The following is a 1,153,433-nucleotide window of genomic DNA, read 5'->3' as shown; positions in this document are numbered from 1 at the left end:
TATTATGTAGATTTGGGAATCATCTGCATAGAGGTGGTAAAGCCATGAAGACATGGGAGTGAATGAGTTCTCCAAGAGAGTGAGTGTAGATGGAGAGTGGAAGGGGACCCAGAACTGAACCTTGAGGGACACCCACAGTTAGAGGGAGGGAGGCAGTGGAGGAGCTCGTGAATGAGACTGAGAATGAACGGCCAGAGAAATAGGAAGACAATTATGTGAGGACAGTTTCAGTGAAGCCGTGGTAGTGTTGGAAGTGCAGGTGGAGGTGGTGGATTTTGAGAGAAGACAGGAAATCTCCTCTTGGGATACTTCTGGAAAAGATTGAAGAATTGAAGAAAGGGCAGAAGGGAAGAACTGAAGAGGAACAGGGGAGATTTTTCATGTCTCTCCAACTATTTGTCTACATAGGGACCAGAATGTTATCATATATGGATGCATAGATGGAAGCATAACTATTAATTTGTTGCAGTCATAAAGAGCTTGTAGTAATATTATGACTTCATTCTGTTGAAATATGAGTGATCACTGGGGCTATGTCACTTTTTTTGAGTATGTCCAGTACTAGGTTTTGAATAAAAGGGACTGAATTCAAAATGTCTGTATTGGAATTTGTATCCCCAATTACATCTATACCAGTAACTAATGAAGGACAGTATCTTCTTCCAGGATTGGAATAAAACTGCAACCTGGAAAATAAAAACATAGTTAACAATCAGTTAACTTCACAGTTTATGTCCAGTGTCAAAAAGAAACAGAATTGACCAAACTATGTAGTTAATAAAGTTTCTGAAACCTAACAAGAAATGTGGAGAGGGAACATACTTCCTCCACGAAAATTAGTATAAGCCCATAGACCCCAGGATGAAGGTCTTAAAGAAAAGCCTTGGGGAAATTCAGTATTTTTATGGAAGTTGGAAAATGAACCTACCACAGTACATATTTGGATCCATGGAAATTCTTCTCAAGAATAACAGAGGTGAAAATGTCATGAATTTGAAGATTTTATCTAAGCACTTGGTGGGCCACAAATACTTATTTGACTGATCTTTAAGGTTGTATTATGGTATGGCATATTGTGCATACAATTTGCTGTGTGATCATCTGAAGGAACTTGGGAAAGAGATTAAAGGGTCCATGTTTAAGGTTTGGAAAATGGCAAAGAAAACTCCCCAGGTTCTGGAACAAGTGTTTATATCTGTGTTAAGCACATTGGAGCTTCAGTGTCTTTTATGCTGATACCCGCTATTTGTTACTGAATTCGTCTCAGTAGACCAGAAACACGTAGGCCTTAGGTTTACTATCAACACGATCAGGTCTGAGCTCCCCAAAGTCACCCCTCCGCCTCTCCCCTCCCCCCCAACAACCCCCTCTCCTACTTTCCCATCCTTCCCTGCAGTATCCTCAGAGGAGATCTCCTCCCTCCTCGCAAGTGCCACCCCCTCCACCTGCGCCTCGGACCCCATTCCCTCTCACCTTCTTAAAACCATCGCCCCTGCCCTCCTCCCTTCCTTAACTTCTATTTTTAACCACTCAATCTCCAAGGGCTCCTTCCCCTCTGCCTTCAAACATGCCCACGTCTCCCCCATCCTAAAAAAACCCGCTCTTGACCCCACTTCCCCCTCCAGTTATCGTCCTATCTCCCTACTACCCTTCCTTTCCAAAATCTTAGAACGAGTCGTCTACAATCGATGCCTAGAATTCCTTAACTCCCATTCTCTCCTAGACCCCCTCCAATCTGGCTTCCGTCCCCTCCACTCTACCGAGACTGCTCTCTCTAAGGTCACCCATGACCTCCTTCTTGCCAAATCCAATGGCTCCTACTCCATTCTGATCCTCCTTGACCTCTCTGCTGCCTTTGACACTGTCGACCATCCCCTCCTCCTCCATACCTTATCTCACCTTGGCTTCACGGACTCTGTCCTCTCCTGGTTCTCCTCTTACCTCTCTGGCCGATCATTCTCGGTCTCCTACGCCGGAGCCTCCTCCCCCTCCCATCCTTTAACTGTTGGAGTTCCTCAAGGGTCAGTTCTTGGCCCTCTTCTGTTCTCCATTTACACTCACTCCCTCGGTGAACTCATCCGCTCTCACGGCTTTGACTACCATCTCTACGCAGATGACACGCAGATCTACATCTCCGCCCCTGTCCTCTCCCCCTCCCTTCAGGCTCGCATCTCCTCCTGCCTCCGGGACGTCTCCACCTGGATGTCGGCCCGCCACCTAAAACTCAACGTGAGCAAGACTGAGCTCCTCATCTTCCCTCCCAAGCCCGGTCCGCTCCCAGACTTCTCCATCACCGTGGATGGCACGACCATCCTTCCCGTCCCGCAGGCCCGCAATCTCGGTGTCATCCTTGACTCGTCCCTCTCGTTCACCCCACACATCCTATCCGTTACCAAGACCTGCCGGTTTCACCTCTACAATATCGCCAAGATCCGCCCTTTCCTCTCCACCCAAACGGCTACCTTACTATTACGGGCTCTCATTATATCCCGGCTAGACTACTGTGTCAGCCTTCTCTCTGACCTCCCTTCCTCCTCTCTCGCCCCGCTCCGGTCTATTCTTCACTCCGCTGCCCGGCTCATCTTCCTGCAGAAACGATCTGGGCATGTCACTCCCCTTCTTAAACAACTCCAGTGGTTGCCTATCGACCTCCGCTCCAAACAAAAACTCCTCACTCTAGGCTTCAAGGCTCTCCATCACCTTGCCCCTTCCTACCTCTCCTCCCTTCTCTCTTTCTACCGCCCACCCCGCACGCTCCGCTCCTCCGCCGCCCACCTCCTCGCCGTCCCTCGGTCTCGCCTATCCCGCCGTCGACCCCTGGGTCACGTCCTCCCGCGGTCCTGGAACGCCCTCCCTCCTCACCTCCGCCAAACTGATTCTCTTTCCCTCTTCAAAACCTTACTTAAAAATCACCTCCTCCAAGAGGCCTTCCCAGACTGAGCTCCTCTTCCCCCTCTACTCCCTCTGCCATCCCCCCTTTACCTCTCCGCAGCTAAAGCCTCATTTTCCCCTTTTCCCTCTGCTCCTCCACCTCTCCCTTCCCATCCCCACAGCACTGTACTCGTCCGCTCAACTGTATATATTTTCGTTACCCTATTTATTTTGTTAATGAATTGTACATCGCCTCGATTCTATTTAGTTGCCATTGTTTTTACGAGATGTTCTTCCCCTTGACGCTGTTTAGTGCCATTGTTCTTGTCTGTCGGTCTCCCCCGATTAGACTGTAAGCCCGTCAAACGGCAGGGACTGTCTCTATCTGTTGCCGACCTGTTCATCCCAAGCGCTTAGTACAGTGCTCTGCACATAGTAAGCGCTCAATAAATACTATTGAATGAATGAATGAATATTTGCTTTTTCAGAACTGACCCAATCTAGGAATGGAAGAAGATGCAAGGAGGAAGAAATTTGGTTAATTGGGCCCAGACTTTGGTTTTAGAAAGGATTCAAAAAAGATATCTACAATACCCAAACTGACATCCAACTCAGTTCTAATTCATCCTAATTCTACCCAGCTCTAGGCTGAAGAAATAAATTCCTTTGGCTTGTTTCCCATCACAAAGTAGCAGTTGTACTCTTTTTACTAGTATGTCACAAGAAATCAAGCTAACCTGAATGTTGCCTGACCAATCAGGTTGTCTGGGGGACAGAATTGAGGACTAAATCACGAAACCAGGAGTTTGTTAAGATGTTAAGGGCTACCGTGATGAAGTGTTAATGTGTTTTTCAGCAACACACTATTTTAACGAATTAATCCATCAATACAGGGTATCCATGTATACTGTCTCCTGTGTGACTTTGGGCAAGTCACTTCAGAAGCAACGTGGCTCAGTGGAAAGACCACGGGCTTGGGAGTCTGAGGTCATGGGTTCGAATCCCGGATCTGCCACTTGTCAGCTGTGTGACTGTGGGCAAGTCACTTCACTTCTCTGTGCCTCAGTTACCTCATCTGTCAAATGGGGATTAAGACTGAGCCTCACATGGGACAACTTAAACTTCTCTGTGCCTCAGTTCCCTCATCTGTAAAATGGGGATTAAGACTGTGAGCCCCATGTGGGACAACCTGATTCCCCTATGTCTACCCCAGCGCTTAGAACAGTGCTCGGCACAAAGTAAGCGCTTAACAAATGCCAACATTATTATTATTATTACAACCTGATTACCCGGTATCTACCCCAGTGCTTAGAACAGTGCTCTGCACGTAGTAAGCACTTAACAAATACCAACATTATTATTATTACTTCTCTGGGCCTCACTTACCTGATGTGTGAAACGGGGATTAAGAATGTGAACCCCATTTGGGACAGGGACATTGTCCAACCTAATTAACTTGTATCTACCCCAGTGCTTCAAATAGGGCTTGGCACATAGTAAGTTCTTAACAAGTACCATAATTATTATTATTTTTACTCTGTATTAAATACTTGGAAATTGTCCCAAGATGAATCAGGGTGCCCATCATCTCATGGTCAAATGCTTCCTTGTGACTGCCCGAGCCAGAAAAGCGGAACTCGGAAGCACGGGTGGAACACCTCCCCGGCAACCGAAACCGCTAGATGTCAATCCAGACTGGAAATACAGAAGGTGTCCCTCTCCCCCATGCCAATCAAATGAAGTATAGAGGGGGGATGGAGGAGATTGGACATGCGGAGGTCAGAAACTGGAACGGCCCGGGAGCACAGGTAATATATAACTGTGGCCTCTGACCTTCTGGGTAGTGGATGGAGACTTGCAGTAGCTGGCTGAGTGTCACCTCTGCCTAGAGGGTAGGATGCCCACTCTGCCTGCACCAAGTGAGGAGCCACGGGATGGGTGAGTGTACCGCTGAACACTCGTGGGGCTGGAAGCTAGGGCGCTTCATCACATGCATGTAACGCATGAATATATTCCACCCAAGTGAGAAGCATTCGTGGGTGGGAGCTAGTTGCTTCACCACGTGTGAGTAACGGATAAGTGAATCCCTCCTGAGTGGGAAGCGTTCGTGGGTGGGAGCTAGGTGTCTTACCACGTGCGAGTAATGCATAAGTACATTCCTCCCGATAGAGAAGCTCCGATGTAACTATAATCATATTCCCCCCAAAAGGAAAGTTCGATCTGCTGCGTCCAAAATAATTACATCCTTCCCTAAAGGGAAGTTCAATTCGCTGCGGGGAGTCAATCTGGTATAAACTCAGCCCTTGACCCTGGTCTCTCTCTCCCACTGTGCCAATCCTCGAACCCATCCCCGGGCGACGGATGATGAGAAGAGTATGATACAAAAGAGTTGGGAGACACGACTCCTGTCCTCAAGGAGCTTACAGTCCAGCGTGTCTTTCTGTGCCGTCCTCTCTGAAGAATGGGTTTCAAGGAAATACTCAATGAAGAAAATACTTGATAAAGGATCCTTAACACTGTGGTGTCAGGCACTGAGTAGCCCAGTGTATTTTAATTCGAGTAGGTCTTTGTAGGAGGGGAATGTATTCGGTATTTTCCCCAGGACTTCATATAGTGCGTTGTGCTTAGGACTTCGATAAACAACAATGCTACTGTTAACACCACCACTGCTATGACTGTTGCTCACAACATCATAGAACTGGAGCCTTATATTCCATTATGGTCAGCGAGGGATTTTCTCTAAGGCTAAAACAGGATTTTCTATTAGGTCACCCAGATGAGGCCAAGACAAAACCTTTTAAGGACGGCAAACTTCGTGCCCACCCACCCCAGCTTGTTTACTCAGAGAGATGTAGACTACAGCTCTTTGTTGTCTTCATGAGTACAGGGATTGAGAATCCTCTACTCTTTCAATGTAACCCCCAAATGCCTGCCTGGTACACAGCAGATGCCCAGATCACAGTAGTCTCTTTGTACAGTGCTATGAAATAGTAGGCAATATTCTGGCATAATACTGAAGATGACGGCAATTTTCAAGTGCTTATTCTGTGTTAAATCCTGGGGTAGATACAGGGTAATCAGATCGGACACAGTCCTTGTCCCACATGGGCTTTTAGTCTAGAAGCGAGGGGAAATGGGTAATTAATTCACATTTTATGAGAAAACTGTGGCACAGAGGAATTAAGTGACTTACCCAAAGTCACAGCAAGGAAGTGGTGGACCCAGGATTAGATCCTAAAGTCCATTGACTCCCAGTCCTGGGCTCTTTCCACTAGGCTGTGCTTCCTCTCCTTTAGTAAAATAATGTTGGTATTTGTTAGGCACTTACTATGTGCAGAGCACTGTTCTAAGCGCTGGGGTAGATACAGGGGAATCAGGTTGTCCCACGTGGGGCTCACAGTTTTAATGCCCATTTTACAGATGAGGTAACTGAGATACAGAGAAGTGAAGTGACTTGCCCACAGTCACACAGCTGACAAGTGGCAGAGCAGGGATTTGAACCCATGACCTCTGACTCCCAAACCTGTGCTCTTTCCACTGAGCCACACTGCTTCTGTAACACTACAGTGATTTGCAAACAGGAAGCACTTAGTTCAACTCTCCAACTCAGTAGACAACCAGCACATTGCTTTGCACATAGTAAAATAGATTTATTTATATATATGTATGTGAATATATGTAAAAATATATATACATATATATATATATATATTTATGTCTGTGTGTGTGTGTATACACATATATGGCATTTGTTAAGCACTTACATGTGTCAGACACTGTTCTAAGTACTGGGGTAGATTCATGCATTCATTCATTCATTCATTCATTCAGTAGTATTTATTGAGTGCTTACTATGTGCAGAGCACTGTACTAAGCAATTGGAATGTACAAATCTGCAACAGATAGAGACAGTCCCTGCCCAATGACGGGCTTAAAGTCTAACGGGGGGAGACAGACAGACAAAACAATAGCAATAAATAGAATCAAGGGGATGTACATATATACACGAGTGGATGAGCACAGTGCTGAGGGGAGGGGAAGGGAGAGGAGGAGGAGCAGAGGGAAGTGGGGGAAAAGCGGGCCTAGCTATGGGGAGGTGAAGAGGGGGTAGAGAGGCAGCAGAGGGAGCAGAGGGAGCAGAGGGAAAAGGGGAAGCTCAGTCTGGGAAGGCCTCTTGGAGGAGGTGAGCTCTCAGTAGGGCTTTGAAGGAGGTGGGCGGCAGAGGAGTGGAGCGTGCGGGGTGGGCAGTAGAAAGAGAGAAGGGAGGAGAGGTAGGAAGTGGCAAGGTGATGGAGAGCCTTGTAGCCTAGAGTGAGAAGCTTTTGTTTCGTGCAGAGGTGGATAGACAACCACTGGAAGTTTTTAAGAAGGGGAGTGACAGGCCCAGAGTGTTTCTGCAGGAAGATGAGCCGGGCAGCGGAATGAAGAATAGACCGGAGAGGGGAGAGATGGGAGGAAGGGAGATCACAGAGAAGGTCGACATAATAATCCAGCCGGGATATTGTGAGAGCCCATACCAGTAAGATAGCCATTTGGGTGGAGAGGAAAGGGCGGATCTTAGTGATATTATAAAGGTGAGACTGGCAGGTCTTGGTGACGGATTGGATGTGTGGGGTGAACGAGAGAGCCGAGTCAAAGATGACACCTAGGTTGCGGGCCTGAGCGACGGGAAGGATGGTCGTACCATCCAAGGTGATAGGGAAGTCAGGGAGAGGACAGGGCTTGGGAGGGAAGATGAGGAGCTCAGTCTTGGACATGTTGAGTTTTAGGTGGCGGGCAGACATCCAGGTGGAGACGTCCCAGAGGCAGGAGGAGATACGAGCCTGAAGGGAGGGGGAGAGGACAGGGGCAGAATGTAGATCTGTGTGTCATCTGCATAGAGATGATAGTTGTAGCCGTGAGAGCGGATGCGTTCACCGAGGGAGTGAGTGTAGATGGAGAACAGAAGAGGGCCAAGAACTGACCCTTGAGGAACTCCAACAGTTAGAGGATGGGAGGGGGAGGAGGAGCCTGCGAAGAAGACCGAGAATGACCGGCCAGAGAGATAAGAGGAGAACCGGGAGAGGACAGAGTCCGTGAAGCCAAGGTGAGATAAGGTGCGGAGGAGAAGGGGATGGTCGACAGTCTCAAAGGCAGCTGATACAAGCTAATCAGTTTGGACACAGTCCATGTCCCACATGGGACTCAGGGTCTTAATCTCCATTTTACAGATGAGGTAACTGAGGCACAGAGGCAAGTGGTAAGTCACTTAACCCAAAGTCACGCAGCAGACACGTAGTGGAGCTGAAATTAGAACCCAGGTCCTTCTGACTCCCAGGCCCGTGTTCTATCCACCAGGCAACACTGCTTCTCTATTATTACATTAATGTCTGTCTCCTTATGTAATTGTAAACTCCTTATGGACAAGGACCATGTCTACCAACTGCGTTATACTGTACTCTCCTGAGCACTTGATACAGTCCTCGACACACAGTAAGCTCTCAGTAAGTACCACTGATTGACTGCACACACCTAGAAAGGCATCCTGGATGTGCACACTGCTTCGCTGAGATCAAAGAGGACATAATCCAATAAACTCAGTGTTCAAATGAATGATAACTACCATCAAGACAGAAATCACAAACGGCAATCTTGCTTTGGCCTTTCCTGTCCTTTCCCTACTCAGTACAGGCTTAGAGCTCCCTCTCCTGTATTTAGGATAACATGCCGACACTTTCTTTCCATCGGTGAAATGCTGTCTCAAACTGTGAGGTAAATCAATGGATTGCTTGGAAGATAGAACGGCATGACATCCAGCAGTTAGGAGAAGGCTTGTGCTCCCGGAGCTGAGGTCTCAGAAGGAACCTCAGAAGGAGCCAAGGAGCCAAGGTCTCAGAAGGAGCCAAGAGATGGATTAGTAATAGCCAAGAGCAAAGAAGCACACCATCTTTATAGGCTCATAGTGTGGAAGCAGGTGTTAGTTGTTTAGTGGTTTATCCACCCTGACTCACGAACACGGATAGGGTCTCACTGACAATGGTACCACTGATAACTAAGTTTGGCTAGATACACTTGAGCTAGGGATTGGCATCGGCAGTTCACAAATGTCTTTTGCTTTTCTACTTTACCAAGTGTCTAGTACGGCCGAGTTTTGCATTCAGGAGACAATAAATGATAGTAATGTATTACTATTTACTACTATTATTAATGGTAGTAATGCACAAAGAAGCAGCGTGGCTTAGTGGAAAGAGCACGGGCTTGGGAGTCATAGGTTGTGGGGTCTAATCTTGGCTCTGCCACGTACTAGCTGTGTGACTTTGGGCAAGTCACTTCACTTCTCTGTGCCTCAGTCACTTCATCTGTAAAATGGGGATTGGGAGCCCCATGTGGGACAACCTGATTACATTGCATCTACCCCAGCACTTAGAACGGTGCTTGGCACATAGTTAGTGCTTAACAAATACCATCATTATTAGTAATAATAGTACTGATGGGAAGTAGTAGAGTAGTAGAATAATAGTAGCAGTCATAGTAGAGTAATAGCAGATTAGTCATAGAATAGGAGTAGTAGAGTAATAATAATAATCATCATGGTATTTGTTAAGCACACACTATGTGCCAGGCAGCGTACTAAGCACTGGCGTGAACGCAAGCAAACTGTATTAGTAATACAATGGATTAGTAATAGTCATTAGTAATGGGATACAGTTCTTGTCCCACATGGGGCTCATAGTCTCAATCCCCATTTTACAGATGAGGTTACTGAGGCACAGAGCAGTTAAGTGACTTGCCCAAAGCCACCCAGCAGACAGGTGGTGACTCTGGGCTAGGAACCCATGACCTTCCGACTCCCAGGGCCATACTCTATCCGCTACACGGTGCTGCTTCTCTAATAGCAGGTTCTTAGCAGGCTGCTTCTCTAATGCTTCAGGGGAAGCAGCGTTGCTCAGTGGAAAGATCACGGGCTTCGGAGTCAGGTCATGGGTTCTAATCCCGGCTCTGCCACTTGTTAGCTGTGTGACTTTGGGCAAGCCACTTAACTTCTCTGTGCCTCACTTCCCTCATCTGTAAAATGGGGATTAAAACTGTGAGCCCCACGTGGGAAAACCTGATCACCTTGTATCCCCCTCAGCACTTAGAACAGTGCTTGGCACATAGTAAGCGCTTAACAAATGCCATTATTATTATTATTATTACAGCAGTAGTAGTAGTTCATTCATTCATTCAATCATATTTACTGAGCACTTACTGTGTGCGGAACACTGTACTAAGCACATGGAAAGTACAATTCAGCAACAGATAGAGACAATCCCTGCCCAACGAGGTGCTCACAGTCTAGAAGGGGGAGACAGACATTAGCAGTCTAGAAGTAGTAATAGAAGCAGTTGTAGGATGGTAATAGTGGCAGGAGCATTATTTAATGCCATGCACTATACTAGCCCTTTGACAAGTACAGGAAAGCCAAGCGTCACTTTTTCTACCAACAAGGGCCCGGTACTACTCCTTTCATTAGCCTGAAAAGACATTCACTCTGATCTATATCAGATGGCAATGAATATCAGCTGTGTGGACAGGTTCAGTTTTGGGAAATGTGACACAAGCTCCCTGAAGGCAGAAATCATGCAGACCAAGCTTACTGCTTTGTACCTCTCAAGAGCTTAGCTTAGCGCTCTGCACAAAAACTCAATATATACCACTGATTGATTGATCATGTGCATTTCAATTCTTGGTCACAGTGAAATTTCTTCTAGCCAAGGACCAATTTTTGTCAGGTCTGTGTTACATTCAAACATCCTTAGAGAGGTGGTGGACTCAGCCTGGGTTTTTTTTTTTTTAATTAACAAAGGAGAGGTATGTGATTATTGAGGGCAAAATACCAATAACTGCTGCTTTATATTCTGTATCCACAGACCTCAGAAGTCACTTAGAGGAGTTTGGACAGTAATTAGGAGAAACAGCAGGCGAGATGTATAATTCAATGAAAACAGTGAGTCTGTGTTCCTGGTTAATAATCCCGGCCTTCTTTATGAAAAAAAATCTAAGAGTGATGTAATGTTTTGCTAAAGGAAGAGGCTCTTACAGCCTCATGTTTATTGGAGACAGAAAGTAAATGTAGAGGTATAACCTTCTAATTACTCCAGCAATGAAATTTTATAGCATCTGCAGGAAGGTAAGTTTCCCCTGAATGGCTTCTCTGGCACCTTGGGTCTGCTTGGTCAGGGATAGAGTCTCCATGGGTTGAACAGCTACATAATGTCATGGCCCAGGGAAGGATTTGACTCTGACTTACGCCTCCAGACAAATATGTGACTCTTTCAAGGTGAAGAAAAACACGGAGAGGGAGAATAAACCTTTCAGAGCATCATCTTTTATATACCTAAATAATTCCAGAACTATCTCTCGCTTTAGACTGTAAGCTCACTGTAGGCAGGGAATTTGTCTGTTATACTGTACTCTCCCCCGTGCTTAGTACAGTGTTCTGCACACAGTAAGTGCTCAATAAATACCATTGATTGATTGACTGAGATCGTACGAACAAGCTGAGCCCCTAACCTTATCAAAGAGCCTGATCATGTCTCATCTCTTCTCATACTTCACAGTGCCACTGTCAAAGCCTTGCTGATAGGCCTGCCATGGGAATTTCTGTATTCGTGTCCACTAATCACTAGACTCCTGATCACTGGACATTGAGTACTAGACAGAGAGAAAAACAGAACTCAAATAGGATAATAATAATAATAATGTTGGTATTTGTTAAGCGCTTACTATGTGCAGAGCACTGTTCTAAGCGCTGGGGTAGATACAGGGTAATCGGGTTGTACCACGTGAGGCTCACAGTTAATCCCCATTTTACAGATGAGGTAACTGAGGCACAGAGAAGTGAAGTGACTTGCCCACAGTCACACAACTGACAAGTGGCAGAGCCGGGAGTCAAACCCATGACCTCTGACTCCGAAGCCCAGGCTCTTTCCACTGAGCCACGCTGCGTCCTCTAGGATGCTTTAAGGGGTTCTCTAAGGCTAGGGCAAATTAGGCAATATTCTTCCCGTATGTCTTTGCCAAAGCCCAACCCACCCCTCTTTCAAAGGCCGCCTTAAAAAGCATCTCCCCCAGGAAGCCTTTCTTGATTAATTCCCCACCTTTTCAGTCAGGCCATCTACTTAGCCATATCAGCACTCTTCTTAGTGTTATGAACTCTTTGGGACTCCTTTCTCATGCTCTTTTGACAATCAAATATTTACTAATTTAAAAGTCTGCTTGGCTATCCTGTGAGACCATTCTGTTGCCTCTCCTCCATGTATCTAGCACACTGCTACACCTTTATGCTCAATCTGTACTACTGAAGATGATGTTCAATGCTGGATCAGTTTTTTCTACCCAGTATCTCCGGGCAGATGACCGAGTTCTTCCTGAATGGATGCTCTCCAGGAAGCTTGGGTGGGGGAAGGGAGAATAGTAATAATAATAATCATGGTATTTGTTAAGCTCTTACTATATGCCAGGCACTGTACTAAGCACTGGGGTGGATACAAGCAAATCAGATTGGGCACAGTCCCTGTCCCACCTTGGGCTCACAGTCTCAATTCCCATTTTACAGATGAGGGAACTGAGGCCTGGAGAAGTGAAGAAGTGACTTGCCCAAGGTCACAAAGCAAGTACTCCTGGGCCCAGGCTCTATCCACTACACAATGCTGCTTCTCTAACGTGGTGTCTGAATGCATGCTTCTAACACCTGCCTCTTTTTTATCTTTTTCCCCTTCACTCCCTAACCTTTACTTAGCCTCACTCAAGGCACTCTATAACAACCTCCAATGTCCATGGAACTCTTGGCACCGAACAAGTTGCGACCGAAGACATGCACTTTTTATTTAGAGTATTTGTTAGGCACTTACTATGTGCCAGGGACTGTATTAAGCACCGGGGTAGATACAAGATAATCAAGTTGGACACAGATCCTGTCCCACATGGGGCTCACCATCTTTAATTCCCATTTTACAGACGAGTGGTGGAGCCAGGATTAGAACGCAGGTCCTTCTGTCTCCCAGGCCCATGCTCTCTCCACTAGGCCATGCTGCTTTTGGCCTGGGTTTGCAATAGGGTGAGTCCCTATTGCGAGTGAAAGTCCCAGTTTCTCCTATCAGGGAGCCCACGCTCAGCCAGCTGTCCTTCCTGCCCACTAAAATAGGCAAACCTACCCAAGTCCAATACAACATTTTACAGACAAGTGGTGGAGCCAGGATTAGAACCCAGGTCCTTCTGACTCCCAGGCCCATGCTCTCTCCACTAGGCCATGATGCTTTTGGTCTGGGTTTGCAACAGGCTGAGTCCATAATGAGAGTGAAAATCCCAATTTCTCCCATCAGGGAGCCTATGCTCAGCCAGCTGTCCTTCCTGTCCACTAAAATAGGCAAAGCTACCCAAGTTCAATACAACAGAGTTGGTAGATGACTTCACCAGTAGAACACCATTTTAAGCCTGAAAACATAGACCCTTTTATGCCAGAGAAGATTGATCTCAATCACCCAGGGGGAGGGATCTCTTAATCTCGGTTCCCCTTCCCACAAGCCACAGGCTGTTTCACTAGCGTGGCTCAGTGGAAAGAGCACGGGCTTTGGAGTCAGAGGTCATGGGGTTCGAATTCCGCCTCGGCCACTTGTCAGCTGTGTGACTTTGGGCAAGTCACTTCTCTTCTCGGTGCCTCAGTTACCTCGTCTGTAAAATGGGGATTAAGACTGTGAGCCCCACGTGGGACAAACTGATTCCCCTGTGTCTACCCCAGCGCTTAGAACAGTGCTTGGCACATAGTAAGCGCTTAACAAATACCAGCATTATTATTATTATTATTATTTTACCTTGAAAAAGGCTTTCCACGCATTCATTATATTTGGTATGGAAGAACTGCAATCTGCAGCCCTATAGCAATAGTCAGCACTATTCTCTTCTGGGATTAAAAATTCGACCTCCTCTTGTAGATCTCCAAATATGCCCACTTCATTGGCAGCAAAGAGAGGCACCTATATAGATGTCACAGACCCTGGAGACTACAATGGCTGAAAAAAATCTTTTCTGTGTGAAAGAAACCAGAAAGCGGCTTAGTCCCAGGGTGAAGCTTACCTACTGAAGTTGATCCTGGTCTATTAATAATAACAACAATAATAATAATAATTGTGATGTTTGTTAAGCACTTACTATGTGCCACGTAGTATGTATTAAGCTCTAGGTTAGATGCAAGATAATCAGGCTAACGGCCTATGTAAGAGAGTGAATAGGTATTGAATTCCCAGTTTGCAGAGGAGGGGACTGAGGCCCAGAGAAGGTAAATGACTTGCACAGGGTCATATAGCACACTGTAGACAGTAAGTTCATCTCTAGGCTGTAAGCTTGTTGTGTGCAGGGATCATGACTGCAAATTCTGTTGTATTGTGCTCTCCCAAGCGCTTAGTACAGTGCTCTGCACATAGTAAGTGCTCAAAAAATTCCATTGATTGATATAGCAGACAAGCTGGGGCATCAGCATTAGAATCCAGAATGTCTCCCAGCCCTGTGCTCTTTCCACTAGGCTCTGTGCTTCATGGCTATCAATTCTTTCCAAGTGCTTAGTACACTGCTCTGCACATAGTAAGCACTCAATAAATACCATTGAATGAATTCACAAAATATGACCACCTCCTACCCCAGTTGCCCACCCATCTAAGAAGGTCTATTCTCTACCCTATTTTCCATGTTTTCACTACATAGTACAGGATCCAAATTCTTATTAAAAGGATGATAAATTAGATCTGCTGATTTCTTCCTATATCCTAGGCTGGTGCTCTCTCTCTCATAGGCCGATCTCCAGACCCAAATGTATCCCTAAGTTACTTCCATGGCCCAAGGGATACCCCAAATTAAAGAGGAATAGCGATTGAAGTTATGCATGTAGATGGGAAAGAGAGAGGTGTTTCTTGGCACATTCTAATGGGAGAATTTATGTCTGCCCAATCAATAGTATTTATTGAATACCGTGTACAGAACACTGTACTAATCACTTGGGAGAATACAACACAGAATAGTTGGTAGCTCCCCCCTTCCCAGACTGAGCTCCCCCCTTTTTTCCCTCTGCTCCCTCTACCCGCCCCCTTCACCTCTCCGCAGCTAAACCCTCGTCTCCCCCCTTTCCCTCTCCTCCTCCCCCTCTCCCATCCCACCCCCTCAGCATTGTACTCGTCCATTCAACTGTATATATCTTCATCACCCTATTTATTTTGTTTAATGAGATGTACATCACCCTGATTCTATTTGCCATTGTTTTTATGAGACGTTCTTCCCCTTGACTCTATTTATTGCCATTGTTCTTGTCTGCCTGTCTCCCCCGATTAGACTGTAAGCCCGTCAAAGGGCAGGGACTGTCTCTATCTGTCGCCGATTTGTACATTCCAAGTGCTTAGTAGTGCTCTGCACATAGTAAGCGCTCAATAAATACTATTGAATGAATGAATGTTCCCTGTCCACAACAAGAATGAGAAACAGGAAATATGTCTGTTTATTGTTATATTGTACTCTTTCAAGTGCTTAGTACAGTCTTCTGCACATAGTAAGAGCTCAGTAATTGTTTGAATGAATGAATGTAACAGTGTAGTTTAATGGAAAGAGCAGAGGTCTGGGAGTCAGAAGGTCATGGGTTCTAATCCTGGTTCTGCCACTTGTCTGTGTGACCTTGGGCAAGTCACTTCACTTCTCTGGGCCTCAGTTACCTCATCTGTAAAGTATAGTAGGTGAAAAAAAAAACCATACTACATATCTCATTGATAACATTTAAAACATCAGGCACAATCTCCCCAAAAATCTCCCCTCATCTCTCCATTCCCACCCTTCTCCTATCCTCTCTTCAACTCTCCCATCCTTCCTGGCAGTATCTCGAGCGGAGATGTCCTACCTTCTGTTAACATCTACCCTCTTTCCCTACCTTCTGAACCCATCATTCACACCCTATTAAAACATGGGCCCTTCCCTTCCTCCCTCCCTGACTACCATGTTCAACCACTCACTTTCCAATGGCTCCTTCCCCACTATTTTCAAACATGCCCATGTATTTCCTATCCTAAAATAAAAATCCCCCTTAACCCCATTGCTCCTTTCAGTTATCATCCCATCTCCCTCCTACCTTTCCTTTCCATATTCCTCGAGGGAGTTGTTCATACACACTCTCTTTCCTCTAATTCTCTCAGTGAGCCTCTCCAGGCTGGCATCCACCATTCTCTCTCTGTTGGAAATGCCCTCTCAAAAGTCACCAATGAACTTCTTCCCTAATCCAATTCCATCCTTTTCATCCTCATCCTCTCAGCTACCTTCAACACTGTTAAGGTTACCCTGTTAAGTACTTAGTACAGTGCTCTGCACACAGTGAGCCCTCAATAAATACGATTGAATGAATGAATTGAAACACTATTTAACCCTGGCTTCACTGAAATTGTCCTCTCCCGGTCCCCTCCTATCTCTGGCCTCTCCTTCTTAGTCTCTTCTCTGGCTCCTTCACCTCCTACCCCCTAACTATGGGAGTCCCTCAAGGTTCTGTTCTGGATCCCCACCCCACTCCCTTGGAGAACTCATTCACTCCCATGGTTTCAACTACCATTTCTACAAGGATGATTCCTAAATTTACCTCTCCTGCCCTGACCTCTCTCTTCCTCTGTATTCTCATATTTTCTCCTACATTCAAGACATCTCTATTTAGATATCCGGCTAACATCTCAAACTTAATGTGTCCAAAACAGAACTCCTCATCTTTCTTCTCAAATTCTTCCTCTACAAGACTTTTCCATTATCACCATCCTCCCTGCCTCACAAGCCCATAACCTTGGCATTGTCATCAATTCATCTCTCTCATTCAACTCGCCTATTCAGTCTGTCAGCAAATTCTGTTGGTTCTTCCTTCACAACATCTCTAGAATTCACCCCTTCCTCTTCACCTTTACAACTATCATGATGATTGAAACACTTATCATATCCCACCTTGACTACTATATCTGCCTTCTTTACTGACCTTCCTACCTCCTATCTCTACCCCTCCAATTCATATTTCATTCTGTTGCCCAGATTACTTTCTTTAAAAGCCATTCAGTTCACATCTCCCCACTCCTCAAAAATCCCATAGTTGCCCATCCATCTCCACATCAATCAGACACTCAGAGAACCATACTAAGTGCTTGAGAGCTTACACCATGAGGTTACAATTTAGAGGGGAGAATCTGGGGAAGAGACAGCCTGGATGGAAGAAGAGCGGGGGAATCCCCCTCTAGACTAAGTCTGCACATAGTAATATTGGTATTTGTTAAGCGCTTTCTATGTGCAGAGCACTGTTCTAAGTGCTGGGGGAGATACAGGGGAATCAGTTTGTCCCACATAAGGCTCACAATCTTAATCCCCATTTTTACAGATGAGGTAACTGAGGCACAGATAAGTTAAGTGACTTGCCCACAGTCACCCAGCTGACAAGTGGCAGAGCCAGAATTCGAACCCATGACATGTGACTCCCAAGCCCGGGCTCTTTCAACTGAGCTATGCTGCTTCTCTAAACACTCAAAGTGTGCAGGTTGGGTTGTAGTAGGAGATCAGTGAGGTTAAGTAGGAGGGAGAGGTGAAATATTCTTCTATGTGGTGAAGCAGGGTCTTGTATACTCCCATCTATCCATATAGTTCCAGACATCGATGATAGGTTTATTGTTCCACTCCTGGAAGTCTACTAGGTACTCCATGGCCTGGACCCAATACGGAGGGTGCCTGGTCCCAATCATAAACGGCATGGACGGGGACATGAAGAGCAGAAAGAGAAAGCAACTGGCTGAGAATGAACTTCACTGTGGTCCAGAGTTCTTTCTTGGCCAGCAACTTATAATAATAATAATAATAATAAAAACAATGGTACTTGTTAAGCAAATACTATGTGCCAAGCACTGTTCTAACCCCCCTCCTGGAAATGAAAGAGAAAGCCACTAGTGAAGGCAAATGCAGATACAGGGACAGCCTTTTGCAAAGTTGTGGAAAGTTACTTAGAACACTGTTCTGCACACAGTAAATGCTCAATAAATACGATTGAATGAATGAATTCAATTGGAAAATGATTAATAAATACGATTGAATGAATGAAATCAATCGTATTGATTGAGCTCTTACTGTGTGCAAAGCACTTCATTAAGCAATTCGGTGAGTACACTATAACAACAAACTGACATATTCCTGCCCATAACTAGTTCACAGTCTAGAGGGAGGAATATCTTTCAAAATTTAGTATTGCAGGCAGACTCACTTCTAAGAAATAGCCTGCTGAGATGGCAAATGGAAGATGAAGCTGTCTTGATTTTACTGTTTTTGACTTTGTGAATCAGACCCCCCTCTCCAGGAATGGAAGAGGACAGATGAGATCACAGTAAGTAGGCCTTCAGTAAAGGTGACTGATTGATTGACTGGGGGAAGAAATTGTCTCCCCCAATTATACTGTAAGCCTGTCCGTGGGCAGGGACTGTCTCTATATGTTGCCAAATTGTACATTCCAAGCACTTAGTACTGTGCTCTGCACATAGTAAGCTCTCAATAAATACTATTGAATGAATGAAAATAGCTGATCAATCAATATTTTTTTGAGTACTTACTGTGTGCAGAATGCTGTACTAAGCCCTTGAGAAAATACAATAGAGTTGTAGACACGATTCTTTCCCTCAGGGAACTTACAGTCCAGAGGAAGAGACAGACATTAAAATTAATTACATAAAGGAGAAATAGCAGAGTGTAAAATAAATGCTGTTTGGCTGAGAATGGGGTGACTATCAAGTACTAACATATTCCCAGAATTTGTTTATAGAAAGCAGTAGTTTCTAGAAGACATTCAGGGCATATGACCTAGACTTGCTAACCATTAAATTTTACCTAGCTGAAGAAATAGGTTCTTCTGATTCCTATTACTTGGAATGTAATGTAATATATACACATATACTACGTATATTCCAACACTGTTTCCACAACACTACTGATGTGTCCTAAAACATAGTAAGTGACCATATTTGGTGCATATAATAAGTGCTTAACAAAAACCATCAACATCATGATGTTCTATAGTGGGAATGGGCAACTTTTTCCCAGTCTACCTGATTGATTCTGGATCATAAAAAGCTTGTTACAACACAATGATTTCCTTCTGTTGACTGTGAAGCAGGTAGTGAAAGAGGGTAAATCTTCTTTATAGGGCTATGTTAGGAATGAAGGAGACTGAATGGGAGAGATCTGCATCATAATCTATAGTCTCGGTAATGTGCAGACCAGTGAACGATACTATCTTCTCTCAAGATTGGAATAATAGTGTAACTTGGAAAATAGAAACACAAGGTATTATCCCCACTATGTTCAATGTCTGAAGGGAACAGAATTTATCAAACTCATTTGATATCTCACCTAACAAACGTCAAGGGGAAACAATTCAAATGTGAAAATTAGCAGAAGCCCATCAACCTAGGAATAAATAATCAGAAGAATAGAAAAGCAAACAGGATTGATTTTCTTATTCCTATCACTTAGTATAGTGCTTTGTACCCAGTAAGGGCTTACTTCCCCAATTTAACAAAGATGGGAAATCCGAACCACCCAACTATTTATCTGACTCTGTAGAATTTGTCCTCCAAGATAGCTGAGGTGTAAATGGAAAAGGTCGTGAGACACTTTGTGGGTCAGGTATCCTTTATTATCCTGTCTACAAGGCTGTGTTATATTGTGATATACTGTAAAAATATCTCTCTACCTATCATTCCATAGGCCTTTGATAAAAGATGAAAGAGTCCAAATCCTAGATTCAGAAAGTGGTATGACAAAGAAACTTCTAAAGCTGTGGGAGCAGTTTGAGGCATCTTTGTTTTCTGTAGGGCAGCTAGTGGACATCTCAATTTGACACCTGCTATTTGTTACTGAATACATGTTTATTGGGTCAGAATCATATGGGTCTTTGATTTGCTTTTTTATTTGTTTTGTGGCTCAGATCCATTCCAGGAATGGAAGAAGATATAAGAGCGAACAAACAAATTTGATAAAGTATGCCCAGACTTCGGTTTTAGAAAGGATTTGAGAAGGTATCCACCATATCCAAACTAGGTCCTTATCCACTAACCCAGCTCCAGGCTGAAATACATTCATTCCTTTAATTTATTTCATTATTACCCAATAGCCAATCTAATCCTTTTCCATGGTATGTGACAAGCTCTGAAACTAATTTGAATCCCGCTTCACCAATCAGGATATCAGGGGGATACATTTAGGGACTTAGTGGTGAATTTATTACAAGGCCAGGAGTTACACTAAAATCTTAGAGAATTCCATGATGAGGCAGTAGTGCATTTTTCAGACAAAACACTATTGTGATAAAAGTAAATGCATCTTTCTAAGCTGAAAGTGTGAAACCAAGATATTTTTTACCTGCTATCTTCACTTCACCTCTATAAGTCTCTTCTTGAGTCTCTCATTCAGGTCTCTGTGCCTCAGTTACCTCATCTGTAAAATGGGGATTAACTGTGAGCCTCACGTGGGACAACCTGATGACCCTGTATCTACCCCAGCACTTAGAACTAGTGCTCTGCACATAGTAAGCGCTTAACAAATACCAACTTTTTTATTATTTTCTTCCCATCCATTCTCCAAAGTCACCAACAATCTTCTCGTATCCAAATCCAAACAGCTCTACTCTGTTCTAAACCTCTGTGACCTTTCAGTTATCCTCAATACTATTCATCTCTTCCACTTCCCTCTCAGGGTCGTAACTGGAGAGTTTCCAGTACTCTACCAGTTTCGACTACGGGAGGGAGAGTCAAGCAGAGGCCTACCTATTCCTATCTTGGGCAGTGACTAGTGAGTGGAAGGCAATCTGTTATGTAAGAACTCACCTGTACTGGGCAGCAGCGGCATGGGAGAGAGTTGAGGGCGGAGACTCAAGTTTACTGTGCAGAGGGAGGCAGTGGTAAACCGCTTCCATATTTTTACCAGAAAACTCTATGGATCCCCTACCAGAACGATCGCAGATGGAGATGGGGTGTTCTGGGAGAGTAGTGTCCACGGCGTCTCTATGGGTCAGAGATGACTCGACGGCATAAGACAAGACTTATCAGCAATGCTGAGCAATCCCTCTTCTGTCTAGCAGTAGGTTAACAAAAGCTTCAATCACTCAGAGACAGTACTAACACTGGTTCTGTCCATTAATCCATTCAGTCATATTTATTAAGCTCTTACCATCTGCAGAGCACTATACTAAGCGCTTGGGAGAGTACGACGCAAAAATAAACAGGAACACTCCCTGACCACAATGTGTTTACAGATTAGGGGAGACAGACATTAATAGAAATAAATAAATTACACCAACCAGTGCTGTCAACCCAGTAAAACCACTCTCTTCCCTTGGAAATGATATCCAACCTTCATTTAATTGACACAATTCTCTACTGGTTCTCCTCCTCGCTCCTCTGGCTTCTTCTCCATCTTTCCTGTTGATATCTCTTCTGGTTCTCCCTGCCAAATGATGGATGTATCTCAAATTTTTTTTCCATTTTTTTCCCTAGTCTTTTCACTCACTAGGGGAAACCATCGACTCACATGGCTTTTGATACCTACTCAGCAAAATCTGGGTCTTAATCATGACTCTGCCACTTGCCTGCTATATGATCTTGTGCTGTACTAAGTGCTTGGGATGTACAATTCGGTGACTCAGTTTCTTCATCTGTAAAATGAGTACATAATCCCCATTTTACAAATGAAAAAAAACAGCAATTGACTAGAAGTAAGTGATTAAATACCCATCCTCCCTCCCCCTTAGACTGTGAGTCCCACATGGGGTCATGTCCCATATGGCTGTCCAATATCCAGTCTGGAGTTTAGTATAGTTCTTGGCACAGTAAGAACTTAACAAATACTACAATTATTATTATTATCATTACTATTATTATTATTATTATATGATGAGGATAGGGAATGAGTCTATTGTGTTGTACTCTCCCAAGTGCTTAGTACAATGATGAGCACACAGTAAGCACTCAGTTAATCTGATTTGAGTGGTAATAATAATGTTGGTATTTGTTAAGCGCTTACTATGTGCAGAGCAATGTTCTAAGCGCTGGAGTAGATACAAGGTAATCAGGTTGTCCCACGTGAGGCTCACAGTTAATCCCCATTTTGCAGATGAGGTAACTGAGGCACAGAGAAGTTAAGTGACTTGCCCACAGTCACACAGCTGACAAGTGACAGAACTGGGAGTCGAACTCATGACCTCTGACTCCGAAGCACATACAATCTTGTCTTATGCTGTCCAGTTGTTTCCAACCCATAGTGACACCATAGACACATCTTTCAGTTTTAGGATGTTGAAATGCTTTCCAACATATTACCACAGGTGGGCCCAGTGTCCCTGGCTTGGAATCTAGATCACTGGTCTGGATAGATAATATGGGATTAAATGACCAAAGAGGGGGTGCAATTATAGGCTTCCTCTGGAGTTTCACGGAATCGCCTTGGGGAAGCAGAGGACAAGGGGTTCAGAGTCAGGTTTGCGGGTGGGGTGGGGGAGCCTTCAGCAAGGACAGAGACAGTCAACAAGCATGGGAGGATTTGCTGTTCTCTTTAGGAAACTGGATAGGGTCACTGGAACTAGTCATAGCAGGAATCCCAGAGCTCAATCCTGTGGGTGCATCCCTGCTGAGGAGGAAGAATAAATTCTATTATTCTGGGCGGAAAATCAAGGTTGCAGATTCTCCAGGTCCTTGATCTCTTACCTCTTCCTTCTATTGTTTGCCACTTTGCAAGACACTTAGCTTCTCTTTACCTCAGTTACCTCATCTATAAAATGGGGATTAAGACGGTGAGTCCCACATGGGACAACCTGATTACCTTGTATCTACTCCAGCACTTAGAACAATACTTGGCACATAATAAGCACTTTACAAACATCATCTTTATTATTATTATTACAGTACAATAGAAAAGGTAGACATAATCTCTGCCCAGAAGGAATTTACAGTCTACAGGCTCCCAGTCTAAGAATACCGACTGTTTCTTCTGTCAACACCAAGCATTTCTGGGATGGCGAGGTGGGAAGGGAGAGGGGGAGGGTATTGATCCAAGCCAGAGTTTTGGGGAGCAGATCCCAGCAGCAGTAGCAGGCCTGGGGTCAGGCTGCCAATTAGTCAATCAATTGTATTTATTGGGCACTTACTGTGTGTACTGTACTAAGCACTTGGGAGGGTACAATATAACAGAGTTGGTACCAACTGTGAGTCCTATGCGGTACAGGGACTGTGTCCAACTCACTTTGCTTGTCTCCACCCCAACGCTCAGTACAGTGCCTAGGACACAGTAAGTACTTAACAAATACTATTACCATTATAATTATTATTAACAATGCTCTCTGCCCACCACAAGATTATAGACTAAAGGGGAAGACAGACATTAATATAAATATATGAATTATGGATATGCAGTTAAGTTAACGATATGCAACTCTCTTTTCCTCGATAGAGAAACAGATTCAAAAGACGGGAAAGGAGGGGAAGACCTGGTGGGAATTTTCAGTGTTTTGTGAAGAGATGGGAGAGACTGTAAGCACTTACTATGTGTCAAATACTGATCTAACCACTCGGGTAGAAACAAGCTAATCAGGTTGACACAGACCCTGTCCCACTTGGTGCTCACAGTCCTAATCTCCCATTTTAGAGATGAGGTAACTGAGGCATAGAGAAGTTAAGTGACTTGCCCAAAGTCACATGGCAGAGGCAGGATTAGAACCCAGGTCATTCATTCATTCAATCATATTTATTGAGCACCTACTGTGTACAGAGCACTGTACTAAGCACTTGGGAAAATACAATACCACGAGGCAAGGGGGGCTTTCCAGACTAAGCCCCCCTTTTCTTCTGCTCCTCCTCCCCATCGCCCTGACTCTCTCGCTCTGCTCTACCCCACTCTCCGCCCCAAAGCACTTGTGTATATATGTACATATTTATTATTCTATTTATTTTATTAATGATGTGTGTAGATGTATAATTCTACTTATATTGATGCTGTTGATGCCTGTTTACTTGTTTTGTTGTCTGTCTTCCCCTTTAAGACTGTGAGCTCGTCACTGGGCAGGGATTGTCTCTATCTGTTGCCGAATTATACATTCCAAGCACTTAGTACAGTGCTCTGAACACAGTAAGCGCTCAATAAATACAATTGAATGAAGAATGAATGAATACCAGCCATAGTGGCGATGGCAGGGGCAGTGGCTGCTGTTGCTGAAGGAGGCATCACCACTGGCACTGCCAACACCACTACAATTGTGGGACCCTACCTGACATGTCCTTACCTCAAATGGGACTCTCAGAAGGCCTTAGGCCTTTGGGGATGCAGAGCCGAACTCCCTAAATCAAGGTGGCCCGGCCTAAATCGGAATTTCACTGTACTCACGGTCAAGAGAAGAATAATAGGTTACTAGAGGGAAATTCAGAATACAGATGGAAGGTTTGAGGATGTTAGATTGGCCCTAACCATGAGAATGGGTGTTTTAGAATGTGGTAATGTGAGAATGTGGTAACCAGCACATCCTGGGCTGGATGGACCATGGGGTGGGGAACAGCTCTACCAACTCTATTACACTGTACTCTTTCAAGCACTTAGTATAGTGCTCTGCACACAGACTCTAAACTCATTGTGGGCAGGGAATGTGTCTGTTATATCGTTTCATTGTACTCTCCCAAGCGTTTAGTATATGGCTCTGCACACGGTAAGTGCTCAATAAATACGACTGACTGACTGACTGACAGTAAGCGCTCAGTATATTCCACTGATGGACCTAATGATTGTGATGACCTGGAGGGCAACTCTCAGGGTCTTAATGTTGGTTTAACCAGTGAAACTGCACTTCACACAGGCCTTTGAGGAAGTCTGGAGTGCTGATGGATCTCTGAACCAGAGCTCTCTGCTCCTCAAACAGGCCCTCCATTTTCCCCTAAAATGGGATCCTGTGTTCTCCTCAAATCCATCTTTCTTTGCCTGCTCTACCCAGGCCTCACCACTTCCGGCCTTGATCCAGCAACTCTCTTGTCCACAATAGAGAAATAGATTCTCAGTGGAAAGAGCACGGGCTTTGGAGTCAGAGGTCATGGGTTCGAATCCTGGATCAGCCACTTGTCAGCTGTGTGACTTTGAGCGAGTCACTTAACTTCTCGGTGCCTCAGTTACCTCATCTGTAAAATGGGGATTAAGACTGTGAGCCCCACGTGGGACAACCGGATTCCCCTGTGTCTACCCCAGCGCTTAGAACAGTGCTCGGCACACAGTAAGCGCTTAACAAATACCAACATTATTAGATTCAAAAGATGGGAAAGGAGGGGAAGACCTGATGGGAATTTTCAATGTTTTGTGAAGAGAGGAGAGAGACTGTAAGCTCGCTGCAGTCAGGGAACGTGTCTACCAACTCTGTAATATTGTACTCTCCCAAGCACACAGAAAGCACTCAACAAATACCACTTATCGATTGACTGAGGCCCAGTAACACGAAGGTACAGAAATTGGAAAGAGCACAGGCTTGGGAGTCAGGAGACCTGGGTTCTTATCCCTGCTCTATTCCTTGTTTGCTGCATGACCATAGACAAGTCACTTAAGTTCCCTGTGCTTCAATTTCTTCATCTGTAAAATAGGTTTGAAATACTTCTTCTCCCTCCCACTTTATGTGTCTCATGTCAGGTTCTGAACTGATTGTATTTTATCTACCCCAGAGCTTAGGAAATAGTGTTTGGCACGTAGTAAGTGATGAACAAGTACCATTATTATTATTGTTATTATTATTTTTAATTAGGCAAGGGGGGAGCAGAGATATAGGGTAAGAATTGTGGCCGTGAAAAAAATCTCTCTGAGACAAGGCAACATTTTGCAGACATAACTGTAATGCACCCTGGTACCTGGGTTTGATATTCTGGGGTTTTCTGCACAGGCAAGCAATGTCCCATAGCACGCTGGAAATTTCCATCCACCTAGTTCCATGTGTCACATCTATGTCTCCCTCCCTAATTTATTCTCCAATCTCTGCTCTGCTCTGAGGCCTTCTTTTTTCTATGCCCCCTCTTGCAGAGATGGGAGAGGGGCTGGGAATTCAATCTTGGAAAAGCACCTGGTTCCTGGGACTGGGGAAAGAGCCAGCTGAGGGTGAGAAGAATTTCAGCATTAGCATTTCAAGAGTCACATAACCCAGGGATACAGCAAGGCTGCTATTGATAGGATATCAGCTCCGGTGACAAAATTGGGTTCCAGTAATTAGGCAATATCTTTCTCGCCTTTTTCCTCTTCTGCCCTGAGAATTTCTTTTCAAGCATAGGAACGGAAAAAGGTACACATACCTCCCACAGCCAGGAAAATTTCTCCCATACACAGCTTTTCTTTTGCAAAGGTGTAGATTCAATGGCTGGGGAGCCTTGCTGCCTTCATTACTTGCAACGGTCAGTTTCACAGTGGGTAATGCCCTCCCTACTTTCATGGGGACACAGCACACCATCCTTCTGGGATAGAGGTTAAATAACACAGGGCCCAAGGCCCAGGTGCTCTATATAACTGCGGTTAGAAGGGAACGAGACAGATGGGAAAGGCACATAAACCTAAGATAGTGAGCCACAAGGTCAAATGCCAAGCAGGGTTATCTCCGAAGATAAGATTAACAGTCAGGGCCCATTCTGACAACTCAGACCCTAGCTTCTGAAATGCTGATGGAAGCAGATGTGTAACCAATTAGGAAGAATAAGCTACTTGTAGATGACTCAGTGGTTGCTAACTAAAAAGTTTAGAGATAAGTGAAATTCCTCAAGGAAGAATATGTAAGAGGCCCATGGTGGGGAATGATAAATCAAAAGCACCAGCCTACCCTTGGCATGATGTGATCTGAACAAATCTTACAATCCCAGAGAGGTGCACTGTGGACACCTACTTGTTTTGGACAAACCAATGGGCCCCAATCCTTCCCTGCAAACTCCTTTCTTCCCGACAACCTCGAAGAATACTTTGGTTTATAGGTCTGCAGTTAACACTTGCACTCTTATCTCTGCAGAGACTGCAAGCAGTTTTAGATTCCCCAACCTCCAAAAATCAGTTTTCAGGAGTGGATCTAAGTCCTGGGATGAGAATTGAAGAGAAACAGACCAGGCAGCCTTCTTGTGGCTGTCCACGGCCTGAGCTCTGGGAAATCCGAGCATACTAAGCATATTAAGGGGAAGATCAAAGAAGGAGCTTGGCCTAGTGGAATGAGCACAAGCCTAGGTATCAGGGGACTTGGGTTCTAATCCTGACTCAGCCACTTGTTTGCTGTGTGACCTCAGGCAAATCATTTCACTTCTCTGGACCTCAGTTACTTCATCTGTGAAATGGGGATTAAAACATTCAGGCCTATATAAGACAGGGACTTTGTACATCCTGATTATCTTGTATCTACCCAATGCTTAGAATGGTGCCTGGTACAAAGTAAGCACTTAAGAAATACTATGAAAAAAACTGGGGTAATTTCTCTAGACTCCATGTCCTAGGGGGCCTTGCCTTTCTGGTACATGGGATTCCACGAAGCTCCTTACTCACGGGGCAGTGAGGGTGCGGTGCGAATGGTCACATGACTAAGTAACTAGCACCCCAGCTCACAGGTCCCCCTCTTCCCACCTAATAATAATAATGATAATAGTAATATTTGCTAAGTGCTAGCTATGTGCCAAGCACTGCACTAAGTCCTGGGGTGGGCAAAAGATAATCAGATCAGAAACAGTCCCTGTTCTATATGGGACTCACAGTCTATGTAAGAGGGAGAACAGGTATTCATTCATTCTTTCAATCAATCATGTTTATTGAGCACTTACTGTGTGCAGAGCACCGTTCTAAGCTTTTGGGAAAGTTCAATATAACAATAAACAGACATATTCACAGCTCACAATGAGCTTACAGTGTCCTGATTGGGGGGAAGGTCTGCAGCTGGCCCAACCAGCGGGAGGGGCTGCCCTCACCAGGAGCCTCATTGATTCATTCATTGATTCATTCATTGTATGTACTTACTGAGCACTTACTGAGTGCAGAGCACTGTACTAAGCTCTTGGGAGAGTACAATACTACAATAAACAGTATTCATTCATTCATTCAATAGTATTTATTGAGCGCTTACTATGTGCAGAGCACTGTACTAAGCGCTTGGGATGAACAAGTTGGCAACAGATAGAGACAGTCCCTGCCGTTTGACGGGCTTACGGTCTAATCGGGGGAGACGGACAGACGAGAACAATGGCACTAAACAGCGTCAAGGGGAAGAACATCTCATAAAAACAATGGCAACTAAATAGAATCGAGGCGATGTACAATTCATTAACAAAATAAATAGGGTAACGAAAATATATACAGTTGAGCGGACGAGTACAGCGCTGTGGGGATGAGAAGGGAGAGGTGGAGGAGCAGAGGGAAAAGGGGAAAATGAGGCTTTAGCTGCGGAGAGGTGAAGGGGGGATGGCAGAGGGAGTAGAGGGGGAAGAGGAGCTCAGTCTGGGAACGCCTCTTGGAGGAGGTGATTTTTAAGTAAGGTTTTGAAGAGGGAAAGAGAATCAGTTTGGCGGAGGTGAGGAGGGAGGGCGTTCCAGGACCGCGGGAGGACGTGACCCGGGGGTCGACGGCGGGATAGGCGAGACCGAGGGACGGCGAGGAGGTGGGCAGCAGAGGAGCGGAGCGTGCGGGGTGGGCGGTAGAAAGAGAGAAGGGAGGAGAGGTAGGAAGGGGCAAGGTGATGGAGAGCCTTGAAGCCTAGAGTGAGGAGTTTTTGTTTGGAGCGGAGGTCGATAGGCAACCACTGGAGTTGTTTAAGAAGGGGAGTGACATGCCCAGATCGTTTCTGCAGGAAGATGAGCTGGGCAGCGGAGTGAAGAATAGACCGGAGCGGGGCGAGAGTGGAGGAAGGGAGGTCAGAGAGAAGGCTGACACAGTAGTCTAGCCGGGATATAACGAGAGCCCGTAATAGTAAGGTAGCCGTTTGGGTGGAGAGGAAAGGGCGGATCTTGGCGATATTGTAGAGGTGAAACCGGCAGGTCTTGGTAATGGATAGGATGTGTGGGGTGAACGAGAGGGACGAGTCAAGGATGACACCGAGATTGCGGGCCTGCGGGACGGGAAGGATGGTCGTGCCATCCACGGTGATGGAGAAGTCTGGGAGCGGACCGGGCTTGGGAGGAGTATATTCTCTGCCCTCCTAAGAGCTTACAGTCTAAAGGAGGGGAAGCTTACAGTCTAGAGTCTAGAGTGGGGGATATTTCTGTCTCCCTCTCATCTAGGCTGTAAGCTCATTTTGGGCAGGGAATGTATCTCTTTATTGTTATATTGTTCTCTCCTAAGCGCTTAGTACAGTGCTGAGCACACAGTAAGTGTTCAATAAATATGATCGAATGAATGAATGAATGAACTTCATAAGCCACAGACCCTCACCATTGCCGTAACTGCCACTACCCAGCCCATGCAATCAGTCAATCATATTTATTAAGTGTTTACTGTGTGCAGAGCACTCTGCCAAGTGTACTCGAAAAGAGAATGGAACTAAAAGGCAGTGAGGATTCGAACCCAAGGTGGTGACGCAAGTAAGGAAAGTAACACTCAGAGACAGTGTTGGATAGATCAGAAAAGGGAGGAAGGTGACGGAGTGCCCGTTCACCTCCGGAGAGGTACGAGTGACACAACGGCCCTCCTCTCCTGTTTGGCTGTGCCTTTATTGGCCCTCCTCTCCTGTTTGGCTGTGCCTTTATTTGCAACGTATAAGAGAAGTAGCCAATCACAAAAATACTCGTATAAGAGAAGTAGCCAATCACAAAAATACTCGGACAAGTGTGTTTTCTTCAATGACAAAAGAGACTCTTCAAGCAGGCCTTATCTGTTTTGGGTAAGAAGCAATCTCCTGTCCAAGCAGGCCTTATCTGTTTTGGGAAAGAAGCAATCTCCTGTCCCCGGGGAATTTGGAATTTGCAGATGTGATATACATCCCACCTGAAATGGGGGACTTCCTGAGACAAAAACAGAGTCATTTAGATCAAGAGCTGCTATGCTCAGAATGCTGTTTTTAACACCAAGTGCTTGGGAGACTACACTATAACGGACATATTCCCTGCCCACAGCGAGCTTACAGCCTAGAGTGTATAGCCTAGCCTCCCAGCCCCCACTGACTCCACAAACCTTAAGCCCCCAGTGCCTAATTGATCCATGGCTCACACCTCCTCAGGCGGGGGTGGAAATGGGGAGGGTTGGTGGGAGTTCGGAGATGCCTGCACATGGAGGGGGTGGGAGGGTTGGGAGGGGGTCGGCGAGAAAGGGTCAGGATAAAGTTACTGGAAGTCCAACTCTGTCTCTTCCTCCACCCCGCCCCATCTCCCTTGAGATACAGTTATCGAACCTCATCATAAACAACTGAGAAGACCCAGGCCGATACACTCATGTGGCTTGTAATAGGATCATCTCGGAAGAAGCAGCCAAAAAGCCGGATCACTCTCTATAAAGACAATCGTCCTCCATGGAACTGCTGAATGCTCCGATTCTTTAGTGAGAGAGCCATAGGGCTGAAAGTGTTGGGACAGGTCATTTCCTCGCCTCTTCCCCCAGGAAAGTGGATATCGGAAACCACCTCCATTACACATTCTAAATTTGTTTTCAGGATGTGTGTGTATGTGTTTGTGTATGCTTGTGTGTATGTGTGTCCCACAGTACTTATGCCCATATCTGTAATTTATTTATTTAGATTAATGCCTGTCTCCCCCTCTAGACTGTAAACTCATTGTGAGCAGGGAAATTGTCTACCAATTTTGTTATATTGTACTCTCCCAAGCACTTAGTACAGTGCTCTGAAAACAGTAAAAGTAAAGTAAATTAATAAATGCAAAGCATTAATTTACTAATTGATTGTCTGTGGGAGAAGGTCTAAATGAATGCCTGCATGAATGTTTGTGTGTCTGTGTGTGTATATATTTGGTGTGTGAGTGTTAATCTGTCTCTTCTGTTGCGTAAATGTATGTGTCTTTCATCCCTGGCTCTTTCTCTTTTTGTTGTCTGACTGTCTCTCATTTTGAATCGTAAAACTAAAGGTATCTTCTCCCACTTGGTGCTGGGAAAGGGCATGCATTTCCCCAGGACGGATCACGTCTGTACAAGACAGCTGATTTATTTTTCTTGCTACTGGCATCTTGTGGCCACAAGACGCAACTTCTTGAAAGGATGATTCAGAAAAAACAGGCTTCCTTTTAGAAGGCAAAGGCGTGAAAGGCAGACCAGAAATTGTACCTCCAGGCTGCAGTGCGTGAAAAGTTGGGGGTGGGATTCCTGTACCTCTAAGCACTAAAGAGTTAAAGTTGTCCAGCAACGGAGGACTCCTTGCCCATCTTTTATTGCCTGCTCAAATGGGTGATCATCCTGAGACTTTCTTCCTTGGGCCCAACCAAAATCTCTATTTCAAATTAAACTAATTTCCTCTTGTTTTGTTTTCTGTACTCAATGGACACAAGTCAGCATCCTCTACTGAGAGACTTTTCATTGATTTGGAAGACAGTTATTGACACCCGTTGGCTTTCTCTTCACTAGGCAAAATGACCCCAACCTGTCATCATCATTATCGTCGTTGTCATCATCATCATCAGCACCACAAGTATTTATTAAGCCACTTCTGTCCTAAATAAGGAGCTGGGCTCCAAACCCGGCTCCTCCACAAGTTTGCTGTGACTTTTTTGTGGGCAGATATTTGTCTGCTGTTGTTATATTGTAGTCTTGTAAGTGCTTAGTACAGTGCTTCTCACTCACTATGTTCCATCAGTGCGAGTGAATGAATGCTGTGTGACCTTGGGCAAGTCACTTAACTTCTCTGGGCCTCAGTTACCTCATTGGTAAAATGGGGATTAACAGTGTTAACCTGGTGTGGGACAGGGACTGGATCCAATCTGATTTGCTTGCACCTAACATCACGATTACATTTGCACCTGGGACATGTACAGAGAAGTTCAGGCCGAGGAATAACTTATCGACCTTAGAAAATGACATTTCACTTTCCTCCAGAGAAAAGTCTGCCCTCCAAAGGCACCTTAACCAGTGTTAGTAAGGTGCCTTGATTGGTATATAGGCCTCACATAAATGAAGACATCCTAAATTGTTTTCTTGTTGTTTGAGGGTATTTATTAACCACTTACTGTGTGCCAACAGAGCCCTGTGAACCCTGCACATTTTCTTTCTTTGCCTGCCTTTCAATGAATTACCAAAAGAGTCAACAAACCAAGATAACAATTATCTAGAAAGCATTTCTTTGAAAGTGGACACAGAATCCTCACCTCTCCAGGCAGATGGCCCTTAGTTTCAAACTGCCTCAGCCATCTCAGAATACCCGAAGTTGTAATGGCAGGGGATGAGGCTTCCAGAGTGTAGTGGTCTATGCTATCAGGGGTGGTGGGTCTGGGTACGGGAAGGGTCCTTTGGACCCCCTCAAGCTCCTAATGTCCAGGGGGCTCTGAGTCACATGGCTATTGGCCGCTGTCCCTACAGGGAATAGGACTTCCAGCATGTAGTGCTCCACAAAGCTAGGAGTGGCTGGATTGGGTATACATTACTATGTGCCATTTCACCCTCACTGACTATTAGGTATTATGTCCCTCAAATCTCCAAATTCTCCAAGTCCTCTAGGGGAGAAATGACTTGCTAGAGAGTTTTTTTCCATGAGAAAGTAGATAAGGAATGATTTGTTTGCTTAAGAATCCTCATTTTGCAACAGATGTTTCTTTTCTGAGAAGAAAGCACCTGGAGATATTGAAATCTCAGATGACCTGAGGTCAAGGACCCCATGCCACAGAGAGTTAATTCCTGAATTTTTAAATGAGTTCTAGCTCCCGTGTCCCACCTGATGGGATTACCCGATTGGCCAGTGACAATCCCTTTCTCCTCCATTTCCAAATAAATGCATCATGTGGATTACTAAGCCTCCGATACGAGGCACCATGCTTCCACCGTATGTCCTGATCTTTGTGTGCGCTGGATTCCTTCCAGCTTCCATGGCAGAAAGCTCTGCTCAGTATCCCCCATTGTGGGACGTCACCCCCGGTCGGTTCCAGGACTACCCTTTTGAGGCAAACAGATTCATCATCAATCCCTGGAACTATTTGGAGAGAATGGGAATGTACAAGATCTTGCTAAGCCAGTCTGCTAAGTACTTCTCTGATCTGGGTCCAAATAATGAGGAAAACCTGCTCTGGGGGCTGCCTCTCCAACACGGCTGGCAGTTTCATACAGGTAGGAGTAATGATAATAATTATAAAAATAATGATGAATATAATATTTTTTAATCGCTCACTATGTATCAAATACTGTTTTAAGTGCTGGGGTAGATGCAAGCTAATCAGACTGGACAAAGTCCCTGTCCCACGTGGGTCCTACAATCTTAATCCCCATTTTACAGATCAGGGAACTGAGGCACAGGGAAATGACGTGTCTTGCCCATAGTCACACAGCTGACAAGTGAAAGATCCGGGACTAGAACCCAGGTCCTTCTGATTCCCAGATCCGTTCTCTATTCATGTTGGACCACAGGGAAGCTGCTTTGCCTATCTCAGTCATTCTATTAACTCTATCTTTCCGGCTCCCTGTCTTCTCCTCCCTCCTTACTCTCCACCTCAATTGCATTGACCCACCAGAAAAGAGAAAAGTCCCCCCTTCTAGACTACAAGCTTGTTGTGGGCAGGGATCATGTCCGCTAACTCTGTTGTATTGTACTCATCCAAGCGTTTACTACAGTGCTCTGGGAGTCAGGTCATGGGTTTTAATCCCAGTTTCACCTCTTGTCTGCTGTGTGACCTTAGACAAGTCACTTCACTTCTCTGGGCCTCAGTTTCCTCATATGTAAAATGGGGAATAAGACTGTGAGCCCCATGTGAGGTAGGGACTGTGTCCAATCCAATTATCCTGTATCTAGCCCAGTGCTTAGAACAGTGCCTGGCAAGTGCTTAACAAATACCATAATTATTATTATTATTATTACAGTTCTCTGCACACAGTAATTGCTCAGAAAATATAACTGATCGATTGCTTGAGCAACAGTGCCACAGTTGCATTTACCTGGTTTCTGAAGAAAAAGATGTTTTCCAGTCCATGCACTTTATCTAACTCAAGATGGTCTGCCTCTGCTCTTATTTACTAGAAGCTGTTTATCTGTCTGTTGGCATTCTTTCTATCTGCCCAGGTTTGTCTTTCTAGCAAAGACTAACCTAGTTAGCTAAGGATGGGCTATTTTTCCAAGGCCGGGTTCTCCATGGAAGGCCTGCTGATCAGAGAAGCAACGTTGCTCAGTGGAAAGAGCACAGGCTTGGGAGTCAGAGGTCCCGACTCAGAGGGTCAGAGTCAGAGGATTAGCTACAAATCATGGGTTCGAATCCCGACTCTGCCACTTGTCAGCTGTGTGACTCTAGGCAAGTCACTTCACTTCTCTGTGCCTCAGTTCCCTCATCTGTAAAATGGGGATGAAGACTGTGAGCTCCACATGAGACATCCTGATAACCCTGTATCTATCCCAGGGCTTAGAACAGTGGTCTGCACGCAGTAAGTGCTTAACAAATACCAACATTATCATTATTATTATTAATGAAGGATATGCTATATCTGTCTCAGTATGACCTCTCTGTCTAAGGGCCTGATGAAGGCTCCATTGGGTCTGTGGCAGTGGGGGATGTCGGAAATGGAGGGTTCATGGACGCCCTTAGCTCCAATCACATCTTCCTTTTCCAGTACTTCCAGAGATGTGTTTACCCCAAGCAGAGATTGTGGCATATGTAGAGGTACGGGGAGGAAAAAGAGGAAGATGAGGAGAGGAAGAAGGAGGATGGGAAGAGATAGGGAAAGGAGCAGTAACAGGAGAAGGAGTTGGTGTCCTAAAGGGGGTATTGGCTCCTTTTGTTCATTGTCACTACAACCCTGCCCCTGGCAGTTTATATTTTTTAAGGTTCTTGTTCAGCGCTCACTTTGTGCCTAGCTCTGTACTAAGCATTGGTGTTGATACAAGATAATCAGGTTGCACAGAGTCCCTGTCCCATATGGGGCTCACAGTCTATGTAGGAGGAAGTAGGGTAAACTTCTCACTCGAATCTCACTGTCGTCTATCTCGCTGCTGACCCTCGCCCACATCCTGGCTCTGGCCTGGAACCCCTTCCCTACTCAAATCCAACAGACAATTACTCTTCCTCCTTTCAAAACCTTACTGAAGACACATCTCCAAGAGGCCTTCCTTGACTAAGCCCTCCTTTGCTCTTCTCTCACTCCCGTCTGCTTCACCCTGACTTGATCCCTTTATTCATCCACCCTCTCAGTTCCACAGCATTTATATACATATCTGTAATCGTGGCTCGGTGGAAAGAGCCCGGGCTTGGGAGTCAGAGGTCATGGGTTAGAATCCCGGCTCTGCCACTTGTCAGCTGTGTGACTGTGGGCAAGTCACTTCTCTGTGCCTCAGTTACCTCATCGGTAAAATGGGGATTAAGCCCAGGAGCCTCACGTGGGACAACCTGATTAACCTGTATCTACCCCAGTGCTTAGAACAGTGCTCTGCACATAGTAAGCGCTTAACAAATACCAACATTATCATTATTATTATTAATAATCTATTTATTTATATTAATATCTGTCTCCCACTCTAGACTGTAAACTCAATGTGGGCAGGCAATGTTCTAAGTGCTGGAGTAGATACAAGTTAATCAGTTTGGACACAGTTCCTGTCCCACATGATACTCACAGTCTTAATCCCCATTTTACAGATGAGGTAACTGAGGCACAGAGAAGTGAAGTGACTGGCCCAAGTCACATGGCAGACAAGTGACAGAGCCGGGATTAGAAGCCGGGTCCTTCTGATTCCCAGCTCCACGTTCTATCCACTAGACTGTAAGCCCGTCAAAGGGCAGGGACTGTCTCTATCTGTTGCCGACTTGTTCATTCCAAGCGCTTAGTACAGTGCTCTGCACATAGTAAGCGCTCAATAAATACTATTGAATACACTGTACTGCTTGTGCAACCTGCTGGGGAGGGGAGAATCCCATTTACTAGGCTCGATGCTGCTTTAGGCTGCGTCCACACAAGCGAGACTTATTCTCTGTGTCTGTTCAATTCCAGGGAGATTGGCTGACCCGACCAACGTCACTACCTGTGGCTATGAAGCTGGAGATCCCCTCTGCATATCCGAGGAAAGCTGGTGGGCTTGTAAGTACACTCTCACATGGAAAATCCAAATCCAACAAGTTAAGAGGATTTGTCCTCACTGGATTAAGGTGATCAGGTATCCTGGCTGAGGGGAACCGTCCCAAATCGTCGGGGTCTGCCCCACCTAATAGTAATAATAATAATTGTGGTATTTGTTAAGTCCTCTCAGGGTCACACCTGGAGAATTTCCAGTACTCTACCAGTCTGGGCTATAGGAGGGACAGTCAAGCAGAGGCCTATCCATTCCATTCCTAGGTTGGGCAGTGGCTAGCGAGTGAAAGACAATCTGCTACAAATCAAAACTCACCCATGCTGGGCAGCAGCGTCATGGGAGAGAGTTGAGGGCGGAGCCTCAAGTTTACTGTGCGGAAAGAGGCAATGGTAAACCGCTTCTGAATTTTTACCAAGAAAACTCTATGGATCCACTATCAGAAAGATTGCAGATAGAGATGGGGTTTTCTGGGGGAGATATGTTCATGGAGTCATTATAGGTCAGGGACTACTGGAAAGCATACGGCATTTGTTAAGCACTTACTGAGTGCCAATCTCTGTATTAAGCACTGGGTGAATACAAGTAAATAGGGTTGGACACAGTCCCTCTCCCACGAGGGGCTCACAGTCACAATCCCCATTTTACATATGAGGCAACTGAGGCACAGAGAAGTAAAGTGAAGTCTCATAACAGACAAGTGGTGGAGTCAGGATTAGCACCCATGACCTTCTGCCTCCAAGGCCTTTGCTCTATCCACTACGCCATGCTGCATCTCACTTCTCACCCCCCACTCCAGGTTATTCAGGGTCTGTTGCTATCTTTATTTCCTTTCTTTTTCCCCTCCTCCAATAATCGTTGGCCCCTACTGACCTCAGGTTTTGGGTAACCTTCCTGTAGAGTGCTCATGGGAAACACTGGACCAAGTCAAGACATTTTAACTCAGTTAACTCAGAGAAGCAGTGTGGCTCAGTGGATAAAGCATGGGCCTGGGAGCCAAAGGACCTGGGTTCTAATCCTTGCTCTACCACTTGTCTGCTGTGTGACCTTGGGCAAATCACTTAACTTCTCTGTGCCTCAGTGTCCTCCATGGCAAAATGGGGATTCAATACCTGTTCTCCCTCCTACTTAGGCTGTAAGCCCCATGTGGGACAGAGATTGTATCCAGCTTGATTAACCTGTATCTACCCCAGGGCTTAGAATAATGCTTGGCATAGTAAGCACTTAAATACCATAAAATAAAATAAAGAAGTTACTGCCTTAGCTCTCTGGTCCTTTCCTCAGCCCCCTGTTACATTGTGCAACTGCGGCTTTGCTCTGTCCAGGATAATAAAACCTCAGGCCTTACCTCCTCTGTCATTTAACTTTTTTCTCCATCTTCTATGAGCCTTCGTTGCCTGGGCTTTGGTGCTCCGGAGTAGATTCGAATGACTGAAGTCAGGAGCCAACAATTCTGGAAGACTTCCTGGGGGAAGTGGATCTTCAGCAAGAGTTCTGAAGAAGGGGAGAGAAGAAGGGGGAAGAAGGGCGAGGAGAATCAATTAGTCAGAGGTGGGAGCAGAGTCAGTGTGCACACAGGGGACAACAAGAAGCTTCACTTGGCTGGAGAGCAGGGCTCAGTGTGGGGACAGTGAGAAATGAGAATATATAGAAAAGTGGGTGAGGGAACAGAGCAGTAATGGAAGACCTGAATGTCCATTATTTAGGTTTCATCTGCTGAGCCGTCTCCCTGGCTCAGTGGAAAGAGCTCGGACTTGGGAGTCAGAGGTCATGGGTATGAATCTCGGCTCTGCCACTTGTCAGCTGTGTGACCGTGGGCAAATCACTTAACTTCTCTGTGCCTCAGTTGCATCCTTTTCCCTCCACCGATCTTATACTGCTGACTCCACCTCTGCTTCCCATCTTCTAACTATGGGAGTTCCTCAAGGCTTAGCTCTAACCTTCTTTCTGTTCTCCATTTACACCCACTCCTTCGGAGAGCTCAAGCACTCCCATGGCTTCAACTACCATCACTCTGCAGAGGGCTCCCAAATCTATCTCTTCAGCTTCCCTCTCCTTGTCTGTAGTCTTGCATTTCCATTTACCTTCAGGACATCGCTCGTCGGTTGACCCACTGACGACTCAAACTCAACAGCTCTAAAATGGAACTCTTCATCTTCTCTACCAAACCCTCTCCTCCCTTTGACTTTCCCATCACTACTGACAACACCACCATCCTCCCTTTCCCTCAAGCCCACAACCTTGGCACTATCCTCGACATTTCTTTCCTTCAACTAACATATGCTTTCAGCCACCAAATTCTGTCAGTTCTATCTTCACAATATTTCCAGAATCTGCCCCTTCATCTCCATCCAAACTGCTACCATATCAGTCAAATCACTTGTCATAACCCAAATCAGTTACTTGTATTAGTCTCCTTTCTGACCTTCCTGCCTCCAGCCTCTCATCTCTTCTGTCCATACTTCATTTTGCTGTCTGGATCACTTTTTCTAAAACATTGTTCAGTTCACAACTCCATATTCACCAGAAATCTGCAGTGGCTGCTCATTCATCTTGCATTAAACAGAAACTCCTCACCACCAGCTTTAAATCACAGAATCAACTCTCTTCCACCTAACTATCCTTACTTCTCTACCACTAAAACCCAGCCCCACACTTTGCTCCCCCAGTATCAACCTACACATTATTCCACCATCTCATCTTTATCTCCATTGTCCATTTGCTCTGTTTCCTTCCTGTCTGGAACTGTTTCCCCATTCATATCCAACAGACTGCCTTTCTATACATCTTCAAAGCCCTATTAAAATCACATCTCCTCCAGGAAGCCTTCCCTAACTAATTTTTCATCTCCCCATTCCCTCTCCCTTCTGCATTTCCTATGTACTTAGGTCCATACCGCCTAAGATCTAAGTGCTCACCCCACCCCTAATACCAACTCTATTGAGAAGCAGCATGGCCTAGTGGCAAGAGCACGGGCTTGGGAGTCAGAGGTCCTGGGTTCTAATCCCACCTCCACCTCTTGTCTGCTGTGACCTTGGGCAAGTCACTTGACTTCTCTGTGCCTCAGTTGCCTCATCTGTAAAATGGGGATTGGGACTGTGAGCCCCACGTGGGACAACCTGATTACCTTGTATTTACCCCACTGCTTAGAACAGTGCTTGGCACACAGTAAGCGCTTAACAAACGCCATCATTATTATTACTGTTGTTATATTCTCTAAAATGCTTAGTTCAGTGCTTTACCCAGTGCTCAATAAATACCACTGATTTTTGATTGGTGAGTGGGAGTTGGGAAGCCCACAGGGTTCTGAGAATGTGTTTGTCTATTTGGGGGTCGGGGAGAAGCTGAAGGCAGGAACAGTGGCAAAGAGGTTTGGCAGCATTTCAGGCACAGAATGACCACACCAGGGCTACGGTTGGGATACGGAAACAGAGAGAAAGGATTAAAGAGTAATTTCAACAGAGGAGCCGATAGGACTTTGGGACTAATAGAAAAGGACAAGGAGAGAAGATGAAGATCACTTTATTAAAGTAGGTGACCCAGGAGTCAGGGCATTTTCAAAAAATAAGAAACAATAAAAGATCATTCTCACATCCACTACTGTGAGCAGACATTCATCCTGTGGATTATCCTCACTCTGAGCTTTTCATCCTTCTTCTTGCTCACCTGTTTTTGGTCAGTTTCATATCTGCTTAGCACAGAAAACATGGTGGAATTCAAATACATCTATTTTGCTTTCTGTGCATGAAGACTGGAATCTTTGTTTGACAGAAAGGCTTAAACTCAGCTAAAATGAGGTTTGGGATTTAATGCATTTCAATTTTCCACACTTTTCCTGGCCTCTAGTACTATATATAATTAGGATTATGATTGATAATCCAATTTTGGTTGTTTTAACTTTTTAGTCAAAGTTAGCCAAAGCCCATTCCGACGTGGACCACTTTAAGTAGGGCATGATGTATTTTCTTAGTGTTTTCCCTGTTCCTTGTACCGTTTGTAGTGACCATCAAGCATATTTTCTGTCACCCTGATCTAATTTCTACAGGCATGAATTATCATCTTTGTACTCTTCCTGTCCTTGCTGCCGTGGATGCTGGAATAATGGGAGTTTCATCAGATCAAGTGCAACTTCTGCCACCACAGAATGACCAGGAGAATTTCTGTTATAATGTGACTGACTGTGAGTCAGCCTTCCCAGAAGTTATGGGTAAATGGAAAGCGTTTTATGAGGTAATTCACCAAAGTGGCCATTTTGTTTTTCATTGGCTGGTATGGGCGGACGTAAGTAAGAATCAGAAGCCTATGCAGGATGAGGTGGGAACTCAGCTGTCTGGAAAGTGGTTCTGCGGGGGCTGAAACCTGGCAGAAAATGGGGGAGATTTAGGGCTGAGCTGGATTGATTGGTTGATTAATTGACCCTCTAGACTGTAAGCCCCATGTGGGCAGGAAAGTCTACCACCTCTGTTCTATTATACTCTCCTAAGCGCTTAGTATAACGCTCTGCACACAGTAAGCACTCAATGAATAAGTCGATTGATTGACAGAAGAGGCTGACTGGAGGTTGACCCACAATACATGGAAGTCTTGAATTGGGAGGACATAGTCTTGGGGAGCTGTAAGGTAATCACTCTATTTCATTCTCATCTCTCTGACCGTCGACCCTTTGTTCACCCCCTGTGCCCTTCACAACTGGCAGACCACCATTCTCCCTATCTTCAAGCAGAGAAGCAGCATGGCCTAGTGGAGTGTTCAAGGACCTGGGAGTCAAAGGACCTTGGTTCTAATCCCAGCTCTGCTACTTGTTCGCTGTGTAACCTTGAGCAAATCATTTAACTTCCCTGTGCCTCAGTTCCCTCACTGGCAAAATGGAGATTCGATATTGAGTCTCCTTTCTACTTAGACTGTAAGTATGGGACCTGAATACCTTGTATACATCGCTGTGCTTAGTACAGTACTTGGCACATAGTAAGCACTTAATGAATACCACAATTATTATTCAAACCACTTCTAAAATCACATTTCCTACAGGAAATGATTAATCCACTATCACCCCAGCCTATTCCTCCAATACCTACACTCCAGCCGTTCTGAAAACATATAAGCACTTGCTTACTCATCCACTCATCCTCCTAGCACTCATGTAGATATCTATCTGTTATTTATTTTGATGTCCATCTCTCCCTTTTGTCTGTAAGCTCCTACTCTTTGTTTTGTGCTCTTTCAAGTGTTCACTCTTCATGTAGTAAACACTAAATAAATACTCTCGATTGATTGATGTTAACTCTATTGTACACTCCTAAGCACTTAGCACTTTGCCTAGAGTAAGCACTCAAAAGATATTATTGATTAGACTGATTAGATTCTGAGGTGTCTGCTCAATGCCACATGGGCCTCTTTCAGAAATAACTATAAAACAAGTCTCACTGTTGTGGGACTTGACAAGGGCTGGGTCATTTCTAGGAAAAATCATTGCACCATAATTATTTTCCACACACTGTTGAATTGGCCAAGTTTGAACAGGCAGATGTAAATTGTGAGATGATATTGTACAGCGGAAACATCTTTGGGTATACAGAAAAAATCCCCCAGGATTCTTCTATGAAACTGGGTCTGATGTGTTTGCAGTATAGAATTTGTAGAATTGGAATTTTCATGTCAGAGTTTGCCCAAGGAAAGGGGGTGATAAGACCACCAGTCCCTGCCCTTGTTTTCTCAGAGGAAAAAGAAAATTTCCATTCTTTACTTTGATTCGCATTAGATTTCCTGACAACTCAGCAGTAAAGAAGACCAAAAGGCATTAGCCTGATTTTCTGACTCAGGAGTCCCTAACTTAAATTTAAATTGAGTTGCCTCTCCCCCACCCCGATCCAGCTTCTTCTGTAACTCAGGAAGACACCTATGTCTAACAGAAGCTTCATCTCCAAGAACTGTCCTCTAGAGAATCAGAATCAACATTTACAGTGCTCATTTGTTTCATTTGCTCCTGTAAAAGCTTTTATTAAAAAGGAAATCTCAGTGTTAAGACACCAATATGTCTGGATTCTGAGCTTCCCTATCTTGAATTTCACACTATATATGCCTGCTCAAACTTGAATATGGGAGACAACCCATGGAGAGCAGCATAATTAAAGATGGCAACCCAGAAAAATTTGACAGTACCCCCTGGAAGAACCATGTGAAGATACAGTTCTATTATCCATTTTTAAGAACCATAATTCTACAAAAGGTAAATTCAACCCTCTGGTAAAAGAAACTACAGTCTCTTCTCCTATAATGCAGGAATAACGTTATAGAAAATTTGCACTACAGAACTCGTTCGTTAATCAATGACACACATACATCCTGTTCCTTATTGCCTTGCTTCTACCTGTGCTGACTAGTGGGTGGTTTTCTATTATTCAGATGTGCACCATGGAAAGAATATCTCTTAATTCTTCAACAGTGTGCTTTCCAAATTGCAAAATAAAACCATGTGCTTTAAAAAAAAAACAGATTGTACCTGGGTTTATTTATAAACAATACAAAATATTCACTGTTTAAAAACTCTCATTACTATTAGTAGTAGGAGGAGGAGGGATACAGTATTTGTTAAGTCCTTACTGTGCACCAGGGATTGTACTAAGTGCTGAGGTAGGTACAAGTTAATCAGGTTAGATTTAGTCCCAAAGTCTAGCAGGAGGCAGAGAAGGTAATGAATCTCAATTTTACAGACATGGAAATAGGGCACAGAGAAGTTAAGTGACTTGCCCAAGGTCACACTGCAGGCAAGTAGCAGAACCAGGATTAGAACCCTGGTATTCTGACTCCCAGGTCCATGCTCTTTCCACTAGGCCACACTGATTTCCTGGTACATTTATGACTAAACACAATTGTCTCCACCTCTATTTCTTCAGCAGTGCATATGGCAAAATCTGACCTAAAACTGGGTTCATCTTTAGGGTTGCCTTTACACATTAAATGGCTAAAAACACTGTTTTCTTGCTTTTTCAGTATGTGGTATCATCTGAGTCTTCTGAGCCGCCTGCAGAAAGGATGGATAACTTGTTAAAACTCATGTGGGACGTTCATGTGGAAACCCTTGAAGCTGGCGGACCGAGATGTGCTGCCAAGTAAGATGGATTGAAATCCAATTCCCTAAGCCCCCTAGTTGTTAATCTACACAAGAACAGCGTTTGGATCTTTGCATCTTCTCTTCTCCCAGAGAGATGCCCACCAGTGATTCACGTTTTTTATGGATAAGAAATGGTTTTGGTTTGCAATGGCGATAGTGGTAGCATTGTGAAATTATAGGTGAAAAATAGCACCAAGAGGCCCAAGGGCTGAAAACACGACAACCCAACAAGGGTCAGCCTTTTTGTGTACACAAAATGGCTGGGTTTGTAGGTCCTGCTTTGGCCTCTCGATACATTGAGCAGCTCCACATATGGTGGGAAAAAATCTATGACCCACCTTCTCACTCGTTCATTTTCTTGCTCTTGGAGACTTCTAGGTGTAATTAAGGCTATGAATAGGTCTTATGCCATTACTGAATCAGACAAATTGTCCATATTCAGTCCAGTAATCTCTCACATGGCAACAGCACACATTCATTCAATAGTATTTATTGAGCGCTTACTATGTGCAGAGCACTGTACTAAGCACTTGGAATGTACAAATCGGCAACAGATAGAGACAGACCCTGCCCAATGATGGGCTTACAGTCTACTATTTGGATGAATTTGTATAATATTCACCCCACCTTCAGCCCCAAAGCACTTATGTACCTACTTATAAGTTATATGTTATACATTTTTAAATTTATATTAATGTCTGTCTCCCCTCTAGACTATAAGCTAGCTGTGGGCAAGGAACATCCCTACCAACTCTGCTGTACTGTACTCTCCCAAGCACTTTAGTGCAGTGCTCTGCACACAGTAAGAGCTGAAGAAATGCCGTTGATGACGATGATGATGATGATAACCAAGAACTTAGAGCAGGGTTTGACACACAGCAAGTGCTTAAAAAATACAATAACAACAATAATAATGATAACTGAGTGATAGCTGCTCTATTGAACATCCATCCTCTAGTTTGGGTTGAATTATTTCTCCTTCTGCATTCCTGATGCTCTTTCTAGTAGAAGCAGCATGGCATAGTGGTTAGAATATGGGCCCGAGAATCAGAAGGTCATAGGTTCTAATCCTGGCTCTACCACTTGTCTGCTGTGTGACCTCGGGCAAGTCATTTCACTACTCTGGGCCTCAGTTACCTCATCTGTAAAATGGGGATTGAGACTGTCAGCCCCAAGTGGGACAGGGAGTGTGTCCAACCCGACTTACTTACATCCACCCCAGCACTTAGTACAGTGCCTGGTGCAAAGTAAATGATTAGCAAATTTCACAATCATTATTATTATTAATCCATTAAGTACCATTTGTTCATTAATTTATCCAAATACCTCTTCTTATTTTGGGATCTTTCTATGGGATAGCAGAATGCAAAGAAAGTGGACAAAGATCTTGAGTGATTGACTCTTTCAGAGAATACATACTTCATCAACAATGCGGTATCTATCTTGTTGGCAACCCTACTAGAGACCAAACATCTTGAAGATGGTCATTTTTCAAAGCTACTCCAAGTAATAGATTCTTTAGTGGAGATCCACCTCATATATTCTGAATGGCCCAGTCTGTTCAGTAATTAGTTGCTAAATATTGGCCACCTGTGAATTCATCTGCAGCAAATGATAGAAATGGACCCACTGAAACATTCGAACGATGGTATTTATTGAGATTAGTTAATTAGTTGCTAAATCTTAATTCATCTGCAGTGAATTATAGAAATGGACCCATTGAAACATTCGAATAATGGTATTTACTGAGAGCTTACTGTGTGCAAAGTACTGTACTAAGTCCTTGGGAAAGTACAATAAAAGAGAATTGGTAGATGCGATCCCTGACTACAAGGTGTTTACAGTCTACGGGTGGTGACAGATATTACAAATAGATCAGGAATAGGGGAAATAGCAGACTATAAGGATATGTAATGAATGCTGGGAGCTGGGTTATCGAAAGGCTGAAAGGATACTCGGTCAAGTCAGTTGACTCAGAAGGGAGGGCAGATAGGGGAAATACGCTTAGTCTGGGGAGGCTTCTTGAAGGTGATGTAATTTTAGGAGAGTTATGATGGGCCAATTATAATACACTGCATTCTCCACAGAAAGTGTATTCATTCATTCAATCATATTTATTGAGCAATTACTGTGTGCAGAGTACTGTACTAAGCACTTGGAGAGTACAATTCGATTTACAATGTATAAACAAGAGGTTTTATTTCAGGCTACTAGACCCAACTCTGCCCCCTGTAAGCTTAAATCTCCAGAAAGAGAATTACGTGAGGGAAAAGGAAGAAAATGTGCCACCAACCAGATGCACAATGGGAGGGTACGCAATATTTAGGGTGATGGTCAATAGCCTCCTTGGCCCTAGAAGCTTCTGTCACTGTGGATGCTGAATCTCCACTCCCCTCTGATCATACTTCAATGCTGCTGAATGAAGGATGTTTCCAAGAAGTGGAAAGGGCAGCATCTGGAGAGTGAGGGAAGAGCAGGGGGAAGATGCCGTAGTCCTCATTGTCACACATCCCTGGGGCCCATGGAAAAGTTGTGATAGGCAGCTGGGAAAGCAGTGTGGCTCAAGGGAAAGCACAGACCTGGAAGACAGAGGAAGTGGGTTCTAATCCCAGCTCTGCCACTCGTCTGCTGTATGGTCTTGGGCAACTTACATAACTTCTCTGTGCCTCAGTTACCTCATCTATAAAATGGGGATTAAGACTGAGGCCCATTTGGGACATTGACTATGTCTAACCTGATTAGCTTTTATCTACCCCAGGGCTTCATACAGTGCATGGCACATAGTAAGCACTTAACAAATACTATAAAAAAAGAAAAAAAAATCTTGAATCCATCCTTTGTCTGCCATGTGACCTTGGGCAAGGCACTTAACTTGTCTGTGCCTCAGTTTCCTCATTCATAAAATGGCAGTTAAATCCTACTCCCTCTACTTAGACTAATGAATCCTATGTGGGACAGGGACTGTGTCCCACATAAATATCTTGTGTCTACCTCAGTGCATAGAACAATGCTTGGCACATGGTAAGCGCTTAACAAATAGCATAATTATCATTAAGTTCTATGAGCCTGGCTTTCAGTCTTGCATCTGAGAAAATTCTATCCCGAAGGAAAGGAAGGTTTGGCCAATCAAGAAACTCCTGTTCAGCTTGGTTCATTCATTCAATCTTATTTATTCAGTGCTTACTGTGTGCAGAACACTATTCTAAGTGCTTGGGAGAGTACGATATAATAATGAAAAGACACATTCCCTGACCACAACAAGCTTGCTGTCTAGACACAAGCTTGGTGTTTTTTTTCCCAGTTCAGGGATGGTGTCTCGGTTTGTGCATCACTACACGATAGAAACGATGCATGACAAGCTTAGTCAATGAGCCAATTTGGTTCTTGCTTTGGGCCTTGCCTTAATCAGAACCTGTGGTACCTAACCAACCAAATGCTTAACAACCACAATCACCTTCCAAGCCGAACGTTGAATTCTAACAGACAAAGCCCATTTGGGAAAAGCGGGGTAAATCTGACTTGTGGATACAGTGGGGAGAGGGAATGGCCATTAGCCACTTGGGGCCAGACCTTTGGACATATGGAAGTTGCTTGATGAAGTTTGTCCTGTGAAATAGTGTTTTGGAGCCATCTTATAAATTTATTGTGGGCAGGGAACTTGTCTGCCAACTCTGTAGTACTGTACTCTCCCAAGTGCTTAGGACAGTAATTTATTTATTTGTGTTTACATTGCCTGGCACATAGTAAGCACTTAAAAAACCCATTATTGTTATTATTTGTAATTTACTCATTTATTTATATCAATGTCTGCCTCCCCTTCTAGACTGTAAGCTCACTGCGGACAGGGAGTACGTCTCTTTATTGGTATAATGTACTCTCCCAAGCTCTTCGTACAGTGCTTTGCACACAGTAAGTGCTCAATAAATATGACTGAATTAATTAAGGAATTAATGAATATAGTGCTCCGCAAATAGTAAGCACTCAGTACATACCATTGATGATGATGATTATCTCGCTCTGATCACTAAGGCCCGTGTGCTTGTTTGTATTTTAGATTGCCATATTATGACCCACCCGAAGGTGATTTTGGGAACAGCTGGGTCACTGCAGTGGACTTTATCTCCTTCCTTCGCTTCCCCACCACACAAGGGCAAACAGCCACATTCCAGAGCAGCCTCCCCCAACGGTTGCTCATTTCGGGAGATTCCGCCCCCTTCATACCTGATTTCACCCCCATGCAGAATCAAGTCTTGTTTATGCTAAACTCTCTTCACCAAATGAATACGGCCTCAGGTAAGAGCCCCAGAAATACTGGGCCTTCTATACAAAGTCCGGAACGATTCCAGAATACCTGCCCCGGTTTCTGTTTTTCAGTTGTCTTCATTTTGAGAAGTTTCAGGCAGTCTCATTTTTAAAACGTTGTGGTTTTCCCTAAGGTTAGAATTACGATTGGTCTTGTGCTCTGGATGGTTTTTTTTTTTTTATTGCTAACGAAACTGTTTGGGTTGAGCACTTTTGGGGATGTGTTTCTGCAACAGTAAGGTAAAAAAGATTAGGAAAAACTAGCCTCTAGTACCCTCTAGTGGGCTCCTGGTGACCGAAGTCTTCTAGCCAGACGAACTTCAATTCACAATTTGAGTCAAGATGCCAAATTCCTTGGCAGAGAGATTATTTTAAACAGAAGGAGATTCAGCAAACGCAGCGTAAAACATACTACAATTATTTTATAGCTCGTTTTGGATTAGAAGGAAAACATGCTTGGGTAAGTCGGTTTCCTTAAAAAGCAAGATTTTGAGGTACTTTGGTTAGATGACATTTTTGCCTGCTGAACTTCATGGGAAAGTAAAAGGAAATTTTCACTGCTTGAAATTTGACTTAAAAACCTGATGTCTCAATCATCAGAGGGAAGCACCTTGGCCAAGTGGAACGAACACAGGCCTGGGAGTCAGAGGACCTGGGTTCTAATCCTAGCTCAGCCCCTTGTCAGCTGGGTGACCTTGGGCAAGTCACTTAATTTCTCTGGGCCTCACTTTACTCATCTGTAAATTGGAAATGAAGTTCTACTCCCTCCTACTTAGCTGTGAAGGCCCATGTGGGACAGGGACTGTGTCCAACTGGATGATCTACTGTCTACCCCAGCACTTAGTACAGTGAATGGTACATAGTAAATGCTAAACAAGTACTATTATTAAGGAGACGACATTGCTTAATATGTTTTTAATATCCTATTAAAATGTCCCAATGCTCCAAGGTTTGGATTTTGAATATGACAGTAATAAAGAATAGAACCTTTAATTTCTAAGTGTAAATGAAGTTTCCTCTGATATAGTGTCTGTCTTTTGCTGATAATATTTTGGAGATTTACTTAGATGTGTTACCTCAAGAAGAAGCAGTGTCGCTTAGAGGATGAAGCATGGGCCTGGGAGGCAGAAGGACCTGGGTTCTAATTCCAGCTCCACCACTTGTCTGCTGTGTGACCTTGGGCAAATCACTTCACTTCTCTGTGCCTCAGATTCTGCATCTGTAAAATGGGATTAAGACTGTGAAGCCCATAAGGGATATGGACTGTGTCCAACCTGATTCACTTGTATCTACTCCAGAGCTAAGTACCCTGCCTGGCACATAGTAAGTGCTTAACAAATACCATTTAAAAAAAAAAAGGAAAGATATCTGTGGAGGAGTAATAATCCTGCTCTACTCGAGGGGGGTTTGTTTCAGGCCCACAGTCCTACCCACACCACCTCTTCCTTGCTGGGCTTTTTTTTCTTTCATTCAATCACATTTATTGAGCGCTTACTCAAGTATCGGGAAGCAGCATGGCATAGTGGATAGAGCATGGGCCTGGGAGCCAGAAGATCTGGTTTCTAATCCCAACTCCGCTACTTGTCTGCTATGTGGCCTTGGGCAAGTCACTTCACTTCTCTGTCTCAGTTACCTCATCTGTAAAATGGGGATTAACTGCAAGCTCTATGTGGGATAGGGCCTGTGTACAACTCGATTTGCTTGTATCCACTCCAGAGCTTAGTACAGTGCCTGACACATAGTAAACCCTTATCAAATACCATAATTATTATTAATTATCATTATGGTGTACAAAATACTGTACTAAGCACTTAGCTCTGTATTAAGCATTGAGCTTGGAAATGTGCTCCTGAAACTGGCCTGTCTAGCCTCACTGTGAGGGAAGAAAGCTGTGGTGGAAGTGAGGAGTAGGGAAAATATCACACTCTGTCCATCCCCTGAACATATTTGGGTCAGTTTAGGCATGGGACTGATAGCATACCTGACCACAAAAACTCTGCTCTTATCTCCTCAGGCTCAAACCCTGCTAATATTAGTTTGGTCTTTAACAGTAGTTTGGCCTTGTGAAAGTTGGAGGCAAGGTCATAGATATCTACCAGGCTGGGCTTTTCTGGTGAAGGATGGAGAGCTTGGAAGACTTCATGCTGCCTGATGTCTGTCTCCCCACAGGGTGGGTAGAAGAGATGAAATGAGAAGCCTCTTTTTTTTTCTTTTTATTTAAAGACACCTCTTCAGGAAATAGGACACGGGTTCTAAACCCTGCTCTGCCACTTTCTTGTGCCAAGAATTTGTTCTAAATGCTGGGTATTCATTCATTCATTCAATAGCATTTATTGAGCACTTACTATGTGCAGAGCACTCTACTAAGGGCTTGGAATGTACAATTCGGCAACAGATAGAGACAATCCCTGCCCAGTGGGTAGATACAAGTTAATCATGTTGGACACAGTCTGTTCCACATGAAGCTCGCAGTTGCTTGCTATGTGATCTTGGGCAAGGCACTTCTTTTCTCTGTGCCTCAGTTTCCTAATCTACAAAATGGGATTCAATTCCTGTTCGGTGAGTCCCATGGAGGACAGAGACTGTGTCCAATCTGCTTTGTACAGTGTTTGGCAGACAGTAAGCCCTTAACAGATCAATCGAACAGGTGTATTTCTTGAGTGCTCACTGTGTTCTGAGTACAATAGAACAGCAATATAACAGAGTTGGTAGATATATTCCCTGCCCCCAATGAGCTTACAGTCTAGAGGGGAAGATTTTCAGTCTGACACTCACACCCATGGATTCAATTTCACCATTAGCAGGGAAACAGTGTGACTTAGTGAATAGAGCATAGGCCTGGGAGTCAGAGGGACCTGAGTTTTAATCCCAGCTCTGTCACTTCTCTACTGTGTGACCTTGGGCAAGTCACTTCACTTCTTTGTGCCTCAGTTGCCTTATCTGTAAAACGGGGATGAAAACTGTGAGCCCACTGTGGGACATGGGCTGTGTCCAACCTAGTTACCTTGTATTTACCCCAGTGCTTAGTACTGTGCCTGGCACATAGTAAGCACTTAATAAATATCACAATTATTATTACCTTTGTCTTCAAAATAAAAGACAACTTTATTATGTGTCAAAGAGCAGTGGGCTAAGCGATCAAACATAGTTTCTGTTTTATGCAGGCTTACATCTAAAGTTAGGAAGAACAGATGTCTTATTCCTATTTTACATATGTGAAAAATGAGGCATGGAGAAGTTAGGTGACTTTTCCAAGGTTACACAACTGGCTAGTAGCATTGCTGGGATTAGAACCTATCTCAGTTCCCCAACGGTTTGGTGGATTTTGCTCTACGAAATGCAAATTGGGTGAATTTCTTCAAGATAATCCTATAAAGCAACACTGTATAAAGCCCCCTGGCCAGCTCTCTGCAGAGTTTCATTCAGTGAGTCCTATTTATTGAGCACTTACTGTGTGCCGAACACTGTTATATAGTCACCAGACCATCCAAGCAGGGGACTCCAAGGAAGAGGGAGGGGGTACTTTCCTTGAAGCTTAGGAGGAAGGAGCCCAGGTTGATCACAGGTGACTGTGGTTTTCTCCACTGTCCGCCTCATTTTCCTCTGGAATAGCGTCTGCAGCAAGGGGAGCAGGAAAATGCATTTTCCTCCACTGTTCCAGCTCATTTTCCCAGGCTGATCTACAGGAAGGGGAGAGAGCTGTCACTGATGTTGCCCCACTGCCACAACCATGCTTGGGACTGTGGGCAGGGAGGGAGCCAGGCTAGGCTTTTCTGGTGAAGGATGGAGAGCTTGGAAGACTTCATGCTGCCCGATGTCTGTCTCCCCACAGGGTGGGTAGACGAGATGAAATGAGAAGCCTCTTTTTTTTTCTTTTTATTTAAAAATCTGACAAAAAATAAATATCCCTACAGCCAGAAGCTGTCTGAGGCAGGAGCTAACTGACCCAGACCAGGATGCAAGGAGGCCAGTGCTGGCCCAGTGGGGTCACACGAGGATTGCATCCTATGACTGGGGAGATGGAGGAGACTGACACCAAATTGAACCGTAGTTCAAACCCATTTGCCTCAGAATCGGTAGAATCTGATTGCCTCCCAGACTTCACATGCCAATCAAACGCCTCTTCTGCGAATTGCACTCGCACTCCCTTCGCACACTCCCCAGGTCTTCTATTTGCCAATAATAATAATGATGATGATGGCATTTAAGTGCTCACAATGTACCAAGCACTGTTCTAAGTGCTGGGATAGATAAAAGGTTATCAGGTTGTCCCACGTGGGGCTCACAGACTTGATCCCCATTTTATAGATGAGGCAACTGAGGCACAGAGAAGTTCAGTGACTTCCTCAAAGTCACACAGCTGACAAGTGGCAGAGTCGGGATTAGAATCCACAACCTCTGACTCCCAAGCCTGGGCTCTTTCCACTAAGCCAAACTGCTTCTCTCCCATGCTTTTTCCAGTAGGACATGCTGCACCCAAAAACTGTCTTCTTATGAGAACAGACTTTAATGTGAATTCAAACCTTTTTTAGTTTAAAGCAGAAGTCTAGCTCTCGGATTTAAGTAAAAACATTGCAATATGGTCGTTGTTGTTTTTCTCTCTATCCCAGGAGATAAGTTGTTGAAGCTTTGGAGACTAGCAATGAAATTCAAAGCAATGCGAGAAATGGCACTGAAACTGCTCAATCTGATTATTTCAAGTCAAGATTTACCTTCTGAGCAAGTAGATGTCCTCTTCAACACATTGAACAGATATTTATCTGCAAATAAGATCAGCTGATTTAAATAGTCCTAATGGTTGGATTCCTGTTGTGAATTTTGTTTTGCCTCTGTGCTTTTTTACCCAATTTCGTGTGCCTTTTTTAAGGGAATTAATGTTCCTAAAACTAATTTTCCCAATTAGTAATACTTATTTTCTCATTTCCCACTAATTAAAAAATGTCTAGCTAAAATACAAATGAGACTACAGTTCATTTCTCTACAGATTGCTCTGTAATTAATGAAAATCTGAAATAAAGGGGATTCAGAACTGACTTGTAGGTTTGCAGTTAGAATCCTTATTCCTGGGATCTGAAGGGGATTTGGCACTGGACAGATATTGGAAGGTCAATCATCAATCCTTTTCTTTTCTTTTTTCAGTCAAGCAATAGCATTAGATTTGTATGAGGCTTAGATTGATGTTGCCAAGTAAAAACCCACTGCCTTGGAATGTCACTCTCTTAGGCTTTTCAAAAGTCAATATGCTCTGAGTTGGGATTTTGCATATATTGGCAAATATCTATATATTTGCCAATGTATATATATAGTCTTATACTCTTAAGTTGTCTCTGACCCATAGCTTCACCATGGACACATCTCTCCCATGTAACTCCCTCCTCCACCTGCAGTCCTTCTGGTAATGTATCCACAGAGTTTTGGGTGTAAAAATGAGGAAGTGGTTTACCACTGCTTCCTTTCATGCAATAAACTTTAGTCTCCACACTTGACTCTCTCCTATGCCCCTGCTGCCCAGCACAGGTGAGTTTTGACTTGTAGTAGATTGCTTCCACTCGCTAGCCACTGGCCAAACTAGGAATGGAATGGGTAGGCCTCTGCTTGACTCTCCCTCCGATAGCCGAGACTGGTAGAGAACTGGAAACTCTCCAGGTGAGATCCTGAGTGGGGAAATATATATATATATATATATATTTTATATTATTATATTTATATTATATACATATAAAAAAACACTGTATTCAGGTGATGTTAAATCTCTCTGTAACTGATATTTTAAATTAGCTAAGTAGTGAACAGGCAGGGCACTGACCACTAACATGAGGAGGATGATACTCATCATTCTTGGCTCATTCTAAGGTAATACTGATGGCATGAAGCAGCATGGCCTATTGGATAGAGCATGGGCTTGGGAATCAGAAAGTATTGGGTTCTAATCCTGGCTCTGCCACTTATCTGCTTTGTGACCTTGGCAAGTCACTTTACTTCTCTGTGCCTCAGTTATCTCATCTGTAAAATGGGGACTAAGACAGTGAGCTCCATGTGAGACAGGGACTGTGTCCAACCTAATGATCTCATATCTACCCCAGTTCTTAGTTCAGTGCCTGGAACATAGTAAGTGCTTAATAAATATCATTTAAAAAAAAAACGAATGAAGTCTATCCCAGTGCTTAGTTTAGTGCCTGGAACATAGTAAGTGCTTAATAAATATCATTTTTAAAAAAATAATGAATGAAGCCCAACATCTCACCTTTGGGTGTTGGCCCAAGAAGTATCAACAGAGCACTCTAGCAGAGCAGGACCAGGCTCAGAGAACATGGACGACCTCTAGACTGTAAGCTTATTATGGGCAGGGAATGTGTCTGCTAATTCTCTTATATTGTACTCTCCCAAGTGCTTAGTACACTGCTCTGCACATAGTAAATGCTCAATAAATTCCATTGATTGATTGATGACCCCATGTTCATGAAAGTGGTGTCAGTGGCAAGACTGTATTTGCCAAAAAAAACACTCACCAAGATATTTACTTTGATCTCATCTATTCTTCTACATTATCTGTGATAGGGCCAGGTTTCATGGCCTTAATGAATCGATAGATGGTTATTATTACTATCACATTTACTAAGCACTGTGTCAAACACTATTCTAAGCACTGGGATAGATACAAGTTAATCAGGTTGGACACTGTCTCTGTCCCACATGGGGTTCACTGTTTAAGTAGGAGGGAGAACAGGGATTGAATCCCCATTTTATAGATGAGGAAACTGAAGCATAGAGAAGTTAAGTGACTTGCCCAAGGTCACAAGGAAATCAACTGGCAGATCTGGGATTAGAGCCATGCTGCTCTCTACACCTTTCTTTTGGTCCAAAGCTTAAAATCGTTTGGTTGTCAAACTCCATCTGCCAATCTGACAAAGTTCATGCTGGCCATCTTGATTCAGCTGGTTACTTCTTTGTCCAACTGTATAACTTTCATTGGAGAATGGTTGGGGAGGAAATACAATTCATAGTAGCTCTGCAATGCTGATGAAAACATTTGTGGGTGGAGTTTACATAGTGGTAGTAAGAGTAGTAATCATATTTATTATGTTCTTTCTGTGTGCAGAGCACTATGATAAGCACTGGGAAAAAATACAGAAGTGGGAATTAAACACACATCCTGGCCCTCAAAAGGCTCACAACCTGAGAATATGAGCAGGCAGAAGGGACTGGCAACAGACACAAAGGAGTGATGAAACAAAGCACCAAATCAACACTAAGAAGCAGCATGGCCTAATGAAAAGGACACAGGCCTGGGAATCAGAAGACAATAGTTCTAATCCCAGCTCTACCTTATTCTACTATGTGACCCTGGGCAAATCATTTAACTTCTCTGTGCCTCAGTTCCTTCATCTTCAAAATAGGAATTGAATTCATTCATTCAATAGTATTTATTGAGCGCTTACTATGTGCAGAGCACTGTACTAAGCGCTTGGGATGAACAAGTCGGCAACAGATAGAGACAGTCCCTGCCGTTTGACGGGCTTACAGTCTAATCGGGGGAGACGGACAGACGAGAACAATGGCACTAAACAGCGTCGAGGGGAAGAACATCTCGTAAAAACAATGGCAACTAAATAGAATCAAGGCGATGTACAATTCATTAACAAAATAAATAGGGTAACGAAAATATATACAGTTGAGCGGACGAGTACGGTGCTGTGGGGATGGGAAGGGAGAGGTGGAGGAGCGGAGGGAAAAGGGGAAAATGAGGCTTTAGCTGCGGAGAGGTAAAGGGGGGATGGCAGAGGGAGTAGAGGGGGAAGAGGAGCTCAGTCTGGGAAGGCCTCTTGGAGGAGGTGATTTTTAAGTAAGGTTTTGAAGAGGGAAAGAGAATCAGTTTGGCGGAGGTGAGGAGGGAGGGCGTTCCAGGACCTCCCTCCTGGAACTGAATTGAATTCAATTCCTGAATGCCTGCTCTCCCTCATATTTACACTGTGAACCCCATGTGGGACCTGATTAAAGTGCTCAACACAGAGTAAGTTCTTAAAAAATACCACAATTATTACTCATATTGTTAACATTCAATTCAAGGGCAAATTCACAAGATAAAATTGCTCTCTCCCCCTTCAGAGCCTTATTGAAGGCATACCTCTTCCCAGAGCCCTTCCCTGACTAAGCCCTCCTTTCCTCTTCTTCCTCTCCCTCCCAAGTAACTGCTAAACCTAGACTTGCCCCTCTAGGCTATGCTGACACCATATTTTCATTCATCAATCATAATGCACAGACAATTCCCCAACCTCTGCCCCCTTTCCCCTCCTCCCAAGAAATAGATGCAACAGAAGCACTTAATATAGTGCCTGGCACATAGTAAATGCAAAGATACCACCATCGTCACCATCGTCATAGGTCAGCAATCAATCAATCAGTGGTATTTATTGAACATTTACTGTGTGCAGAGCACTGTACTATTTACTTGGGAGATAAATAGACAATAAAGTCGGAGGACACGTTCTCTGCCCACAATGAGTTTATAGTTTAGAGGGTGAAAAAGACATTAATATATTTAAAAAAATGGATATGGCATGTGGATGAGGTTGAGGTGAATTCCAAACGCCCAAAAGGCAAAGTGATCCCTTAATAGAATAAGAATCAAAAGAAGAAAACCCCTTTCCTAATAATAATAATGGTATTTGTTAAGTGCTTACTATGTACCAGGCACAGTCCCTGTCCCATGTGGGGCTCATTGTCTCAATCCCTATTTTACAGATGAGGTAACTGAGGCACAGAGAAGTGAAGTGGTTTGCCCGAGGTCACACAGCAAACAAGTGGCAGAGCAGGGATTAGAACCCTTGACCTTGACTCCAAGGCCCATACCCTATCCACTATTCCCTGCTGGTTTTCTTTCTTTCCACTTCTGAAATCCAAAAGGGTCACTCAGTTTCATACAAATATCTATGCCCTCTGCAGAGAAGAAGTATGTATAGGCTGGTGAAAACAAATTAACAAACAAATGTCATGATGGTTGGCAGATGAAAGCTGTTCTGACCTTTAATGTCCCTGGACAAAGATTTCAATTATTCAGTGTCATTTTATGCTTAAAATTTTATAATGCTCTCGTTATCCAACAATTTTCAAAGGAAATAAGGTAATGAGCTCTAAGAAAATATAGGAGTTTCTACCTTAATTACCCGGTTCGTAGATCAGAGTAATTATATTTCCACAGATTCCATGTTAATCAAAGAAAGTAATTACCACAGCTGCCAGCTGTTAAAATATTTCTCTAATTAGTTTTAGGAAACTTGGAAAATAAGATTTTGACCTTTTCTTTGTTTTGCGGAGTTTAAGTCCCTCAGTTACTTGTGAGGAAACAGGCTGGGAGGAGTGAAGTCAGTAGTGATTATTCTAGGGAAATCAATCTGCGAAGGTAAATGGATTTGGGATTTCAAAAATGTTATTGTATGCATGCACGTTTGTGTCTATTTAAAGGTTTCCGTGGAAATAACATTAACAGAATCTTGCACTGAAGTGAAAGCTCTAAATTTAGCATTTGGTTAAAGAGTTTTGATTTCTTCTATTGAAGCCTAAGTGAATGGGAATTTTTGTGAAGTTAAACTAGTAACTCCACATAATTGCCTAATTCACACCTCTCTCTTTTTCCCAGTGTGGTCAGGCCTCAGATGTACAGTTCAGAGTGGTGAATTTGAGCTGAGGATGCCTAATTGATGATGATGATGGTATTTGATAAGCACTTACTATGTGCAAGGCACTGTTCTGAGCACTGGGGGGATACAAGGTGATCAGGTTGTCCCACGTGGGGCTCACAGTCTCAATCTCTATTTTACAGATGACGGAAGTGAGGCACAGAGAAGTTAAGTGACTTGCCCAAAGTCACACAGCTGACAAGCGACAGAGCAGGGATTAGAACCCATGACCTCTGACTGCCAAGCCTGGGCTCTTTCCATGGAGCCACGCTGCTTCCCCAGTTGCCACAGGGATCTTTGCCGGACCATTTAGGGTTTTGTCAGCTAATTATAATCATTGTGGTAATAATAATGTTGGTAATTTGTTAAGGACTTACTTACTATGTGCAGAGCACTGTTCTAAGCGCTGGGGGAGATACAGGGAAATCAGGTTGTCCCACATGAGGCTCACAGTTAATCCCCATTTTACAGATGAGGTAACTGAGGCCCAGAGAAGTTAAGTGACTTGCCCACAGTCACACAGCTGACAGGTGGCGGAGCCAGGATTTGAACCCATGACCTCTGACTCCCAAGCCCGGGCTCTTTCTACTATGTACTTGCTATAAGTCTTTCGCTGAGCACTATACTAAGCACTGGGCTCTCTACAAGATAATCAGGTCAGACATGATCCATGACCTTCAGGAGGCCCTCTAAGTGGAAGAAACAACAATATTTAATTGCCATTTTACAGATCAGCCAACTGAGGCCCAGAGAAGTTAATGATTTGCCATTAAGTCATGCAGCAGACAAGTGACAGAAGTAGAATTAGAACCCAGGTCTGACTTGCAGGCCAGTTCTCTTTCCACCATACTGTTTCTCACACTTAACAGACCAGATCGTGTCAGCATGGGCCAAGACCCATAAAAAAAGTTCACAGTCAGCTCACCTCATTACCTGCTGTGCCTTTCTCCTCAGTCAGCAGAACCTGACATCTTCATTCATCAGGAAAGGCTTGAATAATGCTTGGTGATGCAAGCAGAAAGGGTTGAGGTGGGACTGTTTGCTTGGATATAACTTGCTGCAATTCTTCCCCTCTCCCTTCTTCCATCTGTGGATTGCTGGGGCTTTTGGGGCTATCCTGAAGCTATCCAGTGGTGCAATAGATTGAGTGGATAGGATCCGGAGGTGGAAAAAAGCAGCTGATACCCGTCAATCTGGTGGATCTGATAACGGAAGGCTTTTAGTTTATCAATCAGTAATATTTATTGAGCACTTACCATGATCTAGAGCACTGTACTAAGCAATGGTAGATATGATCCCTGCCCTGAAAGAACTTACAGTCTAGTGGCTTGGGCTAGCAACCGGGGTAAGTGGTAATAGAAATTAAGACCATTGTTTGTTACTTGCTCCCTTTATTCATCCCCTGTTCCAGCCCCAGAGAAATTATTTGCCTATCTGTAATTTATTTATATTAGTGTATGTCTCCCCCTCTAGACTGGTAAGCTCTCTGTGGGCAAGGAATGTGTCTGTTTATTATTATAGTGTACTCTTCCAAGTGCTTAATACAGTGCTCTGCACACAGCAAGTACTTGGTAAATACAACTGATTGACTGATTTGGCTTCTCCAAGGAAGAATTGGTATCCAAACAGATATTTCTATCCCCAAATCATATTCTCAAAACACCCTAGCCACAAGTACCCAATTTCCCAACTATTTCCAACTGACCAACCTGCAGCTGGGTACTGGCCTTCTCATTCATTCAATAGTATTTGAGCACTTACTTTCTGCAGAGCACTGTACTAAACACTTGGAATGTACAACTCGGCAACAGATAGAGACAATCCCTGCCCATTGACAGGCTTACAGTCTAATCTGGGGAGACAGACAAAAGCATTAGCAATAAATATTCATTCAATAGTATTTATTGAGCGCTTACTATGTGCAGAGCACTGTACTAAGCGCTTGGGATTAACAAGTCGGCAACAGATAGAGACGGTCCCTGCCGTTTGACGGGCTTACAGTCTAATCGGGGGAGACGGACAGACGAGAACAATGGCAATAAATAGAGTTGAGGGGAAGAACATCTCGTAAAAACAATGGCAACTAAATAGAATCAAGGCGATGTACAATTCATTAACAAAATAAATAGGGTAATGGAAATATATACAGTTGAGCGGACGAGTACAGTGCTGTGGGGATGGGAAGGGAGAGGGGGAGGAGCAGAGGGAAAAGGGGAAAAAGAGGGTTTAGCTGCGGAGAGGTAAAGGGGGAATGGCAGAGGGAGTAGAGGGAGAAGGGGAGCTCAGTCTGGGAAGGCCTCTTGGAGGAGGTGAGTTTTAAGTAGGGTTTTGAAGAGGGGAAGAGAATCAGTTTGGCGGAGGTGAGGAGGGAGGGCGTTCTGGGACCGCGGGAGGACGTGGCCCGGGGGTCGACGGCAGGGTAGGCGAGACCGAGGGACGGCGAGGAGGTGGGCGGCAGAGGAGCAGAGCGTGCGGGGTGGGCAGTAGAAAGAGAGAAGGGAGGAGAGGTAGGAAGGGGCAAGGTGACGGAGAGCCTCGAAGCCTAGAGTGAGGAGTTTTTGTTTGGAGCGGAGGTCGATAGGCAAGCACTGGAGTTGTTTAAGAAGGGGAGTGACATGCCCAGATCATTTCTGCAGGAAGATGAGCCGGGCGGCGGAGTGAAGAATAGACTGGAGCGGGGCGAGAGAGGAGGAAGGGAGGTCAGAGAGAAGGCTGACACAGTAGTCTAGCCGGGATATAACGAGAGCCTGTAGCAGTAAGGTAGCCGTTTGGGTGGAGAGGAAAGGGCGGATCTTGGCGATATTGTAGAGATGAATCAAGGGGATGTACATCTCATTAACGAAATAACTTGGCTAAGATATTATTATCTGTTCCTTACAAACCTTCCCACTTTGGATCACATTTGTCCCCCATTCTCACATTTCCTTGGCACCTCCCAGTAACCCTCAGGATGACAGCCTTGACCTTGGCCTCCTAGGCTCTCTGTTAGAGGGTTTTACTCCCATCAGCCAGACAAACCTTACAACCTTCTCCCATCCCCCCTTCCTCCCCAACCATAATCCTTCCTCTCTTACCTCAGAATCTTTGTCTGTTTTCCACTTCCCTCCTTTAAAGTAGAGCAAATATTTCTCCTCTTCCATGAAGTCATCCTCAACTGAGTAGAATCTTACCTCCCTTCACAGGAGCAATTATTCTCCCCCCAATCCATTCAGCCTCCATCATAAATGGGGCATTTCAAAGGTCTTACATCCTGGATGGTGTGGAGATGTCTTCATGCTGAAATCTTTACCTAGCTACTCTGGATATTATATTATTAATAATAATAATTGTGGTATTTGTCAAGTGTTTATTATGTGCTATACACTGTACTAAGCACTGGGGTGGATAGAAACGAATCAGGTTGGACACAGTCGCTGTCGCACTTGGGACTCATACTCTTAATCCCCATTTCACAGATGAGGCGCAGAGAAGTGAAGTGACTTGCTCAAGAACACACAGCAGACAAGTGGTGGATTCAGAATTAGAAGCCAGGTCCTTTTGACTCCCAGGTCTTTGCTCTATCCATTAGGCCATGCTGCTTCTGCTTATACTCTGGATATCATAGTCAGAGACGGATTCTGAAAATGGTAAGGCAGCAGTGGCTTCTGTTACAGTTGAGGTCTCAGAGATATTCTGCTGTGTGGCCAAAGATTGAATCCATTCATCTACCTGATGTTTGGATGAAGTGGGAAAAATATCATTTATTTGTTTATCAATCAATCATATTTATTGAGCACTACTGTGTACAGAGCACTGTACTAAGTGTTTGGGAAAGTACAACAGAGTTGGTAGACACTTTCCCTGCCCACACTGAGCTCACAGTGAATACAGTAGGGGAACACAGACATATGGCTACGCAGATAAATAAAGGAAGTATCAGGGTGACACACGAGGATGTGGGAAAAGAGGCAGTGAGGGCTTAGTTAGGGAAGACCTCTTGGAGGAGATGTGACTTCAAAAAGGCTTTGAAGGTGGGGAGACAGTTCATGTAGAAAATTGAAATGCATGAGAAAATCTGTTGCATTGTACTCCTCCAAGCTCTTAGTACAGTGTTCTGCTAAGAGTAAATGCTCAGTAAATGTCATTGATTGATTGATTGACAGGAGAGGGGAAGGGAGGATGATGATGGGAAGGAAAAGGGCAAGGGAAAGGAGAGAAGTAGCAACAGCAAGCTCACCCTGGGACCTCTGCTAGGCAGGACAGGGCAGGTCAGGGTAATCGGGAGCTGATTCCCCCAGAGGCCATTAATCTGGGGGCCCAGAGAAGCCACACAGTCCAATCTTAGGCCGTTCCGATGAGGAAATCCCTACCCTATCCACAATGGGAAGGTTTCCAGGGAAACTGACCTCTGAGGAGGCTCCTTTCCCTCTGCTGTTATTCAGCAGCTCTGATCCCTGTCTCCCAACATTCTCCTTCCCCTCTGCATCCAAAATGCTGCTTTCCCGGTAGGGAAGGAGGTTGGCAGAGGGAGGCATTATAATCTCGGGACTGATCCTCGGGACTGATTCTGCAGAAACCCTCTGCTGGCATCAGCAACAGCAGGAGATAGGGGTGGGGAAGTTTCCTAAGGCCGGTGCTCCTTGGAAAGCAGGGGAACTCTCCCTCTTCAGGCTCCCTGTGGGCAGGCATCCAGGCTACCAACTCCATTATATTCAACTTTTCCGAGCAGGGCTGAGGCAGGGGTGCAATTTGCTAAGAGGTGTTTAGATTGCTAATGTGTCTGCTACCCAAGCTTAGGAGAAGGGGATGCACTAGAACCCAACACGGCACCAGTCTGGTGCCTGTCCCCTCCACACATCCCTTCTTGTCCCCCACACACAGCAGCTTGGCTTAGTGGTTAGAGCAAAGGCCTGGAAGTCAGAAGGAACTCGGTTCTAATCCTGACTCTGCCACATGTCCGCCTTGTGTCTTGGGAAAGGCACGTAACTTCTCTGATCCTCAGTCACCTCGTCTGTAAAATGGGGATTTAGACTTTGAGCCTCATGTGGGACAGGGACTGCGCCCAACCTGATTAACTCAAATCCATCCCAGGGCTTAGAACAGTCCCTGGCACATAGTAAATGCTTAACAAATACCATTAAAAAAAAGGAAAGGAAGAGAAGAAGAGAGAGCGAAAGAGGGAGAAGTGAGAACTGAATAATAATAATGTTGGTATTTGTTAAGCGCTTACTATGTGCAGAGCACTGTTCTAAGCGCTGGGGTGGATTTGAGTTAATCAGGTTGTCCCACGTGAGGCTCACAGTCTTCATCCCCATTTTGCAGACGAGGTAACTGAGGCACAGAGAAGTTAAGTGACTTGCCCACAGTCACACAGTTGACAAGTGGCAGAGGGGGGATTCGAACCCATGACCTCTGACTCCCAAGCCCGTGCTCTTTCCACTGAGCCACTCTGCTTCCCTACTGAACTTACTTTTAGTTGGTTTCTTCTTTTTCCTCTGCCACTACTACTGTTTTCCTCAGCTGCTCCTAGAGCTGGAGTGCTGGAGACCCATGGTGAGTGTTCAGCGCCTGGTTCAGGGCCTGCTCTTGGCCACTGCGGTGGGGTGGGGTGAGCAGTCTCCTCCCCCGCCCAGCTCAGCTGACCGGCCTCAGGGCTGCTGTCACTGGCTGCAGGAAGGTGGGAAGCGTGTGTGGGGAATGGTTGGGCAAAGAACATCTTGAGCTCACCCTGCCAACTGGTGAGACAGAGAGCCATAGTCTTTGTCCCCTCTTTGCCCCCTTAACAGCACCTGGGGATGGATGAGGTGGTCGGGCAGCCACGCTGGGTCCTGCCCAGTTTCCTGTGAGGCTTTGGGCTGTGGAGGCATAATCAATCATCCTCATGGCACCGTGCCCATGAGCGGGCACCCATGCCCTAGAGTCACACTTCATTCCAAGAGTCACACTTGGCCCACAAGCCACAAGTTCCTGATCCCTGACCAAAGGGAACAATTCATGGACTTTCGTTCATTCATTCATTCATTCAATAGCGATTACTGTGCACTTACTGTGTTCAAAACACTGTACTATTAATACTATCATATTTGTTAAGCACTTACTATGTGCCAGGCACTGTACTAAGTCCCTGTCCCACGTGGGGCTCACAGTCTCAATCTCCATTTCACAGATAAGGTAACTGAGGCATAGAGAAGCAAAGTGACTTGCCTAAAGGTCACACAGCAGACAAGTGGCGGAGCTTTTGGGAGAGTACAGTATGAGAAGCAGCGTGGCTCAGTGGCAAGAGTCTGGGCTTTGGAGTCAGAGGTCATGGGTTCGAATCCTGGCTCGGCCACTTGTCAGCTGTGTGACTGTGGGCAAGTCACTTCACTTCTCTGTGCCTCAGTTCCCTCATCTGTAAAATGGGGATTAAGACTGCGAGCCCCACGTGGGACAACCTGATTCCCCTGTGTCTACCCCAGCGCTTAGAACAGTGCTCAGCACATAGTAAGCGCTTAACAAATACCAACATTATTATTATTATTATTATTATTATTATTATTATTATTATATAACAATAAACAGACACTTTTCCTGCCCACAAGGGACTTAAGGTTTAGAGGGGGAGACAGGCATTAATATAAATGAATTACAGATATGTAATTTACAAATATGTCATTTCCACAAGGCTCTTCAAAGCCAACATTGCAGGTTAGGCACCCCTTAAAAATAGACTGGATATTTAAATTGGAGGTGTCGGGAAGAAGGTGGGGGAGGGAAGAGAGGATGGTTGAGGCCCAGACTGTGGGTTTACTTTGCTTGCCTCTTCCATTAGAAAGTACGTTGTTGGGAGGCAGAGACTGTGTCATCCATTTGTAGTGTACTTTCAAGCACTCAGCATAATAATGTTAATAATGTTGGTATTTGTTAAGCGCTTACTATGTGCCGAGCACTGTTGTAAGCGCTGGGGTAGACATAGGGGAATCAGGTTGTCCCACGTGGGGCTCACAGTCTTAATCCCCATTTTACAGATGAGGGAACTGAGGCACAGAGAAGTTAAGTGACTTGCCCACAGTCACACAGCCGACAAGTGGCAGAGCTGGGATTCGAACTCATGAGCCCTGACTCCAAAGCCCATGCTTTTTCCACTGAGCCACGCGCATAGTGCTCGGCAGCCAGTAGGTGCTCAAAAAATATTATTGATTGACATGGATGACAACATTTTTTTCCCCTCTTCAGAACCAAATTCAAAAGCAACCTTTAGTGAGCAGATTCCTGCAGTCCTGCTGTCACTCCTTCAGGCTGCTCCTTTCTAGGGAGGGACAGGACACCCAGGACGGCCTGTGGGTGGAGATGGGTAGGATCTCCAAATACAAGGAATAGAGAGAGACAACTCTCCCACCTACCTGGATGGCAGTAACATTATGACAATACACATTTTTCTTGCCTCCTACTTTGTATTTTCCCAGTCTTCCCACGCTCCTTCTAGGTTCATTCATTCATTCAATAGTATTTATTGAGCACTTACTTTGTGCAGAGCACTGTACTAAAAGCTTGGAATGTACAATTCGGCAACAGATAGAGACAATTCCTGCCCAATGATGGGCTTACAGTTTAATAGGGGGAGACAGACGGACAAAAACAAGACAACATAATCACGATAATCACTATAATCACTATGTTTACTCCCTGCAGGCCAAGTGAAGAATAAGATTCTTCCTATCATTTCTCTCGTGTTCTGAAAATGGGACTCACTCCTCAGTGTCATCATTATTGCAATCTAGAAGCTCAAATATTTCCAACCAAACATCTTTTGAAAGGGTTGACTTCATAAAAAACAGGATTTTCTGTTGACCCTTGGTAGATGGTAGCACACACAGCTCTGAGAAGCAGCATGATGTAGTGAATAGAGCATGGGCCTGGGAGTCAGAAGGTCATAGGTTCTAATCCTGGATCCACCACTTGTCTGCTGTGTGACTTTTGGAAAATCACTTAACTTCTCTGGGCCTCAGTTACCTAATCTATAAAAAATGGGGATTAAGAGTGTGAGCCCAGTCTGAGGCAGGAACTGTGTCCAACTTGATTAATTTATATCTACCCCAGCATTTAGAGCAGTGCTTGGCACAGAATAAGCACTTAACAAGTATCATTATTATTATTATTATGATCACATCTACACATACACATTCTATGTATATCCTATTTGGTCTTTGTTCTCGAAGAAGCCAGCAGTGTTGGCAAATTTCACCCATGCGTGCATGTGTGACTAAAAGAGCCAATTCAGGACACTGCCAAACAATGCACACAGCTTCTACACAGTATATTCCTCACTGGACATATCCAAACCAACTCCTAGAAAATACACTGCTATATCTCCACTTTTCCAAATCCATTTCCATTAATATAGAGCAAGATATTCAAAGGTTTTACCTTCACATAAGAACCACCTGTTTAAAAAACCAAAAACAAAAATCAGGGGGGAAAAAACTTGTTTTTAATTTGTAGATCTAAAGTAACCCGTGAATGAGAAATAATCACTGAAACCTTTCAAATGTTAATATTCTCAGTATTGGGAAGTACTTCACCCATGGAAATTAGCTGCATGCAATCAGTTTTGGATAATGGGAGAGGGGGAAAATATCTAATCAATTCTATCATTCCAAGGGCACATTATTTGATCAAGGATGTGAGAAACCTAAAAACATTTCTGTTACTGTTTCTTCCCCTTAATCTTCCAACTGGAAACAGGAATTTTGCATGATCTCATCTGAGATTAGAGGTATTCAACCACAGGGCCTTGGGCTTCCTCAGAAAGGCATCAAAGCAAAAAATTAAAATAACACTTGGGCGGACCTAAAAGAGAATAAATAAGGTATCAAATGCATTAAGTAGCTGCGATAACATTAGCTCAGATGAGAACAGCTTCTCCAGAGTGTTGTAGATAAGAATTTGAAACGCAAAGTAGGCAGCACATTGTATTTGCCCCTAAAGACCTTTTGGTATTTTAAGATTCTTCCTGGGAGAAAGACATTTCTTATCTCCTCCTAACACAAAGGCTGAATATGAGGAAAATGTGTTGCCCGCTGGTCAGTCAAATGGAAATTGCTGTCTCTGATAGAGCTCAGTGGAAGGATGAGTCTATTAACAGTAAATACGATAAACCTTTCGGCTAACAGGCATTTGCAGAGGATTGTGCCCTCAGTAACAAACAAATAAAATTTTATTGTTATTTGATTAAAGATTCCATGTGGACAGGGTGGCAGGCAGATGGGCCCTGGGCATACACCTTCATTTTTTTTAAATAATGTGTGCTTTGTAAGAAGCAGCGTGGCTCACTGGAAAGAGCATGGGCTTTGGAGTCAGAGATCATGGGTTCGAATCCTGGCTCGGCCACTTGTCAGCTGTGTGACTTTGGGCAAGTCACTTAACTTCTCTGTGCCTCAGTTACCTCATCTGTAAAATGGGGATTAAGACTGTGAGCCCCACGTGGGACAACCTGATTCCCTTGTGTCTACCCCAGCGCTTAGAACAGTGCTCTGCACATAGTAAGCGCTTAACAAATACCAACATTATTATTATTATTATCTGAATATCCCATCAGTGCCTAAGTACTCCCTCAAAAATTAGTGAAATATGCTGAAGATTAATGATAGGAAGATTTGCTATGAAGAACCTGGAAAAAGTCATGAATTGTGCTGATGTAACTATTGCCACAAAAATACAAAATGTCAACTCTAAGGTATTTCCCGTGACAATGTATGGAACCCGAAAACTGGACAGTGAAAAAACAGGATAGAAAGAACATTGATTCTTTCGAAATGTGGTGTTGGAGAAGGCTTTTGCGAATACCATGGACAGCCCAAAAGACAAACAAATGGATTTTAGATCAAATTAAACCAAAGTGGTCAACGAAAGGCCAAATGACTCGACTTAGATTAGTATATTTTGGACACATAATCAGGAGGACTAATTCTCTGGAGAAGACACTAATGCTAGGAAAAGTCCAGGGAAAACATGAAAGAGGCAGATCAACAGCTAGATGGATAGAGACCATAACAATGACAATGGAAGAACCATTAGAAAGGTTGTGGATTATGGCAGAGAACAGTATATCCATGGAATTGCTATGAATCAGGAATGACTCAATGGCAATTAATAATAATAATAATAACTGAGGGGAAAAGGTGGCCATTCACTTTGATGTGACTCTGGCTAAATACAGTGGCACACCCGGATAATAGAGTTCAGACACTGAGTTATTCCCTCAGTCTCCCTTTAAATCCTCTCCTGGGAGGAATTGGGTCTGTAAAAAAAAGTCTCTGAGACAGTGGGTCTCTGGGACCCCCAAAAAAGGTCTCTGAGACAATGGTTGGAGATCATGGTGGGAACTGCTATCTGTAATTTATTTATTTCTATTATTGTCTGTCTCACCCTCTAGACTGTAAGCTCACAGGGAGCATTTCAAAGCATTTCAACCAACTCTGTTATATTGTACTCTCCTAAGTGTTTAGCCCAGTGCTCTGCACACACTAAGTACTCAATAAATACAATTGATTGATTGATTGATTAACTGCAGCTGTGTAGACCAGGTATTAGCAGACAATGAACCTAAAGACATGCATTTCCCCCAAAGATCCCAACTGTAGAATGCTTATTCCATTTTCCATTCCTTATTCTGTTTAGAGAAGCAGCATGGTGTAGTGGATAGAACACGGGCCTGGGAATCAGAAAGTCATGGGTTCTAATCCCACCTCTGCCACTTGTCTGCTGTGTGACCTCAGGCAAGTTACTTTACTTCTCTGTGCCTCAGTTACCTCATTTGTAAAATGGGGATTGAGATTGTGAACCCCACTTGGGACTGGAACTGTATCCAACCCGATTTGCTTGTATCCACCTCAGCGCTTAGTACAGTGCCTCACACATAATTAAGTGCTTAATAAATACCATTATCATTACTATTTTAGGAGAAGTGAAATCCCCCCCCCAAAAAAAAATCTTCTTCATTGCAGGGAGAGATCAAAAGCTAATTTACAGTAATTCTGGGTGGCTGCCTCAGCACAGGGCAAGGACCGAAGTCGGGACTGCATCTGTGCAGGCCTAGAATGGGTTTCCTGGACCTGGCCCTGACCAGGTTGGGTGACCCCTGACCCTTGATTGCAGTTTGTCCTTTCCACACCTCTTAAACTCACCTTCTCACCTTCTCAACTCCCCCATCTTCAACCCCTCCCTCACACTGTTACCCCTGCCTAAGACATTCCCCAACCTTTCGAATACGCCAGACCAAGGCTCTCCCAACTTCTGAGCCCTTCTGAAATCTCACCTCCTCCAGGAAGAGTTCCCAAATTAATTTGTAGCACTGCAGGCTGTGTAAACCCCAAAACCCCTCTTTCCTTCACTATACCTCCTCCCTCTCTCCTCTCCTCTCCTCAACCCCTTTGCCACTTACTTCTCCAGAACCCTCCATTATCAGGATCATTATCAATAATACTATAATAATACTATAAAAATTTAAATAGTATTATTAACCATCTAGTGTGTGCCAAGAACTCTACTTAGCACATGAGAGAACACAACAGAAGTAAAAAACCCTGTGCTGGCTCCTTAGAAGAAAAAAGCCCATTATATAGATTTGGGAAACCAGCCCGGAGTGTTCAAGCACATACTCATAAAACGTTCTTTCATGCAAAAATCTCAGATTTTATCACCATAAAGGAGTGAATGAATGCAACTTCATCCGGTTCTAAACTTCCTCCATAATGAAATCCAGGCTGGGGGAATAAAGAGTCCCATGAAAAGAAAATTGAAACTGTCACGTGTAATTCTTCCTCTCTTTGCTTGCTCTCTCACTTCATCCACAGCATCATCTTCATAATGGGCTCAAGGAATGTGTCTTTCTATTTCCATCACAGAGTTCGTACTTGCTGAAAGTACCAATTGGACTGTCCTCATGTAATAAAACGAAGATGCTTGTCATTATGTACTTCTTACAAGGTGCTTTAAAGAGGGATCTCACACATGAGTTCTAGTTTCGGTTCCACTACTTACCTGTTGTTGACTTGGGAAAGAGACAACTGTCCTGTGCTTTAGTATTCTCATCTGTAAAATGGTAAAAATGATACCTCCTTCCTTAGACTGTGAGCTCAGTTTAGAAAAAAAAAAATGAGCATTACTGGGACATGAAGGTTAGAAGAAGGGAGAGTCTTTTGGAGAAATGGTTATATTTGGGAAAAAGCATTTGTGGGAAGAGTCATCAATAGATTAGAGACCTCTCTACACACTATTTGACAAGGTATCCTTCTCCTAGGTCTGCCCCATTGGGAAATGGCTGAGGCCACTATGCTTGATCAGAATGTCTTGTCAAGGAGCCCAGATTTTGAATGAATCCTTTTACCATAATAACAAAGAAAATAACTAAGCAAGCTCTCTGATATTACCCACTTCAAGCAATTATCCACTTTATTGTTTTTTGTGCTAGACAGCGATTATAAAACTGGAGTGATTATAGAAATTGAACTGTTTCGCAAAGAATACAATTTAAAATTACACATTATTCAGAGGATTTCCACTGAGTTTTCTCTTGACTTTGTAGATTTCAGGTTGTTCTAAGGAGGAATCAGGAAATAGTAGAAAACAATTACCTTAAAAACTCACACACTTCTGAATCTAGTTTAGCAAAGATTCCAGGAAGGAGATATATATGCAATTTTAATAAATAGGGCCCTACATCACAATAAAGCTTAACAATAAGGATTCATAGCCTATGAAGAGCACATACAAGTTTGGTTCCAAACAAGCATCTCTACTAAGGTCTTGTTCATGTCCTTTTCTCTGCTAAGAAGGTCATTCAAGATTCTTCTGGAGAGTTTTATTGTTGTGAGTTTTTGGTTGTGAGCTGTAGATGATTTTGAAAAGGCAAAAGGAAGGTTTGTTTCCAACCTAGTATTTCAGTTCTTCAATTGTAGTCATTCTCAGAAATTTTTATCTCCCAGGGTCCCTGGAAATGAACAAATGAAAGAAGTGTGTCTCATAGACAGGTAGAGTGCAAATATAGTTAAGAAAAAAAAGGATATTTGTTGATTTTTTAAGGTACTTGTTACTTAAAGTATGCCAAGCACTGTACTAGGCATTGGGGTAGATTGAAAATAATCAGTTAGGACCCAGTCTCTGTCCCACGTGGGGCTCACAGTCTAAGAAAAGAGGAGAACAGACAATGAATCTCCTATTTACAAATAAGGAAACAGACACTGAGAAGTTAATAATAATAATAATGATAACGATAATGTTGGTATTTGTTAAGTGCTTACGATGTGCCAAGCACTGTTCTAAGCACTGGGGGAGATAAGAGGTCATCAGGTTGTCTAAATCTCCATTTTACAGATGAGGTAACTGAGGCCCAGAGGAACTAAGTGACATGCCCAAAATCACACAGCTGACAAGGGGTGGAGCCGGGATTAGAACGCATGACCTCTGACTCCCAAGCCCATGCTCTTTCCACTAAGCCATGCTGCTTCTCTTAGTGACTAAGTTAAGTGACTTGACCAAGGTCATATATTAAATAAGTGATGGAGCCAGGATTAGGACCCAGGTTCTCTGACTCCCAGGGCTGTGCTTTTTCCACTAGGCCACACTGTGAATGGCTGCTCAAGTGTATTAGTGAAGAGGAACTAGAGGGATGTAAAAAAAATCATCCTTGAGATATGCCTGGGAACTGGTCCAGCTTGTTCAGGATGGAACAGGGTTGAGTCTTCAGAGTGCATGTGCGGGGCAGGGAACATTGGACTGACAATGGAGAGTCAGTTGGACTCTCCCAAATTCTCAGTACAGTGCTCTGCACACAATAAGTGCTCAATGAATACCATTGATTGATTGATTGATTGTTGGGAGAGGGACTGGGATTGGAGGAAGTAATGTTCAGTAATATTGCTGCCTTGTAAATTGCAACCAAGTAGGTCCAGATCAGTAATTTTCTCTGAAGATACATCCAGTTTTTGAAGGCCTACTGGAAAATATCAAATGCTAAATGAAAAAGCATTTGGGTGAAAGGACAATATCACCGATTGTGAGATGTGCCCCTGTATCGCACATCCATCACTGCATTATTTTGGACCTCAGTTAGACAAATCATGAGTGATGGTTTGATTTGGTGCAGTGCTAAGAGACTACCAGCATTACTTAATGATGGCTCCCATTCTTCTGGCATGGATCTCTGTGTTCCATGTGTGGAATTCCCTTTGAATTTGGGGGATTTGGGCTTGAAGAATTTGGCTCTTAATTAACTACAAATAATTCTCAACTATCTCTTTGTTTTACCTGGGAGAAGAGGTAGTGACAAAAAAAGAAAAGCAATTTTGCTTGTGGGCAAATGTCCCTAGAGCAACATAGTTTTCCATCTTTATGGTGAAATGAAGTAGGGAATGGGGAATGGGGCACTGGGGGAGGTAGTTCCTGCTTGGTTAAGTCCTATTTTCAGGAGATGGAAGCTCACTTTAAAGTAAGAAATCATTTAAAAAACTGAAGAACCCTCTCAGATGGCTAAATTCAGCCTTCTTTCCTCCACATAAATAAATCATGGAATTCTGTCCGTACCAAATACAAATTGGACAGTTCTCCTTCGGAGAATTTGACTTGTTGAAAAATGGACGAGCACCTTAGTGTCAGTTTGAAGAGTTCGATTGATTTAACCCAAATCCCTGAAGTTTTGATGCGTTTCTGGTCATCTTTCTCTTAAGGGGTCCATTACAGCTCTCAGCTGGTGGTGTTTTATTGTTTATGTCAGAATCATTTCTTAAAAAATGATTTTGCTTCTCCTGCATTGGCAGACTAAGCCTTATGAATTACTTTATCTGGTAGTGAAAGAATGCATTTTCATCTTGGAGAAGGGTAAACACAGAAATCGAGAGAGATGGCAAGCTTTGCACAGAATTCTGGGAAAAAATGGGGAAACACAAGTTTCAGGGTTGTGTCCTGGGGAAAAGGACACATAAAATCAATATCCCATTGGCTCACTGCTCCCTTCCCTGTGGTGACGGAGCCTCTCCCAGACAGTAGGAGCTACACGTGCAGACTGCTGTCTAGCTTATTCATTCAATCCTATTTATTGAGCCCTTACTGTGTCCAGAGCACTGTACTACCTACTCTCTGGGCATCAAGATTGGTTGATCTGGGTCCTGTCCTCCTGGAATCTGGGTCATTATATCCCAGTAATAATAATAACTATAATAATAACAACAACAATAATTCTAACAATATTTGTTAAGCTCTTACCACTGCCAAGCACTGTACTAAAAACCGGGGTCATTATATGATAATCAGTCCTGAGGGTCTAATTTCCTCTCTATACCCTTTGGACTATGAAAGCTAGAGAAATCATGACCCAAAGTTCTATTTCTGTTGCGGGGGGAAGAGAGGGCAAGGAGTGGCTAAAAGAGTCCATTTCATGACCCCTGAGATCTACATCAGTCTAACCCATATCCAATATAGTTTCAAACAGAAACTCCTTACCGTCCACCTTAAAGCACTCAATTACCTTTCCCCGTCCTAGCTCACCTCACTATTCTCCTACTACAAGCCAGCCCGCACATTTTGCTCCTCTAATGGTAACCTTCTCACTGTGCCTCTATCTCATCTATCTTGCTGCTGAGCTCTCGCACACATCTTGCCTCTGGCCTGGAATGTCCTCTCTCCTAATATCCGTAAGAATTCTCTCCTGGACCCCCTCCAATCTGGCTTCCGTCCCCTCCACTCTACTAAGACTGCTCTCTCAAAAGTCACCCATGACCTCCTTCTTGCCAAATCCAATGGCTCCTACTCTATCCTAATCCTCCTTGACCTCTCAGCTGCCTTTGACATTGTAGATCATCCCCTTCTCCTCCACACCTTATCTCACCTTGGCTTCACGGACTCCGTCCTCTCCTGGTTTTCCTCTTATCTCTGGCCGTTCATTCTCGGTCTCCTTCGTGGGCTCCTCCTCCCCCTCCCATCCTCTAACTGTAGGAGTTTCTCAAGGGTCAGTTCTTGGCCTATTCTGTTCTCCATCTACACTCACTCCCTCGGCGAACTCATTCGCTCCCACGGCTTCAACTATCATCTCTATGCAGATGACACACAAATCTACATCTCCGCCCCTGTCCTCTCCCCCTCCCTTCAGGCTCGTATCTCCTCCTGCCTCCACGTCGTCTCTACCTGGATGTCTGCCCGCCACCTAAAACTCAACATGTCCAAAACTGAGCTCCTTATCATCCCTCCCAAGCCCTGTCCTTTTCCTAACTTCCCTATCACTGTGGATGATACAACCATCCTTCCCGTCTCTCAAGCCCAAAACCTAGGTGTCATCCTTGACTCAGCTCTCTCATTCACCCCACACAGCCAATCCGTCACCACACCTAATGGTCTCACATTTATAATATCACCAAGATCCGCCCTTTCCTCTCCACCCAAACGGCTACCTTACTGCTACAGGCTCTCGTAATATCCCGGCTGGATTATTGTGTCAGCCTTCTCTCTGATCTCCCTACCTCCCGTCTCTCCCCGCTCCAGTCTATTCTTCATTCCGCTGCATGGCTCATCTTCCTACAGAAATGCTCTGGGCATGTCGCTCCCCTTCTTAAAAACCTCCAGTGGTTGCCTATCAACCTCCACACGGAACAAAAATTTCTCACTCTAGGCTTCAAGGCTCTCCATCACCTTGACCCCTCCTACCTCTCCTCCCTTCTCTCTTTCTACTGCCCACCCCGCATGCTCCGCTCCTCTGCCGCCCACCTCCTCACCGTCCCCCGTTCTCGCCTATCCCGCTGTCGACCCCTGGGCCATGTCCTCAGTCTGTCCTGGAATGCCCTCCCTCCTCACCTCCGCCAAACTAATTTTCTTCCCCTCTTCAAAGCCTTACTGAGAGCTCACCTCCTCCTAGAGCCCTTCCCAGACTGAGCTTCCCCTTTTCCCTCTGTTCCCTCTGCTGCCTCTCTACCCCCTACCCTTCACCTCCCCTCAGCTAAGCCCCCTTTTCCCCACCTTTCCCTCTGCTCCTCCCCCCCCCTTCCCCTCCCCTCAGCACTGTGCTCGTCTGCTCATTTGTATATATTTTTATTACCCTATTTATTTTGTTAATGAGATGTACATCCCCTTGATTCTATTTATTGCTATTGTTTTTGTCTGTCTCCCCCGATTAGACTATAAACCCATCAATGGGCAGGGACTGTCTCTAACTGTGGCCGAATTGTACATTCCAAGTGCTTAGTACAGTGCTCTGCACATAGTAAGCGCTCAATAAATACTACTGAATGAATGAATGAACGAATGAATGAATGATAAAAGAAAAGGAGGATGTTGCTATGGTTCACAGTTCAGGGATGAATTCTATTTTAGAGTGGATTATCTCATCTGTAGAATGGGGATTAAGACTGTGAGCCTCACTTGAGACATGGCCTGTTTCCAACCTGATTATCTTGTATCTGCCCCAGGGCACAGTACAGTTCCTGGCACATAGTAAGTGCTTAACAAATACCATCTAAGTGGATATTCTATTGGCTCTCAGTTTCTTTCTCAAGGAGATGCTACTCTAATAGACAGGAAAACAAGAACATTACCCCATCCATCCCTCTTCCATTCCCCTATTATAGTTTTGAGTCTCTGTGCCATTGCTTACAAGATTGTTAAGGACTACCCTCGAGGGCTGGTTCGACAACCATGCCCGTCACCCCCGCTGACTGTTCCGGACCTTTAACTCTCTCCTTAGGCCCCCTGTTCCTCCCCCTCCCCCATCTCTCACCCCCAATGATCTGGCCACCTATTTCCTCACGAAAATCAACACGATCAGGTCTGAGCTCCCCAAAGTCACCCCTCCACCTCTCCCCTCCCCCACACCACCCCCTCCCCTACTTTCCCATCCTTCCCTGCAGTATCCTCAGAGGAGATCTCCTCCCTCCTCGCAAGTGCCACCCCCTCCGCCTGCGCCTCGGACCCCATTCCCTCTCACCTTATTAAAACCATCGCCCCTGCCCTCCTCCCTTCCTTAACTTCTATTTTTAACCACTCAATCTCCAAGGGCTCCTTCCCCTCTGCCTTCAAACATGCCCACGTCTCCCCCATCCTAAAAAAACCCGCTCTTGACCCCACTTCCCCCTCCAGTTATCGCCCTATCTCCCTACTACCCTTCCTTTCCAAAATCCTAGAACGAGTCATCTACAATCGATTTTTAGAATTCCTTAACTCCCATTCTCTCCTAGACCCCCTCCAATCTGGCTTCCGTCCCCTCCACTCTACCGAGACTGCTCTCTCTAAGGTCACCCATGACCTCCTTCTTGCCAAATCCAATGGCTTCTACTCCATTCTGATCCTCCTTGACCTCTCTGCTGCCTTTGACACTGTCGACCATCCCCTCCTCCTCCATACCTTATCTCACCTTGGCTTCACGGACTCTGTCCTCTCCTGGTTCTCCTCTTACCTCTCTGGCCGGTCATTCTCGGTCTCCTTCTCTGGAGCCTCCTCCCCCTCCCATCCTTTAACTGTTGGAGTTCCTCAAGGGTCAGTTCTCGGCCCTCTTCTGTTCTCCATTTACACTCACTCCCTCGGTGAACTCATTCGCTCTCACGGCTTTGACTACCATCTCTACGCAGATGACACGCAGATCTACATCTCCGCCCCTGTCCTCTCCCCCTCCCTTCAGGCTTGCATCTCCTCCTGCCTCCGGGACGTCTCCACCTGGATGTCGGCCTGCCACCTAAAACTCAACATGAGCAAGACTGAGCTCCTCATCTTCCCTCCCAAACCCGGTCTTCTCCCAGACTTCTCTATCACCGTGGATGGCACGACCATCCTTCCCGTCTCTCGGGCCCGCAATCTCGGTGTCATCCTTGACTCGTCTCTCTCGTTCACCCCACACATCCTAACCGTTACCAAGACCTGCTGGTTTCACCTCTACGATATCGCCAAGATCCACCCTTTCCTCTCCACCCAAACGGCTACCTTACTGTTACGGGCTCTCGTTATATCCCGGCTAGACTACTGTGTCAGCCTTCTCTCTGACCTCCCTTCCTCCTCTCTCGCCCCGCTCCAGTCTATTCTTCACTCCGCCGCCCGGCTCATCTTCCTGCAGAAACGATCTGGGCATGTCACTCCCCTTCTTAAACAACTCCAGTGGTTGCCTATCGACCTCCGCTCCAAACAAAAACTCCTCACTCTAGGCTTCGAGGCTCTCCATCACCTTGCCCCTTCCTACCTCTCCTCCCTTCTCTCTTTCTACCGCCCACCCCGCACGCTCCGCTCCTCTGCCGCCCACCTCCTCGCCGTCCCTCGGTCTCGCCTATCCCGCCGTCGACCCCTGGGTCGCGTCCTCCCACGGTCCCGGAACGCCCTCCCTCCTCACCTCCACCAAACTGATTCTCTTTCCCTCTTCAAAACCCTACTTAAAACTCACCTCCTCCAAGAGGCATTCCCAGACTGAGCTCCTCTTCTCCCTCTACTCCCTCTGCCATCCCCCCTTTACCTCTCCGCAGCTAAACCCTCTTTTTCCCCTTTTCCCTCTGCTCCTCCCCCTCTCCCTTCCCATCCCCACAGCACTGTACTCGTCCGCTCAACTGTATATATTTCCGTTACCCTATTTATTTTGTTAATGAATTGTACATCACCTCGATTCTATTTAGTTGCCATTGTTTTTACGAGATGTTCTTCCCCTTGACTCTATTTATTGCCATTGTTCTTGTCTGTCCGTCTCCCCCGATTAGACTGTAAGCCCGTCAAAGGGCAGGGACTGTCTCTATCTGTTGCCGACTTGTTAATCCCAAGCGCTTAGTACAGTGCTCTGCACATAGTAAGCGCTCAATAAATACTATTGAATGAATGAATGAATAGGTCTTTAATTGCCCAGAAGTTCAGGAAATTTGCATAATAATAAAATAAAAAAGATATGAGAAACCCTAATCATGTCACCAAAAATTTCAGTCACTGAAAATAATCTGTATTTAAAAGCAGTTTCCTCTGCATGTAGCCTCATGTAATATACTTACCTCCTTCTTCAAGAGGGGGTTTTATTTGGATACGTGCTTTCCAGGAACTTCTTTCTCCTAATGTCAAGCAGATTTTCATTGATGTGTTTAACGTCAGATGCGTCCTCTGGTTGCTCTCCCATGTTATCTTTTACCAGTGGGTTTTTTGATGCTAAACAAGTGAATGCAACACAGAGATGAGAAAATGAAAGAATCACTGCAGGCATTTACTCACCTTCTCCCTTGCAGGGGGCTATGCATTTAAAACCTCATATCTACTGAAATATTCTCTCTCGGTGATGCTTATTTCATTCTCACGGTTCCAAATGGGCTGGACACAGTAGGGATGACAAATGAAATTTGGAGTGACTAGTCTGGAACTCAGGCTAATATTTTCAGACTGAGGATATGTCAGACAAACTGCATCTTTATCCCTGTAAGGTAAAGGTTAGTTGGTATGGTTCATTCATTCATTCATTCAATAGTATTTATTGAGCGCTTACTATGTGCAGAGCACTGTACTATGTGCTTGGAATGAACAAGTCGGCAACAGATAGAGACAGTCCCTGCTGTTTGACGGGCTTACAGTCTAATCGGGGGAGACGTTTGACGGGCTTACAGTCTAATCGGAGGAGACAGACAGACAAGAACAATGGCAATAAATACAGTCAAGAGGAAGAACATCTCGTAAAAACAATGGCAACTAAATAGAATCAAGGCGATGTACATTTCATTAACAAAATAAATAGGGTAATAAATATATACAGTTGAGCAGACGAGTACAGTGCTGAGGGGATGGGAAGGGAGAGGAGGAGGAGCAGAGGGAAATGGGGGGAAAAGAGGGTTAAGCTGCGGAGAGGTGAAGGGGGAGTGGTAGAGGGAGTAGAGGGAGAAGAGGAGCTCAGTCTGGGAAGGCCTCTTGGAGGAGGTGAGTTTTAAGTAAGGTTTTGAAGAGGGGAAGAGAATCAGTTTGGTTTGTGCGACCAGGATTGTTAATCACATTTCTGAGGAATTTCTACAGCAAATTCCTTGTTTCATCCCTGGGTGTGTCCTATAAAGCTGGGACTGGGAGATGGAAAGACCAGGAAGATGAAGGGAGTAACCAAGGAAGGTTTTGGAGGAATGTGGTTTTATGAAGCTGAGAGGGGAAAGAGGTTTCACCCCTGGGCATTCTCCAGGAAGGGTGGAAGTGGGTGGGTGGGTGAGCTCAGAGAAGGGTTGCAGGGGATAGGATGAGCTCTGGCAAGAGAGACCAAAGTCCCTTATGAAGTGAGATGGGCAACCAAGGGTTCAAGCTGGCAGGTGCTACTGAGAGACCATGTCTCCTGTGAGTGGTGGAAGAGAGAAAAAAAAAAGTTCTGAATTAGCTTTAATAGAAGGAATATTCATTCAATAGTATTTCATTCAATCGTATTTATTGAGCATTTACTATGTGCAGAGCACTGTACTAAGTGCTTGGAATGTCCCTACAGACCTCCCAAAAGATCAGATCTGGAGTATGAGAGTGTGAAACCTGGACCCCTTCATTACTGGTCTAATGAAAATAGATGAAATGAATTTCATCTTCTTATGTAAACCCCTTCCAGACTCATAACAGGTATTGAGTGCGGGGATTGTGTCTACCAACTCTACTGCACTGTACTCTGCCAACTGTTTAGTGCAGTGCTCTGCCCGGGTATTAATATTATTATTATTGTTATTATTATTGTGCTGTCAAGTTATTTCTGATTCATAGCAACTCTATGGATATACTTTCTCCAGAATGTCCTGTCCTCTGCCATAATCCACAACCTTTCTAATGGTTCTTCTTTTATCGTTGTTATAGTCTCTATCCTTCTAGCTGCCAGTCTGCCTCTTCCACGTTTTCCCTGGACTTTTCCTAGCATTAGTGTCTTCTCCAGAGAACTAGTCCTCCTGATTATGTGTCCAAAATATGCTAATCTAAGTCGAGTCATTTGGCCTTCCAAAGCCCACTTTGTTTTAATTTGCTCCAAAATCCATTTTTGGGGGGTGCCAGTCCATGGTATTCGCAAAAGCCTCTCCAACACCACATTTCAAAGAATCAATGCTCTTTCTGTCCTGTTTTTTCACTGTTCTGCTTTTGGATCCATATACTGTCACTGGAAACACCATAGAGTTGACAATTTGTATTTTGTGGCAATAGTTATATCAGCACAATTCATGACTTTTTCCAGGCTCTTTTTAGCAAGTCTTCCTAACATCAATGTTCTGTGCATTTTTTGGCTACTTGGTAAGCATTCTATAAATTCCACTGATTGATTGATTGGGATAGATATGGGATTATCAGGTCAGACATTGGGCCTGTTCCATATGAGACTCACAGTTTCAGGAGGTATTTAATCTCCATTTTACAGATGAGGAAACTGAGGCACTGAGAAGTTAAGTGACTTGGCTAAGGTCACACAGCAGGCAAGTGTCAGATTTGGGATTAGAACACATATTCCCCTAAATCTCTGGCCTGGGCTCCTTCTACTTACTATGCGATGTAGTACTCATGGGAGAGTAAATGAGAATACAAAAGAAGCTACAACAATAAGGAATTTTAAGTATAGGCTTAAAGGTGCTACAGAATGGGATGGAGGCTAGAGAAGCAGTGTGGCCTAGTGGAAATAGCAAGGTCCTGGGAGTCAGAGGACCCAAACTCTAATCCTGTCTCTGCCCCTCCCTGCTGTGTGACCTTGGGCAAGTAATTTCACTTCCTTGTGCCTCAGTTACCCCATCTGTAAAATGGGGATTTTAGACTGTGAACCACATATGGATCATGGACTGTGTCTATCCTGGTTATCCTGTATCTATCCTAGTGCTTAGTACAGTGTCTGGCACATTCCATAACAAATACTATTAAAAAAGAAAGATATGACCAAGGATGCTGCTCTTCTAATGGGCCCATGATTTCAGGGGCAGGTATGGATTGTAAACTCCTTGAAGGCAGAAACTTTGTCTTTTACTTTTTTGTAACCTCCCAGGTGTCCAGGTCAGAGTTCTGCAAGAATAGCCACCAATGAATGCTGCTGCTGCTGATTTATAGCTGAACCTTTCAAAATAAACCCGCAAGATGTCATTTGGTACTTCATTCAGGTCAGTTTGATATTCAGGTACTTTTAAAGGAAAGTGCACCATTGAGCACTTACAATAAATTCACTCTCCTTTGTCTATCTAGTCTTATATTATAAGCAATACAGGGTAAAATCACTCAAAGCTACCAAATATTTGGTTTCTTTTAAGGGCAAAGAAATCTAAGATTGCTGCAGTGGCTTCTTATGAGTCAGGTTATTTTAAGAAAGAACCTTTAAATGTATTTCTTGCGGAGTGAAGTTATGATTAAATTATTGTATGATCATATTTTCAATCTGGGTTGTTCAGCTCTATAATGCAAAGCAGTGCATTTGGTTCCTGGATATGAGAATGCGATGGTTGTTTTAAAATAAATATGGTTCCCAGCTCATTCCACTTATCCCCCGTGGCCAACACCATTTATTCCTGTTTACAGCCTCTCAGCATATTTTCTCAGGAGCCCCAAGTAGCTTCTCAAGGTCTTTTCTCTTTAACTCCTTCATTACTAGCATGATAAATACTGCATTTCTCTAAATGACTCTCCTCCATTTAAGGAGCTGGAATCACTCCCCCGACTGAGATTTTACTCCTTAATCGAGCATAGCATTTCTCAGGCGTGCCTTCTTTCCGTTCCACATGATTTGCCTTTTGTCTTTAAGTCTCTCTAGTCTCACATCTTTAATGTGATATAATGAAATGGACCATGTCGCTTTCTGGGGAAAATATACATAAGTTCAATTGTGGGGGGGGAAATACCATTGGTCTTGTTCATTTACAGAAGTTAAATTAAACTTCTTTCAAGTTTCTTGACAGAAAGAATTAATGCCACTTTGAAATTCTGAAGAATGGTTTGAATAAATGTATTACTTCTAATAAGTGATTACTTAGAAAAATTAAAATCTCTCAGCCCTGACAGGAAGGAAAATTTTCAAAATTCAATCTCATGAAAGGCCGTACGAGAGACGGAAGGTTCTGGTGGCAGGGAGACAAGATGGCTACAATATGGTTTTAGTCTACCAGTCAACCAATCAATCAATCAGTGTTATTTATTCAGCACTTGAAAGCACTGAACTAAGAAAAAAACGACTTAGGATAGTGCAAAAGAACAGAGTAGGTCAACACCTTCCCTGCCCATGAGGAGTTTACAGTCTAGAGGGGGAGACAAGAATTAAAATAAATTGTGGATTTTTACATAAGTTCTATGAGGCAGAGAGTAAAGTGCTTAAAGAAGAGAAGCAGGATGGCTCAGTGGAAAGAGCCCAGGCTTGGGAGCCAGAGGTCATGGGTTCGAATTCTGGCTCTGCCACCTGTCAGCTGTGTGACTGTGGGCAAGTCACTTAACTTCTCTGTGCCTCAGTTCCCTCATCTGTAAAATGGGGATGAAGACTGTGAGCCTCATGTGGGATAACCTGATTACCCTGTATCTCCCCCAGCGCTTAGAACAGTGCTCTGCACGTAGTAAGCGCTTAACAAATACCAACATTATTATTAAAGGACACACACCTTTGCATTGGCAATGCAAAGAGGAGAGCTATTAGGTGAAATGAGGGCCTTTCTGGAAGGCCTCTTGGAGGAAATGTGATTTTAATACGGCTTTGGAGGTGGAGAGAGTGGTGGTCTGATGTATTTGAAGGGGGAGGGAGTTCCAGACCAAGGGGAAGACATGGCCATGTGGTTGTGATGGGGTAGATAAGATCAACATACAGTGAGCAGGCTGCTGTTAGAAGAGCGAAGTGTGCATATGGGCAGAATTGTAGTAGGAAATCTGTGCAGTAAGGTAGGAGGAGGATGAGTTGATTGAATGTTTCAAAGCCAGAGAAAAGGAGTTTCTGCTTGATGCAGAAATGGATGGGCAATCACTGGAGGCTCTTGAGGAGTGGGGAGATGTGGACTGAATGTTTTTTAGAAAAATGATCAGGGCAGTAGACTGAAGAAAGCCCTGGGACGGGGAGAGACAGGTGGCAAGGAGGTAAGTGAGGAGACTGATGCAATAGTTAAGGTGGGAAACGACTAGTGCTTGGATCAGTGTAGTAGAAGTTTGGAGAGAGAGGTAAAGGTGGATTTTAGAGATGCTGTGAATGTAGAACTGATAGGAGTTGGTTACAGACAATGTGTGATGAATGAGAGAGATGAGTCAAGGATAATGCAGAGATTATGACCTTGTGAGACAGGGAGGATAGTGGTATTGTCTACAGTGATGGGTAAGACTGGGGGAGGACAAGGTTTGAGTGGAAAGGTTCAGAGTCCATTTACATTTTTGCTGATGGTCATAGTGGTAGTCTCAGACCGGAGATAATTCTATTGGAAGGAACAAACACTGGACAGGCTGTCCAGATAGAGACTGGCAAGCCAGGCCAGGCTGTTGTCCTCTTGGCATTTTGTTCCATGTGATCCCAGTTCCTACATTCTATGACCTTTCTGCCTTCAGAGAGCAGGATTCAGGTACATTTGCAAAATTACCAGCCCTTTCCACATCTCCTTATCACCCTTCCAGAGGCTTCTTTTTCCCCAAAGCAGCCAGCATTAAACCAACCCTCCACCCAAAGTCACTGAGCTGATTTGAGATTCCCACTGAACTTCCAAATGTGATTTCTCCATCAGTTGCAGGACAAGAGGCAAAGTGGTACTATTTAGGACTTTTCTCCTTCAGAATAGAACATTTCTTCGGTAATCCTGCTTCTTTGCAATCACTTAATCAATGTTATTTATTGCAAACTTACTGTGTGTGAGCACTATAATTGTCTGCTATGTGATCTTGGGCAAATAACTCCACTTCTTTGGGCCTCAGTTTAATGTTAATGTTAATGTTGGTATTTATTAAGTGCTTACTATGTGCAGAGCACTGTTCTAAGTGCTGGAGTAAATACAGGGTCATCAAGTTGTCATACGTGAGGCTCACAGTCTTCATCCCCATTTTACAGATGAGGGAACTGAGACACAGAGACGTTAAGTGACTTGCCCAAGGTCACAGAGCTGCCAAGTGACAGAGCAGGGATTCGAACCCATGACCTCTGACTCCCAAGCCCATGCTTTTTCCACTGAGCCACGCTGGAAAACGGGCATTGAAACTATGAGCCCCAAGTGGGACAGGGACGTTGTTCAACCCATTTGCTTTTATCCTCCACCCCAGCACTTACAATAGTACCTGGCACATAGCAAAAACTTAACAGATACCACAGTTATTATTATTATTATTAGGACAGAGCAAAGTACAACAGAATTAGAAGTTTCCTTCCCTGCCCACAAGGAGCTTGCAGTCTAGGTGGGGGAACAAACCATTAAAATAAATTGTGGCTATGAATATAAGTACTATGGGGCTGAGGGTGGTCTGAATGAAGAGCACAGATGCAAGTGCAAGAGTGATGCAGAAAGGTGAGGGAATAGGGGAAATGAGGGCTTAATTGGATAAGGCTTCTAGGAGATACTATTTTAATAAGGTTTTGAAGGTGGGGAGAGTAGAGGTCTGTCATAAAAGAAGGAAGAGGGAATTCCAGACCAGAGAAGCAGTATGTCCTAGTGGATAGAACATGGGCCTGGGAGCCCGAAGGACCTGGGTTCTAATTCCGGCTTTGCCACTTGTCTGCTGTGTGACCTTGGGCAAGTCACTTCACTTCTCTATGTCGCAGTTACCTCACCTGTAAAATGGGGATTAAGACTGTGAGCCCCATGTGGTACAGGGAGTGTGTCCAACCTGATTACTTTGAATCTTCCCCACTGCTTAGAATAGTGCCTGGCAGGTAATAAGTGCTTAACAAATACCATTAATAATAACAGAAGAAAGGAACTGGCAAGGGATGGACAATGAGATAGATAAGATTGAGGGACAGGAGAGAGCCTAGAGATGAAATGGGTATCTGGGTTTCTATCAGCCCAGAGCTAACCTAATTCTTTTTGAGGATGGGGACTGCTTTAACATTGATAATTAACATTCCACTGACATTACCTCCCAACAGTGAAAGCTGACAAGAAAGATATCTCTCGAACTGTGCAAGCACTGCAGGAAATAAATTAACCCCTAGGGGAAAAGGAAGGGGGAAAACTGTCAAGACTCACAAATCTGGCTAATAGGAAATGATGCCTCAAGAATTTTTCACAAAGGGAGAGGGTGATGATTTCTCATTTCCAACATATTCATGAGCATCTAAGTCCTTTCAGGACCAATGAAAGGGCAATCAAAAACCAAAATGAAAGAAAAATGTATGCATATTAATTCAAACAGTCTATAAAGTTAAATTTGGAGGTGAGATTTTGGAATAAGCTATGAATTATGGCTTGGTTTTTGTGTATGCGTGTATGTGTGGGTATGAGATAGAGAGAGAGAAAGAGGGATGGTGCTAGATATCCTTTTTGGATGTCACAGATGAAAAAATAAGGTTATTCCAAAAAAATGAGGCCACTTTTGATGAGCTGGAATTCCTTGGTCATATCAGCATCATCATCATCAATATGTACTGAGCATTGTAATAACCTCAAGGAGTGAGCCCCTGGAAAATGAGCTGTTGAAGATGGTGATAAGAAAGGGGCAACTGTTTTGATAAGATGGGAAGAGATGGAGTTGAGGCACAGTGGAAAGGGTAGAACTTGAGAGAAGGCAGGAGATCTCTTGTGGGGAAGGATGGGAGAGTTGAAAACAGGGAAACATCAGAAGGAACTAGAGAGGAGTAGGGTGGATTTTATGGAGACCACCTAGTGGTTTCAATTTGATCAGAGAATTTTCTTCAGTTTCTCAGAAGTCTTTTCAGCCATCCTCCTTCCTTTAATCAGGACAGGAAAGCTTCCAAACAATAGGTCCACACCATGTTAAGCCTGTTTGCAGGTGAGTGAGGTGGGAGCCCAAATCTGAATCCCATGTTGAATTAGGCAAGTGTGAAAAAAGCCCCAGATGCACATTTGCAACTGAAACAAGACCCCTTAGGACTCTCACTGTACACTTGTTTATGCCCCACATTTGGGCACCTGCCTAACCACACAGTAGAGATGTGAGCTATTATCTCATAAGGTCTGCTGTGTCCTAAATAAGACATGACTGGGTTTTCATTAGCCCACATCTAGCCGGCTTTTGCTAAGTGAAGCTGAAAACCATGAGCAATAGGCAGGCCCAGTTGGGTATTTATTCTACCAGAGAAATGCATTTTTCATATTTGATGTTTTCAGAAAGTGGAACATTTGACTATTAACATATTCAAATTGGGTAGAATGTGAATTTTACTTAGACGGATTTCACTTGTGAGTTCGTGAAACAAAGAAATCATATTTCACTCATGCATTTCCCTAAAAAAGGCAGTTTTTCTACCCTTTTGCCAGACCAGGTTACATGCCCATAGAAATTTAGAGCAGAAGAGACCTCAAGAGGTCATCTGCTATAGCCCTCTACCTCCAGACAGATGAATGACTATACCACACAGAACATATGGGTGTTTGTTTTTTCTTTAAATATCTCTAGGGACAATGTCTACATGAATCTTTCTGTCTTCATTTCCAGGGCTTAATCAGGAGTTCTTCTTTTTGTTCAATTGCAGTGTCTTCCACCTTAATTCAAGACCATGAATTAAGAAGTCAGGGCAGGAAATGGGGTCTGCTATGCTAAATTCTCTCTTGCTGTAATAATTATGGTATTTGTTAAGCACTTACTATGCGCCAGGCACTGTACTAAGCACTGGGGTGGGTACAAACAAATCGGGTTGGACACAGTGCCTTGTTCCACTTGGAGCTCACAGTCTCAATCCCCATTTTAGAGAGGAGGTTACTGAGACACAGAGAAGTTAAGTGACTTGTGAGGAGCTGGGTTTAGTATCCAAGACCTTCTGACTCCCAGGCCCATGTTCTATCCACTATGCTATGTTGCTTCTCCCAAGCACTTAGATCAGTGCTATGTACACAGTAAGCAAATATCATTGATTGATTGCTAGAACATGAACAGCTGTCATTTCCACCTTCACTTAATCTCATTAAATCCTTAATTGAGTTCATTTAATCATTTTTTTGAAACATTCTTTACTTCCTTCTATCATCATTTAATTTTAAGGCATTCTTTCTGCTCAGGATTTACAGAAAGAGTTTGTGTATATATCTATTAATGATGTGCAGATATCTATGATTCCATTTACCTAATTTGATGGCACTGATGCCTGACTACTTGTTTTGTTTTGCTGTCTGTCTCCCTCTTTTAGACTTTGAGCCCATTGTTGGGCAGGGATTGTCTTTGTTGCCAAATTGTACATTCCAAGCGCTTAGTACAGTGCTCTGTATTCAATAAGCACTCAATAAATACAACTGAATGAATGAATGCAAAGAGGGGGGAGAAGGGATTAAAATGTATACGAGGAGATGCAAAGAAAACAAGACTCAGAGGGAATAGGGAAGAGGGAAAAGGGAGGTGGGGAGAAAGAGGGAGAGAAATGGAAAATGGAAGAGAGGGAGAAGTTAAGGAGAGAAACAGGAGAGGATTATGTTTATACATTAATGACACTATATTACTCTTTCTCCCTGGGTTAAAAGCCAAGAGAGTCACAGAGGGATGGATATGAAACAATAACTGAAGCACACAGATAGTGTTCAATAAATACCAATGATTGATTGATTGGTAAATCCGCATTAAGGGGAGTCAAGGATATAAGGAGTAGAAGGAAACCCAGGTGAGTCTTCTCTGCTGGGAACACGACCACTTGGGAAGGTTTTCGAACAGTAGGTGTCAATCTGATTTCAGAGATGGCTAGGTGCTCCAGACTGTAAGCTCACTGTGGGAAAGGAATGTGTCTGTTTATTATTGTACTGTGCTCTCCCAAGCACTTAGTATAGTGCTCTGCACACAGTAAGCGTTCAGTAATTATGATTGCCTGTCTGAGTGACTGTTGCAGGATGCGGGTCAGGCGCAAGATATCAGGATGCCCTGTTAGAGTGGCCCGCCTAAACTAGAGATCACTCCAGTCCCAGTCCAAGTATTGCTCTGGGGTTGGGAGAGATGGGAAGCGTCATTAGCAGCAGCAGCCAAAGCAACCTCTTTTGGAGGCATAGCAGCCTGCCCGGCTGAGGGCAGGAGCCTGGATTCATTCATTCAATCGTATTAATTGATTCCAAAGGCCATGAAGCTTGGAAGCTTGGGACAGGAGGCTCAGGAGGGGTCAGTGCTCTGTTGGAAGCCAGTGCAGATTCCTTCCCCTCCCCTCACTCCCTCAACTGCACCCCACATGAGACACAGGGCGGTTAACGCTTTTGCGTTCCTGCCCTGACTTTCCTTGGGAATCCTTGGGACTGTATCTTCTAACTCCATTTTTCCCCCCCTAGTGCTTAGTACAGAGCTCAAAAACACTAGTTGCTCAATAAATACTAATGATTGATCCATTTTAGGAGTCCCGACTTCTCCTTGTTTAGCCTCCTCTTTAAGAGAAGCAGTGTGGCTTAGTGGATAGAACTCGGGCCTGGAAGGCAGAAGGACCTAGGTTCTAATCCCAGTTATGTGGTTTGACCTTGGGGAAGTCATTTAATTTCTCTGTGCCTCAGTTACCTCATCTGTAAAATGAGGATTAAGAGTGTGAGACCCATGTGGGACAGGGACTATGCCCAACCTGATTCACTTGTACCTACCCAGCACTTAGAACAGTGCTTAGTAGATAGTAAGAGCTTAATAATAATGATTATGCAATTTGTTAAGTGCTTACTGTGTGCAAAGCACTGTTCTAAGCACTGGGGTAGATGGAAAGAGCACGGGCTTGAGAGTCAGAGGATGTGGGTTCTAAACCCGCCTCTGCCACTTGTCTGCTGTGTGACCTAGGGCAAGTCACTTACCTTGTCCGTGCCTCAGTTACTTCATCTGCAAGATGGGGATTAAAAGTATGATCCTCATGTGGGACAAACTGATTACCTTGTATCTACCTCAGTGCTTAGAAAAGTGCTTGGCACATAGCAAGTGCTTAATAGACACTACAATTATTATTATTACTACAAGACAATCATGGTGTCCCACTTGGGGCTCATATTCTTAATCCTCATTTTACAGATGAGGTAACAGGCACAGAGAAGTGAAGTGGCTTGCCCAAGGTCAGACAGCAGACAAGTGGCAAAGCTGGGATTAGAACCCATGTCCTCTGATTCCCAAGCCTGTGCTCTTTCCACTAAGCCATGCTGCTTAATAAGTACCATAATTATTATTAATTATTATCATGATTATTCATAACACTTACACAGTCTAATCCAGAGTAAAGAGCCAGGCAGTGGTGAGCAACAACCTGCTAAAATCATCTTCCAAACTCTGCAAGAGGGTGGGGGTGATTATAGACCCCATCCTGGAAGAATTCAACCAGTGAGGGGGCAGAGTAAAGGAATCTCATGGGTTGCATCTCTCAAAGCCTTCAGGAGCAATGAACCTGAGAGAAATGATGATCCCAATGTATAAATAATGATCTGGGATTCACGATGCTGCAGTAATTCCCACTGAGAAGTGCTTTCTTTTCTATTCACACTTGATTAGTGTTTGGAATTCGGAGGAGCTGCCAGTACATACGGTTTTCAAAGCCTCTGACAGAATTTAATTTTTGGCCGTCACAAAGGTTCAATGACAAGGTAATAAGAAAAGCTCCACAGGATGTTTCTACATTCATCTCAGAAGTAGGTAGTTGATGACATGAAAGAACATACTTCCTCTAGATTTGTTTTGGGGTGGGCATGCTTCAGAGTCAGCCACTCTAGCTTTGTGATTTGAATGTGCCCTTGCCAAGACAAAATGGAAGAGTTTGTGAAACCAAAATTGTGCAAAGCAGGAAAACAAATGCTTAAAGAAGGATCCATTTTCATCTCTGTTTTTCTCCCCTGTGATTCTAGCCACATAGAGCTTGAGGAGACCTATGAAGGATATTGAGCACATCCTTTGCCCTTCAGTTGGGATGTCCCCAGAACTGTGAAACCTTGAAAAGAAGACTGGGGAAAATTCTTCTGCTTCCTCAGAGGCTTTTCCTCAGATTTAATAATCCTTTCTGACCCATGCTAAGAAATGGGTGCCTGTGAAAAATTATTTTTTTCGGCCCATGTTTTCATGTATTTCTTCCAAAATATCTCCAGAAATGATTTAGAAGGTTGCTGCTTCACCAGCTGCCATTTCTTAGCATTCTACACATAGGTATTGGGCCTGAACACTATTACTAAGCTGGCTGGTCTCCCTTTTCATGTGTTATGGAAATTTTTTCAGCTGAAGTCCAATGCTTTCTCCTTTGGCCACCCCTTAATGGAAATGGAGAACCATGGAATCTATTTACTGAATACTATCTGTTAGGCAAGGAAAGAATTGATGTTAATGCTAAGGTTAATTTGGATGCTATTGATGCCTGTCTACTTGTTTTGTTTTGTTGCCTGTCTCCCCCTTCTAGACTGTGAGCCCGTTGTTGGGTAGGGATTGCCTCTATCTGTTGCAGAATTGTACTTTCCAACACTTAGTACGGTGCTCTGCACACAGGAAACACTCGATAATTGAATGATTGAATGAATAAATACAATTGAATGAATGTTAAGATTTCCCCCCTCCCATAAAGGGGCACAGGGTCTCACTCATGTTCTTGTCCCTGTATCTTTTGTGTTGCCTGTACTTAGTCTCTTGCATGCCATTGTCTGGGCACCAGGGTCCTGTGTGTTTTATCCTGTGGGGAACTTACCAGGGGACAAGAGTCTGTGGGGACTCCGGCAAAACATTCAGTGTTCTTCATATAACAAGCATTGTTTGCTACCAGCATCACTTGTGAATGGGGAATGAGAGGAGGAATCAGGATGGAGTCCTGGCTACCAATACCCGTTTATGTCCTTAGACACCATCATTGGATCATTCAGCTAATGATCCCAGTTTCTTGTTGTTTTTTTTAAATGATTTCTGTTGAGTGCTAACTATGTTCCAGGCACTCTTGTAAGCACTAGGGTAGATACAAGATCATCAGTTGGGCCCAGTCCACGTTCCACATGGGGCTCACAATCTTAATCCCCATTTACAGATGAGGTAACTGAGGTGCACAGAAGTTAATTGACTGCCCAAGGTCAAGCAGCAGACAGTTGGCAGAACTGAGATTAATGCCCAGGCCCTCTGACTCCCAAGCCTGTGCCTTATCCCGAAGGCCACACTGCTTCTATCCGAAGGATTCCTCAAGAGTTCTATTTTTAAAACCTTGAAGAGTTGCTCATTCTTTTCTGATTCAAGCAGAAATTCCTGGCCATTAGTTTGAAGTCATGCCATCAGCTCTCTACTCTACTTAGGAATTCTCCTCTTCTATTATACTACAGTTTACGTTCTTGGTTCCTCTTAAGCCAACCTATTCACTTTGCCTCATTCTCATCTCTCCCACCTTGGATCTTCTGCTCGTCTTCCCTCTGGTGTGTAATTTCCTCCCCTTTCCCAACCAACTACTGCTTTCCTTCAGACCCCTCTAGAATCACGTCTCCTCCAGGAGGCCTTCCTTCCTTCATTGATTTCTAGACTCTCCACCTTTGTGTGGCCTAGTGGAAAGACCACGACCCTGGGACACAGAGGACCTGGATTCTAATCCTATCTGTACCTCAGTTATCTCATCCGTAAAATAGGAATTTAATATCTGTTCTCCCACCTACCTCTAGACCGTAAGTTCACTGTGGGCAGGGAATGTGTCTGTTATTATATTGTACTCCCCAAGCACTCAGCACAGCACACAGTAAGTGCTCAATAAATACGACTGAATGAATGATTGAATGAACTTAGACTGTGAGCCCCAGGTGGAACCTGATTATCTTATATTTACCCCAGAGCTTAATTCAGTGCTTGGAACATAATAAGCCATTAACAAATTCCACTATTACTATTATTACTGTCTTTTCAGCACATACCTAAAAACTCAAGTACTCACAAGGAACCCCCATCATTCAAAGCAGTTCGGTACAGATCTTTATAATTTTACTTCCTTCTTTTAGTAACCTATATTGATGTCAGTCTCCCTTGCTACAGTGTAAGCTTCTTGAGGGAGAGATGAGTTTTACTAACACTATTGTAATAAGAATGTTGGTATTTGTTAAGAGCTTACTATGTACAGAGCACTGTTCTAAGCGCTGGGGGAGATACAAGGTAATCAGGTTGTCCCACGTGAGGCTCACAGTTCATCCCCATTTTACAGATGAGGGAAATGAGGCACAGAGAAGTGAAGTGACTTGCCCACAGTCACACAGCTGACAAGTACTCTCCTAAGAGCTCAGCATGGTGCTTTGCACACAGTAGACTGATTGGTTGATCGATTGAAGTAGAGGATCAAACTTTATCATTACAGCCGACTCTGCAGGCTTTGCTTGGCAGAGAGGATGAAGGAAGAACATCCCGTCCCCCTTCACTCAAGTCTATATATGGATGCCAGCAAACAGTCATGTCCCTGGGCTGGTAGAATTTAATATCTTGCTGCCGACGAACTCTTAGATGCTTTCACTTCTTACTAGAGCTGGTGTTTCCACAGGATGTTTGGATCCGTGAGGTTCACTTTGGCTGATCCTCATGTCCAGCTGAGATCACAAAAAATGTCAGCACATCAAACATGGATTAAGTCAGGTTAAACACTGTGGTATATTAATGACTGAAATCAGGGAGCTTCACTGACCTTTAGTCACACTGGTTGCTGCTAATGGAGTTGTCCCAATCCTGTTCTCCATCTCCCAATGTGCCCAATCATTTTGACAACTAACTGGTAATTTGGAAACAGCAGCAGCTTGATTTGAGTGTAGTTTCTTGGCTGGGTCTATGTGGAGGTTCTGAAATTACATAGATCGGTGTGATTGATTTCACGGGTAAATTATTAGCCCCAACCAAATACTTTCCATAGATATGACAAGAAAGAGCATTCATCATGCTGGAGGTCATTTCTCCAAATCTGAAACAAAATCCTGGGTCTGTCATAGGGAGTTACAAATCACATTTCCATCAATATGTACTTGCAATATGGGAGTGGCATGTTTGCCTCCATATAAATGCCTAGAATGAGAATTCATTCCAGGCCTAGAAGATACTGTTCCAGGGATATTTCCATATATCACCCTCTCTATAAAGCTTTCTCAGTGCATTTCAATTAAAGCACATTTTTACTCAGTCAGCTGTTTACATGGTAGAGTTAATTAATTCTAAGTCCTTCATTACACTGTCGATCACAGGCAATATTATGCTTCATGTCTCTGTTTCGCTTATATTATGCACAAGATAAATCATACTTTTAACTCAAGATGAGCTGTACATTTTCATCAGCATTATGTGAGTTGTTTAAACTATACCAGTCATTCTAAGACTATCAAGTCAGCATAATAGAAGATTGTTTTTTCAGCATTAGTGACCCTTTTAAAATCATTTCAATTTTCAGATAACAGCATTTGCTCTTATCCTTGCATACTCTCCAAAAAAGCAAGAATTCTCATGTTGCAGAAACTGAACACATTACTGTATTTCACACCAGTGACAGGGATTGGAAGCTGTCTCAGGGGTAGCATGTCCTAACAAGAACGTTCTTTACTCTTAATTGTTCATCTTCAGCTCCTTGCTTACTTAAAACTCTGTCCCACATTATATCTCTCAGATAATAGCACTTGCCGATCTTCAAAACACTCCTAAAACCCATCTTTTCCTTTCTCAACTGAAACTCACTTTTCCAGAATGTGTGACCTTTAATGCTTGCGCATCAGTAAACACTGATTTGTGAACTCCATTGGCTCTTATTTCTTTCATTTCTTCATTTTTATCATTCTTTTGCTATTGTCAACAGTAGCTGTCTTTCCTCCTCCACCTCTAGACTATTTGTGAAAAAGTTATGTCTTCCCTCTTCCACCATTAGATTCATTCATTCATTCATTTGTATTTATTGAGTGCTTACTGTGTGCAGAGCACTGTATTAAGCACTTGGAAAGTACAATTCAGCAACATAGAGACAATCCCTGCCCAACAACGGGCTCACAGTCTAGAAGATGACAAGCTCTTTCTGGTGAAGGACAGTGTCTTCTACTCCTATTGTACTCTCCCTAGCACCTAACTCTGCACACTGTAGCCGCTCAATATATACCCTTGAAAAAAATTCAGGACCTAGGGCTTGCTTCACTAAGGTCTTTGAGCTACCTCTGCTCTTTCCCTCCCCCCTTCTGCCTATACCTTTACTAAAGTGGCCTTGGAGCAGCCAAAAAATAATTAATAATAATAGTTATGGCACTTGTTAAGTGCTTATTATGTGGCAAGCACTGTCCTAAGCACTGGGGTAGATACAAGTTAATCAGGTTGGAGACAGTCCCTGTCCCATGGGAATCACACTTTTATCCCCATTATATAGATGATGTAACCAAGGCACAGAGAAGTGAAGTTACTTGCCCAAGGTCACACAGCAGACATGTGACAAAGTGGGGATTAAAACTCATGTCCTTCTGACTACCGGGCCCACACCCTATCCACTAAGCCACTCGGTTCCTCCATCTGTTTGTTTAGAGCTGCTTCAACTCACCAGTTGCTGAAGGTGGGATGTAAAGGAGATGATAGGAATATGGAATTCCTTCTCCAGGGGAGCTGTGCACCCAAAATAACTGGGAATAAAAGGGGAATTTGGAGAAATTCAAAGATGAATACTTATGTCTCCAGTCCTGACCTCTCTCCTTCCCTGCAATCTCGCATTTTCTCCTGTATTCAGGACATGTCTTCCTGATTGCCCTACTGACATCTCAAATTAAACATGTCCAAAACTGAACTCCTTATTTTCCCACTCAAACTCTGCCCTCCCCATGTCTTTCCCGCTACTGGAGACAACACTGCTATCCTTGCCAACTCGCAAGCCTGTTACCTTGGCGTTGCCCTTGACTCTCCTCTCATTCTCCCCACATAGGCAGTCTGTCATCAAATCCTGTCAGTTCTACGTTCACAACACTGCTAAAATCCTCCCTTTCCTCCCCATCCAAACTGCTACCATGTTGATCCAAGTACTGATTTTATTCTGCCTTGACTACTGCATCTCTCGTCACTGATCTCCCTGCCTCCTGTCTCTCCAGACTCCAGTTCATACTTCACTCTGAACCTCCAATGACTGCCCATGCACCTTGGCATCAAACAGAAACTCCTTAACACCGACTTTAAGTCATTCAATCATTCACCCCTTCTTACCTCACCGCTCTGATCTGCGAATGCAAGCCCCGCCCACACACTCCGCTCCTCTTGCACCAACTTATTCATTGTGCCCCGATCTCCTCTATCTAACCACCTACTCCTTTCCCACATCCTTCTCCTAGCCTGGAACTCCTTCCCCCTCCATCTATGCCAGTCCACCATTCTCTCCACCTTCAAAATATTATTAATGTCACATCTCCTCCAAGTGACCTCCTCTGATTAAGCCCACTTTTCCCCAGTTGGCTTTCCCATCTGCATCTTCTGTTCACTAGGACCTGTGACCTTTGGACATTTGATATTCATCAAATTGAGAAGCAGTATGGCTCAGTGGAAAGAGGCCAGGCTTGGGAGTCAGAGGTCATGGGTTCAAATCCCTGCTCAGTCACTTGTCAGCTGTGTGACTTTGGGCAAGTAACTTCACTTCTCTGGACCTCAGTTAACCCTTCTGGAAAATGGGCATTAAGACTGTGAGCCCCACGTGGGACAACCTGATCACCTTGTATCCTCCCCAGGGTTTAGAACAGCGTTTTGCAAATAGTGAGCGCTTAACAAATGCCATTATAATAATAATAATCCCACCCCCGATCACACAACTCTCAAGTACATATCTTTACATTATATACTGTAAATTAATTATTCTTTCATTCCTGTTACTGTTTGTCTCCACCTCTAGACTGTAAATTCATTATGGTTAGAGAACATGTCTCCTAATTCTGTTGTATTGTACTCTCCCAAGCACTTAGTACAGTGTTCTGCACAAGGTAAACACTCAATAAATACCAGTGATTGATTGGCTGATTGATGAGACCTAGGTTGGACTTCTCCAGAGAAAGTGAGTGATGTTTCAAGGCTTGAGAAGGTAAAATTCATTCACAGATGATTGATCCATGATGGACCTCCAGAGGGAAAGTTTGGGCATTAGAGGAGAATGTTCTGGGTGTTTGATGGGTTCACACCCACTTATAACACTTCTAAAAATAACAATTTACAAACCCTATGACTTAAGTACTTACTCAACTACATGTCTGTTTTTTCCTTACTTTCTGTCAACCTGTATATTATTTTGCTTCTGTCTCCCCCACTAACATGTAAGCTTCTTGAGGACAGGTAACACATCTTCTAACTTATCTGTGATCTCCCTAAGCACTTAGTTTCATAAATGCTATTAATTGATTGAAGAACAGACCATAATCCCTTCTGAGTCTCTAAATAGCTGCTGCCACAGCTATTTCCCTTTCATTTTCAGAGTTTATCTCTGTTCTTCTTCCTGCTTTCAACACTTGTAAAGATTTTGTGTCCCTTCCTCTCCCATTTAATTCTAAGATCCTTGAGGCCAGGAAATGTGGTTTTGCTACTGTTGAACCCACCTAAACCCTTAGTACTCTGCAGCATACTGGCAGGTCACTTCACTTCTCTGTGCCTCAGTTTCCTCATCTGTAAAATGAGGATTAAGACTCTGAGCCCTACTAGGGACAGGGACTGTGTCCAACCCGATTATCTTATATCTTCCCCAGTGCTTAAAACAGAGCCTGGCACACAGTAAGCACTTAACAAATACCACAATTAACACCCTTTTGCTGTTAATGTATTTATAATTGTCCTATTCCTTTATGTTGCTTTTTTGTTATTTTTGCTTTATTTTTCCCCTATGTGTCCATCACTCATGTTGTTACACCACTTATCCTTAGATTTTGAATCTTCTAGGGGCCAACAGCTATGACTAATTCTCAGGTTTATATGATTTCTCAGTGCTCAGGTCAGTGGTTTGTACAAAGTATGTGCTCAGTAAATACTATTGAATGAAAGGTGGCCCATCCTTAACCACGCCATTGGATGATCTGTAGAGCAAACATTTCACAGATCTTCCCAGCATTCTGCTGCCATAGTCAGACAGAATACCAGGCTCTCATTCATTCATTCAATTGTATTTATTGAGTGCTTACTGTGCAGAGCACTGTACTAAGCAGTTGGAAAGTACAATTCGACAACAGATAGAGACAAGCGCTACCCAAAAAAGGGCTCACAGTCTAGAAAGGGGAGACAGAAAACAAAAGAAAACAAGTAGACAGGGAACACTACCATCAAAAATAGATAAATGGAATTATAGATATAAACACATCATTAATAAAATAGAGTAATAAATATGTACATATATACACAAGTGCTGTGGGGCAGGAAAGGGGGTAGAGCAGAGGGAGGAAGTAGGGGAGATGGGGAGGGGAGGAGGAGCAGAGGAAAAGGGGGGCTCAGTCTGGGAAGGCCTCCTGGAGGAGGTGAGCTCTCAGTGGCACTTTGAAGGGGGAAAAGAGCTAGTTTGGCAGATGTGAGGAGGGAGGGCATTCCAGGCCAGAGGTAGGATGTGGGCCAGGGGTCGATGGCAGGACAGGCAAGAATGAGGCACAGTGAGGAGGTTAGGGTCAGGGGAGTGGAGTGTGCAGGCTGGGCTGTAGAAGGAGAGAAGGAAGGTGAGGTAGGAGGGGGCAAGGCGATGGAGAGCTTTGAAGCAAATAGTGAGGAGTTTTTGCTTCATATGAAGGTTGATAGGCAACCGCTGGAGATTTTTGAGGAGTGGGGTGACATGCCCAGAGCGTTTCTGTAGAAAGATAATCCGGGCACCAGAGTGAAGTATAGACTGAAGCTGGAAGAGACAGGAGGCTGGGAGATCAGAAAGGATGCTGATGCAGTAATCCACTCGGGATGTGATGAGAGGGTCTACCAACGATGTGGCAGTTTGGATGGAGAGGAAAGGGCGGATCTTGGCAATGTTGAAAGAATCATAGGACTGATCCAGTAACGACACTGTTGATGGGTGTCCTTTCCCTTGCCTTTGGCCTGGAACATCTTCCCTCCTCATATGCAACAAACAATTATTTTGCACCCCTTCAGAGCCTTCCTTATTAAGGCACATCTCCAAGAGGCCTTTCCTGACTAAGCCCTCCTTTCCTCTTCTCCCACTCCCTTTTGTGTCGCCCTAACTTGCTCCCTTTATTCATCCCCCCTCACAGCCCCATATCACTTATGTACATATCTCTAATTTATTTATTTATACTAATGTCTGTCTCCCCCTCTAAACTGTAATCTCGTTATGGGCAAGGAATATATCTGTTTATTATTGCATTGTACTTTCCCAAGTGCTTGGTACAGTGCTCTGTACATAGTAAGAGTTCAATAAATATCACTGAAATGAATGAAAAAGTTAGAGGAGAAACACAGAGGAAATAGCCCAAGGCCCCATTAATATCACTACCCATCCCCTGTGCTGAGACTGTGGGAGGGAGAGGGGAGAAAAAGAGAATCTCTTGCTATAAGTTTTCCCTTCATTTCCTGCAGTAGCCACTGGGAACAATCAGCCCTTGATTGACAAAACATTGCCTACAGATACCCAGAGAAAAGAGGGTTAGATTATTTAAGGAATTCTTTCCAGAAGATGATGCTTAAATTCATCAAGAGGGATGTTTATAGGTCACTCTCCCAAGGACAATATGCTGAATCTCAGTGGTGTTACCTGGGGAAAGTCTAAAACTAAAACATGATAAATAAATAACAGAGTCAGTGCAGTATTATTGCAAAGTTAGCATTCCAGTACTAATTGAAGTTAATTCTAAATTCTAAAAGCTTTCTCTAGGCGGCTTCCAACTATAAGTCCATCAGCATTTAGCCTCTTGACTCAGCAGGAAATTTCAATGAATTCCCAGGTCGGCACTTCCACGGGGGCCCCTCTTTTAGCTCATTCCAGAGATGGAAGGCAAGGTTTCTACTCTGTGGCAGAAGTTTTTGACTGAGAGCCAGATTTGCCTCGTGTCTGTACTCCTCTGTGGTTATAAACTAGTCACCTCTGGAAGCTGATGAGGTTTCAGGCTGCTAGGATATTCTTCAGTTACTGCTTTGCTCTTCTAAATCCCGAGGTGCCTTGATTTCAAGTGAGCATTTATGGAAAAAACGCTAACAAGATTCAATTGACTGTGTTATCATGCTGAGAAAAATAAAAACATTCGACAAGGAATCTCCACCTCCCTTGTTGTGACATCTAATCAGCCACCCCTAGCCCTCATGTGTATTATCTGTTTACTTATTCATTCATTTAGTCCTTTCGCTTACTGGCTGCTAACAGGGGATCTATGCTTTTACTGTCCTTCCTACAGACACAGTCAATCAATCTGTGTATTTTCCATTAGATTATAAACTACTCAAAGGCAAACACCGGGCCTTCTCCTTTTACTGCTCCCAAGTATTGGGGCAGCAGCATGGCTCAGTGGAAAGAGCCTGGGCTTCAGAGTCAGAGGTCATGGGTTCGACTCCCGGATCTGCCACTCGTCAGCTGTGTGACTGTGGACAAGTCACTTAACTTCTCTGTGCCTCAGTTACCTCATCTATAAAATGGGGATTAACTGTGAGCCTCACGTGGGACAACCTGATTACCCTGTATCCACCCCAGCACTTAGAACAGTGCTCTGCACATAGTAGGGCTTAACAAATACCAACGTTATCATTATTTTGTGTAGCTTTTTGCACAATGTAGAAGCTCAGAAGATAATGATGTTGGTGATTTTAGCAAGCTTTGCAAATTAGCATGGGGTAGCATTCTCCTTGAGGTAGTTCATGTCTACAGACACTATTGCGTTGTTCTCTCTCAAGCACTTAGTACAGTGCTCTGCACACCGTAAATGCTCAATTAATACCATTGATTGATTGATGTAATTGACGTGGACCACCTCCTTCTCCTGAAAATATTTAACCTTGGCTTCACCAACACAATCTTCTCCTGGGGTTATCCTCCTACGTGTCAAGTGGTACTGGACACACAGTAAGTGTTAGCAAATACCATCACCGTCATCATCGTCTCTCTGGCTGTTCCTTGTAAGTCAATATTACAGGCCCCTCCTTTCCCTCCCACCTCCTAACTGTGGGAGCGCCTTAAGGTTCAGTTCTAGGTCCACTTCAATTCAATTCTCCATCCATACCCATTCCCTTGGAGGAACCCATTTGATCCCATGGCTTCAAGCTCCATCTTTACATGGATGATTCACAAATCTACCTCTCCAGACCTGCTCTCTCTCCCTCTCTGCTGTCTCACAGTTCCTTCTGCCTTCAGGACATCTCTACTTGGATGTCTGGCTGGCAGTGAAAACTGAACATGATCAAAACAGAACTCTTCATCTATGCATCCAAACCCTGTTCTCCCCATAACTTTCCTATTGTTGTAGACAGCATCTCCATTCTCCCTGTCTCAGAAACCTGTAACCTTGGCATTATCCTCAACACATCTCTTTCATTCCAGCCACACATTTATCTCTGTCAAGAAATCCTGTCAGCTCTACCTTCACAACATCTTTAGAATTCATCCTTTCCTCCCCATCCAAACTTCTACTATTCTTAGAATAATAATAATGGTATTTGTTAAGCGCTTACTATATGCAAAGCACTGTTCTAAGTGCTGGGTGGGATACAAGGTGATCAGGTTGTCCCACGTGGGCTCACAGTCTTAATCCCCATTTTACAGATGAGGTAACTGAGGCACAGAGAAGTTAAGTGACTTGCCCAAAGTCACACAGCTGACAAGCGGCGGAGCCAGGATTAGAACCCATGACTTCTGACTCCCAAGTCCGTGCTCTTTCCACTGAGCCACGCTGCTTTTCCTAGCCAAACATTCTGTTTCCCTCCTTGACTACTGTATCAACCTTCTTGCTGACCTCCCTGTCTCCTGACTCTCCTCTCTCCAGATCATACTTCACTTTACTGCCAAGATCAATTTTCTGAAAAAAAGTTCAGTTCATATCTCCTTACTCTTCAAGAACCTCCACTGGTTGCCACATCAAACAGAAACTCCTTTCCATCAACTTTAAGACATTTGATCAGCACTCGCCCTCCTATTTATCCTCGCTGATCACTAACCTGCACATCTCTAATTTCTCTAACACCAAGATACTCTCTATATTCAATCTCACCTACCCCAACACTAACCCCTTGCCCACTTTCTCCTCTGGGCCTGGAACTCCCTCTTCCTTCATATTCCACTCATATTCATATTCCATAATCCACCACTCTACTGTAAAATCTCTCCCAAATTCACATCACATCTTCTCCAGGAGGACTTCCAAACAAAGCCCTTTATTTCTCCAATCTGTTCTCCCCTCTGTGTCGACTAGGACTTGGCTTTGCAACCCTTAAGGCCTTTGATCCTCAATAATTATGCAAATAGTCTTATAATAACAATAATAATAACAATGTTGGTATTTGTTGAGCGTTTACTATGTGCCGAGCACTGTTCTAAGCACTGGGGAAGATACAGGGTAATCAGGTTGTCCCATATGGGGTCACAGTCTTCATCCCCATTTTATAGATGAGTTAACTGAGGCACAGAGAAGTTAAGTGATTTGCCCAAGGTCTCATATTTGACAAGTGGCACAGCCGGAATTAGAACCCACAACCTCTGACTCCTAAACCTGATGTCTTTCCACTGAGCCACGCTGCTTCTATGTTTCCCCTAGCTTAATCTACTTGAATGTTTGTCTCCCCCTATAGACTGTATGCTCCTTGTGGGCAGGTACTACATCTACCACCTCTGTTGTATTGTATTTTCCCAACTGCTTAGTACGATTCTCTGGACAGAGTGAGCCCTCAATAAATGCCACTGATTGATAGAATACCAATGATTGATTGATGTAGCCAGTTTAAAAAAAATCAGCTCAGGACTGAGAGTGGACCAAAAATAAAACCTCAAGGAACTCTATCTTTTCTTCCTCCTACCTGTCAGTTACTCTGTTAAGGACTTTTGGACTTGGGAGAGGAACTAAAAGTATTTTTCCAACATGGTGGTCTAATGATAAGAGGAGACTCAAGCTGTGGAGATGTAGCTCAGGAGAGAATGTAGTCGAGTTGACAAAGCTCTGTAGGGGGAAAGATTTAAAAGGTTTTTTTTGAGACTGGGGATTCCCAGTGGCCCCATTTTTTAATGCTATTTGTTAAGCACTGACTATGTGCCAGGCATTGTTCTAAGCGCTAGGGTAGATAAAAAGTAATCAAGCTGGACACAGTCCCTGTCCCACATGTGGCTCACAGTCTTAGTGCTCATTTTACAGATGAGGTAACTGGGGCACAGAGAAGAGAAGTGACTTGCCCAAGGTTACACAGCTGACAAGTGCCAGAGCTGGGATTAGAGGGCAGGTCCACAAGAACACACTCCATTTTCAAGGAGCAGCTTCAATTTTCACCATCCCAATTTGGTACCTCCACTTCCAGAGGAACTGTGTCTTAAAAATTATCACCAGTTTCAGAGAACATATTCTTCCTTGGGCTCTAGTCTTAGGTAGACTTAAAATAATCTGCCCACATTATATTTTACTGTATATTATCCAAGTCAGAGCATAACATACAGATGTACCTAAAATGACCTTCTCGCATATGCCAAATAATAGGTAAATAATAATGATGGTATTTGTTAAGCACTTACTATGTGCAGAGCACTGTTCTAAGCGCTGGGGTAGATACAGGATAAGCAGATTTTCCCACGTGGGCCTCACATTTTTTTTTTAATACCCATTTTTGCAGATGAGGGAACTGAGGCACAGAGAAGTGAAGTGACTTGCCCAAGGTCACACAGCAGACAAGTGGCGGAGCCAAGATTAGAACCCACGACCTCTGACTCCCAAGCCCGGGCTCTTAAATGTGTCCCCAGATTCACAGGAAAAAACAAATTGTGATTTCCATGATAAGAGAGGATGAATGAAGCAACTATTAGGCTGAAGAAGAAGTCAGAGAGAGATGTGAGAGGGCTCAGAGAAGCCAATAAGACTGGACACAACCAAACAATGTCTAGCAGCAAGAGAAAGAGTCAAAGACCAGGAAAGCCATGAGATATGCAGGGGGTTAAGGAGTAGCAGAGAAAGAAAGCAGTTAACAGGTAGACAGAGAGAGGATGAAAAGTCCAGGTTTACTTGCAAAGTCATTGCCAATTTGAGTTAGTAAATATTTACGCAGTGCCAGCAAGAGAAAAGGCTAGTGTTGAAAAAAGACATCACCCCATCACAAGACCTGAGGCACGTTATTGACCAGCTGTACTAGTTCCAAAAATAAAAATACTGAATGGCCTCAACTAATGTACCACAGATCCTATGCTAAAGTATGCTAAGGGTCTCCACTGAGCCCTTCTCCCTCACAAAAGTGTATAACAGAGCAGTAAACAATTTGTCAGTAACATTCTCTTTGAGTAGCCAGCTGTCTTCCAACACAAACAAATTGACTGCAAATGGTAAAATAAATAAATCTGGAAATCATGAAGCCCTGCCTCAACAGATTGGATGGCATTCAACCCATCCGCTAAAAATCAAGACCAGGGTGTGCTGACCAAAATAAGAAACAAAACATCTAAATTCAGATCGCCTTGCTTGGGGAGTAATCCCTAGAGGAGTCAGTTTTCTTTTGTAGAGGCTGGTTTGTGTTTTGGTGGCACGGAGCTACTGCCTTGAAACTGAAACATCAGATGGAGTTTGCCTAACCATTTCACCCTTCACTGCTCAGTCCTAGGCTAATATTAGGATTTTCAGGATTCAGCAGAAGAGGTAACCCAGAGAAAGATTTCAAGATTTCTGAGGAGAAAATTCAAAATAATATCACAATAAGAATTTCTCCAAAATAGCCAGGTAAGGACTATCTACAGGTCCATTTAATTAGCATATCCTATTCTGCCATTTTCAAAAGAGGAAGTCCTTGTTTGTGGATTTGGGGGAAGAAATCACCCAAATAGCTAACCTGGAAATTTCTTCTCGATTAAGCTAGAGAAAAATAAATCCGTCAATCAATTGATGCATTTATTGAGCATTTACCTTGTGCAGAGCAGCAAACTAAGCACTTGGAAGATATGATCCCTGCTCACTAAGAGCGAACAGTCTAGAGGAGGAGCTTACACTAGAAGCAGCATGGCACAGTGGATAGAACACCGGCTGGGAGTCAGAAGGTCATAGGTTCTAATCCCAGCTCTGCCACTTGTCTGCTCTGTGACCTTGGGTAAATCACTTCACATTTCTGTGCCTCAGTTACCTCATCTGTAAAGAGAGGATTGAGCAGGTTAGCCCCACATGGGACAAGGGCCTGTGTCCAACCCAATTTGCTTGTATTCACCACAGCACTTAGCACAGTGCCAAATAGTAAGCACTTAACAAACACCACTAATATTCTTATTATTACAGCTACCAAATGATTAGCTCAGATCTGTTCCCTTCTGTTTTACTAAATAATAATAATAATGGTATGTATTAAGCACTTACCATGTGTCAGGCACTGTACTGAGCACTGGGGTGGCCACAAGCAAATCTATTTGGAGACAGTCCCTGTCCCCTGTGGGGCTCACAGTCGCAATCTCCATTTTACTGATGAGGTAACTGAGGCACAGAGGAAGTGAAAAGGCTTGTCCAAGGTCTCTCAGCAGACAAGTGGGTTTTCTGTTTCCTCCCCCAGGCACTGATCCAGGGCTGATTGCATGTCACCTGGGTCCATACTGGTGCAGGAACCTGGCCCTAGGGCATCATTAATGTGGGCCCGGTAGTTGTTCTGAGGAGGAGGTACAGACTCAGCCATGCCTTCTCATGCTCAGAAACGCAGACCAGGTGCTCAAGCATCTTGCAAACTCAATGACTGCCCAGGGCAGCTTGCATCCTGTTTGTGAAAGGCACCAGTGAATGCAGAGAAAATGTTCACATTACATCTACTCCTGCTGCTCCACTGTTGACAAACACGTCTCTTTTCCTTCCCTGTCTTGCTTGCAAATCCATGATTCCCAGTTCATTTGAGTCAGACCAGGACTTTGGGGAGCTATATTTTAACTGGGAAATCAGGGCTTGCCACTGAAGAGGTTAATTCTTTGGCCAAAGGGCAGGAAAAATGAATCGCATTTGAATTATGCAAATAGAGATTACCACGGTATAAAATACCCATAGCATTTATGGCCAGATCAGCTCTTTGTGAAATTAGTTTTGAATCGGGAAACATATGAAGTGGAATATCATTTGAAGAGGCTCCAGCATAGCTAAGCCTCCTACAGATGGTGGATGAGCTACCCAACACAGCCTAACGGGGAAGAGTCCAGATGAATTATTCTAAATCCATTTCTTAAAAATTGCTTTTGAAGGCCTCCCAACCTTCCAGACGTTTAAATCCATCTTTACCCGTGTGCAAGTGCACATTAAAAATCTTGCAACCTAATTCACAGTATCACCACATCATTATTTGAGACAGGAGCCAATACGTTTGGTGAGATAATATCATCGGGGAGATGCAAGTCGTATTGATGAGAATGTCTTTCTCCAGCTCCTTCAAGCATTTGTGGGGTGACAGAGCAAGATGAGATCAGTGTGAGTGAGTGCTAAACGGTGCAGGCTTATTTCCGAAAGTACCCAAGATGCTGATTCAAAAACAAAACGTACTAATTTTCAAATTATTTGCATATTAGTCATTTAGAGTCTGAGTAGGTAGTCAGATGGAGGGCAATTGTTTCTTTCAAATCTTTGCCTCTTCAAATTATATATTGTGCTTTCAAACTCTAAAAAAAAGTAAATCCACGAAAAGACTAACCTTGAAAATAATTAAGTGATGAATGTGTAATATAGGTAGTAGTATTGTGAAGTATATGCATATGTATGAACAGAACGAGCAAATTGTTGTGCTCCATTATGTTGCTTGCCAAGAGGCCATCAGTACTCTGAGCATAGTTAGTCTGGGGGCTTGGGTAGCCAATAAGGTGACATGATCAGGGTCACTGGAGATTAGTCAGGGAAAGCTTCTTGGCGGCAGTGGCTTTTAAGGAAGTTTTTGGAGGCACCTCCTTTTATCCTCCCCGCCTTCCCACTCTATCCCAGTTCACACATTTTTCTCCTTGCAAGTCAAACTACTCACTGTGCCTCATCCTTACATCTCTCCCTGCTTCTCACCCTCTCTTGGGCTTGGAAATCCCTCCCTCTTCACAACTAGAAGACCACTGCACTCCACATTTCAAGGCCCTTTTGAAATCACATCTTCTCTAGGAAGCGCTTCCTGATGAATCTATACTCTTACCCTATTTACCCCACTTCTGCCAATCCAAACTTCTGCGTCACCTGAGGACCTGGGTACTCTCACACCACCCCTCTACCGCCAAAGCACTTATGCACCCAGCTTTATACTCTGTTGCTTCTGTGATTTATTTTAGTGCCCATCCACTCCACTACATTAAAAACTCCTTGAGGGTAGAGATCATTTCTATTCTATTGTATTCATTAAAATGCTGACATAGTGCTCTCCACTGAGTAAGTGCTCAATAAATACTACTGATTGACTTAGTAAAGTAGTTTGATGGAGATATACCTATTCATTTTATTGCCTAATTCTATTTTTTAATCATATTTACACTCTTACTCTTTTACCTATTATATTTGTGTCAATCTATTTCTGCCTGTCGCCCCCATCGTATTATAAACACTTCAAGGGTTGGAGTAGTGCCTCTTGTTTCCTTTGTGTGCTCTCAAATGCTTAGCATAGTGCTCTGTCCACAGTAAATGCTCAATCAATGCTGTTGATGAGGAGGAAGATGATGATAAATTTAAGCATGAAAGACAATGATAAGACAATGGGAAGCAGTGTGGCTCAGTGGAAAAGAGCCTGGGCTTCAGAGTCAGAGGTGATGAGTTCGACTGCCGGCTCTGCCACTTGTCAGCTGTGTGACTGTGGGCAAGTCACTTCACTTCTCTGTACCTCAGTTGCCTCATCTGTAAAATGGGGATTAACTGTGAGCATCATGTGGGACAACATGATTACCCTGTATCTACCCCAGCGCTTAGAACAGTGTCTGCACATAGTAAGCGCTTAACAAGTACCAAATACCAACATTATTACTCCCCTTAGGTTGCTACTTATAGGCTGTTGCTTATAAGGTACTTGTAGGTTTCTTGAGGGCAGAAACCTGACCCTGGATTTCTCTTATAATTTCCCCAGGACTGAGTAGAGTACTGGTATAAGGTAAGTACTAAATAAATTATACTAGACGGATATAGCTATCAATCAGTCAATCATATTTATGAATGTTTACTGTATGCAGAGCACTGCATTAAGCACCTGGGAGAGTACAATATAACAAAGTTGGTACTCTACTGACTGAGAGATTTCAAAATACATTTTTAGTCACTTGTCCCATTGGGTTAACAGTGTGTTTCTTAGCAGGGAGAGGCTGAAGGAAACTGCTGCCTTTTTAATTAACATGCCAAGGAACAAGTTCACCAACTCTGTTGCATTGTATTTTCCCAAGTGCTTAGTACAATGCTCTGCACACAATAGTCACTTAATAAATACACTGAGGGACAACCCTCTTACAATATACTTTAGGGTTAGGAGAGAGGGATAGACTACCCTACTGCCAGCAGGACTTGTGTTTGAGGGTTTTGTTTTTTTTTTCATTACTGGTGATGGGTTGCATAGCACTATCCACACCCTCTCCCAGTCCCCAGGAAGCAAAGGACAAAAGAAAGGATTTTAATTACAAAGTCCCCTCAATAGCACAGAAGCAACCTAATATCATTAAGCTACAAGATTTTTTTATATTATTTGTTAAGCACTTATGTGTCAGGCACTGTAGTAGGCACTGTAGTAAACACTGGGATAGAGACAAGCTGAAGGGGTTGGAGACAGTCCATCTCCCTCATGAGCTCACCATCTTTATCTCCATTTTACAGATTAGGCAACTGAGGCACTGAGAAGTTGTGACTTGTTCAAGGTCATGCAACAGACAAGTAGCAGAGCAGGGATTAGAACTCAGGTCTTTCTGACTCCCAGGTCCATGCTCTATCCATTAGGCCATGTTGCTTCTCAGCTTGTCTGAGAGATTGACTGAAATTGGACAGTGCCTTTCAATTAAGTAGGTTACAAATTTCTGTTGGATGCCATGGTGAGGTGACAAGGGCTGATAATGCAATTAAGAAATATTTCATCTATGGCAAATCCTGACCTCTGGCACTTCTATTGTCCCAAAACAGCTCTTAAGTAGAGAAGTCACCAAAAGGAGCTTTTTCAGAGGAGCGGGAAAAGTTTACTATCTGACCTAGCTGCCTCGGAGATCTAGAGGTTTCTGGACCTTGAAATGAGGCTCAGAGGACCCCCAGGTCCTCTGGCGGAGGTCGGATATTCTGGGTTTGTTTTAGCCAGAGGCCCTAAGAGCCATCTTCCAGGGTGACCCAGCATCCCTATATGAGAAACCTCATTAGTGAGGAATGTTTGCAAAGAAAAAGAAAGACCTTTTCTTAGCAACCTGTTTGATTTGGACTTGCTTTTCTTGGAAGAAGGTATTAGCACCTAGTCTAGCTTCAGCTAGTGTTTGTGCATCCGGGGGCAGAGGGATTGACGAGGGAAAGGGAACTATATTGGCAGCAGATGTTGAGAGGGTCTGGATGATTATTCTTATTGAACAGTTATAGAGTGTCAACATTGTCTATCAGAGCCCAGATAGGACAGGGATTCTTGCCTAATATCATCTTGCTAGAAATTCCCACAAGATAGCATTCTTTCAATAATGTCAGATCCCAATTTGCAATTTTTCAAAGGAACAGTTGAGATGGACAGTTATTTATGAAGTGAGAGAGAGATTTAAGGGGAGGGAGGGAGAGCAGAAGAGGGAAGGAGAGAGTTCTAAAAGCATTTCAAAAAATCATTTACTGCTTAGGTTGAGTTTCTGCTCCTGTGATCTCAAAGAACTTATTAATTGTGAGTTTATTTCCACAAACCCTCTGTTATATACACTTCTTTATGCTAATTTTGGGCATTGATCCCAAAGTAAAGCTTATAAGTAGTTGTGAACAATGGGAATCCAGTTCATAGAGGATCTAGATAGGGCAATCAATCAATCAATGATATATCCTGGGTGCTTACCTTGCAAGGAGCACAGTATTCAGCACTTCTGTTTAGTATGGCCTAGTGGAAAGATCACAGAAGCCCTGGGTTATAATCCCAGCTCTGCCACTTGTTTCTTATGTGACTTTGGGCAAGTCACTTAACTTCTCTGTGCCTCAATTCCCTCGTCTGCAAAATGGAAACTGTTCGCTCTCCTATTTAGACTCTGAACTTCATATGGGACCTGGTTATTTTGTGTCTATCCCAGTGCTTAGTCAGGTGCTTGGCACTTAGTAAGTACTCCCTTCAGGCTCGTATCTCCTCCTGCCTCCAGGACGTCTCCACCTGGAGTGGAGTGCCTCCTGCCTGCCCCCTAAAACTCATCATGTCCAAAACTGAGCTCCTTATCTTCCCTCCCAAGCCCTGTCCTCTTCCTGACTTCCCTGTCACTGTGGATGGTATGATCATCCTTCCTGTCTCTCAAGCCCGCAACCTTGGGGTCATCCTTGACTCGGCTCTCTCATTCAGCCCACACATCCAATCCGTCATCAGTGCCGCCTGCCAGTCTCACCTTTACAATATCACCAAGATCCACACTTCCCTCTCCATCCAAAGGGCTATCTTACTGGTACAAGCTCTCATAATATCCCGGCTGGATTATTGTGTCAGCCTTCTCTCTGATCTCCCTACCTCCTGTCTCTCCCCGCTCCAGTCTATTCTTCATTCCGCTTCCCCGGATCATCTTCCTACAGAAAAGCTCTGGGCATGTCATTCCCCCTTAAAACCCTCCAGTGGTTGCCTATCGACCTCTGCACGAAACAAAAACTTCTCACTCTGGGCTTCAAGGCTCTCCATCACCTTGACCCCTCCTACCTCTCCTCCCTTCTCTCTTTCTACTGCCCACCCTGAACACTCTGCTCCTCTGCTGCTTACCTCCTCATCGTCCCCCATTCATGCCTATCCCGCCGTCGACCCCTGGGCCACCTCCTCCACTGTCCTGGAATGCCCTCCCTCCTCACCTCCACCAAACTAACTCTCTTCCCCTCTTCAAAGCTCTACTGAGAGTTCACCTCCTCCAAGAGGCCTTCCCAGACTGAGCTTCTCCTTTTCCCTCTGCTCCATCTCTGCCCCCTCTTCACCTCCCCTCAGCTAAGCCCTCTTTCCTCCCTTTCCCTCTGCTCCTCCCCTTCCCCTCCCCTCAGCACTGTGCTCATTTGTATATATTTTTATTACCCTATTTATTTTGTTAATGAGGTGTACATACCCTTGATTCTATTTATCGTGATTAAGTTGTCTTGTTTTTGTCTATTTCCCCTGATTAGACTGTAAGCCCGTCAAAGGGCAGGGACTGTCTCTATCTGTTGCCAAATTGTACATTCCAAGTGCTTAATACAGTGCTCTGCACATAGTAAGTGCTCAATAAATACTATTGAATGAATGAATGAATACTTAACAAATAACACGATTATTAATTATTATTATTGGGAGAGTACAATAAAACATTGTTGGAGACACGTTCTCTGTCTATAAAGAGCTTAAAATCCAGAAAACAACAGTACTAACCTTATTTATATACACTAAGTGGAAACAAAAATGTGATCAATTCCCATTTGCTCTGGTATCTGTGGCATTTATTGAGCTCCTACTATGTGAAGAGCACAGGACTAAGTGCTTGGGAAAATAGGATATAATAGAGATGGTAGACTTGATCCCTCCCCACAAGGAGCTTAGTCTCCAGGAGGAGCTTACAGCCTAATGAGGAATGTCCTAAGCATGGGGTAGATGCAATACAATTGGATGAGGCGCAGGGCCTGTGCCACGTGGGGCTCATACAATATTTAATCCCCATTTTACAGATGAGGAGACTGAGGCCCAAAGGCGTGAAGTGACTTGCCCAAGGTGATAAAGGATCCAAATAGCAGAGCTGGGATTAGAACCCAGGACTCCTGACTCCCAGACCTTTGTTACTCTAGCCCAGGCTGCTTCTCAAGGCTGTGCTTATTCTAGTTTTATTTTCTTTTCCTTTAGGTGCTCACCCCAACCTTTTCAGGTAAATAATGTTATACTGCATAACCACTTCTAGTTAAAAGGTGCCCTGTGTTTACTATAAGAGGTGGGGGGCAAATTAGCCTTTAATAAGGAAGATTTGGAGACAAAATTATTTTGAAGTAATAGTATAAGTCCACCAGATGGCAGGGTCCTCCAATGATATTGGAAAATGATCTCACACCGAGTATTAGGTGCTGAGAAAGGAAACAGATCCGTCATTGTAATGACACGACGTGATTTGCGTGTGTGAGGCCTGAGTCAGGAAGGACCACTCAGGATTTGGGACTGACTACCTTGCCTCCAACTAGTGTGGCCTTATGGCTAAAAGATGGGCCTGGAAGTTGTGGACCTGGGTTCTAATCCTGCCTTCGCTGCTTGCCTGCTGTGTGACCTTCGGCAAGTCACTCAACTTCTCTGTGCCTCTGTTCCCTCATCTGCAAAATGGGGAGTCAGCACCTGTTCTCCTTCCTGCTTAGACTATGAGCCCCATGTGGAACCCGATTATCTTGTATCTACCCCAACACTTTGTACGTGGTTTGTCACATAGCAAGTGCTTAATGGATCATTATCATCTACACAGAACAGGTAGCTTGCAAAAGACATGCTTATTTTCTCTAGGTGGAAAGATATCTAGAGTGTGAAGCCGTGTGCCCTAATGGATAGAGCAAGCACCTGGGAGTCAGAAGGACCTGGGATTTAATCCCAGCTTCACTACTTGTCTGTCGTGACCATGGGGAAATCACTTAACTACTCTGGGCCTCAGTTACTTCATCTGCAAAATGGGGATTCAGACTGTGAGCCCCACATGGAACAGGGCCTGTATCCAACCTGATAACCAGGTATCTATCCCAGCACTTAGAACAGTGCTTGGTACATAGTAAGTGCTTAACCAGTACCATTAGTATTATTATATGGAGGGTAATAGGAATTCAGGATCCAGGGATGGTAGGGTAGGGTGGGCTGGGGAGAATACCCAGGAATGGAGTGGACATTAAAGTTTGAAAATAATCTGATTTTTCTCATGGGTTTTACCTTTTTAATACAAAACAACATGAAGCTGAAGAGACAAAAGTGCTGGTTCCCACCTGTATTTGTGTATTATTTTGGTCACCACTACGTAATTATCTGTCGACAGGATTCTAAGACTTAGTTTATTATAGGCTACACTACCATACACTGCTTCCCTCCAAAACTGTCTTGTTTCCCACAGACACCTCCAACCTCTTTACCCACTCTACTTTTCCCCTCCCTCTCCACTGAATTTAACTCCCTTGCTCTCCTTCTAGCCTATAATCCTGGAATACCTCCACCAGATGCTTTCTCCATTCTTGTATTCATGCCATGGAGGGCTGCTGAGGGAAATCTAGACACAAGGCTAACCTTGTTAATCTCAAATTCATCCTAATCTGTTTAATTCTGCCCTTTCTTCCACTCAGCAACAATATATCTCCATCCCTATTTCCCACAACAGCTGTTTCAGGCTTTTATCTCCCTTCTTAAACTCCATCAACCTGGTCCCCCAACCCTCGACCCTAATGACTTTGCCACCTAGTTCATGGTAAAACTGGAAAAAAAAAGCAGAATTGTAGTCCCTAAAATCTCCCCTGAATTCCTCCAGTTCCATACTCCTTCTACCCACCTCTCCGATTCTCCGATCCTTTCCAGTAGTCCCTCAAAAGGCTATCTCTCATCTCCTTTCAAAATCTACCTCATTCACCTGCAACTCCAACCCCATCCCTTCATACCTTATCAAAACATTTGTCCTCTCCTTTCTTTCCAGGCTAACTCTTCAACCATTCCCTTTCCAATGGCTCCTTCCCTACTGCTTTCAAAACTTATCCTATATTCCCCTAACCTAAAAGCACTCACCCTCGATCCCTCTCCACCTCCAGTTCTAGCTCCATCTCCCTCTTCCATTCTTTTGCAAACTACTCATATGGGTTATTTAAACCCATTGCCTCCACTTCCTCTCCTCCAATTTTCTCTTGGATTGACTCCCTCTAATCTGGCTATGGCCCCCTCCATTTCCCCTCCATGGAAACTCCTCTCTCTTAGACAACTAATGCCTTCCTTCTTGCCAAACCCAATGGTTTCTACTCCATCCCACTCCTCCTCAACCTCTCATCTGCCTTCAATACTGTGGACCACCCTCTTCTACTTGAAACACCTAATCCTGGCTTCACTGACATTGTCCTCTCCTGGTTCGCCTATCTCTCCTGCCTAATCTTTCTCAGTGTCTTTTGCTGGCCCCTCCTCTGCCTCCTAGCCCCTTAACGTGAGTATTCCTCAAGGTTAAGTTCTGGGTCTTCTTCTATTCTACAACTACACTCACTCCCTTGGAAAATTCATTCACTTCCACAGCTTCAACTACCATCTCTATGTATCTTAAATGATCTCTAAGCTGTGAGCTCCTTATGGGAGAGACGGTGTATATCAACTCTGTTTTAATGTTATGGTATAGAATTCTGCTCACAGCATGTGCTCAATAAATACAATTGATTGATTGATGATTCCCAAATCTACCTCTCCGGTGCTGACCTTTCTCCTGTTCAGTATCACTTTTCCTCCTGCCTTCAGGACATCTCTATTTGGATGTCCCACTGACACCTCAAACTTAGCATGGCCAAAACAGAATCCATCATCTTCCTACCCAAACCCTATCCACCCTCAGACTTTCTCATCATTCTAGGCAACAGCACTATCAAACCTGTTTCATGGCCCATAACTTTTGCTTTACCCTCACCTCACCTCTCATTCAACCTGCTTATTCAATGTGTCACCAAAATCAGTCAGTTCTACCTTAACAAAATATCTAGAACCTCCCCCGCCAACCAAAGTGCTACCATACTAATTCAGGCACTTAAATCCCATCTTGACTTCTACATCAGCCCCCTTGCTGACCTCCCTTCCTTCAGACCCTCTCCTTTGCAGTACATAACTTCAATCTGTGGCCCAGATCTTTTTTCCAAAAAAAATTCCATCCATGTCTCCCCACTCATTAAAAACATCCAATAATCACGCATCCATCTTCAGATCAAACAAAACTCTTTACCATCAGATAAAGCACTCAACCAGCTCATCCCCTCCTACCTTTCCTCGCTGATCTCCTACTACAACCCAACCCATACATTTTGCTTCTCCAATGACTACTGACTCATTGTACCTCTGTCTCAAATGTCTCCTTACCAAGACCTTGCCCGTGCCCTCCCTCTGGCCTGGATGTCCCTCTCCCTTATAATATAATAGAACATCATTTTCCCCTCCTTCAAAGCCCTAAAAAACTCAAAATCACATCTGCTCCAAGAGGATTTTCCCTGGCTAAGCTTTCATTTCCTTTATCCGCCTTCCCTTCCGTGTCACTTACGCACTCCAATCTACACTCCTTAAGCACTTGAAATTCACCCACCCCCAAGCACTCACCACTTACATACATTATTTCCCAATTCCTCTATTCGTAATTTATTTTAATGTTTGGCTTCCTTTCTACACTGTAAGTTTCTTATGGGCAGGGATAGTGTCAGCCAATTCCGTTGTATTGTGGTCTCCCAAGTGCTTAGTACAATGCTCTGCACTCAATAAATGCTTGATGAATACCACTGATCAATTGACTGACTGTATATTCAGGGAATGAATCTCTCTATTAGTATAGCATATTACACCAAGTGGGCACTTAATAAGTGATAATAATAATAATAATTATGATGATGGTATTTGTTAAGCACGTACTATGTGCCAAGCACTGTTCTAAGCACTGAGAGAGATACAAGGTACTCAGGGTGTCCCACGTGGGGGTCATAGTCTTCATCCCCATTTTACAGGTGAGGTAACTAAGGCACAGAGAAGTTAAGTGACTTGCCCCAAGTCACACAGCTAAGTAGTGGAGTCAGGATTAGAACCCATGATCTCTGACTCCCAAGCCCCAGCTCTTTCCACTAAACCATGCTCCTTCTCACCATCTCTGTTTCTATTACCACCACCACTTCTAGGAGCCCATGGGCTTCCAGCCTTACCCTACTAGAGGTTGAGGCAAGTTCCTGAGAGCTGGTGCTGTTGGACTGCAGTGCCAATCTGTCACCCTAGCACCAAGAGATGCTTGAAGGAACCATGTGCTGGTTGACCTAGATGACATCCATCCTTATGGTTGAGCGTGACTCAGAATTGAGTTGAGAAAATGTTTTATTCTTTCTCTATCAGACAGCAAATCTCTTTAGCTACAAATGTCTTCAGAGAAGGGGAGGACTTATTTATTGGAGGAATCTGTGTTGGGATATAGCCTCACACCTCTCCAGTACATTTATGAGTCATCAGGGCTACAAGATACAGATCATAAACCATTCACTGCAATCTTAAAAGACAGAGAGCTTAGAATGGCATTCTCCAACAACTTATAACATCCATATTAAATCTGATGAGACATCTCTGTCCTTTTTGTGTGGCCAGAGTTTGGTTTGAGAGTATTTGCACACCCACCCTTAAACAGTGCACCTACATAAATGGGCACACAATAACATCTTGTAAGGAAATAGTTTATCGGTGCCATTTCAAAGGTCTCACCCTCAAGCACTGCAGTACCCTGGAAAATCATTTCAGAATCCACAGACATACATCAAACTTCACTGCTTGCAAACAGAAATGGTGGTTTAGGGACAAGGAGTCATCAAAAGAGAAGAGTCTACAACAGATCAGCTGTCAACACAAAGGTAAGCTTGAGGCAGCCAATAAACCACTATTTCAGTTTCTGTGATGAGGTTTCAGGCATTTTTATAAAGGTTGAAAGGTACCGGTTCATTGAAATCCAAATCTTGATTGTTGTTTCATTCACTGTTTTGTAGGAACCTGAAACTAGTTTAGACAATAGTCGATTCCCTTCACCACTGAATTCAGCTCTTTGAGAATATATGAGGCAAAAAAATCCTTAAAAAAATGCCAGCGATCATCAGTTTGTCTCCCACAACTTCAGGGACCTAAACTCACATGTCTTTTTAAGTATGGGCCCTCTCTAGGGTTGAATTATTTTACTGTCTGTCTCTACCTCTAGACTAAGTTCCTTGTGGGTAGGGAACATGTCTATCTACTCTGCTGCCTGGTACTCTTCCACAAGTGCTTAGTACAGTGCTCTGTTCACAGTAAGTGCTCAGTAAATACCACTGATTGATTCATTAACTGATTGAATTGACTTCAGCATCTGTAAGTCCATGGAATAAAACATATCTGAAATGCACATGTGACAAAACCATTAGTGGGTCAGACACACGGCTCATCTAGTCCATTATTCTCTCTCTGTCCATTGGATTCAGGATGCTTGGGGAAACCATGTGACTATTCCCCTCCTAGTTTGTGTGCTCCTTTAGGGAAGGGATCATTTCTACCAACTCTATTGTACTGTGTTTAGTACAGTGCTCATAAATCCCATTGATTGATGGATTGCTAAAGTTCATCTTCAAGGCCTGGGAGTCGGAAGATTCTTGCTCTGCCACTTGTCTTCTGGGTGACCTTGGCAAGTCACTTAACTTCTCTGTACCTCAGTTTCCTCATCTATAAAATGGGGATTAAGACTGTGAGCCCCATGTGGGACTTGAACTGCGTCCATCCTGATTATCTTGTATCTACCCCACCACTTAGAACAGTGCCTGGCACACAGTAAGCACCTAACAAATATCATTTAAAAAGCCTCAAAAACAGGCATATATTTTCCAATACCCCTTACCTTTTCTTTTAATAACTTCTCTTGGACCACCATCCATCAATCTATCTAAATCCTTTTCATCGCTCCAAACACCCTAACTTTCCCCCCCAACCCCAATCCCAAATACTTTGTTATGAATCAATCATCCATGATTATATTCAAATCCTTATTGGTTTTATTAGTCTCGAGACCATCCTGTACTCCAGGAGGAATAGGGCAGAGAAGGTGGGGGAGTGTACCCTTGGTAGTTGCTGGGATGAGAGCATATATAATAACTGTGGTATTTATTTAGTGCTCATTATATGCCAAGCACTGTACTAAGTGCTGAGACAGATAAAAGATAACCAGGTCCCACGTGGGACTCACAGTCTAAGTAGGAGGGAGAACAAGTATTGAATCTAAATTTTACAAATGAGGGAACTGAGGCACAGAGAAGTTAAGTGACTTGTCCAAGGTCACGCAGCAACCAATAGCAGAGCTGGGATTAGAACAGTGCTAAGTGCTCAGTACAGTGTTCTGCACATAGTAAGCGCTCAGTAAATACTATTGAATGAACCCAGATAGTCTGACTCCCAGGCCTGTCCTCTGTCCACTAGGCAACGCTGCTTCTCTGGGAACTGTGAGAGGCTCTCGGATCATCTGCTTGACTGGCTTTTGCCATGAAGCATCTCAGAGTATCAATTTCCTTGTCTCCCAAATAGGGATTACAACTCATGACCGATGAGCTAACAGGACAAGGTCATTTGGAGTTTTTGGTGGTTGATGAGGATGAGAAACTCTCTCTCATAGCTCTGAAACATTTCCATCAGGTGACAGCAGATCCTCGATAATAATAAACTGCCTCAGGAGAAACTGACAGAAGAGGCAGCTTCTGCAGAACAAAGTGAATAGAAACAGACTAGCCAGACTCCATACCGAACAGAAAAAGCACCACATTAAAAATAGAAGAAAAAAAAGAATACAAAGAGCTGCTCTCTATATTTTGCAAAGTGTCTTTGATTAAGCAGCCTGAAGTGTAAGAGAACAAATTATCTTAGAAATAATATACCCCAAAGGAAAAGGTCTTTGATTTTCAGAGAGGTAAATGCTAACTTCTTTTGGGGAAGTAAATCTGCTAATAAAATAATCCAGAGGGTAGATAGGCAAGGGAAAAGGCCACTAGGTGGCTGTACTCTCTGCATTAAAATACTGAATGCTGTGTTCAGGTTCTGATTTCCCATTTCAACCCCTTAATTTCAAGGGTTTATAACTCAGTGGCAAACCTCCAAATCAGGGAGAAATATCAGGATATGAAGTTTTAGCCAGGTATCATTATTTTTCCTCTTTTTTTTCTCCCACCCAAACCAACGGGAAATGAAAAGTCATTTTGACACTTGGAAACTGTAGATAGGACTAGGGCGGAGGAGGGAGTTCACAGATGTGAACAATACCTGGCATTTAAGAAAGTAGAGTCCATGCTCTTCAGAGTGACTTAAAATCAAAGGAAGGGGAGGCAGTTAGAGGGCAGATGGAGGAGGCAGGGGGGGAGGAGGAGGAGGAGGCAGTGTCAGTTACTTTCATCATTTTGACCTGAGACATTGCCTCTATTTGAAGAGCTTAGCTAGCGTGTCATCCTTCATAACTTGAATCCATTTTGTTAAATGGTTTACAAATGCCAAATTGATCGTGGGCTGTCAGGTTATTACAATGCTCCAATCATGTTTAGTGTTCTGCCTAGAGGTAAGCATTTGGGTGAAAGCAGAAGTGATTCATGAGATTTTACTTTGTAATTCTGTTAGTTGCAATTTGAAAATGAAAATTACTTTTTAATCACCAACAGTTTGGGAGGGTGCAGACAAACAACTGAAATGGAAACACAACTTTGGGCGAAAGATGACAAATGCCCTGTTTTTTAAAAATCTAGGATGTCATTATCAAACTACCTCCCCTCAATAACCAGATGAATGACTCATTCTCTCATGTCTTATGGAAAGAGAAAGCATTCATATTGCTTAGTTAGGGGCCACATGATGTAATGAACCAAGCGAGCAAGAGTCAAGATCTATTCCGCCAATCAGGAGCCATCTTTGTTCATGGAGCCAGGAACTAGAGCCCAATTAGTCGAGATACCCTCACAGATTGAGCCATCAGACACGAGAGAGAAATGCCACATTTGAGTGGAGAGTGATCTGGTTAATAATGATGGTATCTGTTAAGCGCTTACTATGTACCAAGCACTGTACTAAAGTACTGGGGTAAATACAAGCAAATCGGGTTGGACACAGTGCCTGTCCCATGTGGGGCTCACAGTTTTGATCTCCATTTTACAGATGAGGTAACTAAGGCACAGAGAAGTGAAGTGACTTGTCCGAGGTCACAGTGGCAGAGCTGGAATTAGAACCCATGACCTTCTGACTCCGAGCCCCATGCTCTATCCACTACACCATGCTGCTTCTACCTGTGCCATGCTGTTTAAAGTCTTTACCCCTGAAGAAGATTGACAAAAGACAGAGTCCTGGCTCATTGTGGTGGCACTAAAAGTAGTAATGATAATAATAACTGTGGTATTTGTTAATCACTTACTATGTGTCAAGCACTGTACTAAGTGCTGGGGTAGATACAAGATAATTGGGTTCTAATTGGTGTTTACAGTCAAAGCAGGGGAGAGCACAGGGATTGACTACCCATTTTGAAGATGAGGGAAGTGAGACTCAGAGAAGTGAAGTGACTTGCCCAAGGTCACTCAGCAGGCAAGTGGTGGAGTCAGAACTAGAACTCAGGTCCTCTAACTCCAAGTCCAGGACTCATTCCACTAGGCAAAGCTGTTTCTCCAATTTGGGAATGCGAACTCCAATTCAGATGGAGTTTGGATCCTCAACATTTGAAAAGAGGAGGCAGACAGCCCTCTATTCATTTGAGTGGGAGCAATAGTCTGGGGGAGGCTTTGTCCATGAATACAGAGACCACTGGTCCAGGCCGAAGCCTCCCCTTCCTCTCAAATGGAGGCTTCTGATCTGGTTGGAGTTTCCATTCATCTGGACAAAAGGTAGAGGCTAATCCTGAATTTTCTGGTTATGTGCTGACCATCAAGTTTCTTTGTCTTGTTGGCAGCTGAGTTCTCTGATGAGCAAACCTCAATTTCCTGACCGACCAGTAACTGACCATTAGTTGTTTCATGTTACTTTATCTAATGTCACCATTTTATTGGGAAAACTTTCTAAGAACCATTTAGGAAACTATATTATCCCACTCATATCCCACTGAGGCCTTCTTACTTCCTGTCTCTGAATGAGGCCTTTAAGGAAGGCCCAAGTTGGGAGCATTAGTGTGGCTCTTTGTTCCGGTCTTAATGAAGCTGAGCCAATCAAGTCCTACACTCATGGACAAAGAGGTTGAACCTGCTCTGCTGAGGTCTACAGGAGCAGGTTATTATTCTGTTTTCATCTCGAATAAATTGGGTTGTTCCCACAGTTAACCAATTATGGTATTTATTAAGTGCTTATTCTGGGCTTAATTTTAGTACTATGCCAAAAATCGGGTCTTATGCTGTCAAGTCATCTCTGACCCATAAGAACACCATGGACACATCTCTCCCAGAATGCCCCACCTCCATCTGCAATCGTTCAGGTAGTGTATCCACAGAATTTTCTGAGTAAGAATACGGAAATGGTTTACCATTGCCTTCTTCCGCCGCAGTAAAATTGAGTCTCGGCCTTCGACTCTCTCCCATGCCGCTTCTGCCTAGCACAGATGAGTTTAAACTTGTAGCAGATTGCCTGCCACTCGCTAGCCATTTCCCAAGCTAGGAATTGATTAGGTATGCCTCTGCTTGACTCTCCCTCCCATAGTCGAGACAGGTAGAGTACTGGAAACTCTACAGGTGCGACCCTGAGAGGGGAAAGATTGGGTAGATACAAGAAAATCCAATTAGACCCACTCACTGTCCCACACAGGGTTCCCAGTCTAAGAGAAAAAGAGAGTAGGACACCTATCCTCATTTTGCAGATGAAGAAACTGAGGCAATTTGACTTTGGTCCCACAGTAAGGACGGTTGTGCAGAGTTGGTCTTAGAATTTGGATTTTTCTGACTTCTAGTCCCATAATCTTTCTACTCAGTCATGTTGCTTCCCATAGTTTGCACTAATAAATCTAACAGTAACACAAGGCTTTGGATGATTATAGATTTACTGAAGCAAAGCAACCAGACAAAATAGTCAAACTCCAGTACTTAACTGGAGTTCACTCCAGTACTCTATATGTTAAATTAAAGAGAGAGAAAAGTCTTCAATAAACTAGATGTGAAACCTGCCTCTTAGCAGTAGCTACTGAAAAAGGGTTCAAAAGAGAATAGTAGGATTAATATTATTAAAATAAAGTGCTTTATTTTAGATTTAATTTGATTTGATTGAGTATAACATTGGTGGGGTACCATATTCCTCCATTAGATAGAGAAACTGTGCCTGGATTTCTCAAACAGGAGTAGACCTCACCTGTGAGAAGCACAGTTCTCTAGTGGGACAGCGGAGTGGGTGGAGAAATATTTTAAAATTTGGTAAAAAGTAGACATCTCAAATTAAGGAAATATATTCTACATGCCCATTACAGTGAAATATTGCTGTCACGGGGTTAAACATCCCACAACTGTTGTAGGTTGAAGATGAAGAGGATGTAATAAAATAAGCATTGTCTCCTGGATACAGAGCTGGAATGAAAGCTGATTAGAGCCCAGTTAATCATGGGAAATTACCACCAGGCTCAGTCTCCTGTTTCAACATCACCATTCATGGCATTAGTCTTCTCAGAGCATGATTAGTCCAAACGTTGGGCTGCACAGGATCTGTGACCTTTTGGCACTCAATAATCCCCCCACCCTCAACCCCCATAGCACTTATGTACATAGCTATAAATGATATAGTGCTCACCCAAGCTCTTAGTACAGTGCTCTGCACATAGTGAGAACTCAGAAAATACCACTAATGATGATGAAGATGATCTCTTTACTGAGGGGGAGTCAGAATCTGGATGTAATTGGAAGCATGGTTCATAGCATTAACCTGTCATCCTTGATTTCAGCTAATCAATGGCATTTAATAATAGTAATAATAATAATGGTATTTGTTAAGTGCTTACTATGTGACAAGCACTGTGCTAAGCACTGGGTAGATACAATGCAACCAGGTTGTCCCACATGGGGCTCACAGTCATAATCCCCATTTTACAGATGGAGTAACTAGGCACAGAGAAGTCGAGTGATTTTTTGAGGGCTTATTGTGTGCTGAGCACTGTACTAAGTGCTTGGGAAAGTACGATACAAAAGAGTTGGCAGACATGATCCCTGAACCACAAGGAGTTTACACTCTATATATTCCTCCCTGTCTTTCAAAAGTCATATCCTATCTACTCATAAATTCTGGAGTTCTTCCCACATACCACCACCCATATCTGGCCCTTCTCCATCTGAAAAGTAACCACTCCAGTAAAAACTTTGATCATAGCTAGATTAGGCTTATGAATCAGCCTCCTCACTAGTCTCCCTGCCTCCTGCCTCTCCAATCTACGTAACCTCTTCTTAAAACACTGCTCAACACACACATCTCTCTGCTCCTCAAAGTCCCTCATTGACTTCTGGCAGTAAGCGAAACCTCCTCACAGTTGGTTTCCAGGCTTTCCACCTATTCACCCTACCTTTATATATCTCTTTTCTTTAGCTGGGGAAGCAGCATGGAAAAGTAGATAGAGCTCAGTGCTGGGAGTCAGAAGGTCATGGGTTCTAATTCTGACTCTGTCACTTGTCTGCTGTGTGGCCTTGGGCAAGTCACTTTACTATGTTCCTCAGTTACCTCATCTGCAAAATGGGAATTAAAACTTTGAGCCTCATGTGGGATATGGACTCTGTCTAACCTGATTTGCTTGTATCCATCCACCCCATTGCTTAGTTCAGTGCCTGGCACATAATAAGCACTTAACAAATACCATTATTTCTATTATTATCATTATTTAGCTGCTACCCCCCAACCCACTCTTTTTATTCCCCCAAGCAAATCAACCAATGATATTTATTGAGCGATTACTGTGTGCAGAATGCTGTACTAAGCTCTTGGGAGAGTAAAATAAAAGTTGGTAGACGTTATCTCTACCCTTAAGGAGTTTACAATCCAAACTCACTGTACCTTGCTCTCAATTCTCCTGACTCTGTCCTTTCGTTCATGTCATTCTCCTGGTTGGAACCCCAACTTATTACAGATTCAACAGACCACACATCAACTTCCAAATCCCTTTTGAAAGCCCACCACCTTCAACATAGCTTCACCAATAAATGCAGAGCACAATATCCTGTTACATCAATCCGTCAGTGATCTATGGCACTTATGTATTTTTAATACCCAGGCTCGGCACTTATGTATGTACATTTATTCAAATGTACATCATTCATTTTGTTTAATCTGTTTATAAACACTTTTAAATCTGTTCCCCCCACTAAAGTATAAGCTCTTTTGTGCAGGGGATGAGCTGCTACTTTGTTAAGAATTTCCCAAGCACCACACCCATGGAGCCCTCATTAAACAAATAAATGAACAATTATGGTATCTCCTGTTGTAAATGATCGACAAGCTTTGGGTCCAGACACAATAACTTCAGGAATTAAAATCTGTACGAAAGGATTGACGATTCACTCTCTCTCCCTTGTCCTTCCCAGTTGTGTTCCCCTGAGCAGTAGTTGCAACCAACCAGTAATGGGGACAGAAGTGCAGCAGTTAGTGAAATGGCTAACTTCAATAATTTATTCACTCCTCAATTCAATTTATTGAGAGCTCACCTCCTCCAAGAGGCCTTCCCAGACTGAGCCCTCCCTTTCCCTCCTCCCCTCCTCCCCTCCCAATGCCTCTACTCCCTCCTCTGCCTTACCCCCTTCCCCTCCCCCAGCACTTGTGTATATTTGTATATATTATTTATTACTCTATTTTATTAATGATGTGTATATATCTATGATTCTAATTATCCATTTTGATGATATTGATGCCTGAATACTTGTTTTGTTTTGCTGTATGTCCCCCCCTTCTAGACTGTGAGCCCATTGTTGGGCAGAAATTGTCTCTATATGTTGCCGAATTGTACATTCCAAGCACTTAGTACAGTGTTCTGCACACAGTAAATGCTCAATAAATACAATTGAATGAATGAATGAATTCACTCCAGGCTAAGACCACATGCCTTAGTATGTATAGTGTGATTTAGAAAAGGAAAACACCTTGGTGTCTGCCTGCCACCTAAAACTCAACATGTCCAAGACTGAGCTCCTTATCTTCCCTCCCAAACCCTGTCCTCTCCCTGACTTTCCCGTCACTGTGGAAGGCACAACCTTTCTTCGCGCCTCACAAACCTGCAACCTTGGTGTAATCCTTGACTCCGTTCTCTCATTCACCCCACACATCCAATCCGTCACCAAAACCTGCCAGTCTCACCCTCACTACATCGCCAAGATCAGCCCTTTCCTCTCCATCCAAACTGCTACCTTGTTGGTACAATCTCTCATCATATCCTAACTGGATTATTGCATCAACCTCTTTTCTGATCCCCCAGCCTCCTCTCTCTTCCCGCTTCAGTCTATACTTCACTCTGCTGCCCTGATTATCTTTCTGCAGAAACGCTCTGGGCATGTCACTCCCCTCCTCAAAAATCTCCAGTGGTTGCCTATCAACCTTCGCATGAAGCAAAAACTCCTCACTCTTGGCTTCAAAGCTCTCCATCCCCTGGCCCCCTCCTACCTCACCTCCCTTCTCTCCTTCTACAGCCCACCCTGTACATTCCCACTCCTCTGCCGCCGCTAAACTCCTCACGGTTCCTCGTTCTCACCTGTCCTGCTGTAGACCCCTGGCCCACGTCCTATGTCCCTCTTCACAGCTGCCAAATTAGCTCTCTTTCCCCCTTCAAACCCTTTCTGAGAGCTCATCTCCTCCAGGAGGCCCCCCTTTTCCTCTGCTCCTCCTCTCCTCCCCATCACCCCTACTCCCTCCCTCTGCTCTAAGCCCTTCCCTACCCCACAGCACTTGTGTGTATTTGTACATATTTACTACTCTATTTTATTAATAATGTGTATATATTTATAATTCTATTTATCTATTTTGATTCTATTGATGCCTATCTAATTGTTTTGTTACTGGGAAGCAGCGTGGCTCAGTGGAAAGAGCCCGGGCTTCGGAGTCAGAGGTCATGGGTTCGAATTCCGGCTCTGCTCACTTGTCAGCTGTGTGACTGTGGGCAAGTCACTTCACCTCTCTGGGCTTCAGTTACCTCATCTGTAAAATGGGGATTAAGACTGGGAGCCCCACGTGGGACAACCTGATTACCTTGTATCTACCCCAGCGCCTAGAACAGTGCTCTGCACATAGTAAGCACTTAACAAACACCAAGATATATTTTGTTTTGTTGTCTGCCTCCCCCTTTTAGACTGTGAGCCCTTTGTTAGGTAGGGATTGTCTCTATCTGTTGCCAAATTGTACTTTCCAAGCTCTTAATACAGTGCTCTGCACACAGTAAGTGCTCAATAAATATGATTGAATGAATGAAAAGGAAGGTGGGCATGGACTGGGGAGTCGGAGGCCCTGAATTCTAATGCCAACCCTATTATGTGTCTGCTATGTGTCATGTGAAAGTCACTTAATTTCTCCGTGCCTCAGCTTCCTCATCTGCAATATGGGGATCCAATACCTGTTCTCCCTCCCATTTATACCTGTGAGCCCAGGATCTTGTTGGACTTGATTATCTTGTAGCTACACTAGGACTTAGTAAGTGTTCAGTACAGTTGTTGTTATTACTATTTTTTATAATTATCATTTTCATTATTATTATTATGAAGAAGAATTGTGTCTAAATAGAGCTACTCTCAATTTAAAAAAAAAAAATTAAAAAAAAAGGTTTGCTTGTTTGGTCATGTGTATTTATTATTTCCATAGTTTTAGAATTCTAAAAGACTCTACGGAACATCATGGGTTAACATAAAAAAGACAAAGAAAAGACTGTACCTCAATTGCGGTTATGGGCCTAACCTCAAAGTTGACCACAACTATGGTGCATAAATGCCTCACAACCAAAGAACAGAATAGTGAGTGGAATTTCCAGCATATGACTAGAGAAAGGGGACATAGAAATCACACTTCAGTCAGAAAAAAATAATTTCTCATGCAAGAATACATTTTTTGGGGAAGTGGCTAGATACCACACATCCATGCTTTCCAGAAGATTGATGCAAGCTTTCATTTTCAGTTTCCTACTGAAGGCTGTAGGAAAGTACAGTAATTATTCACTGTGGACTTCATCATATTCAAGAATGAAAGTTGTTTCCATAGGTATAGGGGATAAACCTAAAGAGTGTGACTGCTTAAAAATAACTTTAAAATGGTGCTTTGGGTAGCTTCAGCATCTTTCCTGATCCTCCCATAACCGTAGAGGAGCCTCTACAGAAAAATCATTTTACACCTGGTGGATCCCCATCTTTTCTAGCCAATGAAAATTTTTTCCTTTGATATATTCATCCATGCAGTTTGTCAAGATTCAGCTGCAATCTTAAAAAAAAAATCAGGTTTTTCCTCCGCTTTAACGATTAAATGAATCCACATGAAGGTCTAGTTTTCTAATATATTTTATGATATTTGTTAAACATTTAGTATGTGCCAATACTGTACTAGGCACTGGGGTAGATACAAGATAATCAGGTTGGACACAATCCCTCTTTCATATGGGGTTCACAGTCTAAGTGGGAGGGAGTAAGATTGTTCTGCACCCAGTAAGTACTCAGTAAATGAGATTGATTGATTAATTGATTTAATCCCCATTTTACAGATGAGAAAACTGAAGTACAAAGAAATTAAGTAACTTACCCACAGTCACACCAATATTTCTTATTCACTACATTCTTAATTTGTTACATTTTTCTTTTCATTTTTCCCACACAGCTAATGGTGTCTAGTGGAATTCAATCATTTTTTAAGCCTAATTTTATAGCGGGTGTCTAACTTCCCTGTGCCATTTACAACTTCTTGAATTCTATCTTCAACATTTACCCTGCTTTTCTATAGGAAATTTCACACTGATTTCATTAATCTAAATGCTAATCACCTTTGAAATCTACAAAACTGCCCCACTATTTTTCTTAATAATGACAAATCTTACATTTTTCTTCTTACAGTGAAATTATAGTGATGCATTACAAGAATCCATATTAGGAATAATATTTCTGATGCATGGTCTGAGTATTACTTTTGAAAAATTACATAATTCAGAGTTCAATTTTTAAATTGCGATAAACCTTTTGAGTATTATTATTTATTGGGCAACTTCTTCAGGGAAATCATTTCAGAACCAAATAGCTTTGTACTTTAGTTAAGCCTAGTGCAGTATATCTTTATCCAATGCAGATGGCCAATTGTACTAAAGCATTTCAGTCATGATAAGTTTAAGGACCTTTGTCACCATGGATGAAAGGCTCTCAGATTCATCATTACTGTAATGTTGTAGTACAACAGGCTATCTGCAATGGATATAGATATACTGCACTAGGAAATCAGGAACCAAAAAAAAAAGCAAATGCCTTTTCAACCATTATCTACATCATCGTCATCTTCTTCACTTGCTGAATTCCCTGTGTAGATGTATCAGAGACCAAATTTATAAATCTCCACGCTCAAATGTTTTTCCAGTGAATTCTTGGAAACTACTACTGAGACAGTGAGTGTACGATATCAGTGAGTGAGAAACATGAAGATTTCGCTAATATACATCTCTAGTCTAACATACACTTTGTTTCTCAAACTACGGAAGCAAGGCAGAAACCTTCCGGCATTTCAGAATAACCACATTCTTCTCCTTCTGAGCCTCTTAAATTCTGCACCAGCATAATGTAACCTTTAACTGTGTGTTTTATCAACATCCCTAAAATCAACGTAGCAGCAAAGAATCAGCCTTTACTATTTCACACTTCACAAGTCTGCATTTCACATTAGCAAATCTGGTCATGAAAATTGGGTGCTGTCATGTGCCCCCAAATGACACTAAAAACCCTACTCATTTAAGCCAAATTTCATCAGAGTGCCTACAAAATTAAGTTTCTTGGTTTTTTTCAATAAAGATGGGCCAGAACAGCTGAAAACATCTATGGTAAATCAGTAGTCTAGCAGGTATTCATTTCGTATGACTTATAGGTACTAATGGTGCATAGCCTTTCACAAATTAGAAGGAAGGCATACAAGCATTATCTCATTAAAGTGTAGATCAATGCCACAAACGCAACTGTAAAATCATAGGCAAATTGTATTTTACTCATAGGGTTATTATCAATCATTTTTAGACCTTCAGCAGCATGGGAGATGAAGCCCACGATAATGTGCTCTCTCTTGGAGTACCTTTCGTGACCATGCTCAGTTTTATTCACTCTTTCTACGTTCTCTTTGTGCCTGATGGCTACTTTGACAAGATGATGAGGACAAATAAAGATGCAGGTAAGCTCAGCACACAAAATACTTTGGAAACCAGCAATAAACTCAGAGAATGGTGATAAGCACTTCTGCTGTTTTGCTTTCCTATGGTCAGGCAATTTTCAGAGAAAGGAGGGGTCTGATATCTTATTTCTTATCATAGTCTCTAACCACCTTCTTTAATATCTTCCATTATCTACCTTCATCAGCTTATTAACTGATTATTAGCCATTCACCTGTGTGGTCTTGGTCGCATGAATTCATTCATTCATTCATTCAATAGTATTTATTGAGCGCTTATTACGTGCAGAGCACTGTACTAAGCGATTGGAATGTACAATTCGGCAACAGATAGTGACAGTCCCTGCCCACTGACAGACTTACAGTCTAATCGGGGGAGACAGACAGACAAAAACCATAGCAATAAATAGAATCAAGGGGATGTACATCTCATTAACAAAATGAAGAGGGAAATAAAAATGTATACAAATGAGCAGGAGAGCACAGTGCTGAGGGGAGGGGAAGGGAGAGGTGGAGGAGCAGCGGGAAAGGTGGGGGAAGAGGGGGCTTAGCTGAGGGGAGGTGAAAGGGGGGCAGAGAGGCAGCAGAGGGAGCAGAGGGAAAAGGGGAAGCTCAGTCTGGGAAGGCCTCTTGGAGGAGGTGAGCTCTCAGTAGGGCTTTGAAGAGGGGAAGAGAGTTAGTTTGGCGGAGGTGAGGAGGGAGGGCGTTCCAGGACAGCGGGAGGACTTGGGCCAGGGGTCAATGGTGGGATAGGCGAGAACACGGGACGGTGAGGAGGTGGGCGGCAGAGGAGCAGAGCCTACGGGGTGGGCAGTAGAAAGAGAGAAGGGAGGAGAGGTAGGAGGGGGCAAGGTGATGGAGAGCCTTGAAGCCTAGAGTGAGAAGTTTTTGTTTTGTGCAGAGGTTGATAGGCAACCACTGGAGGTTATGAATCTGAAGAATGAAGAGTAAAATACTGAGAGGTGTCACAGCCGGTTGTTTGGTGCCATGGATTCAGGAAATGAAGCAGAGCCCAGCATAATGAGGGGTTTTTTTCTTTATTGGTTTGAACTTAGGGCCAGCTTGAACCTCAAAAATACCAAACTTGATAACTCATTTTCCTGGCTGTTAGCAAAAGTGCCATTAAACCTGGCCCTATTCTACTGCTTACTGAGGAAAAGCCTCTATCTGATGACATTCAATGAGGATTCTTCTTCAAAACACTTGACCCAGGCTTTCTGCCAAAGGTGTGCTAGTAGAAATAACAAAAACACAATAATATTTATGAAGGACTCCCTTTTGCATTTGATGTCATTAACAAATGTATCCTCCCAGGACCTCCATAAATCATGTTGTGTACTGATATTAGGGACCTACTTCATGGATAAAATAACTGTGGTTGGGAAAGGTTAACCCAAGTCTACTCTCAGGGTCAGACCTGGAGAGTTTCCAGTACTCTACCAGTCTCGGCTATGGGAGGGAGAGTCAAGCAGAGGCCTGTCCATTCCATTCCTAGCTTGGGCAGGGGCTAGAGAGTGAAAGACAATCTGCTGCAAGTCAAAACTAACCTGTGCTGGGCAGCAGCAGCATGGGAGAATCAAGGGTGGAGACTCAAGTTTACTGCATGAAATGAGGCAATGGTAAACCACTTCCATATTTTTACCAAGAAAACAAACTTTATGGATACACTACCCAAATAGCTGCAGATGGAGGTGGGGCATTCTGGGACAGATGTGTCCATGGTATTGCTGTGGATTGGAGATGACTCAGCAGCATAAGACAAACACAAATCATCAGTGGAGTTTGTAGCCAAAAGGACAGGTTAGTAAAGTGCTCTGCACACAGTAAGTGTTTAATACAAACGATTGAATGAATGAATAAGAAAAAAATATGTTTGCAGGCTGAAGAGGTGTGTGAGTTCCTTTTGGCAAACTGCTTTCAGTCTTGGAGAAAAACCCCAGAAAGGCCAAGAGCTCTTCTAGGAAGACAACACACACAGGGAACGCACACAATGCCATTACTGCCAGAATTCCCACGATTCCATCTTACAGTGTCCACATGAGGGTCCTTGGAACAATATGGTATTTGCCCTCATGGACATTCATGCTCAAGATTAGGGGTGGCTCCTCAAAGTTATGGATTTTCATTTGCGATTGCAGCCAAACTTCTCTTGAACCTTCTGATATTTACAGCCTGCACAACTTCCTAAGGTAACAAATTCTCTATGTTCACCCCCTACTGTTTAAAGAAGAGTCTCTTTCAGTTTATTTAGCTGCAACTCACAGAGTCTCATTTGCTTCCCTAATGAAGAGAAACCTTTTCTTGTACTTTTTGACTAAGGTGGCAGAGTAGTGGTCCTTGCTAAAAGGGCACTGGGTTTTCTCATAAATCAACTAACTTTGGGTAGATTAGAGGGCACTTGTTCTCACATTTAAGTCAAACCCACTCTGCTCTCCATGCCCTTAACATGAAAACTAGTATTATTAACCATTCAAAGAGAACAGAGGGGCTTAGCCATTCACCTTGATATTCATTTTCCATCTTGACTGCAACTAATGATAAATTTTATCACAGTTCACCATTTGCATTATTCTCCAAAGGACACAGTGGTATCTTCATATCATTTTTATGTTGGTTTAGGGATGCCAAGATGTTGAAAAGTGAATCCCTTTAAAAAATGGAGGGCATTTTTTTGCTGATCTAGGATTCTGGTGGGTTAGGTTCTTTGGTCCTCCTATCAAGTACTAGCCAGCCAGTGTTTGCCTTTCTTAGACTTTTCCTAAAATTAAGTTAAAATTTCAAAAGTAGGTTTCTTAGTAAACTCAATAGGTTTATATTGCTACGTCTTGAGACAGTTGATAAGAGAAAAACTGAACTGAAGGAGGCATGAGATATAATGATGGGAGGAAAAAAATAGTGATTCATGATGAAATAGCAATAGGTTCAAGAAGAGTTTGGATAAATTTGGGGGCAAGCAGTCCAAATAAGTTAGTAGAGGGAAAGTTTGGGGACAGCAGGAAGGTAAATATTACATGATTCTAAGCATCCCATTGCTACTGTTGGAGATGGAATATTGACTTTAAAGAAATGACACTGCTGATGGCTATTGGCCTATGGTCAATCAATCAGTATTTACTAAACACGTACTGTATGGAGAATACTGTTAACTGTTTGGTCAAGATAAATTTCTAAACAGAATTACTTGTTCACATAGGGCAGGGAGAGCTTTGAATTCAGGAAATTATCCTCTTCCTGCTCCTGGATAGAACAGTATGAGGTACAACACGGCTGGGGAGCAGAATTCATTTATCCAGCATTCCTGATACCAATCAATTCTTCCTCTTACTCGTGATAAAGTCAGGCAGCCAACTCCAGCCAAAATAGGCAGCGTGGCTCAGTGGAAAGAGCACGGGCTTTGGAGTCAGGGCTCATGAGTTCGAATCCCAGCTCTGCCACTTGTCGGCTGTGTGACTGTGGGCAAGTCACTTAACTTCTCTGTGTCTCAGTTCCCTCATCTGTAAAATGGGGATTAAGACTGTGAGCCCCACGTGGGACAACCTGATTCCCCTGTGTTTACCCCAGCGCTTAGAACAGTGCTCGGCACATAGTAAGCGCTTAACAAATACCAACATTACTCCTTCCTCTTGCTCTAACTGGGTGTTGATCTATGTTTTTCATTCATTGGCTACTTTGGCAATGGAAACAAAATTGCTTTTGGACACAAATCTACATGGAGGAAACTTAATCCTAAATGTGTAGATCAAATAATCAGAGAATGTCCCAGGCAGCCACATGTCACCAGACCCAGACCCCAGGGGCTCTTCAAAACCCCTTTCCCTTCGCCCTCCCCTCCATCTTTTGTCCCTTAATGATCTTGCCATGTGCTTCATCATTAAAAATGAAACCACTAGGCATGACCTCCCAGTCTCTCCATCCTCCTGCCCTCTCATCAATTCTCTCATCCTTTCCATCAGTATCTCAGTGGAAATCTGCTCGCTCTTCTCAAAATATACCCCCTCCATCTGTGCCACTGACACCATCCATTTGCCCCTTATCAAAACATTTGCTTCCTTCCAAACAACCATTTTCAACTGTCCAGGTTCCAATGGTTTCTTTCCCACTGTTTTCAAACATACTCATGTATCCCCTATCCTAAAAATAGCCTTCCTTAACCCCATAGTTCCCTCAAGTTGTAGACCCATCTCCCTCCTACCATGCCTCTCCAAACTCCTTGAGAAAGTTGCCTACCCTCCTTGCCTCCATTTCCTTTCCTTGACCCCCTTCCATCTGGCTTCTGACACCTTTACTCTATGAAAATGGCTCTCTCTAAAGTCACCAATGACCTTCTTGCCAAATTCAACAGTCTCTACTCCATCTTAATCCTAATCTCCCTTAACTTCCCAGCTGCTTTCTTTGTTTCCCAGCCTCTTCTCCTGGAAACACACCTTGGCTTCACCAACACTGTCCTCTCCTAGTTCTGTTCTTAGCTCTATGGCTACTTTTTCTATCACTCAGTTGTGAAGCAGCAGGACCTAGTCAATAGAGCACGGGCCTGGCAGTCTGAAGACCTGGGTTTTAATCCCAGCTCTGCCATCTGCCTGTTCTGTGACCTTGGGCAAGTCATTTAACTTCTCTATGCCTCAGTTTCCTCATCTGCAAAATGAGGATTCAATATCTAATTAGAATGTGAGCCTCATGTGAGACCTGATTAATTGATATCTATGCCAGCATTTAGTACAGTGCATGGCATAAAGTGAGCACTTAAATACCATTATCATCATCAACATCATCATCAGCATCATTCAATCAGTGGTATTTATTAAGTACATATTGTGTACGGAGCAATGTACCAAGTATTTGGGAAAGTACAATACAATAGAGTTGGCAGATGAGATCCCTGTACAGGTAGATACAGATATTACAGATATTATTACAATGTCGGCAATTTGGAATAAAATTACAGTTAGGGGGAATACTATAGTTTAAGGATATTTAGATAAGTTCTATGGGGTTCGGGAGAGTTTCAAAGTGCTTAAGGGGTACATAGCTTAGTCTATAGCTATCTCAGAGTGGAGGCCAGATAGGGGAATGCTTCTTGGAAGAGATGTGATTTTAAGAGGATTTTGAAGATAGGGAGAGAGGTATATTGTCAGATATGAAATGAGGAGGTTCCATGCCCAAGGAAGGATGTGGTCAAGGGGGTGAAATCGAGGTACAGAGAGTAGGTTGGCAGTAGAGTGCAATTTGTGCTTAATTGGCTTACTAATTTGTCTGGGAGTACTATCCTAAGGCAAAAGTGTTGAGGAGAAGCAGCATGGCTTAGTGGATAGAGCATGGGCCTGGGAGTCAGAAGGACCTGGGTTCTAATCCTGACTCTGTCATATGTCTGAAATGTGACCTAGGGCAAGTCACTTAACTTCTCTGAGATCTGTAAAATGGGGATAAGAGTGTGAGCCCCATGTGTGATAGGGACTGTGTCCAATCTGATTAACTTGCAGCTACCCCAGTGCTTAGAACAGTGATTGGCACATAGTAAGTGCTTAAGAGTACTATAATTATTATTAACTACTATCCAATATGGCACCACTTTCCCCTGTCAGTTATTAGGCACTACCTGATGCCAGCCTGGTGCCCGCCCCCTGAACCCAGCCCCACTGGGGCAATCAGTGGCCGAAGCGTTCCCTGGTCTGGGGGTCACCTCTGTCCTGGACTGTTGTTGCCCCTTGGGGATTGATTCTTTTATCGAGAAAAAGGAAACAAACATGAGGCTTCTCTCAAGTGCTTTCCTTCTTTCCATAATCTATCTGATGCTGAGACGGACTCAGGCAGCATGAACCTTCCCCAGGAGTGAGTAGAGAGCCACTTTGGTTCATGTCATATTCCTGCTTTGATGGGAGGGAAGCAACATGACCTAGTGGACCAAGCAAGGGTCTGGGAGTCAAAAGGATATGGGTTCTAATCCTGGCCCCATTACTCATCTTTTGTGAGACCTTGGGCAAATGAGTTCCCTTCTCTGGACCTCAGTTATCTCATCTGTAAAATGGGGCTTAGTTAATCTCTGGGCCTCACTTATCTCATCTGTAAAATGGCACTTAATTAATTAATTTTGGTATTGGTTGAGCACTTACTATGTGCCAAGCATTGTACTAAGAGCTGTGAGCCTCATATGGGCCATGGATTGTGTCTAACATGATTACCTTGCATTTCCGCCAGTGCTTAGTATAGCATCTGACACATAGTAAGCATTTAACAAATACCATTAAAAAATAAAAGAGAGAAGGGGAAGGACACCCCTACACCTCTAGCCCTTGCCAAAATGCCTTCTCTATCTCCTGGTCTAGTGGCAATAATTCTAGTGATGGTATTTGCTAAGCGTGTACTTTGTGCCGAGCACTGTTCTAAGTGCCGAAACTGCATGTGTGAGCATCCCTCCTCACCCACACTGCCTGGAGGCGACAGCAATAGCAGTGTTAACTCTCCGTGATGGGCTGGGAGAGCTCCGCTCCATCACCACCCACAGTGCCACGTAACAGTCGTGGTGTGGTGGCTACAGCAGGAGCAAGGACAGCTCCTCTCAACCATCTGGGAGAGTCCCCAACTGGGGCAACGAAGATTGTTGTCCCCCCACTGTGGGGTCAGCTCCAGGGTCACCCACACTCTTTGGTTTCAGGGGAAATTGCATGTGCACCCACGATCAGACTGGGTTCTTTCTTCCCTAGCTTCACGGAAAGTCCCAGCTCCCTCTCCCGCGGCACAACCCGCTGTTTGGAAGATCAGGTGAACTAGTAATTCAAACTGTGAGAAGATCATAATTTGAGCTTCTAGACCGTAAGCTCGTTATGAACGGGGAGCCTGTCTCCTAATTCCCTTGTACTCTCCCAAGTGCTTAGTACAGTGCTCTGCACATGGTAAGCACTCGATAAGTATTATTCATTGATTGATCGATCAATCATTAGCAAGTAGAAAAGCATGTGACTGTCATATCATCTTGAAGAATTTTGACTAAATAATCTTTCTTAGAGGAAAATGAGCCAACCTGTCGTGAAACCCTTCAAGGTTCAATTTTGGTCCCCTTCTCTTCTCCATCCAGACACCCTTCCTTGGAGAACTCATTCACCCCAAGGCTTCAACTACATCTCTACTTTTATAATTTCCAAATCTACCTCTCCAGACCTTATCTCTCTCCTTCTCTGCAGGCTTGCATTTTCTCCGGTCTTAAGGACATCTCTACTTGGATGTCCCACTGACCCCTCAAATAACATACTCAAGTAATTCTGCCCACCCAAACCCTTCCCTTCACCTATTGTTCCCATCACTGTGGTCAATCAATCAATGGTATTTATTGAGTTTTTACTTTGTTTAGAGCACTGAACTAAGCATCTGGGAGAGTGCAATACAACAAAATTGGTAGCCATGTTCCCTGTCCCCAAGAAGTTTACAGTCTACAGAGGGAGACAGATATTAAAATAGATTACAGTTACATATTTAAGTACTGTGGGGCTGAGGGTGGGGTGAATACCAAGTGCTTGACAGGTACAAATCCAAGTGCATAGGTGACACAGAATGGAGGGGGCGTAGGGGAAAAAAGGGCTTAGTTGGGATAGGCCTCATGGAAAGATGAGATTTTAATAAGAATTTAAAGGTGGGGAGATGGTAGTCTCAGATATAATAATAATAATAATAGCAGTATTTGTCAAGCAATTACTATGTTCCAGGCACTGTACTAAGCACTGGGGAGGATACAAGCAAACTGGATTGGACATAGTCCCTGTCCCACTTGAGGCTCACTGTCTCAATCCCCATTTTACAGATGGGGTAACTGAGGCACAGAAGAAGTGAAGTGACTTACCCAAGATGACACAGCAGACAAGTGGCAGAGCTGGGATTAATATAAGGAGGTGGGGGGAAGGAGCTCCAGGTCAGAAGGAGGATAAAGGCAAGGTGTCGGCAGCGAGAAGGGTAAGATCAACATACAGTGAGTAGGCAGGCATTAGAGGAGCAGAGTGAGCAGGCTCGGTGTTAGTTGGAAATCAGTGAGGTAAGATAGGAGGGGACTCTGTTCCTTTCTATCCAAGCTGCTACTGATCCAAACACTTATCTTATCCCTCTTTGACTACTGCATCAAACTCCTAGCTGACCTCCCAGCTTCTTTTCTCTCCCCACTTCGGTCTATACTTCATTCTGATGCCCAGATCATTTGAAAAAACAAACAAAAAAACCCCAAAATAACAAAAGAAGAAACTTTCAGTTCACATCTTCCCACTTCTCAAAAACCTCCAATGGTTTCCCATCCACCTCCACATCAAACGTAAACGTCTTACCATTAGCTCTAAGGCACTCTACCAGCTCTTCCCCTCCTATTTAACTTTGCTAATCTCCTACCTCAACCCAGCCCACATACTTCACTCTTCTAATGCCTACCTACTCACTCTACCTTGATCTCAATGGTCTCCCCGCCAACTCCTTCCCCACATCCTTCCTCTGGCCTAGAATTCCATCCCCTTTCATATTTGACAGACCACCTCTTTCCCAACCATCACAGCCCTCCTAAAATCATATCATCAAATCATAACTAAGCCCCTATTTCCCCTACTCCCTCTCCCTTCTATATTGGCCCATGTTAGAGAAGCAGCGTGGCTCAGTGGAAAGAGCATGGGCTTTGGAGTCAGAGGTCATGGGTTCAAATCCCGGCTTGGCCATTTGTCAGCTGTGTGACTTTGGGCAAGTCACTTAACTTCTCGGTGCCTCAGTTCCCTCATCTGTAAAATGGGGATTAAGACTGTGAGCCTCACGTGGGACAACCTGATTCCCTTGTGTCTACCCCAGCGCTTAGAAAGTGCTCGGCACATAGTGAGCGCTTAACAAATACTAACATTATTATTATTACTTGGACCTGGACCCTCTAAGCACTTAATATCCACCTTTTCTCAGCCCCACAGCACTTATCCTTATACCCTACTATTTCCCCTATCTACAATTTGTTTTATAATCTGTCTTCCCAAATAGACCGCAAGGTCCTTTATGGGCAGGGATTGTAACAACCAAGTATATTACATTGTGTTCTCCCAACCACTTTGTACAGTGCTCAGCACACAATAAGCATTCAATAAATAACATTAATTGACTATTTAATGAGCGTGGTGGACTGATTGACTGAGAGCATTTGTAAATTTTTCCAAGCCCCACTCCTAATCCCTCAACTCAGGGCCTATGCAAGCCAGTGAGTAGTCCATCAGCACTCCCAAGAAAAAACTATCTTGTATTCAATCTCTTGGGACATTTAGGAAATACACACAAGATAATAATGGCTTTACTGGGGAAAAAGCCCTGTCTCCCTGACCTCAGCCTAGTTCTTTTCCATTTGTTTGGGCTTAATTGTGACCCAACATATCAGTAAATAATACTCCTTTCACCAGCTCCTAAAAAAGGCAGATTCCATAAAGGCTATTAGGAAGCATAATCTACTTTATTCTATTCGTATTCAGTCATCCTTACATTACCAAGTGCTCTTGGGAAAGTTTCGGGTCATTCACATACTTTCAAAGGTCCACATGTCCTGTTATTTATGTATTATGAAATTTGTTAAACTCTTACTCCGTTCCAAGTACTGATCTAAACAGTGGGGTAGATACAAGTTAATCGGGTTGGAAATAATCCTTGCCCCACACGAGGTTCACAGTCAAAGTAGGAGGGAGAACAGATATTGAATCCACATTCACAGCTGAGGAAACTGAGGCACAGAGAAGTTAAATGACTTGTTCAAGGCCATGTAGTAGACAAGTGGCAGAGCTGGGATTAGAAGCCAGGTCCTCTGACTCCCAGGTCCATGTTCTTTCCACTGGAACACACTTCTTCCATATTAGTTAGTGCAATATCAGAGTCAAATAATATTTGTTTTCCAGAGGGTCACCATTCAGGGCCTCATAACAAAGGGAAATGGCATGTTGGGTTTGTAAATATAGCAACCCTGGGATCATTTCTCCTTACTTGGCTTCTTCCCATTTACAAAAAGTCATTACAACTTCAAAATGTAAAGATTCTTGCAGTATCAGCGATTTAGGAGTTTTTCCTTGAGGGGAAGAGTTGGCTGACCTAAAAAGAAATCTTCTTTTCTAGGGAAAACAATAGGAGAGGAAAAGAAACCAAATCCCAAAATACTAAATCAGGCCTCTGTGTTATAAATTCATTCAGCTGTGGTCAGAAAGGGGCTGCTGAAAGATATCAAGGACATTTTCTCAAACTAGAAAGAATAAGATTTGAGCAGAGAGCCTAAAAATTTCAGCAACTGAAAACAGCTGCAAAGCATACATGGCCACCTACCGCTTGTCCCACAGATAGCCGATCTCTGTTCATCAGTCTAAGGTCAATTTTCATTACCAGCTTCTAATCCTCTGCAGAATCCGATCTTTAATCCTAATTGATTTCATCAGTCCTAACTCATCCTGTGGGCTTCCAATCTCAAGATATATTAAGAATAATGTTATTGAGGATATCTTGAATTAGTATAAAATTGTTTTTGTCTTTCCAAAGTACTTTCTCATTAGTTATCTCATGTCAACCTCCCAATATGCCCTGTGATATAGGAGAAGCATTTTCTAGCTGAGGAAACTGAGAAGCAGTGTGGCTTCGTGGATAGATTCTGAGCCTGGGAGTCAGTAGGACTTGGGTTCTAATCCAGACTCTGCCACTTGTGTTCTGGGTGACCTTGGGCAAGTCACTTTGCTTCTCTGTGCTTCAGTTACCTCATCTGTAAAATGGGGATTAAGACTGAGAGTCCCATGTAGGACAAGGACTGTGTCCAACTTGATTTTCTTGAATCACCCTCCCCAGTGTTCAGTCCAATGCCAGGCACATAGTGAGCACTTAACAAATACCACAATTATTATGATTATTATCCCGAGAGGTCATATGATCTGCTCAAGATCCCACTGTGGACTAGTGGCAGATTTGGGATTAGAACCCACAACTCCTGACTCTCAGACCTATGATTTTCTCTTTAGACTGCTCTGTCCCAAATCAGCCCAGCCTTGTTAAACTCACTGGCTATGGCATGAGCTGTGATGGTCTACTGCCCACCCTTTTCTGTTGTCAAGTCCTCCATCTCCCATGTCTGAAGCTTATTGTATACAACGATCCCTTAGGCCTGACCTGATAAACTTGGATTTTTGTTTAAATTGACTTTAAAACACAATCATTAAACTTATCTCTAGAAACATTTTTCCAGACCCAGCATCACCTAAGCATTCTCCTCCAGTGGAAGGTCTCCAGCCACTTTTTATTATTACTGGGTTAGACTCAGGCCTTGGCTTTTTATCCAATCTTTAGGAATGGCCCTTCATTGTAAAACAGAGAGATGTCCATCTTTAATCTTATGATGATAATTGACAGTTGACATTTGAGCTGCAGGAGAATCAGAGAAACCCCCTACCTAGTGAAAAGAGCCAGGCCTGGAAGTCAGTCACAAGGACTTGGGTTCTAATCCCACTCTGCCACTTCTCTGTTGTGTGACCTCAGGTAAAACACTAAACTTTGCTGTGCAAGGGGATTAATATTGTGAGTCCCATTGCCAACTAATTAGTCTAACCTAATTAGTTTTTATTTACTCCCCACACTTAGTACAGTGTTACTCATAGTAAGCACTTAACAAATACCATTTAAAAAATCCCTGAACTGAATAGGGAATTCCTACTCCTTGATTGCCACTTACTGGTCAGAGCTGACTGCCTGCCTGTTTGGAGGTTTCAGAAAAATTCTGAAATCTTTTGTTCCAAAAATAATTTTCTTATGCAATTCAGATGAAAAATGCTCTATATTAATAATTATGGTGTTGCTTAAGCACTTACTATATGGCAAGCACTAGAGTAGACAAATTTAACATATTGCATGTAGTTCCTGTCCCCACAAGGCTTACAGTCTACTGGAAAAGAACAGGTACTTAATCCCCATTTTACAGATGAGCAAACTGAGATGTGGAGAAGTTAGGTAACTTGCCCAAGGTCACACAGCTGGCAAGTGGCAGAGCTGGGATTAGAGCCCATGTTCTCTGACTCCAAGGCCTCTGCTCTTTCCACTAGACTATGTTGTCTTCTAGACTGTGAGCTCGTTGAGGGGCAGGGATTGAGAAGCAGCGTGGCTCAGTGGGAAGAGCACGGGCTTTGGAGTCAGAGGTCATGGGTTCGAAGCCCGGCTCGGCCACTTGCCAGCTGTGTGACTTTGGGCAAATCACTTCACTTCTCGGTGCCTCAATTCCCTCATCTGTAAAATGGGGATTAAGACTGTGAGCCCCACGTGGGACAACCGGATTCCCCTGTGTCTACCCCAGCGCTTAGAACAGTGCTCGGCACATAGTAAGCGCTTAACAAATACCAACATTATTATTGTCTGTTTCTGAATTGTACTTCCCAAGTGCTCAATACAGTGCTCTGCACACAGTAAGAGCTCAATAAATACAATTGAATGAATGAATGATTGTTTCTATTTAAATAATTGGGATGGCTATTTTCTTCCTGGTTCTGTCCGAGAGTGAAGATTAGTTTGTCATGTAGGACAGAGAATGGAAACTACTCCTTCCCTCATTTTCTTGCCTTAGGAAGGCGATTCCCCTCACTGTGGCCGCCAACTTAACTTTCTTGTGACTTTAGTGGAGGTTGGAACTTCTTGTTCCACCAGACACCCAACAGGAAACTGCAAGAAGAATGCCAACAAGAATGGTTGAGGGAAGCAGTATGGCCTAGTGGAAAGAGCACGGGTCAGAGGATGTGGTTTCTTATCCCAATTCCATCACTTGTCTGCTGTATGTCCTTGAAAAAGTCACTTAACTTTGTAAAATGGAATGAGCGCATGAGGGGCATGGCCTGTATACATTTTGATTATCTTGTATTCAGCTGCTGCACTTAGTACAGAGCCTAGCACATAGTGTTCAACAAATTCCATTAAAAAAAGATGCTGGGTGTCAGTAATAAAAATAGCTGCTGTCGCTGCTTCTTCCACCATGGTTGCGACGGCTCTTTTGTACACTTCCAACTTCTAGATGTGGCATTTTTGTTACCTATTTGGTCATGTCTCCTCTGCTGCTCTATACATGAAGATATCACCTTCGCCCTCTTGTCTCCCCAAACTGTCACTGTTTCTCCATGTCTGCTGCCCTGTCCCTGCCTTATCCATGTCTATCTCCTCTTAGTCTATCCAAATCTGTGACTCTTCTCCTAAGGCTGCATGTGACCCCCTTTCAAAGACTTTTAAAATCTCTTTAGGGACACAATGGGAAAGCAAATGAAGGAGTGAATATTTCCATCACATATGTGGCATCTGGAAGATTTCTCCACCAGGACCTCTAAATAGAACTGAAAGCTGTCGCCTACATTTGTAGTTGCCTAGTAACAAAGGCAAGTGCCCTTCCCCCCACTCCCAACACTCTCTCTCACACACACACACACACACACACACACATACACACACAGGGAAACATCTGACGTTCGGGTCTGTGATATTGATATGGATATGCAGGTGAGAGTCTGAGTGTGTATATACCCCTCTGTAACTGTAGCAGTGTCACGTGAGTAGGAGTGTTGTGTGTCGGTGTCTAGGTGTCAGTGGACATCTTTGTGATGGTCCTCTCCGTGACATTATTGTTTAGCTGGTTCTGGTGACTATTAAGTAGCCCACACTAATGAATCTATGCCAGCCATAAAATTCAACCCAAGATCATATGTCTATGTCTATATAGACATATATGACATATATGAAGACATATATGAGGATCATCACAGCGTAGTGGAAAGAGCATCGGCTTAGGAGTCAGAGGATCCGGGTCCTAATCCCAGAACTGTCATTTACCTGCTGTGCAACCTTGGGCAAAGCACTTAACTTCTCTGTGCCTCAAGTTTCTGAAAGGTAAAATGCAGATTCAAAAACTGTTCTTCCTCCCTCTTAGACTTTGAGTCCCATGTAGGACAGGAACTGTGTCCAGCATGATTAACTTGTATCTACCACAACTCTTTGAACAGTGCTTTATGTACAATGTGTTTAACAGGTATAGTAATAATAACGATTTTAATAATTATAATAGTAATAATAATAAAGGCATATTCAGAGATAGATGAGAACCAGCATGGTCTAGTGGATAGAACAGAGGCCTGGATTCTAATCCTGACTCGACCACTTGCCTGATGTGTGAGCTTGGACAAATCACTTAACTTCTCTGGGACTCAGTTCCTTCATTTGCAAAAAATGGAGATCAAATACCTGTTCTCCCTACTACTTCAACTGTGAACCCCATATGGGACCTGATTATCTTGCATCTACTCCAGCACTTACTACAGTGCTTGGCTCATAGTAAGTGCTTAATAAATACCACAGTTATGCAAAGACTCCCCATTTATTCAACAATGATGAATAAGACTGTGGTCTTCTTGTCTTCATTTTGTGACCAAAGGCAATGTGTGTGTGTTGCTTGCTTTGTATCTCCTCTGGTTTTATGTTCTCTTAAAATGTAGAGCTCAGAGCTGCACAAAGTAATCCACTTAGGGATGCACCTTAGTTCCCTACTAAGGCATAACCTTTGTTTTGTTTTACATTCTATCCACTTTCCGCTGAAACCCCAAAGAAGGTTTTTTGAAACGATTGGAGTATTTGCTGCCTTTTGCAGATGTGACCCTCCCAGCCGACCACAGACAGCAAAGAATTCTCCCCAGAGATCTACGTTTCTAACCAGTGGAGATGCATTTCAAACCCTCAAGTTGGTAAAGATTTCTTTGGCATCAAAAAAATGATCCAACAGTGTGTCTAATTAGCATTTGTTTAATCCTGATGTAAAAGTACCTTTGCTTATGATATTCATTTATTTAACTGAGAGGGGTGTCCATGTAACTATGTCGTATCCAGGTAGTTGCTTGATTTTTCTGGGATAGTTTCTGCTGTTGACAATGGACAAATTGCTATAGCTGGAGTAAGGCGGGAAGTACCCACTGGGAACCGTAAATAAGTTGCTTAAACACACAGCCTCAGTTTAAATAAATGAATAGAGAAGGATGATAGCCATGTTAATTAAACCGGCAAACAGCAGTAAAGTCACCCTTTCAGAAACAAACAGCCCTTAGTAAAACCCTCTTCTGGCTCATTATTTTCAGCTGGAAGGTGATGATTGGCTCAGATAATGGAATTACTTTTCCCTATTTGTTTTCAGTGGCTCGACTTCAGTTGTTGGCCCATCAGCTCGCCTAAACAGCATCCAATAGAAACAACAGTAGCAGAAGAGGGTTTACTGGATGTGAATACCCGTGAAACCTGACAAATATCCTGTAATCTGTGTCCTGAAATCTGCAAAAACAGCAATCTTGGCTTAGAATATAAATGATTATATTGTACACTAAACCCACTTCCACCTAAACGCCAATTTTTCTTCCATTTTAATTACTATTTTCCCCTTCGTTGAATCAAAGACAGGCACAGTCAAGACAAGCTGGCACCTAAGTCAAAAGAAAAGGTTGCAGAAGGCAGTGGAAACATGAGACAACAACATTGCTAAAATCCACCTTTCCTCTCCTTTCAAACTGTCACCATGCTGATCCGAGCACTTATTCTATCCCTCCTGGATGCCTGCATCTGCCTCCTTGCTGACCTCCCAGCCCCCTGTCTCTCCCCACTCCAGTCCATACTCCCCTCTGCTGCACAGAACGTTTTTCCACAGAAACATTCAGTCCAAGTCTCTGCACTCATCAAAAACCTCCAATGGCTGCCCATCCACCTCTGCATCACATAGAAACTCCTTACCATGGGCTTTCAAGCACTCAATCAGTTTACTCCATCCTACCTTATCTCACTGATCTACTACAACCCAGTCTGCACACTCCATTCCTCTATTTCCAGCTTATTCACTGTGCCCCAATCTCATCTATATCACCACTAACCCCTTTTTCACATCCTCTCCCTAGCATAAGAGTCCGGGCTTGGGAGTCAGAGTTCATGGGTTCGAATACCGGCTCTGCCACTTGTCCGCTGTGTGACTGTGGGCAAGTCACTTCACTTCTCTGGGCCTCAGTTCCCTCATCTGTAAAATGGGGATTAACTGTGAGCCTCACGTGGGACAACCTGATTACCATGTATCTACCCCAGCGCTTAGAACAGTGCTCTGCACATAGTAAGCGCTTAACAAAAACCAATATTATTATATACACCAGACCACCAGTCTCTCCACCTTCAAAGATTTATTAAGGTCACATCTCCTCCAAGAGGTCTTCCCCGATTAAACCCTCTTTTCCCCAACTCTCTCTCAATTCTGTGTTGTCTATGCACTTGGATCTGTGACCTTCGGACATTTGATATTCACCCCATTCCCAACCCCACAGTACTTCTTTAAATTATATATTATAAATTACTTATAAATTAAATTACTCAGGATGGGCAGGGAATGTTTCTGCTAAATTTGTTATACTGTAATCTCCCAAGAGCTTAGTACAGTGCTCTGCTCTGAACATAGTGAGTGCTCAATAAATACCAATAATTGATTGATCGAGGCCAGAAGCAGAAGTCATTAAAAAAAAGCCACTTCTTGTTAACCCCTTAGAGAAATAACTAGTTGGTCTTCAGGATAGACCAGGTCCCTGTGAAAGATACGGTTATAAGGGACATTTACTTTTGCCCACCTTCTTCCCCAAATTATATTTTACAGGACAGTGAATATTGCTTTATTCAATTTCACATATTAAATGATGCACAACTGATTCCACCAGTCAATCAAGGGTAGAACACTGTATGTTATCCGGAGATTTCTACAGAACAAGACACAGTCCTACCCTCAAGGGATTTACAGTCCAATACCAGACAACATGAGACATACAGACACAAACATGAATAAAGATAAATACAAAGTAAGATAGAATTAACGTAACAGCAGAATCATAAATGTTTTCTAGGCAGATGAGCACAAGGGCAGAGGCCTATTAGAATAAAAGAAGTAAGCAGCCACCATGGAAAGTGAATCTGGGAAAAGATGAATTCTTAGTTGTATTATTCAGTTTCTTAGCCTTGACTAAGGCTACTTTGTTAACCTATTAACATTTGCCTTCCCCTGGTTTCACACTTGTATAGTCTTCTAAATCACTAGCAATTTATTAGACTAATAAAAAAAAATTAAGAGTGATAGTCTTAAATACTTTATCCTAATTTTGGAAACTGCTTACTTGTCCATATCCTTGCACGGTATTCCTCCTATAACTGTAAGAGGTCAAAGTGCCTTTAACAGAGGATCTCCAAGAACTTTTTTATGGTATTTAAGCTTTTTCTGTGTGCCGGAGACTGTTTTAAGTACTGAAGGATCATCTCAAAACTTCACAGTTTCCCTGCTCTCTCTATCCTCTCTATACCCAATAACATCTTGAATCTATATATCAATCAAGCAATAGTATTTATTGAGCACCTATAGTTTGTGGTGCTTGTTAAGCACACTGTACTGTACACTGGGAGATACAAGATAATCAGGTTGGACTCAGTCCCTGTCCCAAACGGGGCTCACAGTCTAATCAACTTATTACAGTGTGCAGTGCTCTGTATTAAATGCTTGGAAAAGTACAATAGAGTTGTTAGACACAATCCCCGATCCCTGCCCTCAAGGAGTTTACAGTCTGATGGGGAAACAGACACCGAGGAATTAATAAATAGGTAGAAGAAGGAAAGCAAATGCATAGCTAAGGGAGGGCTAAAGAAATAGGGTAGGTACAAAAGCGTGAACCGTACCGTAGTGTTCTGAGGTGGGAGATGGGAAGATGTAACCGGGGAGATAGGAGAAATTAATCAGAGAAGGCTTCCTGGAGGAGATGTGGCTTCAGACAGGCTTTGAACATGGGGAGAGGTATATAAAAGTCTAACACTTTTAATTTTCCAAAGCAATTTCACATGAGATATCTCACTTTATCCTCACTTCATTCCTGTGATGGGGCAAAAAGTTTTCTTATCTCCCTTTTACAGACAAGAGAATGGAGGCACAGATAGGTTAATTGACTTGCCCAAAGTCACATGGCAGGGCAGACGTGGAGGACTAGAAGTAGAACCCAGATCTTCTGACTCCCAGACCCACGCTCTCTCACCAGAAGCTAAGACCCTGAAAACATGGCCAGAATCACCCATGGGTCCTACAATTCCCTGATCTGGAGCCCAGATCTCCACACCGGAATTTGCTGCCTCTGCCTAGGGCCTGGGGAGCCATATTTGACTCTTCTTGGGGCCAAATGTGCCTTTCAAACCAGAAAGGGGAGGGCAAGACAATTAAAACTGCCATCCAGGGCCTCAGGTTAAGGGGAAGCCTTTATTGAGCACCCAACACTGCATGGGGCTACATGACAGCTGCCACAACCTCCCTAAAAGCTGCAGTAGATGTCAGAAGGCAGTCACTGCCAGAGCTATCAGCCATAGACAACAGGGGTTGTTTGGGGCCCTCTGCCTTAGGGGGTGGGAGCAAGCCAGCCCCCAAAAGCCTCAGAACTGGTGCTGGGGAGACTCCAGGAGAACCTGGGACACAGCTAGCAGCCTTGACCCAGATCCACACCACTCAGACCACCCAAAATTTGTGGTTTGAACTAGGGGAGCATTGTGGCCTAGTAGTTAGAGCATGGGCCTGGGAATCAGGAAGACCTGGGTCCTAATCCAGGCTCTGCCACTTGTCTGCTGGGTAACCTTGGGCAAGCCACTTCACTTCACTTCTCTTATCTGTAAAATGGGGTTTAAGACTGTGAAACCCAAGTGGGACTGTGTCCAACCTGATTAGCTTGTATCTACCTCAGAGCTTAGAATAGTGCCTGGCACACAGTAAGTGCTTAACAAAACCAAAAAAATAATAATAATAGCCAAAAGTGAACAGGGGAAGCAACGTAGCTTAGTGAAAAGAGCACAGGATCGGGAGTCAGAGGTCCTGGGGTTTTAATCCCAGCTCTACCAGTTGCCTGCTCTGTGACTTTGACCCAAGTAACTTTACTTCTCTGTGCTTCAGTTTCCTCAACCACAAAATGGGGATTCAACAGGTATTCTCCCACCTTCTTGACCAAAGCCATTGGTACAGCACTCTGCACACAGTAGACTCGGAATATAATTGAATGAATGGGACAGGGACTGTATCTGGCCTGATTAACTTGTATCTACCCTAGTGCTCAACACATAGTAAGTGCTTAACAAAATGCCATAAAAAATAATTAATTCATTAATTCATTTGTATTTATTGAGCGCTTACTATGTGCAGAGCACTGTACTAAGCCCTTGGAATGCACAATTCGGCAACAGATAGAGACAATCCCCGCCCACTGATGGGCTCACAGTCTAAACGGGGGAGACAGACGGCAGAGCAAAACATAATGAAACAAAACAAGACAGCATCATCAAGATAAATATTATCAAGGAGATATACACCTCATTAAGAAAATAAATAGGGTAATAATATATACCAATGAGCACAGTGCTGAGGGGAGGGGAAGGAGGAAGAGCGGGGGCAGGGAGGGAGAAAAGGGAGGGCTCAGTCTGGGAAGGCCTCCTGGAGGAGGACTGTATCTGGCCTGATTAACTTGTATCTACCCTAGTGCTTAACACATAGTAAATGCTTAACAAAATGCCATAAAAAATAACAAATAAAAAGGTCTGGGAAATCCTAGCCCCGATCTACCTGTCCCAGAGGTGGGATGATGGTGGAGGGTGGGGGTGGGGGTTATCATAGAGGAATCCTTGACCAATCTGAGATTCCCATGGGCTCTCAGATCTTTGGATCCAGGAGGGAAGGAGAGAGGTGGAGGAATGCAGCAGAAGGAGGGCCCTTTGTCAGGAGAAAGCAGGAGCTGGCACAGAAGCAGGTCTTTAACAGCCACCAGGCAGCCCTGGAAGTGTCATTTTTTATTACCCTATTTATTTTGTCAATGAGATGTACATCACCTTGATTCTATTTATTTGCTATTGTTTTAATGAGATGTTGATCCCCTTGATTCTATTTATTGCTATTGTTTTTGTCTGTCTCCCCCGATTAGTCTGTAAGCCCGTCAAAGGGCAGGGACTGTCTCTGTTACCGATTTGTACATTCCAAGCACTTAGTACAGTGCTCTGCACATAGTAAGCGCTCAATAAATACTATTGAATGAATGAATGAAAAGTGTCCTCTCTACCCCTACACCTAAGGAACACAGTCAACACCTGTCTTTGGCCTTGGGGTGCCTAAGGAAGAGTCCTGCTCCAAACTGGGGAAAGTATGATCCACTTGGCCACAGGTACAATGTTGTAGCCCCTGAGGGGAGGGAAGGGAAGGGGAGAGAGGGAAGGGGTGGGGAGGGAGGGAGGGAAAGGAAGAGAGTGTTGGGGGGAGGGAAGGAGAGAGAGAGAGACCACTTCTGGAGGGTCGGGGGAGCAAGGGAGGGACCAGGTTGCTACTGCTGCTACTGACCATGTCTGGCTGTGTGGACTGAGGAGGGGGAATGGGAGAGGAGGGAAGAGGAAAGGAAGGAAGGGAACAATAGGGAAGATTAAAGAGACTATCCTCTATCTCTGTCAACACATTGTCCTGCCCCTCCTCTCCCTTCCCTTCCTCTTTCCTCCTCCCTTTCCCCTCCCCTCCTTTCCTCTACCCTTCCTTTCTAGCCCTCTTTCTCTTTTCCATTTCTTTCCAACACTAATAATCATAATAATGGAATGTGGTAAGTGCTTATTCTGTGCCAAGCACTGTGCCCGGTTGTAGATACTGAATAACCGGATTAGACAAAGGTTTTGTCTCAAATGAGGTTTAGGTCTGAAAGGGAGGGAGAACAGATATTTAATCCCCATTCTGAAGATGAGAAAACTAAGGCACAGAGCATTTAAGTGAAAGGTCACAAGAAACAACCTTGCATGCTGGGGGATAAGGCATTTAAAATAATTAGATTCACAATGAAGTAAGCTTTGTGCATATGTGTTTAAATTGTATGGCCAGCTCTTTATGCACCATCTGCATGAAGGTTTCTCTTTTTTTTGGTTCTTCTGCACAAAAAGGGAACTGACTTCTGCCCTAGATCAGTGGGGAATTTTGGCTATGTTAAAACAGATATCACTTTCATCGATTAGGAAGACATTATAAAAAACATGAAATACTCAAAAACGAATGTTTAAGAGAGGAAGGAAGAGGGACGAAAGTGGAGAAAGGCTGCAGAAAAAGTCACGTTTCAGCTCATGAAAAAATCATGCCTCATCACAGCTTAAGTTGAGAAATGAAAGGTAAGTGTTCCCCACTCTTACGAGGCTCTCTGCATCACAGTCAGTGATTACCTAGTGTGGTGATGTGCTTCTGCGCCCCTGACATGCTCCCTTTATTCATCCCCCCCTCTCGGTCCCACAGTACTTTTGTACATATCTGTAACTGTATTTATGTCTGTCTCCCCCTCTAGACTGTAAGCTTGTTGAGGGCAGGGAATGTGTCCTCTCCCAACTGCGTAGTACAGTGCGTTACACACAATAAGTGCTCAATAAATATGATTAACTGACTGCCTGACTGACTAGAACCAGCCGGAACCAGGTCCAGAAAAAGGAAAAAATGGTACAATGGCCATTCCAGGAGATTAAAATGATTTTCCCAAATGCTACAAGTGTGCTGCTGCTCTAGTCCCACCAACTGGGGTGGGGGAGGGGTTTGGTGCCCCCTCCTTTGTATACCCAGGAGGGGCTGCGGCACCAGGAGCCCATGCATAGCATCTGTCCTGGCTATCTCATTTGCTGATGGCTGCTTCTCTCATCTCTATTCTGATTCTCCTTAGCCCAAAACCCTGGACTCTGTATCCAGAGCTGATGTGAATAATAATAACGTTGGTATTTGTTAAGCACTTACTATATGCTGAGCACTGTTCTAAGCACTGGGGTAGATACAGGGTATTCAGGTGGTCCCACGTGAGGCTCACAGTCTTAATCCCCATTTTACAGATAAGGTCACTGTGGCAACGAGAAGTGAAGTGACTTGCCCAAAGTCACACAGCTGACAGGTGGCAGAGCGGGGATTAAAACCCATGACCCCTGACTCCTAAGCCCGTGCTCTTCCCACTGAGCCATGCTGCTTCCTGGGCATCTTCATTGAGTACCTTAACATCGTGAGTACTATCCATCTATCAAACGGAAGCCAGAGAGAAGGGCAGAGGTGACCAATGTACTAGGCCAAACCTCTTCAGAGAAAGCATGTTTGAACACCGTGACTCTTCAGACCAGCTCCACCAGTTCTCTGCCTTGCAGTGTCATTCAGATTCCAAACCAAGAAGTGAGTGCAGGAGCCCAGGAGGTAAAGGCCAGCCGTAACATCCAAGGGTCCTTTGGAGTCAAGCCGGCCCGGCTCTTCCTGGACCCCCTCCGGAGGGGTCCCTGGGGAGTGATGCCCCAGCTCCATGACTGTGAGCCCATCAAGGGACAGGGCCCCACCTGCATGTGCCTTTGTAGCGCTTAGTACAGTGTTCTGCACCCAGTAAGCACCTAAGAGGCTGCTCCTTATCACCAAGATCTGCCCTTTCCTTTCCATCCAAACTGCTACCATTCTGGTACAAGCTCTCATAATAACCTGACTGGATTATTGTGTCAGCCTCCTCTCTGATGTCCCTTCCTCCTTTCTCTCCCCACTCCAGTCTATTCATTCCGCTGCCAGGATCATCCTGCAGAAACGGTCTGGGCATGTCATGCCCCTCCTCAAAAACCTCCACTGGTTGCCTATCAACCTCCTCATGAAACAATAACTTCTCACTCTGGGCTTCAAGGATCTCCATCACCTTGCCCCCTCCTACCTCACCTCCCTTCTCTCTTTCTACTGCCCAGCCTGCACGCTCCACTCCTCTGCCCCTCACCTCCTCACGGTCCCTGGTTCGTGCCTGTCCCGCCATCGACCCCTGACCCACGTCCCACCACTGTCCTGGAATGCCCTCCCTCCTCACCTCCGCCAAACTAACTCTCTTCCCCTCTTCAAAGCCCTACTGAGAGCTCACCTCCTCCAAGAGACCTTCCCAGACTGAGCCCCCACTTTCCCTCTGCTCCTCCTCCCCTCCCCATTCTCCCCTCTCCTGCCCTCTGCTCTTCCCCCTTCACCTTCCCTCAGGACTGTGCATATTTGTATATATTATTTATTACTCTATTTATTTTGTTAATGATGTGTAAATATCTATGATTCTATTTATCTTGAAGATGTCTGCACCAGACTACTTGTTTTACTTTGTTCTGTTTTGCTTTGCTGTCTCCCCCATTTAGACTGTGAGCCCATTATTGGGCAGGGATTGTCTCTATCTGTTGCCGAATTGTACATTCCAAGCACTTAGTACAGTGCTCTGCACATGGTAAGCGCTCAATAAATACTTTTGAATGAATGAGTGAATAATGTAGCAAGTTGGAAGCAGACGAGAGCCCACACATCAGACTCTGGATAGTGACTAATCAGGACAGGAAAGCTGGGTGCCTAAGTTCCTGTCTGCACTATGTCTTTTAGCCATCAAATGCTTCTTCCTTGCCTCCAGCAGTGCCTGCTGGTACTTCCAGCAAAATACATTTTTAATTTTCATCCCTGGTGGCAGCTCTGTTATGAGAATAAGAGAATCCAAATTATTTTGAGTGCAGCGGTTTAAAGGTTGTCAAGGACATGAAATGACTCTAGACTGTAAGCTTGTTGTGGGCAGGGAATGTGTCTACCAGCTCTGTTGCATTGTAGTTTCCCAAATGTTTAGTATGGTGCTCTGCACACATAGTAAGTGCGGAACGAATACCATTAATTGAATGGTTGAAATGACACTGTAGTACGGAGAGGATGGTGATTTCTTCAGACAGGAAACTCTTGGTACCCTCTATGGAGCAGAAATCTGTTCCTTGAAAAACAATGCTTCCCTGTCCAGCAGGAGATGACAGACAAGTCTGTGATTAGAAACAATGCACCAGATTCTTTCTAAAGTTTAGTTCTAATTCTTTTGAATAAGCTAGATGGGCCACATGAGAACATCTGTGCCTGTCACTCGAAAATTACCACCCCAATCACTGTATCTGTCAAATGGCTGTTGAAGATCTGTCAGCTGCCCGAACAGCTGTACTTGCCATCTGCACAGTCAGATTTTCAAAAGGTTATCGGCGCACGGTGTCGGGAACACCTTCTGTCAGCTCGAAACCACATGTTCTTTAAAAGGAAATCACCAACAAACGAGCGCTCATTTTCTAGAGTGCGGTTTTGAATCGCATTATTTCTAAGTTGCATAAGGCTGATGTCCACACAGACCAGACTGCCCGATTTAGGTCAAGTCAAGGAAGTGGCTTTAAATTTTCAGTTGGTGCAGAATGTGCAGGCCCTGGAGAACGGAGTGAAGCATCTGTTCGAATTGGAGTTGTCTGTTCGGATTGGACAGACAATTTTAGGATTGCACATGAAATCTGACTTCTGTATGCTTCACACAGCCGACCTTCATTAAATGTCTACATAAAGAGTTCCCAGCTATAGTTCCATGGATCCAATGGGCAAGTAATTAATTGTCTTTCAGCAACACTCAACACCAATACTGTCATCTCTGACCCATAAGACAGCTTTATCCGTGAAGGGTAGATGTCATAGAAGTCACTGCTCCTTATCCAATCTCTCCTTCTGTTCCTCCTAATGACAATTCCTCTAATTAGAATGCTTCTTAAAGGAGATTATTCTTTTTAACAACCTTTCCTCATTATACTTCACAACATCACTTTAAGGCAAATTGGAAGGATTATTTTACCCTCATTTTATAGATAGGGAAACTAAGGGAAAAGATAGTAAGTGCTATGCACACATTGACCCTAGAAATCCATGCAAAGCCAGAAATTAAACAAGGATATCTCATCTTTAAGTCTACTGCTTGGCCAGCTATTAGACCTTTCCTCTTACCTTTGGTAGAACTGCCTTCCTAAAGTGAAAACTTCAGTATAGAAATGTTCTAATTGCTCACCCTTACCCAGTTTCCAGTATCTCCTTGTTCTTCATGTTCTTCCAAGGCATTTTTTAATCTGCTTCAGTGGGCAGTAGAGGAAGATTAACTATCAAGACGCCCAAAAACATCAACGTTGGGGGACTGTAAAATTTTTGCAGCTTCACTGACCTCAAAAAACTTACTTTGAAAAACTAGCTAGGAACACTCCTCATGGCCTATTCCAGAAGTCAGCAACAGTTTTTTGGTTTGTTTTTTTTCTGCAGAAAAGCCAAATGAAATGAAATCTAGGAAAGGTTATTGTGCACAGAGGCATCTGATTTATGCATCCCATGCGAATCTTGATGTCATTACTTCACTGAGCTTTTTGAAGTCATCCTTGAATTCATCTCAATCAGCATGGCAACATCATCTGCAAATTAGGAGATTTCTCTGCACCCTCTTTCTTCCTGATGGTTTGTGAAGATATTAAGCAAAACTTGTCCTGGCTTTAATAAAACCTGGGGGACCCTACTCTTTGCACTTTCCACCTCAGAAAGTAGCTTCTGACAGTTTACTGGCTTTTCCTGTTCAGGTCAGATCGATTTCTGCAGGGACCTAGGATCAGTGAATTTTGCAAGGCCCTCACATGATGCATGACATCACCAAGATGCATGGCAGATTACATCATAGGATAGTGACAGCAGACGGTGATAGAGGGAGATTGAAAAAGGAAGGGGGAGAGACACAGAGAGAGAGAGAGAGGGAGGCAGAAAGAGAGTGAGAGAGCACAATGAACTCACTTAACTTTATAAAATGAAGGCAAAATAATTCTTCCAATTTTCCTTTAAGGGATTTTGTGAAGTATAGTGAGGAAAGGTTATTAAAAACAGTAATCCAGTGGGGGGGTAGAAGTCCTGATGGAGATTCATGAAGGCACATCTCCTCAAGCCTTCCCTGACTAAGCCCTCCTTTCCTCTTCTCCCACTCCCTTCTGAGTCGCCCTGACTTTCTCCCTTTATTCATTACCCCTCCCAGCCCCCAGCACTTATGTACATATCTGTAATTTATTTATTTATATTAATGTCTGTCTCCCCCTCTAGACTGTAAGCTTGTTATGGACAACGAATGTATCTATTTATTGCTTTATTGTACTCCCCCAAGTGCTTAGTTTCAGTAGTCTGCATACTGTAAGCTCTCAATAAATACAACTGACTGGCTGACAGACTGAATACCTGATCCCCGAGGACATCGAGAATCTTCCAGCATCATATTCACCCCTACTGTTCTCCTCCATCTCCCCAGTCACATGGTTGGGCCCAATGGAAGCTGGGTCAGCTAGTAGGCTGGCCAAATGAATGGCTTCCCAGGAATCAATGAATAGGGCAGATTTTGTCCCGTTGGCTGGGATTTGAAGGAACTCAGAAGCTGAGTGACTTACTGGAAAGAGCACGGGCCTGGGAATCAGACAGCTAAGGCTCTAATCCCTGCTCTGTCAACTCTGTGAAAATGGGAAGTTACTTCACTTCTCTGGGCTTCAGGTCCCTCAACTGCAAAATGAAGATTCAGTGCCTGTTCTCCCTCCTACTTAGACCATGAGCCCCATGTGGGACCTGATTATCTTGAATCTATCCCAGTGCTTCATACAGTACTTGACACATAGTAAACGCTTAACAAATACCACAGTGATTAGTGTCATACTTCCACGGAAAGGCTTATATGACATAATACTATTCTGAAAGGCTGGTGCAACACCTATGATGGTGATAGTAGTAATAACATTTTTGAGTGCCTACTTGGTGTGGTGCGCTGTATTAGATGCTTGGCAAGCACAGAAAGACAAAGTGTCACATTCTCTGCCCACAAGGAGCTTATACTCTTAACGGAGACCAAAATGAAGGAACTAATAACTCTCTAGAGTGGTCAAAATATGTAAATAGAGCAGACATATGTATCAGAGGTTGGAAGGGTGTGAATGAGTTCATAAGGACTTGAGTCCATATATATATATATATATAAAATGGTGTTTGTTAAGCGTTACTACTTACTATGTGCCAAGCACTGTTCTAAGTGTTGGGGTAGACACAAGGTCATCAGGTGTCCCTCATGGCTCACAGTCTTAATCCCCATTTTACAGATGAGGTAACTGAGGCACAGAGATGTTAAGTGACTGGCCCAAAGTCACACAGCTGACAAGTAGCAGAGCTGGGATTAGAACCCACGACCTCTTTCTACCAAGCCACACTGTTTAGAGCACAGGCCTGGGAGTCAGAATGTCAAGGGTTACAATCCTGGCTCTGTCAGTTGTCTGTCTTGCAATCTTGGGCAAGTCACTTCACTTCTCTGGGGAAGCAGCATGGCTCAGTGGAAAGAGCCTGGGCTTCGGAGTCAGAGGTCATGAGTTCGACTCCCGGCTCTGCCACTCGTCAGCTGTGTGACTGCGGGCAAGTCACTTCACTTCTCTGGGCCTCAGTTACCTCATCTGTAAAATGGGGATTAACTGTGAGCCTCACGTGGGACGACCTGATTACCCTGTATCTCCCCCAGCGCTTAGAACAGTGCTCTGCACATAGTAAGCGCTTAACAAATACCAACATTATTATTCTCTGTGCCTCAGTTCCTCCATCTGTAAAATGGGGTTGAAGACTGTGACCCCTGTGAGGGACAGGGACTGTGTCCAACCCGATTTGCTTGTATCCACACCAGTGCTTAGTACAGTACCTGACACATAGTAAGCACTTAAACAAATGCCATAGTAATAATAATAACAAGCTTACAGTTTAGTGGGGAAGAGAGCGATTAATATAAATTAATAATTTATAATGTATAATTTAAATATATGTAAAGAATTAATTATTATTATTATTATGGTATTTGTTAAGCACTTACTATGTGCTGAGCATTGTCCTAAGCAGTGGGGTAGATTCAGGGTAATCAGAATGTCCCACGTGGGGCTCACATTTTTTAAACCCCATTTTTACAGATGACATAACTGAGGCACAGAGAAGTTAAGTGACTTGCCCAGGGTGACACAGCAACAAGTGGCAGAGCCGGGATTAGAACCCATGACCTCTGACTTCCAAGCCCGTGCTCTTTCCACTAAGCCACGTGTGGGGTTGAGGGTGGGATGAATATTAAATGCCCCAAAGTCACTGATCCAAATGCATAAATGACTCAGAAGGGAGAGAGAGCCGGGGAATAGAAGGCCTAATTGGGGAAGGTCAACAACTTTGCTTGGCACATTTCTACCAAGAAACTCGAAGTTCTATAAAAGCTCCTAAGAATACTCGGCTTCAATAGTGCTACATTGGGTCTAACTGATAGTTCATATCCAGGTATATTTGGCCACTAGTAGGGCATGCATTTGAGGTTGGTTTCAATCAATCAAGGGCATTTATTGAGTGCTTGTATGTGTAGAGCACTGTACTAAGTACTTGGAAGAGTATAATAAAATTGGTCACCTTCAAGGAGTTTACGGTCTAGTGGAGGAGCTTAAAATCTGTTTTCCAGTATCAGTGAGGGTTTGCCTTCTGCAGTTTTTCATACAGCCCCTCCTTGATCCACAAGGTTCAAAATAAAATGTCACCTGCATGTACTGTGAGAGAGATTTGACGATAAATTTGAAAGGAAACCTTGAATACTTAATTTTATGTGTTACTTTAACCTGAAAATTTTCAAAGAGTACCATTTTTACACCTATTACATACAGGGAGCTTGCTTTGGGCAATCTTACATGTGAAGTTACACCCACATATTAGCAGTTCAGATTTACAGATAGGTTTGAGCCTCTCCATATATAAATCTTGAGCCCCAAATACCCTCTCAGGGGCAAATGCTCTCTCATCCACCCCACACATCCAATCCGTCACCAACACCTGCCGGTCTCATCTTCACAATATCCCCAAGATCCGCCCTGTCCTCTCCATCCAAACTGCTACCGTGCTGGTACAAGCTCTCGTAATATCCTGACTGGACTTTTGTGTTAGCCTCTTCCCCGATCTCCCTTCCTCCTGTCTCTCCCCACTCCAGTCTATTCTTCATTCCGTTGCCCAGATCATCTTCCTACAGAAATGCTCTGGGCATGTCACTCCCTTCCTCAAAAACCTCCAGTGAGAGCAACCGCCTATCAACCTTCGCACGAAACTAAAACTCCTCACTTTTGGCTTCAAAGCTCTCCATTACCTTGCCCCCTCCTACCTCACCTCCCTTCTCTCTTTCTACTGCCCAGCCCGCACGCTCTGCTCCTCCGCCGCTCACCTCCTCAATGTCACCCGTTCACACATCCCACCGTCAACCCCTGGCCCACATCCTACCGCTGTCCTGGAATGCCCTCCCTCCTCACATCCGCCAAACTGACTCTCTTCTCCTCTTCAAAGCCCTACTGAGAGCTCACCTCCTCCAGGAGGCCTTCCCAGACTGAGCCCCCCTTTCCCTCTGCTCCTCCTCCCCTTCCCATTCCCTCCCCTCTCCTGCCCTCTGCTCTTCCCCCTTCTCCTCCCCTCAGCAAAATGCATAGTTTGTATATTTGTGTATATTATTTATTACCCTATTTTGTTAATGATGTGTATATTTCCATGATTCTATTTATCTTGATGATGTTTTGTTTCGTTTTGTTCTGTTTTGTTTTGCTGTCTGTCTCCCCCATTTAGACTGTGAACCCATTATTGGGCAGGGATTGTCTCTATCTGTTGCCGAATTGTACATTCCAAGCGCTTAGTACAGTGTTCTGCACATAGTAAGCTCTCAATAAATACTATTGAATGAAAATCCTTGGCATACAAGCTGAAGGACAAAATAGGTGCTTCTTTTTCATGTAAAATGGTATTTTCCTCAAATATTTTCTGGATGTAAATGGCTTGGGTTTTGTTTAAACACCTTGAACTTTTGATAATCACAATTTCCTGGCAAGAGCAGAACCCACAGGAGTTGGAGAAAGGCCACATCCATTTGTAACGGTATTTGAAAACGCAATCCTTCCCCATATTATCATAGCCCAGAAGACCTCTGTTCGTGGAGGTCTATTCTTGCATCAATAGTCGATCAAACAAGGCTCACAATTAGATGTCCCCTAGACCGTAGACCTCTAGAGAGAGTCTGGCTCTAGATCTAGGTCCTGAGGGCACATTTCTGCTTTCCACTTCCTTTCTTTTCTCCTAATCCCCGGTAAGAGGCAGGTCCTTTAGATACAGAGAAGCAGTCTGGCGTACTGGATAGAGCATGGCCTGGGCATCAGAAAGTCATGGGTTCTAATCCCGCTCCACCATTTGGCTCCTGTGTGACCTTGGGCAAATCACGTCACTTCTCTGTGTTTCAGTTACATCATTTGTAAAATACGGATTGAGACTGTGAGCCCCATGTGGGATAGAGATTATATTCAACCCAATTTGCTTGCATCCACCTCAGTGCTTAGTACAGTGCCTGGCATATAGTAAGTGCTTAACAAATATCACAATTACTATTATTAGAGCAACCACTCCAATCCACAGTTTCAGACTTACAGCCCTGTGTAGGGTGGATACCCATAGTCCATGTCAAAGGAGATGCTTTGAGATGTCAGACCAGAGCTTTCATCACATTCAAATCCTTCCTAAATCATAATGTTGATGATGATGATGATGGTAATTATGATATTTGTTAAGAGCTTGCTATATTCCAAGAACTATACTAAGCGCCTGAGTAGACAAGTTGCTAGCAGATTAGATGCAGTCCCTGTCTCCTATGCAGTTCACAGTTTATTTTTTTTAATTATTTTTTAAGTGCTTACAACATGCCAAGCACTGTACTAAGAACTGGGGTAGACACCAGCTAATCTGTTCCCACATGGGGCTCACAGTCTAAGTAGAAGGGTGGCTCAGTGGAAAGAGCACGGGCTTTGGAGTCAGGGCTCATGAGTTCGAATCCCAGCTCTGCCACTTGTCGGCTGTGTGACTGTGGGCAAGTCACTTAACTTCTCTGTGCCTCAGTTCCCTCATCTGTAAAATGGGGATTAAGACTGTGAGCCCCAAGTGGGACAACCTGATTCCCCTATGTCTACCCCAGCGCTTAGAACAGTTCTCGGCACATAGTAAGCGCTTAACAAATACCAACATTATTATAGAAGGGACAACAGGAACCAAATCCCCATTTTGCAGAAGAGGGAACTGAGGCATAGGGAAGTTAAGTGATTTGCCCAAGGACACAACAGGCAAGTGGCAGAGCTAGGATTAGAACCACGGTCACCTGATTCCCAGGGCCATGCTCTTTCCACTGGGACATGCAGTTTCTACCTTCTCCAACAAGATTTCACCAATTCATTTCTCAGCACCCTGAGCTACATCATCTCCTTAGCCAACTCAAGTACTTGTGAACTCATTTACACCCTTCTTTTCTCCTACCGATAAATATACACACAAACACACACACATATATATATATAGGTGAGAGAAAAGGAAGGTGTAAATATATACATATCTATCTACTCATTTTACACATTTTGACCATTCTAGAGAGTTGTTAGTACTTTGATGCACTTTGATATTGATCTCTTCTGTTAAGGGTATAAGGTCTTTGTGGGCAAGAAACGTGACACTTTGTTATTCTCTATTTTCCAAGCACCTAGTACAGCGCCCCACACTAAGTGAGCACTCAAAAATGCTACTACTATTACCACTTCCATCATAGGTGTCGTACCAGTATTTCAGCATAGCATGATGTTATAAATGCCATTTTGTGGAAATATAACAACAAAAACAGTGGTATTTGTTAAGTGCTTACTATGTACCAAGGACTGTACGAAGCACTGGGATAGATTCAAGATAACCAGGTCTCAAGCGGGGATCACAGTCTTGGTAGGAGGGAGAGCGGGTATTGGATCCCCATTTTGCAAATGAGGGAACTGAGGCACAAAGTAGTGAAGTGACTTGTACAAGGTCACACAGCAGACTAGTGGCAGAAGAATTAGAACCCAGGTCTCCGACTCGCAGGCCTGTGTCCTTTCCACTGGGCCACAGTTCTTCTCCTGAACTTATCCTCAACTTGAATGTTTCTCTGAAGGGGCCTCTCATCTCTCCACTTGCTCCCAAACTTTAACAATCCCCTTTCTAGTCCAGGAAAATGGTTGCCACTACCAATCTGTGGGATTAGGTGGCAGAAGCCATGCCACAGGGAGGCCAGGCACTGAAAATCAAAATACTGAGGATGATGGCATCCATTCCCATCCTTACTGGATGGAGCCAGTTGAAAACCAGATGACCAGGCAACTTAGTCCTGTGTGATATGAGGGACCCAGTGTTGAACTCATATCCAAGTGCACTGGTAACACAAATTTCTCCGGTTAACAATTATGGTACTTCTTAAGTGCTTACTATATGCCAGGCACTGTAATAAGCACTTAATAATAGTAGTAATAATAACAATGGTGTTGGTTAAAGGTTTACCTTGGGCCAAGCACTGTACTAACCAGTGGTATAGATACAAGATACTCAGGTTGGTCACAGTCCCAGTCCCACATGGGGCTCACAGTGTGAGTAGGAGGATGTAGCATTAGTACAGTGTGCAGTACAGTATGCAGTGCACTGTACAGTGTACAATGTGCTCTGCACAGTGTGCTCAGAGTGTTCTAAGTACTCTGTGCTCTGCATTTTACAAATGAGAGAACCGAGGCAAAGAGAAGTTAACTGAGTTGTCTAAGGTCACACAACGTGTAAGTGGTGGAGCAGGGATTTAAACCTCAGGGTCTCTGACTCTCAGGCCTATACTTTTTCCACTAGGCCACACTGCTTGGCTACTCTCTTCTTACCTCCCTCACCGCCATCTGCAATGGCTTTTTCCCCCACTGCTTTCAACCATGCTTATGTATCTCCTATTCTAAAACAAAACCCTCCCTTGACCCCATGGCTCCTTCCAGTTATTGCCCCATCTCCCTCCTACTGCTCCTCTCCAAACTCCTTAAGTGAGCTGTCTACACCTGCTGTCTCCACTTTTATTCCTCCAGTTCTCTCTTTGAACCCCTCCAATCTAGCTTCCACCCCTTTCACTCCACAGAATATGCCCTCTCAAAGGGCACCAATGATCTTCCTTTTGCCTTTACTTCATCTTCATCCTCCTCCACTTTCAGCTGCCTTTGACACTGTCGACCACCCCCCTCACCTGGAAACATTATCCAACCTTGGGTTCACTGACACTGTCCTCTCCTGGTTCACCTCCTCTCATCTGGCCACTCAGTCTCAATCTCTTTCTAATTGTGGAGTCCCTCAAGGCTCAGTTCTGAGTCCTCTTCTACTCTCACTCTACACCCATTCCCTTGGAGCACTCAGTCACTCCCGTGGCTTGAACTACCAATTCTCTGAATCTCTCTCCTTCTCTGCAGTCATGCATTTCCTCCTGCCTTTGGGACATCTCTACTTGGATGTCCCACCGACGCCTCAAACTTAACATGTCCAAAACAGAACTCCTTATCTTCCCACCCAACCCTTAACCATCCCCCCTGACTTTCCTGTCACTGTAAACAGCACCACCATCCTCCCTGTCCCGTTGTTGTTCAGGGATTATCTCTATCTGTTGCTGAACTGTACATTCCAAGCACTTAATACATTGCTCTGCACATAGTAAGCGCTCAATAAATACGATTGAATGAATGAACAAGCCTGCAATCTAGTCATTATCCTCAACTCATCTGTCATTCAACACACATATTCGGGCTGTCACTTAATCCTGTCAGTGGAACCTGCACAACATCGCTAAAATATACCCTTGCTCTCCATCCAAGCTGCCACCACATTAATCAGAGAAGCAGTGTGGCTCAGTGGAAAGAGCCCAGGCTTGGGAGTCAGAGGTCATGGGTTCAAATCCCAGCTCTGCCGCGTGTCAGCTGTGTGACTGTGGGCAAGTCACCTAACTTCCCTGTGCCTCAGTTACCTCATCTGTAAAATGGGGATTAACTGAGAGCCGTAAGTGGGACAACCTGATTACTCTGTATCTACCCCAGCGCTTAGAACAGTGCTCTGCACATAGTAAGTGCTTAACAAATGCTAACGTTATTATTAATCTAAGCACTTATCCTATCGTGCCTTGACTATTGCATCAGCCTCCTTGCTGACCTCACTGCCCTCTGTCCCTCCCCACTCCAGTACACTGCCTGGATCAGTTATCTACAAAAACGTTCAATCAATCATTCAATCAATCAATCGAATTTATTGAGGCCTTACTATGTGCATAGCACTGTAATAAGCAGTTGGGAGAGTACACTACAATAGAATTAGTAGAGCTGTTTCCTGCATATAATTTTGCCCCACACCTCAAGAGCCTTTACTAGTTGCCCATCCACTGCCACATCAAACAGAAACTCCTTACCATCAACTTTAAAGCACTCAATCACTTTGACCCCCCCCATCTTACTGCCCTGATTTTCTACCACAACTCAGCCCACACACTTCATTTCTCTGGTGCCAACCAACTCACTGTACCTTGATCTTGTCTATCTTGTCTCCGACCTCCAGCCCACGTCCTACCCCTGGCCTCAAACTCTTTTCATCTTCATATCAGACAGATGATCACTCTCCCCACCCCCAAAGCTTTATTAAAAGCACATCTCCTCCAAGAGGCCTTCCCCGATTAAGTCCTCATTTCTTCTTCTGCCACTTCCTTCTGCAACAACCTTGCCCTTAGATTTGCACCCTTTATTCACCTCTTTCTCAGCCATCCAGCAATTATGGACATATCCATAATTTATTAATTTATATTAATGCCTGTATTCCCCTTTAGACTGAATGCTTGTTCTTGGCAGGGAACATGTCTGCCAACTCAACTGCACTGTATTCTTCCAAGTGCTTAGTACAGTGTGCAGTACACTGAACAGTGTGCTCTGCACAGTGTGCTCAGGGCGCTCCTAGTATCCCATGCTCTGCACAGTAACTGCTCAGTAAGTTGTTTGATTCACTGATTTAAATGAAGCAACAGCAGTTTTACTAATAGCTGTCCCTAAAATTTTTTTTCTTATAATGTGCTAACCAGCTTCTTTTGATAAAACACACTTTGGAGGGGTGACATAATTGACCTATGGTTGGCTTACTTTTACAGTGGTAGGGAGGAGAGGGACAGGATAGGCAGGGTAGTCAATTTCACAACAAAACAGACTCCCACTAAGAAATCTGAAGACTCTAGGGGAAGCCTATTTAATTAGGCAGGATAGCTGTTTCACACAGTTCAAGGAAAGCATTCAAAGCAGGACGCTCAGGGTTCTAAGAAGGGCTGAAACTAAATTCAGCAGCTCCTCATGATTGAACTGTTCACTGTGGTCATTAGCAATACTCTCCATTTAGCTTCAATTGTAGAAACCCTCCCTTCTATGTAATTACAGCAGCAAGTCCATTTAGGGTAGGGTTACACCACCACTCCCATCCCTTTCATGTATATCACGTTGTTGCCCCATGAGACTCAGTTGGTACAGGAATAGAAACGGAAGATCTACACCGTATTATGCTTTTAGGAGATAATGCCCTGCTCAAATAGCTTTCAATCAGAATTTTCTCAAATGACCTGAACCAATCTGTAAGAAATGTGAGTATTTCCTTCCCATTTAGCTTCTGAGGTGAAGATCACAATGCCAATATTAAATGACAGTCAGATCTCCCATATCTAAAATCATAACCGTATGGATAAAGTAGCAATAGTTAGGGTAAGTAGTAGTTGCTGTAATAATCTGTTGCCGATTTGTACATTCCAAGCACTTCCTACAGTGCTCTGCAAATAGTAAGCGCTCAATAAATACTATTGAATGAATGAATGAATGAATGAATACTCTAAGTGTGGGGGAATCAGGTACAAGGTAATCAGGTTGGGCACAGTCCCTGTCCCAGCTCTAAAGTAAGCTCCTCGTGGGTAGGAATCATGCTTACCAACTCTATTATACTCTCCCAAACACTTACTTCAGTGCTTTGCATACAATAAGCACTCAGTAAATGCCACTGATTGATTGAAAAGCAACACATTTCCTTCCCTCAAGGAACTTAGTGGCTTAGTGGAAAGAGAACAGGCTTGGGAGTCAGAGGTCATGGGTTCTAATCCCGGCTCCACCACTTGTCACTATGTAACCTTGGGCAAGTCACTTAACTTCTCTGCGCCTCAGTTACCTCATCTGTAAAATGGGGATGAAGACTGTGAGCCCTATGCGGGACAACCTGATTACCTTGTATCTACCCCAGCACTTAGAACAGTGCTTGGCACATAATAATGTTGGTATTTGTTAAGCGCTTACTACGTGCCGAGCCATAAGCACTTAACAAATCCCAACATTAACTTATACTCTAATCGGGGTGGCAAACAAGAAAACATGTTCAACTAGAGTGGAGAAAATAAATGAATTGAGCAGACATATTCATGAGTGCTGAGTTGAGGGTGTATGTTAGTTCCTAAGTGCTAAAGTTGGTGAGGGGATGACATGGTTGAGAATGCTGGGAATTGAATAGGGGGCGGCTTATTGAATGAGGTGAAAATTTTAGGAAGGATCACATGTGGGGAAAGCTGTTATTGGGCTGATGTGGGAAGGGAGTGAATTCTAAACTGAGGCAGGCTGTGACCAAAGGATTGAAGGCAGGAGAATGGAGAGCAAGATACAGTATTTCCTACAATTGTTTGGCCCTCTCTCCAAGTAGTTTTTCCCCTTGTGTGGTAACAATCTGCTGGGAGACAGCAGTAGAAGACAGCAGATCAGCCTGGACATTGAACAATTAGAAATGGCGACTCTGACAGCAAAGGTTTCAAGAAAATCACAATACTCAGGAGGAGAAATGAAAGGGGTGCCAGGCAGAGTGAGCAATAAATGGAGTAGAGCAGTATGGGACAATTTTTATGTGCCCATAATGGGAAAGGGGCAATATCAATTTCACCAGCCACACATAACTTCTCACTATCATCCTCACTTCATTAATATCATCTTTGAACATGAAGAATAGCCATGATTTGTCTAGATCAGGGTGGGCAAAGCCCAGCCCACTGAGCAATTTAATCTGCCCTAGCAGTGGAATAGAGGTAGCTGTTTTCATGCCGTGACCAAGCAGGGGCAGGTGGAAATTAAAGACCATGTTTGCAGCTGTCATGGGGCCCCACAGAAGCTGCTGAAGACAGAAGCGCAGTCTCTTCCAGTTTCTAAACCTCCCACACTACTCTTCATCACCCCCTGGAAGCAGGCAATTATACCAGGGGGCAATTGGCCAGCAGGCAAATAAAATATTTGCCCACTCTTGGTCTACATGGAAGGGTAAGGAAGCCAAAGTTAATCCAGTTGGGAATTTAATGGGAGGTGGACCACTGTCTAACCTCTCAGAACAAGCAAAACTCACTAGTGTGAAGCGAACATATTAAGTTTCGTGTGAAGAACTCAGTACCCAAGCCTGGGTGAACAACTTAATCCCTTCCACAAACGCTTGTCAGTGGTACTATAGGCACAGTTCCATTCAATCATTCTGTCCACCAGGCCATGCTATCACTTGTCCATTGTCAATCCCTTGAAAAGCTACTAGGAATTTCACACCACAAAATATCCAAAGAGTCGCATTGAGGCATCTTAGCTGGAACTTTGGAACAGATGGAAAGTATCCAATCAGGAAACAACATATTGATATAGGCCTAGGGAGGAGAAATGTTGACCAGAAGTCATTGTAGAAAGTCCCCAAATTTAAAATTTTCTCTAATTTGGAAGCAGTTTGAGGAAGGCGTTTAATTAATTTATGATTAGTACATGTGAGAATATGTGTGTGTGCGCATGCAAACGCCTGCACCTATGTGACTGTCTGATATAAAAATACGTGACTCCTCTAGGCTTGGGATATATTTCCATCTACTTTATTCTTAGCATTTTCTGACTTTAAAATATTCTAATAAAAACTCCTGTTCACCAATCTAGACAGAAAGAGCATCAACTTGTCTCCCTGGAGCCATTCTCCAGAAGATTGATTACCGCTTAACAATCACTCAAGATTTAGTTTTCATAATAGGAAATAAAAGTTTTATAAGGGGCAGGCTGAGGTTTCATAGAAAAACTGCCGTCATGGTGACTTGTGCTTTTATTAACCAATATTTCCTGTGGTGGTTGAACAATGAGAAATCCACTTCTGAATTTAGAACTAGTTATAAAATGCTATAGGCACGAGAAACCTTTATCAGCATGGCTATGTCATCAATTTTAAGATTGAAGGGTTTTGTGTTTTTAACTGATTGAGGGTGTTGTTGCTCCACCCCCCAAAACATACACTTCTTGCCTTACTTTAACTGATTCTATACTTCAAGTCTTTGTTCCTTAACCCCAAATCCCTGCTCACTTTGATATATCATGGGAATGCATGGGAGTTCAGGGGATTCATTGGTCAACGGAGGAGGAAATAAACATTTTGCATAAGAAAGTTTTATTTCCAAAAGATCACTTTTGAAATTTGAGGGAGTTCTGTCAAATCTTCTTGCCAAATCCAATGGCCTCTACTCCACCCCAATACTCTTCAACCTCTAAGCTGCTCTTGACACTGGAAACATTATCCAACCCTGACTTCATTGACACTCTCCTCTCCTGGTTCTTCTCCTATCTCTCTGGCTGCTCATTCTCACTCTCTGTCACGTCTCTTCCTCTGCCTCCCACCCCCCAACTATGGGTGACCCTGAAGTTTTAGTACTGGATCCCCTTCTATTCTCCATCTATACCCACTCCCTTGGAGAACTCATTCTCTCCCATGGCTTTAACTACCACTTCTATGAAGATGATTCTCAAATTTTCATCTGCAGGCCTGATGTTTCTCCCTCTCGGCAGTCTTGCATTTCCTCCTGCCTTCAAGACATCTCTACTTGTATGTCCCATCGAGTCCTCAAATTTAACAAGTCCAAAACAAAATTCCTTATCATTCTACTTGAACCCTGTCTTCCCCCTGATTTTCCCATCACAGTAGAGTGCAGCATCATCCTTCCGATCTCACAAACTCATAACTTTGATATTATCCTTGATTCATTTCTCTCATTCAATCCAGTTATCACTAAATCTTGGTTCAACATTCGCAACATCATTAAAATCCATCCTTTCCTCTCCATCCAAACTGAATCCATGCTAATCGAAGCATTTATCCTATCCCACCTTGATTACTGTATCAGCTTCCTTGCTGACTTCTGTGTCCCTGAAACTCCCCACTCCAGTCCACACATCACTCTGCTGCTTAAATCATTTTCTATGAAAACATTCAGTCCATGGTTCTCCACTCCTCAAGAGCTTCCAGTGGCTGCCTATCCACCTTGACATCAAACAGAAATTCCTTATCATTAAATTTAAAGCACTCAACCACCTTGCTCCCTCCAACCTCACCTCACTGCTTTCCTACTGCAACCCAGCCCACACACTTCACTCCTCTAATGCCAATTTACTCACTGCATCTTGACCTCTTCTATTTCAGTGCTGACCTCTCACCCATATCCTACCTCTGGCCTGGCATGCCTTCTTTCATCCCCAACAGACAATTACTCTCCCCACCTTCAAAACCTTATAGACGGCACATCTCCTCCAAGAGGACATCCCTGATTAAGACTTCATTTCCTCTTCTCCAACTCCTTTCTGCATCATCCCGAATTACTCCCTTTATTCGCTCCTCCTTCAGCTCCACAGCATTTGTACATATCCCTTATTTATATCAATTTCAGTCTCCCCTTCTAGACTGTAAGTTCGTTGCAGACAGGGAATGTGTCAAACTACTCTGCTATACTGTACTCTCCCAAGCACTGTGTGTCCTACTCACAGTAAACACTCAATAAAAACACCGCAGATACGTGGCAGGGCTGGACTTAGAACCCAGGTCCTCTGACTTTGGTGTTCTTTCTGCCAGCCACGTTACGTCTATTGATGATGATGATAATGGTGATATGCATTGTTTGATATATGCAAGTTCACTATGGTCAGGGAATTTGTCCACCAACACTGTTAAATTATAGTCTGCCACTGATCAGTTCTGTGACTTTGGGCAAGTCACTTGACTTCTCTATGCCTCAGTTACCTCATCTGTAAAATGGGGATTAAGACTGTGAGCCCCAAGAGGGATAACCTGATTACCTTGTATCTACCCCAGCGCTTAGAACAGTGCTTGGCACATAGTAAGCGCTTAACAAATGTCATCATTATTTATTATTTCTCTCCCAATCACTTAGTACAATGCTCTGCACATAGTAAGTTCTCAAAAAATGCAATTGATTGATTGATGTCTATGCCTGTCAGCTATTTCTTTTATTCTTTTCTTATAGTGTGTGGCCTATTCAGAGTTTATATATTAAGAATTTGTAGTGCCCAGGATGCAAAAATAATGAAACAAAGCAAAAGACTTTAGGAAGTAAGAAATTATTGCCCATTAAGTCCTAAGCAGCCTGGCATAGTGGATAGAGCACAGGCCTGGAAGTCAGAAGGTCATGGGTTCTAATCCTGATCTGCCTCTCATCTTCTGTGTGGCCTTGGGCAAATCATTCCACTTTCTGTACCTCAGTTACCTCATCTCTAAAATAGGGATTAATAATAATTATGGTATTTGTTAAGTGATTACTATGTGCTAGGCACTTTACTAAGCACTGGGCACTATACTAAGTGCTGGATTAAGAATGGGAGCCCTATGCGGAACAGGGACTATGCCCAACCCCATTTGCTTGTAGCCACCCCAGCGCTTAGTACAGTGCCTGGCACATAGTAAGTGCTTAGTAAATGCCATTATTATGATGATGATGATGATTAACAATAAATTGGCAGTTATTTAAGGTTAGGGAGTGTTCCTTCACTTCTTTTGAAAATTTCCCAAGCGACCACTATAAGCTCAGTTGGTGCTGTTCAAGATAAATTACGCTTGGTGATTATTTCACATGAAAATCAAAGTGAGGAGAGTAAATGGAAATGGCTCTCTTCACCTGCAAGTCCCTATTATCAATCATATTTTTTCAATCAGTCATATCCTTTGAATGCTTACTGCGTGCAGTGCACTGTACCAAGTGGTTGGGAGAGTACACTCTGAGATGGTAGACACTTTCCCTGACCACAATTATTAGAATCACATCTCCTCCAAGAGGCCTTCCCAAAAAAGCCCTTCTTCCCCGTACTTCGTCTCCCTTCTGTGTCATCTATGTACTTCCATCTGTATCCTTTAAACACTAGATAGTTACCCTACCCTCAGCCCCACAGCAATTATTGTGATATTTGTAATTTATGTATTTATAATAATGTCTGTCTCTCCCTCGGGACTGTATGCTCCATTTGTGCAGGGAATATGTCTGTTATATCATTATATTATAGTAATAATAATTAATAATTATTATGGTATTTGTTAAGTGATTTTCCCAAGGTCACGCAGCAGACAAGTGGCAGAGCCAGGATTAAAACCTATGATCTTCTCACTCCCAGGCCCATACTCTATCTTTTAGGCCATGCTGCTTTTATCCTAAACCCTTAGTATAGTGCTCTGCACATAGCATCCACTTAATAAATATCACTGATTGATTACTTTCTAAATATATGGTCCACACAACCTCTCTTGTTTGATGCTGTCTTGGATGACATGGATCTGGGAAACCAAGATTCCAACTTAGATCCCGTTCTCGCTTTTGGACACAAGACTCTAAGCTCCATAGCTATTTTAGCAGCTTGCAACATTACGGGTCTGGTGTGAAAGACCACTAAATGAAATAGTTGCATCTGATTTTCCTCTTCATCCTGATTCTGGGGTCGGCAAGAGCTTCCCTTGGAAATCGCTTCAGTTTGGAAGAACTAAGCCCCAAGAAAAGTAAAATTTACAACAGAGACCGTTTATACAATTTCAGAATCACAACCTTGCATCTGGTCTATTTAATTATTCCTGATATCCAATACTGACATACACTCAAAATGGTAGGTTGGGAAATTAGAACTTTCCTTCAAAAAAAAAAAAAATTTAGTAACAAAGTATTTGGGAGATAGCTTCACTTCAAAGTTGGTGAACTTACTTATTCCTAACATCCTAGAGATAGGTTATCATACACATTGAGAAAAGAGTAAGTACTTTTATACGAAGGCACCCTACCTCCACAGACATAATTTTATTTTTAGCATTCCTGAGAAATTTAGTTACTATTTTCCTCATTTTGCAGACCGATGAACTGGAGCCCAACTCCAGGTCCATAGTGATATCTCACAGCTGGTTTGTGGAAGAGTCTGAATTTGAACTCTGGAAGCTTATCTCCTTAAAACTATGTCTCTAGATGCTGCTTTACTCTGTACCCTGCAGGAGAGTAACAGATGTCCTCTATTTGTTCAAAGAATCCTTCTTATTATAAAATAAGACTGCATGATACATACTAAGATTCCCTCTTCTGGACTGGAATTTAAAATTCCCAAGGCCAGAAAAATCAAAGTTGGTGAACAATGGATAATCGGTGATTCCCTTCTTATCTTGTCATGCTGTTGAGTCCATTCAGACCCATAGCGACACCATGGTCACATCTCTCCCAGTATTCCCTGCTGTCCATCTGCAATCATTCTGGTAGTGGATCCAGAGAATTTTCTTGGTAAAAGTATGGAAGTGGTTTACCACTGCTGCCTTTTGTGCAGTAAACTAGAGTCTCTGCCCTCGACTTTCTCCCATGCTACTGCTTCCCAGCATGGGTGAATTTTGACTCATAGCAGATTGCCTTCTACTCGCTATCCACTGCCCAAGCTAGGAATGGAATGGACAGGCCTCTGCTTGACTCTCTCTTCTGTAGCCGAGACTGGTAGAGTACTGGAAACTCTCCAGGTGTGACCATGAGAAGCTGTCTCTTCCTATACTCTTCTACAAATTACCCCTCTCTGGGACTAAATCAATGCCTCACCGCTCATATTCAAGACTCTCAGTGGTCATTCCTGTTCTTCCACTCTGGAGAGTGGACACTGAACACGATTTTGGAATTGTGCTCATTTTCTCAGTAGCAAGCACCCAGCCAATAAACTGAATTACAATTCTAAACATGTTTCCTTTCAGGAAACATGAAGTTTGGGGGCCTGCCATTTCATCAATTTAGTGTCCCTTTCCCCTTCAACCCATACCAATATTTTGGAAAAAAAATTAATTTCTCTCAATGGGGTTTTAAAATGGAGTCTAGAATTGAAAATCTCCAGCAAAGTGGGCCAGAAAATTGGTTTCTATTGATCAGAGTTTTCAGATGCCAAATATATGAATGGAAAACTTGTAGGATCAATCTCAAGCTTTTATAGCTAAGGTCAACTTTTGGCAAATAGTACCACAGATAATGACTCAGCCCTAAATGTTAAAAGCAGAGCTTCAGAAAATGGCTGATGTTCAAAAGTTAGTTGGGTACATTTATCCCCCAAACCAGAAAAATCAAAATTTTCTGGACTCCTACAATGCAAAATTGTAGCAACCAAATTTAGAGAATACATTCAAGAATCTTTCTATTCATGAATACCTAGTTCAACATTACATCATTGAGGATTCCATTTGCCAATCCTGCAGTTTAGCAATTTAAATATCATAATCTTAGAAAAGTTTATAAATTCTTAAACAGAATCACATAGAATAGAAAGCTGATTAGCTGTATTTATTTGAAGAGGCTCGTTCAAAAAAATGAGTAGCCCCACAAATGAGGCAGATTGTTTAAACTGATTTTCAAGTAAGATAGCAAGGTTTATTTCTCTTATTTTCCTCTTCTTCATTCCTTCTTATCCAATCTGTGCCCCTGAGCAAGATTTCTAACACCAGAAAAAGGTGTAACTGAGACCGAGGAAACTTCAGGGTCTATTACAGTCATTTATCCCCCTCTCAGGATCACACCTGGAGAGTTTCCAGTACTGTGCCAGGGTCAGCTATGGGAGGGAGAGTCACGTAGAGTCCTACCCATTCCATTCCTAGCTTGGCCTGTGGCTAGCGAGTGGAAGGCAGTTTGCTACAAGTCAAAACTTAGCCGTGCTGGGCAGCAGCGGTTTGGGTGACAGTCAAGGGCTGAGCCTCAAATTTAAGGTGTGGAAGGAGGCAGTGTGTATTTTTATCAAGAAAGCTCTATGGGTAGGCTATCAGAACAGTTGCAGATGGAGAGTAGAGCGTTTTGGGAGAGATGTGTCCATGACACTGCTATGGGCCAGAAATGACTCGACAGCATAAGACAAGACTAGAGTCATCTTTGGGTTCAGGAAAATCCATGGGGCTTTAGGCCTGGGTTATTCTTGGGCAAAGTTCCTGTGACCCTGTGGATCACTCCCTTCTCCTGAAAACCCAATATAACCTTGGATTTAATGCAGAGTTCTCACCCGATTGTTCTTATCTCTCTGACCACTCTTTCACAATCTATTTTGCTGGCTGTTTTTCTGCCTCTCACCCACTAATTGTTTCTCAGGCTGTGTTTGGGGTCCTTTTCTCTTCTCATTTTATATGCACTCCATTTGGGAAGCTCTTCTGCTCCCATGGCTCCCACCTCTTTGTGAATGACTCCCAAGTCTACCTCACTAGCCACAATCTCTCATCTTCTCTGCAATTTCTTATTTCCACTTACTTCCAGGATACCCCTTCACGTATGCTCTTTTGGCACCTCAAGCTCACTAGATCCAAGGATGATCTCCACATCTTCCTTCCACTTAACTTTCCCATCCCATCTCCTCTATCCTTGAACCCATAACCTTGGCATTAACCTTGACTTCTCTCCCTCTCTTTCAATCCCTACATTCACTACGTTCAGTCTGTTGCCAAGTCTGAAGCCAAGTTGAGAAGCAGCATGGCTTAGTGGAAAGAGGATGGGCTTGGGAGTCAGTAGTCATGGATTCTAAACTCAGGTCTACCACTTGTCAGCTGTGTGACTTTGGGCAAGTCACCTAACTTCTCTGTGCCTCAGTTACCTCATCTGTAGAATGGAGATTAAGATTGTGAGCCCCACATGGGACACCTTGTATCTACCATGAAACCTTGTAGCATGATAACCTTGTATCTACCCCATTGTTTGGCACATAGTAAGTGCTTAACAAATACCATCATCATCATCATCATCATCATCATCATCATCACCATCAAGTCCTGTTGGATTTTCCTCCACATTTCCAGGATCTGCCACTTCCTTTCCAATAAATCACCCCCACATTGATCCAGACACTTGTTACATCCCAGCTTGACTACCAACCTCCTTGATGAATCTCCACATCCCCTGTCTTTCCCCTCTTTAGCCAGTACTTCACTCAGCTTCCCAGACCATTTTTTTCAAACACTGCTCTGCACATGCCTCCTTACTTCTGAAATATTTTCAGTAGTTGCCCATTCCTCTTGACATCAAGCAGAAACCCTGAACATCAGCTTTAAATAATTCAATCAGGTCTCTCCCTCTTACCTATCCAATGCTTGGCATATAGTAAGCGCTTAACAAATACCATTATCATCATCATTCAAGTTAACCTACTCATTGTGCCCCTTTCTCATCTCTCCTGCAGCTGAGCTCCTGCTTATGTCTTTTCCCTGCCTGGAACTCCCTCTCCCTTCAAATCTGAGAGACCATAGTTCATGCCATCTAAAAAGTTCTCCTCCAGGAAAGCTGTCTAATTAATTTCTAAACTCTCTAGTTTCTAACCCCTCAAACTGCCTCTCTGATACTATAGCACTTATATATCCACAGTATTCCACACTTGTGTACATATCTTTTATGCCCTATTACTTAAGCACTAATACCCCCTAGACTGTAAACTCCCTGTGAGAAAGGAATGTATCTATCAACGTCGTTGCATTATACTCTCTCCAGTGTTAGTACAGTGCTCTGGACACAGTAAGTGCTCAAAAAACACCACTGATGATGATAATTCAGGTACATATAGTCCTTTTGTTCTTCCTCCTATCAGTAAGTTACTTTAAGTATCTATCTATCTATCCCACTAGATTGCACGTTATTTTAGGGTGGGGATCATGCCTACTAATTTTGGCATTTATAAAACATATATAAAATATATAAAAGCATAATATAGCTAAGCACTGGGAGTAGACACAGTCCCTGTCCCACAAAGTTCTCACAATCTGATCTTCATTTTATAGATTAGTAGACTGAGGCCCAGAGAGGGTAAAAGACTTGATCAAGGTCACACATAGCAGATCAGTGGCACAGCTGGGACTAGAGCCCAGATATTATCTTATGACTCCCATTCTTGTGCTCTTTCCATTAAGCCACATTATCTGCCAAGCACTAAGAATAGTGATCGATTGAAAGCGGAACCAAGCTGGGACATGGATGAGATTAAGGCCTCCCAGCCTCTTCACAGCCTCCATGTTTCAGGTGTGTGGGGGGGTAAGGAGCTGCTTAGTAGGAAGTGCTTAGTGCCAAAGAAGGAGCAGAAACCCTGATTCCAAGAACTGTGCAACGTGTCCACCAACTCTTTTATACTGTACTCTTCCAAGGCTTTAATACAGTGCTTGGCAGTAACTGCTCAATAAATAAACACCATTGATTGATTGACTATTGCCCCAGAGACTTCTGGAAATGGCAATCTAAGGGAAATAGTGCCCTAGTATTCCATTCATTCATTCATTCGATTGTATTTATTGCACTTTTACTGTGTAAGTAGCACTATACTAAATGCTTGGGAGAGTAAAACAATAAACAGACACATTCCCTGCCCATGACGAGCTTACATTGTAGACAGGGGAAGAGAGACATTAATACATATAAATGACAGATATGTACATAAGTGCTATGGGGCTGGGAGAGGGGAAGAACAAAGGGAGCAAGTCAGGGAGACGCAGAAGGTAGCGGGAGAAGAGGAAAGGGGGAGTGAGCTTAACATACGACCACTGGCAACGCTGCTACTGGGACAATCAATGGTATTCATTGAGGACCTACTGTGTGTAGAGCAATCAGTCTATCAGTGGTATTTGTTAAGTGCTTGGGAGAGCACTGTGCTAAATGCTTGGGAGAGTACAAGAGAGTTAGAAGACATGGTCCCATTCCACAATGAGCTTACAGTTCAGAGGGGGAGCTTACAGCTTATAGGACTGCACTAGTCTGTACTATGCTAGTCTCTTGGGACAGTATAGTAGAGTAAGAGGCAAAGTCTCTTTTCTGTTTTAAATTTAAATTTGAGAAAGTCTGCTGCAGCAAAACCAGACAAGAAATCAGCTTGAATAGCTAAGAGTATATACAAGCAACATGAGAATTATTCCCCAAACATGGGTTAGGGAAGTAGCTAATTTTAGAATCACAGGATGGGGCAGGTTCAGCAGAGTGTCTCACACTCTTTATTGCTAGGGAGTTCTTTCTAATATCTCATCTGAATCCTTTCTGCTGCAGTTTAAGCCTTTCCCCTTTCCTGAGCCCAGAGGAAATGAATAGGAGCTGGAAATGAATTGACTGGATCCCGTTTTATACCAGGTATAAATCCCCTCTCATTCTTCAGTTTTCCAGGCTAAAAACTGCTGCTTCCTTTAGAATATCTTCCTGATTTCTAACTCTTTAGCCTCTCCTCTTCTGTGCTGGGAGACAGGAAACCAAAAGCACGTGTTACACATTCTTTGCTACGGTAACCCAGGACACACAGGGCAGTCATTAGACAAGGCCTGAAAGGACTGTAAGCTTGTTAACGGCAGGGAATGTGCCTGTTGTACTGTAGTACAGTGCCCAGCACACAGTAAGTGCTCAATAAATATGATTGACTGATGTCACTTGCACCATTAGTCAAAGTCTGTCCCAGACTGCCTGAATCTAGAACATGTCTCTGGAGGAGATTCCACTCCTCACCTCTTGTTCTAGAGTCTTTGTATTTCTTCCAAGGTTCCGGTGTACATGAATGCAGCTTCTGAGTCATGGAGTCAATCTATCGATGGTATTTATTGAGTGCTTACTGCATCAGCATTCTTTCTCATCTCCCAATCTCCTGTCTCTCCCCACTTCACTCTATACTTCACTCTGTTTCCCGGATTGTCTTTCTACAGAAACACTCTGGGTATGTCACCCCCTCCTCAAAAATCTCGAGTGGTGGCCTATCAACCTTCATATGAAGCAAAAACTCTTCACTATTGGCTTCAAAGTTCTCCATCACCTTGCCCTCTCCTACCTCACCTCCCTTCTCTCCTTCTACAGCCCAGCCGGCACACTCCGCTCCTCTGGTGTTAACCTCCTCACTGTGTCTCGTTCTCGCTTGTCCTGCCGTTGACCCCTGACTCACGTCCTACCTCTGCCTGGAATGCCCTCTCTCCTCACATCCACCAAACTAGTTCTCTTCCCCACTTCAAAATCCTACTGAAAGCTCACCTCCTCCAGGAAGCCTTCCCAGACTGAGCCCACCTTTTCCTCTGTTCCTCCTCCCCTCCCCATCGTCCCTACTCCCTCCCTCTGCTCTACCCCTCACCCTGCCCCAAAGCACTTTTTACATATTTATTATTCTATTTATTTGATTAATGATGTGTATATATCTATAATTCTATTTATCAATTTTGATGCTATTGATGCCTGTCTACTTGTTTTGTTTTGTTATCTGTCTCCCCCCTTCTACACTGTGAGCCCATTGTTGGGTGGGGATTGTCTCTCTTTGTTGCTGAATTGTACTTTCCAAGTGCTTAGCACAGTGCTCTGCACACAGTAAGTGCTCAATAAATACGATTGATTGAATAAATGAATGAATGTGCAGAGCACTGTAGTGTACTGAACTCAGCCGCAAGATCCAGACAGAGGGAGGCTGGGTATTTAAAGTAAAAAATATTGGACACGAAGGCATCAATGCTATGGCTATACCAGGCAGGGAACAGTTCAACTGCAAACCAGAATGTGAAGTAAGAAAGTGCCTGCATGGCCACCCTATGGACAGTGGGCCCATTCACAAGATCAAAGAAGTATTTTCCTCTATAGCTCAGAGAAAAAAAGGCAGAAAGAGGAACTGTTAGACTATGAGGAGTTAGACCAAGAAGAGGCCCTGGGGTGGTGGCTGGATCTCTTGCTGTGTGCCAGAACCAGCTGCACCTGGTTTCAATGGTCTGAGGGAAGAGCCCATTCCCTAGGCCCGTGACATCATTCATTCAGTAGTATTTATTGAGTGCTTACTATGTGCAGGGCACTGTACTAAGCGCTTGGAATATTGACCTTCCACCTACCTGAGCCTAGTGGCAGCGATGATCACAGGATAAACTCACTCAGCCTACAGTTAACAAAAGCATGGCTCTCACTGACAGAACATTTGTGAGGAGGAGAAATCTGTAACTGCTCAACAAGTGTGAATAATATTGTGCATTCAAATGGTATCAGCTGAAATCTGGGAGATAGTAGAGCTCTCCCTTTAGGCCTTCTTCAGACATCAACTCTGTCAGAAGCAATGCAGTGCCAGTCGGTCAGTCAATCGCATTTATTGAGCGCTTACTATGTGCAGAGCACTGTACAGAGTGCTTGGGAGTCTACACTATAACAATATATCAAACACAATCCCTGCCCACAATGAGTTTACAATCTAGAAGGGAAAATTGGGTGGGAAACAGCCCCTGTCCCACATAGGGCTCACAGTCTTAACCCCCATTTTATAGATGAGATAACTGAGGCTTAGAGAAGTGAAGTAACTTGCCCAAGGTCACACAGCAAACAAATAGCATAGCCAGGATTAGAACCCATCTCCTTCTGACTCCCGGGCCCATGCCCTATCCACTAGGCCTTCTGGTGTGATTCCATAACACAAGCAGAGATACTTGTCTCTACCTTGTGAGGACTAACACCTCCCCAACCCACTCATGCCATCAGACCTAGTTTTTCAGTTCTTTCTCTTACTCCAGATCAACTGTGCTATTCAGACACATAATTTCTTTTCAGGACTAGCCCCTGCCCTTACTCTAGGCTCTAATTCCTCTCCTGGGTGGTCTTGTCTGACAGAAATTTGGAAAATCAGGTGGAGAACCAAACCCTTGAGTTTTCACTAGATGAACAGAATGAACAGTTTGTGAGGTGTCCAGCCCCAGTTGAATGCTCAGAAGAAGCTGAAATACCTCATCTTTCAATTCCAGTTCCATTTGGAGCTTTTAAGACCCAGAGAGGAGCTCATTCATTACAGGGCAGGAGATACATTTCTCCTAGATAGCTCTTGGAAGTCAGAGCCATAAACTTCCCTGACAATCTCGAAGCTCAGGGCTCGTCTGTGTAGTCAGCCACTTGGACAGGGCTTTGGGAGCTGCGTCTAATTTGCAGTGATTCCCTGAGACACTACTGTCAGAGAAGCAGCGTGGCTTAGTGGAAAGAGCCCAGGCTTGGGAGTCAGAGGTTATGGGCTCTAATCCCACCTCTGCCACTTGTTAGCTGTGTGACTTTTGGCAAGTCATTTAACTTGTCTGTGCCTCAGTTACCTCATCCGTAAAATGGGGATTAAGACTATGAGCCCCAAGTGGAGCAACCTGATTACCTTGCATCTCCCCCAGCGCTTAGAACAGTGTTTGGCATATAATAAGTGCTTAACAAATATTATTATTATTATTATTATGGATTCAGAGTCATTCTGGCTACCTCATCTCCTGCTCCTGACTCGGTGGAGTATGGCTGGATCCCAGAGAAGCAGTATGGCACAGTAGATAAAGCATGGGCCTGGGAGTCAGATGTCAGAAGGAGTTCTAATCCTGGCTCTGCCACTCATCTGCTATGTGACGTTGAGTAAGTCACTTCACTTTTCTGTGCCTCAGTTACCTCATCTGTAAAATGAGCATGGAGACTTTGTGAGCCTCACAGGGGATAAGGGACTGTATCCAACCCAATTTGCCTGTATCCACCCAGGCGCTTAGTACAATGCCTGGCACATAGTAAATGCTTAACACATATAATAATAGTTATTATTATTATTATTCATTACTGTGAGCCAGAAGCAGCTGCAGCTTGCTTCAGTAGGTTGAAGGGAGAGTCTGCTCCCCAGCCCCTTATTGCCATCAACCCCAAATTGGAGGAGGTATCCCAGGGAACCATTGCTGAGGGCTGAGGGAGGGGGGAAATTTACGTGATCAGATGGGTGGAGGCTTTAAGCAGAATAGGGGTGAAAGAGAAAGATGAAAAAAGATAAAGGAGAAAGGAGAAGCGAGAAAAGGGAAAAAAAGAGGGGAGGGAAAGAAAAAAAGAGATGAGAAGAATAGAGAAAAAGGGGAAAAGGAGGAAGAATATATCCCAATCTTGACAATTTCTGTCGGAAGAACATTTATTAGGCCTAACTTAAATTCTTCAGGCTTCAGCCAAAGCCCATTAATTCCCTTGTTCTGAGCTTAGAAGAGATAGAACAGTTGGTCATCCCCCTTCTCTACCATAGTAAAATAGCCTTTCAATATTTGGAAAGTCTTATAGAACTGCCCCTAAATCTTTCTTCTAACCTATCCATATGGGTCTCATTTTCCAAATCATCAACCATCTTCATGACTCTTCTCTGAACCCTCTATACATTTTCTCAGTCCCTATTAGGTTGTGGAGTTCAGAGTGATAATCGTTGTGGATAAGTATGATTAGGGTTGCACATAATCCTTCTATAAATGATATACCTCTGGTAAAATTTAATATGGCCAAAAGGAACAAGCAAAGTAATCACTGTTAAAAGAAAGTGAAAGTAAATGCCTCTAATGAGGAGTTAGAACTTCTTTAGAGGCCACAAAAGGCAGCTCTACATACTAAACACATCCCGGGATCTTAAGAATTTGACTACCTGAAATACCTTATCTGGGCTTAAAGCCATGTTGTAAATATTATTTAAGAACCTAAATCAATACCATAAATGAGTTACATATTTCTACAGTCAAAATTTCTCCATTTAGTAATTCCTAAATAGTATGCCTATTCATTTGGGACTGCTGAGAAAATCCTGGCCTTTCCAGTTGGGGTCTGGAAAATCCTGAGTGTTTCAGGGAGGTGAGGTCCAGGAATGTTCTCCCAGCATGGTTAGTTAGGGTAGTCACTGACAGTCCTCACAGACAGTCCTCACAGACATTGGATGGACAGGCACAGGTGACGCTGCATGGATTATGCTGGGCACAGAAAGTTATGGAGTGATGTCACTGGTACCATTTTGCCCAAATCCATCCCAGTCCACCTGCATCTCGGAGTATTGCTAGCAGGGTGAGAGGTGGGTACTTCCTTCCACACTTGCTTCAGAGTCTCTGTGTTTACAGGTTTGTGTTGCAGGGTTATAAGACTTAAGCATCAGTTCATTGAAAGCCTGAGGCTGCTTTCCTTCATGAACAGGCAAAACAAATTGAGCAACTCTTGATGCTATTGATGCCTTTTTACTTTTTTTGATGTCTGTTTCTCCCCTTCTAGACTGTGAGCCCATTGTTGGATAGGGATTGTCTCTGTTGTTGAACTGTACTTTCCAAGCGCTTAGTGCAGTGCTCTGCACACAGTAAGCGCTCAATAAATATGATTGAATGAATGAATAAACCCTGTGATGTTCTAAGCTGCTGCCAGAACCCTGCCTCAACAGAGCTCACCCTCTGACCTTCAGTGAGTCACAGGATCAATCAATTAATGGAATTCATTGAGCATTTACTCTGTGCAAAGCACTAAAGTAACACTTGGGAGAGTACAATACAATAGAGTTGGTCAACAAGTTCCCGTCCCACGAGAACTTACAATATAGCCACCCTTTCTGCCTTCTGCTGAACGGTTCTCTGCCCACTGGAACAAATCAACCTTCTGGACTCTGAGAACTCAAAAGAAAATAGGAAAGAAACTCATATCGAAATGAAGTTTCACCAGCATAATCTTTCCAGTGCTGATTGAGCTGCTGACTCTGTAATGATCCCAAACTGTCTGCAATTTTATTGATTTTGTTTTTGAAGGGATGAGCAAGAGATAACAACTCTAGCTAAAGATAGGCAGCTTGTAGGCAGATGCTTCCTCATTTCCAAACACGGTTTTGCCAAGCCGCTTTGTCTCTTTCAGCATATAAAACAAAATGCAGACAAGTGTTATTGCTGCCTCATATCAGCTACCCCACCAAGGGGCACGGTGGAGGGGAGGGAAGTTTTATGTGTGCTCATTTCCTGGGGTAGAGTATTAAAAGCACAGCACCTTGATGGAAATGATCAGTATTTCCTGAATAAAATTGATTTACTTTTAAGAAGCCTTATAAAAGATTCATAATTACGGCCCCCTCAAAAGGAAATGACTACCTGAACCTTGATACGGTGTCACACAAAATATTTCTAATTCAGCATAAACCTTACACAGCATCCAGGTTTGTAAGCATCCAGTTACAATAAATCAAAATATGATGTTTTTGTGGTGGTGAGGCTAAAGAGTTTTTTCTATTACCATAGATTATTATGCCTCATTTCCATTCTTTTACAAATAGCCTGGATTTTGGCTAAAAAAGAGTCATCCAAATACCATTCATTCCTTAACTAGTGCATAATCCCCATCCCTCTCAGAGAACATTGATTTCCCTAAGAGTGTGATGCATCTGAACTTGAGAAGTTTTGTAAGGCTACAGAAGTTAATGATGGTAAAAATAGTAATGGTGTTTGTTAAGTGCTTACTATGTGCCAGGCACCATACTAAGTTCTGGGGTGAATATACTGGAGAAGCAGCATGACTCAGTGGAAAGAGCATGGGCTTGGGAGTCAGGGCTCATGGGTTCTAATACCGGCTCCACCACTTGTCAACTGTGTGACCTCGGGCAAGTCACTTAACTTCTCTGAGCCTCAGTGACCTCATCTGTCAAATGGGGATGAAGACTGTGAGCCCCACCTAGGACCCTGATTACCTTGTTTCTACCCCAGGGCTTAGAACAGTGCTTGGCACATAGTAAGTGCTTAACAAATACCAACATTATTATTATTATTATTATTACAAGCAAATCAGGATTGGACACAGTCCCTATCCCATATGATACTAACAGTCTCAAATCCCACTTTACAGATGAGGTAATTGAGTCACAGAGGAAGTGAAGTGACTTGCCCAAGGTCACACAACTGTCAAATGGCAGGATTAGAACCCATCACCCTATTTATATTTATTACCCTATATATTTTGTTAGTGAGGTGTACATCCCCTTGATTCTATTTATCGTGATGATGTTGTCTTGTTTTTGTTTCGTTCTGTTTTGCTCTGCTGTCTGTCTCCCCCAATTAGACTGTGAGCCCGTCATTGGGCAGAGATGGTCTCTATCTGTTGCCGAATTGTACATTCCAAGTGCTTAGTACTGTGCTCTGCACATAGTAAGCGCTCAATAGATAGTATTGAATCACTTCTGACTCCCAGGCCAGTGCTCTATCCACTACGCCATGCTGTTTCTTATGCTAAACTGAGCATTCATGGAGCAGGCTCCAGCCTGGTTGAGCAAGTCCAAATTTCTGTAGTGTCCATAGTCACTGGAGGTTGGTGCAAGATAGGCTGAGTGAATTTAAGCAGAACAGTTCCCACAATAATAATGACAACTCTGGTATTTGATAAATGTTTACTATGGAGAAACAGCATGGCCCAGAGGAGAAGGCATGGGCTGGGTGTCAGAGGACGTGTTCTAGTCCTAACTCCACCACATGCCTGCTGGGTGACTTTGGGAAAGTCACTTACCTGCTCTTGCCTCATTTTCCTCATTTATAAAATGGGGATTCAATTCCCATCGACTCACACTGTAAACTCTATGTAAGACAGGACCCACTGCAACCAGATTATCCTATATGTAACCCCAAGGTTTGGTACAGCGCTTGGCACATAGTAAGTGATTAACAAATATCACAGTCATTATTTTTGTTAATTCCACCTCTGCTTAAAAGGAGACTGTCATTCATCCATCATAAAAACCAAGTCCTACCTTAGGAGACTTTGGTGGTCCTGTTCCACTTTGGTTTGACACAGAAGGGATGGTAAGTTTGGTCTCCGTATTTAAGGGCTTTTTGGGCGGACGAGGAGGTGGATGAAGAACTGGATTTTCATATCTCCGCACCATGTAGTACTGCTCTTCGCTGATCTCCTCCACCATAGTCCGGACCGAGGACGGCTCAGTTTCCTCAGCCGAACTACCAACCAGCTGGACCGACATACTTAAACGACCCACGGGGATTTCCCAGCACTCACTGGGCTGATCGAACTCACTCACAAGCAGATAAGAGTCTGTGATTTCCTCCTCCAGTCTCAAGCCCGGAGTTCCCGCCAACACGTCTTCTTTGACAGAGAGGTCTCTCACGGAGACCGTGACATTGAAGGGCAAGGGGAACTGAACGCATAGCTCCGAGAGGAGGTACCTCTTCTTGTCATGGATGACTTCGATAAAGCCCCCTTCCAAGTATAAGGGCAGCAGCACCATCTCGTAGGATGTTTTCAGAATCCGTTCACAGGTCAGGGCGTCGGGGGTTCTCTTGGTCCCTTTCCCCAGGACTTCGTTCCCCTTAGAGTGATGAACGAGGAACTGGTCTCCCACTGATACACACGACAGTTCTTCCTGTTGAGAATCAAAGTCTTTCGTGGCCACCACGTGAAGCTGCTCCTTGTCGCTTTTGGCGATCTCCAGGTCGTAGGCCGTTGGGAACTCCCGGGGCCGCCTCTTGAATCTTCCGTTATAGCTGGGGGGAATCAAGAAATGTCTTTTGGGGGAACTGCTTCTGATCTCAGAGGCTAGTATTCTGGTGGCTTGATACTTTTTGTGAATCACAATTTTCTTCCCTGGTTGTAAAAAGCTATTGGGTGGCTGGGTCCCTGGAGGACCTTCTATTACCTCGGCGACCATGGGGAATTCTTTACTCGTCCGTTCAAAAAGGTCTTTGGTGGATAACAGCTGGAGGAAACAAGTAGTGTCGGAATTGTCAGTTATATCCTTGACTTCAACATCCAGATCGGAGAGGATATGGACAATCTCCTTTCGGACTGAAATGGAAATAAAGAAATTGAACCTTGAGTTTAAAGCTGATCCAGCTATAAAATGTTTGTTCTAAAGCCATCTCCTTCAACAATCCCACTCGAAAATGCCACTTTTTAACAGATATAAAACAAATTTATTCAACCATGTAAATTTTCTGGATATAATAATAACAAAAACCAATTATAACAATGGCATTTTAAGTGCTTATTTACTATGTGTTGAGGGGTGGGGGGAGGCAAATACATTATAATTAGATTGGACATAATCTCTGTTCCACATGGGGATCATAGTCTAAAGAGGAGAGAGAATAGGTATATAATCTCCAATTTACAGATGAAAAAACTGAAGTACACAGAAGATAAGTGACTTGTCCAAGGTCATTCAGCAGCAAGTGGTAGAGTCAGGATTAGAACTCATGTCCTTGAATCCCAGTCCTCTGTTCTTTCTACTAGATCTTGCTGCTTCTCAGCAGAAGGTGAGCCTACAATTACAGTCTATTTAGAAACAGACTCTGGAGAAGGATACAAAAAGTGTAACACATATACTCAGTTCAGCTTCAGGCCTTACTTACACTAAACATTTTAGATAGAATGTTCTTCTGATAACAAGAATTGATCTAGATACAACCTAGTGAGGTGGTGGAAGAAAGGTGCATGAACAAAATTTGGGGGCGGTTTTAGTGATATCTGTTAAGAGCTTACTATGTGCCAAGTACTGTACTGGGAATAGGGTTAGATACAAAATAGTTATGTTGGACACAGTCCATGTCTCACTTGGAGCTCACAGTCCAAGTAATTACCTTTTACAGATAAGGTAATTGAGGCACAGAGAAGTTATGGGACTTGTGCTAGCTCATATAGCAGACAAGTGGCAGAGATGGGATTAGAACCCAGGTTCCCTGACTTGCAGGCCCATGCTCTTTCTACTAGGCCAACTTGCTTCTCAAGTACACAATACTAGACATAGTGAATACTCCAACACACGTTTTTCTTAACATGAGGTTCTGCAAGGAAGTAATCTCTGTATTATGGGAGAACTAGATGTTTTAAGACACTCCAATCCATTTCTTTCATCTTTCAAGACAGAGGAGTTTTTTAAAGGGCAGATGCTAAATCTCTCAGAGCATCTTGTCATCATTTATCTTTACATATACATAAAATCTTCTGCATGGTATTTTTACCAGTGCTCTTGCATTTTTTATGATAACTATTTTAACTCATGAAACCCATTCAAAAATGTATTCTGCATTAATGTTGTATTTGGCATCTTACAGCAGTTTGCAGTCTAAATGCATTGTACTTTTTTTTTGTCGTTGAAGCTTAGGAGACAATGGTTCACTGTTTTTAAAGAGAGCTGTCCTTTGCATTCAGAGAATGAAACTGATGGGGGGATCCTCTATGATAATGACTCAGTAGTCCCCTAAGCACCATCCTCTGACCTCCTATCTGGGAGCACTAAGCCCATCAGCAACTCCCTTACTGAGTAAGCACCACTGCAGCTCAGAATTCTCTCTGCAACCACAGAATGAGAACCCTGGCAAAAGCATGTCATAGGTGTCCTCCTAGAAACCCATCCCCGTGGTTAAAGATGGGCTATCCAATGGTTCCTTTGGCTGGATATGCATGGAGCATAGAGAATAACACCTATCTAAAGCAGATTCCTTATGGGATACTCAATCAGTGTAGTCATAAAAAAGAATAGAAGACTCTGACACCCCATGCGGGACAGGGACTGTGTCCAACTTGATTTGCTTATATCCACCCCAGTGCTTAGTGCAGTTGGTCAAGTAGTAAATGCTTAACAAATTCTACAAATATTATTATTATATGTAGATGTACGGAGAGTGGCAGTGACGGGGAGGGAAAAAGGAGAAACAGGAGACCACAAAAGGCCACTAAAGAAACATTGGATAATGATTTCAGTGGCCCAGCTGTTATTTGATGGTCAACAACAAAAATAAACAACTACATCAACTGTCATAATCAGATTTTTAACGGCTCTTTTGAACAAAGACCATGAGCAACCAATGGGGTGCAAGGATGCAGTCATCACCTGGTGAATAGCTACCACCTTGAGGTCAGCTTAACCATGACCTGCTTGCGAAAGGGATCACTGGTCACCCAGCAGCCTTCTCAATTAAACTCCCACTCTCCACTCAGAAAACAAAACCGTCATTTGGAGTTGGGAGAAAGCAAATCTGCAGCGAGAGGAAATTCTGACGGTTTTATCCCTTAAAATTATTTTTTTCTTGGTTCCTTTCAGAAGCAAAAAAGATTCACCTCCCCAGGAGAAGTTTACAGCTTCCAAAGGGGGACTTCTTTACGACCAGGTTTTATTAAACTCCATGTAATCACCTACCGTAAAAACAATGGGCCTCATTCTCCTCCTTGTGTAGGGGAAGAGAAGATTAGCAAAAATCTGGGGGTGTTTTCCTAACAGATGTGCAGAGGGAAGATAACAGTTCTCCTATTCCTCCTGTTCCCCACTGCATAGCCAGACCCTCTATGCAGGAAGTAGCTCTTTTGGAGGTAGGCCAGACATAATGGTGCTCTGCTCACTAACGGCAATATGGCAGAGCTGTAGCAATTTCTACCCACTGGGGTATCCCCTGCCATTAAAGCATAAGCTCCTTGTGGGCAGGGGACAGGTCACATCGTTATTCTGTACTTCCCAGGTGCCTAGTACAGTCAGTCAATCATCAATCAATCAGCAGTATTTATTGAGCATTTCCTGTTGGCAGAGCACTCTTCTAAGCACTTGGGAGAGTACAATACAAAAGAATGAGTATAGATGATCCCTGCCTACAAGGAGGTTACAGACTAGAGGGAGAGCCAGACATTAAAATAAATTATGGATATGTACTTAAGTGCTGTGGGGCTTGAGGAGGGGTGAATATTAAAGTGCTTAAGAGGTGCAGAGGCAACACCGAAGAGTGGGCTTACCCAGGGAAATTAGGGGTTAGACAGGGGAGGGCTCTTAGAGAATATGTGTTTTTAAAAAGGCTTGAAGATGGAGCTGGAGGTGATCTGTCGGACATGAAGAGGGAGGAAGGTCCAAGCCAGAGGGAGGACATGGGCAAGTGGTTGGCAGAGAGAAAGACAAGATCAGAGTACAGTGAGGTGGTTGACCAGAGAGGAGTGAAGTGTGTGAGTGAGGGTGTAGTAGGAGATCAGCTAAGTAAGGTAGGAGTGGAGAGGAAATTGAGCGTTCCAAAATCAATGGTAAGGAGTTTCTTTTCCACGTGGAGATGAATGGGCAGCCATTGGAGGTTTTGGAGGAGAGGGGAGATGTGGACTGACCTGCTTTTTAAAAAGTGATCGGTGAAATCGGAGTGAAGTATGGACTGGGGAAGGGAGAAACAGGAGGCAAGAAGATCAGCAAGGAGGTTGATAATAATGTTGGTATTTGTTAAGCACTTAGTATGTGCAGAGCACTGTTCTAAGCGCTGGGGTAGATACAGGGTAATCAGGTTGTCCCAAGTGAGGCTCACAGTCTTCATCCCCATTTTACAGATGAGGTGACTGAGGCACAGAGAAATTAAGTGACTTGCCCACAGTTACACAGCTGACAAGTGGCAGAGCCAGGATTCTAACCCATGACCTCTGACTCCCAAGCCCGTGCTCTTTCCACTGAGCCACGCTGCTTCTGCAGTAATCAGGGGGCTGATGCGGAAGTACAGGGCACCATACCAGGTAGGAACTCAGTAAATGCTGCTGCTACTAAAGCTGCTTCTACAGCTACTATCAAAACCACTAGGGAGGGGGTGGCCAAACCCCGTGACCCCATGGTGAGATTGAGGAAGAGGGTTGAGATAGTTCAGCAGAATCACCTCACCCCTTTGGCCCAGTTAAGTCTACTCTTTGGACTGGCATATCTGTGCCTGAAGAAGATGCATCTTACAGGGTGGGCAGAGGGAGGCTGGTTCCCTTCCAAGGCTGTAAAGGTCCAAGAGAAATTGGCTCTACAGAGTTCTGGAAATAATACTATTATGTCTACTACGGCTGTTTGCATCTGCTTTGATTTCCCAATTTCTTCTCTTACTTTGGGGTGCTCCATGGCTTACTTTATGGAAAGAGCATGGCCTGGGAGCCAGGACTCCTAGGTTCTAATACTGCTTCCATCATTTGCCTTGGGCAAGTCATTTAGTTTCTCTTTGCCTCAGTTTCCTTATCTGTAAAAATGGAAATGATACCTCTTCTCCCTTCCTTTTAGACTGTGAGTCTTGTATAGAATGGGGACTATGTCTGATCTGCTTATATTGTATCTACCCCTGAACTTAGTACAGAGCTTGGCACATAATAGGTACTTTAAAAAAATCGCAATTATAATAATTATTATTACTTACAATCAATTAAACAGTGACACTGCGTGCCTACCATGAACACCACTTGTACTAGGTGCTCTAGAGAGCACAAAAGAAACAAGACTCTTGCTCAATCCCTGTCCGTAAGAAGTTTACAATGCATTGGGGAAGATGGGTAGACAAAACATATTTATAAATATTGGGAACAGTAAGAACAAGGCTATAACATGTACAAATGCTCTAGAATGAAATGACTGCAATGCATCTGAAGAGGATCTATGGAAATAGAATATTAAGTAAAATAGCACTAAACAAAGTATATTTTCCCAGAGTATAAAATGCCAAACACTCGAATAGTTTCCCCAAAACCATAAATTGACCGATACAATAAAACCAGTGCCTAAAAATCCCAATGCATAAAGTTATGTGATATTGTAACAGTATAAGAATGAAATATTTTGAAATTGATTTTTTGGTGTATAGCTATGTAAATGTAGTATTTAATTTGCAAAATGCTATTTTCCCATCTTATTCAACAAAAATGCAAAATAGAGATCTACCATTATCTATGATAAGTAAATCTGTTATCACTTACAGTAAGCTAAATTGAATGGGCTCTACCCTATGCAAGTTAATCAACATTCTTCAAAATGGGGAAGGAGAGTGCTTAAGCCAAGTTCAGGTTTACAGTTTATCTTAAAGTGAGAGAGCACCATACACAATACCATCTCTAAAATTCAAGAGCATTTTTCCAAGTACTAAAATATGAGTGTTACTTTGGGGAGTTGCTCTAGATTAAGGCTTAAATATATTTTAAGATTTGATGTTTATGCTCACTGTTCATGCTCATTTATACTTTTGTATCTGTACCAATGCTTAAAACAGTTCTTGGCACACTGATCTTGGCAAAACCTGTTCTCCTTCCTACTTAGATTGTGAGCCCCATGTGGGACCTAATTATTTTGTATCTATCCCAGTGTTTAGTGCTGGTCTTAGCCCATAGACTGCACTTTAACAACCACAGTTATAATGATACAGAATGCTTAATGAACACCATTTTTATTATTATTACCATATCTGCTTTTCAACCTTGCATAGTCTGACCATATATCCCAGGTTGGCTGGGTCAAGACTTTATTACTATAGGCAGACCCATGCAATTTTAGAATAAATATCCAATTTCGGACCATCCTGGCCAAACTTATCACCTTACCTCATCCGGGCCCCAAAGTGCTCTTTTTCAATGTAAATTCTTGTGCTGCTAATGTCTACCTGGCCAGGCTCAGTCTACCCTCTTTCTAAGCCCCAAAGGATTCTGGGAGTTGCAGTGCTCCCCAACATACATACATATCGTTATATCTTGTATTATAAATTATATATATATATATATATATATATATATATATATGTAGCAATGTCTTTCTCCCCTTCTAGACTTTAAGCTTACTATGGGCAGGGAATGTGACTGCTAATTATATTGTACTGTACTCTCCCAGGTGTTTAGTACAATGCTCTGCACATAGTAAATGTTCAGTAAATACCCCTGATGATAATGAGGCAGCATCATGGCCTAGTGGAAAGAGTATAGGCCTGGGAGTCGAAAGACCTGGGTTCTAATCCCATCTCAGCCACTTGTCTGACCTTGTGCAAGCCACTTAACTTATCTGTACCTCAGTTCCCACATCTGCAAAATGGGGGACAATATAATAATAATGTTGGTGTTTATTAAGTGCTTACTATGTGCAGAGAACTGTTCTAAGCGCTGGGGTAGACACAGGGGAATCAGGTTGCCCCACGTGGGGCTCACAGTCTTAATCCCCATTTTACAGAGGAGGGAACTGAGGCACAGAGAAGTTGTGACTTGCCCACAGTCACACGGCTGACAAGTGGCAGAGCCAGGATTTGAACCCATGACCTCTGACTCCAAAGCCCGGGCCCTTTCCACAGAGCCACGCTGGGGATCAATACCTGTTCTCCTTCCTACTTAGATTGTGAACCCCATGCAGGACCTGATTGTCTTGTGTCTACCCCCAGTACTAATATAGTGTTTGACACATACTAAGTGCTTAACAAATACTATTATTATTGTAGTTATTGTTATTATCATTATTATTAGTTCAGCAATACCAGAATGCTCGAGGGGAGGTACCAAGGTTGGCAGACATTAAAATAAATTACAGGAAAGAAAGCCAACTAATTATAAGGCTATGTAGATAAGTGTGGTTGGAGGGGGGTGGTTAGTGAGTGTCTAAGTGCTTAGGGGTTGTGGATTCAAGGTGATGCAGGGAAATTGGGTGGGGTGGTGAAAAATTAGTCAGGGAGCTGCAATTTTAGTAGGGCTTTAAAGATGGGGAGAAGAGTGGTCTGTTGGATACAAAGCAGGAGGACGTTCTAGGCAGGAGAGTGGCCATGAAAACATACAAATCCAAAAGAAATGGGAGTGAAACATAGTGAGTAGGTATAATAATAATAATAATAATAATAATAATAATGGTATTTGTTAAATGCTTACTATGTGCCAAGCACTCTTCTAAGCGCTGGGATAGATACAAGGTCATCAGGTTGTCCCACGTGGGGCTCACAGTCTTAATCCCCATTTTATAGATGAAGTAACTGAGCCACAGAGAAGTGAATTGACTTGCCCAAAGTCACACAGCAGATAAATGGCGGAGTTGGGATTGGAACCCACGACCTCTGACTCCCAAACCTGGGCTCTTTCCACTAAGCCACGCTACTTCTCAGCTTATGGTGATGCGTGCAGGCTAAGTTGGCGTGCAGAGAAGTGAGGAAAGGAAGGGGGTAGAGAACTAAACCGATTGCCTTAAAATCAACAGTGAGGAATTTCTAATATAATTTCTAATATATTAAAACCCAATTTTTATCCAGTAATCTAAACAAATAAAAACATTTTCTAACATATCAACCGATACCATAGTAGAGCCAGCAAGTTCTGATAGGTGTCAATATAGTAACTGAATTGTCACACCAGTTACTGTAACCATGCAGTGGTGTTTATTAAGCAGTGACTGTGGGCAGAGCACTGTATTAAGCACTAGGGAGAGTACAATGCAACAGAGCCGGTAGACACATTCCCTGCCCAAAAGGAGCTTACTGTCTAAAGGATAAATGCTTGGATCAGTTTGGATGGAGAGAAAGGGATGCACACTAAAGATTTGAGGGTAGAATCGACTGATTAAATATGGACCGAATTCACCACAACCCATACTGTATTATGTAAATCTAGCAGAGCATTGAGTCACTTAATGGGCTGGTCAGCCTCAGAACCTAGTCACGCAGCACTACTTCTTGGAAAATATGACCGGTTTCAGAATGTCTGTGGTCTATAAATGACTTAAGAGCAAGTCCTTTCAAATGTGTCCTCTGTCTAAATAATAGTGATTGGGGGAGAGAGTGTAAAAGTGGAATGTTAGCGAGTGGTTGGCTTGGAAGCAGCATGGCTTAGTGGAAAGAGCATGGGCTTTGGAGCCAGGGGTAGTGGGTTTGAATCCTGCTTGGCCACTTGTCAGCTGTATGACCTTGGGCAAGTCACTTAACTTCTCTGAGCCTCAGTTCTCTCATCTGTAAAATGGGGGTTAAGACTGTGAGCCCCACGTGGGGCAACCTGATTACCTTGTATCTATCCCAGAGCTTAGACAGTGCATCATTCTCATTGTTATTATTGCACCCACACTACTTATGTACATATCTTTCTACTTGTTTACTTCCCCTACCTGTAATTTATTTAATTTATTTTAATGTCTGTCTTCCACACTCAATTAAAACATTTTTGAGGGCAAGGATCATGTTTACTCATTCTATTGTACTATCCCAAGTTTTAGTACAGAACTGTGCACACAGCAAGCGCTCCATAAATACCATATATTGATTTGTCAACATGTTCCCCAAAAGTCCAGGACAAGTGCAATGTAATTTAATTGCTTATCTTGTAACTATCTCTGCTCTGTGACCCTCACAAAATAATGAAGATTAAAACCCAACACTAGTGGAATGAGAGACTTGGTTAATAATAATAATAATAATTGTGGTAATCAATCATATTTATTAAGGGTTTATGTGTGCAGAGCACTGTACTAAGCACTTGGAAAGTACAGTTTAACAGTAAACAGACACATTCCCTGTCCACAGTGAGCTTAGAGTCTAAAGGGAAAGACAGACATTTGTTAAATGCTCACTATGTGCCAGGCACTGTACTAAGTGCTGGGGTAGGTACAAGATAATTGGGTTAATGAGACAGCTCATCTCAAAACTGAAGGTCAATAGCAAAAAAAAAAAAGAGTAGGGATTTAATGTGAGGAACTGAAAAGCCACAAATGCCTCCTGTGTACCAACAATACGGGGAGGAAATGAAATGGCCATGGCTAGAATACCCCTATCTATAAAGTTACCTCTCTAAGGAAGAGTCTGCAGGATATCTCAGCCTAGTTTGTGTATGAGCCTGTGAGCCACCAAGAAATCATTTTCAAATGATTGCAAATGAATTATAATAACAGTAGAAATCTGGTAATTTTCAGGTTCAACTCGAAAGAATCCATATTAAGTCAGAGTCAAATTAAGACCCCAAATTGGGTTTTGTTTGTTTTATTAGGTCTCAATATTCAGATTTCACATTTTTAAACTATCTCTGAGATCAAAATGATCCAGTTCCTATGAAAATTTAGGATTTATTTGCCATATTCTCCGTTCACAGAGTCCAACAAAAATAAATTATAACTTGGTTGCCACAAACTCATGAGTAAAGTATATTAAAATAAGCACAGGCAATAACAAAATATCTATAAGATGTAATTTCTCTCAGTGTTTTCTCTTGTTACTGTATTTAGTGTATTTTTCTTCCTCTGTCTATTTAATCCCACTGATTTCTATTTAATCTCCAACTTGTTCACGTGGAAGAGCACTGTCATTTGGAAAATCGACATTTTCCACTACAATAAAAGCAGTGCTTCCTCAAATTGCCTCTCTCAGGCCAACAGAATCACCATCCTCCGTTTCAACCAAATGGACAAGTGAGAAGCCAGATGGACCTCCTCAAAGTAACTGTGTAAGTTATCTATTTCAAAACTGCTCTTACTATGATTTATTTCTATTTTGTATGTCTGCCCTCCCATTCTCATTTTCTTCAAGGGTATTTGTAAAGTGCTTACTATGTGCCAGGCACTGTATTAGGTACTAGGGTACATACAAGCTACTCAGGTTGGACACAGTCCATGTCCCACATGAGGCACACAGTCTTACTACCCATTTTCCAGATGAGGTAGCTGAGGCCCAGAGAAGCGAAGTGAATTACACAAGTGGTGGAGTCGGCATTAGAATCCAGGTCCTCTGACTCCCAGGCCCATGCTCTTTCCACTGGGCCACACTGCTTTTCTATTCTCCATTAAAACACATAGTAGTAGAATAGTCCTTGGGTTCATTCATTCAATCAGTCGTATTTATTGAGTGCTTATTGTGTGCAGAGCACTGTACTAAGCTCTTGGGAGAGTATGATACAACAATAAACAGACACATTCCCCAACCACAACAAGCTTACAGTCTAGAGGGGTTCCAAAACCTTCAAACCCAACTGACTATAAGGCTGTATCCAAGAGGGTGAGTGTCACTGAGAGAGAATCTCTTGCACAGTTACACACCGTGCCCCTGAAAATACAAAAGGGAAGCTTTGGTACTGTTAGTCTCCTGTCACTGGAGAGGGAGGGCTGCTGGGACATCAGCGGATCTGAAGGAAAATCATGTCCCACCAACTACAGGAAAGGCACTTGAATTATTTTTTGAAATAGTGGTGATGAAGGCTAACTCTGATTAGATTATGAGTCCCTTGTAGAACAGGGAATCCATCTTAATCCCTCTATTTGTTAAGGGCTTACTATGTACCAGGCACTGTACTAAGCACTGGGTTAGATACAGGCTAATCAGTACACAGTCCATGTCCAACATGGGGCTCACAGTTCTAATCCTTATTTTATAGATGAGATAACTGAGGCACAGACAAGTGAAGTGACTCTGTACATATCTTTAAATTGTTGTTGTTGTTGTCTTATGCTGTCGAGTCATGACCGACCCATAGCAATGCCATGGACACATCTCTCCCAGAACCCCCCACCTCCATCTGCGATCATTCCGGTAGTGCATGCGTAGAGTTTTCTTGGTAAAAATATGGAAGTGGTTTACTATTGCCTCCTTCCGTGCAGTAAACTTGAACCTCTGCCCTCAACTCTCTCCCATGCTGCTGCTTCCCAACGCAGGGGAGTTTTGACTTGAAGCAGATTGCCTTCCACTCGCTAGCCACTGCCTAAGCTAGGAATGGAATGGACAGGCCTCTTCTTGACTCTCTCTCCCATAGTCGAGGCTGGTAGAGGACTGGAAACTCTCCAGGTGCGACCCTGAGAGGTGAATCTTTAAATTACTTATTATAAGTTATTCATTTATTCATATTAATGTCTGTCTCCCCCTCTAGACTGTAAGCTCATTGTGGGCAGGGAATGTGTCAACCATTGTTTGTTATACTCTCCAGCACTTAGTAAAGTGCTCTGCACACAGTAGCACTCAAAAAATATGATTGAATGACCTGAATGAATTCTAATTTTGTCAACTCATTCCTGAACAATGGATAGGCTTCCCCAGGACTGCTCAGTTCTATATCTACTTACATTTCATCACTGCTTGCAGCTCATAGATGGGCATGAGTTGAAGTGAACCATCAAAATCCTTGGGCAACTGATTTGCTGAGTCCCAAATACTTGAAATGTCAGTAAATTTCACAGTCCGCTTCCTGTTTTTGGGGATTTTCCATTCAGCGATCTCTTTCAGCGTATATATCTGGTCATCTTCACACTCATAGAATGCTCCCTCTTGGGAAAGAGGCAGAGTGAATGAATGATTTTGGTTATTCCTTACCACTCCACAGTTCACCATCATTTCTCCATCTAGGTCTTCAATGGAGTTAAGTACGATCTGCTCCCCACGTTTGATGGTGAGGCTCCCTGACTTTATATCTTTCTCATGGTAGAAGCGGGGATGTCCCAGACGATTTGATCCGATATAAACAGCCTTGGTGATTTCTTCCATAGTGAGATAGGGATTTCTGTCTGCCACAATCTTAAAAAGACCTAAGAATAGGATTGGTTGCATTAATGAGGAGGTAGCACAGAAAGGGATATGGAAGAATCATAAGTGGGGAAGTTAATCAATTAAAACATAAATGTTTAAGCTATAATTTCACAACCCTCTAAATTTGCAAAACTCTCTTGACAACCCACCTTTCCCTCCAGAATACATTCCCCAAGTAAATTCACTAACCCTGACAACAGCACAGCCTAACACTTTAAGTATATAGAGCCCCCACTTAGCATTAAAGCATACTTTGGTTAATGAGTGCCATTTATTTAATCATTTGTGTAAACTTGCTACTACCAGTTGTTTATAAAACATTTTAAATCTGCCTGTCTCCTCCAATAGATTGTAAGCTCCTCAAAAGCACACACGGGGTATTTTGCTTTGACTGTTATTCGCTTAGATCGAACAAAGTGCTCTAAACACACTAGACAATAAATATAGTTTGATAGATGATCAGTGTTCTCTTTACTACATTTAGAAGCATTCGAATGATTTTTTATGGTATTTGTTAGGCACTTATTATGTACCAGACACTGTGTACTAAGCGCTGGTGTAGCTATAAGGGTGGACATAGTCTATGTCTCACTTGGGGTTCACAGTCTTAATCCCCATTTTTCAGATGAGTTTAACTGAGGCACAGAAAAGTTAAGTGATTTTCCTAAGATCACACAGCAGGCAAGTGACAGAGCCTGGATTAGAACCCAGGTCCTCTGTCTCCCAGGCCCATGTTCTTTCCACTGGTCCATGCTGCTTCCCATTTGTCTCGTCTTATGCTGTGTCATCTATGACCCATAGTGACACCATGGACAGATCTCTCCCACCTCTATCTGCAATTGTTCTGGTAGCGTATCCATAGAGTTTTCTTGGTAAAAATATGAAAGTGTTTTACCATTGCCTCCTTCCATGCAGTGAACTTGAGTCTCCACCCTCGACTCTCTTCCGCGCCACTGCTGCCCAGCACAGGGGAGTTTTGACTTGTAGCAGATTGCCTTCCACTCGCTAGCCACTGGCCAAGCTGGGAATGGAATGGGTGTGATTCTGCTTGATTCTCCATCCCATAATCGAGACTGGTAGAGTACTGGAAACTCTCTAAGTGTGACCCTGAGAGGGGAGCTTCCCATTTACCTCTCTCCGATTTTATGTTTCATTGGATCTTTTTTGAAAATAATTAAAAGTGTGCTTGTGTTTCTTTCAATGTAACTATAAGAAACAGTCATTGTAATTTTTTTTTCTCTTTTTAAAGTTTACATTCTGGAAAAATCCATTAAGATAGAATTCTTCTTGCTTCGTCTGAAAGATAAGTTTTTTTTTCATCATTTGCCTACTTGTGAGAGTAGGAGAATTCACAGTTGTTCTCTTTTCTTATGCATGTCAGAATTTCCTGAATTAGATACCAACAAATAGTAACCTAGAATCACACAAGAGTTGAGTGCAAATTTGCCTTTGTTTGACTGATTGATCATGTAGGCCACGAGATGGATTAATTCAGCATTTATGCACAAGGATAGTATAGCAAACCTGAAATAATTACAGCTCTTCTGCATTACAAGGCAGAAGATGCAGCTGGGCTGTTTGAATCCTTCAGGGACTTTATTAGCTCGAGTTAATCACACCCTTTGGAGTTATCTTGTTAAAAGACCATACACCACGGAAAAAGTACTGTATATATGCATATGTGTGTTTCCCCCCAGAAGATGATGAAGTGAACAGTTTAGCATACTAAGCAGCTGAATTTAATGAGCTGTTTGATTAACTGTTCCCTCATGAATCAAAGAGCCAATCAAAATATTCCTTCTTAATAAATAGCTATCCAATTGCAATATTACCTTGGGCAGCTTCTTACTGATGCCAGTCCCAAAGTCCAAATTCACAGTAAAGTTAACTAAACACAAAATAATGTGGCATCTATTCTGATCAGCTCCAAATTGGATTTATCAATTTTTATTTATTCTGTTTGCACAAAATGTGGAATATTTTTCCCCAAGACAAATGTTTTTTAGTGCCCTTTAGAAAAGAAAATGATCAATACAGCACCTAAGCACTCCAGGAAAGGACTATGATAATAAGCCAATATGTAATTTTCATAGGGTAAATGCACAATCTGAAATAAAATAGATTTTAATTTACAGTTTTGAATATGATGTTAATAAAGAAGTATGATTTATTTTGTTAAAGGAAAATATTTTTTATAGAACCACATACATCATTAGAAAAAATGGAAAGAGAAAAAATGTCTTAATGAAGCTGTTGAAGCAATCTCTGCATATACTGCTATTCTAAGTCTCTTTTTTATTATTGTTTTAAGGGTATTTGTTAAGTGCTTACTATGTGCTAAAGAACTGTACTAAGCACTAGGATAGATAGAAGGTAATCAAGTGAGGCAAAGGCTCTGTCCCACATGGGGCTTGCAGTCTTAATTTCCCTTTTTCAGATGAGGTAATTGAGGCTCAAAGTCGAGATCACGCAGCAATCAAGTAGTGGAGAGGGAATTAGAACCCAGGACCTCTGACTCTCAGGCATATGCTGTAATCACAAGGCCACATTGCTTCTTAATTATTTCAACACTTTTGATTTACTTCAGTTTTAGACTCTACACATTTCCCCGCAAAAACATTCTCTTGTACTCCTTCTGCATTTAGAAACCTCCAGATGTTCAAAACAAGGTCATTAGGTTCTATCATGGGGAAGCTATCAGAGAGGAAACAAAGAAGCAGGAGTTCCTTAAACATAGAGTTTAAGGATTAACTAATGCTAATTAGCCCCACTATTTTCCATTTAAAATGTCTCCTTTCGATTTAAAGGTGGATTTCATTTTTAAGTTCTTTCCAAGACTCGCTCTTGGCCAGTTGGTCCTGCTCAGTATTTAGAAATAACACCTCTGTAATATCGGGTGCTGGGCAATTTCCAATTATCCACTTTCCTCACATTAACTTCTTCTTGAAACTGGGCTTTTGTATTTTTCCTGAATAATTTTCAAGACTGGACCCACATCTATTTACAATATCTTTGCACCACAGGGGCTGACAATCTTAGATAATTCATATTCATTCACTCATTCATTCAATCGTATTTATTGAGTGCTTATTGTGTGCAGAGCACTGTACTCAGTGCTTGGAAAGTACAATCCAGCAACAGATAGAGACAATCTCTACTAAAAACAGGCTCTAGTCTACAAGATGGAGACAGACAACAAAACAAAACTAATAGACAGGCATCAACTCTACAGTATCAAAAATAATAATAATGATAATGGTGGTATTTGTTAAGTGCTTACTATGCGACAGGCAATGTAATAAGTTCTGGGGTGGATACAAGCAAATCGGATTAGACACAGTCCCTGTCTCACATGGGGCTCACAGTCTTAATCCTCATTTGACAGATGAGGTAACTGAGGCACAGAGAACTAAAGTGACTTGCCCAAGGCCACACAGCAGAGAAGTGCAGAGCTTGAATTAGAACCCACGCCTTTCTGACTCCTGGGCCCGTGTTCTATCAACTAGGGTATGCTACTTCCACTCTACTAATATCTTATACTCTACTATTTCCCCAATTCATAATTTATTTTACCATCTTTCTCCTCTTATAGACTCTAAGCTCCTTGTGGGCAGGGCTCACATCTCCCAATTCTGTGGTATTGTACTCCCCCAAGAGCTTAGCACCGTGTTCTGCATACAGTAAGTGCTCAGTACATACCACTGATTGATTGATTGATCTTTGCTATAACCTTATGTCACTAATAAGCAGGTGACAAGTCCAGGAAAATCCAAATTAAGTGGATTTTTTAAAATGATCCTTTTGAGGTATCCTATAATATTCATGCTGTGTTCATTATATGGAGCCATTCGAGTTTTTTTCAACACAACAGCAACTAAATATTAAGCCACTTCAAGGTGGGTGCTACATGACACAGAGTTTTGAACACAAATTATGGAGCAAAACAAATTCCCTTTAACTTAATTTGGTAAATGGGATGTTAGCAGAGAGAGTAGTAAAAGGGAGTAGTAAACTATCTGGAATTCTAGACTGCTTGAGTTTTGATGATGACTGTGAAATAAATGTACCTAAGTAGCCACCTGCTTGTGCTTATGATTATATTAAGCCCCATATGTTTCCCTCTATGCACTTGGGATGTAAATATTGAAAAGATTATTCTGGTGTGAAGGGTGGAAACAGCAGCAATTCTTCTATAACTGACAACATATGTTATAGTGTTTCCTTATAATGGTGTGATTTGGCTGATATATTTGCTGATTTTTACTGTGTGGTGCTTGAAAAAATCTGTTTCCCGTGGCAATATAAAATAATTAAAATCAGTGTACATTTAATTCAAGTTGGAAAACCAGAACATTTTATAAAGGATGTATCAATGGCTTCCTTTGGGAGCAGAAATTTACTGTTTAAGTGGATTTTGATTTGGGAGCTGAAGAAAGACCCTTCTCTTTCAAACACTAGTTTAACAAGGTAGTTTACACCAAGTCTTAAAAATGATAATAATAGTAATGAGGAAGAGGTGGAGGAGGGTACTTATTAAGTACTTACTAGGTTCCAAACATTGTGCCAAGCAAAGGGGTAGAAATAAGATCATCATATCACACACTGTCCCTGCCCGTTAGAGGCTCATAGTCCAAGAGGGTGGGAGAAGTAATAATAATGTTGGTATTTGTTAAGCGCTTACTATGTGCTGAGCACTGTTCTAAGCGCTGGGGTAGTCACAGGGGAATCAGGTTGTCCCACGTGGGGCTCATAGTCTTCATCCCCATTTTACAGATGAGGTAACTGAGGCACAGAGAAGTTAAGTGACTTGCCCAAAGTCACACAGCTGACAAGTGGCCGAGCCGGGATTCGAACCCATGAACTCTGACTCCAAAGCTCGTGCTCTTTCCACTGAGCCACGCTGCTTCTCTATTTTACCCCCAATTTACAAATGGGAAAACTGAGAGTCAGAGAAGGCCAGTGACTTGCCCAAGGTCACACTGTAGGCAGTTGGGCAGTTAAGACTAGAATCCAGGTCTCCTGACTCTCAGACCTTTGCTCTTTCCACTAGCTGTGCAGTGTGACCTAGTTGAAAGAGCAAGGGCCTGGGAGTCAGAGGACCTGACTTCTAATACCACCTCTGCCATTTTCCTGCTGTGTGACCTTGGGCAAGTCACTTAATTTCTCTGTGCCTCAGTTTCCTTATCTGTAAAATGAGGATTAAGATTGTAGGCCTTCTGTGGAAGAGGGGTTGTGTCCAACCTGATTACCTTGTATCTATCCCAGCCTTAGTACAGTGCCTGGCATGTAGTAAGTGGCCAATAATAGTGGTAAGAAGCAGCATGGCTTAGTGAAAAGAGCATAGGCTTGGGAGTCAGAGGTTGTGGATTCTAATTCCAGCTCTGCCATCTATCAGCTGTGTGACTTGTGGCAAGTCACTTAACTTCTCTGTGCCTCAGTTACCTCATCTGTAAAATGGGGATTAAGACTGTGAGCCCCACATGGAACTACTTGATTAATTTGTATCTACCCGAGCACTGGAACACTGCTTGAAAATAGTAAGCATTCAACAAATGCATTATTATTACTGGTAATAAACACTTAGTAAATACCACAATTTTTATTATTATGATCATATTAAATCATCAACATTGGACCAATTTGATGCACTAAACCAGGAAAATCTCCACAAGCCCTACCTTTGGAGATGAGACACCTAAGGATGGAATTTCTAATAATTGACAATATCCATGGGAAGTCACTAGGAAGGTAGGAGTAAACAAGAAGCCGAGGTTGGTAGTAGGAGAACTATTCCTCCACCTCTATTCTGGGAAATTCAAGTTAGCCCCAGTTAGCACTCACCTATTTCTTAATGGAATAACCAAGTGCTGAACATCTCTCCCCTTGAGGTGCTGACATCAAGTATCATAAGTGATCTTTATTATCAAGAAGCCTTCAGTTGACTTGGGGAGCCTATGCCCTAGGTCTGAGTTATTCCTGAAAGGGAGAGGGATGGTTGAACCTAAGACAAACTGACTAGGGATTGGGTCCCTCCCCTTCCCCCCACCAGCCAGATCACCACAATTTGTGATTGGGTGAGGAAGAGATGTTTAACTTCTTTAAGGGCAGGGATTATATCTACCAACTCTGTTCTACTCTCCTCAGTGCTTAGTACAATGCCCTGCTCAAGAAAGTGCTCAAAAATGTAACTGATTGATTGCATGAATGAATCTAACTACGGTCCAGTGAAAATAACCACTTTCCTTCTCCATTTTCTAACCCCAAGATCAAGCCCATGAAGAATAGTTCCTCGTACCATTTTGCTCTTTCATCCAGTTGAGGAGAGAGGCTGAGGCCCCTAAAGTATGGGGTCTGTAAGCAGATGACCTCCTTCCTGTACCATGAGCATAAACCTGAACTGGTCTCTGGGATTCTCCAAATCTCTCCAGCTGCCTGGGATGACAAACCTGCTTGGTATTTATGTTTAACAAAACATGGACAGAAGTAAGATTTTGATGACCTCTTTTATCCATCTTTAACTTGCCCTTGCCAAACTTACCCTTCCCTCCTTTCTGCTTTCCTCCTCTTTCATCCGTGCTCACCCTCCACTCTTTACCTCCACTGCATTTTCCCCCTCCATTTATTTCATTTTCTCCTTATTTTCCTCATTTTCTCTGCTCATCTAATCAAGAATTATGAAAAGTAGGAAAAATAGCAAAAACTAGAGAAAATTCTTTATTTTTCCTTTGATTTCACTTGACCAAAAGGTCCTGAAAAACTAAGCCTGCTTCCAATGACCTAATCCATTAAGTACAAGACCTGGCACCCTGTTAGTGATCAGTGCATTCTTAACCCAATCCTCCATGTGGTATTCTTTCTGGAAGTCTACCTGGTACTTTGGGAAACTGCATTTTCTTCCCTTTTCTGATTTCCTGCGTTTTCTGTGCTGGAATCTCAACTCCTCAGAGAAAGTAATGGAAGTCTTTTGTTAACAAAGACAATGGGAAGCCAGTTTGATACCTTAGAAATCTAACCTCCTTCTAGGTATACTCAAATCTGAAAGAAAACCCATAGAACTGCTCGTATAGGAAGGTCTGAGGAAAGAGGCCCAGATCTGCTCTAGGGACGATAATCACATACAAAGAATTACATTGGAAAATGGCACAGCTGAATATTTTTCTGTCAGTAATGAAAATTGCAGAGTATCACAGTGCAAAGGATTTTAGAATAAGGCCTTACTTGCTCCAAAATCAAACCAAAAAAAAACTTCTTAAAAAGAAACAGTAAGTACAACCTATTATATGTGGAAGAGAAAGAGGTCTTTTGTGGGCAATTTTTCAATCAGCATGGGCCAATCAATTATTTATGGGAATAATCCAATTATTAAAAATTGGTATTCAGTCAAACAAGGGTGGAAATAATTGAGATCGTATGGGGATAGTTAGAAAAAACATTCTTCAGGCAGAGAAATGATTCACAAAGGAAGTAATTTTTTAAGTGTTCCGACTAAAGATTCAGGAGATTAACATAGTAACAGGTCACAGAGGCTGCAAATTTATTGAGTACCTATTTGGTTCAGGGCACTCAACGAGGCGTTTGGAAAGTACAGAATAACAATGACACGTTGCCTAGTGATGGAGACAGACATAAAAACATTTGCAACACATTTGCATTCATGTATGTATATATTAATGAGAGGTAAGACAGGGTATAAATAAGACTTCTAATCATGAGTTCTATGGAGGGTGCAAATAAATTCATAAGTACTAGAGTTGACAAGTGAAAATATGGATCAGGGTGATAGGGAATTAATTGGGGAAAGCCTGATGGGACTTTAGGTAGGATTTGGATTTAGAAAAAAGGGAATTTCAACCCCAGGGAACAGTGCGAGTAAGAGGACAGAGGTTTTAAAGTCGAGAGCTAGGTACAAGAAGAAGCTCAACGTGGAAGTAATGAAGAAGGTGAGTTTGGGAACAGCAGATGAAGAAGGCAGGTAAGTACGGTAAGGTAAGGTAAGTAAGTAAGGGCAGGGTAGGTAAGTAAGGTAAGAAGAGGGTAGCGGGCAGGACCCACTGTGCAGAACCTTGAAGCTGTTTGTGAAAATTTTTGTTTGATGTGAGGGAGGAAGAGAAGTTTAAATTCTCTGAGGACAGGGATTATATCTACCTACTCTATTGTTCTCTCTCCATTGCTTAGTACAATTCCCTGCACATAGTAAGTGCTCAAAAACATCATTCATTGATTGATTGAGTTGCTACATTACAGTGAAAGTAACTGTTTTCCTTCTCTATCTTCTCCCCAAGATCAAGCCCACGAGCCACTGGTTCCTGGTATCATTTTGCTCTACCATTCAGTTGACAAAAGTCAGCAGGGATGGCAAGACTTGCTTTGTACTAATGCTTCCCCAAATGTGGAAAGACATAAGATTATGACAGAATGGGTTAGCTGTGTTCCCTGCCCTCAAGAAGCTTATATTCTGGAAGGGGAGAAAGGCATTAATAGAAATGAAGTATGAATATGCATGTAAGTATTGTGGGACTAAAGGTAAGGTGAATATCAAGTGACTAAAGAGGCTAATATCAAGTGAATATCATTATTCAAATTATGAAGATAAACACGCTTAATGTTGCAAACACACTGGCCAAAAGAAATAGGGACTAAGAGTTAAAGGAAAGAGACTTCTAGTGAAAGGGTAGTCAGCCAGGCTGTTCAAATGACAGTTGGATTGGAAAAGAAATAATTTTTAAACTTTTAACACCTAATTCAACCCCCGTAGGTGCTCAAGGAGCACTTCTTTTTGGCTGACCAGGAAGTAAATTCCATAGTTTCTTAAATACATTGCTTAATCTAACACAGACATTGTTCAAAGTTATTCAGTAAGGAAAACTAGTCCTGAAGTACTCATTGAGTTGGTTTCATTCATTCATTCATTCATTCAAACGCATTTATTGAGCGCTTACTGTGTGCAGAGCACTGTAGGAAGTGCTTGGGAAGTACAATTCGGCAACAGAGACAATCCCTACTTAACAACGGGCTCATAGTCTAGAAGGGGGAGACAGACAACAAAACAAAACAAGTAGACCGGCATCAATAGCATCAAAATAGATAAATAGAATTAAAGATATATATGCACATCAGTAATAAAATAAATAGAATACATACAAATATACACAAGCGCTTGTTCATATAAACACATATGTTTATATACATAAATCATTTCTTTTGACTCTGCATTGTACTATACTCAAACAGGCTCATATTGCCTGACAAACGTTCCTGAATTCCCTGATAGCATTCTAATCAAAATGCAAAGTGAAAGTCCAAATTAGGGAGGAATCATTCAGTCAATCAGATTTATTGAGTGCTTAATGTGTGCAGAGCACTGTACTAATCTCTTGGAAGTGTACAATGTAACAGAGTTGGTAGACACATTCTCTGGCAGAACTAAGTGTAGCTTTAATTCTTTTTTCCAAGGCAAAAGAGATCCAATTAATTCACCAGAATCTTACAAAACTGTTAACACCAAATGAGCACTTATTCTGTGCAGAGCACTGTACTAAGTGCTTGGGAGAGTACAATAAAGTAGACATGGTCCCTGCCCTTAAGGAGTTTAGAATTTAGTGGTGAGAATTGGCTTTCTTTTATGTCATCATCGTTTTCACTTGGGTGGAGTAGTGTGGTATGGTGGAAAGAGAATAGACCTGGGAGTCAGGAAACCTGAGTTCTAAGCCCAGCTCTACCACTTGTATGGTGGTGAGCAAGTCACTTAATGTTTCTAGACCTGTTTTCTCATCTGTAAAATAGGTATAACATATTTGTTCTCTCTCCCCCTTAGACTAGAGCCCCTAGTGAGACAGGGACTAGGTCCAATCTGCATATATTGTAGTTACCCCACGGTTTAGTACAGTGCTTGGAACACTGTAAGCACTTAACAAATTCTATTATTATCATTATCATTATTATCTCACAAACTCCCCCAAATGATGGATAGGGGGCGGGTCCACGTGGAGGATAATACAACTGTAAAGTACTAGCAAACCTACCTAGCCTCCATTCAGGAGATAGAGGTAGCTCCTCTCTTTGATGGGATTTACATTTGCTAAAAGTTTGTTATATGCCATGCACTGTACAATGCAGAGAGGTAGTTAACAATATATATTCAGTACTCTTTAGTTCATATTTATTGAGCTCTTACTGTGTGCAGAGCACTATATTAAGCACTTGGAAAGTACAATTTAGCAACAAATAGAGACAATCCCTACCTTTTCCACTGTCATCGCTTTCACCCCTGCTCTTCCTAGTCTTCCCCACATGCACCTGCCAACCAGTCAGATGGCTCCAAGGCAAAAACCGAGAGGGAGACTCATGTCTTTTATTTGTACACCGATCATACCTGGAAAATTTAGAGGCAGCTCCACTTTGGGGGAATCCTGGTTGTCTTCATTATCCTCACAAATATCAGCTATAATCTTATTAATTTTGAAGCCAGTGACTTTAATCACTTCTCCCGTTGACAGACAACATTCATTTCCAAACATCTCATAAATGGAACCTAAGGAAACAAAGAAAGAGAGATGGCAATGGGAGGTGTCAACCATAAAGAATAAAAAACCAAACCTGGCTATTTACCCTGCTTGATTAGTTCCTCTCTGCTAACCCCTAAAATAAATTTAATCCAATTAGGTGAAATATTGGAGTCTCACAACCATCTCCGAGCATAACAGATGCAACCTTCCTGCTTTAAACTTGGTTTCTGAGCCCCTTTAGCTCGTAAAATCAAGGTCAAGCTGAGATCAAGTCATTTCCTGCTGGGATTTATGACACCTATTAAACCAACTAAATATGATCTGATCCCATTCCATTTCTAATTTTCAAGAAACATGGAGACTATTAAAAATGAAGAGGAAAAGGCTATTTTTCATAGTCCCAGGAAAATGTCAAAAGTTGTGAGAAGAAGGTTCAGAATCAAAACATTCAACCAATTAAATCTTCTGGAATCTCAATAGAGAAGCAGCGTGTCTCAGTGGAAAGAGCAGGGGCTAGGGAGTCAGAGGTCATGGATTCAAATCCCGGCTCCGCTGCTTGTCAGCCGTGTGACTTTGGACAAGTCACTTAACTTCTCTGTGCCTCAGTTACCTCATCTGCAAAATGGGGATTAAGACACTGTGAGCCCCATGTGGGACAACCTGATCACCTTATATCCCCCCAGCAGTTAGAACAGTGCTTTGCACATTGTAAGCACTTAACAAATGCCAACAGTATTATTATTATTAACAGCAGTTTTCTCCAACGTTCTTGGCCACAAGCACTTTCCATTTTTCAGGGGGACTTGGGAATTGTCATGTTTGTTTGTTAAAATCATAACAAAACCCTTTCATATGTAAATTGAAAAAAGCAATATGGCTTTATGAATAGAACAGGGGCCTGGGAGTCAGAAGGTCATGGGTCCTAATCCCGGCTCTGCCACTTTTCTGCTGTGTGACCTTGGGCAAATCACTTCACTTCTCTGTGCCTCAGTGACCTCATCTGTAAAATGGGGATTGAGACCATGAGCCCCATGAGTGGGACAGGGAGTATGTCCAACATGATTTGTTTATATCCAACTCAGCACTGAGAACAGTACCTGGCATATAGTAAGAGCTTAAGAAATACCATAATAATAATAATAATAGATTATTCAGAATATGCTGGGCCTCAGTCCATCACCGTACTTCTCATCTACTTCCAAGGAAAGCTCACCTCCCATGTGCATACCTGAAGGCGGGGAGACATGCATAACTCAACACTTTGTTAATCAATTTTTCCTTTAACTGCATATTAAAAACGCAGGAGGAGTGGGCGATGTTTTCTTCTCCAAACTGTCCCCCCATTCCCCAAAACTGAAAAACCAATGAAAACTGTGTGTGCTTCTTCACCATCAATACCAAGAGTTCTGGACAAGTGCCTGCTGAGTGCAGAACACTGTACTGGCCACTTGGAAGACATATACAATATGTGATCCTGCTCTTGGAGAATCTTACAGTCTAATGGAGTAAACTGATGAATAGATGCTAATGTAGACAAAGACAGATAATAATAAGCACAAGTGGATCAATCAATCCAGAACAAATCCCCTGTCAGAGGGGATGGTATGATCAGGAAAGTGGAAAGTTTATTCAGAGAATGCTTTCTGGGGTGGGGATGTTTTTGGAATTCTTTAGAAGGAGGGGAAAATGTAATTTGACAAAGGTGAACAGGTTGGTTATACCAGGTTGGGCAAAAAGCATGAGTAATAGTTTGGAGGCAACTTCTAAACAGCCCCCAAATAGCTAAGTGAAAAGCAACATGGATTAGTGGCTAGAACATGAGCCTGGGAGTCAGAAGGACCTGGGTTCCAATCCCAACTCTACCACTTGTCTGCTGTGTGATCTTGGGCAAGTGATTTAATTTCTCTGAACCTCGGTCACCTCATCTGTAAAATGGGGATTGAGACCGTGAGGCCCACGTGGGGACATAGACTGTGTCCAACCTGATTAGATTGTTTCTACCTCAGCACTTAGTACTGTGCCTGGCACACAGAAAGCACTTAACGAATAGCATTAAATAGCCAGGATAAGGAAAGTCTGCAGGAGGAAAAGAGAAGCAACATGTCTGGTTCATCTACACAATTGGAAAAGAAGGCCCTGGAGACAGAGTTGACTCTACACAATGCTCACCATCTCACCTCCAGAGCCAAGTTGTGACTTCAACGCATTTTAAATCCCACCAATTTCGCTAAACAATAACTACTGTGAATACATGGTACAAACCTTAGAAGGAAAATGAACAAACTCAAACTAAAAAGCAAGATGATAAAAAATGGAACACCATCAAATCTCTTCTCTCACGAAACCTTTCGTGCCTGCTGCATACCTTTCTTGTGTCCAGAAAGAAGACTAACCTATGCACACCCTGATTAGTCTGGAGAATATTGAGTCAAGTGAAGACAGAAGAAAATCAAGATGATGAGTGCTGGAATCAGAGCCTCTGTTCACAGTTACAGAAGTACACATTCCCACACATAAAATGGACCCCCTCTCTCTCTCTCTTTCTTTCTGTCTCTCTTCCTCCTTCCTTCCCTCTCCATAGAAACCAACATAATTTTGGCATTGCAAGGGGCCATTTCAAGGAACACTGAAAGATGTGGATAAATTCCTTATGCACATGTCAGAGGAATTCAGACATGCAGATCTGATTTAGAAAAGCTAAACAGCCAAGAGCAAATTATAAATAGGAAAATGACATTACCCTATAAAACTCACATCCCTTCCCAATCCTGAGTGGTCAAAGAGTGTTCCATGGTCCCTGGTTGGTGAGCTGTGATTGCCCAACTTCAAAAAAGGCATATTCATTCATTCATTCATTCATTCAATAGTACTTATTGAGCGCTTACTATGTGTGGAGCACTGTACTAAGCGTTTGGAATGTAACAAGTGGTCATTGATGGTCCAGTTTCTGTGAAGGCGAGAGTCACACTGCTCAGCAATGCCACTGCTAGGTCAGACTAGTAGTTCATCCAGCCCAAGACTGTGGTGGTAGCGATCTAGAGAGGTAAAATATTTGAAGGACAACGACAGACCCTTTTTATTGAATGCATGACCTCTTGCAATAGAGTAGACCTGGGAAAATGTGGTAATTCACAGTTTGGGGACCTGTGCAAAATACCATCTATCCAAGAGAAAAATTAAAAATCCTATTTTCACCCTTTGCTTTTAATCACAAAAAGTGCATTCCAGACACGTAAATCCCAAATCAATGAAACCTTTAAGGATTGCTTCTTTCCAAGGTGGAATATTTGTGTGCAGTCTGTTGCTTAACATTTCAGAGAGAGATGGAATAATGTAACCTGTTTGTAGTGATCAGACAAGGCCTCTGAAGGTTCTGATTAAAAAGCTAGGGGCCTTTGAAATCACCTTTTAGTGGATTGCTACTTTGTTAAATAAAAGCTACATTTATTTTCTTTTATAAACTCATCCTTGTTTGACAAGCCATATTAGCAGTCCCTGTGATCACACTGGAACAGACAAAACAATTGATTCAATAGATTTCCTCCCTTCCTTCTCCACCCTCCCACTTCATTCTGCAATGTTAAGTTGTAAAAACAAAAAGCTACAACTATCTTTCTGATCTTTTCCTGGGTTTTATTGTTTTCAATGATGGTGATGATTATGGGTTTTCTTTGAAATCATGGAATAGAAATTAACAATAAAGAACCCTCTCAATTATTTACACTCACAAAATATGACTACGTACAGTGCAGGTTTAATGAATGCTTACAGGTATACACAAACCCATACGTGAAGCACACACATGTGAAATAAGAACAAAGACATTTTGTTTCAACTTTATCTTGACCCAACTTTAATCATCTCAATGGTGATTTAGCGCATCTAAGATTTCTTTCTATCTGTGAACTGACTCATTTAGATGTAACATATGGACATAGTACTAATTGAAAAGCAACTTGGCCTTGTGGAAAGAGCACAGGCTTTCGAGTCCAAGGATCTGTGTTCTAATTTCCTCTGCCAATTGCTTGCTGTGTCACCTTGGGGAAGTCGCTTAACTTCCATGTGCCTCAGTTTCCTCAACTTTAAAATGGTGATTCAATGCTTGTTCCCCCTTCTATTTAGACTGGGAGCTCCATGTTGGACAGTGATTTTGTCCAACTTGATTGACCTGTATCAACTCCAGTGCTTAAAATAGTGTGTGACCATCTTAACTAAAATAAAAATAACAATAACAACCCTCATAATAAAGAAGAGGGCATACCAAGCTAGGTTCTAGCCATTGGTCCAATTGGTTCTCACAACTGAAGAAAGATACTGGAGTCTAAGAGCAGGAATAATTACTTTCCCAAACACTTAGTACAGTGCCCTGCACACAGTAAGTGCTCAATAAATATGATTGAATGAATGAATGAATGAATCATGACAGAACTTGTAGTCCTGTAAAGAGTATTTCTAAAGATTATCATGTGCCTGCTATGCAGAGCACTATACTGGACAAATGGGCAATAGAGAAGCAGCGTGGCTCAGTGGAAAGAGCACAGGCTTTGGAGTCAGAGCTCATGAGTTCGAATCCCAGCTCTGCCACTTGTCGGCTGTGTGACTGTGGGCAAGTCACTTAACTTCTCCGTGCCTCAGTTCCCTCATCTGTAAAATGGGGATTAAGACTGTGAGCCCCACGTGGGACAACCTGATTCCCCTATGTCTACCCCAGCGCTTAGAACAGTACTCGGCACATAGTAAGCGCTTAACAAATACCAACATTATTATTATTATTATTATTATTATAGAAAAGAAGGATAGGAGGTATCTTGTTGCAATTATTCTGTAACTGTTACACTGTGTTCCCAGAGGCCCACATTTATTGGTATTTTTTAAGCACTTACTGTGTGCTAAATACCGGAGCAGAAACAAGGTTATGAGATTGAACACAACCCCGTTCCCGCATGGAGTTTACAAACTATTTTATCTCCATTTCACAGATGGGGAAATTGAGGTTCAGAAGGTTACATGACTTGCACAAAGTCACCCACTAGGCCTATGGCACAACTGGGACTTCAATTCAGGTCTCAGCTCCTTGTCTGTGTCCTTTCCATTAGACCACACTTCCTTCCACACCACCAAATAAAAAAATATATCATTAGCTAACAAATCAGAAAATAACAATTGGTGACTGCAGTCCACTTAACCCTCAAGGAGGGTATCAGTGGAAAGTCAATCCTTCCCCTTAGAATAGATCCAGTTTACTTCAGACTGGAATATTCCCAATCCAGGATGGTCAAGCTAAAATTCAAACCACATTCCCAGAACAGCCTGGATAGGATTAGACCTGTAGGAATGGCATTTGGGGGTACAGAGCATCCCTTAACAGCTTTCTCAGTAAGTCACTTCAATTCCAAGACTGGGTAGGGCAGGAGGTTGGACAAAACAAAATCAAGTTTGCCCTCAAAAGTACATTGTATTCATGAGACATCCATGTGCTATTAGTTCTGTGTTTTCCCTAATGTCACTGGTAAACAGAAATGCTTAATGTTATGTTCATGCACTTGAGCTAAACACACAAAGAACTTTCATTCATGTACAGTAAATCTAAAAATTCACAGCCGGGAGCAATGTAATGGGTTTGTGTTCCTTAATAACTCTTTGTGGTCATGAGTCCAACATTAGATCAGTGTAATGTCTTACCGGAATTTGTAATACATCATTTGAAAGGATTAAACATCCAATTTTGAGCATTCTACTTAGCTTTGTCTTAAATTTCCCCAAATTAAACTGGCCCTGAGACAGATTAAAGAAGAGGTAGGAGAAGCAGAATGGCCCAATGGATAGAACATGGCCCTAGGAGTCAGAAGGACGTGGGATCTAATCCCAGATCTGCCACATGTCTGGCCTGTGACCTTGGGCAAGTTACGTAACTTCTCTTTGTGTCAGTTACCTCATCTGTAAAATGGTGATTAAGATTGTGGGACAGGGACTGTGTCCAACCTGATTAGCTTATATCTACCTCAGTCGTTTAGATCATGAGCCCGGTGTTGGGCAGGGATTGTCTCTATCTATTGCCGAATTGTACATTCCAAGTGCTTAGTACAGTGCTCTGCACATTGTAAGCATGCAATGAATGATTGAATGAATGAATGAATGGATACTTAGAACAGTGTTTGGCACAGAGTAAGTGCTTAACGAATACCATCATTACTATTATTAAGAATGGGGGGAAATGGACTGCAAAGAGTTACTATTGCATCACTGTTTCCTTCCTTCCAAAACAAATTGCTTCTTCCATGATTCAGCTTGAGGTTCTCATCCTCCTGCAACAACCTCTCCTCCAAGAGTGAGCCCGATGGGATTTCAACAATTCAGTGGACTTTGCTCTAAAAACACAACTCAGATGGTATTCTTCATTTACCATAAAACTTGGAGATTTGGGGATTACAAGTAATGCGTATATGGGATTTTGCAAAATATTTTGTCTCCATTCAGTAATAACATCATCCTGTTTCTACAAAGGGCATGAACACTAGTGACTTACTGGGTCAGATATATGACCCACCCAGTCAGGACTCTATCTTCAACAGGTGCACTAAAAAACTGGGAGAGGCCATGTAAATGGTTACGTCCTTGACATGAATCAGAATGGTCATAAATGGGGCATTTCACAGTCCCAGTTTATCCTCTGATGATTCATCCCTCTAGACCATAAGCTCATTGTGGGCAGAGAACATGTCTAACAACTCTGTTGTATTGTACTCTCCCAAAAACTTAATACAATGCTCTGGACACAGTAAATGCTCAATAAATACCATTGATTGAATGATTGACTGAATGCACTTATTTTCTACAAACAACTCTTTAATCCTCTTTACTCCTTTTACATCCCTAACTTTGGCTTCTAATAATAAGAATAATATTTATGGTATTTATTAAGTGCTTAGTCTGTGCCAAGCATTGTACTAAGGACTGGGGTATTGTCTTGTCTTACACCGTCGAGTTGTTTCTGACCCATAGCGACACCATGGACACATCTCTCCCAGAACACCCCACTCTCCATCTGCAAGCATTCTGGTAGTGTATCCATAGAGTTTTCTTGGTAAAAAATATGGAAGTGGTTTACCATTGCCTCCTTTCACTCAGTAAACTTGAGTGTCCACCCTCGACTCACTCCCATGCCATTGCTGCCCTGCATGGATGAGTTTTAACTTGTAGCAGAATGCCTTCCACTCTCTAGCCACTGCTCAAGCTAGGAATGGAATGGGTAGGCTTCTGCCTGACTCTCCCTCCGGTAACTGAGACTGGTAGAATACTGGAATCACCACACACATCCTATCCGTTACCAAGACCTGCCGGTTTCACCTCTACAATATCGCCAAGATCCGCCCTTTCCTCTCCACCCAAACGGCTACCTTACTATTACGGGCTCTCGTTATATCCCGGCTAGACTACTGTGTCAGCCTTCTCTCTGACCTCCCTTCCTCCTCTCTCGCCCCGCTCCGGTCTATTCTTCACTCCGCTGCCCGGCTCATCTTCCTGCAGAAACGATCTGGGCATGTCACTCCCCTTCTTAAACAACTCCAGTGGTTGCCTATCGACCTCCGCTCCAAACAAAAACTCCTCACTCTAGGCTTCGAGGCTCTCCATCACCTCGCCCCTTCCTACCTCTCCTCCCTTCTCTCTTTCTACCGCCCACCCCGCACGCTCCGCTCCTCTGCCGCCCACCTCCTCACCGTCCCTCGGTCTCACCTATCCCGCCGTCGACCCCTGGGTCACGTCCTCCCGCGGTCCTGGAACGCCCTCCCTCCTCACCTCCTCCAAACTGATTCTCTTTCCCTCTTCAAAACCTTACTTAAAAATCACCTCCTCCAAGAGGCGTTCCCAGACTGAGCTCCTCTTCCCCCTCTACTCCCTCTGCCATCCCCCCTTTACGTCTCCGCAGCTAAAGCCTCATTTTCCCCTTTTCCCTCTGCTCCTCCACCTCTTCCTTCCCATCCCCACAGCACTGTACTTGTCCGCTCAACTGTATATATTTTCGTTACCCTATTTATTTTGTTAATGAATTGTACATCGCCTTGATTCTATTTAGTTGCCATCGGTTTTTACAAGATGTTCTTCCCCTTGACGCTATTTAGTGCCATTGTTCTCGTCTGTCCGTCTCCCCCGATTAGACTGTAAGCCCGTCAAATGGCAGGGACTGTCTCTATCTGTTGCCAACTTGTTCATCCCAAGCGCTTAGTACAGTGTTCTGCACATAGTAAGCGCTCAATAAATACTATTGAATGAATGAATGAATGAACTGGAAACTCACCAGTTGTGATCCTGAGAGGGAAAGGATTGAGGTAGCTACAACATAATCAGGTCGGACTCAAATCATTGTTCCACCTAGTGCTCACAGTCTAAATTGGAGGGAGAACAAGTCTTAAATTCCCATTTTACAGATGAGGAAATCGAGGCACAGAGATAAGTGATTTGCTTCAGGTCACCTAGTAGTTAAGTGGCAGAGGCAGGATTAGAAAACAGGTTCTCTGAATCCCAGGACAATTCTCTTTCTGATACTTCTAATATCTCACCTGGAATTTACCTTCAATAGTGAGGGGCATAAAGGCTTCTTAATTAAATCCCATCAGATGAACAGACAAGCTATGTTCCAGCAATCAATTTAAGAGAAACATAAGAGAAGAAGCCAAGACACCTGACTCCCAGGACTTGACTCACTTAGGATTTATAAACTAGTGATGCAGAGACATTTATATAAACTTCTGCATGAGCAACCTACTCCAGAAAACTCAGCGGGATTCTGCCAGTTCCTGTTAATAACCAAGTAGGAGATTGTCAATTACTGAATTTTATGGATCAATGAGTATGTAATTTTTTTTAAAAGGATGCTGTCTAGAATGTTTCCATTTTATTCTTCCGAGAAATCAGCTTGGAAAATAAATGGAACAAAATCCAGGAATTAAAACATCATCATGGACTGTACTTTCAATGGAAGGCATTTCAAGGTCCAGCCAGGAGTAAATTTGTACTTTGGCCAAAACCAGGGTTTTAATGGGAGTTTACCAACATGTGGTTTATAGTTCCCAGATAGGAATAACAAGGTTTTAGTGATAATCCAAATTTAAATTCTGTCTCCCTTACAATTAAAGAAATAAAACTAAAACCCCATTTAATCTGGCTGTTATCACTGTGGGGTTTTTTTTTTCAACAAAAGCTTAACATTTAGATATTGATTAATTCAAATTAGTATTTATTTCATAATTATTATGTCTCACCTAAAGTGATAGGTTTTTCTTCATTTGTTATGGGTAATTCAAATTATGGTGATCTAGTAATTTTAAGTAACTATCCCGTGATATCAGCAAAGCTTTGTAATAATTGATTTTACTTTTTCAAAATTACCATGGGCTAAGATGGCTTGGGTTAATGTCCATGCCTCCTACTGGAGGTGGAACAGAAATCTAAAGAACCAAAGGAGAAGGAGGAATTTATTCAGGCTACAGTTAGTTCCTGAAAACTATATTTTCCAGAATCTTGTAGGAATAAAACCCAATCAATCAATCAATCAATCCATGACATTTATTGTGCACACACTGCATGCAGAGCACTGTATCTACCAGATGGGAGAGTGTAATACAACAGAATTTGTAGACACGTTCTCTGCCTACAAGGATCTTGCAGCATAGAGAGAGAGAGATAGACATCAGTATAAATTACAGATATGCACAAAAGCGATGTGAGACTGAGGGTGGGGATCTTAAGGGTTGCAAATTCAAGTTCAAGGACAAGGCAGAAGGGAAAAGGAGTAGAGGAAATGAAGGCTTAGTGAGAGAAGGCTTCTTGGAGGAGATATGATTTTAGTAAGGCTTTGAAGGTGAGGAGACCAGTGGTCTGTCGAATACGGAGGGTGAGGAAGTTCCAGGCCAAAGGAAGGATGTGGTCAAGGTGTCAGTAGCAAGATAGAAGATACTGAGGTACAGTGAGTAGGTTGGCCTACCAGAAAGCTAGGGAAAAAGATTTCAAATTCAGAATAATTATAATGATAATAATAATGGTACTTGTTAAATGTGCCAAGCAGTGTTCTAAACACTGGGGTAGATACAAGTCATTCGTGGGACAGTCCTTGTCCCACAAGGGGCTCACTCTCTTAATCCCCATTTTACAGATGAGGTAACCGAGGCCCAGAGAAGTTAAATGACTTGCTCAGGGTCACACAGCGGCCTCGTGGCAGACGCAGGATTAGAACTCAGGTCCTTCTGACTCCCAGGCCCATGCTCTATCCAATAAGCCAAGCTGCTTCATGAGCAGGATTTCTTGGGCTCTTTCTCTCCCCTGCCTGTAGAGCCTTTCTTGCCTGTGCCACATATTGACCTGAGTACACATGCTTGGAATTCTCTCCAAATCTAAAGGTATTTATAGAAGTCTGTGTGTGGAATGAAGCCTTAATAGCTAATGGAATGTAGGCACTTAGATCTGATTGAGCTTTGTCCCATTACCATCCCTGTGAATTAATTCTGTGTCAGAGCTCTGAGTGTTTGAGAAACACCCATAGATCCCACGAGTATCTCTCTGGTTCCTCCACCATTCCCTGCCAAGCAAACTTTCACTGAATGCTACAAGAATAGACCCTAAAGCCTTGTAATATGGCAGTTGGAACCAAGATATCGAAAGACTTAGTCTGAACAATGATTTTTCATAGAGTGTCTTTCTATGGACAACCCTGGTTACGCCTTGTTACCCTCTAGACTGTAAGCTCCTCCTGGGCAGGGATCATCTCTACCAACTCTACTGTCTTGTACTAGCTCAGATGCTTAGTTCAGAGCTCTGAACAAAAGTGCTCAATAAATTGCCATTGAGCTAAAATCTAGCAGCATGGTTTAGTGGAGAGAGCACGGGCCTGGGAGTGAGAAGATCATGGGTTCTAATCCTGGCTCCACCACGTGTCTGCTGTGTGACCTTGGGTAAGTCACTTTACTCCTCTAGGCCTCAGTTACTTCATCCGTAAAAAAAGGGGATTAAGACTGTGAAGCCCTGGTGGGACAGGGGCTATGTCCAACTCGATTTGTTTGTATCCACCCCAGTGCTTAGTAGGGTACAGTGCCTGGCACATAGTAAGCACTTAATAAATACCACAATTATTATTATTATTATTTATGCCTAATGACTTTCATGGAGGATAAGAAATGGGAGCTCCATGAAAGATCAGCTGTTTTGAGATGAAAATGCTGTCATGTGCTTCAGCCCTGGGAATACTTTTGGAAGACATTCCTGGCAGTAACCTGAAAATAAATATCAACTTTTCACCACTTACGGGAGAGTATCATCTTCACTGCCTTAATATGCTAATTAGTTATGGTACTAAGTGCTTACTATGTGATTTCTGTGTACTGGGCTAAGCTCTGGGATACCTATAAAATAATTCTATCAGATAGACTCTGTTCCCTACAGGTCTACAGTTGAGTAGGTGCACAGGAGTTTAATGTGAACAAGTAAGTACCAAGTAGAGTGTAACCAGATCAACCTGGAGAGGTTTCTATTCAAAATCACACATCAAGAGATGATTAAAGGAATCAGAAAATGTACCTCAGGGGGGTACTGTAAGTATGATGATACATTTAGTGGTCCCCATTGTTGACAACACACCTGAAGAGGAGGATCTAGAAGAGCAACTGGCTTATGAAATGAATCAATACCTGGATTCTTGTGCTGTATTAGTCAAGTGACATGAAGTATATGTAAGGGGAGAAACTTGGGAAAAGGCCAAAACTGTATGTGAATAGTATAACTACTTGTTTGATATTGTAGTACAGTTGAAGAAGGAAGGACTAGACTCTTCGCAGCTGGTGTAATGGAATTGTATTACCGCTACACTATTTACTAAGTATTAGGTATTTACAATTCCTAATGAGCCCAGAATTAAATTACTACTCTACTTGTTTTATACTCTTCCAAGCTCTTAGTGTAGTGTTCTGGACACAGGAAGTGTTCAATAAATATTACTGATAACGATGATGATGACGAATATCGTTATCGGTGATGTGGGGTGAATAATTGATATGATGATCAGCAGATTCTCAGTTGATAATAAATTAGATAGGATTGCTGACCCTTTTCAAAGGATTAAGTGTAGAGAATCAGTCCTACAGAATAGGAGGAATAGAATAGGAATAGAATAAGAGGTAAGTCAAAAGAACCTAGTGGAATATAGTGAATTTAGAGATGAAAAGGAGACCATACAACTAAACCACAGGAATGCAGTAGAAAAGTACCCAGGCCATAGTCAACCAAAATCTGAATACAAGTCATCAGTGTATGGCAATTATTAGCAAAGCCAAGGGGGTTCTTCAGTTTATCTACAGGAGAATGACCCGAAAGAGCCAGAAACTCACACTTCTACTATTTTTTATGGTATTTATTAAGCACTTACTATATGTCAGGCATTGTACTAAGCACTGGAGTAGAGACAACATTAACAGGTTGGACAGAGTTCACATCCCACATGGTGTTTAAATATTGATCTCCATTTTATAAATGAGAAAACTGGCTTGTCCAAGGTCACGCAGTAGACAAGTAGTGGAAGCAGAATTAGAATCCAGGCCATCTGGCTCTCAGATCCATGCCTTTTTCACTAGGCCATACTACAGAGGGATATTCTCTGTGTTAACCTGACACTATTAAAGTGTTCATTTCAGGTCTCCAAACTTTTAAAAGGATGTAGAATGATTGTCACTTTACTTCTCTGGGCCTCATTTACCTCATCTGTAAAATGGGGATTGAGACTGTGAGCCCCACGTGGGACAGGAACTAGGTCCAACCCGATTTGTTTGTATCCACCCCAGCTTATTACAGTGCCTGGCACATAGTAAGCACTTAACAAATGCCATTATTATTATTATATGAAAGGTTTTCATGTCTGAGATCTTGACCTTTTGTTCTCCTTAGTCACAGAGGTCTGAAATAAGGAAAGTAGCAGGAGAGATTTCAGTTAGACATAAAGAAGAACTTTTTGAATGAGAATTAACTGGAAGAGATTATCAAGGGTGGCTGGGGACTCTTCAACCTGGAAAATCTTAAGGATTTCCCAGAAAGCTTAGTTCTTCACTAGCCTGAGGGCTGGAAGTTAGATTAGATGACTATCCAAGTTTCCTCCCAGCTCTACAATTCTATCATTTCTGTCTTCACAGTTCTCTGCACACAATATGCATTCAATAAATATGATTGATTGATTCAGGCAAAACCTGCTCATAAAGCAGGTTCAATATCTAAATTATTATTTCACCTCCCCCAAATGAGAAAGGAGAAATCCATTCAAATGCTTTTTCTCATAGCAAAGGTGTATCTTCAAGCCTGGGTTGAATACCAACCTCATTCCCAGGTTGAAATTTGACTTGAAAATAGGGAAGCAGGTCTTCAAAATGTCTATTTGAGGAAAATAAATTATATTACCTTCTAGGCCTGATAAAGTAAAACTTTAAACGTCAAAACTTGCTTTAGGTCTTTGTTAGTATAAAGGAATTTTTCAAATTTAGATAAATATAGGGTGTTTATTCATTCCATTTGAGACAAGACAGTTTGGTTTTCAGTCAACCTTTTTCCCTGTCCAGTATCAACTCAGTACCACTATTTCCAGAGAGGTTTTTTTTTGTTTGTTTAAGTGTTAAGCCTCCCTGCTCTTCTATTCTTCATCTACACCCACTTCCTTGGAGAACTCATTTGCTCCCATGGCTTCAACTCCCATCTCTGTGCAGATTATTCCCAAACCTACAACTCCAGCCCTAATCTCTCTCCTTCTCTGTGGTCTCACATTTCTCCTGCTTTCAAGATATCAGTAAATGGCTGTCCTGTTGACACCTCAAACTTAACAAGTCCAAAGCAAAGTTCATCTTCCCAGCTAAACCCTGTCCTCCCCTTGCTTTTCCCATAACTGAAGACAGCACCTAAATCCCCCCTGTCTCACAAGTATGTAACCTTGGCATTATCCTCAATTCATCACTCTCATTCAACTCACATATTCAATCTGTCACTAAATTATGTTGGTTCGACTGTCACAACTTTGCTAAAATCCACCCTTTCCTCTCCATCCAAACTGCTACCATGTTAATCTAAGCAATTATTCTATCCCGCCTTGATTGCTGCATCAACCTCCTTGTTGACCTTGCCTCCTGTCTCTTCCCACTCTGGTCCAAACTTCACTCTGCTGCCCAGATCATTTTTCTTCAGAAACATTCAGGCCGTGTTTCCCCACTCCTCAAGAACCTCCAGAACTGTCCATCCACCTCTGCATCAAATGGAAATTTCTTACCCTAGCCTTTAAAGCACTCAATCACCTTGCCCCATCCTACTTTAACTACCTGAATTCCTACTACAACCCAGCCCACACACTTTGTTCCTGTAATGCCAACCTACTCACTGTACCTTGATCTCTTCTATCTCATCACTTACCTCTCGCCCACATCCTTCCTCTGGCCTCAAACACTCTCCCTCTTCACATCCAACAGATGATCACTCTCCCCTCCATCAAACCCTTCTTAAAAGCACATCTCCTCCAAGAGGGTTTCCCTGACTAAGCCCTCATTTCCTCTTCTCCCACTCCCTTCTATGTCCCTCTTGCACTTGGCTTTGCACCCTTTATTCACCCCTCCCTCAGCCCCACAGCACTTAGATATATAACCATAATTTATTTATTTATATTAATGTCAGTCTTTCCTCTAGACTGTAAGTTTGTTGTGAGCAAGGAATTTGTCTGCCAACTCTCTTGTACTCTCCCAAGTGCTTAGTACAGTACTCTGCACACAGTAAGCACTCAATAAATACCATTAATTGCTTGATTGACTCCATCCCACCTTAAGTTCCACAGCTTGGAAGCATGACCTGTGTTTTTGGGGATCTGGGTGAAGAGAAAAAAGATTCTAGAGCAAGTAGAGAGGTCAAGTTGTCCCTCTGGAAAAGCTTTCCAGGCTTGAACAGACTTAGGCAGGGTTCCATAAAATGATCCATGTGACCTCATTAGATTACTCTGTGTGAATGACATGACCCATGTGATATCACAGGCTTAGGAGAGTATGGTATCCTTAAGTGCTGTTACTGGCCAGTCTAAGCCTTTAGCAATTTTCCCTTACACACATTTTCCCTTTCTCTAGACTGTAAGTTCATTATGGGCAGGGAATGTATGTGCTAATTCTGTCTTATTGTAACTCTCCTAAATGCTTATCACATGCTCTTCACATAGTAAGCACCCAATAACTTTGATTGATTGATGCTTTTTCTCTTCTTTATAATTCATTTTGGGGGCTGGAACTAGATATGTAGAAGTAGCCCAACCACAGCTCCACATGGTAAAATATTTTTTTTTATTGTATTTGTTAAGTGCTTACTATGTGCCAGGCACTGTTCTAAGTACTGGGGTAGATACATGGGGCTACCAGCTTTAATCCCCATTTTATAGAAGAGATAACTGATTTATCTAAGTCCAAGTTAGACAATGACAGATAATTCTCTACTAAAAATAAGTAAGGCTAATGCCGCAATCAATCAGACAATCAATGGCATTTATAGAGTGCTTACTATGTGCACAGCAGTCAACTGAGTGCTTGGGAGAGTACAACACCACAGAGTTGGTAGAACGTTCCCTGCTTACAAGTTGCCTCCTGAGAGTTAGGAATTTCATGGCATTTGCTCACAAGGGAACATTCCTGTTTGGTAACAAAATCCACCATTGCAGTTTAGAGCCTGCTCATTCACTATTTTGAGAGCAGAGGACATCTTACTCATGCAGAGAAGTAGAAGAAATATTGATGATAATAACTGTGGTATTTGTTAAGCACTTAATAATAATGTTGGTATTTGTTAAGCGCTTACTATGTGCAGAGCACTGTTCTAAGCGCTGGGGTAGACACAGGGGAATCAGGTTGTCCCACATGGGGCTCACAGTCTTAATCCCCATTTTACAGATGAGGTAACTGAGGCACAGAGAAGTGAAGTGACTTGCCCAGAGTCACACAGCTGACAAGTGGCAGAGCTGGGATTCGAACTCATGACCTCTGACTCCAAAGCCCATGCTCTTTCCACTGAGCCACGCTGTTTCTCTATCTACTATCTACTATCTACTAGTATCTACTATCTACTCTATCTACTTAATCTACTACTCTATCTACTTAATGATAATGATAGTATCTATTAAGTGCTTACTATGTGCCAACACTGTTCTAAGCACTGGCTTTATTGTGTGCCAGGTACTGCACTAAGCGCTTGGATAGATATAAGCTAATTGGGTTGGGCGCAGTCCCTGTCCCACACTGGGCTCACAGTTTTCATCCCCATTTTACAGATGAGTTAACTGGGGCACAGAGAAGTTAAGTGACTTGCCCAAGGTCACACAGCAGACGAGTGGCAGAGTCAGGATTAGAACCCAGGGTCTTCTGACTCTCAGGCCCATGCTCTATCCACTAGACTCTGAGCCCATTATTTGGCAGGGATTGTCTCCATCTGCTGCCGAATTGTACATTCCAAGCACTTAGTACAGTGCTCTGCACACAGGAAACACTCAATAACTATGATTGAATGAATGCTGCTTCCCTTATAGGTTCTGAAAGAAAATTCTTAAGAGTATAGCATTTTCTTCCCAGAATTTATGGATAATAGTGCTTCTATCCATAAGAAGCGGCATTGCCTAGTGAATAGAGACAGGACCTGGGATCAGAGGGGCCTGAGTTCTAATTACAGGTCCACCACGTGTCTGCTGTGAGACCCTAGGCAAGTTACTTCACTTTTCTGGGTCTCAGTTACCTCATCTGTAAAATGGGGATTAAGATTGGGAGCTCCATGTAGGACAGGGATGGTGTCCAACCCAATTTACTTGTATCTACCCTGGTGCTCAGTACAGTGCTGGCACATAGTAAGTGCTTAACAAATACCACAATGGCATTTCCTGTGAGGAACAACATATGAGACTTGGACCTGAGATGGCAGGACCAAGAATGATAATAATAATTATGGTACTTGTTCAGTGCTTATGATGTGCCACACACTGTTCAAAGTGCTAGGATAGATGCGAGCTAATCAGGTTGGACACAGTCCCCCCACATGGGGCTCACATTCTTAATCCTCATTTTACAGATGAGGTAACTGAGGCACAGACATGAAGTTACTTGCTCAAGGTCACACAGCAGACACGTGGCAGAGTCAGAATTAGAACTCAGATCCTTCTGACTCCCAGGCCCATGTTCTACCCACTAAGCCATGCTGCTTCATCCGGTGGGAGAAATTGATTATAATGATAATAGCTTGCACGGGGCAATATGCCCTCTCTCTCTCCCCGGCAAGTCATGCTTTTCTATGACTGCAACGTATGATTGCAACTCATTTATGGCCAAAATGATCAGAGAACATGGCCCAACTTGTATCATATTACCATGACCCAGCAGGCTATTGCCTTGGTAGCCACTGCAGTCTGGGAGACCCATGTTGGTCCACTGTTTTTCAGGATTTCCGCAAGGCCAGTCATCTTGTGGAACGTCCTTGGAGGTTCTTCAGTCGGAAGCCACCCCCACTGATGACATAGCTCCAGAAGACAGACTAGGGCCCGGGTCTCTTTCTGCTACAGACTGGTCCAAAGTCAAGCCTTTAACAATAATAATGATGGTATTTGTTAAGCGCTTACTATGTGCCAAGCTGGTAAAGCCACTGGAACAGATATATGTTTTAAAATATCATATACACATAAATAGAGAGGGAGCACTGACTGGTGGAAACCAGTCTCGTTGAGCAAAGACTTCACTTAAGATCACGATACCAAAAGGAAAATTTGAAAACAAGAGACAGGCCTGGACAAACGTATTACGCAGCATAGAACTATTATCATGTGCAAGCAATATAGAATGAAGTGTCAGTCATGCAGCAGTTTTGGTAGCCACTTTCCATTTAAATTGAATATAATTTTCAGAAGCATCACCTTCTAAATCAGTCATTTTTATTGAGTGCCTGCTGAATGCAGAGACTTGTGCAGAGACACTTGCGAGAGTACAATTCAGTAGAATTTCCTGTCCACAAGGAGCTTACAGATTAGAGAAGGAGAGTTTACAGATTAGAGAAGGAGCTTTCAGGCTGTGTGTGTGTGTGTGTGTGTGTGTCTCCTTCCTTTCACCTCTCTCCCTAGCAGAAAACACAAAGTTAAGCAACCTGGGTTCTAGTCCCAGTTCTGCCACTGGACTGCTTTGTGGCCTCAGAAAATTTAATGAACCTCTCTGGACCTCTGTTTCTTCATCTGCCAAAAGGCAATAATAGTCCCTGTTTCACCCTACCTCATGAGAATGTTGTGAAATGAAATAAAATAATTAATGTGGAAGCAGTGAGGAAATACAAAAGCACTCTACAAATCCAAGGAGTTGTTATTATCATAAATGATACATTCACAAGTGCAAATATTCTCCTGAAAATTTGGGCAATTTATTCTGTTGTATTAAAATGTGCCCATTTTGGCACATCCTCAAATGAGCAGGGAGCACAATAAACATCTTGGCAGTTTATTTTGTTCTGCCACTTTTGAAATTTATATAGCTGCAATTAGTTTTATCTGAGCTTCTCTTGCTTTGTTTATTGCACACCTGCTTCTCAAAACTACGTTTCCCTAAAATAAGAAAGATTTCTGAAGCTCGCTTCTAAGGAGAAAATGTACTTCAGTGCTTCACACACCTTTATTTATAATTCTGATTTTTTTTTTAAATAAAGCCTAACATTAAAACTCCAATTACATTTCCATTTCTAAGATTAAAGTGATCAGAGCTACATTTCCAAATTTAAAACGTCTATAATTACAGAGAAAGGGTAACTTCTAACTGACCTTTATTGTGTTGCCTAATAGCACTGGGACAACAAAATTATACTGTAATCTAAGTGTCAAATGAGGATGACAAAAAGTTCAAGAAAAAAAATATGATGGTACTCAAAACAATATGAGGCATGAAAAGATGAAGACAGAAATAAAATATCTGCATGTTACAAAGTCAATAGAGTCCCTTTTATTTTTAGAACCCAGACGTAGATCATTAAAAACAGAATCACTTCAGTAGCTCCAGTGACTTACTGATACTGCATCACAAGTAAAACAAATCAATATTTGTTGATGAAGCTGTAATTGCTTTCAAGTGCAAAAGCCTGTTATGTTTTACTAAAGGGAAATCTTTACAAATAATCATTCACAGTTCTTTGTCTCAGGTGGAAATGGAATCTAAACAGAAATGTTCAGGTTTTTTAAATAAAAAAGTCCACGTTTTCCATTTTTTTTACACCTCAGCTATTTCTGCTAGTCCACAGGGTGGTTTTTCAGATCTGTGAAGTCCTATGCTTCAGAAAATCACTTCATTATAACAACAAAACCCATGTAGCTATGACAGCAACTGACTGCCTGTTTTCACTCTCCCACATATCGGTCCTTGAAAAACTACTGATTAGAGATGTTTAATGGGGCAGAAGCCCTCTCAAAGCTCTGTGCCTCCAGTTTTATTGGCATTAGTTCATCCCCTTTGCTCTTTGTTGAGTTTGCTCTCAGTCTTTCTGGGTTAGCATGCAACACCAGTCTTGTGCACTGACTAGAAATTTCTATGTAAAATCGTATTTGCAGTTTGCACTTCCAATGAATATTAAGAGCCCATGAGATCTTAATACAGAAACGGGGTTAAAGCAAAGCTACATTTTTCAGGATAAAGCTTTGACATTCTTTACTGGCGTGCCCCGATTAAATTAAGTGTGAAGAAAATTAAATTCAATTAGCCATAAAATAATTACATTGCCATTAAAACCAGCATAACTTTTGCAATATAAACTATCCTACCAGCCTTCAATCCATAAAATCCATGTTCATATAATATGTAACTCACTGAATATCAATATTTATTCAATTTGTTCTAGAGAAGTTTCAGACTTTTAAGTCTTTACTGTCATATTTTAGTGACATATTAAACAGTCACATTCTCTCTCTGAAGAATGTTCCTTGATGAATTGGCAGTGGGTTGCTAAAATAATGGGATCCCATGAGAAACTATTAAACTTCTGTAGCTTTCTCTTGCTCATTTCCTTCAGCAATTCAGGACTCTATCATCCCAACTACCACTAACATAACTGGTGGAAAGAAAAAACTGTGAAACTAAGGTTATGCCAATTTCCACAGTAATGTTCTTTATGAGGGGATTCCTCAGTAACACCACTACTACTAATGATAATAACAACAACAGTACTAGTATTTATTAAGCACTTACTATGTGCCAAGCACTGTACTAAGCACCGGGATAGATAAGAATGACCAGATCAGACACTTTCCCCATTCTACATAGGATTCATAGCCTAAGAGGGAAGAAGAAGAGGTATTTTATCTACATTTTACAGATGAGGAAACTAAGAGAGGTTAACTTGCCCAAGGTGGCAAGTGGTGGGTAAAGAGGGAGCGGGGGCGGAGAGGACTACCATGTTCTTTCCCCTTTAGGGCTCCAGTGAGTTAATAGTTTTCTATAAATGAACACAAGGGTTTAGAAACTCCCTTGAGGTTTTCAAACACCCCAGCCTTTCTGCTAAACGGTTTCCATGCACCCTGATTCCAATGCAGACGTCAGTCATGGAAATACCAGAGCAGCTGGGAAGCAGCGTGGCCTAGTGGAGAGAGCACGGGCTAAAGAGTCAGAGGACCTGGATTCTAAATCCAGCTCTGCCACTTACCTTCTGTGTGACCTTGGGCAAGTCACAACTTCTCAGTGCCTCAGTTTCTCAACTGTAAAATGGGTATTTCCCCTCCTACTTTTACTTTGAGCCCCAAGTTGTAAGGGAACTGTGTCTGACCTGGTTGATTTGTATCTATTCCAGATCTTAGAACAGTCTTTGGTATTTGTTAGGAACTTACTATGTGCCAGGTACAGTATTAAGCACGGGGTGGACACAAGCAAATTAGGTTGGACACAGTCCCTGTTCCATGTGGGGCTCACACTCTTAATCCCCATTTTCCAGATGAGACAACTGAGCTCCAGAGAAGTGAAGTGATTTGCCCAAGGTCACACAGCAGAGCAGGGATTAGAAACCAAGACCGTCTGACTCCCAAATCTGTGCTCTATCCTACTACTTCTAAGTGCTTAACAAATACCATTAAAAAAAAAAATCAAAGCAGCTCAACCATTCTGAGGTAAGCCAAAATCTGGTGAGTTTAGGCAGGTCTGGGGGAACTTAGGAAAGGAGAAGGAAAGACCAGAGGATAGAAGCCAGAAGGTTACCTTATTTAGTCCGTGACTCCCATGTGGGGCAGGGACTATGACTGAACTGTTGGGCTTAGTACAGTATTTGACATGTAATAAGTGCCTAACAAATACTATAATTATTGATGGAAGGGACAGAAGATGGAGGAGGAAGGCAAAAGGCGGAAGAAAGGTGAGAGATTCAGTGAGGAGAAAAGAGAGCAGAAAGGAAGTATTAATCACCTATGCACACACTATAATGGGAGGAGCCGCACTGCCATGCTCTCGATAAACGGAAATCTTCCTCATGGTCCAAACCTCAGAAGACCAATCCATGCGCTCAGCCCCGCTCAACAGCACTGGCAGTGGTTGTGGGGTTGCCACTAGTGAAACTGCCATCTTTTTGCAAAGTAGTCCTGGAGACTTCAGAACGGCCACATCGGGAAACACCAAGAAATAACCTTTCCAGCTGTAGTGATCTCAATGGTGGCATAGCATGGTTAGTGCCCTGACTGTTTATGAATCAATCCAGAAACAGCATGGCCTAGTAGAAAGAACACAGGTCTGGGACCTGGGTTTTAGTACTGGCTCTGGCACTTGTCTGCTGGGTAACCTTGGGCAAGTCACTTCACTTCTTTGTGCCTCAGTTACCTCATCTGTAAAATGGGGATTAAGACTGTAAGCCCCCATGTGGGACAGAGACTGTGTCCAACCTGATTACCTTGTATCTATCCCCACATTTAGAACAGTGCCTGGTACATAGTAAGCGCTTAACAAATACCATTAAAAAAAATCAATCTATTGTAGTACTGTGTACATAACACTGTACTAAGCACTTGGAAGAGTACAAGATTCAGCGTTGGTTGACACATTCTCTGCCCACAAGGAGTTTACAGTGTACAGTAATATCTACTAATTCTATCTCACTTGCCCAAGGTCTAATGATTGATTGAGTTGATAACCTTTCCTTCTTCTCTGCTTTCTGGCTACCCAACTGAAATCAGGTCCTGATGGAGACCTTTTGTTTGTCAGAGCAGAAGCCCAAAATCCTAGAGCAGGATATCTGTCACTTTAACCAAAATGCACCAGAAATCTAAGATGTATGAACTGGGAAGATGGCGCGGCGTGGGGGATGAGATACAACCACATCCTCCCCTGCTCCTCCCCCTCCCCCCAAAAAAACAAAATGTTAAAGATAAAGGAATCCTGAGCACCAGCTGAAAATAGATGTTCTCATTCTCCTGTGAGCTCCCTTCCTAGGTCCTAAGGACAGGACAGACTGAAGCTCTTTCAGAGTTAAATGTCTCCATCACTTACACTTGCTAGAGCCCTGCTTAGACTTGGTGCAAGATGACAATTACCCAGGGTTCTGAGCCTGTTTAGGCAGGTTGGCTGAGCCTGAAATAGATGAATTCCTTTGACTTTGCCCTCTTAGCTCTATCCTGTTGTGCTCTGAATCTGACAGCAGCTCCCCTTCTACAATTTGCTAACGTTGCATTTCTGAACACTTTCAGGTGGCAAGGAAGGTACCCAGTACTGGGCCCTCATTTTATGGATTCAAGTTGGATCAGAACGACACACTGAGTCCAGTGTAGATCACAGGCTTTTGCAAATCAGTTTAGAACTAAAGATTAAAAAATCAAGGCTGCAGCATAAAAAGAGCCCTATTAAGAGGCATTTTTATGATTTTAGTTTAATTTCCAACCATATAAAACCCTCCCAGTGTTAAACAGAGAGTGCTGTAATTTATTTGAATTTCTTTTCTTTTCCACTAAGGACCCAGATATTAGCTTTTGGTAATGGTCATTGAAGGAAACTCCTGCTGAGGAGCTGACTTCTTTCTCCTGGGTGATATTATCCAGACTAAATCTGGAGTTGACCTATTCCGGGACCCACCTGTGTGGTGGTAGGATTGCTAGTAAGTAGCTGAGCATGTAGTGCTCTGATACTGATGCTAAATTTGGACCAATTTTTGTATAAAAAAACCCAAAACAAAAAACAAAAAGCTCAGAGAGCTTTAAAAAGCTATCTAAGGATCACTCTCACATTCTTAGAATTAGAAGCAATTTTACTCTCCTTTCTTCTTCCTTCACTAGCAAGTGCTGCTAAGGACTAGGAAAAGATAAAGAGGCCAGAACAGGAAGCACCAAAGAAAGGGTGAAAATGAAGTCTCTGTGCTCCTTTGCACTTTTCACTGTGTCTGCTTGAGCTGGTAGGCTATGTCTGTTTCACAGCCTGTATTCCTCTTCAAGCAGAATTTTAAGCTGCCCCCAGCCATAGTTTGGGAAAAAAAAAATGTCCCAAAATATTGATGTGGTTAAAGAGAATATATTGACCAGCTGAACAGTGGGTTTCCATAGGGCCAGATTGGGGAGGACCACACTCAGCTCAGTGGTCAGGCATGGAGGTTGAAACAATGGGAGTAGGCAGAGATATCAGTCTTCCCTCTCCCACCTCCTGAAAAAGGTGGGAGAGAGTGCTTTTCAATCAATCAATCAATTGAATTTTTTGAGCGCTTACTGTGTGCAAAAAAACTGTATTTAAGTGCTTTGAGTACAATATAACAGAGTTAGTAGACAAGTTCCCGGCTCAATCAATCCATACTGCACACTGCTGCCCAGATCAGAAGATAGAGAGAAAAATATTGCATGAAGTGATTGAGATAGGGTTGGATTGACACGACTTTAGTGAAACAATCACTGCAAGCCCACAACTCCAGGGACCTCAGTTGGGCTAAGAGGCCCACATAATCTCCTATGCTTCCACCATGTTCTCTCCATGCTCCTTGGCTTTAAGCCACAGCCACTCATTGGCTTGGTGTGAGGTGAGCTGTGGCCAAGCAGAAGCAGAGGAGTTTCTGTTCTTCTACACTTCTCTCGGTCCTCAATGGTGAGACCATTTGCTTGATCTGGGAAAGTGTTAATCAATTAATCATGTTTATTGAGCATTTACTGTGTGCAGAGCACTGGACTCAGCACTTGGGAGTGTACAACATATAGAGTTGGTAGACACGTTCCCTGCTCACAATGAGCTTACAATCTAGAGGGGGAAATGGACATTAATATAAATACATTACAGATATATACATTAGTGCTACAGAGTTGAGGAAGGATTAAGAAAAGGAAGCAAATCCAAGTGTGAGGTTGATGAAGGAGTGGAAGAAGAGGAAATAAAGGCTTTGAAGGTGGGGAGAGTGATCGTCTGTCTGCCCCTCCTCCCCTCCGCATTCCCCCTACTCCTCCCTCCGCTCTTCCCCCTTCCCCTCCCCACAGTACTTGTGTATATTTATATAAATTATTTATTGCTCTATTAATGATATGTATATATCTATGATTCTATTTATCTTGATGGTATTGATGCCTGACTACTCGTTTTGTTTTGTTGTCTGTCTCCCCTGTTTAGACTGTGAGCCTGTTGCTGGGCAAGGATTGTCTGTATCTGTTGCCGAATTGTACATTCCAAGCACTTAGTACAATGCTCTGCATACAGTAAACGCTCAATAAATACGATTGAATGAATGAATGAATAAATGAAGATGGAGGGCATTCCAGGCCACCAGCAGGATGTGGGTGAGAGGTTGGTGGTGAGATAGATAAGATCGAGATACAGCAAGTAGGTGGGCATTAGAGGAGTGAAGTGTGCAGACTGGGTTGCAGTGGGAGAGTAATGAAGTAAGGAAGGAGGGGGAAAGGTGATCAAGTGCTTTAAAGCCAATGGTAAGGAGGTGGATGGGCAATGACTGGAGGTTCTCCAGGACTGGGGAAACATGTTAGCAGTAACAAGTGTTTGGTTTCAATTCAGGATTCCCCAAGGTACCAAAATGGTCCGTGTTCTTTCGAATGTATCGACCAGCTGAACCATCGTTCAGTCTATGCTTCCCCACTCCTCAAGAACCTCCAGTGGTTGCCCATCCACCTCCACATCAAACAGAAACTCCTTACCATCAAAGTTAAAGCATTCAATCACCTTACCTGCTCCTACCCTCACCTTGCTGCTCTCCCATTATAACACAGTCTGTACATTTATCTTCTCTAATGTTAACCTACTCACGGTACCTCGATCTCATCTAGCTCACTGCCAACCTCTCACCCAGTCCCACCTCTGGCCTGGAATGTCCTCCCTCTTCATATCTGACAGGCAATTACTCTCCTCACCTTCAGTGCCTTATTGAAGGCACATCTCCTCCAGGAGCCCTTCCCTGACTAAGCCCTCATTTCCTTTTTTCCCACTCCCTGCTGCATCTCCCTGATTTACTCCCTTTATCCACCCCTCCCTCATCCCCACAGCACTTATGTGCACATATGTAATTTATTTACATTAATGTCTGTCACCTGCTCTAGACTGTGAACTCAGTGAGGGCAAGGAATGTGTCTACCAAATCTGCGGTAGTGCACTGTCCCGAATGCTTAGTACAGTGCTCTGCGCATAGTACTTGCTCAGTGAATACAATTGACTGATTAAGTGGCAGCAGGGTTCCACTTTGTCATATGGGCGAGGAGCACATTCAGCTCAGTGGCCTGGCGTGGAGAAGGAGACAATGGGAGTAGGCAGAGATAGGTCAGTCTTTCTTGTGCCATCTTCTGAGCCCTGTGGCAGAGAAAGTTTTTGATTCTTATTTATTGAGTGCTCCCTGTGTGCAGAGCACTGTACTAAGTGCTTGGAGAGAGTACAATATAAGAGAGTTGATAGACACATTCCTTGTTCAATCAATTTATACTTCACTCTATTGCCCAGATCATTTTTCTGCAAAACATTCAGTCCATATCTTCCCTTTCCTCACAAACCTCCAATAGTTGCCCATTCAACCCTGCAATGAGCACGTACTACATGCAGATCTTGGGAAAGTACATTGATCTCTGTCCACAATGAGGTTACAGACTGCAAGGGGTGGGGCAGACATCAAAATAGATTAGGAATAGGAGAAATATAGAGTATATAAATACAAAGTATAAGGTCTAAGTATGGTAAGTATTAGGGTGAATATCAAAGTGATTAAGGGGTACACAGACAAGTTCATAGTCAATGCAGAGAGGAGGGTTGATGGAGAAAATGAAGGGCTTAGCATGTCCTAGTTGATAGAGCACAGATCTGGGAGTCAGAAGGACCTAAGTTCTGATCTCCACTCCACCACTTGTCACCTATGTGAACTTGAGCAAGTCACTTAACTTCTCTGTGACTCAGTTACCTCATCTGTAAAATGGGGACTAGGACTGTGAGCCCCTTGTGGGACATGGACTGTGTCCAACTTGGTTAGCTCGCATCTACTCCAGTATAGTTTCTGGTAATTATTACTATTATTATTACGGTATTTGTTAAGCACTTCCTATGTGCCAAGCACTGTTCTAAGCCTTAGGGTAGATACAGGGTAATCAGGTTGTCCCACGTGGGGCTCATGGTTTTAATCCCCATTTTACAAATGAGGTAACTGAGGAACAAAGAAGTTAAGTAGCTTGCCCAAGGTCACACAGCAGAGAAGTGGCGGAGCCTGGATTAGAACCCACATCCTCTGACTCCCAAGCCCATGCTCTTTCCACTAAGCCATGCTGCTTCTCTACATAGTACATGGTACAAGCCGTGCTGCTTCTCTACATAGTACATGGCACATAGTAAGGACTTAATAAATACCAAAATATAAATGTGATTTTAAGAGGGTTTTGAAGATGGGGAGAGTGATGGGTTGCCAGATACAAGGGAGAAGGAGTTTCAAGTCTTAGGGATAATGCAGGCAAGGGGTTGGTGGTGAGCTAGATGAGGTCGAGTTACAGAGAGCAAGTTGGTGTTAGAGGAGCAGAGGGTGTGGGTTGGGTTGTAGTAGGAGATCAGTGAGCTAAGGTAGGTGGGGGAGAGATGAGTGCCTTAAAATCTAATTCTCTTCCCCTCTTCAAATCCCTACTTAAAACTCACCTCCTCCAAGAGGCCTTCTCAGACTGAGATCCCCTTTTTCCCTCTGCTCCCTCTACCCCCCCCCTTCACCTCTCCGCAGCTAAACCCTCATCTCCCCCTTTCCCTCTCCTCCTCCCCCTCTCCCATCCCACCCCCTCAGCACCGTACTCATCCGCTCAACTGTATATATCTTAATCACCCCATTTATTTTGTTTATTTGGTTTAATGAGATGTACATCACCCTGATTCTATTTAGTTGCCATTGTTTTTATGAGGTGTTCTTCCCCTTGACTCTATTTATTGCTGTTGTTCTTGTCTGCCTGTCTCCCCCGATTAGACTGTAAGCCCGTCAAACGGCAGGGACTGTCTCTATCTGTTGCCGACTTGTTCATTCCAAGCGCTTAGTACAGTGCTCTGCACATAGTAAGCACTCAATAAATACGAATGAATGAATGAATGAATAAAATCGATGGTAAGAAATATTTGTTTAATGTAGCGGTAGATGGGCAACCATTGGAGGTTTCTGAGGAGTAGGGACATACGGACCGAAAGTCTTTTCAGAAAAATGATCCTGGCAGCAAAGTGAAGTATGGACTGGAAATAAGAGAGATATGAGACAGGGAAGTCAGCAAGAAGGCTGATGCAATAGTCAAAGCGGGAAATGATGAGTACTTGGATCAGTGCGGTAGCCGTTTGGATGGAGAGGAGAGAGCAGATTTTAGTAATATTGTGAAGGTAGAACAAACAGGATTTGGTGACAGATTGAGTGTGTGGGTTGAAGGAGAGAGATGAGTCAAAGATAATGCCAAGTTTATGGGCTCGTGATACAGGGTGATCTGGCAGGGCAACCATGGCTAGAAGGCCTGCAGCCTGGGGCAAGAGTAAAGATGGCACGGTCTTGAATGGAACAGAGTAAAAGAATCCCTTCTAGATCACCCAGTCCAATTTAAATTATTTCAAACTCTCTAAACTGTAAGTTCAGTGTGGGCAGGGACTATGTCTGCCAACTCTGTTATATTGTTCTCTCCCAAGTGCTTAGTACAGTGCTCCACACACAGCACACATTTCCTCTCCCTGCCTTCAAAGTCTAACTGAAGGCACATCTCCAAGAGGCCTTCCCTGACTCAGTCTTATTTTCCTTTTCTTCCACTCCCTTCTGTGTTGGTCTGATTTGCTCTCTATATTCATCCTCTCTCCCAGCCCCACAGCTCTTCTGTACAAATCTGTAATTTATTTATATTAATGTCTGTCTCCCATTCGAGACTGTAGGCTCGTTGTGGGCAGGAAATGTGTCTGTTATGTTGTATTGTATTCTCCCAAGCACTTAGTAGAGTGTTCTGTACACAAGTGCTCAATAAATACGATTGACAGATTAAGCACTCAATAAATATGATTGATTGAAAACAGATTCTTTTTTATTTCCAGAGCAGAGACTTCTGGCCCAGGGAGTCCCAGTGTCAGGGGAACTGGATTGCCCCTCACTGGTGTAGTCTGTGTGTCAAGGAGTAGATGGGGCCCAGCATAGCTCCAGTCCAAACTCCAAACTCCATCAATGCCAGGCAACCCAGCGACCCACCGCACCACTGTCTGCTCCTGCAGGGATCCCACATGGCTTCAGATTGGGCATTGGGCAAAGAGGCCCACATTCCTGTAGCTCCCACACTTTGGACCCATGGGATGATGGCTCCGGCCCAGCCCCAGGCCCTTTGGTGCCCCTTACCCCTCACCCATGAGCCTGGCCACTGCCACTGTGCTTTTCGATGCTGCCATCTCCCTGGCATGCCCTGAGCAAACTTAGCACTTGGTTTACTGAGAAGGCCAGGCATTAATGGTGCATTTGTCCCATTCTTAGATGAGCTACCCCTACTCATGGTACCTGGGGCGGCCTCACACCATGTGCTCTGGATCCCAGGGGCTTTAATAATGATAATAATAATAATAATGGTATCTGTTAAGCACTTACTATGTGGCAGTCACTGTACTAAGCACTGGGGTAGATTCAAGCAAATAGGGTCGGACACAGCCCTTGTCCCATATGGGGTTCCTAGGTTTAATCCCCATTTTACAGACAAGGGAATGAAGGCCACAGAATAATAATTGTGACATTTGTTAAGTGCTTATTGTGGGCCAGGCACAGTATCTACTGGGGTGGATACCAGCAAATCAGGTTGGACCCAGTCCCTGTCCCACATGGAACTCAGAGTCTCAATCCCCAGATGAGTCAGATGAGGTAACTGAGGCGCAGAGAAGTGAAGTGACTTGCCCAAGGTCACACAGCAGACACGTGGCAGAGCCGGGACTAGAACACAGGTTCTTCTGACTCCCAGGCCCATGCTCTATCCACTAGACCCCACTGTTTCTGCTACTTTACAAATGTTTTCCCCACTTCCTGACCATCCCAGAAAGGAGACTAAGCCCTATCTCCCCCATAATCCAGAATACTCATTAGAAACCTGGAAAGGATGAGTCTTTGTATCCAAGGACTGTGGCCTAAAGCTGGGAAACTCCTCAGCAACCCCACTCCCAATCCCACACCTCACCCACCATTAACTTTTTTCCCCATATTATTTTCTTAATTTTTGCATTTTCTTAATTTTTGTATTGCTTACAACTTATTCTCATTTTTCTTTGGACATGTCTTCCCCCATCTTCAATTTTGAGTCCTTTATGGGACAAAGGCTGTATCTGAACTATTTAATTGTACCTACTTAAAACAGTGCTCAGCACAGAGCAAGTCCTTAATTAATAATAATGTTGGTATTTGTTAAGCACTTACTATGTGCAGAGCACTGTTCTAAACTCTGGGGTAGATACAGGGTAATTAGGTTGTCCCACGTGAGGTTCACAGTTAATCCCCATTTTACAGATGAGGTAACTGAGGCACAGAGAAGTTAAGTGACTTGCCCACAGTTACACAACTGACAAGTGGCAGAGCTGGGAGTCGAACTCATGACCTCTGACTCCGAAGCCCAGTCTCTTTCCACTGAGCCACGCTGCTTCCCCTATAAGTAGTAGTCAATCTTTTAATCATTTGGGAGAATACAATATAACAGAGTTGGTAGACCTCTTCCCTGCCCACAGTGAATTACAGTCAGAGTGGACTAGTGTTATTCATTGAGCACCTACTTAGGGTGGTTCGCTTAATAATAATAATAATTATAATTATTATTATGATGGTATTTGTTAAATGCTATGTGCCAAGCACTGTTCTAAGCTCTGGGGTATATACAAGGTAATCAGGTTGCCCCACATGGGGCTCACAGTCTTAATCTCCGTTTTACAGAATGGGGATTTTACATTTCATGCTTTTTACACTTCCACTTACGCTTTTTACACCCCATTTTACACTTCATGCTTAGCACTTATGTACTTATGTACATAACCACAATTTATTTGTTTATGTTAATGTCTGTCTTCCCCTCTAGATTCTAAGTTCATTGCAGACAGGGAATGTGTCTGTTATTGTACTCTCCCAAGCTCTTAGTACCGTGCTCTGCTCACCATAAATGCCCAATAAGTACTACTGAATGACTGATTAACAAGGTACAAAAGAATGAAAAAAACACTTCCCTGGCCACAAGGAGTTTACACATAGCAGACAAAAATATTTAAGGAAATAGATTAAATAATTGAACATATGGTCTGGAGTCAGGGTTGGGCAAATAGGTGCAGAGGTAACTACTTATTTCTCTGTGGTTCTCACCTATGTCTAGCTGTTTCTCACCTATGGTTTACTGGAGCACTCTCCCTCCCATTGTTTTATCTTCCCACCCAAACCCTATCCTCCCCCTGACTTTTCCATCACTGAAGACAGTACCACCATCCTTCTTTTCTCACATGCCTGTAACCTTGGCATTATCCTTGACTTCTCTCTCTCATTCAACCCACATATTCAATCTATCACTAAATCCCGTTGGTTCAACCTTCACAACATCGCTAAAATCCGTCCCTTCTTCTCATCCAAATTGTTACCACATTAATCCAAACACTTATCCTATCCCACTTTGATTATTGTATCAGCCTTCTTGCTGTCCTCCCTGTCTCCTGTCTCTTCCCACTCCACTCCATACTTCACTCTGCTGCCCAGGTCATTTTTCTACAAAAATGTTCAGTCCGTGTTTCTCCACTCCTCAAGAATCTCTAGTGGTTGTCCATCCATTTCCGCAATGAAGAGAAACTCCTCACCATCAGCTTTAAAGCACTCAATCACTTTGCCTCCTCCTACCTCACCTCGCTATTCTTCTACTACAACCCAACCCACACACTTTACTCCTCTACTGCCGACCTACGCCCTGTACCTCAATTTCGTCTGTCTCACCGCCAACCTCTCTCCCATGTCCTGCCTCTGGTCTGGTACATCCTCCCTCTTCATATCTGACAGAAAATTACTCTCCCCTCCTTCAAAGCCTTAGTGAAGGCTCATCTCCCCTAAGAGGTCTTCCCTGGATAAGTCCATAATTCCTCTTTTCCAACCCCTTCTGCATCACCCTCACTTGCTCCCTTTTTTGACCACCCACACCCCCCAGACCCATAGCACTAATATATATGTGTGTATATATATGTATATATATACATATATAAGTATATTTATATGTAATAAATATTGTCATTTATTTATATCCATATCTATTTCCACCTCTGAAATGTAAACTTGTTGTAGGCAGGAAACGTGTCTGTTATACTGGTGTGTCGTATTATCCCGAGCATTTAGTACAGTGCCCTGCACACAGTGAGTGCTCAATAAAATACAGTTGATTGATTGAGCATTTCCTGTTTTCAGTACTAAGGGCTTGGGACTCTATAATGCACAGAGTTGGTAGTCAGGTTTCCTGCCCACAACAAGCTCACAGTGTAAGCGGAGGGTTTCAAGGTGGGGAGAGTGGTGGTCTGGCACATGTGGAGGGGGGAAGAGAGTTTCAGGCCAGAGAGAGGACAGTGGGAAAGGGGTCGGCTGCAAGAGAGACAAGATTGGGACACAAGGAGCAAGCTGGTACTAGAGGAGTGAGGTGTGAGGGCTGGGGTCTAGTGGGAGAACAGCGAGGTGAGGTGGAAAAGGGTGAGCTGATTAAGTTTTTTAAAGCATTAGAAGCAAAAAGTCAATCAAGAAACCTTACAATGCTCTTTCCAGAGAGAGGTCCGGCTAGGAGTTGGGTCTCAACTGACCTATCCTAGCCAAAATGCTGGTAAGGATGGGGATAGTGGCAGGATGGTCATGGGACCATGAGATGGACTAGTCAAAAGAGCTGAAAACTGGGAGTTAGGTGATCTTGGTTGTAATCCAATCTCCACCTATTCCCTGCTTTGTGACCTTGGGCAAGTCACTTAACTTCTCTGTGCCTTGGGGATTAAACAACTGTTCTCTCTCCTGCTTAAGCTCTGAGCCCCATCTTCGAAAGGGACTGTGTCTGATCTGATTGTGTTTATGCAAACAGCACAGTGCTTGGCACATAGTAAGCAAACACCACATTTATCATTATCAGTCTTTCCCAACCCACATGTGACTCCAATGACTCCAAATGAGGCTTCTGATTTCAGCATCTGTGTCAACAGCTCTGAGATAGAAGCATCCTCTGGGAGCCAAGTGGCTTCATCATATTCCTTTTATCTGAAACAATCTCAGATTGTCTCAATCAGCCTTCTTCAGAACCAGGGTGGCTAATTACCATGTTTTAGAGGGAGTGCCTGAGTGAGTTTATGTGTGAAGAAAAGCCCAATTCAGCATGATAGTTTACACCAAAGCAACTTGCAATCTAGTGCGTAAAAACTCTCCCAAGTGCGTTTTTGGGTTGTTTTTTTTTAGGGTATATGTTAGGAAGACTTGCTATGAAGAGCATGGAAAAAGTCAAGAAATGTGCTCATGTAACAATTGCCACAGAAATACAAATTGTCAGCTCTAAGGTGTTCAGTGACAATGTATGGATCTAAAAGCTGGACAGCGAGAAAACAGGATAGAAAAAAAACATCGATTCCTTTGAAATGTGGTGTTGGAGAAGGCTTTTGCGAATACCATGACTGCCCAAAAAACAGACAAATGGATTTTGGAGCAATTTAAATCAAAGTGGTCTTTGAAAGGCCAAATGACTTGACTTAGATTAGCATATTTTGGACACATATTCAGGATGGCTAATTCTCTGGAGAAGACATTAATGTTAGGAAAAGTCCAGGAAAAACATGGAAGAGTCAGACCAGGAGCTAAATGGACAGAGACCATAGCAAAGGCAACAGAAGAACCATTAGAAAGATTGTGGATTATGGCAGAGGACAGATCATTCTGGAGAAAGTATATCCATGGAGTTATCATAAATCAGAAACAACTTGATGGCACATAATAATAATAATATTAATACTAGGTGCCAAGCACCGTACTAATCACTGGGGTAGCTTCAAGCTAATCAAGTTGGACAGAGTCTAAGCCCCACATGGGGCTCACAGTCTTAATCCCCATTTTAGAGATGAGGTACTTGAGGCACAGAGAAGTTAAGTAACTTGCCCAGGGTCACAAGCGGACAAGTGGTGAAGTTGGGATTAGAATCCAGGTCCTTCTGACTCCAAGGCCTGTGCTTTATCCATTAGGCTGCTCTGCTTTTGTGTTTTCCCGCCTCTTCACTGCAGGGGCTGTTAGCGCTGACAGTCCTCTGCCCCTCCTCTGCAATTTCTCTAGAGAATTTTTCACTGAGACAAATTGACAAATGGAATATACGAATTACCAGGGCTCAAGACTAAGTCTCCCCTAGCTGTGAGATCAGAGAGCTGTAGGAGGAGAATTATATCCTGTGCTTTGTTCTGATAATAATCGCTACAGCTGATCTCCCTTTTTACTTTTCTTTTGTAATTGAGCCAGTTTAAATTCTTCACTCCTGTGTAAATTCCATTCTGTGAATCTGAACTGCATTTGGTTTTTACTGCCTTAGTATGGGAAATACTATAGCAAAAATCATTTAGAGTTGCCTTGAAATTCTAATTTGTCCTCACCCCAACCAGTGAGGTTGACAGCCCAACCAAATAAGCCTGGAAAGAAACATGTGGCATAAGGATTGCATCTGATCTAATTATCTTGCATTTATACCAATATTTAGCACAGTACTTAGTACATAGAAACAACTTAATAAATATCACAAGTCAGGTTTCTACTCAAATATACGGTAGGCTTAGTCTCCTCAGTCAGTCATTCATATTCACTGCGTACCTACCTACAGAGAAACAGCGTGGCTTAGTGAAAAAATCCCAGGCTTGGGAGTCAGAGTCTGTGTGACCTTGAGCAAGCCACTTTAATGTTGGTATTTATTAAGCACTTACTATGTGCCGAGCACTGTTCTACTTCTCTGTGCCTTAATTATCGCATCTGTAAAATGGGGCTGAAGACTGTGAGCCCCACATGGGACAGCCTGATTACCCTGTATCTACCCTAGCACTTAGAACAGTGCTTGACACATAGTAAGTTCATAACAAAGACCATCATCACCATTATTATTACTGTGTGCAGAGCACTTTATTAAGCACTTGGGAGAGTACAGCACAACAAAAAACAGACACATTCCCAACCCACAACAAACTCACAGTCTACAAAAGTCCAAGTAGCCTTCATTCTGCAGAGGAGTTTGGTTGGATTGCTCTATTCCAGCCCCTCAGACACCCCCCGACCTGCCCCAGCATCCCCTTGCTGCTCAAGTAGGTGTCGACGGTTGTGAAAAGGCTACCTACACAGCAGCAGACACAAGAAGAAGTTTCAGGAGGAGGGGTTGACCGAAACCAAGATTTAATCACGATGATGCTATTTCATACATGTTCACTATGTGGTAAACTATGTGCTGAACACTTGAGTAGATACAGGATAATCACACTGATCAGAGTTTCTGTATCCCTTGGGACTCACAGCCTCGGGGTTCTTAGAATCTGCAGTCGCCTGAAAGACTGTAATATTCTTCAAGGGCATGAAGCACATCTGCCAACTCTGTTGCATTGTACTTTCCCAAGTACAATACTCTGAAATAAATCAGTTAATGGTATTTACTGAGTAATCATTGTAATAATAATAATAATTAAAATGGTACTTCTTAAGCACATGCTATGTACCAAGCACTATTCTAAGCACTGGGGTAGAGATGAGTCAATCAGGTTGAGCACAGTCCCTTTTCCACATGGGACTCACACTCTTAATCCCCATTTTACAGATGAGGTAACTGAGGCAGAAAGAGAAGAACTTAATAATAACCAAAATATTCAGATTTGTACTCAAATATATGGTGGTCCTAGTCTCCTCAGTCAGTTATATTTATTGAATACTTACTGTGAGCAGACAACTGTATTACATGGTTGGGAGAGTATATTACTCTACCAAGTAATGGGAGTACTTATTGGCAATAACAGAGATGTAACCTCAGTGACTTTGCCCAAGCTTACACAGCAGAGATGTAGCAGAGCAGAATTAGAACCCAGGTCCTTTTGACTCCCAGGCCTGTGCTCTATCCATTAAGCCAAGCTGCTTCTGTGGTGTCCAGAATACTGGATTAAGCATCTGAAAAACTACAGTTCAACAGAGTTGATAGGCACAATCTCTCCCTTAAGGAGTTTATAGTCTGCACACAGTAAGCATTCAATAAATTCCATGGATTGGTTGATTGACAGGAAGGAAAGAAGGGATCGTCTCTACATTTTACAGGCAAGAAAAACAAGGCATGGTGTAGTGGATAGAGCACAGGCCTGCGAGTCAGAGGTCATGGGTTCTATTCCTGCCTCAGCCACTTGTCTGCTCTGTGGTCTTGGGTAAGTCACTTCACTTCTCTAGGTCTCAAATACCTCATTTGGAAAATGAGGATGAAGGCTGTGAGCCCCACTGGAGACATGGATTGTGTCCAACCTGAATGGTTTGTTTCTTTCCCAGTGCTTAGAACCGTGCCCGGCACAGAATAAGTACTTAACAAATACCATAATTACGAAGGCACAGAGAAGACCTGGGCAGAAACTGTGAGCTCGTTGTCTAGACTGTGAGCTAATTTGGGGGCGGGAATGTGTCTGTTTTTTGTGTTGTACTCTACTAATCACTTGGTACAGTCCTTTGCACATAGTGAGTGCTGAATAAATACAATTGAATTGAATTGAAGCTGTCAGGCACGCTACCCTCGAGCACATCCAAATACAGTCCCTGTCCCACGTGGAGCTCACAGTCTCAAACCCTGTTTTACAGTTGAGGTAACTGAGGCCCAGAGAAGTAAAATGACTTGCTCAAGGTCACACAGCAGACAGGTTAGGTAACCAGGATTAGAACTGGTGACATTCTGACCTCCAGCCAATGCTCTATCCACTACACCATGCAGTTCTAACTCATCTGTAAATCAGGCAGCCTGCAAAAATCCCTGTTCTACTCAGGCCTGTTATGGGATCTCAGTTGAGTTACAATCACCCATGGCCTCTGTTTCCTCATCGATGAACTGGGGCAAATAATTCCTGTCTCTCCCTACCTCTGAGGGGTGATGTGTGGATAAAATAAGGTTAAACTAAGATTAGTGAAGTACAATTTTTTTGGAAAACTATAAGCATTCGATAAATAAAGGTGTTACTGGAATTAAGAAATATACACACCCAGCTTTGGGTTAAAGAACCCTCCTTCTCAAAGGAAAACTAGTTAGTGCTACCCAACTTTAATCAGAGATGCAGTACATAAAAGGTTCTTAGCACGTATGTCCCAGATTAGTTGGAAAGAATGAAAATGTCCTCATTTTTCTCCTGGCTCCCTAATGTCCCTGCAGATCTCTCTGCTCTGTGTCCAACAACACTTTAATAACAGTCACGACTGATCTCACTTTTTACTTTTCTAACTGTGGCAGTCCCAGATTCCTCCATCCAATGTAAATTCCATTCTATAAGCCTTAATCGAATCAAGTTGTCACCGTCCTATTATGACAAACGCCAAAACAAAAATCATTTCGAGTGGGCTTAAAATTCAAATTTGCCACCAGTTCGACCAATGAGCTTGATGTCCCGTCCAAATAAGCCTTGAAAAGAAACATATCATAAATGTTTAATAAATGACAACACAAATGAGAGAGTTAAGCCCTAAAGCAGTCATTTGGGCACAGGGTGAGAATGAATTTGGGTTCAGTTGAAAATCTCATTTTTATGATTCCCCAGGCAACGAGCGGCTCAGTGTGGGCCCAGAGACCTGAGCTGGTGGTCTCCATCACTACAATTTTTGCTTTTGATAAACGTCACATGAGGAGCTAAAATTACAAACGACTCAGAGACCCCAACCTTCCCCCTTTCTGTCCCCCCAAGAGAGGCCGAGAGGTCTCTCTCTGCTTCCTCACCACCTCTGATCCTTCAGCTCCCTTCGGCCACTTTCCCCCTGTGTTGCAAGAAGAGAGCGATCCTCCTTGAATTGTTTCTGGAACTTTTGGAAGTCACATGTATCCTTCCCAATCCAGGGAGACCTTCCCACCAACTCCCCTTAGGTTTTCCCGACCTCAGCCCTGACCGTTCCTGAACACCTACGGGCCGAAGGGAGGAAAGACACAGCCTACTGGCTCACGGACCCTTCCTCGTCCGAGATAGGTGTTGCTTACCTTGGAAGTAGATCCCTGACTGGATTTGGAGAACTCTGGGGAGGGTCCTGGGATCTAGAGAGTGGAAGAATTGTTGGAGAGTGGTTGCCATGGCCCCAGGCAGTGGGAAGTGCAGTTTGGGTCCTTAAAGGCTCTTTGCAGCTCATGTGAGATGTTTCATGGCAGCCGCAACGCACCCAATTTCGCACCCAGCCCGGGATATAGCACACGGAGACGTGTCGAGCTAAAGAGGAAGGCGGGGAGGAGAATGCTTCGGCTTCTTCATTGTCCTCTCTGTGGTCTCTGTTTCCTTCTGAACCGAAGTAGCACAGGATGGGGGAGGGGTGGTTCTCACAGCAGCTGCCACGAAACAAGAAAGCTTTTCACAGTTCACGTTGCCTACCACTCAGCCAAGTGCCCGTTTGTGGGTGAGGAAGGATGTTTGTGGTCAGAAGGCAGGTGGGACATCCCCAACCGGAGAGAAGGGAGAAGGTTCCACCATACAAAATTAGCCCAGTGGTGGGAATGTTGGGTATGGCCCAAATTCAAAACTGGCAGGGAACGTGTCTACTACCGACTCTGTAATGTTGTACTCTCCCAAGTGCTTAGTACAGTGCTCTGCACTCAATAAGCGCTCCCCAAAATACACTTGATTGATTGGCTTTTGATTTTGTTATCTCAATCGCCTGTCCTTGGACAATTTAACACTGTGTCGATTTGACCTGAGGAAGGTAGTACGTGAACAACTGATCAAATGATAAGGCAAGACAAAAGCAGAAGTTGCTCCTAAAAGATGAGCGGTGGGAGCCACAGAGATCTATATTCACTGTGCTTTCCACCAGTGAAACGTCCCCTGCCAGAATCCTCCAGAACTGAATTATTTCCTCAGTGGAGGAGTTCCTCTTGGAATCTCAGGATGAGAAGAGAGCAATCTCAGAACCAGCTGATTCAGTCTTCACTGCTCACAACCTTCGGGGAACATATCAGTACAATATACATCTCTTCACCTAAACTTCCTTAACTTCAGGATGATTCTTGACTGTCAATTGCAAAAGCAGTTTTTATGGCCACCCATCAAAATTCGGCACCATTTTCTGCCTACTGATGTTTTGTGATCAGGTATTCACCTGTCCCCCACCCACTCAGTTCTTGGGAAGCAGCATGACCTAGTGGCAAGAGTATGGGCTTTGGGGTCAGAGGATGTGGGTTCTAATCCTAACTCTGCCACATGTCTGCTGTGTGACCTTGGGCATGTCACTTAACTTCTCTGTGCCTCAGTTACCTCATATGTAAAATGGGGACTAAGACTGTAGGCCCAACATGGGACAATCATTACCTTGTATCTACCCCAGTACTTAGAACACTGCTTGGCACGTAGTCAGCGCTTAACAAATACCATCATTATTATTATTATTATTGTGGACATACCCATTTGTAATTTATTTTAATGCCTGTCTCCCTTTCTAGTCTGTAAACCCCTTCTGGGTAGTGATTGTCTGTTGTATTCCCCCAAACTCTTAGTTCAGTGCTCTGCACATGAGAAGCATTCATTAAATGCCATTGACTGATGGATCAGAGCATTGGCTCAGTGGCAAGAGCCCGGGCTTGGGAGTCAGAGATCATGGATTTGAATCCCTGCTCGGCCCCTTGTCAACTGGGTGACTATATGCAAGTCACTTAACTTCCCTGTGCCTCAGTTACCTCATCTGTAAAATGGGGATTAATTGTGAGCCTCATGTGGAACAACCTGATTACCCTGTATCTACCCCAGTGCTTAGAACAGTGCTCTGCACATAGTAAGCACTTAACAAATACCAACATTATTATTATTATTATCCTTAGCCTAGGATGTACAGTGCCTGGCACATAATAAGCACTTAACAAATGCCATTATTATTAACAATTCTAAGTTCAGTAAAACTATATCATAATTCCAGTGTCTCTCAATATTTCTTTCCCACATTGCTATTTTCAATTTGATACCTTTTACTGAGCACATGCACTACGCAGTCCACTGTACTGAATGATTACTAGATGCTGAGCACTGTATTAGGAGGCAACAGTGGTGAGAGCATTATACTATGGGGCTACTGTGCAGAAACTACAATATTGGATGTTTGCTGGATGCAAACAACTATATCAGTGCTTAGAACGGTGCTTGGCACATAGTAAGCACTTAACAAATACAATCATTATTATTATTATTATTAATAATCAATCAATCAATCCCTTTTATTGAGCACTTACAGTGTGCAGATTACATGTTTATATGATTACGTCACTGTATCACATGTTTGGGAGAGTACAAAATGGGATAGGGACTATGTCTAACCTGATAAACTTGTATCTACCCCAGGGCTTAACACGGTGCTTGACACAAGTAAGCATTTAACATATATCATCAAAAAGTAGCTTACAATCAATCAGTGGTTGTTTTTGAGTGCTTATGGTAATAATAATAATAATAATTATGGTATTTATTAAGTGCTTACTATGTGCCAAGCACTGGTCTAAGCTCTGGAGTAGATACAAGGTAATCAGGTTGTCCCTCATGGGGCTCACAGTTTTAATCCCCATTTTACAGATGAGGTAACTGAGGCATAGAGAATTTAAGTGGTTTGCCCAAGGCTACATAAAAGACAAGTGGCAGAGCCAGGATTAGAACCCATCTCCTCTGACTCCCAAGCCTATGCTCGTTCCACTAAGCCCCGCTGCTTCCCAGGTTATGGAGTACAGAGCTGGTAACCATTTTCCCTGCCCTCAGTGAATTTAAAATCTAGAGGAGAAGTCAGATCTAAAAGTAAATTCCAGGTAAGGGAAGCAACTGAATAGAAAGCTACATACCTAAGTTCTGTATTGGTGAGGTGAGAATCAAAGCGCTTAAGATACATGGACTCAAGAGCATAGTTGGTAAGGTAGGGAGGGAAGTAGGGTAGGGAAGATGAGACATTAGTTGAGGAAGGCAACACAGACCAGTCATCCAAACTCCTCTTGAATCTGCAGATACTTTCCACACTACAAATTCCTGATATTACATATTTGGAGATAGTCACCTGCTGGGCTAAGAAGTATTTCCTTTCATTTATTTTCAACCCAGCCCTCTAAAGAGTGAATCAACCAATCTGTAGTAGATTTTGAGGGTTTAGAGTGTGCGGAGCACTGTGAAATAGTGGGAAAGTATAGTTCAACAGAGTTGGTAGACCTGATCCCTGCCAAAGGGAGTTTACTGTCTACAGGGGAAGGCATGTATTAAAATACATTATAGATGGCTGACCTCTAGTCCTGATGCAATGGGGTTCCGAGAACACCGTTTCTGGTATCAAGCAAAAGCTACTCACCCTTGGCTTTAGAGCACTCCATCACCTTTTGCCCTCCTTCCTCACCTCGCTTCTCTCCTTTTACAATCCAGCCTACATACTTCACTCCTCTGGTGCTAATCTGTCTCGCTGCTAACCCCTGGCCCACATCCTGCCTCTGGCCTTGAATGCCCTCCCTCCTCAAATCTGCCAGATAATTACTTTCTCCCCATTTAAAAGCCTTATTGAAGGCACATCTCCTCCAGACTAAGCCCCACAGTTCCTCATTTCCCACTCCCCTCTGTGTCACCCTGACTTGCTCCCTGTGTTCTTCCCCGCCTCCTTCCAGCCCCACAGCACTTATATATAAGTATCAGATATATATGTATATATATCTGTAATTTTATTTATTTCTGTTGATGTCCATCTCCCTGACTCTAGACTGTGAGCTCATTGTGGGCAGGGATTGTCACTCTTTATTGTTGTATTGTACTTTCCCAAGTGTGAAGTACAGTGCTCTGCATACAGTAAGCACTTAATAAATACAATTGAATGAATGAACATTTACCCTATCCAAACCTTCGGCACTCTTATACAAACCAATCACTACCCTTCTCTGTTTGTGTCTTCCTAAATTGAAGTATCCCATTGTCCTCACAGGGAGCCTCTCCATTAACCTCTGCATCATTTCAGACATGCAAACACAGCCTGTGGAGGTCAAGGACTAGACAATTTATACTCCCACAGGGGCCCTGAGGCTAATTGATTTTGTGGTGTGTTGGGGGTGGGGGGGCGGTCCCGTTGACACCATTATGTTGTGCTACTTGTGAAAACAACAAAGCCGCTACTCCAGTGTTATTCCTCTACCCTGTGGGCAAGCACTTCCTTAAACACAGACACAAAAACACACACACACATACACAACTCACACTTCCAGGTTTTGAGGTAGCATGCTAGCAGGAATAAGCTTCTGACCTAAGGGTGTGTGTGTATGTGTGCGTGTGTGTGTGCTTGAGTGCACATGTGTGTATGTGACTGGGAGCACAAAAGTATCATTTGCAAGACTGAGGTGCGCACTCATCAGGAATCTCCCCTTTTCCCAAACTGGCTCCTCTGCACCATTCTCCCAGTTTAGCAGGGTCCAATTCACTCCAAAAGCTGTGTGCTAGTGTGTGTGTGTGTGTGTGTGTTTGTGTGTACATTAGAGAGAGAGAGAGAGAGAGAGAGAGAGCATATGTGTATATCTGGTGTAAGGGTGGAGAGCAGGGAGAAAGGAGAGGAGAAACTCTGGCCTTGGAGTGCCTACTGTTAGCGGGAAAGGGACTCTGTCTGACCTAATTAATTTGTTCCTACCCTAGCACTTAGAACAGTGTATGACACATAGTAAGCGCTTAACTAATACCATTAAAAAAATAGGTCCCTTTCCCTCATGGGGCACACAGTCCAAGTAGAAGGGGGAACAGGTGTTGAAACTCCATTTTAGGGTTCAGGGAATTGAAATACAGAGAAGTGAAGTGACTTGCCCAAGGTTACACGACAAGAAATTGGCAGTGGCAGGTTTAGAACCCAGGTCCTTCTGACTCCCAGTCCCGGGCTCTCTCCACTAGGCCGCAATGCTTCTCTGGTACTAATGGCTGAGGTGATTAGCATGCTTCTTGGCCTCCATGACTGGGTTTTCTCGGGGTAGTTCTGGTAGCTCTATTCATTCATTCATTCATTCATTCATTCATTCAATTGTATTTATTGAGCGCTTATTGTGTGCAGAGCATTGAACTAAGCACTTGGAATGTACAATTCAGCAACAGTTAGAGACAATCCCTGCCCAATAATGGGCTCCCCGGCTCTGCTCCCTCACAGCCAAGGATTGTGGAATGCAGGGAAGGAGAGGAGAGCACCAGTTGTTGGGTGGTTCCGGGGGAACTTGATCATTGGCCCTCACTTCTGCTTCTCTTCTTTCAGGTCTGATGTCTCTTTCCCATTCACTCATGTATTCAATTCAGTCATATGTATTGAGCACTTATTGTGTGCATAGCACTGTACTAAGCACTTGGGAAAGTTCAATAAAACAATGGAGACAATCTCTGCCCACAACGAGCTCACAGTCTAGAAGGGGGGAGGCAGACATCAATACAAATAAACATACATCAATATAAATATATAAATTACAGAGACATTCATAAGTGCTATGGAGCAGGGAGAGTGGGAAGAGCAAAGGGAGCAAATCAGGATGACACAGAAGGGAGTGGGTGATAAGGAAAAGTGGGGCTTAGTTTGGGAAGGACTCTTGAAAGAGATCTCCAGACAGGCGAGATCTAGGCGCTTCCCCTTTCGGGCATAAATGGGTCCAGGGCCTGGGGCCCTAAGCTGCTTCTGCTCACAGGGGTGGTGGCTACTGCTCTGCTCTGCTAGATATCTGTTCTATGACCTTGGGTAAGTCACTTACCTTCCCTGAGCCTCATCTGTAAAATGGAGATTAAGAGTGTGAGCTCCATGTGGGTCAGGGACGGTGTCCAACCTGTTAAACTCATATCTACCCCAGTGCTTAGAACAGGGTTTGGCACATAGTAAGTGCTTAACAAGTACTATAATAATTATTATTATTACCTGTGGGCACTGTGGCTCCTGCACCTTGTCCACAACAACAGGCCAGAGTTGATGGGAGGGGAAGGGAGGTCCACTGAGGGGAAGGGAGTGTTGGGGAAGGGTGACCCACCTACTTATGTGTGACAGGATCTTTCCGTCATGGAAACAGTGTGGCTTTGCGAAGCAGTATGGCTTAGTGGCAAGAGTACAGGCTTGAGAGTCAGAGGACGTGGGTTCTAATGCCAGCTCCGCCACTTATCTGCTTGTGACTTTGGCAAAGCACTTAACTTCTCTGTGCCTCAGTTACCTCATGTGTAAAATGGGTATTAAGATTGTGAGAGCCCCACGTGGGACAACCTGATTACCTTGCATCTATCCCAGTGCTTAGAGTAGTGCTTGGCATATAGTAAGTGCATAACAAATAACATTATTATTATTATCTTTTGTTAGGGGAAGGGAGGGAATAGCAGGCTGCCTTGCGTGCTGTTTAAGGTGAGCACCATTAGCTCTAGGCCCAAGGCTTCAGTTCCTTGAGGATATGAGTAAATTGGATCTTGTTTATCTGGTATATTGAGTTGAAATGTGGACCACTCTCAGAAGGTAATTTAAGAGGCTGGAAAAATCCCATTGATGCTGCTTCACAGAGATTTTCCAGGTCAAACTAAAGAACAGACACATGGGAGGATTTACTGACTAGGAAAATGAAGGGGTGAATGCAATTATGAAGGAAAATAGGAAATATACATAAATGCTAAGGAGGGTGTAAATTAGCAATCATTGCCTCCGATGCATAATTGCTCCACCTCCTTGATTTTGAAGGAGGTAATAAGAGATTAAGGTGGGGAGGAGAAGAGTCAGAATGTGCCAATGCTGCAGATGCAGATTGGAGTTTTTCATTGAGATGTACAAACTCTTGGGGGTAGAAAAGGGGGAAGGAGAAGGAAGGAGAGGGAAAGGTTAATTAACTGAATGTGCTTTGTTTGCTGCTCTTGGGAGAGTGCATTAGAAGCAAAAGAGGTAGTTTCTTGTACCATTTTACCTTTATTTTCCTTTTCCCCTCTTTGATTCCTTTTTTCCCCTCATTTTCCTATGCTCCCCTTATTGCTATAATTAATTCCCCGTTTAGGATTGCAAAAATGATACCAAATGGTGTGACAATTACACGAGTGACTACAATATTTGTACTCATTCATTTTGACAGCTTCAGTTATAAATATTTTCAGGTTTGTCACCCCATTAGGGTGTAAACTCCTTGTGGGTAAAAACCTGCAACTTCCTTATTCTGTACATCCTAAGGGCCTAGTACAGTGCATCGCCATAAAAATGTTGCAACTACTGAGACTGACCGCAGCAAATGTGTGTTTTCCTTTGGCTGCTTAGTGTAGAGCTCTCCACTCAGTAGGTGCTCAGCAAATACCACGGTCCGATTGGCAAAGACCAACCTCACTGGACTGGAAAGGGAGACAGCATGATCTAATGACAATTGCTTGGGACCATAATCAGGAGACCTAGGTTGTAATCTCAGCTCTGCCACTGGCTTGTTATGTTACTTTAGGCAAGTCACAGAACATCTCTACACCTCAGTTTCCACCTCTATAAAACGGGAATGCAAATACCTGCTCCCCCATCTCTCGATTAATCAATCAAACATTGGTATTTGCCAAACAATTTCTCTGTGCCAAGCACGATAGTTGTGAGAACCAACTTGTGTGATCTGATTATCTTGTCTCTACCCCAGTTCTCAGCACGGTGTTTGGAATGGAATAAATGCTTAATAAATACCATCATGTTCGATCTCAGGGTCCCAAAAGCAATGAAGTACTACATACATCTCCTCTCAGTATTTCCCCTGGAGAGTTTCCAGTACTCTACCAGCCTCGACTATGAGAGGGAGAGTTGAGGAGAGGCATACCCATTCCACTCCTAGTTTGGGCAGTGGCTAGTGAGTGGAAGGAAATCTGCTACAAGTCAAAACCCCCTGTACTGGACAGCAGCGGCATGGGAGAGAGTCGGGGTGGAGACTCAAGTTTACTGAGCGGAAGGAGGCAATGGTAAACCATATTTTTATCAAGAAAACTCAATGGATCCACTACCAGAACTATTGCAGTTGGAGATGGGGCATTCTGGGGGAATGAGGTGTCCATGGAGTTGCTAAGGGTCAGAGATGACTCGACGGCATAAGGTAAGACTACATAAATATACCCCGCAGCCCTTCGTTTTCAAAGCTGAAGCAATGTGGCCTAGTGGATTGAGCACAGCTCTGGGAGTCAGAAGAACCTGGGTTCTAACCCTGGCTCTGCCACTTGTCTGCTGTGTGACCTTGAGCAAGTCACTTCATTTCTCTGTGTCTCAGTTACCTCATCTGTAAAATGGGGATTAAGACTTGACCCCCAAGTGGGACAGAGGCTCTGTCCAACCTGATTAGCTTGTAATAATAATAATAATAATGTTGGTGTTTAAGAGCTTACTGTGTGCAGAGCACTATTCTAAGCACTGGGGTAGATACAGGGTAATCAGGTTGTCCCACGTGAGGCTCACAGTCTTCCTCCCCATTCTACAAATGAGAAAACTGAGGCACAGAGAACTGAAGTGACTTGCCCACAGTCACACAGCTGACAAGTGGCAGAGCTAGGATTCGAACCCAAGACCTCTGATTCCCAAGCCCGGGCTCTTTCCACTGAGCCACACTGCTTCTATCTCAGAGCTTAATATAGTGCTTAGCACATAGTAAGCACTTAAATATCATTTTTAAAAAAAGGTGGCAGTCTGTCTGACAGTGATATCTTGTTCCAACATGGCTGAAAATTTCGAGGCATGATGCTACTTCTTTCCCAGTTGTCTGCATTTTGCTTACTGAAGCACACACCTATACTGAGCATGAAATAGGAGGATAATAGATATCAGCAAGGAGCTGTTATACGGAGAACTGAAAGAGTAGACAAATTCACTCATTCATTCATTCAGTCATATTTACTGAGCTCTTACTTTGTATAGAGGACTTTACTAAGAGCTTGAGAGAGTACAATGCAACAATAAACAGACACATTTCCTGCCCACAATAAGCAATAAACCTGGAGGGCAGAAAAGATAGTAATGATAATAATGATAATAATGGCATTTGTTAAGCACTTATTATGTGTCAAGCATTTTTCTGAACACCGGGGTAGATACAGACTAATCAGGTGGGACCATGTCCCACGTGGGGCTCACAGTCTTAATCCCCATTTTACAGATGAGGTAACAGAGGCACAGAGAAGTCAAGCGATTTGCCCAAGGTCACACAGCAAAGTTCCAGAGTGGGAATTAGAAGCTGGGTCTTTTTGACTCCCGAGCCCATGCACTATCCACCAGGCCAGCTGCATCTAAACAATGAGAAATAGCAGTGGAATGTGAGGAAATCATCACAGTAGGCAAACTTCCTGATCCAGTCAATCATTCAGTCAATCATATTTATTGAGCACTTACTGCATGCAGAGCACTGCACTAAGAACATGGGAGAGCACAATATAACAATAAACAGGCACATTCCCTGCCCACAACAAGACTCAGCTTGACAGACTGCAATTAGAACGGAAGTTGCTCTCCTTGAACAAAGGCTCTGTTAAAATTTGGACTCCTAGAGGGCAGATCTGGAAACAGAAATTGGCCCAATTGCCCCAGCAAAAATCCTGTTAAGCCAGAGAAGTGTCCAAAATAAGTTGTAAAGATGCCCTCAGTTTGAATGCAAAAATAAAAGCAAAAGAAGAATTGCATCTTAGGGGAACTATCCTCCTGGAAATTCCATGCAGCATGGCTCAGTGGAAAGAGCACAGGCTTGGGAGTCAGCGGTCGTGGGTTCTAATTCCGGCCTCACCACTTGTCAGCTGTGTGATTTTGGACAAGTCACTTCACTTCTCTGTGCCTCAGTTACCTCATCTGTAAAATGGGGATTAAGACTGTGAGCCCCATGTGGCACAACCTAATTACCTTGTATCGACCCCAGCACTTAGAACAGTGCTTGGCACATAGTAGTCACTTAACAAATTCATTCATTTATTCAATAGCATTTATTGAGCGCTTACTATGTGCAGAGTACTGTACTAAGCACTTGGGATGAACAAGTCGGCAACAGATAGAAACATGCCATCATTATTATTATTATTATTTTTATTATGCCCCATGAGGAATCCTGCTTTCTGAAGTTTCGCACAACCAAAAGGAGACAGAGTCAAGGGAACCAAAGAAAATCAAGTTGACTTTGCAAAGTCTCAGCTTGACATTTATCACATGCCAACCCAGAAACTGTCATCATGGGAGGAAAAGTCAGTCTTGTTCTGGAAAGATTGCTGCTTTGGCTAAACTGGTGTTAAAGATAAGGCTGGAACCACACCTGCATACCTTGTCAGACTTTAGTCATCACCCAAAGCTGAAATGTCATCTTATGAGTTTTCAAAAACCCCCTTTTGCATTATTCATAGGGGATAAAAATATAATTACTTCATTTATAAAGAATTTCAGAGATACTCAGAAATGACATCTAAATCCCCTGCATGCCCCATGTCATATATGGGTGAAGCCATGATAAAAATATGAACTTTTGCCCTTTCCCATTTGCACCGATTGAAATCTCTACTGCACTTGTGCAGCTTGTTTTTGTTTTGTGTTTTTTTTTCTGCAATTCTGCCATTTTGAGGTACCAGAATCCAAATCAAGGAAACCATTTGCAGGTGGTGACATGATGCTGTCCCCCTAAACCCACTCCTTTACCTGAAAACATCACCACAGTCCCTCTCCCAGAAGTCAACAGTCCTGTAGGTTCTCTCGTCGACACTTCACTGTCATTCAGTTCTCAAGTTCAGCAGTCTCTTTTGTTGGTCTTCGCCACCCCATCCATGCTGAGGCCTTTCTAGTCTGAACTGTACCTCTTAGTACAGTGCCTGTAACATAGGGGGCACTAACCAAATCCATTTTTAAAAGGATAAAAAAACTCACATTCCCAGAATTGACAGGTACTAAACAGCCTTCAATAGATGCCAGGGATGAGAGGTGAGAGAAATTTCATCAGTGTATATATACATCTATCATATCTGCATCACTGAGGGACTCCCAACTAGAGTAAACTTGAAAGTTAAGACTCACAAGCTGAGAGAACTTTATTTGAATCTCATATCTTGAAAGAATAACATACCGAGTTTCAAATATTTCCCCAGTGTAAATTTTTTACAGTATGTTCTTGAAAATGCAGTAAGTACTTGATTTCTAGATTGCTTCTATTGAATAAGTAATAAAAAGCCAGTACTGGCCATTTTCTAGGTATGGATAACTGGCTTTCATTTTTAGACAGGGTGAGGGGAGGAAGTCATTATTAGTACTGAAAGGGCAAAGTGAGATAGATATTAAAAAAAATGCTTTATAGTGGCATGATCCAGTCAAGCTCTTGAGACTATGCCCCATCTATTGAGCCAAGGAAATTCCTTGCTTCTCATATTTCTGAGCAAATCTGAAGAGGATATAACTGTTCTATTTACTTCAAATCTCCAAAGAGAGTCACTTCTTCCCAAATTAAAGCAGACAAATTAGGAAGGCTCTTAATTTTCGCTAAACCTGCAACTATCTTCAGCATCTCTTTAAACTCTCCCCGCCCACACATTTTGTGGAATCAAACACACCTCTTAATTTCTGATTGGTCATTGGCTGTGATCTCACCATCTGCCACTCATTTTTCTAATCTGTCACCACCCAGGCATGAGTTGGGGAGGGGGGCGTATTTGGTTTTATAATGGACAGTTCATTATATAGCTAATGCAGGTATGATACCCGTTCAATCAATCTCTCAGTCAATGGTATTTACTGAACACTCTCCCTAATGTGGGAAAGGGGTTGTGTCCAATCTGATTTGCATGTATCCACCCTAGCACTTATTACAGTGCCCGGCACATAGTAAGTACTTAACAAATGCTATCATTATTATTATATGCTCCAGGATGATATCTATCTCTCCCTGGTTCAGCCCAATACATCTCCAACAAATCCTTCCATGGGGAGCGGGGTGACAGAGTCTATCAGTCCAATGAGGAAGACATGAAGAGACCAGTTTTTTTTGTGTTTCTTCTTAATGATCTAACTCAAGAAGTTAATCAACTATATTCATTGATGCTTACTGTGTACAGAGCACTGTACTAAGCACTTGGGAGACTACGACAGATTTGGTAGACATGTTCTCTGCCCACAGAGAGTTCCAGCACTGATCTCTCTCCTCTGAAGTCTGGCATTTCCTCCCGCCTTCAGGACATCACCACTTGGATGACCCACCGACTCCTCAAATTTAACAAGTCCAAAACAGAGCTTCTCATATTTCCAGCACCATTCTTCCTGTCTCACAAGCCCACAATCTTGGTATTATCCTCAAAGTTATCTTTCTGATGCAACCCCTATATTCAGTTTGTTCCCAAATCCCATTGGTTCAACCTTCGCATCCCTAAAATCTGCCTTTTCCTTTCCATCCAAAATACTGTCACTTTAATCCAAACACTTATCCTATTCCACCTGGACTACTACATCAGCCTCCTTGCTGGTCTCTCTGCCTCCTGTCTTTTCTCACTTCAGTCCATACTTCACTCTGCTGCCAATGTCATTTTTCTACAAAACGTTTAGTCCATGTTTCCCAATAGCTCAAGAACCTCCAGTGCTTGCCCATCAACCTCTACATCAAACAGAAGCTCTTACCATCAGCTTTAAAGCACTTAATCAACTCACTCCATCTTACCTCACCTCAATGACTTCTTAAACAGAGAATCAGCATGGCTTAGTGGTAAAGAGAACAGGCTTGGGAGTCAGAGGAAATGCGTTCTAATCCTGACTCTACCACTTGTCTGCTGGGTGACCATGGGCAAGCCACTTAACTTCTCTGGGCCATATACCTCATCTGTAAAATGGTGATTAAAACTGTGAGCCCCACTTGGGGAACTTGATTTTCTTGTATCTACTCCAGCGCTTAGAACAGTCTTGGCACATAGTAAACACTTAACAAATACCATTATTATTATTATTATTTTTACAGTCCAGCCCTCACACTTTTGTCCTCTAATGCCAACATATTCACTGAGCTCCAGTCTCGTCCATCTTGCTGCTGATGCCTTTCTCATGTCTTCCCCCAACCCTGAAACTCCTCCCTCTTCACTACTTTCCCAACCTTCAAAACATTAAGGTCACATCTCCTCCAAGAGGTCTTCCCTGATTAAGCTCCCTCTTCTTCATTGTTTCTGCACATGAATCTGTGAACTTTGGCTATTATATATTCACCCAACCCTCAACCTCCCAGGACTCATGGACATATCCGTAATTTTTAAATTTATATTATTGTTTGTCTTCCCCTCTAGACTGTACATTTGTGGGCAGGGAACATGTTTTTCAACTCTGTTGCATCATACTCTCCCAAGCACTTAGTAGTGCTCACAGTAAACCCCCCAAAAATATGACTGATCGATTGACTTTACAGTCTAGATGGGGAGACTGGCATTAAAATAAATTATGGATACGTACATAAGTATTGTGGGGATATATATCACTCACTGTGAACTAATACTAGTGCTAGAACAACAAATGTTATTTGGAATACTATGACTAATAATAATAATAATAATAATAACTGTGGTATCTGTTAAGTGCTATGTACCAAGCACTGCACTAAATGCTAGGGTAGATACAAGATAATCAAGTCCCACATGGAGCTTACAGTCTAAGTAGGAGGGAGAACAGGAATTGAATTCTCATTTTGCAGATGAGGGAACTGAGACACAGAGAAGTTAAGTGGCACGCCCAAGGTCACACAGCAGTTAAGTGGTGGAGCTGGAATTAAAACCCAGGTTCCCTGACTCCCAGCCTCATGCTCTTGCCATCAGGCCACATTGCTTCTCACACTTCTTGGGATGTGGGAATGAACTTTCAGCTCCTTAAATATTAGAGGATGTCATGCAGATTAATTTACTGCTCTGGCCTGCTGAGATATTTCCCAGCTTGAAGATACCTTAGCCCAGCAAACTAGGTCTTTCCCAGCACAGATCTCTTTAGATGGTGAGAAAACATCGGGCATTTTAACAGAGCAAGAACTAGGTTAGAAACTACAAATTTACACTCACTTGGGACCTCACCAAGTCTTTCTAAAGAGCCAGGCCAGTGCCTCCAGGGAAGGCCAATTTCCAGAACTTACGCAAGTCAGGTAAATAGATGCAGAGTAAGTATTCCATATTTACCACAGAAAAATCCCAATACAGAAAAAAAAATTTCTTGGCATTTGGAACAACAGAGAGGTGCCCATTAAACATTTACTGTGGAACAACAAATTCACCAAGATATCTTCAGGTGACAAAAAAAGTTCTGTGAGATACAGTTGACATATCTTAAGTGCTCTTGTGACAGCTGGTAATACATGAAGGAACTTTCTGAATTAATGCTTTTTTTAATCAGTCTCCTCTGCGGATTTAGCCTTGGTACACTGTAATTTATTTTTAAAGAGGCAAACCTCTGTTCAAGGATGCCATAAAAAAAATAAAAAAACCCCAAACAAATACCCAGTCACTGTTAAAAGGAAAGGATCCTGAATTCATTTAAATACATTTGCGAAAGATTGATTTTCCCAGTGGAGTTTACACAGTCCCTTTCTTTAATTATTCTCGAGGTTTTGCCTATCAACTGACAATTTTCTACAGAAAGAAAGCAAAGCAGCTTGACTTCCTTGACAGCAAAGAGCTTTGATGATATCAGAATGAAAACTGGTTTGTCACTTTCCGTATCTCCTCTAATGTCTAAGTTACAAAGAGGCAGAAGTGTGTTAACCCCACCTCCCGCTCTGGTGAATATCGCTACCAAGAATATTTTCAAACAAACAGCAATGCATATTCCAAAAAGTAAGGTTTATGGGGCATTTGGGTTGATATTGTTGAGCTTGATAGCCAGTGCATTCTAGATGACCATGGTCAGTATTCGTTACATCATAATTAAAAATCTGAGGAGTACTGTTTACATTATCTGTATCTTATCAAGGCCAGGACTGCTTATATTTAGCACCACATAGGATAATCAAACATCTGCCTTTCTAAAATTCATAATATACACGTTCCACAAAGCAAAGGCAAAACTAGCAAATCCATTTTTGCTCCTTCTTGGTCAGTACCGTATAAAGTAGTCCTTCAGGTTCGAAGTTAGTACCGATGGTGAGACTTTATCACTATACAAGGGAGTGACTGCTAAAACTAATGCATGAGAGACAATCCCTCCTGTATTGAGTGTATGTCGATATTGCCACTTGTTGCCCAGTTGCATTTATTATCCTAGTGCCTTATGCTGTTTTCATTTCTCCTCCTGGTGTCACCATCTTCCTGAAGCTTCTGCTCCAAGACAGCCTCCCAATTCCGATTGCTGTATGCCAGAAGGTTCCTTCATCTGCTGTCTCCCCCAACCACTGCTATGCTACATTATTAAATTCCACACAGCCATCACATTTAACCATATTCTGTGAAAATCCAAAATATCTATGCTGCTTGGAAGTAACGAGTGAGGATTTGAGATTTGCTGCAGTACTCCTTTGGCAAAAAGAACATGAGATTTTTACCATCTAAATTGACCAAAAAAAGTCAAAATCAAAAATCAGAAAGAACTTTGGAAATTTAGGAGAATAGTCTTAATTGTGATTTCTGCTTCAGTGAATGTGAGGTTCAATCTAAAAGTGATTTCATACTGTTTCATTTCAACAACTTAAATCTGCGCTTAATTCCTCTGAAAAATCGAGGCAGCACTCAAAATGCAGTTGACATTCTTCTGGTACATGATTTAAATCTCTCCGAGTAATTTCCTGCCTTCTGTGAGACATTGCTATTAAATTGCTTCAGGGCATTCCACATATTTTGTTGATCTTAACATTTAAAGTTGCTTTCTTTTTTTTTTTTTTTTTTTTACTTTTACCATTATGCCCCCAAATTCCTCCCGCCTTCCATCTCAAAAAGCAGCAGGGAAATTTCAATAATGCGTTGTGTTCATTTACATCTCTGAAGAGAATATTTTCGCTCCAGTGGTGATGGCAAAGGCAGGAGAGGGGAACCAACAAGTAGGAATCAGAAGTTCCTGAAAATCACTCTGAAATTGTGTTGCTGACGATGAAGACTGCAAAAGAGTAGAATGGAAAGGAACTCTATTTTCTACAAACACAGCACTCATGTCTCCACTACCTAAGGAAAATGGAACGTAGAGGCAAATATTTGGGTAATCTAGAAAAAAACCCAAATTATTCTAGTATATTAGTGAGAAAGAAACTGAAGCTTGGAGGTTAGGAGCAGCATGGCCCTGGGGAAAGAGCACAGCCCTGGAAGATAGAGGACCTGGGTTCTAATTCCGGCCCCACCACTTGTCTGCTGCATGACCTTGGGCAAGAAACTTCACTTCTCTGGGCTTCAGTTCCCTCATATGTAAAATGTGTGAGCCTCAAATGGGAGAGGGACTGTGTCAAAACCAATTATCTTGAATCTACCCCAGTGCTTAGTACAGTGCCTGGCACATAGTAAGCCCTTAATGAATACCATAATTATCATTACTTTTTTTATTAATAAGAGAATACAACATTATGATAGTATAGTTCTGCTTGTGTCTTCCAATGTGTAATTCTGGAACTGCTGTGGCTCCCCACTCCAGTCCCTGCTTGGAAGATCAAAATCATTTTTGATCCCTGCTGGCACAAATCCGATGGTTCTGACGCTAGGCTTCTAAGCATCAGCAATTGTTTTCCTCTTCCATACCTAACTCCTGCTGCCTGTAAAGCCTTTCCCGCTCCTCTTCATCAAACCTTCTCTTCCTCTTAAAAATGCTCCTCTTCTATGTGACCCTCCCAGATTACCCCACCATTACATTAATTAGTTGAACTCTCTTCCAGCCTGTGTGTGTCTGTAAATCATTCTTTAGCCTTAACCTGCAAAACAGAAGGGTCTTAACCTTTTCATACTGGAATAAAGGAATAGTAGTGATTAAAGCCTATTTTTTTTCCAGTCTCCCTTATTATTCTTTTTAGAACTGAAAAAAAGGCATGACATGCCTGTTTCCATCAGTGACAGCTTCTGAAATGCTATCTTGTGAGGCTGCAAGCTTGTTTCTTTCTGAGGACCACCCCCAAGTCATCCACCAAAGACACTAAGAATGGCCACAGACTCTCTCTTTTGCCTTTGGCTACTCTCTTCATTTAAATTAATTTCAATTTCAAACACAGAAATCAAAATTCAAAATTACAATCCTGGTGTTTTCACTTCCCTGTACTTCTTTCTTTTTGAACATTCATGACTCTGAAGTGATATCACAAAGGCTTCCCAAACAGGCACTTTCCTGGGTGAAGTCAAGGGCAATTAGGGGTTTATCCTCTGGTGCTCTTCCACCAGTCAGTTCTCTGTGCAAATCCAGTAGTTACCATTCACATAATGAGAGATTGCAGCCCCCTCTCCATCTCCTTGAAGACTACCTTGAAGAATATATTTGTGTATATAAGACTTTCTTGAAGAGATTTCTGCCACCCAATTCCTTTCTGCAGGATAAGGATATTTTAGATGGCATGCAGAGTCCTTGTTCCGGGAGTTGTCCTCAGCCTATAGAGGAGCTTATATTCATTCTCTCCTGAAAAGCAGCATGGCATAGTGGATAGAGCACGGGCCTGGGAGTCAGAAGGTCATGGGTTCTAATTCCGACTCCGACACTGTCTGCTCTGTGACTTTGGGCAAGTCATTTTACTTCTCTGTGCCTCAGTTACCTCATCTATAAAATGAGGATTGAGACCCACTTGGGACAGGGATTGTGTTCAACCCAATTTGCTTGTATCCACCCCAGTGCTTAGTACAGTGCCTGGCACATAGTAAATGCTTAACAAATACCATAACTATTATTTTTATTTTATATGTGCTAGAAATGCTAATGTGTTTTCTCTGCCTCAATCTCTACCTCATTCCCCATTCCAAAGACTAGGGTTAAAGAAGAGGCACATGGAGCTGTGCCCCAATGACCACGGGCTCCTGATCATGGGCAGCAGCTCCATTTGGGAGGGACCCTCTTCTCCATTTTTGCTCGCAAGCTCTCTCAGTTCTGCTTTCTTCTACTATCCTCCTCCCACCCCAGTTTTTCTGTCTTCCTTTACCTCTTCTCCCAAAGAGCCCGATAATTGTATATGCACCAGTCTCCCACAACTTTAAAATGCCCCTGCACACCTCACTCTCTCACAGAAAGCTCCCCTTCAGTAGGGCTGAGGACTTTATCATTGGAAATAAACATTTTGAGCTAGAGAACTGAACCAACCAAGAGAGAGACTTTGTCTCCTATGGAATACATGGTTGTACCCATAAGTAGGTTCTCTTACTCACACACACAAACCCAAACATTTAGCCCCCTCTTATACATGCACACATCTACCAGGGAGGCAGGGAAGTCAAAATTCTTTGAAGATAGACAGAAAAAGAAAGGAGAAAAGAGGAGGAAAATCAATTATATACTTTTCCTTACTTCTCAGAAAGTGTCCTTTCTTCTTGACTTGTTAGAAGTGACTTTGGACCTATTTTATTCTACTGCAAACTAAACATAACATTTCTGTTCTATTGCCTGCCTGCCTGAACATGGTTCCTGGATGTAGAGAAAGTATTCTTTAAACCAGATTTGTCTGAAGGGGGAAATAATTCATCATTAGAGTTGGATTCAGCCCCAGTGTCCTTGTGTGTCTCTTCTTTTTATCTACAAGTGTAAGTCTGGAAACAGAAATATTTCAAGAAGATTCTTCTCAGATTATAACTATTCTCATTCCAGACCCATTGAGGTGAACTCTGATAGCTTTAGCTACTGCATACAACTGATATTTTGGGAACACATAGTATTACTTTAATCTCCGCTTTTAAAGCAGAAAGGCAATAGTTGGTCCAGGACAAAAAGGAATGGGAGAAAAAAGAGTTCATTGTGGGCAGGGGATGTGCCTACCAACTCTTTTGCATTGTATTCTTCCAAGCACTTTGTACAGTGGTTTGCACATAGTAAGTGCTCAATAAATACAGCTGAGTAATCAAAAGAGACAGGGAAGCTTTGGTTGTGAGGAGGACCTTGATGGAAGGGTAAGGGGGGCAGGGAGAGACTTAGTTATGTCTTGCTCCTTTGGCTCCTACAACTCTGCATACAGTAAGTGCTCAGTAAATATCACCGATTGCATTAAGATCTTTCAGATCACTTCTGCGGCTAACTCAATAACTCCCTTTTTCACCTCGCATTATCTGAACAGACCCTAGGGTTTTCACTAATCAATACTCAAAACATTTAGAATACTCAGTTTCCTCATCTATAAAAATTGTATTAAATGCCTGCTTTCTCTCCACCTTTATAAAGTGAGTCCCATGTGGGTAGGAGCCTATATCTAGACTGTAAGCTCACTGTGGGCAGGGAATATGTCTGTTTATTGTGAAATTGTATTCTCCCAAGTTCTTGGTACAGTGTTTTATACATAGTAAGTGCTCAGTAAATATGATTGATTGAATGAATGAATGAATATCTGATTAATGATGTTGGTATTTGTTAAGCGCTTACTATATGCCGAGCACTGTTCTAAGCGCTGGGATAGACACAGGGGAATCAGGTTGTCCCACGTGGGGCTCACAGTCTTAATCCCCATTTTACAGTTGAGGTAACTTAGGCACCAAGAAGTGAAGTGACTTGCCCAAAGTCACACAGCTGACAAGTGGCCGAGCCGAATTTCAAACCCATGACCTCTGACTCCAAAGCCCATGCTCTTTCCCCTGAGCCACACTGCTTCTCACACTCTTATCATGTATCTATTAATCCAGTGCTTAGTACAGAGTTTGGCATATAGTAAGTACTTAGTACATTGTTGGCATATAGTACGTGCTAAAAAATACCATAATTATCTCAGTGGAAAGAGCCTGGGCTTCGGGGTCAGAGATCATGGGTTCAACTCCCAGCTCTGCCATTTGTCAGCTGTGTGTCTGGTGGGCAAGTCACTTAACTTCTCTGTGCCTCAGTTACCTCATCTGTAAAATGGGGATTAACTGTGAGCCTCACGTGGGACAACCTGATTACCCTGTATCTACCCCAATGCTTAGAACAGTGCTCTGCACATAGTAAGTGCTTAACAAATGCCAACATTATTATTATTATTATAATTATAATTATTATTTTCTTATGAAATTAGGCGTTAAGGACAGGGAGAAGATTGACACTTCACTGTACTTTAGGACTTGTTCCAACTCTTTTAACAAAATTCTGAATGCCCCTTTCATACAGTCTGTCATGTACATAACCTCTGGTGGCCCCAGCAATCAATCAATCAATCAATCAATGGTATTTATTGAACACTTACTGAATGTAGAGTACTGTACTAAGCACTTGGGAGAGTAGACTACAACAGAATTAGCAGACATGTTCCCTGCCCACAAAGAGCTTAAAATGTAGAGGGAGAAGGGGAGAATGATTCCTTTCTCTCTTTGGTGACCAATCTGGTTCCATGGCCAGAACTGACTCCTGCAAAGTGAAACTAGAATAATTTTATTTTCACCTTTGAAAGCAGTATTTCTATTTCTATTTTCTTTGAATCCCAAAGTTGCCTCCTCTTTCTGACCTGATACTAAAAAAAAAAAAATCCCTGCCCTCTTTGAAAACCACTTGTTTTCTCTACAAATAACCAGCCGCTTCCCTGTCATTTACTTACTCCTTTGACCTTTCTCCTATAACCAAACTAAGCTTTTCTGTTTTGCTAAGTGGACAGTAACAGCATTAAAAAATTTTAGACATTCCTTTGCCAGCCCCATATTGTAACATATTATCATGGCAAGAGTAGTAAAAGCATATTTTAAGAGTTTACTGTGTGGAAAGTGCCCTAGAGAAACAGCATGGCATAGGGGATAGAGCAAGGGCCTGGGAGTCAGAAAGTCATGGGTTCTAACTGCGGCTCTGTCGCTTGTCTGATGCGTTACTTTGGGCAAGTCACTTCACTTCCCTGTTCCTCAGTTACTTCATCTGAAAAATGGGGATTAAGATTATAAAATCTATGTGGGACAGGGACTGTGTCCAATCTAATTTGCTTATATCCACCCCAGCACTTAGTACAGTGCCTGGCACACAGTAAGTGCTTAACAAATACCACAATTATTATTATTATTATTATTAAGTGCCAGGATTATGCATTATGGGTAAAAATTAAACCTGATCACTGACCCTCAAGAGGTTGTCAATCTAAGAATAAAGAGGAGAGAAGGGTCTAGCAACAGGCTAATAAAGAGAGGATGAAACAATTTTAAAAAAACTAAAACAACAAAAAAGACAGGGGCATATATAGAAAATAATTACCCCAAAGCATTAGGGTCCAGTGCTGGGAGACCAGAGTTTTGGGCTTCTTACAACCCAGAGTCCAACAGACAATGCCACAGTAACTGCCCAGCTAGAGCAGTTGCCTTGGCTTTCCTAACACGCTACATTTTGTGGCGGCCCTGTGCTACTCTTGGTGTCCTTTCCTCCACGGTGACGCAAGGCAAGATGGGAATGAAGCCTCAAGGTGTTGTTAAATACCTCACTGATTTTCTACTACAATCCAGTCCACACTCTTTGCTCCTCTAATGCCAACTTTCAAACTGTACCTCCCTTTGACCTGGAACTCCCTCCCCCTTCATATATGATGTCTTCTTTCAGGCCTGGAACTTCCTCCCTCTTCTGATCTGACAAACGATTACTCTCCCCAACTTCAAAGCTCCTCCAAGAGTTTTTCCCTGATTAAGTCTTTCATTTTGCTACTTCCATTCCCTTCAGCATCACCTATGCACTTGTATCTATACCCTTTAATAATAATAATAATAATGATTTTTAATTAACACTTACTATGTGCCAAGCACTGTTCTAAGCACTGGGGTAGATACAAGGTTAACAGGTTGTCCCACATGGGGCTCACAGTCTTAATCCCCATTTTACAGGTGAGGGAACTGAGGCACAGAGAAGTTAAGTGACTTGCCCAAAATCACACAGCTGACAAGTGGCAGAGCCAGAACTAGAACCCATTAGTACAGTGCTCAAGCGCTTAGTACAGTGCTCTGCACATAGTAAGCACTCAATAAATACTATTGAATGAATGACCTCTGACACCCGAGTTCATGCTCTTTCCACTAAGCCACTCTGTGAAACTTCTCCGTGCCTCAGTTACTTCATCTGTAAAATGGGGATTAAGACTGTGAGCCCCATGTGGGATAACCTGATAGCCTTGTATTTACCCCAGAGTTTAGAACAATACTTGGCACAGAGTAAACGCTAAACAAATACCATCATCATTATTATAATTATTGCCCAAAGTCACCCAGCTGACAATGGTGGAAGCAGGATTAGAACTCATAACCTCTGACTCCCAAGCCCACGCTCTTTCCACTAAGCTGCTTTAAGCACTTGATATTCACCACACCCTCAGATCCACAGCAGTTATGTACATATCTGTAATTTATTTATTCATTCATTCATTCAATCATATTTGTTGAGTGCTTACTGTGTGCAGAGCATTGTACTAAGCACTTGGGAGAATGCAGTACAACAATAAAATTATGAATATCTGATTTTCTGGACTGTGAACTCCCTGTGAGCAGGGGACAGGTCTACAAACTCCGTTGTACTGTACTCTTCTAAGCGCTTAATAAAGTGTTCTGCACAAGGTAGGCACTCAATAAATGTCACTAAGTGATTGAAGAGGTCCACATGGGCAACCAGAGAGGCAGCCAAGATGATGGGTTATGAAAGTAGGATGGAAGCAGAGTGGCCTAGTGGATAGAGCACAGGCCTGGAATTCAGAAGGACCTGGGTTCTATCCCAGCTCCCCGATTTGTCTGCTCTGTGTCCTTTGGCAAGTCACTTCGCTTCTCTGTTCCTCAGTTCCCTCATCTATAAAATGGGGATTAAGACTATGAGCCTCACATGAGACAGGGACAGTATCCAACCGGATTTTCTTATATCAATTCCAGTGCTTAGTAAGGTGCCTGGCACATAGTAAGCCCTTAACAAATACCACCATTATTAATATTATTATTATCATTAGAACAAATATGGAAAGTTTCTTTGCAGAAGTTTACAGACCCTCTATGGTTGCTCCAGAGGCACTGAGTTCTCCATCCATGTCCCTATAACTGGGGAACAGCTTATGAGATGAACTTGGTGATAAAAGCCAAAGAACAGGGAGGCTGGGTATTTACAAATAAAAACATCCAGTGTCATATCAGTACAAGACAGGGGACAGACCTGCTGAAAACCAGGCAATTGATCACTCTAGACGTAACTAAACTCATGAATAGTCTCAAACATGATCACGTTTCCCTTTGACTCAGGGTTCAGAATCACAGTTGATATTTAGGTCCATCGCTGTAAAAGTTTCACTTCCTCTCTAGTTCATTAGTAATATTTATTATACACTTTCCTATGGTCTAAATGCTGGGGTAGAAAAATCAATCAGTAGTATTTGTTAGAGAAATAGTGTAGCCTAGTGGAAGGAGCATAGGCCTGGAAGTCGGAGAACCTGGGTTTTAATCTCGGTCCTGCCATTGTCCTGCTCTGTGAGCTTGGACAAGTCCATCACAGTAGAGTAGAGCATCCTTGATAACTGCCTCCCTCCCTCCTGCCACTGAGGGTCCCTGTTATGGCTCAGTGGAAGGAGCCTGAGCTTGGGAGTCAGAGATCATGGGTTCAAATCCCGGCTCCACCGCTTGTCAGCTGTGTGACTTTGGCCAAGTCACTTCACTTCTCTGGACCTCAATTACCTCATCTGTAAAATAGGGATGAAGACTGTGGGCCCCACGTGGGACAACCTGATCACCTTATATCAACCCCAGCACTTAGAACAGTGCTTTGCACATAGTAAGCATTTAACAAATGCCATCATTATTATTACTATGGCATATTCCAGGCACCCTGGGTTGGGGATAAAAGTTGCTCCAACACAAATCTGCAGCATGTGACCTTCCCAAAACTGCTGGAAGAGTGGTGGCTGCAGTGACTATAGGTGAAGCCTGAACTCTGAGCCCCAAGGAACCTGAAATTCTGCTCCTCTGGCCAAAGCACCTTACTGACTTTGTGGTTTTTTGTGTCTTTGTCGATGTTGTTTTAACGTTTCATTAATCCTGTTGTATCTACCTTTTCTCCTCATATCGTCCTAGATTGTGAACCCCCTTTAATAACATGGACCATATCTAATTCCCCACCCCCCACCTGTGTATACTCTCCCCGTGCTTTGTACAATGCTCCGCACATGGTAAAAGCTTAATGAATACCATAACTACTACTATTAAAATTTTCTGTGCCTCATTTTCCTCATCTGTAAAATGAGGATCCCATACCTGTTCTCCCTCCCCAAATCTGTGAGCCTCATGTGAGACAGGCACTGTGTCTGACCTGATTGTCTTTTTTTCTTAGATCAGTGCTTGGCACACAGAAAACATTTAAATATTATTATTATTAATAGTAGTAATAGTGTTCTCGATGCAGACTCACTCTGTGCAGAGCATTACACTAAGCACTTTAGGAAGGTACAATAGAGTTAGTATACATGACTTCGGCCCTGAAGAAGCTTACAATCTAGTAGAGGACATCCATCGAAATAAATTACACATAGGAAGAAGCAATAAGGTATGAGGAGATGAATGAAGTGTAACAGGAGTTTATGTACTAAAGTGCTTAGGTGGCTCAGAAATGCTGAAATTGCAACTGGGGAGGAAATAGGGCGTGGGAATGAGAGATATCAATAGAAGACACAAAACATAGTCTCCGTCCCTCATGAAGTAATGGAAAGACAGTACTGGTCTTTTGTCAAGTCATCAGTTAATCAGTGCATTCATTAAACATTTACTGTTTGTAGAGCACTGTCATAAGGATTTAGGAGCATACAGTCCAATAGAGTTGGTGGACACAGTCTCTGCCCACGAAGAGGCTACGGTCTAGAGGAGAAGGCAGAAATTAAACTAAATTACAGAAAGGGGAAATAGCAGTGTAAGAATATGAATTTAAACGCTGTGGGGCTGAGGGTGGGGTGAATATCAAGTGCTTAAGGGCTACAGATTTGAGTACATAGGTGATGCAGGGCAGAGGGTGGGTAGGGGAAATGAGGGGTTAGTCAGGGAAGGCCCCTTGGAGGAGATGTGACTTTAGGAGGGCTTTGATGATGGGGAGTATCATATATGAAGAGGAAGTTCCAGAGGTGACAGAGGCGGGATTGACAAGATCGTGGTACAGAGATGTGATTGGCATTAGAGGATCAAAGTGTGTGGGTTAGGTTGTAGTAGGAGAGCAGTAAGGTAAGGTGGGAGGGAGGGAGTTGATCGAATGGCTTAAAGCCAGTGGTAAGGAGTTCCTTTTTCACTTGGAGGTGGATGGGCAACCACCGAAGGTTTTGGGGGAGTGAGGAGATGTGGACTGAATGTCGTTTTTTTTTAATTTCGGAAAAAGGATCCAGACATCAGAGTGAAGTGTGGACTGTAGTGGGGAGGGACCAAACAATAGGGCAGCAGACATTATCTTTGTAGCAAGGCAGATACAGGAGACAGGAGGGAGCAAGACCTTATACGCCAATAACGGACCAGAACTCTGGAAATTGCTGAGTAAATCTGTCTGCTCTGAGAAATTCACCAAGATACTTAGGCTATTCCACAAAGAGGTGGTTGATTGAGTTAGAGTTGAAAGAATCCTGTGACCTTTTCTCCATCCCTGTCAGACTGAAGCAGGACTGTGTGTTAGGCTCCATCTTGTTCAACCAGTCAGTCAAAAAATGGTATTGATTGAGTGATTATTGTGTGCAAAGCATGGTACTAAGCACTCGGGAAAGCACAATCCAATAAAGTTATAGAGGTGATCTCTGCCCACAAAGAGTTAACAGTTTACAGGGGAAGATAGACATTTCGAAAAACTACAGATAGGAGAAATAATAAAATATAACATTATTATTATTAGAGAAGTAGCATGGCTTAGTGGAAAGAGCATGGGCTTAGGAGTCAGAAGTCATGGGTTCTAATCCTGACTCCACCTCCTGATCACCCTGTAATAATAATAATAATATGTTGGTATTTGTTAAGTGCTTACTATGTGCCAAGCACTGTTCTAAGCACTGGGGTAGATACAAGGGAATCAGGTTGTCCCATGTGGGGTTCACAGTCTTCATCCCCATTTTACAGTTGAGGTAACTGAGGCACCAAGAAGTTGAGTGACTTGCCCAAAGTCACACAGCTGACAGGTGGCAGAGCCGGGATTGGAACCCATGGCCTCTGACTCCTAAGCCCAAGTTCTTTCCACTGAACCATGCTGCTTCTCTATCTACCCCAGTGCTTAGAACAGTGCTTGGCACATAGTAAGCGCTTAACAAATACCAACATTATTATTATTGTACTTGTTAAGTGCTTACTATGTACCGAGTACTGTTCTAAGCACTGGGGTAGATACAAGTTGATCAGGTTGGACACAGTCCGTATCTCACAAGGGACTCACACTCATCACCATTTTACAGGGGAGGTAACTGAGGCACAGAGAAGAGCAGGGATTTGTCCAAGGTCAGCCAGGAGACATGTGACAGAGTCAGGATTAGAACCTAGGTCCTTTTGACTCCCAGGCCAGAGCTCTATCCACTAAGCTATGCTGCTTCTTAATATGTACATAAGTGCTGTGGGGTCAGGCTACCACGCTCAAGGATTTTGCAAATTGGAATCAGACTATGTGACTGATGCACAGGGAATCTTTTCCAACTAAGCAAGGAAAGGCATCATCAAGAGACAGAAGTGTGGTAATTATTGCATGCAGATGACTGTGCTTTTGCAGCAACAATAAAAGAGGAAATACAAATAATTATGAATCGCTCATAGCTCCGAAGAAAACGGAAACCATATACCACCTTACACGCAACCAAAGGTTTTCATCAGCTACACAGAACTTAAAGCAAATAGAAAAGTTAAGTGTCTTGCCCAGAGCACCACCTCTTATCTGTTGCATGACCTGGGGCAAGTTATTTAACTTATTTATGCGTCAGTTGCCCCATCTGTAAAATGGGGGTTAAATCCTCCTCCCTCTGCCTTGGACTGTGAGCCTTGTGTGGGACAGGGATTGTGTCCAACTTGATTAACTAGCATCCACCTCCATGCTTAGTGGAGTAGCTGGCATATAATAGGCATTTAATGAGGACTATACACAACAACAACAAAAAATGAAACAAAAACAGACACCTAATTCTGTTACCTAGATAGCATACTGCCCATCGATTCATGGATAGAAAAAGAAAAACCTTAGAAAATTGAATACAAAATAATAATAATGGTGGCATTTGTTAAGTGCTTACTATGTGTCAGGAACTGTACTAAGCACTGGGGTGGATACAAGCAAATTGAGTTGGACACATTCCCTGTCCCATGTGGGCTCACAGTCTTAATCTCCATTTTACAGATGAGGTAACTGAGGCACAGAGCAGTGAAGTGCCTTGCCCGAGAACACACTGCAGTCAAGAAGCAGAGGAGGAATTAGAACCCCTACTGCCCTTCCTTTCCAAGATCCTAGAATAAGTCATCTACACTCGCTGCTTAGAATTCCTTACCTCCCATTCTCTCCTGGACCCCCTCCAATCTGGCTTCCATCCCCTCCACTCTACCGAGACTGCTGTCTCTATCTACCCCAGCACTTAGAACAGTGCTCTGCACATAGTAAGCACTTAACAAATACCAACATTATTAAGGTCACCCACGACCTCCTTCTTGCCAAATCCAATGGCTCCTACTCTATTCTAATCCTCCTTGACCTCTCAGCTGTCTTTGACACTGTAGACCATCCCCTCCTTCTCCACACCTTATCTTACCTTGGCTTCACGGACCCCGTCCTCTCCCGGTTCTCCTCTTATCTCTTTGGCTGGTCATTCTCGTTCTCCTTCGCAGGCTCCTCCTCCCCCTCCCATCCTCTAACTGTTGGAGTTCCTCAAGGGTCATTTCTTGCCCCTCTTCTGTTCTCCATCTACACTCACTCCCTCGGTGAACTCATCCGCTCTCAAGGCTTCAACTATCATCTCTATGCAGATGACACACAGATGTACATCTCTGCCCCTGTCCTCTCCTCCTCCCTCCAGGCTCGTATCTCCTCCTGCCTTCAGGACGTCTCCACCTGGATGTCCGCCCATCACCTAAAACTCAACACGTCCAAGACTGAGCTCCTCATCTTCCCTCCCAAACCCTGTCCTCTCCCTGACTTTCCCATCACTGTGGATGGCACTACCATCCTTCCCATCTCTCAGGCCCGCAACCTCGGTGTCATCTTTGACTCAGCTCTCTCATTCACCCCACACATCCAATCCGTCACCGAGACCTGCCGGTCTGACCTTTATAATATCGCCAAGATCCGCCCTTTCCTCTCCACCCAAACGGCTACCTTACTGCTACGGGCTCTCGTAGTATCCCGGCTAGACTACTGTGTCAGCCTGCTCTCTGATCTCCCTTCCTCCTCTCTCTCCCCGCTCCAGTCTATTCTTCACTCCACTGCCCGGCTCATCTTCCTGCCAAAATGCTCTGGGCATGTCATTTCCCTTCTTAAAAACCTCCAGTGGTTGCCTATCGACCTCCGCACGAAACAAAAACTTCTCACTCTAGGCTTCAAGGCTCTCCATCACCTTGCCCCTTCCTACCTCTCCTCCCTTCTCTCTTTCCACTGCCCACCCCGCACTCTCCACTCCTCTGCCACCCACCTCCTCACCACCTCCCGTTCTCGCCTATCCCGCCATCGACCCCTGGGCCACGTCCTCCCGCGGTCCTGGAGCACCCTCCCTCCTCACCTCCGCCAAACTAATTCTCTTCCCCTCTTCAAAACCCTACTTAAAGCTCACCTCCTCCAAGAGGCCTTCCCAGACTGAGCTCTTCTTTTCCCTCTGCTCCCTCTACTCCCCCCTTCACCTCTCCACAGCTAAACCCTCTTCTCCCCCCTTTCCCTCTGCTCCTCCCCCCTTCCCGTCCCATCCCCTCAGCACTGTACTCATCCGCTCAACTGTATATATCTTCATCACCCTATTTATTTTGTTAATGAGGTGCACATCACCTTGATACTATTTATTTGCTATTGCTTTATTGAGATGTTCTTCCCCTTGATTCTATTTATTGCCATCGTTCTTGTCTGTCTGTCTCCCCCGATTAGACTGTAAGCCCTTCAAAGGTCAGGGACTGTCTCTATCTGTTACCGATTTGTACATTCCAAGTGCTTAGTACAGTGCTCTGCACATAGTAAGTGCTCAATAAATACTACTGAATGAATGAATGACCTTCTGACTCCCAGGCCTGAGCTCTATTCACTACACCTTGCAGTTTGGCTTTTTTAGAGACTGAGTGTGCTGACAACAGGGCACAAGCTTCATATCAAGTTAAAGTCTACAAGTTCGTTGGGGTTTTTAACCTTCTGTGTGGCTGTAATAATGTTGGTATTTGTTAAGCACTTACTATGTGCCGAGCACTGTTCTAAGCGCTGGGGTAGACACACGGGAATCAGGTTGACCCACGTGGGTCAGTCTTAATCCCCATTTTACAGACGAGGTAACTGAGGCACCGAGAAGTCAAGTGACTTGCCCAAAGTCACACAGCTGACGAGTGGCCGAGCTGGGATTCGAACCCATGACCTCTGACTCCAAAGCCCGTGCTCTTTCCACTGAGCCACGCTGCTTCTCAAGAACTGTCTCTCCCCGTCGGGGAATCGAACCCCAGTCTCCCGCGTGACAGGCGGGGATACTCACCACTATACTAACGAGGAACACCGGGACTTATTACAGATTACGCTTCCAGCTCCTAGAGCAATTTCATCAGTGCCATCTAACTAATGTATTCAACATTAAAAGGCAGGATAAAATGACTAACAACAAGGTCCTGTGATAAAGTCAGGTCAAATGCATCAAAGTAATGCTCACAGCAACGGAGCTTTGCTGGGAAGAATATGGGAAGCAGACGGAGAGCTGCAGGATACCCAATCAACTTTTGACTGGGAAACTCAAAAGGATCACACATACTGGGCTAAGGAGGAGATAAAATTGTTGAAAAGTCAGAGAGAAACACAGTCTCAAAAAATGCTCTATAGCAGCGGACTGTTGAGAGGCTAATGTTGTAGACAAGTCTCGGGGAGGGGAAGGATTCAGGAGACTATTGGAACTGTGAAGGCCCAGATATAAACAGAGACAGGCCCAATGTGGGCTAAACCACTAGCACAGCTGAGCTCTAGCTTTATATTTAAACAATGGGGGATGGTGAAATTGATCCCCTTACAGTATTTTCAGTCTCATTCGCAAACATAGATGGGACCTCAATGTCAGTAACATCATCTTCTAAAATGGACAGCTACGGATAGTCAAGTGTTTAATGTTGCCAGAATATTGCTTCATTCAAGTTTTACTCATGGCTCATTGACATCTAGTAACAAAACACAATGGCTGCAAATCTCCCCTCTGTGAGGTAGATCCAATAATTTGAAACAAATGTTTTGCAGGAATATTTCATACAGCAGCCCTGTCTCTGAAATGAAAATGCTGATGTTCATCATATGTGTACACAAAGGTTCATTCCTTCCTAAAACATTTGTTGGCTATGAAGAATCGTTAAGAAGGAAGGTGGTCAAATATCTAAAAGAAGGTCAAAAATGTAGACTAAAACTGACTGGCCCCGATAAATGGAATTTCTTGCTCTGATCTGAAAGGATTCATCATTCTTCTTCAGGACGGGGCATAGGCTCTTGCATCTGCAGTGTCTAATACAGTCCTTGTGCTCTGTGGGAAGTCAGTATATCCCACTGATTGACTGAGTTAGGACTCTTAGAGCTGAAAGGTTCATTCAGCCTTCTGGGACCCTGCCCTCCAAGCATGGAGGTCATCTTGACTATATTCTAGACTATAAATTCTAGACTATAAGTTCGTTGTGGGCAGAGAACATGTCTACCATCCCTTCTGAAGTGTTATATTGAACTTTCCCAAGTGTTTAGGACAGTGCTCTGCACATGGAAAGAGCTAAATAAACATTATTGACTAAGCTGTCAATCAATCAACGGTATTAATTGAGCACTGCACTGACCACTTGGGAGAGTACAGTAAAAATGAAAAATAAGAATTATGGTATTTGTAAAGTTCCTATTATGTGCCAGGCACTGTACTAAGTGCTGGGATGGATATAAGCAAATCGGGTTGGACAAGGTCCCTGCCCCATGTGGGGCTCAGTCTCACTCCGCATTTTACAGATGAGGTAACTGAGGCCCAGAGAAGTGAAGTGACTTGCCCAAGGTCACAAAACAGACAGGAGGTGAAGCTGGGATTAGAACCAATGACCTTCTGACTCCCAGGCCCGTGCTCTATCCACTAGACCCGATCCCTGCCCACTGTGAGCCCCTTGTTGGGTAGGGATTGTCTCTGTTGCCAAATTGTACTTTCCAAGCACTTAATATAGTGCTCTGTACAAAGTAAGTGCTCAGTAAGTATGAGTCAAAGAATAAATAACAAGCTTATAGGCTTGAGGGTGAGATGGACATTAATAGGAATAAATAATTTATAATATATAATTTATAGTATATAATTTAAAGATCTATACTTAAGTGTGCAGATGGCTGCCTATGCTGGTTTTAAAGATCTCCAGGTTTGAAAATTCCACAGCCTCCCAAAGAAGTCTTTTCCACTGTTTTCCATCTGCCTGACAGTCAACCGCTTCCTATAACACAACTGAACTCTTCTGAGCTGAAAATAAGCCAAATTTTACTCTGTTGACTGAGCTTTCCAGGAACTCTGAGTCGAAGTTCCCTTTATACTTCAGAAGGATCCCACAGTCAGTCAGTCATATTTACTGAATGCTTACTGTGGACTGAGCACTCTACTAAGTGCTTGGGAGAGCACAATATAACATAGTGCTCGCTGCACCTGCTGTAAGCACCCACCTGCATTTCTACAATCGGAAAGGGCTTGAGCAACGACTACCTAATGATGATCACAAAACATTGTCACCAAAGCTGGCTGAAAGAAAGTTCTAGAGAGTTTTCAAATGTTTCAATTCCAGAACAATCGAGAAGCTGTGTGGCCTAGTGACATAACACGGGCCTGTGTGGCGGAGGAGCTAGGTTTTAATCCTGGCTATGCCAGTCATCTCTTGTGTGACCTTGGGCAGTTCTCTTTACTTCTCTGTGCCTCAGTTACCTCAACTTTAAAATGGGGATTAAGACTGTGAGCCACCACGTGAGTCAATGGACTTTGTCCAACCTGATTCGCTTGTATCTATCCCGGAGTTTAGTATGAAACCTGACACATAGGCAGGATGCGGAATGGATAAGAGCATGGACCTGGGAATCAGAAAGTCTTATGTTCTAATCCTAATTCTGCAACTTGTCTGCTGTGTGACCTTGGGCAAGTCACTTCACTTTTCTGGGCCTCAGTTACCTCATCTGTAAAATGGGGATTGAGACTGCCCCATGTGGGACAGGGACTGGGTCCAACCCAATTTGCTTGTATCCAGCCCAGTGGTTAGTACAGTGCCTGGCACATAGTAAGCACTTAACAAATACTATCCACCCCAGTGCTTAGTTCAGTGCCTGACACATAGTAAGTGCTTAACAAATACTTTAATTATTATAATTACATAATACAAGCTTAACAAATACCATAAAAATTACTTTTCATTCTTTGGTATTTACACTCCCTAGGTGTGACCCTTTCCTGGTATGTGGAACTTTGAATTAATCGTATCAACTTTAAGTCAGCATTTTATGATCCAGCTGGGAGTTAAAAAAGAGTTTGAGTCTTTCCTCTCGATAAGGGCAAAAATCATCTGTACTTCAATTACCACACAAGGAAAGTATAATCCTCAAAGAACAAAGCATGAAGATCATATGAATAATGCAGCAAATACATATCCTCCAAAGATAGCTACGATGAATATTTAAAACCTCTGAAACTCTTTAGAAACTTCTTGAAAACAAGCTTAAAATATAAAAGAACACCCCCCCCCCCGATCTTTTTAAGGGCTAAATATCAAGTTAATATCCATAGTATCGCTTCTTCCTTGTCAACTGAGGGTTTTTTTGGTCAGTTAGGCTCCAAGATGTGGCTTGGGAAAATCAAGGTCAACATTCTACTGTCAGCCATTTTAATGCAAGGTAACCCTACACCAGTGAATCCACGCAGACAACTTTTCACCATGAAAAGAATGCATCAGGTTTCAGACTTCACTTGTAACCCCAGTAAAACACCATGAACAACAGTACATCAGCATTCAAGTTTTGTAGAGAGATTAGGATCATTTGACTCAATACAGGCCACGTCACCAACTGTCAGTTGCAGTAGGAGTGGTTTTCTGGGACTTTCTTTTTCAGTCAGTCAGTGGTATTTATTGAGCGCTTACTGTGTGCAGAGCACCACTCTAAGTACTTAGGGGAGTATGATACAACCAGAGATGGTGGACACATTCCCTGCCCAGTCAGATCCGATACAGTCCCTGTCTGACATTGTCTAAGGGGAAGGGAGAAGAAGTATTTAATCCTCAAAAAAACAAGTGAACAAACTGAGGCACAGAGAAGTCACTTGTCTGAGGTCATTCAGCAGGCAAGTAGCAGAGCTGGGATTTGAACCCAGGCAATAATAATGATGATAAAAACACTACTAAATAATAATTGTGGTATTTATTTAGCACTTACTATGAGCCAAGCTTTGTACTGATACAGTTCTCCCAGTCTAATGGGGAGTTTCCTCATTTTACAGATGAGGAAACGGAGGCACAGAGAAATTAAAAGACTTGTCCAAGGTCACACAGCAGGCAAGTGGAGGAGCTGGTTAGAACCCAGGTCTCCGACGCCTAGACCTGTGCTCTGTTAGGCAAAGCTGCTTCTCTAAGGGTTGTTCTCAACTTCAGCAGTTTATAAATCTCTCTGCTCACCTCTTTAAATAGTCTAGTAACAAAACTCCAACTTGGATTTGCGGTCTCTTGTAGTTAGGATTTTATTTCCTGCTGTAGTTTGCAGTTTCATTATTTCTTCACCACTCCATTTTGTTTGGTTTTTATGCAGCTTTCATTTTAGAAACAATTTTTAGTCCACTGAAAATAGGCTCTGGGACAGGACTTTCAGTTTGGTTTCAAAGGGTCAACCAGGAGACCAGGACTAGTGTGTTATCTCTGAACCCTATTTCCCCAGCCAGTGTGGTGTTAAATGCCCTTAAGAGGTGAATTTCCAAGTATATAAGCACATGAAGGATAATTATATAAATGGTTTTTGTAAACTCATCTGCATTTTTTTACTTTAAGACAGAACAACAGAAAATATATTTAAATTGAAGTGTATGGAATTTAGGGTAGAAACAGGGAAGAAGTTTCTTAACAGGGAGGGTCATTAAGGCAGGAGTAGGTTGTTGGGCGAGAGAAAGGACTTCTGGTTGTTTTGAAACAGGGGTCACTATATCTTTTGTCTTGGATGATGAAGAGTTGGTCCAACCTGAAATAAGGAGATTGGACTTGATGGATATTCTAGGTCTTTCCAGGCCTATGCTTTGTGAATTTTAGAGTGAGGGAGAGAAGAATGAGTGGTTCACTGGAGTTTTTGTTAGGGTAAAGAGATGCATCAAGAAGCATGTAGTTCTAGAAATTCAAAGGGTTCATGTGGGAAATGAAAGAAAATGGTCCGTGGGATCCATGGCTGACGTTGTCTGAGTCAGCTGCGTAAGTTCATCATTCTTCTTCACCTTCTTCTGCTCCCTGGGGAAGTTGGGTTCAGGGATCTCCATCGCTAAAAACCCCTCACTGCTCTTTATACACACCCTAGGGACTGAATGAGTCCCTGAAGCAAAGTTGGTGAAAGCAGCCTGTCAGTCTGTAAGCCTGTTGTGGACAAGGAAGGTGTTTTAACTTGGTTGCACTGTATGCCCCCAGGCACTTAGTACAGTGTTCTGCATACAATAAGCAGCATGGCCTACTGGATAGACCATGGGCCTGGGGATTAGAATCATCTAATTCTAATCCCTGCTCCACCACCTGTCTGCTGTGTGACCTCGGGCAAGTCACTTAGCTTTTCTGGGCCTCCCCCTTACCTGTTCTGTAAAATGGAGATTAAGACTGTGAGCCCCAAGTAGGACATGGATTGTGCCCAACCTGATTAGCCTGTATCTACCCCAGAGCTTAGAACAATGCTTGACACATAGTAACTGCTTAACAATTACCATTATTATTATTAAATACCAGATTGGTGCTTTCAGTTCTCATGCCCAGAAGGAACAAGATGGTTAAAAAATTACCTGAAAGTTCATTCTTACCTCCTCCAGGAAGGACACCAGCTGCATCTTTCTACTCAGGGTTGTGGGAGCTGAGATTAGCTGGCGACCACCCAAGGATTAAACTGGGTTAAGTCTCTGTTAAACTGTCTTGCCGTTCATGATCAACCAGATATTGGCCCGTAGTGCAGTTGACCTCAGGGTATCATGCAATTTGGGAGGGAGGGTGGAGGACACCCAACCTTTACCCCAGGGCACTCCATTTGAATTCCAAAGCATCCTGACCCACTCCCCAGTCCATGGAAAACATGTCCCACCCTTCCAAGTTCCAGGCTGGGAGTGAATGGATAGGTCTAGTACAGTGTCATAAGCTGTGGGCTTTCTGGAAATGAACCGTCAAACCCACAGAATTCTTACTTCCCATCCCTCCATTTTCTTCTCTTACCACAAACCAATTAAATAGCATAACCACCTTGAAAGGATTTGTAGTTGCCAGAAACTGGCACTGGTGGCTGAACCACCACATGACTCAAATCATGAATCTTGGCTGGACGTACCTGCCACAGTCAATGATTTGACCTGACCAGCGTTTGATCACCGGTCCTACTTCAGAAGTGCGTTTTCTTGAATGAAAAGAGTGAATCTGCTTTCTCAGGCACCATCACAAAGACTTTTTTTATTTTATTGATTAAGGGGTATGGGTCAAGCACTGTTCTAACTGCTGGGATAGATATAAGTTAATCAGGTTGGGCACAGTCCCTGTCCCACATAGGGCTCACAGCCTAAGTAGGAGGGAGACCAGGGATTTAATTGTTACTTTACAGAAGAAGAAACTGAGGCAAAGTTAAATGACTTACCCTAGGTCACACAGCAAGTAATTTGCAGAGCAGGGATTAGAATCCAGGTCCTCTGATTCCCCGGCCATGCTGCTTCCACTCGGGCTCACTGCTTCTTTAGATTTTTGCTGTCATTCATAAAATCCATTGAGTTGAAGTCCACGTTTACTGCATCAATTTCTTTTCAATTTCTGCATTATGAAAGTTTTGGACAAAGATCTGCCACTGGTGTCATTCCCAAAGAGCATGCTCCTACTCCTCCTAACCCTGGGCCAACATTTCTCAACAGGCTTTGGTGTTTGTCACCCTCTCATCACTCATTCACTCCCACCACACAGAGGAGTTCCCCACACCTGCAGATTACCTGTTATGGCTAAGCTTTTGGTGGCCATTAGCCAAGGGTTTCAACCTCAAAGCTGGAAGGCAAAAATCTTCACAGGAAAACAAAACTGGGTTTCTGTTCCTGTTAACAAATACAGCAGATGTTCACCATTCTAATAATGAGAGATGAAAGCAGGACTTGAAAGGCTAAGGAGAAACCAGTAGATGGGAGAAGCTCAAATCTAAAGTTATAAACAGGGTCTGCCAGTAAGGAAAAGTAAATTTCATTCTGCCCTGACTCTTGTTTGTTGTCCCTGCTGTCAAAAAGCAGCACTGCCATGATGGATAATGACAAACGTCTTATGTAATTGAATTCAATGATGTTTTTTAAGTCCCCACTACATTCAGCATAGTGGGCAAGTGGGTTTGGATAGTTGCATGTTTAGGTTTCCATAATGGGTTAAAGGGGGAAAGTTGGAGAATTAAATGTTCTATACCAGACAGTAGAATTGGTGATGTAAAGCGGGCAACCACCACATTGTTTTTTTCCACTCCTGATACCATTATGGTTCAGTATCAGGACTGGTTTTGGTAGGTATCAACTCAAACTCATGAGATCGAAGCAGGATCCTTTTTTCTCCATCCTACCTGTAGAATGAAAACAGTGAAAAGAGCCCTGTTCCCCTGTTATTTGACTGTTCCTCAATTATATGGTCTTCCCCAGGCCTAAGGCAACAGAGCCCCCATACCCGGATTCCTCCCTCTTCCATAGGGTCCCCTCTGCATTTTTCCCCTAATATAATGGGAAAGACTTCCTCCCTCCTGGACACAGGAGTCCCCCAGTCAGTCAATGAATCAATCAGTGGTGCTTATTGTGCTTACCGTGAGCAGAGTAGTGCAGAGAAAGTACAAGAGAATAGGTAAATGCAATCTCCACCTCCAGTTTCACCCTTTTACCGTCTGTCCATTCTTCTTAAGATTCAATCTTTCAGTTTTGAGACCCCCTGCCATATCTTGTTCCTTTCTCCTTTCCCAGTACTTTGTCTTGAGGGGACGTTTTATGGTATTTGTTAAGCTCTTACCATGTGCCAGTCACTGTATTAAGTGCTGGGGTAGATACAAGTTAATCAGATTGGACACAGTCCATGTCCCACTGGGGCTCAAAGTCTTAATCCCCATTTCACAGATCAGTTAACGGAGGGACAGAGAGAACAGAGAGGTGAAGTGAAGTGACTTGCCCAAGGTTACACAATAGTCAAGTGGCAGAGCTGGGATTAGATCCAGGTCCTTCTGACTTCCAAGCCTGTGCTCTATCCACTGGGCCATACTGCTTCTCAGGGACTTGGAGTCTTTGTTCCAACAACACTTTTGGAGCCATTTTGTCGCTTATATTTTAACTTTTACATATAAATGAGTTGGCCCTTTGTAATGAAGGGGGAGGAATAGGTCTGATAATCACTACTAAAGGGGAAATGAAATCAAAATAATACCTCAAACAATAGTAAATAAGGGGAAATGCACGGAGTGTTTATTATAAAAAAGTTTTTAATTCACTCTTACTTTACATTAAAGTTTTATAAGCACCTTGTCATGTACTGTCAATCAAAAGTGGGAAGAGCGGAATGCTGAAGTCATCGACGCACTGCAAGAGAAGTCAAGATGTGATGCTGAACACTGACATGGAACACATGACAAAGATGACATTGAGAGAAGTCCACCAATAATCAAGTGACAATGGACCTAACTGATATCAGACCTGGATTTATTAGGAATTTATTCCAATTTCACTCTGTGGGAGTCCAAACCTTCATATGAGTGTAAACATCAAAATATACATCACTGACACATTACGATGTGCTCAAACTTTCCTTACCCCACAAGGATGACTCTGGACATCTTGTGACTGTGATCTGTGCTTTGAATAGGGATGAACATGATCTGAAATGGTGCTCAGAGACAATTTTCAACATTGTGCAAGTCATAAGCTAGGTTATTTGGAAGGGTGCTGTTTTTGAATAATCATTTGATCAACACTGAACTACTGCAGCTGTGAAAAACTATACATCTTTTTTCAGCAAAATGTTTGCATTTGGTCCCAGTTAGAAGACCTTACAGCCGAGTCATTTCCATGAATTTATTCCACAAGCAAGTTCACAACAAAATCACTATAACAATGTCTTCTGGTCTAGGCATAAAAATTGACAAAAAAATGTCTCCTGCTTACACTATAACATACCAAAAATAAACTACAAAAATCGTTTACACTTGATTTTGGCAAAAAAAAAAAGCTTTCTTCAAGAAAAATGATTGTGGGTTTTTTTTCAGCCATCAAAAAGGAATGCATGGAACCAATAAATACAATGTGCTTTTTCCATATAGACATATTTACACTTGAGTCTTTGGCTTATGTTTCGTTTCTTGTAAAAGAGCTTTATGTGATCCAGCCATCATTGCACATTAAAACAAAATAAGCCAGTGATATATATTTATATATTTATATAGATCTGCTACAGTGGAAAAATGCAGAAAGAATGGATTTTACTCTCAATTTGCACAGGCTTTTCTTTAGCGACTTGAATATCTTTTATCAAAAAAGGAGGTGGGGGGGGATGCCACGTAGGAAATACGGATTCATGCAGCAGGTGGTGGTGGAGCTAATGGGATCTGGAGAGAGACAGCTGCCTATCTACTGGACAACTACTGAAGATTCCCTAATTTGTGCCGATCCTGTAGCCTCCGGGTCTCGTGAAGTATAATTTATGTTGCACTAAGTGTTGATAACTGTATACAGGCATAGAAACAGATTGAGTCATTTTATTAAGATACACAACTTCATAAGAAAAATACTTTTGCATTTAAAATTTAAAAGTTTAACCCCCCCCTCCCTCATCCCCCACTAAAATCTCTCTTCACGGGTGCTTTCGGGAATACCAAACGCTTTTTGGACTGCTGAGCGGGCTTCAGTTTTGATGCGCTTTTGTGTATCCATTCCAACTAAGACGACTCAAGATACTCCAAAGCCACGTCGTAGCAGAAACGGTACTGCTCCTAGGGAATCGAAGGCAAAACGAAAACTAATATAAATTGGCAAGATGGAATGGCAGTATCCCCGAGACACTTGATGTCCATTCTAATGCTGGACATCTGTTCGCATGAGTTACTCTCATTAACTCACATCATTTTTAAATGATAACTAATATTATTAATAACAATAATAATAATAATTGCAATTGCATTTGTTAAGTGCTTAGGATGTGCCAGGCACTGTACAACGGCTGGGACAGATACAAGCAAATTGGGTTAGACACAGCCTCTGTCCCACATAGGACTCACAGTCTTAATCCCCATTTTACAGATGAGGTAACTGAGCCACAGAGAAGTGAAGTGACTGCGCAAGGCCTCAGAGTAGACAAATGGTGGAACTGGGATTAGAACCCACTACCTTCTGGCTCCCAGGCCTGTGCTCTATCCACTAGACCATGCTGTTTCCCCTGTCTGAGCGCTTACTCTCTGTCAAGCACTGCTCTGAGTACTGCAGTAGATACAAATTAATGAAGTCCCTGACCCACACAGAGCTCACAGTCTAAGTAGGAGAGAGAATGGCTAGCCAATCCCCATTTTGCCAGTGAAGAAACTGAGGCACCAAGAAGTGAAGTGACTTCCTTGAGGTCAAACAACAGGCAAGTGGTGGAGCCGAGATTAGAACCCAGGTCCTCTGGCTCCCAGGCCTGTGCTCTATCCACGAGGCCATGCTGCTCCTGTTAGAGAATTTCAGGCTAAGCTAGTCGAAGAGAAACATCCGGCCAGAGGGCCCCAAGCTGGGTTCACTTCTTTTCAAACTCAAAGCAGAATCAGTAGAGCAGATAGTGAAGCTGAATGCCAAGGAGTCTTCCTAGCCCAGTCATCTCCATCCCTGCAGGTTTCCTGGATCTTCTGTGAAAGGGGGGGTTGGGAGAAGGAAATCTGCCCCTCTTCCTTCTCCTCTGCCAACTACACTCTCCTCATCCTGGCCCAGGCCCCCTACTCATTCAAAGACCCATCAAACTTGGCAGCTGAAGGAGTGTAGTAGTATTATTATTACAGTGGTTTGTTCAGGAACGTTTACTGATAAAAGCACCTTTCAAACTAAATGGAGAATCCTACCGAGAGGCTATCCGCTTTAAGAAAAGACGGCGGCAGTGTGGAGAGGTCCACTGCTGTGGCTGGCAGTTTGCTGGCAGTCATTTACGGCCGATTAGCCTGATTATGATAATTAAGGCCGAGCAGAAGAACGCTGATCTCTGATGCTTTGAAATCAAGTACAGTCAGTTTTAGCAAAGGCGCTCTGAGCGTGACACGCATTTAAACAAAGCAAAGGGTCGAAGGTTCCAGGAACGCAATCTGGCAGGCCTGCGAATAACCTCAGGAAGGAATACGGTGCAAAACGTCTCCTGAGACAGACAATGGAACATGCAAGGAGGAGAAGCCAGCTGGCCCCCTCCCATAACGATGAAACCAAATCAGCCCAGCTTCTCTGACTTCAGGTAGCTGTGCATCTCTTCTCTACGTGTGATCCATGAACAGGAAGTGGTGGGGATATTTTAGAGGCTCTATTGAACGGCTCACTTTCGTTATCTGATCATCAGGATGAATGTAGGGCAAACAACAATGCTGCGTTGGTTTCTCTGGTCTGGGTTCTTGCTCACAACTCCACAGCTGCTCCTGATCAAGAGGCACATCAAGCTCATGCGTACATATACCCCGTCCTCCTCCCCCAGCAACACACACAGAGATACCACAACCACAAGTGACTTCCAGCAACTTGGCAGGTTAGAGCTAAAAATGTGACTGCAGATTTTTTTTTTTTTTTTGGTAATAAAGGTAAGGCTTAGGCCAAAGTACAGGAACTACTGTGTATATGTCTTCTGCCAGTCCATACAGTGTGCATGCACATGTGCAAGGATCTGTTTGGAGCTGTGGTGCGGTGGCAAAGAAGAGCAAGAGCGGATGTGGGTACCAGGGCTCTTGGGATGGCGGTTTGAGGCTGGTATTCATCTTGATAAGGGCTGAACTTAGTGTTATCTTGCAGGGGGCCAATGTACTTTGCTATCTGTGCATCCATCAATCAGCAGAACAATTCCACTAAGGACTCTAGGGCAAGGTGTCAGGGTTGGGGGCTTTCCACAGAGTAGCCCAGTGGAAAGAGCATGGGCCTAGGAGAGAACTTGGGTTCTAATCCCAGCACTGCCACTTACCTGCTGTGTGGCCTTAGGCAAATCACTTAACTTCTCTGTGCTTCATTTTACTCATCTTTAAATGGGGATTCAATATCTGTGACTCACTTCCGCTTAGTCTTTGAGCTCCATGTGGGACAGGGCCTGTGTCAGACATGATTATCTTGTATCTACCCAAGTGCTCAGTACAGCTCTGGCACTCAGTAATCATTTACCACATACAGTAATTGTCCTTGTTATTAAAGAGGACAGAGGGAAAGAAAAGGGAGGAATTATCAATCAATCAAGAGTGTTAATTTAGCACTTATTGTGTCCAGGGTGGTTGGGAGAGTACAGTGCAATAGAGTTGGTAGACTCGATCCCTGTCCTTCAGAAAGGCAAGCAAAATACTTGGAGGAGAGGCGAATGAGGCTGGGAAAATCACCAAAAATTGAGGCGACGTAAAACCACCAGGGCATGTGGCTCCATCTGGCTGCTTTCTCCTCTGCTTCCAGAGGCAGGTATCGGTTGGAAAGGCCCATTCCCAATCCCCCCAGCAGGATGAGAGATTGTGAAAGATGTCAGTCTAAGCCAGGGATTGGACGCCCCCACCTCGCGTTCATCATCATGATTTCCACTGTCTTATGGGAACCATTGACTGCACTGTGCTGAGAGGCAGGACTGGCCCCCTCCTCCTTGCTGAATCCATACACAATTCGACCCACCAACATCAATGCCTACTTGGATAAGGCTGCCGGAGGGAGAGAAACCAACTGGCAGGAGCACATTTTTGTGATCTTGACAAAACCATGAATAGGTCATGAACCCACAGGCATTACAGGGGAAAGCCCTCTTAGTAGGCCTCGTTTCATGTAGCCTTCATCCTGGAGTCAGTGGTAGAGCCAGAGATGGTTAATGGAAGGGGGAGGCTGGGTATTATCATCAGCTGTGGTTGGAGGCACATCTCCTCCAAAAGGCCTTCCCTGACTAAGCCTTCCTTTCCTCTTCCCCACTTCCTTCTGCATCGCCCTGATTTGCTCCGTTTATTCATTCCCCCTCCCAGCTCCACGGCTCTTATGAAAATATCTGTAATTTATTTATATTAATGCCTGTCTCCCCCTCTAGACTTTAAACTCACTGTGGACAGGGAATGTGCCTGTTTACTCTTATATTGTACACTCTCAGACATTTAGTAGAGTGCTCTGCACACAGTAATCACTCAGTAAATAGGATTGACTGGCTGATCGAGGTTAGATGGGGAGCCAATAGGTTTTCCAACGTCAGTTCCACCCTATCTCCTTAGCTCAATTTCTTCCAACAGATAAATATTCAATGAAAATGTACACTGTGACAATTACCTAGTGTCATTTCCCTACTTCTGTCTCCTAATTTATCGGGTTATTAATCATTTTAGGGTCTCAATCCACAAATCAGTGGTATTTACTGAACACTTACTTGTGCAGAGAGCACTTTACTAAGGCACCCGGAAAAGTACAGTACAAAAGAGTTGGTAGCCGGCAACAATGTGGCTTTCTAGTCAGATACACAAGCCTTGAAAGGAGCCAGAGAGATGCTGACTGGAACTGAAACCAGTTTTAAAATCACAAATGCACTTTGCTAAGGGGGACTGTGGAGGCAGAGCAAAATGCTTCGGTTTTCCTTTGAAAATATGAGATGACCGAGATCTTGATGCAACCCAGGAGGATGCTTTCCTGTGCTGTCATTTTGTACCACAACAAAGACTGCAGAGAGACAAAATTGAGGAAATAAATTGCAAAGGACTCAACTGCAGACCCTTCTCTTTCAATGAGATTCGACCTGTTATAAAGTCGTCTTGTGTCATCGACCAGACAGAATTTCTTTTTAGGGCAAAAAACAATCTGATGAAACTACACCAAGCTAGACCCTGCAGTTTTCCCATATTAAATGGAAAAAGGTCTCCTTTCCCTCCGATAGCTGGATTTGAACTCAGGTCATGAGCTTTAATGTTGAAAATGAGGATGACTGCCCCCAAATCCGTAGGTAACATATGGGAGACCATCTAATTCAGATAAGCCCCTGTCTAAACACAGGCCGACGCTATATGGAGGAGGGTGTGGCGAGGAAAGGAAGAGGTGTCCAGTCAAACCAATCAAGACCCTGACTCACTCACCGGGGCTTCTACCATGTTGGGCTTGCTGTTCCGTAAGGTCTTGACAGCGTGGAAAACATCCACTACGTTTTGTCTTTTCACCATTTCCACCACGATGCCAATGGCACAGAACATTCCACTTCTCCCGCCACCATTTCTGAAAGAGAAAAAAGAAGAGTCTCATTAAGATCACATAGGTGTGTTTTGGGGAAACCCATCCCATACAGTTTCCTGTGAGTCTGGAAAGCAAAAGAAGCCCAGAGAAGGGGCCATTGAAAACAATCTGCTTTTATCATTTTACACTGTTGCTCTTTAGTTTGCTGGCCACTGATTTGGGAAAATACTGTTTTTTCCACTGGGGCCAGTGGAGTTTCTACATACACTGCTGATGATGGCAGCACACTGTACACATAGAAAAAAAACAATCCCTGGATATGAACTTTCCTTCCTGAACCCTCTCCTTTTAAATTGGAAAAAAAAAAAAAAAAGATAGGTTCAAGAAAGTGGCCAGACTTCTAGAAGGCAATTGTAGTAGCCTCATGGATACTTAAAGGCCTTTAAAGACCAGGTAGGTGAGGAATGTGTAAAAAATTCAAGATTTGAACTAGTGACGTTTTCTATAAATACCTTTAATGACATATGAAGTCCTTGGTGTCTTTCCTGTTTTTGTTCACTTTTCCTTACATGTCTGACCCCAGTGCCCCACCTCCTCTCATTCTTAGACTGTGAATCCTATAGAGGACAGGGATTGTGTCTACACCTCATCCATGTATTTCTTTCCCAAGGCTTAGGACAGTGCTTTGCACATAGTAAGCACTCAAAAAACACTATAACAACTACTAAATCCTTAAGGTCCCACCTAAAAAGGTGCAGTGTAACTATTGGAGAATAAGAATTATTCTCCAGGATTGGTGCTGGGATGGAGTAGTCCTCCGCAAAAACTGGTCTTTATATTGTCAATTTCACACCAATATAGGAATATTTATCACTAACAATTAACAGTCACTTTTATTTATGCACATAATAATACTAACGGTATTTGTTAAGCACTTACTATGTGTCAAGCACTGTTCTAAGCAGTGGGGCAGATATAAGGTAATCAGGTTGTCCCACATGGGAATCACAGACTTAATCCCCATTTCACAGATGAGGGAACTGAGACACAGAGAAGTTAAGTGACTTGCCCAAAGTTACACAGCTGATAAGTGGCAGAGCCGGAATTAGAACCCACAATCTCTGACTCCCAAGCCTGTGCTCTTTCCACTAAGCCATGCTGCTTCACTGTCCAAGAACATGTCCAAGAACATACATTTGTCCATGGACAGTAGGGACAACTGGGACATGTTCCTTACCACCCGCCCCCACTGAAAAAAAAGTTCACAAATGCCTGTTTTGATAATAATGAGAACTCTTGGGAACACCTCTTCTGGTTTTAGAGATAGTTGCTGTATTATATAGGCTACTTTTTGACAGTATCAGGGAGGAGGATATCAGAAGAGCCAGACAGCTAGCTCTTCCAAAATGTAGGTTGTTTGGCACAAAGTGCATCAAAGCAGCTCAGTGGGCTGACCAGTCAGTCAATCTGAAAGTCAGTCGTATTTATTGAGCATTTACTGTGCGCAGAACCCTGTACTAAGCGCTAGGGAGAGTATAATAGAACAATATAACAGACCTATTCGCTGCCCGCAATGAGCTTACAGTCTAGACCAGGAGAAGCTTAACAAGGCACTGGATGTTATGGCGGATCATCCCGATACATCACACTCACAGGCAATGGATGATGGTCCGACCTTCCCCTTCTTCACACTCCTCTTGCCATTTTTCAACCTGGAGAATTAGTTTCAAGAATGACCTTTTGGAGCCGGGAATTTCTCGGTGAGATGCCCATCCCAAGTACTGAAACTGCTGCACCATCAGGTACCCTTCCTGGGGCTATGGCAGGAACAGAATTAGATTTCATTAGACAGAGAAGGTGACCATCAACACCAAGAATCAAAGATGAAATCTCTTGACATCATGGAAGTATGGCCAATGTGCCAAGTATGGGCAAATTCTATCCGTTTTATTTTTTAAAAAAGGTTATTATGATTATTATTACATTTGTTCAGCATTTACTATGTGTTCAGCACTGTTCTAAGCACTGGGAGAGATATGAGTAAAGCAGACTGGGACACAGTCCCTGTCCGACATAGGGCTCACAGCCTTCGTAGGAGGAAGAACAGGTATTATTTATGTGCTAAACATGCACATGCAGCACAGAAATGGGTTGGGAGTCAATCGTGAAAACCGAAAAAAGCCAACGTCAGGACAAAGTTGGGCACAAATTTAATAAGTGGACATCAAATGACAGGTTAAATGGATGAGCCAGTAAACAAACTCAAATTTCTCATGAACTGGGCCTATTCCCCAGCTTCCAAGTAGCTAGGGCTCTTTTTAAAATGTTATTTTCAAACATTGCCAATATAGTAAATGCAATAAAATCTCAGAACTGCTTCTGTATACCTATCAATAGATAAAAGGGTACATGTTCCACTTCCTTGGTTGGCCAGCTCTAGTTTCTCAGCAAAAACACTTCGGCACACTGTCCAACTGATATGAAGAAATAATCAGGCCTAACTCAAATATTTTACTAGTTGATGGATGGCTCTTGTTTCAGATAGTGAAGATGACTGTGTTTACTTGTTGAAAGAGCTGTACTCTAGGCAATCTCTTGGTAGTCATAATAATAAAAATAGTTGTTAACCATTACTAAGTGCCAAACAATGTGCTAAACCCTGGGATTAGTTAAAGATAATCAGATTGCAGGCAGGCTATGACTGTGTCTGTTTATTGTTATATTGTACTCCCCCACTGCTTAGTATAGTGCTCTGCACATAGTAAGTGTTCAATAAAGGCGACTGAATGAATGAACCACACTGGGGGTTTACACTTTAAGGGGGAGATATTCAATCTCTATCTTACATATGATGAAATTGAGGCATAGAACTGTTAAGTGACTTGCCTAAAGTCACCCAGCAAGGAAGCAGAGGAGGAAGGATTAGAAACCGTAATCCTTGCCTGTCTACTTGTTTTGTTTTGTTGGCTCTCTCCCCTTTCTAGACTGTGAGCCAGCAGTTGGATAGGGATTGTCTCTATCTGTTGCTGAATTGTACATTCCAAGCGCTTAGTATAGTGCTCTGCACATAGTAAGCACTCAATAAATACTATTGAATGAATGAATGAACCTGTTCTCTTTCTCCTTAGATTTTGAGCCCCATGTGGGAAAGGGATGGTACCTGACCTAATTAGCTGGTGCCTACCCCAGTGTTTGGTATTATTAAGCACTTAGCCAGTACTCCAATTATTATTATTTTCATCATTATTATCATCATCATCATCTCTATGTCTTTGAGTAAGAAATTGAAACTTAAGTTTCTTTTCTTAAACTGTTTAAGCCTGTTCTGGAAAAGAGTGAAAGGAAAGCCATCTAAAGAGGATTATATTTGTGTAGGAAAAAAATCAGCATTTCTGAATGATTTCATGGAAGTGTAATGTGGTCAAGGAAAAGAGAATGGATTTTGGAGTCAGGAGACCTAGGTTCTAGTCCCACTTCTGCCACTTTTTCTTTAATATGGTATTTTTTAAAGCACTTACTATGTGTCAAACACTATTCTAAGCACTGGGATAAGTACAAGTTAGGTACAAGTTAATGAGATTAGATGTAGTTCCTGTCCCACATGGGGCTCATAGTCTACGTAGGGGCTTAAAGTCTAAGTTGAGGGAACTGAGGTACAGAAAAGTTAAATGACTTGCCCAAGTTCACATAGCTACACAGAAAGCAATTGTCAGAGTCAGGATTAGAACCCAGTCCTCTGATGCCTAGGCCTGTGCTCTTTCCACTAGGCATGCTGCTTCTCTGTGTTAGCACAGGCAGTCATTCAACATTTCTGTGCCTCAGTTTTCTCATCTAAAAATAGAAATGATACCTGCCTATCCCTATCTCACAAGATGAAATGAGGTATATGATGAAATGATGTAAGGTTTTGTTTTTTTTTTTTAAAAAAAATGCTGTACTAATGCAAGGCGGGCTTACAGTCTAAATGGGGGAGACAGACAGCAAAGCAAAACAGAACAAGACATCATCAAGATAAATAGAATCAAGGAGATAGATGCCTCATTAATAAAATAAATAGGGTAATAAATAATATATAAAAATGAGCACAGTGCTTAGGGGAGGGGAAGGGGGAAGAGCAGAGGGTGGGGAGGAGGGGGAGCGGAGGGAAAGGGGGGCTCAGTCTGGGAAGGCTTCTTGGAGGAGGTGATCTCTCAGTAGAGTTTAGAAGAAGGGAAGAGAGTTAGTTTGGCGGAGGTGAGGAGAGATGGCATTTCAGGACAATGGGAGGACATGGGCCAGGGGTTGACGGTGGGATAGGCGTAAACGGGAGACCTTGAGGAGGTGAGTGGCAGAGGAGCAGAGTGTGAGGGGTGGGCAGTAGAAAGAGAGAAGGGAGGTGAGGTAGGAGGGAGCAAGTTGATGGAGAGCTCTGAAGCCAAGAGTGAGGAGTTTTTGTTTCATACAAAGGTTGATAGACAACCACTGGAGGTTTTTGAGGAGGGGAGTGACATGCCCAGAGCGTTTCTGTAGGAAGATGATCCGGGCAGTGGAATGGAGAATAGACTGGAGCAGGGAGAGACAGGAGGAAGGGAGATCAGAGAGGAGGCTGACACAATAATCCAGTCGGGAAATTATGAGAGCTTGTATCAGCACGATAGCAGTTTGGATGCGGATCTTGGCAGATGAGGAAACTGAGGCACAGAGAAGGTTAAGTGATTCCCTAAGATCACAGAGCAGGCAAAGGATGAAGCAGGGCATAGAAACCAGGTCCACTTATTCCTAGGCCCATGCTAATTCCACTAGGGCATGTGGCTTCTCTAATTATGGAATGGAATTCACAAGAACATCTGATGGGACCTAGTTCCTGCAATACCCTTGAATCCTAACACTAACACCTTCTGCTTTTTGAACAGAAAACTACTTAGGAGCTGAGTGTCAATCATAATCAAATGGAGAGTTGTTCCTGGCAGAGCAGACAGCAGTTTAGGAAGCAGGCCGACACCATCAAACTCAGGAGGGTTAAAGCAAATTTGAACAGGCTTTCCAGGAATAACAAGATAACACTAGACACATTTCCTTTCAGCTGTCAGTATTTCTATTTGTAAAATGCATTTGGCGTTCTTACACTAATGCACAGAATGATTATTGCTTTTGGAATTGAATATATCACATTCTGTGAAGAATTACCAGTAACTCTACAGAGCCAATGTCCTCTTAACTTAGATTCCGGAGCAGTTCCATTAGAATAATCCGACACTTACTCTTGTTAGATTGCATATCCTAAAGATTCTGTTGATGACATCACAATCCATTGCACAGGACATACATTCCACTTGAATAGGCCCATATCGTAGAGTTCCTTCTTCGGGCCAATACTGGGGACAGCCCTAAATGATGAATATCGGGAAAGAGAGAGAAGATGGGAATTTGGTACTTTAAAACTTAGGGAGCATGCAGAGAAAAGTAGAATTCCATGCCTATTTTTAGAGCTTTTTTTTTAAAAGTAGCAAATGAAAAACACACAAACATTAACCTGAGTCAAGTCGACTTCATTTAACATCACGATGGAAGTACAGCCATAATCATACACTAATCTCCAGAAATCTTTCACAGTGTTTGGCAAAGGATATTGCGTGACAATGAAAGCAGCTGGTTGTCTGTAGCTCTGCAAAGAAACAGGGTGGACAGCAACACATTAGAATGGAGAAAACATAATAACTATTATGAACAGACACAAAATACTTCAGTACAACAGAATAGCAACATATACAATTTCCACGTATGCCAGAGTACATTTTAGACCAGGTCCACTGTAGTCCATTAAAATACAGAAATGGAGAAGCAGCATGGCTCAGTGGAAAGAGCATGGGCTTTGGAGTCAGGGCTCATGAGTTCGAATCCCAGCTCCGCCACTTGTCGGCTGTGTGACTGTGGGCAAGTCACTTAACTTCTCTGAGCCTCAGTTCCCTCATCTGTAAAATGGGGATTAAGACTGTGAGCCCCAGGTGGGACAACCTGATTCCCCTATGTCTACCCCAGCGCTTAGAACAGTGCTCGGCACATAGTAAGCGCTTAACAAATACCAACATTATTATTATTATTATTACAGGCTTTTTAAAGAAACTCTCGGAGGTGCAAGACTTGAATTTTCCTCTTCTTTGGTCTGAAATGGAAAATCTGGACCAAGATTCTTAGGGGTAATGGTATCATCTATGTACTTACATATGTGACCTCTGGACTTTTGATATTCTTCCCACCTCCAACCCCACAGACCTTATGCACATATCTTTAAATTATATGTTATAAATTATTTATTCTTATTAATGTCTGTCTCCCCCCTAGACTGTAAACTTGTTATGGGCTGGGAATGTTTTGGCCAATTCTGTTGTACTATACTCTCCCAAACACTTGGTACAGTGCCCTGCACATAGTAAGCACTCAATACATGATTGATTGATTAAGAAAGAAGAAATTAAAGCCTTCTCTGTGGACTTGGATAGTTCTCTAGAACTCATTTGAAAGGTGTAAAACACTTTAATAAATAGCCACTTGTAAATGCATACAGAAAATATTGATACTGTCCTAAAATAAGTGCTTCCTTCTCCTCACACTAATGAAAGCAGTGAAGTAGCAAGGCCTAGTGAAAAGAGCATAGGCCTGGGAGTCAGAGGACCTGGTTCTAATCCCAGCTCTGCTACGTGCCTGCTATGTGTCCTTGGGCAAGTCACTCAACTTCTCTGTGACTCAGTTACCTCATCTGTAAAATGGAATTAAAGCTGTGAGCCCCACATGGGACGAGTTCTGTTCAACCTGATTATCTTGTATCTACCCTAGTGCTTCTTGCAGTGTCTGGCACATAGTAAGCACTTAACATATGCCATTGGGAGAAAAAAACTCTCAAACACAGCTAGGTGAAAGAAGTACTGACAAAACAGTTAAGAAATGAACACTGTAACAAGCTCTCGCACACTGCTGACTGCCATTTCCTTCGGTGACCTCACTGGGTACTATTTAACCAGATAGACTTATTGCAGGACCCAAAAATGAGGGGGCAGACCCAGATTCAATTACATGGAGGTTATGAGTGTGAAAGAATCAAATCTATAGCAACACTCGATCAACTCACTTTGTCTCCCATGCTATCCTCCTGTGAGGTCAAGCTGTCTCCCAATAAAACCCTGAGTAGTGAGGGAGTCATTTGAAGGGATTTAAAAACTGTCTTTGTTCATTACAAGAAGAAAAGAGCTAGTCATGCTGTCTAGAATGACCCATCAGTTGACAGAGAAACTTAACTTTTACAGCTAAAATGACAGCATTATATATTCTAGAGTCACAAATTCTTACCCGCCCTAAAAACAATTTTCATCTCTATCTAAAAATCAGCCAATTTAAAATTACTCAGAGAAGCTAGTAGAAAGAGCACGATCCTCAGTCATAAGACTTAGTTCTTTCTAATCCCAGCTCTTTCAGTTGCTTGCTGAGTGGCCTTAGGCAAGTTACTTAATTTCTCTGTGCCTCAGTTCTCTTCTTAGGCTGTAAGGTCTATGCAAGACAGGGACTGTGTACATCCTAACTACTGAGAACAGTGTTATACATATAGTAAGTGCTTAACAAATATGAGACCAAAAAAAAAAAAGACTGGGTTCTAATACTGCTTTCACCATGTACCCATATGACCTTAAGCAAGTCACTTAACTTCCCTAAGCCTTAGTTCCCTCATCTGCAAAATAGGAATGCAATACCTGTTCTCCCTCCTACTTAGACTTGTATCTACCCTAGCATTTAAAAAAGTGCTTGGCACAGAGCAACCACTTAACCAACACCCCAATTATTATTAAACAAATCCAAAGGCAGATATCTGATGCAGGGAGTAAAATATTTCACAGTCAATCCGTAAAACATTATGGCCCCTGCCCAAACAACTTCTTAGTGGGGTCACAAAAGATTCTCCAAGGTAAAGAGATCTATATCCATTAAAAATGGTCCCTTCATTCCATTCTCCTAAAACCGCATTGCCAAAGAAAATAAGCAAGTGTTCTTCCCAGAATGCCTCACTTGCAATTGCATCATGTTAATAGAGGAGATGGTTTCTTACATCCATAAGTGCAGCATTGATGTAGTTGCTGCTTTCTCCATCAATAGTAATTAAGAAGGGTAGACATCTGTCAGGAGGCAGCATATCCATGAAACGATTCTTGTCATGGTTCCTTGGAAGGCAGGCTATACTGCAGTCTTCTGCTTGGAGGCGAGGGGTGACTGAATTCAAGGTCTAAACAGAAAGGAGAAAATGTGTCAGGATGGAATGATGCTCTAGGTAATTTGGGGAAATTCCCTCATTTTCTTTTCCCCTGTGAAAAACAGAAATGTAGGGGAAATCACTCCATGGTCCAGGCTTGAGAGTGCATCTAGGTAAGATTAATGAAGTGCAAAATGTGGAGTGAGAGTTCATGGTGTCCTAGCCTCCTACTCCTTAAGGGCCCCAGGTGCAAGAAGAATGACCTAAATGGAATTAGAGCGACAGGAACTGTGCTGCGCTCACTCGAGATGCAGGATGCACCTGGTGATTTGGGGTTACTCTACCCAAAGTCAGCAGTAGCCTGTAACTACAGCTCTTAAAGAGCATCACAGAGTAGTGGAAAGAGCATCGATCTAGAAGTCAGAGGATCTGCGTTCTAATCCCAGCTCTGTCATTTGCCCACTGTGTGAACTTGGGCAGATCACTTAACTTTCCTGTGCCTTACTTTCCTCATCTGTAAGATGGGGATTGACTACCTCCTCCTTAGACTTTGAATCCCATATGAAACTGGCACTATGTCTTACACGATTATCTTGTGTCTACCTTAGTGCTTAGCACAATTCTTGGCACATGTGGGCAGGGAACATGGCTACCAACTTTGTTATATTCTATTCTCCCAAGCATTTAATACAGTGTTATGCATGCAGTGTTCAATAAATATGATTGATTGATAGTGAGCGCTTAACTAATACCACACTAATACTATTACTCATATTTTAGAGACAGCTTGTGGCCTAAGGAAATGGGAAAAGGAATCCTGGAGTCTTGATGTCAAGACACTCAAGTGTCACTGCCTTTCTGGACATAAGTTAACTTCAGTATCTTAGTTTTCCCATACATCACAGGAACTAACACCTGCCTCTCCCTCTTTCACAAAGAATATCGTGGGGTAATATAAAAAGTGTGAAAGTGCTTTGAACTCCTATGGGATAAAAGCATTACTTAAAGTCATTGCATTATCGCTACCGTGATTGCTAAAACTATCAAAGGGAGAAGTGATAGATTCAGAAAAAACAGGTGATGGATTAAGGTTATGAATCTGCTATGAAAGACCTTTCCTTATAACAATGTTTCCATCATCAAAGGCAAATGCTGTGAGTGGCCTAGAAGAAAAAAACACTGAAAACTGTAAATACCTGAAATTCATCTTTGAGGTGTGATGAGTTAGTCTGAGAGTCTATTCTAATCATATCAAAATATGTAGCTTTGAATTCGCAGACAGGAATGGCAGTTTCTCCACATAAGCAAGCTTCCAAGATAGCATCATGAATAAAGATATATTGCTCCTAGAAAAGAAAGAAAGAGAAGGACATTAAAGAATAAAAAAGATAGAAGTTTTCTTTCTTCAAGGGTAGAGAATGCATGGAGAGAGAGCATCATTGTTTTTTATAAATATCCACTTTGTTGAAAGATATTTTATAGTGTTTGAAACATTAATTTTCATTCTAATAATGAAATATTCCTTCTTTCTGCTGCCTATAGAGAGACATGACAACCATTAACAATAAACTACCATACCTCTGTCTGGACCATGTTGATACGACGAGATCGTAGCGCTTTGACACAGTTGTAAATGTCTACAACTCCTTCTCGTTCTGCCATGTCCAGCATGATGTCGATCACAATGTAACAGCCAGTTCGGCCAGCACCGGCACTAAGAGTTAAGGAAACACATTTAGAGAGTTCTCCAAAATGCATTCATCCAGGTAATCTTCCAGGTTAGATCATTTTAGTAGAATGCTAACAATCCGGAAAAACATCCATTAACACCATCTCCAATGCCACTGGACTTTGTCATTATAAAATACAAACTGTTCTTCCCTGTTGTCTGCACTATGGTGGAGGAGAATGGGGAGACCATCCCCTAAGGCATTCCTCAGATACTTACAAGACCTTGCAAGACAATCATTGGTCACGCCACTGGCGATCTTCAGGATGTTTGCCCCCAGTTGTGGGTGAATTCAGGGTGGGATTTGGCTTTCAGGGGTTCATACTATCCGGGGACAAGTTTGGGAGAAGATGGGATTGAGGTTGTTGGCGGGGTGGGGAAGAAAGTCCACAGGTTGATGGTCCCGTTGAGAAAGCACAGAGAACTGACTAGTTGTTTTAGGAAAATGGCCTTTCATTTTGATTGGTGTATGCAGAGGAAAAGGGAGACTTGTAAATAAAACGGATGAAATTGCTCTACCCTCTCTGACGTATTAGCCTCTACAAAAGCCAGTGCCTTGATCCCAGTTTTGCTCACTGCTCATGGATAATAATTGCAGATCGCTCATCCTTGAGCAAAATGTGTTACCAGATACTCCGGTACACATTATGTGGTGGCCACTCAAGGTGTGTGTGTGTGTGTGTGTGTGAGAGGGGCGGGGGAGAAACTAAAGGGAGAGGATTACCATCTTTACCAACTAAGATCATCACCCGAAAAATGTATCTCCTAAATTCCCTAAATTGGGGTTCAAAGAACCCTGACAAAAAAGGAATGCTAATCTTGGACCTGCTGGCAGAATTCCTCTATGTACGGAAAGCAGTGAATCCTGAGTAATCTAGAAACTTGCCTCACAGGACTTTATAAATGAAAATCAATACCTTACCTAAGAAATAGAAAGAGACACATGATCCAGTCACCAATAAGAGTGTGATAGCACAGGATTTAACCAAAACCTATAGATAGTTTATCCATTCTGTAGCATCTGAAACTTGGACCAACTATTCATAGTCCAGGGCCCTTCAGTCTGGGAGTTGAGAGTTCTAGAATATTGAAGAGGAGAAGAAGGAGGAGGAGGAGGAGGAGGTGGCTCCAAAGAGGTCCCAGAAATTAGGGCTACAGGTTACTAAAGTTAATGAGGGTCATTCGGAAGGTTTTTAACTGGGGACCGCTAACCTACTGCACCTTCTGGGTTCACTCACTGCATAGTTCTTCTTCCTGGCCTGTAAAATCTGCATAGAGGGTGCCCGAATTGTACATTCCAAGTGCTTAGTACAGTGCTCTGCACATCATAAGCACTCAAAATATACTATTGAATGAATGAATGCATAGAGGGTGCTACCAGCTCATCTCCTCCAAGAGCCCTTCCCAGACTGAGCTACTCTTTTTCCCTCTGCTCCCTCTCTGCTCCCCCCTCTGCCCTCTGCTCCTCCCCTTCCCCCCTGCACCTCCCCTCAGCTAAGCCCCCTTTTTCTCTGCTCCTCCCCCTCTCACTTCCCCTCCCCTCAGCACTGTGCTCATTTGTAGATATTTTTTATTACCCTATTTATTTTGTTAATGCTGTGTACATCCCCTTGATTCTATTTATTGCGATTATGTTGTTTTGTTTTTGTCCGTCTGTCTCCCCCAATTAGACTGTGAGCCTGTCATTGGGCAGGGATTGTCTCTCTTGCCGGATTGTACATTCAAGTGCTTAGTACAGTGCTCTGCACATAGTAAACGCTCAATAAATACTATTGAATGAATGAATGAATATCAATGTCTGTCTTCCCCTCTAGACTGTAAACTCATTGTGGTCAGGGAATGTGTCTGTTTATTGTTATACTGCACTTTCCCAAGTGCTTAGTACAGTGCTCTGCACGCAGGAAGCGCTCAGTAAATATGATTGACACTGGAAAGACAGAATTCAGATGGGTAGTAGCAGTGGCAGTGAGCAGTGGTTTTTTTCCCCTCTTCTTTCATTTTGGCTTGGGTGTCAGGAGGGGATGTCCCAAGTTGAAAAACGTTTGAAAATCAACCAATTCAAATCTGTAACCAGGATACCTGACATTTTTCAGAAGGAAGTGGTATATTCTGTATCTTCTAAGCAAAGTGTGGCTGCTTAACAAAATGGCTCCCAGAGACTCTTGGGAGTGTTTATTGGCTTTAACCACTGTGTGGTTAAAGTCAGTAAACAGTAAGAAAGCCATGTGATTAACATTTATATCTGGCCCTTTAATAGGCCTTTTGGAAGGATCACAGCCAAACTGGAGTGACTGTATCTCCATTCCTTGAAAAATCATCCCTACCCAGAAGGAAGAAAAGAGAAAAATCTGTGTCCTGTTATATGGTTATGTTATCTAAATGTTTCACCCTGCCCAATAAAGTTACTTTGGGCAGGGAATGTTGTCTTCCAGCACTGTTATTGTGTAATCTCTCAAGAGCTTAGTACAGTGCTCTGGATCCAGTAAACACTCAATAAGTACAATAATAATGATAATGTTGGCATTTGTTAAGTGCTTACTATGTGCCGAGCACTGTTCTAAGCGCTGGGGGAGATACAGGGTAATCAGGTTGTCCCACGTGAGGCTCACAGTTAATCCTCATTTTACAGATAAGGTAACTGTACAGAGAAGTGAAGTGACTTGCCCACAGTCACACAGCTGACAAGTGGCAGAGGCGGGATTAATTAGTACTGTCCACATTTAATCACTACCAGTTGTCATTCACATTCTTAAGCCAGTGGAAAGAGCCTGGGCTTCGGAGTCAGAGGTCATGAGTTCGACTCCCGGCTCTACCACTTGTCAGCTGTATGGCTGTGGGCAAGTCACTTAACTTCTCAGTGCCTCAGTTCCCTCATCTGTAAAATGGGGATTAACTGTGAGCCTCATGTGGGACAACCTGATTACCCTGTATCTACCCCAGCGCTTAGAACAGTGCTCTGCACATAGTAAGCGCTTAACAAATACCAACATTATTATTAAGTCAAGTCATTTATTAGGGAAATTCACTCCACAGAGCAATTCAGCTCTAGAACTTTCCCAGGCCTCAAGGTCTTGCCATGCACCCTTTCAAAGGTCTGTGATCGGAATGTAACGGGAGAGAATATCAGACTGCTTGACTTTTACCAAAATGGCTTCTTTCTTATGATGACTCCATTCTCATCTTTGTTTTTCCACTGCGCAGTCATTTGAATACTAATTAAGTTGGGTGCATAGTAAGACAACACCTTATTGGTACATTTATCATGAGCTATAAATGAAGTGTAGTGGAGAAGGACTTTGCTGACTGTGAGACAGAGCCTTAGAATGGACAGTTATTTTAGTATTTTGTTAACCACTTACTATGTGCCAAGCACTGTTTTAAGCACTGGTGGAGTTACAGAGTAATCAGGTTGTCCTACATGGGGCTCACAGTCTTAATCCCCATTTTACAGATAAGGTAACTGAGGCACAGAGAAGTTATGTAACTTGCCCAAAGTCATACAGCTCATTAGTGGTGGAGCCGGGATTAGAACCCATGACCTCTGACTCCCAAGCCCCGGCTCTTTCCACTAAGCCACTCTGCTTCTGATATCTCTTCAAAGCAAGGACTTAAAATGTGTCTTATGTCACTGACAAAGAGGTTTGGATTGTTATTTTTTTTAATGACATTTGTTAAGTGCTTACTGTGTGCCAGGTACCGTACTAAGCACTGGGGTAGATACAAGTTTGCCAGGTTGGACACAGTCCCTGTCGCACATGAGGTTCACCGTCTTAATCCCCATTTTAAAGATAAGGTAACTAAGACACGGAGCAGTGAAGTGACTTACCCAAGGTCACACGGCAGACAAGTGCCAGAGCCAGGATTAGAACCCAGGTTATGTGCAATCAGCAGAAAGCATAGCTGTTCACATTTCTCTATTTGGCATTAAATCAGCTAGATCTCAATAAGATAACCTTTAGGATCCTCCATTATTTTTTGTATACAAGTTCCCTGAAACCTGGGCCAATTACTAACCCTGGATTCATTTCAGAACGCTGGCCCTATTGTGGATTTACTGGATTTGACGAGAAATCTCCATTTCAACAAACTGCCTTTTATGACGTGGGACTTGCAAAACTCATCGGGAAACAACTCAGCCGTTGGCACTGAACGTTGGCTCCGCTCTCAGCAAAATAATGAGCCACTGGATGATCATTTTATACCCTACTGAAAAACTAAACGTCCCTTCAACACACTCTAACAACACATCTCAAATAAAATACCAGCTGTAAAAACATTCTAAGAATATGCAAAGGTTTTCACGTCCGTGAGACCAAATCTTAAAACTGCAAGAGAATCATTTCCTGGATAACCCAACCCCTTCTTCCCCTCACACACAAACACAAACACACACACACCTGCAGTGTACAACAATTGGTCCAGCACTAGGTGGGTTAGAGAGCTTCACCCGGCGGATGAATGACAGGAGCCCGGTGGCGTGATATGGCACTCCGTGATCTGGCCAGCCGGTGAAATGGAACTGTTTCACTTCACGGATTTCGTTGTAGCCTCTCTGGAAAAGACAAGGGAAAGGCTTCAAAAGGAAATCGAAACCAAGCTAACATCAATATCGTGCTGGGGAAGCTCCTGCAACGCTTTCTTTTAGCGCAGCTCAATAGTGCAACATGGGCAGTCTTATGTACAGTAAGAAAAAAAAAGATGAGTCGAAGTTGATATTTCTCACCTCCCTTTGAGACACAGGGAAAAATTAGGGGTGGAAGGGGAGAGGACAATAAGGACTCTCCCATGCATGCAGTAGAGTGCTCCAAACACAGTAAGCACCCAATAAATAGCACTGATGGAATGACTGAGTCTGTGAGAGTGCCATCATAATTCCTTTACTCTTCTCCCCACTAAATTGTAAACTTCTTGAAGGCAGGGATCGTGTCTACCAACTGTGTTGTACTCTCATGCACATAGTACAGTGCTCGGCACATAGTGCTCAAAAACCCTACCAGCTGATCAATTCACTCTTTCCCCAGTCAGTACACCTCCACCACATACCCTTCTTTTTTATGACATTATTATTACGGTATTTATTAAGCACTGACTGTGCATCAAGCAATGTTCTAAATGGTGTGGAAGATACAAGTTAACCAGGATAGACACAGTTTCTGTCCCATATGGGGCTCACAGTCTAAGTAGGAGGGAGAAGAGGAATATATTATATATTTTATAGATGAGTAAACTGTGGCGCAGAGAAGTTAAGTGACTTGCCCAAGGTCACACAGCAGGCAATTGGCAGCACCATGATTAGAACCCAGGTCTTCTGACTCCCAGGCCCATGTTCTTTCCACTAGGCCATGCTTTTCCCTCTTCTACCCTCCATTTTAGTTTTCCCTCTTCTGCAGGAAACAAAGCACAGTTGCTACCATCACTCCCCACTTCTAGCTAGCTCAGATTACTGACGTCCCTCTTATTGTTAATAGGAGATGTGCCCAGAAAGGAGGCTCAAGAAAGTTTTTTTAATTTTCTAATGGTATTTTAAGTGCTTATTACATCTCCAAGCACTGTTCTAAGTGCTGGGGTAGATACAAGATGATCAGACCAGACACAGTCCCTGATCCAAATGGGGCTCACAATCTAAAGGGAAGAAGAACAGACATTTAATCCCCATTTTGCAGAGGAAACCGAGGCTGAGAGAAGTTAAGAGATGTGCCCAAGATCACACAGCAGGCAAGTGGCAGAGCTGAGATCTCTTCTTATTCACTAAAATAGCCAGATGAGGCTGTAGCAGCAAGCTTTTTAACACAGAGCATACATCTAAGACAATACCTATTTTTAGCAATTCACGTATATCAAAAAACTTACTTTCCAAAAAAACACTAACCCCTCTCTGAACCACAAGACCTTTAAAGAGTTCTTAACATTTCTATCTCTGATTCTTCTTCCTCTTCCCTCCATCTATAAATCATTTGTATCTGCTTACGTTTCATTCCCAGATCCCCATTCCTTCTTTCTTCGGTGCCGAGAACAGAGGTCGTGGTGTGTGCGTATGTGTGTGCTGGGGCAGGGAATGGGGAGGTGGTTGGGAACTGGGGTTAGTTAAAAATCCTTTTTGAGTGTAAAAGCAACTAGTGATACTACAGGATTGGCCTCTGACATCCTCAGTAAAGACGAGGTTCTCTCTGGTGTTCAGGGCGCAGAGCAACGGTAAAATTCAAAAGGACGTGGAATGAATCTTCTGGATGTTGTGACAACCTCTTTGTGGTCCAGGTCAGAGACCACCCTAGTGTACTCTTGGACAAGGGAACGGGCGCCACTCTACATATATCCTAGCTGCCCAATCAAACAAATTCTTCAGGAAGAAGCTGGGGTTATAGGTCATGGGAGAGCAACAGGAGGGAAAAGTAAGGAAACTTTAGGGCTAAAGGGGAAAGGCTAGGATGGGTATCCTTGTAGTCAGAAAATCAGGAAAAGCAGTGCAGCTCAGTGGATAGAGCATGGGTCTCGGAGTCAGAAGGACCTGGGTTCTAATCCCGGGTCTCCAACATGACTGGTGGGTGACCTTGGGCAAATGGCTTCGCTTCTCTGGGCTTCAGTTACCTCATCTGGAAAATGGGGATTAAGACTGGAAGGCTTATGTGGGACAGGGACTGTGTCCAACCTGACTACTTTATATCTACCCAAGCACTTAGAACAGTGCTCGACACATAGTATGCCCTTGACAAATACCACAATTATCATTATCATTATTATTACTATTAGACTGGGGAAATGAATAATATAAGACTAGAAAAGAAGGGAAGAAATGGAAGGGTGAGTGAGGATTTCATCTTTTTTGGAGGCACTTCCTCAGTCTTGCGTGGACTCCATCTAGCCTGGGGTACTAGTCTTCCTGTCCTCTTCTCTTCCCTATCCCCACCCCCACCTCTGGGAAGAAGCATTTGAAGTTATAATATTAATAATGATGGCATTTGTTAAGCGCTTACTATGTGCAAAGCACTGTTCTAAGCGCTTGGGGGGATATAAGGTGATCATGTTGTCCCAAGTGGGGCTCACAGACTTAATCCCCATTTTACAGATGAGGTAACTGAGGCCCAGAAAAGTGAAGTGACTTGCCCAAAGTCACACAGCTGACAAGTGGTGGAGCCGGGATTAGAACCCATGACCTCTAACTCCCAAGCCCGGGCTCTTTCCACTGAGACACGCTAGTTCGCAAGCATGTCATGTCAGAGAGCTGGGGCATGACCCTTCTAACGTGCTCTGTACTGGTCAGACTCTTATCACACTGGACCTAGTTAATAATATGAATTATGGTGTTTGTTAAGCATTTACTATGTGCCAGGCACTGATCTATGCACTGGAATAGATATAAGATAATTGGGTTGGGCATAGTTCCTGTCCCACAAAGGACTCACAGTCTTAATCATCATTTTACAGATGAGGGAACAGAGGCACAGAGAAGTGAAGAGACCTACCCAAGGTCACACAGCAGACAAGTGGCAGATCTGGGATTAGAAGCCAGGTGCTTTTGACTCTTAGGACCAGGCTGCTTCTTACTCCACTTTAAAAGGGTATGCGGCAGAGGTGTGGACTACCTATTAAACTACATCTGATTGGATTATAGCCATCCTTGGTGAGGTTATCAAATCTTTCTTCACTCCGTTGAAGGATTTAATTTATGGCAAGGTTATAACACCTCACTAGCCTGTTGTGGGCAGGGATTGTCTCTATTTGTTGCTGAATTGTACTTCCCAAGCGCTTAGTACAGTGCCCTGCACACAGTAAGTGCTCAATAAATACGACTGAATGAATGAATTTATTAGCCATGACACAAACCACATACTTTGGTCCTTACCAACATGATCTGAAACTTCATTAGAGGCAGAGAGAACGTTTCTAAAAATCAAAATTAGTACCTGGGAGGGGTTTGGATCTGAGATCTTCCTGTTTCCAGGATTTGAAACTTTATTAAAACTTTATTAGAGACAGAGAGAATGTGTATCGTACCCCAATCAATCGATCAATCAGTGATATTTACTGAATGCTTACTATGTACTAAGTGCTGGGGAATCCCAACCATTGTCCCTGCTGTGGCTGGGGTTTGGAGCTAGTACCACGGGGTCTCAAGCAGAAGCTTTATTAAAAATCCCCTTGTTTCCAGGTAATAGATCAGAGTGGGACACAGACCCTGAGAGGGAGATGATGTTTCTGAAAAATCAAAATCAGTATTCTTCCTGGCCCCAGGTCCACGGTCCCTGCTCTTTGGAAGAGGCTTGTAGCAGTTTGTAGTTTGTAGCTATCAAACTGACTCCTCGGGGCTCAGGGCCACTGTGGAGGACACAGAGGAGATGGCGGGAAGTAGGGGAGGGGGGAGGCCTGGTGATTATTTATTCATTTATTTATTTTTACATTCGAGGGGATCTATTTTTTTTATTTAGTGCAGTAGTAACAGTAGTTCTCCGACTCCCTCCCCTCCCACAGCCCCAAGGGTGACAGTGGCAGGAGCTCTTGGCAACTGCCTGGGCGACACCCCCACACCAAAACTGTAGCGGCCCAGACTGGGGTGCCTTCTGCCACAGGGGTCCACTCACACATGCTTTGGTTTTAGAAGGACATGCTTACCAACTCTATTATATTGTAATAATAATAATGATGATAATAATGCATTTGTTAAGCACTTACTATGTGTCAAGTACTGTTCTAAGCACTGGGGTAGATACAAGCTCATAAGGTTGGACACAGTCCACGTCCCACAGTCTCAATCCCCATTTTACAGATGAGGTAACTGAGGCACAGAGGAGTGAGGTGACTTGCCCAAGGAGAGACAGCAGACAAAAGGCAGAGCCGGGAGGATAACGCAGGTCCTTCTGAGTCTCAGGCCTGTGCTCTAGCCACTAGGCTATGCTGCTTCCCTAGCACTTAGTACAGGGCTCTGCACACCATAAAGAGTCAACAAATATGATTTGAATGTTTGATAAGAAACAGCGATTACTCCCATGGTCAGTTCGGGTTCCTTCCTCCCCTGGAATGCAGAAAGGCCTACCTTCCTCTTCCCCAGCTCCTCCCACTCGTTCACCAGAGCAGGCAACCTAGTAATTCAATATGGAAGACAGATGGCTCCAAAGACATATAATATTGCTGCCTGATAAATCATCTTGAAGGATTTCACCTGAATAATGTGCCACAGTGAAAAACGTGCTGCCCTGTCATGGAACCCTTTCAAAGGATGAGAAGTTCTGAAGTTCCTGTGAGAAGCAGCATGACCTAGTGGCAGAGTCCAGGCCTGGTAGTCAGGGTGTCATAGGTTTTAATCTCAGCTCCAGTGTGACCTTGGACAATTCACATAACTTCACTGTGCCTCAGTTTTCCTCATCTGTAGAATGTGAATTAAATTCCTGTTCTCCCTCCTGCTTAGACTGTGAGCCCATATGGGAGAGGGACTGTGTCAACCCTGATTAATACAATTGAATAAATTATCTATATCTATTCCAGTGCACAGCACAGTGCTTGGCAATGATAAGAGTTTAAAAAATGCTATTAATAATGGCTAGATAGTAGAAACAGAAAATAAAATGGGAAATCAGTACTGTGAGGAAAAGTCTTATGGGAGAGAGGGCCATAATGACCATCCATCAAGGATTTTATGGGAGGGGGATGCCTGATTGTTCTCCATGTTTAAGGACAGAACACTGGGGTATGAATTTGAATTGACTGATTGATTGGTGTGTTGTTTGAAACAGGTGAAATTTGCCTGAAATTCATTGTCAGGGAGATAAAATGATGGAATAGGCTATCAACAGAGGTCCTGGTGTCTCCAGTGCAGATCAAAGAAACACCTCCTCCCCCTCCAACACCTGAATCTGTCCTGAAGGGGTTTAGTGACCCCCTTGTTATGGGGTGGGAGCTGGGGATTCGTTGCAGCTCCAAGATTTCCAAGCCTGACAGAGTAGGCCTGGTTATCAGGGTGGCAGGAACAAGAATTTTCTGATAGATATCCCTGAGGTTTGTGATTTAGCTGCTCTGAGTGGTCTCTTTTCTGGAACACCTTAAATCATTTCTTTTTTACGTCCAAGAGCATCGCCATCCATAGAGAGAAAATTGAAATCACCGTTCAGGTACAAGTGAGCATCTCTCTCCTGGTTCAGAAGCATAGTCCAGTGGTTTTGTTTTTATTCTGATCCCCTGCCCCCCTCTTCAGCATGAGCAGCAAGAAAATCCTTCTTTTCTCTTTCTGTTCTGGAGTTAATGCCAAATTACACTCCCCTTTGTCTCAAGAGACAAAGGAAGGTCTGGAAGGGGCAGTTGTACAACTGAAATAACTTTTCTAAAAGCAAATTCCTCTTCTGAGTTGAATCACAGGGAGTGAGTCTGACCTGAGGCAACAAGCTTGTGAAGGCAGGGACAGCTCCACATAGACAAAGGCAGTGTTTCTGAGCCATGTACCACCTTAGAGAAGCAGCTTGGCTCAGTGGAAAGAGCCCGGGCTTAGGAGTCAGAGGTCATGGGTTCGAATCCCGGCTCCACCACTCATCAGCTGGGTGACCGTGGGCAAGTCACTTCACTTCTCGGTGCCTCAGTTCCCTCATCTGTCAAATGGGGATGTAGACTGGGAGCCTCATGTGGGACAACCTAATTACCTTGTAACTACCCCAGCACTTAGAACAGTGCTCGGCACATAGTAAGCACTTAGCAAATACCAACATTCAAGGCTCATTCAAGGCAACCTTGTTCTCTCCCAGGGGGGCACTGGGATGGCACTCTGGTCTTACTGACAGACTATTTTTCCTGCCCTCCTCCCGCCACCCACCCCGACTCTATCCTATTAAAGCAGCATGGCTTAGTGGATAGAGCATGGACCTGGGAGTGAGAAGGACCTGGGTTCTAATCCCAGCTCAGCCACATGTCGGGCGGTGTGACCTTGGGCAAGTCACTTCACTTCTCTGTGCCTCTGTTACCTCATCTGTAAAATGGTGATAAGAGTGTGAGCCCCATGTGGGACTGGGATTGTGTCTGACCTGATTAACTTGTATCTACCCCAGAGCTTAGAGCAGTGCTTCGCACATAGCAAGTGCTTAACAAGTATTGTAACCATTATTATTTTTATCCCCTAATTCCAATGATGTCTCGGATGAGCTCGTAGTTATTCTTAGAGAACAGACAGACTGGAACTGTAGGGTGGATGGTGAGAAGCCTTGTGTCTTGCCAATCAGATGGGAGGTCAGGAAGGACCACAGTGCATTTGGCTGAGCTGTGCTATCCTCTCTTTACCCTAGGCAAAGATGCAGGGTTTCAGCAAGTTACGGGTCTTGCAAAGGGAAAGGTGTGTGCCTGGGAGTTAGGGGACCTGAGTTCTAATCCCAGATTCACCATTTGCCTGCTGGGTGTGACCTTGAACAAGTCACTTAATAATAATGATAATGTTGGTATTTGTTTAGCACTTACTATGTGCAGAGCACTGTTCTAAGCGCTGGGGGAGATACAGGGTCATCAGGTTGTCCCACATGAGGCTCACAGTTAATCCCCATTTTATAGATGAGGTAACTGAGGCACAGAGAAGTGAAGTGACTTGCCCACAGTCACACAGCTGGTCTGTGCCTCAATTCCCTCATCTATAAAATAGGGAATCAATATTTGTTCTCCCCCACCTTAGATCGGGGGATGGGGACTGTATTCATTCATTCAATCATATTTATTGAACGCTTACTGTGTGCAGAGCACTGTACTAAGCACTTGGAAAGTACAATTCGGCAACAGATAGAGACAGTCCCTACCCAGCAACAGGCTCATAGTCTAGAAAGGGGAGACAGACAACAAAATAAAACAAGTAGACAGGCATCAATACTATCAACCTATATCCAACCTGATAGCCTTGTACCTATCCCATGTGAAGAAGACTGCTTGGAACACAGTAAATGCTTAACACATACCACAGTTATTACCATTAAAGCATGGCCTCCCCTTCCTCCTGCCTCAGGGAATGATGGAGATGGAAGGAGGCCTGGACAATATAAACATCTGATAAACCACCCCCAGATAACCAAGAGGATCCCATCATATTTTTGCACGTGGAAGCCACTTAGCAGCATAGATCTGAAGCTCTGAACAGGGAATGCTTTGAAACACTTACCCTTTCCAGAGTGAAGGTCCTAACCACATATTCTGCGAGGGGCTCCATTTCGACGCAACTAACTTTGAAATCTCCATAAACCTCTGTATCATCGGGCCAGTACTTGTAACACTTGACCTAAATGCCAAATGGAAAGGCCTCGTTAGGAACAGTTCATTCATTCAATAGTATTTATTGAGCGCTTACTATGTGCAGAGCACTGTACTAAGCGCTTGGAATGAACAAGTCGGCAACAGATAGACAGTCCCTGCCGTTTGACGGGCTTACAGTCTGGAAAGCGATGAACCTGAAACACGGTGTCCTCTAAGCGAATCATGGGGGACTATTCAGCACTCTACAGCTTTCCTTGCAATCAGCCTGACAAACTTCAATCACAGGTAAACTGAAAGAATTGCTAGGAACCCCTAAGGTGGAGAGGCTCAGCTTTGCCCCAGGGAGGAAATATGTCATTATCGACACACATGTACTCCACCTGGGCTGCATAAAGCAGTCAGAAGATATGGTGCTCTGCAGGCATATCCTGCTGCTTGATCTGCTTGATCTGAGGTCAAGTAGGGTGCTTTGGGACCTGAATGCTTAACAGGAAGCTATGATTTGAAGTGCATCGACATTGTGCTCATTCCAATGACCTATTAAGCTCACTGTGGGCAGGGGACATGTTTACTAACTCTGCTAAAGGGTCCTCTCCTAGCACTTAGTACAGTATTCTACATACAGCAAGTGCTCCAGAAATGTCACTGATCAACTGACATAGTAGTTAACCACAACTATCCCTTGGAAAGCTGTTCCTCTAGGATGCATGTTGGTTGCCCCTCACGGTCTTTTTCTCTCCATTTCTTTCTACAGCGGACAATCCTGGGACCAAAGAGGAAAAAGATACTTACCCTTCCCACCTCGACTAAATTGGTAACCATCACAACACACGCAGATTGTTCCTGCCAGATCATTCTCCAGAAATCATACACTGTTTCATGGACTGGGCCTACAAAGGAAACCATTGGAGCACTGGGTTTAATAATTTTCTTTCTCCTTTATCTTGGTGCTTTGGCATAGAAAGAAAGAGCATGAGGATTGTGAAGAGTTGGATAATTATCCTTGCGCCGCTTTGTCCTCATACTTACACTGGATGCAATCAAATGTTTTATACAGACTTTTCAACAGCATGTATTACCAAACACTTTGGCTGGCCTCTCTGGCTTCAGATAATTAACTGGTTTCTCTAGGCAACTGGCTTACATCTTTACCAGTTCAGCTTGCATCTGTTACTGAAAAATGCCCATTTTTCCTTACCTCCTTTAAGGGTTCTACCCCATGTTTATGCACAGGTAATAAATGCTTTTTATTCACTAACCGCACACATTAGCAGGGGGAAGGGGAGAGACACATATGGATGTCTCTTCTTGACACATCTTCCATGACCCCCAAGGCATGGTAGGCTTGCATTTACAAATGGCAGAGGTGGAATTTTTTTATCATTTGATCTTTTTGACCTAAGCACAATTATTCATAGCATGGTGTCAGAAACTAGTCAATTTTTCCATGAATCAACTTTTTATTTCTTGTTTTGATTAGGGCACTTCTGTGGAATTAGAGAACGTTTTTCTGATCACGCACATCTGCGATGGTTGAACGTGACATGGGGTTGGGAAAAATGCTCTTGCACATGTGCATGTCAATGGACATGGCGTGAATGCAGTGCGTGTTTCCTGTAAAGCGAGGTTCATCAAAAACACAACACGGCACTATTGGACAACTGACTGGTTCAGAGAATGTGCTCTGACACAACAGCAAACCCTTAAAAGAGTCACCAGTTCATTTTCCAACAAAGGGAGGTAGCACTTTCCTGGGCAAATACGCAATGGTCAACCTGAGCCAATACTGAATGGTCAACCTAGGCTATTGAGTTCCTCGGTGGGTAGGGTTAGGAAGTTTCCCTTCCTTTTCACTGGGAGCTGTCCAGTGAGTATGCCCCATGGGAAAATTACCGGGGGACACCCATTTGCCTACAGTCTTGACATCTCCAGATGGATGATGATGACAATATCTAATGATGTGGGCCTGGACTCTCCTGGTATGTCAGTAAGACAAACTGCACTTCAAGAAGATCATCATCTCTTGTGGGAAGTCTTACTTGGGCTCCCTTCACCAGTGCTCAGTGATTTTTTAGCATTAGCTTTAGTGACTGAAGAATTTAGTCACTGCAAGTATCTTAAAGACCAAGACTACTAATGGAAACCTTTCCTCAGGAATCTTTTGCCTCAGTGAATTAATGCAAGTTTTCCTGCATGGGTAACAATAATAGTAATAAGAACAACAACAATAATAATAATATAGCTATTGTGGGATTTGTTAAGCACTTACTATATGCCAATCACTGTACTAAGCACTGGGGTAGATACAATACAAACGGGATCAGAGACAGTCCCTGCTCCTACAGGGTTCACAGACTAAAGTGAGAGGGAGAACAGTTATTTAATCCCCATTTAACAGATGAGGAAAGTCAGACACAGATACAGCTAAGTGACTTGTCCAAGATCCCAGGATCAGGCAAGTGGCAGGTGGGATTAGAACTGAGGTCTTCTGACTCCCAATCCTATGCTTTTTCCACTAAGCCACACTGCTTCTCTAGCATGCATATATGCTCCCACCAATAAAATTACTTTGGACTGGCACCTACATCTATGGCTAAAGGACAGAAATGTTTGTATAGGAGTTTTGCTATGCCAGGTGTTAGAAATATAGTAATTTTTTCTCCGCTGCAATATATAGGAATGCAACAAAATGTCCAGACTACTAGGTGAAAGATAAAATACTTACCCTGGGTTGCGATATAGTGGCTTGGTCTTTGATAGCCCTAGAATAGCGAAACCAGTGGGTTAGCATTTTGTAATGTTAAATACACGAATGAAGAGAGGGCAGGAAATCCCAGGTTAGGTTAAATTATAAATCCAAAAATGACTAGTGAACAATTGTAGTCCACATCGCAAAGCATGGACCAATTAAATCTGAAATGTAAAATTAAACCAAAAAGTAAATATGTACTTTAAAAGCATCTGACTAGACTGCATATTACATGATTAGTAATTATTTGGCAGGATCGGTGACATAAAAAGTCATTTTTTATTGAAAATATCCCTGTTTTGATAAGATATCATAAATTCAATTATGGTGGTCATGCCTTGGTGGATTGGTGTATATCCACATTTTGTATACCGGTTACTAGCCTAACCACAAATATAATGGCTCATTTTCTTAGTTCCAAACACAGTGCACTACATTACAGATAGACAAAGACATATTAGAACCACAAAACAATAATGACTGCACATTGCAATGCTAGGGATGGACAGCACAGAAGGGCAGAGAACCAAAGTCTTGTAGAACTCTACAACAGCAGACTGTGTGTTCTGTGACATCCTTGAAAGAGGCCACACTGCCCAATACACATAAACAAGAATACAGAGACTCACGTACAAGGAGGGAATAATCACTGAACAAACCAAGCTCATCCAAAACAAAAAAAATTAGGGTTGGGGATGCGTGCCATGACTTCTCTCTTGTTAGAGGTCTGATATTTTGGCTTATTGCAAGTGAAGGAAGCCCTGGCTAGCTGATCATAGATAGAGGAGATGATGGATAGATTCCACATGGAAACTAAAAACTGCATCTCAAGATCATCCTCAGCCCAGTCAAGTTTGAAACTTCATAAGAGATTGGTGGGACAAATATAGTCAGAGTTTATTAGGCAGCAGCGTAACTTGCGCATGTAAGTGAAACCCGTTTCCCCAAATTAATAGGGCCGTGACCCACCTAAGCAACACATTCTTACAACATTTGCAAAGATCTCTAGATCCAAAGAGTTGAACTGCACCAACACATCACATGGATAATGGGGATAAACTTTCTGGACATTGGGCTTTTAGAGTGGAGTTTTCTACATCTTGTCATGGCAACCACAGTGTGTCTCCAAGAACTCTGGGACACATTCACCTTTGACACCACTGCCTGTGGGCAGAAACTTTCCCAGGTTCAGGAATGAGCCCTCGGTATGCGGTGAAATAAAAATTGCGGGACCCCAAGCTGGAGAATGTCATCTTCAGAAAAGATGAATGCTCTCTGAGCATGTTTCCACCCTGTCACTCCTCCTTTAGTCTCTCCCTTTACATTTTTATGGGCTTCCGGTGAGGTGTAGAGGATGGGAGTGTGTACACCGACACACAGTCCCATGTTGGAAAGCACTCTTGAGGAATTTTCATACCCTGGATGACCACATTGCAGAGAAACCTACTCTGCAGTCGGGTGTTCCTCTATGTGACCTGACCCATTAAGGCCCCTCACAGTAGCAGTTCTAGTCAGTCAGTGCTCCTACTCGCACAATACTTCCTGTTCTCCCCATGGCTGGCATCTCTTTGCCTCTCTCCCAGCTGCTCTATTGACTCCAGACTCTCAGCTCCCAGCCTTCCTTCCTTTCCACCTCTTTCCTACTTATTCCCATTTTCCTTCCACCTCCTTTCCCTTTTTCCTTGTTCCTGCTCCTGTTTCTTTCCCCCTGGTGGGGCCCAGGCAAAGATTCATTCATTCAATCGTATTTATTGAGCACTTACTATGTGCAAAGCATTGTACTAAGCATTTAGGAGAGTACAACGTGACAGTAAACAGATACATTCCCTGGACACAAGAGATGAGCTCTATGCTGTATTAGTGAACTACTTAGAAAAAGTTAGGAGACCATCATAGCCCATTAAAAGGGTGTGCATATTTGTCCTGGTCCATGAGTACTATTTTCATAATTTACTTTTCTTCAAACTCTCTATCTGAGTTTTGTCATTTATTTGAATTATGCTTCACCTGGCTACGTCTAATGAGGTTTTGCCATGTTTTTAAATATTCCAACTATAAAAATTATTGGAGTTTCTTTTTCTAATACAATAGTCCTTCAGTAGACTACTGAAATACAGTGGAATTTTTTTAAGTGAATACATTCATCACCATCATTACCAAAAATAATTATTGCCTACTCTATGCAATGCTCTTGAACTAGATATTGCTGAAGGGCATTCAGGAGAAGTTTAAGGAAATGATAGACCTGCAGTATTTTTGCAGTCAAACTATAATAGGCTCAAGAAGCACTTCAGGTGATCCCCTTAACCTCCTCAAAAGGAGACAAAAACATTTTATATGTGGGTAAGCAGAATGAACGAAACTGCCAGAATAAATGCACCTGACTATTCAGTTTTGTCAAAAATGAACTTGGTGTTCTTTCTTCTGTTTCTTAAAAAAAAGTTCACAAACTAGTCCTGTCATCCATTCCCAGCCGAGAATCAAAACACAATATGGGAAATGCAAAATTTCAGGCCCACTGCTACATATCATACCATTCCAGTTCTCACATACAGGTTAGGAAAGGGGGAGGAAGCAAGGCTAAAAACTGAAACCACCCAGAAATAAGCTGCAGTAAATAATAAGTTGTCCGAATAAATGTTATACCTTAAAAAAAGTCGTAAAAACGTGAGGGGTCAAACAGTTTTGCACAGATAAAAAGTCACACACACAAAAAAAGAAAAAAACAGATATAAATCATATGAGGTTAGTTGGGAAAGCATGCAGAGATATCTAAGACTAAGCATTAGTAGTCATTGGAATCAGAATAGCTATATTAACTATTGATAAGAAGGTGCCGTTATTCACGTATAGTGGTACTTACATCCCTGTACAGCCAAATCTACAGCCCAAACCAAAGTCAGGTGTGAAAGAAAGCACAACAACGTCAGTGAGTACTAGGACGTAGAACAAGGAAAAGTGTACATTTGTACTTTATTTTTTTTAAATCGATCAATCAATTTATAGGCAAAACATGCAAAAAGAGTCACATACAGAAGCCGACAAAGTGGAAATAAGGAAAGTAGGCAACACACTTACATCTATATAGTTGGCGTTGATGTAATCTGAAGAAGGATCGTCCTCCACGGGCTGCAAGATGACTCTGGAGTGGTCATCTTCCGATTTAAAAACAAACAAGTTGTTAAAATTCCACATTCCTCTGAGAATGCACCATGTATGACATGATCTCCATTGGGGAGTAAATGAGGAGGAACTGAATTATTGCACTAGATTAAGAGGGGTACAGTCTAGACAGTAATACCACTGGTAAATAAGGTCATTAGTAATGCCATTCTGGGTCACATCCTTTCTCTAACAGAGGCACCATAGGATTCTAGTTGGAACGCTGTATTGCCCTATTTGATCTTCACAGATCTGGCTGGAATAGTCTGTGCTATATGTTTTGGGGGCGATTATGTTGTGCAGTTATCTGCTCAGTGTTTCTTTCATCACATACGGTATCAGGGATTTCTCTCAGTAGCTTTGCCTTTCAAATTTTCAGAAGTCACGTGACACAGCATGAATGCTCACCTAAGGGAAATACAGTCAAAAAGGTACTCTCTTATTGAATTCAAGTAATGAATCCCAGTATTCTTGATGGAACCAGATGAATAAGCTACCTAGGGATAGGTTTAATGCCTTAAAATGTGAATTCGCCTCACTTTTGTGCCTACGCTACTTATCCCAAAAGTCCTTGAATGGACCCTGCCACATCATGAGAATAAAGCCCTCCCCATCCCCTTTGCCCTCAAGGAGTCATCCCCAACAAAAAGTAAAGAGGTTCAGAATCCTGATTTCTAACCCTAATGTGCCTGATCATTAAGGCTCTAAAAACCCCAATGTGTCCGCAAATAATGGGGTTTTTCGAAGTCCAAAAGAGAATGGAGCAGTCCAAGTCACAGTTGGTCCATCATTGGGAACTGCTTCTGCCACTTACCTTGTGGCAGTAGAGAATTATCTAGTGTGGCCCTTTTGGATCTCAGGACAAGGTACTGAGACACCACTAGACAGGAAGAAATCCCTGACACTAATTAATCGCAGTGTAACCAGCTGTAAGCAGATGTCCAAAAACCTGGATTACGTACATCCCTCCTACCATGACTATTTTCACTCAACGGTTCTACAATTAACGTAATATACAAAGCTCTTTTAAATTATTAAACAGCTCCTCTTCGCTGTTTCAAAACACCTCCGTGTATTTATGTGCAAACATGAAATCAAACAGCATGCTATCTCCGGTGGGTGAAGAGTCTGAGTCAATTTAATTAATGAGGAGGATGACAATTCTGGAGACGCTGCCAATATCTAACGTGGCTCGGAATTAAATGGTTGAATTTAAAGACAGATGTGCCACCCTCTGGGGTTTTCTTAAGCAAAATACAGAGGAAATACAACCAGCAGCAGTTTAGTTCAATACAGGCAATCTACATTCATTGATAACCACATGGAAACTTACATGCTATAATATTTCCATATCGGTTCTTTGTTCTGTTTTGGTCTTTCTTAGCTACATCCCAAGATGCTGACTGCCCTTCGAAGAAGCTCTGAAAAAATAAAATTCAGAAAACATTTGGTTAAGCTACTTAAATAAGCTAATGTACAAGTCCTCAAATAACCACTTTTCTTATTGGTTTTCAAACCTATTTAAACTTGGAGATGCAGAAGGGTGGAAATGGGGAGACCTTATCTTTTAAATATTCAGAGCAACACAGTAGTAATAATAAAATAAATAACCATATTTATTTGATTTTTCCAAATTATTTGGAGCTGGTTAAAAGGGAACTTCATGTAGGTTAAAAAAAGGGTCACAGATTAAAGCAGTAGTTTGTGGACTGATTTAATTAATGGTAGAAATTTTAAAAATACACACAGCAGAAGACCTTTGTGCATGTTTTCTATTTGCAAGAGAGTTAAACTTCCCTCTGCACAGGAAACGAGGCCTTCAAAGAGCCAGCGATCTTTGAAGTGTGGCACACAGGAATATAAACAGAACGAAAAGACACAGTCCTAGTCGTATAGTCGACTCCTTAAAAGCTGTGTGGTTATCGTGGCACACGGCTTTGGGTATAAACCTGAGACAATTTATGTTTTAGAATTCACAGAGAATAGTCTCAAAAAACAAGCTGATATAAAAAATAGCTGTAAATATAATGGGGGCTTTAAAAAACATTTCAAAGCATGACGTGATAGCAGAAGGAAACATTTTCATAACTTTAATGGTTTTATGAACAATGTTTCTCTCTTCTCACCTTGATAATTCTCCCAATAATCAAGTCTATTCTGGAGACCTAAACAGCCTCTTTTTTATCACCCCCGGGGGAGTGGGGAGAGAGCTCACAGCAAAGAAGCCTTTTCAGTCTCACCAAACCAAGGCACTGATATCAATTGCTTAAATGATTTCCACTGTAAATAAAATGCTAGTGTTTGAGTTTGGACAGGAAAGGAGGATGCAGGATTGACAGCCAACAAGGTGTGGAGTAGAGAGGTTTCCCACAACCTCTTTGTTTCTGAAAGGCTCTGAAGGAGGCCTCCTCAGGGAAACACCATCACCCTCCCACGCAGATGGTTACTTGAGTGAAACAGCTCAGCTCCAAACCGGGCTGGGATGGGGGTGTTGGGGAGGGGGACAGAGGTGGGTTAGGAAAGTCAGTGGTAGAGAGGGTGGGGCCGGATTATTCCAACACTGCAGCGAGAGGAAATGGAGACTCGGGGATGGAGGCAAAAGAGAAAGAGGAGAGGATAAAAGGTGTGGAAAGGAAAGGAATGAGGCCCTACAGGTAGAGAATGTAAATTCACTCTGGACTGTAAGCTCCTTGTGGAATGGGAGCATGGTCTACCAACTCTGTTGCATTATATTCTCCCAAGCACTGAGTATAGTACTCTGTACATCGTAAGTGCTCAATAAATACCAATGATGGATTGATTGATATGGGGGAGGTCCTCTTCCCAGCCCAGACAAATGGTTATCAGATCTCGAAATCCTCACTAACCCCCAAGTTATTGGGAAATTGCAGGCCCAACCCGTGGGTGTATAATAATGTGACAAACACAAGCTTGCTTCGGAAAAATAATATTTGAGTGGTGTCTTCTTATCAACCTGCTACTTGAAGCACTCAGAGATCTTTCCTGGTTCAGAATAACGTTGATATCTTCAATCGGGCCAGCCCTTCCATATACATCAATTCATTATTATTTTATTTATCCACTCATGTTCATTATTTACATCTGTCATCTCACTTTATGGACTATCATATACTCATATGGTCTATTATACAGTCTTATGGGATGGCTGTGGAGAATGGCAGAAAACAGGCCAGCACTGAGCAATCAGAAATGGGGAGACTGTGTTGCGACAAAGGCTTGGGAAAGATGACACCAAGAGGGGACAAAAGAAAATGGTGCCAGGCACTGTGGATGACAAATGCCAACATGGACAAAGAAGCAGCGTAGTGTAGAGGACAGATCATGGGCCTGGGAGTCAGAAGGCCATGGGTTCTAATCTAAATTCCCCCACTTGTGTACTGTGTGACCTTAAATTAGTCATTTCCCTTCTCTGGGCCTCAGTTCCCTCATCTGTAAAATGGGGATTAAGACTGTGAGCGCTTTGTGGGACAGAGGCTGTGTCTAACCGATTACCTTGTATCTATTCCAGCACTTAGAACAATGCTTGGCACATAGTAAGCACCTAACAAATACCATCATTATTATTATTATTACTATTACAATGTAGAAGGGATTGTCAGTCATACACTGGTCTTATTTGCCCTCTATATCCATCCTGCCCCTTGCACACTAATAAAATCTACCATCAATAGCATTATCTTCAAATCTGAAGGGCAATTATATACACACATATCATACAGTCAATTTTCCTATAACATGATGGCTATAGACAAAACCTGGTTGGAGGAAAAGTCACTTTATAGTGTATGTGCCCTGACCACGGTGTTCACACGCATACCCTGTTTTTCTGACATTCTAACCAGACAGGCACACACTACAGGAAACAGAATCCCCAATTCCCTATCAGTATTCAATCCAGAACTCAAAGCAAAAACACACACTATAAAGGAAGTGGATGTTAAAGAATACATATGTATATTTTTCCACTTCTATCTTCTTCCTTCCCCCAAGAGACCATAAGCTTCTCAAGGCCAGCATCCTGTTTTTTTTTACTTGATTCCCCCAAGGTCTACTACAGTGCTTTGCACACACTGGGTGCTGACTCAGTCACTGCTGTTGGTGAGGCTCCGCTTATCGATGATTTTACCTCATACTCTTCTTTGAAGCCGTAGCTATCGGACGTCTTCATGAGGTTGATGTGCTGGAGCAGGTCAGCTACTCTGATGGCAGGATGCAGCTGGCCTGTCTGGTAGGGAGACTCGGCCCCCTCACAGAGGTAACGGGGAACATCCAGCAGGCGGCTAGACTCGGCCGAAGCACTGTGGTTTTCATCTGCAGTTTCAGGATTCCAGGGAAATCAACAAGATAACAGTTATCTCATTTTGACATGAAACATATAACCGCACAACCAAGCTTTCTGAGACCTAGCTTCAGAGGCTCGCTTAAAACGTGGTTACTTCACAACTCAGGAAATACAAAAAGGACTCTCGTGGAGGGTGAATAATAGACATTCAAAAAAGGCCAGACTTAAAAAACAATGATGGTCCTTTCCTCCTCCATCTCAGCTCTCTTCCCCTTGATTCAATTCTTATTCACTTAGCTCTGCCTGTTAGGGCTGGGTTGCAGGAGGGTTCTCCCTGAGCTGGGGAAGGGTGAGGGTCCTTGGCATAATCAACAACAACAATAGTAATAATAGCTGTGGCATTTAAGGGCTTACTATGTGCCAGGCACTGCACTAACTGCTGGGGTAGATACAAATCGGTTTGGACATAGTCCCTGTCCCAAGTGGGGCTCACAGTCTTATTCCCCATTTAACAGATGAGGGAACTGAGGCACAGAGAAGTGAAGCGACCTGCCCACAGCAGACAAGTGACACAGCCGGGATTAGAACCCAGGCCTTCTGATTCCCAGCCCATTGTTGGGTAGGGTATGTCTGTTGCTGAACTGTACTTTCCAAGCGCTTAGTACAGTGCTCTGCACACAGTAAGCGCTACGTAAATATGATTGAATAATAATAATAATAATAATAATGGCATTTGTAAGTGCTTACTATGTGCCAGGCACTGCACTAAGCTCTGGGTAGGATCCAAGCAAATCATGTTGGACATGAATGAATGAATGTTCTAACCACTAGGCCAAGTTGCTTCTTGCTATTTGCAGAACTCAGTTGGGTGTCAGGTGCATGATGGAGGTCACAGCCTCTGGAGAATCTGGGTCCCAGAAGGGGTAGCATGGTCTAATAGAAAAAGCCCAGGACTAGGGGCCGGAAGAACTGGGTTAGTATTGCCAACTCTGTTCCTGGCCTCCTAACCCTCTGGACATTAAACTAATTATGGGAAATATGCTAATTCTGTTGTATTGAACTCTCACAAACAGTACAGTGCTTTGCACATAGTACGTGCTCAATATATTCAGCTGATTGATTGATGTGTGACCTGGAACAAGACACGATAAACTCTCTGGGTCCCCATTTCATCATCTGTAAAATGGGGAAGATACCACCTCCCTCTTCATACCTCATAGTGATGGAGTGAGGATAAAATGAAATCGGTGAAAACAGTCAGGGGAAAATACAACTGTTTTCCAAACCCAGGTACTATTACATGACCTGAATTTCACTCTGAGGATTTTTCTCCTCCCATCTTCTTAGTGGGGATCTCAGGGGCCTTCACAAAGAGAACAAGTTGACGTAACCCCCTCTGGGTTAAGATTCCAATATGCCCAACTGCCAATCAGCTGATACTAATGTAATTCATTTATTCATTTATATTAATGCCTGTCTCCTCCTCTAGAGTGTAAGTTCACTGTGGGCAGGGACTGTGTCTCTTTATTGTTATATTGAACTCTCTCAAGTGTTTAATGCAGTGTACACAGTAAGCACTCCATAAATACAATTGAATGAATGAAAGAATAAAGCCAGGTCTCTCCTGACCCACAGGAATAAGATTCAAAAGTAGTGAAACTGGCCCCGGCATTAGTACACGCAACTCAGTACAAGAAGTCAAGAGAACTTTAGGATAACTTCAGGGTTTTCAATGTAATTACTCAAACTGGATTTTGTACAAGGAACCAAAATTTCATGACTCAGTGAAAAATATAACATTAACTTGGCCCCAATCAGAAACAAAAAAAGAGCAAATAATCTTTCACTTCAGAATGTCCTGGGCCTTAATTTGGTCTGTTGTTTAGACATGAAGTGTGAATAAAATCAAAACCCTAAAACTGATACAGGCAAACTATTCACTTCAACATAATTTGAATACTGGTAACTGGGCCTAATATCAGTCACTTTTACTTGGCCACTCAGTTCAAACATTCTCACACTCTCAGTATACAGATTTTCCATATTTCTGGCTATACACTTACCAGTAATAGGGACTTTAACCCAAGGATGCAGCAAAACATAAAAAAATGAATAGAAATATGTTATATGACTCTAAATCACGAGTTGATATACCCAGATTATTAAGTAGGCTTGAATTTTAAGCAATATTTGAACACTTAAAGTTACTCTAAATATAAAATAAAAAAAACACAAGGCAATCACAGCAGGATACTACAAATAAGGGGAACTTTCAACAGAGGATATGAATATCCAATATGATTAACCTGAATGGGTATAAAAAGTATCTATGCCTATATTTTAAAAAAATATGTACCCTTCTCACAAAAATAAGAAATGACAAGTTGACTTAAATATATACACATAGATGGTTGTCTAATGTACTTGGTTAACCCAAGGTCTTGTTCTCCCTAACTCTTTCAGTATAATTTTATGGAAGGATTAACATCTTAGAGTATCAAGAATTATAGTTCACTTAACTGAATTAGTACTTTCTGTAGATCTAAAGCCACTTGGAACAGGGCTTGGCACATAGTAAGTGCTTAACAAATACCATTATTATTATTATTATTATTTCAAATATAACTGAATAATGTTTATGCATACAGTAAAAGCCTGAGATAAAGCTAAATCTCTTCAGTAAGAATCTTCTCAATAGAGCACACTAGGGAAAGTTTTCAATATTTATATACCATTGGATGAGAGATTCCAATTTTGCTATCTTTTTATACTTTAAAAACCATTAACAGCATATCAGATTGGTCTGTTAGGCAAATAAACCCAACAACTTATATTTAATCAGGAAACAGGGTTTAAAGTCCATTAAAATAACCCCAAATTCTTAATGCCAAACTTAGAAAAAACAAACTTCTTGGCTGTGGGTTGTATATGAAAGAAAGGAAAAAAGAAGGCACACATTCAAGTTTTAAAGTTCCCATCATGAGAAACATTGCTGATAATTTCTCACCACTTAAGGGCAATAAAGTAATAATCATCTCCAGTGTCATCGACTAATACAGAGAACAGTTATGTGTGTGTTTTTATATATGGTTTTGATGAAAACAGAAACAATACACACACAGTGAGATTCAATTTTTACTTACTTTCATAACTCCTAAGGTCATTTCTTAAAATGTAAGCCCTCCTGTCCTTCAAGTTATAAATCAGTTCTTCCAGTTTTCTCAAGAAAGATGGAGTTAAAAACTCTACCCTCTTTAGATGCTGTTTTATATTCAATTTAATCATAAATAAGGACTGATGGAGTTTTGAGGGCTATAATTATTATTATTTATATTTACTGCACAGCTCTGGGATCGCAGACCACTAAATCTAGACTAGTTCAAGAGCTCTAGGAATCTCCATATCTGTCATATATTCACAACCCCGTGGTTTAGCTCCAGTTCAGCTGTAAAACTGTGAACTCCCTGTGGGCAGGGAACGTGTTTACCAACTCTGCTACTGCACTCTCCCAAAGGCTTAGTACAGTGCTCTGCACACAGTAAGCATTCAATACAATACAGTTAAGTAAAAATAAATTTTCTTCCAAACCCAGACAGTTAATCTAAGTTTAACGCTGATGATGCCGATAAACTAAGCCTAGACATGACTTGTCCTATCTGGGAAACCTTGCTCATCAAGAGAGAGCTGCTTGGGCATTCCACACAATCTGTTGATGGAGTTATAAACCATGCAGGGAGGCACAGTCCATGCGGGAAGGGGTGATGAAGGACCAGTCCTCACCTAACACGGCAGTCGGCACAAGGGGATCATTGGGCACTGCAGGGAAACAAAGTCATCAGGAGACACATCACCCTCCATGTGCACTTGATCATTGTTGTCAAAGGAAAAAAAAACAACAAAAAACTACCCACTCCAAAGAAGACAGCTTGGTGAAAGTTCCCACAATCAAGGCAAAAGGCAAATGTAAATCCTAATTGCCGGTTAGAGCAACACACATCACACAAGGAAAGGGACATCGTTTTACAGCCCATTATTCTAAAAACATGACTGGTTAATTAAAGGCCAAGGAACTGCTAATTAGCCTGAGGAGTTTTGGTTTCTTTTCTTTTTTTTTGGCTGTAAGCATCCCTCAAGTACTTTATAAATATCTATGATTTGGGATATGTCCTCTTTCTCCTGCTGAGTCTAGACTAGTCTTTTCAGCCAGGGCTCAGGAAAATAGCACTTGATTTCACCGTTTTTTCTCTGCTCATAGAACCACTTGCAATTACCATCATTGCGCCTTAACTCACACTGGGTAATGTGGCCCAGCATGGGAGCAGCTTTGGTTATGCCTCCTTTAACACCTAACTAAGCTTCTAGAGCTCAGAACACATGTTCTCAGTGGCTGTTTAATTAAATACTCATGCAAATTGTAGGGAGAACGTGCCCACGTCATGTTAGCAAAACTAATGTGCAACAATAATAGTATCTTCTTTCCCCACCACTCTTCCCTCATAATGTCGTCTGGAATTAAGGTGAAATAGTTTTTAAAAAGTCCCGATTATAATTACCGCCAAGTTCTGAAATGAATTATATAATATTTACAAGTACTAATCTGGTGTAGGCGAACATGAGTGACTATGACAGGGCTTATAAAGACACTGTAACAACTGGAAAAAAAAATCCCCAAATGAACCAGCAACCCTTCTTTCTGAAGAGATGCAAACCTATAGAAAATCTGCAAATGCTCTATGCCCAATTTCCCATCCTACATCATATTTATAAAAGCAGAGAAAAAGCATACAATTCTTCAAAAATGTCTTTCCTTTCTCACATGCAAAGATTGGAAATGTAGAAGGATATAGAAAATTGTTACAAGTAAACACTAGTTAATGACAGCTTTGAACAATGGACTGAACTCTCAATATATAAATATCTTTTTTCTTGCTCTCCTCAAGCTCTTGGTTTTCTGAGTCTTTTAGGTAGAAGGATTTCCTGAAGAACAGAAAAGTGAGACTTGTCCTCAAGAGATCTATGTCTACAACTCTGAAGGTCCTAAACCAGGTGATAGCCATTGTCTTTAGGTTCTTGGATGAGCAAAACCATTTGGGAATAGACTTATCATGACTTCACCCAATGGGACAATTTGTTCAAAATGTCAACACTCCTTTCCACGTGGTATCCCCTTCCAATCATTTGGATGTTTAACCAGCTGAATGCAAGTTGAATTATTCCCCAGGTGAATTCCCAGGAGCACCTGGCCGGTTTTGAGATCCACCCACAGTTCTGAAGGCTAAAAGCATTCCACAATTTTGTACAGGTATAACTGTTGTACTTACACCTTGGGCTGAAGTTATGCGAGTCCATGAAAGTGATGGAGAGCGGGTCTTCTGCGTGAAGAGTGCTCTGATCTGCATAACTCCGATCCATGGCATTCACCATGTGGGTCATCTCTTGCCGGGTATTCCCCATGGCATCCTTGCGTTTCTTAGCCAGCTTGCTGCCAAGTCCAAGGAGAAAAAAAAATCTCAGCCCAGAATTTGATCAATACAACAATCAATGGTATTTATTGAGTTCTTACGATGTGCAGAGCACTGTTCTAAGTGTTTGGGAGAGTATAATGCAAGATAAATTAGCAGACATGTTCCCTGCCCATAACAAGTTTGAGTCATCCCCAACAGTAGTAGCTCAGAGTGGATGGCTGAGACTTGAAAGCTCTACACACCCTGGTTGAAATGCTAATAAGTGAGATTGACTTTACATGGTTACGTTTCTCAGCTGCTCTAGAAATATTAGATTTATGATACATACATACTTCAATATTTGACACACATAACTCTCTGAACATACCATCATTTTTTTGGTCCTGCAGTTAAACTATTAATATAAACAACTCATAGAGCAGTAACTTCATTTTTTTAGAACTATAACTGACAGTCCCTCTACACCTTGGTCCATGAAACATTTCAAGTAAATCACAATTTTGATTTTACTTCTGGCTTATTCATTTTCCTGATCCACTTGAAGTGCCTTAAACACCAAAGAACACATCAAAAGAGAAAGGAATGATTTATTTTTCATTCTATATGCTTTCTCTCTCAGTTAATATGCAAAATGCCTGATAGAAAGGATACATAAGGAGGCACTTTGTCTAAAATTACTGCTCTGACACATTGTCCTTATTTCTTTTTGCCATTTGAGGCATATGAGACATAGGAAAGCAAATGGGGCTCAGGTTGATCTATTTTGGACCTCCAGTAAATCTGGAGAGTTGGGGCTAAGCAAAGAGAAAAGAAAGTGATGGTGAACTCTTTCCAAGTATGCCTCTATTTTTCTTTTGTTGGTATTTGTTAATGGCTTATTGTGTACCAGGCACTGAAATGAGCACAGGGGTAGGTACAAGCTAATCAGGTTAAACACAGTCCATGTCCCACATGGGGCACAGAGTCTTAATCCCCATTTCACAGATGAGGTCACTGAGGCCCAGAGAAGTTCAGTGCCTCTATGAGCCAAACAAGCATCTTTTGTTGCCTTCCCCTCACTCAGGAGTGACCTGGGACATGTCAGGCTTTGGGTTGGAAAGCGTTCTCATTCCCATGTTTTAGAGTGGATCCTAGGACTTGACAGTCAGTCAATCAATGATGGTCATTGAGCACTTACTGTGTGCAGAACACTGAATTAAGATCTTGGAAGTGTACAGTAGAACAGAGTAGGTAGACATATTCCCTTCCCATGCCTGTGCTTCTGAGATTTTGAGTGTCATCCACTCCTAGAGTAGACCCAACTCCACCTCAATTGTTTCAGCTGGGAAATAAGACCTACATGGCCAAATATGTCCGAGAATGGCAGAGCTGAAGTAGTAAGTGCAGAAACTCTTTATGAATGCAATGCTGGAAATGATTCATTGGATTTAGAGATCAGCGGTGCTAGGATTCTGAGCTATTTTAATACTGACATTTTTACCTTGAGTGGCGAGGACATAAAATTGCTTTTCACGTCTTTCTAAATGCTCGACATGAATCATGCCATGAAAGAGATTTATTAAAGGTGGATCAAGAATATTCAAAAATAATCCACACCAGTCACAGAAGCAATTTAAGTGACAAGATAATCAAAGAGGGTGATCGTGTCTATAGCCCAAGCAGTCGAGGGCAGTTCTGCTATCTACATTGCTGAAAGGATAATTTCCCATTGAAGTTTATGTTTTGGCTGCTAATCTTGTGAGCGTTCACTATCAATCACAACTCTGGAGGTTGTTGTCATGGGAGCCCCCTGTAGAATCTAGAATATATCTCTTTACAGATAGCTACTCGTTGTACAATAGGAAGCCAATGTCTCCTGAGTCTAGACTGCTGACTCTTCCTTAGAGCCAGGGAAACCTTGAGGGTTATCAGGCACCACCTTTAGAAAGGGTTTTTTTCCTGTGCACTTGAAAGGAAACTGAAGAATTCACTGAAGATATTTATTAACACGCTCCTCACTCTGTAGCACAGCCTGATTTAATCATCTCACCTTTGGAGGAAGACGTTATAAATATAGAGAAACATGCCTGGATATGTCTTTTTATGCCCGCTTGAGATTTCTAGGAGTGCCATACGATAATGGTAGCCTGTTCATTTGAATCCCAGGAAATGATTAAAAAAAAAAAAGCCAATACAGGAAGAAATTGTTCCTCCAGGGAGGATAATGTTTCCAATGTCTTCTTCTCTTGGCCCAAGGATCATTGTAGGTGGGCCATAATTTGAAGAGCAGAAAAGTCCTACTAAGCCCCACATATAGTGCCATGCATAAGAACAGCCTTGCAACTCCCTGCTTAAGGTAGTGAATGTGACTTTCCGGAGCATCATGGAGAGCAGGCACAATGTGTGCATAACTGACAGCCTTCCAAACTTTATACTTCCTAGGCATTTCCCTTATCACCTTTTCCTTTGCATAAGGCCCAATGTTAAAGTCAGAACAAAGACTCTGCCAGCCAGTTAGAAAGATGCTGAGAGTCTGTTAACTCCAGCTTGGAAAATAAAGAAGTCTCAAGAATGGATGAAACACATCTTAACAATTGATTTCAGTATTTACTTTCTGGACCATTTTTATTAGGTACTGCAACATGGGCAGTTTTTGATAAATGGAACCGCAGAAACATCATCTCAGAACAACTTTCCAACCATCACTTACTCATGGAAAGAAATTATTTGGGCCAGATGATTAGGCAGGAATACTGATTTCATTTGTGGCACTCCGCGAAGGGAGAGAGATCGTTAGGGGATCGTCAGGTTTGGGTTTATGGCTGCAATGCGGTTGGAAAGACAGAGATTTCTGTTTGATGATGATGTCTGATGATTTCTCTCTGATGAAGATTAGCATAAAGCAGACTGAGCTTGATCTGATTTCAGAAGCCTTTCCCAGAATGTCCAAGCCAAACTGCCTCGACAATTTTTCTCATTAAGTTCAGTGAGCAACAAATATGGATTTCGCTTAGCCATACCTACAACTCTTTGCTGTTGGTCTCCAAGAAATAATAATGAAATCGTGTGTGTGCCCAAAATGGACCAATCAATCGATCGTATTTATTGAGTGCTTACTTTGTGCAGGACACTGAACTAAGCACTTGGGAGAGCACAATACAACAGAATTAGCAGACAAATTCTCTACCCACATCCAAATGAGTTCTAGTTTCATGGATATGAATAACATTGATAATTTAGCTTCAATTAGTCAACAAGCTATAGTCTATTTAGATACATTCTTGGGCTCTTTAAACCTACAATTCATCACTTTCTGCCATCTTTACCAAGAGAATGAAACAATTTGAGGGTAGGAATATTTTATACTTCTATATGCCCCCTCAACTGCCTTATGTATATTAACTCTCTGAAAAACACTTCCACCCAAACTTCTCATTTTCCACTAGGAAAACTGTGGCCCTCAAGAGTTTATCTTTGTGGGGGAACTTCAAATCTATATATTATGATGTCTTCAACAAAGTCTGCTCTCAGATCTCATTCTTGCTTTTTGCCATTTCCTCCCTGTTTTCCAATTTGTTGCTAGCTTTGCAAAAAAAAAAAAAAAGCCTTCTGTAAATTATAATTCGATTTGTCAGGGCATTGCAGTATTTTAGATATTTCCAATGCATTAAAACTCCCACTATGCAGCCTTTGGTGGTTTCAGAATCCCATTTGCAAAGAACAAAAGAGTTTATAAATCTCAGCTCTCAATTACAGTAGGCAATTTTTTGAAGCACATCTCTATGACAAAGCTTTCAAGCTCTGTTTGATGTGTCAACAGCTCCTCAAAGTCTTAGTACTAGTTGTAGGCAAAAGTAACTTTCCGACCACTCCAATACCCTGTAATGTCAACTCCCTCTAAAGAGCACTCTCCCATTCAAAAATGGCAAAGGTTATTAGTAAGCATAAGGACACTGCCATAATCAAATAGCTATCAATTCCAGCATGTTTGATTATTTCTTTTCCTTTGAGCAAATGGCCAATACAAAGTGTGCTTTGGGACAATTTAGGGATTCATTATGCAAGTGCTTGAGGGTGATAAAAGTGTAAATGATTTTCATTATCCATCAAAGCACTCAATAGGTGAATCTAGGCAGGTAGGTGAAACAGTGGAAGCTAGAGAGGGAAAATGATCTGTCATAGCATGCCATGGTGCTATTAACTAAATTGGCTTTATCAACTGTTATTTAACAGGGAAATTACAATGCATCATCATAAACTAGGGCCTGGGTTAGTTTACCACAGCTTGCTTTAGTTTACTGAAAACTTGAATGATCATCCTATTAAACAAGAAGGACAGACCCAAGGGGCTGGCGTCATTAAAGTTGTACCTGTCAGGACCTTGTCTGGAAGGTCCTGGAGCAAGAATGTTCCACCTTTCTTTTCTTTAGGAGCTCAGCAGAGTTCAATCAGTCCATCAATGGTATTTACTGAGCACTCATTGTGTGTAGATCCCTGTACACACAGTGTACAGCATGTATACAAGTGCTTGAGAGAGATCAGCAGAGCTCAGGGCAGAACCGATCCCAGCTGTCAAGAAATTGAGCCAGTTCTGGTCTGAACAAGGCTAGAGATGGCCCCAGGTAAGTCTGAAATTTTGAACTGTCCTTGTACTTGGAGGTTGCTTGGCTTGGGCACACTCAAAGCTGGGTCAGATTTCCTGGAAACATGCTGGACACACACCAGTTTGAGGACAAGGTTTGATTTAGTTCCAATAGTATTCCATTTTGAATGAATGTGCATGTCGACAAGGAAAGGTAAATTATTTCAATAGAAACCACCTCCTTGCAAGACTGGAAGCAAAGAAAGGAAAACTACCAATTTCACAGCTCAGGACTCTTTTGAACTAGAGCATCCCTTAACTGACCAAATGGATTCTCCCGCTCCCCCTCCCCACACACAACCTAACCAGCCTGCTGAGATGCAAAGACGTCAGAGATGTGGTTTGTTTTTTCTGTTTTTGTCTCTCCTCATCTGGAAAATTCATTTTGCTACCCAAAGCTACCCTTCTTTGTTAAACACTTTGTGAGGGTGGAGTTTAGAAGAGAGAGGCATTCTTGAAATACAACAAGCTTTCCTTCTCTTCCCTCTTTGCCCTCAGCCACCAGCCCCTGGCTTAACACTTACCTTTTAAAGGGTGAGGAAATGGCAACCAGGACAGATCCCGGCACATCATCTCCGTGAGATTATCATCGGTTATGTTGGCCTCAAAGCACAGGCGGTAAACTCGTTGTGAGCAGGGACTATGTCTGTTTAGTGTTATAGTGTACTCTCCCAAGTGCTTAGTACAGAGCTGTGCATACAGTAAGTATTCAAGAAATATCACCAAAAGTACAGGCTGAAGTCAGAAGACCATAAGATGTCCCTCACTGGATATCCTTCCATATGTCCAGTAAACTGTGTATACACTCCATAAGGCACAGAGCAGGTTGGCCCAGCCAGTTCTGCTAATTCTCCCGCTTTCTTTCACCATGGTGCGATGATGGGACAGAAGCTGTAAATGTCCAGGGAGTGTTGGGTTGGGAAAGAAGCGGTGCAGGGAAGGTCAATTCATTCTTCATATTTATTGAGAGCTTACCGTGGTGCAAAGCACTGTACTAAGTGCTTAGGTCAGTGGAACAGTGAGGAAAGTTTAAAAACTCAAGAAAGTCCTGTTACAATACTGATTGCTCCAACATGGATATTTGCAGCAGCTAGAGGCATTTTTAGGTATGCTGCAATGTTGCTAGGGATCTTTCATGGAAGAGAAGATAAAGCACTTGCCCCGGTTGGTTTAACCAGCCACCTGCCCAGAAGCAGGGGTATGGACTGACTGACCTCTCTTGAAATTCCCTTGGCCTGGACATTGCTAATTTGTTTGCTCAGTTGATCTTTGACCTGACAGGTTTTATTAAAGACTAAAACTTGCAAATGAAGCAGTGTGGCCTAATGGAAAGAGCAAAAGCCTGGGAGTCAGAGGACATAGGTTTTATTTCCCACTTTGTCAACTGTTTGCTGCGTGACCTTGGACAGGTCATTTAACTTCTCTGTGCCTCAGTTTCCTCAACTGTAAAATGGGATTAAATACCTTTTCTCCCTCTTACTCCCTGTCCTCATTCATTAATTCTTTCAATTGTATTTATTTTAGCCCTTACTGTGTGCAGAACTCTGTACTAAGTGCTTAGAAAGTACAATTCATCCTCATATGAGACAGGGACTGTTTCTGACCTAATTAACTTGTACCTACCTCAGCACTTACAACACTGTTTGACCCATAGTAAGTGCTTAACAAATACTATAAGAAAAAATGGGGAGAGGCAGTAAAATATTGTGGAGTCCAGAAGAACAAGGGTGTTCAGCACATCTATATTCCAGTGGCATTCCCGGTATTAGGCAGTATCTGCTACCGATATTACCTTCCCCTGTAGCTTCTATTTAAACAAAGCAGTTTCACTATCATAAAATGTCTTTCCCCACTGCTCCCCATCTCCCACTCTCCCCACCTCCACAACTGTAACTTCTAACTGTGTTTCTCTCTCCACTCACCCACCAAACAGGGTTGGATTAATGCAGGGGCTAAAAGAATGTAAGCCCAGGGCTCCGGTTTAAAGGGATATTGCCTGACCTCCCAAATCATGCTTCCTCTGGACCATACCAACATTGCCGCTGCTTGGGGGATTATTAAAATTGATTTTTTTTTTTGAAAATGTCAGCTTCAAGACAACCTAAGCTGGTGTATCGGGTTTCAAGGGGGATGTTGCCTTTAAATTAAAGAGAATGGGGTAGCAGGAGCAGGGAGCCTGCTTGTTTCCAGCAGTTCCTTTAAAAACTCCCACCATTCTCACCAATAGCTTCCCCAGGATTAGTGATTACCCCAAGAGGTGATAATCTCTGGTGCTTCTCACCCTCAGGTATCTGGTCCCTACCTTTTAGCTCCGGGAAGAAAATTGCTGATTCCTTGGTGGGGAGCGATCATTAAGCTGGGACTCAATAGAACGGGGCAAAGTGTGTTCCACTTCCACTGGTAACATTTGCCTGCCTTGTGGGTGTTTACCCATCAGGGTGCTGCCTCCCTACAACCCTGCTGCTCTAGGGTGTAATTATTACTCTTCTCACCTTCACCATCCTGCAGTCACCTTTGCCTTTGAATTAGCAAGCCATAGAGTGAAACATAAAGAGGGCTAGAGAGGTAGGTGTATCAGGAAACACTCAGTTGCTCAGTCATGCCGGGGGTCCTCCTGACCTCGGCTCCCTCCTGCCCTTCTTTTCCTTTGCCCTCTCCCCCAAACCAAAAGCCTCCTGGACCCAAGTGCTGAGGATGCCCACAACTCTGCCATCGTTCTGTAATCACATCAAAGGGGGTCATACGACGGGTGTCCCACTAGATCAATCAGTCCAGGTCCCACATCACCCTGTCAGAAACTCCCCCCACCTCTGCTTCCAACTGGCCATATCACACTTTTCCCCCTTTCCAAAGTCCTCCTAAAATTCCACCTCCTCCAAGAAACCTACCCGATTAATTCCCAACACCTAAAGTCAAGCCACTGCACAGTCATCAAGAATGCTTACATATTTACACCCACCTTAGACCCTTTTGTGCATATAAATATAATCCATTGCACATTCAATTATTTATTCATCTATTTCATCCTGACATACTAATGTTACTACTGTGTGTCTACCCCAGCGCTTTGAACAGTGCTCTGCACATAGTAAGTGCTTAACAAATACCAAGAATATTATTATTACTACCTGGTATAATCTTATTTTTCTTCCTGCTTCCTCTATTTGTAAATAATCTGTGCCTGCCCTCCTCCCCTATTAGGTGATAAACTCCCTGACAGCAGGGACCTTGTTTGGTTTCTGGCGTATTCTTCCCAAGCACTCAGTTCAGTGCTCTGCAGAAGGTCAGTGCTCAATAAATGCTATAAATTGAATGACTGGATTGTTGACTAAGTCCTAAATCTACTTACCAAAAAAAAGAATAATAAAATCCAAAAAAAAATGTGGCTAACCATTGGCATACATTATCCCTTTCAAAAAAATTCTAGGTAAGTTCCAGATATTCATCAGACCAAACAGGTTTTCTGACTTTAGAGTCTTAGGAGAAAGATCTGGGTTTGAATCATTTTCCAAACCTGCCCGAAACTCTCTTTCCTTTTTTGAGAAGGGATACTGCATCTTTAATACATGGAAAGTAGGCCATCCCCCATTTTCTACTTACAGGTAGTAGGAGTAAGAATAGTAGGTCCTCCTGGCAAGCAGATCACAGACAGTGGGAAAAGAGAAGCAATGGTGAATGAAAGCGTGACTCCGTCACATTTGATAAAGCAGAAAAATGTGCGTTAAAAAAATAAAACTAAAAACAAACTCATGTCTCTTGAGTTAGCATTTCAACTCTCTCATGCAGTGGCTCAATTTCCTGGGCCATGCAATCAAGCATACATCCAGGCATAACAAAATGAGGGTTTGCTTTTTTTTGGTTTTGTTTTTAAGAAATCATTGTAGGAAAATAACATGCTGAATTTTTTGCCAAAAAATAAATAAATAAATAAATTCAATGGATTGTGCATTTTCAACATGCGGTTAAGCACAATATGATCCGTTACCATCCAAATGTCATGATAAATGAAACAGCTGGGCAGAGAAATTGTGCACTAAATATGCTTTTGACTTTTCAGTACAAAATCTATAGCTCTATTAAAATAGTATTCCATAAACAGGACACCTACATTTTATGACATCATTTTCACAAAGCCTTGCGGCACACGAGCGTACGCATATGTTATGTGAGCACATGTATGCGTACACACAGGCCATATTCTGTGTACACATACACATTTTTCATAGACGCATGTGAAACATTCATACATAAAGCATTTTAACATTTTTTTAAAGTTTGATCTTTGGAAATGCTAATGCATTCATGCTGGGCATTTGGAATATTCTAAACAAATGAGGAAATGGATGCGTGGAAATAGTTCAACAATGATCAAATGGAAAATGACATTGCTTTTTGAAAGATGCAATATCCCTTTTCTGAGCCTGGCAGATTTCTTTATAGAACTCCAGTGGAGTAGAATTCTCATCAATTGAATTGTCAGTGTCAACACATTCCTACAAAATAATCAGGGATATACAAAACCTCTGATATGTGACCTAGTGAAATTCCTGCTTACCCACTTGTTTCACAACAAGGGGAGAGGGCCATTTTGGATGGAATTTAGGGATCACTATCAATCCATACAATAACACATTGTTCTTGATAAATTTTCAATCAGGACATGAATCAAAAGGGATACATTAGGAATCCATTATACATGTATGCTAGACATGATTGGAAATATGTAGCATATCTCTAATCCCACTAGATTTCAGTCCAGAAAATATATTCACATTCATGTGTGCATGTATGTGTTTATGGAAGAGACATTATATCTGCCCATAGAATTATGACAAAATTACCAAAGGGGTTCAGTGAATTTAATGATGATGTTCCTTCTCTTAAAAGTTAATATATTTATCAGGAAAGACCTTAACAGAAATGCTGATTTAATTAAAAACTACCAATGTCCCCTGAGAGGGGGAGGTGAGGGGGGACAAGGGAAAAAGGAAAGACCTTGTTTATAATTGAGAGTAAAGGAATAAAACCATCTTGAAAAAATTATGCAGTGAGGAGTCATCATTAAGTAAGCTAATATGCTCACAAATTTTAAATTTGTCCAGCAAGAAGTTTGTGGGTGGTATGCATTTTTAGATGATTGACAGCAAATTAGCCCTGACATATCACTGCCTTCAGGGGTTAGAGCATTTCACGTAAGGGAAATAGATTTAGGCTGACAACATTGTTATTCCTCTGGAAAATTTAAATTTCAAGGAGTTGCAGAATCCTTTTTTTTTTAAAGTGATGTAGGCCAAAAATTAGGTGGGCTGCCATCCCAACACTCAAAACAACATAGATGTTTTCAAACCCCACTAAATATTTTAGACTTTTAACTAATATGATAAGTCTATCTCAGCTGGAAATGACTGATGATATATAATTGGAAGCCACTTCAGAATGCTCTCGTAACAGACTTGAGGTGACTGGAGTAATTTGAATGGTGAAGTAAGATAGTACTTCAACTAAGCTCACTCACAGTTGCAAGTCTGATCTAGATGAGACCGTTACCTGAAGATTGCAGTTGAAAAATCTTACTGACCTTCATTTCAAAATCTGTATCACTTGTTTCACTCTGTGAATATCTCTATTGCATATATGTAATTTTCAACCACAAAGGTAGACAACAGAGAAAAGTGAAAGCATTATTGGGGAAAGCACATATGTAGCTAACTAACACAAAACACTAGAAGCATACCTAATGTTTCTAATGCAGACGGTTCTTCTCCAAGTTATATATCTCCAGAGGGTAATTGTAAAAAGGCAATACATTAAAAAAAAATCTAATGGAACCATTGAAAACATGTAGTATGACTCTTGCACAGCTTCAATATACACTACATTCTACTTTAACATATACAACCAACATAAATTATATTCTTCAATAAGAGGTCCAGAAATTAGAAAACTCTGCTATGGGAAAACTCTTGCATAATCAAGGACATGACATGAGCAAGACAAATTTGTTTGTGCCAGGTATTCCACATGGTCAAGGTTGAAAAAATGGGATAGTGGTGGAGACATCTCATTAGTTTTCTTAGTTGTTAAGATATTACTGCCTTTAGAAAAATGCTAGTGAATTAAGAATGTTCTATAATATAAGCAGAAAAGATGTGTATTTGCAAAGGAGGACTTAATCAGCAGGACAGATCAGTCTTTGCTGAGAGGAATTTAGTTAATTTCCAAAATTTAAAGCATCTTTTATAGTTCCAGAAGATGGCGCTATTGATTGATCTCTGGCACATAGTGCCCAAACCCTTTTATTTATTTTTTTCATAAATGCATACCTATATTGAAGTTTCATTACTGCACCACCAAATCCTTTTTCAAATGTATTCCTATCTACATAGCAGAGGTTTTAAAATATAGACTAGGGTCTGGTGTGTGTGTATATAACACACATACATTCCAATCAAAAGAATTAAATCTAGTTATATTGCTCTGTTCAGACAGTAGATTTAGGACATACCATCCTTTGAATTTCAGTTACATCACTCTTAAATAGATAAACAGAACTGTTTCAGTTTGCCAAGTAAAGATATCAACAGATGCTTGTGGATCCTAAACAACATGTAGCTTCCAATGAAAGAATATCAAGAATAGAGATGTCATATAAGCACATTAAAATTTAGTTAATCCCCTTGACAACTCCCCTATCCTGAAGTGTCCTGGGAAAGAATACTTGAGGATTATGTGATATCAAAGGTCAATACACAGAGAAAAATTTGAAGTCCTTACCTCTTTTTGACAATTAATATGACAACTAGGAGGAGAAGAATGAATACCAGGATCCCAGCACTAATTCCTGCTATTTTCACAACTCGATCAGTCTGCTTGGCTGGATCTGGAATTACCTCTGGCTCTTCTGTTGCTGCTGCTAAATGAATCAAAAAAAGAAGTTACTGAAAGCATATAATTACCAACAAAAGGAAAATGTTGTGAGCAATAAATTTCTCCGAAAGATAAGTTTGTGAATTTTATTTATGTAAAACAAATGAAGAAAAAAAAAGACAGGTAAACATAACTGCACCTGGAACTCTCAACTGGGGGGTTAATCACTGGAGTGGGTTGGTTGGTTCTGGTTAATATGATTAATATGATTAACCTTGGAAATGACTGAAGGCTGAACATGTGGAACCTCCTTTTCTGGTAGCCTTTGGAAATGGAATAGGTGGGCAAACACCTGGATTAGCAAGGGGGTGTTCCTGTCTGAAGGAAGGGAAATAAACTGGGAGAATGACTTGGGTCTTGTCTAGCTCTCTGTTGTCACGTAAAGACATTCCTTTTCTAGAACGCTGACTAAAACACATCCCTTCCCCCCCACTATCACTGATGGCATTCCTCACCTCTTGTACAAAAAAAAAATCTCAACTCTTGAGCTCAAGGCTATCCTTTGGTTCCCTCTTACCTATCTGCTCTTTTCCACTCTAACTCAGTTCATAGACTCTGCTTTCCTCAAAAAATAACAACAACAAAAAATTTCCCTTGTTCTTGACTCTTCTGCTTGAGACCCATTGTAGTGAGAAGTCGCCGTATTTAATGAGCACTTAATGAGTACAAAACACTGTACTAAGTCCTAGAGAGAGAAGAACAGAGACAAGTTACCTGTTTCCCACCCACAAGGAGCTTACAGTTTAATTGTGGAGATGAATATGCAAAATAATTTACAAATGGGAGAAGGAAGAACAAGGATCAGAGGGGTCCATGAGCAAATGTGCATTGTTCCCTCCTTTCCCTGTACCTGGATTACTCTACACTTTCAGTTTCCTTGAAGTATGTACGCCTTCTGCCCCCCCCCACCCTCCTCCATATTCTCCTTGCCTTGTCATTTCCTTAGCCATTTTAGCAGTCTTCTACATTTATTATTGCATATGTATACTCTCACACTCTTTGAATTACTGTACATTTTTTTATGTCCATTTATCACCTCAGAGTATACATTCCTTGAGAGTCGGGAGTGTGTTGCATATTTTCTGTGCCTCCCACTATGCTCTGCCCACAGAAATGTAGGTTCTGAGGACTATTTCCGGTTTAACCTTTCTTCTCAGAAAACAGGCTTTAAAAATATAATTCAGAATGAAACTTTGGAATGTATAACTTGTTGCCTTCAGGTGTCTGAGGAATACATGTTAGACTGAAGTATCAAGAACCCAGAAATCCACATTTTGGTTTCTCCCCAGTGCTTAGCTGGGTACTTCTATTTTCTAATTCAAAACCAGTTTCATCCAGAAACACTTTTTTTCTAACCAAAAAGAAAACCACCAAGGGACATGAAATCTCTTCTTTAAAAATATAATCAGACACCACACCCCATGGAAGCTGGTCAGTGAGAAAGAAGTAGGATTCCATAAGTATTTTCCATGGTACTGAAATAGCCGAAAGCAATAACACCGCCAGGACTCCAGAGCCCCGTTCATAATGCACACACCTGCAAAGAGACAGCTCAGTCCTGCTCTTTCACTTTGCTCATTCCTATTCTATAAATCTTCACCTCTTTACCCACAGTGAGCATCCTGAGATTCCCCGCTGCACTCCTATTTGCCAAGAATCATGTAACTCTTTGGACAACAAGGATGTTTCAACTGGATGATGACAGTTCTCCAGAGGTAGCGTAGCAGAAACAATATACAAAACAGGCTGCTATAAAAATGTTTTAATATACCTTTAAAATTTCACAAATGATCCCCACAGTCTTTTGGTGCCATTAAACACAGTAGAAAGCAGAAATACTCTTAGACCCTCTCAAATCTGACTTTCTTTTTCAAAAGCTACAAAACCCTAATGGACTCTAAATAAACTTTCCTTCAACATACTGGAATCATTTTTGTTAGGCTTTAATCATGTTTATCAGATAGATTGCCAAGGGGCTGGAGAAGTGCTGGAGGAAGAAGAGAAACTGTAAAATGATTCCCACTCCTCCAACTCATAAATAAGTAGAGCCAGAACTACAGATTAAGTGACCTGGAGGAGTACACTTGGGCTTGAAACCTTGTTTCCAGATTTGACTATTGTATTATATCTGCTCTATAATATTTCTCTATTCAGAGGCCTCCACCAAAAAAAAAAAAATTCTTCGTGGGATCTAGAGAATCTTCAGAGTAAAAACATGCTGATTATAGGGTGGATAGGGAGAGTTAATAATAGTTGTGATATTTATTAAGTGGTTTCTGTGTGTCAAGCACATAGAAGCAGTATGGCCTAATGGAAAGATCCCAAGTCTGGGAGTCAGAGGACCTGGGTTTTAATCTAGCTTCTGCCACTTTCTTATGTGACCCTGGGTAAGGTTCTCTGTGCCTCCATTACCTCATCTGTAAAATGGAGATTAAATTCTACTCCATCTTACTTAGACTGTGAGCTTTATGTAGGGCAGGGCTGATTATCTTGTATCTACTCTCTACCCCAGTGCTTAGTATAGTGCTTGGCACACAGTAAGCAGTTAAGAAGCACCATAAAAAAGTAGTGTACTAAGCTCTAGAGCTGATACACTATAAGCAGGTTGGACATAGTATGAAGCACACCTAGAGGCTTGCATTGAACTTGCAGATCTGATCCAGAGAATGGAGTCCACTGACAGACTATAAATGATTTGGAAAGAAATATACAGATTCACATGGGTACTGTTAACATGTATATTCACATGTGTTGATCTACTGGAACATCACAGTGAGGGGAGGCTCCCAGGAAAAAGGCTTAATAAATGGCTGAATAAGACTGCATAAATGAACCAAAATAAGACTGTGTGATTGGTCAGTGGCTCTGAGGAGGCTTGACTGATGGACAGCAATCCACACTGAAATCATGCTCAAGTTCATTTTGACAATCAGTGGGCTACACGCAACAACAACTGGAGCGAATTGAATTTCAAGAGGGGTTTGGATCAATCCATGGACAAGGGGTCAATGGTGATAACTAGAGATGAAATAAAAAATGTGGGGGGGAAAGCTTTGGATGAAGTCAGAAAATTTAGGCATAGTGAGGGTCCATCCCTAATCATATATAGAGGGGAAATCAATCAATCAGTAGTATTTATTGAGCACCTAGTAAATGCAGAGCACAGTACTAAGCAAACGTCACACAGTTCTGGCAAGCATTCTATTGTGACTGTCAGTGACAAAATCCTGGGTTGGGTGAAGCACTGCCATCTCTCAAGATGGGGCTGCTTACTGAGATAAAAGCCCTGTATGGTGGTCTCCCTTCCCCGTCCTGATTTGAGGAACCTAATTTTGAATTAAAAATAATAGGGAGGTATTATTGTGCAGCACCCACTAATTCTGGGGCAGAAATGTAATATCTCCCTCAGTCAATAAGCCCGGAACCAAGGCCGAATCACTAGGGTACAGTAGGTCCTGGGTTCCAACTCCTGGACAATCCACAGGTTTAATCTTTCACTCCATTTTGTGCTGGTCAAACCAGTTTGTGAAGAAAAAAAATAAAATAAAAACTATGCCAGGTAACAACATGTCAGTATGGTAACTGCTTATAATCTTAACTTGATTGTTCATGGACTTAAATTCATTTGTTAAACCAGTTGTTGGCATATCCTCATTTCTAAAATTGGTTTAATAAAATAGCCTTACACCAGAGACATTTGGGGAGAAATTCTGTTCTAGTTGCACTTGCTTTTATTAGTGACTCTCCTGATGAAGGAAACTATGAGAAGGGAGAAAAACATTGTTTCACTATAAAAAAGCAGCACCACCAAATAACAGCCCTGAGGAGTCATTTGGTGCTGTTGTGTAAATAGATAATTATGCACTTTGTCAAATCCATATTATTAACTCAATAGCCTGCAACAGTGGACTTTCCAATGATGGTGATATTATGGGAATCTTAAAATGCATATTTTTTAACTCAATGATCCATGGAAGTCATTATCATTCATCAGGTCATGGAACTCTAAGAGTCTTGTTAGCTCGCATATCAGCAATCTGCTGATCCGTTACAGTCAGCCAGCGGTTCTTTGCCGACACTTTCTAGAGAAAAATGCTCCCTCAAACCTCAAACTCAAAAGTACCTGCCATATGCTTCTTTAAGAGGCTAGATATTCATTTAGCCTACGCCACTGGGGACATCAGGAAATTCACCTGCCAAATTCAAAGCTGGGGAAAAAGGGGTGTCTGGCAAATTAAAAAACCATCTGCCTTTTGAGATGGAACTGTTCACAGCAATACACAAAATTCACTCAAATAAATTTTGAAATTTCCCTCAGCCCAGAGTTGATACAGCAGCCTTTGTTCTGGCCCCTTCTAAAAGGGATGTAGGAGAATCTTCAGTTTCAAAGGTATCATTTTATCTCGCAGAAAATGATTATAATAGAACCTTTTATTATAAATCCCACAGGCCAGTAATAATCAGACTAATATGCTGAAGTATGCTCTGCTCTTACATGGCAACATTGTTTACTTACAGATATTTTGTTTTAAAATAATAGAATCCATATATACAACTTGATGTCCAACATACAATATTTCAAGAGCAATTAAAGTTAAAATAATAATAACAATAATATTGGTGGTATTTGTTAAGCACTTACTATGTGCAAAGCACTGTTCTAAGCGCTGAGGGATACAAGGTGATCAGGTTGTCCCACGTGGGGCTCACAGTTTTAATCCCCATTTTATAGATGAGGTCACTGAGGCACAGAGAAGTGAAGTGACTTGCCCACAGCCAGACAACTGACAAGTGGCAGAGCCAGGATTCGAACCCACGACCTTTGACTCCCAAGCCCGTGCTCTTTCCACACTGAGCCATGCTGCTTCTCAACAAATTTGGGTTGGACACAGACCCTGTCCCACATGGGGCTCTCAATCTCAATCCCTTTTTTACAAAGGAGAGAACTGAGGCCCGGAGAAGTGCAGTGACTTGCCCAAGGTCACACAGCCGACAAGTGTTGGAGCTGGAATTAGAACCCATGACCTTCTGACTCTCAGGCCTGTGCTGTATCCACTACGCCATGCTGCTTCTCTTAAAATGGCTAATGGAGCTGTCAGCAGGGAATACCCTGGCGAGGTAGTTATGAAGCATTGCTTTCTTACAAAAAAATAGTTAATATATCACTTCACTGAGAGAAATCAGCTAGTCCCCTCCCACCTAGCCCCCTTCCACTACAACCCAGTCCACACACCTCACTCCTCTAATGTGAATTGAATATACTCACTGTATCCAGATCTCGTTTATCTTGCTACCAATCCCCTTCTCTGTATCCTCCCTCCGGCCTAGAATTACCTCCCCCTTTATAATGGATAGATCACCATTCTCCCTACATTCACGTCTCTACTAAAATCACATCTCTTCCAAGAGGCCTTTCCTGACTAAGGCCTCACTTCGTGTCTGAGACTTGCTTTCTACATCCCCCAAGCACATAGGGAAAATTCCCCTTAAGCACTTTGATAGTCATACCTTCCCTAGCCCCATAACCCATGAATATCTCCATCTGTAATTGATTTTAATGTCTGTCGACCCCTCTAGACCGTAAGCTTCCTGTGGGCAACGATTGTGTCTATCCCCTTTATTGTATTGTGCTCTCCCAAGCACTTAGTATAGTATTCTGCATACAGAAAGTGCTCAGTAATATCATAGATTGACCGATTGTTGGTAAGTACTATGAATGGGCTTCACATAGGTGTAGGGTGTCCAGACACACAACACAAACACACACAAACACACCTGAGTGGTGAGTGTTCCCTGTGCTAGTCAGAATGCACTGGAGAATAATGAACTCTGTTCATTCAACACAACTCTGTTCATTCAACACTTACAACTTGAAATAACATGATTTTCTTCTATCTCCGTTTCAGATTCTGTTTTCAGATTCCTTTTCATATTGTCCATTCTCAATCCTCTGGCTTTTCTTCCCTTTTAGTTTCGGATTAATCACATTAGGCACTTAATAAATTATAATAATAATAATAAATGTGGTATTTGTTAAGCATTTTCTATGTGCCAAGCACTGCTCTAAGATAGACACAAGATAATCAAATTGGACAAAGACCCCCCTTCATCGGGCTCACAGTTTAAATTTGAGGGAGAACGGGTAGTGAATCCCCATTTTACAGATGAGGAAATTGAGGCACAGATAAGTTTAAGTGATTTGTCCAATGCCATGCAGTAGGCACCAAGGTAAGCTGGAATCAGAACTTTAGCCCTCTGACTCAATCAATTAATCAACCAGTCATATTTATTGAGTGCTTACTGTAGGCAGAGCACTGTAATGTTTGGGAGAGTGCGATTTAACAGAGTTGGTAGAAATGTTCCCTGCTCAAAATTACTTACAGTCTAGAGGGGGAGACATACATTAATATAAATATGAATATTTATCAGTATATAAATTAATATAAATGTTATAAAATAAAATATGATTTTAGTAGCTTGGACCAGCATTGTAGCAGTTTGGATGGAGAGGAATGAGTGGACTGCAGCACTTGGTCTTGGAAAAATGTAATAAGCCCAGAATGGTGACTAAATTAAAAGTAAATGACTACCTAAATGCTCAAGAGGTAATAGAGGTAGTTTGCCTGGGATGGTAGGTCATTCATCAGGGAATGCATCCTGGAGGAAGTGGCATTTAAAACATTTAGAAAGATGGACGGGACATGGTGTTGTGATACTGAGAAGTTGCTGCGTGAGGGGAGGAATGCCTAATTCCTAACAGCTATCCATCATTCAACCTGGTCTTTTACCTTTAGTCTCATTGGCTTTCCAATTATCTTCCCAACTCCTTGAATATTTCATTCACATCCTTCTGCTATTTCCTTTCCCAATTCCCCTTCCAACCTGGCTCCTGTGGTTTTTCTCTATATGAACCCCATCTTTTCCACAGAACCTTCTGGCAATGTTTAGCGGAGGTTCACGTGAAAGGCCAAATAGACTTTTCACCTGATCTGAAAGTCCCCCACTGCCCTACTACTTCATGTGGCTTGAAGACATTTGCAATCACCAGGATGTCCCCTCTGCAGCCCTGTTAGAAAAGAGATGCTAATCAATAAGCTCACTGTGGGCAGGGAATGTGTATTTATTGTTATATTGTATTCTTCTAAGCACTCAATGAATATGATTGAATGACTGAGGTTGAAGAGGTGCAGTTTCAACCTAAACAGGTGCAGATGATTTTCACTTCTTTCCAGCTGATCTCATTAGGAGGGGCATTTTAAAAACTTGTTGTTTTCTCCCTAACTTGGTTTCTCCCTACCTCCCTGCTTCCTTATCTTGTCATTCTCCCCTGGTCTTACACCTCAGGTTTTCCAGGCCCAAAAAGGCAGATCTGTTCTTTTCCTTCCCCCAGGTTGCTACATGGGGAAAAATCCCCTCCCTCACCTCAGGTCTTTATCTCACAGACCAGAGATGTTTTACTCGACTTTCAGAAGTAGAGAAAATGTAAAGTGTAGCATCCCTAGAAGCTTCCATCATCTGGTGGGGAAACAGGAAGAGGCAGATGGCTCAGTGGATAGAGCAGAGGTCTTGGAGTCAGAAGATCATGGGTTCTAATCCCGCCCGCTCTGCCACTTCTCTGCTTTGTGACCTTGGGCAAGTCACTTCACTTCTCTGGGCCTGAGTTTCCTCATCTGTAAAATGAGGATTGAGATAGGGAGTCCCATATGGGACAGGAAATGTGTCCAACCTGATTTGCTTGTACCCACCCCTCTGCTTAGCACAGTGCCAGGCACATAGTACGCGTTTAACAAATACCATAATAATTATTATTGTTATGTAATGTTGGTATTTGTTAAGCGCTTACTATGTGCCGAGCACTGTTCTAAGCGCTGGGGTAGACACAGGGGAATCAGGATGTCCCACGTGGGGCTCACAGTCTTAATCCCCATTTTACAGATGAGGTAACTGAGGCACAGAGAAGTTAAGTGACTTGCCCACAGTCACACAGCTGACAAGTGGCAGAGCTGGGATTCAAACTCATGACCTCTGACTCCAAAGCCCGTTCTCTTTCCACTGTGCCACACTGCTTCTTCTTCTTCTGCTTCTCTTGTATTTACTCCAGCTCTTAGAACAGTGCTTGCACACAGTAAAGCACACAGTTAGTACAGTGCTCTGCTTTCAGTAAGCACTCAATAAATACAATTGAATGAATAAGTACTTAAGAACCATAAAAAGTGTGTTTCACATGAGGGCTGGATATGGCAATCCAAGAACAGATTTGAGAGGGTTTCCTAAAGAATCAGAGAGCTGTGGTACATATCCCATGATGGGCAATGCTTGCTACTAATGATTGCAAATTTTTTAAGGGCAGGGACCTCATATGTTCTGCTTGCAGTTCCCCTCCAACAGACACTATTATTGGTGATGATGAATTCGTGATGATGATCATGACAACAAGGGAAAAAACAAAAAGGAGGATGATCGGGAAGAAAAGAAGGATGAGGAGAAGAGAGAGGGAGATTAATTTTAGCCTTTGGGAAAAGGTCGGAAGGTACATCCAAAGAAGTGAAGGGGAAGATCTGGCAATGCAAAATAATAATAATAATGTGGGTATTTGTTAAGCGCTTACTATGTGCCAAGCACTGTTCTAAGTACTGGGGTAGAAACAAGGTAATCAGATTGTCCCATGTAGAGCTCACAGTCTTCATCCTCATTTTAAAGATGAGTTAACTGAGGCACAGTTAAGTGATTTGCCCAAGGTCACACAGCTGACAAGTGATGGAGCCGGATTAGAACCCATGACCTCTGACTCCCAAGCACGCTGTTTCTCTCCTTCTCCATCCTTCCTCTTGGCATTATTCTCGAAATATCTCTCCCATTCAACTCATATATTCAATCTGTCACCAAATCCTGTCAGTTCAACCTTCACAACATTGCTAAAATCCACACTTTCCTCTCCAAACTGCTACCACGGTAATCCAAGCACTTATCCTGTCCAGCCTTGATTACTGCATCAGCCTCCTTGCTGACCTCCCTGCCTCTTGTCTCTCCTCTCTCTAGTCTGTATTTCACTCTGCTGTCCACATCATTTTTGTACAAAGCGAATCAGTCCATGTTTTCCCACTCCTCAAGTCCTCCACTTCTATCCCAGCTTTGCCACTTGTCAGCTGTGTGACTGTGGGCAAGTCACTTAACTTTTCTGTGCCTCAGTTACCTCATCTGTAAAATGGGGATTAAGACTGTGAGCCTCAAGTGGGACAACCTGATTACCCTGTATCTACCACAGCACTTCGAACAGTGCTCTGCACATAGTAAGTGCTTAACAAATACCAACATTATTATTATTATTATTATTCTATAACAAACAGAAACTCCTTTAAAGTGCTCAATCACCTTGCCCACTCCTACCATAACTCCCTGCTTTCCTAGTACAACCCAGCCCAGAAACTTTGCTCCTCTAACTTATTCACTGTACCTCGATCTCATCTGTCTCTCCTCCAACCTCTCACCCACATCCGGCCTATGGCCTTGAACACCCTCCCTCTTCATATCTGACAGGCAATCACTCTCCCCACCTTCAAAGAGCAAATCTTCTCCAAGAGGCTTTCCCCAACTAAGCCCTCATTTCCTTTTTTTCGCACTCTTCTCTGTGTCACTCTCGCACTTGGATTCGCATCTTTATTCACCCTTCCCTCAGTCCCAGCGCACTTACGTGCATAACCATAATGTATTTATTTATATTAATGTCTGAATCCTCTCTAGACTGTAAGGTCCTTGTGGGCTTGGAAGGTGTCTACCAATTCAGTTACTTTGTTTTCTCCAAGCTCTTAGTGGAGTGTTCTGCGCACAGTAAGCACTGAATAAATATGACTGATTAATTCTCTGGATTCCTTCACATTTCCATGAGGCTATCTTCCTCAAGGGTTTTCCATGCTCATTGAAGTAGGAAATCTCCTTCCCCTTCTACTTCTCGAAAATAAAATGATAAATAAATAAGGGACAGGGGAAAAGAAACAAGCAGGACCTCTATATGCCGCTTCCACTTTCTCATTTGGCGATTTGTCTTTCTAATGGTATGATGGACAGTTTTCAACTTTGACTGAGGCACTCCAGGCTCATCAGACTCTTAATACCGTCTATTCTTTGCCTGCTCATTTTTCCTCTTAAGACAGATATTAACCTACCCTGGGGGTTCAAAGCTACCTAAACCCCTCACTCATGCTATCATCTACATAATCCTTCAAGCACATAATATTCTGACCCATCTGAACACACTGAAATAATTCTTTATAAGAGCTCTGCAAACATCTGGACCAATCTTATCCCAGCTCATCACTGTGCATTTCAGTAACAGAGGACTATTCTCAGCTTTCAACCAATGTTCTTGCATTGTAACAGATGATGTTACCAATATAGGATTAGGTTGCCATGGCATCGACAAACCATGATCTTATGTACCTTCTTGTTTACCAGACAAATGTTCAAGAGGAAAATATGAATCTCTCCCCATTGCATTCAATTGTAGCACTGGCAATTCAGTATATATCATTTCTTCCAGGCAAGGGAAAAAAATATGGATTTCAGATTGTACTGAAAACTGGAATAATTTGATAACTAGCCTTTGACTTTCATAGAGGCATACGTATGGTAAGTCTTTATTACAGAATATTAGAAGAACGGGAAGGAAAGAGGAAGAAGTAAAAATGGAAATGTTGATGTTTTATCCTAAGGTCATAAAGGGACACCAATCGATCCTTGCTGAGTCTCATTTATGAAGGTGCATTGAATAAACTTGGGAATTGCCAGATCTCAGAGCAAATGTACTTTGATTATCCATAAGGGACAGAATGTTTAATTCTTAGCAGCTTTCCATGCAACTGTGTCTTTTACCTTTAGCCTCTTTGCCTTTCCAATTACCTCCCAACTCCTTGAATATTTCATTTCTATCCTCCTTTCTATTTCCTTTCCCAATTCCCCCCTCCAGCCTGACTCACGTGGTTTTTCTCTAAATGAGCCCCATTGCTTCCACAGACTCTGCTGGCAATATCCAGTGGAATAATTTATCCCGCTCATTTCCTGGGTTCCAAGCTCCAGACCTGTCCTTTCCATCAATTATGTTTGCTGGCCTCCTGCTTTTCTCTCCCTCATTGGTTGCCCACCTCCTTCGCACCAAAACATGAGGTACACAACTGATTTCAAATGGGGTGAGATCTCGTCCAACTTAAGCCCTAACTTGAATTTCCCAAGGTTCCTCTATAGTTTCTGAGAATATTGTGTGGTAGCCAATGTGTAAACTTAACATTAATAGATGTCTTTACATATGTCAGAACCTGCACTTTGATGAGAAACAGATTGGTCTAATAAAAAGAACAGCAACCTGGGAGTCAGAAGACCTGGGTTCTAATCCAAGTTCTGACCCTTATCTGCCAGATGTCCCTAGGCAAGTCACTTAACCTCTGGGTGCCTAAGTTCCCTCATCTGCAAAATGGGGATATTGTTCTCCTTCCTACTTAGATGGTAAGCCCCATGGGAGACCTGATTATCTACCTCAGTGCATAGTACAGAATTTGGCACGGAGTAAATGCTTAACAAATAAATATCACAATTATTATTATTGTTAAAGTGAACTAAAAGTACCAGCAAATAAAGACATGTTTTCCACCGTAAACCTAATCTTAAATATAGCTATAGCCTGGGAGTTTCTAATGCTTAAAGGAAGAGGATTCCACAGATGAGATATGTAATTACACCAAGCTTTAGCTCTTGCTGTCATGAGAAGATATTTGAGGCAATTTAAATAGTTAGCTAATTTGGATCTTCGAGGACAATTTAGAAAATAACTTAATGGGAAAGTAGAACAATGGGATGGTATATTAAGTCTTGGCAAAAAGAAAGGTACTTTAATATCTATGGAACGCTGTGCTAGAAGGCCCAGAACAATTTTAAAAATACTAATACCCATTTAGGGATTGTGGAGCTCTTATAAGAGCACAAATACTTCAGAAATAATCAACAATAGTTTCAACAATCTACCTCAAACAAAATGTGTTGAGTCACAAAGAACACAAAGCCTTGGCAGCTAAGTTACTGCCTCACCTTAGTCATTCTGTAGCGAAAAAAAAAGCTATAAAGCAATGAGAAGCAGGGTGGCCTAGTGGAAAGAGCACAGGTCTGGGAGTAAGAGGACCTGGGTTCTAAACACTGCTCCACCAACTGTCTGCTGTGTGACCTTGGGCAACTCATTTAACTTCTCTTTGCCTCGGTTTCCTTAACTGTAAAATGGGGATTAAATCCTTCTCCCTCCAATTTAGCCTGTGAGCCAGATGTGGTTCAGGAACTGTGTCCAATGTGATTATCTTTGATCTTCCCCAGCATTTAAAACAGTGCTTGACATACAATAATAATATGATGATGGCATTTGTTAAGTGGTTACTATGTGCTGAGCACTGTTCTAAGTGCTTTACAAATACCATAAAGAGCATGGGGCTGGAAGTCAGAGGACCTGGGTTCTAATGCTGGCTCTGTTACATGTCTGCTATGTCACCTTGGACAAGCCACTAAACTTCTCTGTGTTTCAGTTACCTCATCTGTAAAATGGGGATTAAAAGTGTGAGTCCCATGTGGGACATAGACTGTGTCTAAACTGATTAGCTTGTATCTGCCCCAGAGTTAGTACAGTGCCTGACACATAAGCACTTAACAAATACCATTAAAAAATTGAATAATATAGGAAGAGATACTTGTGAGTAAATAGCATCATGGAATGTTTATTCAGCATACACAAGCCCAGGACAAAGCTTCAGAGTTAAAAGGAGGTGGCAGCTTGAGATATTTTCTAGACAGAGCTTGCTTTTTTCCTGATCAATTTAGAAATCCAAACTGAAAAGCCGGTAGAGCTGTATTTCTCATGTATTTATTTTCATGTTTTTTATCATTTAAATCCACTCTCACCCTCTCTTAATCTTTGTATTCACTTCAATTTATGTCTGATTACCTCCCCTCTTAGATTAAATGCTCCTTAGGGCAGGAAAGACATTTTATGCTTCTATATGCTCCCCAAGCCCCCAGTGTTCTAATAATTATTATAATTGGGGTATTTAAGTGCTCACTATGTGCCAGGCACTGTATTAAGTGTTGGGGTGGATAATCCATCCTGTCCCACAAGGAGCTCACAGTCTTAATCGCACATAGGCTTCTGTATGTTCTACCCATAGGAGGTACAATCTATTGCTGGTGAAGATATTATCTCCTCCTTATAACCTGGAGAAATATTCACTTAGAAATTATCTCCTCCTAATAACCTTAGAAATATTCACTTAGATTCTGATTAATCTATAAAAAGCCCCATCAAAACATGCACTATTGTTCAGTTTCTGCAAAGGAAGTTACAGGACCAGGGCTCACAAGATTATGCTGATTAGGAACTGGTCTCTCAAAGGACAACCAGGAATTGTGAAATATAATTAATCAATGGTATGCACTGAGCACTTCCTGTGTGCAGAACACTATACCCAGTGCTTGAAAAAGTATAATTTAACAGAGCCCTGCCCATTCTGCCCACAATGTGCCTACAGTCTTGTGGAAGAGACAGATATGACAATAAATTACAGATATGTACACAAATGCTGTGGGGCTGACAATTAAGTGAATAGAAGACATACATCCACGTGCAAGGATAACAAAGAAAGGGAGAGGGAGTAGGGAAAATCAGAGAAAGGAACATGTCTACCAACTCTGTTTTATGGTAGTAATAATAGTAATAATAATTCTGGTAGTTGTTCAGTGCATACTGTGTGCCAGGCACTGTACTAAGCGCTGGGGTGGATATAAGCAATTCGGGTTGGACACAGTCACTGCTCATCATAGGGCTCACAGTTTTATTCCCCATTTTACAGATGAGGTAAATGAGGCACAGAGAAGTTAAGTGACTTGCCTAAGGTCACATAGCAGATAGGGATTAGAATCCATGACCTTCTGACTCCCAGACCCATGCTCTGTTCACTATTCCATGCTGCTTCCCATTGTATTTTCCCAAGTGCTTTGCACACATTTAGTACTTCATAAATACCATTGACTGACTGATAAATGAGGGCAAAAGACTGAAAGACCAAAGAAATGAAGATGCAATAAAGGTATACAAGAAACACAAAACGGGATCTTGTTACAAGTTTCCTGAATTTACTGGCATTACTAGGTCTTGTTAGGGTGAAAATTTTTAAAAATAATCAGTGCACAAATAATTATAATAATTTTTTTTTTAAGCACTGTAAAGCACTGTTCTAAGCGCTGTCGTAGAAACCAGTTATTGAGGTTGGACAGACTCCCTGCCCCACATAAAGTTCACAGTCTAAATGTTCTCTTCAGATTAGGTCTTCTAAATATTACTTATTCGAAACCAGAATTCTTTCTCAGATTCAGCAAATAAACCTATAAGATTCAGTGGCTGGATTGTTTGACTTATAAATATTATTATTTTGTCCCTGAAGCTAGAGATATGTTTCTGCTTCTTGATAAGGAGGTTGTCTACACTTGATTTTTTTGTCCCCAAATAAATTTCATTCCAGGGGAGTGATAAACAACAGTGTTACGAGATCTGAAAATTTTAAGCATGTCAATATGTAAAATACATAAATAATAGAATGTCCACATACATTTCATGGTAGGAATGTATGAGTCATTGTAGACACCCTGTCTAGCTTGTTTGAGCAATCAAGAGTTGGCAGTTTGGATTCAGAACACAATTACAAATTTACATGAAATGTTTTTCAGAATGAAGTCTGTAGCTGATTTTACTACCGCTGATGAACGATTATTCTCTAACCAACAACCTACTCTTGAGAGAAGAAATCAGTCTATGACAAAGAGACCCCAATTTGTTGAGAGGGAGGCCCAGCAAAATCCATTTCTTTCTCCCAGTGATGAAAATGATGTTCTCAATATATATCCTTTAATAAAAACCAGTATTTACAGTGTCCTTGTACGGTGTGCACTTGGGAACACAGAAGCAAAACCTTAGCCTTCAAGGCGCTTACAATCAAATCAAGAAGTCAGTGTATGTACACTGGTGAGCTAATTATTGCATGCATTCTCTTGAGATGGCTAAGATTTCTGAAAACGGTGCAAATAATACATTTTACTTGTTCCTCTCCAAAGGGGGTGAGACTTGAGCAGGAAGTTTGGATTGACATTCTTCCCCCATTGAAAGCCTGATTCGTACTTTTCCAGGATGATTAAAACCCAAATCACCAATGAGTTTGAGGAATTGATTCTCTATTATGCTCAATACCCAATGAATAGTCTCTCATATGATCAAAAGAAGAAAACCTACTGTAGTGGCATAATCAACTACAAAGATCATCATTGAAATTAATTCAGCATCTACAATGTACCCAATGCTATACTAGGTGCTTTGGGGGAGAAGGAAAAGGAGAGAGAGCAGGTGTGGAGAATGGATGGAAAATGGTCTGGGCTCACAAGGAGTTCATAATCTGAGTGGTGTCAGGAGACACAAACAGAAACAATTAAAAATGATAGATTCCATTTCAGCAATGCTCTTAGTAGAGGGTAGCCAAAGGGAAAGGAGAGAAAGATTTCAGGGGATCTATGTGGTTTGGGTATCAGACAGCTCAAGACTGTACCCTTCTTCATCAATAACCACCTGGCACAGAGATTTTAAATGGAGAAATATCCAGGTAAAGGAAAATGCTGTAGTGCCTCTTCAGTTTGACCGGTAGTTGCTGGCATATATCGATATAGCTGGGCATCATCTCCAAAAAATCCTTGACATTTTCACCTCTCACGAGCCAAATATACTACATAAAAGAGCCATTGCCTAACTTCTGCTTCCTAGCTGTGCTTCTGGAAATTGCTTCCTGAGATTATTTTAATCTTATCAGGGTCATCATGTGCTTCACTCAAAAGAAAAGCATGGGTCCTCTTCAGTTCCAAACCCCTCTTTAGAGGTAAAGTCCTTCATGGTAAATCAGATAGCAAGAGGCTGTTTTTTGGTTTTTTTAACAAAGAGGCCAGTTCTTCAGAAGGTAAATTGAGGTTGCCCTTTGTTCCAGAGCCCCTCAGTCAGAAATTCCTACTGCAATAGGCCAATTTTCAGAGTCTAAATTCTTATTCTCCATTCCTTGAACGTACAGGCACTCAACATCCTTTTTTAAGGACGTCCATAATGCTTCCATAGAGGAGAATCTTCCCAATGGAGACAACTTCCTTTCACAAGTGTAGCTAAAAGGAATGATTGGTGATGAGTCAGACTTCCCACACTGTGAATACAGGGAGATTGTTCTTCAGTTTGAGGCCTGCTGTTATTTCCCCCTTCTAGACTGTGAGCCCGTTGTTGGGTACGGACTGTCCGAGCACTTAGTACAGTGCTTTGCATACAATAAGTGCTCAATAAATGTGATTGAATGAATGAATGAATTTGTGGATCTACCTTTGTTCAAAATTAAAAACTCCATTTCTGAAAGTTGCACTTGCCAATCAGCATTTTGCAGCTCTGTTGTGTCATTTGAAGTTATGCATATCTGTGTCTATTTTACTTAATTAATAATTATATTTTCTAATTACTCGCTATGTGCCAAGTTATGGACTAAGGACTGGGGTGTGTAAATAATGCGATCAGATTAAGCAAACTCCTTTGTCCCACAATCTACAGGTATTCAATCCCCATTTTACAGATGAGAACCCAGACACAGAGAAGTTAAGTAAGGTTTCTCAGTAGGTAAGTGTCAGAGCTGGAATTAAAACCCAGGTCCTATTATCTTGGACCTGATACTCTAGGACTGTAAGCTCACTGTGAGCAGGGAATGTGTTAACCAACACTGTTATATTGTACTTTCCCAAGTGCTTAGTACAGTGCTCTGTACGCAGTAAGCACTCAATAAATATGATTGATTGATCTTTGAGGAGAGGTATTGCATCATATAGTTCCTTCATGGTTCCTTAAATTCTTACTGAGGTGCTTGATCTGATGTTGGGCTTAAAGCATGTCTTCTCATGTCCTACCTACTGCACTTCATCTTCAGGTTCACTTTACTTGGGACTTTTGGCTGGCATTGACCGTCCATGGATGAAGAGGCCTCAGAATTGTATTTCAAGCAAATGCCCCTTCGAAAAAGGAAGCCAAGCAATGAACCAAGATAGTCTTGTTGGAGGTTCTAGCTTATTATTTAATGTTGCAAGTACTAACTAGTAGGCAATGTTAGTGAAATACTTCAAGAGGAAATGTGATATAATTGACAGAATTACATCTCACAAACACAGGAGAAGGTTGGATACTGCCATTTGTGTTGGTGAGATGTAATTCTGTCAGGTTGGATACTACCATTGCTCCTCAGGACATTACCTTCAAGTCATTCTGGTGCCACACTTGTCTTGATTCCATTTTTTTTTCATTTCCATTCTCTTCAGTGCATCAGTAGAGTCAAACCTACTTCCTGGTTTTAGATTAGATTTTTCTATCTGTATTAATTCTTCAAGGCTAATGGCAATCAATTTAATAATTTACTGCTTGAGGGTAATAAAACTAACACCCTGGTAGAATTTCAAATTTACTGATCTGTAAATTGTTGCTAGAGGTGTTAGTTCAAATTTAGGGTTTCACAAGAAGGATACGAAATGCCAAGATGGCTAGGAATAATGGTTCTACTAGATTGCAAGGTCTTTGTGGGAAGGGATGTTTTAATTTCCTATGCAAGTGTCCCAAAGACCCAGTACAGTCTTCAGCAAACCATAGTACTCAAAAACTACTCTCTTTGGTCATGACAATGGACTGCTTGGAATAACAGTGAAATTGTATCCCTCAATTCTGTTACTTTGCCTAGTTACCAAAGACTAATTAAGGCTCCAAAGCAATCTAGTTCACTACTTTTGACCACCTTTTAAATTACAAAAACAGTTCATTTTTCTCCCCATTACTAATCAAATTCATCTAACACTGACTACATTTTTGAAGTTTACAATGCTGTTATATTCATTTCATCTTATGTTGCTGAAAGCAAGCCAACTCCCTTACGTTAACAACAAAATTTGTACATGCCGAATCTTGTTCTCTTTCCTTCTGTTTTCTAAGCCCTCTCCTACTCCCTTTAATCTCTTAATTTATGCAGCTAACACAGTTACAAGTGTAACAACTGGAATGAAACATTACATTGACTTTCCTTGCCATTATTTTATTTCTTATTGAAAGGTAGAGTAGATGGATAGAGATGAATGTTTAACTCAGCAGCCACTCCATGTTCTCACCCTTTTCAACTCAGGCTATTCAAAGGAGATTAGGATAAATCTTTTTTTTAGATGCTGTGAAGGGTTAAGATGGAATGGCTCACCTCACTATTTCATTGAGAAATTGTATTTCCAGGGGAGTCATTCTAGAACTTTGATTCTTTACAGCGGTCAATGTAATTTCCGGATTAAGAAAAAAGGCATTATAATGCTTTGGCTTATTAAGTAGATGAAAAAAAATAAAAATGAACCCAAAGACATGAATAGTTGGTTGATCTAATATGGAAAACAATCTCTCATTCACAAAAGACCTCATCTAAAAAGAGTGCAAACCAACTGAGGAAGAAAAAAAAATCCCCCAAACATAATTTTTATTCACTAAAAGTTCTCCAACCAGGAAGGGTTTTATATTTGAATAGGCTTTTAATTCTCTGCTAAGAACAGGGGCATGGGAAATACCCAACATCCTAGGCACAAATCTGTTGATCTATACACTCATGTAGGGCTATTACCATTGAGGTATCTTTGTGTTAAGAAGAAGCATGTTTGAGAAAACTGTAGGTTTGCAGTTGATAATCAATCTTTTCAGTGGTCAGTAGGCCTACTGCCCTGGGATAACCAACATCTTTGGAACCAATCTTGGTTACCAACAGAACAGGTCCCCAAATGGTTAGGATACTAAAGGATTGCTGAAAAGGAAGAGGAACTAGCAGTTTTCCAAAGAGATGCTGGTAGTGTTTGGAGAAGGGAAAGGGATTTGGGTGTTTGCTCATATAATAATAATAATAATAATGTTGGTATTTGTTAAGCACTTACTATGTGCAGAGAACTGTTCTAAGTGCTGGGGTAGCTACAGGGTAATCAGGTTGTCCCACGAGAGGCTCACAGTCTTAATCCCCATTTTATAGATGAGGTCACTGAGGCACAGAGAAGTTAAGTGACTTGCCCACAGTCACACAGCTGACAAGTGGCAGAGCCAGGATTCAAACCAATGACCTCTGACTCCCAAGCCCGTGCTCTTTCCACTGAGCCATGCTGCTTCTCTATCTCTCATATCTCTAAATATGTTCCAGTTGACCCTATGCCCTGAGGGATGGGTTGTAGAAAAATGCTGCTGATTGGGACGTGTGAAGATAACATTTGGAGTGTGGTGCAGATGTCACATTTATGCATTCCATCTGGGAGTGGAGTTGGTGTTTTTCATAAAGTGATTTGTGATACTAGGCTATAATTGCATGCATTAGAGAAGACTTGGTTAATGTCAGGGGTTCAGTGCATTAGAATCCAGCTGACAAATCTATCTTCACAGAGAGTTTAGGACTAGCTTGCTAAGTCCATAACTGTCTTTGTGATTCTCAGTTTTGCAGATTTCTGAGGATTTTGCTACAGCATATGGATGGCATTAGAGAGTTATGGTTTTAGACATTACTTTTTATGATGATGGGAACACATGGACAAGGAAATCTAAGCATCTGTAGGCATAAATGATGAAATGCTGGTTGCAGGCCTCAAAACAGTAAGATGAGGATGAGTGCTATTAGAACTACCTTGGGTTTTAAGATAAGGAACACAACTTTAAAGAAATGTAATTATGTAAACGTCTCCTCTGATTTTTCAGCTATACAACTGGCAATGGAAATGGGTTCTATTTGGTTCTGCAAATCTCTCTCATTCATTCAATCATATTTATTGAGCCCTTACTATTTGCAGAGCACTGTACTAAGCGCTTAGCACTGTACTCTATATAGAGAGTACATACATACATATAGCATTTAAGCACACTTACCATTTGCCAGGAACTATACTAAGCAGTGGGGAAGATACAGGCTAACCAGGTTAGATTCAGTCCCTGTCCCACATGGGGGTCACAGTCTTAATCTCAATTTTACAAATAAGGTAACTAAGGCACGGAGAAGTTGTTATTTTTCCAAGGTCACACAGCAGACAAGTGTCTTGCAGAACCATGATGGCTTTTGCAAATTTCACAGAACTAACCTTTGGCAAGATGATGATTACAAGATTTTCAATGCATGTTCAAAAACAAATGTTTGGGGAGTTATAGAATTAAGGGTTGCAACTTAAACCTATTTCTCTGATCTTTCAATAGCTTGACAGGGGTTCTGAGCCACCCTTAAATTCCACTGGTCTCATCAAGATTAAAACAGGATACCTTAGTTTAGGTAAGGCTCTTAATATCTTGCATTAAGCCAAGGAGATCAAAGCATTTTCTGAGACTGGCCCTGAGCTACAAGGCACTTGTGTCAAAGCATAAATGCACTCTGCAAATGTAAACTCTCTTCAGACAGATCCAGGGTTGCCTGCTATTTGAATTGCCACTTCTTGCCTCCTCTGCTCATCTCTCTTCTATCCACCAAAGTTTCTGCTTACTAAGTGGCAGGAGTAAAAGGTTCCCACAGATAGTGGCCTTTTAAGTATAGATTAGCATGGGAAGGATCTACTTCTGAGCAGAGACTGAAATCTTTCTCTCCAGGGCACAAAACAATATCATAAGCCCGAATACTTGCTGAAACTTAACATGGAACCTCATCCTTTTTTTACTTTGATGGTATTTGTTAAGCACTTATAATGTGCCAGGTACTGTACTAAGCACTGAGATAGGTACAGACTCAGTCCATGTCCCACATGCAGCTGAAAGTCTTAATCTCCATTTTACAGATGAGGTAACTGAGGCATAGATTAGTTGAGTGACTTGCCCAAGATCACACAGATAAGTGGTGGAGCGGGGTTAGAACCCAGGTCCTTCTGATTCCCAGGCCCGTGCCCTGTCCACTAGACCACCCTGCTCCGTCCACATAAGGAGGAAACAACAGGTCCATGTCAACCCATAGATGTCTCTTCCTTGTTTTGAGATGTTGGGAGAGCTAGTTCTCCCATTGCCTTTTCTCTCCTCTCTCTCTGTGCTGGATGGCTAAACCCCATCTCAGGGTGGCAAGAGCTTCCCCACCCTTTATGCTCTACAGGCCATTTGGGATTCTATGACCCACTAGGGGCTTGTGGTCCATGGTTAGACCCCGCTAGTCCAAAGGAGACTTCGCTGGTGATCAGGTAAAGGTAACAAAGAAAACAGAAAGGTCTGATGGCAGAATTCTGTGGAGCCCAAAGAACCAACACAGTGTGACCCATCTGAAACAAGTACATTTTTTGAAAATATTTTTTCCATTAGAAAAAATGTATTTTGGCCCAAATCTCCTGAAGGCAAACTGCTAAGTGAATACCTAACAAGGACTTGGATTGTACCACAGCAATGACATACTCTTCACATTTTTCAATATGAAGTGCTGAGCATCTGACTGACAGCCTGTCCTTCAGGAAATCCCATCACCATTTTCAACCTGCAGCTCAGCCAAAAGATATGCAATATTCTCTTGCTGAATGGTGGCAAGAAATGCTAAGAGGAAACCTTAATACTAGCTGGCTAATGAGTCAGGCAAACCTGGCATCACGTACATGTAAGAGGGTCCCATGAAACCAACTCTACCTTCAATTAGAATTATCTTGCAGACTAGACCACTGTGACTCAACATCCTCCTCTCAGAATTGCCTCTTTTAGACTACACTTGGTCTCAACAATGACTGAGTTCCTGTGAGTGTGACGCTTTTCTCCTTGTAAAATCATGGTGATTTTCAAAACCATTTGCTCTTTACCAGTAAACTGCATGCATAATGAGAGGTTTCACAGCAACGTGAGAGACATACAACTACCGAAACAGATTTCTATCAAAACATCTGGTAAACAGAAGTCAACTCAAAGTTAGCCTGTGATGTGCACAATTTTGCAACTTATCTTTGAAGACATGTTGCTGGGGTTTTTTCCAGGGCAATATAAATTATTAATGTGCACTTTTATGTTTGTTGTGACATTCATTTTGCTGTCTTTCTGAAGCACCGGGTGCTATGTGGATTTTTCAAGTATCAGCCAGTTGAGGAAGAGGGTTTCTAAGATTTCTCTTGGGACTCTATTTTAAAATATTCTTGGCAGGAGCCGCTGCCATTGATTTAGCTAATTAATCTTGTGCTACTTGTCCAGCAAACTGAGGTTTCTTCCTTTCAGATCCAGCTGCTTATCCTGACAGCATTAAAAAAAGTGAATTGGGTATTTGTTTCTCTCCTCGAGTGGAACTTCAATCCACCTCTGAGTCTCCCATCTCCATTCAGATTTTCAAATTGTTGTCAAAACCTCAACAGTTTGGAGCATTGGACTGCAAAGCTTTAATGAAAGTTTACAACAAAAATATTATAATTAATGCAATCAGGTTTTCCAAGTCCATCCTGAACACAAGAGTGGGTTATAATAAAAATAATTATGGTATTTGTTAAGCACTTACTATGTGCCAGGCACTGTACTAAGTGCTGGGGTAGTTGTACGATAATCGGGAAGGACACAGTCCCGGTCCCACATGGGGCTCACAGACTTAATCCCCACTTTACAGATGAGGAAACTGAGGCACAGAGAAGTTAAGTGACTTGCCCAAGGTCATACAGAAGACAAGTGGCAAATCTGAGAGCAGAATCCAGGTCCTCTGACTCCTTGGCCTGTGCTCTTTCTACTAGGCCTTGCTGCTTCTCAGCATCCATGTTATCTGGACTGGTGAAGTAATCTTGATAAATACATTTAAGCTCATAGAGTTAACAGTACAAGGTAGTAGTGGTCATCATAAAGTTGATGAAAATGTCCATTTCAATTAGAAAGAGATAGTGAAGAAGGGTCATTCATTTGAAGATATCTAAGAGTAGCATTAAGGATTATGATTTTGCTTTATGAAATTGTAGAAGGCACCAGGGACACAGTTGTTTGATATTTTGAAAGGACTGGACATACTAATTTGCTGGGCAATCTTACATAAAACCAAAAATAAGCAAACATACACAAAAACAACCAACAGATGAGCCTTTAGCTACATAGTTCTTCTAGGGTCAATTAATCACCATCATTCAATTTTCAGTTGAGTGTGTTCTACAAAGTTGCTTCATTCATTCATTCCACAAGCAACCAGCCAAACACTTCACTAGAACAGCTCTCTCCAAGGTCACCACTGACCTCCAATTACCAAATCCTCCAGACTCCATTACATCCTATTTGTCCTAGACCTTTCAGCAGTCATTGACATTATAAACCACCCCCTTATCACAGAAATATTCTCTAGCCTTGGTTTCACAGACATTATCCTAGTTGTCTTCCTACTCCTTTGGCCATCCTCCTGATTCTCTTTCAGGAGCTCATTCTCTACCACCCACACCCTAACTGTGAGGAGTCCCTCAAGGCTCAGTTCTGGGTCCCCTTCCACTCTCCACTTACACCCACTCCCTTGGAGATCTCATTTGCTTCAACTAGCATCTAGACATGGAAGACTCCCAAATCCCAACCTCTCTCCTCTGCAGTCTCACATTTTCTCCTGCCTTGAGTTCATCTCTACTTGGATGTCCCACTGACACCTCAGATTTAATGTTTCTGAAACAGAACTCTGCAACTTCCTACACAAACCCGCTCCTCCCTGCCACTTTCCATCACTGTTGAGAACACTGTGGAGAAGTACTGTGGCCTACTGGAAAGAGTATGAGGCTGGGAGTCCAAGGACCTGGGTTCTAACACCAGCTCCGTCACTTGCCTGCTGTGTGACCTTGGGCAAGTCATTTCACTTCTCGGTGCCTCAGTTACCTCATCTGTAAAATGGGGATTAAGACTGTGAGTCCTATGTCAGACAGGGATTGTGTCCAATCCAATTATTCATCCCTGTGCTTAATACAGAGCCTGGCACATAGTAAGCACTTAAATACCAGAAACAACAAAAAACTCCCATCTTCCCTGCCTCATAAGCTCACCACATTGTCATTATCCTTGACTCATCTTTGTCTCCTTTAACCTGCATAGTCAGTCTGTCACCAAATCCTGTCAGTTCTATCTTCACAACATCTCTAAAATCCAACCCTTCCTCTTTATCCAAACTGCTCTCACACTAGTCCAAGCCCTTATCATGTCCAATCCCAAATACCTCTTCAGCTTCCTTGCTGACTACCTTGTCTCCAGACTCTCCCCTCTCCAGTCCTCTCTGAAACAGTTTTCTAAAACAATCATTCAAAAATCTCCAGTGGCTGCTTGATTATCAGCTTCAAGGCACATATTCAGCTCTCTGAATCACTCAATCAATCATATTTAGTGAGTGCTTACTGTGTGTGCAGAGCACTGTACTATGCACTTGGGAAGTGCAATATAACAGAGTTGATAGGCAAGCGTACACTCTAACTGATCTTCATTTTACTCCCACTACAATCCAGTCCACTCACTTTGATCCTCTAAAACCAATCTACTTGCTGTGCCTCAATGTCACCTTTCTCCCCACTGACATCTTCCCCTCTCCCTCTGACTTCAAATCTAACAGATCACTACTTTTTTCAAAGCCTTACAAAAATCATATCTGTTCTAGGATGCTTTCTCTGACTAACTTCTCAGTGTGGCTCAGTGGAAAGAGCCTGGGCTTTGGAGTCAGAGGTTATGGGTTCAACTCCCGCCTCTGCCACTTGTCACCTGTGTGACAATGGGCAAGTCACTTAACTTCTCTGTGCCTCAGTTACCTCATCTGTAAAATGGGGATTAACTGTGAGCCTCACGAGGGACGACCTGATGACCCTGCATCTCCCCCAGTGCTTAGAACAGTGCTCTGCACATAGTAAGTGCTTAACTAATACCAACATTATTATTATTATCTCACCACCCTATTCTCCCGTAAGTAGGTCACCTGTGCATGTAAATCTACTCCCTAAGCATTTTGAAACTCACCCCATCTTCACCATACTTATCAACATATCATTACCTGTTACTTTTTTCACCTCTAATATCTTTTCATGTTTCTCTACCCCAGTAGATTGCAATCACCTTATGGGGTGGGGTCATGTCTATCAACTCCACTGAAATCTCCCAGGTTTCAAGCACGAGGTAAGTGCTCATTGATTCAGGTGATCAATACTGAACCATGCTAAAACCTTTAAGCAAGGAGTGATCATTTCTTTGCTAGTGAAGGAGAAATGGAACCCTCATAGTAAAGCAGGAATAATTGGCCAAATGAAAACAGAACTAGGACAAAATACAATCATAATCTTGAAGCATGGCCCAGTCTTCAAGAACAGGGAATAATCAATGCAGATTATCTAGGCTTCCAAATAACAATTATTTTTATGTTTCCCTCTAATATAGACCACAACATTCTAATTCTCCAACTTTGCCAAGTTTTACAATGACTCTCCAAAATGGGTATTTTGCCCTCAAACTGACACAATATGTTCTTAATGGTATTTCTAAAGTGCTTACTATGTGCCAAACACTGTACTAGGGTAGATAAAAGCTAATCAGGTTGGGCACAGTCCATGTCCCACATGGGGCTCACAGACTTAATCTCCATTTTACAGATGAGGTAACTGAGACACAGAGAAGTTAAGTGACTTGCCTGAGGTCACACAGCAGACATGTGGCAGTGCTGGAATTAGCACCCAGGCCCTTCTGATTCCCAGGCCCGTGCTCTATCCACTAAGTCATGCTGCTTCTTGTTTTAAAATGAATCTGAGACATACCAAACACAGAATCAGATGTTTTACTTTCTTTTACTAGGAGACTGCTTATTAAGAGAAGCAGTGTGGCTCAGTGGAAAGAGCATGGGCTTTGGAGTCAGAGGTCATGAGTTCGAATCCCAGCTCTGCCACTTGTCAGCTGTGTGACTGTGGGCAAGTCACTTAACTTCTCTGGGCCTCAGTTACCTCATATGTAAAATGGGGATTAAGACTGTGAGCCCCATGTGGGACAACCTGATTCCCCCGTGTCTCCCCCAGCGCTTAGAACAGTGCTCTGCACATAGTAAGCGCTTAACAAATACCAACATTATTATTATTATTAAATGCAACTGATTATGAACGTCTCAGTCTTTTTTAAACTCCACCAACTGTAAACACATCCCCTAACCCTTTCCCTCAATCAATGATATTTATTGAGCGCTTACTATAGTAGAAGAGATAGCATGTTCGAAGCACTTACTGTGTGCAGAGCACTTTAGTATAATCTTGTGGACAGGGAAAGTGTCTACCGACTCTCTTATATAATGTACTCTCCCAAGCACTTATTACAGTGCTTCACACACAGTAAGCACTCAAATAGGACTGATTGATTGGTTGCTTGATTACTAAGTGCTGGGAGAGAATACACAGGTGAGAATTAGACATGGTATCTGTGGCTTGGAGGGGGTCTCACATTCTAAGAGTACAAGCGAGGACAAGAGATGGGAAACAGACACATCAAAACTAATGAAACAATAAAACACAACATAGATAAATACACAAAATCAAAACAAAATCAGCAGGTTGCTGTGGCTAGAGGAGAAGAATTCGAGGCTCCTCATGGGTCAGAGCCGCAGGTACACCAGTAGCCACAGTGACCATTACAACAGCCACCAATCTGACTGGGGCTTTGTGGATTCCTTGAGCTTCGGCTGCATTTTTCTTTCCCTCTGGGGTGGTGGAAAGCAGGATGAGATGGAGTCTTCTCAATGGTGCAGAGGAGAGCTGCTGCCAGGGGAGACAGCGTGGCTTGCTGTCTGGTGAGGCCAATGCCAAGAGTCATTCCCTGGCCCAGCATGCACAGAGCATACTGTAACAGATTTTTCAGTGGCGGGAGGAAAGATGCCAGTTACCATGTGAAAAGCACTGTAGTAAAAGCTTGAAAGAGAACAACAGATTTGGTAGACATGATACCTGACCTTGAGAAGCTTACAGTACAGTTGGAGGGCTCTCTTGCCTCTTTCCTTGTATTATAATCTTTGCTTGTTCAGGTAATGGAACATGAAATGCTAATGAAGGTTCATCTGTTACTAAAGGAATTCAGAGTAACATTTATGTTAGGTGACCATTACTCCATTTTAAATGGGAAAATGTGAAAGAATCATTTGATTTCTCAGTGATGCTATCAATCAATCAGTGATATTTTTTGAGCACTTACTGTGTGTAGAGCACTGTACTAAGCATTTGGGAGAGTACAACAGAAGAGAATTTGTAGGCATGTCCCTTGATCATAAGGGTAATCAAGCAAAAGCAAAAAGCAAAAAAAACTCACTCTTGGTTTCAGGGCCCTCCATCACCTTGCCCCCTCCTACCTCACCTCCCTTCTCTCCTTCTACAGCCCAGCTCGTACACCCTGCTCCTCTGCCCCTAACCTCATTCATTCATTCAATAGTATTTATTGAGCGCTTACTATGTGCAGAGCACTGTACTAAGCGCTTGGGATGAACAAGTCGGCAACAGATAGAGACAGTCCCTGCCGTTTGACGGGCTTACAGTCTAATCGGGGGAGATGGACAGACGAGAACAATGGCAATAAATAGAGTCAAGGGGAAGAACATCTCGTAAAAACAATGGCAACTAAATAGAATCAAGGCGATGTACAATTCATTAACAAAATAAAACCTCCTCACTGTGCCCCTTTCCGCCTGTCCTGCCGTTGACCCCTGGCCCACCTCCTACCTCTGTCCTGAAATGCCCTCCCTCCTCATATCCGCCAAACTAGCACACTTCCCCCCTTTAAAGCCCTACTGAGAATTCACCTCCTCCAGGAGGCCTTCCCAGACTGAGGCCCCCTTTTCCTCTGATCCTCCTCCCCTCCCCATTGCCCCTACTCCCTCCCTCTGCTCTACCCCACTCCCTGCTCCACAGCACTTGTGTATATATGTACATATTTATTATTCTATTTATTTTATTAATGATGTGCCTATATCTACAATTCTATTTATTTATATTGATGCTATTGATGCCTATCTACTTGTTTCATCTGTCTCCCCCCTTCTAGACTGTGAGCCCGTTGTTGGGTAGGGATTGTCTCTATTTGTTGCTGAACTGTACTTTCCAAGCGCTTAGTACAGTGCTCTGCACACAGTAAGTGCTCAATAAATATGATCGAATGAATGAATGAAGGGTGATTTTAAGCACCAAAGCTTCCTAAGGCATTACAACTCTATACTGAAGTGCTCCCTTGGCTGGGTTTTTATAGTTTGTCTCCTAATACAGTGAATGTTTAAGGGAGATATATTATGGATACAGGAGAGGATCAAAGAAGGTGAACACCATGATACTTATATTACTATAATCTTTGGACACACAGCAAAAAGGTTTTACTGTTTATCGTCAAAAACCTAAACCTAAAATAAAAAACTAGATGGTCTCACTTCACTTCTCTGCAATCTTTTAACAGGATCATACTGAACAAGATTCAGAGTTGTTTACTAGCTAAATACCCAAGACGTCATCTAATATTCCTGCACTTTTTGAATATACCGCCCAAAGCATTGGTCTGAACTATTACTTCTATAGAGTGTCTAATTCATTACAGGTTTCCCAATCAAAATCTTTGTACCTACACCTTAATTGAAGAGCTAATAGGAAAAAAAAAGTAAAATCACCTTTCATAATACTTATTAGATGTCTATGTTAAGAATCTTCAAAAAGCAAACATTTTTCTCTACATACAAATTCAAAGTGTAAAATGTGTTCATAGCCCAAGAGCTACCATAGAACGTGTGCTTTTGGAAGGTAGATAGGGAAAAACCTTTCAAGAGCTTCAAAAATCAAATTTTTCCTTTCTTGCTTGATTCACTTACAAATTCAATTTGTTTGATCTCAGAACAGAAAACACTAAGTTTCAGCGACTGTACAAATACCATAATAAACCTCAACTACTCAGAATGCTTGCTGAAAGAGCCAGAGATCAGGAATTACTGTGTTTATAATCATCATATAATTTAATATAATCTGAGTTCCCTGGCAATGTTAAGTGGCTCAATTTTGCTGATGGACAGGTTTACAAAAGGGATGAGAGAGAGAGAGGCAAACCAGTGCCAAGAGTTTTGTCATTACTACAGTAGCTCGTGAGGTGGTTTCCAGCCCTTCCTCTCTAATGTTTGTGATTATATGATGAGTTGGCTGAGGGTAATTTAAATTCCATTACTCAGGTCAGACAGTCCTTCCAACATCAAAGGTACTAAGTCATTCAAAGCTGTTGGTATTTCTTCAAGGGAACCCTAAGTGAAGAGGCCAACACAATGAAAAGATCAGTAAAGTAGTCCTTATCAAATGCTCGACAAACAACCCTTTGCTTTGCTCATTAAATAAAGAGGAGACTCAGTAAAGCCAGGGATTGCAAGGTGTTATTTTCATGCTGCTCTTTTTCCTCAGCCCCAGGGATGGCACATCTATCCATTAGGGCCAAGTTTTCATTTTAGAGACAGGAAAAATGGGAGGAAGGAAAAAGGATGGGATATAAGAGTGGCGAGAATGTTTTGATGGGCCAGTAGGAGTGAACAGACCAGATGTGGTATATTTCTGGCTCTCAGGTCTTATTGAAGCAGCAGTGTGGCCTAGTGGATAGAACCCAGGCCTGGGAGTCAGAAGGATTCTAATCCCAGCTTCAACACTTGTTTGCTGTGTGTGACCTTGGGCAAATCATTTAACTTCTCTGGGACTCAGTTCCTTCATCTATAAAATGGGGATTAAAACTGTGAACCCCATGCGATTTGTTTCCACTCCGATTTGTTTGTATCCAGCCCAGCAATTAGTACAGTGCTGGCACAAACAAATGTTAAGCACATTTGTAAGTGCTTAACAAATACCACAGTCATTATTAATATTACTGAAGACTCAGGATGAACGAGGTTGAAAGTCCAGCCCAGATTACTGTAAGAGTGGAAATAACTGCTTCACCCACCACAGATAGAAACTCATGGGGGCAATAGACAATGGATTCTCCCAAGCCTACTTAAAAGATCACTCCTTTTCACACATTGGAATAATTCGTTCTCTTCTTTCACCTATATTTTTCTTAACTAGAGCAAGCTTATTGTGGGCAGGGAATGTTTCTGTTTCTTGTTGCACTGTACTCTTCCAAGTGCTTAGTACAATATTCTGCACACAGTAAGCTCTCAATAAATGTGACTGGCTGGCTGACACCTTAAATACAATGAAAGAGATTCAACTCTCTGAATTTCTTCAGATGAGAATTTACCAGCAACACAGAGCTAAAGGCTGTCACTGAGCTTTACTGATCAGTCAACTGTCCGCGCCAGTGTTTTCAACTACCCCTTCTATACAAATGACTCCCCAAACTACCTCTCTAGCCCTCATCTCTCTCAAACAGCAGCACCAGATTGAACCCCTCTAGCCAGTCAATCACATCTACTGAGCATTTACAGAGTGCAGAGCACCGTACTAAGCCCTTGGGAGAATACAACAATAAACAGACACTTTCTCTGCCTGCAATGAGCTTACAGTTGCCAGAGCTCACCCCAATCATACAAAGTAGATGTCTGAATCGTGAAGGCAAGCAGATCCTCTCAGAGACAAAGGAACAGACTGCGGTGCGGACAGTCCATCAAGCTTCAGATCAAACAATGTTCTCTGGTCTGTCACACCATCCGTCGTTCCTTCAATCTAACCATGCGATCTGGAGACTGCACAGAAGACCCTACCTAGGGCACTGCTGCATGGTGAGTTAAAATGGGGACAACTTCACATAGGGAAGGCAGAAGAAATATTTTAAAGGCAAAATGAAATACATCAACATACGATGGGACAGACAGGCAACTGGAAAACAACAGGAGCCAGGCCAGGCTTGTGCATGATCACACAATCCATCAATTAATGGTATTTACTGAACACTCACTGTGTTTGGTGCACCATACTAAGTGCTTGGCAGAGTACAATATGATAGAGTGGGTAGACACAAGGATCTTACAGACTAGAGGAGGATGATAAAAGGGGACATGATAATCAGCAAAATAATTTCATGGCTCTTTTTGAGCAGAGGCTTGTGGAAGACTGGGATTTTAAGAAGTAAAATTATGAATCTCTCCAGGGACAACAAATAAATGCAACATGATTAAAAAGATTGACATTTACGGAAGGGACAGGTGGTCCCACTTTGGGGCCTTTCAGCTACACCCTGTAATGGCGGTAAAGTTCATCATCAATGGTGTCAGAACCACAGAACAGCTCTGGAAACAGCAAGACCAAAGATGTATTTAGATATGTTCGTTACAGCATCTTTATTAAAAACAAAACAAAAAAAATACATTAAGTCATTTTCCCATATTTTTTCATTATTCCTACGTCTGTCATTTCAAATGACATTTTCATCCATCTGCATGTGCAGAGAAAAAGGCCAGCACTGAAAGATACTGCCTGATATGGCAACTGTGTATTCAAAATTTTGGAGAAAATTTATTTTCTAGAATTGAAACTTTACCTAGATACAAGAATGGAAATGGGACTGGGGGTGTGGGGAGAGAGCACCAATCCACCCCTGCATTACAAGAAACTCCTCAACATGTGGCTTTAAGGCACTCAATCAGCTCTCCCTACTCGTACCTTAACTAGATGATCTTCTATTACAATCCAGCTTTAACAATTTGCTCCTCTAATGCCAACCTTCTCAGTGTACCTCAATATCATCTGTCTCGTCGCCGATTCCTTGCTCATGTTTTCCCACTGTGGACAGGATATGTGTCTACCAACACTGTTATACTGTCCCAGTAAAGCATTCAATAAACACCATTGATTGACCACGGCCCAGAAAACTGTACCTTCTCACATTGACTCTTCCCAACTTCAAAGCCAAACTAAAATCACACCTCCACCAAGAAGGCACCCATTTCCCCTATTCGCTTTCCCTTCTAATTTTTCTGTGCTCTTGGATCTATACCCCTTAAGCACTATTCACCCTCATCTTAGCCCCACAGCACTTACATACATAAGAAATACATAAACATCATGGAACAGTGGATATAGCATGGGCCTGGGACTCAGTGGTTATGGGTTCTAATTCCTGCTCCTCCATTTGTCTGCTGTGTGACCTTGGGCAAGTCACTTCTCTTCTCTATGCCTCACTTACCTCATCCTTAAAATGGGGATTGAGACTGAGCCCCATGTGGGACAGGGACTGTGTGCAACCCGATTTGCTTGTATCCACCTCACTGTTTAGAACAGTGCCCGGCATATAGTAAGTACTTAACAAACACCATAATGATTATTATTATTACATACCCTCATACTCTCCTATTCCCCTATCAGAAACTTACTGCAATATCTATCTCCCTCTTTAGACTGTGTGCTCCTTGTAGGTAGGGAACATGCCTGGGAACTTTACTGAATTGTTCTCTCCCAAGCGCCTAATACAATGCTTGGCAGACAGTGAGCCCTCAATAAATAAACTGATTGACTGAGTGGTTCAATATCAAACACTGTCCCAAATACCACTTACACATCAGTTTTTAGACGTCTGATGGATCTTGATTTCAAGCACGTTTCAGTAGATGTCAGATTTTTAAACCCTACAAATCACTGTCAAACCAAACAACTATCAGTGAAAATGGACTGCCTTATCCATTCCATACTTATTAAGATTTCAGTTGCCTTGTCTCTCTTTCTGAATTCATGTTAAAGAACTTAGAATTTGAAGTATTACTCTTTCCTGACATCTGCTCTCCAGCTGATAAAAATCATGCCAGTAAGATCAGCTTCAGTCTGGAATACGGGCTGACATGATTTCGTGGCACTTTCAGGTGTTTTAGAAATAGGGCTTCTCAAAACAGAAAATGGCATTTCTGACCATCCAAAATGTGGCCAACTGAAATGTTAGAGTCCAACCTATGGGTCTGTAACCCAGGAAGCAGGCTGGGCTAGACAAGCAGGAGGAGTCTCAGTGATTTCAGGAAGTTGGGAAGGTGTGCGTGTGTGTGTGTGTGTGTGTGTGTGTGTGTTTACAGAAATGGTTAAGTGGTTACTATGTGTCAAACACTGTTCTAAGCAATGGGGTAGGTACAAGTTAATTAGGTCAGACACAGTCCCTGTCCTGCATGGGGCTCCCAATCTAAGTAGGAAGAAGAACAGAAAGTTCCATATGAGGAAACTAAGGCACAGAAAAGTTAAATTACTTGCCCAAGGTTCTACAGCAGGCACATGGCATAGCCAGAATTGAACTCCAGTCCTCAGATTCCCAGGCCCATGCTTCCTTCCACTAGGACACACTGCTTTCCAGGATCATTTGATATAAATCAATTAAACATGCAATTCCAGTTATTCACGATTTTCCCATCATATATGTTTTTTTTTTCTCTTAAATGCACCGCCCTTCCTCTTCCTGTACTTCCCCTGCATTTGGAGGAAGCCAGCGCAGAAAGTGTGGGAGTGACTGTGGCTACAGCCATAAAGCCATAGACGTCGCCATTGCTGGGTCGGCCCTATGTCCATCCAGACAAAGACTCTGACTCTTCAACAAGATACTCAAGCCTGTGAGCTCCTTGTGTGCAGGAAGCATGTCTACCAACTCTGGGAGGCAGCATGGCCTAGTGGATTGAGCATGGGCCTAGGAGTCAGAAGGACCCGGGTTCTAATTCCGGCTCTGCCATTTGTCCGCTGTGTGACTTTGGGTAAGTCACTTGAATTGAACTGGGCCTCAGTTACCTCATCTGTAAAATGGGGATTGAAACAGTGAACCCCAAGTGGGACAGGTACTGTGTCCAACCCAGTTTGTTTGTAAACACCCCAGGGCTCAGTACAGTGATAAATAGTAAATGCCTAACAAAGATCATAATTATTATTATTATTATTATCATTCAAACCTGGGTCTGCCATTTGTCTGCTGTGTGATCTTGGACAAGTCACTTCACTTCTCTGGGCCTCATTACCTCATCTGTACAATGGGGATTTAGAATGTGAGTCCCATTTGGGACAGGGACTGTGTCCAACCTGATTAGCTTGCATCTACCTGAGCACTTAGACCAGTGCTTGACACATAGTAAGTGCTTAAAAAATACCATATTATTATTATTCATCTCCCAATTGTTTAGTAGTGCTCTGCATACAGTAAGCACTCAATAAATAGCATGGATTAATTGACTGATGATTATATTCCTTTCAGTTTTTCCTTAGTGAAGCATGGAGAAAGTTCTCAATGGATGTTAGCAGGAAACAACCTCAGGGCATTCTTTGGAAGAATGAATTTAGGCTAATCACATTTTGTTTTAATCCTTAGGCAAATTATTCTGGAATAACATTTTGTATAACTGGTATTGTCAAAAATGATTCATACCAACATTACACATACTGTAATGGATTTTGCTCAGAGGATTTTCAAAGTTCCCTCTTCCCTGCAAATATTGATTACTCGGTTTTCTTATCAATACTAAAGAGGGTCAGGGTATTTAAAGTGAGGTCTTCCATTTTCTCCACTTAGTAAATATTCAGGCCATCATATCATTTCATATTTTCCAAGCAAACTACAAAGGCTTGAATAGGAATTGATTTTAGCAGGATGCTAAGTTCCTGCCAAAGATTTAATGGATGTGGAAACAAGGTATTTAATAATACTCCTGGGAGGCTAACTCAGTAATGTGTGAAACAGAAAATGGATCAAACACAATTTTCCTAAGAGTATTTATTATCAGGCACTGTACTAAGTGCTGGGATAGATAGAAGATAATCAGGTTAGACATAGTCCATGTCCCACATGGGGATCATAGTTTTATTCCCCATTTTACAGGTGAGGTAACTGAGGCACAGGGAAGTTAAGTGACTAGCCCAAGGTCACATAGCAGGCACATGGCAGAGGCTGGGTTATAACCCAGGTCCTCTGACATCCAGACTCATGTTTCTTTCCACTTGGTCACGCTGCTTCCAAAATGTGATCCATATAAATCCATCACATTATGATTTAATTCCAGTAATATGCTATTTCCCTTCAAATTTGATTTTTGTCCATAACTAAAACTGGGGTTTGAACTACTGCATTTTTGTAACAATGTAAATTTGGCAGCATAATTCATTATTTAAAAAAAGATTTTAAAAAATTTGGTCAAGAAAAAGAACAGGGTTTAGAAACCTTATCTCTATCTTCCACTCCCTTAAAGTTAAGGCCTGGATCCCTTTATCTTCTCAATCTACACTCATTCTCTTGAGTTGCTCATCCACTCCAAAGACTTCAACAACAACATTTTATTGACTCCCATGCTCATTCCTCTTGCCAGTTGTTTCAGATATTTAACTCCATCCTCAAACCCCCTCTTTCCCCACCTCCACCACGTTGCCCTTAATGAACTGGCCACATAACTTTATTGAGAAAATTGAAACCTTAAGGCGTGATCTCCCTAAATTCTCCCCTGCTCTCTTCAGTCTCTCCCATCTTTCCCAGATGTATCCCAAGAGCCAATGTCCTGCCTTCTCTGAAAATCCACTCCTGTCATACCTTATCAGAGCACTTGCCCCCTCCCTGACTACCATCTTCAACTGTTCACTCTCCAGTGGCTTGAGCACTTGCCTCCTCCCTGATTACCAACTTCAACGGTTCACTCTCCAGTGGTTTTTTTCTCAAGGATTTCAAACATGCCCACATCTCCCTTATCCAAAAAAACCCCCTCTCTTTATCCCACAGTTCCCTCCAATTATTGCCCCATCTACCGCCTACCATTTCTCTCCAAACTCCTTGCTTGAATGAGTTTTCTACACCCACTATTTCCAGTTCCTCTCCTCCAATTTTCTCTGTGACCCCTTCCAATCTGGCTTCCGTACCCTACACTCTACAGAAACTGTCCTCAAAAGTCATCAATGACTTCCTTCTTGACAAATCCAGCAGCCTCTACTCCATCCTAATCCTCCTTGACTTCTCAGCTATCTTCAATACTGTGGACCACCCCCTCCTCCTGGAAACATTATCTAACCTCGGCTTCACTGACACAGTCCTAACCCAGGTTCTCCTCCCATTCATTCATTCATTCATTCATTCATTCATTCATTCATTCATTCATTCGTATTTATTGAGCACTTACTGTGTGCAGATCACTGTTCTAAGCGCTTGGGAAAGTACAATACAACAATAAACGGGCACATTCTCTGCCCACAATGAGCTTACAGTCTAGAGTGGGGGACATAACAGTATAAATTAATCAATTTCATATATGTGTATAAGTGCTGTGGTGCTGGGAGGAGGGAAGAACAAAGGGAGCAAGTCAGGGTGATGCAGAAGGGAGTGTGAGAAGACGAAAAGAGGGGCCTAGTCTGGGAAGGCCTCTTGCAGGAGATGAGCATGGTCTAGTGTTATAGAGTACGGGACTGGGAGTCAGAAGGTCATGGGTTCTAATCTGACTTTACCACTTGTCTGCTATATGGCCTTGGGCAAGATACTTAACTTCCGTGTGCCTCAGTTCCCTCATCTGTAAAATGGGGATTAAGACTGTGAGCCCCATATGGGACATGGACCGTGTCCAACATAATTTAACTGTATCCACTTCAGCTCTTAGTACAGAGTCTGGCACATAGTAAATGCTTAACAAATACCATAATTATTAATAACGTTTTGAAGCAGGGAGGGTAAATGTCTGTCTGTCCTATCTCTCTGGGCATTAATTCTCAGTCTCTTTTCCCTTCTCTATCTCCCATCCCCTAATGGTATGGGGGGTCCTCAAGGTTCATTTCTGGATCCTTTTCTATTCTCCATCTACACCCACTCCGGCAGAGAACTCATTTGCTCCTTTGGCTTCAAGCTACCATCTCTATGTGGATGATTCCCAAATCTAGATCTCCAGCCCTAATCTCTGTCCTTCTCTGCAGTCAAGCATTTCCTCCTGCCTTCAAGGCAGCTCAAACTTAACAGGTCCAAAACAGAACCCCTTATCTTCCCACCCAAACATCCTCCCTGCAACTTTCCAGTCACTAAAGACAGCACCACCATTATCCCTATCTCAGAAACTCAGAAGCTTGGCATTATCCTCGACTCAACTCTCTCATTCATCAGATGTGTCACAAATCCTGTTGCTTCAACTTTCACATCACTAAATTCCACCCTTTCCTCTCCATCCAAACTGTAACCATATTAATCCAAGCACTTATCCCATCTCGTCGTGATTATTGCATCAGCCTTCTTGCTGACCTTCCTGACTCCTGTCTCTTCCCACTCCAGTCTATATGTCACTCTGCTGCCTGGATCATTTTTCTTCAAAAACATTCAGTCTATGTTTCCTCCCTACTCAAGAATCTCCAGTTGTTGCCCATCCACCTCTGCATCAAACAGAACCTCCTTACCATCGACTTTAAAGTACTCAAGCACCTTGTCCCCCTGATTTTACCTCCATGACTTCCTTTGGGCCAGCTCACACACTTCTCTCCTAATGCCAAGCTATTCACTGCACCTCAAACTCATCTATCTCACCGCCGAACTCTTGCCCACAACCTGCCTCTGGCCTGGCCTGCCTCTCTCCCTCTTCTTATCTGACAAATGATCACTCTCCTCACCTTCAAAGCCTTACTGAAGGCACATATCCTCCAGTAGCCTTCCTCAATTAGGCCTTAATTTCCTCTTCTTCCACCTCCTTCTGCATAGTCCTTGTACTTGGCTTTGCACCTTTTATTCACCCCCACCTCAATCCCACAGCACTTATGTACATCCATAGTTTATTTATATTATTGTCTGTCTCCCCTGCTAAACTGTAAGCTCACTGTGGGCAAATGTCTGCCATCTCTGGTACACTGGACCCTCCCAACTACTTAACAGTTCTCTGCACACAGTAAGTGCTTAATAAATATGATTGATTGATTGATCTTAGGGGATGACTGCCAGGATATGTCTACACATAGGTCTGACCAATACCTCAATTCAGTATGCTCAAAACTAAACTCATCTTCTACTTCAAATCCACTCTTCCACCTACCTTACCATCATGGTTCACATACTATCATCCTCTCCATTTCTGGAGCCTGCAATTTTGGTGTTATTTTTCACTCCGGCTATATTTCAACTCCCATATTCAGCCAATCCCCAAATCTTATTGGGTTTTTCCTTCAGAATAATTTCATGATTCTGACACATCCTCTTTATCCAAATGACCACCATGCTGTCCCAGGTACTTGTCTTATCCCAGTCTGACTAATGCATCAGCCTCCCAGCCAATTTCCCTGCCTCCAGTCTGCCCTTCCTTCAGCCCATAATTCCCTCTGCTTTCTATATCATGTTTATAATACATAATTCTAACAAAAGTCCACCACGCCTCAAGAACTTTAAATAGTTGCCCACTTCTCTCCACAAGCCGAACCGCCAAGTGATTGGCTTTACAGCATCAGTTAGTGGTATTTATTAAGTGCTTCCAATGTTTAGGACACTGTTCAAAGTGCTTGGGATAGTACAATACAAGATAATTAGTAGACACATCCCCTGCCCAAAATGAACTTATAGTCTAGAGGGGGAGACAAACATGAATATGAATAGATAATTTATAATAAACAATTTCCAGATATGATAAACAATTTAAAGATACAGCATTTAATCCACTCACTTCTCTGACTCCACCCCAGCTCACACCCTTATCCCTCTCAAGCTAATTTACTCACCATGCCTCATTCTCATCTCTCCCACTGTTTTCTAAGTCCCATTGCCCTGTTGGCATTGCTTTCATTCATGTTTACTCTTTGTCACTGCTTTATTCTCCTTTCTATCCATGTCCACTGCTCTTTTCTGTCTCCCCCACCCAATTTCCACTACAATTAGATGGGGCTATGGAGGGCAAGTCAAAGAATTTACATTTTAGTTTTCCTTCTGCTACTAGCTTAACTTTGAGATCCTGGCTAATCAATGACTATTTCTGTGCTTCGTTTTTCCTGCCATTCCAAAGGGGAATGGTGTCATAAAAATACAAAGAAAAGCTTTCTTTTTATTTCCCACACCCAAAGGGAGGTCGCTAAAAAACTTCAGTGTGCTCACATTTATTTTGTATTCTGACATTTGGCCAGTTACTAATGAGATTGAGCTGCTCCAGAAGACTGACACATTATCCACCACAGAGGAATCCCAGTTTAGCTCTGGGTAATCATTCTCTTGCCATCTAATAATACCTTTAATCGTGTCTCATAAAATTCAACTATCAGAATTGAAATGATGACAAGAGTTAACATTTAGTTTCCCTTTGGACCTGGTGCTTTGATCCATTAGCTATTTCTTAATTTGGATTAAATCACTTTAACAGACACTTCACCATGAATCATGAATTCTAATGATCCCAACCAGAAACTGAAGACAGTCATGAGAGTATCAATGAAGTAGCTGAGTGGAGAGATTTCATTAAATATTTCATTTTCAGCTGATAGGTAAGTCAGTTTGATATCAATAATGCATTCCTGAAAATACTTTTATCAATGAATTAAGGGTGGAATAAATTAGAAATTGACTCATTTTGGTTCAAATAAACAGTTTCCAATTAAGTAGCTTTCATTTAGTGCAAATGTAAATTTACCAGATTGGAGACACCTATACAAACACTTGCCTATCGGTGTCGGTTGAAGATACAATTCAGAAACATAAGTTCTGTTTACCCAAAGCAAAACGCTTTATGACTATAAATGGAACTATATCAGTTAACACTCTTAATCGAGTCTATGAAAATAGAGTCTTAAGTGAAAGAGCACTAAACGAAGCGTAGTTTCCTCTAGGAAATGATGTAAAGATACCAAGATCCATATAATTGACCAACACGGTCCATACAATTGACCAACACCATATAAGTATATTCAGAAAGAATGATTGACTTTGAAGAACACTATCAACTAGCTATATAAGTTCATCCCAGCAAGGAAAGATTTTTGAAGTCAGTACTTGTGTACAGTACCTGTAGAGTTCCCAGTACTCTACCAGTCTCAACCTCAGGGGGGAGAGTCAAGCAGAGGCCTGTCCATTCCATTCCTAGCTTGGCCAGTGGCTAGAGAGTAGGAGGCAATCTGCTACAAGTCAAAACTCACTTATGCTGAGCAGCAGCAGCATGGGAGAGAGTCGAGGGTGGAGACCCAGGTTTACAGCTCGGAAAGAGGCATTGGTAAACTGCTTATGCATTTTTACCAAGTAAACTATGGATACACTATCAGAACGATTGCTGATGGTGGTGGAGCGTTCTGGGAGAGATGTGTCCATGGAGTCGCCATGGGTCCAACATGACTCAACAGCATAAGACAACTACTTGTGTGTAAATGAAGTACTTAATTTTTGAAGTGTTATCTTCACATCCCATGTGAAAATGCACTTTGCACTAAAGTGTCTATCATTATCTATGCTAAGTAGATCTACTGCCCCTGATCTAGTGCCAACTTGAGTGGGCCTTAATCACTCTTATCAAGTCTTGTCTTGCCTTATGTTGAAGAGTGGTCTCCAACTCATAGCCACTCCATGGACACAATCTCTCCTAGAATGCCCCACCTCCATCTGTAATCGTTCTGGTAGTGGATCCATAGAGATTTCTTGATAAAATGAGGAAGGGGTTTAGAACTGCCTTCTACTTCACAGTCAACTTGATTTTCCACCCTGGGCTCTCTCCCATTCCACTTCTGCCCCGCACACGTGAGTTTTGACTTCCACTCTCTACCCACGGCCAAGCTAGGAATGGAATGGACAGGCCTCTGCTTGATTCTCCCTCCCTTAGCTGAGACTGGTAGAGTACTAGAAACTCTCGAGGTGTGATCCTGAGAGGGGACTATCAAGTCAAAACCCCATATTTATTCACATAATTGATCCACTTTTAAGGATGATTTTTGCAACCTCCAAACAGGGGAAGGGCAATTAAAAGGGATTCTATAAGAATTAAATCTAGCAGTAAAGGGAGCAGGAGAAAAACAGAGGAATAAAAAGGAGGAAGACAGGAAGGGAACAGGAGATAGGAAGTGGGAGCCTTTAGACTGTGTCTCTTCTGTTAGCATTTTCTCAAATGCTGCATTCAGTATGCATTCAATGAACTAACCACACCCTCTCTTCTCATTTCAAGTTCACCTGAAGAAACTCCTTCCCTCTTGAGGGCTTATGTCTGCTGAGTTGGCGCATTCTCACCCTTCTCTTCCTTCTCTGATGTGTGCTGTTATAACTGCTTACAAAATAATCTTGTATTTCCTTCCCAAAAATTGGTACCGAAAATGTAGGGGGAGGAAATTATATGATGATGGCAATTATGCAAGTACATTTGGTACTTCAAAGAAAAGGGGAAGTGAAGTACTTAAGCCAAAGTAAACTTGGCAGGATTATCTCAAAGTAAGAGAGCCTAGTGTACTTAAAACAGGCATTAAAATGGCAAAGTACTAAATAAACCGGGTAGGGCTATAAGATTATATATATAATCTTTAGCTCAAGGGGTAGCAGTATCAGTAATCTCTTTGGGAAACTTTGGGCCTCAGAAATTTAGATCACTGTAATAAGTTTGTAATCAAGCCCATTCAATTCAGAATATTTTTATTCATTCTAGTTGGAGGCCACGTTTTAGATCTGGGGGACAGCTAACATTTTCAATACAGATATGTTCATTTTGGGAACCAAATATGATAGTAGAGAAAAAGGATCATGAATAACTGCTAACAAGGCAAGCTTTAAAGTCTAAGACAGTACAAATTCAATATCACATTCTAGAGTGTAAAGTCTTTATGGGCAAGGAAAGTATCTATCAACTGTTATATTGTACTCTCCAAAGAGCTTACCACAGTGCTCTGCACATAGTAAACATTCAATAAACACCACTAATTAATTGATCAGTCACACCTGAGAAGCATGACTAACAAGGATTTCGGATTTCATAAGGATTTCAAGTTTTTGTTTCATGTGGACAGGCCCTTATCTATTCAAGTTAACAATATTAGAATGTTTTCAGATTAAAATGGAGTGAGGAACTGACTCCTAGGGTAAGAGATGGATTGCTCTGAAATGTTGGACCAAGCTAACTATCCAGCAGGATCCACCCCAGCACAGAGGAACAGAAAACAGCTCCTCTCCTTGGACCCCATTAGTAAGAAAGGATACAGCAATTTTGCTACAGAACAAGCATTCCAAACCCAGTCTCTGTCAGTGGAGGGGTGGTTTCTTTGTTTGTTTTTTCTCTCTCTTTTTTTCTTTTAATGTGTTGAGAGGGAAGGGGGACATGCTCCCTAGGTGTCCCCTGACTGACAGCCAGGATCCTCCAGAGTCTGAATGGTAAGAATTGACATTGCAGCATGGGTAAGGTGGAAAAAGAAAAGAATTGGTGTCCACTTCCTGCTGATTTCATTCACTTGGCAGACATGGATTCTAGTTTGAATTCCACTAAACTACTACATTTACTGGGTAAATCATCTTGAATAGTTCCTAGAGAATTGTGTTTCTGAAACAGCTCAATAGAAAAATTTTTGCCAAATTGGCACCTAGCCATAGACAATTTCAATTTGCAATTGGACTTCCTTTGAGCCTCAGTACAATTTGGTCTTCATTGAATTTTTGTTGTGTTTTGAGGAGGAAAGGCTATTCAGGCTATATTTCCCAATAGCCCAATTAATTATCATTGTGCATTTCCCAGACTCAGACCTATCCCAGATGGTCGAGTGCCAGCCTCTGTGGTTGCGTCCCTTGTTTTAGGAGATGGGAAGAATGATATTTCATTTTGGATCCCATTCCCCCTTCAATTATAAGCTCCTTCAGAGCATGTCTTCTGCTTTAATTATTTTACTATTATGATGTTTAAGTGCTTACTATGCGTCAAGCACTGTTTTAAGCACTGGGGTAGCTACAAATGAAGTTGGACAAAATCCCTGTCCCACATGGGGCTCACAGTATACGTGGGAAGAAGAACAGGTACTGAATCATGACTTTACAATTGAAGAAACTAGGGGACAGAGAAGTTGCGTGACTTGCTAAAGGCCCTCCAACAAGCAATTGGCAGAATTAGGAAGAGAACCCAGGTCCTCTGACTTCCAGGCCCAAGTTTAACGCTAAAGGAATTTCTTATCTACTGAGAGCGATTCTACATCTAGTGTGCACAATTCTTCTTACAAATCTCAGGGGAAATGGTCTTCGCTGGCCCTTGTGACAATCAGAAGCGAGGCAGAATGCTAAACTGAGTAGTCGGATGGAAGAAACAATGGAAGAAAAAAACACGAGCACACAGTCTCTGACATTGTTTCCCCCAAACCAATATGGTACTGCCCTAACATGCGGCCCTCTCCTTAATGATGGCCATAAATTTACATAAAGTCTTTAGTGGAGTATGGCATTTACCCTGCTGGAATCCATCAAACAAAGGGCCCTCACTACCCCCACATTCTTGGCCCAATAGAGCCACACAGGCAAGGGATTAGGACAATTACAAAAGAGAAAATCATGTACTCTGAACTCTCTAGCCTTTCGTTAGTTTGACCCTCATTTTCTCCCAGTCTCAGTGAAGGCCAAATGATGAATCATCCTTGTAGAGTTTCTCACTGTTACCCCATGTTGGCTCTTGGCAGTTGTTTTCACTGTTGCACCAAACTTGTTCAGGTAAACTCTCCCGCAGAAAGACATGACCCTCATCCACATACTCAATTTCTTAAAGGGACCCTAACCACCACAACCATATCCTGTTTATATGCCCTTGTAAGCATGACAGATGCTTTGAAACAAGCAAACTTTCTACTCGGCTGCTAATAGAGCTACACTTTCCCCAGTTCTCTGGGTCTTCACAGGCATCAGGCCTTGCAAGGGGCAAATAATAGCTATGAGCTTTTCTTCTTTGTACTAATTGCATAACAAAATTCCTCCGGCCAAGTACTGGAGAACAGAAAAGAGCTCCCTATTACGCGTTAAAGATGCTCAAGTGAGCCAGAGTGCTTTGCTGGCAGTTCAGCTGGGCCTTTCTACAAATACCCTGAAATAGAAATGCCACATTTAATTATTCCTAAAGCTATGGATAAAGCCCTTTCATTTTTAGGGAGGGTATTGGGGGTGAGGTGGGAGGGGAAAGATGGGAACCAGATAAGCAAGGGCTCTCTTACCTTTAGTAGCTATTCTCACACACTGGGTTTTAGTTTCCTGTAAAAAGGAAAGAAAATAGAGTCAGTGCATGGCCCAGTTGAACCTTTCCCACTTTTTCAAGAGCAGCAGACCGGTCAATCATGTTAGGGTCATGGGATTAGGATTCATAGAGAAGAATTATGGATTAGGGAAATGGTTTATTTTACCCATGTGCAGGATGATGAAAAGGCAGATTACTTAAAACTTGCTAATAGTCCATCCTTAAAAAATCCTGATACCATATTTTCATAAATTCAAGCCCCCTAATCCTTGTTGTACCTAGTGATGGTTTTGTTCCCTCTCCTGAAGTAACCAGCAAATGGTAGATTGAGGTTATAATAATAATAATAATAATGATGATGGCATTTACTAAGCGCTTACTATGTGCAAAGCACTATTCTAAGTGCTGGAGAGGATACAAGGTAATCAGGTTGTCCCATGTGGGGCTCACAGTCTTAATCACCATTTTACAGATGAGGTAACTGGGGCACAGATAAGTTAAGTGACTTACTCAAAGTCACATAGCTGACAAGCGTCTGGGCCGGGATTTGAACCCATGACCTCTGGCTCCGAAGCCCTTGCTCTTTCCACTGAGCCACGCTTATCTGTTCCAACACCCTGCCCCCTGACCGAGAAATAATGAAACAGTCTGGGGCAGACACATGTCTTCAGACTTATGTACATATGCACGAATTATATATTACAAATTATTTATATCAGTGTCTGCCTCCCCTTCTAGACCGTAAACTCATTGTGGGTAGGGAACCTGTCTACCAACTCTGTTGTATTGTACTTTCTCAAATGTTTAATACAGTGCTCTGCACATAGTAAGTGCTCAAAATATACCATTGATTCTGATGATGATGATTTTAAAAGAGAAAAAAACCACAACCTCCTCTGGTAGTCCACTCCAGCACTCTGTCAGTTATGTCTCTCTGAAGTTTGCTTCTGTTTGAATTTAAGACCATTTCCCTTCGATGGCTCCATAGGGGATATAATAAACAGGAAGGTTTCTCTCCCCAAAACACTTCTTCAACTTGGGGAATTCAATCGCCCGCTAATAATGGTATGGTCAAGACCACATTTTCCCACTATGTCAATAAGGCTGGTTCAGAATCCAAACCATTCCTGAATGATAGATTACATCTAACGGGTTCTCCCTTGTCTATGTGATTTGTCACTATCTTAGGAGAGAAAATTACATTTTCTGACTAAAATGTGTCTGCTCTTCAGAGAAACATGTTAGCTGCTTCACCACTAGATCATAAACTCCTTGAGGGTGGGGATCGTGTCTACCACCTCTATTATACTGTACTTGATCGCCGTTCTAATATCATCAGAGTTTTGGAAGGTCAGCTGAGTGGATGACCCTTTCTCCCTTATAAAGCTGGACTTGGCATTTGATCTTTCCCATCCTGGAACTTTGGGTGTTGTCCTGCTGATGCACTGATGGGAACATTGTCATAAGAGTTGTGGAGTGCCCCAGTTTCTTCACCACATGGGGCTGCCATTCCTCAGGGAATTGGACTGAAATGTACTAAAGCTACCCTACCAAAGAGTCAGGGCATTTTCCTTGAAAATGGGGCTGATTCACAAATGGCTGAATCTTGGGGTATATTTCTCAATAGATTTGCATGAAATTAGTGAGGTTCTATTCCAGAATCAGCCTCAATGTGATGGCTTCTACTCTTCTATCCCTTTGTCCCCTCTTTGCTCCCTACCCCAACACATTCCTAGAGGATTTCAAGGCCCCTCTACACCCCAAAATTGGTTCTCTTTTCCCCAGCTCACCAGTCACCCCACCCAATTCATTTTTTTTTTAAAGCAAGTGGTCCGGGTGACACCCGTTCAAGTTTGGACCCCAGTTAAAGGGGACAGGACAATAATAATAATAATAATAATGTTGGTATTTGTTAAGTGCTTACTATGTGCCGAGCACTGTTCTAAGCACAGGGGTAGATACAGGGTAATCAGGGTCCCACGTGAGGCTCACAATCTTAATCCCCATTTTACAAATGAGGTAACTGAGGCATCGAGAAGTCAAGTGATTTGCCCAAAGTCACACAGCTGACAGGTGGCAGAGCTAGGATTAGAACACATGACCTCTGACTCCTAAGGCCGTGCTCTTTCCGCTGAGCCACGCTGCTTCTATAGTATTTGTTAAACACTGACTAGTGTCAAGTGCTGTTCTAAGCACTAGAAGAAACAATATGATCAGCTCAGACAGAGTCCGGTTACCAGGATCCTGGCTGGGACCCTCCCAATGGCTTCCTGGTCCCATCTCCTTGTCCCACCCAACTGGGAGTCGGCTTGGTTCGACCCAACTACTTGAACCCTGCATCTGCACACACACAAACCCCCAGGGTCTGTAGTTACCCAGGCCCCTCCTTGGACTACTGAGAAGCAGCATGGCCTAGTGGAAAGCCCTCTGGCCTGGGAGCCAGAGGACCTGGGTTCTAATCCCATCTCTGCCACTGCTTGCTGTGTGATCCTGGGCAAGTCACTTAACTTCTCTGTGCCTCAGCTTGTTCAACTGTAAAATGGGGAGTCAATACCTGTTCTCCCTCCCACTTTAGATTATGAGCCCCATGTGGGACAGTGACTCTGTGTCTGACCTAACTGACTTGTACCGACTCCAGCATTTAGAACAGGATTTGACACATAGTAAGATCTTAACAACTTCCACAAAACAAACCAACAAACCACTGCAATTGTTCCTTGAACCCCAAGGTCAATGGGATCTCTGAGTAGGTCTTGCCCCAGTGACCACCCTCCATCCTTATTGGAAGCTCTCTTCTGGGCTTGTCAGCTCCTCTCACTGTTAGCTGGTTGGTTCCTACCTACTCCTCCCAGCCACATCCTTGGGATCTAGAGTCAGTCATTCCTTCATTCAATCATATTTATTGAATGCTTACTGTGTACAAAGCACTGTACTAAGCACTTGGAAAGTACAATTCAGCAACAAATAGAGGCAATCCCTGCCCACCATAGGCTTACTGTCTAGAAGGGGGAAGACAGACATCAAAACAAGTAACCAGGCATCAACAGTACTAAGGCAGAGATGCCAGAGGTCAGTGGGTTTTGGTTACTGGGGAACAAAGGGGAAAGATGTATGTGGGGCAGAGGAGAAGAAGGTAGAATCTGGTCAGAGTGGAGAAAGGGGGAGATGAGTCCTGGGCTGTTTGCAAGTAGTTGGTGAAAATCCTCCATAGGGTTTGGGGAGACAATAACAATAATAATAATAATGATAATGATGGTATTTGTTAAGTGTTTACTATGTGCCAAGCACTGTTCTGACCAATGGGGCTAACAAGTTGGACACAGTCCCTGTCTCATGTGGAGCTCACAGTCTTAGTCCCCATTTTACAGATCGGTAACTGAGACCCAGAGAAGTGAGGTGATTTGCCCAAGGTCACACAGCAGACAAGTGGCAGAGTTGAAATTAGAACCCATGACCTTCTGACTCCCAGGCCTGGGCTCTATCCACTATGCCAAGGGGGGCAGAGATGTGAGTCCTGCTGCACTAGAAATAGAGAAATGGAGTTATCAATCAATCAATCGATCGGTCAATCAATTATATTCATTGAATACTTATTCTGTGCAGAGCTTTGCATTAAGAGTTTGGGAGAGTACAATATAACAATAAACAGAAACATTCCCTACCTACAAGAAGCTTAAGGTCTTTACCTCCTCCAGGAAGCCTTCCCATACTGAGCCCTCCCTTTCCCTCTGCTCCTCCTCCCCTCCCCATTTCCCCTACTCCCTCCCTCTGCTCTACCCCCTTCCCCTCCCCACAGCACTTGTCTATATTTGTATATATTATTTATTACTCTATTTTATTAATGATGTGCATATATCTCTGATTCTATTTATCTATTTTGATGCTATTAATGCATGATTACTTGTTTTGTTTTGCTCTCTGTCCCCCCCCTTTTAGACTGTGAGCCCACTGTTAGGCAGGGATTGTCTCTATCTGTTGCCAAATTGTACATTCCAAGCACTTAGTACAGTGCTCTGCGCACAGTAAGCTATCAATAAATACGACTGAATGAATGAATAGAAAGGGAGACAGACATTAATAGAAATAAATAAATGACAGATATGAACATAAGTGCTGTAAGGCAGGGAGGAGGGACGAACAAAGGGAGTATGTCAGGCCAATGCAGAAGGGAGTGGGAGAAGAGGAAAGGAGGGCTTAATCAGGGAAGGCCTCTTGGAGAAGACGTGCCTTCAATAAGTCTTTGAAGGTGGGGGAGAGTAATTATCTGTTGGATATGAGGAGGGAGGGCATTCCAGGCCAGAGGTAGGATGTGGTCGAGAGGTCGGTGGCGTGATAGATGAGATGGAGCTCATATTTATCGAGTTTTTACTGTGTGCAGAGCACTGTACTAAGCATGTGGGAGAGTACAAAACAACACAGGTGGTAGAGCTAGAGCCAGATGCAGTGGCAGCAGCCCGAGAAGGGCCTTCTCACAGCGAGGAAGAGGGGGCTGCAGGTCCAGGTGTGTGGTCATGGAGAGAAGGCCCGAATCAGTTGAGAGCAGTGAAATGGAGCTGGGTCACACCACTCCTTTCTGCACGGGCCAATGAAGTGACAGCAGGATCCAGGCATCTGACCCCATGGAGAGTCCCAGTCAGGACCTGGGTAATATTTTCCTCCCTCTTATCACCTGACAGTGGAGATAAGACTTGATTTGAGAAGGGAGTTATGTGCAATAATGATTTTAAAAAGGAAAATTCAGAGCCATTAAGTGAAGGGAAAACTATTTGGAACAGTGGGGAGTGGGGCTAGAATAGGATGAGGAGAAGAGGGGTCTGGGAGGGAATTCATTTACCAGCAATGACTGGATATAACTTCAAATGTGGGGTTTATGGATCCTGGAATACATCCGCAGAGAGTACATGATGGCACCTCTGGGCTACATGCATTGTGGGGTGGCCAAAACCTGGGGTACACTTGTACAATCAATAAGATTGAGTATTTACTCTGTGCATAACTCTGTATTAAGCATTACACAGCACACATGAAGTTATGTGTACACTGTACACATAACTGTGGCACAGAGAAGGTAAGTGATTTGTCTAAGGTCACACAGCAAGCAGGTGGTGAAGCTGGGATGACTCAGTAGGTCAGTCAGTTAATCATATTTATCATGCACTTACTGTGTGCAGGACACTGTACTAAGCGCTTGGGAGAGTACAATATAACAATAAATAGACACATTCCCTGCCCACAGTGAGCTTGCAGAAAACTCTGACTCTCTGACTCTCAAGCCTCTCCTCTTCCCACAAGGTCTTGCTGCTTATCGCCACCAGGCCAAGAAATGTCTCACCTGAATGCAGGTATTTCATATAAAGTTCTCTTTCCACTCCACACCATACTCCTCCTAACCTATCCTCCCGCCTGCCCCTCACCCCAGTGATCCACTTCTGTGATGGGAAAGAAAAATCCTTCAAAAACAATCAGCATGTCATTTCACACACCCAGAACCCTCTGCTGTACTTAGCTTCCTGTCGGGTTTCGTTCTTCAATATTCATACCGAATGGGCGGCAGGGTTCAAAAACAACTGCGTCGGGAATGGAAAATGGGAGGAAGCAATAACTGACTGCACAGCAGTCAGGCGATCTAAAAGCAGCCTTATGTACAGACTTCATCAAATGGAACACAGGCCTAATGTTACTTTATAATCAGTGGATTTTTACTTGTTATTTCCTGTTTGCTGAAAAAACCCCTGAAAAGTTTATAACCATTTTATTAGCCTGCTGAGCTATACGCATTTTGTTTATCCTGCAGTAAATTTAATCTTTTGAAGTGTGCCAGGAGCAGGAGAAGGAGAAAGAACAATGGATGTTATTTACTGAGGATGCAGGAGCACACCGCTTAAATAATTTTACTCCAACTGCTACCGTGGGCTTTGCTAGAGTCACAAGGAGAAGCAGTTACTAGGAAACAAGCCGAGTGTGAACTGGGCCTGGCACAATGCCTCACTGTTATAGGACTGAAGTCGGCCTGGCAGTAGGGGGAAGGGGACCCCACTGCTCCTGAACGTCGCCAAGCCCCTCTGAAGGGCGAATGGGCCTTTTCTTGGTAAAATTAACAAAACCACCCTGAAGGAAGAGAAAATGAGAAAAGGATGGGGGTGGAGGGGCAGAGGAAGGGAGGGTAAAACAGTCCTTACCTTCTCCACACTGCTCATTGCCTGGAAATAGATGTTGTATCCTTTCCGGGGGGCCAGAGGGGGATTCCAAAATCCCTGATAGGTCCTGTTGTCCCCCACGGTAAACGGGGCTGGTTCGGGGAGGTTATTAGGGGGCAGTTCAGCTGCAAAATAATATGGCGATCCTCCACTCATGGCGCTCTGGTAGGTGACCGGAACTTGGTAGCACTCCATCGTGCCGGTTTCCCGCTTGGTTCGGTGTGGGTGGAGTTCTTCTACGACAATCTGATAGGCACTTTGGAGAGAGACACAGATAGAAGCAGAATGAGACAGAAAGAGAGGGGGAAGGAGAAAGGGTGGGGGAGAGACAGAAAGAGACAGAAAGAAGAGAGAGAGAGAAAATGCTTTTAGATCTTGGTGCCGACTGGATTCTCAATATGAATTGCAGACATCTTTCTCCATGCAATTCACCAATTCTAGACAAAGGAGAAAAACAGCGTGGTCTATTTCCCCTACACGGATGCTTATCATGGCATGACAAAATATCCTAACTCTTAAAAAGAAAAGTCAGCCTCAGCTCAAGCAGCTTTATCATATTCACTGATGCAGCAAGCATTCACGCAGAAGCTCCCCAAAGGTTCCTATGTGCTGTTTTCAACTTGTTTCCAAGCCCTGGCCAAATTGGAAAGGATACCATCACCAACAGCCGCCAGCCCCTACACGTCTTTGAAATGTTTTATGAACTCACTGTGGGCAGGAAATGTATTGTACTCCTAAGCAGTTAGTACAGCGCTCTGCATACAGTAAGCGCTCAGTAAGTATGGTTGAACAAAAAGTTGATGTACCCCAAACAACCATCCCGACATTCAGCACTAACATTCATTCAATCGGATTTATTGAGCGCTTACTGTGTGCAGAGCACTGTACTAATTGCTTGGAAAGTACTATATAGCAATAAAAAGAGACAATCCCTGACCACAAAGGGCAAATAGATGATGATCTTTCACCAGATATGCTAAAACCCTTGAATGTTAGCATTTTCATTTGAAGTGATAAGCATCACTAACTGAACTTCACAGCCCAACATAACAAGGACCTCCAGGGCAGCACCCGACTACCAAATTGCCATTGTCCTATCATTAGAGGCAGAAAACAGTGCCAGGCGCCTACACCCCTTGACCTTGCTGTGGCATCTATCTTGGCTCAGAGCTATGCCGAGCTAAAGCACAAGTGACATGCTGTAATACGGGCACAGATGGACAGAAATCTGTCCACTCCACCAAAATAGACTGCCTCATTTCTCTCCAGTTGTCAATGATAAAATGTTACAAATTGCAGGAACAGATGGCATTTGGCCTAGTAAAACTACAACCTAAACCTTCCTGGGTCTCGCTGAAAATGGAATAAAAATGGTGGGCTGCATCTTTTCCCTACTTAAGATACCTTTAAACAAAGCAATCAAAAATCCATTAGACTGCTAGGAAGTAATATTCTGTTACTGAAGTCTGTATTTTCTTCCCTTCCAGCTCACCAACTGCAAAACACTTGAGTGAAAAAAGGGGCTCTGGGCTCTGTAAGATATGGACTTGCCCAATTCCTAGGTATTCTGGGGAGAGCACAGGTCTGGGAGTCCGAAGGACCTGGATTTTGATCCCAGCTCTGCCATTTGTCTGCTGTGTGACCTTGCTTAAGTCACTTAACTTCCCTGGACCTTAGTTAGTTCATCTGTAAAATGGGTACTAAGACTGAGCCCCACGTGGGACATGGGCTGTGTTCAACTTAATTAAATTGTATCTACCTCAGTGCGTAGTATAATGCTTGGTATATAGTAAGTGCTTAACAAATACCATTAAAAATAAAAAGTAGTAGTGTGGCTAGTGAAAAAGTATGGGCCTGGGAGTCACAGGCCCCGCTGTGTGACCTTGGGCAAGTCACTTAACTCTGTGCCTCAGTAGCCACATCTCACAATGGTGATTCAGTACCTGTTCCCGCCTTGTAGGACCTGATTATCTTGTACCTACTCTAGTGCTTGGTGAACTGCTTGGCTTGTATTAAGGACTTAACAAATATTACAGTGATTATATTTGAAAAGTAAGAAAACAACATTTTTGGATTTTTGCCAAAAGCTAAAAGAGAGGTGTTGGACCATTGTTTTTATTTGAAAATGCATTTTCGTCTGCTTATTAAAACATCAGAAATCATGCACATAATATCTGTGAGATTACCTAGACTAGGACTGTTTAAAAAAAAAAAAAAGGGCAGACAGAAGATTGAGAAGGAATAAGGAGGAATTAGGGTTTCATTCCTGGAGCAGATGTGAGTTTCCTCATTTTGATGAGAACATGTTCTATAGATAGTTAGTTACTGGTTACCCATCTCTTCTTCTAGAACTAGGGCAGGACTAAATCAAAGCTCAGAGATCCCGCAGAAAACCAGCCCAAAAGGTAGGGTGAACTGGAATATCACACAATGCCTCTTTTTTCTCTCTCTCCTGTGCCAGCCCAACTAAGCCAAGCCTCTGAGATTCAAACTGACAATTATTCGGCTCTGTAAACCGCCCAAAAAGCAGGGAACTTGCCAATTTCATACTCTGCACACTCCTGCAAATGGAACCACCTGGAAGGGTGGCAAAGCGGGCATATGCCCAGTTACAACAAACCCACCCCATGGATTGTGTTATTTTATGTATCATTCACATTTGCATAACACACACCCAATGGACAGCCTTTGGAAATTCTAAAAATATAAAAACATAAGTACGTATCACCCTTCCCTAATGGCTGGGAACCAGCATTATTACAAGCCAGCAATTAGTAGTCAAACCATGCCCATCATCCCAGCCCGATCTTAAATAAACTTCTCTATTAATCACCTCCTACAAACAAGCACCCAGGCCTCAACGGGACCTTGTGTTCACAGGACAGCATGCAGCCAATTTGGTTTCTGTCAAACTGAAGTAGATAGCATATTGCAGGGTGGAAGGTACTCAACTAAAGACACCCTGAACCTCCTGCTCTTTCAAAGTTCAAATCAGATAGTTTATCTGAATTATTCCAGTTGATCTCGGATGAGATGGTGCCTGGGGAGATGAAAGACAGATTGCTCTTAGATACGGAAGACCCAGAATAGGGTTTCTTCGATTAAAATCAACACCTTAAGTTGCACTCTTAAAATTTGGCAGCATTCCTGGCTGCCAGCAAGAGGGAAAGTGTACAGAAGTGATTTCTGTTGAGGGGATTTGTAGAGCCGCTAAGAGGTTGAAAATTATTTCCACATATGCTATGTACGATAACACAAAATCATCAGAGCACCTTATATTTATATACAGCAGGGAACCGATTACCCAAACAAAATCGGGAGGGAGGTTAATTCATATGAACGAGAGTTGGGTAACTGAACAAGATGTATGGCTAGTTCAGTCGGATGCCTGCCTGATCCCAATTGGTTTGCCATTCATTATCCAAATACCCACATTCACATGTGGTGTTGAGAAGGCATCTGTATTGCTGTTACAAAGACCAGAATCCAGAGGAAAAGAATGAGGAAATTACACCACTTGTGAATGTGAGGAGCAGCCAACATGACCAGGTTTGGATCCACACAACACCATCTTGGGAATCATCTACCACTGATCACAGGAGAGCCATCAGCAGGTTTGCAGAAGGAATAGGTACCAGTTAATAAATTCTTTTATTTATCATATTTAGTCAGCTCTTACTGTGTACAGAGCACTGTACTAAGCACTTAGAAAGCAATAAAGCAATATACAGCCATAAAGAGAGATAATCCCTGCCCACAATGAGATCCTAGGCACCTTCCCGAGTTTGCTGGGGCTTTTAGTGCTGAGTTCCTCTGGGAATAAAGCTTATCATCACAACCATCATTTCACCATATCACCACAACCATCATTTCACCATACTTTTGCCAACTTCCCTGTGTCTCTATGGTCTCTGGGATCCCCGCTTCACATCTCCCAAGTCGGCAGGATTAATAAGTCAATCAATTGGTGGTACTTACTGAGTGCTTACTATGAGCAGAGTACTGTACTAAGCACTTGGGAGAGTACAAAAGAATTAGCAGACACTTACCCTGCCCATTATAAGTTTACAGTCTAGAGGAGGGTATGGACATTAATACAAATAATTTATAATATATAATTTAACGATATGTACCTAGGTGCCACGGGACTAGGGGTGGGCTGAATATCTAATGTCCAAAGGTCACAAATCCAAAGGATGCAAGGCAATGGCTGTGGCTGGCTTAAACCTGGTGTGGGCAGGGATTATCTCTCTCTATTGCTGAACTGTATTTTCCAGGTGCTTAGTACAGTGCTCTGCACATAGTAAGCACTCAATAAATACAATTGAATGAATGAATGAATAATCCCTCCCCAAACCCTGCCCCACTCCAAAATCCAGGGATGTCCTAGAATGATGATGATGATGGCATTTGTTAAGTGTTTACTATGTGCCAAGCACTGTTCTAAATGCTGGGGCAGATACAAGGTAATCAGATTGTCCTACATGGGGCTCACAGTCTTAATCGCCATTTTAAAGGTGAGGTAACTGAGGCCCAGAGAAGTTACGTGACTTGCCCAAGGTCACACAGCTGACAAGTGGTGGAGCCTAGAAGTGATGGTGAACTTTCAGATTTGATGGCATCTAGAGCTGGGAGAGAGGTCTAACCAACTAGAGAACACCTCCAAATTCTGAAACAGGTAAAAAAAAAATAAAAAATCTTGTCCCCTCCTTAATTAGGTGGTAATTATAATAATAATGATGGCATTTGTTAAGCACTTACTATGTGCCACTGAGCCACCCTGCTTCTCAATAATAGTAATAATAATAATAATGATGGAATTTGTAAAGTGTTTACTATGTGTCAAGCACTGTTCTAAGAGCTGGGGGAGATACAAGTAATCAGGTTGTCCCATGTGGGGCTCACAGTCTTAATTCCCATTTTACAGATGAGGTAACTGAGGTGCAGAGAAGGTAAGTGACTTGCCCAAATTTGCACAGTTGACAAGTGGCAGAGCCAGGATTAGAACCTACCAACCTCTGACTCCCAAGCCTGGGCTCTTGGTGACATTTTTTAAGTGCTTACTATGTGTCAAGCATTGTTCTAAGCGCTGGGGTGGATACAAAGGAATCAGGTTGGACACAGTCTCTGTCCCATTTGGGGCTCACTGCCTTAATCTCCATTTTACAGATGAGGTAATTGAGGCACAGAGAAATTAAGTGACTTGCCCAAGGTCACAGAGCAGACAAGTGGCAGCGTAGGATTAGAACTCAGGTCCTTCTGACTCCCAGGCCCGTGCTCTATCCACTAGATCATGCTCCTTCCCTGAAGGTCACAAAAGGATACAGTTAGCAGAATATTACTTTCAGTCAATCTTCTTTTAAAGGGATGCAAAGGGAGATTAAACTCTATTCGGACATGGTTTTCTTGTTTAACTTTCCTTTCATTCCTATGGTATCGGCCTCAGACCACTTTTGTTAATCCTTGGAAGTTTGACGGCAGTGTAGGTCAGAGAGCTGTCTATTGAGTCATGTCACATTTCAGACTAGATTTGTGACTTTTCTAGAGAAGCAGCATGGCTCAGTGGAAAGAGCCTGGGCTTCGGAATCAGAGGTCATGAGTTCGACTCCCGGCTCTGCCACTTGTCAGCTGTGTGACTGTAGGCAAGTCACTTAACTTCTCTGGGCCTCAGTTCCCTCATCTGTAAAATAGGGATTAAAAGTGTGTGAGCCCCACGTGGGACAACCTGATTACCCTGTATCTCCCCCAGCGCTTAGAACAGTGCTCGGCACCTAGTAAGCGCTTAACAAATACCAACATTATTATTACTTTTCAGATGAGTGGGATAATGATCCTTGAATCTAAGTTTTTAAATGCTAACCAAGAGATCCCTGAAAGAACTCAGGATCTAAATTCCCTTTTAAACTCATCATTGTGTACTGCCGTGACCTGGCCGTAATTCCACAAACTATTCCACTAGTAGGGACATCAGGGATACTTTCTCGTTGTCCAATTAACTCTCATTGGAACATTGGCTCGCCGGCATATTTTATTTTTATTTACTTAGTGCAGCCTAGTCTGTATTGTAGATGATGCATTTGAGGCAATGTGTATGCACCTAAAATCCCATTTCCTTTAACAAACCTTTCTAATAAATAAGTAGCAACCTAAAACAAAGAATTATAACTCTCTCAGCATTAAATAGGCAAAGCAACTGCTGCAGAAATGCATTGTTTAGAATAAAAATTTCCAGTTAGGCATCTGAAATATTAATTCAATTTCATAGTTAACAGTCTTACTCTGGCAATTTTCTGATTTCTCCCAATTTCAATATTCAGGTTTGAAATGTGGCCTATTAAAGTACAAATTCAGTGGGACAGACTTTAAATGGACCAGTCCATAATCGGGTCACCCTGTGTGTTTTTTTCATGGGAATGTAAATTAAGGCCCACAGAGTTGTCTTTGAATGGTTTCCCAGTGGATCAGGGAGACCCTGCAGTCTCTGTGATCAATATTCCAGAGCGGAAAATATTTCTCATTTCAAAAACCTAGGGCCATCAAGTTTGGCAATTCAAATGGAGATTTTTAAAAGTTAAGGGGGCAAGATCATTAGCTGAAACAAGGCACATTTCTTTCCAAAGAGATGAAGACAATTAAAAATTGCCTTGGAATGATTTTGCAGTGACGGAGTCAGGCCCTCAAGCAAATGAAATTTGGCAGGCCTGCGGAACCAGGAAGGCTCTTCCCAACCACTAAAGGATGGAGAAAGTCACTGTGCTTTGTTCTGCCTGATTTCAGCCTCAGAGTATTCACTGAGCAGAACATGTGAAGGGGACTCGCTCGCCCTTTGAGGTTAAAATAGACTACTACATCAGGCAACCTCAAGCATCTAGCTGTGTTTCCTCCCATTTAAAAGTAGATCGATTTTCTCTGCATTTTGTTATGGGCTCACGCTTCGGAGTTACAGGCAGCAGCATTTCGACTGGGTTGATTTTGGTTGTCTGCATCCAAGGGGAACGTGAAACTCATTAAGTAACCCCTGGGTTCCAATGTGACTGTGACTGAACACAGACCGCTGACTACCAACAAATTCATTTCTATTTCATTTTAGATACAGAAGCAATATGGTCTAGAGGATAAAGCATAGCCTGGGGGCCAGAAAGACCTAGGTTCTGACACTTGTCTCCTATGTGACTTTGGGTAAGTCACTTAACTTCTCTGTGCCTCAGTTACCTCATCTGCAAAATGGGGATTAAGACTGTGAGCCCTAGGTGGAACAGGGTCTGTGTATAACCCAATTTGCTTGTAACTACCCCAGTGTTTATTACAGTGCTTGGCACATAGTAAGTGCTTAAATGCCACAATTATTATTATTATCTTAAACTGAACTTTTAGTATGGATTCTCTAAAACTTATGAAGATGAAATTCACCCCAGTAGAGAAGCAGTGTGACCAAGTGGATACAGCATGAGCCTGGGAGTCATAAGGGTCTGGGTTCTAATTGTGGCTCTGTCAGTTTTCTGCTATGTAACCTTGGGCAAGTCACTTAACTTCTCTGTGCCTCAACTTGCTCAGCTGCAAAATGGGGATTAAGACTGTAAGCCCCATGTGAGACAAGGACTGTGTCCAACCCGACTTGCTTGTATCCACCCCAGCACTTAGAACAGTGCCTGACACATAATAAGTGCTAAACAAATTCCATAATTATTATTACTGAATCAATAACAAAATGATAACTGGGAAGTCCAGACTCAAAGGTTCTGCCATTTGAATGTCATGGTTCCCAGACCTCTGTTCCTAGCATGCTCTGAGTACTGTGGACCTTGTTGACTTAGGCTGTTGATTGTGTTCTAGAGCTCTCTCTCGTCTTGTCTTATTCTGTTGCCTCTGACCCACAGTGTCCTCAAACGTTATTGAAATCACATCTCCCAGAGGTCTTCCCTGGCAAAGCCCTCTTTTTTCCTGCTTCTCCCACTACCTTCTGTGTCACCCTGATTTGCTCCCTTTGTTCTTCCTCTCTCCCAGCCCCACAGCACTTATGTACATATCTGTAATTTATTTATTTATATTAACGCCTGCCTCCGTCCTCCCCCGCTTCAGACTGTAAGCTCATTGTGGGCAGGTAATGTGCCTGTTTATTGTTATATTGGACTCTCCCATGCACTTAATACAGTAGTCTGCACATAGTAAGTGCTCAATTAATATGATAGAATGAATGAATAAAAAAACTATTACTATTATCACTATTACTATCATTCAAGATTGAGCTTGCAGGACTGCCAAGTGGGCTCTTGGGCTGATATCACTTTACTGGTTTTAATGGTATTAATTATTATTTAATGGTAAGTGCTTATTATGTGCCAGACACTGTACTAAGCACTGGGGTAGATACAAGCTAATTAGATTGGACACAGTCCATGTCACACATGGGGCTCACAGACTTAATCCCCATTTTAAAGAAGAGGTAACTGAGGTCTAGAGAAGTGAAGTGATTTGCTAAGGTCTCACAGCAGACAAGTGGCAGAGAAAAGATTACAACCCAGGTCCTCCTGACTCCCAAGCCCATGCTCTATCCACGAGGCCATATTGTATCACCTGTGAAAAAGGTTCAAATCAAAGGATGAATCCTTTAAGGGAGGTACTGAAGACAAAAACAGGCCTCTAGAGTGTAAACTTGTGTGGGCAGGGATGATGTCTACTAACTCTGTTGTGCTGTACTCTCCCAAGCATTTGACTGATTGATAAAGATGCAGCTCAAGGCCCTGAATAAGACTCTGCCTGGATGGACACAAGATTAGAGCCACAGTGAAGCAGAAGAATTTTATCATTTTAATCCTGAGAGGTCAGAATCCAGCACTTATTCCAGTCCTTGAATCCTACCTCTCAGGATAATGGCTTTCAAACTCTAGACCAAGGACAACAGCAATAATGACAATAATTGATTGCCAACCAAGGGTAATGCACTGTGCTCAGTACTTGGGCAAGTACAATTTCAATCAATCAAACAATGGCATTTACTGAGTAGCATCGTAATAAGCACTGGGCGAGTGCAATACAACAGAATAGGTAGACACATTCTACCCACAGCAAGCTTACAACCTAGAGGTAGAGGCAGAATTTCTAACAAACATCAGTGGACATGCACATGAGACTGTATCACAGCGACTATGCCTTGTCCCAGTGTCCAGCAGAAGGACATGGATCATTCTGGTCTAATCGTTAGATGGCACAATGTAGGGCACCATACTTTTCACCCATAATTAGGCTCCGCAATGAAAAATTAAAATAGAAAAGTGACTTTTCAAATAAAATATTTTGTCTAGAAAGATTATTAGACTGGGAATTACGGTATACCACTGGTATTGCTCTTTCACAAAGCAAATATTTGTGCAACAGAAATTTTAATTATTTCAAAAATCAAGGGACAAAAAAGTCACCTTTGAATTAAATGGATTAAAATGCTCTTAGATCTCATTTCAACAGCAGAAATGAAGACAGCTCCCATACCAACATCCTGATGACTGAGGAAAGTAGGGAAGGAAATACAAATATTCTCTCATCCTGTTCCTCTTTCTGACCAATGATGATATCATTCAAAGGTTTTCTGTTTTTTGTTTTTTTTTTGTGTGTGAACAGAACTGATGACTTGATAGGAATCAGAATTCTGGGGCATTCATTTTAAAAAGGCATATGAAACTATTGTGAGCTAGGACGTGCATGTGACTTGGAACTAAGCTGTATTCTAATGTTTTGATTTTATTCTCCTAAGGTTCCTCTTTATCCAGTATAGCCCAGAGCATGAACACACACAAAGAAAAATCAGGGCACAGTCAACTTGACTTAAATCAAAGCCAAAGGGAAAAATGTTCTTCTCGCCATAATTTTCTTTCCAATTAAATACTGACATTTTTGGGTTCGGCTCCCTCTGTGCTTACTAAGTGGACAAAGGTTTAGTCTACTTGGCGTTCAGAAACATTTTTTTCACAGAAACTTTCTAAAGTTTCTGAAGAAGCAGTATGACCCAGTGGAAAGATCATGGGCCGAGAGACAGAGGCCTGGGTTCTAATCCTGACTCCTTCATGTGACCTGACTTCTCTGTGCCTCAGTTGCCTCATCTATAAAATTGGGTGTGAGCCCCTAGACTGAGACCTTTGCTGGGTAGGGATTGTCTCTATCTGTTGCCAAATTGTACTTTTCAAGCACTTAGTACTGTGCTCTGCACATAGTAAATGCTCAATAAATATGATTGAATGAATGAATGAAGCACTTAGTGTGCTACCTGGCACATAGTAAGCCCTACAAACACACACACACACACACAAAAGTTCCAGAAATAGACACTGCAAGAGGACACACTTTTTTATGGTATTTGTTACATGTTTATTGTGTGCCTTTGCACTGTACTCAGGTTGTGGTAGATACAAACTAAAAACATATTGAGGTTACATCTTCTCTAAGAGGTCTTGCCCATTTAAGTCCTCATTTCCCCAGCTCGCTCTCCCTTCCGTGTTGTCTCTGCACTTGGATCTGTAACCTTTGAATATTTGATATTTATTCCACTCCCAACCCCACAGCACTTTGTACATATCTGTCACTTACATATTATACTTTATAAGTATAACTCTGGACTGTTACCTCATTATAAGCAGGGAACATATCTGCTAATTCTGTTGTACTGTACTCTCCTAAGCACTTAGTACAGTGCTCTGCACATAGTAAGCTCTCAGTAATTACTATTGTTTGATTGATTCCCAAATCTATCTCTCCAGCTCTGATCTCACTCCCTGGCAGTCTCACATTTCCTCCTGTTTTCAGGACATATTTAAATTTAACATGTCCAAAAAAGACCTCCTAATCTTCCCGTCCAAACTCTGTCCTCCCACCAACTTTCCTGTCAATGTAGAAAAGACCACTATCCTCTCTATCTCACCAGTCTACAACCTTGGGATTATCTTTGACTCATCTCTCTCATTCAATGCACACAGTCAGTTAACCAAATAATGTTGGTTCTTTCTTCATAATATCTACAATATTTGCCTCTTTCTCTCCATCCAAACTGCTACCTCACTGGTCCAAGCACTTATATCCTCCCTAAACTATTTTCTCAGCCTTCTTGCTGACCTCTATGCCTTTAAGTTCTCCTCACTCCAGTCCTTACCTTCATCCTGCTGCCCAGATTTTTTTTCTAAAAAAAAAAAATGTCTACTTATCCTTATTCCTCAAAATAAGGTTTTCATGGTTTTAATGGTTGCCCTTCCATTTCAGTATTAACCAGAAGCTCCTTACCATTAACTTTAAGACACTCAATCAGCTCTCCTTTCTACTTAACCTCACTTATCTCCCACAACAACCTAGGCAATACACTTCGCTCCTACAATCGCAAACTGCTCAATGAACCTTAGTGTTGTCACTTTTCATTCATTCATTCATTCAATCTTTTTTATTGAGGGCTTGCTATGTGCAGAGCACTATACTAAGTGCTTGGAAACTACAATTCCACAACAAAGAGAGACAATCCCAGCCCACAATGGGCTCACAGTCTAAAACGGGGGAGACAGACATCAAAACAAGTAAACAGGCAACCTCTGAACCCTGGCCTAATCTTCCTTAAGCCTGGAACTTCCTCCCACTTAATATCTGACAGACCACTACTCTCTCCATCTTTAAAGCCTTGCCAAAATCAAACCTCCTCCAAGAGGACTTCCCTGACTAACCCTTTAGTTCTCCAACTATTCACCCTTCCTTCTGCATCACCTATGCACTTGAATCCATACTCCTTAAGCACTTATGATTCTCTCCTCACCCCAGCATCATATCACCCTTAAGCACTCAGCTCATCTTCAGCTCCAGAGAACTTGCGTATATAATCTTACACTCTGCCCTTTTCCCCTAAACGTAATAAATTTTAAAATCTGTCTCCCCTCACGGGACTTTAAGCTCCTTGAGGATAGCAATCGTATCGTATCTTCTAACTCTACTGCACTGAAATCTCTCTCCCATGTGCTTAGTACAATGCTCTGCATAAAGTAAACTCTCAAGAAATACCACTGATTAATTGTGAAATATCTATAAAATTGTGTCCATTTGCTACACTCTGAACATTGATTCAGATGTAAACAAATAGAAGTTACCTAGAATTCTTTAGAGAAATGGGTATGAGAATTAATTCTTAAAAGTAACATGACATTAATTTTCCTCTAATGAGGGATGGAGTCCTGAGAGGTAAAGTAGCAGAAGACATTAAAATACAGGTAAGGGACACTCCACAGTGAAGTCAAATAGATACTACTCAATTTTCAATAAGGGCCACTGCTGGGAGGAAAAGGTCAAATGGTTTGTATTCATCACAACTGCTCTCCTTCTCTTTTCTCCGAGCTTCCAATTTTCCAATCATATATATCAAATGCACTACATAATAGCTGACTTACTGCATTGGAAAGGGAGTTATCTTCCAATCCTCTAACCGACAAATGCCTTCCAACCTCTTATTCCAGAGATACAAAAGAGAGGAAGAGCAATGGAACAGTCTTGGTGAAAGAGAGAAAGGGAGGGAGGGAGAAAGAGAAGGAGAGAGAAAACCAAAAAACAAACCCAAAACTGAGCAGCCTAAGTCAAACAAAACAGGCAGGTGGATAATTCAGATTGTGAATCCCTCAAAAATCCCATTAGAATTTACTCTTATTAACCACAAGCCTACTTGTAAGCTTTGTCTAACAAAGAACAAATCTTGTGATATGAATGTCCAATGGGCATCGCTGCAGAATGAACTGTGCTATTAGCCATTAGGCCTCCTTCAATATATAGGATGGGATAAGCTCTATAACCAACTTCTTGCTTCAATTTCTCCAACTTTTTCTTACCTGATGGGTGCTCCTTTGGCCTGGGCTGGTCTCAGTAAGACAGTTATTGTGGTGGCTGTTTCATTGAGAGATGCATCAACTCCTTCATAGTCTGGTAGAGTGGGGGCTGATTGAGATTTAAAATGGGACAAAAAAGAGAGAGACTTAAATCAATTAACACAAGCATGCCAGAGTTCAGGAAGCACGGAGGCAATAAATGCTTCACTCCAAAAATAAATTAAAATCCATTCAGGACTTAATGACCCAGCAGTACATTTGGGGAAGCTGTTCAACAGCAAACACCAATCTTTAGGTAACACGATAGTGAAGGGGATGTGTTAGCTGTAAATATGGTGCTGGTTTAAAACTAAAAATTTAGGAGAAGGCAGTCTGGCAAGGGTTGGGGGAGCAGGGAAATTATTCTGCATGCAAAAGCAAGATTCAATCCCTGGCACTCGGTGGTGTGGTCTGCAGTGTCCTCAAGCAGAACTCATCACTGCAGGACCCAATATCATATATGAACAGGAGGAAAGGAGTGTTAAATTACATCCTGAGTGGACCAATGGCAGATAATTCCAGGTAGAGTTAGACTAGCCTTCCTGAATTTCCTTGCGAAATCCTCAAAACTCACTGACTCTACCATCTCTCTCATGAATTTAACTCTGGTTCCCTTATTGGTCTTAAACTGACAGGAACAATTACTCCCCTTCTAGACTGTTAGCTCATTGTGAGCAGGGAATGTGTTTGTTAAATAGCTATATTGTACTCTCCCAAGAACTTAATACAGTGCTCTGCACACAGTAAGTGCTCAGTGAATACAACTGACTGACTCTAAGACGTGCAATGTCCATCTGGAGATGATTTTCAATGGAAAGATTCAAAGGGCTCTGTGCAATAATTGAAATGGCACAGTGAAGTGGAAAAAACTCCAGGTCTAGGAGACCAAAAAAACAAAAGCAAAACCTCAAATCCAACTATGCCACTATTGTGTCCAACCCAATTTACTTGAATCCACCCAAGTGTTTAATACAGTGCCTGACAAATAGTAAGCACTTAACATGGCCTAGTGGATACAGCAAGGGCCTGGGAGTCAGAAGGTCATGGGTTGTAATCCTGGCTCTGCCACTTATCTGCTGTGTGACCTTGGCAAGTCACTTAACTTTTCCGGGCCTCAGTTCCCACATCTGTAAAATAGGGATTAAGATGGTGAGCCCTGTGTGGGACAGGGACTGTGTCCAACCCAATTATCTTGTATCTACCCCAGCACTTACAACAATGCCTGGCACATAGTAAATGCTTAACAAATACCATAATAAGAAGAATAATAACAATAACATTATTACTTGCTGGGTTGACTTTCTTCAGGTCTCTTAACATCTCTGTGGCATCATTGCCTATTTTGAAAAATGGCAGTGACAGAACCTGACCCTCTTCTTTTCACAAGGGTGCAGTGATAATCCATGAGAATAAACATGAAAGTGAAAGGATTGATGGCATTCTTGCTGTCATTATTCAATGAGTGAACTGGATCTGTTCACTAAGTCAATCTCTGACGCTCTACACAGTACAAAGTGACTGAGAACAGAGACTACGGTATCCACCATGAGGTATACTTCAAATACCTTCTCAGGGTCTGTTTGCATATTATACACAAAGCAGCACATATTGCGCTCAATCCTCCCCTTTTACATCTTTAAGGACCACAGACATGATAGGAGTCACCGTAATGGAGCTGTTATAACCTTGGTATATCATGCTCTGTGTGATTTGCCCATACTGGGGGAGAATGGGATCCATAATAATCAACAACTCTCAGAGGTATGGTGAAACTAAATTAACATTTGTAATGAACTTTGAAAACGGATCCTTTCTTGTAGTAGTAACAGCAGCAGTATTCACTGAGTATGACTGTGGGCCAATTCTCTTGGGAAGTACAAAACAAACCAGTGACACATTCCTTGCCAAATGGGGAAAAAAAAATCCTTAGCAAATGAAGGGAACCGAGGAAAACCATCCAATAACTTGCTTGGAAAATATAACACCTTACATCTGGAGAGCACTTTTATTTTTCCCTAAGTACTTTTATTTGATTCATTCTCATTTTAGCCTCATAAAATCCCTGGGGTAGGACAGAGGAGAGTGTGGAAGGGGAGCAAGGTATTATCACCATTTCACAGGTGAGGATCCTGAGACCCAGAGTGACTAAGTGACTTACCCAAGGTGACACAGTAGGTCAGTGGCAAAGTTTAGAGCTAGGACCCATTCATTCATTCAATCATACTTACTGAATGCTTACTGTGTCAAGAGCCCTGTACTAAGCCCTTGGAAAGTACAATTCAGCAACAATTCAGGAACCCAAGTCTCCTAACACTCAGCCCCATTTTCTTTCCCCTAGAATACACCGCATTCCTGCAATAGTGCTCCTTAATGCTGTTTAACAGATTGGGCAACATTTCTTCCTATTGCTCAAGGACATAAGGCATGACACTTGACCTGCCTTCTGCTCAATACCTGAGATATTGGTTGTCACGTTGATGGCTGTGGCTGGCCCAAACCCTTTGACCGTACTGGCTCTTATGAAGAACTGATAGGTAGTGCCAGAGTGCAGATGTAGAAAGACATGATGGGTACTGTTCCAGAGATTCGACACTGTCTGGGGAGGCCCAGCCACAAGCACCGCAGGATCAAAGGACCTTATACTGCTGTAACTGACCTGTCAAAAAAAAAAATCCCATTAGATGTGGGCCCAAAATTGGCTATAATTCTTCAACATCCATTCTTGGATGGGGTAGACTTCCTGGAAGCTTTAACCTAGGAAATATCACATTACTGGTATGCATTTTTCCATTTCACTTTCCCACATCCTCATTTCCTTCTCTTCTTTAGCTTTCCATTTTATGGATATGGCTAGCAACAATCTCACCTACTTCAATACTTTTCAAGGAGCATAACATATTGACAAGTTAAAAGAAATCAATGATACTTGTTGAGCACAGTATAGTGCTTACTAAGGGCTAATTCCAAAGTATTCATTTAATTACTGATAATAATGCAGAGTAACAGCACTCAATTGTTTTGCTGTCTGTCTCCCCAGTTTAGAGCCCATTATTGGGCAGGGATTGTCTCTATCTGATGCCGAATTGTACATTCCAAGCGCTTATTACAGTGCTCTGCACATAGTAAGCGCTCAATAAATACAATTGAATGAATGAAATGAACAATTTCAGAACTGCAATAGCACTGGTTACTCCCAACAATACTTCTTCTAGTAATATCCTTTTCTACTTCCCTCAACTCAAATCTCACCACTCTTCTTCACCTCTCGTTCTACCTCCATTGGCTCCTCCCCTCCCACCCCAGTACCTCATATTGGGTGATGACACCATTTGGATCTAAAGGTTCCTTCCAATTCAAGAAGATCTTGTTTTCAAACGAAGTCCCTTTAAGAGATTTTACTGGTACAGGGCCAGGCACTACAAACAAATTGACATTGCATTAGAAATATACGTGTGGGCACAGAAATTGTACTTCAAATATGTGCTGGATGTAGTTAATCTAATTTTATAAGAACAATCCTCTAAAACTAAGAAAGTCACATGCATACCAATGAATATACACTGGTCATATCAAGATTCATAGAGAGGTTCTAAAGCAAATTTGTGTGCATCCACTTTAGATTATTCCCAAATGCAATTACATTATTTTTATTCAAGAGATTATTTCATTTTGTGGATTGGAATGAAAAATGCATTCTTGTTTTTCTAGGCTTCCTGGACTTCAGTAACATCAATATTATGCTTATCTGAAGAGTAGTAATGCATTTCTCTGAACTATGTGGATATCACGATGGAACCACAAAAAACTACGTAATCAAGACTTTCGGTATAATTAATTACAATAACAAGCCATATTTAGAATGCTTGAAATCAACAATCTCTTTCTTGTAAAACTGGGCTGTATCATCACTTGCTTTCTCTTGCCTATTATGCTTCTAACATTTTTAAAGCAGAGATTATAAAATAAAATTTAACACACCAAACATCTGTATTTCAAAATCTAAAATTATTTGTCAAAAAAAGTGTTCAGAAGGCCCGGCATCTATCTTCCAAATGAAATTACTCATCCCAAATTATGAGTTAAGTGGAGAATAAACAGTCCTGGGCACATGCACGTTTTAACAGACTATTCGTGATTGCCAATAATCAGGCTGATCTGTCTCCTGCTCTTATTCCCCAACTGAACAGTACTAGTCACACTCTCAATATTAGGCAATCAGAGATAGGGTAACTGGCAAGGAGCAGAGGCTTTGGGAAGATCACAGCACCAAAGGGGAGAAATGAAAATGGTACCAGGTGGCAAATCCACCAGTTCATCATGGGCCATTCCTCATAGGCCCACAGGACTGGTCATATATTGGTCTCAATCAGTTAGACTAACATCCACTGATAAAAAAAATCTCACCATCAACTGTGTCATCTCTGAAAGCAAAAGTAATAGAGTTTTGTGTTTGTCTGCATAGATAGAGAAAGCTATACAGTGATAGTCATAGACATAACACATGTAACATAATCATCATCTATAGCATTTCTTAAGCACTTATCATGTGCAGAGCATTGGACTAAACACTTGGGAGAGTGAAAGAAAACAGAGTTGGTAGACATAGTAGACATGTTCACTGTCCACAAGGAGCTCACAGTCTAGAGAAGCAGCATGGCTCAGTGGAAAGAGCACAGGCTTGGGAGTCAGAGGTCATGGGTTCAAATCCCGGATCCACCAGTTGTCAGCTGTGTGACTGTGGGGAAGTAACTTAACTTCTCTGTGCCTCAGTTACCTCATCTGTAAAATGGGGATGAAATCTGTGAGCCTCATGTGGGACAACCTGATTACCCTGTGTCTGCCCCAGTGCTTAGAACAGTGCTCTGCACGTAGTAAGCGCTTAACAAATACCAACATTATTATTATTAATAGAGGGGGACTATATATCCTTATCAATATGTAATCCATTGGGATAGCTCCATGATGTAATAAGATTGGCAATTTCATCTCAAAGACTATTTCTGCAACATGGATCTAATAGTTATCAATTACATGCAATGACAGTTTTTCTGCATAAAATCCAGTGCATGTGTGCATGCGCATGCATACATAGTATCAAATATAAGTGTGCAAATACACAATACTTGCTTTAGACACTTTTTATACATTTAATTCAAAATTCACCTGAAAATGATAGGTGCTCATTTTGATACCTGAAGTAAAACTGATCCTAACCTCTGAAATATTTTTTAAAATGTACACTCATCCTGCAACTCTGAAATTTTTAGAAGATAAACCATATATTTGCTTGAGTGTCTTTTTTAATTAGTTTTTTTTTTTAAATCCAAGATTTCAATGAATTTCATACACGACATTTTCTGGAGATTTATTTTCAAAGGATGCTGCAATTTTGTTAAGAGCAAAATAAATTAAAAATCCCCGGATCAAAGGAAGTGCTTTGCGCCGTCGCTAACAGCATCAAGAAATAGCAAGCAACCCATCACCATGGTGAGATTTATTTTAATCTACAAGGAGACCATGAATGATGTGCTAACCTCTGGGACAGGCAACATAATTTGGTACATTAATAATAAATTCACACAAGCAAAGATTCCAGCAAGTAAATAGATGAGACAACAACACTAAACTTCATAAGTCCTGTTCATCCATCTGTCAGCCTACGGCTTAGAAGTTAACCACGGGCCCCCATTGTTGGCATTGATTCACCATATGGCTGCAGATTGAGTAGTAGATAAAGGCCAGTGGGGCCTTGTGATCCCCACAGCCTCCCTCTGTGCTATTTGTAACAATAAGCGCCCACTGATTGATTTGTTGACACTGCCATGGGCACCATGCCATTTGTCAGCTGTGTGACTGTGGGCAAGTCACTTAACTTCTCTGTGGCTCAGTTACCTCACCTGTAAAATGGGGATTAACTGTGAGCCTCACGTGGGACAACTTGATTACCTTGTATCTACCCCAGAGCTTAGAACAGTGCTCTGCACATAGTAAGCGCTTAACAAATGCCAACATTATTATTATTATTCTGCACTATAGGAAAGTGGTTCTTATTCCTCTGCCTCGAATGAAGTGAACTGACTAGTCTGACTAAGGAATAATACTTTCCCTTCACCTGATTATCTGACAGAGGAGAGCCATGGGGAAGCTGGAAATGGTGGACAAATCTTTATACTCCACATATGCTTGCTCAGGTTGCCTTTACAGGACTTCTAACCTGGAAGCAGACGGATCTGATGGGCAGCTGCAGGGTAAGAGAAGACGAATCAATTATCTTCCCATGAAGAAGACGAATAAATAATGCTGGTATTAGTTAAGTGCTTACTACGTGCAGAGCACTGTTCTAAGCGCTGGGGTAGATACAGGGTAATCAGGCTGCCCCATGTGGGGTTCACAGTTTTAATCCCCATTTTACAGATGAGGGAACTGAGGAACAGAGAAGTTAAGTGACTTGCCCACAGTCACACAGCTGACAAGTGGCAGAGCGGGGATTCAAAGCATCATGCCTCTTTGGTCTCAAGGAAAGAATACAGGCCTGGGAGTCTGGGACCCTGGGTTCTAATCCTGGTTCCATCACTTGCCTGATGTGCAAATTGATTTAGTTCTCTGTGTCTTGGTTTCCTCATCTGTAAAATGGGAATTTACCTCCTAGAATGTGAGTCCCATGTGGGACAGGGACTGTGAGCCATCTGATTATCTTGAATATTCCTCAGTGCTTAGCACATAGTGAGAGCTAAAAATTATATTTATTATTATGATTGTTATTGCTATTACTGAGGCTCACTAAATACACTCAAATGCTGTTCTTAAGAAGGTTGTTGCCAAAGTTCTCCTTATCTCTGTTAAGCCTCTTTAAAGAAAAGTGTATCCCTCTAGCAATCTTGCAGCCAAGCTAATGCTTTATGGCTTAGACAAGAGTCAGAGAGAAAGCCAGCCATAAATTGCCTGGGACTAAAATCGTCAGCTTCTCTCATAGAAGGAGGAAAACTATTCCAGTACTTGGACAAACCTGTGGCTTGGTCACTGAAATGGACACTACGATTACCCTGTGACTGCTTGGGATATTTTGCTCGTCATGGGTAAAGGAATGTGTCTGCTAATTCTGTTGCATTTTACTCTCCTAAATACTTAATATAGTGCTCTGCACATAGTAAGGGCTCAATAACTACGCTTGATTGATACTGCTGAATATCACAACATCTTTTTCTCCTTCCCACTGAGGGTAATATACAGTCCCTTGGTGGCCTGAACAAGATACCTCCTCACCTAAAGTGTCCAACATTCTATCTGGAGTATATTTTCACTCTAGGAGAATTGGAAATAAGAAAATGAGGTAGATATAAGATCATCGGGTTGGACACAGACCCCACAGAGAAGCTAAGTGAAAATTTCCTAAGGTCACAACAGCAAGCATGTGACAAAGTCAGGATTAGAACCCAGGTCCTTTGACTTCCAGGCCTGTGCTCTTTCCATTAGACAACACTGCCTCCCATTTTACTGTACATCAAAGTATATGCCCCTTATGCATTTACTGACCTAATAGAATAATGCTGTGATGAGACACAAGTGCACTAAATTAAGAATACATACTATTTTAAAAGTAAATATTGCATGCAAGTTTTCCAACTTTTACATGGCTTAAGAAAACTGAAAAACATGACTGTATTTTTGCCAATTTGACATTCAATTTTTTATTTTTATAAAAAGCCTGAAATAAGAATCCATTAAAAAACTTCATACAAAAATGTTCTACCCTTGTAGTGGAGAAAAATGTGATAAATTAAATATAAATTTTACTTTAGGGTTTTGGTGGGAAATAATTCTAGCTTAGGCTCATGATTTATGGATTTCCACAAAATTCTTTTCTGAAAATTATACTCTTTTATTATATGGCTGATGATGTATTTTTCTATGTATGTAAGATGGCAATAATTCAGTATGGCAGACTTAATCAGAACGCCAGATCCATTGATCTAAGTTTAGAATGATGGACAATGACTTAGGTTTTCTCATTTTCTTAAAACATGACCATTAAGTGTCAATTTCTATATGTAGAAATAGTAGTTCATTTTGGATCAGCTGAAAATTTGTTCTTGAATTGAAAGCTGTTTTGGAAAACTTGGTAATTTTGTTCCTCTTAGACAAAACTGTATAACAAACTACCCAATGGTGCTAGTTGCATAGTAGTTTTTATTTGTTAAAACACTGAGTCCACTGTTGTGTAATTCAAAATGTAAACCAGAATTCTTCAAAGCAAGCATCCAAAGAGCAATTATGATTAGAGTGACCACATAGGAAGAACTTGCTCTTTCAGATTTATATGATTAATTCTTAAATTTTGGCCAGTTTAAGCTATAGTACAAATTTTTAAATCATTTTGTTTTTGAGCTAAAGCAATACAGTAATTTTCTCTTGTACATGAACCCACAATCCACCAGAAAATGGAGCATACTATAAATTCCAACTAAAAGTCTAATGATATTACAAAGTTGTGTGTGTGTGTGTGTGTGTGTGTGTGTGTGTGTGTGTGAAAGAGAGAGAGAGAGAGAAATACAGATAAATCATTGGGAAAAAAATACATATTTTCAAATGGGTGGTCAATAAAAATAAATTGACAATAGGAACAGACATATTTAACTGACTAAACAGAATTATATAAAATGAAGAAAATGACCAAAAAAAGTCTCCATTCTCAATGGTATCCAAATGATTGGCTGGAATTTAGGTACAAGTAGCTGCTTGAATTGTTTCTGTTCACTAAAGTATACTGTATTAGACCTGCTCCTAAAATGCACAGAGCAGAGCACTTTCTGCTGTTCGTTTTGGGCAGGACAGCTCAGTTTCTGCTTTCTGGTTTGGAAGGATAGAGATACTAGATAGACTGCGGAGAAAATGAATATTCAGAGAGAATGTATCCCCCCACATAAAACTTTCCAAATTGCCCACAAAATTTTTGGCCTGATTAGAATAATAACTAATAATAATAATAATAGTGTTGGCATTTGTTAAGCGCTTACTATGTTCAGAGCACTGTTCTAAGCGCTGGGATAGATACAGGATAATCAGGTCATCCCGCGTGAGGCTCACAGTTAATCCCCATTTTACAAATGAGGTAACTGAGGCACAGAGAAGTTAAGTGACTTGCACACAGTCACACATCTGATAAGTAGCAGAGCCCGGGAGTTGAACCCATGACCTCTGACTCTGAAGCCTAGGCTCTTTCCACTGAGCCACATATGGTATTTGTTAAGGCCTTAACTATGTGCCAGGCACTGTATTAAGTGGATACAAGCAGATTGGGTTAGACACAATCCCTATCCCAGCTGGGGCTCACAGTCTCAATCCCCATTTTACAGATGAAGTAACTGAGGCCCAGAGAAGTGAAGTGACTGACCCAAGGCCACACAGCAGAAAAGTGGCTGAGCCAGGATGAGACTCCCAGGATGGAGCTCAATCCACTTCATCTTCTTCTTATCATTATATTAGCTTATTATTATTAGCTTATTATTGTATTTACTCTTCCAAACCTTAGCACAGTGTTCTGCACACAGTAAGCACTCAATCAATACAATTGAATGAATGAATCTTTCCATTATTTTTCCTTCCTGGAGAATTAAAAAACAGCTATTTGCTCCAAGGGGCACTGGAGGATCAATGGATTTTTCGTACTAAATCTACCTTTTGCTGACTCATATGAGAAAGCTGATGAAGGTAACTGGAAAGGATCTGAGGAGTATCTGCCCTAAACCTCTCTCTAGACTTAATTCATTTCCATTTTAAGAAAAAGGAACAGAGTTCTCCAGAGTGCACTTTCTGAGCCTAACCAGAGCTGAAGCCATCTGAGTATCATTCCAAACTTAGTCACAAAATTGTTCCAGTCTAGAAATGATAATAATACTAACAGTATTTGCTAAGGGCTTACTATGTTCCGAGCACTGGGGTAGATACAAGGTAATCAGGTTGTCCCATGTGGGGCTCAAACTCTTAATTCCCATTTTACAAATGAGGTAACTGAGGCACAGAGAAGTAAAGTGACATGCCCAAAGTCACACAGCTAAGTGGTGGAGCTGGGATTAGAACCCACGACCTCTGACTCCCAAGTCCGTGCTGTTTCCACTAAGCCAAGCTGCTTTCTCCAGATCCCAGATCTGCGTCTCTTTTTTGGTCTCTTCCTGTCTCCCACCCCTAAACTGTACACCCACACTTTTGGAAAACCAATTTGCTCCCATGGTTTCAACTACCATCTCTATGCAGCTGTTTCCCCAATCTCCATCTCCGGTCCTGATCTCTCTCATTCTCTGCAGTCCCTGCCTTCAGGACATCTCTACTTGGATATCTCACTGACATCTCAAACCTAACATATCCAAAACAGAATTATGCATTTTTCCATGCAAACCCCATCCTCCCTGTGAATTTCTCATCACTGTAGAAATCACCACCATCCTCCATCTCCAAAGCCTGTAACCTTTGTGTTATCCTCAGCTCATCTCTCACATTCAGCCCACATATTCAATCTGTCCTTAAATCCTGTCAGTCCAACCTTTACAGCATCACTAAAATCTGCCTTTTCCTCTCCATCTACTACCACATTAATTCAAGCACTTATCCTACCTGACCTTGATTATAGCGCCTTCCTACTTTAGTCCATACTTCACTCTGCTGCCTAGATCATTTTTCTACAAAAGTGTTCAATCCATGTTTTCCCACTTATCCAGAACTTCCAGTGGTTACCCATCCACCCCTGCATCAACAGAAACTCCTTACCATCGGCTTTAAAGTTCTCAATCACCTCGGCCCCTCCTACCTTACTTCCTTGATTTTTCACTAATAATTGCGGTATTTAAGTGCTTACTATGTGCCAGGCAATGCAGTCCTCTCACTTTGCTCCTCTAATGCCAACTTACTCAATCTTGCTGCTGACCTCTCACCCATGTCCTGACTTTGGCCTGGAATGCTCTCTTCATATCCGACAGATGATCACAGTCCTCACCTTCAAAGCCTCATAAAAAAGCCTCCTCCAAGAGGTCTTCCCTAATAAAGCTCTAATTTCCTCTTCTTCCACTCCCTTCTGCATTACCCTTACACTTGGATTTGTGCCTTTTATTTATCCCTCTCTTAGTCCCATAGAACCGGTGCATATATCCATAATTAATTTATTTATATTGATGGTAGTTTTCCCCTCTAGACAGTAAGCTCACTGTGAGCAGAGATCGTATCTTCCACTTCTGTTATTTTGTACTCTAAGTTCTTAGTCCCTCTCAGAGTCACACCTGGAGAGTTTCCAGTACTCTACCAGTCTTGATTACAGAAGGGAGAGTCAAGCAGAGGTCTGACCATTCCATTCCTTGCTTGGGCTTTGACTAGCCAGTGGAAGGCAATCTTCCACAAGTCAAAATTCATCTGTGCTGGTCAGAAGCAGCATGGGAGAGAGCCAACTGTGGAGACAAGTTTACTGCACGGAAGGAGGCAATGGTAAACCAATATCGCATTTTGACCAAGAAAACTCTATGGACACACTACCCGAATGATTGCAAATGGAGGTGGGGTGTCCGTGGAAAAGATGTGTCCATAGCGTCACTATGGGTCGGAGACGCCTCGACGGCATAAGACAAGTCCTTAGTACAGTGCTCTGTACTAATGTACTTATGGGGATTAAGACCGTGAGCCCCACGTGGGACATTCTGATTACCTTATATCTACTCCGGTGCTTAGAACAGTGCTTGGCACATAGTAAAATGCTTAATAAATACCATAATCATCATCATCATTACCATCACAAAGTGATGCTAAATAATTACGATTGAATGATTAACCTGTGGGAAAATAGGAACCTTCAGACATAGAAGACATCCTGGTTGTTAACAGTCACTGTGGTAAATATGGTCACCATTGCAACATTTCAAGTAAAAACGACAAATCTTACTAGGCTATGACCTCATAAAAAGAGACGATTACTAATACTAGATTTGGAACAGTTTATTGGTATTCACCCAAACTTTTTGGTTGGATGAATATCTAATCTTACATAGACTAGATATATTCTTAATACCCACATATATTTTGACTACCATAGATTTGGTTTGCAATAGTTCCGGTATTTATTAATATTTCGTGGGCACTCACCCACCCTCTGGTTAAAGAACAGATCATTTCATCTGAAGTCTCTAGTTAATGCTTTTCAATTTCATTCAAATTAAAATTCATAAAGGATGATTGCTGAATCACTCAGTAAACATATGATGCTGTCCTTTATTTCTCCTCAAATAAGGCCAATAAGGTTGCCTTCTCATTAGGGACACTTTGAGAGAAGCTCTCAGGATACTGGGTTGCTGTTCACTCTCATTAAAAAGAGAAAAATAGAAATACCTCACAAAAAAAAAATCCTCAAGATAAATATTAAGGCAATGTACCAAGTAGGGGGACTATAAATCATGAAAATGTATTTGTGTGCTTACTAAATGTGTTTGGTTACTTATTTAGAAGAAGAGAAATCCATCTGTGAGGTCTGATTGAAAAATTAAACCCAATTTTTCTATTGCCCAATAATAAAATCCTTAATCTAAGCTTTATCACAGAACCAGTTTCCTGTAATATATTTCAGAACACAGACGACACTTTAAAATACGCTTCAATTGGCATCTGGTTTAAAGATGCAGCTTCTTTCAGGAAAGACTAGATTGGTTTTAGATCTAATTTATAAGTTTTAGTTTCAAGAAAAATAGCACAATGTTCCCCTCTTTTCTTCAAAGCAAGGTGCACAGTCCTCTAGCCTGTGAGCTTGTTGTGAAAAAGGAATGTGTCTTCAAATTCTGTTATAATGTTCTCTTCCAAGCAGTTAATAGGGTACACTGCCCACAGTAAGTGCTCAGTAAATACAGCCGATTGATTGATACATACCATCTTCATCTGTTTGAATAATTGTCTCCTCGCTCTCCTTTCTTCCTTCGGGATTGGTAAGAATCATCTTGAGGCTGACGTTGGTATAAGGCGGCAGATGATTCACAACATGCTGGGGTGCTTTGGGATCCATGTCCAAACAGTCAGCCTTGCTCTCGTTGGGACGCCGGAAGTAATGGTAACAGATGGTGACGTTGAACGTGTGGCAGCGCGTGATGTTGTAGCCCAACGATTCCCAATCCACTGCAATGCGCCTCGCCTGAATCTCGGCAATCTTCAACGTTTTGGGAGTTCTCATGGGCTCTGAAAAAAACCAACAAAGATGCAGACCGTGACGTGAGCATTTCCACATAAACACATCATGGACTTATAAATGTCAAACCATGAGAAGGATCTGTCACGAGCCAACCCTTCACTGTCACTTTCCTTATTAAAATGATCCCTAGAGCCTTTTTGTTTTTATTCCTTTCTGTCTGGCCTCTTCCTTTCCGTTCCAATCAATCTCAAAGATGTATCAATAACAGAAGGGAAGGTGATAAATAAAAGTATTTGAGGACACAGGAAGAAGATTCAGAAAGAGACTACGAAGTTGCTTCCGCTGGAGCACCTGGAATTTTCCCTGCTTTTCTTCTGTTATTAAGTAAGTAAATTAGCTAATGTATCATAATGGGAAAGAGTCAACATATACTGCATTGTGATTTATCATGCCACTGTGCTACACCGTATACTAATTACACTAATTGTGGTACTAAACTATCACTTACAAAAATGATGCAGATATTAATTAACATTTATTATTTTGGTAATGATGCTGTTCATCAAAGCAAGAAGCTGGAGAAAAAGTGAGGAGGACACTTTGAGATGTTTAGGTGGACCTCTGCCTCTTAGCACTCCCCATCATGGAGGCAGGGTGTGTGTGTGTGGAAGTTAGTGGTGGATGATCATTGTTTCATCCTCGAGCCCACCTGTTCAGATAAATTTTCACTTGAGTAGAAAATACTGGCATCAATTCATCACTCTTTCCCCCAAGGCATTTATGCCTCATGCAAGGCTAACTTTATAATGGCCTAACTCAATTAAAATGATTACACAACGAAAGGCATGACCATGACGACGTTTATCAGCGGGTCCCTAGAAATAACCCAAGGGAACCAAAATGAATCTGAACATGTTAGCTTGCTCAAAAACTCCTAGTTACCCTTGAAACTTGTGGCGCTCACTCCAAGTGAGAGCTTAAATGAAGAAAAAAAAATCTGTGAAACTTTCCCTGGTCCAGGTCTAGCTTTCCCAATTTCACCTTTAAATTGTGAATCTCAGTGAGGCAAAGCTAATTAGGATATGCCCAGATGGCAAGACCACATTGGGATTGCAATTCAATGCAGTTCATATAGAGTCTTGGAGACAAGAGTGGCCATTTAATTTAAAACATCAACAAGACTTAAAAGTAAACATGCAAAAATATCTCTCAAAGATAATCTGATTGGATTTTAGCACTGCCAGTATCTACATTTTCAGCAGCCTTATGTCCAGTTCTCTTTTCCCACTGTTCTCAATAGACTGGGTAAAAAAAAAAGACAATCTCTTCTCTAAAAGTTGAGAACGCTTTGTTTGAATTCTTCCCAGCCTGGAGCAAGGAACAGTGGGAGTTCTGAGGGCTTGGGAGGTGAAGTGATAAAGTGTCAGCCAGTTTCCTGGGCAGCAGGCTTTGGCAGTGCAGTGTAAGGAACCCAGCTGTGGTCTCATGGCACTGATAGGGTTTGAGTCCTTTTACAGCTTGTCCATCAGATGAGTGTTCGCTATCACTCTAACAATGTCCCAACCAAAAAACATATTGGAAACACACAATATGGCAAAATTTAGAATATAATGGAAAATAACGGAATGTAGCCAATCAGTTTTGACCCCAGTAACAGCTGAGGAGGATAATGCAAAGCAGATTTCATACACTTGAACCTTTTAAAGCAAAATATAAAGCGGTTTGTCATTATACTTCAGACCACAGTTCCAGTCCCAGCTCCGCCACTGACTATAGTGTGACCTTGGACAAGTCTTTTATCGTCTCTAGGCCTCAGTTTCCTCATCTATACAATGGGGATGAGACATCTTCTCTTGCAACCTCTCAGATTCTCAGCCTCGAATGGGACAAAGATGCTGATTATCCATTACCTTAGCGTTTAACACCAAACAAGTGTATAATAAATGTCATATTTATTTTGGGTACATCCAGGCCCAACACAGAGCACCTGAGTTGGAAAGGAGATCAGGCAATCTTCGGGTGGAGGGGGAGTCTCCCAAACTTGCAGGGATTCAAATATCTTGACAACTGTGGATAAAGCTGTTAAAAAAACTGAATGGCTCACATCTTCATAGATTTAATTATTGATGGAGGCTTAAAATCCATGAATAAATTACCTTCCTTTAAAGAAGAAAATAGTCAGTTTGTTAAAACATGTGTTTGCATTTCACAATGTAATAATCTAACACAATGGAAGAATAAGGAATGTTTTGGGCAATTTTCTCAGGGAGGCTGTCAAATTTCGTCCTCTTCCCCCTCCCTCCCACCATCTTACATCTTCATCCTTCTCTCTGGTCATATCATCATCATTCTACTGAAATATCCAGTTAGACACTTCTCTGCATACTAATTCTGCTTTAAAAGGCAAGCTGGGCATGTAACACATTGTGAGCACTCATTCTGAATGCTTAAGCTTGGCATTTTGGAGAATCAACTAAAGCCTCTTCTATTCACTAGGGATGGACAGTACCCAGGGGATTGGGGTTCGGGACCCTGAATTAGAATTTGGATTTGATGCCTTAAAAGCCCACAATATGCCCCAACTGTGGACTACAACCCAAATACTCTAAAGGGCTTATTTTGTGTAAGACATTGCTTCGCTAATAACTTTTCAAGAATATTTTTGTTTTCCTCTGCAGCCCGTATTTTTTGGCAAACAATTGTCAGAGTATTAGTAAAGACTCTTTTATCCTTTTGTCAGATAGCAAAGGAAGAGAGATGACAGTGGGATCTAGCCTTGGCGAAGGAAAAGCCACTTTTTCTGCAAGGCTGAGATGGTAATTACAGTCTGCAGTCACTCAGGGACTGGGGTAAATACTGCCAACTGTTCCAGTGGAGCTAAAATAAATCTTGACACCACATAATTTTGGTCTTGCTTCAAAGCAATGTTCACCTAATGATTACTAGAGGCCAAAATCAAGGGAATTCTGCTTTCGTGTTACCAAGTGTCCATCTGCAAGATCTCACTTTTTCAGACATTATGTGGAGATACCATAGGTCAGCTCTCTATCCAACCCATCTATCCTTCCTTATGTACACATATGCTATTTCCTTCAAATATTGTTCATAACCCTTGTTTCTTGCATATTGTATTAGTGTAAGAGCTTTCTTGACTGGAGTTACCCATCTGGGGCTGATTTTTGGTTTGCCGCAGGGAAAGACAGTAGGAGAGCTATTCCACCTGTCTTTCCCCAGTCACAGACCCCATTCTCATTTTTAATCATTTGACCTAGAGGAATTCCTGAAAAAAGGGGTTGTACATTAAGGCTGGAGGTGCCTTTAAAATAAAGGCTGCTGCTACCAGAAGTGCCAAGATTCTATTCCCACCACCAAGGGTTTCCTTTTACCTATCTATAATTTATTGTAATTTCTGTCTCCCATGCAATTAATCAATCAGTCAATAGTATTTACTGAGCATTTACTATGTGTAGGGCCTGTACAAAGAGCTTGGGAAAGTATGATACCTCAATAGTTGGTAGAAATGAGCCCTGCCCACAAGGAGCTTACATTCTAGTCCCAAGTCAAGAGGGGGAAACAGATATAAAAACACATTATGGATAGGGGAAATGGTAGAGTAAAAAGATATGTACCTTTCCTCTAAGAGGTATATTCCCAACTAAGGCCTCACTTCCCTGTCTGAGCCCTGTTCTGCTGCGTCACCTGTGCAATTGGGTCTGTTGCTCTTCAGCACTTTGATATTCAATCCTCCTGGAGCCCCATATAGGTATATACATATATATACATACATACCTATATATATCCATCTGTACTTTATTGTAATGTCTGTCTCCCCCTCTAGACTGTAAACACCTTGTAAGCAGGGATCATGTCTACCACCTATGTTATACTGCAAAACTTGCCTGAGTGCTTTGTACAGGGCTCTACTCATAGTAAGCAATCAATAAATACCATTAACTGATTAGTTGTGTGGTCAGATTCTGTGCCTCAGCTTCTCTATTACCCTTCTTCACTAATTCATCTCTCCTATTACATGGTTGGGAATAGGTACCCACATTTATAGATGAAAACTCTTCCCTATCTTGAGTTTGCCCTGCCCCCGCCCCCCAAAACAGTTTCCAATAGAATGAGCACTGAGTTGACACAAAAACAACCGGGGGAACTGTATAAATTAATCCTTCTTAGGCCTAAGAAAGCAATTATGAGTGGCTATATCCCATTCTCTGGGTTCTTCCTGCGATGTTAACAAATCAATGTTTTGTTCAGGAAAATGACTGAGTTGACAATCAATCAATCACATTTATTGAGCACTTATTATGTGCAGAGCACTGTACTAAGCAGGCAATATTGTCAATATTGTATTGACAGGCAATGCAAACAGATCTCATTATATTGACACAGTGGAAGATTCACTCCAATTCATGTTAAACTTCAGGAAACTTTGTTACCCATAAATGATATCATCTGGTCCCACAAGAGGCCTTCCCTGACTAACCTGACATTTCCCCACCCTACTGACCTTCCCTTCTATGTCACTATTGCACTATTAAACTTCCATCTGTACCCCTTAAACAATTTGATTCTCACCCCATCCTTGGCCCCACAGCATTTATGTATGTACCTTATACACTGCCATTTCCCGTAACTCTATTTTATTTGAATGTCTGTCTCCCCAACTAGACTGTAAGTTTCCCATGAACAGGGATCAAATTGCACTCTCCCAAGCATTCAGTATGGTGTTCTGACACAGTAAGTGAACAATAAATAAGTTGATTGATAAACTGAAGTAAAAACCTGCCTTCTCTATCAAATGTGCTCTGGAAAGAAGAGAAGGAATGGCTCATTCCACAAGTCTGCTTCTATGAAGCCCAAGAAGCATCCTGGTTTCTGATTATCTTCTTCCTACCCCAGTGCTTAATACAGCACCTGGCACACAATAAGTGCCTAAAAAAACCACAATTATTGTTATTATTTTAATTAAATTCTACAAATGAGATGATGCAAGGTAAAGGGGGAGTGTTCACAGCAGTAAGGCTTTTTATCTTGTTCATCAAATATTGGTCCTTACTTCCTCATTGTCCCTCCCATTTCTCCCAATCCCTCCCCTCCAGCCCAACAACCAACAATGGCAAGGGAGAGCTGAATAAAGGCCAGTTGTAATGAGAATGAGTGTGGATGGAGAATTCTCTGGAAAAAGAAGCACCTAATGTGCACACTTTACCTCAAATCCTAACCAATATCAGAAAAAGATTGTGTGCCTGAGGCATTCCCTTGCAACAATTTATGGATCAGGAAGATTTAACCCAACTCCCTAAAATAAAATAAAAGCACAGCTCTGGTAATTCTCTGAAAGTTAATAGAGAGATAGATGGCAGGAAGATAATAACCCTCTGGCTCCCTTCCTCGCTCCCTAAATCCCCTCTGCTCCCCAATACCCTCCCCAACAAGACACCTCTCAACAGCAGGATGGCTTAATAAGTAGCTCTAGATAACAGATAAAATGAAATTCAATTTCTCTGGTACTTGTGAAGCAACACATGACAAGCCAGGTCAAAATAAGAGCCTTTTTGTAGAGATAATCTTCACTTATTCCAGGAGAATTGGGAAAACAAAGGCCTTCCCAGCTTCAGGTAGGGAGAGGGGAGAAACAAGGTCAGACCATACATTTCCCTAGAACTAGTTCTTAAATGATTAAACTTATTATCCAGCTGTCAGTCAGCAGAAAATAGATGTCCCAAAGCTTAAGACAAGAAAAAAAAAAACAGAGGGAGATATGTCAAAGATGAACGCAAAGTAAGAACACTGAAGCATGACAGGTGTTTTGTGTTTGATGTTCGCCTTTCATCAGAAATCTTAAAGACTGCAATGCACAATTTCCATTCCATTTATCCAATAAAACAGAAAGCAATTTTTTCTGACCACCTGATAAAACTGTCATTTATTTGTCAATATTAAGGGAAAAAAACAGTAAGTCAAATTTTGGAATGACAGGGAAGGCGAGAGAAAAAATAAAAAACAGAAAACAGGACCACCCCTCAGATGAATCAAAGTGCCAAACACTTAGAAAGCCCACACTCTTCTCTTGTCCAGATTTCCCCCAGATTGCAAGTTCCACCAAAATTAGGATTGAGGCCATGGGAGGCAATCTTTTGATCCTTTAATGTTACCTCTTCACTGGCCTTACCAAAGTTTCCTTTTTCGTCCTACTGGTCATAAGGAGTTAATGATAACTTCTTCAAAGAAGTTGATTAGTGTACAGCATGAAGAAACTTTCAGAGGAATTAAGAGATAACTGATAAGTTAGCTGACCCTCTGGCTGAAATCTGGAAATGTTACCATCTCACAGGGCATCAAAAATAGTCAGAAAACAAAGTTCGCAATATTCCCTGGTAGGACTGCATATTACTTCCTTAGCATTGGGATTTCCTCAGAAGAACATAAGGAACTCCTGTACAAAGGACTCTAGGACTCTGCAAAAATGCCATTCCTGGATCAAACCAGTGGCCCACCCAACCCACTATACAGTCTCTGATGGATGCCCTCTTTAACTTTCCCAAGTAACTCCTCATGGACCTACCATCCATTAATCTAATTATCCCTTCTTAAGCCTATAAAGCCCTAAACTTTTCTAACATTCCAAACACTACTAATAACCCACTGACAATTTAAGAGAATGAATTACTGAAGAACGAGAATGAGAAGTGGCACGGCCTAGTGGAAAGCACACAGGCCAAGGTATAAGAGAAACTGAGCTCATTCATTCATTCAATCATATATATTGAATGCTGACTGTGTGCAGAGCACTGCACTAAGCGCTTGGAAAGTACAATATACAATGTTCATTCATTCATGCAATAGTATTTATTGTGCACTTACTATGTGCAGAGCACTGTACTAAGTGCTTGGAATGTACAATTCGGCAACAGATAGAAACAATCTCTGCCCAACAATGGGCTCACAGTCTAAACACGGGCTCACAGTCTAATCGCCTGCCCACGACAAGCTTACAGCCTTCGACAGCCAGCTGCGTGACCTTGGACAAGTTGCTTAGCTGTGCTTCAGTTTCCTCATCTGTAAAATGGGGATTAAATACCTGTTTTCCCTCTCCCTTAGACTGGGCTGTGTCCAACCTGATTCTTGAATCTTGAATCTTGAATCTTCCCCAGCTCTTAGTAAAGTAACTGGCATAAAGTACTTACAAATGCCAGAATTTTTATTAATTTTAGTATTGTTAAATACCAGCACACAAATAGAAACCTGGCTTAATGCTTCAACATGAACAGTACTTTCTCCAAGGATAGAGAGCTAAAATTTTAGTTATTTAATTCTCAGACAGTATACTACATTATGTGTCTGAGTGTGAACCTGCATTCTCAAATCTCAGAATCTTAAGTTCTGTACTGATGTTGAACCATCTTTCCTATACCTAACAATGGTTTCATCAAAAAGGCTGTGCTTAACAATACAAAAGAATCCATGTCTAGTAGTCTACACTTGGATGAAAACAGAAAACAAAAGGCAGTTTCATAATTCACATAAAGAAAAATGTGGAGGGGAAAATAAACTACTCCCAGCTGTATGCTCTAAGCTTTTATGTCTCGTGATGGTTTCTGGTAATAGTATAAATCACATGGAAGCACATCTGAGCGGTTTGTATAAAATACTAAAAAACAAAGGGGAGAAAAACGGGCAAATCATGTGCTCAGTCAGAATTAAATTTCTGTCACTGTCAGCAATTTTCTGAATTTGTCTGAACCAAATTCTCACTGAAGATACAGCTAATTTAGGAGCTCGATTATTGTTTGGAGAGGGATGGGCATTATTTAGAACTTACTCATGTTTGTTCCTTGAGTTGGAGGGAAAATGAAATTGCTTTTAGATTTGGAACCTACGGTATGTTCGTGAGTTGTTGAAAACGAACTCATCATGTTTGTCTTGCTTCCCGTGTTCTCAGCAGACCAGCCGATGATTCCCCAAATCCTTCAATCTTAGAATCACATGAGTTGCAGGATTACTTGCCCCATCCATTCTACCCTCAATCTCACTCTGGAAGATGGGAGCTTTAAAGTTAAATATTTATTAATAATGATAATGATATTAATAATAATAACGGTAGTTGTTAAACATTTGCTATTTGCCAAGCACTTTTCTAAGTGCTCGGGTAAATACAAGGTAATCAGGTTGTTCCATGTGGGGTTCACAGTTTTAATCTCCATTTTACAGATGAGGTATCTGAGGCACAGAAAAGTTAAGTGGTTGGTCCAGAGTCACACAGTTGATAAGTGGTGGAGCTGGGATGAGAACCATGACCTCTGACTCCCAAGCCCGTGCTCTTTCCACTAAGTCACACTACTGCTCTTTAGCCTTCTATCTTCAAATGCTTAGTGATATAATCTGATTTACTATGAACCCTCTTCACCTAGAGTGAGCCACCTACTCCAATACTTGGAAGTATTGTGGTGAGCATTATTTACAGCTTTTAAGGTTACAGAAAAAATATCTTGTTAATCCAGATGCAAATGAGATGCCATCAAATACATCTTCAGCGTTGAGATCAGGTCTAATACAACCGTAGGGAGAAAGAAAATGAAAGAACGATTAATGGTAATGTACTTCAATAACTGTATTGCACACATATAAATTAATGTTCTAAAAAAAGAATGCAAAATATATTTGCATAATGCTGCTCTGAGTTTCTAGTAATGCACTAATCAGCACATAGCCAGACAAATGAAGGTTTACAACGCGTCTGAGTAGGAATATATATTTATGTTTGTGCACATGCGGACATATACTCACACGCACACACCCACCCATCCCTGCTTTCAGTTCAAAGACAATGTTATTGATGGAAAGATTTTTATCAGTGGAAGAGTAGGAATTTGGCATAAAACTACTGAAAAACTGATAATTTCTTTCCCATCAGGTTCATGTAGAGATTTCCTCTACATTGTAGTACAGAACTGCTTTAGTTTCTCTTTCATGGTACCACTATTTTGCCAAAACCTCTGCTTCAAGAGAGTTGCCCCTGCTTTTGATTTGCTGCATAACAGGCCGACCTGTGCCCTAGCTCATTGACTCAATTTTGTGTTGTGGCTTTTGAGATTTTGTTTCACTGTGCCTTCAATGCATGCCTTTTGTCCACCTTATTTCTGGTACTCCTTTTTGGCTCATTTTGAACCGTTGTTTTAGGAGGGCATGACTTCTTAGATAATGCGGTAAGAAGGATTAAAAAAAAAAACCCAAAAAAGCCATAAGAATGCTAGTCATCAGAACTTTACCAAATTGCCACATTGAAAGGAGATGTAAAGGAAATGGGCATGGCATGGCCCAATTTCAAAGAAGCCAGTTCTCTGGAGGCCACATAAGACCTGGAGCAATGGAATACTGGGTCAGATCAAACTGGCCACCTTCAAATTGTCTTTGATTGAGGCAATAGGATGTTTGTAGGAACTTAACCATAATAATATAGTACTTGTTAAGCACTTACTATGTGCCAAACACTGTTCTAAGCTCTGGGACAGATACAAGTTAATCAGTTTGGTCACAGTCCCTGCTTCACAAGGGGGTCATACTCCTAATCCCCATTTTACAGATTAGGTAACTGAGGCCCAGAGAAGTTAAGCAACTTGCCCAAGTTCACACAGCAAATATATGGCAGAGGAAGGAGTAGAACCCAGGTCCTTCTCACTCCCAGGCCCATGCTTTATCCACTAACCATGCTGCTTCTCTAATAAGTAACACTGAACATTGCCAACTTTCTCCTCTACAGCTCTACTTATCCTCTAGTAGCCCATTATGGTTATCTTGCTCAGGAAAACCAAATTATATAGTCATGAAACTAGCTCAACAAATTCTTTCCACCTAATTCTTCTTTTCTTGATGGGGAAGAAATGGAACAAATTGAAAAATCTGTCATTACTGCAACTGTTACATTGCCACAATATTGACTTTAGGGCTTAATGTACAATTCGGCAGGTAGTAAGGCTTGATACACATATGATGGACTCACATATAAATACATTCACACATTCTTAAGGGGAATGTGGGGGTTAATCTTGAAAAAAGGCATTTCTCAGCTTTTGCGTGGGAGTATTAAAAGCATAAAACATACATAAGCTTTGATCTACACACATACACATAGAGTGTACGCATACACATAAATACTCTGTCACACATTCACTAGCAATTATTTGTTCCCAAAGAAATAGTTTATTTTGGTTCCAGCAAAGGTTATAATTTGACTGCACGAACATATAGGAGGATTTTTTCCTCCCAGCCACATTGCTTATTAAGTCGGCTTACCAATTTTTTATTGACTACAAACCTTGGGGAGTCAGAAAAAAAACATGTGAATTATTACACAGATAATCAGCTATACTACCAATGTTTCAGCAGCATCCTGGGAATATTGATACACTTTAGCACATATCTTTTGATATGCAAAATGTAACTGCCTGTTTACATACCCGCTTCGGGTGTAGTTAGGGGACAAATAATAATCACAATGCTGACAATTATTCGTGCACTTCCTTTTGATGTTTTTGTATATTCTCCTGGCTTTGTGCATGACTAACAATTTGTGTATCCTTCACATGTAATCAATAGTTGTGAAGTCTTGTATTAGCTTTAGAAATTTGACATCCCCCAATAATAAATTGTATCGATTTGTACAGCTTAGCTGTAGACACCTCAGTACATTTTTCAGAGTTTAAATTAAAAGGAGATATATAGCTGACAAGCAGAGGAAATGCCAGTGTGATTATAACAGTGTGACCCCTTTAAACTCATTCCTCTAGATGAAAAAAAAGCAGAGAGGGTAGTTAAACATGAATCAGCATGTCGACAAGCATCAAGCGGGGAGAGTAAACAGTGAAAATCTGACAAAAAAGATTTTAAAACTCTAAAGGAACTGGCCAGGAATATAATTAATACAGGCACCTTGAAAGGATTAATAGCCTGAGCTCATTTGTAAATTAGGAAATTGACACAGACAGGAAGAATGAACTATTGACTCCTACCTAGAAAGACTGTTGCTATATTAAAACTGAACTGAAGATACATCACTGCTCTTAAAATAACATTTTAAATCGCTGTTGGGGTGAAAACCACCTCTTTAAACTGGTAGGATAAATAGAATTTGTAAATCTGTGGATAAATCTACATGACAAATATTCCCTCGATTAAAAAAAAGTCTCTGCTATCTTTCCATAAAGTGTTTTCAGGCCTTGGGTTTGCAAAGTGAATCACTGAGCTGTCCTAGTGGGTTAATATTGGAAAAATCTTAATGATTCCACTTATTTTTGCCCTATTCCACCCTTCTTTATATCCTTCCTATTGCTTTCTTGAGCTCTTATGGGAGAAAGACATTGACATGGAGCTATATCAACAGAGGTTCTATCTCAGAATGACCTACCTATGAAGTTAGGGCTGCATCTGGGTAAAACTTTGGCCTCTAAGTGAAAGTCATCTAGATATTAAGTACACAATGAAAGGACAATGCGGGTTTCTCAGTTAGTTCAACAGATGAAAAGAAAATCCAGCTGCAATGGCAGACATATACTTTAGTTCATTTCCTACATAAGGGAAAAGCTTTTTCATTAGTTTCCCTCCCATTAAGAGGTTAGCCACATAATCGCTGTAAATGTTCTAGACATGTACCCAGATGGTATAAGATTTATATAATAGCAAGGAACAAAACACTGGATGAGAAGCATGTACAAATACTATTTTTGCAGCTGGATGGAATCAATTTGCAATTTACACTGTAATTTGTGAGGTAAAACTACGCAACAACTGTTAGCATCAATTCCATTTATAGTTAGCAGAGGAAAAAGACTGGACTTCAGGCCGACCAAAATCTAATCTTTATGGCTAATTGACTCAACAACTGGTTATCCAGTCTTCTTCTCTTATTAGAAACAGCAGTATTCACTGTTATGCCTGTCAATTTACATTAAATTGTGCCTCCCCCATTAGATCATAAATTCCCCAAAGGAAGGGGATGTTTCATACTTCTTCTGCACGCTTCCAAGTGCCTATTAATGGATCTGCACAGAGTAGGTGCCACTCAAAGACGCTGCTGTGTTATACATTAGGGCAAAAAGCTATCTGATCAATGCAATTTGGAATTAGAGGAAGAACAAAATATTTTAAATGGAATTGTTAAATCCCCTATTCTTACAAAAAAGAAAAAGAAAAAAAAAACCTCTCCTTTTACCCCATGAGTTATCATTCCATCTTCCTCTTACCACTCCTTTCCCAACTTCTGGAGCAAACTGTCTACAACCACAGTCTCTGCTTTCTCTCCTCCAATTCTTTCCTCAACCCCCTGAAATCTAGGTTCCTCCCCACTTTACCCCATGGAAACTGTCCTTGCCCAGGTCCACAAGGACCTACTTCTTGCCAAATCCAGTAGCCTCTACTCCATCCTAATCCTCTCAGATGGTTTTGGCACTGTAGGCCACCCCCTTCTCCAGGTTTTCCTCCCATCTCTCTGACTCCTTCTCACTCTCTTTTGGTGGCTCCTCCTATGATGCCTCGCCCCTAACTGGTGGAGTCCCTCACGCTCTGTTCCAGGTCTCTTCAGTTCTTTAAAGCAATCACCTTGCCCCCTCCTACATCACCTCACTACTCTCCTACTACAACCCAGCCTGCACACTTCACTCCTCTAGTGCAAACCTTCTCTCTGTACCTTGATCTCATCTAAATTGGCACCAATGTCTTGCCCACATCCTACCTTTGCCTTGGAATGCCCTCCCTTCTCGTAAAGGCTCAATAAATATGATTGAACGAATGAATGAATGAACATCTGACACACCTGCTCTTCCCTGCTTCAAAGCTTTTTTGAAGGCACATCTCTTTCAAGAGGCCTTCCCTGACTAAGCTTTGCTTTCCTCTTCTCCCACTCCCTCCTGTGTCACTCTGACTTGCTCCCGTTATTCATACCCCATCCCAGCCCCACAGCACGTATGCACATACCTGCAATTTATTTATATTAGTGTCTATTTCCCCCTCTAGGTTGTAAACTCACTTTAAGCAGGGAATGCATCTTTTGATTGTTATATGGTACTCTCCCACGCGTTAAGTACAGTGTTCTGCACATAGTAAGCACTCAGTAAAAAGGACTGACTTACTGCCTGACTACTCTATCTACCCTGATTCCTTTGAAGAACTCATTCACTCCCATGGCTTCAACTACAATCACTCCACAGGACTTCCTTTGCAGTCTCCCATTTTCTCCTGCCTCCTGTCTACCAAATCTGTTATACTGTACTCTCCCAAGTACTTAGTACAGTGCTCTACACATAGTAAGCACCCTGTAAATATGAATGATTGACAGATGAAGAAAATAAGGCACGGAGAAGTTAAGTGAGCTGCCCTAGGGCACACAGTAAGCTAGTGGCAAAGCTGGGGCTAGAACTCAGGTTACCTGATTCCCAGCTCCATGTTCTTTCCACTAGGCCATGCTGCCTCCCTTCATCCTACCTAGAGTATATATTCTTGTTCCTCCTCCCAGTCCTATTATTTGTAAATCATTTAAATCTGTTTGGTTCCCTTGACTGTAAGCCTATATAGGGCAAGCACTATTTATTTTGCTTCTGATGTGCATTCTCAAGTCTACGGAGTCCACTATACTGTAAACTCCTTGCACACAGGGATTGTGTCTACCAACTCAATTGCAGTGTATTCTCCCCAGCGCTTACTACAATATTTGTTTATAGTAAGTGCTCAGTAAATTCCATTCATGAATTGTGATCTGGTAGTCTAGCCACCTGTACCAGAATTCATTCATTCAATCATACTTATTGAGTACTTACTGTATGCAGAGCACTATACTAAGCACTTAGATAGTACAATTCAGCAACAGAGACAATCCCTGCCACAGTAAATCACACTGATTAAATACTTAGGACCTATTCTAAGCAGCTAAGTGTGTCCAAAGTCATGAGCATTTTCAGGGGTTGGTGAAGGTGGAGCACTTATGTACATATTTTACATTTGTCTGTCTGTCTGTCCCTCTACACTGTAAGCTCAGTATGGCTTAGTGGATAGAGCATGGGCCTGGGAGTCAGAAGGTCATGGGTTCTAATCTTGGCCCTGCCACTTGTCTGCTGTGTGACCCTGAACAGTCATTTTACTTGCCTCAGTTACCTCATCTGTAAAATGGGGGATTGAGACTGTGAGTCCGACATGGGACAGGGCCTGTGTCCAACCTGATTTGCTTGTATACATCCCAGCCTTAGTTCAGTGCCTGGCACATTGTAAGCACTTAACAAATGCCACATTCATTATCATTACTATGGGCAGGGAAGTGTGTTATAACTCTGTTATATTTTATTTTCCCAAGCTCTTAGTAGATACAGTGCTGTGCATGCAGTAAATACTCAATAAATATGATAGAGTAATTGATTAGGGAGTTATGCTCTTGACAATTTGGATGCCCTTCCCATCAATCACTGCTCTCTCTGCCCATCACCTCCCATTCCCCTGATGTCCCCAATCTTACTGATCAGTTCACCTGCTCCTAGAGCTGGGCCTTCATCTGGCTATCAATGATCTGGTAACCATAAAGTCTGTGCCATGCTCAGCTTGCTGTCGACATTCATTCTTTCATTCATTCAATCGTATTTGTTGAGCACTTACTGTGTGCAAAGCACAGTACTAAGTGCTTGGGAGAGTACAATATAACAAATGGACACATTCCCTGCACACAATAAACTTACAATCTTGAGGGGAAGACAACATGTCCACCATCTCTGTTATATTGTACTCTCCCAAGCACTTAGTATGCACACAGTAAGTGCTTAATAAAGGACTGATTGATTTCTGTAGAATTGACTCTCGATCCAGTCTTTGCAGGAGCCATTACATTTGTAAGATATCCTTCCTCCCCTGTTTTAAAACAAACCAACAAATGAAGAGTCTATCCAGAGGGATTATCATGCCAGTTTCGCTTTTCACTTCTCAGGCATTCACTGAACACTGTATTTGTTCTCTAAGGCCTTCAGCAGAGAGTCTGAACAAAACAGTCTATTACAGCAACACTCTCACATCAAAGGGAAAACCACCAATTGATAATAGTGAGATAGGTGGGGTGGGGGAAGAAGCAGAAAAAAGACATAAAGTTTTTCACAAGCCACTTTAGGAGACCTCTGGCATGACCAAGTGTTAGCTATTCTTGTTTCAAAATGAGATATTCCATATAAATTGAGATTAATTCAGGAGCCATTGATCTTGTTTTAAACTGCATTATAGAACAGATGGTGTCATTAAATGCAAAAACAACAAACTTCGTTTTCATTCTCATGCAGACCTGAAGGATTAGTTCTTTAATTGCAAGAGGAGTCACTGCTGCTTACTAGGAGTTTACTTATTCTGGCCGCTACTGTTCAAGCTGTCAATCCTGATCTACAATTATCTCAGCCTGCAAGGATTTATATATGAGGTGTTTTTGTTTGAGGCAGTCGAGTCTGATAGAACAGTTCTAATGAGAAATGTTGGCAAGTAAGCCATCAAGTAGCAGAGAGGCCTGGTGGAAAGAGCACAGGCCTGAGAGTCAGAAGGACCTGGGTTTTAATCCTAGCTCCTCCAATTGTCTGTTGTGGACCTTGGGCAAGTCACTTAACTTCTCTGTGCCTCAGTCACCTAATTTATAAAATGGGGTTAAAGTTATGAGCCCCACGTGCCACATGGACTGTGTCCAAACTGATTATCGTGTCTCTACTCCGATAGTTAATACATGGCCTGGCACATAGTAAGCACTTAAATAACATTAAGGGGAAAAAAGGGTGAGGATATATTCATGTAGTAATGTTCATCAAAGTAGTTGGACAAGGAATTCTTCATGCTTTCCTATATTCTAAACTTGTCACATTGACTCAATATTCAATAACAAGCATGGCCTAGTGGATAGAGCGCGGGTCCAGGAGTCAGAAGGACCTGGGTTCTAATTCCGATTCTGCCAATTGTCTTCTGTGTGACCTCGGGCAAGTCACTTAACTTCTCGGTGCCTCAGTTACCTCTTCTTTAAAATGGGGATTAAGACTGTGAGCCCCATGTGGGAGAGGGACTGTGTCTAACCTGATTACCCGTCAAAGGGCAGGGACTGTCTCTATCTGTTACAGATTTGTACATTCCAATCGCTTAGTACAGTGCTCTGCACATAGTAAGCGCTCAATAAATACTATTGAATGAATGAATGAATGAACTTGCATCTACCCCAGCACTTAGTACAGTGCCTGGCATATAGTAAGCACTTAAATACCATTATAACCGGGGATAAAAAAACTGGTTAATCAATTTTATGTAAATTCATTAAGTAGCTTTTGGAAGCTTGGACAAGGAACAGAGAAGGAAGATAGAGAGGCTGTGAGCTTCATGTGGGACAGGGACAGAATTTGGCCTGATTAATTTGTATCTATCCTAACATATATTAGTGTTTGACACTAGTAAGTGTTTAACAAATGTCATAAAAAAGGTAATAATCTTGGCATTTGTTCAGTGCTTTCTATGCACCCTCCACTGGGAAAGTTCAAGACAATATGCATCCGATCAGTTGGTGGGGGTGAGGTGTGATCCTTTTGATCTGTTTCCCAAACTTAAAATTTACAAACTTGATTGTGTGATTCCTTTTGTTAGCATCAAGCAAAAGGTCTCGCCGTTATAACAAATCCTTTAATGCCTGACGCATGCCAACAGGCCTGAAACGTGGCTACTCACTTGCTATGCATCCATTTTGACTCCTCTGAGAAATGCCATGGTTCTAACTTGAAAACAGCCATGGAGAAAACAGCACAAGCCGAATGAATGAAAAATACATTTGTGAAACAATAGGTTTCATGGATGAAAACGAGTATTTGAATCCTAAACAAAACCCCCGAGTCAACCTTCTTATTTTCATATAAGAACATCGACTGATTTTACTTCCATCCTAGTGAAGTTTCTAAAACGTCTTAAACAAGGATCATGTTTCATTTCAGGAAAATTCTTGTTCTCCATTAAAATCCCCAGGGAAAGTTATTTGAAAGGTTGTGTTGATTTATTTTCTACATGAGCAGTTGCCTGAGAGCCCTGCTGGCCCCCAACGATCTCCATCAAACTGTGGCTGATTATGTTATTCGGTGGGAAATGTAATATGTGTAATGCTTTCCCGGGTCAGTTTAATGGGTTTTTGGTACACATACAAAGGCCTGTTAATTACAAACTACCTGAACACACATTCCCAGGAGTCAGTTTACTATGGATTTTTCAGAACTGGGTTAGAGCTAAAAAGAAAATCTGCAAACTCAATAGCTGCAGATTGATGTGAACTGGTGCCAAATTTCCAAGATCAGCAGGGTTTCATGCTGGGCTTGGACATCCTTCCTCAGACCCCTGAGGGAAAAGTGCCAGAAGGTAACAACATCAAATACCATGACTGTGAAAAGGGAGCTGAAACATCACTGGGAAAGGGGTGTTCATTACATAATGGCCCACCGTTATAAGGTATCTCAAGCCTGATTATAACTTGATAGTTGATTCCTGTTATTGTTCCATTTCCTGCTCCCATAGAACATATCATATGATGTTCTCTTCAAGGCAGCTATTTAAGTTTTAAGACTTTTCTGAACCATTTTAGGGCCCATAAAATCAAATTACCACCCTATTTACACTTCTCCATGGACATCTTTATGACATATTAACCAGAAATAATGAACAATCCTCAAGTAGACTTGAACCAGTTACCTGCAGTCTCAAGAGTTTAAAAAATTTCTTCCATTAAAAGTGGTTTATGGAAAGCACTGATAGAAATGCTTATTTTATCAACTAAACATATTCCTAATTCAAATTTAAAGGAAAATCTTGTAGGGCATGAATACTTCAACTGTAAATAAAAAATTGCATTTTCTAAAAATGTCCTAAGTGATAATGTATACAATTGAAGGATAAACAATGGCATTTTTACATCTGAGCTACGATAAACATACCTTTCTTATCTATGACAATGTGGTCAAGTAGAAGGAACACGGGACTGGAAGTCACAAGATTTGGGTTCAAATCACTCCTCCAAAACAAAACTCCTTATCTTCCCATCCAAACCCTCTCATCTCCCTGACATTCCCATCACTATAGACAGCACCACTATCCTTCTGGTCTCACAAGCCCATAACCTGGCATTACCCTTGACTGATCTCTTTTGTTCAACCCACATATTCAATCTGTCACTACGTCCTGTCAGTCTAACCTTCACAACATGGCTAAAATCCACTCTTTCCTCTCCATCAAAATTGCTACCATGTTAATCCAAGCATTTATCCTATCCCACCTTGATTACTATATCAGCCTCCTCCATCACCCTGCCTCCTGTCTCTCCCCCCTCCAGTCTATATTTAACTCTGCTGCTCAGATCATTTTTCTACAAAAAAGTTCAGTCCATTTTTTCTCACTCCTCACCTCTGTAGATGCCCCATCAATCTTCACATTAAACAGGAGCTCCTTACCATTGACTTTAAAGCACTTAATCCCATTCCTCCTCTGCTTTTACCTCGCTGATCTCTTACTGCAATCCAACCCAAACTGCTCTATCTTTGCCAATATTCATCCTCCACAGAAGAAAGACTCCAGGTGCATCAGCTTGACTTCCTCGAAAAACCTCTCCCCAAATATATATATATATATATATATATATATATATATATGGAATGTAGTTGGAGCATAACACCTCCAATAAGCTCCGAGAATTTCACTTCTCTCTGTTACCTGTCTCTTTCCCTCTTGTTTTCAAGTTCTTATTTTCAAGGATAATTGAGTTATCTTAGAGTTGAATAGGTTTTACTCAAGTTCTTTGAAAAAATAAAAAATCTGCCTTTGGGCTGAGGCCAAGCATGAGAAAGCTTTAAGTAAAAGGGTGGTATTTCATTTTAGGGGGAAAGCATAGAGGATTTATAATACATTAATTACATTCTAAAATATTTACAGCCACCTCATACTTCTGTAATTTTTCATAAAGTACTTCTTTTGGAGGCTAAATCGAGGAACCCATGACAAGTTAGAAAGCACAGATTTGCAAAGCTTTCCAAAAGTGAAGCTGATTCCTTCAATGTTGAATTGCTTCACTGAGCTAGACCCCCGTTGAGAAGTATAATTGAGATGGTAACTCCCACAGAGAAAGATACCAGCCCCATTCACTAAGGAATGCTGATGACTGAGTCTCAAGAGGACTTTGATATTTTCTCTTGAAGAAAAAAAAATATATATTTTGGGGGGAGGCTTTTAAGCTGTCTAGTCATTAGCATTTTCTTTTGAAACTGGTGTGAATTCTACAGTGCTCTCGCTCAGCAGTACTGCCATTCTAACAGGGTCACCAATCCACAAAAATCACTTTTTAAAAATTCAGTACTAGAAATTCCATCCCACGATAAAATGAGTTAAGCCCAGCCTGAGCTATACTAAATGGTTTATATGTTCCTGTTTTTTACTCTGTCATACTTTTTTTGTTAATGGCAGGGAAAGGAATTTAGGCAGAGAATTCCAGAAACTTTCCCAGTTGTAATTCAATACCTGAGCAGCATTGGCTCACACATGATTTTACTGATTGTTTCTTTGCTATGTAAGGATTGGTGGGTGATATGTTGAATCTCTTAAAAATTACTTTTTTTAAGCACGAAGCATACTGATCACTCATAAAGATTTTATAAAATTTGTGAGACATAAGAATAATTAACTACACTCAATACAAACTCAAGCAAGAATTTAAGTTCTTAGAGAACAAAAAAAACCACTTCAGATATTCTATATGAACCCCCAAAACACAATATAACAGCAACCAATTTATTTAAGCATAAAAACTTGAGCATTCACTACATGTATTTCTAAAATCCCCAATATTTTCTTGTAGATCTCTCAATTCAAGTCTGAATTCCAACTAAGAAAATCACCTGAAAGGCTCAATGAATAGTCCTGAACCTTAATGAAAAAGCAAAAGCCCTCCTTTGGTCAGGAAGAATGTAAGCTAGTTATGGGCAGGGAAGGATACTGTTAATTCTATTGTACTGTACTCTCACAAGTACTTAGTACAGTGCTCTGAACATAGGATGCGCTCAATAAATATACCATTCATCAGTTGATTGGTATTTTGAATCAATTAGATTATATTCTTATTGTTGGATTAAGCTCAAATTGCTCAAAGATGTCTGTTTCCTCCCATTTAGACTTAGCGTGCCCTGTGAGCCTGAACTGTGTCTCAGTTTCCTTATCTATAACATGGAGATGCACTCTCTTGTTCTCCCACCCCCTTAGACTGTGAGCCCCATGTGGGACAGAGACTGGCTCTTCTCTGGTTATTTCATTTCTGCCCCAGTGCTCAGTAGAGTGTTTGGCACGTGGTAAGTGCTTAGCAAATACCACAATTATGATGATGCTGAAGATAGTGATAATGATGAATTGAATGACCTGTAATCTCACCAATGTTTAGTAGTCATTTGAGTTGTAATGTAATTTGGGCATGCAACAATGGAAGAATTACAGTGTTCCTCCCCACAACATGAATCTATTCTGGATATAACACGATGCACAAGTAGGCACAAGGAGATTCTTGCGGTTGTGTGTGCTATTGTTCAAGGACCGATGCTGCTGAAATTTGTGATTTTCCTATTTTCTATTATTTAATGCTTGAAATAATAATGATTGCCACAGATTAACAACATTTTGCTACTGGTAGACAAACCAAAATATTGGAATTTGTACCATTCATTCAATCATATTTATAAGCACTTTGTGCAAACCACTGTACTAAGTGCTTGGGGGAGTACAATATAACAATGAACAGACACATTCCCTGTCCACAAGGAGCTTACGGTCTAGAGGGGAAGACAGACATTAATATAAATAAATAAATTATAGATATATATAGGTACCCCTCTTAGGGTTGCGCCTGGAGAATTTCCAGTATTCTACCAGTCTCAACTACGGGAGAGATAGTGAAGCAGAGGCATATCCGTTCCATTCCTATCTTGGGCAAGGGCTAGCAAGTGGAAGACAATCTGCTAGAAGTCGAAACTCATCTGTACGAGGCAGCAGTGGCATGGGAGAGGGCTGAGGGTAGAGACTCACGGGAGGCAGTGGTAAACCACTTAGAGGATACACTACCAGAATGACTGCAGATGGAGGTGGAGGTGAGAGAGATGTATATATGGTGTTGCTACGGGTCGGAGAAGACTCAACAGCATAAAACAATGTACTAATGATCTGAAAGGGGTTTGTCATGGTGGTCTCTTGTAATCATTTGACCCCTAACCCTTCAATTCCCACTGAATATGAACTTGAATACAATTTTCCCAAAACACAAGGGGGTTCAAGAACACAAAACTCATGTTGTGCAATAACTACGCTTTACATATTTTAAGCGTCTAATAAATGAAAATAATGAAAATGATGATAAGAGTTTCCAGTTAAGGCCATCTCAACCACAGCCATTTCCAAAGTTGACAACCCTTATTATCAAAGACGTCTTCTTTATTTCTTCCCCCTCTCCCTTAACTATGATGAAAGAGCATTTCATGTATCTCCTCCTTCAGTGGAGATGAAGAATACCTCATCACTATCCCCTGGAGAATGTAGTTTATTTTAGCTCTTCTCAAAATCTCTTATGTAATCTAGAATAGGATACTATTTTAGTCAGAACCCAAAGGAAAGTACTATTTCTCACAAGCAATCATAAATCTATTTTTTAAATTTTGATATGTTAGTGCTCACTCTGTGCCAGGCACTTTACTAAGCACTGGGGTAGATATAACTAATCTGGTTGAATGCAGTCCATGTCCCACATTCTCTTAGGTATGCAGCATTTAACACTTCTCTTAGTACTTAGGTATATATGTTTCTTCCAGTTGCACATACAATTATCAACTTTGTTTACTTTCTGGGGATATTTTTAAAATGTGTGTTATAAGCTTCTGGAAAGCAGGGACTGTGTCATTTCTTTGTCCTGTACTTCCCAAGTATATGATGAAGTGAATCACACCTTGTTAGTGATCAATAAATGCTACTACTATTGTGAGAAGCAGGTTGACTAATGGATAGAGCCTGGACCTGGGAGTCAGAAAGACATGGGCTTTAATCCTGGCTCTGCCACTTACTTGCTGTGTGACCCTGAGCAAGTCACTTCACTTCGCTGTGCCTCAGTTACTTCATCTGAAAAATGAGGATTAAAACTGTAAATTCCATGTGGGACATGGACCATGTCCAATCTGATTCGCTTATTGATCGACTCCAGCGCTTAGTACAGTGCTGGCCACAAAGTTAGCACTTAAATACCATAAAAGAATTACTACTACTTCTACTTGAGAACTGATGTTCAGGACTGCAAAATCATCACATTTCTGTTCCAAAGCATCCTGGCAAGACTTGTGAAGAGATAATATTGGCCTGGATGGACCACTGGGCTGGCCCAGTAATGGCATTACTGATGTTTCTTATAAGTCCCCACTATTGTTAAATATCATGAATGTTATTTTACAATTCCTACATTCCGTTTTCCTCCCTAGATTGACTGCAAGATAATCGTCATTCAACTTGGCTTAGACACTCCCTTATTTTTCCTGAGGGATTACTTTAAAGCAACTAAACAACCCATAAGCCATTCAAGATTGGATGCACAACATTACACAACCAAAACCATGACCAAAATGTCTGTTCAAAAATAAGAGAGAGGTTGTAGTGTGCCAGAGGGAATGCATGGAGAGAATCGGTATTCTGAAAGAAAAAAAAATCACAAAACCACAGTTTTCATGGGGCGGAGTGGGGTGGGGGTTCATTATTCCTTTATATTTTATCCATTTACACACCTTGAAATGCTGTCTCATAGTCAATAGCACTTCACCAGCCCTCCTTACCTAGGAAGTCATAGTTTTCATGCCATTGTTTCACCATCTGACAGTCAGTTACTAGGTCTATTGAAAGTTTCATCACCAGTCATGTGAGTGAAAATAATTTAGGGAGCCCTATATGGAGTGGAGCTGAAATGGCAGGAGGAGGATCTCTAGCAACAGAGGTTTCCGACACTGTTAGACCCAAAGAACAGCTGAGGTTTGGGCATCGTACTAGGTTGTCATGGTAGGAATGTCAGACCCACACCCCAGAAGCTGTTATCAGGACCAAGAATAACGGTCTGGATTGTGGGTGGAGGGTGGTGTGTGTGTGTGTGACCAAGTGTGTGGACCTGTCTGAGAATGTCTGCGTATTAGGAAGTTGCCCCCTCCCTCCTGGTTTGCCGTCTTCTTCACCTTCTCGCTCCCTCCTCCCATATGCTCACTTCTGCTACATGCTCACACTATGGCATTACCCCTCGATTATTCCAACTCACATCCCAGGTAGAGTGCCAAAAACCCAGTTTATATGACTCACTCAATTTTAAAGTACCATCGCACTGGGAATCGGAAGACCTCAGGTCTAGCCTGGTTCTAGAGTTAGGGGATCCCTAGCTGAGCCCATGCCATCAGGGGTGAAGGCATCCGCATTAACGGCTAGCACTGTATCAAATACCTCTACACAGGGTATCAGTCTTGAAGTCTCGAGACTAAGGCATATTTACTGTTCTGAGAGGAAGACTCCATCCACCACTATCTCTGTGCACTCAATTTAAGTAGTGTGGCTTAATGGATAGATACTGGGCCCCGGGAGTCAGAAGGACCTAGGTTCTAATGTCGGCTGTGCCACTTGTCTGCTGTGTGACCTTGGGCAAGTAACTACACTTATCTGGGCCAAAGTTACCTCATCTGTAAAATGGGGATTAAGGCTGTCAGCTCTATGTGGGACAGGGACTGTGTCCAACTCAATTCCCTTGTATCTACCCCAGAATTTAGTACAATGCCTGACACACTGTAAGCGCTTAAAAAGCACCACAATTATTAATCTTAAATGCTTATTGTGTGCAGAGCAGTGTACTAAGTGCTTATTCTGACTATTCTGTTGAGCAGATGGGTTCCATCACACCAGGACTTTTGGAGGTCTTGAAAATTGCAAACATTTTAATCTCTCCTTTCCAGGAAGCCACGGCCAGCCAATCCCACAATCACTTTGCTGCCCTTTCACAAGAACCGTTTCTATTTTCATTGTGCTCTTTTCAAGATTAGATGATGAGAGAGAAACACAATATTCAAGGTGAAGTTTAAGTGAACTGTGATGCTTCAATTGCTTCTTCTTCAGCAAGGCTCTGGGGAAAGGATGCTATGATCTAATAAGTCTTTCCTATCTCTAATATCTGTGAGCTAAGTAAGGCTGGATTAAGGTTAACTGGGGCACGGATCAAGGAAGATTCAGATCCAGGTCTCACCAACAGAAAAATTGCAGTGTTTCTGGAAGAACTCCCTCTTCCTCCAAAACACTTTTTTTTCTGTCAGTCACTGTATTGGTGACTCCTGGTTCTGAAATGGGTGAGGGGAGAAACTTGAAACTTGTCCCTAATAATCCCTGAAAGCAGGTGACCCACATTATTATATTATTACTCATTATTATTATAGTTTTGTTAAGCACTTACTTTGTATGAAGCACAGTTCTAAGTGCTGGGGTAACTTGTATCTTACAAGTGCACATTCTCTGGTGTATTTGGGACTCACAGCCTAAGTAGAAGGGAGAACAAGTATTTAATCTCCACTTTACTGTTGAGGAAGCTGAGGCAGAGATAAATTAAGTGACTTGACCAAGGTCACACAGCAAGCAATTTGTAGAACATGGATTCTCAGGTCTGTGTTCCTTCCACTAAGCCATGCTACTTTTCTAACTAGTACTAACAAGAGAATAGGAAAATGGAAGACTAATTTAACTAACCACTCTTAAGTCTCTATAGGAAATCTGCTTTTCCAAGTCAGTAGTTGCTCCCAGTGACTGAGTTTAGGAATAGAGTATTCCTGGGGGAATACTGGTGGAACTGCCCATTTTAAAAAAGTTGTCCTCATGTAGACTAGCTTCACCTTAATGATACCATCCACTTAAATCAACAGAAAGTTTTTCTTGATAAATTTTCAGTTCTTGTGTGAAGAATGAGGATTTCAGTGGGGCATGAATGTTGGGTCAGGTGTAAAATGGGGAAAAACAAGAAAATCCTATCCTTCCCCAGACTTTCCCATCACTGTAGATAAATACCAACATCTACCTCAAGCCCATACCCTTGGAATTGTCCTTGACATCTCTTATTCAGCTAGCACATTTCACTCATCGTAAAATCCTGTTGGATCTTCCTCTTCAACACCTCTAGAAGTCTGACTTTTCCTCTCCATCCAAACTGCTACTCCACTACCAAGCACTTATCCTATCCCATCTTGACTACCGCATCAGTTTCCTTGCTGATTTCCCTGTGTCCTGACTCTCCTCATTCCAGTCCATACTTCACTCTGCAGCTCAGATAATTTTTCTAAAAGAAAACATTAGGTCCATGGTCCACCTCTCTTCAAAAACCTCCAGTGGTTACCCATCAATCTCTACATTAAATAGAAACTCCTTACCACTGGGCTTTAAGGCACTTAATCAGCTCTCCCCTTTCTACCACATCGCAATGATCTCTTCTGTTGCCAAACTCCTCACAGTACCTCCACCTCATTTATCTGGCTGTCGACCCTACCTAGCCCACCATCCTCTCTTTGGCCTCTTATTCCTGTCACTTCATATCTGTCCAACCATCTTTCTCCATATTTTCCAAGTCCTACTAAAATTATATCTCCTCCAAGAGGTCTTCCTTGATTAACCCTCGTTTCCCAGCATGACTTAGTGGAAAGAGTATGGGCTTGGGAGTCAGGGGATATGGGTTCTAGTCCCCGCTCCGCCACTTGTCGGCTGTGTGACCTAGGTCAAGCCACTTAACTTTTCTGTGCCTCAGTTTCCTCATCTCTAAAATGGATATTAATACTGTGAGCCCTACATGGTACAATCTGATGACCTTGAATCTACCCCAGTGCTTTAAACAGTGCTTGGCACATAGTAAGTGCTTAACAAATACCATAATTATTACTATCATTATTATTTCCCTACTCCAATCACCTCCAGTCAATCTGTATCGCCTACACATTTGGATGTGTAGCCCTTTGACATTCACCTTTACTCTCATCCACCCAGCACTTAAGAACATAGTCATCACTCTGCCATTTCCCCTCTGCCATTTATCTTAATGACTATCTCCCCCTATGTTTGCAGAGTGCAGTATTTAGTGCTGGGAATGAGTACACAGGTGGGAATTAGACACAGACTTTGCCCGCCGAGTGGCTAAAAATCTCTGAATATAGGTGTGATGGGGAGATGATTGGAGCCTCAGGAGCCATGAAACTCCAACACGTTACAACATCATAAAAGACAAGGACAAATCTGAAATATGCCAAATAAAAACAAATGTCAGCTTTTGGGACTAGAGGAGCAGAATTTCTCCTTACGATTCATAGTCCATAGCAATGACTACCACAGACACTAGCTTTCCGAAGGTTACACAAGGCCTTATGCTGCAGGTGCCATGCTGATACAAACCCTTACCCTACCAAGTCCTATTTGACTACTGCATCAGCCTCCTCACTGATTTTCCTGCCCCCTGTCTCTCTAATCCATACTTCTCTCTGCTGCCTAGATCATTTTTCTAAAAAAAGTTGTCTATGTCTCTCCATTCCTGAAGTCCTTCCAATGGTTGCCCATCCATCTCCGCATCAAACAAACTCCAGAGGTGAAGAGGGGCAAAAAGGCACACAACAGCATCTTTTAAGCTCAGCCCGGCATATATCAGAACATGCCATGGGAAAGCAGAGAGTTCATCAGTCACGGTGTGGGGTGGCGATGCTCACACGGAGGTGAGCTTGCAATTACCAGATATTTCACTTGGCTGATAGACACAATCCTGTGGTCAGGGATTGCATCTTTGGACATTATTGTATTGTATTCTCCCAAGTGCTTGGTACACAGTAGCGCTCAATAAACACCATTGATTGACTGACTGATAATGAAGACTGGGAGTCGATTGCTGAGTAGATACCGGCATGGAGAACTGCCATCAAGAAAGGACTAGCTCTCTGAGAACTAGCTCTCTTGTCTCTCATATACAAAGAGGGACAAGAAGGCAAAAGAGAAAATGGTGCTAGGAGCTACAGGCATTTAATTTAGCAACGTCCCCAGTTGGCTGGCATTGCAGATCCCACATTAACCTATTCAGCTATATACATACTCTCAGGTGTAGACACATTAATGGTGTCTTCTTTGACTATATCAGGCAGCTAGCACTCTGAAGAATTCTGTTGCAAGGACAATAGAAGTGAAAGTCTCATTGCTGCCTTTTTGAGTCAATGCTACAAACCTACTTGAATTCTTTGGTTGCATTATCTCAGTAATTCGAGAGCATTTGAGGGCTAATAAGAGCTAAAACTTATTTTTCTACCCAGGGCAGTTTCTACTGTGAGTTATTCAGAAATGGAGGTGTATTTGCTTCTTTTAGAAATCATGAATAACCCTTTCTAGGTGACATCAGCAATACTTCACCCCCTTACTATTCAGTTCACCCTCCAAGTCATTAATACATGAACTCCCTACATCCCCAGAATTGATCTCTGGAGTACTCCCCTCTATTAACCTCTTTCCACTTGAAGAATCAGCCATTTATTTCCCTTCCATGCTTTCTGCCTGGGAAGCCATTTAAAATATGGGATGGAAATTTCCCTCTCAATCCATGGATTCCAACATTCTTAGTAGCTTTCCATTTGGGATTTTAGCAAAACGTACTTAGCTACAGGAAGTGGGCAATTGTTCTTTATGCAAATATCGCCTGCCCAAATTTTCCTTTTTCCGATTCACAGCAGCTCCGATTTTAAATTCTAGCCAGATGTTCAGCCACAAGGTTCAACTACTCCAGCAGAAGAAATTTTCCTTAAAACCGCAAAACAGAAGACCAGTATTTCCAGAATCAATCAATGGCATCTTTTGAGCAGTGACTGCATTTGGAAGAGTATGATATAACTGTTGGTATACTCGCTTCCTGCATGGAGTTTAGAAGAGGAATATACATGTATTCAAAGAAAAAAAAAATCAGCAGCATGGCTTAGTGGATACAGCACAGGCCTGAAAGTCAGAAGAATTTAATCCCGACTCCACCCTGTGTCTCCTAAGTGACCTTGGGCAAGTCACTTAGCTTCTCGGTACCTCAGTTACCTCATCTGTAAAACAAGGACTTCTACTGTGACCAAAAACTGCCTAAACCAACTAGGGTGAAATATAGTGGATGTCAGCGAAATGTATAGAAGGAGCTAAATAACAGTATATGAAATCACTTAGAGATGACTGAAGACAGAACAGGGTCACCAACCTATGGCTCTCAATCAAACAATCATATTAAGTGCTTATTGTGTGCAGCACATTCTACTATGCACTTGGGAGAGTATACTACAACAGAGTTGATATTTGCTGCTGAATTGTATTTTCCAAGGGCTTAGTAGTGTTCTGCAGACAGTAAGTGCTCAATAAATGTGATTGAATGAATAGAAAGACACGTTCCCTGCTCACAACGAGAAGTCTAGAAGGGTCATATATATATTTTCTTGATTTTGACATATATTTTTAGTGGCATTTGTTAAGCACTTAACTACATTCCAGGCACTGTACTATGCACTGGAGTATGTAGAAATTAATCCGGGTGGATACAATCCCTGTCCCACAGTCTTAATCCCCAATTTACAGATGAGGTAATTGAGGCACAGAGAAGTTAGGCAATTTTTCCAAGGTCACACCGCAGAAAAGTGGAGCCAGGATTAGAACACAGGTCCTTCTGATCCCCAGGCCCCATCCACTAGACCACACTTCTTCTCAGTATGGATCTCAAGAAAACACGTCAATCTTTTGGAGGCCACTGACTCCAAGGACTCAGCACCATGAGAATCACAAGCACTAGGTTTACCCTCATAGGTCTTTGACCGGGAAGTACTGGCATGTCCTGCAACTGGGCAAGAAAGGGGTTCTGGGAAAGTCAAGGTGGCATCTCCACTCCTTGGAGCTCTCACCATCCTCATCACGTGGCAGGTCTTCCCCCCGCAACCTGGGTAAGCAGCAGAGATGACAGGTGGACCAACCAAGCTGGGGACAGAAGGTTACCACTAAACCACCATGGGTGTCAAGGCCAAGAGCAGCAACCAAGCTGGGTGCCACATAAACCTATTGCAGTCACCATGGGGGGGGGAGAGGGGGGCGGGAACAAAACACTCACCCCCAAGAATGCCACGTACTAGCCAATATTAATAATTGTGGCATTTGTTAAGCTCTACTTGCCAAGCACTGTATTAAGGGCGGAGGTAGATACAAGATAATCATGTCAGACAGAGTTCCTGTCCCACATGAGGCTCAAAGTGAAAGGGGGAAGGTGAACAGGTATTGAATCCCCCAGATCCAGAGCAGTGAAGCAGCAGGAGAGGTGGAGGAGATGAGTGACAGCAGCAGGGATGGGGCTTTGCAACTCTGGCATTCCCCCCACACCCCACCACTATTTCCCAAATGAAGGAAAATCAGTAGTAAATTTGCTCGTTTATTCTCTCTCTCTCACCGCACACTCATTTCTTCTTTCCTCCTCTATTCCCCCTCCTTCCTCTTCTGTTTAAATTGTGTGATAGACTCTTTGCACACCAACTACTAGGTTTCATTTTATTGGGCTCTTTAGCATAAAAATGTTATCGACATCTGGGTTGGATGATAAGAACAGAGCCAAAGAACATAAGTAATGCTCTCCGGGATGCATTCAGTGATCTATCCCATCCAGCATCTGGTCTCTAAGGGGTGGAGGAAAAGTGATGACTACTCTGCCTAGCATCCATCTTCATCCACCAACAGCCTTATCATTGTCTCAACCCATCCAGGCTATTCCCTCCATGCATCCAGGATCATCTTCAATCACTTACCTTTCTTTTTCCCCTGCACAACCTTTTGTGTTAAGGAATCCCAGAACCTTGTAACCTATTTTGTGATTTTTTTTTTCTCCTCCTTATTTTGGTTTGGATGCTATGGGACTGCATGATCAACAGTGAGATTTGATTAATTCATGCTGATTTGTTAAGAAAAAGATCAAGGAATTTGCAATTACAGCTGAACGTCCACTTTGATAAATACAATTCCAAGTAAAAAAAATTAGGTGACTCATTTTATAGTCGACCACCAAATGATTTCAGAGAAATTGGAAGCTGTGTTCTTTTTCAGGAATTCAGGATTCCAAAATTCCATGTGGACACCCTTAACTATCAGTATTCAAAATGACAATGAGCTTGATTCTCCCATATCTGGAAAGGTTTACGGGTTCAGACGGATGGTACATGGGTGACCAGTGCATTCACAATAATTTTGTCACACGGAATCCTACAAATCTATATTTTAAAAAGCTTTCAAAATACTGGCAAATCAAGCTCATGTCACCTGGTGGATATTGAACACCTAAAATACAGCATTCACATTTAAAATCAGGAAATACCAAGGAGGAATAGGAAACATTAAAAGGAGTATGCTTGCCTCACCTTCAGATTTAAATAGTCTGGTTGGGTTTCATCGTGTGCTTGAACTATAGTCAAACAAAATTTAAATTCACTAGTAAAACATGAAACTTTGGTTTGAACTTTACGGCTAACTAAAATTTTTGGTTCTGTCCTTATAAGAAATAAAGATATGCTGTTCTTTAAGCTTTAACAAAAAGCCAGCCAGGAAAAGAAATGGAATAAAATAAAATGAGATATGAGAAATACTTATTCTTTAAAGATGTGGTAGAGATAAGAGTTCTTACAATGGACCAATGTTATTGGTGCGTGAAGGTAAGGAAGAATTGAAAAAGACTGAATTGGTATTCACTGGGAAAAAAAATTAAAAAAACACTCATCTCCTCCTCTACTAACTTCAAACTTGGAGAAGAATTCTAAAAATAGGCTTAATAACAGTTTGGAAATCCTTGGTCAAAAGACCCTAAGTGGGTGAATGGAGGGGAAAGTTAGGACTGTTAGAAAACTCCATCTAAACACGAGGAGGCTGCATGGCCTAGTGGAAACTACTGGGATTGGGAGTCCGATGACCCAGGTTCTAATCTTGGCTCCACCACTTGCTTGCTGCGAGACTTGGGACAAGTAACTTAACCTCCCTGTGTCTCAGTTTCCTCAACTGAATCCACACCTGTACTCTCTCCTACTTATCTGTGTATCCCATTTGGGACAGGAACTGTATCTGACTTGATGGACTTGTATCTGTTCTAGTGCTTAGAACAATGCTTGACATAAGCACTTAATAAATACCATAAAAAAATGAAGATGATAGAGAGAGGACAGTATTATTTCCTCCAGGAGGGCGAAGAGCTGTTAGTATACCAAGAAGACAATACCACTGATAATACAATCATTTTAGAGCATGCAAGAGCAGATTTTATTTGCCAGTGCCTTACTTTGGTACGCAAATCAGTGGTGCAGGGAATATCCTTTGGATAACATTTCCTACAAGCTTCCTGAAAAGGCTACATGTCAAAATGATGAATATGTCTTAGAAAACAAGATGCTGGAGAGCACCATTATTTATATTCTTTGAATAAAGAGCCACTAATAAAAGAGAATCAAAAACCCACTCTCGAACTTATGCCATATTCCATCTTTTGCCTATTCTGGTAATAGATCTTAAATGGCCACACAAAAAACCTAACCAACGTTCAGTCTTTATTTTACATATGAAACCCAGGTAATTTGGAGAAAGTCAGAGGAATACTTCATACCAGCTGCCGCCTTCTCCCTAAATGGCTTCCATTTGGACTTGGTACCTTTCAGATACAGAATGAATTTTAAACACTTTCTAATGTTTGGAATTTTTTCTTTCCAGCAATCAATGTGCAGATTATACAACACCTGCTCTCCTGTTTAGTTTCACTTCTTCTGAACTTGTATCAAACCCCAAGAGCCGAATTTAGCTTCCCAGTCTCACGTGTAAAAGGCAATCCGTTGGCATTCCTACAAATTTACCACCGTCAGTCATTTAACTCTGTACCTCTAGTGCTCAGAGATGTCTCATTTCATGATAGAAGGGCAGTTAACACCTGTAAAGTAATTATATCTACCAAATGTTGTTGGCCACAAATGTGAATGTGTAATTGTTCCTGCCATCTGTTAATTATGTTATTTGAATCACTTATTTAATCATATAGATTTACTTGACATCTACAAACTTTTTAATAGCTTCCACAAATGCTATGCTTACATTCAGCCACAAATAAGTCACTGTTGATATATTTCCCCCAAGGAACCTGCAAGTTTGCACAGAAGCCAGCAGTTACGCTCAAAGAAAGAAGGCAAAATAAGTCATTAATCCTTAATGCTAACCCAACAAAACCCTGGGAGATCTAAATAAACACAAGGATGAATGAGAAGACACCAGTAAGGAGGAAGCAAACCATTTTTTAGGAAAGAAGTAACTTTCGAGATAAGGCATCTTTCAGTTTTCATTTCTATCACCATCAGCAATAGAGACTGAGTTTCTTCTGAGCAAGACACCTGGAGAGTCCATCCATAAAGTAGCCTTAATCTCTCTCTCTACGCAGATGCACACATACACAAATAGATACGATCAATCAATCATATTTATCGAGCACTTAATGTGTGCAGAGCTTGGGAGAATATGACTGAGTTGGTAATCACGTTCCCTGCCCACACAGAGCTTTCAGTTTAAAGGGGGGAGATAGTAAATACTGCTACCCTACCCAGCTTTATGAGTGGGATTTAAAGGTTCCATCAAATCAAATCAATAAGCGCTTAGTACAGTACTTTGCTCACAGTAAGTGCTCAATAAATACGACTCAATGAACCTGCAGTCCTTTCTTCACAATGTGGATGCCTTTGTCCACATCTGAAGAGCCTTTGGTAAGTTTCAACCTTGCTAGTTCTCTCTGTGAACTATTCAACCCTTTGGCTCACACTGTACCACCATTCTCCCCATCCTCCATTTCATTTTGGTGAGCCAATATGCTTAGGCCTGCTGATTTGTCCATGCTGGCCTCGTCACCTTGTCGTTACTGATTCTGAGCATTTTGCAAGCTGCTCTCCTGTCCCGATCGACTTCTGACTAAACCAATCTCCCCTCCTTCCCAGTATGCCTGAAGAATGAATAAATCATGTCAAATCTGAATCTTTGCAGGCCAGTGGGGCAACTGACGTGGACTCCGTTGACCACAGGCAATGAATTGTAACTATTTTTGCTTTCTAAGTGAGAACTGCTTGGCAAAGATGATCCACATATAACTCCCTTTCTGAAAAGAAAGATTTTTATTTTCTCTATCTCTATATTTCACTATGGGGACTTTCATTCATTCATTCATTCATTCAATAGTATTTATTGAGCACTTACTATGTGCAGAACATTGTACTAAGTGCTTGGAATGTACAATTCAGCAACAGAAAGAGACAATCCCTGCCCAACAACGGGCTCACAGTCTAAACAGGGGAGATAGCAAAACAAAACAGAACAAAACAAAAAAAGCAGTCTGGAGCAGGCATCATCAAGATAAGATGGACTTTCTGCCCAAGTGGATGAAAGTTACCCATTTCTTCCCCCAGAATGAATGATAATGAGGTATGTACTAAGCATTTACTATGTGCCAAGCAGTGTGCTAAATACTGGAATATATTCAATACAATCAGATTGGGCAGAGTTCCCATCTCTCACAGCACTGTCACTCTAAAAAGGAGAATAGGTATTTTACCCCCATTTTCAGGTGAGCCACAAAGAGGTTAAGTAATTTGCACCAAATCACATAACCTGCAAGTGGAGGAGGAACTGGAGTTGTAATCCAGGTTTCTTGCTTCTTAGGCCGGTGCTCTTCCCACATTAATATCAACTTTGTTTGAGTTCAATCATCTTGACTCTGTTGTATATCACACATGTGCATTTGAAAATGCAAGTGGACACTGACTTTATTTAAAACGTTAACACCGCTAGCCATTAAACTTGCATCCCATGGTTCTTAACACAACCGACTGCATTGGCGAAGACTTAATAAATACAGCCTGATGATGGTGGGACAAGGGATTGAAGGCAACTGGGATGAATCCATCTTGATTAGCTATCTACCCCACTGCTTAGTACAGCGTCTGATACATAGTAAGCGCTTAACAAATAGCACAATTATTATTGCAGACACAGTACCTGAGGGAAGCAGCATGGCATAGTGGATAGAGCAAGGGCCTGGGAGTCAGGAGATCATAGGTTCTAATCCCTACTCTGCTACTTGTCTGTTGCATGGTCTTGGGCAAGTCACTTCACTTCTCTGTGCCTCAGTTAACTCATCCGTAAAATGTGGATTAAGATTGTGAGCCCCACTTGGGACAGAGACTGTGTCCAACCTGATTTGTTTGTATTTACCCCAGTGCTTAACAAATACAAAGTAAGCGCTTAACAAATACCACAATTATCATTATTATTATTATTATTATTATTATTAATGCCTCTCATTATCTCCTCCAAGAGGCCTTCCCAGACTAAGTCCTCATTTCCCCTCTGCGCCCTCCTCTCTACATTAGCTAGGCACTTGGCTGTTTACCCCTGAGCACTCTGACAATCACCCGTCCCTCTAATATTTAGGAACACATCCTTACATTCCACTATTTCCCTTATCTGTTACTTATTTTAATATCTGTCTCTCACAGTACACTGCAAGCTGCTTGTGGGCAGGGATCCGGTCTACCAATTCTATTGTACTATATATTTCCAAGCAGAGTATAGTGCTATATACACAGTAAGTGCTCAATAAATATAGTTAATTGACTTGATCCACTTTGAGACACCAAACCGATGTCTGGCTTTCTCAATTGGTTTGTAAAAGATAAGTTGACTTTCCTCATGAGTCTTCTAGCTTTTCTTTCACTGGTACACCTGTCTTTATTGGCTGATGGTTAATTTGCAGTTTGGTTGATTCTACCAAGAAGTAAGTCATGAAAGTAGCCTAACAGATTTCACACCAGTAATGTTTGGCGTAGCCTGATGGCATTTTCCCTGACTGTCTTTATAATCATCACCACCACCATCACTATCGTTAACATTTTTGATCAATCGATGTTATTTTATTGAGCACCTACTGTGCGCCGAGCATTGTACTAAGCACTTGGGAGGGTACAACAGTATTTGTTGAGATAAATGCCACTTGAGTCATGCTACACGCTGCCCTAAGCATCCTGATACTGTACAGCTTCCATAATTTAACTTCTAATTAAAATTTCAGACCTATTTTCTCCCTAACTCCTGGTCAAGATACTGGTCATCCAGTTCCAATTCAACTTGCATAAATCCTGCTTTTGATAAGATTACTATATGATGTGCCACCAACAGCTTTCTTTTTTTATTTCACAGACATTTCCCTACCTCCACATATTACTATTTGCTACGTGACATAACATACCATCTAGTCAGCTGCCTACATTAATCTCATTTACAATCGTAGAAGAAATGCCATCCAAAGAAAGCAATGGGGCATTTCTCTACATCTTACAGTTAAAGGCTTGCTGGGTGTCATCAGATAATGTCATATTCAGACATTCAGCTCACTAGTCTAGAATACATACAGCTCTCTGGCTACTCTTTAGGCAGGGAGATGTAAAGACAAATTACAATTTTGACACAGTACTGTTTCTCCCATTCCAAGAGGATCTTTTAATTACCAGCAATTCAGAAATCAAATACCTTCTCGGGTCAAAGGAATTGGACTTTATAAGGTAAGCTAATAATATGCTCCACTAATTACTATGATTAGGATTTTTCCAACACGCCTTTTCATATTCCATTTCCTAATTTAGCAGTCATCCCCTTTAATTCTGAATAAATTATGTTTCATTAAATGATCTGCCTCTCCCCCCCAATATGAAATGTGCAAAACACACATTAGCCCTCTTAATACAGGTGTCTCACAGTGAAAAAAAGGCATGATTCCTTAATAATGATAATAATATTGATGATATTTGTTAAGTGCTTACTATGTGCCAGGCACTGTGGTAAATGCTAGGGTGGATATGAGCAAATTGAGTTGGACACAGTCCCTGTCCCATGTGGGGCTTACAGTCTAAATCCCCATTTTACAGATGAGGTAACTGAGGCACAGAAAGTTGAAGTGACTTGCTCAAGGTCACACAGCAGACAAGTGGTGGAGGTGGGATTAGAATCCATGACCTTCTGACTCTTAGGCCCTTGTTCTATCCACTGTGCAATGCTGCTTCTCAACTTGCTCCAAGGCCATGGATTCCTGGTCTCTCTCTGGGTCTATGGATCCACTGCCCAGCAGTGACTAAGATTGGATTTGAAAACCCAAGTCTATAAAAATGTTACAAAAACTAGGATAACTCTGAATAAAACGTGTCCAATCTTCAATATTATTAATATTGTATCTTGGATTTTGTGAGGCATCTTTCCTCCTAATTATTCAAAAGGATGTTTACATCTGGGGCCCCAACCCTTTTAGTGGCAGGTATTATCAACTCCCTCATATGAGAGGTGGAGAAATTGAGGACCAGATAAGTGTCTTGTCCGAGGTCATGTTATTGTTTGAGCGGATTTGGGGTCAGAATACAGGTCTCCTTATTAAGGAGCCCTGTGATCTCTCTACTCCATACCAATGTCGGGTATTTCTGAGACCTTGGTTGGAGACACAAAAGATTTCACCTTGTCTTCAACAAAATGCGCATTATCGGAACATGGGGAGTAAAAATCTAGGAAGTAGTGTCCACTCCCATTTTGAACTCTTCAGAAGAGAATGGATGAGGCTGCACATCCATTCCAGAATATTTCCCAGTAGAGAACACAATGGATGATTACACTGAAGCACTATATTCTGGACTTTGAATGTCAAACTAACTCTTTTAGGCTATTTTTACTGGGCTTCTCATAATGTGCTAGGACCAACAGCTGCCGTGGGAATTACAGGTGCAATTTCCGTCGGCCACGCTTACCCCAGCAGAAACTCTACTGCCTTGTGTGTTTAAATTCATTTTCTTCTTGCTCTTCTTCATCTCGAGGGAAGGGGGTGAAGAAATCCACTTCCAGTGAAGAGGGGCGGGGAAAAGCACAAGTAAAATAATATACAACTGACTGTTTAGGGGCCAGAGCTTTCAACATTCAATTCTGCCTGGCATTCTCTCAAAACCCCTGGCAGGGAATGCTAGAAATTGGAAGTTGGCGGCAATTCAAATTCCCACTGGCTTGCTAAAAAACTCCACTTTTCCTTGACGGTTAAAACGAAATGTAAGGTGGAGTCTGGACCCATGGGGTTGAGCTGCAGGAAGTCTTGTCAGGTGGAGGTGCATCCCAAGGAGGGTTGTTGTCTGCCCTCCTTGTGGGGAGATGGGGTGGGAAGGTGCTTTGCACACAGTATGCCCTCAAAAAACAATTGAATGAAAGGTGGGGGAGGGACCCTTAGGAAGAGAAGGGCACAGTTACAGGTAGCTTATTAACTACCGTTGCACAGTGCTCTTTTTTCTTTCCAACCTTTTGTTCTTTTGGGCTATATAGGACAGGCATACCACTCGTCACAGTGCTAAGGGAAGAGTGCCTGGTACCCCCTCACTCTGGAACAGAAGATGACTACCTATGAGCCATAAAGAGCCATCATTCAGATGCAACGACACAATGGTTTGTGTGTACTGAAAATAATTAAATTAAGCTTCCCAAGGTTCATTTCCATCCCACTACCCTTCTCCCCAACCTAGTTTACAATAAAGCCTGATTAACCATTTGAACATAAAGGCATTTTCTCCCCTTCCACTTAATAATGTCAAATTAGACGCAACGAACACTGTGATAATGTTTCATAATGTGATTCAGAAGTTGCAAACTGTGTCATTAGCTGTTCTTTTTTTGTGCTGATCTCTTCCCTAAAGGAAAATATTATCCTGCTTAATAGTTTGTGTATAAAATATTTAAATAAATTAGGCCCATTTATGCACATGCATTCTTTCTTTAAAGGTCAAAACAGTTTTTCAGCCAAATAATTATAAAGCACTACACTGTAAAAAATCTTACCTCAGTAATTGAAGCAAAGCAATAAAGAAGCCTAGCAAAGAAACAGAACATTAAAGGGCAAGGGTAAAATTGTTTACAAGCTGAGCATTTTCAAAATGACTCATTCTCCACTCACTGCCATCCCCCTGCTCCACTAGCACATGGGAAGTTTAGGGTCTTGCCTGTAGGTTAACTTTATCCCAAACCCTACATGCTGGCAGGTGGGCAGACCAGAACAGCTGTGGGAAGTATCATAAAACTAACTTGCACTTCTTCTTTTTTGGACGGCATTTGTTAAGCACTTGCTCTGTGCAAGGCACTGTACTAAGCACTGGGGTAGATACAAGTTAATCAGGTTGGACACAGTGCCTGTTCCAAATAGCGCTCACAGTCTTAATCTCCATTTTATAGATGAGGAAACAGAGGCACATAAAATAATAATTAATAATTTTGGCATTTGTTAAACACTTACTATGTGCCAGCCACTGTACTAAAAAATCACTGTAAAAAATGCTGGGGTAGATACAAGCAAATAGGGTTAGACATAGTCCCTATACCATGTGGGGCTCCCAGTCTTAATCCCCATTTTACAGATGAGATACGGAGGGCCAGAGAAGTAGAGTGACTTGTTCAAGGTCACACGGCAGACAAGTAAGCACTTTGTACAGTGCTCTGCACAGTAAGCACTTAATAAATATAATTGAATGAATGAAAGTGATAGAGCCAGGGTTAGAACCCATGACCTTCTGACTCCCAGGCCCATGCTCTATCCACTATGGCATACTGCTTCACTGAGTTGTCCAAGGTCACACAGTGGACAAGTGGTGGAGACAAGATTAGAACCCAGGCCCTTCCAGCTCCCGGGCCCACACTCTATCCACTAGACAATATTGCTTCTAGTACATTGCTCTACATTCAGTAAGCTCTCAATAACTGCCACTGATTAAGGATCTTAAAATCCTCTAGACAGGTCATTATGGGCAGGGAACATATCTGTTAGTTTGGTTGTACTGAACTCTCCCAAGTTTAGTGTACACTGCATTTATCTTCTCTGATCAGGACCATAAACTGAGTTCACTCCATCACTCATCAGTGGCTTCTCTGCACAATTCTAACTTTTTAAATAGTTCTGGCTCTGAAGCTGAGGGTAGCAAAGAGCCATACAGGTAGCCACTGCAAGTTCACTGTTAAAAAAAAAAAAAAAGTGAAGAACTTTCTAAAGTGGCCATTTGCGATTCTTCCACCTACACACACAGCTATAGGATTCCACATATGACCCTAGCAATCTCTCTATTGAAACAGCATGGCTCAGTGGAAAAAGCACGGGCTTGGGAGTCAGAAGTCGTGGGCTCTAATCCCAGCTCCACCACTTTTCTGCTGTGTGACCTTGGGAAAGTCACTTAACTTCTCTGTGCCTCAGTTACCTCATATGTAAAATGGGAATTAAAAAAAAAAACCAAACATAAAAACTGTGAGCCCCATGTGGAACAACCTGTTTACCTTGTATCTATCCAGCACTTAGGACAGTGCTTGGCACATAGTAAGCGCTTAACAAATACCAAAATTAAATTCAAATTAAAGAATCTTACTCATAGGTTTCAACAGATTTACACTGACCCAACGAGTTTTTCTGTGCTTCTATCCTATGCATGTATACAGAATATATAGAAGGGGTAAGAAGAAGAAGAAGAAGAAGAAGAATGGAATTGTTAAGCACTTACTATGTGCCAAGCTCTGTTCTAAGTGCTGGGGTATATACAAGGTAATCAGGTTGCCCCACATGGGACTCTCCATCTTAGTCTTCATTTTACAGATGAGGTAACTGAGGCACAGAGAAGTTAAGTGGCTTGCCCAAGATCACATGACAGACAAATATTAATCAATCATCGGTATTTATTGAGAGCTTACTATGCACAGAGCCCCGTACTAAGCGCTTGGGAGAGTACAACAACATTAGAAGACACATTCCCTGCCCATAATGACCTTACAGTATAGAAGACTGTAAGATCCTCAGTCATTCAATGGTATTTCTTGAGGGTTTACTTAATGTAGAGCAATGTACTGAGCACTTGGAAAAGTGCAGTGGAATGAAGCTGGTAGATATGATCTCTGCTGACAAAAGCTTACAGTCTTCAGAGCAAGAGATCCTCATTTAATTTTATATGTTCAGCTCACTCCATGTCTCCTGTCTGCTGGTTCCAAGATACCATAGAAACTTTAGAAACACTATGCAAATCAAGTGATAATGTAAAGCATAATTTCAACATTGCTCTGTTACGGTTTTTCCTGTTTGGAATTGTTTCATAAACCAAACATCTTATAGACGAAGTTTAGGTCAAACAACAAATCAGGCTGTAGACTTCTGTGTAGATTGTAAGCTTTTTTAAGGCAAAGTTTGCCTTTTATTTCTACTGTGTGAGAATAACTGCCTAAATTCAGTGCTCTGCACTCAACAGGTACTCAATTAACTCTGATGATGAGGACTACAGGGGACAGAGGGTTTAACCTGAAAGTCAGTCACTTGACCTAATCTCTCTGAAAACAAAGATAACCAGCCACCAGGAACCCAACAAAACATTCTTCAAAAAGGACACCTTGCCTCAGTTACCACATCTGTAAAATTGGGATTAAAATAGTGAGCCTCTTGTACTACATAGACTCTGTCCAACACCATTAGCTTGTATCTACACCACCACTTAGTATAGTGCCTGGCACATAGTAAGTGCTTAACAAATACCATAAAAAAATTAAATGGGGGTGCAGGGAGAAGAAAGGGGAAAAAAGGCCTCACAGGCTATTGGAGATTAGTAGCAACTGAAGAAAACAAAAACTGAACCCTGAAAAAATAAATGGGAAGGGGGGTCTGGGCCAAGGAATTAAACCTCTAGACTATACGCTCATTGCAGACAGTGAATGTGTCTACCAACTCTGTTGTATTGTACTCTCTCAAGAACTTAGTACAGTGATTTGTACATGGTAAGTGCTCAAATGCAATTACTGATGATTGATGATAATGGAAAGAAGTGCTGAAAGCTGTGTTATTAATAGTTTCCTCATCCTAGGTTGTCCCTGTGTGGTCTTGAGAGGCAGGCCCAGGACAGGGTCCTTGTCTCCCTTGCTGGAGCAGTTCCAGCTCAGAACCAGGACAAAAGGTGGTCCATAGTTCCAGAGAGAAAAGGCAGAGAAAAGCAGTGTGGCCTGGGAATTAGAGCATGGGTTCTAATTACACCTCTGCCGATTATCTGCTGTGTAACCTTGGGGAAGTCACTTAACTTCTATGAGCCTCAGTTGCTCATCTGTAAAATGGGGGTTAAGACTGTGATCTCCATGTAGTGTATGGTCTGTGTCCAAACTGATTAGCTTGTGTCTACCCGAGTTCTTAGTACAGTGCCTGGCACAGAGTAAGTACTTAACAAATTCTATTAAAGCGAGTAGGGGCAGTTCTTGTAGAATAATACATAAGAGTTCATTATAAAGCAAGGGATAATTTGGTATGAGCCAGGGTAAAAGCAAGATGACACCAAAATTGGGAGAACAGATCCTTAAATTCCAAGAAGTTGTATCACCAATTCCCAAAGAAAAGTTACACTAACCACTTGGGAAAATACTAGTGGCCAGGAAGACTGTAAAAATGCTCCAGGATAACATTTCCTTTGTAATGCCTACTAGCAACATATGATATTTTCCTCCCAAATAAACCAGAGTCATCAACAGGTTGGTTTGAAGGTCTACTGGAATATCCAATGGGGCAGAATGTGTACTATTCATTCAGTAATATTTTCTGAGCAACTGTTATGTCTAATCAACCAACCAATAGCTTTCACTGAGTGCTTATTGTATGCAGAGCACTGTAGTAATCGCTTGGCAAAGTACAACAGTTAGTACATGTGCTCTCTGCCCACAAGGAGCTTGCAGTCTACCTTCCATAATAGGTACTTGGAACACATAACAGGAGTAAAGTAAATGGCCCCTGCCTTTGAGGATTTTACAGCCTGAGGAAAAAGACAGGGAAACATAAAATAGACAAAGATGCAGTACAGTGCTCAGGTAACTGAGGAAATAGTGCTACCAGGAAGAGGTGGGAAGGAGAAGGAGATTTCATCAGCAATGTCTCTCAAAGGAAGTGTCTCTTTAAGGCCACCCTGAAGCTATTTCCAATCCTGAAATTGCTTAGGAGTGGTTTTTTCTGGTGCTGAGAATATGTGTGATGGTTTCTCTACGTCCTTCTAGTCCTAGGATTCTGGATTCAATAATTACTAGGGCTCAACTGCAACCCTCCCAAATGAGGCAGCTGTACCTAACAGGTCCAGCATCAACTGGCCCAGAGCCATCTTACTTTTAGCGAGAACCACTAAAACCTCTTCCAAAGCCTGGTGTGCCGGTAAACTCTGAACCATGGGAAGAAAGCTTCTTTTCTAACAAAAGAATGACATGGCACTTCCATGCAGCCTCCTAGATCCCTTTTTCCAAGTTATTTCACACTGTGGTGAATTCACAGTGGGAGGAAGGCGAGCACATTAAGATAAATAAGCCATTTAGGCTTAAGCATGATGCCAGCATTCTAAAAACCAAAATTTTATAATTCTAAAGTGAAGATAAAAACCAGGACCTCCCAGAGAAAGCATTGGAAATAAATGCACCTACTGAGCATACAGAGCACAATATGGGTTTAAAAACATCTGAGGGACATTCAGTAATCTTTTTAAGGGTATTTGTTAAGCACTTATTTGTTATGCCAGGCACTGTATTAAGTGCTGGGGTAGATACAAGTTAGTCAGGTTGGACATAGTCCATTTCCCTCATCGAGCTCACAGTTTTAATCCCCATTTTACAGATGAGGTAACTGAGTCACAGAGAAGTGAAGTGACTTTCCCAAAGTCACAGAGCAGACAAGTGTCAGAGCTAAGATTAGAACCCAATGCCTTCTGACCTCCAGGCCTGTGCTCTATCCACAAAGCCATGCTGCCAAAATGTGCCTTTAAGTTTTAATAATTCTTCTCCAGAAACATCAGCAGAAATGGTAGTTCCTATTGGACTACTGGGATCAGGTTGCTGAACTAAATTCATTCATTCTTTCAATCGTACTTGTTGAGCACTCACTGTGTGCAGAGCATTGTACTAAGCATTTGGAAAGTACAATACAGCAATAAAGGGAGAAAATCCCTGCCCACAACGGGCTTACAGTCTTGCTTGGGGAGCATTTGGAGAAGAAAATCTATTCCTGTAGTCAAGGTGATGACTGCCTAAGACAGATGAAATTGCTAACATGAGGTAGAAATGAAAGTAATGAAATAATGATCATGGTATTTAAGCGCTTACTATGTGCCAGACACTGTACCAAGCTCTGGGGTGGATAAAAGCAAAAAGAGTTGGGCACAGTCCCTGTCATGTGGGGCTCACAGTCTCCATCCCCAATTTACAGATGAGGTAACTGAGGCACAGACAAGTGAAGTGACTTTGCCAAGGTCACACAGCAGACAAATGGTGAAACTGGGATTAGAACCCATAACCTTCTGAATCCCAAGCCCATGCTCTATCCACTATATCATGACCTCACCAGAGGCAGAACAAGGGTGGGGTACGTGGGAAGCTTCCCCAGGTGAGGGTGAGGATGGAAAAAAAGTACAAGAAAGGCACATCCTCTCCCCACCCCTCGGCGTTTCTGGGTGGCAAAGATGAAGGGAAGGAGTTCTGAGCCTTGGCTCTCCTTCTGGGCTGGGAGGCTCCCAACTGGTGGGAAGCACCTACGCCACATAAGAGGCAGTGAGGCCACTGCTCCATGGTCAATATGGGACCCCTTGCCCGCCCCTCCCGCCACTCCCTCCTTTAATAACAACAATAATAATAATAATGGTATTTGTTAAGCATTTACTATGTGCCAAGCAGTGTTCGAAGTGGTGGGGAGGATACGAGATAATCAGGCTGTCCAACGTGGGGCTCCCAGTCTTAATCCCTATTATCCAGATGAGGTAACTGAGGCACAGAGAAGTTAAGTGACTTGCCCAAAGTCACACAGCTCTCTACATAGTGAGTGCTCAATAAATACAATTGAACAAGTGGTGGGGCCAGGATTAGAACCATGACCCCGACTCCCAAAGCCTCGCTCATTCTACTGAGCCACGTTAGTTACTATATGCCGGGTACTGTTCTAAACTCTGGGGTAGATACAAGTTAATCAGGATGGACACGGTCCATGCTCTACATGGAGCTCGCAGTCTTAATCCCCATTTTCCAGATGAGGCAACTGAGGAACAGAGAAGTTAAGTGGCTTGCCCAAGGTCACACAGCGACATGTGGAGGAGGCCCATGCTCTACCTACTAGGTCACACTGTTTGCTCTTCACCCTTAAGACTTTCCTTAAAGTGGGTGCCCAACGTGTGCCAGGGACAATATCTGTCCTGATTATCCCGGCTCTGAGTACAGTGCTTGGCTCATAGAAAGCAAGAAGCAGCATGGCACAGGAGAAGCAGCATGATGAAGTGGATAGAGCAGGGGCCTGTGAGTCAGAAGGTCGTGGGTTCTAATCCCAGCTCCGCCACTTGTCTGCTGTGTGAGTTTGCGCAAGTCACTTCGTTCAATTCAATCATGTTTATTTAGTGCTTGAGCACTGTACTAAGTGCTTCACTTCTCTGGGCCTCAATTAGCTCATCTGGACAATGGGGATTGAGACAGTGAGTCTCCACATAGGACGGGGGGCCGTATCCAAATCGATTTGCTTCTATCCACCCCAATGCTTAGTACAGTACCTAGAACATAGTAAGTGTTTAACAAATACCGCATTATTTTTTAAATCATTGCTATTATTTTTATTATTCAAAATACAAATCTATACCAGTTCCATTGTAGTTTCCAAAGCACTTAATATAGTGCTCTGCACACAGTGGAGTCCTCAGTAACTATCATTGATTGATTAAAAAGCTCACTTACTCTGCCCCACGTCTCATGTATGCCAGGGTTAGATAGAACCATAAGGCCATTACTGAGTCAGACCCATTAACCAATCCAACATAGGGACGTTTCACATTATGGTACTTAAGTGCTTATTATGAGCCAAGCACTGTTCTAAGCACTGGGGTGGTAAGTGTTAATCAGGTTAGACATAGTCCCTGTCCCACATGAGGCTCCCATTCTTCATCCCCATTTTTAGAGATGAGTTAACTGAGGCACAGAGAAGTGGTTACTTGCCCAAGGTCACACTGAAGACATGTGGTAGAGCTGGAATTAGAACCCATGACCTTCCGACTCCCAGGCCAGTGCTCTAGCCACTATGCTAAGCTGCTTCATTAGAGGCACCTGGATGTTTAAAGGGACCATGTGAATATTGTGTTTCCCTTGAAAGGTCCAAAAGCACAAATCAATCCTTAGGGACCTAATTCTAGTTTTCACAATGTCAATGTACAGCTTTTCCTAACTGGAGCAACATTAATGATCAAGCTGGCCCTGTGTTAACTGCTATTACTTAAGGAGAATGCAGATAACTAAATTACCCCTTAGGCTCCAAATCAGGATATAAACAAGGACAGATTTTTAACTCTGCCTCTTTCAAGGTACCAATTCATTAGGGAAAAGATAGAAAGATAAAAAGTGTGATTGTAGCTTAAGTGTAACAATTATATTGGTTTGTTTAGTTTGTCATTTACTTTGGTTCTTAGCCTCTCTCATTGTTTGTTTTATCTGTCTTTCTCCTCTCTTTGATTGTGAACCACTGTTCAATCTCATTATCCTGTATGTACCACGAGTTTAACCAAGTGCTCAGCACATATTAAGAACTTAACAAAGAACATGAACAGTACTATTGGGATGGATCTATTCCACCACCACAAAGGGCTGTCAAGTCTGCCACAATAATGATCCCTTTATGCTTTTCTGATACACCTAATCAATGAGGCACAAAGATTCCTGTGCCACCTGAATCATAGGTTCATGTGTTTGATATACTTTTTAAAAATGATCTCCTGCTTTCTATCTGAAGAGAATAAGGCGGCAATTCATATCCAAATTACCACACGCCAGAAAACAAAGGGGGAGGCACACTCTTTGGATTTATTTACATAACAATTCCAAAATTACATTTCACATTCACTCATCTCCATGTTTCTGGTTTGTCTTTCAGGTTTTGCCTCAATTAGTCTTTCCCATGGAGGCAGCGTGCTAGTGCAAGCACTTCACAAATTCAAAATCATCTTTCAGCATCGTCACAATGCCTCAGCTCTCTGCCTCCAATTCTTTTTGAAAACAATGGCTCTGATTGTCACCAACACTTGTTCAATTAAGTGAGATGCTACTACCTGTACTGAGTCTCGTCTTGTTTTGGGGGTAGCTTCCCCAAGTTGGAATTGTGCTTTTTTTCCTTTACACTTACTTGCCCATGTCTCCTCCCTACTCCAAGACCCTCCCATCATTTTTTTTTTTAACCCAGTGGTATTTGTTAAATGTTTACTATATGCCAGACACTGTACTAGGCTCTCAGGTAGATACAAATTAATCAGATTGGACACCGTCCATGTCCCTCATGGGTCTCACTGTCTTAATCCCCATTTTACAGATAAGGTAATTGAGGCATAGAGAAATTAAATGATTTGCCCAAGGTCACACACAGTAGACAGGTGGTGGATCTGGGATTACAACCCAGGTCCTTCAGACTCATAGGCCATGCTCTATCCATTAGGCAGTGCTGCTTCTCGTTTGAAGTAGATTTCATTCCTTTCTTTTATCTGCTTTCAAGAAACTTTCAAAATTTCAAAATTCAAGATGAATGGATATGACATTCAACTGAGAATTCCTTTCTGAAATCAAATCCCCTAGCTGGTCCTTCCTGATTAGTTTCCCATTTCACCAATCTATCTTTCCACTACACCCTTAAGCATTTCTGTTTCACCCAAGCACTTGGGTACTCTCCTCATCCCACAGAGTACTTACGTGCAATATAATGTATAATAGATCATCATTATTATTATTATTGTATTTACAGTTCCTTCCAGTCTCTCCAGAATGGACGTTCATCGTGGGGAGGGAACATGTCTATCAACTCTGCTATACTGTACTTTCCCAAGCGCTTAGTACAGTGCTTTGCCCACAGTAAGTGCTCAGATATGATAAATTGATTAATTTGTTAAGAACTTAAGTGTATAAAGCACTATTCTAGGCACTGGGACAGATATAAGATAATCAGGTCGAACACAGGCCCTGTTCCAAGTGGTGCTCACAGTCTAAGTAGGAGGGAGAACAGACATGGAATCCCCATTTTACAATTGAGGAAACTGAGGCCCAGAGAAGTTGTGACTTGCTCAAGGACACAAAGCAGGCAATTGGCAGAGCCAGAATTAGAACCCAGGTCCACTGACTCTCAGGTTCATGCTGCTAATCTTAGACACATCATTAGATTATATTCCCTCTTCCTACCTGTAATTTATTTGAATTTTAATGCCAGTCACTGCCAATAGATTTTGAACTCATTGAGGGCAAGAATGTCTACTAACACCACTGAACTTTCCCAAATGCTTAGTACAGTCTTCTGCACAGGCTGAGAGAGCAGTAAGTACTATCAATTTATTGAACCCAGAAATCAGGTTCAGCAGATTGGTATCTTTCTGCTTGGCAATTTCATATCTAAAATTAGAGGAAGAACTTGTTCCAGGCCCCATACAAAGGTAAGATCTTAGTACCACTTTGAAGGTACTATTCCCTAAGGGCTACAGTTGCAGTGATATGGTTAGGTTGCTTGCTTTAGGTAGGGAGACTTTCTGAAGAGGGAGAAATTTCAGGAAAGTTTTGATGATGGGGGAGAACTGGTACATAGCAATTTTGTGGGGAAGGAATCAAGATCAGAATAACAATGGGGCATTTATGAAGTTTTTGAAATATTTTAACATCCTTAAAAATAGAGATAGTGTGTTTTATTTCTTATTCATCACCATCAGAAAGCCTGGGTTCTAATCCTAGCTCCTCACCAGTTACTTAATTTTTCTCTGTCTCAGTTACTGCCTCTGTAAAATGGGGATTAAATCCTCCTCCCTCTAATTTAGACTATGAGTCCTATGTGGGTCAGGGACCATGTCCAACCTCATTATTTTGTAAAGCTCACTGTGGGCAGGAAACACGTCTACGAACTCTGTTGTACTTTCCCACGCACTTAATACAGTGCTCTGCACACCATATGTACTCTGTAAATACCATTGACTGATGGACTAATTGATCTACCCCAGTGAATAGAACAGTGCTTGACACATAGAAAATACTTTACAAGTATCTTTAAAAAGTAATTATTGAGCATCTGCTGAAGATAGTGCACTGTAATGAACAGTTGAAATCATTCAGTATAGGAAAAGACAGTGCAGGCAGGATGTTAGAGCAGTTTACAATCTAATTGGAAGAGTTAACCTAATACCCTCAAGGACGACAGCGATGGCAATGAATTGGATGCATTCTTAGGTGCTGAGGTGGCCAAAATAACAATAATAATTTAAAAATAATTATGGTATTTGTTAAGCACTTACTATGTGCTAGGCACTGTACTAAGTTCTGGGGTGAATACAAGCAAATTGGGTTGGACCCAGTCTCTGTCCCATGTGGGGCATACAGTCTCAAATCCCATTTTACAGATGAGATACCTGAGGCCTAGAGAAATGAAGTGGCTTGCCCAAGGTCACACAGTAGACAAGTGGCAGAGTTGGGATTAGAACCCATGACTTTCTGACTCCCAGGCCCATGTTCTATCCACTACACCATCAAGCACACACTCATCGTAACAAATACTGTTATGATTATGATGATGCTGATGTACTTTCTCCTTTGGCTGACGTGTTCACTGCTTTTGCCAGTTATGGCACAGCTTCTGGTTTTGCCTCAGCTTCTCGGCAGGCATCCTGTCTACAAACTCTAGTGTACGCCCCCAAGTGTGTAGCACAGTGCTCTGCATACAGTAAGTGCTCAGTAAATATCGCTGAATAAAGCATCTCCTCCCCAAGAGCCTCCCATCTGGTCCACCTGCAGCAACTTCTTCCTGATCTTTGGCTGTGGCGTTTCCTAATTTCACGGCGGCCAAACCATTACAAGTGCCTCCAGAGAAACCAAGACTCCATTAATCATCTGTGCGCAAAACACACTTAGGATAGTTACCTGCCATTTCTGTCCAAGGTGGGGCAGCGGGGCCTTTCCAGCTGAGCTCAGGGCTTGCTCTGGGCCCAAAGCTAGATGAAATGGATGGTCCCCTCCATCCAAACTCAGTTTATGCCCGATCTCTGCTGCTTGATTTTTTTAATCCAGCATTCTGGAAGACTATCCATCTCCCCAGCAACAGCGCTTCATCCAAAAATGCTGGCATCTCTCAACCACCGATAAACTGAGGGGGAGCAAGCCTGGGATTCCAGCAAACCCCGTGCCCAATCTTGGCCAGCGCGCATGCCATCTCCCTTCTGGAGGGAAGTGTTCTCATCTATTGGGTCATTATTAAACCGGCAGCAGATGTAAAGGCAGGCCAGCAGTCCCTCTTAACTCCTACCCCGGCCTCTGTTGAGCCAGCCATCATTTACTGACAACTTAGATGAAAATTAGGTGCAATTATGACAGCTGAACTATGCTGGGCCAGGATGCTTTGCAACCACTGAACTCAGCGGACTGAATGATTCTAAACAAATAATAAAAAGCTGAATCAATCACCATGAATCCAGCCTTTCCAGAGATGGGGGTGGGCGTGTGTGTGTGGCCGGGGGCGGGGGGGGGGGGGGCGGTGAACGTGGCCAAAGTGAACTGTAAAATTGACAAACATAATGATAAAAAGCACAATAAAGCAAGAAATTTCCTCCCTTCCTCTCCCCTTTAAAAGTCCACGAAGGTTATCGAGGTCCTAATCACTGCCTCCCCTAAGAAGTGACAAGATTACCATCTCGCAGAATTCTACATTAGCACCTCTTAATTACTGAATCTTGATACGTGAGGGTGTCTTCCGGGTGCTAACTCCCTAAACCCCATATCATGGTGGCCACAAGTTTCAGCTCGAACGGATCAGATAGTGCAAAAGCAATTCTTCAGACACCAGGGAAAGAATAATCATTTCCTGTGAAAAAATTTACATAGGGAGGCTGATCCATACTAGATATTGGAAGTCCTCTTGAGGCAAACAAATCTAATATGAACTGTGCCTGTTTTGTTTTCCATTTGCTGGTGTACATGTATATTCATGCTCACATACACACACACTGTACATACATACATATATATATATGTATATATGTATATATGTACACTTCAATTTGCACTCTTTATTCAACTCACCCTCACCTTCACAACACTTATGTACATATCCTTAATTTACTTATTCACATGAATATATTTCTCTTGCTCCAGACTATAAGCTCTTTGTGAGAAGCAGTGTGGTCTAGTGTATAGACCATGGGCTTGGGAGTCAGAAGGACCTGGGTTACAGTCTGTAATATGGAGATTAAGGTTGTGTCCAACCTGATTAGCTTGTATCTACCCTACTGCTTAGAACAGCACCTTGGCACCAGCACCTAAACAGCACAGTAAGAAAATAACAAATACCAATAAAAAGTGTCTACCAACTCTGTTATATTGGACTCTTCCAAGTGTTTAGTTCAGTGCTCTGCACAAAGTACTCAATAAATATGATGAATTGATACACATATACATAAACACACACATACATGTGCATGAGAATGTGTGCACGCACACACACATTAAACGAATCTAGAGTCAACAAAGAGGCAAGAAAGGCATATTACCTCCTTTTCTGGCCAAATTTCTCAAAAGGATGCGTCTTCCTGGGCATATGTCATACCCACCCAAGCATCTTAGAGGTAAGTATTATAATCAATCATTTAGACTGTGGGCCTGTTTTGGGGCAGGGATTGTCTCTATCTGTTGCCCAATTGTACATTCATTCATTCATTCAATAGCATTTATTGAGCGCTTACTATGTGCAGAGCACTGTACTAAGCGCTTGGAATGTACAAATCGGCAACAGATACAGCCCCTGCCTTTTGACAGGCTTACAGTCTAATTGGGGGAGACAGACAAGAACAATGGCAATAAATAGAGTCAAGGGGAAGAACAACTCGTAAAAACAATGGTAACTAAATAGAATCAGGGTGATGTACATCTCATTAAACAAAATAAATAAGGTGATGAAGATATATACAGTTGAGCAGATGAGTACAGTGCTGAAGGGATGGGACGGGAGAGGGGGAGGAGCATTCCAAGCACTTAGTACAGTGCTCTGCACATAGTCAGCGTTCAATAAATATGATTGAATGAATCAATGGTATTTGATTGTAGACCGTAGACTGTACGCTCACTGTGGGCAGAAAATGTCTGTTATATCGTTGTGTTGTTGTGTTGGGGTCTCCCAAGAACTTAGTACAGTGCCCTGCACACAGTAAGCTCAATAAACATGATTGATTAATTTGAGCGATCAATATGTAGAAACTGTGCTAAACACTAGGGATGGTACAATATGCAGAATTGTGAGAGATGTTTCCTGCTCTCAAGATAAGTACATTAGTGTTGTGGGACTGAGGATGGGGTATCCGAAGAAACATTTCAGGCCCAAAGACCAGAGCATTCTTAATTTCCCTGGACCAAGAGGCATAGTCCACCAAGATCAGTTGGGTGGCTTGAATTCACTTTCTCCTTCAGCTGGTTTTCTTAGGTTAGGATCAGGGCATCTTACTTGTTTCTTGAGTGTAGGTGGTGTTGGAGGGAGAGGAGCGGGGGAGATGGATGAAGAACGTCACATCAAAAGACCCCTAATAGGATCAGAAAGATAATACAGCTTTTGTATGAGTATGGATAGGAAGAAAATGAGGGTTTGTCAGGTTGGGGGGAAAGAAGGCGGTGGGGAAAAGATGATTAAAGTTGACGAGACCATGAATAGTGTGGACCAAATCAATGTGGATTTGTTGTTCACCCAATCCCTTACCACCAACGAAGCTGGTTAGAAATAAAACCAAAAGAAAACACTTCTTCTCACAGTGGGTAGAAAATGCATGGAATCCAGGACCACCAGTGGTGTAAGCATGAAGCTAACAATCAGTTCAAAAGGAAATTGGATAAAATATGGGCAAGAGATTCATTATGGGTGGTTATCCCATTATCAGTGGGAAACTCAATAGTACAAAGGGGATAGTTAAGGGTATTAGATGATCCATTTCTAACCATGAGGGTAGATGGAGCATCAATAATGGCATTTCATGTTTCTTTTTTTTTTTTTTTTTTCCTGTTAGGGAAAACTAAGGAAAAACAACAGCTTCAAATGGTAACGGGTTGAAAGTCTTTCGTTTACTTCAGAATACTGTATTTTACTGAAAATGAAATATATTCTCTATAAACTTATTTTGTAATGTTAGCTCATATCCCTGGTTCCCATTCAAATACCTATCCCCTTCAGTTGTAGCAGAACTTAGAAATTCAAGAGGATAGACTTATATGACATAGCTCTAGACTGCAAGCACACTGTGGGCAGGGAATGTGTCTATATTCTCCATTTATTTATTCAATTGTATTTAACTGAGTGTGTGCAGAGAACTGTTCTAAGCCCTTAGGAGAGAACAATATAGTAATAATAATAATAATGTTGGTATTTGTTAAGCGCTTACTATGTGCCGAGCACTGTTCTAAGCGCTGGGGTAGACATAGGGGAATCAGGTTGTCCCACGTGGGGCTCACAGTCTTCATCCCCATTTTACAGTTGAGGGAACTGAGGCACAGAGAAGTGAAGTGACTTGCCCACAGTCACACAGCCAACAAGTGGCAGAGCTGGGATTCGAACTCATGAGCCCTGACTCCAAAGCCCGTGCTCTTTCCACTGAGCCATGCTGCTTCTCAGACACATTCCCTTCCCACAACAAGCTTACATTCTGGAAGAGAGGAGACAAACATCAAAAATAAACAAATTACAGATATGTGCATAAGTGTTGTGGGGTTGGGATGGGGGATGAATAAAGGGAGCAAATCAGGGTGACACAGAAGGGAGTGGGAGAAGAGGAAAGGAGGGCTTAGCCTTAGTCTGAGGTGGGAGAGCATTCCAGGCCAGAGGCAGGATGTAGGAGAGAGGTCAGCAGAGAGATAGACAAGATTGAGGAATAGCGAGAAGGTTAGCATTAGAGAAGCGAGGTATGGGGGCTGGGTTGTGGCAGGGGAGTAGTGAGGTGACGTAGGAGGGGGCGGTGATTGAGTACTTTATAGTCAATGGTATCGAGTTTTTGTTTGATGTGGAGGTGGAGGGGCAACCACTGGAGTTTCTTGAGGAGTCGGGAAATGTGGCCTGAATGTTTTTGTAGAAAAATGATCCAGGCAGCAAAGTGAAGTATGGACTGAGGTGGGGAGAAACAGGAGGCAGGGAGGTCAGCAAGGAGGCTGATACAGTCATCAAGGCAGGATAGGATAAGTAATTAGATTAATGTGGTAGCAGTTTGGATGGAGAGGAAAGGGTGGATTTTAGTGATGTCGTTAAGGTGGAACTGACAGGATTTAGTGATGGACTGAATATGTGGGTTGAATGAGAGAAAAGTCAAGGATAATGCCAAAGTTATAGGCTTGTGAGATGAGAAGGATAGTGCTGCCATCTACAGTGATGGGAAAGTCATGGGAAGGACAGGGTTTGGGTGGGAGGGTAAGAAATTCTGTTTAGTACAGTGCTCTGCTTTAAGCTAAATGCCCAATAAATACAACTGACTGACTGAATGGCTCTACTGGTGATCCAAAATTGTTCTTCTCAAGAACAAAAAGTATCGCCAAAAGACAGTAGCTTTCAGCCTATAGAACAAGCTTCTTTAAATAAAAAAGTTACACAAGAGTCAGCACTATGACTGCAAACTTCAAATGTAGGTTTTCACAACCCCGATAAACAGTTTTACAATTTCTGAGCAGCTTGTACTGTAAGAATAATATTTAGGCACACAACAACAATTTATCTTGACTCCATTCCCAAACCTCACCCTACTTTTCACCATGGTTTTAGGCACTTGACATTTTGCTTTTCATTTAAAAGAAACTATGCTGCCTTTAGGACATTTCAGTGATGCTCAATACTTGTCTAACAGCCACTTGACATAGAAGCCGAGTATTACCACTTAACTTGTTCTCTGATACGACTCAATACCTTCTAGGCCAAGGTGGCTCATTTAGAGCAGACAGCACAGACATATGCTGAATCTAAAATTAAAATTCACTTTTAAAGTTCAGTCCATTTTTCTTCTTCATGCTTCCATGTCTTTCTGATCTGACATTGCTCCCTCTTTGCTCCTCAGAAAACCCACAGAAATTTGAAATATAAAATAATCAATGAGTCGACCGAGGTCAGGATCCCTTTAAGCCATTGAAAATGACAATGTGCAAACTTGCTCTCCATTCTCTTCATATCATAGTGGAGAAATAGTTCAGAACACAGGCTCAACCAGGGACACAGATTCATTCATTTCCAGTTTTAAAATTCAAATTGAGCAGCCTGCAGAGAAGCTGATAAGCTCTCGAGTAGAGTATAAAGTCTACACAGGCCTTAAGATCTAGCTCAGGTGGATTATGTGTAATGAAGTAAAAGGAATAAATATCATCTAGGGTGACCAAATCCATCACAACTTTCACCCATGCAGGCTAAACAAAGCACAACATAAAGTGAAAGTTATGAATATAAATATCTCCAAGAGTATATAAATATTTTCCCAGAAATGTGTCTTTCAGTCCCAACCACAGTGTGTGCATTTTTCCAAGATGATAATGTGAGACATTTTTCAGATGATGTGATATTCAAAAGTGAAGTGGAGTCTAAAGAAAATTAGAAATAAGAATGAGGAAAAGTACCGTGCAATCCTGAATTTCTGATAAATACAAAATCAAGTGTCTTTCACATTTTCAAAATCTTTTACATATTTTTTGCAAAAGGAATATCATCTAATCATACTAGTATGGATTGCTTTTTTTATTCCAGAATCTGACCAGGTCTGTTACATATAAATTATTCCATTTTAAATAAAAATAGTGGCACTGGATTGTTCATGTACTATTTTAATGGGCAATGTGGTGAAAATAGGATTTGAGGGGGTCTACCTTACACCCTACATCATTCCCCAAAGTTCCCATGCTTTCTGAGCCTCAATTATCGTACTCTCTAGGTGATAATGATAATTATGGTACTTGTTAAGTGCTTGCTATGTGCCAATCACTGTTCTAAGCACTAGGGTAGATATAAGTTAATCAGGTTGGACACAGCGTGGCTCAGTGGAAAGAGCACGGGCTTTGGAGTCAGAGGTCATGGATTTGAATCCCGGCTCTGCCACCTGTCAGCTGTGTGACCTTGGACAAGTCACTTAACTTCTCTGTGCCTCAGTTACCTCATCTGTAAAATGGGATTAAGACTGTGAGCCCCATGTGGGACAACCTGATTCCCCTGTGTCTACCCCAGTGCTTAGAACAGTGCTCTGCACATAGTAAGCGCTTAACAAATACCAACATTATTATTATTATTACCAAATTGGGCTCCCAATCTTAATCCCCCCCTTTTTTTTTCCACAGATGAGGTAACAGGTTTAGAGAAGTTAAGTGACTTGTCCAAGGTCACACAGCAGAGCGAGGATTGGAACTCAGGTCCTTCTGACTCCCAGGCCTGTACTCTATTCACTAAGCCACGCTGCTTGTCATCAGTGATGATCCCAACAACTTTTGCTTCAGCACATACTTCATTCATAGTTCCCCTCTGAGGAAAAGGATATCAGTCTATCACTTATTGAGTGCTCCGTGTGTGCAGAACACTGCACTAATCATTGGGAGAGTATGTAGCCAAGATACCTATCTTCAAGAATCTCACAGTCTGAGTGGGAGAGATAAGTTACACTTAGGGGAAGCAGCAAAGTATAAGATATGTACATAAGTGCTGTGGGGATGGGGCTAATATCAAAGTGTTTAGGGGATAGAAATCCAAGTGCCCAGGCAATGCAGAAGGAGGGGAAATAAGAGGTTAAGCCAGGGGAAGCTTCCAGAATGAGATGATTTTAGTAGGATACGAAGGTGCAGTGAGTTCATTCATTCATTCAATAGTATTTATTGAGCGCTTACTATGTGCAGAGCACTGTACTAAGCGCTTGGAATGAACAAGTCGGCAACAGATAGAGACAGTCCCTGCCGATTTGACGGGCTTACAGTTTAATCGGGGGAGACGGACAGACAAGAACTATGGAGTTCCAGGCAGGAGGGTGGAGGTGAGCAAGGGGTCGACACAGAGAGGTGAGACCGAGGCACAGTAAGCAGGTTGGTGTTAGAGGACTGAAGTGTGCGAGCTACTGGGCTGTGGTAGGAAAGGAACGAGGTTGTGAACGATGGGTAGAGCTGATAAAGTGCCCCTAAATTGATGGTGAGGCAGTCACTAGAGATTTTTGAGGAGTGGGGAGACATGATTAGGGTGACTTTTTTCAAAAAATGATCCAGATAGTAGAACGGACTGTAGAGGAGAGAGGCTGGAGCCAAGGTGGTCGGCAAGGAGTCTAAATGCAGTTGTTAAGGTGGGACATGTCAAATGCTTGGGCTAGTGTGGTAGCGGTTCAGATGGTGAGCAAGGGTAGATTCTAGAAAAGTTGTGAAAGAGCCACTAATCAATCAATTGATTATATTTATTGAGCACTTACTGTGTTTATATCACTCTACTAAGAGCTTGAGAGAGTACAATATAGTAAGTGTTGCATTTGTTAAGCACTTACTAAGTGCCAAGCACTGTACTAAGCACTGGAGTGGACAGGATGGACACAGTCTCTCTCCCCTGTGGGACTCACAGACTCAATCCTCATTTTACAGATGAGGGAAGTGAGGGACAGAAAAGTGAAATGACTTGCCCAAGGTCACAAAGCAGACATGTGGAAAGCCATGAACTTAAGACTTCCAGGTCCGTGCTCTAACCACTAATATAACAAAGTTGGCTGAGGTGTTCCCTGCCCACAATAAGCTTACAGCCTAGACAGGGAGAGAGACATTGATATAAATTAAATTATATCTATACCAAAGTGCTTTGGGGGAGAGTTAATTTAAGGGACCAAATCAAGTTCAACAGCGATGCAGAGGGGAGTGGGAGAAGAAGAAGAATAATTACGATATTTGTTAAGCGTTTACTATGTGCAAGGCACTGTACTAAGAACTGGGGTAGGTACAAGCAAATCGGGTTAGACACAGTCCCTGTCCAACATGGGGCTCACCGTCACAATCTCCATTTTACGGATGAGGTAGTTGAGGCCCAGAGAAGTAAAGTGACTTGTCCAAGGTCAGGGAAGACCTCTTAGAGGAGATGTGCCTTCAATAAGACTTTGAAGATGGGGAGAGTATTTGTCAGATATGAAGAGGGAGGGTGGTCTGGGTCAGAGGCAGGATGCGGGCGACAGATTGGCAGTGAGATGGATGAGATCGAGGTACAGTGAGAAAGTTGACAGAGGAGCGAAGTGTGTGGGCTGGTTTGTAGAAGGAGAGCAGCGAGGTAATCAAGGAGGGGGCAAGGTGATTGCCTTAAAGCCAATGGTAAGAAGCTTCTGTTTGATGAGGAGGTGGATGGGCAACCACTGGAGGTTGTCAAGGGGGGAAATCATGGACTGAATGTTTTTGTAGAAAAACAATCTTGGTAGCCAGGTAAAGAATGGACTGGAGTGGAGAGAAACAGGAGGCAGGGAGGCCAGCAAGAAGATCGATACAGCAATCAAGGTGGAATAGGATAAATACTTGGATGAATGTGGTAAGAGTTTGGATGGATAGTAAAGGGTGGATTTTAGCGATGTTGTGAAAGTTGAACCCAAGGGATGTAATGACAGATTTAGTATGTGGGTTGAATGAGAGATTCATTCATTCAATAGTATTTATTGAGTGCTTACTATGTGCAGAGCACTGTACTAAGCGCTTGGAATGTACAATTTGGCAAACGATAGAGACAATCCCTGCCTAATAACGGGCTCACAGTCTAAACTGGGGAAGGATAATGCTAAGGTATGGCCTTGTGAGATGGGGGGGGGGGGGGTGTTGCTGTCTATAGTGATGGGAAAATCATGGGGAAGATAGGGTTTGGGTGGAAAGATAAGAAGTTCTGTTTTAGACATGCTAAATTTGCAGTGATCGCAGGACACCCAAGTAGAACTGTCTTGAAGGTAGAAATATGAGACTGCAGAAGAGGAGAGAGATCAGAAAATGAGTTACCCAAGGGATTGGGGGTAGATGGAAAATAGAAGGAGATTCAGAACTGAACCTTGAGGACCCTTACAGTCAGGGGGTGGGAGGAAGGGAGGAATCAGCAAATGAGACTGAGAATGAGCTGTTAGAGAGATGTGAGAACCAGCAGAGGAAAGTGTCATTGAAGCCAAGACTGGAAATATCTTTCCAAGAGAAGCTGGTGGTTGACAGTGTTGAAGGCAGCTGAAAGGTCAAGGAGGATTAGAATGGAGTAGAGGCTTTAGGATTTGGTAAAAAATGATATCATTTGTGCCCTTTGAGAGGGCAGTTAATGTGCAATATTTACTAAACACTTACTGTGTGCAGAGTTTTATACTAAGCACTAGGCAGATTACAATACAACCGAGTTGGCAGTGATAAACCCTGTCCTCAAGAAGTATATAGTCTAGAGATAAAACCTATAGGATTTGGTGACTGACTGAACATGCAGGTTAAATGAGAGACAAGGTAACTTTAGATTCTGAAATATTTGCTTCCCACCACCAGATATATATGGTGGGACTGCAAACTCCTTGCGGCAGGGAATGTGTCTACCAACACTATTATACTGCACTCTCTCAAGCGCTTAGTATAGTGCTCTGCACACACTTTTCAATAAATGCCAATGATCGGTGTGTGAAAAAGGCATTACGGATATAATAATAATGGCATTCTTGAGTGCTTACTATGTGCAAAGGACTGTTCTAATCACTGGGGGGATATAAGGTGATCAGGTTGCCCTACGTGAGGCTCACAGTTTTAATCCCCATTTTATAGATGAGGGAACTGAGGCACAGAGAAGTGAAGTAATTTGCCGGGATTAGAACCCATGACCTCTGACTCCCAAGTCCGGGCTCTTTCCACTGAGTCACCCTGCTTCTCACAGTTAACCATATCAGAATTATTCCCTGGCCATGCCTCCTGACTCTGGTTTGATGACTGAGAAAATACATGTCCTTCTGTCGTGAGCAAGGAACCTGCCTGCCGACTCGGTTGTACTATCCCGAGCGCTTAGCACAGTGCTCCGTACACAGTAAGTGCTCAATACCATGACGAATGATGATGCATCCAATCTTGCTGTAACTCTTCCATGACACCAAGACTCAAGCACATGTATACGCAGTGTAAGTTATTCAAGCTTTTCTTAAAATAATCTATAAATTATTTGAATTAATCTTAGCCTTGGGCAGTTAGGGTAATTGATAATGTTCTGTTACAAGACTGTCCAGAGTCATGAACAATGAAGAAACTGCAACTGACATGTCTGTATACTTAAAAGGCCACCTGTCACCTTCAAAATCACCACCTCCCCACCCCCCCAAAAAAAAGGCTTTAGGAGGAATCCCAGCAAAGATCTAGAAAATGCATATTGTTGAATCTAGTATAAACAGTATTTCCTGAATGTCTACAGTGTGCAGAGCACCATATTAAGCACTTAGGATAGTACAACTGAATCAACTAATCGTATTTACTGAGTACTTACTATGTGCACAGCACTGAACTAAGGGCTTGGGAGAGTAGAATATAATATAATTGGTAGACATGTTCCCTGACTACAAAGATATGGTCCATGCCTTCAAGGAGCATTCAGTGTAGTGGTAAGGACTGAGATAATAATAATGTTGGTATTTGTTAAGCGCTCACTATGTACAGAGCACTGTTCTAAGCTCACAGTTAATCCCCATTTTACAGATGAGGTAATTGAGGCACAGAGAAGTGAAGTGACTTGCCCAAGGTCACAAAGCTAACAAGTGGCAGAGCCGGAATTGGAACCCATGACCTCTGACCCCCAAGCCCCGGCTCTTTCCATTAAGCCACGCTGCTTCTCTATGCAAGACCCTCACAAGATACCATGGTTACTGAGAGCAAAAGTATGAAAGGATATACTGATAAATATGTGCAAATTAATCCATCAAGAGTATGGATAAGTGCTATGGTGTATAAACATAAGGGTCAAAGATGGACATGATAGGGATGAAAGTGGAGGTTAATCAGGGAAAGCCTCCTGGAGAAGTGTTTTCAGGAGGACTTGGAAGATGGGGGGAAAGAGCTGTGACCTAGCAGATTTGAAAAGGGAAAAGGTGTCAGGACCTTTATCAGAGTAGCTCTTACCTCATTTTTTATAGTATCAGAGTGAGTATGGAATTAATTGGACCACTAAATGCTGTGAAGAAGGGCAAGAGTTCTAAATTCTGATAAACTTGGAAGAAACTGATAAATCAGTTTTGAGTAGGAAATGCTACAATTTCCTGAAGCAGCAATTAGGCACAGGAGAATTTCTTAGGTAGAGACAAGAATCTTTCCTTGCATACCTGCTCTCCAAAGATATACAAGCTCAGTATGCATAGGGCGTTTTGCTTAAGGATTCACATTTAAGACAGAACTGCTCTTTGTAATGAGCGTAAAGACAAACTTTTCTCTTTTGGGGGAGTGGGGGAGGAAGCGGGGAGAAAAGGAGGAAAGGGAATGGGAAGCAGAGAAATTACTTGGAAACTTAGACAATCAGCCAAAAGGGGATTGATGCCTTCACTCCCTCTTCCCTTTTTGAGGATAACTACCCCAGTCAAAGCCTTGAGGAATGGAAAAGCTGATGGTTTGGATGACACTCCTGGAGAAATTTACAGGAACAGAGGCAACCTGTTTCTTCAACATCACATGGGTTCTTCCTGAAGGTCTACCTGGACTTCAAAAAAAAATATTGATTACCAGGACTTCAAAGATATCACCGTAATTGCTCTCTTCAAGAAAAAAATGGGTGAGGTTGACTAGGAATTATCCTGAGATCTCAGTATTCATCAGTGCTGGACTGACTGGTGAATGATGTCATTATAAATGTCTTCTGGAAGCACAATATTTTTCTGATCAGAGGGTAGCACCAAAGATGTGATCTTTACATTATTACAAATATAGGAGACATGCATGGAACAATAGTAAGACTTCTCTGCTATGTTTGCAGCTTAAAAAAAATGACATCATCAAAAAACTTAGATTCTGGAAATGACTAAACATATATGGCTTTCCTAAACTGTTCAACCAAGAACTTACCCTAATGCCATGAAAATTCAGTCGGTTGAATCAGTCAGTAAATCAATTAAATTTATTGAGCACTTACTGTGTGGACTGTATGAGGTGCTTCAACAGGCTTACAGTCCAGAGGGGGAGACAGACATTAAAATAAATTACGGATGAGTACATATGTGCTGGGGGTGGGGTAAATATCAAGGGCTTAAGGGGTACAGATCCAACTGCAAAAGTGACACAGAAAGGATTGGGGGAATGAGAGCATAGAGGGGGAAGACTGCTAGGAAGAGATGTGATTTTAGGAGGGTTTTAGGACGAGAAGGAGGATGGAGTTCCAAGACAGAGGTAGGTGAAGTAGAGAGGTCAACAGAGAGATAAAGATAACAGAGTTGAAAATGCCCTGAGTGACCAGTCATTGGAGTAAAGCAGGGGTGCCTGTTCAAATTCTTACAGGGATAGCAGGCTTGAGGGTGAGATGAAATCATCAAACACATTTATTGTTTACCATGTGCAAGGCACTGTACTAAGCACTTGGGAGAATATAACAATGTAACAGAAACAATCCCTGCCTACAGTGAGCTATGGAAGGACCTGAAAGACCATAAATCAGACTATGCTTCTGATCCCTTGAGAAACACTAATGTTGGTATTTGTTATGTGCTTACTATGTGCAGAGCACTGTTCTAAGCGCTGGGGTAGACACAGGGGAATCAGGTTGTCCCATGTGGGGCTCACAGTCTTAATCCCCATTTTACAGATGAGGTCACTGAGGCAGAGAGAAGTTAAGTGACTTGCCCACAGTCACACAGCTGACAAGTGGCAGAGCTGGGATTCGACCCCACGACCTCTGACTCCAAAGCCCATGTTCTTTCCACTGAGCCACGCTGCTTCTCTACCAACTCAGCAAGCTATGCACCTTGGAGACAATTAAGCAGGAGCTGAGATGACTGTGCTGTGGAATCTCATATGCAGACACTTATTCTGTACCCAGTAAATGAATTCACACAAACCTCAGGGTTATCTAAAAATCAAAACCAATATTTTTAGGTCATATTTTCCCCCAAGGAGCAAGAGAGGATCGCCACTCACCAAATTTTAGACCAGAGCCATTCCTTTAACAGTGAAGCTAGGCTCATCAGGACACAGTTCTCTGTGGCAGAGCCTGTGAGGAGAATGGGTGACAGCAGCATACTCAAACAGCTTCTCAATGGGGAACTGAAATGGAACACACTTAAACAGATCGGGCCAGAAAAATGTTTAGAGTGTAAGCCCCATGTGAAACAGGGACTACATCCAATCTGATTATATTGTATCTACCCCACATCCTAGTTCAATGTTTGGCTTCAAGTGCTTGAAAAGTACTAAAATCATTTATAAAGATATAGGAAAGTCCCACCTCAGACACTGTGCTAGAACTGTAGATTGTCGCAAGGCAAATGCCCCAGGCAGATCAGCCTGGCATGTGGCATTCAGGTGTGAGGAACTGCCTTGATAAACTCTTTGATAAGAGGCTTTGTGGTAAACTGGGTGCCAAAAAGCAAATTTGCGATTAGCCAAGGAGGCTGCAGATTGCCAACATCGGTGTCCAAGGGACTATCTTTATAGGTTCACAATGTGGAACATGTTGTCTTTTCCTCTGCATGGATGGGTCCTCAACATCAATAGGCTAATCTTCAAACACAAAGACAGCTAAATGGAGTGTTATGAAGACAGAAGATGCTGAATTTTAACATTAAGCAGTGGAAGTATTTGATATGTTTCCTTTGTACAAAACCATATAGTATTGACAGATGCACCTTCATCTTTCTCCTGATCCTTAAGGTGAACTGGGCTCAAACATGCTGTTACATAGAGCAAATTCCTAATGGAATTATGGCATGAATAACTATAAGGGATTGTCTTTTGAGATAACTGACTGTGCATTCATAAAAATACCTGGCCCTGTTATCTGGCTAAGCTTCTGATTCGACATCGTCTTAAGCACCAAACTGATTATACTGTGAACAGTACGCCAGACACAATTAAAGGTTAATACGACGATTAGGGATAACTCTTCTTTATATAAGTAAAATGAAAAGAAGTTGAGGCTGCCTGGACACCCTACTGCTGGCCCCTGAAGATGAAAGTGGCAGAAACGGAGTGATTAGAACTCTCTCATAGGTGGGTTCAAAATAAGGCAGGTCAGTTGGAGCTTCAAAATATAGAGGTTAACACTGATATTCAAGGCTCCAAAATATATTTATCTTGGAATACTTGTTCTTTCACCTTAAAGACATTCCTACACATGGACTGTAAGAGTCAGAAGGCCATGGGTTCTAAAGCTGGCTCCGCCACTTATCTGCTACGTGACCTTGGGCAAGTCACTTCACTTCTCTGTGACTCAGTTACCTCATCTGTTAAATGGGGATTAAAACTATGAGCCCCATGTGGGATAGGGCTGTGTCTAACCTGATTAGCTCATATCTATCCCAGCAGTCAGTATATTGCCTGGCACCTAATAAATGCTTAACAAATCCGTTAAAAAAAATTTTCATGCTATGATTCCGTAGATATTGTCAAACATCCTGAGTGGCACATTAATTAACAATATACACAAAGAAATAGGTCAGACATACAGGTTCGTGGAAGTCAGCAGACAGTATAGGCTAGTGGAAAGTGCTTCAGTCAGAGAGTCAGAGGACTTGGGTTCTAGTTACAGCTCTTTAACAGGACTACTGTGTGACCATGGGCAAGTCATGTGGTCTATCTTTGGGCCTCAGTTTTCCATCTGTAAAATGGGAATAATAATATTTTCCTCTCCCTATTTCATAAAGCTGGTATGAGGATAAAAATAAAGTAATGTGTAAGTACATGGAAACATAGAAGCTGTATACAATTCCCACATTCTATTAGAAAGCTAAATGAAATGCATTTTTTTTTTACCCGTAAGCTGAGCACATTTCAAATGAGCAACTTATACAACAAAAACCCAATAGACTATTTACCATAATCTTTTATTTGTTCCTAGGGTTACACACGTATATGTATTGTTAAAACATATTTGCAAATTCTACAGAACCAGAGTCTTAACAAGAAACACTTGCTAATATGATGGGAGAGGTAATAACAAGATATAAAATTAATACTTTAATATTGTTCTTGTGGAGCTGGGTATAGTGCTCAATTTCAGATATCATCTGCAAAATCTACAAGCATCATATAATTGCCTCAAACAGGTTCATTTTTCAATACAAATGAATAGCCTGAAAAAAAGCAGCCACTCGAGGGCTGAAGTGGGAATATTTTTCCTGCTTGGTTCTAATTAGCATGTACTTCTACCTCAGCTTGCTCCACTGCTATCTCTTGAGATATAGGTTTTGCATTTTTCCAATGAAAAGAGAATACTGTGTGTGTTTTTACCTCGGTGGTTGCATAATAGGGAAATACACTACCCAGCACCGAACATGTAAATGCATACAATGTGTAAAATGAACTGTATCCTTGGAGTACAAATGTTCTAAGTGCTGAAATACTCCCCTATTTGTAAAGGCTAAAACATTAAAATTGTAAAGCTTAGAATCAGCCTGCATTTAGTAGTGGCATTAATATTTGCAGGCCCACTTGGTATAATGCACTGTACTAGGCACATAAGAAGGGCAAATCAAGCAAAAATGGATACATTCCATGTCCACAAGGAGCTTACACTCTAAAAGGAAAGATAAATATATTTACCAATAGAGTAGACAGATATCGTATACTGAAGGTGGTAATAAGTTCAAAAGAACTCCCATGCAAATCTGATTCACAAAAGGTTCAGGATAAAGACCGTAGTTTAAAGATTTGAATCCACCAAAGGAAAGTTGCACTGATTTGTTTTTTTTCCTGTTTGTTTATTTTCTTATTATTGTTTTTTGTAACATGTAAGTGTTACAGTGCCAGGCACTGTACTAAGTGTCTAGGAAAATAATAGCTGTGTTCTGCACACAGTAAGCACTCAATAAATACAATTGAATGAATGAATGAAAGCTAATCAAATTGGACATAGTCTATGTTCCTTATAGGGCTCTTAAATCCATTTTACTGATGACGTATCAGAAGCACTGAGAAATTAAGAGACCTGTCCAATGTCACACAGCAGAAAAGTGGCAGAGACAGAATTAGAACCCAGGTCCTTTGATTCCCAGGCCCATGCTTTATCCACTAGGCCCCACTGGTTCTCTTGTTAAAGAAAGCTAACCTCTGATAAAACGAGTTGGAAGAATTTTGGCCACATTTCCTAAATGGGAAATCTAGGAAAATCTCCCCACTAATGACAAAAACACTAAACCTGCTTCAAAAGCAAAACTTGAAGAACTAATGCAGTGGTTATGGGGATGTCAGCATTTTCTCAACCTGACAAAAGGAAGAGTTGGGATTGTTCAAATCATTGCACAAAAATAAAAACAAAAATGAGCCTAGTACATGGTCTTTCTTTTCATTTTCCAGTTTCAGTTTGGGAAGTTTTTTAAAAAGGTACTGCTTTAAAAACATTTCTATTGATTTACTTGCTAAAGTACTACTTGTTCATATGAAATTGATTTGCATGTTAATTAACTTTAGGTAAATGAAACTAGTTTATTCTGTTAAGATTATGTAATTTATCTCCAGATAAGAACACTGCCAACTTTGGGGAAAGTGCAAGAACCTAATTACCTGTTTTTATGATTTCAAGAGAAATTCACTAACCAATCTTAGTTCCATCTTAATGATATTCTAATGTATTTGGTTATTTAAAAATCAAACAAATCATCTGTGAAAGAAGCTAATAAAGCAAGCAGTTTTGGAGGATGACAATTTAATTGTTATAAGTGGCAAAGACTAATTCTAAAAGTTTATTGGAGTATTTCCTCATTCTAAGAAAAACCAAAGTTAGTGGAGAGCTAGTAAATGTATACTCTCTGACTTATTACATCTTGTGTAAATATAATATTTAAGAGAAAGGAGTCGGGCGGGGTACGGGGTTAGGTTAGTGTATCCACCTTTGTGGATGAGAAATCCGCAAAATATTTTTAAAATGAAATGTTGTAGAGGGTAAGAGAGGATTGAGAAAGATTATAACAATCTACTAACTAGAGGGAAAATTTAGGATTGTAAATGGTCTATCCCTGAGGTGGAAGCCAAGGAAGATAACCATCACAAGTTTCTCTAAGCATCCTGTTGCCTCTACAGTAGTCACTGAGCAAGGCCGATGGGCCATTGATCTGATCCACTAATGGCTCTTTTATGATTTTAAAATTATGCTTAAAACAAGGAATTCTTATAGAAATGATTACATTAATTACAGCTTTTTTAGCCCAAATTCATGAGATCTTTTTCTGTCATTCTTCAATAATAATAATAATGATATTTGTTAAGTGTTTATTATGTGCCAAGCACTATCCTAAGCACTGGGGTAGATACAAGGTAATCAGGTTAGCCCACGTGGGGCTCACAGATTTAATCCCCATTTCTACAGATGAGGTACAGAGAAGTTCAGTGTGGCTTAGTGGAAATAGCATGGGCTTGGGAATCAGAGGTTGTGGGTTCTAATCCCAGCTCTGCCACTTATCAACTGTGTGACTTTGGGCAAATAATAATAATGATGATGGCATTTGTTAAGCGCTTACTATGTGCAAAGCACTGTTCTAAGCGCTGGGGAGGATACAAGGTGATCAGGTTGTCCCACGTGAGGCTCACAGTCTTAATGCCCATTTTACAGATGAGGTAACTGAGGCACAGAGAAGTTAAGTGACTTGCCAAAGTCACACAGCTGACAAGCGGTGGAGCTGGGATTAGAACCCATGAACTCTGATACCCAAGCCTGGGCTCTTTCCACTGAGTCATGCTGCTTCTCCAAGTCACTTCACTTATCTGTGCCTCAGTTCCCTCATCTGTAAAATGGGGATTAAGACTGTGAGCCCCACGTGGGACAACCTGATTACCTTGCATCTACCTCAGTGCTTAGCACATAGTAAGCACTTAAATACCAACATTATTATTATTGTTATTAAGCAGTTTGCCCAAGGTCTTACAGCAGACAAGTGGCAGAGTTAGGATTAGAACCCACATCCTCTGACTCCCAAACCTTTGCTCTTTCCACTAAGCAATGATGAAGCCTTTTTCATCTGCACCTAAACATTTTATGAAGTGAAAATCATCCCGATCCAAGTTATACATTTTACTGATGCAGTTAATATGAAAGTCCTAGAACTTAGATGGCTCACTTGTCTGTCCCAGTAGAGTGCTGCTTATCAATCAATTAATTGTGGGCCTTCAGTTCCAACTGGTAGAAAGAGACATTCCAATATTAATGTATCATACAAAAGATTCTAGTTAGAAAAACAGATAACCCTCTAACTAGAGGATAAAAGGGCCCCCAAAGAAAAAAGCACAAGAGATGAATACACACTGGATTCAAATGATGTACTTTAAATGGTGTAGTAATTTTCAGTTCATTGCAATAATAATTAGCTGAAAATCTGTGGCATATTTAGATTCCTAAAGAAAAATCTTTCAGTTCCTATTGAGGCACATTAAAACCTAATAATTAAAAAAAAAGAAGAAAAGACCCTTTCAGCCATCTTCTGTATTCAAACACCCTTGAAAGACCTAAAGTCCTTATACTCTTCACTGCAAAGAGGAGAGATATACTAGGGTACGTTTTTGAAAGATACAGAATGACTTTCACTGATTTATATAAAATTCTCAAATTTAATAAAGGCAACTCTTCAAAATATGTGCCTTATCTGTCTGGAGACTCTTTGTGTTTTAATGATCTTGGGTCATGATTAGAAAGGTAAAGATATCTTTCATCTCCCATTCCAAACTCCTGTAAGTAGTTGTGATGGGGGTGAGTTGGTCAGTAAGCTATTTGAAAGTAATCCAAATCCTTGAGAGATGTTTCATGACATGGGGCAATTTAAAATTAACTTATATTGCCAAGGAGACCGATGCTGCTGGAGATAGACTTGAGAATAAAAAAATTAAAAAAAAAAAAGAAAAAAGTTGCCACAATCAATTTTGTCTTTATCAGTGTCAGAAAGTAAAATATAAAAAAATGAAAGTGGCCATGATTCAAGTCTAAATGTGTTTCATGATCTAAAAACTCCAAGGCTTTTCACTTTTGAACAAGACTATGGCTTCAAGAACTGAATTTTGTGGTGCACTGTGAGCCCTCTACACTGACAACATTAGGCATCAATGAGGGGAAGTTATTGTGCTTTTGGATGATCAAAATGAATATAGTAAAGGTTAAAAGAAGGTTATTAGACTAGTCTGGTCACAGTCTGGGTGGCTTTTGGAACCATTCATTCTCTTTTGAAAGCCATCTCACATTCTAGAAATTCCTCCTACAGTTTAACTCTGATTCTGAGTTTGGTGGTAGGTCTACAATTAAATGGAAGGAAAAGATAAGCAGACTACCTTGAAGTGGCTGTCAGGGTTGGGGAATCACAAATTAACACAACACAGGTAAGTGAACTGTGAAAAGCTCTTAGGAGTCATTCAATAGTATTTATTTAGTGCTTACTGTGTGCAGAGCACTTTACCAAGCACTTGGGAGAGTACAACATAACAGAGTTGGTAAACGTGTTATCTGCCCATGAGGAGCTTACAGTCTAGAGGAAAGCAAAAGGATCTTGGCTCATGATCTTTCTGGCACCAGAGCAGGCATGGAGAATGTCAAGTTCAACACTTAGTACAGTGCTTTGCCCACAGAAGTGCTCAGTAAATACAACTGATTGATTGATGTAAAAGGGAAAGAAAGTCAGGGAAAGCCTAGTGTTTGCTGGTAGACTCATGATAATTGAATCGATCCCTTGACCCATCTGTGCTAATTATCCACAGGTACACAACTCGCGTGTGCAAAATTTCCTTCAAAAGGCAAACCTTAATGGGAGCAAGTCAGGTCTGTGGGTGCATTCCTGCTTCTGAGGTGCCAAATTGAAAGAGCATTCCCAGCACAAAAATGAGCATCCAAGGCTGTCCTCAGCTGAACGACAGTGTCCTAATCACTCAATAACATATATTAAGTCTTTATCGTCTGCCTGATATGGTTTAATCTGTGGTTCTAGGCAGCTGTTAAGACACTCTGCCCTCAACCAATGGTATTAACTGAGTGCTCACTGTGTACGGAACACTGAACTAAACATTTGGGAGAGTACAATACCACAGAGTTGGTAGACATATTCACCCCCCTCCTCCCCTCCTTCGACTATTCGTTTTGTCTTTTAAAGCATCTCTTGCTTTTCATTTTACAGCCACTAAAGGGACTTAATCATCCATTTTATTTACAAAGTATCCCTTTCCCCCTGGAGCACCCACTGAGGCACAGCACAGTTGAAATATGATAAAACGTAACAATTAAACAGCATAAAACAAACTATTTAAAACCTGAAAATGGACAATAAAAAACAAAACAAATGGGTATCATTTTTTTAAAAGCCCATTATGGTTATTAGTTTAATCATGAACCCAAGGAAGGAAGTGCTCTGTAAGGTTGAGTTATGAGAATGGTTTAATGCAGCACACTCTGAATTTAAAAAGCAGGCAAACTTTGCATCTGCTGCCCGTCCCACAGGAATTTTCCAAGAAAAGTGAAATACTGGAGTTCCTTTTAATGGCAGAGCCATCTCTATTAGCAAGTGGTCAGAGTGGGGCTGCCTACATTCCTTAGGACTTTGTGGCCTAGTGGATAAGCCACGGGCCTGGGATTCAGAGGACCTGGGTTCTAATCCCCACTCTGCCACCTGTCTGTTGTGTAACCTTGGGCAAGTCACTTAGCTTTTCTGTGCCTCAGTTTCCTCATCTGTAAAATGGAGGTTAAGCCTATTAGCCCTATGTGGGACAGGGACTGTGTCCAACCTGATTATCCTGTATCTACCCCAGCACTTAGTACAGTGCCTGGCACATTGTAAGTCTTAACAAATACCATAAAAGAGGAAGAGGGAAACCTTTTGTCCCACAGAAGGTAAAGACCACCTTTAATTATGAGAATAGATGTCCACAAAACCAGCTAAGACATAATTTCTCCCAAGTGTCCAACTGGCAGAGCACTGCAGTGGATGACTCTAGGATCTGCTCCAGAAATGGCAGTAATTTTGATCTGTTCTTAATGCCACAGATACAGCAGTAACTCAATAAGCATGCCCCATTCCTGGATGGTACATAGTATTTGGAAGAGTACACTACTCAGATTTAATCCAAGGCCATTTCTCTGAATTCACACACTAGTTAGACTATAAGCTCATTGTAGACAGGGAGTGTGTGCGCCATATTGTTTTGTACTCTCCCAAGCACGTAGTATAGTGCTCTGCCCACAGTAAATGCTCAATAAATACGATTGATTAATTTCCTTCCAACTGAAGACAAGTAGTGTTAAGATAAGAAGTATAAATAATAATGGTATCTTTTAAGTGCTTACTATATGCCAAGCATTGTTCTAAGCACTGGGGTCAATACAATGTAATCAGGTTGCCCCATGAGGGGCAGATGAGGTAACTGAGGCACAGAGCAGTGAAGTGGTTTGCCCAAGGTCACACAGTAGACAAATGGCAGAGACAGGATTAGAACCTATGACCTTCTGACTCTCAGGCTCATACTCTATCCATTAGGCCATGCTGTCTCACTACAGCATGTAGTATTACAATCAGATTCTTGTACCTCCTTTAAGACATTCCCCTGATTCACTCTGGCTGGCTCACAAAGAAAGAGAAACTTGATACTTACCTATATTTACCATGAATACAGATTCAGTGGAATAGGTTACCACTCCAAATTTTCACAGGTGTTTTTTTTTGACATGGTTATTGCTGTTGTTCTAGATGCCCAGATAACTCTCCTCAGGTCTCTGGTAAGGCCCAAAAGTTTCTATTCAGGACTGACAAGACTTTATTAGCCAGTCCACATCCTCACAAACCTAACCTCTCTACCCCTTTTTTCATACAAAGTGTAATGAAAATCACAATGCAAAGTTGGCACTCTTGTTCAACAGGAAACAGACACTTTAGCTGATCACTATGCCTTGAAAATCATATTTTTTTGTGAAAAACATTTTGCCACACTATAGTTTCCAGACATCTGTTTTCAGATCTTTTTAACAAGCCTTTTCCCCTCATTGTCTATATCTCCCCATATGCTATAAAGTCTTTGCAGCAGGTCATTCATTCATTCAATCATACTTACTGAGCGCTTACTATATGCGAAGCACTGCAGTAAATGGGTCCTTTGGAATTAAATGCTGAACACAGCCAAATACATCTCCAACTCACCAGCTTGGAGCACTCATTTTCTAGCCCTGACCCCACAGTCCTTCCCAACCATGGCATTTCTTTCTCCCACCAAGCACAGAAAAAGACCTATGGAGGGAAATCCAATTTCTGTAATCAAAACATTTTAGCCATCAGGCTCAGAGATTGGCTAGAGTGTGCCATTCCTTTCCTTCTGCTCCCTCCTCCTTATTGCTCTTGCTATTCTTAAAATTAGAATCCAAACATCTTTTGAAACTCTCAAGCAGCTTTCCCTCTGTTGAGAAGGGCACTTTAAAGGCACTAGTCTGTCAAGTCTGTGCTCTCTGCTGAACACATTTTGTGTGTGTGTATGCATATTCATTTTTACAATTTCTTGACATAGCCTGTTATACTGCCTGCATTCAGGGCAACCGTACAGGGCAATAACATACCATTAGCATTTGTATTTCCAATTTTACTTCTATTTTAAATGCACTAAACATTTTTATAACATTGTGACAAAATGTCAGTTCCTTAACTGAATGGCGACTGTGCAATTCTTATCAACTGAGTTGCATTTACTCTGCATCGCGTCTAAGGCATATGCGCAGATTCTGACAGGACAAACCGCAAGGACAAAGCTTGAATGCCTTATTCACTCCACCCTGCGTGCAAATACCACCACAGGACTTAATTGGGGATACAGCTGGTACAAAACACCTTATTTTCTATTTCCTGTTTCTCAAGCCACTCATCTGTGGTTCAAGCTGAAGTCTGGGCCTCTCATCATCTAAGTGATCATTTTCTCCTGAAATATTTTCCTCGGCTTCATTGTCCCCACTAGGTCACTTTCCTTTTCTTCCTCTTGTTTTTTTAGCATCAGGCTGCCCTTCCTGCCTCCTAGAGTACATGCCTGGCACATAGTAAGTGCTTAATAAATACCATATCTGTTATTATTATTATTATTATTATTAATCCATATGGTTTTAATTGGTCCTACCCTCCACTCTGGATGTGGGTGATTGCTGTTGCATTTCTCCTTCGTTCCAGGCACATATTTGTTGTTTCTCTTTGCTGCAACATAGTCAAGTCCTAATACTTGTTATTCAAGCAATCTAAATAGAACAGGATAAAGTGTGAGGCAGAAAAGGGACTCAGAAGACAGTAACAAGGGAATTCTCAAGGGCAGCAAGTCATGATGGAGAAAGTAGCTTGTAGCTCCGGGCTGTATTTATGGATAGGTACTTGCAAAGACAGGGAGGAGTTAGAGGGCAGTTGGAGGAAAGGAGGAAACAAATTATTTGTAATTCCTTAAACCTCAAGTCTTAGATGGGCCGTGATAGTCACTCACACCAGCACCCACGCTCAGGAGGGGAAGAAGAAATCCAGAAGATGGAGGCCTCAGTGACTCTCCCTGTGTGAAGATAAATTAGCTTCCAATGTCTCCAATGGCATTAACTTGTAACCAAGCCAGAGGGAATGACAAAAGGGGTCCAGATAGTTGGGGAGTAGACTCTTGTCTGTTTTGAGGTGAGGAGTTGGAGTCGTGTTCCTGGGAAAGTAGGACCTACGGAGGGCTCGGAACGGTGACCCTAGAAGGGCACGAGGGTCAGGGAGGGATTGGAGATGATCCTGGGTGAGGGTTAGCATTCCCTGAAGGTTCAGGGCCACTCCAAAGGAATGAGTTTCCTGCCCCTGAAGGGGGGAGAAAGCACCCATGGAATGGGAGCCCCAAGACATCTAAAGTATTAGATTTAGGGAAAGGTAGTAGGCTGGAATTCTTTGTTTTCTGCCTGATAAATGTATTAAGAATACTGGCAAGAAGACTATTAAATATTATTGAGGTCTCCAGTTTTGCTGTTGTCCTCATTAGGACTGGAGGAGAAGTTCTGAGGGCCAGGCAGCTGGATGGACTCGCGAAGCCATAGGACAGGGCACTTCCTCCTCGAGCATGTTGTAGCCAACCTTGAGAGGGGTCTTACAGGCTGGTCCCCTTGGCCTTAGGGGAGACACCTAGGCAGTGTGGTGGTGGCCATGATGGGGAGGCAGGACCTTAGGTTACGTCAGACAGAGGTCCCCAAACTGCCGGATCTGAGAAGGGAATTGATCATATTTACTGAGTGCTTACTGTGTTCAAAGCACTGTAGATTAAGTGGGTCAGTGTGGAGTAGTGGATAGAGCCCAGGCCTGGGACTAAGAAGGACCTGGGTTCTACTTTCCGCTCCACCACTTGTCTTCTGTGTGAACTTGGGCAGGTCATTTCACTTCTCTGGGTTTCAGTTACCTCAACTGTAAAATGCGGATTGAGACTGTGAGCCCCACATGGGACAGGGACATAGTCCCTATGTCCAACCCGATTTGCTTGTATCCACCCCAGTGCTTAGTACAGTGCCTGGAACATATTAAGAGCCTGGCACAATTATTATTGCACTATAAAAATATAACAGACACATTCCCTGCCCACAACAAGGTACAATCTAGAGGGAAGAAGTGGAAGGTTTTAGTTCTCTAGACTGTAAGCTTACTATGGGCAGGAAACATGTTTACCAATTCTGCCATATTGTACTTTCCCAGGCATTTAGTTCAGGCTATGGATACGGTAAGTGCTCAATAAATACACTGATTGATTTAGGACCCAGTGGTGGCTAACAGGGTTCCAGGCACTCCTAAAAATATTCTAAGGGCTATTTTGGCCAGGATTTTAGACTGAGAACCCCTGGAAATGTCACACAGACCCTCAATTCTGAGGACTGAAAATCATCCCAAACTTGGTCATAATTTCAGAACAGTAGGTTTCTCTCTTAAAATGCAAAAATGGGTTCTAGATCCAATACATTATAGAAACAATAGAATCAATGTTCATCTTACAGTTTATGACTGGAACGAGTATTAAAGCTAAGGAGAGTGACACTTTCAAATTCCAAGGTCTTTACAAGTGCTAAATTCTTTAATAATTCTTTATACCTTTTGTTCAGAATAAGAATATGTCCTTGACAGGGAGATACTGGGGAATAAGAAACTACTGCACTAAAGAAGTTAAAGGTAACCAATTATTCCCTGTTAGATGACTATGCAACTTTGTGGGTAGGCCTTAATCACCATGACAGGAGAGGACTTTGAGCCTTTTGGGCCACTAGATTTAGTTTATTAGATTTCTTCTTAAGATAAAAGTCACTTGCAAGTCACAGGTTTACAAAGCTGCTTCAAGAGGTTTGCTTGATTTCTAGATCACCAGTTTCTTCACGTTTCACCATCATAAGATGCGGTGACCCCCAAATGATTTATTTCCAACTGCCTGCCCCACCTCTTGGCAGTAATCCCAAATTCTGCATTTTTTCTGAGAAGCAGAGTGGCTTAGTAGCAAGAGCACGGGCTTGGGAGTGAGAAGATGTGGGTTTTGATCCCGGATCTGTCACTTATCTGCTATGTGACCTTGGGCAAGTCCCCTAATGTGCCTCAGTTTCATCATCTGCAAAACAGGGATTTAGATGCCAGTCCTCCTTGCCTCTTAGATTGAGAGTCCCAAGTAGTATAGGGACTACATCTGGCTTGACTGACTTGTATCTAGCCCAGAGCCCAACACATAGTAAGCCCTTAATACTACAATTATTAATATTCATATAACATCATTGGGGGTCAACCCATCCCCGCTCCAATGCACTAATTCTAAATTGTATGGAAACATTAAAATGAAAAATAGTAATTGTGGTATTTTTTAATTGCTTACTAGGTGCCGAGCACTGAGCTAAGCCTAGAGTACATAATCATAAGCATAAGGATAATCATATCATACACAGTCCCTGTCTTACACAAGGTTCATAGTCTAAAAGAGAGGGAGAATGGGTATTTCATACCTATATTGCAGATGAGGAAACTGAGGCAAAGAGAAGTTTTGCAGGCATGTGACAGAAGTGGAATTAGTAGAACCTTCCACTGGACTATGCTGCTTCCCTTTTAAGTGCCTAATGGCACAACCTGATTACCCTGTATCTACCCCAGCGCTTAGAACAGTGCTCTACACATAGTAAGCCCTTAACAAATAGGCACTTAAGGAGTGCCTTATGTGCATATATGCATGTGGTATGATAAGAAGGCTTAGCTACTGTATTCAAAAAGCAAATATAGTCAAATACATTCAATAGCTTATCATTTTTAAGAGTCCTTGTGGGACTTATTTGGACTTTTCCCTAAAAATATCTTGATTCAGAATATGAACCTCCTATGAAGACACAAAGATAAATGTGAGGCATCAATCATTTCCATGGCAACAGATTGTAATATCAAAAGAGTGGGTAATGTATACCTAAGAGAACAATCTTGTTCAAACTCAAATGTCTGACATTAGTGAACAAGGAAGAGTAGAGCAGATCAACTAGCACCAATTTCGGTGGTTTTTTTTCCTAGCAGGCTTCAGTTTATATGCTATCGTTTTTAAACCGCCCCTTCTTCCCCCCCAGCCCGCAATGTTATGGTCTAAATCTCTCCCTGTAGATTGTAAACTACTCAAGGGGAGGAATTAATCCTTTAGTTCTTTTGCTTATTCATTCATCATATTTATTGAGTGCCTTCTGAGTGCAGAACACTGTACTAAGCACCTGGAACAGTAACAGACACATTCCCTGCGCAAGAAACTTATGTCTAGATGGGGGGAGACAGACATCAATACAAATAAATACAATTACAGATATGTTCGTAAATGCAGTGTGGCTCAGTGGAAAGAGCCTGGGCTTGGGAGTCAGAGGTCATGGGTTCGAATCCTGGCTATGCCACTTGTTAGCTCTGTGACTGTGGGCAAGTCACTTAACTTCTCTGTGCCTCAGTTACCTCCTCTGTAAAATGGGGATTGAGATTGTGAGCCTCAATCAACCTGATTACCCTGTATCTTCCCCAGAGCTTAGAACAGTGCTCTGCACATAGTAAGCCCTTAACAAATACCAATATTATTATTATTATTATAATTACAGTGGAGCTGGGATGGGGGAAGAGCAAAGGGAGCAAGTCAGAGTGATGTAGAAGGGAGTGGGAGATGAGGAGCAGCATGGCTTAGTGGCAAGGGAATGGGCTAGGGAGTCAAAGGATGTCGGTTCTAATCCTGCCTCCACTACCTGTCTGCCATGTGACCTTGGACAAGACAATTCACTTCTCTGTGCCTCAGTTACCTCATCTGTAAAATGGTGATTAAGACTATGAGCCCCACGTGGGACAACCCGATTACCTTGTATCTATCCCAGGGCTTAGAACAGTACTTGGCAATTAGTAAGTGCTTAACAAATACCATAGTAATAATAATAATTATTATTCCCCAGGTTCCTAATATAAAGCAATAAATACTGTTGACACTGAGCATTTACATTGTGAGATTGGGCAGCACCTAAAATACATGCTCCAAATAATGGACTACAAATGCCAGGACAAAAGGTGGCTTTTAGACATTCCCATGTCTGCCTTTTTTTATGGTATTAAGTGATTACTATGTGCCAGGCACAGTACTAAATGCAGAGGTATACTCAAGGTAATCAGGTTGGATACAGGCCATGTCCCATGTGGGACTTAATCCCCATTTTTCAGATGAGGTGAGGCCTGGATAAATTAAACGACTTGCCCATTTCATACAGCAGACAAGTGACAAAGTTGGAATTAGAACCCAGATCCTCTGATTTTCAGACCTGTGCTCTTTCCACTAGGTCGTGTTGTTTCTCTTGCTTCAGCACCTACACAAGAAACATGCAAGTATTCCCTGCATGGAAAAGTAATATTAAGATTGTAACAAATTGGTGCACTCATATTTTTATTCTCTTATCCCACTAAGTAAGGCTGATTTTACTTCTTGTCTTTTCTGAAAGATCCTCTGCACCAACATGAAGTATAAAAATCCACCAGATACACAAATTTCAGAACAGATTTTTCTTCCTTCAAGACAAACTGTTGTCACAAGTACAGACAATCCCACATGGAATGAAGAAGGCTGGCACTTTTGTGCCTATACTCTGAAGATTTCAATGCAACCCAGTTGTAAGTAATTTGCTTGGTACATGAGATTTCTTCAAAAACAACAAATGATGGTTGCCATCATAATTAACTGTCCCTGGGCCCTCTAGAATATGAATCAGAAGGAAACAAAAATTTGAATAATGCATTAGTGAGAGTTCATGTTATAGTACCCCTATGTGGATTGTCAGTGTGTATTCGAATAGCTCGTTATGATTTATCTTCATTAGCCATGGGCCAAAATTACCAGACTCCAATTACTCTGCTTCCCCTGTTCAAGAGAGTGAGGGGGGGAAAAAATGTCAGGCCTACCACAGGAGATGGCTTAAAATGCCTGAGGTAAAGAAAGTAATCTACTGTTCTCTGACATTCATTGCCTGAAAGTCATTCACATTAACTACCATTCAAACTTGTTTAGTGCAAGCCAATTGCTTCTGTTTCCCTCTTGTCAGTAACATTAGCTTCAATTCAAATTTAACTCCTATAAAATTTAAAAAAATAAAATCCAGTGAGGCTTGACAAGGGCATATATGGGCTCTGACAGAATGTAATCCTGCCAAATTTATCAGCTTTAATATGCTAAACTTGAAATTTCAATTTTCAATGGGAAAAAAAAATCTGACTTTGGCCTTTAATGGCCACGTTCATTTTTCCTTCTGTTCCCTCACCTCTGCTGAAGGAGGGTTAACATAAAGGAAATGCATTTAAATGTTTATCAGATTTATACAATAAAAAACCACTGTGCTTTGCATAATGGAAACAACATCAGAAGAAAAATAAATGCCCTTAATTTAAAACAAGAGACGGTGCCATTATTTACGACTCAGGGATGGAGATCTAGTTACACAGCAAACTGCATAAAATAACCTAATATTCCTTCACTAAGAACTATTAGGAGAGTATAACAGGTCATTAACTTTCAAGCTGTTTAAGGCTTACAAGGTTAACATCGATAAAAGAAGAAAGGTGGTCCAGTATTTTCAAAGCAAGAAACATCAGTGTGTCATTTCAATGTTTTGTCTTGTTAGTGTGCCCTGAGAAATGATGGGGAAAAATGATTTTTAATTCAACGAAATGATCCCTCCTTCACTATCTGTGAGAGAAAGTGCAGCTTTTTGACCCCTCACAGATAACAAAGAAAGCTTAAGTGTTTTCAACTTCCCAAACACTTACATTGGTTGGTTTTCCCATGTGGCACCAGGCTAGAAGAAATGGAGAATTAATGGCCAAGTTTTGCTTGTTTGAAAGCTTGGATTCAGTTCAAGGACAATCGACAATCCTGATCTCTTCTGAATTTGAAAGGAATAAAGACTGGATATGGGCATTTCCTTGGCTCAGGGCACTGGGCATTCATTAATTTCACAACACCAATAAAACAAATGCAAGCAGTTAAATGTTGAGATGGCTGAGACAAAAGTTGGTTAATGGTGTAGTGGATAGAATATGGGCCTGGGAGTCAAAAGGTCATGGGTTCTAATTCCTGCTCAGCCACTTATCTGCTGTGAGACTTTAGGCAAGTCACTTTACTTATCTGTGCCTCAGTTGCCTCATCCATAAAAGAGGGATTGAGATGTGAGCCCCACATGGGACAGGGACTGTATCCAACCTGATTTGCTTGAATCCACCCCTATGCTTAGTACAATACCTGGCACATAGTGTTTAATGAATACCATTATTATTATTATTAATAACAGACTCCACTCTCTTCCAGAGAAGTTGAAAACTTACAACGAAAACTGAACAAGTATCCACTGACATTTGGTATTTTCAGATGATTCACTTGATTCTTCTTTCTCTCTTTAAAATGCCTTTTTTAATCTTTATTCCTCTTTTTGCCTTAAATGCATGTGTTGAGTCACCAGATTTGTGGTCTCCCTTTAAGAATCTGCTATGAAATGTATTTTTAAGAAGTGCCCCAGATTTAAGGTGGGGTAAAGACCCAGATGACTGAAATCAGACTTTATAGTATAATGAGAAAATTACTGATGGGTTAGGCTCTACCCAGTAGCCAGGAAAGATCCTTTTTCTACATAGGAGTTTGCACACTTAACAAAAATGACCCCTCATGTTTGCTGTTCATTTAAAAGCAACTATGAGAGATTTCTAGTGCAACTTCAAGGTCCTTTGAATCTCATTCCTATGTTTAACCTACCACCCTCCTAACTGGGGAGGTCAGGGGAGAGGAATGGTGGAGGAGAAATGAAAGGAAGGGGGCTGACTTTCTTTTTTGGTATGTTTTTCCTCACCTAACCACTGCCCTAGGGAAAATTCCTGGAAATTAATTTTAAGCTTGTTTAAAAATTCATGTTTGCCTCAATACCCCCCTTCTGCCTCACTCAACTTACAGATGAGCAGGGATGAAGCAGGAGGGACATCCCTTTATAGGGGGCAAACAGATAAGTGACAAGGACATCATGTAAATGTGACAACATCTCCTCTCTAGAAGGTGTCACCAATGCAATTCCAATGCCCCTTCATGTTCCAAACACAAAATTTCTAGGTCTGGAGTACCAGCTGAGAGTCAAAGAAAGGATTAGATGAGCTTGCCAGTCAATTCAGGGCTTAATGGAAAAAGCACAGGACTGGAAATCAGAAGATCAGGCGTGTCTGGTTCTGCCACTTAGGCAAGTTACTTTATCTCTCTGTGCCTCCATTTTCTCACCTGTAAAATGGGGGGAAAAATACCTGCTCTTCTTCCCTCATAGACTGTGAGCCCAGGATTGTGTCCAATCTGATTATCCTGCATCTACCCCAGCATTTAGCACAATGCACAGCACATGGTAAGTGCTTACCCTATCCCAGCGCTTAGAACAGTGCTCTGCACATAGTAAGCGCTTAACAAATACCAACATTATTATTATTATTACTAAATATCATCATCATTATTCTGATGCTGCTAGACTGTAAGCTCATTGTGGGCAGGGAACATGCCTACCAACCCTGTTGTATTATATTCTCCCAAGCACTTGATACAGTGACCTGTATCACTCAATAAATATCATTGATGATGATGCCTTCAGTGTGACTAAGATTATTTTACAAACTTTTCCCTCAATTCCTTTCATCTTAATTGGATTAAATTTTTTTAAGAAACAAAAAACCAGGAGGATAGCTTTTGGAAAGTTTACTCAACACTGAAGGAGTAAGGTAAAGAGGACTGGCATCGTTAGGACAAACAGCTATAGGTACTAACAATATGCACCTTAACTATTGATAAAGATCTTCATATGCTGATAAAGGAAAACTGAGAATAATTGTAACCATACACTTCCAAGTGTGTCCTAAACTATCTGTTCTGCTTGTTATGAGTCATTGAAACACCCTCCAATCACAATCTACTGTAATATGCAATTGTAGAAAAATGATTAAAGAAACCTGAATTTATTATTTACACATGCCCTGACACTCAGGACATTTTCTCGGGGGAAAACCACCCCTTCATCATTCATAAGAGATGATTTTTGGGAACATTGCTGGGATTGAGTCATTACCTATATCATGCAAAAGTCATTCAATCTGTTCTCCTGTGATCAACTCACTTCATTAAATTATTGGAAATAGTTTAGGCTTCCAGATGGAATTCTACACCTTGTCTCCTCTTCCTCCACTAATGCATTCACTGATGACTTTACCCATTTCATCAAAGATCAGTTTTCCATTGCTTTATTCATTTGTGAGGAGAGTCTTCTGACCCTTGCAGGTATTATGCATTTAAAGTAAAGCAATTACGATGGGACAGATACTTTGAAATAAGTCCAATCAACACAGAGAATAGTAAGAGTTTCCCATTCCTCCCCTGTGAATCCTAGCATTTTTTTTAATAGAATGGTAGGACTACATTGCTAACGTATTCAGCTTCTGTTCTCTGCCTTCTAGGTCATTAACTGGTCTAGTTTGTTCCCAATTGGTAACTGTGTTGTTTGCTTTTTGGCCCTACACGAAGTAAATTGTTTTATACTGTTTTTTTTGTTAAGCCGTTTTTCTTAGCCATCAACCTCATTGTGAAATGTATTTCTGTTTCACTCAATTTAGTGTTAACTAGAAATTTGATGAGCTTTCAGTCACTTCTCTAGCCAGGTCTCCAATAAACATGCCCACAAGATGCATCTTTGAGAAGCATAATGAAACATGTTGAAACTGAGCCATTCAAAACTGTCCTTTGGGTGCCACCATCAATGAAGTTGGGTACCCACTTAACAGGAGCACAGCCATAATGACATCTTCTCTGCTTGGCAGTGAGAATGGTGAGATAGAAAAGTCTTATCGAAGTCTAGATGTAATCTATTGATTCTCTCTTGTTAAAGCGTTTGTCTTCCTATTGGAGAAGGAAATTAAATTTGCCCCGTACAATGTGCTCTTTACAAAGCTATACTGCTTGCTTCCTGTTGTGTTAGGCTTTACCAGGTGGTTGAAAATTGATGGTTTGATCATTTTGGTATTGTATTTTCCCAGACACCAGTTTTAAGTTAATTGGTCTGGAATTACCATGATCATCCCCTTTGCGTTCAATAATGATGGGCCCCAAATTTGCTTTTATCCACTCCTCGGCCTCAATTCCTGTCCTCCACTGGTTCTCAAAAATATCTCTGCTAGCAATTTTGCAAAACCACCTGCCAATTTCTTAAGTTTAGACTCAGAATTTCATCAGGCCCTGCTAATTAGAACTAGTTCAGTTTTCCTAAAGTATCATCTACCTTTCATTCCCCTCTTCTAGTTTCACTTTCCAAACTAGTTTATTTTCATTTTAGTCTTTATATAAGTTTGCTATTGTAATAGCCCATTTTACTGATTTGATTAATTTCCACTTTTTTCAACCTTTTCCTTTACAGTTTCATTAGGAATCCTAATTAGCTGATTATCACAATCCATGAAACAATAAACTCATCCAAACTCCTGTCCTCTAAGGCAGGAACGAGGTTTTCTATTTCTGTTGTGTGTTTTTGAGCACCTGGAACACTACCGTGCCCACAGAATAGGCAACAATACCTGCAGTTGCTGCTGTTGATTATATTGAGGATGAATAGTTGTTCCTATTTTTGTGGAGTTCAAATGATAATGAAATAACTATGGGATTTGTTGAAGTGTCTACTATACGTTAAGCACTAAGTGCTTGGGTAGAGAGAGTTTATGCAGATGGGACACAGTTCCTGTACCACATGGGGCTCCAAGTCCATGGGGGAGGGTTAATAGGTATCTTATCTACATTTTACAAATGAGGGAACTGAATCACAGAGAAGCTAAATGAGAATACAAGCTACAAAGTTAGCAGATGGAGGATCTGGGACCAGAACTCAGATCACCTAACTCCCAATCTTGTTCTTATTTCACTAAACCTTTGGCTTCAAAATTTTTTATTTTAAAGTTTCACTCAGATATTTAAATAGGGGGAGTTTAAGTAGAAAGTGTCAATACAGTAACATGGGCTTTCAGAAATATAAACAGGAATAGATTGTTTATTGAATTCAGCAGCTCTTTAGCTGCATAACGCAAATTAGCAACAAGTTCTTAGCAATTAGTCCGAAGTAATCCAAGTTACAATGTTCTAAGTAGCCTATAAGGCCACTTCTGACATATGAAGTTTAGACAGAAATCTAATTAAACTGCTTTTTGGCTATTTCCTATGAAGCGTTAGTACAAACCCTCTCCAAAAATACCAGTTTTATAATCCTCAAGTTTTTTATGAGCATAATTTCCTGTAACATTTACTGTAAGCATTCTTCATTTACTGATCATTAATGATATACAAGCCTCCTTATAAAATAGAAGTCAAAAAACGAGTCCTTTACCCATGGATTCACAAACCTATAAACACGGCTAGGAGTTAGCAGTAATACTAATCTGGCATATCAAGTTGATTATTCCAAATTTTATGTGATATTTCTATCGATATTATTATTACTGTAGCATTTGCTACGTACCTAGAATGTGCTAAGTACCTGGGTAGATACAAGAAAATAAGGTTGGACAAACTCCTTGTCCCACATGGGGCTCAGAGTCTAAGTAGGAGCAAGAACAGGAATAGAATCTCTATCCAGAGTTTACAACAGTGCTTGGCACATAGTAAACTCTTAACAAATGTCATCATTATTGTTTTACAGATAAGGAAAATGAAACACAGAAAAGTCAAGTAACTTGCCCAAGGTCACAAAGTAGGCAAGTGGCAAAGCCAGAGTTAGAAACCAGGTCCTCTCATTCCCAGGCCCCTCTCTCTCTTTCCAATAGGCCACATTGCTTCTAGTGAGTGGTTTCAGCTTTCCACAGATTAACTTGATATGCCCTATTCCCCTGAACTTTACAAATTAAAATATACATGTATCTCCTGTTATTTCCCAATTGCTACATAACCCTACTCATCTCTAGTTATTTTATTCTGTGAATAATGAATTGTTGTTTGACTGAATGACGTCCTAGTATTACTGTCACATTTTTTAATGTTCTTATGAAGGTTTAAATCATCTTTTTATCTTATGTTAGTACCACAAACCAGGGTAGATATCTTTCAGGTCTAAGAAGAAAGCAGGTATTTGGGTTTCCTATAGTTGTCTTCAAGAGCTCCTGACTTGGAGGGCTACTTGAACAATAATGGTGGTGGCATTTTCTAAGCACTTACTATGTGTCAAGCACTGTTCTAAGAACTGGGGTAAATACAAGCTAATCAGGTTGGACACAGTTCCTGTCCCACATGGAGTTCACAGCCTTAATCCTCATTTTACAGGTAAGGAAAAGAGGCACGGAGCAGTTAAGGGACTTGCCCAAAGTCACACAGCAGACAAGTGGTGAAGCTAGGATTAGAACCCAGGTCCTTCTGACTCCCAGGCCCGTGCTGCATCCACTAGGCCACAAGAGGATGTTACTTCATGGTGAGCAAGCAAAGTTGCCCAGGAAACATCAATCCAACAGCCTCCTTAGCACTTATATACTTAAGCTCAACCTCAACACAAGCATATATATCAAGAAATACAATGGTATAAATACAGTGGTGATATATATATTGATTAGCAAACACTACATATGGAGTTCATCCTACCTCATCCTTGCCACTGCCAGCTGTACACTTTTTCTTCCACCTGCTCACATTACTTGTAATTCATGTCTGCCTGATTACCCTTTTCATTTGGGAAGCTTCTTGAGGACAGAAATTGTATTTGCCCCCTACTGAACATCCTTGGGTTCTTGGTACAGTGTTCTGCACACAGTAGGTACTCAATAAATATTACTGACAAATTCTGGAGTTATCTTCACTGGTTTGAACTTCAGTTAGAGAAACATCCTTTTACCAGGAACCAGATGTGCAGTTCTCTCTTTGTGTGAACTATCGCAATACGAAAAATAAATTTTCAAAAATTAAGTTTAGGAGAATGAAAGCAGGGAATAAAAAGAACAGTTCAACTAGCAGCTGACAAAAAAAGAAAAAAAAAAAACACCGGATGAAAGAGGAAATAAAATTTCTGTTTGACCGCTTCCTAGAAAATGCACTAAACCAGAATTTATTTCTCGGGCATGCAATATTAAACTTGAAAATGTAATCCAGATGCAAAGGATGAAAACAACAACTTGTAAGCTGCCTAAGCATGAAACAAAATGTAAAAAAACAGGCTCCTTGTGTTTGCATCAATTTACTTTGAAAGCTTTTCAAATGCAAAACAGACATAGGGTGAAAGTAAAATTAACAACAGGCAAACACCAGAGAAAAAGGAAGAAACATAAATTGGGTCCAACTTGAGATGGTTTAAAGGGTATTTTCTCATTAGCCAAAGTTTATGGATCCTGCCCATCTTATTCAAGGTGAAAACCTTCCAAGAAAGCACTCTGCCAAAGGTCTTGGCACAAACATGTAATAGAAATGAGATGAGGAAGGAAAAACTCAACCACACTCATGAAAGATTAATTTAATTAAAGCCTAGTTTTCGTACTTTTAACTGTTTGCATCAAGAAGCATGGGGAGCGTGCCAGGTGGAGAAAAAGGCCAAGCAAAGTTGACAGACGGGGTGTGAGATATGGGAGCTGAGTTGGATCTAGTAGGCAACTGTTGGTTCTCCTTTGGGAGTTAGAGTCCACTAAAGATGACGAGGTTGGACCATCCTTCCTTATACAATTTCAGAACACAGATTATAGTCATCTCTGTGCACCAACAGCTACTGGGCAATGTGCATTTCACATCATCCAGAATGATTTAGGAAACTGGAATCACTATAGCTAATGGATAGTTGTTATATGTCTTGTTTTCACGATTGATTGGATAATTGATATTTGCCAGCGATAGTTCCACGGGAACCCAACTGGCATCATTTCTTACTGAAGTGGTTACCGGTTCAGTTTTCACCTCCATGGATTTGCCAGGTAATTAGGTCCACCCTCCCCAGTTTCCATCCCAAGATTTCATGCCTCTTCCCCTTTCTACCCTACACATCGCCCTCCCAATTTCCTTCCCTGCCCCACCTCTGTTCATCTGATGGCTTTCTTGTTCCTTAGACACTTGTACATACTTAAACAGGTTTGACAGGAAAGAGGCTGTGTTCTTCCAGGTTCAATGGCCACACAACAAGAGTTGCTGCCTTGAAGGGAAACTTCAATAATTATAGAAAATGTGCCAATGACCCAGCAGAACTGGAAAAGAAAATGCACTAATCACAACAGAAATTTCATAAAATCAGGGTAGAAAAGAAGACATGGAGAGATGAGTGCTGAGCAGAAAGTACTAATTGGCAAAAGTCAAAGGGCAAAAAATTGAGAAAGTTAGCATCTTAACATGCTGGACAACAAATCAGCAAAACCTTCACAGTGGACAATGAATGCAGAAAAAACGCCTCCAGAAAAAAAAAAAGGACAGTTTGAATAGACTAAAAATAGCATTTACACTTAAATCACTCAGGACTAGAATAGAACTTCTTAATGTTGGAATTATATAAGCTACAAACCTCAGTGTGTAGTAGGGTTATCATTCATGATTTTATCTTGTGGATATATCTTTAAAGTATGTTATTCCAACTCCCTACCCCAACAAATTCAGACAGATCCACCAGCAAGATTCTAATCTCTTCAATTTCATTCAATAGTATTTATTGAGCGCTTACTATGTGCAGAGCACTGTACTAAGCGCTTAGGATGAACAAGTCGGCAACAGATAGAGACAGTCCCTGCCGTTTGACGGGCTTACAGTCTAATCGGGGGAGATGGACAGACAAGAACAACGGCAATAAATAGAGTCGAGGGGAAGAACATCTCGTAAAAACCGATGGCAACTAAATAGAATCAAGGCGATGTACAATTCATTAACAAAATAAATAGGGTAATGAAAATATGTACAGTTGAGCGGACGAGTACAGTGCTGTGGGGATGGGAAGGGAGAGGGGGAGGGGCAGAGGGAGATGGGGAAAAAGGGGGTTTAGCTGCGGAGAGGTAAAGGGGGGGTGGCAGAGGGAGTAGAGGGAGAAGAGGAGCTCAGTCTGGGAAGGCCTCTTGGAGGAGGTGAGTTTTAAGTAGGGTTTTGAAGAGGGGAAGAGAATCAGTTTGGCGGAGGTGAGGAGGGAGGGCGTTCCAGGACCGCGGGAGGACGTGGCCCGGGGGTCGACGGCGGGATAGGTGAGACCGAGGGATGGCGAGGAGGTGGGCGGCAGAGGAGCGGAGTGTGCGGGGTGGGCGGTAGAAAGAGAGAAGGGAGGAGAGGTAGGAAGGGGCGAGGTGATGTAGAGCCTTGAAGCCTAGAGTGAGGAGTTTTTGTTTGGAGCGGAGGTTGATAGGCAACCATTGGAGTTGTTTAAGAAGGGGAGTGACATGCCCAGATCATTTCTGCAGGAAGATGAGCTGGGCAGCAGAGTGAAGAATAGACTGGAGCGGGGCGAGAGAGGAGGAAGGGAGGTCAGAGAGAAGGCTGACACAGTAGTCTAGCCGGCATATAACGAGAGCCTGTAACAGTAAGGTTTCCAAGGATGGAGAACACACAAATGGGCAATCAAAATGTGATAGGAAGAAGAAATATTAACATTTTGGTTAATTTCTGAAGAAATGTGCCAAAGACAAAAACAGGTGGTATGAGGTCAACAAAAGTTTCTTGCAAAATTCTGGAAAATCTTCATCAGACACAAACTAGTTAGATGAAGCAATTCTGTGCTAGCATCATTCAAATTTTGCCCTCATCCTAACACACAGAACTAATCAATATATCACTCCTTTCCTGTTTCTGTAATCCTTCTAACATTTTTTATAAGTCCTATAATAATCCTTTGAGGATTTTGTGAAGAGCCCAAATATTTTAGACTCTTCAGTTGCTTTTTCACTGATGATTTCTCAAGAAGTTTTCTCTATTTTGCAGGCAAGCCGTAGAAATTGTTTTCCCAATATAACATGCACCTCTATGCATCTATCCATAAGTTCATTGTGGGCAAGGAATGTCTCTACCAACTTAGTTACACTGAACTCTCCTAGCACTTAGTTCAGTGCTCTGTACACAGAGTAAACACTCATATATGATTGACTGATTGACTATGAACAACACAATCTGCTGATCTCCATGAAATCAGCTCAATGATACCTTTCCTGGGATGTGCATATATGTTTGTTTCTGAGTTGGCTTTCTCAGTCTCTAAAAGAATAAACACACACAAATACTAACACACAAATTATAATTAGAGCTAGGTCAACAAGAAAACTAAGGCTATACAGAAATATGTACATAGGATAAAAAATAATCCAATTATATTAGTGAAGATTATATTAGCATATTGTTTGCTAGCAAACAATCTAACAAATGAAATAAACCCTCTGCATGCAATTTTAAATTAAATACCAATACCAGAAATGAAAAAAGTGGCTTATCGTATTAATTCTTGACATGAGCAAAAACCAGGACAACACCGTTGTTAATTATTTGGAACAGGTAATGTAAAATTGCTTTCCTGGGTGTCATATCAGTGTCTTAGATATTAGTGACAATTTTATGCAATTTTGAATTGGCTTTGTCAAAATAAATTAGGCCTCTCATAATTGTGTTTTTCAAAGGGAAAGTGGCAAGTAAAAAAAAATACATAAATTTAAGTTGCTTATGCATTTTTCAAATCTAATGTGAACCCTTCATGAACCCAGTTCATAAATCTGATTAGAATAACCAACAGTTATGGAGAAATGTCACATTAGGCAATCTTTGTACAAAAAAAAAAAAAACATACAATTTTAGAGTAAAGTCTAGTGACAATGTCAAGCCAGAGTTAAATATTGATGGGATTTTTTATTTTTTAAAGAATTTCCTGGGTCTTCTGAAATTTTAATTTTCTCAGTTCTTTGTCCAAGGAAATTCAAGCAGCAGGAACTGAACTGGCAGATGGGTTACATTATCAACTCAAGTTCAGATTTGCCCACAGTGGTGTCTGACTAGAATACAGAAGAATGAATACAAATAATTACAAAGATACTAGCATTAAAAACAACATTGACTTGTTGCTAATGCAGCACCTTTCTTTGAGGGATCATAGGGTTTTGTAATTTAACCTGCCCTATAATCCACTGGTATTTCCTCAAGGCAGTTAAGTGGAATGGAGAACCATACACAGCAGTAAAATGTCATTCAGCAAGGAACTTGTAAATTGTCTATGTGCCTGAACATCACAAGCCGCAGCCTGTAAACTACGACTGTGGATGAAAAGCCCAAGAGCGAAGTGTTTTGCTCTCCAGTTCTCAACACCTCTGATGAAGACAAAGACGCACATCTAGTTTGCTTTTCCAGAAGGCGGAGACAAATCCTTATATAAAAGTATAATAATGCAGATCAAGGCCATCTACTTCCTTTCTGAATTAATGATCCCTCATTGTCTCCCCTCTCAATCAATCAGTGATATATTTTGAGGCCTTACTCTGTGCAGAGAATTGTACTAAGTGCTTAGGAGAGTACAGTACAACAGAAATAGCAGCAGGGGAGACTGACATTGATATGAATGAATAAGTAATTTATAATATATAATTTAAAGATACATACACAAGTGCTGTGGGGTTGGGGATAAGATGAATGCCAAATGTCCATAGGTCACAGATCCAAGTGCAAAGATGACACAGAAGGGAGTGAGCCTGAGAAAGGAGGACTTAATCGGGAAAGACCTCTCGGAGGAGACATCTCAATAGTGCTTTGAAGATGGAGAGAATGGTTTCTGGTGTATATAGAGGGGAAGGGAGGCTAGAACTCCCTCTCCCCTCCCTTGCTCATTTTTTACTGACTCCAGGTTGTTAGCAGGAAGTTTTACGACAGGGAGGCACATTTTTTGCTATGGCACATTATTAAGGAGAAATCGTTCAGAATGCTATATCGGATGGTGTTCTTATATGTCTCTGGGGCTATTTGACTCGGTGTGAATCACTAGGTCAATTAATCAATCGTATTTATTGAGTGCTGACCGTATGCAGAGCACTGTACCAAGCTTGAGAGAGTACATTCTTTGCCCACAATGAGTTTATAATCTAGAGTGGGATATAGACATTAATATCAATTAATAAATTACAGATATGTACCTAAGTGCCATGGGGTTGAGGGAAGGATGAATAAAGGGTGCAAATCCAAGTGACTCTTGTGAGTGACACAGAAAGGAGTGGGAGAAGAGGGAATGAGGGAATGAGTCAGAGAGAGCCTCTTGATGAGATGTGCTGTTAATAAGATTTTGAAGGTGGGGAGAGTGACCATCCGTTGGATATACTAATGTTGGTATTTGCTAAGCGCTTACTATGTGCAGAGCACTGTTCTAAGCGCTGGGGGAGATACAGGGTAATCAGGTTGTCCCACATGAGGCTCATAGTCTTCATCCCATTTTACAGATGAGGTAACAGGCACAGAGAAGTTAAGTGACTTGCCCACAGTCACACAGCTGACAAGCGGAAGAGCCAGGATTCGAACCCATGACCTTTGACTATCAAGCCTATGCTCTTTCCACCGAGCCCACTGAGCCACGCTGCTTCTCTTGAAGAGGGAGGGAGTTCCATTCATTCATTCATTCAATAGTATTTATTGAGCACTTACTATGTGCAGAGCACTGTACTAAGCGCTTGAATGTACAATTTGGCAACAGATAGAGACAATCCCTGCCCATTGACGGGCTTACAGTTCCAGACCAGAGGCGGGATGTGGACGAGAGGTCAGCGGCAATATAGAGGAGATCTAGGTACAATGAGTATGTTGGCATTAGAGGAGCAAAGTGTGTGGGCTGGATTGTAGTAGGAAAGCAGTAAGGTAGCAGGGTGCAAGGTGATTGAGAGCTTTAAAGTTGATTGTAAGGAGTTTCTATTTGATGTGGAGGTGGATGGGCAACCACTGGAGGTTCTTGAGGAGAGGGAAAACATGGACAAGCAGTCCTATTTCCCTCCCATTCTCCACCTACTTCCCACAGCTGTTTGTTGATGAAGATGCCCCTTTTGAGGGTGGCCACTATCTGAATGACTGAGCATTGTAAAAAAAATAGGGAAAGAGAATTTTCAATTTTTTGCATTTGTTAATAACTATTATTATAATGGCATTTATTAAATACTTACTATGTGCTGCTGTACTATGCACCAGGGTGGATATGGGATATTCAGGTTGGACATAGTCCCTGTCCCACATTGGCGCTCACAATCTAAGTAGAAGGTAGTAAGGTTTGGCTTAGTAGCACATTACTAATACATCCTGAAAAACTGCTATTGCTAGAAAAAATTCTCTGTAGGTTTGGGAGAAGGGATAGAAAGTAGGACAAAAGTAACCTTCACACTTTACCTATCTTAAAGGATGGTAGCCAGAGATGAAGCGGGGTTGGTACAAGGAGAAGAAACCACACTGCTATCAACTCTGCTCTACCACATGTCAGAAATAAGAGAGAGAAAGCTAGGGAGGAAAGGTTTGAGTTACCCAGTGTCATTCACTCCTTCAAGGTTAGTAATAATCTTATAAGATTAGAGTTTACTGAATTTCTTGTCTCTGAATTTCTAAGGAAGATATGTTCCTCTTTTAATTATGAAAATGGTTTGTTAGATCAGTCAATCAATCAATCAAAAGTATATACTGAGCACCTAGTGGGTGTATGATATGGAACAAAACACTTGGGAGAGAAAAATAAAGTTAATAGACATGATCCCTGCTCTTGAGGGGCTGACATTCTTGTCTAAGACTGGTCATCAGGAAGAAATCTCTCCCCAGAAGTTCACATATTTGAACTCATATTTAAAACTTCCATAAAGTTTTAAGTGATTAAGTTATGTTTAACTACTTTTCCAAGTTCACTGTTTTTAGGTTAGGCACTAATATCTACTAAAACAAAAATAATAGCACAACTACTCCAAAGAAAATGGATGCTTAATCTTATCCGCCCATGGTTTGCCCTATAATGACAAGTGATATAACTTTCATTCCTCCAAAAGATGGCTGTTGGGTGGTGCTGAGGAAGCAACTCTAAATCAGGAATAACTTTACACTAGATTTTTTAAAAAAAATAATATAAACCAGAGATAGCAAATAAAGACCACAATGTATGGTTTTCCAATAAGGTATGTGCTGATGAGTTCATATGAAGCACATTTTGCAGCTGTCAAAGTGAAGGACTCTTTCCCCCAAATCTAGCTTCAATTCCTCCATCATATATATTAGACACTTACTGTGTAGCTAAGCACTTTGGAAAGAATAATATAACCAAGATGGTAGTCACATTCCCAGCTGATAAGGCACTTATAATCATAATAATAATGTTGGTATTTGTTAAGCACTTACTATGTGCAGAGCACTAGTGATGGGGGAGATACAGGGTCATCAGGTTGTCCCACATGAGGCTCACAGTCTTCATCCCCATTTTTACAGATGAGGTAACTGAGGCACAGAGAAGTTAAGTGACCTCAATCAATGGCATTTATTGAGTACTTACTATTACTATATTACTATTATTGTGGTATTTGTTAAGCACTAACTATATGCCAGGCACTGTATGTACTAAGCGCTGGGGTCGATACCAGCTAATCGGGTTGGAAACAGCCCCTGTCCCCCATGGGTCTCACAGTCTCAATTCCCATTTTACAGATGAGGTGATAGGCACAGCAAAGTGAAGTGACTTACCCAAGGTCACCTACACTACACCCACTACACCATGCTGCTTCTCAGAGCACTGTACTAAGCGCTTGGGAGATCACAATACAACAGAAATTACAGACACATTCCCTGCCCACAGTGGGTTTACAGACTAGAGATGAGGAGTGAATAGATTGTGCAGTTTGGTGACATGGTTGGAACAAAAAAGGCAAACACACTTCACATGTAACAGGCTTTAGTTGAGGTTTAAATCTGTCACACTACAACTACAAACTCATTTCACCCATTTATATATAATCTCGATTTCAGAAAGGAAAAACAAGCATGGAAGCAAAACTCTTGCCAATCCAGACCCTGAAACAATGTGTCAGAGAGCTGGAATTCCACTTTCATACTAGTTCAGAAGAAAAAAAAAGGCGTGATTATTGCTTAAAACGTGTGGTTGTTTGGGGGATAATACCGGCACCTCCATGCTGCGCAATAATGGAAAATGCCTGTCTTATTCTCATTCCTTTCAAAGCAGTCACTTGTGATATGTCTTGTTATATTGCCAGGTCATTTCTCTTTTCAAACTTCTTAAATACCACCTGTCCAAACTAGGAATAGGTTTAAAAAATGATGGCATTATTGCCAAGTTTTTGAATAGATGCTTTGCAAAGCAGGGGAAACCCTGTGGAACAATTAAAACATGTTTGCAAACAAAGGAACGCATGCATGCACGTGCACAAACACACACACACACACACACACACACACACATCAAATCTCTATTATTCCCAAGAATTGATATGAGTGGTTTTAAAGGTGTAACATTGCACATCAATTTTTCCTCTTACTGAAAACAGAGATGTTCCATTTTTTCCTAAGTCCAAATGTCCAGACAATTCCAGATCTTAGGTGTAAAGCAAATGATTTTTCTCCAGTTTTGCACTGTAAATATTTATCTGAGTGTGAAAATGTGCAAACTCTGTGTTCATCTTAACTGTTCTCATAAAGCTAAGAATAGTTTCAAAGGCCTTTTGCTCATCTTCCAATTTTAAACAGATGTCAACACCTCATTCTCAGGAATGTACATATTTGTTAACAAAAATGTTCCCAGATTACAAACTATTAATGTGGAGTTAATGATGCTCTTCAGGGAAAATGACCAATTTGGCTAGAACAAAGAAGAAAAAAAGGCTTACTCCTCAAATTAAGTCATAGTGAATTAATTCTCAACTTTCAAGCTGAGGTGACTAGTGCTTCTGAATGGCTTTCACTAAAATACATCACCATATATTATTGCACCCAACTATGTGATTCTGTATATATTTGTGTCCCCAATTTTGTTTTGCTGTCTCCCCCTTTTAGAATATGACCCTGTTGTTGGGCAGGGATTGTCTCTGTTGCCGAATTGTAATAATAATGTTGGTATTTATTAAGCGCTTACTATGTGCAGAGCACTGTTCTAAGCGCTGGGATATACAGGGTAATCAGGTTGTCCCACATGAGGCTCACAGTCTTAATCCCCATTTTACAGATGAGGTAACTGAGGCACAGAGAAGTGAAGTGACTTGCCCAAAGTCACACAGCTGACAAGTGGTGGAAGTGCTTAGTACAGTGCTCTGCACACAGTAAGTGCTCAATAAATACAAATGAATGAACTAAACTTCTTCTGAAGTTTTTGCTAAATACATCTGATTGTAAACCAACAACTCATACTGAATCACAAATCCAAACAACTCCCTGAGCTAAAGTTTTCATTCAACAATTATGCTGCACTGGGGAGGATTTTTTGGGGGGGCGGGTGCCGCGGGGGGCAACAAAACTCTTTTGAGCCACTAGATTACCAATAGATCATTACCTCAGTGTTCAAGAGAAGCTACATCCCCAGAGCCCTACCATATTCCCATGGAGGGATTTTGGATACTGATGAGAATAGATCAGAAGAATTAGAAAATTTTATAGTGAGGGTCCCAAAACAACCTACTACTATCCTGACAATGGTGTCACAATCTGTAGAGCATTTGAAATGAGCAGTAAAATATTAAAGAACTGTTATTGGACAAAGAATATAATAATTTCATGGGATGTGGTTACCATGGGAACATTAGTTTTAGAATCTAATTTATTTGGGATTTACATTTATAACAAATTCATTAGTGCGTATGTTGTATCTGAATTCATTTGTTTCCTTTTAAAAAAGAGAAAAGAAAGTGCTCTTATTAAAGGGGAGCACTGTAGCTGCCATCTGTTAAGATGGGGCTCTTAAATGGAAATGATCAAGACAGTATAAAATTTTTTACACTTTGATGCTTTTATATTTTCCTTATTATCTTGGTGGTATTATTATTATAATCATCATTATTATTGCCATGAGGAGCTCAGCAAGCTAGCCATAAGTTTTCTGCTGCTTCTATCTGCCCCTAATTCTCTCTTCACACCAGGGGACTACAGGATTAACTAATAACGTTACACTTTTAATTTGATTTCTTGGCAGCTGATCTTGACATGGGGCTGGCAAATTCAAGACATATGCAATTTCCCTGGAGCCTTCCAGCTCTCCTGGGAGACCAAGGATGGCTGGATCTGCCAGTGTGGGCTGGGCTAACAGGAGAGGTCCTTTCTAATCTGATTAGGAAACAGTCCTCCCTCTGACAACTTCAGCCCTGGGGGAATCAATCAATCATTCTATAAGAGTTATTGAGTGTTTACTGTATGCAGGGCACTGTACTACGTGCTTGGGGAAAATTCAATATAAGAGACTTGGGAGAAGGGGTTCCTGCCCACAAGGAACTCAGGGTCTACTGAAGGAAAAAGGCATTAGAATACATTAGGGAGAGAGGAAATAGTAGCATATAGAAATATTTACTTAAGTATTGTGAGGCTGGGCAGAGTATCAATATGCTTAAGAGGCACACACAGCCAAGTCTATAGTGATCACTTGAGGGGAAGTCAGGGGAAATAAAGGATTTAGTCTGGAAAGGCCTCTTGGAGGAGATATGACTTGAGGAGGGCTTTGAAGGTGGGGACAGTGGTGGACTGTTTTGTATGAAGGGGGAGGAAGTTTGAAGCCCTAGGGAGAACGTGGGCCAAGGGGCCACAGGTCAGATAGATGAAATCGGGGTACAGAAAGTAGGTTAAAGGAGCAGAGTGTGCGGGTTGGCTTGTAGTAGGAGATCAGCAAAGTTTGGTGGACGGGAGAGAGCTGACTGAGTGTCCTGAAGCTGAAGGTAAGGAGTTGCTGTTTGATTTGTGGATAGTGAACTCCAAGAAATGCTTGAATTGAAGAGTGACCAACAACTTCTGTAGCAGCTTTACTTCTAATTATTCAAGGTTTGCCAACTCTTTGATTTATGTCAACCCAACTCCATAAATGAGTTTTCCAGAGTAGCTCTGCCCCTGAGACAACCACTCCTTTGGAACCCTTCCCTTCACCCTCAGTTTCACCAAACTACACCCTTCTTCTTTTGTAAAACCTCCCTCCTGAGAAGTGACCTATTCTTCCTCAGGAAGATTTTTCTGATTATTCCACTCAACTTCCTAATCATGCCATCCCATCAACCACCTCAGCACCCTAAAGGATTGATTTGTTTATATATTATTGGTTTATTCAGCCTTGTCTTCATTTGCATCTATTCTTTCCTTTTTTATTCTTTGTATATATGGCTGTTTGCTGCTTCGGTTTGACAACAGGCTACTTTCGTTTTATGGTATTCGTCAAGCACTTATTATGTGCCAAACACTGTGCTATGTGCTGGGGTTGACACAAGTTAATTAGACCTGGTACAGTCTCTCTGTCCCACATGGGGCTCACAGTAGGAGGGAGAATAGGTATTGAATCCCTATTTTACATTTGAAGAAACTGGGGCACAGAGAAGTTCAATCACTTGCCCGAGGACATAGCAGGCAAGTGTCAGAGTCAGGATTAGGACCCAGTTCCTCTGGCTTCCAGACCTGTGCTTTATTCACTAGGCCATGCTGAGGGAAGACATTATCGCCATCATCAATGGTATTTATTGAATGCTTATTGTGTGCAAGGTACTGTACCAAGGCATGGGAAAGTACAATGCAACAGACTAGGCAGACATGTCCCTCGCCCACAATGAGTTTACAGTCAGGAATGCGATCTTTCACCTGTATTACATATCACCCAAGCATCTGGTACATGCTCCACATGCTTAAATGCTCATTCAGCACTGATGATGAATAGAATTTACTAGCCATCACTTGCCATTCCCTTAGTCTGACAGAAGGCAAGGCATTAGTGACATTTAGGTTGAGATTTCTGCTGATTCCATTTCCAAACAGGAATTTTGCTCCCATAAGGTAGATCTTAGAGGTTCAAAACTAACTGGTAAAACAACTGTGAATTACTTTAACGAAGCAGAATTTCTGCTTGCAAGAAGATGAGATGGAGGTCTGACCTGAATCTAGGGAAAACAATGCCTAGGTGGCTATTTATAAAAAAAAAAATATAAACAAGACATCCACTTAGTTCTACATTCACAGCCCTCTCTATCCTATTCCAATTACTGTCATGAGAAAGAAAGCACGTAGCTATGGTTCTTATGGTGTCAAAGCCCAGTTCCAAAGCAGAAACTGAAAACAGTAAGGTTTCTGTTATAACTACTATCATTAATGGGAGTTTCCTATTCACTTCAATTAGATTTGGGCCTTCTGGACTTCATTTCTGAGAGGCAGTGAACAATGTATTAGGCTATTTAAGGGAGTTCTTGTACAATCAGATTTTATTACCCAATTTATTTTGTTAATGAGGTGTACATCTCCTTGATTCTATTTATTGCGATTAAGTTGTCTTGTTTTTGTCCGTCTGTCTCTCCTGATTAGACTGTAAGCCCGTCGATGGGCAGGGATCGTCTCTGTTGCCGAATTATACATTCCAAGCACTTAGTTCAGTGTTCTGCCCATAGTAAGCGCTCAATAAATACTATTGAATGAAAAGTGTTCAGCTGAACAGATGACCATTTTAGGCTTTATTGCATGAAGTGGCTAAAAAGTGAGCACCAATTATGATTTAGGGAGCAAGGCAACGCAGAAACACATCTCTCCTGATATTGCAATCCCATTTGCTGCATTATTTAAATGCACCTGAGAACAACTCAGAATAGCACTTGACTCTGCTCATTTTAACAACCTCTACTGGTCTTAAAGGGGCAAAAAACCCTGAAAAAAAATCACTGCATTTTTACTGTTGAGCTCTTTGTTGGATTCATGTCATTTTCCCCAAATACTGTCAGACAGGACTTACCCTGAATCATGAAGGACATGGATAGGACAAGTACAGAAATTAAGTTTACCTAATCTACAAGGCTAAGTTAAGAGGGGACCTGTTAAAATTTCAAGGTGATTGGTTTAAAACCAGCAATATGAAATGCTTCTTCACCCAGAGGAAGGTTAAGCATATGGAATCATTCCCTCATGGCATTAGGCAGTCAACAGTATTAGCAGGTTCAAGATAGGTCTGGATAGATTCATGAATAAGAAGTCTAAAATGGGATTCTAGTGGGGGAAGTGCATCAAACTCCTTACCAATGATTTTAAAACACTCAATTACTTTGTCCCCTCAATCAATCAATGGCATTTATTGAGCACTTACTGTGTGCAGAGCACTGTACTAATTGCTTGGGAGAGTACAATGTAAGAATATACCAGACACATTCCCTGACCACACATGCTTCTCCCTCCTACCTTACCTCTCTGATTTCCTACTTTAACCCAGTCTGCACACTTCACTCCTCTAACGCCAACCTACTCACTGTACCTCAATCTCATCTATCTCAGTGCAGACCCCTCACCGACATCCTGCCTCTGACCTGGAGCTCCCTCCTTTTTCACTCTCCCCACCTTCAAAGCCTTAATGAAATAATAATAATAATGATGGTATTTGTTAAGCGCTTACTATTTGCAAAGCACTGTTCTAAGCGCCGGGGAGGATACAAGGGGAATCAGGTTGTCTCATGTGGGGCTCACAGTCTTCATGCCCATTTTACAGATGAGGGAACTGAGGCACAGAGAAGTGAAGTGACTTGCCCAAAGTCACCCAGTTGACAAGTGGCAGAGCCAGAATTTGAACCCATGACCTCCGACTCCCCAACCTGTGCTCTTTCCGCTGAGCCAGCACATCCCCTCCTCATTTCCACTTTTCCCACTTCCTTCTGTGTCACCCTAGTGTTTGGTTGTGTACCCTTTATTCACACTTCCCTCAGTCCTACAGCATTTATGTGCATAGCTGTAATTTATGTATTTAATGTCTGTTGCCCCCTCTAAGCTCATCGTGGGCAGGGAACGTGTCTTCCAACTCTGCTGTACTGTACTCTCCCACGTGCTTAGTACAGTGCTCTGCATGCAGTAAGTGCTCAATAAATATGATTGATGGATTTCATTCATTCATTCAATAATATTTATTGAGCTCTTACTATGTGCAGAGCACTGTACTAAGCACTTGGAATGGACAAATCGGTAACAGATAGAGACAGTCCCTGCCCTTTGATGGGCTTACAGTCTAATTGGGGGAGACGGACAGATAAAAACAATAGCAATAAATAGAATCAAGGTGATTGAGTAAGTCTGAATTCCATCTCTCTGCCGTGGGGTTCCTTTTCTGGCTGGGGCCAGAGATCTCGCCCTTTGCCTGCCCTCGGGTGGGAATTCCGAGGTTTGGGCTGGTGCCCCTTTCCTGCACTGCATCCTGTTCTTGGGAACCCATTTACCCATTTATAGTATTAAGCGCTCATGATGTGCCAGGAACTGCACTAAGCGCTGGGGAAGTAGCATGGCATAAGGAGTAGGGCACGGGCTTGGGAGTCAGAGGTTCATGGGTTCTACTCCCAGCTCCACCACCTGTCTACCTGTCTGCTGTGTGGCCATGGGCAAGTCACTTGGGTTCTCTATGCCTCAGTTACCTCATCTGTAAAATGGGGATTAAGACTGTGAACCCCAGGTGGGACAGGGACTGTGTCCAAACCGATTTGCTTGGATCCACTCCACCGCTTAATACGGTGCTTGGCACACCATAGGGGCTTAACAAATACCACAGGTATTATCCATTCCTTAACACTAAAATGGATGTCAAGGATAACATCCAAGTATTCAGCTGTCAGCGACTAGAGTTCGACTATTGAGCTGAATGGACCATTAGCTTATGTAATGGCATTTATATCTATATTCTTCATGGTTTCTCCTATTAATAAGTAGCATTATGAGGCTACTTCCTAATTCTTACATTTTGTTTTCCACTCATGATCAATTATAAAATGATCTGTATTCAACTTTGCTTAGAGTTTCACGTATTTTTCCTGAGGGAAGAAGAGGGAAAAGTTAGAGTTATTAGATGATCTATAGCTAAATTTTGGGATGAGGGCTGTTCCTTCAAGCTTCCTGGTGCTTGAAATAAAGAGAGAAGAGAAATAAATGAACCATGGATTATTACATCACGGGATTTACTGAATGTATACTATGTGCAGAACATTGTACTACACTCTTGAGAAAGTACAATAAACAGAACAGTCCCTGTACCTACGAGCTGGTAATCAAACAGGGGTACAGAAACAAATAAATTACGAAAGTTTTTGTTTGAGTTTCACAAAACAGGAAAAGTCAAAGAAAGGACTCTCTCCTATCTTGTCTCGCTACTCCCAATTTTCCTCACCTCCTGATCTTAGTTAAACTGGCTGTCTGGCATGATAATAATACTACTAATAACAACAATAGTAAGGTATTTGTTAAGCACTTACTATGTGCCAAACACTGAACTACACATTTTGGTAGATAAAAGAAAATCAGGTCTCACACAGGGCTCACAGTCTAGGTAGGATGCAGAACAGCGATTCAAAACCTATTCTGTGGATGAGGGAACTGAGGCATAGAAAAGTGACTTGCTCAAGGTCATGCAGCAGGAATGTGGCAGATCTGGGGTTAGACAGGTTCGCCTTTTCTGGAATCAGTTTTAGATGCACTTTCTGTGCAGCCCAAATCCTTCCTCTTCACCATCATGGACAAGTCTGGCTTTGTTTTTAAACGAGACCCGTGCCTATTAATGTTGGCCTACCTAGACCCAGAACCCAGTGGAAGGCCCTGACTGCCTTATCCCAGAGGTAATGAGGAGCAACGTGGGTCAGTGGATAGAATACAGGCCTGAAAATCAGAAGGATCTGGATTCTAATATGAGCTCTGCCACAGGTCTGCTGTGTGACCTTGGACAAGTCACTTCACTTCTCAGGCCTCAGTCACCTCATCTGTAAAATGGGGATTAAGAATATGAGCTCAATGTGGGACAGGGACTGCATCCAACCTGATTACTCCAGCTTGGCACATAGTAAGTGCTTGACAAGTACCATAATTATTATTATTATTACTATCATCTGACAGATACAACCTAGGGGAAGGGCCTGCCTGTCCTACCTCAGTGGTGATGTGACAGACACAACCTGGGGATTCCTGCTAGATCCAGAACCTTGGGATAGACCCTGACTGTCCTACTTCAGCGATGTGACACAATCCAGGGACTCCTGCCTAGACCCAAATCCAGGGGAAAGGTCCGTCTGTCTTACTCCATCAGTGAAATGACAGGCAGGTCCTGAGGACTCCCGCTGCCAGTATAATCACCCCCACGTGCCATCCTTACACCTTATGCAAGATGCAATAAAAAAAATCTAATGAAGCAAATTAAAAAGTGCTTCATGATACTGTTATCAGGCTCAGCATGTCTTCAAATACTAAGGATAATTAAACATGGTGTCATTTCCACCTCTAATAAAATGCCTTTCAGCAACCAAATAAGTGGGATTAAAATACGTGAAATTTAACCGCTTTCTAAAAAAATCACAATAGAGTAAAACTGGTCACACAGTTGAGCTGAACCAAAAAAAGAACAGTCAAGCTAATAGGATCTCCTTCCACTTCAGGTGACAGAGGGGATGATGTGACAGGGAATGGTGGGATACTGTTTAAGGAAGGTTTCTTGGAGGTCACTGTTATGGGGGTTTTCAAGAAGGGTGGTGGCTTGGGGAAGCTAAGGTGGCTTGAGAAGCAGCATGGCCTAGTGGATAGAGCACAGGTCTGGGTGTCAGAAAGACCTGGGTTCTAATCCCGACTCTACTACTTGTCTGTTTTGTGACCTTGGGAGAGTCACTTCACTTTTCTGGGCCTCAGTTACCACATCTGGTAAATGGGAATTAAGGACTGTGAGCCCCATGTGCTCTCATAATATCCTGGCTGGATTATTGTGTCAGCTTTCTCTCTAATTTCCCTTCCTCCTGTCTATTCTTCATTCTGCTGCCCGGCTGATCTTCCTGCAGAAATGCTCAGGGCATGTCACACCCCTCCTTAAAAACTTGCAGTGGTTGCCTATCAACCTCCACACGAAACAAAACCTTCTCACTCTAGGCTACAAGGCTCTCCATCACCTTGCCCCCTCCGATCTCTCCTCCTTTCTCTCTTTCTACTGCCCACCCCGCACGCTCCGCTCCTCTGCCGCTCACCTCCTCACCGTCACCCGTTCTCACCTATCCCACTGTTGAACCCTGGCCCATGTTCACTCATTCATTCATTCAATAGTATTTATTGAGCGCTTACTATGTGCAGAGCACTGTACTAAGCGCTTGGGATGAACAAGTCGGCAACAGATAGAGACAGTCCCTGCCATTTGACGGGCTTACAGTCTAATCGGGGGAGACGGACAGACAAGAACAATGGCAATAAACAGCGTCAAGGGGAAGAACATCTCATAAAAACAATGGCAACTAAATAGAATCAAGGCGATGTACAATTCATTAACAAAATAAATAGGGTAACGAAAATATATACAGTTGAGCGGACGAGTACAGTGCTGTGGGGATGGGAAGGGAGAGGTGGAGGAGCAGAGGGAAAAGGGGAAAATGAGGCTTTAGCTGCGGAGAGGTAAAGGGGGGATGGCAGAGGGAGTAGAGGGGGAAGAGGAGCTCAGTCTGGGAACGCCTCTTGGAGGAGGTGATTTTTAAGTAGGGTTTTGAAGAGGGGAAGAGAATCACTTTGGCGGAGGTGAGGAGGGAGGGCGTTCCAGGACCGCGGGAGGACATGACCCGGGGGTCGACGGCAGGATAGGCGAGACCGAGGGACGGTGAGGAGGTGGGTGGCAGAGGAGCGGAGCGTGCGGGGTGGGTGGTAGAAAGAGAGAAGGGAGGAGAGGTAGGAAGGGGCAAGGTGATGGAGAGCCTTGAAGCCTAGAGTGAGGAGTTTTTGTTTGGAGCGGAGGTCGATAGGCAACCACTGGAGTTGTTTAAGAAGGGGAGTGACATGCCCAGATCGTTTCTGCAGGAAGATGAGCCGGGCAGCGGAGTGAAGAGTAGACCGGAGCGGGGCGAGAGAGGAGGAAGGGAGGTCAGAGAGAAGGCTGACACAGTAGTCTAGCCGGGATATAACGAGAGCCCGTAACAGTAAGGTAGCCGTTTGGGTGGAGAGGAAAGGGCGGATCTTGGCGATATTGTAGAGGTGAAACCGGCAGGTCTTGGTAACGGATAGGATGTGTGGGGTGAACGAGAGGGACGAGTCAAGGATGACACCGAGATTGCGGGCCCGAGAGACGGAAAGGATGGTCGTGCCATCCACGGTGATAGAGAAGTCTGGGAGAGGACCGGGTTTGGGAGGGAAGATGAGGAGCTCAGTCTTGCTCATGTTGAGTTTTAGGTGGCGGGCCGACATCCAGGTGGAGACATCCCGGAGGTGGGAGGAGATGCGAGCCTGAAGGGAGGGGGAGAGGACAGGGGCGGAGATGTAGATCTGCGTGTCATCTGCATAGAGATGGTAGTCAAAGCCGTGAGAGCGAATGAGTTCACCGAGGGAGTGAGTGTAAATGGAGAACAGAAGAGGGCCAAGAACTGACCCTTGAGGAACTCCAACAGTTAAAGGATGGGAGGGGGAGGAGGCTCCAGCGTAGGAGACCGAGAATGACCGGCCAGAGAGGTAAGAGGAGAACCAGGAGAGGACGGAGTCCGTGAAGCCAAGGTGAGTTAAGGTATGGAGGAGGAGGGGATGGTCGACAGTGTCAAAGGCAGCAGAGAGGTCAAGGAGGATCAGAATGGAGTAGGAGCCATTGGATTTGGCAAGAAGGAGGTCATGGGTGACCTTAGAGAGAGCAGTCTCGGTAGAGTGGAGGGGACGGAAGCCAGATTGGAGGGGGTCTAGGAGAGAATGGGAGTTAAGGAATTCTAAGCATCGATTGTAGACGACTCGCTCTAGGATTTTGGAAAGGAAGGGTAGTAGGGAGATAGGACGATAACTGGAGGGGGAAGTGGGGTCGAGAGCGGGTTTTTTTAGGATGGGGGAGACGTGGGCATGTTTGAAGGCAGAGGGGAAGGAGCCCTTGGAGATTGAGTGGTTAAAAATAGAAGTTAAGGAAGGTAGGAGGGCAGGGGCAATGGTTTTAAGAAGGTGAGAGGGAATGGGGTCCGAGGCGCAGGTGGAGGGGGTGGCACTTGCGAGGAGGGAGGAGATCTCCTCTGAGGATACTGCAGAGAAGGATGGGAAAGTAGGGGAGGGGGTTGGTGGAGGGGAGGGGAGAGGCGGAGGGGTGACTTTGGGGAGCTCAGACCTGATCGTGTTGATTTTCGTGAGGAAATAGGTGGCCAGATCATTGGGGGTGAGAGATGGGGGAGGGGGAGGAACAGGGGGCCTAAGGAGAGAGTTAAAGGTCCGGAACAATCGGCGGGGGTGACGGGCATGGGTGTCGATGAGGGAGGAGAAGAAGCTTTGCCTGGCGGAGGAGAGGGCAGAGTTAAGGCAGGAAAGGATAAATTTGAAGTGTGTGAGGTCGGCTTGGTGCTTGGACTTTCGCCAGCAGCGCTCAGCAGCTCGAGCATAGGAGCGTAGGAGGCGGACGGAGGAGGTGATCCAGGGCTGTGGGTTAGTGGAGCGAGAGTGGCGGAGGGAAAGGGGGGCGAGAGAGTCGAGATGAGTAGAGAGGGTGGAGTTGAGAGCGGAGACCCGATCGTCGAGAGTGGGAAGAGAGGACAGGGCGGCAAGGTGAGGAGAGATGCTATTGGAAAGACGGATGGGATCGAGAGAGCGGAGGTCTCTGTGGCGCAGTAGCGAAGATTTGCAGGGGGAGGGAGTGTGAGAGATGAGGCAGGTGAGAAGGTTATGGTCAGAGAGAGGGATTTCAGAGTTGGTGAGGGAGGAGATAGTGCAGCGGTAGGAGATGATGAGATCGAGGGTGTGACATGTCCTCCCGCTGTCCTGGAATGCCCTCCCTCCTCACCTCTGCCAAACTAACTCTCTTCCCCTCTTCAAAACCCTACTGAGAGCTCACCTCCTCCAAGAGGGCTTCCCAGACTGACCTTCCCCTTTTCTCTCTGCTCCCTCTGCTCCCTCTCTGCTTCCCCATAGCCCTCTGCTCCCTCCCCCTTCTCCCCTTCACCTCCCCTCAGCTAAGCCCCCTTTCCCTCTGCTCCTCCTCCCTCCCTTCCCCTCCCCTCAGCACTGTGCTCATTTGTATATATTTTTATTACCCTATTTATTTTGTTAATGAGGTGTATATCCCCTTGATTCTATTTATCGTGATTATGTTGTCTTGTTTTTGTCCATCTGTCTCCTCTGATTAGACTGTAAGCCCATCACTGGGCAGGGTTTATCTCTATCTGTTGCTGAATTGTACATGCCAAGTGCTTAGTACAGTGCTCTGCACATAGTAAGCACTCAATAAAAACTATTGAATGAATGAATAACATGGACTGTGTCCAACCTATCTTGCATCCACCCCAGCCTGGCACATGGCAAGTACTTAACAAATGCCCACTGAATCAAAACAAAAGAAAAAAAAGACACTGGATCTAATAATTAATTTCCCTAAACAACCACTTGAAAGGGGAGTTAGAGTTATTGTTCTGTGAAAGTTTTGGTTTCATTCTTTTTCACGAAAAATGGTAATAATTAAACTAAAGAAGAGATCAACCAATGTTCAGCAGTTTCTGAAGACTGTAGATTGTCAACTCTTTATGGGCAGAGATTGCATCTATTAACACTGTTGCATTGCACTTTCCCAAGCACTGGTACAGTGCTTTGCAAATGTAAGCATTCAATAAATACCAATGAGTGATTGATTATGTTCTGATCTCCCCTGCTTCATCATATTATGTTTCCCTCCAAATAGTCTTCACCCCGTTATCAAGCAGTAATGGCAAGAAATAATGGTATTTATATACCAAGTACTGTATGAAACACTACAATAGGTATAAGATAATCATGTTGACTGAGGTCTCTGTCCCACATGGGGCTCACAATATTAGGGACAGGGAGAACTGTGCATAGAGAAGTTGTGACTTCCCCAAGGTCACACAGCAGGTAATTGGTAGATCTGGGATTACCTTCTCTTTCCACCAGGTCATACTGGATTACAATTAAGAGAGAGTGTTCATGTTTGTAAACTTGATGAGCATTTTCCTCAAGTTCACTCTAGAGGAACTAAAATACAAACATGTACACCTTGCAAGTTCCTGAAACCACACTTTTTTATGGTATTTGTTAAATGCTTACAATGTGCCAGACTCTATACTAAGCACTGGGATTTGTACAAGCCAATCAGGCTGGACAGAGTCCCAAATCCCACATGGGGCTCACAACTTGAATCCCCATTTTACAGAGGAGGTAATTGAAGCACAGGAGTCAAGTAGCTTACCCAAAGTCACACAACAGAAAAGTGATGGAGTCACATTAGAACCCAGATCCTCTGACTCCTAAATCCCTGCTCTTTACACTAGTCCATGCCGCTTCCATGTTTTAAAAATTCCTCTTATCCTTTAGATATGGCCAACATTTCCCCATGGATACAAACTTCATTGCCCACAAATTGAAATAGCAAAGAAAAATGGGAGAGATACTGTTTCCTAACAAAACAAAAGAAGAAAATGTGCCCTAGTGGAAAGAAAACATGTCTGAGAGCCAGGAGATCTGAGTCCTATTCTTGGCTCCACTACTTGCCTCGTGAGTGAGCTTGGGCAAGTAACTTATTATGCCTCAGTTTCCTCATCGGTAAAATGGGAAATTATCCCTGCTCGTCTTCCTTAGACTGGGAGCCCCATGTGGGATAGAGACTATGTCCAATCTGTTTATCTCCTATCTCCCCTAACAGGGGGCACAAAGTAAGCAGATAATAAGCATAATTATTATTGTTACAAAGTCCTCTTCTCCTAGCTTCTTTGCATTCAGTTTATTTCCAAGGTGAAACATCTCACCACCACAGAAGAGCTCTGTCTTTTCTTTAATCTTTCCACTAACTAGGGGCTCGGAGAGAATCCTTAAAAGAAAGGATAGGACTGGCTTTTGCCCTGCTCCAAATTGGGTTCTGTCTTCTGCCGTCTATTTACTTTTTTAGCATTTGAATCTCAGTGACATCTTGGGCTCCTGAAGTTTGGGTTCCATGATGAATAATAAGGGACTCATAAAAAAGAAAACGAAAGGGATAACAGAAGAACCTCAGCCTGAATCTTTAAGTAAAATCCAATCAAAAGTCAGCATTGTGCCACTAAAACAGGTTTTTTTGCCCCAAGGCCTATTGTCAATGATAACTAATCTCTGTGATTGATAACTATCTTGGACAGGAGTAAAATAATCAATATACATGCTTAAATTTTCACTGATAAAGCTGTAACCAGAAGCAAAAACTTAATTCCTCCCCTTGGTTATTGTTTTCTTTTATGTTATGAGAAGGAATATGGAGACCAGTTTCTAAGGAAAAGGTTTACAATGGAAATTTCACCATCTACTGCTCTCACTTAATAGATCTACATGTTTTATTGAAAACCACAGCTAGAATTGAACTTCAATAAAGAGTCACTTTCCCAACTAGTGTAACTATATTAAGTTTCGGGCAGACTGAACTATTGACCTTCTCTAGTGGAGGGATGCTGCTAGAATGCAGTTAATCATAAAGCAACACTACAGCTGGGCTTCTTAGAAGGAAAAATCAAGCTGGTGGAACAACTTTAACTTGTAATTGCTATAGCATGCTATGTGGACAATTTTAGATGATGGCATATTTTATTTCAACTTAATAAGGGAAGAGAAACTGTATTTCCCCCATTTCAATACCAGATGCATACTCAAAGGAAATAGTCTTCCAGAAAAAAAAAAAAACACACACACTTTCCAGATTGCTTCATAGAATTCTTATATTATGACCCATTAAGACAATTTCACATTTCCACCTTCTTAAGAGAAAGCTTGGTGAAATGCTTCAAAAAACATTATGTGAGCAATAACAAAGGTCAAGCTATGTGATTTCAGGAAAATCATACCTTTAGCTGTATGATGAAGCACGAGGAGAGGGTGACTTCAGCCATTAGAGTAATTACTAATACTTCCAACCAGACAAACCAACCAGACAAACCCTGGAGCATGTCTTTGCACTGATCACATGATTGTAATGTGTTTAAAAAGAAAAACAAAAAAGAATAGCTCTGGGCTCTGAGCAGGAAATTTTAAAAGGGAGGAGAGTGTGCTATAACACACTTTACCTTCCGTTAGTGGTTTAAAAATGAAAGTCTTGGCACATATTTGAATGGCAGGTGTGCCACTTGCCTTTCAAATGAGAAGAGCTTCCAAATCCTGAGACAGACAAACCACATAAGTCAACTTTCCAATAGATGGTCCTTCCAGACCCACCTAACATCAAGTTATAGCAATTGCAATATATAATGCGTATATAATATTGCACATTTTATCTCACAATTGCTATTGTATCCTATGTGGACAATTTTAGATGATGGCATATTTTATTTCAACTGAATAAGGGAAGAGAAATGGTTGTATACATATTTATATATATTATATATTAGTATACGTACACACACACTTTAGTACAGTGCTCTGCACACAGTAAGTACTTAACAGATACAATTGATTGAATGTATAAATGAATGAATATATCCCACTTCCCTCTCCCATGACACCTTGGCAAGCCATAACTTCACTAACGAACACCATGCCAACTACAACTTTTCTCTATGTCTCCAGAGTACTGGGGCATGAGATCAGGAGGAAAAAATGCAATGTTCAGACTTGCATTCTGATGAAAACATAATAATTCATAAAACCCTTCCAAAATTTCTCTCCAGCTGTACCTGTCCCAGCTTGAGTAGCTATTTCTTGGCCACTTTACCCTCTAGTTGAGTATAACATTCACCTTCTCATTCCATTAGAAAGCCATTAGAGTGAAACAAGCAGGCAGGATCAAAGAAAACCACCTAAAGTTCTGCATCAGGGAAATGGTATTTATTAAAGGCTTACTCTGTGCTAAATCTTGGGGTAGATGCAAGATAATCAGATTGGACAGCTAACCAAAAAATGGTCAACAGCTCAGCCCACTCCAAATATGTGTCAAGGTGTGGTGGCACTGGAGAGAGAATCCCAAAGGGCCTTGGGACATAGCATTGATTTTATGAGAATTCTTACTAGCACATCACCCAATTTACAAGGCTAATTTCGTGCCTAATAGTACTAATCTACTGTGGGATCCTCTCAAGTACAATTAAGTGATACAATTTATTGTGGGAAGGAAAGCTGATTTATGTGTTTAACTTCTTTGGGGAGGATCTACTAATAAAACACCAATTAACTGATCAGTTTTTGGTGTAACTATAATCCATATGATGATCTGAAAAGGCTGTTCCACCAGGTTTAATGGGGGAGGAACTGGAGAGAAATTCACAATTACTTCACTGTCATCCAACTATTTCAAAAGTTTGGTATTAATATACAGAGATAGAAAAAGGGAAGGAAAAAAATCCAAATGTCCACATTTCCCAATCAACTAGCTTGCACAAACTGTGCAATTAATTCTTAATTCCATTAACATTTATCTTTTCCTTGTTCTTGAGGAAAAACCTTTGAAATCTATAGAAGAAAGTCATTCTATTAATCCAGATAGGATGATAATGTCACCACTCCCGCCTGAATTTCTGTTACTAACCTTGCAATGGGAATACTCCATAAGTATTGAGATTCAGTTTGACAATCTATGGAAATAAGCAAACTATAAACCACACCTTACCATATGTTGCAATTTGGGTGTAAACAGCAAGGTTAATGACATTAGAAAACAATCTAGAAAACTGATGTCCAAACTTTCCCAAAGAGTGACAGTTTCCAATTCAATAAGAGTACTTTGTCCCTTTCCAACCACAGACACCACAAAAATATAATGCTTTTCAAATAAAAAACCTAGAAAGATCAATAAAATATTATTCTGAAATGTCAAGGCATTTGTAAATTTGAAAACTATGAGTAAAAATTATTTTCCCTTTGCCCACCCCCTTCCCTCTCCCCTCTGAAACATAAAACTGCTTATTTGTGGTATAAAATAGCCCTGGGCATTTTATAATCATATTCCAACTGAAGATAATTCAATATGTTAGCTATCACCTGTACTTTGAATATCAACATTCAAAAGCCATAAAATCAATGTTCAGTAATGTGTACTTCCCTCCCCCCCCATAATAAAAGCATAACTAGCTTTACTACACAATTTCATTTACTTGTCACCATAGGATGTTACACAAATGGCCAATTTCAACTGATTTTCAAATTGAACCCCAAAGTTGACTAAACATGAATAAAAAGAGGGCCAACGTACATTACGGAAACATAACTTGGCAGAGAAGAGAAGCAGCCATCTGAAAATAAATTGCCTCGGAAAAGAGACAGACTGAGTGTGTGCACTATTTTTGTTAAAGCAGAGATAGGAAGCAACAAAAAGTGTTTTTAAGACAAGATGGCAGCACTGAGGGGCAGGAAGCAAGGAGCAAAAATTTGAAGTGCTCAGGAGTAGAGTCTCCAAGACCAAACAAAGATTAGCTATGGAACCTGCGTGGCACAGCTAGTCAGTAACATACCCGTAGATTTTGTTAGAAGAAATTAATAAGACAGAAAAGCTCAAGGGCGCATGGACCATGGTGGGGTTGGATGGGTGTCCAGGATTTCTTTTGACCCCAAGAAGCATCCAGGTTGTAGGGCATGGCTTTGCCATATCAATCAATCATATTTATTGAGCTAAGCTTACTGTGTGCAGAGCACTGAACTAAACGCTTGGGAGCACACAATCGAACAGAGTTGGTAAACATGATCCCTGCCCATAAGGAGTTTACAGTCTAGATGGGGATATATGAGAGAAGCTGGATTCTCCACAAGGGCTAGGAGAACAAGATAGATATGGCCATAACCATATTCTCTCTCAACTAGCAAATGAACAAAATCTTTAGATTATTGTTAGGCCATGGAAATTGGGGGTTAAAAATAAACTATTTGTACAGTCATTTTCTTTAAGCTTGGGGCAAAAATGAACTCTGATTTCAAATATATATATATATATATATATATATATATGTATGTGTGTGTGTGTGTGTGTTTGTGCCTATATAAAAAATATAAATAAATAAATAAATATTTCAAATACATATAAATACATGTATATATGTACACACACATCACACACATATACACGTATTTCCTCTTTTGGGTTTTATTGAGATTGTTTTCAAAGGATTGCCTAAGGTCTTGAGGTGGAATTAAAGCCCCCTATCTGAAAAGGAGAATGGGAGTGGGAGGACAATATGGGCAATCCTGGAAGGGACAGGGTTCATTCAATTATATTTATTCAGTGCCTACTGTGTGCAAAGCACTGTACTAAGCTCTTTGGAGAACGCAATAAAACAGTAAACAGACACATCCCCTGCCCACAACAAGTTTACAGTCTAGAGATGAGCTTACAATCTGGTGGTGGTGGTGGTTGAGACTGTAGTGTCAGGAGGTTCTGCCCTCCAGGAATTTTCCCCAGACAGGATAGTGCCCTAAATGCTGAAGGGGAAGGAATACAGCTCCTCCCTGAGGGCTGCTCCTATTGACTCACCACCTGAGGTGGGACAGAACTGGGGGAGGCGGAATGAAGGAGGCTGCCTGAAATGAAGACTGGAGAGAAACAGAGAATGGAAGGCAAGGAGCAGGAGCAAGTAAAAGAAGTAGCTGGATTGCAGCAGATCCACCAGCAATTCTGGATAGGGACATATAGACACACACAAGCACTTCCTTCCCTTTTCCCAGTTTAGTTTATGCACATATCTATAAATTATATGCATATTAATGTCTGTCTCCTGCTCTAGACGGTAAGCTTGTTGTGCACCGGGAACATATCTACCAACTCTCTTGTATTGTACCAAGCACTTAGTTCAGTGCTCTGCGCACAGTAATTGCTCAATAAATAACATTCACTGATCTACTGATTTAGCCCCAGATAGAAATGAATCCCTGGGAAAGGGAAGGGGATCGAGAAATCAAAATAAAATTAGGCAAAAATCCAGAAAATCCTGAAGAAATGCTCCATTCCTATGAAAGTCGATTTTTAAATGGTACATCAGAGCTCTATTTTGTATGGGGGAGAGTAAGCATAATTCCCACTGTGTACTCAAATGATGTTACCCCGTGTCAATGTAAAACCGCAGCAGCTCTTCAATCTTACCTGCACATTTGGTTCTGGTGATGAGGGGTGGGCCAGGCCGTCCCGTCCCCCCTTCACCGGGCCTCGTGAGCAGGACGCGGATCTCATATTCGGTGTCTGGGTCTAAGTGCCACAGTTTATACGTAGGCGCGTTGACTGCGTGGGTCTCGGTCCAGGATCCTGAGGTCATGCGATACTCCACTTCCTTCAGGATAATCGGCCCGTCGCCGATGATGGAGTTGGCATTCAGCTGAATCAGCAAATAGGTGGGTCCCACACCAAGTAGCTGCGGGGGAGCTATCGGTCGAGGTGGTTCTAGGACAGAGAGAGAGAGAGAGAGAGAGATGGAAATGTGCAGTAATGAGGGAAACATCCCGAATCATTGGTGATGGGTAACAATTCTCTTACGCCAAACAGCCTAGCGCTCTTTGGAGAGAATGCAAGACTTAAGCAGCAACATGAGGTAAGAAAACTAAGACTTATGTGTAGCCTAGATTGGTCAAGGAGTAGAATAAACTTTTCTGGTGACTTGTGTTCTAGAAGCTTGGGCAAATTGGTTCTTCATCAAGAAGGCCACTTCTTTCCAGGTGATAAATCATTTGGTTTTCTGTTTGGTTGTCTGTGCTGAGCCATAACCTCCGAAGTTTTAGTGAAGAGCAGTGTTAGAAGATGCTATTAAAATTCTTAGGAGAAGCAACTAAAATACAATATTCTTATAATGTACTCTCCCAAGTGCTTAGTACAGTGCTCTGCACACAGTAAATACTCAATAAATATGACTGACTTACTGTGCCTCTCTCCCCAGGTCCCGAGAGCTTTGGCCAGGCAAGTATTCTTTGGCCGTGCATGTATTTCAGCCCAACTCTGCATATCCAGAATGTAAGGAACAAAGTAAATTATTTGAGGGATATGGAGAAATTCAGGATGCATGGAAATGAGAGGAAGAGATGACCTTATGATGGATGTCACCAATCACCATGCACAGCAGTATTGTTAGACTGACACTTTATGTTTCCTGACACATGGAAAATGAAGCAAATTTAATAGGATTTTCTACAAACTGCTCGAAATAAATCTAATAGCTCCACGAAGAAACAAAGTCTGTGCCTTTCTTCCTCAAGAATCTAAAAATACTACATATCATAAAAAGTGATCTAAATTACTAAAAGGAATCTTCACTCAGATGCAAAGTTTCATTTGTTTTTAATGGTATTTGTTAAGTCTTTACTATCTGCCAGGCACTGTACTAAGCACTAAGATATATTCAAGCTAATTAGGTTGGACATGGTCCATGTCCCACATAATAATAATAATGAGAATAATAATAGTCAAATTTGTTAAGTCCTTACTATGTGCCAAGCACTGTTCTAAGTGCTGGGGTAGTTACAACGTTATCAGTTTGGATACAGTCCGTGTCCTGCATGGGGCTCGCAGTCTAGGTGGAGGGAGTGGGGTTTAACCCCCATTTTACAGATCAGGAAACTGAGGCACAGAGAGGTTAAGTGACATGCCCAAGGTCACAAAGCCAAGTGGTGGAGTCAGGATTAGAACTCAGGTCCTCTGATGCCCAGGCCCCTGTTCTTTCCACTAAGTGACACTGCTAAATTCATCAGTGACTGGGGATTCATCATTTGGGCAACAATGTAGTCCCTACAGCCTGGCAACAGAAGGAAAATATCAGATATCTTAAGTTTGGAGAACAGACTGATTTATCGGTACATATCAACATACTAGATACTGGAAAGCACAGAGGAAAAGAGCTTCCAGGTAGAATGGGGAGAGTATATCCCTTTGGGGGCAGTAAGAAAACTGCTGAGAAATCAAAACATTGACAGCTACTGGATCTTAACTACTACCCCTCAAACTTCCCGTTCCCTCCCTAAGAAAGCAGATGCAGAAGCCCAGGTTGATAACTGGGTGAGGTGAGTTGGATCAATGCGGTATCCTCCTGGGAAAATATGGATTCAATTTTGTGATTTTTACATTCTCAGTCTGGTCCTCTGAGGATAATCAACAGATCACCTCATTGATAGTATGGTGTGGCAGGCCACCTTTGGGAGAACGGTAATCTCCTTCAGGGACAAATGGAATGGAGCCCTGGAGTTCTCCATTCAGTATTCCCTGCAGACACAAGTCCACATCCATCAAGAACCTCCTAAACGACTGTCCTTCTGATCCCTTCTTGCTGGCAGACTGACTCGGTTTCTCTGGAAAGAAGCTTCAGTTCACTGGGCTCCTCTCCTCAACCGGAATTCCTTATTAAACATATGTGACTTCAGGAGGTCGGGGTCTGAAGTCCCAGGGACACAACCATCTCCATTAAATTGCCATTCGATATATTTCAAGGACGGCACGGTTCTGAACTATTGTTCCAAACTTCAGCGGCTTCCACATCTATTTCAAAGCAAACTCCTTGATTAACTACATGATTATAACAAGTGAAACTCAGCATTAATGAGACCAATACACCACTGCATATTAAATTTTTATGTTGGAGGTAAAGTGTAGCCCTATATTAGCATATGCACTTTGTGTTTAGGCTCTTGAGGACAAGAAGCCTTATTTATAAAGTCTCTTCCCATTTCAATAAATTATGCATGAATTTTAATCAGTTAGAAAATGAACAAGTAATTGTTCTGCGGCATTATTAATATTCTTCATAGCATAATACACTATCAGACCCAGAGGTATGGTGTAACCAAAATTGCAGAAATACACTAGGCACCAAGTGAAGTATGAAGTCCCAATATACCAGATAAACTTTTCCAATGTTCCCCAATTAACTTTCAATTAATGACTCTCATTCATCATTCTTTAACCAGAACTATCTAAAAAAACCTCTTCATTATAAGCAGAAATTGCATCATTTCATTTTATATATAAAACACGCTTATCTAAGAAAAAATGAAAAAGTAGCTTGAAATCAAGCCTAGTCCTTTTCTGGGTGATATTTACACCAGTTGCATAAAAGTTGGAATTCATTATAATGACATTCTGCACCTGGACATTAAATCAAACTGTGTGAATACTATTTTATGGGAAAACAAACCACCCTGAGAATGCTCCAAGTTTGATGGCAGTCATGGGTGGTGCCCCAAAGATAATATTAAGATGGCTACAGTGATTGTGTTCAAAAGTCAAGTCGACCCAGGCGGATTTCCAGTTTTCCTCCTAGTTCTAGTGGTTTTAAATATAGATCTCCCTGGCCAATGGTCTTAAATCAAAACCACGCTGGTTTGGTGGAAAACCAGCACCTCCAGCAAGCCCTTGAGAGGTGGTGATTTCCATTCCATGCAATCAAATTTGCTTGACTGAAAGAAAAAAAAAATTCATTAATTCAATAGTATTTATTGAGTGCTTACTATGTGCAGAGCACTGTACTAAGCGCTTGGAATGAACAAGTCGGCAACAGATAGAGACAGTCCCTGCCGTTTGACGGGTTTACAGTCTAATCGGGGGAGATGGACAGACAAGAACAGTGGCAATAAACAGAGTCAAGGGGAAGAACATCTCGTAAAAACAATGGCAACTAAATAGAATCAGGGCGATGTACATTTCATTAACAAAATAAATAGGGTAAAGAAAATATATAGAGTTGAGCGGACGAGTACAGTGCTGAGGGGATGGAAAGGGAGAGGGGGAGGGGCAGAGGGAGATGGGGGGAAAAGAGGGTTAAGCTGTGGAGAGGTGAAGGGGGGGCAGTAGAGGGAGTAGAGGGAGAAGGGGAGCTCAGTCTGGGAAGGCCTCCTGGAGGAGGTGAGTTTTAAGTAGGGTTTTGAAGAGGGGAAGAGAATCAGTTTGGCGGAGGTGAGGAGGGAGGGCGTTCCAGGACCACGGGAGGACGTGGCCCAGGGGTCGACTGCGGGATAGACGAGATCGAGGGACGGTGAGGAGGTGGGCGGCGGAGGAGCGGAGCGTGCGGGGTGTGCAGTAGAAAGAGAGAAGGGAGGAGAGGTAGGAAGGGGCAAGGTGATGGAGAGCCTTGAAGCCTAGAGTGAGGAGTTTTTGTTTGGAGCGGAGGTCGATAGGCAACCACTGGAGTTGTTTAAGAAGGGGAGTGACATGCCCAGATCGTTTCTGCAGGAAGATGAGCTGGGCAGCGGAGTGAAGAATAGACCGGAGCGGGGCGAGAGAGGAGGAAGGGAGATCAGAGAGAAGGCTGACACAGTAGTCTAGCCGGGATATAACAAGAGCCTATAGCAGTAAGGTAGCCGTTTGGGTGGAGAGGAAAGGGTAGATCTTGGCGATATTGTAAAGGTGAAACCGGCAGGTCTCGGTAATGGATAGGATGTGTGGGGTGAACGAGAGAGACGTGTCAAAGATGACACCGAGACTGCAGGCCTGAGAGACGGGAAGGATGGTCGTGCCATCCACGGTGAAAGGGAAGTCTGGGAGAGGACCGGGCTCAGGAGGGAAGATGAGGAGCTCAGTCTTACTCATGTTGAGTTTTAGGTGGCGGGCCGACATCCAGGTGGAGACATCCTGGAGGCAGGAGGAGATGCGAGCCTGAAGGCAGGGGGAGAGGACAGGGACAGAGATGTAGATCTGCGTGTCATCTGCGTGGAGATGGTAGTCCAAGCCGTGAGAGCGAATGAGTTCATCGAGGGAGTGAGTGTAAATGGAGAACAGAAGAGGGCCAAGAACTGACCCTTGAGGAACTCCAACAGTTAAAGGATGGGAGGGGGAGGAGGCTCCAGCGTAGGAGACCGAGAATGACCGGCCAGAGAGGTAAGAGGAGAACCAGGAAAGGACGGAGTCTGTGAAGCCAAGGAGAGATAAGGTGTGGAGGAGGAGGGGATGGTCGACACTGTGGTCCAGCATCTTCTGATCCCAATTTTTGCTGTTTGATGGGCCAAACACAGGTGATATCTCCTTTGAAAGGCTCAGAGGGCAATCCCGGTGGCTTCCATTGCTCTGGGAGGGTTCTGTGTCTTTTGTTTACCCCATAGCATAAACTTCACACAGTTTTACAGATCTCTGAAAATCCTTCTGGAAAAAGTTGGGAGGGGACTAGGAGAGAGCTGACATCAGAGATTAGGAAACCAGACACTCAATTATGATTTGTCTGACTATTCCAATCAACTACAAGGCTGGTAACACACACATTAGCTAGTCAAGGCCTCAGGTGCCTCTCCTAGCTTCATCATCCCCCATATTGACTATGCACCAGTGAGCAGACGAAGTCATTAAATGGTCATCTACTGGAAGGCAGAGAGCATACTTTGCACAGAGTAAGCGGTCCATACAAGCCAATGAATGAATGCCACTGCTTAATGGACATTCAGAAGTAGTATAGAACATGAGCCTGGAATTCAGAGGACCTGGATTCTAATCCTGACTCCTCTATTGCTCTGCTGTGTGACTTGGACAAGTGACTTAATTTATCTGTGTCTCCGTTACCTCATCTTTAAAATGGGGATTATGACTGTGAGCCCCATGTGGGACAGGGACTATATCCAACCTGATTAGCTTGTATCTATGCCAGTACTCAGCACAGTGATTGGTACATAGTATGCACTTAACAAATACAATAAAAATAAAGTTAAAATTAAAAAAACATGATTATCTTGTATCTACCTCAGTGTTTAGTACAGTAGTAGGCACTTAGCAAGTGGTTAACAAATATTGCAGTAGTTATCACTACAATAACAGTAATAATATGCACTACTTAATACTACGGTAGTTATTATAATAAGAAGAAGAAGAACTGACACCTATCCAAGAGGAACTTACAGTGTAATGGGAAAAACAAACACATATGTTGCCCAGTATATAATATAGTCAAAATCAATGTGTGAATAAAACAATAATGATAATAACTGTGGTATTTACTAAGGGCTTACTGTGTGTCAAGCACTGTACTCTGAGCCAGAACAGATATTATAAGCAGATAGGACAATATCCTTGTCCCAGATGGGGCTCAAAGTCTAAGAGGGATGGAGAACCGACATCTCCCCATTTTCACAGATGAGGAAACTGAACTGCAGAAAAATTAGGTGATTTGTCCAAGGACAGGTACTTAAGGTACCTATAGAAGAACTCTCAAAGAAAGGACTGGAAAGAGCCTTCTTTTTACTGGTTACCTCAGAAGTTTGCATATGTACATCAAATCTTTCTTAATGACTATTCGGATATTTGAACAATCCTGTCTGTACTACTTGGTATATAACCAAGCATAAACCATCTACATATGGCTATTGACTAACTGGTCTGAGGAGTTAAAAACAGCTTCTTACATGACTGGTAGGATCTAAGCCATGAGTACAAACAGGTTGTTAAAAGAATCTGAATGTAGCATACTGAGCTCAGAGTCACCTTAGAACTCATATGTTTCTCTGTTCACTTGTTTTTCTTTTTTCTCATTCATCTCTATTTAATCCTTCTTTCAGTAAGCATTAGTCAATGTGCCTGCTTGTTTCCCTTACTACTTTTTAGGGAGAAGCAGTGCTACTTAATGGTTAGAGCACAGGCTTGGGAGACAGAAGGACCTGGATTCCAATCCCAGCTCCACCACGTGTCTTCTGTGTGACTTCATGCAAGTCACTTCACTTCTGTGGGCCCGTTACCTCATCGGTAAATTGGGGATTAAGAGTGTGAGCCCCATGTGGGACAGGGACTCTGTTCAACCTGATTAACTTGTATTTACCTCAGCACTTAGAACAATACTTGGTATAGAGTAAGTGCTTAACATATACCATAATTATCATTATTATTACTATCTCCTCAAGGGCTGTAGAACACACTCATTAAAGTGTTTAGTGCGTACTTAACACAATACTTATTAAGCAATCAGTACAGTGCTTAGACCATGCTGCTGTGGCTGATAGTGTTAAGTGTGAGGGATTATTGAGAACCCTTTAGTGGGGCATGGGTCCTTCACTCTCTTTCTTTCAACTCTGTTCCATCAATCAAATAGTCAGCTGAGGACACCAAGTCTGAGGGTGCTAAGATGGAGTTCTGTCAGGACACCACGAGACCTCCCTTCCCCCCATTACTGAGAAGATGATATTGACAACAGATCCAGCAGGGTCCAGCCCAGCTCAGGCCATCATCTCAACACAACTGCCCCTGAGGGAGAAGTTTAACAGAGTGGCATTACAGAAACTTGTGGCCTAATTTTGTTTTTTTGACACTTTTAATGCTGAAATAATCTTCACAGAGGAAAATTCACTTCTTCCCGCCACAGACTTCGCTGCTTGTTGATCTTTCTGACACCGATACATGGCAGAGACATACGCTGTTATTTAATTAAAGAAGTTAGTGGACTGAAACAATGGAATCCTTTCCAAGCAATTGCTGAGTGACCAGGAGAATCAAATGATTTATTCTGACTTGTACTGAAGTAACAGAGCCTCAGAGCTCTTATTTGTCTTAATCACTAAAGGTCAATTAAGGAAAAGAAAAATAATTCAGCATTTTTTCCCAGGTGTCATGAAGATCTATGTGTGGGTGGTTTAAAATGCTACTTAAAACTATAAATGAAAAGGAGGTCCAAATGGCAAACAACCTTAGGCCTCACTTTATTTTTGTCCAGGTAAGCTCTGTGAATATGTTAACACCAACTGTACAGCTGTTCTTTCAAACAGGAACTTCATCTGCCTGGCATGATATACCCAATTCATGTATGTGAATACAAAATAACTGTCCCAAGTGTGCCATAGCTGAAAATGCTTAATCTCTCTGATGTGGCACCTTCTGCTTGGCAGTAATATGTAAATTGCTACCTTTTGCATCCTACCTGATTTACTCACCACAATATGAATATGCCACACTAACTTTGTTATCTGTCCTGCAACGAAAAGGCACACAAGTGTGTCGTTTTAGTTCTGCTAGCAGAAAGTGTAAATATGGCTAGGATCAAATCAATCATATTTATCGAATACTTGCTGTGTGCAACGGACTATACTAAGCACTTGGGAGAGCACAGTATAACAGAGGTGGTAGATGCAATCCTTGCCCACAATGAGCTTGCAGTCGTAAAGGGTTAGAACAGTGACTGACATATGGTAAGCACTTAAAAATACCATTTAAAAAATCAACTTGGCTTGATTAGGAATCATTCTTTATTTTTAAAGAAATCATATTTGTTAAGCGCTTACCATGTGCAGACACTGCACTAAGCAATGGGGTAGATACAAGGTAATTAGGTTGGATATAGTCCATGTCCCACATGGAGCTCACAATCTTAATCCCCATTTTACAGATGAGGTAACTGAGATCCAGAGAAATAAAGTGACCTGCCCCAGGTCACACAGCAGACAAGTGGCAGAGTCCGGATTAGAACCCAGGTCCTTCTTATTCCCAGGCCAGTGCTCTATCATGTAGACTACACCACACCTTCATTCATACCTTTTAGTACATTCTGTGTGCAGAGCACTGTATACTAAGCTCTTGCTTTTCCCAAAAGAAGAGTTAGGTGATCAACAAAACTTAGCCAAAAAAATCTGAAAAAAAATGTTTCTTCATTATTATAGTGTTTTGTATCGGTAATATTGTCTTCTTGGCAACTATTTCTAATAGGTGGAATTCTAATATATTCTGTTTAATGAAGTAGGCTATCTGACTAAAAATGCTAAGAACCTTTCTATTTAAATATAAATTCTAAGGAGAAGATGCTTTCCAGAATATATTTTTCTGTTTCTGATTTTCTGATTTGAACCCAGGTCACAGATGAAAAACTGACGTTTTTGTCCTGCTTCCCACATTCATATTAAATTCAGGACATATTAGGACCAGAGAGTTCATAAATCAATAGTTCACTCTTTTGCTCTTCAGTGTAAAAATGCCACCAATAAAATTATTCTTGCCTACAGACGAATGTGTGCAAAAAAAACTTTCAATAAATTTGGAAATGCTTCATAAATGTATCATCTGCCCTGCCCCATAAGAAATGTAACTTTTACCATATAAAACACACTGTTGCAGTTTCCATGGCATAATGGATAGAGCACGGGCCTGGGAGTCAGAAGGACCTGGGTTCTAATCCTGGCTCCACCACATGTCTGCTGTGTGACCTTGGGCATGTCACTTCACTTCTCTGGGCCTCAGTTACCTCATCAGTAAAATGGGGATTAAGAGTTTGAGCCCCATGTGGGACAGAGACTGGTCCAACCTGATTAACTTGTATCTAACCCAGTGCTTAGAACAGTGCTTGGCACATAGTAATTTCCTAAAAATATCATTATTGCTATTATTGTTATTATTAATAATATAACAAATGTGTGGTTGTTAATGAATATCTGACTACTTCAGACGGCTTTCAAGCCAAGTGCTTAACTCCAGGGTATGACAGATGGGCACCAGTCTCACAAAGCACTAGATTTTTTCATTCAGAGGTAAAAAGAACAAAGCTACAGTACTAATTTCTGATAGTTCCATTGTTTATTTTAAAAATTATCAAACCACCTATTGGTTGAAGAAATGCAACCAGAGAATACTCCTCACAATGCTCACTAACTCACTAGCTAGTTTCCGAGACAGTGGAAAAGCAGTGTGACAGTGGAAAGACCATAGTGCTGGGAGTCAGGAGATCTGGCTTTTAAACCAAGCTCCACCACTTGCCTTCTTTGTGACCTGGAGTTAGTCACTTCACTTCTCAGTGACTCTGAGCCCCTTGTGGGACAAAGATTGGGTCTGGCCTGAATATACTGTATCTATCCCAGCTCCATCACTTGTCTGCTCTGTGTTTTTGGGCTAGTCACTTCACTTTTCGGTGCTTCAGTTACCTCATCTGTAAAATGAAGATCGAGACTGTGAGCCCCCCTTGAGACAGGGCCTGTGTCCAACCTGATTTGCTTGTATCCACCACAATGCTTAGTATAGTGGCTGGCACAAAGTAAGCACTTAATAAATATCATAATTTTAACCCAGCACCTAGTACAGTGCTTAGCTCATAGTAAGCATTTGAGACTACACTTACGGCTATTATTACCATCTGGCCATCAGGAACACTTAAGCTAATCCAGTCACCCAGTCAGAGCCCTCGCTCTAATAAACAATTCCTGCCCAAATTACCCAACACGAACCCACAATTCAATTCCAGGAGAGAAGATCCTAAGAGAGAAGGAGGGTGAGCACTTGGAACTCACTCTCAATCATATTTATTGAGCACTGAACTAAGCACGTGGGAAAGTATGCTAAAACAGAGTTCAATAGATACGTTCCACTCTCCGTATCTTTCACTGGTTCCAAGGCTTTTTCTTGGGACACTGACCTGGTGCACCTGCCCATTTGGCTGAAGGCATGAATGAGTAAGGGGGAAAGTTCATCTTAAGAAGTAGATACAGAATATTAGGCCTGCCGGTCTCAGGCATAAGCAAAGAGAGGAAAGAATAGGGGCACCCTGGCAAACACATTTAACTGAAACCTAGCCATGTGTTTTTTTTTAATTAATGGTACTCATTAAGTCCTTACTATGTGCCAGGCACTGTACTAAGCATTAAGGCTGATACAAGTTAAACATGCCCCACGTGGGGCTTACAGTCTTAATCCCAATTTGCAGATGAGGTAACTGAGGCACAAGAAGTCAAGTGACTTACACATTGGAGGTCTCCCTCCCATTCAATGAAGGAATTCTATTTCATGCCCAACCTCCAACTCCAGTTTGTTCTCTTTCCCCAAATATATCTTACAGACTTGTTTTGTGAGTCAACAAGATTGCCTTAGGGAAACTGAAAACAATGACTTTCTTCTCTTATAGATAGGACTTAGTTTTTCATACTGAAATGCCCACAGATATACAAACACATTTCTCTCTCATTATTGGCTGTATAAATCCACTAATACGGATTTAGACATCTCTCCTATAAGTTCCTTTTTCATTAGGACCATCTTTCTGCATAATATAAACTGTACTAGGAAAGCAAATGGGCTTCATCTTTGAACCTTGACTGCTTTGGCAATCCAAGTTGTTTAATCAGTGTCTCTGAATGTTCCCAACAAGAGAACGCTAGGCATGGCCTAGTGGCTAGAACATCTGCCTGGGAGTCAGAAGGTCCTGGGTTCTAATCCTAGAGCTGCCACTTGTCTGCTGTGTGACCTAGGGCAAGTCACTTCATTTCTCTGTGCCTCATCATCTGTACTTTACTTCATCTGTAAAATGGGCATTAAGACTGTGAGCCCCACGTGGGACAACCTGATCACCTTGTAACCTCCCCAGCGCTTCGAACAGTGCTTTGCACATAGTAAGTGCTTAACAAATGCCATCATTATTACTATTCTCTGGGCCTCAGTGACCTCACTGTAAAATGGGGATTAAGACTTTGAGCTTCATCTGGGATAGGGATTGTGTCCAACCCAATTTGCCTATAACTACTGCAGAGATCAGAACATAGAACACACATAAATTCTACAATTATTATTATTCTAAAGCTAAGCTGTTTTTGTGTGGCAAACAGAATCATAGCCCATGTGCTTCAAGGAGAAACTGCAATCTTTATGGTGTAACATATCCCACTCTGGACTCTGTGCTCATTATGGGCAGGGAAAGTGTCTGTTGTTATATTGTAATCTCCCAAGTGCTTAGTACAGTGTTTTGCACACAGTAAGTGCTCAATAAATGCAACTGATTAATTCTAATCTCACCTAGTTGTGGCACCACAGCTCTTCTTCCCACTGAGAGGCACCATGACCCCGACAAAAAATGTTCAAATTGAGGGAAAGGAAGAGACACACAGAAACCAACTGAAGCAAAATGACCCTAATCATAACACTGATCTCCTCCCAGGAAAGGAAAAAAAAAAGGGGAGGTTTTAGAGGAGGAAATCAGGATAAAGGACGTTGGGTAAAATGATTGGGGAAACAATTCCTGCACCCATTTATTTTATTTTAATGGTATTTTTTAAGTACTTACTCTGTGCCAGGCAGCATATTAAGCCCTGGGGTAGATACAAGGATGATTGAGAAGCAACATGGCCTAGTGGCAAGAACTAGGGCTTGGGAGTCAGAGGACATGGGTACTAATCCCGGCTCCACATTTGTCCCCGGTGTGATTTTGGGCAAGTCACTAAACTTCTCTGTGCCTGTTACCTCATCTGCAAAATGGGGATTAAGACTGTGAGCCCCACATGGGACAACCTGATTACCTTGTATATACCCCAATGCTTAGAACAGTGCTTGGTACATAGTAAGTGCTTAACAAATACCATTATTATTATTCTTATAAACTAATCAAGTTGGACACAGTCCTGGTTCCACATGGAGATCACAGTCTTAATCCCCATTTGACAGATGAGGCAACTGATGCACAGAGTATTGAAGTGCTCATGTAGCAGACAAGTGGCAGAGCTGGGATTAGAACGTAGGTCCTACTGAATCCCAGGCCCGCGGTCTATCCACTGAGCCATGCTGCTTCTCATGCTTATCCCCAGAACTGAAGAGGAATGTGAGAATGAATGGATTCTTTGGGAAACAACTTCAGACAGGTGAATGCCTGACTACCACATAGAACAGATGGCTGTTGACACTTGAACCATGGAAAACAATGTATTTTACATTTTCAACTACATTGTGATTAATAATTTGTACCTCCTCGGGACCCCTCTCAGGGTCACAACTGGAGAGTTTCCACTACTCTACTTGTCTCAACTATAAGAGGGAGAGTCAAGCAGAGGTCTACCCATTCCACTCCTAATTTGGGCAGTGGTTGGCGAGTGAAAGGCAATCTGCTACAAGTCAAAACTCACCCATGGTGGGCAGCAGCGGCATGGGAGAGTTGAGGGTGGAGCCTTGGGTTTACTGCACGGAAGGGGGTAATGATAAACCACTTCCGTATTTTTACCAAGAAAACTCTATGGATCCACTACCAGAAAGATTGCAGATGGAGAGCGGGGCGTTCTGGGAGAGATGTGTCCATAGCGTCACTATGGTTCAGTGACAACTCGACAGCATAAGACAAGACAAGATCTCCTTAGGAGGCATCAGTATCACTTTCTTCAGTTTAAAGCTAAGATGACGATCCCAGAAATAACTCACCCAAGCAGGTTTTGTAGGAGGGCTGAAATGAACGAACCACTTCTAGAACTATTCTAGCGCACACCACTTAACTAGTCCACAAATGGCACAGTATCCCGCCTCTGCCACATGTCAGCTGTGTGACTTTGGGCAAGTCACTTAACTTCTCTGTGCCTCAGTACCCTCATCTAAAATGGGGATGAAGTCTGTGAGCCCCACATGGGACACCCTGATTACCTTGTATCTACCCCATTGCTTTGAACAGTGCTTGGCACATAGAAAGTGCTTAACAAATGCCATCATTATCATTATTATTCTGGAGAAAAGTCACCTCAGATATAACCATTAAGGGGGAGGAAAATCAAACCAGGACCATCACTCCACCCTCAGCATATGCCAGTCCCTGAAAAGCCAACAAGACAAAACAGACTTGCAGTACCTTCTAAAGTGCTTAGTACAGAGTTTACTATGTGCCAGGCACTGTGCTAAGCACAGATGCTGATACAAACTAATCAGGTTGGATGCAATTGTCTGCCGTGTGACCTTGGGCAAGTGACTTCACTTCTCTGTGAATCATTAGCTCATCTATAAAATGGGGATTAAGACTGTGAGCCCCATATGGGACATGGGCTGTGTCCAACCTGATTAACTGGTATCTACCTCAGCACTTAGTACTGTGCCTGGCACATAGTAAGCACTTAAATGCCACAAAAAAATAAAAGAGCTACCACTACTTAATCATCACCTGCAGGTTCACTTGGGGCCATTAGTAATTGATGTCACGTGGGAAGTGCACAATGTTAGTTTGGTATCTTCAATGTCGCACTGTTTGGAGGAAAGAGTCAATGCATTTATGGGTTGTTAGTTTTCTTTAAGTCCATGCAAGACTGGGTTAAAATTGTTCCCAAAGTCATTACACACGACTTTGTAATACTTTCAGAGTGAGAACTTAGACTATTAAATTGTTAATTGGAGCCCATGCAACAGTTTATCCGCTACTCCTAGATACAGGAATCTGACAAATATTTCTCCTTAGAAATAAGGAGTGTTTTAAGTAAATACACTTATACAAAAACGCGACTATTTTTATCATAGGCACAGATAATTATACCACTTTATCAGATCTTTTTGTAAACACCCACTGTAAAAACTGTTCTTATTTACATAACACTTTATAATCTAGGACGGACAAAGTGTAACATCACAACTGTAGACTTGTTCTCCTAAAATGAATGAATCTCCTACCACTTGGTCAGGATTTATGATGCAAAATTTCCACCAGATTTTCCAGCCTCTGCGAGTTCTCAGCCTTGCCTGGTTTTAAATGTTACAATGATAAAATACTCCAGGCTCAGTGCCTTTATTTCCATCTCTGCCCTCAACTGGTTGCCCAATAAAAACTGTCAGTCTCACATGCTTCTTGATGAAAGTATTTGTATCCCAGGCATTGAACTGTATATTTCCGTAGTTGAGCTCCAGGGGACGCAGCCCACCCTCTGGAGGAGCCATGGGAAACACTTCTTCTCTCCTCTCCTGCCCCTGGATTGGTCTCCGCTGCCTGATTTATTATTATTAGTGGAGTAGTAATATTACCACTAATACTACTACTGATAATAACTATAGTATTTGTTTAGCACTGCCTCGGTGTCAAGCACTGCTCTACTTGCTGGGGTAGATTGGACACAGTCCCTGTCCCACATGGGGTTCACATTTGATATGACATCAGTTATGATGAGAAACTGCAGGTTATGATTAAGCAGTGGTAGCTATTTTATATTTTTTTAGTGGTATCTGTTCTGTGCTTATTACGTGGCAGGGACTGTACTAAATTCTGAGGTAGATACAGGTTAATCAGGTTGGACACTGTCCATGTCCCATATGGGGCTCACAGTCTTAATCCCATTTTTATAGATGAGGTAACTGAGGCACGGAGAAGTGAAGTGACTTGCCCACGGTTACATAACAGACAAATGGCAGAACTGGGATTAGAACACATGTCCTTCTTGATTCCCAGGCCTGTGTGCTTTATCCAATAGGCCAAGCTTGATTTGAGTAGAGATAGCATGAGATAGAGATAGATAGAATCCAGTAGGTGGATTCTACAATTGCTCATACAGTGCTCCTGCTTTGCTCCTGAAGATAGCCCTTGGGAAGTGCTTTGGGAGAGATCTTTTAGGAAAATGTGGCCATCTCCTGCCCCAACCCTGACTCTAAATGGCTCCCACCCTGAGATAAAAAATTGCACTGTCCCACACCCATTCTTCCAGATATGTTTTCTTCTTTCTCTCTTCAGACCCTTCTAGGGACCTGAAATCAAGTTCCACTACTACTTTCTCTCTTGAAGGGTGAGCTCTGGATGAATCACTTTCTGGGAAGGGGGCAGGCAAGCAGTTAGCTTGTGAGCATCCTACCACTCATGGACACCACCAGGGAACTTTATAAGCAACAAGTCCAGCCTCACTGCTTGAATTTTGAAATTACTCTTCCAAGAAAACCAAACTTCTTAAAATATGAAAGGCATAGTGTACTAATGCAGATACTCGAAACCAGAATGTACCGACAATGGATAACATAATTTGGGGAAAATAATAATAATAATGGTATTTGTTAAATGCTTACTTTGTGCCAGGCACTGTACTAAGTGGTGTGGTAGATACAAGCAAATTGTGTTGGACACAGTCCCTGCCCACGTGGGGTTCACAGTCTCAATCCCCATTTAACAGACGAGGTAACAGGCCCAGAAAAGTGAAGTAAGTTGCCTAAGGTCATACAGTGGACATGTGGAGGATATGGATTAGAACCCACGACTTTCTGACTCCCAGGCCTGTGCATGATCCACTAAGCCATGCTGCTTCTCTTTTTGTTTTCTCACTAAAACAATGTGAGGAAGAAAGAGAGAGGGGGAAGAAAAAGCAGAAAAAGGTTGGAGGGATGATGGAGAAAGAGAAAAAAGAGAACAGTGGGAGAGAGGATGGGGCAGTGGTGGAAAAGACGTGCAGACATAAAAAATGAAATTGGATTTCAGTGTTTCTACATCTGTTTCAATGATATTCTCTCACAACAGCCCAATCATTCACATTTCCTCAGCAGATTTTCCTCAGCTGCTCAGTAGGAAAATGACTTCTAGTTACCACAAATACTCTTCCGCCTTCTTTTGTGCTGCCTCCCAAACCACCCCAAGCAGATTCCAACAAATATATATATATAATATTATGTGATATATCATACATATATTCATTCATTCAATCATATTTATTGAGCCCTTACTATGTGCAGAGCACTGTACTAAGCTCTTGGACTGTACAATTTGGCAACAGGTAGAGACAATCCCTGCCCAACAACAGGCTCACAGTCTAAATGGGAGAGACAGACCACAAAACAAACAAGACAAAACAAGTAGCCTGGCGAACAAAACAAGTAGTCTATATTGGAGGGGGCAGGAAGGATGGGTGGGATGTAGTTGTGAAAGGTCATTAACCTTAGGCAAGTGATCAAAGCCCTTTGGAATACATCAATTACACCTCAACGAGTGATAGGGGAAGTCTTTGTGTATGAAAACTTCTCAATCTCTTTAAAAACACCCTCAAATTATTCTTCAGCCAAATGATTAAAGGTCACTGCTATGTCATGAGGCACATTTTTTTATGAGATCAGTTCAATTATGATTGCCATGACAATTTTGAGCCACAATTTAGACATAGAATCTAATTATCCATTTCATTTTCATTTATACCTCATGGGCTAGATCATTTATCATGTTTCATGATAATGATCAGAAGGCACATGGAAAGTGATTTCTGGAGGTAACAAATTACCTACCATATTAGCATAGCTTACAAGATCCTGTCAACAACTACTATGCATAAATATGAGGCAATTAAATTTACAATGTGCAGGAGTGCTTGATATGCTCCTTGCTTCTTTAACAGCTGCCAAAAATTGGGGTTGGCTAAATTCAGCTTACCAGTTGGGTGGCTTTAGTAGAGTAATTTAGTTCTTCATAACAAATCAGGAATCATTATGCCACTGGAGCACCAACAAGTAGGCCGTGCTCAGTGGCAGAAGATCTGGAGGTGGATATTTCATCATCTTGCATTATTGTGTCTTGCCACTAAACCATCCATCACAGCCTGGGACAGCTGGGAATGATAGCATTGGACCCTCACATTACTGCTCCTTCAACTCAGTCTCATCCATCTTTTGCATCATTCCAAGTCCTGGCAAATCATCACCTCCCTACTGCAAATCTGAGTGTGAACCTGTAATGCCTTTAACCTCTAGTGCCGTGCTAATAATCATTGATTTCTCTTTATGGCCAAATCACTGATCAAAAGCTACCCTGGCTTCCTAGCCCAGAGGTGGATACATAATAAAATATACACAAAACAGCCTGGCTATTCAGAAGCTCATTCATTTTAGAATCTCACCTCTTTTATGCAGTGCCAGTCTCCAGCATTTCATTATACCTTTTTTTTAATGATTTGTAGATTTAACATGTAGAAATATAGATAACCCGAGAAACACAAAATTGGATTAGAAAATGTAAGGTTCCTATTGAAAGCATAAGAAAACTAATGACAAACGTGCACTGACAGAGCATTTTAACCATAAAATTAGCATCACATCGCTTAACACGTTGAATCGCTGAGCTGCTTTCAAGTGACTGAAAACCAAAAAACATTAAATATTTCAACACACAATCCGGAATCCATGGGCACCTTGCACTGAAAGATAAACTTGGGTTTCTACACAACGATGGTTAAAACTGGCTTCTCGGAGCAACCTGAAGCAGGGTGCTAGGTTATATACCACAAGTTACCCAAGGCGCCAGTGTGTTCCTGCAGCTCCATTTGAATGCTGCTATAAAAGTTTAATAAATCAAAATGATCAAAATGCGCCTGGTGGCAGGTTTGGGAGTTGGTTTCCAATTCAAATTCTCTTTAATATATGGCTTCCTTGACATCTTGCATTGTCTGCCATCTAGGTTGAATTCCAACTACCTCCCTTTTCATCATTCCCTAGCATCAACCAATCTGGTGGCCAGAATTACTTTCTCACAGTCCCGCCCGATGCCCTAAAATGACAAGTCTAGTGGGGGTTTTGCAAGCAAGAAAATGACGGCAGGGAAGAGCTCTCTGCCTACCTTTAAGTAAATATTTTTCAACCACCCACTGAAGTGAACAGTGTTTCATACAGGGATGAGAAGTCTTGCTGGTTGCAGTCTTAAAGAAAAAAGGATTCTTTTTTTTCTTAAGAAGGGGGAGAGGAAAAACATGTCAGAAACAAACACAAAGGAGTAATCATGGGGGACATCCAGCTCTGAACTGCAGCAAAGGAGGTGGAGCCCGGATACAACATTTAAAGAGGGATTTCTTCAAGCTGAACTCCACTGTTCTCATGACACAACACAGACCCCAAGCATAAAAAATTCTAATAGCGTTTGTGCAAAAAACATTAAAATAGCCACATATATAGATTTTTAAATGTTTCCTAAGACCTTGAATTCTCAAACTTCAGAATCTGTTAGCCTTAAGTGCTTGGTACAGCGCGCCTATCATCCTTCATATGAAGCAAAAACTCTTCACTATTGGCTTTAAATCTCTTCCTCACCTTGCCCCCTCCTACCTCACCTCCCTTCTCTCCTTCTACAGCCCAGCCCACACACTTCATCCCTCTGCCACTAACCTGCTCATTGTGCCTCGTTCTCACCTGTCCCGCCATCGACCCCTGGCCCATATCCTACCTCTGGCCTGGAATGCCCTCCCTCCTCGTCTCCGCAAACTAGCTCTCTTCCCCCGTTCAAAGCCCTACTGAGAGCCGACCTCTTCCAGGAGGCCTTCCCAGACTGAGCCCTCCCTTTCCCTTTGCTCCTCCTCCCCTCCTCCTTGTCCCAACTCCCTCTCTCTGCTCTCTTCCCGCCTCCCCGCCCCACAGCACTTGTGTATATATGTAAATATTTATTATTCTATTTATTTTATTAATGATGTGTATATATCTATAATTCTATTTATCTATTTGGATGCTGTTGATGCCTGCCTACTTGCTTTGTTTTGTTTTCTGTCTCCCCCTTCTAGACTGTGAGCCTGTTGTTGGGTAGGGATTATCTCTGTTGCTGAATTGTACTTTCCAAGCGCTTAGTATAGTACTCTGCACACAGTAAGTGCTCAATAAATACGATTGAATAAAATGAATGAATGAATGAATGAAAGTAAGCACTCATTAAATACCACTGATTGATTGATTGCCATTAGGTGTTCTTTTGCCCAGTGCATTTGGGAAAGGGCACAGGGAGAAGATGGTGATTTGGATATGGTGAAAATTATAGTGATTAAGACCATCCCACATACAAGCACACAGTCTCCCACGTACTTGAATTAGAAGTATATTCATTCCCTCCAAAGTACTTTCATATCACTTCTTTTGTCCTTACAACATTCCTCTGAGTGAAGGAGAGGCAGGTAAGATTATCTTCATTTTTCAGGTGAGGATAGTGATGCCCAGAGAGGTTAAATAACTTGCACATGATCATACAGACAGGAATTAGAACTAGAACCCTGGTAGACCGTAAGTTCCTTATGCGCAGGGAGTGTGTCTACCAACTCTGTTACAATATACTCTCCCAAGTGCTTAGAGAAATGCTCTGAACATACTAAGTGCTCAATAAATACCACTGATTGACTGATTGACTCTGACATTCACGTTCTTTCTTCTAGACCTTCTTGCCTTCCCAAAGTCTGTGATAAATGGTTAGAAGCACCTCTCTCCCTCCATTTTATATACAATATTTTGAATCCCAGTGCAGGACATTCCTTTAACAATGCATTTTATCCCTTGAACACTGTCTCTCCAACCTGCTAACACAATCCATCCCCAAATCCTCTCTTTTTTTAAGTTTCTTTTTTAAGTTCTTACTCTGTACTAAACACTGGTATAGATATAGGAAAATCAGGTTGGACACATCTGCAATTTATTATATCTGTCATTTAATTATTTAAATGTCTGTCTCCCCTACTAGACTGAGAGCTCATTGAGGGCAGATAATACATCTGTTATATTGTAGTCTTCCAAGTGCTCAGTACAGAGCTCTGCACACAGTAAACACTAAATAAATATGTTTGACTGATGGTCCATGTCTCTCATGGTCTTAATCCCCATTTTGTGGATGAGGCAACTGAGGCACAGAGAAGTGAAGTGACTTGTCCAAAGTCACAGATCAGACAAGTGGCAGAGCTGGCATTAGAACCCAAGTCCTTCTGACTCCTAAGCCCGTGCTCTATCCACTGGACCACACTGCCTCCCTTCCACTTTTAAGGAATTAATTTCTATGCAAGTAAACTTGTTGAGTGGTCTGAACCTCAGCACCATCCTTTCAGAGAGGAGTTCCCACCCCTCATGTCAGTTGAGGAGAGTGGAATATCCCACGTTGGATGCTCCCATGTGCTTAACAGCCTTGGCAGCCTTGTTCCTGCCTCCACCCTGGCCCCCTACTCCAAAAGGCTGCTGGGCAGTGTGGGAAGGAGGCAGGCTAGAGGCTACATTCAAGCCCTCAGCCCTGCTCTTGCTCTAGCCCAACCCTCAGGGCCAACTCAGGGAAAATTCTACCCATATGACTGCCAGTGCCCACCAGTTATCACCCCATCTCCCTCCTACCTTTGCTTTCTACACTCCTTAAATGAGCTGTTTATACCCCCTGCCTCCTCTTACTGTCCTCAACCCCTTACAGTTTGGCTTCCGTCTCCTCCACTCCCCTGAAATGTCCCTCCTCCAAGGTCACCAATGTTCTCCTTGCCAAATCTATACTAATCCTCCTTGATTTCTTAGCTAGCTTCAACACTATGGACCACCCCCTTCTCTCAGAAACACCAGCAGCTTCACAGATACTGGTCTCTCCTTTCAGTCATTCGATTGTATTTACTGAGAGCTTACTGTGTGCAAAGCACTGTACTAAGGGCTGGGGAAAGTACTGTAAAAAACAGACACATTCTCAGCCCAAAACAAGTTCACACCCTAGAAAGAGAGAAAGACATTAATGTATATAAATAACAGATATATACATATGTGTTGTGAGGCTGGGAGAATGAATGAAGGGAGCAAGTCAGGGTGACGTAGAAGGGAGTGAGAGAAGAGGAAAGAAGGCCTTAGGAAAGGCTTCTTGGAGGAGATGTATCCTGTTCTCCTACCTCTCTGACTGCTCTTTCTCCATCTCCTCCTCTGCCTCCCACCCTCTAGCAGTGAAGGTCCTCAAACTTAGTTCTGGTTCTTCTTATATTGTCCATTTACCCCAACTCTCTTGGAGAACTCATTTTCTCCCAAGGTTTCAATTACTCTTTCTATATGGATGACTCCTAAATCTATCTATCCAGTCCCGACCTCTCTCTGTCTCTGCAATCTTAAATTTTCTCCTGTACTCAGAACTCAGATGTTCTGCAGACTCCTTACTTTCCCAACCAAACCTTCTCCTCCCCATAACTCTCTCATCACTGCAGACAACACCACTATCCTCCCGGTCTCTCAAGCCTTCAAACTTGGCATTATCTCAACTTGTCTCTCTTATTCAACCAGCATATTCAGTCTACCCCCAAATTGACAAATCTGCTTCACGAAATCACTAGAAATCTGTCCTTTCCTCTCCATTCAAACTGCTACCATGCAGATCCAAGCACTTATCATATCCCGCCTGGATCACTGGATCATTGAGCACCCTATCTCCAGACTCACCAAGTCCCATGTGGGACAAGGACTGTGTCTGATTAGATTATCTTCTGCCTGTCCCAGTGCTTAGTACAACATTTGGCACAGAGTAAGAGTTTAACAAATGCCAGATTATCCAGATTCTTTCCACTTCAGTCCACATATCACTTCACTGCTCAGATCATTTTCTTTAAAAATATACTCTGCCCACTTCTCCCAACTCCTCAAACCTTTAATGGTTACCCATCAATATTCTCGTCAAAAAGAAACTCTTTACCACTGGCTTTAGAGAAGCAGTGAGGCCTAGTGGATAGAGCACAGGCTTGGGAGACAGAAGGATCTGGGTTCTAATTCCATTTCTGCAGCTTGTCTGCTGGGTAATCCTGGGCAAATCATTTCACTTCTCTGTGCCTCAGTTACCTCACCAGTAAAATGGAGTTTAGGACTGTGAGCCTCACGTGAGACAGGGACTGGTCCAACCTGATTAGCCTGTATCCAACCTGATTAGCTTGTATCTCCTCCATCACTTAGTACAATTCTATGCCCACAATAAGTGCTTAAGGAATATGATAGATTGGCTGATTTAAGGCACTCAATGATTTCTCTCATTCCTACTAATCCTCAGTCCTCTCCCACTACAACTGTACACTTCACTTTGTACCTCTTTGTACACTAGCCTTTTCAGCCGCACATGCACTCATAGGTAAACTTCACTCTCAGTGACATCTTGTAATAGCTCGTTGTGGGAAGGGAATGTGTCTGTTTCTTGTGATATTGTACTCTCCCAAAAACATAGTACAGTGCTCTGAATACAATTAGTGCTTAAAAAATAGGATTGAGTGAATGAATCCAAGGATGACAATATATGTTAAGCAAAATGGACCCATTGAGATTGGTGCAAAGGCAAGGGAGGGAAAAAGAGGAGGAGGGGGAACAACAGAACCAAACAAAACAACAACAAAATATGAGATCTGTTGTACCTGTTTTGTTCTTTTTCTTTTGTTTTATGGTATTTGCTTAGTGCTTACTATGTCGAGCACTGTTCAGGCACTGGGGTAGAGACAAGAGAATGATAAGCAGCATGGCCTAGTGAAAAGAGCACAGGCCTGGGCATCAGAGGACACGGGTTCTAATCCTGGCTCTGCCATAGGTCTGCTGTGTGACCTTGGGTAAGTCACTTAACTTTTCTGTGCCTCAGTTGCCTCATCTGTAAATTGGAGATTAAGACTGTGAGCCCCACAAGGGCCAGGGACTGTGTCCTAGCTTTCATTACCTTGATTACCTTGTATCTACTCCAGACTTAGAACAGTGCTTGGTCCACAGTAGGGGCTTAAAAATACCACAATCACTATTATTATTATTATTAAGCTAATCAGGTTGGACAAAGTCCCTGTCCCACATGGGGCTCGCAGTCTAAGTACCTACTTGCCAAAGTACTAAATACAAATGTAATATGTCTCCCATACACAAGTGTAGTAAAATTCAATGTGTAGAACTGCAAGATCAACTCATGCTTGATGAAGTTTCTTGCAGGACCCCAGAGTGGGAAATATGAGTGTGCCATATGCAAGCTTTTGTTGTATTTCATAATGTACTAGGTATTTTGAACTTTGAACCAGGTGACTGGCACAACCAAAATCTTAATGAGAGCAGACGCAAGGTGATTGCTCACTGTGGGCAAGGAATGTGTCTGTTGATTGTTGCATTGTACTCTCCCAAGCTTTTAGTATAGTGGTCTACACACACTAAGCCCTCAGTAAATATGATTGGATAATTTAATGATTCTCAATCCCAATTCTCAAAGGAAACCCCTGGTTAAAATGAAGAGTGGACGGCGTTCCAATTTCCTGTTGCCATATCCCCTACAAATATTGTCCACAAGGATGCAAATTTTTCTTGATGAAGTTTGAAAAGTGAATGAAAAGATAATTCCCCTCATTCCTCCCCCACCCACCCCCCAAAAATCCAACAAAAACAAATGCATGCAGTTGAATTAACAGGTATCCCAACAGAGCCCAACAGCATACGTAGAAATGGAGAGATTTTCTAGTCTGGAGGAGTTCAAAGGCCATGAGCCTGATGGCTGTCATGGAAACCAATTAATGACCAACACTATACTGAGAGTTCTTGTCTTGTCTTGAACTAGTTTTGAAAAAATAAAGGGTTAAAAGCAAGTATGTAGCAAGAAGCAGCGTGGCCTAGTGGTTAAAGCTTGGGACTGGGAGTCACAAGGACCTAGGTTCTAATCCTGACTCTGCCATTTGTCTGCTGTGTGACCTTGGGCAAGTCACCTCAATTCTCTGTGCCTCAGTTACCTCATCTGTAAAATGGAGAATAAGTCTGTGAGCCCTGTGTGGGATATGGGCTATGTCCAACCTGATTACCTACCCCAGAGCTTAGAAAAGTGCCTGACACATAGAAGAGCATAACAAATACCATAAAAATAAAATATTACCTAGGACTGGTAGAAGAATGCTTCAGTCAATCATATTTATTAAGTACCTACTGTGTACTTGAGTATTTAAGCACTTAGGAGAGTATACTGTAACATCAAAAACATGATTGTCTAGTAATAACATAATTCAAAATAAAGTTTGACTTGTCTAAAATAAATTTTGCCCATTTCTCATTACAGGCCAGGACCTAGAAAGCAAACTGTGGCTAAAAACAAGAACTAACCTAATTTCCCTGCTTTGCACATCCAAATTTTAGTTCTACTGAGAAAAAGCTGCTCTTTGTCACCTCGTATTCTCCGATATCCACTGCTGTCAATAAAGCTTGGCCTCAACAAAGTGAAGACATTATCTATCATTACTCAAAATGATCCGGAAGCCATAATAGGGCCATGATAAAGTAACTTGTGTTTCGGAGTTCTTTTTTTCCCCTTTTCCTTCTTCTGGCTGGAGAACATAGAGATCAATACTCTTCAGCATGAGAATTCGGCAGAGAAATTTTCATTTGTTACAAACAGCTACAAAAGAAGCTCTAAGCACACCCTGTCACTTTCAGTTAAGGAGGAAACACACTAATAAACTCTTACCCTTGGGTCATCTTTGACAGCGGGCAATACTATGCCAGTTCTTATTAAAGACGATTCATATCAGTGGCCCAAAAATTTCTTTTAAAATTACCATCTTTTGTATCCATGTAGCAGGATGTCAGGTCTGAAGTGCTACTGAGATATAGCACCTGCCACAATGGTTAATTTTCAGCACTGCTTCCAACACCAGGATAGCCTATCCCCAAGGGCATGTTTTTGGTTAACCGTGTTTAATGGTGGTTATCCAGAAACGCAAGAAAATGTATTACGGTATATTGGTTTTCTAATGAAGCAATCAGCATTGAATCATATATTCCTACGATGATATCACAAAGACCTCCTAAAAAGTTGTCAAATCATCTAGACACATACACGCAAAATGCTCTGAATTTTCAGCTCTGACTCTGGTCAGGGAACTTGACCTCAACCTCCAAAATATTTAGGCTATACTTTTTGTTTAGCTCATGAAGCTCTTTAATGCCACCAAATGTTCCACCTCCCCAAGAGTACTTAGGAAAGAAAATCTTTCTCTGCACCTTAACACTTCTGATTTGGCTGGGGTAGATAGAAGATTGTCAGGTTGGACACAGTCCCTGTCTCTCATGGGGCTCACAGTCTTCATCCCCATTTTAGAGATGAGGTAACTGAAGCCCAGAGAAGTGAAGTGACACACCCAAGGTCACATAGAAGACAAGTGGCAGAGCTGGGATTAGAACCCAGGTCCTTCTGAATTCCAGGCCTGTGGTCCATCCACTAAGCCACCCTGCTTCTTGCTTTCCTTTCTCATTATAAAACTAGGGCCTATAGAAGGAGAGAAGCAGCATGTTCCAGTGGATAGAGCATGGGACTGGAAGTCAGAAGGTTGTGGGTTCTAATCCCAGTTTTGCCACTTGTCTGCTGTGTAACTTTGGGCAAGCCATTCACTTCTCTGTGCTTCAATAACCTCATCTGTAATATGGGGATTGAGCCCAACATGGGACAGGAACTGTGTCCAACCTGATTTGCTTGTATCCACCCCAGCGCTTGGTAGAATGCCTGGCACAAAGTAAGCACTTAACAAATACCACAATTATTATTATTACTAGAGGGTACTCTTCCATGCCCCCATTTAAAAGTCAATTCTCACACCCATGGAATCTAAGCATTGTTGCTCTATTGAAAGCGACCTTCCTTTTGTAGCTGCCATTAAGAAACTGTGTCACAGCACTTTTTAAAGGCAGAAACATAGACTGTTGCATAAACACTCCACATAGTTGAAGGTAAGAGCTTAAAGTGATGACTCTCTCAGGCCACAACAAGATCTGTTATTAAATAATTGTGGTATTATTTGCTTACTCTGTACCAAGTACTATGCTAAATGCTGGGGCAGACTGAAGATCATCAGAGTGGACAGTCATGGGGTTTACAGCCTATCTGTATACTTTCTGGAAATATATGAAGAATACAATAAATGCTGATTTGGGGTCATCCATCACAAATATAGTCTTAAAAATAGCAAAATTGGTCAAAATCTTTTAAATGCCATACAGGATTGGGTATTTTATGGAGTCCAGTCAATGGAAAGCACTTATTAGGTCCTGGACTGCTGAACTTTTCAACCAGATCCTTAATTTTGATTTTCTAGTCAACTAATTCTTTATAATACAATATTTTAAGCATAGATTTGAAATAAAGAACTTGGGACTAAAATAAGAACACAAAACAAAAACAAACAAAAAACCCCCCTGCAGATTCACTCTGTAGTTACAGCGTTAAGCCAAAGGGTGCTGAATACTGTATAATTTCTCATTTGGAAAAATTGTGAAGTGCATTCATGCTTTCCCAAGATCCTAATAAGGATCAAAAATAAACACTTTAAAATACTTTAAAATAACGATAAGAAAAAATATAGTTTACATGACCCAATCGAAATATAAATATGTTCACATAAAAAGAATCATTAGTTTTCTATGTGGACAAATGAAAAACTTTCAATTCTGATCTTTCATAACCTATTCATTAAAAAGACACCTTGTGCTAACACACAAGAGATCTGTACCCTAAGCACTTGGATATTAACCCATTCCACCACCCAAACCCAAAGCAATTTTTTTAATGGTATTTGTTAATCACTTACTATGTGTCAAGCACTGTTCTAAGCACTGGAGTAGATTGATGTTTATCAGTTTGGACATAGTGGCTGTTCCACATGGGGCTCACACTTTAATTACAGAAGGGAGGAAAATTTAATCTCCATTTTAACAGATGAGGTAACTGAGGCACTAAGAAGTTAAGTGGCTTGACCAAGGTCATACAGCAGGCAATTGCTTTAGAATGGAAGTTCTTTATGGGCAGGGAATATGTCTACCACATCTGTTATACTGTATTCTCCTGAGTGCTTAGTAGAGTGCTCTGCACACAGGAAGTGCTCAAACACTATTAATTGATTGAACTGGCAGAGTTGGGATTAGAAACCACATCCTTTGACTACTTGGCCTGTGCTCTTCCTGCTAAGCCATGCTTGCTTCTCTTATGAATGTATCTTCAAATTCTGTTGCTTCCTCCAAACCATAATTAATTTTAGGATCTGTGTTCCTTTCCCTCCCCCTCTTCTTTTAACTAACCTCCTCCTTGAGGGCAGGGATCTTGTCTATTAACTCTAGCATGCCAGCCCAAGACCTTAGAACAGTGATCTGCACAGAGTAAGAGTTTAATAAATATGACTGATTGACTGAGCTATGTCATCAGCAATGAAGAACAAAAAGCTACTCTTGTAGAGCAGCTTGTCAGAGCATTTCAAAGGCTGTAGCAAGATACCTAGATTGAACAGTTTGGTTGAAGGTGAACTTTACGTTGCTGTAAAAGCAGAGCATTATCTCAAAATGAGAAAGTGCTATGATAAAATTTGGCATTAAAATGCAATATGTTATTGTTTTGGGGTTTTTTTAAGTGCTAAAGGAAGACCATAGCCCCCGTATGTATCCATTTGAATCACTTAGTGGTATAAAATGAAAACTGTTGACTTTACCTCGTACAATAAGTTGAGCAAAATTGGACACTCCAGAACCTCTCTCAGACTGAGTAACACAGCGATAGAGATCCTGATCAGTCTGGGTCACTTCTTGCAATCTGAAGGAAGCAGCAAATCTTCTATGATTGATATTTTTGGTCTGGGCCACTGGAATGTCTTCTCCATTTCGCCTCTGTGAAGAACATACAACAATATCATGAAAGAAATCCATAAGCAGACCAGGTTTGACATCACCGAACAACCAAGAATATCAGCATCATCAACAAGCCTTTTGTTGTAACTAAAGAGAAACTCGATTTTGAAACACATGGTAGCTTTGCCATTTATCCAATTGTGCTAAAGGTCCTAAATCTCAATAGCATTTGGAATTAAATGTATAAAGAAATTAAGGGTACAGGAATGGGCCTGGGTCATAGTTTGGATTTTTAGCCAAATGTCTATCAAACTCAGCAGTTTAAGGTCTTTTCAGCCCATGTCATTAGAAAAGCTAAACTGCAAGGGCTGATTTAAACCATCTCAACTCAAAGGTGAAGCAGCACAGCCTAGTGAAAAGAGCATGGGCCTGGGAGTCAGAGGACTTGGCCTCTAATTCCAGCTCCGCCACTTGTCTGCTGTGGATCTTGCGCAAGTCACTCAATTTCTCTGGGCTTCGGTTACCTGATCTGTAAAATGAGGATTAAGAATATGAGCCCTGTGTGGGACAGGGACTGTATCCAACCTGATTACCTGTGTCTTCTCCAGAGCTTAGTACAGTACCTTAACAAATATCATTTAAAAAATCCACCGAAACAACATGGCCTAGTGGAAACAGCGCAGGCCTTAGAATCGGAGAACCTGGGTTCTAATCCTAACTCTGCCAATTGTCTGTTGTGTGACCTTGAGCAAGTCATTTAACTTCTCTGTGCCTCAGTTACCTCATCTTTAAAATGGACATTAAATCCTCCTCCCTCCAGTTTAGACTCTGAGCCCCATGTGGATTAGGGACTGTGTCCAACCTGACAAATTTGTACCTACCCTAGTGCTTAGAACAGTGCTTGACTTATAGTAAGCACTTAAACATCATTAAGAAAAGGGTCTCAGCACTTGAATTCCATTATGTTCCTCTTCAAAATAAAACATGTCCCCTTTAAAACATAAAACACTGACAATACTTTCTGTCTTCCCAAAGACCTCCGCAATTCTCCTGGACTTCTTAATTTCTCTCTCTGGAAATTCTTGTGAACATGAGGGTTTGCAGTTATAATTATGAATCTGAAGGCCTCAACGTGGCTATTTTAACTTACTTGTCATCAATATGGGCATCAACTGCTGGGATAATGGTGTTATCTCTTTGTACCACATCACCAAGCTATCTAAAAAGACACTAGGCACAGCTTTTTTATGTGTCTTAAAGGGGCAACAGGTCCCTCAGTATTTGCAGTAGACAGATGATAATAGTACTAAATTGGAAGAAAGAGAGATCTGTGATTTCTTATGCTACCATCTGATTTGTGAATCAACATTTCAGTAAGCACTTGCCCTGTGCATTGCACTGTCGGTCAGTCATTCAGTCAATCAATCGTATTTATTGAATGCTTACTATGTGAAGAGCACTGTACTAAGCACTTGGGAGAGTACAATATAACAAACACATTCCCTGGCCACAATGAGCTTATGGTCTAGAGAGAAAGGCATTAATATAAATATAAATTAGAGAAATGTACATAAGCACTGCACTGTACTAGGTGCTGTGGGCAGCTATAAAGAATGAAGGAAAAATGGTCTTTTCCCTAAGTGGCTTCCAGACTAAAGATAAAGTCCTGAAGTTGAGGGAATTTGACTCTGTTGCTCACTACATAACACTGGGACGGATGCCTATGCAAACTACTTCATTCCCCATGCGATTAAGTTGGATAGAAGCACACAATAATTATTTACACTGTGCGATGATATCCTCAGGATTAATATAATGATGTTTGAAAAATGCTTTGAGCTCCTGTGAAGCTATGCTGTAGAAATAACCAATGCTTTTCACTTTTTTTTCCTGAACCAACCCAAATTGGTCAGTCCAGGATTTGCCAGTTAAGAGGGTTGGAGGCTCAAAGAGAAAGAAAAGAAAAAACAAAGAAATAGACTTAAGAACATCTGAAGAATATAACAGAACAAGGAGTAAACCTGTGAAGGACCAGAGGTTAATGGAAGCAGCAGAAAAAATAAAAAAGAAACATAAGTAAAAGACAGAGAGTGTTTTTAAGAGAATCAATCAATCACATTTATTGAGTGCTTACTGTATACAGAGCACTAACTAAGCACTTGAGAAAGTACAATATAACAGAGTTATTAACCAGGTTCCCTATCCATAACAGAATGAGAAAGCATTCATGTTCAAGCATGAGTTAAAAAAAAAGTATTCAGATTCCACATTCCCCCATTAATAGATTTTTTACAATGTTTCTAGCCTTCGTCAACCCTGGATATGATCCTAAGTCTCTAACCCAGATCTTCCAAATGTTCACACGAAAACACTGCCACCGGGCTACTGTGCCAGCAAGCTGGAACTTAATAAAAATGAAAGCCTCCAGCAAAAGAAAAAAAAGAGAGAAAATAAAAGCTGCATATGTATGTTTTCTGGCCTTCCGGCATGTAATACAGCACTTTCGTTTATATCTCAAATTTATGGCCTTGTTGAATACTCCATCCTATTTTAAAAGATGCCCTTTCCTAGTGAAAAAAGAGAGACCACTGTAAATTAGTTGGGCTTTCAAAAGCTGGGCTTGGATTTGCTGGGAGGCAATAATTATTTTAACCATTTCAAGAAAAGGTCTGCTTTTCTCCCCAATATAACCCCAAAGTGAACTTTTGACAAAACCCAAGGTAAATTTGTTCTCAACCAATTTACTTTCTTTCCTTGCAATTCTGAGGAAAGATGGTGGCCAGAAATTACCTTAGAATCCCAACATTTTTCTCAGGAATAATGGTTGTGGACTTTCTTCATCTTCACTGGATGATGGTGAAGAGAAAATTGCCAGTACAAATTTAATCGTTTCCTTTTTAATTTTCTGCTACTCCTATGGGAGTGCCTTCAATGAGGGGACTTGCAGGGAAAAATATAGCCTTGGAGAAAAATGAATAGCCAATTCCAAAGATTGACCAATCATATTTATTGAGCACTTACTGTGTGCAGAGCACTGTGCTAAGTGCTCGGGAGAATAAATTATAATAGAGTTGGTAGACACGTTCCCTCCCCACACAAGTTTACAGTCTAAATTATCTTCTAAATGTTTCTTGCTCCTCATTTTCCCACCTCCAACCTCCTGCTTACTACACTGTAGCCACTACCCAGAACTCTCTCCTTTAAATCTGCTAAATCAGAGCTGCCTCTATCTTCAAAGGCCTTGAGAAATCCCATCTTCTCCAAGAAGGCTTTCCCCATTCATTCCCAACATCCAAAGTCATAGGAATCCAACAGATTCCCCTAGCACTTGAATATTCCTTGGCATTCTTAACATGCATGTTTGAAGGAGTATGGTCTAGTGGAAAGAACACAGACCTGGGAACCAGAGGGCCTTGTTTCTAAATCTCAGCTCCGCCTGTTGTCTGATGTGTGACCTTGGAAAAGTCACTTATCTGTGCCAGTTTCCTTAACTAAAATACGGATTCTATGCTTAGTCTCCTTCCTACTATACAGTGAGCCCCATATGAGATGTTTCCAACCAGATTATCTTTTACCTACCTATCCACCCCAATGCTTCGTACAATGCTTGGCACATAGAAAGCACTTAACAAGGACCATTAAAAATGAATATCTTCAATTATTTATTCAGCTATATTTTCCTGCCATATTCATAATACTGTCTGGTGGGAGTTGAAATATTGTTAAATGGAAAAAGAAATCTAGGAGTTGAAGGACCCAAATTCTAGTCCCAGCTCTGCCACTGGCCTGTTGTGTGTCCTCAGGCAAGTCACTTAACCTCTTACTCAGGTTTCCTCATTGGTAAAATAGAGATATATCCTTTCCCTCCCTAATTCACAGGAATGTTATGAAAACAAAGAGAGATAAGTAATGTCAAAGTACTTCAAGAACAAAAGCCTTATGTTAGATCAAGGTATTATTTTATTACACCCTTGTTTCTCCTTTTGCACCTCTTTGAAAATCATTTGCCAATTAGACTGTAAGTTTCTTGAGGTCAGAAAGTATGTTTTGTGCTTTTACTATCCAAAGTTCCTAATTATTGCCATTTACTGGAGTCCGTGATGGAGGTACACTTTGCATAAGGGACGCTTGGTTGGCTTACGAAGATGTATGGGCATTCTATCAATTCCACCAATCTTGAGTCAATGGAGTTGAACTACGGCCCAACAGGCCCAAGCAGTCATAGGACACACACTGACTCCAGTCTAGTGATTCTCTAGTGAGAAGCAGTGTGGCTCAGTGGAAAGAGCCCGGGCTTTGGAGTCAGAGGTCATGGGTTCGAATCCCGGCTCTGCCACTTGTCAGGCTGTGTGACTGTGGGCGAGTCACTTAACTTCTCCGTGCCTCAGTTCCCTCATCTGTAAAATGGGGATAAAGACTGTGAGCCCCACGTGGGACAACCTGATTCCCCTATGTCTAACCCAGTGCTTAGAACAGTGCTCTGCACATAGTAAGCGCTTAACAAATACCAACATTATTAGTGATTGCCTTGGGCTGGGCAGGGACTGCAGTGCTCTGTGGTCTGGGGGCGGGGGAGTCACCCCTGCCTGCCTTGGACCATTGCTGATCCTGGAGAGGTTTATTTTCTGTTAGTATTCTTTTTTTAATACAAAGGAAAAAGGAGAACAAGATTTTTTGTTTCATCTCCCACACCCACCCTGTGGAGAGACAGACCTCAGGTAGCATGAATCCTCTCAAACTCTCCTTGTCCCCGTTGGGCCGGACAATGGCCGCAGCGCTCCCTAGTCTGAGAGGGTGGGGGACAGGGGTCGCCCTGTCTCGGATCACCACTGGTACTGGGGGATTAATTTTTGGTGGGTTTTTTTTGTTTTTTTAAATAAAAAGAAAACAAACACGAGGCTCTTGGAAGGTGCTTTCCACTTTGGTTCATATCTGGTGGGGATTACCCTTGTCCAGGACCGCTGAACCAGCAGATTTTCATTCATCTCCTCTGCCCAGCCTGTGGGGAGACAGACAGATCTCAGGAAGTACAAACCTACACTTGGGAGGGAAAGCCCAGCCTGGCTCTCTCCTCTCCCATAGTCCTGAGCATGGCAGGGCCGGTGAAGTGGGAGCTCTCTCCCTCTGCCATGGGGGCTAGCCAAGAAAGTGAGCAGGACAGCAGAGGGAAGCATGTTTTCCCGCTTCCCCCATTGCAGCCGCTGCTCCGAAGGCCAGGGAAATGAGCCAGGATGAGGAAGTGGGGAAACCACACACGCCTGTCGGCATCCTGAGTTCTTTTCTCCCAAGCTTCCAGGAAAGTTCTACCTCCTTCTTCCATGGGGCTGCTCCCTGCTTAGGAAGGCTTCATAATTTGAACCATGAATGAGCCGGCTGGGAGAATTTATGAAGCTCCATTTTATGGGATTATCTTGAAGGATTTGGCTTGATTAACACTTCAGAAGGGAAAATCTGCCAAACCATCTTGGAACCATTTATTGAGTGCAAGGTACTATATTATATCCCTAGTAACAAAGGTAATTTTCAGTTCTCAAAACGTTATCATTTTGCCAAGTGATTTTTACTACAGGGTACAAACGATGAAAGTAGACTGTGTTGATTAAAGGAAGGCACCATGGTTTATGACAGATACCCATTCTCACATGAGTACACCAGAGGCAGGAGCAAAAGGATTTAGTTTGCTGTTAAATTCTGCCATGCTTTAAAAATAATTTGAAAATCAACATATCCTTTGTCTAAGCATTCACCCCGACTCCTACTGAATTTTAAAACAAAGCACTGTATCAGCGTTAATATACCCAGTGGTTACATAAACCTGATGTTTTTCTCTCCCCAAATTAGAGAAGTCTTTTTAACCCTTGCTTGCTTCTTAAAATTCCAGCTCTGTACCCTCATTACTCTAGGTGTAAAACAACTGGAGGAAAGCATTTTTCCCCAAAGCCCTGGTCTCTGATGGGTGGGTTCCAAATCCAATTGCCACCCTTCTCAAAGTGACCCTGCAGCTCTCCAGTGGAAAGTGCCCCAAGGAATTATTTGTAAATAACTCCCCTATGGCACCGATCTGTAGCAAAACTCTTGGCGATCACTTACCATCGGGCACTCGAAAGCACGAGGCCTTGGACAACATTGGACTGGCTGTTACTCATCAGCAGCTGTCAGCCTCTGACTTACTGAACCATGAAATCCAAGGGCATGATCACACGATTGTTTTGTCATTAAAGGTGGCACTGCCAGATTTCATGGACTAGAGAAGCAAAGGGGCTTAATGGAAAAAGCTCAGGCCTGGGAGTTACAGGACCTGGGTTCTAATCCTGGCTCTGTCAGTTGTCTGCTGTGTGACTTTGGACAAGCTACTTAAATTCTCTGTGCCTCTTTCCCTAACTGAAAAATGGGGATTAAATCCCTGCTCTCCCTCCTACTTAGACTGTGAACCTCAGGTAGGACAGGAACTTTGTCCAAACTGATTAACTTGCATCTACTCTAGCCCTTGACATAAACACTTAATACCATAATAATAATTTTAAAATAATAATAATTAACAGATCCCACCAACTCCATTATAGGTATAGTTGGAGTTCCCAAATTTTCCTTAGTGTCACTCAAAACATACACCCTTGCATAAGCAATTGTATCATCTCATCATATCAATGACCTAAACAATGATAAAAAATAATTTCCATTAATGATACCAATGCAAACAAACTAGTCTCACCAACGCATTCATCTGGAGCTGGAAGACCATTAACCAGTTACAGTGTGTGGGTACGCAGACACAATATTTTAATTAAACTCTTCTTTTTAATGTCAGAGTTAGTCGTTTTTCAAGGAGTACTACAGTGCTCATTAGCAAGTTCACAATTGAGATATTGTATCAATTTCTGTCCACTCAATCTGAACAGAGCTTGAAAACACTGCTCAATTAGGTTTTAAAAAATTTAATCTAAAATTAATTGGGACTTATGCTTAATAACTAATGGATAAACCCTGAGTGCTTCTTGGTTCTTGGTCCCTTTAGTTCCATGATGTATGATGGGATCATTGAAGAAAATTCAATTAGGAAGTGTCAGAAGGAGTAGCACATGCTCCAACTCAGCCTTTCTTTTCTTTTTTTTTTTCTTTAATGATATTTGTTTAGCTCTTAACTATGTGACAAACACTATTGTAAATGCTTGGATAGATCCAAGTTAATCAAATTGGACGGGGTTCCTATCCCACATGGGACTCATAGTCTAAGTAGGGGGAGTACAGGTATTTAAATCCACATTTTACAGTTGAGGAAACAGGCACAGAAAAGTTAAGTGACTTGCACAAAGTGACACAGCAAGCAATGGGCAGAGCCGGGATTAGAACCCAGGTCCCCGACTCCCAGGTCCATGTTCCTTACACTGGGCCATGCTCCTTCTCTCAAACTACCATTATTCCTTAACACCAGTGGATTTAAATGTTTTTCTAGATTCATACGTGGATTTTCTCTTTCAGAGGAGTTTAAAGTGCTTTGCACACAGCAGACTCTTAACAAATGTTATGACTACTATTACCATGATTGTACACAAAGTATTTTCATCAACCAAAACATTTGCGGCATTTTCATATAATAGTATTAAGTTCTGAAAAATTTAGGCAGTTAATACAATGAACAATATTACTCAGAGCATCTTATCCCTATAGCAGAATATGGCGTAGTGAATAGAGCACAGGCCTGGGAGTCAGAAGGTCATGGGTTCTAATCCCAGCTCCACCACTTGCCTGCTTTGTGATCTTGGGCAAATCACTTCATTTCTCTGGGCCTCAGTTCCCTCATCTATGTGGTGAGAGAGAGTGACTGAATTGTCTTGCTGAGGGCTTAAGGAAGGGCTAAATTGCTCTGCTGGGCAGGAAAAGAACTGTCAGATGGGTCTATGCCCATGGGAGGTAGAGAGAGAGGGGTCCCTTCCTCTCTGGTTTACCCCATAGAGAGCTAATGAGCAGAAGACAGCAGGCAATCCTGAGCAGCCCCCTGCTGCAATCTCTCGAGAACAATGGATAAAAGGGGGAAAGAACTGGCCCTCTTTGGCTTGGTTTGCCCGGTTTGCTCAGTTTGCCTGGTGTGAAACCACCTAAGCCATGCACTGAGATGCCTATAGCTACCACGGCCCAGCACCTACATCTTGAATCCACTTCCTCCTCATATCTGACAACTACTCTCGCTACCTTCCAAGTCTTACTGATGGCACATCACTTTCAAGGGGCTTTCCCTGAAAATCCTTCATTTCCTCTTTTCCCACTCCCCTTTGCATCACCCTTGCACATGGATTTGCTCCCTTTATTCACTCTTCTCCAGCAGCCTTATAGCACTTATGTACATATCTGTAATTTATTTATTCCAGTATCTGTCTCCCATTCTAGACTGTAAGCTCGTTGTGTGCTCTGTTGTATACTCCCAAGCACTTAGTAAAGTTATCTGTATACAGTAAGCACTCAATAAGTAGGTTTGATTGATTTTTATCTATCCCAGTATTACAACAATGCTTAACACATAGTAAGAGCTTAAATACCATTAAAAAAATACACCAGCAGTATGTGCTGCTTCATGGTACATCTTTACAATCTGACCTCACAAACCGCAAGAGACTATCACTAGAAAGAAATCACATTTGCAGTGGTAGTTATGTGCTTACTATGTGCCAGGCACTGTACCAAGCTCTGGGGTAAGTTCAAGTTAATCAGGTTGGATACATCCCTTGTCTCACAAGGGGCTCACAATCTAAATCAATCAAATCAATCAAATCAATCAGTGGTATTCATTGAGCACTTATTATGGGCAGAGCACTGCATTAAGCACTTGGGAGACTATAACAGAATTGTATTGTACAGTAATACAATTGTACAATTGTATTGTACAGCAGACACTTTGTCAGAGGAAAAAGGATTTAATTCCCATTGGCAGTTGAGGTAACAAGCACAGAGAAGTTAAATGTCTTGCCCAAGATGACACAACAGACTAGTGGCAGAGCCCGGCTTAGAATCTAGGTCCTCTGACTACCAAGCCCATGCTCTTTCAACTGGGCCACACTGCTTCCAATACTACTTAGTACAGTGCTCGAGACACAATAAAAGCTTAATCAAGGGCACTGACTGTTTACTGTGTGCAAAGCACTGTACTAAGTGCCAGGGGAAGTATAATACAATAGAATTATGAGAAGCAGAATGGTGTAGTGGATTGAGAACAGGCCTGGGAGACAGAAGGTCATGGGTTCTAATCCTAGCTCTGCCACTTGTCTGCTGTGTGACCTTTGGCAAGTTACTTCACTTCTCTGGGCCTTAGTCATTCATTCAACTTTATTTATTGAGCACTTACTGTGTGCAGAGCACTGTACTAAGTGCTTGGGAGAATACAATAAGCAGACACATTTCCTACCCACAATGACGGCAGCATGCCAACTTTGCAAATTGAGCTAAAGGCAGCATTGTTTATGTTCCATGAGATGTGCCCAGGTCATTTAATACTCTGATTTGAAGCATTTTCTGAAGCTCCTTAAGGAATCAAATCAATCAATCATATTTATTGTTTACTATGTGCTGAGAACTGTACTAAGCACTTGGGAGAGTACAATACAACAGAGTTAGTAGACACTATCCCTGCCCACGATGAGCTTACTGTATAGAGGGGACAGTCTAAAAGGCCAGAATCAGATTCCTAGCCACAAACTCATGTAATGCTGCCTAAAATGGATCAAGTGAGTTACAATGTTTCCTCTGTCGATGAAGGAAATGGAATCTGACAGAAGGTAATCAATCAATGCTGACCTGACCAGCCCCATTATCTTGGAGTTCTAATTCTTGCTTCAAACCTTAATGTTATTTCTCAATTGCAACCCCTTTGTCCTTGGTTAAATTCCCTTCGGACCCCACAAAATAATTCCCACCTCTACTTGTTCAAACCTTTTAAAAATCTTATCAGATATGCCTTTCTTGCTCAATTCTCAGTGGACGTTTAACAGATGTGTCAACTGGTTCAAAGATCAAAGGCTCGAAGAGCTAAAGATAAGATTGAGGAGCTGGGAGGAAAGAGGAGGCAAAAGAAAAACAGGTGGAGCAGATGAAAAATTGTAACCCAACGCAGAGAGAAAAACAAAAGTTTGGTTTTGCTAGTCCGTAAAGCTGGAAGTCAAACTATTACAGTTAATCAACCTGAAGGAATCCCTGTGCTAGATGTGCTAAAGGCTATGGGTGTCCTCAGGATCAAGGAGGGTCAAAATGGCTCTTCATGTATTGATAATCAAGCAATCATATTTATTGACCACTTACTGTGTGCAGAGCACTATATTTAGTGCTTGAAAGAGTACAATATAATAGAGTTGGTAGGCACGTTTCCTGCCCACAATAAGTTTACAGCTTAGAGGTGGAATCAATTAGCAATGCTATGGCCATCAGACTTGAGCGAGCTAAGGATGTTAATGATGAAATAAAAGTGTGTACAGTGTACGGGCAAATTTTAGCAGTTTCCCACAGGAAACCACTTCAAGAAAAACAAGATGACCTTAGGAAAAATGCATGAACCAAAACATACGATATGATTAAAAGGTATTACAAAGCAATTTTATGGTGTTTGGCTCCAAGGCAAAAGCCAACAGCATGGCAGAAGGGGCAAGAGGCAAATCAGAATCAATTCTACATGGTCAGTGATTTGAACTACTGAATTGCTGACCAAAAATTGACTGGAGAAGAAGTGTTAGATGGAATTAGGCATCCTAAGGGAAGAGCAACTCAGATGACACTCAAAAATGATGGCAATGAGAGCTGAAAGACTATATGGCTATTGTATATTCTGAACTACTGGATCTGGTTAATACAGAAAAAATAAAGCGAGATGCTGACAGAAAAGCTCAAGCTAAATATCCAGACCACAATTCCTCGATTAAAGTAAAATGCTGGTTAAGTGTCAAGGAAAATAATTCTGTTCAAACTTCAAACACTATAGATTATTGAGTACACATTGACAATTTAATCTTAACATGATAAACCAAATTAAGCAATTATGCACTAACATTTTCAGCCATCTTTTCTTTATTATAATAGTCGATAACATCATTTAATAAGAATAATAATAGTTATGATGGCATTTGTTAAGCATTTACTATGTGCCAAGCACTGTTCTAAGCACTGGGGTAGATACAAGGTAATCAGGTTGTCCCACATAATAATAATGGCATTTGTTAAGCACTTATTATGTGCCAAGCACTGTCCTATGCGCTGGGATAGATACAAGGTTATCAGATTGTCCTTCTTGGGGCTCACAGTCTTGATCCCCATTTAACAGATGAGGTAACTGAGGCACAGAGAAGTTAAGTGATATGCCCAAAGTCAAACAGCATACAAGTGGAGGAATCGAGATTAGAACCCATGACGTCTGACTCCCAAGCCCGGATTCTTTCCACTAAGCCATGCTGAGACTAGAAATTCTACCTTGCTGTCAGGTGAGACTCATCATTAAGATAATACAACTAACAATCATTCACAGATAACCCTGAATTCATTCTGAAATCATTAGTTTTAAATCTCTCTTTATCAAGTCTAGTACAAGAGATACCAACAGGTCGTGTAAAGTCAGTTTTCCATGTGGTGTAATGGAAAGAACATAGGCCTCAGAGTCGAGGACTACGGTTCTAAACCTGGTTCTGCCATTTGCCTGTGTGTGATCTTGGGTAAATTCCATAACATATCTGTCCCTCAGTTTCCTCATTTGTAAAATGGGGATTAAAATCGTATCTACCCCTCCCTCCCCTCTTAGACTGTGAGTCTTATGTGGAATAGGGATTGTGTCTTATTTGATTGTATTGTATCTACCCAATAGCTTGCTAAATCTGCTGTATTGTACTCTCCCGAGTATTTAGCACAGTGCTCTGCACATAATTAGAGCTCAGTAAATACCACTGATTGATTTGTCCGGTGATTGGCATATAGTAAGTGCTTACCAAATACCAACTTTTTTATCATTATTATTCTCTTCTCCACCCCTCCTATCTACAATATGGAGGTAAAATGGGCACGATAACTGCAGCGGAAAAAAATTACTTTATGAGATAGGTAATTCAGAGACTGGATAAAGCAGCATCCTCCCACATATGAGGTGAAGCAGAGCACATCTTCTATTAGATGGCTGGCATCTAGACAGCCTTTACAGTTTGTCCTAACAAACGTGATTCTGGGAAACTGGTAGATCAGAGATATAAAGGGCCTGCCAATTCCTCACTTTTTTATGGTATTTGTTAAGTGCTTACTATGTGCCAAGGATAGTACTAAACTCTAGGGTAGATACAATCTAATCAGTTTGCACACAGTCCATGTCCCACTTTGGGCTCACAATCTTAATCCCCATTTTACAGATGAGGCAACAGGTACAGGGAAGTTAAGTGACTTGCCCAAGGTCACCGAGCAGACAAGTGCAGAGCAAGGATTACAACCCATATCTTTCTTACTCCCATGCCCAAGCTCTATCCACTAAGTCATTCTGCTTCTCACTTCTGGAGAAACAAAAGTTGCATATACTCTGCTTTCTCTTTATCTGTAAAACAAGGATTAGTGGGAGGAATGGGGGTGGGAATGGCAGTCAAAGGGTGTAAAATAAAATTTTAATGCACAGAAGAAAAATAGGATGCCATTTAAGTAGACTTTGTACCACAAGGGCAAATAAAGAACCTAAAAATTAAGGAGTAAATGAGTTAAGGTTTGAAGTCGGAAAGCAGTGAACCTGTTACACTATTTTCAGGACCAACTCATGGAAGGAAAAAGAGAAAGTGAGTACAAAGATTATTAACAAAAGAAAGAATCCAGCAAGCTATATACATATACCCCAGTCTCTGACAACACAGGGATTGCATTCTGGCACAACTCCACAGTAAAAAATACTCAAATTGCAGAACTCATTTTGTGTCTGATGCCAAGTTCCTGAACTCAACTATTCCTTCCATCATTTTCTGCTTTACCCAGAGAGTTATACATGATTGGAAGAAGTCTCCCTAATTCTCTCTTTATATTTTAGCCAAAACACGTTATCAAGCATGTGCCATAGCAGAAATGAGTCTCTTTGGAGGGAGGATCTTCATATTCATATATTGCACCATTGACAATAAAGTTCATCAGTGGAGCTGTGGGGAGAGAAGATGACACTGGGAATACACAGAGGCTGCCCCCTTGTTATCTGGCATATTTATAAAACATTCAGAAATATATAAAGCAGTATGAAAAATTGAAGAGTGCAATAGATTCATTTTTAGGTGGCATGACAGTCTAAGGTTGCAGTTAATTATGATCAAGTGCACACTATGTTCAGAGCACTGTCCTGGGAACTATTTAAGATGAAGATGCCATCAAGAATATATACATTTCACCAGGTGTCCTGAAGGAATGTTGCTTAAGGAATAGTCAGGGACAACGTCATCTTTCCTTCCTCTTATGGCTTTATCTTGCTCTACTTTGTTTTATAGCAACGGAGTGGATTTTTTTCATCCCCCAAAATTATAAGTAAGGAGATTCCATTTCTCTGAGAGAGAATCTTGTACACACTTCCCCCATATCTGAGATGAAAAGAAACTCTGCAATTGCTACTTCCATGAAGAAATGCACATCTGATTATCAGGAATCAGGGATTTCAACAAGGGGTAATAATCTGAAAACTTCTAGATGTAATTAAAATGGTTTTAGTGAGCCACCCTTTACTGAGGAAGAAAATGGATGTAATACACACACCCAGGCCCAAAAGAAAGGAAGGCTGAATGGGACAATTACCTCAAGTCCCAAACCAAATGGGACCCCAATGATGCAACTAATCAATGACATTTGAGTGCTCACTGTGTGCAGAACACCATACTAAGTGGAGAGAGTACATTCATTCATTCAATTGCATTTATTGAGCACTTCATTCAGAACACTGTACTAAGCACTTGGGAGAGTACAATATAACAACAAACAGACACTTTCCCTGACCACAATGAGCTTACAGTCTAGAGAGGGAGAATACAATACAGTAGACATGGTCCCTGCTCTCCGTAATCTTACAATCTGAATCCCCCTGGATGATGGTAATGAGAACTCCATTATTTCAGCATCCTAGGGATAGGAAAATATGCTGAGGGGAGCAGTGGCAGAGTCTTCCAGAAGAGGAAATGCAGCAACTGGCCAACTACTTCCAGGTCAATCCTTATCACAGCTCCATTTCTCAGGAGCCTCTAATCTCTCACTGCTGCCTCCACAAACTCTTCCTCATTCCCACCAACCAGGAAAGGAGTTGGGCCTTTAAAGAGGGGACTAGGAGACTCAACAACAGCCAGGCCAGGATACACACAACCATAAAGTTGACTGTCACATATATAAAACACTACTCACAATTACCAAAACCCCTGTGACTAAGGTTTTAAATGAAGCTTCAGATAACTTCAATCTAAAGTGTCACAATTAAAAATATGAAACGAATTTGCCTAGGGTGTTTCTTTATAATAAATTTTGGAAAAAGTATTATAATATACTGGAATAGAACTTCTGAAATGAAAAAAAACTAAGGTTGATTAAGATAGGTAGACAAAGGACAGCAGTCTGAGAGTTTATAATACATCAATAGAATAGCATTCCTTTAATCTTTTCCTATGGTTTCAGAGTCTAAGATCAAAAAGGTGTGTAATCCAGTGGAAACGGTAGCAGGTTGCTGAGGTGTGGTTTAAGATGTTCAGTTATAAATTGGTGTTGACTCCTCTTGGGAGTTTTTGGAGAATCAGAAATCAGAATCATAATATCTCCTAATTTTGAGGCTGATGAGATTGATATAGTGCATTTTAATTCCTGGAGATCTTCCTCTTTTTTATAGTGAAATTCAGTTCTCTTTGACTTTATTCAGGGTCTCCATTAAATTTTAAAAATGCATGGAATCTTAAGCCTCCAGAAAAATATTAAATCAGGATGGGGAGGAGCAGAGTTGGTCAATGGTTTGGAACCAACAGTTTCCACCAACGCTTAATGTGCCACAGTTGGTCCAGCTGGGAGCTCAACTTTTTTTGGGTTGTCTTAAGAGCAATCTTCGCTGCATTTTCCTCACTTCCCTTCTCTTTTTTTCCCAATTATTACTCTCAGGCAATTGCTTTAATTATCTGTTGCTCCACGAGGACTGACATTTCCTCTGGCAGAGAGACTAGCTGCATCACATGACATTAGCACTGATGAGCTTCACCAAGGGCGAAGCAATGGCTGACTTCCCTGCTTTGGCAGGCCAACACAGAGGGCACGGTGCCAGCACCCATAACGACGGCTGGCAGGCTGGCCCCGGCCACAGCTCCTGCCCTGCCAATCTGGGCTGGATTACCAGTCACACGTTAAAGAGCCTAATTTCACATGGACCCAAGCAAATGGACCCACCAAAGACGCCAGTGAAACATCCCGCTCTAAATGCCCGCTGCCAAAGAGTTTCTTGCCCAATCCGGAGTCGCGTGCCTGCTGAGCTCGGCAGTGATGGATGAAGTCATTAGCTTTCCAGTTATCGACACTGAACCTGAAGCCAGAGCATACGGTCCAACAGATGTTCCGGCAATGGGCTGAATTCCCTTTGCCATGTAGGTGTCCGTTCGTACTGGACTCTTAGAAAAGAATAAATGTCTTGGAGTCTCATGCCTGACCCCTGCCTCTTCACAACCCTCCCTCCCAAAAATGTGATTCCTAAAAATCAGTTTTCCTGATATCTTTAGATTCAGAAAAGGCAAAGGCATAGTATCAATCAGTCAACTCAAGCAGATTCCATTTTGTACAACTGCAGATCTTTTATAAATACATGAGTTACAGTTTTCTCGTCACAAAGTTTCTACCAACACACACCCTCACACATAAAAATCTAGCATTTTTTATGAGGAGGAAATGAATTGAAATAAGTGTTCTAATTAGGATAATGTTGGGCCCTTTTCTGTCAAAAATAAATATGGGGCTCAATACATTTTCAATAAATCCTAATTACTAACCTCCCTATGTCCCTGGATGATAGTTCCAGGGATCTAGCTACCACAACATCTACCAAGAGTTTTTTCACTACCCAATCAATTAATCCTATTTATTGAGTGCTTACTGTGTGCAGAACACTATACTGTTTGGGAGAGTACAATACAACAATGTTAGTAGACACATTCCCTGTCCACACAAGCTTACAATCTAGAGGGGGAGAGAGACACTAATATAAATGCATAAATTACAAATAGGAACTTAAGTGCCTGTGGCTGAGGGAGAGGTGAAATCAGGGCTACACAAAAGGGAAGAGAGAAAAGAGAAAATGACCTCTTGGAGATGCGCCTTCAATTAAGCTTTTTAGTGGGGGAGAGTATATGAAAAGGGAGGAGTTCCCGGCCAGAGGGAGGATGTGGGTAACAGGTTGGAAGCTATATGGATGAGATCAGGTACAGAGAGTAGGTAGGCATTAGAGGAGAAAAGTATGTAGGCTAGATTGTAGTAGGAGAGCAGCAAGGTGAGGTAGGAGGGGGCAAGGTGATTCTGTGATTTAAAGCTTTTAAGAAAGGAACTTCTGTTTGATGTGGACGTAGATGAGCAATCACTGGAGGTTCTTGATGAGTGGAGAAACATGGACTGAATGGTTTTGCAGAAAAATGATCAGGGCAGCAGAATGATGTATGGACTGGAATGGGGAGAGACAGGAGGCAGGGAGGTCAGCAAGAAGACTGATACAGTACTCAAGGCGGGATAGGATAAGTGCTTGGATTAACATGGTAGCAGTTTGGATGGAGAGGAAAGGGTGAATTTTAGCTATGTTGTGAAGGTTGAACTAAAAGGATTTAGTGACAGATTGAATATATGGGTTGAATGAGAGTGAAGATTCAAGAATAATGCCAAGGTTACAAGCTAGTGAGACAGGAAGGATGGTGGGGCAGTTTACAGGGTGGGAAAGTTATATGGAGGACAGGATTTGGGTGGGAAGATAAGGTGCTTTGTTTTGGACATGTCAAGTGTGAGGTGACAGTGGGACATCCAAGTAGAGATGTCTTGAAGGAAGGAGGAAATGCAAGACTGCAGAGAGGGTGAGATATCAAGGCTGGAGATACAGATTTGGAAATCATCCCCATAGCAGCAGGAGTTGAAACCATGAGAGGAAATGAGTACTCCAAGGGTGTGGGTATAAATGGAGAATAGAAGGGTCCCAGAACTGAACAATAATAATAATAATCGTGGTATCTGTTAAACATTTACTATGTACCAGGCACTGTACTAAGTGCTGAAGTGGATATAAGCAAATCAGGTTGGACACAGTCCCTGTCCCATGTGGGGCTCAAAGTCTCAATCCCCGTTTTATGAATTACTGAGGCCCAGAGAAACGAAGTGACTTGCCCAAGGTCACACAGCAGACAACTGGCAAACCTGGAATTAGAACCCAGGTCCTTCTGACTCCCAGACCCATGCTACGCCATGCCGCTTCTCTGAACTTTAAGGGACTTCCACAGTTAGGTGGAAGGAAGCAGAGGAGGAATCCATGAAAGAAACTGAGAATGAGCCGCCAGAAAGATAGAAAGAGAACCAGGAGAGGTCAGTGATAGTAAAGCCAAGGTTGGATAATGTTTCCACGAGAAGTAGGTGGTCGACAGTGTCAAAAGAAGGTGAGAAATCGAGGAGAATTAGGATGGAGTAGAGGGTGTTGAATTTGGCAAGGAGATCATGAGTGACCTTTGAGAGTGCAGTTTCTATAGAGTGAAGGAGATGAAAACGAGGTTGGAGGGGGTCAAGGAGAGAATTGAAAGAGAGGAACTGGAGACAGTGAAATAGGAGGAGGGAAATGGGGTAATAACTGAAGGGAGCTGGGGTGTCAAGGGAAGGTTTCTTTTTAGGATGGGGTTACATGAGTATGTTTGAAAGCACTGAGAAAAAAACAGTAAGGAGTGAACAGTTGAAGCGGTGGTCAGGGAGTGGGCAAGTATTCCGACAAGGTGCGAAGGGATGGGGTCGGATGTATTGGGGGAAGGGGTGTATTTTGAGAGGAGGCAGGAGATCATCTCTTGAGATACTACTGGGAAGGATGGGAGAGTTGAAGGGGCAGGAGGGAAGGAGGGACTGGAGAAGAACAGGGGAGATTTTAGGGAGACAATGCCTGATAGTTTCAATTTTCTCAATAAAGTAGGTAGTTAGGTCTTAAGGGGCAAGGAATGAGGGAGGTGGTGGGGATAGAGAGTTTGAGGAGAAGTTTCTCTTCACAGAGATTCTACCAGTATATATCCTCACACACAAAAATCCAGTAGTTTTTATGATGCAGGAAATGAATTGAAATAATCATTCTAATCATGGTAATGTTGGGGATTTCATTCATTCATTCATTCATTCATTCATTCATTCATTCATTCATCCAGTTATAATTCTTGAGCAATAACCTAGTTCAGAGCACTGTACTAAGCAGTTGGAAGAGTACTACACACCAATAAACAGACATATTCCCTGCTTACAGCCTAGAGGGACATTTATCTTTGCCAAGAATAAACACTGGGGCTCAATACATTTTCAATAAATCCTAGTCCCTAACAATTCTCCCTATGTTCTTGGACCACAGTTCGTGAGATCCAGTTAACGCAGCATCTATCAGGAGTTTTTCACTAGCCATGTGTGTATAGGGCAAAAGAAATACCTGCCTGAGAAATAATTGCAGAATCTACGTGTTTCTTTAGGGCAGTAATGTCAGCAGCTTGTTTATAGTACAAAGAGAGGGGAAATTTACTGTGGGTACCATTTGTTATCATTTAGCACAGAACAGCTGAAGAATGTTCGGTTGAGATCAGGTAACAGATTTCCAGAACAACTGTTTCCTCAGGAGGGATTTTTGATTGCCCTGAATCTGTCTGACAGACAGTTGCAGCCTGAGGGTGCTGATTACTTTGCTCACTCAAACTAAGGATCTGAAAGGATTTGCAATTTAGGGTTAATGTCCTTAGCTGCCAAGACCCACCAAAGATCAGGAGAAGTTTTGGGTGGGGTTGGGGTTAGGATGAAGGGAAACTTTGGTTTGTTTATAAGCAAATACAACTCTCCTAGACCCTACTATTTCGCATCAAGAGATACCACAAAAGCAAAACGAGGGGCAATCAATCATTAGTATTTATTGAGAATTTACTGGGTGCTGAGGACTATACTAAACTCTTGGGGGATTACAATACAACAGAGTTGGTAGATACACTGCCTGCCCAAAAGGAGACTACAGTCTAGAGGACGAGACAGGTGCTAATATGAATAAAAAAATTATGAAAGCTCCTTGTGGGCTGGGAACATGTCTACCAACTCTATTACATTGTACTCACTCAAGCACTTAGTAAACCTTCAATAAATACCATTGATTGAGGAAACCCTGTCACACACTGGTTTCTAAAGACTTTCAAAAAGAAAACAGTCTCTCAACATCAATGGCAAGGAAAGTTGCTTCATGGGTATCTGGTGAACACATCCAAATTAGAGTAGCAAATGGACAGCATCCCAACTGCTACCGTGCTGTTATAAGCTCTCATAATATCCTGACTGTATTACTGTGTTAGCCTCCTCTCTGATCTCCTATCTCCTGTCTCTCACCACTCCAGTCTATTTTTCATTCCGCTTCCCGGATCATCTTCCTACAGAAACCCTCTGGGCATATCACTCCCCTCCTCAAAAACCTGCAGTGGTTGCCTATCAACTTTTGCACAAAACAAAAACTCCTCACTCTTGGCTTCAAAGCTCTCCATCACCTTGCCCCCTCCTACCTCGCCTCTCTTCTCTTTCTACTGCCCACCACATATACTCCACTCCTCTGCTGCTCACCTCACCGTCCCCTGTTCACACCTATCCTGCCGTCGACCCCTGGCCCACGTCCTCCCACTGGCCTGGAATGCCCTCCCTCCGCACAACCACCAAACTAACTCTCTTCCCCTTTTCAAAGCCCTACGAAGAGCTCACCTCCTCCAGGAGGACTTCCCAGACTGAGCCTCCCCTTTCCCTCTGCTCCTCCTCCCCTCCCCATTTCCCCTTCTTCCACACTCTATTCTTCGCCCTTCCCCTCACTCAGCACTGTGCATATTTGTATATGTTATTTATTACCCTACTTTTTTTTAATGATGTGTTTATCTCTATGATTCTACTTATCTTGATGATGTTGTTTTGTTTTGTTTTGTTTTGCTTTGCTGTCTCCCCTGTTTAGACTGTGATCACATTATGGGGCAGGGATTGTGCTGTTGCCGAATTGTATATTTCAAGCGCTTAGTACAGTGCTATGCATATAGTAAGTGCTCAATAAATACTAATGAATGAATAAAGTTGAGGATCATCATCAATGAGAAAGAACCAACTGAGTTGGACATTTAAAAATATATATATCTGATCCTCCAACTGAATTTATGTTCTAAAAGATTGTTTATTTGTTTTGTTTTTTGTTCTGCTCAGCAGTGTAGTTCCGAGGATATCAAACTGTTAGCAAATAACCCATTTTGGAAATCTTGGCATAACCCCTTCCTCCTACACCTCACCTTTCCCATTACTCCTCCCCCACCCTGAAACACTCCACTGAGAAATTCTAAATGTTTAGTCAAATGACACAAACCCTGCATATAGATGTTTATTTATCCTAATGACAGTGCATGTCAATGCCAAGCGGAATACCTATTCAGAAGCATCAGCTTAATGAGGTTCTAGTGACAGGAATTTAAGTAAAAATTACATGTGCAGCAGTTGAAACTTCATGACCCTAATGGATAAACATTGGTTCTAGTTCTGACATGACTAACAGCAAGCTCTTCTTAACATTTTATCTTAATTTTCCTTTTCCCTAACCCACTACCCCGATATATTAAAGGTAACACAATGATTAGGGAAAATAATCATTTGTACAACATTCTCAAGTATCCTGTGAATTAAGACAAGATAATTGCTACCACTTGCCTGCTGTGTGACCTTGGGCAACTCCTTGAATTATTCGGTGCCTCAGTTTCCTCAGCTGTAATGAGGATTGAATATGGGGATTCTCCACTTCCTTCTGCCACCCTACACTGTGAGCTGTATGTGGGATAGGGACTGGGTCTGATCTGATTATCTTGTATCTACCCCAGTGCTTAGTACAATGCTTGGAACATAGTAAATATTTAACAAATGCCACTATCATTATTATAATCTTATTATACTTCATTTATCCTGAAGTTTAGCACAGTGCTCAGCACATAGTGTTGAACAAATATCATTTACAATCAATTGATTGTATTTATTGAACACTTACTTTGTGCAGAGCACTGTACAAAGTGCTTGGGAGAGTACAATATAACAGTGTTGGAAGACAAGTTCCCTGCCCACAATAAGCTTATAGTCTAGAGGGACTACAATAAGGTTATTATATCACAATACAATGCTATACAATATGATACAATATAATATTATTAATAAGATATGGGATTATGAATAGGGAAAAAACCTCAAACTACAATATAAATAAAATGATGAGAAAATGGAGTTGAAGATGCTATCATCTTTCCTCCTCAAACACTAGAATATAACCAATTATTGCAATCCAACCTAAGTTTACAGAAAAACTCATTCAACTCAATTTAGTGTGAGATTTTTTACAGTTCTCCAAATTCATAATTAATTAGTACCGTATTTAGCAGGAAATGACTTTTATATTTGAAATAAGGTCTGCTTGGTTTAGATTTTCTAACATCTCATGCAAAACTGAGGACTGTTACCGATAAAGAAAATGCAAATGTACTCAATGAGATGGTTCAAAATTTAGTTTTATATGTATACCCATCTGCTAACTGTTTTCCTTTACTATTAAAGACAAAATATAAAGGGAGAAAAACTGCCTGGGAGAGGAAAAAAACAGTTTGAAACCTTATCTAAAGAGATTATGAGAAACATTAAGATTTATAAAAAGAGCAGTGTTTATATGTCTCAGAGTTTATGCATTGTAGCACTTCCACTGAAGGACACAGGGGAGGAAAAGTTAGAATGGACACATTTATAGTTTTTCCTCCTCAGGATGGGTCTTGTCTTATGCTCTCAATTCATTTCTGACCCATAGCAACTCCATAATTATTATTATTATCTCTCCCAGAATGCCCCACCTCCGCCTACAACCATTCTGGCAGTGTATCTACAGAGTTTTCCAGGTAAAAATACAGATGGGGTTTACCACTGTCTTCTTTCACACAGTAACTCAGATTTCCATAGTGTGGACTTTAGCTAATACCAGTCTTGCAGGAAAGAAAGCTTCTATTTTTATTCCAGAAGGAGATAGTCTTCTTTCTTACCTTCCCTTTCTAACCACCCCTCCTTCTCCTTGCTTTACTGCCACTGACTTTTTCTGTGATAACCTTCATGTGTAACACTCAGATTACACAGAGCCCCTAGGTCCTCCAACTCCAGGGATCAGGTGTCAAACAAGGGGCTCTCATTCCGTAGGGCCCAGCCTCCCTTGATTAGCTCACGAGGTGACTGTTCCTGGCTCAGATCCCTGAGTTTGAAAGGTTCATCTTATCCTTTGACCCAGACATCTTGGTCACCTCAGCATAAATGACATACGATGTCTCTGGACCCCCTTGGCTAACCTGAAAGTCCAAAGGGTTCCGGCCTGCATATTTCCATCATCTCTGCCTGCCTCATTGTATGAGATTCTGTGGTTTTCTCCCTGACCACGGTGTCTTTGGTGGATCATCATGCTTCTGAGCACTAAAAAAATATATATTTCCCCTCTTTCTGCCCAAGTTCTCTGAAATATGCTCTCAGACTTGTACTATTCTCAACTAAACTTCTTGTGGACAAGGATCATATGATAATATTGATATTTGTTAAGTGCTTACTATATCTACCAACTCTGTTGTATTACACCCTCTCAAGCACTTAGTACTTTGTTCTGCATATATTAAGTGCTCAACAAATATCACTGATTGATTGAAGTGATGGCATTTCTTGAAGTCTAAGGGATATAATGCACAGCACTATCAGTGAATTAATCACATTTATTAATTTTTTGTGGTATTTGTTAAGTGCTTACTATGTGCCAGGTACTGTTCTAAGCACTGTGCAGATACAAGGCAATAAGATTGGACACAGTCCCTGTCCCACATGGGACTCACAGTCTTAATCCCCATTTTACAGAGGAGATAACTGAGGTACAGTGAAATGACTTTCCCTTGGTCACACAGCAGACAAGTGGCGGTGCTGGGACTAAAAGATGAGGCATGGACCTGGGAGTCAAAAGGTAATGAGTTCTTATGCCACCTCTGCCACTTGTCTGCTGTGTGACCTCGGGTAAGCCACTTTATTTCTCTGTGCCTCAGTTAAATCACCTATAAATGACGATTGAGACTGCAAGCTCTATGTTCATTTATTCATTCAATAGTATTTATTGAGTGCTTACTATGTGCAGAGCACTGTACTGAGTGCTTGGAATGTACAATTCGGCAACAGATAGAGAGAATCCTTGCCCATTGACGGGTTTACAGTCTAATCGGGGGAGACAAACAGACAAAAACAATAGCAGTAAATAGAATCAAGGGGATGTACATCTCATTAACAAAATAAATAGGGTAATAAAAATATATAGATATGAGCGGATGAGGACAGTGCTGAGGGGAGGGGAAGGGAGAGGGGGAGGAGCAGAGGGAAAGCAGGGGAAAAGGGGCTTAGCTGAGGGGAGGTGAAGGGGGGAAGAGGGAGGAAGCAGAGGGAAAAGGGGAAGCTCAGTCTGGGAAGGCCTCTTGGAGGAGGTGAGCTCTAAGTAGGGCTTTGAAGAGGGGAAGAGAGTTAGTTTGGCGGAGGTGAGCAGGGAGGGCATTCCAGGACAGCGGGAGGACGTGGGCCAGGGGTCGACGGCGGGATAGGTGAGAAAGGGTGACGGTGAGGAGGTGGGCGGCCGAGGAGCGGAGCCTAAGGGGTGGGCAGTACAAAGAGAGCAGGAAGGAGAGGTAGGAGGGGGCAAGGTGATGGAGAGCCTTGAAGTCTAGAGTGTGAAGTTTTTGTTTCGTGCAGAGGTTGATAGGCAACCACTGGAGGTTTTTAAGAAGGGGAGTGACATGCCCAGAGCGTTTCTGCAGGAAAATGAGCCGGGAAGCAGAATGAAGAATAGATCGGAGGAGGGAGAGACAGGAGGAAGGGAGATCAGAGAGAAGGCTGACACAATAATCCAACCAGGATATTATGAGAGCCCATAACAGTAAGATAGCCATTTGGGTGGAGAGGAAAGGGTGGATCTTGGCGATATTATAAAGGAGAGACCAGCAGGTCTTGGTGACGGATTGGATGTGTGGGGTGAACAAGAGAGATGAGTCAAAGATGACACCAAGATTGCGGGCCTGAGAGACGGGAAGGATGGTCCTGCCATCCACAGTGATAGGGAAGTCTGGGAGAGAGTCTCGGGAGGGAAGATGAGGGGCTCAGTCTTGCTCATGTTGAGTTTTAGGTGGCGGGCCAACATCCAGGTGGAGACATCCTGGAGGCAGGAGGAGATACGAGCCTGAAGGGTTGGGGAGAGGACAGGGCAGAGATGTAGATGTGGGACAAGGACTGTGTGAGACAGGGATTATGTGGGACAGGGACTGTGTTCAACCTGATTTGCTTGTATTCACCCCAGCACTTAGTACAGAATCTGGCACATAGTAAGTGCTTAACAAATACCATTATTATCATTATTATTATTAGAACCCAGGTCTTTTTGATTCCAGGTTCATGCTTGATCTATTAGATCATGTTGCTGAGCCCTTACTACTGTGTGCAGAATACTGAACTAAGTGCTTGGGAGAGTGAAATATAATAAAATTGATAGACCTGCTCCCCACCCACAAGAAGCTTATACTATGAGCTTAGGAAAGTATATCAAAAGCACAAGGTACTCAGTCAATTGTATTTATTAAGTACTTACTGTGGGCAGAGCACTGTACTAAGAGCTTGCAAGCGTACAACAACATATCAGACACATTCCCTGGCCACAACGAGCTTACAGTCTAGATGGAGGGAGAGAGACATCAATATAAATAAAGTTATGGATATAAGTGCTGTGAGGCTGGGAAGGGGGAAGAGCAAAGGGAGCAAGTCAGGGTGATGCAGAAAGAAATGGAAGATGAGGAATATTGGGTCTTAGTCTGGGAAGGCCTCTTGGAGGAGATGTGCCTAAAGTAAGGCTTTGAAGAGATGAGAATAATTGTCTGCCAGATTTGAAGAGGGAGGGCATTCCAGGCCAAGGGCAGGATGTGGGCTAGAGGCTAGTGGCCAAATAGGTGACATCGAGGCACAGTGAGAAGGTTAGCAATAGAGGAGCAAAGTGTGGGGGCTGGGTTGTAGGAGAGAAGTGAGGTGATGTAGGAGGAGGCAAGCCAGGGGTGAGGAGTTTTTGTTTGATATGCAGGTGGATGGGCAACCACTGAGAAGCAGCGTGGCTCAGTGGAAAGAGCCCGGGCTTGGAAGTCAGCGGTCATGGGTTCAAATCTCTGCTCTGCCACTTGTCAGCTGTGTGACTGTGGGCAAGTCACTTAACTTCTCTGTGCCTCAGTTACCTCATCTGTAAAATGGGGATTAACTGTGAGCTTCACGTGGGACAACCTGATTACCCTCTATCTACCCCAGCGCTTAGAACTGTGCTCTGCACATAGTAAGTGTTTAACGAATACCAACATTATTATTATTATCATTTTTGAAGAAGAGGGTGACATGAACTGCATGGTTTGTGAGGAACAGTGATCTGGTCAGCAGAGTGAAGTATGAACTGGAGTGGGAAGAGACAGGAGGCTGGGAGGTCTGCAAGGACGTTGATGCAATAATCCAGGTGGGGTAGGTTGAGTGATTGTATTAATGTACATCAAGGTATCTTAATGTGTACTAATTATATTAATGGGGGAGAAAGACATAAAAACAGTTACAAATAGAGTAATTAGAATACACTGACCACTCAATTGATTACATATATATTCACAAGTGCTGAAGTTAGGTATGAATAAATATGTAAGTGCTGGAGGTGACTGATGTGTTCATATGACTCAAAGTGTTGAGAATTAAATCAGGGAAGACTTGCTGGAGGATAATTCACCATAAGCTCACTGTGGGTCGGGAACATGTCTGTCAACTCTGTTGTACTCTCCCAAGAGCTTAGTACACTGCTCTGCACATAGTAAGTGCTCAATAAATAACACTGATGATGATAAGTATGACAATCTACCTTATGTTTTTTACTCTAATAAACATGTAATTCAAAAGCTATATAAATTTCACATTATGTACACATCTCTTTGAAACGATTTTCTCATCTAGTTTAAAAATACCTATATTTGAGATTTAACTAGGTACCCATTTAGCCCTTACATGATTTGTATGCCCTTCAAGTTGTTCTTTGAACTGGAAAGCTGAATTAGGGAAACAGGTTATGCATACCAAGGAAGCCGTTCTCTTTCCCCATATATAAGAGCATGGTGAGGAAACACGACCCATAGTTTACCCTCTCCTCCTCCCCCAGATATTTATCTCCCGTCTTACCTGCAGCCATAGTTTGTTGTTCACCGCATCTCTCCCAGTAGCAATGCACTGAAACGTAGCATTTTGGCCTGCATTGACCTCCACATCCCCCAGCCTCAAGAAATGTGGAGATTTATCTAGGGACGCAAAAAGAATAAAATTACAAGCGAATGTTCACAAGGAAGGAAAAAAAGCATGTTATGTTACTATTTCCCAATAGGCTCATAATATAACAACCTTCGGCTAAAAATGAAAGGAAGCGTTTTTTTTTTTATCTTTACTCCAGAAGGGAAAAAAGAAAATAAGCCTTCTCTTATCTTCTCTTCCCTCTCCCACCCCCACTTCTCCCTGGTTGTGCTGCAGTAGCTGTTCTTTGCTTTGATAGCTCATGTTGAACATGCAGATTAAACACTGAGAGCATCGAGAGAAACTGATATAAAAATTCTGAGGCAAATTTCAGTCATACCTGACACACTGCAATTGCGACTTCACCCAGGAAACAATAAGATTAAGTTTAATTAGCAGCAGTCTCATCATTAAAAAAAAAACAAAGCTCTCTAGTGTTCCCAGTGGGGGAAAGAATACCTCTTTGATGTCCCCAAGAATGGGAAAAGTTTTCACACTACTAAATCCATCTACACCACCAGAGGAAAAGCCTACCCCATGAAATATCAGTCCTGGTGACTGCCGAGGTAAGGTCTTCAAACACACTTACTCCTAAATTACCTGTAGAAACCACAGCCTCATGCATGCTTTTCTTAAAAAGTAATTTGGGCTGGAATTGCACTAAGCCTTACTAGGCACAAGGGACTCATTTGATTCCCATGCCCCGACGCTAATCTGTTACACAAATGCTTAGCTTACTTTTCCAGAGAAGCAGCTCTCAAAAGGTTTACCTTCAGACCCACCAGGAGAGACAGCCTGGATCCCATCCAGTCCCTTGAGCCTCGCTGAAAGCCTTTGGGAGGCCTTCAAAAACTCAGAGTCAGTTGGCTCATATTCTTTGCTTTAGGGTTTAAAGCAAAAAGCATATATGAGGGGAAGGAGGCAATAACTTGGAGCCTGAACCTCACTTTGGCCAGAATTATAACTTCCCCCAACTATCTTCCACGGGGGCTCAGGGTTTTCACAAGATGCTCCTGCCAAGAGAGGTCATGGGGTGATGTGATTTTTCCCAGGGTAAATGTACTGAGTCCAGAGAGCATTGAATAAAGGCAGTCTGTCTAATTGTCTGGGGCAACCATGGGGACACACACAGGAACATAATCTATCAGAGTGACAGAAGGGAAATCAGAAGAGCGGGTGCTTCACGCAACCACGACCCAACCCACTTAACCTTCTTTTGGTCCTGATTTGTTCCATTTTGCTGTGTGTGTGTGAGCCAGATAGGTCAGATCAGGACCAGCTCTCCTTCCCTCAGAGCTCTAAAGCACCAAACACATTCCCTCTAGACTACCACTCCAGAATGCTTTCGAGAGCCCTGAATCTAGCTGTGCTTCCTGAATGCCAGGCTAGGTCAAGCCCAATGGGACATTTTCCAGATCCCATCATATGCAAGAATATGATCTAGTGGATAGCGCATGGGCCTTGGAGTCAGAAGGACCTGGGTTCTAATTCTGGCTCCACCACTTGTCAGCAGTGTGACCTTGGGCAAGTCATTTAACTTCTTTGTGCCTTAATTACCTCATCTTTAAATTGGGGATTAAGACTTTAAGCTCCATATGGGACATGGAATTTGTCCAACCTCATTAGCTTGCAATTGCCACAATGCTTTAAACAGCGATTGACATATAGTAAGTGATTAACAAATACCATAATGATTACCATTATTATCATCTCCAGAAGATAAAAATCCAGCCTTTATCCTTACTGGCTAAGTTTCTGTAACAGGCTTCTCCTCTTAAACAAATGAGCCCATTCTCATTTAGCATATCTATTGAAGCTCTTACGCATCTTACACACTCATTATGATTAAAGAACACAAATTGAGATTTCCATCATTAATGAGCATGCCATTATTTACTTGGGATGGGGGGGAAAAGGTCTGTAACTACTGCAATAGGCCTGATGTGCAACTCTAGACGTGGCACAGAAACCTCAGAAAAGGGACCAAAGAACAACACAATGACTAAGTGATGAAAACCCCAACTCTGAGCCTGTGTCAGAATCTGAAAGGACCCACAGAAATACCACTCTTGATCCCAACTCACCACAGGGGTAACTCAGTACTTGGATGTCATCGATGGCAATGTAGCCCAATCTCCCATCGGAGACTTCAGCTTCAAATATTACCTGTCAGAGGGAAACGAAAAAAAAAAATGTTTACAACACTCATTTCAGCAAAATTCCCCCAGTGGAAGGAGAGTAGATATGAGAGACATTTACTGGCTTTTTCATTTACCTGGAACTTTCTGTGAGGTTTAAAGTATATTTATTGCTTAATGTAACATAGTTTGATAACTTTCCTGATTTCCATGCTCCAGATAGATTGAGGGCATTTATAATAATCTGTAATTAAGGTTATTTGAGACTGGTGCCTTCCTACAGATTTCTGCAAAGCCCAGATTTCTGTAGGCAAAGATTTTGCTAAATGAATGCATTTATACATACATGCTTGGCTACTGATATACACATGTACCGTTAGGTGACATCTTCTTCAAGTATGAAGAGTTACTATACACACCCATTTGTGACTCTGGTTTTGTACGTCTATGGAACAGGTCATCATCAGTGGTATCTACTGAACACTTACTGTGTCTAGAGCACTGTACTAAGCACTTGATGTTTAACCCTTAGTTTTTGACTTGACAATTTCCGGGTCCCAAACTGGCTATTAACCTGCCACTAGAGATGGATCTGTACCACAAGGATGTCCTGGAAACCTAGCATGTGAGGAACTCTGCACAAAGCACTTGGGAGACACAGAGAAGACTGGCTTCCTATCCCCAATTTTACAGTGAATTAAGTCAACATAAATTGATGGGTAAAGAATAATTAGAGGGTGAGTAGCTGTAAAAAATAAACACAAGTGGCTAAATAAAATGATCAACAAAGTAAACAAACAGGCTGAATGATGTTAGTGCAGGAAAAGGAAGAAATTAACTAGAGAACGTCTCCTGGCGAGGGTGGTCTCCTACAAGGTTTGGAAAGGGAAGGATATGGAAGCAGCATGACGTTGTGTGGAAGCAGCATGGCGTAGTGGATAGACCACTGGCCTGAGAGTCCGAAGGACTTGGGTTCTAAACCTGGCTCTGGCACTTGCCTGCTCTGTGACCTTGGGCAAGTCACTTCACTTCTCTGTGCCTCAGTTCCCTAATCTACAAAATGAGGATTGAGACTGTGAGCCCCATGTGGGACAGTGACTGTGTCTAATCTGATTTGCTTGTATCCATCCCAGTCTTAGTAGAGTGCTTGAAGCATAGTAACTGCTTGACGAATATTATTATTATGTGACACAGTTGCGGGGGGGGGGGCATTCTAAGGGCCCCTTCACAACACCTCAAATTAAATTAGCTTCTGAATTTTTTGAAGTAGTAAAATACCAAATCTTTTTCCCTCTTTACAAATATACATATATATATATATATATATATATATATATATAGTGCCAGTGTTACACAGTGTTGCATAGGGAAAACCCCTAAACTATCCAGCATGGAAGGAAGAGTTAAATGCAGCCCAACTTCATACCCTGGAACGCCTTCAGGCCATATATAAAAAGAACAACAAATTCATGCTTCTTATGCCCTCGACATACTGGGCAGGATGACTTAAACCACTCACTTTTAGATACTTGTTTGTATACTGTGCTTTAATAGCAACAGAGATTTTAGGGGGGAAGGGGAAGGGGCTATGCAGCACTCCATCACCTTGCCCTCTCCTACCTCACCTTGCTAACTCTCCTACTATAACCCAGGCCACGCACTTGGCTCATCAAATGCCAACCTACTCACTGTACCTGAATTCATTCATTCACTCATATTTTTTGAGCGCTTACTATGTACAGAGCACCGTACTAAGTGCTTGGGAGATCTCACTGCTGACCTCTTGCTCACATCTTGCCTCTGGTCTGGAATGTCCTCCCTTTTCATATCTGACAGACAATTACTCACCCCACCTGCAAATCCTTACTGAAGGTACATCTCCTCCAAGAGGTCTTCCTTGACTCAGGCCTCCTTTCCTCTTTCCCCACTCCCGTCTGCATCACCTTGACTTGCTCCCTTTATTCACCACCCCCAGTGCTACAGCATTTACGTACATATCCATGATTCATTTATTTATATCAATGTCTGCCTAAACTGTAAGTTTATTGTTCTTTGTACTCTCCCAAGCACTTAGTACAGTGCCCTGAACACAGTAAGCGCTCAATAAATAAGATTGATTGACAAAAAACATAAAGAAAAAATGTCAGTAGTGTCTGAGGTCTGAGCTCAGAAGCAGCATCAAGGACTTGGATGGGAAACCATTGAGGAGCAAGTGGGGTACATTTGGGATGCATCTCCCCCCTCCCGCCCAAGGAATGTTCTAGGTGTAGGCAGTTTTCTACAGTGTTCCATATGATGTCTTCACGCCGTGTAGCAACCTCGGCTCAAGGCACAAAATGTCACATGTGCCTGGGTGCCAAGTAGCCACAAATGCTATTAGTAGCCACCCTAATCGTTAAGTTGTCCCCTCCCTACTACCTCCTCCTGTTAATGTCTCTACCTGGGAAGCGAAAAAAAAATAGGGAGAATAGTTAGATGTGTGCACTGTCGGGTCTGCTCCTGGGCCTCTTCATCTGCCTCTTGGGGTCTTTTGTTCAGTTCCAGGATGTGGATATAATAATAATTGTGGTATTTGTACTGTACTAAGAGCTGGGGTGGATACAAGCAAATCAGGTTGAACACAGCTCGTGCCACATAGAGTTCACACTCTCAATTCCCATTTTACAGATGAGGTAACTGAGGCCCAGAGAAGTGAAGTGACCTGCCCAAAGTCCCACAGCAGACAAGTGGCAGAATAGGGATTAGAACCCAAGACCTTCTGACTCCCAGACCCTTGCTCTATCCACTCTGCCATGCTGCTTCTCTATCCAAGGGTGTCTACAGCATCCAAAGGGGGTGAACACATCTCCACTTCATGTAGCCCTCACTTCGGCATTATGGGTCCTACTACAACTGTCCGTGGTTCTTCTCCTACTACACCTTCTGTAGGACTGTGCCCATGGGATGGCAATATCTGCCACGCTCTCCGGCTGCCTGGGCTTGAATTCATTTTCAACTTTTGTTTCTGATTGCTGTGGGATGGTCAATGGACCTTAGAATCCAACTTCATCAGTGTGGATAGACTTGACTTTTTCAGGTAGTTTCAAGTCTTTCCCTTCCTGTGAGCGCTGAGTCGGCGGGAATTACCATCCTCTGGGGATGCAAAAGTTCCTTATTTGTTCATTGAAACTCAGTCTCATTCTAGAGCTCGTAATCCATCTAGGGCTCCATTTTTGAAAAAGCTGAAGAAACGGTTCTTTATTGCAAGGAAAAAAAATGTGTTTCTCTTCTTCCTGACCTCATTCTCCCGGTTAAGCATTGCCGTGCGTCATTAACACAAGCTAAAAGGAAATTTCCAAGAGCCGATGCCTTGACTGGCAAAGATCTAATCAGCCTTATCACTTCCACAGCGCATTCAACTTATAACGCACCTCTGTCCAGCCAGGAACAAAAATGGATTCTTCCTAACTTAATTACCCAGAACTCGAGTTAATGCACAGGTCAATTCTAAAGTAGGGTGCTGAGCTCTGCGGATCGGGTGTCCGATGGAGGAGCTCGCAGCCATGACAGATGACAGCATAAACCCCCTGCCCCTCCCTCAGTCCAGGAACCAAAGGAGCTTGGCTTTTCATGCTGCTTTCTCTCCACTTCATTACCTGAAATCCTGAAGGTGGCTATTTCTAAACTAATTTCTGCAGCTCCGGCACCATTTCTGGACTATCGATTGAATAACTAATTGAAGAAAAATGGGGTGGGGAAAGGAGACCAATACAAAGGCTCAGGACAACTTGATTCTTGCATGCAAATTAAATCAAGAACTGGATGTACGTGTCCAGACTCTCAATGACACCAGCTTTTGTTGCTGCTTTTAATTTTGATTGAATGCCTCCAGAAGCTAGCTCTCCCTGCACTAGAAATGAACTTTTAAAAACAGTGAAACAGATTTCTTTAGTGAATCAGGACCAAAATCAGAGTGGCTTTGAGCCAACTTTTGAATAGCACATAGTAAACTTCAGAGAGAAAAGCACACTGGTGACTTGACAAGTAGAAAATAACTACAATTTCCCTTCCTAGACCTGAGTTTGGGCAATTTAGGACAATATATTTTCACTAGTCACTCAGAAAAATAACTTCTTATACTGCTCATTCCAAACTGACTTGGTCAATCTTTTAATTAGTTATGCCAGAGGGTCAGGATAGACAACAAGGATTGGGTACTCAAGGGAACCAATCAATTTATTGAGCACTTACTTTGGGTAGAACAGTGTACTAAGCTCCTGGGAGAATACAATAAAATAAAATTTTGTACACACATTCCCTGCCCACAAGGAGCTTACAGTCTGAAACTCCAAGAGATCGTACTGGATTCTTAGGCTTTGGGTTTGACAATTAATTTCCTAGTCTCTCAGTTCCTTTGTGGGTAATGAGAGGGTTATATACTTATACATAGATAGTAAGCTCCTCCACTATATTGTAAACTCCTTGAAGATAGGTATTTTTTCTACCAACTATACTGAATTATATTTTCCCAAGCCCATAGTACAGTGCTCTGCCCAAGGTAAGTGCTCAATATATACCATTGATTGATGAATACCTCTACAGAAAAGCTAAGCTCTTTTCAATGTCATTTGTTAAACATTTGTTATGGATCAAGCACTGTTCTAGGCACTGGGGTAGATTCAAGATAATCAGGTCACAAACCTTGTCCCAGATGGGGCTCATAGTTTAAGTAGGAAGGAGATCAGGCATTGAATCCTCATTTTGCAGTTGAGAAAATTGAGGTTCAGAGAAGTTAACTGACTAGCCCAACTTCACATAGACTAGTTGTGGGGTTGAGATGTCAAGATTAGAATCCAGGTCCTCTAATTCTCAGGCCTGTGCTCTTTCCACTAGGCCACACTGCTTCCCACTACTGCATGCATACTAAAGCAAATGCAGTAGCCCTAGTGGGCCAATGCCCCGTCCTGCCCACAATCTACACATCCCAGAGCCTTGCTGGCCAGAAAGCACCTTCCGGTGAGCCTAGAGGAGGTTTGGGAAATTTCCACTTGAGCTTACCAGACACCAGTTTCAGCTGAGCTTCAGCAGCCCTCAGCTCCAACATTTACAGCAGGGCCTGAGTGTCTCAAACACCAGCCACCTGTGCAGCATTGCCTGTTTTCCTAGAAAAGCAGGAGCCTTGAACTGCTAAATCCACAATCACAGCAATTGGTCTCCTGGGGCTACTCTGGTATAAACACAGTGGTTTCAGGCAAAGTCAGGCATGTTGGTTTGTCTCCCTTCTAGAGGCCAGGGCCTACAGGTAGACCCCCATCACCCTTTTCCCTCAGCAGACCCTTAAAAAAGACTGCTCTTGAGGAAAAAAAAGAAGAAAGAAAAATAATGGTATCTTTGAAGTGCTCACTATGTACCAGGCATTGTTTTAAGTGCTGGGGTAGATACAAGATAATCAGTTTGGACACAAAGGGCTCACAGTCTTAATCCCCATTTTACAGATGAGGGAACTGAGGCACATAAAAGTTAAGTGACTTGCCTAAGGTCACACGGCACACAAGTGGCAGAGTTGGGATTAGAACCCAAGTCCGTCTGACTTCCAGGATCATGCTCTATCTAGTAGGCACGCTGCTACTCAGGAATAACGTAAAACCTCTACATTTGAAAATACTCCATAATTCTTGGATAAGGCACACTGGAGGTGTCGTCCCTACCACCCAAATTACTTTTATCACAGTTCCTGAAAACAAAATGGAGTTTGTATGACATTTCAAGCTAAAGAGGTTTCTAGGCAACATAGATATTTGGCTGAGCGGGGGAAGGAGGGGAATAGAAAAGGGCACTTAACACATTTTTACCTAATATATAAAATTTTGTTGACATAATAAAATGACTCTTCCCTTGAGAAAGTTCCAGATAATTTTACTGAGTTAATTTAGCAACCGTGAAAACATAATTACTTCCATTTGAATGCTTAAGTAATGCTGTGAGGCAGGGATTGCTGCTGACAGGGTCCCAGAGGATTTGAAATACCATAAATCAAACACTTGTGTGAAAACCTTGAAATCTAGACTCTTTACAATATTACAGGTTAAAGCATAGCCTCATTCAGTGGCTTCTCACTTGTCCTGGGATGTGAGAAGCCTTGTCTCAAACAAGGGCACGATTGTCTATGTGTAACAGGCACACCTGATTGGTTACCGTATCCTTTCCTCAGCTAGAACTCAAATGAGGAGGGATTCTGGGCTGTGCCCAAAGCCCGTCCCAATACTTTATATCAAACTGTAACCACCCAACTTCCCCACGTGCACTCCAGAACTTCCCCACAATCTACACTGCAGCTCTGCTGTTGCTGTGAAAACAGTTGGCTGAATCAGAAACTGAGTAGGATACAGCTGACCCCCAGTTCATTTCACTTTATTCTTCTTCTGGTAATTGATATTTTCAAAAGCATGGGACTGGTCTTCTACTAGACCAGGGTTTCATGGAGAGGAAGATTTAATTTGATTCCTAATCTTCACAGAGCTTAGCCAATTTTCCATAATATAGCAGAGGTGACCTCTCACCCACGTCCTACCTCTAGCCTGGAATGACCTCCCTCCTCTTATCCAGACAATTACTCTTCCCCCTCTTCAAAGTGTTAATGATGGCATATCGTCTACAACAATTCTTCCCTAACTAAGCCCTCCTTTACCTCTGCATCACTCTGACTTGCTCTCTCTCTTCATCTTCCCTCCCAGCTCCACAGCACTTAGGTACATATCTGTAATTTACTTATTTAAATTAATGCCTGTCTCCCCCTTTAGTAAGCTCATTGCAGGCTACTTTTATATTGTACTCTCTCAAGTGCTTAGTACACAGTGCTCTGCACACAGTAAGCACTCAATAAGTATGACTGACTGCCAGACCAATGTTGTGCAGTGGTAGAAGGCAATGAGACCAGCGAGGACAGGGAGGAGGTGATAATGGGGAAGATAGAAACTTTCACTGTTTCTTCACCACACCACACCCATAAACCATGTGTTCCAGAGACCCATTTGATCCCACACAAACTGATTTCTCTAAGACCACCCAAGAAAGGAAGGGGACCGCCCCCCATGAAACCCAGAACCTGGGAAGATGTAGTCCCTGAGGAATCATGTGAAAATTCCAAAGGTCCGTGGGGAATCACAGGAAATTTACAAAGGCGATAGAAGAAAAATGGAGGTTAACAGATAACCATCACAATGCTAGTAGTGTGCCTTCCTTAAATTCATTCAATAGTATTTATTGAGTGCTTACTTTGTGCAGAGCACTGTACTCAGCGCTTGGAATGTACAATTCGGGAACAGATAGAGATAATCCCTGCTCAGTATAAACTGGTAGTGGTAATACTATTTATTGTTTAGTGTGTGCAGAGCACTGTACTTCATGCTGAGAAGGAGTACACAGGGGAGAATTAGACATGCACCCCATCCCTCGAGTGGCTCACAATCTACAGGGTAAGAAGACCACCTTTATAGCCTGCGTCTCTCCTACAAACTTTAAACTGTGCTTGAATACTAAGAGGACAAACTGTGTGTGGTTTATTTTTGGTATGGGAGGGGATAAATAAATACAGATAAATAGAAAAATAAATAGATAAATATAGAAAAATTTGAGTGGTCTTTGCCACCCCCTTCCTCCTGAGCGGAAGAATGTGCACTTTTCAGGGGATGTGCTCTTCCATGAGGACGACCAATGTTTATTTAGCAAGAGGGGAGAAGCAGTGGTGTGGTGGGATTTGCAAAGCTGGAGAATGAAGGGAAAATCATCTAGATGCTCAAAATAGTTTGATACCCACCCCTTTACAAATCAGACCTTCTTCCTTAGAAGCATGGAGATGAGAGCACTAACTTCACGAGCAATTTCATTTTACAACAGAAAAAGGAAAAGCGAAAGGTAGAGGAAAATTTGTCAACAAAATGTCATTTCTGTATCTTTACTATCATGGCAGGACCATCTGGGGTTATATTTTACAGTTCGTTGCCTTTGCCCGAAATAAAACATGACCGGTTAAGGTTTCTATTTCTTTTACTCGTCTACCAGCATGGCACTGAATTACAGCATTATTTTTCCCAGCTCATGGAGACATGCCATTTTTCTTCTTACAGCCCACAACCCAAACCTCTTAAAGTTTGGCAACAGAGCTTCCCCTTGCATAGAACAGAGGTGATCATATGTCAGGGTATAATGTATCTGAATAATGCCTCAGGACGGAGGTCTGTCCCTTGCTCTGAGCCATCGATTCACCTTTAAAGCTCTAAATTTATAATCAAGATAAGCAATATAATACCATCCTGGGTAAACTCATAGTGCCCCCAATCCTGTTTACTTAACACTCTGTAAGCTTGCTGTGGGTAGGGAATATGTCTCCTGACTCTGCTATAGTGTACTCTCCCAAGTACAGTGGTCTACACACAGGAAGTGCTCAATAAATTCCACTGACTGATTAATCAGGGTTGGTGATGATGGGGGTGAAGGAAGGGAAGAATGCATGAACTGAGTAATTTCATCACACTGCACTTGCTTAATTGTTAAAAGTGAGTTGACAACACTTAATTGTTCATTTTTTCCACTGTATTTTCTTCTCTTTAATCATGAGCAATTCATGACCAATCTTCCTCAGTATAATATCCTCAGGCATCTCTTCAGGAGGAAAGCACACTCAACAGAAGACTGATGCTCAATAGAATATTTTAATGGCTTACAGAAATTAGGCAATTTCAGCTCTAGCCAACCAGATAAATGGCCAAAGAAGCACACAACTACCTCCAGATCTAAAAGTCAGAAAAGCTTCCAGAGAGAGGGCGAGGGACAATTTCAGAAGTAGGTATTCTGGATTTGGGGGAACTTTCTAGACATTCCTCTACAGACCACGGAGGTGGTAGCATTTGACAGTTGATTGGTTAGACTGTACTACCAGTATGCTTTACCTCTGAAAAAGCCCAGCCTCCGGCAGAGATGATTGAGTATCACGTACCAGGGAAGATGGCAATAGTGAGGGTTATGGAAAGCTCCACCCTCTCTTCCATTTCAGTCTATTCCGAAAGAACACATCACCATTAACAGAAGCAGCAGCAGTGCAGCTTTGAGGAGAGAGCACAGGCCTGGGAGTCGGAGGACCTGGGTTCTAAACCTGGCTCTGCCACATTTCTGTTGTGTGATCTTGGGCAAATCACTTCACTTTTCTCTGCTTCTGCTGCAAAATGGAGATTAAAGCTGGGATCCCCATGTGGGACGTGGACTGTGTCCAACCTGATAATACTGTATCTACCCCAGCACTTAATACAGTGCCTGCCACATAGTAAGTGCTTAACAAATAACATAAGATTCTGAACCTTGTCTGTGGCAGAAGATTCTGACCTCTGGTTTTGCCAAAAGTTTTTTTTTCTTAAAACATTTCAAAAGGGTATGTTCAGTAGTGCACCAGAGCAGGGGACAAACTAGAAGCTTCAGCCGTATAATTCAAGGCCATACAGAGAGCTCTGCTTGATTTTAATTTGAGCCCTGTATTTATACTGCCACCACAAGACTCAGTTTTCAAGAAAAGGCTACCAAATGTCAAGAAGAGCTGGGAAAGATCAAAAATCCACCTTTTCCCCATCTGAGCTGAAATTCAAGTCCTTTCCTAGTGGATCACAGAGGGCAGCAGTCTCACCTTTAATTCTCTCCATACAGGACATAAGCACAAAACCAACACGAATTTACTAAACTAATTCATAGCTCGCACTTTCAAACACCAGGGCCCTTCCTGCATTGTAAATAAGATCAAAATTTACTAGAGGCAAATTCATAAGTAATCCCAGCGGGGGAAAACAAGAAGAAGAACGACAAGCACTGCTTTACTCAGGGTTTAACTGGACAGACGTTATCTGACCCTTGAATTTCATAATCACCAATAGTGTTTATTGAACTCCATTCCAGTCACATTGGCAGAGGTGGTCTGCATGTGGGAGTCGGGGGGGGAGGGGAGGGAGGTGGAGAAATCAGCACCCTCTTCCTGGATTTCACTCATTCCAAAATGAAATAATTTGAAGGTTAATGCAATGCATTTCCGTGAACCACGCAAAGATAATAGGAACCTCTCCAAAAGATTCATGCTTTTCTCATTAACAAATAAATGTCCCCTAATGGCCATAACACAAGCAAGGTAATAATTGAAAAGTCCTTTAATGGTTATTAAAAGATCAAAATTTGGAAAAGTTTAGTTGTGGAAGTCATAATGGGTGGTTTAACCTGGTTACAGATTAACTCTGACTCAGATGGCCTGATTTCTTCTAGCCCCTGGCTTCCTTCCTAAATTACTCAAGCTATTTGGCATGAAAGATCAATCAATGAATTGAGTGCTTAACTGTGTGCAGAGCACTTAGTAAGCACTTGGAATAGTACAGTATGACAGAGTCAGTAGACCCATTCCCTAAGAAGCAACTTGAACCAGTTGTATGTAGGGGCACAAAATATCCCATCTCTGTCTTCTTTTTGATTCTTCTCAAACCCAAATCTTGATCACAGAACTAAAAGAGCTAAAAGAAAAGGGAAAGTCGAAACAAGCATTAACATTTTTATTCCTCTATTCTAGCTCAATATACATTTTCTAAATTTTCAAAACTTCAGGAAAGACTCTTTTGAAATCACACCTGCGAGCCCCATATGGGACAACCTGATTGCCTTGTATCTACCCCAGCGCTTAGATCAGTGCTTGGCACATAGTAAGTGCTTAACAAATACCATCATTATTATTATTACTAAATGCTTGAGAATGAATAATAGAATTAGTAGACATGATGCATTACCTCAAGGAATTTATAGTCTAGTGTGAGAGATGGACATTAAAATAAACCATAGCTAGAAGGAGGTAACAGGATATATAGCTATCTTTGTCAATCAAATTTATTGAGCACTTACTGAGTGCAGAGCACTGTACTAAGTGCTTGGAAGTGTACAATGGACACATTCCCTGCACACAACAAGCTTACAGTCTAGAGGGGGAAACCTTCTATCCACTGTCCTTTTTCCTTCCTCTCATTCCTTTTCTTTCCCCTCTCATTTCCATCCCAGAAACATCTGCTATTATGAATATAGCTGTTGCTATAACACAGCCAAATGGTGCCATGATAGCATCACATTACATATGATGTCACATGCCACATGCATGGTTGGGTGGGGGAGTGGAGTGGTAATAAATTGTTTGACTGTGCTCCAACAGCTCAAAGATTTCAAATGATTCAACTCTTCGACATAAAAAAGTTGTCTCCTGATACAATGTAACAATAGGACTGTTAAAAGCTCAAGGAGGAACTAGAAGGAATAATAGTTCCACAAAGAGTTATTATGACCATTTTTAAGGACAGCACCAAATTCTGCTATCTAAGCAGAGCACTGCCTGATAATGCACACTCAGATAAGATATAGAAAAAAAAATTAAGAAAGCCAATATGGTTTTCAGCAGTCTGCAAAACACAGAATAGTGATAATGGAGCTTCACACTCCATTTTCTCAAATGTGTGAGAGATCTGAACCTACTACAGAAGACACAACAGCTTCTAGACCCATTTCACCAGTACCACCTGGAAACCTTGCTCAACATCAAATGGCAAGACATCAAATGGCAAGACATGATTATCCACAAGAAAGTCCTGGAAGACCGTCAACTCATCAGCATTAAAACAAAGTTCACGGCAACACAATTAAACTGGGCAGGACATGTGAGAATAATAGATGACAGTAGAATAACTGAGCTGCTGTTGGACCATAAACAGAAGGGGGAAACTAACAAGCCAAGAGCACATGAATGGTATAAAAACATAATGAAGCAGTTGCCAATAATGCAAAATAGTAGTGCACTACTGGAAGACCACTCCAGCAGACAGACCAATCTAGCAGGTAGCAATCAGAAGAGGGGTAGCTCTCCCTGAGTCAAGCTATCAAGTCATGCCTCAATTTCAAAACACATTAAATCTCCAAAGTCTTAATACATTCCAGGATATAGTCCAGAAGGTGAAAACTGTTTTCATATTGAATTTGAACTTTTAAAATGCTGCTTGAGCATTTTTAACATTTAGTAATTCAGCTACCTTCTTATAAATGGAGAATATATATTTATCTTAAATTATGATACTGATGTTGGCATTCTCAGTGATTTCCCATCTTTTTCCTAATCTTAGGCTGTTGTCCTTAATTAGTATTTCAGTCTGAGCTCAGAAAGTACCATTTTCTTTGTTGCTTCCTCCCCCATTGATTTAAACCCTCTTTCAATTCCTATTCTTCAGGTTTATGTCACTATCACTCGCACATTGCTGACTTATGAAGGTCTCTGCTGAACCTAACCAAGCTCCAACTAGTACACATATCAGCCAACCAACTAGGATATCCTCTCCTAGAAACATTTTGGCATCAACAACCAGAAAAAACATTCTTAAAGGCCAATTCTGCTAACAGAGGTAAGGTCATGGAGTCAGATATGGTCAAGCTGATTGTCAATCCATCAACGGCAGTTATTAAGTACTTACTGTGTGCAGAACACTTCACTAAGTGCTTTGGAGAGTAACATATAATAAAGTTGGTAGACAAGTTATCTGCCCAAGACAAACTGTCCACACAATCCAAGAGAATCTGATGGTTGGCACCATCCTCCCCAAACTATCAGCACTTGCGTACATATTTTTATACTAAGTTACTTTTTTTCTTTTTGTCAGTGGTATTTGGTAAGCACTTACTTTGGGCCAGGCATTGTAATTGGTGCTGGGGTAGATACAAACTAATCAGGTTGGACACAGTCCATGTCCCACATGGGGCTCATGGTCTTAATCTTCATTTTATAGTTGAGGTAACTGAGGCTGCAAGAAATTACATGACTTGCCTAAGGTTAAATAGCAGACAAGTGGTGGAACCAGGATTAGAAGCCAGTTCCTCTGACTCCCATGCTATTTCCACTAATCCATACTGTTTCTACCTGAAATTAATTTTAGTGCCTGGCTCCCTTGCCAGATTGCAAGCTCCTGGAGGGTAGGAGTTGTGTCTTCTTCCCTTATTGTAGTCTCCTAAGTGCTTAGTACAGTGCTCTACACACAAAAAGCACTCAATAAACATCTTTCACTGATTGATGCAAGAGGTAGTCTTGGTGAAATACTTTTTGGCACCCTCTTTCCTCTCATGTCCCATTTAGGTGGCCCTCTCCTCTGAACATGCACCAGCTCCTTCTGCCCTGACTCTAACACACAGCCAGGTTCCACAAGAATGAGGAAGGAGGTTTCTTCAAACACCAAGCACAGTACTCTGTATTCAGAAATTACTCACTAAACACCAATGATGGGCTGACCTAATGACTTCTGGAATGCAATCTGAAACTGCAAACTTAAGCGAGATGTGTAAATTATTTGTCCACGCTTACTCTGCTCCTTAACTTCTGACATCTGAATTCCAAATCTATTGCAGGAATAAATATTTATTTTCAAATAAATGAAAATATTACACAACTCAACCTTTTTGGACCACCTAATAGATTAACCATTACTTACATAATACTACTGGCTACCCTGTCAGCAAGAAATTATGAAACTAAAAGAGGTAGCAAGAGAGAAAGAGAAAAAGCACACTCTATTCTTTGTTTTCAAAGATGACGCTACTGACTGTGAAATCTCCCTCTGCATAATCGGCAATCCATTCCACATTGTATTCTATTAAACAAAATGAACACGTATCCAAAGAATTTATGCATGCCGATATACAGATTTAACAAGGGATAATCCTTGGTCATGCAAAAAAGTCAGTTAATGAAGGCAAAAATTAGTTATTGAGACAATTCTCTATCTGTCATTTCCTACTCAGGAAAAAAAGATAATCAAAATCAACACAGAATTCAAAATAGTTGTGATAATATACATAATGTAAAATAACAGGAGGAAACCACTGATTCATCTTTACGCCATGAACAAGCTTTTCAACGGACAGAAATACAAGACATTTGTTAAGCAATAAATCTGGTGCGTGTTTGAATATCTAGGCAACTTGGCGTAATTTATTTCACCCTTGGAAAGTACGGAGAACAATTCCTTGCTAACAGCCATGATTTTTCTCTTCCCTCTTCCTATTTAACTTTTATTTACTACCCTCCCATAAGATGTTGAATACTGCACAATTTAAATGTGGTGTGTCCCTCTGAGGAAATAAATGCTTTCATGGTTTAATAATGTGACCTGAGTGTAGGATTTGCTTGTGTCACTCTCTTATACATGTGTTTGTCATTGGTCACCTCCAAAATTAGACAGTTCACACTAAAGGAGGCTCAATGCTAGTAATTTAGTCAGCATTCCAACCTTGTCACCTGAAATGCTTTACATCATCAAACTAAGCTTGGAAAGAGAAAGAGGGGTAAATGTGGGGTGAAAAGGGGGTAATTGAAGCTGAATGGATAACACAGAAATGTTTTGAGAATCTGCTTTTGCTACTAATCACTAGCACCATTGCCAAGTTTTCCCATAAGAATTCAGCTTCCAGTTTTAGACCTTTGGGTTCAGGAGTATTAGCAGGAGTGGTATTTTCTGAGCTCCCCCTGGATGCAATGAACTGAACACTTGGGAAGGTACAGTAAAAACATGAGACACATTCCTGCACACAAGAACCGTACAGTATTACAGAGAAGATCAATGTACAATATTTACAAATAGGATAATGGGAATAAATTGATTGAACAGTCATTTGTACAAACAAACATATGTACTGATGGGGGTAAATATTAATAATAATTGTGGTATTTAAGCATTTACTATATTTCAGGCACTGTACTAAGTGCTGCGGTGGATACAAGCAAGTCAGTCCCTGTCCCTCCTGGGGATCACAGTTTCAATCCTCATTTTACAGATCAATTAACTGAGGCACAGAGAAGTGAAGGAACTTGCCCAAGGTCACAAAGCAGACAAATGGTGGAGCAGGATTAGAACCTACATTCTAATAAAAATAAATGATTGGGTAAGTGCTAGACTGACTTGAGTTTTGGAAACTAGCCTGGACAGACTTGGAAGACGTGGGATTTTAGGAAGACATTGAAGACAGGGAGAGCTGTGGTCTGTTGAATAATGGGGAGGAGAAGTTCCAGACTGGTGGAACAATGTGAGCTAGGGGATGGAGTTGAGAGTGAGCTCCAGATAGAAAATTGGCTTGGGAACCCAAGAATTGGGTCCAAAGTAATCCATGATAGTATAGGCCAGGGAAGGGATAGAGAAAGGGTCCTACCGTCAATAAATTTGGCACTGCATCTGCTGGGTGCTGAGTAACTATAACTGACTATACTAATCAAGACAAGAAAACCCGGAAGAAATCCTGACAGTCCCTCAGTCATCTATGCTTATCTGGTCAGGGGACAGAACAGAGATTGGATGGCCTTAAAAAAAAATACTGGTACCAGATCAGTTTGGACTTGGCCAGGTTTGTCCTTATTTTCAGCCCTCTCACTAATATTCTCTCTGCCTGGTCAATTAATGATGGCATGGGAAGTAGCAGAGGGAAAAGGATGTTGATGGAAGCAGAGACTATTCACCCCAGTTTGTGGCTAAGTGAGAGCAGGAGTAGGAAGGGAAGAAAGGGCAGGACTGGGTGTTTCAGTGAGAACAGTGCAACCTCTCTCCCCATACTGACAGCTACAGAGTTGGGGTGTTGGCCATTCAATCCCTTTCCCCCCAACAAGTGGCCTTTGCCAATCTTGCCCCCATTCTCCCCACCCCTCCACCCCAAGCATGACTGTTCTGTCAAATTCTTGCAAACTCAAGAGCCGCCCTGGGGAACGGAACTCCAAAGCAGACAGCTCATGGCAGGATTCAGCTACATGGCTCCTCGGCCTCTCTGAAGGGTCAAAGGTTAACCATGGGCATTGGGAATCTCCCCACAGAGAGCATACTGGCTATTCCTTCTGAAATATCGGCAGTTAGAATGTGAATGGAGATCTGAGATTGAGCCTTGGGGTGTCCAAGTGAGCAGTTGGCAAAGGGCCAAGAAAATCTACAGATTGTCTCCACGATGATTCCATAGGACCACTCAGATCTACTAATTACTGGAAGGAACTAAAGGGCTCAGTTGAAACCTTCCCTGGCTCACTAAAAGATTACCAGCATCACATTCCAGCACAGACACACACACAGAGCCCATTCTCACTGTCTTTGTCAAATCTGGCAAGGGAAGGAAGAGGGAGAAGAGAACTATTACAATGGAAGCATCCCACAAACGTAGAAGTTGAGTAGTGTGTTACTAAATAATCACAGTGTCATCAGAATAGAAACAGTGGCCCAGTCCTGAAGAGGTGTGTGATTGTCCCTTGATGACCACTGCATCCAAGAGTGCCACATTCAACTTCGTTACTCGTGTTTAAGAAGCGAAAATTGATTCAGGAAGAAGCAGAGCGAAATTGGTGCTGATTAGACCTGATTTCTATTAACCGATACCTTTTATTCAATACACAGGGCAGTCATTTGAGAGTAAAATAAAAGATCGGGCTGACTGGAGGGAGCTATTCTACAGACACAAAGCCTCAGAGTCAGGAATTATTTAAAGTTTATAAGAAAGGAACCAAAGTACTATTAAAAGCAAAGGCTCATTATAGTTTTCTCTTTCTCTGAAGACAGGACCACCCGAGTTCTGAAAGACAAAGCGTGAAATGCAAGTGGGAAGAGTGGAACCATTTGCTTACTTTTGCACAACTACTCCAACTGCCGGAACAATAGACAAGGCATTATTCTGCAGCAATCATTATGCTCCGGTGCATAATAAAACTATTACGACAATTCACTTGTTTAGCAATTCTCTAAAACACAATTGCTCCAGTTAAACTAATGTGCTGTAGCCTCGTGTCCCAATTTTAAAAGATGCCTTTCCACAGAGCATTTCCCTTTATAAATACACAAGCCACAAAATGTTATAATTTCTGAAATACCCTCAACTCCCGATTACAGCTGTACCATGTGTCAGTAAGGAGTGTTTCCTATATTTTCCCAGGGAATTTCCACCTTTTCACAATCATTTACAGTCATTAAAGTATCTGCAGGTGAAAGACCTTCAACATTCCTATTATCATGAGGAAGAAAGATAAGCAGCGGCACAGACCTCAGCGGTTATGGTAAAAGTGCAGTGGAAATATATTGACTCTCTCAGCTGCACTCTGGTGAGAAAAATACAGGATGGAATCAGTGTGTCCTTCCCCACATCTGGAGATATTTGGGTTCCAGGACCATCCAGGGAGCACAGTGGATCTGGCTCTTTGCATTGCAAAACACTTGATGGGAATCTCCAGGATTGTTGGGTGAAGAACAGTCCAGGAATGCCATAGGGACCACCTGTATAGTCTATCCCCATGCTTAGTATAGTGCTCTTCCCACAGTAAGTGCTTAATAAATCCTATTACTACTTATCACTACTAGGGATCCATAGGATGCTTACCGATCATATTTATTGAGTGCTTACTGTGTACAGAGTACTGTAGTAAGCACTTGAGAAAGCACAGTATAACAGATTTGGTAGACATGTTCTCTGACCCCAAGGAGGGATAATAAATAAATAAGTAATAAGTGGCTCTCTGGAAGTGTAATCCATACCCAATCACAAAGCTTGGGGCCTGGGGGGGGGGGGGGGGGGGGGCAGCAGGCAGAGAGTGTCAGGAATTCCCTGATCGACTTCTCTTAGGAAACACCAAGTTTACCTCCTGAAACTGTTGTTCTCGACTAGGTATCTTGCACTATCACAGCCATCCTGCTCCCATTTCTTGGATTCACCAAAGGTGCTACGCTTAAGCTTTACTTCCTCGTCTCTGTTAACAACGTACAGATGTCATCAACTGAAGGAAGCTGGCTTATGGCTCAGAAGGGAAGAGGCAACCTGAATCAGAAGCCCTTGGTAAGCAAACATCATAGCACACTGTTAGAGGGGCAACAACAAGAAAGTAGTGATTAAAAGAAAAAATCTTCAACCACCCAGACCAAAGCAGATGTGGTACCTATATTAACAGGATCTGAGTGCAGGACCCAATGGGACTGGAGCGTCAGGAGTCAATCAAGGAGTTCCCAGAGTACCATTCTAGGTTTGGCAATGCCAAAGGGCTCCAATATGGTATTATATTCATTCATTCATTCACTCAATTATATTTAATGAGCACTTACTGTGTTCAGAGCACTGTACTAAGCACTTAGGAAAGTACAATACAACAATAAACAGACACATTCCCTGCCCACAACATTGTATCCTATACTCACAGCATAAAGTGGTGATGAAAGACAGGAAGTTCTATGTGCATGCTGTATAGCATGACTGAAGTCATACAGAGAGGGGCAGGGCAGTAAATGTTTCCCTGCCATATGTGGCTGAGTGTCTGAACTTCCCATCAACCTGGACCCTCTCCCTTCCAAAGGTTAGAAATCATCCGGGGCTGGGAAGGAGAACCACAACCACTCTCTTGAACCATTGTGAATTTTTACTGGTGGTTTCTATTTTTAGTAATTCCCATATTTGTCAGAAGGTGATTATTAAAAAACTCTGACCAATTACAATTTATGAAATTCCAGGCTTTTGATGTGACGTCAGTGACTGGTGTTAGACATTTTTGCCAATAATAATAATGTTGGTATTTGTTAAGCGCTTACTATGTGCCGAGCACTGTTCTAAGCGCTGGGGTAGACACAGGGGAATCAGGATGTCCCATGTGGGGCTCACAGTCTTAATCCCCATTTTACAGATGAGGTAACTGAGGCACAGAGAAGTTAAGTGACTTGCCCACAGTCACACAGCTGACAAGTGGCAGAGTGGGATTCGAACTCATGACCTCTGACTCCAAAGCCCGTGCTCTTTCCACTGAGCCACACTGCCAAATAAAGTGAAAATGAATAATGCCTTTAATTTTTAGGGGTTGGGAAAGAAGGGTTAAGTAAAATGTTGCTTTATTTGCCTCTTTTCATGTATATTTTTGTTTCACTGAAATGTAAGCTCCCTAAAGGGTAAGGACCATTCTTTATTAAAAAGTGAGACAGAGCATAACACCAGAAAACTCTTTCCGGTGAACTGTGAGGTTCCCATGGATCCAGACAATAAGAACCTCCTTGAAGAAACGTTTAACCCACTTTATAATTTAAACAACATACCTCAAGAAACTTTAATAAAATGTCCATGGTGTTGCCCAGAAAATGCTTACCACTTGTGAAATGGACTCCCAGGTTCTTTACACACTAATAGACAAATCCATTTACTAAGTTTGTTACCTTTTGTGGTTGCCCAGAATCCTCTAGGGCATATAAATGAATTTCCTTTTCTCTGTTACTCAGACCCCACAGTCAATCAGTCCCAAACATGCAACAGTGTGATCACTCACTCACACTACTGGATTAAGGAATGGAGAGCCCTTTTGTTTTAAAAATGTCAGGCAAGGATCATATATACTCACTGTTTTATGCTCTCTCCAGAGCGAGCACTCAGTAAATACTATTGATGAGTAAATTGACTCAGATATCACAGTCTTTCCAAGGCATGCCAAAAGACAACTTGCAGAGTAAAAAAAAAAAAATCAGTGAAGTAAATTAGGTGTGGGTTAAAGGTATGGGTCAACTGTATATATCTTCATTACCCTATTTAGTTTGTTAATGAGATGTACATCACCTTGATTCTATTTATTTGCTATTGTTTTAATGAGATGTTCTTCCCCTTGATTCTATTTATTGCCATTGTTCTTGTCTGTCTGTCTCCCCCAATTAGACTGTAAGCCCATCAAAGGGCAAGGACTGTCTCTGTTACCGATTTGTACATTCCAAGCGCTTAGTACAGTGCTCCGCACATAGTAAGCACTCAGTAAATACTATTGAATTCTGAATTAAAGGCCTGACCTTCCTAAACACCTACCTTTCTAGGAAACTAAAAATTACATCATCAGATGTTCTCAGATGTGAAGAAAACGCATCAAGGTTCTTATTTGAAATGCTGTTTGCTATAACTCCCCTCTAGACAAAGCAGATGCCTTACTTCTTAAACCACTCACCTATTTAATAATAACTGTGTAATTTGTTAAGTCCTCTCTCAAGGTCACACCTTGAGAGTTTCCAGTACTCTACCAGTCTCGACTAGGGGAGGGAGAGTCAAGCAGGGGACCACCCCATTCCATTCCTAGTTTGGGAAGTGGCTAGCAAGTGGAAGGCAATCTGCTACAAGTCAGAACTCTCCTGTGCTGGCAGCAGCAGCAGCCTGGGAGGAGAGTAAAGGGTGGAGATTCAAGTTTTAGCGCATGGAAGGCGGTGATGGTAACCACTTCTGCATTTTTACCAAGAAACTCTATGGATAAACTACCAGAACGATTGCAGATGGAGGTGGGGTGTTCTGGGAGAGATGTGTCCATGGTGTCGCTATGGATCAGAGACAGCTCGACAGCATAAAGACAAGAAAATGTGTTAAGTATTTAAGTGCTCACTTTGTGCAAAACACTGTACTTAGCAGGGTGTGGATAAAGGACAACAGGTCAGACATAGTCCCTGTCCCCCATGAGGATCACTGTGTAAGGGAGAAGGAAAACAGGTATTTAATCATTTTACAGAAGAGGAAACTGAGGTACAAAGCTGGGTCCTCTGACTCTCCAGCCTGTGCTCTTTCTCTTTTCACTATTTCATAGCCACATACACTAGTAAAGTTTGAAAACATCCATTTTAGGCAGCTTACACTCCCTATAATGAACAGTAGCTAAAAGAATTAAATGATGCCTGACTGAAATGGCAACTGAGGGAAGGTGCTTTAGAATTAAATGTAGAGCACTCTTTCAAGACATTGGATTAGTCCATTATGTTAAAAAAAAGTCTACCCCTTTTGCAAAGGGATTCCGCCCTTTGCCCTTCACTGGGAGGCAATAATTACAATTGTGGTATTTGTTAAGCGTTTTTTTATGTGCCAAGCACTGTACTAAGCACTGGGATGGATACAAGCAAATCAGGTTGGACACAGTTCTGTCCCGCTTGGGGCTCGCAGTCTTAATCCCCATTTTACAGTTGAGGTAGTTGAGGTACAGAGAAGTTAAGTGAATTTGTCCAAGGCCACACAGCAGACAAGTGGCAGAGCTGGGATTAGAACTCATGACTTTCTGACACTCAGGCCCATGCTCTATCCACTATATCACGCTGCTTAGCTAAGTAGAAGTAATTTACTCAATGGCCCTTGTTGCCTAACATCCCCATCACCCCCTCAACATCACCCCCTCAACACACACACACTCACATTGTTAATTTAGCTGTCTTACTTTCACTGGCCAAAAAAATAAATAGAAAATCAACTACAGTATCAGCTAGGAGAAACCCAACAAGAAACAATTTCTACATAAAAAATGTTATACACTATTTCAAAAACATTGATGCCTTTAAAAGACGAGTTTGTCCACTCCCCCGACCCCTTTAGAAGTGAAACCCCACCTGACCTCAGGAGTGGGGGCTGGGCAGAAAGTCAGAGTCTCACAACTGTTGACCCCAAACTATCAGCTGCTCTTTCCCGCCAGTCACCTCGGGAGTGTCACCTGCCTCCTCACTTCTCAATTATCCCAATTTTATCCTCATGACAACCTTTTGAGACAGAGAAGAGCAAGTATTGTTTTCTCTTCTTTGCCATTATGGAAACTGAGGTGCAGAAAGGTTACATGACTTCCCTGAAGACACACAGAAGGGAGTGGCAGCCACTGGGATGAAACTTGCCTTTGGTCAGTAAAGCTGCACTTCTCTTAGCCAAGCTCTACACGTATTACTTTACCTGTAGAATAGTCTAAGTTCTCCTCTAGACTGTAAGATCATTGTGGGCAGGGAACGTGTCTACCGACTCTGTTGTACTGAACTCTCCCGAGTGCTTAGTACAATACTCTGCACACAGTAAATGCTCAATAAATGCCTCTCATTAACTGCCACCCAAAACCTCTTCTGTAAGAGCAGACCCAAAATTGAGGAGGAGATTGGGACTTTAAACCTCAAAGCCGGGTGTCTTCTGGAAGAGCTTCAGTGGACGCAGGATTTGGAAAGCATGTTTGCCCTGGAACATCACATACCAGAACTAAGCGCAATGCCAGAAGGAGATTTTTATTTAGGTTAACCAGAAGACTAGTGTGTTGTCATTTGTGGTCTTGTAGTTTTCTCCATTCATATACACATTCATTTATTCATTTATTTTCGACATATTCCCAGAGACCTTGGCTGAAGGGCATATTTTTCAGAACTGCGAGATAATGATAATAAATGTGGAGTAGTATCTGAAGGTTCAAACACTCCAGGAGATTTTGTTGAGGGAAGAGGATCCCTCCTGACATCGATTGATGAGAACTGTGAAGACAATCACACCTTCCCTCACTTGCCATTTCAGTCCAGGCATCAGAATGAATCCAGACTGCTCTCCTTGACAAATGTTAGGCACTTGTATCCCTCACCAACTCCTCCTCTTTCGACCTCAGATATCCCTCCCGTCCCGGACAAGTCAGATATGCCAGGGTTCCACCTGACAGACACAGTTCCACTGTCTCTCCTATCAGTGGCACCCCCAACCTATTCTCACCACTTCCATGTTCAGTAGTGCACACAAAGGAATTACACATTTTAGCATAGAAACTAACAAGCCTATCTATTGAGCACTTTTTTTTTTGGCCAGTGAAAGTAAAACAGCTAAATTAACAATTAACAATCCTACCTATTGAGCACTTCTGTGCAGAGCAATGTGTACTAAGTGCTTGGAAGAGTACAGAGTTGGTAGGCACATTTCCTGCCCTCAAATGATGCATTTGCTTTGCATACTTCAAATAATTGACTTTTTACCTTAGTACAGGGCCTGGCACATAGTAAGCACTTAACCAAAGCCATTAAAATTTTTTTTAAAAACCTTTTAAAAATGGCTTGAAGCTTATAAAAATATGTTTTAACACTCTCCTTCCCTTGGCCGCTTGCCAATGTCAGAGCTCACACTGGTAGAAACAGCTTTCTGACAGCCCAGAATCTCAGAGGCAAGGAGCCTCCGGCAAAAGGCAGGTAATATTAAAATAACATTTCTTGAAATAGTTCAGGAGATGAAAAACTAACATCACTGAGCAAAGAAAATTCTAAGCACACCATCCTCATGGGCTGACACAAGGACCAATTTAATTTTGAGACAGGCTGGAGGGGCGGTGGTGCTGTGGACAGGAGGATTTCTCAAGTCCCATCCCTTTCGCCAAATGAAGGGCTGCGTAGTCTTGGTGGTGGGGATTGGATGAAATATTAACATGAGAGAAGGTTTTGATGCTTACATACAGAGAGTGTGACAACTTCACATAAGTACTACATCATTAAAGTAATAGCAATGAGATGAGAATTCTGAGTTGCAATAGCGACTATTTTCACAGTGTTCTGACCTGGCCACTTTGTACATGAGTAATCTGTGTCAACAGACATCTTCCTATTTCATCCATGAATTACTTTGCATTATTGCCTCAGCAGTTATTAGTTGAAATTTAAGCAGAAGAGTTCACACCAAGAGTCAGTTAAGAGATGGATGTTTCATCTATTTGTGTCCATGTTTTCCCATCTCCTCAGAAATCTCCAATGGTTGCCTATGCACCTCCGCATCAAACAGAAACTCCTGTTTCTTTGGCTTTAAGGTGCTCAATCAACTATCTCCTTCCTACCATACCTCACTGATCTCCTACTACAACCCAATCTGCACACTCTGCTGCTCTAACCTCAACCTAATCTATGTCCATTGATCTTGTCTTTCCTGTCCCAAGCACCTTGATCATGTTATCCCTTTGGCCTGGAACTCCCTTCCCCTTCATATCCCCACTTTCAAAGACATTTTCCCACTTTAAAAACCCTCCTAAAATCATATTCCTCCAAGGGGTCTTCCCTGACTAAGCCCTCCCTCATGGCTCAGTGGAAAGAGCCTGGGCTTGGGAATCCGAGGTCATGAGTTCAAATCCTGGCTCTGCCACTTGTCAGCTGTGTGACTGTGGGCAAGTCACTTAACTTCTCTGTGCCTCAGTTACCTCATCTGTAAAATGGGGATTAACTGTGAGCCTCACGGGGGACAACCTGATTATCCTGTATCTTCCCCAGCGCTTAGAACAGTGCTCTGCACCTAGTAAGCGCTTAACAAATACCAACATTATTATTATTATTTCCTCTATCTACCCTCCCTTCTAAGCTGACTAGGCACTCAGATGTGTACCCCCTAAGTATTTTGATACTTGCTCCAGCCCTACAGCATGGAAGTGCCATCAAGTCATTTCCAATTCATAGCAACTCCATGGATATTCTTTCTCCAGAACGTCCTATCCTCTACCATAACCAGCAATCTTTCTAATAGTTCTTCTGTTATCATTGTATGGCCTCTATCCATCTAGCTACAGGTCTGCCTCTTCTACGTTTCCCCTGGAATTTTCCTAGTATTAGTGTCTTCTCCAGAGAATTGGTCCTCCTGATTAGGTGTCCAAAATATGCTAATTTAAGTCATTTGGCCTTCCAAAGACCACTTTGGTTTAATTTGCTCCAAAATCCATTTGTTTGTTTCTCGGGCAGTCCATGATATTCACAAAAGCCTTCTCCAACACATTTCAAAGGAATCGATGTTCTTTCTATCCTGTTTTTTCACTGTCCAGCTTTCAGATCCATACATTGTCACTGGAAACACCATAGAGTTGACAATTTGTATTTTTGTGGCAATTACATCAGCACATTTCATGACTTTTTCCAGGCTCTTCATTCATTCAATTTTGTATTTATTGAGCAAGTGCATAGCCTGATATTTAATTTCCCATCAGTAATTTATTTTCAAGTCTAACATCTTCAAGTGACCTTCTCCAACTAAACCTCATTTTCCTGTCTTAGCTCTCTTTTCTGCATCAACTATATCACTTGGGTCTGCTGCCCTTTAGCACTCTGGTATTCTCCCTTCCCCAGGCCCCTCAGCTCTTACGTATATCCCCTATATGTAATTTATTTTAATGTCTGCCTCCCTCTTCATGTGTACCTAGTTTTTTTATTGTGCTCTCCCAAGTGCTTAGTAGAGTGCCCTGCACACTGTAGTCACTCAATGAATACTGATTGATTGATGCTTCCTTTTCATTTACTGATTTTTGGAGATATTATGGTACAAATAACACCTGGACTCTGGGGATCTAGGAGAGCTGAGTTACCTCCTTCTCGCCACCGGACTTCATCAGGGAGAAGCCCTCTGTCACTGTGGGAGCAGAGGGAAGACAGAAGGAGTCTGGTGACCCCGAGCTGGAGCTGCCCCCAGTCAATAGTACGAAGGAGAACCTATTGTGCAGAATACTGTACTGAACACCTGGGAAAGTACGGTGGAGACTAGACTGTAAGCTCACTGTGGGCAGGGAGTATGTCTGCTTATTGGTATATTGTACTCTTTCAAGTGATTAGTACAATGCTCTGCCCAAAGTAAGCACTCAATAAATACAACTGAATGAATGCTTCCTGGCCTCTGCATCCCCTGTAGCTGAAGACCATCCCCATATGGACTAGATTGACTCACAGCCCTCATCTCTTGAATGACTATGGTATTTGTTAAGCACTTACTATGTGCCAGGCACTGTTCTAAGTGCTGTAGTGGAGAAGTAGCATGGCTCAGTGGAAAGAGACCGGGCTTGGGAGTCAGAGGTCACGGGTTCGAATCCCCGCTCTGCCACTTGTCAGCTGTGTGACTGTGGGCAAGTCACTTAACCTCTCTGTGCCTCAGTTCCCTCATCTGTAAAATGGGGATGAAGACTGAGAGCCTCACATGGAACAACCTCATTACCCTGTATCTACCCCAGCCCTTAGTACAGTGCTCTGCACATAGTAAGCGCTTAACAAATACCAACATTTTTATTATTATTATTATTATTATCATTACAAGATAATTGGGTTGGACCCAGTCCCTGGCCCACACGGGGCTCACATTCTCCATCTCTATTTTACAGATGAGGGAACTGAGGCACAGACAAGTTAAGTGACTTTCCCAAGGTCACACAGCAGACAAATGGCAGAGCCAAGTTTAGAACCCATTACCTTCGAACTCCCAGGCCCATGCTCTATCCACTAGGTCATGCTGCTTCAGCCCATGCCTAAAGACAGGAGTCCTGGATACACAATTTTCAGGAATGAATATAATCCAGCCATTTCTAGTTTGTATTAGTTTCTACCTATTACCAAACTAAATATAAATGAGTCCTTGCCCTTGAAGGGATGATTGATTTTTGATGAGTTGAGAAAGTGGAAAACAACAGGCCCTTCTAACAGCCCACACCTTCAGCTAAACAGAGAAAGTAAACACACTCCATCCTCACTGAGTCTCTATCCATAGGGGCTAAGAGTAAAAAATGTCTAAAGTGGATTTGTTACAACAGTCATTTTAATAAAGATTAATGCAGTTGACGGTCAGGGTAGTGCACTCTGACCATACACTAAAGAGCTGGCTGTTCAGAAATGGCAGAGTCCCTTTAGCAAATACCATTTTGAAAGGTCCAAGCTGAAAAATGTCCAATCGCAGGACTCAGAGAAATGATGCCTGTTAAAAAAAAAGCATACAGACCTAATTCTGACAACTGATGATGCATTTGTTTTCAGACATGGTTTTCCACTTATGGAATCTACCTTTAAGGATCTCTTTTGATTCTCCAATTGTGAGATCTTATTTTTTAAATATTAGTAATCTTCCCTTTCCTTCGATACTCCGATAGCCTTAAAGCACTCATACCTGCACCTGATGGCATGTAGTGGGTTTGTGTAAACAGTGGGTTACCACCAGCAGAAAAGCAAATCATCCTGTAATAAAATCTTTATTGATTGCTGATTTATTTTCTTCTAGGAATGTTGCTTTTGATATAATTTTTTCAAATACAGTTGTTAGCTTTGCTGCCTCAACAACTCCTTACCACACACCCAACTGAAAGCTATTCCTACATTTTAATGGAGGGATCCTTCTTACCGTCCATCTACAGCACTGGAAAATCCACACTTATACATGTATCACAGTACCTCAGAACTGAAACAGGACTGAACCCAATTCTTTTCAAGGCCCTAAGTAGCAGACTTATTTTCACATGATCTCAGCCACAACAAACAAGTGGCTCTCCTATCCCCTCTCCCAGAGCAGACTGGTCAAATTATCAAAGGGGATACTATATGAGTGGGGAAAAAAGGGTATTTGTAGAAAAGTTTTGCAATGAAATGGACTACTGCCCTTTAGACAAGTAGAATCATATTCACTGACAACTTATGGAGCAGAAGGTTGAGGAGGCAGAGAAAGTGATGTTTAAAACCATTGTCCTGTAAACTACACATAGCAGCAGTTATGTCCCCCATATGAATTCAGGTGGTTTGGCATGACAATGACCCAAAGAAATGGAGGAACTTTTCTGAGAGCATTAATCATCAGGTCACCCTCCCATGCCTAGTCCAAAATAAACAGTTCAGAGGTCTGGAAGAAAAGCCATTTAACAATTGCTGTAGTTGTTAAGCACTTATTGTGTACCAGGCACTGTATTAAGCACTGAGGTGGACATAAGCAAATGGTGTTGAATACAGTCCCTGTCTCACATGGTGCTCGCAATGTCAATCCCCATTTTACAAATGAGGTAACTGAGGACCACAGAGGTGAAGTGACTTGCCCAAAGTCACACAGCAGACAAGTTGTGAAGCCAGGATTAGAATCTACAACCTTCTGATTCCCTGGCCCATGCTCAAATAACTATGCCATATTAGTTCTCTAGCACACAACAGAAAAGGATGGCAGTGTACAGAACTCAAACAAAGCTGCTGTATACTTGGTTCTAAGCCCTAATACCAATTAAACGATGTCAGCTTCAAAGAAATGATTCATGCTACCCAGAACACTAACTCACACTCTCTCTCACTAGCACAATCCCACACACAGTTTCAACTGGTGAACATTCCTTTCAAATTGTGTTTTAGAATGATAGCAAAAGGATTACTGCAACTGCTTTCTTTCTTGCCTCTCCCCTCTTCAGGCTCTTGGATATTCAGCTGTGAACATGACATTTCCCAAACACCTCTCGAAGCTCAAACCTCCAATGTCTCTCTACTGCCTTATCGGCTGTAAAGAGAAATATTGCTATTGTTCTTATGCTTATGGTATCTCACAAATGCGTACTATTTGTTAATTGCTTACTATGTACACTGGAGTAGAAACAAGGTAATTAGAGCAGATACAGTTCTTGACCTATATGTGAGTGTCACAGTCTAAGAGGTAAAAAGAACAGGCAGTCTATCTGGAGAAGCAGCATGGCTCAGCGGAAAGAGTCCGGGCTTGGGAGTCAGAGGTCATGGGTTCGAATCCCAGCTCTGCCACTTGGCAGCTGTGTGACTATGGGCAAGTCACTTTACTTCTCTGTGCCTCAGTTACCTCATCTGTAAAATGGAGATGAAGACCGTGAGCCTCACGAGGGACAGCCTAATTACCCTGTATCTACCCCACCGCTTAGAACAGTGCTTTGCACATAGTAAGTGCTTAACAAATACCAACATTATTATCCCCAGTGCACAGATGGGGTAACTGAAGTATAGAAAGGTTAAGTGACTTGCCCAAGCTCCCACAGCAGGTCAATATCAGCTGGAATTCGAATTCAAATGGGAAGATTGGGTAAATATTGTCCACTAGAATACAAGCTATCAGGGTGCTGGGACCATGTCTATAACTCTATTGTTCTCCCCCAAGGGCTTACTTAGTTCAATACTCTGCAGACAGTAAATCAATCAATGAGAAATAGCATGCCTAGTGGAAAGAACACAGGCTCAAGAGTCAGAGGACTTGGGCTCTAAACCCGGCTCCCCCACTTGTCTACTGTATGACCTTGGGCAACTCACTTCATGAATCCATGCCTCAGTTACTTCATCTGCAAAATGGGGATTAGACTGTGAGCCTTATTTGAGAAGCAGTGTAGCTTAGTAGAAAGAGCCTGGGCTTAGGAGTCAGAGGCCATGGGTTCTAATCTCAGCTCCACCACGTGTCAGCTGTGTGACCTTGGACAAGTCATTTAACTTCTCTGTGCCTCAGTTACCTCATCTGTAAAATGGGGATGAAGACTGTGAGCCCTAAGTGGGACAATCTGATTACCTTGTATCTACTCCAACACTTAGAACAGTGCTTGGCACATAGTAAGCAATTAACAAATATCAACATTATTACTATTATGTGGTACAGAGACTGTGTTCAACACCATTAACTTGTATCTATCCTAGTGCTTAGTATAGTGCTTGAAGACACACAGTAAGCACTTAATACCGTTTAAAAAAGGTAGTTAGTGAGCACCTACTGCATGCCGAGCACTGTACTATATACTTGGGGGTGTACAATGCAATCGAGTTGGTAGACATGATTTCTGTCCACAAGGCACTTACAGACTAGATGGAGAGACAGACATTAAAATAAATTACAGATTGGAGAAATGGAAGAGTATAAGACTATGTACACAAGTACCGTGGAGCTGAGGTTAACATTAATGACTTGAGGTGTAAAAATCCAAGGACATAGGCAATGCAGAGCGAAGGGAAGTTAGGGGAAATGAGGGCTTAGTCACAGAAGACCTCTTGGAGGAGATGCAAATTGAGGACGGCTTGAAGACAGATTGGTGTCTTTTGTACTATGGCACAGTAATCAGGCAAAATCCATCCAGATGATTTGATTAATGAGTGGTTAATGGTAGCTCCTTATCGGCTGTCTTCATAGTTTAAAAAATGATGTAATCAAGACTTTAAACTCATTGTGGGCAGGGAATGTGTCTGTTATATTGTTATACTATACTCTTCCAAGCACTTAGTACAGTGCTCTGCACATAGTAAGCACTCAATAGATAATTGATTGATTGACTGAGGTCTCTCAACCTTCTGACCAGAGTGTGCCAGGGAAGAGATAGGTGGGGTTTTCCATGATGTTTGAAAGGAAGAGACCTAGGCCAACTCCAGGCATGAGGATCAGGGGACACTCACTGCCCACCACCACCAACCTGAAGAGGCTCTGTCTTGGTTCCTCAGGAGGGATTGTGTGTCAGAGTCAGAAAGGACACTCTGGGTAGGCCAGAGGGGTTGGAGGTCTATCTCTCCACTTATCAACCTGGACTCTCTTCTCTCCCCTCAAAGCAGGAAAGCTTCTGAAGCTCCTTGAAAGATACTGTCCCTCTTGGCCCCAGCAGAGGAGATGACACAGGAAGCTAAAAGCTTGTTTCCTTTAAATTTTAAAAACTGACAAAAAACCAATCACCCATGGTGAGCAGCTTTCTGGGGAAGTTGGGGATCCCAGGGCCAGGGAGGCATTGGGGACACTGCTTGGCCCAGCAAGGGCAAGACTGTGCCTCCATCACAGCTGCATGGAGGCGCTCAGAGGATGAGAACCAAATTGACATATGATTAAGTCATATGACTGGCAGGCGGATGGGGAGTCATGTATGGCCATAGTATAACCCCTTCTACTAGAGATCGATGGTTTGATAGGATGCTTGGACACATTCATAGTCCAAACAAATGCCCCTTAGGCAAATCTCCCCTGTGTTGTGACTCCTTTAGGAGGGTTTTGAAGGTGGGGAAAGTGGAGATCTGTGGAATATGAAGGAGGAGGAAGGTCCAGGTTAAAGGGAGGAGATGGGCTTGGGGTCAGTGGCAAGTTAAAAAAGACTGAGGTGCACAAAGTATAGTGGCATTAGCATGTGAGCTGGATTATAGTGAAGTGAGTGGATCAGTGAAGTAAGATGAAGGGGAGAGCTGATTGAATCCCTTAAAGATGATAGTAAGGCACAACAACAACAACAATAATAATAATGGCTTATTTTAACTACTTATTATGAGGCCAAGTAGTTTACTAAGCATTGGGGTAGATGAAAGATAATCAGGTTGGTCACATTCCGATCCCACGTGGGGCTCACAATATAAGTAGGAGGGAGAATACAAATTTTACAAATGAGGAAACAAGCACAGAGAAGGTTATCGACTTGCCCAAGTACATACACTATGAAAGTTGCAGAGCCGGGATGTTCATACACTATGCAAGTTGCAAAGCCGGGATTAGAACTCCCAGGACTACTCTTTCCACTAGGCCATGCTGTTTCCCACTAAGTGCTCAGTAAATTCTATTGATTTACTGATAAAGTGGGGGCTAAAATGAAATAATTTATTTCACTAAATCAAGGGAGAAAGTACATATATACCTATCACTAAACAATTCAATGCACACAACCCCTTAATACAAGCTATTAAGTTCACCACCAGGATCTTCTTGAACTTCAAGGAGAAAGCTGTGGCTTAGTGGAAAGAGCAGGGGCTTGGAAGTCAGAAGGGGCTAGGTTCTTATCTTGGCTCTTCCACTTGTCTGTTGTGTAACCTTGGGCAAGTTGCTTCACTTCTCTGGGCCTCAGTTACCTCATCTGTAAAATGGGCATTAAAGATTGTGAGCCCCTGGTGGGACAGGGATTGTGACCAACTTAACTTGCTTGGGTCTACCCCAGAGCTTGGTAAAGTGCCTGGTATATAGTAAGTGCTTAACAAATACCACGATTATTATTATTGTTATTCTTAATAAAGTCAAGGTGATTTTTGGAAAGCAACCCCTTTATTGGGCCATATGTAAGAAAGGAGTTAGGATCTGATCAATGCATCAAAAATGTTTTCATGAAAGTTCCTTTAATTTCAAATTCTTTTCTGGGAAAAATAAGAGAAAACATGTCTTTTGTCAGATTTTACCACTCCCTTCTTGGGAGGTTTAAACTTTACAGCTGTAGCTTTATTAAAACCCAGCGAGAGGTTAAGTAGCTTTCATCTTTTACACTGGAAAATTTAATCATACCTTAAATATCACCAGAGGTCTACGGGAGAATAAGACATGTAAAGCAGAGGAAAATAGCACAGATAAAAAGCACCTCAAGCAAAATCAATACTGCTTATTAGGAAAACAAAATAAACACTTCTAGAAATAATTAAGCTGTCCTATAAGATAAAGACAGCATACAGAAGTTTCTCCTTCCTGTTCCAGCCAGAGAATGCTCCTATTTGGTTATTTATACTGGGTCTGCCCTACCTACCCTACACCAGTTCTGTGGCCGCAGTGCCCATCTCTGAAACAGTCTCCACCTTTTGAAGCTTTAGAAGGCTAGGAGCGCATTGACCCACTTTAGAAAGAGCCTATGGCTCCTGAAAAATACACTTTATTAGTATTTTCAGATTCTCTAATAGTTTTAGAAAATTTTTTTTAAAACTTAATTATTCCTCCCAACAAGCCTGCAAAATAGGTCATTATCCCTCCACAAGATTAGAAAAGAGAAACAAAACACTATCCTTGACCTTTGTGACCTGGGACATGGACTCTGTGTCAGTGAGAAAGACTACTTCAGTGAATTGTTCCAGAATATCCTCATAACCCCCTAAGAAAAAATACTGGTAAGTGGAATTTGTGTGCTAGACACTAAGTGAAGCTCCAGATAAAAACTCAGCACTTGCATTGTCTTTTTTTCTGTGGAGGAGGGCAAAGCATACACAGATTACAAACAAAGCATGTGTTTAACTTAACACATACAAAGCACAAAGTGAAATAAATATCTTTTTGGGGTTATTCCAAAGGTGAATAATAAATCAGTCATTTCTCTGGACAAAAAAATTAAAAAAGAAGACGGAAACTTCCTTGCTATCTAAGTTGTCCTGTTGAATCAATGAAACATGCAACACAGACATTGAGTTTTGTCCCCATTTATAGAAAAATGTGAAACTCGCTTGGGAGTCGACCATGAGAAGCATTGTGTAACAGGCTTATTACTATATGATGCTCCAACTCTTTCAATTAAAGACCCTTTCTGTCCTCTGAAAGGGCAACACCTCCTCACACAGTAGGTGATAAATACATAGACTTGTTCAGCCAGGCCACAACAGTAAATTCAAGGGTTGGGATAAATTCAAATCTATGACAAGAGAGATGAAGAGAGGTGACCATAAGTCCTGCCTCATGCCCAATGGCCATGTTTTCTGAATACTAGCCTTTTACTCCAAAGTCCTAAGGAGATCATATTTTAGGCTGGGGTGAGGGGAGAATTTCTCAGCAGCAGTTTTGTGGGACATGAAGGTGCTGCTACCAAACAGGAAGACCCAAGATCAGAAAAAATATAGTACAGGAACTGATAGAAGCAGTATGACAAAGTGGACAGAGCACAGGCCTGGGAATCTTAAGGTCATGGGTTCTAATTTCGGTTCTCCCTCTTCTCTGCTGTGTGACCTTGGGCAAGTCACTTCATTTCTCTGTGCCTCAGCTAACTCACCTGTGAAATGGGGATTGAGACTGTGAACCCCACATGGGACAGGGACTGTGTTCAACCCCATTTGCTTGAATCTACCCCAGAGCTTAGTCCAGTGCCTGGCACATAGTAAGTGCTTAACAAATACCACCCAACAGTATTCTATCTCCAAAAGAAGGGGCCAGAATGCTTGGAGGAACCAAATGATAGTTGTCATCCTGAACATCCATTCTTGGGGTTAAGGCTGGACCATCACTGGCTTTCTAATTTTTCTTCTCATTAGCATGATTGGCCATTTCCATCTCTCTCCCTCTGCCCACCCTTTAGCCTACTCCCCATCTTTACCTGATTGGTGTGCATGGTAGGAAAGTCAAGAACATTGAGAGGATGGCTAGAGGTTCAAACAATTAATGGCATTTATTGATGATGATGGTGGTATGTTAAGCACTTACTATATGTTAAGCATCATTCTAAGTGCTGGGATAGAAACAAGATAATCAGGTTGGACACAGCCCCTGTCCCACATGGGGCTCACAGTCTATTCCCCATTTTACAGATGAAGGAATTGAGGCACGGAGAAGTGAAGTTACTAGCCCCAGGTTACACATCAGACAAGTGGCTGATCTGGGATAAGAACCCGGGTCCTTCTGACTCCTAGGCCAGTACTCTATTCACTAAGCCATGCTGCTTTTCATTGCATGCTTACTATTTGCAGAGGACTCAACTAAATTCTGGGAGAGTACAATACAACAGAATTAGTGGACATGTTTCTTTCCTATAATGAACTTATGGTCTAATAATATGTTATTGTCATGAACATATAATAATCACTATGGTGACATAATAATCATTATCATAATTAATTATAGTTAATAGTATTAGTGATTAAGATATCTGATCATCTTCTGGACATAGATCCTAAGCTAAATGGCTGTCTTAGTAATAATGTTGCTCATGATCTTATGTTTTTACTAAATTTAAGAATTCCCTTATAGCTGGCCTTTTCACCATTTTTGAAGTTCTATCAATGACAACAATAATAGTGGCATTTATTTAAGTGCTTATTATATGTCAAGCACTGTACTAAGCACTGTGTGGTAGATGGAGAAGCAGCGTGGCTCAGTGGGAAGAGCCCAGGCTTGGGAGTCAGGGGTCATGTATTCGAATCCCGGCTCCGCCGCTTGCCAGCTGTGTGACTTTGGGCACGTCACTTAACTTCTCTGTGCCTCAGTTCCCTCATCTGTAAAATGGGGATTAAAACTGTGAGTCCCCCATGGGACAACCTGATCACCTTGTATCCTCCCAACGCTTAGAACAGTGCTTTGCACATAGTAAGCGCTTAACAGATACCAGCTTCATTATTATTATACAAGGTAATCAGGTTGGACAGAGTCCCCCAGTCTAAGTAGGAGGGAGAAGAGGTAATCAATGCTTCACACTCTCACTAGGTGTGCCTGTTTCTTCTCTCCCTCTTCCCACCAAAATCAATCAATCAACAGTATTTATTGAGTGCTTACTGTGCACAGAGCTCTGTACTAAGCAGTCAGAAGATGAGTTCCCTGTCCACAAGGACTTTAGAGAAATCAGAACACCCCTCCTTTTCTGCAGAAATCCTCTATTTTCTTTCATTTAGCCTTCGTATTGTCTTTTTCTACAGATCTCTTGACCTTAGCAGCAAACTGTAGACCTTGCAGGGATCTCCTTCACGGATCACATCGGACTCTGAATAGCCCCTGTTCTAAGTCTTGGAGATGTCCTAATTAGCTCTGACAGTAAACCAGAAGTAATTGATTAGCTAACTTTAAAGCATTAGTTATTTTATCTGGTATCCTTCCAGCAAGTGGGTCGCAGATCAACTTGACAATGACAGAGTTCAGTCTGAGTACAAGACTGTTAAGAGAACTCAACTGACTTTGCAGTACTTACACGAATCAGCAGCTCAAAGCACTTCAACAGTCACTTGCTCTTCTTTCACTGCCCAATCAATGCAATCACATTAAACATCATTCCTTATAAAGACTTTTCCCCCCCTAATGGGAGCTACTGTGTTCATTACAATAGTTAAAACTGAAAGGGACTTTTTAAACTGAAACCTAGCATGGCTCAGTGGAAAGAGCCCGGGCCTGGGAGTCAGAGGTCATGGGTTATAATCCCGGCTCCGCCACTTGTCAGCTGTGTGACTTTGGGCAAGTCACTTCACTTCCCTGTGCCTCAGTTCCGTCACCTGCAAAATGGGGATGAAGACTGTGAGCCCCATGTGGGACAACCTGATTACCTTGTATTCCCCCCCACCACGCTTAGAATAGGGCTCACCAAGCACCAAGTGCTTAACAAGTACCATCATTATTATTAAGACACATATCAATGCAGTGGTACTCTAATACTGCAAGATGGATTGACAGAGGTCATTATTGGAAAAATCAGCATTTTCAAAAAAGGAGTCTAAACCTTCTCTCCATGGACTTTTATTTGCACTTTTGGTAGTGCAGTTTCGATTTCACAAAAGTAGAAAGTGCAAGAGCAATTTCCTGGTAAACCTGAAGCCAAGTGAAACACTCACTATCACTCACTGGCTAGTGAAAGTCACCCTACCTCAGGCTGCTCCAATGGAGGAGCGTATACAAATGAAATGTGTGTATATGGTTGTGCTTGAAGGTTTGTTCTTTATCATGCAAGAGGAGGGAATGATGGGCTGTTAGAGGACCCTAGGAAGATACTGAAACTGGACCCAACACCTAGAAAAGTGCCTATTAACTTTTTTTAAATGGAATTTTTTAAAGTGTCTACTGTGCCAGGTACTGGGGTAGATATAATAATAATGATAATTATGGTACTTGTTAAGTGCTCACTATGTACCAGGCACTGTATTAAACGCTGGGTTGGATACAAGTCCCTGTCCCACACAGAGCTCACAGTCTTAATGATCATTTTGCAGATGAGGTAACTGAAGCCAGAGAAGTGAAATGACTCACCCAAGGTCACACAGCAGAGAAGTGGCAGAGTCGGTAATAGAAACCAGTCTTCTGACTCCCAGGCCCAAGCTCTTTGCACTAGGCCATGTTGCATCTCACTTTCTCTGCCTATTTAAACCACCCAAGGTCATGCTAGAGATCTGTCTGTAGAAACACTCTCAAATGAAGCAGTTCATAAGTGGACTGGAGAGCTACAAGCACACTGCACTCTGGATGAAGGAAAACAATTATACCAAGAACTTTAATGCCCTAGAAACAATCACTCAACATCTGGGGAAGTCCAGATTGCAGTCTTGGGAGTTAGTCAACTCTATTTATTGAGTGCTTACTGTATGCAGAGTGCTTTACTAAGCGTTTGGGAGAGTACAATATAACAGACATATCCTGCTCACAGTGAATTTACAGCCTAGAGGGAGGAGCCCAGGGAGCTCCCAGAAGCAGCTAGGGGGTCACCAGGAAGCTGATGCTTCCTCATCTCTGCAGCACCCTGCTCTCAAGTTGGAGAGCTTCTCCCCCTCCTACTCCAGCCTCGGGGCAAAGTCCAGAACTGTTCATCTCCAGGATAAAAGTGTGAAAGGCTGATATTTGTTTCTTTAAGGAGTCAACATGAGCATCACCAACAATGGCTGAGGAAACAAAGTCCTAATCCCTAAAGTTTGGTCAAACAGAGGAAGGCTGAGTATATGTGAAAAGCAGAAGCTCTTGGGCTCTGGCTCTTCTCTTGCTTTGACTCTGGAGTGCTGGTTACAGGGGTAGAGTCAGAGGACCTGGATTCTAATCCCGACTGCAACATGCCTGCTGTGCAACTTCAGGGAAGGCACTCATTTTTCTGTGTCTCAGTTTCCTCATCTATAAAATGGGTCTTAAATACCTATTCTCCCTGCTACTTAGGTTGTGAGCCCCATGTGGGACAGGGAGATGTACAACCTTATTATCTTGTATCTATTGTAGTACTTAGAGTCCTTAATAATAACAACAACAATAATAACAACAATAATAATAATTGGGGCATTTAAGCTCTTACTGTGTGCCAGGCACTGTACTAAGCACTGGGGTAGCTACAAGTTAATTTGGTTGGATGCAATCCATGCCCCACATAGGACTTGCGGTCTTAATCTCTATTTTACAGATGAGGGAACTGAGGCACAGAGAAATTAAGGGACTTCAACAAAGCCATACAGCAGACAAGAGGCAGAGCTGGATTAGAAGCAGCATGGCAGAGTTGTTTGAGCACAGGTCTGCGATTCAGAAGGTGGTAGGTTCTAATCCCAGCACCACAACTGGTCTGCTGTGTGACCTTGGGCAAGTCGCTTTACTTGTAAAATGTAAAATGGGGATTGAGACTGTGAGTCCCATATGGGACAGGACTGTGTCCAACCCAATTGGTTCCACCTCCCTCCTCAAAAATCTCAAATGGTTGCTTCTCAACCTCCATATCAAGCAAAAACCCCTCACTGTTGGCTTCAAAGCTCTCCATCCCCTTGGCCCCTCCTACCTCACCTCCCTTCTCTCCTTCTACAGCCCAGTCCACACACTCCACTCCTCTGCTGCTGACATCCTCACCTCGTGCCTCGTTCTCACCTTCCCTGCCGTTGACCCCTGGCCCATATCCTACCTCTGGCCCATCCTACCTCTGGCCTGGAATGCTCTCCTTCCTCAAATCTGCCAAACAATCACGCTTTCCCCCTTCAAAGCCCTACTGAAGGCTGATCTCCTCCAGGCGGTCTTCCAAGACTAAGCCCCCCTTTTCCTCTTCTCCCCTCCTCATTGCCCCGATTCACTCCCTTTGCTCGACCCTCTCCCCCAACAGGTTTTGTCCATATATCTACATACTTATAATTCTATGTATTTATATTAACGATATATCTATATCTTTAATTCTATTTATTTATATTGATGCTATTGATGCCTGTTTACTTTTTTGATGCCTGTCTCTCCACTTCTAGACTGTGAGCCCATTGTGGGCAGGGATTGTCCCTATTTGTTGCTGCATTGTACTTTCCAAGCACTTAGTACAGTAAGCACTCAATAAGTACAACTGAATGAATGAATTGGCTTGTATCCACACCAGTGCTTAGTACAGTGCCAGGCACACAGTAAACGCTTAAATACCACAATTATTTTTGGAACCGACATCCTTCTGACTCCCAGGCCCATGCTAATAATAATGTTGGTATTTGTTAAGCGCTTACTATGTGCCGAGCACTGTTCTAAGCGCTGGGGTAGACACATGGGAATCAGGTTGTCCCATGTGGGGCTCACAGTCTTAATCCCCATTTTACAGATGGGGTAACTGAGGCACCGAGAAGTTAAGTAACTTGCCCAAAGTCACACAGCTGACAAGTGGCAGAGCTGGGATTCGAACCCATGACCTCTGACTCCAAAGCCCATGCTCTTCCCACTGAGCCACGCTGCTTCTTCCAACTAAGCCACACTTCCTTCTTCCACTAAGCCACACGGCTTCTCAAGTGCTTGACAAATGCCACATTTATTACTGCTTTTTCTACTCTTGGGTAAGCTGGCATCTTGTTTACCATGAGGCACATTAGGGACCAAATGAACCTCACTAAACCCCATCTGATACAAGGGGCTATTGAATTTCAGGGTTGGATATCACCACTGATTTGAAGACCTTCAATGCCAATAACCAAAATTCTTTGTGGTTTATTTTAATTTTTTTCACTTTTTTGTTTATCATTCTTCCTATCCCCATTATGTGGAGATTCTATTTCGGTTTGTGGCATTTTAGTGTAAAAAGTAAATTATGTAGGTACACACTTGGAGATATTTGGATCTGTTTTTACAGGGTAATAGTAATTATGGCACTTGTTAAGCATTTACTATGTGCCAAGCACTGTTCTAATGGCTGGGATAAATATAAATGAATAGGGTTGGACACAGTCCCTCTCCCACATTGGGCTCATATTTTTAAATCTCCATTTTTTACAGATGAGCTAAAACACAGAGAAGTTGTGACTTGTCCAAGGTCACACAGCAGACATGTGGCAGAGCTGGGATCAGAACCCGGGTCCTTCTCACTCCCAGACCCATGCTCTATCCACTAAACCATGCTATGAACCACTACCATCTGCACTGTAAGTTAAATGACTCCAAATATATTCAGGAACCAGTCTTTTGGCAAGACTGTATTTCAGAGAAAATTTTAATTTAAACGTGGAGCAAATTGTTTGCTATTTTATAATATCATAATTTAAGGGCAGCTTCAAGGATGTGTAAGATTACATTATTAATTCAACATTTAGTTTTTCCTGCATTATACAAGAAGGAAACACTTTTTGTTGCATAAAAGTCATGATACTAAATAACAGGCCTAAGTGTAGCATCGTAATGACAATATTATTAAAATACGTGTGATTTGTGAGGAACTAGAGAAAGTCCCCAGAAGGCTCTTTGGTTAAAAGGTTTGTGATTTTGAAAAACCAACCAAGCTGCCAAATTTAGTGACAAAAGATGAAAACCCACCTTACCTTCTACAATAATTCGAATGGGTTACATTTCTTGACACCAAGGGCTGTGGGGAGGGCAGGAAGGAGGAATTTTTGATAGTTTCAGTTCAATTCAATCGTATTTATTGAGCGCTTACTGTGTGCAGAGTACTGTACTAAGTGCTTGGGAGAGTACAACTATAAACAGACACATTCCCTGCCCACAATGAGCTTACAGTCTAGAAAGGGGGAGACAGACTTCAAGAGGCTTCTATTTGGAGGGATTTAAGAGTGCCTCTCATGGCTTAGGGAAATATTTCTAAACACTAATGAGAAGAGTTGTCCCCAGGTGTTCCTACTGACCCACACAGTCAATATGACAGAAAAAGACAAAAACCACCAGAGATGAATTTTCAAGTGTGTGGTGGGACCAGGCCTTGCCTAGTTCCCAAATGCAAGGTGACATTTCCTAAATCAATCAATGGTAATACTAATAATAATAATAATAATGTTGGTATTTGTTAAGCACTTACTATGTGCAGAGCACTGTTCTAAGCGCTGGGGTAGACACAAGGGAATCAGGTTGTCCCACGTGGGGCTCACAGTCTTAATCCCCATTTTACAGATGAGGTAACTGAGGCACAGAGAATTTAAGTGACTTGCCCAAAGTCACACAGCTGACAAGTGGCAGAGCTGGGGTTTACTGAGTGCTTACTATGTAAAGCACCCTGTACTAAGTGTTTATAACAGAGATGGTAGACTTTTTTCCTGACCATAAGGAGCTTACTGTCTTTACAGTCTTACTGGATGTGGGAAGCCAAGTGTGAGAGGATAATCACCCCCCAGACTGGAGCTTTTTTCTCACACTCCATAGTTCCCAAGTCTAACCTCAAGTGTGGTGCCTTTCTAAAGATTACCAGCATGAAAAACTAGAAACCAGAAACAATGAGGAGGGTGGCATCTCCAGGTTCCTCCAAACATTCAGTTACTATTGTTGCAGAAAGTACTCTGGGCTGGAAGGACAAGAAGCCGGGCCAGTCAGGTTTTGCTTATCAATTACATTTATTGAACACCTACCACGTGCAGAGAACTGTACTAAGTGCTTGAGAGAGTGAAATATAACAGACATATTCCCTGCCTTATAGTCCCGTGCTGTTGACAAAAACCCAAAGGGTGCTTATGAGGACTCAGCAATTCTTCTAGAATTGACAAAGGCAGAAAATAAAACCCAAATTCTACAACTCGACAATCTGCTTTCATACACCCGCCAGAGTGGACCAGTGTGAGTTAAAATGATCTCCTCCAGAGGAGTAACTTTTTAAGGGGAGCTCCTCCACCAGACTGCAAATGCTTTGAGAGCAGGGATTGTGTCTACTAACTGTACTGTACTCTCTGAAGTCCTTAGTACAATGTTCTATACACAGTAAGCACTCAGTAAGTAACATTGTTTGACTGAAGAGAAAGTGAGATGCTACCATGATGCCAACCTAAGAAATCCCTAAACTTGGTGGATGCCCAGAAGAGCAATAAAGAGCAATCAAGAGCAACCAGGTGTTGCTTGGCTTTCAGGAGTTGCAGCCAACAGTATTAATGCTCCTCTAACTGCTCAAGTTAGAATTTGGCACACTTACTGGGTGAGCTGCCCTGTCTTACAGATATCTGCCCTCTAATCTAAAGTCTTAAGCTCAAGGAGAGAGGGATTAGGAAAGATCTCAGATGGTCAGATTTTAGCTCATCCTCAGTGGTATTTTTTTTTTTGAGCATCCATTGGGGACACCTCAAACAAAACTCGCACTCCCTCCTTTCAAGAAGTTTGCAATCTAATGGGAGAGATGGACAAAGTATTTACAAATAATGGCAGCCCAGACATGTCTGGATGAAACAGCAGAGTAAATAAATTGAATATTTATATATTCATAAATACCTAAGTGCTGAGAGTGGGCTGTTGGATTGACATGATTTAGAATGTTGGGAATGTTGGCAATTAACTAGGGAAAGCTTCCTGGAGGCTGGGAAGGGTTTTGGAGAAGGGAACAATTATTTTCTCAGAGGTTCTCAAAGGGTGTGAGGTTTTATCAAATGCCAAGACTTTTTCCAAGGACATATTCGTCACCCCCAACTCCAACCCCACTTTCTATGAAGAGGAGCTTTATCAAAATTTTGCTTCTGTTAAGTTATGTGAGGCAAAATATAAAGGCCTTCTTAAAACTTTCCCAGAGTCAAATCCAACTTTAACCCCAGGGAATCACATAACGGCAAGGAGACCTTGAGATACCATCTGTCCCAACCCCCTGCTACCCGGCAGCTTAAGGACTAAAGCTCCCAAGACAGATGGTTCAGATAGTACCTGAATAAGCAGACTCCATAATCTTGTGTGGGAGGCTAAGATGGAGAAAGTCTCCAAGGGAATTTGGCAGGTCAAAAACAAACAAACCAAAAAAAAAAAAACCACCAAAAAAAAAACCAAAGAAAAAATACCCCGACACACCTGGGGTCTACCAGTAATTCAAGTTTTAGAACTCAGTTGCAAAGCCCAGCCCTTCTCTAAATTATGTTCTTTACAGAGCTCTCCATGTTGCCTGGTTTCACCTAATAAATGATAGTAATAATTGGTACCTCCATAACCAACACAGGCAAAAAATGAAACAGAAAAACACCCCCTCTCACTTCACTTATTAATGGAGAACAATGCTTGGCATATAGTAAGCGCTTAACAAATACCATCAATCAATGTGATTGCTTTAAGCTAAATCAAGCTCACCTATATCAGATGGCTTCTACTCTCACTTTTTTGAATTCTCTTAATGAAATGACAATGGACCACTCCACAAAACCATTTATAACTACCCTTTACACTGTGAAATGGTATATAAGTGCTGCCAGCAAGTATGATTATGAAATACTTTCTATTTGCAGGAATGGGGGACTTCAATAGTCAGTACCTGGATGTCATAATCCATGAACTTTAGCAGGCTTCTATGGGCAAAGCAATCCTGCCTAAAACAGTCTTCCCATCCCATGCAACACCATAGGAATGCAAACTCTGCATTTCTGCACCCACCTCCCCACAACTGTTCAATATTATTTGAATGCCTATGGTGTGTAGAACACTCTAAGGGCTTGGGAAGGTACTACTGAATTTGTAGACATGTTCCCTGCCCTCAAGAAGCCTATAAATTAATAGGAAAGACAAACACTACAAAAAAATTAAATTTAAGTTAGGGAGGGAGTGGGAGGCAGAGGAAGAGTCAACAAAAGAGACTGAGGAAGATCAGCCAGAGAGGTAGGAGGAGAGCCAGGAGAGGATTGTGTCAAGAGAAAACAATGTTAGATAATGTCTTCAGGAGCAGGACATGGTCCACAGCATCCAGTTTAGAGGTTGAGGAGGATTAGGACAGAGTCTGTTAAATATGACAAAAAGGAGGTCTTTGGAGACTGTGATCTTACTGGAGTGAAGGAGCAAAAGATAGATTGTAGAGAGTTAAGAAGGTAGTTGGAGAAGGGGAAGTGGAGAAAGTGGGTGTACACAAGCCATTCAAGGAGTTTGGACAGGAGCTCGTCTTCTAGATCGTTAGCTCGCTGTGGGCAGGGAATGTGTCTGTTATATTGTACTCTCCCAAGCACTTAGGACAGTGCTCTGCACACAGGGAGTGCTGAATAAATCCAACTTACAATGAAAGGAGGGAGATGGGATGATAATTGGCTGGGGCATTGGGGTCAAGAGGGGAGATATTTGAGAAGAGAGGAGAAGGACCCAGAGAGCAAGTAGCTGAAGATGGTGGTAAGAGAGAAAAGAAGAGTGAGTTCAAGAGATTTTATAAGATGTTAAGGGGTGGTATTGAAAGCACAGGTGGAAGGGTTAGATTTTGAATGCAGCCTTCAGAGCTGTTAGAAGTCTGAAGGGCTGCATCACTTTGGGTCCAAAGAGAGTAGCCTCTGATGGAGAACACCACCTGGACAGCTCAAGTTCTATTCAGCTTCCAATCTTTGTCCTTAATTTATTACAGTATTCTTGCATTGCATCATTTGTTATTTGTAATTTGTAATGATATCATTTATCTTTTCTACACCTGTTCTCCCTTGCCTTCACTGTCAACAGGGACTGTGTTTGATGTATTTATCTTGTATCTATCCCAGCGTTTAGCCGACAGTATGTGCTTAATAAATATCGTTACATATAGAGTGTTTCTTGATCACACAGCATTCTCCACTTCTGATTAAAGAGTACATTGTTACCTACAGTACCTGGAAAATATTGACAGGGCATGCCCCGGCTTGTCCAGGAGGAGGCTGGGAGAAAAAGCCCTTTCGTACCTCTCAGACAATGGAATAGAAATTATGGCTTGGTTTCCATTTCTCCTCTGTCACCTTGATTACCCATTCAGCTTCTCCTGGGATTCCTGTGGGCCACTTTGATGTCTTTTCCCCTTTTGGCAGTGGCAACTCTGGATTTGGTAAACATCTGCCTGGGCTTTGCACATTTGATTTCAAAGGTAACTTGTTAGTTGAAGCTTTGGGGCTAAGAAAACTACTTTTTTGGATTTGATCTCTTACTTTCAGAAGACAGTGTAGTTGAAAATAACCCAAAATATACCCACAGTAGCCAGTAAATGTTTATTGGAGCTTTGTAGGAAACCAATTTCTGTTTGCCTTTGGGTTGCTGCCAAAGACTGTTTCCTTGTAGATATATATTTTCAGATAGCCATAAACTTTTACCCTTGCCTTATCCCAAAGCAAAATCATTCAACATTTATGAGATGTGTTTATTACTATAGGAAATTACCCTGATTTTACATATGTAGCATTGATGACAGAGGGCTAGAGAGAGGAGGAAAAAGCAGGTCTACAATGAAGGGTTCATAAGAAGAGAAGCAGTGTGGCTGAATGGATAGAGCATGGGCTTGGGAGTAAGCAGGACCTTGATTCTAATTCCAGCTTCACCACTTGCCTGCTGTGTGATCTTGGGCAAGTCATTTGACTTCTCTGTGCCTCAGTTACCTCATCTGTAAAAGGGGGATTAAGACTGCGAGCCCCACATGGAACAGGACTGTGTCCAACCTGATTATCTTGTGTCTACCCCAACACTTAGTACAGTATCTGGCACATAGTAAGCGCTAAACAGATATCATTAAAAAAACACCAGAATAAATGGACATAGACAAGGTTACTTTGAGTGAAGTAGAAAAGAACAGTGCCTTTGAATGGAGGACTCTCAACAGGAAAATATTTTCTCAATCAGATATTCGGTCTTTTCACTGCATTTCACTGGAGGTCCTCGTGATGAGGCAAGGAAGTCTTATGAAGCTATGGAGATTGAAATGGTTCAGTCGAGTCTAGCCAGAAAAGGTATTAATGGTTTTGACCCTAATTGAAAAGAAAAAAGAAAAAACAAACTCTGGATTTGTACTCATGAGTGAAATTATGCTACTTTCTCAGTTTCTAAGTAATCTTATGGAGCCGCCTGAGATGAATAGAATATTCCCAGCTCATCATTTTTCTTTTCCTCAGTCCATTTACTTCGTAGGAGGTACAGCAGCAGTAAAACATCAATCAGCTTCCCAAACTCACCCACAACGAAAGGTGAAGTTGGTTACGGACATAAATGAGAATAGGGAAGTTTCCTAAAACCTCTCTGCATAAATGCCCTGCCACAAACTTGAAGGGTTCGCTGACTAGATTTCTATGACTATGTGCTTTTTTTTCCTTTTCACTCGATCAGAACAGGGATGTTTCTTGAATTCAGCTGCATCAGAAGGCCAAAATGAATCCTCTCAAGCCAGTCGCTACAGAGAGTGTTTCAGAAACTGGATGCCATAGTAGTTAAAACCATCTCAAACCTCAGCAACCACATAGACTGTTGTTCCATACGTTACCAGAAGGGCCCACTGTAACAAAGGCTTATAGTCCATTACTGCCCAGATCTCTATTTCTAAATCCTTTTCCACCGGGTCCAACGGTCTTCTTCCTAATAACGATAAACCCAAGTAAAGTTCACAAAAATGAAGAGCTTTCTTTCCCCCAACCTTCAACTTGCAGCAAGTTCATAATGATGAAGTCTCCCATTGAGGTGACAGATGAGCCCTGACCCTGCACAAAGCAATTCATTATAATAATAATAATGTTGGTAATTGTTCCGTGTTTACTATGTGCAGAGGATTGTTCTAAGCACTTGGGTAGATACAGAGTAATCAGGTCGTCCCACATGAGGCTCACAGTTAATCCCCATTTTACAGATGAGGTAACTAAGGCACAGAGAAGTTGTGACTTGCCCACAGTCACACAGCTGACATGTGGCAGATCTGGGATTTGAACCCATGACCTCTGACTCCCAAGCCCAGGCTCTTTCCACTGAGCCACGCTGCTTCTCTATATAGTTCTATATATAGCTTCTCTATATAGCTTCTCTGTCGTTTGCCCAGAGCCACTCCCAATCTTTCCTACCTGGTAGTCATGTTGTCACTGAGGCACCAAGTGCAATGAGCCAACAGGTGGGCAGGGGAAAAGCACATGGGCAGGGGAAAAGCACACTGTGAAGTGTATGGAGAGTTTCTTTTTCTTTGCAGGACCCCTTGATGATGATGTTGGTATTTGTTAAGCACTTACTATGTGCCAAGCACTGTTCTAAGTGCTGGGGTAGACAGAGGGGAATCAGGATGTCCCACGTGGGGCTCACAGTCTTAATCCCCATTTTACAGATGAGGTAACTGAGGCATAGAGAAGTGAAGTGACTTGCCCACAGTCACACGGTTGACAAGTGGCAGAGCCGGCATTCGAACTCATGACCTCTGACTCCAAAGCCTGTGCTCTTTCCACTGAGCCACGCTGCTTCCCTTCAGAGTTGAAACAATCCCATCCAGGGTCAATGCTCTGTCACTGCACCATAACCCAGCAGGTGGTTGCCTTGGTAGCCACTGAAGTCTTTGTCACCCAAATTTGCCAGATATCTGCCAGAGAAGCAGTATGGCACAGTAGATAGAGCACCGGCCTGTCAGTCAAGAGGACCTGAGTTTTATTCCCGGCTCCACCATTTGTCTGCTATGTGACCTTGTGGAGAGGAGGATGCAGACGTTTTAGGAAGCTTCCCTATTCTTATTTATGTCTGTAAACAATTTCACTTTTCGTTGTGGGGGAGTTTGGAAAGCTGACTGATGTTTCCTGCTGCTGCACCTCCTACAACACAAATGAAAATGAAGTCACTTCACTTCTCTGTGTCTCAGTTATCTCATCTGTAAAATGGGGATTGAGACCATGAGCCCAATGTGGGACAGGAACAGAGTCCAGCCTGATAAACTTGTATATACCCCTGCACTTAGTACAGTGTCCGGCACATATTAAACACTGAACAGAAACCATCCACTTCCCCTTCCAGTTATCACCCTATCTCCCTACTATCCTTCCTTTCTAAAATCCTAGAACGAGTCGTCTACAATCACTGCTTAGAATTCCTTAACTCCCATTCTCTCCTGGACCTCCTCCAATCTGGCTTCCGTCCCCTCCACTCTACCGAGACTGCTCTCTCTAAGGTCACCCGTGACCTCCTTCTTGCCAAATCCAATGGCTCCTACTCCATTCTGATCCTCCTTGACCTCTCTGCTGCCTTTGACACTGTCGACCATCCCCTCCTCCTCCACACCTTATCTCACCTTGGCTTCACGGACTCCGTCTTCTCCCCGTTCTCCTCTTATCTCTCTGGCCGGTCATTCTCGGTCTCCTTCGCAGGCGCCTCCTCCCCCTCCCATCCTTTAATTGTTGGGGTTCCTCAAGGGTCAGTTCTTGGCCCTCCTCTGTTCTCCATTTACACTCACTCCCTCGGTGAACTCATCCGCTCTCACGGCTTTGACTACCATCTCTAAGCAGATGACACGCAGATCTACATCTCTGCCCTTGTCCTCTCCCCCTCCCTTCAGGCTCGCATCTCCTCCTGTCTCCACCTGGATGTCTGCCCGCCACCTAAAACTCAACATGAGTAAGACTGAGCTCCTCATCTTCCCTCCCAAGCCCGGTCCTCTCCCAGACTTCCCTATCACCGTGGATGGCATGACCATCCTTCCCGTCTCTTGGGCCCGCAATCTCGGTGTCATCTTTGACTCGTCTCTCTCGTTCAGCCCACACATCCTATCCGTTACCAAGACCTGCCGGTTTCACCTTTACAATATCGCCAAGATCCGCCCTTTCCTCTCCACCCAAACGGCTACCTTACCACTACGGGCTCTCGTTATATCCTGGCTAGACTACTGTGTCAGCCTTCTCTCTGATCTCCCTTCCTCCTCTTTCGCCCCGCTCCAGTCTATTCTTCATTCCGCTGCCCGGCTCATCTTCCTGCAGAAACGCTCTAGGCTTGTCACTCCCCTTCTTAAACACCTCCAGTGGTTGCCTATCAACCTCAGCTCCAAACAAAAACTCCTCACTCTAGGCTTCAAGGCTCTACATCACCTCGCCCCTTCCTACCTCTCCTCCCATCTCTCTTTCTACCGCCCACCCCGCACGCTCCGCTCCTCTGCCGCCCACCTCCTCACCGTCCCTCGGTCTCGCCTATCCCACTGTCGACCCCTGGGCCACGTCCTCCCGTGGTCCTGGAATGCCCTCCCTCCTCATCTCCGCCAGGCTAATTCTCTTCCCCTCTTCAAAACCCTACTTAAAACTCACCTCCTCCAAGAGGCCTTACCAGACTGAGCTCCCCTTCTCCCTCTACTCCCTCTACCGCCCCCCCTTCACCTCTCCGCAGCTTAACCCTCTTTTCCCCCCATCTCCCTCTGCTCCTCCCCCTCTCCCTTTCCATCCCCTCAGCACTGTACTTGTCCGCTCAACTGTATATATTTACATTACCCTATTTATTTTGTTAATGAATTGTACATCGCCTTGATTCTATTTAGTTGCCATTGTTTTTACGAGATGTTCTTCCTCTTGACGCTGTTTAGTGCCATTGTTCTCGTCTGTCCGTCTCCCCCGATTAGACTGTAAGCCCGTCAAACGGCAGGGACTGTCTCTATCTGTTGCCGACTTGTTCATCCCAAGCGCTTAGTACAGTGCTCTGCACATAGTAAGCGCTCAATAAATACTATTGAATGAATGAATGAATGAATGAATATTCACTATTCATTTATGGCAAGAGCACTTGCCAGCTGTGTGACTTTGGGCAAGTCACTTAACTTCTCTGTGCCTCAGTTACCTCATCTGTAAAATGGGGATTAAAACTGTGAGCCCCACGTGGGACAACCTGATTACCTTGTATCCCCAAGCACTTAGAACAGTGCTTTGCACATAGTAAGCGCTTAACAAATACCACCATTAATTAACTACAAGCACTTTCGTTCCAACAAATAAAACTGCTGAACACATAAACCTTCTAAATAAAAATCACCCATTGGAAACAGCATGCTACAACTTAGAATAGTTATTGTTGAAGTGATTTCTCTCCTATGATAACTTACTTATAAAAGGGCAACTTTTCTTTTTCCAGTTTCTCAACGGGTGAGAAGTGCCTGGTAGTCCTAAATTTAATTGGGGCATAACACTACTCTTCATCCCCATCTTAATAAACCAACTAAAATTTTTGCCTAGAAAATGAGCTAGTAGATACATTCCCCACCCACAATGAGTCTACAGTCCGGGCAGGGAGTGTTCTCTTGGCAGAGCAGCAAAAATCTCCTGTCTGAAGCATCTCTAGCCCTCTGTCATCAATGATGCAACCTGCTCAGACCCCTAAGTGCCTCACCAATGCTGATAGGATCAAATCAGAGCTGCACACCGGCTTTGAGGCTCTCCTTGTACGTTCACTTTCTTATCATTCTACCTTCACTTCCCTTCTCACATGTGTTCATGTTCTCTGCTGCAGCCTAGTCTATCTGCGTACTGTTCCAGGCACTCAGCAACCTCAGCGTTAATCATCCTAGTTTCCCTACCTGGACTGGCTTTCCACCACCTACCTCTCAATTTCTGGGGCAGCCTCCACACCTTATCCAACAGCTGAACGGACTCCAGGAACACTGCAGGGGTGGGGACGGGAAGCTATAATTCTGAACCTCCCTCTGACACAGATTAATCAATCATTTAATCAATATTTATTGAGCACCTGTATGCAGCATGGCTCAGTGGAAAGAGTCTGGGCTGCGGAGTCAGAGGTCATGGGTTCGACTCTCGGCTTTGCCACTTGTCGACTCTGTTTGGAAGGGTCTGTGTACATCCCGACAGAGCCTGGACTTCGGAGTCAGAGGTCATGAGTTCGACTCCCGGCTCTGCCACATGTCAGCTGTGTGACTGTGTGACTGTGGGGAAGTCACTTAACTTCTCTGTGCCTCAGTTACCTCATCTGTAAAATGGGGATTAACTGTGAGCCTCACGTGGGACAACCTGATTACCCTGTATCTCCCCCAGCGCTTAGAACAGTGCTCGGCACATAGTAAGCACTTAACAAATACCAATATTATTATTACTATTATTATGCAGAGCACTCATTGTACTAAGCACTTGGGAGAGTACAATACAACAGAGTTGATATACATGTTCCCGGCCCACAGGGATCTTACAGTCTAGACAGGGAGACTGACATTAAAATGAATTATGGATATGGATGTAAATGCCATAGGGCTGAGGGTGGAGTGAATACCAAGTGCTTAAAGGGAATAGATCCAAATACATGGGTGACACAGAAGGTAGAGGGATTAGGGGAAATGAAGGTTTAATTGGGAAAGGCCTCTTGGAGAAGATGTGATTTTAGTAAGCTTTGCAGATGGGGAGAGTGGTGGTCTGTCATATATGGAGGGGGAGGGAGTTCCAGGCCAGAGGGTGGTTGTTGGCGAGGGGTTGGCATGGAAATAGATGACACAAAGGTTGAATGAAGTGGCTGGCATTAGAGGAGTGAAGTAAACAGGCTGGGATGAAGTTGGAAATGAGCGAGGTACGGTAGAAGGTTATAATTGCTCATACCCATTATTATTATAAATGAAAATGTTCCTCACTATGAAAACTCTTAGATGAACATAAGCAGGCCTTCTTTTTGAAAGGCAATGCAAAGATAGGAGAAGGCTAATAATTCTAGAAAAACCTTCTTAAAAACTGTTCAGCCACCTTCGTGCTCCAGGAATCAACACCCTCAAAACAGGTGAAAGGTGTGAAAGCTTTGACCGTAGTTTGTGGACATCTAGAAAATCATAAAAGAGGGAAAGGTTGGGAGGGGGGATAGGGAACAAGAGCAGAGAAAAACCCTCTTCATAGAGGTAAGTGTTCAAGAATTGAAACTGCTGAACACACCAGCGGGAGTTTAAAAAAATCCCAACACTTAGAAGTAACACATCCCATTCTTCTGAACTGAGTTCACACACCACTTAACCTTACCGACAGTTCTGTATGAGCCAAGAGGAAAAAAAAAAGCAGATTTGAAGGAGACATTTGAAAGTCTCAAACCAGAACCATTCAGAAGAATTAGAATCTGTTTCTGTTTGTCAGAGCAGAGCAAATCTTTCATCCAGAGGACAGAACAGCCGTAGGGGATGCTAAGAAGGTGGAGTAGAGGGAATTAGTAAAATACTCCAAAAGAGAAAGTCACATTTTTTTCAGTTTCAGAAACAGGTATTTTACAGAAGGAACCTGCCTTTACATGCAGTTTTGATTTCATGCAAGAGTATTGTTCCAAGGATATTTCACCCTGGCACCATGCACTGCATACCCTTAGGGCAGGGGATGTTGAAGAGGCTCTGTCATGATGATGGCTAATAATTATAATAATAATAATAGCATTCCCTAAGCACATATGTGCCAAGCACTATACTAAGCACTGGAATAGAAGATAATTGAGTTGGACACAGTCCCCCTCCCACATAGGGCTCACAGTCTTAATCCCCATTTTTTTGATGAGATAGCAGAGGCCCAGAGAAATGAAGTGATTAGCCCAAGGTCACACAGCAGACAAGCAGAGGAGTAGGGATTAGAACCCAGGTCCTCTGACAACCAAGCGAGTGAGCAAAAGCAAAGCTTGGACATCCTAATCCTACTACTTTAGAGGATTTGAGGAACCAGGAGCTAATCTGGTTCCCCCCGGTAATTCTCCCCCATGACTGGCGGCTGAGAGGGTGTCTGGCCACTCAAACCCTTACTGGAGGCACATCTCCTCCAAGAGGCCTTCCCTAAGCCCTCATTCCCTCTTCTCCTACTCCCTTCTGCGTCATCCTTGCACTTGGCTCTACTTATTCACCCCTCCGTTAGCCCCACAGCACACCATGCGGGAAAGCAGCATGGCGCAGTGGATAATAGAGCACAGGCCTGGGAGTCAGAAGGTCATGGGTTCTAATCCTGGCTCTGCCACTTGTCTGTTGTGTGACCTTGGGCAAGTCACTTCTCTGTGCCTCAGTTCCCTCATCTCTAAAATGGGGAATAAGACTGTGAGCCCTATGCGGGGTAGGAACTGTGTCCAACACGATTTGCTTGCATCCACCCCAATGCTTATTACAGTGTCTGGGAGACTGCTTAAAAAATACCATAATAATAATAATAATGATAATTTATACATTTCCATAACTTCAGATTGTAAATCCATTGTAGACTGGGAATGTTTCTACCATCTCTATTATACTGTAGTTTTCCATGCACTTAGTACCATGCTCTGCATGCAGGAAGTGTTCAATAAATATGATTGATTGGAGTAGTTGTATTTTCCACATAATTCGAAGTCAGTTGTTTCTTCAGTGATAAGGCGCTGGGACTCAGTTTAGACTGCCATCCCCACAACTTCCTCTGGTGGTAGTCCTTTCTCTTCCCACCCCATCATCTGGGTGAAAAAAACAAGGTGGAGCCACTGAATAAAAAGACAAGGTTCTTCACTTACCCCTGGCAGATTTCTAAGGAATATGGGTCTTCCCTCTAGACTGTAAATGCCTCTAGGGAGGAATCTTCTCTACCAACTCAACTGTACTCTCTAACATGCATATGTCAGTGCTCTGCACACAGTAATCAGTAAAATAAAATTCATTCATTCAATCGAATTTATTGAGCACTTACTGTGTGCAGAGCACTGTACTAAGCTCTCAGGAAGCACCATTCAGCAACAGAGACAATCCCTGCCTACAATGGGCTCAGTCTATAAGGGCGGAGACAGATATCAAAAAAGTGAACAGGCATCAGTAGCATTATTACTATAAATAGGTACATATACACACAAGTGCTGTGGGGCAGTGAGGGGCAGAGCAAGGGAATGAGTCGGGGTGATGAGGGGAGAGGAAGCAGAAGAAAAGGGGGACTTAGTCTGGGAAGGCCTCCTGAAGGAGATGAGCTTTCAGTTGGGCTTTGAAGGGTGGAAGTGTGTGCTAGTTTGGTGGATTTGAGGAGGGAGGACATTCCAGGCCAGAGGAAGGGTGTGGGACCTTGGGCAACTTACTTCACTTCTCTATACCTCAGTTCCCATATCCACAGAATGGGGATTCAATACCCGTTCTCCCTCCTACTTAGACTGTGAGCCTGATGTGGAACCTGATTATCTTATATCTTTCTCAGTGCTTAGTACATAGTAAGCAAGTGCTTAACAATACTACAATTATTAAAAAGGTAAGGAAACTGAGCTCAGGCACAGAGAGTTTACTTTCTTGACCAAGAGTGAGCTTTCTTGACCAAGTTCATTCATCAGGTCAATGAAAAGAAAAGATGAGGACCTAGGTCCCTTGACTGCTAGGCCATATGCATCCTCCATCCACTGGGCCACCTGAGAGAAGGTTCAGAACATTTTAAAAAGAGGTTTTGCCTCCTTCTTTCCTACCCAGCTCCTCTCAGAGTTGTCTTTCCCAGCTGTAGACTGTAAGCTCCCAAATGCTAGGGATTGAGCCTTGTGCTTCCAATCACTCAATGGTATTTAATGAAATATTACAGTGTGCAGATCACTACACTAATAGCTTAGGGAAGCACAATACCACAGAATTGGTAGGTGTGATCCCTATCCTATGGAGTTTATAGTCTACAGAGGGAAATGGACATTAAGGTAGATTAAGGATAGGGGGAATAGTAGAGTACTCCCTTTGGTTAGCAAGACTTCTCTTCGGTATCCATCCTCACTGCCCATCCCACACAATTTCCAGGACAGTGTGGGCACTCACAAGACTCAGATGGTTGTCTGGATTAAGATACAAACTGTTTCCAAGAAACACACACACACACACACGCACACACACATATACATATATAGTCTCATAGATACACTGGGAAGTCAAGGGCAATCGGATATATATATCCTGTATTGTAATTAAATAAAAAAAAACCCTGATTACCTTTGACTTCCCAGTATTATTTTATTTAATTACAGTGCAGAGGCTTCAAATAACAGGGGAAGCAGTGTTCCTGTGCTTTCTAGTTGATATATGAGTAATTTCATTTTCTAAACAACAATTTTAGTTGGTTTATCATTTTCACTCTAGCCTAAACTAAATAGCCTAGCATCTGTGGAGATTTAAACAAAAGAAACCTTGAACTTCACTTCAAACTTTATTTTATTCTTCTATTTCTCTATATATCTTAGAAACATATCCTGATTACCCTTGACTTCCCAGTATTTTTTATTTAATTACAATTCAGGGGCTTCAAATATCAGGGGAAGCAGTGCTCCTGTGCTTTCTAGGTGATTGTTTGAGTAATTTCATTTTCTGAGCAACAATCTTAGTTGGTTTATCATTTTCATTCTAACCTAAACTAAATAGCCTGGCATCTGTGGAGATTTAAACAAAAGATAAACCCTGTACTTCAATTCAAGCTTTATTTTATTTTTCTATTTCTCTTATGTGTTTTAGAAAGAGGCAGTCCCTAACTCCCTCAGAATTCATAGCCCTTTGGAATCTTCACAGCACTCTTTCCTCCACCAGGAGGCTGTAAAATGAACTGTCAGGGGATCCTTGCTCAATTCTTTTTTCAAGAAGAAAAATATCAGGTTTAACTTCCAGCCCTTTATTTGTTCACCATTTATTAGGTAAAAAAAATATGATACATACTGGGACACATACATACTGCATATGTACAACTGTCTTCTTTTGCTAATAATGACTTCTATAAGTTTTTCACTGAACTCACAAAAATAATTGTTTGGTGCTGTTTCTAATCCCTCTCCTATTTGGGTTGAGCACTCTAACCCCACTGATTAAACACTCAGAGAAATAACTGAAGAATTGTGGAAGAAAACATGGGAGGGAAAAAGAGAATATATTCCTGCATTGCATAGTCACAACTACCACCCTAAAATTCAAGGGAAGGAACACCGGGGAAGAGGAGAGAGCAAGCAGGACAATTCTCAGAGGCCTGAGGCGGAAACCTTTAGAGGCTGAAATGAACAAAGTAGCTTGCCTTATATTCTTAATAATGATAATAATAATTATTAAGCATTTTCCATGTGTCAAACACTGTTCTAAGCACTGGGGTAGATTCAAGCTAATCAGGTTGGACACAGTCCCTTTCCCACATGGGACACACAGTCTTAATCCCCATTTTATAGATGAGGTAACTGAGGCACAGTGACTTGCCCAGGGTCACACAGCAGCCTAGTGGCGGGGCTGGGATTAGAACCCATGTCCTTCTGACTCCCAGGCCCAGGCTGCTTTTCTTATCAAGTCTACTCTAGCTTAGTCAAAGTCAAACCCTATTCACATTCCCCCCACACCCTCCCACATAACAGAGAGAGCCAAAAATCTGGAAGCAGAACCCAATTTAAAGCAATAATCTAGCAGAACACAGGTAGAAAATTGGAAAGTTGCTGAAATGTCTACATAGCGTTCATCCGAAGAATAGCAGAAATCCCATTTGGATGGATGGGACGTAAACACACAATGATGTCCTCAGCATACGGATATGTCAGTGTCCTTTGCTGCATACCCTATTACTGACAAGACTTACACTTGGTTGCACTTTATGTCAGTGACTTTTTGCCATTTTCTCTTCTCCTGTCCATGACCCTGCAGTACGCAATGCGAGCCTCCCAGCCATCTACCTTGGTACCCTGTTCTGCTGGGGCAGAGCGATGTCCCCTTTTGAAAGCTTCCCTGTGACAAAGGAAAAAGGCTGCATCTTGAGTATTTGTACCATGAAAGCGGAATTCAAGCCTGGAACTCAATCCAGGGCATGAAACTCTGGTCTGGATCTTTCTAAGCAGTCAAGACCGAAGAAATAGTAACCCCAAAAGCATTACGTCCTGCCCATCCTTTGTTGAAATGACAACATGGGCCAGACCCTGAGGGAGGAAAGTTCCAGAATTGGTTCTGTTCCTTTCCCCATGACATCTATTATTAGAAGTTCCCACTCACACTGACTGTCTAAAGTCTGCCCCCTGAAAAGTGAGCCAGGACTTGTTGGGCAGCAGAGCCAATGCCTTAATCATTTCAATACCGTGTTTGTTCTGTAATAAGCACCTTCATGTACATGGCACTGTGCTAGCAGCTGTACAGAATTAAAACTAAACAAAACCCCGTCTCTCCTCTCCAGGAGACTTCACTCTAAAGTATTAGGCAGTACACACAAAAAGAAGAACATGCATTACAGCGGGGCCAGGAGAAGAAAAGAAGAAAAGAAAGAAAGAGTCTGCCACAGCACAAAGCAAAGCATTAAAATCACAGGTGCATACATTCATTATCAGTAAATGAGGTGGCAGGAACAGATGCTGGAACTAATGAAAGAATTAAAGACCCCCTCTAAAAGGAGAAGTTGAGGAGTTCCCTCCTCCTGCCCTACAAAAATGGTCCAAGTGGAAAGTTGTGGAAAGAGATGCTGAGAGGCCAAACGTAAAAATTGTCACTAGATGCCACCCTATTTGTGCCATCTCAGCCTTTGTGCATTTATCTATTCATCTTACACAGATTCTAACCTCCTTCTTCCCACAATTAACTCTGGGGTTTAGGTCAATTTTGGTTTACCATCAGCTTACCATTTCCCCCTGGACATTGCATTAAATGCTAATGGGGAGGGAACGTGCCTGCTAATTCCAATGTATTATACTCTCCCAAGTGCTTAGCATGGTGTTCAGCATATGGTATGTTCTCAGGAAGTGCCATTTTAGCTTTTTTTTTTTTTTGGTGTTATTTTTGAAGTGCTTACTATGTGCCAGGCAGTGTTCTAAGCTCTGGGGTAGAAACATGATAATCAGGTTGGACATGGTCCCATTTCCCATTTTACAGATGAGGTAACTGAGGCACAGAAAAGTGAAGTGACTTACCCAAGGCTACACCACAGACAAGTTGTGGAGCCAGGACTAGAATGCAGGTCCTCCTGACTCCCTGCCCCATGATCTAGCCATCTAACCATTAAGCTATGCTGCTTCCCCGGCCCTTAGTACAGTACCCTAGTGCTTCGTACAGTGGTCAGTATATAGTAAGTGCTTAACAAATACCATAATTATTATTATTAGGGTACATTCCTGAAGGCAGGTGTTCCATCATTTACTTTTTCCAAACCACCTAGAGCAGCACCTGGCATGCGCTAACACTCAATCAATAGATGAATCTGAGAGCTGCTGTTGGAAGAAGCAAACTGTGTTTTCTGAGGCACCAAAGCTCTAACTGTCAATGCACAACTGTTCAGATGTTAAACATCCACCACAAGGACAACCCTGAGATGAGAAAGGGCAAAATGCAAACTGATTTTCAATTTCTATGGCTTGCAGCTGAGTCTTATAACCAGGTTTCCCAGCTGGCTATCAATTGAGAAGGAAATAGCAGGCTGCACCACTGAAGGGGCTTTTCATTACATCCCAAAGGAAGCACCCAGGTACGCACACCTGGAAATACTGGAAAAAAATAGCTTCCTGCTGCCTGGCCATTCTTCTATAGTGAGAAAAAGTACTCCGTTCAGTGGGTTGTGTTTGAATAGCTGGATCTGTTTTGAGAGCAACAGCTACTTTATACCTCGGGGAATTTCTTCTTTTGGCTAGGCAAGACACACTCAGGTGCTGTGTGGGAGGGAACTCATGCAAGTCAGAGTCACCGACAGGAAAAGCCGAGTTCTAGGAGTGGTTTGGGTGTTGGGGATTTAGGTCTCAACAGGAAGAGGGATTTGCCAAATATCATCTGGACAGGATTTAGTCCTTTCAAAAGGGGAAGCTCCCCTAAGGTCACAGTAGAAAAAGACCATTTTTTCTCCCTTCTGGTTAGTGAGAAGCAGCATGGCCTAATGGATATTGCACAGGCCTGGGAGTCAGAAGGTCATGGGTTCTAATCCCTGCTTCACCAGTTGATTTACTTGATCTGGAAAATGGGGATTGAGACTGTGAGCCCCACGTGGAACAGGTACTGTGTCCAACCCTATCTGCTTGTATCAATCCCAGCACTGAGAACAATGCCTGGCACATAGAAAGTGCTTAAAAAATACCATCATTGTTATTATTAGAAGGCACATATCTTCAATAAAGCATTTCCATAAAGGGAAAGTTTCCTCAATTCCAGCTGAGAGAACAGGCACTGATTAGCTCAAGTGAACCACAAAAAACATTCCCATTATCCCTATCTCTGGGCATTTCTACTGCACCCTCCCCAGCATAGTACTTTGCTCTCAGGAGGAACTCAATGAATACGAATGGATGAACTATAGGGCTTGAGTGACTGAAAATGCATCAGCATCTTGGGAAGTTTTTACCTCTCACTATATGACAATCTTTCATTTCTATTTTCCTCTCACTTTCTGATTTCAATGGATGCAGCCTCAACCCAAAGATGCAAGATTTGGGAAATAACAATTCTGCATTTTGTAATCTTTAATAATGTCCCTTTTCAGATGGGAGAATCTTAATGTTTTCAGTTATCCACATATAAAAGCTTCACTCCCTTGGTTATTTTGGTGGCCTTTCTATATATACCACATCCACCTCTGTTATATTCCTCTTAAAACATGGTGCATGCAATCTTTCAGGTGTAAAGTTTACTGAATGGAAAAACAATGCTTTTGTTGTGTTGTTTCCCAGTTACTTCCTATTGCCTGTGGCAAGTCAACTAGGCCAATGTTGTGGAATCACAGGGACTTTGCCTGCCTCTGTAGTTGACTGATAAATTGATTGAATTTCAGTCAATCATATTTATTGAGTGCTTAGCTTGGGAGACTACAACATAACAATATGATAGACACATTCCCGTCCCACGATGAGCTTACAGTCTAAAAATCAACACATATGTCACTTGAATCATTCACTATTTGTCATCTTTAGGGTCTTGTGCCACTGCAGGTCCTTAAAACTCTGACTTACATTAAGGTTATGTTTATGTAGACTAAATGTAATTTATTTTCCTTTCCAGGTTATGCATTGATCATCAACCAGAAGGGAGAAAAAATAGTCTTTTTATCAGCGATATTCTGCATATCTTAAATCAGAAGAAACTTCAGGTAAGGACTATCCACTCACTAAATCCATTTCCAGGAATGATATCTAAACCATACCTCAGAGTCCTGGGAAAAGAAGATGTTTAGACTTGTACCAAGGTCTGTGATTTCCCACTGCTGAAAATATTTTCTTTCCTATTATTTTTGTTGATTGAAAATGCAGCTTGATATGAATTTATGACTAGAGACCTTTCTCCTGTTTAATATAAAATGAGAATTGATTTCGGGTTTCCAATAGGCAGAGGAGAATGATTTTTAAAAGATCGCTGGAAGAATATTACAAATTTAATTCTAATCAGGAAATTTTGATAAGGAAGAGACACAGAAGGAACATGCTGTAGCTGCTTTTCAGCTGATAATTTTGATAGCACTTTTAAAATTAAGAGGGAGCTGAAGTTAATTGTAAATCATTTAGAGGATCATCTGAATGGGCAATTGAATCCACAGTGTCTGAGCTTTGTTCTTCTCAATGCTACAACTTGCCTCTCTCCTGGTAGCATAATTTGATTCTGTCCCATATTATCAGAATGGATAAAAATTAGCTACCTACCACAAATATGTCAGCCATGTCACTTGGATTTCCTTTCTATAACAGCCTCTCTCAGTTTCTAAACTAATATAACTCTTATAATCAGTTAGATAATTACATCCTTTCACTTTTTCCACTACCGTCCCAGAATTGATACTTCAGATATCCACAAAGAATAACATCAGGCAGAAAACAAAATGTCACTGGGTTTAGTCAATTTTTTTTCCTATGGAGCCGATATTTTGTTCACCCGCCGTATGGAGCCGAAAGTGAAACAAAATCTATCTTTGAAATGGAAATGGATGGAGGGTTCACATAGAAAATTCAAACCAGTCAGAAAATAGCAAATACCGAGAAACTAAACCAAGTCTAATCGACTATCAAAGGCCACAGTCAATGTAACAGCACAAGAAATTGATTTAAAACGGTATTTATCTGCATTTTTATTATCCAGGATTGCATCAATAGTAGTTAGAAACATCATTAAGGCACTTGGAGTGAAAATGCCTCTCGGTTGCACTGTTTTCCTGGGCCGCTACCCCAGTGGGATATCTATCTTTTCTTGGTATTTGAGGACAGTCTCCTCAGGTGCAGGCTAAATAATGGGGTTGGAAACAGAATGGGAGGGAAAACGAGGGCTCAAACTGCACCACCAGAGAGGCAGAGAACTGTGGCTAAATCTTGTTAAATGAGACTTAGGGATCAGCTAGATGGAGTCGGCCTTCACAGATATCTCCCCTAAATGTTGAGGTAAGACATCTTCTAGGTCCTGAGCCAGGGACAGGTCCTGTTAAGTATAGGACAAGTTATTTTGGAGCCGGGGAGGGAGGGCTACAGGGCATAAGACTTGTCTTTTCCCATCACATATTCCCATCCATAGGGCCACTTTAAACCATTCCAAGGAATTTTATTTACATGTGACTATTCTTGGCTATCTCCATCAAATATCTACATCGGTTCTCCCATTTCTAATCCCTTGTTTATACCCTTCCTGCTACCTGGAACGACCTCACTTCAAATGTACCATACTATAACTTTTAGCTACTTCAAAGTCTTCCTGAAAACCCAACTCCTTCTCCAGGAGGCATTCTCTAAATAAGCTCCACTTTCAGAGGGTGCATGGCTTGGTGGAAAGAGCCCAGGCTTGAAAGTAAGAGGTTATGGGTTTGAATCCCCACTCTGCCCCTTGTCAGCTGTGTGACTGTGGGCAAGTCACTTCACTTCTCTGTGCCTCAGTTACCTCATCTGTAAAATGGGGATTAACTGTGAGCCTCACGTGCGACAACCTGATGACCCTGTATCTACCCCAGTGCTTAGAACAGTGTTCGGCACATAGTAAGCACTTAAATACCAACATTATTATTATCATTATTATTCATCCCAAAGCAGCCTGTAACATTACATTTATGCAGAGTCCTGACATGAATTTATACTTCTGCTATTCACAGTATTGTTGTTCTAGCTATCATTCCAGAAACTGGTAAAGTAGCTTGTGTGCCAATCTACCTATTAGACTGTAAGCTTCTTGAGGGCAAAGACCACATTTTTTACTCTCTTATAGTCTCCCACATGCACTATGCCATGCTTTAGACATGGTAGGCAGCAATAAGATTGATTGATTGTGAGAATGAGGTAAATAATATCAACCAATTTGCTTTAAGTGTTTCTAATTAAGAGGGAACTCTATAAGCAGCCAAAGGCAGAAACTCATTATTTACTAACTTGCAGTATATATCTGTTAAATCAAATTTGCCAAGAGACATACAAGCTATGGAATTCCTGGGGAATCTGAGAAACCCAGGGCTTAGAGTGTTGAGTGAACAGTAAATGCTTAATAAGAATAGCAATAATAATAATAATGGATTGTGGTATTTGTTAAGCGTTACTATACACCAAACACTATACTAAGGGCTGGAGTGATACGAGATAATCAGGTCCTATGTGGGGCTCACAGTCTAAATAGCGGGGAGAACAGGTATTGAATCCCCATTTTTCAGATGTGGGAACTGAGGCACAGAAAGGTTAAGTGACTTGCTCAAGGTCACACAGGAGATAAATGGCAGAACTGAGATCATACCCTAAATCTAGGAGATTAGAAGCTAGAGAAGCAGCATGACCTTGTGGATAGAGCACAGATGTGGGAGTCAGAAGGATCTGGGTTCTAACCCGAGCCTGCCACTTGTCTACTGTGCAGCCTTGGGCAGGTCACTTAATTTCTCTGGGCTTCAGTTACCTCATCTGTAAAATGGGGATTAAAACTAAGAGCTCCATGTGGGACATGGTTGTGTCCAACCTGATCATCTTGCATCTACCCCCTTTAGTACAGTGCCTGATGCATAAGAAGTACTTAACCAATACCATAAAAAGTCTCTGTCTCCCAGGACTGTACTCTTTCCACTAAGCCACAAACAAATGTCATTACTATTAGAACTAACTCCATGATCATCCATATTTTAATCTTTATGGCTTAGCGGAAAGAGCCCGGGCTTGGGAGTCAGAAGTCATGGCTTCTAATCCGGATTCCACCACTTGCCCTCTGTGTGACTTTGGGCAAGTCACTTAACTTCTTTCTGCCTCAGTTACCTCATCTGTAAAATGGGGACTAAGACTGTGAGCCTTATGTGGGACAACCTGATTACCTTGTATCTACTTCAGTGCTTAGAACAGTGCTTGGCACAAAGTAAGCGCTTAACAAATACCTTCATCCATCAGCTACACCCTGACAGATTCAAGGTCTCTCCATAAAAGGATGTACAAAGCGAGGCTTAATTTCAATCAAGACACCACCTGCCCACATCCCCTATGGGGAGATTTAATCTTTAACACAATCCTCTACTTTTTTAATCTCACCAGTTTGAAATCACCCCAGTTTGAAATTCAATATAATAATGATGGCATTATTATAATCAAGGCCTTGTGTAAATTCTTGCTTCTGAGGTTTTACGCTCATCTGTCATTCTAGACTGAAGATTCCTTTTTCATCACTATCCAGTGCTCCAACTTTACCTAATTAAAAATACAATAATAAAAAAAAGAGAAGGTAAGATGAAGCCTAGTTGGAACTGCTGTTTCCAAGCTCTGCTACAAGAAGGAAAACCAAGATCAACACAGAAAAGCTGTGAGACCAATCCACAAAAAAACCCATCTCTTTCCTTTGCCATTTCACATTCACATGGACACATTCCCTGGCCACACAAACTTACATCTAGTGGTGGGGGGAGACAGACATCAGTATAACTGAATAAATTATAAATGTGTACATATGTGCTGTGGGGATGAGGGAGGGATGAATAAAGGGAGAAAATCCAAGTGCAAGATAGATGCAGAGGGGAGTGGTAGAAGAAGAAATGAGGGCATACTCAGGGAAGGCTTTTTGGAGATGGGGTTTCTATAAGGCTTTGAAGGTGGGGAGAGTCATTGTCTGTCGTATAAACAGGTTTTCCAAGCCAGAGACAGGACGTGGGAGAAAAGCTGGTGGCGAGATCGAGGTACAGTAGATTAGGTAGGCACTAGAGGAGCGAAATGTGAGGCTGTGTTGAAGTAGGAGAACAGTGAGGTGAGGCAGGAGGGGGCAAGGCGATTGGAAGCTTTAAAGCCAGTGGTGAGGAGTTTCTGTTTGATGCAGAGGAGGATGAGCAACCACTGGAAGTTCTTGAGGTGCAGGGAAACATGAACTGAACATTTTTGTAGAAAAATGATCCAGGCAGCAGAGTGAAGTATGGGCTGGAGGTGATACAGTAATCAAAGTGGAATAGAATAAGTGCTTGGATTATTATCATTATTACTAATAATAATAATATTTGTTAAGCACTTATATGTGACAGGCACTGTACTAAGTGCTGTGGTGGATGCAAGCAAATCAAGTTTGCTGGAGAAGCAGCGTGGCTCAGTGGAAAGAGCACGGGCTTTGGAGTCAGGGCTCATGAGTTCGAATCCCAGCTCTGCCACTTGTCGGCTGTGTGACTGTGGGCAAGTCACTTAACTTCTCTGTGCCTCAGTTCCCTCATCTGTAAAATGGGGATTAAGACTGTGAGCCCCACGTGGGACAACCTGATTCCCCTATGTATACCCCAGCGCTTAGAACAGTGCTCGGCACATAATAAGCGCTTAACAAATACCAACATTATTATTATTAAGTTGGACGTAATCCCTTCCCATGTGGGATTCACAGGCTCAATCCCCATTTTACAGATGAGGTAACTGAGAGAAATGAGTGGCTTGTCCAAGGTCACATGGCAGGCAAATAAAAATGGTGGAGTCAGTATTAGAACACATGACCTTCTGACTCCCAGGCCTGTGCTCTAGCCAGTATGCCATATAGCAGTTTGGATAGAAAGAGAAGGGCAGAGTTTAGAGATATTGTGAAGGGTGAACCCACGGGATTTAGGGACAGATTGGATACGTGGGTTGAATGAGAGAGATGAATCAAGGATAACACCAAGGTTATGGGTTTGTGAGACAGGAAGGATGGTGGTGCTGTCTACAATGATGGCACAATCCAGGGAAGGACAGGTTTTGAATGGAAAGATAAGGAGTTCTGTTTGGGACATATTAAGTTTGAGTTGAAGGTGGGACATCCAAGTAGAACTGTCCCGAAGGCAGGAGGAAATGCAAGACTGCAGAGAAGGAAAGAGATCTCCTTGGACCCAGACAATTGCTCCTGCTCTATCTCTTGCTCTCCAATAGCATTATTCTTAGTCCTCCAACACAAGAACATAAGACCACACCTAATAATACTCAGCAACAGCACCAATAGACTGAATTCACCAATTTTCAAGTAAAGGTAACTCAGCTAGGAGAGTTATCAGCTGTTTCCAAAATTGTAACCACTAACAATGGGTCTACTGCCCCTTGAGACTAAGAACTCATCTCCTCCAGGAGGCCTTCCCAGACTAAGCCCTCCCTTTCCCTCTGCCCCTCCTCCTCTCCCCATTCCCCCTACTCCCTCCCTCTGCTCTTCCCCTCCCCACAGCACTTGTGCATATTTGTACATATTATTTATTACTCTATTCTATTAATGATGTGTATATATTGTGATTCTATTTATCTTGATGGTATTGATGCCTGACTACTTGTTTTGTTTTGTTGTCTGTCCCCCCATTTAGACTGTAAGCCCGTTGTTGGGCAGGGATTGTATCTGCTGCCAAATTGTACACTCCAAGTGCTTAGTACAGTGCTCTGCACATAGTAAGCGCTCAATAAATATGATTGAATGATTGAATGAGTGAAATGGCCTTTCCTTAATCTCACCTTTCTTTGTTCCTATTCTGCCTGGGGCTTTCTGAGTACACAATGGGGAAGAGAGCAGGTGTGGCTGCCAGACAGCCTGGTGATAAAGGCCTGTCTTTTTGCAAATCAACAGTTGCCTGCCTTCACCAACCATGCTTCCTGTTTACTACTGAATATCTGCCTCTTTGCTCTCAGGGATGTGCACTGAAGTCAGTGATTGGTCAATGGAACCATCAGATTAGGCAGTTATTTCTGATGACAACCTCACCTGCAACAATTTCTCTGACCTTGTCATATCCCCTTAATCCCCTCATCCTCATTCTTGTTTTCCAGTAATCCCCTCATCCCCTTCCATCCAACCCCTTCCAGCTCCCTGGAACTGCCCCCTTCCCTCTCCCCTATTCCTGTCCATTCCTGTCCATTTCCAGTGTTTCTCTTCTTCCTCCTCCCCCCTGCACCAGCCCCCATCAGCTCACTCCCATCCAACCCCCTCCCACCCCTCATACTATTCCTATCCCAATCCCCCCCGCCAAGTGCCACAGTCACATGCAGCTTGTGGAGCTCACCATTCCGTTATAGGAAAGCTTCCTTTTATCCTTGATCTCTTCCTGAACCAATCACGGCTCCTCCTCGCATTTAGGGACAACTGGCTCGCCCCAGATAGCACTGCCTCTTTTGCCGCTCTCTCTAGAGGGGGCCTCATCTTCTCTCACTTCCCAAGACTCAGTAGGAAAAAGGGAGGAGTTGATTTCCTCCTTGCTCACCATCTCATCTCTCCCATTCCTCCCTTTCCCTTCCTTTGAAACCTTATCATCTTCTTGCTCCTCAACTTCTATCACATCCTGTTCCACCCCACCTCACCCAGTCACCAACGAATACGTGTTCAATCTCTTCATGTCTCGTCACTGTACAATCTCTACCCTCACCAACTCTGAAATTCTTCTATCCGAATACAACCTCCTCATCAGCCTTCTTTCCCACACGGCCACCACAGTAAAGTTGTCCTGTTCCCCAATACAGAACTTAAATCTTTTGATCCTCTTCAATTTTCTAAAGACATAGTGTTTTAAGTGGTCTTCATACCTAAACTACCTACCCTTAATGCACAAATTAACACCCTAAATACCACCCTCTCCACAGAGCTCAACTCTCTTATTCCACTGATCTCGTACCACTAACCCACAACCCTGGATCACCTCCACAGTATGCTTCCTCTGCTCCTATGCTTGAATTGTGGAGTGCTGCTGGCAGAAATCCAGACTCCTACCTGATCTCATCCATCTTATATTCATCCTTGCCTGTTTTACTTCTACCCTCTCCTCCACAAGTAACAGTACTTTTCCACCTTTATTGACTCCAATATCCACTGCTTGTACCAGCTGTTCCAGATGTTTGACTCCCTCCTCATGCCCCCTGCCCCCTACTCTCCCCCATCTCTTTCCCCTAATGAACCGATCATATACTTCATTGATGATAGTGAAAGCATCAGGCATGATCTCCCAGAGAAAAGCCCAATGGCAGAATGGTAAAATAGGTATGAGTTCAACAGAAATAACATGGTAAGGGTTGAATTCATTTTCCCTTCATAATAATAATAATAATGATGGTATTTGTTAAGCGCTTACTGTGTGTCAAGCACTGTTCTAAGCACTGGGGGAAATACAAGGTAATCAGGTTGTCCCACATGGGGCTCACAGTCTTAATCTCCATTTTACAGATGAGGTAATAGGCACAGAGAAGTTGTGACTTGCCCAAAGTCACACAGCTGACAAGTGATGGAGCCGTGATTAGAACCCACGACATCTGACTCATGTGACAGACCACCACTCTTCTCATCTTTAAAGCCTATTTAACATGACATCTCCTCCAAAAGACCTTCCCTGCCTTAGCCCTCATTCCCCCCAACTCCATCTCCCTTCAATTTCACTCCATCTCCCTTCAGTTTCACCAATGCACTTGGATCTGTACCCTTTAAGTACTTGATGTTCACCCCATCCTCAGTCCTACAGCACTTATGTACATATTCATCATTTATTTTAATGACTATCACCTTCTATTCATGAAAATTCATGGTGGGCTGGGAATATCTATCGTTTGTGTTATATTTTACTCTAGCAAGCACTTACTATTGTGCTCTGCACACTGTAAAAATTCAACCCTTTTTTCCATCCAAACAGCTACTATGCTGAACCAAGCACTAATCATATCCTGCCTTGACTACTGCATCAGTCTATTTATCCACATATGCACACGGTAATCTCTCAGTAAATATGATTGAATGACTTAATCCATAATTTAAATGACTTTCTCTCCTTCCAAGACTGTAAGATCCTTGTGGGTAGGGAGCATGTTTACAAACTCTCTACTGTACTCTTTCAAGCACATAATACAGAGCTCTGAATACAGTAGCGCTCAATATCACTGACTGATTGTAACTCAAAGGCAAGAGTCAGTTCTTGCTCTAAAGGTGCTGCTGCACCTTTGTGGCCGAAATTAGCTATCATTCATTTGCCCCTATTCAATATGATGGTATTGGTTAAGGACTTACTATGTGCCAAGCACTGTTCTAAGCACTGGGGGAAGTACTGAGGTAACTGAGGAACAGAGGAGTTAAGTGACTTGCCCAAAACCACATAACATTCATTTCATTCATTCAGTTGTATAACAGAGAAGTGCTGAAGCCGGGATTAGAACTCATGATCTCCTGACTCCCAGGCCCATGCTCTATCCACTGTGCCAAGCTGCTTCTCTGAGATAGTAAAGGCCAAAGGTTAAATTCACTTTGTACTCCTCTTCTCATATCAACATCCTTCTCACTCCTACTCAAATCCTGGTTGGATTCTCACAGAGTATTATCACCTGTTTAAATGGTGTCAAAGAGGCACTGACTTCAAAGCAGCAGACTCTCACCTGCGGAAAGAGACTCCTTAGATCCCAGCTGCCAGCATGGGTAGCTGGTGTCTTGTCTGCACCCCATTTTTGAAAGGGGCATGCTGGGTGAGGGCATATACATTCTTTATTAAACAAATTAATACTTCACCATGACTCCCTTAAAGTGAAGGTGGGAAAATGTTGTGGACAAGTAATGATGCAAGGTGCCTTGACAACCTTGACTCCTGATTCTGAGCAGGGACTGACCCTAAACACCCAATTCTGAGCAGGGACTGACCCTAAACTAAACACCTGATTCTGAGCAAGGACTGACCCTAAACTAAACTTTTTCAAACGACTCCTTTTACCTCTAGCTTCCCTTACTTCCCGGCTTCAAGGATTCTTGGACTGTTTTCCAAAAAATCTTCCTAAATTCTAATCCTAAACTATTTTTAAAATCAGGATATCGTGTCATCTTAATATTGCCTCAACCATGACTGTTTTTGATGTAAACTGCTAGACCTGAAGCTCCTTGAAGACAGAGATTGTGCATACTATTTCTGTTGCATTCTCTCGAGCACCTACCACAGCACTCTCCTCACAATGGGTACTCAATCAATACTATTAATTGATTAGATTGCAAAGGGTAATTGATGCTATTTGTAGGAATGAAAAAGAGATTATGACAAAGTGGCAGAAACCTACAACCATCAGAGCAATAACAAAGGCTGTCCACACTCCTAAAGTTACCCTTACTCACCAATCCATAATCATACCTTCAAGTGAAAGTGCTTCAAAAAGTATCAGATAAAAAAAAAGCACAACACTGTCATTAATCAGTAATGGAATGTTGACAATAGACAAACATTTCTTCCAAGAAGAGTCATAAAGATTCTAAAAACAGTGATTAAAAATAAAAAATAGCCATTCTGATGGGTATATTTTAAATGTGATGAATAGAAAGCATAATTCAATAGTACCATGCACTCATCTATAGCAAAGAATCCCAAGACAGCTAAAGGGTTACCTGGGGAAGGTTTTTTTTTTTAAATGGTATTTGTTAAGCATTTACTATGTGCCAGGCACTGTACAAGCTAATCAGATTGGAAACAGTCCCTGTCCCACATAGGGCTCACACTCTCAATCCCCATTTTACAGATGAGGTATCTAAGGTCCAGAGAAATTAAAAGACTTGCTCAAGGTCACACAACTAACAAGTGACAGAGCCAGGATTAGAACCCATGCCCCTCTTATATCCCAAGCCTGTGCTCTAACCACTAGACAACTAGAGAAGTGGCATGGCTCAATGGCAATAGCCCGGGCTTGGAGGTCAGGGGTCATGGGTTTGAATCCTGGATCGGCCACTTGTCAGTTGTGTGACTGTGGGCAAGTCACTTATCTTTTCTGTGCCACAGTTACCTCATCTGTAAAATGGGGATTAAGACTGTGAGCCTCACGTGGGATAAACTGATTACCCTGTATCTACCCCAGCGCTTAGAACAGTGCTCAGCACATAGTAAGTGCTTAACAAATACCGACACTATTATTATTATTAGACCATGCTGCTTTGAGATTTCAAGGAGAAGGGAGCGAAGGGCTCCATTTGGCAAAAAGGAGAAGAAAGGACACTGGAGGGATTGATAAAGATACATCCTGCATTTCTGAGGCAAGGTGGTCCATTCAAGAGATGGTTGTAGGCTTTACTTAGTCATTTTCTATGCATGCCTGCTAGCATCTAAGTTGCCATAACATACTAGAAGGCCTGGCCACAATCCAACTAATTAATAATCAAAATCAAAACAGGGAATAGAAAGGGACATGCAGAAGTTTGGCATTCACATTCTGTGAGAAAATCCATTTTGTTCTGTTACCGCATACTTATTTCTGGGCAAATTCCCATAGCACTCATCACACATTATTGTGGTGTCTAATGGAGTGGACCCAGTTAATGGACAAACAGCATATAACATTCTCACTAATCGATCTGGGGAGCGATAGCTGCGTGGATCATTTGGTAACAACCTCTCCGCTCGGCTGAAGGCAGGGAGGTCCAATCTCACACAAGATTTTAGTCTAATTCAGGCAATTTGGCTGGGTGCATATGGGATCTTAAAGGACAATGCATTGAGAGGGACCAGTGATGAGGTAGGAGGTTTCAGCAAGGTTTTTGCCGATCACCCAGTTGGGAGTTTATGGACTTCTGCTGTTTTTGGAGGAGAGTAAGAAAAAGCAGGACACATTAGTGGTCCTAGTTCCTAATAACAGAATGGGAGAAGGAGATATGCGGGACAGGGAACGTGCCTACCAAGTCTTATATCGTACTTATATTGTGCTCTGCCCAAGTAAGTGCTCAATACATATCACTGATTGACTGATAGGAATCTGCAGGATTGGAAAGCTACAGTGGATTGGAAGGACACAGTATGTGGGAAATATCAAGGAAAATATAGATGAGGTAGTGCATGTTCATATAAAGCCAAAATACATCTGGATTGTATCGATGAGAACAACAGAAATGTTGACACCACTTTAAAATGATATTTTCTTTTCTCTGTTTTCTTGGTCTAGTCCCCATACGCACAATACACATGGGGCTGCAGAGAAGGGGAGGGAACAGAGAGATGTGGTCAGCACAGGAGCCAAGGTGGTTGAGGCACTGGGTCTGACAATTAATAATAATAATAATGATAATAACACCAGACAGAGACCACTCAGGCAGCAGAGACAGGAATGGGTCAGAGGTTTCAGGGTGAGAGAGACAAAAGCTCAAGGGAAAAGAGCCAACTAGAGAGAATTTTAATAATCCAGCAAGGAGTTTGAACAAGCAGGTATAAAAAAGGAGAGAGAACTAAATCTTAGATCCTCATGTTTGACACACTATATGAGAAACAGTGAGCCCTAAATGGTTAGAGAACGGGCCATGGAGTCGGAAGGACCCAAATTCTAATCCCAGTTCTACCACTGGTCTGCTGTGTGACCTTGGATAAGTCACTTCACTTCTCTGGGCCTCAGTTACCTCAACTGTAAAATGGGGATTAAGACTGTGAGCCCCATGTGGACAGGGGCTGCGTCCAACCTGATTAGCTTCTATCTACCTCAGCACTTAGTACAGTGCCTAGCACATAGTAAGTGCTTGATAAATACCATTACAAATCAGATTTTGATCTCCCAAACCAAGTGGACCAAATTGGCTTGCCAAAAAGAGTCCCTAGTCAGTCAATCATATTTAGTGAGCCCTTACTGTGTGCAGAACACTGTACTAAGCACTTGGGAGAGTACAATATTAACAGAGTTCATCTATGCCATTTTTGTATAGTTTGAATTATTAATAAATCATATTTGTGTGCTTACTTTGTGCAGAACATAGAACTCAGAATTCGGGAGATTACAATACAGTTGGTAGACATGATCCCTATCCTCAAGGACCTTACAGCCTAGTTAGGGAGACAGACAATAAAATAAATCAGATGTGAGAGAAGCAAGGGAATGCAGAGGGGGAGGTGGGCATGCTGAGTACCTAAGTGCTTAGGGAGCGGGACTAAGTGGACAGATGAGGTGATTGATACCCTGCAAACTGAAAGGAGTAGTGGCTTTTCATGTGATTAGATATTTAAATTCAAGAAATGATCTCATCTAATTTGATAACTCATGTCTAAAAGAGCTGCAGAAAGCAACTAGTAGTCTAAATAAAAACAGCAAGCCAATGTCGGAATTTGCCAAGCACAGCTCAATCCAAAGAAAATATCTCTGCTTCCAGATTCTGATCTACAAAAAAGAGATTTTGATTATAGGTTCCTTGTAGCAGAACCACCTTTCATTTGTGACAATGCAACTTCTAAAATGCATTATAAACCCATTTCAAAGATGTAGGGACATTTCCCTCCCTGCTTGCTAAACACACGACAGGTACACATGTAACCTACAGAGTTAAAGAACTGGAGTACCGTCACACAAAATGAAATTGAACAAAAGAGGTATTCATACTGTGTAGTGTAAATCAGTTTTGGAACATGGCAAAAATGCAGCCCTCATAAAATAATCTTTTTAACCTCAAGCCCTCAAAGCCACCTCTTATAAAGAACACACACACACACACACACAAAAGCAACCTATGAAACAAAAAGTTATCAGCTGAAGACAGTCAAGTAGTTGTCCACTTTACATGGACTTTCATCAAGACAAATTTTTCTTTGTTTCTACCGGATCCCAGGGTTAGCATTTGGTTTGGTTAATGGACAACTTCAAAAAATGATCTTTCTTCAGATATTCTAGCTAAATAGCCAATATACACCTTAAATGTTTTTCTATTTTTCACAGATTAGAGTCCAAAGCAGTAAAGGTGATTTTAAAGCAGAAGTTGATATAGGTTATTTCAAAGGACTTACCAGATTTAAGATCAAAAGTCGGTCTGCATTTTTGTCTTATTTTTTCATGGATATATAAACTTAATCTTTGTGTGTGAAAGGGTAAGGAGAACATATGTGTGTATTTTTAGTAGCAGGAGAGAAGGGGAAGATTAAAATTTCAACCTAGTTCCAATTTAAATTCCATAGTTCAATACCGTAACCACTCATTCATTTCACTTCCTTCATTTCATCGGTTTAATTTGTAGTTCAATTTCCCTCCCTAAACAGCAAAAAGCCCACACCATTTTGTTTAAAAATTAAATACAGGAAAAACTTCAGAAAGAGTCGACAGCTGACATAATAGACCATAATGGCCCTGAAACTATGTGCCTACGATCCTCTCAGAAGAATCAGAAAGGCATTCTGAGTTCATATGGCTCATTGGGTAACTCCTTAGGTAGTTTTAATCTGATGGATCTGAGTTGCTCCTCTCCAGCATTTGTTGAAATGCTTCTCGGAAGGACCATTGATTGCCACTGAGCTCACAGCCTATTTATGGGATTTCCCTCAGAAATGAACTCCATAATCATCAATTAACATTCAATTAATATCCTCTGTGGGCCCACAGGGGTCATAATGCAGACTTGGATGCCTGTGGTATCAAAGCACATTATCTCTGCCCTCTAAGAGCTTCCCATCTAGAAAATGAAGGAATGCTCTGAGCATTCCTAAAACACATGCATGACTAAAGGAAGAAAGGGTAACTTAAGATGAGTAAAGGAATAGAGAGAATTACTGGGGATACAGCTTTATGCAGTAAGTATAAATCACAATGCACACTGCTGCGTGTTTTACAGACTGTCTAGAAACCAGATAAACAAAACTATCCCAGATGTATACATAGGCTTATATGGGATCCTAGCAAGTTATGTAGAAACACATCTTAAAAAAACCCATGAATTTAAATATTTGGTTGTTTCATGAAAACAAAATCTTCATAGATTAGGGTCTTCACAGACACTTTGGATTTTTGGCAGATTCCAGTTCCCAATCCTGAATATCTACAAGTGGAACTCTATAAGAGAGAAGTTGTGGGATAACTTCCCTACTGACTGGACTTAATATTGATTTTTACTACAGATTTTTACTACCACTTCTAAATCTTATCCTACCCCACAACCAGTTTTGGTATTTAAGTTATTACAGTAAAATATAGGAAGTTTCTTGTGGCCCAGGATGCATCTGACAACCTTATTGCACTGTACTCCTCCAAATATTTAGTACAATGTTTAACACATACTCAGTGCTCAATAAATACCACTGATTAATTGGTTTTATTTATCTCCTCTAGGACCTACCCACAAAATAGACATAATGATGACTTTTAAATGAGTCACTGTGTTTTCAGAGAGTAGTCACTTGAAGGGTTGAGAACAACCCTTTCTCCTCTACTTTTTTTTTTAAAAATGACATTTGTTAAGCACTTACTATGTGCCAGGCACTGTTCTAAGCACTGGAGTGAGTACAAGTTTATCAGTTTAGACACAGCTCCTGTCCCACCTGGTGCTTCCAGTCCTAACCCCCATTTTACAGATAAGGTAACTGAGACACAGAGAAGTGCAATCTCTTGCTCAAAGTCACACAGCAGAAAAGTGGCAATGTCAGCAATAGAGACCAGGTCCTGACTCCCTGGCCCATGCTCTATCCACTAGGGCATACTGCTTCTCACTGGCTAGACCTTTATTAAAGATTTGATGAGCACATGTGAAAGGGGTTGTAGAGAATCAAAGACAGTCCCAAGAAAGGGAGGTTACAAAACACATTCTGTAAAGAAATGGCAAAGGAACTGAGGTTATTCAGGTTGGTGTTGTTCAGGTTGGTGAAGAAAAATTGTCTTCAACTCCACGGGTAGTGCCCTGACCACAACCATTCTCCACATCTATTGAGTTCTGAAAGAGATTAAATAACTTACAGGGGAGAGAGTTCAACTGGATATTTAGGAATAACCTCTTGACTTCTGAGGTGATATGAAACCATCAAATAAAAGCTCCTTGAGGGCAGGGGTGGCATCTTTTACCTTTATCTTAGGGTGTCACAACGAAATACCCCAGTACTTAGCACATAAAGGTCCTCAATGAATGTCGCTGATGATGACAGCACTAATATAATTTCCAGTAGTGGTTGTGGCCTTTCTAAACCATTCAGGAAACAATGACAACTGTTTGACATGTTGTAGACATTCACACCGTAGTTAAGGCCACATCTCTCAACATGTCCCCCAGCACTAAGGATCTATAATCCCAACCAAAAATCCACAAGCAAGAACAGCTTTGCAAAGATGTGTCTTGGAGGGTCCCTTCAACAAAAATACCAGCTGCCTTGATCCTACCCTTCTCGTCTTTGGAAGATAAGCCTGAACATGCAGACATCTCTATGATAAACCCAGGAATTTCAGAAGCCTAAGGAGGAGTTTCCTTCCTCCTTCCTTTTTTCTAAAGGAGGAGTTAGACTCCCCTTCTCGGCCCTCCAGGTGTGTAGGATTGTGCCACCAAGCTCTGCAGAAAAATTGGAATGACACTGGTTTACCTGGTACTCGTTAGGCCAGAAGGTGCTGACAGCCAGCTCAGCCCGGAGCCATTCTCTGCCTGTAGAGCCAGTCACGTTCCAAATCGGATTAGCCAGAGGACCCTTATTCACCCGCACCAGGATGTTCAGAGTTCCGGGATTCAGTCCCTGCTGGCCATAGAGGAGGTAGCTGAAGTCAATACAGTGAGTGTCATTCTCTTTCATTGTCGGGAGCTGAAGTCGGGCTTTTTCTCCAGGGTCATGATCTGAGGAGTCCACGATCATGTATGATCCTGAGAATATATTAAAGGAAGGGAATAAACACATGGAAACATTTTCTTAAAAAACAATACATTACAGAACTCAAAGGAATCTCTGGACTATAAAACAGAAATCCTGAATCAGCTTCAGATTTAACAATATAAATAGGCATTTAATATCTTTATTATTATTACAGTAATCGTTAAGCGCTTACTAAGTGCCAGGTACTTTACTAAGTGCTGGGGTGGATACAAGCAAATTGGGTTGGATACAGTCCTTGTCCCACATGGGGCTCACAGTCTCAATTCCCGTTTTGTTCACTCAATCGTTTTTATTGAGTGCTCACTGTGTGCAGAGCACTGTACTAAGCACTTGGAAAGTACAATTCAGCAATAAGGAGAGACAATCCCTGCCTACACCAGGTTTACAGTCTAGAAGGGGGGAGACAGACATCAAAACAAGTAAACAGGCATCAATATAAATTAATAGAATTATGGATATATACACATCAAAACAAGTTAACAGGCATTAATATATATAAATAGAATTATAGATATGTACATACGAGATGTTCTTCCCCTTGACTCTATTTATTGCCATTGTTCTTGTCTGTCCGTCTCCCCCGATTAGACTGTAAGCCCGTCAAACGGCAGGGACTGTCTCTATCTGTTGCCGACTTGTTCATCCCAAGCGCTTAGTACACTGCTCTGCACATAGTAAGCGCTCAATAAATACTATTGAATGAATGAATGAATACATACACCCCCAAGTGCTATGGGGCGGGGGGTAGAGCAAAGGGATCGAGTCGGGTGACACACAGAGGAGGGGGAGCTGAGGAAAGAAGGGCTTAGTCTGGGAAGGCCTCTTGGAGAAGGTGAGCCTTCACAAATGAGCACTTAGAAGAGTGCTTGGCACATAGTGAGTGCTTAACAAATACCATTATTATTATTATTATTATGAGGTAACTGGAGGCCCAGAGAAGGGAAGTGACATGCCCAAGGTAACAGAGCAGACAATTGGCAAAATAAGGACTAGGACCCATGACCTTCTGACTCCCAGGCCCATGTTCTAGCCACTGTGCCATGCTACTTCTCAGAATCATATTAGATTATTAACTTCTCTAGAGTTGTATTTAAAGATACTGGTCAGAGAGCCTTCCTTGACCTTTACTCCTTTTCTTTTTATGGTATTTTTTAAGTGCTTATTATGTACCAGGCACTGTACCAGCACTGGGGTAGATATAAGCAAATCGAGCTGGACACAGTCCCTGTCCTTCATGGAGATGCAATCCCCTTTTACAAATGAGGTACCTGAGGCACAGAGAAAGTGAAGTGATTTGGCAAGGTCACACAGAAGGCAAGTGGAGGAGCTGGGATTAAAACCCATGACCTCTGACTCCCAGGCCTGTGCTCTATCCATTACACTATGCTGCTTCTATACTGTGTGCAGAGCACTGAAGTGGGAAGCAGCACGGCCCAGTGGATAGAGCATGGGTCTGGGAGTCAGAAGGACCTGAGTTCTAATCAGCGTGGCTCAGTGGAAAGAGCACAGGCTGGGGCGTGGAGGTCATGGGTTCAAATTCCTGCTCCGCCACTTGTTAGCTGTGTGACTTGGGGCAAGTCACTTAACTTCTCTGTGCCTCAATTACCTCATCTGTAAAATGGGGATTAAGACTGTGAGCCCCAAGTGGGACAAGCTGATCACCTTGTATCCTCCCCCGCACTTAGAACAGTGCTTTGCACATAGTAAGCACTTAACAAATGCCATCATTATTATTATTAATCCCTATTCCACCACTTGCCTGCTGTGTAACCTTGGGAAAGTCACTTAACTTCTCTGTGCCTCAGTTTCCTCCTCTATAAAATGGGGATTCAATACCTGTTCTCCCTCCTATTTACAATGTGCTGCCAGTGCCTGACCTGATTATCTTGCATCTATCCCAGCATTTACAACAATGTTTGACACAGAATAAGTACTTGAATACCATTAGAAAAAAAAGTTGCAATCCTTGCTCTCAAGTATTTTACCATCTAAGGGGAGCAACCCACCTGCTAGATACAGCTCTATACACTCACACAACTGTGTTTAATTCACACACGCAGTTTTGTAACTAGTCTAGAGAAGAGGTGTTACAAACACTCAGATTTGTATTCCAGACTGACAACTGTGTCATCACCTACCCTCCTATACTTGGATTTACAATCCCTTCAAATTAAGGAATGAAATTCAACGTGTTGAATCATTAGCCTCCATTACCTGAGTCTCGCTCTTTCCTGAGGTGGAACCTCCTTAATCAAAATGTATTTAAAATTCATCAAGCTGCACCTTCTCTCACCTCTCCTGCACTCAGATTGTCAACTGGAGCTAGGTAACATGCAGGAATATATTCTTCATCTTTAGATTGACCAAGCTCTCCTTGGTAACCTCATTCACAACCTCCTAAATTGACTCCTTATGCAAAATTGCCATTTATTTTAATTCCTGTTGGGTGGGGTTATATGGCTATGCAATTATTTGTTCCATTTTCTCATAAATTGAACTAAATAATAACAATAATAATAGCATTGGTAAGTGCTTACTATACGTCAGGCACTTCACTAAGCACTGGGGTAATAATGATAATGATGGTATTTAAGCAATTACTGTGTGTCAGGCACTGTACTAAGCGCTGGGGTGGATACAATCAAATCGAGTTTTGGACACAGTCTCTCTCCCCTGTGGGGCTCACAGTCTCATTCCTCATTTTACAAATAAGGTAACTGAAAGACAGATAATTTAAGTGACTTGCCCACGGTCACACAGCAGACAAGTGGTGGAGAGGGGATTAGACCCCATGACCTTCTGACACTAAGACCTTTGCTTTTTCCACTAGGCCACGCTGCTTCAGTCCATATACCACATTTTACAGAGGAGAGAACTGAGACACAGAGGAAGTGAAATGACTTTCCCAAGGTCATATAGGAGGCAAGCAACCGAGTCAGAATTAGAACCCAGGTTTTTCTGACTCCCAGGCCTGTGTTCAATCCATGGGGCAGTTCTCGATTGCATTTGGTGGAGTTGAGTCAACATGGACTCAGATGAATCTATAATTACATCAATGGAAGAACTCAGACAATTCTTGAATAAATTACTCCTGACATGCAAGTTATGTAATTAGCATTCCCTGGCTTTTGTTTTTAATCTCTAGGTCTTTGTTTGGTCTTCATGTGCATGATAAATCACCTGTTTTTCACATTTTTGAAAACTTTCAACCAATTTTAAATGTCACAAGGACATGCAAAATACCAACAGGAATTCTGTGAAGATAATACGGTCTGTTTTCTAAAATACAGTTTAGATCGCAGAGCATACACTTTGGGATATTAGATTATGGTCCTGTAAAAATATCAAACTAAACCTCATGTGACGTCAACTCCATGCAGTGTATTTTAAAACAGGCCTTGGAGTACAGATTTGGCTAGGTCCAAAATTACCCACGGAAGCCAGGTACTAAAACAACAGTAGGGTCATGTGTTTGACAAATTAATTCATTCAATCATATTTCTTGAACACTTATTATGTGCAGAGCACTGTACTTAATGCTTGGGAGAGTACAATATAACAATAAACGGGCACATTCCCTGCCCACAACGAGCTTACTTTCAAATAAACCAGTGCATGGACAGTGAGCATTAATCAACATTTTTCCCAGCCCCCATAAAGACATTACATTTTTAACTAGGATACTGAAGCTAATTAATATTAACCATTGTGGTATTTGCCAAGTGTTTTCTGTAAAACATCAAGCGTTGCACTGGAGTCAATGCAAGATAATCAGGTCAGATACAGTCCCTGTCCTATACTGGACTCAGTCTAGAGAGAAAGGGAGAATACTTATTTAATCCCCATTTTACAAATGAGGACTAATAATAATAATTGTGGTATTTGTTAAGCGCTTACTATGTGTCAGGCCCGGTACTAGGAAGTAGGGTGAATACAAGCAAATCTGTTGGACACAGTCCCTGTCCCTCATGGGGCTCACAGTCTCAATCCCCATTTTACAGATGAGGTAACTGAGGCACAGAGAAGTGAAGTGATTTACCCCAGGCCACACAGCAGACAAGTGGTGAAGCCGGGATTAATGTTGGTATTTGTTAAGCGCTTACTATGTGCCGAGCACTGTTCTAAGTGCTGGGGTAGACACAAGGGAATCAGGTTGTCCCACGTGGGGCTCACAGTCTTAATCCCCATTTTTACAGATGAGGTAACTGAGGCACCGAGAAGTTAAGTGACTTGCCCAAAGCCACACAACTGACAAACGGCCGAGCCGGGATTTGAACCCATGACCTCTGATTCCAAAGCCCGTGCTCTTTCCACTGAGCCACGCTGATTAGAACCCATGACACTCTAACTCCCAGGCCCATGGTCTATCCCCTACACCAGGGGGCTGGATTTAAAAAGCTAATCAAATTGGACACAGTCCATGTCCCACATGGGGCTCACAGTCTTAATCCCCAATTTACAGATGACATAAGTGAGGCAGAGAGGAGTGAAGTGACTTGGCCGAGATCACAGCAGACAGGTGGTGGAGTCAGAATTAGAACCCACAACCTTCTGACTCCCAGGTCTGTGCTCTGTCTACTATGCCATGCTGCTTCTCTATGACAGTATTTGCAAATGCTTACTATGTGCCAAGCACTGTTCTAAGCATTGAGGTAGATACAAGGTAATCAGGTTTTCCCACATGGGGCTCACAGTCTTAATCCCCATTTTACAGATGAGGTAACTAAGACACAGAGAAGTTAAGTGGCTGGCCCATGATGTCCTCTACACTGTTGTGGGCAGGGAATACGTATAACAACTCTGTTATACTGCACTCGAGTAAGCATTTAGTGTAGTTCTCTGCACAAAGTAAGCATTTAATAATCTAGACTGTCAGCTCGTATTGGGCAGGGAATGTGTCTATTCATTGTTATATTGTACTCTCCCAAGCATTTATACAGTGCTTTGCACACAATTAGCGCTGAATAAATATGACAAAGAATAAAAATACCATTGACCTAGTAAGTGCCAAATAAATACAACTGATTGACACAGAGTAGGCAACATTATACCAAAACCCATTGTAGCACTACTTTTTTCTGATAATCTGTGGTTCTGCTACAAATCTTATGAACATGCCCCAATTAAAATAATTAAGGTGCATTCAGAGTATTCTTGATTGCCCTCCCAGAAATCTCCATTGTGATCGCCCACAATGACTTGCCAAGATGGCCTGGGAATATTTCCAATACCCTCATTCATGGAGCTTTTTGACAAATGAGAATGGAGGGTAGAAGGATATTTTACTAATTACTACACTCTTCCAAATAATCATGTCATCCAATTGATTGATAAACATATATTAGGGTTTGGACATGTTTCTTCAGAGAACATATTAGCTGGCTATTATTACGCCCTTGGCCCTAGAACAAATTTCCTGTAAATGGTAAATGAATTGGTTTGCACTCTCAATATTTTGGTTGAGAGATACTATTGAAATAATTTGCAGGCTCCAGGGCAGTACAGTTGTAAAAAAAAAAGTAGGACTCCATTATGGTTATTCTACTTGATATGTTTACTCTCTCAGCTTCAAATAAATAAAGCACAATCTGCACCAATTAAGATTACCAACTGGCCCTAAACAACTCTATCTGGAGACTATGGAGCCAGGCATTTTCCTCCCACCCCTCATCAGTTTGATTTGTCCTAACTGGACTGGAAGGTACAGTTGAGAGGAAACTAAAGCTATCCTCTGCCTCTCTAAAATGATTTCACAAATGTGGATTAGCTAGAATGGGCACAGTTCAAGGCACGACGACCCAGCCCCTTTACTCAGTATTTTTGTGAAGAGGGTAGGATATTCCCAACATTCATCCAGTTCAACTAGCGATGGGCCACCGCCTCAACGGCTCCAGACTCAGATCGCTTTGAGTTTCCAGTTCAACCAGCAGGTTTGGGGTGGGTCAGTACGGTACAAGAGGCCCAGGGTGGGACACTGTTGCTTAAATGTTCTGGATTCAGTGTCTTCATCTATAAAATGGAACTAATAATACCCATCCCAACTTAATTCACGGGGCAATTGATGGGTTCACTAACTTACACCAGAAATCGTAAAAGCACTCGTTCTGTTGGGCAAAAGGAGTCCTGGAAACCCAAAGTATCAACAACATTTTTGCTTTGCCCAGTGAAAGCGATGATACCAAAAAGTTCTCTTGTGGCACAGAACAGTAATTGTCATGCTCAGATTTTGGATTTTAGATGCAGATAAGGCCAGATTTTTACAAGTCTCTCCTCAATTACATTTCATGACCTACAGCCAACATCATGAAAGTGCACCAGAGAGACTCTGTAACTATTTGTCACAAAGCCAAAACATCTGTTCAGCATTCTGTAAATCACTATTTTTTGGTAAACAGACAACTCCCAAGAACAACACTCTAAAAAAGAACCCCATTAACTTTAGGATTTCAAACTTCAAACCAAGTGTTCATAGTTTGCTTGACTCCACATTCAATTGTGGACTACTGTATTGAAATAAGACTATTTACTGAAATTACTTTATCAACAATATTCGAATAAGAACTGCACATTTGCAAGAGAACAAAAATAAACCTATGCATTTTCTGTGGCTGATTTTTTTTTCTATCACACTATATTAAGCTGACCAAGGCAAGACCACAACATTATATTCTCATGTAGTAAATTGTTTGCCACTCACAAACTAGCATTTACTGCTATTATGAAAACCAAGGGTTTTGTGGGTAGGATTCTATTTTGAGCAAATTGTTAGATTGGTGCAAGAGATAAACTTTACATATACACAATGGGTTTGGCACTCACTGCAAAGAACTAAAACAGCTAGCTACTAAATTCAAGATGAGGTTTTCAATGCAGTACATATACCACTAGGGCACATCAAAAACAGCTTGGGGCAAGGGAGTAGAAGGGGCACCGATTTTGGAAAAAAAAGGGGACAGACACCAGATAACTGAAGCAGCACGATCTAGTGGATAGAGCACAGGCCTGGGAGTCAGAAAGATATGAGGGAACTGAGGCACAATGAAATCAAGTCACTTGCCCAGGGTCACACAGTAGGCAAGTGATGGAGATGGGTTTAGAAACCCCGGTCCTCTGACTCCCAGGCCTGTGCTTCTCCCACTCGACCAAGCTTTTCAGCATGCTTCATCATCTCTATTGTACATCCGTGCCACCTTCCTATCCTTTCATAAATTCCATAAACCAGTAGTAATAGCACCCTTGCCAATTTGCCATTACTCTGTGATTAAGTGAATCATATACTGGGAAAACCTTTAATCCCGCCTCTGCCATGTGCCTGCTGTGTGGCCTTGGATAAGTCATTTTACTTCTCTGTGCTTCACTTAACTCATCGGTAAAATGGGGTTTAAGACTGCGAACCCCATGTGGGACAGGGACTGTCTCCAGCCTGATTTGCTTGCTTCCACCCTGGTGCTTAGAAGAGTGCGGGGCACATAGTAAGAGCATAACAAATACCACAATTATTTATTGTTATTAATTAAACCTAGACTGTAAGCCTGCCATGCACTTACAGTACTCTTAGTACAGTGCTCTGCACACAGTAAGCACTCAATAAATACAAGAGATTAAGTGAAACCTATTTTCTTCTATTTCTTTTAGACTTTTCTTCTAAGCTCTCCATAGCCTCATTCTTCTATAATTTTCCCAGGCAGAGACTACACTAGCAAGACAGAGAACATCAAATAGAGCTCATTACATCCACTGGATCCTGCCTAGAGCCAGGTGGGAATGGAAGAGAAGTTTCCAATTAACCTTCGAAATATTTAGGTTGATGGGTAGGAAATAAATGACCAAGAGATGTTTTTCTTTTTATCCTAATAAAATCAGGCACACTTGGTAACTAAAAGGATGCAGTACAAAGCCATGCTGTTGTTAGCTTAAGAAAAAATTCAAACCTATGATATCAGAACAATTTAATTCCAAAAGAGTCAAATTAATAAAACTGGGAATCAAGCTTGGAATAGTTTCTCATCCAAAATGTCTTTTTCAAACTGTCCTGGGTATTAACTACATAAGTAGCTAAACTAGGTGCTGATGGCTAATAGCAGGGTATACTTATGGTTCAGGAAAGAAAACAACACATACGATCATGCTTTAGGGTTTAACTAATTCCACAAGTAAGTGCCCAAGCAATAGGTAGAGAATGAACACCTTTATTCTTACACCTTTAGAAAAGAATAGTCTTGAACATTAACTCTAAGAAAGAATGAACTGTTTAAATTTAAAGGTCTTCCCAATATATGATTCACTTAATCACAGAGTAATGGCAAATTGGCAAGGGTGCTATTACTACTGGTTTATGGAACTTACGAAAGGATAGGAAGGTGGCACGGATGTACAATAGAGATGATGAAGCATGCTGAAAAGCTTGGTCGAGTGGGAAAAGCACAGGCCTGGGAGTCAGAGGACTGGGGTTTCTAAACCCATCTCCACCACTTGCCTGCTGTGTGACCCTGGGCAAGTGACCTGATTTCACTGTGCCTCAGTTCCCTCAACTGAATAAATAGGTGTTAAATACATTTTCTCACTCCCTCTTCTACTGTAAAACCCAGGTAGGGCAGAAACTGTGTCTGATCTAATTATAGTTTATCTACCCCAATTTAGCATATAGGTATTTAACAAATACCACAATTATTATTAGAAGAAGTATATGGCTGGACATATCTAAAAAGACTTTGGGAGAGAAAAGGCAGAGAATTAGGCATCTATGCCTGCCTGCCTTCCCCAGGAAGGGTCTCCCCTCAGCCACCTGGATGAGACCTGCAAAAGTCCTCCAAAGGCCTCTCACTAAGGCTTTTGACACTTCATAATAATAATAATAATAATAGTAATCATAATAATAATCATAATAATGATGATGGTATTTGTTAAGCACTTACTATGTGTTAAACAATGTTCTAAGCACTAGGGTAGATACAAGGTTGTCAGGTTGTCCCACGTGGGGCTCACAGTCTTAATCCCCATTTTACAGATGAGGTAACTGAGGCACAGAGAAGTTAAGTGACTTGCCCAAAGTCACAGAGCAGACAAGTGGCAGAGCCGGGATTAGAATCCATGACCTCTGACTCCAAAAACTGGGCTCTTTCTACTAAGCCAAGCTGCTTCTTAAGTTGGGGGTGGAGGGTCGAAGGATGAGGAGAGGGACAAAGGAGAGGATGAACTGAGGGAAAGGGAGAGGAGTTTCTGATGAGCAGTTTTGACAGTCACACCAAATCATAATGCATAATAATAACAATCATAATAATAATCGTGGTATTTGTTATGCACTTACTAGGTGCCAAGCACTCTACTAAGAGCTGGGGTGGATATAAGCAAGTGAGGTTGGACACAGTCCCTGTCCCACCATGGGGCTCACAGTCTTAATCCCCATTTTACAGTTGAGGTGACTGAAGTGATTTGCCTGAGGTCACACAGAAATCATGTGGCAGAGCTGGATTAGATCCCATGACCTTCTTACCCCCAGGCCTGTGCTCTATCCATTATGCCACGCTGCTTCCCATTTGCCAATTGTTGCTCTTCCACAAATGACCAACCCTCGAGTTCTCTCAAGTACCAGTCAAGGAGAGATTTAGAAGGCTAGGAGGTTGGCTGCCTCACAGCAGTGTAGATTGTAAACCGCTTATAGGCAGGGATCATGTCTACCAACTCTACTGTATTGTACTCTCTCAAGCATTTAGTCCTGAGCTCTGATACAAAGTAGATAGTTAGAAAGTGGATCTGTGACCTTTGAACATTTGCTATTCGCCCCAACCCCACAGCACTTGGGTATATATATCTTTAAATTCTGCAATATAAATTACTTATTGATTCATATTAATGTCTGTCTTCCTCTTCTAGACTGTATGTTCATTATGGGCAGGGAATGTGTCTGCTAATTCTGTTGTATTGTACTCTCCCAAGTGCTTAGTACAGTGCTCTGCACATTGATTGACTGAAAGGAAAATAAAATATTTAACCAGATCATCAGTGGCCTCCACCACTCCCCACTGCCCTCTCTGACTCTACCCCAAAGGGGAGTGGACTCCCTCCCCAAACCAGCCCCACCCCCACCCCCAACTCCACCTTCCTTCCAACACTAATAATAATAATAATAATAATAACAAATGTGGTATTTGTTAAGTGATTACTAGTTGCCAGGCACTGTACTAAGCGCTAGGGCGAATACAAGCAAATCAGGTTGGACATGGTCCCTGTCCCACATTGGGCTCACAGTCTTCATCCCCATTTTACAGGTGAGGGAACTGAGCCACAGCGAAGTAAAGTGATTTGCCAAGGCCACATAGACTAATGGCAGAGACAGGATCAGAACCCATGACCTCCTGACTCCCAGGCCCATGCTCTATCCACTACACCATTCTGCTTCTCCAGAGATACATCACCAGACAGCACAACAGTATTTCTATGACTAGAGAGAAGCAGTGTAATGATGGGGACAGGGTTGGGGATTTTGGAAGGTTCAGTGAATTTCTCTCCCATTACTCTGCTACCCGGCAAGCAGTTCACTCCTGACAACAGTTTAGATAACCCCAGAAAAACAATATACACGTCAGGAACTACCAGCGTGAAAGAATGAGAAGTGTGATGCAGTAATACTGTTCCCTGCCCTGACAGGTTTGCGGTGGCAGTAATTAGAGCTGCTGGGGTGGGGAGAGACAAACTGAAATCAATCCTTTAGGCTCCAGCCGACCCTGAATTGTTTTAATTTCTTCCAAAATGAATGCCCTTCAGGGTGCTATTACTTTTCTCTTACACTTATCCAGGCTAAAAAAGGGCCTCTGGATTCATCTTTGAGCAAAGCTACTGATGCGTGCCTAGTGACCTCCAAGTGCTGTAGGGGAAGGACCAGAACTCTGGCAACCAAGAAACCCGGAGTTTAGTCTAGGTTCTGCCCTTGCCTCACTGACTGGTCCTCAGTGAAGAGGAAACGAGATAATTGGTAGGAAAAATACAAACACCTGATACAATTTCCTACTTTTTGTACAGGCCAAAGGCTTTGTTGAACTACTTGACATTTTCCATGGGTATTTGAGATGTGTTATCTCTGGAGGTGAAAGAAAAATGGACTCATGGTGAAAGGGGGATGATGGGAGAGGGGATGGGGTATGTAGGAGGGCAAGCTGCAGAGGCTCTACTTCAGTGCCCCTTATAGCCCACTGCGAACTCCCAACTTGAGTCCATACTTCACTAGGCTGTCTGGATCATTTTTTTAGAAAACTGTTCAGTCCACATTTCCCCACTCCTCAAGAACCTCCAATGGTTGCTCATCCACTTCCAGATCAAAGAGAAATTCCTTTACCATAAGTTTGAAAGCACTCAATCACCCTGTCCACTCCTACCTCACCTCTCTACTCTCCTACTACAACCAACCCCGCACACTTCACTCCTCCAATGCCAACTTACTCACTGTCTCCAATCTCATCTAATTTACTGCTGACTCCTCACCCACGTCCTGCTTCTGTCCTGGTACGCCCTCCCTCTTCTTATCCAACATCTTCAAAGCATTATTAAAAGCACATTTCCATCAAGAGGCCTTCCCTGACTAAGCCCTCATTTCCTCTACTCCCACTCCCTTCTGCGCCACCCTTGCAAAGCACAACTCCCTCAAGAGGCCTTCCCTGACTAAGCCCTCATTTCCTTTTCTCCCATTCCCTTCTGTGTCACCTTTGCACTTTGATTTACACCCTTTATTCTCCCCTTCCTCAACCCCAAAGCACTTATGTACACATCTACAATTTAAATAGTGTCAGTCACCCTCTAGGCTGTAAACTCATTGTGGACAGGGAATGTGTCTACCAACTCTGTTATACTGTACTCTCCCAAGCACTTAGTATAGTGTTCTGCATACATTCATTCATTCAACAGTAATTATGGAGTGTTTACTATGTGCAGAGCACTGTACTAAGCGCTTGGAATGTACAATTCGGCAACAGATAGAGACAATCCCTGCCCAGTGACAGGCTTACAGTCTAATCACACAGTAAGCACGCAATAAATGATTCATTGGTTGACTGTGGGACCATCACAGACTTCCAGGCTGGACCTGAGGTCACATCCTGACAGTTAAAAGGGCAGGAGCAGTAGGAGCTCAGGCCGACTTCTGCCCTACCCCTTGCTAGAGTGGCCCTCACATATGTCCTGGAGCCAGCCGGATCCCCATAGGAGAAGGCAGCACTGCTGGTGGCCAACTGTCTGCCCGCTACACCCCAGCCCAGGCCCCGAGCCACAGGGCAAGTCTGTTCTTTGGCTAACACAAGAGTAAAGAGTGGCCTAACTCAGCTGTCCCATAGCAGCCCCAGAGCAGACATGGGGCTGGGAATCAGAAGGTTATGAGTTCTAATCCCAGCTCCATCACAAGGTCTGCTGTGTGAACTTGGGCAAATCACTTAAATTCTAAGTGCCTCAGTTACCTCATCTGCAAAACGGGAATCGAGACTGTGAGCCCCACATGCGTCAGGGACTTGCTTATATCCACTCCAGTGCTTAGTACAGTGCCTGGAAAATGGGGCAACTCTGAAATAATTCAATCCAGACCAAGAACACTGGTACTTCCTGTTTTACCAGTGCCCCATTCAGCACCATTCTAGCCTACTCCTAGGGCCATTTGTCACAACTGCCCAGTCGTATGTGTGATCACCTGAAAGCTCCACAGGAGCAACTGCAAGGTGATGGGAAAAATTCTGGCCACCCCACAGACTCTCAGGTCCCGTCAGGTATAGTTCACGGGGTTGTGCTTAAGCTGCAATTTCTTGACTTCTCCAGGGCTTGATCACTTTAGAGATCCACCTCTCCCTTTTTTCTCCCTCTCCTTTGAAGTTTGCCCACAAACAGGGCCAAGATTTGAAACTGGGGGTGGGTGGGGCAGCGTTTCTTGTGCCGGCATATCCTCTCCTCTCCTGACGTGGCAGAGCTTTGGTGTAAAAGCCCTCACATCCTCTATGCACCTTCCTTCTTTGACCTCACTCCAATTTTTAAAAAAAAATCCAATTACCAACTCATTTTCTCTTCTTTGTGGCCTTTCACATGTGTGGAAGTGTAGGTTGTGTATAGAAGTGTATCCTCTGTTATGCTATATTATCACACAAAGGCTTCCTGAGAAACTACCTCTTCTAGAAGGAACTTCAAAACACTATTTTCTTGGGCTAATGGAAGGGATGAAAGGGAAAGGGCGAGAGGATGGGTAAGGGGAAGGGCAGAAAGCTCGAGAAAGAGGCAAGGAAGTTGTAGGTTCCCAAATGCTTAGTACAGTGTTCTGTACACAGTAAGGGCACAGCAAATACCACTGATTGAAAGATGAGGGGGTGAAGAGGTATAATTCCTACTCCTCATCTGAACACAGCATTTCAGGTGCAGATGGGTCAATGGTATCTACTGGGCACACAGCACTGTACTAAATGCTTGGGAAAGTATAATACAATAGAGTTAATAGACATGATCTCTGCCCAAAGGAAGCTTGCATTCTACAGGGAGAGATAGGGACTGAATAAGGGAAATAGAAGAGTATAAGGATATTTATATGCAGGGAATGCATCTATCAACCCTGTTGTGTTTTCCCAAGTGCTTAATTCAGTGGTCTGCACAAAGTAAGTGCTCAGTAAATACCATTAATTGATTGATATTCGTTCGGTGGAGCTGAGGTGAGTATCAAGCATAACCTAAAAATAATAATAATGATGGCATTTGTTAAGTGCTTACTATGTGCCAAGCACTGTTCTAAGCACTGGGGAGGATACAAAGTGATCAGGTTGTCCCACGTGAGGCTTACAGTTTTAATCGCCATTTTACAGAGGGGGTAACTGAGGCACAGAGAAGTGAAGTGACTTGCCCAAAGTCACACAGCTAACAAGTGGCTGAGCCAGGATTTGAACACATGACCTCTGATTCCCAAGCCTGTGCTCTTTCCACTGAGCCATGCTGCTTCTCTGAGCCATACTGCTTCTTAGTGGGTAGTGCATGACTCCAGGAATCAGACCTATTCCTAGTTTCTCCTCTTGTCTGCTGTGTGACCTTGGGCAAATTACTTAACTTCTCCATGCCTCAGTTGCCTCATCTGTAAAATGTGGATTAAGACTGTGAGCCCCATGTGGGACAGGGATTGTGTCCAACTTGCTTAACTTTTATCTACCCCAGCGTTTAGAACAGTGCCTGGCACATAATAAGCACTTAAAAACCTTTTTAAAACAAAGAGGGCTTAAGGGGTACATCGTTTAAGTGTAGAGTCAACACAGAGGGGAAGGCAGATACAGATAGTGAGGGCTTAAGGGTTTTGGTTTTCTTTTCAGACCCTATCCTGAGCCTCGGCATATGTCTGTCTTTTTCGGCTGCCACTGCATGTTGGACAGACAATTGGAAGGAAACCCAAAGAACATTCCCAGATCTCAATTTAGTCAATCATCTCAACCCCTCCTCCTCCACCGAGGAGCTGCTCTCAATTGCTCATCTCAACCTCCTCCAGTTTCCCCTTATCTGCCTGCTGTGGGTTTTGAGAGGGTGCTAATGAGCCACTGGACTGGCCATGAGAGGCAAGATAGGAGGAGGGAGAAAAAGGAATCTGTGAGAAAAATACAAATAGATGAGATTCTGAACAATAAAGAGGTGGCTGAACTTTAGAGTGGTCATTCTGCAGGTACTGGGATCTGACTAAGGACATGGAAGAATAATCATGCTTTATAGAAGTATGATCAGCATCAGGAATGAAATTGGCCTGCAGGGTCTTTGGCAGCTCCATATCAGACTGTGGTGACAATAGGGCATGAAGGTACCCATACCAAGCTGAAGGTCTGTAAGGTTGTTATGTTGTCCTAGAGAAGCAGTGTGGCCTAGTGGAAAGAGCACGGGCCTGGGAGTTAGAGAACCTGGGCTCTAATCCCAATTTTACCACTTGCCTCTTGTGTGACCTAGGGCAAATCACTTAACTTCTGCAAGGAACTTCAAAACACTATTCTCTTGGGTGAATGGAAGGGAACTTCTCTGTGCCTCTGTTTTCTCAACTGCATAATGGGGGTTCAATGCCTGTCTTCCTCCTATTTGGACTGTGAGCCCCATGAGGTACAGAGACTATGTCCAACCTATTAATTTATATCTACCTCAGCATTTAGAATGGTGCTTGACACACAATAAGGACTTATAAATCCCACTGGGCTCTCAGTCTTAATCCCCATTTTACATGAAGGAACTGAGGCCCAGAGAAGTGAAGTGACTTGCCCAAACTCATACAGCAGATAAGTGGCAGAGTAAGGATTATAACCCAGGTTCTTCTACTCCCAGGCCCATGTTCTTTCCATTATACCACAATGCTTCTCATTTTTTATTATTATTATTATCCTGTCCTGCCTATGGTTATAGGTCCAAGGCCATCTACAAAAATCTTCCAATTTCCTGAGCAATTTCACTATTTTCAACCATACACACACTTGACATCAAATGGTGGGACAAGATTGCCAATTATGAGGTCTTGGAATGCAGTAAACTTACAAACTTGGAGAAAGTGTCCACAGTTTTTCTGGACAGACTACGTGAGAAAGGGAGTGAGACACCCAAGCAACAGGTGTATGGTGTTTAACATACCAAGCCAAACACGAAAACACATACATACACAAGCCAAACACGACATACACAAGCCAAACACGACATACACAAGCCAAACACGAAAACACACACACATACGCACATATGCACCAAGAGAGCAGAATAAACCATTTCAAGACACAGAGAAGCAGCCTCAAACACTGTGACATAGCACTGGATTAATAATAATAATAATTGTATTGTTAAGCACTTACTATATGCTAGGCACTGTACTAAGCACTGGGGTGGATAGAAGCAAATCTGGTTGGACCCTGTCCCTGTCCCACATGGGACTCCCCAGTCCCAATCCCCATTTTACAGATGAGGGAACTGAGGTCCAGAGAAGTGAAGTGACTGGCCTGGGGTCACACAGCAGACAAGTGGCGGAGCTGGGTTTAGAATCCAGGACCTTCTGATTCCCAGGCCCGTGCTCTCTCCACTATGCCATGATTGTTTGGAGACCACCATGGAAATCAGATCAACAGTGTGAAACCTAAAAGCTAAGCTTCTGGAAGCTAAAGCTGCCAAGGTAGGGAGTCCGGGAACCTACATCGAGGATTTTCATCATGACTATTTTGAGGTAGGAGGATGCAGAAGAATATACCAAAAATGTTATCTTATCACAGCCTCATTGACCGAGAGAAGCAATGAGGATGGAATTGGGTCTTCCCAGAATTCCTAGTCATGTTTCCTCTCTCCAGAAGTTTCTTAATTCTTGCTCATGCAGACAAGAGGGCTCATTCATATTCCTAGTGGACAAAATATTCCCTAATCTCGCTGCAATTAACAACTGAGTTATAAAACTGGGTGGCTAATTTACACTTGAAAAATTAATGCTAATAGTTTGATAACAGAACTCAGCCTCATTATAGATACATTTCCAGTTCACCTTACATAGCATTCCTCCATCCTGGAACTTTAACTTGGTTTGGGGCATGTAATTAGCTCTCTCCCCTATTTATCCTCAATCCTTGCCCACTACGTTCCAGCCCAAACACTTCATTCCTCTGAAGCAAACCTAGTCGCTGGGCCTGATTCTCGTCTCTCTGATCGCTGTGCCTTTGGTCACACCCTCCCTCTGACAGGAATACCCTTCCCCTTCACAGCTGGCAGTTCAGTGTTTCCCCAACATCAAGGCCCTTCTGAAATTGCAACTTCTCCAGATCTTCCCTTATTCACTTCCTCACTGTATCTGTGTGCACCACTATTTCTGAACTTCCACCTGTCACAAAATATCCGTCACCAACACCTGCCGGTCTCACCTTCACAACATCGCCAAGATCCGTCCTTTCCTCTCCAACCAAACCACTACCACAGTAGTACCATCATCCTACTGGTTTGCTGCATCAGCATCCTTTCTGGTAATAATGATGGCATTGTTAAATGCTTACTATGTGCCCAGCACTGTTCTAAGCACTAATCTCCCAACCTCCTGCCTCTCCTCACTTCAGTCTATACTTCACTCTGCTGCCCAGATCATCTTTCTACAGAAACATTCATTCAGAGCATATCATCCTGCTCCTCAAATACCTCCAGTGGTTGCCTATCAAACCTCCGTATCAACCCAAAACTCCTCACTATTGGCTTCAAAGTTCTCCATCAACTTTCCCCCACCCACCTCACCTCCCTTCTTTCCTTCTCCATCCCAGCCTGCACACTCTGTTCCTCTGCCACTAAACTTCTCACTGTGCCTTGTTCTCACCTGTCCCAACATCAACCCCTGGCCCACATCCTACTGTTGGCCTGGAATGTCCTCCTTTCTCAAATCCATCAAAAAATCGTACTTCCCCGCTTCATAGCCCTACTGAAGGCGCACCTCTTCCAAGAAGCTTTCCCAGACTAAGTCCCCCTTTTCCTCAGTTCCCCCTCCCCTCCCCATCGTCCCGACTCGATCCCTTTGCTCTACTCTCCTCCCCACCCCACAGCACTTGCGTATATATGTACAGAACTATAATTCTATTTATATTAATATCTGTTTACTTATTTTGATATGTATATATCTATAATTCTATTTATTTACATTGATGCTATTGATGCCTGTTTACTGTTTTGATGACTGTCTCCCCCCTTCTTGACTGTAAGCCCGTTGTGGGCAGGGACTGTCTTTATTGTTGAATTGTACTTTCCAAGTGCTTAGTAAAGTGCTCTGCACACAGTATGTGCTCAATAAATATGATTGAATGAATGAATATCTTTATACATTACTGCTTCCTCCTATCAGTAATTCATTTTAATCTCTGCCTCACTAAACTGTAGCTTGATAAGGCAGGAATTACATCTACCAATTCTAATGTATTCTCCCAAGTAGTTAATACAGTGCTCTGTGTACAGTAAGCACTCAAATACTATTGACTGAGACTACTTCTCTGGAAGCTGCATCTCAACAAATAGGAACTCTGTCAGGAGTTGTGTGATGTCATTTAAACTCTCTATCTCACAAAACTGAGGAAACGAAGCATGTCTTTCTCTCTTTACTTTTAAATCATTTGTTAAGCACTTACTATATCCCAGGAACTGTACTAGGCACTGGGGTAGACATAAACTAGTCAAGTTGGACACAACCATGTTCCACATGGGGTTCACGGTCTTAAGCCCCATTTTACAGATAAGATAACTGAGGCACAGAAGTGCCTTACCCAAGGTTACCCAGAAAGCAAGCGGCAGATCTGGGATAAGAACCCAGGTCCGTCTTACTCCCAGGACCATACTCCAGCCACTAAGCCATGCTGCTTCTCTGTCATCACCTGATCACATTTTTTCAGGACATGTCTTTGACTTGGAATCCTTTTATGTTTTTTAAAATGTTAATTTGTGTTTATTGTCATTTTTATAAGTATCAGAGTTTCCATATTATGCTGCCATCCTTTAAAGAACATCAAACACATCCTCTTTCTTTCCTTCAAGGCCATCCCATTCGGCCAAGCATTACTTTGCATAGTTTCAGAATAATAATAATGTTGGTATTTGTTAAGCGCTTACTATGTGCCGAGCACTGTTCTAAGTGCTGGGGTAGACATAGGGGAATCAGGTTGTCCCACGTGGGGCTCACAGTCTTAATCCCCATTTTACAGATGAGGGAACTGAGGCACAGAGAAGTTAAGTGACTTGCCCACAGTCACACAGCCGACAAGTGGCAGAGCTGGGATTCGAACTCATGAGCCCTGACTCCAAAGCCCGTGCTCTTTCCACTGAGCCACGCTGCTTCTCAGCCACGCTGCTTCAGAAGCAGAGAAGCAGAGTGTATAGTGGGTAGACCTGGGAGACAGAAGATCCTGGGTTTTAATTCCGGCTCTGCCACTTGTCTGCTGTGTAACCTTGGGCAAGCCACTTTACTTCTCTGTGCTTCAGTTCCCTCATTTGTAAAATGGCGATCGAAACTGTGAGCCCCATATGACACGAACTGTGCCCAACCCAATTTGCTTGTATCCACCCCAGTGCTTAGTACAGTTTCTGGCACATAGTGAGTGCTTAACAAATACCAAAGTATTACTATTGTTTGAGAGTTTAGTACATAAAGAAGACTGAAGCAGATTAAATGACAAATCTGCATTCTAAACAGCCTAGCAAAAACTTGTAAGTGGTCACAAAATGAAGGATAGGGAATGTGGAGAGAAAACAGGTGAAACTGCTGGATAGTGCCATTCAGACAAATGTTCTTTATTAGAAGTATAAACATATTTATTGAGCAATTACTGTGTGCAAAGCACTATGCTAAGCAGTTGGGTGAGTACAATATAATAGAGTTGGTAGGCACTCTCGGCTCCGCCACTTATTTCCTGTGTGAACTTGGTAAAGTCTCTTCACTTCTCTGGTCCTTAGTTACCTCATCGGTAAAATGGGGATTGAGACTGTGAGTCCCACGTGTAACAGGGACCGTTTCCAACCTGATTACCTTGTATCCGTCCCAGCGCTTAGTACAGTGCCTGGCATATAGTAAGCTCTTAAATACCATACAAACAAAAAAACAAGCTTACAATCTAGAGGATAGTAAAGATTGGGCCCCACAAGGGCTGGGGTCCACGTCTAGTTCCCTTTTATATGCTCTATTTCATCACTTAGTATGGTCCTCTACAATGATTAGTATTACTAGAATTCATTAAATATTATTACTACTACTCAGTAAAAAGCTTGTGCATTATTTCAGCAGGAACATACCTACTTATCCCTCTGAATACAAAACCTGGGCTCATTTGCTTTTGTCTCTTATCTGATGAGGATCTGTAAGTTAGATAACTTACTTGTTCACCCTAGGAGCCCATCTGGTATGATCAGGGAAAAACCCTTGCACAGGGAGAAACTTTTAGGACTATTACTATGCCCCACTTCTCTTTTGTTCTAGGGAATAACTAAACATCTGCTCCAAATCTGGTCCAAATCTAGCCCAAATTTCATTTGATTTCTAGAGAAGCAGCGTGGCTCAGTGGAAAGAGCCCGGGCTTGGAAGTCAGAGGTCATGGGTTCTAAACCCGGCTCTGCCACTTGCCAGCTGTGTGACTTTGGGCAAGTCACTTAACTTCTCTGTGCCTCAGTTACCTCATCTGTAAAATGGGGATTAAAACTGTGAGCCCCATGTGGGACAACCTGATAACCTTGTATCCCCCCAGATCTTAGAACAGTGCTTTGCACATAGTAAGCGCTTAACAAATACCACCATTATTATTATTATAGGGCCAATTTTGTTGTCTTGTGATATGGACCTTAAGATCTTGCAGTCTTAAAGATAAGCAGGCAGTCACATATTAAAATAAGACTGTGAGGAAACTGGTTCTTAGAGTAATACAAAAAGGAAATCAGATTGTGTGAGTCACCCATTTTAGCTGCAGGGTCATTGGAAAGGAAAGACTAATCTTTTCTTCTAAGATAACATAGAATTTAAACACTTTCCCAATGTAATCAATCGATGGTATTTATTGATCATTTACTCTGAAAAGAAAGCACTAAACTAAATGCTTGGGAGAGTACAATATAGCAAGTAGTCTTAATCCCCGCCTTCATATATCCTACTGGGGAAAAAGACATTAAAATTAATTTCAAGGAGAGTTTCCAGTTCTCTACCAGTCTTGGCTATGGGAGGAAGAGTCAAGCAGAGGCAAACCCATTCCATTCCTAGCGTGACCAGTGGCTAGCGAGTGGAAGGCAATCTGCTACAAGTCAAACTCACCTGTGTTGGGCAGCAGTGGCATGGGAGGGAGTCGAGGATGGAGACTCAAGTTTACTGCATGGAAGGAGGTAATGGTAAACCACTTCCATATTTTTACCAAGAAAGTTCTATGATACACTACCAGAACAATTGCAGATGGAGAGTGGGGCATTCTGGGAGAGATGTGTGAGTGGTGTCGCTATGGATCGGAGAAGACTCGACAACATAAGACAAGACAAGGGGAAGAAACCAAGTATAAAGATATGAATGTAAGTGAGGTTTAGAATATGTACCTATGAACATATGTACCTATCTTTATACTTGATTGAGAGGGTATGGACTCAAGTGGACTGGTAATGAAGTAAGGAGAGAAAATAGGATGAGAAGGTGACAGAAAAGTGACAGAAGGATTCCTGAAGATCTGGGGTTTTAGTAGGGCTCTGAAGATCAACCAATTGGTTGATTGATTCATCTTTAATTTTAGTAGGGCTTTGAAGATGGGAAGAGTGAAGGGGGAGGAAGTTCCAGGTAGGAAGGAGGGTGAGAAGAAGGGGTTGACTGTGAGAGAGACAAGAGCAAGGCACAATGAGGAGGTTGGCGTTTGAGAATTGAAGTGTGTGGATTGAGTTGCACTTGAAGAGGAGCAAAGAAAAGTAGTGAGGAGAAAACTAAGTGACTTGAAGTCAAAATATGCCACTGAAAAGCATTTTTGAAAATACTTTCACTATCACCAGTAATTTTTCTAGCATCTAACCATTATTAAGCCAGTGGATTCACTCAATCAATCGTATTTATTGAGTGCTTACTGTGTTCAGTGTACTGTACTAAGTGCTTGGGAGAGGATAACATAACAGAGTTGGTAGACACGATCCTTGCCGTGAACGAGCTTACAGCTAAAGGGGGATGACAGACATTATTATACATTAAATTATGGATATGTACATAAGTACTGTGGGGCTGAAGGAGGGGTGAGTAAAAGGGAACAAATCCACGGGCAAAGGCAATGCAGAAGGGAATGGGAGAAAAGGAAATGAGGGCTTATTTGGGAAAAGCCTCTTGGAGGAGATGTGCGTTCAATAAGGCTTTGAAGGTGGGGAGAGTTACTGTCTGCTGGCTATGAAAGCTAATCCATGCCAGAGGCAGAACATGGGTGAGAGATCAGTGGCAAGATAGAGGCACAGTGAGGGGGCTGACATTAGAGGAATGAAGGCTGTGGGCTGGGTTGTAGAGGAAGCCAGTGACGTAGGGTTATAAGGGGCAAGGTAACAGTGCTATAAAGCTGATGGTAAGGAGTTATGTTTGATGCAGAGGTACTAGGCATGAGTTTTTGTTCAAAAATCCCTTTTGTAGAACTGATTCCCATCTAAAATTCATATGAGAGATATTTCTGAAGTGTCTGTAAAAATCAGTAGAATTAATGACATTTATTAAGTATGCATAATGTGTAAAGTACTGTCCTCTGCCCTGGGGAGAAATATAACACTGATTCAGGCAGTTCCTGGCTCATAGTCTAGAAGTGTGAGGGCAAGCCCACAGAGAAAGACTAAGAAGAACAAGAACATCAGTGTAGTAGAGCTGGGAGGAATAGTTCTTGGATTCCTCACCAAACCAGAATGGACATCCTTGGTCTAAATACAAATCAATCAGTTTTATTTACTGAATGCTTACTGTGTGCATAGCACTGTACTCCACACTGGGGAGAATGCAAGAGTTGGGAGACATGATCCCTGCCCTCAAGGAGCTTATCATAGAGTAGGGATCTTCTCTCTGAGCTTCTGCAGTAGGTGGAACTTTACCCCCCATAATCAAGAAACTTTGCCCTAATTCCTTCTTCCTTACTCTGTGCTTTCATTACAGATTCCAAAACTGAAAGCAACTGATTGATTCCAACTGGCAATAGCAACAGTAATGAAGCATTTGCTGGTGGAATGGAGATGGGACTTGAATCTGGGGGGCAAAGGTGAGGGGGAGAGGCAGAGAGGGAGAGGAATCCAAGGCCCTAGAGCTTCCATGATCAGCCCTATCCGAGTAACTGAAGATTCCATGGAATGATCACTTCCACTGGAGGGAAGGAGGGATTAGGGGATGGTCAGTCTGAAAAAGCAAAATCTAGATAAAATCCAATGCCATGCTTGTCATCAAACAAGATGAGTCCAAAGACATGATTCTCCCTGATCCCCTGGCCCCCAACTCTTCCAAATAAGGAATGCATTAGCCACTTAGAGGCACTTTTGTGTTTTCTTATTGTCCCCAGGGGAATGGCAAAGAGCGGTTATGGTTCCTGGACCTTTCAGTCCATTAAGAAAATGGCAGCTGGCAATAAATAAGAGGAATGAAAGCAGAAATGAAAACCTTCCCCAACATACCACTATGTCCTCAGGCTCGAATGCAAATTCGTCACAGGGATAGGTAGTCTAATTAATCAGACTGACAGCTGAGAAAGACCCACCCTTAGTTTTAATTAGTCTGAAAGACAAATTGAGGAAACAAATTTACGATAGAAAAAAGGCACTGAGAGTCAAATAGGTCTTATCACCAGGAGCACGATATCCTGTCATCTTCAAAGAAAGACAACAAAGTCACAGCCAATGCTCAAATAATTTTCCACAGGCCAAAGGGTAAAGGGGCATGGTAAATTGATTTTATGTTGAGCAACATCTCTCCTCTCAGCCAGATTCAGGCTGCCTAGTACACACTGATAATGTAAATTTTAAAAGGACAAAAAAACCTCTGGACCAGCTTTGGAAGTCATAGGCTCCCACATACCTGGGCAGGGAACAATCCATAAAAGCAAATCAATCAATCCTCTGTTCCTGGAGATCAGTGGCTCTGCTTCCAGCCCCTGCCAGCCAATGCCAGATGCTAAAACATACAACCCACCTCTGAGACACATCTGGCTAATTGTGAAAGTGTGGCCCAGGAGGATTGTATTAGGACAAAGGAAATGTCCTACACAAACTAACCTAAATTAGGCACACACCCCCACCTTAAGTTAGCCAAAAAGGATAATAATAAATAATAATAATGATGGTATTTAAGTGCTTACTATGTGCCAGGCACTGTACTAAGCACTAGGGTGGATACAAGCAAATTGGGTTGGACACAGTCCCTGTCCCACATGGGGCTCACAGTCATTCATTCAATAGTATTTATTGAGTGCTTACTATGTGCAGAGCACTGTACTAAGCGCTTGGGATGAACAAGTCGGCAACAGATAGAGACAGTCCCTGCCGTTTGACGGGCTTACAGTCTAATCGGGGGAGATGGACAGACAAGAACAATGGCAATAAATAGAGTCGAGGGGAAGAACATCTTGTAAAAACAATGGCAATTAAATAGAATCAAGGCGATGTACAATTCATTAACAAAATAAATAGGGTAATGAAAATATGTACAGTTGAGCGGACGAGTACAGTGCTGTGGGGATGGGAAGGGAGAGGTGGAGGAGCAGAGGGAGATGGGGAAAAAGGGGGTTTAGCTGCGGAGAGGTAAAGGGGGGGACAGAGGGAGTAGAGGGAGAAGAGGAGCTCAGTCTGGGAAGGCCTCTTGGAGGAGGTGAGTCTCAATCCCGATTCTACAGAGGAGGTATCTGAGGCACAGAGAAGTGAGGTGATTTGCTCAAGATCACAGAGCAGGCAAGTGGCAGAGCTTGGATTCGAATCCATGACCTTCTGACTCCCAGGCCCATGCTCTATGCATTACACCATGCTGTTTCCCATAGATCCCATGGATCACTCAATAGGTTGAGTCAGTCAATCAATCATATTTATTGAGCGCTTACTGTGTGCAGACCACAGTACTAAGTACTTGGGAGAGTACAATATAACAATAACACACAAATTCCCTGCCCACAAAAAGCTACAGTTTAGAGGAGGAGACAGGCATTTATATAAATAGATAAATTACAGATATGTATATAAGTGCTGTGGGGCTGGGGGAATGAATAAAGGGAGCAGGTCAGGGTAATGCAGAAGGAAGTTAAAGAAAAGGAAAAGAGGACTTAGTCAGGGAAGGCCTTTTGGAGGAGATGTGCCTTCAGTAAGGCTTTGGATCAGGGGGTCGCCAAATAGTTTGCATGCCACAGTCTCATTCATTATCGGAACTAACCAGACAAATCGCCCCACCAACTAAGAATGGTCATGCACCACCATCCAAAGAATCGAGAAAGAGCTATCAATCTGTCAATCCTTTCCATATCTGGGCGAGGTTTCCTGTGTCAGAATGTTCATTACTAACCAGTGAATTTGTAACGTTACATTTCCTCTCCATTGTTGAAATTAGTTTCTTTTTCTCTTCCCGCCTCAATCTTTCCAATCCCCTCCAATTCCCCTGCTTTCTAGCTGTTGAAATTAGTTTGTCGCCTTCTCTCCTCTTTAGTCTTTCTAACCACTACAGCTTCATCACGGCCTATCCCAGTGTTCCCATAAAATGCCTTTAAACAGTCACCCCAAAACCTAACTCAAAGGACTCTCTGTCCTGAGTCTCCCCCTACCTTCCCCCGTCCCTAAAAGCAACTAACATTTCTGTCATTGTTTTCATAAATGCTAAATTAAGGCTCAGGGTATAAGGATTGAGAAATGTTTCAGTTCAGGTTCCCACACTAACCTCTGGCATTTCCCTGTGGCATTTACTGTAGATATTATTGAGAATGTGCAAACCAGTTCAACCAAAGCAAGCAATGGCAGAAATATCTACCCCTCCCTCAAACTTGGTTGTTTGTTTTAGGGTTTTGTTTTTTTAAAAATGTTACTGAGGGTTGAATGGGACTGTGGGTGAAAGAGTTCCACTGTGTCAGAATGGAATGAGTGTAGCAAAATATCACATTTGAAGACTCTTGGAGGTGGTAGTACGGCTATCCACCTCCCACTTATTTTTTTATGGTATTTGTTAGGCACTTAGTAATCATTCAATCATAGTTATTGAGCACTTACTTCATGCAGAGCACTGTACTAAGTGCCTGGGAGACAATACAACAATAAACAGACACATTCCCTGCACACAATGAGCATCAGGCACCGCACTAAGCTTAAATCAATAAGGTCGGAAACAGTCCATGTCATGGGGGTCACAGCCTTAACCCTCATTTTAGAGATGAGGTAACGGAAGCATATAGAAGTTAAGTGATTTGCCCAAGGTCACACAGCAGAGAAGTGGCACAACCTGGATTAGACCCAGAGTCAGAAGGACCTGGGCCATGTTCTTTCCACTAGGTCAGGCTACTTCTCAAGGCAAGTACTTTCACTTGAAGGCACCAATGGCCATAAATAGGGAGAGTGAAAGGGGCTAGGATTTCTTGCTGCCTTCAACGAGAGAGAACCCACCACTCGATAAAATGGCCAGAGAGATTGGGGAGGCAAGGGAGGAGGGAAGAAGTAAGAGTGAAAAAGGAGGGAGGGAATATGGAGCACAGGAACCTAACTCATATCAATATGACAATTCTGATCAGCAGGATGATTATCGGCTAAAAGTCAAGGTGGTGGAAGAGGGATACACAGACCAAGCCATGGGTCCTTGGTGTGGGCAGACAATGTCTCTAATAATAATAATGATGGTATTTGTTGTGTGCTTACTATGTGCAGAGCACTGTTCTAAGCTCTGGGGTAGATACACGGTAATCAGGTTGTCCCATGTGAGACTCACAGTTAATCTCCATTTTACAGTGAGGTAACAGGCACAGAGAAGTTAAGTGACTTGCCCACAGTCACACAGCTGACAAGTGGCAGAGCTGGGATTCCAACTCCCAAGCCTGGGCTCTTTCCACTGAGTCACACTGCTTCTCTAACAACTCTGTTTTACTGGACTCTTCGAAGAGTCTCATGCCAGTCCTAAGAGTCTGCATACAGTAAGCATTCAATAAATACCATTGATTCATCAACTAATCGATCAAAAATTTCTAGGTCCTGCAAGAGACAGGCATCCTTTTTCAGTTTAGCCTTTGAGCCCTATGTAGGACAGGGACTGTGCCTGACATAATTAAGTTGTATCTACTCCACCGTTTAGAACAGGGCTTGATACACGATAAGCACTTAAAGGGCATAAAATGTCAAGTCTTTCAGTCCAGTACTTAGATCTTAGGAGGTTTTCCCTGCGTAGACCAGGGAAAACTCTAGCTCACCATGGCCTCTAGAAGGTAAGTACCAAGACTCCATCATATTCTAGGGTTAAAATGGGAAAAAAGAACTTATTTTTGCAACCCAGGGAGTTTTCAAAGGCGATCAAGACATTTCTCAGTAAAGCCAGCTGCATGAAATCCATAATCTCTCAAGAATATCAGCTTTGATGGGTTCTCACTTCTACACCAATCTACTAGGCAAATATTTTGTTTGATTCTGCATATAAACATTTTTTTTTCCTAGACAGAATATGCATTCACCAATTTAATGGTAAACAACCTTCAGTAAACTCCTTTCCAACAGGTTTAAAGCACGCAGTTAGCTAGCTTCCTCTTATCTCATCTCACTTTTTTTTTCCTAAAAAAATCCAGCCCACACACTTCACTCTTCCAATACTAACTTTGTCACTGTACCTCCATCTTATCCATTTCATCAATATCCACTTGCCCACATCCTCCCCTTACCCACATCTTCCCTTTGACCTGGAACTTTTCTTTGTGGTGAAGTAAGTGGAAAACTATTAATTAATGATTAATGATCCAAAAAGTAAGTGGGGCCGCTAAGCCAAAGAGCACCTTGGCCTAGTGGAAAAAGCATGGGCCTGGGAGTCAGAAGGATTCTAAATCTGGATTCTGGATTCTAAATTTGGCTCTGCCACTTGTCTACTGTGAGACCTTGAGCAAGTCACTTAACTTCTCTGTTCCTCAGTTACTTTATCTGTATAATGGGGATGAAAACTGCGAGCCACATGTGGAACAAAGACTGTGTCCAATCTGATTACCTCGTATCTAAAACAACACTTAGTATAGTGCTTGGTACATAGTATGCTAATATCATAATCATAAAAATAGCAACACTGAGCACTCTAATTGGATATTAAAAGCCAGGAATATTTTCTTTCCTCAACTATTTCTCACTTCATGGAGGAAGTTAGACGGTTTTACTAGAACTCTGGCTTGTGACTTGTCCGGTCAACCTTCCAAGGAAGAATTTTCCCACTATCACATTCACAAAATTTCTTTGAAAATTGTATAATTGTGATTGAGGTTAAGATCCCAAGGCACACTTAAAATATCCTAGGACAAATGTCTAGGAGAATTACCCTTGGGCTTCCTCACACTCACACACTGAAATGCACATATATACTCATCCACATCCCCACCTATCCTCTCTTATTAGTGTACAGTGGATTCCTGTCTTCAACATTCAGTTCTGCCCCAGAATTGAGCTTCAGATATAATATTGTTAGGAAATTAGGGAACATTTTCTCCATATCATGAGCCTGTTTTGGCTTGGTGTGTGGCGTTATCAGAAGAAATTATTTGTGGACATATGCACAGAGTGAGAACAAGTAATACAACTTGGATTTTCCTTAATGCCAAGTTAGGCAAGAATGTGATGTTTGCATAGTAGGAGTGTGGTCACCACTCATTCATGTGGATCGGCAATAGATCTACCAAGGATCCGAAGGTCCTAAGTTAAGGATTTTGAGGGGGTGAGACTGGAACTAGGGTATGACTGCCACCAAACTGCATGAACATTTCCCCTAGGTTCCTCAGAGATCCTCACATGTGAACCTAAACATGGAGAACTTTTCTCCTGTGACTTGGTTACTTTCTCTGTGTCCTAGCACTCCAGAATCACTTCTCAGGAGCTTCTCTCCCCTAAATGACTAACGGGCTTCTCCCTTCCTAACTAGCACTCCCCTATAGACTCTAATCTTCTTGTAAGCAGGGAACATGTCTACCAACTCTGTTTTATTATTATATTGTACTCTCTCAACCGTTCAGTACAGTGCTTAGCACCTAGTGAGTGCTCAATATGACTGACTTACTGGTCCTCCTTCCCCAAGCCTCCCCTATGATTGTTTGTGTTCCAGAAGTTGGCATGTCAGTGGTCCTTTTACAGGTGAGCCAATTAGTTTTCTGTCAGGGAGGGTGCCCTCAGGAATGAATTTCTTCCTCTTCTAGCAATCCCCAGAGTTTCTCCTCCACTCCCCTACTTCCAAATGCAGGGCTATCTTAAGCAACCTCCACTAGGAGGCTAGTTGCATGTCATTTAAACTAAAATTTCCTGAATCACTTTCCCTCCTTTCTTATAGATTTATCCTCATTGGTTTTCAACTAAAAAGACTGAGCTCAGAAATATAAAATAGTGAATTCTACCAATTTTTTTTTTTAAATCCCCAGGTTGTCAAAATTGGTACTGACTGCAGCCGAACCAGCACCCTAATTATTCCCCCTTCAATGATGTGTTTGAAACTGCCTGTAGCACTATTTCCCAGAGCATAGAAAGAACAGACAGGTATCTTTTAGAGCTTGAAAATGAACACAGTATAAATTGCATCTGCAGGTAGATGAGCCTGACAGGAAGCACTGATCTGGACATGTCCAGAATAAAACATACACGTCGTTAGCCACACCTCTCTTCAGGCATACAGCAAAATGAACAATGTGTTCAACTGGGTGTGGGCTGTCTCTCTGGCCCACAGACTTCCAGAAGATGTCAAATTCACGCATTCATTCATTCGATCATATTTATTGAGCATTTACTGTGATGATGATGATGATGATGGTATTTGCTAAACGCTTACTATGTGCCAAGCACTGTTTTAAGAGTTGGGGTAGATACAAGGTAATTAGGTTGTCCCATGTGGGGCTCACAGTCATAACCCCCATTTTACAGATGAGGTAACTGAGACACAGAAAAGTCAGTGACTTGCCCAAAGTTACACAGCTGACAAGTGGCAGAACTGGGATTGCAACCCACAACCTCTGACTCCCGAGACCAGGTCCTTTCCACTAAGCCACACTGCTTCTCTGCAGAGCACTGTACTAAGTGCTTGGGAGATTACATTATAACAATAAACAGACATGTTCCCCACCCACAATGTGCTTATAGGGCCGGTGAAATGTTGCAGTATCTCTCCAGAAAGAGAAAAATTCTACTGCCTTGCTCCCTTGACTTTATTCATCCCCCCTCCCAGCCCCACAGCATTTAGGTACATATCTGTAATTTATTTATTTATATTAATGTCTGTCATCATCCCCCCAGACTATTAGCTTGATATGAGTAGGGAATGTGTCTATTTACTGTTATATTTTAGTAGAGTTCTCTACACGCAGTAAACACTCAACAAATATGATTGACTGACTGACTAGTGCCAGGTACCATTACTCACCTAAGGCTCAGAGACAGCTGCAGCAGCCATCCAACAGATACCAGGCAAATCCTCCTACCATATGATTTCCACAGTTGCCTGTGAAAGGCCCATTTATCCACAGCTTTTCCCTCTTACAATTAGGGAATGGTTCTGGGGAATTGAGGGATTGAAAAAAACTGTCAGGGACAGACACTCCAGAACCAAGCACCCTGACTTTAAGGAATTGACAGAGCTTCCTAGAAGTGGTAAGAGAAAAAAAAAAAGACGTTTTCTCAGCAGCACTCTAGGGTCTATACGCAAAAGGGATGATCAACATATTTGGAATAGATGGTAACTGGACAGGTGTGACCAATGGTGGGAAGGAGAGGAGGAGTAGAAGTCAATAGAAGGGGATCTCTTGGGCATCATTGTCTCCTCTTCTGGCAGTGTGCACCTTCTCTTCAACTAACTCCCTTCTTCCTACCCATGCTTCCCCTTTCCCTTATGAATTAGGCAAGCAAGGATTAGGGCTATTCGCAATAATTCTAGGACTGGTGGGCAAACCCTATAACATGGAAGCTGTAGTGTAAATGTCGCTAAAATTACTCCATTTCTCAAGGAATTTCCCCCTCACACCTGCCTAGATCAAAATCCAGAGAGAAATCCCTCCTTTGGCCCAGAATAAATGGCCTTTGGATGAATGAACAAGCAGTTTTTCAAATGACCTTAAAAGTGTCAAGTTAGACCAATTTTTTTCAAAACAGTCACCACTCCCTTAACAAGATAGCTTTCAATATACCATAGGAAAGCCATACGAAAGGTCTATTCTGATTGGGCAAATGGAGCAGCTGGCTAATTTTACCTGCCTGCTGGGAAGTGTCCAAGACAAGGATTAAAACCAGCTATTGGGTATTTAATTCCATATTAAATACTAGGTGTAGTTTTGCCAAGAAAAAAATGAATAAATAAATAAAAACTCCTCCCCTAAGCACATCATTGTCCCTGAGTTAAAATCCCTGCTCTAGAAAAGCAAAAAGCTTTCCTTACAAGGCCACTCAGGGTTAAAAAGGTGAATGCCAAAGGTGACAAAGAAATAAAATAATTTTACCACATAAAATGAAAAATCAATCAATTGTATTTATTGAGCAGCTGCGTACAGCTATGTAGGTAGACATAATCCCTGCCCACAAGGAGTTTACAGTCAAGAGAGGGAGACAGATATTAAAATAAGTTAGAGGGGAAATGACAAAATATAAAGATATGAACACAAGTACCATGGGGCTGAGAGTGGAGTGAACATGATGAGAAGCAGTGTGACCCATTGGAAGGAACACATGCCCAGGAATCGGAGGACTTGGGATCTAATCCCAGCTCCACCAAATGCCTGCTCTGAGACCTCATGTAAGTCTCTTGATTTCTCTGTGTCTCAGTTACCTCTTCTATAAAATGGGGGCTAAGACTGTGTGCCCCACATAGGACATGGACTGTGTTCCACCTGATTAGCTTTTATCTGTCCCAAAGTTTAGTTCAGTGCGTGGCACACAGATAGCGCTTAACAAATACCATTAATAACAGCAACAACAAATCAAGTGCTTAAACCACCTCCAAAAAGTAAACTAATGCACAAAATGTTTTTTAAAAATGCAAACAAATGAGCTTTAAATGAATAAAAGACTACTAAATCAAAGTAGTATTGCTGGGAATAAAACAGACTCACTAAACTCTGAGACCATATTTTCCTCAATTTCCAAGATAACTATAAATGTAGTATAACTATAAATGTAGTTTATTCTAAAGTGCAAAACCTCCAAGATCATGTTCTATATTCTATACTATATACATGCAAAAGGCTTTAAATTCATTTTCTCCAGGTGAAAAAATGGGTCCATATATATATACATACATTTTTATAAATATATATCCACTAACGTTTTTTCCCTGTACTGCTTTTAAGTAAAGGAATGTGAGCAGAATTTTTCATTCATCAAATAGATGACATTTGTTAAGTACTTACTATGGGCCAAGCACTAGTTTAAACTCTGGGGCAGATTAAATGTAATCATAACAGACATAGTCCCTGCCTCTAGGGGACTATTTTCCTCATTTCCATTCCAAGTATTATGAGTATTTCCATACAAGTAAATTGTTCACAGATAGTTTTGGCTTCAGGCATTTGGACACCCTGAGGCAGAAAAAAATTGTCGCCCTCATCTTCAAGATTTGAAGGAGAGGGGACACAGCATACTCTAAAGTGGCTAGTCTCTTTTGCTTAACACTTGAAGCTACAGATGTAGTAATACTACAGGGAGGAGTGAGTAGTAGTTTAGGGATGGGAGATACATTTGAAGCAGAAAAGGGATTTTGGGAGAGCCCATTCTGGCCTAGTGGTCCCACACTCACATGGGCCCCATCTACCCCTGGCTCCAATCTCCACTGCTCCACTAGCCAGAACCCCTGTCCCAGGCCCATTACGGTCCTTTATTTCTGGTTTTTCCATGCACCACCAGCAAACCCAGAGGAATCATCACAGCCATTGATGGAGTATTCATTGAAGACCAGATAAGACATGGGATTGAACTGTAGCCTCAAAGATTAATGTTAGATTTGAAGAAGAATTTTGTGTCTGCCTCCCTGGAGTTAAAACTCCTAGAGGATAGGGAACTTTATGTTGCATATGTTCTTTTTTTATTTTTTTAATGGTATTTGTTGAGCACTTATTATGTGCCAGGTAATATACTGAGTGCTGGCATAGATGATAATCAAGTTGGACACAGTCCCTGTCCTGCACAGGGTTCACAGTCTTAATCCCTATTATACTGATGTGGTAACAAAAACAGAGAAGATGTGACTTGCCCAAGGTTATACAGCAAAGTGGTGGAGCTGGAATTAGAACTCAAGTCCTCTGACTCCCAGGCTAGTATATTTGCACTGTCAGTACTCCAAAATAGCTGGGCCTACACAGCTCACAGGAAGCAGAGGTTTAAGCAACCATAAATTGATTTGCTTCAGCTAAATATATGAACAGAATAATTTTGGGAAAAAAATCTACTATGTATGCTTGAACAGGGTTTGAAATTCTACTCATATAACACAGGACTATGAAGGAAAACATATACACAAAAGCAAGATGTTGGAACAAATGAAAAAAAAAGAGTCCTTTATATCAACCTTACTTCTTTGAATCAGGTCTTAAGCCACAGCTGCCACTCAATTGGTTTTATACCCTCAAGTGTTCTGCAGGAATTTGTATGTCAGATAAAGGTGGAAAAGGTTTGGAGAGCGACAAAAATGTACAAGTCTAGGTTAGCAATATCTACTACTTTTGTCACTTCAGTGAAAGAAATGATTGCATCCTATATTCAGTGATCAAATTCAGTTGGCCAATACAATTACTTCAAAATAAATTATTTTTTTAGGAAGCAAGGCAATCACATCCATTAATGCATTTTACTTACTTAACATAATTCTATCCAAAGATCAGTATCTTTTCTTCTCTTTTACCAGTTATTTTAAAATTGCAACTCCACAATTATAAATATAATCTAATTAGTAGAGTTAATGGGTTTTCTTGTTCTGAAGGAAAATTTCCATCTAAACATGCTACTGCTATTTAAATAGTGCTGTGCTGTAAGTGTCAAACATGTACTTGGTATCCAGAGGATTCATTTTGAATCAGTATCACCAGCGATACCCTCAGGAGATGCAAGATAACATTTTTTACCCAGAATAAATGCTGCAAATTCAAAGACAAAGCACTGTTATAACAGGATGTAGCTGCCGCAATTGGTTAATTTTGATATAAAATGAAGGTCAATGAAAAATTTGAAATTTTAACATTTCAAAGTCAATTTTTAATTTGTACTTGGGTCCATGGAACTTTGAAATAAGGTCATTTTTCCTGACCATTCAAAAAATATCAGGCTTAATTTTTTTCCATGTTTAAAAGGGATTATGGATGAAACAATGTGAAGGATCAAGACCATTAGCATGTAACTTGGGAAGCTTATGCACTCAGTAAAACTTTATTTGATGAAAGTGAATCACAGAGCCTCACTTTTATGGGCAGAAATGCCTCAGCCTTGTTATCCACGCAACTAAGAGCAAAATTTAGTACAACCTCTTTGTGGTTATTTATGTTAATTGGCAGCAACATCCTCAGTCGTCCTGATATAGATTGCAGAGCTCTTGGTTAGTGGAACTACAGAAAAGTTTGGTTTTCTCCCTCACCCTATCCAGTGCCCCAGGGATTATGAAGCAACTCAACCTACCTTTCCCCATTCTCTCTCTCATCTATGAGAAAAGGAAATATCACAAAACTTGAAAATCATTTATTAGATTCTTCCTTCACTTAGAATCCAACTACTTTCTTGCACTGGATGCATTGTATCTAGAAAATACAGAGGGGTAGTAATCACTGGATAAAACATAATGAAACTAACAGTCAGTAGAGCATGTGCTTTCAAAGAGTCTTAACCTGGAGACCGATAATATAGAAAAATTTAAACCTCCCAAACCCTGAAGAATCCTTAGAAAACTATAGCAAAAACAGGTGAGGAAACATTAGAAAAGTAGTCAAAAATAATAGTTTTTCTTGGCTATGGTTCCAAAAGAATCTGCCAGAAATACTCTCTCAGAATTGTCTTCCTGTTAAATTTGGCATCCTTCCCTCTAGACTGCAAGCACGTTGTGGACAGGGAATGTTTGTTATATTGTTACATTGTACTGTCCCAAACGCTTAGTACAGTGTTCTGCATACAGTTAGCACTCAATAAATACGATTGATTATAATCAGAATTTCTTAAAAAAACAAACAAAAAAATCCTGTGGTGACTTTTACAGACCCATACTTTAACCCAAATGTGCTTTCACCTCCTGCCATAGATGCCACGGAAAACCCTAGAACTCACCACAGCCACTAAAACTGAAGAAAAAACATAAAGTTCTCAGTCACGGCTGTGCTTTAGCCAGGCATGAATGAACACATGGAAATCCGGTGAAACAACCTCTTCAGTCTACATCATAAGAAGGTGGAAAAAAAATTTAATTAATCAAACATCCTGTCAAACCCAGATAAGAAAAATAATCACTAATTTGACTAACCGTGAAAAAATTAAAAAGTAGCAGCTACTGCACTGGAAAGACAACATTCTTATTCAAGGGAAAAGCAAATGAAAACTTAAGTGTGTTAATTGCCTCTGGTCCTCTGCAAACAGAGAATTTCCTTCCCACCTGACTCTGCATCCCAGCAGAAGGTGATAACAGGTGAAGAAAATACTAAGGGCAAAGAGAATGAGGGAATCAGATAAATCCTGAAGATACAGCTGAAGAGACAATCCCCTCAGAGCTTTCATCAAGGGGCCTGAGTCTGGAGCCCAGGAAAGAAATAAAACACTCCATCTCACCAAGGGCCAGAAGAATTAAAGCTCACCTATAAATGCACCACATTTCTATTCCACATACCTCTTCTGCCTCATTTATTTAATCAAATGTCAGCAGGTAGCAAAAGTAGAAAGGGCCCCACCTATGAACATTCCCCTGTAGGGTTCTGTATAAGAATTAAATCCCTCAGACAGTGGTTTAAAATTGTAAATGGAGGAGAGATCAAATCAACAGAGAAATGCAGAAATTCCTTCTGGCGCTCAGCTTCTGCAATTTCCATTTTCTTCATATATTCTTTTTTATTGTATTAAACTGAAATAAATGAATACATGAAATTCAAAGAAAAGAAGCAATGTTGGGTGATGTGAAGTCTGGGCTGTCACTATTTAAACTGACATAAAGAATCACAAGCAGCAGTGATATTAAGGGCTTACTGGGTGCAGAACACTGTACTAAGCACCAGAAAGAATATACAGGTGGAAATTTGACAAGACCCTATCCCTCAAGAGGCTCACATTCAATCACTTTCAGATGTGAAACCTGCATTTTCCTCCAAGTACATAGCCTCCTACTCCACCTATTCATTTTCACTTGAGTGTTGTAGCAGCGTGGCTCAGTGGAAAGAGCATGGGCTTTGGAGTCAGGGCTCATGAGTTCGAATCCCAGCTCTGCCACTTGTCGGCTGTGTTACTGTGGGCAAGTCACTTAACTTCTCTGTGCCTCAGTTCCCTCATCTGTAAAATGGGGATTAAGACTGTGAGCCCCACGTGGGACAACCTGATTCCCCTATGTCTACCCCAGTGCTTAGAACAGTGCTCGGCACATAGTAAACGCTTAACAAATACCAACATTATTATTATTATTATTTTTTTCTAATTCTCCAGTCAGCAATGTGAGAGGATAGGCTCAAAAGTCACCTGTATTTTTATACTACGTAATTTCTAATTCTGCTTTGGGAACTACTAGCTAAACATCCTTACTATAACCTTACTAAAGTAGTTTACTACATAGTAAACTAAATTACTATAGTTTATAATAGTGTTTAGTTTATAGTTATATTAACTCCCATTTAATGGGATATTTTAGTCCAATATTGGAATCACTTTTCTCCAGAAGGCCGGGCCCAAAGGCACGGTCATCTCACTTGTTGGGGACAGACAGGACAAGCAAGGGGGCAGGTGGCTTGTAGCCTCTTTAGGTCAGCTTCTTTTTGCTCCTTCAGTGTCTTTGTTAGCCCATTAACCTATAAAGTAGAAGGACCAAGAACTTTCTGGATGTTTAGAGTGCTAAAAATAGAAGCAATTATATGGACATTTATCTTTGGCATTGAGGAGAAACAAGGTTGTTAATTGTCATTTTTAAGGAAGGGAGGGAAATTGAGGAGGAAAAATATGAACTTTTTAAGTATTCAGATAGATTGCTGTTAAGACCTAGTGGCTTAACTGGGTCTTAAGTAGCTTCATTGTCAAGGAAGAAAGGTAATCTGCAGGTTGAATCATCCGATAAACAGCATATAAAACCCCAACTCAAATGATTAGGCGAACCTGCCTTGAAGTTCATTTCTCCTCCTAATCCATCTAATAATCATCACTCCTGCTCTCAAGAGTCCTCTCTTCTTAGGTCATAGCTACAAAACATTAGTCAGTTAATTGCTTAAAGCTAAGCTTGAAAGGCAAAATTAGTCTTTTCCTGTTCGTCATTTTCAAAGCAAACCAATTTCTACCCAAGTCAAGATACTCTATAGTCCATAAAGTTACCATAGATATCGTTATTATAGAGAAGTGTTTCCCTAAATTACACACTGCATCTTTCTAGAATTGAGTATTATAAATTTCACAATTGTGATTATGGCAAGTTGCCCAGTAGGTATATTTTTGAGCTCTCAGTCAAAACAGTTCTTACCAAATGAACAAGTGTTTCTTCAAATAACAAGTTTTAAACTTGGAAGAGGGATGTCCTCCTGCTCAACTCTATTAATATTGTAAATCTGAAAACCCAATCATACTCTCACATAAAACTTTTTAGACCAGATCTGTTTTTAGGGTACCATTTGTTTAGAAAAGAGAGACAGTCTCCCGAACATCGTATTTACCCAACAGACTAGACTTCTATGACACGCAACCTACAGTTTCTAGTTCAGTGCTCCCATTCTGGCCAGATTTTAAATTTATACCATTAACATCTGGGTTCATCAGCACATTCTTGTGGGAAGTTTTTTTTTTTCTTCTCACTAAAGAAATAGCACCCAATTTCTTCAGAATTCCAAAATAAATTTGACTTTAGCGATCAATGGTGAAAAACATAGGTGAAGAGGAAATTCTGCCTGCTTGAAAAGAGAAAGAATGCAAATAATATTCGTATTAGGCTCTCAATGGTAGAATTTGCAGGAACAGCACGTAAACAAGTTGAGCTCATCTAGAGGAAAGGCCTTATATAAATTCACTAAGAGAAAGATCTGACTTATGATCAGGCATTCTTATCCTGGTCCTTGCCCTCACCCCAGCTTCTTCTTTCACACTGTTGCCCTTGTTCCTGGAGCCGTCGTCTCTTTGGTCCCCTAGGGAAGAGCTCTGCTACTTTTCTTTTCTTTAGAATCCTTCATGGATCCAAGCTCTGAGGGCTCTTGAACTATCTACTTCTCTATCTGCCTTGTCTATCTACCTCTCCAAATCCTCCTCTCTCCTCGGCCCAAGCCACTGACCAGTTCTTTCAGCCAAACACTGCATCACTCTCTACAGGCCATCTCTGAACCAGAGCCTTCAGCAGTGGAGACTTCAAACTTACATATATAGTTGGTGGTTTTATTTATGCGAGACTTTGAAAGTTGCATTTAGTACGTCAGCGAGATGTCATGAATACTCTGTAAAAAACTTTGTCCAAAAAAACTTCTGCAGAAATTGGTCGATTTACTCAGAATTTTATCTCCTGCATGCCATCTATTTGTAATAAGTTATAGTAGTCTTTTCTGAATTATAATTTTCTATTTTACAACCAATAATAGGGCAAATTGCTTTGAATTTGTTCTTGATTCTACTACAGTGCTTTTCTTTCCTCTTTCCCTCTACTTCAGTTCTACTTTGAAGCTAGAATAATTAATAGCATTACGGAGAAAAAAATGGGATTTTTTTTGCCAAACTGAAGCATATGGGGGTAAAAGATAAATTATCTTGCCAAGGAGGGCACCAAGTATTAGATTCACAAATTAGCTAAAAGCCACATAACTTTCTACAAACCTTTTCCCAGAGATGCTAACAAAGAGGACAAATGCCCTCAAATTCCTCCCCAGTTTGAGGGGATTTACATTAGCTGGACTTTCCCAAGGGACCAGCTTTCCCTCACCATTCCCTGACTCAAGTGCTAATGAGCAGTGAAATGATCAAAAGACAAGATGGGAAAAGAAAAAGGTCAAAAAGGGAACAAATAATACACACCCTGGCCTGAGCTCTCAAAGCAGTCACCTATCCACCTCCACATCAAACAGAACTCCAAAGCATCGGCTTAAAGCACTCAATTAGCTCACCTCCTCCTACCTAACCTCCCAGATTTCTTACCACAATCTGGTCTGTACACTTCACTCTTTAATGTCAATTTATTCATTGTACCTCAATCTCATCTATCTTGCTACCAATCCCTTCCTTGCCCACATCCTCCCTCTGGCTTGGAACTCTCTCCCCTTCTATATTCGACAGACCACCACTCTCCCCACTTATAAAGCCTTTTAAAAAATCACATCTCCTCCAAGAGACCTTTGCTGATTAAGTCCTCTTTTCCCCAACTCCCCCTTCCTTCTGCATCACCTATGCACCTGGTTCTGTAACCCCTTATGTACCCGATATTCACCCTACTCTCAGCACTTATGTATATTTCCATCTTTTATTTAAATGTCTGCCTCCCCTCTAGGCTGTAAGGATAGAGTAGATGCCGCGTGACCTAGTGGAAAGAGCATGGGCCTGGGAGAAGTAGTGGGTTCTCCCAGCTCAGCCAAGTGACTGCTGTGTGACCTTAGGCAAGTCACTTAACTTCTCTGTGCCTTAGTTACCTCATCTGTAAATGGGAATCAAGACTGTGAGCTCCACGAGGGACAAGAACTGTGTCCAACCTGATTACAGAGTTTGGTACATAATAAGCAGTTAAATACCATGATTATTATTATTATGTCTACCAACTCTGTTTCATTACACTCTTCCAAGCACTTAATTCAGAGCTCTGCACACAATAATCATTCAGTAAATATCATTGATAGGGTAATCAGCTCACAGAGTAAGTGTGCGATAAAGATCACTGATTGGATAATCTGTTCCTAAAGAAATAGCCATAAACTACAGATGTACACTACTTTAGAAACAGAGAAATTCTGCTTTAGAGTCTGAAATTACTTCATGAACACTTGAGCCAACAACTTTTCTCTGTTTGAGAAAACCCCTCCTGAAAAAGCCTTATTCAACATTAATCAAAGTAGGATGTTACCTGGAATACAACTTGGCTCCTAATAATAATATTAATGTTAATAATAATGGTGTTTGTTAAGTGCTTACTGTGTGTCAAGCACTGTACTAAGCAGTGGGGTGGATGCAAGAAAATCAGGTCCTACATGGGGCTCAGACTGAGAAGGAGGGAGAACAGGTATTAAATGCCCATTCTGCAGATGAGGGAACTGAGGCACAGAGAAGTTAAATAGTGACTTGTCCACAGTCCCACAGCAAGCAATTGGCAGAGTCAAATTAGAACCCAGGTCCTCTCACTCCCAGGCCTGTGCTCTTTCCACTAGGCCATGCTGCTTCTCACTTGGATATACCCTGCAAACTGGAGTTCCATGCAAGCTTTAAAGGAGCATAAATATATTATACAATCCACATAATAATAATGGTATTTGTTAAATGCTATGTGTCTGGCACTGTACTAAGCGCTAGAGTGGATAAAAGTAAATCAGATCCAGATCATAATTTCTGACTGCACACCACTTTCTTCAGGCTATTCAGATGGTATCTTTTCTTAATTTAGAGATGTTCTTTGCCCTGTCAATTATGCACATTTTGACTCTCCTTGGTGAACTTACCTAGAGAAGGTTACCAACAGCTATTCCATTAGACTGCAAGCTCCTCTAAGCTAGAGCTGTGTCTTCTGCTTACACTGAACTCTTCCAATATCTAGTTCAATAGGCATTCAATAAATGCTAATGATTTACTGATTGAGACAATCATAAAACTCATGTAATTTCTGCAGTAGTACTCACTGGATGACAATTCAAACACTATAATAGAGGTATAATAAAGGAAAAATCCTGCTACTATTCAGTCTTAATGACTATTAATGTCTGTCTCCCCTTCTAGGCTGTAAACTCATTTTGGGCAGGAAATGTGTCTTTTTATTGTTATATTGTACTCTTACAAGCGCTTAGTACAATCCTCTGCACACAGTAAGTGCTAAATAAATGACTGAATGAATAAATGAATGACTAGGTGTCCAACCTTAGTACCTAATTTGATATAAGGGGAATCACCAAATAAAGTCAAAAAAGCTAGTGTAATAGGCATTGTGGTCACCAGTTGGTATATGGCCACCAACCTCGACACAAAACAAGATCAAGTCACACTGTATGGGCTTCAGAATATACTTGCCTCCCTCTTTCCAATTCCAATTTTTCCTAGCATATCTTCCCCCTCTGCTTGGTTAATTTCATTTTACTAGAAGTCTTAATCCATAAAACACATGCTGGCTGGAGACCCGCAGTCAAGGTCAGGGTGAGCACTTGAGGCAGAGGACAGCTTGTAACATTATCTACAGGATACCCAGCCCTTATTTTTGGAGTCTGTTTTCCACCATTCCTGTGCACAGTGAGAGGATTCCTGAATCTTTAGATGAGCACCAGAAAAGTAGGGAACGGAGCCAAGTAGAAAACACAAACAAACACACATATATATCTATATATACATATACATGAATGCAGCAGTGGTTGAACACTACCTTAAAGTGCATCTACCTAGGCTCTTTCCTGGACCCGCAGGTCACCACTCATTCATTCAATGAGTGCTTACTGGTGCAGAGCACTGTACTAAGCACTTGGGAAAGTACAAAATACCAATAGGCGGACACATTCCCTGCCCACAATAAGCTTACAGTCTAGAGGGGTAGAAGGAAATTAACATAAGTAAATAAATTACAGCTACGTACCTAAGTGGTGTAGGGCACCACCCCCACCAAGTCAAACAACTGTATTTGTTGAGTGCTTACTATGTGCAGAGCACTACACTAAGCATTTGAGAGATTACAACAGAATTAGCAGACTTGTGTCCAGCCCACAGCAAATTTACGGTCTAGAGGGGAAGGTGGACATTAAATGATATATTCCAAATTATTTATATTAAAGATAAGTACAGGATTGCTGTCAGGTTGAGGGTGGAGCGATTACCAAAATTCCCAAAGATCACAGATCCAAGTACATAGAGGATACAGAAGGGAGAAGGAGCAGCAGAAAAGAGGGCTTAATCAGGGAAGATCTCTTGGAGGAGATGTGATCTTAATAAGAATTTGAAAGTGGAGAAAGTGATGGTCTGGCAAATATGAAAGGGAGAGGGAGTTCTGGGCTAGTGAGGATTTGAAAAAGGGGTTTCCAGCAAGATAGATGAGATCAAGTCACAGTGAGTAAGTTGGCGCTAGAGGGGCAAAGTGTGAGAGCTGGGCTATAGTAGGAGATCAGTGAGGTGAGGTAGGCTGGGGTGAGTTGATCGAGTGCTGTAAAGCCAATGGTATGGAGTTCCCGTTTGAGTTGTTCTCTAGAGAAGTACTCAGTCACCCAGCCCAAGCAAAAGGACACACAAACCTGGAAACCTCTCTATCCAATAACCTCTTCCAACCTACCCATTAACTTCAACAGGAAAGCCCAGATCAATCACAATCAATGTAGTCCAGAACCTCTGAACCTGAGGATAGGAGCAAGCCCAGATCAAGTAAATCAACCTCAGAATGGCCCATCTCTCTCCACCTCCTCTCTCTGTTGCCCCCTTAAATTGGTCCTTGGGAAAGAATTAGGAGTAACATTCCATTTAAACCCTTGGCAGAAATGTTTTCCACCTTTGGAAATAGTTGTAGCATGGTTTAAGAGCACAGTAGAAAGAGCACAGGTCTGAGAGTCAGAGGACCTGAGTTCAAATCCCAGCACTGCTACTTGTCTGCTGTGTGACCTTGGGCAAATCACTTAACTGCTCTATGCCTCAATTATCTCATCTGTAACACAGAGATTAAGACTGTGATTCCTATGTGGGACAGGGACTGTGCAAACCTGATTATCTTGTATCTACCCTAGTGCTTAGTACAGTGCCTGGCACATAGTAAGTGCTACACCAGTATCAAGAAAAACAAAAGCCTCCTTGTGGGCAGGGATAGTGTCTACCAACTATATTGCAATGGACTCTTCCAACCATTTAGGACAGAATTCTGCACACAGTCAGTGGTCAATACATACCACTGACTGATTGGTTAGGTTTGCTTGACAGATCAATATAAAATTCAGGAGTTCATTTCAACCCTAACCTGATCTCCTTTAATTGACTGAGATATTAACTTTTCCAGGAAAAATCACTAGATTTATCTATACCCTGAGAGGTAGGTCCTTTCATTAGACTGTAAAGTAGCTGAGGACAGGGACCTGTTTTACACATTTATTATCCTCTGACAGGTGATGAGTACAGTGCTCTTTTTTTAAATAGTATTTGATAAGCATTTACAATGTACCAGTCACTGTACTAAGTGCGGCTGTAGAACCAAGTTCATCTGGTTGGACACAGTCCATGTCCTACAGGGTACTCACAGTTCTAATGCTCATTTTACAGATGAGGTAACCAAGGGAGAGAAAAATGAAGTGACTTGCCAAAGGCCATACAGCAGACAAGTGGGATATGTGGGTCTAGAACCCAAGTCCTTCTGACTCCTAGGCTTGTGATCTATTCACTAGGCTACACTGCTTCTCTGTGATTTGAACACATTAAGTACTCAGTAAACGTGAACAATCGATTTCATTGGTATTAGACATGAAGGACACTTTTTCATTCATTTATTCATTCATTCATTCAGTCAGTCGCATTTATTGAGCACTTACTGTGTGCAGAGCACTGTAATAAGTGCTTGGAAAGTGCAATTCAGTAACAGAGAGAGACAATCCCTGCCCAATGAGGGGTTCACAGTATAGAAGGGGGAGACAGACAACAAAGCAAATCAAGTAGACAGGCATCAAAACTATCAAAATAGATAAAAAGAATCATAGATATAGACACATCATTAATAAAATAGAGTAATAAATATGCACAGATATACACAAGTGCTGTGGGGAGAAGAGTGGAGGGGGAAGCAGAGGGAGGGGGTAGGGGCAATGGGGAGGGGAGGAGGAACAGAGGGAAAGGGAGGGCTCAGTCTGGGAAGGCCTCTTGGAGGAGGTGAGCTCTGAATAGGGCTTTGAAGAGGGGAAGAGAGTTAGTTTGGTAGATGTGAGGAGGGAGGGCATTCCAGGACAGAAGTAGGACGTGGGCCAGGGGTTGACGGCGGGTCAGGCGAGAACGAGGCAGCGTGAGGAGGTGAGCGGCAGAGGAACGGAGTGTGCGGGCTGGGCTGTAGACGGAGAGAAGGGAGGTGAGGTAGGAGGGGGCCAGGTGATGGAGAGCTTTGAAGTCAAGAGTGAGGAGTTTTTGTTTCATGCGAAGGTTGTTAAGCAACCACTGGAGATTTTTGAGGAGGGGCGTGACATGCCCAGAGCATTTCTGTAGAATGATAATCTGGGCAGCGGAGTGAAGTATAGACTGAAGTGGGGAGAGACAGGAGGATGGTAGATCAGAAAAGAGGCTGATGCAATAATCCAGTCGGGATATTATGAGAGATTGTACCAGCAAGGTAGCAGTTTGGATGGAGAGGAAAGGGTGGATCTTGGCGATACTGTGAGGGTGAGACTGGCTGATTTTGGTGACAGATTGGGTGTCTGGGGTGAATGAGAGACCTGAGTCAAAGATGTGAGATGGGAGGGATGGTAGTGCCAAAAACAGTGATGGCAAAATCAGGGAGAGGACAGGGTTTGGAAGGGAATATAAGGAGCTCAGTTTTGGACATGCTGAGTTTTAGGTGGCGGGCGGACATCCAGGTGGAGAGGTCCTGAAGGCAGGAGGAGATACGAGCCTGAGGGAGGGGGAGAGGACCGGGGAGGAGATGTGGATTTGGGTGTCCTCTGCATAGAGATGATAGTTGAAGCTGTGGAAGCAAATGAGTTCACCAAAGGAGTGAGTGTAGATGGAGAACAGAAGGAGACCAAGAACTGACCCTTGCAGAACCCCTACAGTTAGGGGATGGGAGGGGGAGGAGAAGCCAGCGAAGGAGACCGAGAATGAATAGTCAGAAAGATAAGAGGAGAACCAGCAGAGGATGGAGTTCGTGAAGCCAAGGTTGGATAATGTGTTGCAGAGCAGGGGATGGTCGACAGTGTCAAAGGCAGCTGAGAGGTCAAGGAGGATTAGGATAGATATTATTATTTACAATAATAATAATAAATAATGGCACTTATTAAGTACTTAATATGTGCAAAGGATTGTTCTAACCACTGGGGTAGATACAAGGTCATCAGTTTGGACACAGTCCCTGTCCCACAAGGTGTTCACAGACTAAGTAGGAGGGAGTAGGATTTAGTCCCCATTTTGTGGATGAGGAAACTGAGACACAGAGAAGTGAAGCGACTTTCCCAAGGTCACACAGCAGACGAGTAGAACAGTTGGGATTTGAACCAGGTCTTCTGATTCCCAGGCCTGTGTTCTTTCCAACAGGTCATGCTGCTTTTCTGCTAAATTATCAATGATCTTGACCTTTCATGAACCAAGAAGACACCAAGGCAGAGATCTGTTCCAATATTCTTGGGACTAAAGCTTGGCATTGGGATTGGTGGATGAAAGTTGGGGGTGGGGAACAGTGTTAGGGGGGCTGAGGAGGAGGATGCAGGGCTGGGCTGAAAGGGTAAACCCTAAATCTTGGAGGTGGCCTAAAACTTTAGAGATCTCAGAGTGGTATAGTTATCACTTTCAGCGCCTTTCCCTCTGTGCCTTGCGGTCAGCCCCCTGGCTGATTCATGGGGGCTGAAACTGCTTCAAATAGCTCTGGCAGCTGGTGTGGATCACCCTGACCCTGATAAATGGCCTGGAATACAAAGATGCAGATAAATGCTGTCATTTTTCATGTTGGGCAGGGGGAATTCATGTACTGAGCCATTCAGCAATGCCTGGACTCTGGAAAAGTCAAGGAATGGGTTATAGGCAAAAATAAATCTCTTGCAAAATGTTGACTTTTAACACGTTATAATAATCATTAGGTACCAAAAATAGACTGTATGTTCAATATGAGGCTATAAACTACTTTAAATAATAGCCAAAGCCGGGTGGCTTGTTAATTATCTTAGTGACTACAAGTATAGTTTCACTGGATATCGGATGGGTAAACTATAGTACCTCATAGAACATTATCTTTATGTAAGGAGAAGCATGTACACACATGCGTGCATGTGTGTGTGCACACACACACACACACACATTGTGAAAAGAGCCACAGAAAAGGAGAGACAAAAATGGTCAAAAGGTGGAGAACATAGAAAGGAGGGAATAAGCCGCATAACCTAGTGTTAAAAGCACAGGCTTGGGAGTAAAAAAAAAAAAAAACACAAAAACCTGGGTTCTAATCCTGGTTCCTCCACTTGTCTGCTGTGGGACCTTAGATCAGTCACTTCACTTCTCTGTGCCTCAGTTTCCTCATCTGTAAAGTGGGGACTAAATCCTACTCCCTCCTATTAGACTGTGAACCCCTTATGGGATAGGTACTATGCCTGCCCTCATTATCCTTTAACTGTCCCAGTGTTTAGAACAGTGCTTGAGACATATTAAGTACTTAACAAGTATTATTATTGTTATTATTATTATTATTCTTGGAGGAAGAAGGCAGCTGGGATATTCACCATCAGTTTGGTTGTAATGAGTTAGAGTTACAGTTACAAAAACGTGTGAGGTGAGTTGTGTTCCTGTGCACTTTACCCCTAGCAGGTGCCTACAAATAAAACATCAGGCCACATCCCCACCCAGCTTCTAATAATTATCAATACCATTATGGTATTTTTAGGTGCTTACTATGTGCACTATGCTAAGTGCTGGGGTAGATAAAATATAATCATATCAGACACAATCTCTGAATCACACAAGGCTCACAGTCTAAGGGAAAGGAAGAACACAATTGAATGAATGAATGAAAAGAGCACATAATTTACATGTCATTAGAAGTATTTATTGAGCACTTTCTATGTGCAGGGCACTATACTAAGCCCTTGGGAGAGTGTGATACAATAGTTAGTAGACACAATCCCTGCCACAGGGAACTTATAGTTTAGAGGAACGAATTTAGAGTTAAGTGGCTTGCCCCATGTCAGATAGAAATGCAAGAGCCAGCATTAGGACCCAGGTCTTCTGCCTCCCAGTCCTGTGTTCTATCCCCTAGACCATGCTGCTTGTTTGAGGACATTTCTAAGGTCAACAGATGTTGGGCAAAAGTTTTGTTCATCTAAAGAATTAACTTCCACTGGCTATTTTAGTTCTCATCTAAAGGAACACACAATCTTTAGACATTGGATTCTAAAACTCCAGGGAAATGAAAAAGGCAGCTATGCAATTCTTTTTTTTTTCCTTAAAAAAAAATTCCTTGGCACAGGGCTTGTCTTAACAAGAATTCCAGCTAAAATTGAAGTGTAGCACTAAACCTAAAATGCATTTGAGTGAGAAACATATAGAATTTAACACAGAAGATTGCATAGGTAAAAAATACACAATTTCAAGAGGGGATTGGATGCATTCAGGCTCAGGAATCCATAAGCGTTACTAGAGGGATGTAATGGGGAAAATCGTAGGGCTAATAGTTGGTACATCCCTAAGCCCTAGGGTGGTTGTACACGATACCTTCCATACTGTTACTCCAGGTATTCTTATAGGAAACAGAATTTGGGGGCTGGGTGGACAATTGGACTGACCCAGGAATGGTGGTTTTGATGGTCATTTGTCCTTACTCAGCCTTCTCCTTTAGGGACTACATTTTTCTGTAGATCAGAGTTCCTTCGGAGTGAATGAGATGGAGATATTCGGCACATGAGATAGGGAAGAGTCGGGAATATCTGATTGCACAAGGGCTTCTGTGACTGCTGGTCTAAGCCGTGACAGTTAAGTTCTCAAAAAATACCACTGACTGATTACAGAGTCTGAAATCCCCATTAATGTCATCCTTTCCTTTTGTATTTTTGTTCTCCTGCCCTTATTGTGACAGTTGCCAATCCTCTCCGCACTACCCGTATCCTTAGATCATAAATTCTATGGGTCAGGTTCTATGTTGTATCTGTGTTGTTCTTTCTCAGCACTTCCTACGGTGCCTTGCACACAGTAAACTCTTAATAAACGCTAGTATTACCACTCCCTGAGTTAATGAAAGGTCCAAATTGAAAAAGTTGCTTGAATGTTCACTTCAAAGCCATGCGTTTCTTAATGTCTTAAGTGGTACTCCTGAGATTTCTCTAGTGATCTATCTCATTCTGTCGCTTGAAATTTGCTTAGTCTCTGGCCATTCATTAACCGAGACTTTATAAAGTGCAGTCTGAAGGAAAAACAGCCTAGTTTAAATAAAAACCTACTTTTCGCAGCAGGGAGAAGGTGAAGGGAATCCATAATACCTCCGATCGAATCGTTACATTTAAACACAAGAACATCAAACCAATGATCCATCCAGCCTAATATCTTATCTCTGACAGTGACAACCAAGATGCTTGAATGAACCATAATATCGTTACTCTCCTTGACATCCATCCCAATGGGTTACACAACATTTCCCTCCACAACCTTAACCTCCTTATACAAGATCCTGTATAAACTGATCTAAAGTCCCTTGAACAGGTATTTTGAGAATGCAAAATTCCCCTTGGTATTGCATTTGAGATGCTTACCACCAATTGCGTGAAAATATTATTTTATTTGAGCTCAACTCCTATGAGCTAGTGGCGTGGGATTTGATGAACAGCAATTCCAGATCCATCTTGTCCACACCTTCACCTTTCCCAACTGAAGTACTAATCTTTTCTGCCTATGCTGCACCTACATTAGTTATCCTTCTCTAGCTCCTTTCTAAGGAGCAGTAAGGTCCTTTCTAAGATATAACATCAGAACTGCTTGCAGCATTGTAGATTAGTTGGGACCAAAGTAATGAGGTTCTACATTAATTCTGAAGTTAATTGCTCAATGCATTTAAGAAAAACAACCAGAGGAGGCTAAACCAATCTGAACTGTTGAAGATGAAGCCAAGGGGTCAGGAGTGAGTAAATTTATGCATTTTCAAGTACATTCAGTCTCCTATTTTCTCCAAGTAGTTTAGCTCCCAGAAAGCATTCCTTAACCCTAACAGCTTAAGTGAATCTTGTTAAATCTTAGTTTAACTAAAGCTACAAGTGTGGCTTGTTCTTTCCCCCATGCTGGTAAGGTGTTTATAGCATGTTATACATGACTTGTATTTTGAATCCTCTTTAACTCATTGTTTTGCCAATTTTGGATTGATTGACATATATACTGCCCTAACAAGGAAAGTCTTCACGTATGAGATGGAGACATCTCCGCCAGCAGCAGTTCCTGTACAGTCGAGGGCCCACATACAAACCCGATGAGGGACCAAACTCAACCTGCATTTTCCATGTGCAGAGTTGACAACAACTTACCTCAAAGTGTGATGCAGTACAGACTGTTAACATGGGAGATGCCTCGACTTCAATTCTATCAGTCAATAAATGGCTTGTATTAAGCACTTACTGTGCACAAAGCACAGTATTAACTGCTAGGGAGAATAGAGCTAAGAGACAGGATCCCTGCCCGTGAGGAGTTTACAGACTAGAGGGGGAGAAGGACATTAAAATAAATTACAGATAACAAAAATAGCAGAGAATAAGGATATGTACATAAGTGATGTGGGGTTGGGGTGGGGCAAATAGTGGCACATAGTAAGGGCTCAGCAATAGAATTGTTATTATTATTATTATTATTACAAGGGGAGGCAAGATCCAGACCAGAGGGAGGACTTGGTTATGGGGTCGGCAGTATGAAAGACAAGATCGAGATACAGTGAGTATGTTGGCATTAAAGGAGCAAAGTGTGTGGGCTGGGTTGTAGTAGGAAATTATTGAAGTGAGGTAGGAGGGGGATGAGATCTTTGCATCAATCAGGCCCAAAGAAGCAGGTTTGCCCAGTGGCAAAAGCATGGGTCTGGAAGTCAGGACACCTGACTCCTAAATCCTGGTTCTACTACTTCACCGCGTCATCTTGGGCAGGTCATTTTACTTCTCCATGCCTCAGTTTCCTCATCTGTAAAATGAGAATTCAATACCTGTTCTTCCTTATCCTTAGATGGTGAACGCCAAGTGAGACATGGACTCTGCCCATTCTGCTTACATTGTATCTACCCCAGTGCTTAGTACAGTGATTGGCACATAATACGGATTTAACAAATATCACAATTATTTCTTGATCTTATTCACAATTCTGCAGTTTAACACACAACGCACAGTTAGGAGATTGACTCCCTAGGGTACAATACCTGTTATGGCACAGGATAGAGTGCTAAACTCGTAAATGACTATAAATTGTTTAGTAAAACATTATGCTATTCAAGTTTCCATATGAATTTACTCTCCATAAGTGGTCATCATCTAATATACTATGATATATACTAACACGTCACTTGAGAATTTAGCATTATTAGTTTTCCTGTTTGTCAAAAAAGCTTAAGATATATGAGAAGTCATCTTCATTAATGATATTAGCTTGGATTTTTGAAGTAAATACACTTTTGGTGGGGATTTATGAACAAGGAGTGCAAATTACATCCTGAAACGTTTCCACTTGGCACTGCATACAACTGTTCATTGATCAAGACCCAAGGGGAAACCACGTGGTTGGGGAATTTTGTACTTTGAAACTAAAGAGAAGCCCAATATCTGTTTAATTACCAGATCAAGCTTTAAACATTGCTAAGCTAAGTATCTGTGAAATTGCAATTTCATCAGAAATGAATTTTAAATTCAGATTGCCTCCAGAAGAAAAGTCAGGCTCAGTGTTTAGTAGGGTTTTTAACCACCTGAAATCCCATTTTCAGAAATGCAGTTCAAGGCAGCTCTGAAAATGGTAAAAGTTAAAATAGAAATTGAAGACATGATGATCAACAATACTTGGATTTATAAAATAGCTTCCATTCAGGGAGCTCACAGCACCTTTGGACTGGTTTCAAGGCAAAATAAAATTAAACAATTCTCCAGTTGAGAGAAATCATTTGCCTGATCTGATTATCTTGTATTTACCCCATTACTTTACCCAATTCTTGACAAACAGTAAATAGTAAGTGCAATAATAACCACCACCACCACAAGGACATATATAAGGATACATTCTGCCCTTCTGGAATGACCTGCTCCAGAAAAGGTAATAATAATAATGGTATTTGTTAATCACTTACTATGTGCCAGGCACTGTTCTAAATTCTGGGGTAGATACAAGCTAATCAGGTTGGACACAGTCCCTGTCTCACATGGGGTTCACAGCCTTAATCTCCATTTTACAGATGAGGTAACTAAAGTGCAGAGAAGTGAAGTGACTTGCCTAAGGTCACAGAGCAGACAAGTGGCGGAGCAGGGATTAGAACCCAGGTCCTTCTGACTCCTAGGCCCATGCATTATCCACTAGACCATGCTGCTTAAACATGGGAGTTTACACTCTAAAGGAGGAGACAGACATAAAAACTTACTTAAAACACACTACTCTATGACCTTGGACAAATAACTTTGCTGTGCCTAAGTAATCTCAATCTCACCTGTAGATGGGGATTATGACTGTGAGCCCCATGACGGACACAAACTGTGTCTGTGTCCATCCTGATTAGCTTGTATTTACTCCAGTACTTAGTAAGTATAGTAAGCACTTAAAAACCATAAAAAACAACAACAAAAAAAACCAAAACTGAAAAACCAGATGTACATCTGAATAAACCTATTTACAGAAATGCTGAGGATGGTATAAATACCTATGTGCTAGAAATGTTTGAAAATTTAGAAAACTTGGTGTATGTGTGATTAAGCAAGGAAGGAGTAAGTTTTGTGGCTACAAGCTTGTTGTAGGCAGGAAATGTGCCTACCAACTCTGTTATAATGCTATACTGTAATAATAATGTTGGTATTTGTTGAGCGCTTACTATGTGCAGAGCACTGTTTACTGATTACAGGGTAATCAGGTTGTCCCACATGAGGCTCACATTCTTAATCCCCATTTTACAGATGAGGGAACTGAGGGACAGAGAAGTTAAGTGACTTGCCCACAGTCACACAGCTGACAAGTAGCAGAGCCGGGATTCAAACCCGTGACCTCTGACTCCCAAGCCCGTGCTCGTTCCACTGAGCCATGCTACTGTACCCTCCCAAGCATTTAAGTACAGTGCTCTGTGCTCAGTAAGTGCTCAATAACTGATAAATAGGGGGAAATCAGGGTCAGGATTTGGAGAGGGAGGGCATTAGAGGAAACTGGAACAGTGTGAACAAAGGGATGAATGTGGGAGAGTGAAGAACTAGGTGCAGTTGGAGGGTTATTTTAGGGGGAGCAAAATGAGGAAGCTGGGGAGAACAGATAAAGACAGAAGATGGGGAACGTCAGTGGAGAGCCTTAAAGTCAATCATGTGAAATTTTTGCTTAATTCCAAAGAAAATGAGAAACTAACTTTAGGATTTTGAGAAGTGGAAAGATGTGTGTTGTCCATCACTTGAAGAACATGATCCATGCAGCAGCATGTAGTAGAGACTGGATGGGGGGGAGGTAGAATGTAGAGGGAAAGGTTTGGGAAATTAGATGGCCCCCTCTAGACTGGGGATGGGGAATGTTTGGTATATTGTTGTGTTGTACTCACCTAAGTGCTTAGTACAGTGTCCTGCACACAGTAAGCACTAGGCTTCAAGGCTCTCCATCACCTTGCCCCCTCCTACCTCCTCTCCTCCCTTCTCTCTTTCTACTGCCCACCCCGCACGCTCCGCTCCTCCTCACTGTCCCCCGTTCTCGCCTCTCCGCCGTCCTCCCATGGTCCTGGAACGCCCTCCCTCCTTACCTCCGCCAAACTCATTCTCTTCCCCTCGTCAAAACCCTACTTAAAGCTTACCTCCTCCAAGAGGCCTTCCCAGACTGAGCTCCCCTTCTCCCTCTACTCCCTCTACCGCCCCCCCTTCACCTCTCCGCAGCTTAACCCTCTTTTCCCCCCATTTCCCTCTGCTCCTCCCCCTCTCCCTTCCCATCCCCTCAGCACTGTACTCGTCCGCTCAACTGTATATATTTACATTACCCTATTTATTTTGTTAATGAAATGTACATCACCTTGATTCTATTTATTTGCTATTGTTTTAATGAGATGTATATCCCCTTGATTCTATTTATTGCCATTGTTCCTGTCTATCTGTCTCCTCCGATTAGACTGTAAGCCTGTCAAAGGGCAGGGACTGTCTTTATCTGTTACCGATTTGTACATTCCAAGCGCTTAGTACAGTGCTCTGCACATAGCAAGCGCTCAATAAATACTATTGAATGAATGAATGAATGAATAAATTGATTGATGGAGAAGCTCTAAGTATGAAGGTGAAGGTCAGTAGAAGTAAATAGCATGGCTTAGTGGATAGAGCACAGACCTGTGAGTCAGAAGGTCATGGGTTCTAATCCCAGCTCCACCCTTTGTCCGCTCAGTGACTTTGGGCAAGTCACTTCACTTCTCTGTACCTCAGTTACCTTATCTGTAAAATGGGGATTCAGACTGTGAGCCCCACTTGGGACAGGCACTATGTCCAACCTGATTTGCTTGTACCCACACCAGTGCTTCGGACAGAGCCTGGCACATAGTAAGCTCTTAAATACAGAATTCTTATTATTGTCAAGAGGGCAAACATCACAGGAGATCGCCTAGTGCTTCTGCTAGATAAAGAACACTGGGCTGGGTTTCTAGAGCAGAAACGTCCTTCCAACTTATATTTCTGATTTCCCCTAGTTCCGGTTAACTTTCTCTGAATCTTCAAGTTTCGGGGTTGTGGTTGCTCTTTAGTTCTGGACCTGCTGCCCCAACTTTGAGTTTGTTTTTGACTTAGCTTTATTCCCATTACTAACAGGGAAGTTTTCCTATTCAACAATAGGAACATTTATTCCTCATTCACAGTATACTTCAATACAATTCCAAATGTCCGTGTGCATTACATTGGTTTTGAAAGGTGATTCCTCTCATTGACTGTGCTAATCCCGACTCGTGCACTTGTCTGCTGTGTGACTTTGGGAAAGTCACTTCACTTCTCTCGGCTTCAGTTACCTCATCTATCAAATGGGGAGACTGTGAGCCCCATGTAGGACAGGAACTGTGTCCAACCTGATTAGCCTGTATCTACCTCAGCGCTTAAACAGTGCTAAACACATAGTAAGTGCTTAACAGATACCATTGTTATTATTACTACTTAAAAAAGAATTGTTACACAATTTTTAGTAACTCCATAGATTCAGCATTTTTCTGAGTTTACAGTACTGATTTTATTACTTTCTCTAGGTGAAAAAGGCTTCCAAGTGGATAGTTGGACTAGCAGTGTGGTCTAGTAGAAAGAGCAAGGACTTGGGGGTCAAAAAATGTGAGTTTTAATCCCAGCTGTCACTTGCTTGTGCTTTCAACTTGGGCAAGTCAGTTGTCTTCCTTGTGCCTTAATTTCCTCATCTGTATAATGAAGATTCAATACCTGTGCTCCCTCCTACTTAAGACTGTGACCCCTGGATGGGACAGGGACTGTGTCCAAACTGCACATACGGTGTCTTCCCCAGTACTTAGTACAATAAACTTGATACTTAAATACCATGATTACTATTCTTACCTAGCATCTTATCTACAGGTAAAATCAAGTCAACAGTTTTAAAAGTTAAACATAATTGTACTTTACTAAATTACAAATATACACCACCTGCTGGGAAGGAAGGGTGGAAGGGTAGAGATTTCATTTATTCAGTCATGCTTATTAAGCACTTACTGTGTGCAGAGCACTGTACTAAGCACTTGGAATGTACAATTCGGCAACAGATAGAGACAATCCCTACCCAAGAATGGGCTCACAGTATAGAAAGGAAGACAGACAACAAAACAAATCAAGTAGACAGGCATCAATACTATCAAAATAGATAAATAGAATCATAGATATATACATATCATTAATAAAATAGAGTAATAAATATGTACAAATATACACAAGTGCTGTGGGGAGGGGAAGGAGGTAGAGCAGAAGAAGGGAGCAGAGGCAATGGGGAGGGGAGGAGAAGCAGAGGGAAAGGGAGGGCTCAGTCTGGGAAGGTCTCCTGGAGGAGGTGAGCTCTCAGTAGGGCTTTGAAGAGGGGAAAAGAGTTAGTTTGGGAGATGTGAGGAAGGAGAGCATTCCAGGTCAAAGGTAGGATGTGGGCCAGGGATGAATGGCGGGACAGGCGAGAATGAGGGACCGTGAGGAGATCAGCCGCAGAGGAGCGGAGTGCACGGGGTAGGCTGTAGATGGAGAGGAAGGGAGGTGAGGTAGAAGGGGGCAAGGTGATGGAGAGCTTTGAAGCCAAGAGAGGGGAGTTTTTGCTTCATGTGAAGGTTGATAGGCAACCACTGGAAGTTTTTGATGAGGGGAATGACATGCCCAGAGCGTTTCTCTGAGGGATGAGGGAACTGAGGCCCAGAGAAGTGAAGGGGCTCGCCGCGGGTCATGCAGCGGACAAGCGGCACAGAGGCGGAATTAGAACCCAGGACCCTCTGGCTCCCAGGCCCGGGCTTTTGCCACTAGGTCACACCGCTCCTCAGTCCCAACCCTGGGGCTGTGGGGGGAAGATGGGTGGCACGGTGCTTTGCACATAGTAAGCGTTTAACACATACAATCGTTATTATTATTGTTCCCGGGGAGGGGGCAGAGGCCTCCCCCTTCTACTTGCCCCCCACCCACCCGCCAACTGGTGGTCTTCTGCCATCCCGACGGGGCAGGGGCATGGGTTCGAATCCTGGCTCTGTCGCTCATCAGCTGTGTGACTGTGGGCGAGTCGCTTCACTTCTCTGGGCCTCAGTTACCTCCTCTGTAAAATGGGGATTAACTGTGAGCCTCACGTGGGACAACCTGACTCCCCTGTATCTCCCCCCAGCGCTTAGAACGGTGCTCTGCACATAGTAAGCACTTAACAGATACCAACGTAATTATTATTTTGGTGCTGTGGCCGGTGGGCTGACGAGGCATTCTGGGAGAGCTCCGCCTTCATCCCACCTGCCATCACACTGCCCTAAACACTCGTCCTCTCTCCCCGTGCTCGCTGCCTCGGCCTCCTCGCTGACCTCCCTGCCTCTCTCCTCTCCAGCCTGACCTTTACTCCGCTCCCTGGATTTCTTTCCTAAAACGTGCTGTGGTCACTTCACTTCTCTGAGCCTCAGTTCCCTCATCTGGAAAACGGGGAATAAAAACGTGAGCCCTGCGTGGGTCAGGGACTGGGTGCAACCCGATTAACTCGTATCTACCCAAACCCTTAGTATGCTGACTGACACATAGTAAGTCCCTAACAAATATCTTTTATTTCTTTTAGACAAACAAGGGAGGGGGGGGGCCACACATGCCTCTTCCCACCAATCAGGAAGCCCAGAACATTGGCTTAATGAGCCTTCTCCCGTGGCTCGGTGGAAAGAGCCCGGGCTCGGGAGTCGGGTCATGGATTCGAATCCCGGCTCTGCCACCTGTCAGCTGGGTGACTGTGGGCAAGTCACTTCACTTCTCGGTGCCTCAGTTCCCTCATCTGTAAAATGGGGATTAACTGTGAGCCTCAGTGGGATGACCTGAAGACCCTGTATCTCCCCCAGCGCTTAGAACAGTGCTCGGCACATAGTAAGCACTTAACAAATACTATTATTATTATTCTCTAGAGTTTGACTAGCCTACATACAATTGTGTTTTGGATTTGAGGTGTGATCCTAAAATGTAATCCTCTGTGAATAAATGATTGCCTTATTATAAAAACTGAAAGACAGTTCACCTAATTTATGTCTTCCAGGAGCAACAATTACCTAGGGTGCATGATCAGATAAACAACCAGCCTGGATTATTCAAGACTAAAACAAAAAAAAAAAAAAAAAAAAGGATCTAAATTGCCTGACTAATCTTTTTTTTCTTTTTTTTCAAATGGTATTTGTTGAGCATTGATTATGTGCCAGGCACTGTACTCAGTGCTGGGGTAGATACAAGTTAATCAGGTTGGACACAATTATTTGCTTTACCTTGTCTGTGTAGACACAACACAACTCTGTGGACACACCTAAACACGATGCCTGATGTTATTAACATATGGACTGATTATACTGTGTCCATATTGCATCAGTGCTATTTACATTAATCTGAATTGTGTTGCCTTCCTACTATAGAGACTTACATGGACCGTAAAGCCATATGTTAGCTCTCTTAGATTCAATAAATAGCATCCCATCTCTGTTTCTCTGTACTCTCATTACGGCTATATCCAAGTTTACCCAGAAACTACACCCAATCTGTTTGGGCATTATCACTGGCTTTATCTTCCCTCAATATGCCTCTGCTTTGACACTCTCAGAGTTTAAAAACTAAAGTCTGTATTTATGTTGGGGAAGGAATGAATGACTGGTTTTCTAAGAAAAGCTAACTCTTGTGGGATACCCACCTATAAATATACTCATATATACATACACACATCGCATGCCAGGCCATTATTTGGCACATACAACTACAGACATATATGCATCTATAAAAGGTTTAGGAAATTAATTCCTTCATTCAGTTGTACTTATTGAGTGCTTACTGTATGCAGCACACTGTCCTAAGTGTTGGGGAGAGTACAATATAACAATAAACAGACACATCCCCTGCCCACAATGAACTTATAGTCAAGAAGGAAATTAATGGAACACTAGTTATTGCTACAAATGACCAAAATTCCTAATCCCAAATTTTTTAACATTCAGTCTCCTGATTACTTTGATTCTATCATAAAAACAAAAATGGCTGTGTATGTGGGATCTACACGCACACGTTAGTGACGATATATAATCCAAAGTGTGACTTTTCCAAATAGGAGAGAGAGGTAGCAAAATGGGACCCAAGGATAAGACTTAGGTCAAATGTGGGCCTAAGAGCCACAGCCTGCACCATGCCCAACCACTCTAGTGGTTATTAGGTGTTGGAGCTCCTGGCTGTATATTATTGTAATGTACTCTCCCAAGCACTTAGTACAGTGCTCTGCATACAGTAAGCGTTCAATAAATACCATTGAATAAATGAATGGAAGGTTTGGCACTCCTTAGGAGTGACAGGGTGTGCTGTCCAGTCTCAATCTCCTTGATCTAGTGCATGACAACCTGAAAATGATTGTGTACAACCAAACAACCCAGTGTCACTAAATAACCTTCCAGACCAAATCATTGCCTTCCCCCAACCAACTTTTTCCATGAGGATGGATTTTTTCAGGAGAGTAACAACCTCCAAGTATCTTATGGCCACTCTCAGGGGCAGGTTCCTGAGCGATGTGGACCCTTGGTCTGAACCAAAAATGACATTGTTAGGTTCATTCAGTCAATCATTTTTACTGAGCACTTACTGTGTGCAAAGCACTGTATTAAGCGCTTGGGAGAGTACAATACAATAGACACATTCCTGCCCACAGTGAGCTCACAGTCTAGCGGGGTAGAGCAGTCTACGGGGGAGAGGTTCTTACTGGTATTTACTGAGCTCTTACATTGTGCACAGCACTGTACTATGAGTTTGGTAAAGTACAATACAATAGAGTTGGCAAACACAATCTCTGCCCTCAAAAAGTTTACATTCTAGAGGGAAGAGATATTAATGCAAATTACAGATGGGGAAATAATAGAGTTTAAAGATGTGCACTTCAGAGCTGTGGGACTAAGATGAGTATCAAAGTGCTTGAGAGGGTCACAAACAAATGTAGAGTCAATACAGAGGAGAGGGCAGGAAGGAGAGATGGGGGCTTAGTCAGGGTAGGCCTTGACTTCAGAAGGACTCTGATGTTATCCTTACCCAATCTTTCAACATCCAATAACAAATGTGCTCCAGGAACCTCTCATCCCTCAAATTTACCATAGGATGGGAAAGAGCTCATTTACACCACCCTCAGATCTACCAGCTGGGTGGTGAGTTATTAAGAGAGGAAGGGAAGGCTACCTATTGCATACGTTCAATGGGCTTCAAAACAAGGAGCAACTTGTCAACTGAATGGTCACCATCAGAAGTCCCAGAAAGAAAGAGCTCAAAACAGAGCCCTAAATACCAATAGGCTACTCCACCGTTATTTGCAGTTTTAGAGAGGAATCAGCATGCTGCCAGGCACATTAGTACAAAAGCCCTTCTTCCCAGGAGTGACTCTGACATCTTATCAAAAAACACTTTCCTAGAAATTATTACCCTAAACCTTTCATTAGGAAAAACCACAGGTTTCAACCAAATCTCAAAAAAACCCTGAAGTGTTTATATTAAGAGTCAATTATGGCTTAGATAAACTTCCCTGAATAATACCTCCTCAGAGTTTTCTTCTTGGTAAATTAAAACAGCCAGTGCACAGAGAGTCACACTGCATATTCAGATGGGTTCCGGCTAGCAAAACTTTGGTAACAAATATTCACATGTTGCTGAGCCAACAAACGGATAATCAAGTTGGACACAGTCCCCGTCTGATATAGGGATCACAGTCTTAATCACCATTTTACATATGAGGTGAGGCACAGAGAAGTTAAGTGACTTGCCCAAGTCACTTGGGCAAGTCAAGGTCACATAACAGACAAGTGTGATGCTACAATTAGAATCCAGGTCCTCTGAGTTCCAGGTCTATGCTCTTTCCACTTTAAATGACTTGGTACTACTAATAATAATGAAAAGAAGAAGAAGAATAGTATTTGTTAAGCAGTTACTATGTGTTAAGCACTGTTCTAAGTGCTGGGATTTCCAAGCACTTAGTACAGTGCTTTGCATATAGTAAGCGCTCAATAAATACTATTGAATGAATGAATATCAGCTAATTAGGTTGGACACAGTCCCTGTCCCACATTAGGCTCACAGATCTAATCCCTATTTTATAGATGAGGTAACAGGCACGGAGAAGTGAAGTGACTTGCCAAAGGTCACACAGCAGATAAGTGGCAGAGGTAGCATCAGAACCCAAGTCCTTCTGACCTTCAGGCCCATGGCTTATCCACGAGGTCATGCTGCTTTCCACTTGGTGAGAAATCTCTTCTGTCATCAGTTGACTAGAAGACATTTCCCTGGAACATGATGTTGTGGAGTAGAGTATGAAAAGAAAGCATGATCTCCTGGGACAGCTTGAAGTTCCTTAATGAGAGAAATCTTCAATCCACGACACCAAACTCAAACAATTGGGAGGACCCCCCTTTAGGCTGGTGATAGTATAACAATTTTAACTCAGTTAATGGTTTCAGTCTTTGTGGAGGAGCAAAACAAGGGAGGTGGGGTCACCCCTGCAAGGACTTCAAATATGGAAGTGCAGAGAAAGGAAAACATCTTGCAGTCATTAAAACCAATCAATTTATTGTATTTTCCTCCCACTCCCTTCTATATCAGACTGACTTGCTTCCTTTATTTACTGCCCCATTCAACCCAAAAGCACTCTGTACAAATCTGTAATTAATTTATTTATATTAATATCTGTCCCCAAGCTAAACTGTAAGCTCACTGGGGACAGGAAAGGTGTCAGTTATATTGTGTTGAACTCTCCCTAATGTCTCTCTCCCACTCTAGGCTGTAAGGTCGTTGTGGGCAGGGAATATGTCAGCTTATTGTTATGTGGTACTTTCCCAAGCAATAAGTAGTGCTCTGTACTGAGTAAATGCTCAATAAACATGATTGAATGAATGAATCAAGAGTGAACGAATGAATACAATTGATTAAGCACGTACTGTTAGCCAAGCACTGTACAATGTGCTTGAGAGGGAACAATACAGTAGAATAGGTAGAAAAGAATCTAAATATAGATAGCAAACTGGTTAGGGCAGCCTCTTATATAGAGAAAATAGAATTGGTTTTGAGAAAGTTTCACAGAAAAAAAAAAGAGAGAGACACATATTTTCAGTCGTGTGGCAGTTGGAAGAGAGGGTTTCAATTAGGATGGTCCAGTGGCAACAAGACTCCAAATAACTCTCCAGCCCAAGACTAAATATATAGGTGTTATTTTTCTAAGTCTATTTATGGAGGCTACTCGATGGCCCCTTGCAATTTCTTTGTTCCTTGAGCCATGTTGTGCTTGCGCCTGAGAGATAGAGACTTACAAAGTCTCTGTATATTTTTCAAGTTACTTCAGTCTTGTTAAACACAAATAACAGCTATCGACACTTGAAAAAGTCCAAGGGAAATGGTAACATTGCTTCTATAAAGCTACAACTGAAAAAAAAAATCCAGATGCTTAAGGGAACATTCAAAAACAAGGTTATTTTCTTCCTTTGAAAAGGAATAAAATCACTAAAATATAAGCATCTAATTCATTTTTTTTCAATAAATGGATATGTAGGTGATTTAAATTTAAATTCCAGGAGCTTTACATAAATAAAGCTATTTGGTTAAGATATGGGAGATGCTTAAATGGGGGAAGGCATTTTTCTCAAAGTAGAATTTTATATTAATTTTTTTTGTTCAGGGTCCATAACTATCATTCGTAGAAATTTAATATTATTCTGCCCCTTTGCTTCCAATTCTCAATAACAATGCCACTTCCAGAATGCAACAATCACTACCTCATCCATGATCTCCTCACTCGCAGGCAGGACCACCCATACTGGAGAGGCAGTCGGGCAGTTGTGGTGAGAGGAGTGAGAGTCACCTGCTGGGGAGGAAATCCAGCCTTGTGTGGAATATAAAGAGACAACTATGGGAGCGGGTACAGACAGACGCAGTGATTTGAGAAAGGCAGATGTAGCTGTAGTGAAAACCCAGGCAAAGAATGGGCAATTTTGCCAGAATTTAAAATGCACACTTGACAGTAGCACTGAATTTCAGAAGTGCACCAGTGTGACTTTACTAGGAGGCCACAGGAGGCCAAAGGGTAATAATCAATCCATCGGTAGCATTTATTGAATGCTTACTGTGTGCAGAGCACTGTTTTAAGTGCTTGGGAGAGTACAGTACAACTGAATTTGCAGATACATTCCCTGACCACGACAAGCTTACCAACTAGAGGAGGAAACAGACATTGATATGAATAATTTATAATATATAATTTAAAGACATGTACATAAGTTTGTGGGGTTGGGGTGAATATCAAATGTCCAAAGGTCACAGATGCAAGTACACAGACAATGCAGAAGGGAGAGGGAGAGTGGAAAAGAGGACTTAATCAGGGAAAACCTCTTGGAGATGTGACCTTAATACTGTTTTGAAGGTGGAGAGAGTGGTGGTCTGGCCTATATGGAGGGGGAGAGATTTCTGGGCTGGGGGGAATAATAATGGTGATTTTGTTAAGCGCTTACTATTCATTCAATAGTATTTATTGAGCGCTTACTATGTGCAGAGCACTGTACTAAGCGTTTGGAATGTACAAATCGGTAACAGATAGAGACAGTCCCTGCCCTTTGACGGGCTTACTATGTGCCAAACACTGTTCTAGGCGCTAGTTGGTGGAGAGATAGACAAGATCCAGACACAGTGAGTAAGCCAGAGCTAGAGGGACTGAGTGTGTGGGTTGGGTTGTAGTAGGAGATTGGTGAGTGAGGTAGAATGGGGCGAGCTGATTGAGTGCTTTCAAGCCAACGCCATGGAGTTTCTGCTTGATGTGGAGGTGGATGGGCAGCCATTGGAGGCTCTTGAGTGGGCAGACGGTAATAGTGACATTGTGCCTAGAATATTGCAACATTGTTATAAAAGATAGCAATGAGATATGGTGGAGAGTGAGGAAGGGAATAGAGAAACTGGTGTTCACAGAGGCCATCCTAAATTCTGTCTAAACAATAGGAGACGAGTCTCTTCAAGGTAGATGTCTAGAGTGCAAACTCCTTGTGGGAGGGAAAAGGTTTACCAACCCTGTTATACTGTATTCTCCCAAACACTTAGTACAGTGCTCGGCACACATTAAGTGCTCAATAAATACAATCAATTGATTGATAAAAATACTCGGGCTACAGAAGAAGAAGAATGATAACCCCTCTAACAAAAGCTCCTAGTGATTTTTTTTTTACCCCAAGGAGTTTAAAGCATCATATAAATGTCATCATCATTAATCCTCACAAAGCCCCCGTGAGGAAGCAAAGCATTATAATTTGCATAAATAGAAAAATGGATTAGGTAGGTGAACTGAGATAGTCACGGCTATGCAATCCATGAGGGAGTAAGGGCAAGAGCCACATATTCCTCTTGCTAATTCTCTAAATATCTCATCTCTGTCCCAACTAAAACAAGAATTCAACATATTGAATTTCTTTTCTGGAGGTGCCTCCTAAAACAATATGAAATCCCCTAACACCAGGAAAACTTCTGAAGCCCAGGTTAGCACATATATGTTAAAGATTACAGTTTTAAAACAGAACCAGTTACCCCTATCGGTTGAATGGCCAGGAAATTCTCAGCCTTGATGTAAAGCCTGCAATGGAAGATCGTTAACATTCTGAATATCCCACTTGATTTATTTTCCACAGGAGAACCACCACTATTAAAAGCAGTTATGATAAATAAATAACTGTTGCCACACTGACAACTTCAAAGTTTTCTCACACACGTGACCTTTGGTACATAATGAAAAAAGGAATCTCTGATAAAATGCCTCGTGATTTCCTCTACAGAATATTTAATAAATGGACTTCTTGTCCAACTGCTTATATACTTAAAAATAATTCTATGTAGTTGGTTTCCAGTGATAGCACTGACACCAGTAAGCACAAAAAAATGCTTCCCTATTTTGCCCTATGCAAGCATCAACCCTAATAACTTTACTGTGTCTTGTGGCTATTGTTTCTATGTAATTGAATTCCCAGAAGATTTTATTTGCCTGAAAACCATTCTAGAAAACAATATGAACTCAATTAAAATCAGACAACTCAATGAATTGAAACTGAACTAACGAATAGCAGGCCTAGGATTTATTCATGTAGACTCTTCCCCTAGCCTCAATCAACTGAAAAACAAGAAGAAAAACAACAATTTTTCCTTTGCCTTTATCCCAACCCGCCAGGCTGCACACAGCCAGAATCTCGCTTTTATGTTTCCTTATCTCTATCTATTTCATTAGCTCGGACTCCAGCTGCATTGTCATTCTGAATTAGTAAAAATTAACAGTTGCTACAACATCATGGGAAGCGTGCTTTCCATCACAAAGCATTTCCAACTTGAGTCATTAGCCGGGAGCACATTTTAAGGCAATTTCATACGTTCGCATATGAAAAATGTGAAAGCCACCCAAATGCAATATATTTAGGATTTGCACTACAGTGGCAACATTGTCGTTACATAATTATGGATTGACAGTGTAGTTGCTATAACAACTTGGAATCCTGCTATATCAATTTCAATCTGTGGCTTCCTCTCTCCCCTCGCCCCATAAGGCACAATTATTTTTTCAACCATGATTCTCTCCCGACAACCCCTCTACTAAGCAGCCTCTTGAGCAACAACTTCTGCTGTGGAGGTGGTTAGAGGTTGCTGTGGACTCCTGCTCCCCTCAAACCAACCTATCCTCTTCTTGTAGACTGAAAGCTAGTCGTGGGCAGGAAACATATCTACCAACTCTGTTTTATTGTCCTCTTCCAAGCACTTAGTACAGTGCTCTGCACACAATAAACTCCGTAAATGCAATCGATTGACAAGTTGCCAGATGTACTGTCCGTCTGAAGAAAAGCAGTAGTTTTCCAGGATGAGTTAAGTCACCCTCCTAACCCTTTCTTTAACTGACAGATTGTACCTCGGTTTTCTATCCCATCTTAATAATAATAATAATAATGGTATTTGTTAAGCGCTTACTATATGCCAAGCACTGTTCTAAGCACTGGAAGGTTCAGGAAGGTGACGCACAAAGTTAGGTCCATAATGGACAGGGATTGTTTCTCCTTATTGCTGAAGTGTATTTTCCAAGCACTTAGTACAGTGCTCTGCACACAGTAAAAGCTCAATATACATGATTGAATGAACACAAGTTGAAGCTAACGTCTCCACCTATCTGAAAACAAAATATCACAAATATGGAATGTCACAACCAATCAATTTATTGTATTTATTGAGTGCCCACTGTGTGCAGAGGACTATACAAAGTGCTTGGGAGAGTACGATATAACAGAGTTGGTACACGTTTCCTGCTTACAAAAAGCTAAGGGAACAAATTCCAACCATCTCCTGCCCTTTTATTTTTCTACAAAATCCACTGGGCTAAGATCTTCATTAACCTGAAAAAAGAAACGGTGCTTGATGCCAGCCTGTCGGAACCTCTGAGACCCAGAATGCCCAGCCAAAACAGGAGAAAACAGATTGGCACGAGGTGGGGCTAGAATCTTGGCTCCTCATTCTTCTCTCTGCACTTAGCACAGAGAAACAAGGCCCAGCTCGACTTAATCTGAGCCCAGGGCTAAAAGCTTGCTCCAGGAACTGCACGTGTGAGTTAGTGGGGAAGATGAGAAGAGTGGTTCCAAACTCTGGCAGGTATTAAAAGAGGACCAGATGGCTGTCTGGGTGTGCCTACAGGCTTCTTGGCAACTACCCATTCAGTCTCCCGGCCCCTCCTGGGCTTCAGATTTGGATAGATTCAGCCTGCGTAAAGGTGGGGGGATGGGAGGTTCTCTGCCAGTTTATTTGGATTTGGAAAAAAGAGAAAGAGAAAAGTATAGGGGCAGAATTGAAAATTATTTGGTTTCATGCTGTAGTGCCCAGAGAAACTGCCACTGGACAGTGATGAGTCCTGGGGTCATTTCAGAAGCCTAAGCATTTGGGAAGTATTTATATTTGCCAAACAGTGGCACTGAGGAAAGGGTTGATTTGTGACTGCCTGCAGGTTTTGTGGCTGAACTCAGTGAGACGGGATTAAAGAATCCCAGCTGAAAGTGCATACGCACCAGCACCGGTTGCAGGCCGATGGCTGCACTTAGCAACTGGTCCTGTCTCAGTACCATATAGCTATTGGTCAGAACATACCTTCACTATTTAGATATTAGGCAGGACAAGTGGGTGGACACTAACTGGGGGTAGAGGGGTGTCTAGCCAGACTCACCTGTCTTGTCTGGTGGTCAAATAACTAATTACTCCCCCATGCCTGATGATGGGAGAAGGGAGAGTGCCCAGATCAAAATTACAATTCTTTAAGACTAAGATACACCATTCAAAGGGTCAAAAAATTAAAAAATGAATCAATGTAGTATAATTGAGTGATTTCTGTAACAATAATAATAATAACTGTATTTGTTACGTGCTTACTATGTGCCAAGCACTGGGGAGGATACAAGCAAATCAGATTGGACACTGTCGCTGTCCCTTGTGGGGCTCACAGTCTCAATCCCCATTTTACAGATGAGGTAGCTGAGACATAGAGAAGTGAGGTGACTTGCCCAAGGTCACACAGCAGACAAGTGGCAGAAACAGGATTAAAACCCATGACCTTCTGACTCTGACTTCTGTGCCCGTTTCTTGTTATATTGTACTCTCCCAAGTGCTTAGTACAGTGCTTTGCACACAGTAAGCACTCAATATATACAATTGAATGAATGAAAACTAACCTTGGGCAGGAGAAACCAATCATGTGTGGGTCATAAATGGGAAATTTGGTCAGCTTATCAAAAAGCACCGGGTGGAGAAATGAAAAAAAGGAGTTTAAAACCAGAAAGGGAAAGATCAAGAAACAAGATGTGACTTGCAAGGGCTAGAAAGAGCAACAGAAAAGGTCTTTAAAGTCAACTGGCTTGAGAGAAGGATCAAGAAACTGTTGCCCCTTCACCTGATGAGGAGGGACCACTCTTAGTAGATGACACTGTAAGGGCAGAGGTTTTTATTCTTTTTTCTTTCTTTCCATTAAATCTCTATCTTCATTAACAAGGTCAACTGGAGTTTAACTTCGGAGAGAAGGCGTCACCCGGAATAGCGGAGCAGAAAGCCACACCAAAACACAGAGCGATCCAGTTAAACATTACTTAAGAAATCTGACGCATTCGGCAAGTCCCAGCAACTTGCATCGTAGACTACTTAAGGAATGTACTGAAGTCATCGCAGAACAACTAACAATTATCTTGGAGAAATGAGCGGCGTAGCAGCCAAAAAACAAGAAAAGAGTAAACTTTCTCATACCTCATGCTTAGGTATAAGAGAAGGGAGAAGAATCATTTGAGAAATCACAACCATGAACTTCGAACAAAAAAGGCATAATAATAATAATCTGGAACTCCATTCTCTTACCCCTAGCTCACAAACCTGTCAGTCTCAGCCCCACCCCATCTTCAAAAGCTTCCTAACATCCCTCCCTTCTTGGAAGCCTTTCTCATTTTAATCCCAACACCCCAACTCAAGTCCACCCAAGATCCATCCTAAGCAGTTGTGTATTTTAATCACTCTTGGGTAGTGATTAATCACTCCACCAAGGTTTCTTTTTCAAGAGGTCTAAATTGGAGCTACTTCGCAGTATCATGGCAAACACGGAACAATCATATTTATGGAGCAGCTACTGTATGCAGAGCACTGAACTATTTCATGTAGACATGTAGACATGTTCCCCGCCCACAATGAACCCAAATTCTACAGTGGGAGGCAGACGCTAATATAAGTAATGGATATGTATTTTGGGACTGAGGGAAGGATAAATAAAGGGTACAAATCCAAGAGCAAGGGGAACACAGAAGGGAGTGGGAGAAGAGTATATATGGGCCTAGTTGGGGACGGTCTCTTGGAAGAGATGTGCCTTCAGTAAGGTTTTGAAGGTGGGGAGAGTGATCTTCTGGCAGATATGAAGAGGAAGGAAGTTTCAGGCAAGAGGCAAAACATGGGCAAAAGGTCAGCAGCAAGATACACAGGACTGAGAAACGGTGAGTAGGTTATCATGAGAGGAGCAAAATATGTAGGCTGGGTTGAATTAGGAATGTAGCGAGGTAAGGTAGGAGGGGGCAAGACGATTGAGTGCTTTATAGCCGATGGTAAGAAATTTCTGTTTGCTGCAAAGGTGTATATGCAACTACTGAAGGATCTTGGGGAGTGGCAAACATGGACAAAGTTTTTGGAGAAAAATGATCTGGGAAGCAGAATGAAGTATGGACTGGAGTAGGGAGACAGGAGGCAGGGAAGTCAGCAAGAAGACTGAAGCAGTAATCAACGTGGATTAGAAGTGTTTGAATTAACATGTTAGCAGTTTTGGTAGAGAGGAAAAGGCAGATTTGTGATGTTGTGAAGGGTGAACTGTCAGGATTTAGTGACAGATTGAATATGTGGGTTCAAGGAGAGAGATGAGTTGAGGACAATACCAAGGTTGGGGGCTATGAGAGAGGAAGGATAGTGGTGCCTACAGTGACAGGAAAGTCAGGGGGAGGACAGGGTTTGGGTGGGAAGACAAGGAGTTCTCTTTTGGACATGTTAAATTTGAGATGTCAACAGGACATTCAAATAGAAATGTATTGAAGGCAGGAAAAAATGCGAGACTGCAGAGAAGGAGAAATATCAGGGCTGGACATGCAGATTTGGGAATTATCCATGTAGAGATGGTAGTTGAAGCCATGGGAGCAAATAAATTCTCCAAGGGAGTGGGTGTAGATGGAGAATAGAAGGAGGGTCCAGAACTGAACATTGAGGGACTCCCACAGTTTGGGGTGGGAGGCAGAGGAGGAGCCCATATAAAGGATGGAGAAAGAGTGGCCAGAAAGATAGAAGGAAAACCAGTAGAGGACAATGTCAGTGAAGCCAAAGTTGGGAAATGTTTCCAGGAGACGGGGGTGGTCGACAGTGTAGAAAGCAGCTGGAAAGTTGAGGAGGATTAGAATGGAGCAGTGGCCTTTGGATTTGGAAAGAAAGAGATCATTTCAAAGCCTCCTTTGAGAGGGTGGTTTCTGTGGAGGAAGGGGAAGAGGGTGGAAGCCAGACTGGAGGGGGTGAAGGAGAGAATTGGAGGAGAGGAACTGAGACAGCGGGTGTAGACAACTAGCTCAAGGAGTTTGGAGAGGAATTATAAGAGACAGAGCAATAACTGGAGGGAGCCATGGAGTCAGTGTGCGGGGGAGGGCAGACTAGGCTAGGGGAGACATGTTTTGAAAGCAGTGGGGAAAAAACCCCTGGAAATCAAACAGTTGAATATGGCAGTCAGGGAGGGAACAAAGGAGGAGACAAGTGCTTTGATAAGGTGTGATGGGATGGAGTGGATGGATGGATTTTGAAAGAAGTCAGGAGATCACTTAAGATACTGCTGGGAAAAATAAAAATCAATGATTCCTTATTTAGGACTCTTAAAGAAAGACATGGAATTAGAACTTAAGATCAAGTTGCTAGGCCTGTATAGGACACAGGAACCGTGGTTTAACGAGATTCCCAAAGAAGACAAGATCAAAGTCAAATTTTAATTAGTAACACAAGTTGGATATGACTACAATAGAAAATACTAAAATCAAAGTTAATGAAGAAATATTTAAAGCCACTATGTTTAAAATTGGTCAGAGCCAAAATTGAGGAGCTGATTCTCAGAAATCAGGAGCCATGAGCTAGCCGAAGAGTTGCCTTGGGAAAAGGTTAGGAAATAGTGTTTAGTCTAAAATAATCCCCAAATTAAGTTAAACGTCAAATTCACCCACTCTACCTTTCTGTTCACTCCAAGTGATATTTATATACAGAGAAATAAAAGTCTCTTCAGGTTGTGTCTCAGAGAAATTGGTAGGCAACATCTCAGAGTCAATAGAAAATTCCCAGTTATCTTCCTTTCTTCCCTCTGCCCTTAGGGGAACTCAGTCCTCACCTTGGGGTGGGGGTAGAAGAGAGTTACCCACTACTGGTAGAGAGGCCGGCTTCTCAGAATGTTCATTAATTAATTAATTCATTTATTCATTCAATCATATTTATTGAGCACTTACTGTGTGCAGAGCACAGTACTAAGCGCTTGGAAAGTAAAATTCAGCAACAAATAGAGACAATCCCTACTCAACAACGAGCTCACAGTCTAGAAGGGGGAAACAGACAACAAAACAAAACAAGTAGACAGACATCAATAGCGTCAATATAAATAGGATTATACATATGTACACATCATTAACAAAATAAATTGAATAATAAAATAACTATGTACATATATACACATGTGCTGTGGGGCGTGGGTGGGGTAGAGCAGAGGGGGGGAGTAGGGGTGATGGGGAGCGGAGGAGGAGTAGAGGAAAAGGGGGGCTCAGTTGGGGAGGCTTCCTGGAGGAGGTGAGCTTTTAGTAGGGCTTTGAAGTAGGGAAATGAGCTAGTTTGGAGGATGTGAGAAGGGAGGGCATTCCAGGCTAGAAGTAGAATGAGGGCCAGAGGTAAGATGTGGGCCAGTGGTCGAAGGCAGGACAGGTGAGAACAAGACACAGTGAGGTGGTTAGCGACTAAGGAGCGGTGTGTGTGGGCTGAGCTACAGAAGAAGAGAAGGGAGGTGAGGTAAGAGGGGGCAAGGTGATGGAGAGCTTTAGCCAATAGTGAGGAGTTTTGCTTCATGCGAAGGTTGATAGGCAACCACTGGAGGTTTTTGAGACGGGGGTTACATGCCCAGAGCATTTCTGTAGAAAGATAATCCGGGCAGCAATGTATAGACTGAAGTGGGGAGAGACAGGAGGCTGGGAGGTCAGAAAGAAGGCTGATGCAATAATCCAGTTGGGTTATGATGAGAGATTGTATGAACAAAATAGCAGTTTGGATGGAGAGGAAAGGGCGGACTGGGCGATGTTGTGAAGGTTAGACCAGCAGGTTTTGGTGACGGATTGGATGTCTCGGGTGAATGAGAGCGCAGAGTCAAGTATGACACCGAAGTTGCAGGCTTGTGAGACAGGAAGGATGATAGTGCCATCCACAGTGATAGGGAAGTCAGGGAGAGGACAGGTTTTGGGAGGGAAGAGAAGGAGCTCAATTTTAGACATGTTGAGTTCCACACTATTCATGGGGTTACAAGAATGTTTCAACAGTTCTGGTAGGGGTGTGTGTCCTTGCTGCCCAATAGTAAATAGTTGATATCCTCATTTACTGATAGCTACAGATATATTCAAATGTACATTTAATTATTCATCCAGGTCTTTCCGGTTAATATATACAGACTACTAGGTATTATATCTTTGTTCTTCCTCCTGTCCTTACTACGTGCATATCTGTTTTATCTCTGTCTTCCGTATTAGATTGTAAACTTCTTGAGGACAGGGAAACTGTGTTTTGCTTTTGGTGTAGTCACTCAAGAGCCTAGTACAATGTTAGAATAAAGCCGATGCTCAATAAAGAACATCGATTTACTGAGCAAGTAAACTGCTCCAGCAAGCCAATCTTTAAGCCTCACAAATTCTGACCCAACCTAATTGAGCTAAGCTAGAAAGAACATGAGACCTCGAGAAGAGAGTCTAACAAGTCCAGTATTTAGCTCCCCAAAATAGCCACAGGATGCTTTGAGGGATCAGATAAGATTTGTCCTTTTGGACCACCTAATGTTCCCTCTATCCCAGATTCCTTTTCGGTGAATGTATCCACCCTCCTCTCAAACCAACTATTTTCTACTTGTAAAACTTCCTGTAATAAATTCCCCCAACAAAAAGTGAACTCTAATCCATATAAAAGTGTGGACTTTGAAGGACAGGCCTAAATGAGTAAGGACATAAGGCCATCACCACCAAATTACTGGGTCTGACTAGTCCATCCAGCCGAGGATTATTTTTCCAATCCATCATATTTATTGAGCTTTACTGTGTGTGGAGCACTGTACTAAGTGCTTGGGAGAGAACAGTATAACAGGTTTGGTTCCACAGGAATAATATGATGCTTAGAGGAACAGTTTGTTAGTTTTCCTCCTGGATATCCACCTTATTGTTTAGGGATGTATCAGCTAATATTTATTAATATTTTCCTTCTACATCCCTCCTGAAACCCACTAGGGGCCGCTCACCCATGAGTGTATCCAAACTCTTCTTGAATCTGCAGCTATTTTCTGTGTGCACAACTTCCACAGACTCACCGTAAACCCACTGGGTGAAGTAAAAAATAAATTTAAGTTGCTTCCATGCCCAAAGAACAAATCCAGTCCCTCAGGGGGAGAAATGCCTGGAAAATTGCCCCATTAAAATAGACGAATGCTCTCTTGACTTTAGTAAAGCATTTGGATCTTTTCCAGCAAGATACCTTTTTCAAAAAGCTAGGAAAACATTGCTTAGGTTGCAATCCTTACAGGCAGGAGCAAAAACGGTGGTGATCAATATACCAAAGTTAGACTTGAGGTTCATTTCAAAGACTGCCACAAGAATCCATTCTCAGTCCAGTGCTATTTAATATTGATTAATGGATATATTAAAGTGCTTACCACATACTGAGCACTGTGCTATTCACTCATATTTATTTAGCGCTTACTATGTGCAGAGCACTGTACTAAGCTCTTGGAATGTGTATTACGGAACAGATAGAGACAATCCCTGCCCAACAACGTACTAGGGTAGACATAAACAATCCAGGAAGGGGAAATAGCTTAAATTATTTAGAAGACCGAAGGATGTTTGCTAGTAACATCAAATTGTTTGAAGTGGCTCTCTCCTTGAAGAAAGGGATCAAAATCCCAAATGTCCTTGATTAACTGGGAAGCAGCATGGCCTAGTGGAATGAACACACACCTGGGAGACAAAGGACCTGGGTTCTAATCTTGACTCTTCTACATGTCTGCTGTATGACCTTCGACAAGTAATGATATCTCTTTGCCTCATTTACTTCATCTGTAAAATGTGAATTAAATTCTAATCCCTCCTATTTAGACTGGTGGTGCCACATGGGACTGGGACTGTGTCCATCCCTGATTGATATAATACTAACATTAATACTAATGATGGTACTTGTTAAATGCTTACCATGTGCTGAGCACTGCTCTAAGCACTGGAGTACATGCAAATTAATCAAGTTGGATGCAGTCTCTGGCCCACCTGGGGTTCATAGTCTTTATCCCCATTACAGATGAGGGAAGGAGCCCCCAGAGAAGTTGATTGACTGCCCCAGGTCACACAGCAGACATGTGGCAGAGCTGAGATTAGAGTTGAATAAATACTACTGATTGTCATTCATTCATATGTATTAAGCGCTTACTGTGTATAGAGCACTGTACTTGGTGCTTGGGAGAATACGATACAATACACAGACACATTCCCTGCCCACGGGGAGCTTACGATCTTGCAAATGTAGGAGACAGAATTTCACATGAATAACTGTTTGTGTGAAATTATGTATGGAAGTGTGGGCTCCTTCCTTGTATAGTTTAGCAAAGTCCAAATCACTATCTTTCCAAGTTAGTGCTTTTTTATGATATTTGTTATGCACTTACTACCAGTCAAACACCACTGTAAGCACTGAGATAGGGACAAATTAGTTTAGTTAGTTCTCCCTGGAGGGTGGGCCAGTTAGCTCAGGAGGTTAGACTGTGGTGCTAATAACGCCCAGGTCTCAAGTTCGACCCCCATGCGCATGGCGCCGTGCATAGAGCACGGGGCGTATTAAGCACTTATTGTGTGCCGAGCACTGTACTAAGTGTTTGGACAGTACAATGCAACAATAGACCCAATCCCTGCCCACAACGGGCTCAGGGTACTAAGCACCTGCAAGAGTACAGAAGGTTATGGGTTCTAAACCCAGCTCCGCCGCTTGTCTGCTGTGACTTTGGGCAAGTCGTTCATTAATTCATTCATCATTCATTCATTCAATAGTCTAGGCCTCAGTTACCTCTGTGCCTCATCTGTAAAATGGGGATTGAGAGTGGGAGCCCCACAAGGGACAGGGACTGTGTCCAACCCAATTTGCTTGTATCCACCCCAGCGCTTAGTAGAGTGACTGGCACATAGTAAGCACTCAACAAATGCCATCATTATTATTATCTGCTTCAGTCTTGTAATTCTAGGAGAAAAACTCACTTCCTAATTTGTGTGTTCTAACCTAACCTGAGCAACAGAAGGGATGAGGTCAAAAGCAGGTTAGGACATTTTTTTCCTCATTAGCACCTTGTTAGGTTACAGGGGCTGGGAAAGCAATGTTCTGATACTGCTAATAGCTTTACCAACTCATTAAGGGGAGGGGGAAGGTAGTTCTAACTTGTTTTTCTAGACCTGTCCAAACTTTAGGGAGAACTATGGATAATCCCTGTTATAAAAGGGGCTTTTGTAGCTCATTTCAGCTCTCCAGGCAGCACCTGGAAAACTAGTTTATAGGTTTTTGTTGTGTAAATTAGTTTGCTATTAGGAGACTTTTTAAAGATTGGCATCCTCTCACTGAAATATTAAGGGAGAACTAATTAATAAATTAGTTTGGCTTTCAAAAATCAGGTCATTGAATTACCACACCTTCAGCAGTCAAAATCCCTTAGCCACAAGAGGGGAAGATGAATGTTCCATAATATTCAAAAGCTGGCTGGCTCCACAGATCACGTACAACATTCATTTCCAGCCCCAAAGTCCCTGGGCAGCAATCAAAGAGGTCAACCGGGGACGTCAATAGGAATGGGGCTCATTCTGGTAATGAGGTAGCTAAACTAATTTTCCTTGCAGGAATGGTCAAAGGAATAACTGGTGAGATCCCAAAGCACTTGGACTACATAATGTACTATCATGTTGAGCAGGAATAACAACGCTATTAGAAAAACCTAATTTACAGTACTCATCTTAACCTACTAGATCAGGATTTTTTCTTTAATCTTCTGCCTTTCTCTTCAACTAAAGCTTTTATTGAGCACCTACCTTTTTGGCACATCACTGTATAAGGGTACTTATGACTATACAACAGGTACAGACTTGGCATTAAGCTATAAACCACAAAAAACTGGACGGTTCTTGCTAAAGATGCTCAGGACGGTGAACACCAACAGCTTGAAGGATTGTTCCAAGATTATGCCTGCTCCGAGTTAATGGGCTCAAGTCTGATTTGCAGGGCTGCAAACAGAAGAGTTTGAAAGAGTTCATGTGCCTCCTAATTTTCCTCAAAAGAGATATTATTGCTAATGTCCCTTGGATATTTGAAGGGACAAGAGAATATCAAAAACAAGTCAGCATGCACTTTATTGATTATAGTAAGGCATTTGACTATGTGAATCAAGAGAAACTCTAGAGCACATTAAGGAAAATGGGCATCCTGGACCATTTAATTGCATTAATATGGAACCTGTGCACCAGACAGGAGGTTACAATAAGTAAAGGATAGGGAGAAATTGAATTGTTTCCTATAAGTAAGGGTGTAAGACAAGAATTTGTCTTATCGCCTTATCTGTTCATCCTTTATGTTGAATACATAATGAGAGAAGCTGGATTGGATTTGGATGAAGACAAATGGGGAGTTAAAATTGGAGGAAAGAAAATCAACAGCCTTCTTTATGCTGATGATAATACTCTACTAGTACTAGAAAGTGAAGAAGATTTGAAGGGCTTATTATTACAAGTTATTGAGCAGAGCAAATAGATGGGATTGCATTTTAATGTCAAGAAAACAAAGATCATGACAACTGCAGGTTTTAATACATTTATAGCAGATGGAGAGAAGATTGAAATAGTTGACAATTTATCTCTCCTAGAATCGATAATCAATAATAAAGGAACTAGTAGTCAAGAAATACACCAGAGGTTAATGTTAGGAAGATTTGCTATGAAGAGCCTGGAAAAAATAATGAAATGTGCTGATGTAATAATTGCCACAAAAATACAAATTGTCAATTCTATTGGATTGTGGAAAAACAGGATAGAAAAAACATCGATTCTTTTGAAACGTGGTGTTGGAGAAGGCTTTTGTGAATACCCATGACTGCCTGAAAAGCAAACAAATGGGTTTTGAAGTAAATTAAACCAGTGTGGTCTTTTGAAGGCCAAATGACTTGACTTAGATTAGCATATTTTGGACACATCATCAGGAGGACTAATTCTCTGGAGAAGATACTAATGCTAGGTAAAGTCCAGGGAAAACGTGGAAGATACAGACCAGCAGGTAGATGGATAGAAACCATAACAATGATACAGAACCACCATTAGCAAGTTTATAGATTATGGCAGAAGATAGGACATTCTCGATAAAATATAACAGTAGAGTATAGTGCTCTGCATATAATAAGCACTCAATAAATACAGTTATTAGTATTTTGCTTGGGAGAGACTAATGTAACAGAATTTGCAGGCGTGTTCCCTGGAAAACTAGGTGATGATCGCTCATGAAGACATCTTTTTGTCCTGAGGAAGGGGCAGTGTTCTGGGAAGTAAATCTATTCCTTTTGAAACATTTATAAGCATTTCAGTGGGCCAGAAAAAATCCCAGATCTATATTCCCAACGTTTTCAATGTTTAATGTCCTATGCAATTTTTTCTATAGTGGTATTTAAAGATTGGAGAAGCCTCCCTCTCTCTGAAACAGAACTCCTCTGGTTCCTGACTTCAAATTGAAGACCAAAAGGATTCACTCTATTCAAAGTGCTAATCATCAATGGAACATACCCTCTGAAAGAGAAATCAGACTATTCCTAGCACTCAGCAAAGTCCCTGACCTTAGAAAATGAAAATGACTAATCCATAGGTACTCAAAACAAAGGGGTCAAGGATCATGTAAATATCCTTAGACTCTAGTTCACTATCTGTAAATTTAATTTAATACCTATCTCCCCCAGTATATTTAAGCTCCTTGTGGGCAGGGATCAAGTCTATCAACTTCGTTGTACTGTACTTTCCCAAGAACTTAGTACTTTAGTACGTGGAAAATGCTAAATGTAATTGGCAGTTTGTGTTGTTTTACATGATTCTTTCATCCGTTAATTGCACTACAGTAATAGGATAACCCATCTTAAAACTTCAACCTTGGTTGTTTTTTTTCCTTGTAACTGCATTGGTTTGATAGTAATGATAATAATAATAATAAATAATAATTCTTGCAAAGCTCTGTACTAAGCTCCAAGGTAGGCAGAAGACAATCAGGTCAGACACAGTTCCTGTCCCACATGGGGCTCACAGTCTATGGGGGAGAGAGAATAGGTGTTTAATCCTCATTGTACAGGTGAGAAAACTGAGGCACAGAAAATTTATGTGACTTTATCAAGGTCACATAACAGACAAGTGGCAGAGCCAGGATTAGGACCCAGGTCTTCTGGCTCCCAGACCCATGTTCTTTCCATTAGGCTACCCTAATTAGCCTTAACAGAGGTGGCACCTACAACAGCCTAATCAGATGCTGACTTCTGGCCCACCACAAATCCAATATAGAAATGGGAGAAGCTGGAGAATGTTTCGAAAAGAAGGAACTCCCCTTGCTCCCACTAGTCTGGACAATGCAACTTAATACTACTTGGAAGTATTGCTTTAAAAGGTTTCTTGAGATTGCCTTTTTCCCCAGACCTCCTGTGTGCATCTATAAGCAAGAGATGTTTATGCATTAGATTTCTTAAGGCAACCTTTACTGGTTATGAAACAGGATCACCTTGAAGAAGAAATGAATTTAAGAAATCAGCCCTCTTCTTGGTTAGGTACAGGTGAATTAAACTTCTGTACTCAAGAGGCAATGCTGTAGACACATTTTCAAAGATGACTTCTCAGGAATTGGATTGGAGAGGAGCAGGGAGAGTGAGAGAGGAAACTCTTCTTTAAAATATCCGGAGATCAATTAAGAATCTGACCAGTGGCTGACATCTCATCAAACTGAGGGAAGATTACACTGAGTCTCATTCTTTTATTCTCATGAGCAAATATGTGAAGAGACACTTTCATGATCCTATTTTCCCCCCATTTGACACTGTTTCCTTAACCATGAGTGATGAGTAGAATAGAGCCCCTTGAAATTTAAATACAATCTCTACTGGCTCAAGTGAACTCACTGAAAATCAGCCAGTCTCAGAAGTTAGGGAAGGCTTTAAAGTAACTTTGATGTCCCTGTGAGTACAATCAAGGCTGGGGAGGGTGCAGGGTAGAGAGGAGGTATGGCAGGAGCTAGGTAATCAGTCAGACCTTCTGTCAGTGGTAATTGCCCTAATAGACCCAAATTCTGCATCTGGGAAATTGGGTCCCTGTTTTGGCCATGTCATTTTGCCTGAAGAGCACCAAAGAGAGGCAGTAGAGTCTAATGGAGAAAGTACAGGATTAGGAATCAGAAGTAATGGGATCCAATCCTGGCTTTGCCATTTGCTTGCTGTGTGACCTTGGGTAAATCACTTAAGCCTCTCAAACACTCTCTGTTTCAGTTTCCTCATCTGGAAAAAGGGAACAATACACCTCTTTCCCTCTTTCTTAGAATGTGAGCCAGGCACTGTGTCCAAAGCTTAGCAGAGCACCAGATCTTAATACCACCACCACCACCATCACTGAAGACTACAAGATAAATCACTTCCACTGTTAAGTACCAAGAGTTCCTCCAAGTATTTTTGGCTGACAAGCTTGAGAAATGCTCAGGGTATAGAAAAGCTTTTCCACTCTCTCACCCACCTTAAAGGCCACTGGGTACAATAAACCTGCAAACCACAAAGAAATGGGATGGGAGGACCCAAGGAAACCACATAAAGATTATCAGGTCCTGAGCAAAATAAAGAAATGATGTTTTTCTCTCCCAAACTCTTAGAAGAGGGTGTCTGGTCTCAAGAGCAGGCATTGGGATGCACAAACAGACATGGATATGGGCTCCCCCCATCCGCAGCAACCATAGAAGACTGAGGGCAGTGGCCTCTTCGCAGAGGCAGCAAGGCGTAGTGGATAGAGCACAGGCCTGGGAGTCAGGTTGGGTTCTAATCCCGACCTTGGACAAATCAATTAACTTCTCTGTGCCTCAGTTACCTCATCTGTAAAATGGGGATTAAGACTGTGAGCCCTATGCAAGACAATGATTGTATCCAACCTGATTTGCATCTAACCACTCCAGTGCTAGTACAGTGCCTGGCACACAGAAGTGCTTAACAAATACCACAATTACCATTATTATTATTAACAGGGTTGGGTCTTGGCAACTTCTGTAGACTCAGAGCACTGTGGCACGTACCACACTGTGCAAATTCTGACATCAGAGGAACCCCAATCTGCCAGGGGCTGGCAGGAAGGGAGAGAGACTAAGGGCTCGCTGTGGGCAGGGGCAGGAAGTATCTACCAACTGGGTAGTATCGTACACTACAAAGTGCTTAGTAGTGAGCAGTGCACACAATAAGTGCTCAATAAATACTATTGATTGAGAGACGTATTGACCTCAGTTGGGATTTTAAAACTATCTTTCCTGTCTCCCATGATGCTGTGGTGAGGTCTTTGGCCAATCCGTCATGAAAGCCTGAGGGATGAGTCCAGTCCCAAATCAGAGTTGTGGAGGCCCTCTTCTGTTCTCCATTTACACTCACTCCCTCGGTGAACTCATCCGCTCTCACGGCTTTGACTACCATCTCTACGCTGATGACACTCAGATCTACATCTCCGCCCCTGTCCTCTCCTCCTCCCTTCAGGCTCGCATCTCCTCCTGCCTCCGGGACGTCTCCACCTGGATGTCGGCCCGCCACCTAAAACTCAACATGAGCAAGACTGAGCTCCTCATCTTCCCTCCCAAGCCCGGTCCGCTCCCAGACTTCTCCGTCACCGTGGATGGCACGACCATCCTTCCCGTCCCGCAGGCCCGCAATCTCGGTGTCATCCTTGACTCGTCCCTCTCGTTCACCCCACACATCCTATCCGTTACCAAGACCTGCCGGTTTCACCTCTATAATATCGCCAAGATCCGCCCTTTCCTCTCCACCCAAACGGCTACCTTACTATTACGGGCTCTCGTTATATCCCGGCTAGACTACTGTGTCAGCCTTCTCTCTGACCTCCCTTCCTCCTCTCTCGCCCCGCTCCGGTCTATTCTTCACTCCGCTGCCCGGCTCATCTTCCTGCAGAAACGATCTGGGCATGTCACTCCCCTTCTTAAACAACTCCAGTGGTTGCCTATCGACCTCCGCTCCAAACAAAAACTCCTCACTCTAGGCTTCAAGGCTCTCCATCACCTTGCCCCTTCCTACCTCTCCTCCCTTCTCTCTTTCTACCACCCACCCCGCACGCTCCGCTCCTCTGCCGCCCACCTCCTCGCCGTCCCTCGGTCTCGCCTATCCCGCCGTCGACCCCTGGGTCACGTCCTCCCGCGGTCCTGGAACGCCCTCCCTCCTCACCTCCGCCAAACTGATTCTCTTTCCCTCTTCAAAACCTTACTTAAAAATAACCTCCTCCAAGAGGCCTTCCCAAACTGAGCTCCTCTTCCCCCTCTACTCCCTCTGCCATCCCCCCTTTACCTCTCCGCAGCTAAAGCCTCATTTCCCCTTTTCCCTCTGCTCCTCCACCTCTCCCTTCCCATCCCCACAGCACTGTACTCGTCCGCTCAACTGTATATATTTTCGTTACCCTATTTATTTTGTTAATGAATTGTACATCGCCTTGATTCTATTTAGTTGCCATTGTTTTTACGAGATGTTCTTCCCCTTGACGCTGTTTAGTGCCATTGTTCTTGTCTGTCCGTCTCCCCCGATTAGACTGTAAGCCCGTCAAACGGCAGGGACTGTCTCTATCTGTTGCCGACTTGTTCATCCCAAGCGCTTAGTACAGTGCTCTGCACATAGTAAGCGCTCAATAAATACTATTGAATGAATGAATGAGTTAGTGATAATGATAATAATAGGCTCCCTTTATTTCCAAAAGTCCCACTCTCCCCACCATCAAACTCCTCCTAAAAATCACATCTCCTCCAAGAGGCTTTCCCTAAACTCTTACTTTTCCCCCATCCACCTACCCCTCTGAGTCTGCTAGGCACTTGGTTGTGTACCCTTTAACCACTTTGATACTTGTCCCAGGCCCACAGAATTTATGTACAAATCTTTATACTCTATTTCCCCAACCCATAATTTATTTTTATGCGTGTCTCCCCCTTGGACTGGAGGATTCATTTTTTAATGGCATTTGTTAACAATTATGTGTCAGGCACTATACTAAGCTTATTATTGGAAACAGTCCATGCCCCACATGAAGCTCACAGTCTTAATCTCCATTTTACAGGCAAGGTAACTGAGGCACAGAAAAGTGAATCAACTTGCCCAAGGTCACATAGCGGTAGAGGCAGAATTAGAACCCAGGTCCTCTGACTCCCAGGCCTGTGCTCTTTCCAAACACTCTGGGCATGTCACTCCCCTCCTTAAAAATACCCAGAGGTTGCTTATCAACCTTCGCATAAAGCAAAAACTCCTCATGATTGGCTTCAAAACTCTCCATCACCTTGCCCTTACTCACCTCGCCTCCCTTCTCTTCATCTACAGCCCAACCTGCACACTCTGCTCCTCTGCTGCTCACCTCCTCACGGTGCCTCGTTCTCGCCTGTCCCACTATCGACCCCTGGCCCACGTCCTACCACTGTCCTGGAATGCCCTCCCTCCTCACCTCTGCTGAACTAGCTCTCTTCCCCCTTCAAAGCCCTATTGAGAGCTCACCTCCTCCAGGATGTCTTCCCAGACTGAGCCCTTCCCTTCCCTCTGCTCCTCCTCCCCTCCCCATTGCCCCTACTCCCTCCCTCCGCTTCCCCCTCCTCTTTTCCTCTCCCCACAGCACTTTGTATATCTGTGCATATTTATTACTCTATTTTATTAATGATGTGTATATATCTATGATTCTTTTTTATCTATTTTGATGGTTTTGATGCCTGTCTACTTGATTTGTTTTGTCTGTCTCCCCCTTCTATACTGTGAGCCCATTGATGGGTAAGGATTGTCACTATCTGTTGTCGAATTGTACTTTCCAAGTGCTTAGTACAGTGTTCTGCATACAGTAAGCGCCCAATAAATACAATTGAATGAAAGAATGAATTAGGAGATGCTGCCTCTCTTTAGTTATACATGGCTTCAGTATCTGTCTCTTCCTTAAACTGTAAACTCTTTGTGGTCAGGGACTATGTTCAATTTGCATCTTTTTGATATAATTCAAAGTGCTTAGCACAGTAACATGCACAAAAATCAATACAACACGATAATGAATAAACACCATTCTCTTCAACTACAACTTTTAATCAATTTCAGCAGAATTAGAAAGCGTGTAAACTAGATTGTGTTTTGAATGAAGTTCTTTAACACAACAGAGTTACTTTTCCACCTGGTAGAACCGCAAACATTGTAATCAAAATTCTTATTTCAAATGTGCTTCTGATCTAAGCTTGCCTTTTTTGATCTATAGCCTTTTATATCCTTCCTGAAAAATCACCAAGCTGATGTCACTGCAGGTTTTGGAAACTGTGCATCAGTAAACAGTAATTAGAAAAAAAAAATTAGCTGATGTTGAGCAGAAGATTGTCCCCTATTGTTCTGTGGAGTTGAATTGGGTGAACAAAAGGGAGAGAGTATAGGCTGTTAAGCAGTGCCACCTAGAATGGTATGAATTCAAATGGCATGGTCAACTAACTATTCAAAGCATTCTTGTTTCAATTTTTTCTTCTGGAGCCAAGTGGGATTTATTTAACATTCAGTGGCATATATACCATTCACACCATTAATTTCCTTAGAAATTAACTTATTTTGAAACAAAAGATAATGAAACCCCATCTTATTAAAGATTCAAAGGTTCTGAGTAAAAAGGAGATTTTAATAAAGTTACGGCAATATCGTAAATAATTATATTTGTAGCTAGGGCTCAAGAATGAGTGATTTTCTCATTTGCTTCCACTTCTGAAAATAAAGAGATCTAATTTTATTTTCAACATCAATTCAGTCTCCCTCTGTGATTCTCTCATGTTTATTCTCAGTTCTCTGACTTTGTACTGCCACTACTTCAAATACAAAATCAGAGCCAGGATATCTTTGAAAGAAGTATCCAGGACTTATGAAAGGATGAGTCCGAAAAGTGATTATATTTGATATTTTGAGGTTGTTTCATTTCAAAGAATCCACAATATTTCATTAGCTATTTCTTTGGTTGAAATGTACTTTAGCATCATCTTTAATACCCTAGATATGGAATGAAATATTGTCATTTTTGACCCAAAGTGTAGAATTTAGCAGAATGTCCCTCATTAGTAGTAATAGTATTAATTGAGCAATGCACTGTACTATGTGCTTGGGAAGTACAAAACAAACAGATGACACATTCCCTTCCCACAAGGAGCTTACCTCTACCTGGGAAGACAGATATAAAAGTATTTAAATAGGAATCTAAATGAATAAATAAATACACTGGGGAAAGTGTGTTAAAGGAGGCAGCTTTCACTAGGGCTTTAACTATCAGGAGAGCTGTGGTCTCTCCCAGATTTGGGAAGGAAGAAGGTTCTAAACTGGGAGAACAATGAGAGTGAGGGGTTGGAAGCAGAAGAGTCTGATTTTTCCAAATGAATTTCTGCCCCATTTTCATGCTCTTTTCCTCAAATCTTTCAACCCTATTAACACATAATATTATCAACCTTCATCCCCTCAGAAGACAGTTCCCTTTTTCAAACTTCCAAAAGGGAGGCAAGGGGTTTGGAAGCCTTCATATGGACATGAGAGTTTGTTTTGTTTTTCTGAAAATAACGAGATGTAATTTTATTAACAAAAAAACAAAACCAACAAGCAAAAAAAAAGTACTTCATCTTCCAGATGGTCTTCCTTCAATGTTTGTGTTCAGAACTGGAAAACTCAAGAGTAATGAGAACAGTTGTCCACATGAAACTCCAAAGGTTGTACAGATTATTATTGGAAATGCCAATGAAAACTTATAATACCCCTTTGGCGTAAAGGAAGTGTCAATGGTCCAATCAATAACTCTACCCCCAGTCTCCCTCAAATGAGGAAAATCACTGGTGGATTATGAAACATGGGAAATGATCATTCAGGAGCAGAGGATAGACCAGAACCACAAATTCCAAACTACATTATATGACTATTTAAAAACTCAAGGTGTGAAACAAAAACCAAAACAATTCTAGTTACCGCAACCGTTCACTTGGGTTGTGAAGGAAAAAACCCAATGAACTAATAATTCCAGTCTGAAATCAGAAGTTAAAAAAGTACCAATTTATCAAATGTTTGGAACATAATGTAAACATTGTAATTCCTTTAAAACTATAAAGAAAAAAATAGATTTCACAAAAATTAGATTTCATACTCGAATGATTTCCTTGGAATATCAAAAATTTGTAGATGTCTATGACTTTCTCACATGAGTGGTTTAGGGGGAACAATTAAAGAAAATGCCTAAAAAATTGAACAGAATTATGGCATTGTGGTCATGCACTTTATAATAGTAGCAGTATTTCTTAAGTGCTTACTGTGTGCAGAGCATAGTACTAAATCCTGGGAGGGAATATGCAGTGGTAATTAGACACTATTCCTGATCTGTTACCAAATAGTTGGCAATGTACCCTCTAAGAGTCTCAGCATCATGGACATCTCATCTACAAATTTATCAAGTCCTCTATTGAAGCTACTGATATTTTGGGGCTGTATAACTCCCATATGCTTACATCTGGGAGGTGAGCAAATGTTATCTTCTGAAGTGCATTAGTATTTGTTTTCCAGGAAAATATTTTTGATTTACAGTATTATGACCCACATGTATGTAGGGGAGCAATGGGGTGTTAGAGAAGGGGGTTGGGACTAATGCTAATTTTGCTAGTAATGAGTTTTCTTTTGAACAAATCTATTAGGATTAGAAAACGACTATAGTACAAGTAGGACCCATCTAAAAACTTTTCTCTTCTTAGTCAAGTTCCCTTCAGCTGCAAAACAATAACAGTCCAGTGAAATATGATACATCATTTAGATATAATAGCCTAGACAGACTGATTTAGAGACTCAATCACTTGATCTGGAAATAAACTCAATGATGAATCTTTAGAGCTGAAAGAATAAAGCAGCAGGCATTCTCAAGTGCTGATTCTTTGTTTTATTTCCACTGGGGACGGAGGCCAAAGCAAAGAAGAACTTATTTACGTAGTAATTCTTTCTCACCTCTCAGGAATTTACTTTGTTTATGAAGTGATTGTAGAATGGGTTAAGGCCCTAAAGAGTGTTTTATCACTTTTTCCGATTCTAAAGCCTCAGTGCCCAGAACTAGGTTTAGTGTATGGAAAATATCATCCAAATATGAAAATGGACTCTCTCCTATCCAACAACCAAAAAAAAAAAAGTGCAATGAGAAATTGTGCAGGGAAAACTATCTGGGGTATTTTTTTAATAAATGTCATCTGTTAATTTGTAAGACAGTTCTCCTTGCACAATTTCTCACCAAAAAGCTGAAATGGGCATAAAACTCAGAAATGATTGAAGATCTATATTGGTGGGAGCCATCCACAGCAGTTTATAAAACTACTGTAGACAGTCTTCATCAGATAAATGCCCTCTCTGCTGGTCTCTTGAATTTACACTTTTCCTCTTACAGATATTTCCTGGCACTACCTTGCAAGTATTTATGAGGGGATCACTTTTGAGAGGATAGATAGTCTAAAAGGGTCTTTTCAGAATAGATTTTTGTCCCTAGTTTTAAGGGTTTTCCCATGTTTTTTTTTAATGACATGAGTTAATCATTTCCTATGGGCCAGACATTGGGGTAGATCAAAGGGAATCAGGCTGGACACAGTCCATGTGCCACATGGAGCTCACAGTCTTAATTTCAATATTAAAAAAGAGGTAACAGGCACAGAGAAATTAAGCAACTTGCCCAAGGTTGCACAAGAGACAAGTGGTGGAGCAGGGATTAGAACCCAGGTTTTCTGACTCCCAGGCCTTTGCTCTTTCCACTAGGCCATGCAGACCCAAAGTAATCAAGCAGCCCATGAAATGAGTTATTTGTTACATCCACTAAAAACATTATGAGAAACCCAGTGCTTAGTGATGTATTTTCTTGCATGCCTTAGAGCAAGTACAAGCACCAGGAATTTTGATAAACCAAATAAATTAATAAAATTAAGGCAACGCAGAAGCAATGTTCTGAGATGAAGATAACAATTCAGTATCAGGTCGAGTAATCTTATAATGAGGGGACTTGAAGATATGGCCTAAGGGGGAGAGCACTGGCCTGAGAGTCAGAAGGACCTGGGTTCTAATCTGAGATGAAGATAACAATTCAGTATCAGGTCGAGTAATCTTATAATGAGGGGACTTGAAGATATGGCCTAAGGAGGAGAGCACTGGCCTGAGAGTCAGGAGGACCTGGGTTCTAATCCCAGCTCCGCCATTTGTTTGCTGCTTAACCTTGGGCAAGGCATTTATCTGTGCCTCATTTATCTCATCTGTAAAATGGGGATTAAGACTGTGAGCCCACATGGGTCAGACACTTTGTCCAGTCTGATTAGCTTGTTGCTCATATCTACCCTAGTGCTTAGTACAGTGCCTGACACATAGTAAAAGCTCAACAAATACCGCTAAATCACAAAACAAAAAACAACATTTTTTGTTCCCATCCAATCAGTCACGTGGTTTAGTGGAAAGAGCATGGGCTTGGGAGCCAAAGGTCGTGGGTTCTAATGCCAACTCCACCACTTGCCAGCTGTGTGACTTTGGGCAAGTCATTTAAACTTCTCTGTACCTCAGTTACCTCAGCTGTAAAATGGGGATTAAGACAGTGAGCCCCATGTGGGACAACTTGATTACCTTGTATCTATCCCACTGATTAGAACTATGATCGACACACAGTAAATACTTAACAAATACCATCATCAACATCAACGGCCACATCTGTTTAGCCTTGACTTCCAGCCAAGCTTGTGTCAGGTCTTGAGGCTTCCCACCAGAGGAGCAGTATGGCATAGTGGATAGAGCACAGGCCTGGGAGTCAGGTCATGGGCTCTAATCCCGGCACTCCATTTACCTTCTGTGTGGCCTTGGACAAGTCACTTTACTTCTCTATGCCTCACTTACCTCATCTGTAAAATAGGGAAGGAAACTGTGAGCCCAACATGGGACAGGGACTGTGTCCAACCTGATTTGCTTGCATCCACCCAGTGTTAGTACAGTACCTGGCACAAAGTAAGTTCTTAACAAATACCACAACTATTATTTTAAATAGCGATATCTGACCATAACAGGTGGTTTTACCCACCTCTTACATAAGTCAAGGTCCACCTCCATTCCTTTGCTCTGCCTCGTATGTGTTTGATTCTCCTGCTAGTGGTTGAAAGAGTGTTAGGAAGAAAGAGGAGTTGGTCACAGGCTTTTGGTCACACTGGAAAATGCACAGGGTTGATCAGAGATCAGAGTCTTAACAACAAACAAAGGCATGGATCTAGCACTATATATATAAGGTTTTACTTGGGCATGAACCCACTGGCCTGAAGAGGGCTTTTCTTTCCAAATTGCATACAAATGTAGCTATTAATTAGAGGTGCTGAGAAACCATTCTGTGAAATTGCAGCAATCAAAATCTTACCAAGTAAGAAAGGGTCTGAAAAAGATTTCCAAAAAAATTTCCAAAACAATTTGGGATAAGCATCTAGCCAGCCAGGGAAGGAACACAGTGGGCTTTCTTGAGGAAGCCAATCAGAATAAAATCTCATAGTCATTTGTAATCAATCACATTTATTGATCCTTTACTGTGTGCAGAGTACTGTACTAAGCACTTGGAAGAGTACAATATACCACACATGTATATTGTTCCCTGCCCACATGGACCTTACAGTCTGGAGCAAAAAAAATGCATCCCTTCCCACACTACTGACTGCCCCTAAACCCTATGATACTACTCCTTAGAGCTGATCATGTGCTAAGCTCTGCAGTAGCAAAATAATCAAACACAGTCCCTGCCCTTCATGAGGCTCACAATCTAAGAGAAAGGAGAGCAGGTATCTTATCCCCATTTTACAGATGAGGAAACTGAAGCGTAGCAATGTTAAGTGATATGCCCATGGTCACACAGTAAGTCAGTGGCAGAGCTAATATTACAACTGATTCCCAGTTCCGTCCTCTTTCCATTGGGCCATGCTGCCTCCCTTCAAACAAGTGGCTCGACACAACAGATATTTGAAAACACAAGAGAAAGTGAAGAAACTATTCAATCTGAAGTATTGCCTTAAAGCACTTCTGAAGGGATTGTTTGGCTGGTATTTGCTTCTCCTCACTCCCTACCCAATGATACACATGAGTTCTGCCTTGGTTTGCTTCCTAGGCCAGATATGTATGCATATCACTCATCCCATCTTACCTCGCTGGATCGCTGCACTTAGGCCATCCAAAAACAGCCCTCTAAGCACAAATGACAGGCTCACAGGAAAGCTGTCTTATTTTCAAAATAGATGAAGCCCTAGAATGAAGGTTTCAAACAAATATTTTGACTGAAAGAAGCTATGATGAACAACTTCACATTAGGTTTCAACAGAATCCCTCCTCATCAGCACCCATTTCTCCTGGGTTTCCAGTCAGCACCAGATCATCAAGGCTTGTTCAAGTGACAAAGCCAGGGGGATCAAGTCAACTGCTCGCTGGTTGTTGCTGTGCATTAGAAAGGGTCACGTGCTTGTTGGAGAAGCCAGTCAAAGTCTTACTAAAACTATCTCTCCTCCAGGAGCCTTTATTGACAGTTTAATCAAAATGTGTTTTTCCTCTGTGTTACAGCACAGGTATTTGTTATAAAAACAGCCATCTGATGCTTCATCAGAAAACAAGCAGAAAAGCATGAGAAATATAAATTATATTCAAAATGACAGAAAGGGGGAAATCAATGCTTTAGAAGATAGGGAAAAAAAATCATAAATACTCCACTAAAATAGTCTTATCTCACCTCCACCCTATTTTCCCTCCCTCCTGCATCACCTATAACCTTGGGTCTATATTCCTTAACCACTTTGATACTCACTCATCTCCTTCCCCTCAAAGCACTTAAGTACATATAATAATAATAATAATAATGTTGGTATTTGTTAAGCGCTTACTATGTGCAGAGCACTGTTCTAAGCGCTGGGGTAGATGCAGGGTAATCAGGTTGTCCCACGTGAGGCTCACAGTTAATCCCCATTTTACATATGAGGTAACTGAGGCACAGAGAAGTTAAGTGACTTGCCCACAGTCACACAGCTGACAAGTGGCAGAGCCGGGAGTCGAACTCATGACCTCTGACTCCGAAGCCCAGACTCTTTTCCATTGAGCCACACTACTTCACATATCTCTATACTCTGCTACATCCCCTATCGGATATGTATTTAATGTCTGTCTCTCCCACTAGATTGTAAGCTCTTGGAGGGCAGGGATCATATCTACCAACTCTACTGTCCTGTACTCTCCCAAGCACTTAATACTCAATAGATACCATCGGTTGATTGATCAGTTATTGAATCAACACCTGGGAGAGGATGTTGGTGGCAGTATGAGGATTCCTGCCCCTCATCTTTGAGATGACACTGCATTCTGTCCGGCCTGGTTGGCAGCCAACTAAAGACATGAAGGAGAAAAGGAGAAAGAGGAGGAGAAGGAGGTGAGCTTAGCCTGCTGCAAAGATTAAGGTTGTGCTCTATGACAAGTGGCTTCAGTATAGCATAGCTTGCCTGTTCCACAACCCCATAAAAATTAAGAAAAAAAAGCAACAGAAGAACCGTCTTTTAAAAGCTCACCTCTCAGTGGATGAGCACAGGACAACCTCACTGTCCCCAAATCAATTCACACGCAGCCAACTTCAACTGAAGAATATTTTTACAATTTAACCACTAGGAACTAAAAAGCACGAACAGAGAGCAAAGGTGGCATTGTGTGGAGCATTCATGGCTAAGTGAATCAAACAAAGGAGGGAGGGAGATTTGGAGAGGTATTCTGGGTCAGGCAGAGATACAGAATCGGAGACATGCTCTATCCTGTCCATCTGTGATTCAGCTTGCTAATAAAGGTCAGTTTAGCAGCTAGAAGGAAGGGACTCAATTTTGCATTTTAAAATTCAGCCTGCTTTCCAAAATCTGCTGCCTTTTCATAGGCAATTAAGGAAAAATTTAAAACTTCTTGCCTAATGATACTCAGTTTAATCTAAATGTGTTTCTCATCTGTTAGAGCACTGATATTTGTTGTAGAAACAGCCATCAATAGATGTTTAATCAGAAAACCAACAGAAAAGCATAAGGAATATAAATTATATTCTAAATGGCAAGAAAGGGGGAAATCTATGCTTTAGAGGGAAAAACTTCATAAATATACAACTAAAATAATTCATTTCCTCACACAATTTTAGCCATTATCTTGTGAGCTTTATTTTCATAAAACTGTGTTCATTATTTTCTAAAGACTAATAATAATGGTATTTGTTAAGTGTTTGCTATGTGCCTGGCACTGTACTAAGCGCTGGGGTAGATACAAGCAAATCAGGTTGGACACAGTCCCCGTCCCTCATGGGGCTCACAGTCTCAATCCCCATTTTATAGATGAGGGAACTGAGGCCAGAGAAGTGAAGTGACTTACCCAAGGTCACACAGTAGACAAGTGGAGGAGCTGGGATTAGAACCCATGACCTTCTAACTCCTAGGCCCATGCTCTATCAATTATACCTGCTAATCAGTCCAACAATCAGTGTTATTTACTGCATGTTCACAATGTGCAGAACACTGTACTGAGCACTTTGAAGAATATGATACAATAGAGTTGTTAGACATGATCCCTGTCCACAAGGAACTAAGACTTTTAATCCCCAAAGTGCTTAGTACAGTGCTCTGCACACAGGAAATGCTCAAAAAGTACCATTGATTGACTAAGAAAACATGTAAACCCAAGTGGCCAAGAATGCATACATCTAAAAATTGAATTATTAATTATGCAATGTCTATCTCCCCCTCTAGACTAGGCTCCTTGTAGGCAGCGAATGGGTCTGCCAACTCTGTTGTATTCTCCCAAGAACTTCGGACAATGTTAAGTGCTCAATAAATATCACTGATGAGATGATGACCATGAGTGGCTCAATAGCCCACAATATATCTGGGGCCTGTGACCCTCTGTTTGTCTAGCAGGTTTTAAATTTCATTCCTGTTCAGCACATCCACACAGGCACTCATTAGAAAATGCAGAAATAAAACCAAATCCTTTTGGATCCATCAAAAAATACTGTTTAACCATGTTGGCATCATCAATAGGCAAACCCTCACGTTCTATCTGTGAAGATTTGGCGCTGGGAGAAGTGTTGTACACCAGCAAAACTTGGAGACAAACGATCACAATATCTCAAAGCTCTGAACACTTGCTGCGGGGTGCATCACTTGTAACTTTCCCTGAAAGAGTGATCGATTTATTTTGGAGGATTTTAAGGTTGGAGGCACATTCTTCCAATTACAGGAATGATCACCATCTCTGACAAAACTGACCTGTAATTTATCCAATAAGTATTTTTAAAAATGGACTTACATGCCTTTCCACCTCTGTATCTGATTTGGCAGGACACCAGTAGGGGTGCTAGATGCCTTTCAACATTACTTATTTCATATCTGTTTTCTGAGAAAGATCTACTATGGGGAACATTAAATTGTCCCTAATTTGAGTGACAATCCTAGACTTTTTTCAAGAGTGGAGGGTGAGTGATTTTTGCAGCAGGCCTACCTCTGAAGTACAAGGAGCCATGCTAAGATTTCTTGCAAATCAGATTTAGGCTGTTGGAAGATTGGTACCATGTCTTCTATTTCCATGGCACTTTCCCAAGCATTTGGTACAATACTATGCATCCAGAAGGTGGTCAAGAAATACTGTTTCAGTGATTAATTAGCAGACTTACAAAGGCACTGGTTAGCCTCATCAGACCAGTTTCAACATCTTTTAACCAGATTTAACTCCCCAGGGGTTGATCAAGATCCTGAGGCAACTCCACAGTGATGCCATATAACCAGTCCTCATCCTATTCCAGGATTAGAGTAAAGCTAGGAGGTAGCAGATATATTCATCAATTTATTGATTGCTTCCTGGGTGCAGAGCACTGTTCTAAGCAACTGGACAAGTACAACACAACAGAGTTGTAGAAGTAATCCCTACCCACAAGAAGTCTACAGCCTACAGAGGAGCTACCTAAAAGACAACTATCAAGAGAGGCACTGTTCTTCTGGCCTCAAATAAGCACGGGCTTAGGCCTCGGGAAGCAGTGTGGCGCAGTGGAAAGAACATGGACTTGGAAGTCAGAGGTCATGGGTTCTAATCCTGGCTCCGAAGCAGCGTGGCTCAGTGGAAAGAGCCTGGGCTTGGGAGTCAGAGGTCATGGGTTCAAATCCTGCCTCTGCCACTTGTCAGCTGTGTGACTGTGGGCAAGTCACTTAACTTCTCTGGGCCTCAGTTACCTCATCTGTAAAATGGGGATTAGGACTGTGAGCCCCAAGTGGGACAGCTTCATCACCTTGTATCCCCCCAGCGCTTAGAACAGTGCTTTGCACATAGTAAGCGCTTAACAAATACCATTATTTTTTTTCTTCTTGAAATGAGATTTTTGAGGAAGTCAGGAGACCAAGGGACAGATCTGTGTGCAGTGACAGCCCCTTTAAGTGATTATAAATAAAGCAAATTACAATGTTTGGATGCCGATCATGTGGAATAGAATATCAGTAATTCACACTTCTCAGAAGCCACTGTGGGACAGGATTTTCATGTCAGCAGTGTCATCTTTGAACTCTCTCTCACACTCTCCCCTCCCCGCCCCGACCCCAAAGGCAGGGCCACTATTTCTGAGGGATGCAGCATGGCCGAGTAGAAAGAGCACAGACCTTGGGGGTCAGAGGACTTGGGCTCTAATCCCAGCTCTGCTACTTGCTGGCATGAGACCTTGGGAAAAGTCACAACTTTCATTTTCCTCAGTTTCCGCAAAGGTAACATGGGGATTCAATACTAGTTCTCCCATCGAACATAACAGAGCTCATGTGGGACAGAGACTGTGTCCAACCTGATTACCTTGTACCCCAATGTTTAGTAAAGTGCTTGGCACATATTAAGTGCCTAATACCATTATTGTTAGTTCTCAGTGGCACATTTCACCAAATGCCAAACTGAAACAATTTTGTGTGTTAAATCCAGAACCTGTAGCAGCTTCTTGTATAAGAACTGCAAAGGAAAATAAGGCATCTCAACTGTCTTGTAATTCTTTGCGCAGAGAGAGATTCAGAGAGAAGCTGCTGCTTATTTGGGGCCAGAAGCTGAGAAAGGAGTCTATAAATCCACTGCTTTGAAAGTTTTGTAAGAAACTGAATCTCTACCAGATCAGTTTCACTTCAAGTATTTCCTGTCCCCTCCACACCCTTTAGCCATTCCATCCCATAACCTCCTCAGGTTCACAACCGACACCTCTCTAAAACTTAAAAACCTCATCCAAGTCGAGCAGTACTTCTGGTGGGGCAGGCAACAGTAACTGTCTGCCTGCAAATCTCTCACTGTTTCTTCCTGCCAGTGAGTGAAGAGTGCGAGCAATGCCATACTCGACTGAAAAATTAGAACCTGAGTTGAGTACAGCCACCTTAGAAAATGAGATAGCTAGACAGACAGATACACACACACACGGACAAATAGTTCCCACATGGTGTTTTGAGGTATATTCAGGTTGCTAATTCTACTTGATTATAACTGCCTACCTACATGGTAAGTAAAGAATTGAGGGCAATGGTCCCCAGGAACTATTTCACAGACCTTCTCTCGTTTTTTGTTTAATTCCTTTAAGGACTGGGGCCAAGCCTGAATACTGATTAAGATGAAACCAAATAAGAATGCATAAGAATGTATGAGAAGCAGCATGACCTAATGGATAAAGCCTAGACCTGGGAGTGAGAAGGACCTAGGTTCCATTCCAGGCTACACCACTTGTCTGCTCTGTGACCTTGGGCAAGTTACTTCACTTCTGTGGGCCTCAGCTGCCTCATCTGTAAAATGGGGATTAAGACTGTGAGCCCCATGTGGGATGGGGAATGTGTCCAACCTGATTAATTTGTATCTACCCCACTGCTTAGTATATTGCATGGCACATTAATAAGAACTTAACCAACACTGTAAAATTGTAGGGAGGCAGTAGAGCCTTTAATTATGGCACAGAGAAATTCCAAATCTAGTAATGATGAAGATATGGAACCAGCTATGCCTATCTCCACCTCAACATCACCATCTCCAGCCCTTCTTCCTATACTCCCAACTCCTATCCTTCACTCCTCCCCCCATTTCCTCACCAAGCTATCCGTCAAACATCTAAGGCAATTGAAACACCAGGTAATCCAATGTGGGAATCCCAAAATGAATTTGAAAAGTCCAATGAAAAGGTAAAACTTCCAGTTCACAATTTCTATTTATTGCCATTGTTCTTGTCTGTCTCCCCCAATTAGACTGTAAGCCCATCAAAGGGCAGGGACTGTCTCTATCTGTTACCGATTTGTACATTCCAAGCGCTTAGTACAGTGCTCTGCACATAGTAAGCGCTCAATAAATACTATTGAATGAATGAATGAACAAAGTTAAGTCACTTTGCAAATAGAGACTCAGAATGGATTGCTGCTTGCTGGAGTTGCGTACACAACCATGGTCATGGGATACAACTGGTTGTCTGCATCGTTTACCCTGAGAATCCAAATCCTCCATCCAGGAAAGATCCAGCTATACCATTGATTGATTGAATGATAGGAATGACCCAGCCCTAATTTTAGTCTGTCACCGTTAGTGAAAATGCCCTGCTTGTTTTCTATTTACATCGTCAGCACAAAGTCAGTCAGCGTCTCTGCTCTTAATCTAAGTCCCTGAGGTGAAGATTTCATGTCAGCACTGGTATTCCCTATCTCCTATGGATAAATCACTTATTTTTCTCTGCTCAAATTCCATTTCCCACTTTTGTTTTATTTTTTTTCCTCCCCTCCCTGCTGAACAGCATTAATGATTTTTTTTTCTTCAATATACTCAGCCCCCTGGGCAGAGATCATGTTAAAGCTGTGTCTTATATCACGCCTTGGGTACTGCTTCTGTTCAATAAAACATTAAGAAAATAATAGAATCTCAACTGCAGATTCCATAGCATTAGTTTCCCAAGATAATTAGACGTATCCCATATATAGTTCTAAATCATCTGTAATCACACTTCAACACTGTCTTTTAAATTCATTTCTCCAACTCTCTTTTGTACCGAAGAAATGGAGCATTTAACCTTAGAATATGATAGTCTCTACCTCACGATCAGCAAAGTTTATTTATTTTCATAGGGTGAGTGTGCAAGGTTATAACTGTAATTTCTGTAGTGTTGAGCTCAAGAACAAGTAATTTTAGCTACTTGGAATTTATATTGATTTTACAGTGCATGTAAAAAGTGACTATTGTCCTTGAATCACTCTGTAATCTCAACCCTTATTTGATAGCAAAAGATTGGAGAGTGGACAGAAATTATGTCCTCAGACAGGCATTAATATTACATTCCTTTTACCTCATGTTTTAATTTTTTTTTACCCCAAAAGACATCAGGACATATCTAACTCAGATACATCATGTACCTGAAAATTCTAAGGAAGAGATGTCTGTCTCAGCATGTCATTTTTGCCCATTGTAATTTAGACCTTTTCCTGACTGCATTTGTGTCCAGGAGGGCAATAGACCTTGCATTTAAAAAAAAAAAAAAAGCCTTCATTAAGTGACTCCTTTCAAGTAGTCCATTACAGGCTTTTCACTTGCTGACCTTGGACTACCTCAGATTCCTAATGCTCTTAATGGGTAACCCAAATGTGGTAAATAAACTCTCTCCCCTGGATCGAGGATAAACGCATCAAGTCAAAATCATGTGGACTGGGAACAAAAACTAGCCATAAACTGTCCAAACTCCTACTGCTAAAAAGCCACCATGTAGGAAGCCAAGCACAGAATAAAATCTCACCACCCTCCCCCCTGCTATCCTCACCCAGCATTAACTCAAGAAGAGTTCTGTACTCTTGAAATAAACTACTTTTCTACTTTCTTTCCCCAGAGTTCTGGTTGCTTTTAGACAGTGGATCATATATGTGCTCCCAAGGGTTTTCCTAGATAGACAAGTAGAAAGCATTTATCCTAAGACCTAAAAATAATATACAGATCAGACAAAAGAAAAAGACTCAGAACAGCATCAGCACATTAACAAACAGTATGTAAGACCCTGAAATCCAGCAGCACCTAGTCAGCTGCAATTCGCTCAGCTACCGTATGGGGTTTGACTGCAAAATAATTACCCCCTCATTTAAAGTGCTCTAATCTTAGGCCAGGATGGTATTTTATTTTGGACGGCAGGAAACGTGTGTGGGGAGGGGGAAACAGATCTGAAGTGACACCTCAATAATTAACCGACAATGAATGGACAATTATACATTAAGCTGCCTGGAGTGAATTTCAGAATGACCACACTCAGCTTGCTACTTGGCTAGATGCCATCTGTGTAAGCACTTTCCTGACATACCGCACGCTCCCCTCACCACCATCCGATCCCACAGGTCTAGAGAGGTGGCATTCTAACATTTGATACCCTTAATGAGGCACTCCTTTTTGCCTCATCTCTAGATGCAAAACAGTGAGTTGATTAAAAATCCCTGAGTTTATGGGAAAGTTGAGGTTTCTGATAAGGCCATTCAGAAGTGGTAAGGCAACATTTAAAGACTCCTCCGTTCACTTTCCATCTGCTATTTGTTTTGTTTTCTGGTATTTGTTAAATGCTTCTTATGGGTTAAACACTGTTCTAAGCACTGGGTAAGTACAAGTCAGTTAGGTCAGACAGTCCATGTCCTACAGGTCACACGTTATAATCCCAGCTCTGCCACTTGTCTACTGTGTGACCTTGCAGTTCTCTGTGCTTCAGGTGCCTTATCTGTAAAATGGGGATTGAGACTGTGAGTCTCATGTGGGACCAGGATTTAGTCCAACCTGATTTGCTTGTATCCACTCCAGTGCTTAGAACATTACCTGGCACACAGTAAGTGCTTAACAAGCACCATCATCATTATTATTATTATTACTATTATTATTATGTACAAAGGAGAACAGGTATTGAATCCCCATTTTACAATTGAGAAAACTGAGTGATTCATCACTCTGCATGCACGATGTTGTCATAAGGAAATGATCACCAAGCATCTCTGTGGGTCACAGTGAATGACCAGGGTCAGTACTTTCATATTTTATGTATGATTTCATTTTTCAGGTACTGTTATTTGATGCCCCCAGATGCTATCCTGCACTAGGTGAACTTAAGACACCTAGATTTGTTTCCTTCCCCCGGACACTTTTACCACTGACTATTTGAACAGAAAAAAATATTTTCAATCCTGCTCTTGCATTACATAAGCAAACCATTCCACAGCACAAATTTGAGATCTGAAACTCTGACTGAAAAATAACAATAATAATACTATTAATAATAGTATTTATTTAGTGCTCACTTTGTGTCAAGCACTGTTCTAAGCCTTGGAGTAGATGATATGCAAGTCGGACAGAGTCCCTGTCCCACATGGGGCTCACAGTCTAAGTAGGAGGGAGAACAGAAATTGAATCTCCATTTTTCAGTGGAGTAAACTGAGACAAAGAAGAAGTTAAGTGACTTGTCCAACGTCACACAATAGATCCAGGATTAGAACCCAGGTCCTCTGCCTTCTTGGCCCATGCTCTTTCCCTAGGCTACGCTGCTGCTATTCTCTCTGTACTCTTCTCGACCATCCTCCTTTGATCGCACATGCTGTCTAATTTATGGTTTGTATGCTTGGTGAGGGGCAGACCTCGGAACTAATAGGGCCGTACATTATTGAAACACACCTCAGTAAATTTTATAACTCGAAAGAGGAACTGTTCCCCACTACAACCGTCAGATTAATTATGATGATAGATAGAATACTTTATGTATGTGTATTGTAAATTAAGGCAATCTTTAAAGTGAATCATTTCAGCGCCTGTGAAGAAGGCCAGATTGACAGTACTTAAAATTAGAAATTTGTCAAATTTCTGCTTTAAATAGATACTCCAGAGAATTTCATCCAAAATTCATTTAGGAATGAATATTTGTATTAAAACCTGCTAGAGAAAAGAAAAGAAGCTAACTGATTTCAGAAGGTAATAGACCTGTAAAGACCCTCCAGCTTTCATCGTAGAAGATCGGCCAGGAGACCCAGTTGACAGGGCACTAGAATGGTACTTTTGAAGCAGATAGCATTTTACGGAAAACTGGGTCATATTGATGAATACAAACTTCAGGCACCTTCCCCTTACCTCTCAACATGGATGGAGGGAGGAATGGGGAATTAAAATAACTGCAGCATTCTAGATACAAATCCCAGAATTCGGAGGGATCTTAGGTAAGTCCAAATCTACATCTCCAGCCCTGACTTCTCTCCTTCCTTGAAATCTCGCATTTTCTTCTGCCTTCAAGACGTATCTACTTGGATGTCCCGCTGACACCTCAAATTAAACATGTCCACAACTGAACTCCTCATCTTCCCACCTGAACTCTGTCCTCATCACTGTAGACAACACCAATATCCAAAGTATCTCACAAGCCCATAACCTTGGCATTGTCCTCAACTCATTTCTCTCATTCCACCCACATATTCAATGTGTCACCAAACCCTGTCAGTTTTACCTTCACAGTCTTGCTAAAATCTGCCTTTTCCTGTCCATCCTAACTGCTACCATGCTAATTCAAGCACTTATCCTATCTATCCTGCCTTGACTACTGCATCTGCTTTCGGCCTCCTGTCTCTCTCCACACTAATCCATACTTTATTCTGCTGCATGAATCATTTAACAACAAAAATGTTCAGTCTATGTCTCCCCAATCCTCAAGAACTTCTGATGGCTGCCCATCCATCTTGGCATCGAACAGAAACTCCTTACCATTGGCTTCAAAGTACTCAATCAGCTTGCCCCCTCCTACCTCACTTTACTAAATCTACTATAGCCCAGCTTGCACACTCTGCTCCTCTAGCTCCAATTAACTCACTGTGCCCCAATCTCGTCTATCTCACCACAGACCCCTTTCCCATGTCCTCCCCTTAGCCTGAAACTCCCTCTTCCTACATAAACACAAGACCACCACTCCCTCTACCTTCAAAGTATTATTAAGGTCACAACTTCTCCAAGAGGCCATTCCCAATTAGGCCCTGTTTTCCCCAGCTCACTATCCCTTTTGCATCATCTATGCACTTGGATCTTTGACCTTTGGACATTTGATAGTCACTTCACTCCCCACCCCACAGCACTTGTGTTTGTATTGTTAAATTATATATTATAAATTATTTATTCATGTTATTGTCTGCCCTCTAGATTGTAAGCTCATTATGGTCAGGGAATGTACTGCTAATTCTGTCATACTCTCCCAAGTGCTTAGTACAGTGCTCTGCACATAGTAAGTACTTAAATACCACTGACTGATTGATCAGTACTGTGCATGCTCCAAGCCAGATGTGAACATATGATGTGTGGGTTCGGGGCAAGGAAGCGGACAGTGGACTGAGACAATCAAGCACGTCTCCCTTCCTAAAATTGCTTGGGAAAGCCAACAAAAATTCAGCATTGTCTCCACTAGACCTCCCAGCTGCAGCCCCAGGAAACCAAAGGAAATGGTCAGCTTCAGTATATGAGATCTAGGTCAATGATCTAGGTCAGTGAGGATAAAAAAAATTGAAATGCAATGACCTTTAGGAAGCATTAAAATATTCTAACTTGTGAAGTGCCCTAGAATAGATATGCAGACTTATGCAAATTACCTGTAAATACCTATTTACAAATGATCTGTAAGTGACCTATTTCATACATATAGATGTGGCCTTAGGGAAATCTCAGAGTAGATCTCTGACCTAGAAAATGCCAAGAATGGCCCAGATCTCTTTTATCCTCAGGGAGAAGAATACATCTGAAAAAAGTCCCTCTCCCAGACGACCAGGAGGCTCTTCTTTCAGTAATCAAGGAGGAAAGCTCTGAACATCCCAGGGCCCTGGGCCGTGGTTGTGCCTGACCGAAATATAGCAGGATGGAGAGATAAAACAAGGATTGTGCAAGAGGATATCTCCTCGGAGAAAACATTCCTGGAGGTTTGTACCATCTGAGGAAGTAATTTTTAAAAAGGAACACAGTGATTACGCAGATCTACATCTCCGCCCCTGTCCTCTCCCCCTCCCTTCAGGCTCACATCTCCTTCTGCCTCCAGGACGTCTCCACCTGGATGTCGGCCCGCCACCTAAAACTCAACATGAGCAAGACTGAGCTCCTCATCTTCCCTCCCAAACCCGGTCCTCTCCCAGACTTCTCTATCACCGTGGATGGCACGACCATCCTTCCCGTCTCTCGGGCCCGCAATCTCGGTGTCATCCTTGACTCGTCTCTCTCATTCACCCCACACATCCTATCCGTTACCGAGACCTGCCGGTTTCACCTCTACAATATCGCCAAGATCCGCCCTTTCCTCTCCACCCAAACGGCTACCTTACTGTTACGGGCTCTCGTTATATCCCGGCTAGACTACTGTGTCAGCCTTCTCTCTGACCTCCCTTCCTCCTCTCTCGCCCCGCTCCGGTCTGTTCTTCACTCCGCTGCCCGGCTTATTTTCCTGCAGAAACGATCTGGGCATGTCACTCCCCTTCTTAAACAACTCCAGTGGTTGCCTATCAACCTCCGCTCCAAACAAAAACTCCTCACTCTAGGCTTCAAGGCTCTCCATCACCTTGCCCCTTCCTACCTCTCCTCCCTTCTCTCTTTCTACGCACGCTCCGCTCCTCTGCCGCCCACCTCGTCACCGTCCCTCGGTCTCGCCTATCCCGCCGTCGACCCCTGGGTCACGTCCTCCCGCGGTCCTGGAACGCCCTCCCTCCTCACCTCCGCCAAACTGATTCTCTTCCCCTCTGCAAAACCCTACTTAAAACTCACCTCCTCCAAGAGGCCTTCCCAGACTGAGCTCCTCTTCTCCCTCTACTCCCTCTGCCATCCCCCTTTACCTCTCCACAGCTAAACCCTCTTTTTCCCCTTTTCCCTCTGCTCCTCCACCTCTCCCTTCCCATCCCCGCAGCACTGTACTCGTCCGCTCGACTGTATATATTTTCGTTACCCTATTTATTTTGTTAATGAATTGTACATCGCTTCGATTCTATTTAGTTGCCATTGTTTTTACGAGATGTTCTTCCCCTTGACTCTATTTACTGCCATTGTTCTTGTCTGTCCGTCTCCCCCAATTAGACTGTAAGCCCGTCAGACGGCAGGGACTGTCTCTATCTGTTGCCGACTTGTTCATCCCAAGCGCTTAGTACAGTGCTCTGCACATAGTAAGCGCTCAATAAATACTATTGAATGAATGAATGAATGATTTGCAGGCAAAGCTTGATTAAGAGAATAGAAAAGAGAAGTCCTACCAATTGGGTAGCAGGGTGGTCCAGTGGAAAGAGCAGGAGACTCTGGGAGCCAGGGCACCTGGGTTCTAATCCCCACTCTGCTACTGGCCTACTGTGTGACCTCGGGCATATCACAACCTCTCAAGTTCAATTTCCCCATGTACAAAAATGGCAGTTACATTTACCTTATATGGTTGGAAGGTGGGGCTGTCAAGATAGTTGGCAAACTCTTATCTGATAGGCAAACTTGCCTGAACACACCTTTTGCTAAATGAGAAGTAGCATGGCCTAATGGATAGATCACAGGCCTAGGAGTCAGAGGACCTGGGTTCTAATCCCTGCTCTGCCATGTGCCTGCTGTGTGATCTTGGGCAAGTCACTTAACAGCTCTGTGCCTCAGTTTCCTCATTTGTAAAATGGAGATTAAATACCTGTTCACACTCCCCCTTAGACTGTTAGCCCCTTGCGGGACAGGGAGCGGTACCTAGTAAAACAACCTAGTACCTAGCCCACCCCCTAGCACTTAGAATCGTATTTGATATGTAATAAGTGCTTCAAAAGTACCATAAAAAAGGCAGAACTTTAACACAAGTTACATTCAATTCAAATAAAGTGGCCTTGACCTTTTTTCTTCCTCTGCATGATTAATTACTTAATGCCCTATTAATTGGAAGACGAGGCTGATTTTCAAACACTTTTCATTTTCTCTGCATATCATCCAGTCTAGAAACCACCGATTAAGCTGTTTATCAGAGGTGAGCCTGCAAGGTCAGCCCCACTGCACCTCTTCAGTTACTCATTACCTAACCTCAGTAGTAATTAACAATGGCAACATTTCCATAAATCAACGTCTTTCTGATTATCCTGAGATGATAAGTAGTCAAAATGTGGCCTGTCTTCTCCTCCCCTTTTAATTTTCTCTCAACAATCCCATCTAAATATATCATGGAACGCGGCAACTGAAAAAAAAAGTCTCAAGTGTTCCTAAAATTAAAATACATGAGGGAACCCAGGTTCAGTAACTGAAGGAGAAAACACATGCGCATGTACTAATCATGAAAGTCTTGGCAACTTAAGGGGTAAATAATAATAATAATGATGGTTTATGTTAGTTGCATACTCTGTGCCAAGCACTGTACTAAGTACTGGGGTAGGTGTAAAGTAATTAGGTTGAGCTTAGTCACCATCTCTCATTGAGCTCGTTGTCTAAGGGGAAAGGGAACAGGTATTTAATCCTCATTTTACAGAGGAAGAAACTGAGATACAAACAAGTAAGTGACTTGCCCAAGCCTACAGAGCAGACAAGTAGAAGAGCCAGGATTAGAACCCAGGATCTTTGACTCCTAAGCTTGTGCTTTTTCTACCAGGCCTCAGATCCAGGCTTGAAAATCAGGGATGCTTTAAATCGACCCTAGTAGTGGCCTCTTATCTATCAGCCCAAGATATAAACAGTGTTTTCTAGGTGACTAGAAAGAAAAGGTAATTCCATTTTTTTCCCAAAATTTCTGTTGTATTTACTCCTTCAGACAATTTCAGTGATGCTTTACTCAGGAATGTAAAATGTCTAGCCTTTATTTCACTTTCGGCCACCTGCCAGGAAAAATAAATGGTGAACTCTTGAACGTTTAGTTATCCATTGTAAATGTCCCTCAAACTTAGTGTCACAGTTAAAATTTGCCTCTGTTTACTCAACTATTCAATAAGCATAATACCACCAGCCCTTTAAGCTCCTTTACAGATACTGTGAAGATAAGAAAGGTATTTTAGCTTTTTTTTTTTAGAAGCAATAAATGCATTCATGTTTTCACTTCCACAGTACTGGAGAGAAAGCCCAGAAGCACATCACAATTCATGTATCCCATGGACATAATAACACTTACCTTGAGGCATCTCAGGGGGCAAATAGAGGGGTTCTTGAGCACTAACATGAACCCAGTCAAAGTCATCATAGGGGTCCTGGTGGTAGTCACAGGCTCCTGGACCATCCTCAAAGGTGCAGCCCCCTGGAGAGTTATAAACACACACATACTTATTAATCACCAAATAATGTGAAATTAATGGTTTAACATCACTTTTAAGATAATTGTCATTTCTAGACATATCATCAAAACCCAGGACACCATTTATAAGCTTTTACGTTTGAAAGTAAAGACTTCCTAGTATCTCCTCCGTCACGGTTATTCTCTTCAAATTTCTCAATTTCTCTCATCTAATTCAACTCACTAACTTCTATCTGGTCAGGAAATCACAGATCAAATGGAAGTGGAACCCAATTCTTGCCGTACAACAAATATGTCATATCATGTAACCTGAGAGAAGCAAAAGAAAGGGGTGACTAGCAACAGGAAGAAAGGCTAACAGAGGTCAAGCTATAATTAATGACATTATAGATATACACCGTCAGCCCACTGTCCAAACTGAGAAGTGGGAGGGAGAAGGAAGGAAACAACAGTACAATTATGGCAGTGAACAAGGGATATAATATTTCAATTTTTACAAAATTATTTTAAATACTTTAATTACCCAAGTTGTTCATAACAGAGCTTACAGTGAAATTTGTCAGTCTATACACTAGTTCTGCTTTCAGCAGCTGTGGGCTTACTTATTTCTCCTCCTACAATTCTGTGTAAATTATTGGTGGTCAGTCTCCCGCTAGATTGTACGCTTCTTGAGGACATGGAATCCGTCTCCTAACTCTGTCTTACTTTCCCAAATTCTCAAGACAGTGGTCTGCCCAAGGAAGTGCTTAACAATTCTAGTGATTTACTGACTGTACCCATCACTTTTCAGGATAATTAGAAGACTTTAGTATCCTATTTGGACATTTTGTCTTCTAAATGAATATTATAGAACATATAAACTATATTTCAATGCTTCAATGGGACCATGAAAATGAATCAATATGGTGCTTATGGTGCTGACCCTCAGCCTATTTTCTGTTTCCCTTCTGAAAATCATGGAACTTCCCCTACTATCCAGGCCAAATACTGGCTTGCCTCAGTGCAGCCTAGTGGAAAGAGTACCAAACTGGAATCCAGGAGGCCTGGGTTCTAATCCTGACTTTGCCGATTGACTGCTGCATGACCTTGGAAAAGACACTTAACCTCTCTGAACCTGTTTCCTCTTCTGTGAAAAGGGGGTAAGCACCTGTTCTCTCTCCTTTGTGGGATAATTATCATGTGGGAAAGGTTCATGTCCGATCTATTATATCTACTTAGTTGTTCAATCATATTTGAGTGCTTACTGTGTGCAGAGCTCTGTACTAAGTGCTTGGGAGAATACAATACTGAACAGACACATTCCCTGCCCACAAAGCGTACAGTCTAGAGTCTACTCCAGAGTTTAGTCCAGTGCTTGGCACATAAATGCTTAAACACCATTTGTAGTAGTACTAGTATGAAAATAACTACTGGCTCACAATCCATGGGCAAAAGAGGATGAGCTGGAAGTGCAAAAACAAGCCTTGTGAGATATTTATCATATTTTCTCTTTTTTCTTATATTTAAGGGATTTGTGGGGAAACCCTTGCAATTTGCTCCAAATATACGCAGCTAGCACCTCAGCCCAGAAGTGTAAAACTAGAGCCCCATGAGTAGAAAATGGACTGCTGAAGGTCCTAACTGGCCTTATCCCTTGCGGTCCGAATGTCTCTGATCCAGGGGACATGATGCAAGCTTCTCTCTTCTGGGGTCTCTCTCTTGTATATGGTGCCTCCCTAGCCACAGCCCCCAATAATGAAAATTCCTGGGGACCGGATTCAATCAGACATATTTACTGGGTGTCTACTTACTGTGTATCCCTCTCAGAATCATACCTGGAGAGTTTCCAGTACCATACTAGTCTCGACTACGGGAGGGAGAGTCAAGCAGAGGCATATCCATTCCATTCCTAGCTTGGGTAGTGGCTAGTGAGTGGAAGGCAACCTGCTATAAGTCAAAACTCACCTGTGCTAGGCAGCAGTGGCATGGGAGAGAGTTGAGGGCAGAGACTCATGTTCACTGCACAGAAGGAGGCAATGGTAGACTGCTTTTGTATTTTTACCAAGAAAACTCGAGGGATACACTACCAGAACGCTTGCAGACGGAGGTGGGGTGGTCTGAGAGAGATTTGTCCATGGTGTCGCTATGGGTTGGAGATGACTAGATGGCATGAGACAAGACGTATGGTGTGGCGAGCACTGAACAAACCACTTAGGACAATAAAATAGACTTAGCAAGCACAATCCCTGCCCTGTAGGAGCTTAAAAAGTGGCAAGGGAAAGAACTACTGGAATAGTATATACAGAGGTGGGGCGAAGAAGTGGGCATGACTGTGAGGTACTGCTTAAATAGCAGAATAGGTAGATTGAGAAGCAACATGGCTGCCACAATTGACCAGATGTTGGAGATGGTAAAAATCCTTCTCACTGGTATCTGCAGGAGTAGGAAAGGCAGGAAGCTAGAAAGAGGGAGAGAGGCAGAGGGACTCCTGGACTCTCGAGAAGAGGCCAGGGAGCTCACAGAATATGTACGGCAACTCGGATCAGCCAGTTCTATTATGTAGAACAGCAGGGACATGCAGTCAGAAGTAGGAAGGCAAATTATAAGAAACGAAGTAGTGAGTGAAGTGGAAGGGAGTCAGAAGGACCTGGGTACTAACCCCGGCTCAGCCACATGATTGCTGTGTGACCCTGGGTAAGTCACTTAACTTCTTTGTGTCTCAGTTACCTCATCTGAAAAATGGGGATTAAGAATTTGAGTCCCATGTGGGACAGGGACTGGGTCCAACCTGATCAACTTGGATCTACCCCAGGGCGTAGAACGGTGTTTCGTACATAGTAAGTGCTTAACAAGTCTTGCCTTATGCCATTGAATCATCTCTGACCCATAGCAACGCCATGGACACATCTTTCCCAGAAAGAACCACCTCCATCCGCAATCATTTTGGAAGTGAATACATAGGGTTTTCTTGGTAAAAACACAGAAGTGGTTTACCATTGCCTCCTTCCACACAGTCAACTTGAGTTTCTGCCCTCGATTCGCTCCCATGCCACTGCTGCCCAGCATAGGTGAATTATACTTGTAGCAGATTGCCTTCCACTCGCTAGCCACTGGCCAAGCTAGGAATGGAATGGGTGTGATTCTGCTTGATTCTCCGTCCCATTATCGAGACTGGTAGAGTACTGGAAACTCTTTAAGTGTGACCCTGAGAGGGGCTTAACAAGTACCACAGTTATTATTATTAAGGTGGGTTATTTTACTCTTGTGGAAATACCAGTATGCCAGTTTGTATTCAGAGGGAGTGGGGAAAGGGTGTGGGATTAGGGAACTAAAAGAGAGACAGTTAGGACCTTGCTCCACACCGCCCCTTTCCTCAGTCTCTACCCTTCCCATTCCCCTGTCACCACCTCATCTAGGCACAAGTTGGACCAGTAGTTTTCATTAAGAAGGAATCTGCCCCACAGAAATGCCCCACAAACAAGGTGAGCATGAGATCCTTCCCAATCAATCAATGGCATTTAAAGAGTATTTACTCTGTGCTTTTCACTATACTTAGCGCTTGGGAAAGTGCAACAAAGTTGGTAAAGAGAGCTGGCTTAATTAATTTTAATCAATTTTAATTAGGTCAGAGTGTTAAATACTAAGGTTTAGAGCTCATTCAATCCAATATAGAAAGAATAATTTGAATATGAGTTCCTTGCCATATTAAAAAACAAATTTACTGAACACTTTCCCCAGTGTACTTCATAGTTATCACCAAACAGCTGGAGACCACCCCCTTTCAAAGGAAGTGAGTAACAAACTAGAGTTTCAAACAGACTTTTGAGTCTCAGAAGGTGAGTTTTGAACTAAACGTAGAATGCAATGGGTTCATTGTCCCCCTCTCCATACTAACAAGCTGAATAAAATTGAAAGAAGTCTCGGATATATCAGGCAAGCACACACAGTTCCCACAACAAAGAACCACTTTCAGAAAATTGGGAGGGGAGGGGCGTCATTTTCTGTTTACTAACCTTTGAAATATAGGTAGCATGTACAATGAGAGAAACAGAATGGGAGATGGGAAGAAATAAAGCATCTGTGGATATACAGAAAGAGACGTTATCTTGGAGTCACTGCTGTGAATGCTCTAATTGGCTTAGAAAGGGGTCCCAGAAAGTGAATCGCTAGGCACAGGAGGAGAAGTGCTTAGTTCAGTGCTTTGCTCACAGTAAGCATTCAGTAAATAAAATTGAATGAATGAGAATGAACAGAAGAGAGGCAAAGAGAAGGAGCAGTTGGGCAAGAAGAATCAATGGCATTTACTGAGTGCTTACTGTGTGCAAAACAATGTACTAAGCCCTTGAGAAAAGAGCTGCACAGCTGACTCCTAGGAAAACAGTCCAGCTATACAGAGAGCCAGGACACGGGCAAGAGAAAAAGATTAACAGAAGCAGGGAAATCGTTTCCCCTAATTCCCTCACCCTTCTGCATCGCCTATGCACTAGGATAGGAACCCTTTAAGCACTTGATATTCACCCCTCCCTCAACTCCACAGCACTCAAGTAAATACCTGTAATTTATTTTAATAATAATAATGTGGGTATTTGTTAAGCGCTTACTATGTGCAGAGCCCTGTTCTAAGCGCTGGGGTAGACACAGGGGAATCAGGTTGTCCCATGTGGGGCTCACAGTCTTAATCCCCATTTATAGATGAGGTAACTGAGGCACCGAGAAGTTAAGTGACTTGCTCAAAGTCACACAGCTGACAAGCGGAGGAGTCGGCATTCAAACCCATGACCTCTGACTCCAAAGCCCGTGCTCTTTCCACTGAGCCACGCTGCTTCTAAAATCTGTCTCCCCCTGTGGGTTGGGAATGTGCCTACCAACTCTATTGTACTGCTTTGTGCAAGTGGCATGTTAAGTGCTCTTCACACAGTAAGTGCTCAATAAATGCCATTGATTGACTGATTTAGGGATAGACCTGGTATTTCTGATAATGTAACACTCAATAACCCATGACATTTGCAGTTATAATAAGACTTCAGATGTTTAAAACATTAATTGACCTTTCATTTTGCCTAATATACTCCCACCTTGATCACTCTGTTTAAAAGCAATGGTCCTTACCATTGACTTCTAACTGATAAATAACAGTTTTCTTAACGTTTAGTCCATCCTACTGTCATAGCACCAAAATGACTTATTGCCTTGTAACACCTGCCTCCAGGGCTTCCATTACCCTTTTTAATGGTTTAAGTGTCCTCAGGATATAAATTTAAAGCACAGATGGAGCCCACATTGACTCATTTGGAAGACAAATGGCCTTAATTGCTGTCCTTCAGAGCCATGGCTCATTTTCAGACACCAGGATTCTGGGTAGAAATAACAACCAGGGGTGTTGGTTCAAAAGAAATGGGTTGGCCCCTGGTATTTACTGCCCACTACTACAACCACAGAAAAACCTCAGAAAAAGCTGGCCACAGCTGCTTGCTTAGTCACCCAGGTTGACCAGCCCCATGTGCTAGAAGGGGACAACAGATTGCTGATTTCCATCATTTTCTTCCCAGAGTCATTCAGTGAGGGAGAGGTTACTGGTAAACAATTTCAATGGGCTGGTGAAATGTTTGCCTAACCATAGGTTAGCTGAAGAGGTAAAGGTTCAGAAGAAACCCCCTCATAAATCCCTCACACATGTTATGAATAGTAGCACTTAGTACAGTGCTTTGCATAGAAGTATTCAATAAATACCACTGATTGATTACAGGACAAGAGCCACCTTGGACTTGGGAGGCACCTGCTTTAGTAGAGAGGAACGGGTGGATCTAGGAAATACTATGCCAACAACTTTGATAGATAAAGTTGAGTCACCTTCCTAGTTATACTATTATACTATTTACTAAGTGCTTGCTATTTGCTAAGGGCTGGTGTAGATATAAGGTAATCAAAGTGGACAGAGTCTCTGTCCCTCTTGCAATTGGGTGACTTTCCCAGGCATTCTTTTACCTACAGAATCCTCTTCCCTCACCACCACTCTCCAGCTCCCATGCACTTTCCCCATCCTGAGACCCCAATAATCTGCTGAGGTTATGGCATGGCAATAGGGGTGTGGAGTGGAGGGAGTAAAGAGAGAGAGGAGATCAACCTGATTTGGGAAAAGAACAAGGGACAGGTAGTCAGGAAACCCGAATTCTAGCCTTGTCTCCACCACCTGCATGTTCTGTCAACATGGTCAAGTCACTTAACCCGTCTGAGCCTGTATCATAATAATAATAATAATAATGGTTTTTGTTAAGTGTTTGCTATGTACCAAACACTGTACTAAGCACTTGAGTAGGTACAAGATGATTAGGTCCTACATGGGGCTCATATTTTAAATCAGCATATGAGGGAACCAAGGCACAGAGAAGTTACTTGCGCAAGGGCTACTCAGCAGGTAAATGGTGGAGCCAGGAATACAACCCGCGTCCTCTGACTCCCAGGACTGTGCAGTTTCACTGGGACACGCTCCTTCTCTGTAAAATGAACATAAAATATCTCTTCCTCCCTGCCTCAAACTGCAAGGCTGTGTGGTAGGGACTGCCTGATCCGATAATCTATCCCAGCACTTAGCACAGTGCTTAGAATATAGTAAGTACTTACTAAACATTATCTTTGCTGCAAACACACTCAGCATTTGTTCTGTTTGCCCTCAAGAGGGCAGCCCCAATTCGGTTAAAGATAAGCAATTTGACCAAATGAGGGAATGAGAAAGCGGAGGTGAGGAGGTGTCATCATTTATAATGCTCTCCTTCCAAAGTTATACAACACAGATTCAGCCTATCATGGTTGATAGCCACCTAATTTAAGTGTTTCTGGTGTTAAGCAGTTCATCAAAATATCTTTTTTAAGTATAACCTTTGCATCAAATTAGTCCAGCCCCACACCTGAGACATGATGAATAGGCTGATAGCCAGCACCTCCTTCTGGTAAGTGTCAGTGTGGGAACAGGGGACTATTGGATCTTATTTCTGACACAGGCCTAAGCAGTCCCAGGGCCTGAAAATTAGATCAGAAGGGAGAAGGAGGTATGCCCTTTATTTTTTCCAGAAATAGGGAATTCTTTGAGGAGGATAGGTTCAAAAACAGTCCACCTTCTTCTCATCTTCTTCTTCACCTCTACCCACTATTCACCCCAGGCCTAAAACTCCCACTAGAATTTTGTGGAAGTTTTTTCCATACCCTGTTGAGACAGTGGGAAGCCCCAAGAAAGGGGACTTTCCTAGTCAAATCTCACCACTTTAATCATTCAGGAACCTTTGGATCAGAAACATGGGGAATTACAGTGACAGCATACCAACCGGGCATTCTGGTATGACTAATGAAAATAACATCTGACTTCCTAGCCCAGGATGATCAGTAACTCATGCCAGCTGAGAATGCTGATTTCACTCATTTTACTGCAACTTGGGATGGGAAGGGGAAGTTGGTGAAAAAAAAAATTGATTGTCTGGGGCATTTTTATATAGATTTTTTCAAGGCTACCCTTATGAGTCCCTGGTTGAAGAATTCACATCTTCAGGATGGTTTATCAGATCAGAGATAGCATGCAGATTGTCTTAGTTTCCTGAATACATAGTAAAAAAGCACATACTTTAGACTCAGGCATATCCTCAGTGACACTGTAGACCTGGGTTCTAAATCCGGCTCCATCACTTGCCCGGTGAATGACCTTGGGCAAGACACGTAATCTTGTTGTGACTTAAATATTGCAAAAATATCTCTTCCTCCCTCTCAGACTGTGGGAGCAAGTATTGAGTCTAGTATGATTATTTGTACCTACTGCAATGCTAAGTAGAGTGCTTGATACATAGTAAGTGCTTAATACCACCATTATTTACATTCTAGAGAGATCAAATCAATCGTTCTAATCCTACAGAACTGAGCTTTGGAAGAAAACTACCTCCTTAAAAATCATTTCAAAAATTGCCAATTTATTTGCACGCATTATAATAATTTTGGTATTTGTTAAGCGCTTACTATGTGCAGAGCACTGTTCTAAGCACTGGGGTAGATACAGGCTAATCAGGATGTCCCACGTGAGGTTCACAGTTAACCCCCATTTGACCAATGAGGTAACTGAGGCACAGTGAAGTGACTTGCCCACAGTCACACAGCTGACAAGTGGCAGAGCTGGGATTCAAACTCATGACCTCTGACTCCCAAGCCCGTTCTCTTTCCACTGAGCCATGCTGCATTAGTGGAGTGAAAATTCCATTTTTGCGATGGAATGCCACCATGTGACAAACCACTCTGAAAAATTTAAAAAGAAAAATCAAACTAGCCTGGTCCCATCAGGATCTCCTATAGATTCTTCAACCTCCAGCCCTTTAAGGAGTCAAGAAGAAAAAGAAATAAAGTTGAAAAGCAAATTCTGAGACCCAGGGTAGTGGAGCATCTGGCATTTTATAAAGAAATACACATTTTAATCAAGACAACATGGGAGGCAAAGTGGCTTAATGAAAAGGGCATGGGTCTGGGAGTCACAAGACCTGAGTTCTAGTCCTGGTTTCGACACCTGCCTGCTGTCTGAAATCAGGCAAATCATTTCACCTTTCAATGCCTCAGCTTCCTCATCTGTAAAATAGAGATAAAATGCTTGGTCTCCCCCACTCGCTTTCACTGAGAGGTCTATATATGACAAGCACTAGGTCCAGCATGATTAACTTGAATCTATCAGTGCTTAGCCTAATAAGTGTTTACTAAATGTCATCATCACACCAGTTTGTCTGTCAAAACATAAACAAGTGAAAAGGGGACTCTGATGGAATTTTGGGCAAAAGATCCATTGGGGAAAATCCATGGAGGTGGAACCTAGGGATCTGGAATGGTCCATTCCCAACAATGAAGATGAACGTCCAGGACAGCAATCATCACACAGTTCCTCTAAGGCTGTTGATACCACTGTCAAAAACAGATCCTGGATGAACCAATGGACCAAGAAGTGAAATGACAGTGTTGATGTGGTCAAAAAGAGTCTGTGACTTCCTCTGGTTTGATGATTCCTTAATTATCTCAGTGACAGGATCTCCTAAACTGTAGCAAATGAGAGTAATTTTCTGAGCCTAAAGTCACCAGGTAACATTAAAATAGTATTTATAGTATTTCAATAGTATTTATTGAGCACTTACTATGTGCAGAGCACTGTACTAAGCGCTTGGAATGAATAAGTCGGCAACAGATAGAGACAGTCCCTGCCGTTTGACGGGCTTACATGGCTTCACAGACTCTGTCCTCTCCTGGTTCTCCTCTTATCTTTCTGACTGTTCATTCTCGGTCTCCTTCGCGGGCTCCTCCTCCCCCTCCCATCCACTAACTGTAGGGGTTCCTCAAGGGTCAGTTCTTGGTCCCCTTCTGTTCTCCATCTATACTCACTCCCTTGGTGAACTCATTCGCTCCCACTCTTCAACTATCATCTCTATACAGATGACACCCAAATCTACATCTCCTCCCCTGTTCTCTCCCCCTCCCTCCAGGCTCTTATCTCCTCCTGCCTCCAGGACGTCTCCACCTGGATGTCTGCCCGCAACCTACCCGCAACCTAAAACTCAACATGTCTGAACCCGAGCTTCTTATCTTCCCTCCCAAACCCTGGCCTCTCCCTGACTTCGTCACTTTGGACAGCACGACCATCCTTCCAGTCTCACAGGCCTGAAAACTTGGTATCATTCTTGACTCTGCTCTCTCATTCACCCAACACATCCATCACCAACACCTGCAGGTCTCCCCCTCACAATTCACCAAGATCCTCCCTATCCTCTCCATCCAAACTGCTATCATGCTGGTACAAGCTCTCATAATATCCTGACTGGATTATTGCATCAGCTTCCTCTAAGATCTCCCTTCCTCCTGTCTCTCCCCATTCCAGTCTATTCTTCATTCTGCTGCCCAGATCATCATCCTACAGAAATGCTCTGGGCATGTCACTGCCCTCCTCAAAAATCTTCAGTGGTTGCCTATCAACCTTCACACGAAGCATAAACTCCTCACTCTTGGCTTCAAAGCTTTCCATCCCCTTGCTCCCTCCTACCTCACCTCCCTTCTCTCTCTCTCTACTGCCCTCCCCATACACTCCGCTCCTCTGCCGCTCACCTCCTCATGGTCCCCCATTCTCGCCTATCCCGCCGTCGACCCCGGCCCACGTCCTACCGCTGTCCTGGAATTCCCTCCCTCCTCACAGCCGCCAAACTAACTCTTCCCTTCTTCAAAGCCCTACTGAGAGCTCACCTCCTCCAAGAGGCCTTCTCAAACTGAGCCCCTTTTTCCCTCTGCTCCCTCTCTCTCCCCTCCCCAACCACCCTCTGCTCTTCCCCCTTCCCTACCCCTCAGCACTGTGCTCATTTGTATATATTATTCATTACCCTATTTATTTTGTTAATAAAGGTGTATATGTTCTTGATTCTATTTATCTTGATGATATTGCCTTGCTTTTGTTTTGTTCTGTTTTTCTTTTCTGTCTGTCTCCCCCGTTTAGACTGTAAGCCCATCACTGGGCAAGGATTGTCTCTATCTGTTGCTGAATTGTGCATTCCAAGTGCTTAGTAGAGTGCTGGGCACATAGTAAGCACTCAATAAATACTATTGAATGAATGAATGAATGAATGAAAGGCCAGAGGGAAGGATAGATAGAAGGAGAGACAAAGGAAGGAGCAAAATAACCAGAGAACAAAGGAAAGAAATACTCCGGATTCTGTACATTTCCCCACGTGCCTTCTCTCCAAGCATGATGTGTGACATTTTAATTTATATTCCTTTCCAACTCAGACTCCCTCTTTCTGGGGCAGCTAATCTGGCCCTAATTATCTTTCTGAGCCTGAAAACACTGAGCACATGTAGTTATCTCTCAAGAGTTTCTTCATTGTTTGCACAGAATCTTCCATTTAGCTAGACACAGATCATTTTTATTTCATTTATTCAAATTAAATTTCCCTTGAAACACAGGTGGACTAAAAGTTAAGAGGGACAAGAGTGCAATGAGTTATGTCAAACTCAATGGATTTAGAATAAAAAAATTATATCAGGGTTGGTCAAACTTCAGACAGTCAGATTCACCCAATCTTCAGTAATTCCATTTCCATCCACATATTTGCTTATTCAAGTACCCAAATAACTCATCTTTGAATATTTTCCCTCAAGATAGCAGACTATTACTGCACTGCAGGTGGGATATTATTTAAAGCTAAGTTGTTTTGAATTTGTCATCTTTGTGAAAGTAAATGGAAGTGTAACACAAAATGCATTTGTCTAATCCCCAAACCTTATTATAAAGAGGATATTCAATTTCTAGCAAAAAATAATTGGCCCCAAACATGAAGTATAATTAAATATCAATTAACAATAGCTACATATTAATTTGCACAAGTCCACCCTGAGAAACATAGATTGCTGGAACAAAATGCAAAACTAGTCATAAACATTGTGCATAGTTGTTAATTTCAGATTTGTGGGGAGTTGAGTTGTTTTAATCCCCAAACCTTGCCTTTTACCAAATGTAGGTTTTGACACACCTCTCCAAGTCTGTCACGTGAGGTCTGATGCACGTTTGAAGCAGTGGTATTGCTATACTGCCACTAGATCTGCTTTACTGAATGCTAGCAAAGTATACTAAATTAACTGCAACCCAACTGAATCAATTTAAAAATCATTTTACAAGGAAAAAGCTGATGTAAAGCCACCATTAATTGCTATAAAACCTCATTTGAACCTTCAAAATTTACATAGGATTATTAGCAGCCTGTAGATTTCCAAGATAAAACACAACAGAGTCTTTTATTCAACACTGAACTAGTGTAACCCATATGTTCCCCCCACTATACCCCACTGTCTGTTCTTATAAAAATGGCTAGTACTAAAGATTAATTTGTTAGGAAAATATGCAGATAGTTCATTTAGAGAAAAAGCAAAATAATGATACAAGCAGAACAAAGACTTGTTCACCATCAGTTACAAATCCAAGACAATAATAACGAGGATAATTGGCAGTATTTATTAAGCATTTACTAAGGACTGTGGTAGATACAGTATATTCAGATTGACAATCATTTTCTCACATGATGCTCAATTTAAGTAATCAATCAATGATATTTATTGAGCTCTTACTCTGTGTAGAGCACTGTATTTACTGCTTGGGAGAGTACAGTACAACAGAATGATACAATAAAATGGGGAAGCAGCATGTTCTAGTGGATAGAGCATGAGCCCAGGAGTCAGAAGAACCTGGGTTCTAAACTCAGCTCTCCATTTGTCTGCTGTGTGACCTTGGGCAGGTCACTTAACTTCTTTGTGCCTCAGTTACTTCATCTGTAAAATGGGGATTAAGACTGTGAGCCCCACGTTGGACAGGGACTATGTCCAATGTGATTATCTTGTATCTACTCCAGCACTTTGCAGTGCCTGGCACATAGCAAGTGTAAACTGGATATATATATATAAAAAAAAGAACCCTCAAAGAAGTGAAAATCTAGTAGGAGGGAGAAAAGTTACTTAATTCTCATTTTACAGATGAGAAAACTGAGGTGCAGAGAAGTTAAATAAGTTACTCTAAATCACACAGCTAACAGATGGCAGAGACAGGACTGGGAATAAGGCCCCCTGATTTATAGGCCCATGCTCTTTCCATTAGGCAAGTTGCTTTCCAGCTCTTCCCCAGTAAATTAGCAAAGACAATATGAGGCTCAATTTACAAGAATTTGAGAATTACAAATAAACTTGCACTCTGCTAAACAGAATTGGGCCATTGTTAGAGTATTGGACTCAATTTGGGTTTCCACTTTATGGAGGGACTTTAAGAAGACATTGGAGAGGGGGCTCAGAATCAAGGGTTCCAGAAAAGAGAGGATGAAAAGTAGCTTTAACAAGATGACCACCTCTGTGGACTAATCAGCAAAAGGAATTGATGGATCCCAATATATCCCTGACCCTCACTTGGGCTTCCCAGTTCTCCTTCCTATCTACACTAATTCCATTCTTCACCCTCTGGGTGTCATCCACAATCTGTCTTTCCCTCTCTGCACCTTCATATAAGACCTACAGAAAGGATCATACAACAGTAGATCTGGCGTGAAGTTTCCCAATTCCATCTTAGCTAAATCTATTTAAAATGACATAAAGTATACTTACAAACAGAAGTTTATCAAAGTTATTTTTTCACCCTTTAAAATCAAGCAGTTAAAGAGGCAGTTTTCAAAACTCTCTTGAGTCTGACATACAGTGTATTCATTGAGCCTTTATTGTTTGCAGAGCAATAATACCAGGTGCAACTATGTGAGTGCAGTTCCACTCCAAAACTTTATAAGAAAAATATTTTTATTACTTTTTATGTTATTTGCTAGGTGCTTACTACATGTTAAACACTGTTCAAAGCATTGGGGTAGACCCAAGTGAAGCAGGATGCACAGAATCCCTGTCCCACATGGGACTCACAGTCTAAGTAGGAGGGACTCATGTTCCACCATCCCTGCCCTCAAGGATTAAAAGTGTTCACCAATTCTAGTGCATTGTATTTTCCAAGTGCTTAATACAGTGCTCTGCAAACAGTAAGTGCTCAATAGATACCACTGATTGATGCTGAAGTGGTAGTATATGAAAAATATTTTATTCTAGCCAAATATTTGTTGAGACCATAAAATTAAAAATGCAAGGCTTTCTTTCAAAGATATCCCCAAGTCTTTACTATAAAGTATATAGGTGCAGGTTCACCTCAAAATTAACACCCTCAATGCCTAACATTCTATAACAGGGTGCTGGTCTTGAACAGATTTTTAAATTGGAAATCCTCTGACCTGATGTTGGAGCCACTTTGTTTTCCCTTTCACCTTAGCAGGAAGCAATTCTTGGGTTCCACTTCTGCACATCAGACTGTAAGCTCCCTGGAGGCAGGGAACCGGTCTACCAACTCTACTGTATTGTTCTCTCCCAAGCATTAGTATAATGCTTAAAAACAATCAAGTTTACACAGGAAAAAGTTCTGTGAGTGAACATTGCCTAGAAAAGGTTTTTGGCATTGTAGGAAAAACATCCTTTTCTTCCCTCTTCTAGCTGATGCACCTTTGTGGTGGTGGTGTTTCCTTTTTATTAAGATAGAGTGTGGACACTAATGGGCCTTCTTTATTAGGCAGCGATCCTTGCTCATTAATAATAATTATGGTATTTGTTAAGCCCTTACTCTGTGCCAAGCACTGCTCTAAGCACTGGGGTAGATACAAGGTAATCAGGTAGTCCCATATGGGGCTCATAGTCTTAATCCCCATTTTACAGATGAGGTGACTGAGGCACAGAGAAGTTAAGTGGCTTCCCCAAGATCACACAGCAGATAAGTGGTGGAGCCAGGATTAGAATCCACATCCTCTGACTCCCAAGCCTTTGCTCTTTCCACTATGCCACACTGCTTCTCCTTCTGTCCTGCCCACTGATATCTCTTCATAGTAAACTGGTATTTGATAAGCACTTACTCTGCTAGGTGTGGGCAGGGAATGTGTCTGTTTATGGTTGTATTGTACTCTCCCAAGTGCTTAGAACAGTGTTCTGCACACAGTAAGCACTCATGAAATATGACTGAATGAATGAATGAATGAATGTGCCAAGGACTGTACTAAGTGCTCGGGGCAGGCACAGAATAAGCATATCTAACAGTCTCTGTTCCATATTGGTTCATAGTTTAAGGGGAAGGGCAAATGAAAATCTTATCTCCATCTCCACGGGGGGGTACTGAGGCTCAGAGAAATTAAGTGACTTACTCAAGGTAACCCAGCAGTTAAGTTGGCAGAGCTGGCATTACAACTGGGTTTCCCAAGTCGCACGCTTGTGTCCTTTCCTTTAGGAGGCATTGCCTCTTTAGTGCCAAAACGGTATGGAAGAGCTTAGAATTCTGGTGCTCAACCTCACCTTGGGGGTCACAGTGAAAATTTGAGACTAGGGTGCTAGAACCACAGAAACCAGCCAGCGTTCCAGGTTAAATTGCTTTTTAATTTAAAAGCCAAAATATTCCCATTGGTGCCCCAGATATGACATTTTAGCCATCATTTTGGCTGGTTGGAGTAAGGACCAAATGTTACAAACAATTCCCTTGGTGGATGGAGATCGTTTTGTAGTTGCAGGAAGTTGTCGAAGAGGAAAAGAGTAGATAAACTTTGGGATTAGTTGAATGACAGCACTTCCTTTGTTTGGAGAGGTGAAAGTTTTCCTTTGAGGTCAATCTGTTCCAAATGTTACTTTCTGCCAATCAATTAGTCAATCTGTGGTTTTTGCTGAGTGCTTGTTGGGAGCAGAATATTGTCAGAAGTGCTTGGGAGAGGACAATCCACTTGGGATACGTGATCCCAGCCCTCTATAAGTTTAATTTAGGGGCCCTGAATGCCAAGATCTGTCGCTAGGGAATCCAGCGTAGATTCTAAACCACCAGAAATATCACTTCTTCTATGTGGCACTGGTCAAAAGGGCAGCCCTAAAAGCTTCCTTTTAATATTGAGAGTGCTTCTATATGTCTAAATCCAGCCCCTGTCTAAAAGTAAAGCAAAGATCTATTTCAAATGATGATGCACTTGTCAAATGCTGGGGTAGATACAAGATAATTAGGCTGGACACAGTCCCTGTCCATCCTGGGCCTCAGAGGTGAGAGAGAATAGATTTTTGATCCCCATTTTACAGGTGAGATAAGTGAGGCACAGAGAAGTTAAGGAAACTGTCCACGGTCATGCAGAAGACAAGTGGTGGATGCAGGATTAGAACCTAGGTCCTCTGACTCCCAGGCCCAGGTTCTTTCATCTAGGCCACACTTCCTTGAGGATTATGAATAGAAGCTTCTGTTCCACGTTGGGAGGGCTGAGGGTGGACAGAAGAGGCAAGAGGGAGGGACCAAACAATTTACCTGGTTCAGAGTTACTCAGAGAAACTACAGATATTTGTTCAGTAAATTTTCTATGACATTCTTAACCATACCTAATTAGTAAACTTTCCCACATGGTCAACTTAGCTCTGAAATGTAAACCCTATGAACGAAAAGTACCATCTACCCTTGTATTTTCAGATGTATGTGAGGCATGTGTAGATATTGAATTATAACCACCCACAACATCTAGTATTCTTCTCAGCACCCTAGTCGCTGCTCAGCACATAACACTGCTTAGTGCTTAGTACAATACCCTGGACCCAAGTGTTCAATAAATACCCTTGATTGAGATAACTCCATTTCCAAGATCCCATCACAAAATCCTAATTTCATTAGGAGAGTAGTCGCTTTTACCCCTCAACAAACTTCAATTATTTGGGTGCTTGGTTTTCACTGGGGCCATGGCAACACACAAAGAAAAGCAACAGAGTCATAAGTCATTGTGGGCAGCGATTGTCACTCTTCATTGCTGTACTGAACTTTTCCAAGCGCTCAATACAGTGCTCTGCAAACAGTAAGTGCTTAATAAATACAATTGAATATATGGCAGGACAGACCTTAGATAGGACCCAGCACTTAATAACACCTTCTTAAAACAAGAACTTATAAAGCAGTCAGAAAGACTGCCCTAAGAGAAACTTCAGGAGTGCCATGGAGGCTCCACAGGTTTTTTAACTCTATTCCCAGCTTTGTTCATGCCAGGTCTTTAACAACATCTCAGTGCTTCCAGCAGTCCTTGCTTTACAGACCCAAAATGGTAGCTTTCTGGTTTGTTATCCTTTGAAGTCTGTCCTCTCCCAGTCCCCTTCCTCCCTAAATCTCCTGCTTTGTTTCATCTCCAGTACTCACTGTGACAAGCTGCCAACTATGGAGCCTGCCATTCCTAGCCATGCTAACCGCAACAATTAACCCCACATTTTGCTTAGTCTCGCATTCGGGAATAGGGTGGGCATTGATCAACAATGATGCACGTGACATCACATGTGTCACCCAGGCACTAGGTGCATTCATTCAATCATATTTACTAAGTGCTTGGAAAGTACAATTCGGCAACAGATAGAGACAATCTCTCCCCCAACAACAGGCAACTTGGAGAGAAGCAGTCTGGCCTAGTGAAAGAGCATGATCCTGTGAATCAGAGGCCCTGGGTTCAAATCCCAGATCTGGGGTCTGCTGTATGACCTTGGGCAAGTTACTTCAGTTCTCTTAGCCTCAGTTAGTCCATCTGTAAAATGGGGATTAAGACTGTGAGCCTTACATAGGACAGGGACTGTGTCCTGTTTCCAACCTGATTATCTGGTATCTACCCAACACTTAGCACAGCACATAGTAAGCCCTTAACAAATATCATTTAAAACACACATACACACAAGCTTTTTTTGTATTAGCATGTCAATTGTGCATAATCCTAGGTTGGGGGTAGGGGGTGGAAAGGGTTTGGTGAGGCAGAAAGGACCACTCTACTTGCTCCATTGTTTCGGTATTCCCCTTGAAAGTCTGTACGAACTTCACCAATGCATCTGAGTCCCAGAACTCGGCAGAAGGAGCTGTGGCAGGGGAAGTTTGGAGTTGAAGGGTTTTTTTTGTTTTGTAAGGACATAAAAGCTTCTGATTTTGTATCTGTACAGACAGGGGACAGAAAATAAAAGATAAGTGGCTGTCTCATATGGGAAGTATATGGAATCTGTTCCAACAGGAAGTAGAGCAGACCAAAAGTTTCATTTATTCAATCGTATTTGAGTGCTTATTGTGCGAGGAGCACTGTTCTAAGTGCTTGGGAGAGCACAATATAACAGTAAACAAATACATTCCCTGCATATTAATATAAATAAATTACAGGTATGTACATAAGTGCTGTGGGATTGGGGTGGGGGATGAACAAAGGGAGCAATTCAGGGCTTGGAGAAATTAATGCATGAGAGATCATCAATGGGCCACTAGAAGGAAATGTTAGACATGAAGAGGAAATCCTCAGACATGTTGGATCAACCAATCAATAAGTATGTGCAGAGATCTGCACTAAGCATTTGGGAGAGTACAAAAGAATTAGCAGACATGTTCTGGGCCCTTAACGAGCTTACAGTCTAGAAGATGGATGGTTCTCCCCTAATCACAAGGAGAGCAACTATCATTGTTTCTCCAAGGGAATTGGTGTTCTGTCCCTGTTGGAGATTAAATGCTGGACTGGATGAACCAATAATGGCTTTGCTTAGGATCTTATATTCTTAAGATTAGAGAGATGAAAATTCACAGACACCAAATTATCTGTTTTCATCCACTCAGCCAACTACACCTTTCTTTAAAAAAAAAAAAAACACTCTTATGCTTTGACAGACTTCTCTAAAAGCACAATGGCTTTAAATCTCTTAAACTGGAAGTTGGGTGGTTAAAAAAGTATCAGACTATTTCTACAGAACAGATAAGGCATAAAACTCTGGTGAAAATGTCATCAGCATTAGGGGGAAGGAGGAGGAAGAAGAGTAAAACCAAACATTTGATTGGTAGATTGGAGCACTTTCAAGTTGGTTCCTAGACAAGAAGAGCAGACAGTCCAATCTGGCTTCTGGCCATCCTAACTCAGATAGGCTCTCACCTCATTTGAATATAAAAGAAAAACTCTACCATGATAAGAGCCTCTTTCACACTCACTTGCCTAATAGCAAGGGCACAGGACTCCGAGACAGGGGTCCAATCTGATTAGCCTGTATCTACCCCAGTGGTTGCAACACTGTTCAAAACATGATAAGCACTTGATACCATTATCAATATCATTATTAATAAGATTTCCACATCACAATTCTTGGTAACAATGGTGCTTTTATTACCATTTGAACCTTTTCAAATCTTTAAAGGCATATAATAATAATTATTTTAATTATAATTATTTGACTTGTTCATTGTGGGCAGGGAACGTGTCTTACCAACTCTGCTGTATTGTACACTCCGAAGTACTTAGTAGAGTGCTCTGCATAGAGTATGTGCTCAATAAATATCATTGATTGAGTAAATGCATACTATGTGCCAAGCACTGTTCTAAACACTTAAGTAGATACAAGTTCATCACATCAGACAAACTCCTTTGGGGGATCCTGCTTAAGTGGGAGGGAGAATAGGAATTGAATCCCACTTTACACCAGGCAAGAGGCAGAGCCAGGATTAGAACCCAAATTCTCTGACTTCCAGACCCCATGCTCTTTCCACCTGGTCACACTGCCTCTCATGTCTAATTTACATTGTTTTATCATATATGCTGCTGAGAGTTCAGATGGAGCCTATTACCTGAAAACAAGATCCTGAAGACTGCAAGCTCCTTGTGCATAGCAAATATGTCCATCAATTCTGTTGTACTGTCCTCTCCCAAGTGCTTAGAATAAGGGTCTGCACAGAATAAGTGCTCAACATGATTCATCAATTGATTGATGGATGAAGAAATAAGGCCATAATTTTTGAGATCTAACAGAACTGTATGTGGAATAAACTAACTTGAGACACTTCACCAGCAATCCCATGTGATCAAATTATATTTTAATGACAAAGTGGTGAAAAAGGAATCCATTCAATTATAGTTTAAAATTACTTCTTCATTCATTCATTCAATTGTATTTTTTGAGCGCTTATTGTGTGCAGAGCACTGTACTAAACACTTAGAAAGTCTTAGTTCTCTTAACCTCGATGCATCCACAAAGTTACCTGGTGTCTTTATTCTCTTAACCATGATGCATCCCTGAAACAGTGCATTTCACAAAACTTTCAATGAGTTTTGTAAATAAACAATGCTGAACAGAAAAGGAATAATCACAACAGGTTTAGAGGAATATTCCCGGAAAGTCTAACTAGTAGGGATCACAACCCTTGCAGTACTTACAAATGAAAGATTACACAACAGTCAAGTCATCACAATTAAATGATAGAACAAAAGGATGATTCTCTGGCTTCTAAAAGCAGGAATCACCAGGAGGGAGAATGAGGTCATGAAGCAACCTATACTTAGAAAACCCTATTCACAGCCATAGATCTTCACCAGTGATATTAAGTTGAAAATTCTGTTACCTCAACAGTTAATTGCCAGTAATGACCTGATAATGGCATAGGAAAAAAATAAATAAAAAACCCAACTTGTCCGAGACCCTAGCAAACTGAACATGATCATAAAGCACAAACAAAGCTTTAGATGACGCTAAATATATACTGTATAACGCAGATACTCCTGTGTTATCTCATTGTTTTCCACGCCCCGGCAAGATCTAAAGCAGAATTTTTTTGAAGCAGTAGTAATACTTTTTGAGCACAGTGTAGTGTACTGCATTAAGTAAATGGACGGGCTTTGGAGTGAGAGGTCATGGGTTCGAACCCCGGCTCTGCCACTTGCCAGCTGTGTGACTTTGGGCAAGTCACTTAACTTCTCGGTGCCTCAGTTCCCTCATCTGTAAAATGGGGATTAAAACTGTGAGCCCCACGTGGGACAACCTGATTCCCTTGTGTCTACCCCAGCGCTTAGAACAGTGCTCGGCACATAGTAAGCGCTTAACAAATACCAACATTATTATTATTATTATTAGTACAAAACAAGCAAGTGTCTTTACCTGCCCACTAGGAGCTTACGCTTTGAGAGAGAGAGACATAAAAATATCACAAACAGAGAAAAACAAATAAAGGAAGGTACACCTGAATAAATATGTATAGGTGTATGTCCATATACCAATTTGTAAAGTACTTATTGGGTGTGTAAATTTAAATATACACAGACACACATATTAAACACTTTACAAATATAATTATTATTATGACGATGGAACTTGAACAGACCTGGTTTACCTAGTAGAACTGTCTAGTGGGAAGCATGGGGCTAAGGTCAGTTCTGGGTTCTAATCCTGGCTCTCCCACTTGCCTGCTGTGTGTCTTTGGGAAAATCACTTAAATTTTCTGTGCCTCAGTTTCCTTATGTGTAACATGGGAATTAAAAATATGGTCCTTTCTCCCCCACTGATATTGAAAGCCTCATGTGGGACAGAGACTGTGACTGATCTGACTGTACTGTATCTACTCTGGCACTTAGCACAGTGCTTGGCGCATAGTAACAAATATCACAATTACAATTATTAGTTATACTGGTAGCAGCAGCCCATTGAGTGTGGCACCCTGATTTGGCAATGGAGAAATAGAGAATGTGACATTCCCTGCCTACAAGAAACTTATATTCTATTGGGTGTCACCTATGTGTTATATTCAAAAACATTAATTGACAAGGCAGGCTCATCAACAGTGAATTAGGTGCTAGAACAATCAATATCCCTGTAACTAATCATTCAATCCATGCAGAGCTCTGTACTAAGCCCTTGGGGAAGTACAGTGCTTTAGAGTTGGTAGATACTGAGCCTGTTGTTGGGCAGGGATAGTCTCTATTGCCCAAATTGTACATTCCAAGCGCTTAGTACAGTACTCTGCACACAGTAAGCAGTCGACCTCTGACCCACATCCTCCCGCTGTCTTGAAATGTCCTCCCTCCTCACCTCTGCCAACCTCTCTTCCCCTCTTCAAAGTACTATTGAGAGCTCACCTCCTCCAAGAGGCCTTCCCTGACTGAGCTTCCCCTTTTCCCCCTGCTCCTTCTCTGCTCTCCCTTCACATCCCCTCAGCTAAGCCCCCGTTCCCCATTCTCCTCCCCCTCTCCCTTCCCCTCCCCTCAGCACGGTGCTCATTTGTATTATATTTTTATTACCCTATTTATTTTGTTAATGAGGTGTACATCCCCTTGATTCTATTTATCGTGATTGTTTTCTTGTTTTTTTTTCCGTCTGTCTCCCCCGATTAGACTGTGAGCCTATCAATGGGCAGGGATTGTCTCTATCTGTTGCCGAATTGTACATTCCAAGTGCTTAATACAGTGCTCTGCACATAGTAAGCGTTCAATAAATACTACTACTAATAATAATGTTGGTATTTGTTAAGCGCTTACTATGTGCAGAGCACTGTTCTAAGCGCTGGGGGAGATACAGGGTCATCAGGTTGTCCCACATGAGGCTCACAATCTTAATCCCCATTTTAAAGATGAGGTAACTGAGGCACAGAGAAGTTAAGTGATTTGCCCAAGGTCACACAGCTGACAAGCGTTGGAGCCGGGATTCGAACCCATGAGCTATGACTCCCTAGCCCAGGCTCTTTCCACTGAGCCATGCTGCTTCTCTACTATTGAATGAATGAATAAATATGACTGAATGAAGATACAATCCCTAGTCACAGCAAATTTACAGTCTATTGGGGGAGACAGACATTAAAATACATTACCAATAGGGGAAATAATCAAATATAAAGGTATGTTCATAAGGTATCAAGGCAATGTTCATCACATCTTCATGGGGGGTGGGGGCATATGAGAAGAAGCTGCATGGCCTAATGATTACAGCACAGGCTTGGGAGTCAGAAGAACTTGGGTTCTAATCCCAGCTCTGCCACCTGCCTGTTGTGTGACCTTGGACAAGTCACTGCTCTGTGCCTTGTTTCTCTCATCTATAAAATGGGGATTAAGAATGGGAGTCCCTGTGGAACATGAACTGTGACCAACCTAATTACCTTGTACCTACCCCAGCGCTTAGAACAATGTCTGGCACATAGTGAGCACTTAAATACAATAAAAAATAAAAGCAAAACATAAAAAGGGAATGAACAACAGGAGGCTAACCAAGCAGCTATTGTAGGGGGAAATGAAGGGACAGCAGAACAAGGTTTTTAAAGGCCCAGTGAAGCAATATTTTACACAGTATGGTATAGCAGCAGGCTGTTGGGCAACGACTGTAGCACAAAGACTGCAAGGGCAGACAGTAATCAAAATGAAATCACAGGCCTCTGGAATATCTGGGCGCCTTGAGATTAAGAAAGGACAAATGGTAGTGAAGTTGCTCAACCCAAGAGCAATAAAAGCTTGTGTGCTAAGAAGTATTAGATAAAATCCAAATCAGATCATGCAGAGATAAGGTTGGGTACACTCCCTTTCCTGCAAGAGGTTCACAAATTAATATGAGAGAGTGGGTATTTAATCCCTGTTTAACAGATGAGGAAACTGAGGTGCAGAGGAGTTAAGTGACTTGGGTCAAAGTCACAGTGGTGGCAAGTGATAGGGCCGGGTTTAGAATCCAGGTCCTTTGATTCCCAAGGCCTTTCCACTAGGCCACCCTACTTCTCAACAAAGGACAATTTCAATTCTCTCTCCAGTGTGGTACACAAATCTGTCATACACATGTTTTCCCAGTCACCCTCGTACACTCAAACAGGATCTCAGACAGTAGTATCATCTTTGAATATGAAGAACAGCTCTTTGTCACACTCTCAAATGCCCACACAAATATTCACTCTCCAATCTGCCACAAACCCACAGAATCTTTTGCAGTCGAGAACTACTATTTCAGAATGCTACCGAAGCCCCATGAAAAAAGCAAAATCTTTCTTCCCGAAGAGTAAAATGCATAGGATACACCACAAAAAATAAGATTGATTACCCATAATAGCACTGAGCCAAACAGAAATAAAATTATCTAAAAGAATGACTTTGTTTACCACTAAGTGAAATTCTGCCTGTATTTTCAATACCATTTTCTTATCTCCTTTTCACTTATCAGTTCAATAGCTTCAGGTCTCATCTGAAAAAACAGACAGAATGCAAAATAGATTTCCGAAAGAGAGTAAGAAATGTCACAGAGGCAGATGCTCCCATGGGAATTAGTTTTTAACTTTTACTGAAGAGCCAAGAGATAATCCAGATTTCCATATAAAATTATTGGGAAAATTCAGTCATAATTAAAGACACTATTCCACATTAATCAGTAATGGAGTCTAATTGAAAGCTCCACACCAACATGCAATGAATGTATTCTTATTCTGGGCAAAGAGATTGCAACTTCATATCATCTATTAAGGATTATAATCTAGATGTAAGGAGGCAAGGTAATTCAGGCTGACAGATGAGTTTAATGAATTATCATCTTCAATTTGTGGAATTATTATTTGGGGGCAAATATGAAATAATTAATCATTCCATCTACCTTCTCCTGTCGCAAAATCCCAAGACAGAAAGGGACATTGAAGGGGTCATCTAGACTGCGTCTCTGTCCTTGCCTGATCTCCAGTTAAACCCTCTTGGCCAAATGAGAATCGATCCTATTTGTAAAGATCTCCAGAGAAGGAGATTGCCCAGCCTTTCTTTCTAACCCAGGGCAGTGAATCACTACCTCTCATTCAGCAGATTATTTTGCTTTCCTAACCAGCTCTTCACACTGTCTCTTAACCCACGAGGTGCTTGGTTGGATAAACTGTAACCGTAGGTGTGACCCTGGCCATCACTGACTTAAAATCCATTGAGGGAGCAAGGAACCGTAAAGTAATGAATATACAATAGCTAAGAGTGTGAAAGTAATTGAATGATGAACACAAATCAACCAGTGTTATGTATTGAGTGCTTACTGTGTGCAGAGCACTTAGAGTACAAGAGAGCTGGAAGACACATTTCTTGCCCACAGCTGCAGTCTAGAGAGGGAGACAGACATTAGTATAATTTACAATATATAATGTATAGATAAATCATTATGAAAATCAATAATTAATGTTCAGATAAGTTCCCAAGAATGCTTTGGTGATTAATAGGATGGCATAGCCAGGACAGTTCATGAGAGGCATAATGTGTGTCAACCACTATTCCTAGGAGCTGGGGTAGATACAAATTGAGTAGGCCATGGTCCCTGGCCCACAAGGGACACACAGTCTAAGCATCAATCAGTGGTATTTGTTGAGAGCTAGTGCAGAGCACTGTACTAAGCACTTGGGGGAGTACAGAACAACAGAATTAGCAGATGTCCTCTGCCCATAATGAATTTACAGACTAGAGGAAGAGCTGGATAGTAGGGAGAACAGGTATAGTATTTAAGCCTCATTGTACAGCTGAAGAAATGGACGCACAAAGAAGTTACATGAATTGTCCAAGATGACACAGCAGGCAAGTGCTGGAACAGGGATTAGGATCCAGGTCCTCTGACTCTCAGGTCCATACTCTTTCTACTAGGCCTTGTTGATTCTCAATCAAAGAATTTCTCCTGCAGGCCAATTGATCGTGAACTCCAAGGGCAGGGACCCTGTCTCTTCTATTGAATCCTACTGATAATCACTTGCCATATCCTCTGACCTGGAATGAACTCTTGCTTCATATCTCACAGACCACCACTCTCCCCAACTTGAAAACCCTCCTAAAATTATACCTCTTCCAAGAGGCCTTCTCTAAGCCCTCATTCCCCCTACCCATATTCTCGACGTAGCATATACACTCAGATTTGTACCCCTACAGCACTTGATATTAACTCCACCCTAAGTCTCACAGCATTTATTTACATATCCCTCTAGACCGTAAGCTCGTTGTGGGCAGTGAACACGCTTATCAACTCTGTTGTACTAGGTCATATTGTACGCTCTCAAGTGCTTAGAACAGTGTTCTGCACACAGTAAGTGCTCAAAAAATACGACAGATTGAATCTCCCATTTTCCCTATCTGTAATTTACTTTAATGTCTGTCTCCATCTATAGCATGAAAGCTCCCTGTGGGCATCTGCCTCCCACCCCCAAACTGTGGGAATTCTCATCAGCTCTGGGTCCCCTTCTATTCTCTGTCTATGCCCACTACTTTGGAGAACTCATTTTTTCCCATGGCTTCAACTACCACCTCAATGTAGATGAATCCCAAATCTACATCACCAATCTGGATCTCCCCTTCTGTAGTTTCACATTTCCTCCTGCTTTCAAGACCTCTCTACTTGGATGTCCCTCTCTACTTGGCTGTCCTGCTGACATCTCAAACTTAACATATCCCAAACAGAACTCCTTAACTTCCCACCATACCGATATATGTCTCTCCCTCTAGACTGTAAGCTCATTGTGGGCAGGGAACTTGTCTACCGACACTTTTATATTGTTCTCTCCCAGGTGCTTAGTACAGTGCTCTGCACACAATAAGTGCTCAATCACAGACTGATTATGAAGTAGGCTTTTAGCAGGGATTTTGAAAGAGGTAAGGCCTCTGGTTGGCCACATGTGTAGGGGAAGGGAGGAGAAGGAAGAACACAGTTCTCTTTCTGGTACTTCAATTCTGACAATAAAAAAAATGAAATTTCCCTTTAAAGCACTGCAGTGGCTGAATATGCAAAAGGAGTGTGTGTTTAAGTGTGTAAATAAGTATGAGCTTAGTAATTTCCAAGTTTCAGCTCTAACACAGTATGACCATCATCTCTGGCTGTTCTTTGGTTTGCCCAGCCTCCAGAAGTCAGCTGTGAACTCAATCATTCTCTGTACTTCCTTTAGTCTGCATCCTGCGTCCTCTCCAAACCATGGCTCTTAAGAGAAGAAAATGTTATGGAATTTAACCCAGAATTGCTAATCGTACTCACAGGGACAAAGGGAGGACAGTGAGGCTCCAAGACACAAGCCTTCTAACCCAGTACAGCATCATTATGGCTCTCAGTCACATAGGCAGCTATAGGAACTCATTCCAAGAGGAACAACTCCCCAACCAAACCACAGACTTTTCTGAATATGATTGAGGAATCCAGGTTAAAAAAAATTCCCAGCAGAGGCCTCATTTTCCAAATCACAGCAAGGCATTCAAGGGGAGCTTTTTAAACATTTAAGGCAAAAAGGTAACTTGAACAGAACCTTGAACACTCTCAAGTCTGCCTTGGGAGCACTTGCCAATCTTCACGATATAAATTATACATTAATCGCCCCAAGACACCCTTTCCTGGCAGGGCACAAGGAGAACTATCTTGCTTCACCAGCGGAAATGAGAAAGGAAAGACACAAAAAAAGAGCAACATAAGTTGGTACTCTGGTGCTATAAGAAGTTTCAGCTGAGCCAGTTGATCAAATCTATTTTCTCCGCATTGGCAATTTCCAGCAGATCTAAGCAGCCGCAGAAAATGACTACATGTGCCAGTTTGGTAAGCAGGTTCAAAAGCACAATTGTGCAGCCGCACTGTAATTTATAAACAAAATTCAAATTGGTTTTATGGCTCCCCAGGGATGGGGATGAAAATTGTTTGACTGAACACAGAATGTAAACTGAAAACCCATCCATTATTCCATAGCCCGGATCGAAATGTGAGCTTAGAAAGGAACCTGAGTTGCCAGACTGCTGAATGACATGTTGCCTCATCATTCTCAGGAGGTGGGCTGGGCAGGAGTGAGTCCTATGTGAGAAAGGGACTGTGACAGATTTTACTGCATTCTATTTAATAATAATAATAATGTTGGTATTTGTTAAGCACTTACTATGTGCAGAGCACTGTTCTAAGTGCTGGGGGAAATACAGGGTAATCAGGTTGTCCCATGTGAGGGTCACAGTTAATCCCCATTTTACAGACGAGGGAACTGAGGCACAGAGAAGTGAAGTGACTTGCCCAGAGTCACACAGCTGACAAGTGGCAGAGCGGGGATTCGAACCCATGACCTCTGACTCCCAAGCCCGAGCTCTTTCCACTGAGCCACGCCGCTTCTCTATCCTGGGACTTAGTACAGTGCTTGGCACATATTAAGTCCTTAACACTGTGTTATTATTATCTACCCTGTTGTAGAGTTCTCAACAACCTGAGACCAAAATGACTTCTATTTAAGAACAGCATGGCCTAGTGCGAACAGCACAGGCCTGGGTTCTAACCCCAGATATGCCACTGTTGGCTATGTAACCTTGCGAAAGCCACTTAACTTGTCTCTGCCTCAGTTTCTTCATCTGTAAAATGAGGATTCAATGCCTGTTCTCCTTCCTACTTAGACTGTGGGAACGGCATTGCATCTCACCTGATTAACTTTTATTCCAGCTCTTAGAACAGTGTTTGATACTTACTAAGCACTTAAATACCATAGATTACCCCAGACAAACAAGGTCTAGCTCACCAGAATTACAGGACTCTATTTTCAGATGGGTGGCCCTAGTTGGGGGCCCAGCAGAGGATGGCCTCAACTCCCACAAAATGGGGTTCCTTGTTTTGGTTTTCATCTCCTACCATGAACATAACAAGTAATCAATAGGCATCAGACCCACTCCTTCCCACCAATCCCTAGTCCAGCAATAGGGGAAGGGAAGTGGGGAAGGTGTGGAGATCATCTGTGACTTGCTGAACCTTGTCGGCTCTAAGACCTATTTGTTGGCCATGACTGTGTTCATTATATTGGAATTATTTTGGTCAGTTTCTTTTCTTCCTTCTGCTTATCAGAAGATCTCTTTATAAGACTGGTCTATGCTTAGCTGTGGCTCAGCTGGATGTACTGAGTGTCCTCCCACACAGGCTACTGGCAGGCCTGTAAAGGCTGGACGAGGATACTTCCTGCTTCATTAAGCCACCACAATTTCCACTTGGCCTCTTTCTAAAACAACAACAACCAAAAATCAATATTTTTAACTCAGCTTATTCCAGAAGCTAAAACCAGGGGGTCACCACAGAAGGACCAGTTATTTGAAATGGTGATGACTATATTTATACCTGCCCACAGACTGCCACAGCAGAGTCCGGTGACGGTTTTCAAATGCAACTTTTGCCCAGGTCTATGCTGTTTTTAGGTGGAGCAGGAGGGAAGCAAGGAGGGGAAGTGAGAGACAGAGACACATAGATAGACAGAGAAAGAATGACAATGAGAAAGAGAGAGAGCACAAATGAGAGAGAGCACACAGTAGATTGAGTTCTAGTTCATGCTCAACCCTGTCCCAAAATCCAAACCTTTTGGCAGGGAGGGAATCACAATGTCTTAAATACCTCAGATAAGTCAACAGGATATTTGGGGCTGAAACCTTAAAAACCATTTGTGGTCTGTTAGGGAAAAAAGAAATCAGCCAATTTCTTTGTGGCGTTCAATACAAATAGAATGTTCAAAGCCATGTAATAACTGTGGCACTTGTTAGGTTTTTATGTTCCAGGCTTCTAAGCACTAGGGTAGATACAAGATAATCAGGTCAGACACAGTCTCTACTTTAGATTCACAATCTAAGAAGGAGGGAGAGAAGCCCCATTTTACAGATGAGGAAGCTGAGGTACAAGAGGGTCACACAGCATGCAAATTGCAGAAGTGGGATTAGAACTCAGGTCCTCTGACTCCCAGGTCAATGCTCTTCCCGTTAAGCCACACTGCTTCCCCAAGCCTGTTCAACAAATTGTTTGAAGACAGCTCACTCTTAAATATCACTCCTACTCTGCCACATTCTATATGCAGCTTGCCTGTCTTCAAAGGGTGATGCAGTGATTTTGACGAAACAACTTGCTGGAGTTTGTTGAAACCTATTTGGCATTTTATGATGTAATGAACCTCTTTTCTCACACCATTTTCCCTCTGCTTAAATAAATCTATATTTCTTCAACATAGAATTATTAACTCATAATGTAGAAAAGAGCTGACTTTAAATTGTTTCTAACCACTAGCTTGCAATCGTCCAACTATATATATACATTAATATTGCCTTATCTGTGCTGAGGTGATATGAAAAGATCACACAGTTCAGGAGCAGCGTGGCTTAGTGGAAAGTACATGGGCTTTGGAGTCGGAGGACATGGGTTCTAACTGTGGTTCTGCTACATGCCTGTTTTGAGACCTCAGGCAAATCACTTAACTTCCCTATACCTCAGTTTCCTCATCGGTAAAAGAGAGATTCAATCCCTGTCTCCCTTCTACTTAGACTGTGAGCCCAATGTGGGCCAAGAACTGTGTTCAACATAATTACTTTTGACAGTGTTTGACACACCACAGGCATTTTTTATCATTATCATTATCACTATAATCATTATTATTATTATTTTAGCAACATTTGCAGGATCTCTTTGAGGGATTCTTTCAGTAGCTGGGAAAAAACACTTGGATATTGCAGCCATGGGAACATGAGACCATGAGCAATAACATTTTAGGGGCAGGCCAATGGTCCATCCTCCCCAGATTTTGTCTATCCTAATGGTCAGCAACAGGACATCCGCTACCACTAACTTTTCCTTTTAGAAGCCCTTTATTTCCTTTTTGTTTTGCACTACCATATTCAAGTTCAGAGGTCACTTCTTATCCTGTTTGATGGGATTTGGAATACAATTCCACATTATTTCCTTAGCCACAGTCTTCATATTTTCACATGCATGGATGAAAATGGTTCTACCTGGTTATTTTCAAGCCAAACAGAATTGCTTCCACCATGCTATTTTTCTTTCCCTTCATTCACCTCACCCACTCAATTCCCTTGACCCAAATCTCTTTCATCATCAATACCAAGCAGATACTTTGCGGGTGGTGCTTTGTGGGGCAGTAGAGCAGCTGGCCGTAATAAAGGTATCATTAGCAGCCAACAGAAATCTTCCCTGACAAACCATTTGGGAAGTCCACTTACTGCAGAAGTCACCACCTACTCTAAGAAACCTAAACTTGCAATACTGCCCAAAGACCTAGTCCAGCTTAGCGCCAATTCCCTGATCTGCGGCTGCTGCCATTCTTCTTAAAAGAAAAATGAAAATCAGTGTTATTCCTCCATCACATTCTCGACCCATCCCACAACAGAGAATCAGTTCAATTCATTTTGCTTTACTTGCCCTCTGCTGGAGAATAATATCTCTTCAGAGGGAAGCATGAAGAAGCAAGCAACAGTTTTCAGATTCCATTCACTTAATGGGATAAATGTAAATGACTCCAATGGGCAAAGAATGCCCCTAAGCCTGTGCTTCTTGTCACTAAGTATAAAAAAAAAAAAACACATCTCCAGCACAGCCTGGCCCCTCTATTTGTTCTGGACTACAAAACTGGAACGGCAGAGCAGTCAAAATGGATCACAAAGGGAGGTGAAACTGGGGGGAAAAAAGTGAATTTAAAAAAATGTTAGTACTTTATGTACTGATAAACAGAACCTACAAAGATGCAGACCAAATTCTGAGGTGAGTATAAGATGCAAAGCAGAGTGACTAATTGTGTTGGGCTTTTTGGGGGAGGGGGGCGTCGGCTGGTGGGGTACGGAGGAGGTGTTACAATAAGTACGAGAGTCCCCGCTCTTCTCTGGGCTGAGTTCTGTTCCCTTCATCTTATTCTCTTCTTGGTCTCCTCTCACCCACAAGGCTGACAAGCACTCATTCACAGCCAATAGAGGTTGGGTTCACTATATAGAGAAGAATAACGATAATAGCAACTTTGGTATTGTTAAGTGCCTACTTTGTGACAAGCACTGCATTAAGGTCTGGGAGAGATATGTTACTATCAAGTCGGTCACAGTCCCTGTCTCACCTAGGGATCACAGCTTCAAGGGGAGAGAGAAGAGATATTTAATCCCCATTTAACAGATTATAACACTGAGGTTCAAAGGAGTGAAGTGCCTTGCTCAAGGTCACACAGCTAGCAAGTGGAGGAGCCAGAATTAGAACCAAGTTCCCTGACTCCCAAGCCTGAGCTCTTTCCATTAGGCCCAACTTGTCTCTTTTCTGGAAGGCATAGACAGGGTAAAGAAAGAAAACAGAACTCAAGGCAAAGAATAAACTAGAGTACAGGTAAATCCTGGGTCTCTGAAGAAGTGGTCAGTGGAAGGAGTGGGAGTACCAACCATCTTTTGTTGAAACCACACTTTGTAAATTCTCAATATCCACTGAGGCAACAGCGAGCTTCCTCGGAGTGTGCAGAGGAGCCCTTTCCAAAGCTGATTCTGCTTTATTCAAACCACTTCCCAGGAAAAACAAGGGTCATGATAATAATACTTTGCATTTATGTACTAATGCTTTTTACACTTTATACTCAAAACACCCCATTGATGTGGGGAGAGGAGGGTATTATTATCTTCATTTGGCAGATGAGGTAACTGAGGCACAGAGAAGCTAAGTGGCTTACAGCCGTCAGGGCACACAACAGGTTGGTGACAGAGCCAGGACTAGAACCCAGATCTCTTGACCTCCAGAACTTATTACCTCTCACAGTCTTAAGTCATGAGTCCAATCCCTTTTTCTTTCACTTACCCCCAACACAAAGCTTTCCACACCTGATGGAAAGTTCCGAGAGCAGCTGTAATCCTGTTAACGGCACCTGGCCTGTGAAAAAAAATGTATTTCCAGAGACTCTTGCAGTTATTAGAGTGTCACACTTGGGGATCGAGGTCACACAGTGGCTGCCCAGGTACAGCAGAGATCTTGAAATGTGGTTGCTAGCTCTATCATACATGTAAGTGTATTTCACTGCTTCAGTAATGCGACCTAAATACTACACGGGGGCTTCATAGCGAGCGACAGTCCTCTCTCCAAACCAGATCTACCTGTCTTTGCCAGGCACGGTTTTCCCCAAAGCTACTAGTGAGGGCCATGATTTTCTCCATTCAATCTCCCTCACGATAGATCGAGCCCTTACCTTTTGTTACTTATCTCTTTCTCTGTGCAGCACCACTACTTTCTGAATAAAGTTCGTTCAGCCACAGAGCGTTTCAAAGAGCTAATCCTCTTGGGATTAGTGGGCACTCGTGGGAAGGCGGATAATAGAGATTTTTCAAAACAAAACCATGATATCTGGCAATATCAAGTTCCCATCCATCAGTGTTCAATGCAGGGCTCAATGTCCATGCACAGAGTGTGCCCCTAAAAGAAGCACTCAGGGGTCAAGGCTGATATGATAGTCCTTACACCTCACTAAACACACTACTTGTAGCAGCACCCTCCTAAAGGGAGACCGAGCAGGTAACCATATGGAGTGAGAGAGAGGCCGGGTAAATGTCCACACGGAGTGAGATGGACTCAAAACGGGATAGTCATGAGCTGTAGAGACACAAGAGATTTTTGTCTTCCCTAGCCCCAGCTCCCTCTGTCGGGAAGTAGTAACAGCAAAAATGATACTTAATTAAGTGCTTAATTGTGTGCAGAGCACTGTACTAAGTGCTGGAAGAGAAAACACAAGTGGAGGAGAGAGAGACGGGAGGAGAGGAATTGAGTAAGCAAAGAAAGTAATAATAATAATGTTGGTATTGTTAAGTGCTTACTATGTGCCGAGCAATGTTCTAAGCGCTGGGGTAGACACAGGGGAATCAGGTTGTCCCACATGGGGCTCACAGTCTTAATCCCCATTTTACAGATGAGGGAACTGAGGCACCAAGAAGTGAAATGACTTGCCCAAAGTCACACAGCTGACAAGTGACTGAGCGGGATTCGAACCCATGACCTCTGACTCCAAAGCCCATGCTCTTTCCATTGAGCCACGCTGTGAGGACTGGAAATACCTACAGGAGACATAATATAGCTAGTATATAGTGACATCCTCAAGTCTGTGAGCTCCTGGTGGGTGGTTAATGGTTCTAACAACTGTTGTGTTGTACTTTCATTCATTCAATCGTATTTATTGAGCGCTTACTAAGTGCACAGCACTGTACTAAACACTTGGAATGTACAATTTGGCAACAGATAGAGACGATCCCTGCCCAGTGATGGGCTCACAGTCTAATCGGGAAAGACAGACAGCAAAGCAAAACAGAACAAAACAAAATCAAGACAACATTATCACGATAAATAGAATCAATTCATTCAATAGTATTTATTGAGCGCTTACTATGTGCAGAGCACTGGACTAAGCGTTTGGAATGAACAAGTCGGCAACAGATAGAGACAGTCCCTGCCGTTTGACGGGCTTACAGTCTAATCGGGGGAGACGGACAGACAAGAACGATGGCAATAAATAGAGTCAAGGGGAAGAACATCTCGTAAAAACAATGGCAACTAAATAGAATCAAGGCGATGTACATTTCATTAACAAAATAAATAGGGTAATGAAAATATATACAGTTGAGCAGACGAGTACAGTGCTGCGGGGATGGGAAGGTAGAGGGGGAGGAGCAGAGGGAAATGGGGGGAAAAGAGGCTTAAGCTGCAGAGAGGTGAAGGGGGGGCGGTAGAGGGAGTAGAGGGAGAAGGCTTAGAACATGCTCTGCACATAGTGAGCACTAAATAAGCATGATTGATTGATCAATGGTCTTTATTAAGTCCTGAGTAAAACACAGAGGCAGATAAGATAATCGATGGTATTTACTGAGCGCTTACTATGTGTAGAGCACTGTACTAAGCATTTGGGAGAGTAGAATTACAATGGAATTAGCAGACATATTCCTTTCCCATAATGAGCTTGCAGTCTAGAGGATTAGACCTCTTTCTTGTCCCACAGGGGGGCCCACAATCAGAAGTAGGGAGACTAGACATTTTATTCTCATGTCACAGATGAGGAAACTGAGGCACAGAGTGGTTAAGTGACATGTGCATAGTCATACAGCAGATCATTGGCAGAACTGAGACTAGAAGCAGCATGGTATAGAGGATAGAGCACGGTCTGGGAGTCAGAAGGTCATGTGTTCATTCATTCAATTCATTCATTCAATAGTATTTATCGAGCACTTACTATGTGCAGAGCACTGTACTAAGTGCTTGGAATGTACAAATTGGTAACAGATAGAGACAGTCCCTGCCCTTTGATGGGCTTACAGTCTAATCGGGGGAGACAGACAAGACCAATGGTAGTAAATAGAATCAAGTAAAAAAGATGTTGGTATTTGTTAAGTGCTTACTACGTGCAGAGCACTGTCTAAGCACTGGGGCAGATACAGGGTAATCAGGTTGTCCCAAGTGAGGCTCACAGTTAATCCCCATTTTACAGATGAGGTAACTGAGGCACAGAGAAGTGAAGTGACTTGATAAGCTTATATTTTCCCCAGCGCTTAGTAAAATGCCTGGCACATAGTAAGTGCTTAACAAATGCCATAATAAAAAATCTGAGCTAGATGTAATATAATCAGGTTGGACACAGTCCCTCTTGGGCCTCACAGACTTAGAACCACCCACCCGTCTCTCACCACACCCAGGTTTGTCCTTCAGTCACCTCCTGTCTCAGCTGTGCTGGTTTCTGAGTCCAAGTGCTTTCATTCACTGTTCGACCTCCCTGCACTGAGGCCCGATATACTCTGGTGGCCTAGGCTCCTGGGTGGCTTGGGTTGCTGCGACTGATGACAACTGGAATATCCAAGCAGTGTCCAGTAAGTGACCCAGGTCAGGGAGGAGAGTGGGCCAGGATTTAACTAAGCAGGACAATCCTCTCCAGAATAGAGTGTGAGCTATCTTGGCTTTGTCCTGGAACAGCTCGCTTTCACATTTCATCCCTCAGTTATCATGTTGGTGACTCTTACCCTCTGCATTCCCTTACTCTATAATGAGGAGAAAGGGGATGGCAAGATGATGTGCTGTACTCTACTTGGTGGGCTCAGCCAAGATAAAGGAATGCCATTTGAAGATGTCATTTAAAAACACAAGCACTAGAATCCAGAGGCCTAATTAGATTGGTTTGCTCAGGCCAAGAGGGGTGATCTGTGAACTAGGTACCGGGTTAGATAATAGGAGACAAACTTAATGAGGAGTTATGACTTCACAAATGAGAAGTCATAAATCCTCATTAATTAATGAGAAGCAGCATGGCCTCGTGGAAAGAGCAAGGGCCTAGGAGTCAGAGAGCCTGGGAGTTAGAGAACCTGGGTTCTAATCCAGGCTATTCCACTTGTCAACTGTGTGATATTGGGCAAGTCACAACTTCTATCTGCCTCAAATGGGGATTAAGACTGTGTGGGACATAGACTGTGTCCAACCTGAATATCTTGAATCTATTCCAGTGCTTAGTTCTGTGCCTGGCAGATAGTAAGAACTTATATACTATTAAAAAAAAATGCAATGGGAGGAGAGAAAAAAGAGGAGAGGGAAGGGAAAGGACAAGGAGAACGTGAGGGGATAAGACAGAGAGCTAGGTGGGAGATAGAAAGATGAGGGAAAGGAAGAGAAGAGTAGAGGGAGGAAGGATGAAATATCGGAAGGACGGGAAGAGAAAAGAGAAAGGATAGAGAGGGAAAATAAGACATTTTAATGACAAATCTCTAACAAGAGAGTTTACACACAACCTCGAAATCATGCAAAGCTAACTTTCCCAAATATCTGTTAAGGTTGAAATTGGACTGTGCACAGTAATCTGAAAATCACATTGTACAACCTATCACCTATCACATTGTACAAGCTTAATACCATGTTTTTAATAGGCAAATCTTTTCTGTCCTAATCCTTCCCTACCTCCATCCCAGGAATGTTGTGAAGATAAAAAAACAAAAAGGGGAATTGTGTATTTTTATTTTGTATTTAATTGGTAATTTTTACTTTTTTTGGCCTTATTAGTATTTATTGATTAGCATCTATAATATTAGAGTTGGGAACTCTGCAGGGTTTTCACTTTACAATCAAGGCTCTAACAGAAAAACAATGTAAAATTCTAGGGATCTGTGAACTAATAAAGGCCAAAAGGGAGGGAAAATTTTAAGGGGAGGGAAACGTAATATCTGAGAAGCAGCGTGGCTCAGTGGAAAGAGCCCGGGCTTGGGAGTCTGAGTTTATGGGTTCGAATCCCGGCTCTGCCACTTGTCAGCTGTGTGACTGTGGGCAAGTCACTTAGCTTCTCTGTGCTTCAGTTCCATCATCTGTAAAATGGGGATTAACTGTGAGCCTCACGTGGGACAACCTGATAACTCTGTATCTACACCAGCGCTTAGAACAGTGCTCTGCACATAGTAAGTGCTTAACAAATACCAACATTATTATTATCCAATCACATTTGGTGAACAATTTCTTAAAATCAAGGCATGAACCCCAGGACACAGAAAGTGTTCAATAAATAATATTCATTGATTGATAATTCTCAGCCTTGAGGGGCTTGATAATTCACAGTCTGGCACTTAAATTTCTGAGAAATAGTGACGACTAGTGGAAGGAGCACGAGCCTGGGAATCAGAGAACCTGAGTTCTAATCCCAGTTTTGCCAGTTGTCTGTTGTGCAACCTTGGGCAATTCAATTAACTTCTCTGGACTTCAGTTACCTGATCTGTAAAACGGGGGCTAAAACTGTGACCCCCATGTAGGACAGTGAGTGTGTCCAACTTGATTATCTTGACTCTACCCCGGCATTTAGTACAGTGCCTAGCGTATAGTAAGCACTTAAATACCACAAGTATCATTATTATTTTGGACCTCTGGGAATTTAATATTTGCCTCACAACAATTATGCATTTGCCCGCCACCTAAAACTCAACATGAGCAAGACTGAGCTCCTCATCTTCCCTCCCAAACCTGGTCCTCTCCCAAACTTCTCTATCACCGTGGATGGCACGACCATCCTTCCCGTCTCTCAGGCCTGCAATCTCGGTGTCATCCTTGACTCGTCTCTGTTGTTCACCCCACACATCCTATCCGTTACCGAGACCTGCCGGTTTCACCTTTACAATATCGTCAAGATCCGCCCTTTCCTCTCCACCCAAACGGCAAGCTTACAGCTACGGGCTCTCCTTATATCCCGGCTAGACTACTTTATCAGCCTTCTCTCTGATCTCCCTTCCTCCTCTCTTGTCCCGCTCCAGTCTATTCTTCACTCTGCTGCCCGGCTCATCTTCCTGCAAAAATGCTCTGGGCATGTCACTCTCCTTCTTAAACACTTCCAGTGGTTGCCTATCAACCTCCGCTCCAAACAAAAACTCCTCACTCTAGGCTTCAAGGCTCTCCATCACCTTGCCCCTTCCTACCTCTCCTCCCTTCTCTCTTTCTACCGCCCACCCCGCACGCTCCGCTCCTCTGCCGCCCACCTCCTCACCGTCCCTCGGTCTCGCCTATCCCGCCGTCGAGCCCTGGGCCATGTCCTCCCGCGGTCCCGGAACGCCCTCCCTCCTCACCTCCGCCAAACTGATTCCCTTCCCCTCTTCAAAACCTTCCTTAAAACTCACCTCCTCCAAGAGGCCTTCCCAGACTGAGCTCCCCTTCTCCCTCTACTCCCTCTACCGCCCCCCCCCCACCTCTCTGCAGCTTAACCCTCTTTTCCCCCCATTTCCCTCTGTTCCTCCCCCTCTCCCTTCCCATCCCCTCAGCACTGTACTCGTCCGCTCAACTGTATATATTTTCATTACCCTATTTATTTTGTTAATGAAATGTACATCGCCTTGATTCTATTTAGCTGCCATTGTTTTTACGAGATGTTCTTCCCCTTGACTCTATTTATTGCCATTGTTCTTGTCTGTCCGTCTCCCCCGATTAGACTGTAAGCCCGTCAAAGGGCAGGGACTGTCTCTATCTGTTGCCGACTTGTTCATTCCAAGAGCTTAGTACAGTGCTCTGCACATAGTAAGCGCTCAGTAAATACTATTGAATGAATGAATAAATTATATATTACAAATTCCCTCTCTAGAATGTAACCTCATTTTTTAATGGTGTTTGTTAAGCACTTACTATGTGCCAAGCTAGATTCAAGCTAGTCAAGTTGGATACAGTCCCTGTCCAACAGGGGGCTCACAGTTTTAATCCCCATTTTCCAGATGATGCAACCGAGGGACAGAGAAGTTAAGTGACTTGCCCACATTCACACAGCAGACAAGAGGCAGAGCTGGGACATATGTCCTTCTGACTCCCAGACCCATGCTCTATCCACTAGGCTATGCTCTTCTCAACCTCACTGAAGGCAGGAAACGTCCACTCACTCTACTGTAGAGAAGCAGCGTGGCTCAGTGGAAAGAGCATGGGCTTTGGAGTCAGGGCTCATGAGTTCGAATCCCAGCTCTGCCACTTGTCAGCTGTGTGACTGTGGGCAAGTCACTTAACTTCTCTGTGCCTCAGTTCCCTCATCTGTAAAATGGGGATGAAGACTGTGAGCCCCACGTGGGACAACCTGATTCCCCTATGTCTACCCCAGCGCTTAGAACAGTGCTCGGCACATAGTAAGCGCTTAACAAATACCAACATTATTATTATTATTACTGTACTCTCCCTAGAGCTTAGTACAATGCTCTACACATAGCACTCAATAAATGCCATCCTTGATGACAATTGTGATGGGACAACAAAAAAGTTTCTATAAACCTGCAATTACTTATCTTTAAAGAAAATTGACTATTTGTCCTGTTATATATTTTGAAAACATCAACACCCATCAGTCAACAATGTTTTCAGCATAAGCACTCCCCAAGACAGATCTGTGTCATTTCCACACAGAACGTCGACAGTTCATTCACAAATCCATGAAAACGTCGACAGTTCATTCACAAATCCATGAAAACATATGGGCATAAAAGAAAACAGGGGAGATTTTACAATGCTAATAAGCACACATCACTTCAATACTAGAAAACAATCTAATATGTTGGCACATCTTTTCAGATTTCTTCTGCAACTTCCACTATAATGAATCACTAAGCTCCTTAACCAAGCAAATGTTTTAGAATTATTCTACAACCAGGCCCTGTCTTATTTCTTCAACTAAGTTGCATTATGATTATTGTATCTTTCATTCTGCTCTTCTAACTTCCTGGCCTCAGGGCCTCCATCTTTAAAATGTAAATAAAGTGTTACTGTATTAGTAATTTAACTAAGTACTTAGCATAGTGCTCAGCACATGGTAAGTGTTCAGTAAATGCCACTGACTGATCAATTATATATCCTAGGACTCAAAAGTTCAACTCTTTTCTCTGGCATCTCATTTAAGCTCATAATTGCCTTCTAAGCATGTGCATGGGAGCCGGGGGGGGGGGGGGGGGGGGGGGGGGTGGAGGGGGGAGCCTTTGCTTGCCGGAGGAGCTCAAGAAAGCCTCCCTCTCCCCGTTTGTGCCTCTCCCTCTCTCCCTCTCCTTCCTTTTCCTCTCTCCTTCTCCTCCCTCTCACACTCTCCCTCTCTCTTCCCCCCTCCTATCTTTCCTTCTTCTTCTCCTTCCTTATCTCTCCCATTTCCTCTTCCCTCTCCTTGTGGCTCAGTGGAAAGAGCATGGGCTTGGGAGTCAGAGGTCATGGGTTCAAATCCTGGCTCTGCCACTTGTCAGCTGTGTGACTGTGGACAAGTCACTTAACCTCTGTGCCTCAGTTACCTCATCTGTAAAATGGGGATTAAGACTGAGCCTCACGTGGGACAACCTGATTACCCTATATCTACCCCTGCGCTTAGAACTGTGCTCTGCACATAGTAAGCACTTAACAAATACCAACATTATTACTATTATTATGTCCTCCATTTTCAAGATGGAGAAATGGAGGCAAGAAAAATAGGTGAAACAAACTGCCCAAATCAGCTCATCAATTAGGCTGGTTAATATTTGACCCTTACTCTTCAGCAGAGTTTCCACAGCTCTAGAGAAAACCAAAAAACAATCTGAGTACACTTGAATTTTCCATTTAAAATGAGTGTTTTAACTCCAGAGAAAAGAATTGCCAAGGAAGGGAAGGAAAATACATGAGTGTTTATGCCTTGGATCAAACAATGTAAGACAGAGGACAATGTGTTTAGGGAGTAGTATTTATCCTTCCCCAGGAGATGACATCACTCACAGCTAACCAGAATGAACACAGACAGGGAGCTGAATTCTTTGTAGAATTTCATATCTAGACACCGCTAATGTATGCAACAGGGTAAAATTTGCAACTTCCATCCTCCTTTTGCCTGTGAGTTGACTAGGAATAAAGTGGTGAGTTTCAGACAATAAGGACAAATTGTGGGTTTATCAAAGATTCGTAAGATGGGGGGAAAAAAAGGAAGTTATTGTACTGTTTTTTTTTTTTGCTTCTCCCCACTCAGAGAGCCTGTTTGTCCCTTTCCAACTGTTTTCACTATGAGACAGCCAGCTCCTCCCTTTAATTTGTTCCGTAAACTATGAACACGACAAAGGGAGCAGAGCACTTACTGCCAGTTTTAGGGCATCAGGAGTTGTCAGACTAATGAATTAAACATCCAGACATCTGACCTTTTGGAAGACCTATCGCTGGCATTGACTAAACTCACTTCATTTTGTTTCACTAGTCAGAATCCACATTCAAAAGAGAGAGAAGGATGAAATGCTAGATGAACCGAGATGTTGGATAGAGATTCTAATTCTTCTAAGAATAAATATGACATCCACTGTTCTTCAGCACATATGAATGTGTGTGTTTGTGTGTATGAGACACAGACAAAAAGACAGAAGGCCAATCATCAGATTCAAGGATAAAACTATCAAGAGTGAGATCCTAACTATGTATCTAGAGTGACTGAAGAGACCCACGAACGACCAATACTCGAGTCCAAGTTTCAAAGATACCAAACTTGTCCTTGCAGCACTGATGACACCTCCAGTGTCAGCCATTGTTTTCTGATATTTCTCTTGGTTCCCTGATCATTACAATACACAGCATTCAAACTCACTGTTTGTCCTTGCCACACAAGCCACTTATCAGCTGTGTGACTGTGGGCAAGTCACTTCACTTCTCGGTGCCTCAGTTACCTCATCTGTAAAATGGGGGTGAAGACTGTGAGCCCCACGTGGGACAACCTGACTCCCCTGTGACTACCCCAGCGCTTAGAACAGTGCTTGGCACATAGTAAGCACTTAACAAATACCAACATTATTATTACAAAACCCTCCCTGAATTTAGCAGATTTCTAAATCCAGAAGGTGCTGGGTGAGGTAGCTTCAGGTTCTCTAAAATGACGACTACCCCCATCTCATCCCTGGGAAACAACACTACCATGGAAAATTATTGCTCTAGGGAACCCCTATCACATATTGTCTTATCCATCTTGTTCTCCAGGTTAATGCAATAAAGGTGGTATAACTGGACAAAGAAAAACCAGAATGGAAAATGTCACTAGAGATAATCAAGAAGATTAGAAACCAAGTATCAGGGACCTGACATTGATGATCCATACTCCCTACATTCCTACCTTGAGATGCTGAGGGACTCTTTGCACCAAGCCTAAAGATTTAGAAGTGACTAAGGACAAGATATATGGTTCAGTTCAGTGGCGGAGGCTTGATTCTGTTTCAAGGTGCGTAAAGGAAAACTGCTTTGCTTTCTTCCATTAAAGAAAAGCCAGAAGGAATTTAGAGAAACAAGAATGTAGCTTGTAGTATAGGCTGAGGAATTGAACAAGATGCTTCAAGAAAGGTGAAAATCAGAAATAGACGACATATAGTATTTTAGCATACAAAAGCCAACTAAGTATTGTATCAAAGTCCTAGAAACTCTGTGTAAGAATATGTGTAAAATGGGGTGAGGGGTTTTTGGGGGGGTTTTTTTCTTTTCTCTTTGTTGAGCAGTGTACATTAAATGTTTGCAATGCAAAATTATCTGAGTTTGGAAGAAAGCGTTCAAACATTTAAAAAAAAAATTCCTAATTAATCCTGAAATGAAAGCTGAACCATGGTTCCTGAAACAGTAGATTAAATTCTTGATAGGAACGGATAGGCAAAACAAAGGGTCAGAAAACAAAGCCTAGTTCTTTGTAAGAATATTATTAATAAATAGTATTTAATGGGGGGTTATAATCAGTTTGGGAAAGGGGGAGGGATTAGGGAATTCATAGAACCTGAGTTAGATTAAAGGTAGAATTGCATTCTTAAGCCCTTGGGATATTAAAGAGGTCTGGATTCAGTTACTTTTTTGGCAGTCTTTGTAAAAACACCTTCTCAGATAAGCCAACAACTCATGATTCATGCTGATAGGTCCATTCAAACTAGAAATGTACATTGCTAAGCAACATACAAAGGCTCACCACCTCATGCCAGCAACTGGAAACTAATGGGGCCGCTTTTCAGAGACAAATTTACAGTCCTGAATTTTAAAATGGAACATTTACGACATTTGTTAGAAAGAGATCACAGGTGACAAATGGATCATGTGATTTAACATTTAAATAAATCCTAGGAATGACTCCTGCATTGATTTATAATTTTCTAGTTACAATATAGTGTATTTTTTTGTTTGCTTTCTTAGAGACCACCTAGTATTCCCTGTAGAAATAAAAATGACCTCTTACTGAAATAATCAACATAATTCTTTTTTTTTTGAAGCTCTAGTATGTCATCTCAGCTCGTGGAGTTATGCTGATCATTTATTCTAAAGCAGGCAAATGGATAATTTCAGCAGTGCACACTAATTAGGCTATTTATTGAGGCTTCCATAAAAACTCACAAAAATTACAAATCAGACAATATTTTAGGCCAAACCGTCCTCCTCCCTGCCACCCAAGATCATGGCCTTTAAAAACCCTTTTTGAAAGGAAAGACAGCTTTTGCAAATCATAAGGTGCGCACAAGTCAGGAAATGCACATTATTGCCATTCTATTCAAAAAGAAGACTTAACTGGTTCATTGCAGAGCCTTGCACGAGGTAATCAACTGCAGAGGCACAAAGCACAGGTTTTCTTACAGCAAACTACCGTTTTTTCTTTTTTTGCAGAGGGAGGGAGGTGATTAGAGAGCCCTGAACAAGCTACATTCCCAAGGTCCAATCCAAGCCTAACACACAGTGGAATTCCCCTGCCAGTTCAACTGAAACCTGAGTATTTTAAGTTTTGCCAAGAACTGACTGGAAACACAGCTTATAGCACAGTGCCAGCCTCTCGGGAAAGACAGATACCATTTAAATGTTGTTCTTGGTTCTGTTTTGAGTTCTAGTTCCGTCACTTCCTCAGTCCCATTTGCCTCTGCCTTATGAACACAGTAGAGCTAACACTTGCTATTGACTTGGTTCAAATACCTCTTAGTCACACACTTCTCAGCACCATAGTACTTTAAAAATAATAATAAAATATGATACTCAAGTGATTAGTCAATCGTCTTTATTGAACACATACTGTGTGCAGAGCACTATGATCAGAGCTTGAGAGAGCATAATACAGCAATATTAACAGACATATTCCCTGCCCACAATGAGCTTATGTGCCAGACGCTGTTCTACGCACTGTCTATGGGTACAAGGCAATCAGGTTGGACACACTTCATGGCCCACATGGAGGCTCGCAGTCTTCATCCCCATCTGAGAAATGAGTTAACGAAGCACAGAGAAGTTAAGTGACTTGCCCAAGGTCACACAGCAGATAAGTGGTGGACCCAGGATTAGAACCCACATTCTGACTCCCAGGCCCGTACTCTATCCATTATGACATACTGCTTCTCTTCATGCTCTTATGTACATATCCACAATTTCTTTATATTAATGTCTGTCTCCCCAACTAGACTGTAGCACGTTGTGGGCTGGGAACTTGTCTACTAATTCTTTTATATCGTACTCTCCCAAGCACTTACTATAGTGCTCTGCATACAGTTAGTGTTCAATAAATATGATTGACTGATTGATTGAAAGATGATGTTGTATATGGTGAGACTGTAACCGTATCATTTGAGAAAGAAATCTCTGTACTCTCTGTCCCTGAAAATGCAGCTGGTCAGGACAGATCCGCCTGGTCTCTCCTCTGTATGCAAAACTTCAGAATACAACTGGCCATAAAGCCCTGAGAAATCCAGCTGATTTGATTAAGAAAAAAAAGATAACTGTCATTTTTTTTCTTGCTCCTTATGCAGACTCTGACCTTGGGGCAATAGTACAGATGTGAGCAATGAAAAAAGCAATAATTTTAGATTATCTTCTTATAACCTCTGGTTATGTTTAGCTTCATAAATGGTTTTTATTTTGTTTTTTGATCAGGCACTCTCTCTCGAAACAAATCAGTTTTCTAGAGAAAGTGAGACGGGGAAGATTGGAAGAACAGGAAAAGAAAGAATATAACTAAGTTAATTCCATAAAGAACAGTGCAGAAGTTCGATAGTAAATCTTACTTCAGATGCTAGAACAAATTTAAAGTATAGTTAACCTCTCAAGAAATCTTTTAGGGATTTGTAAAATGTGATTAAGAGTTTTTTTCCCTAGGAATTTCCTTGAATTAAACTTAATGTGCAGTGTTCTCTGTTTACCAGCGTATCCAAAATAAACTGTAACGTCTAAGCCTCTGAAAAAATGCAACTGATTGTTGATTATGCAACTTTTTTTTTACCTGAATTCTTTCAATGGAAACCATCACGTAAACCACCAAGATAAATGAAAAGGAGTCCTAGTACTCTATTGTGCAATTCAACTTTTGGCATCTAAATTATGTTCTGCTTAATTGAGAAACAACAACACTGATAGATTATGTTCATTTCATTTTGGGGTCCAAACGGCTAGAAAAAACAGCTGGTTAGTAAATACAAATATTCAAGTGGAAGAAAAACCCTAAACTTTCTAATATATTTTGCTAATCCCACCTTTATTCGAGGCCAAATAAACATCATGTATTCTACAGGGAAAGTCTACATTAAATATGGGTTAACAGGCAAAATAGTAAAATATCAAAAAAATTTTTAAAAAAACCTTTTCTCTAGAACTTACACTCCTAATGTCATACAGCACTGCATTAAGAAAACATCTGTTTAGTCTCAGTCCATCAAAAGGCAGGACCATCTAATTCACTGACCTCCCCCAAACTAAATCCTCTCTGCAGCAGCTGATAGTGAAAGCTAAACAAAACATCTATCTTTAACCTCAGGTCAGTTAAGTGCCCCACTGAAAATGCTCTGGGACAGAGGCACACAAAATATACTTCCAAGCCAAGTATACTGAATCCCTAGCCTGTAATTCAACCTATCCATAGAGCTACAAAAAATTCTGATTTGGAAGGGAGAGAGCAAAATAACAAAATAAGGAGTAAGAGAAGGGAAATTAGAAATGAAACTCCTGTTCAATCACTTTTGCTGTTGCTACGCTATCCTCAGTATGAAGCAGCAAGGCCTAGTGGATAGAGCCTGGGAGTCAGAAGGACCTGGGTTCTACTTCTGGCTCTGTCACTTGTCTGCTGTGTGACCTTGGGCAAGTCACTTCCCTTCTCTGTGCCTCTGTTACATCATCTGTAAAATTTAGATTAAGACTGTGAGTCCCTTGTGACACAGTGACTGTGTCCCATCTGATTACTTTATATCTACCCTAGCACTTAGAAGAGTGCCCGGCACATTAAGTGCTTAACAAATACTATTTAAAAAAAAAGAAAACTGAACCAAATCAACTGATGGAGGCATTTTTAAGGAACTGGTAATGATCTTGTCCTGTGAATGAAACAGAAACCCAGCAGTAGAGAGACACACATCAGCTTCTAATGGAAATATATGGACAGTAGCCTGATAGTTCTATCTTTTGCTGCCTCTGGCTGGAGAGCAGTTTAAGGCTAGGTAAACCTTTTCCCAGACTATGGATTAGAAAAGGGGCTTTAAGGCAGGGCAGGGTCCTTATCAGGTTTCTTTAACATCCCATTTTAGGGCTTCTCCAGATTTGCTCATTGACGTATAAAGAGCTCCGGTCAGTGGTGTGAAAAGAACACACATTCTAGTTCATTGATTAATATTAGGTTCTTTCTGAAGGCTTCATGCAATAGCTGGGAGGGACCTTATGAATGTTTGCAAGCAAAGGAACGTAAGAACATAAGCAATACTATTTCATCAGACCAAAGGTCCACCTAGCTCCAGACGCTGTCTCCAGAACTGATTATGTACACTTTGGAAGTTATAATATTATGAAGTTTATCAAGCACTATGTATCAAGCACCACTCCAAGCACGGGGTAGACACAAGTTTATCTGGTTGGACACAGTCCTTATCCTACCTGGGGCTCACATTTCTAAGTAGAAGGGAAAACAAATATTGAATCCTCATTTTAAGTATGAGCAAACTGAGGCAAAGAGCAGTTAGGTGACTTGTCCATGATCACATTACAAGCAGTTGGCAGAGTTGGGATTAGAACTCAGGTTCTCTGACTCCCAGGCCTGTGCTCTTTCCATTGTGCCATGCTGTTTCTCATGTTGAGTGTAATAGCTGCCTTTCTTAACATTAACCCTCATGATTATGAATAGATGATCTAACATCTATACCTTTTCCTTCAAGATACCTAACCTGATGCCTAGTACCCCAGTAGGGATCTCACGTTTATTAATTTACCTTATTTTGATCAGTATAGCTTCAGTGTTTACCCACAGGTAGTTGAAAAGCTGAGAAGCAGTGTGGTCTAACAGAATGAATACAGACCTGAGAGTTAGAGGAACTGATTGTTAATCTCAGCTCTGCTATTGCTTGCTGTGTGATTATGGGCAAGTGTCTTTTCTTGGACTTAGTTTCTTCATCTGTAAAATGGGGGTACAATAGCTGGTTTCCCTCCTTCTTAGAGTGGGAGCCCTGTGTGAGATAGGGACTGTGTCCAACCTGATTATCTTGTATGTATATCCCAGTGCTTGGTACAGTACTAGGCACATAGTAACAATTTAACACCATAATTAGCATTAGGAGGTGTCTAACAAAATGTATTGGTTTTGAACCTAGCCTTTTCAAGCTCCATCAGGTGTCCTCATGTGTCGGTGGTGTGGAACTTGGCGAATAACAATTCTGTGTTTGTCCTGTCCACACCCTTCATTACTTTGCTGGAATGAAAAGTGTTGGGCTTGGCAGATTTTAGAGATGTCTAGGGAAACAAAGCCTAACCACTCTCAAAAATTGCATAAGAGCAGTGGCCCAAATGCTTCCCAACATCTACACCAATACCCCAGGGAAAAAACAGCAACAGTCTAGACCAGCCTGCTTGGCTGAAGTCAGATGAGCTGCTCTCCTCGACAAGAGGCTTTGAGAAGATTGTGACACTATCGTATGACCTAAACCCAAGTCAGGCATGGCATCAGCATATGCACATTACATGTGCATTAATAACCATCACCCCCTCGTGACTATAAACTAGTTATGGACAGGCAATATGTCTGCTAATTCTGTGGTACTCTACCAAGCACTTAGTACAGTGCTCTGCAATAGTAAGCTCTCAATAAATACAATTGATTGATTTACACACCATGTCTGTCATATTACCAGTCTTTTCAGCCATATCTACTGATGACCACATTTTTTTTGAGTGCTTTTGTTATGCAAAGCTCACCACTGGGACACAAATCAAGTTTCTTAGCAGTGGAAAAGAATGGGTCTGGGAATCAGAAGATGTTATGTTGGTATTTATTTATTATGTTGGTATTTATTAAGCGCTTACTATGTGCCGAGCACTGTTCTAAGCGCTGGGGTAGACACAGGGGAATCAGGTTGTCCCACGTGGGGCTCACAGTCTTAATCCCCATTTTACAGATGAGGGAACTGAGGCACCGAGAAGTTAAGTGACTTGCCCACAGTCACACAGCCGACAAGTGGCAGAGCTGGGATTCGAACTCATGAGCCCTGACTCCAAAGCCCGTGCTCTTTCCACTGAGCCACGCTGCTTCTCCAATGTGGAGAACTAATCCCGGATCTGCCACTTGCCTGCTATGAAACCTCAGGCAAGTTACTTACTTTAGTTTCCTCATCAGTGAAATGGGGATTCAATAACGGTTCTCCCCCATGACTGTGACTCTGAGCTCTATATGGGCTGACAATGATCTTGCATCTACCCCAGCGCTTAGTACAGTGCCTGGTACACAACAACAAATACCATTGCCCGTCAAAGGGCAGGGACTGTATCTGTTACCGATTTGTACATTCACAAGCACTTAGTATAGTGCTCTACACATAGTTAAGTGCTCAATAAATACTATTGAATTCCAAGAAAGGCAGCTATATATTAAGAAATAGTATTGGAGGATAAAAAGAGAGCAACAAAATTACTAGGTAACCTCAATACAAGAAAGGGGGACTAGATGAGTACTCTCTAGAGTGTGCTGGTCCAGAGTCAGCCCTGAATTTTAGAGCAAGGAAGGTTTTGCTATATGTCTGCCTTCCCTCCTTCACCAGATATATTTCTGTTGCTCCAGGTCTTTAAACAACAAAGGCCATTTGTCACAAGAGGATGGGGCTTCCTAGTTCAAAAGCTCTTTTTCCTCTCCCTTTTCTCACCTTCAATGTGCCTACAAGGCTCTTTCCTCCTCAGGTCACAATTAATTCAATTCTTTACAGAATTTCTAGGCCAAAGTGCCGATCAGAGCAGTCTGTTTGAGGAAGCACCAATCCAGTTGAGACATTCTGTGAAGAACTTGCTTTTCCGCTTAAAAACAGCCAGGGGCTTTTTTTTTTTTTTCCAAAGCTACGGTATTGACAGGACCTTAATTATTTCTCAAGAGAAAAGATTCAGATGTGATCTAACCTTTTTATCTTCCTGAAAAAGCACTGGTAATCCATTGTCCCCAACACGCCCACGCCACCTTCAAATATTCGTCACTTTTTAAAGATGGCAAACAATTCCCACACCGACAGAGTCGGGGGAAGGGAGCGAAAAGAATGCATGAGGAAAGCGTAAAAATTTCAAGCAACAACGTTTCTTCAAGATTAAATAACCACAAAATAAACTCAGGATTATTTCAGACTTCTGGAAGGTTTCACGACCGATCATTTAAAACGTGGCCTCTCCCATTCAAAGGGCCTTTCTTGGAGGGAGGGAGAGCAGTTTCTCAGCTAATTGATCCAGTTGCCATTTCCACAACCAATAAACTACATCATCATTTTGTCCAAAGCATTTTCCCCTAAGACACATTACTACTACTACTACTACTAAAAATAATGGGATTTATTAAGTGCTTATATGTGCCAAGCACAGGGGTAGAAACAAGATATTCAGATTGGACAATCTCTGTCCCATATGGGGCTCATAGTCTAAGAGGGAGGGTGGTTGGTATTTTCCCTGTTCTACAGATAAGGTAACTGAAGCAAAGAGAAGTTATATGATTGATCAATTATATGACTTTTCCAATGTCCCACAGCTGGAAAATAGAGGAGTTGATACAAGAACTCGGGTCTCTCAGTTCTGGGCACTAGCCCAAAGTATATAAAAGGGAGAAGCTGAGGCTGATAATTCTCCTATCTTGTAAAGGGGTTCTTGAAGAACCCCGCATCACAGGAAAGTTGTGCTGTAGTAAGAACATCTTGACTGATGCCCCACATTGCATTTCATCCAGACAAGCACTGTTGGAAAAGCATTAACTAAGTTCCCAGTAGCATTCCATCCCAAACACAGGGCAAATACTAACAATGGAAGAAATGACTGCACATAACTCTGACCTACTCTTTTTTTCCCCATCCTTCTGATGAACAAAGGGCAATATGCCATGATGGCACAATGGATTATATGCGATCTGGAGAATCCTTATTTCCCTCAAAAAGAATGGATTCTCAGAGACATTAACCAGGACTAGGAAAACTCTGTTCCTTAGTTCACTACCAAGATACTGGTAGTTCACATATATTTTATTTTATCATTATTATTGTACTGGCTAAGCACTTCCTATCTGTCAGGCACTGTTCTAAATGCTGGGGTAGATACAAGTTTTTCAGGTTGGACACAGTCCTTGTCCACATGGGGGTCACAGATTAAGTAGATGAGAGGAAGATAGTGAATCTCCATTTAACAGATGAGGTAACTGAGTCAGCCAATCGTAATTATTGAGCACTTTCTATGTGCAGAGCACCATAAAGTACTTGGGAGAGTAGAATATAAAAATATACAGACATATTCCCTGCCCACAATGAGCTTAAAGTCTAGAGCCTATAGTCTGAGTTTACAGAGCTTTCACTCTGAGGCACAGAGCAGTTAAGTGACTTTCCCAGGGTCACATAGCAGGCAAGTGGCAGTTGCGATTAAAACCCAGGTCCATTGACTCTCAGGGCAGCGTTCTTTACACTAGGCCACATTACTTCCCTAATTGTCAGGAATCACCTCATGAACCTACTTCTCTGGGCAAAACCTGCATGAGAAATCTGAAAATAAATCTTAACTTTCAAAATAATTCGGCAATATATCAATATGTGCAATAGCATTTATTGAGCCCTTGTGTTTAGTTCATTATAATGGAGCTTGGAGGAGTTCAATAAGAGAGAGACAGACATTATCAGCCCTTCGAGGGATGGGGTATATGTCTAATTTCCACATGTATACTCTTTCTCAGAGCTTAGTAAAGTACATTGCACATTGCGAGTACTTAATAAATACTACTATTACTACAACACCACATTCCCCTACTCTCAAAATGCCTATAATGGTGGGGAGAGGCAAACTGCATATAAAACATAGCAAAATCTACCCCTTATCAATCAGACAGTGATACTTATTAACAATAATGGCACTTGTTAAGCACTTACTATGTGACAAGCACTGTTCTAAGCACTGGGGGAGATACAAATAAATCAGATTAGACAGAGTCTCTGTCCCACATGGAGCTCACGCTATTAATCCCCATTTTACAGATGAGGTAACTGAGACCCAGCGAAGTTCAGTGAATTGCCCAAGGTCACAAAGCAGACATGTGGCAAATCTGGGATTAGAACCCAGGTCCTTTTGACTCCCAGCCTCGTGTTCTATCCATTAAGCTATGTTTCTCTTATAAAGAGTTTACTGTGGGGAGAGCACCAGCTCCATCCACTAAGCCACACTGCTTCTCTTTTTGAGAGCTTACTGTGAGCAAAGTACTCTACTAAGTGCTTGGGAGAGTAGAATAGGGTGAGTAGACATTTTCAACTCCACAAATTCACTAGTATGTAGTTGCAATTACATTGAAGTTTCCTCTTCAATTTTTAAAAATCTTCTTTCTCCCCACTACTAGAATTCTAACATATAAGCCTTGATTGAGGTCACATCAATCAAAAAACTGTTTATTGAACATGGAGCAGTGACTATATTCTTATCCAAATAATTCAAATCATAAGAGCACAGAGCCCAAGGCTGATAGATTGCCTTCAAGAAATACTAAAGTTTATTCTGTACCCAGTAATTTAGATCATGTTCTCAAAACACTTAGCATGGGGGTGGCTAGACCAAAAATGAGCAGCTTTGAAGGTAAAGAAACTATTATAGTGAGATGGCTTCCCACATGACAGCATAGCAGAGTTTAACACTCTGATACTCCCTTCCAACCTTGAAAGATATTTTTTTCCTCCACTGAACTGAAATTGAGTTGCCTTTTAGGTGGAAGACATCTTATTTTGTTATTTGCTCATTTTTCTGGAAACTCATTGAAATCTCACTAAGAATCAGAGAAAGTGGACAATTTCTCAAATCCCCCAGAAATAACCCAAGATGAAATAAAATTTGAATAACACCAGTCCTAAGGAGGCAAGTTTGAGTAACACTCCAAAACGGCATGTTCATCCCATCCCACAACCCTTAACAGTGGTGTAAAGGAAAATATAAAGGAGGTCTGCCCTTTACCCTCTAGACAGTAAGTTGGTTGTGGGCAAGAAACATGTCTACCAACTCTGTTATACTGCATTCTGCCAAGCACTTAGTTCAGTGTTCTGCACATAGTAAGCGCTCAACTAATTACCCTCTAGAGAAAGCAGCAATGATTCTATGGTTTGTTGAAGCCTCCAAGCAGAGGAAGGGGAAGACTGAACTGAGAGGAAGCAGAGATAACCACAGTCTCCATGGTGGCAGTTCAGAAAAGCAATTGGATGAGATTGGACAACTTTGGTGAAGGAGACCCAGTTTGAAAATGAAAGGGCCTCTGGGTCAAAAAAAAATCAAAGACGCAGAGTCATTGTTGGAAGTTGCATCAGCTAGGTAGGATTGGGAAAAAAACACACAGTACAGGATTGTCCTTCAATTTCCTACAAAGGAAAACTACTCTCTGGGCACCAAACACCAAATTTCCTCACATCCCCAGGAGCGAAATAAAATGAGTCCACAAAGCCTTTTTTTTTCCTAGTGCTTTCCTGAACTCTTCACAGCAATGGGGACAACAGTGCCTTCTTGCCTTCTTCTGAAACAACATCCCCAGGTGTTAGCTAAAAATCAGGAATGCAAAGCATAAGGCTTGATCAGTGACATAAGGCAAAAGGCATACTTTTTTAAAGGGGGTATACAATTTTCAGATAAGCATTCTGGAAGGTATTTTGCTTTAAATACTAAAACAGACTCTGGGTTTTTCTTTCCTTATCTCCAGACATTGCTTGTGGTGAGGCTATCACATTATTTCTTTTAAATCTGCTTTGACTTCCAGCTGATGGCCCTGATAAATTGACATTGTATCAACTGAAACTAATTACTGAAGGCTAGTAGGGGCATGCCCAATCATGGCCTGTCAAAGCCATAGCAACTCCTGTGCCCAGCACCTCTGAACACTACGTGAACATGCCCTGGGCCTGATTGCTTATTCTTTAATGAGACAACTGTCTCTCATAAAAACTCCTTTTAGCACATGAAACCCACGAAAAGAAATGCTCTTCTGAAATCCAGTCAGCCAAACAAAAGAGCGATTCAGAGAGAAGCCGGTTTGGGCATCCAGATTTGAGTGGGCTGTTTCCTCAGGCAGGGCGGAGGAGAGGTTACTGTCAATAGGGCACTGAAATTGGTATTGAAGTTTCTTCGTTTTTGTAGAAGCCTCCCCTTCCTCCTCCCTTCCCCAGAAGTGGGGCAAGAAGACAGAGGTCTATCTGTCTTTTTTTCTTCTTCTTCCATAAACTAAATTAGTGTTCACAAGAGAGCTGCTTGTTTATATAGTTCCACTACAACTCCCTGAAACCAAAATCAACCCCTGCCCATCACTAGTCTCAAAGCTGCTAAATTCAAATGTTTGGAGAGGCCTGGTGGAGAAGGAATTTTTGAGGATGGAACTTCAAAATTTCACTCCATGCTTATCTGCATGAGCTTACTTTTTATTTTTTCCCCCGATTACACCGAAACAAAGTTCCATTTTCTCTATTGCGAGGAAGGTGGGGAAACCCAGTATGTGTTCAATAAACTTAGAAATAGGAGAGCACACAGATAAACTAAAAAAAGGACTGAAGGTGGGGGGAAGAGGAGGAAGAGCTGAGTGTAATGAAGCAGTGTGGTCTAGGAGCAGCATGGAGTAGTGAATAGATCTGCAAGTCAGAAGGTCATGTGTTCTAATCTTAGATTCCGCCACTTGTCTGCTGTGTGACCTTAGGGAAGTGACTTGACTTCTCTGCACCTCAGTTACCTCATCTGTAAAATGGGGATTTAGATTGTGAACCCCATGTGGGACAGGGACTATGTCCAACCCAATTTGCTTGATTATACCCCAGTTATTAGTACAGTGCCTGGAATACTGTAAGAGCTTAACAAATACCACAATTATTATTATTATTAGTGGAAAGAGCACGGGGACCTGGGAGCCAGACGACCTGTATTCTAATCTCAACTTTGCCACTTGTCTGCTTTGTGACCTTTGGCAGGTCACTTAACTTCTCTGGGCCTCAGTTTCCTCAAGTGCAAAATGAGGATTAAAAACCTATTTCTCCTCATTTTATAGACTGAGTCCATGTGGAACAGGAATTGTGCCCAATCTAATTATCTTGTTATCTAACCCAGTGCTAAATATAGTGCCTGGCACAAGTGCTTAACAAATACTACAATTACTATTATAATTTACCAAGAAGCATTTTGCACATGTACAAACGCACAACTTCCAGAAAGGTTGTGGATTAAAACTACCCTGAGAGGAAAGATGCTGGCACACCTAGAATCCTATACACCCAGCCCATCTATCACTAACATTATGGAACTCAACAACATGTTTTCCCTGAAACTGGTTTGATCTCAAAATAATTACCTGGCAGATAGCTGTGAAGAGAGTCTGAATTAACTTCAGCACCCAAGGTGGGCTTGGAGTTCCCCAGTGCAGTCCAGCTCAGTTGATAAAAATTGAAGAAAATGATAGTTTTCTACCTCCCTGGAGAATTTTCAGGCAGGACCAGCATTGTTAACTTCAAAGGAAAAGGCTGATCCCCACAGCCACAGAGAAGATGCCTAAAAGCTGCCACACAGCGAACTAATGGAAGATAAAATAAGACAGCAACCTTGCCAAAGGTGAGGTACAGAAGATGAGCCCACAAGAGCCAAGACAAAGACGGTGTTGGAAGGCTGAATGACAATTCTCAAGAACCACAGTTCAAACTCTAAAACAATGAAAGTCATTTCTGATTGTTTCTGGCGAGCTTATGGGAAGACACAAAAGCAAGGAACATCATGCAGCTCAAAGGCTGCTTTATAACTGGGCCTGGAAAGAATTTAGCACCCCTTCCTCAAACATAACAATGGTGTTATTTGTTAAGTGCCTACTAATATGCCAAACACTGTACTAAGCGCTGAGGCAGATACAAGATAATCAGTTCCCGCATAGGGTTAACAAAGTAAGAAGAAAGGAGAAAAGACATTTTGGAGATAAGGGAACTGAGGCAAAAAGGAGTGAAGTGGCTTGCCAGTGGTCACACAGCAGCAGGTAAGTGACAGAGCTGGGAGTAGAACCCAGGCCCTATGACTCCCAGGCCCTTGCTCTTTCCACTAGGCTATGTTGTTTCCCTACATGGGCAGGAAAGGGGGTCAACATACTGATAAAACTCTGCAACTTCCTCAAACAGTGGGCTGAACTGCAGAAACGGCTTGATCATGGAGGTCATGAGGCAGTAACTCCACTGAAGACGGTAGGGGAGCAGGTATCATGGGCAGGCTGACATGAACATGATAATAATAATAGTAATGATGCATTTGCTAAGCACTTTCTATGTGTCAGGCACTGTGTTATACGCTGGGTTGGAAACAAGCAAATTGAGTTGGACACAGTCCCTGTCCCATGTGGGGCTCACAGTCTCAATCCCCCCATTTTACTTCACAGTGAAGTAACTTGCCTAAGTTCACACAGTGGACAAGTAGCAGAGCCAGGATTAGGTGCTATGACCTTCTGACTCCCAGGCTCATGCATTATCCACTACGCCATGCTAAGAAAACCCAGTACCTGACTTTGAGATCCAAGCATTTTTGCACTTAATGGACCAGGAAGGAACAATATTAAGAAGAAAAAAAAAGTGACACCATGTAATTTTTGGCCACATTGGTATACTGTGGAGGAAGTCACTGGAGGCTCTGGGGATACTTCCTACCTCTCCACTTGCCAGTTTTATTGGCAGTAGGGGGCAGGACCAGGAAGATCCTCAAAGCATGACATCTGAGGACGGCTCTAATGATATCAGCAAATGAAACAAAGCAGAGACGCAGTCTGTCTTCATCCCCCCCAGACACCATGATGAATATACCAGTACTTAGAAATAAGAGACTTAGGTGGATAAATAAATCAAGATCAAACACAAAATTGATAAGTGCCTAGCAGGGCTGAGGAGAGGCTGAAAGAGATATAAAGAGCTTTGCTTTCTCCAAATCATTCCAACAGGATTTGCAGACGGGCTACTGAAGTAGCCAGGAGCAAACACAGTTCAGGATGCAGCTCTAATTCATTCATTGATTGACTGTTGCATTTGCGGAGCACTAATTAGTGTGGCAAGTCCATTAATACACTATCAGTTAAGTAACGATCAGTAACCTTAATGGCTAATTGAAAAAAAGAAAAGATCCATTGCCAAAAAGCATTCTAATTCAGGTCAGCATCAGCCTACACTGTCTGATGGGTGTTTTAAAAAGTTAAAGCACACTATAAATTCACATGTTGGGATTACCTTAAAGTCCAACAGACTAGTCCAGTTATGAGAACTACAAGAGGAATGCTGTGTTAACGTAAAAAAATGGATATTATATAATATGTTGGGGGTTTTCAAAAAGCAGTGATCAGGTTTATCTCCAAAATTAGCAGAGGATTTTCTAGATATTTCAGGAGGCACCCAAAATCACTGATCAACATAAAGCTTGCAAAATGGTGGATCCATTTGTTCAGCAGCAATATCTCTGCATCCTGATACAAGTGCGCACATATGCAAATAACACAAAAGGAAATAACCTATTGAGATTTTCAGCAGTATTGTAACCCAGGGCCTAAATAAGATTTGAGAACTAGAAGGATCCTGGATTCCCCCATCCTACCCTATGGCATCCCAGTATCGGGGAAGAGGAAGAAGACTAAACCCCAGGGACTTTAAACCAAAATTCCCTCCAGTCAGGCTTCTCTCTCCTCACTAACAGAGAGGAACCCTTTCTCCCAGTGGCCACTGCACCCTCATTGTAGATGCTGCCTTCTCCCTCAGCACTGGTTCTTTTCTTTGCAGATAGGGAAGAGGTGAGAGGTCTCTCTGGATCCTCTTTCAAGGTGACAGGAGTTGGGAATGTCAGCAGGGATGGAGGCTATACCAGTAGCCCTCATGGGGAGTGTGGTGATGCACTATAATCTTCCACTGCAGCTTCAGTGGGACCTCCTTCAGTCCTCCTTCTGCTGAAAAGTACCACTGAGGACAAAATGCAATACATTCACGCAAGGTGGCAAAATGATATTTTCTTCTCTAGTGATGTTATGCAAAGAAAAATTACATACAGTAGACAGTAAGGTGACAGAATACAATAAAAGTAGTATTTTTTTGAGTGCCCACTTGGTACAATGCACTATATATACTAAGTGCTTGGGAAGCAGAAAACAAAGAAGTGATCCATTCCTTGCCATCAAGGAGCTTAGAGTTGAATGGTGGAATTAGAGGATGAATAAAAATTGAATATATTATTGACAAATATTTGGGCAAAAAAGCTGGAGATAGGAGTTCTCATTAGGACAAATGATGGCTGATGGATTTATACAAACTTAGAGTGATGGGAATGTAAGCTCCTTAGGCAGGGATCATATCTATCAACTGCACTGTATTTTACTCTCCCAAGTGCATAGTACAGTGCTCAATGTATACCACTGATTGACTACCAGGGAGGGCTTGTTGGAGAAGGTAGGATTTTAGAAAGACTTTGAAGATCAGATATAAGGAGGAAAGGAATTCCAAGACTGAGAAACAGCTTGAGAAAGGGGACAAAAGGTGGGAGAGTTACAAGTGTGTGATATAGCTTAGAAGATTGGCTTGGGAGGAACAAGGAGAGAACAAGTTAGGCAACAATGGGTGAAAAGAGCAAAGAGGTGAGGTGGGGCAATTTGGTAGAGAGCCTTGAATGGTTCAATATTCTTAGTCTATTTTTGAACTGTTAAGAACAAGAAGCTGTTTTTAATGTTTTAAATCCAGGACTCAACATTCCTCCTAGAGGACCTCCCTGGTTAATCCCATCCCGGTTCCCAGTCATGCCACCCTCTCAACCACCTCACCACTCATGCAGTTGTCTGTATAATTGGTTTAGATTTATACATTGACTTGAGTTTATTATTATCCACACTTATGCTTTCCCAACTATTGAATACGTCAATTTATTTCAACCTCCCTCCTTAGACTGTGATCACCTCAAAAGCAGGAACCTAGTCTTATAACCCTTCTATATATTCTCCAATAAGAACTTTGGTATTGAGCACTGTCTCAACCCTGGGGTAGATGCAAGATAAGCACTAAGAGAGAGAGAATGGGTATTGAATCCCCATTTTACAGGTGAGGAAACTGTGACACAAAGAAGTTCAGTGACTTGCCCAAGGTGACACAGCAGATGAGTGGCAGATCTAGAAACCATCCCAGACATCCTGACTTTGAAGCCTGTTCTGTTTCCACTAGACCACTCTGCTCTAAGTGCCTAAACCATTCATATTTTTCTATTCTCTGAAAAATGACAAGTCAATTTTGAAGAGCTTGCATATACACTAATAGTTTATATCATGCAGCTCTGCAAAAATGAGAGCAAGGCAGTTGTGCTCTCCCCGCTGGGCTCCTCTACCTCTGTATTCCATCAATCATATTTATTGAGGGTCTGCTGCCTGGAAGTCACTGTACTAAGCACTTTGGAGAATACAGTGTAATAGAGTTTACAGTTTAGAGAGGTAGGCATATATTAACATAAATTATGGGTATGTACCAGTCCTGTTGGGCTGAAGATGAGGTGAATAAGAGTTGAATACAGATCCAAGTGCAAAGGTGATGCAGAAGGGAGAGATAGTCAGGGAAGGCCTCTTAGAGGAGATGTGATCTATAGCACAGATAGTAGTGTGCAAAGATGGTATGATCACCAAGCACTTCTGTACATCAGAAAGTTCAACATTTTTCATCCTGTCACTTTTTCTGTGGTATTCGTTAAGCCAGGCCCTGTACTAAGCACTGGGTAGATACAAGCTTATCAGGTTGGGCACAATCCCTGTCCCACATGGGGATCACAGTCTTAATCTCCATTTTACAGATGAGGTAACTGAGGCACTGAGAAGTAAAGTGCCTTGTCCAAGGTCACACAGCCAACATGTGGAAGAACCAAGATCAGAAACCAGGTCCTTCTTTCTCCCAAGCTTGTGCTCTGCTCAAGTCTGAGACCATCTGACTGGCCTTGGGAGGCTTAGAAAAGCTACGGCAGGAGGGTCAGTTAAAATGGGGGCTTTTGAGCCTTAGGGAACTGCTGGATGCTCAACTGCCACATTTCCCTAAGATTCTGAGGCCACTTGGCAGCACCAGGACTCTCCACCTAGTGGGGCAAAAAGGTCCAAGTGGGTTCCAGAAATTTCCTTCAATTAGCAATCACCTTCATTCAGGACCAGCACCTCTCCATTGCCAGCTGCAAGGGAAATTAATTAAATTTAATAGAAGCCACAGGGAAGTAATTAAATTTAATGGAAGTCGTGGAATCCAAATGAAGATAAACTGAATTTGTAATCATACCTACCATGCCTCTTACTCACACTCAGGCGATTAAGCATGCTCTCTGTGTACATGGCTTAAGTGCAGATTCTGCTCAACCTGAATTATCCAGTTGGCTCTGACTGGTCCTCCCCCAATGCCACACCTGCCTTTCAAAACACCTTGAGATACCAGGGGATGAGGGCCACAACTCATAGGTATTTTTAAGGGGGGGGCGGTTGGGGGTTGGTGAGAGTCCCCCTTAAAATAACATCAGCTACAGGCAACCATCTCATTTAAACACAGCAGAAGCTTTAGCAGGCAAGAAACAGTCCAAGAGGTTGGCATGTTTGCATTGGGAGTGAAAACCAGCAGCCCATTCATCTAAATGCAGTTATGTTTCAATTTAAGTAAATTACAAGGTTTGAAATTAGCAAGGCTTCAAGTGCCCCAGGGCAGCTACTCCCCCCAGAGCACTTCATCTTTAATACCTGCTCCAGCCTGCAAATAAAACCAAGGAAAAAACCCTCAAATCAGATTTGTAACAAAAGGCCATTTCTGAGGGAAACAGCAGCTCTTTCCATCTGAGAACGTCCAGGGCCAAAAGAGGCAGCAAGGCCGACAGCTGAGCGGCCCGATTTCCATGCTGCGTAACGGCTGGATAGCATCGCCTCCTGTAATGAGTGCCAGCTATGAAATCATTGTTACTTTAAAGTTAATGTCAGGTTCAATCTGGCGAGGGGAGTGACTCAAACTGAAGAGGGAGAGCATGGCTACTGTAAAACATCCATTGCAAGGTATCTGGGTAAACAAGTGAATAGCAGAATATTGAACTTCTGTTCTGACCACTAATAGATGTATCCACACCACCAACTTCCCAAACTGAGCCATAGCTCTGTCGATGTTAGCTGAAGGAGAAAGTGTCAGATTTTTCTTTGTCCACAAGACAAAAGAAGGGAGACTAAAAAACAGATGGCTGGTTCTTCGGGGAGCGGGGGGGGGCGAAATTAGGGTTATCAGCAAACTTGACAGGGTCCTACACCTACAGGCCTTAGTGAGTAGACCTGGGGATATTTCTAACAGAAATCCTGTCAATACATTAATATTTTCATTAATTACTGTGCGCAAAGCATAGTACTAAGCAGTTGGGAAAGCACAGTACAATATAGTTGATGGACGTGATTTCTATCCACAAGAAGCTTACAGCCTACTTGTGTTTGATACCTGAAAATTTATCTAGAAAAGTAGTTTTTCTACTATAAGCACACCACATATAGATCTAGAGGCACAGTTTATTAATAAACTTCTTCTTGCCTCTTAGCTCTCCATAACCTAGTTGTTTTTTCTCTTGCTGTGATTCTCAGCGTTTACTGGGCACCCACTGTGTGTTTTGCCTCCTCCATGGACAGAGGTAGGCTGCTCCTTAAGGAAAAAAAGAAAATGCCAGTCTCTACAATATAAAAACAAACCACCTCTATATTTGGCAACATTGTTCTTGCCAAGAGAACACTGTTGTAAAATGGACGCCATCTGTGAAAGCCTTCTTAACAGCTTCACAGCAAGGATAAAACCTTACTCAAGTTCGCCTCCTAGTAATGTATGCTCTAGTCAATCGTATTTATTGAGCACTTTCTGTGTGCAGAGCACTGTACTAAATTCTTGGACAGTTCAATGCAACAATAAATAGACACATATTCCCTGGCCACGATGAGATCACAGTCCCGAGGGGGAGACAGAGAGACACAGCTGTCCTGCTAGCCAGGGTATAGCCAATAACTGGGGAAGGTTTTTGAAAATGAAAATCATCCTGCTGCTCATAATTCCCTCACTTTCCAAAGGCCAGATCATCTGTTTTCTACCTGGACTCTTAATATTGGCAGTACTAATGATGTCCACTTATTGGAATACACCAAAATATTCTTCTACTTAATATTCACCCCACAACATTTATATACATATCCATAATTTATTTTAAAGTCTACCTCACCTTCTAGATTCTAAGGTCCTTGTAGGCAGGGAATATGTCTACCAACTCTGTTGTACTGTACCCTCCCAAGCACTTATAACAATGTTCTGCACACAGTAAACACTCAAATGCCACTCAATGATTGAAATAAGTGCTTGGGAAGCTACAACAGAAGTGTGAGATATGCTCCCTACTTACAAGAAGCTTACATTCTAGCTGACACACACATAACACCAATAGTGAAATCAGAATAAAATTTCAGTTAAAATATATATACACACACATACACTGTATCTCTCTATCTATACATACACACAAGTGTTGATGGATATAAATAGTTATATAAGGGCAGGTCACAGATGTTGGGTTGATACCCTTTGGTGTGATATTAGGCAGGACAGGCCTTTTGGAGGAAGAGGGAATTTTAAGAGGACTTTTAAGGAGGGGAGGGCTGATGTCTGGCAGATCTGTGAAGCAAAGGGAGTTTGAGGCCAGAGGGACAGTGTGATCATGGGGTCAGAAGCAGGCTAAACAAGAAGAGGATAAAAATAGGAGGTGGACTTGGGGGGAGCAAGGAATGCATGCTGGGGAATCGAAGATGAGGACAGCTGATATGTTACGGAGACAGAAGTAATGGAGTGCCCTGAAGCCAAAGGCAAGGTATAATCTATACTCCTAGACAGTTCTGCCTCTTTCTTGTAATGAAAGCTTGTTGAAGACAGGGAGTGTGTGTTTTAGCTAAGGAGGAAAGAAGGAGGGGAGGAAAAGAAAGGACAAAACTGGAGAAGGCAAAGAAATATCATCTATGACTTAAGGTACAAGTCAATATCCTTAAAGTGTTTAAGAGCTCAAGTACTGGTTTTAAAACCACTGACATTCTCAGCCTCAATGGGGCTGTTCTTGGAAGAACCTCAGCATAACCCCAGCATGGTTGGACGCTGTTTGAAAATCAGGAGCTCCCAAATGAAACAAGGCTCCTGAGAATTCCCTGGCATATGAAATATTGCAACATAGGCTGAGGTTATTGAAACAGGAGACTGGTATGTTGTTCTATACCCTTCCTTTATGAGGATTTCACAACCCAACTTAAAAGGCTGTTAGTAGTGTCCACCTGCGAAACCACTTCTGCCCACATAAAGCCCAACTGAAGGGGGGAAATGAGCCCAGGACACTTACTATTTGATTCATTTTATTTGTTTATTTTTCCCTACAATAGGGAGGCAGGAAAAAACAAATCCTAAAATAGTGTTAATGGTATTTATTGAGCACTTACTGTACAGAGTGCAGTGCACTGCATTAAGCACTTGGACAAGTTCAGTAGAAGGAAAAGGCATTCCCCAATCTCAAAGAGCAAACATCCAATCGATTGTATTTATTGAGTGCTTATTGAACTAGGTGTTTAGGGGGTGTACTGTACTAGGTGTGTAGGGGATGTACAATATACAGGAACTTGTCCTCGAGGAACTTGCAATCTACTTCTGAACAAGACATTGAAACAGAAAAAATGTCTCTACCTCCCCGCACATCCCAGATAGACATGTTAAAGGATCATTTTCACCTACTTCCTGGGGAAACTTGGGTGTGCAATAGATAATAGTGGCTGTTGCTTACCCTCAGCTTCCACAGGAGGTAAGTGCAATGGGAATTCAGAAATGGGATTTCAAAATTCCTCGTTAAGTAATCTGAACTCCTATAACTTCCTCACTATTTTGGTGAGGGAAAGGCCAAAAGGTTCAACACCTCAGACTGAAAAGCAATTAATATCACGATTTGGGGTGGAGGGAGTGTGTCATCTGTCAAAAGCTTGCATTTTACAGTAAAAAACATTTTAATAATGGAGTTCACAATGGCGATGATGATCAAGAAATTGAGGTAAAACTCTGTATCATACACTGCAACTCCTTCATGGTTCACTTTAAACGTTTCTAAAGTACATTCATTGTGCGGCTTTAATAGGAGGCATTAATTTTGCTCTGCCTTACAAGCACATGCTATATTTAAACATTGAAGAGTCCATTATTGGCCCAACAGATTGCCACCGTTTACTCTAATGCACTGTAATGTAAATCTATATTTAGGAGCCTATCATTTCAGTTTAATTTCTAAACTCACAAAGATCTGCATGTAGATGCACACAGACTTGGAAATGCATAAATGATTTACAAAACCAAACCACCAACACTTACAAATAAAAATAAAATCCTCAATATGAAAAATGCTTTTTTTGTGTGTGGTGGGAGGGGGCGGGGAGGTGTCTTTTTTTAGAGCATAGGAACAAAGGGTTGCCTTGAAATAGGAATTTAAGGTATCATTAAGCAGCATGGCTCAGTGGAAAGAGCCCGGGCGTGGGAGTCAGAGGTCATGGGTTCGAATCTCGGCTCTGCCACTTGTCAGCTGTTTGACTGTGGGCAAGTCACTTAACTTCTCTGTGCCTCAGTTACCTCATCTGTATAATGGGGATTAACTGTGAGCCTCACGTGGGACAACCTGATTACCCTGTATCTACCCCAGTGCTTAGAACAGTGCTCTGCACATAGTAAGCGCTTAACAAATACCAACGTTATTATTATAATTAGCCCCCCAGCCAGGATCCAACCCAATCTCAAGGTTCTGTCTGATATCTACGTTGAGAATAGGAAACACCTTGACAAGACCTTACACTACTGCTGGCAAGAAAGAGACGTCTGCTATGCAAAGTTTTTTTTCCCTTCTGTAGCATCCAATTTGTGTGGAGGGGAGGAAAGAATTCAATTGCAGGGTCGTCTTGCATTTCTGAGTGATAGGATCCAGGCAAATATTTCTGAAAATAGCTCCCAGATTCACAAGTTTCATTAGACTGAGGAACATTCCTGCCACTGTCAAATTCTCAGGCCTTAAAATAAGAGAATGAATAGTGCCTGAAGTTCAAATTCCATCTCCATAATGAAGTGAAGCCCCACAAGGACATGACAGGATAAAGAGGTTCACTGGTGGGTTTTCATGTCAAAATAACACAGAACAGCTGGTAAACGACCCAGCCGACTTCTGGTCAGAGAGAGCCAGAGAAACCCCTCCGTCTTAATCCTATACTAGACAGCACTTTGGTGGGAATTTTAAATGAAGGTATTGATCCACTTTTCAAAGGATTCCAGGAGTTTCCTTCACAGATATAGCCTCTTCCTGACCTTCGCAAATGTAGGAAGTGACTTGAGACTCATCAACCTCCAAATTTGGGGACATTTTAGGCCAAGGTTTCCCTAGGCCTGGATCCAAGGCACACGGATGTTTGAGGAAAAGGAAATTCATCATCCTGTCTCCTACCATGTATTGTTGTTGCAAACTGTTGCGTAGAGCTATTTAGAGTCCCTTTACCACGAGGCTCACAATAAAGAGGTGGGAGAACAGGTATGGAATCCTCATTTCACAGTTGAGGAAGCTGAAGGGCGGAGAAGTTAAATGACTTGCCCAAGGTCATAGTGAGCAAGTGGCAGAGCCAGGATTAGAATCCAGGTCCTCTGACTTCCAGGCTCATGCTTTTTCCACTAGGGTACACTGCTTCCCATCAGGTAATGTACTGCAGTCAGCATGTGAGGAAAGTAAAAACAGAATTATTTTTCCCCCTCTTTCTACAGCATTATCTTTCCTTATTTTTATTTTGGGTAGATAGGCAGAGAAATGAAGGAAATAAAAGCAAGAAGAGTGGGGAGTGGGGGGAAAGGGAACAGCATAGGCCCAAAGAGCCCATGAGGATCAGATCTGGGAACAGATCGGCAGCCATACAACCCCAGATTCAGTACTCTATGCCTGAGATTACATTGCCTGACCTCCCTCTTGTCAAGTGTACAGATATACACAGCACTAGGCACTTTAGAAACTTGCACATTAGCTTATCAGCATGCTAAATACCAATGAGGTGGTATGTAAAGTGCCTAGTCTTCTGGGGGCAGAAAGGCATCTATCCATTAAACTGTCTTTGTAGATAGGAACATACCCACACACTTGGCCCAGTTTCCAACACAAATCAGAAAGGGGGAGGGGGAAGAGGGAGGGATTGGAACCACCAAGCAGAGCTCCACAGTCTATTTTCCACTCTCTCCTCTCCACACAAACTTCCCTCCTCATCCCCCTTCCTCCACATTGCTGCCCACTCTTTCTAGTGGAAGGGCAATCTATCTCAGAGTGAAAGTGGATAAAAATTTCTGCGGGCAGAGAAGCTTAAAATAGTATATCAAGCCAGCAAGAAACCCATATTTAAATAGGCGTTCGTGCATTTTTCCCTTCCAAGACACCACTTTCTTTTATCAACTCGGGCAGGACTCAGAAAAGAGGCCTGAAGCCGCCACTCCTCCTTGATCTGCTGGCAGGCAGTACGGTGTTGTAAACTTCATAGAACATTTACCAGCTTTTAGAAACTAACCACACCAAGTACAACAAAAATTTACTTGAAAAGCAAATATACTTTCTTTTTTAAAAAATGGCATTTGTTATGGGCTTACTATATGTCCTGTACTGTTCAAAGTGCTGGGGCACATACAATTAATCAGACTAGACAGAGTCCCTGACCACAGGGGCTCAAAGACTAGGTTATAAACTCGCTGTGGACAGTGAATGTGTCTTATGTTGTTAAGGTGTACTCTCCCAAGTGCTTAGTATAGTGCACTGCACACAAGTTCTCATTAAATATGATTGACTGACTTCAGGAAAATTGTCATTGGACCTTCAAACAGATAATAAACTCTATTCCTGAGGGGGGGAATCTTGTTTGGCTATTATCAATAGTATGTATTGAGCGCATATTGTGTGCAGAGCACTGCATTAAGCACTTGGGAGAGTACAGTATAACAGAGTTGGTAGGCATGTTCCCTGCCCACAATGAGCTTAAAGTCTAGAGGTTTATCAGAAACGATTTAGACCCTGCAAGAGTTTCTAACAAATCCACAGCCAAAACATGCACATTTACTAAACTGAGGAACACCTGTGGAGAAAATCTGGAAACTGGCAACCAGAGAAGCAGCTCGGTCAAGTGGACAGAGCATGGGCTATGAGTCAGAGGATCTGGGTTCTTCCAACCTTACCTCCGCCACTTGCCTGCTCTGGGACCTTGGACAAGCTACTTATCTTCTCTGGGCTTCAGTTTCTTCAAGATGAAATAGCTAGTCTCCCTCCCTCATAAACTGTGAGCACTAGGTGGGGCAGGGGCTGTATCTGACCTGATTATATTGTTTATACCCCAGTGTTTAGTACAGTGCTTGGCACACAGTAAGAGCTTAACAAATACTACAGAATTAGTCAAACTTGAAATGTTGGTAGAAGGAATATTCAGAGAATCAATCAGTCACATTTATTGAGCGCTTACTGTGTGCAGAGCCTTGTACTAAGCATTTGGGAGAGTACAATATCACAAAGTTGGTAGACATGTTCCCTTCCCACAGTGAGCTTTGTCTATAGAAGAGATACTTCTTCTGAAGTGTGAACATGAATCACACTGGAGGCAGGTCGCAGCCCTAGATTTGCTCTTTTCCACGGTTCTTTTTGGCCAGGTAGACTGGAAGTGATTCTGGATCTAGTATGTGACCCTCTTTTAGGCCTGTGCCAGTGACTTGGATTCTCACCCTAACTTCTTCCACTCTGAGATGGCACTCAGTTGATCTAGAAGCCCCTCACTCCATTCAGTAGAAGTAGACATAATAGTACTGAGCAAGTACTGGGTGTTCTGCATTGTACTTAGCACTTAGGACAGATGAGTTGAAAGAAAATATATGTTCCCCACATACAAGGAGCCTGCACACTAACAAGGCTCTTACTGGAGCTTCCTTTCCTTAGGTATATTCAGATTCACTTCCACTTGCATCTCACTGACTAGACTGTGCCCAGGAGAGCATTCTGCTGAATAATAGGTTACATAGAGTTTGCAGGTGCTGCTCATTTACAAGATCCACCCAGATGGATTTCAAAAACACCTAAATTCCCAATTTGAGTGAGCCTTAAATCTTCAGGTTCTTGGCTTAGTGGATAAAGTATGGGACTGAGAGTTAGAAGGACCCAGGTTCTAATCCTGGCTCTGCCATGTTTCTGCTGTGTGAACTTGGGCAAGTCACTTCACTTCTCTAATCCTCAGTTACCTTGCTTGTAAAATGAGGACTAAGAAAATGTGAGCCCCATGTGGGAGAGGGCCAGTGTCCAAACTGATTAAGTATTTAACCCAGTGCTTAGAACAGTGGTTGTCACATCATTAGTGCTTAAAAAGTAACATAATTATCATTATTATTATTAAGCTACCTTCAGGGACCTGGCATATTTCCTCTAGAGATAATAATAAGAGACAGTCATAGAGAGAGCAAAGAGGTTTTTTTTTTCCATAGAGGAATCAAATTAACAGGTCTTTCGCCCCACACTTCAGGGTACTCATTCACAATATGACTGATTTCTAGCTATCTTTTCTGGTACTCAAATAACTTTCCAGTGGGGGTAAGCTTGAAAAAAGAAAATCATTCCTGAAGCTTTTCCAAGTCATTTTTCATTTTCCTTTACCAATTTGAATTTAAATATCAACACCAACCCTCCCTGACAATCCAAGTTCTGTCTGATCCTGCAGTGAAGTCAAATGTGGGATCATGACATCTATTTGTTGCCATGGAAATGATTGAGATGTCACTATTTTGGCATTATGACTTCACGGTAGGAGCAGATGGGCTGCAAAGGGGAAAATCTTCACCAGCATCTCTCTCTGGTAATTAGCCAAAGTGTCAAGTAAAATCATTTAACACATGAAAGGTAAACATTTTCAAATTTGGGGGCAGGATCTAGCTAAATGTTTTCCTCTTGGTTCCAGCTACTTTCTTTTTAACTCCTCCCGAAAAATTTATTTAAGAAAATGCAATCAAATAGTTTTGCCACAGTTCATGTGTCTTTGCTTCTTAAATTGCTTTTCATACTGCCTATGGATACAAAATCAGGTTCAGAACAAATCAAATTGGGACAGGAGGAAGAAAACCTCCCCAAGAACAGTGGAGCAGGTGACAATACTGAAAACGTGAGGCCAACAGCTGAAAAAAGATTTGCCCAGCTTTGCCAAATTCCTTCCCTGCCTCACTGGAATTTCAATGTGAAGAATGCTAAAACAGCAGAGGAGGAACTTGTGTTGACCTGCCACTCCAGAGGTACCCAAGCTCTAGTGACTTGGGGTCAGGTGCTTTCTTTACCTACACTATACTCTTCACATCCTGCTGAAAATGATTTTGCAAGACACTCTTTCCCCCTTTCAGAATTCTTGTGTGGCCACTTTTTGTTCCCTAAAAAATAGTGGGTTATGAACAGTTACAGCATCTGTCAGTACAAATGCACACATGCATATTGACCCTTGGTTCACCACAGTTTTCTTGCCTGGAACTATTATCCTCTTCAAATCCTTCTAGCCACCAATCTTTCCAGCTTCAAAACCCTCCTGAAAACCTCTCTCTTTCAGGAGACATTCCCCAGTTAAGCCTTGCCTTTCTACCTCACATCCAACAGCCTCTTTGAACACATTTATTCAGATACATCTTTTTATAGATCGTGAGTTCCACCAGAGGACAGTGACTGTGTCTAATTCCCACCAGTATATTCTTTCCCCTCACTTAATACAGTGCTCTGCGCACAGTAAGCCACGGTAAGCACTTAATGCATACTATTACTACTGCACTTAATACTTGTGCACATCTTGGCTAAGTCAACTTACACTTACTCATTATCCATTTATTCTTCTATACTTTTGATATCCACAATATTGTTTCTTTCTCTTTTAACTATTTAGCAATGGTTCACGGTGGCCAGCTTTCCCCCATTAGATAGCAAGCTCCTTGATTTCTTCATTCTCATCTCCTGAGGGTTCAGTACTCTGCACCCTACTGTTCCATACACACTATTGATTGATTGCATCCCATTACAAACTACACTCGGGAACGTGAATGATGCATGAGTGTACATCACACCACACTTATAAATACATTTCAGGTACTGTCAATTTAGAGGCACTTATTCCACCACCCACTGTTAGGCCTTTTTATCCAAACATTAAAACATAGCTTTTCACCATTGTGGACTAATTGCACCATCTGTTTAGCCACAGTACAGTAACACTAAGACATAGCACATTAACTCTGTAACATTCCCACATGGCACTGACTTACGTTGCCCTCAAACTCCTTCAGACTGTCAAGGCGGAGGCAGTACAGAAGGCTTGGAAAGCTGCTTCCTTGTAATTTGTATTCCCTTTTTCCTCCCATGTAGTGGTGCTACTGTCTCCACGGGGATTGAATATATCTGACAATTTCCCCCCACATCATCTCACCTTTGAACAGTCTTGCCAGTTGTCAGGATTAGCAATAAAAAGCATCAATCACACGCCTACACATGCACACACATACACACATGCATTTATGAGCTCATGGGGACAGAAGAGGAAGAGCAAGAGGACAGACCAGTATCCAGTGTTTGAATACACTATAAAGCATTCCCTACACATACACTCATGGCAAGGATGTGCCCCATTATATGTAGAGATTTGCAATTGGAGACGTTTAAAACGGCAAACATATTTAAATGTCCTTGTTTACCATCCTCCCGTAGTTCATCGTTTAAGCGAAAATTAAAACTCCCCTAACCATAAACATTATGAGCTCATAAAATCTGTTACATTGATTTACATTTTAATATTTAAAGGCACCAAGAATACATCACAGTCCCAAGCAGACCATTAAAGAAGAGGGAAGATAATACCTTAAAACGACAGATTGAGGATTCAGAGATTTGGACTCTGTTGTTGTTCGATATTTTAATGATGCCCTTATTAAAACGCTATCCACTTTTCAGGATATAGGGATGATGAAGCCCTGCGCTCAAGGAACTGACATTATCCCCAACCCTACACCCAGTATGCTCATAATGATTAGGTAATAATGATTAACCAATGAGGAGGCACAGTGGGTGGGTCCAATCACAAGTGGGATTAATCAAGGAATGTTTACTGGAAGAGATGGAAATATCATTAAAAAAATCCTGTGAAGGATAATTGCAAAATATCTATCTGTCAAGCACTTTTTTAAGTGCTGGGGAAGATAAAAACCAATCAAGTTGGACCATATCGTGTCCCACATGGGGCTCACAGTCTTCATCTTCATTTTACAGATGAGGTAACTAAGGCACAGAGAAGTAAAGTGACTTGTCCAAGGTCACACAGCATATAAGTGGCAGAGCCAGAATTAAAACTTAGGTCCTTCTGACTTCCAGGCCTGTGCTCTATCCACTAGACAACTCTACTTCCCCTGTTGATTACTCAGAACATATTTCTGTAGTTGAGTTCCTACTCTGTTACCAGTGAGGTTAGAATTCAGTGTTATTCTTAACAGGGGGATAGGAAGGTGTGGAAAGAAGAGAACTGGTGCATTGACTATGTTTTGTTCAAAAAAAAAATATATATATATATTCAGACCTGGCAATAGGCCTCTTCTCCTCTGAAAAAGGAAAAGTCTTAAAAAGCAAGATCGAGGTACTGCTACAGCTTCTTGGGTTTCTTAGTAAAGCCACCGAGTAGAGTATAAGCGACACTCTTGAACTCAAGGGATACCATAGGAGCTCATGTGATTGATGCATGTTTTCTTTTTTACTCCTTACCACAGAAAACAAAACAGTCACAGCTTCTATCCCCCAGTGAGTATCACCTGGCTGACTTTGAGTGAGTATCACCTGGCTGACTTTGATTTTTAAAGTTGGATATACTGTCATCTTACTCTAAAAGACAAGGAGGATATAGAACAGAGAATTCAGAAAGTATTCCTATAAATAAGGCACATCCATTTATTCTTATAAGAAGTTGCAACACTCATTAAGCAGAAACCTACACAAAGCTGTGTAGTTTACAGGAACTGTCTTGTTTAAAATATATTTTCCACATCAATCTTTTTTTTATCATAGAATAATTTAATCAAAACATCTTCTAATAGACATGCTACATTATGCAAAGCATGAAGTATATTTAGACATCTGTGAAATAGTCAAATATATGACGGTAGTACATAGGAAAAATGTATTTTATAACAGATGTCTTAATGAAAAGCCACACATCAATTTTGACACATCAACTAAGTGAACAAATAGATATCATGAAAATAGAAATAGGCAACAATGATGCTTCAATACAAGCTACCTCAGATGAAATATTTTATTTTTGAAAGGATTTGTTCAGTTCATGCTATGTTTAACCAGGAATAAAAGTTGATTTTTAAAAAGCAAGAAAATTTTTATACCTCAGGTCCAAGAAATTGTTTTAGTAATGATAATAATAACAATGGTATTTGTTAAGTGCTTTCTATGCACCAAGCACTGTTCTAAGCAATGGGGTAGATAAAAGGTAATCAGGGTGTCCCACAAGAGGCTCACAGTCTTAATCCCTATTTTGCAGATGAGGTAACAGGCACAGAGAAGTTAAGTGGCATGCCCAAAGTCACACAGCTGACAAGTGGCAGAGCTGGGAATAGAACCCACAACCTCTGACTCCCAAGCCCGTGCTCTTTTCACTATGTCACTGTTTTCTACTCCACCTGCTGATGTCAACCTTACCAATCCGTCAAGAGTGTCGTTCACCCTCGACAAACATTTATTAAGCACCCACAATTGGCATGGTAGTCTTGTATTGGGTACTTAGATTTGAGTCCTTTAAAGAAAAAGACATCCTCTAGAACAGGAAGACTGACTCAATTCACTGAGAGGAAAACAGCAACAAAGCATTCAGCCAGGCCTGAACAGAGAGCAAGCACTCAATAAATAAAGTTGAATGAATGAATGAATGAATGAATGAATGAATGAAAGAAGGAAAAGTTTACCAACATTATTGTATTGTGCTCTCCCAAGTGCTCAGTACAGTGTTCTGCACAGAATAAGTGCTCAATAACTAGCATCAATTGAGAGAGAAATGGAAGTCCAAATTATCTCTTCAGAGGCCACTTCCAAGTCTACTCATCCTGAGGGTAATCTGACAAGAATATGGCAACTCTACCGCTTTCTAAAACTCAGTTCTCCCACAACATGAGAGTGTTTGGTACCCATTGACTAGAATGTGACTGGGGAATTAAGGAACATTCTTCTGACAATGTGGGATCAACATGCCACATTATCAGAGAAACATCATGTGCACAGCTATGGAAACGGTGCATTATACATTGTGAGTTTTGCAAGAATGCAACCCGCATAGGAGAACTGGGTGAACTTCTAAGGGGATGTCATTTGATGGCACAGCACTCCAAACCCCAACACCTTAGTAGTGTCAACAGCAGATAAACATGCCTTCTAGGTGAGACAGCTCTCAAGGACAGGGCTTGAATAGAGCTGCGGCTGGTGAAAAGCACAAATCAAAGTGGTGACAGGAACAGAAGCAGCATGGCCTAGTGGATACAGCACGAACCTGGGAGTCAGAAGGATCTGGGTTCTAAGCCTAGCTCCTTCCTGCTCCTGTCTGCTGGGTGACCTTGGACAAGTCATTTAACTTTTCTGTGCCTCAGTTACCTTATCTCTAGACTGTGAGCTCGTCGCAGGCAGGTAATGTGCCTATTTGTTGTTGTATTGTAGTCTTCCAAGCACTTAGTACAATGTTTTGCACACAGTAAGAGCTCAATAAGTATGACTTAATGAATGAATGTAAAACGGAGATGAAGACTGTGAACCCCACATGGAACAGGGATTGTGTCCAACCTGATTTGCTTGAATCCACCCCAGAGCTCAGAACAGTGCCTGTCACAAAGTGAGCACTCAACAGATACCATAATTATTATTAACAATATAAAAGGGGGCAGGGCAATTTCAGACTCCTGAAAAGGAGGATGGTGCCCACCTCCACCCACCAAACTCCCAATTCTGTAAGTAAGCCAGCAAACCTCAGTAACCTGGTACTAGCTTACTCATTGTGCCCTAATCTTGCCTATCTCACTGTCTGCCCCTTTTGCACATCCTTCCCCTAGCCTGGAACTCCTTCCCCATCCATATACATCAGACCACCACTCTCCCCATATTCAAAGCATTATTATGGTCATACTTCCCACAAGAGGCCGTCCCTGATTTAGCTCTCTTTTCCCTAGCTTCCTCTCCCTTCTACATCATCTATGCGCTTGGATCTACGGACATTTGATATTCAGCCCACCCTCAACTCCACAGCATTTATGGACATATCTATAAATCATATACTATAATTTACATTAATTCTTCTCTCCCCCATCTAGACTGTAAGCCCATTGTGGGTGGGGAACGTGTCTGCCAACTCTGTTGTATCACATTCTGTTGTATAGCACTGCTTAGTACAGTGTTCTGCACACAGTAGGCATTCAATACCACTGATGATGATGAAATGCAAGTGACCATTAACCTCACTTCTAGCACATAGGCCCTTTGTTCTCATTCATTCAATTGTATTTATTAAGCACTTACTGTGCACAGAGCACTGTACTAAATGCTTGGGAAAGAACAATACAATGAACAGTGACAATCCCTGCCCAAGATGAGCTCACAGTCTTGTTTTCCATCTAAAAGTGGATTTGTCACAAAGATGCAGTGTGGAAGGAGTAGGGAAAACTCTGAGAAGAGAAGGAGGAGGATTCAGGGAGCTGGGGGCAGGTGAGAGAAGTTCTTGTCTGTCCGTCTCCCCCGATTAGACTGTAAGCCCGTCAAACGGCAGGGACTGTCTCTATCTGTTGCCGACTTGTTCATCCCAAGCGCTTAGTACAGTGCTCTGCACATAGTAAGCGCTCAATAAATACTATTGAATGAATGAATGAATACATGGAGTCACTAATTCCTGGTGGCCTGTGAAGTTAGGCCCTGCCAGGTCTTCAAACAGCAAAATTATTCTCAGTGGGCCCGAGTCAGCATCAAATGGCAAGACAGGATCACTAACAAGTTCCTGGAGTGCAGCCCAACCGCCAGCATCGATGCAATGCCTGTCAAATGGATGATGGCAGGCCATCACCACAGCAGTTGAACAGTAAGTGCTAACGATTTAAAGGCACCTCAGCAGATGGGGGAGAGCCACAGAGAGCTGGGAGACAGCGGCAGAGGACAGGCCAGCCTGGAGTGCAGCAAAAAGAAATCAGGGTAACAGTCTTAAAACTATTGACAGTGGCAATCCAACTCTTGTCAGAATCAACTTTTTTTTTTTTTTTTTTTTTTTTACAACTACTCAAAACCCTATTACCTCCTTTCATTCATGAATCCATGTCTTAAGTTCATTGCTTTCTACTATTCACCATCCCCTGTGCTGATATAGTTTTTCCAGTATTATTAATGTAGTTTTCCAAAATTGACAAAATGTTTTAAATCAATTAAGAGTTTTTTCAAAAGGTGTGGAACAAAGTAAAACAGCATTCAGGAGCCTAATCTGCAGTATTTTCAAAAAGTAGCCGTAGTCGGAAACTCCAGTAAAATCATCCAGACACCAGCTGAAAAGTGAGACATCTTCTACTTTAGCAATTGTCCTCATGAACTCTGTGGCAAAGATAAAGTGTCAGATGAAATAAAGTACTCCAAAAGGCTGAGCCCCTATTCATTACTGTATAACCTCCTTACTGTGTGCTTCCCCTGAAACTTTCACCAAAGCTCAGTGCATTTTTCTAGAATTAAAAGCAGTAGATGTAACTGAAAAGGAAAGGTATTTTCAGATCAATCTCTAAATCAATTATTCAACATAAGGGGCAAAATTCTGTCATGCAGACTTACAAAAGCAAAGTCTGATATGCTCAGAACAACCAACACATGCTCAACAACCAAAATACTTTCCCTAACTTTTGTGGAACACTTGGAAGCAAAAATGAAACTGTACATAAATAAGTTATAATGTGCAAGTATGGCTGTTTGATTTGCTGTATGGACGAAAGCGATGCTGTAAGTTATCTTTGAGAGAATCAATAATGCAGCAGTTCTGAAAATGGGAATCCCATTTCTATATCTTAAGAAGAAATAGCCTCTGGTGCACCTGGGCATATTCAACTTTCAAATCAAAATGAACATGTGGCTCAAAACCATATTATTATTTGCTTCCTGTGAAGTTCTTGGCAAGCTTTTAATTCAGGAGCATTCATTTAGAATTCAACAGATGGCAGGCTCTATAGTAAATTCACCAGACACCTGTATCACCATGAGTTATAAACATCATTTTGTAACTGATTCGGTCTCTTGGTCAAACAGAGGAGTCAAGCAGTGGTCAAAGTACCCTAAGAAAACATTGCTCATTGAGTTTTAAAGAGAATTTAAAAAAAAATCAAACCCCGTTTCCAGGAGTTTCCAGGGACAGGAATAACACAAGTCACCTAGGTTATGAATTGAAAGATTCAATCCAATTTGTTTCCTCTCTCCTGGGTGATGTTTCTGCAGAGAGGAATGTTCATGTTTTTGCCATAGGGCTGCCTTTTTGTCCTTTTATGTATTAAGAGGCTTTCTGAAAAACAAATGTGACCTTTACTGTAGCAATCAAGAGAAATTTATATTTTCCAACAAAAGCAATTTGGTAACTTAAGTCAATTGAAGGTTAGGAAAAGGCCAAACATGGGGAAAAGAAAAGAAAAAATAGTCTTCAAAAACTAAGAAATCAATGGCAACTGTAATAACGATGACAATGAAGTAGAATCTGACTAGCAAACACAGCTGTTTTCTAGCCGAGTCAGGCGGAAAAGACATAAATGCTACAGCATTATGTTCAGTACAGTCAATCTTGATTTTAATGTAATTCCTACAAATAATTCCATTGTCTTCCAAACACTAAAAACTGCACACAAAATACTTCAAAACTGGAATACCAAGATTCACTGGAACAGAAAACCCTTGAATTCTAAGAAAAAGAAAGTATCCCCTGCATTTAATCTGCCTTAAATGACTGAACTGTAGACAGCACCACCATCCTCCCTGTCTCATAAGCCCATAACCTTGGCATTATCCTCCACTCATCTTTTTCATTCAACCCACATAATCAACCCATCACCAAATCCTGTTGGTTCTACCTTCACTACATCGTTAAAGTCCACCCTGTCCTCTCCATCCAAACTGCGACAATATTGATACAAGTATGCCTCATATCCCTCCTTAACCACTGCATCAGTCTCCTCGATGACCTCTCTGCCTCCTGTCTCTCCCCTCACCAGTCCTTACTTCACAATGCCCTCCAGGATCATTTTTTCTAAAACACTCCCCAGCCCACGTCTCCCCACTCACCAAGAATCTCCGGGCTGATCAAGCAGCCATCCAAGGCCCTGCCTAGTGGCTTACAGGAGAACCATTTCAATAAAAGTTCAACCAGTCAGTCAATAGTATTTGAGCATTTACTATGTGAAGAGCACTGTACTATGTGCATGGGAGAGTACAATACAAAAGAATTAGCAAACACGTTCCCTGCCCATAATGAGCTTACAGTCTAGAGGGGGAGCTAGACATTAACATGAATAAGTAATTTATAATATATAATTTAAAGATTTGTACATACACTTCAATTCCCAGCAATTGGTTTCAAGGCCTTCTAACAAGTGACTCCCTCTCACCTACCTACTCTCTTCACTACAACCCTAGTTTATACTCAAGGAGGTGAGCCACCACATTGATTTCCAAAATGAGGGAGCTATTTTTTTCTTTTTTCAGCTGGTTTGTCTCCAGTCTGGAATTAGCAAGTCACCAGATGCCTCACATCTTTATTTTAGACAGCTAGTCTTCCTCCACGTCACCTACTATTGCCGAGGCCCTCGGCTCGGAAGTGGTACCTGTGTTTTCCCGAGACCTGGAAGGAGAACATAACTGTGGATCAAAGGATTAGGCTAAGTCAGAGGGGGCCTCCCAGGGACACACACACACACACACACACACACACACACACACACAGACTCTAGGTTGTGCAGATTTCCAAAAAAAGTTCAATATGATGTCATCACACTATGTTCTGTTACCTACATAACACAAATACTATATCTGTTACTTTCAATTGGGTAAAAGTATGGCTGGTATTCACAGGTGAAAGTCTCAACACTGTTGAAGACTGAATACTGGGATGGATGGACCATGGGCCTGACCTAGTAACCTATTTTTGACTTTTTTATATTCTGCTCTTATGCTCTATGGATTGCCAGTACTCACTGGTAAATTGCCAACTTTTGTCCTTGTGCAAGCCAGTTCCTAGTAAACCAAAGACATCCTGAAAAACTGGGAGATAAATGATAATTCATGTACCAGGATCAATAGACAGCATTCAAGGGGTGGGTCAGGGAACAAGATCACAATAATTGGGGGATCAATCTTACCTTTCCACTCTCCCTTCTAGACCACAAGAAACCAGTGAGTGGTCGGAAACGAATATCTATGTATGTGTCTCATCCCAAATTGTCATTAGGAAAGCCAGTTTCGTGGTTTTCAGTTCTCATTAACATTAACACAGGTTTTACATTTCAAAAAGTATTTTGCTATACCCCTAGGTTTCAGGGATTGGTATACACTGCTTATTTGTATGCCCTGCTAAAGAGCTTAGTCAGTCATGACTCTGTGAAAGGGGTTGGAAGAGGGGTTTCTGTGTGTCTTTTTTAACTGGCTACAGCAAAAAGATTGGTCTTCCACCAGTGAAGCATGTTTAGACTTGGTCTGCAGTTTTATCCCTCCCTAACTCTAAGACAAGGCAGCTAAATCATTGTAGCCTGTGGGTAAAGGCACAGATCTTGGAGTCAAATGACCTGGCTTCTAATTCCAGCTCCACCAGTTACTGCTCTGTGACCTTGGGCAACTCATAACTTTTCTGTGCCTCAGTTCTCTCATCTGCAAAATGGGCATTCAATACCTGTCCTCCCTCCTTAGATTGTGAGCCTCATGTGGGACCTTATATCTACTCAGCACTTAGTACAGTGCTTTGGCATTTAGCAAACACTTAATACCTCAATTAACATTAATATTGCTATTCTATGAAATATCACTTTTAAATTGAATAGACACGCCTTTGCTTTTGAACCTTGATGTTAAGTCCCTTTTTCCAAATTTGGAAATTAGCATTTTATTTATTAAACTCTGAAGGGCCCATATTTGCACTAAGATCCACTAGATTTCCTGGTGATGGACTGAAAGGAGTTAAACAAGTTAGTTGACTTCCAACAAGATGGTCTCACTGAAGATGAGAGGCCTTGAATGGCCTTCACTGGCTAATTTGCAGTGGAGAAATTTGCTGAATTATTCAGTCCCCAAACCCTTAGTCATAGAACTATAACAAGTTTCATGAAGTTGTAGAGTGGCAGGTCTGAAGCAAACTAGGCCCCAGATTTCAGTTGGGGACAGTCTAGAGATTTCTGAACAAAATGCATAGTCCTTTTAGCCTGGTTAATACAATAAAGAATTCAGGGGTATGTATTTTGAATAGTTAAAAAAAAATCAAATGGAAATCACTTAGTTTGGGTTCCAAAATATCTGTAAACTTGAAATCTGAAAATAGCAATCATCCTTAAAATGATTATACAATACTTCTTTTTCAGAGCCCCAACTTGTTTTAAGGAGGAATAAGCTCATGGACAGAATTGTCTTTGGAACCAATATGTAAAGAAAATCCTCAATGTTTTCATTATGGTGGTTGGGATTCTGAAAATATCATTCTAAATTCCTGAAATCCCAAGAATCCTGGGTGTTAACTATCTCTTAAGGAGTCTAAAAAGAGAGTTTAGAGTTCCCCAGAAGTAAATTAATGTTAATAAAGCAGCGGCCCCTAGAACCATTTAATTTTAAATATGTTGGGCAAATCATTTCTGACAAGGATGCCACATATAGCTAACATCCCACACTCATAAAAGTCTTTATTAAAATAAAATTCAACACCAGTCTTCATCCCTAGCACTTCTACTTTGAGTTCACTATGATTTAGAGGATAAAGAGAAAGGGTAGATGGAGAAGGAATGGAAATTAGGTCAAATACAATCACTTATTATTTTTTCTAAACTTACCTTGTTGAAATTCAGTTATGACTAAAACATAAGATGTGCTGAATGAGCCTCACTGTAGAGGGGGGAGGGGAAACATATACTCATTCCTTCCTTCCTCTCTCTCTCGCTCCTCAAGAAACTCCAGTGGTTGCCTATCCACCTACACATCCAACAGAAACTCCTCACCACTGACTTTAAAGCACTCGATCACCTTGCCCCCTCCTACCACAATCCAGCCTGCACACTTCACTCCTCTAATGCTAACCTTCTCACTATACTACAACCTCATCTATCTCGCTGCTGACCCCTCACTCACATCCTGCCTCTACCCCGAAATGCCCTCCCTCCTCATTTCTGACAGGCAATTTTCCCCACCTTCAAAGCGTTATTGAAGGCACAACCCCTCCATGAGACCTTCCCTGACAAAGCCTTCCTTTCCTCTTCTCCTTCTCAGTGGAAAAAGTCTGGGCTTGGGAGTCAGAAGTCATGGGTTCTAATCCCAGCTCTGCTGCTTGTCAGCTGTGTGACCTTGGGCAAGTCACTTAACTTCTCTGTGCCTCAGTTACCTCATCTGTAAAATGGGGATGAAAACTGTGAGCCCCACGTGGGACAACCTGATTACCTTGTATCTACCCAAGAGCTTAGAAGAGTGCTTGGCATATAGTAAGCGCTTAACAAATACCAACTTTTTTTACTCCCTTCTGCATTAGAGAAGCAGCGTGGCTCAGTGGAAAGAGCCCGGGCTTGGGAATCAGAGGTCATGGGTTCGACTCCCGGCTCTGCCACTTGGCAGCTGGGTGACTGTGGGCAAGTCACTTAACTTCTCTGGGCCTCAGTTACCTCATCTGTAAAATGGGGATTAAAAAACTGTGAGCCCCACGTGGGACAACCTGATCACCCTGTATCTCCCCCAGGACTTAGAACAGTGCTCTGCACATAGTAAGCACTTAACAAACAACAACATTATTATTATTATTATTATTGCCCTGACTTGCTCCCTTTATGCATTCCCTCTTCCCAGCCCACAGAACTTATGTACATATCTGTAATTTACTTATATTAATATCTGTCTCCCCCTCTAGACTATAAGCTTGTTGTGGGCAGGGAATTTGCCTATCATTATATTGTATTCTCCCAAGAGCTTAGTACAGTGCCCTGCACACAGTAAGCATTCAATAAATATGAGTGAGTGACTTACTATAAAGATGGAAGGCTCTGAGGAAAGGTGGAAATGCACTTTTATACAAACCTATCATCATAGTTAACAGGAAAAAAACACCATTCAATAAAATGCATATTCTAGGTTGTTCTGTCTGGACTGCAGAAAGAAGTGTCTAATCCTCTTTCAAAATTAAATACAGTTTGAGGACTTCCATGTTCCTATTAGAACACATATTAATTTTGTTTCCTTTTCCTTACCACACATCTGGCTGGAAGTACACAGCACAGGTTAGTGGAAAGAAACAACCCTGGAAATCAGGAGACTTGAGTTCTAATTCCAGGACTGCTATGTGCCTACTGGGGGATGCTGAACAAGTCACTGTGACTCAGTTTCCTTATCTGTAATATGAGGATTAGCGATTCATTCTTCCTTTCCCTTAGACTGTAAACCCCATGTGACAGACAGGTTCTGTGTCTTATACATTCATTCAATCATATTGTATAAAGCACTGTATTAAGCACTTGGGAGAGCACAACACAACAATAAACAGACAAATTATCTGCCCCCAAGAAGCTTGCAATCTAGAGGGGGTGAGAGACATTAATATAAATGTCATCTTTTATCCAAGTATCCTGTCTCTAGTCCCCACTTTAGGATAGTGCTTGGAAAACAGTGATTAAAACTGCAGTCTTTTTTGATTATTATTGCACTTAAATTTGAAAGTCTACGCATCTATGAACTCTTTATCAGTCTCAAATAAGTCCCATCTGAGTACAGTCCCACAAATCTACATTTTCAAGCTTTCAGTTAACTCAGAAGTAACTTATACACATCTTTAACATTATTATCAATAGCACTATGGTTCTTTTCTCAACAAATGAAGCTATTTTACATCTATTTTACAGTCTACTTACATTGAACATTTTTTTCAGCTTTTTGCCTTACTTGGGCACTTGAACCCATTAAACCTTATATTCAGAAATCCAGAAAGAAAATACATTGTCTCATAATTAATATACTTACCTATACTCAATTGAGTAGAGGTCTATCTCTGGACTGTAAGCTCACTGTGGGCAGGGAATGTGATTATCTTATACTCTCCCAAGTGCTTAATACAGTGCTCTGCATACAATAAGTGCTCAATAAATACCACTGAATGAATTTATTGCTTCAGCCTCTCACTATCAATTAATACATAAAACGCTTAAAGTACTCCAAGTGGCCATTTATGCCCTTACTTGCATATGATGGCAACCCAGACCAAACTGACAACTGCACTATTTTACTTTTCATCTATTCTTAAGTCTTAGTGAGTCAATAACTTCTCTCATCAATTCACCTCCTGGTATTTTGGCCTTTACCTTAACAGGCGATTGATTTTTCCCTCAACCTTTTTAAGAGTAACACACTCCTGCCCTGCAGGAACAAAATACAACTGAGTTTCACTCCACAAGCTTCAAAAGGTATAAACACAAAACACACACTTATGCTAGGGGAAAAAGCAAACAAACAAAAAAACCCTACTTCCTGGATATTTCTCTGGTCTTGGAGACAGATGAAGATGCAGAAAACCAACACCACTAGCTCAAGGAAAAAAAAAAATGAAGTTCTACCACTGCTTTTAACAGGTCTCTATTCAATCAACTCTTGACCATCACCCCCCAAAGCTATCAGTATAAAGTGGACAAAGATCCCACTGGTTCTTTATGAAGAACACTGATTTCACTGTTAAATTTTATTTAAAGGTTACTAATATTTTGTGGAATTTTACATTATTTCTAATAGTTGTTGAGCATTTTCACCTACTTAGCTCTGTACTAAAACTAGATTATGAGCCCCCTAAGGGGCAGGGACCATATCTAATTCTCACCTGACTATTGTCTCCCAGGCCTTCGTATGGTGCTCTGCACAGAGTAAATGCTTAATACTACTCCCAGTAAATGCTTAATACTACTCCTCCCACTACTAGTACGGGCTGGAGAAAGACACAAGGGCATTAAATCAGAGATAGTTCTTCATCTCAGAGCGCATACATTCTTAAATGGGGGAGGGGAAGAAAGGGAAGCACGAAATTGGCACCACACACCCATGGAAACACATTCAGTAGAAACAATTCAATTGACAACAAGAATAGTACTGGAAGGGACTTGCCCACAGTCTAAAAGTTGAGAAGGTAAACATGGGCCCATTCTGCTCCCAGGAAAATCAATCTTCACTTGTCAATGGCACAGATTAGAGAGATTCCCTGCCCACAAACCCCAGGACACTTTTAGGAAGATGGTTTCAAGCCACATGACTGGATAAATCCATAGATATCTGATAAAATAATGTATGCAAGATAGACATGCTATTCTGAGAAGCAGCATGGTATAGAGGTTAGACACTGGGCCTGAGAGTCAAAAGGTCATGGGTTCTAATGTCTGCTGCATCATGTGTCTGCTGTGTGACCTTGGGCAAGTCACTTCACTGGCCCTCAGTTATCTCCTCTGTAAAATGGGGATTGAGACAGTGACCCCCACTTGGGACAGGGACTGTGTCCAACCTGATTTGCTTATATCCACCCTAGTGCTTAGAACAGTGGCTGACACACAGTAAATGCTTAAATAATGGCAATTATTATTCCCAGATATTCTTGTACTTTACTAAAATAAACCATTATACCTGTTGGAATTTGAAGACATACACATTATCTAACCATATTGTTACACCCCAACATTTTCCCCCACAATCTGAGCATAGGACAAAGTATTCCCCACACCCAAGCTTCTTAACTGCATTGAGAAGACTCCCTATAGGACAATCAGCACAATGGAAAAATGAATATATTTTGGAGACTTGCAATGACAAATATATCTTCAACATCTGCAAGTGATTAGCCTACCAGCATCTAACCTTGAAAAAACAGGCATGACCACTATAGACTTTTGTTTTATCTAGCTAGTAAGCACATATTAAACCATCTATCAGAAAACAAAAGGTTATCTTGTGTACTTAGCTGTTTGCCAAGAGGTCCTGAACAGTTTAATTCAAAGCAAATGTCTGATATATGAGGACTATCACAGAGAAATTGTACTTTTATGATTTTCGAATGTTAATTTTTATAGATAAGCTACGTCAAATCCAAAAAAGCAGAACAAAATAAAATCCCGGCTATTTTTGATATATTTTTATTAAGACTGAAGGGAAATTCCCCAATATTTAAGCAGAAGGAAATTGTCTATATGAAGAACTTGTTCTCTAGTTTAAAATGCAATGCTATTAGTAGTTAACACGTTACAGAAAACAGTGACCTTTTACATTCTTCTATTCCCCATATAAGCAAGAATACCAGTTTAGATTGTTCTAAGCCACTAGATTTTATCCCTTCACTTCATTTATTTTTGTTGGCAGCCACAGATCTTCATGGAAAAATCCAAAACTGTTTCAGCATTTTCTTCAACACTACAGTAAAAACATTATTTTCCCATCCAACTATTTTAAAGCTTGTTTATCTTTGGCCTGATGGGAGTTTAGAGTATGAACAAGATGGACAAGTAACTCAGTACAATCCTGGTTCATGCAACCTTGCTGAATGATCTACTGCTTGACACTTTAGATTCTAATAATTAGAATCATTGTAGCCTACTAACACTCAATTTCCTTCAGTTTCAAACTCATATATTTCAAAAGGACAAAGTCCAAGTGAGTGAATGCCTCAGTGTTCTCTAGCTCAGTAAACTCTCTTATCTTGCAAGAGCAAAAGACCAAAAATAATAAATCATCCTACAGTCTGAATACCGTGGTTTTAAATACCTCTCCCATAATATATAGTTCTTCAAGGCTTTGGAGAGCAAAAATAATTTTGTAAAAAAAGACAAATATTGTATGTGACTTTGTCTTCTCCCTGTCAGTCATTGCGAGCTCCAGTTAGATCTCTCAGCACCTATAGTTGAAAGTCTTTTCTTATTTTCATTGCATTTTACAAGGTATTTTTGCACTCTGGGTTTAGCAAAAATTAGTACGACTGTACTGATTTTTTTTTTAAACACTTAGGATTCTTTTTTTGTTTAACTGCAAGGAAGTCAAATGATGAAAGTACATCAGGGACTGAAGTTGAGTGTTATAGTCTTTTCAAAGGTGAAGTATTGATTAATACAATTTTGGGAGCTTACACAGGAATACTTTCTAAGCAAACTTTCTATATCACATTATTGAAAAGTACAATTGTTTGCAATAGTCTTCCATGACTCTGAGTTAAACGCTCAGCCGTAGGTTGAAAATTCTATCTACTGCAAGAACATGAACAGTAATGGAAAAATTATTGCACCACCTCCTCAACCATAATTCCAGAGAACTAGAGTGGCTCAGTGGAAAGAACCCGGGCTTGGAAGTCAGAGGTAATGGGTTCGAACCCCGGCTCTGCTACTTGTTAGCTGTGTGACTCTGGGCAAGTCACTTAACTTCTCTGTGCCTCAGTTACCTCATCTGTAAAATGGGGATTAACTGTGAGCCTCACGTGGAACAACCTGATTACCCTGTATCTACCCCAGTGCTTACAACAGTGCTCTGCACATAGTAGGCACTTAAATACCAACATTACTATTATTATTATAATTCACAAACATGATGATGAAAGGTACATGTGTGATGGTACATGTTAATTAACAGCGATGTGGAAACTAAACTGCCAAACTTGGGGAAGGCAGCCAAGTTCAACTCAATAATAGGAATAAAAACTGTGGTATTTAGCACTTATATGTGTCAAGCACTGTGACAAGTCCTGGGGTCGATACAATACAAGCCAATAGGATTCAGTCCCTGTCCCACATGGAACAGTATGGGAAAAATAGATACTGAATTCTCATTTTACAGATTAGGAAACTGAGGCACAGAGAAGCTAAATGACCCATACAAGGTTACACAATAGGCAAGTGATAGAAATGGGATTAGAATCCAGTTCTTCGGATTCCCAGTTCTGTGTCTTTTGCTCTAGGACACAATGAAATACTATTGAATGAATGCTCTACCAGTACTGGCCTAGGAGTATCCAATTGGGATTGGTTAGTCACACTGGCACAGTATTGGAGGAGAGAGTGTTTGGATGGAATTTTAGCACTTTCTGGGTTTGGCAACATGTTTTTAGCCCAAGCCCATTGAATTCAGCAGGATAACTTGAAGCTCCATGGGACAGCAGGAACAGGGAATCTAGACACTAAATTGTCTTCATCCATCTCAAATTCAGCCTCTCCTGTTTTAATTCTACCCTCTCATTCACCCAGCAACAATAAATGTCCATACTTTGTTGATTCTCATGCTTATTGCCCATGGCAGCTGTTTCAGACAACTCCATCCTCAAACTCCCTGTTCTCCACCCACCAATATCTCTTGCCCATAGTGATCTGGCCACATACCTTATGGCTAAAATTGAAACCATGGAGTGGAGTGGAGAAAAGGAGAGAAATCTTAAAATCCTCCCCTGCTCCTCTATAGGGACTTCTGTCTCCAGCCCCCTCTTCAACCCTCCCATCCTTCCCAGCATCATTTCTAGAGATCTTCCACGTTGTTCCAAATTCTGCCCCTTCCACTTGTGCTTCTGATCTCAACCCTTCTCATCTTATCAAAGCAATTGTCCTTCCCTCCCTATCTTGAACCCCTCACTTTCCAATGGTTTCTTCCCCACTCCTTTCAAGCAAGCCCAAGTATCTCCATCCTAATAAAACCCTTCCTTGGTACCACAGCCTCCTCCATTCATCGCCCCATCTCCATCCTACCATTTTCTCCAAACTCCTTGAATGAGTCATCTAACCTCACTGTCTCCACTCCATGAAACAGACCTCTTTAATGTCACCAATGATTCCCTTCTTGCCAAATAAAATGGGCTCTATTCCATACTAATCTTCCTCAATCTCTCAGCTGCCTTCGACACTGTTTCCCGTCTCTTGGAAACATTATCTAACCTTGACTTCACTGACACTTTCCTCCCCTGTCCTCCTATCTCTCTGGCTACTCTGCAGCAAACAATCAACAAATACTACCGATTGATTGAATAAGACAGAACAATAATTGGGCTTAAAATTAAAAAGGGCTAATCAAACATTCTGGAAGTTAGGATTATTTAGGGGATAGGTTAATATAAAAATGAAATAAGAGATATGGCCATTTATGTTTGGACATGGTGTATAAGTGTACCAATAAGACTGTAAACTTCAAGACCTTTTTTAAAATCTAGTATAAACTGCATATCAATCTTGAGGACAAAGATTCATTCATTCAATCATATTTATAGAGCACTTACTGTGTGCAGAGCACTGTACTAAGCACTTGAAAAGCACAATTTGGCAACAAATAGGGACAATCACTACCTAACAATGGGATCACAGTCTAGAAGGGGAGAGACAGACCACAAAGCAAAACAAGCAGACAGGCATCCACAGCATCAATATACATAGAATTAGATTTATACACATCATTAATAAAATAAATAGAATAATAAATATGTATATATATACACAAGTGATGTAGGGCAAGGAGGGGGATAGAGCAGAGGGAAGGAGTTGGGACAATGGGGGTGGAGCAGAGGAAAAGGGGGGCTCAGTCTGGGAAGGCCTCCTGGAGGAGGTGAGCTTTCAGTAGGGCTTTGAAGAGAGGATGCTCTAGTTACTAGTTTGTAGAATGCTAGTTTGTATAGTTTTTCTATGTATCCTGCAAGCACAGTTCTCTGTGCCCAGCAAGGGGCTCAGTAAAGACCAGTAAGGGTGACCTAAAATGACCTAAAATCTGTTTGGGAGTTAAACTGTGAGAATGCAACTCCCCTCAACCTTTTCTATCTATATCGATAAATACCTATTTCTCTCTATATACACATAAATAGATGTTGAATCAATATCACTGGTCTTTACTGATCACCTTTCTAGGAGTGAGGGAGGAAAAAGAGAGAAGATGCAATCTCACCACCTGAGTTGTTGTCATTTCCAAAGATGATGCTGACAGTCAAACAAGTGTGACTGGAAAGGTCTATGCACAACTGCCAGCACATATCACCCTTTGTTCACTAAAAGCAGCTATTAGCGGAGTTTGATAGGTTTGCTACTAGTAACATATTGTCATTTTCTCATCTACCTCTTGGTCTCCCAGCATGGCTTTATCCCCTCTTCAGATTGCCACATACCAAGCTGGACTGTCTGCTTCTCTCTTCCAAAGTATTATGGTCAGTCGGTGTAAACAATAATCACTTGATGATCCTTCAGAAGGAACAGCCCCTAACTCAAAGCATAACACATCACTGCGTAGAAATTCCTAAGACCATTTTGCAAAGAAATGTTGAACCAACTTTTTGCATTGATAATAATAATAATAGCATCTATTGAGCACTATGTGCCAAGCACTGTTCTAAGCACTGGGGTAGATATAAGTTAATCAGGTGGGTCTCAGTCCCTATCTCATCTGGGGCTCACAGTATAAGTAGGATGGAGTAGAATTTAAATCCTCATTTAACAGATGAGGCAACTGAGGCACAGAGCGGTTACTTGTCCAAGGTTATACAGCAGACAAGTGGAGGAGCTGGGATTAGAACCCAGCTCATCTGACTCCCAGTTCTGTACTCTTTCTACTAGGCTACGCTGTTTCTCTAACTAATCCAATTAATTGTTATGCTGTAATAACTTTTGCCCTGTGCCGGGAAATTTCATGCCTGAATTAGTGGTCTAGAGAGACAAACATTTATAAGACAATCCCTTGACAATGACGTTTGCTCCAGAATTTGACAAGTGTCACATTGGTTCCAAAGTATTTAAATGAAAAGCTTTACAGAAAGTCCCATGTGATAAACTCAATGGCCTTCCTTAATACATTCTCCTGCAGCTGAACCCAACTCAACTTTGGGCTTGATGGCTTGCAGTAGCCCTGTCCATCAGAATTTAAGTGCCTTCCTAACATCCACAACAGTACAAAACTCATCTCATAAGAGCCCGTCTGCCTTAGGCACCAGCAAGAAGAAAAATATCTTCATACCAAGACACAGTTTTATTATATTCTTCTCTGGAGCTGGATATATGCCCCAAAAGATCACTGATAACAGGAGCAAGAAAATAAACTGTTCAAATGAAAATGACCAGATGTGGGGCCTGAAAACAGCTTCCTTAATTCCTTTTTGACTCAATTAAAATTTAGACCTTGCTAGTGGCTCTATCATTTCAGTTGTCACATCTGGGCAAAATAAAATTTGGCGCCAATTAATTTTTCCTCCCCAGAAATGACTGCAAAGCACTTGCGCATATGACATGGAAGAAAGGGGATGAATATTCCTATCTCTCAACAACACAGTTGGATCTCTGCAAGAGACCTGCCACCATCCTGTCCTATTATGGCTAACCAAAGAACGAGCCTACATGCCTGGATGTTCAAAGGAATATAGTTTGCTCAGATGCGCAGTGGCTAGAGCACAGTCCTGGGAGTCAGAAGATCATGGGTTCTAATTCCGACTCTGTCACTTCTCTGCTGTGTGGCCTTGGACAAGTCATTTCACTTAATCCGTGCCTGAGTTACCTCATCTGTAAAATGGGGATTAATACTGTGAGTGCTATGTAGGACAGGGGCTGCATCCAACCCAATTTGCTTGCATCACCCCCCAGCGCTTAGTACGGTGCCTTGTGCATAGCAAGCGCTTAAAAAATACCATAATTATCATACCACGGCTCTTCCACACTGACCCATCAGTGGTCTCTAACCTGCAGAGCCCCCCTCCACCATTGGTTCCACCCTCAGGGAAGACGTTCTCGCCTCTGTCAGGTCTCCTGAAGATTCTGGGGGACTGATCATGTGGAGGAATCTGATACGATTTCGTCTTGCTGGCTTTCCGTCTCATGGATTCTGTGCATTTCTCCAGAGCTACCTTCTGCTGATCAAGGGTCATTTCTACGGCCTCCTTTTACGATCAGGGTGGAGAGTTCCCCCTTATCCAACTTCTTCCTCTCTCCATGTTTGCTTGTTTCCTTATGATCCCTCTTTGTGGAGAATGATCTTCTTCTGCTGTTCATTCCTTCCTCATATTTGCTGTTCGTAATTCATTAACCACTAAGACAATTACTTTTTTTATAGTCTTTGTTAACCGTTTACCATGTTCCAGGCACTGTACTAAGCACAGGGATAGACACAAGTTAATCAGGTTGGACACAGTCCATATCCCACATGGAGCTCACGGTCTTACTCCCCATTTTAGAGATAAGCTAACTAAGGCACACACAAGTTACGTGACTTGTCCATGGTTACATAGTAGACAAGTGGAGTCAGAATTAGAACCCAGGTCCTTCTGGGCCTATCTACCTTTGCTCCCTAGCTGCTACCTACAATTGCCCCATCTGTCCTTTGTGCTCATCTTTCACTGGCTCAGTGGAAAGAGCCCGGGCTTGGGAGTCAGAGGTCATGGGTTCAAATCCCCCTTCTGCCACTTGTCAACTGTGTGACTGTGGGCAAGTCACTGCATTTCTCTGTGCCTCAGTTCCCTCATCTGTGAAATGGGGATTAACTGTGAGCATCACGTGGGACAACCTGATTACCCTGTATCTCCCCCAGCGCTTAGAACAGTGCTCTGCACATAGTAAGCGCTTAACAAATACCAACATTGTTATTATCTCCCCCCCTAAAAAAAAATTAAATCAATTGATCAATGTTATTTATTGAACACTTACTAAGTGTTTGGGAGAGTACAGTACAACAGAGTTAGTAGACATAATTGCTTTCCACAAGGAGTTTGTATTATAGAAGAGGAGCTTTGTATTCCAAATGCTTATAGATTAACCATCCAACAATTGAACTATAATCTCCTCTCACAAAAGCACATAACACAACACACTTATTACATGAATGTGGCTGATTCAATCAGTGATATTCAGCATAGGAATACAACGATTATGTCATCCATAAAAGGTCTTCCAGAAGCATTTTGGATTTGGACTTGAGGGTAAGGATGGGGGGTTGAAGGAAAGAGAGAAGGGGAGATTTCCCCTGCAGATTGTAAATTCTCTGTGGGCAGGACTGAAAACTCTTTGTGGGCAGGGATTGCAATTATCAACTCCACTGTACTGTACTTTCCCAAGTGCTAAGTACAGTTCTCTGCACACAGTAAATGCTAAATAAACAGCACTGATTGGTAGAACAGAAGTGGGCAGACAGTTTATAGCGAACCCCTCTAAACCTGCTTTGCTCTACCTAGAAGTGGCCACTGACTGCACATAATAATTATAATAATAATAATATCTGTTAAGTATTTACTATGTTCCCAGCACTTATCTCTCTCCCTCTATGCAGTCTTGCATTTCCTCCTGCCTTCAAGACATTTCTACTTGGATGCCCTCCTGTCACCTCAAACCTAACATGTCTAAAACAGAACTCATATCCTCCCACATAAACCCTGTCTTCCCACTGATTTTCTCATCACTATAGGTGGCACCACCATCCTTCCTGTCTCACAAACCCATAACCTTGGCATTATCCTTGACTTTTCTCTCTCATTCAACCCACATGTTCTATCCATCAAGAAATCCTGTCAGTTCAACCTTCACAGCACCACTAAAATCCTCCCTTTCCTCTCCATCCAAACTGCTACCACATTAATCCAATCACTCATCCTATCCCACTTGATTACTCTTTCAGCCTCCTTGCTGACCTCCCTGCCTCTTGTCTGTCCTCACTCCAGTCCATACCTCACTCTGCTGCCAGGATCATATTTCTACAAAAATGCTCAGGACATGTTTCCCCCCTCCTGAAGAAACTCTAGTGGTTGCCCATCTACCTACACAGCAAACAAAAACTCCTCACCATTGGCTTTAAAGCAGTCCATCACCTTGCCCCCTCCTACCTCACCTCTCTACTCTCCTACTACAACTTAGCCTGCACACTTCACTCCTCTAATGCTAACTTTCTCACTGTACCTCAGTCTCTTCAGTCTCTCCACTGATGTCTCATGCACCATCTCACTGTAGCCTAGAACGGTCTCCCTCCTCAGATCCGACAGACAATTCCTCACCCCATCTTCAAAGTCTTATGGAAGGCACATCTCCTCCAAGAGGCCTTCTTTGACTAATCCCTCCTTTTCTTTTTCTTCAGCTCCCTTCGTCACCCTGACTTGCTCCCTTTATTCATCCCCCCTCCCAGCCCCACAGCACTAATGCACATATCTTTAATTTATTTGTATTAATGTCTGTCTCCCTCTCTAAAATGTAAGCCCATTATGGACAGGGATGTATCTGTTATACTGTACTCTCCCAGCCATTTAGTAGAGTGCTCTGAACACAGTAGGTGCTCAATAAATATGACAATGTATGAATGAATAAACACAGTCGACTAAAACAAAAAGCAAAGATTGAAATTGAAAGATGCATCCATTGCATTCTCATTACTCCCCTAGGAAGTTCACTCCACTTTGTTCCTGCATGGCTAATTATGAGTTACCAGGAAACACCAGTCTAAAGAAATCCAGAGTCAAGAGAAACAATTTGCTTTGAATCTAGAAGTATGCAAACAATGCTTGAAATGTGAACTATATTCAAACAACCCTGTCTAAATTGTAGGCTTGAACCACATTAAAAGCAGCAAATCAGAGATTACTTAAGACTTTGCAAGAGCATTACTAAGGATTATTAGCTATTCCAAAATCAGGCAAGCACCAGACTAACTTTCCTAGCTATTTATCTTCAGTTATCCTCCATGATCTACTCCACCAATAAAGTGCAAGAAGGTATTACCTACCATCAAAACCATCTCCCATAATCAGATTTTCTTTCACTGGACAAGGAAGGGGGGAGTTGAAACCATGTGGGATAAGAGAGTTTGAAGTTTCAAAGAAACAAGTCCTAATCATTTTGTCATTTACAACTATCAGATAAGATTAAATCTGCCTGTGGAAAAAAAAAATTATATGAATATTTTTGTTTTTTCCCTTTTTGATTCTGTACTAATCAAACCAAGAGATTAGAAACCTGGATACAGAGTCAACTTCTTCCTAATTTTATTAAAATAATGGAAGGAATTTTCCAAACTGACACCAGTCCTGATTCTTTTCCCAGTTTGGCTAGGAGTTGGTCATCTAGGGAGGAAGTCACCGGCATACAGCGACCATACCACGTGAGACTGCCCACAACACTAAGTAACTTCTTGCTGATCATTAGCTTTAAGGTACTGGATACAGAGTCAACTTCTTCCTAATTTTATTAAAATAATGGAAGGAATTTTCCAAACTGACACCAGTCCTGATTCTTTTCCCAGTTTGGCAAGGAGTTGGTCATCTAGGGAGGAAGTCACCAGCATACAGCGACCATACCACGTGAGATTGCCCACAACACTAAGTAACTTCTTGCTGATCATTAGCTTTAAGGTACTCAGTCAGCAGCTCTTTCCTCCCTACTTAGCCTCACTCCTTTGCCACTACACCCCAGATTGCATGCCCAGCACTCCTCAAGCCAACTTACTTTGAATGTATCTCATTCTCATCTTTCAAACCTGATCTGACCCCTTGCTCAAATCCCTCGTGTCTGAGATCCCAACTGCTCTTCCCAGCATCTAAGCCCTTCTGAAGTCATAACTCCTCATGGAGGACTTTCCCAATTCATTTCTAATTTCCCTTGCTCACATCTGTCTGGAATTCCACATCACCCAAGTATGTGGCACTCATAGCCTACCCAATGCAGTTGTGCGCACATCTTTACATTCTACTGTTTCCCGTCTCGTAATTTAATGTCTGCCTTCCTTCACTAGACTGTAAGGTTCTTGAGGGTAGAAATCATGTGTACTAACTCTAATGTATGCCCTCAAGCACTTCATACAGTGGTCTGCACAGAGTAGGAGCTCAATAAATGCTATTGATTGACAAGTAATCAGATGCAGCCAAGGAGGCAGGTGGTAAAGATTTTGTCCCTGATTTTGTTTGTGGTAGGTTCCTGAGTAAATGCATCACAATAATAATATCAATGATGGTATTTGTTAAGGGCTTACTATGTGCCAAGCACTCTCCTGACTGCTGGGGTAGATACAGTGTGGCTCAGTGGAAAGAGCACGGGTTGGGGAGTCAGAGGTCATGGGTTCTAATGCTGGCTCTGATGCTTGTCAGCTGTGTGACTTTGGGCAAGTCACTTAACATCTCTGTGACTCAGTTACCTCAACTGTAAAATGGGCATTAAGACTGTGAGCCCCACTTGGGACAACCTGATCACCTTGTATCCTCTCCAGCACTTAGAACAGTGCTTTGCACATAGTAAGCGCTTAAATGCCATCATCGTCATCAGATACAAGGCTATCATTTTGGAGACAGTCCCTTTCATAGTCAAGTCTCCTTTTGCAGCAAAACTATAGGTACTGAGGTGGTGTGTCACCTGTAATCTTTGATTTGGGACATGGGCATATAGATATGGGGAGGCAGATTTTAAAAGATGACTGTAGCAGTGACATTACTGGGGTATAAAAAGAGAAGAAAGTGGTCACAGGAGAAGAGAGTACATGAATGCCAAAGAATAACAACAACAATAATATTTATCAAGTGCTCACTATGTGCCAGGCATTGTATTAAGTGTTGGAGCAGATCTAAAATACATATCTGTGTTTCATATAGGGCCTAGAATTAAGACGGAGGATGAACGGGAATGTTATCCACATTTTACAAATGAGGGAACTGAGGCACAAAGAAGTTAACTGATTTCCCCAAGTGGCAGAGTTGGGACACAAACCCAGCTCTCCTGACTTCCATCCTACTAGGACAGTGAGAAGAAGCTAATTGAAAAAGTCCTGAAAATGATTGCTCAAACTCCTTGCTTTTGGAGTGAAGAAATAGGAAAGGGAGAGTGTTGTGTTCCAATTTGGTGAACACAGATTTCATTTCACCCTTCAGGATTTTTAGACTTCAAGCTTTTCCCCACCTCAGGGTTTGCCTTTCCAGATTGGAGAGATTTTATTTTAAATTAAAAGACCTGTCAGGAAAAGACAGATTAGAGACAAAGCCAATGCCCAGCCACCCTCATCTCAGTCAAAGTAATGAAGGGATGGAAGGGAGAAATGAAACATTTCATTATAGCCATTAGCTTCAATTTCAGTCCCCACAACAACAACAAAATTTCCTGCTTTTGAATTTTGCCTAGTCTCTTTCCCCCGTCCATCCCACCCTATGGTACCCTATGGTGGTAATGCTGACTAGTCAAAAAACATCCCCAGGCCAGATGGACAAAAGGTCTGGATGATCTTTCACAAATTAGACAGCTGCCCCTGGGTAGTAGTGAGAGAAGTGGAAAGGCACACATTTCTTCAGGAGAACTGCATTTATTTTAGTACATTGTGGAAGCTGTGGCTCCTTCTGGCAAGGAAAGATGCTACCTCCTAAAAAGTGGAAAACACCTCTCAGGAACACCAAGACCCAAACCTACTCAGAACACAATGTCTCACTGAAGCCCATGGGAAACTGGAAAGAGGAGGGATCTGGAATCAGAGCCCTTGGGATCTAACCCCAACTCTATCCCTGGCCTGCTGCGTGATCCTGAGCAACTCACTTAACTTCTCTATGCCTTGGATACCTCATCTGTACAATGGAGAATACCCAATCTCCCTCTCAGACTCGGAGTCCCAAGAGGGAAAGGGATTGTGTACCACCTGGTTAATGAGCCTCTCCCCCATCATGTAGTACAGTGCTTGGCACCCAGTACGCACTTAAATATCACAATCATTGTTATTCATATTTTCTTCCAGCCATTGAGTGGTACAGAGTGTAAAGTACAGAATTACATGTTTTAGCCTGGGCCATAAGTGGCTTAAAAGGCATATATCCCCCAGGAATGAAATGGTGAGTTGGGGGCTCTGAGTGTGTATGGCACAGTAAGTGTATTATACATTCAAAACGCCATGGGCAGAGGTTTCACTGTGCGCTTATTACTGTGTCTGGCACATGGTAAGCTTTTAACAAATATCATGATTATTATTTACTATTATTACTATTGGGCAGTGGAAAAAAGTTGGTGCAGAAGACACTCAATCATCCAGCATGTTTGTTATATTGTAACGCCCAAGCACTTAGTACAGTGCTCTGCACATAGTAAGTGCTCAGTAAATATGATTGACTGTCTGACTAAAACCTGGACCCAAACCCAATCCAGAGGCCCAGCCCTGCCTGCATGGGGTTGCCCATCCACAATATGGCAACCTGCTGGGCTGTGCCTGGGAGCTGATTGGACTAGAGCTACCATGACCATCAAACTTCAAGATCCCTCCCCCAGCTCAATTAGGTTGTAAAAGAGAGGATTACAGCAGAAGAGGACCATGTTCTTACCTTCTTTTGAGCCAGAAAAGGAACCAATAGAGATGGGGCAGAAGACACAGTTGGATGGTGGGGGGGCAGGGGGGAAGCTAAGTCTCTGACAGATGCCAATTGTTCCTGAATACCTTATTCGGGGAATTCTGATGACAGAATGTAATCGGATAGCATCTCCTACCAATGAAGGAAAGAAGCCAATGTACCGAATTTATTACTCCAGGGAACAAAGGATGTCACAGCAAGGAGAAAAATATGTGTGATCCCACCCAGAGCTCTGGTTGGTAAATTAACACTGCCCTCTCTTATTTGGAGCAAAATGTCTGGACCCAGCTGCCCCAAAATTTGGACTGAAGTATGATCATTAATAGGATCGGTAGTGCTGGTTCTTTCTGCTCAGGCTTGGAGAGCTACAATATCACTGACCTTTCAGGAAATAAGCTTCTCGTTTTCATTTCCCTGTTCCTGTACGTGAGCAGTTCATGTGTGCCTGATTCCCCCAGTAGAATGTAGGGTCCTGGAGAGTAGGAACTGCGTGCAACGCATCTATGAGGCACTCAAATATCCTTGAATGAATAAATTAGCAGCTTATCAAGAGGCAGGAAATTGTTAGTATAAGGGTAAAACCCGGGATGGTATGCAGATAGCACTGCAACATTAAATAGTAGTAGGGGTAATGGCATTTATTAAGCATTTACTGTGTGCAGAGCACTGTACTGAGCAACGGAAAAGACCGCACAGGGAATCAGACATGGTCCTTGTCGTGGGGGCGGGAGGGAGGTGTGAGGGGAGGCTCTTAATTTTAGAGTAAAGTGGGAAGAGACTGGAGACACACAATACAAATGATACTTTAGAACACTAATACACAAAAAAAGGTAACCTACACAGTGCTGTGGCTACAGGAGCAGAATTTCAGGCTCCTCATGACTTGGAGCCCTAGACACAGACTAGAAGAGATAATAGGAGAGATTTCAGATGTTTTCAAGCATCATCAACAAAACCCCCAATAAAATATTCCTTAGCTGTCTATTTTCTACAACCACAATTCTGAATTATACTGCCAATGTAATTAAAACTCTCTCAGGTTCATCTTTCCTCACTTGTTCATCATCATACTAGGCTGATTAGGTAGCTTCATTGTCCTCAGGATGGGTATTCCTTTTATTATTATTTTTTAAATAACAAAAGGTTTAATGGCATCCATCATGAAAGATGTCTTGGTAATTTAATTCCATTTCCACCTCCCCAACTCTGGGGTTGCACCCCTAGGTCCCCAGAATTTCTCAAATTTATAAGTTTTTCAAGACAATGACCTAACCAGTTTTTGAAAAGCATAAATTATGTTGTATCTAGACAACCCATATTTGCATTACCTGATTTTAAAAACATAAGCATTTAGGACAGTGCTCAGATTTAGAACAGTGCTTGGCACATAGTAAGCGCTTAACAAGACCATTATTATTATTATTCAGTTTTTCTTTTAATAATTCTTGTTAAGCATTTACTATATGCTAGGCATTGTACTAAATGCTGGGGTAGACACAAGATAATCAAGTTGGACAGAGTCCCTGTTCCACTTTGGGATTACGGTCTATGCAGGAGGGAGGAGGATGTAATCTCCATTTCACAGATAAAGTAACCTGCACAGAGGAGTAACTTCCCAAGATCACATAGCAGACATGTGGCAGGCAGAATTAGAACCCAGGTCCTCTGACTCCCAGGCCAGAGCTCTTTCCACTAGGCCACACTGATTCCCTTCAGTTCTTCATAAATAATATTACCAAAGCTCATTACATGATTGAGGGCTTTTTTTTCTTCTCCAACTTGATCTCACCTAGAAAAACTGAATTTAGGGATCATAGCCTTCTAAAAAGCCTACCATGGATCTTCTAATGAATCTCTTTAACTTAACCACCTCCCCCAGTCAGATTTTAAACATCCAGTTAGTATTCTATATAAATCTTTAACGTATGGCAACCTACAGCCACAAAGCACTAAGGATTGGATAGATCAGGTTGCTGACTTAAATGAGTCTTTAAAAAAAAATATGAAGGAAGGGGCCCATAGTTGGTGTAAAAGTGATTTCATTGTTGTTGAGAAGCAGATCAAAGAAAACATGAACACATATTTGCTTCCAAGGTCAGAAGCAAATTGGGGAAGAGAGCCATTTCCTGACTAATCTTCTGTAAAGTAAACTTTAAAGGCCAAAGCATTCACTGGTGAATGACTTCTCTAAATGGCTCTAGTAAACACAAGTGTGGTAAGATGCTAATGGAAATGCTAGGGACTCTACTCAAAAAGGCAAGATGGCACATTCCCTTTGCACATATTTCTGCTAATAGTACTGTCACACAATTTTAAATACCAGAGTTGGTCTCATTCAAACACTTGCGGAAAATAAAATGCCAGCAGAGGTTTAAATATATATGTGTGTATGTGTTACATACATTTATTTTTCTTCCCTCAGGAAATGATATATTAAATCCTCAAACTGAGAAGCACCATAAATTTGCTTTAGGTACTATCATTTCAATTTAGGAAGTGATTATATAAAGACATACACAGACCCCATATTAACTGAAGTGCAATTTAAAAAAAAATGTTTGCCTCAACAGGGATGTTGATAGGATCAAGAATCCTGACAATGGAGTCTCTGATCCACAGTATTAAAAGGCAATTGATGAGTAGATAATAAATGTTGAAAAATTAGATTTTTAGTGCCACCAACAATAAATACTAGCTCTATAATTATCACAAAGCATGTAATTAGGAAAACTACTTGAAATAACTACCACTTTCAGGGATCTTTTTTTAAAAAAAAAAAATAACCCAAAGTTTTTGTGACTTCAATTCACTAGTGCTTCTTTTAGAAATGAGTTGAGAGGAGACTAAAATAAGCCAGACATTTATTACAGCAAACACTCTAAGCCCCTGCTAGATCGTGCTCCACTAGCCAGCTATGAAACTATTTTGCTTTCACAGTGTTCTGTCAAGGAAAACTCCCTTGAATTGTCTTCAGTGGGTACTGACCTGACCATATCAAATTTCCTGGCAAGAAAACAGTCACCATATCCTCATTTGCCTAACACTTTTCTTGCCTGGAGGGATATTTCTGAACTGCCATCTCCCACCCAACAATTATTCTTACAGAAACTAGACCAGGCTTCCCTCTCTGCAGACAGAATTGAGATGGCCATGAATTGAGATATGTTATTTCTTCTTAATTATAACTATAAGCTGGAACAGGGAGCAGAAACCCCCAGTCAGAGGATGGCACAGAAAGTCTTCCAGTCTGATAGGCCATCACCATGGCCTCAGTATTGCTCCAAATCACCTTGGTAACCACCTTTCCACTGCCACCAAGGATCCCTGCTCTAGCTATAATCTGTGCATGTCAAGCTGGGGATAAAGGCTCCTCCCACATGCTCCCGGGCTCCTCCACCCCCACCAAGGTTTGGAGCCTATTTTGTGCATTTGTTTGTGCTGTGCTTTATTGTTTCATCACTCCTGATGTGCCTGCCTCCAGTTACTTATCCCCCATCTCCCCCGATTAGACTGTAAGCCCATCAAACGGCAGGGACTGTCTCTATCTGTTGCCGACTTGTTCATTCCAAGTGCTTAGTACAGTGCTCTGCACATAGTAAGCGCTCAATAAATACTATTGAATGAATAAATACTATTGAATGAATACTCCAGTAAGCCAAGCCTATACAAACTCCTCATCAATTTTTCTCATCCTTCTGCATCACTGATAGACTTGAGTCCATGCCTCCTAAGACCATAGGTTCTTACTTTCTGGCTATGACACTTATATTCATATCCTTTTACCCTTTTGATTCATCTACTTGCAATGTAGTTTTACTTCTGTCTCCCTTTCTTGGTAAACAAGGATTGTGTCTACTTATTCTATTGTTGTGCTGACCTAAGTTCTTACTATATGCCCACCGCTGCACTAAAGCACTCAATAAATAACCCTGATTGATTGATTAGGGTTCAGGGTGACCTATACAATTCATACAAAACTCGGAATCAGTTTGTGGTGTTACCAATCTCTAAATCTTCCAACTTCTTTTTGCAGCATACTAAAGAATAGGCGAGGTGACACTGATTTTAAATCTGAAAACCATTTTATGTTGGGAAAAGGTGGGATACGATTGTAGGGAATGCTTTGGGATTGTGCTACAAATCACAGAATACATATTAGGAGAATAACAAGGATAATATACCCTTTAAAAAGGCTTAAAATTCTAATCAGGGAGGAGGTTCTTTGAAGAAAGAAAAATCCCAACTAATGCAAGATTAGGACAGGGATTGATTATTACTCCCTACTATCCTAACAAGGCATCTCTGGGTGTCTCAAAGACTATATAGGGTTCTTGTGGATAGGGAATGTGTCTGTTTATTACTGTACTCTCCCAAGCGCTTAGTGCAGTGCTTTGCACCCAAGTAAGCATCCAATATGATTGAATGAGTGGGAAAGACATAATTACTTCCAAGTTTTCTGCCTGAGGACACCACCTCAGTCAAGACACAGGATAAACATAACAGAAGAACAGAAGCAATGTCATTAACCACTGGCAAGACCCATGATCATTTAGCTCAGGATCCTCTAAACTGTAAGCTTTTTGTGTGCAGGGAAAGTATCTACCAACTCTGCCTTACTGTACTCCCCCAAGTACTCAGTACAGTGCTCTGCACACATTAAGCACTCAGGAAATGTCAATCATCAATTAATTGATCCTGTGTTCTTTAGTGGCAAGAAAATGTTTGAAAAAACTGGGCAGCAGTTCCTCTACTGGACATTCATTCATTTAATTGGGCATCCATTATCAGGATAAGTGATGAGCCATTTAACTCCCCTCACTCTCTCTCTAATAGTCTATTATGGACCTCTCACCCATGAGTTTTGATTGTGTCTAACAAATCCATTCTATTGTTTTCTCCTAAGCACCCTGCACTCAGTAAATGCTCAATAAATACTCCTGAGTTTATCCACCTCTTCTTGAACCTACTAATACATTCCCGTGAAAATGACTCCCACAGCCTTACATCCCACTATCAAGTATTTCCCCCAGTTGAAAAAGCAACAGTTGCCTGTAAGGAACACTCAGTTTGGTGGGGAAGCAGCATTTCAAATATGTTAATTGCTTTTCATTTATTCTATAAAATAATGAATAAGGTGAAATGTATGCTGGACTATTAAACATCTGATGAGACCAGTTAGATTCTAAAACAGAAGCCAACTTCTCATAGCAGGAAAAAAATAAGGTGCAAGTTTGATTTCTGCCTTTCCTGGCAAATAGCGGCATAAAACAAGAATTAGATTACTCACCTAAATTGCTTTTTGTCCTATGGCCTTTAATGGGAAACTAGGAAAACATTTCATTTAGAAACAGTGTCAATTTATCTTGTAATTTGCATTCCTTCCTGGTGTGTTTTTTTTTTTTTTGAGGACAGATACAGTGGGAAAGGGTACTCAAAAAATGAATTCACCATTACATATACCTAGGTTCAGCTAATTTGGGAGACCTGCCTTTTGCATGTATTCATCATAGGGTGTTGAAAAATCATTTTCCCAGAAAACAATTGTGTGATCCTTAGCAGAAGATTACACCTTCAGTTGGGCAATGAGCAAACGATTCTGTTTTCTGATTCCACACAAGCTATGTTTATATTTCCAATAAATGGAAATACCTCTTCAAATCCTCTATTCTGTCTTGGCTTAAAAAAGACAGTGTCCCCCTTTATAATGTTCTCTTTTCCTTCTTACCCTGATTAAAATATATAATACACATTGTAGAAGACACTGAAAGGCCATTTTATATTCACAACAGATGACCTTAGATGAATTCAAAGACCACCTTTTCAACAGTTACATCATCAAGCTGGTCTTGAAATTTTAATGATTGTTGTTATCACACTGTAGTTTGTAACCTAACTAAAAGTATAATATAGTATTTTGACTCTTCTTTCACCTTCCAATGCCAGAGGTGCTATAATCAACTTCTGTAAGTAAGTACAAATCTTAAATTCAAACTATGAAACATTAGCAAAGGGCTTCAATATCTACATTGAGATTTAAAGCACTTTCCCACAAAATCGATTTTTATTTTCCATCTAAACTTTTTTGCCTTTTCCCATGAGACATAAGCTTCTTGAGAGCTGAGTTTGTGCCCTCCAACTCTGTTGTACTCTCCCATGCTAAATACCCAGGCTTACACACACAGTTGACACTAAAAAAAAAAAAAAATCACTGATTGACTTATGGGATCAAAAAGTTGCCATATATTGAATGTATTTTTCCAGGGAACAGATGTAACTAGATGCTGCAAAGTAGAATTCAAAATGGAAACTAAGACCAGGAGCCCCATGTTGGGCATGGACTCTGTCCAACTTGATATCTCCTCCAGTGCTTAGTAAAGTGCCTGGCATACAATGTTTAACAAATGCCATGAAAAAAAAAATATCCAGCAAGTGACAAAGTACACATTTTCAGGGATCATGTCTCACTGTTGTACTGTACTCTCTCAAGCCCTCAGTACAATATTCTTGCATATATTTAAACTCTTAATGAATGCCATTGATTGATTTTCAGGGAAAGAGGCCCTACGACTTTGTCACTTTCCCCAGTTACTTTCTGACTTTTTAAATTGTATTGTCATGTAGATTATCCATGGCAGAAATATAAGAAAAGATCAACAAGATATTAGGTGCAAAAAAAAAAGATATAAACCAGTAGTGAACCATACTCCCCACATGCAGTAATGAGAGGCTAAAATCTCTAAAAAAATGACAATGACTTTAACCCACTCTATAGAACAGGTGATCTTTCATGTTACAACACACCAGGAGAGTGAAAAGAAATGTTTTCAAATCCTTGCTGATTTATAAGGTTCTGTGCTTTCCCTGCTGATGACCACAGAGGAAAATGGTCTCGCAAAATGATGAGCTTCAGGACAAGCCCCCTGACTCTCTGCAAGACCAAAAGCAGCAAGATGGGTATACCAACAAAGGAAGACACACTTTTTTTTTTTTTCCTGGACAATCCAAAAAAAAGCCAAGAAGTGTTTTTAATGACACTGACTGGCATCCTTTGCTCACTGTTTATCAAGCAATTCCTTGAGTCACACACTTTTAACTGTGGGGAAGTTCAAAGATCATCTTTTTTGGTGCAAAGTACTAAATGTAACTAAGCCTGAGAGTGAGAAGAAAGTGTTTCTGCACAAATTTGGTCATCTTTGGCTTCCAGCTTCGGAGAATGAGTTCTTGTGAAGAATACTGCACCCTCCTCTGTGTTGCTTCTTCCAAAGTAAGGTTCATATGCATATGTAGGAAAGTTATTGGGCTGAGGATAGAGCTACACACTTAAACAAGTCTTAGAACCAGCATAGGAAGACATACATTTTCACTCTAGGCAATGGAAAACTTAGGCTGGCTGGAGAATAGAACCAGACCCATGTTGCCAGAGATCCAGTAGCATTTTCCAGAACAACGTCCTATAATCTGGAGAGCTAAGGAGAGAGTTTGAAGTAAAGAAATGGAGAACTGTAGTAGTTATGTACATGACTTGCCTTTATACTCTATTTTTCCAAAAGGTAATTTATTTTATTGTCCGTCTATCCTGCTAGATTATGATTGCCTTGAGGGTTGGATTCAAGTCTGGTAGTTCTATTAAACCTTCCCAAACAATCAGTACAGTCTTCTGCACATAGAAGGCACTCAAGAACTACTGACTGACCAATCATATTTATTGAGTATTTACTGTGTGAAGAACACTGTACTAGGCATTTGGGAGAGTACAGTGTAAGAGTGGGTAGACATGTTTCCTGCCCGCAGGAAGCTTACAGTCTACATGAAGGACTACAAATCACAAGTTACTCTCACATTTCTATCTATAAAATTAAATTATTTTAATGTCTGTTTCCCCATCTAGACTTGTGGGCAGGGAACGTGCCTGCCAACTCTCCCAAGTTATCTCTCCCAAGTTGTTATATCTCCCAAGTATTATACTCTCCCAAGTACTTAGTACGGTGCTCAGCACAGAGTAAGCACTCAATAACTATCATGGATTGACTGACATCTGGGACATTAGCTAGTGGAGTTCAAAGGCTTGAGTGATGGTTTGCGCAGTTGGAGAAAGATGAATTTGAACATGTGCAAAACCACAAGGAAGAAGTCAGAAGCATAAGAGTCTCTGAAATGATGGTATTTGTTAAGTATTTTCTATGGGCTAGGCACTGTCCTAAGGGCTGCAGTGGATACAAGCAAATCGAGTTCAACAAAGTCCTTGTCCCCCTGGGGCTCACAGGCTCCATCCCCATTTTACAGATGAGGTAACAGGCACAGAGAAGTGAAGCGACTTGCCCAAGGTCACACAGCAGACAAGTGGTGATGTAGGGATTAGAACCCATGATCTTCTTTCTCCCAGGACCGTGCTCTATCCACAGCACCATACTGGCACTCAAATCCTCATAATTGAGGATTACAAACTCAACCGGAAAGGCCAAATGGTTGAATTAGCAAACAATTGATATTTAACAGCATCTTTAGCTCTTAGGAAGAACCTGACTAAAATGGTGAAGAGCCATCTAAGCAAAATTCAAAACTGTACTCATAAGTGTTTTACAAAAGTACAAATTTGATTACATCAGTTTAGAATTTGCTCTGCTCAACAAATCTCTTCTAAACCTACAGAAGTACAGTCTATTATATTCCCAAGTACAATAAACCATCATCTCCTATTTTGTCTCTGGCGTTTTCCTTCCTTTTCCTTTTTTTTGAAACAAGGGTAATGCACTCCAGAGAAGCTATTAGAAACACTTTTCATCAGGCTGAAATGAAGGGTGCAAATAAGATATGGACTTTGATGCCACTGGACCCTTGCCTAAATGCTCAGCAGGAGCTCTGAAGTGAGACAATACTTCTGTTTCCCAGGGGTGAAAGGTTAGGGAGAAACACAATAGTGCAACAGCCATGACAAAATAAGGGAAAATGTTTACAAGACTTGTCTTGATGGTTTGGGTACAGCACTAAAATTCAGCGGCCTTCTACAGAAGTGGTCCCATGCAAAGCTATCCAGGAGAAACCTTTGTGACATTAGCCCACAGTGCTTTCTAGCAAACACTTCCAGTGGGATTTGTTGCCAAATTGTATTTTCTAAGCACTTAGTCCAGTGCTCTGCACACAGTAAATGCTCAATAAATATGACTTCATGAGTGACAAACTCTGTGGGGTATTTATGAGCGAGAAGATACCCTCCTATATATTACAAAAGGTCAGAGTTCTTCAAGATGTTTAGAGAAATTTGACTCATTTGACCTAATCTAATTACTTATTCTCTTACAAACTCAGAAAATTTTGTTTGCTTCTTTACTGCCAAAGCACTCTCAGTTCTTTACCCTTCTACCATACAAATGTCTTCCCAAAATGGTCTAATTTATAGAAAACTGGGCAATTGTAAGAAGATCGATTTACTTCCTCCCCATCGCTAATTATTCAACAGTATGTGCCCTGTTAAATGAACAGAATGGAGAGATAGGCTCATTAAGCTCCCTGTTGACACCAATTGGGGAAGGAGATAGGGCCACAGGGAACCAAATTAAAATTCAAATTGACTGCTGGCAGATATGGACACTCGGGAATGAGAGCATTGGAAGGCAGTACCAGGCAGAGGCAACCATTCCCAGGGAGGCTGATGATTACCTTCTTAGGAAGGTCTTAAAAAAAAAAAAAAGGAGGAAAGGGGTAGGGGGCTCTGGTGGTAGCATTGGCCTGAATGTTTTCAATGACCTTAGAGACAGGAGTGTGGACTCGAAGATGTCTCGGGGGACCTCTGTTCTCTAACTGTTGGCTCACACTGGATTTCTCTAAGATGGTGGTAGAAGGAGAAAAGGAAGACGGTTCCTACAAATCATTTGTCTTTCAAGGAAAATAATGTTTCATTTCAGAGTACCAAAAAGCATAACCACCTGGAACAAGACTTCTAAAAGGTGGGAAAATAGAATCAGCATTTTATGTATTTATGCTACAGAGAGAAAAATACATGGCACTTTGTGTATTTGGTCATTTTAATAAAGGGAGAATCCAGAGTTACACTCAAAGTGCTCAGTTACATTTATTATGTCTCAAAAAACCACCTCAGAACCCACCTCGAAGAAGTAGCCATGACTAACCAGCAGTGTCTGTTTATAAAGGAATTTGATCCACCAACACTAACTCAATTTCAAGAGTGATTTTGAGTTTGTTATATTGGGATTAATACAAAGGCCAGCCTATCAGTTGATTTTGTATTGAAAGGATCTCACATAAGTCATTTTTCAGCAAGATGGCTTCCTTAAGCATGAAAATTAAAAATGCTAAAAACATCTTTGAAAATGAGTTGCCTTTTTTTGGTCTACAGATAAAGTATATGCTACCATTGATTTTTGCCTGCAGAGCAGAATTAATATTTTCAAAATGTCTTTTAATACTAGACAGCAGCATGGTCTATTGGAAAGAACATCTAGTGGAAAGGACACAGAACTGTGTATTAGGACATCGGGTTCTAATAATAATAATAATGGTATTTGCTAAGCACTTACTATGTTGCCAGCATTGGGATAGATATGAGCTAATTAGGTTGGACACAGTCCCAGTCCCACCTAGGGCTCACAGTCTTAATCCCCATTTTGACAGATGAGGAACTGAGGTACCAAGAAGTTAGGTGCCACAAGGACACAGAGCAGATAAGTGGCAAATCAGGGATTAGAACCGAGGTCCTTCTGACTTTGTCAAGCACTTAATACAGTGCTCTGCACACAGTAAGTGCTCAAAAACTACAATTGAATGAATGAATGACTCCCAGGCCTGTGCTCTATCTGCTAGGCCATGCTGCTTCTCTAATCTCAACTCCACCATTTGTCTATAAAATGGAGATTAGGTAATAATAATGTTGGTATTTGTTAAAAAAAATAATTGGTAGTATTTATTAAGCGCTTACTATGTGCAAAGCACTGTTCTAAGCACTGGGGGATACAAGGTGATCAGGTTGTCCCACGTGGGGCTCACAGTTTTAATCCCCATTTTACAGATGAGGTAACTGAGCCACAGAAAAGTTAAGTGACTTGCCCAAAGTCACACAGCTGGCAAGCGGCAGAGCCGGGATTAGAACCCACGACCTCTGACTCCCAAGTTGTCCCAGGTGAGGCTCACACTCTTCATCCTCATTTGACAGATGAGGTCACTGAGGCCCAGAGAAGTTAAGTGACTTGCCCAAGATCACGCAGCTGACAAGTGGTGACTGCTCTTCATCTTCCTCTAGACTGTGAGCCCCATGTGGGGCAAGAACTCTGTCTGATCTGACTGTATTGTACGTATCCAAGCACTTAGTACAGTGCTAAGTGTTCAGTACAGTGCTCTGCACATAGTAAGCACTCAAATATCACTGACTGATTGGCTGTAAGTACTTATGTACCATAATTATAATGAGATGTGAGGCTCTTGAGAACCAGACACTATGCAACAGAGGAAAAACTTCCCATATGTAACTTTAAACGCTCTTAGTCATATTTAGTAATTACTGCATTTATTTAGCACCTTCTGTGAGTTAAGCACAGGAGTGGATACATGGTTATGAGATCAGAAACAGTCACTATTCCACATGGGGCACACAATCTTCATTTACCAATTCCCACCCCCCTCCCTTTTCACCCACAAAAAATCGAAAGTGAGAATATGACACTATAATCTGTTAAATAACAAGGCTTCTTTTACAGAGGTAGGAACTGGATAGGCCAAGAGGATTCAGCATCAGAACACTAAACTTATTGTGTTGGCATGCCAGGAAGAAACTATGTGGCATCAGAATGGGTGAGACAACCTTGCCATTGTTCAGACTAATTGTTCAACTCAACAATCATATGCTTTGAAAATTTGAATTTCATTACTACCTTGAGTTGTTGGAAGAAAATAACTCCAGAAGGAGTCTGCTTCTCTTCATTTTGAAAATATAAATGTAAAATTCCAGTTCATTCAATCATATTTATTGAGTGTTTACTGTGTGCAGAGTACTGTTCTAAGCACTTGAGAGAGTACACTACAATAATAAACAGTCACATTCCCTGCCCACAACGAGCTTACAATCTGCGGGGGCAGGGAGAGACATCAATACAAATAAATAAAATTACAAATATGTACGTAAGTGATGTGGGGCTGGAAGGGAGAAAGAGCAAAGGGAACAAGTCAGGGCAATGCATAAGGGAGTGTGAGATGAGGAAAAGTGGGGCTTAATTAGCTTTAGATGGCCTCTTGGAGAAGATGTGCCTTCAGTAGGGCTTTGAAGCGGGGTGGGAGGGTGGAGAGAAATTGTCTGTCAGATTTGAGGAGGGAGGGAAGTCCAGGCCAGAGGCAGGACATGGGTTAGGGGTCAGTGGTGAGACAGGCGGGAGAGAGACTCAGTGAGAAGGTTAGCACTGGAGGAGCCAAGTGGGTGGGCTGGGTTGTAGAAGGAGAAAAGTGAGGTGAGGCAGGAGGGGGCAAGGTGATAGAGTAATTTTAAGCCAATTGTGAGGAGCTTTTGTTTGATGTGGAAGTGGATGGGCAACCACTGGAGTTTTTTGAGGAGCAGGGTGACATCCTGAACGTTTTTGTAGATAAATGATCCGGGCAGCAGAGTGAAGTAAGGACTGGAATGGGGAGAGACAGGAGGCTGGGAGGTCAGCAAGGAGGCTGGTGCAATAATACAGGTGGGAAAGGTCGAGTGATTGTATTAAGATGGTAGCAGTTTGGATGGAAAGGAAAGGGTGGATTTTAGCAATGTTGTGAAGGTAGGACCAATAGGATTTGGTGATAGATTGAACATGTGGGTTGAATGACAGATAGGAGTCAAGGATAATGCCAAGATTAATGTTCAGTTAAAAGTAAACAGGAAAAAAGAGGGTAATACACTTGGCATCTTACTAAATTTGAATTTGCCTATGTTCTTTCCTTCAATTTGTATTTATTGAGTGCTTACTAATACTCCCTTCTACTTAGGTTACAAGCCCCATGCAGGATAGCGTCTGTGTCCAACCTCATTAACCTGTATCTGTCCCAGCATTTAGAAAATTTTTGACATACAGAAAACATTTAAATACCAGAAAAACAATAGCATTTATTGAGTGCCTTCTGTTGCAGAACATTTGGGAGAATAACAGAATTTGAAGACATAATCCCCCCCTCAAGGAGTTAATTTCTCCTCCAGTGTTTCTCCTGTCTCCATCTTTTGGCACAAATGTCTTCTTTTCTTGGACTGTACTGTTGCTTTTGTTATGTCAGACGGCTCTAGCCCAGGACTAGAATCTCTATCCTTCCTTTTCCTGGTTCATTTTCATTCAATGATTGCGAACAGAGTATCCAGTCATTCACAATGCAATGTATTCATACTCGAGCAAATTAAATGCATGGACACTAACAGGAACTTAAGAAATGGCCCAGCTGAGGGGCATAAATATAGATGAAACTGTGATACGAGTTTGTAAATAAATTAATAAAAATCAACAAGTGTTCATTTTAGCCCGTTAACTCTACCTTTTCAATAGGGACTTTGCTTCCTTTCACCTTAATGAGATTCTCATTATAGGTCTGTCTCATATGAAAATATGAGGGATGTATCATTAATCATATTAATGTTAAAATATAGGTGAGATGAAAATTCCTAAAATTAGCAAAAACCTTTTCAGGTTATTGAAGGATCTGCCACACTCAGCTCCTTTTACAGTTAATTACTTTTTAGTGCATATTGTCTGACATTTATTCTAAAAATCACAAGAACCTAGATTCACCATTACTCTATTTTTGAAAGAACTCCAGAAAAATCTATAAAGATCTCCACCACACATATTTGAAAGCACACATCCATCCATAACCAGATTTTTTATATGTTCAAAGAATATTTGCCTTCTGTTTTGTTATTAGAAATACCAAAATAAAAAACCAAATATAAAAGCAAAACTTCTGTTTGGTAAGATTCGCTATTGAAATCTTCCTTGTTAAAATGAAATGCAACGGTGTAGGGGGCTTACTACTAGAGTTTGTGTTCTCCTTGTGGAACATAAATTAGCAACTATTATAAGCCACTGGAATTCAATTCAATTAATATTTATGGAGTTCCCACTGGGAACTTGGCAGTATCCTAGGTACTACAAGGAAAAGAACATAGAAGAACTCATGGTTTCAGTTCTCGACGATCTATGTTGCACAAGATAAGCAAAGGCAAAGCCAAAAGAAACGTATATAGAGTTTCATCATGAGCTGTCCATTCTTGCATGCTCTCAAAAGAGCTACACACTGATTGATACTGCCCCTCCTTGTACTCAGTCAGGTGGAAAACTAGGCTAAGAAAAGTTCCTCATAGCCTTGTAGCAGATCAGAGAAGTGTGAAAATGACTTTATCCACACCCTATCACTGGCAGCCTTTGAACTCTAAGCCTCAACGACCAAGGGTCGAAGGCTTTCCTGTCTTGAGTTTATCCTCCCCTCTGTAGTCAAGAGCCAATTTACCTAGCTCCCTTTATTTCCTAGAAGAAGCGGGAACTCAACTCAAGATAAGACTCACCTTTGAACCAGGAGTCACTTAAACATTACCCAGATGGAAGGTCCAAAACCCTGCTTATTTTGGTATTGACTTTGTCATCTTTGGAGAAAAGAATGGGATATTATTCTAGATCTCATCTCTTCGGATTTGCTCTATTCCAAGTTCCTCATGGGCAGGGATCATGTTTACTAACTATTGTATTTCCCCAAATGCCTACTGCAGTGCTCAAAGAATAGGCCCTCAGTAAATACTAATGATTGATTAGAGAGGAAGGCTGTTCTGTTAAGAGTAGAACCCACTGAAATAATCACCAAAGTAAAGCAGATGATTAGTCCCTAACCTGGGCAAAAGCCATTGGCACCCAGAGGAAACTAGAACATTCAGTGTGAAAGTCAGAAATAACGGCCAGTGCTTTGCATATACATCAGGATCAAAACACGAACTGCTCCAGATGGAATTTTTTTTATAGCCACAGACCTGAAAGTCACCAGAGAGAATAAAGGGCAACAAGTGAGTTAATGTAGGAGTTGGGGAATCAAATGCAACTCAAACTGCATTTGAACAACCCATGTATCTCGCTATTTTAACCCAACTGATACTCAACTAATGTTGTCACCTAAGAGGAAACAAGATCACACAGCCCTTGCTGCACTCAATTAAAACCTCCATCATTATCCCCAAGCATATTTTGCAACTGCAGGGTCTCAGAACAATCAGAAAGAATACATGAATTAAGTTTCTCCAAAAGCACAAAAAATCCACAATCGTTGATATTTGAATGCTTACTGTGTGCAGAGCACTGCTCTAAATGCTTGGGAGAGTCCAATCCACCACTCTCTCCACCTTCAAACCCATATTACAAATCACATTCCCCCAGAGAGGCCTTCCCTGACTATGCCCTCTTCCCCACTCCCTTTCACTTCTGCATTTGGATCTTTACCCACACTTGATATTTGATATTAATATTAAATTAATCAAATAATAAAATAATTTGATAATATCAGTCACTTGATATTCATCCCACAACACCTAGGTCGTATAGAAAATTTATTTTAACATCTGTCTCCCCCTGAAGATTGTAACTCCTGCACCAACTCTGATATGGTGCACTGTACTGTCCCAAGTGCTTAAAACATTGCTCTGCAAATACAATAAATACCATTAACTGATACAACAGAGTTGGTAGACATGATCCCTGCCTACAAGAAGCTTATAGTCATGAGGGGAAGACAGACAATAAAGTACACATAGGGAAGTAGCAGAGTATAAAGATGTATACATAAGACCTACATGATGTTGGGGTGGGGATTGGAAAGTCCCATTCTCCCAATATGGAGAACTTCATGATTATATTTAGGGAATCTCCACATTATCACAGACTTTTAAAACAGTAACTGAGCTAAGAGCACAGAACATGAGCCAGCAGCAGGGAGAGAGATGGTACAAATCATTGTTGCCCTACTGGCTAACACTTAGATAGTTTGGTTGTGTTTATTCACTGTCACTGGAACCGTGCAATTTCCAAAGAGATATAACATTCTGCATCACACCACAGAGTTGAGAAGATAAATTCCTCTCTTTAATATGAATTTGCAAGAGGGCTAGCCCAAACCAGCTACTCTTCAGTCAAAAGGGAAATTCAGCACGAACAGGGCTCCACAAGAGACAGTGTAATGTTCTGATTGGAAACTCTTCCAGTGAGAAGATAAATGAACCACCTATTATTAATAATATGATAATATTTAAGCACTTACTATATCCCAGGCACTGTACTAAACACTGGGGTGGACACAAGGAAATTGCATTGGACACAGTCCCTGTCCCGCACAGGGCTCACAGTCAATCCCCATTTTACAGATGAAGTAACTGAGGCACAGGGAAGTGAAGTGACTTGCCCAAGGCCACACAGCAGCCAAGTGCCATGCTGCTTCCTTACCTACTCTCATTGTTTTAGGCCTTCACCGTCCTAGGAAGAGGGGTGATGGATTCCTGAATTTCATCCTGGTTTTGTAGTTCTATCATTTAGTAATTGCTTAAATAGAACATGGATCTGGGTGTTGTACATGAACACATAAGAAGAAATGACTGTTCTACAGGTTCAAATAATATGCTACTGTCAGTGAGATCATAAACTCCCTCTATATCGTAAGCTTCTTGTGGGCAGGAAATGGGTCTGCCAACACTGTTGTATTGTACTCTCCAAAATGCTTAGTACAGTGCTCTGCACATAGTAGCATGGCTCAGTAGAAAGAGCATGGGCTTTGGAATCGGGGATCATGGGTTCGAATCCCGGCTCTCCCACTTGTCAGCTGGGTGACTTTGGGCAAGTCACTTAACTTCTCTGTGCCTCAGTGACCTCATCTGTAAAATGGGGATTAAGACTGTGAGCCCCACGTGGGACAACCTGATTCCCCTGTGTCTACCCCAGCGCTTAGAACAGTGCTTGGCACATAGTAAGCGCTTAACAAATACCAACATTATTATTAAGTACTTAAAAGTGTCATTGATTCATCGAGATCTTATCCACTTGGGCAAGAGTGGGTGAAAATAAACAATGTTGTCTGCCATACTGATATAATCCATCAATTGTAGTACCTGAATTTTTGAATCTGCTTCTTGGTCTTTTGCCTTCCCCAAATTTCTGCTCAAGGACAGCAACCTCTCACATGACTGTGCATGTCAGACTGCTCTGTGTACACAGTTGTATTCTAATAGCCCACTGTTAATACCACATTGTCTGCAACTATGTCAATTTTTCTTTAAAAGTTGTTCTGCTCCTTAAATTATGAATACCCTGTTTTAGTTCCCCATTCAGCAGCTACGGGGGAGGGGGAAATTATCATGTGTTTTCTAGTTATTCTACCCAGTGTAACTTCCAACTCTGTTTTATTGTACTCTCCCAAGTGCTTATTATAGTGCTCTTCACACAGTAGGCCCTCAGTAAATATTATTGATTGATTGCTGTTCTGAGTATTACCTCAGATGGCTGACTGGCTGAATTTCAAAGCTTTGGTTATCTCCCTTGACATTTGATACTGTATTTGGCTTTTAGGAGCTCCTTTATACAGTAAGTAAATCTGGCTCAATAGCTGCCTTGGGTAGCTTTCTATCTCCAAGACCCATGCTCAGTTTAATTCTCATGGATTCCATTAGATTATCCTCTTGGATCATTTGACTATTTCAAAACTTCACAATCAATCAATCCATTGTATTTATTGGGGGCTCACTGTGTAAAAATCATTGTACTAAGTGCTTGGGCGAGTACAATGTGGCAGAGTTGGTAGACATCCCGCGCCCACACTTTTAGAGGGGGAGAAAGACATTAAATAATTAGCAGATGTGTACATAGGAAGAGGTCAGTAAAGGTTTCAAATCCAAGTGTAAGGGTGATGCAGAAGGGAGTGGAAGAGGAAATGAGGGCTTAGTGGGGGAAGGCTTCTTGGAGGAGATGTTGTTTTAATAAGGTTTTGAAGGTGTGGAGTATGATCCTCTGTCAGATACGAACAGAGAGGGCATTCCAAGCCAGAGGCGAGACGTGGGTGAGAGGTTTGGCGGCAAGATAGGCGAGATTGAGGTTTACTTGCTGTGTTGGCATTAGAGGAATCAAGTGGGCGGGCTGGGGTGTAGTAGGAAAACAATGTGTGGTAAGGCAGGCGAGGGCAAGGTGACTGACTGCTTTAAAACCGACGGTAAGGAGTTTCTGTTTGATGGGGAGGTGGATGGATAGCCAGAGATTCTTGAGGAGTGGGGAAATATGGACTGACAATTTGTAGAAAAATGACCCAGGCAACAGAGTGAAGCATGGACTGGAGTGGGGAGAGACAGAAGACAGAGAAGTCAGCAAGAAGGCCAGTAAGAGAAGTGCTTGGATTAACGTTGGATAGAGAGGGAAGGGTGGATTTTAGCCAAGCTTTAAAGGTTGAATTGACAGGATTTGGTGACAGATTGAATATGTGGCTTGAATGAGATATGAGTTGATGATAAAGCCACGGTTATTGGCTTGTGACACAGTGAGGATGCTGGTGCTGCCTATAGTGATGGGAAGAACAGGGTTTAGGTGGGAAGATAAGGAGTTGTGTTTTGGACAAGCTAAATTTGAAGTGTCTGCAGGACATCCAAGTAGAGATGTCCTGAAGACAAGAGAAACTGCAAGACAGAGAGATCAGAACTGGAGGTGTAGATTTGGGAATCACCCATATAGAGATGGTAGTTGAAGCCACGGGAGAGAATGAGTTCTCCAAGGAAGTGGGTGTAGATGGAGAACAGAAGGGGATCTAGAACTAAACCTAGAGGGGCTCCCACATTTAGGGAGTGGGAGGCAGAGAAGGAGGGATCAAAGTGACAGAAGGAGAACCAGGAGAGGACAGTGTCAGTGAAACCAAAGTTGGACAGTGTTTCTAAGACAAGGAGATGGTCAGCAGTGTTGAAGGCAGCTGAGAGGTTAAGAAGGATTAGGATGGGGCAAGGAGACCATTGTTGACCTTTGAGAAAGCAGTTTCTGTGGCGTGAAGGGGAAGGAAGCCAAATGGAAAGGGGACAAGGAGAGATCTGGAGGAGAGAAAGTGGAGACAGAGGTTGTAGGCAACTCTCTCAAGATGTTTAGGAGGGAGGTGGGGTGATAATTGAAGGGAGCTGTGGGGTCAAGGGAGGTTTTTTTTTAGGATGGGGAGACATGAGCATATTTGAAAGCAGTGGGGAAGAAGCCACACTGGAGAGTGAACAGTTGAAGATGGCGGTTGGGGAAGGAAGAAGCCACAGATGGAGAAGATGGATTCTGAGCAGAGGCAGATCACCATCACACTAGAACCAGCTGAAAATGGCACTGGAATTATACCTCTTGAAAGTGAGCTGCTGGATCAACTGATTACTGTAGTCCATTTATCCCTCATTATCCTGCTACAGTTGAGACAATCCATGAATCCACTGAAAAAAATCTCTTACACACTTGTGCACTATTGTTGGCTAAAATATAACTGAGTACCTTTTCTGGCCCCCTTCAAATCATACAAGCACTGCTCAGACATCACTGATTAAGAGACATGACATTGTTAGCTGGACATGGGCTTAGCTTCTTTTTGCAGTAGTTGATTAAGGAGCAACATGGCCTAGTGAAAACCGCATGTGCCGGGGGGGGGGGGTGTCAAAAGATATGGGTTCTAATTCTGGCTCTATCAAGTTGCCTGCTGCATGACCTTAGGCAAGTCACTTAACTTCTTTGTGCCTCAGTTCCCTCAAATGTAAAATTTGATACTTATTCTCCCTCCTAAGAAGCAGCTTGGCCTAGTGGCAAGAGCAAGGGCTTGGGAGCCAGAAATCCTGGGTTCTAATCCCTGCTCTGTCACTTGTCTGTGACCTTGGGCAAATCACTGCACTTCTCTGTGTTTCAGTTACCTCATCTGTAGAATGGTAATTGAGACTGAGCCCCACGTGGGACAACCTGGTTGCCTTGTACCTACCCCAGTGCTTAGAACAGTGCTTGGCACAAAGTAAGCACTTAAATACCATAATTACTATTATTACTTAAACTGTGAGGCCTTTTGAGACTGAGCCTGTGTCCAACCTGAATAACTTGTGTCTACCCCTGTGCTTAGAACAGTGGTTGGTACACAGTAAGCATTTAATACAATAATAATATTATTATTCATTTGTGCTAAGCCATCCACATGATCACCTGTTTCCCCTCTACATGCGAGACAGCTGGTAGAGAGAATAAGCAGCCTATAGTTCCATGAAATATATCATGAACAGTACTGAACACTAGCAGCAAACACCTCGGTGTCCTCACCCATTTCATAAGCCACTACTGAATTGTCTTGTCTTATGCTGTCGAGTCAGTTGTGACCCATAGCGACGCCATGGACACATCTCTCCCAGAATGCCTCACCTGTAGCTGCAATTTTTCTGGTAGTGTATCCACAGAGTTTTCTTGGTAAAAATATGGAAGTGGTTTACTTCCATATCTCCTTCCACATAGTAAACTTGAGTTTCCATCCTTGACTCTCTCCCATGCCACTGCTGCTCAGCACAGGTGAGTTTTGACTTGTAGCAGATTGCCTTCCACTGGCTAGCCACTGGACAAGCTAGGAATGGAATGGGTGTGCCTCTGTTTGATTTTCCCTCCCACAGCCGAGACTGATAGAGTAATAATAACGTTGGATTTTAAGCACTTACTATGTGCAGAGCATTGTTCTAAGCGCTCGGGTAGATACAGGGTAATCAGATTGTCCCACATGAGGCTCATAGTCTTAATCCTCATTTTACAGATGAGGTAACTGAGGCCCAGAGAAGTTAAATGACTTGCCCACAGTCACAAAGCTGACAAATGGCAGAGCCAGAATTCAAACCTATTCCCAAGCTAGTGCTCTTTCCACTGAACCACACTGCTTCCCGGAGTACTGGAAACTCTCCTGGTATACTACTTAGATTAGTTTAGTAAGCATTGGAGAGTCTTATCCACACAGAAATATGGGGGAAAAATGACAGAAAACAATAGTCAGAACAATAACAAAAAATTTTCTTTTTTCTTTGCAAAACTAGGCAGACTGGAGTCTGAAAACAGCAGGAGCAATCAGTGGTATTCATTGAGCACTTACAGTGTATGGAACACTGTAATAATAATAATAATGTTGGTATTTGTTAAGCGCTTACTATGTGCAGAGCACTGTTCTAAGCGCTAGGGAGATATAGGGTAATCAGGTCGTTCCACGTGAGGCTCACAGTTAATCCCCATTTTACAGATGAGGTAAATGAGGCACAGAGAAGTTAAGTGACTTGCCCACAGTCACACAGCTGACAAGTGGCAGAGCCAGGAGTCGAACCCATGACCTCTGACTCCGAAGCCCAGGCTCTTTCCACTGAGCCACGCTGCTTCCCCTACTGCATGCTTGGGAGAGTACAATATAACAGAGTTGTTAGACACATGCCCTTTCTACAATGAACTTACGGTCTAGAAGGGGAGGCAGACACTAACATAAATATCGTAGCTGAGCATAGGCAGGTAAGGACAGTTTTTTTCGAGAAGCAACATAGCTTCACCAGATTTCTACTTCTAGGCACATAGGAAGACCTGTTCCTAGCAATCATCTGACCAACATAAATCCTCTCCACTTCCTGTCAGATACAGCTTAGGTGAGAAAGACCTTCCCGTAATAAGGCACATTCATATCCTATCTGCATGAGCCACTCATTCTTCATGGGAATACCCAGCCTCTGCCAAGGCTATGATATTGGCTCCACACACAGCAAGTCCACACGGCATAATCAACCAATAGTATTTATTGAGTGCTTACTCTCACCAGAGAACTTTACTATAACTGTAATTAATTTATATTAATGTTTGGCTCCCCCTTTAGACTGTGACCTTGTTGTGGGCAGGGAATGTGTCCATTAGTTGTTATATTGTATTCTCCCAAGAGCTTAGTACAGTGCTTTGGACACAGTAAGAGCTCAATAAATACAAACTGAATGAATACCGCCCACAATTTCTGGGAAATGAATCGTCAGTGTCACACAGAGCCATGGACTAAGAGGGGCATAGTCAGAGCTTTTGGGAAGGGATTGTGTCTCCTATGGATTGTACTCTCCCAACTACTTAGGACAGTGTTCTGCCTACATAAGCATCCAATAGATATGACAATAATAAAAGAGAGCTGTAGGTAGAAAAGAGCAGCGTGGAAAACGATAAAAATGCATCCTCTGCACAAGCACAGCAAGAGTGGGGTTACCCTGACTCCCCAGAAACCACTTTTCTGGGATCAGACCAACAAAAGGATGCAAGAAGAAAGCTGGCTTACTGCTCTCCTGTTGCCTGGATCCTGTTTGTATAGTAATGTAGAATGAGATTCTCACTTCCAATGTACAAAATAGTGGCAATCACATGGGGTTTGGAAGTGAACATTTCAATTGCAGCCGTGATAGAGGAGGGAAAACAAAAACTGTATTTAAGATGTGGAATGCAGGCATTGTTATATTCTGTTATGAACAGACAGCAAGTGGGTGGGAAGGCGTATTTGGATTTGATTAAGCAATGTTGATAGTAACCAGGAAATACACTAACTTCACCCTCTTGATTTGACACATGCTACTCACGAAATGCGATGCAGTCAATGAAACAAATGAAAAAATAAATAAATAAATAAAAATAAAATGCCTGTTGTCCTCCCTGGACAGATATTAGGCTTTCTTTAAAAACATAATAATAGAATCACCCTGATCAATTTACCATCACTTCTTCGGAAGATACAAAAACAATTCAATCCATCAGCAGTCCTCTGGAAAAGCTAAAATGCTAGAAAACAACTAATACAATTTTATAAAGAGTCACTTAACTTCCCTGTGCCTCAGTTACCCCATCTGTAAAATGGGGATTAAGGCTGTGAGCCTCACTTGGGACAACCTGATCACCTTGTATTCTCCCCAGTGCTTAGAACAGAGCTTCGCACATAGTAAGCGCTTAAATGCCATCATTATTATTATTGTTATTATTATTAAATCTGGCAAAGATTATTTCCTTCTAGGAAAGTGTCACAGGTCATTTAACCATAAAAGAAAGAATAGGAGAATCTACCTAGACTTCAAAAAGACTGTCAATTACATTTTCCCATGGCATCCTCATTAGCAGATATCACCTCAATCTGCCTACTGTAGGAAGCAAGAACATAGCTGGCTTGGGGATAACTCACTGGTATTTCATTTTTTTAGTGTTTACTGTGTGCAAAGCACTGTACTCCTCTGGAATTGGTGTAAAATCAGGGGTATATTCCAAAGGCCAAGGCTTAAGGTTCATTTCATCCAATATCTTTGATCCAGGCATAGGCTGGGAAAGTAAGCTTGCAAGTCATTCTAAATCAGGTGGAGTTGCTATCACTTTAGAAGAGAAGAAGATACAAATCAACCTTTTTCATTGATTTAAAAAAAATAAGACTTACAAGTCCTAAGTAAGTACAAAACCACTACAAACATGAATACAGGTTGGTTCTGTATGAACCAAAGAAAAAGATCTGGGAGTCAGATGATGGCTAGCTAGCTATGGGTCAGGACCATTGGTTTATTTCATTTACTGTACAAATTTGCTGATATATTTACTGAGATGTATTACAAGAATACAACATGCAAGAGCCAGGAAGTCATCCTTCTGTTATTTCCTGCATTAGTCAGATCCTTATTAAATTATTGTGTCCACATTTACTTACAGCACTTAAAAAAACCAGAGGATATTGAAACTGGGATGGGTCCCCAGAAGACCACAAAACATGCTTGAAAGGATGGAAAACTCAGCCCTAATTAGAAAAGGTTCTAGGAATTGGAAAAAGTTGGCTTACTGAAGAAAAGACAACCAGGTTCGACATATGGAGTGTTTCATACGATGTATGGTGACCAGTTGAAATGGAGTTAAATTAAATCAGAAGAGATTTCATTTGGACAGAAAGAATTGAGAAGCAGTGTGGTATAGTGGAAAGAGCACAGGTCTGAGAGTCCAAGGATCTAATAACAATAATAATAATGTTGGTATTTGTTAAGCGCTTACTATGTGCAGAGCACTGTTCTAAGCGCTGGGGTAGACACAGGGGAATCAGGTTGTCCCACGTGGGGCTCACAGTCTTAATCCCCATTTTACAGATGAGGAAACTGAGGCACAGAGAAGTTAAGTGACTTGCCCGCAGTCACACAGCTGACAAGTGGCAGAGCTGGGATTCGAACTCATGAGCCCTGACTCCAAAGCCCGTGCTCTTTCCACTGTGCCACGCTGCTTCTCTAGTGTTTTGGTTTTTGTAATGGTTATTTATAAAGTACTTACTTTGTGCCAGGTAGTGTACTAAGCACTGCAATAGATTCAAGAATCTAATCCTGGCTCTGCCACCTGTCTGCTGTGTTACCTTGGGCAAGTCATAAATTCTCTATGCCTCAGTCACTTCATCTGCATAATGGGGATTAATGGGGAGACCCATGTGGGACAGGGACTGTGTCTAACCTGATTAACTCGTATCTACCCCAGCACTTAGTCTAGTATCTGTGCCTGGGAATGAGGTACCAGAGAGGGAATCTCTGCAATCTCCTTTGGGAGTCTTTAAGAAAAGGACAGCCACCTAACCCTAACCTGTCCTGGACAATTTAATCATCCCCCTTCCAGGAGGCAAGTGGCTGGACCAGATGACTTTACAATCACTTCCAGTTCAAGGATCCACTTTTATTCTCAACAAACATTGAAGAGATGTTTTTCACTGGAAATTAGACCTGATAGGCAAGTCAGATCAGTAACATTTCACCAAGTAACCCAACTAAGATACATCCACATCATAACAGTGATGGTAAGACAAGGAGAGGAAGATCTTGGGACTGGAATTTTGCAGCAGTTGAGGTGTTACAGTATAGTGCAAGTCGTTGAGGTGTCACAAAAGTGTATGTTTTGCTGGCCATTATTTTGTGCTTAATAGAAAACTGTTATTTTCTCCAAGCTCTCAGAGCACACAAATACTGTCTGTTACAGATGCTCTTCTTCCCAACCCAACAGGTCACATAAACCAGAAGAAAACCTCCCCTTTAGGACAATGTGAAAATATATAAATGGCAACTAAAAACATTCAAGTTGGCTCCTAAATTCAGCCATGTGCACATTCAGCAAGTTATCCCTTGGGCCCAAGCACTCCATAGTCACATTTAACTGGAATACAGGAACAGAGAGCCAAAATTCCCTTCGCAAAGTTGGAGGTTTAAAGAGAAGGTAAAAATAGTGTTAAAAATGCCAGGAGGACAAGTTACTGTGACTTCAAAAATGTGTATTCCTCAAAGACTAGGTAGACAAAGTTCCCCTTGGAAGTGTTTGACCACACATTGGCTGTTTTGAGTGACACGGAAGAGAATGGAGCAGGAAAAACTGGATTCTTGACTCCCACATGCTATCCCCATGTCACTGGAAGCTGGCCCAGGCCCAGCCATGCTAAAAGGTGGAAATATGGATTGACGCTTCTACTCTAGTATCAAATCAGCCAGTCAATGTTATTGAGCCTCACTCTTTGCACAGCACTGAACTAAGCATTTGAGAGAGTACAATACAACAGAATTAGCAGACATGTTCCTGGCCCATAAAAAGCTTACAGTCTAGTATGGACAAATGCCAGTACAATACATCTTGGGTATTCCCCTCCGCATGCCTCTGGAGCCCCAAAACATAGTATAGAGGCTTACCGTTTGTAAACCCCTGAGGGCAGGGATCATATCTACTGTATTGCATTCTCCGAAGTGCCTCGTATAGTGCTCTGCACATAGTAAGCTCTCTATAAGACTCTATAAGCCATGCTGGAGCCTACCAAATCACACTCACCCACAGGAATGGAAACTCAATGTCAGTAGCATCATCCTCAAAAATTAAGGACTAGGACCATGTGTGTACGTGTATTATATAAGCTATATAAAACTAGATTGGTCACCACATGGATCTCACTAGAGGAGTACAGATTCAAACTCCCATGCTCTATTTTCTTCAGTATGCTAGTGGCGCCTTCACCCTAGATATCTCAACTTGGAATTGGTGTTGATAAGGGTGGATGTCAAGCAGATCAACTAGAATGTTGCTCCTCCAACCACCCTTAATGTGGCTGGTTGTAAAGAAGGCCAGCTGTGACACGGTTCCTCCACATTCCTAACATGACATGAGGTGATGAAAGATCAGCAATGTACTCCAATCCTTTTTTTTTGGCATCAGAGGAATACTGGGCAGGGTTGGGCAACTGGAGTGACCCAGGAATGCCATCCTCTTTGGTCTTGTGTCACTCGGGCATTATGACCTAGTGGTTAAAGGGCACAGGCCTAGGTGTCAGAAGGACCTAGGGCCTAAGTGTCTGACCAGCCCTTGGTCTTTATTTCTGGTTACAGAAAGGAATTAAAATTTTCCCCAGCAAACATGTGAAGAAATACAACAGGGCTTCCAACTTCAAAGCACAATTTCTTTGGGATCTACCCAACATCCTCCCACCCAAATGCCTAAAAAAATGTGATTTTCTTCTATTTTTCTTCCTGGGGACTTATCCCACATCTCCCCATAAAGATGGTGAGAGGGACAAAATATGGAAGAAAAAAATCTCACTCTGAGAAATCTTTCACTTGAAGCATATGGTGAGAATGCCAAGATACCAAAATCATCAGATTTGGTCCTTCTAATAACAGAGTGGGTGTCCAGAGGGCAGAACTGAGAATTTGATCAATTGAGTGTACTGCCACTCAGGCATAATAATGATGGTATTTGTTAAGGACTTACTATGTGCCGAGCACTGTTCTAAGCATTGCGGTAGATACAAGGTAATCATATTGTCCCATGTAGGGCTCACAGTCTTAATCCCCATTTTGCAGATAAGGTAACTGAGGCACAGAGAAGTTAAGTGACTTGCCCATAGTCCCGCAGTTGTTAAGTGGCAGAGCCAGGATTAGAACCCACCACCTCTGACTCCCAAGCCCAGGCTCCTTCTACTAAGCCATGATATTTTAAGAAGAAAATAACCAACTGCTGATTTTCTCTCCATTAATCTCAGAGCAATCCAGGGTCACAGAGAACCAGAGAACATTTCTGAAGGAAGGGACAGAAACCCAAAACTTTCCTCAGTCCAACTAGAAGCCACTAAGACTTCTGTGACTGCAGGCAGTCAGTCATGCAGGGAGAGACAGATTCAATGTTAACACTACATTAAAACTGGATAATTTCATAAATTATGTTCTACTGTAATCTCCCAAGAGCTTTGTACAGTGCTCTGTACATAGTAAGCATTCATTAAATACCACTGATTAATTGAGAAGATAAAACATTTCTTTGTACTACTGTTCACATCTTTCTGATTGGACACATTAAATAGTTTTGCTTAAATGTGGCAAATTCAACAAAAAGGAGACATTTTCAGGTTTTACACGGCAAGGGTACACCTGTCTTCTCAGCAATCTACAGATGCTCTAAAATAATAGTAATAGCATTTATTAAGCACTTACTAAATGCAAAGCAATATACCAAGCACTGGAAAAGAGTACAAGGGTGAGAATTAGAAAAGATCCTGACCCTCAAGGGGTTCACAATATATGAATAAGATGAGAAAGGGGCTAGCAATGAGCACATAAGGTAAAAATTAATTATGCAAAATCAACATAAAAGATGGACAGAGGGAAAAGTATAAAATAAAATCTTTTGGGTTCTGGGGCTAGAAGAGTATAGTTTCAAGTTCCAGCAGCAAGTCCAACCATCTTAGTCACAAAGGTTTGGATAAATTAATGGATTATGTGCCTGAGATGCTATATGTGTCTGCTAATTTTGTTGCATTGTACACTCCCAAGTACTTAGTACAGTGCTCCTCATAGAGCAAGGGCTCAAGAAACACAATACAGAAAAGTGATGGAAAACATAAAAAGCTTAAGAGGGGTTAGAAACATTGATGATTGATCCAGGATGAATTATCAGAAAGATATGTTAGGGATGTAGATTTGAAACATAGGGCTGTGTGTCAAGGAGGGCATTGTCAAGGACAGAATACTAAACTAGTTAACTATTGGTTTGATTCCAGAAATGATGTGTTGTATGTTCCATGTCATGGCCTCCTAAAACTTCTGGAAGCTTCTTGGGTTTCACCAAGTTAAGGTACAAACCTACAGTCAAAGATGCTTTAATTATGTTTTGACCCAGAAATGTCCAGAATTTTTCTTTACTATATGCAGCTAGCTGCAAGCTATGTAAAGAAAGTGTGATTGATAGAGTAAAAGGGTTGGGGTGTTCAGGGTAATTTAATTTTAGATCCCTTTAAGAGAGGTTTTAAAATTTTTCAACCTCTTGAATCAAAGATGGTTAAAAAGATTCCAAGGGGAATTCTGTGGCTCATCAATTTTGATTTAGTAACTGGTTATCTTTAAGCTCTGAATCAAAGCATACAAACAATAATCAATGCAGGTAAGCTGTTTAGGGGGATAAGGCATTTAAAACAATTCAACAAAATGTCTTGGACTAGCAAATGTTTCTCTCCTGAGCAGTAAGATTAGCATGAGGTAAAAATTATATCTAGATTGTGATTTCAGCACAAAAGGACCATTAGGATGTACATTTACCAATTTGAATGAATGTTAGTCCTTAATAAATGATCAATAGAAAAGCATGCCAGTAAGTTGTCATTTTAATGCCAGTCCATGTGATGGCAAAAACATTTTTAAAAGGCTTTTTAAATCATCGTCATCTTGCATATTTCAGATCAGTAAGAATGGTCACCCATGTTCTCACCATTCTAATTATCAGAAAGATCGATTTTAATGGAATGCTACTTTTCAAGCACCCCATTAGTATATTTGGAATCTATAAAATGACACTCCTAAGTTATTATGTTTGCCTTTGCTCATCAGTTAAGTCAGCTTTTTGTTTTTTGTTTTTTAATATAGTGGACACTTCCATCACTGGCACACTGAAATTAGTTAGGCCTACTTTATGGGATATGCTTGATTTGCACAGATAACAGCAGATGGTCTTTTGGGAGAGTTTTCCTCAGATGGTGGCCACTTTACACTTTGGAATTACAAAAAAAAGTCTAAAATCCCCTGTTTAGACTGTGAGCCTGTTACTGGGCAGCGATTGTCTCTATCCGTTGCTGAATTGTACATTCCAAGCACTTAGTACAGTGCTCTGCACATAGTAAGCTCGCAATAAATGCTATTGAATAAGTGAATGAGCAATTTGGCTCAGAAATATAATTCTCATATTTTAAGTCTAACCTGACCAGGGGCTAATATGATTTGGGGTAATTTGGATCTAATGTAGCTTAAGTCACACTGGCCAGCCAAATATAAGTGGCAGATTAGTCATGTGTGGTTATACCTCCAAGTGGGTCCAAATTTGATCTAACTAGGGTAAAACCTAGCTGGATTCTAATACTGTCACTGTGGAATGGTGGCAGCCGTGAGAAAGGGAAGAGCATTTTGTCAGAATACAAGGAAGGGATGGACAAAGACTAAGAAACTCACCCTCACCAATAACTCTGCCCTCTCCTCTGCTTGGAAACAATACTTCTCCATCCTTATCAGTGCCCATGCCCAGTGCCCACACTAACTCTTTCAGAATTTCAATTCTCCTTAAACCTGCCTCCCCATCTCTTGACACTAATGACCTTGTCACACATTTAATTGAGAAAATTGAAAACATCAGGTATGATTTCTCTAAAATTTCCCCTGTACCTCTTCAGCCACACCCTCATCCTACCCCTATTAGACTCTTCATCTCTCATCGTCATCAGTAACTACATTATTTCAAGGTTTCTCATCTCAAGTATTTCGAGCCTTCCTTCCGGGATCACCCAAACTGCCCCTCGAGCCCTTACACACATATCCTTATACACTACCACTTCCCCTGTCTGTATTGTATTTTAACGTCTGTCTCCCCCTCTAGACTGTAAGCTCTTTGGGGGCAGGGATCATGTCTACTCACACTCCTATACTGTACTCTCCCTATTGCTTAGTAAAATATTCTGCACACACTAAGTACTTAATGAATACCACTGATTGATTGATATACCCCTTATCCTAACAGTCATGGTTTTCTGCTCCACCCCCATCCCCTTCAAGTTTTCTCCTCTATCCCTCACCTCATCACCGCTATTATAACGGTTTCCCCATTTCCCTGCTGTTCCTGGGCACTTCCCCCTCCCTTCTGCACATGCTCTGTAAAAGAGGCTAATGTTAACATGCTGACACCAGTTGAGTGTAAGGTGAAAACTGGGTGTAAATTCAAGAAGTTGCAAGAGCCATTTCTCCTAATTCACACCATTTTAAGTCAAGGACTTACTATAGAGCAACCAAGATTCAGAGACTTCAAAGAAGCAGTCAGTGAAAGGGAACATATGCTTATAAGAAAAGCACACCTTATGTGCACACCCTCGTGGAAAAGCTCACTAAATAAAAGTAAATTATAATTTATGAGAAAAGCTTTTCTGTAACTCCAAGCAGTTTAAAATTTGGAATAAAAATTGTGCTTGGACACTAATCTGAACTGTTATATTTAAATTTTCTCAAGAAAATGACTTTCTAATGTGTGTATGAAAATCAATAGAATAGCGACTATGACTGGTAACTTTCTCTGAAGAAATAACTCATTTACTACCCACTAAAAGATGACCCTTAGTTCAGAGGCCCTCAAAAAAGGCAACAAGAAACACAAGAGTATCAACCTAGCCTTGATGGTTGTGCTTGAATAGCATACATCATACATAGTTTCAGTTCCACAACTCAATGAGGCTAATACCCCGAGTTGATTCGTTCATTATATAAGTATTCTTATACATTGACATTTGTTCATAAATTTCCTTGTAAAAATCTTATTTTGCATTTTTAACACTCCTATAAAACTGTTTCCCTTCTTACACTTCAATTTTCAGGGCTAACCCAAACCCAAAGCTACTCTTGTATTTATATATCGATAGATGTCAATTTTCAGGAATTGTTTATCAGACCATGAAATCCTTTTCAATGAAATTCACCTTTCGCTTTGACTCTTAATAATTAAACTTACATAGAAGTACAGAGTAGTTCAAATGACAAGTATTTCCAAGTATAAGCTAACAGTACAGGCTCAAAAGCAGCACAGTTCATTGTGGGAACTCACTGAAGACCAAATCAGATTAATATTTATCACTGGACAGGCAGTCAAGAGCTCTGACTTGTAACCGTGACCCCTCCACAATGCCTCACTTGCCCCATCTGTGAAATGGAGATGATCGTTTTTGGCTTCCCACAGACCTCAAAAGAATGTTTGCAACACCATTTCAATTTCTTCTATAAAGAACCATGGCTGAAGAAATATGCAGTTAATGGCATAATTAGTGTTTGTACCACCCTCAAGCTCAACAACATTTACTGAGTACCTCAATGCTTCGCATCTTACAATACTATGCCATCTCTTTCCTCGAAATGTTGCTCTCTTAGAAGAGAGATTTCAAGAGGGTCAGAGAATAGTAAGGCATATTCAGAGACAAGGACAGGCACAGCTAGTGACCAGCCATCAGGACAGCAAGGCACAATCTTTACTGGCACAATGTGGAACAGATTCCCATTTGCACATCAGTCTTTTCAGCCAACCCACTGATGCAATGATACAACCTTTTCATCATCTTTGAAACTGTAGGACAATTTATTGCAAATATACACTCAGCCATCTCCTTCCTGATCCCATATCTAAAGGGATAACTGTTTGAAACAAAAACTTCAAGCAACAATTCAGATGATGAAGCTTCCAATTAATTTATCTTTCATGGAATTCTGCTCTCTTAATGGCCAACCAGCAACCTTTCCAGGAGTACAGCAGATATCTATGTCCCAATAACCACAACTTATTTATCAAACTTATTAAGATAACTGTCAAGGGGTAATGTAAAATGCCAGATTTAGTTGTATAAAATATCACATGCTCCTAAACCTATTATAAGGTATAAAAGAAAGACGTGCAATGTTACCAGCTGGCCTTCATGCTTGAGGCCACAGAATATTTAACTCAAAAAAATTATGGAACAACACAGCCGTGTCCTACAAGCTAGCCAATGATTATAATGCTTGTATCTCACCTCCTTTTCTTTGAATCTCTTTAAAGTTTGTTTTTTTTTAATCTGAATCTAATCTTTTTAGAAAATCAACACGGAAGTTCCAGAGACAATCAACAGCTCAAAAAAAAAAACTGGCTGTAAATTAAAATAATTCCCCAGTGTCTCTCCCATGAGTATGTCCACAAAATTCAAAGAAAACACAAAAGACAAGCCCCCAGAGACATCCAGTATGAAAACATTACAGACTTTATTTTAGGCATTAAACTACTTTTATTAAGAAATTATAAAGATTTTACATAATATCAGAGGCCAAATATTGATGAAATAATCAGGCTGATGTGCTTATAGGTCCAGTTATAATTCATACCTACATGACCTAAATAATTTAATCCAGGATAGGAAACATTCAAAGTGAATTTAACTAAATTCAGAATAAGCAGCAACACATTAATAAAAAGGGCTATTTAAAGGTAAGATTTGATTTGGGGGATGGCGGGGGAGAGAAAGTGAATTTGCAGTCTGTCATCCCTAAAGAGGGAATTTAATAATGCAAATACACCAGAATCATTAGTAGTCATTTCGACATGACACATTTGCTTGTATTTTGAGATCAAATACAATCTGGAACAGATACCATTTGATAAATATACAGTAGTGTTATTCAATAATAGTAACAGGCGGTATGAGTTTTAACGAATGTTGTGCCAAAACCCATATATTTAGTAAATTTCAACAGATGTAGACAAAGGGGAAAGAACTATGCTTCACTGGAAATATCAGAGCTCAGTTTAAGAAAAAAACACAAAAACATTTGATATAGTACCACTGAAGCTACAGAATGGGGGGGACAGGCACGAGAGGATACACCAGAGGGTAATATTAGCTGAAAAGAGCAAATAAGTCTCGGATTGGAAAAGGAATAGCTAATAACAATAAAATGTCCAAAAATAAAATGATTTTCACTTCGGTAAAAATAAGCAAATATACACACAACCCTCCAGGGTTCCAGTTGTATTTATTTTGAAAATAAAACAAAAGCTGTAAACTCTCTTTGCTATTTCCTGTCTGTGGTTCTTCCTGTATTCCTCTTCCCTGAGCTCAAGAGAGAACAAGGAAGAGATGGAGGAGAAAGAGCCCCCTTCCCTACCAACGCCTAAACTCCTTTTTATCAGGATTTATAAATAGAGCTTTTAACACAACATATCCAGCGACCAAGGAATGGTGAACTTCAAGAACATTACTTGACACTATAACAAGTTTCTGCAGATCCCAACCCCATCCGGTAGCTTGACAATTATCTAAAAGGATATAAACAAAATGCAACGAGGTGTTATCATGAGCTTTGGTCCCTGTAGTGACAGATGGCCCGGCACAGACAGGAGTGAGACAGGTTTTGGGTCCAGCTGGGTGGTTTCTCTGGTTTTTAAAAGACACCAGAAGGTGTCTTGGGGAAAGCAAAATTACAAAAAAAAATAAATTTAAATTTAAAAATGGTGCATCTATTGACACAGAGCAAGAGTAGCTGTCAGTCACACATTCCCAAACCTCAAACACAGCCAAGGCAGCTTCTTTCCGTCTGGGCAGAACAGACACAAAATGAGTGCTTGATTGGGCCAGAAAAATCAACAACTGAATCTACGTGTGGTTGAAAGGGATGGTGAGCTTCAAAATTCTAAAAGTCTGGCCCAAGGAAAAAAAAAATCCATTTTAGTATGACAGGGTGAAAATAAGAATGTGCAGGCTTCGCTGGAATAGGGGATGTTGATCATTCAAAGACATATAAAATTAAAAACAAAATCCACAACTAAAATTAGGCTTCTCAAGCCAGGGTCTGAATTTTTGCAAGCAGCCACAGAGAAAGCAATTTAGACCCAGAGACAGCAGCCATTCAGTTACTCTGAATGCAAGGCAAACTGTGACGTGTATGTTCGGCGTACACTCAGCTCTGCCAGAATGCGGGAACTTTCTTCTGACAACAAGCATCTGTCTAGCTACAGCACGTTGCAGTATCAGCAGGAATGGTTGTGCACATGCAGGGAGTACTTAACGTGAGTTGTCCTTAACTTCAGGATCTGCAAGAACATAACTCCCACAAAAGAACTGAGACACACAATGCATTCAAAACCCCAGCTCTCACTAGATAATTAAAGCAATCCCTTCTTTCACCCTTCCTCAGTCTTTTCACCTATAAAATGGACAATTAATTGTTCTCGCGAGAAGTTTATATTTAAAAAATGTTTATGCAAATGCCATTTACCCAGAGGCTCACTTATTAGTTTCACTTACAGTCTGTATGTTCTTGCTTCTTCATCTCTGGGAAAATGGTCCAAGACTGAAAATGAAATGACTTCTGAAACAATGAAGGACTCGAGTTCTGAAAGAGTGGTGCAGTTCAGCCAAAGACGATCGGCTATATTTTTTTCCCCCGCAGCATCTCCAGAGGAGCGTGAATAGTGTTCCAGATTCACTCCAAATTACCCAGCTCCCAAGCTTTAATATAGAAAAAGGCCCATTCTAAATGAAAACCATCTTTCGTCTAATATATACTAATGTTGGAGTTCCCTATCGAGAAAGACAGATGAGCTCAGTTCCAAGACTTCAGAAATAAGAGCCTGTGCCTAAGAATTAGTGATAGTGGCTTATGCCATGCCACTCATACTTTCTGGTCCCCGCCAACCAAAGTGATCACAGTAAGGTTTCGACAGTATACTGTTGAGCCTTAACCCAGTAAGTGATCAGTTCGGTAGACAGCTAAACATATATGGCTATAAACCTCTAACAATGAGGCACAGGGGTCAAGAGAGGTGAACAGTTGGGAAAGCCACAAAAGACAGGTCTGTCCGGCATGCCGTGACCAGAAATGAAGGAATGTGTTGGATCGGAGACTTTGGGAAAACTGTGACACCAAGAGGGATAAACAAAAACAGCACCAAACACTGTGGATACGACAACAGGGCACCAATGGGAGGTTTTGAGATGCACACTACATGCAGAAGGGCTCGTCAGCCACACACTGGTCTAATCGAGCCACCCCTGGGCATCTTGATTAAAAAAAAAAAAATCTCATCCGTCACGTCATCTGGGATTCCAATGGTCCCTTAAATAGAGGATCCATAAGTGGTGTATATAAAGTAGGCAAGGTCTTCACCCCAGTGCTCCTACTGGCTCTGAAAAATCTTCCAAGAAGTGAGTTGGCTATGAGAAGAGAGCTGGAACTGGAGGGCAGTATTGGGGAGGTGGGGGTGAAGGGAGGAAGAGCAACAGAAAATGGGGGTGGGGGGAAGGTAAGAGACATAAGGGCTGCTCCTGCAGCCATCAGGGCAGTTGAGGAAAAAGAAGAGGCAACTCCTGAGGTAGGAATGGGGCTGCAGAAGAAGCAGAGGCAGGGCAGACACTCCTTTGGGAGCAGAAACACGCAGTGCCAGGGAGAGTGGCAGGTACTACTGGGCACAGACTGGCCGTTTCTACCAGTTAAAGTCATTTCAATTGGTCTACAGGGACGGAATTTAAAGCCTGCACCAGAGAGTCTGAGCGTCTTCGGCAGCCTGTTTTGTGGAAGTACTAGGTCCACTGCTTGAGCTATTTAAAACCAAGTCAAGGTTAAAATCCTACGGGGAACATTTCAGCAGTGCCGGGGCAGAGCCCAAATGATCCAGCAAAGCCTTCCACCTTCAAGCATCACTGTTTGGGCATCAAACCTGACTTAGGTGAGGGATTTGCACTTAATGCCGATAGAACACACCAATTTTTTCATGGGGTGAACCCAAGCCAGTATCTAATCATGCTTTTAATTTATGGGGTTGAACACCGCAACCAATCTCATACTATGGACTGGATACTAAAGAGATTGACTCCTGAAAAAGTACATCTCGTGTTCCATCACCTTGCAAGATCCTCCTTGCTCAGTGGAAACCTGGCGGCTCTCACCTTGGCGGATTTTAACAGCACAATCTCAACTGCACAGTATTTCAGATTAATCCAGCAAAAAGTTTCTTGATTTCAATGTAGCCACCCAAGGTCCTCTGACCACATGAGATTTTCTGAAAACAGCACATTTATAAGCTGATTCAAAAAGTCAGAAAAACTCCAAAGAAATAGGAGAAAGAGGGTTGCAAAAATTGAACACAAACACCCAGATGTAAAAGGTTAGAATCTCTATCGTTACTTTTACTCAAAGGTCAGCTAAATATATTGCATACAGTTAATGGTCCATCCTTTGGAAGCCTACATTTTTTTCACTTTCTTCTGCTCTTCTCCCATCCAGCATAAACTAACCTTACGACTCTTTTCCAGATCCACTAGTATCTGTGCAGTAAATGATTTACTCAGCAGTTTTATTGATAGGAGCCTCTAGATGTCTGTTTCCCAGTTTTAAAACATGGAATCATAAGAGTGCGCAGGAGAACAATTTAGAAAGTATGAAGCCGAGAAACCACTGATGACCAACTGCCAGATAATCAATCGTACTTACTGAGCACTTACTGTAAGCACAGCACTGTATTAAGTGCTTCGGAGAGCACAATACAACAGACACATTCCCTGCCCACCATAAACTTAGAGGCTAGAGGGGGGAGACAGGCCAAATAAAATAAATGACCGTTTTGTACATAAGTGCTGTGGGGCGGAGGGTGGGAGGGGGTGAAAAAAGGGAGCAAATCGGGGTGACACAGGATCGATAAAGCCACCTCTCTGAAAATAATCTGTAAACTCCTGGCGGTCAGAGATCAAGTCTACCAACTCTTTTGTACTGTACTCTCCCAAGTGCTCAATGCTCCGCACACTCTAAGCGGTCAGTAAATACCAGTGATTGAAAGAGAAACATCAACGCTCATTAAGAAGTGGTGAAAGAGGTGAGTGGAGGAAAAGATCATTTCCTTTAAATTGTCAGTTTACCTAAAGGCTGCTTTAGGGGAAAGAAGCCCTCAAGTCCCAGCATCGGAGTTTAATCCTGCCACAGTTTGAGTTTAAACTTTCAATTAACAGGCCTTTTCTGACTTCAGCACTCGACGCAGTGACAGCCCGTTGCGCAGAAATCAATAGTCCTTCCCGCCCAGACCCGCTCCCGTAGTAGCCGTCATCCTACTGCAACATCTACTACAGAGAAAATTAAATAAATAAGATGCTCAGAGCATTCGTCTCCCCCCAGCCATTCGGCCGCTAACACCTCCGCGGTTCAACGTGTGCACAAGGACTTTTATAATAATAAATAATTATGGCATTTGTTCATTCAATCTTCTATTGAGCGCTTACTATGTGCACAGCACTGTACTAAACGCTTGGAATGCACAATTCAGCAACAGATGGAGACAATCCCTGCCCAACAACGGGCTCACAGTCTAAAAGGGGGGGAAACCTTACTATGTGCCAAGCACTGCTCTAATCGCTGGGGTTGATACAAGGTTGTCCCACGGGGGGCTCACAGGCTTCATCCCCATTTGACAGATGAGGGAACTGAGGCCCAGAGAAGTGAAGTGACTTGCCCAAAGTCACCCAGCTGATAAAGTGATAAGCTCAGCTTTTCCTCTGAGCGCTCCGTTTCACCGTCGGCCGGATCGATGGAGCCCTCACGGTGTGCGGCGCACTGTGCTAAGCGCTTGGGCGAGTAACCTGAATTAGCAACTCCATCCCCTGATTGCCCGGCCTGCGTGCCGCCTGCAGGTGCCTTCTTCAACGCCGTTTTTATTAGCAGAGTTTTACAGACGTTTTGGGGAAACAAGATCAGTTCCTTCATCTATAAGACTCCGAGCCCCCATGTGGGACAGGGATTGTGTCCAACCCCATTACCTTGTATCGACACCAACGCTTAGTACGGTGCCCGGCACATAGTAAGCGCTTAACAGCTGTCATTACTAATTAATAAAGCTTCCAGAAGTGCGGGGTGGAGTTGATTTGCATAGCCCCAGCCAGTCCTGGCAGAGGGAGAGACAAGTGACAGGTGTGCAGACCCTACAAGCCCAGTAGTAAAGCAGAAAGTAGCCCCCTTACCCCCCCAAAAAGCCCCCTTGCCCCCCCAAAAGTCCCCTTCCCCCTCAAGTAGCCCTCTCCTGGAAGAAGTTGGACACAAAAAGCCGGGCCCTTGGGGCTTGGGTTTGGATCCAACGTGCTCAAACGCCTATCTTTGGTCCTGCTGGGAAAAGGTTTTTTTAATTTTTAAAAAAAAAAAGATTTCACTTTTATGTCTCTCCACCACCACCCTTTCATTGCCAGAAACTGGTTTGTTTTTTTTTTGCCCCCAACCTAGGCATGACAGTCCGGCTTGGCTTCCTTTCACAGTCGTGCTCTCCTAACACTGTACAGCGCTGTAGCACGTTCAGGGGCTTAAAGGGAAGGGGGGTCCCCGGAAAACCTTCACTACATTAAAAAACAAACAAACCAGCCACCGGTGCACACTTGTTTTGATATCTGCTTATTTGCATTGACTTGATGATTATCTTGCCCCCCTCCCCCCCAGACTGTGAGCTCCTGGTGGGATTGTCACTTCACTGCTCTGTGCCTCGGTTTCCTCACCTGCAAAATGAGGGTGAGGACCGTGAGCCCCACGTGGGACAGGGACTCTGTCCGACCCGATTTGCTTGTACCCCCCTCAGCGCTTAGTACAGTGCCTGGCTCACGGGAAGCGCTTAACACCAGAATTATTATTGCTAGAGTACTTTCCCCAGAGCTTAATACAGTGCTCCGCACACAACAAGGGCTTGAACTCGGGGCTCCCGGTGATGTTGGTTAAACACTTACTGGTTGCCAGGCACTTACCTTGTATTAACCCCAGAGTTTAGAACAGTGCTTTGCACATAGTGAGCGCTTAAATACCATCATTATTACTAAACGCTAAGCTGTTACTGTGTGCCAGGCACCGGGGTGGATCGGGTGGGACCCAATCCCCGTTCCACAAAGGGGCTTCCCAGTCTCAATGCCCATTTCACAGAGGAGGTAAGTGAGGCCCAGAAAAGCGAAGTGACTTGTCCAAGGTCACCCCGCAGGACAAACGGCGGCGCCGGGATTAATAATAATGTCGGTATCTGTTAAGCGCTTACTATGTGTCAAGCACTGTTCTAAGCGCTGGGTAGATACAAGGTAATCAGGCTGTCCCACGTGGGGCTCACAGTCTTCATCCTTTGGATTCCCTCTCTCCCTTCCCTCCTTTTCCCTTCCTGACCCAGGAGCGATGACCAGCCCATCGGACCTCTCCAAAGTTGGAAGCGGGATGGCAACGCTCCAACTTTCCCTGGATCGAACATTCATTCAATAGTATTTATTGAGCGCTTACTATGTGCAGAGCACTGTACTGAGCGCTCGGGATGTACAATTCGGTCACATATAGAGACAATCCCTGCCCGACGATGGGCTCACAGTCTAAACGGAGACAGCAAAGCAGAACAGAACAAAAACAAGACAACATCATCAAGATAAATAGGATCAAGGAGATATACACCTCATTAACAAAATAAATAGGGCAATAATATATACAAATGAGCACAGTGCGGAGGGGAAGGGGAACAGGTTCCTCCCTCCTTCCCAAAAAAGCAAAAAAAAAAGTCCCTCTCCCGTTCCCAGACTTTCCCAGGAAAGTCACATTCCAGGGGGAACAAGAGAAGGGGAGCAGGGACAAAAGTCACACCCCCGGGCGGGGGGAGAAGAGAATAAAAATAATAATGGTGGTATTTGTTAAGCGCTCACTATGTGCCAAGCACTGTTCCAAGCGCTGGGGGGATACAAGGTGATGAGGACGTACCACGTGGGGCTCACAGTTTTCATCCCCATTTTCCAGATGAGGTCACTGAGCAACAGAGAAGTGAAGCGATTTGCCCAAAATCACCCAGCTGGCAAGCGACGGATCCGGGGTTAGAACCCATGACCTCTGACTCCCAAGCCCGGGCTCTTCCCACTGAGCCAGGCTGCTTCCTTAAGGGGAGCACCCCTCTCTCCCGTTCCCACACTTTCCCGTGAAAGTCACACCCCCCGGGGGGGAAACAAGAGATGGAGAGCAGGGATTGTCTCTCTCTCTCTCTGTTGCCGAATTGTACATTCCAAGCGCTTAGTACAGTGCTCTGCACACAGTAATAAATATGATTGAATGAATGAGTGAATGACAGGAAAAAGGGGGAAGGGGGAGGGTTGGGAGAAGAGAAGGGCAGCATCCCTCTCCCGTTACCAGACCTTCCCGGGAAAGTTACACCCCCCGGGGGGGGAAACAAGAGAAGGGGAGCTGAAAAAAGGGGGGGGGGGGTTGGGAGAAGAGAAGGGGATCATCCCTGTCCCGTTCCCAGGAAAGTCACACCTCCGGCGAGGGGGGAGGGAAAACAAGAGAAGGGGAGCAGGAAAAAAAAAAGGGGGGGGGGATTTTTTCCGGGATGGGCAGCGTAGAAACTTACCTGCCGAGAGCTGGGAGAAGAGAAAGGGACCATCCCTCTCCCGTTTCCACACTTTCCCGGGAAAGTCACACTCCCGGGGGGGAAAACAGAGAAAGGGAGCAGGAAAAAAAAGGGGAGGGGGATTTTTTCCGGGATGGCCAGCGTAGAAACTTACCTGCCGAGAGCTGGGAGAAGAGAAAGGGAACATCCCTCTCCCTTTCCCAGACTTTCCCGGGAAAGTCACCCCCCCGGGGGGGGAAAGCAAGAGAAGGGGAGCAGGAAAAAAAGGGGGAGGGGGGATTTTTTCCGGGATGGGCAGCGTAGAAACTAACCTGCCGAGAGCTGGGAGAAGAGAAAGGGAACATCCCTCTCCCTTTCCCAGACTTTCCCGAGAAAGTCACACCCCCGGGGGAGAAAGCAAGAGAAGGGGAGCAGGAAAAAAAAGGGGAGGGGGGGGATTTTTTCCGGAATGGGCAGCGTGCAAACTTACCTGCGGAGAACTGGGCTCCGACCGACTGCAGAAAAGGCAACGGGAAGAGGAGGAGGAGGAAGGGAGCTCCCCAAGGAGCCGGGCCGGGAGCCGCCGTATCCATAAGGTCGAGTTTGGGAGAAGTTTGGGCAGGCTGGGGAAGCGTGGGAAAGGAGCGGAGTTGGGGGGATCTGCGGGCGGCGCTAGCGGAGGGGGATCCCGGGGGCCGGGCAGAGAAGGAGGAGGTTTTCCATGGTCGGGGGAGACTCCGGCCGCTCCCGCTTCCCGCTTCCCGCTCCGGAGTTACTTGGGCTCCGGGCGGGAGAGCGGGAAGGGGGCGGGGCGTGGGAAAACGGGGCGGGGCGTGGGAAAACGGGGCGGGGTCTGGCTCCGTGACGTCACCCGGCCGGGAGCCCCCAGAGCGCCGGAGCGGAGCCCGCCGGCGCCTCCTGCTGGCCGGACGCCGAGCCGCAGCCCGGACCTCCAACGGTGGGGAGGATTCAGGACGCCGTTGGGTAAGCGCTCACTGTGTGCTAAACACCCTCCTAAGCGCTGGAGTGATGCAGGTGTCCGGCATCACAGTGATGAGAATGAGAACGGTGGCATTCGTTAAGCGCTCACTCTGGGCCAAGCACCGTTCTAAGCTAGTGTTGAGAATGATGGCATTCATTAAGCGCTCACTGTGTGCTAAACACCCTCCTAAGCGCTGGAGTGATGCAGGTGTCCGGCATCACAGTGATGAGAATGAGAACGGTGGCATTCGTTAAGCGCTCACTCTGGGCCAAGCACCGTTCTAAGCTAGTGATGAGAATGATGGCATTCATTAAGCGCTCACTGTGTGCTAAACACCCTCCTAAGCGCTGGAGTGATGGGGATGTCCGGGATCATAGTGATGAGAATGAGAATGGTGGCATTCGTTAAGCGCTCACTATGTGCTAAGCACCGTTCTAAGCTAAAGATGAGAATGATGGCATTTATTAAGCGCTCACTGTGTGCTAAACACCCTCCTAAGCGCTGGAGTGATGGGGATGTCCGGGATCATAGTGATGAGAATGAGAATGATGGCATTCGTTAAGCGCTCACTATGTGCTAAGCACCCTTCTAAGCGCTGGAGTGATGGGGGTATCCGACATCATAGTGATGAGAATGATGGCATTTATTAAGCGCTCACTATGTGCTAAGCACCCTTCTAAGCGCTGGAATGATGAGGGTATCCAGCATCATAATGATGATAATGATGGCATTCATTGAGGGCTCACTATGTGCTAAGCACCCTCTAAGCGCTGGAATGATGGGAGTATCTGGCATCATAGTGATGATAATGATGGTATTTATTAAGGGCTCACTCTGTGCCAAGCACTGTTCTAAACGCTGGAATAATGGGGGTATCCGGCATCATAATGATAATAATGATGACATTTATTAAGCGCTCACTCTGTGCCAAGCACACTTCTAAGCGCTGGAACAATGGGGGTATTTGTTAATAATAATAATAATAATAATAATGGTATTTGTCAAGCGCTTGGTCTGTGCACCGTTCTAAGCGCTGGAATAATGGGGGGATCCGGCATCATAATGATGATAACGATGGCATTCATTAAGCGCTTCCTATGTGCCAAGCACCGTTCTAAGGGTTGGAATAATGGTGGTATTTGTTAAGCTCTTACTTTGTGCCAAACATTGTTCTAAGCGCTGGGGAAGATACAAGGTCAGCAGGTTGTCCCACGCGGGGTTCACAGTCTTCATCTCCATTTTACAGATGAGGGAACTGAGGCACAGTGACTTACCCAAAGTCACACAGCTGACAAGTGGAGGGAGCGGGATTAGAACCCAGGTCCTGCTGACTCCCAAGCCCTGGTCTTGCCACTAAGCCACGCTAATTATGATACTAGTGAGCCCTTACTATATGCCAAGCACTGTTCTGAATGCTGGAACCGATGCAAGGTAATGAGGTTGACCCACACAGGGTTCATAGTCTTCATCCCCATTTTACAGATGAGGGAACGGAGGCCCAGAAAAGTGAAGTGGCTTGTCCAAAGTCACGCAGCTGACCAGTGACGGGGACGGGATTAGAACCCACGACCTCTGACTCGTTCGCGGGGCGCAGAGAAGTGAGCGCTGCTGCCCGGAGGAGGGGAGGGGGGGAAGGAATAAAAAAGAGAAATTCAGCCCTGCTGCTCTTTCTCCAAAACGGGGTTTGCTGGGCCGGGGTTTCCGAGGCCCTGTCGTGCTATGGGAGCCACGGGGAAGCAGCAAGAGCCCGGGCTTGGGAGTCAGAGGTCGTGGGTTCTAATCCCGGCCCCGCGTCTGCTGTGTGACCTTGGGCACTTCTCTGGGCCTCAGTTGCCTCATCTGGAAAATGGGGATTGAGACTGTGGGCCCTACGTGAGACAACCTGATGACCTTGTGTCTACCCCAACTATCAGAACAGTGCTTGGCCCATAGCACTTAACAAATGCCATCATTATTATTACATTAACTTCCCTCTGCCTCATTTACCTCATCTGTCAAATGGGCATTGAGACTGTGAGCCCCACGTGGGCCAACCTGATGACCTTGTTTCTACCCCAACTCTCAGAACAGTGCTTGGCACATAGTAAGTGCTTAACATATGCCCTCATTATTACATTATTATTAACTTCCCCGTGCCTCAGTTACCTCATCTGTCAAATAGGGATGAAGACTGTGAGCTCCACGTGGGACAGGGACTGCGTCCAAGCGGATTAGTTTATATCTACTCCAGTGCTTAGAATAGTGCTTGGCACATAATAAGGGCTTAAAAAAGCCATTATAATTATTATTAGCACACGTGCTTCTGAAGAGTGAAATGGCTTTAGTGGCGAGAGCTTGGGAGTCAGAGGAGGTGGGTTCTAATCCTGCTTCACCACTTGTCTGGTGGGTGACCTTGAGCAAGTCATTTCTCTGGATCTCAGTTGCCTCATCTGTAAAATGGGGATTAAAACAGTAAACCCCACGTGGAATGATAATAATAATGTTGGTATTTGTTAAGCGCTTACTATGTGCAGAGCACTGTTCTAAAAGCTGGGGTAGATACAGGGTAATCGGGTTGTACCACGTGAGGCTCACAGTCTTCATCCCCATTTTACAGATGCGGAAACTGAGGCACAGAGAAGTGAAGTGACTTGCCCACAGTCACACAGCTGACAAGTGGCAGATGCGGAATTCGAACCCAAGACCTCTGACTCCCAAGCCCGGACTGTGTCCAATCTAATGACCTTGTATCTACCCCAACGCTTAGAACGGTGCTTGGCACATAGTAAGCGCTTAACCAACTCCATCATCATGGTTAATTATTGTTATTAACTCCGATTGAAGTGCACAGGAGGGATCCATCTTCTGAGTTAGAGATATGGGCACTTTTATGCACTCCATCGGGTTTATTGAGAGCTTACCGTGTGCAGAGCACTGTAGTAAGCGCTTGGGAGAGTGCAATACTTCAATAGACGGACACGTTCCCTGCCCACAGCGAGGGAGGGAAAGCAGGAGGTCTTCCCCCTCCTCCCTTTTGTCTGTTCCTTAATTTTCCAGTAATTTTCCAGTTTGAGAGCTCCTGCCGGATCCCATTTTCTGGCATGTTATATTGTTTGCAAATATACGACGAGGATATTTCTGACTATGAGACTGTGACTTCCTAGACCCCCTCAATCTTTCCCTGTGCCCCCACTCCAGGGGAGCCCTTGCCCTGACAAGGAAGGAGGGCAAGGTGGAGAAAAGAGGCTATCGAAGTTGCCATTCATTCATTCATCCAATCGTATTTATTGAGCACTTACTGTGTGCAGAACACTGTCCTAAGCGCTTGGAAAGGACAATTCAGCAACAGAGAGAGACAATCCCTGCCCACAACGGGCTCACCAGCCTAGAAACGGGTTGGGGTTGCCCAAGAATTGAGTGGAGTAATCTCAGAGTCAAAGACTTCACCCAAAACTTTTCCCTTGAAGAAGGAAAAAAAAAGAACCAAACATACAAATAACCCAAAGAACCTCAAAATACAATAACAAAAAAAACCCACACCCACTTCATCTGGGGGAAGAAAACTACTACAACCGTATTCTTTTTATGATTTGTTTTTCCACCCAGAGCTCGGGGTGTTTCGGCATATGCCATAGCTGTTTGCCTGAACCATAAGTGGGCATTTTAATTTAGTATGAAACGCTAGGCCAAACAGTAGATGGATTAGCCAAATTCAAAACCAGAAGCAGGCTGGCAAACCGGGAGATTCAGCCAGAACAATCTGATGTAGCAGGCTCGACGCCTTACTTCGTATTCCAGGTGCTCAAAATGATGAGGATCTCACACAGGTGACTTTTTGGGTAATAAAAAAAACCAATACAGTGCAACCTAAAGCAGCTTTTTTAATGGCACGATTTGTCTTTCCAAAATGTTTCCTTTCATAAAGGTATGGGTCCAATAATGTAAGAAGACACGATTAATTTCGAGTACAAGTTTCTCGAGGGCAGACATCACGTCTCTGATCCCTGGATGTTCCCCCAGTGCCTAGTTGAGTGTTGTGCACACAGGAAGCGATCAATCGATGCTGACGCTGTTTATCGGAGGACGGGGAAAGAGAGACGAGAGTGTGAAAGAGGCTTTTCAAGTTTGAAAAATTACTGTAGCGTGATAGCAGAGATTCGGTGCCCGAGAAGTCTGTTTTTGCTGACAGGGGTAACCTCTGCCCTCAACTGTGTAGTTTAAGGGAAAATGCGTAGAAAGATGGTGTCTTGGGGCTGGATTGCCTTGTGAGGGGCGGGTCCTTTCATCTCAAGTACCAGTGATTTTATTAGAAATGGGAGTTCGCATGATATTCATCTGTGTTCTCTGAGCACCTGATGTTCTACCTGCTGTAAATACTGCAGATACTCTCTAACCAGTTTCTACTATCAGTAGTCTGACACCGGGATGGGGCCCATTTTAATATTATTAATAGTGATATTTGTTAAATGCTTACTCTGTCAACCACTGTACCAAGCACTGGAGTAGACAGAAGCTCAGTTGGTTAGAGTCCCTGGCCCACCGGAAGCTCATGGTCCAAGTAGAAAGGAGAACAGGACTGAAATCTCATTTTAATCAATCAGTGGTATTCATTGAGTGCTTACTAATGGCAGAGCACTGTACTAAGTTGTTGGGAGAATACAATATTACAGAATTAGCAGACTTGTTCCCTGCCCACAATGAGTTTACAGACCAAGAGGGGGAGTGTGATAAACTCCCTGTGGGCAGGGAATGGGTCTGTTTATTGTTATACAGTACTCTCCCAAGAACTTAGTACAGTACTCTGCACACAGTAAGTGCTCACTAAATACGACTGATTATCTGATTGAGAAGCAGCGTGGCGCAGTGGAAAGAGCACGGGCTTTGGAGTCAGGGCTCATGAGTTCGAATCCCAGCTCTGCCACTTGTCAGCTGTGTGACTGTGGGCAAGTCACTTAACTTCTCTGTGCCTCAGTTCCTTCATCTGTAAAATGGGGATTAAGACTGTGAGCCCCACGTGGGACAACCTGATTCCCCTGTGTCTACCCCAGCGCTTAGAACAGTGCTCTGCACATAGTAAGCGCTTAACAAATACCAACATTATTATTATTATTATTATTATTATCTGACTGGACATGGACGTAAGTGTTGTAGGGGTGAGGGAGCTTTAGGGTTGAATAAAAGGTGCGAATCCAAATATAAGAGCAAAGCAGAAGGGAATAGGAAAAGAGGAAATGAGGGCTTATTGGGGGAAGGCCTCTTGGTAGAGATGTGCTTTTATTAACTGCATTTCTGTACCTATGTAATAATAATGATGATGGTATTTGTTAGTGCTTACTCTATACCAAGTACTGGGGTAGGTACAAGGTAATCAGGTTCCCCCACGTGGGCCTCACAGACTTAATCCCTATTTTACAGATGAGGAAAATGAGGCACAGAGAAAAAGTGATTTGGCCAAAGTCACACAGCTAAGTGTCAGGGCCGGGATGAGAACCCACGACCTCTGTCTCCCAAGCCCGTGCTCTTTCCACCAAGCCACACTGTTTCTCAATAATTATGGCATTTGTGAAGCACTTACTATCTCCCAGACACTGTACTAATCGCTGGGGAGGATACAAACAAATCGGGTTGGACACCGTTGCTCCCTGTACCACGTGGGGCTCACAGTCTCAATCCCCATTTTACAGATGAGGGAACTGAGGTGACTTGCCCAAGTTCACACAGCAGAGAAGTGGTGGATTCGGTTTTAGAACCCATGACGTAATGACTTCCAGGCCTGTGCTCTATCCATATGCCAATTGGGTTGTAAACTGCTCGGGGGCAAGGATGTGTATTTTGCTTCTATTGTACCTCCCTAAACGCATAAAACCATACTTGGCACCCACTCTTTTAACAGTATATATATATATATACATATATATATATATATATACATATATATATATAGACTGATCAATGATTGATGTAGAAAAGCACTTGACCTTCAGGAATATCCGTTTAAGAAACACTGATTGAACAGGTAATGCATGCTGCTTAGGAGGGAAAAGGAGCTGAAGGTCCCACCTGAACGTCTTACGTTTTCAGTTGGCCAAGACTCCCGGAGGATGAGGAAATAACTTTAATTCCAAAGACTGAATCCCCTGGAGGCAGCAGCATCGAGACCCTCAGATAGAGACTAGGGAATTGGTCATTAGCATTTGTGAGCTCTGCAATAGCACCTGGCAGACTAGCCCAGGTAGACCCAGTTAGGGCAATCAGAAAGACTAAGAGAGCCTAGGTTCCTAAGGATTAAATCACTGGGTTAGTGATAAAATCAACATATTAGATCCTGTTCCTGACCACTAAGGGTGTTTACTCTAAATAGAAAGCAAACAGTGAAATACAAAGGCAACAACCCCAGTTAACAATGCAAAACAAAGTAACTAAACATAGTTCTTGAAGAAGAGTCATCACAGCCCTCCTGCTGCAGGATTCTTTTATCTACTAATCCCTCAATGAAAGTAGAGCTAATTCACAGCCACTTGGTTAAATATGGTTGAGTCCATTCAGAGATAAAAGGAGATAAAAACTCTACGGGTAGGATGTCGTTCACACAGTGTGTAACTTCATATTTCAGGGATGAATCTCAGTATCTTTTCCTAAGGATGTCTCCCTGCCTATCCTCGGAGCAAAGAGAGTGGGTCCAATCAATCACTCTATGGTATTTATTAATAATAATAATAGTAATAATGTTGGTATTTGCTAAGCACTTACTATGTGCAGAGCACTGTTCTAAGCGCTGGGGTAAATACAGGGTAATTGGCTTGTCCCATGTGAGGTTTACAATTAATCCCCATTTTCCAGATGAGGTACCTGAGGCACAGAGAAGTTAAGTCACTTGTCCACAGTCACACAGCTGACAAGTGGCAGAGTCTGGATTCGAACCCATGACCGCTGACTCCCAAGCCCGGGCTCTTTCCACTGAGCCACGCTGGATCGAGTGTTTACTACATGCAGAGCAGGTAAAAGGAAAGAGGGATAGATGTTATTTGTGTTGGAAGGGCGGGGGAGGGAGATAGGTGTTCTGAATTGAAATTGTATTTTGAGGCAGGAGGGTGCAGATATAATAGTGGACAGAACGAGGAGCAGCGTGGCTGAGTGGAAAGAGCGCGGGCTTGGTTGGGAGTCAGAGGTCTTGGGTTCGAATCCCGCTCCCCCACTTGTCAGTTGTGTACCTTTAGGCAAGTCACTTAACTTCTCTGTGCCTTAGTTATCTCATTGTAAAATGGAGAGTGGGACTGTGAGCCCCACGTGGGACAACCTGATTATCTTGTATCTGTCCCAGCGCTTGGAACAGTGCTTGGCACTTTGCAAGCACTTAACAAATACCGTCATTATGAGAAGCAGCGTGACTTAGTGGAACGAGCACGGGCTTGAGAGTCAGAGGTCGTGAGTTCTAATTCCGGCTCCACCCGTTGTCAGCTGTGTGACTTTGGGCAAGTCACTTAACTTCTCTGTGCCTCAGTTACCTCATCTGTAAAATGGGGATTAAGACTTTGAGCCCCATGTGGGACAACCTCCTTTTAGACTGTGAGCCCGTTGTTGAGCAGGGTTGTCTCTATCTGTTGCTGAATTGTACTTTCCAAGCATTTAGTACAGTGCTCTGCATTCATTTACTCACACAATAAGCGCTCAATAAATATGATTGAATGAATATAAGCCTGCCTTTCCTCGACAATTGAATGTATTGAGTGCCTCCTGGATGCAGTGCACTGTATTAAACACTTGAGTTCAGACAAAAGAAGCAATGTGTCCTAGTGGATAGAGCATGGGCCTGGGAATTAGAGGACCTGGATTCTAATCCCAGTTCTGCCACTTGCCTGCTGTTTGACTTTGTACAAATCATATGACTTCTCTCTGCCTCAGCTTCCTCATCTGTAAAATGGGGATTCAATATCCCTTTTCCTCATATTTAGACTGTGAACCCCGTGTCAGACAGGGACTGTGTCCCACATGTTTGCTGTGTATCTGCCCCGGTGCTTAGTAACACAGAGCTTGACGCATATAAGTGCTTATTAAGTACCATTTTTAAAAAAGAAGAATGAAACACAATTCCTGTCCCCAGGTATCTAAACACAATTCCTGTCCCCAGGTATCTAACTCTCTCTTAGGGAACCCAAGAGTTGGAGTTGTAGAATCATAATAATAATAATGATAATGGCATTTGTTAAGGGTTTACTATGTGCAAAGCACTGTTCTAGACGCTGGGGGGATACAAAGTGATCAGGTTGTCCCACGTGGGGCTCATAGTCTTCATCCTCATTTTACAGATGAGTTAAATGAGGCACAGAGAAGTTAAGTGACTTAACCAAAGTCACACAACTGACAAGTGGCAGAACCGGGATTTGAACCCATGACCTCTGACTCCCTAGCCTATGCCTTTTACCCTGAGCCACACTGCTTCGCTATCATGATGATGATGGAGTTCCCTGTCATGAATGACAGACAAATCTTGATCCAGTCATGAAGACTTTGGGCCCAAGGATGTGTGTGCAAAATAATGAATTATAATGCTAGTGGGTTTTGCAACACCACTTGTGCTCTCTTGCTTCTTTCGGTTGTGTTCCCTGCTAGGGAAGAAGGTGCAAAAAGTATGTTGGGATGCAGTTTATAGTGAGGCACACACAATACTTTTATGGACAAAGCCTATCTTTGGCTGAAGTGGTTGTTGCATAGGAGCAGTGCTGTGCCATAGTACTAGAGTAGTGACCACTAGTACCCCATTGTTTTCAGGATTTCTGCTAAGCTTGTCCGCTATGCAAGATACCTTAGATAGTTCCTCAATCAGGAATCATCAACAACAACAACAAAAAAACACCTGAAAGGAGATATAATGTGCATGAATTGATCCATAAATCAACGACAAACATATGAATGCATAAAAGTGCTGAGTAGCTGAGAGGATGTCATGATCAGGAGGGGTGGGGGGTTAATCAGGGAAGACCTGGTGAAGGAGTTGGCATTTTAGAAATAGTTTGGAGAAGGAAGAGGTGTGGTTTGGCAAAGCTGATCAGGGAAGGTGGTGGTGTTGGGAGAATGGCATGGCCAATGGGGTTGGAAGCAGAAGAGTCAAGAGCAAAGGACAGTTAGATGTCCTCCTTTCCTTTTCTCCCACTTGCTTCTGTGACATCCTGCTTTGCTCCCTTTATTCATCCTCCCTCCCAGCCCCACAGGACTTATGTACATATATGTAATTTATCTGTAATTTATATATTCATATTAATGTCTTTCTCCCCCCTCTAGACTGTAAGTTCATTGTGGGCAGGGAATGTTTCCATTTATTGTTACATTGTTCTCTCCCAAGTGCTTAGTACAGTGCTTTGCACACAGTAAGCACTCAATAAATAAAGTTAAATGAATAGGCACAGAAAGAGCCAAGTATGAGTCCACAGTTCGGCAGTTTTATAACCGATGGTGTCCTAGTAAACTAGAGAACTGTTAGTGGTAATAATATTCATTAAGCACTTACTCTATGTAATAATAATAATGTTGGTATTTGTTAAGTGCTTACTATGTGCAGAGCATTGTTCTAAGCACTGGGGTAGACACAGGGGAATCAGGTTGTCCCTCGTGGGGCTCACAGTCTTAATCCCCATTTTACAGATGAGGTAACTGAGGCACAGAGAAATTAAGTGACTTGCCCACAGTCACACAGCTGACAAGTGGTAGAGCTGGGGTTTGAAACCATGACCTCTGCCTCCAAAGCCCGTGCTCTTTCCACTGAGCCACGCTGCCTCTCTTAGTGCTGGGCTAGAGTACCCAGGTTAGCACTGGACTTGGTCCTTGCCCTTCTGGGGGGTTCACAATCTAAAAGTGTAAGTGGGAGAAGGGACTCGAGATAGACATTAGAAATGATGAAACAATAAAACACAAAGAAAAATACACAAGATAAAAATAAAAAGCTTGACTAGGGAGACAATTTATTGGCAAATAAATATATTCAACATAAGTATGCACCCAAGTTGATCCACTTTGTATTCCACATTTGAAATCTTTTATCATGATGTATGTCAAATGGGGAGTTTATCCTAAAGTGTGGGTTCTGGCCATTGTTTAAGCAAAAACCATGATAAGATATAAATAGAATCAAGGTGATGTACATCTCATTAACAAAATAAATAGGGTGATGAAGATATATACAGTTGAGCGGACGAGTACAGTGCTGAGGGGATGGGACGGGAGAGGGGGAGAAGCAGAGGGAAATTGGGGAGAAGAGGGTTTAGCTGCGGAGAGGTGAAGTGGGGGGTAGAGGGAGCAGAGGGAAAAGGGGAGCTCAGTCTGAGAGTCCTTCAGTCCCTCTTCTCATTATCCTATTACCCTATTTATTTTGTTAATGAGCTGTACCTCACTTTGATTCTATGTATTTGCTACTGTTTTAATGAGATGTTCTTCCCCTTGATTCTATTTATTGCCATTGTTCTTGTCTGTCTGTCTCCCCCAGTTAGACTGTAAGCTCATAAAAGGGCAGGGACTGTCTCTATCTGTTACCGATTTGTACATTCCAAGCGCTTAGTACAGTGCTCTGCACATAGTAAGCGCTCAATGAATACTACTGAATGAATGAATATAAGGGGAAATAATAATAATTGTGGTTATTTGTAAAGTGTTTACTATGTGCCAGGCATAATACTAAGCACTGGGGTGGATAGAAGCAAATTGGGTTGGACACAGTTCCTGTCCCATGTGGGGCTCGCAATCTCAATCCCCATTTTACATATGAGGTAATTGAGGCATAGAGAAGTGAAGTGATTTGCTCAAGGTCACACAGCAGACAAGTGAAGGAGCCGTGATTAGAACCTATGGCTTTCTGACTTTCAGGCCCATTCTCTTTCAGTGTATAGTGTCTACTAAACAGATTCCTCTGGTTAAGAGCTCATATGTTTAATTTCAGCCTGAGGAGAATTAATACTGTGGAATTAGAAATGCTCTAATGAGAGGCCTCGTCCCCTTCTTTCTACTTACTCCTGAAGGGAAATAGAGAGAGGATTGCATTTACATATGAAGTCTTGCAGATCCTACCTCCTTTCTTCTTTGCTTATTCTAGTCTCTTGACATCAGAAAGTAAGTTTGAATGCCCAAAATAACAGAAGTTTCTTCGGCTTTGAAGATGCTTGCAGTCCACCCCAAGTTTCTCAGTAAAACCCTTACCTCCTTTTAGGGCTGCTTCATCATTAGGAAAGGTGATTCTGACAAAATGAAGTAATTCTTTTCATGTGAAATCTCTTTTGTCCACATCTCAAAGGTCACCTTCCAAAAGAATTGCAACAAATTCTCCAGATAAAATTCCTAGTTTAAGTATTCTGAACTTACACAATTGAAAGTAGTCTTTCTGCTCTGGGTGCAGAACACAGACTCTGTTTTTTGCCTAGATTTATTAGTTAAGTGCTTAGTACAGTGCTCACCACACAGTAAGCACTCAATAAATATGATTGATAAATAAATCTCTCATTCTCTCTTTCTCTTTGGTTGGCAAGACCTGGCCTATTTTGTCCGCTTCGCATTTTCCTTGATTTTTTCTTTTCCTGTTTTACGTGAAAATGCTTGAAAAGTTGTAATAAATAACTTAAAGCATTTCTCATAGGACTCATTTGTTAGGATTTCTGGAGTTGTTTTTTAAATTATATAAATTCACTGAACTTAGAAAAGTGTTCAGAAAGAAATTACCACCTGAACAACAACAACAAAGAATTAATCACAGAACCAGATACTTTTTTTTTGGTGGGTAGAAAACTCATTAACCTTTTAGATTTTTGGCAACTATTAGACTCGGGCCCTGATAATCTACTGCTCCTAGCAGATTGTCATGTAACTTGGAGACAGAGCAATCACAAAAGAGATTGGACAGTTGAGCTGTTTAAATGAACAAAGATACACAAATCATTACAAAGGCTTGAAATAATATTTTCTTTATTTCAGCTTTATTCCCTAGAAATCTTGGCCACTGTCTATTTATCACATGCCTAAGTAAGCCTATTATACCGGCTGAACCCATGTAAGGAATATAAATGACATTTAATAATTTTGAAGATAAATTACATTATTGTACACAAGAAGCCTTGAGCTATGTAATGGGCCAGGCTTTTCCTACAGCCAAAGAGCTTATTGCATGTACTTGTAATTATTCCCTGTTTTCTTTGCGAATAAGGGGTGAACTCAATGCCCTGGATCCATCTTGCTCACTACTGCTTTCATAAACATTTTCCTCCTCTGTTTCATAAGGTTACTGATTGTTTCACCAAGTTATTTAGCCATGGTGCAGCAAAGTAGAGGACAGAGACTGAAGGAAGGGAAAGTAAAAGACTTGTACATCTACCCTTTATCAATCACTCATTCCATGATTTGACTACTGCATCAGCCTCCTCACAGACCTCCCAGCCTCCTGTCTCTCCCTAACCTAGTCCATGCTTCACATTGCTATCCCTATCATTTTTCTAAAACACATTTGTTCTACGTTTTCCTACTCTTTATGAATTTCCAGTGATTGTCCATCTGCCTCTTCATCAACAGAAACTCCTTACCATCAACTTCAAAGTATTAAATCGGCTTTTCCTCCTATTTCACCTCACTGATTTTCTACTACAACTCAGCCTGCACACTTGGCTCCTCTACCACCATCCTACTTATTCTACCTTGATCTTGCCTATTTCGTTACCAACTCCGTCCCCTTATCCTCCCTCTGGCCTGGAACACCCTCCCCCTTCACATACAACAGAATCCATTACTCTCCCCACCTTCCAATCCATATTAAAATTCCATCTCCTCCAACAGGTCTTCTCTGACTAGCTCCCCTTTCCCCTACTCCATTAAGCAACATGGCTTAGTGGAAACAGCATAGACTTGGCAGTCAGAGGATGTGGATTCTAATCCCGGCTCCTCCACTTGCCTGCTTTGTGACCTTGAGCAAGACACTTACCTTCTCTGTGCCTCAGTTAACTCATCTATAAAATGGGGATTAGGACCATAAGTCTCACTTGGGACAACCTGTTTACCTTGTATCTACCCCAGCGCTTAGAACAGTGCTTGGCACACAGCGCATAACAAATACCATAATTATTATCATTACTATTATTATTACTCCCTCCACCTTCTGTGTCTTCAGTAGACTTGGATCTGAACCTTTTAAGCATTTGACATTCACACCCCACTCTAAGCCCAGAGCATAATTAGTTTTATTGTCTCTCTTCCCTTCTAGATTGTAAATCTCTTGTGGGCAGGGAATGCGTCTACCAATTCTGTAATACTGTACTTTCCTAAGTGCTTAGTGCATTGCTCTGCAAACAGCAAGTGCTCCATAAATATTATTGACTGACTGACTTATTGACTCTTTAGTCTGTGCAGAGCACTGAACTAAGCATTTGGGAGAGTACAATACATTTGGTAGACATGATCCTTGTCCAGGAACTTATATTTGGTCAGGGGAGACAGACATTAACATAAATGATGCATAGGGGAACCAAGTATAAGGCTGTGTACCTAAGTACCTGAGAAGCAGCGTGGCTCAGTGGAAAGAGCACGGGCTTTGGAGTCAGGGCTCATGAGTTGGAATCCCAGCTCTGCCACTTGTCAGCTGTGTGACTGTGGGCAAGTCACTTAACTTCTCTGTGCCTCAGTTCCCTCATCTGTAAAATGGGGATTAAGACTGTGAGCCCCACGTGGGACAACCTGATTCCCCTATGTCTACCCCAGCGCTTAGAACAGTGCTCGGCACATAGTAAGCGCTTAACAAATACCAACATTATTATTATTATTATTATTATTATTAAGTACTGAAGGGGTAGGGTGGGGTGAGTGCCCAGTGTTTAAGGGATGGGACTGAGTGCTTTCAATCTTACCACACAGTTGCTATCAATCAATAAAATGTATTTATTGAACAGACCACTGTACTAAGTGCTTGGAAGATTACAATATAACAATAAAGAGATACATTCCCTGCCCACAATGAGTTTACAATCTACAAGGAGAGACAAACATTAAAATAAATTACGGATATTCATTCAATAGTATTTATTGAGAGCTTACTATGTTCAGAGCACTGTACTAAGCGCTTGCAATGTACAAGTTGGCAACAGATAGACAGTCCCTGCCCACTGACGGGCTTACACTCTAATCGGGGGAGACGGACAAAAACAGTAGCAATAAATAGAATCAAGGGGATGTACATCTCATTAAAACAATAGCAATAAATAGAATCAAGGTGATGTATATCTCATTAACAAAATAAATAGGGTAATAAAACATAAGCACTGTGGGACAGAGGGTGGGGTAACTCAAGAGTGTAAATACAATTATAAAGGTGATGCAGAAGGGAGAGGGAGCAGTGGAAATAAGGGCTTAGTTGGGGAAGCATGGAGAAGTTTTGATTTCAATAAGGCTTTGAAGGTGCAGAGAGTGATCATCTGTGGAAATGAAGGGGACGAGGGAGTTCCAGGCCAGAGGCAGAGTGTGGGTGAGGGGACGATGGAGAGATAGACAAGACTGAGTAACAGTGAGTAGATTTTAAAGGAGAAATCTCCATCCGTGTAAGCTCTGCAAGTCTCTGGCTCAAAGATGGCTCCCAGGCAATGGGGAGGAGCAGTGAGAGGGAGAGGGGCAGTGATATCTGGGTTCACTATTACACTTCTTGCATGTCTCAAGATTATAAAGTCTTTGAGAGTTAGGAACAGTTTACCTGTACATTTGATTACCATGTGGGATCAGGGACTGTGTCTTATCTGCTTATACTGTATCAACCTCAGCACTTAGTATAGTACTTAAATACCACAATTATAATAATAATATTATTATTATTTTTGTTTCCTTGGGCAGGACATAAGTTCGCTGTGGGCAGGGAATATGTCTCTTCATTGTGGTATTGTACTCTCCCAAGCGCTTAGTACCGTGGTCTGCACATAGAAAGCACTCAATAAATACGATTGAATGAATGAATGAGCATTGTGAATGATCAGAGAATACTAGCTGATAGAGAATGGATTCATTCTTTTTTTTTTTATAGTATCTGTTAAGCACTTACTATGTGCCAGGCACTGTACTAAATGCTGGGGTAGATTCAAGCTAATCAAGTTGGACAAAGTCCATGTCCCGCATGGGCTTTTAATCCCCATTTTACAGATGAGATAATTGAGACCCAAAGAGGTGAAGTGACTTGGCCAAGGTTTTATAGCAGACAAGTGGCAGAACTGGGAATAGAACCCGGGATTTATCACCTTTTGTCGGTGCAAGGCTTTTATCTGAAAGGCACAGTGGGAGTTTGGGGAGCTGTGGGATATTGTGGGTGCGATGAAAAGTGTACTCAGGCAAAAGAAAAAGCGTCAGGGTAAAGGGATCGACACAGCATTCATGGATACAGCATGTCTCCAATTTCTTTAGCTTTGTCCCCTTTTAAGGCGGGTTTCCACTTTACATATTGCCTTAAGCATAAAGCCAAGCAATTGGATTGTTTTTAATGCCTTTTGTATTCCTTTTCCTGCTGAGATTTTCTTTCTACGAAATAGGTAATCGGGTTTTTCATCACCTCTTTCTCCCTAAGGGTAATCCTCTCAGTACTTAAGGACTAGATTCTCTTCTCAACTCAGGCACGGGGCTCCGAGCTGAACTCTTGATCCTGTAATAGAGGTGGAATAGCTAAATCCCAGGCAATAAATTAATCCCTCCCCCCCCCCCCCATCCCCTTACCCTTCCCACACACACATTTCTGGTCACGTCATTCCCTTACCATTATAGCATTCATGTGCTTTTCTGTTGGTGTATTTATCTATTTTGACACTATTTTAACTATTGGATAGTCATCAGGCCTTCCCTGACTAAGCCCTCCTTTCCTCTTCTCCCACTCCCATCTGCATTGCCCTGATTTCCTCCCTTTATTCATCCTCCCTCCCAGGCCCCCGACTCTTATATACATATCTGTAATTTATTTATATTAATGTCTGTCTCCCCTTTTAGACTGTAAGATCGTTGAGAGCAGGGGATGTATCTCTTTATTGTTATATTGTACTCTCCCAAGCACTTAGTAGAGTACAAGGGCTCAATAAACATGATTGAAATACAGTTGAATAATCAATTTATGTCTGCTTGCCTTCCCCATTAGAATGTAAGCTTCTTGAGGACAGGGATCACATCTTAAACTTCTTATTATACTACAAGTGCCCAGTACACAGCTCTATAAACAGTAGGCACTCAACAGATACTGCTGCTGCTGCTGATAGTGCTGATAAAAAAAAAAGTATGGCAGAACCCGAAAGCAATTTAAGACTGTTCAAATAACCATCCATCCTGTGGTTCTCCCCTGAGAATGATTCAGCTAACTTAAGATTTAGACCAACTGAACAGTTTTAGTTGAGTTACAAGATATGTGCAGACTAAGAACCAGATGAGACCATTTGTGTCCAGTTACTAAGAATAGCATACCAGAGTGTAGCTGTGAGGGTGTCTAGAAGCCCTTTGGAGGAGTCATTCCATCAATAGTATTTATTTCTAGACTGTTAGCACCTTGTGGGTAAGGATAGTGTATAACAACTTGTACTGTATTCTGAGAAACAACATGGCCTAGTGGAAAGAGCACGGGTTTGGAAGTCAGAGGAACTGGGTTCTAATCCCAGCTCTGTCATATGTCTGCTGTGTGATTTGGAAAAGTCACTTAACTTCTCTGTGACTCAATTACCTCATCTGTAAAATGGAGATTAAAACCTACTCCCTCCTACTTAGACTGTGAGCCCCATGTGGGGCGGGGATTGTGTCCAACCTGATTAACTTGTGTCTACCCCAGTGCTCAAAACAATACTTAAGTACCATTATTATTATTAACATTACTATTACTCTCCCAAACCCTACAGTGCTCTGCACACCGTAATACTCAATAAACCCCACTGATTAATAGAGCACCTACTGTTCAGAGCACTGTACTAAGCACTTGAGAAGACAATGGACTTATTAGATAAGGCCCCTGCCTTTAAAGAGCTGATAATCTAGCTGGGGAGACGGTAAAATAAATTGCAAATTGGAGGAAGTAATAAAATAAAAAGATATTTAATGGGAGTTGGGGAAGTTGACTTTCCCAGTGCTTACGTGACACCGAAGTGCTGAAATGACAGTTGGGAACATATATAAGGTGAAGAGATAAGAGATTAATCTGGAAAGAACCCCTGGAGGAGATATGATTTCAGAAAGACTTTGAAGGGAGAGAATAATGTTCTGCCAGATAAGAAAGAGGAAGTTCCAGGCAAGAAGGAGGGTGTCAGTCAGTCAATTGTGTTTATTGAGCACTTACTATGAGCAGAGCACTGTACTAAGTGTTTGGGAGAGTACAACACAAAAATAAACAGAAACATTCCTTGCCCACAAGGTGCCTCGACTCTGCTCTTTCACCTCACACATCCAATCCATCTCCAAAACCTGCCAGTCTCACCTTTACAATATTGCCAAGATCCGCCCTTTCCTCTCCATCCAAACGACTATCGTGCTGGTACAAGCTCTCATAATATCCAGACTGGATTATTGTATCAGCCTCCTCTCTGATCTCCCATCCTTCTCTCTCCCCACTTCAGTCTGTACTTCAGTCCACTGCCTGGATCATCTTTCTACAGAAACGCTCTGGGCATGTCACTCTCCTCCTCAAAAACCTCCAGTGGTTGCCTATCAACCTTCGCATGAAGCAAAAACTCCTCACTCTGGCTTCAAAGCTCTCCATCACCTTTCCTCCTCCTACCTCACTCTCTTCTCTCCTTCTATATCCCACCGCATACTCTCCACTCCTCTGCCGATAACCTCCTCAATGTGCCTCGTGCCTTTGGTGCTGATTCATTTACTGTACATCTCCCTGCTCAGTTCCCTCACCTACAAAATGGGGCTCCAATACCTGTTCTCCTTCCTACTTAAATTTTGAGGCTTCTGTGGTACCTGATCACCTTGTACCTACTCCAGCACTTAGTACAGTGTTTTCTGTAAGGTAAGTGCTTAACAAATACGACAGTAATTGAGGAGCTTATGCTCCAACAGGAGAGGCAAACCTAAAATTATATACAGCCAGAGAGATAAAAAATGAATGAAATAGTCATATACATGAGTACTATGGATCCAATAAATAAGTTCATAAATGCAAAGATAGCTGAAGGCAGTGTTCTGGGAAATTAATCTGGGAAGATAATAATAATAATAATGATAATGTTGGTATTTGTTAAGCACTTACTATGTGCAGAGCACTGTTCTAAGCGCTGGGGTAGACACAGGGGAACCAGGTTGTCCCACGTGGGGCTCACAGTCTTAATCTCCATTTTACAGATGAGGTCACTGAGGCACAGAGAAGTGAAGTGACTTGCCCACAGTCACAGGGCTGACAAGTGGCAGAGCTGGGAATCCAACTCATGACCTCTGACTACAAAGCCCGGACTCTTTCCACTGAGCCACGCTGGATTGAGCGTTTACTACATGCAGAGCAGGTAAAAGGAAAGAAGGATAGATGTTGTTTGTGTTGGAAGGGCAAGGGAGGGAGATATGTGTTTTGAATTGAAATTGTATTTTGAGGCAGGAGGGTGCAGATATAACAGTGGACAGAATGAGGATTTGTTGGAAGAAGTGGGACTTGAGGTAGAATTTCAATATGCAGAGACCTATGGTCTGTCTGATATGGGAAGGGAAGGAAGGGACTTCCAAGCCAGGAGAAGAGTGTGAGTGAGGGTACAGAGGTTGGAGAGTTGAGAGTAAAGTGTACAGCTAAAAGGTTGGCTTGGGATGATGGAAGACAGAGTCGGGGGGGAATGGCTGGAAAAGACAGTAAATTGGTAAGGTAAGTGGAGAACCTCAAAGGTTTTCACTCAAAGGTGAAGAGTTTTTGTACAACACAGAAAGATACAGGAAGGCAATGGAGGGTTTCAAGGAGAGAAATGGGCTGAGTGATGCTTCAACAAGATAATCTGTACAACAGCATCTAGTATGGATTGGACGGGGGATAGGCTGGATGCTGGGAGAGCGACAAGGAGGTGGAGGAAATAGTCTAATATTTATGGTATTTATTCAGCGCTTTCTCTATGCCAGGCAAGGTACTAAGCGCTGGAGTGGATTCAAGCAAATCGAGTTGGACACACTCCCTGCCCCAACCGAGGCTCACAGTCTCGATCCCCATTTTGCAGATGAGGTAACTGAGGCATAGAGAAGTAAAGTGACTTGCCCAAGGTCACCCAGCACACAAGTAGCGGAGATAGGATTAGAACCCATGTCCTTCTAACTCCCATGCCTGTGCTCTATCCACTATGCCTCATCTAGCCAAAGCAAGATCAGACTTTGCAGCACAGTAAGGTGGTAGATCTGGGAAATATTGAGTAGGTAAAATTGGCAGGATTTGGCAATGGACTGAAAGTGAGAGCTGAATATTAGTAAAGAGTCATGGACGGCACCAAGAATACAGGCATCTGGGACAGGGAAGGTGGAAATATTGTCAGCAAAGACAGGAATGTTGGGAAGGAGAGTAGGTTTAGGGGGAAAATTGAGGAATTTGGATTTTTACATGTTGAATTTGTGATGCTGGAAAGCCATCTGTGCTGAAGTGAACCAGGCCACCCGCCATCTCAAAGTCAGAACATTATTTCGTGACTGCCTGAGCTGGCACAGCAGAACTCAGAAGCACAGGCAGGACACAGTCCCTACAACTGAAGCCGCTAGACAGCCCGGGCCAGGAATGCAGAAGAAGGTATCCCTCACCCCTATGCCAACCAAATAAGGTATGGAGGAGCAGGGCAGGGGGACAGAGATTGGACAAGTGGAAACGCAAAGCCCAAACAGCCCGGAAGGACAGATAATAAATACCTGATACCTCTGACTTTCTGGGCAGAGGATCTAGACTTGCAGCAGCCAGCTTCATGTCATCTCTGCCCAGAACATTGGATGCCCCCTCTATCTGCACCAAGTGAGGAGTCGTGGGACAGGTTAGTGTCCTGCTGAGTGATCATGGGACTGGAAGCTAGGCTCTTTGCTACATGTGTGTAACATGCAAGCAAATTCCTTTTGAGTGGAAAGCATTCCTGGGTGCTTCACCACATGCAAATAACACATAAGTGTATTCCTTGTGAGTGGGAAACATTTGTGGGTGGAGTTACATGCTCCACCACATGCAAATAACACCCAAGTGAATTCCTTCTGAGTGGTAAGCATTCATGGGCGGGAGTTATATGCTTCACCATTTGCAAATAAAGCATAAGTGAATTCCTTCTGAATGGGAAACATTTGTGGGAGAGAGTTAGGTGTTTTGCCACCTGCGAGTAACTAAGTGTATTTCTCCCAAGATGGAAACCTTCAGTTTGAGTGGCTGTAGGGTGTCACAGTGTTCAGGACACCAAACTAAAATTAGCATATTCCTCCCAGGAGGGAAGTTCAATTCTCCACATGTGAATAACTCCATGTGGAATAAATTTTGTATGGTTCAGCCTTCTGAGTCCGGTCTCTCACTCTTGCCGTGCCCATATTCGAACCCATCCTCATGTGAGGGGTGACACCATCCAAGGGAGATTCCCAGAGGTTCAAGAAGATGTGGGATTGCAGGTGAGATGAGAGGCCTAGAGAGATAGGTGTGGGAGTCATCCACCTAGAGGTGGTAGCTGAAGCCATGTGAGTGGATAAATTCCTAGAGATATTGGGAGTACAGTGAAAAGAGTAGAGGACCAGGAACAGGAACAGAGCCTTGAGGAACATCCACCATAAGAGGATGAAAGACAGAGAAGGAATCTGCCAATGAAACTGAGGAGTGAGTCAGAACAGTAGGAGAATAATTCTAAAACCTCATTTTTGGTGTTCCTATCTTGCAATCTGATAGTGAGTGTGGCCTGTAGCTGAGGTAACTGTTTTAGAAGTTAGATGTGTTACTTTAGTAATACCAAGTTTCAAAGTTGTAGTTACAACAACTGTTTCTAAAAGCTTTAGTTTGAGGTCACATCTGTTCCATGTTTGCTCTCCTTGATTCAATTTGCGACTTTGAATATTCTTAGAAGTGTCCTAAGAATCTGTATTTAATGACACCATTCATCTTTGTCACATGAAATTTTTGGTGGTATACTGGGAGTCTCAGTTTTACTTCCATCTTCAGGCTTTTTGTAATCCTTAGCACTTCTCTGTTTAGACTAAACTGTTTAAAATTGCCAACAGATCTTTAAAATACACCCAGTTCTCCTATAATTTGAGAATTATGTTCTTACAAAATCTTGCATTAAGGAGAACCCTCACTGTTCTTATCCATCCTAAGGCAGAAAGCCTGCACCCAAGTAGTTTCTTCAGTAACGTGGCACTCAAGCCCAAACAGGCTCACATTTTTGAAACAACATTCCCTCATTCCCCAGTTGTGTTCTAGCCAAAACACATATTGAAAACACATGTTATGGCTGAAGTGGAGGTGTAAGTTTACAAAATATAGTCTGATCACAAAACAATTTCAGGAGGACCAATATAAGGCTATTCACTCTTAGACCAATGAGACAAATGAGTTTCCCACTGAACCAAAACATCCTAACCTTCCATTACAGGTCTCTTATTGCATCCTTTAGTACAGCTACAAAGGGTGTGTTGCATAAGAACAGTTTAATTACACTAGGCAGTGTTGTAATTCATAGGAACCAGATGGATTTGGTGAGGGCATTCTAGCCAGCATAGTTATTAGAAATGTTTCTGAAGAATTGCAACCCTTACCCTTTATTAAAATGAAATTCTGGAATTCAGATTCCAAGGTATGATTCCAAGGAAGAGTAATAACCCCCAGGTTGATAAGTGACAAGACCCTCTACTGAGCTATTATGTCCAGCAGTAATACATCTGCTGATCGGTTGACTAAGGAACCTGAGGGCCAAATGAATTATTTAATAGCAGAATAAATTGAAAAGTTGGCCCTAACTCCTTCAATATAGATTGAAATCTTGAATCCTCAGTGCCAGACCCTGAAGAACTTTAACCAATATAGAGCTTAGGGTGGGTGAATTTGAAGCCAAAGTTGGTATACCTAGGTATACCAAGGTTGCTAAGAGAGAGGTTTTGATAACAGATCTCCTTTCCAAACAACATTTCCTCCCTCTGGCACACAAACTCCCTCCCCTTCCTCTATAATAGGGGAAAAAGTACCTAGCATCCCCCCTCTGGTCCTCCACCACCTTCATCAGGACTGGAATGAGATATAGGTGGTGAACTGTCAGCCATCAAAACCGGTTGAAAACTGGATTCTCTATCAGACTTGGAAAAAGAGATGTTTATTCTATTGAGGTTTGTACAGTGCAATTTTCCATATTGATGGGTGTCCCAGAGTTGTCATAATTGCTACATACATACATTTCTAGTCTCTGTGTCTTAGTAATGACAAAATAGAGCCAGAGAAGGGCCCCCAGGATGATCTGGGGTCAGAGAAGCTTCCATATGAGCCTCACATGAAAAGACTAGAATTCTTCATTCTGGTCAAATGAAAGCTGAGGGCAAATGGTGGAATTTTAAATATCATGAAAAATGTGGCCTAGAGACTTGCATATCTGTTATCCATCCTGTGGTAATCTATACCAGGGTTACATGTTGAATAATTAGTGTCAGGATATGTATAACGTTGAGTGCAGGTAGAGTGCAGATGATTTCTACTGTGATATGCAGTGGTAGCCACTGCTACTAGGATGCTCAGAATAATCCATGATTGGAACTGCTCTTTCACCTCCCCTAAGGTTGCCAGTCCCATCTCCCTTCCAGTCCATTCCCCACTGCTTCACCTCTGGCTTACTCCATTCTTTCCTGAGAGTAGAGAGCATATGGATTGGGAGATAGAGCCGACGGGAAGTACATGGGTAGTCGTGCTTCTCAGTGAGCTGCAGGGGCCTGGAATAGTAGTTTACCTGGCCCATGTCTTGTCTTGTCTTATGCTGTCGAGTCGTTTCCAACCTGTAGCAACTCCATGGACACATCTTTCCGAGAATGCCCCACTCCCCATCTGCAATCGTGCCGGTAGTATATTCATAGAGTTTTCTTGGTAAAAAATATGGAAGTGGTTTACCATTGCCTCCTTCCTTGCAGGAAACCTGAGTCTCCACTGTTGACTCTCTTCCATACCATTGCTGCCCAGCACAGGTGAGTTTTGACTCGTAGCAGATTGCCTTCCACTTGTTAGTCACTACCCATGCTAGGAATGGAATGGGTAGGCCTCTGCTTGACTCTCCCTCTCATAGTCGAGACTGGTAGAGTACTGGAAATTCTCCAGGTGTGATCCTGAGAGGGTAGTGGCCCAAGTACATACAGCAAAATCGCTAGTTGGGTCAGATATGTAGAGTTTCTTTGTAGGTATGGGACAGATAAAGGTGCAAAATGCAGCTCCTGTCCAAGGCTCTCTAGTGTGGACAGCACAAATGCCCAACTGTTGTCCCCCCAAATCTCAACCTACCAGGATGAGGAGGCACTCACAGAAGCTTGAAGATTAATTAATTCATTCAGTCATTAGTATTTATTGAGCATTTACTGTATGCAAAGAATCGTACTATGCATTTGGACAAGTACAGTGTAACAGTAAACAGATACATTCCTTGCCCACAATGAGCTTACAGTCTAATAATAGTAAAACAACAATAATTGTGGTATTTTAAAGCCCTTACTGTGTTCCAATCACTGCTCTAGGAGCTGGGGTAGATAAAGAGTAATCAGATTGTCCCACATGGGACTCATTGTCTTAATCCCCATTTTACAGGGGAGATAACTGAGACACAGAGAAGTCAAGTGGCTTGCTCAGGGTCACACAGCAGACAAGCGGAAGAGACGGGAATTAGAATTCATGTCCTCTGACTCCCAAGCCTGTGCTCTTTCCACTAAGCCACACTGCTTCGCTACAAGTCTACAAGTCTAGAGTTGGAAGGTGCAAAACAAGCAGAAGGAAACCCTTCCTCACATGGAATTCCCCACCACAGGAATCTGTGGAAAGGTTTGGATAAATTTCTGGAGGAGAGGTCTAGCTTTGCTGGGCAGGACATGTGCTTCAAATGGGCATTGGCAGAACACCCAAGCAGCTGCTCTATGGAGAACTGAACTGCAATGTGATACAAACAATTCAGTGGGGCAGAAAGATGTAATGAAGACCAGTCTTAAAGATGGTGGTAATGGTAGCAAACAGTTGAAAGAGGGCTGCAGGCAGCAGAGAAGGTTGGCATCCAACTGTCTCTCTTAATCAAAGGCTTCTGGAAAAGATAGCCATGAAATCAGCACCATAGTGAGGAAATGGTTTTGTGTACTCACATTGTGCAATAGAATGCCATAGTTTTTGGCTGGAACCACATGCTTGATGGGATATCACCATTGATCACATCAGCTTAGAGTAGGAAGGACAGTAAGAAAGATAGAGAGAAAACACTGTTTTTATTTTCTTTAGAGATCTAAAGCATTGGGTACAGCTTCAAGCAGCAAACTGCCTAAAATGGCTCAGAAGATCCTCTAGCATTTCAATGCAGAAAGAGCAGAATAAATCTGCCTGATTTTTCCTTTCTACTGACACAAAGAAGTTGCCTCTTTCAACTCTTGCCTCTAATGCAAACTTCAAACTGGAGGATCTGAAAGCATCTTTGCACAAACGACTAGAGCACATCTTAAGGTAGATTCTAATCCAGGTAGATTTCTTTCTTGCTAGAAACTTGAGCAACTTTAACCCCAAACCAACAGATTTGAAGCTTATTAACATAACTCCTTTCAGAGTGATTTTTGAGAAACTTCGTATAAAGAGATCCCTAATTTCAAAATGTAATTAACGTCATCATTAAAACATTTATTAGGGTCCACCAGCACATGGGTGCTGGATTCTGTACCGAACGACTTTCAGAAGCTGACAGTTTAAATGCAAGCAGAATTTTCCCAATAAGAATTCTTCCACCTCACTGTTGCATTATCTCCTGGGTTTCACCTGGAGATTCTGGTTATTTTTAGACAATTGCTGAATTTGTTTTGTTTGTGTTTACCACAAGGTTTGTGGCTAGCTTCCCACAGTGGTTAGGATAGAAAGTCTATTTTTGCTCTTCTGATTTTGGCAGGACTGAAAATTTCTCTTTCATTTCACTTAATAGGAAATGAGGAGGCCAGGAAGAGTTCAGGTTGCATTACCTCTGGGGATCTCTAATACCCTGAAGTCACAAACTGTATTTATTGATTCTTGCCTGCTTGTTTTCCATGACATGTCCATAAAGTTTATTGAAATTGAAAATGAAATTAAGACTAAAGGCCAATAAACAGTTTGAGATAGGACCAGCTTCGGTTAGTATGTGAGGGAAGAGGCAAAAACAGGCTGCAACACCAGAGGAACACTGTACTAAGCAATGGAGTAGATGCAAGTTAATCAGATTGGCTTAACCTGTAACACTGTGAGGCTTGCAGTCTTAATCTCCATTTTACAGATGAGGTAGCTGAGGCACAGAAAAGTAAAGTGACTTGCCCAAGGTCCCCCAGCAGACAAGTGGCAGAGCTGGAATTAGAACCCAGGTCCTTCTGACTCCCAGGCCCACGCTCTCTTCACTGGACCATGCAGTTTCTCTAATATGTCCTGTCTTAGCAGTGGTTAAAAATTTGAAAGTGCCCACCCCAAGTTGGAAGTAGCCCTTTTAGGAATAGGGACATGGGAGGAAAACACAAGATTTCTCGAGTAATGGGGTTGGCTCCAGGACTCCCTGAAGAAACTCTCTATGTTTAAAGGGGTTAAATGAGCATTATACGATGTCATTGTTAGCCAGCAATCTTATGCAGCGTTGTGTGGTAACATCATATGGAATGTTGCATGTACATGGTACATAGTGTGATGGCATTGTATATTCTCGTAAGATTGGAGGGTTTCCCCCCCTGCCTCTGGCAGGCAAATATCTAATTCTGGATCCTCTGAAGGAAGGAGGATAAATATATTTAGGAATTACCCTGAAGAAATAGACATCCTGTTCTCCTGGTCCATGGATATCAATACTGTCTTGTTATTGTGGGGTTAGTAGTCCAAATTCAGCAAATCAGAATATCCAAAACATCAGGGGAAAAGAAAACTGTCCATTAGACTATTTTTAAGGGCATTTTTTTCATCTGACATGTCCCACACATATTCCTTTAACTCAGGGCTTCACAAATGAATTAGAAGAAATCACTGCTGGGAAAACACAAGTTCCTTTTTATGCTTAGGTTCACAATCTAAGGATTCAAGATCTAGAGGCGACATGACAGAAAGTGTCTGTGGTTAGGTTAAAATTACTCTGGTCAAGGTGAGCACTACAAAAGCATAAGTTAAATAGACTTTTCAAAAGGATTGGAGTACATTGAATCAGTTCAAAAGAAAACCCCACCAGAAGGTTTGTGGACTACTGCAGGAAATCTACATTAAAACACATTATTTCATGCTGCCTAGATCACACAGCTAGGATAAAATCCATATATGGCAAAGAAAACCCTCACCTCTATAACAACAGCGGCATCATAAAGATCTCAAAGGGCATCTCTCATTCTTTCAAACAACGACTTTTACTAATATTATAATAGGTGTCCAGCTGGTTCTTTATATACTGACTGATGAACATGTGCATTGAGATTAGGTCTTTACAATTTGTCAAAAATAGGTATCATCAGGTAGTATAAATTGTACTTAATAGTAATAGAGCTTGCTGTGGGAAGGGAATGTTGGTTATACTGTTGTGATATTATTATTATTATTGTTATGGCATTTGTTAAGTGCTTACTATGTGCCAGGCACAGTAAGCGCTGGGGTAGATACAAGGTAATTGTGTTGAACACAGTCTCTTTCCCACAGTGGGCTCACATTCTTCTTCCTCATTTTACAGATGAGGTAACTGATGGATAGGGGAGTGAAGTGACTTGCCCAAGGTCACACAGCAGACAAGCGGCAGAGACTGGATTAGAACCCAGGCTCATGCTCTATCCACTAGCCTACACTCTTTCATGATGTACTCTCTCAAGCACTTAGTACTGTGCTGTGCATATGGTAAGTATGCAATAAATACTATTGATTGATTGATTGATAGAGTACCTCTCTTCCAAGGAATTGGGATCCTTCTTATCCTTTCTTTCATTTATCTTGACAATGACACTGTGAATGGTAGGGATATAGCAGAAAGCAGCCATTACATTCTCAGTTTTACAGATTGGGAAACTGAAATGCAGAAAAAAAAACAAACCCAGATAATTTAAGTAGCTGAGTTAGAACTTATATTTCCTGACTTTCAAGACTCTGCTAAACTATACTATTTCCTCTATAGAAAGACTGTTTCTGGTAATTAATAATATCTCTCGTTTCCTGTATCGATGGACCTCTGTTGACTCTAAGGAAAAACATTTTTCAGTTTTGAAGAGGAAGGAGTTTGTCAGTTGCTCTATGAGTGATTTTTTTTAGATGATTTGTGGAATTGCATTAATGTCTTCTATACAGGCCCACTTTCTGGAGAAAGAATGCAACTGCATTAATAATAGTAATATCTTCCATGCTAGAGCAAACAGAACTCTGTATTGACTGTTTAGTCAAGATCTTGTCTTTTTTCCATTTATCAAGATGTTCACAAGACTTTTTATCGGCTTTTGTCAATCCTCTAGGGAAGAATCCAAAGCAAAACGTCGGCTCTGGTTGACAGTTGCCTGGGAAGTAAATGATCTAGGCTTGTAAGCCGAAACCAGGGTCTAATGAGTGCAGTGGTTGTAATGTGGCAGTGCAGAAAGAGAGGCACTTTTGCTTCTTAAGTTGTACTCCCATAGCTACGAGAATCTGGATCCGGCAAGGAGAGTGGGGTACTGGCCCTAGTGGAAACACATTATCTATCCCTCACTAGGTAATAGTGCCAACAAGAGAGTGGGATTGCAGCCAAGTGTGGGAGTCATAAGGAAGGCTCATTGGCTATTGCAGGAAGTTTGTACTCTGTAAAATTCAAGAGGGTTTGAAATTCTTGGGCAAGAGGTTCAGAAAGTTATGGGTGTGGGGGTCAAAGCCAGGAATGCCCAGTGGTCCCATAATCAGATGGACATCCAGTAGATCACCCATCACCCATGACCTCCTTCTTGCCAAATTCAATGGCTCCTACTCTATTCTAATCCTCCTTGACCTCTCTGCTGCCTTTGACACTGTCGACCATCCCCTCCTCCTCCATACCTTATCTCACCTTGGCTTCACGGACTCTGTCCTCTCCCGGTTCTCCTCTTACCTCTCTGGCCGGTCATTCTCGGTCTCCTTCGCTGGCGCCTCCTCCCCCTCCCATCCTTTAACTGTTGGAGTTCCTCAAGGGTCAGTTCTTGGCCCTCTTCTGTTCTCCATTTACACTCACTCCCTCGGTGAACTCATTCGCTCTCACGGCTTTGACTACCATCTCTACGCAGATGACATGCAGATCTACATCTCCGCCCCTGTCCTCTCCCCCTCCCTTCAGGCTCACATCTCCTCCTGCCTCCGGGACGTCTCCACCTGGATGTCGGCCCGCCACCTAAAATTCAACATGAGCAAAACTGAGCTCCTCATCTTCCCTCCCAAACCCGGTCCTCTCCCAGACTTCTCTATCACCGTGGATGGCACGACCATCCCTCCCGTCTCTCGGGCCCGCATTCTCGGTGTCATCCTTGACTCGTCTCTCTCGTTCACCCCACACATCCTATCCGTTACCGAGACCTGCCGGTTTCACCTCTACAATATCGCCAAGATCTGCCCTTTCCTCTCCACCCAAACGGCTACCTTACTGCTACGGGCTCTCGTTATATCCCGGCTAGACTACTGTGTCAGCCTTCTCTCTGACCTCCCTTCCTCCTCTCTCACCCCGCTCCGGTCTATTCTTCACTCCACTGCCCGGCTCATCTTCCTGCAGAAACGATCTGGGCATGTCACTCCCCTTCTTAAACAACTCCAGTGGTTGCCTATCAACCTCCTCTCCAAACAAAAACTCCTCACTCTAGGCTTCAAGGCTCTCCATCACCTTGCCCCTTCCTACCTCTCCTCCCTTCTCTCTTTCTACCACCCACCCCGCACGCTCCATTCCTCCGCCGCCCACCTCCTCACCGTCCCTCGGTCTCGCCTATCCCGCCATCGACCCCTGGGCCACGTCCTCCCGCGGTCCTGGAACGCTCTCCCTCCTCACCTCCGTCAAACTGATTCTCTTTCCCTCTTCAAAACCCTACTTAAAACTCACCTCCTCCAAGAGGCCTTCCCAGACTGAGCTCCTCTTCTCCCTCTACTCCCTCTGCCACCCCCCCTTTACCTCTCCGCAGTTAAACCCTCTTTTTCCCCTTTTCCCTCTGCTCCTCCACCTCTCCCTTCCCATCCCCACAGCACTGTACTCATCCGCTCAACTGTATATATTTCCATCACCCTATTTATTTTGTTAATGAAATGTACATCGCCTTGATTCTATTTAGTTGCCATTGTTTTTACGAGATGTTCTTCCCCTTGACTCTATTCATTGCCATTGTTCTTGTCTGTCCATCTCCCCCGATTAGACTGTAAGCCCATCAAACGGGAGGGACTGTCTCTGTTGCTGACTTGTTCATCCCAAGCGCTTAGTACAGTGCTCTGCACATAGTAAGCGCTCAATAAATACTATTGAATGAATGAACACCGTTCCCCCAAGTACTCTGTGCCATTGTCCAAGCAAGGATATTGCCTTTCAGTTAAAAGCCCCCAAACTCCTTTGCAAGGCTTGCCCTTTGAAGTTCCACACCTCAGGTCATGTCATCCTTATATCCACTTTAACGTTTATACACATTTCAGCCATCATTAAGTGCTTATGCATATATCTGTGTACCTGCTGCCTGCTACCTGCTCATTTATTTATTCCCCTATCAGTCTCTTCTTACTCTATCCTACTTATATCTTTACCCTTCCTTTTCCTCCCATTAAATGTCAATAATTTGTGTCAGTGGGTCTTCCCACTCTGAGCTCTCTGAGAGGGTCATATCTTTTACTTCTATTCTACCTGTCCAAAGGCTTAGTACAGTACTCAATCTACAATAGGTACTCAACAAATGTTATTTATTGATTGATACTGGACTAAATCCCCTCTCAGCATGGGAGAGAGTCAAGGGCGTAGACTCAAGTTTACTGTGCAGAAGGAGGCAATGGTAAACCACTTCTGTATTTTTATCAAGAAAACTCTATGGATACATTACCAGAATGATTGCAAAAGGAGAGCAGGGCGTTCTGGGAGACATATGTCCGTGGTCTCTATGGGTCAAAAAATGACTCAAAGGCATAGGACAAGACAAGACTGTTCTAGATACACTTTGCATGTGGCCCAGGATGGCATTCCTTATGGTTTTAGGCTCTTCTTTATTCAATTAGCAGAAGAGTTTGCTTCACAAATTCCATTCAAGAAGATGAAGATTTAGCAGAATAAATTATTAGTTCCTCAGGCTTTACCTCACTAGAAATTAAGTGGAACTGGAGGCAAGTAAACAAAGAATGCTAAAACAAAACAAAATACTTTCTTATTAATGCATAAAATCATGCTACATAATAATAATGTTGGTATTTGTTAAGCGCTTACTGTGTGCATAGCACTGTTCTAAGCGCTGGGGTAGATACAGGGTAATCAGATTGTCCCATGTGAGGCTCACAGTTAATCCCCATTTTACAGATGAGGTAACTGAGGCACAGAGAAGTAAAGTGACTTTCCCACAGTCACACAGCTGACAAGGGGCAGAGCGGAATTTGAACCCATGATCTCTGACTCCCAAGCCTGGGCTCTTTCCACTGAGCCACGCTGCTACATCTGGAATCCTGTGAGAAGTTTTCCACATCTTGGGAAAGATGTAACAGAGCTGGAAAAGTACAAGCGAGACAACCAAGGTGTTCAGAGGGGTGGAGCAGCTTCTGAATGAGTAATAATAATAATAAAAATGGTATTTGTTAAACACTTACTATGTGACAAGTACTGTTCTAAGCGCTGGGGTAGAGACAACGTAATCAGGTTGTCCCACATGGGGCTCACAGTCTTAATCCCCATTTTGCAGATGAGGTAACTGAGGTAATGAGAAGCTAAGTGACTTGCCCAAAGTCACACACCTGAAAAGTGGCAGAGCAGGGATTAGAACCCACAACCTCCAACTCCCAAGCCCGTGCTCTTTCCACTAAACCATGCTGCTTCTCTAAAGGGTATAGACTCATTTTTCTGAAAAGGTGAAGGCAGAAAAAGTACATGACAAGCTTACAAAATCAAGGAGGGTTGTAGACTGGGTGAACACTGAATCTCTGATCACCAAATCCCACCATAGCAGAATGCGAAGATGTCCATCGAATTTTGATGATAATAGAACCAAAAGAAATGAAGCAGTGTTGCCTACTGGATAGAGCATGGGCTGGGGAGTCAGAAGGACCTGAATTCTAATTCCAGCTCCACCACTTGTCTGCTGAGAGATCTTGGGCAAGTTACTTATCTCTACCTCAGTTCTCATATATAAACTGGGATTAAGGCTGTGAGCCTTCTGGGGAAGGTGGGCTGTGTCCAACCTGATTAGTTTATAGCTACTCATGTTTAACACAGTGCCTGGCAAATAGTTAGCGCTTAACAAATACTACTGAAAAAAGAACAATAAATAGGTGGTAATTCCGTGACAAATTGCAGGAAGTTGCATGGGCAGAAATATCAGTAAGTTTCTAAAACAGTTTAGATACATTCATAATCAAGAAGTCCATAAGAGGTTACTAAATGGAAATGATGTTAGAAATTAGTGATGTTAGAAATTAATTCCTAAGTGGTTAGGTACCAAACTGTACATTCTAAGAGCTTAGTACAGGCTCTGCACACAGTAAGTGCTCAATAAATACGATTGAATGAATAAATGTGAAAAAGGGCAAGCATCACAATATTTCCCTCAGCCTCTCTGATGCCACTGCCAGGGACAAAGTCCTGGACTGAATGCAATTCACTCCCCTTTGGGCCCCAGGGCTAATGGATTTTGTGGGGATTCTCATGTGATGAGTGATCTCTAATGATATTGGAGCCAACACTCCCATACTGATTATCACCTGGGGAGGAGCCTCCCTAATCCCCAGTCCTTTTTCAGCTGCACCACTTTCCCAGCCCAGAGAGGACTGATCACTCACATAAATTCCCTCAAGCATTGTCCTCATTAGCATTTGCTATTAGCGATTGTTAATGGAGCTGTTAGTATGTTGAACCTCCATACAGGAGCTGCTCCTGAGTTGGCTTCTTTTCAGCCAAGGGTTTATTTGGGCGGGGGGCAGGGAAAGGAGAGGGAGACTAAGGTGATGATCATGCTCCCCTTCCTTCTCTCCTACATATTTGGGTGTTCTCTCCACTTCCCAGTTTACTGAAGGTGATCTGGGTAAATGGGGGCTGTCTCTGCCTGGAAGGTTGGAAGCTGTTGTTCCTGTGACCCTCCTGTAATGTTGTCCCTGAAAACAGGCCAGAGCTGCAGGAAGGGGAGGGAATTTGGCCATAGGTGGGAGGAGTGGAAAGATTTGGGGGAAAGTGTGCTTCAGCCGATTATCCTTAAAATCTGCAATGGCAGTGGTAGTGCACACAGTTGGGAGCACATTGGGTGCCATTTATGGGCCCCCTTACCCCGGGGTCCTTGGACTTTTTAGCCCTTTAAACCTCTGATTTAATCTGGCCCTCGGTGGATGGAATCTTGGACTGTTCACTGTGGCATTGGTTATGTTCTTAAGGAAATAAGGGTATAACTAATGCCACAATGAGCAGAGCAAGGCATTGATCATGTCCTTATTTCCTTAAGTTTCTGTAAGTACAGAGATAACGGATACATTACTGCTTGAAACCTTCACTGACCATTCTTTTCCTCTCTTCTATCCTTTTATAAGAAAATGCCCAAGCATAAAGGAAGAGAAATTACATTATTCAAAATCTGTACTCCATATTGCTATTTTTTTCCAGTCTTTTAAATATTTCTTTCTGGACCGGTTGAAATTTGATATTTCTTAAAGGGTCCTCCTTCCCAGGGTACCTCTAGCTCTTTCTCCTCCTCCTACCCTTTTTGTGTACAGGAGCCAGCCTCCATAATTCATCAATCAGTGGTATTTACTAGTTTTCCATTCAGTCAACCCATCAGTCATTGGTTTTTTATTGAGCATTCACTGGGTGCAGAGTACTATACTGAGTCTTGAGAAAATATAACAGTAAGCATTCAAATGCAATTTGAATGGAGTTGGAAGACACAATCCTTGCCCACAAGGAACTTAATCTTCAAGGGGAAACAAACAAATATATTGCAGATAAAGGAAATGATAGAATATAAGGATATACATATAAGTGCTATGTTACTGCATGCAAAACACTGTACTAAGCACTTGGGTGAGTCAGAAGAAAAATGCCCATTTTCTGTCCACAACCAGTGAATCAGAGGACTAAGTTTCCCTTCACATCATTATTTTGAGTGTTGTGTTGTTGATTCCTTTAACAATCCATTGCGAAGCTGGTTGAAGAGATTAGAAGTCTGTCAAAGTGTGTCTCAATAACCACTGGCTAACAGAGTTTTAGTTTGCCCATTGGACAAGATGTGGGGCTAAAGGTGACATCATAATAGAACATATGAATGAGTTAGACAACCTATTTGAAAATCTGCAATAGGATTCACCCACCTGAGAAACAAAGATGTTCTGCAGGAAATTCCAGATAAACTCACTGAATTATTTTGATTTAGCAGAATATAGAGTTTTCAACACTTTTAAAATAAAACAGGTAGAGGGTCTGGCAGTGTGCCTGACTGCAAAGTGGCTCTTGCGTTCTCCTAATCCTGCTATGTTCAATGTTCTAAGGATTGTCTTGAAGCAAGCATTTGATAGATGACATTTAGCGCTCTACCACCCTGCTCCGTGAATCATATAATTGTTTACTGTACCACTCCATTTAACTCGCATTTACCATCATATCTCACACACAGATGCAAGTATTTCTTTTTCCTCTCTCTAACGTTAAGGAAAATTTATTTATGTTCTGTCTGTCGAGGGTTTCCAAAATCAGATGGGGTTCTTAATAGCTAAATGATTATTTATTTGCCTTTTGGTAGGTTTTGTAAAAAAAAATAAATAAAAAGACTTTATCATGTGCTTAAAAGCACAGATCCCAACCCTTTCAAAAAGCAGTCCTTCTGGTATCTTGAGAGGTGATCCTAATGTAAGTTGTACCATACAGAAGACAGTAGGGAATGAATTTGTGTTTTAATCATCATTGAAACATATATGTAATGATTTCATGGGATTTCCCAATAAAATCTGCCAAAATGTTCCTCAGAAATGTATATCAGACCCATTGTGGGATTACCAGATCTTTAAATCAGAATGTCATTTGGACTCTACTGTTGCTAGACTTGGTCATAAATAATTCAAGTAGTGGTGATGTAGTTCAACCAGTAGCATTTCTTGAGTGGCTACTGTAGACAGAACACTGTACTAAGTGCTTGGGAGGGAACAATAGATGATCTAAATCCCTCCTGCTAAGAATTTAAAATCTAGCATAATGTTAAGTATTTACTCACCAACTTGGAACAAGACTGATTTTAGGAGCCAAACAGCCAGCACAGATTCATGACGTATCTGCTACTTGGGTTTAAAAGATGAGATCCTCCAAATAGCATTTCCAACTTTCTGACTCATTTAACTACCATGAGTTTTCCAAGTCATTTTCTTGCTTGGAGAAAATGAACAAGCTTGATATAGATTTTTTTTTAACTGATAGAAGTTATGTTTCCCCTCCAGTTTTCTTGGATTGTTGATGAAACAGATGGTATGTGTGAGTAAAGTCCCACAAGATAATAATTGAGGTGTGAAAAAATTCCATATTGCCTTTTTTACATACACACTCTTTCCATTGCATTAGTTTCTCCATTTTTTTCACATCAATGTTGTAATAAGCTGATCATTTAAAACATTCTCAACCTTTAAGTATTTTTGGAGACTCTTCATGTTCAAACACAGAAACACACTTTCTCTTTCACTTAACTTTCAAACCCAATTATAATAATGATGTTATTTTGTTAAGCACTTACTATGTGCCAAGCACTGTTCTAAGCACTGGCATAGATACAAGGTGATCAGGTTGTCCCACATGGGGCTCACAGTCTTAATCCCCATTTTAAAGATTAGATAACTGAGGCACAGAGAAGTTAAGTGACTTGCCCAAAGTCACACAGTTTATAAGTGACCGAGGTGGAATTAGAACACACAACCTCTGACTCCCAAGCCCGTGCTCTTGCCACTAAGCCATGCTGCTTCTCTACTATTGACAGATGAGTCCCTAAGAAAGTGAAATTGGTATTAGCAAATTCTGGGTCTATGTGGAATAAGGGAATGGGTTTCAACCTTCTCCACATAACTTCTTATTGTCCCCATTACATGTGTTTATTAATGAAGTTCATGTAACCCTTTCTAATGCCTAGTTTTTTACTTTAGAGGTGGAATATGCCCAAATATTCTACTGTAAGGCACAAACAACCTCCTGCAAAAAAACACAGAGGATTCAACTACCATACATTGACTGGTTCAACCAGTTATATCAGATACCTTTCTTTGGCAATAAAACCAGAATTAACATAGGAAGCAGTGTGGCTCAGTGGAAAGACCCTGGACTTCGGAGTCAGAGGTCATGGATTCGACTCCCTGCTCTGCCCCTTGTCAGCTGTGTGACTGTGGGCAAGTCACTTAACTTCTCTGTGCCTCAGTTCCCTCATCTGTAAAATGGGGATTAACTGTGAGCCTCACGTGAGACAACCTGATTACCCTGTATCTACCCCAGTGCTTAGAACAGTGCTCTGCACATAGTAAGCGCTTAACAAATACCAACATTATTATTATTATTAGTATTCCTTCCAATATGACTGAAATGTATGAAACAGATTGTCACCAAACCATAATTCCTTACAGATTTAATTTAACTTTTTCATTCTTTTGATTACAAAATGATTAGTTTGAGAATCCTCTTTGGTGTTTGCAAATTTGGGGTGCTATAATGCTCAGATGTGAAACGGCCAAGATAGCGATTGGTTTTAATGAAAGATTGCTCTATATAAAAACCAGTGGGCCCATATCCATTAAACAAACCTTAATTACCATGGCAGAGTTCACCAGCAATTCAAAAAACTTCTAACTTTTCTCTAGGAACCAAGGAATTCTTGTCATTCACATTGGAAACATCAAAATCCCTTATTAAATGCCCACCTGCAGGGACTCTGAATTAGACACTGTATAAACAGGATGAAACAAAACTTCCCTATTTAGGTGTGCAATCTGAAAAAAATACTGACAATTTTAGCCTTGTTAAAAACATTTGTATCCATTAGTTTTTTTTCTTAATTTATAAACTAGTTACCTTGCCCCAGCATTGCATAGGAAAATTCAGTAAATTTTAGGTGTTGCCTAAAGTGCATATATGGAACCCTTGTGAAAGTTGGAAATGAAAATAACAGGAAACATTTTTTATTTTTGTATTTCAAAGCAAGTTGGTAAACATTTTTTTCCATTTTCCTATTGGGAGCAAATCAATCAATCATATTTATTGAGTACTTACCCTGTGCAGAACACCATACCAAGCACTAGGGAGAATATAATTTAACAGAGTTGGTACACATTTTCCCCGCCCGCAATGACTTGCATTCTAGAGGGGGAGACCGGCATTAACATAAATAAATTAAAGATATGGACATATGTTGTGGGGCTGAGGGTGAGGTATTCAAAGGGTGCAAATCCAGTGCAAGGGTGATGCAGAAGGGAGTAGGAGAAGAGGAAAAGAGGACTTAGTTGGGGAGGGCTTCTTGGAGCAGGTGTGCTTTTTCAGTAAGGCTTTGAAGATGAGGAGAGTGATCATCTATTATCTATGATGGGGGAAGATATTCCAGGTCAGAGGCACGACATGGACGAGGGGTTGGTGGGAAAATAGATGACAGTGAGTTATTCTTCCCAGTGCCAACTGCTGAATGTACATCATAAAACTGACCATGAAAAACAAGTAATTTTTAAATGATTATCTGAAAGTGGCCTAAAACCTGCTTCTGGGTGCAGGGGGAGGTAGTCCAAGTTTGGTTTCTCCATCTCCAATAGGAACTCAATGCATTAAATTGGAAAACAGACATTCCAATAAGTATATTAAGTAACAGAGAGAAGGAGGGATTTTCAGGTTCTGTGTCATCCTGGGTTTCTCATTATATTATAAGCTCCTTGAGGGAAAAGATTTGTTACCAATTTTAATTGTCAATTTCCAAACTTCTAGTTCCTTGTTCTTCATACAAGAATGTCCAATCCAAAGCTTGCACACTTAGCAGAACAGAGCCGTAAATACTGCTGCTACTAATGATATTGCACTTGCTATATAAAGCTTAATAATAATAATGTTACTCTGTGCTGAGCACTGTTCTAAGCACTGAGGTAGATACAGGGTAGTCAAGTTGTCCCATGTGAGGTTAACAGTCTTAATCCCCATTTTACAGATGAGGGAACTGAGGCACAGAGAAGTTAAGTGACTTGTCCACAGTCACACAGCTGACAAGTGGCAGAGCTGGGATTAGAACCCATGACCTCTGACTCCTAAACCTGTGCTCTTTCCACGGAACCACGCTGCTTCTCTAAGCTTCTCTCTTAAGTACATCTAGGCAGATAAATCAGTATCAATGAATCATGTATTCAGTGCTCAATGTGTGTAGAGCACTATGCTAAGCATTTGGTAGAGTACAGTATAACAGAGTTGGTAACCACATTCCCTGCCCAAAAGGAACTTAGGGTCTTCATCAAATTAAGAAATAAATAAGTAAAATATTTTATTCTTAATAGGAGTACATGAAGAAGGGCCCCCTTTCAAAGTCATGCCTGGAGAGTTTCCTGTATTCAACCAGTCTCGACTACGGGAGGGATAGTCAAGCAGAGGCTTATCCATTCCATTCCTTGCTTGGGCAGTGGCTAACCAGTGGAAGGTAACCTGCTACAAGTCAAAACTCACCTGTACTGGGCAGCAGCAGCAAGGGAGAGAATCGAGGGTGGAGACTCAAGTTTATTGCAAGGAAGGAGGCAGTGATAATCCATGTCCATATTTTTACCAAGAAAACTCTATGAATGCATTACCAGAACAATTGCAGATGGAGGTGGGGTATTTGGGAGAGATGTATCCATGACGTCGCTATGGGCTGGCGACGACTCGACAGCATAAGACAACATGAGGAAGGGAATTTAATGTTAGTGGTGATGGTGGATGACTGGGATCTGGATGTTTGGATTGTGAGCATCAGAGAAAACTAGTTACTTTCTTCCAGGTACTTCCTGGAGGAGTTGGGGTTTCAGGGGCAGTTTGAACAATGGCAAGGAATAAACTCGGCAAGTTGAGTGGGGAGGATATTCATTCATTCATTCATATTTATTGAGTGCTTATGTGTGCAGAGCACTGTACTAAGTGCTTGGAATGTACAATTCCAAGTGTGTGGGAGTGAGGGCAGGGAGAAGTTGGCATGCTACTCACAGTAAAAGCTCAATTCATAGCATCTTATTGATGTCATAGGGCAGGGAGCTCACAGTGATGGCAAAGAGTTTCTACTGGCTAACTTTCTGACATAATTGGATTTGGGAGGATGATGATTCCTCTGAAAACTATAAGACCTTTCTCTCAGACCCCTATGCAATGATACAGAAAGTTATTACTATATTTTCTAAAACATCTGTATGGGGTGTTTTTATTTGTTCCCAGTGACGTGGTTCATTGTACCTAGCTCACATTGCTGGGAAAATGGATGCCCCAGGAATAGCTTTTTGATTGCACTTAAGTTGGCACCAAAAAAAAAAATGAAAGTAGAAATTAAGTTTAACTTGTGGCATATGATGAGTAAATACTTCAATTTTACATTTATTTTGGCAGTTCATACTTCTTCATAGAGTGTCGTACACCACTTTCAGGGAAAAGCAAAGCCTCTCTGGGTCTATAATTGTTTTCATTTCCATTAAAATGGAAAGCACAAATAATAGATAGAATGAAGGCATGCAATCTATGGTGTGTCAGTAAATCCTTGATGCCTATTAAAATCCCACCTAAACTTGCAATTCCCTTGGCAGAGCACGTAGGAAGGCCTTTCTCCATCTGCTGTTTTTGCTGATGAGATGCCAAATGTCTTTACAGATACTCTCATAGAAAGGAATGGGGTTGCAATTACAGGAATCATGCTCTTAAAAGCAGCATTTCACAAAAGGTGAGTGGTTTTTGTAAGTACTAGATCTCCACCCAAGGATGATTTCAAATGATATTCATTAGCAATAAAAGGGAACTTTATCAGAGTTTTTTATGTTGGTTATGTCGAATAGATGATGTATGAAATGTCCATCATCTGTCATTCAGCCCCGTGTTAAGCATCATCTTATCATTGCTTTTACACTGTGGTGTAACGAGTCTCTCTGTTTTAAAACTGTGAACATGGCTGTCATCAAGAGATTGGCATCAGTACATAGGTTATTCTCTGAATATCCCATTTTATCCAAGGGAATAGCAGGATGGCACTTCAAAGAGAATGTTCACATTGTCCAAGAGTATGTTGCCCTCATCTATAATAATAATGTTGGTATTTGTTAAGCACTTACTATGTGCAGAGCACTGTTCTAAGCACTGGGGTAGACACAGGGTAATCAGGTTGTCCCACGTGAGGGTCACAGTCTTAATCCCCATTTTACAGATGAGCTAACTGAGGCACCGAGAAGTTAAGTGACTTGCCCACAGTCACACAGCTGACAAATGGCAGAGCCGGGATTCGAGCCCATGATCTCTGACTCCAACGCCCGGCCTCTTTCCACTGAGCCACGCTGTTTCTCTAAGTACGTAGGAAAGTATAATTATCAATAATATCAGTTTTTAGCACGATATTTTCTGCACAATTTGAAAAATGCCAGATTATTGTTTTAGCTTCCTACTGCGGCACTATATTGAATTAATGCATCTCCTTAGAGACGGCAGCAATAATTATAACTTGTTACTTTTTAAAGTACATTAAATGAGGACATTTATAGGTAGCTATCTAGAATCTTTTGACATATCTATTGACTCATATTTTTTGTCTTTTACAAGAATAAACATGGCAGATTGGGTTTGTGCCTGTTATAGGTGGGGACGCCTTCTCAATGCCCATAATTTCTTTGCATCCAAATACCCAACCGTTGTTCAAGTACCCAACGGCTAAAAAAGATTGTAGAAAAAATAAAGCCATCTTTGAGCTGATGCATTTTCAGCGTTCTTGAATCTAGGTGTAAATTGAAACAGAATAAAACTTGTAAGAGCAAACGGGTAAGAATTAAAGCACTTTGTCTTTTGTTTTTTCATTTCCTTTACTATGGAGCGCAATCAATACTTTACAACAGGGTTAATGTGTTCTCTTCAAACATGCTATTATTCTTTCAAAAGAGCACAATAACTTTATTAGTTATGCTGTCTGCAGTCTTTCCAAAGTGATAAGCGTGTGTGGGTGTTCAGTTCATGAGTAATTCTTGGTGCCCTCTGTTGGAGTATTTTCAGTGTATCCCAACAATAGCAGCTAGCACCACACAGCTGCAGGTAATTTTAATGGCGGAAGTTCTAATTCTAATTAGTATAATTAACAGAAACAACAAAAAAAAGAGATTTACTCTCTCTGCTCAATAGTTATTGAATATTCAGCTCTCACATCTGCTAAGTCGCTTTTATTTAAGCCAAGCTCATGTCCCATTTTCTGAAGCAGTGGCCTGTTCCGATGCATTGGAGAGGAGTTTTCAAAATGCACTGTGTTGGAGCGTCATTTTGATTAATAGGCCCTGAGAGTAATGTAATACTCTTTTTTTATATTAAGATATTTTACAGCACTAGAGAAAAGGCTATTTCAACATTTGGCTTGAGGATGAAACAATAAAGCTATTAAAAAACTGTTTTCCTTTGCTCTTATAGCTTTACCACTATCACCAAAGAAATGTCTTTAAAATATGTATCTCAAATATGGAAATTGCTATCATTAAGGTGAGCTACCATCCCACAGTTTCTCCAAGCATTCTGCATCCACTGTCAGGGACAGAATCTTGGGCTGAATGGACCATTGATCTGATCCAGTAATAGCTGTTTTTATGGTCTTATGTCCTACTGAATGCAACTGGTCATACAAGCCAATATCTTAGCATCATCATCATCTCTTTCCCTCTCCCCGACTCTCTCAAGAAGAATCTAGTCATGGAGACAACTCAGTTTGGTGGAAATCTGGATTGAGATCTCCTTTCTCTGCTCTACATTGTCAAAGAAAGTCTGGCTCAAATATACAGTGATACATTCGTTAGATGAGAAAGAGAAAAATAAGGTAGCAGATCTAGAAGACTTTTCATGTAAATGTCCTAAAATTTAGTGAATGAAGATTAGCTTTAAAACTATAGTGCAGAGCAGAGGCTAGCGTGTTCTGTTTAAGTAAAATCAATCAGTCAATGTTATTTACTGAATGCTTACTGTGTGCTAATCAGTGTATTAAGCACTTTGGAGAGTACAACAGAATTAGCAGACATAGTCCCTGCCCACAGAGAGCTTACAGTCATAGAGGCGAGTTTACAAATCCTTCTATATTAAGAGTGAGGAGAACTGGAGGCATGCTTCCGGAATATAACTTTGTCTAAAGATGTTAGCTGCCCTAGGTCAAGATAGTCCCTTATTTCATGCCTTTTTTTTAAAAAAAAGAAAGCTTTCCAGAGGGGGGAGTTAATTGTCCCACATTTGAGGGACACAAGCTCCACTATCTCCTGAAAGCCAGAATGCAAGCCACGTATCGTCTTCTCAAAATTAAAACCCTATGTCCATAACCTGCATTTCTCTGAATTCCTAACTTTGTCAGCTTCCTAGCTAGTGAAATACTTCTCTCTTGGGTCTCCTGAAAAAGGTACCACAATTTTCAAATGAAAAGTCACCTTGGGTCAAACACTTGTTTAACCATTTCCTGACTTCAAGATTAGCTTGACCCAAGTCATCCAAGTCCATAGCCTGTTCTTCAACAGCTCCAGTAGAGGAAATTCCACATCCTCTCCTGGCTCTTTTGGTGTTTATCAGTACTCACTGTCAAGATATTTTAAAATGTGAAATGAAATCATGAAGTCTCTTTTTTCTTGTGCTGATCTTTATTCTCTGTGAGTTCAAAAGATGGAAGAGATTTGGGGATTTCTGGGGCTCCTTGTATCAGCAACACTGATCAACCTTCTCCTGAGGATAGGAAACTGAACAAGGTCATTGAGGGACATGCAGTAAGTATATGATGCAATCCCTGTCCTTGAAAAATTTACATCTAATGGGGAAGACAAGCTGGCCTAAATTAGCAGACCTACCATTGTTAACAGAATGTCAGATAAGATATTAAACAGAGAGTATAAAAAATGGAGAAAGAGAATGATAGAAAAGAGTCAAATACAGTAAGGAGAGAAAGAGAGAAGAGTCAGGCAGGAGAATGAAGAGGTACTGATTAGACTGTGAGCCCGTCACTGGGCAGGGATTGTCTCTATCTGTTGCCAAATTCTACATTCTAAGTGCTTAGTACAGTGCTCTGCACATAGTAAGTGCTCAATAAATAGTATTGAATGAATGAAGTGAGAGATGAGGGGGACCTTAGTAGGCAGGTAAGACTGCAAAATGAAGAGATGAAACTTGATGTCCAGGAAGATTTGCAGAGAGGAAATATATAAAATGAAAGAAAGAATCAGAGGCAAATGTTATTCTGGAGAAGAAAGAAAAATATTAATTAGATTATAAGCTCCTAGAGGGTAGGAAATGTCTGATTTATAAATCTCCAAGTGCCTAATTCAGTGCTGCAAACATAGTAGGGACTCAATAAATACTATTGTAGGTAAAGATCATTTAGATAGCACTGGGCTATCTTATATACAACAAACATAAAATTTTAAAAAAGCTTCAAATAATAATAAAGAAATGTACTTTAAAAATCAAAACAGCATCAGATTTAAAATAATACACATATGTATAGATTTGATGATCCCTGAGCCTGTTTGGAGTTAAGCATAATTAGTAGAAACAAAATGGACCAGTTAGAGTTGCCAAATGAGCTAGAAGGCTAAGAGTCAAACAGTGGTCCTTCACTAGTTCTTCTTTTCAGCTCTTTGGTACCTCAGAAGCTGTGGTTCTCAAGAAGGGAGAATTGTATTCAATCTATCCTGTCTTTTTTCAATTGACTTTATTTGATTTTCATGGTTCTCTGAGTTTGCGGAAGATCTCTGGTAGTGTTTCTCCTCCATCAGGTCCTCTTATCTCAATGGTGTTACGATACAAAGAGGAAGGAATGATTAAGAAGGAAAAGTAAAGGTATGGACCAATTCAAGTTGGCTTGTTGCACAGGTTTTGTCGGCCGAATGATTTTTGAAAACTGGTTGAGAATATGGGATGAAATCCAGAGTGCAGAGAAGAAAACATAGAATTGGAGGCAGAGAAGAGAAAGGAATGACAGAGAGGGTGGGAGAATCAATCAGGGTTAAGAGGACTTCACAATAACAATGTTGTGTGTGTATGTAAACATATTTTACAAACATAGATTAATTCAATGTCACAGTGCCCCTCAATGAGCAACACAGAAAGAAATATAAAGCCGGGACTGTGTCTAACCTGATTATTTTGTATCTACCCCAGCGCTTTGTATAGTGCTTGGCACATAGCACTTACGTACCACAGTTACCATTATTATTATTATTACTATTATTACTTAACGTTCTGTTGCTACTGCTGGAGACAGAATCTTAGGCTGGATGAACCACTGGTCTGACCCAGGAGTGGCAATCATTATATGCTTCTGTAAGGGATGTGACCACAACCCTGAGAATGATATTCTTCTTCAGTTGGGCATAAGTGCAGGTGGAGTAAAGAATGCAGGAAGGCTGGGTTTTCCACCCCTCCAGAATTTGGGAAGGGTTGTGTATCCCTTATAGATACAAGAAAAAATTAAGGAAGATTAGGGAAGCAGCGTGGCTAAGTGGATACAGCAAGGATCTGGAAGTCAGCAGGACCTGAGTTCTAATTCCGGCTCTTCCACTTGTCTGCTGGGTGACCTTGGGCAAGTCACTTACTTTCTTTGTGCCTCAGTAACCTCACCTGTTTATGACTGATTGACTGTGAGCCCCATGTGGCACAGGGACTATATCCAACCTGATTAACTTGTGTCTAGCCCAGCACTTAGAACAGTGTTTGACTTATAGTAAGTACTTAGCAAATACCATAATCATTATTATTTTTAAGGAAGATAAATGACTTCTATTAAGTTCCTGGTCATTTAGACCTATGCTTATGTTCATGGCTGTTTAAATATCTCCTGCTAAAGTTATCTAACCACTGCTTTGACTCATTTGTCCATGATCTTTCTAGTTCCTCTGAGGTAATATTCCCTATTTTCCCCCTACCCTTTCTCCTCCTTTGTATTTAGTGTTTTAGTGATTTCCAAATTTCTCTTTCAATTTCCTCCTGTTCCCCTCAACGTCTCCTTTTCTCTCTGCTCAGTAAAACAGGTTGGTCAATTTAGAGCAACTCACAGAAGACTTCTAAGAGCTTTTAAAAATCTGTTATAGCCCTTAAAGTTTTTGTCTTTACCTCATTTGTTCCTCTATAATCTTTGAATGTCTCACCAGGTTTCACTTTTCCACTGACCCTGAATTTATTGTTTCTTTTCGTTTTTTTAATCTGCCTACCCAGAGGCTATTCCTGTCTCTCTTTTTCTTTGTCATTTCCTACTTATCTCCCAAGTTGAATTTTCAATATTTCCAATTATTTAACCCTTCTATAGCATTTTCATAATTAGTCCCTGTTTGGGGATCAAATGATCAATCAGTGGTATTTTTTGAGCACTTACTGTGGGCAGAGCACTGTACTAAGTACTTGGGAAAGTACAATGCAATGAGGAGTTGGTAGATATGAACCCTGACCACATGGAGCAAACATAGATGGGGGAAATATTGAAATTAATTACATATAGGGGAAATAGTAGAGTAAAATGATATGTACATAAGTTGTGGGGCTGGAGTGAGTACCAAAGTGTTTAAGGAGTTCGCAACCAAGTGCATAGTCAACACAGAGGAGAAGGTGGATGGGAAAATAAAGGAGAGGTGACTTTTTAGGAAGATTTTGAGAGTGGGGAGAATGGTAGACTGTCAGCGTGGCTCAGTGGAAAGAGCCCAGGCTTGGGAGTCAGAGGTCATGGGTTCGATTCCCGGCTCCGCCACTTGTCAGCTGTGTGACTGTGGGCAAGTCACTTCACTTCTCTGGGCCTCAGTGACCTCATCTGTAAAATGGGGATTAACTGTGAGCCTCATGTGGGACAACCTGTTTACCCTGTATCACCCCCAGCGCTTAGCACAGTGCTCTGCACATAGTAAGCGCTTAACAAATACCAAAAATAAAATAAATAATAATAATCATTATGAAGGTGAAGAATGTATAAAACCTTTCAATCCCTTAAACTCCTCTAGTCTGTAAGCTCCTTGTGGGCAGGAAATGTGTCTACCAACTTTGTTGCATTGTACTCTCCCAAGTGCTTAATACAGTGTTCTGCTTCCAGTCAGCACTCAGTAAATATTAATGATGGATTAATCAATTGATAATTTATTTTGATTTCCAGAGTTTATTTTTTTAGCTTACTCCACCTCTTCTTTCCTCTAACCTTCCCCTTCCCCTCCCTCTTTCTTCCTCCCTTTCACCTTTCTTTTCTTCCTCCTCTACAGGCCAGTTAAATTCTTATCATCTAGAAAGACTTTATCTTCCATTAATTGAACCTTGATTTGTTCCCTTAAAATTCTGTTCAGGGCCACCTACCTCTGCTTTAAGTTCTAGGTCTTACTCTTTTCCTAATTATCTTGAAAGACTTTAACAAGTTCATAAGGAAGAATTCAAGTATTAGTTTGGAGTAATGAGTTTCTTTCTGCAAAGGGCAAGAATAGATCATGTCTCCACTGCTAACGTGAAGCAGAGAATTGCAGGGGACAGAAAAGATTACATCTTTTTGTTGTTGTCCCCAGCAGATCCAGGCAGCAAATGGAGCAGAATTGAGTTTGGGGGTTGGTGGTTTTGCTGGTAGTTGGAAGATAATGGCCCTTCACTGCTTCTGGTGCCCAACCCAAATTAATTAGCCTCAGTGAAGCATTTTCAGCCAAAGTAGAAGCAACCGCAGAAGCAAGATAAAAGCCAAATCAGCTCCACCCGGACTTCCCTTTTGGATGAGTGTCTTCACATTCCTTAGTATTTCCTTTGCCTGCAAAGCCAAAGTGACGGTCACCCTCAGCCAGAGGGGGCCTGGAAAGGCAAATAGCTATCTCTGAATTTATTTCCCTTTTATCACTTTATGGTCATTGGTCAGTTGCCACAGAAGCCACCCTTGTAGCACCAGGCTGATTGGGCAGAAATTGCCCCCCACTTAGGGACAATTGAACTCCACCCTGTGGCCAACTCTATTCCACACTGCATTGGGGATCCATAGCCTGGGAAGTCGAGGGTGTTGGGGGGTGTGCCCAAATAATCTAACTTCTCTGCTAATGGAGAGACATCTGGTTAATCCAGGTAGAGTTCAACCTGCCTTCTGTGGTTTTGGTGTTTCTGTGGAAGATGAGCCTTCTAAGTGCCCTCTATTTTTTAAAATATCTCAAGAATCTGCCTTCTGGTTGCTTGGAACAAGAGAGGTGAATAAAAAATAGCACACAAATGACTCAAAGTAACCAGGACTGTCCAGATATGAGAAATATGCTCTGGCTAATTTAGGCAAAGATTCTAGTGTAATTGCATTTAAAATTTAGTCAGCTGGCTATTATCTCAGTTATGGATCTATCTTATCTGTGAGATGCCTTTTGAAGAGGCATATGTCTATCCACAGTCAAGGTTGTGACTTCTTTGCACATCAAGTAAAATCAAAGATCAGTACAGTGCACTGCACTGAGTGGAAGCTCAAGAAATCCCCCTACTACTTACTACTACTATTACTAGCAGCATGGCTAGTGGCAAGAGCAGGTCTTGGGAGTCAGAGGTCGTGGGTTCTAATCCAGACTCTGCCACTTATCAGCTGTGTGACCATGGGCAAGCCACTTGACTTCTCTGTGCCTCAGTTCCCTCATCTGTAAAATGGGGATTAAGACTGTGAGCCCCCTGGGACAACCTGATTACCTTGTATCTACCCCAGCGCTTAGAACGGTGTTTGGCGCATAGTAAGCACTTAACAAATACCATTATTATTATTACTATTATCTGATCATAAGGTGTTTTCCATTTACAGTTACTCAGTAGTGTGCGATTATATATAAAGGGTTAGATTTAGAGTTATGGTTCATTAAGGAAGGTTAAGAAGCCAGTTGAGAAAATAGCTTCTAATTATCTTATAGCCTCGTGCGCCACAGTACATTTTGGGCTTTGCTCCACACACATTCTGAAGTGAAGATTATTCCTAGATACTAATAGAAAAGCAATGTTTCCTAAAGGGAGTTGGCCACACACTGTGCTGCATCAAAGGTGTGATGGCTCTTTTTCAATAATATCTGAGGAAAGCCAGCACCTCTCTGCAGCTGTCATCACAGGTGTTGGGGAAGAAATCTCCCTTCCGAAGGAGGAAAATGTGTGAGTATTATCACAGTTCAGCAAGGTTATGCCCCTGAGGGTTCAGCTCTTGTATGTGGCTCTCAGAACTCTTCCCTAGCCCGTTGGTGTAATTGCAGATCGACCAGAAAAACCAGCTCGGTGGGATTGCACCAGGCTAGATTTTTATTTGTGCTTTTCTTTTCTTGTAACTCGGTTCTGAGTTTCTGTTTCTTAAGTCTCAGAGCAGCAGGCATGTAATTTTGGCAGTGATCTTCTCAGCAAGTTTCTAGTTGTTTTATTGTTTATTTAAAGTGTGGGGGGGTGGGCCGTGAATGGTCTTAAAATGCGGTTGAGCCAGGTCTCTACAGTGCAGGCAACTATCTAGATCATCAAGGGGGGGAAAACAAATGAGGATATTCCGGTGTTGTTTTTTTTTCGGCCAGGAATATTTGCAATTGCTTCAGTTTTCTTCTACTTTTGGGGCTATAGACACTCATTCAGTCTACATTCTGTCCTGCAGCTGAACTCTCATTTTAGTCCTTAGTTTTCCCGTTTTCATGGATTTGGCAGGAGGGGCACAATTTTAAGGTTGTGATCCTCCATTCCCCTTCAACATCAGGTTATTCAATTCCAGTTTGTTGTGTCTCTTCAGCTAAGCTTGTGGTTGGGTTACGAGATTGACGGGTCCATCAAGACATTACTGGTCTTGCCTGTACTCACTGAAAAAAGTCTGAAGGGTTTTCTGGATGGGGTGCCAATTCTACAGGTGGCCCAAGGGATTGTTTTTCTCTTTTGGGCAATCTGTTGCACAGGGTGGGTCGGTATAGTAAAATGTGGGCAAGGTGGAATCTGCATTGTAAGCTCCTGGAAGTCAAGGACTGTGTCTTTTATTTCTATTGTACTCCCCCAACTGTCTAGTACACTGCTTGGAATACACTAGGCACACAACAAATGCTACTGAATAATAATAATAACAATAATAACTGTGGTATTTGTTAAGCACTTGCTATGTGCCAGGCACTGTACTAAGCTCTGAGGTGGATACAGGCAAATCGGTTTGGACACAGTCCCTCTCCCATGTGGGGCTCACAGTCTCAATCCCCATTTTACAGATGAGGCACAGAGGTAACTGAGACCCAGAGAAGTGAAGTGACTTGCCCGACCAAGTCCTGGAGCCAGGATTAGAACCCATCACTTTCTGACTCCCAGGCTCGTGATCTATTCAAAACACCATGCCCCTTCTCATGATTGATTGATAATACCCTGGAGCCAACAGACCTAGGTTCTTTCTTGTCCCTTTCCTCAGCCAGGAATTGATTTTAAAGCCCCCAGGCGGCCTTGGCCATTACTGAAAATAATAATTATGGTATTTGTTAAGCATTTACTATGTGCCAAGCACTGTTCTAAGCACTGGGGTAGATAGAAGGTAGTCAGATTGTCCCATGTGGGGATCACAGTCTTAATCCCCATTTTCCAGATGAGGTAACTGAAACTCAGTGAAGTGACTTGCCCAAAGTCACATAGCAAAGTGGCGGAGCTGGGATTAGAACCCATGACCTTCTGATTTCCAGGCCTGTGCTCTATCCACTATACCATGCTGCTTCTCCTAGAGTAAGGGATCTTATACATTGACCCATCTCATCATAAATGAACTCCCCTCCTGTCCCTATTTGATCTTCTCCCCATTAGCTTTCTGTGCTTTTTTTCTTTTTTTCCTCAGTTCATAGATGTGTCTGATGTTTCCTTCTTCCCAGACCTCCTGGAATCAATGCCCATAGTTTGCCCCCATATTCAAGTTAAAGTTTGGCCCTTGTTTCTAGCAGTAAGACCTTTCTGCACTAACTTCTGAATTCCTCTGCTGTTTGGGGTTTTTTTTGCACTAAATGAACCTCACTTCAAGCATTGGTTGAATTTAACCATAGCATCTTCCAATCATAGGGGAGGGAATAGCTTTAGTGAGCCTCTCCGATTGACTGAGTCAAGGACGTCCTTGGAACCACTCCCAGGAGAGGGTGGTGTGAAGTCATAAAGAGAACTAAAGAGAGCTGTAGAGTAAGAATAAAGCCTCTATGCAAGATAGTTAATCTGAGGCAGGATTACAAAGAGGAGACATTAGTGGAAAGAATAATTCACTTATTAGTTATTAGTTTCACTTATTAGAATCCTGGACATGTTTAGTTTAGGGATCAGGTGGAGAGACTGTAAACTCATTGTGGGCAGGGAATGTGTCTGTTATTGTTGTATTGTACGCTCCCAAGCACACAGTACAGTAAATGCTCCATAAATATGATTGAATGAATGAATGCTGTCCCCAGAAATACCATCTGGCTGCCAACAAGCGGCAGGAGAAACAGGACTGTTTGCAAATCAGATTAGCAGTCATCAGGACAGTCCTGATTGGTCTCCCTTGATTTAATCAGACTCTATGGTACCAGCTGGGTAGACTCATTTATACTCTGAATATTGTAAATTCCTCTTTTATAAAAAAGACCTGTTACTAGAGCTTTCTGGTTAGTCAAATGCCAGTTTAACCAGTTTGAATTTGAACAAATCCGCCATATTTAGATTAAAATCAAGAAATACTGTAGTATAGCTATGCTACATGCATCATCATCATCAATGATATTTATTGATCACTTATTACATACAGAGCACAGTGCTAAGCGCTTGGGTGAAGGCAATGGAACAGAGTTAGCAGGTACAATAAAACAGTAATTTACAAGTTGAAACAATAATTACAAACGAAGGTCAAGGCTGCACTTATCTACATAGTTGAATGTGGTGATACCATCTATGAATGAGAATGTTATCAAGGGAGTTGCTGTAAAAAAAATGGAAACCTGCCAGGAATGAGGTGTGAAACTGAAGGGTGGAAAATGTTTGCGAATTGAGGGAAGAATCTGCTTGGAAAATAGACGGACCTAGTTTTTTTCCTTTGTTTCATTATTGTTCTAAACATCTCTCAAAATACATCTGCTCACTTTGGCAGAGATATATATTAAATCAGAGCACTACAGAACAGATTTGCATGGCACTGGCAAGGGTGACAGCTAGAGTTGTTAAATGTTCCCCATCCATTAGAATGTTAGCTCCTTGAGGGTAAGCTCTCTTTCTCTATTTTTTACTTCTATCATGTGCTTTCAAGAGTCCAGGACCATGTTCAGAATATTAGTATAATAGTAATACTAGTAATACTACTAGTAATAAAAATACTACTAGTAATAATAGTAATAGTAATCATAGCTGGGGTAGTTTGTTAAGTGCTTACTATGTGCCTTACACCGTACTAAGCACGGGAGTGGCTACAAGCAAATAGGGTTGGACACAGTTCCTGTCCCACATGGGGCTGACAACCTCAAGCCCCATTTTACAGATGAGGTAACTGAGGCTCAGAGAGGTGAAATGACTTGCCCAGGGTCACACAGCAGACAAGTGGCAGGGCCAGGATTAGAACCCATGACCTTCTGACTTTGTGCTCTATCCACTATGACATGCTGCTTCTCTTCACAATAAGCACTTGAAAAATACTGTTCTCATGTTGCATAATTGGATTCACTTTGAAATTAGTCAAAACCAAGACCAGTTACACTATTAAGTGTTGGATGGTGGTTGAGCAACTGAGCATGAGACAACACTCACTGACACATGTGTATCTATGTATATCTGTTTGTACCAGACACTATACTACATGCTGGGGTAGATATAAGATAATCAGGTTGGGCACGTTTCCTGTCCCTCGTTAGGCTCACAGACTAAGTTGGAGGGAGGAGAATTTGATCTCCATTTTACAGATGAGATAACTGAGGCACAGAGAACTTAAGTGACTTCCTCAAGGTTACACAGCAGATTCAGCAGACTCCTAGGCCCATCCTCTTTCCACAAGGCTATAGCTCTGTGCACCTCCCATTGGGCAGGGATTGTCTCTATCTGTTGTTGAATTGTACATTCCAGGTGCTTAGTACAGTGCTCCGCACATAGTAAGAGCTCAATAAATACTACTGAATGAATGAATGATTGGTGACTAATCAGTGATTGACTAGAATGTCAGGCAATTAGAAGGAACAGGAGCTGGGACAAGGATGGAGGAAAATGAGAAGGGAAAGCAATAAAGAAACACCAGTAATAGCAGTGACTGAGTGCCTCCTAGAAACAGAGCATTCTATTTTCAGCTTGGGAACATGTAGAAGATGTAAGTGATGCAATCTATGTCCTTCTACAGCCCAGCCTGCACACTCTGCTCCACTGCCACTAACCTCCTCACTGTGCCTCGTTCTCTCCTGGCCTGCCGTCGACCTTTGGCCCAAGTCCTACCTCTGGCCTGGAATACCCTCCCTCCTCACATCTGCCAAACTAGCTCTCTTCTCCCCTTCAAAGCCCTACTGAGCGCTCATCTCCTCCAGGAGGCCTGCCCAGACTGAGCCCCCCTTTTCCTCTACTCCTCTTTCCCCTCTCCATCACCCCTACTCCCTCCCTTTGCTCTACCCCCTTCCCCACCCCACAGCACTTGTTTACATTTGTATATATTATTCTATTTATTTTATTAATGATGTGTATATATCTATAATTCTATTTATCTGTTTTGATGCTATTGATGCCTGTCTACTTGTTTTGTTCTGTTGTCTGTCTCCTCCTTTCTAGACTGTGAGCCCGTTGTTGGGTAGGGATTGTCTCTATCTGTTGCCGAATGGTATTTTCCAAGTGCTTAGTACAGTGCTCTGCACACAGTAAGCGCTCAATAAATATGAATGAATGAATGTCCTGACAATCAATCAATGTTGTTTATTGAATGGTTAGTGTGTGCAGGGCACAATAGTAAGTGCTTGGGAGAGTACAATATAACAAAGCTGGTAGACATGTTCCCTGCCCACAGTGAGCTTACATAGCAAGAAATTTGGAAGTATGAATATTAAAAATAATAATGATAATACTTATGTTAGTCAAACACTTACTATGAGCTGAGCACATAGTTTGGGAGAGAGGGCACAATAGAGTTGGTAGACATGATACCGGCCCTTTAGAGGAACTTCAGGGAGCTTAAACTTTGACAGAGGATGCAATAAACGTAAATGGACTGATCATGCTTATACCATTATTATTATTATTATCATTATTATTATTATTCTGAACATGGTACTGGACTCTTGAAAACGTATAATACAAGTAAAAAAAATATAGAGATAGAGGAGCAGTGTGGCCTAGTGGAAAGAGCACTGGCCTGGGAATCAGAGGACATGTGTTCTAAACCCGGCTCTGCCACATATCTGCTGGGTGACCTTGGGCAAGTCACTTAACTTTTCTTTGCCTCAGTTACTCATCTATAAAATAGGGATTAATATTGTGAGCCCCATGTAGAACAGGGACTGTGCTCAACCTGATTACTTTGAATCTACCCCAGCACTTAGAGCAGTGCTTGGCACATAGTGCTTAAATACCCCAGTTATTATTATTATTTTTTAAAATTATTGGATTTTCTTATCCAGGCTGGACAGTATGGGCTTATTTTAGGTCTCATGGGCATTTGGGATTTGTGGAAAGTTTGTCCTAAAATGCAGGGGAACTTTATTGCCATTATTCTCCCATTATTCTTAATAATAATAATAACGATGGTATTTGTTAAGTGCTTACTATGTGCCAAGCACTGTTCTAAGCACTAGGGAGTATCGATACAAGATAATCAGGTTGTCCCACGTGGGGCTCAAAGTCTTAAGCCCCATTTTGCAGATGAGGGAACTGAAGCACAGAGAAGTTAAGTGACTTGCCCAAAGTCACACAACTCATAAGTGGCGGAGCCGGGATTAGAACCCACAACCTCTGACTCCCAAGCCCATGTTCTTTCCACCAGGCCATCCTGCTTCACATTCTTCCTTTGTTCTACTTGACTGTATCCATTATCTCTGTTATGTTGCTATATTGTAGTCTCCCAAGTGCTTAGTACAGTGCTCTGTACATGAGTGCTCCATAAATATGATTAATTGCTTGATAGAAATCAAAGGAAAAGGTGAATGTTTGCAATTTAGGCCTAGGGATGAGGAAAATAATACGGAGAGTCTACAGATTCTCACAATCTAGCAGAATTTTTAGATGCCATAGTATTTCTCATTACCAACTACACTTAATAGCATTTCACTGTGTTTTCTTACTTTTGCTTCATATGCTCCTAAATTTATCAAATAAGCAGGGAGTGAAGAAATTATAAAAACTTAGTTTTGGCCAGAATAGAAAACAGATTTCAAGATGCTGCTAAATTATAGCATATCTATAGCAACTACTGCAGTCATTCAGATACATGTACTTTTAAAATGATCACTAATTAAAAATGCACAGTCCTATATTCAGGACAGAATGGATAGCTGTAGTAGGTCTAAAATGTCCAATAGCAAAATTTAAATATTGGGGTGCTCAATAACGAGCTGTTTCTGGGATAGATATCCTACCATGTTGCCTGCTCAGTGGGAGCAGGAAACATCTCTATGCTGTCGTATTATACTCTCTACCAACTCTGTTATATTGTACTCTCACAAGTACTTAGTACAGTAAGCTTAGTGTTTAGTACTTCTAGACAGTAAGCTCTTTGTAGGCAGGGAATGTGTCTGTTTATTGTTAGATTGTACTCTCCTAAGCACTTAGTTCTGCACAAAATAAGTGCTCAATTAATATAAAGTGCTCAATTAATACGACTGACTGAATGAATGAATACAGTGCTCTGACACAGTGAGTGCTGAATAAATACCATTGATGGATTGATTAAAAGCAGAACACATGGTAAAAGGAAGAATAGAATCTCTCTTTAGTTTCCTCTGTGCTGGAGCTGTTTCATTTAGGTTTATTCATACTATTACTTGAATATTTCCCGAATCATATGTGAATCAAATCTATCTTTTTAAATGAAAGTGCATTGAGAATTACTGAAAAAAACTACAGAAGGTACTCAGAAATCTTGGAAAAGCTATACAGATTACTTGCCTTTTGCCACCTTTTCCTTTTGTTTCTTCTTTAATTAATCTCTTTCAAAAAGTTTTCCTATATCATTCTGCTTATTAAACTCTACCAAGGAGTATGGGAGAACTCTCTTGGCCAGAAGCAGTGTCTCACAAAGGTGTCTCTGAAAGTAGTTTCAAAGGACTCAAGCAAAACACTAACACCTGTTTTCTGCACTGAATCATTCCAACAGTATTCTTTCCAACTTGAAAGCAACTGAAGCTCTTCTAGGTTGGCATGACTGGTCAGTGTTAACTGATGAAGTACCTCTTAGTCACACAACTATAGAAGATGAATTGACTAAGGTTGGGAAAGCAATTATATTATTGAGGCAAAGACCCTGTGACACTAGAGCCAGTGGATGGATATGCCAATTATGGGTCACTGTATGGATGGGCCACTGGCTGTATGGATCAGAAATGTATTTCATTCAGCAGCTTCTGACTGGGACTCTTCAGTCTTTTAAGATGTGTTTGTGAATTTATTTTGATGTCTGTCTCCTCCTCCAGACTATAAGCTCATTGTGGGCAGGGAATGTGACTGCTAACTCTGTGGTATTGTCTTCTCTCAAGTGCTTAGTACATAGTAAGTGATTGATTGAATACAGAGACATTAGGAGGTTTGCTGTTGACTTAGGAGGAAAAAGAAGGGGGGATTCGAACAGAAGGACAACATTGATGATGATGATGCTATTTGTTTTTAGAATTGTGGCGTAGAATGAGGCATAGTGGGTAGATTGGTTTGAGAGGAATGAAGAGATTTAGCTCATGTGTAGTGGATGAGAGAGGATAAGTATTTTATGACTACTTTTGTTCTTAGTACAGTGCCTGGCAGATAGAAAGTGCTTAATACATACCATTAAAAAAAAGTAGCTCAAATAAGTTGTTTGAGAGGATTAAAGCCAATGTTTCTCTTTGTTGTGGAGAGGAATGGGCAACCAATAAAGGTTTTTGAGGAGTGGGGAGATGTGCACAGAATAGTGTATTAGAAAAATGATTCTGTCAGCAGCCGAGGAGGCAGGGTTTTTGAGGAGGCTGATATAGTGTCCAAGTCTATATATGACAAGTGTTTAGAACAGCACGGTGGCAGTTTGTATGGAGAGGAAGGGGCAAATTCTGGAGATGTGGAGAAAGAACCAGTTCCTTTATGACCTTCCTAAGACACGACACTTAAAACTACCCCAATCTTTCAGGTGCAGGCCTATCTTGGTTTTATATAGCTACGGATTGTGTCTTTGCTTCATTTTCTGTACACTTCCTGAAGATGCCCTTTGTGTACCTAGTTTGCTTTAATCTTTATATTCGTACAGAGCACAGCCTATTTGAGAGCATCCTTTTGAATTGAATGTGACATTAAATCCCATAAAACAGGCTGGTTTTTAAAGCATCACCCTTATACAGGTTAGGGAGTGTGCTGGATTTATGTATTTATAGTTTGCTTTGGCTAAAAGTTATTTGCAAAGTCAGGCAACTTTTATTTTTCTTTAAGAGCCAGCAAGCTAAATTCCAAAGCTCTTAAATCAGCAAGAGATATGTCAGCCAAACATTTTTGTGATGGCTCCTGAATAAGCCAGAATCCCAATCGGCACCTTTAAACTGCAGGGCAGAGGCTGAGAAACCACAATGAAAGTAATTTTCCACCGTGGTTGGACTTAAACAGCATTTGCAATGGTAAATCATTAGCCAAATGAAGAACAGATTGCAGATGTACAGTTCACGTGGTCTGGTGGCTTTCATGTTGCCTGACAATTACAGAGAAACAAGCAACAGAATGAGAGCACTTGTAGGAAGACATAATCTATGTGTTTCTGTCTTCCTTCGACCAGAACCATTTGGCAGCAAGCACTTGAAATGTTGAGGGAGAATGGCACTTTTTGCTGCTGCTGCTTCTCCTCTTTACCTGTTTTCTGTGTTGAGAGATGAAAATATGAAAAGGACAAGTGTTTTTGAGTGTTATTATCAGTGCATAGGGAGTAACGTGGATGATAAGACCATTACTTGACTGACAGCCTCTCTTACATTGAGTGTATGTAATAATTTTGCCCTTGCTGCAATGCTGCATTTGTTACCCAGAGTGCCTTGCCATTTTTCCTTTTTCCTCCTGGTGTCCCAATCTTCCTGAAATCTCTGTTCTAAGGGAGCACCTCTATTTCTGACTGGTGCCTGACAGGTAGGACTGTCTTGGTCTTCTGTAATTTATTTATTTATATTAATGTCTGTCTCCCCCTCTAGACTCTAATCTCCTTGTGGGCAGGGAATATGTCTGTTAAATTGTTATATTGTACTCTCCTAGGCACTTAGTACAGTGCTCTGCACACCGTTAAGTGTTCAATATGTATGATTGACTGACTGACTGCCTCCTGTCTCCCAGTTCTCCACTGCAATACCACACCTTTTGAAGCCATTCTTCCCTGTGTCTCTTTCTTCCGTGGTTATAGTTGTCCCATTTCAGTCCACCATAGAAAGAGTAGTTTTATATATATCAAGCTATACGTACATCAATCAATCCTTCAATTGTGTTTATTGAGTGCCTACTGTGTGCACAGCACTATACTAAGTGCTTGTGAGAATTCAATACAACAGAGTTGGTAGACATGTCCCCTGCCCACAAGAAGATTATATATGTATATAATTTTCCTTCATATTTCCACATGATTTAAAAGGCTGACTCAGGGATGGTAATTCCGACGTATCATAGACATCCCCATCCCTGCAATGACGTCACCTACTTGTTGATATCTTGGTTGTTTGTAGTGCCTAGTGCTGTTTGAGGGTTTTGTTTCCAGTCTCATTTACTTCTCAAAGCTTCTCCTTGTTTGTAGCTGCTGATTGGTTGGTCTTCCATGTTAGTTTTTCCAGATCCATTTGCCTTGCCTTATTGTTGGAGGTTGGGCTTTGTTTGCTGTATCCATCCTCCAAGCTTTAATCTTGATTGTGATCCGTTCTAGTACATATCATTCAGCAGCTGTTTAACATGTGTTCTCTCTCTTGCACACACTCACAAATACATATGCCAAAATTCTGAGCAATTAACTATATGGTATAAATCAGGAAATGTGACTCATGATCTTGTGTGACGAAGTGACTCAGTGGTTAAGGCGAGAGACTGCTAATCCATGTGCACTGCATGCATGAGTTTCTATCCCATCCTCGTCAACATCGATTTATTTGGGAAGCAACATGGTGTAATGGAAAGAGTATGGGTCTGGGAATCAGAGAACCTGTGTTCTAATCCCAACTCCATAACTTGTCTGCTGTGTGACCTTGGGAAAGTCACTTAACTTCTCTGTGCCTCAGTTTCCTCATCCATAAAATGGGGAGTAAGATTATGTGGGACAGGAACTGTGTCCAAACCTGATATTATCTTGTATCTACTCCAACACTTAGTACAGTACCTGGCATATAGTAAGCACTTAACAAATGCCACAATTATCATTATTATTATTTTTATTAATAACTCAAAAGAAGAAAATTTAAAAAATCAATTGATCACAACCCCTGGAGCCTATAATCTGTGATTGCCTGCTGAGACTTCCTTATTCTGTCCATGGACTTCAATATCAACAAGAATAAAAAGTAAGCTAGCAAGGCTCAAGCTCAGGAGTTAAGCATTTATGTGTGCATGTAGACACCTATACATAGGTGCAGGCATACAAATAGCATTTCTTCTAGGTGAACAGAAAGATTCAGGAACTATAATTCCGTTAGATCATTGGGTGGGTTTCCCTGGAGCGGAGCTTCAAATAGGGAAGATAACTAAACCCAGATGTGCTGAAGATGAATGAATACATCTAAAATTCAGAAAGCCCTCCCATCCATTCTACCCCTAATCAGTCCCTCCCAGAGACATTCACATCAGGGGTTATGGTTTGCTAATCTATGACTTTCTCTACATCTGAAAGATTTCTGGGTTACCTTTGGTGTTTGGATTATTCCAATTAAAACATTGGTTTACCAACTGTCTTTCCTGCCTCCTCCTTGGGTTGGTTTCCCCTAGGCAAGTTATGATTTGTGGCCACTCCTGGACTCTTTCCCTAATAAAAGCAAAAATCTGGGAAAAATGATAGTGGAAATTATAGGAGGTAGTGGGATTACAACAAACAAAAATGGCATTTGTTAAGTGCTTACTATGTGCAAAGCACTGTTCTAAGTGCTGCAGAGGGTACAAGGTGATCAGGTTGTCCCACCTGGGGCTCACAGTCTTAATCCCCATTTTACAGATGAGGTAACTGAGGCACAAAGAAGTTAAGTGACTTGCCCAAAGTCACACAGCTCAGCTGACAAGCAGCTGAGTTGGGATTTGAACACATGACCTCTGACTCCCAAGCCCATACTCTTTCCACTGAGCCATGGATTATTCAATAGTATTTAATAGTATTTATTGAGCGCTTACTATGTGCAGAGCACTGTACTAAGCGCTTGGAATGAACAAGTCGGCAACAGATAGAGACAGTCCCTGCTGTTTGACGGGCTTACAGTCTAATAGTTGGGGGACACTTTTTGGGGTGCATCCGGAAGGGCAGGATGACTAGACAAGTCACTCTCTAAAGCCCAGAAGTTTTGGGCAAGCCTAGAAAGTCTTAGGATAAGGGGCAGCTCCTTGGCCTCCCCTTCTCATTCATTCATTCATTCATTCATTCATTCATTCATTCATTCATTCATTCATTCATTCAATCGTATTTATTGAGTGTGTGCGAAGCACTGTTCTAAGTGCTTGGAAAGTACAATTCAGCCACAAAGAGAGACAATCCCTGCCCACAACTGTCTCACAGTCTAGACGAGGTGAGACAGACATCAAAACAAGTAAACAGGCATCAGTAGCATCAATATAAATACATAGAATTATAGCTACATATATACACATCAGAACAAGTAAATAGGCAATAGTATAAGTTCGTAGGATTATAGATATGTACATAAATATACAAGTGCTATAGGGCAGGGGGGTAGAGCAAAGGGGGAGAGTTAGGGTAATGGTTGGGGGAGCTGAGGAAAAGGTCTGGGAAGGCTTCCCACGGGGCTCTCTCACTTGGACCCCTGGCTCTGTCCCCAGCTCTGTAGGGATGGGGAGAGTAAGAGGAGTGGATCCAGAAGCTGGGGGGAAGGGACTTCTTGCCATACAGGGGCCCCTATGAAGTCTTCTTGAGAAAGAAGCAGATCTGCCGATCTGGCAGCTTTTTCCCTCCTTTCTGGCTGCAAACATATCCCCTCTGAGTCCCCAATGCTTGCCCCTGACCTGTCTGCAGAGGGAGTCCCACCTTACCTCCTCCTCCAGCCCCATCCCCTCTTCCTTATTAATTCCCAAACCAAGCTTCAGTACAGTTGAGAAAAGGAATAGTTACACATTGTAAAGGTACCTTGAAAATGTCCAGTCTTGGGGGGAACTGTCCAAACAGATAGACCTCACTCCACAAAGTCAACTGACTTCATGGTATCTCCCAACTCTTGTTGTCTTCTTGCATTTCTTACCCCTCTGAGGTCTCCTCTCCTCACCTTTTTTTTTCTGCTCTTTTCCTCTATCCATGTTTATTTTTACTTATGAACAATCCTCCTTTTTCCTGAGGGTTCTTCCATTGAGTATTTCCTGATGTCCCATGCCATTCTTCATTTTCTACTATATTTCCCCTTTTGTTCTCTCTGACAACCCCTATTTTTATTTATTTTTTTTGATTTATTTATTCCTCTGTTCCTTCTTTCCCTGCATTTGTTCTCTCTGCCCTTCTACCATTATGAATTATTTCTTTTTTCTCAATCTTGCTCACATCTGTGTGGCCTGAGGGGCGAGCCTGACTCTGGCAGTCATAGAGATCCTGATGTAAGACCCAAGTGAGGAAAGGCAGGAGACAAGAGACTGGAGGAGATTGGGAATGACACTCTTTTTCAGCCTTAGAATGCCAGTAGTGGAGAGGGAAGGGAATGAAGGGAAGAACGAGGCCCCAGACATTCAGAGATTTTTTTATGGTATTTGTTAGCACTTACTATGTGCCAGGCCTGGTACTAAGTGCTCATGTAGGTACAAACTAATTATTCATTCAATTCATTCAACAGTATTTATTGAGCACTTACTATGTGCAGAGCACTGTACTAAGTGCTTGGAATGTACAAATCAGTAACAGAGACAATCCCTGCCCTTTGATGGGTTTACAGTCTAATCGGGGGATACAGACAAGAACAATGGCAATAAATAGAATTGAGGGGAAGAGCATCTCATTAAAACAATAGCAAATAAATAGAATCAGGGTTGGACATAGTCCATGTCCCACAAGGGGCTCACATAATCCCCACTATATGGCATTTGGTTAAGAAGAGAAAATGGGGACCCAATCCCAAGGACACCTCCCTCGTCCCATCCCTCGTCTCACATGGATGGAGAGGCCTTAGAGGATATTTCAGTGTGCGAGAGGTGTTTGAGGCAGGGAATATCTCTGTCACATCAGCGGTCAGGCCACCTGGTCCAGGCAGGTGTTGGTGTTACACAGAGTGGGCACCTGAGTGGGTTTTGGGATGCAACTGGCTGTGTGTGCACAAGGACCATGAGCTAAAACTCTGGGTTTCAAGCCCGGAACAAGCTCTTTATTTCTATCCAGAAGAGCAGTTACACTTGGTACACAAACTGTAGAAATGCAGGACAGCAACAGCAGCTCCTCTGAGCTTACTACAGAAATGCAGAACAGTGACAACACACATACAGCAAAAATGAAGGCAGCCATCTCAGGTCTCTGGGCAGGCTATAGGATGTATCGTGGGTCTCAGAACTTCAACGATGGTGGGTCTGTGGGCCTCAAGTGGTGAGTGCATCCCCTGTACAGTTGGCAGTGATGGGCAGACTCACAATAGCTCATGAGTGACCATGGTAAAGAGTTGCTCTTGGGGTTTTACATTCTTTTATGGTATTTGTAATGGGCCAGGCACTGTTCAGAGTGCTGAGGTAGATACAAGTTAATCAGGTAGACACAGTCCATTTCCCACCTGGAGCTCACAATATTAAATCCCTCACTTTACAGATGAGGTAACTGATGCACAGAGAAGTTAAGTGATAAGCCCAAGGTCAAAAAGCAGACAAGTGACACAGTCGGTATTAGAACCCTAGTCTTTTTGACTCCCAGGTCCAGGCTCTATACACTAAGCCATGCTGCTAGAGTAGGGGCCTGGGAGTAAGAAGTCCCTAGGTTCTAATCCCTACTCCGCAATGTCTGCTGTGTGACCTTGGGCAAGTTGCTTCACTTCTCCTCAGCTACCTCCTCTGTAAAATGAGGATTAAGAGTGTTAGCCCTATGTGGGACAGGGACTGTGTCCAACCTGATTAATTTGTATCTACCCCAATACTTAGACTAGTGCTTGTCACATAGTAAGTGTTTAACAAGTACCATAATATTATTATTATCATTGTATCCAGGTCTACCGGAGTACAGTGGATCATCAGCTAAGGTTCACATGCCCAGCACGCAGACAGGCCCTTAGACCACAGTGGGGTTTAGTCTTTCCTGTGAGCATTACAAGGCTCAGCCATGGTGATGGCAGAGGATCAGCCCAAGCCCCTCTTGCTTGGGAGCTTATATACAGTCCCAGGGGTGGTGGGGTTGCCCTGAGGCTTTGGTGGGCAGGTGAGAATCCTCCGGACCTATTAGGGCCAGGTGAATCAACCTATGTAATTTCAGCTGTTGGTTACTCTTGGTACAGAGGAATGGTTTTTAGTCTTGAACAACTTCAGTGAATATCCTATTTGGCTAGAGGTGTTGCTCCCCAATACCAGAAAACCAGGAAAACTGGGAAAATCAGGAAACATTTAGCATTTTCAGCAATATTGAGCCACATTGTTCCTTTTAATCCTCTCTATTCCATAATAACCATTTCATTTCTTATCTCCACAACAGACAGCTCTGTTGATTCTGGTAGAGATGGGTCACCAGGGAAGTCTAGAGAATCAAGAATGTGTGGACAGTGCCCAGAACAATCCTGATTTCTCAACCTCTTCACTACCTCTACATCCCTACACATTCCCTGCTAGGCAGAGCGCTTCAACTCATATTTCTGTCTTCCTGCTTTTTGTCTAAGAGACTCTACCTCTCTGTAGGTCTCTGTGTTTCTTTGTCCCTGTTTTCTCTTCCTTTCTCTTCCTCAACATTGCCACCCTAACCATGAAGAATAATTTCCTACTCCCCAACTCCCTCCTTTTGTCCCTCCCTCCTCCATTTTTCCTTTCTGCTCCTGCCTCTGTACTCTTCTTTGTAGCCAAAGTCAAGCAAGATGGTGCAGCATGGACTAGTGGACCCAGGATAAGTCTGGGAGGCAGAAGGATTTTGGTTCTAGTCCCAGCTCTGCCACTTGTCTGCTGTGTGACCTTGGGCAAGTCACTTAACTTTTCTGTGATTCAGTTACCTCATCTGTAAAAAATTGCAGTTAAGATTGTAAGTCCCATGTGGGACATGGACTGGGTCCAACCTGATTACTTTGTATCTACCCTAGCACTCAGAACAGTGCCTGACAAAAGCGTTTAACAAATTCCATTAAAAAAAAATTAAAAAAAACTTTGAAAAGTGGTCCCAGGTCTTAGATATAAAGTTCTACTTGTCAAAAAAAAGTTGTGGTTGATAAACATTTAGGAAAGAAATTGTTATATTTCTGGGTACATCACACTCACAAAGGGAGTGAGGGAAAGAGTATGAGGGTATGAGTATACATCCAAATGTAATATATATGATAAATAATGTAGAGAGAGGAAAAACAGGGAGACAGAAATGAACAGAGAGTGAGCTTCAGGTAAATAATTATCTTGAAGTAGATGATAAACACAATTCCAGGAAATTAAGTTTTTTTGTTGCTTAAAACAGTGACAGTTTTGGAAGAAAATAACATACATTATTTGCTAATTTGCTAACATTAGCAATGGTTCATCCCCAAATAATAAGACTTATATTTGTATTATCAACCTGTGTTTGTCTCCCAATCCTCTAACTCTGGGAGTCCCTCAGGACTCAGTTTGGGATCCCCTTTCATTCTCAATCTCCCTCTGAGAACTCATTCATGCTCATTACTTCAACTACCAACTCGTGGAGGATTCTGAAATCTACCTCTTCAGCCCTATCCTCTCTCCTTTTCTGCAGTTTCATATTTCCTCTTGCCTTCAAGGCATCTCTGTTTGGATGCCCCAACAACAGGTAAAATTTAAAATGCCCAAAACATCATTCCTTATCTTCCCACCCAAACGCTGTCCTCTCCCCATGTTTCCTGTCATTTTAGACAACATCATTATCCTCCCTGACTCATAAGTGCTTAGCCTTGATGTTATCTTCGACTCATCGCTTTCATGCAATCCATATATTCAATCTGTCACCAAATTCTCTCAGTTCTAACTTCACAACATCCCTAAAATCCACCCATTCCCTTCCATCCAAACTGCTACTATTTGATCCAAGCACTTATCATATTCTACCTTGACTACTGCATTTGCCGCCTCTCCGACCCCCACCTCCTCCTTCCCCACTTCATTCTTCATCTCCTCCCTGGATTATTTTTCTAAAATAAAAGTTTGCTTCCCATCTCCTCACTCCTCCAAAACCTCCACTGGTTTCCTATCCACTTCCATATCAAACTGAAACTTTAAAGCACTAATCACCCTGCCCCTACTACCTCGCCTTATTGCTCTCCTACTACAACGCAGTCCACCCACTTCACTCCTCTATTGACAGCCTGTTGCCGAATTGAACATTCCAAGCACTTAATACAGTGCTCTGCACATAGTAAGTGCTCAATAAATACTATTGAATGAATGAATGAACAACTTGTCTCCTTACCATCAGTTTTAAAGCTTACCTCCTCTTATCTTACCTCACTGATTTCCTACTACAACCCAGCAGGCAAGCTTCGGTCCTCCAATATCATCCTACTCACTGTACCTTGATATTGTCTATCTTTTCCACTGCCTCCTTTTCCACATCCTCCCTTTGGCTTAGAACTCCATCCCCTCATATATGACAGACCAGAACTCTCCCCACCTTCAAATCCTTACTAAAATCACATCTCCTCCAAATGCCTTTCCCGACTAAGCCCTCATTTCCCCTCCTCCCTCTCCCTTTTGTGTTGCCTGTGCACTTAGATCAACACCCTTTAAGCGCGTCATAGTCAACACCATTTAAGTGCATCATAGTCATCCAATCCTCAGTCCCAGAGCAAGTATGTACATATCCACAATGTATTTTAATGTTTTAGCTCTCCCTCTAATCTGTAGGCTTCTCGTGGGCAGGGAACATGATCATCAACTCTATCAGTTTGAACTCTCCCAAGGGCTTAGGTACAGTGCTCTGCACACAGTAAGCACTCTAATACCATTGATTGGTTGATCAACTTGAACAATTCTTGAGACTTGCCTTTCAAACTGAAGGAAAACTTCGGTGAAAATGAAACTAATGCAAAAGTTAATAACAAACCGAAGATGTGTGCATTCATTAGTCCCAATAGGAACATTCACTTTGCAGGGAATCTGCAGTGTAGATTCTAAACTGAAGTATACAGTGCTCTGCATACAGTAAGCACTCAGGAAATACAAGTGATTTATTGTAGTTTTGTTGAAAGTTTTAAGGATTTGCAATCAAACTCCACATATCTAAATCCTGTCAGGTCATCCCACTTAGCTGCATTATTGCAAGTTTGGGTCAGAATCTCACCCTTTGTAAATATATAGAGAAGTTCTCTTTGGGCTTTAGTCAGTAGGAAAAGTATGATTTTATCAGTTAATGAAGCTTTTTTGTTAGAATTTTCTTTTCCGCCAAAAATGAGTGGGTGCTATAGTAAACTTTAATTCCTACAAAAAATGCAGCTGTGTAAACTAAAATACAGCCAAGCAGTATTTGCAATGAGTGTTCCTGCTTTTAAAAAAGGGCTCAAAGCTTTCTGCATACTCAAAAATTGCAGTTCATATTCAGTAACTCATTAGTCTCATTCTTTTCCAAAATAACCATAGCAATTAGTCCGCACTTTAACTAATTGGCCAAAAATTTTCATTATGAAAACAACTTAGCTCTCTTTGAACAGATGAAAAATTTCTGCAGATCAACTTCATTATTTTCCTTAGTTTGAAGCTTTTCCCCACTAATTTCAAATCTTTTTTATCCTTCCTCTATTTTCTTATGGGGCCCCTTCTGCACTTTGATGTATTTATAGAGTAAATTGTTTGTCTCTCCAAGCTCTCTCTTACAAGCTGGCCTCCTATGCTCAGTTAGATATCAGTAGAGCATCCAGTGTCTTTAAACTGGTCTCGAATCAGTGTCAAATCTCCACTATCCCAGATCTATGTTTCCTCATGAAATAATAATAATAATTATTATATTTGTTAAGTACTTTCATTCATTCATTCATTCAATAGTATTTATTGAGCGCTTACTATGTGCAGAGCAAGTACTTACTATGTAATAGGCACTATGTTAAGCACTGGGGTGTTTACAAGCAAATCGGGTTGCTTATAGTCCCTGCCCCATGTAGTGCTCACAGTCTCAATCCCCATTTTATAGATGAGGTAACTGAGGCACAGAGACATGAGGTGACTTGTCCAAGGTCACACAGCAGACATGTGGAAGAGTCAGAATTAGAACCCATGACCTTCTGACTCCCAGGCCCGTGCTTTATCCACTATGTCATGCTGCTTTCCCAACCTGGGTCATTTAGGAGACTACTAACCCATTGGCACCCTCAAGAGTAGGTTTCCACCTTCTCTACCACAATCCTTAGCAAGTGCTATGCAAGTGTTTTTAGTGTTTACCTACCCCTGTAAACTGAACACCTTGTAGGCAGAGATCATTCATTCATTCATTCATTCATTCATTCATTCATTCATTCATTCATTCGTATTTATTGAGTGCTTATTGTGTGCAGAGCCCTGTACTAAGCCCTTGGAAACTACAATACAGCAATAAAGAGAGACAATCCCTAACCCACAATGTGCTCACAGTCTAAAGGGGAGAGACAGACTTCAATACAAGTAAGCAGGCAATAATATATATAGAATTATAGATGTATATACATATACATAAGTGCCATAGAGCGGGGAGAGGGGGAATAGCAAAGGGAGCAGGTCGTGGTGTCTCAGAAGGAGGGGGCGCTGAGGAAAAGCGGGGCTTAGTCTGGGAAGGCCTTTTGGAGGAGGTGCACTTTCATTAGGGCTTTGAAAGTGGGGAGAGCGATAGGCCGTTTTGAGGAAGGAGGGTGCTCCAGGCCAGACTAAGATGTGGGCCAGGGATTGGTGGCGAGACAATGAGATTAAAGCACAGTGAGAAGGTATGTCTATCAACTCTAGTGTATTATACTTTTCTAAGTTCATAGTACATTGCTCTGTGAACAGTAAATGCTCAGGAAATGCCACTGATTGATGAATACAATTATAATTATCATTTAGTCTGAATTATCACTTTTTTCACCTCAGAGGTTTAGTCACTTTCCAGTCAAACTTACCCTTGTGTAGACTAGAATCAAGAATTTAGATAAAGCTGTAGCAATTTTTCTCTCTTTTCTCCTTTTCTCCTCATCTCCCACCTCTCTCAAAGAATGAGAAAATCATTGAGTTCTGAATCTGTTCCTCTCTAGAGACTTAGAAAAGTAGATCAGAAAAAACATCCTCAAAAACATTTTAATTTTAAAAAATTATAGAAGAGGGAAAGTTTGAATCTCAGACTCAGAGTTGGTGTCCCCCAGTAGCTATTCAAGAAGTTGTTCTGTAGCTTGTGAGGTAAGCTGCATGTTTTGTACTTTGCTTGAGAGAGTGGGAAACACAGAGCCCTCTGATATCCTCCAGTCTCTCCTTCTAGTGATGTCATGCAGGGCATCACCATCCCCAAGGCCATGGGACACTGGGAATTGGGCTTCCCTAGTGATTGGAGGAAGTTTGATCCTAATAAGGCCTACCCCTAATTAGTGGATGAGGCTCCATGTACAGAAATGGTGATGGGAACAATGGGAAAATCACAAAGGCTATAGGCAGAGTCAAAATGGAATTGGTGCTTACTAAATCCTATAAGAGAGAGAGCAAATTCTGATTCTCTAGGAGGCTGCTAAGTTGTGTACTTGATATCTTCACTGTTGAGCTGTGAAAAACTAGCCCCACTCAATTGTGCATACTCCATCTCTTCCTTCCTTTCCTGATATTTGGCTTTTCCTGACTCTTTTCTCTGCATATTCCCCACCCCAGTCTCTCCCAAGACTGCAAAGTTGGGGGGCTGAAACTGGGGCCAGGCATGGAGAGATAGGTGGGAGAAGCAGGGCAGTGTTGGGGGAGGGAAGAAACTTGGAACTTCTGTGAACTACCTTTCTTCTCCAGAATTTCTCCCTCCCACCTCTGCCGCCAGTCTCAGGCCTTCTTTGATATCTCTGCTTCACGTTGACATTATCACATCCCTTACCTCCCCCACCAACCTTGAAACCTCAAAAAATGAAGTTACAAAATTATATTTAGAATAGAACTGGGGTACGGAAAAGTCCCAAAAGTTCATGGCAATGGGAAGGCTCGATTAGGAAGTTGGGGAAAGTGCTCTTGTTGGTATAGTCATTAAAGTAGAGACCTCAATTTAAATCCTCCCTTTCCTCACCATCCAAACTGCTGCCATGATAATCCAGTTACTTATCCTATCTCACCATGATTACTCTATCAGCCTCCTTCCTGACCTTCAGCCTCCTGTCTTTCCCCACTCCAGTCATTCATTCATTCATTCAATAAATCAATCGTATTTATTCATTCATTCAATAGTATTTATTGAGCGCTTACTATGTGTAGAGCACTGTACTAAGCGCTTGGAATGTACAAATCGACAACAGATAGAGACAGTCCCTACCCATTGACGGGTTTACAGTCTAATCGGGGGAGACAGACAGACAAAAACAATAACAATAAATAGAATCAAGGGGATGAACATCTCATTAACAAAATAAATAGGGTAATAAAAATATATACAAATGAGCGGACGAGCACAGTGCTGAGGGGAGGGCAAGGGAGAGGGAAAAGGGGGGAAAAGGGGGCTTAGCTGAAGGGAGGTGAAGTGGGGGGTAGAGGGGCAGCAGAAGGAGGAGAGGGAAAAGGGGAAGCTCAGTCTGGGAAGGCCTCTTGGAGGAAGTGAGCTCTCAGTAGGGCTTTGAAGAGGGGGCGAGAGTTAGTTTGGCGGAGGCGAGGAGGGAGGGCATTCCAGGACAGTGGGAGGACGTGGCCCAGGGGTTGACGGCGGGATAGGCGAGAATGGGGGACGTTGAGGAGGTGGGCGGCAGAGGAGCGGTGCATGCGGGGTGGGCGGTAGAAAGAGAGAAGAGAGGAGAAGTAGGAGGGGGCGAGGTGATTGAGAGCCTTGTAGCCTAGAGTGAGAAGTTTTTGTGTGGTGCGGAGGTCGATAGGCAACCACCAGAGGTTTTTAAGAAGGGGAGTGACATGCCCAGAGCGTTTCTGCAGGAAGATGAGCCAGGCAGCAGGAATGAAGAATAGACTGGAACTGGGAGAGACAGGAGGAAGGGAGATCAGAGAGAAGGCTGACACAATAATACAGCCTGGATATTATGAGAGCCTGGACCAGTAAGATAGCCGTTTGAGTGGAGAGGAAAGGGCGGATCTTGGAGATATTATAAAGGTGAGACCGGCAGGTATTGGTGACGGATTGGATGTGTGGGGTGAATGAGAGAGCCGAGTCAAAGATGACATTGAGGTTGCGGGCTTGAGAGACGGTAAGGATGGTCCTACCATCCACAGTGATAGGGAAGTCAGGAAAAGGACAGCACTTGGGAGGGAAGATGAGGAGCTCAGTTTTGGCCATGTTGAGTTTTAGGTGGCGGGCAGACATCCCCTTTTCCCTCTGCTCCTCCACCTCTCCCTTCCCATCCCCACAGCACTGTACTCGTCCGCTCAACTGTATATATTTTCGTTACCCTATTTATTTTGTTAATGAATTGTACATCGCCTTGATTCTTAATGTTAATGTTGGTATTTGTTAAGCGCTTACTATGTGCCGAGCACTGTTCTAAGCGCTGGGGTAGACATAGGGGAATCAGGTTGTCCCACGTGGGGCTCACAGTCTTAATCCCCATTTTACAGATGAGGGAACTGAGGCACGGAGAAGTTAAGTGACTCGCCCACAGTCACACAGCCGACAAGTGGCAGAGCCGGGATTCGAACTCATGAGCCCTGACTCCAAAGCCCATGCTCTTTCCACTGAGCCACGCTGCTTCTCCTTTGATTCTATTTAGTTGCCATTGTTTTTACGAGATGTTCTTCCCCTTGACGCTGTTTAGTGCCATTGTTCTTGTCTGTCCGTCTCCCCCGATTAGACTGTAAGCCCGTCAAACGGCAGAGACTGTCTCTATCTGTTGCCGACTTGTTCATCCCAAGCGCTTAGTACAGTGCTCTGCACATAGTAAGTGCTCAATAAATACTATTGAATGAATGAACATCCAGGTAGAGACGACCTGGAGGCAGGAGGAGATACGAGCCTGAAGGGAGGGGGAGGGGACAGGGGCAAAGATGTAGATCTGTGTCATCTGCATAGAGATGATGTATTGAGCACTTACTGTGTGCATAACACTGTATTAAGCTCTTGGTAAGTATAATTCAGCAACAAATAGAGACAATCCCTGCCCACAGTTGGCTCACAGTCTAGAAGGGGGGAGACAGACATCAAAACAAATAAACAGACATCAATAACAACAATATAAATGCATCGAAGTATAAATATATACACATCATTAATGAAATAAATAGAATTATAAATACGTACATATATACACAGCATTGCTGTGGGGTGGGAAGGGGTGTAGAGCAGAGGGAGAGAGTGGGGGCAATGGGAAGGGGAAGGGGGGCTTAGTCCAGGAAGGCCTCCTTTCATTCATTCATTCATTCATTCTATAGTATTTATTGAGCGCTTACTATGTGCAGATCACTGTACTAAGCGCTTGGAATGAACAAGTCGGCAACAGATAGAGACAGTCCCTGCTGTTTGATGGGCTTACAATCTAATCGGGGGAGGAGGTGAGCTTTTAGTAGGGCTTTAAAAGGAAGAAGTGCGCTAATTTGGTGGATTTGAGGAGGGAAGGCATTCCAGTCTAGCAGTAAGATGTTGGCCAGGGGTCGACAGCGGGACAGGTGAGAACAAGGCACTGTGAGATGGTTAACACTGGAGCAGAGTATGTAGGCTGGTTGGAGAAGGTGAGATAGGAGCGGGCAAAGTGATGGAGAGCTTTGAAGCCAATAGTGAGGAGTTTTTGCTTGATGTGGAGTTTTGATAGGAACCACTGGAACGTTTCTGTAGAAAGATAATCCGGGCAGCAGAGTGAAGTGTAGACTGAAGTGGGGAGAGACAGGAGGTTGGGAGATCAGAAAGGATGCTGATGCAGTAACCCAGTCTGGATATAATGAGTGATTGTACCAACTAAGTAGTGGTTTGGATGGAGAGGAAAGGGAGGATCTTGGAGATGTAATGAAGTGAAATCCGTTCATACTTCTGTTGCCCAGATCATTTTTTTACAAAAAAGTTCAGGCCATGTTTCCCCGCTCCTCAATAATGTCCAGTGGTTCCCCATTCACCTTCATATCAAACAGAAACTCCACACCATTGGTTTAAAGCTCTCCTTCACCTTGTCCCCTCCTACCTCACCTCACTATTCTCCTACTCCAACCCAGCCCGCACATTTTTATCCTTCAACGCTAACCTTCTCACTACACCTTCTCACTCTATCTCATTGCCCACCCCTCACCCACATCCTGCCTCTGGCCTGGAACACCTTCCCTCCTCAAATCTGACTAACAATTACTCTCCCCACTTTCAAAACTTTACTGAAGGAACATCTCCTCCAAGAGGCCTTCACTGACTAGTCCCGCCTTTCCTCTTCTCCCACTCCCTTTTGCATTACCCTGACTTGCTCCCTGTATTTATCCCCTGCCAGACCCACAACACTCATGTACATATCTGTAATATATTTATTTATTAGTTGTATTAATGTCTGTCTTTCTAGACTGTAAGCTCACTGTGGGCAGGGAACAAGTCTATTGTATTGCTATATTGTACTGTCCCAAATGCTTATTAATAATGTTGGTATTTAAGTGCTTACTATGTGCAGAGCACTGTTCTAAGCGCTGGGGTAGATACAGGGTCATCAGGTTGCCCACTTGAGACTCACAGTCTTCACCCCCATTTTGCAGATGAGGTCACTGAGGCACGGAAAAGTTAAGTGACTTGCCCACAGTCACACAGCTGACAAGTGGCAGATCCGTGATTTGAACCCAAGACCTCTGACTCCCAAGCCCGGGCTCTTTCCACTGAGCCACGCTGTGCTCTGCACACGCTAAATGCTCAATAAATAATTGAAAGAATGAATGAACGACCTGAACATAAAACACTTTGAAATGAGATCTCCACCTGGTTTAACTGGAACTCTGAGAACAGCTGAGAGGAATAGCAGATTATTAGGCTTCATCCAGGAATATATTTTTAAAATGGTCTATGCAGTTGGTACATTTCTCTATCTGTTCTATCTATTGCTTGTATTGACATGGTCAGAGACAGGAAACTTTGCTTATGTTAGATGCTTATTTAATATGTAGCACAGTATTGGAATCATTATTACTATTTATTGATGAGGAAGAGGGCAATCCTTTAGGAGACTTTTCCGTAAAAGCCAAAAAAAAAATACTCCTAAAATAGAGAGGAGAAGCCTAAACTCCAGGTGAGTGGGAAGTGATTTTGTTGACAAGGATCAGCATGGAGAAACTCAAAAAGAATGGGAAGAGATTAATCATCATAAACTAGGAAATATGACAGAGCAGCAGTTATGGAGACAGGTAAAAGGTCAGGTGACCCATTCTCATTATTTTGGCCTTATTTTGGTGGCACCTTGTTAATATCCTTGCTTTCTGACTGTGTTAACTGTAAAATTTTCATTTAACTTAATTGCAGGTCTGTTGCAGGTCAGAAAGTTTTCAAGACCACCTTGGAAAATAAGGAGGCGTTTTCTCCTCTCCATCCTTTTCCCTCAGATAATCTCATTTTCTGCTCACATTAGCTAAATTCCTTCATCCTGGCCCTTCCAAATGCCCGTGTTGAGTTGCCCCAAGCAAAGGCAGCACAGTTCACTTTGATTTTCAGCATTCTTGCCACGTTATTAATCTTCCCGGGAATCCCTCCGTCTCCCCACTGAATGAATCGGAAGGGTCACCATGGAAACATGTGTCTACAACTGTGACTTACTGCAAAATTCCCCCAATAACTGCTGAACCACATCTTTTTGCCATCTGAATTACAATGGTGAAAAGCATCAGCTCTGCATCTCTCTCATATGATCCTCACCTCCTTGAACCTATTTAAAACTCATGCAGAGCTTTAGGTCTGACCCCTGAGGTTCGCAGTTAGTACACTAGTTCGGAGGTGTTCAAGCAGGAAGTGTAAAGTATTTTATTGCAAGTGCTCCTAACCATTACCACAACTTTCAACTTTATCCTGCCACAGCTCTGCCTCAATCAGCCAGCAAGGGGCACTGGGAGTGTTGTCAAGAGTGCACTGCCTTTTGGGGACTAACCCTGCCCACTCAGGTATGGCTTAATGGATAAAGCTAAGCCTGACAGTCAGAAAGATCTGGGTTCTAATCCCAGATCCACCATTTACATGCTGTGTGACCCTGGGCAAGTCACTTAATTTCTCTGGGCCCCACTTACCTCATCTGTAAAATGGGGATTAAAACTGGGAGCCCCATGTGGGACAGGGTCTGTGCCCAAATTGATTAGCTTGTTTCTAGCCAGCGCTTAGAACAATGCCTGTCACATAGTTAGTGCTTAACAAATACCATAAAAACAAACACACAAACAAGAAAACCTGCAGTGTGCTTTCTCTGGTTCTTAACTCCATCACCTTGCCTGTCCCTACGGAAAAATAGTTCCAGAGGGACTTAAGAGGGAAGAAGGGCACTGGTGAAGCAGTGTGGCCTAGTGGAAAAACTCAGAGGACCTGGGTTCTAATCCCGGCTCTGCCACTTGCTTTCTGTGTGGCTTTGGGCAAGTCACTTTCCTTCTCTGTGGCTCAGTTTCCTCAGCTGTAAAACAGGGATTCAAAACTTGTTCTCCCTCCTACTAAGACAGGGACTCTGTCCAATCTGATTAGCTTGTATCTACCCCAGCACTTAGAACAGTGCTTGACACATAGTAAGCACTTAACAAATAGTATAATTATTATTATTCTAATTGCTTGTAGAGTTGAGAACTTATAAATGCCCGAGGAAAGAGGGTGAATATATCCAAATAGCTTTCCTTGCTTCTGCTTAGTGTCTACCACTCACCAGGATCACTCATTCATTAATTCAATTCATTCAATTTTATTTATTGAGTGCTTACTCTGTGCAGAGCACTGTACTAAGCATTTGGGAAGTACAATTCAGCAACAAATAGGGATAATTCCTGCCCACAGTGGGCTCACAGTCTAGAAGTGGGGAGACAGACATCAAAACAAGTAAACAAGCATGAGTGGCATTATTAAAAATAAATAGAATTATAGATATATATGCATCATTAATAAAATAAATAGAATTATAATTATACATATGTAGATATTTACACAAGTGCTGTGGGGTGGAGAGAGGGGTAGAGCAAAGGGAGCAAGTAGGGGTAATGGGGAGGGGAAAGGAGTGGGAGCAGAGGAAAAGAGGGGCTTAGTCTGGGAGGATCCTGAATCAAGCCCATCAGCAGGTAATATTCATTGAGAGCAGATCTCTGTATTGGCCCATCTACCTCCTCATCAAACAGAAGCTCCTCTCCATCGATATTAAGGTACTCATTCAGCTCTCCCCAACCCTCTAGCTCACTGATCTCCTATTACAATCCACTCTGCTGTACTCATTGTACTTCTATCTTATCTATCTCGCTACCAACATCTTACCATGTCCTCCCTCGGGCCTTGAACACCCTCTCCCTTCATATCCAACAGCAGTAACTCTTCCCACCTTGCAAACTCACCTAATACTGCATTTACTCCAGTTTTCCCTTCTTTTTCCTATCCTCCTCCCTTCATTGTGACCTATACGCTTGGATCTGTACCCTCTAAACCCTCGATATCCATCCCTCCCTGTATTTTGTTTGAGGATTCCCCCATCAGTTACATTTAAGCATGAGCTAGTCCTAGGCATCCCTCAAAAGGCTCCAAAGCATCAGGAACTTCATCTGGCCCACAGCCACACAAGGGAAGGAGAGGGAAGGGGAATAGGGAGAGAGGTCAAATCCAGGGCAGTCATACTAGTGATCTCCAGTTATCTCCAGCTGGAACTCCTGGAGATTCTAGATCTCTTCTCTTTTTCCTCATTCCTCTCCCTGGAATTTTCCTGCCTCAGAATTGCACTGGTCTTGGGGGATTGAGGCGTGTGGACAACCCAGGGAATCTGGTTGGACTGGAGCTTTCTCAGGAGCCTCTTGGAGTTTTGTCGAAAGCCACTGTGGGGTTAAAGGACTGGGGGGATTGAAGGACTGTATCATCCTGATGCAGTTGTACTACTTCCTGTTGTTTGTCCACTCCAGTAGATTGTAACTTTTTGGAGGGCAGAATCATGTGTCTTGCTTCTGTTGTACTCTGCCAAGTATTTAGTGCAGTGCTTCACAGTTTGTAGATCTGAGAGTCAAGGAACATCTTTGATGATGTTGGTGGCTTCTTTTGAAGAGACAATTTCACAGTCCTAAGTGGCCGACTTTTTTAGGGGGGTGGTGGGGAGGTGGGGTTGGGGCAGGGCAGGTGTTGCTTTAATGATTTAGTGAAGCTTTGGATACTTTGTCAGCCCTAGGGATGTGTGTGTGTGTGTATGTGTGTATGTATGTTTACACTAACCTTCAGTTAAATGGATGAGACTCATTAGGAAGGGATGCCAGTTTGACTTCTTCAGAGGAAGCTGGATGTAGGCTGAAGCATCTATCTTCTGGGTTTTCTAATGAAAGAATTGCATATAAGAATAAATGCATCCCTCATTCATTCATTCAATAGTATTTATTGAACGCTTATTATGTGCAGAGCACTGTACTAAGCGCTTGGAAAGTACAATTCGGCAACAGAGACAATCCCTGACCAATGACAGGCTTACAGTCTAATCGAGGGAGAGAGATGGACAAAAACAATATAACATAATCATGATAAATAGAATCAAGGGGATGTACACCTCATTAACAAAATAATCCCTCTTAGAAAAAGGGTATAACTTTGCACACCTTTACTCCTACACTTTCTAACAGAGTAGACCAAGAAAATTTTTCAGAGGGACAGGACAAAGGCTACAAGGGGGCATGATTGAATTGTTCAGAATCATGAAAGGTGTTGAAAGGGTAAAATGATTATTGTTCACCAACTCCTACAACTCCAGAATGAGGGGCACCCAATGAAGGTTGAAGGTGGTAGATTCTAAATAAACGCAGTATTTCTTCAACTAGTCAGAGGCAAGCTCATGGACTAGTTCACACAGAAAGTTATGCAGATGAAAATGGCAGTAGATTAAAGAAGATTCAAACTGTATCTTCAGTCTGTCCTCAAATATTTTGTGTTCTGGCTTCACAGCATCTCTGCAATCCTACCCCATCTCTCCATCCAAACTGCACTCATGCTGGTCCAACCACCTTGATTACTGCATCACCCTTGTACTGACCTCTTGGCTCCAGTCTCTACCCTCTCCAGTCCATACTTTACACTGTTGCTCACATCATTTTTCTAAACAATAATCTAGTGCACATCTCTCCATTCCTTAGCCATCCCCAGTGGTTGACTATAGTTATCTGTATCAAACAGAAACTCTATATTACTGGTTTTAAGGAGTTAAATCAGCTTTCCCCTTCCTACCTAATCTCACCGATCTCCTACTACAACACAACCTGCATATTTTTTCCTCTAATGATAATTTACTCACTGTACACTGATCTCTCCTGTCTCTCTGCTAACCCTTGCCCAAGTTGTCTCTCATGCCTGTAACTCCCTCCCCTTTCATATCTGATGGAACACTCCCCTTTCCACCATCAAAGCCCTAAAATGACATCTTCTCCAAGAAGGCTTCCCTGATTAACCTCTCATTTCCCTACCCTATTCGCCCTCCCTCCAGCTTCATCTATGCATCTGGCTCTGTACCCCTTAAGCACTTTATTACTAACTCCGCTCAGACCACAACTTTCTTCTTAAAAGTCTTCTTAAAATCATATTTCCTCCAAGAGGTCTTCCATGACTTTAGCCTATACATATGGTTCTGTATCCCTTAAGCATTTTGATATGCACCCCCAGCACTGCAGCACTTATGTTCCTATCACATACTCTCCCACTTCCCCTATCTGTAATTTATTTTAATGTCTGTTTCCACCCATATATCTCCCCAACACCAAACTGTAAGTTTCTGGAGAGCAGGGATCAAGTCTAGCCACTTTTATTATATTGCAGATACAAGGTAATCAGGTTGGACACAGCACAGTCCCTGTTCCACATGGGGCTCACAGTCTAAGTAGGATTGAATCTCCATTTTACAGTTAAGGATACTGAGGCACAGAGAAGTTAAATGACTTGCCCAAGGTCACACAGTAGGCATGTGATGGTCCTGGGTTTAGAACCCACATTCTCTCACTCCCGGGTACATGCTCTCTCCACTAGGCCTGTTGCTTCTCTGGTGCCACTTGTAGAATCCTGGATTGATCAAGAAAGGCATTGCTAGTGGTCTTAATAATAGTGGTATTTGTTAAGTATTTACTATATGCCAAGCACTATACTAAGCATTGGGGTGGATATGAGCAAATTGAGTTGGACACAGTCTCTGTTCCATGTGGGGCTCCCAGTCTCAATCCCCATTTTGTAGATGAGATAACTGAGGCCCAGAGAAGTGAAGTGACTTGTCTAAATTCACACAGCAGAGAAGTGGTGGAGTCGGGATTAGAACCCATGACCTTCTGACTCCCAGGCCCGTGCTCTATCTACTACACCATGCTGATTCCCACACACCATGCTGCTTCCCACCTTAGGGTCTATCTACTAGTCTATTAGTCTTAGGGTCTAGCTACTCCCCTCACAATCTGAAAAAAGCTGGGAGCTCTCCTCCCACCCCCATTTCCATGGTGTTTCTGGAGTAGGCTTTTAGAAGCAGCATGGCCTAGTGGAAAGAGCTTGGGCCTTGGAGTCAGAAGACCTGGGTTTTATTCCTGGCTCTTTCAACTCCTGCAGTGTGACTTAGGGGAAGTCACTTAACTTCTCTGTCCCCTGGTTTTTTCATCTGCAAAATGGGGATTAAAAGTCTTTTTTGACTGAGCCTAATGAGGGGCATGGATTATGTCCAACCTCATTATCAAATATCTACCCCTGCGCTATGAGCGGTGCTTGATACATAATAAGCACTTAAATACCACCATCATTTTTTTCATTATTATTATCATTATTATTACATAAAACATTCTCATCAGTGCTAAAACTCGAGTCAACTCAAACTACTGATCAAGGTAGGTGAGGTAAATTTAGATGTTCCTGAAATAAGCACCCACACTTTGAAAGACCACATTGGACATGTTCCCCTCAAAATAAGCAAGGAATTGGCAATGGTAACAAATATTATTATTATTCTTATTATTAAAATCTATTTGAGAATCACGGTAGATCCTTCTCCCACTGGCCACCATGAAAAATTACAATGAGCTGCTCTTGCTACTCATGTTTAATGAGATTGAGACTCCTTGTCTCAAATGCATTGATTATGGGGGATTATGAGGCAACTGGGGACCTGAAATGAGACCTTCTGAGCCCATGTACTTGATTTACAGTTTTCCATTTTGGGTGGTTCAGCCTCCTCTTTAGGGAATTAGGGGTGTTGAAAGGGCAGAATTATTCTCTGTTGGTTCTTCAGCCCTAGTAAGGGCCTTGTAATAAACTGGAAATGTTATTCTCCCTTTTAGAACCAGTAACCTCTAGTGTCCCGAAGATGGAACATCATGATTTAGTTATTCACCTGCCTCTCTGAAGTCTCTTGCAACTCTGTGATTCCGTAGAAGTCATCATTGTCCTTTCCCTCTCCCCCTCCTTTCCTGCATGTGGTTTGTGCTTTCTCTCTCTGTTCTTCTCCTAATTCCACTGTCTCTTCTCCTCCATCTTTCATTGCTATTGTCCTCACTTTTCCTTGATGGTTCCTCTCAGATTCCCCTTTGACTGCATTTGTTCTCTCCATCATCATTTGTTGAAATGGTCTGTCTTTCTCAGTTGCCTTTTCTGATAGCCCTTCATTTACTTTCTTCTCTAGATTTTGCTCTCCACTCTGGTGAGGTCTGTAGACTGAGGTCTGATGAGGTCTGTGATGTGTTTAGTGCGCAACTCCTGTCTCTCCCAGTTTCTCCTTCTTTTAACCTTGCTAGTGGTTGGGAGGTATCCTGGCTCTAGCCAGACTTACCTTTCTACCTTAGGGCAGGGCTTACTGTCCAAATACCAAACAAATAAAAATGTCCTTCTCCCCATTAGGGACGATAGAGGACCTTAGATAGAGTTAGTGAGGACTCTTAGGTCAGAAGAGTTTATGGTCTCCAAATTTGGGGCAATTAAATGTTCCTAAATTAATTTGAAACCCATTTGCCAATAGTTCACCAGTGCAAACATAACAAAGCAATAATTTTTATCTTTGGTTAGAAAAATTGGGGATTATGAGCCAATTTCAATCTGCTACAATACATAGTGTCTACTGGATCTTGTTTGTCTTTGTTTATAAATTAAATGGTTAAATGGTTGATTTTTCCTCTGCTAGACATTTTATCTTGGGGGAATTTCTGATGCAGCTTGCCTGAGAGCATTGCTTTCTGGTATTTCTTCCAACCTCCCTGTTGCTAGATGTTAACTTGTTTTCTCCTTTGCTGTATTGTAAATTGGCCTCTAAAGACTCTTTTGTTTAGGGTGAATAGTAGAGTCTGCAGATCAAGTAATAAAGAATGCTGATTTAGTTTATCAATCTTATGGGAGAGCTGACAAAAATTCAACAGGGTACTGAATACATTTTTTTTTGTATTTGCATGGCTGCTGTGTACAAAGACTTATAGCTATTATTTTGTGTGACCCTCAAAACAATGTCTTTTCTGTTGGAACACTCATGATCTTTCTTTAGAGGTTGTTTTTATCAATAAGACATTTCTTGAAAAGGGTTTGTAATGTCTTTAGTTCTGGTCACTTCTCTCCTTTCCTCCCATACAAAATTTCCCTTAGGTTGTAGCTACAACCTAAAAGAAAATACTATAATAATTATGATATTTAAGTGCTTATTATGTGTAAACCACTGTTCTAAGCCTTGGGGTAGACACAGGCTAATAGGATTGGATATGGTCCCGATTAGACAGTAAGCCCATCACTGGGCAGGGATGGTCTCTGTGGCAGGTTTGGTCTCTATCTGTTGCCAAATTGTACATTCCAAGCGCTTAGTACCGTGCTCTACACATAGTAAGTGCTCAATAAATACTATTGAATAAATGAATGGATGTCACACACAGGACTCACAGTCTAAGTAGGAGAAAGAACAGGTATTTAGTTCCCATTGCACAGATGAGGAAACTGAGGCATAGAGAAGTTAAGTGACTTTCCTAAGGTCACAAAACAGGCAATTGATGAAGCTAGGATTAGAATTCATGCTCTTTCACACTAGGTCATGCTGCTTCAGTTTCTCTCTTTCTGGGGAGAGAGAGAGAGAGAGAGAGAGAGAGAGAGAGAGAGAGAGAGAGAGAGAGAGAGAGAGAGAGGGAGAGAAAAGGAGGATTTGAAGGAGGGAGAGAGAATATTAGCACAAGTGAGTTGTTCTTCATCTTGGAAAGTGACATTATGTTTGGTGAAATTCTCACCAGACCCCTGGGTCTGGCTCCAAAAACAATGGCATGTCTGATATTCCATTCTGCACTGGGTCCAGGTAAAGTTTAATATTTGCCACTTGTAGCATCTGCTGCTGATCTTCCCAAGTCACTGCTCAAGTAATTGCCACCCACAGTCATCCACATGTCACCTACTACTGCTGTGTTCCAAAAGTCTGCTGTCAATCTGATCGTGGCTATCAAAGACAGTGTGGTCACTTCTGTATTTTTGTTTGTTGTGTCCACTTCTGAAAAAGAATTGCAGGTAAAATATCTTAAATCAAATTAAACTACAAATATCTGGCTCTCTCTCCCTCACTAGAGCAGGAAGGAAAATTGTTCCTAGTTCTCATCGTTATTAGATTTCTGTCTTAACTACCTCCCTAAAGTAGACTGGGGAAACCTTCTTCTGGTTTAGGTTTTCACTGACTCCCAGAATGACAGACTTTAGTATTTTGGGGTCTTCCTTTCTTCTCAGAAACTGGGACGATCAATGAGGAAAGTATTTTCCAAGCACTGCAGAAGAGAGGCTCCATACACCATCTGTCCTATCCCATACAGTAACTTGTTATATATCTCCTTGCTACTAATAAAATACATAAACTGCTGTCTTAGTTGTTCTTTTACTGTAATGTTGAACTTTCACGTTGAAGGTGAACTTTATAAAACTGCTGATATTTCATTTGTGTTCAACTGTTTCAAATAAGCCTGATCCTTCAGTTATACCAGGAAGATGTCTCTTTTGAGAATGAAATCAGTTGGTACCTTAATAAGAGTACTAAACTTGTCATTACTTGTTATTCTTAATGCCACAAGGTCCTCAACTCCAATTGCTTATAAGAATGAAGGTCTTTTCTTACCTTGCACTGTTCTACTTGCTTTGAAAAGGTGACATTCTCCAAAAAAGTTACTAAATAAATGCATAGCACATCATTATTATTACTTCAGTCATATCTTATGTGTAAAAATGCTTTAAGACTTCATTAAAGCAAAACATGGCCACAATAATGAAATAGGCCACTTTTTTCTCTGTGTTTCTTTTCTTTCCATGTCATCTTGCAGGCATTGTTCCATTAATATCATTCATATTTCTGAATTACAGTGTTCCTAAAAAAGGGATTTCAATCAATCGATCAATGGTAATTATTGAGCACTTACTATGTGCAGAGCACTGTATTAAGCGTTTGGGAGAGTATAATATTACAGAGTTGGTGGTCATGTTCCCTTACCTCAAGGAACTTACAGCGTACAGGAGGAACTAGAGTCTAGAGGATTTATCAATCCAGAGTCTAATTAGAAGTAGAGTGAAGGTCTGGAAGCTTATGAACTTTGTCATAAACTGAGAAGAAAATTCTTGATCTGCCGGAAATCTCAACCATTATTGTCCAGGATAATTTACTATATGGAAGAGTAGGTAAAAATCATCGTAATACTCTCCCCTCCTTCAAAGCCTTACTGGAGGCACATATCTTCCAAGAAGCCTTCTCTGACTAAACCCTCTTTGCCTCTTCTCCCACTTCTACATCACCTTGACTTGCTTCCATTATTCATCCCCCCCTTCCAGCCCCACAGCACTTACCTACATATCTGTAATTTTATTTTTTATATTAATGTCTGTCTCCCCCTGAAGACTGACTGTGAGCTCATTGTGGGCAGGGAATGAGTCTGTTATATTGTTAAATTGGATTTTCCCAAGATCTTAGTACAGTAAGCACTCAATAAATATGACTGACTGACTGAATGACTGGCTAACTGAGAGAAATCCATATTAATCAGCAGGTCAAAAGCATTAGAGCAAATTCTCCTTAGATGTTGATACCTGAAAATTGGACTGGATTTTCTTCATAGTTTTCCAAATTAATTGTTTATAAAGAGGGATTGAGGGGCACAAAGTGGGTGTCTGAGAAAGTACTGAATTTATATTTGGACACCTGTGAGGGTGATTAGCAAAAAAAGTCATATTATTTAGTAATATGACCATATATGTTTATGTTTCTGTCGATCGGTCAGTCATGATATTTATTGAGCACCTACTGTGTGCAGAGCAGTGTGCTAAGTATTTGGAAGAGTACAGCAGAGTAGGTAGACCTGATCTGCCCTACTTCAAGGGGCTTACAATCTAGCAGGGGTGACAGATATTTAAAAATAATTACAGGTAGGGGAAGAGAAAACAGGCATTGAATTGCCATTTTACAGATGAGGAAACTGAGGCACAGAGCAGTTAAGTGATTTGCCCAAGGTCACACAGCAGGCAAGTGATGGAGTTTGGATTAGAACACAGGTCCTCTGACTCCCAGGCCATATTCTTTCCACTAGGTCACATGAAGGAAGGGGATTTTGAGAATTAAAAAAAAACCTTCTAAAACCAAAGATTGTTGATGATTTAAGGGGCTAGAGAGTGGTTAGTGCATTCAGGAAGTCATTTAAACCTGAAGCTAAAAACTTTGGTCAAAGGAAGTGCTAAGAAAAGCTTTTTATAGAAGCCAAGGAAAATTTTTGTATTGAGTGTGTTCCTTGGGAGGAGTTTTGGAGAAGTTAAACTTGTTGGCGGGAGTTTGAGGTTCAAGGAAGGTTAAAATTGATGAGCCTATTTCTAGCCAATGTTAAGCTAGTAGAGATATAATAGGTTTCCATTTGCTATAACATCAGCATTAGGCATGCATAATAAGACATTAAATTTTTTATAAAGCCTATAAAATAGAAAGGTAAAGCAGTACTGGATGATATGCTGATTTAGAAAATATGAGAAGGAGGAAGCATACTAAAAGGTCATAAGCAGTGGAATAGTGAATCAGAAATTTAAGATTTAATAAATACAAGAGGTGTCCCTTGCAGCTTCTTTTGGCAGAGACATCATCCTTTTGTTTGTTTTCGATTCAAAATATTCACTCTGGTCAGGGGTGGTTTAGAGTCCTCTCAAGAGGGAAATCCAAGGAAGCAGAGCCTGATCTTCACATTGCTTGGTTTCTTCAGCTGTAGCTCAAGGTTGTCATGGGAAAACACAGCTTCGGCTATAGCTGGTTCATTGGAACCTCAGCAGAACAAAGCATCCATGTATTGGCTTTGCTACACTGCCTGCTTGAGCTGTGGGGAGAGCTGGACTTCTGTCAATTCTGCTCAGACTAGCTGAAAAGAGAGAGAGAGAGAGAGAGAGAGAGAGAGAGAGAGAGAGAGAGAAGTTCTCTTCAGTCTCCAGGAGCTTGAGCTGAAGCCCACACAAAGATAAGCCAAGTCAAGATACATTAACCTTCTCCCTTTCCTGCATTTCCACCCACTGCTCTCCACCAGGGAGTCATGGCTTAAACAGATTGTGAGCAGATGGGAGCCTGAAAGTCTCCTGAAACCCGGCTCTGCTTAGCGCTGGCTCTGCGTATGCCTCAGGGGAATCAAGTGGCTTGGCCAAACCTAATTGAGTCTGGGCCACTGATGGTCCTCGCCAATAGCAGAAAAGAAGACGTACATGATGTAGTATGCATTATTCCGGGCATGCAGTGTACTGTGATGACAGGTTGGGTGCCATTTTATAATAATAATGTTGGCATTTGTTAAGCGCTTACTACGTGCAAAGCACTGTTCTAAGTGCTGGGGAGGATACAAGGTGATCAGATTGTCCCATGTGGGGCTCACAGTCTTAATCCCCATTTTACAGATGAGGTAATTGAGGCTCAGACAAGTTAAGTGACTTACCCAAAGTCACACAGCTGACAAGAGGCAGAGCAGGAATTTGAACCCATGATCTGATTCCACAGCCCTTGCTCTTTCCACTGAGTCACAATTTTAAAGAAGAATGGAAACTTCCAGTGATCCTAGAGGCTTTCTCTGTGGGAATTTCTGTATTCCTACATAGCATTTAGTATCGTATTAATTACTGTACTTGTTAAGCACTTACTATGTGTCAACTGTTCTAAGCGCTGGGGTAGATACAAGTTAATCAGATTGGACACAGTCCCTGTCCCACAGTGGGCTCACACTCTTAATCCCTATCGCTGCCTAGAATTCCTTAACTCCCATTCTCTCCTGGACCCCCTCCAATCTGGCTTCTGTCCTCTCCACTCTACCGAGACTGCTCTCTCTAAGGTAATAATGTTGGTATTTGTTAAGCGCTTACTATGTGCCGAGCACTGTTCTAAGCGCTGGGGTAGACATAGGGGAATCAGGTTGTCCCACGTGGGGCTCACAGTCTTAATCCCCATTTTACAGATGAGGGAACTGAGGCACAGAGAGGTTAAGTGACTTGCCCACAATCACACAGCTGACAAGTGGCAGAGCTGGGATTCCAACTCATGAGCCCTGACTCCAAAGCCCGTGCTCTTTCCACTGAGCCACGCTGCTTCTCTACGTGCTCACCCACGACCTCCTTCTTGCCAAATCCAATGGCTCATACTCTATCCTAATCCTCCTTGACCTCTGAGCTGCCTTTGACACTGTCGACCATCCCCTTCTCGTCCACACCTTATCTCACCTTGGCTTCACAGACTCCGTCCTCTCCCAGTTCTCCTCTTATCTCTCTGGCCGGTCATTCTTGGTCTCCTTCACGGGCTCCTCCTCCCCCTCCCATCATCTAACGGTTGGGGTTCTTCAAGGGTCAGTTCTTGGCCCTCTTCTGTTCTCCATTTACACTCACTCCCTTGGTGAACTCATTCGCTCTCACAGCTTCAACTATCATCTCTATGCAGATGACACACAGATCTACTTCTCTGCCCCTGTCCTCTCCCCCTCCCTTCAGGCTCGCATCTCCTCCTGTCTCCACCTGCATGTCTGCCCGCCACCTAAAACTCAACATGAGCAAGACTGAGCTCCTCATCTTCCCTCCCAAGCCCGGTCCTCTCCCAGACTTCCCTATCACTGTGGATGGTACGACCATCCTTCCCGTCTCTTAGGCCCGCAACCTCGGTGTCATCTTTGACTCGCCTCTCTCATTCACCCCACACATCCAATCCGTCACCAAGACCTGCCGGTCTCACCTTTATAATATCGCCAAGATCCGCCCTTTCCTGTCCACCCAAACGGCTATCTTACTGTTAGGGGCTCTCGTAATATCCCGGCTGGATTATTGTGTCAGCCTTCTCTCTGATCTCCCTTCCTCCTGTCTCTCCCTGCTCCAGTCTATTCTTCACTCCTCTGCTCAGCTCATCTTCCTGCATAAACGCTCTGGGAATATCACTCCCCTTCTTAAAAACCTCCAGTGGTTGCCTATCAACCTCCACACGAAACAAAAACTTCTCACTCTAGGTTTCAAGAGTTTCTCCATCACCTTGCCCCCTCCTACCGGAAGGAGCGTGGGCTTGGGAGTCAGAGATCACGGGTTCGAATCCCCCCTCTGCCACTTGTCAGCTGTGTGACTGTGGGCAAGTCACTTCACTTCTCTGTGCCTCAGTTACCTCCTCTGTCAAATGGGGGTAAAAAAAACAAAAACAAAAAACTGTGAGCCCCAAGTGGGACAACCTGATCACCTTGTATCCCCCAGCGCTTAGAACAGTGCTTTGCACATAGTAAGCGCTTAACAAGTACCACAAATACACAAATACCACAATCTATCTCTCTTCTCTCTTTCTACTGCCCACCCTGCACGCTCCGCTCCTCTGCCGCCCACCTCCTCACTGTCCCCCTTTCTCGCCTATCCCGCCGTCGACCTCTGGGCCACGTCCTACTGCGGTCCTGGAATGCCCTCCCTCCTCACCTCTGCCAAACTGATTCTCTTCCCCTCTTCAAAACCCTACTTAAAGCTCACCTCCTCCAAGAGGTCTTCCCAGACTGAGCTCCCCTATTCCCTCTGCTCCCTCTGCTCCCTCTCTACGCCCCCTTCACCTCTCCTCAGCTAAGCCCTCTTCTCCCCCCTTTCTCTGCTCCTCCCCCTCTCCTTTCCCCTCCCCTCAGCACTGTACTCGTCCACTCAACTGTATATATTTTCATTACCCTATTTATTTTGCTAATGAGATGTTCATCCCCTTGATTCTATCTATTGCTATTGTTTTTGTCTGTCTGTCTCCCCCAATTAGACTGTAAACCCGTCAAAGGGCAGGGACTGTCTCTATCTGTTACCGATTTGTAACATTCCAAGCGCTTAGTACAGTGCTCTGCACATAGTAAGCGCTTAATAAATACTATTGAATGAATGAATGAATGAATATTAGATCTTAACCAACTGTATTAGAACAGTGGGAACAGGTCAGCTGGAAACTGAACTGTACAGTATAACACCAAACATCTGGTCACGCCAGTCTGGTGCCTAATCCCCATTTTCCAATGCAATACTGGCATTGCTTTGCACTGATTCTATATGCACAGCCTATTTGCAGAATGCAGTCCTAATGTAAGGTGAGAAAACCATTGAGTTACTGTTGACTTGCATAGGTAGGGCATCCTGAGGAAGAACTGTTGTCAATACTTTTAAAGCACATATTTCTAGAACACAGCAGTCCAAAGAAAAATTTATGGGACAATGCCTTTAAAAGAAATTCAATCACTGACCAATAAACCACAACTCTTAAAGCTGAGGGGGACACTCCTTAGACATAAGGATCTTGTCCATGATCAGAAGGTTTATAGCTTTTCAGAGCCTAGAATCAGTGAGGCCCCATTTAAGATCCGGGAATCATTTATGAACTCAACACCAGGATACCATCAGCAAAGAGAACTCAAATTACTGGAGGATTGTGCAGACTGAGAGAATGACTAACTGACTAATCGTAAAAGGTTAAAAGAACACATTGCTCACACCGACAGTGACCAAGGAAGTTAGAATACTATGGGAGATTAAGTTTCTGAGAAGGAATAGAAAGATTTTTAATGATCCATATAACTAATCCGTATCAATCAATAAATCAGTGATATTTATTGAGCTCTTACTATGTGTCAAGCACTGTTCTAAGGGCTTAATAACAGTATTTATAGGAATCACTCACCTTCATTGCACTTTACATATTAGTTAGTGCTTATAATGTATTTATTTCAACATTAGCTAATCCATTCAAGTAATTAATTCTTTCTTGAATTTGAGTAGGAGTGGTATTCCTTGTACTAAAAGGGAAGAAAATAGTCTAAGATTCTTCTGAATGAAAGAGAGTAACATTCATGGACGGATAAGGAAATTGGAGATACAGATGCACGTAATGTAAATTCTATGTTCAAAATCAACTCAGCTATCTTATAATTACCAATGGCTTCTAGAGACTAGCTGTTTCAGCTCATACCTATGCAAATATGTTTGCATGTTAAATCATCTAGGCAGTGACCGTCAGAACTCCAAGGTGACCAGCCAGGTGTGATCTGTTGTCCAACTTCAGGGTGGGTCAGGCAAGTAATATTTATTTACTTATTTATTTATGTATATTTACGTCTGTCTCCTTCTCTAGACTGTGAGCTCATTGTGGACAGGGAATGTGTCAGTTTGTTGTTATATTGTACTCTCCCAAGCACTTAGTACGATGCTTCACACACAGCAAGCACTCAAAAAATGCAATGAATGACTGAATGAATGAAAGTAGAGGGAATGATGGGAAATTCCCACTCTTACATCCCTGTCCCAATAGATATTGGCCTTCCCCCCTGAGCTAGCCGGAGAATCCATCCCACTACTTTCCCTGCTCCTCCCCTGTCAACTTCCTCTGCGGCTCTGCCTCTACTCTGACCACCTTTTTGCAGTAGGCAGGGAAATCAGTGGTGAGAGAAAAAACTCAATACTCCAATGCAGGCAGAGGGCTGGGTTTTTTTTTCTTGTCATGCCCTAAGACCTCATTTTCCCAAGAGGTCCTCTGAAACACATGGTCAAGGGACAATGAATCCTTTACAAATAGATTTATTAAGGCCAGGTCCAGACAACCAGCATAATTAATTGGCTACTTCAGATAAGTCTCTCTTACTCCTCTTACTTTTGCTGAATTAGCCTTTTCATCTCAATTGCCTGACCAACTCCATTTGGATGTACTGGCTTGGGCAATCTTAAAACTAGCAAAGATTTTATCACTGTGGCAAAGTACAGAAGAATGAGATGAATGTGAGCCAAAACCACATTATGAACAGTGGCAATGAGGTGTGGGGAGAAATCTTCCACTCGGAAGAGGTGGCAAATCAGATTGGGTTAAAAATGAGCCGCAAAAAGCATTGAAAAATGAGTTAAGAATGAGACTGATGATCTGCTTTGGAAAGGATTTTAGCAGTGATCCTTTAAATCTTTTAATCTCTTAATTTCTAGTATCCTTGAAAGATTCATGGGTCTGGTCAATTATTTCTCAGTGTTTACTCCCAACTTAATGATTGTAAATACATTACTGAAAGTAGACAATAAATCAAGACACTAGCACTAGCAAAAGCTTCTATGGAAAGGTTAAATTGTTCATAGGTGCACCAGTATTTTTAAGGGTATTTGTTTAGCACTTACTATGTGCCAGGAACTGTATTAAGTGCTGGTGTAGATGCAAGCTAATCAGGTTGGACACAGTCCTTGTCCCACATGGGGAATGTAGTCTTAATCCCCATTTTACGGATAAGGTAACTGAGGCCCAGAGAAGTTAAATGACTTGCCCAAGGTCTGACAGCTGACAAGTGGTAGATCCAGTATTAGAACACAGGCCCTTCTGACTCCCAGGCCGGTCCCAGTCTATCAACTAGATCACAGTGCTTCTGAGTATTGTAATCTGGACAATTCAGCTACACTAAACGAAGGCTCTTTGATTTGCACCCAACTGAGTACACAGAGTGGAGCCCCATGGCACAACTATAAAATAGACAACATCAGCCAATCAGAAGTAATATGGAAAAAATTGAACTTCCTTCCCCTTCATATATAATAGATTGCCCCTCTCCCCACATTTAAAGCCTTATTAAAATCACATCTCCTCCAAGAGGGCTTCCTCCTTTCCCTACTCCTTCCCCCTTCTATATCACCTATGCACTTGGATCTGTACCCTTTAAGCACTTGCTATTCACCCCACTCTCAGCACTTTAGTACACATCAGTAATTTAGTTGATTCTCTTGTCTTCCCCTCTAGACTGCAAGCTCCTGGTACACAGGGAACATGTGTGCCAACTCCTTTGAACTGTACATCTCCCAGCAGTAAGTAAAGTACTCTGCACTTAGTAAGGGCTTAGTAAATATTATGGATTGATTGACTGACTAATTGATTACAGTCATAATCACAGATGAGATACCTTTGATTCAACCAGGAATGAAAGCAGGAGACTTGCTTAATTACTTTCCAAACTAACAGTTAGGTTAGGTAAGTGCTATACTATCTATATTCCTAGTATGTATTGAGCAGCTACTGTGAAGAGACAGTTCTGTTCTAGGCACTTAGAAGTTCCTTTTCTAACCTCCATTACATTTATAATTATTCCAGTCCTACACTGGACTCTCATGAGAGTTGTCTGGATGGTATTAGCATCAACCATGCCCTTTTACCCTGAGTTGGCCCAGGATTGAGGTTAGCTTTCTCAGAGAGATATTGTCCCAGATCAAAATACTTATAGCTTTTCTTAGCCAAGAATTGCTGAGGCTCTTTTTTGATCTTTGCTGGTGTGACATTTTGACTACAATCTGGGCAGTCACAGGAAAGCACAGTATCAGTTAATTCTATTTTTTGTTGTTATTCTCTCAATTCTGAGAGCTATTTGAACACTATGAACTGATGATGAATTTATTTATCTTCATAGGCCACTCCCCATGTTTGACTGGGAAGTCCCTGAAGGTCAGAGACAGACTGGGACTTTTTATCTGGCTTAGCAATCACCCTAGTGTTTAGCACACTTCTTGACCTAGAGTAGGAACATGCTGAAGGAATGACGAAATCAAGGGTAGCTTGACTATTGTATTCTAAGAATTGGGGGCAAAGCAAAAGTTTTTAGTGACATGGAATGCAATTCCATAAATGTTAATCAGTTAAATTATTGATACTGAAATAGAATCAAGTCAAATCGGCAAAGCACAATTGTGAATTGTGGGTTTAATTTGAGTCTATTTCTCTAATAAGCTACTTGTATATGCAAGAAAAACAAACAAAAAACCCAAAACAATATGAAAGAAGTTAAATATTTTGTCGCAGTCCTTTATTTACAGACCATCCAAGCAGAGGCACAGTGTTCAGAGGCTGAATTTAGAGATCACAGAAAAATAATAGTTCAAGAATACATCATTAAGGAAAAAAAAAACAGATGTAAAGAGGGGCAAAGAAACAATCCCATATCTAGTGAACAGCTTTGAAGGGTTTTTTTTAAAGTTTAGCCAAGCAATTAATGGTATTTACTGAGAATTTACTGTTTCCAGAACACTGTACTAAGTGCTTGGGGGAGTATAATTTAACAGAGTTGATAGACCCATTCCCTGCCCACAAGGAGCTTACAGACAGCTATGGGCAGGGAACGTGTACAGAATCTGTTATATTGTACTTTCCCAAGAGCTTAGTACAGTGCTCTGAACAATGTAAGAACTCAATAAATATGACTGATTGACTGATAGACATTAAACCAAATTACAGATAGGGGAAATAGAGCATTAATGGTATATGAATCTGAAGTAATTCTAAAGGTAGAAATGAATGAAGAATGATATAAATGACATAGAACTCCTGAAGAAGCTGTTTAGTAAGTCACCACCCTATTAAGCCTTAGTTTAAAAGAATCATATTTAGTGTGGGAAATAAACCAGAAACCACAGTTTTTAAATATAGAACTAATAGGTCTTGTTTTAAATTCTAGTTAATATAGATGAGTTTTCAGAAATGCTTTTGAAACCCTAACATATGTACATTCATAAAAATAACTCCTCTCCTTTACTCTCATATTTGCCAAATTACAAGTGCATTTTAGCCATTCATTCATCGATGCATGAAGTGAATGGGCCACAGCAGGATACCCAAACAGCTGCTGTAAGGACAGTAGTAATGGAATAGTTGTAAACAAAGTGGACGATAGAAACAATTTAAAGACTGGAGAAACAAATCCTTCAGGAATGTGGCATAGCAGTGGAGTGTTGAGAGACTGATTCAGTAGTCAGATCAATCTTTCCATGCAGTAATCAGAAAGGGAAGGAATGTCTCAGAGCAGAGGCTTCATGAAAATCATAATTCAATCAATCAATTTCATTTATTGAACACTTACAGTGTTTGGCCCCTCTCCAAGTCACACCTGGAGAGTTTCCAGTACCAATCTCAACTATGGGAGGGAGAGTCAATCAGAGTCCAACCCATTCCTTTCCTAGCTTGGGCAGTGGCTAGCAAGTGGAAGGCAATCTGTACAAGTCAAAACTCACCTGTACTAGGCAGCAGTGGCATGGAAGAGATCCGAGGGTAGAGACTCAGGTTTACTGTGTGGAAGGAGGCAATGGTAAACCACTTCCATATTTTTACCAAGAAAAGTCTATAGATACACCATCAGAATGATTGCAGATGGAGGTGGGGCATTCTGGGAGAGAGGTGTCCATGGTATCGCTAAGGGTTGGAGATGACTCAACACATAAGACAAGACAGTGTCCGGAACAATGTACTCAGCTCTTGGGAGAGTACAAAATAACAGAGTTGGTTTTCACATTCCCTGACCACAATTAATTCACAGATTAGAGGAATCTAGAGGAAGAAATGAAAATAGCATCAGTAACTTGTGTGGACAACGAAACATAACCATGCAGTGGAAAGTACTGTCAGTCACACATTGGTTTTATCAGCCTCAGGGGTCGAACTGGTAAAATATCACCACCAGTAATGTCATCCAAAGGGCAGATACATTTACTAACCTGTTTGGTTAGAAGGTTTTAATTTGGGTGGATGATGGGAGGAATGGAAGAGAGTGGGGCTGAAAAAAGGGAGGGTTTTATTTTGCCTAAATAGAACATATTCTACTGGGAATATATTTTACCAGTTAGACAGAATACCAAAGGTTGAGAAAAACCTTTTTTCAGACACGATTACTCGCCGGACTGAAGTTAAAAAGTCAATAGTCAGTGCATATGTGGGAAGGGATTTCCCTGGTCAGTGAAATCAGAATTAGGTCAACTCATCCTAAACAGAGAGATATTCTAAACGAAAATCAGGAGTAACTCTTATTTACCATTGTATCACACAATCACACCTCCTCAAAGGAGAAATGGCCCCTGAACAGTGTGCTTACTCTAGAGTGAGTTATGCACTCATGGATGGTTGCCAAAATGTATTGAGTGCCTGACCAAACTGAAACACAAACCCACATCCCTTTGTGTCAGAGTTACAGTAAAGGAACAAATGCTAATACTTGACAGTTAATCTGATCTTTACACACTCTGCCAGTTGGAGCATTAGCTGATACATTATAATCATTTTCTGTTGGGTTCAAAATATTCTGGTTATGGGACAGGTATGCAGTAGTGGTTTCTGAATTGATGCAGTGTATAATGAATTCCCAGTTGCTTAAGATCTAGTGTTTACTGCATGACAGATGATATTTGGAATTAGACAAGTGGCATTAGGGAACCACATAGTCATTTTCCTTTGTTATTATTTTAAGCATTTATTGAACAATTTTGGTGCCTTAGGTAAGAACTAGAACACAGAGCTAGAAAGGGATGAGGTTGCTGGGAATGAAAATGTAAATTGCATTATTCTTTAAACTTTAGAGTTATTGAAAAAAAAACAACAAAGGTTATTATTTAATATGAACAGTAGCTGAGGGCTGGAACAAAGATTTAGACCTGGTTCCAGGTCATACAGATCAAACAGGTATGATCCAAAGGTCCTCAAAGAGCTATAGTGCATTTGCAAGAGGGTTTGGTTGAAGGAATCACATCCCCAAGTAATTATGGGGAGGAAACTAGACTTCTTCCAAAAACACTTCTTATAAAACCACCTTTGTTGGTTCCAGCAGTGGTAAATTTACATTTGATAGACAAATAGGAAACCTTTTACTGTAAACAAAGGCAACATTATAATCAAGCTGTCCAGCCTTTAGCTCCTTGTTGGGTGGGGATATGGGCCAGATGGAGATAATTGAGGGAAACCTGCTCTCCTGACAGTCTCAGGGAACCTCATTCTGTTTGTTGAAATCTAAACCCTTTATCACAAAGACTGGAGAATTCTGATAACAACTTGGCAGCTAAGACCAGATTTCTCCTTGCCCAGCCAAGAAAGTGATACTCCTAGACTGACAAACTCTTTAAAGGACAAAAAGGGGAATGCAGAAGTTTTATGTTCACTTGTTCAGGGCACTTCAGGTTTTGTTAGATAGCACAATGGCTTGGCAATATCATCCGCTAGCATAAGTATAATGAATGGAAGGAAAATAGGAAAAAGCAGGACCAAACAGGGTAGTTATTGTCTGAAAAGACCAGGGAACCAGATCTTGTGCCACTGTTAAATGGAGGTAGACACAATGCTCACATATGTTTGTGGGCAGTCAATTACTTGGAAAAGAGAAGCAGCATGGCCTAATGAATAGAACTTTGGCCTGGGAGCCAAAAGGACCTGGGTTCTAATCCCAGCTCTGCCATTTGTTTGCTGTGTGACCTTGGGCTAATCACTTAACTTCTTGATGTCTCAGTTACCTCATCTGTAACATGGGGATTAAGACTGTGAGCCCCATGTCGATCAGGGACTGTGTCCAACTTGATCATTTTTCTCTTCTTCTACTCCCTTCTGCATCACTTGACTTGCTCCTTTTATTCATCCTCCTTCTCAGCCCCACAGCATTTATGTACGTGTCTGTAATGCTATGTAGCTGTAAGGTATTTAATTATTCATATTAATGTCTGTCTCTCCCTCTAGACTGTGAGCTCATTGAGGGTAAGGAATGTGCCTGTTTATTGTCATATTTTATTCTCCCAAGTGCTTAGTACAGTGTTTTGCACAGAGTAAGTGCTCAATAAATACGACTGAATGAATGAATGAATCTACCTCAGTGCTTATAACCTTGCTTGGCATATAGTAAGTAACTAACAAATACCATAAAAAGACATCTAGTGGATGGTATGTATTAAGTAAATAGACCTCTTAAATTGATTCTGTTGATTTTAAAAGTCAAAACCACAAAAGATTTATTTCTCTCGCTTTACTCCTCTACTTCATCTCCCTTGAGCTCTCATTCTCATGCATTTGCAAATGCATTTGCATTTGCATGTTTGTTTATTGCTATACTGTACTCCCCATGCACTTAGTTCAGTGCTCTGCACACAGTAAGCACTCAATAAATATGATTGAATGAATGAATGAATTTGCAAAGTATTGGCTCCAAAAGGCATTCTAGCTGAGATCCCATAAGTGTCCATGTGATTTAAGCTATGGTAAAGTAACAGGGAGGGAGGCTTAGGGCACTGGAAAAATTTTGTAGAGGTGGTAGATTGGAGTTTCAGGACAGTTTTAGTATAAGTGAGCAGTTATCCAAACCACCACAGTTAAAACAGGTCATTAAAATTATTTTCCTCTCTAGAAGGGAAGTGAAATAAAAAAAGTTAAATGGTAGAAATGTATTTGGAACTATTATAGTATTGGAAATTGTAGGGTTTTTTAATTGTAAGTGTACAGTTTGGTGGAGATAAACATTTTAGCTTTTCTAAGCTGAAGCATTTTCATCAAACACCCTTTACACTACCTTCTGTGTTTTTAGAGTGACACTTCTTTCCACAGGAACTTATACCAGCTGAAAATATTATTATGTAGAACACATTTTGGATTCATTCATGAATGAGCAGATCATAGCATAGTAGATACAGCACAGGCCTGAGAGTCAGACAGTCATGCGTTCTAATCCTTACCTCACTTGTCCTCTGCGTGACCTTGGGCAAGTCACTTCACTTCTCTGGGCCTCGCGTTACCTCATCTGTAAAATGAGGATTGAGACTGTGAGCCCCAGCCCAAATTGTTTGTATCCAGAGCTTAGTACAATGCCTGACATATAGTAAGCACTTAACAAATGCCACAAGTGGAAGTGTAATGGGTGTTAGAAGGTTTGTTATGAATGATGTACAGTTAGAGATGTTCAGTGGTCCATCCTTAATCATGTGGATAGATGTCAAGGATCACAATTATTACATAAATATTTGTAAGTTCATGATTCATTCTGGATCTTTTTCCACCAGTGCTTAGTAAACTGCTCTGCATACAGTAAGCACTCAATCAATACAATTGATTGATTTGCCTTTTCAGCCACACTCACACCCACAGGTAAAGTTCACTGTCAAAAGCCTCATCTTTGACTGTGAAGATGAGTTTATAGATCATTCTCAAAATTTTGAAGAATTATATCTCCCAGAACCCTCTAGGAATTTGAACTATCTGCAAAAAGGAGAGTTCAGGGGATTATTAATTTTTTTTAATGGTACTTGTTAAGCACTTAGTATGTGTCAACCAGTGTTCTTAGTACTGTGGTAGGTAAAAGTTAATCAGGATGATTACAGTCCCTGTCCCACATGGGGCTCACAGTCTAAGTCAGAGGGTAAACAGCTATTGAATCCCCATTTTGCATCTGAGGAAAATGAGGCACAGAGAAGATAAGTGGCTTGTCCAAGGTCACATAGCAGGAAATTGGTAGAGACAAGATTAAAACCCAGTTCCTATGATTTTCTAGCCCATGATTTATCGACTAGGCCATGCTGCTTCCCAGGTAGATCCACATAGAACTTTTAAAATCCAGGAGAGAAGAATGTGTTTTTCTCTTTCACCTTTCTCTTTAGATGTTGCTTTTCTTGCCTCTTCCATGTGTCTGACTTGTATGCACCTTTAGGAGTACATTTACTCAGCTCAAAGAAAGGTGATTTAATGATTATGACTTCAGAGCAACTGGAAAGGTTTGAAATTGGTGTTCTGGGTGGCCTTCCAGGAATAGTGTGTGATTTAACTGAAATGCTTCCAGTTGTCCTGTGAGTTCACAGCCTTGGTGGCCAAGATTCTAACCCAAGAAACAGGAAGTTTAATCCTGTGCCTTAAATAGTAGGAACCTGAATTTGGCTTCTACTCTCCTTCCTCAGTATTTAATTACAATTCCTGTGTCTATGTCTCCCATGGGTCATTTGTGACTGGGACAACTATAAGAATTTTTTTCCCGAGTCCTTCTGCCTTATAGCAATGATTGACCTCCTTTTATAAACACCATCTGGAATATAGCAATTATCCTGTCAGGTGGAACTGAGATACATGTGATTTTGAAGAACATAAAATTCAATACCTGGTAGATGTTGTTTTGAAGACATTGGTAGTGGCAGATGGGATTCCTTGCTCCACTAGGCTGCTGGGATGTGGTCATGAAGCTCCTGGGTAGGTATATTCATTTTCCAGAAATGTGACAGTCAGCCATTTTTCCATTAGTTTAAGGTAGGATCAGCTCAACAGAGTTGATGCCAGGAATTTGGCAGCTCCAGTCAAGCTGGTATTCTAGGCCATAGAAGTAGAGCCACTCTCCCCACCTCGAAATCACATCTTCTCCAAGAAGCCTTCCCCAACTAAGCCCACATTCTCCCTACTCCCTCTCCCTCTTCTGTCATCCTTGCACTTGGATTTGTATGCTTTATTTGCCCCAGCCTCAGCCCCACAGCACTTAACGTACATATCCATAATGTATTTTAATGTTTTCTCCCCCTCGAGACTGTAAGCTCCTTGTGGGTAGGGAATGTTTCTACCAATTTTTATATTAGTACAATGCTTGGCACACAGTAAGCACTCAGTATATAAGATGGATTGAGAGAGGGAGGAAGAAGATGTTTACTTCCATGTCTAAACCACTCCATTCCCTAGATCAAGTCTGAAATTCAGTGTGTGTGTTTTGTATATGTGTGAGAGAGAGAGAGAGAGAGAGAGAGAGAGAGAGACAGACAGGCATTACTTAAGAGTTTGAAATTTATCTGAAGAAAGAGACCATGTAAGGAAAATAAATTTACAAAAGATGATAGTTTGGGACAGTATTAGGACCAGAATCACTACCATTCATTCATTCATTCATTCATTCAATAGTATTGATTGAGTGCTTACTATGTGCAGAGCACTGTACTAAGTGCTTGGAATGTACAAGTCGGCAACAGATAGAGACAGTCCCTGCCCTTTGACAGGCTTACAGTCTAATCGGGGGAGACAGGCAGACAAGAACAATGGCAATAAATAGAGTCAATAGTTACATCTTTGAAGTCCTCCCTTTTTGCTCACAAGGTGGATCCACCAAGCACTTGCACCCCTGCCGCAGGGAGCCCCCTATGGACAGGTCCTCCATTTTCAGAAGCCACGGCCCTTCACTTTCAGGGATAGACAGGACCGAGATACTGTGGCCTCTTCAAATTGACTGTCCTGGATGACTCCTTCACCAGTTCCTAAAGAAAGGCTCTATGAATCAAGGGAAAGTTAATTCTGCTCTCCCAGTACTCCAGTTCTTAGGTGTATATATGAGCAGATATGTGATGATGATGAAGGTATTTCTCAAGTGCTTACTTGTTAATCAGTAGCATTTATTAATAATAATAATAAAGGTATTTGTTAAGTACTTGCTTTCTTCCAAGCACTGTTCTAAGTGCTGGGGTGAATACAACCAAAATGGGTTGGACACAGTCCTTGTCCCACATGGGGCTCACACTCTCAATCCCCATTTTACAGATGACGTAGCTGAGGCCCAGAGAAGTGACTTGCCCAAGGTCACTCAGCAGACAAGTGGGGTAGCCAGGATTAGAACCCATTATCATTTGACACCCAGGCCCATGCTCTATCCACTACGCCATACAGCTTCTCTATTTTATTCAGGGCTTCCTGAGTGCCGAGCACAGTACTAAGTGCTTGAGAGAGTACATTTCAAAAGAGTTGGTAGACCATTATCACTGCCCTCAAGGAGCTTACTAGAAGTATGATTCATGCAGAAAGAACTGTCAGGTGGAGCACAATCTTTACAGGCATACCAGCATACATGAATAAGAGCAGGCTCACCTTCAAACAAGTCGACAATCTGCTTCTCTCTTTGAGTGTCTGACTCTCTTATGTGTTACTTCGTGTATATTTCAATCAACAGTATTCACTGAGTGCTTACCATGGGCAGAACACCAAACTAAGCACTTGGGAGAGTATGGCACAATAGAATGGGTAGACAGGCCTGGAAAGATTATATGGTAACCTCTTTCCTGTGTGTTGCATGTCAATTCCATGCCAATCTCATGACTTTCTGGATAATAATGTTGGTATTTGTTAAGTGCTTACTATGTGCAGAGCACTGTTCTAAGCACTGGGGGAGATACAGGGTAATCAGGTTGCCCCATGTGAGCCACGTGAGGCTCACAGTTAATCCCCATTTTACAAATGAGGTAACTGAGGCACAGAGAAGTTAAGTGACTTGCCCACAGTCACAAAGCTGAGAAGTGGCAGAGCTGGGATTCAAACCCATGACCTCTGACTCCCAAGCCCGTGCCCTTTCCACTGAGCCATGCTGCTTCCTTATCTCTCCTGTCTAGCCACCACCAACTGTGTCCTACCTCTCGCCTGGAATGCCTTCCCTCCTCAAATCTGAGAGACAGTTACTCTCCCCCGCTCAAAGCCTTATTGAAAGCACATCTCCTCAAGACGCCTTCCCAGGCTAAGCCCCACTTTTCCTCACTCCCACTCCCTTCTGCATTGCCCTGACTTGCTCCCTTTGCTCTTCCCCTCTCCCAGCCCCACAGCACTTATATATATATATCTGTAATTTTATTTATTTGTATTGATATCCATCATCACCCATCTAGACTGTAAGCTTACTGTGGGCAAGGAATGTCACTGTTTATTGTTGTGTTATGCTTTCCCAAGCTCTGCACACAGTAACTGCTCAGTAAATACGATTGAATGAATAACTGTGGCTTTAGGGTTTAGGACTCTCACAGGGTCTGACAGTGTTTTCTTTCTGGTGTTTACCAGAAGGATTTCAGACTCTTCAGACTTGGCATTTTGTCCATCTTTCAGCTCCCCTAACCATGTCAAGGCCACTGCCATATTATTTCATAAAGCTTGCTGGGGTCCAACTGCTATTTATCTATAAACCATTCCAGGGCAGGGATCACATCCTTTCATATGTTCTGCAAGTGCCCAAGTAAGAGCTTGGCAAATGCTGTTAATACAGAGAATGAACTCTTTTATTCTTTAGTCATACTCTTCTACATTTTTCCTAAGACTAAAATGCTACAGATAAGTATTAATTGGGCTCGAGGTCTTTAGCTTTAAGTTGAGAGTGTTATTTGAAATCTGTCTAGATATCTAACATGGAGTTAAATGGTGAGACTTGGTGCTGCAGCACAAAAGGGTAGACTCACTAAAGTCCCTCACGGATGCTTTCCCTCACATGATTCTACGTACCCATCTACCAAAAAGCCAGTTGGCTCTGTTGATGGAGTTTCTAGCTCCTCATGTATCATTATGCCATTTGATGGGATGCTGCCAATGAAACAGAATTCCGTGATTGCTTTCAGCTGCTGCTGTTGAACTTGTATGATGGAGACTGATATATAGCTTTGGCTGCTTTTTGCTCTGGCTGATTGCGTGTGCAGTATTTGCCGCATAAAAAGTTTTGAAAATAGGAAGTGCTGCATTCAAGGTATTACAGCATTAATAAATTAAAATTACTCCTTTGTTGTAGAACTGAAGGAGAATGATATCTGAAATGATTGGCTCTTTGAATTATATATTCTGTACAACATTGTTCTAACTATGTTTCTAATAGGAACATAAATCTGCTCTAACACTTTCTGATATGATCCAGGGTTTCCCATTAAGAGACTTAATCTTCTTAAAGCTAAATATAAAATTACAAAACAATAGGCTTTTCGTTTCAATTCTTTATCTCTAAAAAAAAATGGGGCTTCACTTAATCGGTCCATGTGCCAAACACAGACACACTTAGGATACCAAATAAATATCAGAATCAGTTTTAAGATTCAGGTCAAGATAGAAAACTTGATTGCTAAACTGGCACAAAATGCTATTTGGAGCAGGAAACTAGCATTTTTTCAATTAACGTTCATTTAACATCATGTGATGATAAATGGCTGAGTTTGCAGCAGCTTAGGTTGTCTGGAAAAATTTCAACATTTATTTTTTATTGTGACCTGATGTTGACTGGGCTAAACCATTTTTAGTTAAACTCATCCCATCAGTTATGAATGTATTCTGTTTAGCTTACATGAATATTTGGTAAAGGATTATGTCTCTTGAGCATTGTTTCGCTCTATAGCTAAGGACCCTAAAGAAATGTAATTTGATTTAGGCTCTGAGTATTCATCTAATTGGTTAACAATTATTTTCCAATTCCGGAAACATGGACAGTTGAAGCAGATCCCTGGGAAACTCACATTTGTCTTTGCAAAATATCTATTCCAGTGAACTAAATAACTAAAATTTCTGCCTTTTTTCCATCTGGCATTGTATATTAGCTGGCACGATAGCATTAAATAAACTGGTAATTCTTTCCCCTTAGTTAAACCACACCCCTATTATTTTACTCTATTTCTTTGGGGATCATGGCCACATTATTTTGGTGTTTTCATTTCCCATTCACCTTTGGAGAACTTTTATGTCAAGTGTTGTAGAATCTAGGTAAATATGTCATCTGTTCAGAAGGAGAAATGAAAGCCCAGTGTGGGCAGAGATTGTCTCTCTTCATTGCTGCTTTGTGCTTTCCCAGTGCTTAGTACAGTGCTCTGCACACAGTAGGCGCTCAATAAATATGATTGAATGAATGAATTGTCCATTCTGCCTGCCAGGAGAGTTAGGGAGGCTGTGGTAGTATAGTAAGGCTGCAATAAGTGCCCCATACCTTACTGTACCTGCCCTCCAGTCCTGCCTTGGGGATGGATGAGGAGCTCAAGGGGCAAGGGGTGACTATCTTCAAAGTGGGTCCAAAAAAGTAGAAAAAGAAAATGGAAACAGTCAGAGAAAGAGAAGGGGGCAGAGATGGAGATAGAAGAGAGGTAGAGAGAATGAAAGGTTCAGAAACAAACACAAAAAGAAAGAGAGGGATCACAAGTCTGGCAACACAAAGACACAAGTACAATATACAGTGGGGACTCATCCACTCACATCTGGCAAAATTGATGTCCAAACATATGATGATGGTAACAATAATGGCATTTATTAAGAACTTACTATATGCCAAGTACTGTACTATGTGCTGGGATAATTACAAGGCAATCAGTTCTCACATGAGGCCCACAGTCTAAGTAGAAGGGAAAACAGGTATTGAATCACCATTTTGCAGATAAGCTACCTGAGGCACAGAGAAGTTAAATGACTTGTCTAAGGTCACACAGGAGACATGTAATGGAGCCTGGATTAGAACTCAGGTCCTTTGATTCTCAGGACCATGTTTTTCCCACAAAGCCATGCTGCTTCTCTGAGACTATATGATACTTAAAAATTTTTTTTTAATATAAAAAAGTTCTTTTGCTAGAATTTTAATATGAATTATAAATATGCTGACCTCTAGTCAATCACTCAGCATTTTATTTACTGAGTATTTATTGAGTGCTTACTGTGTGCAGGGCACTGTACTAAGCACTTGGGAGAGTACAATAGAACTTTCCCTTCCCACAGTGAGCTTACAGTCTGGAGGACTGCTACATATTCTAATTAGCAAGAAGCTGTGTGACCTAGTGGAAGTTAGTTAATTCATTCAATCATATTTATTGAGCACTTACTGGGCAAAGAGCACTGTACAAATCACTTGGGAGAGTTCAATATAGCAATAAACAAACACATTCCTTGCCCACAGTGAGTTTACAGTCATTCATTCAATCATTTTTACTGTGCACTTACTGTGGGCAGAGCACTGTACTAAGCACTTGGAAAGTACAATTTGGCAACAGAGGCAATCCTTACCCAACAACAGGGCCACAGTCTAGAGGGGGAAACAGATATTAATTAAAAGAAATTAATTACAGAGATGAACATAAGTGCTGTGGGGCTGGGAGGAGGAATGAAAAAAGGGAGCAAATCAGGGCTATGAAGAAGGGAGTTGGAGAAGAGGAAAGGAGGGTTTAGTCAGAGAAGACCTCTTGGAGGAGATGTGCCTTCAATAATGTTCTGAAGGTGAGGAGGGTAATTGCCAGATTTGAGGAGGGAGGGTGTTCAGGCCAGAGGCTGGATGTGGACCAGGAGCTGATGGTGAGAAGATGAGATCGAGGCCCAGTGAGAAGGTTAACATCAGAGGAGCAAAGTGTACGGGCTGGGTTGTAGTAGTTGAGAAGTGAGGTGAGGTAGGAGGAGGCAAGGTGATGAAGAGCTTTAAAGACAATGGTGAGGAGTTTTTGTTTGATGTGGAGGTGGTTGGGCAACCACTAGAGTGTTTTCAGGAGGGGTGAAACATGTCCTTAATGTTTTTGTAGAAATATGATCCTGGCAGCAGAGTGAGTTATGGACTGGAGTGGAGAGAGACAGGCCGGAGCATGGGCCTGGGAATCAGAAGATCTGGGTTCTAATCCTGTCTTTGCCACATGTCTTCTGTGTGAACTCAGTCAAGTCATTCAATTTCTCTGCGCCTCAGTTATCCCTCTGTAAAATGGGGATTAAATTCTACTCCCTCCAATTTATACTATGAGCCTCATGTAGGATAGGGACCGTGTCCAACCTGATTAACTTGTATCTACCCCAGTGTTTAGAACAATGCTTGTCACATAGAAAGTACTTAACAAGTATCATTATTGTTATTATTGTCAACAAATAATCCAACGACATAAGATTAACTAATGATACAGAAGCTATGAGGTAAGACTGTAAGCCCGTCAAACGGCAGGGACTGTCTCTATCTGTTGCCGACTTGTTCATTCCAAGCGCTTAGTACAGTGCTCTGCACATAGTAAGCGCTCAATAAATACTATTGAATGAAAGGAGAGAAGAATAGGCACTACGGATAGAGTGTGTGGTCTTTCCTTATGCCCCACATTCGAAGCCAGAAGCACATACAAACAATTATTTTCTGTGTAGTTAAATGACTGCTGAATAATCCTCATGTGTATAATAAAATTTGTTTTGCTGAGACTTGCATTGGTTGAGGATTTACCAAACAGATACCTAATCAAGTACAAACACGAGTACTCCCCGCCACCCTAACACACACTGCCTTTATTGCTGCTTCCTCTACTTTCAAGGTACAGCCCGAGGGTTAAGGTTATTCAGCAAGGCCTTTTTCCTGCTCTCTAGGAAGTATTTTGAATGGTGCAGGGGTCCTCTTCTCATCAGAGAAGCAGCATGGCATAGAGGACAGAGAACAGGCCTGGGAGTCAGAAGGTCAAGGGTTCTAATGCCACTCAGCCACTTGTCTGCTGTATGACCTTGGACAAGTCACTTCATTTCTCTGTGCTTCATTTACCTCACCTTTAAAATGAGGATTGAGACTGTGAGCCCTGTGTGGGACAGGGACTGTGTCCAACCTAATTTGCTTGTATTCATCCCAGTGCTTAGTACAGTGCCTGGCACATAGTGCTTAAAAAATGCCATAATTATTATCAGAGTTTGCATCGACTCCCCGGTTCTATTTCCATCAGAGTCATTTTCTCCTATGGGAGGCTCAGAAGACTGCTGGGTGGGATTACTTACTTTGCCCCATGATGAGAGGAACAAACCCCTCCTACACAACTCATATATGACCAGCATGTTAGCTGTTGATATAATAACAAATGCTAAACCACCCACAGAGGATTCAGTGTGCAAAATACTTCTTCCCACTGAACTGTGGATTCAGTGTTAAGGCAAGGTAGTAATAAAGATACAAATCAAACAGCAAAACCCTAATCATTTAAAGGATTTCCTCTAATATACTTTACATTAGAATGCCCTTTAAACTGTAATTACTGAGCATCTCAAAATATTTACTGTGCAGATGTTTGCTGCTGCCTAGACTCCTGGCATCTTGAAATATGTGGTGAAAAGAAGCAGTGCGTGGCCTTGTGAATAGAACACAAGCCAGGGAGTCAGAAGGACCTGGGTTCTAATCCCTGCTGCTCCACTTGTCTGCTGCACAGTTTTGGAGAAGTCAATTGACTTCTCTGTGCCTGTTGCCTCATCTTTAAAATGAGGATTAAGACTGTGAACCCCTTGTGGGACAAGGACTATGTCCAATTAGATTAGCTTGTATCTATCCCAGTGCTTAGTACAGTGCCTGGCACATAGTAAGTACTTAACAAATATCATAAAAAAGAAAAGAAAAAAAAAAAGATGAGTCCCAAGGGCCTGTGAAAGCAGTGAGGCCTGTAAGGGGATTCTTGGTGGTCGCTGAGGAGACACTAGAGACACTAATTGTGTTAATCATTCAGTTATATTTATTGAGCTCTTACTGTGTGCAGAGCACTGTATTAAGTGCTTGGGACAGTACCATACAACAGAGTTGGTAGAAACGTTTCCTGTCTTCATGAAGATTACAAGATTACAGTCTAGACAGGGAAGCAGACATTAAAATAAATTACAGGGATTTACCTAAGGGCCCAACATTCAAGAATATCTTATTGTGGCAGAAGAGCATGGTGACATCAATAGAGATAACCATTAAACTACACAAAGTGTTCTTTTTTTTCCTAGAGAGACACTGCAATACCTTGAAATTCCTATTTCATATTCAAATCAGGTCTTACAATATTAGTAGGTTCAAGCAGGGTTTGGATGAATAAATTCAGGAGAAGGCCATAAAATGTTGTTAGTGCAGCAGCATTTGCAGAAGAGGGAAGACTACTGAAAAAGGTGGCAATGTATTGCTGGGAAGGTTAGAAAGGGTCTCACTGATTCAGTGTTGGCCTGGCCCACAAAAATCATCCCTCTCACAGTCCCCCTGGGCTAGACGTTAACGTGGCCCTACCAACAGAGATATTAATTTAAATAGGATCATTTTTCTATGGAAACGTTCAGAACACATCACTCAACTCCTCAAAAAACTCCAGTGGTTATCCATCCACCTCTGCATCATTCATTCATTCATTCATTCATTCATTCATTCATTCATATTTATTGAGCACTTACTGCATGCAAAGCACTGTACTAAGTGCTTGGGAGAGTACAATATAGCAACCAACAGACATATTTATTCCCGCAATGAGCTCACAATCTAGAGGGCAAGACAGACATTAATATAAATAAATAGATAAATAAATAAATGTTGCAGATAGGTACAGATATATACATTTGTGCTGTGGGGATGGGAAGGAGGATAAACGAAGGAGCAAGTAAGAGCAGCGCTGAAGATAGTGGGAGAATAGGAGAGGAGGGCTTAGTCGGGGAAGGCTTCTTGGAGGAGCTGTGCCTTCAATAAGGCTTTGAAGTTGGGGACAGTAATTCTCTGTCTGATAAGAAGGGGGAGGGTATTCCAGGTCAGAGGTAGGATTTGGGCAAGAGGTCAGAGGCAAAATAGACAAGATCGAGGTACAGTGAGAAAGCTAACATTAGAGGAACCAAGTGTGTGGCTTGGTGGTAGTAGGAAAGGAGCGAGGTGAAGTAGGAGGGGGCAAGGTGGTTAAATGCTTTGAAGCCAATGGTGAGTTTTTGTTTGATGCGGAGGCAGATGTGCAACCACTGGAGATTCTTGAGGAGTGGGGAAACATGGTCTGAATGTTTCTGAAGGAAAATGATTTGGTCAGCAGAATGGAGTAAAGACTGGAATGGGGAGAGACAGGAGGCAGGGAAGTCAGCAAGGAGGCTGATAAAATAATCAAGGTGGGATAGGCTAAGTGCTTTCGTTAATGTGGCAGAAGTTTGGATGGATAGGAAGGGGCAGATTTTGGCGATTCTGTGAAGGTAGAACTGACAGGATTTAGTGATGGCTTGAATATGTGGATGGAACGAGAGAGAGAAGTCAAGAATAATGCTAAAATTACAGGCTTGTGAGATAGGAAGGATGGTGGTGCCATCAACAGTGATGGGAAACTGAGCCGGAGGACAGGGTTTGGGTGGGAAACAAAATTCTCACCATTGGCTTTAAAGCATTCCACCACCTTGCAATCTCCTACTCCACCTCACTACTCTCCTTCTACAACCTAGTCCACACACTTTGCTCCTCTAATGCTAAGCTCACTCTGCCTCGATTTTGCCTATCTTGCCACCGACCCCCAACTTACACCCTGGCCTGGAATGCTCTCCCCCCTCAAATCTGACAATCAGACTCTCCCCTTCTTCAAAGGCTTTTTGAAGGTCCACCTCCTACAAGAGGCCTTCTGAGAATAAATCCCCCTTTTTCCTTCTGCGTCACTCTGACTTGCTCCTTTTGTTCTCCACCACCCAGCCTCACAGCACTTATGTACACATCTACAATGTATTTATTTGTATTGATGTCTATCTCCCTCTCTAGACTGTGAGCTTGTCGTGGGCAGGGAATGTGTTTGTTTATTGTTGCACTGTATTTTTCCAAGAGTTTGGTACAGTGATCTGCATTTTAAAAAAAGTGCTCAATAAATGCCATTGAATTAATGAATGAATGAATGGAGGGAAATTTAAGAATAGAGAGGAGAAAAGAGTTTTAGATGTTCGTCCTTATTCATGAGAGTAGATCTTCAGGGCAACTAGCACGTGGTTCCTCTTGGCAATAGTAGTAATAATAATAATTATAATGCTTGTTATAGGCATACTAAGTGCCAAGCACTCATCTAAGTGGTGAGCTGGACACAGCCATGTCCCAAATAAGGCTCACAGTTCCATGGTCACTGTCAGCGACAGAATCCTGGGCTGGTTGAACAATTAGACTGGCTCAGGAATGCATTGCCTGTATAGTTAATGTTGAACAAAAGTATTTTTTTCCTCAGATGCCATACAAATATCCTTCTTCCAGTGTCCACACAAAGGAAAAGTGAATGTATGAGTTTTTAAAAAAATCATATTAAACACATAATCTGTGCCATGCACTGTACTAAGCATTTGGGTAGATATGAGCTAATCAAGTTGGACATAGTTAACTCCCCACATGCGGCTCACAGTCTTAATCCCCATTTTACAGATGAGTTAACTGAGGCACAGAGAAATGAAGTAACTTGCCCCAGGTTGCACAGGAGACAAGTAGTAGAGTCAGGATTAGAACCCAGGCCCTTCTGACTCCCAGGACTCTGCTCCATCCACTAGGCATACTGCTTCTCAGAGTTAGGTTCTGCCCTCCCTACCTCATTTGTGTCAAACATGTTTTAGTCAGAAGTCCATCCCAATTTGAGAATTACAATTACATGGAAAATATGCAGAGGGAGCCCACTAAATTTGTCTTTTCCCAGTGAAATGAGTCAACTTACATTATGTACACATCAGTATCGGATTTGTTGACTGAGCACTTCTATGTGTAGAACACAGTACTAGGTACTTGCTGAACAGAGAGAAGAAGGATCTTACAGTTAAATAGGGGAGACAATAGACTGATCAACTGTTGAATGCTGATGAAATGTTGAACTGACGAATATTGTTTCATTGAAAGTTAAAGAATACTTTCCTAAGTTTTTAGTAGGGAGACCAGAAGAGAATATGTCTGAGCAAGAGCTTTCCAGAATCAGGGTCACTTTCCCTTGAAATATCATTTAAAATCAAGTCCAAACTGTCCTGTGCTAGAAGCAAGCAATAGACAGAGCTGTGAAAGTAAAGTTAGAAATCCTAGATTCTGTTCCTAGCCTGTGAGGTAAATTTTAGAGTCTCCTCTTCCGATGGAGTAAATCATACTGATTACCTGAGTCCCAGGACCACTGAGAGCTAATGCATTAATAAGTGGTCTAGCATCCTTAGAGAAAGGCTTCTAAATTAGTAGGCATATTACATATTCTCAAATATCATTATGTTATTATATTAAAACTTGCATCCGCTAGTGACAATTCATTACTTTGGGACAGATTTCTCAATTTTCTCCAATTGTAATTTTTTTCTTCTGTGTGAGGAAAGGAAAAGGCACTCAAATTAGATCTGATTCTTATTCACAGATGCCTTTTTTTCTTCAGAGGAAAAAATGAGAACTAATATTGTAATTGAGGGAAAACACAGAAGAGATGTAACTTGTTAATATTTTTCATAGTGGATCACAGTCCAAAAACCCTCTTTGACTTTGTATAGGCCTTGATAAAAAAAAACCTGTGAAAATGTGCTGAATAAATCTAAAAAAGTAAATTAATGTTCCTTAACTTTCTAGACATGAAATTAACAAAATTTTTTTTCAGCAAAACTGGGAAATTACTTTTTCTGCTATGCTAGTCATTAATCTGTAATTCCAGCCTCTTAGAGTGTTTCATCATGATTCTGAGAAAGGGAAGATATAGGGCTCTTTTATTATACCTAGGTGAGTTACCTCAATCTTAGTATTTCCCTTAACTTGCTCTAAGAAAACTTTTTTTGCCTTTTAGAAAGTGAAAATATTGTGAATCCAAGAACTAGTTTTAGCCAGGCCCCTATAGTTAAATGTCATATAATCAACTGATCTTTTCCCTTTCAACTTTCCAATCCTCTCTTTTCAACCATTTCCTTGAAATGTTGTCTCTCATGCTAGACTATAAGCATGCCTCTGTAGCACCTGGTACTCCCTAAGGTATTTTCTTTCCATTAAGTTTTTATTGATTTTCAGTTTTGTGTTCCAAGTACAGCACATACATTAACTGAAAACATCAGCTCAGAGAAGATCTGAATTACAACAGTTTCACCTTGGTGACAGAGCATTATAATATGAATATTAATCTTAAATGTAATTTTCCTTTTTTTTCCATTAAGGCAGTGGGTGACACATAGGCCCATTTTAACTGCTAATCCTAAGGATAATGCAGAAAGTGCAGAAAAATCATGATGGGAAGAAATGGACAATTTAGGAGGGAGAATAAACAAGATGGAAGGAAAGATTGGATGGATGAAGAACAGAACTGAAAAATATAGCCTGACAGAAGTGTAAACAATATATGAATCACTAAGAAAAGTAACAGAACTAAAGGGTGTGGAGAAAAAAGAGAAAAATGCTGAAGAGAGATGATGGTTAAAGGGAGACTGTTCAATAGATGAGACTTCAAAGTGAGTCTTTTCATTAAAGGGTGTTTTGTAACCAGCAAGAATAAAAATGTATCTTCCACATTTAAAAGGAAAAAAATCAATAGAAGGAGATTCAAAAGTTTCACATCATGAATTTTTGGCGTTCTGGGTTGTAAATTCTAACACAGTTAAGTTTTGTTAAAGCTTGAAAATCAGAACCCAAAATGAATATTGACATCACCTTGAAGCTGAATAAATGCCAAAGACTAAACCCATCAGAATACATTTCTTTAAGCAAAATGACAGATTAATATAGGGCCCAGTTATACAAAGAGAGGCCTTTTGGGTTTTCTGGTCTATCATGTCTCCATTAACTAAGAACAATAATTAAATATCTAATTTCTCAATCTGATCTCTAGAGAGATAAGTAGTTTTTCAGAGTTTTTGTTATATTGGAAAGCTTACCTGGGATCAATTAGACAAGGGGTAAAAATGAGGACACATCTGCACCCAGGACACTGGAACTGGAATAAAGTGGCCTCTCTCACACGAGTAGTCTTCTCAGTCGATCAGTCAACCAATCATTTGTATTTATTTAGTGCTTGCTGTGTGCAGAATACTGTACTAAGGGCTTGGGAGAGTATAACATAACGCAGTTGGTAGGCACATTCCGTGCCTTCAGGAGCTTACAGTCTACACAAGAAAGAAGACATTATTAATATGAAAAAATTATGCATATAATAATGATAATAATGATGATGATGGCATTTGTTAAGCACTTACTATGTGCAAGGCACTCTTCTACCACTGTCCTGGAATGCCCTCCCTCCTCACATCCGCCAAACTAACTCTCTTCCCCTCTTCAAAGCCCTACTGAGAGCTCACCTCCTCCAGGAGGCCTGTCCAGACTGAGCCCCCCTTTCCCTTTGCTCCTCCTCCCCTCTCCATTCCCCCTTCTCCTGCCCTCAGCACTGTGCATATTTGTATATATTATATATTACTCTATTTTGTTAATGATGTGTATATATCTATGATTCTATTTTATCTTGATGATGTCTGCGCCAGACTACTTGTTTGGCTTTGTTATCTTTTGCTTTGCTGTCTGTCTCCCCCGTTTAGACTGTAAGCCCGTTATTGGGCAGGGATTGTCTCTATCTGTTGCTGAATTGTACATTCCAAGAGCTTAGTACAGTGCTCTGCACATAGTAAGCACTCAATAAATACTATTAAATGAATGAATGAATGAAGTGCTGCGGTAGATACAAGGTAATCAGGGTTTCCCACATAGAGCTCACAGACTTCATCCCCATTTTTCACATGAGGGAACTAAGCAAAGAGAAGTTAAGTGACTTGCCCAAAGTCACACAGCTGACAAGTGGAAGAAGTGGGATTAGAACCCACGACCTCTGACTCCCAAGCCCAGGCTCTTTCCACTAAGCAGATATGAAAACATAAGTACTGTGGCTGACCACCTTGACCACCATTCTAATCCTCCTTGACCTCTCTGCTGTCTTTGACACTGTCGACCATCCCCTCCTCCTCCATACCTTATCTCACCTTGGCTTCATGGACTCTGTCCTCTCCTGGTTCTCCTCTTACCTCTCTGGCCGGTCATTCTCGGTCTCCTTCGCTGGAGCCTCCTCCCCCTCCCATCCTTTAACTGTTGGAGTTCCTCAAGGGTCAATTCTTGGCCCTCTTCTGTTCTCCATTTACACTCACTCCCTCGGTGAACTCATTCGCTCTCAAGGCTTTGACTACCATCTCTACGCAGATGACACGCAGATCTACATTTCTGCCCCTGTCCTCTCCCCCTCCCTTCAGGCTCACATCTCCTCCTGCCTCCGGGACGTCTCCACCTGGATGTCGGCCCGCCACCTAAAACTCAACAGGAGCAAGACTGAGCTCCTCATCTTCCCTCCCAAACCCGGTCCTCTCTCAGACTTCTCCGTCACCGTGGATGGCACGACCATCCTTCCCGTCCCGCAGGCCCGCAATCTCGGTGTCATCCTTGACTCGTCCCTCTCGTTCACCCCACACATCCTATCCGTTACCAAGACCTGCCGGTTTCACCTCTACAATATCGCCAAGATCCGCCCTTTCCTCTCCACCCAAAGGGCTACCTTACTGCTACGGGCTCTCGTTATATTCCGGCTAGACTACTGTGTCGACCTTCTCTCTGACCTCCCTTCCTCCTTTCTCTCCCCGCTCCGGTCTATTCTTCACTCCGCTGCCCGGCTCATCTTCCTGCAGAAATGATCTGGGCATGTCACTCCCCTTCTTAAACAACTCCAGTGGTTGCCTATCAACCTCCGCTCCAAACAAAAACTCCTCACTCTAGGCTTCGAGGCTCTCCATCACCTTGCCCCTTCCTACCTCTCCTCCCTTCTCTCTTTCTACCGCCCGCCCCGCACGCTCCGCTCCTCCGCCGCCCACCTCCTCACCGTCCCTCGATCTCGCCCGTCCCGCCGTCGACCCCCGGGTCATGTCCTCCCGCGGTCCTGGAACGCCCTCCCTCCTCACCTCCGCCAAACTGATTCTCTTTCCCTCTTCAAAACCCTACTTAAAACTCACCTCCTCCAAGAGGCCTTCCCAGACTGAGCTCCTCTTCTCCCTCTACTCCCTCTGCCATCCCCCCTTTACCTCTCCGCAGCTAAACCCTCTTTTTCCCCTTTTCCCTCTGCTCCTCCCCCTCTCCCTTCCCATCCCCACAGCACTGTACTCCTCCGCTCAACTGTATATATTTTCGTTACCCTATTTATTTTGTGAATGAATTGTACATCGCCTTGATTCTATTTAGTTGCCATTGTTTTTACGAGATGTTCTTCCCCTCGACTCTATTTATTGCCATCGTTCTTGTCTGTCCGTCTCCCCCGTTTAGACCGTAAGCCCGTCAAACGGCAGGGACTGTCTCTATCTGTTGCCGACTTGTTCATCCCAAGCGCTTAGTACAGTGCTCTGCACATAGTAAGCGCTCAATAAATACTATTGAATGAATGAATGAATGAATAAAGTGTGCAACAAATTCTTCCCCCAGAAACACAGAACTCCAAGTGTTGGGAGCTCTGCTCCTTTACTGGCACAAACTTTAAAACTCTTGTAGGGACAGGGGACATGCTTTTGTGGTTAGAACTGTTTTTCTGGAGCATTCATTCATTCATTCATATTTATTAAATGCTTACTCTGTACAGAGCACTATACTAAGCCCTTGGAAAATACTATTCAGCAATAAAGAGAGACAATCCCTTCCCACAGCAGGCTTGTAGTCTAGAACGGGGGAGACAGACTTCAAAATAAGTAAACAGGCATCAATAGCATCAGTATAAATAAATAGAATTATAGATATATACACATTAAAACAAGTAAACAGGCATCAGTATAAATAAGTAGAATTATAGATATGTACATATATACACAAGTACTGTGGAGCAGGGAGAGGGGGGTAGAGCAAAGGGAGCAAATGGGGGTGACGTGAAGGGGAGGGGGAGCTAAGGAAAAGTGGGGCTTAGTCTGGGAGCAGTGAACTGTCTGAGGATTCTCCCTTTTAAGAATGATTGATTTCCTTGTTTTACACTTTAGTAATCTGTTACCATTCTTTTATGCATTTTGATCATGGGGAGAAACTTACAGGTGGAACTTTGAATGGCCAAGAAATGGACGAGAGTTTTCAGGGGACTGAGGGAAAAAAGTATAGGGGAACAGAAGAAGGAATAGCAGAAGAGGAGGAGGGAATGATAGAGGAAGCAGTGAGGCTTAGGGGCAAGAGCCCAGGCTTGGGAATCAGAGGTCATGGGTTCTAATTCCGCCTCCACACTTGTCTGCTGTGTGACTTTGGGCAAGTCACTTAATTTCTCTGTGCCTTAGTTACCTCATCTGTAAAATGGGGATTAAGACTGTGAGTCCCACGTGGGACAACCTGACCACCTTGCATCTACCCCAGTGCTTAGAACAGTGCTTGGCACATAGTAAGCGCTTAACAAATACCATCATTATTATAGAGGGAAGGAAGAGGAGGAGAAAGAGGAACTAAAAAGTGAAAAAGGAGGAACACCTCCATTTTCACCTCCTCACATCTCAGTCTCACTGGGCATGAAGTAACTCTTCTTGCTTTTGCTCTGGAGCCATTGTCTGCTTGGGACACCCCTATCTGATAGCTCACCCCACAGGGCCACCACAAGGTCATATAGCTGTGGTGCTGCTGTGTTCCAGAATTTTGAATACTTCTCATGGCCAGCCCCCACTTACATTGTGAGAACCCCAGTAATAATAATAATAATGTTGGTATTTGTTAAGCACTTACCATGTGCAAAGCACTGTTCTAAGTGCTAGGGTAGATACAGGGTAATTAGGTTGTCCCACGTGAGGCTCACAGTCTTAAGCCCCATTTTACAGATAAGGTAACTGAAGCCCAGAGAAGTTAAGTGACTTGCCCACAGTCACACAGCTGACAAGTGGCAGATCTGGGATTGGAACCCATGACCTCTGACTCCCAAGCCCGTGAGCCACACTGCTTCTCTACGCATTTACAGATAGGGGAAATGGCAAGGTGAAATGATAGGTCCACCAGTGCTGTGGGGCTGTGCGGGTGAAATCCAAGTACTTAAAAGATACAGATCCAAGCGATTAGGTGATGCAGAGGGGAGAGCGGGTGGGGGGGGCGGGGGACATGAGTGACAACTTAGTCGGGAATGGCCTCTTGTGGGAGATGTGATTATAACTGGCTTTGAAGGTGAGGAGAGTAGTGGTCAGTAGCATAATGATTAACTATTGTTAATCATATTTATTGAGTACTTACTGTGTGCAAAGCACTGTACTAAGCACTTGGGAGAGTACAGTATTACAGGGTATGAAGGGGGAGGGAGTTCCAAGCCAGAGAAAGGACATGGACAAGAGATCAGTGGCAAGATAGATGAAACTGAGGTACAGTGAATAGGTTGGCATTGGGGGAGTGAAATGTACAGGCTAAGTTTTAGTAGGAAATCAGTGAGGTAAGGTAGGAAGGGGAGAGCTGATTGAGTGCATCAGCAACCACACCTAGTTAACAAGAAAATTCTAGTTTTAGGAGCCTTGAGGACTGAGGAGCTGTGAATTCCTTAGCCTGGCATCCCCTTTTCACCTTCTCTGATTGTTTCTTCTTGTTTAGTTTTTCAGGATTCCCGTCATCTTTCTTTGTTGTTCCACAATGGTCATACTCCTTAGAGAGGTTTTCAGGTATCCAGAGAGTGAGCGTACTTCTGGTTGAAAATTTCTTCAATAAAATATTTCATAATTTTAACCCAGTGACCCAATATCAATGTAATGTTTTTCCCCACATGACCTGAAATCATGAAGGTAGCATAAACAGCATTGAGCCAAGAAACTGGAAAAGTTAAAAAGAAAGTGTTGGACTTTCAGAGGAGAGCTGATGGGTAGTCTCCTTTAAATAATTAGAAAATAGGAGCAAAATTAAGAAATTAAGAAAAAAATGGTGAAAAATCCCCAAATAACTCGTGTTGGCTTTTTTTGCATTTTTGTCATCATTGTTATAAAAGAACTATTAATCCTCATAATAATAATAATAATGATAATAATTCTATTTGTTAAGCACTTACTATGCACCAAGCACTATATGGTACTAAGTGGTGGAGTTGATACTAGTAATTCAGGTCAGATAGAGTCCCTGTCCTACATGGGGCTTACAGTTTTGTGACAGTAGTCCATGGATTTCTGTGGGACATGAGGACTCAGAATCAAAATTTAAATCTAGGATTATCTTCCTGGCTACTACTATTTAATCCAATGTTTAAAAATGCACCACTGAGGTAAAATATGATTTAAAACATGAAATTAGTAAAAGGAAAGTTTTCATCCCATCTCTGGAAAAGTTTCATTTGGAATACTTATTAGTAAAACTGCCCATTTTACATGAAATATATGTAGCCTATATTTATAATCTACAAGACTGCTCCTGATATCAACCACTAAATGGAACAGGGTTATTTACAGTTTGGAGATTCACTGGAAGGCAGGAAGAGAATTTAGAGTGACCTTGATGAATAGTAAAATATATCTACAAAACGTTCTTGTCAGTCTGCATCTGCAAGTTAGTTTTCTGATTGAATTTCCCAAGTTCCAACCCAAATTTTCCCTAAACTTAAATATTAGTATTTAAGGGGCATAAAATTACCTTAAAATTTCACCATACAACCTCCATAACTATTACTTAAAATTTAAAATCTATGGAAGTCAGAACTTTGTGTTCTGAAAGTTGACTTGGAGTCTAGATAACTGTATCAATAATAATAATTATAATGGTATTTATTAAGTGCTTAATATGTGCCAGGCACTGTTCTAAGCACTGGGGTAGATACAAGATAATCAGGTTGTTCCACTTGGAGCTCACAGTCTTAATCCCCATTTTCCAGATGAGGTAATTGAGGCGGAAGAAAGTTAAATGATTTATCCAAGGCCACACAGCAGTCAAGGGGAAGAGCCAGGATTAGAACCCACGTCCTCTGACTCTGAAGCCCATGCTCTTGCCACTAGGCCATGATGCTTCTCATCAATTCATTATGTGGGCAGCCACCTCACAAATGCTATTAGTAAAGGTACTGCCTTTGGATTCACTTAGCAGACGTGTGATGGACAAAAGATTCAATTATTTACACATTCTTAAGTATGGTCTCTGTTAAATGAGACTAAATGCTTAGGGGAAGCAGACAGTGTTGGATTAGGAATGGAGGGAGAACATCAGGAAAACTTTCCCTGAATTGCTTTACATGGGAGCAGCTCTGAATAAATAATAATAATATTTATTAAGTGCTTACTGTCTGCAGAATCCTGTATTAAGCACCGGGAAAGAGTGGGAATTAGATGCAGACCCAGTCCCCTTAGGGGCTCACAATCTATGAATGCAAATAGGATTTCAATCTCCTCTGAGGTCAACTCAACTTTACCTGCAATTAAAAATAAAATCTGCGAATAACATCCAGCTTCAAGAATGGTTTGAAGGCTGTGATAACTTATGGGGAGCTTTACAGAAATGTCTTTCGCCCTGCTGGTAATTCTTCCTGATGGCTATCATTGGAGCGTTGCACTGGATTGTTCCCCAGATGGATATTAACAGGTTCATTGGCCACAGGAAATGAAAGTATTGGTTTGATAGTTAGTTGGTAATGAAAATAGAAATGAGAAGTAGCATGGCCTAGTGGCAAGAGCATTCTGTGCCTCAGTTTCTTCAACTTTAAAATGGAAATTAAATATGTGTTTTCCCTCCTACTTGGATTCTGAGCCCTATGTGGGACAGGGACTGTGTCCAATTTGATTAACTTTTGTCCAACCCAGCACTTAAAACATTGCTTAACACATAGTAAATACTTAACAAATGCAATAGTAATTATATAATAATGATGGTTCTGCAGGTTTTTAAAAAAATATTTTAAATAAATAAATAAACAAAAAATAATTTATTTTAAATAAAGAAGTTAGATTATTATTTTGTCATCTGCTATAGGTAGCCATTGGCTTTAAAAGCATAATTTCTTACTAATAAAATGACCAAAGTTGCACTTTCTGAAGATCACAATTTGATCTTGTAATAGGCATCAAGATAGAAATAGCATTGTGCTACAGATTTTCCCTCCTTGGTTTGTGGGGTTTATTTTGGAATAGTATGCCTAAATGCACATAATTATGTATACATCATCATTTGTGTTGGCCTACAATGTTTTGTCTAGGCATGAATATAAAATGTGCTCAATGCAGTGTCTGGCACATAGCAAGTGCTAAACAAATACCATTATTATTATGTGAGCCTTTGACCAGGGTTGGACAAGTGGTTCATTTACATAATTGAGGAGCAGCATGGCCTAGTAGAAAGAGCACTGGCCCGGGAGTCAGAAGACTTGGGTTCTAATCCAGGTGCCTTTTGTGACCTTGGACAAGTCACTTAACATATCTGTGCCTCAGTTTCCTCATCCATAAAATGAGGATTCAATGTCAGTTCTCCCTCTTCTAAAACTGTGAGCCCCATGTGGGTCAGGGGCTGTGTCCAACCTGAATAACTTGTGTGTACTCCAGTGCTTAGAACACTCGACACATAGCACTTAAAAAATACAGTGATAAGATTAATGACATTAATGAGATTTCTTCCCTTCAGGTCTCTGTACAGATTGTGCTACTATCTTTTTAGTTCAATCAATCAAGTCTATTTATTGAGCACTTACTATGTGCAGAGCATTGTACTAAGTGCTTGGGAGAGTACAGTATAACAGAGTTGGTAGATAAGTTCCCTGCTCACAATGAGCTAACATTCTAGAGGGGGAGACAAATATTAATTTAAATTAACATATTAAATATAAGAAGGATTGCAGGCAGCCAAGGGTTTTTGATTCAAACAGAGGTACAAAGTCTATGGTCCAAATTTATTTGCTGCTGCTGTTACCCAGCTACATAGCTTCAAATTGAGTTTCTAAAATTCAAAATAGGATTTGCAAAAAAAAAAAAAGAAAAGATAGGAATAACAACCTGCTTTACAAACACATGTTGAATTTCTCGCACTGTCGATACTTGTATATTCACAGATTGTTCAAGGAAAATAAGCCTTTTTTTTCCCCAAGTTGGAATTCATCCAGCTGTTCTAAGAGAATGATTAGGAATTTTTGCATTCACTGTCCTGCCTTTTTGACATCTAGGAAGCAGAGTGATTTAAAGATGAGAGAAATCTGCCTTTTAAACATCGGGCCCAAAGCACCTGGGAGATTTTCAGGGATTCATTGATGGTTGGTGGCAGGAGGAAGCAAGTGCATTTAAAAAATAAATATCTTTTCCTTTTTCTTCATCCAGGACACTTAGGCTCCCCCTTAATTAGTTTTTCATTTTATTTTCACCTGTGGGCCTCCCTCAACCTGGTAACTACTATCCCAGCAGCTAAAAAGGAACATATTGTAATGGTCTTTACAGCTTATACCACCTTTTGTTCAGAAATTGATTGAGTCTCCCAAGGAGGCTGAATAAAAGCTTAAATGGAAGAACACCAAAGAAAATTGGATAAAAAAAGTTCTCCATGGCTTGACTCCAGGCCATGGAGTACTGGTTATAGGCAATATGTCAGTACATTTAAAAGGAAAACTCTTTTTGGTTCTTCTTAGGTTGAGAAACTACTTCAATAAACTACCCATTAAAGTCTCATTTCCTAGAAATCGCCTATACGTAACTTTCTTTTGCTAGTGACTGTGGCAGGTTTCCTGAAAGTTCTTGAGCTTGGCAAAACTCTGTCTGATAGGAGCACATGCCTGCAGGACAAGCGGAGTTAAGGACCCAAACCCCAGAATAACAAGTATATATCAATCAGTGGTATGTATTGAGTACTTACTGCAGGCAGACCACTGTACTAAGCGCTTGGGAGAGTACAATACAACAGAGATGGTAGATATGTTGCCTGCCCACAGTGAGCTAGAGATAACATAGAGATAGTGTCTAGAGATAACATGTATATATCTTATATACATTATTATTTCTCTTTCTGTTTCTTCTTCCTCAACTCATTGAAGGCAAGGATCATGTCTTCTAACGCTTAGGAGACCTGGGTTCTAATCCCAGTTCCATCATTGGCCTGCTATGCCTCACTTCATTTCTCTATGCCTGAGTTTTGTCATCTATAAAACAAGTATGAAATACCTGTTATCTCGCCATCTTAGACTTTGAGCCCCATCTGGGCAGGAATTATGCCTAGTCTGATTATATTGTATCTATTCCAACCCTTAGCACACTTCTTGGCACAAAACTAAACACTGAAACACCATTATTATTATTGTTCAGCTCTTAGAACAGTTCTTGGCACATAGTAAGTACTTGTCTTGTTTTTGTTTTGTTCTGTTTTGCTTTGCTGTCTTCCCCAATTAGACTGTGAGCCCATCATTGGGCAGGGATTGTCTCTATCTGTTGCCCAATTGGTAATTCCAAGTGCTTAGTACAGTGCTCTGCACATAGTAAGCACTCAATAAATACTATTGAATGAATGAAAAAATCTCATTATTATTACTGTACTCTCCCAAATGCCTTCTCCCATCCTCTGCACACAGCAGGTGCTCAATAAATACTATTAATCAACTGCTTGACTGTGGCTGCAGTTATACTGAATATCCTCACTTTCTTCCTGCCAGATTTGTTGATACCAAAATAACTTCCCACCAATGTCACACCCTCTCCTTATATAAAGGGCTTAGTACATTGCTCTGCACATAGTAAGTGCTCAATAAATACGATTGAATGAATGTGATTATCCAGTTTTTCCCCTTTCTCTTCCTAGAACATCCTGGGTTGCAGGGGAGGGCAACTGAGATCAAGGATGTCCAGAGATGCCAGATATGCCATGGAAAATGATGCTTACTCACAAGTGTGAGCCATGGTAGGAAAAGTATATAGAGAGCACTGCAATGGGGATATGCAACGCCAGAGTCTCCTCTTTCCCTCCACTCAAACAGCTATCATCCTTGTCTGAGCTCTAGTCATATCTTGTCTAGACTATCAGAGAAGCAGTGTGGCCTACTGGAAAGAGTACAGGCCTGAGAGTCAGAGGACCTGGGTTCTAATACCGTTATGCCACTTGTCTGTTGGTTGACCTTGGGCAAATCATTTAACTTCTCTGGCCTCAGTTCCCTCAATTGTAAATTGAGGATCCAGAACCTATTCTCCTTCCTACTTAGAAGATAATAATAATAATAATGTTGGTATTTGTTAAGTGCTTACTATGTGCAGAGCAGTGTTCTAAGTGCTGGGGTAGATACAGGGTAATCAGGTTGTCCCACGTGAGGCTCACAGTTAATCTCCATTTTACAGATGAGGGAACTGAGGCCCAGAGAAGTGAAGTGACTTGCCCGCAGTCACACAGCTGACAAGTGGTGGAGCCGGGATTCGAACCCATCACCTCTGAGCCTAAGCCCGGGCTCTTTCCACTGAGCCACGCTATGTGGGATCTGATTATCTTGTATCTACCTCAGTGTTTAGTACAGTGCTTGACACATAGTAAGTGCTTAAAATATAGCAAAGTTATTATTATTTATTACAACTGCCTCCTTTTGGGTCTCCTTTCCTCCTGTCTCTCCCTACCCAATCTCTACTATACCTTGCTATGTGGATTTTCTTGGAGTATCACTTGGCAAACGATTCTCCCCTCCTCAAAACCGCCCACTGGCTTCTTGCCTAGTCAGTCAGTGGTATTTATCACATGCTTACTGGGTGCAGAGCACCATCCTAAGTGCTTTTACATTAAACAAAAACTCCTCAAATTCACCTTAAAGGCTCTCAACCTACTCGCCCTACTTTTCATATCTGCTCCTTCACCCATCACTCCACATCTTTCTCTCTCTTCAATATTCTCCAGCTACCCTTCTAACCACACTTTGCTTTCACTTGCCTGTCACCTTATTGTCATCCTTTCCTTCCCACTTCTATTCCAGCCTGAAACTCCCTTTCTCCACAATTCCAACAGGTCACAGCACTCTCCACATTCAGCACCCGTCTAAGCTATCACTTTCTTCAACAAGCCTCCCCTGATTTGTTCCCAGCACTCTAATTCATAAAAATCTAGTAGCATCCAGTTATTTATACCACCCCCCCCGAGCACTTTGTATATATACTATTCAATAGAACACTCATTTACTTTGATTTCTCTATTTGTAAACATTTTTATGTCTGTCTTTCCCCATTAGAGTGTAAGTAAGCTTCTTGAGGCCAGGAAATGTGTCACTTTTCTGTTTTGTATATTTGGGTGCTTAATAATAATAATTATATTAATAATTATAGTAATAATGGTATTTGTTAAATGCTTATCATGTGTCAGGCACTGTACTAAGCATGGGGGTAGATAAGCAGCGTGACTCAGTGGAAAGAGCACGGGCTTGGGAGTCTGAGGTCATGAGTTCAAATCGCGGCTCTGCCACTTGTCAGCTGTGTGACTGTGGACGAGTCACTTAACTTCTCTGTGCCTCAGTTACCTCATCTGTAAAATGGGGATTAACTGTGAGCCTCACGTGGGACAACCTGATTACCCTGTATCTACCCCAGTGCTTAGAACAGTGCTCGGCACATAGTAAGTGCTTAACAAATACCAACATTATTATTACAAGCAAATTGGGTTGGACACAGTCCCTGTCCTAGAAGGGATTTACAGTCTCTATCCCCATTTTACTTGATTCTATTTATCTTGATGATGTTGTCTTGTTTTTGTTTTATTCTGTTTTGTTTTGCTGTCTGTCTCCTCCGTTTAGACTGTGAGCCCATCATTGGGCAGGGATTGTCTCTATCTGTTGCCGAACTGTACATTCCAAGCACATAGTACAGTGCTCTGCACATAGTAAGCGCTCAATAAATACTATTGAGTGAATGAAAATGAATGAATGAACAGATGAGGCAACTGAGGCCCAGAGAAGTAAAGTGACTTGCCCAAGGTCACACAGCCGGCAAGGGGTGGAGCTGGGTTTATTACCCATGACCTTCTGATTCCCAGACCCATGCTTTTATCCACTATGCCACCTGGTGCGTCGTACCCAGGGAATGCTAAATAAATACCACTACTATTCGTTCATTTAGTCATATTTATTGAGTGTGCGAAGCATGGTACTAAGCACTTGGGAGAGTACAATATAACACATTCCCTGCCCACAATGAGCTTACAATCTAGAGATGGTCTTACTGCTACGACTGCAATTACTACTATTTCTACTCCTACTAGCGTTACTAGTATTGCCATGGAGGGAAATCTCTCTATATCAAGGGAAAACCTTGTCTTCTGGGTTTGTAACGGCGAGCAGAGTGATTGGAAGGTAAAATGAGTGAGGGGGGAGAATACTTTTCCCATCCAGCTTTAAGTGGGTTTGGTATACCATCAGCAGGAATGCTTCATATGACAGAAGTAGTTTTACAATTGCTAATGCTGTTTTTACCTTTAGTAATTCTTCATGCATGGGGTTTTTAAGTCCTTACATGTCTTAGCATTTATAATTCTCATTCATGTCAATGAGCCTGTGTAGGGCTATTGAGATTAGGTCCCACTAAAGCAATTTCCTTTCTTACTTAATGTAATTCTAATCCTAGCTTTTCTTCCGCATCTAACGTAATTGCCCTAAGGACGATTAATATTTCACATATTAGTTTAAAAACCCACGGCCTAGCCTATTGCATAATATGCCTTCCTTAATTTAATTGTTTACATTTATCCTTTTCTATCTCTCTCTTTTTTTTTTGCCTCTAGCAGTTTTAGAAAGAGAAATAACCGATTAAGGATAACCTGAAAAGGTGGAGCTAAAGAAAGAAGGGAGTTTAGGACTATTAGGCAACAACAGCATTTATGCGGTTTCTTGATTTGAGGTTTTCTGAGGAAAATGTCAGCTATGAACCAAGTGACTGAATTGGAGATAATATTACAGGAGGCCAAGATTTAAGGTAGATGAACCTATGGGTAAAGACAGGAGTCAAGAGGCATTTGCTTCTCTCACTGAAATGCCCCTGGAACATATCCTGGAGAATATTTAATTATAGTGAATGAAAGGTAGAGAAAATTGAAAGGACATTCTCCTATGTGTAATTGGTGGGAAACATATCCCAGTACAATACTCCATGTGACTGCTTCCTAAATATTTTGTGATCATGAATGGCTGATATGAATTTCCTTTATCCCTTAGATATCACTTAGATATCTTTTTTATGGAATTTGTTAAGCACTTACTATGTACTAACAGCAGAAAGAAGTTAATCATGTCAGGCACAGTTCCTGCTCCACATGGGGCTCACAATAGAAGTGGGAGGGAGAACAGGTACTGAAACCCCATTTACAGTTAAGGAAACTGAGGCACAGAGAAGTGAAGAGACATGTCCGAGGTCACAAAGCTGGCAGAAGGTGAGCTGGGATTAGAACCTAAGTCCTCTAACACCCAGGCCTATGCTATTTCCACTAGGCCACACTGCTTTACATTGTTATTAATTTGTATTCTTGAAGTAAGATTAATAAATTGATTCAATTTGCTGAAGCAGCCAAGCTTAATTGGATTCAAGATTCACAGGACTGGTATAGAAAGACCTCTGTTCCTTTATAATTGATTACAATTATTACAGGTTATACTTGTTAAAAAGTGATCAAATCTTACATTTTATTGCCGCAGATAGGATTATTTTAAGACAGACCTTTCTACCTACCTCAGAGAGCTGATGTGAGTTTTAATTAACTCTAATTAGCTCATGCTGGTCAAGTATTTGGAACTCTTGAGAGAGGTCCAGTAAAACACACTCTAGAATAAGGACTGTATATCAGTTGGCCCAACATTAGACTCAGGTTTGAAGTGTAATCAGCTCATTCATCACAGGTCAGTGGAAATCCCTGGGTTTCTGAGGAGATTATTATTATTATTATTATTATGGTATTTGTTAAGTGCTTCCTATGTGCCAAACACTGTTCTAAGATACAAGGTAATCAGATTGTCCCACGGGAGGCTCACAGTATTATTCCCCATTTTACAGATGAGGTAACTGAGGCACAGAGAAGTTAAGAAGCTGGCCCAAGGTCACACAGCAGACAGGTGGCAGAGTGGGATTAGAACCCATGTCCTGGGACTCCCAAGGCCGGGCTCTTTCCATTGAGCCACGCTGCTTCTCCAGGAAGAGATCTCATTTCCTGAAAGGACTGACAGAAGATAAGGATTTGGAATATCTGGAATCTTTCCCTAGACATGTGTTTCCCCTGGGGAAACCAGAGAGTGGTCATTCTGGTCTTCTGGGGAGTGAGTATACATGTAACTCAGGTAGGCTATAGCATGAAGGGAGTTTTTGTTACTCTTCAATCAATGATGGCATTTACTGAGTGCTTACTATATGCAGAGTATTATACTAAGCCCATGGAAGGGTATTACGATGCAGCTGGTAGACATAATCTCTGCCCTCAAGGAGTTTACAATCTAGTGAGGAGATAGACATTAAAAAAAAAACTACAACTAGGGGAAGACATGGAGTGTAAGGATATGTACATAAGTGCTGTGGAGCTGAGGGTGAATAACAAAGTACTTTAGGGTTACAGACCCAAATGCATAGACAACACAGAAGGGAGGGCAAATAGGGTGGGGACATAAGAGGTCAATCAGGGAAGACTTCTTGGAGGAGGTGAGGTGAGCAAGAGATCAATAATGAGAGAGACAAAATCAAAGAACAGTGAGTAGATTAGTGTGAAGTGTGTAGGCTGGACTGTAATGGAAGATGAGTGAGGCTAAGTAGAATGGGAAGATCTGATTGGATGCCATAAATCCAATGATAAGGAATTTCTGTTTGATGTGGAGATGGATAGGCAACCGTAGGAGGTTTCTGAGGTGTGAAGAGACATGCAAAGAATTATTTTTTTAGAGAACATAATCCAAAGAGCAGAGTGAAATGTGGATTGGAGATAGGAGAAACTAGAGGCAGGGAGGTCAGTGAAGTTGCTGATGCAGTGGCTGAGTAGGATATGATATGTTTGAAGATATGCATAGTAGTACTGTGGGATGGAGAGAAAGGGGCAGTATTTGGTGATATATTGAATATTCAAGGTGAATGAGAGTGATGAGTTGAGGATGATGTCGTGGTTAAGGGCTTGTGAGACAGGGAAGAGAATGGTGGTGTCTACAGTGATGGAAAAGTCAGTGGAAGGGGATGATTTAGATGGAAAGATGAAGAATTCTTTTTTGGATGTGTTAAGTTTAAGGTGTTGCGTGGAACATCCAAGTAGAAATGTCTTGAGGTCAGTGTGGCCTAATGGAAAGAGTACAATCCTAGGAGTCAGAGGGCCTGGGTTCTAATACTGCTTTGCCACTTGTCTACTGTGTGACCTTGGGTAGGTCACTTAACTTCTCTGTCCCTCAGTTGCCTCATCTGTAAAATGAGAAGCAGCGTGGCTCAGTGGGGAGAGCACGGGCTTTGGAGTCAGGGCTCATGAGTTCGAATCCCAGCTCTTCCACTTGTCGGCTGTGTGACTGTGGGCAAGTCACTTAACTTCTCTGTGCCTCAGTTCCCTCATCTGGAAAATGGGGATGAAGACTGTGAGCCCCACGTGGGACAACCTGATTCCCCTATGTCTACCCCAGCACTTAGAACAGTGCTTGGCACATAGTAAGTGCTTAACAAATACCAACATTATTATTATTATTATTAAAATGGGCTTTAAGACTGTGACCCCTTTGTGGGATACTGACTGTGTCCAACCTGATTATCTTCTATCTACCCCAGCACTTAGTTTAGTGCCTGGCACATTATAAGTTCTTAAGAAATACTATATATGTATAAAGGAGGAAATGTGAGACTGCAGAGAAGGAGAAAGGTTACGACTGGAGAGGTAGATTTGGGAGTCACCTACATAGAGATGGTAGTTGAAGCTATGGGAATGAATGAATTCTCCAAGGGTGTGGATAATACAGTCATTAACCTTTCTCCCTCTACATCATTGTTCATTCATTCAGTAGTATTTATTGAGTGCTTACTATGTGCAGAGCACTGTACTAAGTGCTTGGAATGTACAAATTGGCAACAGAGACAGTCTCTGCTCTTTGACGGGCTTACAGTCTAATCAGGGGAGACAGGCAAACAAGAACAATGGCAATAAATAGAGTCAAGAGGAAGAACATCTCATAATAACAATGGCAAATAGATAGAATCAGGGTGATGTACATCTCATTAAACAAAATAAATAGGGTGATGAAGATATATACAGTTGAGCGGACGAGTATAGTGCTGAGGGGATGGGACGGGAGATGGGGAGGAGCAGAGGGAAAGAGGGGAGAAGAGAGCTTAGCTGCGGAGAGGTGAAGGGGGCGGGTAGAGGGAGCAGAGGGAAAAAAAAAGGGGGGGGGAGCTCAGTCTGGGAAGGCCTCTTGGAGGAGGTGAGCTTTAAGGAGGGATTTGAAGAGGGGAAGAGAATTAGATTGTCGGATATGAGGAGGGAGGGTATTCCAGGATCACGGGAGGACGTGGTCTAGGGGTCGACAGCAGGATAGGCGAGACCGAGGGACAGTGACGAGGTGGACGGCAGAGGAGCGGAGCATGCGGGGTGGGCAGTGGAAAGAGAGAAGGGGGGAGAGGTAGGAAGGGCCAAGGTGATGGAGAGCCTTGAGGCCTAGAGTGAGAAGTTTTTGTTTTGTGCGGAGGTTGATAGGCAACCACTGGAGGTTTTTAAGAAGTGGAGTGACATGCCCAGAGCGTTTCTGCAGGAAGATGAGCCGGGCAGCGGAGTGAAGAATAGACTGGAGCGGGGCGAGAGAGGAGGAAGGGAGATCAGACAGAAGGCTGACACAATAGTCTCGCCGGGATATTGCGAGAGCCTGTAGCAGTAAGGTAGCCATTTGGGTGGAGAGGAAAGGGCGGATCCTGGCGATACTGTAAAGGTGAGACCGGCAGGTCTCAGTAACGGATAGGATGTGTGGGGTGAATGACAGAGCCGAGTCAAAGATGACACCGAGGTGTGGGCCTGAGAGACGGGAAGGATGGTCGTACCATCCACGGTGATAGGGAAGTCTGGGAGAGGACCGGGCTTGGCAGGGAAGATGAGGAGCTCAGTTTTGGTCATGTTGAGTTTTAGCTGGCGGGCAGACATCCAGGTGGAGACGTCCTGGAGGCAGGAGGAGATGCGAGCCTGAAGAGAGGGGGAGAGGACGGGGCAGAGATGTAGATCTGCGTGTCATCTGCGTAGAGATGGTAGTTGAAACTGTGAGAGCGCAGTTCTCCGAGGGAGTGAGTGTAAATGGAGAACAGAAGAGGACCAAGAACTGACCCTTGAGGAACCCCAACAGTTAGAGGATGGGAGGGGGAGGAGGAGCCTGCGAAGGAGACTGAGAATGACCGGCCAGAGAGATAAGAGGAGAACCGGGAGAGGACGGAGTCTGTGAAGCCAAGGTGAGATAAGGTGTGGAGGAGAAGGGGATGGTCGACAGTGTCAAAGGCAGCAGAGAGGTCAAGGAGGATTAGAATGGAGTAGGAGCCATTGGATTTGGCAAGAAGGAGGTCAGGGGTGACCTTAGAGAGAGCAGTCTCGGTAGAGTGGAGGGGACGGAAGCCAGATTGGAGGGGGTCTAGGAGAGAATGGGAGTTAAGGAATTCTAAGCAACGATTGTAGACGACTCGTTCTAGGATTTTGGAAAGGAAGGGTAGTAGGGAGATAGGGCGATAACTGGAAGGGGAAGTGGGGTAGCCATTTGGGTGGACAGGAAAGAGCAGATCTTGGCGATGTTATAAAGGTGAGACCGGCAGGTCTCGTTAACGGATAGGCTGTGTGGGGTGAACGAGAGAGACGAGTCAAAGATGACACCGAGGTTGCGGGCCTGAGAGACGGGAAGGATGGTCGTACCATCCACGGTGATAGGGAAGTCTGGGAGAAAACTTAAGTGTAAGCACTTAAATTGAATTAACACATGCCCTGACCTTCTTGATTCAAGGTTTCCCTAACAATACATACCTGATAAATTGTGCTTCAATCTTCTTATTGATGAATGTTTCTGAGTTTCCTCTTTATTTTCTAGAATCTTCTTGGTCTCTGTTTATTGTAAATGTAAGATGATTTGATTGAATTTTTCATTCAGCCTAGTGGAATCTAATGATGGAATGATCTAATCAGCAAAATTTGATTGACTCTTGATAAATATACCAGTCAGTACTCCTCCAACCAGAATAGACTATATCCATTGTTTTTCCTATTTCTTTTGTTTCTAGATATTCTGACCATATACCCCTTATTCTAGAAGTTGACCCTGGGAAAGTTTACCCATCCTTTTCTCCTTGCTCTGCCTTTTCACTTTATTGTACGGTAGAGGACCACCTTTTCTTGAAAGACAGTGATTGGGAAACACCTCAAAATTAATGTTAAGTCCAATGATTAATTTTCCAGTTTCCCATTTCCACAAATTCAATTTAATGATTAAATATAACTGACCTCCATTTTTTTCTTCTTTTCATGGTATTCGTTAAGCACTTACTCTGTGTCAAGCGCTGTTTTAAGCATGGGAGATCAGAAGGAAGTTAATCAGATCAGAAATAGCCCCTTTTCAACACAGGGCTCACAGTATAAATAGGAGGGAGAACTGATATTTTATTCCCATTTCACAGTTGAGAAAACTGAGGCACAGAAAAGTTAAGCTCCTACTGAATAGTGATCATACCATGATTGATTTAGTATTCTTTCTGTTGAGGGGAGCAACAAGAGGAAAATCAAAATCGACCAGAGAATAATAAAGTCTAGAGAAGAGAATTTTTAATTAATGCAAACTCTGGTTAGAAAAAAAATTTAGGATTAGTTTGAGTTAGATATTAGAAGTAATATTTTGTTATGGATAGAGAACTGGCTAAAAGATAGGAAATGAAGTTAGGGTAAACATCTTCTTTTCAGGTGTTTGGAACAGTTTGGTATTTACATTAAGACAGATTTTGTTGGACATTTTAATAGTCAGGAAGATAGAGTCATCAGTGAAATCTCCACGTTTTTGCAGATAATGCTAAGTTTTTCTGGGCAGTGAAACACTATAAGGCTGAATAGGCTCAAAAATGGCAGGTGACCTTTAATGGGAGCAAATTCATTCATTCAGTCATATTTATTGAGCGCTTACGTTGTGCAGAGCACTGTCCTAAGCAAATGAAAAATAATGTATCTAGGGAAAAATGACAGTAACAATGACTCCCTAATGATGGGATCTCAACATTTCTGTTGATGGGTTCTTCAAAGAACAGCTAACAAAGACAATAGATTGCTTGGCATAGCCCAAGTTATTGAAAGCAAAACAGAAGACATAGTTTGGGTATTATATAAAACCATAAGGAATCCCATTCAGATTACCATGCACATCTCTGTTCATTGCATTTTTGGCAGAATATAGCATAGTTCCAGAAGGGGTAACTTCCATACATGGTTAGAAAAATTTTTCAGTCTGTAAAGAAAGCTAGAAGGTGACATTATTGAAGTCTGTGAAATCATGAAGGGTGCTGCCAGACTGAATATGGATTATTTTTTACTCAATCCCACAATACCAGCTATCAGTTGAAGTTTGAAGGTTCAAAGCAAACAAAAGAGACACTTCTTTATAGGAATATGATTCCATAATAATAATGATAATAGCATTTGTTAAGTGCTTACTATGTGCAAAGCACTGTTCTAAGCACTGGGGGGGATACAAGGTGATCAGGTTGTCCCACATGGGGCTCACCGTCTTAATCCCCATTTTACAGATGAGGTAACAGAGGCACAGAGAAGTTAAATGACTTGCCCAAAGTCACACATCTGACAGTGGGCAGAGCCAGCCTCTGACTCCCAAGCCTGTGCTCTTTTCACTGAGCCATGCTGCTTCCATGGTGGCAGAATCTGGCCTACTCTGATTATGAGTAGAGGTGAGACTGGAAAAAGAATGGTTTGCTCAGTGAAAGAGACAGATATGAAAATAAATTACAGCTATGTAGACAAATGCTGTGGGCCTGATGATGAAGTGAATAAAAGGCATACAACCACATGGGATGATACAGAAAGGGAGAGGGAGTGGGAAAATGAGGGAAGGGAACATTCCTTCATTCAATAGTATTTATTGAGCACTTACTATGTGCAGAGCACTGTACTAAGTGCTTGGAATGTATAAATCGGCAACAAATAGACACAGTCCCTGCCCATTGATGGGCTTACAGTCTAATCGGGGGAGACAGATAGACAAAAACAATAGCAATAAATAGAATCAAGGGGATAAACATCTCATTAAAACAATAGCAATAAATAGAATCAAGGTGATGTACATCTCATTAACAAAATAAATAGGGTAACATGTCTACCAACTCTGTTGTATGGTAATAATAATAATAATAATTCTGGTAGTTGTTCAGTGCATACTGTGGGCCAGGCACTGTACTAAGCGCTGGGGTGGATACAAGCAAATCGGGTTAGACACAGTCCCTGTTCCACATAGGGCTCACAGTCTTATCCCCATTTTACAGATCAAGTTGCTTATTTATCTACCCTGACAAATGTGAATCCCCAGTATTTAAATTTAGCAGACAGTTGTTTTAGATGGGTTTCAGTAAGGTTGATTTACCTTCTGGTATGTTCCATGTTTTTCAAAGATGCAAGTTTCACCTATAAAATGGAGAGCTCCAAATGTTGAGCAAAGGCCCATTAGCTAGAGACTCCTCAAACTGGCAGCTCACTACAAAATGGTAACATGCCCTTTTATACTCAGGCTGCCCTTTGTCATAGTCAGTATTCTGATGAGCACAAGCCCCCAGGATCAGCATTTGGTAGGTTAAGCACTTAGTACAGTGGAAATGCTTAGTACAGTTCTCTGTGGTCACTAAGTCCTCAATAAACACAATTGATCTAAACAGCCTGGCTTAATGGATGGAGCATGGGCCTGGGAGTCAGAAGGACCTAGGTTCTAATTCTGGCTCTGCCACAAGTCTGCTGTGTGATCTTGGGCAAATTACTGAATTTCTCTGTGCCTCAGTTGCCTCATCTGTAAAATGGGGATTAAGAGTGTGAGCTCCATGTGGAACAAGGACTGCATCTAACCCGATTAACTTGTATCTACTCCAGTGCTTAGAGCAGTGCTTGGCACAGAGTAAGTGCTTAATAAGTACCATTATTATTATTATTCATTCATTCAATCCTATTTATTGAGCACTTACTGTGTGCAGAGCACTGCACTAAGCACTTGGAATGTACAATTCAGCAACAGGTAGAGACAATCCCTGCCCAAGCGGCATGATGTAGCGGATAGATAATGGAAAAGGGAGTCAGAAGGTCATGGGTTCTGCTCTCGGTTTGGCCACTCGTCTGCTGTGTGACCTTGGGCAAGTCACTTCACTTCTCTGTGCCTCAGTTACCTCATCTGTAAAATGGGGATTGAGACTGTGAGCCCCACATAGGACAGGGACTGTGTCCAACCCGATTTGCTTGTATTAACCCCAGTGCTTAGTACAGTGCCTGGCACATAGTTAAGCGCTTAACAAATACCATTATTATTATTATTATTATTGAGTCACCAAATGCAGATGGTTCCAGACCTTTCTCCTATAGCTTGGGTCTTGATGAGTACAGATCCCCTAGTATTCACAACCTGTATCTTCACTCAGTGTACCTAGCTCATGGCCTAGTGGATAGAACATGGGCCTGGAAGTCAGAAGGTTATGTGTTCTAATCCCCGCTCTTCTGCTAGTCTGCTGTTTGACCTCGGGTAAGCTACTTCACCTCTCTTTGCCTCAGTTACCTCATCTGTAAAATGGGATTAAGACTGTGAGCCGCTCCCTCCCTCTTCCCCCCTTCACCTCCCCTCAGCTGAGCCCCCTTTCCCTCTGCTCCTCCCCCTCCCCCTCTCCTCAGCACTGTGCTCACTTCTATATATTTTTATTACCCTATTTATTTTGTTAATGAGGTATACATCCCCTTGATTCTATTTACTGTGATTATGTTGTATTGTTTTTGTCTGTCTGTCTCCCCCGATTAGACTGTAAGCCCGTCATTGGGCAGGGATTGTCTATATCTGTAGCTGAATTGTATATTCCAAGTGCTTAGTACAGTGCTCTGCACATAGTAAGCGCTCAATAAATACTAATGAGTGAATGAATGAATGAATGTGGGACCGAAGCAGTGTGCAACCTGATTATCTCGTATCTACTCCAGTACTTAGAACAGTGCTTGGAACATCGTAGGCACTTAACAAATTCCATAATTATTATTATTTCCCAGTCACTGGGTCCTGATGGGATAGGCTTTCCCTTTTTTTTGTTGATTTTTCCAGAGATGAAGTTCTTAGTTTCCTGATGACCCCTACCTCATCATTCAGTCAGTCATATTTATTGAGCACTTACTATGTGCAGAGCACTGTACTAAGCACTTGGGAGAGAACAGTACAACAGAAATAACAGACACATTCCCTGTTCATAATGAGCTTACCATCTATATGGCTACAGTCTATCTCTTTTGTTGCTCTTGCTCCTTTTGGTTCTCTGGGCCCTCTTGGGACTCTCTACTGGCCTTCTCTGAGTTCCCCTAACTATAAACTAGGAATTTCCTGGCTGCTTTGTGCTTGGTTTCAGAGTGGAACTCCTTAAAGTTGACTTTCACTTTTTTTGCAGGGGGGTGGCAAAGAACAATTTGTTTCCTGTAAACACAACACACACATACACACACACACCATTCTCAATCACGAGAGCCTATACTCACTGAAGGCCAGCTTCACATACCATTCAATAAATTCAATAGGAAAAGTTCTCCTTTTGAAAATAAAAAATAGGTGTGAGTTTGGCTTTGGCATTTTTCTAGTTTGGGAGGGCTGGTGGATTTTTTTTTTCTCCCTTGCTTTGTTATGATTAATTTTCAATGCTGAAGCAATCCATTGCTCTCTGTCTTTGTTTTTCTCCTCCTTTCCAAGTGCATTATAAGGACTCATAAAAATGGTGGCTTACCCCTTCTATGTTTTCAATATGTTTTTCTTCCTGAGAAGATGAAAAAAGCAACTACATTATTGCAAAATAATTTTACATTGTACTCATGCTACTATACCTTACTTTTCAAAATTTTTCTATAAATTTGAGGCTGCTTACTATTGAAATGCTTTACTATTTCTTATTTTAACAGAGAGATAAAAAGTCTAGAAACAAATGGCAACAGAAAAGGGATTTTAAATATCTTCTACCATAGTGAAGTACTTCATAAAGCAAAATAATCCATTTAGGAATTTATTCCCATATTTTCTTTACATGACTGTAAAACTCAAAGCCAGAAATTAATTGCCATATTCTCTCTTCTCTCTAACTTTCTTTGTCTGTCTCTGTCTCTGTCTTTCTCTGTATTTCTCTTTCTCACCTCTGTGTAGGATAAAAGCCTTTGAAGTTATTCTTTTTCTTCTCTGAGTTGTAAATTTTCTCCCCATACCTCAGTTTTCTGCCATATGTGGCTGACTTTGAGTGTGTTTTTGAATTGCTGCTGTTTCCCTTTTCTAAATTGGTGGATCCTTTTTGGGTTGTTTCTCACTAGCATGTTGATTTCCTGTTGGAACATTGAGAATTGCAAATACCAGCTGTCCTTGCCAAGCATCAAGGGACTTTATGAGGAATTTTCTTTTCTCTTTTCTCCCCTCTGCTGTCTCTTGGTCATTTGAGAGGTGGGGAACTATGACAGTATCCTCATGAGAAGGAGGACTGTATTCCCATGAGAAGTAGCATGGCCTAATGGAAAGATTACAGGCCTGGGAGTCAGGAGGCTTGGGTCTAGTCCCAGATCTGCCTATTGCTTGCTATGTGACCTTGGGCAAGTCACTTAACTGCTCTGGGCTTTAGTTTCCTCAATTGTCAAATGGGGATTAAAATATTGTTCTCCCTCTTACTTAGACTGTGAGCCCCACATGGATCAGGGACTTGTGTCCAAACTCATTAACTTGTGCCTACCTCAGCCTCATAGAACAGTGTTTGACACATAGTGTTTAACAAATGAAATAATTATGATAATAACAATAATAACAATATCCCAGACACTGCCTCAAGGGCAAGAATGGAACAAGAACAATTGAAGAATAAGAAATGAGTAGTATCTCTACACATGGAAAGAAACTCAGGGCCCTGTAGGAGGCAATCAGAGGAGATTGTAGTTCCACTGATTGGTCTCGTCACCAGTGTGTGTGTTCAATTCACGGCCTTTGCTTATGTATGGCTCTTTCGTGGCAATAAGTATGTTTGTGGTCTCATATTGATTGCATGGATGCTGCATCAAAAATAAATACTTCTTGTTCTTTAGAGTGGTTAGACCAGTGCCATCCTTCCATTTTGCAAAGGTCGAGCTTGATGAGAATGTTTAGGCAAAAGGTTAAGCCAACAAGGAAGGATATAGTAACACAACTTAGAACCAACAAACCTCCAACATTAGGTTTATGATCTTGGTTTTATGTTTTAAAATGCCTTTTGTGAGGCAAAATATGAGTATTTCTGGCTTGATTTGGGTGAGGTTGAAGAGTTTTGTGGAGGAAGTTGGCATTTACCTCATTATGGGCAGGGAATATGTCTATCAAATCTGTTACATTGAGGCTTCCCAAGTGCTTAGTACAGTGCTCTGCACACAGTAAGCACTCAATTAATATGATTGATTGATTGATTAATTTAGGTGGTCTTAGAAGGAAGGAAGGAAGGTAGGATGCTTTAAAAAGTTCCTAATTATCTCAATTTTATTATCTCTTTTTTTGTTAACTAGATCATTCCTAAAATTCCCTTCAGGTTGCTGAATTGAGTTTTCATAATAATAGTTTTCTATTTTGGTGTTTTCACCAACTTCCTTTCCTAAGAATCCAAAATCCAATCAACTTAGTTCCATTACTCCAGTTTATCCCTCTGGATTTTCAACCTCCATTAACGTCTTCTTGTTGGTGGGGATCAATTCAAGAGGGAGATCCACCTTCTGAATACAGATTTTGCCACGTACACTATGAGGAGGCAGTTTGTGACCCTCTATTATTACTTTTTTAGCAGTAGTGAGGATAATTAGTTTGGCATCACCACCAGATAAGCCTTAGCAGGAATCTTCTTGCTGGGACAGTGAAAGGTTAGGGTAAATAGGTAGGGCAGCTGTGAAAAGGTCATAAATGCGGAGATGGAGAGCTTAAGGATTGAAACACACATAAGTGGTTTAGATGTGAAGTGCGAGGACATGGCAGGAACCCTGCTGGGTAATCTGTGTGGAAAGGAAGGTCATATTTGTTCCAGTTGCCCAGATACAGATTTTAACAAAAGCAGAACTGGAGGGATGAAGAGGCACTGCATGTGCAAAATGAATCTCCATCAAAGGCTTTCTGGGAAAGAGGTGCAGGGGCAGGTGTTAGAACAGAAGAGAAAATGGTTGCCTCAGGACAGGGAGACGAAAAAGAATGATAAAACGGAGTTCTTTAGGAGAGGAAAGGAAGACACATAGACAGTGAGGTATTTCAAACAGCAGTGGTGATGGTAGTAGTAGTAGGAAAATTACTGAGTGACCTCTTGGTTCAGTGCCCTGAAGCAGGCACTTGGAAAGTACAGAGTAAGCAAGAGACTCATTCTCTGTCTATAAGGAACTTAAATGCTAATCGGGGAGACAATTAGAGTGGTCAAAATAAATAACTGGATAAACATATACCCGTGAATGCTGAGTACGGGTGAAATAAATTCACTGATGGAATTATATGGTTTAGGCTGCTAGAAAACTAAATCGGAAAAGACTTGTTTGATGAAGTGGGATTTTAGGAGAGCTTTGAATATGGGGATTAATTTTGATCTGTCTGACTTGAGGAGAGAATAATACTAATACTAATAATAAAGGTTCTTGTTGATAGCTTAATCTGTGCCAAGCACTGTTCTAAGCTCTGGGGTAGATACAAGGAAATCAGGTTGGACACAGTCCCATCCCATGTGCAGCTCACAGTCTTAACCCCCATTTTACAAATGAGGCAACTGAGGCTCAGAGAAGTGAAGAAGTGACTCATCCAAGGTCACACAGCAGACATGCATTGGAGCTTGGATTAGAACGCAGGTTATCTAATCTGGGATAACAGTGTGAATGAAGGGGCAGAGTGGAGGAGACAAGAGGGAGATACAGCTCACTAGAATGAAAGCTTCTTGAGGGCAGGCATTGTGTCTATCAACTATATTGAATTGTACTCTCGCAAGTGCTTAGAAGAGTACTCTGCATACAGTAATCATTGAATAAATAAAATTGATTAGTAACTACCAGTAGTAGGACAAATGGAAAATAAAGAGTTGGAGAGAAATGGTGTGTGATGCAGGGAAGAACAGAAAAAGTAATCAAGGCTTGATCTATTGCCAAAAGGAAAAAGGGGTAAGCGGGGACTGCCTGGGTCAAACTGAGAGATAATAAAGATGCTCTGAGATGAAGGAAAGCAGAGAGAAAGGCAGAGATAGTTTGTAGAGGCAGCAGAGGAAACCGGAAATAACCGGTCTTATCTGGTGAAATACTAGGAGAAAAAAAGAACTTCACAAAGAAGAACACAAGAGTAGATATAGGGAGTACAAGCATATAAGGTGAAATATTTTCAGATGAGCAGGGTGCTCAGCTAACACTGGGAAATCTCAATCTTCAGGTGATCAATTACACATTATCTCTGAAATTTAATCTCTGACTTTTTATAGAAGAATTTATTTTTTTTTCAACTTTTCATCAGATTTGCTACTGCTGATACTAGAAGTAGTGTGGCAGAATCAAGTGTTTTCAATAGAAATATTCTTTTGTGGCTTTATTGACTGGGATATAGTTGCAAAGGATGGTATCATAGATAGCCAAAGACATTGCTTATCTGGTCTTGAAGAAGGATAAATTACATAAAGAATGGAGTTGATCTAGGGCATGGGAAGGGAGTCTCTAGGAATGTATGGACAGGATGAAGGTCGGGGGCAAGGAGAGGGCTATTTCAATCAATTAGTGCTACCTATTGAACATGTATTATTCATTCAGTCATATTTACTGAGACCTTACTGAGTGCAGACCACTGTACTAATGTACAGAGCCCTTTGTTAAGTGCTTGGGATAGTGCAATATGATAGAATTGGTAGAAACATTCCCTGTTTACAATCAAGAGGGGAAGACAGACATTAAAAGAAATTATGTCTCTGTACATAAGTGGTGTAGGTCTGAAGGTGGGGGTGAATGTCAGAGGCTTACAGGGTCCAGATCTAAGTGAATTGGTGATGAAGAAGAGAGAAGGAGGAGGTAAAATAAGGGCTTAATCAGGGAAGGAGGAGGAGGAGATGTGATTTCAATAAGGCTTTGAAGGTGGGGTAAGTGATTGTCTTTCATATATGAAGGAGGAGGGAGTTTCAGGCCAGAGAGGGGATGTGGACATGGGTCAGTGGTGAGATAGATGGTCTCAAGGTAGCGTGAGTTGGTTGGTGTTAGAGGACTGAAGAAGAGGGCTGAATTGTAGTAGGAAATCAATGAGGTAAGATAGGAGGGGGTGAGTTGATCGAATGGTTTAAAACTGATGGTAAAAGCACTTTTGTTTGATGTGGAGGTGAAGGGGGAACCACTGGAGGATTTTGAGGTGTGGAAAGGTAAGCTATAACTAGTAGGAACTTGGAAAATTAATTAAAGATGTTTACTAGTAGAGAATAAAGGCATAGGGGTTATAGTAGAAGTAGTAGTAGTAGTAGTAGTAGTAGTAGTAGTAGTAGTAGCAGTAGTAGTAGTAGAACAATTACTGAGGGACCACAGTGCAGTGTAATAGGTTAGCTTGGCAAGAAGGAAGAGATTAAGTTGGGGAAGAGCCGGTAAAGAGAAAAGATGCATAAGGTGGGGCAAGTTGGTAGGGTACCCTGAAACCAAACGTTAGGGATTTTTGTTTGATATAAGGAGACACAAGACGCTAGTTATAGTTTCGAAGAGAGGAGAGATGCGGAGTGAGTGATGCTTCAGGAAGATGATTCAAGCAGCAGCATGTAGTTTAGATCAGAGGGAGGAGAAGCTTGAAGCTCAGAGATCAGTGAAGATGTTAATGCGGTAGCTTGGCTGTGACAGGATCAGAGCTATTCATTCATTCAATAGTATTTATTGAGCGCTTACTATGTGCAGAGCACTGTACTAAGCGTTTGGAATGAACAAGTCGGCAACAGATAGAGACAGTCCCTGCTGTTTGATGGTTTTACAGTCTAATCAGGGGAGACAGACAAGAACAATGGCAATAAATAGAGTCAAGGGGAAGAACATCTCGTAAAAACAATGGCAACTAAATAGAATCGAGGCGATGTACATTTCATTAACAAAATAAATAGGGTAATGAAAATATATAGTTGAGCAGACGAGTACAGTGCTGAGGGGATGGGAAGGGAGAGGGGGAGGAGCAGAGGGAAATGGGGGGAAAAGAGGGTTAAGCTGCAGAGAGGTGAAGGGGGGGCGGTAGAGGGAGTAGAGGGAGAAGAGGAGCTCAGTCTGGGAAGGCCTCTTGGAGGAGGTGAGTTTTAAGTAGGGTTTTGAAGAGGGGAAGAGAATCAGTTTGGCGGAGGTGAGGAGGGAGGGCGTTCCAGGACCGCGGGAGGACGCGGCCCGGGGGTCGACGGCGGGATAGGCGAGACCGAGGGACGGGGAGGAGGAGGGCGGCAGAGGAGCAGAGCGTGCGGGGTGGGCAGTAGAAAGAAAGAAGGGAGGAGAGGTAGGAAGGGGCAAGGTGATGGAGAGCCTTGAAGCCTAGAGTGAGGAGTTTTTGTTTGGAGCGGAGGTTGATAGGCAACCACTGGAGGTGTTTAAGAAGGGGAGTGACATGCCCAGAGCGTTTCTGCAGGAAGATGAGCCGGGCAGCGGAGTGAAGAATAGACTGGAGCGGGGCGAGAGAGGAGGAAGGGAGATCAGAGAGAAGGCTGACACAGTAGTCTAGCCGGGATATAACAAGAGCCCGTAGCAGTAAGGTAGCCGTTTGGGTGGAGAGGAAAGGGCGGACCTTGGCGATATTGTAAAGGTGAGACCGTTAGGTCTCAGTAATGGATAGGATGTGTGGGGTGAACAAGAGAGACGAGTCAAGGATGACACTGAGATTGCGGGCCCGAGAGACGGGAAGGATGGTCGTGCCATCTCCGGTGATAGGGAAGTCTGGGAGAGGACCGGGTTCGGGAGGGAAGATGAGGAGCTCAGTCTCGCTCATGTTGAGTTTTAGGTGGTGGGCTGACATCCAGGTGGAGACATCCTGGAGGCAGGAGGAGATGCGAGCCTGAAGGGAGGGGGAGAGGACAGGGACAGAGATGTAGATCTGCGTGTCATCTGCGTAGAGATGGTAGTCGAAGCCGTGAGAGCGAATGAGTTCACCGAGGGAGTGAGTGTAAATGGAGAACAGAAGAGGGCCAAGAACTGACCCTTGAGGAACTCAACAGTTAAAGGATGGGAGGGGGAGGAGGCGCCTGCGAAGGAGACCGAGAATGACCGGCCAGAGAGATAAGAGGAGAACCGGGAGAGGACGGAGTCTGTGAAGCCAAGGTGAGATAAGGTGTGGAGGAGGAGGGGATAGTCGACAGTGTCAAAGGCAACAGAGAGGTCAAGGAGGATTAGAATGGAGTAGGAGCCATTGGATTTGGCAAGAAGGAGGTCATGGGTGACCTTAGAGAGCAGTCTCGGTAGAGTGGAGGGGACGGAAGCCAGATTGGAGGGGGTCCAGGAGAGAATGGGAGCTAGGATTGGGGTGATAGGAGTTTGGGTAGATCAATCTATCAATTAATCATATTTATTGTTTACTGCGTGCAGAGCAGTGCACTACGCACTTGGGAGAGTACGATACAAAAGTTGGAAAAAATATTCACTGCCAACAGTGATCGTACATTCTAGAGGGGGAGGAGGACAAATAATTTGGATACATAAATTGAATTATGGATTTGTACTTTAGTGTTATAGGGCTGAGGGAGGGGTTAATAAAGGGTGCAAATCCTAGTACAAGGGTGATTCAGGAGGGAGTGGGAGAGGAGGAAATGAGGGCTTAGTCAGGGAAGGCCTTTTGGAGGAGATGTGCTTTTAATAAGGCTTTGAAGGTGGGGAGAGTGAACATCCATCGGACATGAAGAGGGAGACAGTTCCAGGCCAGAGGCAGGATGTGGGTGAGGGCTTGGCAGTGGGACAGACTAGGGTGGCATTAGAGGAGCAGACTGTGAAGCCCGGGTTGTAGTAGGCAATCAGGGAAGTGAGGTAAGAGGGGACACAGTGATGCAGCGTGGCTCAGTGGAAAGAGCCCGGGCTTGGGAGTCAAAGGTCATGGGTTCAAATTCCGCATCTGCCACTTGTCAGCTGTGTAAATGTGGGCAAGTCACTTCACTTCTCTGGGCCTCAGTTACCTCATCTCTAAAATAGGGATTAAGGCTGTGAGCCTCACATGGGACAAACTGATTACCCTGTATCTACCCCAGCGCTTAGAGCAGTGCTAAGCACATAGTAAGCACTTAACAAATCCCATCATTATTATTATCATTATTATTATTATTAAAACCTATGGTAAGGAGTTTTTGTTTTGGACAATGAATTTCTTCTTTTCCTACACAGACCATAAAAATGCCCATAGTGGATTTGACCTGTGGTCCATCCAGCTGATTAAGGCACCAAAAGATGCTTGGAGAAATTTCTTTTTCATTATGTATTTTCTTGTTTAGGAATGCATTTTCTAATATCTCTATCATTCTTTTCTAATCCATTATGGGATTTTTTCAAGAATGAATCTAACCCCTTGAACCTACTGATATTTTCTGTCTCCATAATATTTTTTGATAATAAATTTCATCTCCTTACTAATGACTTTGTGAAGAAGTGTTTCTTTTTGGAGAGTCTTCATCATACCATCTTCAACCTGCAATGGATATTTCCTCATTTTGTTGATTTGGGATATGCTGAAAACAATTGCATAGACTTCAGTGTTTTAACCTTCACATTTTTTTCTTCCCAGACTCAAATCTATTCCTTAACTGAATAAAGGTAATTAAACAAGACCTAAAAAAGCTACTTTAATGACTTTTTCATAATTCTTTAGCATCAGGAAGCAGCGAGGCCTAGTCGACAGACTTCTGTCCTGGGAGTCAAAGGACATGGGTTCTAATCCTGACTCTGTCACTTGTCTTTGGTGTGACTTGAGAAGTCTCTTAACTTCTTTGTACCTCAGTTACTTCATCTGTAAAATGGGGATTAAAACTGTGAGTCCTATTGTCAGCTGTGTGACTTTGGGCAAGTCACTTAACTTCCCGGTGCCTCAGTTACCTCATCTGTAAAATGGGGATTAAGACTGTGAGCCCCAAGTGGGACAACCTGATTCCCCTGTGTCTACCCCAGCGCTTAGAACAGTGCTCGGCTTATAGTAAGCACTTAACAAATACCAACATTATTATTATTATAGACTGTATTCAACCTGAATATCCTGTACCTACCTCAGCTCATAGTACAGTGTCTGGCACGTAATAAGTGCTTAACAAATCCCATAAATAAAAAAAGGAATTACCATCTCACCAGTTTTGATTAGTCCCACGTTCCCCCTTCTTCCTTCCTCCTCCCACTCCTGGTCCAGTAGGGATCTCCTGGAGATTTAGGACCTGAGGGGTGGGAGGAGGAAGGGAGAAGGAAGAAAAGAATGAAGAGAGGGAGAGAGCTGGGGAGAGAAGAGGAATAATAATAATAATGTTGGTATTTGTTAAGGGCTTACTATGTGCAGAGCACTGTTCTAAGCGCTGGGGTAGATATGGGGTAATCAAGTTGTCCCACGAGGGGCTCACAGTCTTCATCCCCATTTTACAGATGAGGTAACTGAGGCACAGAGAAGTTAAGTGACTTGCCCACGGTCACACAGCTTCCAAGTGGCTGAGCCAAGATTCGAACCCATGACCTCTGACTTCCAAACCCGTGTTCTTTCCACTGAGCCATGCTGCTTTGACAATGAATGGAGTTCTCCTAATCCCATTAGAGATTGTGTTGTAATGGATGGAAAGGAAAGGAAGGGTTAATAAGGGTTATTAATAATAATAATAACAATAATGGTATTTGTTAAGTGCTTATTATTTGTCAGGCACTGTACTAAGCAAATGGAATTGTACAGTTCCTGTTCCATGTGGGGTTCACAGTCTCAATCCCCATTTTACAGATGAGAGAACTGAGGCACAGAGAAGTGAACTGACCTGCCCAAGGTCACACAGCAGACACGTGACGGAGCTGGGTTTAGAACCCATGACCTTCTGACTCCTATGCCTGTGCTCAATCCACTACGCCATGCTGCTTCCCTAGGATTAGGGTAAGGACTCCAGGTACAGAAAAAGTGTTCTACTAGTCTTCTATAAATTGCTAAAATATGCCCCTGAGAAGAGGTAAAACAGGGTTGGGCAGTTAATGTTGCCTGTGGACACTTACCCCTTCTGCTAAGTATTTGCAGGACCACAGGAAAGACCAGGAGGAGGGTTGTTGTTTGGGTTACAGAAGGGCAACCACTTCCACCATTTCCATTCGTAGACTCTCAGAGTCCCTGAGGGCTGCTAAGTGTGCTCCACCTGGTCAGACAGGAACTACTGTGAGGCTTGCAGCTTCCTCACAGCTGAGGTGGATTAAATTGCCATATTTGGTTAACCACTGATGTAGCAGATATTAGATTTCCAAGTGATAACCAAATGAAAGAGCAAGCCATACCCAGCATGAGAGCTATTTTTGCTAGAACTACCAAATGTGAATAAAGGACACTCAGCAGCTGAAAATATAGCATCTGGAATTTAATAAAGCATTTCATGTAGTTCAGGAAACATAACTTGGAAAAACTGATTCATATTGTCTGGGATATGGGTGTGTATTGAATGAGGACTGAAGGGCAGTTAACAAATAGCAGAAGATTAATAGCTGGCTTTGAATTTGTGGGGAGGTGTCCAGAAATGGAAATAATTTTAGGCCTGGTCTTAGTTCCCATTTTTATTATGTTCCAGAAACAAATGTAGTTTTCTAATTCAAGAAGGATGTGATACACAAGTGGATGGTGTTTTGTGGGGCCAAGTTAGTTGTGTGATGAATTGTTCCTTGTTTAGCAATCCTACTTCTGCTCTAGAAAATGTCATATGGAGTGATTTCTCTAACTCTTGTTTTGATGAATCTTGATTTAATTATTTGTTTTTCTTTGGTAGTTGGCCTAGTGGAAAGAGTATGGGCCTGGAAGTCAGAGGAGCTGGGTTCTAATCCCTGCTCCCCTTCCACTTGTCAGCTGCCCAATCTTGAACTTCTATATATCTCCGTTACTTCATCTTAATAGTGGGGATTAAGACTGTTAGCCCCATGTGGGATATGAACTGTGTCCACCCTCATTAGCTTGTATCTACCCCAGCACTTAGCACAGTGCCTGGCATATAGTGAACACTTAAAAAATACCATAAAAAACAAATGAGAAAATTTCACTTTCTATCTCTTAGTGTATCTTCCTGTATTGACCTAAAACTTTCCCTGTACCACTTTACATATTGGTTTCTAGGGAACAAGAGTTATAAAAGGAGTCTTTCAACACCAACAAAGTTCACCATGAGAACTGGGAAAACTCTGTTAAACCTAGGTGTTTCTGGACTGTCTCCATATCATTTTCCTTAGCCACTCTTCATTGTTTTGGAAAGCTTCAATCCTCTGAGGGAATAATTTCACAGCAAAAGCAGGAGATGGAGATATCTGGCCATATAGGCAAAGTTCCACACATAAAATTATAGACATAGCAGGACTTGTGTCTATTTTGTGAGCTCTTTGTGGGCAGGGAGTGTGTCAACCAACTCTGTTATATTACAATCTCCCAAGTGCTTACAACAGTGCTCTACACACATAGTAAGTGCTCAATAAATGTGATTGATTGATTAATTGAATTACATTTTCTACTACACCAATATTTTGAATACCTATCATTTCATAAGAAATACAGCCATAAACAATTTCTAATTGAATCAGAGAAGGGTTTTATTCTTCTAGTCAATCAAGGGTACAGAGTAAGCATCTACTGAGTGCTACAAGTGCTAAATGCTTGGGAAAACAGAACAGTACAATGCAGGGAATGTGTCTACCAAACTCTTGTAGTATACTCTCCCAAGCACTTAATATAGTGCAGTGCACACAGTAAGTGCTCAATAAATATCATTGATTGATTAAATGCATGTTTCCTGCCTTCATGGAACGTACAAGAATAATAATGATGGTATTTGTTAAGCACTTACTATGTGCCAAGCACTGTTCTAAGCACTGGGGTAAATATAAGGTAATTAGGTTCTCCCACGTAGGGCTCATAGCTTAATCCCCATTTTGCAGATGAGGTAACTGAGGCACAGAGAAGTTCAGTGATTTGCCCAAAGTCACACAGCTGACAAGTGACAAGCTAGTGTTGATTGTATACGCAGGTTTACAGTCAGTGTCACTGACAGAAGCTTGGAGGAATTGTGTGATGAGTGCCCTCCTTGACAATCATCCGTATTACTAGAAATGCACCTCATAACAGCTCCAACTTCACTAATCATCCCAAATCTCTCCTTTAGGAACCTGCCACCTCTTTTATTTTAATCATACTTGTTAAGCACTTACTATGTGACAAGCACTGTGTTAAGCACTGTGGTAAGAGATAAAATAATCAGATTAGATACAATCTCTGTCCCACTTGGGGCTCACAGTCTAAATAAAAGAGAAGAAGATTTAAACCCCTTTTTATAGATGAGATAACTGAGGCCCAGATAAATTAAGTGGCAGAGCCCGGATTAGATCCCAGGTCCTCTGACTCCAGGGCCTATGCTCTTTAACTCTAGACCATGATGCTTCTCTCTTGTCCACAAATGAATCCACACTTTTCTGGAACTGCCACTATTTCAGAATATGCCAGGCATCCTGTAGTATTTGCATATGCTCATATCTTTCTATGTGAACTTCAAGGTTCCCCCTCACCTTTGTGGTATGAGCTTTAGTGAATAAGAGCTTTGGGTTTACCCCATCCATATCTTTACGATTGTATAAACTTTAACTATGTTTCCTTTCAGTCTTCATTTTTTCAAATCAAAGAGTCTGAATATTTTCAATCTATTCTCATATGGAAGTTACTTAATCCTATTTATTATCTCAGTTGTCCTTCTCTCTTCCTTCTCCAGCTCTATTATGTTCTCTGGGTACAAAAAAAAAGAAAGCATAATTCAGTCACAGTGTAGAAAACCTCACATTTGAACAGATCAGCAGCAACTTCTAATCAGTCAATAAAGCGATAGTATTTTTTGAGCATCTATTGAGTGCTGATCACAATATTAAGCAAATGGGACAATGTACCAGCAGCAAACATACATTCCCAGTCCTCAAATAGCTTACATTGTAATGGTGAAACTAACAGACAAAGATTACTTACAAATGGTAAATAGCTACTATGGAAAAAATCTAACAGTATGCACACTTGCCCACAAAAATAGCACTGTCATTTTCCCCTCCTGTCAAAGGTTACAGCTTTATTTTAAAGTTTTTCCATTCAGCAGAATTCTTCAGACTAGAAATTCCTGGGCCTTTTCCTGCCCCTTCCACCCCAGGGCTGCTTTCTGATCCTCATGTGTGACTCCAGTTAGTCTTGGTGAGGATTCATTTTGGTGTAAATCAAGTTGAATTTCAGCGGCTGTAGGAAGGATGCTAGAGCAGCACCACTGGGACTGGAGCAAAATTGAGAATGGGCAGTGAGTTTGCTGTGGGTGGAATTCACACTGGACTCACATTCTTGTTAAAAATAGAGAGGAGACAATAAAGTGGACAAAGCAAACATACTTTAATAAATCTGAGCCCATGCACCTTAACTCACAAGGAACATCGAATACTTGAAAGACTGACAAAAATAAGCCAAACCTACCCAACAGTTGATTTCTGAATACAAAATACCACCGAGAATAGTAAATTTTCTGTCGTCTGATTTCCCAAGGAACTGATACATGAGTATATCTTCAAGCACCTTATAGAAATTATTTTGGACTTCATTTCCCTATGAATTGAAATTTTAAAAGATTAAATAATTCCTGAGAGAAAGAGTTTGTGAAGTTATTAGTATCGCTATAGAAGGCCCAGGCATGTTATTTTTAGTAATCTCTTACCACCTTTTAAAAGTTTCATCCTTCATGCACAGGAATAGTGAAGATTTAAGTTTATATTAAGTGGAAATAGTTTAATGATTGAAAGCTGTGCTATTAGACCTTATTTTTGGTTTTTTATCATAATTTTTTTCTCAGTAGGTGTGCATGAAGAAATCAGTTCTGTAAATATGTTTATGAAATCAAGAGGTGAAACATTTCTGAAGCCTGAACTAAGGCTTAATATTTAGGGCATCCTGGTTTGAAACCTACCAGCTACCCCAAATTTGGTCTTTGGCTGGAGAAAATCACTTCACATCTGAGTTTTAGTTTCCCAACAATAAAACGGGAGCACTAATCATACTTAATTACCTACTTCTTAGTAGTGTTGCAAGGATTAATTATTGCTTGTCAAGCACTTTGAAGATGAAAAACATTTTATATGTTTGATTATTAAAGGTAAACATTTTAGAGCTCATGGTAAATATCCAGCACCGGGCTTGTGGCCTCTTCCAATCGTCTTAAATTCCTTATTTGGGCCCATAATGTTAATTATCCTCTCCACAAAATGCACTGATGAGGGCAACAACGCTTCATTTTCCCCAGTGCTGGAGAGATGGGTAAAGCAGTTGCTGGCCCATGTTGGCAGACACTTTCCCTCTCATTTAAGGAATGAGTTAATCCTATTGCTGGACCAGTGGATAGAAGACTGCTCTGGGAATGAGGAGGATCTGGTTCTCATCCCATTTCTTCTTGTAATAGGCTTATATGCATGAAGTAGACATCCACTTCAAAATGTACTACACCTCTCCTCACCCGTTGCAGTTCAGTTAAGAACACAACTGTCAGGGACAAGAGTATGTAGATGGTGTGATAATCAATTCCTCTGAACAGATTCTAGTCTTGAGTGCAAGCTCTTTGTGGACAGGGAGTATGCCTACCCAGGGAGTGTGTCTACCCACTCGGCTGTATTTCCCAAGCGCTTAGTACAGTGCTCTGCACACAGGCACTCAATAAATACTTTTGATTTATTGTTTCAATTCTCAGGCTGAAACTCATCTGTCATTCTATCAGAGAAGGAGTTGGCTATGAATAGGAAAGGAGAAGAGAGGCAATTGATGTAGACAGGAATATTGTGATTAAGCTTCAGTGAATATGATTCAGTTCATAGAACGTGGCTGGATGGGCATTTGTTTACATATTCATTGAGACACTATTTTTATTAATACGGATTTCATTTCCAGCAAAAGTACCTGGAATACGATAAGACATGTGAGGAATAAAAGAGCCAAGGAAAAAGAAGATGCTGAAAAAATAGGGAAAAATAAATACTATGAAAGCATAATTGATTTGGAGCCATTTATTGAATAAACTATGTCAATGGATTTTTATCTTGCCTCACCAACTAACCACATTTCTTTCTGATTACCCCAGAGATGTTACGTGGAAAAAAAATAATAAATAACATACTTATGGTTTACTTATACAGAATGTTCACCGTGTAAAAAAAGTAATGATACCCTTTCATTGGCATCATCCGTGTGAGTATCTTTTGTCTATGTCATTGGCATAATAATAACCTTTCAGCCACATTCTTTCATGGAACTTCTTTCTGTTGCTCTGCACAAAAATAAAAAAAAAGGTAGGGTACATAAAAAACTCACTATTTAAATAGGGGTTCGGAAGCTAGGAGACTTCAGAAATCTAATTCATTCAATTGTATTTACTGAGCGCTTACTATGTTCAGAGCACTGTATTTGTGGCTCTGGTCAATCAGTCAATCAATTGTATTTTTTTGAGTGCTTACATTGTGTAGAGCACTGAACTAAGTGCTTGGGTGAGTACATTATAACAGAGTTGGTAGGCACTTGCCCTGCCCACAATGAGCTTACAGTCTATTTGCTATCGTTTTAATGAGATGCTCTTCCCCTCGATTCTATTTATTGCCATTGTTCTTATCTGTCTTCCCCGATGAGACTGTAAGCCCGTCAAAGGGCAGGGACTGTATCTGTTACCAATTTGTACATTCTAAGCGCTTAGTACAGTGCTCTGCACATAGTAAGCACTCAATAAATACTATTGAATGAATATAGACTACAGACTCCAACTTATGCAACTCTGGGGAAAAGTTTAATTATCAACATCTGACAAACCACCTCATGAAATGTCATGTATCTAGGTTAAATGTATTTTAATAGAAAAAAGACTATTCCACTTGGTTATACCATAAGGTTTTAAATCCCTTGCCATTCTTCCCTAGTTTAGGATTCAGAGTTTGGTTTGCTTGAAGTATTCCCACTAGATAAAGTTTGGACTTGATACAGGAGAAAAAAAGAAACCACTCAGTCTTATATTAACTTGTAAATTTTCCTTCATATCACTCAGCAGAGGTTAGCCACAATTACTCATAATGAAAATTAAACTTTTGTCTTACAAATAATTACCTTAATTGGTTACCCAAACATAGATTTCATGTAATAGGCCGATATGTATTCATTAGAATGTTCTGACTAGATTGCTTCCTATCGCAATAAATTTTTAGTCACTTGAAATACATTGAGATGCTTATTTCTTTATTAAGGTAATATCTTTTAAGACTAAAGACTGTTGTATGAACTAAGGATGTTCTTGGTGTCAGTTTAATGAACTAAATTTTATCTGAGACAAATCATAAGATTTGTCTCAGAGAAAATGCAAAAAAGATTAAAAGAGCTTGTACCACAGGAGAAAGAAACTCTATACAGTGTTAACTATTCCACGATCTAACAAAGTCCTTTTGTGTCTAAGCCCATCAGATTGTTCCATTCCTGAGGCTTATATATCCCAGAACACCCTTAATGGGACTCTGCAGTAATTAATTATAAAGCCTCAGACCTTCAAAAGCAGGTTTACTAAATAAGAGTTTGTTTCTGGTCTGGTTCCATGCCCTGCAGAACTCAACGAAAAGTGGAGGAGGATTTGAAGTTAATCATTTCATGACAAGTCCAGTGAAGCATGGACCACAACTAGCCCCAGTGCCTCAGAGCATACAAATATATAAATGGTTGAAGTTTCAAAAGCAACTTAGAAATAGCCATCACTCTTGCACAGCTTCTACAGCCCTACAGAATGGCCTCCCGAGAAATGTCACCAGTTTATTGACATTTCTCCATAGGAGGCCTCTCCACAAGGACTCTAATGTGGTCAGGTCTAATAGCTTATTAAATAATAAGAAACATTGATTTGTAGCCCTTCTTGGGACTAAATTATTTGGTCACTGGATTAAAAGGGAGACCTTTCTGGCTGGTCATAAAACATGGAGGAAAATGAGTAACTATCTGTGGTTTTTGTCCATCATTTTTTTTAAATTGCACTGATAAGCTAAATTGCACTTATAAGCTTTACATGCTTTTATGAATTTAAGCTTTGAGCAATAATTTTCCCTCCCTTGAAGGGCCTCAAATAGTCCTTTTATCAGGCCTCCAAAACTGCAAAAGAAACCCACCAGGAAACCAGAAAGATCTTCTCATTTCTCTAGGAATGGCAACTTTTGCTATTTTAGCTTTAGGAGGAACAGTGACGGAAAAGGAAACGTCATCCCCGCTCCTGTTATGCTACCTGTTAGAACCATTAGCGGAGCTAAGTGTGGCATAAACAACAGCTCCAGCGGGGTTAGCAACAGGAGAGTCCCTTTCAGAGACAGAACCCAGAGAAGGCCTCTAGACACAGGAGAGCTGACATTAGCTAGAGATGCAATCAAAATTTCTGTAGCAGCATAAAAGGGTAATGGCTAAGACCAGCAGGCCTTCACAAAGAGGCACAGGCTCCCCACTATTAGGAGGATGGAGGGCAGGTTGTCCGTAATCACCTCTTTTATAACTCATTCTCAGGAGAGGAATGCAGTCAGAGCGAAGGCCATCTTGTGCATTCAGGCTTCAAAGTTTGTGGGGATCAACATGCTCTGAATTTTCCACCGTCTTCCACATTCCCCTCAGGTGTGGAAAGAAATATCTGGGAAAACGATCACGCCAGTGGAGTTGAGGAAAGGGTCCGACTCCTAGCAGACTTGGAATATCCTCCAGGATCACCACTGCTTTTGCACCAGGCAGGAATTCAGCATTGTGAAAATCGGGAGCCAGACCAGCCCTCCAGCTTGAACACTGCCACAAGAAGTGGCACAAAGGGAAAGAATCAGGCTGTCGTGTTGGAAAACCTAAAAAGGACCTGGAAGTCCTTTGCTAATTATGTTGGATTGTACTCTCTCAAGCACTTAGCACAGTGTTCTTCACATATTATGTGCTCAATAAATACCATTGATTGATCGATTGATTGTAGTGAAAGGGCCCAGGGAGTACAGCAAGCTGACTCTGGATGTGACCTTAAGGGACTGATGAACTTAGTGGTAGGATGACAAAATTCACTCATTCATTCATTCAAATTAAGCACTTACTGTGTGTGGAGCACTGTACTAAGTGCTTGGGAAAATACAGTGTGGCAATAAAGAGTGACAATCCCTCCCTACAATGAGTTCACAGTCTAGAGGAGACAAGAAAGACATCAATGCAAATAAGCAGACATCAATATAAATCAATAAGCTTACAGATATATACACAAGTGCTGTGTGCTGGGAAGAGGAGAGAGAGCAAGTCAGGGCGATGCAGAAGGGAGTGGGTTATGGGGAAAAGTGGGGCTTAGTCTGGGAAGGCCTCTTGGAGGAGTTGTGCCTTCAGTAAGACTTTGAAGGGGCGGAGAGTAATCATCTGGTGGATTTGAGGAGAGAGAGCGTTCTAGGCTAGAGGTAGGACATGGGCCAGGGGTTGGCAGAGAGATGGGCGAGATTGAGGCACAGTGAGAAGGTTAGCACCAGAGGAGAGAAGTACGCGGGATGGGTTGTAGAAGCAGAGAAGTGAGGTGAGGTAGGAGGGAGAGAGGTGATGGAGAGCTTTAAAGCCAATGATGAGGAGTTTTTGTTTGATAATAATCATAATGTTGGTATTTGTTAAGTGTTTACTATGTGCAGAGCACTATTCCAAGTGCTGGGGGTGATACAGGTTCATCAGGTTGTCCCACGTGAGGCTCACAGTTAATCTCCATTTTTACAGATGAGGTAACTGAGGCCCAGAGAACTTAAGTGACTTGCCCACAGTCACACAGCTGGCAAGTGGCAGAGCTGGGATTCGAACCTATGGCCTCTGACTCCCAAGCCTGTGCTCTTTCCACTAAGCCACACTGTTTGATATGGAGATGGATAGGCAACCACTGGAGATTTTTGAGGGGGGTGGATGGGTTGACATGTCCTGAATGTTTCTGTAGAAAGATGATCCTGGCAGTGGAGTGAAATATGAACTGGAGTGGGGACAGACAGGAGGTTGAGAAGTCAGCCAGGAGGCTGATGCAGTTATCTAGGCGGGATAAGATGAGCAATTGTATTAAAGTGGTAGCAGTTTGGATGGAGAGGAGAGTGTAGATTTTAGTGATGTTGTTGAGATGAGACTGAAAGGATTTGGTGACGGATTGAATATGTGGGTTGAATGAGAGAGAGGAGTTAAGGATGATGCCAAGGTTATGGGCTTGTGAGACGGGAAGGATGGTGGTGCCGCTTACAGTATTGATGCCTGACTACTTGTTTTGTTTGCTGTCTGTCTCCCCCTTTAATATTGTGAGCCCATTGTTCGGCAGAGATTGTCTCTATCTGTTGCCAAATTGTACGCTCCCAGCACTTAGTACAGTGATCTGCACACAGTAAGTGCTCAATAATGTGATTAAATTGAATGAATGAATGATGGGAAAGTCCAGGAGAGGGCAGGGTTTGGGTGGGAAGATAAGAAGCTCTGCTTTGGACATGTTAAGTTTGAGGTGATGGCAGGACATCCAAGGAGATATGTCTTGAAGGCAGGAGGAGATGAGAGCCTGGAGAGAGGGAGAGAGCTCAGAGGAGGAGATGTAGGTTTGGGTATCATCTGCACAGGGATGGTAGTTGAAGCCACGGGAGCAAATGACAAAAGGTAATCCTGGATCAGTCTTTCCTGGTAAAAAGTGATGATGGGTAACTCTGGGATACCACATTCCCACTCACTATAAAGTAGTGTGGCCTAAAGGACAGACCCGGGCTTGGGACTCAGGAGAACCTGGGTTCTAACCCTGGCTCTGACACTTGTCTGCTGTGTGACCTTGGGCAAGTCACTTAACCTATCTGTGCCTCAGTTACCTCATCTATAAAATGGGGATTAAGACTGTGAGCCCCACGTGGGACAACCTGATAACCTTTATCTACCCCAATGCTTAGAACAGTGCTTGGCACCTAGAAAGCACTTAACAAACACTATTATTATTATTATCATTTTTTTTATTTTTGTATTCTCCTTAAGCAATTTTAAAGGCTGGGACTTTAAAAATCACTGTAGTTGAATTCTTCTCTTAATCCTGAGAAATCCAGCCTGACCAAATGTTCAGTAGTGTCCTGGGAATTCACCTCTAACCTGCAGTTAGAGTGGATTTGACTTCTCGCCAGTTGGTCAATTGAGTGCTCCAAGTTGGAAACCTATCGAGTGGCTGCCCTGTCGTCCTCCGGTGTGAACTGTGAATCGCAACCTAAGTAGAAGTGATGTCAGATATTGAATCCACATTTTGGAGATGAAGGAACTGAGTTACAGAGAAGTCAAGTTGACTTGCCTAAGGTCAACCAACAGGCAAGAGTTGGAGTCAGGATTAGAATTCAGGTCCTTTTACTCCCAGGCCTGGGGTCTTTCCAATATCTTCTAGAGGGGAAAGACATGCATTAAAATAAATTACAGATAGGGGAAATGGCAGAGTTATAAGCATATAACTGTGAGTTCCAAGTGGAACAGGGGCTGTGTCCAACCTGATTAACTTCTGTCTACCTCAGTGCTTATAACAGTGCTTGACACATAGTAAGTGCTTAACAAATACAATAATAATAATGTGAAAATAAGAATAAGTACTTAAGTGCTTTGGGACCAAGAGGGGGGTAAGTATCAAAGTGTTTCTTGAAAAGTACACACTCAAGTGCCTAGGCAGCACAGAAGGAAGACTGAATTGGGTGGGGAAGTGAGTAGTTAGTTGGAAGACTTCATGGAGGAGATGTGATTTTAGAAGGGCTTTGAAGATGGGGAAAGTGGTGGTCTGTAGAATATGAAGGAAGAGGGAATTCCAATCCAGAAGGATGACGAGAGCAAAGGGGTTGGTGGCAAGACAGGCAAGATAGAGGTACAGTAAGTAGGTTGGCATTAGAGGAGTGAAGTGGGCAAGCTGAGTTATAGTAGATGATTAATGCGGTAAGGTTAAGAGGGGATAACTGAGTGAGTGCCTTAAAGCTGATGGTAAGTAGTTTTTGTGTGATGCAGTGATGGTTGGGCAGTCCTTGGAGGCTTCTCTCCTTCTCCAACCCAGCCCGCATGCTTCACTTCTGTGGTGCCCACATCCTGCCTCTGGCCTGGAATGCCCTCCCTCCTCAAATCTGATTTTATTAAATTATTAAAGGCACATCTTTCCAGACTAAGCCCCACTTTTCCTCATCTCCCATCCTCTTCTGCATCACCCTAACTTGCTCCCTTTGCTCTACCCCCCCTCCCCACCACCTCCAGCTCCACAGCATTTATGTATATATCTGTAATTTTATTTGTATTGCTGCCTGTCTCCCCCGCTGTAGACTGTGAGTTCACTGTGGGTAGGGATTGTCACTATTGAATGTTGTATGTTTTTTTCCCAAGTACTGAGTACAGTGCTCTGTGCACAGTGTTTAATAAATATGATTGAATGAATTAAGGAGTGGGGGGATTTGTGCAGAATTATTTCTTTGAAAAACGATCTGGCCAGCAGGGTGAATGAAGTACAGACTGGAAAGAGAGAGACAGGAGGCAGGGAGGTCAGTGAGGAGGCTGATTCAGTAGTCTAGAAGGGATATGATGAGTGCTTGGTTCATTGTGGTAGCACTGGATAGATGAATGAATGAATGGATGGATGGATGGAGAGGAAGAAGCAGATCTAGAGATGCTGTGAAAGTAAATCCAATAAGGGACAGGGAGTTTGAGGAAGGAGTTAAAAAGTCTGAAACAGCTGTGAAATGGGTAATGAACATGCAACTCAATAGGATAATAATGATGGTATTTGTTAAGTGCTTACTATGTGCAAAGCACTGTTCTAAGCGCTGAGCACTGTTCTTAGCGCTGAATGGCTGAGAGGGCAGAATTAAGCAGATGACGATGAGTTCTTTAGATGGATGAGATTGGCCTGATTCCTGGAATTAATAAGGACGGCATTTAATAATGTTGGTATTTGTTAAGCACTTATTATGTACAAAGCACCGTTCTAAGCGCTGGGGTAGATACAGAGTAATCAGGTTGTCTCACGTGAGGCACACGGTCTTCATCCCCATTTTACAGGTAAGGTAACTGAGGCACCGAGAAGTTAAGTGACTTGCCCACAGTCACACAGCTGACAAGAGGCGGAGCCGGGATTTGAATCCATGACATCTGACTCCCAAGCACTTACTATGTGCCAGGCACTGTTCTAAGCAATGGGGTAGATGCAAGCTAATCGGGTTGGAAACAGTGCCTGTCCCACATTGGACTCACAGTCTTAATCTTCATTTTACAGATGAAGGAACTGAGGCTCAGAGGTTTTGCCCAAGGACACACAGCAGGCAAGTAGGGGAGCCAGGATTAGAACCTAAGACCCTCTGACTCCAAGGCCCATGCTCTATCCACTATGCTATGCTGCCAATAGCAACAGGTCTACAGCTCTTGTACAAAAACAGAGGAAGTAATTTATAGAGTTGATCCTACTCTCCACCCCTTCTCCATCACGTGCACTTGGATATGTACACTTTAAGCGTTTGATATTCACCCCATCCTCAGCCCAACATCATTTACGTACTTCACTGTAATTTATTTATATCAACATCTGTCTCCCCCTGTGGACTGTAAGCTCCTTCAGGACAGGGAATGTAACTTCCAATCCTATTGTATTGTACTCTCCCAAGTGTTTAGTACAGTTCTCCGCACAAAGTAAGTGCTCAAGAAATATCGTTGATTGATTAATTTTGATTGATTGACTGAGGGAGTTGAGTTCAGTGGAGTAGATAGAGTGGAGGGTTTGGATCTGTGTGCCAAGAGAAGGTAGATTATGGAGACCAAATAGGGCATGTGACTTTGGAAAATTGGAGGGGGTAGAGAGATCAGATGTGTTTATGGGAGTTTTGTAGAGATGGGGTTGAATGGCAGAGGAGGTAGTTAAGGAAGTTGTGGTTGGAAAGCAGAATTTCAGAGTTGTTGAGGGTAGAGATTATAAAGTGACCAGAGATGATGGGATTAAACATACATCCAAGTTAGTGAGTGGTTGAGGTGAGGTAGAGCAGGAAGTTGGTTGGAGTGGAAGTTAGAAGTGGAAATGTTTTCAAGAACATCATGTGGATATTGGATTCCTCAAGGATCAGTGTAGGGATGGAGAAAGAGAGAAGGAATATGAGAAAGGGATTAAAATCATTCAGAAAATTGGAGGTGGGACCTGGGGGCTGGTAGGTGGGGGAGTGGTAGATGACTGTGACTAGTAATTGAAGCAGGTGGTAATAATAATAAATAACTATGGTATTTGTAAAACGCTTATTATGTGCCAGGCACTGTCCTAAACTCTGTACTGAGACTCCACTAGGCCACACTGTAGAGGCAGATCCTGAGTGCTTCAAAAGAAGGGAAGGAGAGGGATGTTGGGGAGTGGGTATAATAGTTGCATTAGAGGGCAAGAAGGAAGCAGACTCTGTCCTCTTTCCTAGTGACGAATGGGAGAAGATGAGGCCCCCTCTGGATAGAGTGACAGGAGAGATAACATCTTGAGAGAGCCAAGTTTCAGTGATGATCAGGAGGAACAGTGAGTTGGTCAGGAGCAGGTCAAGGATGAATGGAAGCTTTTCCATGATGAACTGTGGGTTCCACAGACCGCCCTTGGTTGAGGCTGTGGCACAGGTTTGGGGGACGGTGGGTTTGGATGGGAGTGAGCTGACAGGGCTGATGTCGGGGGATGGGGTTCATTATATTCATTCGTATTTATTGAGTGTTTACTGTGTGCAGAGCGCTGTATTTGGAAAAGTACAGTGCTTGGAAAAGTACAGTACAACAATAATGATAATGATGATGATATTTGTTTAGCTCTTACTATGTGCTAAACACTGTTCTAAGCACTAGGGTAGATATAAGGTAATCAGGTTGTCCTACATGGGGCTCTCAGACTTACAGACGAGGTAACTGAGGCACAGAAAAGTTAAGTGACTTGTCCAAAGTCACACAGCTGACAAGTGGTGGAGCCAGGATTAGAACCCATGACTTCTGACTCCCAAGCCTGGGCTCTTTCCACTAAGCCACACTGCTTCTCTAATAAACAGTGACATTCCTTGCCCACAATGAGATCATGGTCTAGAGGGGAAAATTATGATGTTAAGTGCTTACTACATGGCAGGCTCTATACTAAGCACTGAGGTATATACAAGCCAATTGGGTTGGAAACGGTCTCTGCCCACATGGGCCTCACAGTCTCTAGCCTCATTTTACAGATAAGGTAACTGAGGCACAGAGAAGTGAAATGACTTGCCCACACAGCAGACAAGTGACAGATCTGGGATTAGAACCCATGACCTCTGACTCCCCGGCCTGTGCTATATCCATTACACCATGCTGCTTCTCCATCAGGAGGGTTATCGGGAGGGGATGGGGACTCTACCGAGACTGCTCTCTCTAAGGTAACCCATGACCTCCTTCTTGCCAAATCCAATGGCTCCTACTCCATTCTGATCCTCCTTGACCTCTCTGTTGCCTTTGACACTGTCGACCATCCCCTCCTCCTCCATACCTTATCTCACCTTGGCTTCGCGGACTCCGTCCTCTCCCGGTTCTCCTCTTACCTCTCTGGCCGGTCATTCTCGGTCTCCTTCGCTGGCACCTCCTCCCCCTCCCATCCTTTAACCGTTGGAGTTCCTCAAGGGTCAGTTCTTGGCCCTCTTCTGTTCTCCATTTACACTCACTCCCTCGGTGAACTCATTCGCTCTCAAGGCTTTGACTACTATCTCTACGCAGATGACATGCAGATCTACATCTCCACCCCTGTCCTCTCCCCCTCCCTTCAGGCTCGCATCTCCTCCTGCCTCCGGGACGTCTCCACCTGGATGTCAGCCCGCCACCTAAAACTCAACATGAGCGAGACTGAGCTCCTCATCTTCCCTCCCGAACCCGGTCCTCTCCCAGACTTCCCTATCACCGTGGATGGCACGACCATCCTTCCCGTCTCTCGGGCCCGCAATCTCGGTGTCATCCTTGACTCGTCTCTCTCGTTCACCCCACACATCCTATCCGTTACCGAGACCTGTCTCACCTTTACAATATCGCCAAGATCCGCCCTTTCCTCTCCACCCAAACGGCTACCTTACTGCTACAGGCTCTCGTTATATCCTGGCTAGACTACTGTGTCAGCCTTCTCTCTGACCTCCCTTCCTCCTCTCTCGCCCCGCTCTGGTCTATTCTTCACTCCGCTGCCCGGCTCATCTTCCTGCAGAAACGCTCTGGGCATGTCACTCCCCTTCTTAAACAACTCCAGTGGTTGCCTATCAACCTCCGCTCCAAACAAAAACTCCTCACTCTAGGCTTCGAGGCTCTCCATCACCTTGCCCCTTCCTACCTCTCCTCCCTTCTCTCTTTCTACCGCCCATCCCGCACGCTCCACTCCTCTGCCGCCCACCTCCTCACCGTCCCTCGGTCTCGCCCACCCCGCCGTCGACCCCTGGCCACGTCCTCCCACGGTCCTGGAACGCCCTCCCTCCTCACCTCCGCCAAACTGATTCTCTTCCCCTCTTCAAAACCCTACTTAAAACTCACCTCCTCCAAGAGGCCTTCCCAGACTGAGCTCCTCTTCTCCCTCTACTCCCTCTACCACCCCCCCTTCACCTCTCCGCAGCTAAACCCTCTTTTCCCCCTTTCCCTCTGCTCCTCCCCCTCTCCCTTCCCATCCCCTCAGCACTGTACTCGTCTGCTCAACTGTATATATTTCCATTACCCTATTTATTTTGTTAATGAAATGTACATCGCCTCGATTCTATTTAGTTGCCATTGTTTTTACGAGATGTTCTTCCCCTTGACTCTATTTATTGCCATTGTTCTTGTCTGTCCGTCTCCCCCGATTAGACTGTAAGCCCGTCAAACGGCAGGGACTGTATCTATCTGTTGCCCACTTGTTCATTCCAAGCGCTTAGTACAGTGCTCTGCACATAGTAAGCGCTCAATAAATACTATTGAATGAATGAATGAATGGAGTAGTTTCTAGGGTACATGGTGAAGTCAGAGTGTTATGGATTTTAAGAGAGAACATTTTGACTAGTTGCAGTTTATTCTCATGGTTTCTATGATTAATTAGGGGACAATTGCAGGTCTTCCTAGGTGGATAAGAAGGGCCACACCCAGTCAGGGGGATGGTCAAGAGTAAATAGGTAAATGTTGACGTGTAAATAGGCAACTGTGATATATAAGAGACTGGGAGCTCTCACCACATCAGACCACCGCTCTCCACTGGGGTTTCCCTGCTGCTGTGTATTCAGGTAGGGCTGCAGACAGAAGGGAGGCAGGGTGAAGGACTGGCTACTGCTCGACTCCAGGAGTCCCGGAATGAGTTCGGTGTCCCTGTAGGCATAGGTGTCCCATTACAAGCAGCATGATGTAGTGGATAGACCACAGACCTGCTAGCCAAAAAGTCATGGGTTCTAATTCCCGTTCTACCACTTGTCTGCCGTGTGACCTGGGCAAGTCACTTCAATTCTCCGTGCCTCAGTTGCCTCATCTTTAAAATGGGGATTGAGACTGTAAGCCCCACAAGGGACAGGAACTGGGTCCAACCCGATTTTCTTGTATCACTCCAGCGCTTAGTACAGTGCCTGGCACATAGTAAGTGCTTAACAAATACCATAATCATTATTATAATGACGACATCTGTTAAGTGCTTACTATGTGCCAAGCACTGTTCTAACAGTGGGGAGGATACAAGGTGATCAGGTTGTCCCACGTGGGACTCGCAGTCTTAATCCCCATTTTCCAGATGAGATAACTGAGGCCCAGAGAAGTTAAATGACTTGCCCAAAGTCACACATTTGACAAGCGGCAGAGCGAGATTAGAACCCATGACCTCTGACTCCCAAGGCCATGCTCTTTCCACTGAGCCACGCTATTCATTATTAGGGTTTTCTAAGTGTCCAGCTGGCTCATCAGGGCTTAGTACTTCTCAGCTCAGCTCCAGCAGCTAGGCTGAGGGGAATGGTGAGGTCCAAGGAGACCCCCAGTTGGAGGTCTTCACACAGTCAGTGCTCAGTAAATGTCACCTATCAATTGACTGCTCCGTTTGGTGTTACCGCAGATCTCAGCTCCAGAGGAGTCTGGACTGCAAAAATTCAAAGACCTTGAGGGCAAGCAAACTCCAGTTTTAGCAAACCAGTGTCCTTTAGTAGTCCAATCCCTCCTTTTAATGGCATGGACGGAACACATTTTTCAGCATGGACAAATCAAAATGGGGCAGACCAGCACCTCTTCTGCTGATGTTACTGCTGCTGCTGTTGGTGTTGCTGTGTTTCCAAAGTCAGATATCCCTAAGATGGTTGATCAAGGCTTGCTGGCTCCAGCGGCCAGGTTGAGGGGGAAGGTTGGTCAGTGGCTCGCAGTGACTGCAGGGCCCCCTGAGTTTCAGAATCTATTCTCCGCATCAGGCCGTACCCTGAATTGTATACATCCTTCACTCTTAAGAAACCCCTCTTACCCCAATTCCTCTCTTCAGTTTTTTTCATTCAGACACACAGTGAGGATGAGGAATCTTTATGAGCAGCATTGATTGATTGACTGACACTGATTGATAGGTTGGAGCTGCCCAATGCTATGGCAAGGAGGATAAGAAACAACTTGTTGAATCCACTGAGGAGAATGAGAGTTCAACAGCCCAAGAAAAAAAATTCCCGAAGGAGAAAACAAAAATTCAAAAGCCCAGAGACCAGGCAAACTCCAATTCTTGCAAACCAGTGTCCGTTAGTAATCCAATCTCTCTTTTTAATTGCATGGAGGGATTTAATGCATTTTACCATGTGGATAAATAATAATTGGCTAGAGTATATATCAGCATGGTAATAAATTAAAGACACCATCAGGGGGAAATCCCCCAACACAGATGCCTGCAGAAACACACAATTAAGCTAAAGACCTTAAAGAATCAAGTAAATAATCCAGAAACCCTCCTATGAATTTTTAATGTTGATGTGATTAACATATGTACTTGAGGTTTGGGGAGAAATCGCCATCCTGTTTGTGGAATGGGCTTGCTTCTATTACGCCTGTTCTCCCATCTGAGGTTTGCAAGGGCATAGTAAGTAACCTCAGGACTCTCAGAGTCAAAGGAAACCTCCCTCTGCTCCCTATCCTATTCTGTTTGAAACAGGAGTATGCCTGTTTCAGTCAATCAATCATATTTATTAAGCCTTTACTGTGTGCAGGACACTGTATTAAGTACTTGGGAGAGCTTGATACAACAATATAACAGACACATTCCCTGTCCACCACCAGCTTACAGTGAATTACCATCTGAGTTGTGGAGGTCTGCGCTACCAACAGCTCTAATCTTTCTCACTGTGGCTTTTAAGTAGCTTCAAGTAGATGTTGAAAGGACGAGGACTAGTAGTGACCATGATTCATTTATTCATTCACTCGTATTTATTTAGCACTTACTGTGTGCAAAGCACTTTACTAGGTGCTTGGCAGAGTACAATATAACAACAAGAAGACAAATTCCTGCCCACAGTGAGCTCACAGTCGAGAAGGGACAGACATTAATATAAATAAATATGTAAATAAATAAATAAATAAATTACAGATATATACAGCTATAGGCATATATGCTATGGGGATGGGAAGGAGTTTGAATGAAGGAGCAAGTAAGAGCAGAGCAGAAGGGAGTGGGGGAAGAGGAGAGGAGGGCTTAGTCAGGGAAGGCTTCTTGGAGAAGATGTCCCTTCAATAAGGTTTCAAAGTCGGGGAGAGCAATTATCTGTCTGATGCCAGGGGACTTGGGGCAGCCCTGGACACTGGCCTATCCCTGAGCCTGCTCCAAATGGCACTCTGAGTCCCATTCAGGGTGTACCAGTGGTAAGCTGTGATGTGATGTCCTACTGACCATAAACATAGAGCAGCAGCATGACTTTCATTCAATAGTATTTATTGAGTGCTTACTTTGTGCAGAGCACTGTACTAGGCGCTTGGGATGAACAAGTCAGCAACAGATAGAGACAGTCCCTGCCGTTTGACGGGCTTACAGTCTAATCGGGGGAGACGGACAGACAAGAACAATGGCAATAAACAGAGTCAAGGGGAAGAACATCTCGTAAAAACAATGGCAACTAAATAGAATCAAGGCGATGTACAATTCATTAACAAAATAAATAGGGTAACGAAAATATATACAGTTGAGCGGACGAGTACAGTGCTGTGGGGATGGGAAGGGAGAGGTGGAGGAGCAGAGGGAAAAGGGGAAAATGAGGGTTTAGCTGCGGAGAGGTAAAGGGGGGATGGCAGAGGGAGTAGAGGGAGAAGAGGAGCTCAGTCTGGGAATGCCTCTTGGAGGAGGTGAGTTTTAAGTAGGGTTTTGAAGAGGGAAAGAGAATCAGTTTGGCGGAGGTGAGGAGGGAGGGCATTCCAGGACCGCGGGAGGACGTGACCCAGGGGTCAACGGCGGGATAGGCGAGACTGAGGGACGGTGAGGAGGTAGGCGGCAGAGGAGCGGAGCGTGCGGGGTGGGCGGTAGAAAGAGAGAATAAGAACATGGGCTTGGGAGTTAGAAGGACCTGAGTTCTAATCCTAGCTGCCCCACATGTCTGCTGTGTGACTTAGGGCAAGTCACTTCAATTCTCTGGGCCTCAGTCACCAAATCTGTAAAATGGGGATGAGAGTGTGAGCTCCATGTGGGACAGGGACTGTGTCCCACCTGATTAGCTTATATCTATCCCCTACTTAGAACAGTGCTTGGCACATAGTAAGTGCTTAACAAGCACCATAATTACTATCATTATTATTATGCGGGGAGCAGATTTTTTTTCTTTTCCTTTCCTTCTCCATCTTAACTCCAAGAAGGAGCTCTTTTCCAGACATGACAACTTGCTCTCCCAGCTACGCACAGGGAAGAGTAGGTCTCAAAGCCTAGAAAAGATGGTAGATGTAGTAAGGGATGCCAGCTCCATTTGGGCAGGAGGGAGGGAAGGGGGATTCACAATTTTCTTGGCAGAGAGGACAGCCTTAGATAGCCCACCCTACCCTTTGGAGCCCACCAGGGCCAAGAACAGGGTTGGCCTAGTAGATAGAAAAGCAGCTTGGCTTAGTGGAAAGAGTATGGGCTTGGGAATCAGAAGAAGTGGGTTCTAATCCATCACTTGTTTGCTGTGTGACTTTGGGCAAACCCTTAACTTCTCTGTGCACGGACTTGGGAGTCAGAGAGTTGTCTGGGCAAAAGCAGAATTCTTCAGGATTCTCCAGAGCCAAATAAAAACCCAGGAGGGATCCCAAATCTCTGCTTCCTTCCAGATAAAATAACTGTGGCATTTGTTAAGCAGTCGCTATATGCCAAGCACTGTCCTAAGCACTGGTGCACATACAGGATAACCACATCCCACAGGGGGCTTACAGCGTAAGGAGGAAGGAGAACAGGTATTGAATCCCTACTTTGCAAATGAGGGAACTCAGGCACATAGAAGCGAAGTGACTTGCCCCAAGATCACCCAGCAGGTAGGTGGCTGAATTAGGATTAGAACCCAGGCCTCTGACTCTCTTCCACTAGGCCATGCTGTTTCCCTGGGGTCCCCAGTTCAGAAGACCAGATGCCTTCCTCAGAGGGATTCTGCAGATCCAGAAATCCTGCAAAACTTAACCTGAAATCAAGTAGCCAGAAACAAATAGACAAAACTGAAACATCAAATGCCCACTGGTCGACAAACTCACATTCAATATCTACTGCTCCCTCACTGAGTCCAAACCCAAAGATCTAATCCAGGTTCAACCCTGGCCCTAAGGGGCTTTTTGAAAACTGAACTTGATTGCAGGAATTGCAAATAGCCTTATTTGGATAAGTATTTTAGCCCAGGTATTTTACCACTTCTCACTCCCAGGTTGGTATCGAATTCAGGGGGCTTACCATGGAGTCTTAGAAGCTGAATTTGTGGGGCACAAACTATCCTCTTGCAGTTAATTATTGAACTGAAATCACTGAAATAAAAAACTGAGTCACTGAGCAGACAAGCCTCAACTGTCAGGAACTCTTGCCTTGACATACATTCATTCATTCAATAGTATTTATTGAGCGCTTACTATGTGCAGAGCACTGTACTAAGCGCTTGGAATGTACAAGTCGGCAACAGATAGAGACAGTCCCTGCCCTTTGATGGGCTTACAGTCTAATTGGGGGAGACAGGCAGACAAGAACAATAGCAATAAATAGAGTCAAGGGGAAGAACATCTCATAAAAACAATGGCAAGTAAATAGAATCAGGGTGATGTACATCTCATTAAACAAAAGAAACAAAATGAATAGGGTGATGAAGATATATACAGTTGAGCAGATGAGTACAGTGCTAAGGGGGTGGGAAGGGAGAGGGGGAGGAGGAGAGGGAAAGGGGGGAGAAGAGGGTTTAGCTGCAGAGAGGTGAAGGGGGAGTAGAGGGAGCAGAGGGAAAAAAGGGGGGAGCTCAGTCTGGGAAGGCGTCTTGGAGGAGGTGAGCTTTAAGTAGGGATTTGAAGAGGGGAAGAGAATTAGATTGACGGAGGTGAGGAGGGAGGGCATTCCAGGACCGCAGGAGGACGTGGCCCAGGGGTCGATGGCGGGATAGGCGAGACTGAGGGACGGTGAGGAGGTGGGCGGCAGAGGAGTGGAGCGTGTGAGGTGGGCAGTAGAAAGAAAGAAGGGAGGAGAGGCAGGAAGGGGCAAGGTGATGTAGAGCCTTGAAGCCTAGAGTGAGGAGTTTTTGTTTGGAGCGGAGGTTGATAGGCAACCACTAGAGGTGTTTAAGAAGGGGAGTGACATGCCCAGAGCATTTCTGCAGGAAGATGAGCAGGGCAGCGGAGTGAAGAATAGACAGAACATACATCTGAAGCTGCTCTGAAGAGCTTTTATGTTCCTCGGAAAGTTGGTCCAGAAATCAATCAATCAATCAGTGGTATTTATTTATGCATTTATTTAGGTATTTATTTAAATTGACTCTTTTAAGTGCTTATTTTGTGTCAAGTATTGTTCTAAGCAATGGGGCAAATACAAGCCAATCAGGTGGGACACAGTCCCTGTCTCACATGAGGCTCACAGTCCAAAGTAGGAGGGAGAACAGGGATTCAATACCAGTTTAACAGATGAGGCACTGAGCCACTGACTCACTGGGAAGTTAAATGACTTGCCCAAGGCAATTAGCAGAGCTGGGATGAGAACCCAGATCCTCTGGCTCCCATTGCATGCAGAGCACTGTATGAACCCTAAAACATTTGACTCGGCTTAGATTCGAAAGAAATGTTCCATTTTTTTCCTCTGAGACTACATTATTAGATTTGTTTAATGTTTTTGAATCAAAAAACAATCCCATAGGACAGCCCCACATTTTTGTTTCCTGAAGTTGAGAGTGCCAAAATTAAACATGGAAGCTGGAAGAGAGCAAATATGTGTGTGTAAACTTCACAAAATGACCATGGCCAAATTGAAAAATTGCACATAGTTCAGAGAAGTGTATGGATCCTACTAGTGGATCCAAAGTTCACTCAATTCTGCTGATGCATGTGGAATCCCACAAAGTTGAACTGAAATGCAAATTGGTTGGTAGGAAAATGTGTTCTCCTATTCAGAAGAGATGGGTCTAGTAGAGGAGATCCATCTTCTCTTTGAATAAAAGGAAAAAACAAATTTTCCTTACCACCAATTTGCTTTCAAGTTAGTCTTTGTGAGATTTACTTCAAGCACTTGGAAAGAATGAAAAAGAAAGGCTAATTAGGAACCAGGCTAAGTAATTAGAACCAGGGGAAAGGGTTTCAGATAAAATCACTTCACTTCCAAACCTTCATCCAAAATGTTGGACAATTTAGAATGAACCTTCTGAGAGTTTTGAAAGTGTTCCATTCAATTATCCCACCCTTCTCATTTTTTTCCATTGTTTTCATTTTGGGCATCTCAGCGGTTAGGTTCTGTTAGTTTCTGGCAGGAACACAAAAATAACACAAGAAAAAGTATGACTTCAACGTGCCAGAAGCAGTGTGTACTAGAAGCCTTTGTAAAATGATATTTGAAAGATTTTTTTCCAACTTAAAGAAAATGTCTAGACCAAAGACTGTTTAGAGAGTCTATTGAGGGCCAGAACCTTGTCTAAAATGATTACGTAATGTGTTAACCCTACTGAGGCTCACTAATTCCAGCCTCTACCACACATGAACCATTTCATCAGTGCTTTTTACTTTCCAAATTTAATACCAGATAGCCAGAATAGATTAACAGTGAGATCTTGGAATCCAGTCAGCCTATTATAACATCAAAGCAATGTTTATAGCATCACACCTTCACTGGGGAGAGGTGAGGAGAATGGATGAAAGCAGGACACACAAACAACCATCCTCCAGTGAGTGCAAGGGGGAGGCCCTTATAGTGGACTGAAGATATATTTTTAAAATTAAGCATAATCTAAATGATGCAATGTAGTTCTCATCTGAGGTTCACCTGCTATTTCCTAGCAATCATTTGGGTGCAAAAGCACATAATGCAGATAGCACATCAGAAGTTCCAGTAAAGGATGATATTGTGGATGTATTCTTCCAAGCACTTGGAACAGTGCTCTACCCCAGTAAGCACTGAATAAATAGCATTGATGGATGTAAAGTGTTAAGGAGAGGTTCAGAAGAAAATTGATCTTGTCAGACACACACACACACACACACACACACACACACAAAACACACATACACCATTTTCAACACAAAGATGTTATACACCCAGATACAAATGAATATATATATATGGGTGGTAGATTGTAGGCAAGGAAACCATATTTTCAGTGATTGCTGCATGTGAGTTATTCCATGTTATATTTTGGACAAAAAACAAGGGTTTTTATTAGACATCAAGCTGGCACTTAATAATTTTCCCTCTAGACTGTGGGCTTCTTGTAGTCAGGGAATGTGTCTACCAACTCTGTTATTCTGTTACTTTATTATATTCTACTCTCCCTAGTGCATAGTATTCATTCAATAGCATTTATTGAGCACTTACTATGTGCAGAGCACTGTACTAAGCGCTTGGAATGAACAAGTCAGCAACAGATAGAGACAGTCCCTGCCGTTTGATGGGCTTACAGTCTAATCGACTCTGCACACAGTAATTGCTCAGTAAATACAATTGTTTGATTCATTCTGGATTTTTAGATTTTCCACTATCGTTCTGATTAGCTTGAAGTTATCAGAAAGGCAAAATTTTCATGCTCATATTTTTTTTCAGAATTGTTCCTTTCATTAGAAATATTTATCATGATGACAAACTATTCATCTTTCTAATACATGACACGGAGGTGATGTTGTCTATAAATTGGGAAGTTACTTTTCCTAAATTATTTTTTCCTGGATCTGCAAACAGTGGCCAGATATTTTGCATGAATACAAAATCGATTGGAATTACATCGCCTAGAGTGAAATAACTTTTTAATAATAATTCTGGTAAGTTCTTGCATTGTGCTAAAGGCTGGAATTTATACAGGATAATGATATCAGACACAGTCCTTGCTCCAAACAGGAATTGCAGTCTATGAAAGGGAGAACAGGTATTTAATTGCCAAATTACAGATGGGGAAACTGAGGCACAGAGAAGATTAAGAGACTGCCTAAGGTCATATAGTAGGCAACTGGTGGAGCCAGTACTAGAACTCAGGTTCCCTGACTCCCAGGCTATCCTCTATCCTTTAGACCATGTGGCTTCTCTCAGTTTTGGAGTAATGTCTCACTAGCTCCATCTCTGAATCATCTTGGTTGCCTTCAGTCAATTTAACCACTTGACTGGCAAACCGTATTTCATTCTTTCTTCTCCCCAACTCACTTCCTCCATCATCTTTAGGTCTCCCGATCTAATTTCCTCCTTGCTTCCATACTGAATTCACAATCTGAATCCTACTATGTTTTATGGGCGGGGAATATGTCTGTTATATTGTTGAGTTGTGTTAGAGAAGCAGCATGGCTCAGTGGAAAGAGCCCAGGCTTGGAAGTCAGAGGTCATAGGTTCGAATCCTAGCTCTGCCACTTGTCAGCTGTGTGAATGTGGGCAAGTCATTTAACTTCTCGCTGCCTCAGTTAACTCATCTGTAAAATGGGGATTAAATGTGAGCCTCACGTGGGACAACCTGATTACCATGTATCCACCCCAGCGCTTAGAACGGTGCTCTGCACATTATTATTACTCTCCCAAGAGCTTAGTAGAGTGCTCTCAGCACGCAATAAGCACTCAATAAAAACAATTGATTAATTGATTGGTTGAATCACAACAAAAATGATCAAATACCTCTGAGATTAATCTGACAATCCAACCGACACTTTGACACGACTCCTTCAGGCACTATGACACTACTGTTTAGTTAATAAGTTGTCATTTATGTGAGCCTAGTTCATCCTTCATGAGCAAGTGGTGAGCATACATACTGTGCTCCCTTACCAAGTTACAAAAGAGTTTGGATAATGTGTTACTTCAGGGAAAGGTAGATGAGCAAGGAAAAGTTAGGGAGGTGATGTGGTCCAAGAATTACATAGCTTTTTCAAGAGTCCTGTTGCTCTGGTCAGAGTTAGAACGCTTCACTGAAAGGAGCATTGGCCTGGCCTAATCCTGGAGCTACTATTCATCATCTTATGTTCTTATGTGATCTGAAGGTGCTAATGTGACTTCCAAATTATCTGTGCAGTGGGAGAATCAGGTGCAGTATTAATTAGGAAGGTTTTCTTTATAAATAGCATGTGGCATTTCATACAGGATTTCTTTCTTACTTCCTTGATTGAAAATTGCAAGAGCCACATTGTCCGAGCAAGAGTCCAAGTTTACAGAAGTTGATACTTAGAGAAACTACTCAGTTTGAATGAAAATACTTTCTGATTGTTTTATTATATAAAAATTAAGGGGTAACAAGTGAGGTGAAGATGGAATCATTTACCTCTTGATGAAGAACAAAGGTCCTATAAAATGTCTAAAAATAACACTATTAATAACTAAATGAATAATACTTAAAAGAATAAAAATACCCAGAAACTTATAATGTGATGGGCCTATTTATTTATCAATAAATCTCATTTTCCTCCCCTTGCCTCATTTAATAATTTAACATTTGGGATCTAAATAATTGAGAGAAATAGAAGAGAAATAACAGATGTTCTATATGGCTTAGGTGTCAGTTTGGATTTAAGAGGGGAAGATTTCTTGCTGGATTCCAGGCTGGAAGGGAAATTGTGATGGGGAAGGAGAAAAGTTTCTGCAGAATGAAAAGGACAAAGAAGAGGATGATTGGGCCAGATAAAATATGACTTTCCCAAATCATGCCACTGGAAGAAAGAGGGCTTGTTATCAGAGCTGGGCCCTTGTCTGTTTCTCAGTACCAGCTGTGACACCTTCCCAAGGCTATGGGGTTTTTTCAAGTGTAATTTTTTTTAAAGGGTTACTGAACAAAGGGAGATGACAAATAAATAACACAGGACAGAACAGGATAGATGATTGATGGATGAGGTGTTAGTCATCACTGGTGACAGGAAAAACTTCATTACATCTTTCAAAATTTGAACTGCCCATTTGCACAGGCAGTTTCAGCCCCCATTACAGATTATAAAAATAATATTAATAATAATAATGGTGCTTGTTAACTGCTTACTATGTGCCAAGCACTGTTCTAAGTGCTGAGATAGCTATAAGGTATTCAGGTTGTCCCTTGTGGGGTTCAGAGTCTTAATCCCCATTTTACAGATGAGGTAACTGAGGCATAGAGTAGTTAAATGACTTGCCCAAAGTCGCACAGCTGACAAGTGGCAGAGCCGGGATGAGAACCCATCATGTATTTCATGACACGTCTCATGGACAAGTTTTCCTTTTCCACAGCACCTGCTTTTTAGTCCTTCCTTTTTGATTTCTCTTGAGCGGCAATGAGTTCCAGTCCGGGTAGCTCATTTTTGACCTTCAGTGTTGTTTATTCCAGTCTCACGGACAATGCTTGGACTGATTATTTTCTCCCTTCACTGGTGATGGTAATCTAGATCTCAAGGAAGGCAATTTTTTCCCACCCATCACTAGCATAAAAAATGGGTGGGGAAAAAAATGACTTTATCAATTTAGCCTCAGTATCAACCCATCACTCAGCTCTGACTGTAAACTCCTTGTAGACAGGGAACAGCTCATTGTGGGCAGGTAATATGTCTATTATTATATTGTACTCTCTCAAGAGCTGAGTAAAAAGCTCTGCACACAGTAAGCGTTCAATAAATACAATCAAGTGAATGAATGAATGTGTCTCCCACCTCTGTTATACTGTACTCTCCCAAGCGCTTAGTACAGTGATCTGCACACAGTAAGCACTTAATACATATAATTGATTGATTAGGCCGGGATGAGGTTCTAATCTGTCATCTCAGTTCTGTGTGGAGCCTTTCTTTCATTCAATAGTATTTATTGAGCACTTACTATGTGCAGAGCACTGTACTAAGTGCTTGGAATGTACAGTTGGGCAACAGATAGAGACAATCCCCACCCAATAACGGGCTCACAGTCTAAACGGGGGAGACAGACAGCAAAGCAAAACAAAACAAAACAAAACAAGACATCATCATCAAGATAAATGGAATCATGGAGATATACACCTTATTAACAAAATAAATAGGTTAATAAATAATATATGCAAATATGCACAGTGCTGAGGGGAGGGGAAGGAGGAAGAGCAGAGGGTGGGTGATTTGTACATAATAAGCACTCGATAAATATGATTGAATAATAATTATGGTATTCGTTAAGTGCCTACTATGTGCCAGGCACTGTACTGTATTTGCCTTCTTTTTTTCTTCTGTGGTTCCATATATCCCAGCTTTGAGATATATCCCACTTGAGAGCTGTGTGACTGTGGGCAAGTCACTTAACTTCTCTGTGCCTCAGTTACCTCATCTCTAAAATGGGGAGGAAGACTGTGAATCTCACGTGGACAACCTGATTACCCTCTATCAACCCCAGCGCTTAGAACAGTGCTCTGCACATAGTAAGCACTTAACCAATTCCAACATTATTATTATTGTTATTATTATATTCATCCAAGCAGAAAAGTGTCTCTTCCCCAAATCCTGTCCTTTCTTTGATCTGTGTACTTGCTACCAGGGAAGGATAGATTATGCATCCCCTTGATTCTATTTATTGCTTTTGTTCTCGTCTGTCTGTCTCCCCCAATTAGACTGTAAGCCCGTCAAAGGGCAGGGACTCTCTCTATCTGTTACCGATTTGTACATTCCAAGCGCTTAGTACAGTGCTCTGCACATAAGAAGCGCTCAATAAATACTATTGAATGAATGAATTATGCAGAAGTTACGTTGGTGGCACTTAAAAGCCTTGCTTTGATGCAGTTCAGTAACATCTCAGAGACCGGCAATACCTATAGGTGTCTGTAGAGCATAATTCAAGTCAAGGTATTAGGTGTCTTCACTGCGTTTTGCATTTCAAAGAGTTAAAGAGATTTTCATTTTTAGGAAAGGGAAAGAAAGAGTTTAGACAGTCTTCTTTTGGGTTTATTTCCAGGCAACACTAGGGGTCTCCCTGCCTTATTGAAAGCTTTAGGTCACTGCCGGGCAAACGCAGACAGTTCATTAATCTCTGAGGGGAGCAGTTTTCAAACAGCAGGTGAAAGAATTGGGGCTCCAAGAGGAGTAATTTTTTTTTAGCCTTTTTACGTCTTATGCCTTGAAATCCCAGGTCCTGACAGAGTTCTGTAAATTCATGCCATTTTGCTGAGTTTGTAGGCAGAATGGACTTACGAACGAGTAAAAATGGTTTTATTTGTGGCATGGTGGTGAAAATAAAGGATCTGATGTGCTAAATTTAGTTAGTGGTAAAAAGGTGAGTGGAAAAAAAAATACTGGCAAGAAAAAAATTTTGATTTTTCTTTGCAATATTAACTCATTTGAATTTCACATATACAATATTGATTTTTACCAAACCTACCTGCTCTACCCTAAAATTACACCTTTGTAGGTATTCATCCATCATATTATTGAGTGCTTACTGTGTGCAGAGCACTGTAGTAAGCACTTGGGAAGTATAGTTCTGTAGCTTACTGGAGAGAGCCCGGGTTTGGGAGTCGGAGGTCGTGGATTCTAATCCTGACTCCACTACTTATCAGCTGTGTGACTTTGGGCAAGTCACTTAACTTCTCTGTGCCTCAATTACCTCATCTGTACAGTACAGATTAGTACAGTGCTCTGCACATAGTAAGTGATGATGGGTTATTGCCCCATCTCCCTCATACTATTCCTCCTCAAACTCCTTGAGCAAGTTGTCTACACCCACTGTCTCAAATTCCTCTCCTCCAATTGTCTCCCTGACCCCCTCCAATCTGTCTTCCCTCCCCTTCACTCCACAGAAACTACCTTCTCCAAAGGCCACCTTCTTGCCAAATCCAAGGGTCTCTACTCCATCCTAATACTCAACCTCTGAGTTGCTTTTGTCACCGTGGAGCAACCCCTTCTCCTGGATACTTTATCCGACCTTGGCTTTACTGACTCTGTCCTTTCCGGGTTCTCCTCTTAGCACTCTGGCCGTTCATTCTCAGTCTTTTTTCCTGGCTCTTCATCTGCCTCCCACCCCCTAATTGTGGGTGTCTCTCAAGATTTAGTTCTAGGTCCCCTTCTATTCTCCATCTACACCCACTCCCTTGGAGAACTTATGTGTTCCCATGGCTTAAACTACCACTTCTCTGCTGATGATCCCCAAATCTACATCTCCAGCCCTGATCTTTCTCCCTCTCTACAGTCTCACATTTTCTCTTGCCTTCAAGACATATCTACTTGGATGTCCTCCCATCACCTCAAGCTTAACATGTCCAAAACAAAACTCCTTACCTTCCCACCCAAACCCTCTCTTCCCCCTGACTTAGCCATCACTTTAGATGGCACTACTATCCTTCCTGCCTCACAAGCCCATAATCTTGGTGTTATCCTTGACTCCTCTCTGTCATTCAACCCACATGTTCAATCCATCACTAAATTCTGTCAGTCCCACCTTCACAACATTGCTAAAATCTGCCCTTTCTTCTCTATCCAAACTGCTACCATATTAATACAATCACCCATCCTATTCCCCCTGGATTAGTGCATCAGCCTCCTTGCTGACCTCACAGCCTCCTGTCTCTCACCACTCCAGTCTGTGAAAGTCCCCACTGTCACTCTGCTGCCTGGATCATTTTTCTACAAAAATATTCAGGACATGTTACCCTGCTCCTCAAAAAATTCCAGCAGTTGCCCATCCACCTCTGCATCAGATGTGCTCGCTTCGGCAGCACATATACTAAAATTGGAACGATACAGAGAAGATTAGCATGGCCCTTGCGCAAGGATGACACGCAAATTCGTGAAGCGTTTTAGATGTTCTTCCCTTTGACTCTATTTATTGCCATTGTTCTTGTCCGTCTGTCTCCTGTGATTAGACTGTAAGCCCATCAAAGGGCAGGGACTATCTCTATCTGTTGCCAATTTGTACATTTCAAGCGCTTAGTACAGTGCTCTGCACATAGTAAGTGCTCAATAAATACTATTGAATGAATGAATGAACAAAAACTCCTCACCACTGGCTTTAAAATACTCCACCACCTTGCTCCCTCCTACCTCACCTTACTAGTCTCTTTCTACAACCCATCACACACACTTTGCTCCTCTAATGCTAACTTTCTCACTATGCCTTGATCTCGCCTATCTCACCACTGACCCCTAGCCCACGTCCTGCATGAGCCTCTGGCCTGGAATGTTCTCCCTCCTCAAATCCACCAGACAAGTACTCCCCCTCAACCTTCAAAGCCTTATGGAAGGCTCATCTCCTCCAAGAGGCCTTCACAGACTAAGCCCATCCTTTCCTCTTTTCCCACTCCCTTCTGCATTGTCTTGACTTGCTCTCTGTGTTTACCCCCTCCCAGCCCCACCACATTTATGTATGTATCTGAAATTTATTTATTTGTATTGATGTCTGTCTCCCCCCATCTAGCCTGTAAGTTCATTGTGGGCAGGGAATAAGTTAATTGTTGTATTGTACTTTTCTAAATGCTTAGTGAAATACTCTGCACACAGTAAATGCTCAATAAATACAGTTGAATGACTGAATGAAGTAATGTACTGTATAATGCTCTGCATACAGTAAGCTCTTAATAAATACTGTTGCTACTACTATCTATAAACCCTGGGGTAGATAATGAGATGATCCGATCAGAATGCAATCCCTATCCCACACACAAAAAAAGCAAAAAACAAAAAACCCAAAAAACTTGAAGTCTGTAGGGAGAACTGGAATTTACTTAATCCCCATTTGACAGGAGAGAAAGCTGAGACACAGAAAGTTCAAGTGACTTGACTGAAGTTAAATGGCAGGCAGATGAGAAGCAGCATGGTATAGTGGGTAGAGCATGGGACTGGGAGTCAGAAGGTCATGGGTTCTAATACCAGCCCCACCACTTGTCTGCTGGATGACCTTGGGCAAGTCACTTCACTTCTCTGGGCCTCAGTTCCCTCCTCTGTAAAATGGGGATTGAGACAGTGAGCCTCACCTACGACAGGGATTATGTCCAGCCTAATTTGACTGTATCCATTCCAGCGCTTAGTACAGTGCCTGGAACATAGTAAGTGCTTAACAAATATCACAATTATTATTATTATTGTCACAGCTGGGATTCAAATTCAGGTCTCCTGAATTCCTGTTCTTCCAATTGGCCACATTGCTTCTGTATTTCTTTTAGGAAGTTTAAGGTAAAATCACCACCTAACTTAATGACTGTACTTGCCTCTTTAAAATCTTTCTAGGAGGCAAGGTAGGCACAAATAACCTGATTGCACAAGCTATGTGAAGTCAATGGTTAGCATAAATAGGACCCCATCTATAAACTGCACCACCCCAGAGGGAGGGAAGTTGGGTGAGCTCGACCTCAGGTCCAGAAGAACCATTATCCTGAGTTTAGAGACATTTTTCTGTCTCTAAATACGTGTTCTTTTCTAAACACCCACTCCGTTCTTCAAAGCTGATTATCCAGTTTAAATTGACTAGGCATCTTCCTTCTCCAACTCACTTCCTGTTTTTCCCACCCTGGATTCATCCACTGACCATTAGCACCTTTGCCAGATGATGGGTGGGGATAAGAAGAGAAGGTAAAACCAATAATTTGGGCCCTGGTTTTGAATCAAGATATTTATAAGGTTGGGGGATGGTGTGGAAAGTTTGGAACTGTTAGCTTAAATGATAGGGGATTAAATATTAGTTTCTTTTATCCATGCCAATCTCACCCCAACATTACCCATCTATCTAGGTGATTAGGGTGCTAATATTCTCCAGCTCTAAAGACAGACTGTGAGCCCGTGTTGCCGAATTGTACTTTCCAAGCTCTTAGTTCAGTGTTCTGCACACAGTAAGCGCTCATAAGTACAATTGAATGAATAAAGTGGAATAGACTCTAGGTTGTAAGTTCCTTGTGGGCAAGGAACATGTCTACCAACTTTACCAACTCTGTAATCTCCCAAGCACTTAGTACAGTGCTCGGCACCCAGTAAACACTCAACAAATACCACTGATAGATAAAATGAGCACACTAGGTGAATTATTCAGAAGCAACAAGCAATTCTTGCTTTGCTGTACCCGCACCAGCCTTTACACTGACCTGGAAGGGAATACAATGCATAGTGTGGCTATCGCAGGTGGGGTCAGAGGGTGTCAGTCCAAGGGGGTTCTAGATCACCTGCAGGATTTGTGGGGATTGAGCTGGCGGTAACACTTAGAGGGGAAAAGTTTTGTACTGTGTGGTTCCTCTCAAGGATGGTCAGATTCAGTCAGTCCCACAGCTGCCACTTTGCTGTCTATCTAGATGCTCAGGTCTTAAGCCCATCATAGCATGGCAATCATGAGATTTCCAGGGTAAAGAAGGTAACAGTGGCTCACACGTCGACTCCCCCCTCCTTTCCTCCTTCCCTCCGTCTCTTCCCTGGCCGCGGATGCAACTTGAGTGCTTGCGGTGGGAACCGAGGGTGATTTTCCAAGGAGGAAGCAATCGGAGAGCTTCCAACAGGATGGGTTCCAAGTAGAAGGGTCTGTGTTTCCACTAGGCAGTGGAGGGACTGGTCTTCAGTGTGTGGGGACAAATAGTGACCCCTTCTTGGAGCTTTCAGTCTCCTGCCTGATAAATTGAGAATGGGGAGGACCTGGCGTGTCTGGCCTCCACTCTCTGGGCTTCCTCTCCTATTTTAGCCTTGCTCCCTCATGTTCACCTCGACCAGTGATGTCACCACATCAAGCTCATTCATGGGCAGGGAAGGTGCCTACCAACTCCATTATATTGTATTCTCCCAAGTGCTTAGTACAGTGCTCTGCACATGGTAGCCCCTCAATAAATATGATTGATTGTTCTGGTGTCCCATAAAATTAATGATTGAATCTCACCATTCTGTCCTCCTCACCTCTCCAAATTCATTCAAGCAATTAGGAAACCTCTCTGTTGTCTCAACAATCCAAGCATTGTTCCTGCATTCCTCTGCCACAGTTGTACATGAAGCATCATTTCAGTGTGGCTTAGTGGAAAGAGCAGGGGCTTGGGAGTCAGAGATCATGGGTTCTAATCCCAACTCCGCCACTTGTCAGCTGTGTGACTTTGGGCAAGTCACTTAACTTCTCTGTGCCTCAGTTACCTCATCTGTAAAATGGGGATTAAGACTGTGAGCCCCATGTAGGACAACCTGGTAACCTTTATCTACCCCAATGCTTAGAACAGTGCTTGGCACCTAGAAAGCGCTTAACAAACACTGTTATTATTATTATTATTATCATTTTTTTCTATTTTTGTATTCTCTTTAAGCATTTTTAAAGGCTGGGACTTTAAAATCATTGTAGTTGAATTCTTCTCTTAATTCTGAGAAATCCAGCCTGACCAAATGTTCAGTAGTGTCCTGGGATTTCACCTCTAACCTGCTGTTAGAGTCGATTTGACTTCTCCCCAGTTGGTCACTTGAGTGCTCCAAGTTGGAAACCTATTGAGTGACTGCCCTGTCGTCCTCCAGTGTGAACTGTGAATCGCAACCTCAGCCGATACACTGTGGATAAAATGAACCGATACCAAATGTAAAGAGAAGCACTCGAAAATAACAGTAAAGGTTATGCTCATCTACACAATTCAGGAAACAAATTGCAGCTTGATCTTTTAATCTTCAGATTGGGGATCAATAATGCAGTAGTTCTTAAAGTAACCAGCAGCAGCCTCCTATTCATCCCGTTCCAAAGGGTGATTCAATACCTGGTCTCTCTCCTACTCATACTGTGAACCCCATGTGGGACCTGATTATCTTGATTCTACCCCAGCATTTAGCACAGTGCTAGGTTCATTGTAAGCACTTAACAAATACCACCATTATTATCCTCAAGACTATGAGCTCGTTGTGGGCAGGGAACATGTCTTCTAATTCTATTATATTGTATTCTCCCAAGCTTGTAGTACAGAGTGCTGTACACAGTAAGCACTCAATAAATATGATCGATTGATTAATTGATCGGTCCTTCCAGAGGCTAATCTAACAGCACCTCTGTTCACAGTGGAATGAGTTGAGAATTGAAGAGCTTGTTTCAACAAGCATCACCTTTTCAGGGAAGTGAGTTGCAATTAAAAATCTTCATTTGGCAGATTTTTCTATATTTTCCATTTAGTTTTATTTATGATTGTTAACTATATAAGAGCCATATAGGAATGAGGAAAACAGAAAGGGTTGGGGAAAATCTCGAAGTTAAGCTACATGCCTCAGCCAATGATACCTCAGAAAACCATTCTGACCCAGGGCAAATCACTCACTTTGAAGGAATAGCTAAATGACTAAGTTCCTGAATTTTATTATGCCAGTAAGAATGCAGAAACTTTTAGAGGCTGTGCAAAGAAAATTATGCTGCAGTGAATTTCAAGCTTTTGTATGATGCTGCTGCCTTTGAGATACACAGTCTATGAGCAACATGAGAAACAGCATGGCGTAATGAAAAGAGCAAGGGACTGGGAGTCAGAAGACCTGGGTTCTAATCCCAAATTTGCCACTGTTTGCAGTGTGACCTTGGACAAGTCACTTGATTTGTCTGTGCTTCAGATACCGATCAAGACTGTGAACCCCAAGTGGGACATGGACCATGTCCAACATGATTATCTTGTATCTACCCAGTGCTTAGTGCAGTGCCTGGCACATAGTAAGCACTTAAGTACCATTTTTTAAAAATGTACAAAAATGTGGAGTAACAGGCTTAGCTTTCATTTCTAATTAGGACTGTTCTTCCAGGGTCACCCATCTGGTTCCTTTTTTGGATGGGTTGGCTAGAGAGAAAGGACAGAGACATGTCTTAACTGAGAATTGGCTAGGAGTGTGGCATAATAATAATTATTATGGTATTTGTTAAGTGCTTAGTATGTGCCAAGCACTGTTCTAAGCACTAGAATAGATACAAAGTAATTAGGTAGTCCCAGGTGCTCACAGTCTTAATCCCCATTTTACAGTTAAGGTAATTGAGGCACAGAGAAGTTAAGTGGCCTGCCCAGGGTCACACAGCAGACAGGTGGCAGAGCTGGGTTTAGAACTCACATCCTCTGACTCTCAAGCCTGTGCTCTTTCCACTAAGCCAAACTGCTTTTAGTGGTAGTGGATAAAGCATGGGCCTGGGAGTTAGAAAGTCCTGGGTTTTAATTCTGGCTCTGCCACTTTGTTGTTGTTTGATCTTGGGCAAATCACTTCACTTCTCTGGGCCTCAGTTACCTCATCTATAAAATGGGGATTGAGACCGTGTATCCCATGTGGGACAAGGACTGCGTCCAACCTTATTTGCTTGTATCCACCCCAGCTCTTAGTACAATGCCTGGCACATAGTAAGTGCTTAACAAATACCATTATTATTATTCTCTGAGGAAGGAGTCTGCAGGCAACTAGACCTCCACAGCCTTCACTTACAGTTTCTTGAGGAGTTTCATCAGCATCACCAAAAGGGGACATTCAACAGCAAGTGGCAGGACAGGATGGCCCGTAATGAAGTCCTGGGACACTGGTGACTGTGAGTCCGTTGTTGGGCAGGGATTGTCTCTGTCTGTTGATGAACTGTACATTCCAAGTGCTTAGTACAGTGCTCTGCACATAGTAAGCACTCAATAAATACGACTGAATGAATGAATGGTGCTGAGACAGTGTTCAGTCCCACCCAGCTTCACTGGTGGATTGTGAGAGAAGAATGGATAGCAACAGGGTACCAAGTAGATGCTTTATGGTGAACTGATTTGGGCATGAGCAAACAGGATGGTCAAATCAACTTTTCAAATTCCTAGTGAAGCCTAGTCTCAAACACTGTGAGACAGCACTGCTGGGAAGCCACAGCAGCTCTCAGATCAGCCTGATTTGGGCCAATCAGGAGAGGAGCCATTGTCCTTGAATTCAGGGAAGGGGGGGTGGTCCTTCGGAATATTGGGGACCAAAGAAGCAGATGAGAAGCAGCGTGGCTCAGTGGAAAGTGCCCGGGCTTGGTAGTCAGAGGTCATGGGTTCAAATCCCAGCTCTGCCACTTGTCAGCTCTGTGACTGTGGGCAAGTCACTTCACTTCTCTGTGCCTCAGTTACCTCATCTGTAAAATGGGGATTAACTGTGAGCCTCACGTGGGACAACCTGATTACCCTGTATCCAACCCAGCGCTTAGAACAGTGCCATGCACATAGTAAGCACTTAACAAATACCAACATTATTATTACTATTATTATTGGTAACTACTACTCCAATAAGAAAACACGCCATACCAGCAATCTGTCTCCCCCTCTAGACTGTAAACTCAGTGTGGGCAGGGATTGCCTCTCTTTATTGCTGAATTGTACTTTCCAAGTGCTTAGTCCAGTGCTCTGCTCACAGTAAATGCTCAATAGATATGATTGAATGAATGAATATGTCCGTTTACTATTTAATTGTATTTTCCCAAGTGCTTAGTACAGTACTCTGCACATGGTAAATGCTCAGTAAATGATGATGATGGTATTTTTTAAGTGCTTACTATGTGCCAAGCACTGTTCTAAGCACTGAATACGATTGATTGACATTCTTTTGGTGCACAAAGTGTTGAAGAGCTTAGTAGTCATGCATAGCCTGACAGCCACGTCCATTCACAAGGCTAGAATTCACCTTTGGCAGCACCATCTCCAAAAGGGAATAGTTATGGTATTTGTTCGAGTGCCTACTGAGAGTATAACACTGTGCTTTGCGCTCAGGAAAGTACAACTGAAGCTCATTGAGGAACGAGATCATGTCAACTAACTCTATTGCACACTCCTAACCATTTAGTACAGTGCTCTGCATGTGGTAACCACTCAAGAATGGAAGCAAAGGCATGTTTCGTGCTCAGAGAGCATTTACAAGCAGTTCATAGCCAAGTTTAAGATGTTTGTATGAGTCAGCGAGGGCTTACTGGAGGTAGGAAGCAGGGTGGTCTAATGGAAAAAGCACAGGCCTAGGAGTCTGAGGACTTGAGGCATAATGTAGACTCTGCCACTTGCTTGCTGTGTGACCTTAGGCAACTCACTTAACTTTCCCGTGCCTCAGTTTCCTCTGTAAAATGGTGATTTAATTCTACCTTATTACTACTTATGCTGAGCCCCATGCGGGACAGAGACTGTGTCCAATCTGATTGTCTTGTATCTACCCTAGTGCTTAGCATACAGGAAGCATTTGATAAATACCATAATTAACTAATTAAGTGAATGATTGATCTATTAGCCAATAAGCATAACTCTCCCCGCTTCAAAGACTTACTGAAGGTATATCTCCTTCAAGAGGCCTTCCCAGACTAAGCCCCACTTTTCCTCATCTCCCACTCCCTTCAGCATCGCCCCGACTTGTTCCCTTTGCTCTTCCCCCATCTCCCAGCCCCCAGCACTTATGTATCTCACTGTTGTTTTATTCATTTTCATTGGTGTCTATTTATATTGATGTCCATCTTCCCCCTCTAGACTGTGATCTCGTTGTGGGAAGGGATTGTCACTTTTTATTGTTGTATTGTACTTTCCCAAGCATTTAGTACATTGCTCCGCAGACAGTAAGCACTTAATAAATATGATTGAATGAATGAATATACTATTTAGCAAAATTCTTTTGAAATGACTGCAGGCACTACAGGTATGAAATGCAATCTTTATGTATGAAAGGGGCAATCTTTACTTGCCCACAGTATGGAAAGGATTGCCAGTCCAGCTTGCTCTTTATCAGTCAGCCCCACTCAGCACACAAACACACACTGATAAAATCTTACTGTCAATAACATCATCTTCAAATACAAAGGAGAGCTGGATCCTGTTAAAATAAATCCATTTTTTTAAACCTTTGAAAAATAACCTCTTTAGGTAGTAGCTGTTTCTACTAACTTCATCCACAATTTTAACCCCCAAAATGCCCAGTGATCTTTTCTTTGAATGAAATTAAATTGCCCGAGGTGTTGAAAGACTAAGAAGGACCTAAAGAGACCTTCTGGTTACACTTTTCAAAGTCCAGATTTTTCAACCAAGTGAGGTTATTTGCCAAAGATTTGTCCTGAGATACTAACAGATTTTCAACAATGGAAGTACTAGCAGGTGCAGTGCTAGTGCTTTTCTAATTTTCTTTTTGTTTGGGTTCCCCTGCTGTTTCTTCCGTCTTCCAGCAGGCAGTTCACATGGATTCCAGCAACTGGATTTGTCTTAAAAAAGTCAGAAACTGCTCAACCTTGCACTCTAATTTCCAGTAATCATGGTAGTAATCATCCAACTGGAGAACCATCGTCCAGAGGTTGAGGAGTTGCCACTGTTCACAAGTGCAGAAACAGTAAACTTTGTGCAATTTCTAAGCTTCCTGGAGCTGATCGAATTTTCGCCATGAGATGCAGAAAGTGAACAATTTAAGGCACCTGGATTATCTTCCCAGCTGGTGAAATTCTTCTTGCACTTGAATTTGCTTATTGTTTTAGTCTAGGTCCCTTGCTCAAAAGCAGTTGAAACTCCAAACAGGTTTTCATTTGCATATACAGTGGGAGACTATGCAGCCTGTTTCCTTGGAAACTTTAATTATCTGAAACAATGATTTACATAAACAGTGATCTCATCGAAGATTCTCATTCTTCTATGGGGGTGGGACAGAGGGAAGGTGGTGGTGAAAACTTTGACCATTGGAAACAGAAAAACTAAGATTAATGTAGGCAGGGAGCATGTCTACCAACTGTTTTATTGTACTCTCCCAAGCACTTAGTACATTACTCTGCACACAGTAAGCACTCAGTAAATATGATTGAGTGATTGATTGATTGAAAGCTAAATAGACGTTCAGTCTCTTTCCATTGTGATTGGGAAATATCACCTCCAATTAATATTGCATAGTACAATTCATTCCCAGATGATAAATTTTCCCAGTTCTGGCTACAGGGCATTCATTCATTCATTCATTCATTCATTCATTCGTAATTATGGAGCACTTACTGTGTGCAGAACACACTGCACTAAGCTCTTAGGAGAATACGATACAATAAATGGACACATTCCGTGCCCACAGTGAGCTTAAAGTCCAGAGGGACAGAACATAGGAGAACCATTTTCAGTATTTCTCCAAGTGACCCATAAAAGGGTAAAATAGGAAAGGGTCAAACAGCTAAGTTTGTCCTGTAACACCTCATTTCTTAAGCCATATTTTGATAGTATAGACTACACTTTCATAACTATGTTTTCCAGTTAATGCTAGAAAAAAGACGGTCTTGAATGTTTCTGCCTTTGATAACTTGTGCCAATTCAATATTAAATGTATTCATTTCTTTTCTTTTGAAGTCTTTCATTCTGTTCTTGAAATGAGTCATAAAGGCACTTGAAAAAATTACTTTCCCATAATGAGAAGAAAGGAATTGAGAGGTTTGTGCACTTTCCAGCTGAACACAAACATGCACATATACAGTGTGATAATGTATCCATTAGGACCCTACCGCCGGGTTAGGAAATAAAATACCATTTTTGTTTTCAATTTTACAATCCCCATTGTCCCACCCATCCCATTGTCGCCAATCCCCAAACAAAACGCAGATGCGTCTAGTGCCCTTTTGGAGTCTTTATGATCTATTGTGCAAGAATTTAAGGCAAGACAAAATGTTTATACATAGAAAATTTCACCATTCAAAAATTTACCCCACAGGAGAAAGGTGGAGTGCATTATACAAGACAAGGCATCCCTATTGAAATAGCAAGTGGAGGAATTTTTAAGATTTAGTTTTCTGTTTACTGCTTGATTTTATGGGTAAAAATTGATAAATGTGTAATTCCCTCACCACTCCGGAAGCAATGTGTTACAATCTGAAGGAATGATTTAGTATTAAGAGAAGCAGTAAGGCTGAGAGAAGCAGTGTGGCCTATTGGATAAAGCATGAGCCTGGAAATCAGAAGGAGCTGTCCTAGCTTTACCACTTATCTTCTGGATAACCTTAGAGAAGTTACTAACTTCTCTGTGTCTCAGTTACCTAATCTGTAAAATGGGGATGAAAACTGTGAGCCTCGTGTAGGACAGGGACTGTGTCCAATCCGATTATTTTATATCTACCCCAGCGCTTAGTACAATGCTTGGCACATAGTAAGCACTTAACAAATATCTTTAAAACAAGTTAAAAACTCAAACCTTTGCCCTCTTCCTATTTTCTTTTTCTTTAGCTTTATGATTTCTGTTAATGAGCCAAATTGTCCATTTGGATTAAATCTGTGACATATTATCCATGATAGGATTAAAAGAAAAGGTTGAGACTTGGTTAATTTACCCAGGTAAGATGAATACTTTTGTCCCTTTTCTTTCCTGGGGGTATCAGGAAGGCAAGACTAACCAAGGATCTAATTGTTTCCTTTTCCAAATGAAAGGCCTAGGGAAAAGGCTGGTTACGGATTAATATCTTGGAATATTCTTTCAATATATACAGCACTTGAAATTTTTCCAAAGCACAGTGAATCCTTTATCTCATTTTGCCCTCAATCCCCTTGAGAGGTAAGAGAGAGTGGTTATCATTATCCCTATTTAATAGATGAAAAAAGTGAGGCCCAGGCAGGTGAAGTAACTTGTCCTAACTCATGCAGCTGACAAGTAGCAGAGCTGGGATCAGAACCAAGGTCTTTTGATTCCCAGACCCATGGCTTTTCCACAAAACCAGACTGCCATTCCTTGATCCAGAGTAGCTTATCGCAAGTCAGTCAGTCACTTGCATTTAATGAGTGCTTACTGTGTGCAGAGCACTATACTTAAGAGCTTGGGAGAGTACAGTATAACAATATAAGGGGCCACATTCCCTGCTCACAACGAGCTTACAGTCTAGAGGGTGAGACAGACATTAATATAAATACATAAGTTACAGATATGTACATAAGTGCTGTGGGGCAGGGAGGGAGGGTGAATAAAGGGAGCAAGTCCAGGTGATGCAGAAGGGAATGGGAGAAGAGGAAAGGAGGGTTTAGTCAGGAAAGACCTCTTGGAGGTGGTGTGCTTTCAATAAGGTTTTGAAGGTGGGGAGAATAATTGTCTGTGGGAGATGAAGAGAGAGGGTTGTTCCAGCCCAGAGGCAGGATGTGGGTGAGAGGTCAGCAGTGGGAGAGATGAGATTGAGGTACAGTGAGAAGGTTGACATTAGTTATCCTCATTGTTCTCAGCAGAATAGACTAGTTACCTACTATGAACAGACCCCAGTACTTAGATATTTGGAAGGACATACAAAATAAGTATGTCCTCCTTAGTCACAGAATAGAAATATGGAGGACTTCCTGAGCAGCATGGCATAGTGGATAATAATAATAATGATGGTATTTGTTGAGCTCTTATTATGTGCCAGGCACTGTACTAACTGCTGGGTTGGATACAAGCAAATGGAGTTGGACATAGTCCCTGTCCCACGTGGGGCTCACAGTCTCAATTCTCTTTTTACAGATGAGGTAACTGAAGCTCAGAGAAGTGAAGTGACTTCCCAAGATCACACAGCAGAGAAGTGGCTGAGCCGGGACTAGAATCCAGGTCTTTCTGACTCCCAGACCCATGCATGTTACCCTGCTCCTCAAAAAATTCCAGTGGTTGCCCATCCACCTCCGCATCAGACAAAAACTCATCCAGACAAAAACTCCTCACCATTGGCTTTTAAAGCACTCCACCATCTTGCCCCCTCATACCTCACCTCACTTTTCTTCTTCTACAACCCAGACCACACACTTCGCTCCTCTAGTGCTAACCTTCTCACTGTGCTTCGATTGTGCCTGTCTCTCCACCAACCCTCTGGCCCAGTCCTGACTCTGGCCTGGAATGCCCTTCCTCCTCAAAACCTCCAGACAATTACTCTCCCCAACTTCAAATCCTTATTGAAGGCACATCTCCTCCATGAGGCTTTCCCAGATTAAGCCCCCCTTTTCCTCTTCTCCCTCTCCCTTCTGTGGCACCCTGATTTGCTCCCTTTGTTCTTCCCCCTCCCAGCCCCACTATTCTTATGTACATATCTGTAATTTATTTGTATTCATGTCTGTCTCCTCCCCCAGACTGAAAGCTCTCTGTGGGCAGGGAATGTGTCCGTTTATTATTGCATTGTACTTTCCCAAACACTTAGTACAGTGCGCTGCACACAGTAAACACTCAATAAATAAGACTGACTGACTGAATATCTGTAAATTATTCATTTATACTAATATCTCCCTCCTCCTCTAGACTTTTAGCTTGTTAGCAGGGAACATGTCTACCAACTCTGTTATATTATGCTGCATCATACTCTCCCAAGAACTTAGTATAGTTCTGTAAACACAGTAAGCACTCAGCAAATGCCATCGATAGATTGATTAATCACTGCACTAAACCCTCTGATAAATACAATACAAACATAATCGATATAGTCCCTTTTTTGTTTGTTATTTAATTGCTTATTATGTGCCAGGCACTGTACTAAGCACTGGGGTATATGGGGAAGAGTCAAGCTAATTAGGTTGGACACATTCCATATCCCATGTGGGGCTAACAGTCTTAATCTTCATTTTACAGATGAGGTAACTGAGGCATAGAGAATTTATGACTTGTCCAAGGTCACAAGGCAGAATGGTGAAAGAGCCAGGATTGGACCCCAGGGCCTCTGATTCCCATGACTGTGGATTTTCCACTAGGCCACACTGCTTCTCAGTTCCTATCACACGTGTGACTTACATTCTAGGAAGGAGGGAGAACCGATATTTTATTCCTATTTTTCAGATGAAGTAACTGAAGTACAGTGAAGCTAAGTGACTTGGCTTCGGTCACACAGCAAACAATTGGCAGACCTGGGATCAGACCTGGGTCCTCTGATTCCTAAGCCTGTGCTGTATCCATTAAGCCATCCTGCTTATCCTCGGTGTATTATATTGTTCCCTTCAACCTGCAATTTACTTTATTGCCCATCTTTGTCTATAGACTGTAAACTCCTTAAGGGCAAGGAATATGTATACAAATTCTATTTTAATCTCTGAAGTGTTTAGTGCTTTAATGGCACCCAGGAGGGGCTCAATAAATAAAAATAATAATAATTATAGTATTCACTGAGTGCTTACTATGCACCAAGCACTGTTCTAAGTGTTGGGGTAGATACAAGATAATCAGGTTGTCCCATGTGGGGCTCACAGTCTTAATCCCCATTTTACAGATGAAGTAACTGAGACACACAGAAGTCAAGTGGCTTGCCCAAGGTCTCACTGAAGACAAATGGCAGAGCTGGGATTAAAACTCTGACTTCCCAGCTCGTGGTCTGTCCACTAAGGTACACTGATGAACTCATTAAGTATGTTATCACTGACCTTGTCCAGCTGGCTAGATAAGCAAAGCCACATTGCTGAAGCAACAAACTAATGAGAGTAGATATGATGAATATCATTCATTGTCATATTTATTGAGCGCTTACTGTGTACAGAGCACTGTACTAAGTGCTTGGAAAGTAAAATTCATCAAGATAGAGACAATCCCTACCCAACAACACGCTCACAGTCTAGAAAAGGGAAACAGACAACAAAACAAAACAAATAGGCATCAATGGCATCAAAATAGATAAAGAGAATTATCGATATACATACATCATTAATAAAATTAGTAGAATTATAAATATGTACAAATATACACAAGTGCTGAGGGTCAGGGAAGGGGGTAGAGCAGAAGGAGGGAATAGGGGCAAAGGGGAGGGGAGGAGGAGCAGAGGAAAAGGGGGGCTCAGTCTGGGAAGGCCTCCTGGAGGAGGTGAGCTCTCAGTAGGGCTTTGAAGGGAGGAAGAGAACTAGTTTGGCAAAAGTGAGGAGGGAGGGCATTCTAGGCCAGAGGTAGGACATTTATAGTTTTATATATATATATATATATATATATATATAATAGACAGTCATGGTTAAATGCACCAACCAAAAATAAAGTGACTAGATTAGTGCATGAAAGCAGAAGTTACTGAAGGATGATGGCATGCCTGGGAGGTGGGGAGAATGAGTCAGGGAATGGCTAATTCAGAATTTCTCTATTTCTGTTAATAATAGTAAATGACCGAAAACACAAATGAGGAAAGACCATACCATTAAATCCATTGTCAATTATGTTAGGTGTATGAAATGTAACTCTTAAATCTCTTGGAACACCAGAGAAAAAATAACCAAAAGTATATTCACTGGTGTATCCAATCATATCTTCAGTGATGTTACCTAACCAGCAAAGACTTATATCTCCTGTTTCTATTTTCTTACTAAATTCTTGGTCTGAAATAGTATTAGGTGGGATGAGCGATACTGAAATTGGCTCAAATTTATCTTAGGGTTTTACTAACAGTCCTTGCTGGACACTAATATGAAAAAATAACATATCATCCAAGTGTTCAACATTGTTATCAAAACAATTCAAGTATGTATGGCATTGCCTTCTGATTCTTTCTCAATTATGAAAATGTCTCTGGTGGGTTCTGTTGGGTTTTTTTTATTTTTTTCTTATTTTTGGACTTTAAACCTTGATTTTTTTTCAAATGTCTGATTTTTCTGCCAAAGAATCGACAGAGATGTCAAAAATGAATTAATTGACTGTCTCCTAATCTGAAACCAAATCAATCTATCAGAGAACTAGGAAGTGATGCTCTGGTTTGAATAATATGGGAGGACCTGGAAAATGATTTGACAGTGAATGTGGGATGTAGCTTGTACTTAACTCAGAGCTTAGAACTGTGTGTGACACATAGTAAGTGCTTAACAAATACCATCATCATTATTATGTTATTTTGTACTCTCCCTAGAACTTATTACAGTGCTTTGCACACAGTAGGTGCTCAATATATATGATTGAATGAATGATTATGTTGAAATATTGAATTATTTGAATTACAATGGTCACATTCCAGCCTGCTTCACAGGTGGTGGGCTGAGTGTTCCAAATGCTTTTTTCATCAACTTGAGTCTGGAGGTCTCAGTCACTGCAGCCGGAAGGGACTCTGAGGGTCATGGACTCACTAAATTCTGAAGGTCCCTTCTTCACAACATCGCTAAAATCTGCCCTTTCCTCTCCATCCAAACTGCTGCTACATTAATGCAGTCACTACACATCCTATCCCACTTGCATCAGCCTCTTTGCTGACCTCTCAGCTTCCTGAATCTCCTCACTCCAGTACATACTTCACTCTGCTGCCCAGATCGTTTTTCTACAAAAAACTTCAAAATATGTCACCCCGCTCCTCAAAAAACTCCAGTGGTTAAGCATCCAGCACTGCATCAAACAAAAACTCCTCACCATTGGCTTTAAAGCACTCCACCATCTTGCCTCCTCATACCTCACTTCACTTCTCTTCTTCTACAACCCAGACCACATTCTTTGCTCCTCTAGTGCTAACCTTCTCACTGTGACTATCTCATTTATCTCACAATGGACCACTTACCCAAATCCTGCCTCTGGTCTGGAACTTTCTCCTCAAATCCAACAGACAATTACTCTCCCCCACTTCAAAGCCTTATTGAAGCCACATCTCCTCCAAGAGGCCTTTCCTGACTAAGCCCCCTTTCCTCTTTTCCCACTCTTTTCTGCATCACCCCGACTTGCTCCCTTTGTTCTGCTCCCCTCTTAGCCCCACTGCACTTATGTACAAATCTGTAATGCATTTATTTATTTTAATGTTTGTCTCCCCTATCTAGACTGTAAGCACATTGTGGGTAGGGAATGTGCCTGTTTATTGTTGTAGCTTACTCTCCCAAGTGCTTAGTACAGTTTTCTGCACACAGTAAGTGCTCAATGAATACGATTGAATAAATGAATTAAATCTAACTAAGAGATCTGTGCAACTCATCTCCAATGGTAAAATTGACATTATCTTTATCAGGGTTGAGAGAAGCTCTACATCTCTTCATTTGGGAAAACCAGCACTATTGCTTATTGAAATCATGGTAAAAAGGTTAAAAAACCTGCTTCGGGGAAACCATTGAAAGGTCCAGTGATATTTGATCACTTCACTGTAACTTATCAGAGAACTTGGACTTGTTGATAAGCAGGACTTAAACCAGCCACCTGGATCTTGACACAGTGGAATGCAAAGCCGTTCTGTTTGGTTCTGTTTCCATAGCCAGGCTGAAAAGAATAATTTTGGTTTGATCAAGTTGTTGCATCATCGATAAATAGTCCAGCGGCTTGTGCCAAGAACTGTAGTAATAATAATAACTTTGATATTTGTTAAACACTTATGTGCCAGGCACTGTACTAAGTGCTGGGGTGGATACAAGCAAATTGGGCTGGACACAATCCCTGTCCCTCACAGGGCTCACAGTCTCAATCCCTATTTTACAGAGGAGGTAACTGAAGCACAGAAATGTTAAGTGACTTGCCCAAGGTTAGACAGCAGACAAGTGGTGGAGCCGAAATTAGAACCCAGGTCCTTCTGACTCCCAGGCCTGTGCTCTATCCACTAAGCCATGCTGCCTCCCATAAGCACTAAGTACTAAAAGCACTGGGGTAGACACAAAATAATCATGTCCCATATGGGGCTCTCAATCTAAGAGGGAGAACAGGTACTGAATCCTTATTTTGCAGTGAGAGAACCGAAGTACGAAGAAGTTAAGTGACTTGCTCAAGGTCACAGAGCAGACAAGAGGCCAACGCAGGATTAGAACCCAATTCCTCTGACTTCCAGGCCTGTGCTCTTTTCGTTGGGCAACACTACGTCTCCATGGATCAGCGACTCATGAAGAAATTGCCAACTTATTACAAGAAAAGGTACCTGGAAGATGAGGTTAACACATTTCTAAGGCTGATGGGAAATCCCCCAACCAAGAAAGCCAAGTTTAACACCCAGAATGGTGGTGCCAGTACTGAGAGTCTCCCTCTATCTACTTGCACTCTATTTGCACAAACCACATTCCCTAAGGTAGTTCAATCCTGTATGCTCTCACCCCCAACTAACAATGAGATTTTTCCATTGATGGGAATAATATATTCCTTAGTAATCTGAAACAAAACATTTGACAGGTCCTGCATTTATGAGTTGATGGTGAATGATTAAGAGGGTAGAAACAGATGTGAAGAGTGTTATGCTGCATGGGATGGAGGTTTGTGCTACTAATTAGTGTCTACAGGGGTCAGTAGAACTTTACAAATGTAAAAAAAAATTATAGTTACCGGAAATCAAAAAAAAAGGACTGAGCTGAGACTTTACTTTCATGGGTCACAGACTGAGAATCAATCAATCAGTCAATCAAATAATGATATTTATTGAGCAATTACTGTGAGTAGAACTCTTTAATTATAAGTGCTTGGGAGAGTACAATACAAGAGACTTGGTAGACAGGTTCTCTGCCCAGAAGGACAGGGATTTGACACTGGGAAACGGGGAGGGAGACAGACATTAAAATGAATTACAACAGATACGGGACTGAGGGTGGAGTGAATACCAAGTGCTTAAGGAATAATAGATCCAGCTGCATAGGTGAGGCAGAAGGGAAAGGGAGTAAGGAAAGGGAGGGCTTAGTCTGGAGAGGCCTCTTGGAGGAGATGAGATTTTAATAAGGCTTTAAAAGTAGAGAGAGTGGTGGTCTGTTGAATATAAAGGGGGAAGGAAATCCAGGACAGAGAGAGGTCAGCAGAGAAATAGACAAGATCACCGTATAGGTAAATAGGTTAAATTGTACCAAGTATTGTAAAATGTAATAATAATAATAATTTTGGTATTTGTTAAGCGCTTACTATGTGCCGAGCACTGTTCTAAGCGCTGGGGTAGACAGAGGGGAAACAGGATGTCCCACGTGGGGCTCACAGTCAATCCCCATTTTCCAGATGAGGTAACTGAGGCACAGAGAAGTGAAGTGACTTGCCCACAGTCACACAGCTGACAAGTGGCAGAGCTGGGATTTGAACTCATGACCTCTGACTCCAAAGCCCGTGCTCTTTCCACTGAGCCACGCTGCTTCTCTGTGGGTAATGTGGGTAACCTGAATCAATTCCTCTTTACTTTTAGGTAACTGGCAGCATATGCACTATAGATCTCCATCCACAAGTCCCCTTCTCCACCTAGAGGAGGGCTGGATTTTGAAAGCATCACTAATAATAATAATGTTGGTATTTGTTAAGTGCTTATTATGTGCAGAGCACTGTTCTAAGCGCTGGGGTAGACACAGGGTAATCAGGTTGTCCCATGTGAGGTTCACAGTTAATCCCCATTTTACAGATGAGGTAACTGAGGCACTGAGAAGTTTAGTGACTTGCCCACAGTCACACAGCTGACATGTGGCAGAGGCAGGATTTGAACCCATGACCTCTGACTCCCAAGCCCGGGCTCTTTCCACTGAGCCACACTGCTTCTCTAAATACTTATTCTAGTGATGCAGGTAGATAAGCACAAATGATGTGTCTTTCATTCTGTCCTTCCCATAGTTCAGTACTGGCACATTCCAGAATTTAGGTTCCACTTTTAGAGTTCCCTAACCAGATAAAACATATTTTTAAAATGGAAGGATGGAAGGATACACATCTGACTACTGAGTGAGAAGACTTCTCTTTCCTTTCCCCCCTAAAATGCTTCCTAGGATACATCACTGAAGTTTCTGATACGTTTTGTTGAGTTAGGGGATGACCATCAAACTCATACCCCTAAGGTCCACATCAGTATTTGATCTCCAGCTCTCGAGGTGAAAGATAAATGCTTTTTCTGACCTGCAAACTCTCATGTCTCTTTAAATTTAATCAGCTACCTAATGCACATTAAATGCCAATTAGTTAGTGAGAACATAATTTGTGTGATCCACCAGCAGTTTAATATGTAAGAAAATGCCTGTCTCATTAAATCTAAATTAAACATCTAGTTCCCTATACTTGACATTTAATAAGCTGCTATCACATTTTTGTTTTAATTTACAAACTGAAAGATTTTTAAGAATCCTACTAACTCAAGAATTCTTTTCATTATTTATTTTTACCTCAGACTCCAATGCAATAGGCATTAGGAAGCTGTTAGAGCTGATTTGTTGAGTTTACATCTTTTTCTCAGTTTAGTGAAATCATTCGGATTTAATGAAAACCTAAGAGTTATTCATCTTTCAATATCCTTATTAAGTAAATGCCATTGAAAAAGACATTTACATTTCTATGCAGAAAGCACTGGGGTGACTCACTTGCTATGTCCTTTGTATGAAAGGTATCTTCTTGTTAGACACACCACTGGCATCTTAACAGGATTTTTTATTAGATGAAAAACAGGACTGATAAGAAGTATCTGAGCTGTCTTGAGAGAGCAGAGCTCCTTTACATCAAATACAGCATTTTTATTGTAGTTCATTTTACATTTGATTTATTATCAGAAAAAATGCAATGTAGGCCTGATAGAAATTGGATTGTGGTTTTGCCTTTAAAGAAATCATTAAGACAGAAATCAAAATGCTGATATTGCGCGTGTGCGTGTGTTTGTTGGGGGGAGGGGGGTCCAGGCTCTGTTCATAGGATTTAACAACTGTGTTTCTGTAAAGTGGAGGAAGGACAAATAGTATCAGGGATGTGGACAGGATCCTTGAGTCTGCCTAAGTCAGTACACTAGACTATAATAATGCTGGTATTTATTAAGCGCTTACTATGTGCAGAGCACTGTTCTAAGCACTGGGGTAGATTTACAGGGTAATCAGGTTGTCCCACGTGAGGCTAACAGTCTTAATCCCCATTTTACCGATGAGGTCACTGAGGCACAGAGAAGTTAAATGACTTGCCCACAGTCACACAGCTGACACGGGCAGAGCCCGGATTCGAACCCATGACCTCTGACTCCCAAGCCCGGGCTCTTTCCACTGAGCCATGCTAGACTATATACAATGAGTTCATTATGGTACTGGTTAAGTGCTTATTATGTGGCAAGCACTATTCTAAACTCTGGGTTGGATACAAGCTAATCAGGTTGGACACAGTCCCTGCGCCACAAAGGGCTCAGAGTTTAAGTTTATATATAATCTCTAACTAATAATCTGGTAGCTGAGAAATGCATCTTTTTATATATAACCATAAATAACTTCTTTTAGTGTTTCTTTTAAATCATTTTATTGAAGAATCTGACAGCCTAAAATCAGGTGAGGGTCAGAGGTTTGAAAGCTACTACGCCTAAGGACACAAGACAATAAGCCATTGTATATGGAGATGCAATAGTGGTTTATTCAGTCCATTTGTCTATTTTCAGCAGTGGCAATAGGATGCTTAGACAAATAGTGTGATGACTGTTCTCACTGATATTCATTCATTCAATCGTATTTTTTGAGCACTTACTGTGTGCAGAACACTGTACTAAGTGCTTGGGAGAGAACCATACAACAGTAAACAGACATATTCCCTAACTTCAATGAATCCATTCTCATATTTAATGATATACCATCATTAAGTCAACTCTAGATCATTAAGGGCATATTGGAGGGAAAATCAGAGATGACAATCTTAGAGATGACAATCTCTAATTTCCCCTCTAATATGCTTTTAATGACCCAGAGTTCATATAGTTTAAATAGACCTATAGTTTACATGGACCCCTACTTAATCCTTCTAACATCCCTAAAGTTTCCCTATAATCAGTAATTACAGGCCTATTATCTATGATTTATCCAAACCATCATTGACTCTATGAATATTTTCTTCTTGCGTAACCTTTTGGAGTAATGAATTCATTTTGCTTACCAACCACTGTGGGAAAATTAATCTTTCTGTTTGTCTAACAAAGGGAATAAAGGGCGATTCATTAATATACATTTTTTAAATCTACCAATCTTCAGAATATTTCACAAAGTCAACCTCACAAAGTCAATTTTGTATCCAGATCATATATCACTTTCTGAATCTCCTCCTGCCCTTGGGAGACACTCAACAAAGTGAAATGTAATGAGTTATTGTGGTACTTCTAAAAAAACACCTGAAAGGCCAGTGATCTGAACATCAGCTTTCTGAACCAAAGAGTTATCCAAACTGTGACTTACCTGAGTAATTGAAAAAAAAGTACATTCATATAAATGAACAAAATTATTAAAGAAAGCCATTTTGCTGTTGAAATCTTTGTTTAAACTCATCTCTATCCCAGTTCTCCTTCATAACCAGCAGTTTTCTTCCACATCAATAGTTATTCATGAGCAAACTCGGACCCCATGGATTCATATTAAAGATTATTTTCACCAACCACAATCTAACAATTTCAAAATCTGAACCAATATTTTGAAGAGGATGCATGAGACAAACATACCCCTGACTTGGTGAAGATTGGGGAGGAGGAAGGCAATGCCTCCATGGAAAGTTTATGGGATTTCAGAAGTGAAAAGTCACTCAGGCCACACAAATCACATTTCCAGCCAAGTGTCTTTAGGAGCCCAAAATTAAATCACTGCCCTCATACAATGCTTACCTGAGAGTGCTTCCATGATGTTAACAGGAAGTTCTGATTCCTGCCATTCTCAGCTATTGTTAGGGAGAAAGAAGGGCAGAAAGGGAGGGAGTCCTCCCCAGTTGTTTGATTTGGGTTTTAAATGTTGCATTTTGGAATAGTCATTAGATGGTAAGAGCCTTGAAAGCAGGTACCAAATCATCATATTTCCAATTTCCATAGCAGCCTAGGGATATGCTCTCATGGAATCTCCATGAATTCATTCAATAAATGAAAATTGACTTCTACCTTCTTTTCTAGTTGTTGGGATAAGGTGTGAAGCCTCCCATGTCCAGCAAAGAGTAGGGCTCACAACTTTTTCTTATGAATTAAAAGCACCTGCAGATGAAAAAAGATTTTTTTTTAATCACAGAAAGCAAGAATAATTATTATGGAAAATGTAATTAAAAGAACAGGTAACACTTTTAAAAGGACATTTCTGCTTAATGAAATGTGAAAATTACTATCAAAAAGTCTGCAAAATAAGTCAACATTTTCTTGGTTAGTATTTTAAATTTGTTGCTATTGGTTTAGAATGATCAGAACAGAGTTTATTTTCCAATGCCATCTTCTGGAATAATTAAGCCCCACACTGATAAGTACATATTTGGAAATGCCACCTACAAATACATCCCCATACAAGTCATTTCATTTTAATCTGGTGGATAATGACAACCATAAGTATCCTCCATGCTGGGCTCTCCAATATCTTTCTACTTGCTGTTTTAGGAAGATATTTCTCATTTGTTGAAGATTAGTCCTATCGACTAATTTCCAGCAAAAAGCCACCGTTTAACCTAAAAGCATAGGGTATCACAATCCTAAATTACTGTCTTCAAACAATTTCACTTAATTCAGGCTACAATTAGCCCCTAGGTACTTGCCTTTATTCTAAAGACCTATTGTGACTATGCTCACTTTTCTACTGTTTTCCAGCTCCCTGAGGAGTTAGAGAGGGAGAGAGAAGCAGGGAAAAAGGGATAGGTGTTGTGGTCTAAGAAGAAATGCCATCTGGAAGCCAGACTTGATTTCCTTTTATCCAGTGTTCTGACTCACTTGGAGAGCTAAAGCATCAGTTACCTCACTTTGCTCACACTTCTTCAGCAGCAACTTGAGGATAATCATACATGCCACTTATCTACCTACCCCAGAGGCACTCTGTGAGGTTTAATGAAGTTTATTTTTAAAAGTGCTTGGAGATGCACTTGGGCTATGAAGAGGCACTCTATAAGGCCCAGAGGATTTTAGAAAGAAGAACTTTGTCAGCATGAAGTAGGGCTGATGGCTCACCAATTCCCTGGTGTTTACAAAACTGATTTTTTATTAACAAGCCAACATTTGAAAGAAGGATGGTGCACTTTTTGGGAGTATTCAGTGACTGTAGATAGTGTGGCTTGGTTTTTGCTCTAGGAAGCAGGATCACCATCAGAGATGCTCTTTGAATGGGGTCAGCTCACCAGCATCAAACGATCAATCAATTGTACTTATTTAGTGCTTACTGTGTTGCAGAGCACTGTACTAAGCACTTGGGAGAGTGCAGTACAACAGAGTTGGCAGTCCCGTTCCCTGACCAGAAATGTGCTTTCAATCTAGAGGACATTATCAGGGTACTGCTCTTCAAAGAGCAGTTTGACTCGACAGAACATGTCAGGAAACCTAGATGTCAGGGTCAGAATGGTTCCAAAATTTTTACTGAGAAATCCTGGTGAGAATGCAAGATGCATGGGGAGGAATAATAATAATAATTATTGTGGTATTTGTTAAGTGCTTACCGTGTGTCAGTCACAGTACTAAGCATTTGGGTGGATACAAGCAAATCGGAGTTGGACACAATCTCTGTCCCTCATGGGGCTCACAGTCTTAAGCCCCATTTTACCGATGAGGGAACTGAGGCCCAGAGAAATGAAGTGACTTGCCCGAGGTTACACAGTGGATGAGTGGCATAGCAAACATTAGAACCCAGGTCCTCCTGGCTCAGGGTCCGTACTCTATCAATTAGGCACCTCTGCTTTTCAGTAAAGGAAGCTTCTTAGGTTGCTCTACTGAACTGTTTAATTGCTCCAAGTGGGTCTTTGATAGTTCTGAGTCCCAGCAAGGGAGGACCCACTCAGTCACTCAGTGGTATTTACGCAGTGCTAGCCATGTGCAGATAACTGTATTAAACACTTGCCAAAGTACAATAGAGCTGGTAGATGTGATCCTAAGGCCTAAAAAGACCTTACAGTTTACAGAGAGAGATGGATGTTAAAATAAATTACAGTTAGGGGAGATAGGAAATAGGATATAGGACTGAGATTGAGGCACAGTAAGCAAGCTGGCGCTTAGAGGAGTGTGTGAGCTGGGCTATATTAGGCAATCAGCAAGGTAAAGTAGGAGGGTGCCAACTGATTGAGTGCTTTAAAAACAAATGGTGAAGTGTTTCTGTTTGATGTGGAGGTGGATGGGAGGTTCTCTGATTTCTTTATCTGTTCAGAAGGGATAATAGTATCCACGATATTTTTAAGGTAAACGGCAGTAACTGGTATAAAATCACCATACAAATACAGAGTGCTATTATTCATCATCATCGGTATTATTTATTGAATACTGGCGACAGTGGCCGAACTTACCTCTGGAGACAGAACACTAATCTCTCTTTTAACTCCTGGTATATTCTCCTCCTGCTTGTGAATATTTCTTTGAATATTCCCATCCTTTCCTTTTGCTGATTGGGATAGTTGATTGTGAACAGGAAACAGTGATGAGTTATGGTCATATGGTTTGAGAGTGGGTTGTATCTTAAAAAGAAACAGTCTAGTGTTGTGGGTTGTTTTAAGTATTTCACTTTGGAAAAACAATATTTTTTCTGGTTTTCAACTCCTTCGATTCTGACAACATTTCCTTAAAGAAAGTACACTACTTTTTTGTTTGTCTTTTTTCTTACATTTTAAGATAAGGTAGTAAGATGGATATAGAAGACACAGTCATGTGGTATTTTTAATATCCTGTAAGTTGTTGGCTGGGAGAATCAAGAAGGGCTTTTAGGAAGAAGAGCTTTGTGAACGTAAAGTAGTACTAGTAATTTGCAACTACAGATGATATAAGTTTAAGTGGTACAGTGCTAGGGAACCAGGCTTTTCATTGTACTTTGCTGTGATGGAAGATTTTGTTTGAAGCTCCAGCAACTTATCGAGAATATTGAGCTGAACTGAATAAATAAAATTGGAACATCAATAAAAACTGTGAGCTCAAAGCTGAATGTAATAAGATGTTATATAGCAATTGAGAGAAATTCAAATATGTAAGCTACAGTTGATAATAACATTTGTGGAAGGGAATATGAATATTACAGGAACCAAATAAGAAAGTAGGAGGCAAGTGTAAAAGAAGATAAATACACCATTTGATTTAGGAAAGATTTAGTGGATTATTAATGAATATATTTCTCCTGAAGCAAAAAAAAAGATGTCAGCAACATTTCCAATGAAAGATGTGATGATTTTATACATATAACTTGATTTAGCGCTCATGAAATGCTTAGGTTTGGGCCATTTCTAGCTTGTCAATCCAACGATTACTCCCAAAAGCTAACTGATATTTTCCAGTGCTACAGGAGAAATAATGAGAGCCAGGTAAGTTAAATCAAGTCCTCCCAGTGGTTAGAGGAATCACATCATGAATTAACTTCTGAACAAGAGTTAGAGCCCAGTATTCTGGCGTTTCTGGAATTTATGAATTTATTTACTCCCTCTTAAATTGTGAACACCCCAAGGAGAGGGCTGTGTCTAATTCCCACCGGTGTATTCTCTCCCAGTGCTTAGTACAGTGCTCTGCATATGGTTAGTACTTAATAATACTATTACTACTGCTATTTAGCACTGCCTCTAGACAGTAAGCTCGCTGTGGTCTGTTTATTGCTGTTTTGTACTTTCCCAAGCTCTTAGTACTGTGCTCTGCACACAGTAAGCACTCAATAAACGTAATTGTTCATTCATGTTCATAGAGCCAGCCAGTCCTGGGGAGACTTAGGTAGGGGGGAAGAGGATTTAGAAAGAAGAAAGAGGGCAGATCTCCTGCCATTCCTCTCTAAACACCCCCACCAGAGCTGGGTCTGACATGTATCACTGCCATTCTCTTATTACCCCTACATATTCCTCCACCATCATTTGACACAACTTTTTGGCTAAGTGTATTACTATTATCATTACTGATTATCATTATCATTACTATTATTTCCTGAGTTTCTACAATGCATTGTACTCTAATAAGTGCTTGAAGCATCGATCATAATAGAAATGACTCCTAGAAGGAAAGTTTTCTACTCCTTGAGAGCAAGGATCATTTGTATTTATTGTATGCATTCAAATACGTAGTTCAATGCTCTGCACACGGTAGCTCCTCTGTTAATATTATTGATTGATGGGAGTAGGAAAATCAAGGTGAGTGACCTGTTAGACTTAGACATAACAGGGTCTAGTAAATAGATATCTGAAAGACACATGAGAACATGGTTTGAAAATTTGGTTTTTAAGGGAAATGTAAGCTACTGGAAATTCCATTCAGAACAGGAAAAATCTCAGCTCTTGGATAATGGGATAGAGTAAGGGAGAACAGAATGAAAATGTCTTTAGATCTTCTGCCCAGTTAGAGGCTGATTGTAGACATTTAATAATAATAGTGTGAAAGAAAATGGGAAAAACTGAGAGAGAAGAATTATCCTGTTTCTTCTCTCATTCTATTACATATTCATTCATTCAATCATATTTATTGAATGCTTACTATGTGCAGAGCAGAGTACTAAGTGCTTGGAAAGTACATATGCTTTATCTCACACCTAGCACCAGAGGACCTTGAAATATAAGGTGGGTAACTTTAGAGCAAGTTAGACACAGTGTGTCTGCCAAAAGGATGCTCAATTGAGAGAAAATGTTAAATGAGGGAAACTGCTCAGGGGGTCACAAACCTTACAATTTGTTGATTTTTATGTTCAATTAATAATGATGGTATTTGTTAAGCGCTTACTATGTGCAGAGCACTGTTCTAAGCGCTGGGGTAGACACAGGGGAATCAGGTTGTCCCACGTGGGGCTCACAGACTTCATCCCCATTTTACAGATGAGGTAACTGAGGCATAGAGAAGTGAAGCGACTTGCCCACAGTCACACAGCTGGAAAGTGGCAGAGCCGGGATTTGAACTCATGACCTCTGACTCCAAAGCCCGGGCTCTTTCCACTGAGCCACGCTGCTTCTCTTCAGAATATAAACATTACTATAGGATATGGCACTGAACCTGAAATTGGAAACCCTTGTGATCTGGTAGATCTCTTCAATAATTAATCATTTTCTCTTTCGCCTGTTCTGTCACTTTGTTAAACTTTTTAAATCAGTATAAAACTTCTACAGGTTGCATTTTTTTCAGAATTTTATATTAATCTGTGAATATAATTTCCCTCAACAGTCTACCCAGTTTTACCATCTATGTTTAAGCTTAGGCGTTATTTCTTTGGTTAGCCCGAGGAGTTGTGTCTGCTCTAAAGCAAGTGCAGAAAGAACAAGACCCATAGGTGGTAATTATTGGTAATTATTTGTATCTAATTCCAGCTACTGCACTCTACCACCCAGTGAGGAAAAGAAAGAGCTAAGAATATGACTCAATGATTCTAAAACTGAAAGGGATGAGTTAGTTTCACAACATGGAACTGGTTAGGAAAGATTATGACAATTATTGTAAGAGAATACAGAGTCTCCTTTCTTTTGTGGCCTACTGTAAAATACATGGGCCTGGGAGTTAGAGAAATGGGGTTCTAACTAAGGGTCTGTCACTTGTCTGCTGTGTGACCTTAGGCAAGTAGTCGCTTAACTTCTCTGGGCATTCAGTCAATTGTATTTATTGAGCACTTAGTTTGTGCAGAGCACTGTACTAAGCTCTTGTGACATTACATATAAAAGTGTTGGTAGACATGTTCCCTGCCCACGACAATCTTACATTTGATATTCAATACCTGTTCTTCCTACTGACTCAGTCTAGGCTTCAAGGCTCTCCATCACCTTGCCCCTTCCTACCTCTCCTCCTTTCTCTCTTTCTACCGCCCACCCCGCATGCTCCTCTCCTCCGCTGCCCACCTCCTCAGTGTCTCTCGGTGTCGCCTATCCCGCTGTCGACCCCTGGGCCACGTCCTCCCGCGGTCCTGGAATGCCCTCCCTCCTCACCTCAGACAATCTAATTCTCTTCCCCTCTTCAAATCCCTACTTAAAGTTCACCTCCTCCAAGAGGCCTTTCCAAACTGAGCTCCCCACTTTTTTCCCTCTGCTCCCTCTACCCCACCCCCCTTCACCTCTCCGCAGCTAAACCCTCTTCTCCCCCCTTTCCCTCTCCTCCTCCCCTTCTCCTTTCCCCTCCCCCAGCACTGTGCTTGTCCGCTCAACTGTATATATTTTCATTACCCTATTTATTTTGTTTAATGAGATGTACGTCACCCTGATTCTATTTATTTGCCATTGTTTTTATGAGATGTTCTTCCCCTTGACTCTATTTATTGCCATTGTTCTTGTCTGCCTGTCTCCCCCGATTAGACTGTAAGCCCGTCAAAGGGCAGGGACTGTCTCTATCTGTTGCCATTTGTATATTCCAAGTGCTTAGTACAGTACTCTGCACATAGTAAGTGCTCAATAAATACTATTGAATGAATGAATGAATGAATGAATGAATACTGAGACTGTGAGCACCATGTGCTCAGCTCATAGTAAGTTCTTGACATATACTATCATCATCATCATTATTATTATTATTCATATTTCCAAATACCTTGCTGTGCAAGCTCATTGTGAGCAGGGAAAATGTCTACTGACTCTTAAATTTATTTTTTTCTTATGTTAATGTTTGTCTCTCCCTCTAGACTGTAAACCTTTTGCGGACCGGGAATCTGTTTATTGTTATATTGTACTCTCCCAAGCATTTAGTACAGTGCTTGGCATGCAGTAAGTACTCAGTAAATACAGAGTGAATAAATGGCATCTTCTATATTGTTATATTGTACTCTCCAAAGCACTTAGTACAGTGCTTTGCATACAGTAAAGCACTCAATAAATACACTTGAATGGACTCTGTTACATTGTTACTCTGTAGTCTCCCAAGCTTTTAGTACAGTGCTCTACACACAGTAAGCCCTCAGTAAATATGATTAATTGATTTGATTCATGTGAGGAAGAATACTATGGTTGGAAGAGGTAAATAGGATAATTATTTGTGGCAAGCCAATGTGAAGGTGTGTGGAAGGATTCTATATATTTACCTTTACTATCAAGGAGTTGCAATGATAGGCAGAGCTTCCTGGCTGGTGGGAGGGTTGAGAAATGGAAGGGACCAGAAACCTGATGAGATTTCCCATGAAGATTTCCCATTGAGACCCAAAAGAGTAGTATGGATGGATTTCAGTGAGGGGTTGGATCAGGGTTCCTTTAGAGTGGAATTTTCTATGAGGACAGAGAAAATAATGTAGAAATTAAAGAAATTGAAGCAGAAATTGAAGCAACAGAATAAAACCGGACAAGAGTTCAGTTGTAAATAACTGAACAATTTTAAGGATTGAATGATGTGCTTAGTGAATATCGTAGGGACTGGTTGGCTTCTCAGTTCAGATACAACCAGAGGAATCCATCATTCATTGTTGGGGTATAGTGGCCAAAAGAGAGTAGGGATTTTCAGGGGGAGGAAATGCCTTCCGGTTGGAGCTGGAAAGTGGCTTGGGGCTGGAAAGTGGCAATGCAGCTTACAAGGGATGAGTCTTGGAGGCTGTCAGATCTGGTTGGAAGCCTAGAGTAAGGATCCAGGGCACCTAAGTCCCAAATCTGAACTCAGGTACTGGTTTTACCCCATTGCTGGAAAGCCAGGGCTACAGACTGTAAACTCCTTGTAGACAGGAATTGTGTCTACCAACCTTGTTGTCTTGTACAGTGCCTTGTGCACCATAGGTGCACAGTAAATACCATCAGTCAAATGAACAACATTTTTATCTAGGAACAGGAAGAGCTGATTAGGTTATACTTGCTTTCAAACTCTAAGAACTAAGGAGTTGCTGGAGTTTTAGCTTTTGGCGAGGCTCAAGTGGTGGGCATATTTTATTTAGCAATAACTTTGGAGTGGGTTGACTTTTGGCTTGAGTCTTGGGAAAAAAATGACAATTAGGTTTTGTGACATGGGTGAGGGATCCGCTAGCCCATTAGTAAATTGAAACTAAAGGAAACATAAGAATATATGTCTAAGTCCCATCCTGGTTGTCTACTATTTTGCCCTGTGACTTCTCCCTGGGGTAAAGGTCCATTGTTTTTCAGCAACCCACATCAGGCAACGGTGCTCCTCCACCTGCTTCTGCCAGCCATTTCTGGCACTGGAAGTACTGGCCTGTCTCCAGAACTTTCTTTATGAGGCCAAAGTCCTTTGGCCCTGCTCTAATCCTGGATAGATGATTCTTTTCTGCACCAAGATTGACCATTCTGCATCTTACTGGGTTAAGTTGGCCTGTCCTATTTCTTTTCAGTATCCAAGGGCAGCCTTGGCCAGCTTCTATGGCTTCTCTCCCCCAACTCCCCATGATCCCAAATGAGACAAAGGAAGCTCTTTCATTCAGGCAGAGGGCAGAATTCCTAGGCCCATTGAAAACCAGGCAAACGGAAAGGATTTGGTCGTCTATAAGGCATTAGCTGAGCAGATTTTTGTTGAAAAGTGGGACAGTGTGAGCCACCCCTAGATTATAGACCTCGCTGTTTCCTCCCAAGGACTGAGACAGTGAAGAAGGAAGAAGGGAAAAATGGAGTTATAGCCCCCTGTCAGTTTGGAATATCCATGCTCCAGATTCCAAAGTGCCATATTGAGCATGTTGCAACACAAGTATTTCGAAGGGGAAAACCCTGTTGGAGATTGGTATGAGGTAGGTTGTCTTGATGTCCAAGGCCATAAAAATTCTGGTAAATTCGTAATGTTTGTTTAAGTTTCTTCCACTATAATAATGATGATATTTACTAAGCACTTACTAAGGCACTCTGCTGAGCACTGGGGGAGATACCAGACTGAATAGATGGGATACAGCCCCTGTCCCATATGTGGCTCATTCTTGGGAGGAGGGACAACAGATATTTTATCTCCATTTTATAGATGAGGAAACTGAGGCACAAGGTAGTTAAGGGTCTTGTCCTAGGTCACCCAGCTGACAAGTGGCAGATACAGAACTGGAACTAGCCTCCTAGTCCTGTGCCCTTTCCACTAGACCATGATAAAGACCTCATTACTTGTAGTATAGTATAAGTTTCAACTGATTTTTCCTCCCTGATTGGTTCCACACTAGAGGAACCTGGAAGGGTATCTGGTGGAGTGTTACTAAGCATAACACTTCCTTTGATTTGTCATAAGAGCAGTTATTCCTTGGAGCTAAACAATGAAATAGTTTTCATTGTTTTGTGTTTAAAATAATATCTCCACATTACTCCTGAGGTAAATCACTCCTTATGTGATTATAAAGAAATTATGTTTCCCAACTTCTTAAAAACCTCCTAAGATAGCCCATCCACCTCCGCGTCAAACAGAAAGTGCTTACCCTCAGTTTTAAAGAACTCGATCAGCTCATCCCCTTCTATCTTACCTCGCTGATTTCCTACTACAACCCAGCACACACACTTTGCTCCTCTAACACCAACTTAGTGACTGTATCTAGATGTTGTCTATCTCACTGCTGACTCTTCACCTATATCCTGCCTCTGGCCTGGAACTGTCTTCCCCTCCATATCCAAGAGACCATCACTTTGCTCTTCTTCAAAGCCATATTAAAGTCTAAAAGATCTTTCTTGACTAAGCCCTCATTTCCTCTTTTCCCACTCTCTTCTGCATCATCCTTGTACTTGGATTTGTACCCTTTATTCAGTCCTCCCTCATCCCCTTGATACTTATGTATATATACATAATTTATTTTAATGTTTATCTCTCATTCTAGACTGTAAGCTTGTTGTGGGCAGGGAATGTGTCTACCAACTTGGTTATATTGTGCTCTCCCAAGCGCTTAGTACAGTGCACTGACTACAGTAAGCATTCAATAAACATGATTGATATAATATGAGTATGTGGGTGTGTGGCTGTGAGGGTGCCATTGAAGGTGATACAAGATTTAACTGTCAGTTTGCTGTGTCTGAGACTCACCATTTTTTGTGCTTCCTCTGAAGGCAGAGTGGTAGAGAGATCATCAGAGGAGATGGAAAAGATACAGAAAACAAGACAACAGAATGGGGCAGAGCTCAAGTGCAGAAGCTCCTTATTAATAATGGTAATAATAATAATAATGATGATGGTATTTGTTAAGCACTTACTATGTACCAGGCACTGCTCTAAGCCGTGGAGTAGATACAAGGTAATCAGGTAGTCCCACGTGGGGCTCACAGTCTTAATCCCCCTTTTACAGATGAGGTAACTAAGGCACAGAGAAGTTAAGTATCACAGTCTTAATCCCCCTTTTACAGATGAGGTAACTAAGGCACAGAGAAGTTAAGTAACTTGCCTAAACTCACACAGCTAACAATTGGTGGAGTCAGGATTAGAATCCACGACCTCTGACTCCCCAGCCCATGCTTTTTCCACTAAACCACGTTGTTTCTCTATTCTTTTTCTCATTTATTCTGTATTCTTATTTTCACACTTCCCCGGAATATGATGTACCCATCAAATATTACAGACAGAAAACACCTGGCCTTGTCACTGATGGATTTATCTGTTCATATTAGAGATGAGAGGACCTATAGATGGTTTTGAAAAATCATAGTATTTGTGAAGCACTTACTATGTGCCAAGCACCATACTAAGTGCTGGGGCAGATTCAAGCTAATTAGGTTGGACACATTCCACATCCCACATGGGGCTCACAGTCATAAACCACATTTTACAGATGTGGTAATTGAGGCACAGACAAGTTAAATGATTTGCCCAAGGTGACACAGCAGAAAAAGTGGCAGAATTGGGATTAGAACCCAGGTCCACATGACTCCCAGGCCCATGCTCTATCCATTAGGCCATGCTGCTTCTCAGTGCTTAATTTATTTATCAAATTGATAACATTTGTAGTCTCCAAAGGAGCTAGTGTGAAAGTGTATGCAAATGTAAAGAAAATGCTTTAAAAACCATTAGGTGTACCAAGCTTCCATCTGTTCTGTTCTAGATTGAGAGCTCTAAATGTGTCTACCAACTAATGTTATATTATACTCTCTCAAATTCTTAGTACCGTGTTCTGCACAAAGTGAGCACTAACTGAATACCATTTATGATAAGGAGGATGATGATGAATTTGACTGATCTTCTTCTCACTATTAATTCCTTTACCCTTCCAGACAACATCTGTCTCTTCTAGAGGAAGCACAGCGTCCCTGCCCTAAAGGAATTTTAATTTTTAGATGTAACACATGATTTGTACATTCAGTACATCCACCAATACCCCAATATTGCAGAATCTACTCTACTCAATTTTAAGGTGAGTTTTGTAATGTTTAGTTTTGAATTTTCTTCTTTTTTCCCCCAGACTTACTATATCTGAAGAGCTTGCTTTAAAGAATAGCAACTGATCTTAAACCAAGTTTTTTAAAGTTGTTCTAGATGTTTTGGACTAAATAATTCAAATCAATTGAATACTTCTAATTTTTGTTTTGTTCTTTTCTGTTTCCAATTAGGAGCAGAAAGACATTCTTGCATTTTCAAGTGAACATGAACAGTTGACATTTAGAGACCAGTAAGTGAGCCAAGAAGCAATGTGGTCTAGTAGAAAGACCTCAGGTCCAGGAGTCAGAGGACCTGGGTTCCTGACGCAGTTCTGCTACTTGTCTGGTATGTGACCTTGGGTAAGTCATTCAACTTTGCTCTGCCTCAGTTATCTCACCTGTAAAATAATAATAACACAAACAATAATAAAAATATTTTTTGGTACTTGTTAAGTGCTTCTTATGTATCAAGCTCTGTTCTAACCACTGGAGGAAATCCAAGTTTGTTTTGCTGTCCAACTCCCCCTTTTAGATTGTGAGCCCATTGTTGGGCAGGGATTGTCTCTATCTGTGGCTGAATTGTACATTGCAAGCGCTTAGTACAGTGCTCTGCACACAAGTGCTCAATAAATACGATTGAATGAATGAATGAAGGTTGGACACAGTCCCCCGTGATCCCCATGTGGGACCTGGACTGTGTTTAATCTGATTATCTTGTTTCTACTCCAGGGCCTAGTACAGTCTTAACAAATACAACTTTCATTTTTTTTAAAGTGAGTAAATTGCTGAGATAAACCAAATATCAATCTCAGAAACACTGCAAATTTCTCTTTATAAGTAGACACCTGCCGAGTATAGGGAGGCTAAAGAGCGGAGGGTGAGCTGTAAACGTAGAAATGCGGTCAACTGAGAATTATCTTCTAAGATTTGGTCGCTCGACGAAGTTTGCTTTGTTTGTGGAAACTTTTTCTTTAGGTTGTCTTTGTGATTTATTACTTCACCACCAGGGTGTACTAAAAAGTCTCCATAAATGTGCAGCTCAACTACTGAACTGAGCAATTTGCTGTAGTTCCTTGTCGTCAGCTGTAAAGAAGTTAGTGTTGGATGCACTTGGAGTCTTGGCTCATTCACTCTGAACTTCCTTGAGAAGCAGAAGGGTGAATGCTTCCATCTACCGCAAAGGGCAAAAGATCAGATTTCTTTGAACCGATTTTTTTTCTTAATTGTTTTCAGAAACACTTTAAAAATATGGTTTGTACAGGATACTCCATTGTCAAAAACTTCTCAGCTCACCAGCTTGGTTAAAGAAAGTCATAATTTTCCTCAAAGAAAGATCTTTAATTACACTGAGGCAATAATAGCCTGAGATTTATGAACATATTCTAATTAGATGTTACTAAAACTAAAATGCTCTTCATTAAAATCATGTGGAGAAAGATCAAACTCCCACCAACTCTTCTTCATTATTAGGATTTTGAAGTAGAATTGTGTGTTGGGTATTATCCCCCTAACACAAATAAAATGGGACTTCAAACACTGGAGGTGTCACCTGGGAGGTTTGAGAAAGAAATAGGCTCTCTTTTTTAAAAAAAATCAGAAGAGTGCAGAAAACCTCTGTAAATTCTATGAATGCAAGTTGCTCCATACATGAACACCATCCACCTTTATTAAGCCATTAATGCAAAGAATGATGTCTTCCTGTCTGTCGTGAGTCCCGGTTCTCAAATGTGATCATGAAAGTCTTGGGCTACTCTGTTCTCATCCCCAGCCCACTCTAGATCACCCACCCACCCACCTACATACCCCCTGGGGAGCCTTAGTAAGAAAGGGGAAGCAACATGGTGTCTAGTAGAAAAAGAACAGGCCTGCAAGTCAGAGGACCTGAGTTCTAATCCAAGCCCTGCCACATGTCTGCTCTGTTTGGGCAGAAAATTAATGTATCTGTCATATTGTTACGCTGTACTCTTCCAAGTGTTTAGTGAAGTGCTCTGCACACAGCGAGTGCTCAATAAGTATGATTGACTGACTGACTGAACTTGGGTAAGCCATTTAACTTTTCTGGGCCCCAGTTACCTTGTTTATAAAATGGGAATTAAGACTATGAGCCTGATATGGGACATGGGCTCTGTCTAACCTGATTGATTGTATCTATCCCAGTGCTTAGAACAGTGCCTGGCACATAGTAAGTGCTTAATAGTACTATTTAAAAAAGGGTTCTGTTTTGGTAGCTCATTCTTCATCCCAAGGCTACTGGGGAGGAGAAGTGAGCCTGGTAAACTATAATCCTTACAGCTCATCTCTCCCATCTTTTTCTTAATAATGGCAGCCTATGGTAACATCAATGTGGTAACTAACCAGCAAACATGGAGATTCAACCAAACACAATTAAAGTGAGAAGCAGCTTAGCCTAGGAGAGAGCACTGGCCTGGGAATCAAAAGAATTCGGGTTCTTATCCCGGCTCAGCCACATGACTGTTGTATGACCTTGGTCAAGTCACTTAATTTCTCTATGCCTCAGTTACCTCATCTGTAAAAAGAGGATTAAGACTGGGGGCCCATGTCGGGCAGAGACTGTGTGCAACCTGATTTGCTTGTATCCACCCCAGAGCTTAGAACAGTGCCCATACTAAATACTTAGCAAATGTCACAGTTATATTCTGGGACAGATGCAGTCATGTTTGGCTGGGATTCTTCAACCCTACCTTACTGAGTTCGCAGATTCCGTGTGAAGGCAGAGAGCAGCCCCTGACTGTAGTGCTACTCATAGGCAAATGGGAACATTTTGTAGGTGTCTACATTGTTAAAGGACTTGTAATGGGAGAAAAATCAATCAATTGTATTTATTGATCACTTACTGTGTACAGAACACTATCCTAAGCTCTTGGGAGAGTTTAAAACAACGGAGTCTTCATTCCCCGCCCTCAACAACCTTACAGTAAATGCATAGGTGTGGATTTTCTATATGCTTTTGTTTGGTGCTCCATTTCCAGCAGGCCTAGAGGCATCACCAAGTACTCGTGTTGAAATGATCTCAGTGTTCACATGTCCCTTCTGAGACATGTCCCTTCACTGAAATATAGACCCAAGCCAGTGGGAAAGGGAGAAGAGTGTCAGTTCCGGAACAAGCATGTGTGTGGAAAAAAAAATCCCCCTTTCCCTCAACATCTGTGTGTGGTGCCGATGGAACTCGCTCTCTCGCAGCGCCTGCTTGTGTGAGAGGGGTCGGGTAATATTATAAAGAGCAAGAGCAGCCGGATCGCGTGCTGAGCATTCTGTAGGGAAGAGACAATAGATACATTGTCAGCTTTGAACATTATGCATAAAGAAGTTATTCACAGTTTTACAGGCCAGGACTGACTGCAGTGGGCTTCTTGCCAAAGTGAAAGACCCCGAACAACCCCTTCCGTCCGGATCCATCTGTATCAGGCCTCTCAACGGAAGGCCTCTGAAGTTTCATCCTGTAGATGTAGATGATGGTCTTGAATGATAGGTGTGAATATTTGCCACCATGTGTGGTCTTGGATTAAGTTTAGAAGACACATTCTAAAATAGACAGATATTACTTTCTGGAAGCTTTGTCCCAGAACTGAGGACTAGATCTAACCTCCACTTCTCCCTGTGATCCACCACTGTCTCCTCTTCTCCCCTTTCCCTTCGCTTCCTTCCATGATGCCTCCTATCATCTTCTTTCCTCTTATCAGCCTCCTCCACTTTACACCTCCCCACTCTGTGACATCAAAGATCCACAGAGAGGATAAGAGCTGACAGCTTCTGATTTATGCTTCTTCATCAGGACCCTGATGAGTGCTTGCCTTTAGGCAAAGAAATAAAAAGTCAGTTGACAATACCAGCCATGTCTTTGGGTGAGAGCTGATGGAGCAGAGAGCAGTATGGATTAGGCTTCAGTTTGAAGCTCCTATTGTATTTGATTGAACTGTGTTTAAATGGTTTGGGAGATTTGGACTGACAGCACGTGATCCACTTGGCTTTCTGAGCAACTTAACCGCAGTCACCTATGTACCTTGCTTAGGATAAAATGGGAAGAAGGATGAGCCAATTCCAACTGAGACCTGTCATTGAGCTAGTTCACAGGCTTTGCCAATATGGTACCTGCAACCTAGGCCCCTTCAGCTGAGAATTAGAGGAGGATGGATAAGAAGAAACAGCCTAGAGGACAGCACATGGGTCTAGGAGTCAAAAGGATGGGGGTTCTAATCCCAGCTCCACCACTTGTCTGTTGTGTGCCCCTGAGTAAGTCACTTAACTTCTCCATGCCTCAGTTACCTCATCTATAAAATGGGGATTAAGACTGAGTCCTATGTGGGATGGACTGTGTCCAATGTGATTGATTAGCTTGTATACCCCAGCCTTTAGAACAGTGCTTGACACATAGTAAGTGCTTAACAAATACCGAAATTAGTATTAATAGGTTACCCAATACCTTCTGAATAGCCAGATATATTCAGATCTGGTTTTTGGAATTGGCAAAGAGGGAAGCTGCCCGAGGCTGCCATTGCTGGACCCTACCGCTCCCTGCATGATCCTGTTTATTGGCGGTTACAGACCCTAAAGTTATCTGTCTGCCAGTGCCCTTTCTGCCCCGGGAGTGTTGATGGTTGGCAACTCCTGGGCAATTGGCATTTTATGGACCCAGGCTCTTCAGCTCCTTATAGTCCCTCTTTATTGTCCAAACTCCCTAGAACTAATCTTTCTCTTGAGGAAGTTTAGGAGCTGAACTCTTCTTGTCCCTTCCAGTCATTCAATCAATTAATTATATTTATTGATCACTTAGTGGGTGCAAAGCATTGTACTAAGAGTTTGGGGAGAACAATGCAGTTGATAGAAATAATCCCTGACCACAAGGAACTTATAGACTACACAAATATTAAAATAAACATCCAGATTGGGCAAGGGAATGTCAGTGTCCCTGGGGCTGCTGAATTGCTTACACCATGCCTAGCCAATGCAGTGCCTGCAAGCAGGATGAGCCGAAGGAAGATTTGTTTGAGAAGACATTCAAGGCGGGCAAAGTGCAAAAATTGGCAGGTCTGCACTGGGGCTAAATCAATGTTTACTTGAAAAGGAAAAACAATCTGGATTGTAAACTTGTTGTGGAGAGAAATAATTTATAATAACTGTGGTATTTGTTAAGTTCTTACTATGTGCCAGGCACTATACTAAGCACTGGGATGGATACAAGCAAACTGGGCTGGATACAGTCCCTGTCCCGCATGGGGCTCATAGTCTTAATCCCCATTTTACAAATAAGGGAACTGAGGCACAGAGAAGTGAAGTGACTCGCTCAAAGCCACAAACAAGTTGCTATACCAGGATTAGAACTCATTACCTTCTGACTCCCAGACCCTTGCTCTATCCACTGTGCCATGCTGCTTCCCCTCTGTCCCCTGCCATCAACAGTGGGAATGTGTCTACCAACTCTGTTGTATTACACTCTTCGCAGTGCTTAGTAAAATGCTTTGCCCACAGTAAGCACTCAATATACACAATTTATTGATTGATTCCAGCCAAAGATGCCTCATTTTCAAACCAAATGGTGAATTGTAAATCTATTTGTCATCATTTTTATCAGTTGGTTGATGGACATTTGTTTGAGGTTATGCAGCTAAGGTACCTCCTCCCACTCTACTCCACCCCTCTGTGAATCGATAATGACTGGCCCAACAGTTGTTTTGATTGACACTTGGCATGTTTCACTTCCATTATGCCTTCCCTCTTTAGGAAAGCAGTGTTGCCCTAGTGGCTAGAGCAGTGGCCTAAAAAACAGAAGGACCTGAGTTCTAATCCCAGTTCTGCCACTTTTCTGCTGTGTGAACTTGGGTAAGTCACTTAGCTTCTCTGTGCCTCAGTTACTTCATCTGTAATATGGGCAATGACTGGGAGCCCCATGTGGGACATAGACTGTGTCCAACCTGATGATCTTCTGTCTACCCTAGTGCTCAATACAGTGTTTGGCACATAGTAAGCACATAACAGACACCATAGAAAGTCCTAAATAACATGGCCATGTGTTTTGCCCCATTGAGTTTACAGTCCAATAATGGATACAGTCATATTGAAATTATGTGCTCCCCAAGCACTAAGTACAACTCTCTGTACCAGTAAGGATGGATTGATTCGCTGCCAATATTACAAAAGAAAATAGTTCACGTATGTAGGGATAAGAGAATAAGTCTTTGAATATACAAGTGAAAATCCAAATAAAAATATACCTTTAGAAATAAGTACTAAGGATAGGAATAAACTAAAAGGCTTGTGTCATAAAGATGGCTGCTGGGTTACCACGCCTGGCTCTACACTACTCGCCTCTGGTTTCCAGCAATGTGGCAATGTTGTCAAGCCATCTGAAGCTACAGTGGCAAGTCAAAAACAGCTTGGGGGTGACTAAGTCAACCAAGGCAACTCAATTTTATTGCACTTTTCCAGTGCTTAGTTCAGTGCTTTGCACACGGTAAGCGCTAAATAAATACCATTGACTGACTGATTGAAGGCAAGCTATTTTCTGTGATCCAGATCCTTCATTGTCAAAGGGAGAGTTCATCAATGGTCACCACTCACAGAAAGATTATCACTCCAGCAACACATTTAATTAAAACGAAACTTAGAGAATTTGAGAATTCACCTAGGGCTACATATGGGGAGGAAGAAACAAATGGTGGTAAAAGAAGCTAGGAAAATCATGCCACAGATGTGGGAAACCAAATTATAAAGGATCTCTTATCTAATGGGAGATTATTTGGAGCACTTGGGAAAAAGCTGGTGGAAGAATGTTGAGTAATGATTAAGGTGAGACAAGGCAAAACATGGTGGCATTGTCACTGATATGAAGGATTTAGGCCTACATGTTGTTCTTGAAAAGAAAATCCCAATTGTGAAATCAGGGAAGATCAGTGCATCACTCAATCAATCAAAAATATTTATTGAGCACTTACTGTGTGCAGACCACTGTACTAAGAACTTGAGAGAGTGAAGTACATTTGAGTTGGTAGACAGTCAAGAAGCTTATTTTCTGGATGAAGGGAGATGACTCTCCCCAGGGATTGGGGAAAGTGGTTAGTACATGGTGCCTCTCTGTCTGCAAGTTTTGTTGATTCAGCTGCTGATAAAAAAATACAGAGCAGAGAAGGTGGTGAAGGAAATGAACCAGATTAACAGAAGGAAAAATCCCCCCTAGGGGAGAGTTGGAGAGAAGAAAATGACAATCAGAAATTTTCAAATCATATGCCTTCTCACTCTCCTTCACTTCCCACCTCCTGCACCTCCACACCACAGCCTGCTAGAGCAAACAAGCTAGGAAGAAAAGCTGTGTCTTTCTGTGTGGAGAGGATGAGGGAGTCTGATAACTGAAGATTTGTCACAAGAATTAGATTCAGGGGTGAAGCCTGAAAGTGATTTTCTTTTTTTTTTTTTCAGGGACTAAGGGGTGAAAGCACAGCTAATGAAGTCATTTAGGGATAGCTCCCGGGAATTTGTATGTAATAATTCAGATTCCAAGGATGAATGGGTGTGAGACATCAAAAATGGGACAATATATAGTGAAAGGCAGGAGGAAAGCATTGCCAGTGGAAAACAAAGAGCTCTGTTGGAAAGATTTTCCAAGAGGTGGATGTTGAATGCATTCCACCCTCTGCCCCACAGCACCTACGTACATTTCCTTAATATATTTTAATGTCTTTTTCCCCTTCTAGTCTGTAAGCTCCTTGTAGGCGGGAATGTGTCTAAGAATTAAGTTACACTGTACTCTCCCAAGTGCTTAAAACAGTACTCTGCATAACAATAAGCACTCAATAAATATCATGATTGATTGATTGGCCAGTCAGTTATTTACTGTGGGCAGGAGATGTGTCTGTTATATTGTGTTGTCCTCTCCCAAACTCTTAGTACAGCGCCCTGAACACGATAAGTGCTCAATAAATGTTTGACTGATTGATTGACCGAATGTTGGGTAAATCTCTCCTGGTTTTTCACCCATCTTTCTTCCTCCCTCTCCTCAGAGGAACACTCCAGTCAGGGAAGATGCTCCTAGTGCCATCTTCCTCATGAGAGAGAGAGGATGAGAAGTGAGATGGACCTCCAAGCTCATAGCTTGGGAGATAGATTGGGTGAAGAAAATTTATGACAGGGGAAGCAGGATATGAACTTAGGAGTCTGAAGATATGATTTCCAATCCTGATCCTGGCTCTGCCACTTGCCTGCTGTGTGACCTTGGGCTAGTCATTTCACTTCTCTGTGCCTCAGTTTTACTCATCTGTAAAATGGGGATTCCATACCTGTTCTCCCTCCTACTTAGACCGTGAGGCCCACATGGGACAAGGTCTGTGTGTATTATTGTCAATAATAATGATAATAATAAAATATGAAGAAATGAAGAAACTATGGAAAGAAATTCCATGGCAGGGAAATCCCTTCCCCATTGGGAAGTCAATGCAAGTCACTTCACTTCTCTGTGCCTCAGTTACCTCACCTGTAAAATGGGGATTAAGACTGTGTGCTCTAAGCAGAACAGGGACTGTGTCCAACCTGATTTGCTTATATCTGCTCTTGTGCTTAGAACAGTACTTGGCACATAGTAAGTACTTAGCAAATACCGTAATACCAATAATAATGTGGCATTTTGGATCAGTCCACTATTTACAACCCAGATGGAAAGGGCTCTTCCTGTATATTTGATTCTGGAAATCAAAATCCCACATTGGTGAAGTAATGATCATAAATAACTAGCCTAGAATCTTACACTGTAAAAGACCTATATAAGCTCACAACTAAGTATAGACTCGACTGCCTCTGACTCAGTGGAGACGTGTTGGTTATCAAATATCTGTCCATGTAGTCATGGTGATAAGGGCTGAATAAATACATGGTACCTCGGCACTTTGACAAGTGTGCTATTTTAGCATGAAATCATTTAGAGGGGGAAGAAACCAAGTCAAACATATTGAACAGTCCTGGGCAATGCAAATGCGTCATGAAGAAACACAGTCTTGGAATAATTTTTATTAGAAGTAAAAGGTCTAAGCCTGGCTAAGAACTTCATTCTCTCTCCTTGCTTACTTTCCCTCAAATTTCTTCTCCCCTATTAGTGTCTTTCTCTCAGTAACCAAAGCAGGAAATGGATAGTATTAGGAGTGTTTGAGTGCCCAAAATGCACTGTACAAAGTGCTTGTAAAGTTCAAAATAAGCAAGTCCAAGATTTCTTTCCCATGAGGAGCTGAGAGACAGATATAAAAATATTTACAAATAGATTAGTCAAGGTAAATAATTGTATATACAATTGAACGAATGTATATACTCAAAATTGCTAAGAATGTGCAATAAGGTTGTCAGTTCACAAAAGAGTCAGCAATCAGAAATCAGAACGTAGTATTGCCTATTGGCAAGTAGAAATTAGCTAAGCCTCTTTCAGGGATCATGTCTACTAACTTTATTGTATTCTTCCAAAAGTGCTTATTCTCCTCTCAGGGTCACACTTGGAGAGTTTCCAGCCCTCTACGAGTCTTGACTATGACAGGAAGAGTCAAACAGAGGCCTACCCATTCCATTCCTAGCTTGGGCAGTATCTAGTGAGTGGCAAGCAATCTGCTACAAATCAAAATTCACCTGTGCTGGGCAGCAGCTGCATGGGAGAGACTTGAGAGCAGAGACTCGTTTACTGGGCAGGAGGAGGCAATGGTAAACCAATTCCATATTTTTACCAAGAAAACTCTATGGCTACACTATCAGAATGATTGCAGGTGGAAGTGGGGCATTCTGGGAGAGATGTGTCCATGGCGTCACTATGGGTTGGTCCTGACTCAACAGCATAAGACTAGACAAGTGCTTATTACAGTGATCTTCCCAGAATAAGAACTTAATACTATTAATACTAACTTAATACTATTGATTGACAGAATAGACTAGACTAGAGAGAGTAGAATCAAACAAAATTGAATAGAACAGAAAAGACTGTCAGACTGTTCTAGAATGTTAGGTAAAACTTTAAACTCTGGCATTCATTAGGTTAGAGAAGCAGCATGGCGTAATGGAAAGACCACAGGCCTGGGGGTCAAACATAGGTTTTCATCCTGGTTCTGCTACTTGTGTGCTGTGTGACCTTGGTCAAGCCACTGCTCTCAGTTCCCTCATCTGTAAAATGGGGATTAAGACTGTGAGCTCCTATGGGACAACCTGATTACCTTGTATATACCTCACTGCTTAGAACAGTGCTTGGCACATAGTAAGCGCTTAACAAATACCATTAAAAAAAAACTTAATAAGTCACTTAATGAGAAGCAGCGAGGCTTAGTGGAAAGAGCCCAGGATTGGGAGTTGAAGGACATGGGTTCTAATACCAGCTCCATTACCTCTCTTCTCTGTGACCTTGGTGAAGCCACTTCACTTCTCTGTGCCTCATTTACCTCATCTGTAAAATGGGGATTAAGACTGTGAGCCCTATGTGGGACGATCTCATTCCTTTGTATCTACCCCAGCACTTAGAACAGTGCTTGGCACATAGTAAGTTCTTAACAAATACCATCATCATCATTATTATTATCATTAACTTATCTGGGCCTCAGTTTTCTCTGCTGTAAAATGGGAATTAAATACCTATTCTCCCTCCTACTTAGATTGTGTATCCTATGTGGGACAGGAACTATGTCTAACCTGATAATCTTATATCTACTCCAATGTTTAGTACAGTGCTTGGGACAAAGAAAGTGCTAAACAAATTCCATTATTATTAGCATTGTTATTACTATTATTATTATTACCCTGTCTAGGAAAGAGTTTTAGGCATTTGGCACCAGATTTCCAATGGTCAAGGTGGTAGAGCAGCAGGGACAGGCTAAGTAATGGGGACAGTGACTAAAATATTGCCAGTCAATTCCCCCTCAAATATTTGCTTCACCCCACCCTCAGCCCCACAGTACTTATCTGTATCTGTATATTATATCTGTAATTTATTTACTCTAATGTCTGTCTCCCCCTCTAGACTGTAAACTTGTTACCCGACCCTGTTAGATTGTGGTCTCCCAAGTGATTAGTACAATGTTCTGCACACAGAAAGCACTCAACAATGCCATTGATTTATTGAACAAAGGAGTAGTATTTGCAAATTAATCAATTAAATATGAATCAATTATAGCAGTTTTATATGCAATGTATAACATCATGGATTTTTTTTTCTAGCTACAAAGCTGTAAGTTTTCCTTTTAGGACTTAAGGAACAGCTAGTATCACTGTCCAGAAAAGCCTAAAGATGAATCTCTCCTAAGAAGAATCATCTAAAATGCCTTCTCTCCAACTATAGCATGAAGCAACTTTCTCCAAGAAGTATAAAAATAACGGTATGCAAAAAGCAAAGATAAACTGTGAGCATGTGGATCCATTCTCTGCCTTTGGGTTTCTTTCAGCTGGTTTTGAGCAGTTATCCTGCAGGTAACATCTTGATATAACAAATAGGGCATAGAACACGAAACCTATTATAGTGGAAGGAACCCAAGTCAAAATCAAACAAAAATGTGTTATTTAAGGAAAAGAGCAGGACTATCATGGTGGCTTTTTTATACAATCTTATTCAGATCGTACCAACTCATTGTGGGCAGGGAATTCATTCAATAGTATTTATTGAGTGCTTACTATGTGCAGAGCACTGTACTAAGCGCTTGGAATGAAAAAGTCGGCAACAGATAGAGACAGTCCCTGCCGTTTGACGGGCTTACAGTCTAATCGGGGGAGACGGACAGACGAGAACAATGGCAATAAATAGAGTCAAGGAGAAGAACATCTCGTAAAAACAATGGCAACTAAATAGAATCGAGGTGATGTACATTTCATTAACAAAATAAATAGGGTAATGAAAATATATACAGTTGAGCAGACGAGTACAGTGCTGAGGGGATGGGAAGGGAGAGGGGGACGAGCAGAGGGAAATGGGGGGAAAAGAGGGTTAAGCTGTGGAGAGATGAAGGGGGGGTGGTAGAGGGAGTAGCGGGAGAAGAGGAGCTCAGTCTGGAAAGGCCTCTTGGAGGAGGTGAGTTTTAAGTAGGGTTTTGAAGAGGGGAAGAGAATCAGTTTGGCGGAGGTGAGGAGGGAGGGCGTTCCAGGACCGCGGGAGGACGTGGCCCAGGGGTCGACGGCGGGATAGGCGAGACCAAGGGACGGTGAGGAGGTGGGCGGCAGAGGAGCGGAGCGTGCGGGGTGGGCGGTAGAAAGAGAGAAGGGAGGAGAGGTAGGAAGGGGCAAGGTGATGTAGAGCCTTGAAGCCTAGAGTGAGGAGTTTTTGTTTGGAGCGGAGGTTGATAGGCAACCACTGGAATTGTTTAAGAAGGGGAGTGACATGCCCAGATCATTTCTGCAGGAAGATGAACCGGGCAGCGGAGTGAAGAATAGACTGGAGCGGGGCGAGAGAGGAGGAAGGGAGGTCAGAGGGAAGGCTGACACAGTAGTCTAGACGGGATATAACGAGAGCCCGTAGCAGTAAGGTAGCCATTTGGGTGGAGAGGAAAGGGAGGCGGGCTGTTTATTGTTGTATTGTTCTCCCCCAAATGATTGAATGAATGAATACTTTTTCTTTGGTGGGAAACCATATTCCTCCCCTCAGTAAGTCAATCATTAGTAATGATAAAGAGCCTATTCAGTACAGAGCACTGTACTCTGCCCTTGGGGAAGTACAATGGAATTGATAGACCCGATCTCTGCCCTCAGTAATCCTAAAATCCAGTGGTGGTCACAGACACCTTAGTAAAATACTGATAGGAGAACTCTAGACTATAATCTCATCTCTTGAATGTGACTACCAACTCTGTTATATTGTATTCTCCCAAGTGCTTAGTACAGTGCTCTGCACACAGTAAGTGATCAATAAATATGATCAAACGATTGAGGAAGTATTTGAATATATAGATATGTAGATAAATACTTTTAGGGTATTGTGAGTACTCAGTTGCATAGGTAGTATGAAAGTGCTGATTCAGGATTTGGGAATACAAAGTGGGATGCATACAAATCAATCACAGAAATTCCCCATCCCTTCTCCCCATATGTCATCCAGATCATGTCCATTTACTTTTTTAAAATGCTATTTGTTAAGGGCTTACTATGTGTCACACACTGTTTTAAGTGGTAGGGTATTCATTCATTCATTCATTCATTCAATTGTATTTATTGAGCGTTTACTGCATGCAAGTTATTCAGGTGGACACAGTCCCTATTCCACATGGGTTCACAGTCTAAGTACTGAATCCCTAGGAACCTGAGGCACAGAGAACTAAAGTGATTTGCCCAAGGTCACCCAGCAGGCAAATGGTGGAATGGGAATTAGAACCCAGCTCCTTGGACTCCTAGGTCCATGCTCTTTCCACTAAGACATGATGCTCCCCCAATTTTTAGTTGCTATTTATTTATTTTTCTCTATTTTCATGCTTTGTTTTACTAACTGTATCTTCCATCTCCCCTGGCACATAGTATAGTTCTTGGCACATAGTAAGCACTTAGCAAATACCACAATTATTATTATTTCATAGCATTAATTTATGTCTGTTTGTCTTCCCCATTAGATCAAATGGTCTTCAGGAGGAAGTATTCAGTTTTATGTTTCTTCTGACTGTTTCCAAGTACTTAGTACAGTTCAGTAGTTCATACTTAGATTGTGAGCCCCCTTTAGAACAGGGACTGCGTCCAACCTGATAAACCTGTATTATTTCAAAGCTTAGAACAGTGATTAATGCATAGCAATCACTTAAATACTGTTACAGTATATACATATATGTGATTATGTATATATCTACATATAGATATATACATATATAGAGAGAGAGGGAGGGAAATCTTTGGTGAGTTACTCCTCAGGTAATTCACATACACCATTACAGAGTTAAGTCTATTTCTGCCCATTAACATCCCTGAGTTTTAAGGATATTCATTTTGGAGAACTAATCTTTGAAATGGCCCTTATTCAGTTAGCATTATCACTGATGACTTTTAAGTAGAACTAGGTAAAATGATGCTCCTCTGGACCTGACTCAGAGGACTCTGTCATTGCCTGAAATCTGTGATTGTGCAGCTTTTTCCACATCAATTGCCAAGATGGATGGAATCAAAATAGTCTGTATGGATTAAATCTGTTTTACTTTCTTGATGGGGGCAACACTGTGGACATTTTCCAAATTGAAGAAGATAATTTTTCAATAAGATAGAAAATATAAAAACCTTTGTTTCTATCAACTCTTCGTGAAGCAATCAGAGACAGGAAATTTCTCTGATAAGGTGAGTCATTTTAACTGGAACTTGTTTCTTTCAGTTTTTCATGTAGCTATCTATTAGCTCTAATTTAAAGTGAACTAGCTTATTTTATCCCTATAGGATCCCTCAAGCATTTAAATGGATGAACTGGAAATAGATTAATTGCCTAACACTAGATACTCGATGTCTAAATTCTGACATTTCCAATAGTGAAAATAAATTTGTTGACCACCTCAATCATGGCATCTGTCAAAGGTTGGATTCAGGGATAGAATTAGAGTCCAGTCTAGTTTTGGGGTAGCAGGAACAACCACAAAGATCGATTGTAAGTTTCTTGAGGCTAAGGGACCTTGTCTTCTGACTCTATTAATTCTCCAAAGTGCTTAATATAGTGCTTTAGACACAATAGGTGCTCTTAAATAACTGACTGAGAGATTTGTGTTGTCAATGATTTGAGTGTGAATGGTTGAACATTAAATATCTGTCTTGTAGTTTTTAGTAGAAGATGAAATATTGTGCAGCCCACTTTTCAAAATGATGGCAAGATTACTGGGGACTAATGTGATTTGGATAATGGCCTCATTATCTGTTATCTGATGAAAATACCTGGAAGGTAATGAATAATAGATCAAAATATATATCTTTGAATATTCATATTACTGAAAAAGTAAATGATTGCGATCATTAATGATTACTTTTATTTTAACTTGCTGTGTTTTCTACCAGTCAAAAACTACATCATTTAATGAGATTAATAAATATCATAATTGCCTGATAAAGTATAGAGTCAGTACTAAATGGTGAAAAACAAAATAAAGAAGGCCACATATGCCTTCCAGGAAACTATGAGATATGATGTGATAATGAGATTTCAAGCTCCATCTAATCCCAAGTGCTTAGTGAAGTGTTCTGCACACACTAAGAGCCCAATAAATACTACTACTACCAATAATAATGCTGGTATTTGTTAAACACTTCTTATGCTTAAACACTGTTAAGCAAGTGCTTAGTGAAGTGTTCTGCACACAGTAAGAGCCCAATAAACACTAATAATAATAATAATAATGCTGATATTTGTTAAGCACTTACTATGCTTAAGCACTGTTAAGCAAGTGCTTAGTGAAGTGTTCTGCTCACAGTAAGAGCCCAGTAAACACTAATAATAATAATAACAATAATGTTGGTATTTGTTAAGCACTTACTATGCTTAAGCACTGTTAAGCAAGTGCTTAGTGAAGTGTTCTGCACACAGTAAGAGCCCAATAAATACTAACAATAATAATAATAATGATGGTATTTGTTAAGCACTTACTATGCTTAAGCACTGTTCTAAGCACAAGGGTAGATACAAGGAAATCAGGTTCTCCCACGTTGGGCTCACAGTCTTACTCCCCATTTTCCAGATGAGGTAACTGAGGCACAGAGAAGTGAAATGACACTAATGATTGATTCCAAGTTGAAGGTCAATATGACTGTGGTGATGTCCAACTTGCTTTATGGCTGAGAGGTATGGATCTACTATAGAAGACACATATGGGTCCCGGAGTGTTTTGTTTTGTTTTTCAGTACCACTTAACAGCTTTATCCAGCATCAGATGACAAGACAAGATTACTGACAATGAGTTCCTGAGATTTCAACCCACAACACTGAAGAAATGCTCAGAGCCACACAGCTCCCCTAGGTAAGAACATGTGAGGAGAATGGATGACAGTAGGATACCTAAGAAGCTGCTGTGTGTAAACTTAAAGGGGTCACAGCACAGCCTAGTGGATAAAGTATAGGTCTGCAAGTCAGAGGTCCTGGGTTCTTAATCCCTGCTCTCCCACTTAATAATAATTAATAATAATTATGGTATTTGTTAAGTGCTTACTATGTGCCAAGCACTGTTCTAAGCGCTGGAGTAGATACAAGGAAATCAGGTTGACCCACTTGGGGCTCATAGTCTTAATCCCCATTTTACAGATGTGTTAACTAAGGAACAGAGAAGTGAAGTGGCTTGCCCAAGGTCACACAGCAGACAAGTGGCGGAGCCAGAATTAGAACCCACATCCTATGACTCCCAAGCTCGTGCTCTTTCCACTAAGCTACGCTGCTTCTCTGCTATGTTTGCTTGTCTATGTGACCTTGGATAGGTCACAACTTTTCTGTGCCTCAGTTATCCCATCTCTAAAGTGGGGATTGAGAACTGTGACCCCCATGTGGGATATGGACTGTGTCCAAGCTGATTAGTTTGTTTATACTCAATGCTCAGTACAGCGCCTGGCACATAGTAAGCATTTAACAAACACCATTAGAACAAAACAAAACTAAAAAAACCTCAAAACCCAACCCCAAAGGGCAGAAAAAAATGTTTTAAAGGTACAGAGAAGTGCACTCTCAAATAAAGTGACATAGCAATAGACTGCTAGGAGACAAGTTCTGGGGACAAAACAACCCTGAAGGGCAAATATTGTAAAAAAAAAAATGTTGGTATTTGTTAAGCGCTTACTATGTGCAGAGCACTGTTCTAAGCGCTGGGGTAGACACAGGGGAATCAGGTTGTCCCACGTGGGGCTCACAGTCTTCATCCCCATTTTACAGATGAGGTAACTGAGGCACAGAGAAGTTAAGTGACTTGCCCACAGTCACACAGCTGACAAGTGTCAGAGCCGGGATACGAACCCATGATCTCAGACTCCAAAGCCCGTGCTCTTTCCACTGAGCCACGCTGCTCTTCTTGTAATAGTGACTGCTTTCATTATAATAATGTAGCATCTGTTAGGTGCTTACTATGTGCTGGGGTAGATGTAGTACATACACATGAGACAAAATCCTTGTTTTGCATAGGGCACACAGTCTAAGTCAGAGGAAGAACAGGTTTTTCTTCATTTTCCACATTTTCCACGTTTTACAGATTAGGAAACCGAGGCACAGAGAAGTTAAGTGACTTGCCCAAAGTCACATAGCAGGTAACTGGGGGAGCTGGATTAGAAGCCAGGTAGTCTGACTCCCAGGCCTGTGCTTTCCTTTAGGCCACACTGCTTCCTCCAGAGCAGAAACTTTGTGACGAAGTAAAGACAGGCCCAAAGAAGAACAAATCCGTTGACTCAACAACAATCTATCCTTACTTGCAAATGATGCAGGAAGGTGAGTTGATCCCACATCAGTCTTTTCAGCCAAGCATAGGTAGGACCTCTCTGTCAGTACTGTCATTTTCAGATACAAAGAACATATACATGAACATATGCATTTCAAAGTGAATAGTAAGAAACTTTTTTTTTTTCAGTACGACATCAGAAGGATCATTCTTCAGAAGCTGGTGACCAGCTGTTGTTCATTTCCACAGGGCAAAATGGATTTAACACAACAGGAGGACTTAGCATTAGCTATGAAGAGGCATTTCCTAACAATGACTGTTGTTAAAAGAATGGGACTGCTGAAGGATAACGAGGAATTCCCTTTTCTGGAAGTCTTTAAATCCAAGACAAATCTCATCCATCTGGGATGGATTCAATGGGGGCACTTCCAAATTGATGACCTCCCAGCCCACAGTTCTCTGCTCCACCCTCTGTACATGAGAAGGTTGTGTGAGAACGGGATCAGATCCTCCAAGGAACTGTCAGTAAATTTCCTGATCTCAGCTCTTTAGTTCCAGGGCTTAGCAAAGCAAATCAAGGAACTAAGGAACATCTGCTATATACTGTTACTCATTTTCCACAGCTGTTTCTTTACATCCTGAAGTACTCTCCAAGACAGCTCATGGCCTATATAAAGATTCCTTACTTGATGAAATATAAAAAGCACCTCAAGCAAATCGTTTAAACAATGACAGTAAACAAAACTGGAGTCCCTTGCAACACCATCCTATACTATCTGCTATATGTTAGGTCACCAAGCATTAAAGTTGCCTTCATCAGAGTCACCTTCTTAAGTTTCTACCATGAGACTCTCCAGAATGTGAAATATTGAGGCAGAGTCCCAGAACAGGCCAGAATTGTTCATGGAGTAAGCCAAGAAATTTGTTCAAGGCACTATTGAAAAGTTTAAGCTGCAGCATAATGTCTGAGTGGTTATTTATCATACCCTATGTCTTTGCTCTGGAAGCTTTCTAAGGGCAGAGGTAACATTGTCCTCTCTTAAATAAGTGGTGTGTAGAGTTTTATCTCTGAATATGTCTCCACATCTCAAAGCCAAAAGACAAACAGTGACTATCTAGTTAAGGAGAGAAGGCCCAACTTAAATTGCTCAGAGATGCTAAACAGATCATCTAAGACAAACAAAACACTTGGAGGTGTGAGTGATCAGAAATGGCTGATGACACTGTTTGAATTAACTGGAAGACTCCAAACCCACTTTGTGGTTACATTAAACCTTAGTCACCAAGACCTCAAAAGTACCCTTTTCCTTATTTGGGGTTGCCCACGCCCCCCACATATTATAGCTTTTTCCACACAAACTTCCCACCCCTAAACTATTGCCAAATTGTTTAGGGTTCTGTTGTATGATTTTATTACAGTGAGATGAAGGCTACGAATTGAATCATCATTAAGTCATGAAATTCTCAGTTAAGGTTTCTTACTTTAACATGAACTTGTCCCTTGTGTTTAGGACCAGCATAAATAAACCCAGTAAAAATGGAAATCTGGAAAATGTTTATTGGTCTGACCCATCAAAAAAGAGCTTTCTAGTGAGTATTGGCTGCATGTCACTTAATAGCTAGATCAGGGGTCAGCAAGCCCCAGCCTGTGTGTCAGAGGGACCCACAATGTCATCCCCTGAAGCATGTCAGCAACCTGTCAGTTGCCTCCAAGCCTACTCCTCCAAAATGTCTTCAGTTTGCCTTTGTCCACTGCTACTGAATCCAAACTATCTATTCCTCCAATAAACTGCCTTTACCTTGGCCATAAGGGGCTCAACTAGCTGCCATGTAACTGCCAAAATGTAACCCCCCTTCACTCACATCTTTCCCCACCAGCCTAGTTTGGCATCTTGAACAAAATCTTGTAGGATTTTTAAAAATGATATTTATTAAGAGCTTACTATGTGCCGGGCACTGTTCTAAGGACAGGGGTAGATACAAGATAATTAGATTGGAAAGAGTCCCTGTCCCATGTGGGGCTCACAGTCTTAATCCCTCTTTTACAGATGAGGTAACTGAGCCCCAGAGAAGTAAAGTGACTTGTCCAAGGTCAAGCAGCAGGCAAGAGGTGGAGCTGGAATTAGAACCCAGGTCCTTCTGACTTCCAAGGCCATGTTCTGTCCACTAAGCCATGGCACTTGTGCATTCCTGAACTAGATGCCAAAATTATTCCTTTAGTGATACCAGTAGTCACATGGAAAAAATAGAAATCAGTCTGGCTAAAAGGAAAAAAAAAAAGAACAAAAACCAAAGATGATCTCTGTCATGTCAAAAACTCAGAGAGAACAAGATTCCTACAGTCACTCATTCATTCATTTAATTGTATTTATTGAGAGCTTACTATGTGCAAAGCTCTTGGGAGATTAAGATATAACAATAAACAGACACATTCTCTGCCCCCAATGGACTTACAGTCTAGATGGGGAGACAGACGTTAATATAAATAAATAAATAAATTACAGATATGTACATAAGTGTTTGTGGGGCTAGGAGGAAGGATGAATAAAGGGAGCAACTCAGGGCAACACTGAAGGCAGTGGGAGTGAGATGGATGTTTCTCAGGAACCTTGGACATAAAGATATGATTTTGAAGGATGATTCATGTTAGTGGCTTTGTCAGCCCGTTCAGGTAGCTATTACTGTGCATCTTGTAGCTCTCTCCTGTAGTTTTAGGATTCTCTCCTCTCAGTGTACTGTCAATTAAGCAAATGTCTAAGCTTGCTTATTTTGAAAACGAAATTTCTTAATCAATACATTTCCTAATCTGACACCCTATCTGATCACATTTTAAGTAGCTTGTTTATTTTCTCTGGGAAGATCCTGTAAATTATGCCTTTATTTAAGACAGAGGAGAAGCCTCAGCAATGGGAATATGTTCTTTCTTTGGAAGTGGGGGTCTGAGCAGGCAATTCCAAAGAATAAGACCATTAGAAATCAGAGGAATACTTTTGGGACTGGAAAGAGAATGTCCCACCCCTACACAATTGCCAAATAGCCCCCAAATGAAAAGCTCTATTGTTATCCACATCTGTAGCAGGAAAGCTAGAAATTGTGTGGGCGGCAACTACAGCAAAACATTTCTAATTTTTTTCCTCCCCTCCCCACCCCCCACTATAGACTCTTACTTTATATTGAAATGAGTTTTAGGTTGAAGGAATTTTGTGACTCATAAAGTCTTTTTAATGTACTTAATGGTGAATCCAGTAAATGTGAATGCTGAACAGAATCACTTGATTCTGAAACTGATTTTTCTAGTAGGATTGCAGGAAAAACATTCAAAACAATAAGGAAAGAAGAAGCATAAGACACATGAGTCTAAAGTTAGTCAAATTGTCCTGTAAATGCTCTACTGAATCTTTTTGATCTTGTTTGAAAGGAACAGTATTCACAGGCTTAGAGACTGTGGCAGCTTACTTGTTTATCCTCTAGCTAACTCTTCATCTGTTTTTAATCAACCACAGAAGTCATTTATTTCTTGTAGACATTAGTCTGTGGACATTATCTTTGAAATAACAAGATTATTAAGTCACTGTATGTTTATTGAAATTTTTGTAACCCATCTGAGCATCAAGAACATCTAGATGAGGCAGTGGGCTACGGGAGGAGGGGGGTGAATTGGATTCTAAAATAGATTCCAGAAGCTCTGATAAGGGGCTAGTCCCACAAGCAAGAGATGGATATTAGTCCTTGCAAAAAGTCACCCTCTCCAGGAAACATTCCTTGATTATTCATCTCTCTTCCCAAGCATGCCATCTCCTCAGCTACTCAGTAGGTGCCTAGATACTTCTCTGTTAATTTATTTGTTACTGCCTTAGTTACCAACTTAGAAGTAATAGCATTTATTAAGACCCTACTGTGTGTGCAGGACCATCCTAAGGCCCGGACATAAATATCTGGGTGAGAATTAGATATGTTCCCCCATCCCCAAGGGGCTCGCAATCTAAGAATAAAGTACGGAGAGAGGGTTGGCAACAGACACATAAAGAGAGATGAAATCAAAAAGTACAAAAATAACATAAAAGATAGGACAGCAAAAGGAAGTCAGAGGCTTCTTGTCGCTCACAATGGTGACAACCCCAGGCACAATCACAGCCTGACATTTTAAAAGTTAAGAAGCCATGCTGTGTATACATCCTCAGCCTTCCTGGGCTGGAGCAGGAGCTGATAGGAAGCTGACTGGGTGGGGACTAGGCAGCATTAATCTCACCTATATCTATTTTTTGTATCTATCCTCATAGAATATTGATTATTCAATGTTTGTCCATTTACATTTGTTTGTCTTCCTATTGGATTGGAAATGCAATTTCTGGAATTCTGTTTTATGCTTTTGTATGTCTCTAAAGGGCTTAGTAAGTGGATTTGGGAGTCAGAAGGACCAGGGTTTTTGTCCCAGCTCTGCCACTTATCTGTTGTGTGACCTTGAGCAAGTCACATAAGTTCTCTGTGGCTCAGTACCTCATCTGTAAAATGGGGATTAAGACTTTGAATCCCATATGAGACAGGGACTATGTTCAACCCAATTAGCTTGTATCTACCCCAGCACATAGAACAGCGCTAGATTCATAGTAAGTACTTACCAAATACCATCATTATTATTGTTATTACAGTGCTCTGTAATGTAGATACTCAAATGTGACTCTCACTCTTTCTCTCCTTTCAATCTCCTCTTGCAGCAGGTATCTTAGTTTTTAGCGGTGAAGCTTTGTATTTATGTATTTACCTCCACCCTTGGCACTTGTGTATAATATCCCCAGTTTCACTATAATGTCACAGTTGTGCCCCAAGGAAATTTATGTACTAGAAAATGCCTATTATAGAAATCATTAATTCAATGGAAATGAATGTGGTAGGAGGTAGGTGGTTTGAAGAAACTACTAAGATTGACATTATTGATACAAATTCCCAAATTATTATGCAGTATTTGTTCTTTTATAATAACATTCACTAAGGGTTATTTTACTACAATAAAGACAGTGTTGTGAAGTTGCCAAAGTATGAAGAATGGAATGGGCTCTACCAACTCTATTGTACTGTACTTTCTTGAGTGGTTAGTACAGTGCTCTGCAAACAGTGAGTGTTCAATAAATAACATTGATTGATTGAGAATGGTGCAGTTCAGAAAGGCGTTGTGTGGAACAGAAATGCTGGTGCATCAAGCTAGAAGGCAAGACTGGAGAAAATCTCTAACCTCCTCTGCAAAGGACATGTTCTCTAACAAACATTGTTCTGCAGGCTAACTCGTGGTGATGAACTATCCACTCTGTTTTCTTTCTGGGGGTTCCTTCTAGCAGGTGGGGCAGAACTGGTGGAGACCGAAAGGGAAAACAAAATCTGTCACTCAAGGCAAGCTGTATTTTGTATTGTTTTTCTTTTGGAGTGGTAGATTTGTGAGCGCTGGGAGAAAAAACTTCCCATCCCTACTTTCCCCAAAACACTGGGATACCCTAAGTGAGCACCTGCCAGGATACAATGGTACTGTATCATTTAAAAGCTGGAGAAGGAACTTCCTCTACATAAATTTCCATTATTGACAATTTTAACTTTTTATTTCATCTTGTCTATCTGCTTCTCAGTGAATTGAAGAAACTTTTTTTCTATCTAGCTGAATAATCATTGTGGCAGAAGCAGTAATAATGATAGACTTTATTAAGTGCTTACTATGTGCCAAGCACTATGCTAAACACTGGGGTAGAAACAAATTAATCAGATTAGACACGGTCCCTACATGGACCTCACAGTCTAAGGGGGTTGGAGGGAGGGGAAAGCCATTAGACCCATTTTAAGGGTGTGGAAACTGTGGCAAGGAGAAATTGAATGAACTGCTCAAGATCATGCAACAGATAAGTGACAGAGCAAGGACTGGAACCTGTGTCTCCTCACCCCCAGCCCTATGATCTTTCCATTAAACAGTACTGCATCTCTTCTTCCTATAAGGTACCACCTTACCCAAATTGTCAGAATAGACCCTCATTCAAAGAGCCTATTTCTCTGACTTCCAGGTATCACAAACTGTCTCAGGACACAGATTGACCTACTGGTTTGGGAGCAGTTTCATTTTCATTTATATTAGAACCAACTGTAAAAGGAAACCTATTTTGCATTAGCTTCTGGATGAAGAGCACTGATGTAAAAAAAGTCTCTCAGACTGATCTCTTCTTGTTTGTCAAAATAGGTGTCTTTGGAATACTGTTTAGGGTAATTTGGAGGATAGCACAGAGAAACATACTCAAGATATCCTGTGATCCCTGCTGAAATGGTCACCAAAGTAGTTCAGGTCACCAAAGTAGTTCATCAAAGCATCACTTTCAGGTATATGCTTGCCAAAAATATTAGCATTATTTAGCAATATTTAGCATTATTTAGCAATATTTTAGTACAAAATTGCATTAGTGCTATCTATTGAGTGCTTACTGTATGGGGAGTGCTGTACTAAATGCTTGGGAGAGTACAATACAACAGAGTCATTATACATTTTCCCTGTCCACATTGAACTTACAGTCTGTAGCAGGTCCCCATAAGAAATGAGGAAGAGGGGATTTGGATTTGGTTTGGGAAAGAGTGTGTGCATGTGAGTGGGAGAGGGAGAGAGAGAAGCAGATGAGAGAGGAAATTCATTGAGGCTGGTTGGGCAGTAAAATAACCAGTCACCTGCTACTAGTATTCAGTATACAATGGAGCCACCATTCATTCATTCATTCAATTGTAATTATTGAGCGCTTACTGTGTGCAGAGTAAGGATTGGATGTCTAAGCTGGGATTCCTTTGTTATCATTTCCTTACAGAGTTAAACCCGGGACTACCCTTTCCCTTTAAATTAATGTAATCATTCAATCAATAGTTTTTATTAAACAGTTTGTGGAAAGTATTGTAATGATAATAATAATAATTGTAGTATTTCATAAACACTTATTATATGCCAAGCACTGTACTAAGTGCTGCAGTAGATACAAGATAATCAGTTCCCCCATGGGGCTCGCAGTCTAAGTAGGGGAGAGGACCAGTATCAAATCCCCATTTTGCAGATAAGAGAACTGAGGCACAGAGAAATGACTTGCCAAGGTCACACAGCCATAAGTAGCAGAGTCAGGATTAGAACTCAGGTCTTCTGACTCCCAGGACAGTGCTCTTTCCACTAGGCCATGCTGCTTCACATTGTACTAAGGCTGTAAACCTGTGGGCAGTGAATACGTCTACCAATTCTGTTGTATTATACTCTCCCAAGAGGTTGGTACAGTGCTCTGTTCACTGTAAGTGCTCATTGGAGCAGCAACATAGCATAGTGCGTAGAACACGGGTCTGGGAGTCAGAAGGACCTGGCTTCTAATCCTGACTCTGCCACTTGTCTGCTGTGTGACTTGGGCAAGTCAATTCAATTCCCTGGGCTTCAGTTGCCTCATCTGTAAAATGGGGATTAAGATTTTGAGCCCACTTGGGGCAGGGACCATGTCCAACCTGATTATCTTGTATCTACCCCAGTGCTAAAACAGTGATTAATACATAGTAAACTTAATACTTAACAAATACCATCGTCATCAATAAATACCATTGACGATGATGACAAGTGTGGTGAGCCACACTACATCAGATGCCATCTACAATGACAGGAAAGTCCAGGAGAGGATAGGGTTTGGGTGGGAAGATAAGGAGCTCTGTTCTGAACATGTTAAGTTTGAGGTGAAGGGAGGACACCCAAGTAGAGAAGTCTTGAAGGCAGGAGGAGATACAAGCCTGGAGAGAGGGAGAGAGATCAGGAGAGAAGATGTAGATTTGGGTATCATCTGCATAGAGATGGTAGTTGAAGCTATGAGAGTGAATGAGTTCTCCAAGCGAATGAGTGAAGATGGAGAATAGAAGGGGACCGAGAACTGAACCTTGAGGGAGCCCCACAGTTAGGGGTTGGGAGGGAGAGGAGGAGCACACCCGTTCCAGTCCTAGCTTGGGCAGGGCTAGTGATTAGAAGGCATTCTGCTACAGTCAAAACTCACCTCACCTGTGCTGGGTAACAGGGGCATCGGAGAGAGTCGAGAGTGGAGACTCAGGTTTTCTTCCCCTTGACGCTGTTTATTGCCATTGTTCTTGTCTGTCCGTCTCCCCCGATTAGACTGTAAGCCCGTCAAACGGCAGGGACTGTCTCTATCTGTTGCCGACTTGTTCATCCCAAGCGCTTAGTACAGTGCTCTGCACATAGTAAGCGCTCAATAAATACTATTGAAATACTATTGAAAGGAGGGAACGGTAAGCCACTTCTGTATTTTTACCAACAAAACTCTATGGATACACTACTAGAATGATTGTCAGTGGAGGTGGAACTGTGCCGAATTGTATATTCCAAGGGTTTAGTACAGTGCTCTGCACATAGTAAGCGCTCAAAAATATGAGTGAATGAATGAATGGAGCTTTTTGGGAGAGCTGCCTCCAAGGAGTGGCTATGAGTTGGAGATGACTCGACAGCCTAAGCCAAGATATGGTATAAGCATCCAAGTGCTTAGGAGGCGAGGAATCAGGATTCAGGTGCAAACAAAGCAGGTTTATTAGACTTATTCTAACCACTACTTCTTCCTAACAGGATATGGGTAATACTGGGGAGGAAGATGATGTGGAAGAGAAGTGGGAGGAGTAGGAGTCTTCAGATGTACCTGGATACAAATGGCTTGGGTTGCTTCAGAGAAGATTTGAATTAGTAGGCTACCAAGGACCTTATTAGAAATTGCTGTCTCTTCTGTTCTTCACACATAGAAGTTCCACCCCCTATCAATCCATCGATGACATTTATGGACCATCACTGTGTGCAGAGTGCTGCTCTAAGTGCTTGGGAGAGCACAATTCAAAAGGGCGGTTAGTCATGCTCCCTGCCCACAAGAGAATGTGTCTGTTTGTTGTTAGTTTGTACCCTCCCAAGCACTTAGTACAATCGAAGGAGTTTACAATCTATTGAAATAGAATTTCCATCACACACTCTGAAATCCCACTATAAAATTAGATTATGATACTTGTTAGGTGCTTACTCTGTGCCAAACACTATTCTAAGCACTGGGGTAGTGCTTAGACAGGTTGGACACAGTCCCTGTCCCACATGAGGCTCACATTCTCAATTCCCATTTTACTGATGAGGTAACTGAGGCCTAGAGAAGTTAAGTGACTTGCCGAAGATCACACAGCAGACAAGTGGCAGAGCTGGGATTAGAACCCAGGTCCTTCTGACTCCCAGATCCATGCTCTATCCACTATGCCATGCTGCTTCACTGTGTCTATTACTGTCATCAAAAATCAGATTCAGTATCAGTAGTGACAGAGTGTACTGGGAGGCTGTCATGGGTAGACATATATGGGAGAACACATGAAAAAAGCATAAAACCCTATCCTGGACCTCAAAGAATTTTCAGTCTAATGGATTGAATTTCCAAGCTCATTATAAGCATACCCATTTATAAATATGATCAACTTCTGCACTTCAGGAATTTTTTTTTGCAAAAAAAGACTAGGAAGACTGAAAAAAAAAAGATACAGAATTGGACTTGAGTTTAAAATGAAAAGAACATTCCTCTCAGTATCCCCTCCTGTCATTTGGGAGATTAGGGTTTGATTACCTGATGGGAAACGTGGCTCAGTGGAAAGAGCCGGGGTTTAGGAGTCAGAGGTCAGGGGTTCTAATCCCGGCTCCACCACCTGTCAGCTGGGTGACTTTGGGCAAGTCACTTCACTTCTCGGTGCCTCAGTGACCTCATCTGTAAAATGGGGATGAAGACTGTGAGCCTCATGTGGGGCAACCTAATTACCCTGGATCTACCCCAGCGCTTAGAACAGTGCTCAGCACATAGTAAGTGCTTAACAAATACCAACATTATTATTATTACTTGGAGAAGCAGTGTGACCTAATGGAAAGAGAATGGTCCTGGGAGTCAGAAGGACCTAATAATAATCGTGCTGATGATATATATTAAACACTTACTATGTGCTAGAGTAGACACTAGCTAATCAGCTTGGACACAGTCCCTAACCCAAATGGGGCTCGCAGTCTTAATTAATCCCCATTTGACAGATGAGGGAACTGAGGCCCAGGAAATTGAAGTGATTTGCCTGAGGTCACTAAGCAGACAAGTAACAGAGCTGGGATTAGAACCCAAGTCCCACTGAGTCCCAGACTCTTGCTCTATCCATTAGGCCATGCTGCTTCCCAGGCCATGCTACTTTCTAGTCCTATCTCTGCCACTTGGCTGCTTTGTGACCTTGGACAAGTCACTTTACTTCTCTGTATTTCAGTTACCTCATTTGTAAAATGGAGATGAAGATTGAGAGCTCCATGTGGAATATTGACTGTGTCCAACCTGATTAGCTGGTATCTACCCCAGCTCTCAATACTGTGCCTGGCACATAGTAAGTGCTTAACAATACCATTTAAAGATGTTTTCCAGTGCACTACAGAGTACTTTATAAAAAGGAGGGCTTTCTGAGGACTGAAAAACTTGACTCAAACCACTTGCCTGCAGGAACCCTAAATTCTGCTTGCAATGAGAAGATTCCTATTATTTTCCTGTTTGACCACTGTAAGCTGGAATCACAATTTGTATAACACCCAAACACCCTCTAGGACATCAGGAAGAGTTTAGGGAAACAGATGGGAGATATCTGGAAATTTTATTCGTTAGATATTACCCATCTGCTTCTTCCCCTGCCTGCCTGCTTTGCAGGAATATCAATTTTCAAACAGCCAAGTCAATATAATCTTCAGAACTCGTTAAATTTTTGTTTGTACCTCGTCAGCTGCTGGCCGGGGAATTCGGATCTTGGGCGTGATGATTCAGCCACACAGCACCATGTTCATCCCAAAACAGATGAAGTGATACAACAGATTAAAATCACTAGTAGGCAATTATTTCCCTTATTAATCAATTCCAGACACATTTGGCAGTTTTTCTCATATGACAGAAGGACCAATGAAATGAAGATGGTGGAAGCTATTTTAAAATGCAGTTTTTAATGAAGAATGTAATATCATCTATTGTAGGTTTTAATTTCCTTTGGCTGAGTAACTGTGTTAACATCAGTGCATATTTGGAAATTATGTGAAAATATAACCAATTAAGTGCTCTGAAATATCTTTTCAATGAATTTATTTAAGAAAAAATGGATACTGGAGAAATTATAAAATAACAATAGTAATTAAGAAAAAATTCTCCTTGTTTGAGATTTTACTATGCCCCATTCAGCACTTGAATTTGATTATTTAAAATTTACTTTTTCCTAAATTGGATGAACAGTTGGTGACATGATGTCCTGACTTAGAAAATTATCTCTGCTTGGGTTCAGGACTAATGATGAGAGATGGCCCTATTAAGCACAACAACACAACATAGGACAACTTTTTTTGTGTGCCCAATATGGTCAAGACTGTGGATCCCATATTCAACTTTTCTTCTTCTAATATGAGGGACAATTATATTAGACTTTGAGCTCCAAGGCTTGAGTGGAGAGAAATGTTCAATACCTGGTAAATTGAAGCCTGCTTTACCAAAACAGTGATGGTCATTGGCGTTGGTTCTGACAGGATCTTTTATTCCGTGTCTGTGAGAGAAATGTTAGTTGGAGAATTTGTCAATTCTCCATCTCCTTACATCTCATTCTAACCTTCCAGCAAGGTAATTAAGTTATCTCTGGAGTTGTCGGAAACAGCTAAAGGAAGACATATACAGAGGCATCAACTTCTTCAGAGGGAAAATTATCTGGAGACTCTGAGGCTAGTAGAGGGCAGATTAAGAGCTAAGTGTGTACTTCAGATACCACTGACTAATTACCTTTCCTCTTCCTCCTCCCACAACCTCCCAGAGCTTTCCTGACAGCTAGGATGGTTTTCAGGAATGATAAACATACACAATTACTAACCTTTGTACTCAACTTAATTCATTGTCTTTTTACTGCATGCAAAGTACTGTATTGGGCCCATAATGTGTGCATAACACTGTATTGCATTCTTGGGGGAAGATACAAAAATAAAAGATATATCTTTATCCCAAGGTGCTTACAGTTAAACGTATTGAAATATAAATCCACTTGCTTTGGATCTCAGGAGTAGTATAATAATTGTGGTTTTTGTTAAATGCTTTCTAGTTCCAAGCACTATATCAGATACAAGATAATCAGGTTAATCAACAAATCAGATTTATTGAGCACTTACTGTGTGCCGAGCACTGCACTAAGCATTTGAGAAAGTACAGTGTAACCGAGGTGGTAGACTTGTTTCCTGCCCACAAGATCAGACACAGCCCCTATCCCATACATGGCTCACAGCCTTAGTCGGAGAGAGAACAGGCATTCAATCCCCATTTTAGGGATGAAGAAACTGAGGCAAAGATAATTTAAGTGATTGTCCAAGGTCACAAAGCAGGTAAGTGACAAAGCTGTGATTAGAACCCAGGTCCTCTGACTTCCAAGCCTTCTCTCTTTCCACTAGGTCATGTTGCTAAAAGCTGCTGTTTGTAGAGGGAAGAAGATGTGATATCTTACTCTAATTAGATGTCCTTTATTTATTGGCCACCTGCTCTAAGCAAAGAACTGTACTAAGAGCGCATGAGTATACCAGAAATAAAAGGTGAAGTTTCTGACCTCAAGAATCATGCTATCTAAGGGGAATGCTGAAACATCCAGGCTTCACTTTTACACTTTAGTTTGGAAGAATTTCTATTGAGGAGGCAGCTTGGATTTCGCAATTGATCATCCTTCTTATTTGAAGATGATGTTGCTGAAGGTGAGATTCATTCATTTATTCATTCAATCGCATTTATTAAATACTTACTGTTTGCAGAGCACTGTACTAACTGCTTGGAAAGTACAGTTCAGCAATAAAGAGAGACAATCCCTGCCCACACTGGATTTACAGTCTAGAAGAATCTATGGATGTGAGTGTCACTGTAAAAATTCTTTGCACTACCATACCCTGTGCCTCTAATAATATAGTGGTGTGCCTTTTCTGGCCCATGGTTATTTGTGGTGAGCATTGCTCAATCAATCAATCAAATATATTTATTGAGTGCTTACTGTGTGCAGGGCACTGTACTAAGCGCGTGGGAAACTGTAGCACAGAAACACAAAAAGGAATGTGTGCAACCCAATTTGCTTGTATCCAAGTACAGTGTCTGGCACATAGTAAGTGCTGATAAAATACCACAATTATTATTGTTATATTAAAAATATAACACATTCCTTGCCCACAGCGAGCTCACCATCTAGAAGGGGAGACGGACATTAATATAAATTAATAAATTACTCACATATATGTAACTGCTGTGGGGCTGAGGGGTTGGTGGTGAATAAAGGGAGGAAGTTAGGGTGATGTAGAAGGGAGCAGAAAAATGGAAAGGAGGGCGTAGTCTGGGAAGGCCTCTTGGAGGAGATATGCTTCAATAAGGCTTTGAAGGGGGGAGAGTGATTGTCTGTTGGATAAGAAAAGGGAGGGCATTCCAGGCTAGAAGCAGGATGAGGGTGACCGGTCAGCAGCAAGATAGATGAGATAGATGTCAGGCATGAAAGGTTATGAGAGAGAACATATGTCCTTCTGCCAGCAGGATATGGACTTGAATTGTTTTGCAATGGGGTTGATGGTTTGTGTTAAGCCACCCACATCCTCTCCCTTGGTCTCATTGTGCGATGACTGGCAGGGAGACAATGCAGTCTATAGCCATGGATTGTGAAGTTGACTGTGATGATGGCATGTGAGGGTGGGAAACTCAATCAGTGGTATTTCTTGAGCATCCATTGTGCGTTAAGTCCCATACTAAACACTTGAGCGAACACAGAGGGAAATAGAAGGAGAAAATGTGGCACTCATGTTTGGTTCATCTCTTGAAAATTTACTTTCCCCTCTAGAAAAAGTTTCTACCTTCCAGGACAGCATCTCCATATTCATTCAGAACTTCACCTTTTTATAGGTGGGGGCATGGTGGTGAAAGATTATTCACCTTGAACCATGCATTTTTTGAAATGGTATTTGTAAGAACTTACTAAGTGCCAGGGACTGAACTAAGTGTTGGGATAGATATAGGTCAATCATTTTGGACACAGTCCATGTCCCACGTGGGGCTCAGTCTCAATCCCCATTTTACAGATTAGATAACTGATGCACAGAGAATGATAATAATAATAATTATGGTATTTGTTAAGCACCTACTGTTTGTCAGGCACTGTACTAAGCACTGGGTGGATACAAGAAAATTGGGTTGGGCATAATTGCCTGTCCCACGTGGGGCTCACAGTTTCAATCCCCATTTTACAGATGAGGTAACTGAGGCCCAGAGAAGTGAGGTGATTTGCCCATGGTCACATAGCAGACAAGTGGCAGACTTGGGATTAGAACTCATGACCTTCTGACTCCCAGGCCTGTGCTCTATCCACTACTCCATGCTGCTTCTCTAAGTAACTCTCCTGAGGACACACACCGGATAAGTGGCAGAGATGGGGTTAAAACCCAGATCCTCTGACTTCCAGGCCTGTGCTCTTTATACTAGGCTATGCTGCTTCTCATTTGCAATCTCTCTAGACTGTAAGCTCATTGTGGGCAGGGAACTTGTCTGTTTACTGTTGTACTGTATTCTCGCAAGAGCTTAGTACAGTGCTCGGTACACAGTAAGTGCTCAATAAATATGACTGAACGAATTAATTTCTCAAAAGGTTGAGAAATCTCACACACACACACACACACACACACACACACTCTCTCTCTCTCTCTCTCTCTCTCTCTCTCTCTCTCTCTCTCTCCCCCTGAAGACATCACATTATAGGCTGTTGGTTTGTGAAGTGTTTAAAAAATTAAGTTCTCATAGAGGTGATCCCTGAATGACCTTTACATCATATATAAATTTTACACCTGTTTCTTTTACAGCACAGTTCATTATGGGGAGGGAATGTGTCCTTAAATCTGTTATATTGTACTCTCCCAAGTGCTTAGTATAAAGGTCTGCACACAGAAAGCACTCAATAAATATGATTGATTGATTGATTGATAACAATAGCCTCCTTTATGGCACTAGCTCTGAGAGGGCAAGTAATAGTAGTAATAATTTCTGTTGTTAAGCGGTAAGTGTTAGGGCTGATGCAACATAAGCAGAGTAGACCCACAAAGGAAGGAAGGAAAACAGGTATTAAATCCCTGTTTTACAGATGAAGAAACAGAGGGCTAGAGAAGTTAACTTGCCCCAAGGTCATACAGCAGGTAAGTGACAGAGGCGGAATTAGAACCCAGATCTTCAGATTCCCAGGCCTGTTTTCTTTTCCAGTAGACCATACTGTTTCTCAGGGGAAAATGGGAGCAATAGGGAAATGGGGCTCAATTTTAAAAGCTGTGATGATGGTGTAGGGAGAGGAGAGAAAAATGTTAAAGAGAGCTGGGAGCAGAAAAGAAGAGGATGAGGAGTGCGGCAGGATAGAAGAGGGTTTTACCTTTTTCTCTCATGAGGAAGAGTCACATGTCTGTTTTTCTTCTAAGTGCAAGTCAGTTACCCCAGCATGGAAACTCTTTGAAGTAAGGTAAATATGTTTACATAGCCATGCTACTCATCTATAATTGATTGTGAACACAATGCATTGTGTACAATATTTGTAAGCGTATGTTTACAATCTTGAGTGCCTTTTGTCTTTGGAAAGCTTTTTTATTTTTTCTGTCCTATAAAGGAGGGATGAAGTTCATCTATATCCTATGGTGTTTTTAAAACTAAGGCATGAAACATTGTGGCCTAGTGGAAAGAGCACAGACATAGGAGTCAGAGGACCTGGGTTCTAATCTTGGCTCCTTCACCTGTCTGCTGTGTGACCCTGGGCAAGTCACTTCACTTCTCTATTCCTCAGTTACCTTATCCATAAACTGGGGATTGAAACTTTGAACCCCAGGTGGGAAAAGATCTGTATCCAACATGATTTGCTTGTATCTACCTCAGCTCTTAGTACAGTGTCTGGTACATAGTAAGCACTTAACAAATATTACAAATATTATTATTAGTAGTAATTGGAATGGGTAGTAAAGGTGGATGATATGGGTTTCGAAGGAAGGAAAAGAGGGATGGGGGAAATGGGATGGTGAGACTATGACTATGGGGAGCGAGAAGGAAGCTAACTCCCCAGTGAATCTAGAGGAGTGGGTGAAGAAGAGGACTCTTCTAGAGAAAATGGCAGGGGAGACAGTATCATTAATTAATTCATTCATTCAATCGTATTTATGGAGTGCTTACTGTGTGCAGAACACTGTACTAAGCACTTGGAAAGTACAATTCAGCAACAGATAGAGACAATCCCTACCCAGCAACGGGCTCACAGTCTAGAAGTGGGAGACAGACAAAACAAAACAGGTAGGCAACACTACCATCAAAACAGATAAATAGAACCATAGATAAATACACACCATTAATAAAATAAATAGATTAGTACATATGTACAAATATATACAAGAGCTGTGGGGAGGGGAAGGGGGTAGAGCAGAGGGAAGGAGTAGTGCAATGGGGTGGGGAGAAGAAGCAGAGGGAAAGGGAGGGTTCAGTCTGGGAAGACCTCCTGGAGGAGGTGAGCTCTCAGTAGCGCTTTGAAGAGGGGAAGAGAGTTAGTTTGGCAAATGTGAGGAGGGAGGACTTTCCAAGTCAGAGTTAGGATGTGGGTTAGGAGCCGACAGAGGGACAGACGAGAATGAGGGACCATGAAGAGGCTAACCGCAGAGGAGTGGAGTGTGCAGAGTAGGCTGCAGATGGAGAGAAGGGAAGTGAGGTAGAGGGGGCAATAATATATATTATTATTATTATGGTATTTGTTAAGTGCTTACTCTGTGCCAGGCACTGTACTCAACACTGGGTTGGATACAAACAAATTGGGTTAGATACAGTTCCTATCTGTCTTGCGGCTCAGAGTCTCAATCCCCATTTTGCAGTTGAGGTAAGTGAGGCCCAGAGAAGTGAAGTGACTTGTCCAAGGTCACACAGCAGACAAGTGGAATAGTCGGGATTAGAACCTATGAACTTTTGATTCCCAGGCCCATGCTCTATCCACTATGCTATGCTGCGAGAAGGAGCAGTGACTAGCTCTGAAAGAGGTCAGTGATGAAGGGAAGCTTTTCTATGATTAAGTGGAGGTTTCACAGGCTCCACTTGGCTGAGGTTTGGAGGGTGTGCATGGAGAGGAAACTGTGTAAGGGGTAGGAAGGGGTTGTATGGGAGTGAGCTGGCTGGTGCTGGTGTGGTGGGTGGGGAATGAGGGGCAGTGCTGAGACAGGATGACAGGGATAGGGAGAGTGGTGGAGGTGGCGCAGGGGTGGGAAGACCTTGAATGGGAGTGCACTGAGGAGGACCGGCCTGTGGGGAAGGGGATGAGGAGAGGTGAGGGGGGCTGGAATGGGAGGGGATCAGAGAAAGGGGACTAAGAGTAAATGGCAAGACAAGGGTGTAAGAAACAATGACCGGAGCTGCGGTAATTTATCTATAAAGCCATTGGCCAACTCAGCTTCCTCTAATAGGTAACTAATAGGGACTCAGCAGCTCCCAGATGGGGGAATCCACAAATTCTGAGCTGCGATTAGTGAGTCATTAAAGTAACAATCCAGAGTGAATGAGCTAGTGTTACTGAGTCCTTAGTCGTTGATGGGTGATTGCTGACACGTCGTTATATAATAATAATACTGATATTTGTTAAGCCCCTACTATGTGCCAGGCACAGTACTAAGCACTGGGGTGGATAAAAGTAAATCGGGTTGGGCGCAGTCCCTGTCCCATATGGGGCTCATCGTCTTAATCACCATTTTACAGATGAGTTAACTGGGAAGTCATGTGACTTGCCCAAGGGGAGACAGCAGACAAGTGGGGGACCTGGGATTAGAATACAGGTCCTCTGACTCTCAGGCCCGTGTTCTGTCCCCTACACCATGCAGCTTCCTTTGCAACTGCTTCTCTCCAAAGCAGTCCTAAGTGTGTTCTGGTGTGAGGAGGGGTGGACCCTTCCTATTGTCTCTTCCTTTACAAATTTCCAAATAGTTGGGATGTGCCCAAATTTTCCACAAAACCCTTCTGACCTCTTCTGCCTCTTTCTGCTCTTCACCCCAGGAACGAGCCAAAAACCCTTCCTCAGAACCTATACGCCTCCATCTGTACTCACTCCCTTGGTGAACTCATTCACTCCCCTGGCTTCAACTATCATGACACCCAAATCTATATCTCCTCCTCTGTTCTCTCTCCCTCCCTCCAGGCTTGTATCTCCTCCTGCCTTCAGGATGCCTCCATCTGGTCTGCCCGCCACCTAAAACTCAACATGTCTGAAACTGAGCTTCTTATCTTCCCTCCCAAACCCTGTCCTCTCCCTGACTTTCCCATCACTGTAGATGGCACTACCATACTTCCCGTCTCACAAGCCTGCAACCTTGGGGTCATCCTTGACTCTGCTCTCTCTATCACCCCACACGCCCAATCTGTCACCGCAACCTGCTGGTCTCACCTTCACAACATTGCCTAGATCTGCCCTTTCCTCTCCATCCAAACTGCTCCTTTGTTAGTACAATCACTCATCCTATCCCAACTGGGTTACTGCATCAACATTCTTTCTGATCTCCCAACCTCCTGTCTCTCTGCACTTCAGTCTATACTTCACTCCCTGCCCGGATTATCTTTCTAAGGAAACTCTCTGGGCATGTCACTCCCCTCTGCAGAAACCTCCAGCGGTTGCCTATCAATATTCGTATGAAGCAAAAACTCCTCACTCTTGGCTTCAAAGCTCTCCATCACCTTGCTCCCTCATACTTCACCTCCCTTCTCTCCTTTTACAGCCCAGCCGGCACACTCCACTCCTCTGCCCCTAACTTCCTCACTGTGCCTCGTTCATTCATTTGTTCAATCCTATTTATTGAACACTTTCTGTGTGCAGAGCACTGTACTCACCTGCCCTGCCATCGACTCCTGGCCCATATCCTACCTCTGGCCTGGAATGCCCTTCATCCTCACATCCGCCAAACTAGCACACTTCCCCTCTTCAAAGTCCTACTGAAAGCTCACCTCCTCCAGGAGGCCTTCCCAGGCTGAGCCCATCTTTTCCTCTGCTCCTCCTCGCCGCCCCATTGCCCCTACTCCCTCCCTCTGCTCTACCACTTCCCCGCCCCACAGCACTTGTGTATATATGTGCATATTTATTATTCTATTTATTTAATTAATGAGGTGTATATATCTATAATATATATTATATATAATATATAATTCTATTTATTTATTTTGATGCTATTGATGCTTGTCTATTGGTTTTGTTTCGTTGTCTGTATCCCCGCTTCTAGACTGTGAGCCCATTGTTGGATAGGGATTTTCTCTATCTGTTGCCGAATTGTACTTTGCAAGTGCTTAGTACAGTGCTCTGTACACAGTAAGTGCTCAATAAATACGATTGAATGAATGAATGAATGAAAAAAGGGCACTATAATATCCATACATGCCACAGAAGCAATAGTAGTCACTCCTATAAACATAGCTTGTATAAACTGTCCCTTTGTTCTTAGTGACTCCACTTTCTTCCTCTTCCCAAGTCCTGTCTGTGCCTTTACATCCTCTGATGTTTCTTTGCTGGTGCTAGTGTTCCCCAAATAGACTGCCAAATTAATGCCGTCTAGACGAAGAAGATTTTAGTGACTGTCTTGGGCTAAATGAATCCCTGCTTTATTTTTCTATCCACTGGTTTGTATTGTCTTCCAAGCTCTCAAATTTCAAGTAGCCAACAAGGCGGCACGTTATTTCTGGAAGGAATTTAATGAATACTTTGAAATACTGCCAGAAATCCCTAACATTAAAAATAAATTGGGCTGATCAAGATTTTTCTATTTCTGACCTTCTCGTGCTACCTTCAGACACACTCTTGCAAGGAGCTTTTCTAGGTCCCTCAGTTTTCTTTGGTGGAGGACGGAGCTACAGCCCTGAAAAGCCCCACAAAGAGTTGTGAGGCCTAGTGGAAAGACCACTGAGCTGGGATTAAGGAGACAATTCTAATCAAGCCTTCTACATCTGCCAGATGTAAAACCAGTCAATTAATCAATTCTATTTATTGAGCACTTGCCAAGCACAGTACTAAGCACTTGGGAGAGTACAATACAATGGAATTGGTAGATACCCCATCTACAAGGAGTTTATTGGGGGAGACAGACATTAAAATAATTTAAATATAGAGGAAATGGGAGGATATAGGGATATCTACATAAGTGTTGTGGGGCAGGGGTGAATAGCAAAGTGCTTAAGGAGTACACAACCAAGTTTAGAGGCAACTCAGAGGGGAGAGTGGATAGGAAAAATGAGGTCATAGTCACGGAAGGTCTCTTGGAGGAGATGGGATTTTAGGAGGGTTTTGAAGGTGGAGAGAATGATGAACTGCCACTATCACCCAGGTCTCCCAAGTGCTCTTTTGCTACTTTTGGAGATGGAGGATAGGGCTGGGTGGACCATCGATCTGCCTCAGAATTGGCATTATCCATCTTCTTATGTTCTTGTGACCTAGAATTCCTCTTACTGCTCATTTCTACACAATTACTGCTCCAAGGCTGAAGGTGGGGGGCTGGGGTGGGGGTGGGGGGAAAGGTGTGTGTGTGTGTGTGTGTGTGTGTGAGAGAGAGAGAGAGAGAGAGAGAGAGAAAGAGAGAGCTTCTTCAAAACATTATTCTGTGGATCAAGAATCCTCCGTTGCTGTCTAGACACCCCACCGGAGGGAAGCAGAATCAGGCCACCAGCAACTTGGGGGTGGCATTGTGGGTGAACTCATGCCTTTGTTTCGATGTTAATCCTGGCAGAACATCCAAAATTAATGAGGAAAATTGATCCTGGTAAATTATTACTCTTTAGATTGGACCTTTCTGTGCTGATTCTTCCATATTCTTATAAGATTAAATTACTTGATCAGTGTTAGAATGATTTATGGATAAACTAAGAAAATCACCTGGAAAAAAAAAGACTTTCATTCTACTCTGGTTCCTATTTTGAAGGTATTTTAGAATTTCCTTTATCCTCCATTTTAATTAATAAAGACATATGTCCCTGATTCCTTGATACATATATGCCTAATTTTATGCCTAATTATGCTTCTACTCTACTTTCTTTAAATAATTTATGTGTGACCTGAAATTAAAATCAAAACGAACGATAGAGATGATTTCACTATAGAGCAGAAAAAAGTTCCAGGCAAAATATTAAATAGTTTTGTATCTTCCTTTTCTGAGTTTATGCACGGTTAAGCACCACAAACCTCTGATACAACCACTGCTTCTATGACACTAATTTGAGGCAAAGTGTTTTAATTGACTCTAATGCTCCAAAGCTTCTCTTCTTTTGTATTAAATCATGTAGGCGTATGTTTGACTTTTCGGCATCTAATCAGGTAAACTGAAGGTTTTGTAATGAAACAAACTAATGAAAGGGAAAAACAGAAATACTCTGGTTAGGAAAATGTCCATTTCATGGAACTTCCCATAATGAAAAAAATGAGAGAGAGATATACAGGAAATATCACATACTTTTCAACTTTTGGCTTCAGTTGTCTGTCCCTTTCAAGTAATTTGGTGTTTGATTATTTGTTTCATGTGGACTTCATCTTTTATTTTTTGGACACTGATTTAAGCTTCTCACAAATCTGCTCAACACTTAGTACTTTTAAGCCCATAACCTTCAACACAGAGGTTGATGGTTTCAGGGTCAGGGCATTTTGATCTTTCGGAGTATTCAAAAGCAATAAGATTAGTAACTCCTCAGCAGGTCCTTATTTAGTATAAGAGCACAAGTCCCTTTCTATTGGGCAGTACACAATTACTATTCCTAGCTCTTCCAGAAATGTCCACATAGTGTTCATCCTCTTTTTATTTGCTTCTCTCTGAAGTCACAGGAGCACTTTGAGGCTGTTCATAAGTAACTTCCTGAGGTAACAATGCTTTCTCTGCTCTGCACGCAGTTAGTGCTCAGTGAATATCGACTGACTGATTCTCCTCTTCTGTAGCCTCCTGGAGGACGATATAAGATTTGATCTTTATGTACCGGAAATGATGGTTGCTTTGGTTTTGTCCATTTCTCTAGTTAAACAAGAATCAGCTCCATCCTTTAAGGATGGTCAAGTTCACTTCCTAACCCGCTTTCCCCTGTTCTTGTTTCTTCTTAGGCTGTTCTCCCTCCTACTTTGACTGGTCATCCCATTTGGGACAGGGAATTCATCCAACCCAGTGAACTTGTATCTATTCCAGCACTTAGAACAGTGCTTAGCTTATTGTAAGCACTTAAGAGATACTATTATTAGTATTGGGGAAGTAGCGTGGCTCAGTGGAAAAGAGCCTGGGCTTTGGAGTTAGAGGTCATGAGTTCGACTCCCGGCTCTGCCACTTGTCAGCTGTGTGACTGTGGGCAAGTCACTTCACTTCTCTGTGTCTCAGTTCCCTCATCTGTAAAATGGGGATTAACTGTGAGCCTCACGTGGAACAACCTGATTACCCCTGTATCTCCCCCAGCGCTTAGAACAGTGCTCGGCACATAGTAAGCGCTTAAATACCAACATTATTATTATTATCCTCTTCATCATCATTATAATTAAAAGTGACTGGATATGGTAAATGCAACTGTGCTACAACCTCAATGATTGCTACTGTCACCTTTAAATCAGTGTTTCTGGAGCCCCTTTTTCCCATTCCAATAGGCCTCATGCATTGTTCATAGTGTAGCAGACTTGTTCTTTACTAGCTCAAGCTTTCATTTAGCTTTCACTCCTAGTGGGCTAGACTGGGCCATTATAAGTAGAATTTAAAATCATTTAGCAAAGGGTCATCATGCCCTAACCTCTGGTAGATTAGCCTGGGGATATGAAGTTTAGATCATGATTTTCATTCTTTATTTGACTGAAACCAATGTGGAATCAATTTATTTCACCTATGTGCATAGTGGTTTACTTTTTTCACATCTTTATTCTATTTTGGCTTACTTTAATAGTTATTAGTTGTATCTTTGTTTTCCCCTTGGTTCCCATTATGAAGAAAATCTATCCATCTGCTTGATTTCCCACTTAATTGTAAAGTACTGATGGGAGGAACTGTGTCTTTTATTTTTACTCTACAATCTCAAGTACCTAATACAGTGCTCTATGAAAAGTAGACACCCAGTTCAGTGCACTTCACAGAGTGCACACCCAAGTACTGTACTGAACACCCAGTACAGTTCCCTGAATACTTGTAAGCTCCACCCCTCCTAAAAGCCACCTTCATTTGCAGCCTGAGGGAGCAAGCTTGGCCCCACCTCAATCATGTGTTCTCCCCCCGGCTGATCTCTCTCTTTGTACTGCTGCTGAGCCTGTTAAGGGGGCAATCCTAGCATGTAAATGTCAGATGGAGTGGCTCAAATTTGAGTGAGAGGAGGTGGGGGCAAGGAGGAAGGGTGGTGATGAATGGGAGTGGGCAGGGGAGGCGAGTTGGACACACATGAACAGTATTCATTTAGCTTTTTTCCAATCTGTAAAGGATAGGGAAGCTGATGAAGGAGAGGAGGAGTAGGGATGGGGGAGGAGTCACGTGGAGGCTGTGTGTGCTTGAAGTTTACATCTGGCCCTGTGGCCCCCTCTCCATCCTCTCAGCTAATCCCCTCACTAACTAAGGGGTGTCTCTAAATTCCTGAGTTGGGGAAAGCTCAGTAGTCTCCATCCTAGTTAGTGAGCCTTAGAGGCTAATGGTTGGGCTATTAGCTTTAAAGGGGCCAAGAAGTGGCTCACTGTCCTCCATCTTCCCCTGAGGGGCAGCAATTGCCTCCTCTTTCAGACCCCTGGACAAGTGGATATGGTTTTCCCTACCCAGAAGGCTTTGGGCCACTGCTCACTCAACCTTTCATCCTCTCACTGAACTAGACCTCCTTAAGGCTCAGCTGAATGAACCAGGGAGATAGAGAAGAATTCTTCTGAGGGATTAAGTGTGCAACAACAGCGGGGCCCAGATGTTCTCAGGAATCAGATATTTTCTCCACCCCAGGACCCTGTGTGAATGGTCAGGTTTTCGGAGAGGAGTCTCGGAGATTCTGTGGATTCTCCTCCACCCCACCTTCTCTCTCTCTCTTTTTCAGTTTCTCTCGATGTCTTCTTCTTGCTCTTTCCTGCTACTGCCCTAGTGACTTTGTAGTGTCATGATTTAATGTTGCACATTTTGGGAGTCCCACAAAATTGACTAGCCAGGGGAATCTTTCTAGAAGACCACTTAAGACTCACCTAGGGTTTTCCAACCCTGTTTAAGATTAATTCACTCCCATCAGGCACTAAGGCCAGGAAAAGGACTTGTCTAATCTACATCTGAATTTCGGACAGAGAAAAGCTTATCCTATCCTATGATTAGATTCCAGGGGCAGGAGCTCATTGTAACTCTCTTCCCTTTGCTGGTTCTCAGGACTAACTGGGGATTTTTGTATTCTGTTGGGGCTCAGGATGTCAACTTTCTGGAAGCAATGTCTACTACAAGACCCGCAGTGTTAAACCCAGCCTGTGGAATGTTCTTTCTGATGTGAAGCCTAGTCGTTATTCTGCTAACACCACCTGCAAGAAGGAACACCCACTAAGGCTTGAGATTCAGTACAATCCAAAGGCAGCACTTACCCTGTAGGTGGCAAACATATGGAATTCATTATTATTATTCATCCCATCAGTCCCACCAGAACACTTAAATATGTAGAGCCTTCCTTAGAATTTATGTATACACAATTCCAAGTATTCTAAATACTTAATACTTTCCACACTCTCGCTATTACTGGCACTATGTTTTTTCTTCTATTCTGCTCTTTGTAGATAATTTTGATTCTGCCTCTCTTCCCCCATTAAATTTTAATTCCCAGAAGGGCAGGGGTTATTTCTCTTATTCCTGTTGTACCCTCCCTAACACTTAGTGCAGTGCTTTATAAATGCTCAGTAAATACTAAGGGCAATAATAATAATGATGATGATAGTATATATTAAGTGCTTACTATGTGCCATCACTAAGTGCTGGGGTAGATATGAGTTAATCAGGTTGGAAACAGTTCAACCTCACAGTCTAAGTAGGAGGATGTGGGATTTAATCCCTATTTACAGAAGAGGTAACTGAGGCACAAAGAAATAGAGTGACTTGCTCAAGGTCACATTGGCAAAGCTGGGATTAGAACCCGAGTCCTCAGACTCCTAGCCTGTTCTTGTTCCATTAGACCAAACTGTTTCATCTCAGGTGATGATAATGATGTTCCCTATACAATATTTGCCCTGTCCTATGCTCTAAATGCAAAGCTCTGTACATGGTAGGCACTCGCTAAAAATTGATGATGATTTCCCCAGTTCCCATTTCTGTGCCTTACCAACATTTTTGCTTTCAGTTAGATCTCCTGGCTTATCTTCCTGACATCCTTTTGACAACCTCCTCTTCTTAGTATCAACACTGTGCTTACATTTCTGCATATCCTTGGCATGTCTAGCTGCCTAAGCCAAAGTGGTCTGTCATCAAGCACTTATTAAGCCTCCACAGCATGACCGTGGCCACCCTTGAGCTACGACCCTGTGCTGTGGAACTAATTTTGAGCTTGTGATAAAAATCTCCAGGCTCCAAGTGATGAATCTTTTTGCTGGAGAATCATACCTTGAATAGTTAGTTCCAGAGGCAACCATGTGACTCAAGTCCCTGGAAGATTTTCCTCAAAGTGGAAGGAAATCAATTAATCAATCAAAGGTATGTGTTGGCTGTGGGTGGAGCACCCTACTGAGCACATGGAACAGTTCGCAAGAGTGGTAGATGTGATTCCTGCCCATGAGGAGTATACTTTGTTTTGTTGTCTGTCTCCCCCTTCTAGACTGTGAGCCCATTGTTGGGTAGGGATTGTCTCTATCTGTTGCCAAATTGTACTTTCTGAGCACTTAGTACAATGCTCTGCACAGAGTAAGCACTCAATAAATATGATTGAATGAATTAATTAATATTATTCATATCTACTCTCACTAGTTTATTGCTTCAACAATGTGGTTCTACTTAGTACAGTGCTCTGCACATAGTAAGCACTCAATACTTATGATTGAATGAATGACTGACTCTAAAGGGAGAGAGAGACATTAAAGAATGCTGAATTTAAGTTATACTCTCTGTTCTGTGCCCATCTGTAGTTTACTTTGGACTATTTCCCGCTCTAGGCTGTGAGTTCTTTGAGGACAGGAATCATGTCTTCTAAATTTAGGGTACTCTCCCAAATGTTCAGTATGGTGCTCTGCACCGAGTAGTAGAAAAATCACTAAGCCACGCTTCTTCTCAAGGCAAGCAACCTTTACAAGACATTGTAATGTTTTGGACAGCCAGATAATCTGCTAGAAAAAAGTATCCTTCTAGCTCCAGGTGTTTTTATTGGTTGATTTATAGATGCCTAATAATAATAATGATATTTAAGTGCTTACTCTGTGCCAAACACTGGGATACATATCAATCAATGGAATTTCTTGAGCATTTACTGTGTGCAGAACACTATACTTGGGAAAGCAATAATAATAATAATGGTATTTTTTAAGCGCTTACTATGTGCAGAACACAGTTCTAAGTGCTGAGGTAGATACAGGGTAATCAGGTTGTCCCACGTGAGGTTCAAAGTCTTCATCCTCATTTTACAGATGAGGGAACTGAGGCACAGAGAAGCTAAATGACTTGCCCACAGTCACACAGCTGACAAGTGGCAGAGTCGGGATTCAAACCCATGACCTCTGACTCCAAGCCCGGGCTCTTTCCACTGAGCCACGCTACAATAAAGTTAATAATAATGTTGGCATTTAAGCGCTTACTATGTGCAGAGCACTGTTCTAAGCGCTGGGGGAGATACAGGGTAATCAGGTTGTCCCACGTGAGGCTCACAGTTAATCCCCATTTTACAGATGAGGTAACAGAGGCACAGAGAAGGTAAGTGACTTGCCCACAGTCACACAAAACTGACAAGTGGAAGAGCCAGGAGTCGAACCCATGACCTCTGACTCCGAAGCCCAGGCTCTTTCCACTGAGCCACGCTGCTTCGTTAGCAGACACCATCCCTACCCACGAGGCCTAACAATCTACAGAGGGAGAAAGACATTAAAATAAATTGTAGATAGGAAAATAGTAAATATATTAGTAAAATATATAGTATATTATAATAGTAAATATAATATATTTAAATATATGATAGTAAATATAATATAATATGATAGCATAATGTTATAATAACATAATAGTAAATATATAATATAAATATATATTTATACATAAGTACTCTGAGTCTGGGGTGGGTATCAAGTGCTTAAGGGGTACACAGTCAAGTGCACAGGTGAGGCAGGAAAGGGGAAATGAGGGCTTATTCCGGGAAGGCTCTTGGAGGAGATGTGATTTTAGGAGGATTTGGAAGGTGGGGAGAGTGATGGACTGTGGGATATAAGTGGGGAGGGAGTTCAGGCCAGAGGGAGGATGTAGGTAAAGGGTTGTTGGCATGATAGACAAGCTCGGGTAACAGAGAATAGGTAGGCATTAGAGTAACAGTGTGCAATTTAGTTGTAGTAGGAGATGATTGCGGGGGGAGAGAAAGTGCCTTTAGCAGGCAGGAAATAGGCCCTGCCCCACTTCTTTTACATTCATTCTGAATCACAAAATCTGATCCATACTCATCCAGCCCCTCTAGACTGTAAACTCATTATGGGCAGGGAACATGCCTGCCTATTCTGTTATATGGTATTGTCTCAAGAGCTTAGAAAAGTGGTCTACACATAGTAAGCTCTCCATAGTAAGCACTCTAGACTGTAAGCTCTCCTTCTAAACTGTAAACTCATTGTGGGCAGGGAATGTAGGTGTTTGTTGTACTGTACTCTTCCAAGTGCTTAGTACAGTGTTCTGCACACAGTCAGTGCTCAATAAATACGATTGACTGACTAATGGATAGAAAACTTCATGGATTCTGCATTGTGTTCAAAAGGGTATGTCAGAGACACATTTACCACTACTAGCATTTCTTCTAGCACTGCTATGGAGTGGTGGTTGATGGGCAGAGTTTCCCCCGCTAGTCAAGGCCAGCTCAACTTCAAGCAATACAGAATTTCTTTATATACAGTTGGTTCAGCATCCTAGCTTCACACATAATGGAAGAGCATTGTATATACCTTAATACAAACAGCAGTAAATCTACTTGATGTAATCTCTACGCCCTGCCTGATTCTCTCCATTATAAGGATTTGGTGAGAAAACACTATTGATAAGCAGGATAGGAATCCTGACCTGAGTTCTTCCTGCCTCAAGACCTGGACAAACCAAGCTTCCTGATGAACAGTTAGAGAGATGCCTAAATAAGATAGAACAAAGGAGAGAGGAGGATACATGTTATGACTGCTTTCGTGTCTTTGTCTGGTCATTTTGTCTGACCAGACAAAATGACGTCAGGACCTAAAGGCCCATTAAGTTCCATCTCTTGGTATTCTACCACTCCTAGGGACTCTAGTCACCAGAGTTATTCTTGTTCATTTAAGGTGGTTAGGAGACAATCAAACAGGCCTAGGAACAAAACAGCTCAGAGGGAACATTCTCTTTCGTGGGGTCCTCCTCCTCCTCCCATCCCCAAACTATAGGGGTTCCTCAAGGGTCAGTTCTTGATCCCCTTCTATACTACATCTATACGCACTCCCTTGGTGAATTCGTTTGCTCCCATGGCTTCAACTATCACCTCTACATGAATGGTACCGAAATCTATATCTCTTCCCCTGTTCTCTCTCCCTCCCTCCAGGCTCAAATCTCCTCCTGCCTTCAGGATTTCTCCACCTGGATGTCCACCCACCACCTAAAACTCAACATGTCCAAGACTGAGCTCCTTGTCTTCCCTCCCAAATCCTGTCCTCTCCCTGACTTTCCCATCACTGTGGATGACTCTACCATCCTTCCCATCTCACAAGCCTTGGTGATGACCTTGGTGTCATCCTTGCCTCCGATCTCTCAATCTCCCCACACATTCAATCCATCACCAATACCTGCTGGTCTCACCTTCATCACATCGCCAAGGTCCGCCCTTTCCTCTCCATCCAAACTGCTACCACATTAGTACAATCACTCATTTTCTCCCAACTGGATTACTGCATCAGCATCCTTTCTGATCTCCCAACCTCCCTGTTTCTCCCCACTTCAGATGATACTTAATAATAATGTTGGTATTTGTTAAGTGCTTACTATGTGCAGAGCACTGTTCTAAGTGCTGGGGGAGATACAGGGTAATCAGGCTGTCCCACGTGGGGCTCACAGTCTTCATCCCCATTTTACAGATGAGATAACTGAGGCACAGAGAAGTTAAGTGACTTCACTCTGCTGCCTGGATTATCTTTCTACAGAGATGTTCTGGGCATGTCACCTCCCTCCTCAAAAATCTCCAGTGGTTGCCTAATTCATTTGTTCCGCTGTGTACATAAATCTCTATTTTTATTAATGCTATTGATGCCGGTTTAATTGATTTAAGGTCTGTCTCCACCCTTCTAGACTGTGAGCCCATTGTGGGCAGGGATTGTCTCTCTTTGTTCCGGAATTGTACTTTCCACGTGCTTAGTACAGTGCTCTGCACACAGTAAGCACTCGATAAATATGATTGAATGAATGAATGAACAGTTGGATAAGAAGGGACTAATTTAAGACATAGGCCACTGTGCTTCCACACTAAATATCTTTGATTGTTTGATACTGAATAGGCTAACTGTATATCCCCATTTAGCCAGGGAAGTTCAGAATGTTTTATTCATTCATTCATTCATTCATTCAATAGTATTCATTGAGCGCTTACTAGGTGCAGAGCACTGTACTAAGCGCTTGGGATGAACAAGTCGGCAACAGATAAGAGACAGTCCCTGCCGTTTGACGGGCTTACAGTCTAATCGGGGGAGATGGACAGACAAGAACAAGGCAATAAATAGAGTCGAGGGGAAGAACATCTCGTAAAAACAATGGCAACTAAATAGAATCGAGGCGATGTACAATTCATTAACAAAATAAATAGGGTAATGAAAATATATACAGTTGAGCGGACGAGTACAGTGCTGTGGGGATGGGAAGGGAGAGGTGGAGGAGCAGAGGGAAAAGGGGGAAAAGAGTGTTTAGCTGCGGATAGGTAAAGGGGGGGTGGCAGAGGGAGTAGAGGGAGAAGAGGAGCTCAGTCTGGGAAGGCCTCTTGGAGGAGGTGAGTTTTAAGTAGGGTTTTGAAGAGGGGAAGAGAATCAGTTTGGCGGAGGTGAGGAGGGAGGGCGTTCCAGGACCGCGGGAGGACGTGGCCCGGGGGTCGACGGCGGGATAGGCGAGACCTAGGGACGGTGAGGAGGTGGGCGGCAGAGGAGCGGAGCGTGCGGGGTGGGCGGTAGAAAGAGAGAAGGGAGGAGAGGTAGGAAGGGGCGAGGTGATGGAGAGCCTTGAAGCCTAGAGTGAGGAGTTTTTGTTTGGAGCGGAGGTCGATAGGCAACCACTGGAGTTGTTTAAGAAGGGGAGTGACATGCCCAGATCGTTTCTGCAGGAAGATGAGCCGGGCAGCGGAGTGAAGAATAGACTGGAGCGGGGCGAGAGAGGAGGAAGGGAGGTCAGAGAGAAGGCTGACACAGTAGTCTAGCCGGGATATAACGAGAGCCTGTAACAGTAAGGTAGCCGTTTGGGTGGAGAGGAAAGGGCGGATCTTGGCGATATTGTAGAGGTGAAACCGGCAGGTCTCGGTAACGGATAGGATGTGTGGGGTGAACGAGAGAGACGAGTCAAGGATGACACCGAGATTGCGGGCCTGAGAGACGGGAAGGATGGTCGTGCCATCCACGGTGATAGAGAAGTCTGGGAGAGGACCGGGTTTGGGAGGGAAGATGAGGAGCTGAGTCTTGCTCATGTTGAGTTTTAGGTGGCGGGCCGACATCCAGGTGGAGACGTCCTGGAGGCAGGAGGAGATGTGAGCCTGAAGGGAGGGGGAGAGGACAGGGGCGGAGATGTAGATCTGCATGTCATCTGCGTAGAGATGGTAGTCAAAGCCGTGAGAGCGGATGAGTTCACCGAGGGAGTGAGTGTAAATGGAGAACAGAAGAGGGCCAAGAACTGACCCTTGAGGAACTCCAACAGTTAAAGGATGAGAGGGGGAGGAGGCTCCAGCGAAGGAGACCGAGAATGACCGGCCAGAGAGGTAAGAGGAGAACCAGGAGAGGACAGAGTCCGTGAAGCCAAGGTGAGATAAGGTATGGAGGAGGAGGGGATGGGCGACAGTGTCAAAGACAGCAGAGAGGTCAAGGAGGATTAGAATGGAGTAGGAGCCATTGGATTTGGCAAGAAGGAGGTCAGGGGTGACCTTAGAGAGAGTAGTCTCGGTAGAGTGGAGGGGACGGAAGCCAGATTGGAGGGGGTCTAGGAGAGAATGGGAGTTAAGGAATTCTAAGCAACGATTGTAGACGACTCGTTCTAGGATTTTGGAAAGGAAGGGTAGTAGGGAGATAGGGCGATAACTGGAGGGGGAAGTGGGGTCAAGAGCGGGTGTCCTGTGCAACTTTTGAAAAAAGAGACAAAAGTTTTAGAATTTAGACTGCTCTGCATAGTCTTCCTTGCTGCTCCTTTTTAAAAATGGTAGTTATTAAGCATTTACTATGTGCTAGGCAGTATATTCAGAGCTGGAGTACAAATTGATCAGATTGGACAGAGTCCCTGTCCCACATGGGACTCACAGTCTTAATCCCCATTTTACAGATGAGGTAACTGAGGCACAGAGAAGTGAAGTGATTTGCCCAAGGTCACCCAGCAGACAAGTGACAGAGCTGGGATTAGAACCCAGATCCTTCTGACTCCCAGGTCTGTGCTCATTACACTAGGCCATGCTGCTTTTCCTGTGCATTTTAGTAATAATAATAATAATTCATTCAATAGTATTTATTGAGCGCTTACTATGTGCAGAGCACTGTACTCAACGCTTGGAATGAACAAGTCGGCAACAGATAGAGACAGTCCCTGCAGTTTGACGGGCTTACAGTCTAATTGGGGGAGACGGACAGACAAGAACAATGGCAATAAATAGATAATAATAATATAATGATTTACCTGTGATATTTGCTAAGTACTTATCATGTGTCAAGCACTATTCTAAGCACTGGGGAAGATACAAGATAGTCAGGTGAGACTATCACATTCACACTTTAAGTAGGAGGAAGAACAGGTGCTGAATTCCCATTTTGCACTTGAGGAAACTGAGGCACAGAGAAGTGATTTGCCCAAGATCATAGCAGATATGCAGCAGAGTAGGGATTGGAACCCAGGTCCTCTGTCTCCCAGGCCAGGGCTCTTTATCACTAGATCATGCTGCTCTGCTGCTCCAAATTTTAAAGACTTGATCCAAGACAGTGGCTGATCACTCAGGTTTGGTTCCAAATCATTGTAGTTCAGAACAGCCTGGAATATTGGGAACTTGAACTTCAGCTTTCTTCCTGCTCTCAGCGTCCCTGAGAGGGAAGGAGGTATGCAAATTTTGTAATGAAGATCCGATGCCCTGATTTGCAACAAAATAATCTTACCACCTATGCATTCATCTCATCAGTTTAGGGGAAAAAAAAATTGTACCTAAGATTTTAGTTTAAGCATTTGATGATTTCATCTTAATTAATTTATACAGAATTCTATTGAATCTTTTTTTCCCCCCTTTTTGGCTTTTACTATTTTTTTTGCCTATTTTTCCACCCCATTTAACTGTAAACCCCTGGAGGGTAGTGATTGCGTATCTCACCTTTGTTGTACTCAAATGTTTAGTATGGTGTTTTGCACTCAATAAACATGACTGATGGTGCAGCAGTCTTTTAGTATGAATGAGAGGAGTCAGATAAGAGATTGTAAAAATCAATCCTTTTTATAATCCCAAGATCTGCCAACCAAGCACAAGATTATATTAAAAGTAATACATTCTACTGATGGGAAATAAAGCAATATGAGATGGAATTTGACCTGAAAAACCTGTTGACTAGACTCACAAAAGGGTAAATAATTCAAGCAAGATGATGGGGTAAAAAACAAAGATGAGGGGCACTTTTCATTAAACTCTTGAATCAAAGTTCAACAAAGCTTATGAGGAAGTGAGAAGTGGTTTCTCTGGTGGCTTGATGAGGCAATTGAGAACCCCAAGACCCACTCTTTTTATGCAAGAACCAGGGCAGGCTTCAGATGGTAAGCAAGTGAGGCAGTTTGGTAGCACCTAAACTCCCTTCCCTCATCTGATAGGGCCCCTGTATGAACAGAGACCTGAGAAGGGAATACAATGCAATGGCTCTGGAGAGGCATTTCTACATTCAGGTGGACTTCCATGAGGCATTATTACACTATCCTGCAAGCCTTACACTGGGCATCAAGACTGTGAGCCCATTATTGGGCAGGGATTGTTTCTATCTGTTGCCAAATTGTACATTCCAACTGCGTAGTACAGTGCTCTGCACATAGTAAGCGCTCAATAAATACTATTAAATGAATGAATTGAATGAATCAAGAAGGTAAAACAGAGAAAAGGGTCAGCCACTGCATACAAATATTACAATACTACAGTGTTCTGCACATACTGAGTGCTCAATAAATACCATTGATTGATTACAAGAGACAGTCTTTTAATGTGCCCAGTGGGATCTGGTTTGCCCATCTCTCATAGGCCTTTTAAGCCATACATTCATTCACAGGTGAAATTCAGTGGTGTGTTCTTCCGAGTTGAAGGACAACTATTTACATTCTCTGGGGTTGCTGCATAAAATAATGATTTTCTTTCAAGCTGGAAGAGGGATCAAAATTTTCCCTGCCTATTGAAACTCAAACATCTGAGGCTGGTCCTGATTAGAAGTCAGGAGCAACATCCCTTTCCCCTTTCAACATATAATGTGAAAATGTGATATTATGTGATTATTTTATCAGAGCTACATTGACCATAATAACCACATTTAGTGATAATGATGATAATAATAACAATGATAATAACTGTGATATTTGTTAAGCTCTTACTACATGACAAGCCCTGCAGTAGATAAAATAGGAACAGATCTGACATAGTCCCTGACCCATATGTGGCTCACAGTCTAAGGGGCAGAAAGAACAGGAGATGGAAATGGAATGGCTTGAACATAGTCAGCTGTGAGCTAACTGAATGTCCTTTGTGAAGCACTCAAAGCAGACACCATGAAATAGATTCTGTCAGTATTAAATGCAGAGTTCAGAGACATGTCTTTTATTTTATATTCACATTTTGAAAAAAATTCAGGATGAGACATTCTTGTAAAAGATGTGCCCTTTTCTTTTGTGGTTAGGTTCCTCTTTGATATTTAGTTCACTCCCAATTATTTGGATAAAGGTTACTATGCAATTGGTGGAGGATGGAGGAAGTATGGGAGATAACTGGTCACAGGTGATTATTCTCCTTTGACCCATGGAAGATTGTTGACCCCAGGAGCCAGAGAAAATGATTTCAATCACTAGCATACATTGAAGACCTACTGGGTGCAGAGCATTGAACTAAGCACTGAGGAGAGAATAATAAAACCATGAGACAAAGTCCCTTCCCTCAAGGGATAGCAGTTCAGCCTAGTGGACTTGGGGAGTTCAGAGACTCAGGTTCTAATTTCAGCTCTGCCAATGATCTACTATGTGATCTTGAGCCACTGCCATATGTAGTTTTCTCAATTTTGTCATATGTAAAAGTAATAACAGTAATAATACTAATTATGGCATTTGTTAAGCACTTACTATGTGCCAGGCACTGTACTAAGCTCTGGGTTAAATGGGAATATGATACCTGCTCTTATCTCTTAGATTAAAGTCACTTGGGTAGGGAAGGGACTGTGTCTCCCTGATTATCTTGCATCTATCCCAGAACTTGGCATATAGCCAATTCTAAATAACCAATTCAAGGATTTTACTTCCTAATAATTTTCTACTTCCAATTTTGATTGACCTCTCCCCATAAACCTACCCTTGTTCTAAAACTGGCTTAAGACATTTAGGAGCCATAGGCAAAAAATGTGCAAGGCAGTTGAACATTGATGCAAAAAGTTAATAATTGGAAAGAGGAAAGAGACATTCCCTACAAAGATAGTGTTTAGGAAACTGTCATTTGTATGGCAGTATGGATTCTGCTGGGGCTCTGCTGGAGCCCAGGATGATGGAGAGGCAGGAACATTGTGGGGAATCTTGTATAGGGAAGATTGTGTCCATGCCAGTAGAGATCACAGGCACAATGGGGGAAGACAAGATAAACATGGCTGCCAGTTGAGGTTTAGGGGATTCAGGCTACCATGGCAGGGCACCTCTGCTCTCTTTCTCTTGTACGTCCACTTAGAATGGCAGAACTCAACACGATGTAGGCATATCATCTTTATTATTATGGACCAAGAGGTGAATGGATATTAGGAGGAAAGAGAGCCTAAAAAGCTGGGGGATAACGTTTTGCACACAGTAAGCACTCAATAAATACAACTGAATGAATGAATGGGAACAGGGTGAAATGATTCTTTTTTTATCCAATAATATTGTGTCTACTCTGTGCAGAGAAGGCTACCTACTCTGTGCTGGCAGAACCTCCTCTCTCTAGCCCCTGAGCAGTATTCCAGCCCCTAGGCATTACCCCCTCATGCCAAGCATGACCCCAGCTCCCCAGGCAGATCGCCCTCTCCCTAGTACCTGAGCAAGACCCCAGCCCCCAGGCAGAACTCCCTCATCCCAGGCAGGATCCCAGCCTCCCAGGCAAAACCCCCTCTCCCTAGCCCCTGAGCAGGACCCTAGCCCCCAAGCAGGACCCCATCCCCCAGGCAGAACTCCTTCATCCCAGGTAGGACCCCAGCCCCCAGACAGAACCCCCTCTCCCTAGCCTGGACCCCAGCCCCCAGGAAGAACCCCCTCTCCCTAGCCCCTGAGCAGGACCCCAGCCCCCCAGGCAGGAGAACACCCTCTCTCTAGCCCCTGAGCAGGACCCCAGCACCCCACCAG

At 42.1% G+C, this 1,153,433-nt stretch overlaps 3 protein-coding genes and 7 non-coding genes across 21 annotated transcripts; 5 read left to right on the top strand and 5 right to left on the bottom strand.

Moving 5' to 3' along the window:
- The first annotated feature begins 32,849 nt into the window (after positions 1–32,849).
- Positions 32,850–52,510, top strand: C2H6orf58 (chromosome 2 C6orf58 homolog). Its single transcript, XM_029083462.2, has 6 exons — positions 32,850–33,141; positions 36,004–36,090; positions 40,125–40,309; positions 43,070–43,188; positions 47,245–47,483; positions 52,103–52,510. The coding sequence occupies exons 1-6, from the start codon at positions 32,850–32,852 to the stop codon at positions 52,270–52,272; spliced, it is 1,092 nt and encodes a 363-aa protein (XP_028939295.1). The 3' UTR covers positions 52,273–52,510.
- Positions 36,250–36,387, top strand: LOC114809710. The gene has a single exon (XR_003757487.1). It is a non-coding gene; the product is annotated as a small nucleolar RNA SNORA7 (small nucleolar RNA).
- Positions 52,511–53,019: 509 nt separating the features above from the next.
- LOC114809338 lies at positions 53,020–53,156 on the bottom strand. The gene has a single exon (XR_003757125.1). It is a non-coding gene; the product is annotated as a small nucleolar RNA SNORA7 (small nucleolar RNA).
- Positions 53,157–69,562: 16,406 nt separating this feature from the next.
- Positions 69,563–242,718, bottom strand: THEMIS (thymocyte selection associated). Of its 2 annotated transcripts, XM_029082562.1 has the most exons (7): positions 242,532–242,718; positions 204,760–204,918; positions 193,928–194,386; positions 181,916–182,964; positions 91,767–91,917; positions 77,125–77,275; positions 69,563–70,118 (listed from the first exon to the last, which is right to left on the bottom strand). In XM_029082562.1, the coding sequence occupies exons 1-6, from the start codon at positions 242,620–242,622 to the stop codon at positions 77,133–77,135; spliced, it is 2,052 nt and encodes a 683-aa protein (XP_028938395.1). In that variant the 5' UTR covers positions 242,623–242,718; the 3' UTR covers positions 69,563–70,118; positions 77,125–77,132. The 2 variants fall into 2 exon arrangements, with proteins under 2 accessions (XP_028938395.1, XP_028938399.1); XM_029082566.1 differs by lacking the exons at positions 69,563–70,118; positions 77,125–77,275 and adding an exon at positions 91,364–91,671.
- Positions 128,742–128,879, top strand: LOC114809941. Its single transcript, XR_003757712.1, has one exon. It is a non-coding gene; the product is annotated as a small nucleolar RNA SNORA7 (small nucleolar RNA).
- LOC114809868 lies at positions 193,533–193,670 on the bottom strand. The gene has a single exon (XR_003757641.1). It is a non-coding gene; the product is annotated as a small nucleolar RNA SNORA7 (small nucleolar RNA).
- Positions 242,719–250,220: 7,502 nt separating the features above from the next.
- Positions 250,221–250,358, top strand: LOC114809823. Its single transcript, XR_003757598.1, has one exon. It is a non-coding gene; the product is annotated as a small nucleolar RNA SNORA7 (small nucleolar RNA).
- Positions 250,359–272,083: 21,725 nt separating this feature from the next.
- On the bottom strand, positions 272,084–272,155 carry TRNAD-GUC. Its single transcript has one exon. It is a non-coding gene; the product is annotated as a tRNA-Asp (tRNA).
- An 8,149-nt stretch (positions 272,156–280,304) lies between these two features.
- PTPRK (protein tyrosine phosphatase receptor type K) lies at positions 280,305–894,665 on the bottom strand. 11 transcript variants are annotated; one of them, XM_029054054.2, is made up of 35 exons: positions 894,375–894,665; positions 757,808–757,930; positions 654,832–655,103; positions 580,250–580,331; positions 578,061–578,176; positions 551,447–551,621; positions 523,779–524,072; positions 411,622–411,924; positions 402,034–402,143; positions 401,182–401,383; positions 398,692–398,797; positions 385,835–386,108; positions 379,636–379,672; positions 335,440–335,578; positions 334,400–334,441; positions 332,266–332,295; positions 323,901–324,061; positions 322,360–322,395; positions 320,643–320,654; positions 318,424–318,608; positions 315,610–315,697; positions 314,193–314,269; positions 313,978–313,995; positions 311,091–311,127; positions 309,158–309,255; positions 308,274–308,390; positions 300,559–300,713; positions 296,011–296,146; positions 295,629–295,778; positions 294,292–294,465; positions 291,730–291,861; positions 291,458–291,583; positions 287,871–288,034; positions 286,124–286,259; positions 280,305–281,827 (listed from the first exon to the last, which is right to left on the bottom strand). In XM_029054054.2, the coding sequence occupies exons 1-35, from the start codon at positions 894,475–894,477 to the stop codon at positions 281,774–281,776; spliced, it is 4,464 nt and encodes a 1,487-aa protein (XP_028909887.1). In that variant the 5' UTR covers positions 894,478–894,665; the 3' UTR covers positions 280,305–281,773. The 11 variants fall into 11 exon arrangements, with proteins under 11 accessions (XP_028909887.1, XP_028909893.1, XP_028909895.1 ...); XM_029054060.2 differs by having other exon boundaries at positions 335,440–335,575; XM_029054062.2 differs by lacking the exon at positions 313,978–313,995.
- Positions 894,666–1,067,043: 172,378 nt separating this feature from the next.
- LOC114809950 lies at positions 1,067,044–1,067,150 on the top strand. Its single transcript, XR_003757721.1, has one exon. It is a non-coding gene; the product is annotated as a U6 spliceosomal RNA (small nuclear RNA).
- Positions 1,067,151–1,153,433: the final 86,283 nt, after the last annotated feature.

The sequence above is a fragment of the Ornithorhynchus anatinus genome, chromosome 2 (assembly GCF_004115215.2).
Source record: "Ornithorhynchus anatinus isolate Pmale09 chromosome 2, mOrnAna1.pri.v4, whole genome shotgun sequence".
Taxonomy (NCBI): Eukaryota; Metazoa; Chordata; class Mammalia; order Monotremata; family Ornithorhynchidae; genus Ornithorhynchus; species Ornithorhynchus anatinus.
This window is presented reverse-complemented; position numbering and strand designations above follow the sequence as displayed.

Bases quoted from the DNA above. Each gene is read 5' to 3' on its own strand.
- THEMIS (XM_029082562.1), bottom strand. From the start codon at position 242,622: ATGGCAACCACTCTCCAACAATTCTTCCACTCTCTAGATCCCAGGACC. The intron at 194,387-204,759 runs GTATGATCGGTG...TCCTATTCTTAG, and splicing joins GCTGCCTCTAAATTTTCCAG to GTCTTTTTAAGATTGTGGCA. The intron at 182,965-193,927 runs GTAAGTAGATAT...TTTCCATTTCAG, and splicing joins GCTGCAAGCAGTGATGAAAT to TCCGAAAGGAGATTGTCCAT.
- PTPRK (XM_029054054.2), bottom strand. From the start codon at position 894,477: ATGGATACGGCGGCTCCCGGCCCGGCTCCTTGGGGAGCTCCCTTCCTC. The intron at 580,332-654,831 runs GTAAACCAGTGT...TCCCTCTGACAG, and splicing joins TCTGGCCTAACGAGTACCAG to GTAATATTTGAAGCTGAAGT. The intron at 288,035-291,457 runs GTAAGTGTCGGA...TTCCTGCCATAG, and splicing joins GGATATGCAATCTAACAAGA to CCCCAGGAAGGGTACCTGAT.
- C2H6orf58 (XM_029083462.2), top strand. From the start codon at position 32,850: ATGCTTCCACCGTATGTCCTGATCTTTGTGTGCGCTGGATTCCTTCCA. The intron at 33,142-36,003 runs GTAGGAGTAATG...GTTCAATTCCAG, and splicing joins CGGCTGGCAGTTTCATACAG to GGAGATTGGCTGACCCGACC. The intron at 40,310-43,069 runs GTAATTCACCAA...TTGCTTTTTCAG, and splicing joins AATGGAAAGCGTTTTATGAG to TATGTGGTATCATCTGAGTC.